The 1,153,433-nt window shown below is 32.8% G+C and overlaps 1 protein-coding gene and 1 non-coding gene across 3 annotated transcripts; one reads left to right on the top strand and one right to left on the bottom strand.

Annotated features, from left to right (window-relative positions):
* Positions 1-181,004: 181,004 nt before the first annotated feature.
* LOC118197677 (cell adhesion molecule Dscam1-like) lies at positions 181,005-1,133,058 on the bottom strand. Of its 2 annotated transcripts, none has more exons than XR_015042957.1 (27): positions 1,131,649-1,133,058; positions 962,599-962,919; positions 739,567-739,728; positions 729,217-729,363; positions 727,971-728,264; positions 697,080-697,349; positions 676,628-677,038; positions 564,983-565,147; positions 544,178-544,468; positions 542,080-542,199; positions 519,418-519,591; positions 517,384-517,531; positions 489,539-489,687; positions 454,280-454,411; positions 447,820-447,981; positions 426,113-426,183; positions 376,343-376,574; positions 334,255-334,353; positions 330,319-330,504; positions 221,279-221,572; positions 218,098-218,268; positions 208,822-209,051; positions 199,501-199,564; positions 196,406-196,508; positions 190,200-190,312; positions 182,884-183,011; positions 181,005-181,178 (listed from the first exon to the last, which is right to left on the bottom strand). XR_015042957.1 is itself a non-coding variant. In XM_085823340.1 (27 exons), the coding sequence occupies exons 1-26, from the start codon at positions 1,131,698-1,131,700 to the stop codon at positions 182,941-182,943; spliced, it is 4,632 nt and encodes a 1,543-aa protein (XP_085679466.1). In that variant the 5' UTR covers positions 1,131,701-1,133,058; the 3' UTR covers positions 181,005-181,178; positions 182,911-182,940. The 2 variants fall into 2 exon arrangements, 1 of the variants encoding a protein (XP_085679466.1); XM_085823340.1 differs by having other exon boundaries at positions 182,911-183,011.
* On the top strand, positions 996,648-996,720 carry TRNAS-CGA (transfer RNA serine (anticodon CGA)). Its single transcript has one exon. It is a non-coding gene; the product is annotated as a tRNA-Ser (tRNA).
* Positions 1,133,059-1,153,433: the final 20,375 nt, after the last annotated feature.

The raw sequence follows: 1,153,433 nt of genomic DNA, 5'->3' as shown, positions 1-1,153,433 counted from the left end.
CAAGTCCGATGAAAAATGAACAAAAATTTATTATTATCACAACAAAAATGCTTAAATTTTCTCAAATTATCATGCAGTATTACAATATCCCACAGTAGTTATCTTTTAACTACTCAAATGTCCAATAGAACGTAATTCAAAACAGCTAAAGAACGCTAATCCGCGATTTCGCTACAATCAACAAGAGCAGTTTTCTAAACAACAACAAACTAAGCAACTACTACAAACTGAGATGTTTTCCTCCTTTTATAAGATTTTAAAATCACGCGCTAGAATTTTCCAGTACTTTCTCGAAATCAAAAAGAGATATTTATTTATTTAATGCACGCGCTCTTGTATTTTCAATTTTCCGGCTTAGCTTTCTTTTAATATTCGTCACGCGCTGCACTGCGCGAGAAATAAAACCATTTAATTTATAATTGAACTAACATTAGCTTTTTGAATACCAAATTCGTAACATTGCGCCCTTTCCAAGGACTGCACGTCCCGGGCAGTACAATCCCTGGACAGGAAGCTAAACTTACAATTGTGGCATAAATGCAACTGAGGCATAAACATTACATCACAATATCAAACAACATGAACAATAAATGCAATAACTAACTTAAACAAATCAAATGCTATCAAATACAAATCAAATACTAAATTCAAATCAAATCAAATACACATTTAAAAACAAAATGGAACATGGTCTTATACTATTTACAATTATTTACATTATGTACTATGGCCATAGTAATGAGCTAACCTGTCGTAATGAATGACTTTAGGTTTAGAGTTCGAAGACTTACGAATCCGAACCACGACGTCATTCAGCCTGTTTAGAATTGTGTATGGACCATCCGAAGGTGACTGTAATTTAGGACTCAGTCCTTTTCGTTGAATCGGGTTCCACAACCACACCTTGTCTCCTTCGTTGGATCTATGCCTAGTAGCTCTTGTGTCGCATCTGGTCTTCATTTTCTCCGTCGCCAAGTTGACTCGCTTTCGTGCAGAACGGTGCATCCCCTCAAACCGGGCCTGGGCATCTTGGATGTGTTCCTCAGGGGATGAAGGCGCATCCGTAGGGCGACTAAACAGGCGGTCACAAGGCAGACGAAGGTCTCGACCGAAGAGCTTCTGGGATAGCTGGTAGTCTTGCGTTTCTTTTCGACCCTGGTATGATTTCGGCAGCTTCCCGAGATCGATCTTTCGGACAAGGCGTCGACATTTCCAGGCGAGGATCCCTTTTGAGGATGGATAGTCATACCATCAGATCCTGAAAGCAGCTTATTGTTTTTGAAATCTAAGGAAAAGTTGTATTTTACTCTAAGGAAAAGTCCAATCCGAGTATGCATGGATCTGTAATATCCGCCACATATGCCGTGTGATGGTAGGCGGCACTTCCAAACGTGATGTTTACGTTTAACTTCCCAGTTATGTCGATCTTGTCATCAGACGCAGTCTGAAGGGTAACACAGGATGGCGTCCAAATAAGTTTATCTTTAAACTGTTCAGCTAAATCTTTCCTAATGATGGTAACATTAGCTCCTGTGTCAATGATCATATTGCAAGGAACTCCATCGATATTCCCATTGATGGACAGTCCGTTATTGTTGCCACTCACTATAGAGATCTTAAGCGCTTTAAAACAGGGTTTTTCATTATCTGGCAACCTCCGTTCCTTGATATGGTCATTAATTTGTTTCCTGCGTCGTTGCTCTGAAATTGTCTCAATTTTCGTACCCTGGGGTGTTCTGCAATTCTTTCGTACGTGGCCTTCAGCTCCACAGTTCCAGCACTTTGGTTTCTTGTCAGTCCTTTTCCTTCCCGTGGCATTTAATTGTCTGTTTAAATCGTATGCCTTATTTTCCGTGCTCTGGGGAGTTCTGCAGTTCCTTCGTAGGTGGCCTTCAACACCGCAATTCCAGCACTTTAGGGTAGGTTTCGTTTCAACACTATTCCGTCTTAAAGCATTCACTGGTCTTGTCAACTCATCCGTTTTATTATCCGTGCCCTGGGGTGTTCTGTAATGCCGTCGTAGGTGACCTTCAGAACCACATCTCCAACATCTTACAGCCACTTTGTTCTCACTGCTACTGCGTATCAAAGCATCGACTTGTCTGGATAAATCATCTAAACGAGCCATCAATTGGTCCCCTGGGTCGTGGACTCGCACAGCTCTGACTGGGTAGCGATCTCTAAGAGTTGCTTGCTGGGCTGCCTCCAATTTCACGGCGTACAACAGAGCGCTTTTTACATCCTTTACATCTGCCATTCGTAGAGCCTTCTGTATTTCGGGATCCCGGATGCCATCGATGAAATATTGCAGGGACAGGATTTCCCTTGTTTCTGTCGGGCACTCCGAAAAGGCGTGATGTGACAGGCTTTCAACATCCGTGGCGAGCTCCTGAAGTGTTTCGGTGGGCTTCTGCTGACGGGATTTTAGTTGAAGCCTGCTGTAGTCTTTTAAACACTTCTCTCCAAAGCCCAGCTCCAATGCGCCGGATAGAGCTTCAAAGTCTAGTCTCTGGTTTTCGGGAAGAGTCTGCAGGATATACGCTGCGTCTGCTCTCAAAGAAGCGGCAAGATGACAGGCCTTAGCTTGAGAATCCCATCCATTCGCATCCGCAACTATAGAAAATTGGGCCTTATACACTTTCCAGGATGTCTTCCCATCATATGTGGATAGCTTTAGAGATGGACGAGCAGGCATCGGTAAGAATTTAAAATCATCACTCCTGCTCCCTGTCGTCGCTACGAATTTCTTTAAAGTATCGATTTCTTTGGCAACTGCAGAAACTCTCTCATCAATCTGTTGTTCGATTTGCTCTTGGACGGTAGAAACGCTTTCTTCAATTTGCTGTTCCACTGCAGAAACTCTTTCCTGAATTTTTCCAACTTTGCCTTCAACTGTGTCTATTCTGCCTTCCATAGCCTCGAATTTAGTTTCTATTATGCAGGAAATTTCTCTTTTCATTTCGTCTTGACCTGCTTCAATCTTTTCTTGTACAGCTTTTATGTCTTCTTTAAAAGTTACTTGACCAGCTTCCAACTTTTCGTGAACGGATTCCTGTCCCGATTTCATTTCTGCTTTAACGGATCTAATCTCTGCTTTAACAGAGTCTTTCATCTCTTCTTTAAATGATGCTTGGCCAGCTTCCATCTTTTCTTGGAATGCAGCAAAAGCACTAATGAGCTGTCTCAATTGTTCTTCCATCGCTCTTGTTATTGGCATTCAAACCCCACTCCTGACACCAAAAATTGTTGCGTGCGTACGGGTTCGTTATGAAATGAATGCACAAATCCGATGAAAAATGAACAAAAATTTATTATTATCACAACAAAAATGCTTAAATTTTCTCAAATTATCATGCAGTATTACAATATCTCACAGTAGTTATCTTTTAACTACTCAAATGTCTAATAGAACGTAATTCAAAACAGCTAAAGAACGCTAATCCGCGATTTCGCTATAATCAACAAGAGCAGTTTTCTAAACAACAACAAACTAAGCAACTACTACAAACTGAGATGTTTTCCTCCTTTTATAAGATTTTAAAATCACGCGCTAGAATTTTCCAGTACTTTCTCGAAATCAAAAAGAGATATTTATTTATTTAATGCACGCGCTCTTGTATTTTCAATTTTCCGGCTTAGCTTTCTTTTAATATTCGTCACGCGCTGCACTGCGCGAGAAATAAAACCATTTAATTTATAATTGAACTAACATTAGCTTTATGAATACAAATTCGTAACAATATTATGTAAATATATAATAAACTTAACATTTAACTGTAAACATAACTTGAAATCCTGCTGACAAATACGCTTATAAAACTATTTAAGCAAGAATCTTTCGTACTAGATGCATTTGGTGTATTTAATTATGGCAAAGCACACTAAGGCTATCTACCCAAAAGGAGGGATGCCTTCGTGGAGAAATTTCTAAGGAAAACTGGCTCGTATACACGTTACACATGGGAAAACCATGTGAAAACACCCATGCAGCTAGCCCGTTCGCGGCTAGCTGCTAGCCCGTTCGCCCGTTTATTTAATTATGGCAAAGCACACTAGGGCTATCTGCCTAAGGAAGGGATGCCTTCGTGGAGGACTTTCTAAGGAAAACTGGCTCGTATACACGTTAAACATGGGGAAAACCACGAAAACTCCCATTCAGCCAGCCCGTTCGCGGGATTCGAACCTCTCGAACCGAACTACCAGTGTTCAGCGACTTTACCGCTTGGCCGCTGGTGGGTCCGTTCGTACTAGAAAGCAAAAGGTATTGTAAAGCAAATTCTATGAGATGCGTACTTAAGGAATAATAAAGAAGAGTTTTAGAATATGTATTGTTGAAATTAAGGGTAAAAAAATCTGATAAGTCTAGTCAAAAGAATTATTCCCTTACATTTTATAACTCAGTTACAAATTTTAAATAATATTAGAAAAAATCCTTTTTTTTATTCCCTTTCAGAATTATTCAGAGAAAGTACATGGAAATGAGCACCAATATTTAACATATTTCACTATTTATATAAAAGGTGCTCTAATTTGAAATGGATTGAATAAAGCATTGAATATAAATTAGACTTTTCGATTTAAAAGATGCCTTGAGAAGCTAAAAAATCATGTGATATTTGAGAAAATATTTCAGGAAGAAGGCTCTATAAATATAAAAGAAATAATGCATAATTTTAATATTAATAATGCAATAAACTTTGCTCTTAATTTTTGTAACCCTTAACCGAATAAATCGAATTACCTTAAAATTGCTTTCTAATGTAGTTAACGAAAGAAAACTTGGGAAAATATTTCATTCAAATTAAACCGTTCTGAGCAAACTGTTCTGCGAAATTTAATTCCGTTCAGAAGGATATATTTAGGGCATTGCACATTTTTTACGTCTCCTGCTTCCAAAAAAGAATTCTAATGTTCTTCTGAAAACTGTATTATAAAGTTATAAGTAACACATGCTAAAAGGCTGCGTGTGAAGCTGTTACAGGCCCGCAGAACATTTTAATTTGAAAATTCAAAAAAGGGGTTCCCACTTAGAAAATGTTTGAGAAAGGCTGATTTAATTGAAATTAAATATAACGTTTTAAAATGCCATTACGATACATCTTTTCGTTCTAGTAGATTTTAGAACAAAGTTCTTACGCTCGTTATTTATAGCAAGTAGTATGCAGTTGAAAGTATTAAAATAGTCATGAAATTTTAGGCTACTTCTTTTCTAAAACTCTTTCCTCATTTCAAGTAAATTTTAAAGAAAATACATGCATCAGATAACAATACTATATATTTTATCTCATTCTCGAAGCAGATGAGCAGTAATAGAAAGGCGAACCTGATACACGAATACATTGTGATACAATATAAAGAAACTCAAAATAACTTATGTCAAAGCTTCTGCACTGTAAGGTGAAATGGGGTTCCTGAAAGCAAGTTCTGCTTCGCTAAATTCGACGATTTCCCGCGCTTTTAAATCAAAGTTTGGGGAAAATAATTTATCCGGGGAAATGAGAAATACTTCTGCGATACAGGAGAGGATTTAAAAAAAATGAAGAAGGAAAAAAATCCCGGTGAGCATATTGATTGTGACAAAAGAGTTTCTGATTTTCCACCGGTCGTTTTCCCATTTTTCTTCAAGGAAAAATGTTGGAATTTATCATCCATATAGAGGCGGCAAATGGTTTTCCCTCTAAAAGACGTTAAGGTTTTATTATTCGGAAAAGAGATGGAATTCTCCAGAGAATAAGTTCTTTAACTTTCTTTGTCTACTTTTTGCTGATGTTCGTCTCAATATTTTCTTTGTTTTATGCTTTTATTTTTCAGAAGGAGTGAAATGTCGTTTTATATGCTGATTTAAGCGGAAATGAAATTTTACTACTTTTCATACTACGGATTTGCGTTCTTTTAACATGCATGCCAAAATTAAGCTTCAAAAACTTGATTTGCTTTGGTTCTGATAAACTAATAGAACTTCTATGGAAATGAGAGTTATAAAAATTTATTTATTCTATACAATTTAAACTTCTTTGGAATGTTAAGAATTATCAGAGGTATAGTTGCATTTAAGCAACCCATGGAAATGTCTCAAAATCTGAGGTTCTGAATTTTACGTATGAATTTTAGATCCAATTTAAATACGAGTAAAGTCCATTAAATGTTTCAGAGTTTAAAATAAAAAAAATTAAAGTTCATCATTTGAATAAATTTTGCATTAAATTAACATGCATTTCATTACGAATACGAAAACTAGTAAATGCCACAATTTTGAAAATTTGTATATATATGTACGTATTTGTTTGTAATATTTGTATGTACTTAAACTATTTTATATAAAAGGCTTCTAAATTTAGCATTTTAAAACCAAGATAGTAAAAAAGAATTTTTAGATAAATTTTAATAATATGCCTCCATTTCTTAATATTTAAGATAAGAGTTTATTCTATAAATTTCCAAATGAAATTAACATGCGATTCCATATTCTTCATTACCGAGAGTTTGGAAAGCCAATAAAGCATAGCTGAAGTGCTGTGCCTTGTAATGGAGCTTGAATTCGAGGGTTTGTCTGCGGTATGTAAACTATCGGGAAAGTAAGCATATATGTGTCACGCAATCTCCAACAACACTTGAAAAGCTGCCAGATGCCACCTTAGAAGTAACCTACTTTTGCTGGAATTGTGGATATTTGAATACCTTTGCACTGATTGCACGGACTAATGGGGTTATATCCTGCATGGAAGTATTACTTAGAGAGAATAATACCCTATCGATCTGAACATCTAATCAAATGTTCTTACATTGGCATATCTCAAACACGTATCTTATATCCGATTTTCCGCATGGCAAATAGTGTATCATCTTTTTGTCATTCGGGAGAATTTACGAGGCGCTAAATATTTTGCAGTCTACAAGTCTTGCAAGCCTTTCATTTTGCTGTTTCCTATGGCTCTGTTCGGAAATTAATCCATTTACATCAGGCCACTCACCAGAAACAAAATAATCAATTCAAAATTTAATCACCAAAATATTAAACATACTTTAGAAGTTACAGCAATAAAATTGAAGTTTTTACAATACCAAAAGAATTAAGACATGAAAAAAATATCACAAAATCTTAAAAATCTTCAGTGATTAGAAGCGAAGCAATCGTATGCTCAGAACATAAGATCCTTGGCCATCCATGACAGCAGGAAAAAATCACCAACTATGTTGTAACTTAAGGTTCAAGGGTGTGGACAAACCAACAAGTACTGCTTATTCATAGTGCCTATTTTACAAATAGGGCTTTGGTTATTAGTCAACTTGCCTCTTCTGCTGAGGTCTTCGGCTAAGCAGGAGTGCCTTGTACCCAATCCAGAATTAGCCACAGTCTTTCTACGTGGCCTGGGACTGACCTCATTCCAATTATTCCTGATATTCTTCCAGAGTTTACCCTTCGATTAAATTGATAGTGCTGTGTTGTAAGTTGACATAAGATTCTCTCGAATACTTCTTCTAAGCGAATCCAAAGGCATAGAACTGTTCAATAAAGAACTGTGTACCCCTCTTTGCCAAGAGATCTGCTTTATCGTTACCATCAATATCTACGTGGGATGGTATCTACTGAAATTCTACAGTTTTAACATTCTACAATTTTCTACAGTTCCTTTCATTTTTATACTTAGTGTTAAAGTGTTGAGTAAATATGGTTTTCATATCCCTTTTCCTTCAAGTTGCTGCATTTTTAATTGAATGCAATGTAGATTCCCGCCAAAATGGACATTATCATGAAATTATTCATTCATAAAGTACAATTACTTTTGTAACCAAAATTTAAGGTTTGTAAAAGTTCATTTGATTGATGTGATCCACAAATCCGCAAAAACGTCCAATGATGTGTCTAAAAGTATTTGGAATTGCATTAATACTGTTGCGTGCGTACGGGTTCGTAACAGTATTGCCAGATCGTACGATGTTGTGAAAATTTGCGATTTTTGACAGACTTGTGCTACTAAAATTTTAGTATTTGCGAAATTTTTGCGACCATTTCCTTATGCTACGTTTTGCGACTTCAAAGATTTTTTAATATATCGTAAAATGCTTAAATGTTAAACTAATGTATCAACTAAAAATAATTGACATTAGAAAAAATAGTTTATTTAGGCTTCAAAAGAAGTTGGCATCTGGCAATCCAATTTACATGTGGGGTTTCCTTTAAGGCTGCACAGCCTGACATTATAACGAGAAGGAAAAAGGAGGAAGTGGAAAAGAAAGGAACAAAACTACTTCGGGACCTCTCACCTTCCCCCTTCCCTCCTGTGTGTTTTGTTTTTAAGTCAGCTTTGTTTTTCAGTTCTATGATGATAACGAATCGACCAAAAGAATTTGCAGCTTGGGTACCCAAACAGAGAAAGAAATGAAACACATATTGGGTACCCAAATAGAGAAAGAAATGAAACACATATTGGGTACCCAAACAGAGAAAGAAATGTAACATATATTGGGTACTCAAACAGAGAAAGAAATGAAACACATATTGGGTACCCAAACAGAGAAAGAAATGTAACATATATTGGGTACGCAAACAGAGAAAGAAATAAAAGATATATTGGGTAACCAAACAGAGAAATAAATGAAATTAATTCTCCTGATTATAATATTGCTAAGAACTAAGCAATGAAAATGACTTAAAAATCAAAGCAACGGCATTTTTCTAAATAACAACACAAGTAAATTTAACAGTGAAAGAATAATAAGTCTTTCCTAAGGTGTCCGCCGATAACATCGCGGCAAAAACATTGTGGACGAAAACGTCGCCGAGAAAACAACGCAAGGCGAAAACGTCGTGCTACAAAACATCGTGGGAGAAAACATCGCAAAGAGAAAACATCGCAGTTCTAAAACATCGTGGCACAAAACATCGTCGTCGAAAATAAAGCGGTTCAAAAACATCGCAGTTTAAAAACATCGTCGTCGAAAATATCGTGGTAAAAAATAGAGTATCTACAAATCATCGCATGACGATAACATCGCAGACATGCTTTTTTCAGATTTTAATAATTGTAAATGGATATTCCCATAATGATTTGTGAGCGCAAGGTGTAAAGAAGGATAAATTTTACTTTCACATTTTTTATTAACTAATAAATTTTTGCTGAAAACGTAAGAAAACTTAAGCATAGAAAATTAAATGTAACTTATAGATTATACTTTTCATGAAATATTACCAGTAAAAACTTTATAAAAATGATTTATTAATGGCCTTTGTTAGTTAACTATGTCGGTTTAAAATTCTATTAAGTGCTATAAGTTGCATTAATTTTCTATGCTTAAGTTTCCTTTTTATTTTCTCAGCAAAAATTTATTAATTAATAAAAAATATGAAAGTAAAAATTATCCTTCTTTCCATCTTGCGCTCACAAATCATTATGGGAATATCCATTTACACTTATTAAAGCATGCCTGAAAAAAGCATGTCTGCGATGTTATCGTCATGCGATGATTTGTAGATACTTTATTTTTTACCACGATATTTTTGACGACGATGTTTTTAAACTGCGATGTTTTTGAACCGCTTTTTTTTCGACGACGATGTTTTGTGCCACGATGTTTTAGAACTGCGATGTTTTCTCTTTGCGATGTTTTCTCCCACGATGTTTTGTAGCACGACGTTTTCGCCTTGCGTTGTTTTCTCCGCGACGTTTTCGTCCACGATGTTTTTGCCGCGATGTTTTCGGCTGTAACCCTTTCTTAAGTAATCAGAATCTGAAATAAACCCACACGGCAGAAAGGAAAACTCACTGAAAAACATTCCTGAAATAAAATGCTCACAATTAAGCAAAGAACTAATGAATTAAACAAATTAACGGCCAACTAAAAAAATTTAGTACAAAAGCGCTAATAATCTAAACGCGAGGAATCTCTTAAGAATGGATATGCATGAATTAATTTAAAAATAGAACCTAAATTAAATGAAAATTAATTAAAAAAGAAATGGATATTTAAACAATTGAAAATGAGAAATATAGTTTTAAAATTTTTCGTTAAAGCTAAGATACGTAATTAAAACGAATAAGAATCGAATACAGCCTATAACTTACGGAACCAATAGACGGTAAATTTTTGATGACGTCAGAAGTCATGTGAGCATGCGTACTATGACATCAAAAAATCACGTGATCTTTGACAAAATCATTTGCGATTTTTTGCGACTTTTTGAGTCTGCTTTTGCTACTTTAACTGAAAGTTTTCTGGCAACACTGGTTCGTAAGAGATTGAATGCACAAGTCTGATGAAAAGTTAATGAAATTTATTCTTATCACAAAAAATAAAACAAAATGCTGAAATGTTTCCTCAGAGATATTCGTGCAATATCATAATATCACACAGTAGTTATATTTTAAACTACTAAACGTTAAATAGAACACAATTTAAAGCGCATAGAAAGCTAATCCGATCTGAGAATTACAGCAATTAAGTAAAAAACAACAACTTAGTAAAACAGCTGAACTGAGATGTTTTTCTCCGGATTTTTAAAGCTTTTTAATCGTGCACGAGAACATTCTGGTAATTTTTATTTCCTTGAAGTTTCTGGAAAGCAAAAGAGTACAATTACGGGATATCTATTTATTAAATGTTAAATGCGCGTGTTCCTGTATTTTTACTTTTTAGTAATCTCTCTTAAAACTCTTTAAACGTATCTTTCTCTTAAAACTCGTCACGTGCTGCATCACACGGGGAAATAAAACAATTTAAAATATAATTCTACTAAAAATAGCAAATTAAATACAAAATACGTAAAATATAGGGATTGTTCCTCCAAATTCGTGAATATTGGATTTAAAGACAGACAAAAATTAGAAATAATGGAACTGAGTGAGATTTAAATAAATTTATGATCTAAACCTTGATTATCATTTACACCGAGCCAAATTAGGCATCATGAGTATTACAATACTTCCATTTTCATAATCAGGCATTAGTATACAAAAGCGATTACATTTTATTGACCAAGAATTCAGACACGGTTATTTCGTTACGCTCCCTTTCCCTTAAACCTACTCACGATGTGTCTACAATAAAACGATTGAAGAGATTTTCATCATTTCAAAAAATATACATTTATAATCCTGTAAAAGATGAGCAGAATCTGAATCCTACACAATTCAACATTTGAAAGAAAACAGAGTTTGTTGATATTAAATGCAAAAATTATACGAAATATAACACTAAGAAAAAGAATAGAAATCCTGTTTTCACACAAAATTTCGGATATATTGATTAACTGTCCAGAAAATATCTTTTTTGGATCTTAAAAAATACTTTATGTTCCTGGAACGCAATATATTTTTCACGATTCTAAGAACCCAGAAAGAAGTTTAAATTAGCACTTTGACAAGGCTGAACCGTAACAAGAAAAGAAAACTCGGAAAAATAAATAAAAAATTACAGTATCCATTTTTTTCTCCCTTACGTTCCATGAATTTTTTTATTCTCCCGATAGTGAAATAAGTGATGTAACTGCCATTCACCTGTTATTTCAAAAGAAATTCTAAATATATAACATTTTTGGAAGTTTTATCGCGAATGAAGTTTAGTTTTATAGGATGAATGACGAAGCAAAAAAATTGCAATAAAATTCTTTTTCATTGAAATTAAGCATTTTTTATAGTTGTCAAGAAAAGTGTTTCCTTGTTACATGTATCTTTAGCATGTTTTAAAAAAATGTAGTACCACTTACGTGTCCATTAAAACAAAAATTAGGCTTAAGGTACGAGCAATTTCTGTTATATAATACAGTTTAATTTTCATTAGTAACTCTTATTTTAACGCCGTTGTCTTAAATATTTGCATACTGAATATATTAATGACTCGAGTGAATTACTTAGCGTCGCCAGAGAAAATTTGCTTAACATCATTTTCCTTCTTTACATTTTTATTTTCTGGTTTCAGCATCAAATAATTATAAATAATTTTCCTGAATATTTTTCGCAGAAGAATTATTCAAAATAATTATTGCGAATTTTTCTAAATAAATTTTTAAATAAAGTTAAACAGTTGGCTCAAAGCGAAGTGACCCTTATTCAAACATAATTGAGACTAAATAAACCTAATTGAGAATTATTTTTTTCATCTCAGTTAAAATTAATTTTTTTAAAACTTGTGGAACCCAACTTAATATTTTATAGAACATCCGAACAGCAGAGTGATTACAAGCTGTTTTATTTCATGATGGGTTGGTTCTTATAAAATTCTTTTATATCGTCTCTTCATCAATAATATTCTAAATTAAATTGATTATAAGATACTGTTCCAATATATTTGAAGGCTCAGATTATTAAATAAAATAAATACAGTGCTATGTAATCAATATTGTAAATATTATTATAATAGCAATTACCAGCAAATGACTGTTTGTCCAATTACCAAAAACTGGCTCTAACCTTTTACAGCAGGCGTTGACAACTACAAAAGCCACAAGCTGTGGTCTCTTTATTATAGGCATAATAGGTAGGCCGCCGTTGCTTCCTATGAAGGAGACGGACAAATTACATCCTTTTCCTTCTCCGGGATTCGAAGCCAGGCCCTGCGTTGCGGCAGTCGGACTCGGTAACAACTTTCCTGTCTGGCTGGCACAAATAAAGTTACCTGAAGGAATGAGCGCTCCTCCTAGAAACACTTAATTTTTTAAAAAAATATTTTAAACTTGAATTAATTTTTTAAAAATATTTCAAACCTTGATTAATTTTTTAAAAATATTTTAAACCTTAATTAAAGATTATGACAATTATTTTAGGTATATGTTAATTTGGCCGATTGCCAGAAAAAAAGAGGGAGGTGCACAATTAGAAGTTAAAGTAGTCCCATTTACAAAATTTCAGATTTTATGGCTAATAGTTTTTGAGTTATGCGAGATACATGCGAACGTACCTAAGTATGTAAACTGCGAAAAAAAAAAAAATAAGGAGCACGTCTATATCTCCCGTTCTAACGGGCCGATTGACGAAATTCAACTTGCGTTTTTCTTGTCTCGGAAGCGCGATTTAGAATATGTAGGACACAAACTCGGACTTTTCATGAAATCGAATGCCAATTTTTTCCCATATTTCGATTCTACGACGAAAATTATCCCAAACTTCCAAGTTTTGTAAAAATCGCACCAGTAGTTTTTAAAAAATTAGCTCTCAAAATTTTAGCTCCTCAATGGTAATTGAATTTGATATATATTTATTAATTTTTCTTTATTTATTAAACTTATTTGATCCTTTCTTTCACATTTCGATATTTAGGTTCATTCCAAATAAAAGTCGTCCATTCTTTTATGAATTTTTTAAATATTTGAATTTAAAAATAATTTTAAAAAACTTTCAAAACATTTTTTATTATAACCTATAAAAGTTTTACCATAACTTTAAAGTAGGTGTATTTCTAAGCATACCTTGAAACAATTCGAGATTTTCATTCAACATTTCCTAAGATACACTTGAATTTACATAATGACGCGTTCTGAAATTTGGCGTTATAAGCGATAAAACGCCAAATGTTCTTTACGCATTTTGTTAAAATTATTTGAAAGTGGGAACGATGACTTTTCCCCCTCTCGTGTACAATGAAAAAAAAGGAAAGGAAAATACGTTGCTATAAATTAAGGAGTGTGCCATGTGAATTATACTTGGCTCAAACTCAAAAGAAGGCGCCAAGATAAATTTTTAAACTTCTCCATAAATTTCTTACCAAAAATTACCAAATTTAAAATCTAGGCATAATTTGAGTCGTAGAATTGAAATTTGGGAAAAAAGAACATTGGCATGTCATTTCAGAAAACGTCCGATTTTGTGTCAAAATACCTATATTAGGACAATGCTATATATAAATCTAATATATATCTTAAGTCGCGTTTTCGAGACATGAAAAATGCAATTTGAATTTTGTCAATTGGCCCAGTAGAATGGGAGATATAGAACTGTCCCTTTTTTTCGAAGTTTACATACAGAAGACGCGATAAATCCTTTCGGAATCCACTTGAAATCTATTTTAGAATCCGATTTGGAAAAAAATATCTCTATTCCATCCGTACTTGTAGATTTTACACAATCGTTCAAATAGATTCTGGAGCGATCAAAATGGATATATTCTTTGAAATATGATACCTGAAATCTTTCCAAATTACAATGCTTCAATTAATTCGTATAAAAGAGTAAAATACGTTTGAATATAAATTACAGAGGAAGCAATAAATGTTTAAGGGGACGACGGTGGACATTAAAATAGCTAAAAATCAACCAAAATATTGAATTTGAATTTTTACTCTCGTAATATTCCATATACGTAACTACATCGTATGCAAAAAAAAAAAAAAAAAAAAAGAATTCAAATATTCGAAGATACAAGCATTTAAAATGCATAAACAATGTAAACTTTGCCCTTTAAATTTCAGAGAAAATGTAAAAAAATGTATTTTAACAGCTATAATTTATATATTGGCCCAAAAAATGTTTATTTCTTTAAAAAAGGCTAGAAATGTCAGGATCGACAACTATTAATGAATTTACATAACTTTGGTTATGTAAATTCTATACGCGTAGAGCATGGGGAAACTCGTTTTCCCTATTCGTTGCAAAAAAGCGGGATCAACGTCGCTTTAACCAAAGCAAAGAGAGAAGTTTACCTGCTTGGAAAAAGACAGAAATAGTAAAAAAATATTGTAAAGCATTAAAAGACAATGTAAATGTGATAAATGAAGGTAAAACATAGGGTGCGAGTGAATTTTAAAAGTTTCATTGGATATAATGCATAAATTGTTTCGCCCTCACTTAGAATCACATACCAATTTGAGATATGTTTATATTTGTTATATTTAATATTATGCGATTAAAAATAGTTAAATGATACGAAAATGTTATCTAGTGTTTACAAGTTCATATTTAAAGTTAATTTTCAGTTTCTCATGACCATGTATTAAAGGTAAGTTTGAAGAAAAACTTCAAATTCGGTTTTCACAAACCAAACTTTTGGGCAGTTCCTAGGTCTTGAAAATGCTCCATGCGACTCATTTTTAGATCAAAATGAATGATATTTGGAAGAAACTATCTTGTTATATGTTACAGTAGAACTGGGTATGCATTTTTGGATATGAGGTTATTAAGAAGTTTAAACTTGTGATAATGTTTAACAAAAGGTGATATTTTTCCGAAAACTGGTCTTAAGTTCACAAAAGTCCTTCTTAAAATTTTTTATCCATCATATTCCATAACGGATACATAAAACTTTTGTTAAGTTTTTATAACTAACTAAAATGAAAAATTAAGGAAAAATATTGAAAATTAGAGCCCAAAGAGCATTTTTTAATCTTTAATTAAAATAATTATTTGTTTTAAATTTTTTTTTAATTTAAAATAAATTGAAATTTTGAACATAAACTGATGTTATAATATGTATATGTGTAAAATTTCTTGTTGAAAACACAGAAACTTAAAAAACTAATTTTTAAAGTCCACTGTCCCCTTAAAATTTAAATGAAATCGAAAGCGAATATTTTTATAGTGTTAATCCTTTCATGGTGCGAATTAAAAAATTAAAACCATTATTAAGTAAATGAAAATTATAGAATATGTAAATATAAAGGAAGATTTTTAATTTTTAAAATGCATAATAAAATATGTGAAACAAAAAAGAGTTTTCGGAATAAAAAGTAAAGTAAAACACAGTAAACTAGAAGTAAACTTATTCTCTATTCAATGCAAGTCTTTTGTATAACCTGTATAATTTAATATGGTGTACTTTATATTTTCAATTACTTTCGTTTAATAATGATACTTCATGTTTACATAATATACAAGTAATATACAATAATTTATATAATATACAAGTAATATACAATAATTTACATAATATACAAGTAATATATAACTTTCTTTCATAATAGTTAAAATTTTGAAAGAAATCTGGATATTTTTATTCTTGTGATGAAACCCTAAATATATAACTGGGGAAACACTAATAATAAAGAAAATAAGTTTCGATTAAAACAGGCAAGTTTGAATATTAGACATAAAAGCTAAAAATGTATAAATTCGATTTTTTATTGCAAAATTCTTAGACAAAGTGTAACCGAATCAATTATTTAAAATTATATGAAACATGTTAATAATAACTATTGTAATTTAAAAATTTCTTTCCAAGGTATTCATTTGAAACACACTATCTATCACCGAAATCAACACTGCCTAGGCTGGTCTGCTATGCAAGAAGGAGCATATTTGTTAAAGGCACAGGCACTCCTAGGCAAGTGGGCTCATTTTGACTAATATTGCACGAATTTATACTAATACATTCCTAATTTTGTAACATTAAGTCAAACACTGACTTTCATAAAGACGCCATAAGCCGCATAAAGTTGCCACGGTCTTTCATAAAGGTTACAGAGTCATTAGGCTATTTTGGAACAGGAGAGAGGAAACATGAGCTGTGCCCTCGCCTGGATTCGAACTTCGGACTTTTCGATGCTAGCAGAACGTACTTCCTAATTACACTACGAAGGCACGCTGTGTGTGTGTGTGTAGGGGGGGAACTACCTTACAAGGTGTCAGTCGAGCAGGCTGACAATCCCACTCTGAACTTTATTTAAAGGCAGAAGTTTTGAAAATATATCTAATACATATAGAAGAATAAACTTAAGTTACTGTGTAGAGACATTAGGTACTTTTTGGAAGCAGGAGAAGTGAAGAATGAGCAACGTCTTCACAGCGAATCGAACCACGGACCTCTGGAATACGCGCCCAGCGTGCAGACCGCCACACCACGAAGGCGCGAGAAATACCTTATAACTGTAGTTAATGCTTACTAATCAACAAGGGATATAAAGAATAATGTACAGTCAAAATTAATTAATTCATACAGTTTCTTGTTCAGCGTGCCAGAACTGTAATTTAATCAATAAAATCACATTATATTATTTTTTGATGGCAAATATAAACTGAAAAGCAACAAAACGGGCAGAAAGATATGAATGTTGGAAATATATTATAGTCGCCAGTATTTTTTATCTCAGTGTAACCAATGTATCTATAAAAGGAGTGATAAAACGGACACAAACAAACAAACAAAACGAAACGACAGAAATGAGATATGCATAATGTAGAAATTAATTTTTAGCGAAAAGCAATGAAATTGTTGAAGTAATATGAAATACATTGGATAGAAAATTATTAGCAAGAAGCCAACATTGAGGGTTATAAACATGGTTGTCAAAGCGTTATATTTACGCATAATTTACATTCGTTTTCACGTAACTCCCATTATAATTTGAAAAACAAACAGTAATTGATAGACGATGGAAGATTAAACAAAAATAAACTAAGCTACAACTAAGCTAAATAACCATAAGCTCTCAGATTTGCGAAAGATAAGCTACTTTAATAAAAGAGGAAATTTAATATTTTTTTGAAGCCATCGGTAGAAGGCCAATTTCATATTTTTAAGAGAAACATCAGAGTGTTACCGAGATTAGTTGTTCACTGGTTTCCACTTAAGCCTCCGAAATGTAATTACTCGACAAATTGGCTTTCAGTACCATCTGGGTCTTGGGCAACTCGAGGTGGGCTGAGAACAGAAATGTAATCGCCCGCTTAGTTCTGAAATATGATTCGTCCTCAACTTTAGATTAAACTGCAACGTAGCCGTTCTATTAGTAACGTTAATTTGCCTCAGCCTTTTGATAGATTTACTCAATACGGATGAGTGGGCTATCGGTGTCTGGTTGACAATCCACATATATCCTTATATCCGACAATTTTAGTAATTAATTTCAGGAGATACGTATTAAAGTGCGTTTGGAAACACGCGACTAAAAGGCATATTGATAACTGTATATATTACTGTATTAGATTCAGGAAGACATTGTGAAATTAATTGCATTTCTCGTAAGACTGAGGGAAATTACCTTGTAGCAATAAATGTATTAATAAGTTGTTTTGTATTTCACTAAAGGTTTGAGAAGATGTTAAAAAGTATAGCATATACTCACGTGTGTATTTGATTTTCCCTTTCTATTTGTATAACTACTTAACTTATGACGATTAATTAATAAATATAATTTGAATTATTTACCTTTGTATGTACACATATGACATATATATATATATATATGTTAAGTGTATTTGTAGATCAACTTTAATTCCAATAATTTAGGGGCAATTGAAATATTAAATGTTTTGAACTTCGTTTCGTTAGAAAAACGGCTAGTCGCATTCATATGCTATAATAGCCACAAAACTAATTTTTTCGTAGAACCTTACCTTTTTAAATACGTAACTTGCAAAACATATATATCGACATTTGAACAGATTATTAAAACCATAACGACAAGTTACTCTACTTCCGAACTAGTCAGCGCTGTTTAATTTTTCTCACCCAGCCTTTAGAATTGTTTAAAAAGAATATTTTAAGTTCCAGGCAGACATCAGCGATACCTGAAGAGCTTGGTTATCTATACACCTGGAATAGGTGCTTGCGTATTTAGGCAACACCTAGGCGCAGGTTGGCGATTTTTTTATGGATGGAAAGATAGAAGTTGCTTATCGATTGCAAGTTCGTTTTTACGGCATTTGTTGAAAAGACTCGCAAATCATCGATATTTAGCGTCAACCGGCAAAGTTCAAAATATAAGAACCGTTACATTTTTCAGCAGATCTTTCTCTAATATTTTTTTTGCGCTATTCTTCTTCCCAATTGCAGAGCGATTTGAGCTTGCTTGAAAATCATTTCATTAGAATAGGCATTGTGCAAATATCAGCAACACCGGATGTCTACCAGACGCATCTTCCTGGTGTTTCCTTTAGACATTTTGCTGCAAAATTTTATATTATTTCTAAAATTTTGCATTCAGTTTTTAATTTACAATTTTTTCCATAGCTGGTAGATTCTTCAAGTGTTTATTTCAAAATGGTACTGCTCTGTTATCGGAACCGTAGCCGTCGCCGAACTCGCTAAGAGACTGGTTCATATGAAGTCGCCAGTGTTTACTTTTTAAGTCATTACAATGTTGACTTTTTTAAGAAAAAGTAAAAAATATCTTCTCAAAATTGGCAACGAGAATGCGAGTTCTAAAGATGTAATAGTCATTTGTGTTTACCGTGGGTTTGAAAATTTTGATTTGCCTAATGATGAAATATATTCCATGCAATTTTTTCAGAGACGAGGAATTATTCAATATGGAAAAAGTTGCACGAAAAACCATAAAATGAATTTTTTTCTGATTTCTTTGGCAAGTTGTTTAATTTATATTAAAAATTTCTAATTTTACGAACATCTATTGTTATTTTTTCCCCTGTATTTTATTTCAGCTTAACTGCATCCTATTTTACTTATCGTAATTTAAATTTTCTTTTTCGTAATTTAAATATTTTATCGATTATTTTTATGCTTCGAATTTTTCGCCGGATCGTCAGCATATGGCAATATCTGAATCCGGTCCCGATAACAGAACTGTACCTTTAAAATTAAGCTTAAGGGAAAAATACCACTATTTTTTTATAAAAATCGTTGGAAATTAAATGCAACAAAAAGAATTCATACGAAAATAGCGACGTTGCTTTAGAATTGTTATAAGGATGGTTGCCTGAAGAATAGAGATGGGCATGGTTGCTAACGTTTGGCACAGTCTGAAAATTTGGCGACTTCTACTAAGGCGGTTGCAATAACGCGTAATCACTCTGGCGTATAACTACTAGAACCACTGGCACTAACAGAAATGTAATCACCAAACGAAGGGGATCTTTATACCATTCAATATCCTAATCAAACTTAACGTTACTTAATCAATCTCTCTGTGGAATATAACAATATAAAATTCATATCTTTTTTTTTTTGTCCAGTCTGTTGCACGTCTACTGATATTTGGCAAGAATAAAAATAAAATTAAATTTACTTCCTACAGAACGAAAAGTTTAAAATCCTGAATATATAAGACGGATACTCTTTATTGAAGGAAGAAAAATTTCTTCAAAAATTCGAGATGCCTTCAAGTACACATACAGTCCACAATGCATACAAAGCACTTCAAGTACACAATGCATACAAAACATATTGAAAGACGCTATGATAACTGTTGGCAACCGCCGTCGATTCCCCTAGCGCATGCTCATATTAAGCAAGTTCTCTGCTGCGTAATACTTATACTTAGTTAATACGCAGTTAACCAAAGTCAATGGTGAGTATTGCATGTAAGAGAGAAGTGCAAAGTGCTGTGTAATATCATGTTTCTACTCTGCTGTTCAACGTCTTCGTAGTTTAAATAAATGTTTGTCATGTATATAGAAGACGTCATTTTATTATTCAATAACAACATAGAAAAATAAAGAAAATTCAAAATTCAGTACATGCAAATTTGAAAAAATAAGTACGGAAAAGGTTTGCGCAGCGCTGGTGATTAAAATGTTCCAGTAAGTTGACCAGCGTTACAAATAAAAGCTGCAAATTTTGCTACAAAACTTCCTCTTAAAGCAGTAAATTCAAAGCTACTCACAGGCCACTAGAAAGCTTCAAAATCTGGCAAAATAACAGAATCTTTAGAACGTTTTGCAGCGAAGTCAGTAACGAAAATGACGGCGAGGAATGGTTGAAAGAGCTTCTTTCTATGGGAAGGGGCTTCAGTAAGCTGGTAATCAGGTGGTGTGTATAATGCAAGGAGACTCAAGTTATTTTACAAGTGTTTACTTGTTGTAAATGTAGTATTCGAGTAGCAGAGTGCGTTAATCGTGAGCAAAGCTAACAAAACAGGATCGTTCTGTTAGCAGAAAATGAAAAACCGCACCGAAACAAACCCTTTCTGCAATAATCGGGTGAGCTATAAAACTAAGGTGGTTCTTCTAAAACTAAATCATTCCTATGAATATAAAACGGCACCTAGATGACTTAAGAAAATTTTGTTAACTGACTTACAGAAGTTGAAAAAATGATGGCTCCAAGAGGAGAAAAATTCTCCTGTTCAATTGATGCCTATAATGCTCAGTTTAATACTCTGTGTTTTGAAATTATCGTTGTATGAATTTTCAGTCCATTCAAGTTACAACTGTTTGATCTAGGAATAATCTGGGGTTTAAAAACTTTAAATAAACATCAACTTGTGAGGTTCCTTTATGTTAACTTAATCATTATAATTTAGATTTTTACTGTAACTTTTCCTTTCCGTTTCCCTACCAGAATGCAAATTAGTTCGAGAGTATTAAAGGTGAGATTTTTGGATTGTAAGACAGACCGTGTTTCTGCATCTCGAGTCCATGTTACTAGCTTTCTGTTAGCTTAGATAGATTATATTCTACGGCTTCGAATTACTGTTGCCGTCATTTAAGTTGTACCGCCGCTGAGAAACTTGAGCCAGCTTTGCGTTAAATCAGTTGTGTAGGCTTTGGTTACTAGACTTAGATTTAATTTGAAATTTGATTGTTACTTTAAGTTTTCTCCCCACAAGTGGTGGCTCAGCTTTTCAAACACGAGTCGTGCGTTTATGTTTAAGTTCTGGTTTAATAAAAAGGTTATTTTGTAACATTATTAAGTCTTTGCCGTTATCTTCAATCAACTCCAAAGCTGTTACGAGTTTGGATTTAATTTATGCTACAATACCAAAGAATACCATATTCTGTAAGCTAATTAAAGTAATTTTAGGTGTCATTCTTGAAAATATATTCCTTTCTAAAACCAATGAATTGAACGTCATGTTATGATCGGTTGTATGTACAGAAACAGCACAAAGAAAAAAAAATGGAAAACTGTTTGTGGCGGCAGCGACAAACAGGCGATACAGACTCAAAAACTCTGGAGAAAAGCCCCAATTGGCGAAACAGTAAACCTGCTTGACAACCCTACGGGCTGACGGGAAGAGAAGAATTTTCCCCGGCAGTTCTGGGTAACGACTTCAGTCTGTGTGTGTGCGTGTCTGTGAAACAACTCGTCTTGTGCCTTCCACGTGATATGTAACTTCGATCTGGGACTGTACGCTCCCTTAAGCCATTATTATGTATCTATAATAATTCTCCTTATTAAATCTCATTCTTAAGGTTAAATGCCTATCTCAATTAAGATTGCTATTTTTCTAGGTAAGGTTATCTATACTTTTGTAGGCACGCGTTACTCGCTTACTCGCGCGTACCTCATGTTCCTTTAAAGCAAATATTAAATAAAAGAAATTTATGAACAAAATAAAACTACCGAATGTCTTGAAACTTAGAGAGAACATGACTTCAGAGCAATAAAATTTTCTTAAAAAGGATTTAAATCTTGGGATTTCATTCGAAGATGAAATTTATTCATATATGAGATTTTTACTGTTGCCAGAATTATAGACTGCATCAGATGATGGTGATGAAGTTCAATTGCTGAAAGGTCATAAAAGCATGCCAATGAGAAAAGCATAATACGATATTAAGTTATTCCCTACATTTTTAAAGTCCACTTAAAATAATGAGCCTGAATAATTTGGCTCTATTATTGCTGTATTTCAGAAAGTTGTTCAGTCTCGAAAAGACTGAATATATTTAAACAAGCGCCATGTTGTCTTAATGGATTATTTTTGGAAAGGTATGTACAATTATTTACACATCTATTATGTATTTGTCTAAACTATTTTTTTAGAACCCCGATAATGTCTGTAAATTTCAATTTAATTCGTAAAATTATTATTATTTTGATTAACCAGTTTTTTATGATTTATACCTTTACTGCCACTTCTCTAACTGTTTCCCTATCAGAATGCAAATTAGTTCGAAGATATATACGAAACGATTGTAAGACAGAGCGTGTTTCTGTTTCTCAAAGCCACGCTACTAGGTTCAGGTAGCTCCAATAAGATTTTATTCTTCAGCTTTGCATTATAGTTGCTAACATTTAAATTTTTACTCTGTTGAGAAGTTGAAACAACTTTGCGTTAAATCTTTTGTGTAGCCCTTGGGTACTAAGTTTTAAATTCGAATTTATTGCTACTTTAAGTAACATTTCCACAAGTGGTTGGCTGATTTTGTAAGGACGAGTCGTGTATTTATGTTCCTGTTCTGATTTAATTAAAAGGTTAGTTTTTAAAACCTTCGTCTGAAAAGATTTCGCAGTTCTTTTTAGGCGAAGCAATAATTCCTAACTAAGTCTGTTAGGAGATTGGTCTTAGTTTATGTTACCAAAGAAAACTAAACTGTATAAATTAAAAGCTTAAAATTGTATATCAGTTTAATAAAATAAAAGTAAAATGAAACATTCATAATGTTTCATAATGTTGCAGTCTACGGGTTCGTGGATTTGGATTAACTGACGATAACACTTGATGAAGAATCAAAACACAATTTATTCGCCACTATTACACAGAACAACTCCAAGGACACGTTTACAGTCGTTGAAAAACTACGATAAACACGCTGAAACAGTCAGTAACGCAACCTTCAGGCTATAACGGTGAAGACAGCTTCACGGCAAAGCACTACAATACAGCTCCCGACAGGGCTGATCTCTTTCGAGCTAATCTCTGAACTCAAGGCACTACTATTACATTACTCAAGATATTCTACTGGTACAGGCAGGTATATATAGCTAGCTACCTTCGAGAATATTCTCGTGAAAACCGCTAAAAATGCATTCTAGAATGTTCTCGCTCCGTCTATAGCACATATTAATTTCTGGAGCCCACCAGCGGCCGAGCGGTAAAGTCGTTGAACACTGGTAGTTCGGTCCGAGGTTCGAATCCCGCGAACAGGCTGGCTGCATGGGTGTTTTCGTGGTTTTCCCCATGTGTAACGTGTATACGAGCCAGTTTCCCTTAGAAAGTCCTCCACGAAGGCATCCCTCCTCTTAGGCAGATTGCCCTAGTGTGCTTTGCCATAATCAAATGCACACACACATACACACACACACACACATATTAATTTCTGTCAAATCTAGCAACCTAGCCTCTCCATGCCATTTTCTGGTAACCTTAACACCGCTTTGCGGGGAAGCTACCTTACCGCATCTGAGCGTTCTGCAACAATATTTTTTAATAACAAGTCTGTTAGGAGTTTGGTCTTAGTTTATGTTACCAAAGAAAATTAAACTATATAAATTAAAAGCTTAAAATTGTATATCAGTTTAATAAAATAAAATAATAATAAATAAATAATGTTGAAGTCTACGGGTCCATGTCCTTAACGTGGTACGCATTTTTTAAAAACATTTAACAGAAATGAAAACGTTGCTAGCTTAAAAATACTTCATTAAGTTTATTGTTCCTTTTTCACAAAATTCCAGATATCGAGATTACAATATATAAGTAAAAAAAATAAAATCTGAAAGTTTTCAGATTTTACATTACGCTTAAAGGGGCATTTTTTTTAACGTTTTGTGTGTTACCTTTATTTTTTAAATATCATGTTCTTCCCACTTAAACCATAAAATTCAGTTCAAAAGCAATATCGCAAAATAATTTTAAAATGAGCATATCTTTAGACTTTCCGATACACAGTTTCGCGAGCTGGAAATAAAAATGTTTTTCTATTCGTACAGTGTTGCCATTGCTCGCTTTGAAATCGTTGAATTAGTTAATCAAAAATTCGTTAAAGTTTTACAAAATATGAATAAAACAAATTCTAGATTCCAAAGTTGGGCTTCCAGATGCCCATATTCGAGGGGAAACGTACGTTATTCAAAATTTTATAGCTCTAGGTACCGTTGTTTTATCACAATGCGAGAAACATACATACATTTATGCAGATTCTTCATTATTTAATTTCTTTAAATATAATACAGGGCTGTAATAGTTGTTGGCAATAATTTGGAAAGTGAACCGACATTTATAATGAATCAACGCAAAATGCCAAAACGAAATTAATAATCCTTCTGGGGAAATTGCTCCTTTGAACTAATAATGTTATAAGTTATTTCTCCCACCTTCTTAGCATGCCTTCGTAGTGTAGTGGTCTGTACGCTGGGCGCGTATTCCAGAGGTTTCGATTCCCGGCGAAGGCGTTGCTCATTTTTCTTTAGTCCTGCTTTAAATATGCTTTGAAGATCCTGCTTTAATGACTCTAGAAGGTAGTAAGATAAGTTTTCATTTTCGGTTATTATTGGATATTTTTCCCGGATTTCTAAACAAAGATAATTATTTTTTCAGAATTTCAAAAATATTAAAACTCAGCTAATCGGCAATGTAGATTTCATGTTCACTCGGAATGAAACACACTCTGCTTATCTGAATTACGCGTCACAGCTCATTTTTAATGGGTGACATTATCCAAAAGCTGCTGCCCATTACATTGTTACAAACATAAGTCCCGGAATCATTAATTCTGCATCAATCTTACTTTAATCAATATTCAATTACTGTGTCTTAAGTATAACGCCTCCCATCGATAAACTAATAACGATAAATCCTTCTGAATTAGAAAATTAGAAATCTGATGGACGCAAATTTATACTTGAATTAATGCAATTTTCAAAGCACTAAAGCCCAAAATCTAGAACCTCAAAAGTTTCGCAGTCAGTATTGATATTACACGTCTTCAACCATTGCTTCTGTAACAAGGTTAAGCATCGATCGAGGTATTAAAATATTTCAGGAATATTCCAATCGTTCTATTGAGAATTTAGTACACTTAATTGGGCACGCATTTGCAGAAATTGAGTCCTTGAGTCGAACTCTTACCAAAATTCTGAAATAATTCAACAACCCTATCTCGTGGAGCTTTTAACGTTGCATTGATCCTTCAGTACACTTCTTCGCATGTAAGTGAATCAGAGGAGAATCATTAAAAATTAACTGAGCTATGCCTTAAGCTCGCAGTTATGTTTTAATGCTTATTGGAGATACATAAGACTTTTCAATTTCTACATTAAGCGTATAAAATGCGCACATTCAAAAGGAAGGCACTTAAAGGTTTAATTGTCGTACGTGCTTTTGAAAGTTTGAATTTATCGCCTTTAAATTTTAAAATATGCATGAAGAATTGATTAGTTAATAAAACAGTGAAAGGATTTAATCAGAATAAACTTTTAATTAAGATGCTTACATTATTAAAACGTATAATTCTTTTAGTTTACTAGCCCAAAGGGGCAATTGGCCCAGATGGGCTATTAATTTCGTTCCGCATTTTCAATCGTCCTATAAACTGCGTTTCACATTTCAAGCTATTGCCACCAAATATTTATTATATTTAAAGAAATATATAATGAAGAATTTGCCTGAATGTATGTATGTGTTTCACAGTGTGAAAAACCAACTGCACCTAAAGACATCAAATTTTGAATAACGTAGTCCTCCATTCAAATATGGTCATCTGGAATCCCACATCTGGAATTTGTTTTATTATCTATTTCCTATTTTGTAAAACTTAAACGAACTTTGACAAGCAAATTAAAAGATTTCAAAGCCAGCAATGGCAATAATGTACGAAAAAAAATTATCTTCAGCGTGTAAGACTGTGTATTGGAAATTCTAAAGATACATTCATTTTAAAATTATTTTCAGATATTACTGTTGAATTCAATTTTATGGTTTAAGTGCGAAGATGATACTTAATAAATAAAGGTAACAAACAAAACGTTAAAAAAACACCCTTTCGAGCGTGATATAAAAAAACCTGGAAACTTTCAGATTTTATTTATTTGATTGTTATTTTATTACGCTTTATCATTACTATTATTTTATTATGTTTTACTATATTTCTTATATTTCTTTATTTTACACGTTTTATTATTTAAATTTTATGATGAAGCCATAATAATAAATTTGCTAATTTGTGAATTAAGTCCTTTCACTTGAGGGAATTCTGTACAAAAGAACAAAAATAATGTTATACCTCATTTTTATTTTGTAAGTAATAAACTTTAATATATATTATGAAATAAATAACACTATCTCGTAGAAATAACTTTATTTGACAGAATACAGAGGACAATTTCAGAAAGAAATGTTAAGCTACAGATACTGGGGGTAGAGGATTCGAACAACTACATAATTTGTCAAAAATATGCGGTCTTAAAATTTTCACTTAAATCCAAGAATTAGTAACATCAAACTTAACTTACACGAAAAAATTATATTTCACGAAGTATTCTTATCACGAAATATGTTACTTAAAATATTTCGTGATAAGAATACTAAGTCTAAAGTCGAAAGACTTGATTGTCGAAAGTCGAAAGACTAGATTGAAGCTGTATAAGTACTCGTACTTTTAAATTTAATATTTAAAATTCTTCATATAATTATATAGTAATATCGCAGTAGGCTCACCTAACCACTTTACCGTCTGGGCGGCTACCCAGCAGGTGGGTGTCTGCCGATAACATCGCGGCAGAAACATCGCGGACGAAAACGTCGCGAAGAAAACAACGCAAGGCGAAAACGTCGTGCTACAAAACATCGTGGGAGAAAACATCACAGTTCTAAAACATCATCGTCGAAAATAAAGTGGTTCAAAAACTTCGCAGTTTAAAAACATCGTCGTCGAAAATATCATAGTAAAAAATAAAGTATCTACAAATCATCGCATGACGATAACATCGCAGACATGCCTTTTTCAGGTTTTAATGATTGTAAATCGATAGTCCCATAATGATTTGTGAGCGCAAGATGTAAAGAAGGATAATTTTTACTTTCACATTTTTTTATTAACTAATAAATTTTTGCTGAAAAAGTAAAAAAGAAACTTAAGCATAGAAAATTAAATGCAACTTATAGATTATACTTTTCATGAAAAATTACCAGTCAAAACTTTGTAAAAATGATTTATTAATGGCCTTTGTTACCTAACTATGTCGGTTTAAAATTCTATTACGTGCTATAAGTTGCAATAATTTTCTATGCTTAAGTTTCCTTCTTATTTTCTCAGCAAAAATTTATTAGTTAATAAAAATATGAAAGTAAAAATTATCCTTCTTTCCATTTTACGCTCACAAATTATTATGGGAATATCCATTTACAGTTACTAAAGCCTGAAAAAAGCATATCTGCGATGTTATCGTCATGAGATGATTTGTAGATACTTTATTTTTTCTATGATATTTTCAACGACGATATTTTTAAAATTGTGAAGTTTTTGAACCGCTTTATTTTCGACGACGATGTTTGTACCACGATGTTTTAGAACTGCGATGTTTTCTCCCACGATGTTTTGTAGTACGACGTTATCGCCTTGCATTGTTTTCTCCGCGACTTTTTCGTCCGAGATGTTTTTGCCGCGATGTTTTCGGCTGTAACCCAACAGGTGTTACCCGCCTTTGCAACACATGACCTATTTTTGCTCAAGGTATGCTTTGCGAACAACGAATTAAACGTACCCGCCAGTGGAGGATTTCATCACTTCCGGAGAAACTGATTTGTACAAACATAGTATAAAAAAATTGCCGCATGTATAAATATGACTAGAGATTACTTTGACATTAGAAGAATATTATTGGAGAAAGTATTATTTTTCTCTTTATTCAATACTTTTCCAGTCGCCCCTTTCCAGTCCGTCAGTACTTCAATCAGCCAAGAGAAATATAAATTTTGGACATAGAGGGCTTTCACATTCAAAGGATGCTTCACATAACGATACTTGATTTATTCAATTGTTTTTCTTTATCACTATAAGCAATTAAGCAATTATTTTATTAGTTATAAGATGCATTTCTTCCTCTTCTTCCCTTCTGTTTCGTACCTATATTCAAGCTTTATATCACTTACCGAATGAGGCCCATCAGCGGCCGAGTGGTAAAGTCGCTGAACACTAGTTCGGTCCGAGTTTCGAATCCCGCGAACGGGTTGGCTGCATGGGTGTTTTCTTGGTTTTCGCCATGTGTAACGTGTATACGAGCCAGTTTCCCTTAGAAAGTCCTCCACGAAGGCAGCCTTTCCCTTTAGCAGTTAGCCCTAGTGTGCTTTGCCATAATTAAATACACCACACTTACTGAATGTACAAATTCTCTTCGCTCAATTGCGTTTATTAAAAATTATAATATTTAAAGGTTTTTTTAGTGGTATAAGAATTTATTGTAGGATTTTAAATAAAATAATATTGATACTTAAATAAGTAATTGATCAAAGATTTGTAAAATTTGAATTATTAAAAATTATACAAATGTTGTATTGAAAACCTTTGTGTAGAATAATGAGTTGTATGTATATTGCAAATTGAACATCATGTTACTTGGAGAAAAGTACATTATACGACAAAATTTCATGGAGATTTGCTAACCTTCACAGATCTTTCTTCAAACTGCTAGATCACAGAGTTTGGCTGCATTTTTAGCCGTGATCTTGAAATCGAAGTAAAAGAAATTAATAATTAACTTCTAAAATGTATCTGAAGATATGTAATTTTTAAGTTTGGAATTTCATTAGGTTCTTTGCTGTAACATTTAAGTTATTTTGTCTTGATTTTACCTTGGACGTGGTTTCTTTCAAAACCTCTTTTATTTTTAGATGTTTTAAAGGTAATTGGACTCATGGAATGGTCTAACATGTTGGAACACTTCGAAGATTAGAAATAACAAATATTTAAGTTATTCACATAAGCATTTATAATCTTTTGCTGCTCCTTCGGAATAGGTTCACATGTATCAGTTATGATAAAATAATATAATTACGTTTTAAGAAATAGATCTTAAGAATATACGTAATACAGTTTAGTGTATATCCAAAAGAAAATTTTTATTGTTTCAAGCCCTACTTTTTTAGCTTAATTAGTGTCTTTAACACATCCTACGGATGCAAATAACAAGTTAGATGCTAAATGGTTGGTTAACAGTACATGAATAAGTAATGTTCTATAGCATGCACAGCACATATATGCACATGCTGTAAAGATTATGAATTTAAAATCAATGAATTAGTGGTTAATGACATCGTAACCAAAAAAATCGATGATATGCAAAAATTTCATCGAAATTCAGAAAAAGATCTGAGCATTTGAGTAATTAGAAAGAACAGAAAATTTCACCATTCCAAATGAGTTTCGACTGAGAAGCGTGATGTCTTAATGCGACCTTAATTGGAATTACCTATAGATAAAAATCTACTGATTTTATTCTTCGCTAATTACGTTCCTTGAAGAACATTTATATATATTTTAAAATTATCTAAGAAAAATTCCTTATAAAAACAAATCTTCAAAGTAGAATAGGTTTCACAGGTACAAGAGATGAAATATTTCAAAAAGAAAAAAATGGTAAACTATCTTCAACGAAACATTCTTATTTCGAAATACAGATCCCTGGAAAAGAATTGTCCATTTTAATCGCTAATTTATTCTCGAGAGTGCGCATAGACTTCTTACAGTTTAAGCGATGGTAATGTTCTGAGATAAACTTAAGTTCCATGAATAAGCAATGAGAATTTTAAATTTAATGCAGAAATAGTTAAGTGTTGAGTTGGTGAATAAAATCGAAGCTTAGGATAAAACTCAATTTTGTTTTTTAGCATAATTTCATCTAAACTTCTCCAAGTGCATAAAAATTATTACGAAGAATTTCCGGGGTTTTACTTTGAATACATAATGCACACGAAAGGAGAATAAAAGAAAAAGACTAACGTTATAATATTTTTACAGTGTAGATGCATGTGCATGACATTTTTCTAAAATATATAACTTGCTGTGCATGATTTTTAACCCTCTTCATTTCAAAAGACAGATATAGCCCTTCATATATACATTTCTTCATTTAACTATACCACCCATAAAGTCATAATTTTCCTCTATAAGAGGCACACTGTGGGGGAAAAATTATTTCCATGCATATAAATCTATCTTTAGACATTTAACCAATCATAATGAAATAAGATTACTTTTATGTACACTGCGTCAAAAAAAAAAAAAAAAAGTGATAGTTCAATATCTTCCGTTCTACTGGCGCAATTGACGAAATTCAACTTGCGTTTGCCATATCTGGAAAGCGCGACTTAGGATATGTATTAGATTTATGTATAGCATTGTTCTCCTATAGGTATTTTGTCACAAAATCGGACTTTTTCTCAAATGACATGCCACGTTTTCCCCATATCTCGATTCTACGACTCAAATTATGCCAAACATCCAAGTTTCGTAAAAATCGCTCGATTAGTTTTTGAAAAATATATCTCTCAGAATTTTAGCTCCTCAATGTCAATTGAGTTTGGTATATATTTATTAATTTCTCTTTTTTTTTTATTAAACTTATCTGATTCTTCCTTTCGCATTTCGAATTTTAGGTTCCTTCCAAATAAAATTTACCCACTTTTTATGAATTAGTTTAAAAACTTGTATTTTTGAATATTTTTTATAAATTTTTCAAAAAAAAAAAAAAATTTGAATAATAATCTGGGAAATTTTTACCATTATCTTAAAGCAGACGTATTCCTAAGCATACAAGCAAAAAATTACAATTATTTATTCAAAATTTCCAAAGATATACGTGAATTAATATATTGACGCGTTTTGAAATTTGGCATAGTTGTTAAACGCGATAAAACATCAAATGTGGTTTAGACACTTTGTTGAAACTATTTGAAAGTAGGAACGATGTGAATTTTTTTCCGGCCACGCACAATGTAGAAAGGTAGGAACGAGGTGCCTTTTTTCCGCTGCGGCGTGATGGAAGGGAAAGGAAAATAGGTTGCCATATATTAAAAATTTTGCCAATATTAAGTTATTTTTGGCGTAAACTGAAAAAATTGCACCAAGACAAAATTTTGAATTTCTCCGTAAATTTCGCACCAAATTTTATAAAATTTAATATGTATGCATAATTTGAGTATTAGAATCGAAATATGAAACAAAAGAATCTTTTTTTTTTTTTTTTTTTTTTTTTTCGCAGTGTACATTGACGCAGAAGGGATGGTAGTCTGTAACTCTGGCTGCGAAGGCACGGATGTTTGTAACCGTATAGCGTCTGTGCAGCTAGGGGCATTTTTCTTTCTTGGAGTTCCATTCTCGGCGGAAACTTAGCAGTTAGTAAGTCTTTTCAGTCTGTACCTGTATAGGAGGTACATATTAGCATAAAAAGACAAATATTCAAATGACGAAGTTAAATTATAAAAGTAAAATTTTTACACGTAATAAATCCCATTTACAGTTTTCATTTGTCAATCATACAAGATTTATACAAGGTTAATTTGTTTCTTATCCTACTTACAAGTTAACTTTTGATTATGAATTTTATTTCCCAAAATGACTTTATACTGCTTACAACATCAGTAACAGTTGACTTTATACTGCTTACAACATCAGTATGATGTAACAAAAAATACCTTAAACTGAATCAATAACTTATAAAATATTAAATGATCAGATACCTTTAACTGGAGTATAGTTAATTTTCCTTACATATCAACCGGGAAAAACTGAAGCAAAATGAACTAAACCCTAAATTAACAATTAACTGACCTCTAAAATAAACTTATCCCTAAATTAACCCATACAATTTTTAGTTTACCCTTGCAACAGCTAATTCTTTGATAGTATGTCTCGTAGTAGCTAATTCTTTGATAGTATGCCTCGTGATTCTCATATCTTATCATTAATATATTTCTTCTTTAACTTTAAAACACATTCTTTGTAGTTTTAATATATTCTGTAATTTAGTAATCCGATAAATAAACAACAAAGCTAACTTATCAAAGGAATTAAAAATTTTTAATTTTTATTTTTTAATTTTAATAAAAAATGTGTTCTGAGACGCTGTAATCATAAGCTTGGGGCGATTAACAAAATTTAATTTGCGTTTTTCATGTGTTTAAAGTGCGAGTTAGAATATATATAATATTTATATGTATAGTTTTTCTAACTTAAATATTTGGACACAAAATACGACTTTTTCAGCAATACTGTACCAAGATTTTTCTATATTTCGATTCTACCTCTCAGATTATGCCTAAGTGCCACGTTTTCTTAAAACCTTACTATTTTCTAAAACATCAAAATTTTACCTCTTTAATGTTAATTGCAATTTGATATATATAATTTATTATTATTTCTTTTTTACTAAACTTACCTGTTTCCTTCTTTCAAAATTCGAAATTTAGTTTCAGTGCAAATGAAATTCTCAGATATTTCCTGACTTAACTTTTAAAATTTGAATTTTTTGTAATTTTTGTGAATTTTTCGAAAAACTTTCGAATATTTTTATCATCACCTTAAAGTAGATGTATTTCTACGCATACCTACAAAAAGTTACAAGTTTTTATTCAAAATTTCCCGAAATATACGTAAATTTATATATCGGCCCGTTTTGAAATTTGGTATATTTGTTATAAGCGATAATAATGCCGAATGTGGTTTACGCATTTTGTTAAAAACATTTGAAAGAATGAAAGCTGCACTTTTTTCCCCGCTTCTGCACAACGAAAGGAAAAGAAAAATAGGTTAGTATAAATTAAGTATTTCGCCAAGTGAATTTATTTTTGACGTAAACTGAAAAAAGGGCACCAAGATAAATTTTTAAATTTATTAGTATGTTTCTTAAAAATTTACAAAATTTAATATTCAGGCATAATTTGATTATATTATATCGAATATGGAAATAATAATATGGATATATTATCGAAATATGGAAATAATCGGTATGTCATTTCAGAAAAAGTTCGACTGTGGGTCAAAATACTTACCTTAGAACAATGCTATGTCTCATATATGAGCTTATATATAAGAGCTTTCATTTAAAACTCATAATAATTAATTTTAATAATTTTAAATTTTAATAAAGCTGCGCAAAATTACTTAATGTTTATCTTTCTGCTGAAAAAGTTCTGGCTATTAATTTAAAATATTTGACTCTAAACTGAATATCTACGTAAAGCCGTTTCAAATCATAAATTATAGAAAAATGTATATGTAAATTATGCTTATATATATGTATGTATCCACATTACATAAAATTAATAATAAGGTTTTTAATAATTAATTTTTAATAATCAATAAGATTATAATAGTAAATCTCTTAATACTAAAAAGTTTTAAAATATCAGAGAAAAACAAAAATAAACAAATTCAGTTAACGAATGTTCTCCATTTTATTTCCTGTCCCTTTCAGTCAAAATAAACACAATGACTTGTACGTATAATTAAATTATAAGAAATTTTTTCCTGCATTTCATTTAAACTTATTTCCTCGAATTTCATTAGAAGTATATTACTCATTCAATTAATTCAGTTCTCACTTGGCAACAAGGCAAAAATACATTTAACCTCAAAATATCTTTGTTAAAAATTGAAAAATATAGAAAAATATAAAACACCAAATACAATTAAAACAATGCCCACCAGCGGCCGAGCGGTAAAGACGCTGAACACTGGTAGTTCGGTCTGAGGTTCGAATCCCGCAAACGGGCTGGCTGCATGGGCGTTTTCGTGGTTTTCCCCATGTGTAACGTGTATACGAGCCAGTTTCCCTTAGAAAGTCCTCCATGAAAGCCATCCCTCCCTTTAGGCAGATAGCCCTCGTGTGCTTTGCCATAATTAAATACACCAAAAAAAAAACACCAATTAGAAAAAAAAAACTTTTTACAGTCAAAATTAGAATTTCTCGGCAGAAACAAGCAATTCGGCCAGCGACAAGAAAGCAGATTTTTTTGGTGCACAAAACTAAATGTTTTCTTTTGGTCCCACTCGGCAAAAAAAACACTGAAGACACTATTCTGTTAAGTTTCAAATGTAAAAAAATATGGCTGATATGGTTAAAAAAATTAGGCTTTGCCGCACTTAAACAACTTTTAAATTTATGATAATTCATAAACAACTATTGCATTCAAATTAACTATAGGCACAAAACCCTTAACCGGAAGATAAGAATAACACAATTCAATCATTTGTAAAGCAAAAAATGCACAATTTACCAACATATAAGAATAAAAAAAACTGAGCTCACTGAGCCGATATATATATATATATATGCGTATACTTATATATTAGATTGCAACCAAAATAGGTGGTGCACATCTACATGTTATAGCAGTCCTATATATAAAATTTCAACAATGTCACGCAAAAACATTGTTAAATTGCATTCGATAGCGGTTAAAAGACATATCTTCGTTGAAATAAGGTGCTTGGAATTTTTCATGACTACAATTCTTTTTTACTTCGTACAAGGAAGTAGAACTATGGGTATTTTCCACTTACAAGTGTTAACAGTGTTTCGCAGTTATTTAACTAAACTGAATTATTAAACTAATTTTGATTTAATTTTTGATATATGTCTACATTTTTGCTAATTTCACCACTTAAAGCAGAGATTCTGACGTAACCTGTAATTCTTAATGAACTGAAAATGTAATAATGAAAGATAAATGAGACGTCATGAGAAATGTAAGGAACCTAATATGAAAATATGGGCATACTGCGAATATTCTTCTTGTGAAAATATTTGAACTGCAATGAAAGTTCAAAGGCAGCAGTTACCGCACTGTGGAGAAGAATCTTATTTAAATCAACGGCAGTTTGTTAAAGTTGAGGAATTTTAGAGAGCTTTCCCGAAAAGACAATTTCTGCATAAAATTACCCAAACAGTAAATTGAATCTACCAGCTGTCACAGCATGATAAAGTTCCTGGATAAAATTAAAGCGCCGGGAATTATAATTTGAATTTTTATCTCTGAGATGTTCTAGAAGGAAAAATATTCATTAGCTCCTTGAATTAGCATATTTCGTAAATATTTTGCAAAGTAAATAAGTCGTTAGTGCATAGGCTTCATTCTTGCAAAATCACTTCTAATACAAAAGAATGGAACATATAATGAATAACATATAATAAATAAATTAAGAATGGATTCTAAATCCTTGTATAATGTCTTATTCATGCATTTCTGCAATTCTCCAATTATTCATAATTATTAGTTATATTAAATATTAACTCTAATACAATCAGTAGAGAAACACTTTATTTAGAATTTTATCACTTAACGCAGTTTATTTTTTAATTATAAAGAACTGAATAATGCATAAATATACTATAAAATGCTCTTAAATGCATTTCACATATTTTAAAACTAGTTAATAATTAAATCTTTTTAAAGGTTATGAAGAATAAAAATGTGACAATTAACTGTAACTCCCAGTAAATTAAACGGTTCAGCAGAATAGTCAGTAATGTAAAAATTATTAATAAAATTAGTATTGAAAATTTTTGAAGACTGTCAATATTAAAAAATTATACCCTTTCATGACTATTAAGAAAATATAATGGCACTATGCAAAGTTATGGTAGACAACGCTAACGCAGAGAAGATGAAGTTTTAGAACAGGTCTGGCTGCCGTTAAACAGCAGAGTTTTCCACATTTTTTGGACGACTTTACTTTACTATGAAACATCGCCTGCTTGGAAAACTTTTTTTTTAACTGCAATTGTACTTTTGAAAGTGTAAATTACTGTCTGCTGCTTGACAATTTTTTTTTCATGCAAAATGACGCTTTTGAAGAAGTAATGGACGATGTTTGTGCTCTTTCCGAAGGAAATTATTCCCATTTAGTGATTCAAAAATGCTATAAAGCCATGAGGATTCGGTATGTAAAGCAACGATAGATAGTTTTGTCAAAAAGAAAGGAAAAAGCGTCAAAATTTGGCTACAAGGAGCAAAATGTTTCAAAACACATATCCAAGGAAAAAAAACGGTATTCTTCGAATATTGCAAAGGTAAGAACTTAAATGCTATGCGAAAATCCGCGAAGGACAATTACATAATCATTAAAATGCTCAGTGTAAACTGTAAACCAAGTGCTGATTTGAATCTTACAATGACGGAAAAACGTAATGGGAATCATGTTTCTCTAAGACATATAGTCGAAAAGCAGAACGCGAAAACAATTATTTGGACGAAAATGGAAAAATGTCACAATAGGTGAATCTTAGAAATACTTAAATAACCGCAATAAAAAGAGTTGCATTTATTATCATCAAGAGAAGAAAAGTTCTTACAACATGATTTAAAGACTCTAAAGAAAGTTTTCAAAGAGATTTATGATTGTTGATGGCTTTTGATATAACGGCAAATAAAAATTAAAGTGACTGCAGAAAACTGTTAAGGTCAACTTAACATATTATCAGGAACATATACGAAATACTTCTCTTTACCCACAGTGCCATTAATCAGTAGAACTCCATCAAGACAAAGCAAGCAAACGGAAGTTAAAAATCTGCTGTAATATTCCTGTAAAAAATGGGTATCAAGCCATACCCTTCATTCATATTCCTATTAAATCTCCTAATGTATTCTCTCCGGATGTTTCCGCTTTTGGACTTTTAGAAAGCGACTTGTTCAAATGTCGACTTACAATTTTCCTTGGACCCTGGAAAGCTGTTCAGGAGGAACGGGATAAAATATCTGTTTCGATACGAAAAAAGGCTTTATCTTGGAAATAACGTTATAGAAAGTGCACAGTGCTGGTTTCATATGAAAAGCTATTCATTTTGCGAAACAAAATGGAAATGGTGCTGCGGCAAGGATGTTTGGTATTGGTGAAAAATGAAAAGGCTAATGGTTGTTTTTTTATGGATCAAAATAACAATGATGATGAAGATGAAAAGAATTCGATGATACCCCTGAAGATAATAATGGAAGACGAACATGACAAACTGTTCATGTTATCCGATAATGAAAATGTTTAATTTCATAAGGTTGTAAGAATTATGTTAATTTTATTAACAGTTAAATTTTGAGTTCAAGTTCCTTTCCTATCGATTCTTAACTTCAGCTTACTGCTTCCGGCCAGAACGTAGCTTTAGAATCACGTCTGAATACACAATGATGAAGAGCAGTATTTAACCGCGAAGTTCTTCGGTCTTAGCGAGAGAGATACCAGGTATTCTGGCCCCACGCGTCCGTCGTTTTAGGCTACTCTCTCGTAAGCTATTATTACGCTCGGCCGTACTTTAGGTCCTTGATAGCTTCGCAGTTTATTAACGTTAAAGGGCAAAATTTGTTAGAATTTTGATAGCTTCGGCTATACCTCTTTAGTTTAGATTAGTTTAGGTTAATTCTTAGTATCTTAAGTTCAAGCTGAAGTGTCGGCTTTAATGTTCGCTCCAAGACGGAGTTTTGTTAAACCTTAGTTGGAATAATAAAGGGTTAGTTTACCCTTCTATCTTGATGTTTCCTGTCACACGAACTCAAGCAATTATTCGCTTATCAGTTCTTAAGATTCTTCACTTCCAACAGTAACTTAGAATTAAATTGTAGAGTTCCTCACTCCATTAATCCACTCCGTAAAACTCAGTCTTGAAATGTACAATAAAGCCGACATTTTGGCTTGAACTTAAGAAACTAAGAATTAACCTAAACTAATCTAAACTAAAGAGATATAGTCGAAGTTATCAAAATTCTAACCGAGTTGGCCCCTTAACGTTAATAGATTGCGAAGCTATCAAGGGCCTAAAGTACGGCTGAGCGTAATAACAGCTTACGAGAGAGTAGCCTAAAAAGGCTGACGCGTGCAGCCAGAATACCTGGTATCTCTCTCACTAAGACCGAAGAATTTCGCGGTTCAATAACGCTCTTTCTCATTATGTATTTAGGAATGATTCTAAAACTGCGTTCTGGCCGGAAGTAGTAAGTTGAAGTTAAGAATCGATAAGAAAGGAACTTTAACTCAAAATGTAACTGTTAATAAAATTAACATAATTCTTACAAGGTATGCGTCCCCTTAAATTTCGGTCCTATTTTTTGTATTAAAAATGAGCGTTATACGACAGAATAGGCAATACTTCTTCATAATGCATTTTTGTGATTAATTGTCAATTGTATATATTTCTGCTTTGCACTTTTAGATTAGAAAATTTTAATAAAATATTTTGTTTATATTTTACTAGCGAAAGTACCCTATCCCAGTTAAATTAGATTGAGAGTGAGGATAGTATTGGATTATTTAATTAGGGCAAAGCACACGAGGGCTAACCGCCTAATGGGAGGGATGCCTTCGTGGAAGACTTTCTAAGGGAAACTGGGTTGTATAGACGTTACACATGGGGAAAATCACGAAAACTCCCATGTAGCAAGCCCGATCTCGGGATTCGAACCTCGGACCGAACTACCAGTGTTCAGCGTCTATACCGCTCGCCTGCTGGTGGGCTCTAACCACAGAGAGAACGAAACCGTTGTAATCCTTCTCTAATAACGATGCAAAAAGTACGATTCATAATCTTACATTTTTCAGTCTGATGCGATATGGAACCCGCATAAAAAATTTCGATAGAAAAATAAGCTAATTCTCTCTCATTATATCAGCCACAATGGCAAGCAGTTTTGAATGATTTTCGTCTTTCTAATCAAAAATGGTCGTAAAAGCTCAAGTTCCTTACAATATTTCACCTATATTCAATTTAGTCCATCAAATGGGGCAAAAAAATTATTATAATTAATCAGAAATGAATAATGTGAACAAACACACATTCGTCCTTATATGTATATATTTTTGTAAAAGTTAAAAATTTTTGGTTAACAAACTCTACGATTTGAAAGCGAGCAGTAGCAAACCTTTTCAAAATAAAGCATTTTTATCTCCAACGTTCGAGGTTGTTGACATTCGGAAAAACGAGTGCAAAGGTTAGTCTTTTCAGAGTTTTAAATTGATATTTCGGCTGATTAAAGCCGTATGAAGATGGGAATAGTCGAAAAGGCTTCCCACGAATTTTTGGAATCGGGAGTAATGTATTTCATGTTTGGCAATGCTATTTTTATTTCATCATAAAATTTAGAAATTTTTTATTAACAAACTCTAGGATTAGTAAGCGAGCAGTGGCACCAACTTTCGAAATAAAGCAGATTTTCCTCTTGCATACGAGACTGTTTTCACTAATACGAGACTGTTTTCACCCTAATTTCACTGCGAAAAATTAGGGTGAAAATTAAGGTTTTTCTGAATTTTTAATTACTATCTCTGATATTAGCTATATTTTCTGGAAAAAAGTGGACGTCGATCTTTTCCAGGACCCAGAAAATAATCGAAGAAAGTTTCGCAACGATAGTTGTAGTAGTGACTGAGTTATTAGAGGTCAAACACACAAACGTTCTTCATTATAAATTAATAGAAGCTTCGCTGCCAGCCTTCATCTGGCTTTTAAATGTACCGGAAAAATTACTGAAGGGAACACCAAACGTTAAATTTAAAAACTGTAGAATTTTACTCTGCAGAACAACTTCATAAAAAAATTATTACATATAACAAAATTGCAATGAAATAAGCAATATCCCTTAATACAAATATTAATTGTCCTAATAAATAAATTAATCAACTTTCGTTTGCAAAATCTTAAGAACTCAAATGGTATAAATGAGGTTAAGAACTTTGTTTCCTAAAAAAATCACTCAGAACTTTTCAATATCTTAAAAACAGTGAAATGAGCAATAAATAACATAAAACAATACAAAAAAACAAAAAATTAGGAAAAGCAAAGTATAATTAATGATATTTTATCTTGTATTTGCAAGGGAAAAAGATTACAATGAAATAAGCTGTATCCCTTAATACAAATATTAATTACCCTAATAAAAAATTAACCAACTTTCCGTTGAAGAAAAAAAAATCACGCAAAACTTTTCAATATCTTACAAACAGCGAAATAAGCAAAAAACAACATGGAAGCAACTCAAAAAACAAAATTCTGCGCAGAATTTTACTCTGCAGAACAACATTATATAAAAAAATCAATAAAAATGCATTATATATATAACGGTTAGCCATAATTAAAATGGCAGTCTCACAGTGTTCTGTAGAGCGATCTATTTGCGAGAATGGCGCCACATTTTGTAGGAAGATTAAACAAGACGGGGGACGAAGGATTCAGCGAAAAAAAAATAGTTCCAAAAGTCACCGCTAGGGAAATATTTGGCGCTGTGTAATAGAAAATAGAGTGTTAATAATTGCAAATCAATACGGAAATTACCTTTTATTTTGCATTCAAATGAGGTTCAATATGGCTGCCGTTGTTGTGAACCACATATTGCATTCTGTGCACAGTACGCACAACAGCAGAAAGTAACATGTCTGCAGGAATCTCCCGTGATATGTTATCCTTCAACGTAGCCAGGTCCTGGACCACCCCTTGATAGACCTTGGACTTAAGGTAACCCCATAGCCAGAAGTCGCATGGGGTAAGATCAGGCGACCGAGGTGGCCATGCAGTTGGAAAATAGCGACTAATGACTCTTTCTGTTGTGAAATTCTGTCGTTATATCTGTTGCCCCCGTACAGCAACGTGTGGAGGGGCTTCATCTTTCATGAAAATGATTTCCCCCAGGAATTGTCTTTGCTGAAGTGCCGGAATGACAAAGCTGTTCAATATGTGGCGATATTTCTCTCCGGTAACAGAACAGGTTTCCGGTCCTGTCGGGGTAACGTTCTCGTAGAAGAATGGACCTAAAATAAATTCCACTGGGAACCTACACCAAACAGTTACCTTTGGTAAATGTAAGGGAATTGCTGTGATTGCATGTGGTGATTTGTCATCCCAAGTTCGGCAGTTCTGGGCATTCACAGTTCCATTCAGGTAAAAGTGGGCCTCGTCTTCCCATAAGATCATCCATCACGGCCAAGCATCATCCACCTCCAATCTGGCAAGAAAAGTGACAGCAAAAGTCAGTCACTTATCATGGTCGGGGTACAGTAACTCCTGTACACGGCTGATCTTGCACGGATAGAAGTTGATAATCTTTCGTAAGATTTTCCATACCGTACTGTAAGGCATATCTATATTCCATAAGGCATATCCATAATAAAAGACAATTTTGTTCCGCATTAATTTGCATTTGTTAACACTCTATTTTCTATTACACAGCGCCAAATATTTCCCTAGCGGTGACTTTTGGAACTATTTTTTTTCGCTGAATCCTTCGTCCCCCGTCTTGTTTAATCTTCCTACAAAATGTGGCGTCATTCTCGTAAATAGATCGCGCTACAGAACACTGTGAGCACTGTCAGTTTAATTATGGGCACCCGGTATAAAAATGACAATGAAATATGCCAATCTCTTAAAAACAGTGACATAAGAAATACGATGAAAAATTGTTGCCAAACTCGTATTTCTAAAAGAATGAAACTATTCAAAATGATGCGTAAAAGATGTAGAGTAAAATCTCCTTTCTTATAGCCCATTATGTCTCAAAATGACGCGATTTCGTCACAAAACACAAAATAAAAAAAATTCGAATTCGAATTTCGTTGCACTGGCTCTTGTCTAGGTGCACCTATGTACCAAATTTCGTAGCCGTGGGTCTATTAGCTTACGCGCAGCGCGAACGAAAGACACACACAGAGACAGACTCTTTCTTTTATTATATGTATAGATTATAGTATATATAGATTGCATATTGTCATTTTCTTTCACCGTTCTTTCAGGTATTAGAGCGTCAGCTTCTATCTATCTAAAAAATTAATCTCACTGATGCTCAATGAGTTAGATATCGAATATACTTTTGAAAGAACTATTAATACACTTGATCACACTTTAATGTATCTCTATGTTTAAAAAGAAACACAAATAAAATGGTACTCGACTAATATTCCGAAGAAAAGCTAATTTGGTTGTTAACGGCTCAACCATAAAACATTCTTTACAATGCGAAAGCTCACGATTAAAAAGCATTTGTATTTTTTAAGAGTTCTAATAAGCAAACATATGTGTAATTTATTTGAAGAACTGGTAAGACAAATTTATCTTGGAATCGAAACGTTAAAAAGTAGAAAAGCAACAGTTCTAGCTTCTTAATTATCAGATTGAAAAAAAGAAAGTAGGAATTAAATTGAACGTATACGTAATTTTGGACATTGCTACTGAAGACATTAGTTGTTTCAATTAATTTAAGCATTAAATAGTTGATCAATTAGAAAAAAAAATGAATATATATTCTTTTTTTTATCATTCTGTGAATGTAGTGGATTTTCATCATTATTTAGCTACTAAATTGTTGTTTGAGGTTTAATAATTACATTTAATGCAATGTTCTTTTAATTTTTGTTAGAAGTAATTAGGCTTACGAAATAATAATGCATTAATTGATGTGGCTAAACATAATTGTTAATCAAAAACTACCTCATTTTCCATCGAAAATTTGAAATGGCGTATACAATCTATGGCAGAATTCATTATTTTTCCTAAATTAGTGAAATAATCGTTTGCAAACAATCACGCAGAATAATTGCAAAGTATTTTTACTAATTTCAAAATCGATATCTTGGCACTATTTGCTTGCTTTGTAAATGATACGAATACAAAACCCTAAATTAGACAGAACCATTTGTTCAGTCTTTTTATGTTAGAAGAAACGAAGAATAATCTTTAAATTCTTCTGGAAATTAAGATACATTAATCATGTTTTATGCAAACGAGCATTGAATGGTTTGTAACTACCGAAGGCTTTTTGAAGTTTAATGTTCTTTTAAGATGGATTCGAGCGAAACATCGGTTGCGAATCTAATATCGTCCATTAGTTTAAGTAATGGTACGCCTCTGCTTATTAGCGTTTTGTTCTCCGGCTTAAAAGAAAGTTCTTTTGAAACATATGTCTAATTAGTCACTGGATTTGTCGTCGAAATTCATTTGAAAGAAATGGAACTAATTTAAAGACTTATATTTCCCTAAAACTTTACATTATACTCCTTTTCTTATTTCAGAAAAGCACTAACTTCGTCTAGTAATTTAAAGGAGAGTGCTTTCTATGATAATTACTATAAGCAAGATATTAATACTGTACTTAAATCCTTAGAAATGAAATTTGTGAACGATAGTTATAAATTCTTAGTTTCTGGAAGCAACATAATTATTTTTTAAAAATACAATGAGTCTGTGATCGATTATTATAAATCAAACGAGAATGTTTAAATTAGGGATAAGTTTCCATTCTTAGATATTTTAACAAAATTATCTGCTTTCAGATACATTACGCTTTTATAGAATCTGAATAGCTGTCTAACCATTCTTCTGCCGAAATTCGTATCTGAGTGAAATTACACTCAGATTCAATTTAGAGGTTATATACAGTAGGCACTAGCTCTTTTTTCAATTTATTTGGAGCCTAAAACAATAAATACGTAAATAAGAATGGAAAATTATTTATTTTTTACTTCCTTCTACGAAGTAAAAGAAGCATTGTGATTTCGAAAAATTTCGGGTTTGATATTTAAACGAAAATACCCATTTCAACCTTTCTCGAAACCATCCGAATGATGTTTTTGTGTGATATCTGTACGTATGGACAGATTAAAAGACTGCTTTTGCGAAAACGGACTGTAAAATGGATTTAAAATTTATTCAGAAGAGTTTTTTTTTCTTGGCGCCTATACGTAGCTATGTATGTAATCTCGCATAACTGAAGAATGAGTAGTCGTAGAACTATGGAATTTTGTGTATGTGATTAGTATAACATGTAACTGTGCACCTCCCTTTTTCATTGCAAAAGACTGCACAAATCGTATGTAAATACGTACACACACACACACATATATTCATACATTATTGGATACATATATATATATATTCCCGCTCTGTTACCTGGTTCGGTTCGGCGAGCGTATATTTTTTATTTGGTTTTATTTTTCTATTTGGATGTTGGTGAATTGCGCATGTTTTGCCTTAAAAGTGATTGATATATGTGGCTTTTATGTTCCAGTTGAGGTTTCTATGCCATTTGTTAATTTACATGCAATAGTTGTAGAAATATCAACAATTTAAAAAGTTTCAGTGGCAAGTTAAGCCTAACGAACCGCCATTTATTTACATTTAAAATTCAGTGGAATAGTAAAATAAATCAGGTTCTGCACCTTCAATTTCTTTTTGCCGAGTGGGATGAAAAGTAAACTTTCAGATTTGTGCACCGAAATATCTGTCTTCTAACCCGATGGCCAAATTGCTTGTTTTGCGTAGAAACTCTAAATTATAAAACTCGTTTTTTAAAACTGTTTTAGTAGTTGTATTTGATGTTTTATGTTTTTCTGTATTTGACAATTTTTAATGAAAATGTTTTGAGTTTTTATTTATTTTTGCTAATGCCGCAAAGTGAGAAATGAATTAACTGAATGAGAAATATATCTCTAATGAAATTCGAAGAAATAAGTTTAAATGAAATGCAGCAAAAATGTGCGTAAGTTAATAGACCATAGGAGGATTTCATGTGGTGCCCACATCAGATTTTGTATTTTTGGAACAGAGTTACTGATGACTGTGCAATTTTTCACAGCTTGAAGTCAGTCTAAAGCCATTCGCATCATTCATACACAAATATTTGGAAATTTTAAGTTGATATTCAGAAAATTTCATATTCCTTTTGTAGTTATACCTTTTAAATGTTTTAAGCAGAATCATCTAGTAATAAATTATCTGTTACATTTGTTCTCAGAACATTATATTCTGAATTTAAAGTAATTTATCCATACCAGTTATTTAGAACTGTAAAGAGTAATTTACATGAACTTTCCAAAGAAACCGATATCCGAATCAGATTAATTTATTCTGAATTTTCGCGTAAAAATAAGTAAATTATTCAATTAAGCAATGTGTGCAAATATTTGCTTTTAAAATTAACCATGTTCTCAAGATTTTCATCAGCTATCTACGCCTTGTCTCCTTTCCGTCTGCGGCAAATAATGCCAGAGTTATAAAAGCTTTTTCTCCTTCTAAAAGATTTATTTATATTAAAAATTCCGATTATTGGATAAGCACAAAAATATACAAACAATATAGTGAATTCGGTTAACTGTTTCCTTCTGCTAAATAATTATAATGCTTTTCCGATTTCACTAGGCTAGTATACTGAAGTAATTATCGAATTATTTCAGCAAGGTTGTATTCTCTTCTTGTCTCTTCTTGTAGGCTTATTATTCTTGTATTGTTGATGATACTAAGTATTCGTATGGAAGATACACCCGACGAAACCCCTTTTACAGTGTTATAGTCTATGTTTTTGAATGTCTGATATGTTTTTATCATTTTAAAATTATGAATCATTCTTGCTTCTAGAAAGTAGTTAGATGTCATTTCACATTTCATAAAAAGAATTTTAAATGGAAATAATAAATTTAAATTTAAATGGAATAAATGTAAATAAAAAATTTAAATGGAAAACGTTATGAAATAATGTTTCTATCTAAAAATGTTTTCATTTAGAATATTCGCATAATGATATTTCATCGTCTTTTAGCCATTTCAGCTATTCTTTCTCTGCAGTAAAGTATTTACTCTGAGGAATTTTTCTGATGATATCTGATAGTGTCTTATGATGAAAAGATTTTATTACATCTTTGTGTGCCGTCCATATAAATTCCTTTCAAAGGGCGTAATTTTCCCACTTCTGCGATTAACAATGAAATATTACATAAGGTTTGTAGTCCATAATGCTTTTATTTAGAAGAAGCAGCAAAAAGGTTTGATGTTGTTGGTTGTTTTAAGTACGTTTTTTTACCAGTGCTTGAAAATAAGATAAAATCCTTAATTTTTTATCATCATGCATTTTATTCAAATAGTCTTGTAGCATAGACTTCATGTCTTCATCTGAAGAAACCCTTTGTTAAATTAACACATATACTGATCGGTTTTTAGAATAGCGTGTAAATTCATATTTCAAATGCTTAATACTGTCCTGCTGTTATTCTTTCTTAGAGTCAAATATTTTCAGATACACAATTGAGCACGGTTTGAATATATTAACTTTTCAGCAGATTCATATATAACTGTAAAATAATTTCTATAATGACTTATATATTAATTTCAGCCACAAATATGGAATACTGGCGAAGCACACAAAAATAATAAGATATTCTTAGAGCTTTTACCGCCTTTGATTTCGCGCAAGCATGAACTTGTATGCCTTTGTTTATTTGCGATACCTGTGCACTTCTCGATAAACAAATTATTACATGCTCTCATATTTTTGTCGAAACACACTTCATTACTGAAGCGCTTCTTCGCTTACCAATTTGCAATGTATTATCACCGACACTACTAAACCAAATTTGTTATACATATACCTGATGCTAATTTAAATTGTTTACTGCTATAACCAATATGCCACAAATCTAAGCTTAACTTCTTAATTATTTTATTCTTCGACTAACATTACACTGAAGGTATTAGTTTTGTTGCGAAATTCCCAGCTGCGGTGAGATAGCTTCCCCGCAAAGCGGTGTTAGGATTCCCAGAAAGTGTCAGAGTTGCCAGATTTGGCGCGAACTAGCCAATTTGGCAATATTTGGGGACTAATATGCCGAAACGTCATAGAGTGAGCGAGAGATTCTAAAAACGCATTCTTAGTGGTTTTCTCGAAAATATTCCCGAAGGTTAAAGCTTCCCTGTCTGTCCTGAGACTAGTAGTGTCTTGAGTTCAGAGATTAGCCTGATAGCGGTCAAGAGTTGTACTTTAGTGCTTTGCCGTGAAGATGTCTTTACAGCCTGAAGGCTGTGTACTGATTGCTTCGGCGTGTTTATCGTAGTTTTTCGACGACTTTGAACGTGTCTTTGTAACTGTCCTGTGTAATACTAGTGAATAAATTTTGTTGTAATTCTTCATCAAGTGTTATGATCAATTACTCCAAATTCACGACTCGTAGAACTCAGCAGTATTATAATAGAAAACGTTATTGCTAAAATGCATTCGCATCATAAAAGAAACGTTTACCATTCATGTAAAAAACTAAAGGCAGAAGACAAAATATCTACAGAATTCCTGACCTATCGCTGCCACTTATCCTTCACTGTCTGTCTTCTTCAACATCTTTAAAACGTTGTTTATCCTTATATATTTTGTCAGTTACTATTACTCTAAAAATCATTTTCTATTCAAACTTTTTCTTATTGTCGTTATTTACCATTTTCTGAACTTTGTCTTGCCGTGACCTCGCGCTTAAAAGTCCTAGGCTTACAATGCATATTTACGCAATAACAATAAAATAAAATTTAGGTTACTAGGTAAAATATTTATCCATGAAAATAGCGGGCATTTTTAAAGTAGTTTATTATATCAAATTACTTAAATAGGTAGGGACGCCACGGTCGTCTCTCTTGACTGTCTTACCGCCCAGCCCATTTGCCTCTGGACACGTTACCTCTTCCGTGGAAGGATCCAGCGCTCACTGGAGACGGTACCGCCGCCACTAGGAGCCTATGCTCTGTAAGAATGCCTTAATATGTGTACGTGAGTATATATCTAATTAGTTTACTCATTTCCGTCACCATGTCTTTTAATTCAGAGAGTGTACCACTGTTTGTCTACGAGAAGAACAGCCCCCCCCCCCCCGCCATAGTGTCTGATAGGTGGATATCGCTATAGCCACAGGGCTAGCATATTTCAAATAGTGGCGAAAAAGGGTTGCCAATTCATCTTTAAATGTGCCAAGATAGCAAACTGATGGGTGTCTTGAAGTAAATTTTAAAGACACCCCTACGGAAAATGTGTCAAGGCTCGTTTCTACGGCAACAGCTGCAGACTAACTGGCGAGAGTTTTTCTTATAATAGAAAAACTGTAGAAATGCAGTATTATAACATAAATTGCCTTTTATGTTAGCTAATGTAGCTTCCAGAAGCTGAAGTTTAGTATTAGCCGAGATTTTATTTTTGATACGAGTAGAATCAAATAAACTGATATTGATTTATCTCAGAGTGGATTGTTATGCATGCAATTCAAATACCATCGTAACAATAAATACCAAAGCATAGGTGTAAAAGATCTAATGTATATATTCATAATTTGGAACAGAAACAACAGAAAGGTTTCTTAAAAGATCCAAATGATTCTACACCAGATACATTATATTAGAATAGCATTTGATACACTTTTTATTGGATTTATGTACACTTACCTATTCAAAGTGCTTCATAATTCCTTCCTCCCTTTAAAATTACGTAGGAAAAAAGAATACAAGCTCGTAAATCATTCCATAAAAATCATACATTCAGAAAATTACTGCTTTTATTTTATTTTATATTAGCTTTACTTGATTGCCATTTATAGGATCTCATTGTTTAATTTTTGTTCTTTCTGACGACGCTTAAATTCTTCTCTGGACGCTTTCTAAATAAAATTAATGCTTTATGAATTTTAAATTAATATCTTTGACGAAATAAAGCTTATATTTCAATAATTAACAGAGAATAGTATTTCATCTTGAGAAATGCAAACCTGTAATGAAATACTTTTCATGCGTAGCGATGAGCTCTGCAAAAGATGAAAATTTATAATTATCTTACATTCAATTATTTTTTCTTTGTTGTTTCATAGCAGACAATTCTTTCATTCAACTATTTTAAATAATGCTAGTTTTCCTAGAAATTTTAATCTTTCAGCAACAGGAATACAGTTTATGTTTAGATGGCCGTGTTGTCAAAAGCTTAATTCGTGTTTCCCTTAGAATAAAAATTAAGCCTCGACAGAAAGCGTAAAAAATGATACATTAAAATATTGTTCTGGGTCTTAATCTAAATTAGACTGCTTTTTCCTGACATATTGTGGAGCAGGTGGGAACAGAATAATGTTCCTATTCTCTAATTAAGAAGTACATGTAATATGGTTTCGAATGACTACCTTAAGAAAACATTTTTGAAAAGAAAGGATTGTGTATTAATTTTAATTATGTAATATGAATCCTGAGATAAAATTTGAATTCTTTTACAATGCTAGATGAAGAAAAATATTTTAGAAACTATTTCAAAACCAATTTTTGACAAAGATGTTTAAAATGCATCATAATGAACTTAAACACCCAACGACAGTGCCATAATAACAATTCACTGTTTTCTCAGTTTAATAGCATTATTTAAAGTAACTAAACATTTTCACATGTAGCTGTGAGAATTTAACATGAGTATCAGTCAGACGGTACAAATACGGTAAATACCGTATTTGTGCGAATCTAATGCGCCATCGAATCTAATGCGCATCCCCATTTTAAAACTTTAAATAATAAAAAAATTGTTTGTCGGCGAATGTAATGCGCATCAATGGTATGAGGAATTTATTGAATCTTATTTTATACAACAATGGATTTGTATATAAACTATCAATCAATGGTATGATAATTTTATTTAAATTTAGATACCAAATTTTATACAATGGATTTATACATAAAGTAACAGAACATAGAATTAACCTATTAGCGGGCTATTGTTATGTGAAACAATCATAGTTCATTACCACTTCATTACCACACTTTACGATATGTACCGTATATACGGTACATATCGTAAAGTATGAACATGAAATAAATGGTAACATTTCTATCTAGCTAACAGTTTCTACAATCAGTGATTAATAGTAAACGTCTTTATTCACTATTTTGATGATAACTTTTTTAGTTCCCTCCTCCGTAATGGTGTAGTTACGAGGCATATCAAACCAAATTGGCGTCTCGTCAGCGTTGCCAATTTGCCCCATTGAAAAATTCTTTTCCTTCCGAAGTGTGATGACATACCGCTAAAATGTTAGTAGTTTTGCCTCAAAATCTGCAGGAAGCTATTGTTGTACGGCGTCTTAGAAATAAGCCCATCCGCTTCATAAACCGATCCACCCATCGACGGCTAGCTTTATACTCTCGTTTCGGTATTCCAAGAACTTCAGCCTCCTCTTTTGCTTTATTTCTTATAGTGTCGCTAGTCACAGGTTGTCCATTCTTCCTCCTTTCACGTACAAATTCCAAAACTTTTTCTTCAATTTTAGGGTGTCTTCCTTTGCGAGGGCCAGTGAATTTCTTTCTACTAGTTTTAGTTGAAAACAGTGCCAATTTCTGTTGCCGCCACAAGCGAACATTGCTCTCAGCTACGTTGAACTCTCTCCCAGCCTTTCTATTGCCATTTCTTTCAGGATAAAGAATTACTTTACGTTTGAAAGTAGCGTCATATGACATTCTTCTCTGCTTGCCCTCCATTTCGTGACTACGTACTCTGCAGTATGCAATAATGTGTCAACGATAAATGTAATGGTAAATGTAGTCGAGAAATACAGTAATCCATTGTTACGATTTAAATTCGGTTGACGTCATCGGCGAACTGCTGACGTCATCGGCGAACTTTGCACTCGAATCTAATGCGCCATCGAATCCCAATTTTGAGTACTACATTTGGTCAAAAACGATGCGCATTAGATTCGCGTAAATACGGTAGTTGAAAAAGAAAAGACAGTTTAAATATGTTAAAACTAATAATTAAATAAGTGTAAGGTCTGTTGATAGCGTTAGCTTAGAAGAATATGCTTGTAAATAATATCATCTTCTCAAAAACTGTAATAAAATGTTTTGTAGAGCAAAGAATTTTATTCAGAAATTTACTTTGTAAAAATGCATAAGAAAATTAAAAATCGTTTTAAGAAAATTTATAAATTTTATGACCGTCTTTCTGAAAATCGTAAACGAAAAATACCACTTAGAAAGCCCGATAATGACAGGCATGGTGTGTAGCGTATATCCTAGCTGTTTCAGAATTAATCGATCAGATTTTAAAGGGTTATAGACCACCCTAAAACAAAAAAAAATTTCATCAATATTGCATGGTCGCACATTGAGCGGTAGAGAATGGAGGGCGCTTTGTATTCGTTTAATACTTAGAGTTGTACGTGCGATAAATTTCCCTCGACACGGCAGCATTCCTAGTAGCTACAGTCCTCAATGAATATTTGCATGGGTAACTTCCGAGATAAATTGATTAGCTAATATATTTTTACTGGAATGTCTAGAAGGACGATTCACCTTATGTTTATGTAGACGTATGCACACACACATATATCTATATATAATACAATACGACGGCTATGTTAAGAAATAATTGGCAACCTGAAAATTGACTATTCTAAGTTTAATGTTCTCCCCCTAAGTTCATTCTTTCTCCCAAATTTGAGATATTTCCAAATTGCATAATACTGATCGAAAAAGGTAACTAAAACTAAAAGTAACCAATCACGGCTTAGCTTCCCATATGCACCTACGTACTATAAATATTGGTCGCGAGCAACGACGCCTTCCTCTCTCCTGACTTTTGCCATGCAAACAACTCTGCGCCGCTATGCTTCCCTGCCTGACATGACGTCGGTATCGTTTTCCTGCTACATAAAAATTTATTTTATTCAACGATGATTGAAAAGTAATTTGTTTGCCAGAGAAATAATTAAAAAAATAAAGATGGTGATTCGCCGAAATTAGTTTTGTCAACATCTTATTCATGCATTTGCATTCAGCCACGTCTACGGCCAGAAGTTAAAGTACCGGATTCCTACAACGCATTAAAATAGTATATATATATATCAACAGTATATTTCAGTGAGATTGCACTATGAAATTACTGTTGATTCCCACATTAAGCTATAATCACCTGATACCCATGTTCCGGGTTATAGATGAGTCAACGTAGGCGTTTTGGATTTGTACAATGATGGTATAGAGTCTCGTATTTTTAGGAAGCATAAACTAACGAGTTCATGAAGACTGTATAAGGGGTTGTCCTCAGATCTTATTGACGACAAGAAGTCAAAAGAAGGGTGTAAATGACTCTTTATTCAATCACATATACTTGATCAGAAGGCCCCATTTGAATTTACACAAAGCCAAGATTACTGGCTTAACTCAAACAGGAATGTTGAACTTAAATTAAAATGTAATTAAACTAGCCTAACGGCCAGAATAATTTAACTCTCAGAAAGGAGCCTTCCTAGTAGAAACCAGACTCGTAGACTCCGGCGGCAACAAGTCTAGACTAGAAGGCTAGAAACACTCAACGCGAGGTTAGAAGCACTCAAGCGAGGCTAAAAGCACTCAACGCCACAGAATCGAGCCGCTAGTAGTTCAGAGTAACAACGTGGCGTTCAATCAGTCACAAAACGCTCTAAAATCGTCTTCCGAAACCTTTGTCCGTCTTCCTACCTTTGCTTAAATAGCCTTTCTTTCTGCCTTAATCTGAATATACGTTCATTATCTGATTAGCATTCAGGCAGGAAAGCGTGGAGGAAAACGAAAATTAGAGAAAAGCTGCTTTTATAAGGTATTTCTCCCGACTTCTTAGCATGCCTTCGTAGTGTAGTGATCTACACGATGGGTGCGTATTCCAGAGTTCCGTGGTTCAATTCCCGGCGAGGGCGTTGCTCATTTTTCATCTCTCCTGCTTTAAAAATAACCTAATGACTCTACACTTTAACTAAAATTATAATCAAAATGACTGAATCTCCACATTGGTAACTTGATAAACCTATGCTAAACTTACCTTTTTACATTTTTCTCGCTGAAAAAGGTGTTTTTTTTTTGTGGCAGAATAAGACAAAATAATTATTCTCATGTGCTACAGAATTATTCAATGTGCCATTAAATAGACAATTATATATCAATTGTGACAGAAAATACAATTTAACTGGATAACTGAATTGGTCTGCTAAATGACTCTGCGAAAATCTATGATATTTACAACAATTTGCAGTCATACAGAGTACTTAAACTTTCCCTTTCAGGATGCCAAATGGACAAAGTTCCCCTTTTTCTTATAGTTGCTTAAATTTCAGAACATTAATTACATTTTGGTAAAACGACAAAAAGCAATGAGCAAAAGACGTAGAGGTAGCACACAGGATATAACAATATATTATAGCTTTAGATAAAACCAAGTATGAGGGAAACAAGCACAATAGGATATATATAATACCGTATTTTGCTTTATACTTTTGAGAAAAATATAAATCTTTTTACATATCGTTTTATACGCAACTAAGTTAGCTCTTGACAAAATAAACTGAAACTGGAGAATGCATTGAATTTGTTATTATTAAAAAACAACTTTTCTGGGATACAAAAGAGAATAGAATCAAATTTTTGGATCTAAAGCTTATTTCATTTAAAAACGATATTAATTTTATGGAAATGAAAGTGACGAATGTCTTTTCAATCCTCTCAAAATTTCATTTTTTAAGTAATACTTATCTCTACGCTAAATTTTTTAAAATAGTCCCTTCTAATATTAAATACAGTCTTTACAGCTAAAGTGACTGAATTCACTGAAATTCAATTACTCAGAATCATGATCAGTTTTCAGATTTGGTTAAAGAAAGAATGCTGTTAAATTAAATTTTAACTTGTAGCGTAGTAGAATAGAATGGATGTGTGTGGCCAGGTTTTAGACCTCAAACCAGTTTTTTTTTCTTCGGTATCCAATTTCATCATTTTATTTCTTTCACTAGGCATAAAATCCTAGGTACCTCAAAAAATCAGTAATTTCTTAATATACTTCGAGATTTCAATTATCAGTCCAGATTTCTAACTCCATTAATTCATAGTTAAAGAATAATATCTGATATTTTCCTAACTAAAGAGGATTTACTCTCAAAACTCAATCAGATTTTAATCATTTAAAGTTGAGATATTAATTCACTAGCATATTTGTATCAGATTATAAAATAAATTTTATATAAAATATCTTGTCAAACGTTAAAATACATTAATCATTCTTCTCCTTAAATAAATAGTACAATCGTAATGTATTCCAGAGATAACGCATTATTATTTGTTACATTACAAATTCAGTTACAAATGTTGGATTAATAATGTAATATTTCTAGAAATAATATATCAGATTTAATAATACGTCATAAGATTAATAATTTCCAGAAATAATACGTCAGAAAAAATTAAGAGTATTTAATTTACATAAAACATTTTTCATTATTGCATTCCCACCAAACATTTTGCATTGATACAATTATTTTGTACGGTTCGAAGCAGGAGAAATGAAAAATGAGGAACGCCTTCGCCGGGACTCGAACTACGGGCTTCTCGAATACGCGACGAGCGTGCTGACCACTACGCTACGAAGGCATACTAAGAAGGCGGGAGAAATACCTTATAAGGTTATCTAAAACAAATTTTTCACTTAAATTATACATAATTATATTAGTTTTTAAAATTTCCCAAATTTGCCTTGCAGTTAATTTAATTAGTTCATACCTGTTTTGATTAATTCAGTTATTTGCTATATTTGTGTTATTTTTCTGCAATAAGCACTTATTAAAATGACCTATAGTACTACTGGAAAGTAATATGATGGTAGAACTGCAGTTACAGCTAACATAGTGGTCAATTACATTTATTCAATTTTCAATACATATTACGGCGATACAAGGACAAGGGCAAAATGTCGCCAAATTGTCATCAAATTTTGGCAGTTTCGTGCCAAATCTGGCGACAAAACAAGTCGCCAAAACCGTTGTCAGCTTGGTGATATCTCGCCATATTACCGAGATACCCATTTACTCAATGTTAAACGCACTGTCCCTGTATTCTTACTTTTCCGGCATAGTTTCCATTAAAACTTGTTTCGCATTACATAGTAGAGACATTATTTATTTTTTTGGAAGCAGGAGTCATGAAAAATGAGCAACGCCTTCGCCGGGAATAGGACCACGGACCTCTGGAATACGCGTCCAGCGTGCAGACCACCACACTACGAAGGCATGCCAAGAACGCAGAAGAAATACCTTATATACTCCTCTTTTTAAAGGTCGACTGAGGTTTTTAGTAGACCCAATCGCCAAATCTTGGGTGTGGAGAATCATCCTCCACCACCCTTTTAGATCGGGCGCCACTGTAGAGATATTAGGTATTTTTTGGAAGCAGGAGCCATGACTTCACCGGGAATCGAGCCACGGATCTCTGGAATACGCACCCAGCGGACAGACCACCACATTACGAAGGCATGCCAAGAAGGCGGGAGAAATACCTTATAACATTACATAGTAAAATACAATAGTTTCTCATATAACCACACTAAAATCATCTAGCTACGTACAAAATTTGTAACAATATGTTTTTCTGTTTATGCATAGGTAACTTATCTTACATTCAACATAATTCATTAAATTAAAATAAAATTAGAAATTATGAAGTTTCCATGTAGTTAAAATTAAATTTGGATCAGTAACTGTTCAATGTATTAAGAAACGTTTTAAACGAACTAAAATACTGTAGTAAATCGAATAAAACGCTGTAAAATGTTCTTTCTGACCAAAGGTACATGATGACTTTTAAACTAAAACTAAATTTGAGAAAATCTATTCTTTCCTCTATTTGCAAGCAATGGCGTAAATAAATTTCTACTAAATTGGTTTCTATAAACTCTTGCGAAAAATAGAATAGTAATGAAGGAAATTAAAAACATGCGTAAGTTAAATTATTCAAGTTGAATGAAAGAATGGTGAACTTTTTATTCAAATCTAAAAAGGAAATTAAACGCATATTAAACAAAAGAAAACAATTACTCTTTTTTCTTTGTCTTTTATTAACAATCTTAAGAAAACAATTCAGATTCCCAGAGTAGAAAATTTTTAAATCAGTAATTACATCTACAACATAAATAAAGTACACTTTCGCCTATTAAAGACAATTTTTAAGGCTAAGGTAAAGACAACAGAACAGCTTCGGAAAAAGGTAACAACAAAAATTAAAAGAATAATGCTACACTATATATATTTAATTAACAATTTTAAAATGCCTCGCTATTTTCTTTAATCAAACAATTGCTTAAAAGCACATAATGGGATTCCTCTCTTGTGTTCTCGAGATGTTTAATTAGCTGAAGTGTTATCTCTGTAAACATTTTGCATCTAATTAGGAACGACATTAAGTGGACTGCTGTATCCAATATATTGAATGCTTCTTTCCCTGCGGTTATTTGAATATGAAGATATTTATAACTTTCATCTTGAATTAATAGGAAATGGAAAATAATTATTCCAGCAATGTCACGATTGACAAGATTATGCATTTTATAATGCGAATAAAAAATAACCGTTGGGATAATTTAAAGAGATGTTTTGACATGTCGGACAGAATATGTAAGTACATAATTTAATAATATATGTTAGACTTTAAAAATATTTAATACAAGGAAAATGCGCATGAAATTAAATAAAGATATACGTAATTTCATTTCAGAACGCTGTAGCTGGTCATACATACGTGTATGGATTTTACAATATTTAAAAGCAAAATGATAATAGATAAAATTCAACGGTAGCGTGTTCTCATTTAAATTACCAGATTCAGTTTTGAATTAGAACTAGATGTAGTAGCTCTATTTAGAGATAATAAATTTTAAATTTCCTTTAATTAATGTTAAGCAAATAAAAAACATAAAAATTATTTGTTACTTACGTATTAACGGAACCCCTTTGGCTCGGTTTGGAGACGTTTTACAGAAGAAAATAAATTTTGCCTTATAACTATAAAAAATTATTTGTAACATCATACATATTAATTATGCATTTTCACCGAAAATCAGTCAGTTAGCTTACTTATAAGCGAATTTTTTGTCTCTTTTGTTATGGCGGATCGCTTTGCAAAAGAATAAAAATCAATTGCTCATTTTAAACGGCCCACCAGCGGTCGAGCGGTAAAGTCGCTGAACACTGGTAGTTCGGTCCGAGGTTTGAATCCCGCGAACGGGCTGGCTGCATGGGCGTTTTCGTGGTTTTCCCCATGTGTAACGTGTATACGAGCCAGTTTCCCTTAGAAAGTCCTCCACGAAGGCATCCCTTCCCTTAGGCAGATAGCCCTCGAAGCTTTGCCATAATCACACACACATTTTAAACGAGTTTGCGGCAAAATACTGTATCCTTATAGGAATTTTGGAGCAGTTTTTTTCACTGCAGGCTAATCCTGCAATCATATATTTTAAAACCGAGTTTAAAACAAAAAATGTCACAGTTTTTCTATGAGAGCCATTCGAACACAACAAGAAGAGCGTATAAGAAAATGGGAACATTGCTTATAAACCAAAGAGCTATCAGACGCATGATTACCAAGATTTGGCGCATTTAAAAAATTTGGCGACTTCTAATGTGGTGGTTGTGTTAATACGTAAGTACCGATTGTTCATGCATTAAAGGCAATAAATGAAATACATGTAAATGAAGATATTGTTTCGAATATTAAAGGATGGATGTTTTAAAGTTTAGTTGAATAAATAGGTACTTAAGTATACCCTCTATAGGAAGTAAACGACAGTTCTAAATAAATATTTTTGGTAATACATATGTAGAATCGGTACTTACTGTCTAGGAATATGATGTTTGTAAACTTACTTCTTAGGAGACTGTCTAGGGGCTAATAAACTAGTCCGATTTATGTAAAACTTGAATATTTAATGAAACATGAATAGTTGCTACAAGCTACAAAGTAATTACATACGTAGAAGGAAACGGATGAGATTATTTACAGATGAAGAGAAGGAATCGCCTTTACATTCAAACATCTTTTAATCACGTCATCGTCTTAATGGCGGAATCGTCTGCCTTCTATCATCGGAAAAGTAAAAGATTTATTTTCACAGCTTGTCGCGTCATCTGATTATAATGAACGATGCCATCCCATAAATGCTCGTCCATCCTGATGGAATGCGGCCTCGCATTCTCGTAGCACCACCATCTACATCTAGGGATCTGAAAAATAAAATAAAATAAAAAATAAAAAAAAAAAAAGATTTTTAGTTACTATTGCAGGAAAAGTCGTCTTAAAAGGTTTCTTTCAGCCATTTTTTCTCATCATCTTAACATCTGCAGAAATAACGGCTTTATCTCTTCTTCAATGCTCTTTCAGTGTTCGTTCATCTTTAACAGTCTATCTGAATACATACATTTCACAAACACGTCTTCTTTGATGTTGTCTGGTACAATTCGTCTGGATTCGTCTTTACATACGTCTTATCATCGTCTGAATGCGTCTTCTTAGATACCGTCTGGATACGTCTTCTGAATGCGTCTTAGATATTTTCAAGATCCGTCATTCGAATGCGTCTTCTCAAAATCATCTTCTTTAAGCCGTCTTCCTTCATGCATTTCATCCTTAGACATCATCTTTGGTCTTCTTAAATTAGTTCACGTCTTTAAAATATTTGTCCATTAGTCAAATAGGGAAAAATTTGTCATCTTGGGAAAAAGTTTATAATCAGGAATCATCAAAATTGGTATTTCATTATCAAAGATCGTCTGTCCATGGTTTCAGGTATTCAGCACAGGTCTTGATAGGTCCTTCGGTAAAACCAACCTTCTCCACGTCGTATGTGTCATTAAGTTTCACCTTGGTGATTTTGTATGGACCTAAAAACTTGGATTTTAGCTTTATACCTGGCCCTAGTTGAGTGCGTTTAATAGCTACCATATCATTGATCTTGTATTTACGAGGGAGTTTTCGACTTCGATTGCAAGTCTTTCGATTCTCTTCCTGGATCTTCCGAATCTGCTCTTTCGCCTCTTTATGTAGATTTTCTCTAGACTCGATAAAGTCCTTCTGGATTTCAGCTTCTATTAGTTCTTTAATCTTCCTGTCTTTATTCGTCTTTATCTTCGTACCAAACAAAAGCTCGAAAGGTGTCGAATTGATACTCCTCTGAAAAGTCGAATTAATTATTTGCTGGACATCATTTACGTGTTTGTACCATTTCGTAGGGTCATCTATAGCCAACTTAGAAATGACTGATATGATAGTGGAATTCAAACGCTCTTTAAATCTAGTGTTGTAAATACCATTGCTGCTTGTAATTTATCAATAACATCATCAATTAATGGCTGAGGAAAGCGATCGCGAATTATTTTTTTATTCAGGCGCCGATAATCTACGCAAAGTCTCCTTGAGCCACATTTTTTTCTACTTAGCACGATATTATTTGGGTAATCAGAACAGCTTTGTTTAATGATTTGTTTCTCTAACCTCTCCAAAATCTGTTTATCAATTTCACGCTGCTCAGCGGGGGGAAAGCGTCTCGACGAGCAATAAACTGGAAGTTGATCTGTCAGCACTATTCGTATCTTCAGGCCAGATGTTTTTTATTTTATTCGGCTCATAATTCCTTACTAAGTGTAGTATTTCATTTCTATGTACTCCGTCTTTGATATGACTTAAATCAATTTCCTCGTCATTATAAATATCACGAATGCACATCAAATAGTTTTCAGGTTTCAATTTTCTAATTTCGACTCCTTTTCTAATTTCGACTCCTTTTCCCCTTGCCTTATAATATCAGTACCAATGATCGCTTGTAAAAACATTTCGTTTTCTGCGATAACACAAATATTTGATCGAAATGAAGAACCATCGATTTCGAATTCACCATCAAATTTTCCTATAGGCTTAATTTTCCCATTACCAAACCCCGTTAACTGTAGATCTGCCGACTTAAGTTCAGGAGAACCTATCTTCTTATATATATCTTCTCGGATTAACGTTACCTGACTACCAGTATCTATTAAAGCATCAATCTGCAAATTACCCAAATTAACAGTTTTATGCATTTCTTTCTGACAAGTCTGAGCTATTGGAGTAACAGCTTTGGCATCTTGGATATTTTTAGATGATGTTTTCGAACAATCTACGGCTTTGTGTCCAAACAAATCGCATTTAAAACACTTAAATCCTTTACTTTTATTGTCACAAAAATTCGAGTTATGGCCTAAACTTCCACAATTATAACACCTTGGCTCTTTAATCTTACTAGGTACAGCGCGTGTTTTATTTTGTGTGTTAGTACTTGAATAACCCCTATTTTTCGTATCTGGAACGCGAATTTTTTCATAAATTTTTAATTTCTCTTCGAATTCAGAAATAGTTTTACACCCATACAAAACAATTTTGTTACTACTCCGATCTGGTATCCCATTGATTACATAATCAAGAATTGATGAATAATCAACAGAACCGCGACTGGCTATTTTACGCATGACAATTAAATATTCGGAAAGTGATTCACCAGCTTTTAAGTGTCGTTTCTGTAACAAATTATGAAGTTGTGCACTGTTTATTTTAGAACCAAATTCAGATAAAAGATTTTCTTTAAATTTTTTCCATGATATTATACCTTTCAAAGACCTAATAAATACTTTAGCAGAACCAGTAAGCAATTTTTTAGCAAACACAATTTTCTGTAATTCGGATAACTTAAATAATTTAAAAGATTCTTCTAAATCATCAATGAAGGATTCAACTGGACATGTATCAGTGCCATTAAATTCAGAAACAGTTTCTAAGATATCACGAAAATGTAGGGAAATATTGATAGGCATTATAATGTTTTCATCCACTGAGTTATTTATGGGAGGTGATTCTGACCGAACAGAATTAATATCATCATTTTTATCAGAATCATAAACACTTTCGTTTTCAGATAACTCATCATCGTCATCACTTTCGGATTTTAAAAGCTTAAAATCACAAAGATTATTCAATATTAAATCACAGTTTTTATCAGGATTTGAATCATAATTAAGATGTAACAAATTACACAGAAATAAAATCATTTGCAGTAAGAGTTTTAAATAATTTTTGTGTTGTTTCTTCAATATTAAAATCAGATGGAAAACCACAAAAGTTACGCAATCTAGCTCTATTTTTTCGATCATCCAAAGTTCCAAACACAATTTGATGTAAAAGTTTAATTGACTTAGTAGGCCCAGTCTTTAAAGAATTTGAAATTCTAGGAATAGAATTTAAGGTAGTCATCTTAATTCACAATATCATAGAACACTATTCTTAGAAGTAACAATGTGGAAATAATCGAAACAAAACTTACTTCTCTTCCTTTGTAATATTCTAATGCTTCTTCCTAGGCTTATCGCGGCCTGAGCGCCCAAATCTGTAGAATCGGTACTTACTGTCTAGGAATATGATGTTTGTAAACTTACTTCTTAGGTGGCTGTCTAGGGGCTAATAAACTAGTCCGATTTATGTAAAACTTGAATATTTAATGAAACATGAATAGTTGCTACAAACTACAAAGTAATTACATACGTAGAAGGAAATATATGAGATTATTTACAGATGAAGAGAAGGAATCGCCTTTACATTCAAACATCTTTTAATCGCGTCATCGTCTTATGGCGGAATCGTCTGCCTTCTATCATCGGAAAAGTAAAAGATTTATTTTCACAGCTTGTCGCGTCATCTGATTAGAATGAACGATGCCATCCCATACATTTAACCTACAAAATGTTAGTCTCTTATGGATACCTGCTAGTACACGAATAGATAAGCTACTGAATACTAGCAGTTTGACCCACTTAGAGTCCCAGCGAAGAAGCCCACTGCATGGATATTTCAGTAATTTTTCGCCTCTTGCGACCTGAATGCGGAGCCAGTTGAACTTAGTAGGTCCTCCAATATTAAACAAATTGTTCTAATACACACACACACATATAATAGATATAGGTATTTACATATTAACGCAACAGCCTTCGTAGAACTCGCCAAATTTTCAGAATGCGCCAAACGTTGGCAACCACGCGCCTTACCATTCTTACGGTAACCAACGATTGTTTCAGTCAGACAAAGCCGCGAATTTTGTGTGAATTCTTTTTGGTTGTATTTAAACGGTTTTTATAAACAAATCGTGAGATATTTTGCTTTAAACTTTATTTTAAAATATGAGATTGGGGAATTTTCCAGCATTGGAAGAAACTTCGGTTAAATTTCTGCAGAAATAGAGAATTTTGCTGAAAATTTTCTAAATGCCTTTCCTAGATGATCGCTTATTGCCAAGTATTGCACGAAGCTGAATCTTCACTTTTCTCCGATTTTTTAAAGTTAAAAACAGATCACTCTGTACTTCCCGAAAAGAATAACGCAAAAAAAATACAGAACGACTACAGAAATACAGCAAACAAACAGAAAAAGATTTGTAGGAAACTGTAGTGCTGAAATCAGATTCAATGCTGATTGTTAAAATATCAAGGAACAGAGAGAATTCTCAGATTCAATTTCAAAAGTTAACAGGAGGGCAAGAGCGATCGAATTCATTACAGATAAAATCTAAGATAAATCTTCGTTATTATCATCAAGTAGCGAATCCAGAGTCGAAAAGATAAGTGTTTAAAAAACTTTGACTTAAAAAAGTGCATGTAAATATCAGCAAGTACTGAATTATGGATACTATCCGCAGCCTAGTGCTTCAATTTGAAGGCAATGCTCACCAGCGGCCCAGTGGTAAAATCCCTGAACACTGGTAGTTCCGATCTGGGTTCGAATCCAGGCAAAGGGGTTGGCTGCATGGACGTTTTCATGACTTTCCTCATGTGTAACTTGTATACAAGCCATTTTCCCTTAGAAAGTCCTCCACGAAGACATCCTTCCGTTTAGGAAGATAATCCTAGAGGGCTTTTCCATAGTAAACTAAGCCAAATCTTCATTTTGGTAATAATAGTTATTTTGAAAAATCGATCGAGATTGACTCGAAGAAAAATTGGTTAGAGAAATTAACTCTAAATTTCAATAGATACTAAATGGAGTTCTCGATGTAGTTCTCTGAATACTCTTTGAACGTAGTAAACAATGCGTCAGATACATATTCGTTTTACTTAAGTTATGAGTAACTATAACTAAAACTATATTTTTTCGAGGATGCGCTATTTCTACACTAACGCTTTTGGCACACTACTCTCACATACGATAGAAAAGGCGATGAAGTAAAAGTCACCAAGCACAAGATTCTGTAACCCCACGTTTATTTTTTTAACCAATCGGAGCAAACCGTAGAGAAAGGTCTGTAGGCTTTGTGAATATGCAAGCTGGCTGCACGGGGAATCTCTTTGTTTCCGTCTGCTGCCTAATGGCGGAGGACGTAATATTTAAATGATTTAAATATCCAAATATCCTTTCTTTGCAGATGTTTTCTCCTGAAGAAAAGGGACACGTGTCTGGTCGCCCTCGATATAAATAGAGATTTATTTCAAATCTACTATATCTACTGTACAGAACAAGGCTGCTGTTTAGTCTAATGATAAGTTTATATTGGCGTATTTTATTCCTATTTGATTCTACTATTAAACAAACAGATCATTTTAGCTTCCCGTTCAGTCCACTGTAAGTGCATACGAAGTTCTCAAATAGCTCTCTTCAGAAGTTCTCCTGTTGAAGGCCTTTAAATTTCATTGAATCTTTTAAAAATATATGTGTTTCATTTAGTTTATTTGTTTATAGCAAAACACACGACGTTCATCTAAGAAGAGGAATGCCTTCGTGGAGGACTTTGTAGTAGACACTGGCTGCATCCACATTGCACATCGTGAAAACGCGCATGCAGTCAGCCCGCCTCTCCGAGGATTATACATAGAATTAGAACACCACCAATGAAATTCAAACTGACATTTGAAATTCAGTGGTGGCTTTAAATTTGAGAAAATGATTTTCCTCTCATTTTACGACTACTGAATAACATTTAACAATTTAAAAAGGCTATGAAATAGCTTTAGGAATAAATATTTATTGAATGTCAGACATTTTGCTTCAATAGTGGCATATTAATTTAAGAAAAACTTTTATTTCTAATCCCGTGGGTCATTATGTAAGCTTAAAAAAGAACGAATAATCACAGAGACGTATCATCAAGAATAAAATTTTACCCATCCTCGCTTTTCTAAAATATTTTTCAAATAACACACACAGAATTTTCTCCGATGGCTTATCCAGATAAGCATATGAGGAGGTGATGCATGTATTGGGTGAAATATCCAGCTAAACAGAATTCATTTTTAGGATTTTCTAACGTCTCTTCCCGATATATCAAGACGGAAATGACAAATGATGCTATAACATATCGAATGTACCTTTTTTTGAAGAAAACATATCTGTCAGTGAAGCTGAAAAAAGGAATTTTTTTCGAAGGATGATGCTAAAAACGTATCAGAAATTATTACGTTATTACGAAAGTTGTTTTTTTTCCTACGATTTATGATCGTTATGTAAGTTCAATGCTGTGATAACCAAAGTAAGTTAACAATTTAGGAGGAAGATTTTTATAGATATCTAACGAATTGGTAAAATATACTTCTATGTGAGTATTTGCTTCTTCTAATGGAAAATGTAACGATAGATGTTGTAGGGATCCTCACTTTTATCTATTAGCTAAGCGTTGAGGGACCTAGTGCACTACTAAGAAAATAATAGCATAAGTCCAAAAATAGAAACGTAGACTCAAGAAGGGTTAATTATTCTTTATTGCTCAAAATAAGGATTAACAGATGGTCCCTTTCTCAGGATGTACAATAAGGCCTCCACTTATGCTTAAACTAAAAAATGTAAGAAATAATGACTAACTAAAGAGGTTTAGCCGAAGCTAACACATTTTCTAAACTAGATGGGCCGTAGTTTTAAATTGGCTAGCGAAGCTATCATGGACACATAGTACGGCCGAGCGTAGTAACAGCTTAAAGAGACGTAGCCAAAAGGCAAACTGGCCGTATTCAGGAAATCTAATTCTCTCTCTGTCGAAATCAGTAGAACTTCGACTTAAATACTCTCTACTACTCATTTCCTTACCAGAATGAGTTTTAAGAATCGCATTTAACGCGATTCTTAAAACTCATTCTGGTAAGGAATTGTAATTTGACGCTAGAAGAGATAGGAAAGGCGAATAAAACTAAAAATAACTGTTATAAACTTAGGATGTACCTTACAATGTTTATGCTAATTTAGAAGTCAAACAACAAAAATCAGCGTTATACTTTCAAATTTTCACAGGACTAGTTTCGATGGTTTTACCAAACCATCATTCTCAGCTGCAAAAGCGCAAATGAACAGGTAAGATATAATGATTAGATAAGATAAGATAAGACAGCTTGTACAGGAGATAAGCTACTGGCGCCATCTATTGATGAAACCGGGACTAAAACAGAATTTCTTTAAAGGCTGAAGGCAAAGATGGATTGGAATTAGGGTCGTTAACTAGAAGAGAAAGATTTTTTTTAATGTAAAATGCCTCTAGAAAATCCAGTTTACCAATGGAAGATATTTTTTGAATAATTTTGGCAGCAGAAAAATTGAAAGCATGATTTTCGGATCAACAATGTTGGGCAACAGTAGACTTCTGTGTTTCCTTTTTTCTAACATATGCCTCATGTTCCTTAACGCGAAATGTTAAGACTCTCTTAGTTTGGCCAATGTAAATTAAACCACACTAGCAAGGAATCCTGAAAATACCCCAGGAACTCGTATCCGGAATGGGGTCCTTGAGTATGAAACTCGGAATTTTATTGATGGGAGAAAATTCCAATCCATCTTTGCCTTCAGCCTTTAAAGAAATTATGTTTTAGTTCTGGTTTCATCAATAGACGGCGCCAGTAGCTTATCTCCTGTCCAAGCTTTCTTGTCTTATCTTATCTAATCATTATATCTTACCTGTTCATTTGCGCTTTTGCAGCTGAGGATGATGGTTCGGTAAAACCATCGGAATTAGTCCTGTGAAAATTTGAAAATATAACTCCGATTTTTTTTTTGTTTGACTTCTAAATTAATATTTGTTCAGCATGTTATTTTATTTATGGGAGAAAATTCCAATCCATCTTTGCCTTCAGCCTTTAAAGAAATTATGTTTTAGTTCTGGTTTCATCAATAGACGGCGCCAGTAGCTTATCTCCTGTCCAAGCTTTCTTGTCTTATCTTATCTAATCATTATATCTTACCTGTTCATTTGCGCTTTTGCAGCTGAGGATGATGGTTCGGTAAAACCATCGGAATTAGTCCTGTGAAAATTTGAAAATATAACTCCGATTTTTTTTTTGTTTGACTTCTAAATTAATATTTGTTCAGCATGTTATTGTATCTTAATGTTTATGTTGTTAATGAAAAGTTCTTTCCATACTAACAATGTCTTCTACAATTTAATTTTTTTCTTTGTGACTGAAACTTCTTCAAAGAATTATAAATAAGGAAATTTATGAGATACTGATTAATGTAAGTTTACGTTTATATAATTACAAAATAATTAAAAAAACATAATATAATAATGCTTAGTATTTTCGCGCATTAAGCTGCTGAAAAATTATTGGTAAAGACATAAAGTAAGAAATTTAGAACCAATTCTTCACAAAGACCAAAATTTGAAATTCATAAGTAATAAATTTCATAAAATCCTATAAATGTAAAAAAGAATTTATGAAATGTTAAAGCTAAAATACTTTAAACGAGTAATAGCCTAATTTTAAAAAATGAAATTTAAAGAATATAAAAGAAGAGGAATTCAATCAGACTGGAATTCTAATATTTTCAAAAGATTGCTTCCACCATTTTCAACCACATTCTTAGAATTAAATATATTTAAACTGCTGTTAAGGACATTAATCAAAAATTCAATATCTAAAAATTATATTTATTAATAACCAACTTCCTGTAATTTTTATTAATTTTCTTCCCCAAAAATTACACATTAAATCATTTAAATTTTTTATCGTTACTTATGATAAGAAATATTTAAACCAAATTTGGACTGACTTACTGGATGCGTAACAATTGTAAATATCTATGTAGATATGCAAATAATCCTCTATCCTATTATACGCGAAAAAGATAAAGAATTTTTATCCCTGCTCAAAGTTTTCATTTTCACGGCTTTCCCATCTCCCCGTTAGGTACAAATTGCTTTTCGTTTTAAATTATTAATTTATTAAAATCAATACTACTCTTATTAAAATTCTTTTCTTACACACAATTATATTAATTTAAATTTGCCTTAAAATTAGTATTCTCAACATCTAAAGTATTTTTTGATTAAAAAATTTAAAATTTAATCTTGTTTTATTTTTAGCTTTGATGTTCTTTACTTTTTTTGGTATTTTAATTTTTAATTTTTCCACAACTTATTTTTCGAATTTTAAGACATTTAATTTTTCACTACTTTAAACAATTTAATTTCTTAACCATTTCTGTAATACAATTTCCGAATTTAATCTCAGCGTTTATAGTCTTTTCCATTTTTATTTTAAAGTTTTGTAGGCTATATATATACACTCTTTTGCAAAAAACTCGAAGCACCATGAAGGAAATGGTTGTTTTTGATGAAATTGAATATGTGTATGGCTCACACAGAGATAATAAAATGATTAAAAAATCAAGGTCATAGTACCTGTTCATGGCTCATAATCACCCATTGAGTGTTCAATGTGATTCAATGAGTGTTCAAGATATCTTATTTAATACTATTTATTTATTTATTTATTTATTTATTGCAATATTTTTTGTTTAAGTTCAAATCGAAGCAGATAGTATCTTGATAATTTATTAATAAATTAAAAACCAAATTGTTATTTTAGTTTCTTTCCTTATTAGCATTATGAAATTTTTTAATGGAATTACATTAGTATTTTATATTAATTTAATTTGTTTTTATTTCATACCTACTTTTGAATTATTTTATGAATTTATAACTATCCAGATTTAATTCAGAAACGTGGTTTTGTTGAAACGCTTTCAGCTGCTCTTTGGAAAAGACCAAACAATTTTCAACTATTTATTTCAAATATTTTTATTATGTTATTTTATTGCTTTGTTTTTGTTTCAGTTTCGATGTATGTTCTGCTTGTTAGATTGTCAACCATCAGTTCTAATTATGTATATCTATATCTATATCTATATCTATATCTATCTATCTATCTATCTATCTCTTTCTATATATATGTATGTATACTTAAAATATTTTTGGTAGTAATGAAATTTTTCATAATGAAATCATTTGAAGGTAATGTCGATGTTATAGATCAATGTCTATTCGTAAAGAATCAGGTGCTATCGTGGTCATTTTAATGTCTCTTTAATTGCAGACAAATAATTTTGATGGAAGTTCAACTAAACAGCTCAGGAAGTTACTATTATTTTCCGTTTTGATCTTCTGCGCCTTCATGTCCATCTGGCAAGCTCACTGTAACGACTCAGACACCGGTTGACAAACCTGCTCCATCTTTCCTGTGGTCTCTACCAAGAGTCTCAAAACAGACTTTTATTTACAACAAACTTTCACGGAAGATTTCCCGCGTACCTCAGCAGGTTCTGCCATCAAAACGTCAAATACGTCTGAGGTCCCTCAACAAGACGTCTCATATTACATCCACGATCATCCACTCGCTTCTCCCATCAGAGCCTCCTTTCCTCAGCTCCAGGGATCACATAGCCTCGAAGATCTTCTTCAGGATTACTACGGACACGGAAACGTCAGAACCATCATAGAGTATATCTGTTCTAAGAGAAACATAGCAGATAACCGGGTCTAGGCACCTGACGAAATTTTAAGTCAACAAGACTCCATTCCTGTATATATGTAAATATCTCTAAACTAACTAACCCTTTTTGCTAATTTTATACTAACATATCCAAAAATTGTAAGTTGGAGCACCCAACAGAAGTTACACACTAATTTTAAATCTGTTTATTAATAATAAGGTTGAAAAGATTAACAACCAGAAAAAGGTTGCTGGTGCAACAAATCAGAATAACATGACTTACCTGTAGCGCCCATTGACAGGTGAAGCAGGCGGAATAATAATAAAAAAAGCCCAAAAATTTCAGGGCAGGAAAAAGTAAGAAAAAAAAACTTTTATGAAAAAACAATTTTGAAACTAGAGAATTTGGAGGTAAGCATTTTATCAAAGGAGTAGAATTTAATAAAATATTTCAATAACTAGAATTTCGATAGCAGTACAGCCCTAACTAAGTTGTTTCTTAAGGTATTTTCTTACTCCTTCCAGCATGCATTCAGTAGCACATTCCGTAGTAACGGTAGCACATTCCGAACGTATTTGATACGTCCAGGTTCGAGTCCCGGCAAGGGCGTAGCACAATTTTCACATCACTTGCTTCAAAAATACCTTAATGACTGTACAATGACGCTCTAACTAAAAGCTGCGGTGTGATAATTCGTCATCACAAGATTTGGCATTGGGTCCCCTAATCACCAGTCGCCCTTTAAAATGGGGGGATATATAAGGTAATTTCTCCCTCTTCTCTGCATTACTTGGTGCTGTAAAGGTAGCACACTCGGCGCGTTCGAGAGGTTGAAATTCGAGTCAGTCCCGGTGAAGGTAGTGCTTATTTTTCGCATCTCTTGCTTCAAAAATACCGTAATGACTCTACAGTGTCATCTCCAAGCACACGACGCATATGTATTTTATATCACATTATTTTAAGAAAAACGTATTAGATGTATAAAAAGTTGTATTGAAAAACGTATTATGGTATAAAATTGCTCAGTGTATTGATTTTAAAGAGTTTAATGCATTAAATTCTTTTTTGAAATTATTTTGATTTTGCAGATATATATTCAATAGCCTTGGAATTACTTTACTCAAACTCTTACTTTTTGGAAATGTGGGCAATAACACTACACGAGTTTCAATGGGTTAAAAAAGACAAGCTAATTCATTACAAAAGAATTTATACGTTTTTTTAAATCATTACAAACAATGCTATCGACGAAATTACTAATACCAATATTTTTAAGACCATTAATTTCAGTACTGATTTTAACTAACGAAATATTTAAATCATGCATTACAAATTTATAACGGAAGTAGGAATAAATCTAACATAAGTATGTTAAAGTCTCGATTAATAAACTAATATTTATAATGCACAAATACTTAACAACGGCTTCGCGGTTTCGAATGAAAGTTTTATGCAGTCAAATGTGGAAGACATTTATATTAACTGAATTTAAGTTTTAATACTTTTAAGCTTAATTGTGCTTTGAAACATTTAGGCGTTTTCCTTTCCATGATAAGAAAATGATTTGGGGGAAACTATTATTATTTGCCGTTTTGCTTATACCGTTTTATTCCGGTAGGAAATATCGTTGCTCGTTAATGCATCACTTCCTTTTACTTGAGAAACTCATTTTAATTTCAGTTTTGTACCCATAACATAGCTTTTCCTCCGACAATCTTTGCATAAAGCACGAGTTTCTTTTGAATGAGACAGACGGTATTAAAGTACATTAAGCTCTTTGACCTTTAATGGGTCTCGGGTTTGATGAACGATTCCTCATTTAACCGGTATGTTACCTCCTTAAATATTTAAGTATTTTCTCCGTCTCGCACTAAAATATACATGGTTATGGCTTGAGGTAATTTGTTTTGGAAATGATATTGTGGAACGCTAGTATTTATGTCTTTGACGATCCGAAACACTTTGAAAGTATAAAGTCTCTTCTGTCAGAACATGTAAATTTTCTGAAAGGCATCATCCGAAAGAATACGTTATCAGCGCACAAACCACATTTATGGATGACAAAGTGCAAAAGTGATCTTTCATGGTACTTTGTTACTGACAGCACTTCGAACAAGTACTTTGATTAAGACTTTTATTTCTGATATGATTTCGACAAGCTCAGGTAGAGAATACATTCATTATTCCCCGGATTCTTTTAAGTTCATAGCAAACTTGTAATTCCATGATTGGTTTCAATCAAGACCTGCTTTGTTGTCTTTTAAGCTTCTTTCGAGGGCCACTTTGTCGATAAAATGTCAACTAACGCAGCAGCACGGGCTGCCACACTCTAAGAAATAACTACAACGTTGACGTAATTTAAAGAAAAGATCCTACTTTTGCGAATAAACTTATTCTTTTTTGAAAAAAAAAATACATATATTACACGTAAACTATAAAAATATAATATAAACTATGTCATAAAAATTTACATTTTATATTTTGTATCATGCCCCAAAGGAGCGTTTTTTTAACGTTATGTGTATTAACTTTATTTATCAAATTTCATGTTCTCCGCACTAAAACCACATAAAATTGAATTCAACAGCAATATCGCAAAATATTTAAGAACAGCATATCTTTCGAATTTTCGATAGACAGTCGCGCGCGCTGAAGATAAAAATGTTTCCCCCCCCCCCGTGCAGTTGTTGTTACCATTGCTCACTTTGAAATCGCTGAGATTGTTAATCAGAATTTCGTTAAAGTTTTACAAAATATGAAACAGGTAATAAAGAAAATTCCAAATTAATTATTCGGGCTTCCAGTTTCTCATGTTCGGGTGGAGGATGACGTTATTCAAAATCTGATGGCTCTAGGTACTGTCATTTTTTCACAGTGCGAGAAACATGCATACGTAACTGCAGATTCCTTTTTATTGAATTTCTTAAAATATAATATAGGGCAATTATATTTGGTGACAACAATTTGAAAAGCGATACGCTGTTTGTAGTGAAGCGATGCAAAATAACGTTTCGAGACGAATAGCTCTTCCTTTAAGCTAAAATTTATTCTCGTGTAGTTTTCTGAAGTTTAGACTCTTGTCAGCTGGAACGAACATAAAGTAAATAAGTATTAGGCGCGTTTTCTCCTTCCTAGGTGTGGGATTGTTATTATGCTCATAATCTTTTGTTGAAGCATTTCTTAATAGTAAGAGTTCAGCAGCCATTTTCCATTTCACTCCGTAATTACCATTTCGCTTACACAATTTGCGTATTCTCCGTATTTTAAAACTCAAATTAATGCCCAGCCCCTAACCAGGAAATTATTTTGGAAGCCATTTCGAATGCTTTATAAGAAATTTGGTTAAGTTTACTGTAGTCTACAGTGGAGCACCTTTCATTAGAATACTAAAATTTATTATTTTTAGGAAACATGCTGCGATATTTTCAGATTTAGTACATGGCATAACATCATCTTTTGCTGTGTAGGGTGAAATTTTCACGACAGTTGCAGAACTATAGGCAAAAGGTGTGGTTTTTTTCAACAGTTATTTAGTAGCAGGAAAATTTTGCAAGCGTGGAAACTTCACCATGCGGCAAATTGCCTGGTACCAGTTCTGGCTCTTTCTTCCATATTCTATATAGCTTGGTATCGTTATTCGCTTATCAGTATTAAATACTCAAATAAATTTTAACTCATTCTAGAGCGAAATGTTCCTGAACTTTAGCACACATACGTATGTATAATAATAATTCCATACTGATGGGATTTTTTTTTTCAGAGTTCAATGCAGACTTTTATTAGCCCACAGAAGCGTTAGCCCAGAAGGGCTATTAATTTCATTTTGGCATTTTACGTCGATTCACTGTAAATGCCCGTATCACTTTTCAAACTGTTTCCACCAAATATTATCGCCCTCTGTTATATTTAAAGAAATTAAATAATGAAGAATCTGCATAAATGTATGTTTGTTTCTCGCATTGTGATAAAACAACGGTACCTAGAGCCATCGAATTTTGAATGACGTAATCCTGCTACGAATATGGGAATCTGGAAGCCCAAATTTGGAATTTGGAATTTGTTTTATTATCGATTTCATATTTTGTAAAGCTTTAGCGAAATTTTGGTTAACAAACTCAACGATTTCAAAACCAGCAATTTTTAAATATTTTGTGATGCTGCTGTTGAATTCAATTTTATGCTCTAAGTGCGAAGAACATGATATTTAATAAATAAAGTAAGATACAAAACGTTAAAAAATGTCCATTTGGGCGTAATGTAAAATCTGAAAGCTTTCAGACTTTTTTTCCCATATTAAATTTTTCATGTTTATGCTTGCTTACAAACCAAACCAGCCGCCATAAATTTTGACTTTTTTTACGATAAGGAAAATAAAAGTACTACTCGAAATTTCATTTTTAAAACGTTTACCAAAGTTCAGCAATTTTTTAGAAATTTTTTCTTTTTTTTTTTTATGTGTCTTTATATACCAAAAGTGACAGATTTTTAAATCGAGTGGTATAATCATTCATTTTATGTTTGCTCATGATTTTCAACATTTATGAAATCAAACTTCAAAATCAAAATTTTGAAAACGTTAAATTTTGCCATCCTTTTTCCGAGTGGAAACATTCTCGCACGCTGGAGATAAAAATCCGCTTTATTTCCAGAAGTGTTACCACTGCTCGCTTTCAAATCGTAGAGTTTGTTAGTAAAAAATTTCTAAGTTTTACAATGAAAATAAAACTAGCATTGCCAAATGTTAAATACATTATTCCTGATTCCGAAAATCCGTGGGAAGTCATTTCGACTGTTCCGATCTTCGTAAGCCTTTAATCAGCCGAGATATTAATTAAAAACTCTGAAAACACTAATTTTCGTATTAATTTTTTCGTGTGGCAACAGTCTCACGAGTTGAAGATAAAATTGCTTTCTTTTGAAAAGTGTTGCTACAGCTCGCTTTCAAATCGTAGAGTTTGTTAATCAAAAATTTGTAATTCTTACAAAATCCATCTATCTATATATATATAAAGCAGAAAGTCTGTTTACGAGTTTGTGCGTTTGTTTGTTTGTACGCGTTATTGATTTCTGATAAATTATGATAAATGTTTACCACATTTAATCGACTAAAATTGAATATAGGTGAACTATTGGATGGAACGTGAGCCTTTATGAATATTTGATTAGAAAGACGAAAATCATTAAAAACGTGCCATTGTTGCTGATATAATGATAAAGAGTTAGTTTATTTTTCTATCGAAATTTGTTATGGGTTCCATATCGCATCAGATTGAAAAATGTATGACTATGAGTCGTATTTTTTGCATTGTTATTAGAGAAGGATGACAGCGGTACTGTTCTCTTTGTTGTTAGATACAATACTCTCAATTTAACTTAATTGGCATTAGGGTACTTCCGCTAGTGTTCATATAAGAACAAAATACGAAATGAATGCAACTAGGGCAGAAAAGAAGGTAAATAACTACTAATATTAAGAAATGAAAGCTTACATTTATTTCAGTGCTTAACTTACAGGTACAGTATATGTGTTGTATGGAATTATCAAGAGTAGTTTATATTGCGTACAATTTTAAAGTTCTTTTACACGTCGTTTTTTATATATCTGTCGTACAGTCATATTTATCTGCATGCACGAAAAACGGATAGTCGTAAAATGTATGCCATTTTTGAGATAGAAAAATATGATCATCGTAAAAATTGACAAATATCATTCGCAAATGCGGTCAGATAGGATTTCGATATATATATATATATTTATATTTGCTATAAAACGCCAAATGCAATTTTTTTAGGCTTTTTAGAGTACCTTCAGTGAAGGTAGAGGCAGTAAAAAGCTATGTTGACGTCTGGGACCGTCCTTACTCTAGAGAATTCTAAAGAAAACTTCTGCTTCTTGAATGATAGCGACACCATGAGGCAGTCGTAGATCAGAAAGAAGTCGTGGCTTAGGTGATGGTCATGTGGGATTGATCTTTTAAAAGAACTTGCTTGAAAAGCCTTTCTGAAAAAAAGGTATTTCTTGTCAGCTTTAGTTCTTTGTAAAAGGCTTGAAAACTTTTCCTTTTGTTTGGACAATAAGAAATGAAGTTTTATTGCCAGAAGATTAGTTTAACCAGTTGTTTACTACTCATCGTACTCGAATAAATAGAAAACGTAGCAACAGACATCTAAGAGAATATTGAATATTTTGGAGAATCTATTGAATCAAACGAATTTTAATCCTTCATTTAATTACTTAGTTACTTATTGTCACACGTCGTACCCATAGTTTTCTGAAGATATGTAATGCAAGATAATATTTTGAGCTTAGAAAATAAAATGAGTCTGAAGAATATGACGAGTCACCACAAAAGTGGAAGTTACATTGTAATTCACAGTTTAAAATTAATGAAAAATTAATTTATAAATTTAATCTTGGAAAACTGTGTAATATTTCATCAAGTGTTTTGCCATGGATGATGAAATTCGTCGAAAATTTCCACTGGCAAACTTTTTAACAAATGTTTTCTGATTATCAATAGAATATTATAAGTTAATGGTTTTAATAGTATTATTTTCTAGATGAATAAATTCATATATATATGCATATAAAAGATTGAGTTCAAAAGGAATAGAAATTATGATCATCCTATCTAAAGGAAAAGGTGTAGGGTGAGGAATATTAAAGAGCATTTAACGTTTTCAGCGCTACGGGTTTCTTCCTGAAATTTAAGTTTCATAAAATATAATAACTAAATAGTACGTTTTTTATTATGATCTGAAAAGGGCCGTTTAAATGTGTATGTTAACTCTTTTCTTTCCAATATATATCCAACCTGAAATCGGATGCATCAGAATCTGGCGAAAAGTTTCATTTGTAAGGCATTGGAAAACCATTTTTTTTTTTATGCAGGCTTTTACGTCCATAACGCTTAGAGGGTTTAACGTTGTTGTTGTTCTCTTGTCCATATTGCATGGATCAATGGTTGCCAGACCCTACTCCGGAAAGAGGTCGAACTTCTATTTTCCACCTCCCAATTTTGAGGAAAAGCACCCGGGGGATTCCGGGGCTCTCCCAACCCTCTCCCGTTCCACTAGTCCACAGGAGAGGACTTTCGGCTCGCCACATATTTAGACTGCCACCATGCCGCATCGACACTATACATTTACGAACATCCACGTCTTCTCCAAGATTCGAGCCGGGGCCATTCGTCGGTTAGTTAGTTAGTTACTTCTAAGCACTGGCCCTTAGCCCACCTAGCAGGCGAAACCTGCCATATGGCTATGAGGGGATAGGCCAAGCCACAAAGCATAACAAAAAAGAAGGTCTTTTCTTGTTTTAGACAGAGATGGTAAATATTTTTTTCAAGTTTTAGACGATGGAAATTCATATTAAAAAAAAAAGAAACTAACACCTATTCTCATATCAAAAATACTCCATACTCAGTGTGCTTTCTGTGGTTGTTGGTGTTTATTTAGGAAGCATAATTCGGCTTTTAAGAAAATGTTTTATGCATTCAAATAAAAAAAATATGCGCAATTAGTTGAATACTTCCTTTTTAGCCATGGCTATTACTTAAAACTAACGCTCCACTAGGTTTTTCAAAAGTTTGAAATGATCCTTACATCTTGAACAAAGAAATGTTGGCTGCATTCCAATTTACTTTTCGTTTCAGCTTTTTCCTCAGTATCGCAGAACACTGGCGCATATGAAGACAAAAGAAATCCAAATATCTTTGGTTTAACTGTATCTTCTAGCCGGCACTTGGAAGATCCTCTCTTGAAAGCTGCTTTGAGTGGAATATGTTTTTTGAGAAAAAAAGAAAGAAAAAGATTTGATAGAGACAAAAGGATACATGGAAAGGATCGAACCAATTGACCAGGGAATATTCTATGAGAAGAATTTTTGTTTCAAAATGAAATGAACAAAAAAAAGTAAAAATCTTTTTCACTAAGTTGTCTCTAAACGTGTATCGATTATGGGAGAAATTCAGAAAACAAGAGGGATACGAAAAAAAGAGAGTTATAGAGGAAAAAAACGATTATTCAAGTCACTTTTCAGGAGAATAATGTATTTTTATTTCTTCGCTGCGGTGTGAGAACAAAGGAACACGAAGCGATAAGGGATAGTAGTGCATTTTCAAAAGCCTTCGTGATCAATAATTTTTATCTGTGGAAGAACTCCGCTCATAGTTCTGATTTAGAAATATAAAAGTTATTTTACATTCTTGGCTCAGATTATTAATTTTCATCGTCTTGTTGTGCCTTCACTTCAGGTTTAAATATTATCAGAAACATCTGAGCATTTTTCTAAAGAAACGAAGTGAAATGAGGTTTTCTTTTAAGTAAACATTGAAGTATATAAAGCATCGGTGCGACATCATACTAGATTAAATTTGAGTCTGGCGCTAAAGTTCCCAGTCTTTCTTCTTTCTCGAACATCTAAATTTGTTCCGTGGTTTTATCTTTTATTTATTTGATAACATGAAAGATAATGCTTCTGAAACTTCCTTCGGACCGGTGAGGTCTTTTAACATTTCGTTCATGTTTAGAAAAACTGAATGTTTACATTTCTTGAAAAATAATTAATTTGAAACTTTACACTAAATTAATAGATTTTCCACTTTAATCAAGTAATAATTTTTAATAATCGTAATCGAAATAACCTTAGAAAACATTAACAACACATCAATGTTTTTGATGCAAAAAATTCGTTCATTTATTATTTGCGTTTACAATGGAAAATGCAGCATATGTAATCAAGAGATTTAAATTTATTATGATCTTCAGAACTTTTTTACTATTTTTTTCGTACCGTTTTGTAGAAACACCAAAGCATTTCTTGAAACAAGTAATTTATTTTACGCGTTCGTTTATAACATTAAGCATTTACTTCTCTCTCTTAAAGTTAAAAAAATATATTTACTGTTAATTTAAGTTAAATAACTTTTAATACATTTTTTCATCTAAATTATAATATTTTAGTAATAACGCCGAAAACACGGCAGTAATATTTGAAAAAAACTCCTTAACAATTTTTTAATTTTTTAGCAAAGTTTTTTTTAACTCAATGGAGCGTTAGCCCAAAAAGGCTATTAGTGTCGAAATGGCATTTTGCGTCGGTTCACTATAAATGGCGTATCACTTTTTAAGTTGTTGCCACCAAATATTATCGCTGTGTATTATATTTAAAGAAATTAAATAATGAAGTATCTGCATGAATATATGAATTTTCTCTCATTGTCGAATTAATTTTATTATCTATTAAAACGTTAAAAAAAACTCCCCTTCGGGCGTAATATAAAATCTGAAAGCTTTCAATTTTTCTTTTCATGTACCATAACAATTCAGTCTATACTGGAGAATCCGAAACCTAAGAACAACTGAATCTGAGAAAAACTGAACCTATAATAACACTTTTAATTTCATTTTCAACCAAAGTTCAAATATCATTTCCCAATGTTTGATAAACATTTGAGTTATTATTTTTCCGATACAATAATACGAAAATATATAACGCAAGTTATTTTAACATTCTCAGCTTAGGTTCATTGAATTTAATTTAGTTTTTCGTATTAAAAATATTGATCACTCTACGTTTGAAATAGCATAACATATTTGGGCTAACTGGACATAGTTTGCGAAGTTAATAACAAGCTTATTAATTCTTTTAATGCCACATTTAACTGATGATCTAGTACTGAAGAATATGCCACAAAAAATAAAATGAAGAATTTTTAGTATAATCTGAGAAACTAAAAAAAAAAAAAAAAAAAAAAAAAAAAAAAAAAAACAATAATAAAATTTTGTTTTAATTACTAAAAAGTATGACACAACCTCACTAATGTATTTTTATGTAACTGCATTGTTGTATGTACACATGACATTCATTTTATGTAACTTATTTACTTAGTTTTTATTGTTATCCCAAAGGGACAATTTGGCCAGAAGGGCTTTTAATTTCGTTTTGACATTTTGCTATAAAACGGCGTTTAATTTTTTTAAATTGTTGCCATCAAATATTATCCCTCTGTATTATATTTAAAGATATTAAATAATGAATAATCTGCATGAATGTATGTATGTTTCTCGCACTGTGGAAAAACAACGGTACCTAGAAACATCAAACTATGAATAACGTAGTTCTCCACTCGCATATGGGCATCTGGAAGCTGAAATTTGGAACTTGTTTCATTAGCTATTTCATATTTTTTAAAACTTTAACGAATTTTTGATTAACATACTGAACGATTTCAAAGCGAGCAGTGGCAATACTGTATGGACCAAACAAAACAAAACTAAACAAAACAAAAACTTTTTAACTCTAGCTCGCAAGACTGTGTATTGGAAATTGTAAAAATACGCTGTTTTTAAATATTTTGCGATACTGCTGTTGAATTGAACTTTATGGTTAAGTGCGAAGAACATGATATTTAACAAATAAAGGTATCAGGACTAGTGTTTCTTTTGACTTGCTTTGGAAACGTCAATGGTCCTGAATAGGAACAGGAAACTTACTCAAGCTATGTTCAAGAATGTGTGAAGTATACAATACAAGCAGGAAGGGTATACGAAACCCTTTATTTTCTATACTTTACAGGAATTTCCGAAACTTCGGAATACAGAGACCAACCACTTGTGGTCTGAACGTAAGAATATAAAAACTACTAACTAAAACTCTAACTAAAACTAACTTTGAATTAGTATACAAGTGCCAGGCACTAAGATTGGCCTTTATTTAAAGAAAGGTACGTATGTAGTACGCCGAGCTGCTAAAACTGCGATACGTCTGCAATTATCAAGAGGGCTAAACCTCTGGCCTTGAAGGCAACCAGCAACAGAGTGAAAACTCGTACAGTGGCAAGCGGCTTACTTCCAATAACTCCTTGCTCTCCTTTGCTTGGCAAAAAGGCACAACTTAAGTACTTGGCATTAGTAAGAAAATTTACATAAATAAGTTAAAGCGTTTAATTCTGGCCGGAAGTAGAAAATAAGAAGTGATAGTACACTTTTAAAATAAAATAAACGTTAGTAAAACTTAGGATCCTTACAAAGGTGACAAACAAAACGTTAAAAAACGCTCCTTTTGGGCGTAATATAAAATCTGAAAGCCTTCAGATTAATTTTTTTAAAATTTATTTTATTCATTTATGGATTTATTTATTTATTTCGCTTGTACCTGCTTATGCTTTTAGACAATTTAAAATTTTTTCCACTCTTGTTAAGTGGACTACTCTGCTTTCGACAGTTGGAATGCATATGTTTTCGGCAAAAACTGTTCTAAGCATGTGCTTTTGTATTTTAAATAACAGTTATTACTACGGAAGCATAAAAATTTGCAAGGAGACAAAAATATGTCAACAGCCCGCGGTGTTCCATGTGGTCCCCTCCTACGTACTGACCGCACCCGATGCTGCTTGCCTTCGGATCAAGTATCAAGGCAAAATTGTTACGGAGTACCTTTGCAACTTAATGAAATAACCTCCACATCATCGTTGATAAAATTGAAATGGCTGAGAGATAGCATACGCTAAGAAATAATGAAAGAATGCTGTTGGGCTAAAGAAGAGATCGATAGAGATTGTCCTCCGTAATCGGACAAGGAAGTAGTTACCTGTATTGAGTCACTGCGCAGGGCGCAAGGCCCCCCCGCCGAGTCATAAACACAGGTAAAAAATCAAAGGAGAATGATCGAACGAGAAACAGTACTTTCAGCATGGCATGGCCGTTGACGTTTAAAAGTAGAGAAATAAATAACATGTACCTAACTCAAAAGTTCCAAGTTTAAAAGTGTCACTCATTTGATGCACATCTGTCATATTTTTTATTAATCATAAAGATTGTGAAGTATTTCCCATTGGAAAACAGATTTTTCTAAGGGGAGAACAAGTTCTAAGCAGGATCTAGGACTTTTTTCCGTCGCCATTTCACCGTAGCCGCTTCGCCGTGGCGTTTCGCCGTGGCGTTTCGCCGTGGCTGTTTCGCCATCCGGATGTTTCACCGTCGGGACGTTTCGCCGTCAAGACATATTTTTCTTTATGTGACTGTATTTTATCTTGCCGTGTTATATTCATATTAAATTGATTTAGTTTAATAATTCTGTTTACCTTTTATATACTTAATAAAGGTTGCTTTTAATGTATATAATTATTTACAAGTATGAGATATAAAGAAATTACACATAGTTAGTTGGAAAATTATGTCAGTAGAAAAAGATAATGGCTAATCTTCTGATATGACAGAATTTATATTATCGATTTTAAAATTATGCTGGTGCAATATTTACATGATTCGTTAAAATTTCTTGAAATTTTAATCAGCAAGTTTAGAGAAATCACTCATACAAGCAGGAAATTTACATTTTTATGTAATCTGAATGGGAAACAGAATTATTTTAAAATCTTCTCAGCACATTACTCTCCTAAAATTAATATGTCATATGTAACGATGTATTTGTATAAAATTTTACACAAAAACATCTTATACATTATTTCATATCAAATGTTTATTCAATTAAATTATTAAATTGAATCAACTTAATATAATACGGCAAGATATAAAGAAAAATATGTCTTGACGGCGAAATGCCCCGACGGTGAAACGGTCGACGGTTTATAGTATTACAGATAATTACAACAAGGGCTTTCGGGCCGATATGCTAAAGATCCAGGGGGATCGGCCGCTCTTCTGTTGGAGAAATGAGAAGAAAGATATCTTCTTCGAGGAACATACCTGCTTATATTAACAGTAACACCACCCATATTAAAATTTCTATTGCAATGCGGCACTGGTATACGTCCGAGCAGGATTCGTTATAAGCTCAAATTTATCTCAAGCAGACATCTGAGATGACAGGAACAGTATTAGAACTAACTGTTTAGAAAAATGTGGGTAAATTAATTATTTTTCACGTATTTTTATCTCGTAATTTTAACTTTATTCCCTAGTCAGCCTTCGGTTGAAAACGGCAAAAAATATGTAACTCCGTCCGCTTCCTAGCTATGAGGATATAAAGTGACAACTTCGAATTTACGAAGTGTTCAAAAGCATATAATTTCCTTTATTGCATCTGTATGAGACACAAAATGGCAGCTGCATTCAAAGACAATTTTTTATGGAAAATTTGTTTTATGGTAAAATAAAGGTTTCCTTGAAGATATAAGCTTCAACAGTGGCTATTATTGTTAATACCGTTGACTGCTGGTAGTTCTACTTGTGTTCGAACCCAAGAGAAATGAGCTGGCTGCATGGTTGGTTTCTTTATTTTCGGCGTGTGTAACGCGAATACGAGACAGTTTCCCTTTAGAAAAGTCCCCATGAAGACGTCCTGCCTCTTCGTCAGACAACCGTCGTATGCTTGGCCATATTCAAATAACTTGATCTAATCCTGATCGTGCAAAGGTAATATAAGATGTTTGTTGAAGTAACAGAATTTTTTTCCTAACCTCTTTTAGTTGTATCAAAATTGTCGTAATTTATGCTCCTAACTAAAGTGAAGTACCTAGGAGTTGTAGAGTTCTAGATAAAATAAAGTTCTTTAACTGCTAGAACCTAGTAAAACAGTGCAGCGACAATTTGTAAGTTTCCTGTTGTGTAAATAACAGCGCTGAAGCAGAATTAAAATACCGTTTTATTTGAACTCAAATGGATTCACAGATGGTCCTTATCGGGCGTATAAGAAGCCAACATTTTTGGCTTGAACTTAAAATAGAAAATGTAAAATTCAACTAATACTAAGTAGAGTAAACAGCCTAAGTTGCAAAAAGTTGTTTACGCGCAGTTGGCTCTAATTTAAAAATAGAAATCAACTCCTGAAATAAATATTTCGAAGTTAGTTTAACAATTCTGCTTTTATTATGAGCTAGAAAGTAGGTTTGCACAATAGATAAAATTTAAATAAGTTTCGCAACCAAAAGGAAAAGGAATACTTAAAAATTATTTAAGCTAATTATTTGAAACAAGTTAATTTTTTTTTTGCTTATTTTAAGAACACCTGTAAAAGTAAATATCCTTTAATTTAATCCTTGAAAATATACTTTATTTTTCGTACTTTAAGATAGTTGATGAATGAACCACCTGTCCTTACAACAATTTTCTCTTAAATGCCTAAATATCACACATTTCGTTTGCTAATTAAAACTAATTCATTTTAGAATGAAGAAAAAGAAAAAGAAAGTCATCTTTTGGTACTAGAAAGAACGTCACTCTAATCACTTATCTCTCATTACATAGTTAAGTATTATAAATCATTAATTTTAAGTTACTGGACGACAAAACTAAAACTACTAAACACAGTGACGTAACAGCCATAGTGGGGCAATGCCTGCAGAGGCCGAAAATCCGTTTTCTTGACCGTGGTCCCCGGGATGCGTGACCATACGCCCTGAAGAAGTTATCAGTAGTCGCAGGACCCCCGGTTTTCGTCCCCAAGCGAACTTGGTATTCATTTTATCGACCCGCTCAAGGGATGAAAGGATGAGTCAACCTTGCCCATCCCGAGAATCGAACTCCGGACGCGTAATGGCAAACCGTACATTGAGTTGATCAATGTTAAAAAAATTTCGCTTACTGCGCATGCTCAGTGTTGTACCGTTGGCATAGGAGGGCATACTGGCGACTAAGCATAACCCTATACAAGCTTGTTCGCCATGTAAGTCTTAATCGACTGTTTACAATTGCAATACTACGGAAATTTATTTGTGCTTAATGCATTTGCTTCTGTTTCATTTCAGTTTGGTTTATTTTGTTAACATTATATTTAATACTAGCAGCTTCGCTGCCAGCCTTCGTCTGGCTTTTAAATGTCTTTTAAATGTAATGGAAAAATGGTTGAAGGGAACACCAAACGTTAAATTTAAAAACTGCTTAGAATTTTACTCTGCAGAACAACTTTATAAAAAAAAAGTTATTACGTATAACAAAATTACAATGAAAAAAGCAATATCCCTTAATACAAATATTAATTATCCTAATAAGTAAATTAACCAACTTCCCTTTGCAAAATCTTAAGAACTCAAATGGTATAAAGGAGGTTAAGAACTTTGTTTCCTAAAAAAATTACTCAAAACTTTTCAATATCTTAAAGACAGTGAAATCAGCAATAAATAACATAAAAGAATATAAAAAACAAAAAATTCTGAAATCAAAGTATAATTAATGATATTTTACCTTATATTTTCAAGAGAAAAAAATTACAATGAAATAAGCTATATTCCTTAATGCAAATATATCCTAATAAAAAAATTAACAAATTTTCCGTTGAAGAAAAAAAAATCATGCAAAACTTTTCAATATCTTACAAATAGTGAAATTAGCAAAAAATAACATGAAAGAACCTCAAAAAACAAAAAATTCCGCGCAGAATTTTACTTTGCAGAACAACTTTATAAAAAAAAATCAATAAAAATGTATTATATATATAAAAAATGACAATGAAATATGCCAATCTCCTAAAAACAGTGACATAAGAAATACGATGAAAAATTGTTGCCAAACCTATATTTCTAAAAGAATGAAACTATTCAAAATGATGCGATTTCATCAAAAATCTATCACTAACAAAAAGAAAGAAAAATTGTTGCCAAAATCACATTTTTAAAGATGTGAGATGTGAGAAAGTGTACTCGGAAGCTGAATTTAAAAAAATTTCTTAAATATACAAAATATTATCATTTTTCCAAAATTCTTTTTGTAAAGGCAGTCGCAAGGATAAAAGTTTAACGTGTCCAAAAATCAAAGAAAAATAAACTGTGCATTTTTAAACATAAACGGTTTTAGAAAAAATCCCGTTGAAAAGGTGTTAAGCTCACTTTGTTAAATAAATTCGTATTTAATCGATTTATTGAAACACGAAATTTATTTTAAGTTTGTAAAATAGCTAAGTGCCTACGTTTCATGACGATGTGAAAATGGAGTGTGTAGAGTAAAATCTCGCTTTCCTATAGCCCATTATGTCTCAAAATGACGCGATTTCATCAAAAAAGATAAAATAAATCAAATCTGATTCTAATTTGAAACATCGCTTCGAGGTGCACTGTCTCTTGTCTAGATGCACCTATATACCAAATTTCGTAGCCGTGGGTCTATTAGCTTACGCGCAACGCGAACGAAAGCACACACACACATGCACACAGACAGACTCTTTGTTTTATTATATGTAGAGATTAGTTATTTATAATAATTTCTTTGACTTTAATTCAGCAATTTAAAATGGATTGATTCCTTAATTTGTTAAAATATATACTAATATACCGTATGGTAAATAATCAGTTCTTTTTATTTCTCAAAAGTATAACAATAAACATTCAGCTAATATATCTTGTAATGTTTCCTGTTTTTTAATTATTCTTAAACGAAAATTTGCATAGTTTACAATCGATATTTACACTTCAAGTAATGAAGCAACTGACAACGTAACAAATTTTTAAGCCCCGAACTGTTTACGCCCAGATAACACAATATCGACCATACACTATATTTATCTTCTTTTAAAATTGTGCCAAACTCGTAATTGCGCCAGATTCTTTTCTGGGCATACGTAGTATGCGAAATTCGCTTAACATTGATCAACTGAGTGTGCGGTTTGCCATTAAGCACTACGGACCTGTGGTGCTGCTGAGCAATTCGCTAGCCACTGCGCCACCGGACTTCGGATGATAATACAGTTAACATACTTATCTTTATCGCAAATACTTAAATCATATAAGCTCAGTAAGCTTATGAATAAATATTGATACAAAAATATGAAAAATTTACTCACTAAGGAGAGTATTCCAGTTCAATATTCATCTCCTTATTAAGAGCCGAAATGTATGTAGAAGAAGTTAAAAAATTCTTCTTCACCAAGGACTCACAACTTGTCAAGCTGCAACTCTCGTAAAATCTGTCTAACTGTATTTCTGTACACAAGGAGGTCCAACTTATCACAAAGTCTGGACCACAAGAACTACCGTTGATCAACTCGATGTAGGAAGAAACGCTCTCGGAAGCAGGACTGCGAATTCAAAGTCTTCCACGCAAACTCTGTATAGTTCATATTCGGAAAGCAAAGCTTATGACCCACCGAGAACTTTAATCGGAAGACGAAGCATAAGATTTCCACAGACTGGCAATGCCGCGGAAATCTTGCCGGGTATGGTTTATTCGCTACCGCTGATGTAAAGAAAACAAAAGCTCACTTCATCGAACATGTGCATAAATGTCACACTTTTAAGCATTCTCAGAGACGACTGGTCTCGCAGTGACCGGAACGGTTGCGAAGATACTCCGTACCGCACTGGGAAGGTGGACTCCCAGAACGCGCCCGGAACAAGGAGAGGCCGTACCTCTCCTTCCCCCTTTTTTCGTAATTTCACTCATGTGGGGAAAAATCCTCCCCTGGCTCTTGGGCAACACCTTTTAAAACCTCGGCTTCTAAAAAATGAAGAAGACCACCTTTAAATTTATCATTGGCTCGAATTAGTTTTAAATTTTTCTCAATCCATTAAAAAATTTCTTAAACTTTCTTCAGCCAACGAGGAACGGGAAGTAACTGAAAATCGTTTTTTCCCTAGAAATGGTGACAAACCCTATTTTCTATGCGAAACGTCAAGGAATGTTTTCAACCGTATTTCTGTAAGAGCTATGACATCTACAGTCATAAGCAAATCACGAAAGTTTAGATTTCAGACAAAACCAAAATCCAGCAAACGAAAAAATGTTTGGTGTTGAAATTTAAGGGGGAAACAGTATCTGTCCACGCCAACCTTTGAACCCAAAAAGCTTTTGCAGCATCGGAAAAAAAATTCTCTTTGTTACTATACTATACTTTTCATTAGCTTTTAAAAAAATATATAACGCATTCAAATGTAACGCACACAAATATAAAGTTTATTATAAACTAGAAAACAGCAATTTCCAAATTAAAGTTACTAAAGCACTATGAATTAGTACACGACAAAGACTACCAGAAATAATTAATTAATTAATGCATGTTAAAACATATGTTTTAATTTTAAATATTGTTTTCTTCAACAACTTCAAAAGGAAGAAGCTTTCTACAAAGCAATATGAATTTAACTGAAGGGGTCTCTCTATATGAAGGGGTCGCTCTAAGCAATATGGTTTCTTGAGTATTAGAAAAAAGTACACGAATGATTTCATGAACTGTTATATTTTATTTACTGAAATCATAATATATACATATAATAATAGCAAGGAAAAGATGGAGCAGTGTTGATGCGATTTTCGCGAAGTTCGGACTGCTGTTGTCTGCTTTTGTTCGTTTTATTTATGCGTGTAACTTTTAATGTTTTAGTTAACTTACTTCTGTAAACTCCGTGTTGTACATATGTGGTGCACGGGGAGTCTGTATGTTTTATAAAAAAACCTAAATGGAATAGTGCTTAGTATGCTAATATGTTGACTTCGTAATATCTAAAAGACTTGGCAGTTGAGGCGGTTTTAATTACATTTTTATATCTATTTGACATATGTGGCCATAATCACTTGGAACTCTAGTCGTGCCTATTCACTGAACATTTACATTTTTGATATTTTTGCGATAGGAAGAAAGCACAGAGAAATTACGTCCTACCATAGTGAGAGAAGCTGAAGTGCGTACTTATGCAATATGGAAGCACATGAAGAGAAAGGTTTTGGTTTGAGTTAAAAGTTTCAGTTCCCAATTATTACTGCGCAGGCCATGCAAAATGGAATGATCTAGAAATGGTGCAATTCAAAGAAGTTATTACGATTTTTAAAACAGAGAAGAAGAATTAAAAAATTACCTGTTAGTTTAAATTATAATTTCGATTTATATATTTTTTATCTTACATATATATATATATTCAAAATTATATATTTCTTCGTAAAGAAATTTGTATAATGAGTGATTCTTAAAAGATTTATTAACCGATAATTAGTAAATGTGTTATCATTGTTAATATTTATTCATATTTACTTTAATAGTGATTTATAATATCATCATGTGATCTTTAGAAAAAACATGGAGCTTCTAAATGGAAACTGGGAAACTAATTGCGGTTTAGTTTTGGAATTAATTAATTATGTGTATCTGAAACTTACGATCTGATTTATTATCATTTTATTTGATTTGGTGACTGAATGCCTAGATGTGTGGATTAGTTTTCCTTGGTATGAGACTTTTTGAATTTGTATTTCAATAAAAAGAGTTTGTGAATTATTGTATATGAGATTTACGTGTTTTGAGGAAATCCAGAGGATATAACATTTTTAAAGAGCAATAGCACATATGGAATTCAAAAATCAACTGCATTTTCATTTTGCTGAACGGGAATATCTTTAATTTTATGCCAAGGCACATGAAAAGATATTATCTCACTTCAGTCTCAAGGATATTGACTTGAACAGTTCAAATCTTGAATTATTATAATTTTCTTTTACATAGTTCAAGATTTATATAATTTGTTTAACTGCGGTAACCAATTTCTAGAAATTGGATCTTAAGTGAAATTATTTTTAAATATTGTTGCGTTCATACGGGTTCGTAATAAATTCAATACACGCTGGCCCGATGATAAGTTGATAAAATTTAATTTAACAAAAGAGACACTTCAGAGTTCTGGAACTTTCCACCAAAAATACTGGTACAACTCATCAGAGTATCAAAAAGCATAAGTAGTTACACTTAAAGCTACTAGGAACGTTAAGCACAAAAAAAAAAAAAAAAAAAAAAAAAAAAAATGCAAAGCGCATCTAAAAGGGGATGTTCCCCAAAGTCGCTCAGAACTAACAACTATTGAGTGCAGATGCTCTCTCCGACCTTATACAATTTTATCCGGCCGTGGATATATTTCTAGTACTTTCTGCTTCTCGAAATTACTGGAAGGCGTATGAGGCCCAAATACGGTTACAGCTAATATAAGGACGAATTAAATTTATTCAATTAGAATTCGACTGCGCAGATACAGTGACCGGACCAAATTATCACAAAGTTTGGAAACGTTTGGCCATTTCTTATCAAATCTAGAGAATAAAATAAGTCGGCAAAACCGTTGCCACTTAGGTGAAATTTCGCTAATTTACAGGGATAGCCACGTACTCAATGTTAAATAATATTGCTCCAGTATCTTAGTTTTTCGGCAGAGCATCTTCCCTCTAGATTTTTCATGTTACATTATACAGAAAAATACAACATTTTCACATATAATTTCCCTAAAATTAACCGTATATGTGCAAAATTCGTAACAGTATTTACTCCAGCACCGGTTGTTCAGGTATTTAAGAGAAACGTTCAAATGATTATATTCAAAAGATGTTTAAAGATAATTTTTTCTATATAGCATCCTTTTACATTAAGTTAGACATAGCAAAATCGTTAAAATATGTTACTATGTCTCTTAAAATAATATCTTGAAGAATTTCAAAAAATGGCAAATGAAATTTCAGGAAAAGAACTCGTTACTTTATCTGAGTAAAAATATCTTTTGACTTTTGGAATTATATATAAATATTGGTTATTATAACTGCTAATTTGAGCTGCGACTTTTTAAAGTGAATCTTAGTTTCTGATTTGGTTAAATATTCCTTCTCATTGAAGAAAAAAGAGGCACTGTAAAACTTTTTCACACATATTATGTTTATTTTTCACATAAGAGACATAGAAACGCAGAATTATTATTTATAAACTTATTTGCAATTAATGTTAATATGCCTGTCTTTAAAAGACCAAGGTGAACTTTTCCTGTACAGTGCAGCTATGGCATAAGTGCGTGCCATTCCTAAGTGCAGGCCTGCGGCTATCGTGCACTCACTTCTCCACTTACCAAGATCTAACTGAATCATTCCCTGCGGCAATGATACAGATGGAACTACTAACATATTCCCCATAAACATGATAGAGGGGTGAAAGATCAGACATTACTGGAATACTTAAAATATTTAAGTTTCAGTTAAATAACTTGTCATAAAGGAAATAATGGATTTATGAAATTGGAGATTCTATTTACCTATCGTTTAGAACCCCTTCATTTAAAAATATAGGGCAGAATTCCTATTTTCTAAAACTAATTAATGATGTGGGGGCCTTTCGGATTGCAGTTACTCTTTCCATAATGACTTATAATCCCATGATTCTATCTCTGCAAAATCACTTTCACTGAAATCAAGAAATGGATAAAAAAGAACTCATATAGACTTCTAACACTCATTAAATCACAGTTATTAATTAAAGTATTCTGAATACAAATTTTGATATGTAGACTGTTAGAAATACTTGTTTATTTTACAAATGCTAATCATTAGCGCTTAAAGTTCACGGTCTCTCCTAGACTTTTGAACAATGTCCTCCTACCGAGAAAGTACAATACGATTACTTAAGTGTTCAAAAATCATAGGCTGATTGAAGCCACATAAAACATAATTTGGGTAATCCACCATTCCAATTCTGTAGAGATGGTCTAGCAAGCAGCCACTACCAGTCAGACGTCTAAACAGGGCCACCGCTGTCTTCTTGGAAAATTAGAAATGGAATTCTAATTTTCCAAGAATTCCATTTCCAATTCATTTCTGGGGAAAGTCGTCTCTTTCCCCAGAATCCTCCATCTCTTATCCATAGCCCGTTGAATCATAAGAGTTTTCTTACGAGTCGAGTCAGGTAAGAAACAATTTAGCGTAACAATTAACAGTACAAAGAAAAGCGGTCGATTAATGTATTGCTTTATCAAAGTTCCTTACTTAGACAATTTATTAGCTTAAGGGCTTAAAGCGCACTTTTGGAATCTGACAATATGACTGCTTTTACAAAACAGTGGCTACGAATCAACAATTGTTAAATATCCATAACAATAGCTTCGATTTCGCCATTAAAAGTAGCAGTAAGAGAGAATATTGGTAAATAGAAACTAAGAAGCTCGCTATGGATACGTGCTCCAGCACTGCGCGCTCTGTCATTGTAGACACCATTCACTCATTTTGAGGATAGCGAACTCCAACACTCTTCATTGCAATACATCTTACTGGAAATCGCTCGTTGTTAAAAGTATCAAAAGATAACTTTTACTTGTGAAAGAATTAATCAGTTAAATTCTAGCGTCACACAAACTAGTTTACCTCAGGTATACTCGCATATGTTCAGAGATTATATACGAGTATAGCTGAGGACAATAACGACATTCAGTTCTTAAATGCACATGTCTAAGACGGTCATGATAAAAACAGTATTGTAAAAAGTTTGAGATTAAATTTCTTGCTTGTAGATGTATAAAAGAAGTATTTTAATAGTGAAAAATTTCAAGTATTAAATTTCAAGGGAAATATCCATTTTGACCGTTTCCTAATTCATTTAAAAAATTCTTTTGGTGAGGTCTGTTGAATATATCTTAAATAACTCAAAAAAACAGTTACGCATAGAACGTTGAAACTTAGTATATGGGTTTGCTAATAGCATCTAGATGTTTGTGTACCTCCCGTTTTTATTGCAATCGGTAGTACCAAATGTTTATATGTATATATATATATAATATATACTCATTTAATTACCCGGCTTAAAAGTCCTTGTCCAGATTTTATTTTCGCAATTATTGGTCGTAGTCTTATCCTTCCACTTACAGAAATGCTTTAAATTACGAAAATATTCATATTTATATCAAATTAAAAATAACTAATTTTCGAGAAATAGTGAAATCAAACTTTTGATACGGTCTCCCGGTCGCTATACTTATATTTAGGAATGTTTTATATTCGTTGTGAAAAATTACAATTATAAGAAGTTTGACTCTCGTACGACAAAACCTGAGCGGTTATTTAATTAAAAATTTGAAATTTTTGATGTCATTTTAAACTTACTTTGAGGGGTCGTTTAATTTATAACTTGAGGAGATAAGTTTAAATAAAGTGCGGCAAAAAATGTGTATAATTTGATAGGCAGCAGAAGAAAGTCGTGTCCGAAATTCGCATAGATTTTTATTTGAAACAGCATACTTAAAGTAGAAAAAGAACTCTTAAACTGATATAATTAGTGTATAAAGACACAAGCTATTAAAGAATATTTTTACCAGTGGACACATATAAAATTTTTAATTTTCATTTTTTACTTCCTTCTACGGAGTAAAGAAAGTATTGTAATCGCGAAAAATTTCGATTTTCATATTTCAACAAAAATACCCATTTCAACCGCTCTCGAAACCATCTGAACAATGTTTTTACGTGACATCTGTACCTACGGATAGAATAAAGAACAGTTTTTGCGAAAAGGGATTGTGAATTGTATTTAAAATATACTCAGAAATGATTTTTTCTTGACGTCTGTACGTACGTACTTATATTCCTCGCATAACTCAAGAAAACGTAGACGTAGAAAGGTGAAATTTTCTATATGGGACTGCTGTAACATGTAGTTGTCCACGTGTACTTTCCGTTGTTTCCGCCAATCGTATAGAAATATATGTGTATACCTATTCCTACACTGTTACCTAGTTCGTTGTGCTTAGTTTTTTATTCTTACATGTTGATAAATTTGCTCAATTTTTTGATTTTAAAGTAATTGAATTATGTGGTTTTTATCTGCCGGTTGAGGTATTTAGGCTTTTAGTTAATCTTCTGGCAATAGTTGTAGATTTATCAGCAATTTAAAAGTTTAAGTGTCGAGTTAAGCCTAACGAACCGTCATTTGTTTACATTTGAAACTGAGTAGAATAGGCAATTCAGTCAGTTTCTGCACTTTCTATGTCTTTTTGCCGAACCGAAAGTAAACTATCAGTCTTATGCACCGGAAAATATGTCTTGTTTCCCGCTGGCCGTATTTCTTTGTTTTGCGTAGAAACTCTAATTTTAATTGTAAAAAAATTAAGCTGTTTAACTGTATTTGGTGTTTTATGTTTTTGAAATTTTGAATGAAGATATTTTGAGCTTTTATGAATTTTTGGCGCGAAGTGAGAACTGAAGTAACTGAATGCGAAATACATCTCTAATGAAAGTTAAGGAAATAAGTTTAAATGAAATGCAGCAAAAAAGGAGTATAATTTATTAGGCCATATAAGGAAGTCATGTAGTGTTCACATCAGAGTTTTATTAATAGCTGAAAAGTACCAAAATCCTCATGCTCTGAAACCAAATTTTCTTTGGTTCATTCCTTAACGCGAAGAATACGAACATACAAGTAAGCTGTACAATTGATATTTATCGCGCAAATTTATAAAACACAATACATTACATTGTAGGGACATTAGGTATTTTTTTGAAAGATGAAAAATGAAGAGAAGAAAAATGAGCAATGCCCTCACCGGGACTCGAACCACGAAGACATGCCAAAACGTACTACACCACGAAGACATGCCAAAAAGGCCGGAGAAATACCTTAAAACATTATAAAAACACTATTTAAACAATAATCGTAGCAGTGATAGAAATATGGTTTCCTCTCAAATGAAAGGGCTCCTTTTATTCAATGAAATTATTACTATAGCTTGAAAATGTAATAATTATCTAAATTACTTTCCCAGTTATATTAAAAATAGCATCAATCTTTTGCTTCTAAAACAAATGAATTGTGTGCTTTTCATTAATCATTCATCTCCAGATTTTATCCTGAATTCTTTTAAAAGAATATCACTCTGCTTCTATTACAAATGCCACAGAGCAAGCCGATTCTAAAGCTTCTTCCGAAGCAATTGCAATAAAGAATAAAAGTTCTAGGTTTGGAGCCCAGTTTTCAATTTCACCAGTTTCCAATGAAAAGCTGCGGGAGGAAGGACTCTTTTAATGACGATCGTTTCGTTTCCTGTTTGAAAGAGTGCTAGAGAGATTTAAAAGCTCTGACAGAAAGTGAGGTTAGTATCGAGAAGCTTACTGTGCCCGCGAGCTAGGGAAAAGTTTCACTACCGACTTCGAGATCCAATTTAGGTCGTTGGATTTTGAGAGGGATTGGTAGCAAAATGTGCCTTTAAAATGGAATTCATCCGTCTTTGGGAAAATATGCTGTTCTAACCGTGAGCTGCAAAATTTGGCCAAGCTTGCCAAATTTGGCAATTATTTGGCGACATTTTGGTCTGGTCCCTATATCCTGTAATAAGTATTGTGACTGAATAAATGCAATTGACCACTATGTTAATTCTATTAAAATTACCTATCTAAGCATAAAATTCGTAACAATATGTAATAAAACTTTATTGCTCGGTAAAGTAGTATGCATGCTTGTTCCGATTTCAAAGAATCCTTAAATTATAGTGAAAAATTGATACACGTTTTTTTTTTTTTTTTTTTTTTTTTTTTTTTTTTTTCAAAAATAATATTAAATATATTTTATAAGAAAGGAGAATATTTGTATCAACGCAAAAATCGAAACATTTAACGACACTGAAAGTTGAAATTACAAGTTAATTTATTATAGATAAAGAAGTTGTTTAAGTTATTAGGGATTCCAATTCTAACATATACTTTTTTATCTCTTAAAAGAAAGGTAAATCAGAAAGTCCTATAGAAATATTATTTTCTTCAATTTATTAGCATATAAATGAAGAAATTTAACATAAAAAGTTCACATGAACTAGCATAAAGTTAAAACTGATTGCAGTCTCCAGATAATTAAGTCCAATTACATCGATTTGTTGCTACTACAACGAGAACAGTAGAACGTGTAGTGCTACTTTGGAATTACAGGTAAATGTAACAAAAGAAAAAGGCCATGGGGATCAAAACAGTTTTTTACGAGCTTTTAACTAAAACAAAGTGAAAGTACATAATTCGAAATTTTGTTATGCAGGAAGAGATTGGAAATCTTCGTGAAGTGTCATTTTAACGTTTTTTTGTGATACCTTTATTTATTAAATATCAAATTCTTTGCACTTAAAGCATAAAATTTAATTCAACAGCTATATAACAGAATAATTTGAAAAGAGCATGTCTTAAGAATTTCCGATACACAGTCTCGCGCGCTGAAAATAAAAATTCCCCCCCATACAGTGTTGCCATTGCCCTCTTTGAAATCGTTGGGTTTGTTAAAGAAAAATTCGTTAAAGTATTACAAAGTATGAAAACGATAACAAAACAAATTCCAAATTTGGACCTCCAGATGCCCATATTCGAGTGGAGGAGCACGTTGTTCAAAAACTGGATGTCTCTAGGTACCGTTAGTTTTTCACAGTGCGAGAAACATACATACATTAATTCAGTTTCTTCGTTATTTAATATATTTAATATTTGATGGATAGATAGAGGATATATATCTTTTACTAGAAGATGCTAGAGATCGATAATGCACTTATCAACTGTGAAACCCTACCTCGTTCCTCATAAAAGCAATTATTTCTAGAAATAAGTTTCGAATTAAAATCTTTTAGTCTTTTATCTAATTCCTGTTTCAGATAAGAGTATGGCTTAACGTCATTACTCTGTTAAGAGCATCATATTTCGTCCCTCCCACTTTTAATGAACGACTTGGGTTCTAAATATTTCTTTAACATATCCTTCTCTTAATGTCTTCGTCCAGCCGTTCAGTTCCATTTTTACAAAACAAATTTGACTCTTACAAAAAGAAAAAAAAAAAAAAAAAAAACATTTTTCATGTTTCGTTTATAATTAACGTATTTCAGGTACTTTTCCGGATACATAAAATCTTTATTTTTATGCTTTTATTTCCTTTAACAGCATTTTCAACAATTCGAAATTTCTTATTTTCTAAATTATTGAACAAGAGCTTAAACTTCTGTTCACTTATTACGAGATTCTCTTTTGCCTGTCCTCGTTGTTGGTACACGTTGTAAACAATTGAATATACTTAGTATTTCGTAATGCTCTTATTTCGAGAACAGATCTAATTTCAGCTCTCGCTTAATATAATTAATGGAACTTACGTTCATTAAAGAGCAAATTTTCTATTTCCTGATCAATTATTCTCGTGATTAAGAAAAAAAATATTCCCGGGAGCTGACAGAAAGGAATTTTCATCCCTGTTTGGAATTTTTTTTTACGTTCCTGTTAACTTGCGAATATTATTTAATCTTTAACTTTCGAAGTAAAATTTATGATTTTAATGATGGTGTTAATTACTTGCTTTTCCAGAAAATGTTTAGAATTGCCATTTTTGTTTAATTCATTAACAGTTTAAATTGTAAAATTTTTGAGAAAATAATTTAGTGCTTGAAATATTGGTTGTAAACACAAATACTCCGTAACAAATATTCCGCTAGTCGTAAAGACAAATATTCTGCAATTATGTATATTTATAAAGCGATTTTTTATTTCATAGCTCGCGTTATAACAGGTTTCGACTTCTTTTACTTTGTATATAAAAATTCTTTAATGGCTCTTTTTTGATGATAACATGTGATACAAATTGTTAATTGAATTGAAATAAAGGTTTTAATGAAAATTCAAAATTAGAGTTTGATAAAGGTTTTGCATGAAATACTTTAGTAACAAAAAAGTTTGAACTTTTAAAGAAATTGGCATCAAAATTGCTTCGCTCAGAAATCCTGTGGCCTTTGCGACGCAATAGATTTTCTGTTTGAAGAAGAGGATTCCTTGCAATCATTCTAGAACTGAGATGGATTTTTATAAACCGTTATTGCTTTAGAATAAAATTTTAACGAATTTTAAACACGTTGCAGTTGTTTTTCTGAAAGAAAAGTATAATTAATTCACAAGCCGAGTACAGAGCAGGCGAAAACGCTTTCTAAAATTTATATTGATAAGAAGGATTTTTTGCTTCTATGAATTATGGGAAAAATTTAAAATACTTTTATCCTGCATTATTTATTTGTTAGTATAAAATATTCATAAAATTTATAGTTATTCTTGTTTTAAGGTTTCATCACTGAAGTTGCTAATCTATTGTATAATTTCTTTTAGTCAACGAAAGCATTATTTTTACTTCATTGCACGAAGTAAGGAAAGTATTGTAATAACGAAAACAATCAGGAATCATAGTTCAACTGAACATCCATTTATGCCGTTCCCGAATCCATTTTTTGCCTGACGTCTGTATGTATAAACGGGAAAAAAGAGTGTTTTTTTTTTTTTCCCAAACGGATTGTATAGGTGTAAAGGGGATTTTTTTCGTGACGTCTGTTCATACTACTTGCGTATGTTTTTCCTTAGAAAGTTGAAATTTTGCGTATGGGACTACTACAATATTTAGTCGTGCACCTTCCTTTTATGTATGGAATTTCAAGAACCATATATATGTAATATACGCAAAATTTAGAAGTACTGATCTAGGAACACTGTTGATGCGTAATACCTAGATAGGATAGATCGTAGATCCATATTGAAGAGGAAGAATTCCGATTGCGTAGTATGCTAACATGTTGAGTTCCTAATACCTAAAAATTTTAGCTGTCGAGGCAGTTTTAATTCCCTTTTTATTTCCAGGTGCCATATGTGGCCGCAATCACTTGGCACTCTAGTCGTGCCTATTCACAGATCATTTACGTTTTTGATATTATTGCGATAGAAAGCGAAATTGCGTCCTAGCAGGGTAGAGAGTGAAGATGAAGTGCATAATTATGCAATATGGAAGCAGACAAAGAGAAAAGCTTTGGTTTGAGATAAAAGTTTCAGTTCCCAATTATTACTTCATCAGAGCTGCGCAGGCCATGCAAAATGGAATGATCTAGAAATGACGCAATCCAGAGAAGTTATTGCGGTTTTTAAATTTTTAAAACAGAGAGGGAGAATTAAACGGCTCCCGTTAGTTTAAATTATAATTTTAATTCAAATATTTTTTATCTTACAGATATATTCCATAATTTACTGCGTAGGAGTAATCAGCTTGTAGACGTATGGCTTATGTTTCAGGCATACAGATGAAGATAACGAATTGGATTCCGATAAATCACCAATCTTTATTTTCACATATACCCAATTAATTAGGTAGACACTTATTCAATCAGAATTAAATATGATAAGTTTCTATGTACGTTGATTTTTAAAAGGAATGGTGTAGGCATTTGAGACGGGAAAGCAAAACAGCGTGGATGTTGGCATGGCGGAAGATAAGGAAAGGAATGACGCTGTTTTTTCGTGCCAAGAGTATTTATACTAAGTCTGATGTCATTGTAGAGGCAAGCTATGATTGGTTAATCTTTGGTTGTTACATAGAAGGATCTCGAATGTGGGAGAACAGATGAATTTAGGGGGAGTTCACCAAATCTAGAACCGTTAATTTTGAGGTCGCTAATTATTTTTTAAGCAACTACCGTATTTTGTTATATCTTATAGTTAATTTTGACGTCTCCAATTATTTTTAAAGCAGCTATTAAAGATCGGTTAATTAAGTTTGATTAATTCGAGGACATAAGTTTAAGTGAAGTGCAGCGAAAAATGTGTGCTTTAATAGGGCGTACAATACATACGTAAAGTCACAACCAGTTTCATTGTCATTCTTATTTACGTTCATATATATATTATAAGATAAAAATATATAAAGCAAACTTCTAATTTTAACTTGCAATAGCCCCATTTATCCTTCATTTAGTTTGGATATTTTCCTTTTTTCTATTTAAAAAAGAGTAACTATTTATAATATATTATTCTAAACTGCATCATTTCAAAATTAATCCGCAGCATACAAATTTACGTAACGCTACATTGCAGACACCTTTTATCTAATCTTCAAATAAGATTTTCAACTGAAAACCTAACCTTTTTGAAACTGCCGTATGCTTCCTCTAAGTACGTTAACACATTCATCCCTTGTTTGGTTATTGTTAATTCGTTTCAGATTACTTTTCTCTATCATCCATTGTATGTCTTAAGATATAAACTTCCAAAAGTATGAGGCACCGATTACGGCCATAATGATATGTGAATCAGAAAATGTATCTCAAGCATTTTCCCAGAAATAAATTATATTTTGAATCTACAGCTCCAAGTTGTCTCCAAGTTCCATCCGTCTCCTACGTAATTTCGCATTCCGTATTCCAGCATTACCTACAGCCATGCGTTGTGATTAAAACTGTTTGTGTAGTCTTTTTATCCGCATCCTAATTTATATATATATATATATATATATATATGTAAGATATAAAAAATTACGATGGCTGCTTTAAGAAATAATTCGCGACCTCAAAATTAACGACTCTAGATTTTTTGCTCTCCCCCTAAATTCATCTGTGCTCCCAAATTCGAGATTTTTCCATGTTACATAGCGCTGCTTGAAAAGGTACCCTCAAACTGAAATTAACCAATCATAGCAAAGAGTACGACTAGGTATAAATACTCTTTCCATAATAACTACGTCATCTTCCTTTCCCTGACTTCTGCCCTGCCAACATTGCGCTGCTTTGCCTTGCTAAAATGCTTACGTCACACCTTTAACAAACCAATGTACACTGAGGACAAAAAGTATTAAAAACATTGAAATCGATAATAAAAGTCTGAAAGGTTTCAGATTTTAAATTATGTCCAAAGGGGCATTTTTTAGCATTTTGTATGTTACCTTTATTTATTAAATATCACGTTCTTCCTACTTAAACCATAAAATTCAGTTCAAGAGCAATATCGCAAATAGTTTTAAAATGAGCATATGTTTAGAATTTCCAATACAGAGTCTCGCGCGCTGGAGATAAAAATGTTTTTTTCTGTACAACGTTGCCATTACTCACTTTGAAATCCTTGAGTTTGTTAATCAAAAATTCGTTAAAGTTTTACAAAATATGAAATCGAGAATAAAACAAATACCAAATTTCAAATTTGGGCTTCCACATGCCCATATTCGCAGTAGGATTACGTCATTCAAAATTCGATGGCTCTAGGTACCGTTGTTTTATCACAATGCGAGAAATATACATACATTTATGCAGATTTTTCGTTGTTTAATTTCTTCATATAATGCAGGACTCTATTTATGCAGATTTTTCGTTGTTTAATTTCTTCAAATATAATGCAGGACTCTAACATTTGGTGACAACAGTTTGAAAAGTGAAACGGACATTTATAGTGAACCAACGCAAAATCGCAAAAAGAAAACCATAGTCCTTCAGGGACAAAGCCCCTTTGGACTAAAAAAGGGGACAGTTCATATGTCCCGTTCAACTTGCGTTTTTCATGTCTCGAAAGCGCGACTTAGGATATTTTAGATATAACATAATTCTAACATAGGTATTTTGACATAAAATTGGAATTTTACTGAAATAACATGCTAGATGTTTTTCCATATTTCGATTCTGCGACTCAAATTATGCCTGAATATTAAATTTTGGTAAATTTGGTGCTAAATTTACGGAGAAATTAAAAAATTTATCTTGGCGTAATTTTTCAGTTTGCGCTAAGAATAATTTATTCCGCGAAATTTTTAATTTATAGCAGAATTTCGCGAACTTAATTTATTTTATTATTTTTTAATCTTCTTTTCCTTTTTTATTGTAGACGAGCGGAGAAAAAGGTCGTCATTCATACTTTCAAATAATTTTAGCAAAGTCCATTAACCACATTTGGCATTATTATCGCCCCCCCTCCAAGAAAAAAGATGTCAAATTTCAAAATGTGCCAATATGTATATTCGCTTGTATCTTAGAAAATTTTTAATAAAAAACTCTAATTTTTTGCAGGTATGCTTAAAAATACATCTACTTTAAGATGATGGTAAAAATTTTACAGACTATAGTTCAAAAGGTTTTTCGAAAAATTTATAAAAATTATGTAAAAATAAAAATTTTTAAAATAAACCATGAAAAATGTACGAATTATATTTTAATAATAGCCTAAATTGCGAATTCTGAAAGAAGGAATCAAGTAAGTTTAATAAAAAAAAAAGAGATATTAATATATATATATGAAATTCATGTAACATTGAGGAGCTAAAATTTTTAGAGCTAATTTTTTAAAAATTACTCGTGCGACTTTTACAAAACTTGTCTGTTTGGTATAATTTGAGTCGTAGAATCGAAATATGGAAAACACTTGCCATGTCATTTCAGAAAAAGTTCGATTTTGTGTCAAAATACCTATATTAGAACAATGCTATATATAAATCTAATACATATCCTAAGACCCGCTTTCGAGACACGAAAAACGCAAGTTGAATTTTGTCAATTGCGCCAGTAGAATGGGAGGATATTGAACTGTCCCATTTTTTTCCCGCAGTATACATAAAAATTATCTTATTTCATTATGATTGGATAAATGTCTACTAAGATGATTTTATATGCATGGAAATAAAGATTGGGAATTCTTGAAATTCATTTGTGTCAGCTTCATCTTCATATTGCAACATGCATGCATGTATTTTATGTTGCAATATAAGTCGTGAGAAATAGCAATGGTACTTTCAGAAATTTTTCAATATATACTGTAATGTTTGACTTAAATGAGCGTATTTGAGGTTGTCGATTTGCCTGTTTAATTTTTAGTTGTCTAATAATTAATTAGATTAGAGATTAGTGCTTTAATGTTTATGTACATTAAAGCATTAATCTCTCACTTAGACAAAGTAATTTTGTTTTTGCTGGCAAAACTCTGCAAACTTTTATGCTCTGACAAAACGTATTTCCACATATTTCCCTCTTATTTTTGTAATTCCCAACTTCCGTTTCAAATACCATATGATTCATTTCAAGAGGATTATGCATTAAACAGCAAAAATTAAAAGTATAATGATCAGTGTTTTTAAGAACGTATCGAAATATGTAGCATTTTTCAGTAAACTAATTAGCCTAATCCCCCCCAAAAAATAGTAGAAATTTTAATTTTCATTATGTCTTTTATTCTTTGACTCTAATATGTCGTACAGCCAGTTTCATGGAACCGTTACAGATGCGAAGGTGTTTCTTTAAAAAAGTATTAGAGATTAAAAAGTTAAAAACTAAAAATTTAAATTATAAATATGCGGATAAAATTACAAGTGTATTTTAGCTAATGTAATAAATTAAATTAGGAATAAGACACATACTACTTTTGTTTAAAATTAAGTGTAATGAGAGTAGAATGACAAAAACCGCGTTTATAAAAGTTATAAATTCCATTTATGTTATTTGTCTTAAAATCTTTTAAATATAAATTAAATGTTAATTGACTATTTTGTTTTATATGTGCAAGCTTATTTCAAAATTTCTCTTAATACTGCAATTAATTTAGATTTCAATAATATAATAGTTCATTTTAAAAGAAACATATCGTAGTCACAAAGTAACTGTATATTTAAAGAAATTTACTCTCCACCCGGAAAAAAATAAGGTATTATATTACGGAAAGCTTTTCAGAAAACTTCAAAAGAAGAACGTAGTTATAAAAAATAAACTGGTGTGCAAAAATTAAGGACGAAGTCGAAAAATTAGCATATCAGCTGAACGAAGAGGCAGAGCGGACAGAAAGACCAATCAGGAGATTAAGTAAGGTGATGTACGGTAGCACATGCGCAGATATGCAGGTAGACGTAATGGAGGAGTGTCTGAGTAGTATAAAGCATGTTGTCGGTGTAAGATCAGTATTTCTGGCAAAGAGATTGCACGCCGTATAGCAGTTAAAATCACACCGAGTTGCCTCAGCGAGAAATGCCGAATAATCAATCTGTTAGACGACATCTGGATGCTTTTACCCGAGGTCGAATCATTGGGAAGTTGGAGGAAGGCCGCAGTGTGACAAGTGTGGCTGCAGAGTTCGGAATGGCTCACAGCATCATTTCACGACTTTCGAGACAATTTCAAACTACAGGAACAGCTATCCGGGGGTTTAGTAGTGGTCGTCCACGAGGAACCACACCCGCAGATGACCGGTACATTGCCTTACAGGCCAGAAGAAACAGGCGGCAGACAGCGGGAGAAATCGCTAGACACACGACACAGGCGATTGGACGACCGATATCGCGTTTTACCGTCGCCAGAAGACTGCACGGTGGTGGTCTGTTTGCACGACGCCCTGTGCGGTTTGTACCTCTAACGCCTGCCCATCGGAGAAGGCGTTATCTGTGGTGCCGGGAACACCGGAATAGGAGAGACAATGAATGGGGACGAGTACTCTTTACAGATGAGAGCAGATTCAGTCTGAGTAGCGATTCTCATCGCATACGCATCTGGAGAGAGCGGGGAAGCCGCAATCATCCCTCGAACATCATTGAAAGGGACAGGTATGGAGGTGGCGGTGTTCTCGTTTGGGGAGGCATCATGCTTGGTAGTCGTACAGACCTTCACATCTTCGACGCAGGTTCAGTCAACGGGACCCGTTATTGTAACGAGATTCTTCTTCCATATGTGCGTCTTTTTAGAGGCGCTATGGGTCCGTAGTTCCTTTTCATGGACGACAATGCACCATATCATCGCACAGTAGCTGCCGAACAGCTCTTAGAGAGTGAGGATATTGAACGTATGGATTGGCCGGCACGATCTCCGGATCTCAATCCCATCGAGCATGTATGGGATTTTCTAGGCAGACGCTTGGCAGCTCGTACCTTACCACCAGTAACGATTCCGGAACTTCGATTGGCGCTGCAAGACGAATGGGCAGCAGTGCCTCAACAACTCATTGATACCCTCATTCTCAGCATGGGCAGACGCTGTGAAACCTGCCTAGCAGTCAGGGGAGATCATATCCCCTATTAAAGACCGGATTTTCTTGCTGGACACCCATCACAGGGATGTTTCGGCCTTCAGTCGCATTGCGCTCCATGCTACTTTTTCAATAAAGCTACTTTTTATCCCTCTGATTTCTCTTTTAGTAAGTGTTGCTTACATTACTCATGTCCTTATGTATTGGGGATCTTACGGTATTAAATGTGTTAATTTGGAAAGCTTTTGTACAAAGTTATATTGAAAAAACCGTCTCGTCCTTAATTTTTGCACACCAGTGTAATATAAGTAGGTAAAGAGACAAGTACCTAGAACTATTAACTCATAAACTAAATGAATCTCCCTCTCCTCTTTGTGACTTTTATAAAACTTGCCTTTTCCTGAAAATAGCCTTTCACGAAATACATAAATCTCATGCTCTCCAGAAAACATTTAAACAAATATTTAGCCTTTTATTTTCACAATACATAGTAAAGTTTATGGAATCTTGTCTATAACCTATAACGTGATGATATAGTTCAATAACTTTCCGTAAGTTTAGTAGATTTCCTGCCGAAGCTTGACTCATGCAATAAATAAAAATGTGAGCAGTTAGAATTTTTTTCATAGTATTTCATACTGCTTATAGTTTATTCCTTACTGTTCATAATAGTAGACTGTACTTTGAACGTTTTTCAGTAAACTAATCTGGTCCCCAAAAAACAGGCCATTTATTAATTTAGTAAGTTCGATTAGTATTACATAAAATACTACTCAATTTTGTAAAACAGAAAATTGAAATAGAAATTATAAACAAAAAGTTCTTTCTACATCTGAGCTATTTTAATTAGAAAAATTAGAGAATTGAAAGAAAATATTTTAAACGAATGCAATTTCGTCTGTTCTGCAAAGGGTAGGTATTATTATACAAAAATTAGCATCACCCAAGTTGGATAATTTTTAAAGATTATATATTCCTACAGAAACGAATTACAATTACGGCAATAGTAGTACATTAAGAAACATCCAAACATAGAATACTTTGAAAGTGTGAGAGAATAAAGTGCCAAGGAAGATGATATTAATGTCAAAATTGAGCAGATACGGGAGCATCAGCTAGTTAAGTGTTTTCCGGCATTGAAGTGGAGGAAGCGTCAGCCCGTGTGTGACCATATGGTAACTTCTCATTGTTAAGCGCGCTTTGGCTGCGAGAAAACGGATGAAGACAGTCAAATAGCTTGCTTTGACCGAGATGTTAAGCAAGCAATGAATTCCAGCATTTGTAAGTACTGTACAGTTCGCTATATAACATGTCCGTAAAAGTGTTTCCTTTTTATTTTAATTAATTAAAACCAATTTTTTTTCCTTAAAAATAGCTTTTTCTCCCATTTTCAACATACAGTATATATAGTAATTAACTAAAGTTTAGGTAGACCATTTCTTGGAGAAAAATTCCATTATCCGAGTTTTTAATTATCCGAATGGGGTCCGGCCCCAGTTGATTCGGATAACGGGAGTTAAACTCAAAACTGTAGCCTCATAAATGGAAGACAAATTTTGAGTCATACTGACCTTTAAATTCGCATAAAGTTGGAACAAATAAAGTTGTAAATTTAGATTTAATTTCATCTGTGTAAGCTTTAATGAAGTATTTAATATGAGAGATTCAATCACCGAGAAATTATTATTAAATAAATGTTCATTAATTATAATAGTAATAATTCCTTCATTAATTATTACTAAATGTTATTATTAAACGTTTCTTTACGAAGAAACCTGAAAGATTCATGTGCGATGCTGTCATATTTTGAAGTTATTTATCCGAAGATTTTTATCAGGCTTTTGAACTACGGTGTGCTGAATTGGCAAATCATAAGGGGAACAATAAATGAGTGGGGAAAATCCTTGACAGGATAAATAACCTGCAAAGTGGGTGAGTTGTAGTCAATGCAAGCGTGCCCGAGAATGTTATTCTAAAGTTTCGGGAAAAGGGGGACTTAATGAATGTATGCATTTCCTTACTTACTGGACTTAATGAATGTATGGAAGAATGCACTTCCGACCCAAATCAATTCGAGGAATTAGAAGTTTCTCTTCCTGTAGTTATTTGAAGACGTGATTTTGAAGTGAACATCGAAGGCTTCAGTAAATCGCGTTTGCCTTAGTTGAAACACAGTAAATCTACTGTTCCTTTTAGCAGTAAATGTAGCTCCGGCCAAACGAGTTTCGCTTAGCACAGTGCTGGTTTCAAATACAAAGTCATTATCAGTTTGCAAAAGTAAACGGAAATCGTGTTGCGGCAAGGATGTTTGGTGTTGGCAAAATCTCCATATGCGAGTGGAGGAAAAATGAAATCACAATAATTAATATGCCTGAGAATAAATATGCTTTGCTTAAAGGAGTAACGAAATAACGGCCTATTCTAGAAGAAAATATTGCTAACTGGGTTGTAGAAAATCGCCAGAATGGATTAATTGTAACAAGAAACAATGTACGTTTATTTATCTTAAAGTGGGTCGGTAAAAAAGAAAGTAAATGAAAGTGAAAAATCAGCTTTGAGTTAGTGTAGTCGATTTATGGAATGGAATAATTCAGTTCTTTGAGAAAATAGAAAAGTGTCTCAAAGGTTTCCTGACGATTTGGCAAATTGGTAAATTTCTAGAACTATGTTACTGACTTACGAAGGCCAAAAAAAGCATTCACTGTCATATATTGGAAATACAGACGAAACTTCCAGTAATGTTTAATATGATAGAAAATGAAGATTTAATGTGAAAGGAACAAAAATGATTCACATAAAAGAAACAGGTCACGAAAAATCTCACCTCAATCGCAGTGCTTTTCTGCTTAGCGAAATTGAAAAGCCATGTTTGTTAAAGCCATGTTAATTTTCCAAATGGTGTTTTCATTCATGTTAAAGAGAAAGGATAGATGGACGAAAGCGGTGTGAAATTTTGGATAACAAATGTTTGGCAAAAGTGTCCTGTTGCCTTAAAGAATTCGGTAAGTCTTTTAGCTTCGAACATGTTCAGATCCTATCTAACGTATATTACGATGAAATTGTTGAAAGGAACATGACATTACTGTTATAACAGGCAGATCTCAGGTTTTAGATGTCTGTATCAATAAAAGATTCAAAGGGAATTTAAAAAGCAGTGGAATACGTGGATGTTAGAAAGTGAAAAAGCATTTACAAAAGGAGGGGAAATACGTCATGCTAGACTAGGAATAGTGTTTGAGTGAATAGTAAAATCATGGAATGAAATTAGACACTATATAATTTAAAAGCCATTTAAAAAATGTAGTATATCTAATAATCTAGATGAAAAAGAGGATGTCTATTTATTTATGGCTCAGAGAAACAGTGAAAGTGAAGATCAAACAGAATTCGATGACATATCTGAAGATGTAAGGGAAGACGAATATGACGAACTTTCATGTTATCCGATAATGAAAATTTTTAAGTCCATAAAGTATGCCATTTATTTTAAATAAAAAGCATTTAGTTACATGTATAAATCTAATTTTCATATTCTTATCTTTTCGTTATTTTAAAATTTATCAGTTTTATATCCGGTGAATAAGGCGCACCCTTAAATTTCGAGCTTTCTTTTTATCTTATTTTATCTTTAAAAGTGCGCGTAATACACCGCAATACACGATAATTGCTTTTCTCTCCATCCAGACCATAAGCATTCAATAGCAATCAAATATATTTAACTCTCTTAGGTTATGCCTCTAATATTTATCGATAATTGCGCCCCAATTAATTTGTGCACAGTCCCCAGGATATAGTTTAACCAGATCTATGACCCAGTTATATTGGTTTGCCGCTCTGGGTCGCATGCCATGGCAGTTAAAGAGACCTAACGATTGCCGATTGAATGCTCCGGTTGTAAATCTCTGTTCTGCTTTTACTATTGCCTTCCGTTCCTGACTTTTCACTATCTCTCGGGCTGTGCTTGAAATGGGGATGGAAATAACTGCCAGGAACACATTTTTAAGTTGTGGGTCGATTTCTGTTACGTCGTTATTTGCCAGTACAAGTTGTTTTGGGTTTAACTTATTTTTATCTGGGATCGTGTTAGTGTTCAAATGTATTTCCACCAAAGATAAACTAAATAAAAATAATATCGTTTCTTTCCGGCATGGTTCTATTTGTGAAATATATTTATATTTTTTAGGCGATAAAATGTTTATGACGCGAATATCTTTAAAAATACTTTTTTTTTGTTCTGCAGCTGTATGCTTAATAATGTCGCTCGAATTTTCCTTTCACACGCGCTAAAGAAGCATTCATTAGCTGAGTTAAAAATAGATAAAGAAATTATATTTTTTCACCCTTTAGCTTGAAATTTAAATTAACTTCAAGGGGACACGTACGCTTTAAATTTGAAAGTATGGAGAAGCTACACATTTGAAGATTGCAGCTTCATACATCTTATGGTAAGGAATAAAGAATGTTTTTTAAAAAAATTTACAATACCTACGAATGAGAATAAAATTATATTTTACACTAAACATGTGATCACTTCAGATGGAAATCTAGCAGTCTCACGTTTTTTCCACGACGCCATTTTCAAACCAGATACTGGCCGACAATGCCTGAAAAGGACGCTCGATAAAATTTCAAACATTTTAACCCTCCGACGGCCAGAGCTTTCGCTAAGAAAGCACAAATTTCCCAAAACTACTATGATAACAAATTTGTTTTTGATTTTAATGTAAAAAGTCTCCTGGATTTTAATGAAAATCATACCTGGATTTGTGTACTTTTGATATATTGCCTTAATTTCTTTGACATATTTTAATATGCACGTATATATACGTTCTTACAGATATCACAAAAAATATTCTAGGCCGTATATATACGGCTTTGCCGCTTAGAGGGTTTTAATGCACATTCCTTAAAAACATCACTTGAAAATTATGTTTAAAGAAAAGGGATCTATTTTTTATTTCAAAAAGGATTTGAGGCCAACCAGCGGCCGAGCGGTAAAGTCGCTGAACACTGGTAGTTCGGTCCGAGGTTCGAATCCCGCGAACGGGGCTGGCTGCATGGATGTTTTCGTGGTTTTCCCCATATGTAACGTGTATACGAGCCAGTTTCCCTTAGAAAGTCCTCCACGAAGGTATCCCTCCCCTTAGGCAGATAGCCCTAGTGTGCTTTGCCATAATTAAATACACACACACACACACACACACACACCATAAGGATTTGAAATGTTTCTTATGTTAAGGTTAGAAAAGCTGTTCGAGCGTTTTTTAGATGAATTTGCTCTTCTATAAAAAAAAATCGCCTGCTTAGAAATTTGCTTTCTGATTGTAGCTATATTTTTGAAAGTGTTAATTATCGTCTGCTAATTGGCAATTTAGTTTTCATACAAAATGGCGCTTTTAAAGAAGCAGTGGACGGAAGACCATGTTTCTACTCTTTCCGAAGAAAATGATTCGCATATAGTTAAAAAAATGCTGTGAAAGCCATGAGTTCTCGGTATCTAAACAAACGATAGATCATATTGCCAATAAGAAAAGAAAAAACACGTCAAAGTTTGGTTTCAAGAAGAAATATTGTTCTAAATACATATCCAAGAAACAAAAGTGAATTCGTCGAATGTTGCAGAGGTAAGAACTTTAATGTTAAAATAAAATCTTCGAAGTCGAAAGGCAGTTGCATAATCGTTAAAATGCTCAGTGTCAACTGCAAAAAAAGTAATTAATGCTGATTTGAATCGAAAAAAGGAGAATAAACGTAATGTGCATCCTCTTTCTCCACAACATATCGTCGAAAGCAGAACGCGCTGCAGAATTCTCTATGAGAAACAATAATTCGGACGAAATGGTAAAAATGTTGTAACAATAGATGAATCTTGAGTATATTTAAATGACCGCAGTCAAAAGAGATCCATTTATTACCATCAAAGAGAAGAAAAAATGTTTTACAACATGGTTCAGAGTATCTAAAGGTTTTCTAAGGCATTTATGATTGTTGTTGGTTTTTGATATAACGGCAAATAAAAATTAAGGAGAATCCAGAAAAATGTTAATGTCGACTCCACATATTATCAGGAATATATTTTATACCCAGTTTTCAAATATGAAATACTATCTTCTCTTTTCCCACAGTACTATCAAACAGTAGAACTACATTTAAAAAAAGCAGCCACACGTCAAAATCCACTGTTAATTTCCTGAAAATATGGAACCAGAAACATGAATTAAGACCATAATCTTCCCTCATATCCTTACTAAACCTCCTCATGTACCGTTCACGTATTTATTGCGCTTTTGGTCTAATAAAAAGCGGATTGTCCATATGTCTATCACAACCCCCCCCCCTTGGACTTCGAAAGCTGTTCAAGAGGAATGAGATAAAATACCTCTTCAGCTACCAAAAAACGCTTTACTGTCTTAGAACGGTGTAAAAAGCTAGCAAAGATTAAGAGCTATCAAATGGAACGTTTAAAACACAGACATATTAGGTAAAATATTTCTGTAAATACAATGAAAATCGTCTAAAAATGTGCGTACAGCCTTAGTATTTTGTTATTTTTTAATTAGCAAGGAGGAGCAGTAAAATGAAAGTTCTTTTAATATGTTTAATGTATAAAAATGTTAAATTTATAGACTATCTTAGGCATTTGCTTTTGTTCATTTCTCTGTTTAACATGTGTATGAAGACATATAGGGCAATTGCTATTTTCACCATGCATGCTGTCATTCGATTTTAGGTAACGACTGTATTACAGTTGAAAGGCGGATATTTGCATGAAAATAATAATGTGGTGAGCATTTCAAAATTTTCAAAAAGAAATCTGAAAGCTATCATATTTTACATTACGCCCAAAGGGACTTTTTTTTAACCTTTTGGGTAATACTTTGTAGAGACATTAGGATCTTTTTGGAAGCATAAGAGAAAGAAAAATTAGCAACGCTTTCACCAGGAATCGAACCACGGACCTCTGGAATACCGGCTCAGTATGCAAACCACTACACCACGAAGGCACGCTAGGAAAGCGGGAGAAATACCTTATAACCTTTATTTACTAAATGTTCTTTGCACTTAAATCATAAAATTCAATTCAACAGCGATATCGCAAAATAAATTTACAGTGTTGCCATTGCTTGCTTTGAAGTCGTTGAGTTTCTTAACTAAAAATTCGTTGAAGTGTTACAAAATAAGAAATCGATAATGAAACAAATTTTAAATCCCAAATTAGGGTTTCCACATGCCCATATTCGGTGAAAGATTACGTTATTCAAAATTTGATGGCTCTAGGTACCGTTGTTTTATCACAATGGGAGAAACATACATACATTTATGCCGATTCCTCATTATTTAATTTCTTTCAATATAAAATAGGATGATAATATTTGCTGGCAACAATCTGAAAAGTGAACCGACATTTAAAGGCTTCAACGCAAACTGCCAAAACGAAATTCTGGCTAACGTCCTTTGGGATACAAAGGCAAGCACTTATGTATGATGAGGGAAGTTTACGATACCTACTGAATTAGCTTGAATTACACGATGGATCGTCTCTATAGTCAGACAGGAAGTTCCGAACAGAAAGCTTCACAACATTTGGCAATACGTTTATGAGAAATTTTTTATTAAAAAGACAACTGCATTCCGATGTGCAAATGTCTAATGCATTAGTATGCATCAGACATTGCCCATCTGATATTTATTTCCTTTTCCCTTTTGTATTTTCATATACTTCAGAACCTGCTCTCTGATCAATAAAACCATTTACCACATAATTGAAAACAATGTCTCTTAATTTTAATTAACAAATTATTATTAAGGGAATACAAAGAATGCATCATCTCTAAATAACTTGGAACGGTATATTCAGTACATTATTTCATTTTAAAACAGGTATTTATTTTCCTGCAACATAAGACAAGATTACGCGAGAGTAAAAAATCAACAGCCAGATAACCGGTCAGAAAGTAAAAAATATTCCGAATAAAAATATAAGATTTCAATAGAAGTATTACATCAAATGTTTATAAAATCATGGTTCACGAACTAAAGCATATTTTTCATATTTAAAAATGTTCTTATTAAATCTTCCGATAAGTTTTATTTACTCAGTACTAGTTTAGTAGTAAATTATCATTATTTTTTTAAAATCAGACTTATGTATAATTTTCATTATACCTGATAAAACTGCATTTGCACTTTCAATAAGATAAGGAATATGTATTTATGCATTTTTACGTTAAAGAGAATCATCTCAAATATTTGTTTTCGAGTAAAAATTAAAAGGATAATTATACTTTTGAGTGTTATTTTCACGTGCATTTCTGGTATTAAAGCTCGTTTTGGAAAAGTGAAAATCCTTGAATATATTTCATTTCATTTTTACTTCGATATTTATCACCATGCAGCCACATACCTGTTTTAATCTTTAAGTTCTTTTATATTTAAGAAGGCAGCTGTCAGTATGACAGATTTATTATAATTTAGATAGTAACATTTTGTTCATTTGTAGAGTCAACAGGTTGCTTTGAAGCATAACACGTGAAAAATTCGCAATGCCTTCGCCGGGACTCGAACCTTGACCTCTCGAGTATGCGTCGTGTGTGCTATCGTTACAACAACATGAAGGCATACTGCCAGCATGCCTACATGAAGGAATGCTGGAAAGAGAGAGAAAATACCTTATATAATCTCCCATTCAACAGGCGATTGGGCATTATGGACCCAATCGCCAAACCCCTGGTGTGACGAATTATTGTCCGCCACGTTTTAGTTCGGACGTCAATGTAGATTTATTACGTTATTTTGAGGATTATGTAAAAGACGTGAAAAATGTGCAAATCCCTCTCCGGGATCTGGACTTTTCGAATACGTGCCGAGTGTGCTACCATTACACCACGAAAGCATGCTGGAAGGAGGGAGGAAATGGCTTATACATTAATTATTGTTCGCCTTGAACCTATATATGTCACAAACTAATGAGAGATTTTTGTCAAAAAGTGATGTACTTTGCTCACCATTTAACATCTTATATACAAATATTGTATATTGATGATTATATACACATAAATCATACAGGTTTGCATTTTACATATCACATCTAAACAAAATTTCGAGTATTTTCTAGAATACGTACCATGTTTTGGCACTACAGGCATTGTTTTAAATGTTGAAAATCTGCATGGGAAAACGTTATCAATAAAAATTATGTATCAAGATGGAAATAGCAGTATCCGTAATTTATTTTTTGTTTTGTTTGTATAGAATCAAATATCCACAACAGTTCAGCACAACACAGCAGTTTAAAAATGTTTCAGGTGATTTCTTATTAGCGTTATTAAAACAACAAAATATAATCGCAAGGCAAATCACACACAATAAACATTTTCTGGTAATCCAGGTTTCAAAAATGGTCAAAATCAGCATTAGAAAAATATAATAAATTTGCTGTTTCATTTCAGAGACAATAAATTTAAAAATTATAGTATGCATATAACTGTATTTGTAGCCGCATATTACAGTTTCAATAATTGTGCTACCATTCAGTGTACAAAAATAGTGAACTCAAATTTCTACTAACTTTGCTTTTGTGTGACCGCTTTTGTGATGTAAAACAAAATCTGATGTGGACACCATATGACAATCTTGTACGGCTTATTAAATTTTACACATATTTTTGCTGCACTTCATTTAAAGTTATTTCCACGAATTTCATTAGAGATATAATTCTCATTCAATCAATTCAGCTCTCCCTTCGTGACAAAGCAAAAGTACATAAAAACTGAAAACATCTTCATTAGAAATTGTAAAATACAGAAAAACATAAAACACCATATACATTCAGAAACAGTTTAAAAATTTTTGGAATTAAAATTAGTTTCTACGAAAAAAGAAGCAATTCGGTCAGAGGGCAGGAAGACACATTTTTCGGAACTTAAAACTGAAAGTTTGCTTTTGGTCCCATTTGGCAGAATGATACTGAAGTTGCTGCACCAAACTGACTTAATTCACTATTCGACTAGCAGTTTTAAATGTAAACAAATGACAGCTTTGTTAGGCTTAGTAGTACTTTAACTACTTTTAAATTCTTGATAATCTTACAAGTACTGCATGCAGATTAACCAAAGGCATAAAAACCTTAACCGAAATATAAGAACAACATAATTCAATCACTTTTAAAGAAAACAAATGCGCAATGTTTCAAAATACATGAATAAAAATGAGCTCATCTAGGCGGATGAAAGAGTATATATATATATATATATATATATCATTTTGATGCGGCCGGTTGCAACAAAAAATGGAGGTGCAGAACAACATGTTATAGCAGTCCCATATGCAAAATTTCATCGTTCTGAGGTTACTTTTTTTCGAGTTGTGCGAATACATACATACGTACTCAAGTACATACAGACCTTACGGAAGAAAATCTCTTCTGAATACATATTAAATTGAGCTTACAAGCCGCTTTGTGAAAACTAGTCCTGTAGTCTGTACGTACGTGCAAATGTCACGCAAAAACATCTCTCAAACGTATTCGAGAGCGATCAGAATGTACATTTATGTTGAATCATGACCCGAAATGTTTCGCTATTATAATACTTCTTTTATTTCGTACGAGGAAGTAAAAAAAATACATGACCATCAATACAGAAAAATAATTATTTTGGCTTAAAAAAATGAAATTAAAGATTTTATGCGTGCAATTTTAAAAAGGGCATCTAGAGAAAGCTTTGTAGGCTTTGTTATGCCTAATATTCAATATTCTTAAACTAATAACTGTTTTACGTGGATTTTACTCCTTGTTATGTACAGAAAAATGACCTTGAGCATTACAGCAATCCTCCTAATAATTATCCAGAACATATTACAGTGTTTGTTAGCATCCTTTTTCGTTTAATTAAAAAATATTTTCATTTCCCGTACCTGGATCAGTTCATGCATACATATATTGTAAGCAGCCTTAAGAAGTAAGTCACTTTATCGTCTTAGTAGCGAGACGTGCATAAGCACCCAAACAGTGCAACCTGAAATGAGAAACCTGACGGCACAAACATATAAGCTTACCATGGGAATCGAATCCTCTATCTCGGTGTCGAATATAGTAAACAACCTCCTCTGAGCACCATATTATCGAAGGTAATGATGAAATCCCCTAAGGAGGCTTCATCATTATCTTCCAAGGTCCATGAGATGCTTCCTTAGAATATTTTATTTAACTGCTTACTCTGTGCAAGTTCTGAGCGTTTCTTATAGCGAAGGTGCTATTTTACTGTTAAAAAATTCCACTTCTGTAGACTTATCTATTTATCTGCCTGCATATTTCACAAAGTCTTCAGTTTCGAAATTTGGCTGTTTTCGGAAGGAAATTAATATATGATTATACAGGTTGATTAAAATGACGCAGGCAAACTTTATTGGCAAATCAGGGACTCAAAAATAAGCTATCTGTATACAAGGGCAAGCAGCCGCCAACTCCAAAGATGCAAGACATAGAGGGAGAAAAAGGAAGTTAAACAGTTTCAGAGGAAAGGCTAAAAGTTGATTCTATTCATTGTAATTTGGTTTAAAACTGCAGACTTGTAACTCCTCCTTCAACGAGTCTTGCGACTAGTTCCGTATCAGAATCTACGACACTTGTTACAGGTACCTATTTAAAAAATTGTACTTTTTGGCATGCCTGACTTAAATTTAAACTCTGTGTAAAACTTTATGTTTCACACTTTTGTAATAAATTACTAGTGTTTATTCAGGTATTTATTTAAAAATTACCTTTGTTATCGTATGTTTGTGTTCAGTAATTAACATAATGCACGTTATGAAACTAATGTTTTCAGAAACAATAATACTATTAATGCCAGTTTAAGTAACATATCAAAACTATATTAAGTATATCATAACTAGGCAATACAAAACACGAAGAAAAATCAAAACGGTTGTTATAATGACATGGTCTGCTATCTAATGTTATCTCCACTTTTAGCTCTCTTTTCAGATTTTTCGTATACAGTTTTGCTTTATGCTGATGATTCGAAATAGTAATTTTCCCATCATTTTATAAAATAATCAAATCAAATCATTTCATCAAATAAACAAATATAATTGCTTTGTAGACAGGGTTTGATTAGTCCAAAATCTCTTATTTCTATTCTCAGATAATTGAGAATTGATTATATAAGATTTTATATTCTGTATCTTGTATTTCTGAGGATTAACCCTTATACTAGCCTGCCGCGACTAAATTACTCATTGGTGTAATGTTATTCTTAATCACGGATCGTAACTGTTTTATGAATTATTATGTACTATGGGCTCTCGAGATCTCCTTAATACTTATGCTATATGTATAGGCAGAAATTATTACTTAATTAAAACATATAACAGCTTTACAGAAAAGTAAAAATCTATTAATAGCTCAAGATGAAAAGCAGAGCTAAGGTATATTATCTTTATTGCGAGAAGAATATCATAGATAGGCCAAATCCCTCACAGAGTTCTAAGTGAGTAATTACTGAGTAGCTTAGTGTACGACACTCAATTGAATCAGTCAGCTAACTAACTGACTCACTCTCGAATCCATCGCAGTATTTCAGCTTAACTAGAGAAAGAAATCCAAAGTTAAATTCCAAGTCTCTAGATCGGTGTTCACAAGCGCAAAAAAAGAGAAAGAAAGATTAAAACGTTAAAGAATATCACAGAAAAAGGGAAGATCATAGAATTGTACATAAACGTAGGTACACAATCACATGTTATTGGCCTGGAAAATATCCATCGTAGATTACAGTAAGCAATATGTTGAAAGAATACGCTCCATACAGTACAAAAATGTGTTAAGCAATTTATAGAAATGTGAAATACCAGTAATAATATATACCTGGAACAATTAATCATTTCCAAAACACTGATAATGGATAAGTTCAGCTCTTACATTACCAGACAAGCGGAGAAAAGTAAATGTGCAGAAACATACAGAATTAAACACATGGAAAAGTCAGTCATTTGCAGCTAGATGCAGTTATGTTGTATTTACAAGTGACGCAGTGAATGTAACGGACGCAACTGATTTTATAATCGCCACTGAGTTTTGAATTGTATTGTTCGCCCACAATGCCCATTTCTCAGTACAGCAGTAATAGTAAGTAAATGTGTAAAAACAGTGCATAGGAAGCTAAAAAAACAGTGTCATCTGGATAACCTGTTACACCGCATTGGCAGATCCCATTTCCTTTAATGCTGAAATGATGTTCACTGCGAAAAAAAAGTGGGGGGGGCAGTTCTATATCTCCCCTTCTACTGGGCCGATTGATGAAATTCAAATTGCGTTTTTCATGTCTCGAAGGAGAAACTTAGGATATTAGATTTATATATAGCATTGTTCTAATATAGGTTTTTTGACAAAAAGTCGGACTTTTTCTGAAATGACATGCCAATCATTTTCCATATTTCGAATCTACGACTCAAATTATTTCTAAATGTTAAATTTTGTAAAATTTCGTGCGAAATGTATAGAGAAATTGAAAAATGTCTCTTGGGGAATTTTTTTCACTTGTGCCAAGAATAATTCACTTGGCGAACTTCTTAATTTATAGCAACCTATTTTCCTTTCCTTTTTTTAATTGTAAATGAGCGGAACGTTTTGCAGGTATGCTTAGAAGTACATCTACTTTAAGATGATGGTAAACATTTTATAGGTTATAATTCAAAATGTTTTTCGAACAATTAATAAAAATGTTTAAAAAATTGGGCAAATGTTATTGGAATGAACCTAAATTTCAAATTCTGGAAGAAGGAATCAAGTAAATTTAATAAAAAAGAGATATTAATAAATATATACCATAGGCGATTTAAACATTGAGGAGCTAAACGTTTGAGAGCTAATACTTTAAAAACTACTCGTGCGATATTTACAAAACTTGGCAGTTTGGCATAATGTGAGTCGTAGAATCGAAATATGGGAAAACAGTGACATGCCATTTGAGAAAAGTTTGATTTTGTGTCAAAATATCTATATTAGAACGCTGTGTTTATACAACGGGAAAGGACATACAACGGGACATGCAACTGGAATTTATATTCCTGTCATTGTTGGAGACTTTGGAAAGGAACTGAAACGTTCTTCGACTAGTTGTTTCTGAATCCTACCTTTCATTTCACTTTTCTAGAGTCTGTCAAATTCTGGAAGTTTCGAGAAAAATTGCTAGTAGGACTTAGAAAATATATTTTCTAGAATTTCCTATAACATTCTAAAGCTGACGAGAAATCGCCAAATATGTCTGAATGAATGGGTGAGTATTGTCGTAGCGACAATTAAGGAAATTTTTCTTTTATCTCAGGTTATCGACTCGAAATTAAACGTCCCGCAATATAAAATGAGCAATTAACACTTAAAACAAAATAAATGGCCACACATGTGTTTAAACGAAACAAGGCGAAAAAATAACAAAAATCAAAATAATACTATAAATAGAACTAAATTCTAAAGAAAAAACGAACTAAATTTCTTTATATTTTTTCCTATTCTTAAAATTCGAAAACTAAAACTGAGAGAATTTAGAACAAGATGTCCGCTGTTCAAATTAATACTATATATATATATATATAACATTTGAAATATAAATCAAAATCCTAACACTCTAGTGCTATAAGATAACTTAGTACTACCTCTCACATACTAAAACGCAATTTGGACTTTTCAAATAGCTGGTGTTGATATGCTTTATCTAGTTACTTCATTCAGCTAGAATGTTTACATACGTTACTAGAGAAACGCTATCTGACATGGGAATAGACACAGAAGGACATGATATTCCTTATCCTTAACTTTCTTAATTTAATTTTTGGAGCATTTTCTTGAAAAAACTAGAATATTTATATGTTTTCGGCGAAACTAAGTAGAAACGAAAATCAATCGAACAAAAAATATCAAACGAACTAGTTAATTTAATTAAAGTCTCAAAGACCTTAAATGTATCAGAATAAACGATAACAATTCTATAAATTATAGTTTTTGAATAACATGGAATTCTTCACAGGACTAGCGGTAATTTTCAGGAAAATGTAATTAAGCATTTATTCTGACAACTGTAATACAGTTTCAGTGTTTAGAGTAAATGCATCCCAAATTTAAAAGTTTGGACCACGAATGGAAGTCTATGCTTAAATTCATAATTTTCTTTTTCAGCAACAAATAAGCATGTTTATTCTATCATATCAAGAAACTGCTTAAATTAAATGCACAATCTGAAATAAGAAAAAAAAAACAAGTCAAAATGAAGAACAACAACAACTAAAAGACAAAGCACTATTTGAATAACAAACTTCGCTAAAAAAAAAACTGTAAAGTAAGTTTTCCAGCAATGAATATCTAATGATGGCAAAAGTAGTTTTACACTAATCGCTGGATGTAATGGAAACAGAAAATAATCAAACTTAGTTATGAGAAAAGAACCAAAGAGGACAGCAAACAAAAATTTTTTACAAAAATTAAATTTTTCAAAAAACTAAAAATTGATATTACGAACAGAATCAATGCAATTATAATTCCAGAATAAGTCTTAAAAATGAGTTGAATAATGAGTTACGCAAATGGAACCAATATTAGTTTAAAAAAGATCTGAAACGTTTCAGATTTTAATTTACGTTCAAAAGGTCATTTTTTTAACATTTTATGTTTTACCTTTATATATTAAATATCATGTTCATCGCACTTAAACCATAAAATTCAGTTCAAGAGCAATATCGCAAAATAATTTTAAAATGAGCATATATCTTTAGAATTTCCGATACACAGTCTCGCGCGCTGGAGATAAAAATGTTTTTTCTGTACGACGTTGCCATGGCTCGCTTTGAAATCCTTGAGTCTGTTAATCAAAAATTCGTAAGTTTTAGAAAATATGAAATCGAAAATAAAACAAATTCCAAATTTGGACTTCCAGATCCTCATATTTGCAGGAGGATTACGTTATTCAAAATTGGATGGCGCTAGGTACCGTTGTTTTATACCAGTGCGAGAAGCATACATACATTTATGCAGATTCTTCATTATTCAGTTTCTTTAGGTATAATACAGGACGATAATATTTGGTGCCAACAATTTGAAAAGTGAAACAACGCTTGTAGTAAATCATTGCAAAATGCCAAAACGAAATTAATAGGCAAGCCTTCTGAGCAAATTGCCCCTTTGGACTAAAAATAAAATATATTTTTCTTTTATGTCAAACAATATGGCGTTCTGTTCAATATAAATTGACTAATAATAATAATAACAATAATATACGCGGATATATGTAAAATAAGTATAATATATGTAAAATAAGTAATAAATATATGTAATATATGTAAAATAAGTAATAAATAAAACATAATAATAATATTTTGTACAATATACTTGAATAATTTTGCCAGTGAGTTCAAAATCCATTTTAGATTCAACAGTGCCTGTAAGATTTGCAATGCGCAACGTTTAAAAAGTAAAAAATAAATTTACGAAAGAACTCAGCTACAGAAAGAAAAATATGAATATTTTACGAAGATAGAATAAACAAAATAAAATCGATAACCTCGCATATTAAAAATACTTGGAATGATTTTCTTTTCACTCACTGAAAAGCCAATACAAAAGTCCTTACTCATATATAAATATAGAAAAAAGCATTTAAATGTACGCGAGACACACGAAACAGGTGCGGCCGAAATTCTTAGAAAGTTGCAACATGCGAGAAGCCCTTATTCCTGTTTTCAAAAAAAAAATAAATATGTTGTATCAATTAATGGATATTCTAATAATGCATGTTAAGAGCATTTCAAAACAGGGTAATATATATTTCCGTACTTAAATAAAGTACAAGGCAGACACAAAACTGGAAGAATAAACTACGAAATTCACAATTCTTCTCCGTAACTGCGTGTCTTACAATGCAAATTTGTGTGCAATCAAATTACTCAAATTATATTGTAAAAAACTTGATGTGGATAACACAAGATTTCCTTGTAGGCCTTTTGCATTATACATATTTGTTACTACATTTCATTTAAAATTATTTCCTCAAATTTCATTAGCGATATATTTCTCATTCAATTAATTCAGTTAACTTCGTGGCAAGGAAAAAGTATATAAAAACTCAAAACTCTTCATTAAAAGTTATAAAATGCATGCGACATGCAGAAAGTTATAAAATGAAAAAAAGCGTAAAACACCAAATAAAGTTAAAACAGTTAAAAAATACAATTAAAATTAGAATTCCTACGCAAAAAACATGCAATTCGGCCAGCGGGTAAGAAGGCAGAAGTTTCGGTGTACAAAACTGAAAGTTTAGTTTTGATCCCATTCGACAAAAGGAAGCTGATGGTGAAGAAACTGACTTAACTCACTATTCTACTAAGAGTTTCAAATGTAAACAAATGGTGATTTCGTTAGGCTTAGGAGCACTTAAGAACAACATAATTCAATCACTTTTAAAGCAAAAACTGCACAATTTACCAATTAAGAAAAAACGATTAAGAAAAACGAGCTCAACGAGTCGGAAAACAGTGTGGGTATATATATGTAAGGAAAAAAAAGAATATGTAAAAGGTTAAATTAGCAACGTAAATTTACCTTCTCAATTCTAAAAATAGTAACCTCTCTCTGAATTGGGTCATTTCTAGATTAATTCATGTCATATGACTCTTACATAATATGTAATGTAAATATATGTCATGTAAATGGAACTAAAACTCAAGCAGACAAATAGTAATTTTACACTAGTATTAACTATCCAATCAAAATGCACTGAGAATCGAAACTAACTCAGTCTGAATAAAGATTTCACCCTGGACATAACGCACTTGCTTACTACGCTTTGGCTTAGCTGGACTGCAGTCTGTCTACTCGTTCTCTCTTACTATAAATTTATGTAACTTGTTTGTGGCTGCAACATGTTTGCTGAAATAAAAAAAACGAAGATGTAATCTTCTTTCGCCTCCACTTTCCTACTAACTATGGATCAACACTTCTACGCCATTAAATTTCATGCTAGGCTTTCATTCTAAGTTTGTTTTTATCATATATATATGTATGTACTTATATGCTTGCTTTTTGTGCGACCGATTACAACTAAAAATGGAGGTTGACAGCTACATGTTATAGCAGTCCCATGTACAGAATTTAAAGGTTCTGAGGCTACTCGTTTTTGAGTTATGCAAGATACATACATACGCACGTACAGACGTCACTAAACATCTCTTCTGAAACCATTTAAAATCCGTTTTTACAATCCGTTTTGAAAATGAAAAGAGTTCTTTATTCTGTCAGTACAGGTGTACGCAAAAACATCGTTTAAGAGAAGTCAGAATGGATATATTCGTTTAAATATGGTAACCGAATTTTTTTTTTGCAATTAAATTCTTCCTTTACTTCATACAAGAAAGTAAAAATTATAAATTTAATCACCAGATAAAAAAGCAAGTCAGAAGGTTAGAAAATAAAGGGCATTCATTATACAAAACAACGCAAATGAAAGACCATCTTTCAACGACGAAGGCACCTGGAGCAGTGCATTAACTTCTTTTGATGATTACCATGGGTAAAATACATAGGGAAAGTGATGCGGAAGAATTGTAATTTATGAGATATATTTTGATAAACCAACACTGTTTTCAAAATGCAGAAACACTGAAATGGGAAACAAACTTCAATCCAAAAGATAATGCAGTATCTACCAGAGAAAAGTAGCATCTTGTGCTGTTTAAATATATTTCTTAATTTTATGATTCATATTTTAAAATTTGCCAATTTATTAGTCCAAAGAAGCGTTAACCCAGAAAGGCTGTTAATTTCGAAACGGCATTTTCCGTCGCTTACTATAAACGGCGTATCATTTTTTAAATCGTTGCCACCAAGTATTATCACCTCGTATTATATTTAAAGAAATTAAATAATAAAGCATCTGCATGAATGTATGCATATTTTTCGAACTGTGATAAAACAATGGTATCTAGTTCTATCAAATTTTGAACAACATAATTCTCCATCCGAACGTGGGAACTTGAAAGACCGAGTTTTGAATTTAGAATTTTTTTTGTTTTCTATTTCAGCCGGAATTTTTAGAACGAATTTTTTATATTATCTATTTCATATTTTATGAAACTTGAACGAGTTGTTGATAAACACACTGTACAATATAAAAGCGAGCAGTGGCAACGAATACTGTACGGAAAAGATATTTTTATCTCCAGCGCTGAGACCGTCTATCGGAAATCCCAGAGATATGTTATTTTTAAATATTTTGTGATATTGCTGTTGAACCGAATTTTATGTGGTTTAAGTGGTAAGGAAATGATATTTAATAAATAAAAGTAACACATAAAACGTTAAAAAAACGCCCCTTTGTGCGTAATATAAAAATCTCAGAGCTTTCAGTTTTGCTTTTAATTTATTCTATTATTCTTTTCATTATAAAATGTTGCATGAAATGATAAATATGCTTTTTGCTACTCTTCTGTAGTCTATGAATAGCAGTGTATTATACTGCAATAAATACGTTAGCGAGTTATATTTCTGCACACGGCAATTAAGCTAGCAAAATGTATTAAATGTAAATGTATTAATCAAATATTTAAATATTTTCATATTTTTAACTCTCACCTACAGGACTTAAGTTTCAAAAATACTCTTGTAAAAATTATAGACTTAAATATAAAACTATTACATATAATAGACTTTAGTACATTTGCTTTTGCTTAAGTGCTCACAGGCGTTTCATTAATTTGCGTTTTGCATTTTATTTTCAGCTTGAAGTTTTAAGATCACACATAATTCTCTTTCGTTGTATATCCCAAACAGCATTTCTAATTTTTTTGTTCATAATCTTACATTTGGATTTACTGTTGTTCAATCTGCAAAATGTTTCATAAAGATTATTGGAAAATATTTTAAAAAATTATTCCAGACAATATTGAAATATACCCTATTTATTATTCCAGGACAGATTCCTCAATCTTTACTGAGCTTAATATATTGTGAGACATATTGATCCAAGGCACATATTAAATTGGCTTTCGAGGGCACAGAATTAGGCTGCCAGTGTTCTAAGCTATCTAAATTATACCATGCTTTTACAATTGAATATATTTCAAACAATGGCCTCAAATGATATCAAAAACCTGTCTCCCTACCTAAGAGTGTATACATTGGTAAACAGTTACGCAATTAGTTCTGCTGTTAAATTTTGTGATGGTTAATTCATGAACATTGCTCTAACATACTTTTATAAAATCATAAAATAGTCTTCTGACGTCAAGTTACGTCACCTGTCTTCCAACTATAGATTCGCTTTTCAATCGCATATGAAGGGATGAAACAATCATTTGCACATAATAGCCCATGAATTCATCGCAACTACATGCATGTAGAGCGTGTCCAATAATTGTAATCAATGCCAAAGCATAATTGCGATCTCAATTCAGTGGTGTAACTGTCACTAGCTCATTCTCACAATGTGGCTTAAGGGATAATGACAACATAGGGATCAGGAACTGAGATAATGAAACCAGGATAAATCAAGAAGTGTGTAACGTTCCGAGGGTTATGAGTTCTAGATCGTACGATAATTAGCTGTAACAACAGTAATAGTAATAAAAATAATAATGATATTAGTGAATATTCAGAATTTAACGATGAAAATTTTAAAATTTTCACTTACATTTAAAATTCATTTATATTAACTTCAACTCCCTAAAGAAGGTTTTTGGTACTTAAAATATGCAAAAATGTTGAACTGTAACTGAAAAATAAATGTCTCTCAAAATACCTCCTTCTGCAGTCATCAAACAGAAACAGTTTATCATAGACGGTAAAGACATTAGGTTATTTCGAAGCGGGAGACATGAAAAATGAGCAATGCCCTCGCCGGGATTCGAACCACAGACCTCTCGAATACTTCTCGTTTGTTTCGAGGTAACTGGCACAAATATACTTAGAGCATATTTACTTCAATGGGAATGAAGTAAGAATAAGACGACCATGGAAAAAGTAACCAAGATTATATAGTAACTTTGTTGACAAAAATAACATCTTTGCTGCACAAAATTAATTAGACGTAGTATTAGTAGATTATGTGAGGTATATTTAATTTGTATAACCAATTATTTTTATGTTTGGAAACTTTTACTGTCACTTTTCTCTTTCCGTTTTTCCGCCGGAATGCAAATCAGTTTGCGCCTGTTTAAGTGAAGGTTTAAGATTGCTTAACTCAGAACATATTCTGCCTCTTGAAGAGCACGTTACTAGGTAAGAGTTTCTGTCTTCGGCACTGCGTTGCTTCTTGCCAATAGTTAAGTGCACTGCGGCGAAGCTCGAGACATCTTCGAGATTAAATTGCTATGTGTAGCCTTTGGTTATTAGATATTTAACTTTCGCTTTACATTTGAACTTCCATATTGAGATTCTCGTCTCAATATGGAATAATAAGTACTGGAGAATTTTATAAGCCCCAGGAGCGAATTTTGTTCATCCATTTTAGTTTAAAATTGTAAGGGTTAGGTTAATTTTTCTAACAGTTAAATTTTGAGTTAAAATTCCTTTCCTATCGCTTCTTAATTTCAACTTACAACTTCCGGCCAGAACGTATATTTGAGAATCACGTGTGAATGCAAATTTAAGAAGTAGTATTTAACCGCGAAGTTCTACTGTCTTAGTTAGAGATGACCAGTGATTCTGGCTAGCACGCGTCCGCCTTTTTAGGCTACTCTCTCTTAAGCTATTATAACGCTTGTCTGTATTTTAGGCCCTTGATAGCTTCGCAGTAATTAGCGTTAAGGGGCCAACTCTGCTAGAAATTTGATAGCTTCGGCTATATCTTTTTAGTTAAGTTTAGTTCTTAGTTTGAAATAATAATCTAGAGTCTTTTAACAAGAATTTTAATGCATAAATATATCTATTCTGAATTATCATCGATAAACATCTTAATATCTGTGTTTTAAAGAATTTTCCGTTACTTTTCCATAAAAGTCAACATGTAACATGACTCATTAGAGATGGCTTCAAGGAGAAACTTTAGAAAATAGAAGTGACAAGTAAAGCTAAAGTAAAAGCTTTTAAAAGCCACAGAACAACGAAAGCAGTACTAACTAACTATAGTTGACAGATTAAAATGCTGCTGGGAATCACTTGGCTATTTTCCCACTTAATGTTTAGAAATCTTAGTTAGGCTGATAAACTGAAGAGAAACGTTAACAATTTGTTCTCATCACTCGTTTTTCAGTCACTCATAATTACATATCTCTGTTTTGACATTTTTATATTCTTAAATTTATCTTCATTTAATATCTACCAATTGCTGGTAAATGCTTAAGGTTTTTGCCTTTCTAAGGTTTGGTAAATTTAACTTAAGCTGGAAAAAATCGATTATAGTATTTCATGGAAATCATGTTAGAAATAATTGCAGTTTATTTTAGCAAAGATTATTCTAGTGATAAGGTGTATCAATATAGAAATTCGTGCTTTTTGAGTTATACATATTTTTGACTATGTCTGTGGATCTCATTCCAAAACCAAAAGTTTTTCTCTATCAGCTGTGCCTTTAGCTTTATACAATAACATTGTAGGTGAGTATGCCACATTTCCAAAGCTAAAATTGATAATAAAATACCATTACTGAAATCGCTGTCCAAAATACTTCTGAGAATAGGTAAATTTCCGAAGAAAAACACTATGTGTATTCATGATGTAAGGTTTATCCTAAGTTTGTATCAGTTATCTTGAGTTAAAGCTACTTTCCTATCCTTCTTAATTTCAGCTTACAATTTCCTACCAGAATGTGGTTTTAGAATCGCGGTTAATGCAAATGAGTAAGAGTGATATTTAAGTCGAAGTGCCATTGACTTCGAGAGAGAGCCTCAGAGTTTCCGACTAGCGCGCGTTCGCCTTTTAGCTACGTCTTTCGCTAAAGTGTTACTACGCTCGGCCGTATTACAGACCCTTAATAGCTTCGCTAGCTCATTCGATAGTTAGGGCCAACTACTTAGAATTTTGAGCTATATCTTTTTAGTTAAGGATTAGTTAAGTTCCATTTTGGTTTTGAGTTCAAGCCAAAATGGAGGCTTTGCTGCACGCTCTGAGAAAGTGTATTGGTGTATTGAGAATACGAGAAAGCACACTAGGGCTATCTGCCTTCGTGGAGGACGTTCTAAGGGAAACTGGTTTGTATACACTCGCTCTGAGAAAGGAGCCGACTTTTCAATTCTTATTTTGAGAAATAAAGAGTAATTAACCCTTCTTGAGTTTTACGCATCTGTTTCTGAACTAAAGGAAACATTCGCTTACCTGTTCTCGAGGCTCCTACACACTTAACTGTTAGAACAAGGATGGAACCCCCCAATACTGTTATCTCTCCATATTGTTATTCGTATTTTTACTTACGTACGGGTTCGTAAACGACTGGAAGCCTACAGAACCAATGAGAGCTTAATAAAATTTATTTTAACAAAAGGAATACTTTATAGATCTAGAACTTTGCACAAAAGTACTCGTGCAGCTCTTCTCAGTATGACAGAGTACAACCAGCAGTTACCACTTTAAACTTCATTTATGTCCATAAATTAAGTATAATGCCATCTCCGGCATATAAAGATTCAGAAATAAAACAAAAGCAACTTATTCATAAAGCCCATTTATTAAACAAAAGATAATGAACAAAAAAGATCGTTTATATATGATGCCATTCATAAAAACTGCAATTTTTGTTCCCGGGAGTAATTTCAAAAAATATCTCCCTTACAAAAACTTAACATTACGTGGTTGGTATGATGGTTAATATATTGTATGTCGCTCAGACGGTGAAATACATTCTGTACAGCGCCTAGGCATGTGGAGTATCAAATTATCGAGCTGATCAGGCGACATGCGACGGAGGACGTGGGCACCACCCCTCCACCATAGGTTAATTGGTGTAGCACCACGTCCACCTTTATCTAAAACAACCCCTGAAGCCACACAAGGGCCCCACACCTGGCTCCCAAACCCAACGCCTAATTCACCCCGGTGGCGGTCCTACTGACCAAAACTGCCCCCGGAAGTTCACTCCATCCTACCGCCCGGACCCAGTATTTATTAAATCATAGAAATAATATAAAGATGGCCTTACAAGGGCTACTCATATGATTACATGCATTTTCTGGTTTTACATACAGATTTTGCTTTCTGGCACATTATATTGCTTTCTAGTACATTATAATTCTGTTTGTTACATTGTTGTTCGATTATTACATATGACTGTCTGTAATTACTGATACATATAGTACAGATCGAGCTGATCATGTAGAAGATTACTTCACTCAGAAGCAATGTTCTTCGAAGTTCCGGTACACATGTAAGACGTACTTAACGGGCTGCATTTCCTCGGCCAAGTATGTCCCACACACGCTCTATTAAATTCAAGTCAGGTGAGAATGCTGGCCCTTCCATACGGGTGATACCTCAGATTGAAGGCATTCCTTTACAATGTTTGAACGGTGAGGACAGTCGTTGTCATCTATAAACACAAATTTTGCCCATTGGCACCCCTAAACACTACCGACTGCCAAAGGCCATACCTGCACTTAGTGCTGAATTAACTGCTGTGTATTTTGCTTTCAGATTCTAAGCTATGCCAGAAAAAGTAAATAATTTATACTTCGTTTAGTGCCTTAAAATGTTTAGAAAATATTTCTGATACCCAGAATTCAGTATTAGTAGGCATGCTAGGATCACATAAAAATAAAAAAAGCAATGGGTATGAGATTCATTACTTCTGGTTTTCCGGACATAAGCGATAAAAAAGTAATGAGGTGGCAACTATGACTACAAAGACGATTTGCTGTCTTGAGATTATGATTTCCTCCAGTCAGGCAAATCTTGTGAGAGATATTAAAACGATTATCAAAGTTTTAAATAAATGGCAAGAATTGTGGGGACATTCAAGTAAATAATAAACATAGGACCATAACAGAGGAGAAAATCGGAAGTAGGAAGTCTTTTAACTAGTCTGAGATCTGGTCACTTTTTTAAAGCTGAATGTTAACCTGCACCTTGTAATTGTAGTGCTTTTCTGTTAGACATATTTTGACTGAATGCACGTACTTAGACAGACTTCGGGTTAAATATTGTAATAGTTTCAAAATTAGTTTCGGTCTTTTAATCAGTAAAAGCGTCAACCTGAATTTATTAGCCAAGAAGGGCTATTAATTGCGTTTTGGAATTTTGCGTTGGTCCACTGCTGCGTCTCACTTTTCAAATTATTGCCACCAAATATTAGAACTCTGCGTTACATTTAAAGTAATTGAATAATGAAGAATCTGCATGAGTATATATATGTTTCTCGCAATGTGAAAAAAAACAATGGTACCTAGAGAGATCAAATTTTCAATAACGTAGTCCTTCACTCGAACATGTCTATCTGGAAGTCCAAATTTGGAATTTGGTTTATTATCGATTTCATATTTTGTAAAACTTAAATGAATTTTTGATTAAGAAACTCAACGATTTCAAAGACAGTAATGGCAACACTGTACGAAAAAAATAACATTTTTATCTCCAGCGCGCGAGACTGTGTATCAGAAATTCTTAAGTTATGCTTTTATAAAATTATTTTGTGATATTATTGTTGAACTGAATTTTTATGGTTTAAGTACAATGTAAATGATATTTAATAAATAAAGGTAGCACACGAAACGTTAAAAAATGGCCCTCTGGGCGTAATATAAAATCTGAAAGCTTTCATATTTTTTTCCTTATTTATTTGTATGTTTATATACTTTTTTCAATATTTAAGGGAAACTGGATTTTATCATTTGAACTGAATCGGTTTTAAACCATTTTAATGTACTTTCATGGTTTGAAATTTTACCCACTTTTTGTAATTCAGCTCACCTGAATTTTAATCTCTTCGCCACATCATGAATTAGCACTCTTCGACGTATTATTTTAATTGCCTATTTGATTTCACTTCAAATAGTCTTGTCTCATAATATAATACAATGTTATAAACATTGTTTTAATTACTTTTATAATTTTTGCTTTCATTAGGAAGCGTTAATATGTTTACTACACCATTGGCGCATAAATACCTTTTATCATATGTGTCGAAAAATCCACCACCACTACTATTACTACTACTTTTGGAAGATGATACAAATTGTTTTGTTACTTGAACTCTGCCTTCATTCATAATGCAACATAGAGTAATACATCCTGAATCAAATTACCATTGCAGTTATCTTGGTCCTTTTCATCTCGCTGATGTGCTAAGGGAATAGGAGATTCCATTTATTCTTCAAGAAATGAATTTGAACTCGTTGAGCATACTAAAGCTTTGCACTATTTCTCAACTAGGATTTCACATTTAGTTATCTTGTTATTGCAAAAGACCTCTCTAAGCATGCTCCTAAGGGTCCTCTAATTTTCTTTCTTTCTTTATTTTTTCCAACGAATATGAAGAGCGCGCTAGAATACCTGTAAACGAAGCTAACTAATTTACAGTATGATATAAATCTTGTTCAAAGATCTGTAGATGCAGATCTGATGAACGTTTATTCATGTTTTACTTGTAAAAAGATTAATAATCTCAGTTACCGTTTTTTGAAAAACTAATTATTTTGGTTTGGACTACATTTATATGTGATCACTTTGCTTAGCAACTGAAAATTAATAATTCTAAGAATCAGATTGACCAATAAGCAACTATAATCCGTAAGGAAGATAGTTTCCAATAAAACTTCCTTTCTAGGCTTCTACAAACTTTATCAGATTCGAAAGACCGTCAAATGTTAAGCTGTAAAGAAGTTATAACTACGTGCATACAGATATATGTATTCTTTTTAATGCGTGGAAGAAAAAGTTAATTGACAATCAAAAAATTCTTGCATGTTTTACTTGTCAAAAGATTAATAATCTCAGTTACCGTTTTTTGAAAAACTAATTATTTTGGTTTGGACTACATTTATATGTGATCACTTTGCTTAGCAATTGAAAATTAATAATTCTAACAAAACAATCAGATTGACCAATAAGCAACTATAATCCGTAATGAAGATAATTTCCAATAAAACTTCCTTTCTAGGCTTCTACAAACTTTATCAGATTCGAAAGATCGTCAAATGTTAAGCTATAATAAGAAATAAATAAGTTATAACTACGTGCATACAGATATATGTATTTTTCTTAATGCGTGGAAGAAAAAGTTAATTGACAACCAAAAAATTCTTGCAATTAACAAACTTTAGATTTCAGATGAAAAAAAAATCTGAAAGGTTTCAGATTTTAAATAACGTCCAAAAAGGTGTTTTTTTAACGCTTTGTGTGTTACATTTATTTGTTAAATACCATGTTCTTGGCACTTAAACCATAAAATTCAGTTCAATAGCAATACCGCAAAATAATTTTTAAATGAGCATATCTTTAGAAATTCCGATACACAGTTCCAAGCGCTAGAAATAAAAAGCTTTTTTCCCCCGTAGAGTGTTGCCATTGCTTTCTTTTAAATCATTGAGTTTGTTAATCAAAAATTCGTTAAAGCTTTACAAAATATGAAATCGATAATAAAACAAATGTCAAATTTGGGCTTTCAGATGCCCATATTCGCAGTAGGATTACGTCATTCAAAATTCGACATGGACCTTATAAGAAATGAACCAACCCTTTTCTCCCTCGTCTGAGGCGTTGCCGGCTGCATCTTGATTACATCCGGATGAGTAGGGACGACTTGCAGAAATTTAACAATGGTTGCCTATTGCACTGTGTATAATTGTCAAGAAAAGTTGGTTGTAGCTTCTCATTTCAAAAATTAGAATTTTTAGATATTTATATTTTTGAAACTGAGCTTGATTTTTAAAAATTTAGCATAGTTATCAAACATAATTAGCGTTTCAAATAATTATAAAGCTGTTGCATGCTTTCAAAAAGCCTGGCTATTTTTTTAGCTTTTCCTATGCTATAAGTGAATTTTGTAACTACTTCTTTTAAAAAATAATATTTTAAATCTGAACTAATAGAAAATTTCAAACAAACAATTTTCTCTTATCATTTTTATTGGCGTAAATAATTAAAAATACTAAAATACCTAAAAATAGATTTTTGAAAGTTTTTGCTTAAAATTCTAAGTTGTGCTACTTTCTAAGATTATAGGTGAATATTATAGCATATTTTTATAAAGAAGTTTTATTTCAATTATATTTCAAAATACATTATAGTGATAAACACTTTTAACAACTTAATAATTTTTATACATTTAATTCTAATAACAAAATTGTAAACTATAATAATTGATTGTGCTAACATTTTATAGTGATTATTTTTTAAAATTTAATTCTAGTTCTGCATAAGATTTTTTTATTTACTGAGCTATTAGTTTCGAAATGGCATTTTGCGCTGTTTCATTATAAACGTACGTTTCGCTTTGCAAATTGTTGCCACCAAATATTATATGATATTTGGTGTATGATATTTATCATACACCAAATATCATATATGTATCTATATATATCATATATGTATATCATATATATATCTTGTATGATATTTAAAGAAATTTAACAATGAATAATCTGCATGAATACATGTATGTTTCTCGCACTGTGAAAAAATGACGGTATCTAGACTCATCAAATTTTGAATAACGGAATCCTCTAGCCGAACAGATGAATTTCGAATTTGTTTTAATTCATTTCATATTTTGTAAAACTTTAACGAATTTTTGATTAAGAATCTCGACGAGTTCAAAGTGAGCAATGGCAACACTGTACGGAAAATAAAATTTTTTTCGCCAGCCCGGAAATTCTAAAGATATGCTGTTTTCAAATATTTTGTGATACTGCTGTTGAATTGAATTTTGTGGGGTTTACGTTCGAAGAACATGATATTAAATAAATAGAGGTAACACACAAGGCGTTAGAAAACATTCCTTAGAGCGTAACATAAAATTTGAGTGCTTCCAGATATTATTTATATATTTTCATTACACTGAGAAAAGTTTATGCTCGGTATTTTATGAATTATTAAAATAAATAATCATCCTATGATGTCAATAATTAATGATCATATGATCAAATAAATGATCGTCTTCTGATGTTATAATAATTTTAAAAACCATTGCCTGAAATTTCTCGTAAAATTTAAAATATATATATATCAGATCTTGTTTAATTTCGCTTTATTTGTTTCAAAGCTTTATGTACTATCATTCTTATTTAATTTTACTTTACTCAAAAGTAAGTTTATAAATTTTGTATATAGATTTTTTACTGTTTTACCAAAGTAAAGATGTTTATGCAAGAATTATGCGTGAAAAGAATGCGCAAAATGAAGTAAAAATTGCTTTAAAGAGATATATTGTATTGTTACGAAATGTACAAGCGCGGTGAGGTAGCTTCCCCGCAAAGCAGGTTTTGGGTTGCCATAAAATGGCAAGGGAAGACAGGCATGCCACTTTTCGCGAAAAATCGCCTATTTGGAGACGTTTGGCGACAAAATTGACGATATGTCATGGACAGACGGAGAACCTTCTGGAACGAATTCCTACCGATTTAGCCCAGAATGTTCTCGAACACAAGCCGAAAGCTATATAAACCTTGCTGGTCCGCAGTCAGTTAGTGAGAGTCTCGTCTAGAGTGCGAGATTGTTAGTATCTCGAGTTAGCCAGTCCGTGCGGAGTCGATCGATTTGGTAGTCGGGCAGCGAATGGCGAGTGGGTCGTCGAGTGTATCGAAGAGTCTCTTAGTGTATCACGGTTAGTGCATTGTCGACAGAGTGGGTTGAGCTCCGGGAACGACTGAAACGAAGAGTCGAGAGCTGTGTTCTGTGTTTCGTCGAGTGCATCGCAAGTTATAGCGTGGAGAGTTTCGAGATTACGGGGAGTTCAGAGAACGACCAAGCAGAGTCGGGAACGTATCACATTTAATAATTAAAAACACAAACGCCATAGCTTTCAGTGTTAAAGTAAACCAGATCGTCCCTACTCTTTCTTACGGATTATGTGGGTGACGCGCTCCCTGCCCAATGGTTTAGTGTCTCTCTTACAAGGTCCATGAAATTGGATAGCTCTAAGTACCGTTGTTTTATCACAATGCGAGAAACATACATACATTTATGCAGATTCTACATTATTTAATTTCTTCAAATATAATGCAGGACTCTAATATTTGGTGGCAACAGTTTGAAAAGTGGTACGATATTTATAGTGATCCGATGCAAAACGCAAAATCGCAAAACGAAAACAATAGCCCTTCAGGGACAAATAAGTAAAAATTTGAACTTTTTTCCCTTCGCAGTATTATGATTTTTATTATTGTTTATGTACATTTTGATAAGATAATAAGCAAGATTTAAAATTTCTTTAAAATATTTATTTATTTTATTAATAAAAAAATTCGCTTTGTTAAGAAAAATAATTTAAAAAATGTTTAGTCCTTTTTTTTTCGGATTGGGCATTCAGCCCGCCTGCAATTTGAGTCTGAGACCACTGCCGCAAGATAAAATTATTATTGTAGAGAATAAAAGTAAAGAAACTAAAACGGAAAAAATCGTAAAAATTTAACCGAGCTGTTAAATTTAGCATGAACATTCTTTTCAGAGGGTTGGTGAATTATGAACTTATCATTTTCAACTTTATGCGTGTGTGTGTGTGTGCACATGTACTTAATTTTCGGTTACCTTTCCAATATCATTAGTAGATATATATATATTTAACGATTAATACATAATAATATATGGAAAGACTTAATCTCTTTATCTGAATTTGGAAATGAAAAAGCATTTAAAAGGTTATAAAATCAATAATTTGAGTTTTAACATTAAATAATCCATTCAATCGTATGCCAAAAATTGAATTAAACCTGCAGTAACTTGAAAATGCTTAAAGTAATTTAATATTTAACCAAGCTTTGATAACCTTGATTGGAAATTCGATTGTGGTGTTTCAAGGTTCCCCAATGTATTCTAAAATTTGAACATTTATGGCTGCTATAACATTAAGAGAATGTGATTATTGAAAATGATAATGAATGCCAAAATCGAAATACAATTCATTGGAAAAGATCTTACCTTAAGATAATGGTTATGATGTTTATTGAATGTACAGTTAGTTCACTTTGATGCGAATAATTTGAAGGATAGAATTAGTGATATTTTTCCTAAAATTGCGTGGTAGTCGGATTAAATTAGTTAACCTGATATATTTTATATTAGCTTATAAAGGCATCATAGTTTATTTATTGAAAATAAAGAGAAAAGTATGAATAATTCAGCAAAACTTGCAAAACGGAAAGCTGTTATTTAAGCAAACTGATATCTGTATTCAATTTCTCATATCATATGTCTTTTTAGATATAATTATAATAAGATTTAGATCTGAGTGTTCTTATTCTCTAATATTAAATAATGAAGAATCTACACATGTGCATCTCGAAGCCCGAATTTTGAATAGCGAATTTTTTTTAATACATTTCATATTTTGGGCGAGTTTATTGAACCTTTGATTAACAAACTCAACGATTTAAAAGTAATGTGTTTCTACAGCTAAAAATAATTACTTCCACGTGCCAGTCTATTGATATTCTGCAAAGTGTAAAATATTTATCTTTCAAATTTAATCAGCAAACTCGCTTGTTTAACATACATACTTTCATGGAGGTTAGATAGATGGAATAAGCCTACTCGGTATTGTAACGTGCAATGAAAATGCAGCCATGAGACGTCACAGTATGACGTCACTACTTATCATGGCCGCTGCCATAAGCGGACTTTGTTTACGTTCTAATTTGCGTTTTTTGCATGTTAGCTCTTCAGTACTGTAAGTTTATAAATTTCCCATTCTAACTTTTATACTTAAATAATACATAAACGATTTTCTACTTAGTATATAGAAAAATCACCAGAACTGAAAATACCTTTTTGAAATTTATTTAAGTCTAGTTACATAACAATGCGTAAATGTATAATACAAATATATTCATGGTAAAACATGGAAGTTCATTGGAAATTTCAATGATATTTTATGCAAATTATGCCTAAAACACTTTTCTGCTCCTGCGGACGTTGATATTTGCTTTTAAATTCAGTTTAACTTTATTTAACAATATTTTGACGAAACGTAAAGCCGCGGTAAGATAGCTTCCCCGCAAAGCAGGTTTAGGTTTGCCATAAAATGGCAAACGAAGGCAGGGTTGCCACATTTGGCGAGAAATCGCCCATTTGGCGATATGACATGGACGGATGGAGAACTTTCTTGAACGAATTCTTACCGGTTTAGCCCAGAATGTTCTCGAACACAAGCCGAAAGCTATATAAACCCTGCTGGTCCGCAGTCAGTTAGAGTGCCTCGTCGGGAGGACGAGTGAGAGTGTGCCTCGTCGAGTACGAGATAGTTAGTATCGAGTTGGTGTCTCGTCTAACGAGTCAATATCTGCGGAGTCAATCGTGTTGACAGTCGAGCAGCGAGCGCCGAGTGGGTCGTCGAGTGCACCAAAAGAATCTGGTAGTGTACAGCGGTTAGTGCATCGTCGAGAGAGCGTGCTGAGCTTCGAGAACGACTGAACCGAAGAGTCGGGAGCTGTGCTCTGTGTGTCGTCGAGTGGACCGCGAGTTTTAGCGTGGAGAGTCTCGAGAGTACGTGGAGTTCTAAGAACGACTAAGCAGAGTCTGGAGCTGTACTCTTGTGCTTTGCCGTGAAGCTGCCTCCACACAGTATAATTTCAATTTTATCTAAAAAATAGAATTATTTAGACTGGAAAGATTGACATGTTATTACAAGCGAAAAGCAATGCTTTTGGTTTATTACTAAATACTTTTCGTTTGTCATTAAAATAATTAATTTTATGTATTTATATTAACTGAACTTATTAAAATAATTAGCAAAAGAGCGTTAGCCCAGAAAGGCTATTAATTTTATTTGGCATTTTGCGTTGGTTCACTATAAATGTCAATTCACTTTTCAAATTGTTGCCACCAAATATAAGAGCCCTTCATTATATTTAAAGGCATTAAATAATGAAAAATCTGCATAAATGTATGTATGTTTCTCGCATTTTGATAAAACAACCATCAAATTTTGAATAACGTAACCGAATATGGGCATTTGGAAGCCCGAATTTGGAATTTCTTTTATTATCTATTTCATATTTTACAAAACTTTATCGAATTTTTTATTAAGAAACTCAACGATTTCAAAGCGAGCAATGGCAACACTCTACGGGAAAAAACACTTTTTGTGTATCGGAAATTCTGAAGACATGATCCTTTTAAAATTGCTTTGCGATATTCCTGTTGAACTGAATCTTATGGTTAAAGTGCGAAGAACATATTTAATAAATAAAGGTAAAACACAAAATGTTAAAGAAACGGCCGTTTGGACGTAATGTAAAATCTGAAAGCTATCAGATTTTATTTATTTTTAAATATTTTGTGATGTTGTTTTTGAATTGAATTTTAAGTGGTTTAAGTGGAAGAACATGACTTCTAATAAATAAAGATAACACACAAAACGTTAAATAAACGCCAATTTGGGTGTAATATAAAATTTGAAAGATTTCAGATTTTTGTTTTTAGATTTCTTTGTTTCGATTTTCTTTAAAAATACTTATAAGGATTACATTATTCTCAAAAGCTATTTTAATATCATAATTACTAGATCGAACAGTAAATGGAAGGTCCCGAAATTTGTTTGAAGAAACGGTCACGATCAGATTTAATGATTCCTCAGTCCCAAGCTCTTCTCGTTATCAGAATCGGCGTCTGAATTAAAATGCGGCACTCAAGTTCAACACTAGATTTAGACTTGGATGAAGATACGATTTACCTACTGTCATCTTTAGGAGCGTAGAAAACATTTATAACGAACTTCGAAGGGTGTTGTTTGATATGGAGATACAGCGACTGGCATATCGAGCCTATATTTCGAAAATCTCCATATTCAACTGCAATCAAGCATGGCATACGTTTCAATAATTCCTCACTTCCAGAATACTCTTACTTCCATAAGTTTGGAAACAATACTTATCACTAAACGTTTAAAAAATCTGAAAGCTTTCAGATTTTATATTACATCCAAAGGGTCTTTTTTTAACGTTTTGTGTGTTACCTTTATTTATTAAATATCATGTTCTTCGCATTTAAACCATAAAATTCATTTCAACAGAAATATCGCAAAATAATTTTTAAATGAACATGTCTTTAAAATTTCCAGTAGAGAGTCTCGCGGGCTGGAGATAAAAATACTTTTTTTGTTTTTGTTTTTGTTCTGTACAGTGTTGCCATTGCTCTCTTTGAAATCGTTGAGTTTGTTAATACAAATTCGTTAACGTTTTGCAAAATATGAAATAAATACTAAAACAAATTCCAGATTTCAAATTTGGGCTTCCAGATGCCCATATTTGGGTGGAAACATGCGTTATTCAAAATTTGAATGTCTCTAGGTATCGTTGTTTTATCACAATGTGAGAAACATATATATTTATGTAATAATAAAATTCCATAGTCAAGAATATACTTAAAATTAATTCTAACTTAGAATATTCTAAGTTCTTTTCATTTTTTAATGGCGACGTTCTCTAATTTGAAAGTACGTGGAATTAAATCCACAGCCCCGTAGTCAAGTTGTTTTTCCCTCTTTTTCTACACGTACAGTTATAGAATGTTCTGGAAATATTTAAAGCGAACTAGATTAGCTGACGAGGCTGACGTCATTTCTTTGAAGCTCCGCCTTTCCAGACGCTATAAAAGGACTCGCAAAGGAATATCGAAGGTTTTCTCTTTAATGTAACAATGCAGTAAACTTCATACAAAAAGTTATTAGTAATTCTATTTTATTTACTCCGGATATCTGATTTTGTTATTTCTCCTGACCAATAATAAATGGATCCTGTTTTTTTAAACTTATCGTCTGATAATTTAAGCTACGACTACATCTCACAAATCTATTTATTTCGGACAAAAGCTGGTACATCACATATATATTTATGCAGGTTCTTCATTATTTAATTTTTTTAAATATAATACAGGCCTCTAATATTTGGTGGCAACAATTTAAAATGTGAACCAAAATTTATTTTGAATCAACGCTAAATGCCAAAACGAAATTTGTAGTCCTGGGCTAATGCTCTTTGGGCTGATGATTAGAGATTTTGGTTTGCTTTCTTATTATAATGCAAATTAATGAGTTGGTTTGAAAATATAGCAAAAGCCGTTGTGTATGAAAATGCAAAATTGATCTGCTAGGTTCGTCACAGGTTTTTAATGCTGTCTGCTTAATTTAACACAAACAGTCTTTCAGGAATTAAGAATTTAAGCTTTATGATCCATCCTATATCTGTTGCTACGGTTATGTATTTAATCATTTATGAAAATAAATCATATTTTCTAGCAGATAATAAGATTCTGCGCACTTCCTTGCTATCGAAGGTACTTTAAGTCGGAACTAAATTCACCTAAGCTTCATAAATGTAAACTTCTTCCTGTCCGGATATTCAAACAACTTCTAAAAGCTTTCAAATATTCATTTTAAGTTGAGTGTCAGATGTAGTCTAACCTGTCTTTCGACTTCAATTAATGACCTAAATGGCGATTCATAGCGCTACCGACACAGATCTGGCTTGCCTAGTAAAACCGCATATTACAATCAATCTTGCAGTGTCAGGAAAATAATGCTCGAGAGACAAAGAATGGAACGACCCGCCTTATTTGAAACTTTGAAGGCGGAAATGTCGAAAGGGTATATTTCGTCGATCATTTTTTATTCCAGCCTTCAGAAATGGCTCGGTGAATCTGAAGACAGTTCGAGATTCTGAAGTCCATTTGTCTTAGTTATTGTTGAAGGGTAGGTTTTTATCACTCAAATAAAAAACGATATAGCAACTGCAAAATGGCATATTCAGACCTTTCTCGCTTTTCGCTGAGAAAATCGAAGAAAGTGCTTTCATGGAAAACGATAAATAGGATGTTTTCTGTGCGTGGATGCTTAAACTCTCACGAGGAAAAGCAAATAGGATATGTTTTATGTAACGGATCTAAGGGAATGGATTTAAATTTGTTGCAATTCAATCTTATTTCTGATTCCGCTCTGCTATTTATTCTCGCTAGAGAAACAATGATTCCTTTCCAGGAGTACAGTAGCTTGTTACACCGCAGAATTACGATAAAGAAAAACTTTTTACGCTTGAGAGGCATCTTTATTGCATATGTTTACATAGAAGTTTTCGTTATTCTGAAGTATATAAGACCCGCAAACACGTATCTGGTGCAATCGATTCTAATTTAACGTAAATGAGAAACATTGAAGTGTAAAAAGAGTCATCGCGGAGATTCTATTCTGAATAAATTAAAACTAAAAAAAATTTTTTTTTTCCTAAACAATGTAACGAAAATAAATCTGATGTATATGTTACGGTGAAACACCGAAATCTGGAGGATGTCGACTTTCACCGGTGAATGTCAATGTTGGTGTATGTCCGAAATATTTTCCAAATACTCTTATTTCTGACTTACACCGGTCCATGTCGACATTCACCATGTACTAATGGTGAATGTTGAACATATAACAATATTATATTTTCTTCTCCGTAATTCAGTCGCGAATAAACGCACTTGAGACTTGAAATAAGAACTTAAGAACATGAGAAGCTAAAACACACAATACATTCAAAATGAGAAAGAAAAATAATAGAAGTTAAAAACTAACTTAATTATACAGTACGTTCTAAATGAGAAAATAAAATAACAGTAATAAAAAACTTACTAAATTATGTGATTCAAATCTTGTTTATTGCAACAACCTAAACTGTTATGGCATTTTATGACCTCTCTTTTCGACTTTCACCAGAGCATATCTGTGATTGTCGACATACACCGGTGAGGGTTCGAATATACAAGAATGTAGTGAAATATTCGGTCTTTCGCCGATGTATTTGGTGAATGTTGATATTCTCCGGTGAAAGTCGACATTCTCCAATTTCGGTCTTTCACGGTAACATATACACCACGTGACTTCCTTGTGCGGAATATTAAATTATACGCACATTTTCCTTTATTTCATTTAAACCTCTTTCCTCGCATTTCATTAGAGATATATTTCTCATTTAATTAAACTTCGCAACAAGGCAAAAATACATAAAATCTCAAAAATGTCTTCATTAAATTTTAAAAGATATAGAAAAACCTAAAACACCAAATACAATAAAAATACAATTTTTACACTTTAAGTTATAAATTATACGCAAAAACAAGCAATTCGGCCATCGGGTAGGAAGTCAGAGTTTTCGGTGCACAAAACTAAAAGTTTCATTTTGGTCCCACTCGGCAAAAAAGACACTGAAGATGTAGAAAGAGTAATTCACTATTTTGCTAAGTTTCAAATGTAAACAAGTAGGGCTGCTATGGTAAAATAATTAGGCTGAGCTGCACTCAAAGAACTTTGTCGATAATTCTACAACTATTGCATGCAGATTAAATAAAGGCATATAAACCTTGACCGGAAGATAGAACCACGTAATTCAATCAATTTTAAAGCAAAAAGTACACAATTTACCAACATATAAGAATTAAAAAAAAACTGAGTCGAGTAACAGATTGGGTATATATACATATATTTATGCACTCTTGGTGCGAGCGATTGCAACCAGAAAGGGAATTGCGTATGTTATAGCAATATTTTAGCAGTCCTATATACAAAATTTCAAGGTTCTGAGACTATTCGTTTTTGAGTTAGGCGAGATACACACATACAGACGACATACGCACCGGCCGCACGAAAAAAATAATTCGTTTGCCAAACTGCCAAGTTTTGTAAAAATCGCACGAGTAATTTTTTAAAAATTAGCTCTCAAAATTTTAGCTTCTCAGTGTTAATTGAATTTGATACATATTTATTAATATCTTATTTTTTATTAAACTTACTGGATTTCTTCCAGAATTCAAAATTTAGCCTTAATCCAAATATAATTCGCTCATTTTTTATTACTTATCTTAAAAAATTGTATTTTAAAATAATTTTTATAAATTTTTCGAAAAATTATTTGTGTTATAAGCTGTAAAAATTTTTTAATCAAAACTTCCTAAGATATAGGTGAATTACATTAAAATATAAGCGCTAATAAGGAAAATGTGGTTTACGAACTTTGTTAAAACTATTTGAAATAATGATCGATGCCTTTTTCCTCTCATTTACAATGGAAAAATAGTGAAAATACAGGTAAATTAAAAAAAAAAAAGTAACTTAAAAAAAATCTGAAGGGTTTCAGATTTTAAATTGCGTCCAAAGGGGAGTTTCTTTAACATGTTACTTTTTTTTCTTGTGTGTTACCTTTATTTATTAAATATCACGTTCTTCGCACTTAAACCAAAAAATTCAGTTCAACAGCTAGTTGCCTTGAACTAAAAAGCATCAGCTTTGTATAATAAACTTTATTGTTATTCTAAAAGATGAAATATTTAAGAGAAAAATTGCCTGCAGCGCAGTGCGGCTAAGAACGCTATTCTACTGAAACATAAACATGAACAACTGTTGCCACTCACACAAACTTAATAGTAAATAAAGCACGTTGCCAGTAACAAGATTATTGCAAAAATCATAACATAAAATTAAGCAGTGAGGAAATAAAATATACAAAGAAAAAAAAAAAGAAATGCAAATATTAAATATGCATCCAACATTAACTCCCACCCTTGTCATTGCATTAACAATAGATCATTCCCGATGCAATGGCAATGGTAAAAGTTTTACTATAGGTCTTTTAAAATAACCATTAACAGTTTTTACTGTAACAACTCTAACATTGCCATCCTTTCCTGGATGGATTTCAACAATGCGACCTAAAGGCCAAACACCAGGAGGCATGTTGTCCTCCTTAATTAATACAATATAACCTACAGACAAATTTGGAAGTTGTTGCTTCCATTTGTATCTTTGTTGTAAGGAATTTAAATACTCCTTATAATATCTCTTCCAAAAGCCTTGTTTCATTTGCTGTAATAATTCCCATCGTTTTAATAAAGTGGGTTTGGGAATATTAGAATGCTAGTAAGAACATCCCCAGTTAAAAAATGTGATGGAGTCAAAGCATCTAAATTACCTACATCATTGTGATTAGTTTTAGATAAGGGGCGTGAATTTAACACAGCTTCAATTTGAGTTAGTAAAGTAGTTAATTCTTCAAATGTTAACTTTGTCTCTCCTATCATTCTTTTCAAATGAAATTTTATGGACTTGATCCCTGATTCCCACAAACCACCAAAGTGGGGAGAAGCAGGTGGAATCATTTTCCATTCCATAGTATTTTCAGCCAAATAATTTAAAATCAATTCATTGCTGTTAAGTGAAAGTAGCAGAGTTTGCAATTCGGACAATTTTCTTTTTGCGCCAACAAAGTTCGTACCATTATCCGAAAATAAGTATCGAGGTGTACCACGCCTCGATACAAATCGCCTAAGAGCAGCAATGAAAGAATCTGCAGTTAAGTCGCTAACTACCTCAATATTGTTACGAATTTGGTATTTAAAAAAGCTAATGTTAGTTCAATTATAAATTAAATGGTTTTATTTCTCGCGCAGTGCAGCGCGTGACGAATATTAAAAGAAAGCTAAGCCGGAAAAATTAAAAATACAAGAGCGCGTGCGTTAAATAAATAAATATCTCTTTTTGATTTCGAGAAAGTACTGGAAAATTCTAGCGCGTGATTTTAAAATCTTATAAAAGGAGGAAAACATCTCAGTTTGTAGTAGTTGCTTAGTTTGTTGTTGTTTAGAAAACTGCCGTTGTTGATTATAGCGAATTCGCGGATTAGCGTTCTTTAGCTGTTTTGAATTACGTTCTATTGTACATTTAAGTAGTTAAAAGATAACTACTGTGAGATATTGTGATACTGCATGATAATTTGAGAAATTTTAAGCATTTCTGTTGTGATAATAATAAATTTTTGTTCATTTTTCATCGGACTTGTGCATTCATTTCATAACGAACCCGTACGCACACAACAATATGGTAAGCTTTGGTAGCTAGACATACAAACAAAGCTATATAACCTTTAGTGGTCTTAAAGCAACGACCTTTGTAACATTTCAAAATTACAGGACCGGCATAATCAATACCTGTGCTAAAAAACTCTTTGTTTTGGCAAGTTTCCCATTAACTGATTATTAGATGACAATTTATATCTGTGACAAACAATACATTTATGGATAAAAGACTGAATAAGTTTCTTACCATTTACAATCTAATAGCTTTGCTTTAAAATGTTAGCTAGTAAACTGGGCCCTGCATGCATATAAGTTACATGATATTGTTTAACAAGCAACAAAGCAATCCTGTGTTGACCTGGTATAATTATGGGATGCTTAGCATTGAATGACAAGTCAGAATTTTGCAGCCTACCTCCCACCCGTAAAACACCATCATCATCTAGAAAAGGAAAAAGTGAGCTTAAAACACTTTTAGGACTTAAAGACGAATTATTTTTGAGATCCTTTATATCTTTATGGAAGTGCACAAACTGGATCCATTTAATGATCAACTTCATAGCTGCTTGCCTTTCATTAGATGAAGGTACTACTGCAGGACTTTTTAACCTATTATCTTCAGAACCAAAGACCCGTTCTTTGCACCTAGAAATAAATCTTAAACAAAAGGAAATTACATTAACTATTTTAGATAAAGAAGAACAGTTCTGAAATAAATTGTCCAGAGTGTCATTAGTCAAATAAGCTGTTGTACAAAAAATTGATTTTGTCCTTTGTTCAGTTAAGACAGTTGCATCACTGTTAGTCTCATTACTGACAGAACATTGTAGAGGCCACTTTGAACTGTCGAACGCTAAGAATGATGGCCCATGCCACCATAGGGATATGTTCGGTAGAACTTTAGGATCGATTCCTCTAGAAGGAAGATCGGCAGGATTCTGTTTCGACGAAATATAGCTCCACTGTTGATAGGGAATAGCATCTAATATTTCTGAAGTCCTGTTTGCCACAAAAGGCTTCCATTTTCGAGGATGAGCTGCTAACCAACAGAGAACAACCTTAGAGTCAGTCCAAGCGTGAAAGGAAATTTCAGTACTGGAGAAGGCTTTACGGACAGCTTTGATTAATCTGGCAAGGAGCAATGGACCTAGGAGTTCCAGTCTAGGTATGGACAATTGTTTAATGGGATCAACTTTGGTTTTAGCAACCACCAAATTGACTTCATTTCTGTCGTGAGATGTTGGTTGAACACAGTAGATAACAGCAGCGTAAGCAGATTCTGACGCGTCACAAAAACCATGCAGATAGATGTGGTTAGACGTAGTTTGAAGCCACCTTGAAATTTTAACATTTTTGAGAGCCTTAAGATCTTCTTGAAGTCGCTGCAACTTCTCTTCCCATTCTTTAGGCAGTGGGGCATCCCAGTCAAGTTTTAAAAACCACAATTGCTGATAAAACATTTTCAACTTGACTGTACATGGTGATAGCAAGCCAAGAGGATCAAAGATTTTAGAAGATTGAGAAATGAACCTTCTTTTAGTAATTTCAGTCCCAAAATCCATAGAAATGTTAAATAAAAATACGTCTTCTGTAGATTTCCAAAACAGCCCTAAGGTCTTGGCACATTCATCTGAGTGAACTTCCAGGTCATCTTCTTCATGATTATCAATGGATAAATTTTCGAGAAGCTTTGAGCAGTTTGATCTCCATTTCCTTAAATTAAATCCACGTTTCTCTAATAGCTGTGAAAGCTTAGAACATAGGTCAACTGCTTCCTCTAAATTGTTTGCTCCAATAAACAATCATCTACATAGAAATCATTTTTAAGAACGGAAGATACATGAGGATGATCCTGTTCTGCATCCAAAGCAATTTGCCACAAACAGCGTGTTGCTAAAAATGGTGCAGATGCAGTGCCATATGTAACTGTATATAATTTATATGTCTGCATTTTTGAATTAACAGATTCTCTCCAAACAATTCTTTGTAAATGTTGATCCTCATTATCTACTAAAATCTGGCGGTACATTTTTTCTATGTCAGCAGAAAAAGCTATTTTATGTATACGAAAGTTGAGCAATATTGAAAATATATCTCGTTGTAGTGTTGCATCTACCCCTAAAACAGAGTTCAAAGAAACTGAATTTTTAGGTTTATATGAACCGTCAAATACTACACGAAGTTTAGTGGTAGAGCTACTCGGTTTAACAACAGCATGATGCGGTAGATAATATACTTGCTTATTTTCTTCATTCTCAACAACTGGAACCATATGATTTAAAGTTTCGTATTCTTGCATGAACGAACTCCTTGTATTGCCTACCAAGTTCTTTATCTAAATCAAATTTTCTTTCCATGGATAGAAGACGAGAAATAGCCAAAGGTTTGGAGTCGCCTAACTCTTCAGCATTACTGAAAATGGGCAGTCGGACAACAAATCTGCCATTTCCGTTTACTCGATAATTTTCTTTAAAATGCTTCTCACAAAACTCTTCTTCAATCGTTGATTTCTGATTTTGGAACGTTAATTCTTCCAACTCCCAAAAACGCTTAAGTGTTGCATCGACGTTATTCTCAATATGTAAACTAATGCGATTAACACTAATGGGATGCGGAGTATTGCCTTCTGTTTTAATTCTGCCTGATACAACCCAACCAAAAATAGTATTTTGCGCAATTACATTTTTATAGCCAACAATCTGCCCTGGCTGAAGCAGAGAAAAGAAATAGTCAGCTCCAATTATCATGTCTATTTGTTTGGGCGTACTGAAATTCGGATCTGCAAGATTAATTGAATTCAAATAATCAAGGTCCTTGCTATCAATCTTTACTGAAGGCAAATGCGAAGTTAATTTTTTAAGAATATATGCTTGTATTAAAACACCATTTTTTTTCAACTCAGATTTCGGAAACAATTTTACATTTACATAACCACGAGTCAAAGCTGCTTCAGAATCACCAAGTCCCTTTACGCAAATACGGGCATTTTGTCTGCGTATATTTAATTGTCGAATAAATGATTCACTGATGAAAGACGCTTCACTTCCACTGTCAAAAAGAATGATACATTCATGACCTTGACCAGCAGAGTCGTAAATTATTACTGCCGCCGTTGGTAAAAATGAAGTACTCTGACCCTGAATAGAAAAACTCGAAATATTATTTTGTTCGTCTGAATTAGAAATTTGTTCATCAGATGGAGATGAATTTGACACAACTACGTTATTACTTTTAATATCTTCATGCAGTAAAGTATGGTGTTTTGCTTTGCAAATAGAACACACATTCTGCGATGAACAAAATTTTAATTGATGATTTCCGAAACAATTGAAGCATAATAAATTCTTGCGAATGATATTTTTCCTAGTCGTAATATCTGCACCTTTAAATTTATAGCACTTTGATAAAAAATGACAACCATTGCAATGCTGACATTTTAGAACAGAATTTTTATTATTATGTGAAACATTCTTCGAAACAGAGCACTGATTTTTATGCGATACTCGCTTTTCATTATTATGAGTGTTTAACATTTCAAGTGAAACACACCTTGAGTTTAAGAATTCCAAAAAACATTTTAAGGTAGGAAATTCTTCTTCACCATTTTTTTCTGACCATAAATGGCGCGTTTCCGGATCGACTTTTTCTAACAAAAAATAAATTAGCCAAACATCTCTAGACGAAGCCTTTTCGCCAAGAGATTTTAATCCACGGATAACTTCATCAGATGTATCAGATAGTTTTCTTAGATTAACAGAATCAGCGCTAGTAATTTTGGGTTGCTCAAGAAATGTTCTGACAAGCGACATTACAATTTGATTTTTTCTATCATAACGATTCATCAGTTTATCCCAAGCCTCATCGTATGTAGTTTCGGAAATCGGAATGTGCTTAATAATAGCAGCTGGTTCGTCTTTTAAAAGTCCTATCAAATATTGGAATTTCTGAATTTTCGCTAATGACTGATTGGTATGAACTGTCGCCATGTACAGATCTTTAAAATTAAGCCAATCGGTATATTTACCATTGAAACTCGGAATGTTTAAACGCGGAAGTTTAAAGCTAGCCTCAACTGCAGTGGGATTTGAAATCAAAACATTTCTGGCCGTTACGGATTCAATGGCGGATTGATACATTACTTTCGTTTCAAAATATTTAGCTTCGAATTCAGCAATTTCAGAAGCTTCTTCGGGTAAAGCAGCATCATATTGATCAAATTCTTTAAATATTTGTTCAATTCTTTCTAATCGTGCTTTTAATTTCGTTAAACTTAACTGATTACTGAAACTATTGTGAAGCCGCGTTAGGGTAGATTTCGTTCGTCCTCTTAATCTTTTAAGATCAGATTCTCTTAATTCTGTCATTATTACCATGAATAATGATTAATAAGCACAAATAACTTCAACAAGATACTTAAGCAGCAAAAAATATTTCCGCTTATCTTTCTGACGTCACGCAGACGATTCGCAGTACCAGTACTTAAAAGTTCGTTAAACACAGTTCTAAAGCATATAATAATAACACATTAAATAGCATTAAATGCCTCACCTGGGGAACCAAATAGTTGCATTGAACTAAAAAGCATCAGCTTTGTATAATAAACTTTATTGTTATTCTAAAAGATGAAATATTTAAGAGAAAATTTGCCTGCAGCGCAGTGCGGCTAAGAACGCTATTCTACTGAAACATAAACATGAACAACTGTTGCCACTCACACAAACTTAATAGTAAATAAAGCACGTTGCCAGTAACAAGATTATTGCAAAAATCATAACATAAAATTAAGCAGTGAGGAAATAAAATATACAAAGAAAAAAAAAAGAAATGCAAATATTAAATATGGATCCAACAACAGCAATATCTCAAAATAATTTTAAATTGAGCATATCTTTAGAATTTCCCATACACAGTCTCACGCGATGGAGATAAAAATGTTTTTTTCTGGCGCATTACGTCAAAACGGATGTTTTTTTAACGTTTTATGTGTTACCTTTACTTATTAAATATCATGATCTTCGCACTTAAAACATAAAATTCAGTTCAGGAGCAATATCGCAAAATAATTTTAAAATCAGCACATCTGTAGATCTTTAATACACGGTCTCGCGCGCTGTAGATAGCAATGTTTTTTACCCTGTACATTGCTTGCTTTGAAATCCTTGAGTTTGTTAAACAGAAATTCGTTAAAGTTTTAGAAAATATAAAATCGATAATAAAACAAATTTCAAATTTGGGTTTCCAGATGTCCATATTCGGAGGAGGATTACGTTATTCAAAATTTGATGGCTCTAGATACCGTTGTTTTATCATAATGCGAGAAACATACATACATTCATGTAGATTTTTCATTATTTAATTTCTTTAAATATAATACGGAGCGATAATATTTGGTGGCAACAATTTGAAAAGTTAACCAACGCTTGTCGTGAACGGACCCAAAATACCAAAATGAAATTAATAGTCCTTCTGGATAATTTGCTTCTTTAGACTAACAAATAGGGTGCTATAAATGAAGAAGTTTGCCAAGTGAATTATTCTTGGCGCAAACTGAAAAAAATACGTCAAATAAAATTTTGAATTTATCCGTAAATTTCTCACCAAATTTTATAAAATTTCATATTTAGGCTTAATTTAAGTCACAGAATTTAAATATGGAAAAACATTGGCATGTCACTTATGAAAAAATCCGTTTTCTGTCAAAATACCTATCTTAGAACAATGCTGTATATAAATCTAATATATATCCTAAATCGAGCTTTCGAGACATGAAAAACGCAGTTTGAATTTTGTCAATTGGTGCAGTAGAACGGAGATATACAACTGTCCCATTTGGTTTTCGCAGTATACGTTAATTACAGACGTAAATAAATCCACAATATATTGTGATTAGGGTAATTGAAAAAATGCCGAAATTATTAATTTTCGGATAAGAAGGAAAATTGGTTTTACTAGTTTAATAATTCAAAGGCACTAATTTAATAACTTTCACTAGTTTAAAAACTCATATATTATTACATTAGCGAATGCGAGTGCAATTAGATAACGTACTTATTATATACTCATTATAACAGAATATTCATATGGAGAATTTATTTAACCCGAAATGTTAATTGCAGAAAACTCCATCCAGTCAAATGCACAATGAAATTATTTCTCAAATAGCATTAATCTTAATTAAAGAACTGGTAATCTGGAAATATTTAACAGTAATTAAAGGATTCAATTTTACTAAAAGTCCATTAATAAAGAGAGATTCAATTTATTTCTGAATGTTTATGTGCAGTTGTGATGGTAAAGTAATTAAATAAAATTTCAGCGTTGTAATCTGAAGAAGGAATTAATGCGTTAAATAATTTAGACTTCATTGTTAATAATTCATGTATTTTAGATAACTTGAATATTAGTTACTCTGTTTTAAGGTAATCAATTAAAATATTAAAAAATATAAGTTATTGAATTAAAAATTGGTTCACTTTAGAATAGACTTTTTAAGTTTTATTATATAATTATAATTTCTGCCTTTACTATAGCTTCTCATTTCCATTTCTTTATCAAAATGTGCACGAGGGCAGAGAGTATTTAAACTGGTGTTTTTGGATTTTAAAAGCAGAGCTTGTTTCTGAATCTCACAGGCGTGTTACGTAGTTTCCTCCAGCAATGATAAATTAGTAATTTTTCGACTTCGTGGTATTGCTGCTGACATTCGAATTTGTGACGCCGGTTAGAATTTTTAAGCTAGCTTAGCTCAAAACCTTATTAGCTCAAAACCTTATTATGCAGCCTCAGACAACTAGTCTACGTTTTAAATTCGAAACTGACTGTTACTTTAGTTGCATCATTAAAAATTGTGGTTGATTTTGTTAGCACAAGAAAGAGTACCAGCGTGTTTGAAAAAGAATACACATATTTTGAATGCATATATTTATTAAACTGCACGACATACGAATGTGAAACGTTACACACATATGAACGAACTTCTCAAGTTTAGATTACAGATGTTCAATATGTCCTCCATCAGCGACACGAACAATATCGCATCGATACTCAAATTCCTCCCATACTCGGGCAAGCATGTCCGTCGTTACAGATGTTATGACAGTACGGATCCGATTCTTCCCCTCTTCCAGGTTCTGTGGGAGTGGTGGTACATAAATGCTGTCTTTAATGAAACTGCACAGGAAGAAGTCGCAGGGTGTCAAATCCTGTGATCGTGGAGGCCAGGTGAGACATGCTAAGTCGCCAGCTCCTTGACGATCCAATTCAACGGCTCGGTAGAGTTTCATTCAGATAATCACACACTTGGCGACACCTGTGAGGGGGTGCCCGTCTTGTTAAAAATGAAGTTGTCTTCGTGCAGCCTCAGAAACAACCAGTTCTGTAACATAGCGAGATACTGCTGATTGTTAACCGTGTTTCCATCAAAGAATAATAAGTGATAATAATAAATAATGAATAATGGTGAATAATAACACATGATCGGGATATCGCACAAAACACATTGATTTTGGGCGAATCTCGTACATGTTCAGTGGCTGCATGTAGGTTCTGTAGACAACAAATTCGAATATTCTGTCTGTTTACATGACCACTAACATAAAAGTCGCTGAACACGATGTATTGTGCGAAAGTGTTATTATTGTCAATAGCATCAATAATCGCTTTACAAAATGCCACAGGTTTGCGTTTGTCATCAGGACGCAGAGCCTGTAACAAATGTAACCTGTATGGCTTCTTAACCAACCGACGTCTCAAAACACGCCAAATTGTTGTTGAAGGCAGTTGTAACTCCCAAATGGCCCGACAAATCCAAAGGGGCAATTTGCCCAGAAGGACTTAATTTCGTTTTTGCATTTTGCGTCGATTCACTATAAGTGTTGTTTCACTTTTCAAATTGTGACCACCAAATATTATCGCTATTTAAAGAAATTAAATAATAAAGAATCTGCATAAATGTATGTATGTTTCTCGAATTATGATAAAACAACGGTACTTAGAACAGTCAAATTTTGAATAACGTAATCTTTCATAGAATATGGGCATGTGGACGCAATAATTTGAATTTGAAATTTGTTTTATTATTCATTTCATATTTTGTAAAATTTTACCAATTTTTGATTAACAAACTAAACAATTTAAAAAGCGAGCAATGGCAACACTTTATGGGGGGTACCTTTTTTATCTCCAGCACGTGATACTGTGTATCGGAAATTCTAAAGATAGGCTCAATTTAAAATTATTTTGCGATATTGCTCTTGAACTGAATTTTATGGTTAGAACGTGATATTTAATAAATAAAAGTAACACACAAAATGTTGAAAAAAACGCCCCTTAGGACGTAATTTAAAATCTAAAACCTTTCAGATTTTCTTTTTTTTTTCCCTCTGGTTTTTAGCCTGTGTTATTATTTCTATTTCTATTATTATTAGCCCAAAGGGAGATAGCCCAGAAGAGCTATTAATTTCATTTTAGCATTTTGTGTTAGTTCACGTTAAATGTCGGTTCGCTTTTCAAACTGTTGCAACCAAATATTATTTTGTATATTGCTGTTTAACTGAATTTTATTGTTTGAGTGCAAAGAACATGATAAAACGTTAAAAAAATCCTCTTTGGGCATAACGTAAAATCAGAAAGCTTTCAGATATTTTATTATTATTATTACACATTTTTTATAAATAAAGCCGTGGAAAAAGAAAGCACTGAAAATTTTGCAAAATGTATTATGTTTGATTTAAGACCGATGGAGATCTTTTAGATTTTTTTTTGTCAAAGCAGATGACGAGATTTTCACGCCATTTGCTTTGACTGCTCTGTTTGGATTAGTAGTTCACAACAACTTAGAGACAAAATTACTTCCTGTAGAGAAAATGCTTATCAGGCGGCAAGTCTGCTAGGGATGATTTACTGTGCCGCTGAGGGACTTTGTGTCTTCATATAGATGGAACTTAACGTTAAGAAAGAGGTAGTTTTTTAATAACGTCCTCTACGGGAGCATTTAAACTGAGGCGAGACCGCTTATTCTGCCACTTGCAGTTTATCGACCAACTTCACGAGCACATGGATAAAGATTGTGTGTGTGTGATTATGGCAAAGCCTCGAGGGCTATCTGCCTAAGAGGAGGTTTGCCTTCGTGGAGGACTTTCTAAGGGAAACTGACTCGTATCCACGTTACACATGAGGAAAACCATGAAAACGCCCATGCAGCCAGCCCGTTTGGGGAGGTTCGAACCTCGGACCGAACTACCAGTGTTCAACGACTTTACCGCTCGTCCGCTGGTGGGCCCATGGATAAAGAAGGCTTGTTTTAATTTCCAAACATACTTAAATAATTATGCATTTCATAGTTTTTGCTAGAAGGTTTTGTGTTCAAAGTCCCATCCTTTTCTGGCCCTATTATGCTCTTTTTTCGTCCATGAACTAACTCTCGGTAGCAGAGAATCGCATTCAAAATATCTAAATTTGTATTCGAGCTTCTGCAAAATCTTTGTTGTTTGATAAATTTGACTGTCCCCCCATCGTTAATTAAAGAAACCTGCAAAAATCTCCCGGTGCTTTTCATTTCCAAAATTCCAAATCTTCTGACAAGAATTTTTTATTCTGCTAGGAAATTAATGTGCATATATTTTTCGAGTTTGGGAAAAGAGGGAGGGATAACAGCTTTTAGCACTGGGCGAAAGAGGTGCTTGGAGCAAAAAAATGGTTCAGAACCGCCGATGCTTGTTCTTCAATGTTATTAATGATAATACTGCTGTTTGTCGTTACTGGCAAGGCACGGAAATGTATAATAATTTTTTAAGCACATTCTGAGAGGTATTTGGTGCCGTCAAAATGCCTATGATGTTATAGTTTTCCAGAATCTTCTTAATTCAAAGTAACGTCCATCTTATCCGTCTCAATTTAAGCAGGCACGTATTTTAGCAATACTGTTTCCAGCTGGTTAATTTTTCAGTGTCCAGGAGAAACAGCAGGCTCTGCATTCAGATATAACCTATTTCTTGATCCAGATAGTTAAACAAAGTAAGAGGTTTGTTAAATGTGGTTTCGCAACTCTAGAGCTTAAATTTCAGACAGGAGCTGCTTTTAACTGTGTACTTGCTTATCGGAAATTGCAGTCACCTCTCGTTAAACTTCTTACTAATTATTCCTTTTTTATTTGCATCAATTCGGATTGATACACCAGGTAAATGGAAACGGAATAATTAATAGAATGGGATAGTTTGTAAGTTGGATAGAAAATGAGTTACATGTCTTGTAAACATATTTAGAATGGTTAACGAAAAGAACAGAAATTTCTCGAAGATTTCGATAAGTAATGTCAGTAAGGTGTTGTCAGAAATGTTTGCAAATGTAAATCATAAAAGGAAGTTACTGATGATGTAATATGGATGCAGTTTACACATGAACTTAAAGAGAAACACATCTGAGAAGCCAATTTCATCGGAAAAAGTAAGGAGTGGTGCAGTGGTTAAATTTAATACCGAAGTACATTATAATTATTGGTCTTAGGTTGAAAATGTATCTAAGGAATGTGAATAAGTTTTCAAATTTCATATTAGCTAAGCCGTATCTAACCCATATTTAGCAATAATAAATGTGATATCTAAAATATTTTTATTAGCGCAAAGGGGCATTTTGTCCAAAAGGGCTATTAATCTCGTTTTGGTATTTTGCGTTGGTTCACTAAAATTGGCGTTTCACTTTTCAGACTGTTGCCACCAAATATTATCGCCCTGTGTCATATTTCAAGAAATTAAATAATGAAGAATCTGCACGAATGTATGTATGTTTCTCACACTGTGAAAAAGCAACGGTACCTTTCAAATATTGACTAACGTAGTCCTCCACTCGAATATGGGCATCTGGAAGTTCAAATTTGGAATTTGTTTTATTATATATTTCATATTTTGTAAAATTTTAACGAATTTTTGATTATTTAGCTCAACGATTTCAAAGCGAGCAATGGCAACACTATACGAAAAAAAAATTGTCTCCAACGAGCGAGGCTGTGTATCGGAAATTCTAAAGATATACTCAATTTTAGAATATTATGAGATAATGCTGTTGAATTTAATTTTGTGGTTTAAGTGCAAAGAACAGGATATTTAATAAATAAAGGTAACCCGCGAAACATTAAAAAACGCCCCTTTGGACGTAATATAAAATGTGAAAGATTTCAGATTTACTTATTTATTTATTATTAAATCTCTCTGTAGAAGAGGTTAAGTTTTTGGTTAAATAACATAAGAAACTGGAAACAGAGGGCAATTTGTTTGACTTATTTCAAGGAATTATTAACACATAAGTAACATAGAATAAGATCTTTTCATGTAAAATGTGCTACTTGCCTTCAAAATATAAAATTTCTTTTTCCTGGTTTGGATATGATTAATGCCATTCAATAAAAGAAAAATACTTTGCTAACTTTTATGTTTTTGAGTATATATGCCTAAAAACATTCACGAACGGTATACATACCACATTAAATTGTTATCAGAAATTTTATAAAGGAAAAAAGTCAAATTGGATGTTTTTCTTTTTAATTTAAGAAAAGCATTGTTAGACAATAAAGTAAAGAAATTAAAAACTTAAATATATTTTAAAAAGTTTTATTTTGGAGCACATCTAATGTAAAATTCTGGGCGCATATCATCCTGTTTCATCGCGTCATAATAATACTTTATTTGTTTGGCTTGACGTTACCAAAAAAAAAATCAGTTTGATCAAATATACTCTGAAAAACGGTAATAAACTGCGTTCGATACGGAAAACATTTTAATACCCATAATAATCTTCCTCTGGATATCATCCAAACAACGAAAGAAGTGTAGAATCATCATATGACTGTGCAGTTAATAAACATTATCGTTCACCCGATAAAAACTACTTTTTAAAAAAACTTATACATAAAAAAGTGCCAGAGCAGCCATGACATTCACGTTTTTCAAAGAATAATGAGAAATGACATTCTAAACTGATAAAACAACCCAACTCAGCATTTTCGAGCACCGAGATACGAGTAAAATAGAGTACTTTTGACATAAAAATCCCATTGTTAAGATACCACAACTCATAAAAAATGATGTATTTGTTCGCATAACGGAAGGATTAATTGGTTCGAAAAGAGTTTCTTCTACAGCCTTTTAACGCCTAATATAGCAGAAAGATCATTATTTTTGATGAATTAAAACCCCGGAATTTCGTAACATGAACTTTTAAGAAAAATCGTTTGAGTAAGGACTGAAGACGCCTCATAAAAAATAGGAATGAATTTATTGAACATAAATATAATGCTTTATTACGCTCTGATAGGCCTTAACAAAAAACTACCCAACAAAGAAGGGAAAGTAAATTAATCATACGTAAGTCGCTTATTTGTAGCTAAATTCAACAGCGAGTATTTAAAAAAAAGTGCTGATGATGGTAGGTTGCGTTCCAGTTCGGCTTTTTCTCTGAACGCATGCATAATGAAGAGCAGCTAGGTTTAAGAAGCAAAAATAAAATAAGCTTTCCCTTATTAATTATTTATAGGAGGACAGGGGAAAATATGCAGTTTGTAATTTCTCCGAAAAATTGAATAATCTATATATATATATAAAGAAGAATGTTTGTGTGTTTGTTCGCGATTAACTCAGTCACTACTACAGTTAACGTCACCAAACTTTCTACAATTATTTTTTGGGTCCTGGAAAAGTTTGACGTCTACTTTTTTCCAAAAAAGATAGCTAAAATTAGCGATATTAATTAAAAACTCTGAAAATGCTAATTTTCGCCCTCATTTTTCCGAGTGGCAACAGTCTCTCACGCTGGAGATAAAAATCTGTTTTATTTTGAGAAGTGTTGCCACTGCTTGCTTTCAAATCGCAGAGTTCCTTAATAAAAAAAAACGTAAGTTATAGCTTTGCAGAACGTTAAATACATTAGTCCCTATTCCAAATATTCGTGGGAAGACAGTTCGACTATTGACATCTTCGTACGACTTTAATCAGCCGAGATATTAATTAAAAACTCTGAAAACACTCATTTTCGCATTCACTTTTCCGAGTGGCAACAGTTTCGTGCGTTGGAGACAAAATTGGTTTACTTTGAAAAGTGCTGCTACTGCTCGCTTTCAAAACGTAGAGTTTCGTGAATCAAAATTTGTAAGTTTTACAAAATCTATCTGCATAAAGAAGAATGCCTGTTTGTACGTTTGTTTATTTGTTCATTTTATTGATTTCTGATTAATTTTAATCAATGTTTTGCCACATTGAATCGACTAAAATGAATATAGGTGAAATATTGGATGGAACTTGAGCTTTTACGACCATTTGATTAGAGAGACGAAAATCATTGAAAACTGCGTGCCGTTGTTGGTGATATCATGAGAGAGAATTAGTTTATTTTTCTATCGAAATGTTTTATGTGGGTTATGATACTGATTATGAAGTTCCTTATGTCGCCCCCAGAAGGGACCTTAATAAGGTACATAAACAAAATTTAAGCCACTGAGGGTATATTACTTTGATGAGCCAGCAGATTAATCTCCAGGAATGGTGAAGAAAATTAGGTAAAAGTGGGGAGACTGTTGTCTTCTTTACACTGCATGTGTCCCAATCTAATGCAAAGCGACGAGAGACAAAACCCACGCAGTGCAAGGACGTTGCAGAGAGTAAACGTTGGCAGCCAAAGCTACGTTGCGAAGTTGTGATCTCTAAGCATGGGAGTAGCAAATGGTCTGATCAAATTATCTTCTGGAAGGATATGATAACTAATAACTTCTGAAAAATTTGCAGCATCACAACTAAGTCCAGTTTCGAAGAAACGCTTGTTGAATTTTCAAACGTGGTCCACTCTAAGGTCAATTTTCAAGTCTTCATGGACCAGCTTGTTTCTAATCAGGTATTGAACATTTGCAATTCTTCTCAGAATCTTATTTATTCCTACCTGAAGTTTGTGGAAGTCTGCCTTTGAGGCTAAAGCCCAGTCTGCAGTTGCGCAGCATAGAATTAGCCTTATAATGCATTAGGTATGTCTTTTTTTTGTTGAGGTCATATCCTGAATGTTAACCATAAATGTCTTATCTCAAGTATAGCATGTACATAATGTGAACCTGAACAGTAAACCAACAGTCCTCAACAGTCAAGGAAGGTTACAAAAAACACAAATTTTTTAATCCAATGTCGAGCACTTGCCTATTCAGCATTGGCGACTCCAGAATGCCAGAAGTGGTGGCCATTTTATTGTAGAGGCACCTAAGGGGAAGGGGGCGTTGCTGCCTATGAAAGAACGGACAGTTACAACCATGCTTTCTCCGGGATTCGTTACCGCAGTAGGCTCCCTTAATCACTATACCATCTGGGTGGTGGTACAAAAAATATTCAGGTTCAGTGCCCATTTGTTAAGTTCGATGGAAAATTAGGTATAATTTTAATTAATTCACCATACTCTTTAATGTGAACAATCAATGAAGATTTAAGCCATGAAAGTTGATGTTTTGAATGGGGAAGCTTCTGTTCCTATTATTTTAATGTGGGGAATAACCAGGCATACTCCTAACAAGTGACAAAAGTAAAGGGAAGTGCATGCAGATTCATAAAAGGTTTTTAGCCTCTGAAGGTTTACTAGTGGAAGAAGTCTCTAAATATGTCGTGTTGTGCTGTTGTGACTTACCTCACTTGTCTGAGAGTAACATCAGAGCAAGCCCACAGAATTCATCGTGGCAAGCAGGACAAGATTGCACCTGCCGTTGGTAACAACCTTGAGAATCATAGAGGCGACAGTAGGACTTTGCTCAGTTCCGCTCCAATTTTGATGGAGACAATCCCGGGGCCACGGATCCGAGGGTCTTCCAATCTCTTTCCCTATTACCATCCTATCGAGATGACTTTTGACTCGATGCAAATTTAGAGTGCCCCCATGCCGCACAGACGCTATACATTTATAAATATCTATGCCTTCTCTGGGATTCAAACCCGTGCTTTTCGGTTCAAATCGGTCTAGTTTCAAATTTAGTGAAAATGAACTGGCTGCATGGGCGTTTTCGCGGGTTTCTCATTTGTAACGTCGATTCGAATGAGTTTCCCTTAGAAAATTCTCTATTAAGGCATCCCTTTTATTAGACAGTTACAACTCGTGTGCTATACCATAACCAAATAAATCAAATCAAACTTAGGATGTAAAAAGCAAATCTTACTTTCAAGCTAAAATCAGCATGAGGTTACTTTGGTTTTATTAACAGAGATTTTAATTTTAAAATTTATGAGATTTGTTGTTTCGTTGATTATTTAACGCGTTGAAAGACATGTGATTTAACGCAGAAAAAGAAGAAAATTTAATACCTAGCATTGCTTATTTTAGCTGTAGTTATTATTGCACAGTTCGAATAAGAAGCTTTTAAGAAAGCATCTTAGAATTTTTATTAAACCCAACAATGAGTATTAAAATTACATGCCACTGGAAGTTATGAAGTTCAGGGTAAAAGTGGTGGGATATTAGATGAAGGATTGCATAGAAAACTGAATTTTTATTTATAGTCTTTTAAACTAGCATAATAATGTTTGCATTGTATGTTTTATAATACATCATCGTGATATCTTTCAATTATAATAGAGAATAAATCTAGGGGAAAAAAGAAGAAGGGAAAAAAGGAAACGTGCACAGCGTTTCATCGATAATGTTAAACTTTTTAAATGTCACTTTTACTTATATCAACGATAAAGGAATGATTGATGGCGTCCAACATAACCATAATGATGTTCTAATTAACTCTTAACTTATGATACATGTTTTGAGAACAGGAGGAAAAAAAATCATGAAAAGTTTTCCGCTCATGCTGTGATGATAATCATTTATTGCCTTGAAAAATTTGAATACTTTTTTTCCCATTTATCAGGCTTTCATCTGATAAAAATTACTTTGAACTTTGTGAGGTTAAATTAATGTACTAAGCGAGTTTAAATATAAAATTCTAATTAAAAAATAGATAATTTTAAAATTATTTTATTTGCACGTATTTTACAGAAAAATAGAGGCCAATAATTAATTTATATTGCATCGTTATGCTCCATCGTTTGCATAATATTAAATAAATGTATTATAGTAATTTAGAAGCCAACGTTATGCTTTCAAATTTTTAAATTTCAAATTCCAATTTTCCATTTGCGCTTTTGCAGCTGAGGATAATGGTTCCGTAAAACCATCGAAAGTAGTCCTGTGAAAATTTGAAAACATAACGCTGATTTTTGTGTTCGAATTTTAAATTAATACTTGTTCGGTGTGTTATTGTATCTTAAATCTATTATCTTTAAATTTTTAAAATTATTTCTATTTTTAATAGTTTAATCAATTTAAGACAGATTATCAAGCGTTAGATACATGATCTCAAATATTTATAGGTATTTTTAGGAAAGCGTGGAATATACTGCAAATAATTGAGCGAATCAATTTAAGAGCAGTTTTGACAAAAATAAAGCCAAATATAAATAAATTGCTAAATTCACAACAGGCCCAGAATTCGCATTAATGACTGTTTCTGTAACTTTAGAATAGTCACTTAAAGCTGTAACGAGCCTTCAAACCTTTTTAAGGATAGCATGTGCCGTCATCATCGCACAAAGTAGATTAGGAGAGTTTAGTAAATTAGAGAAAGTTGTTGTTGTTGTTGTGACAAAGCCTGCTTGTCTTATAAGAGCAAGCCTACGAAATTCATTATGGCAAAGAGGCAATATTGCGCCTGTCTTTGGCAACAGCCTTGTGCACCATATAGGTGACAGTACGGCTTGTCTCAATTCCGCCCTCTATTTTGAAGGACAGCACCTCGAGTGGATAGGTCCGAGAGTCCCCCACGCCTCTTACCATACCATCAACCCCTCGAGAGGACTTTCATCTCGCCGCATATTTAAAGGGCTCCCATGCCGCCAGACGTTATAGAATTGCACACATCTATGCTTTCTCCGGGATTCCAAACTGAGTACGGCAGTCTGAGTCACTAACCTCTACCCCGGTTGGTGGCATTATAGAAAGTAGACCATCTTATTGCAGCAGTCGTTACCATGGTTACGAGGCAAGCCTGAAGGAAAAATTAACTTGAAGTCCCTATTCTAAAATAATGTACTATTACATTCTTTAATTGATGCTGCGTAAAACTTGTATTGATCAAATATAAAACTTATCGTAATCTAATAAAAGGTTTAAAATCTTATTTTACGATTATTTCATTTACATTATTTTCACTTGTGAGAACATCTTCGTTTCTCTCCGGTGGACAGGTTATGCCCGATAGGGGCTCGGTTACAACTGCCCGCCACAAACTGTGTTTTAGGTAGAGGTAGCCTTGGCCCTTGTGGACCGTGTTACCCTATGACTGAGTGCTTCGTTCCTTTGGGTGGACAGTGGGGCTACGCCCATTTCGTTCACCACAGAGGTGGATAAATAACTGTGCACAGGCATAAATATGCCCGAGCCTAGATCAATCTTCTAGAGAGATGTATTGCATGAATGATTCTAGTCTTATAGAAAGATTTGACATTAGATAAAGTTAGAATTGTTCAGCATCAGTCAATTTGACTACCTGTTGTATGTTAGGATCATATATATGGACCTTGAGAAAACAATTTATGTCTAATATAGGACTTTATTTTATTTTTTATGTGCGGGCGATTATCTGGAAGTAGCTAGAATTTACAACATGTGATTATTAAAATACGACTACAAATTTTTATTACATGTCAAAAGGGTTTACTGATATTAGCTGTGAATTTTATAAGGTTAGTCAAAAAATTACTTCAGTGTTCTTTAAACTTTGTCGAGTTAAGGAACCCTTAGAGCTGTAAGGTTTTTTTCGGGAACCCCATCCCACCCTTAGAAAAATATATCTTAATTTATTTTTTAAAGTAAATCAGTATGTTTTAGGTACTTTATGTAAAAAATTGAAGAAATGTATTACATTTTTATTAAATATGTTAACATGAAATTAATGTAATTTATTCATCAACTCCTGCTCCAGATTTCATTTATGCTTCTATTATTTTAGTGACAAGAGTGTGTATGTTTTTTTTTTTTTTTTTTTTTTTTTTTTTTAACACAAACTGTCGAAGTCTAACTCTATTGATGTTGTCTGCAATCGCATTTCATGTTCTGTATTTAATTTGTTTGTGTATTTTATTTTTGTTGCCACCTACGTTAAGAAAAATTTTACGTTAAATACATTTTCTCGAATGGCATTAAAATGTTTCTAGCCGGATGAGAAATTTCTAGGTGTTCTGCATGAGTCTATAGAGAAACCTTTATTAGCTGCTTAAATTTAGATACTGTTTATAGCCGGATGAGAAATTTCCGGGTGTTCTGCATGAGTCTACAGAGAAACCTTAGCTGCTTAAATTTAGATACTAACGTTCAGTATGCTGATATGTCGATAAGTATATGTGTCGTTCTCGTAGGGACTTCTTAGTTTCTCTCCGCTGGTCAGGTTAGGACCGATTGGGGTTCGGTTGAGACTCACCGCCACAGACTGTGGTTCAGGTAGAGGTGGCCTTGACTTCTGTTGACCGTGTCACCCTGCATGTGGTAGGCTTGACCCTTGTGGACCGCGTTACCCTACGATTGTGTACATCGTCCCCTCAGATGGGCGACAGGGGCTGCGTCCCTTTCGTTTGCCATTAGAAGTGGATAAATAACTGTGAATGGGTTTCTTTTTCTTCATTGGTAAGCATTCTGTATTATCGTAGCACTCGAACGGATTTTTTATAAAAATGCTTACGTTATATGCTTACGTTTATCCTTCTGGGAAATATTCTCTTATAATTTTGGAAAAACTTGAAAAAGAAGTTTCACTGTATAATTTATAAGACCGTCATCTAAATTCAATTAATTTTTTATTAGAACACTGTTTAGTATTACAAAAGATTGCACGTCATTCTTTTTGACACATTTTGACCACACATTAAGTCTTAAAACTAACCCGTAACTAACTGCATTTTCATAAACACTAGTCAACTTGTGTGAGTGTTTTATAATTTTAATTTCGAATTTTTATTTTGACTCACGGAATCCTAGGGTTTGACTCACGGAAATTAGAGTTTCGTAGAACGCAGTTTGAAGGCTACTGAATTACTTAAACCACAAATTCTGCAAAGGTAGCAACGCTTGGTGAATACTAGTAAGATCTATCCGACTAGAAATATTCTTTTACCAATAAAACGAATCAATCTAAACTTCACTAAGTCCGCTGAATTTTGTCTCAATTAACATAGGTTTGGTACTGTAAAGTGCCATTCAATACAAATTTTCAGAACTTGACTAATTGGTTTCAAGATCTTGCATTTTGGCCTTTCAAATATTTGAAAGCATATAATCATGTAGCACCAGAATGCTTTTTACCTTGCGATCTGACTTAGTAGAGTGCTACTTAGAAATTAAGAGCTGGTTTTTCTAACGAAATATATTGACTTGATCGAGTACTACCGACTTTTTATTAATCGTTTGAAAAAACATTAAAAGCTTTTACATTTCATATTAAGCCCATAGGGCATTTTTTTTTTTTTTTTTTTTTTTTTTTTTTTTTTTGCAGGGTATTTAAAACAGGCTTTAAAAAAGTATACAGACATTCAAAGTCATTCGACGCAAAATACATTTGACATTGTAATGGCTTTGCGTTGTTGCCCTACCGACATGATACCAGAAATAAATGTAAAGAAACCTCGCGCATAAAATATCCGTGCTTGAAGATGCACGTGATGTTAATGTTAATGGAAGGCTTTGAAATCGTTGAGTTTGTTAATCAAAAATTCGTTAAAGTTTTATAACACATGAAATAGGTAATAAAACAAATTCCAAATTCGGGCATCCAGATGTCCAGTTTCGGGTGGAGGCCTACGATATTCACAATTTGATGTCTCTAGGTACCATTTCTTTTTCACAGTGTGAGAAACATACATATATTCATGCAGGTTCTTCATTATTTAATTTCTTTAAATGTAATGCAGGGCTCTAACATTTGGTGGCATCAATTTGAAAAGTGATTCAGATTCTTATAGTGAGCCAAAGCAAAATGCCAAAACGAAATTAATAGCCCTTATGGACAAATTGTACCTTTGGGCTAACAATTAATTTATACATAGTGCAACTCCAATTATCCAAACTCCGACTACCCGAATCCTTTTCAGAATTTCAGAATTTTTCAGAATCAGCTGAAGAAGAGAAGGAAAAAGAGGAAAAAAAAACAAGCTCAAGAAGAGGAAAGGGAAGTGATAGGAGAAGATGAGGATGGCATGTCATGTGAGAAATCAAGAAACTGTTTTTGAAAATTCCTGCATGTTCAGAAGTTAGGCTGAAGATACAGCAGTGTGTACAGATACATACATATAATGGTGTGTAATTCGTCAGATCCTGGGTTTCAAATTCTAAATGATGATAAACTTATTGAAAGTGTGAGAGAGAAGAGTGTTGAGGAAGAATATGACCTTAATATCGAAGTTGAAGCAGACAGGGGACCACCAGCTACTGAACCGTTAGCTGGCCTTGAAGTGGATGGCTCAGTAAGCAATGACGTTCAGCATTTGTCTGTACTGTGCAGTATGCTATATAACATGTACGCAAAAGTGTTGCCTTTTCATTTTAATTAATTAAAAACCTTTTTTTTCCTTTAAAAATAGTTTTTTTTCTCCCATTTTCAACATACAGTACATACAGTAATTAATTTAAGTGTACGTAGACCCTTCCTTTGCGAAACATTCAATCATCCGAATTTTTTATTATCCGAATGGGTTCCGGTTCTAATTGATTCGGATAACTGGAGTTGTACTGTGTTAGGAAACATTCGAAAAGACTTTATAAACACATATCATTATGTAATTAAATTAGACATATAACATAATGGGATGTATTTTTTTAATTTTGAAATATACAAGGTTTATATGTGATTTGAAATGGAAACTGTAACTAAATAAATAGCGTTAGCATCGTATGAATTCTTAGAAGGCTCTTGAAACTTTCTGTTTTAGTTCATTTCGAAAAGAGAAAACGATTTAATTTTACTCATATTTCACCTAAAAAAAACAGTCAATCATTCACTTTTCCCTGAATAGTGAATAAAACCCAACGAAATGCGAAGTGAACCATTCCTCAGTCTAAATCTAAAAAAAATTGCGAGGCAAATCCTCCCTTCCTCCCCTAAAAAAAATTCGATTGAGAAGTTGTGGTTGCCGAAGCTGAAGGGATAAATTGAGTTAGAGAAATATCAAAGTCGCCAGGAAATCTCAATGTGACCAAATGATTTTACCCTATAATGCAGGAATAAAAATGATTAATAAATACGTATAATAAATTGCATAAGTACAGTTATTATACATACACACATTTTGATGCATAACTAAAATTAAAATGCTCAAAACAATACTTTTATTTTTTCAAATGTCAATTGAATATAAATCAAATAAATAAATTTAAAAAAAAATTCTTAGAGTTTGCTTTAGGAATATTTTTAGCTGTAAGATAATTAATATTCCTTTAGCGTTACGGGTTTAGGTCGGAAATTTTAAAGTCCTTAAAATGTCATGAATAAATGGTACTTTTTATAATAATTAAAAAGTGAGTCTCTCAATTTGTAACTTGATTCCTTTTCTTCCAATATACATACAACCCGAAAATGGATACATTAAAAGCTGGCAGAAGTTCTCATGTATAATGGATAAGAAATCCACACTTCCATACCTAATTTTCTGTTCATAACGCAGAGAAGGTTAATAATGTCTGTTACCACTTCAGTGTAATAATATTCAGTTTATAATGAAGTGTTACAAAGGCAAAATTTTACTGAGAATGCAGCATTATTCAAAAGAAACCCCAGTATACGAATGCATTTTCATTTTTCCCTAGAGAACCGAAGCCTGAAAAATACTTTACTTTCTTTGACGAACGAGAACAGAATAAAAAAAGAAGTGACATGCATTAGAACATATTCAGAAACGGAGAGAATAGTTTTTGATCTTACGTACAATGAAGAACAACGCCACGCTGAAAGGGTGCACTTTTGACAATGTGAGTGTAGACGAAAAAGCTTTCGAGATTTTCTCCCTTGAGAAGTTTCCCTAGCATTTTCTTATTTTGATATATAATGATTGAACCTAGCAGAAACGCCTGTACCTCCCCTTTTGCAACATTCAACTGAAACATCAGCTAGATTGTTTTCAGCCCGTATGTTGTTGTTTTTCCCGTATTTTATTTTCAGAAGGAAGTTATTCTCTGTTTCTTCATAAGTTTTCGAGTTTATGATATGGCTTACATCGAAAAACACAGGCAAACATACATGTTTTATTTTTTTTCCTTTTTTGATATGCATATGTATGTTTCTGGGAAAATAGTTCAAGAATTTCTATTCCAGCTGTGTGACTAGATTAAGCAGCTGTCTTGAGAAGCTGTGAAATTAGCACTTACTAGCGCGTTTGCCTATTGCTACCCAGTTCAAATAAATTAACTAAATAGATGTTTAAAACTATACATATGATGTGTTACAATAAGAAACGTATGTAATCGAACTCTTATAAGATGAATACAAGTCACACAGCAAATGTTTCTCTTTGAAAAAGCACAAAAATACAAAGTGCGCCCATAAAGTAACCGGACAAACTGAGAGACCAATCGATAAAATAAAAATCAGATATGTATACCACATAACTTCCTTGTACGAAATATTAAATTACACGCAATTTTTCCTGGCTTTCGTTTATAGTTATTATCTCGAATATCATTAGAGATATATTTCTCATTCAATTAATTCAGTTCTCCCTTCGCAAAATACATAACTCACAAGGCAAAAATACCTAAAAACTCAAAATATCTGTATTAAAAATTGAAAAATATAGAAAATCATAAAACACAAAATACAGTTAAAACAATAAAAACAAAAGTTTTCCTTGTATTAATTAAACAACATTTCTACGCAAATCAAGCAATTCGCCAAGCGGGCAAATAGGCAGATTTTTCGATGCGCAAAACTGAATGTCTACTTTTGCTCTCACTCGGCAAAAACATACTGAAGGCGTAGAAATTGACTTAAACTGTTGTGGACGCTATGGTGAGTCAGTATATCGACTAATTTAATAACTTAAATGATAATTACAGAATGGATTAAGCATAATTTAATTCGCAATAGTAAAAGAAGACGTTACTTTGTTGTTGCGAAGCTTGGTTTCTCTAGATTGGCAACAAATCCACTATTCTGCTAAGTTTCAAATTTAAACAAATACGGCTGCTATAGTAAAAAACTTAGGCTTAGCTGCACCTGAACAACTTTTAAATTGTTGATAACTGTACAGCTATAGCATGCATTTTAACTAAAGGTATAAAAACCTTAACCGAAAGACAATAACAACGTAATTTAATCATTTTTAAAGCAAAAAATGCACAATTATACAAACATATAAGAATAAAGGATCAGATATCACTGAGCCGAGTAAGAGAGTGGTTATATATATATATATATATATATATATTAATTGAATGATCTAAAATTCATTGAATTCGAAAACAAGTTTTCATAGATACATATATATTTAGATATATTTTTTATACTTTTGGTGAGGCCTATTGCAACTAAAATAGGAGGTGCGCATTTACATGTCATAGTCTTATATACAATATTTCAACGTTCTGAGGCTGCTCGTTTTTGAGGTTTTCGAGATACATACGTACATACGTACGTACGTACAGACGCCATGGAAAAAAAAAACTTGTTTTGAATCCATTTTAAATCAGTTTTATAATTCGTTTGGGGAAAAAAAAAAGAGTCCTTTATTCCGTCCTTAGGTACAGATGTCATGCAAACAGATCGTTAAATTGCATTCGATAGCGGTCAAAATGCATATTTTCGTTGAAATATGATACCCGAAATTTTTCGCGATTACAATACTTCTTTTTCGATTGAAAAAAAAAAATTGCTTCGAAATGGAACAACGTCGTAATGTTAAATTTTTTTACAAATTAGGTAAATCTGTCTGCCAAAACGTTAGAGATGATTCGAAAAGTATATAGTGATGCATCATTATCGAGATTACAAGTGTATGAACGCTACAACCATAGTTAACAAACGAATACGCGAAAGCGTAGAATAAAGCGCGGCACCCTTCAACTTCAAAGAATGAGGATAATATGGAGACAGTTCATTCATTGGTAAACGCTGACTCACCAAATTTCAGACATGTTTGGGATAAGCAAAGAAAGCTGTAGGTTAATTTAAATAGAAAATCTAAAAATGAAGAAAATTTGTGTTCGATTTTATGCCTCAGATTTTGATAGAACAGCAAAGCGAAAACAGAAAAGTTTGCTGTGAAGATTTGCTGACTACTGCGAAATAAGACACAATATCTTGAATTGTATCATAGCGGGAAATGAGACTTGGTGTCTAAATACGACTCAGAAACAAAAAGCCAAAATTCTTAAAGGACGTCTTCTCTCATGGAAAAAAGAACATGCATGTGAAATTCAAAGACTAAATGTGATGCTGATTGTGTTTTCTGATTACAAAGGACTTGTTTATCATGGATGTATCCTTCGCAATTGATCAATTAATCAGTATATTTACAAGGAGGTGCTTTTTATATTAAGAAACAGGATAAGGCGAAGTTAGGAAGGAGTTTTTTGAATTATGTGCAATGTTTTCTTTTACACGATAATGCTACGTACCATACAACATTGTACACCAATATTCACTAATTTTGTTAAACATTTTACATTATGCACTTTGTATTCTACATTTTGCATAAATTTTACATTATGCACCACCAATATTCACTAGTTTTTTTTTTTTTTTTTTTTTTTTTTTTTTTTTTTAAATTTGAGGATGTTTGGGTCAGGCTTCTGCAGATACTGTTGCGGTATATTTGTAAGAGATTGGTTAATTCGCTTCTCCACCCAACTCCGGAAGAGGAAGCCACAGGATGTTAGGTTAAGATTCCTTGCAAGCCATTCCAGGGGGCAACAAAGTCCCAACAACCGTTCTGGAAAATTGGTGTCGAGGACGCACAGAAAAGATGTGTGAAATGAAGCGCAGCCCCATCTTGTATAAAGATTAAGTCTCTGTATTTGTCCACATGGACAAAACATTTTGAACATAGTCTTCAAACATAGCAAAGTACCGTTTTGCATTCATTTTATTCTAAATAACGCATGAACACATAACTTTCGAGGAGGTTCTGGCATATCACACTGTGACTATTAAGGCAAGGCATTACGTCGTTTTACACTTCGCCACCATCCTTAAATTTGTACCATGGACTGCCAAACTTCACATCAAGATGCAAGCTGAGCTTCCTCATGCAAGGTAGACGTTGTGCCATGGTCTGTTTGACGTTATGCCAGTGTCAGTTTAACAATATGTCGCTAAACATTCAATTGCAATGATGAATTACTCAACATATTCTCTCGACCTATTGCCACCTAATTTTTACTATTTTCCGAAGCTTAAGATGGACATGAAAGGACTGAGATTTGAAAATATCTCGGACATTAAATCAAATGCTACGCGTATTTTGCGAACCAGTTTTTCCAACCTCTATAGACAGAGTTTTAATGATTTGAAGAAACATTGAAAAATTTATATAGACTCCTCTGACGATAATTTTGAAGGATTTAAATTTACTTGAAGGTTAGTTATCGTTTTTTTTATTTATAAGAAATTGTCCGGTTACTTTATGGGCGCACCTTGTATAACATTTTCTTACCTCCTGGCAACACTTTAAAGAGACGTTTATTATCCGTTTCATATCTTCTTAAGGAAATGTGCGTACCAATTTTCAGAAAACATTTATCTGCTGTAAGGTTAAAATACACTCATGTTCATAAATTAAGGATAATTCGGAGTCACGCAGAAATCGAACTCTAAAATAAATATATCACCTGTAAAATCGCTACCTCCATCTTCAAGAATCATATGCAAATTTCAGGAAGTAACCAGATGACACCGATGGTACGTCACAGTGACGAGAGTGATATATAAGGAATACAGGCAAAGAAGTAAAATTGTTCGCAGGCGCTTTATAAGCATTTCAGGGCAATAACCGAATTGTTATGACACAAAGGACGCATTTGGATGATTTTTTACGTGGTAGAATTATCGGCCGTCTGGAATGTGGGCGTACCCAACTGGAAGTATCAGAGGAACTTGGAATTGCCCAGAGTGTCATCTCCAGGCTTTGTCAACGATTTCAAGATGATGGTAATGTGAGTAGACGTTACAGCACAGGTCGCCCCAGAGTTACAACGCCGAATGAGGACCGGTATTTGGCAGTTACTGCCAAAAGAAACAGGCGGAGCACAGCCTCAGACCTGTCTCGTCAGCTCTCTTCAGCCACTGGTACGACAATTTCAAGGCAGACCGTGTACAAACGCTTAGGGCAGATTGGTCTATATGCTCGTCAGATGCGTTCCACTTACTGCGACTCACTGTCGCCTGCGGTTAGCCTGGAGTAGAGAGCATGCATTGTGGACACCGCAACAGTGGGCTTGTGTGATGTTTTCCGACGAGTCCAGGTTTAGACTGTAGCCTGATTCTCGCCAGACTTTCATATGGAGAGCTCCAGGTACCCGTTACCACCATGAAAACATCACTAAACGACACCGTTACGCTGGTGCAGGAGTGCTCGTTTAGGGTGTAATTATTCTGGGTTCCAGAACTGACCTGCATGTTCAAATTGGAATCATGACAAGCCAAATCTATCGGGACGTCATTCTGGAACAGCATGAACGTTTGCTTCGGGGCGCCATTGGCGCACAATTTGTGCTTATGGATGACAACGCCCGTCCTCACAGTGCAAACATCGTAAGCGAATGCCTTCAATCGGAGGATATCACTCGTATGGACTGGCCAGCATTCTCACCGGACTTGCATCCGGTAGAGCACGTGTAGAACATGCTCGGCCGACGAGTTGCAGCCCGTCAACCTCTTCCTATATGTCTTTCGGAACTTCGGAGAGCATTGCTTTTTGAGTGGTGTAATATTCCCCCAAGATCAGATCGATAATTTGATACTCAGCATGCCTAGGAGTTGTACGGACTGTATTGCATCGTCTGGGAGACATACAATGTATTAACAATCATACCAACCATGTAATATTGGTTTTTTGTAAATAGTTTTTTTTTTTTTTTTTTTTTTTTTTTTTTGTAATTTGCTACAGGGAGAAAAAATCGCTATTTTATTTTTTTAATAATATCAAACACATATAGCATCTTTTTTGCTCTTTACCTTTTGTTTAATAAATAAGCTTTACAAATAAGTCAAATTTGTTTTGCTTCTAACTCTTCCTTTGCTTGATTTTGCATTATCCTTAATTTATGGACATGAGTGTAATTCATTAAGGCAAAATCCTTAAATATTAAAAAGAATTTTAACATCTGTCACTGAAAACGTTGTATTAAATGCTTACAAATTTTATGAGAACAAAATAAATTTATATACTGAGTTCTGAAACATTTAAGTTAAACATTTAGAATGTATAGAAATCATAAAAGTTCAAAATAATCGTATTGTTATGTTATTACAAGGTCGAATCATTCTAATCAATATTATTTCTAATTCAGACATAATAAAATACCGTTGATCCTTTTAATTATTTTCGACCATTAGACGTAAAGTAACATTACCTATCTGTGGTTAAAATTTATTGCCACTGTGAACATAGAATTCGAATACAGCTACTAAAACTTTATTTGGGCATTTTAAATCGGGTTCTGCTGTAGCATTTGTTTTATTCTCATACATTGCTACTGAAACTTAAAATCTTTCAAATCAAACTTTAACTCAGACTGTGCCTAAACTCCATTCGAAAAAATGCTTAGAAACTCTAGCCATAGCGTTTGAAAGTTATTTTCAAGCTATAGGATTTACAAATTTTTTTCAGTATGTATAGGATGCGGCAGCGTTTATAGTAGGATAGTTAAAGGTATGCCATTTACTATTGTGTAAGTCATTGTCCATTGCGTGGATTCTTTTTTGAATATGATGCCCCTTTTGCACAACACATTCATCTAGGCGGCGTTGGAAGCTTGTCACAACTCGGCGTAACATATTCGTTGGGTTATTGCCGACGGCAGTTCGGATGCGATCCTTCAACTCAGGAATGGTGGCACAAACGTGTTCTGAAAACTTCCTGCTTTAGGTGCCCCCAAAGTCTGCACATGAAAGATCAGGTGAGCGAAGCGGCCAGGATATGTCACCAAAACGTTAAATTACTCTACCTGGAAATGTCTGTCGCAATGGTCCGTCCATCTGGAACTTACCTATTGTGCTAGCAAGCCGGCATCTACCATCAGACGATATCGCTGGGGGTGTAGGACGGGCTTCGGTCTGTCCTCTCCCTGGCCAATATGATGATGTGCCATTTTTTTTTCCTGCTGCTTTTTGCTGTTCCTTCAATGCTGTCTGCCATAGATGAAAATCCTTTTAGTGAGATTTTACATGAAGATTCAAGAAAATAATTATTAATGCAGAGTTGTGTTTAACAGTGAAAATGTATGAATGTAATAATAGGCATTAGCTTACAATTTCCATTTACAAAGAGAAAATTGTAACTTGACTACAGATTGTAATGAAAGTGTATGCTGTAATTATATGAGTAACTTGTATGATATGTATTAGTTATTAATTTTTGATTGTACTTCATATGTGTAGCACTTATCCCAGACAGTGAAATTATGATAAAATAATTTTTGACTATTTTTCATTTGATTTAACTATTATACCAGATCATACTTGTAATGAGTGTTGTGCGTCAGTAAATTTATCGTGCAATGAACTGTGTTTCGGTGAAATTTATCATACAGTGCTCAGCATCAGTGAAGTGCAGTGTTCATGCGGTGATCTGTGCTTTTTCTTTGGCCGGAGGGAATGTGCTAGCAAGCCGGCATCTACCATCAGACGATATCGCTTCAAGAATTGTCATCGTATCGTCCAAGCCTTTGGTGGCAGTTGTTGGACCGGTTTTTTTCCTCTTCGGCTGCTGGCGTTCGGGGGTGTAGGACGGGCTTCGGTCTGTCCTCTCCCTGGCCAATATGATGATGTGCCATTTTTTTTTCCTGCTGCTTTTTGCTGTTCCTTCAATGCTGTCTGCCATAGATGAAAATCCTTTTAGTAAGATTTTACATGAAGATTCAAGAAAATAATTACTCCTGTTTCCTGTACATCATTGCAGAAAATAATTTTTTTGAGCTTCTTCCTCCTTTCCAGATACTCTTCGCGCGCACGTGTTTGTGAGATTTCAAACTTCCTGATTTAAAGAAGAAAATGCAGAAATACCAGGATTGATCAAGTATGCTTAATGACTGCCATCTAATTTTGATTGTTCCTTTGACACCAAGACTTTGTTTCGAGTGGATCAAGAGAGATTGACTTTATTCTGAGTGCAACGTTAATTCTGGTGATGCGCATCACTCGTGCTTGATGTTCAAATTTATTCGTCTTTATTTATATTAATGCTTATTTCAATATCAAAGATGAAGAATAAAATATAACTGATTTGGTAACATACAGTTGTCATACTCTGGGGTAAGTACTTTATTTTGCTATCCTCTGTGGGTCACATATTTTATCCCTGTCATTCGGGTTATTGCGGAAACAACGTGATGTACTCTTAAACATTGTTGTAATTTCATCGCTGATAATTACATAAGAAATTAAAATATATAAATATTTTTACTGCTACAAATATTTTCACTACATAAAGCTCCTCTACCAATTAATATTTTCACCACATATGGTGCCATAATTATTACCACTACACATACTAATATTTTTTACTACACCTATAACGTCCCAAGTTGAAATGTTGCCGAAATAGACGCTGGGTATCAATAACAGAGTAGTTACTCTTGAAATAACTTTCAACAACAAAGGCAGGATGCTGTGCACTCCACCGATCCATATCACTGTCACACTCGAAATGGCAGCTCATTAATACACGAATGTAACACGAGCTGGCGCGCATTCATGCAGTACGTCATTGTGCTACGCAAGCCAACTTACGCTATGAACGCTGCTGCACCCTATATATTCTGTTATGTATGCAATGGGAACTAAAATTATGATTTACTTTATGCAAAACAAATAAATGAATAAATAAAATGTTTAAGATATATTTTACATTACGAACTGAAGTTACAAAATTATCCAAATGTAAAAATATTTATTTTTCAAAACATTTATCAGATCTATAAAAATAAATTGTTTATTGAAGAAAGCGTGTATAGCAACCACCTACTACTAATCTGTTATACAAACTGCGACTCCCTATTTAAATTTAGTAAAAATTGATGATTTTATCCATTATGAAAAGTATGGATATCCTAAAAATGTATTATTTCCTGCTTTCAAGGATGATAAAAATTTGAAACTATTCAGAACATGACGGAACACGAAGATTTATTTTTTATCGCAGGTTTGTCAGAGCAGCGTTACGCGGTGAAGATTTGCATCAAACTGCGAGTGAGATCCATGACATGATCAAGACTGCTTATAGAAGTGAGGTCGATCAAGTGTTTTTGAGTGGCACCAATTGTTTCGGGAATCAAGAGAGCAAGTTAAAGATCAGCAACGGTCAGGATGCCTTTCAACGGCAAAAAGTGACCAAAACAGTGAAAGTGCGAAACCTTTCGAACTCCGACCGTCTAAGACTCAGGAAACGAGTCGCCCGCGTCCGTCCAGCATGGAGGCTCCATCACGACAATGCTCCGAGTCAAATCGCCTTTGTTACCATGGACTTCCTGACCAAACATGGCATCACAGAGCTTCCCAGCCACGCAGTAGCCCAGATGTCGCTCCTTCAGACTTTTGCCTCTTTCCCCGACTGAAAAGGGTCGTGAAAGGAGGACACCACGGTTCGGTCCAGGCCATTTAAGCGGCCATAACGTGGGAACTGAAGAGAATTCCAGTTCTGCGTTCGAGGGAGCCTTCAGTTATTCGCAGAATCACTGGAAATGATGCACTGTTGCAGAGGGGACATATTTTGAAAACTATTTAAATCGATGTGTCAAACCTGTGAATGATGTTTTTTTAAAAAAAATCAGTCCTACTACTTTCCGAACAAACCCAGTATATATATTAAACTCTACTTTTAAACCCCCCCCCACTCCGTCAGATGATTTAAATATATATTTTTCTAATACATTTTAAAATTTCTTCCAGTTAATGAAAATAAACAAAAAATAAGCCAGAAAAGAAGTCTGAAAGGTTTCAGAATTTAACGGTTACTGAAATGGGCGGTAGTCCAAAAGCGCTACAAGTCTCGAAACGGCATTTTGAGTCGAAACATTTAAATGCGTTGTATCACTTTTTAGCTGTTGCCACCAAATATTTTCGGCCTGTATTACACTTGAAGAAATTAAATAATGATGAATCTGCATGAAATTCTGTATGATTCTCTCACTGCGAGAAAACAAAGGTACGTTGCGCAAAAAATAAATAAATATATAAAAAATAAATAAATAAAAGGACAGTTCTATATCTCACATTCTCCTGGGCCGATTGACAAAATTCAAATTGAGTTCTTCACGTTTCACGTCTCAAAAGCACGACTTAGGCTATATATTGGATTTATATATAGCACTATTCTAACATAGGTACTTTAACACAAAATCGGACTTTTTCTGAAAGAACATGCTATTTGTTTTTACATATTTCGATTCTACAACGCAAGTTATGGCTAAATATTATATGTTTAAAATTTGGTGTGAAATTTACGGAGAAATTCAACAATTTATGTTGCCCTTTTTTTTCACATTGTGCCAAGTCGCTTAGCGAACTTCTTAATATAGGGCAACCTATTTTCATTTCCCTCTTAACATAGTGCGTGAGGGGGGAAAAAGTAACAATCGTTCCTTCTTTCAAATAATGTTCTTTATATTATATTTTTTATTATAATTGTTATTACTTTAAGTAATTTTTCTTTTCGAATTTCATTTTAATTGTTTAAGTTTCATGTTTTTTTTTTCAAATAGCTGTTTTAAAAATTTGTATTTACTCATTCGAACTGCGTAGTTTAAATAAAAGGCGCATCGTTTATTATTATTTTTTTTCAAATAATTTTCTTTATGCTATATTTTTAGTCATAGTTATTATTTTAGGCAATTTTAAAATGTTTAGACTTTTATTTTAATTGCTTGTGTTGCATCGTCTCTTCAGATAATTGTTTAAAAATTTTCTATTTATTCATTTGAACTGAGCATTTTAAATATATTTATTAATATAAATTTTCCAGAATTTGAATTTATTTATTTGAACTGCGTTTCTTTCGGAAGCATACTTTGTGAGCCAGACTACGATGCATTTGAAAACTGCATATATTAAAAGAGAAAATACAGTAAAGCACAGTTAACAGGCCTTTAAACGTTCCGTTCAGAAAAGATATATAAATAAAAGAGGTGTATAACCTACATTTTAACTTAGGATGACTTGCATACATTGCTTTAAACAGTTTAATCTTTGTGCCCATTGCTTTGCACAATTTTTCCATCCTACATTTAGTTTCTTAAAATGTTATTCATATTTTAGTTAAATATTTTATTTTTGAAATTGCAGAAATCAAATATCATGAGATTAAAAAAGTTTTAAATTAAAAAAATACTAAATTTTATGCAAAAAATTATTTTTTTTCTTAATGGCTTGTCTTTTTCTTCAGGCATTCTGCAAGTATATTAAAAAGCATCCAACTTTTCAAAACATCTTGGTATTTCTGACAATCATTTTAAATAAAGTTATCGCCTTGCATTTCATAAAGGCCTACAAACGGCCGAGCTGAACACTGGTAGTTCGCTCCGAAGTTCGAATGCCGGCAAACGGAATGGTTGCAAAGGCGTTTTCGTGGTTTCTCTCATGTGTATAGTGTATGCCAGCTGGTTTTCCTTAGAAAGTTCTTTACGAAGGCATCCTTCCTTTTAGGCAGATAGCCGTGCTTTGCCGTAATTTAATAATCCAATTCAATCCATTTCATCAGTATTTGGTCATAGCCTTTACCATTCTTTAGAGGCTAAGTATTTTGAAGGCATGAGATGAAAGGAAAGACTGGTTTCATCAAGAAGGAAAACGTCTTTAGATGATATCCATATACGTTTTAGAGACATTAGGAGTTTTGGGAAGCAGGAGACTTGAAAAAAGAGCAATGCTCTCGCCGGGAATCGAACCGCGGAATTTTCGAATACTCACCGAGAGTGCAGACCACTACACCACGAAGGCACACTAAGAAGGCGGGAGAAATACCTTATATACTCCCTCCTTTTAAAGGGCGACTGGGGATTAGGATACCCAGTCGCAAAGTCCTGGTGGTAAAGAATCATCATTCACCAACATTTAGTTCGGGCGCCACTGTAGAGACATTAGGTATTTATTTGGAAGTAGGGGAAAGGAAAAATTAACAATGCCGTCGTCGGGAATCGAACCACGGACCTCTCGAATACGCACCGAGCGTGCAGACTTCACGAAGGCACAAATCATCTTCAAATAATTCGACTGAGAAGTCATGGAATGTTCCGTTTATGATACGATATGATGTTCTGTGACGTAATTTAAATTTATACAACTATATAGTCGAAAACCAATCGCTCTTCAATTTAATCTGCAATGATATGTTTCTTGTCTTTTCTTTTAGTTACTAACTCAATTTCTGCTATTTACTGGTGTGCACGTCCAAGTGTTTTCTCTTTGAACCCAAAACTTCCTTGAAGTAGATTCCCCTTTAAAGTTTTGCTTTGTTCCCCCTAATGTCCTTCTTTACTTCTTCATTTGTTTTCAGTGCTGACACAAGAAAATTAAGATTTTTCGATTGTTACACTTCTATAAATTTTGCATTCTTGTCAATTCTTTTAAAATACCCGTTGCATCAAATGCGTTTCAGCTGAAGATAGCTTTTCATTTTTTAGACATTTTTAACTATAAATGAAGTTTAAAGCAAAGTCCAAAGGATACATATTTGAATTAAAAGATTTTTGTTAAATGAGAAAGAAATAAATCACTCCAGTGCTTAGCCTGTACCACTGAGTGGCCCGATTCTTATATCGGGTGCAAACAATCTAAATCATATCATTTAGAGATTTTAAGGCTAATAATTTCTATATTAAAGAGCATGTTTTTTATATATTCTACAACACGAGAGAAAATTACTACTTAAAACATTCTTTCTAAGAGGATTAATGTAAAAGTTTTTATTTTTATATATTTTATTAAAGCTAGGACACGACCCAAACTGTCAACGTCCTGTTTGCTTAAAAGCATTGTGGAAACAAACGAACTTTCTCAATTTTAGAGAATTCAATTTAAATGAAGTTAAAGTAAAGCAGCAAAAGATAAAACGTCGAAGATAAAAATTACTCTTACAAACATTTAAAAAAAGAAAAAAAAAGTAAGATATTTAAAAATTAAAAAAAAAAAAAAACATAGCTTTTCATATAGTATTAAAAATATTTATTATGCATCATTGAGGAAAAAAAATCATATAATTAATTCTTCGCAAAAATTTATTTGAAATTTAAGGTTAAAAATAGCTGTGGCAATTCTCTGTAACAAAATCCATAAACCACATTTGGCATTATTATCGCTTAAGATGCCAAATTTCAAAACGCTAAATGTAAATTCCTGTATATCTTGGAAAATTTTGAATAAAAACTCTAATTTTTGCAGATATGCTTAGAAATACACCTACTTCAAGATGATGGTACAAATTTTATACTTTATATTTCAAAATAGTTTTCAAAAAATTAATAAAATTTATTTAAAAATACAAAGTTTAAAAATAAATCATAAAAAAATGGGTGAATTTTATTTGGAACTAGGTGTACCCGCCCGGCGTTGCCCGTGCATTTAGAAAATGCAGATAAGTGAATAGCGCAGGAATAGTAGTGTAGGACATGTAGACTGTCTCTCTCTCTTCCCCCCCCCACAAGCTACAAAAAAGAAATGAATTGTAATTAATCGATTTAATGTATCGTCAAAACAGCAAACTAACGCTAGAATAAAGAAATCAATTGTTACAATCGAACGTTATTTGAAAACAAATAATAATATCAGTGAGTCAAAAAAACCGTGATTAATTAATTATAAATATTTTTTTTAAAATTTTTCTAATTCAAAAATCGAAAATCGGGCTTCGAGGTCTGGTGGCCAGCCCCTTTGTGCTTCCGTATAAAAAATTCCAGGTCCCTGCGTGCGATAGATTTGGCTGGAGAGCTCGGTCAGACAGACAGACAGACACATTACACTTGCTTTTATTATTATAGATAAACTTAAATTTCGAAAGGAAGAATCAAAAACGTTTCATGAAAAAGGGATAATAATAAATATATACAAAATTCTATTAACATTGAGGAGCTAAAATTTTGATACCTAATTTTTTAAAAACTACCTATGCGAATTTTACAAAACTTGGCAATCTGGCATAATTTGAGTCATAGAATCGAAATATGTAAAAAAGAAATTGATATGTTGTTTCAGAAAAAGTTCGATTTTGTGTCAAAATACCTATGTTAGAATAATGCTATATATAAATCTTATATATATCCTAATTCGCGCTTTCGAGACACAATTTTGAATTTCGTCAATCGGCCCGGTAGGGCGCAAGATATAGAACTGTCGCATTTCTTTTTTTCTTTGCGCAGTGTACCTAGAGGCATCAAACTCTGAATAATATAGTCTTCCACGCGAACATGGGCACTTGGAAGCATTCAGTTTTATTTGTGAGACGGCTTAAAAAAGCTTTTTTTTTTTTTTTGTCTTTTTATTATTAATGTTTTATGAGTTAAATTTATTTATTAAATGTAACCTTCTTTTCACATACCTCGCAGAAAATTCATTTCAGCAGCAAAGTTATAAAATATTAAAAAACAACCTATCTTTAAACATTCCAACTGACAGTCTCGCTCGCTGGAGTATCGAATAAATGTTTTATTGCCACTGTTTGTTCTCAAACAGTTGGGTTTGTTATTAAAAATTTATTAAAGTTGTACCAAATTTGAAACAAAGTGTTAAAAAATGTATAACGTCATTGCATGAAAATACTAAATATTTTTACTTAGATAGATCATGAATTAACTCGGCGGAAGTCGCACTAACAAAAGTTATTAGAGTGGGCACGTGGGGTATCACATACCCCAATATTCAAAATACGATAAAAATATTTTTATTTAGATTTAAAGCTGTTTTTCTTGTTATCGTGTATTATAAATACGTGAAGAATAATAAATGGGTTTCAAAAAGTTAATTTCCAAAATAATGTTAGAGTTAAAATTAAGATAAATGAAAATAATAAAAAATAAACATCATGCCTTTCGTTCCATCTCTGATACACAATGCTTATTTTATTTCTTCACACTTGTAATGTAACCTTCTTTTCACATAAATGTAAAATACATTCAAACGAAATACATTCATGTGTTCTTGGCACAGAATGTTTTCACATTTTAAACATTCCATGCACGTTCTTCTGTCCTTGGCGCGAGGGCAAAAAATTTATCACATCTTTCATATAGTTGTTTCGAATTTCATGTATTCGTTTTAATTCTTCGTCGAAACTTCTGCTTTTGTTTTGCATACAGTACGTTAGTTTCTTGGTAAAGTATTAATCTCTGATTCTTTGTTCAATACTTTTTTTCATTAATTGTAATGCTAAGTCCTTCAAAAACAGACTTCTGTTTCTGGTTAGTGGATTAGCAGTTGAATGTAATATAATTCAAGTATTTATTACAGCAACATTCAGTGCGGGAAAGAAAATTACAATTGGCTACCTCCTTGTTATTCTAGCAATTGAATAATTGGCTGACATTTCATCCGCCATATCCACTGCTCCTTTAGTCATATTATAAAAACATATAATTCCTGACCTTTTTTTTTTCTCCAATAGTATCATCTATAGTATGATCGTTATATAATGTTGAAAGCATAAGAACAGTTTTTCCTTTTTTACGAACATCAAGAATTAATGTTTTATCTTTTTCGAAACCAAAACAGTGTAGAAAATATTCCTAGTTTCATCTTTAGTTTCCGAAATGCAGTCTTCGTCGCTTTCAAATATTTCTAATAAATCTCAAAGGCGTTGCATCTCCAATTCATAGAGAGTCATTCTTTTTATCATAATGCAGTAAGAAATTTTTAAGAATTTAATATCAAGTACTTTAAAATCACTTGCGAGTAGAAATATTTACTGTTACACTCTAGAAATAAATTTCTGAACTAAATAGTCAGTGAAAAAAAAAAAAAAACACTTACGCGAACAGGCGCGTGGGGTGTGTCATAGCCCAGTTCCAACAAATACCGATAAATCTTTTTCTGAAACACGCAGGCAATGAAAAAGCGGTTCTGAACGTCAACCACAACTAGAAACTCAGCTACTGAAAGCAGCACAGATTTCAGTTTCACAAGTTAGGAATATTCCACTTTTATGTAGGGTTGGGGTATGACACACCCCAGGCGCTTTCCCGCGGATTAAATTCACTTTTAGTATTTAAATAAATCCAAATTAAAATTAAGAAAAGAGTATTCTTAAAAACTGCATATCTTTTATTTTGACGAATGGCAACAGATGCGAATAAAAAAATGAAAGGACGCATTTATGATTCGACGCAAAATCCCATTTTGAGACTTGGAGTGATCAAGTTAAATGCGAAATATTCTAATCAAGGATTAGTATAAAGTATCATGTAATATATTTTATTTATTGCGTTGGAAGTATACTGTATTACATAAATAAATCACTGAATGGAATCTACTCGATACATTTTTAGTTTAATTTTACGAAATATGGACTTAATTCTATAAATTATAAAATGTAGATTTCTCAAAATTATATGAAACACATTTCAAATAACATAGTTTATTTAAAATCTTTTGTACATATTTCACAATCAACATGGTTACAATGGTTGCCATTTCAATAGCAACAAACAACATAAGCACCGTGAGTAGACAAAAAAAGAAAAAAAGAACTTCGACTTCATTCTTCTTTTTAAGCTCCGAATGTAGCTGGTTGAGAATAACCTGCAAACAAGATACATAACTTAATTAAAACTTTGTTATTCTGTAGTAATTACTGAAGTACGTCAGGTATTGTTTTTAATAAAAGGAATATTTTCAAAACCTAAATAGAGTATAGAAGATGAATTATAGTTTACCATATATTAGTACTTTAATTAATTAAATATGTATAACTTTTATAATAAAATCATACGTTTTATGTCATTAAATTTAAAAGGGGATTTTTTTTAACTGTCTATAAGAAATAACCTATTTTATCCGTCTGATTATAAGACAGAGAACCTTTAAGACGACTATACATCACTAATCCTTTGAAGGCCAACCCGCTCGAGACGCCCTTTTATTCAAACGACAGCAACCGCCCTAAAGCGCAGAGATTGCAGTGTTGTTTTTGTCCTTTCCGTTACCGCTTTTCCTAAAAGGCTAATGGAAGATTCTTTGTTAGGAAGTAGAAAGGATGCCATTTGAAATCTTCACACCTCTTTGTGCGTTAATGACTAGGAGGAGAGGAAAACAGATCGGAAGGTTAATGGATGGGGCTATGCGTTTCGGTATTTAAAGCATACAGGTTCGGTTTTCTAAAGGGCCGATCTCACTGGGAGTTAATTGAGCTAACGGAAACAACTAAAGTAGCCGATCCATCTTCTAAACCAGTCTTTTCCCATAGGGCAGCATGTTGAAAAATCTGAACTGCAGGCATAGCGGAGCTAGTCGACACATGGAACTGACTGTTAGCTCACATTAACCCCAGCGTAAATGGCCCATTCGGTTTAAAGCAGATTTAAAAGGAAAGAAAAGGTCACTATGAGATAGATATATTCACATTAGATGTACTGTATTCAAGGAGAAAAGTGATCTAAAAATACTTTCAAAATGTTTTTATACACATATATTTGTATACACACACACACACATATATGTATAGTATATATGAGGTCGTATAACACATCACATAAAATGCAGAATGTTTCTATAGAGGATATAAAGAAGGAGAGGGGCATATAAAGAAGTCTCATATTCAAGCGAATAACGTACTTAATAAGATAAAGCTAAAGAACACACGATTCCTGCGTAGGAAATGTTTTCTGTTTCTCAAAACCAAACAAAAATGAATAATTTTAAGACAGCTTTTGAGTCAATTTAAATCAAAACAACTTTGTAGACTTATAAAATAGCTTTCGAAAAAGGCATTTACAATTTTGGCTTTTGTTTAGCAAATCATGTTTGTTATGTCCGTTTAGAAAATTTAATTAAAAGGTTTGTCAGAAATTTACGCAATTTATCAAATTTAGATGGTTTTAAAGGTTTAAAAGCTTGTATATTTCACAAAAGTCAAATTTAGGAAAGCATAAAACACATTTCCTTTAAATGCTAGCAATGAAAATTTAAAGCATTTATTAATATTTATGAGCACAAAAATACATTAATGCATTTCTTAAATAATACATGACATTTGACATTCTGGCCTTTTTACACTTCATTAATGATTATTAGATTTTTTACCAAATGCTGATATATGTTATACCAATTATTATTACTACTTAACATTAACAATCATATTTTATACATTTCAAATTGCACTTGATTTTATCAGCCGCTAAGATAATGCCTCTCATAAGTACAGAAATTAATATTCTTTACGTAGCTTTGTAATATATTTATTCAGCGGCGAGCTAACTCGCAACTTCATTATAAATAATTTATGCACCTTTCGACAAATTGAAAAACGCCTGACCTGCTGGATAATCAGGGTCTGTATTCTTCTTCACGCAAGAATTGCGTGTTCGCCTGTCCATCGTTTGTTTTCTTCATACTGGTTGACTTCGAAAGTTTTCCCTACAGAAATAGAAGAAAAGAAAAATGGCGCAATTATATAATTGGATATATTTTCTGTTAAATTGAACTAAATTTGTCAGAAAATATAGAGCAAAACAGTGATTAAAACATTAATTTATTGCATAGTAATGACGGTTATATTCATAATTAGAAATAAATAGATAAATACAGTAAAGAGGTAGATACAGACTTTTAAGTTTGCTACTTACTTAAAGCAGAAATGTAGCATTTAATAATATGATTTTATTCATTCAGAAGCAAATGAAAATTCATTAAAATGTGCAATCACAAGAAATAAAAATCTGGTGTGGACAGCACATGAATTCCTTGTATGGCTTATAAAATTATGCACATTTTTGGCTGAATTGTATTTAAGCTTATTTCCTCGAATTTCATTAGAGACACATTTCTCATTCAATTAATTCAGTTCTCATTTCGCGGCAAGGCAAAAATGCATAAAAACTCAAAATATTTTCATTAAAAATTCTAAAATACAGAAAAACATAAAACACCAAATAGAGTTAAAAACTGTTAAATAACAATTTTTGCAATTAAAATTGGAGTTTCTATGAGCAACAATTCGGTCAGTGAGCAAGAAGACAGATTTTCGGAGGCGCAAAACTGAAAGTTTACTTTTTGTCCCACACGGCAAAAAGACATTGAAGGTGCAGAAACGTACTTAATTTATGTTAAAAGTTTCAAATGTAAAGGCTTAACTCGCCTCTTAAACTTTAAAGTTATCGATAATTCTACAACTATTGCATGCAGATTGCATGCAATAGTTGAAGAATTAGCAATTTTTCATGTCGAAGGAGGAGACTCCTGCAGCTACTGCTGCGTCTTCCTGCTCCTGCGATGTGCTGCTGCTTGCATGTCTGTTGTTTGAATCCCTAGCCGGGACTCGAACCAAGGACCTCTCGAATACGCGCCGAGTATGCTGACAATTAAGTCATGAAGGCATGCTAAGAAAGCGGGAGAAATAACTTATACGGCTACTCAGTCTTGAGTTATGCGAGATACATATATACGTACACATGTCAAGGAAAAAAAATCTCATCTGAATCTATTTTAAATCCATTTTAAAATTCTTTTTCGAAAAAACAATCTTTTATTCTGACATTGCATACAGAAATCCTTCAAAAACATCGTTCAAACGGTTTCAAGAACAGTTGAAATGCATATTTTCTTTGAAATATGATACCCGAAATTTTTCGCGATTAGAATAATTCCTTTACTTCGCACAAGGATGTAAAAAACATAATGTATGTACAGGAGAATAAAAATAAGAATACACGTCAGATTAGCATAAATTGAAGAGATTTTGCATATCTAGGAAAGTCTAAATAAAAAGGCAGTATCATAAAAAAACAAAAGAAAAACATAAAATATCTCCAGGATTCCAAATCTAAAAATGAGAAGGAATATGAGAAGAAAAAAAAATTAAACTAAAAATAAACGTAATGAATGGCTATGAAAGCATACATTTATCTCACCAGTAAGAGGCATATATGTACTATTCCACTACGGGAAAAAATTTCTTTTTGAAAACATAAAAAGCCAAAGTTAATTCATTAGTTGCGGGTCAACTGACGAGTCCACAAAGGAGTTTTCGTATTTTACATACAACCATATTATCTAAAAACATCAGCTGTTTTAATAAATCCTATGTGTGTTAATGGACGTAAACCTATCACTTTAAAATACCACATTAAGCAATAGAAGTTTTAAGATTTAGCATTTTATTTTTGAAAATTATTGTTTAATATTCATGCATAAATACTCCTATGTACAACATCCGATACTGTACTGTCTGTGTACAATATTAAATATTTCTTGCACATAACATGTGAGACATATCGGTACTGTAGAAATATATCGTAAAAGTATATATGAATACAAAATTTGACATTTCACACGTCCAGAATAAGCTAACACATTCGTTTCTTAAATAATCCGCTTTTAAAATAAAGTCTTATAATTTATATTACTTCTTCGGCCAATGTTCCAAAAAGGAGATTTCATAGCGATTAAGGTCACAAAAACCTAAACAAATTGAAGAACATAAACGAAGAGCAGAGTAAATATAACATAAACACTACAAACAACTTTCCTGATAAAAGGTAAATATCGTAAATACTACAAATATCTCTCCATAATAATAATTTCACGATCCTTGCAGAATGTCGTTTCATTCTTGGCTGCAGTAATGTCATCCATTCTGAAAAATAATAATAACCAAAACAAAACAAAAAACAAAAAAACAAAAACGAAACAAAAAAAGAGACGGCTTTCCTTACTGAATGGAATACGCTTGTTAGTTATTGCAGCTGTATAGCAATATTCCACTAACGAAACACTTAATAAAATATAATTCTAATTTTGTTTTAAATCCAAAAGTTCTAATCAGTGTATTTCAGCAGCAGTTTTATCTATCATATCTCTTTAAAGATTCTGCTTTATAACATAAAGCTCTATAAAGTAACATAATTAGAATTAAGCAATTAGGAAATTTAAGAGGGAGTTTCGCGTGATTACACCAGAGCTAAAGTGAGAGCTTTTTTCTTGATAGACAAAATATTCTGAATTAAAATCTAAAACATGAAATTTGAAACTACTTTCAGTTACTCCAGAAAGTAAACACATTAATTCTTTTCAAGAAAAATCCTTTGAAATTAGTTTTAACACTTAAGCTGCTTTACGCGAGCTTATATTCGTTCTCAATTACAACAGCCGTAATAAAGACGCCAGACAAGGCTTGTTCTTAATGGACTCTCTGTCTCTAAACCTATTAAAAGAGTTTCTTTTTTTTTTTTTGTTTGAATTTCTTTCTTCGAAAAATGGTGATCAGCACTGAAAATGTACTAAAATGCAGATTTCGTGTCTTTTTACGAAGAACTTCATTTCATCAGTATTAATTTAACATTAGTAGAAGGTTATATTTTCCGTTATAAGTGATATATATATATATATATTGTAATCAATATTTTACCCATCTAAATTTTGTCTTCCTTTGATGCAATATTATCTGCCATTTTGAAAGAGGGCTTATTTGGTTGCTAATTTAATTTCAGGAAGTAAAGAAACAAAATACTTTGCAATGATTATTTCTTATAATCAAAAAGCGACAAGATATTAATTTTTTCCAGGAGCTTTAGGCAGATTAAATCTTAGTTTAAAATAAATTAAGGAATTAAAAGTTTGAAAAAGCTTCTTTTTTTTTTTTTTTTTTTTTTTCCCTCAAATTTTATATTGAGAAAACAACACCACAACGAACGACTGCAGAAGAAAAGAATATTAAATGCGAATTAATAAATATTCAAAATCATACTGTAGAGTCATTAGGGTTTTTCGATGCTGGAGGAGTGAAAAATAAGCAATGCCCTCGCCGTTACTCGAACCTGGACCTCTCGAATACGCGCCGAGTGTGCTACCGTTACGTCACGAAGGCATGCAGAAAGGAGTGTTAAATAGCTTAAGTTCACGCCGGGAAATAATGTTATGAATCTTACTTCACGGCACCAATGTTATATCTTAAATTCCTATATTGTTAAATGTTAAATATGAAACTACTTGCCGTTAAAGGGAGTGATCGTATAGTGAAACGTGTACAGCATTTTTGCGTTGTGAAAAAAATGCATTCCGGGACCGCGCCGTGAGAGGATCGAAAACATAAAACATATACAAGATATAAAGGAAAAGTTCATATTAAATATATAAAAAAAACATACTGTAAGAGGTTCCAGATTAAATATCAGTTTATTCAATTACAACACAATAAGAAAAATCTTAACCTCATCTGAGAGTCTGTTCATTTAAATTCATAAAAAAACTTAAGGTTTGTCTGGTGATTTAAAAGAACGGAAAGGGAAACAATTTAAGGCCTGAGAGTTAAATTTTAGATTCGACGTTGTTTTTTTTTACTGCTAAGGACGTTTTTGAAAAAACTTGCCTAGGGTTCAAACACACCAAAAAAAAATACAACTTAGCTTGAGGGGACATCTTGAAGCGGAGGACTCTTATCTTATCAAGGGTTGATGTCGGCCGGGCTCATCTTGACACAGGTTCTAAAAATGTAGACTCCACTTCACTACTGTAGAACAGAAACAGGAGCACTGCTGCCCAGGGCGGCTATCCGCTTGGTCCTGAAAGTCCTATGTCCACATGCAGGTAACTCGTTCAAATTTCGCCTCTTTACCAGCACGCCGCAAGGAAGAGGGTTTTCAGGCTCAGGTCAGAAACGTTTTTTTTCTAGGCCATTTCAGCTCGCCTGTTCTTACTCATCCCAAGAGCAAGCTTCACGAGTAACGACCCAAGTAAATTCCACCCACCAGTCAGTAAGGGAGAGAGTCCAACTCCAATTTTCTTCAAGCCAGTTTTCAAGAGCAACGTCCACAAGACCAGCAACCCGAAAGTCAGCGAATCCAAGCGTGAGTGCCTAAGCGAGTCCAAGAGTAAGTGTGTAAGAGAGTCTCGCCTCTTAACCAAAACGCGGCCGGGGAGCATATTTGCCGCTCCCCGCCGGAAAACACCTCTCGGAGTCACTTACATTTTGTCCAGCAAGCCCAAAAATCAGCGAGTCAGCCCGAGAGTCAGCCAAAAGTAAGTGTCTCCAACTCAAATTTCCTTCTTGTCCTTCACCAAACGGGCTCCCACTATGGCTTCACTTATCGCCCCCTTAATTATGGCAAAATCTTCGTTTTCAACTCCAGAATGCGGAAATAAGGGTGATCGCGCATGCGCGCCCTTCTTCACTTAGCCAACAACCGGACCCTCAATCGCCAAAACCTGAATGACTTACATTGAAAGACAAGTAGCACCTTTGACCTTTCCGTCACGTACTTTCCTCTCTTAAGGTCAACTAACAATGAAAATTCTTTCTCGAACATTCTAAAGCGCGCGAAATCATGACTTGGCGAAAATTGCCTCCCTTTCCCTGCTTCTTTCACAATGAATAAAAGTTTGTACAAGATTTACAAATAGAGGAAAATAAATAATACTCTTTTAAACTAAATAATATTCCCAGAAGCATCTGTCTTTCCCCAAAAATTAAAGCCTTAAATTAAATAATTCAGAATCAAAATAAAATTTAAATTTCCATAAATCATAAAATCATTCACCTAATTTTTTTATAACGCTATCAGATAATTTCTCTACATAACAGGAGGGAGAACATATATACTCCCCCTTTTAGAGGGCGACTGGGAATTAGGGGACCCAATAATGATACTAACCTGTATATGCATCAGAATACCTTGTAAATGCATGGCAAATCACCCCAAAGAGCTTGCTTCTTTAAAAGCTACACAGAACCATCGAAGAAGTCTCGTGGTCACACAACTCTCGTCTGCCTTCATCAAAGACCGCGAAGACGCTTTGATGCTTTATGTGTGTATAAAGGATTTCTGCTACATCCGCAATACTTTGCTGTAGCTTGAACTAATTCACAATGGGCTTCGTGATGAATTTTACATGAAAAAACTCGGAATTAGTAAACATAGCATTTTTGCCTTTGTGGCTCAGAAAAGAATGGCTTGAGCTTGGAAAACTCGAGAAAGTTCGAAAAAGAAGCAAAGTTCATCTTATCTGACCTTTGAATGTGACGTCATCTGTTAATAGCTATGAGAAGTCTGAAAACTACAATGCAATTGCTGAATCTGGAGAGAGGTCACGGGTTTTCTCTTCCCCAATCATTTTCATGGGAAAAGAAATTCACACTAATAACAAGTCTTTTTCTAAAACGCTCATCAAATTCAACACGTACCGTAAATTTTGAAGTGGACAGCTAGCATCTTTGAAAAGTTTAGAAGTGTCTAAAATTTTTGAGAGAATTTTCGTAAGTCCGAAATTGTGAAAAACGTTAACAAATAAATTTTGGGCCGAAATCTTTCTCCGCTAGCTCCGGATGACGTCATCAGGATTTTATTTTCCGAATAGCTTTGATTTAGAAGCCATGAAGGAATTTACATCAGAGTTAGATTTGAGCAACTCTCGAATTTCTTGCTTCTGTTAAGGGTATGAAATGCACATTTGGTCAAGGTGACTAAATGATCGGATTGCATTTAATGCATGTTGGTTTGGAGCCTTTCGGGAGTTTTGAGGTGCAGGAAAAATGTTCTTGAGCATATTACAATTGTTACAACCTAGCTGTCCACGCCCCTATCGCCGACATCTTAAGCAGATATTTGGTACTTTTACATCGTTATTAACAACAATCTTCATCAAACCGTGTAATCTGGATTAATTAAGAACATTTCTGTCAGAGATGCTGTATATCAAATACTTAATTAAGGCTGATATAAATTTTTCCCTACCAAAAGTATGAATGGACACGTTTAATTTATTTCATAATAACAATGAAAGAAATGTCTTTTGAACAGACTAAAAAAACCGTTATATTTATTGAAAAAACAATGCCCGAAAAAGCAAAGAATGCTAATTTACTATGTTATATATACATACCCATTAAGTCTTTGCGTTAATCCTGAGCAACGAATGGACTAAAGATAACGCAGTGCAGATATATTACAGGGAAAGTGTGATGTACGATGCGGCAGAGTGGACAAAAAAGGGGCAAAGCAAATCTTTGCAGATGGGATATGTTTAATTAAAATTTATGAATTTGAAGACCTATCACCAGTTGGTTCCAATTGAGATTAATCTCGTAGTTTTGTTTAATGTTTTATATTTTACACACGCATATACATATACGTTAGAAATCTCAAAATAAGTTGCATTTACAATAAATTATACCAAGTATGACTTTTTATGCTGCATACGCTCATGGAATAAACAGCGTTAATAATAAACAAATTTACATATATTGCCTTCACACATATATCTAGAAACATATGTCGCGCTTTCACGCACAGCTGCTTAATGGAATATGTAACATGAATTATCATCAATATTATGCATAATTAAGACGGCAATATTCTTTTGTAAAATAAAATCTACGTTATCAGTTTCGGTTAAGATGAATTTTTCTTTGCTTTTATGTAATTACCTTCCTTCCCGTTTATTTATTGTTAAGGAAATAAGCTCTTGTAGAAGGCAATATTTTGTGGTATTTAATTTCGACACAAATTAGTTCCTACTTGAAAGCCAGCGGCACCAGACGAATAATTTACCTCCAGTTTGCCACCACGAGGAGTAAAATGAGAGCAATATAAATGCAAGGCAGATACTCACACAGCCTATCACATTCTGTTTCGGACTCCCTGGCTTCGTCTCGAATAATTCTGTCATCAGGAGAATGGAGTGTGTACAATAGGTCTTCGTTATCCGAAGCAGTGCTGGAATCCCTTCAAAGAGAAATTAAAGACAATGTATATCGTTAGTTTGAGACTTAGTCGTTAGACCGTGCAAAGTTAAAATGAGGCATTATGCAGCAGTCATAAACACATACAAAAGAGAACTGCACTCCTAGTTACTTTAAAAAGAATAATTTTACTGCATGGAAAGACTCAAAAGAGTTTCTTTGCATGGTTGAGCTTAATTATCTGCCTCTTTGCGAATGAAATTTGCAGAAATATGTATTGGGTGGGCTTTAGAAACCCATAATACATTATAAATTTCAGATTCACGATTTATTTTGAATTATATAATAATTATTTTAAAGTTTAGAATAAGTTTAGAATAATAATAATAAATTTAAATAATAATAATAATATAATAGGTCATAAATATAATGTCATTATATTTATGACCAGTATGAATACAGTAAATTCATTTTTGGTTATGTGCATTTAGTATAAACGTACGTGTAGGAGTCCACGTCGGCGGGACACCAGAATTTCACCATTTGTCGTACAGGTATAGTCCTGTTGCACTAACTATGCAGTTCCTTTCCAGTTTTAAGGATGAAGACCACTGAGGATACATTTAATATACAGCAAGAATTATACTTACGATATGTTAAATTTATTGATCACTCTCTCACTACATGGAATTTTATTTTAGCACCGAAAAAACATATTATTGCGGTTTATGGCTTCTTGGATTTGGATTAATTGATGGTAATACTTGATGAAGAAACAAAACACAATTTATTCGCCAGTATTACACTGGACAATTACGTCCTGTGTACAGTCGCCAGTATTACACTGGGCAATTACATGTTTACAGTCGTCGAAAAACTCCGATAAACACGCTAAAAATTCAACAGCCTTCAAATTATCAGGCTGTAATGGTGAAAACAGCTCCACGGTAAAGCAGTAAAGTACAGTTCCCGACTCGGTCGATCACCCTCATGCTGATCTTTGAACTCAAGACACTACTAATCTACTACTAAATTCAAGATGCTCCTCTGTCCGCGTGCAGGCAAGGTATATATAGCTTTATCCTACCTTCGAGAATATTCCCGAGGAAAACCGCCAAGAATGCGTTCTAGAAGGTTCTCGCTCTGTTTACGGCATATTGCCAATTTTGTCGCCAAATGGGGGTTTCGCGCCAAATATGGCAAGTTTGCATCTTCCTGCCACTTTCTGGAAACCCTAGCCCCGGTTTGAAGGAAGTTACCTTACAGCAGCTGGTCATTTCGCAACAAAATGTTGTTATAAAGGATTGCCAGAGACAGGGGGTAGTATTTAAAAACATTTCTTGTTTTACTGTATTTAATAAATTTCCATTGCTTGTTGCTATTTTGCAACAACTTACATTCAGTGATAACTCTTGTCTTATTGCTACCGCTTTTACAGCAGGAAATACAAACAAGAAAAAGGATGTACAAATCAGGTTTTTGCACTTAATAGGGAAGTTCTTTGACTAGTATCTCATCTGACGGATCTCCTGTTATAAGAAAAGAATGTTTCACCTATTTTATGTGAATTATTATAATGACGACTTATTATAATAAAAGCTAAATTAAATTTCTGTGTAGACAGTCAGCCGAATTATCACTCCATCTTAAATCTCCCGTTAAAATAACATTGATTTCAGAAATGTTTTTAAAATAAACCTTTTCTCTGAGTTGATGTCAATTAGTAGAGTTAGAACTCAGCTCGTATCGTACTAGAAGTCGCGGGTTGTAGGATAAAAAGAACACAAAGGTTAAAGAAACTTAAGCAATTAAAGTATATATTTACAAGGCAAACTCCTACTAAATCCTGAAGTATTAGATCATTGGTCCTACTAAGTTATAAAAATTTGGACCATTAGTTCTACTAAATCCTAGAGCTTTGGATTCCTCGAGTCATGTGAGCAATTAAGGTTAAAACCGGTTCAGATAAAATCTAGAAGCTGGGCAAAAGTAAAAGCAGTTCGGAGACAGTAAGCGGTCATTGTCGAAAGCTCTCATCAATTTCAAGAATTCTGCTTGTATATATGTTAATTAAACTAGTAGGTAAAAATATTAGGACGAAAAAAGAAGTGATACTAGAAATAAAAAATCAGATGATGAATAAATAAACAGAAAACCCTACAGCTTCATCTTTTTCTTCTTCCATAATACATCTCATATTTCTTTCTTTATTTATTTAATTTGATGCATTTATTAATTTTCTATGTATATATTTTGTGCGGACGGTTGTGAATACCTGAAACACCAATGTTTCATTTGGGATTCCTGAACTTGACATTCTGGCCCAATTTTCTAATGGACCGGCAGAATCCGATTTACTTACCTTTTAGAATAACAGCATTCACTTGAGAAACAAAGAGATTTACTGTACCATTGTTTGATTTTGTGAGTTTCTTGCTACTGTCATAAGTCTCGTCATTATTCTCACTTTTCATCATTAGGAAGTCATACTTAAAAATTGAGGCAGTTCCACTAACTGATCCTGTTTTTCCATAGTAAAATGATTTTTACTTCTCATTTGATTATGTAAAACTAGCGTGAAATGTTCAGTCAACCGATTTATACAGGTGTAGCTCCGGCCCTGCTAGAATGCACGATGTTGCTAAATATTAATACAGAATTTTATGTACCCAGCCAGTTGGTCATGGATAAAATTATCACTTTTCTATTTCTATCAAACATATGTAACACTAAAATGATTTCTAAAATATCAAAAATCATGTTTTCTGTAAAGTGTATTACGAGTATAATGGTATGTTTGGGGCGTACGGGTTCGTAATGGATTGAATGAACACAGAACCGATAGTAGCGTGATAAAATGTATTTTCCCAAAAGAAGCAATTTACTGTTATAGAACTTTCCAGAAAAGCACTTGTACAGCTCTTCTGAGTATCATAGAGCATAATCAGTGGTTACGGTTTAAACTGCTAAGAAAGTTGACCACAAGGCAATGCAAAGAACATCTAAAAGGCGAAGCTCCTACGGAGATCTCTCAGTACTCCGAACTCCCGCTTAATTAATAACTCAGAACTAATATTCTCTCCAGGCTAATATAGTTTTCCCTCTGCAGCCAAGAAATCTCTAGTACCTTCCACTTCTCGAAATTACTGGAAAGCATATGATGTTACAGTTACATAAACAGGACCACGGTTCCAGTTACATAAAGGGATCAGTTACATTTATTCTATCACAATAATAATTACAGATATACAGGGATCGAACCAAAATGTCGCCAAATGGTCAATAAATTTGGCTGATTTTGGCGATTTCTGCCAAATTTGGTGACAAAAATTAGTTACCAAAACCATCGGCAGTTTAGCGAGATAGTGAAATAGACTTGCCCCTGTAAGCTTATGTTTCCGGCAGAATTTCGTCTCTGTCAAGTATTTTATATTACATATTACACAAAAATACTACAGTTTCACATATAATTGCACTAAAATTATTTACATATATAAAAAAATTCGTTAACAGTATATAATTTGATAACACTCGCTGCCATGCCATGAGCTATATTTCTATACAAATAAAACATATGGGCATAAAGTCTAGGGATGAATGTAACTAAGAGCTACATTTAGAGAACCCGTATGAACTTTAACTAAATGCGTGGTGTTTTCAATTAGAACCAAGATTTAACCTGATTCCATTTAGCCTGGAAAAGGGCATCCAAATTTATGTTGAGAAATAGCATTGCCACGCAGTGTGGGGTTAAGATTCCGCCATAACTGCAGCATCATAAGGTCTAGTAATCTTTGAATTGCAACTTTTGATTAGCTTCGCCTAATAGCATTCAAACATAAAAGTACTTTTACCCACTAATCATGTAACTACTAGCTTACGAGTTGAAGCTCATAAATATCCAGTTTTCTAAATACATCACTTTATTTTTTTTTTCTGGTCCAAATTCTGTACGTCGTAAAACTGAAGTATTACTGCATTCCACCTATAATACTATTTCGAGGTTATAAGCATCTATGTTCATTCATAAATTAACGCGGATTTTGAAACTCATAAAATCACATTGTTTTTAAAGTTTCCAAAATAAGTTAAAAATAAGTGCTGATGCCTGGATTTAAACAATATTTTAAGGCCTGGTCACCATCTAACGCGCAATAAGGAGTTATTCAGAAAGAAATACTAATAGCAAAAAAACTCATTTGAAAAAAAGTCGTAATGTTTTTAAAATTACCTGTTACCAGTTATCTGTTATTATCTATTATCCGATTAACTATGAAATCTTATTCGCTTCTGAATAAATAGTTAAGCATCCAAAAGTATTAGCTACATTCAGAAAAATACACTACATTTAATACCAAATTCTTTAGATCCAGTAGTAAAAGATCCAGTGGTAAAAATAATAAACTTATTAATATGTTCGGTAATCAGGATCTAATAATTGCGAAATTTTAAATCTCCAATCAATATCAAGCAATGATAATTTCTTAAATAATGTTTATTATAATGTTGTTTATTATAATAATTATGCTTGTAAGTTTAATGAAATCATCTCCTTAACAAGCTCTAAAAGTCTGCAATTAAAAGTCTAATATTTTATACAAAACCTTCAGTTATTTTTTAATATATATATATAGTTCATTTATACAGAATTTACATATATATAGATATATGTAATAAAACTGCGTTATTATTGTATAAGATTAAATAAGATTGTATTATTGTATAAGATGACTTTGTAGAGGAAAGTGGCAACGGATTGGCGAAGGTTCTCTGCATCATAACTTCAAGACTTTGCTTCGTAATTAGAACGATGGATACATAAACCAAAAAGCTTGCAGACACGGCTTAAATTCCATAAATAATTTTATTTCTGGATAATGCGCACTGTGGGGGCGCTATTCACCCCCTCCCAATTTCATACAGATTACATCTTAATAACGAAAATTCGAAAAGTAAACTCTGCGGCAAAGCGACACAAGCGTCTGGAAGCAGAAGGGAAGACAGAAGAGGGAGAGTTGTGACGCAAATAAGCCGTTATACCGGATTCCATTTCAGATCACATGGCAGTTCATTGTTTCAGACTTCATTGGCAAGTGCTCAATACAGATTAGATGACGGATCTTTTTCGTTTAGTTAGAAAATTTATTGCTCTGTTATTTTTAGAATGACGACAGGAGCTAAAGGGCTATTAATTTAATATTTGAATTAATAGCCCTTATATTTTACATATATATATATATAAATCTGATGTTGACACCACATGACTTTCTTGCACGCCTATTAAAATATACACATTTTTTGCAGCAATTCATTAAAATTTTATTCCTCGTATTATTCTAAACTAGTTAACCGATCTCTTAAGGAAAGTTGAAAATGATATCAAATCTTGCAAATTTCGAAATTAAATATGTCGCTCAATTTTTGTCGTATTGAAGTCGTAATTCTTGCATTTTTATTTTTTAGTAAAGACATTCGCAAATATAAGGATAGGAATAGGCAGACCCCATTTAAAATTAGATTTCATTACTTATATAATTTTTTTTAAATTTGAAATTCCCAAACTGTCAATATTTTCGTCATTTAAAACGTTTCTGTAACCGAAGGTATGTCTATAACTCACGATTGCGGAAACAAAGGCCTGGTAAAGACTCTTACGCCGGATAAGGACGTGGGTATATATATGTATATAATTACCGATTTCAATAAAAACGGGATGTGCACAACTAGATGTAATACCAGTTTACACGTACAAAATTTGAACATTCACTACTATTCATTTTTCAGTTATGCGAGATACATATGTATACACAAAGGTATAGACGATATGAAAAATTCCATTTTGAATCCATATTAAATATATTTTGGAAAAAAAATGTTGTTTATTCTGTCCGTACGTGTATAGACGTCACGCAGAATAATAGTCAAAATGGATTCGAGAACGGTCAAAATGGACATTTCTGTTGAAATATGATATCTGAAATTTTTCGCAATTGCAATACTTCCTTTATTTGGTACAAGGAAGTACAAAACGTAACATACTTCGATACATCAATCTTTAACTCAAAACCATTGATACTAAAATATGCTGAATTCGTTACTTTTCACTTTTAGATATTATTATAATTAAAATCCATACCCATCTCCAGACTCTCTCCAAGATCTGGAACTATCCACTTTCATTCTGTTACGATCCGGTACTTCATAAATGGGATGTTCACGATGAGATCTTATTTCGACGCCTAGAAAAATAAATCTTTCTTAAAATCGTGTTTATTATACAATGCAAACTGAGTTATAAAAGACTCTCTTTGTTAACTGAAAAGTAAATACAGAAATAGTATTAAATCAAAATGCAATGATAATATTTGCATGGAATTATAAAGCGCCCTATATTATTTAGTTGCTATTTTTGTACCACAGAATCTAATTTTATCATATTTGGAAGCATAATTATTTTCCCTTTAACTGGTGTTTATTAATGCCTGAAATATTATATAAAAATAAATGAATGCCTGAGTTTATACAGAAAATTGATTGAAATGAAAGTGTATTTAAAAGAGTCAAGAAATTAGAAATTCATTTATAAGAAATAAGAAAAAATACTAAATGATACTTTTAATGAGCCATTTTTCAATAAATTTAAAATTATGCCTAAACAAACAAAATTGAATGAGTAAAGATAAATAAATCTGAATATTCACTAAAATGACAAGTATATATAAGTAATGTTTAGCGAAGTGAATATTTTAGTACATGTATATGTGTACATTTTTGTACACTGCGGGGGGGGGAAGTGGTTGGGACAGTTCCATATCTCCCGTTCTACTGGGCCGATGTCTCCAAAAGCGCGACTTAGGATATATATATATATCACATTATTCTAACATAGGTATTTTGACAAGAAATCGGACCTTCTCTGAAATGATATGCCATTATTTGATTTTTAAGACACAATAACACGCCGAATAAATACTAATTCAGAAGTCAAACAACAAAAATCAGCGTTAATTTACAAAATTTTCACAGGACTAGTTTCGATGGTTTTACCGAACCATCATCTTCAGCTGCAAAACCGCAAATGAATAAGATAGGAAATAATGTTTAGATAAGATAAGAAAGCCTGGACAAGAATAAGCAAGTGGCGCCATCTGTTGGCGAAACCAGAACTAAAACATAATTTCTCTAAAAGCCGAAGGCAAATTTGGATTGGAATTAGGATCGTTAACTAGAACATAGCTATTGACAGGGGCTTTTCACCCAACATTATTAATCAAGCAGTTAAAAAATTCTCATCTCAACACACTAAAAGCCACACTCTTATTTTAGGAGATTATAAAAATTCTGTTGTCATTCCCTTCTTTCCATCAATTAGCTATAAAGTTGCACATATTTTGCAGAAATTTAACTTTCGGGTTGTTTACTCTCCCATCAATAAAATTCCGAGTTCCATACTCAAGGACCCCATTCCGGATATGAATTCCTGGGGTATTTATAGGATTTCTTGCCAGTGTGGTTTAATTTACATTGGCCAAACTAAGAGAGCCTTAAAATTTCGCGTCAAGGAACATGAGGCATATGTTAGAAAAAAGGAAACACAGAAGTCTTCTGTTGCTCAACATTGTTGGTCCGAAAATCACACTTTCAATTTTTCTGCTGTCAAAATTATTCAAAAAACATCTTCCATTGGAGAACTGGATTTTCTAGAGGCATTTCACATTCATAAAAATCTTTCTGTTCTAGTTAACGATCCTAATTCCAATCCAAATTTGCCTTCGGCTTTTAGAGAAATTATGTTTTAGTTCTGGTTTCGCCAACAGATGGCGCCACTTGCTTATTCTTGTCCAGGCTTTCTTATCTTATCTAAACATTATTTCCTATCTTGTTCATTTGCGGTTTTGCAGCTGAAGATGATGGTTCGGTAAAACCATCGAAACTAGTCCTGTGAAAATTTTGTAAATTAACGCTGATTTTTGTTGTTTGACTTCTGAATTAGTATCTCTATTTTTATTAAACTTACTTGATTATTCCTTTCATATTTCAAAATTTAGGTTCATTCCAAATAAAATTCGCCCATTTTTTATGATTTAATTTTAAGATTTGTGTTTTTAAATAATTTTATAACTTTTTCGAAAAACAATTTGTATTATAACCTATAAATGTTTTACCATCATCTTAAAGTAGATGTATTTCTAAGCATGCCCACAAAGCTTAGTGTTTTTTATTCAAAATTTCCTAAGATATAAGTGAATTTACATATTCGCATGTTTTGAAATTTGGTATATTTGTAATAAGCAATAATAACGCCAAACGTGGTTTACGCACTTTGTTAAAATTATTTGAAAGTACGAATGATGACCGTTTTCCCACTCGTGTACAATGAAAAACAGAAAAGGAGAAAAGGTTGACATAAATTAAGAAGTTCGGCAAGTGAATTATTCTCGGCGCAAACTGGAAAAAAATGCGCCAAGATAATTTTTTGATTTCTGACCAAAAGTTACAAAATTTAATATTCAGGCATTATGTGTCATAGAATCGAAATACGGAAAAAGAATTGGTATGTTATTTCAGAAAATGTCCAATTTTGTTTCAAAATACCTTTGTTAGAATAATGCTGTATATAAATCTAAGACATATCCTAAGTCGCGCTTTCGTGAAATGGAAGCCCAAGTTAAATTTCGACTATCGGTCCAGTAGAACCCCAGATAAAGAACTGTTCCATTTTTTTTTTCTGTACAAGGTATGCATCATTTGAAACGAAGCTGAAGAATACACCTTAAGTATTTATTTACTATTTAGCACAAATTCATTTTTATATAAAATAATTTCATTTTATATGTGCATCAGCTTAGGAATAAATAAAAATGAAAGACTGGTATGAATTTTAATTAGCTTGAAACATCATTTGGAAATAAAATTCCGTAAACAATAGCACACTTGAAATAATGACTTCCCATTTCTCCTCCAACATACTGCACCATACTTCAACGAATACATTCAAACCATCGACAATGGAAAAGACTGGAGCATTTGAAGTGCTCGTTATTTGTCTAAAGGTTTAAAGTTATTATATACGCGACTCTCATAAAAATTTTTTTACGCTAAGAAACGTACTTTCAGATACTATATTTATTCACGAAAACCCTTTTTCTCTTCAAAACAGATATTTTACTTATTTGTATGCATTCTTATATTTTTCCAATTCCAGACAATAATACAGTATTGAATGTTTACCTGCATGACGGTAGCCAGGAAAGTATATTGTAGGGGATTCATAGATACAGTCACTTTTTTCCACCTGAAAGAAAATACGGTTGATAAAAATAAAGCTGAGTTCTTTCTAGTTTAAAGGTAAACGGAAATTTTTGTTCCATTCTCTATGTACACATGAAGTATTCCATTATTTGAGAAGAATGTATTTTCTCTAACTCTTAAAATAATTATAAATTGTATAGAATATCATTCTAAAAATACACAAATAACATGAGAATCATTTTATAAAACATTAATTGCTTTGAAGTGCCTTTATTTAAATTGGTTTGAACAATGGAAACCATTTCTAAACATAAATACGTAGTGATATTTCATAAAATTAAATAAGGTGAAATCCTATATCTTTAACATTTTGGAGGGAGGAAGAGATATCATATACCTGCAAATCTCATTAGAATGATAATTAAGAATAATAAATATGAAGATGATATTTCAAATTTTTATTGCAGGCTTTAGATTAAGTTTTACTTCTACTGCGCTAAAATATTTCAAGCAGTTCAATTAGCAGAAATCATAATGATTAAATGTGATATTCTATTTTCTGTTTCTTCACGTGTAAAATACTGCATTTTAATCGTAAATGAAAATAGATCAAATATTTAATCTCAGAAACTAAATGATGTTGTAAGAGAGAGTTTTAGCTTGATTATAAAATCTTCATAGTTTCTAAGCATAAAGTATGTTGTAAAAATTTAAACTTTCTTCTGGCTTTCATTAATATTAGGAATCTAAGATAAAATTAGTTTCTAAATTTTGTAATTTTTTGTCATACATGTGAATAATAAAATTACTAGCGGAAAAAAATGGCAAAGCATATTATTTGAGTATAACTTAATAAAGAACATGAACAACACAATTCTAATTTTGAAGTACAAATTAATGCTAAACAAACAGGTTAATACATTAAATATTTATAGCTAAAAAATTAAATAGCTAAAAACGGAAATTACACTGAAAATATCTTTAGTATAAAGGAATGTTATAATAAGATATCTTTTTTAAAACTGCTTGGAAAGTTCTGGCATTTTCAGAACTTAAAAAAAAATCTCTTCACCAAGATTGCTTCTAAATATCTGCTGTAAGAACATATAAAGGAAGAGTATAGAATAAAACAAAAGTGCATTCTGGTTATACGCATTCATTAAGCATGAGGTCAGATTTGCCTTTGAGTCCGAGGTTGTCTGTTTTGATCCAAGTGCAGTGCGCCTATGTCCAGATTAGCATAGCCACCAGTGAATGTATTGTAAGAGAAAAAGCTGAGTTGATTTTTACAATGCAAGGCATCGATTCGAGCTCTTCTGTGAAGTCCACATCAACGTTAAATCGATTCCTTACAAGATAGTGCTGTCGCCCAGACGGTATAGTGGTTAGGGGAGCCTGCTACGTTACTTTACCCGGGTTCGAATCCCTGAGAAGTCATGGATGTTTGTAAATGTGTAGTGTCGGTGCGTAATGGCGGCACTCCAAACACGCTGCGAGATGAAAGTCCTCTCGTGTGGATTGGTGGAAGGAGAGAGAAGTGGGTGATCCACGTATCTCCTCGTGTGCTCTCCCTCAAAATTGGGGAGGGGAAATAGAAGTCCAACCTCTCTTCGGAGTAGGTTCTGGCAACCATCGTTTCACGTAATATGGATAAGACAACAAGATATTGATACAGTGTAAAAAACAACACATTCATGTAAAATTGTGAACGAACTTGCAAGAAATTCAAGGTTACCCGATGCCACTGCTATTGAATATCTGCGCAGATTTAGATTTTGTAGCAACCTTCAGCAATGAAGCAATTTATTTGTCGACATAACGCGGAAGCATCCATTCTTCGCTGCTTTGCCATTGTATCGCCACTTAAAACAGTTTCCGGAGGGGATGAAGAACAGTATTTCTAGGAAGAGCTTGCGACATCATATGAGAAAGAACGCTCCAAAGCTCATGTGAAAATAGATGGTGGAGAAAGAACCGCAGAGGCTTTAATCAAATGTCCAACTACATAAAATGATGTTATATTCAACAGGTCTGAGTTCATAGGACGTAATTATTTAACAGTTTTTCCAGCCGAACAGCTACATCATAGCAGTTACATATATATGCACCTGCGTCAAAATATTATTGGCTTCCTACAATTTTGTGGACCGATGCAGCCTGTGTTTACAATTATCGTTTTATTTTTCTCATAAGAAAGAGCCCATCTGTTCAGTCTGCTTCTATACGGGGATCTTCCTGAATGGAAAAGAAAGTTCTCAAAATGGGAGTTTGGATTTCACATCCCCAACAACTTTTGTTTATTCAGTAAAAACCAGGAAAGATAAGGCGGTAAACTGTTTTTTGATAGCTGGGAATGAAAAGACACAATACCAGTTTGAAATCTGATCAATAGAGAAGTTCAGATTTTATTTGGCGTCAGATTAGAATAAAAATTCTGAATATATTTTGAGGAAAAGAAGGGGATCTATGATAATTTTCTTCAAAATGCATTAAAGCCTTTTATTTGAAGTTAGTTTTAGATTAAAAATGAATTTAAATTGAACTTCCAAACTTATTTTTATAAGATACTTAGGCCCCCTCTAAACTCAAAAGATTCCTATTCCAAAGCAGAAGTTATTCTTTGTATGAAGTTCTGATTACGCACTGGAACTAGAATAAGAACTTAGTAACTTAAGTTTGATAATGAGATTCATTTAATCATTTTTAATAAATCCGCTTTGTTTGAGGCTTTAGCAGAAGTTACTCAGTTTTAAACGTTTCCCACATTTGGCGAAAATATATTAAAAGCTACAAGAGTTATATGAAATAGGGAAAACGTACAAGAGCTATCTGTTTAAGTACATAAAATCATGAAAGGAAAGCAACTGGTTACAAAAAAAAAAAAAAAAAAAGGCAACTTTATAAAATTTATCTTGTTTTATCTTATCTTTATCTTCAAAATTTTAACGAAAGCATTGCTTTGTATACGTAAATAAATATTTTAAGTCATTATTTTGAAAATTATTTGGGTAAACTTTTATAATCATTACTTCAAATAACTCCACCTTTGAAGAACCCAGCATTTTTCTACATTATTTGGAATGAACTTATTGACATTGAGACAACATTGTCATAATATGGAGTATGAAGCTAAATAAAATTTTCTCGATTCCTAAAAAAGCTTTTTCAGTTCATATATTTTTGTATGATTGACAGAGTTAACTATGAACTAAAAGAAAAGAAAAGCTTCCGCATCTGAAACGTAATTTCTATTTAACAAATTCTGAAATTCCTTCTAACACCAAATTAAGTACACTATATCACTGTATCATTGAAAAGCAAAATTTTTAACATTTGTATAATATTGACAATAAAGAAGCAAGATCAGAACATACTTATAGAATTATATCATTTACCGAACTTATAGAATTACACCATTTATGGAATTTATAGAATATATCATCTATAGAATTATATCATTTAAAGAATATATGGTATATATTATTTATAGAATTATATCATTTATATAACTGATATAATCCATCATTTGCAGAATCATAACATTTATAGAATTTATGGAATTAGCCCAAAGGGGCAATTTGCCTTGAAGCGGTATAAATTTCGTTTAGCCATTTTGCGTTGTTTCACAATAAACGGCTTTTAATTTTTAAAATTGTTGCCACTAAGTATTAGAGCGAATCCTGCATGAATGTATGCATATTTCTCGCTCTGTGAAAAATCAACGGTACCTAGAGACATGAAATTATGAATAACGTAATCCTCCACTGAATATAGGCATCCGGAAGCTCAAATTTGGAATTTGGTTTCTTATCAATTTCATATTTTGTAAAACTTTAACGAATTTTGGATTATGAAACTCAACGATTTCAAAGCAAGCAATGGCAACACTGTACGAAAAAAAAATTATTTCCAGCGCGCGAGACTGTGTATCGGAATTCTAAAGATACGCTCTTTTTTAATTATTTTTGATATGGCTGTTGAATTGAATTTTATAGTTTAAGTGCAAAGAACACGATATTTAATAAATAAAAGTAACTCACCAAACGCTCAGATAACTCCTCTTTGGGCGTAATAAAATATGAAAGCTTTCAGATTTTTTTAGTATCTTTTGAATTATATGTTTTTTAAATAGAATTATATCATTTATAGAATTATATCATCATAGTTCAAATAGTTCTTTAGTCAAAATTATGTGAATGAATTTCTGAAGCCTTACATCTATTCACATTCTAAACCGGGAAAATTAATGTTTTATATTTCAAAGTTATATATATCATAGTAAAGTGAACATATCGTCAGTTGTTATTTATTAGAAAATCCCATATTAATATTTGTATACATCTCATTAAAACGAAAGTAACCTGTGTCAGTAATAATCATAAAATCTCGCTTAAAAGAAAATCCTTTTTCTCTGAGCAAAAAGGGGTTTAATAATTAAATATCTATTATTTCCTATATCAGATAGACTCCAAACGTGAAGCATATATGGCTAATATATCCACATTATCAATAAGAGATTTTTTAATATAGAATTTAAGTAGATATTACTTTAAATCAGGGTGTCTTAAACTTTTTTCAGTCACGACCCCCTTTTATAACTGAGATTTTTTCACGACCTCCAGCGGACCCCATTATATTTATAAAACTTTTCCAGAACCCCTTAAGTATTGCGCGAATCCGACACACGCGTGAGTGAAACTGTCAAATTTTTCACTTGCACTGTAATATACTATTGCAGTTTTAGGTCATTAACTTTAATTTCTAATTTCAAGACATAGAACAATGCGAAAATTTTAAATAAGTGACAGACGAAATGACAGCGTCACGTGCAAAGCAAGGAAAATGAACGTTTATACTATAAAAAGAATGCGTCGAAACGTTTTCGTTTTTTTCTTTGTCTATATTGTCTTATCTTTATATATTTTCAGATATACTGTGTAAAAATATTTGTTAATTGTCAAATTATTATAATAAGTTAAAGAAATATTAAAACTGCTAAAATTTTTGACGACCCCCTGCTACAGGTCCCGCGACCCCCAAAGGGGTCGCGACCCACAGTTTAAAATACCCTGCTTTAAATTAACAGACATTTTCTAAGGATATATGTACACATGAAGAAATAAAGTTAAATTGGAAAATGTTTTAAGAATTTTGCAATCTTTCTTCGCCGCATAAATGAATGGATTATTACATCATTACCATACGTGATCGAAAGTTAAATTAGGCAATCTTCAGGATAATTACATTTCAGGGATTGAGAAATTTGTTAAAATGGTTTATTCAATTAAATATACATTAAGAATTCTTTCTGTTCTTAAACCTTTGAACAAGAGAGATTTCAGGTACTTAAGATATTCTAAGCCCATTTTCATGTTTTGTAAAAATTGGAAATGTGAAGCTAACCTCAAAAATGTTCCTGTTGCCTGGAATGGAGACTTGGTATCAAACAGAGCCAAAGATTTCCTTGCGCAATAATTCTTTCTAGATTACTCAACACGCTCCCGCGAGGGCCACTATAAATTAGTCCGTTTCAAGTCACCTAGATGCTCAATAATTCACGAATTCCTTCGTGGATAGGTTGGGTAATTACCAACAGAAATCTGTCGCTCGTTTCCACAATGAGAGGCAAATCCCTCCGGTATTATGTGTGTCGTACTCCTCCGACGTTAAGATAAATATTGCATCACTTTGCTGATTAAGTTTAATGGAGTACGCCGACAAATTTCCACTCATATTTTTTCGTTTTTGCCTCTTTCCTGCTTCTGACAGCATTGATTTTTGGAAGATATCGATCGCAGTGTTGTTTATTGTCATTTATCTATGCTATAAATTAGTGTCCCCTTTTTGTACTACAACTTTGATTTTATCGAAATTACGCTAATGAGGTTCTTTTTGTCCGATGCGGCACAAAAGCAGAGTTCGTTTATTGAAGTTGGTGACAAGCATAGCATCGTTATTATCAACATCGATTGGCAGATTAAAATGTCAAGTCGGTTGTAGTAATCAATCATATTAATAGGAGAAATTGGGAGGGAATGTTTAAAAAGCAGTAAAATTTATTAGATTATCATGCAAGGAACACTTTTATAAATTACTCTTCTGTCTTATTTATATTATTCCATATATTTAAATAATACTTAATGTAAAGATAATGAATTTGAGAAAGTATGAAATATGACACCCTGATAGGTGTTAAAAGAAAAATACGATTAAAATTTAAGAAAATTAAACTAGTTCTTTTCTTTAATTTATTATAGAAAAGCATACAAATGCTATGCAGTAATCAGTTAAACAAACATTTGCTTACTTAGAGACATGACTTCATGGAAGACATTCTAAGGATAACTGGCTTGTATAAACAAATATAATGATATGTAGCATTAATAATATAGGCAGAGCATTTTTATATTTTAAAACTCATTATTAGAATTTAAAATCTATGCCTTTCACAATATACATATCTATATTAGCCAAAATTGGTAGCAGCTATGCGGTGAATATTGAGAAATGCTGCCAATTTCTGCCTTGAATATTTTGGGGAATGTGTGCCCTTTCATAATAAATCAATCCTTTCATAATACATTTAATTTTAATAAAACATTCTGCTTTTGCAAGCAATACGCAGCTTTCATCTTCTAAAGTAATATCTCCCCCCTTTCTATATGCCTTCGTAGTGTAACGGTAGTACACTCCATGCGTATTCGAGAGGTCCAGGTTCGAGTCCCGGGAAGGGCATGGCTCATTTTTCGTGCCTCCTGCTTCAAAATAATCTAATATCTCTGCAATCTAATTGTTTCCGTTTACACGTACTTTCGTTTTTCAGCACGGATTTATTTTTACTGTCTACTTCAGGCTGTCTATGATATACAGTGGCTTCCAAAAGTGTTCATACACTTGCGACTTTGAGTGAAATATTGCTTTATTCATTAATAAAAATTAAGGTTTGAGAATGAGAATTTTTAATAATATTTATAAATTTCTCTTATCAAAAATACATTAGCTATTATGAACAAAGTTAAAGTTTTTTTTTTTCTTTTTTTGACGGGACAGAAATCAATAATAAAAAAGTAACAGAAAATTGACTTCAAAAAAGTCTTCGTAAACTTTAAAGAAATCTGCACGTATTAGTAAATATTGCAGCATTTATTCTGTTAGTTTGTCGGTATTTTACAACATTTATGAAAGCTTTCAAACGTCCTGACATAGAAGTTCACCATTTTTTTTTGTAATATCTGCATCAATGTTCGGCTTTTCTTCGATCATTCCTGTTTTTAGTTTGTTTTTCGTTTTTATATTGTGTCTTCGTATTCTAACCATTAACTCTCTTCAAATGCGTTTTATCGAGTTTTTAATCTAGTGACCGAGGTGGCCTTTTCAGAACTTGTGAACAATTATAAACACACAAAAGACGAACGTTGAGGGCTGTGTACTTGGGGTCATTATCCTGATAAAAAATAAAGTTGTTTCCAAAACCCAAATTTTGGGCGGATAATTTAAATTTATCTTTTAAAGTATTTAAATAAAGAACATGGTTCATCATTCCATCAATAAACACTAATTAGCTAATCCTGATGCTGACATTCATCCCAAATAAGGACATATCCAATGCCATGCTTTGCTGTTCCAATTAAGTTCTTGGGATTAAGTTATAACGTTGCGCGCCTCCAACTTGCACGCAACCAAGAGGTGACTGTGAAAACTTGTATAAAAGATAGAGCCTTGTGAAGGGTTTAAGTCCCTTTTCATTCAACGTAATAAATTACAATTGCGTTCTCTTGACGCTTACAGACGGTGCCAACTTGGCAGTCAAATAAAAATAATAACCTGAAAAGAAAGTAAAGATAAGATTCTAACTACGAGGCTCTCTAAAATAACTAACTCACCGCGTTTTACAGTACCGCTGCTAATTCAGCAGACTTGAAGCTCACTGGAACGATTACCACTACTTCCCGCCAAGCACATAGGCCGCAACGCGGGGTTCTTCAATTCTCGCTAACTACCTCCGCGCTCGTGCAGTAAGAATATCTCATACCGAACTCGTTTCCTTCTATTTAAATCATAATACTTCCGCTGATAATTTGAATGCTTGCGCGTTCTACTCAAATTTACATATTCTGGCATTGGCAGTTCCAGGGCAAAGTAAGGCTTGACAGGAAAGATAGTTTAAACTTAAAATAAATGTTAGTTAAAATAAATATAAACCCTACAAAGTTCTTCATTTTACTTCTCCATGCAATTATATGCCCGTCGGAAACAAAAATTTATAATTTCATTTCATCTGCTAAAAAAGACATGGTTCCAGTATGCTTCGGGCTTATTTACTATTTATTTTGCGAAAGAAAAAATAAGCGTTCTATTTTTTGCATTTACAAAATATTTTCTTGGAGAAGAGTGCCCATGTAATTCAGCTGATCTCAGTACTCGTCGAAAAATTTAAGGTGAAATTGAAGTAGAAAAATTTTCAATAAATTCTGCAGAAATCTTTACAGCACTTAAACGTGGATTTTCCATAAATTTGAACAATACATCTCTCATCACGTTGAGTTAACTTTGCCGGTCGACCTCTTTTTTCTTTAATTTCGATCCGATTTTCTCCTTTAAAGCGTTTTGTCACTTCAACGTAGAATGGGGTAAATTTACTAATTTAGTTATATTCCGTATCAATTTTCCACCCTTATGATGAAAAATGATCAATTTTCGAATGATGTTTGTTGTTTCCTTAATGACTACGACCCATTTTAAAATATTTAATGGACAATAAAGAAGTAAGCAAGCAAAGAATAAAGCCAAGCGAATTTTTAAATGTCATCAAAATGCAAAAATAAAAAAAATCAGCAGACGAAAGTTTTATTTATGAAATTTTATGAAAATGTTACGATTACTTTTGTGGCGTGTTTTATTTATAACTCCTTACATTTTTCAATTTAAAATAAAAACAAAACAAGTAAGTATTAAGAAAAAGTTTAGTTTCATTCGAAATCGCATGGAAATGATACGAAAAAATAACTGGGCTTTATATTCGAATTCAAATCCGGGCTACAGCGCTTTTTCTACAAATTCACTACACTTTTGGGAGCCCCTTAAAAGAAAACTCGATATCTTTAAATTACCAGCTAGGATTGTGAAACTTATGATCGTAAAATAAATCCTGTAAACAATATTACTTGTACAACAACAATCTTCAGAAACTTAATATTAAATTGTACAATGAAATAATACTGGTTTTGAAATTTTAGTTATTAGTTTAATAGACAGGTAAAACCAGAAAACACAGAAATTAAATATTAAGATGCATCTTACTCGTCTCGGTGGATGCGGCACATTGTACGTGTAACCACTTCGGGTGCTGCCAAATGTTCCAACATTCTGCTCATTCCCTGATCCAGGAAGAATACAGTGTTCTCTGCTGTAACCTGTTACTCTGCTTGTAGCATATGGAGCAGGAAGGTATGCAGGGTCTTGTCCAGCATCGTATGTAACAGACAGAGGGACATTTTCTGCTTTTATGGGATCTCTGCCATCCGTGTCGGCTGAAAGACATACTCATTAATTTTTAGTATATAAGGATTTCATATTCATTAAAATATTGTAAGGAATAGTGTCTTTAATATGATATCTAATACTAATTTCCCGTTTGAGAGCTAAATAGTGTAACACTTAGATGCGTATATTCCACATTCAATCGTCTTTAAGGTTCAGACTGATGTGTCAAATCGAATCGAGCAAAATACACTTTCTTCATCGCTTTACACAGGATTTAACACGAGGATTACACTGTAAATTTTAATTCCATGGTAGAAATGATTTCATGATGTTAAATGAGAGTAATCGGAGAATAAAGAAAGCCCTTTACGAATTCCAGCTGTATAAAGAAACATTTAAAGTTATTCTCTAAGCCTAAGCCCATTTAGCCCAAATGATATGAAAAGATAATTTTCATTTAAATCCACATTTATTCATATACAAGGGAACATAGAAACACGAATGCCTTATCCTGAAAAAATTATTTGAACCCAAAATCAAGCCACAGATGATGGATGGTGTTTGAAGTTACGAACACTCAAGTACGCAACGATTTTTAAAGGTGTTTTAGGTAATCTCTGAGACAGACGTAACAGTGAGAGACTTCTGAAAAATCATTTTAATTGCATTGCTTAACTTTCAGGAAAAATCTGATGTGTGCACAACATGACCTCGTACGGAATATTAAATTATACCCATTTCTTCTTGCATTTCATTTAAACTTATTGGATTGGGTTAAATCTACTTCTTCGATAGCGCATAAACCACAATAGAATAAATGCACTCTTTAAAATTCACTATATTTGTTTACCATAGCGACACTCTGGTCCTAGGTTCACTTAACAGCGTTATATTTCGTTCATTTAACTCAGAATGCACAAAATTTATATCATCTTAAGAATTATTTAATCGTTGCCACATGTTCTGTTCAAATACTATAATAAATCTAAAACGATGTATAAAAGAAATTAAGCAAAGAACAACAACAACAACAAAAAAGAAACAGTTTTTCACAGACGATTCAGTATTTCTTATTCAATTAATTTAGTTCTCACTTCGCGACAAGGCAAAAATATAAATTAGTCGATTTTACCAGTTTAATAATTTCCAGTTTAATAACTGGTTTTGTGTTATGTAGTTGTACACAGGGTACTATAGTGAAGTTCAAATAAGCAATTAGCCTTGGGACAGGAATGGATTAACCCATTCTACGTCAATTCCTATGGGGAAAAACAGTTCCAGTTTATGAATATTTAGGATGACTAACGGACTTCAGGAACAAATTAAATTCGTATATTGAGGTTTGACTGCATTTTAGAGTCAGTTAATAAAAATAGTACGTGGAAATTATAAAGTATTTCAAATTGCGGATTTAAAATACATTAATAGTTTCCTCAAAGAAATTTACAGAACAAAAATACCATTTTTAGTGTCAGCATTTCAGAAAACGTTTTAAAACTGCAAACGGATGTTAATATTAAAAAAATTCTGTAGGTCTTGAAAAGGCATAAATTTGTGTATATGTTTCACCGTAACAATATGTTACCGTTGTACCAATTGTTAAGCCTACGGACTTGCCGTTTACGGCGATTCGTTAGGCTTAACTTGCCACTTTTAGGTTGTTGATAATTCTACAGCTATTGCAGGCAGATTAACAAAAGGCATAGAATCTTAACCGGGAACATAAAAAGCACTTAATTCAATTTATTTAAGAAAAAAAAAAAAAAAACCCGCGCAATTTACCAACACAAAAGAATTAAAGAAAAGCAAGGTCACGGAGCCATGTTACAGAGTGGGAATATATATATATATATACGTATATATAAGTTTGATGCAGCCGATTGCAACGAAAAAGGGAGGTGCAAAATTAAATGTTATAGCAGTCCAACGTACACAATTTCAACGTTCTGAGGCTACCAGTTCTTGAGTTATGCGAGATACATACATACTTACTACGTTCGTATGTACAGACGTCAAGAAAAATTCTCTTTTGGATCCATTTTAAGAAAATTTAAAACTCTTTTTGGAAAAAACAGTCTTTTATTCTGTCCGTACGTACAGACGTTACGCAGATACATTGTTCAAATGGTTTCGACAACAGTTGAAATGAATATTTTCGTTGAAATAAATACGAGAAATTTTTCAGGATTACAATACTTCCTTTACGTTGTACAGGGGAGAAAATAAATACCAAATCTTTAGGGAAATAACTATACTGTAATCTAAATCGTTAACATAATTTATTACTTTGGAGAGCACTTAAAGATTATGTAACCGTAAAAGTTCTTGCGCATCAAATAAATGAAAAAAAGTCATTGTAATCAAAAAGCATGGAAAAATTTAGTAAAGTATTGGAAATTTAGTAAATTTAGTAATTTTAGTAAAGTATTGGAAAGCTCTCTGCTAAATAGTATACAAGCAATTGGGAGAACAATACAATTTGTGCAAAAAAAAAAAAAAAAAAAATCGAAGCTAAATTTGCAACAATAATGAATTTTCGTAGGAAATGATTTTCTCCTAAGTTTCCATGCAAACGATTTTAAAGCTGACTTGAAAATAATTTTTATACAATGGAGAATGGGAAGCTTATGACAGCGATTTTCAGATTAGAGAAACGAATTATGGCATAATATGTACTACGAAATACCAACATCTTGAGCTGAGAAAAAGTTTTTAAAATTATTAAAAAATATTGCATTATAAACTGTCACATGAAACAGGATAGATAGTTTTTATGACAGTTTACAAACTTAATGCCTTAGAATATTTTTTTTCCTAATGGCGGGCGCTCGCCTATGCCGGCATTGGTCACTCCTAAGGCCAGATGTGGTGGTCAATATTATTATGGAGGTGCCTAATAGCCTCCTATGAAGGGACAGACAATTTACATCCATGCCTTCTCCGGGATTCGAACCCGTGCCCTTCGGTATCGTAGTCTAGCTCCCCTAACCATTATACCGTCTGGGCTGCTATGCCTCAGAGTACAGAACAACTGCTGCTTTCATTGATATATCAAACTCAAAAATACGAAGAAAAAGAAAAATCAAGAACCAAAATTTAATCATACTGATGTACAAATTGCTTAAATTTAAATGCTTAAGTTAAATTACAATCAGAAATATTAATATTATTCAGTGTCATAAGGAAATGATACTCGAATATTTTCCTGCATTAATAACGTTGTAAATAGCTATTTTTTATTAATAGCTTTTGATGATATCTGTGTCTTTCAATACGCATGTCTTATTAAAATATTCTCGAGCGCGCCTTTACAATGAACTGCTTTGAACATGAGCCATTTTCTATTTACCAAAAGACTTTCTAGCTGAATTGTTTATATGGCATTCCAGAGCTATAAATAGCCGTTTAGGAGTTGCAGTCACAAAGCATCATCACTTTACATTATGAGATGCCATCCAAACATTCGAATAGCCTCGGGAATCTAGACTAGGAGTCTTGCCCAAAGTACTTAATTTAACTGTACACTACATAATGATGTCACTCTGAAGCAACTTTAAATGTCTGTCGTCTAGAGGACAAATAAGGAGCAACATTCTTAGAAGTAGCAGAATTCCCTGATAGATTGCAGTTGCAGTTAACGATGAGCATCCGCACTATTTGCATTTAAAATATGAAATCAGTATTAAAGAATCATTCCTTGGTGCCACATTCATATGTACATAAAATCAAATGTGAAATTAAATATATAACTAGGTATGTATTTTATATGAAGTTATTTAAAAGTTTATTTAGAGAAATTCAGCCACTAGATTTTATTGTAAAATTTTGCATTAAATAAATAATAGAATAAATATAATAACCAATTTCTATTTTTATATACTATTTCAGATCTTAAAGCCCTCTTAAATAAAAATTAAAGACGGGAATTTGAATGATATCACAGAATCAAATTGTTGTATGCGGCTTCGTTCCACAATCATTTGATTAATAGAATTGTTCATTTAGTTTACTGGAATGGCCTGGTCAGTTAATAAGGGCTGTGAATTTCAGCCTATAGCCGACGCACAGTTATATTACCTGGATAACAAAAACTTAATGGAATCAGCCTTACAGAAATGAAACTCAGAAGCAGACTTAAGAAGAGATGCTATAGTAAGCAACTTTCTTCGACGAATTGATATTACCGTATTAGCCGATGTATAAGACGCACTTTCTTTCTTTGCAAATACGTCTGAAAAACGGGTTACGTCTTATACGTCGATTCTCAACTTATTCGGCGCTATGCGACATTTGGTTTTGTTTCTTTGTGGAATGTGGGAATATTACAGTTACGTAGTGCTCAGTGAATGAGCATGCGCTGTCATCGACTATCACAGCTGGGTTCATTTAACTTTCCATTTTTTTATGAACATTTTGTGATTTTTTGTTTCCATCTTTTTAAGCGTGTGAAAATTCAGTTCAGTTCAATTTTCTTAAATTTGTTGGAAAGTTATTATATTAAAGTTATGGCTCAAAAATAAGTCGGCATTGCTATAACATAGCATACAAGCTACGTGTGATTGCGTATGCTAAAGAACATGGAAATAGGACTGCAGAGAGGCATTTCGGGCCACCCCAACTTAGAAAATGACAAGAACTTGGCGAATCCAGGAAGATATAGTAATGAAATGGATGGTACAGAAGGCAATTTATTGTATAATGAGTCAGATGCTAATTTAGAAGAGGTTTCAAGTGACTCTTCATTCAGATCTGGAGATGAGTGTCTGGGTTTTGACGAAGAGAATTAAAAGGTGTTCTTTCCCATATAGATTGGGTATTTGCAGAAAGTATTACTTTGTATTCGTATTACTTTATATTTAAAATACTATAAATCCGTTATAATGATCAGTAACAAAGTTTTATCTTCCAAAAATGTGTATAAAAAACGGGGTGCCTCTTATATCCCAGTGCGCCTTATACGCCGGCAAATACGGTATATAGAGGGAACGTTTTGAAAACAACTATGCAATCAAATTTCTCGGCCAAATTTGAATCAAACCCAGGATATTTTATCCAAAGATTTCCAAGCTTTAGCACTTTAGCACACATGCTTCTGGCAGGCTGAATTCTGTAAATCTTAATTTTATTCAGTTTTGTTCATGTACGATTTCATGCACATTGTTTTGTAAAATTAGTAATAAAAACTGAAATATTACATGTTGCGTTATAATTCCATTTAATTCAGTGTTATGCTTTTCTTTTAAGTAACAATAATAAAAAAAATTAACAGTTAGTGGAAATTTCTAGAAATTGACTTAGTACTCAGTGGAATGCGCATCCTTTTGCAGTTTGTTAGGAAAACTATATAATGTTAATTCCAGATAATTACGAACATTATTTATTTTAAAATTAAATCTTTGCGCATGGACGAAACTCATAATCACAATCAATAACTATATTAAAATAACTTAAATTACACAATGACATAATAAAAACACCTGACAGCACAAAATGATTCTTAAAGCTCTTAACCATAGTAAGTGATTTTTAAGAAAGAAGTAAAATTACAGATTATTATAATAAAATTATAATTTTTAATATAATTCATATCATAATTTCATTATAATCAATCATAATTTGACTCTGTGACTTGTTGTCTGGAATTAATAAATACCAAATCGATAAGATTTTTACTTTCTTTTTACTCAGTGCACTATTGCATGCAATAATAAATAAAATTTCCTTACGCGGAAAATATTGCGCTGCTCACAATTCTCTTTTCCAAAAACATATCATAGTATAAGTAGTTATGTATTTTACTTGAAACTTATATTTGGAGAATGGTGTTTCCTTAATGTTTGTAGCTTAAACCTTTTTCCCCTGATGTTTCATCATGCTTGATATTCAAAATGCTTTTAAAAAATATGTGGTCCAAAAACACTTTTTAAAAGCAAAGAAAACAGGGAGGAAAGTATCGGATTGGCAAGAAACGAATTTTGGTATTTTACTGTGGAACATAGCTTTCTATGAAAATTTCTTTCTTTTTTCCTATAAAAAATTAACTTGAATCAGTCAGATCTCTTCCATGCTGTTCGATAACCTTTTGCCATCTCTCTGGGAACTTCCGCCCTCATAGAACGTTTGTTCTTTATCAACAAAAAAACTCAACCATTTGCAATTTGATATCATCGCTATTACTGAAATTTCTGTCACTTAAGGCAGCGGTTCTCAACCGGTGGTACGCAAGAGAAAAACAGGTGGTACGCAAGAGAAAAACAGGTGGTAAACAAAGAAGCAAAGTATTTTCAACTATTAAATTAAAAAATCTCGTGAAGAAAAAGAACAACTGATAGAAATTTCCTGCTATCGAACTCTAACTGAAGATTTCAAAAATAACATACTTATTAACTTTTGGAACTAAAAAAAGAATTTAGAAGTGTTTCAAACAGAGCTGTTAAATTTTTATTGCCTTTTTGCAGAACCTATTTGTGTGAACACATATTTTCTTCCACGTTTTACTTGAAAAAGAAATACAGAACAAAATTAAAATTGGAACCTAATTTACGGGTAAAGTTAAGTGAAATAGGACCAGACATAAAGAAATTGATCTCCCTTAAACAAGACCAAATTTCACACTCAGTTTTAGAATTAAAGTATTATAACTTAAATTTTGATAATTAAAATGGTAACCAAGTTTTAATCTAATATTTTTATGTGTGCATATTTAATATAGCCAATAGGTTGTGCAAATGGCAAAATATATTTCTTTTTAAATATTTCTATTCATAAATTAAAAAAAAATCATTGTAAAATGTAGTGGTGGTACTAAAAGTTTACATATTTGGTTTAGATGGTACGCGTTAGTCAAAAGGCTGAGAACCGCTGATTTAAGGAGTTTTGCAAACTTCGAGATAAATGATAACCCGATGATGCAAGGTAGGGTCTATATGGGAGATGCGAAACTTTCCAAACTAGACTCCAATAATTTCGTATATGTTGCTATAGATTTGTGAGGCCTCGCAAAGTCGTGGAGTACTTAATCTGGTATTTGCAAATTCTAGTCTTTTTACTGTGATTGGTTCCTACATTTTTATAAGTTGTTGGCAATAAACATTTGAGTTAAACATATGGTCGTTTGGAAGAAGCTCAAAATACACCGCACTTTTGTAATCCCACAAAAGTAACAGCATGGTATTTTTCTGATGCAATTTAGTTTTCGATATAATTTGTGCTGATTCATCATGTTTGGACCATGATCTTTTTCGATGAATGTTATTTCAGACGATCAATTTTTTATCGCCAGCGATAATTCATTTCTAAAAAAGGTCGAATATGTTATGCTTGAAATGCGTATCGCAAATGATTCGTTCTGTTAAGTAAATTTATTTGAATTCATGCGGACCCAAATATCGAGCTACCTAACGTGTACAATACATCTTATATGATTTCGAATTGCTTTGTGTCATGCATTGAACCTTTTACAACCCCTCACAAAGTTATATGACGATTCAGTTCAATTAGAGTTTTAAATCTGTCATCGTCAACTTCAGACGATCGACCAGAACGCTGATGGACTTGAAGTGAAACATCTCCAGAATGAAATACTTTAGACCAATTTTGAAGCTTACATTGTGTTAAGTAATCAACAACATAAATTTCACATATTTGTTTGTCAGCCTCAGCCGCTATCTTGCCTTATCCTCTCTTATTATCCATTTCCGGCTAGAATAAGCGCAAGTAGGAATTGTATAAGCTAATGAGGTTGCAAACTGTATACTAGGTATCTAAGAAGTAATTTCTATCCTATAGAGGTGAAGAGCTTTCCTGCTGCCCTGCCACGCGCGTGAGAACTTAATTATTGCTGATATACGAAACGTAATATTATTTGTATTTCGCTCTCTACATGCGTAGTGTCAAAAGGCCAATCTTCGTGTTAATAGTTTCTGTGCAGAATTTAAGTTTAATTCTTATTTAGTTATTTGAATATTTCTTATTTTCAAGGTTTTAGACTAAAAATATTGGTCTCTGTATCCCGAAGTGTGGAAGCGCCTGTACTCTGTAAGATATAAATGTAAAGTTAACCCTTCGTATTTGTGTTGTCTCTTCCACGCACACACGAGCATAGCTTGAGTAAGCTCCCTGTTCCCATTCAGGGTTACTAGATGTTTCCAAAGGCAATCAGAGGGAATAGCATTCCTGATAAGTTTACGTTTGCACCCTATGAGGGTAAATTAACGGTTGTAAATTAAAATATACAGAATTTGTTTCCATAGCAATATAAAAGTGTCAGCTGCCAAATCACAAAAGAAAAAAATATATAAGATTGACAGAAGAATAAAAAAGTGATATAACACTACCTATTTGTGCAAACCGAAGTTACTTTCTTGCCAATCCAATAAAGTGTGTTTTAGAAATGAAAATATTAAAAGCGCTTCTCTAAAGCCACGGGCGGTTTTCTATTACGGTAATAGCGACCTGTGGTAAGACGCACATTTTTTTAATGTATTTAATGTTATATTTACAGTTCTATTTAGCATACTTAAAATATTTCGTTAAGAAAAAACAAATATTCGAAAATTCCAAAAAACTGTTAATTTTTTTTTCAAATAATAATCAATTCAAATGCAAATATACTTTTTAAAGCAAATAAAAATTAATAGTAAAAAATTAATATTTAAACATTAAGTTTAAGGTATTTACAAGTGGTTCATTTCTCCAAAGTCAATGCTAAAATTTAATTGCACGGACTTTGCTAGTTGTCTGCAAAACAATATTTTCTTCATATTTTTATCTTGAAAACACATTTACGTCCTTTTATATTGTCTTTTATTAGACTGCTGTATATAAAAGTCTAACATGCATAATTTCACTTATTGTTTAGGTTTTACCTTAATAGCAATCATGAAACATAGATACTTTGCACGACATGGTATTAAATATTTAAAGAGAAAAAGATCTAAAAATCCTAATTTGCAGGTTACTCGTAGATAGTCAAATAAATATTTAATGTATCTTTCCAGCGTCGTTTATCAAAGCAATAAAGTAGCAGCATTTTTAGATATTACTAGCAAGGAGCTTTTATTCATTTTTTGTTGTGAAAGAACAGTTCCTCACCACATGAAGTCCTTTGTGTAGAGCCTGAAGTACGACGTCGAGTGATGAAGCACACAGCACAAGAGACGACCAAGAGAACAATGATGGAACTGACTACAGGGACAGTGATTGTCAAGTGTCTGTAGAAGGAACCACTCATATCACTTACTTTCGATGGTCTTGGAGGATATTCTGCAAGAAACAAAGACTTTGGTATTATTTATATTCGTTAAAAACGCGAGAAAAAGTGCACTTCTTTTAAAGAGGCCCTTTTTCAAGACATACTGCTGTGTATGTGTATGTGCTATTCTTCCTCTTAGTATTTAAAATATAGAATTAAAAAGAATTTTGAAGGAAAAAAAAAATTTTTTTTCTGTAATTTGGAACTTTGATAGATTCAGTAATGGCTATGATAGTAATTCACTGTAGCGACTATTCTATAACAACGAGAAAAAAGGAATCACATAAAAAAGTCCCAACTTATGAAAGTATATAAAATCAATTTTTCTTATAGCAACTATTCATTATAATGTATTTTTCTTTGGATTTAAAACATTAATTTTTTATTCAGTGATGAAAACATTTTATTTTATTTATTGACAAATATTTACTTTTATCATTTTCCAGTTGAGGGCCAAGTCAAGTTTTTTTCCATTCATAGACAAAGCATTTTTTTTAAAAATAATTTTGCTGTTCATATGACTTGAAATTTAATTCGAAGAATTCTGGTGGCTCATTAATGTTCTCACTATGAGGTGTTTCAAAATGTCCTTTAAGTTTATTAGGTTACACGTTATCTGCTGCCGTATGTTTGTTTGAGCAAATTTACATATAGGGTCCTTAATTTTTCATTTACGGGTAGTTCAGAAATTGTAAACCCAAAATTTAAGTATAGAATATTTTCGTGATTTCATTCTCGGAACCATGCTCGTGTGTTCATTAGCTGATGCTTTACTATCGTCTAATGCTCACTTATGCTCACTTAAAAATTTATCAATATTTCTGTATAAATCTACTGCCTTGAATATTTAATACCGTGAATTGCAATTAATGCGCAAAAATAATATATATTCATGGTAGATTAGGTAGATATAGATGGATCGACTCGACGAGACTGGCTGGAATTTCGTGCTGCTGGAGTAAAAAGTGAAATTCTAACGCAGGTGTCATCAACCCCTTCAGGAGGATATTAAACGTTGACATTCCAGAGTTGTCAGATGTGTCTGTGGTGTCTATGGCAGTTCCGTGGGAACTACAATCCTGAAGTGAGCATGTCAATTTCATAGGATGTTTTATGAATATATTTACTTTATGAGTTCAAATTTTCCTGCACTGCTGATAAAAAATATGCTCCTCGTTTGGAGAGGCATTAGTGAATAAGCTTGCAAAAAGAAAATGGTTCAGTCGATTTGCATCTGAAGATAAGAGTTTGGTGAAGGGTGTAGAAATGGGTGTCTACCCTTCATTGTCGTCACGCGACAAGAACACTCCAGGACCAGATACTGACATTTGACGAGAAATGGATGTTATACTGTAATCGCTAATGAAAGTTCTATGACATTTGACCCCAAACAAAATATTCTTCAGCAAAAGGTACAGTTCTGTGTTTAGTGGACCAGCTCTAGTACTGTGAACTTAGGACTAATACAGAGTGGCAAAACTATGATAGCCGAGGTATACTTGTCCATGTTGCAAAGGGTTGCAGCTCCACTGGCTCGGAAGTAGCCGAGCTGGCACTCGTCAACAGAGAAGGAGTGAAGATTCTTCAAGGCAATGCCAGATTTCATATAACGAAAGCGATTAAAGGGGTGTTCAGTACAACTGGCTGGGAAATTTTACCTCATCCTTCTTACTCTCCGGACATGCTTATCCTACTATCATCTATTTTGGGTTATGTATAACCATCTGCTGGCGCAACTGTTCCAAAACCAAGATGATGTCACGCAGGCCATGGGAAATGTGTTAGGCTCTAGCCAAAGAATATGTGTTGTTAAGAAAGAAAGCTTCGCAGCAGCAGCAGTGGCTCCCTTCGAACGAAAAGGGAAACAGCTGCGCTTGCGTCAAATATCTGTCGCCAAAAAGCGCCAAAGCTCGAAGCTGATGTCGAAGTTCGAGCAGGTTCGACGGTCACGTTTATGAAGAGTTTAAAGCTGTGTAACTCCATTTGTTTCCCTCCATACTGACGGATATAAAATCAGACATCAAACTGCGATATGGATAATGCAATTTCAACAGCCAGTGTCTTCTTTCTAGCGGCGTAGAAGACAAACTGGTTTACGTTACGTCTATGGAGCCTTTCCTTCTTTACATAGACGTTCTTTGGCTCTAGCGACAGGAACTTTTACAAATGCAGAATTTATAAGCTAGGAACTCGTTTGGAATACGCAATTGAAACTGAAAGGAATTAATTATTTTGCTGATCAAAATGCGTTAGCACGAAACGGGTCATTATTTCCCACTGAAAGTTGGGTCAAGAACTTTTTTGGATGCTAGGTAATTCTAAAAGTTCTTATGTCAAAAGGATGCTAGTTGACAACTGTATACTAATTCAGTGTTTAAACAATCATTCAAAATTTCATGAAATTCTGATGAACCAGATCAGAAAAATCATGCACCGCCTATTTATGAAAGCAGGCCGATCGCCTATTTATGAAATCTTGATCGAATAAGAAATTAGCTTAAAATTTTGTAAGCACATACTTCCTTAAAATTAATACATATATACATATATAGATGGGCATGTTGATAACTTAGATTTACTGTTACGCATTTCTATATTTGATGAAACTATACAAGAAACGTTTTGTATATATTTCAGATTTATGAGGTATTTTTGTTGAAATGGTAATGCAAACAAACATCTGAGTGTAAAATGGCAGAAGCTTAGAAATAATTTTCCCATTGATTCTAAGGCGAATTTTGTCATGAGGTTGTTTTATAATTCTTGACAGAAACCGGAATTTTAATATAAAAATTTTTAAAAAATTCCATTTTCATTATTTAAATATAATTGACTCCCAAAATTAATAGTAAATTACTGTGTAAAAAGTTTGAATTTTATATAAAAATTATTAAGTATAAAAAACTGGTTATGCAATTTATTTAAAAAAAACCTGAAGTAAAATACATTTAAGAGAATAATCATGAAGTTTCAAAAATTTTAAGTGAAATACATTGGAGAGAATAATCGTGAAACATATACCTCCAGACAAAGTTAATGTGGCAAAGACGTATTCTGCATCTGTTGAACCAGCGTCATTTCTGGCAGTCATTAACAGGGAATACCACAACCCTGCGCTGAGATCAGTTATCGTAATATTCTGCTGTTCCGGGATGACATTATTACTGACTAGTGTCCATTCTTGCTGTCCACTTGGTCTGTACTGGATCACAAAAAAGCAAATTGGACAGCCTCCATTGTGCCAGCTGTTTAAATTGACGTTGACCGCAGATGAATTGACAGATAGGAGCAGCCTTTTATCTGGTGCTATAGGAGCTGAAAAGAAATATTCATCTTTGATTTTTTATCTTCTAGCACACAAAAAATACAAAATATTGTATTGAAAGCAAAGCATTGACGGTTGCTACATGTTATTTATTACATAATTAATTTGATTAAATTTCTACTATTAGCTCACAGTCTCCCTATATCTTGTTCAAATTTTCAATCGATAATAAAATACTTTTTATTTATCCACTCAAGTTTAAATAATTTGTTTTAAACTTGTAGTGGATGACACTTTATGTTAATACAGTTTATTCACATATTAAAGTTAATTTCTACTTATTAATTCCTGTTTATCGGAACTAAAGGTATGCTGTTTTTATTAAATATACTATAAGACTTAAATAATGACCATTTATTAGGAATTCTCCCGTCCTGTAAAAAATTTATTTTATAACAACTTATAAATAATAGTACATGACTGTGATCAATGGGATCGTAATATTTAACAAAAATAAGTGGCAACAGTGAGACAGAGTTCTAAAGATTTTTAAAGTGTATGGAATTAAAGAATTGTAGTTTTATAGAGTGGGATGAAGCGGATGTAATATCCCATTATGGTAGCGAAAATTCTCCCCATATTTCTACGTTAAACGTGACACTAATATATGTTTAAAATATAACCCTTTAAAAACCCTTGCTTCACAAACGGAGAATGCGAAATGAAAGCGAAAAGAAACTACAGCACAACGCAAGCGACGAGTCGAGAAAGAAAAACGTAAGCGTCAAGAAAAGCCCCCTGGGAAAACTTTTCACAGCAAGTCAACCACATGTCACCTTGAGTCGTGTGAAATCATTAGATGGAATATTAATTGAAGAACTGGACTACTCGAAAATCACTGGAAAGGTTCCTTGCAATAATGAAGCATTACAAGATGTATTATAGACCACCATCAACTTCATAAATTAGAAATGAAAACATGTTAATAAAGTTAATAAAAAGTAACTAAAATAAAATTTTTCTTTGTTGACCTAAGAAAGAATTGACTTGTTATGTTAAGAAAGAATTGACTTGTTATGTTTACTAAAATGTTATACTACTTGTCTTTTAGCATGATTGCGAAATAGGAAAGATAGATGTAGTTTTTAATATAAAACTTAAATGTGTTTTTAGTATAGATGTCTCACATTGTTTCGCAACGTTCCGCAACCTTTAAACTCGAAAAAAGTATGCAGGACGTATTTTAAAGTTGGCATTCATGAAGTAACAAAACAGTTCGCATTTCTCGGTCGAAATGGCATCGGTTCTAGAAAACAAAGACTTTCTTCTTATAAGATGAAATTAACAGGAAAAAAAAATCTGTAGGTAAATACGAAAGCCACCAGAATAGACCAAAATAACTAAAAAAAAAAAAGATTCTGAAGAATATGAATGATCAGTAAAAGATTAAATTTGCGAAAATGAAAAAGCGTCGCTACCTAAAAATGAAACACAATCTCCGAAGCAATACGGAACTAAATAAATATGAAGCATCTCTTAAAGCTCGAAGCAAAATATTAACCATAAAATCAGCAAAGCAACAATATTGTGTTTGGCATAGATTTAGTCAAGATCTCAAGCGATTTCGACGGCAAACAGGTACAGTTTCCTCTTCATTAGGAGCAAAGAAATCCGCAAAACTAGAAAGCAGAGGGTGCAAAGGCCGTAGTTAAACCCTACGACAATAAAGTCTTCCAGTCGCTGCTCTCCAAGTCTTGAGAATTCTTTGTTTCTGATAAGGAGGGACCTATACCAGTTTGCCCTCGAAATCGATTGATTAAATCTACGCCAAACACAAAGTTGTTGCTTTGGTAATTTTAAGTTTCACTTTGACATGTTCTCTTCTGTTTTGAAAATATTCAATCAAGCAGTAACAAAAGTGCAAGCCAAAATGCGGTGTTAGCATGCAAAATCTTGTGTCTCTAAACGGTAATATCGTAAACCTTAAAATAATAAATAAATTTTTTATGTTTGTATACATAGATACATACATAAATATGCATGTATACACACACGCACATAAATATACATGCATACACACGCATAAATATACATGCATATATAACGAGTTAAATTGCAGAAGTTACAGAAAAAAAGACTTGTCAGAAAAAAAATTGGATTATGCATATTTCACATTTTTTGTCTCTTATTTAAAATAAAAGTTGTATTGCCAGAAAGTGTTTAAAAATAGGTTCTGTTTCTTAATTTAAATATTTTATTCGGAGAAAAATTTTTAAAACATTCATGCTTTATTTTTTCCATGGATTAGATATAATTTTAGTTTTAGATTAATTTATTTTTTCAAGTACACGGGAAAATTAGATTTCCACACAAATGCTGTCTATTTTAACTTTTATAAAATAAAGCTTCTGATAATAATGTATTTTTTCCTTAACAGCTTTCTAGGAAGAGGGAAAATGATTTTTTTAAAGTATTTTACTTTACTGCATTAAAACCAATTTCATATCTTAGCACTGCTCCAAAGTCAATATTTACACGTCAGCCGTAAAGTGAAAGTGCAAAAGCATGATAACAGTTTTAATCAATTTTTCTTTTAAGAATAATTTTCATCCTCCGTTTTAAATAAATACATTCTTTTCTATTTTTACACTCGTTTTTTCTTCTAGAAAAAGAGATTCCATATCCCTATCGAGTTACAAGATCTTGGATTTTCTTTCAATCAGCCTGTCATTTTTAAAATCAGTTAATGCAAAGGAAAATAGTATTATAGCCTTTCCATTTGTGGCATAACCGTTGTTCTCATACAACTTTGAAGTTCGAAACGCTGCTCTTAAAATGCTAAACGACATGAAAATTGAAACATTTTCAGATAGAAGCTACTACTTGCAAATATAAATTATAGGAATAATATGCACTAAAAGCGTTAAAATCTTCGTTATTTTAACATATTTCACTTTATCTCATTATCCCATCAAATGATACTTACTATAAACATTAACAAGTATCATTTATTCCTTTCGAAGACTACGTCAGTTTTCATCAAGTTCCGATCCTATATTAAAATATAATTGGATGAAATATCAAATATTCAGGCTACTGGCCTTTAAGTGTATCTACCTCCTTTTAATGTGCTTCGTTCTACAGCGATTCGCTCCTATAGCGCTTTCTAACAAATCAAATTTTTCTTTAAATCATGCATGTAAATTGGTATTGTTGCGTGCGTGCAGGTTCGCAATAGATTGAATGCACACAGGTCGGGTGATAGGCAATAAAGTTTATTTTACCAAAAGAAACACTTCAGAGATCTGCCTCTGGAACTTTACACAGAAATAGTATAGTTCGACCTCCTCATCCGCGACCATGAACGCAAACACGTATGCGCCATTCGAGCCAAGTTATTATCAAAACAGGGTGGAAGGATGGGAAACTTTCTTTTCGTCCAGCATAGCTCCTTTAGGGAAAAGAGAAGACCATTCGTATACCGCCCCTTTTGGACGAGTGTATTAGTTTTGGCAGAATGCCAACCAGGGTTGCGCTTGAGACGGTCGAAATATAGTACTGGCGTTTACAGTAGAACAGAGTATAATCAATAGTTACACTTTGAACTGCTAAGAACGTTAAACACAAAGCGGCGCAAAGCGCATCAAACAGCAATTATATCTGAATACTACGAACACACGCTGAACTAGGAGCTGACAACAACATCTGAGGAAACAATACTCCCTTCGGTCTTATATAGTTTTCACCCTGCTGAAAGATTTCTAGTACTTTCTGCTTCTCGAAAATACGGAAAGGTATATGAGGTTCGAATTGCGCCTACAGCCAATATAGTCATCAATTACATTTATTCAACTACAATACCTATTAAGGTGATACAGGGGACCGGACTCAAATGTCGCCAAATAGTTGCCAAATTTGGCGATTTTTGGCGAGAAAACGTCAAAATGTTTTGGCAAATTGTTTCGCCAAATTTGGCGTCCTGGTAGAGCTTTATTTTTATCAGCTTTTCACGTTACATTATGCAGAAAATACAATTTCACTAAAATCATCTATCTGTGTACAAAATTCGTAACAGTATTATTTTGCAATTTACATTCGCTCGATAAATATGTTTCCCTTACGAACATTGGTTTTTATTGAAAATTTTAGAGAGCAGTCATAATTGTATCATTTGATATTAAGAGATAGAAGCGAATAATTTTAGAGAAAAGCGCACATTGAATCTCGGGAGATGCTTAACGTTAGGTTTCTTTGTATGATAACTAATTTTTGATGCCATTATAATTAAATTATATAAAAGGCAATAAAGTTCGGGAATAATAAGCAAAAGGTAATGTTCTGGAAGTTCTAGTACTTCAGTGAACGTAAGGTAAACACAAAGGAAAATGTCTTGTTGTTTTATAGATAACAGCATGTAAAGTGTAAAGATAATTTTTCATAAACTTGAGAACAAAAGGGAGGAATCAATACACAAATAAAACATAAAATAAAAATATCAAAAATAAAGCAAGGAAATGTTCAAAAAAATTATTAGTTGAATATAATACAAATTAAATTCATGGAAATCATTACACATTAAAATAACGTTTTAAATTGTTAAGTATTATATTTATTGCTTTTAAAACGGAAATATAGATCGATTGATTATGAAAATTTAAATTAAGAACTTCAATTTTGCGGAATGACTAAATTTGGCGAAATAAGTAGATAGTACAGAAATAGTAAAGCGAGGCAAAATTATGCAATAGTCCAAAAAACTTAGAAAGGACAAATTAAGGACGTATCTAATGCCAAAATACCATATGACGCATTAGAAAAGTTTCATAAATAAATGGAAAGAAGACTTTTTACATTTTATTTTGATATTAAAACGAGCAAATTTCGACTGGCAGCAATAATTTTAATTTCTCAAGTGATTATTGAAAACCCAGTTGTTTTGAACTTTTATTCTACTAATTCTGATGTATCTGGGAGACGTATACATAAATACCAAATAAATAATCACACATATAAACAGAGTGTTTCAAAATCAGTGAAACATACTGAACAGACCGGAACATTTACCAAGAAATGAAGAACAGACCAGAACACTTTCATCGTAGAGCGTGCATGGTTGCACTTCAGTCAACTGGGCTTTCAGAAACGCATATAAAAGAGGAGATTTTTCTCATGCAACTTCTTAATTTTTTATTAATTTTATTATATTGTTTCATGCATTTTGGTTATATCTACTTGTCGATTGTGGTATCACTTTGCTTCTAGTTGATGACTTTTATATTTGATGGTTTGCTATCCAGACGGTATAATGGTTAGGGGAACCGACTAAGATACCAACGGGCCGAGTTTGAATCTCGGGGAAGGAATGGTTGTATTTTTTCGTCCCCTCACAGACAAAGGCGGTCAACCTGTTAGGTGCCTCCATAGTAAAGTGACCACCTCTTTCTGCCTTAGTAGTGACCAACGTCTGTGGACGTTTTAGCCCGCTATTGAAAAAAAAAAAAAAAAAAAATATTTGATGATCCTAATTCAAAATGGCCTTGGAATTCTCTGAAACCCTCAAAGTGAATTTGGCTTGGCTAAAAGGCAATGGTTTCGCTTCTTCCCTCCCTCCTTCGTCACTCCTTCAGAATGGCCCTCAGTTCCAGACTTAATTAATTCATATGTCTTCAGTAGCTTTGCTTCCACTAAGCCGAGTAAGATTGCACTGAACGCGATATTCCCGTCTACAACGTAAGGTTCTCCTTTCATGCTCCATCATTAGAAACTTGAAATGAATCGGTATTTAAATGGGGGAAAGGCCTATGTCATAATACATCTCTGCGTTTGCGATAGAAAGCATGTTTGTTGAAAGCAAGGTGCCCTTCAGTATCTAATCGCATAACGTGTGGCCATGCATTCTATGACGAAAAGTGTTTATTTCGGTATATTCTATCAACCTTTAAAGTCTGCTTCATTAGTTGTGAAACAAAATCTGTATAGATGAGGATAGAAATTTAGATGCTCGGGTTTGCTAATAAGCACTACGACTTTAATGGTAATCCTACACATAAAAATTAGTATTATAATAGTCATTTTTATCAGTAAAACTCAAATATTTTGATACAACATATAGCTTGCCGTAAACTTCTGAACATTATTTGTCTTAGTGTTATTTGTAAAAATAACTAAAAATTGTCATTTTTACAAATAACACGCAGAACAAATGTTAATTTAGAAGTCAAACAGCAAAAATCAGGGTTATATTTGCGAATTTTCACAGTTTGCAAATATAATAAATGCAAAAATGTGTAATTCATGTGAAAATTTCTAAATATGATGCTGATTTTTGTTGTTTGACTTCTAAATTAATATTCAATGTCTTATATACATTTGTAATAGAAATGAAAATTTTTTTCTGTATATATGATTAGCAACTTTTTTATAATCCTTAATACATGTTTACTGAGGATTCCAGTAGAAAAAAAAGTACGTTTGAAAGCTTTTAATTAACGAATGTAACTCAGTGACAGGGTAATATATTGTTACTCGAAAATTTAACATCCGTTAGTGTTGTAATCTGAAGTAATAAAGCGAGAATGGACTTTCCTCTAAGACTGTTTCTGATAACTTTCCCTTGCAGCAGTTACGAAACTGCTATGGATCATTAGGCTAATATCTTTCTTTTTCTTTCCATTCAGTCATTAAGAAGAAGAATCGGTTAAGGAATTAAAGGTAAGTATTCTGTTGTACAATTTATGTGAAAATGTTTGAACTGTTTAGGTCAGTAATCTGAGCTTTATTTCAGTTGCTATGATTCAAATTTACTTAAATTCTTTAGCATGAATGTTGTATATATACTGATGAAAAGATGGGCATAAAATTTTTATTTTTAAACTGCGAGTCCAAAAGTTCACTTTTCTATGCTGTAGTTATAAATGAATACCTTTAAAAATTCATAAAAAAATATGAGAAAACAGGTAATTAAAACAGATTTCCGCCTTCAAAAAACTTTAGTAATTGATATCATTCGAATAAGTTTTCCTAATTTATACATTAATCTTTTGGTCTAATTTATCTGATCTAGTGATGAGAAGAGTCATAATCCTCATCTACGATCAAACTTAATCCTCATCATAATCATCATCATTAGCTAACTAATTAAATTTTTATTTAATTAGTTAGCTAATGATTGACCGTATTTAAACTAAATTAAATTTTTATCTAAATTCATTGCTTCGCAAATTTAATTAATAAACTCTTCTTACGAATTTCTATCAAAATTAAAATTTATGATCACAGATCTATTAAAGAAAACAAACGGAAAGTCAATAAATAATGTTTAATCATTGATGGTATAAATAAAGCACGAAAACAGCCTTTTACCTTCATTTCGTTATTTTTTACGATTTTCTTTGATTGCGTTTTGTAAGTATATTAAAATTTTGAATTGGTGCGGAATTAGATTATCCAGATAATCTTTTTGTATCTTCTAATGATTTAAATGAATGAAATTTCTTCTAATGAAATTTTCTTTTAATTATGATTATTTGGTTATTTATTCCCCATGATTTAAATGAATGAAATTTCTTCTAATGAAATTTTCTTTTAATTATGATTATTTGGTTATTTATTCCCCACTTTAGTTTATTTCCTAAACGCTTCTAGAAAACGTTTTGTGCCCAAGAATGATTGAAAATTCTTACTTTATTAAACTACTTTCTAAAATTCAGGCATTGAGAATACATAAGCGAAGATGCCATTGTGATTAACTAACTTTTCACGTGTTTTATATTTTTGTGTTTTTTGTGTTTACACAAGGTTTTTTTGTAATTAAATTTCTTTTTCAGTTTTATATTGTTATAGATCAATTTAGCTTACCTAAGCAAGCTTAAATCTTCATACAGCTTATATGTATGTACCTTATACGTATGTGCTTACATATATAATACATACAGAAATAATGAATTCAGAAATAAAAAAATAAAAATCCATTTAAGTGTGCTTATTACTGCTGTATATAACTAAAGTAAATACGGATACTTTTCGCCATATTTTCAAAATCCTATTCATTTCGTCCCAGAAAGATAACCAAAGCAACTTTTATAGGTAACAAATAAAAAAAAAATCTGAAAGCTTTCAGATTTTATATTACTCTCAAAGGAGTATTTTTTAACGTTATATGTGTTAGATTTATTTATTAAATAGCATGTTCTTAAACCATAAAATTAATTTCAACAGCAATATCACAAACTATTCAAAAACAGCATATCCTCAGAATTTCCGATATACACAGTCTCGCGATCTAGAGATTTTTTTTAGTACAATATTGCCATTGCTCGCTTTGAAAGCTTTCAGTTTGTTAATCAAAAATTCATTAAAATTTTACAAAATATGAAATAGATAATAAAAAAATCTCCATATTCAAAATTTGGGCTTCCAGATGCCCATATTCGGGGGGAGGACTACGTTATTCAAAATTTGATGTCTCTAGGTGCCACTGATTTTTCTCAGTGCGAGAAACATACATGTGTTCATGCAGATTCATCATTGTTTAATTTATTCAAATATAATGCAGGACTCTAATATTTGGTGGCAAAAATACTTTTTACTCATTAGGCGTAAAGGTAACTAAAGTATTTTTTACTCATTAGGCGTAAGGTGCGTAAAGGCGGAGTACCTACTCCGCCTTTACGCACTACACGGAAAGGGAGGGATGCCCCGTGGAGGTCTTTTTAAGGGAAACTGGTTCGTATAAATGTTACACATGGGGAAATCCACGAAAGGTGGCAGCAATTTGAAAAGTGTTGGACGTTTTATAGTGGACGATGCAAAATACCAAAACAACATTAATAGCCCGTATGGGAAAATTAAGCCTTTGGACTAATAAAAAATCTTCAGTTATTAAAGTAAAAGAAAAACTAATGGTAAAGAAACATTTTGACATATTTTTGGTCATCGTCAGAGAAGTTTTAACCATTATCAAAAACAATTAAATTTCTAATTGCATTTCTGAAGGAATTTTATTTTATATCTGAATTTTTAATGGAAATTTAATTTTGCATAAAAATAAGACAATAAACTAATAATTTCTTTATTTCATTATCAGAAAAGCAGTTGCTTGTAAGCGGCGAGAAAGCGGTACCCAACAAGACACACCATGGCTGCGGCCAAAAGTCGTGTGCCCAGGAAACTACTTTCAAGAAAACGTATATGGGTGTATAAAATAAACAACTAAATAAATAAATAAAATAAAATAATGGAAAAAAAAGGGAAGAAAAAAATCTGGAAAAGGTCAGATTTCAGCGTTGCACAAGAGAGTTATTAAAGGGGTTTTATGCTCTCGCTTATTTCGCTATTTACGATCAGCTCTTAGTTTTCCTCTTAACAACATAACTTGTCTTTTAAACTTTATTATTAAATATCACTTTTGTATATTATATTTCATATATTTAACTTACGCTACGTATAATTTATCACTATAATCACAAAACTTTTAAAAGAGCAAAATTTTAAAATTCTCAGTAGAGTATTAAGTGTTGCCACACATTTTCTATTTTTCTTCTTTCTTTTCTGAGTTAATTATACCTATGTTCAATTAACATAATGCATACACATTGTGATTTACCCAAAATATGCTAGCCGAAGTACTAGTATTTTGCAAACGATGTTCTATTTGATTTTTTTGTTTCTAACCCTCCTAATCTTGGACCTTTAAATCAGGCTAATTTTTAACGGGGTCAAGAAACAGAGGGTAGCTACTATCAATTGTCAATGTCTTCAGCACCTCAGTAAGACTTTGACTGCGCCTAGAAAATAACGTCTCTCTGTGGCAAAAAACTTTCCACCACACAGACTATGAGAAGCGCAAGCCGATCATGCTTGGACATCCTGAAGATACAGATTTATCGCACACAATACACATGCAATATACCCAGCCAAATGAGAAGGCTTTAGCTATTTATACAAGATGGCTCAAAGACGGAGAAAGGCACAGGCTGCGCCTACTGTGTACTCCAAGAAGGAGAAGTGCTTAAACCTCCGGAAAGACGACTGGTAGACAAAAATACCGTCTTCCAGGCAGAGCTTCTTGCATTAAAAGCAGCCATCAATTTGGAAAAGTATCAATTAGGAATAAAGGTCAACATATATAGCGACTCTGCCTCAAGTTTGGAGTCCATCCGCGGGCACAAGACAAAGATTCCTTTGGTGCAAGATATTCAGAAAATTCTTCTAAATATCCCCCCAGATGACAGACCTATCCTGATCTGGGTTCCAGCTCATGGGGCTATTACTGGCAACGAAGCTGCGGACGCGCTTGCGAAATCTGCAGCCAATGACTCCAGTAGATTGGAAAACGCAGTAGGTGTTCCGCAGTCCTATTTAAACAAATCACGCTCCATAGCCTTTTACAAGAATGGCATAAAAGATGGGATGGCATAAAAGATGATATTGAAAATCCGGTCAATGTGTAAATGAATTGCAAGTTTAATTTGATTATCTCAGTAAAAGTATAGTAAATATGAATTCAGATAATGTTTAAATGTACACATAGCTGTCATGATTTTATGTAACTGTCATATGTAACTTGTACAAGACAATGTTTGCAATCAACATATCTTTGCTTATGTACAGGTCGTGTATGCTCAGGTAATATTTATATTTATATTTTTACACGGAGGAAATAATCTCTTCTGCCAGGATGACTATTAACACTGTAAGACTTTTACAACAAAGTCAGGTCAGTGGTTATCTCAGGTGGCGCTCAGTTCCGTCCCAGTGCTGATTGAAAAAACCCTTTTAATGTATCTGAGGATCACTTTTGTTTTTTTTTCTCTGCCACCATCCTCTCCGGGCACTTGTGACTTGGCGTAATTATAAATGCTCATATGCCGCATCGATATTGTGCACTTATCAATATCTATGCCTTCTTCGGAATTCGAAAGAGGTTTAACAAGATGGTAACCAAAGCGGCAGTGAATTTTAAACAAGTGATTTTTTACCAAGAAGTCAAGTAAAAAAATAATTATTTACGATATTGGTTCATCGGTGACATAAATATCAGTAAAACTTGCTCTGTCAAACAACCTGAGATACATATGTAGAGACATAAGGCTATTTCGGAAGCAGAGGACATGAAAAAAGAGCAATGCCTTCGCCGTGACTCGAACCTCTCGAACACGCGCCGAGTGTGCTGACCACTACACCATGGTGGTATGCTAAGAAGGCGAGAGAAATACCTTATATACTTCACCTTTTTTGGGCGACTGGGGATAAGAGGACCAGATTGCAAAATTCTGATGGTGGAGAATCACCATTCATCCTTTTTTGTTTTAATTCCGGCGCCACTGTAGAGACATTAGGCAATTTTTGAAAGCAGGAGAGATGAAAAATGAGCAATACCCTCGCCGAGCTTCGAACCACGGACCTCTCGAATACACGCCGAGCGTCCTGACCATTACGCTACGAAGGCATGCTAAGAAGGCGGGAGAAATACTTTATACATAGTTTTGTTGAAAAGAATTTCACCGTATAATTAATACCAGTAAAATTGCATATATTCAGTGAAATATTTCGTTCAATTGATATTAAAATTGTAATGATAAAAGATAAATTCAAACTATAATTTTAATTTCACTCAGAATCTAAATTTCATGATAAACAGTTTTCACTTTGAAAAAGCGTTTTACTTTTCACGTTCAGAAAGCGTTCACGTACAAGCGTTCAAAAAAACCTTATAAAGATACAAATATGGACATATTTGTATCTTTATAAGGTTTTTCTGAAAATAAAATATCAAGTAAAATATATTAAAATTGTACTAAATATTATTGTCATCACTTAATACATGTTTTCTATATACTACACTGAAATTAAATTTTAAGTATGCAAGTGTGCTTTAATAATTATAAAAATCTAGTGATCTTGGCAATATTACATAAAATTAAAGCTTTAAACTGCGTATCAAGTAATTTAAAGTTGTTAAATCTTAATCATCAATCCAACTTTTTAAGTCTTAGTCATCGTCAAGTCTTAATCTTGTTAAGTCATAAGCATCCATTATTTAAATACTTGTGAATTATATATTACTACAATCTTTTCTGTCTGATGTTAACGGTAACTTGAAATATGTATATATAAGGTTTAAAATGGCTTATATCAAATTCTAATATGAGGCAGAAAAGGTCGAAGTGTTCTGAGCAATTGCTTAAGATTTATTTTATTTCTAAACGAAGTTAAGTCTACGAATTCGATTTGATCTCAGAACGATAAACGCCATGGTGGTCGTTAACACGTCGACTATTAGCACGTGATAAGAAATCGGAATCACGTAACACCATTAATTCGCTCCAATCCTGATTCTATTGCTATGTGAGGAGCCTTCTGGGGAATTAAAGGACGTGTGAGAAAGATCTGGGAACGGGTGGCTTTTCCAAGCTAACCACAATTAAGCAGGGCTTATTTTCTCCTTCACGTTCCTACTTTTTCCTATATTTCTACTATAAGTGAAAATTATCTGCGAGTTTCATTAAGGATGTATTTTACTGGTAGTATTGGTTTGTGAAAAACATGGCTTTCGATCACTCCAGAAAGACCACAGATTCAAGATTTCTGCCCCCCCCCCAAAGTATACTTTTCAACATTTAAAGAAGTTAAGAATACAATATGTGAAGAAAAGTGATGAGCCTCTAGGCAGAGACTTTTCCGTTGGCCTTAGCAGAGATTTTGTTACCGTATTTACCGCTACGCCGTATTTATTATTAATTTTCTTGCAAAATTTCAAAACAATCCCCCATGCATCTCAAGCATTCGTATAACCAACCGGTCAAATCCTTGCAATATATTTTAGTACTTAGGGTATTTAATGTTAACAATATGTCAGGACATACTATTTTACGTCTAATTCAAACTGGATATCAGCAGGTCAATAAACATTTAACAATTCTTCAGAGACTTCTTCGATTCATATTGTTTCTTATACAGTTTTATGGTGAAACCCAGGCCAATTTAAAATTAAATCTATCCTAATTTTTACACATTGACTGCTGAAGAAATAACATGTCCATTAAAATATTTATATATATGTTATTCACAGAAAATACACTGAAGGATCAAAACGTTATGAACACTTAGTTAAGAACGTTTTGCGCGACCTTTGGCCTGCAATACAGCTGGAACTCGCCTTGGTATAGATTCCAGAACTTATGGTAGATGACTGGAGAAAGGTTGTACCAAATATCTAAGCAGCAGTCACGCAAATATTCCGACATGGTGGTGTTTGAGCTCTGAGCAGCCGCTCCCAAATGTGCTCCATCGGGTAAGATCCGGCTAGTTAGGTGACCAGGATATTAATAGGAATTAATAGAACATAGAACCGCTCCAACACAATTCGAGCCTTGTGACATGAGGCGTTGTCCTGCTGGAAGATTCCATTTCCAGTTGGGAAGACAGACGCCATGTATGGGTGCAAGGGATCCGCAGTTATGTTCAGGTAGTTCGCAGGTTTGATAGTCTGTTCTACCGAACCTAAAGGAACCCACAGCCGCCCATCAGAAAGTCTCCCAAAGCATAATACCTTAACCACCACCCTGTTTATAACCTGCTGTATAGGAGAGGGAAAACGAAACGCCTGGAACGGCAGACGGCGTACCCTGAAACGATCATCGAAGTAACCGTGCGAAATCGTGATTCATCCTACCAAGGCAACTGTCATCCACTTATCCATGGTCCAATCTCGATGTTTCAGAGCCCACTGTAGGTTTTGTTGACAATGACACATGCTACCGTATTTATGTTTACCGTATATCGAGCAACAGAGACACGGCTACGCAATCCCATATCCAATAGCATCCGCTGAATTGTACATACCAAAACACTTGGACCTGCATTGTATTGAGCTGTCAGCTTGGCCACTATCTGGCTCCGATTTTGCTGTACCAAGCGAGACAGTATCCGAAGTCGTTTTTCTTTGATGATTCGTGGACATCCAACACCTGGCGTCTACTGCTGGTTTCATCGTCATTTATCTGCTTTGCATAAATCCTAACAATGACAAATCGTAAGCAACCTACCAGTCGTGCAGTTTCGGAGATACTCATTTCGAGTCTTCGAGCCATTACAATCTGCCCTGTATCAAATTCGCTTAGATCAGCAGCTTTTCCCATCACACGCAAACGCAAATTCAAGAATGATTCATTATCTTCTCCAAGCAGCAGTTAAATACCATTTCGACTTAATTACGTGCCCTCCACATCATCCAGACGACTTAATTGAAAAATATGTGGATAATCATAATATTTTGGCTCATCAGTGTCTGTTTGAAGAAATTTTTTAAACATGGATTTTCACCATTCCGTAATAAACTTCTATAAAGCACGTTTTATTATTTCTGGAGAATTTATCGTCTTATAATTTTTAATACTGATTATCTGAAAACGAAATTTACTCAAAGAAATAAAAATTAAATTTCCAAATATTTGAAAAAAAAAAGGTCTTACATTACTAAATTTGCTAAATTTGAAAACTCCTTTTTTTCGGTTTCCAAAGAGTAAGGACGGAAAACTTTATTCAAATTTACAACTGAATACGAAACTTTGCCTCTGTGAATTTCTTAATTATAGAACATATTATATTACACATGTATATATTATATTATACACTCTGGAAAATAATAAAAAATTTTCAGAAATTCATGAACATAAAACATTTGTAAGTTTTCCAATTTTTTCATTATAAAAAGAGTGAATCGGATTATTATTAATGGCCTGACTTTACATCTGATAAAGCTCCGTTTACTTCACAATAGAATATACGTAGAACACCTACAAAATGTTTTAGGATTGAAGAAGAGTCCAATGAATTGAATCAAAATTCATTCAATGAATGAAATTCATTGAATGAAGACCAATTCAAACAAAGCAGCTAGACAATGACACCCCTTAAAAATATCGTCAGCTTACGATTAGAAATTTAAATGGAGCATTTTATTTGATTTAATGCAATCAATAGCTCCTGTTGGGAATTCAAAGCCCGAATAATGAGATGCAGTAATCCTTTTTAGTACTCTGAAGTCGTTATCAATTTATGTTTTACAAGAAATATTTTTAAACATATTTTTAATTAGCAACACTTATGTGTCTGAGAAATGCATTCTATTTCTCTATATGTTAAATTTCACCTTAAAAAAGAGCTATTATTTTGAAGTTATTTCTAAAATTGTAATGAAGTCAAAACATTCCAACAATCAATTTTTCTGAAGACAAGTTTTGTGTCTTTAATAAGCCTATTGTTAAATGGATATCTTGTTGTGTTTATTAAGTATGTAAATGTTAGAATATATTCAAGCTGGAAAGTTTCAAATGTAAATTTTGAGACTCTGAAAACTAAAAATGGCTTTTATTCTTATTTAACATTAATGCGGAAAAATTTAAAAATTATCATCATGATTGAAAAAGTAACCAAGAAAATAAAAGTTTCATTTAAATAATAAAACATTGTATTTTCAAATGAATTTGCTTAGTAATAATTATCGAGTAATTTATTCCATCAAATATGACTCTAACTTCATTTTTGTATTTATTATTTTTAAATTCAGCAATAATGAGAAACATTTCATTAAAATAAAAGTTAAGTAATGAATAAAATGATTAAAACATCTGTTGTTTTTGATACAAAATTAATTCATTGTTACTTCATCGTTAGATAGTACATAATACCGTTATCTAACTTTGAATTAATTTCATCGCATTCAGCAATGACACCCTGAAAATCATCGACCCATTTTAAAGCTTTATATAAATGTTGTTTAAATTAAAATAATACTTAAGTTTTCATACCCTAGTTCTCCTATAACAGCTTAAAGCATTGCAATTATTTGGAAGCTTAATTCTAGCATAGAAATATTTAATACCATGCTGCATTTTTGATAAATTTATATCGAATACAAATTTTGACGCTCTTTCTTGTATACCTTGCATGAAGATAAAATTTCTGCATGTAAAATTCTGAAAAGCTTAGCTCTGCACGCTATTATTACTGCACGCTAGAGAAACAAAAATCAAGATTTAAAAAGTTTGCATTATATATACATATATACTAGCCGTTGCACTGCCAGCCTTCGTCTGGCTGTTAATATTACCGGAAAAATGCATAAAGGGAACAAACATCAACCATTAAATTAAGAAACTGCACAGAATTTTACTCTAAAACAACTTTATGAAAAAAAAATCAATAAAAATGCATTACATATAAAAATATTACAATGAAATAAGAAATACCTCTTAATGCAAATGTTAATTATCCTAATAAATAAATTAACCATCTACCCGTTGTAAAATCTTAAGAATTCAAATGGTATAAGGGAAGTTAAGAACTTTGTTTCCTAAAAAACATCATTCAAAACCTTTTATATAATTAAAATTATATGTAATTAAAACATAATATAAAAAATTACAATGAAATAAGCAATATATCTCATATTTTCAAGAGAAAACAGTCAGCAGTCCAGTATCCATAGCAATGAATGAAAAACTGTTGCCAAAACCACATTTCTAAAAGAATGAAGCTATGATCAAAAATCAATAACCAATCAAAATGGTGCTTTGTGGATGACATAATTCAAAATATACAAACCTCTTTGACATTAAGAGAGAGAGAGAGGAAAAAAGGAAATTCTTTCTGTTGTGCCTCGCGAGACACATGCGCGTCAAAATAAGAAGATTGCGATGTGCGTGTCCAAAAATCAAAAGAAAATAAATAGCATTTTAGCTCCTATTTTCAGCAGTCCAGTATACAAAGCATTGAATGAAACACTAGCCAAAGCCACATTTCTAAAAGAATGAAACTATTCAAAATGATGCTGTTTCATCAAAAAAGATAAAGTTAAAAAAATCTGATTCTAATTTCGAAAAAATCGCTTCGAGGTGCACTGGCTTTTGTCTAGATGCACTTATGTATACATTTTCGTAGCCTTAGGTCTATTAGCTTACGCGCAGCACAAAAGAAAAACACACACACAAACATGGACTCTTTGCTTTATTATATGTAGAGATAAAGAGCAAGTTAGTAATTGCGACAGATTAAATAATCATTTATTATTTCAATTGTCATTTGTGGCTACAATTCACTTGGCACTCTAATCGTGTCTATACCAAAACATTTACATTTTTTATGTTGTATCGATAGGAAGAAAAGAACACGGCATTGTCTTAACGGCAAGAGAAGTAGAAGCGAAGTGCGTAGTTATTTAACATGGAAGCATATTAAGAGAAAAAGTTTCAGTTAAGTTCCAAATTAGCTAAGTCATCATCTTTATGTAAAGTCATATGATATGGATTATTCTAGAAATGAAGGAGTCCAGAAAAACGTTATTATTGTTTTTACAATAGAAGCGGGGGATTAAGAGACTACTGTTAATTTAAGTTATAATTTTGATTTCCATGTTTTTTATTTTACAAATATGCATATTTTACAAAATATTTTATAATCCTATAATAGGTACACTTTTTCAACATAAAGGAAAATGAAATTCAAATGAGTCAGAAATATGCCCAAGCGGAACAAATGGCAGCTGTTGTTGTTCTGAAAGGGCAACTTAATCTTGCCTCGTCGCTCTGCGGCTTAGTGCTATAGGACATCATAAGGATGTATAAGGTTAGGCACAGATACGATATAATGTGTTAGAGTGTTATACTCGGTTGTATAGTACCCCAGTAAGTATTTGTCTCTTATTAAGATCTGTTAAGATATTAAGAAAAAGACTACAACAATATATGATAATACATATTTAAAAAAAGATTATGACTATTAGACTACGTCCGTGCAAGAAATGGATAGTCGAAGAAAGTCATAACAATTTTCAAGCTAACTGGAGGGAAAGATTTTTCAAAATGATTAAAATAAATTTAGCATTTTTTGTAATCAAAATATAGAAAAATACGAAAAAAGAGAATTAGAATCAAAATTCCTTTTATTGGAATTGTCTAAAAAGTATGTTGAAATTTTACTTTTAATGCCACTCTGGATAAGAATAACCACGGAAATCGTTAGAAGATTATTTTACTAACAAATATTTCTCAGCAATTTAATTACATTTTGAATTTTTATAGTATTTCTGATACTCATACTTATCTTACAGATTTATACAGTATGGGAGAACTTTATTTCCTTCAAACTCATAAAATTCAGACTATTGATTTTATTGAAAACATTTAAATTTAACATTTTAAATTCTCATATTTTCTGCTTGTTTAAATTAAAATGTGCATTAATATTAACACACTTTCTGCAGTGTTTCTGCTTGCTGCGTAACTGAACTGAAGTTGCTGAATATAAAATTTTACAAATAATTAAAAATCGGCAAATGAGGGAATGAAAACTTAAATTTTTAACTTCATTTCATCTTCAGTTTATAAAATCTATTCCATTGTAAATATCTTAATAGCATGAGAAATGAAAGCTTTATCGTTAGGGGTTTTCTTTTTCCTTTCCGTATGCCTTCGTGGTGTAACAGTAGCACACTCGTCGCATATTCGAGAGGTACAAGTTCGAGACATGGCGAGGACGTTGCTCATTCTTCACGTCTTCTGCATCAAAAATCCCTAATGATTCTGCAGTGGCGCCCGAACTAATAGGTGGTGGATAATAATTCGTTATCGCCAGGATCTGGTGATGGGGTCGCCTAACCACAGTCGCCCTTTGAAAGGGGGAGCATACATGGTATTTTCTCCCTCCTTCCAGCATAGATTCATGGTACAACGGTAGCAAACTCGGCGTGTATTCGAGAGGTGCAGTTTAGAGTCTTGGCGAGGGCACTGCTCATTTATCATGTCTCCAGCATCAAAAACCTAATGACACTACTACAGTGGCATCTGAACTACAAATGGGGGTGGATGATAATTCGTGACCACCAGGATCTGGTGATTAGATCCCGTCATCCCCAGTCGCCCTTTAAAAGGGGAGTATAGAAGGAATTTTTCTCCCTTCTTCCAGCAAGATTTCGTGGTGTAACGCTAGCACACTCGGAGGGTATTCGATAGGATCAGGGTCGAGTTCCATAGAAGGCATTGCTGTTTTTTCAAGCCTTCTGCTCCAAAAAAAATAATGATTTTACCATGTTAACTCAAAATTTTTAATTTATCAGCTTGGTGTTCTATCTGATTTTATATTTTTTAATTTACATAACTTCTCAAGAAAAATTTCTTTGCATCAATAAAGTTGCATATATACCACAGTTTTAGCTTCCTATCGTAAATAAAATTTGACTTTCTTATATTCTTTATCAAATTTGGTCTTTTCGGATGAAAATGCAGGTGGAGATATTTCAACGATTTTCTTTATTCAGTTATCGTTTATGCAATAGAGATTAACTCCAACATCTCGCAAGGCGTGTTTACTCCTTTCAAAATATTTCGATCAGACCAAATTTCCTTCCTAGATAAACAATGAAAAATAAGCTGTTTCAGCCACCAGAGCTCTCTGCCTGTCTGTGAGATATTATTTCGCAATGCGCAGATTGTATGCGTAGTTCGCATTTTGTTCTTGCATTTTTAAAACCGCTAATTGTAACTCTGTCGTTTTTACTTTGTGCTGTGTTGTGTTCGAAAGTTAAAACCGCCGAATAAAGGTTAAATTTACAGTCCACTCGCATTGATGTATTCTTAGGTTTATTAATTTAAAGTTAAGATACCGCAAAGCTACATTATTTGGTCGTCATACGCCGGAGCTTCGAGAAAAACCCGCGCTTGTGAATAAGAATTCTACGTGTCCGTAATGGAGTTGATAATGCAATTTCGGTTTAGAATTCTCAAGACTTACGGAATGCATACAATGTTCGAGGTGAGTGAAATAGCTAACGCATTTTAATTGCATTTGAGATTTCCTTATTGCTACTATTGTTGTGTTTAAAGTATTAGTAAAATCGAGAATTTAGAATATTTTCAAAATGTCAGATATAGAAAAAAAGCGAAAGAAAATTTTGAAAACACAGTTAACTAAATTTATTGAGAGAATAGATTATGATAACTTAGATAATGCTGAAGCTGAATTAATCTTAGAAAAATGTAAAATTTTTAAGGAAGATTTTAAATCTCTATTTAGAGAAATTTATACAAATTGTGATGATGAAAAAATAGACGCTTTCGTTGACGAAGAACAGCCGATTTTAGAGAAAATTGAGGAGGTTCACTTAAAAATTATTCGTAAGTTAAAGGTTTACAAGGTCGTAAATGCAAATGGCGACAAACCTGTCGTACCTGAATCAATCTCTGAAAGTTTAAAGTTACCGAAATTATCTTTACCCACATTTAGCGGAAATTTAACTGAATGGATAACATTTAAAGATTTATTTAACGCTAGTGTTCGCAACAATTCAAATCTTTCTGGAGCTCAAAAATTACAATATTTAAAGAGTTCTTTGAAAAATGATGCTTATCGCATTATTCAGTCAATTCCCATAGCTGATCAAAATTTCAGTATTGCTTGGAATTTACTAGAAGAGAGATTTTCTAATAAGAGAGAACAGATATTTGCTTTTATTAAAAGAATTCTTAACGTTTCACAAATACAAAAGGAATCTGCATCCTCGATATTAAGTTTAGTAGATAACGTAAACGAAATAACTCGCTCATTGGAAATATTAGATCAAAGGATAGATAATTTTAGTGATACTTTGTTGTTGTATATTATTTTGCAAAAACTTGACGTTTCGACAAAGTTGTGGTGGGAGCGTCAATTAAAAAAAGATGAAATACCAAAGTTGAATGACTTGATAGAATTTTTGAAGAATTACGCTAGAACATTACAGAACAGTAAACCTTTAGTTAGTAAAACGCATAAATCAGATAAACCAGTGTATAATAGGGTTACTTCTCTGATTTCTAATTCTACCTGCTTATTTTGTAAAGAAGATCATTTTTTATACAGGTGTTCTAATTTTTTAAATTTACCAGTGCAAAAACGAATAGAGTTTGTTAAGACTAATAAACTTTGTTTTAATTGCTTGTCTAATGTCCATAAAGTTAAAATGTGTAAGAGTGCAAACACCTGCAAGCATTGTTTTAAGCATCATCATAGCATTTTGCATTTAGAAAATAATTTCAAACCAAAAAATGCATCTAGATTCCCTTCACCGGAAGCACAAGTGTTTGTTCCGAAATCGCAAATTAAACCAGAAAACAACTTGAGTGAGGGTTCTCCAACTGTTTGTGCAAACAACTATGAAAATAAACATTTTGTAGCTCATGCTAATGGTAAACGTAGTCATGTACTTTTGTGTACTGCTTTAATTAAGGTTCAAAACTCAAACCAGGAATTCATAAATTGTAGATGTTTACTAGATTCAGGTAGTGAAAAATCATTCATTCGTCGGAAAACAGCTATCAGTTTAGGATTGAGCATAAAGGATTCGAAGATATTAGTGTCATGCTTAGGTACTTTCAATACAACTACTACTGGAGAAGTTGACTTGTTGTTTACACCTCATTTTAATACTAATTACAGAATTTCAACATCCGCTTACATAATAGACAAAATTACAGGAAACATTCCAAGTGTAACTTTACCTTTGAATTTATATGAAAATTTCCAGGATTTAACTTTAGCAGATCCTACATTTCATGAATCGGGAGAAATTGATATTTTACTTAGAGTTAATGTATTCCTTACTTTAATAAATGGCGAGGTAATTAAAAGGGGCAAAAATCTTCCATTTGCATGTTGTTCTAAGTTAGGATGGATAATTGCTGGAACTACACATTTTGAATTCCCAAACCGTAAGCAGGTTTCAGTCAATACGCTAAACGTAAACACGGAGGAATTAGTTAAATCATTTTGGGATTTGGAACAAATTCCCACATCGAAACCTTTAACTAAAGAGGAAAGATTGTGTGAAAATCATTTCGTGGAAAATCACGTGCGTAGTGAAAAGGGTCGTTACTCAGTAAAACTGCCATTCAAGCCTAAAAGAAATGAGTTAGGTAATTCCAGACCATCAGCCTTTCGAAACTTTCTTAGTCTGGAACAAAAATTAATAAAAACTCCTGAAGTATATCAACAGTATAAAGACTTCATGTCCGAATATTTATCACTTGGACACATGGAAGAATTATCCGATGATAATCCAGATAAAGTAAATTTTCTTTATTATATACCTCATCATCACGTGCTAAAAGAATCCAGTCTTACCACAAAATTACGCGTCGTTTTCAATGCTAGTGCCAAAACTACATCAGGGATATCGCTTAATGACACGCTAATGAATGGTCCCAAGGTACAAGACGACTTATTTACTATTCTTTTGAGGTTTAGATGCTATCCCATAGCCATTACTAGCGACTTATTGAAAATGTATCGACAAGTTCAAATTCATGATGAAGATCGCGAATTCCAAAAAAATATTTTGGAGAGATGATCCATCGAAGCCGATTAAAACTTACAGGTTGTGCACAGTTACGTACGGCACTACTTCCGCTTCATACCTGGCTACTCGCGTACTCAAACAACTAACAATTGACGAAGGAACTAAATTCCCAAAGGCAGCTGAAATAATATTACACAATTGTTATATTGATGATGTCCTATTTGGTTCAGACACAGTAGAAGACGCAGTAGAGTTAATTTCACAACTGAGTGAACTTTTACAAAAAGGTGGCTTTCAATTTCATAAATGGTGTACTAATGATCGCTCGATTTTGGAAACTGCTTTGAGTGCTCGGAACTCAAATTCTTCATGTACAGTAGTTGATACTAAATCAATAAAATTATTGGGTTTGGAGTGGTATCCAACGCAAGACGAGTTTACTTGCCACCTTGGAAATGTCGAAAACAGAGAGTGTTCTACTAAAAGAATAATTTTATCTTCTATTTCGAAAATCTTTGATCCACTTGGTTGGTTAGCACCTTTTATAGTTGCAGCAAAAATCTTGCTTCAAGACATATGGAAATTACAAATCTCGTGGGATGATCCCTTGCCAGATGAAATCAATCAAAGATGGAAAATCTATTGTGAAGATATCGCAAATCTTGAATGCATTCATATTCCTAGGAGAGTATTATTGCCCAAATCTACAAATGTAGAACTTCATTGTTTCTGTGACGCATCAGAGAAAGCTTACGCCGCAGTGATTTATTTAAAGTCTTCAAATCATTCTTCAATTTCGGTGCAGCTACTAACATCAAAAACTCGCGTAGCTCCCCTGAAAGTAATCTCTATTCCTCGTTTAGAACTCTGCTCTGCAGTTCTATTAGTGCATTTGGTTCAAGCTGTGCAGAATTCATTGCAAATTCATGTTGACAGTATTTACGCATGGAGTGATTCAATGATAGTTTTGTCCTGGATACAATCAGAACCAACACGCTGGCAAACCTTCGTAGCCAACCGCGTTTCAGAAATTCAATCAGTCTTACCTTCATCGCATTGGAATCACATAAAAGGAAAGGAGAATCCAGCTGATTGCGCATCAAGAGGTCTTTTGCCTTCAGAACTTTCTACTCATGACTTGTGGTGGACAGGTCCTCAGTGGCTTAATTCAAATAATATTCCATTCTCTATCAACTTACCATTTTCAGAAGAGTCTTTAAGGGAACAACGGAAAAATATTTCTTGTTCAATTGGAACAGTCGCTTCGCAAATTCCAGTCCTTAATGAAGTTTCATCATTTTTGAAACTTAAAAGAATCATCGCATGGTGTTTTCGGTTTGCGAATAATTCAGCTAAATCTACCGCAACAAGACTTAAGGGTTACCTTAAAACCGAAGAATTGCAGTACGCTAGAAATGCAATTGTTAGAGTAGTTCAAATGGATGAGTTTTTTAATGAATATAATCTTCTGAAAAAGAATCAACCGTTAAACTCAAATAGTAAGATCCTTTCTTTGAACCCGTTTATCGATAAGAATGGACTTATACGCGTTGGAGGAAGATTAAGACAATCCAACATCGCGCAGGACAGAAAATATCCTATTTTGTTGCCCAAGAAACATCACATAACACAGATTATAGTGAATCATTTTCATGAATCCCATCTTCATGCAGGCCCCCTGCTATTGCTATCAGTAATTAGAAGAGAATATTGGATAATCCACGCTAGGTCAATTGTAAGACAACAGATTTGGAAATGTGTGAAATGTCATCGTGTAAGAGCTAAAACATCTACCCAGATAATGTCTGATTTACCATCGTCTAGAGTCGTTCCGTCAAAGGTTTTCTCCAAAGTTGGAATTGACTACGCCGGGCCATTTCAAGTGAAGCCCAGGCAAGGTCGAGGAGTAAAACCAATGAAATGCTACATTTGTGTATTCGTGTGTTTTACTACAAGAGCTATACATATTGAATTAGTAGGTAATCTTACATCAGAATCATTTATTGCCGCTTTAAAGCGCTTTGTGTCTCGAAGAGGAAAACCAGGAACTTTTTCCTAGCTCAGATAATATTGTGCGTATCGTGAAGATCAAAACCGCTAACGGAGTTTTCAAAAGGCCAATTCACAAACTTAGTGTTTTGCCTATCAATGATTAAGTTTTTTTCCTAAAGCATTATAACTTTGTACTTTACTTTAGCTATAATTAAGTTCCTGAATTGTATCAAGGCTTCTGTGCATCTGTTTTGAGAATAATTTAGTTTCATTGCATAATTTCATATTATGTTTTCTTGTGAATATTTTGATGATACATTTTTGCATAATTTAATATTGTTATGATAACTTCATTTTGTAAAAGCTATTTATTTTGAAACGATGTTTCAACGCCGGGCGGAATGTTTCAGCCACCAGAGCTCTCTGCCTGTCTGTGAGATATTATTTCGCAATGCGCAGATTGTATGCGTAGTTCGCATTTTGTTCTTGCATTCTTAAAACCGCTAATTGTAACTCTGTCGTTTTTACTTTGTGCTGTGTTGTGTTCGAAAGTTAAAACCGCCGAATAAAGGTTAAATTTACAGTCCACTCGCATTGATGTATTCTTAGGTTTATTAATTTAAAGTTAAGATACCGCTTCGCTACATAAGCCCTCCAGTCAACTATAATCTATTTTATACGTAGCCACTGAGATTATATTATTCAATAAAATGAAAAACATGATTTCATCTGCATATTTCAGAAGATAACGAATTTGTTTCTTTCTTAACTTGGTATAATAAGAATTTACGTTTCATGACGTCGAATAATGCCCACAAAATTTAAGATATTCTAAGCACAGGTCTTTCAAACCGCAGTTTAGCTCTCGAATACAAAATATTTAAAATGGCTGCACGAACGTACAATAAATCATTTGTTATTTGTGAATTGCTTCCGTTTGTTGAGTTCTGTTTGCTCGAGAGAACTGCAGGCAAGGTATCAAAATTATGAGTTCAGCATAGTTGAGGAATTTCTTACAGTGACAGACTTTTGCTTATTTACATTTCGATTGTTTGAGTAACAAGCAAAACCGAATGAATAATGGGAATTAGTTATCAAGTAAATTTGAAGCTGAAAATAAATATAAGATGTCAAAATTTACTTTAGAAGGAGTGATTGCTTCAGTATTAAAAATAATTTATAATAAAGTAAACATGAAGAGCAAATTATGGCCAATTGAAATTAGTAAAGAAACAGACTTGTATTTGGCGTAGATTTAGACCAAAAAAAACTGAATCGATTTCTGCTAAATCTACGTCAAATACAAAGTTGTTTCCTTACTAATTTTATGTTTCACTTTTGCATGTTTCTCTTTTGATTTGTTTAATGGCTAATTGTATTTAAAAGAGCTATACTTTCTTTTCAAACTGCCCGTAATTCAGTGTTTCTGCTTGGTATCTAGGTTATTCAGCAATTTGTTAACATTTAAAATAAAGTTATCTCAATACAGCTACTTATTATGATAGTATATTTCAGTTGTATCGACTAGAAAACATTTCCTATGTCGTCGTTTGTGAATAAAGAACGCTAATAAGAAGACAGAGCAAAATTTTAGAACGCTTAAAACATTTACGCCATTCCGTATCCCGTTTAGCCCATCAGTGGTGGAGCGGGAAAGTCGCTAAACACTGCCAGTTCTCCCTCATTTGATCCCACGGAAATGGGTTAGCTACATGTGCGTGTTAGGCAAATAGACTTCGAGTGAATTGTTTGTAGAGTCATTAGGTTATTTTGAAGCAAAAAACGAAACAAAAATGAGTGCCCCGTCGGTGCTCGAACCCTCGAACATCCCTCGATTATGCTTCCAATTATACCACGAAGACATGCAGGAAAGAGGGAGGAAGTACCTTATGTACTCCCCCTTTTAAAATGTGACTGGGGAATATCGAACTCAATATCTAAATTCTGGTGATGACGAATTATCGTCCAACACCTTTTAGTTCTTGGGCCACTTGTAAAGTCATTAGCTTATTTTGAAGAAGTAGATGTGAAAAATGCACATTGCCTTCGCCGGGACTCGAACCCTGGAGCTCTTGACTACGCATTCAGTATGCTTCCAATTACATCACGAAGGCACCCGGAAAAGAGGGAGAAAATACCTTACATGTTATTTGAAAGCTTTTTTAAGATTAATCTGTCTTTCATATAAGTTCTTCATTTCATTATACTTATTTCGTTTGGTACATCTTTCTGCAGCACCGAAGAGTTCAAAATGCAGTTTATTTGGGATATTATTTCGATTTAATTGAAGAACTAGCATGATTTGCCCTAAAATTCACAAAAGTAATATATTAATAGAAAAAAAAACTCGTTCTACTGTTAGTGCTGAGAAATGGATAATGATTGTGAGTTAAGACTTTCGATTAATTTCAAAATGAATGTCAAAAGTTTAACGAATAATGTTAGAACATCAGAATAACATTATTATCGTCTTACTATTTATCAGAAAGTCTGAATTTACTTCACCTTTATTTCAGCAACTTTAGCCATAATTACCCCAACGGGGCGTTGGCCCAGAAGATACCTACGGACATCGAATTTTGAATAGCGTATTCCTCCACCCGAACATGGGCGCCTGGAAGTCCGAAACTTGACTTTCGAATTTATTTTATTATCTATTTCATACTTTATAATTTTTAACGAATTTTTGATTAAGAAACTGAACGATTTCAAAGCGATAATTGGCAACACACTAAGCGGATTAAAATATTTTTATCTCCGGCGCTCGATGCTGTGTGTCAGAAATTCTAAAGATATGCTTTTTTTAAATATTTTTATGCCAAAATGGCGTTATCCTAAATGCTCTCCAAACGTGTGTGTATGTGTAAATGAAAAAAAAAAAAAACGCATTTTGGGTACAATATAAAATTTGAAAGATTTCAGATTTATTATTGTCTTTATTATTCTCCGAAATAGTAACATTTTTTAAATAAAATTCTTGCTATCGTCATTCTTACCAACTGACTATCCCATCGACTATGTCAAATAAAGTTAAGCTATTATAAGTCAGTAATACTCGATTAATAATAATAATTTAGGATTAATTTTCCAAGTGCAATTTCCAGGTTTTAATTGCGTCCCTGCAATAGATAAATCGGAATATCAATATAATTTATTTATTATTAAAAGAAACCCTATTTGTAAAAGGGAGTCCTTAATTCCAAAAATGATTTCTAGTATAAAGAAAAATAAACATTTTCTTCTTTCCGTTTTTAAGTCTCTTTAGCGGCATAGTAAAATATGCTTCAGTTTTGAAATTTTGTCAGCTTCCCGAGTAACGTTTTCAATGTACAACAAATTAAGACAAACTCGGTACCTAAACGGAATTTCCTAATCGAAATGCCGTCAGAAATGATCGCTAGTTCCTCAGATTTAATATTAATAGAAAAAAAAGGATACTAATGTTTTGAGTTTAGAAAAATTAGGAAAATTATTAGATATTATATATACAGTTTTATAAGTTGTGAAAAAAACTAGGAACAAGGTTAAATTCAAGTAACGTAAACCCCGTTTAAATCCTTTTTCTTTCCACGTAATGTCAGTTATTTCAAAATGGAGGAGAAATAAAACTTTTCTTAAACGTTTGAAAAAAATATCATGTATTCTAGACCTTGGGAGATTTTAAGTCCTTTAAGACAAAACGCATCAAAGATAAAGTCAGAAAATGCAAAATAAAGATTCCTCCATATATAATTCTGAATTTCATTCAAGAAAAAGAATTTCTTTTCAAAGAGAGATCTTTCAAAACTTAAGGTACTGAACTGTATAACGGAAACTAACTTCTAAAAATTATAAATAACTGAAAACTAGTTTTGGTTTATTAATATTATAACATATTTAATTAACCATATTATACGTAATTCTGCGAATTACAAATGAAAAAAACCTTATTCAAAGACTTTCTACGTTTTGCCCATTATAAGAAAAATTAAATATTAGTCACATTTGTAAAAATATACCAAATTAATATCAACAAAATACTCAGAATACCTCTAATAAAAAAAATCAGAAACCATTTCAGATTTTACGTTACACACAAAACGCCGTTTTTTAATGTTTTGTGTGTTACTTTTATTTAGTAAATGTCATATTCTTCGCACTTAAGCCATATAAAATTCAGTTCAACAGCATTATCACTAAATATTTAAAAAAAGCATATCTTTAGAATTTCCGATACACAGTTTCACTCACTGCAGATAATTTTTTTTTTCGTACAGTGTTGCCATTGCTCGCTTTGAAATCGTTGAATGCCGTTTCGAGACTCATAGCCTTTCTGGGTTATCTCTCCTTTGGGCTAATAATGATCTGATAATCATAATATCAATTATCTGATATTTGAACTTTCATATTCAAGCCTGAAAAGAGTAGAAGTATATAACTGCTTGCACAGGAAAATACTCATATTTTGTTCTTATAGTATTTTTAGCAGTGAAACCTGCTCCTTGTATACAAATAGACATATTATACTATAAGGTGAGTGAGTGAGTGCACCGCTATATGGCTTCCGACCACGGACATGAACCAGACGGAATTATATACCATCACGGCGGGAAAGACTCCAGAGTAACAAGGTTGAATATTATATACTAATAACAGTTTTTACATATTGTTAACTGCAAGGCACTAAGCGTTATTCTGGTTATCTGCTTTAAGTTCTGAACTTTTGAAACATTATAATATTATCCACGGTTGTTTCTGCTTAGGCAGTGTCCTGAGATTTTCTCTATTTTATCAAGGGCTATCCTGTTTTTGAGTGTGTTAGTCATCCACATTGCCCAGGCACAGTCCGCTGGTTTCTTCAAGTGCCAGGTTCTTGTATGTACACAATGGAAGTAATAATGGTCCGTGTCGCCTTCCTCTCCGCATTCGCAGAAAGGAGTATCCCTAAGTCTGAATCTGTTCAGGTATACTGGGAATGGTCCATAACCTGTCAAGAACTGTGTTAGGCTAGCACAGTGGGTCTTTATTTCTATGTTAACTTTTGGCAGTAAGCGAAATGTCCTTCGTCCTACCTCTGCCTCTGTCCATCTACTTTGCCAATTTTGTAGCAGACTTGTCAAAGTTGTTCGCTTAATATGAGACCAAGGAAGTTTAGTTGGTCTTTCTAATATATCCGTGCAGTTGGCTGCCTGCTTGGCCAGTAGGTCAGCGGCTTCATTGCCTTGAATCCCTGTGTGAGCGGGAACCCATTTTAAAGTGGGTCTTTGTGAAATAGGCATTGTCAGAAGCTGTTTCTGAATTCTGTATACCAATGGACTCCGGCTGTTTTGACTTGCGATGGCCGCCAGACTTGATGCCGAATCACTGAGTATGGAGAATTTCTCCTGTTGACATGTGTTCGCATATCTAATTGCAGCACTGATAGCTAGAAGCTCTGCTTGGTATACCGAGTTGTTCGAGCCTAATTTCCTTTTCCACTCGAATGTTACAACTCCATTTTCTAGTCTACAGAATGCGCTGCCCGTGCCGTTCTCAGTTTTGGAGGCATCTGTGAAAAGGTTATTACTGTACCTCTGAATTGGTTGGTCGTTTATACTGATACCATCAGAGAGTATGTCTCTGTAGTGGCGCCCGAAATCAAAGAGGTGGTGGATGATGATTCTTTACCACCAGTATTTGGAGATTGGGAGGTACCCCAGTCGTCCTCTAAAAGGGGGAGTATATAAGGTATTTCTCCCGCGTTCTTAGCATGCCTTTTTGGTGTAGTGATCAACACTCGCGGTGTGTATCGAGAGATCCGTGGTTCGAGTCTCGGCGAGGGTTATTGCTCGTTTTCATCTTTCCTGCTTCGAAACAACCTAATGTCTCTACAGTACTTTACTAAAGCACATATAACTTTACTATTTTGAGCATATTATATAATGTTCCTTGAACCAAAGGGTTATAAAATCTCCAAAAATTGCTTTAAGAACTATTAAAATGTTTTTAATATTAGTAGGCAATTAAACTCAATTTATTACATAAATTTTGATTGCTTAAAAGGCATATTTAAAACGAAGCTACGCTTCAGAAAAATCTTATTTCCTTTTAACACGGTTTTGAGCAAATTATGAATTCTTCATGAAACTAAAACCTTGTCTGCAACATTTCTCACAAGAGATGGGCTTTTGCACCGCTCCAGGAAACCATAGTGTTAGAATATTCATCAAAAGAGCTGTGATGTGTGGTGAGAACACCAAACCGTTTTAATTACACCATTATGCAAATGCCTACTCTCAGAATTTGTTAAATCTCTGCTATCTGAGAATCTCGGAAACTGCAAGACCACTTTCCTTGGAAATGCAGTGCATTCTGTTGCGATATTTCATTTCTCAGTTAACTCTTTCGGTTAGAACTCCGATATACTTCAAAAAGGTGAATTTATAAATAACTAATGCTCTAATGTCTAATGGATTTATCCATCAACCGATAAATATTAGTTTCCACTTTTATTTAGAATCAAGACTTTTCAAGATTTTTCAATTTATCAAATGCACTGTACTGAAAGCCATTCCATACAAAAATGCCTTTTTATGCAGCAAATTCTTTACATAATTGCAAACTAAATACCTTAAGACTAAATAACTTATAGTCCAGACTAAATAACTTCAGCTATTTAAAGCGTTTCCATTTTTGAGAATATCCTGACGCATACACAAGTACAGTAGAAATCTAATAATCCTAACCAATTAGGACCAGACACCAACTGGATAATCAAAAATTCGGATAATTGGATTTTTTTCGAAGAACAGGATTACGTAAATTTTAATTAATTACTGTATGTACTGTATGTTCAAAATGGGAGAAAAAGTCTACTTTTAAAGAAAAAGAGGTTTTAATTATAGTTAAAATGAAATGGCAACACTTTTACATACATGTTACATAGATTATTGTACAGTATTTACAAGTGCTGAAATTCATTGCTTGCTGAACATCTCGGTCAAAGCAAGTTGTTTGACTGCTTTCATCCGTTTTCGGGCAGACATGTCGCGCATCCGCTTGACCATTAAGGTCATCTTCTTCCTCGACACTTTCTTCTCTCACACTTCCATTAAGTTCATCATCATTTAGGATCTGAAACCTAGGTCTGACGAATAACACACCATTTGCTCCTTTTAATGTTTGAAATCGTTAATTTTCCAGCACCGTACATCTCAGCCAACCGTTTACCTGTAACGTCTTTATCTGATTGCTCTATAATTTTCAGTTTATCCGCAAACGATAACACGACACGTTTTCTTTTGGAAGCCGTGGTTAACTGCGAAACATTTCCGTTCTTAATTTTTTTAAATTCTGAAATTGATTCGGATAATCAGCGATTCGGATAGTCGAGTTCGGTTAACTGAAGTTGTACTGTATAATACAACTCAAATAGTCAAATAAATTGACATCATAACCTGCTTAGGTGATGAAACATTAGAATAATTTGGTTGCTCAATTTGAATACGCCAAATGCGCATCTACAGTTATAGCGAATGCCGCATTTTGTCGCGTTTGCTATTTAAGTGTGAGTAGTTGCACGTCCTGCTACCAAATTTAAGATCTATGGTTCGAATCCGAGCGAAGACCTACCTAAATGTTTTTGTTGCAAGCTTCAAAACTTTACTGTTGCCAAACAGCACACACCACTTGAATGGATTCTACCCGATCTGAAGCCATGTAGAATATTTCATTTTTATTTTACATGGCTTCAAACTGTGTGAAATCATTCCAGTGATTTTTTATTGCAATAAGTTAGAAATTGTATCTGTCATTTCTGGTATACTTTAAAATATTATAAATAACAAAAAGAAATCTGAAAGATTTTATATTACTCCCAAACGGACGTTTTTAAACTTTTTGTGTTACCTTTATTTATTAAATATCATGTTCTTCGCACTTAAACTATAAAATTCAATTCAACAGCAATATCAAAAAGCAATTACAAAAGAGTATATCTTTAGAATTTCCGATGCACAGTCTCGAGCGCTGAAGTGAATTCCCCCCCCCCCGTACAGTGTTGTCATTGCTCGCTTTGAAATTGTTAAGTTTGTAAATCAAAAATTCGTTAAAATTTTACAAAATATGAAATAGATAATAAAACAAATTCCAAATTTGGGCCTCTAGATGCCCATATTCGGGTGGAGGACTACGTTATTCAAAATTCTCTAGGTACCGACTTTGATGACGCATGGATGTCCAACACCTTGGCGTCAACTCCTAGTTTCACCGTCATTTATCCACTTTGCATAAGTACTAACAACAGCCGATGGTGATGAATCTACCACTCGTGCAGTTTCGGAGATATCTGTTTGGAGTCTTCTAGCCATTGCAATCTGTCTTCTATCAAATTCGCATAGACGAGCAGCCTTTCTCATCACTCAACAACGTAAGTTCAAGAGGAATTCCTTACCTTCTCCAGCAGCAGTTCAATCCATCCCCATTTTATCACGTGTTCTCCACGCCATCCAGACGAGTGCATTGAAAAATGTGGGGATGATCATAACGTTAGGGCTTGGAGTGTAAGTGTACGACACCAAGTTGCGAAAATAAAGGTTCCAGAATGACATTTGTGGGTACGGTGTAAAACGGAATTTAAATACACTATTGAGATGATATCACTCCTTTTGTACACTACATGAATTCTGCTTCATCAAACGAATCAAATCTAGAATGAGAGTAGCACTTTGCTTTTCACTTCTTCAAACACCAGTAGTGTCTTCTTATTCGCATAATCATATCGAAAATGAGGATGTTTCTCATTTAAAATCATATACTGTTTAGTTAACACTTATATTAAATGAATTAAACTTTATAATCTCTCAGGTTAAGCAGCAAATAGCAAAGAGCAGGTAAAAATACGATGATGCTCAAAATGCTGTAAAACAAATTCAAGAAAATATAGTAAAGGAAAAAAAGGTTTGGATAAAACGTCTTGTATATATACATCTATACATATGAATAAATGGACTATCTATAGGAGAACACATATACTATATGTTACACGGTATAGAAATAACATTTATTTTCATCATGAGGTAAATATACTTGACATTATCTTAGGAATAAATATATTGTTACCATTAGAACTCAGTTTAAATTTAATTTTCATGATTTTTCTTCCTTTTCATTAATATATTTAAATTTGGCGTTTTGGCTAAAAATTGCATTTATAGATTGCATATTTAACAAATAATTCGAACCCAGAATCCCAGTGTAGAATATTTCACTTTACAGGTTTAAGTAACAGCTTATTTTATTATTATTATTATAACATAAATATAAAAAGGACCATTTTATTATAATTCAGCAGAAACTTTAGAAAAGATGGCAAAGAGCAAAGGTGTTTAACAAATAAATTTCAATAGTGGTATCTTTAAGAAATATATTTTATAGTACGGATTTTAAAAAGACTGCACAGCTTTTACTAAATTTGAAATGTAAGCACATTTAAACATATATTTTCAATACCCCTTTTTTCATTTCCTTCCATTTATTCTTTCCTCATACGTTTTAGAAATAGGAAGATCTCAGAATACAGATATATATATATATATATATATATATATAAATCCCATTTCATCAACGCGAAGAATTTTCCTTTTAAATTTGATCTCAAGAATTCTCACAAAAAGGAAATATAGGCAGTTGGAGCGCAAAATCATATTTTATTTTATACAACTTTTACAGATGCATAAAATAACAAAAATACGTATAGAGGGAAAAGATATAGTGTCAGGTAGATACTACAGTGTGTCCATTTAGGTTTATATCAGAGTATTGCGTCATTTATTTTAACATCGCCTGCTTTTACATTTCTTTAGTTTAATATCACATTACATGCTCCGAGACATTCTATAAAAGTCGACTTACTGTTCAGATGTTTTGCGCTTAAGCATTCTAAATGATTATAAGCATAGCTAGATACGAAATTATATGCAATTCTCATATAGAATTGCATATAATTTCGTATGTATTCTACGCTTTCTATGTATCTTGTATTATTTCTTATATGACTTTGTATGTATAGAATTGAATATCAAGGTCATACAAAAAGAAAACGTTTGATCAAATTTAACTCTTGGATTACGTAAAACACACGAAGTTTATCTGTTTTGAAAATTTGCTTATAATATGTGTTATGGCCCACCAGAGCCCGAGCGATAAAATCCGCTGAACACTGGTACTTCGGTCCAGGTTTGGAGTCCCGGCAAACGAGCTGCTGCATAGGCGTTTTCATAGTGTGTAACGTGGATACGAGCCAGTATTTCTTAAAAACGAGGCATCTCCATCTTTCCATACACGGCATAATCTCGCAGCCCGTAATGAATATATTTTAAGGACTTTATTAACCAATTATTTTTAGTTTTCCTTTCCTTTCCCTCCTGATTTCAGTTTCCTGCCGCAATACAAATTTGTTATGGCGTAGATGCTAATCTAAGCGTGTTTCAGAAGCAGTAATTTAGCTGAGTTTCAAGAGTTTGAAAGAGTAATAGCGGACTTAGTTGCGGTTTATGCTGCGTGTTTGCATTTAGCTCTTTAGTAGGTGTTTATACTGATTTATACTGATATTTTCTAGGCGCGGCTTTGCATTGTGCAGCCGATTTAGAGTTTAGTTAAGCTAAGGAGCCAGTCGTTAGCCATTTTAATTTAAGGTCCATTTTACATTTTTGCTTTCTGTTAATTTAGATAGCCACGAGTGGTGGTGAATTGTGAGCACCAAGTGCGTGCATCTGTTCATTTTAGTTAAAATAAAAAATTATTTAAAATCTTCTTCTGCAGTATATATTCTTCAAGACATAGCGAGGATTTGCTACTTCGTCTTCTCCGTAGAATCTACATCATATGCTACTTAAAAGAACACGGAGACTCTACAATATATACGTTGTGTGTGTGATGCTGTAGGTTTTTATTCACTTTTTAATCATGGTCGAAGTGATAACAGATGTGACACATATGCAGACAGTATAATGTATAAATTTTGGGGAGCAATCCGCTTCCCAAAATTTTTTAAGTACGTGCTCACATTTTTTTAAATAATACAGAAGGAAGGCAAGTAAGAGACGCAGTTTCTTTAAGCAGCAGCAGGTGAGGGAAAAGTAATGTGCACTAATATTTAAAAGTCGAATAATCTTTGTTTGAATGGTGAGCAACGAGTGAGCTGAAAATTTCACAGTTCAGAGAAATTGCAAGGAATGAGTGATGCAACAGGCTGCAGAATGACAAAAAATGATGTAAAGCGTATAGTTATCGTATTTTGCGTCCAGCCCAAATTTCTTCAACCTCCTAAAGCAAGACGCCATCTTGAACCATTTTAGCATATTTCTACACATTGCCCCCTCCCTTGCACAGAGTCAGGTTTTTGCCAACGGTCAGTCACTTTTCATTGGCTCTTTCCTAGTGACGTTTTCCCCCTTTTTACATCATCCTGTCTTGTTGGTTAGCAGTATGCTTGTTCGGGGCTGACACCCCCTTTTTTGGAGTTTGATCTTACTACTATGAAGACGGCGCCTCTCCAGGTCTGGTTTTAAACAATATTTTTTCTCTTAAAATTTTTTGGTCATGGCAAGACCCTTGCTTCAATTATTCTGTTTTATTATTATTTAAATTTTATATTTAATTTTTGGTAATTTTACAAAGTGTTAACTCTTTAAGCTAGTTGGTCCTCCCATAAAATCTTGTATATTTTGTCTAATAGCAAATCACTATTTATTTTATTTTGGACATCGGCATTACCATTCCATTATCTATTGTCTTTATTACACCTTAATGTGTTTCTTGAAGCGGACGCGGCGGGAAGTTGGAACAGAGAATTGAGACTAAAGTTATTGACAAAGTTTTTTTAATTCATTAAAAATGTTTCGCGTACAGTTTCAATTGTCTGTTTCGGCGAAACGCGATATGGAGTTAGCTTGATTCGAAATTCTTAAAAAATAATTTCCCCTGATGAGCCATAATGAGATTCGAATTAGGCTAATCTGCCATTTACCGCTTCTTAGCTCATATATTTTTTATATTTTTTGCTCAAATAATTTGTTAGTATTTTTACTAATGTTTCAAATTTACCTTAATTAGATTAGCATATTGCTTACTTTTAGTATTGATTTTTACTTGTACATATTCAAATGTTGTATTTTTTCTCTTGTAAGACATTTCATTGCAACTTATTTTGCTTATGTTTATGTTTTCACGGAACCACAGTATTTCTGCGGCTTTTTAGCGTACGAAGTAGGATCTTTCTTTTAACCTTTTTCTAAATTTAGCAGTACAATGCGCAAAGTTTTTGACCACATAGGTCTTTTATCGTTTGTTCTTTTTACTTTAAATTTTATATTAAATTATATATACAAAATATGAAAGATAAGCACTATCAAAACTGCTAACTTAATTGACAGTGGAGCTTTTAATTTTTAATTTTAATTTGTATACAACTCCCTTCAAAGGCTCTGAAATGCTTATTAGTTCTTTTTCGGTAATCCGCATTGCTATAAGCTTTTGCTCTTTGTATTCAAATAAAGCATTCCGAGCGTATTTATAGGTGCTACTACTTGATACGCATTACTTTCTCCTCTGCTGACGCCTAGTTAGCAGTTTTCATCTATCGTTCTAAAACTGTACTTATAATTGCGCTTTACATAAAATTGTGTAATTTACATAAAAATGTAACTGTGTAATTTATAAGATTCACATTTTCTAGTTGATATTTGAAAAATAACATTTTTATTTTTGAAAGAAAAATTGTTTATTGCGATAAACATATATATGCATTAGTTTTAATACTGTAACTTATACGTAAAGTATTGATTCAAAGGTATTAATTATGCCGAGGAAGAATTATGCAAATATTCAAATACGTAAGTAATGCAAATATTCAAAGTCAAATACGTAAGCGTACACGCGCGAGACTATGGAGCTGTGATTGTGGAATATATATAAGCGCACGAAGGGTTTCCGGCGATTTGTGTGCTCGCATTCCTTTAACACATTCGCCATGTTTCTCTTAATAGTTGGGTAAATTTTATGCAGTTTTAAGTAAATTGAGTAGCTACGAACATACGGATGACGGAATGTTATGGAGAACTGTAAACCTTTTACAAGTGCAGGTGCCTACCAGGCCCAATGAGTCGTCTGCAATTTGTGGAAACAGTTTCGAAACTCTGGAGTCGTATCGAGGGTAGCTGGATAAGTTCGAGCAAGATCCACAACGGCAAATAAACATAGTTATTTGTCAGCATCAGCGCAACGACACAGGACCCCTGGAGTTTCACAGCTCACACATGAATTGTGGGCTGCCATTGGAAGCCAAGTTTTAGGTCTACAGTTGCCTGAAGGTTTCATGAAATAGGGCTGTACACCAAAAAACCCCACGTACCGTTCACTGCATCATAGAGTACAAGAGACTGCGTTTAGCATGGTGCAGAAAACATGCGCTTTGGACCAGACTGCAGTGGGGCCTAGTGCCTTTTATAGATGAATCGAGATTCTGCCTCGACACTGATTCTTGATGTACTTGTACCTGGAGAAATCCTGGAGCACGATACCATCGGTCCCTCATGAGGGAAAAGGATCATTACGGTGGTGAAGGTGTAACAGTTTGGGCAGCCATTATGCTGGGTGGCCGCACACCCTCTATGTGTTTGATAAAGGCTTCCTGATTGCTACGAGGTATACAGCGGATATCTTAAAGTTCGACCTTTTCAGGCGAAAATAGTCATGGGTTCCTGTTAATGGACGATAACGCTCATCCACATAAGGCTCGATGGTTGAGGAGTTCCTGGAAAGTGAGGATATTCACCGCATGGATTGGACACCAGACCTTCTAAGCTTAACCCTACAGAGCATGTTTGTGACGCTCTTGGGAGGGAAATTTCAACTCTCCCTCTCTCTTCGAGAACCATCCCGCAGTTGAAAACTTTCTTGCTGTAGGAGTGAGATCTACTATCCCAGTGTCTCCTCAGCTGCCTCCCGTCCAGTATGTCACACCAGTCTGGCTGTGAGACGACGACCATACCCCATATTAGACTCATTATTTTCAGTTCGATATCATAACGTGGATTTTGAACATCCCTGTACTATGATCTTTACTCATGATCATGTGTACATAAAATGGCTTCTGAATGATATAACTCTTTCTCTGTTATAAATATATTACTCATACCAAATTTCTTTAATACTTACTTGTCCATTAGCTTTTCGGAAATTCGACATAATGTGGAAAATTTCTTAATTTTGCACACGAGTGTAGTGCTATTAAGATAGTAGCTCAATGCAGTTTCCGTTGTCTCGTAAACACATGCTGAAGAAATGAAACGTTCAATTAATGAAATAACCAAGTGACCGAGATAATGCACGTAGAAAAACAATGAGGATCGTTTTAAGAAAATGACTTCTGCATCTTAAAATAAATTTGAAAAATTTAGATCAATGATTTTCCTATAGAAATAAGCTTTCAAAATGATTAAAATGAAGTCAATATGGGATGACAAAAGTCAAAACATTTTTAGTTTTGGTCAATGGATTGAGTGTACTTTTACAATTAATTTATTATGCCGAATTTCATGAAATTATTTAGCTGCTTAGAAATGCAACCGAATTCATGTAATTGGAATGAATTCCTCAGGGATGTCATTTTAAGTGCTTTCAAAGTCAATTCTTAATTAATATCTTAAATAAGTTTGCATTAAGATATAAGTCCTGGAAATATAATACTTTTCAAAATGCATTTGACCTTCAATTAACAGAAATTGAAAGGAAAAAAAACTGAATAACCGAAAATTTAATTTGTTGAGAAAATTTAACATTAATTTTGAATTCTGTATTTCGACATTTAATTCAGTTTCTAAAGTTGTACTGTTTCAAAAATAGCAAGCGTTCGCTTCAGCATGAAGTTTTAAAACGTAAAATGCATATTTAACCCATAGGTAAGTAAAATATGCATGAGCAACTCAGAATATCTTTCACATTCTTAATCTTTTTCCGTACCTCTAATTTCCTGATAGTTATGTATTTAGCTTTAAATTAATTAAGGGTGCTTAATTATATCAGTTTGCCAAGAATTTGCAAAAAAAAAAAAAAAAAAAAAAAATGTATTCACCTCTGGATGAAATACTGGTTTAGGACCATGAAGAGAAACAATGTAAACATTAAGTAAAATTAATGATATTAATGAACTTAAATTCCTCCATCAAATGAAAAATTCTCATTCGCTTTTAGGTGATTTCTGAAATATAAGCTTAACAACAGGAAGTTCAACAGGGATTTGAACATTTTTGCTATTTGGTTGATTAAAGAATTACGCCAGAGCAGTCAATAATTATCTGCTTAAGGGAAGAGATGGCTTACTGAAGAAATTTGTGGGAAGCACAAATTTCTAGGAGGTTTGTGCTAGGAGGTTTGCAAAGAAACTAGGAGGTTGGGGGCTTTGCCCAATTTGGTACCCTTATTAATGTTACACGTAACGAAAATATCAAAATTTCTTACAGCCGGCCAATTCAGGACGGGATATAACAGGGATATATTCGGGATTTAGCAACTCAAAATCGTGTCTGGACCAATTCTTCCAGGATTATATTTTATGAAGGATTAAGATTTACATCGCAAACTCTTAGCAACATTTAAGCATATATTGGTACACTATCCGTTTTTGCATAATGTAAATTATCATTTAATAAAAAAGTATCCCTTTTTAACAAGAATAAAAAATAAAATCTTAAAGCTTTCAGATTTTATATTACTCCCAAACGTTAGCGTCATATTGGGCTCAAAATATTTAAAAGCAGTATATCTTTAGAATTTCCGATAGACAGTCTCGCGCGATGGAGATAAAAATATTTTATTCCCTACAGTGTTGCCATTGCTCGCTCTGAAATTGTAGAGTCTTTTAATCAAAAATAATCAACCAAATTACCGATAGACAGTCTCACGCGATGGAGATAAAAAATGTTTTATTCCGTACAGTGCTGCTACTGCTCGGTCTGAAAGTCTTGAGTTTTTAATCAAAAATTCAATAAAGGTTTATAAAATATGAAATAGACAATAAAACAAATTCTATATTCAAAATTCGGGCTTCCGGGTGCCTATGCTATTTATAATTGAATGACTCTCGGTACTGTTGTGTTTTCACAATGCGAGAAACATCCATACATAATGCAAATTCTTTATTTAATTTCTGTAAATATAATACTGAACGATAATATTTGGTGGCAACAAATTGAAAAATGATACAGCCATTTATAGTGATTCTATGCAAAATGAAATGCTGTTTCGAGATTAAAAGCCCTTCTAGGCTAACGTCCATTTGGGTAAAAATGTAGTTTTAATGAATCAAATTCCCACATATTACTTTAAGCAAACCCAGTGAAATTTAATTAAGATTCAAGACACTGAACGTTTACAAGTTTATAACATAAACTTTGCTTTAATGCAGCTCATAACAGAAATTTCTGTGTTTAGTTCCGAAACATATTTTCGTATTCATTTGATTTGTTTTGGATTTAAAATTAATTTAAATTAATTATAGATTTTTTTCATATTCAAATACTCGCTCTTATCGAAATCCATCATAGATATTTCGATGCTTTTTAATAAGTGACTGCGATAACATAATCCATGTTAAGAAATTTGCCGCGCTTGAATGTATGAATAATTTTTTATACCAATGTATTTACTTCTTACGTTATTAAGTCTTTTATGATAATAGTATTTAATGAAATGATTAAAGCGATGGGTTCTTTTATATATAAAATTCAGTTATCACGAAATCTTGTAATAACATAAGGTTAGTATATCTATGAAATATCCTATATATATTTGTTTCTTGAACTCTTCACCTTGTGCAGACATTAGGTACTTTTTGGAAGCATGAAAGTTAAAAATATGCAACCGATATCGCCGGGAATCGAACCACGGACCTCTGGAATATGCACCCAGCGTGCAGACCACCACACCACAAAGGTATGCCAAGAAGGCGGGAGAAATACCTTATAACCTAATATAACCTTTCAATAAATTTATCTACATGCAAATTATACGATGGATATGTCTATAACATTGCGGATAATACTTTAAATTTGCAAACCAATCTCAAATCTGCTGTTTGTTGTGATTTCTAAACATATTTTCAAATCATCTTGCTTTGAATCTTAAAAATAAAAGCTTTCAGTCTACAATATTTCTTTTAAGATCATTTTTGTATTCTTTTAAAATGTTATATAGACATACCTAACGTATATATTCTCAAGCAACTGAATAGTAATAGTTCTCGTAACTCATGGGTCTTTTTCTTCATCTATTGCTTAAAGCAACAAAACATATTTTCTAAACAAATACGGCATCATACTAGAAAGTATTCATCTCTGAATATGAGCTTATAGTATTACTAAAACTTCCATCTGAAAGAATAGCCGAAGGCCGTTCGGAAAGTAATAAGAAATGCATCTACAGGAAGCTTAATCAGAAGACGATCACATTTCCCCGCTTTCAAGAAACAATTTCTTAAAGTGATTTCACGTTGGGAATTTTCCGACATTGTCCCAAAAACGTATTATCTTTTGTATAAAATCATTTCTTGATATTATAGGGGGAAATTATTTCCAAGGCACAGCGCTATCTGAGCGAGAAATATGGAATATTTTATTTTAGAAGAATTCGCCTTCTAGGAAAAGCTTCCAGCAATAAATTATCTTCTCCCCAAGAGATTTGGCAGAAGAGGAGTTTGACAAAGAGTTCAATTTTGCAGCGCGGAATTATCATTTGTGATATGGAAATTCATTTTAAATTTTCTTTCTTTAATGTGCGTCATATAAATTACGTGAAGTTACTGGATTGCGAGAAGCAATTTGCTTGCGTTAGACTGAACATTTTACCCTAAACACAACATTAAAACGTTTTAATGGGAATAATGACGTTAAATAAGTATATTTAAACATGAGAAAGATATATGAGAAAAGAAGAACCTTCATTTCGAGAATAAAATTACTTACTGTTAATTTTATGCCTTTCCAGAGTTATGTTACCATGGTTAAACTCATCTGAATTGTTAAGATTATTAGTTAAAAAACGAAAAAGCAATTACATTATACTGAAATTAGCTATCTTTCTAAATTAATAGCGGAGAAGCACTCACGGCCTTCCCGCTGTTTATAGAGATTGGAAATGAAATTTTATCTCCACATAAATTCAGAACAAATTAAATGGATTATTATATTATGTAAATAAGACTAAAGTGCTTTAAACATACACATAGAAAATTGATAGCCTCTCTTTCGTTTTTCAGAGCTTGCAGTTCTCTGATTTCGTCCTGAAATTAAGCTTTGCTGCTTTATAGTTTATTCGTTTAATACAGAACTGTAAGTAAATACAAAGGATTATTCGACTTGTTCTTATCGAATTCATGTGACAGCTTTTTTTAAAGTTTTTTTAAGCTTGATTATATCTTTTGAACATTTTACACAGTAAGCAAGTATACCAATGTACTGAAAAAGTACCTTGCTAAAATTACAGAAGGTCTAAAACTCAACACTCAGACAATCGGGAAACTGTCCTTGGTGTGTCCGGTAATGACGCCATTCAAAATGAATCCAATATTCCACTAATAGTTGATGTGATGATCAAGTTATCAAAAACATTTTACACTGATATTACCAAGGCAAACAACCCAACAATTCCAGTTCTAAACTACGACACCAATTCACTAGAACAGGGGCCAAAATCCATCCTCAGAAACGTATTATAGAAGTATTTCCTCTTTTGACTAACTTTTAATTACCTAAAACTTCTTAAAAAAAACTCACTATTTATTCCTTAATCAATTTATACTGCGTATTAATATAACAAAATGTATGGCTTAGCACTAATAACTTGAAAAACTTAAACTTTTAATCCTTCCTGTTCAGAACCCATTAATGAAGAAAAGAAATATAACTTTTCTATTTGCCCTATCCCCTCATTCATTCGACCATTCCCATAAATTAGTATGGAACTGAAAAGAACCTAGCTCCTCCCCCTATCATACTGCAGATCTCACCTTACCCAATATGACTCCTCCTCGCAGCCAATGGCAGCCTTGCAAGCTCCTGGTTACTTCCTGACTGCTTGAACAAGTTCCGGGTCTTCAACTTTTTCAGGTCTTCTTATAAACTTAATTACTGCCATGAACTCAATAATTGCTGAATTCTGCCATTACTTCTGAATATGGCCAATCTGCTATTTCTTTATGCCTCAATTCCTTACTGAATTACTATTTTCTCCGAACTTGTACAACGCTATTTTCAGTTTTCGAAGAAAGATATAATTACTCTACTGGGATAAGGCTACGCCCAGGAACTCACTACACCCAAGAGCAGAAATTCTTAAACCTTTATCTCAGTTTCCTCTGGGTTATTAACAAAAGTTTCATAAAACTCAGATCTTGAATTTGTGTTAAGTTTATCGACACACGTTATAGCTACTATATGTATTGAACAATATTTCATAAATTTAAATTCATAAAAAAGTTGCTTCAAAGCATAATTACATTTGCTACTGATGTAGTCGCATAGTGAATGTAAAATTAAAGTTTGAGGATAATCATTTGCAAAACTATGTTGAAAATTCAACATAAAGGTCGCCCTTGAAAACCTCATTACCACCGTTCAAAACTTAGAGCTCATTTACTATCATAATCAATGCTTTTTTTTAAAGCTACTCTTGACAACGTAATAATAATAAGCATTCAAAATAAAAATCCACAATTTGTCACTTTGGATTTTCTTTTATGCTTTAATTAATTACAGTCTTTTCAAGTATTAGTTCCTTTCTTTCTTTCTACGACTTCCTTACATGTTTTGGTTATATCTGAGGCTAACTTCAAACCAAGCTTGTATTTCGTCGAAACGATTTATCAGATAATACATCAACTAACGGAAAATATTTATTCTCAAAGGAAAATTACGATAGTTGGGCAATTACTGTCATAACACGAAATTGATTTCCGACCATCACAAGGAATTTAAAAAAATAAGAAAAATCGAGCTCACATATGAATAAAAATACAGCATGGCTGTAGAAATTAGAGCCCCATCTTCTCACTGCAAGCAACTTTCTGGAGTGGAAAACAAATTGGGATCCTGCCAAACCGGAAGCAAATACAACAATTGTGAGAGAGAAAGTATAAGGGAGCTTTAGCGTGTCCTGCTGTTTTTTCTATTTTTACTGTTTATTGTTCGCAGGCGTTTCGTATTTAATGAGACATAAACATTGTACCAGGACAAAGAATATTTTTTATACATCGTGGAAATAATGCGAAGGAAGACATTACTTATCACGTCGTTGAATTATTGGTTAATATGTCTTAAAGGGCAACAACTGAAAAAAAAAAAGAAAAATATGTCCAATAATATGCGACTTGAAATAAATTTTATGTCATGCTGCTTTACATTTATTATCATTCCAAGGTTTCGATAACATCAGAAATATTTCATTTTATGATATTATGGTAGTTAAGCATTTATTAGAAGCTCAATTTCTAACTAATTCAGTTAGAAAATAAGTATAAAAATAAGTGCGATAGATTTCATTTAAAGCAAGATAAGTAAAATTTTCTGATGTAGCTTCTCTTTTTGCAAAAATAGTACATCATTTTCACAATTGCCTGCATTTAACTTTAATTACAACTTTAGAGAAAACTTCGCTTTAATAAATGGGAAATTTTCGTAAGATTAATTTATTTTGTGGAAATAATTTCGGGTAGAAATAAGAGATTAACTACTAAGGGCTTGCAAGAAATATCAGCGTTAAACAATATTTTAAAATCTAAATACATTATTTAAGTGCTTTTGTTAAAAAAAGTGAAAATAAGGAAACACAGATTTTTTAAAAATCTGTTTTCTAATGTCATTTGCAGCTAAAATCTTTCAAACCGGTGAATCTCATTGAGCTATTAATACATATATCTATATTACCGCTAAAATGCAAAATTCATTAACGTGCACATTACCTAGCTAATATGTACATTAAATGATCTGCTCCAACAGCAGAATCAAGAGTTTTTCGCATTTATCTATGTAATATGCACAATAACGACTTCCGTATCGTTAAGTTCAAAAGATTGCTTTTCTCATTACCTTTCCCTCTCCCTCCACTTTGCACATTACCTACTTCGCACTTGCTAATCGGCACATTGCCTACTAAGTGTTCGTTAAACAAAAATTAAGATTCTTGATGGAACAACAGCAACGTTTCTGTACGCTTTGCATATTAACTACTAGGCACTCGCTAATCTGCACATTTCCTACTAAGTGTTCGTTAAAACTGAAAATAAGATTCTTGATGGAACAACAGTAACGTTTCTGTACGCTTTGCATATTACCTACTAGGCACTCGCTAATCTGCACATTGCCTACTAAGTGTTCCTTAAACTGAAAATAAGATTCTTGATGGAACAACAGCAACGTTTCTGTACACTTTGCACATTACCTACTAGGCACTCGCTAATCTGCACATTGCCTACTAAGTGTTCGTTAAACTGAAAACAAGTTTCTTGATGGAACAACAGCAACGTTTCTGTACACTTTGCACATTACCTACTAGGCACTCGCTAATCTGCACATTGCCTACTAAGTGTTCGTTAAACTGAAAACAAGTTTCTTGATGGAACAACAGTAACGTTTCTGTACGCTTAAATTAACATAATGTTGTTTATTTATTTTTTGATATCTAAAATAAATCAAGTTAATACAATAAAAAAATCAACGAATTAGTTGATAGAATCAGTTATCAGTCCATTGAAAAACTATAATACAAAGAATAAAATGGTTTAAAATATTATTACAAATAAGAAAATGAGTTTGCAAAACATGTGATGAAATTATGCTCACTTATTAGTGCAATCTAAAGACTAGTGATGCTTCAAATTACATAGCAATTGGATTTTGAGACAAGCACACCTATTTATGGTACATTTAGTTTTGCAGCAACATTTTCTGAAACCTTGGGCGATCAGCAAATTAAAAGTGTAAGTGGCGGCTGTTTCAAGCGTACAGAAACATGGCTATTTTTCCAGGAATGATTTTATTTTTACTTGAACGACTGCCTAATAGGTAATGTGCAAATTATGTATTTAATTTGCAGATTACTTCAATAATTTGAGAAATGAAAAATTTTTTTTCCACTTTAACGGGTCACCCTAGCTAATCTGTAGATTAGCTAGGTATTTGCAGAATAACAGATTTCTTTACTTTAGCGGTATCAATATATTAAAGAGTGCATTTCGTGAGAAATTTAGTTAATTTTCTGCAATTATTTCTGTAATCAATATTCCAAAATTTAATTTGAAAGATTAAATAATTATTAAATTATTTATTTATTGATTTAAAACTAAAATGAATACCTATTAAACAGCTGAATTATTGGTTACAGCCAAAAACACCGCGGACGAAAATGTTGTGGAGAAAACAACGTAAGGCGAAAACGTCGGGAGAAAATAAAGCAAAGAAAAAACATCGCAGCTCTAAAACGTCGTGGTACAAAATAAAGCTGCTCAAAAACTTCGCAGTTTAAAAACATCGTCATCGAAAATATCGAGGTAAAATATAAAGTACCTGCAAATCATCGTATAACGATAACATCGCACACGTGAGTTTTTCAAATCCCATACTGACATAGTATATTATTGACTTTCGTCATAACTTACAAATTAGATATTCAAAAACTGATTGCATGCTATACATGAAAATGTTAACGACACTTTAAGAAAAAATGGAAGTTTAACAAAGTATAATTTTTATTAATACAATATTAGATTAATAAACGTGAAAGCAATTTTTATGCAGGTAACCTCATATAGTTATTTAGCTTCCTTTTTCTAAGCATTTCTAGACTATTTTTCATAAAAAAATATCAGTAAAATGTTATAAAAGGGATAATTTATTAATGACCTTTGTTAAAAAACTATATAAATTTAAAATTAAGTGCTATAAGTTGCATTAATTTTCTATTGATTTTCAATTTTTAAATGATTAGGTTTCTTTCTGATTTTTTTCAGCAACAATTTATTAGTTCATTCAAAAATATGAAATATAGAAATAAAAAGAGTCCCTCTTTCCTTCTTGGGCTCCCAAATCATTATACGAACATGGATTTACAACTTTTGAAACCTGAAAACGCGAGTGCGTGATGTTATCCTCATGCGATGATTTGTAGGTACTTTATTTTTTACCATGATATTTTCGATGACGATGTTTAGTTTTTGAACCGCTTTTTTTTTCAACCACGATATTTTGTACCACTACGTTTTCGCCTTGCGTTGTTTTCTCAGCGACGTTTTCGTCCTCGATGTTTTTGCCACCATGTTTTCAGCGGACACCGAAAGTATATGAGAGTTATCTACCTAAAGACGTTTCCGGGGAGTAGATGTTAAGAGACATCATATCGTATTCACATTATACATGACAGAAAAACTATGAGAATAAAGACAAAGCAGTTTATATAGTTTATATAATGCGAATCATGATTTAAATTTACACAATTTAGAAGAGTTCTGTTTCACGAAATTTGTTAGTTTATTTATAGAAAAATTGATTTGATCAACATTTAATTACTTTATTAATGAATATGCAGTACCTTTTCTACAATCCTGTCTAAATTATGTTTCGGATATACTTTCATTTTCTGCTTTTTACATTTCTTCTATCTTTTAATCTATCAGTTCCTATTGAAATGCATTGTTTCATTTTTTGTTAATTATAACGCTCATAAACTTTTAACTGATTTATATTTAAATCGTTTTGTAACATGACGAATAATGTATATTCTTGCTTTGTAATACGACGAATAATGTATATTATGGTTTTGTAACACGACGAATAATGTGTTTTATTTAGCTTATTATTTTGTCTAGTAATATAAAATGTAATTTTTATACCACTAATGCTTTATATGACCACTCGTACTAAATTAGAGCACAAACCAGATTAAAAAAAATATTCACGAGGCTTTAAATAAACACACATTTAAAATCCAGTTATGCCCCTTCACTCAAGGGAATTCTCTGAATAGAGTTTCAAGTCATGCATTAAATTATCATCAATAACATTAAAATTTATTTTTATAATTTTCATTTTAGTAATCTCATTTGCGAAAGACTAAAATAATTCAGAAAATAAAGTTCCAGTTTCCTTAAAGGTAAAATTAGCCTTAAATTAAGCAATTAGAGAGAAGAAAATAGGTTATTAAATTCACATTATATTTCCCATAATCGGGTTAGAGTAAGCGAAGATTTTATGATAATTAGCATAAACGAATGAATTTTTCTCCTCCTAGTTTTCGATCTCATATATTTCTTTAAAATCGCATTAGCAATGCATTATAAACAATTATATTGCAGATTAAATTTTTATGAGAATAATGAAGAATGAAAGAATAGGATGAAGAGAAAATGTATCCTTAACCTAAATTTCATATACTCACCATCAGAAACTCATTAATATGCACTTAAAATCTGCTTCTGCTAACTTTTCCCCATGGATAAAAGTAATATTGTTGCGTTCTACGGGATCATGGATTTGTAGTGATTGATGACAAGACTTGATGAAGATCAAAACACAATTTATTCGTCAGTATTACACAGGAGAGTTCTAAAGACAGGCTTGCAGCCCTCGAAAAACTACGATATACAAGCACAAACAATCAGCAAGACAGCCTTCTGTCTATCAGGCTATAACGGTGAAGACAGCTTCACGGCAAAGAACTAAATTACAGCTTCCGTCTCGGTCGATTGCTCTCGAGTTAATGTTTGAGCTGCTTCTAATATAACTACAATAACAGCTATTTAAAATTAATCAAGAAACAACCTTAAATTGGCATAGTTTTCAAAATTTCTGCTAATCTAAGTTTAAGTTTCAGCCTAACTGTAAATTTTACATTGGCATATTTTTCTCCCGATTCAACATAATAACATATGTTTTTTTAAAATAATTTTGTAACCTTATATTACATTTAAATAAATGCATGAAAGATTGTTATCCTAATTTAGACAAAACAACTTTACTCACAGTACCTAAAAAAATTATTTAATGTTTCAAAAAGGAGGCAGGTTTTCTTATGTCAATTACTTTAATGTTATATTATTATATTTTATATAGATTGCTAAGCTAGCACAAAATCGAATCAATAATAACATAGGATACAATAAACATAACTTTAACAATAACTTAACAAAATTAGTTCTCATTCGAAATATGCTTTACGCTATTAACTTCTAAAATGTCATCTAGAAATATTTCATATCAAAACATATTATATATGCTTACTTGTACAGTCACAATGCAACTACAAGTTGTTGAAATTTTATTCATTGGCTACCACATTCGAAGCAATCCACTTTTTTGCCTTTTGGGTTGCTTTTCATTGGGAAAAAACATATGCATTTCTATTTAAGAAGCGTATTCTACAGAGCTCTTATGACAATGCAACGTGAAATATCTTCTCTAGTCCACCTGATTTTTTTCCTTCTTTTCTAGCAATACGTCAATCTGCGTCTTTGTAAAAATATGCTTTAGACGTTTTTACAAATTCTCCGATCTGTGTTGTTTTTCCTTAAATTTTGCTGTTTGGGATTTTAATTTTTGAATTTCCGTTACAAATTTCTTTCTAGATGTCGTCCACCTTCTTTGTCCCTGAGCAAACATTCTATAAAATTTTTTTTCCTCTGTTTTTCAATATTTTATTACAATTTTCTAAGGATATTATTTTGTTCTTCAAATTATCAATACATTCTTGTTTATCTTTACACTTAGGTCGTTCATAGTTATTGTCACTTGTGAATTTTATTTCAAAATCATTCATATTTGATTTATCACTATCAGCTTCAATTTCGTTCTCGGCCTCAAACTAAATTTCTTTGGGCTTAATTCGTGTAATCTTTCAAAAGCAATCTGCATTAGTTTTCTTTTCAAATGTCTCCGATTTCTTGGTGTTATTTCGTTTACTGCACACGATAAATTTACTTCATAATCACTGCACAGAAAATGTTCGCCGCAAATTCTTGCGTTTTTCACATTAATAGAATCTTGTCTTCGACATTTATGTATCCATTCTTTCGACAAAAGCAAATTGTCCTTTGGGAAAGCATGAAATTCAATATCTCTTCCTTTCGTATTTCTATAAGTGTTACGGCACGTTGCTACAGCACAAGAAGCCATATTACATAAAGGATACTTTAAATATAGAATTTAAAAGGAAAACTGACTAAAACTATATATATATATACACACACAAATTATGAAATATTTGCATTATTAGAAAACAAATATGTATGATTAAAATTAATTTGGGATATGCGACCTCAGGAAATCGTCTCGCAACTGAATGAAATTACAGTTTTGAACGCGCGAAATCAGAGCAGGTGCAACAAAGACACGTCAGATTACTTCCAGTTCACCCCCTCCACGAGGCTCGCGTCGGAGAGGAGTCTAACAAAGGAATGACCTAGCCCTTCTATTTATCCCTGGGAAAACCGGTAAGAATTCGTTCTGTAATTTTCTCGCTACGTCTATAGTATGTCGCCAAATGGGCGATTTTGCGCCAACGTTGGCAACCCTGCCTTTCCTTGACATTTTCTAGCAACCCTAAACCCGCTTTACCTGGAAGCTATCTTACCGCAGCTAGGCATTTCACAACAATATAAGTAATAGGAGTGTTGTGTTATTTTTTCTTTATGAGGAGATCAAAATTATTAATATGACTAAAACGTTATACATCATGTACGATGTTACGCGTAACGATGCCATGATGCATTGTATAATACTATCGGGTTTTAATGTTTAGCAATCTTTTGCCTTCATGAATTTATATTCTATTAATATTAAGCTCGTGTTATTGGAGATTGTGGTAATGATTTCGAACCTAGACTACTTGATTTTAGCAAAATAATCCAAAATCTCTCAATGTGTAAGTAAATAAATACTATTGAAATTATTTATAAAATTTTAAAAAGAAATATTCGCAATTTGAAGAGAATTCATTCAGACAGACGACAATCATTCCCTAATTATTGTGGATTGGAGAAATGATTGGTATAATGTTGGAGAAATTTCCCACATTGGCAGAGACAATAAACTAAATTTTATAGAAAATGGCTAGAGGGGCTTCAACTTTTAGAAATTTCCTTTTTCCCGGTTAAGGTTAAAAATGCATTACTACTTATTCCTGAACGTACTGGAAATACGTGGAATAAATGTGAGCCGAAAATTTAAATTTTTGCTGTTTATACATTTGTATTACAAAGTATAACCAATAGAAATTTCTTGCAGAAATCAACCTTTAGATTTCAGGTAGAAAATAAAGCAAAATGATTTTTTTTTTTGCGTTATTACTTTTATTGATTATGTATGTGTTAATGAAGATATATGATACTTAATAATTTTGGTTAACAGTGATTTAAAATTTCTGGCCTATCAGCTGCTTTCAGATTACGCAGTTGGTCCACGTACTGTTTAAGTTTCAGATGCCTGCTCCACTTTTCGTACTTACTTATTTATATCAACACAAATAGCCGCCTAGGCTTTATAGTTAGTGCTAGTTGCTAGTGACCGAAAAGCCGTCACGTGGACCTTCGACCTAAGGTTCTACACCAATCAGAGTAGTGGTTAATGACCCTAACTGCCGTAGCGATGGGCCCGGGTTCGAATCCCGGAGAAAGCATGGTTGTAACTGGCCCCCCTTCACAGGAGGCAACGCTGGCCACTTATTAGGTGCTTCCATGTTGAAATGGCCACCACTTACAGTCCTTGTAATGCCGCAAGGCTAATGGCTTTTAAATTAAGCGCTCGGCCATTAAAACAATATCGGTATAAGTAGGTAAAAACACATACGTATAATTATTAAATGTCGACTCCACGACTTATGTCAATTCAACTGCGAGCGCTTACTTTTCAGCAATGCTATGCTTTTTTTAATAGTTATTAGCCTTGCGCCAATACAAGGTCTGGAAGTGGTGGCCATTTCATCCTGGAAGCACCTAACAGGTTGCCATTGTTGCCTTCTATGAAGGGACCGATAATAAGAATCATGTCTTCTCCGGGATTCGAGCTCGGAGCCATCGCTACGACAGTCAGCGTGACTAACCACTAAAACGGCTGGGCGGCAACAGTGTTACGGTAAATATACAGAACTTTAATGTTCGACTACGCTTTCTGCCACATCTCTATTTCACACCAAGGTTTGGTGTTACCTAATATACCGCATTTGACGGCATATAAGACGCACCCTTATTTAGAAGGCCACACACATGTAGATGTAGAAAAAGTTATGTGTGTCTAGACCTTTATCCGGGCTAAAAATAGCATTCAGTATTGAAAGTTAACCTGTCTCCATCACGTATAAGACGCAGGTAACTTTTTTGAGACCAAATTTAGGAAAAAAAGTGCGTCTTATATGCCGTCAAATACGGTACCTATGGGAATGCACAAGTGCCAGACTTGTTTTATCCTGTACCTGCCACATCTTTATGCAGCAGCTTCTTCATCCTGTTCCTTTACGTTATCACTCAACATTTTTATTATATATACATTTATACATACATGTGTGTGCGTAAGGGTTGCATTATAGGAATTTATCCAAGTTATCGATCCATCAATTTTCCACCGAAGAGTTTAATTTCCAGTTATGTGGTACTCCGATAAAAGAAAATTTGTTAAATCAATTTATTGTACATACAATAAAGATTAAACACATTAACATATAAAATTCAAAATCTGTGACAGCAACAGCGAAGATTATAGTAGTTCTGAAAATCTTAAGCAACAAAGGTATTATTTGCGATTTTTACCGAAAACTTTCTTCAGAAAGTGTAGAAAATCAACTGTTTCGATAGTAGACAGTAGATCCTAGTTTCTTCCTTTGCGATTAGCAAACAGAATTTACTCTAATACAAATCTACAAAACATTTTATTGAAACAAATTAATATACTACATGTTTTGTGTAGTATAGTAATTTTCGTATAGTATAGTATATTAGCTTGGTATAGCATAAGAATTAGCAAATTTTTCAACATAGTTAGCCTCAACCCTTAATCGAAGCCCTCAACGGACCCCCGACTCCTTAATGAAAATCTATCTTATCTTATTTTTCTTTGAGACAAACTCAATTTTGGTGGGTAGCGTTATGATTAACTTTCAGATAGACTAAAAAAATTCGTATATTTATTCCACCTCATTCAATTCTTGAGGGAGAACTAAAGTATTAAACACGTTCACTCGATATGATTAATAAGATTTATTAAAGACAAAAAAATTTTAGGACAAAAAACTATAAACTATATTTCTTATTATTTAGTAATTCTGCATGAATGAAATGATTAAATATAAGATGTTTGAAGCGTGTAGTAAAACAATGCGTCAATAATACTTTGCTAGTGAATTTCATTTCATGAACGTTTTTTCAATGCTATTTCTTGAGAAAAACAATTAATGAAAAAACGTCAACCAATCAGAATCTGCAGATGAAAAGCTCTTCCATCTTAACTCGTTAATTTAACTTTTGAAAACTCTTGTTACGTTATGTACCGTTTATTCAATGTATCACAAAATTTCGCTCAAAATATGTTTCATCTTCCTTCTATCTTTTTTTTTCCAAACAGATAACTGTCAACTCAAAACTTAGCTAGATTCCTTACCACTTCAAATATTCTTTACTGTGTAATCAGAAATAAATGCATACGGGAATATATGTAATTTATTATATGATTTACTATTAAATAATTTTTATAATGAACTTAGCTAACTAACAAACAAAATTCATATATGGTCTAATATAATTTTGTGAAGCGAAACATGTTTTATATAGTTTATTATATCTAGTAGATTTTACAGAATAATTGAATAATTTTATTTTGTATAGTTTCAGCGAAAGACAATTGTGTAAAATTAAATACAAGTGAATTCTACAACATTTCCCATTATGATATGAGAAGCATTTTCGATGTGACTGTAATCAAAATGACTGTATTTACCACCAGTTTCATTATCTTTGAGAGTTTCTCTGTTGATATATTCAATTGAACGCGCCCATCAGCGGTCGAGCGGTAAAGTCGCTGAGCACTGGTAGTTCGGTCCACGTTTCGAATTTTGGCTTACGGACTGGCTGCATAGTTGGTTTAGCTGTTCTCCGGATATGTAACGTACATACAAACTAGTTTTCCTTAGAGCATCCTCCACGAAGGCATCTCTTCGCTCGGGTAGAGAGCCTTTGAGTACGTTGCCATAATCAAATAATCCAATATTCATTTTATCCCATATATAACATGTCATAAATATTAGCAGATTTCTATATCATTGTGGTGGAATCAATGAAAATGCTCATTTACAGATTTGCTGCAATTTTATAGCTTCCACTATGTATTTAATGACTTTTGGCATGTTCAGAATATCTTCGATTTCTGTTTCCTCTGTATAATTAAAACACTGAGAGGTATGCACTTTACTCAATCGTCGCTAGCAAATAACAAAATATTCGAAATATACTTATTTGAGATATTTTCTATGCCAGGTGATAATTTCTCAAAAAGTAATTGTAAAATATACTTGGAAATACACATAACCTTAAAAAATGTCATTTCGTGGAGAAATTACTTAAACGCTACATTTTTCGTAGTAAGTGGCAATTTTTGTATTTACTGAGGTGTACAGAAAATAGATGATATACGCAATAAAATAGGTGGACACTTCATCCCAGCGGGCACGCAATATAGGTGTCGATGTCTGCCCTTAAGAAGGAGGTTTCGACACCTGAGAAGGGGGCATTTTGTCTCAAAATACATCAATTCACGCTGTCGTTGTATTACTTTCCCTTACATTTGCAAAATTCTATATTTTTCTTTTTTATATGGCGGGCAATAACCACATTAAGTTTTGGCCATTATTAAGGCCAAAAGCCGTGGTCATTTTATTATGGAGGCACCTAACAGGTGGCCACTGTTACGTCCTATGAAGGTACAGGGAATTTACATCCATGCCTTCACCGGGATTCAAACTCGAGCCCTTCGGTACGGTAGTCAGAGTCACTAACCTTCCCGTCTGGGCGGCACTATTTAAATATAGTTAGTTATCCTTTATTATTTTCTCTTTTTAATTGTTCAATAGTATAAATCCGTATATAAGCTTTCAAATATATTTCACAACGGTCAACAAACATACATATGAGCTACATGAAATTCTTCGTTGTGCATTATGTACTGAGTAATATTTCAGTTACAATAAAACCGGTTGTTGAAATATTGAAATGTATGCGTAAACGAAAGTTAAAGTGAAATATAATTTTTTCACTTGCTGCTGACTTTTTAAATGATCGGACGGCCAAACTGCAATTGTGCTGGGCTTCTGCAATCCGTCACCTTAAAAGGGGTTGCCCTCAAGGCTCAGTCTCAGGACCTACGTTTTGTAATATTTTTAATAATGATCTCCTATCAAAACTGGAAAATCTTGCTTGTTGTGATACTGTAGCCTTTGCGGATGATGTCTTGTTTTGCTTCCAGAATAGGGACCTTTTCTTCTACTTTTTTACAGGCACAAGAGACTTTAAATCTCGCCTCCGACTGATCAAAAGGTTTTAAATTAGACTCTAATCCTGATAAAACCAGGGTTATGATTATTGAAAAGCGAAACATCTGTTATGATGCATTTCAGTTAGCTCTCGACGGCACCCCTTTGACTGTGGTAAAGCAAATGAAATATCTTGGGGTTTCTCTTGACTGTAAATTTTCTTGGAAGCAACACCTAACTTATGTATCAGAGAAATGTCATAAATTACAGAGTGGATTAAGTCGTATTGCACGCAACACATACGGTATTAATTACAACGTTCATTCGCTCATCTGTAAACAAGGAATAGCACCCTTTATTATGTATGGCTTTAAAGTCTGGGTTATATCGCTTAAGAAGAAGTTAAATTATAGTACATTTACGATGCGTTCCTAAAGTACATTTACGATGCGTTCAAAGGCGGATACTTCCGCGGGCCATATGTGGATATCGTACCGTTAGCTATGAGTATGTTTATGCAATTTCTGGCTTTCTTCCACTGACATTGCCATTATTCATTCTATTGCTTATAAGGAACTTTTTTCTGCTTCTGTTGTCCTTCAGTATGATTGTATTTTACCTCCATCTGATCTCCCTCATCCTCCAGAAAGAAATGCTGTTAATTTTATTCAGTTTAACAATAAAATCGTAGATGATTCGCTTGTAACTTGCTATACTGATGGCAGCAAAATTGGTGGCAAGGTTGGTCTCGCATTTGTTGTCTTCAAAAATGGTCTTGAATTTGAGCACTTTCAATTTAGAATTAGAGACGAATGTACCGTTTTCATAGCTGAACTTTTGTGCTTAAACTTCGCCATGAAATCAGTCTCTGAAAAAAATAGTGCGGTTTCATTTGCACTGGCTCCCTTTCATTCTTGGAGATCTTAAAATGTATTTCTTCTTCTAATAATATCATTATCGAGATTCAAAAAGAACTGAAAAACCTAAAAGATAAAAATATTTCGGTGGCATTTTCATTTGTTTGGGGTCATACAGGTGTTGTTGGAAACGAACGAGTCGATTTCCTTGTTAAGACTGCGACTAAGCGGGAAATTGACACTTTTGTCAATATCCCTAATTCCTCTTACACTGACAACCAATAAGTATTTGGAAACCTATGCAAATGACGATATCTGCGGTCCTAAAGTACATCACGGACGCCGGCGGTATATATCGTCTAGGAAACAGCATCGGCTTTAGTCGCATGCAAGATGCCTTTCAGTTCGGAGCTCTCTGATTTTGGTGTTTCTCCTGGTATGTGCTGAGACCCTTGGTCCCCATTCATGGTAAGCTCAAATCCGATGCCTACTGCACTATTTCGGATGACAATGTGCTTCCTACGTTGTGGCAGTTTTACGGGTTGGACCCCAGTTACTTTCAGGACGAATATGCTAGTTGCCATGTTTCGACGTTAACCAAGGCTTGGTATGGCGCCAATGGAGTTCATCGAATGGACTAGCCTGCCCAGAGTCCAGACCTGAACCCTATCGAGAACCTCTGGGACGAGTTGCATCGCCGAATTCAGGGGTGCACTACCCGTGCAAAATCGGTGAAGGAACTTCTATGTCTTCACCAAGCCGAGTGGAAGAAAATACCACTAGGTGTCATACAAAGACTTGTGGAACGTATGTCCTGGAGGGTCCACGCTGTAATTACCTCTCGTGGAGGCTCTACCAACTCTTGATTTTGAATAAAGTTAGTTTTTCTTTTCTATCACAGGTGTCCAAATACCTATTGGTAGTCAGTGTATAAGAAGGTCATGTATGAAAGTACTGTGGAGTCGTGGAACCACGAATTCATTAATTCAAATAAAGGAAGCTTAACTAAGAGATTTTTTCTTTCTATCAAAATTAGATTGTCATGTCATAAGTTCTTCACAAACTATGAATTAACCCAATTTCTTACTGGCCATGGAAATTTCAAAAGTTATTTGAACAGATTAAGTTGAGCCCCGAGTCTGTCTGTGATTCTAGCCTCAGTGGAGAGGAGAATGTTGAACATGTGCTCCTTTTATGCCCTAAATATGAGAGCGAAAGAAAAGTCTTGAAACTGGAACTGAACAATTTTAATATTAACTGGCCTCCAGAATTTTACCAATATTTATTTCCGAGAGAAGTGCTTTTAACACTTTTTGTCAATTCATTGTAAATTTTTGTAATCATCCTTAATTTTATTTCAGTTTTTTTCTTCTGTTTATTTTGTATTGTGTTTCATACTTACTTCTGTAAGCTCCATGTGATACTATGTGGTACATGGGGAACTTATCGTATTTCTTTAACAATAAAAAAAGTGAAATATAAAAATGATCATAGCAGCCACTCGTTTTTTATAGTTTATATAAAGAAAAACCTGTTTATTACATATCTGTTGAAGAGGATATCTACTAAATTTGATTAGTAGATATTAAATTTGATTAGTAGATTAGTTTGTGAAGGTCAATTATATGATTGTAATCCATTTTTGCAAGCAATATTTGCAAATGGTAAATGTCGAATAAGTAGGAATAATTGGTCCGTTATAAATTGGATAGTGAACTAGATATATAGATAATTTCTTAGAGATATATACACAATACGTTTTTTTATATACAGATAAATTAATATAGCCACAAATGTAATTGAATTTACAATCTAATTTATGCTAATAAAAGCGAATAAACTGCAAAAAATTTGAAGGAATATTGTAAATCAATTTAAAAAAAAGAATAATAAAAATCACAATACGTAAAGTTTGATCGCAGTTCATTCAGGAACAACTTTTACATAATTGGGCAGAACTTAAATGCTATGATTTCTTAAATATCTGATCTGAAAATTCATTATTTGTGATCTAAAGTTTGAGAAACACTAATAAAATCAATTTAATATATTTAATTTCTTTTGCAATATATTTAAATTTAAAATTTTGTTACCATTGTAAAAGAGTAACACTTTCATAAAATCAACATTTATTTAAGCGCAGTTATTGCAGGTATGTTTCAGAAAATGCCAGGTTTCGAAATTATTTTGCTAAGTTAACCTAAATGAATAAATTTTAATGTGTTTTCCTGGTGTCTGTCTTATTCAGTCATTTTATGCATCTTTCTTCCCAGCAAAAATAATTTATATTCATTCGCTCTGTTATTAAAAATCTCATTTTGTCTTATATTAACTTACTAATTACAGCACAATTCCTGAAACATGTTTTTGTGGCGTAGAAATTATTCACGTATTTTAAAAATTTATTATTTTTGCATTTTACTCATGTAGGAGTATTTTTTTAAAATTTTCTTTACGTTTTTTATTTTATTTAATAATGCAGCAAAAAAAAAATAATAATAATAATGAAAGGATATTTTAATAGAAATACGTACAAAATTTGTTTTTCGTATGAATTATAATTAACGTTAAATTAAATTATCCGTAGAAAGTCAGTTTTTTGAAATCGTAGTAAAGAAACGAAAAATGTTTCATTTGCATTTTGCTCAGGAAAATGTAGCGTTTCCTCCATTATTCTGTTTGAATAACATATTTTGTGTTGTTTCAGAAAACTAAACTCTGGAAAAGATTAAAACTAGACATGTTTTGTTACTAAACCTAAATCCATATACAATGAGACCTCTTAATTTTTAACATAACAAGATTAGCAGAAAAATAATGAGCAGCAAGAGGAACAAAAACAAAAGAAAAGCGCAAAATTAAATTTAAAAAGTACTGTTTTGAAGATATGATAAGGTAGTCGTGGGGAAGTATGTAGAAATATTAGAGAATAGCTGGAAAAAGTTTGCGGAAGAAATGTTAACTTTCATCTGTGTTCACCGGTGTATTCATTTCACAGAACTGCTGCATAATAAATATTTTATTGTAATCTTTAATAAATTTTGTATTTTTAATAAGAGAAGGTTCTTTTGATATAGAAATGGAAATTTTGTTAAAAAAATGTTAAAACAACAGCGCCTATATGACTTTAATAAATTCTGCTCCTATATGATTTTAATAAATTGTTAAAGCTGGAATGTACGTATAACTGTGACCAAGCTTTCTGCTTTGACCAGGACCGTACCTATTTGATGATGTGGTCCTCGTGCCGCGGCCACTTTCTTATTTTGCTTTGATTATTTGGTAAAATTTGAAAAGTGTCGAATATCCAAGAAGCAAAATTTGTACAGGTTCGGGTGTAAAGGTGATTTGGCAATTAAAATACCATTTCTGATGCACAAATTTAAATACTTCGCCTCTATATCCAAGTACTTTTAATGCTGTACTGTATTTGTGAGGAAACACGATCTATGCAGAACTGCTCTTCGTGCCATCGCTTTGGAACCATTAATACTTGCTAACCTCCTAGTGAGTGGCTGATTTACACTGATGTTTCCGTTTTGGATTTCACCCAGGGTGCTGGTGCTGGCGTCTTCTGTGATCTGTTTTAATTTTACCTACATGTTGGCCTCATACAACCCATTTTGACGGTGAAGTCGAGGCCATCCATTTAGCCCTTCAACAGCTTTCTGCCAGTCTCTCTCCTCAATAAGGTTGCAGTTTTAATGGACTCGAGTTCTGCTCTTCAGGTTTCAGCAAGTAACCTAGAATAATAAAGTGCTCGTGTCCAGAGCTGCAGAGAGCTGACCAGAACTCAGACAAAGATTGTTTTCCAGTGGGTGCCATCGAATTGTGACCTTTGGAGAAATGAGATGGCAGACCTTTTGGCAAAAAAAGGTACAGATATTCTTCAAAGATGAGTGCTACTGACAATAAGTCATGGAAGGTGCTATTAAAAGCCGACTGTGTCTCGGACGCTCCTCGTGCTACTGCTGTGGCTGAATTTTAGACTATTGACTGGACATGACTGCCTTGGTGCTCATTTGTTTCGTTTTAATCTGACTGCCTCACATTTATGTGCTTTGTGTGATTCTGGAGAAGTCATGGACGCTGCTCATCTGGAAGTGTGCTCTGCACTTAAAAGTTTGGACTGTATTGTAAAGAAGTATTGGAGAGCTCATTGCCTAATGACCTGATGGTCAATGGCCAGGCATTTGATAAATAAAAATGAAAAATGATGTCTATATGATTTTCTCCAAAAGAAAATAAATGTCTTTTTTGCATAGAGTAATATGAAAACATATTTTGATAGAGCAGAATCTTTTCTTTTATCTTGATTTTAAACAATGAATTAATAAAATAGTATAATTAACTGAAGTTAAGCTTCAGGTGAAAAAAATCAGTGAAATTACCGCAAATAATGCACTAATCATGGCTCTCATCTTTTTGATGAAATTAGGATTTTCATGTTTTTAGTGAGCTTATAATGTATTTCTCCCGCCTTCTTACCATGTCTTCGTAGTGAAGTGGTCAGCACGCTCGGCGCGTATTCGAGAGCTCCGTTGTTCGAATCCCGGCGAGGGCATTGCTAATTTTTCATCTCTCCTGCTTTCAAAAAATACCTAACGTCTCTACGAGCTAACTATAAAATTTGGAAAAAATAAAAGTTTTAAAGAAAAATGGACACAACGTTTCAGTTATGTGAAAGGAAAAAAACATTTCATTGCCTAATCCTGCTAAAATTATAGTTTGCGTTTTCAGCAAGTCTCGGACATCGACATTAATCGAAAGAGTATTCTTAACAAATAATATCATGTGGTCTCAAATCATGTGGTGTATCATGAGCGTCTCTCATGTGATCATCCAGAAAGAAGTAGAACAGCCGCATCAACTGTAAACGTTTTACAAAGCTGCAAAATTTCACGTGATCTAAACGGTTAAGTGAATTTTTTGATGCCCTTAAAAATAACAAATAATTTTTTTTTTATTTCACATTAACTACTAACCACTTTTTAATAAATTCTAATGACTTTTTAATGATAAAATATGATATGTTGTTCACCTCAGTTATTAAAAATTTGTTTTAACTCAGTGTTATTTTATGTCTACAGCTTCTTTATTTAGAGTTTTCAATCAGAGATACTTATCTTTATAGATTTCTGTTCTCTGTTGTGAATATTTTCTCAGAATTGACCCGGTTTGAGCAAAATATATTACAGCAAGGTTGTAAATGTAACTACTCTAATTGTAACCAATCTATTTGTCCGAAATTTAGCATAAACCCGTAAGTATATTAATATGAGGCTGGTTTCTTAGAATACATTCAAGAATTAACCTATCATTTTCATCTTTCCAAAAATCCTCTCAGACGGAAGTGCATTTTGGCCTCGTTTTTAGTGTTTTTAACTCAGTTAGTTTAACAACTGTTTTTAACTCAGTTTCCTACATGTTTCGGAAAATGTTTCGAAACTAACAAATATAACTTAAAAATAACAATAAAGAAAAGTCTGAAAGCTTTCGGATTTTATATTACTCCCAAAGAGGCGAGGGACGTTTTTTAACGTTTTGTGTGTTACCTTTATTAATTAAATAGCTTGTTCTTCGTACGTACACTATAAAATTCAATTCAACAGCAATATCACAAAATATTCAAAAGAGCATATCATTAAAATTTACGATACACAGTCTCGCACGCTGGAGATAAAAACGTTTTTCCCTCCCGTACAGTGTTGCCATTGCTGGCTTTGAAATCGTTGAGTTTCTTAATGGAAAATTCATAAATGCTTTACAAAATATGAAACAGATAATTAAACACATTTCAGATTTGGGCTTTCATATGTCCATATTCGGGTGGAGACGTACGTTATTCAAATTTGGATGGCTCTAGATACAGTTGTTTTATGACTATGCAAGAAACATACATACATTTATGCAGATTCTTCATTCTTTAATTTCTTTAAATATAACACAAGGATCTAATATTTGGTGGTGTTAATTTAAAAAGTGAACCTGTAGAGACATTAGGTTAATTGGAAGCAAGAGAGATTGAAAACTAAGCAACGCCTTCGCCTTCGAATCGAACCTCGGACCTCTGGAATACGCGCCCAGCGTGCAGACCACCACACTAGAAAGGCTTGCTTAGAAGAAAGGAAAATTATCTTATATACTCCCCCTTTTAAAAGGCGACTGGGCTTTTAGGGGATTCAATCGCCAAATCCTGGATGAGGAGAATCATCATCCACCACTCTTTTAGTTCGGGCACCACTAAAGAGACATTAGGTATTTTTGGAAGCAGGCAAGATGGAAAATGAGCAACGGCTTCGTCGGGACTCGAACTGCGGGCCGCTGGAATACGGGCTCAGCGTGCAGCCCACCACACTACGAAGGCATGCTTAGAAGGCGGGAGAAATACCCTATAAACCTACATTTATAGTGAACCGACGCAGAATGCCAAAACGAAATTAACCCCCCTTCTGGAAAAATTGCCATTTTGGGATAACAATAATAAGAGTTTATGATATATTTTAAATATAATTGGAAGTGAACTTTATAAATATGTTTTGGTCAACATTTGTGCTTTCTTGCTCTAAAATGCTCTGTTACTCATGCACTATTTTTCAAACAGTGACTTCTTTCTTTTGACAGATTTATTTAACACATTATTAGCAGAAGCAAGCAAGGGATAATCGCTTACACTTCAACAGAAAGTTGACTGAGAACACTCACCGCAATTGTCAAGTCGAACATCTGTCTTCCAAGAGGCTTTGGAATCAATTAATCTTAAGGCCTACCTTTCGCAAAACAATACAATCAAAACCTTCCTTGTCTTCCTAAGTGTTCGAAAAACGTACAAAAAGTACAACTGCACGTAAAGACAGCTTCTACTAGCCACCATATAGTCTAGAACGATGTGTGCTTGTGCTAATCATAAACTCAGAATCATGTTTAGTGAACGTATGAAGTAGTAAACGTATGGACATATAAAAATCCTCTAATTTAAATGCTGTAATTTATTAAGTATACTGTTGCGTAAACAAGACAATATTCTTACTTGTTTATTTTGAAATAAGAATTTTATTATTACTATTTTACTATTTTTCATTATTTGTATTTTTTATTATTATTGTTCATTTTTCGAAAGTGTGTTTTTATTCTATTATTGTGTAAAGTATTGCCACACGATATTTGTAACTATATTTCTTTTGTTGTGTGGCAACAGCTCTTCTGTAATTCTTCGACGTATTTCTTTTTGGTGTTTGGACAACAGTGATTCTGTAATGATTTAATGTTAGAACACCGTTTTTGATTTGTATATGAAACATATTGTTTCAGAACGTCCTTTTCTTTAAAAATATGAAAAATAAAGGTTTTGTTTTTGAACTCGTATTATACAAGCGTTATTATGTTTCAACATATACTGTGAAATACATAATAAATGTGTAGACTTTAAATAATTCAAACTAGGAAACGATGCGATAATAAAAAAATCAAAAAGGAAAGATACGATATTTTTGACCGTAAGATATAACTAAGAAAGCAACTGAAAATATAAACAAGAATGATCAAACTAAGTTTATTTACACTAATGATGTTATTAAATATAATTAATTAATACTATTCTATAACTAAAACTGTTTTAAAAGTTAAATTTTATATGTCATGAACATTATTTTAACAAAAGGTTCTCCTTTGTCAACACGGTGGAGGTTTATAAAAATACGAGTAAAAGTTTAACGCAGTTTTTATTTCAAACAATGTTTTTGTAGAAGCAGATAATTTATGATAAAGAGTAGATGAAGAAGCGAGGATACGAAATCGCCTAAAAATAGCTTAAGCCTTAAAAAGAAAAACTTAATAAAACGAATAAAATTCGTTCACATAACATCTACTCAAAAAAATTGGCACTTTAAATTGAGTAAATCTGTGGTAGAATGTTTTTTTTAACCGTTGATTTATCCGTAAAATAGTAGAAAAAAAGGAAAAAGAAACAACTTGAATCTTCTTACGCCATGTAATGATAAAGTAATATTACCCCCAACATTCCCCTTCCAGCTCAGTAAGATTTCCTTATGTATCTTTTCTGGAGAAGATACCAAAGTTTATGTTTTTTTCACCTTATTTTAAAGACCAACCATGCATCAAAAAGACACATAGAAGCATTTCGAGATTGCGAGTGAAAATAAACACACATAAAAAAATAAAGAAATCGCTGTAAAAATCTAAGTATAGATATACGAAGACGTCAGAAAGTGAACATATCACGTGGTTAGATTCGAGCAGTTTCCCTTACCCATAAATTTTAACAAGGAGCACTGAATAATTTATTACGTTTCAATGTAATCTCAAGCAAATAAATAACGTTAGAGGATCGTGAAGCGAAGTTTAATAAAATTCATCGTGAGAGTGGGTATACTTATGCAGTTTTCTTTTTACGTTTTAAGAGGGTTATTAATATAATTGGAACTTCGGTAATAAATAAGAATTAGTGAATGTATTATCTCAGATTAATATGAAGGAAAATGAGGAGAACTTCGGTAACTTATTAGGAATTCAGAACTTTATGTAAACTTTGATTTTTGAAAAGGAAGTGTAGCTGTATAAAGGAAGAAACAAAGTAAATAAGAGTTCGAATGAAGTGCAGTTAATTTAAACTCCGATTATCCACATGCTCGTTTTTACTTTAAGGTCTTATGTATATTATTAAAATTACCGGGAAATTTCCCGACCTAGAAATTCAAATAGATCGGTTTTAACAGCTGCACAAAAAAAAAAAAAAAAAAAAATTTAATTTGCTACTGGTAATAAACAATTGCTATTGAAGGTAATACATTTTCGACATTAATATGGGGCATATATACACTGAATTTCAATGAAGAAAAAGAGGGTAACAGAAAATATAATACTGATAAAAAAATTTTAAAAAGTTATGCCCAATTCAGAATTATGTACAATGTTATGTTATTGTACAATGTAACATGAAAAGCCTAGGAGTGAAGCTTTACTGGAAAAAATAAGATCACAGGGACAAGTCTATTTAACATTGGGGTAAATGGCTATTTTGGTAAACTGGCGAGATATCGCCAAATTTGGCGACTTTTAGTAAATTCTTCTCAAATTTGGTGACAAAAAGTAGTCGCCAAAACCACTTTCAGCATCACCAGGTCGACGAGTGACGAGTCTATTAGTGCTTATTTCAGGCTTTAAGATTTCTTAGGATATTCGATTATGCCTCACCGGAAAATCTTGTTTTCAACTATGAGATATAATTTGGTGGAAGTATTCAACTCCTTCATCTTTATTTCCGAACACAGTTATGTCCTCAGAGGTAGAATGCATTTTGGTATTCTTAAAAGCCCAGAGAAAATTGTATTTCCTTAGAAAGTTTAATCCGATAATGCGACGATCTGAAATATTTGCCACGTATATCGTGTGATGGTAGGCGGCATTTCCAGCTGTGATGTTAAAGTATTGATTTATCACCGGGCACAGTCTGGAGGTAAAGCAGGGCGACGACCAGATCAGTTTCTCTTACAATTCTTGAGTCAGATGCTTTCAGATGACGGTAACACTGGTTTCTATCCATGGTTATACTTTAAGGAACTCCATTTATGAACTCCATTTATCCATTTTATGATAAAGAGTCCATTACTGCCACCACTCATTGCAAAAATCTCAAATGCTTTAAAATGGGGCTCCCTCCTTCTTGCTGAGAGCGGTCTTACCTTCCATGCCATCAGGTGTTTTGCAGATCTTTGGAACCTGGCCTTCACCAGACCACCTTCCAGAAGTCTAGTATGGATTTGTTGCCAATACTATTCCGCTTCAAGTCACTAAGCGGGTGGTTAAATCGTCTACACGAGCGCCCACTTGATCCACTGGCTCTTGTGCATGAGAAGCTCTGATCAGGTTGATCTACGAATCGCTTGCTGGACTGCCTCGAATTTCATGGTGTACAATAAAGCGCTTTTTAGTCCCTGACATCCGCCATTCGCAGAGCTTTCTGTATCTCAAGATCACGGATCTCATCTATGAAGTAATTGAAGGGACAGGATTTATCTCGTTTCTGTAGGGCAGTATGAAAATGGGAGATCAGACAACCTTTCAAACATCTCATGGCAAGCTATTGGAGTGTTTCCATGGGTTTCTGCTGGCGAGATTTTAACCGAATCTTGCTGTAGTCTTTTAAACACTTCTCACCAAAGCATAGCTTCAATGAGCCGGAAAAGCTTCGAAATCTAGCCTCTGGTTTTGGGGAAAATTCTGAAGGATACCTGCTGCGTCTTCTCTCAAAAAAGCGGTGAGAAAATAGGCTTTATCTTTGGAATCCCATCAATTTGCATTTAGTGCTACGCAGTTTTAGAACTGTCTGTCTAGTTCTTAGAACAGTTAGTCTAGTTTTTAGAACGCAGTTTTGTGCACTTGCCAAGAGGTCTTTCCATCTTGTGTGAATAGCTGTAGACACAGGTCAGCACATGCACGAATTTAAGGGCATCTGAATTGTGACAAGCTGTCATTATGCATGATTTCAAGCTGTCAACTTCCTTGGCGACAGGAGCAGAAACTGTCATTGGTTTGTTGTTCGACCGCAGAAACTCTTTCTTCGATCTGTTGTTTGACAGCAAATCCTTTTTTCCTAATTTCTCCACCTTTGTTTTTAGACATGTCTATTCTGCCTTCCTTAGCGTCGAATTTGTTTTCTATTATGGCAGTAATTTGTCTCTTCTTTTCTTGAACTGATTTGAAGGCCCCTTCTTTTATCTCCTCTTGGCCCACTTTCATCTCTTCTTTGAATGCTGCAAAGCTGCCACCAGGTGTCTTAGCTACTTATCCATTGCTTTTGTCACTGGCATTCAATCCCACTTCTGACGCCAAAACTTGTTGCTTGCGTACAGGCTCAGAATGGATTGAATGCACACAGAAATAATGATAGCTTCATTAAATTTATTCTTCCAAAAGAAAGAACAATTCTGGATCTTTCCAGAAAAGTACTCGTACGACTAATCTCGGTATTACAGAACACAATCATGTAAATTACCACTTCAAACTACGAAGAAAGTTAAACACTACACAATGGAAAGCGCATCTAAACAGCGGAGATCTCTCAATACTCCGAAGTTAACTCTTGAACTCAGAATTGCCAAAATGAGTTTTTTGGACTACCATTTATGTAAATAAGTTAGAAACCAGTATTTAAGCTGAAGTCTGGATCACTTCAGTAGGCGAGCGTGTTCTGCCTTTAGGCCACGTTGTTGCTGCTAGACTAAGCGTAGTGTTTTACGGCCGTACCGTTACGTGCCTGCTACTTTACGCCGGTGATCTTAAATAAGGGACAACTCTGTCAGTGGATTCTGTTCATTTTAGGCTGATTAATTTTAATTAGTTTAATATTTCCTACCTTGAGTTAAAGCTCAAGTGGAGGCTTATTGCAAGACCGAGAAAAGGTCGTCCGTTCATTTATTCTGAGTTGCAAGAAAGTGTAATTTAACCTTTCACTTTGAACTTGTTACAAGACTTAGCGAATAGTTGCCACACAGTTCTTCAGTATTTTAGGTTTCAAGGAACTCTAATTTAGATAGGATATAATAAGTTCTAGTGTCTTGTGAAAATAATCCTATTATGCATATATTATTTTTTATATTTGTTCTCAAAAGTTTCATTTTGTTCAGTTTTCATTTTTAATTATTATTAAATTCTCCAGGGTTGAATTTTGATAAAATCCTAAAACAAAGCAAGCTGTAACTTAAGCAATGAGGAAGCAATGAGGACATATTGGATTTACACTAATTTTAACATGGTAGATTTGTAAGGATATATTCCTTTCATTAAATGGATAAGAATTTATATGTATTCATTTAAAAAGTAATTTTAATGTTATATATAGCTACAAAATCAAAGAAAAGTAGATGAAAAATCATATTTTTTCATATAAGTTTCAATTTTCCTCTATAATAAAATTATGCCAATAATATGCATACTATATTATGTATTTTTAAACAATAAACAATATATATATATAGCATGAGTAATGCACACAAGCAAAAAGATGTAGTAACTTTCTTATACACAGTTCATTTATTACACTCCGCTATATTTTACCGAGCTTTCTACATAGTATTTTAAAAAATCGTCAAATCAAAACTGTGCCTACAGTTCTGTAGCCGCAAGACAATAGATACACTAGAGAAATTTCTCTTTCGTTATTGATTATGGTTTGTTTACCAAAGTTTTTAGGCAACGCGTACTTCAACCATTTCGAAAGATTTATGCGTCCCAGAATAGGTTAGTTACATGTTCTTCATGTTTATCGTTATATGATCTCCACTCTTTTGGTACAGACCAGATGTTTGAAACTGTCAGCATTAAGGCAAGACAAGTCAGCTTAAAGGTACGTAAAAGCCAGTATATGAAATAACATTCTTGATTTAAATAACTTGTGTTGACAGTGTCCTTCTACTTGACCGTATAATATGATATTTAACATCAGTTTTGAGCAGCGGAATTTGCTAATATGTTACATTTATTGAGGTTCTAAATAAAATATTTTTTAAGATCTATTTGAAAAGGTATTATTTACGATTCATTTACAAATAAACAAGATTTGAAATTTATTACTCAGATTGTTCAACTCATTTACGCCATTTCGCCTTTAGAGAAGACATAAAAGTTGTAGTTACTTTTGAAAACGAAAGAAAATCCATGAGGGTTTTGACTGTAACAAAGAGGGCAAAAAGCATTAATAATCATCTAACAATTTGTTTTATGCAGTAACTGAAGAAAATCGTAATTTTAACTGTTTAAATTTTCCTAGTTCTTCAGGATGTTTGTATAGTTTACGAAGAACCCTTTGACAGAAGACACTTATCTGTTTAAAACAGGGATTGCGAACCGAGAACGTTGTATTGTGTGCGAGATAATATTTTCAGTGTTTGTTTGTTTAAATATTACACGCGTGGCATTGCGGCGCGTGAACAAAATATTTCCTGCCCATGCTTCGTTAAGAGTGAGCATATTGTTAACGTATAAAGTATTTTCTACCTCATTCCAGGATGCCTTCGTGATATAACGGCACCAGACTGGGCACGTATTCCTGAGATCCAGGTTCGAGTCCCGGAGAAGGCATCGGTCATTTTGCTCGTCTCCAACTTCAAAAAATCCTAATGGCGACAGAACTATAAAAGGGAGATGGACGATACTTCGCCGTTATCAGAATTTAATGATTGGGTCCCATCACCCTGAGTCGCCCTTTAAAAGGGGGGGGAGTATATAAGATATTTTCTCTCTCCTTCCAGCATGCCTTCGTGGTTAACGGTAGTACACTCAGCGCGTATTCGAGAGGTCCAGGTTCGAGTCCAGGCGAGGCATTGTTCAGTTTGCACATATACAGCTTCAGAATAACTTAATGACTCTAAAAACGTCAGTGTGTGTTGTGCATGCGAAGTATGGGAAGAAATTTTGGATCATTTGGAAATATTATGAAATTCATTTGAAGCGTATTTTAGAGAACTTAAAACTTCGGAAACATGAATTATAAACGCATAAAATTTCAGTGTGATATGGTGAAGAATTGAAGGAAGATTTTTTAGAACTGAGCACAAATCGTGTTCTTGAAATGCAGCGAAAGAATACCTTGGAATAAATATTGGTGTTCAGCAACGAATTTGTTCCCGACACGTAGTAAAAAGGCTCATCCCTTTGAAACGACATACTGATGCGAGTCTGGATTTAGTGCCATTTTGTTAATCAAAACAAAATTCAGAAATCGCTTGGATGCGCAAATAGATATGCGAATTGCTACTGGCAACAAAATCGAAGATATGAAAAACTCTTATCCAATAACAGAAACAAAAAAGAAAATAATTCCTTTTGCAAGATTTATGAAAGTGTTAAATTCTGAAATAATTTCTTAATTCTCTGTTTCATTTTTGTGTATTATTAAAATTCTATTCTACAACTTTCTTTTCCTTTTTTTTTATGAACTGCTTTTGGGCGTGCGAGAATATGGGGTTGGAGGGTGACAGAAGAGAGCAAAGCCCCCTCGGCGAGTTCAGAATGAGAGGAGAAAGTTAATACAATGTTTAATTTGTTATGCTTTAGCTGAATTTTCCCTAATAAGCATAGAAATCTACGTTGCTAACTATATCCTTCCATGGCTTTAATTTCAAGAAATCGGTATCTATAAAAGCAAAGAAAACAAATCATCCCTGACACCATACCTTTATATTTGGTTTTAGTAGTAAATAAGATCTCCTCTTTTCAAACCCTACGCAGTATTTCTTGACGTAAACTGATATAACTGTAATCCGTGGCATTTTGTACTAAAATATTTATTCGAAAACATACATGCAGATAAATTTGTACTTTCTAAGAACAAGAGATGGCTATTTTTAAATTAAAAAAACTCCTTTTTTATCCTTTCGCTAAAAAAGCAACAAAACAAAATTTAACGCCTAAAATTTAAATTGCAAATAAATATTTATAACAGCAACTTACATATAAAACAAAAATTTAAAATAAGAACTTATATATTTATAGGCAACAAAAAATTTAGTTATGAAATTCATGCGCATCTTCTGTATTCTACTGAGAATAATTTACTCGTTGAATATACATTGCCCTCCCAGTTTTCCTCGAAAAGCAACTAAATATTCATGGGAGTTTTGAAGAAAATATATATAGGCTTACAAGGAAAAAACATTGAAAATAACTAATATATTAGTATATAGTACATATATATATATACATATACATTTGCTATTTCCAATGTTTTTCCTTAGCAAACGTATTAACAAATTGTTTACACATGTGTTTGTTGTTGTCGTTTCCATATTGCATGGAACAATGGTTGCCAGAGCCTACCTCGAAGAGAGGTTAGACTTCTATTTCCACCCCCAGTTTTGAGGGAGTGCACTCCGGGGGGGAATAAGGAGTCTCTCACCCCTCTTCTCTCCAACCAGTCCACACGAGAGGTCTTTCGGCTCGCCCCATATTTAGAGTGTAGAGTGCCGCCATGCCGCACCGACACTATACATTTACAAGTATCCATGCCTTCTCCGAGATTCGAACCCGGGCCCTCCGCAGACGTAGTAGGCTTCCCAAACTATACCTCGCTTGCTTAGAATATGGTACAAGACAGTGGTGGAAAGAATTATTGTGTATGCCGCTGCTATTTGAGGAACTAACATCTCTTTCCAAATGAGACGTTCACTACTCTCTATATAGCGACACCAGCTTCTTCTCATTTGCAAGACTTATCGTACCACGTCCACGGCAGCCTTACAAATGATTGCAGGCACTCCACCTCTGGACTTGTTAGTTGAACGAGAGGCTGCAGTGGTTAACGTAAGCAGGTTACGACACACGATGAGTCTCTGGGGACAAATCTATATCCATACTGATTATGAGCATCACATAGTTCCCTGCCACCCTGCTAAAAATAACCTTGTGGACAAACTTACTTTAGCAGAACACAGGACTCGGGATTTGCAAACGGTGTTTTCACTGATGGCTCTAAAACTTCAGGAGGCACGGGAAGCGGATTCTGTATACTTTCTGGAGGAGCTTTAACGTATGAGTAGAAAAAAAAGCTCGCTTCTGAAAACTCTGTCTTTCAGGCGGAACTCATAGTAATCAGAGCAGCTCTTCTCCACCTGAAGAATAATACCACAGTGCCCAGTATCATCTACACAGACTCAGCCTCAAGCCTCGCTGAGATAGCTGGAGTTCGTTCTCGCTGCCCTATCGTCAGCAGCATTAGAGACATTCTAACCCCCATGCCTGCTTCGCAAAGACCCTCACTCATCTGGGTGCATCTGAGTGTTATCAGAAGGAAATGAGAGAGCAGATGTTGTCGCAAAGGAATCAGCGGATTCATCCAATTTGCAAGGAGTCCCGACCCTTAGGCCAGTCTTGGACCTAAAGAGTCGGACATTCCATCAGCTCCTAAGAATATGGCAAGAACGTTGGGATCAAGCCTCCACAGGAAGACGTATTTACAATCTCATTCCCAAGGTCAAGACAACAATCTAAACTAATTACATGACGTATTTCCTCACTGGACATGGACCCTTCCCTTCATACGTCTGCCGCTTTGGCTTGAGAGAGAATGGTAAATGTGAATGTGGGGAGGAGGGTCATCCAGACCATTTTTGTGTTCTTCTGCGCACACACAGCACTTAACAGCCTCGAGCAACTAGGATCCAGATTCTGGCCAAATTGGCTCCAGAATTTACAAAGTAACAGAGTTGCCCAACAGAAACTGAAAACAATAATTGACTACTGTACTAGCAATTACTCTGACGATGTATTGACGCTGGAAGATAGTAGTCATAAAAGTCTATATAAGCTAGTTCAATATGTCAGCAACAGAGTATGATATGTATGTTCAATATGTAATTTTGTATTTATGCTGTGCCAGGTCTCATACATAAAGTTCATACTGTCTCTGAATGCTCTAATGTATCTGCATATGTTTATATCTTATATTTATGGTACCTAATTTATACGAAGGATCACGCGTACCTCAATGACATGTTTTTTGTAAACTTTAACTATCATAATAACGTATATGTATAGATGTATATATCAATATGAGTGAGAGTATGTATGTTTTTATTTGTTTCGGAATGTATATGTATGTAAGCGTGTATATATCTGTATATGAGTTGGTGTTTATACGTATATACATATATTTTGATTGTACTCTTCTTCAAGTGTCTTGTATGCACATGTATATCTCTTTTTCGCATTTTATAAATGTCAAACGACATTTATAAAATGTCGTGGCTGCCCAGGGTTGCGGCCTGGTGGCTAGTGGTTGACTCCCGCCGAGTTGGTAACCAATTCTGCATGGATATATCTATACCTGGGTCGGAAGCCAACTCAGCGGTTTACTTCCCTAACTATACCTGGGCGACATGCGTTGTGTTTAAATTACTTGAGTAGTAACTCGTCGGAGTAATTTCTGAGAGGAGCTGGGTCGTCCGTATTTTACTCGAGAGAAACTATGTAAACATCCATGCTGAGTATACGTTCTATGGTAGAGAACTGAACCTGGGCAGAAAGCATCAGTTTACTGACATTCTATTTACCCGAGCTCATGCGGCTAGGAATTTGAAGGTATAAATTTAAATTTATTAAAAATGTTAAGATTAGGGAATTTATGAAATAAACAATATGATGAACATATTTTCATGATAAAAAATCGGATGTGGACACCATACGACTTCCTTGCATGGAATATTAAATTATGCACCCTTTTGATGCGTTTCATTTACACTTATTTAATCGAACTTCATTACAAGTACATTTCTCATTCAATCAATTCAGTTCTCACTTCGCGTGAAGGAGAAAATACATAAAACCTCAAAATATTTTTATTAAAAATTAAGAAGTATGAAACACCAAATGCAGTTAAAATAATTAAAAAACAATTTTTACAATTAAAATTAATGTCTCTACGCAAAAACAAGCAATTCGGCCAGCTAGTAAAAAAGCAGATTTTTCGGTGCAGAAGACTGAAAGTTTACTTTTGGCCCCACTCGGTAAAAGACGTTGAAGGTGCAGAAACTGACTTAATGCACCCTTCTACTAAGTTTCGAATGCAAAATTGGTTAGGCTTAACTCTCCACTTAAACTTTTGAATTGTTCATAATTCTACAAATATTGCATAAAGATTAATTAAAGGCTCAAAACCCTTAACCAGAACATAAAAACTGCATATTTCAATCACTTTTAAAGCACACAATGCACAATTTACCAACATATAAAAATAAAAAACTGAGCTCACTGAACCAGGTAACACAATGGAAACACATATATATATGATTGGTGCAGCCAAGCAACGAAAACGGAGGTGCAAAACTACATGTTATAGCAGTCCCATATACAAAACTGCAACGTTCTCTAGCAAATCAACAACTTTATGCGAGATATATATACATACGTACGCACGTATGTACAGACGTCACGAAAACAAATCTCGTCTGAATCCATTTTATATCAATTTTGCAATCTTTTTTTTGGCAAAAGAAGTCCTTCATTTTGTCCGTACATGCAGATGTCACGCAAAAACATTGTTCAAATGGTTTCGAGAGTGGTTGAAATGGATTTTTCATTGAAATACGATACCCGAAATTTTTCGCTATTGAAATAATTCATTTTCTTCGTACGAGGACGTATAAAGCAAATAAACCTTTAGTTCTTTTTTAACACTTTTCCAAAATTTCAAAAATATTTTTAGAATTGTATTATGTAAAAAAGCACATACGCCATTATAAAATTTCTGAAAAGTTTTACACTTACAACCTTTCCATTTACAAAGCAATTTTTTGAACAGTTGTAACTTTTATCAATATAGTAATTGAAAAATCGTATTGATAGTTTCCCGGCCAAATTTAATTCATGTTCCATCTATGAATGCAGCTTAAGAGTGTTAATGGAAAGAGAAAGAAATTGTTTAGAAATAAATTTAAAGTAGTAAACTTCCGGTCATAAATGATTTTAACAAATATCTTTTAAATAGCAGATTTCAGAAAACGTTCCAAAAGGAGCTTACAACATATTTAACAATTAAGGTATTTACTTTCGTCTAGACATGCACTCATCTTGAATGCCTTGGAGAGATACCCTAAATTTGGACTTCTGATAATTTTCTTAATTTTTTTTGATTCTTGGAAATTTACTCGTCATTCTCTTTCAACATCGTACGGCAAATCAAATTGCTTTCGTCTGCGAAAGAGATTTTACAATCTGCTTAAGACGAAATAATAAAAGAGAGAGATATATATACTGAAATGTTAAAGTATAAAAAACAAGGTTGGCAGAATGTATAGCAGACATAAAGCGGCCACAGCCATTTCTTTGTAAACTCTGGGGAATGAAAAAAAAAAACTTTGAAACGGGTGGCAAAAATATATTGTGGAGCTTTTTTATGAAACTTGATTATTTATTGAATAGAAATAGTATTTTGTATAGAACTAAATTCTTAATAAAGAATTTTATGGTACTCAATATCTCTACAAGTATTCAACATATTTTAAACTTTAAATATTTGTAACTATAAATAGTGTAAGGAATGAGTAATAGTCAGGTCCAACTGGTTAACATGAAAGCAAAATGTTTAAAACTGCACAAGAGTCTTTTCGAGATTTTTGGGGTGTTAGAGTTTTATTTGACCACATATAGCGATTTGGTTACATACTGTTTTTTTTTTTTTTTTTCTCTCAGCTTAGGTTATAAAACTTATTATTAGAGTCAAAGCATTCGAATAAGAACTTTCTTTCATAATTATTTAGTTTCCGATCAGCTGAGTATAAAATATGATGTAGACAAACCTCTGTTACACATATGTTCTACTTTAGCGAATCCTCCCGAATAACGGACAGTTTGCAAATCCCCAGATCGTCGATTGTGAGAGAGATTGGAGATAGTAGAGTCCTTTTAACAATTCTTCATATTTTTTTTATGCTGCAAACCGATACACTGATGTAAGAAATTAAGAGAATCTTCATATTTGATCTACGGTCTCCAAAACTAATGGACAGATTTTAATAAAATTTGGTGCGAACATAGGTTGATATAATACAAACAAAATAAACATTAAACAGTTATAATAGACACACGTTTTCGTGTGTAACACTCATGAGGGTCTGAAGGTCTGAAACATCGGTTGCAGAAGACACAAAAAAGGGGTTAATAAGGGGTATGGTCCCCTCTTACTACCATACAGGCCTCGCAGCGTGATGTCATACTGGAAATAAGGCAGTTTATCAGTGCCTGTGGCAATTGGCCCCATTCATTCAGCAACGCTGTTTTCAGTTCCTGGATGGTTCTCGGAAGGGGGTTTCGAGTTGCAATTGCCCTTCCCAGTGCGTTCCAGACATGTTCTATAGGGTTGAGGTCTGGAGACCTGGCTGGCCAATTCAACCGGCGAATGCCCTTACTCTCGAGAAATTTGTCGACCAGAAGAGCTCTATGTGACCTCGCGTTATCGTCCTGTAAGGTGAACTCGGGGCCCACTGCACCCAGGAAAAGGCGAACATAGGGCTCCAAGATCTCATCCCTATACCTCACGCCAGTCACAGAGCCTCTGTGAAAGACGTGGAGAGGTGTACGGCCATACAACCTGATGCCTGCCCAGACGCCGACGCCACCGCCGCCGCCATAATTGTTGATTTCGCGGACACTGGAGGGATGTAGAGGGGCCCTGGCTCTCTCTATATGAAAGTACGGCGAGAATCGGTGTTTAGTTTAAAACGGAACTCGTCGGTGAACAGAACGGTCGCCCATTGCTCCGTACTCCAATCACTATACTGCCTGCACCATGCTAATCGGATTCTCCTGTCTGTAGACGTGAGCGGGATGCAAACAGCCGGTCTTCTGGCAAACAACCCTCTCTCATTCATTCTTTGGAAACAGTCACCTTTGTTATACGGGTTTCTGTGACTGCATACAGGCCCAGAGAGCGCTGAGAATCTGTAGGCTCTCTGCTACGCCTCGCTAAAATGGACAAATAGCGATCTTCTCTGGCCGTCGTGGCTCTTGGACGACCTTGGCCAGGCTTTCTCTCGATGGGCCCAGTATCCTGGAAGTGTTTCCATGGTTACACACAACGCTGGGCGTTAAATTAAACTCTTTGCATATCTGTACTTGCGACTGGCCTGCCTCTAGCCTCCCCACAATTCGCCACCTTATTCCATCATCTAAACGTTGGTGGTTACTCATTTTAACTGTTCCGATGTGAATTTAACCGATTGTTGCAAAATAACACCAAGAAATTCGCCGAGATGTGTTAGAGAACGAAATTTGTCTTACCCTCCACGCGCTTATAAAGCCTATTTTTCTGCTGCCTCCGCCTACACACACGTGTACACTTACGCATTTGCAGTACAAGATTTGCATTTTTATCTAGAAGCAGTGGGTTTTCCTTCAGTTCAGTTTTTTTCATGTAATTCGATAAAATATGCAAATTCTCTTAATTTAGTTCACCAGTGTACTTTATAAATTTTAACAGAAGTGTTTTATAATCTTTTCCTTGTAGAATATAATACCTTTTAATTAATAATATTTAATTTAATTTAAAGTAGTTCGAAAATTTCAAACTTGAAAAAAAAATGGATTATATGGCCCATATTTAGAGACATTAATTCTTTTATTAGTGACTCTTTTACTCAGACAAAAATTTTAAAAGTCTTACCTGCGGATTTCATTACATCTGTCCGTATCATATAATTTAATAAATACTATTTAAAAGTAAAAATGCTCACTGCAAATTTTTCAGAATTGTAGCTGAAAAGCAGATTTGTAAACACATATTTTGATTAAAACTTAGCCTTACAAATTTGCATAAAATTAATGAACGCAATTTTATCAATCAAAGTATGATTAAAATTGTAAAACATATCTTTCATTCCTAATATAATATATCAAATAATGCAACTTCCCATTCAGTTTGACTGTTGTAATAAAGGGCATTGCTTTTTATTCAGAGTATCTGACAATCAAAATTCGTTCATGTAGAAGTGATCTATTAAAAGCTTATCAGTTATGTTGATTCACAATAAAATTCTATTAAATTCACAGTAATTTAATTAGTATCCGTTACATGATTTAAGTCTATGATTTTACATCATTTCATTTAATGTACAGTTTTGACGTTTTTCTGAGTGAGTGAGTGAGTGAGAGATTATGGCGCAAAACCAAAGTTGATTATAGTGCGCCAAACGCGAGATGGGGTGAGTACAATTGATGAAATTAAAATACAATAAATAAAAACAAGTAGACAAATGTGTCAAATCCAGAGGATGAAGTCATATAAAAACAAGTTAAAACCACACATTTAAAATTCAAGACACAATTTTCAAAACAAATTACATTAGGTGATAAAAGCCAGTCTCTTTTAAATAATAAAATAAATTACAATTCACCTCCCTTCCGATTAAACGGTCGAGAGGTAAGTCACAGCTATTAAAATACTTCTGACGAAGATTATTAAAATATGGACACTCAATTAAAATATGACGGACAGATAGACAAACATTACAATTTGAACAAACAGGCTCATTCTCTGCTTTTAAAAGGTAGCCATGTGTCACTCTTGTGTGACCAATTCTGAGGCGAGTCAAAAGAACTTCTTCTTTACGATTTCCAGCAAAATCCCAATGCTCAATTCTAGGCTTTACATGTCTTAACTTGTTTTGACGCTGAACATCCCAAAATTGCTGCCATTTTTTTCGTATCTTCTTTTTCACAACACAACAGATGTCTCCAAAAGGGATGAGGCGATTGGACAGTTCAACAGCAGATTTGGCTGTGATATCTGCCAGCTCATTCCCTTTAATTCCCACATGACCGGGTACTCAGCAGTACAGAATTTCATATCCACGACTCGTTAGGTTTATATGTATCTTGAGAACATCCACTATGACTGGGTTTTGAGTGTTAGAAAAAGCTTCTAAAGATTTCAGTGCACTATAGGAGTCTGTATAAACAATAAATTTTTTGTGGCAGAGCCTAGAGATGTACAAAAGACAATAATATATTGCAGTTAATTCAGATGTTAAGACAGAGGAGGCATGGTGCAAGCGTCTGCCCTCCATGTGGTCTTCAATTACAAATGCCATCCCGACATGATCTGTTGACTTGGATCCATCTGTATAAACTGGAAGATAACTGCTATATTTGTGCCTGTGCTTAGCGAAGAGTTGTCTATAAATGATGTCATTGGTGCTTGCCTTGACGTGATGCTTGAAAACATCAAGAAGCTGAATCCGTGCATTTTCCCAAGGTGGGAATTCAAAATTCTGTACTGCTTGGGGGCGCATATCAGAGAGGGAAAGTTCCTCAATGATAGGGCGAACTCTTAAAGGAAAGGTAGGAACACAGGATGGACGTGTTTCAAATAAAGTGTTACACACATCATCAAGTAAGTACAGTTTATTGGGATGTTCAGGTTGTGATAGAATATTAAAATATTGCAATAGGGACAATTGCTCACGCCTCAGATAAAGTGATGGTTCGTTAGAGTCAACATACAGGCTCTGGACAGGAGAAGTTCTGAAAGCTCCTGAACAAATCCGCAGAGCTTGATGGTGAACAGGATCGAGTTTTAACAAAACTGATGACCGAGCGGATCCGTAAACAACTGAGACATAGCCCAGTCTAGAGCGAACCAGGGCTCTGTAAATGCGAAGCATGGAGCAACGCTCTGCACCCCAGGAGGTGTTCGCCAACACTTTTAAGATATTTAGTGTTTTTAGACACTTCTTTCTCAGGTTTAAAACATGAGGAAGGAAAGTCAATTTCTGGTCGAACGTCACTCCTAAAAATTTTACTTCGGGCGCAACTGGAATAATTGAACCATTGAGATATAACTCAGGTTCAGGATGGAGACCTCGCTTCCTACAAAAGTGCACACACACAGTTTTTTGTTTGGAAAAAGTAAATTCCTGTTTGTTTGACCATTCTTGGATCTTATTCAGAGCTATCTGCAACTGCCTCTCTACGTATCTCATGTCTGCCCCTCGACAGCTAATCTGCAGATCATCAACATAGAGATCCCAAGATGGTGGAAGGAAGTTCTTTTAGTACTGAGTTTATTTTTAAACTAAACAGGGTTACACTAAGCACACAGCCTTGAGGCACACCCTCTTCCTGTTGAAAAACATCCGAAAAAACAGAGCCAATTCTTACTTGAAAAGTTCTAGTGTTCAAGAAGTTTTGAATGAAAATTGGTAGGTTGCCGCGCAAGCCACTCTCGTGAAGATCCCGGAGTATACCGTATCTCCATGCCTTATCATAAGCTTTTTCAATGTCGAAGAATATCGAGACAAGGTGGCTTCTTCTTACAAATGCTTTTCGAATAGATGTCTCTAAGAGGAGCATGTTATCTACGGTTGTTCTCCCTTTTCGAAAACCACTTTGATAAGGCGATATAATATTATTCTTTTCCAAGAAGTAGACTAGGCGGCTGTTTACCATCTTTTCAAACAGTTTGCATACGCAACTGGTAAGTGCAATTGGCCGATAATTGGCAGGATTCCTTGGATCCTTCCCTGGCTTAGCAATAGGAATGACAACAGCTCTCCTCCATGCACTGGGAAAAATACGCTCCTTCCACACTCTATTGTAAAGAGTGAGAAGGGCAGTCAGTGACTTATAGGACAGATGCTTTAGCATTTCGTAATTTATGCCACCAAAACCCGGAGAAGACTTATGTGTCTGCAATAAAGCTCTCTTTAATTCCAGCATTGTAAAGGCTCAGATTTGGTAGAGTTGAATGCGATGGGATTTATTTCAGAGTGCTGCTTGATAGAGAGAAATGCAGGTGAATAGTTTCTGCTGGAAGAGACGGCAGCAAATGTCTCACCAATAGTATTTGCAATTTCTTCTATGGAGCTAATCACTCGGCCATCTTTTTCCAAAAAGGAAAGTGAGTGGTCTTTATATATGCCGCATGCTTTTCGAACTCTTTCCCAAACCCGCTTACTAGGCGTGGAGGATGTTATTGACGACACATGTGAAATCCAGGAATCCCTCTGGCTCTGCCTTCTTACTTTTCGTGCATTTGCTTTGGCTCTTTTAAGGGCTATGAGGTTTCGCAGAGTCGGATATCTACGAAAAATACTCCATGCTTTTTTCTGTTTTTTCAGTGCTTCATGACAGTCGCGATTCCACTACGGTTTCGAATATTTTAGTATTTTTCCTGATGTTCTAGGAATCGAAAGCATAGCTGCCTGAATAATAGTATTAGTAACAGCTTCCACAGCGTCATCGATATGCACATCTTCTACCATTTCCTCTGTGAGCTCTGCGGAGGAAGAGAAGAGTTCCCAGTCTGCCCTGTCCAGTATAAACCGAGGGAGTCTCGACATGGGGTTTGCTCCTCTTCGTGCAAGAGATAAAAAATGGGATAATGATCGCTGTTGTACAGGTCATTTCCGACACTAAAAGTGCAAAATGGCAACAGAGACGGTGAACAGATGGCAAGGTCGAGAGCGTGGAATGTCCTTGAAGGCTCATGGAAGTAAGTATCCTGCCCATTATTCAGGAGACAAAGGCTATGATCTTCGATCATCTGCTCAATTTGTCTTCCTCGGCAATTTGTATCTTTACTACCCCAGAGCGGACTATGGCCGTTAAAATCTCCTATTATGATGAAAGGCTCAGGCAGCTGCTCTAGAAGACCATTTAAATCTTGCTGATCAATATGCTCATTTGGAGGCAAATACAGAGAAACGACTGTAACAACAATACCAAAATTTGTTTGAGTAGCGACAACTTGGAGGGATGTCGTCAAAGAAAGCACATTTGAGGGATAATCCAGTGAGGTGAGGAGACCTACACCTCCACTGGCACGCTCACCTGCAAGGTTATCTTTCCTGACGAAGGAAAACCTCCGAAGTTTTGCCTGTTGTTCTGGTTTTAGATTTGTTTCTTGTACTGCGAAGCATACAGGATGATAAGCATTAATTATGGCTTTGATGTCGAGCAAATTTCGGTGGAAATCGCGACAGTTCCATGAGACGAGGGTGGCCATTATGTCTGGTTTTTGTTCTTTCTGTGCTCTTGTTTGGTTTTTCGTGGAAGTAGATGCCTGGGAAATTCTAGACCCTCCTCTACTTCCATAGTGTCTGAATCCGCAGATTCAGAAATCATTTCGTCAAAAGAGCTATTGCTGGAACTTCTATTTTTATTTGATACTTTTTTAGTGGCAGTTTTGGGTTTACTTTGAATGACTGTTTCTTTATTTTGTATTAAATGAGTTGACTTATCTGTTTTCTTGGTGGATGTAGTCGGTTGGGTTTTATTTGGTTTAGTCTGCGTGCCTATTGATGTTTGGGTGGCAATGCTACGTGTTGTTTTAACTGCACGGGCATAAGTTTTGTTTGATTGGAGCTGTGTGCTTTGAACTAGTTTTCTGGCTTCAGCACACGAGATGTTCCTGGTAACTTTAAGAGTCTGTACTTCTTTTTCGGATTTCCATTTTGGGCACAGGCGTGAAAATGCTGGGTGCTGACCCTTGAAATTTATACACGAAGGCGCAGCGGTACAATTTTCGGAATCGTGGCCAATCTGTGAGCATCGGGCGCATTTGAGGCTGCCACGACAAGACGTCTTAGAATGGCCGAAACGCTGGCATTGGAAACATCGCATAGGGTTTGGAATATAAGTTCTTACAGGAATATTTAGATATCCGGCCTTAATATTCTTAGGCAGATCAGGCGTGTTGAAGGTAAGGATCACGTGTTTCGTGTCTATCAACTTACCTTCTTTACGCATCTTGATCCGCCTTACACCGCAGACATTTTGTTCGGATAACTCAGAAGCGATCTCTTCTTCAGAAACATACAGAAGGTCGAATTCTGAGATTACACCCCGACAATAGTTCAGTGACTTATGTGGTGTTACATTGACATCCGCTTGCCCAAGTTTAGTTATCTGAAGTAAAGAAGCAGACTGGGTGGCTGAGTTTGTATCAATAAGCAAGTCTCCGGAGCGGAGACGCTTTATATTTCTCGGCTCACCAATACAAGACTGGATGTATTTGTTAATCACGAAAGGAGACATCTTATGCATTTCGCCAGAAGGACTAGAGATGACTAGGAAACGGGGACTATTGTTATGATTTTTTTTATTTGCATCTGTCCGTAATTTTTTTGCAGAATTTTCAGAACTAGGTTGAGTGACTGGTTTAGTAGTAGACTTTTCAGAACTAGGTTGAATGATTGGTTTATTAGTAGGTGGTTCAGAGCTAGGTTGAGTGACTGGTTTAGTAGTAGACGTTTCATAACTAGGTTGAGAGACTGGAGTGACTTCGAAGTCTTTGATCAGAAAAATTTGAGAATTAGCCATATTGAAATAAGAAAAGATTCGGGTCCGACGGCCCCGCCCACCACGGAGCCCAACAAGGGAACACAGATTCCTGTGTTAGGGCTAGCCGGACCTATACGCAAACTGAAGCCCCACAGTCGGCTTTCCCGAAAGCAGGAACTCCCGAGAGCTTGACCCCAAGCCACTGACACAAGGACTAGTGACCAGCCGATTGACACCCGTGAGGACGACTAAGGTGCCTCCCGTTTAGCTGAAGCAGAGGCCAAAGCAGTGTGTTGGGGACAGTACCTCGCCCCTCAACTACCAGGACCCTCCTTTCCAGCGACACGGGTCTCCACGCACGGCAAACACGTGGGCAGTTTTCTCGCCATTTGAAAATTGGACGCAAGGGTTGTTCCAGTTTCTCGTGACGAGCCCCAAACTCCGTAGAGAGAAACCACAAGGGAGAAGGGAAGGGAAAAAGTTCCAGCAAAGAGGAGAGGAGACGGAAAAGAGGATAGATCACTGGGGCTCCAGGATCGTGACACCCGTCTCACCAAGAAGATGATCCCCTGAAGGGCTAGGGTACCTCGGGATTGCCACACCCGTACTCACAAAAGTGAGCCCCCCTGAGGGGGACGTTTTTCTGAAACTTGCTTTTGGGGATATTTGATACTTAGCTTAATATATCTTTGAAAGATGTGATATATTATATCTATAATTATATGATATGGTATATTATCTACTAATGCTATATTATCTATAAGTAAGTTGAACTTGTCGCATTTAGAAAATCATTTCTCGCGCTTAAGACAGATACATAGCGCCAGCTCTTGCAAGAGGACGTAATATTAAATATATTAAAATTTAATTGGGAGAAGAAATGTAACTGCGTTTATTTTATTAAATGTACTTATCACAAGTTTTGCAAATTATTAGTGTTTTTAAATACTATATACGAGTTTAATGTTTTCCTTTTGAGATAGGAAACAAAGTTGTGCAAGAATTTGTATTTTATATAAAAGCCAACAGCATCTGTGAATTCAGAGTGAAACTTAAAGACCGATTGACCAGTTTTGGTAGTATCAGCACAGTTAAGTCGATGTTTTTCAGCATAAGATTCATCAGTAATTGAATAACTGACTATTAATAATGTTATATGAATAAGCAGACTTGAATTATGTCTTTTCGATATCATTTTTTTTCATTTTTGTTTAAATTCAACTGAAAAGAATTCCAATTCAGGCAATAAACTAGTGAACCTAAAATTTTTATAAAACTTCGTTATGAATTTTCTACATAGATAGATCATTTTAGTGAAATTGTTTTATTTTTCTGTGTAATATAACGTTGAAAGCTGATAGGAATGATTATCTCCAGGTAAAATAAGAATATAGGAGCAAACGTATTTAACTTTGTGTAAATGGCTAATTTGGCGAGATATCACCAAGCTGGCAACAGTTTGGGCGACTAATTTTTATTGCCAGATTTGGCGCAGAGAAGCCAAACGTCGTCAAATGTGGCGAAAATTTGGTAAGATCCCTCTGTATTACCGTAAACCGGTATTATAACTAAATAATTGTAACTGATGTTTTATGTAACTGTAACTATATTCGGCCCTCATATGCCTTTCAGTAACTTCGAGAAGGAGAACAAGAAACGTCTTGGCGGCCAGGTGAAAACTATGAAGAGATTAAAGAGAGCATCAGTCCCTTGAGTGTTGTTGCTGCGAGTTGTTATTAGAGCAACTTGGGAGTATTGAAAGCGTCGCCTTTAATGCGCTTTGCTTGCTTTAAGTTTAATGTTCTTCGTAGTTTGAAGTGTAACTACTCTGTGATAGTTTTAAACTCTGTGATATGGTAGTGTACTCTGTGATAGTTTAAAAACTGTACGACTATTTCTGCGGAAACTTTCAGAGCTATGAAGTGTTTCTTTCGATAAAATAAATTTTATCAACGTTTCATCGGAGCTGTGTATATTCAGTCTATTACAAACCTGTACGCACTCAACAATGGAACTTATTATTTTATACGAAATACAATCATAACGTCAGAACAACAAAAATACACAAATACTAAAATCAGGTTTCGAATACATGCAATGCTAACTTTCGTTCATTAACAGAACTTTTTAAATATTTATATTAAGTAGTATGCCCTTCATGAACGCTCAGAATATGCCTCTGGGTATAAAAAATGCACAATTTTTAGAAGGTTATTTCGTGAAACCTATCGACATATTACTGGAGATGTTAAAGCTCATTGAGAAAGTTGTCGAATGTTTAAGCATAGGAAAACTGATAAAGTTAGCTGCATTAGGAAGTGCTGAAATTTTCCTTCGGAAATTTAGGAAAAATTAGCATTGAAATGAAGCAGTTCGCACAGTTTCTTGAATATTCTTCCCTTAATTATTATTATCCGCCTCAGTGGATGTTTTTTCTCTGTACAGATTATATTATAGATCGGGTTTTGAAGTTAGGCGTACATGTTTCTACTCTAAAACCATTACGAACGAAATATTTGTAACTTTTTGTGTTCTATTAGAAGAAGTATTTTAGCTTCTAACCTATTATTAATACAAATTCAGTAACGTTTTTACTACCTCATTTACGAAAATAAATTATTCATTGTTTATAATTTATTACTTGTGTAAATTTGCGAAACTAATATTGCAGAACCCTTCAACTTCTATTAATATTTTTGTAAAATGCACCCTTGAGCTATCATTATTCTTTTAATTTTTCATCCAGTTTTCCATAATTTGCATTAAATATCTATTTTAAAAGTAAGTCTTTCTTTCATGTGCATCAATAAAAATCTTACATAAAATAATTGCCAAAGCCTTATAATAGACTGATGTCCTTATGTTATTTTCAAAGAAAGGATAAATATACTTTAATTTATGGAAGACGAAACACATCGAAAATGTGCGTGCCCGAAAGCTTTCATCTTTAAACCTATACAACTACGCCTGAGTGATTGCACTTAACATCTATACTTACAAAAGAAAAGAGAAACAGCTGCTAATCTTCTTTACCTGAAGAACTTTCATAATTGTAGAGCGGTGGCTTAGAACTAAACCTCCAGATGGAAAAATTCTCACAATTAAGTTTTTTCCCCTGCTATTGTCATTTTGCCCGGTGTTTTGCAACCGTTTGGTTGCATAAATAGAGCTTTTGTCTCAGGAATTTTTACTTGCTTATCGCTGGAATCATTATCATGACAATCATCGAAGAGAATGTTTGAAATAATGTATTTATTTTGAAAAAAACACTATGCTCATTCGAAGAATTTTACATGTACTTTAAATTTAAACTTTTATATGTTTCTTACTATAAAAGAAAGAAATAATGTCGGTAATTTCATGGCAATTTTTATTTGTCGAATTTGGGAATTAGATATATTTTATATTAATACCAGAGCATGAATATGATGTTAAGCATGAAATATCTGTTATGAAACAAACACGTAGTTTTATTCTGGAGATAAATAGAAAATTCAGAATAATTTACAAAAAATAGAAGATTTTTATATCAAGAACAATTTGCGTAATGGCCATAATTGTTACTTTTGTTAAGTAACACAAAAGTGCAAACTGGTTACTGTCCCGATTTTAACGAAAATAAATGATAGCAGCTCATATATCCTTTATCACATTACTAACCTAGAGAAGGAATTGTGGTGCCGCCCAACCCAATACAGTGGTTAGCGTCGCTGACTGCCGTGCCGAAAGGCCCGGGTTCGAATGCCAGAAAAGGCATGGATGTTTGTAAATGTATGGTGTCGGTGGGGCATGGCGGCACTCTAAATATGCGGCGAGCCGAATGTCCTCTCGTGTGGTTTGGTGGAAGGGAAGAGTGGTCGGAGACCTTGGACCCGTCCTCCAGGATGCTCTCCAACAAAATTGGGGGCGGAACTGAGCAAAATCGCGCTGGCTCAAGGCTGTTGCCAACGTATCTTGAGCGCTCCTTGCCTCGAGGAATTTGGCGGACTTGGGCTGATGTTGCTGTCAGACAAGTGAGCATAAGTAAGAACAACAGGAATTCGGCATAAAAGACATAATTTAGTTGGGTTTATTGAACACATGAATATTTCAAATATACAAAAAGTATCCAGCATTGAACACATATGTATATAGTTTAATCTCCAAGAGTTTAATCTCCCTAAGTTGGGGAGCTGAAGCATATTTTATCAATACCCACATAATACAAAATCATCCTCGGAATATCCTGATGATGTTCCTCAGGACATGTGCACATCCTCAGGACATCCCGAACCTTCTAAACATATCCTCCCGAGTGCTTAATATCACATCCCAATATATCCTTAGGCCATCCTGATTCTCATCGACAGCGTACGGGATGGATCTCAGTTTCAAAACCTACTTACTACATCCTCAGGAAATCCCGAGATATCCCACTAACCTTCCTAACACATCCCATTATATCCTCAGAACATCCTATGTAGGTCCTATCGACAGCGTATGGATTGTTATTAGGATTTAAATTCCTGCTTACTGCATCCTCAGGACATCCCGTAATATCCCGTTTTGCTTCTGAACTCATCCTCTCGAGTGTATATAGGTTCTATGTTTTTTAAAAAGACATTACTTGCAGAATATGACTGGCTTCATAAGTTGTGTCTAATACATTACGAGAATGTTATGTTAGGTTTTATTAAAATATTATTGCTTGTATTCTTGTGGATGGTTAAAAATCATTGTATGTGCCTGCAAATGCTAAATGACATATTTAATAATCTGAGATTAAAATTAGCTTCAGTAAAATTACAAAATAGATGAAAAATAATGCATTTAAAACAGGCAATTTTTGTGCAAAATATTTTTCTACATAGCGAAATAATCTCACGAAGTTAGCATGGTTTACAAATGCATTACGTTTTGAAGAATATTGATTCATTTCTAAGGTCAGCGTTGAACGAATGGTATGTATTTACCAGATACTCTTCCCGAGTCTATGAATAGTTCATATATAAATGCTGGTGTTAATATACTTAATTGTTGCAGCTACATAGTGTTCTGAAAGAGTCAGCTTTAATTTCGTTTATATGGTATATTAAAATAACCAACTCGGTACTGCAAAATTAAACTTCATTTATTAACACCGCGATCCTGAAGTACATATAATGCTACAGAATTTATAGGTTTAAGGCATATTAAATTATGAAACTACACAGCGAAGAAAATCTCTTTAAGCATTGATATTTAATAGCTGGCTGAATTCATATGCAATGATCTTGCTATAAAAGGTTTGCTAAGTAAGCAGTAGTTATTTGTTCCTAAACATTCCTCTACAAGAAATTTTCTGCAAACTATTTCCCCCCACCCAATTTATGGTAATTAACTAAACAAATAACATTTTATAATTTCCACCCGAAAATTTATTCTTTGGCTGCATTTATGTATCTTTTTAACTCTTTTCTACATTTCGCTAATATTTGTGTATATTAGCGACAGACCAAATTTCCTTAAAATTAAAACACAGAAGCATAGCTCGATTTTATTTGATTATTAAGCCGTTTTACTGAAGTCTTATGTGGGAAAAAATTATTTAAAGCTTTTGTAAGATTATTATATTCAAATATTATATGACACATTTCTTTTGCGTTGCCAGCAATTTTATAAATAAATTTTACTAGCAAGATAATATATTTTTGATAACACTGCAGATTTTACTTTATCAGACATGAGGATTGGTAAGTGTATTAAAGCAAACCCTAATTTAACTATCTCAGTTTTAATGCTTAGTTTTACCATTAGACAATCTAACGATTAACTGATTAACTCACTTTTAACAGGAGATTTTGCATAGCAAGGTAAATTAAATTGTAATTCAGATAATTTGTTCAGCAAATTTAGAGAAAGCAATGGTACTTTATTTATACTCAACATTCCTTGAAGTGAATGTAGAGTAAATTGACTGTATCTAGGTTTAGAGTTGAGAATTCAAGAGCACTGGATTTACCGTAAGCAGTGGTACAGGAATAGCATGGTAGCTGAGAAGTGAAAATAATTACATTTTGTTTTTTCTGAAAGCAATAAAAATTGCTTTTGTAGTAACATAATTAACAACGAAAAGCTTTTTGGGAGGGGCATTATATACTTCAGTTAAAGAATTATTGCCTAAATTAAATTTAATAGCCTGAAAATATATAGATTGTAACTCAGATTTAATTACTTAAAAACATAAACGCAAACAACACTACTAAAATGATTTAATCCAACTGGAGTACAAAATATTTGTAATTTTTATCATATGTAGAAATTATTCAACCTTTTTGGCTTATGCATGTTTCATATTAGTAATAAGGAATTTTGTGTTGATAAACGCTTACGAATAAAATTTTGATATTGAGGTAGGAAATTTTATGGGTATTGTAATTAATAGCAACGGTAAGGATAATATAATGCTATAAGTAAGGCTAGTTTTGCTGATAAGGCGCGATATCGGTTAGTGACTCTAACTGTTATACCAGAAGGATCGGGTTCGAATCTCGGAGAAGGCACGGATATTTGTAAATGTAACAAATGTATACTGACTATCCGGCATTGGGGCACTCTAAATATATGGCGAACCGAATGTTCTGTCGTGTCATTTGGTGGTGAGAGACAGTGTGATAAGATCCCTGACCACCCCTTGGTGTACTCTCTCTCAAACTTGGGGTAGGATTAGAAAACCAACCTTTTTCAGTTTCTGACAGCCATTCTTCCATGGAATATGGACTCGGCAACAAGCAAAGCTGTTTTCCATTGTGACAACTCAAGACGTATGAAGGTGGCACGTACTGTTTCACCATTTCATCTATTAGGTGCTGTACAGAAGCATAGTAGTAAATGACATGCTATAAATCTAATTACACTTGAGAAAGGAAAATAAATGTTTTAACAAGAAAGCTATGAATATTCAGTGTTTCTTCTGTAAAAATTATGAAATTTACGTTAATGGATGTCATGGTTATTTGCAAATTTCTTGACATTAAAGACGAGGAAAATCGTATAACCACAAAACTGAAATCTTTAGGAGTTTTTACACCTAAAGTACAACTTAACTAGTACTGGCAATTTTCAAAGCCGTATTGACTAAAACAACACTTATTGAAAACTTCACCATAGAGAGAAACTACAGGTACTTTGAACAGATGATCAAAGCATTTGCGTGAATTTTAGATTTTGAGAAGATTTTTATTTAACGAGATCAATAAATTTTAAGTACTAGTATACCCAAAACAAGAGAGTTCACATTTTCACATTGGCAATAGGGAAATTCTAGTTTCTACGCAGCATTATAAACGTATTCAAAAAAACATATGTAAAATAACTTTTTAATGAATAAATATTTTGAAATTTCATTGTTAACTCGGATAAAATTACGTATAAAAATGCAAAATGAATTTTTATCTCATTAATTCTGACTGAGTAAGTTTGAGTAACTATTGACTAAAATCAGACGACGTACCAGAATATTTTATTTTGTTTTACTTATTTTTATTATTTAAATGAAAGGTTTTGATTAACAAAATAAAAACTAGTTTAGAAAATTTAAATTTTGCTTACTAAATATTTGCCAAAACACATCTAATTAATGATAATAATATCACAAAGTAAAAAAACTAAAATTTATATTTAATTTCTAAGTGAAATTTAAAGTTTGCTTGCTACCTGCAAGGTACTTTTGTTGGGTGTACTTTATTATTTAAATATATTGGTAGCTAAATATTAAAGTTTCAGACTGATATTTGTTTAAAATAGTTCTAACATGTTTAACTGATCATTATATAACTTACTTTAATTTTTAATAAAAAATTATGAAACCTTTCTAAGTTTCGAAGGGAATTTTCCAATCATGAAAAAGTTTCAAAATAATGACAGTAAAAAACAAATAATGACTGCCTAGGCTTTTTCTCTTATTCAATAAAATTTTATTCGACACGGAAATAAAAATACAAATGTTTGCGCGTAAATAACTATTAACTTCTTATATTTCTTCTTAAATTGCAGCTTGACAGTTAATGGCGTTTCAGCTCTATTAAAGTTATTGCCTTAGCCAAAATTACAACAAATTACCTTCACGGATTGCAGATGCTCATCGGTCAGGCGAGCTTAATAATTTTCAACTGCAAAAAAACATCTGTTCACATACAAATGATTTCATATTTATAAATTAATATTTACTTTTTGACATGAATAAAAGTTAATAAATTCTTTATCTTCAAATCTCTGAATAAGATTTATATCGCCCTGTAAATTAATCCACGCATGGATTTTCTGGTGTATGATTTATGTTCATGTTGGATGATGTAAACTCAGACTTCAAATTACTAAAATTTTGAAATCTTTGCCACACAGTATTTGCAACAAGCATATAGTTGAAATACATTCTCCGGCCACATAAAATGACTTCGGGGGCCTTCGGTTTGAAACCACTGCATTATATTATGTAGATGTAGTTTGTTTTGATTTATGTGATTACGACATAACCTTGAGGTAACGCCTTAGGCATTACCGCCTTAGACAGGTAATGTCTAAGGCGAAGGATGTGTTTGTGGAGGACATTCTTGAGGGAAACTGGCTCGTATACACATTACACATGGGGAATACACGAAAACGTTCATGCAACCAGCGCGTTCGCGGGATTCGAGCCTTGGACAGAAAGAACTACCAGTGCTCAGCATTCGGCCGCTGATGGGCCTATGCAGAGGAAGAGATTCGATTCTAAATGGCATCTGAGATTCACAATCATTTGTATTTATCACGCAAATCAAAATTATGTAGAATTTGATGGAAACAGAAGGCACAGAATATTCCTCAAGACAATTGTGTTTAATATAAGTTTTCGGATTCAGAAACTTTTTTCTGCTCCATACTCTAAAAAAAAAAAAAAAAAAAAAAAAAAAACGAGACTTGAACGAGAGTTCAAGATAAAGGGAAAAGGAACTTAAATTTTTAGCAATATTTATCTTGCCCTTTCATACGCGACATTTGAGTAAACTGATTGCTTTCGGAAACTCCTTCAGACAGAACTATTAATTTTTCTATTTTAAAATTCACTATGCTTAAGTTCACGCAATGAATGCATTTAAATCAACAACAGAATATAAAATATGAATAGGAAGATACTTTTTAAAGTGAATTGCAATTTCAAACGGTATTTTCCTTCCGTTTTTTTAGAATTGCTATTGCACGAGTTGAACTCAGTGTATTCTAAACTACCAACTTCGTTCTCTATTCCTTATATACAGAGTTAAACATTTAAAAGAAACATAACAACATAACAAGTAACATTTTTAAAAGTAAGCGTAAAATTAAATTTAAAAGAAGTGCATTTTTAAGTGAATAAATTTAATATAATGTGCGAAGTTAATAATTTCAAAGAGGCGTCTCAGCATTAAAAACAGAGAAAATTATCTTTAGACTGGATTTACTATGAAAAGAAAAGTGCTCACAAAATTCTACAGGATATAAAATAGATTTAATTTTTCTAGGCAGAAGTTATACAGAAGATTATTTTGCCCGTGGAAGAAATCAGACTCGTATCATATTCTATTTAAATAAGCAGAACATTTGCTCCAAAAATTACCAATAACATTTAATTTTTTCCAAGTTTAAAGAAAAGATTTTATAAAATTAAAATGCATGTGCATTAATTACTATGAATATAATGCAGGTATGATGTAAATTAATTATAAAAATATAGTAATATATAAGGAGCAATTAGTAAATTAGAAAAGTTTTTTGAGACCTAGTTGGTCAAAAATTGCGCATTGAGGTGCAAATTTTAAAAAAGAATGATAATAAAAGGAGAGGGAAAAATTAGCTAAAGCTGTAAAGAACATTTGAATAATCCTATTCCAGAGATTGCGTGTTAAACAAAGTTAAAACAACTAAAACTACGTTAAAGCAATAAATTGTTAGCGATACTATAAAAATGTATTTATTAAAATAATTTCAACTTACAAAAGTGGAAGCAACTGAACACCACAGGAAATTGGAATATTAAATTACGTGTTTTGGGAATGTTGAAGGCAGACACGGGGAAAAGTGTTTTATCAATAACAAAAAGCAAATCCGCACTATAATTTTTAATCAACATTTAACCGGTTTATTTATTACAGTAAGTGTTTTTATATCATTTTATAAATTATCTCAAAGTATGACCCACGAAAGATTCGTTTTATATTTTGTTAGTGTTACAATTAAATGTAAACATAAGATATTTCCTAGTTGCTTTGAAAGGAACCTAGAAATAGATATTTTTTTTTAAATAAATTTAGTTAAAAAAATATAACATAGTCCGATACTGCAAAACGTTCATTACTCTGTTTTTCAATAGGGTCGTGCTAAGCTGTGATACAGACAGATGGCTGCATCGTTAGGATGCGGCATAAGCAGAGAAAATAAAGCACTTAAGGGTAGTATTTCCAAGACTTGCATCATATTGCGAAAAATATACCACACGGCCCTGTCTGGAAAATTCATTACTCAGTCTTCGAAACGTAAGTTTGAAGAGTTTAATATTGATATGGAGTAATATTCTGGCTATTAGGCTATTTATTTTTGGTAGACTGCAGATTCACAAATATACATTTGATGGTTACATTCGCACGCACTTTTTTAACCTTATTGAGTATTTTAAAGAAGCTAAGGAATCATACAGATTTAATCTACTATTATTACGCAGCTAGAATTTGTTCACTCTCTATTTTAACCATAGATAACACTTTTTATTTAACACAAGCTATATTACTGTAAATTTTTAAATTTTATTCTATATTTGAAATTAAGGAATAATATATTTTTTCTTCTGATAGTGAATAAATACTACTTTATTCTTTAATTAATGGTAAGGCAACTGTTACCTTACTGTGACATAAATCTTAACCTGAGAAAAAGTATTGTTATATTATCAAAATATACGGGTAGGTTTTCTGAGGAAGTGGGGGGGGAGAGAATTTATTCTTTTGCATTGAAAAAATACCTTGAAAGGAGATGTTAAGCGAATAATTACGTACGTAATCTGTATATATATATATATATATATCAAATGTTTTATGATCTTAAATTCATGTAGTGCGAAAAAATGTTACTATTACTTGAGCAATTCACCTTGAAAAGTCGACTAATTTCCGATCAATGACAATGATTACATGCATTTAATTTAATCCTTGCCTTTAATTTATTCCTTTTACATTTGAAATTTTGTTATTCATGATTTAATTCCAGTCTCCGTTAAAACATTTTTAACATTTTACTTTCAAGTTACTTCAAAACATCTTTCATAATATAACTTACTAGTATGGATTCACTCTTTTAAGATAATCCTACTATAATTAAACTTAGGAGATCATACAATCAACTCATCAATATTTTTTAGTAAATAAATTATATATATATATATATAATTGAAACAGAAATTGTAAAGCTAAAAAGTAATGAGAAGTAAGACCTATTTGGTCTTAAAATGTTTTTGCGCATAATTCTGCAAAAAGATATGAAATAATAGTAGGTAGAAACATTGCAGCGATCTTTCTAAAAAGTTACCAGGAGTTGTAGCTCCACGAAATAGTTCAACGCTGTATTACTAAAATATTTACAAAGAAGAAATTTTTAAAAAAAATATTAATCTGGGAAAAAACTGAAAAACAAAAACTGCTTACACGCTAAAAAAACTGTTAAAATTAATGTTGGAAAACATGCGAATGCACGAAAAAAAGAGTGGGTTAATTTACCATTTTCCGCTTTGTAATTATTGTATTTTTGTAATTTTGCATTTTATGTTTTAATATTTTTTTCCGTCTATCTATTTTTATGTGTATTAACTTTTCACATATCACAACGGTCAGATTAGTTTTTTCGTGCATTCGCATGTTTTCCAACATTAATTTTAACACTTTTTTTCGCGTGTAAGCAGTTTTTTCCAGATTAATATTTTTTAAAAAAATTTCTTCTTTGTAAATATTTTAGTAATACAGCGTTGAACTATTTAGAGGAGCTACAGTTCCTGGTAACTTTTTAGCAAGATCGCTGCAATGTTTCTACCTACTATTATATATATATATATACTAGCGGAAGAACCCGATGTCAGTTAAGTTAGATTGAGAGTAATGTATCTAACAATAGAGAGAATGATACTGCTATAATCTTTCTCTAATAATAATGCAAAAAATACGGTTCATAGTCATTAATGTTTCCTTCTAATGCAATATGAATACACCCACATAAAAAACGTCAACAGAAAAATGAACTAATCCTCTCTCATTATATCAGCAACAATGGCACGCAGTTTTTAATGACTTTCGTCTTTCTAATCAAACGGTCTTAAAGGCTCAAGTTCCATCCAAATATGTCACCTAGATTCAATTTTAGTCGATTAAATGTGATAAACAATTGATCATATATGATCAGAAATCAATAACGCGAAGAAACAGACAAACACACGAACACACATTATTTTATATAGATTTTGAAAAATTTACAACAAATATTTGGTTAACACGAACTACGATTTGAAAGCGAGCAGTAGCAACACGTTTCATAATAAAGCATTTTTATCTCAAACGTGCGATACTGTTGTCACTCGGAAAAAGAGTACGAAAATGACTGTTTTGAGAGTTTTTAATATTTCGGCAGATTAAAAGTTGGGAATAGTCAAAATGGCTTCTCACGAATTTTTGGAATCGGAAATAATGTATTTTAACGTTTCGTAATACTATTTTTGTTTCATTGTAAAACTTCGAAATTTTTATTAAGAAATTTTACAATTCGGAAGAGCGCAGTGTTTTCCCAGCACCCAGAAAAGAATCGTAGAAAGTTTGGTGACGATAGCTATAGTAGTGACCGAGTTAATCGCGAAAACATAAACACACAGACACTCTTCTTTATATATATCTGTGTGTGTTTTCTGTGTATGCATATGTATGTATACATATGTAATGGGATGATTTTTGAAAAGAAATATAATTGATTCGTGATGGTTCTTTGAGTTGGAGTAACTTGGAGAGGTTTTACTGCGCAGTTGATTACACATGGAGATACAGATATTCATAATTTTATTCCTTGATTAGTGACTTATTCCTTGATTCATAACTTATTTTGAAAACACATTGTAATGGCTTAGTGGTTCAATATGGCACCATTAAAAAAAACGAAACAAACATTTATTAAAATTAACGTTCAAAGAATAATAGTAAACTTGGAGCAGTACGTTGCTCCTATCGCATAGACTATCTATCACCTTCCTCCACTGAGGCTAACATGCAACTCCCGTCTCTCTCACTTGCTGGACTCTCGCAGGCAGCTGATTGGCTCACCGCAGTTAGATACATGACACCCCCCGGTAAGATTGTGCTACGCCAAAGCGAAGCAGAGTCTGAAAACTGAACCAGCAAATGAGTTCACAAACTTACATTGTATACTCCACAAACCAATGCTTAATAATTAATACACTTATTAATATTTAAATCTTCTCATATTGAAATAAGCAATTAAGCACTTAAATGACGTACATAAACACTTTTAAAAATGTAATACCTATAATTATATATTTCTTCTTAACCAAATAAATTCAAAATATATGACGTAATAACATACTTCGAAATAAGTGCAATAAACATTCATCTCACAACAGATGAACAGACGCCTTGATACAATACCGGAGTTTTGTAATAAAACATACATGCAATACTATTTCAAAACATACTATTTTATATGCGTGTACATATATAGAGAGATTAATTTTAATACATTTTGCGTCCCGTCTACAGACCGTTAGGGTATGTTCTTTTATCCAATAGATAAGGCACGAAACAGTAATATTTTTGGGTAAAAGGAGCAAACATTTCCGTCATTCATTACTGTTCAGGGTCAAGTACTCTCTTTAGAAGGCCTCATTCCGAACCAACGCAGGCTTTTGTTTTTAAATTTTGATCATAGATGATTCTCTATAGGATTTCTTTTCAAGTCTTAAAAGGGATCCATTTCTAAGAAATACAAACGAAATCTACTTCACGTCTTCTACAATGACCTCTGTCTAAAATGATGGGTTAGAATTCATTACAAAATTGAAAATGTTTATTGCTAAAAAAGCAACCGTAAGTACTATATCTGCGTTTACGACAATCCTTGACACTTTTTAGTGACACACATCAGGCTTTCCCAGCAATGCCAAATCCACCCCATTTCTGAAAACAAAACCCCTGTATCTTTTTCATTCCATTACTTGTCCGTCAGTTCTCTTTATATATATTTCACTTTACCTTTCTTTCGCCTTTTTCCTACTCACAGGTAATGCTATTTGATGAATAGGACCTTTCAAAGTCCTATCTTTATGGAATATAAGACCGTCAATAAACGGGAATGCGATTTTTTTTCCGTCTCTCCTCCATTTTCCCGTTTTTCTCTAGTTTGGGTGTAAATCTCTGTCCAAATCCCTTAAGTGACTTGGACGAAATTGTTCTTCGCCTGTCCCAGGTTCTAGTGAGGGAGGAGAGGTGGAATTTAACTCTCCACCCCTCCCCGCTCGCACCGTTAAAATAATAAGAAATGGGTTACGTGATATATTGCCTCAGTCGTCTCATTCCAAGCCAGATGCACGAGACAAATCTGATCACACTATATTTGGTTGTTACGATATCCTCGCGCCTTGCTTTCTTGAACACTGCTTGCTTAACGATTTAAAAAAGATCAGTTAAACAATGAAGAAGAATTACGCTCCGTGACCTAACAAAAACTTTATGCTCTTGTGTTATGTGTTATGTATTAATCTGATTTAAGGACAACTGCTTGATTTCCGAGATGTTGTTACATGCAAATAGGCTTTTTTTTTATTTTAGCATTTTTGGCATGTAAACCTACAGTTACTAAAACAGTTCGAAATTTGCTTCTCCTGGTTTGATTATTTTATATTTGATTCATAATCTTGACTTCTTGAGTTCCGTCCAGACGGTATAGTGGTTAGGGGAGCCTGACTGCGATACCGAAGGGCCCAGGTTCTAATCCCGGAGAAGGCATGGATATAAAAAATTGCCTGTCCTATCACAGGAAGTAACAATGGCCACGTATTAGGTGCATTCACAATAAAATAGCAAACACTTTTGACCTTAGTAATGGCCAATGCCGTTGTAGGAAAGTGACCGCCATTGAAAAGAGAAAACAACAACTTCCTAGGTTCGAGTCCCGGCCAATATGTTGGCTGCATAAGCGCTTTCGTTGTTTCCACTACTGTAATGCATATATGAGCCAGTTTCCCTTAAAAGGTTTTGCGCTAAGGCATCCTACCCTTAGGCAGATAGTTCGAAATAAACCCAGTCTTTACCTGTCTTAAATTTAATAATTAATTTATAACTCATTCCGTGATCTATATGTAAATATTTCGTTACGAAGAATTTCTCTTAATACCATAAAATTGGGTCTTGCCACAGAATAAAAGAAATTATTCAGAATTTGGAATGCGTATTCAAATGCTAGACGAAGAAATGGACCGAGAGAATATTTGCATACCTTTGACTCGGTAGGATTTATTCCTTGGATGTTTCTCAGAAAGAAGGTAAAAGACATTTATTTAATTTAGTTGCTTTCCTTGTTTGCTGTAAAGTTAACTTTTCGTATAAAGAGAAAAAGAGTTTTTAAGACGTAGAATTTTTTTTTTCGTCTTTTTTGCCAATGCAGTTAGAAATTCGTTCTTTCTTGAAACCAAGGTTGTTTTGTTTTTCAAGTTACTTGCAATTGAATTTCTGAGTTTTAACTAGTTTTGTTATGTGTGATTTGTTTTACAGAGCTGGAACTTTTTTTCATTCAATATGTCCCTGACTAATTTTGTTTCCAGATGACATCTGTTTTCCTTTCTTACATATTAGAAAATAAATTTGTTACTATTTTAAAAAAGTTTAGGCAAACTTCATATTTAGAATTAATCAAAAGCTGACAACAGATGAAGGTTTCCTCCGGACTATAGTTAACTTCATTTGAAAACTTCTTTCAAAAATATTCTATAGAAGTTTCGTTTCTTTGAGGTATAACATAATCCGTCCGAAAAGAGACACTTGGTAATTCCCTCAGTGTGTGCAAAAATTCTATAGAAGTTTCGTTTCTTTGAGGTATAACATAAACCGTCCGAAAAGAGAGACTTGGTAATTGCCTCAATGTGTGCAATTTTCTCTAAAAATGTATAACAATCTAAAATTTTAATTTTGACTAGTTTAAAGCTTGTTTTCTATCCATTGATTTCACATTTGAAAAACGAATGAACAGACACATCATCATAACTCGAACCAGAAGGCATTTGGAGGTGAAAGATTGTTCCTTCGAAAATTTGTCTTATCGAAAAAAAAATTAATTTGGAATTTTAAACTTCTATATTCATTTCGACCTAGCTAAATTTACAAGTTCGAAAAATAGAAATTCTACTTACATACTGTATCATAATTTAATGTAAGTTAACCAGAAACACGATTGTCTAAAATGAGGAATTTACCTTCGAAGGTGAAAGCACGCTTTATTCGTTTAATCGATTCTAGGTTAAAGATGCTGCCATTTTTAAAAATGAAATTTATCATTTTAGTCATTTCAATGTTTAACACGTCTTTCTAATTTGTATTTCAAGGTTGATTTTAAAATGCTTTAGAAGTACAGGCATACTATGTTTACTTTGCACTTACATTAATCCTTTTACTCGGAAATTTAAACTATATAAATATTTGCATATAGGAGAAAAAAGATGGGGAAATTATGAAAAATATTAAGTAGTGATAGAAAGGTGTGTTAATAGTTTGAACATCTTGCATCTTACCAGGAAAACAAGACTTTTCATATACTTATATCTATTATATATATATATATATATATATATATGCATGCGTTTATTTACAGTGTGTTTTTATACTGTGTAGTAATTACGTAACATAATGCATTTGATTTTGTAGATATGAACTACATTATAAGTTCGTATCTATATTATTAAAATTTGCGCGCGGCTGTCTGTTTGTTTGTTCGTTCCAGCATCTCTTCTATAACGGAGGGGAGTTTCGAGAAAGGTACTCCCGGATTCCAAAAATTCGTGGGAAGCCATTTCGACATCTTCGTAATCAGTCCAGATATTAATTAAAACCTCGGAAAATGCTAATTTTTGCCCTCATTTCTCCGAGTGGCTACAGTCTTGCACGCTGGAGATAAAATTCTCCTTTAGGCGCTATGCGGCCAACCATTGGTTTTCGAATAAAAACCGAAAAACAAACGTCCTGTCGACAAACGTCGTATTCAAGTACCTCTCAACAAACGTCCAGTATCCAAGAGAAACATTAAATTTAAAAACTGCACCCAATTATCACCCTAATTTTTCTGAGTGGCAACAGTGCTGATATCAGCAACAATGGTGACAGTGGATATCGACAGTGACAATGGCAGCGTGCCATCGATTTGATGCAATTTCATTAAAAACTAAAAAAAATAAAAAAAAATCTCTTTCGAATTTTGTAAAATTCACTTCCGGATGTACTGGCTCTTGTCTCGATGCACCTACGTATCAAATTTCGTAGCCCTGTGTCTATTAGCTTACGCGCAGCACGAACGAAAGGAACACACACAGGCAGACAGACTCTTCCTTTTATTATATGTAGAGATTAAAAAAGTGCTGCCACTGCTCGCTTTCAAATTGTAATGTTTGTTTATGAAAAATATGCAAGTTTTACAAAATATGAAACAAAAGTAGCATTGCCCAAAATTAAATATGTAATTATTATTATATACGGTTATGTTCTGACGTTGCAGAAAGCTTGGGATTTCATGTGACGTCTTTGTATGACGAAAATCGTTTGTTAATGTCAGCCTTTTAAATAAATAGCTGCTGTTGGCAACTTTTTTGTTGCAGATTAAGGTAACTGACACGGTATATTATTACCAGTTTAGTTCTCTTATTGATGCTGAGAAAAGGTTGTTATATGACATTAAATTTAAATCATTATATCATACGTATTAACCTGAAGTGTCGAAAGCTTTTGTTTCCTGGTTTGGAAACAAAAAAATTATTTACGAATTTGTTGTTGCTTGGAAAGAATGAATGATTTCATTCATATTGAAATGTTTTTATGCATTTTCTCTTCAGGTATACATAGAACTTATAAATTTTGCTTTGGCCGCAGCCCGCTCATCTGGCAGACTTGCCCGCTAGCATAATATTTAATCGAGCTACGAGTTCGCTTGTATTGTACATCACTATTTTATTCCTTATCTAGAAACACTTGGGCATTCTAACTGTCCATTATATTACGTAACATCATGCATTTGATTTCTGATTATATGATTTCAAGGATTTTGTAAATTTTTCTTTCTTGAAATAAGAGTCTATTAAAAGTATCTTACATAAAAAATACTTCTTGACTTCGGCATTAGATTACATCCTTGCTTACACCTATTTCCGATTAATTTAATTCTCTTCAGATCGCAGTTTTCAAAATGCATATATTTAATATACAGTAAGGAAAAATATAAGAATTCAGTTAAGTCACATGAATATAAATCTTATAACCCCTTTCCACAAATAAGAAGTTGGGAATCCGGAGTCATACTCTTACATTTTTGATTAGGAAGAAAAATGATAAAGAAAAATTCTCTATGATCTCAGACAGGACGTGATTTCGAATTCTAGATCCACGAGAACTAGTTTCCAAAGATATCTTTTATATCATTTTCATTGTCACATGATCATTTTCTTTGAGCACTTCCGGCAGCGAGAAACAAGGCTACCATTCGCTCGCTCGATTTTCGCAGATATGCATTTTTCTCATATGTATGAGCTTTCCCAATGGTTGATTCGATTCTATGTTATATTACATATGAGAAAATATTTACATTCAGAGTTAGCATTATCAAAACGAACACATTATGCAATCAGTGAATTCACAAAAGCATTTTGGAACATATTTTGTTGCAGTATGAAAACTAAAACTAAATGTGATTTCCTATGCACACATTAGAAGTAGGCTAAATAATGTAGCTGACATTGAATGTGATATTTTATACGAAAAACAAACACAAAATAAAAAATCTGAAAGCATTCAGATTTTATATTACGCCCAAAGAGGCCTTTATTAACGTTTTGTGTGTTATCTTAATTTATTAAATATCATGTTCTTCGCACTTGAATCATAAAATTCAATTCAACAGCAATATCGACAAATAATTTTTAAATTAGCATATCTTTAGAACTTCCCGATACACAGTCGCGCTCGCTGGAGAAAAAAAATGTTCCTTTTTTTTCGTACTGTGTTTCCATTGCTCGCTTTGAAATCGTCAAGTTTGTTAATCAAAAATTTGTTAAAGTGTTACAAAATATGAAATCGATAATAAAGCTAATTCCAGACTAGGGCTTCCAAATGCCCATATACGGTGGAGGATTGCGCTATTCAAAATGTGATGGCTCTAGGTAACGAAGTTTCATCACAATGTGAGAAACATGCATACATTTATGCAGATTCTTCATTGTTTAATTTCATTAAATATAATGCAGGGCTCTAATATTTAGTGGCAACAATTTAAAAAGTGATTCACCGTTTATAGTGAATCAACACAAATTGCCAAAACGAAATTAATAGCTCTACTAAATTAACGAATAAAACTTTAGAGTCCTTAGTAAATTTTTATCTTTGATAGATGTTAAAATTTCGAATAGTGTACATATATTACCCCTGTAAAAATGTATGATGTATTTATAGCAAGTAACATAAATATGCAGCGTTGAATAAAGATTTACAGAATGTAGGTGCTATCAAGTGTAACTGGTTTTTTTTTTAGAAACGATCTACACCTTGCACAAAACAAATCGGACAGTTCCCTGTCTCTCGTTCTACTAGGCATATTGAAGAAATTTAATTTACGTTTTTCATGTCTCGAAAGTGCGACTTAGGGTAAATATGAGATTTATATATAGCATTGATGTAATATAGGTATTCTGACATTAAATCGGACTTTTTCTGAAATGATATATCGATTTTTTTCGATATTTGGATTATATGATTCAAATTATGCCAAACTGCCAAATTTATATATCAGAATATATATAGATATATATATGTCAAAATATATTCGATGTCACACTCTCAAGACATGAAAAACGCAAATTAAAGTTTGTCAGTTGACCCAGAAGAACGGATTATATAAAACTGCCCCATTGTTTTCGACTTATATAAGAACGTTCAGATAAATTAATCTTTTAAAACTCTTACCAAAATGAAAAATGTATAAACCATTAAAATATTCTTGCTTTCTTAAATTAAAAATTACTCAAACATTTTCATTTCCTACAGCCGAAATATTTCCTGAAACAAATGTGTGCGTTTGCCTGTCATATCTCTTAATAAGAACATGTATCACAAGCAATGACCAAAATAAAAACAAACTCCGGTAGAAATATGGCCATTTATTCCCACATTAATTGATAGTTATTTTATTTTTCCGTATTCTTGAAGATAACAGTAAGGAATCCTGAAAGCTCTTTTGGAGAGTTACTTCCTTTTAGAGAGTTCCCTTCATTAGTATTGAATTTGAGGTTCCTTTACCATACCTATTTCTAGTGATTTCCCTTAACATTTCTGGTGTAAATTTTATAACATGCTGAACTTCAGAATAATACGGTCACTGTGCTAGATATAAACGTTTGGTGTTGTGATGATTATTTGCCTAAACTGGATTATGTTAGAGATATAAAAAATCTTAAGTAAGTAATCTTATCAAAAGTAAGTCACATATCTTACTCAAAAAATGAAACCTTTAAAAGATAAATGAAAAGCAAAGTTACACCATTTTTTTCTTTAAATTCAGAATATTTAAGATAAAACTGATTTGTTTCAGAAGAAGTTTAGAAGTTCTAAATCCTCACATTTTTATTTCCGAAGCAACTTCATGGCTTACTGTTTTGAGAACCTGAGAAATTTTATTCAACTTGAAAAATATTCTTACTTAGTAGTCTCAAAATTTTTAAACAGCAACTGAAAATACATAGGGACTATACTATCCTTGAAGAAGATAAAATTAATGAAATGATAATTTAACAACATTAAAACATAACATTTTATTTTAGCTAAAATTATATTATATATAAATATATGAAAGGGTTCAAATTTTCAAATTGTATCTTTAATTATATATATATATATATATATATATATATATATATGAAATAGTACTGCTCTATTATTGTGAGAATACTGCTTTCTTATTGTGGTAAGATGACTTGGTGAGAGTTGCAACGGATTTTGTTGGAGAGTACTGCATCATAACTTGAAGACTTTGCTGCGTAGTTAGCAAGATGGCACTCGAAAACCACAAATAACTGTAAATTTCACACATAATGTTATTCTTGGATAATTCACATTATCACTGTGGGTGCGCTATGCACATCCCAATTTTTGAACATCTTACATCTTAAACAATTAACACATTTAGAAAAATAAACTTTACGAGGCTATCGGCAATGCAGAGCAGCGACAGGAAGCAAGAGAAAAGACCTAAGAGAGGGAGTTGTGACGCAATTGACCTTTTTATACCAAATTCCATTTCAGATAACATACAGTTTAATGTACAGGATTTGGGGTTCAGATTTCATTGGTAAGTGCGCATAAGATCTGCAGGGAGACAAATTTATTTTTACTATGAAACGGAAGTTAGGGGCTATTAATTTATTATTTGAAAGCCAGATTTTATATTTTACACACGCACACACACACACACAGACATATATATAAATAAAAAAATTTTAAAAAGATTGGATTTTTTTTCCTATGAAATATTAACTTCCCAAATCTAGAACAGAAGGAAAATACAAATTATTTTATAAAAGAAGGATTTTCTATTCAGGCAAAAAACACATCTCAAGTAGTTCTCTTTAGTCGGAAATTGTTATTATTTTTAAATAATAAATAATAATAAATTGATGTTTGTAAGTATAAAGCGTTTTTGCGGCATTGAGGGCACTTAAAATACAAGAAGTGCCAAAAATCTCGGGAGGTATGCGGTAGGGAAAGTGGAGTGAAAGACCTTTGAATCCAGAATGGATTATTCTTCAAAATTGGGACGGACTTGGCCGTACTGCCATTGATAATGTATCCATGGAGATATTTATAAATACATGCACACATACACACAGATGCAGCTAAAGATATTTGACAATTTTTTATTTTTTGCACCTTTTATACAGTTTTACTAATATTCCTTTTCTTCATACAGTTTATGTCGAATTGAATATGAGATTGATTTTAAACAATCTTAATTTATTTTGCATTATTACCATTACACGTTGCAGCTTTTAGCTCGTAATTGGATTAGATTTTGAACTATGCTTTGTATTTTTTTATTTATGTAATATACATTAAATTTAAAAATAAATATACGTATATATACATATTTAACTTTTGGACGGTTTAATATCAAACTCTTCGGGATACTAAATAGCAATCCATGAATCCTCCTTTCGTATCGCTATTAATTTATTTTGCAAACATTACAATTTTGCTGCATAGGGCTTAGGGCTGGATTTTTTTCAACAAATTTCTGAGAAGGCACTGTATCGCATCTATAAGTTATTAGTTTCAAATGATGGCTTAAGATTATTTAAAGACGAATTGACATACAGATGGACCGTACTGTATCAAGAATCTTGTAAAGTTGCCATTTAACTGGAAACTAAATTTAAATCCTACAAGATAAGTCAGCGAGTCATCGCTATGTTTGAGATTGCAGGACAAGAACTTGTAAAGATTTAATATTCCTTTTATTTAATCTGAACTTTTAACATGAAAGACAACACGACGACAAAATCCAATACTCGTGCCTAAATTAAATTGTACAGTTGCAGTCAAAAAAATTTAAACGTTGATAACATAATCAAAGACTACATGTTCAATAACATAAGCTTTTAACCCGCTCAGTTGCTTCTACCGGAGCGAGTCTTTAAAATATCGTTTGCGAAAGAATGCAAAATGAATTGAAGAATATTGAAATGAATAAAGATTTCCAGAACTAAAGAATGGAGACACGATTGCAGTCATCATTTTTCCATATCCGTTATATTTAAACTTTGGGAATGATTAGTTTGATCTATTTTTTTGCGAAAAACATGAAACTGAATTTTATAACAGGTTAATTTGTTCATTCATTACACTAAATCTATGCAATAATAGTAGATTGTATGCTTAATGTCAAAGGATCATAAAATTTTTATTGATTTCGGCATGCAAATCGAATTTGGACAACATCCAGTCGATGCAAAACCAACAATTCTTTTGGAACTTACCGGCTGCTTTCATCGACAATTAGGATAACTTAATTTTCATTCGAAGTAATTTGAACTTTCATCATGGACCTTTAACTTCTCCAACATGTTATATTTATTGCGATTCGAATGACTTTCGTACTTGTCTACTTGTCTATTTTGTTCTCCAGCAGAATATGCTTTGCGTTATTATTTTTGTCTAAATAAGATTCTCCTATAGTAGGATGCTGACACATAAAGTTGCAGCTAAACATGCGATTCTCTATTCGTTATTGGTAATGTTACATTCCGGAGTGGAGAAGATCATATTTTTTTTAATTTATTACATTTGCTTAAACGGATGATGCAATTCACAAAGAAAAGTTTACACGGCAATTCATAAAATAGAATCAGTTGGTTAGTCAATCAAAATAAGAAATTTTTATAGCAATGACATTTTTGGTATCTCCACAAAAGTAAAATTGTGGGATTTTTATAAAGGGAATAGCTAAAAAATAAGAAATATTAATACAAAAACCGCATACATAGAAATGATTTTTTCACCTTGTAGAGACATTAGGATTTTTTGGGGAAGCAGGCAAGATGAAAAATGAGCAATCGCCTTCGCCAGGAATCAAACCACGGACTTCTGAAATACCGGCTCAGTATGCTGACCACTACACCACGAAGATACGCTAGGAAGGCGGGAGAAATACCTTACATACTCGGGAGAAAGGAAGGCGGGAGGAATACCTTACATAATTTGCCACATCAAAGTAGAGAAAAAGCAAATAATCAAAAGAATTCAAAAACAAAACTAAAATATATATCTAATAGCATTTCTTCAGTCACATCATTTAGTCATATATCTCCTAGCATCTCTTCGGGGGGTTGATCACAATTCGCGCAGATTATTCATTTCTTCTATACCTGTCGTATCCTCTATCTATCTATATATCTATCTACCTAGCTATATATATATGCATATACACGACACGTATATAAATATATGTAGTATATATACGTGTCATATATGTACATGCGTACTTGTCGTATATATATGCATTTCTCTTATACTTATCGTGTCTCTTATAGGTCCTATCTATGCCGTTATTCAAGCTGACTTGAGAAAAAAATACAAAACATTTCTTTCTCATTACGTATACATGCATATTTACCAAAACTGAATATCAGAATTTCTGTCTAATTGAGGTGATACGAGGCTTTACGCATATAATATCTGATTAAGATTATAGATTTCATGGAAGAGAAATACTCTTGTGTAGAATTATAAATTAGATAAAGGAGTAAGTTTATTTTTGGGTAGACCTCTGAATAAACCTCTACCGATTTCGGGGATCAAACAGACACAGGTCCTTCTTCTCCAGGAATAAAAAAAAAATGAAAAATTGTGCATTTTCGTGACAGTTCGTGAGTATTTAAGTTTTTCATATTTGCATAACTTTGCTTCTTTAGTTAATGTTATTAAATGGAATACCGCCCTCTCTAACGCTATCAGAAAGCTAATTTGTCACTTTTTTTCGTTTCGTAACAATTTTACTCGATAGATGGCGCTACTTAAATTCTCGCTCTACTGCGTCCGTTGCTTTTGACATAAAAAATGTCTTCGCTTCTCCCATTTGCCAAATTATTATTATTCATATTTAAATTCTGAAGAAAAGATACCTGTGTTTTTGTTGCCTTCGGAATCCGTCGAGTTCAAAATCTGTACCAAAACAAGGATGCATTTTTACCTCATTTGAAATTTCAGATTTAGTTAATTAAAACTTTCTATTAACTAACTTTTACACATTGCAAATGCTAAATTAAGCATTACTGTCAGCTACATATCTTATCGACTGTTTTATACTGTGCATATAAATACAGGATTTTATTGTTCTTGAGTGTATTTCTAAGAAAGCATCCCAAGACTACCAAAAGTTTCAGATCGATATTAGGGTGCCAAAGTGTTATCGGAAGAAAAACAACTTCTCTACAATAATTTATCGCTTCCTTTTTTATTATAAGCGTTCATAGAATAAGAAAGATAAAGCAACTTACGGCTGCCGTCAGTCTTAGCGGAAATTATTTCGCTGCCATTTCCTCTGCCGGCGCTATTGACTGCTACCAGATAAAAAGAATACGTTGTCCCACACTGAAGATCGTGGAGAGTGTAGGTCGCTCGATCTCCTGTGAGATGAGTTTCTTGCCAATGACTGCCTTCCATTCTGTGATGTAAAATATACCCTGAAAATACATTTCGAAGGTATTTCAGTTACAGTTTAAACACATGCAGCGGTATTGCACTTGTATTGTGTATTATTGTTGCATTTATTAGAATAAAATTTCACTTATTATTTTATCCAGAAAAATGTGTTTTCTAAAATAAATATAGTAAAATAAGACATTTTTGTAAACATACCAAAATATTTAAATGGTGTAAAACAAAGTTGTAACAGCTACCAATAACATATATCAGAAATATTTCTGAAAATTGCTAGACTTGTGAAGTAAGAACTATTATTGAATCATAGTACACAACATCTAAAAGTTAGTGCTATAAAGGAAAAGTGACAAAGCTGCAATAAACAGAGAGCCAAATTTCATGTAGGGGTACTGAACGTATATTACGTATTACTGTTGCATTTAATTAGAAATAAATTTCATTCATTATTTTATCCGGAAAAATATGTTTTGTAAAATAAGGCGTTTTTGTAAACAATCCAAAAAATTTAAATGGTGTAAAACAAAAATGTAACACCTTCTAATAACATATATCAGAAATATTTCTGCTAGTTGCTAAATTTGTGAAGTAAGAACTATTATTGAATTATAGCACATAACACCTAAAAGGTAATGTAATGCAGAAAAATGGCAAAGTTACGATAAATAGAGAGCCACCGTCAATAGGTATAATGTACATTATGTAAATCTGTATTTCAAAAATTGAAAAGAATGGAAACTTGTTAATATACCTAGATGTGGAGGCAAGGATTGTGGTACGTTGATTTCATATTGAGCGGTACATGAATCTAGAATACAAGAGAACAAGTTCTCATTTGTAACTGTCAACGCACTACTTTTACAGTTTTTTAGGTTGTTTGCCTTGCTATTGACCGAAACTTGAGGACTGTAGCTTGAAATACAACAGTATATTCCACAGCTTACAATATAAGTATTTCTGTTTAAATTTTCTTTGAGTAAACAACCTGCAGACTAGAAAGGTGTGTATTACACAATTGAAATATTTCTTTAAAACCACTAAACTTTGCTTTCTCTTTCCGCCATTTTTTGTAGGATCAAATATTCCTTTAGCATTCCTGTTATTACCCGGAATATGGAACCAAGGTATGCCTGTAAAAAGGACCACCGAAAATAGGAAATAACAGGTAGTGTTCATTATATTTTTAAATAATTACATCACTTCATACTGCATGAAATCAAATGCTTACGCAATTAGTTTCACACGAATTACAGACATGGGTCCTTTATAATGGCATTTAAGACTAATATCAGTAATAGGATGCTGATATGAATACCATGATAATGATATTAGTAAAGTAATGCTGATAAGAGAAAGATGAAATCGCTCTTCTGAGGAAAATTCAGACAATGTGTCTTAGAAAATCGAATGCATGAGTATTTTTAGGTTTAAAGGTTGTGCAAAATATAATAATTCTTTTATATTACACGAGGAGGTCAAAATAGTTTAGAATTTTTGAAGTTATAAAAGCCTCAATCCGCAACTCTCCATTTTTGCATTATGTTCCGATAATTCAAAAACTTGACATAGAGAGAAATGGTTTCTTAATAACCGTAGACAGATATGCTTTCCCTGTTTCGTTCTTTCTACATTATTTCGCATTGCAAAAAGTTTTAAAAAATTCAACTCATTTCAGAAAATTCTGCTTTCAGCAAAATAGTATGAAAATAATATTATTTGAAATTAAATTCTTTTGTTTTTCTAATTAGCGGTATTTGGGCGACTGAAGCTATATTTGTCGGTATCTTCGACCATTCCAAAATCTCACTGCCCATTCAAGTCTCAAAAGCCACTCATTAGTTGTTTTCCAATTTTAGGGAAGAATTTATGAAACCTTCTTCCTGAAGTTTCAGTGTCCCATAAACGCTGCTACTGTTTTTCTAGACTGTAAGCTGGTTTATTAATGTTCAAAGTTTAGTAGATTTCATATAATCTCATAATTTACAATGGTGCTGCATATACGCACTACCCCCTTCATATTTACAAAACTCAGGCACTTGAAAAGAGGCCTTATCATAAATTGAAAAAAAAAAAAAAAAAAAAAAAAAAAAAAAACCGCACAGTTTCTGGCACATTCTACAGAAAGCCACTATTCTGACTAGATCGTTCGATCTCGCTTAGACGAGTATACAGTGGAACGAATCTTGATGAACGAGGAAGACCATTAGTAAAAAATATCCACTACCTGCCATATACACAACATCCACACACATCGGTTTGTTCCATAGCGACTCCTCAGTGTTCAAAATCCATTTTCAGTCCATCGTGAAAGCGAAACTTAAATTTTAACACATATAAAGTACACCGCATTTAAGAGCGCAGTAGTGTACAATACTGTAGGGCACTTTCAGTGCTCAAACTGAGCTTATTAACATCTTGACCCTTTAGCGATTACATCTTAAATGCTTGCTTTATAATCATAAATAAAGCGAAGTAAAATAATTTAATTAATATTTAAGTTCTCGTGTTTGCAGTCATAAATAATAATGACACCCTTAGTTTTTAACAAAAAATTAATTCATAACTTTAGAAATATCATAATGTGCTTAATGATAATATCGTACACATTAGAGCAAATAAACAATAGAAATTAAAACAATGTTATTTGGAAAAACGTTATAGAAATATCTTGGACCAAATTTCTCCATAACTGAGCAAATAACAGCGAAATAAAATTACTTTAAATACACTCACATTTTATTTTATAGTAGGGGCAATTTTTGTTAACCTAAAGCTCTCTCTTTAAATTCACCAGTTTGTAATTTCATTTGTTATTATTCAAGATATTTTTAGCTTAAATATTTTGTGATTTATTAAGTGCGCTGTTTAAATAATTTAGAAAAGATCAGATTTTAATGGATATGAAATCACCATACAAAGCACTCTACACGTTTATCATTTAAAAAAAAATAATATTTAACGAACCTCTTTTAGCTAATGGGCACTTTAAGCTTTTAAACAGGTTCCTAACCCGCATGAAAAAAGAAAGAAAATGTTTCAGGAAATTGTCAATACTCTTTGCCCCGAAGGGCATTATTTAAAGCAGAAGTTTAGTTTTGATGTTATGGGAAAAGTAAAGTAGATTTCAAATGCATGACAGAATAAACTATTTGATTTAAATGAAAAATATTTTCCGAAAAGAAAGTTATTCTGAAAAAAACTTTAAATATTTTTTATGTATTTATAAACACTAAAGTATCAGTTTTGTTAGATACGTTTTAGGAAACTGATAGAAAAATTTCATATCAAAATTAGGAACGTCGATTACTTATTCATATTATTTACAAGTAAAATAATGTTTATATACTTGTGCTATTGAGTAGTTTACACAAAAAGGTTGCTTAATGCGATTTGTATGATGCCAGGATTTCTGTAATTTAAACATCTTCTTTACGTAATTTAAGAAAAGCATCGGAAAACTACAATTAGAAATTTTTAAAACGTTAACAAACTGCGCTTTGACGCTTATTATCAGGGTAAAAATAATAACTTGGTCAGTTGTTTGCGATGATCCGTATAGTCTTCCGCTATGGGGGGGGGGCAAAGTATTCAGCAAACATGCATTTGTCTTTTACATTTCAAATGAAGTCATTCTTAATGAAGTTTATGAATTATAGGTAAATTATAGGTGCATAGGTAAAAAGCGAAAGATTTCTGTGCAAATTGAATGGAAATGGTTCGGTATTTTTAAAAATGATTAACTAGCAATGTCTTTTGCTGATGGAAATATTTACCTGAGACTGGAGCATTCGGGTGGTTTCTGGGCTCCCAAGATAGTTTGAGTGATTTTGAAGTGGCAAAATAAGTCCTCATAATAGGAGCATTTGGACGATCTGAAAGAAAAATGAATGTATTGTAAACAACGCGAGCATACATATAGAAATCACACAAGCACAAACACACACACATATGTAATGTAGTGTTACGTTATTTTCTTCCTTCACGTTCGTACGGAGTTCGTATGGATTTGGAGTAAATAATGACGACACTACTTGATGAAGTATCGAAACACACTTTCATTGGCCAGTATTGTCACGACAGCTCCAAATCACGTTTTTACAATCGTCGATGAACTACTAATGTAAACACACTGACACGATCAGCGACACAGCCTCCAGGTTATCAGGTCACTAGAGTACAGCTCCCGAATCTGCTCGATCGTTCTCGGATCTCGATCGTTCTCCACGTACTCTCGAGACTCTCGACGCTACAACTCGCGATGCACTCGACGACACACAGAGCACAACTTCCGACTCTTCGGTTTAGTTGTTCCCGGAGCTCAACACGCTCTCTCGACGATGCACTAACCGCGATACACTAGGAAACTCTTTCTATGCACTCGACGACCCACTTGGCACTCGCTGCCCGGCTGTCAACTCGATCCACTCCGCAGGGATTGACTCGCTAGACGAGACACCAACTCGATACTAACTCTCTCGCGATCTATGCGAGGCACACACTCTCGCCCTTAGACGAGGCATACTAACTGACTGCGGACCAGCAGGGTTTATATAGCTTTCGGCTTGTGTTCGAGAACACTCTGGGCTAAACCGGTAAGAATTCGTTCCAGAAGGTTCTCCATCCGTCAATGGCATATCGCCAATTTTGTCGCCAAATGTCGCCAAATTGATAATTTCTCGACAAATGTGGCAAACCTGGCTTCCCTTGACATTTTAAGGCAACCCTAAAACTACTTTGCGGGGAAGCTATCTTACCGTGCCTGTTCATTTCGTAACAGTAGATTCTCATACATTAGTGATGTTGGGCAGTCGAAGGGCAACAGAAATAAGACAAAATTTCGAATACAAAATCATACGTTTATTTTAGCATCTATCCCCCAAGCTTTTCTCCTGTACATTAAAGGCGAAGCCCTATTTACAGATATGTGAGCGTCATGGTGATCATCCAATCAGCGGTGTTTTAAAAGGACTTTGTATATTATGACAGATTTGTGAGTTTGGCGATTTGGCGGGAGCCAACAGTTTAATATAATTTATAATGAAGAAAGGATTTCGCCAAAAAATAGAAACGGGGATGCAATTTGGGTAGAAAATCGCCAATGAATATAACTAGAATTAAATGAATTGATTTTAAAATATCATGACATATATATATATATATATATATATATATATATATATGTATACATACAAGGTGATTCGATTCGATACCAGACCGACAAATTTGCAGAGTGTGTAAGGGGTACAGAAACGACTCGGATCACATAAGAATGCAGGGTCGTAAATGTTGCAGTTACGAGCAATGGTGCAAAGACGCAGAGAAAAAAACAGAAGCAGTAACACATTAATGGTGTAGAAACATTTCATTGAAAGGTTGTGCTACAACAGGTGTTCGAAATTACAATCAGACATGGTCAGGCAGGCCTGATAGCGGCGCTGCATGGAATTCCTTACGTTCTGGAAGATTCCTCTCTTCATTTGCGATTCATTGCGAAGTAGTAGGTGAACGTGTATTCAAACGATGAATTGGTCTACCTGTTGATCGTGTATGAAGCTGCGGATTCTAATGGGCACGTCGCTCTGCAGTTGCACCGGGAACGATACTCGAACAGGCGTGCTTCACATTACACGACCTTCGCAAGTGTGAGCATAAGGTTATGTGAGACTGGTTTAAAAAGCGCTACAATGTATCGGTTGGGAATGACGAGGACAACTGGCAATGAAGAAGCGGTCTTATGTCTGGCAGAAGACAGCTCAAGTACGACCCCAACAAGTGGGTTTATCTCAATCCATTGTCTGGGGGATATTCGCAGCAAACCAATTGAACTCATGCCATGTTCATCGAGTCCAGTTATTAGAGCCTGAGAATATCTTCTCCGGAGGACTTCGCTACATAGTTCCTGCAACAGAGTGCTACAGACAGTGCATTTGCTGCTTCCGTATTGTTCACGGATGCAGCATACTTCGCACGTGAGGAAGCCTTCAATCAACATAACTCCCATGTGCGGGCTTTGAAGAACCTTCATCGCACGCAACAATATGCAGCTCAAGAGCGTTTCCCGGTCATTGTTTGGGCCTGCATTCTTGGAGACTGCCTCATTGGACAGTACCTTCTGCCTCCCCCCCGGGGGTCGACGTAGAGAACTCTGCGAAGCTACTGGCTAGGATCTGTACCTAGGCAGTCTCGGCCACGGGGGTATAAAATTTATGAACTTGGTGGTTCTGAAGGCTCTGGGAAAGGTCACTCATTGGTCGGCCTCGGAGTCTGGCACGTCCTAGCGCGGCGTGGTGCTAGTAACCCGGGGGTTTTCCCCCGGGGTCGCTGGGTAATGTCCCGCTGCGACGGGCTCGCCCGAGCGACTGGCAGGAGCATTAGACGACCGGTGCTGCCTGGTGTCTTATCCAGGTGGTGCGCGGCTCTACTGGAGGGTAATAGTGGAGGTTGAACCTCCACGACGTGCCCAAAGGTAGAGTCGACCTGTAGCAAGGCCAACTAGATATCTACAGGCCTGCTCCAAGCTGATGATCACATGATCTGACGTCATAATCCTAGGCTTTCAATTTTGTAAGTTGAGCTTGCTTCGCCGTAGGACTAGTGCTAGTGAGATAATTGTTTACGTGTGTTTTTTCTTCTGAAAAATTTTGTATTTTACCGGAAAGTAAAATATTATATTGTGAATTCGAATTTATAAGAAAAAGTGTGTTTTAGAATGCCAAGAAAGTGTAGTGTACCTAAATGCCGATCAAATTACGATAGCACTACTGAACATGTGTCCACTTTCAAAATTCCTTCGGATCCTGTACTCCCTCAGAAATGGATAAAAAATATTAATCGCAAAGATTTTGTAGCTGGCAAACACAGTAGTGTATGCATTAAGCATTTCGAAGAATTTATCGTTCGAGAAGATAAAGCTGTTCATGATGATGGGACGGTATTAGTAGTTCCTAGAACTATTCCAGCTTTAAAAAAAGATGCTTATCCAACGATTTTTCAAAACCAGCCATCTTATTTATCGAAGAAACTTCCCACAAAAAGAAAAACAGCGGAAGAAAGAGAAGCAGAAATTGCTATTCGTTGTGATAAACAATTTGAACAGTGGAAAAAGAATGATATTATTAGCGATTTTGAAAACCTAATAAATGGTTTTGCAAAAAAAATAGATCTTCCCTCTTCATGGATATTCATTACCAAAGGTAAGATCTTTTGGCTATCGAAATTAGAATTTTTAAACTGTCTGAAAGTGCTTGTATCTTAAAAAATATTGGAAGATTTAAATGTAAGAGTTTTTTTCAATGAAAATGAAATTCCCATTGAATAGTTCAAATGGATATTTGGAGAAGAAAAGCTATGTGATAAATGGTCTAAACTTGAGACAATGATTAGCCATTTGGATGGTTTTTCCGCTTCTGATGTTCATGATGACTGCAATTTAAATTTAGATAAAATATCAAAACTACTGTTGAAATGTGCAGAAACAGAAAATAACCCACATTCTGAGAAATTTAAGTTTTTGTATGAACAGATTCAATTAATGCAAATGAAACAGCCTTCGTATAGTGCAGAATTCCTTGCCTGGTCTTGTTATATATTTTATTGTAATCCAAACAGCTACAATATTATATGTAACAGTAAGTATTTTATATTGCCTCATCCGTCATACTTAAGGAAGTTATCTCTGAAAATTGGCCGAGCAGATTCTGGATTGCAAACAAGTCACTGGATGTATTTGAAAAAAAAATGTGAAATTTTAAATGATTCTGAAAAAATTGTCAATTTATTATTAGATGAGATATATATAAAACCACAAGTTTCGTATAAAAGTGGTCGTGTTTTAGGTTTTTCGGATAATTCACAGATGGAGGCCACAACTCTGCAAACATTTATGATAAGCTCTATATTATCAAAACACAGATATTGTAGCAATGTTTCCTGTAAAAAACTTATCATCACATCAATTATTAATGTTTACAAAACAAGTAATTGACCATGTACAGTCTTGCGGCTATCGAATTGTAACTCTAATATCAGACAATAATAGAATTAACAGAAAGATGTTCGAAATGCTTTGTGGTGGTGCATTAAAATCCTCATTTATAAACCCTACCATGCATAATCTTCCTATATTTATATTATTTGATACAGTTCATTTATTGAAATCTATACGAAACAACTGGTTCAATCAGAAAGATTCAAACCAAACATTTTTTATACCGTCATTTTAAAACTCAAATATTGTTTACAATTCCAGCGTTCTACATTTAAAAAAAATGTATGAAATAGAAAAAAATGATAATATTAAAATGGCTCCAACTTTATCAAGAAAAGTTTTATTTCAGTCTTCTATAGAGAAGCAGAATGTAAGTACTGCTATTAAACTTTTCGATGAAAAGACTTTAGCTGCTCTGCAAATTGAATCACAGAATAATAGAACTGGGTATGGAAAAGATATCTTAGGAACTAAACATTTTATTGATATAATTTTAAAGTTGTGGAAAATTGTGAATGTTAAACACTAAAAAGGCTGTACAGTTTCGAGATGTATTTATGCAGCCTATAAGGACACCAGAAGATAAAAGCTTAATATTTATCACAGTTTTGTTCGTGGCTTATATCATGGAACGATTTTTGCCCAACAACAAATAAGTCACAAATTGGGAAACTGTCAAAAGAAACCCAAGTTGCTCTTCTCCATACAACAGCAACATTGAATGAACTTTCAAAGTATTTGTTAAAAGAATTTAAATTACCTTTTATTCTTTAAGAAAATTTCAGACAGATAACCTTGAGGGACGTTTCGGTCAATTTTGACAAATGAGTGGCTGTAATTATAATGTATCCTTACAGCAGATTATAGAGTTGGAAAGAAAACTAAAATTAATTTGTTTGCTTAAAATGCAGTCTTCTGAGAAAGGTTCATTTATTTTACAACATTTTTCTTGTAATGATATTGAAGATTTTAATGATTATCAACTTATTGATAAGGAATTTGTTGATGTTTTGCATCAATCCAATGATGTTAATGTTACAGAAAAAGATATAATGTGTCTAATTTACATTTCTGGATATGTTTGTAGATCTGTATTGAAGCATATAAATTGTAATCTTTGCAGGAAAAATTTAATTCTTGACAAAGAATTAATAGTTGAATATTGTGAAGATTTTGCCTACTTAGCTGCTATTGATCAAGGTGGTTTATTTTGGCCAACAGAATTTGTGCTTTTCATTAATAACTCTGCATTTAAAATATTTTCAATCCTAATATCTGAAATGTATGAGAAATTATATATTTCATCAAAAAATCAATATCTATATTAATAAGTCTCATCACAGAGAAAGTTGAAAACAGGATTATTTGGGATGATAGTATTTGTGAGTGTGGCAAATCATTGCATGATTTGTTGAAAAGTTGTGCCACATGCATTTCCAATATATTGCTGAATAATTACTGTAAAATTAAAAATAACAATTTAAAGGAAACCAATGACCAAAAAAGAAAAATGAGTAAATTAAATAATTCTGGAATTTAGGTGAATTTTTTACGTAATTTTAAAGTTAAATAATTAGTATTTGCAAACTGTGCATAATTGAGCCATGGATATATATATGAAATTACCTGATCGCGAAAAGTATATACCCTTTCCAAAGATGAACATTTCCACGTATAAAATAAATAAAATATCCAATAAAGAGAAAGATATGGCTTCAATTAGATAAGCTTTAAGATAAACAAATTGTAGATCATGATTTAAAAGTAATTTTTAGCAAAACTAAAGCAGAAGAAAAGACGAGCGAGAACAATGAAAAAAGATTATGTAGTATGATGTATGAAATGATAGAAGAACTAAGTTCAATGGAGGCTCATGAAGTCTGGAAATAAGTTGAAAGATCTATCAATAAGAAAATTACGATATTTACAAAAACTACAAAATAAGATTTTTGATGTAAAAACTGCATATTTAAATGGATACTTGAATAAACCAATTTACATGGAACAACCACCTGGATTTAAATCAGATTCAGACTGCCAAGCATTAATAGATTGGATAAAAAACCAAAACAAAGTAGTAGTTCAAGGCACATTAATCGAAATCCTTTGCCGTAAGCCAAAACAACTGGCTAAATCATGTTTATTTTTGTAGACCTCAAATCAGGGGCTACAATGATAAGCCTGTTTTGGCATTCATATTTCAAAAATTTGAATGGCAAACTTCTTGTTGATGTGAATTAATGATGTTTAAATTAATAATTAATATCTTATAACGTAATGATTTGCTGGATTTTTCATTGCTTAATACTGCATGCATCTTTTACTATTTGTCTATTATTAAATAAATTTACAGTGTATGTTTAATCAGATGTTCTTTCATAAGAATTTTTTATAGCATGATATGGTGCTCATTGGGGTAGATTGCATAGTTATGATCTCACTTTATTTTCAGGGAATTTTATAATATATTTTTGGATATGCTACAAGATTTCTCTGCTAATCTTTGGAATATGGTAACAGGTAGTTTGGCGACATTTTGGTAAGGCGATAAAGGTTACTAGCTAGGACATTAGCAGTGTATGTGGATAAAGTCAAGAGTGTGCGCCATGCCATTTTTGTGCAATTCTAGGATGTTTTTTAAGTGAAAATAGGCCGACGTGTACATGGATACCGTGCATGTGCTATTCTTAAAAACGCGGCAAGCAGTAGGCGATTCTGCACTTTCTCCCAATTTCGCACCTAATCTTCGTCATGATTAAGCACTTTTGTTCCATAAAAGTTCTAATATAAGCGTAATTAAATGTTGAGTTAAAAAAAAAAAAACATACCTTTACTTTGAGAAAACAAAATGGCATCCAAAACAAAACTAGTAGGTTGCTGTAGCGGGGTTGGTCGCCAAAAAATCGCCAAGTTACCATAATCCAAAGATTAACCGATTTCTCGTATAATGTTCATGCTTTAAAACATCTTTAAAATAAAACTTTTTTTCTTATATACAGTCAAAAGTCGTTAATCCGGACTCGTCGGGACTTCGGCGATTCTGGATTATAGATCATCAGTTTAAATCTCAAAAGATGGCATGCAGGAATTCTAAAATTAAAAATATGAAACCTTAATTTATGAAATAAAGAACAATTATAATCTAAAGGGTATCAAAATTTACAAAAACATGCTTTCGTTTTGTACGATCCTTTGGGAGCTCCAGAATCGGGAATTCTATTTGACATAATCGAAAGTTCAAGTTTACTTTTATAAAATTGCTCTTATAGTCTGCAAAAAATAATAATCCGGATCCAATTCGAAGATTAAGGAACAACGCAATCATCAACATCAACTGAAATAGATAATTAGATAATTTTAGATTATGCCGTCCGTTATACATAAAACGTGCACGCAAAAACGTATTCTGTGCTTGCGCACACGCATATGCACAGTGGTAAAAGGTCTTACCCGCATGCGTAAACGCCTATGCGCATGTGTCAACGCGGCGCAAGCGCAGAAAGTTTTTAGCTTTGAGGTCGGGATTATAGATCATTCTGGATTATGGGTGTCCAAATTAACGACTTTTGACTGTATTTCCCAAAATGTTCACTTGTACGTTTATAATTAAAAAGTACCGGTACTTACGTATTATCGTAACTAGGTCAAAATTCGCATAAATTGCGAAATTTGGCAACCCTACGTGTTATACTTAGTTTTGTAAAAAGAGCATGTGGAGATTCACAAAATTTTCCTGCATTTTCGTGCAAATTTTTGTAATTTATGAGAAAATAGCAGTGTACATGGATAAAGTGAAGAGTGTGCGTAATGCCATTTTTGTGCAATTCTGGGATTTTTTTTAAGTAAAAATAAGTTGACGTGTACATGGTTATGGCGAATACGGTTTTTAATCAGTGCTAAAAGCAATAGCCAAAAGATTTCCGCCGAAAAAATAATTCTGCAACTTATTCAAATTCGAAACCAGAAGGGTTTAATTGCTATTTTATATTTTAAAAGAAAATAATATAAAAAAACTGTATTAAAAATTATCTGTAATTAATAAATGTACATTTTCTTTCTATTCATACTTTTTTACTCAAACTTACAAATCGCGTCAACCTGGTTGCGATAATACGTAAGTACCAAAGTACCTTAAGATATTAGATTGAATGTTGAAACGTCATTATGAGAAAGAAAAAAAATTGGCTTTTGCTTCAATAGGATTGCATGTAAAATCATAAATGTAAATCAAAATTTTATTAAAATTAATATGTTTATGAATTTTGTTATGAAATATCACATATCTTTTTAATATTTAAGCAGTATAAATCAATCTAATTAATTTAAGCAATAAAAATTAATGTAGTAGTATGTGGTGTACAAAGAGTTTAAATATTTTAAAAAAAAAAAAAAAGAAGAATGTCTAAATTAATTGAATACTAAGCATCTGTAAACTATATCCATGTTGGCATATAGAATGATATAGATGATATATTGTAATATCAGTGAATCGTAGAAACTTATTCAAGTTTGAAGTTTATTTTTGTGGACCTCACATCAGAGTCTACAATAATAATGTTCCATTATTAATATTTAAAAAATTCAAATGACAACTTATTGCAGATGTGAAATGATAATTTCAACTGGCTAATCAGTATCTTATACTATCGTAATGACTCTCAGGATTTTTCATTGCTTAGTATTGTGATTTTTAATGAGATGTATTAAGAGTGTATTTTTAATCAGATTTTCTTTCATACGAATTTTTTGGAGCATGATATGATGCTCATTGGGATTGATTGCATAGTTATGATCTTGCTTTTTTAAAGAGAATTTGAAATATATTTTTGAATATTCTGTGTAATGGTTTTGCTATAAAACACCTTTAGAATGAACCTTTTTTTCAATATGTAGACTAAACTTCAGATATACTTTTAATATATTAATGTATTAAAAAGATTTATGTATTTCACTTAATGTCCACATGTGTATTTATTATTAAAAAGCATCTTAGGATCTCTGATTGAATCTTGAAAAATCTTTATGGGAATGAAGAAAAGAGAGTTCATTTTGCTTCAATATCATTGCACCGAAAAATAATTATAAAGCAATATTTTATTATATTAGAATTAATGAATTGATATTAATTTTATTATGAAATACTATATATGTTTGTTTAGTATTCAAGCAGTATAAATCAGTCTTCATAATTTAAACAATATAAAATCATCTGAGAGCCTTAACATATTTTTTATTTTTATTACAAAATGAAAACATCTGATGTTTAGTTCATTACATATGTTATATTTTCATTGATATTAACATACCGTATAATTTTTATAAATAATTTTGTGTCCATTTTATTTCTGTATAAAAGTTCAGATATGTTTCAGTTTATTTAAATCAGCTCTGCTATATTTACAATATCACTCGAATCTTATTTTTATTTTCTGTTTGATAAATCGGTAGAACGGTATTTAGTATTTAAATATCCATCATTACGATGTAACATAGTACGTTATTATTCCTAAAATTCGAAATATTAGTTGTAAAAATTAATTTAACTTGACTTGAGTTTGAAATAAAACGCTGCGTACTACATAAATGAATCAGTCGGCTGCGTCTACCGAGGAACGATCGCCTTCGATTGTGACGTCACAAATCGGTGGAGCAGGCCTGTAGATATCTAGTTGGCCTTGCCTGTAGTGAGATTGAGTTACTCGGAACAGGGCAGCCGAAAACCTATAGTACCTTCTGCCTAGTTCTTTGGACGGTAGGGCATACCTGATCATCTTGCAACAAGTTCTGCCCGAACGTCCTGACGCAGCACATGTTTCTTCGTCGTTGAGCCGCTCCATGTGGTACCAGCATGATGGGCTCCTCCACATTACACCAATGACATCTGCCGACATCTCGACGTAACCTTTGGGCAGCGGTGGATAGGTCGTGGTGGCCCGGTTCATTGGCCTGCCAGATCATTGGACTTATCATGCATGGACTTTTTCTTCTGGTGTCACATTAAGAGTTTGATGTACGAGATGCTCGTTCCTTCAGTTGAAAACCTCAGCCCTCGATTATCCGCAGCTGCGAGGGGTATACGTGACATGCAAAATTTCTTCCAGAATATAAGAAATTCCATGCAGCGCCGCTGTCAGGCCTGCCTGACGACTTCTGGTCGTAATTTCGAACACCTGTTGTAGTACAACCTTCAATAAAACGATTTCTGTCCCATTAATATGTTGCTGTTTCTGTTAATTTTTTCTGCTTCTTTGCACCACAGCTCGTAATTACGGCATTTGCGACCCTGCATTCCTATGTGATTCCGAGTTGTCTCTGTATCCGCTACACAACCTACAAGTTTGTCGGTCTGGTAGCGAATCACCCTGTACATATACTTTGTCGTAATATGAATCTGAAAGCTGAATAATCATTCAGACCCATTAAAGGAAACACCACGTCTTATGCGTTCATTGCTTCTTGCTTCTCCGCAGACGTTATTTTGGCTACTATCGAAGAATACCTTTTTAATTACAATCTACGCCACCAAACACAAAGTTGCTGTTTTAATCCTTTAAGGATTTAAGTCGAGTAATTTTATTCATAACAAAAGGTTTTCTATATAGCTAAATATCTGATAATGTTAATTTTTTTCGTTTCATTAATTTTTTATTAATAGAAATTCCACGCTTTCAGAAATCACTCTACTTTAACATTATGTAATTCTACGATGCAATGTAGAGAAATAATATGCGTAAAAATAACTAGATATGCATGTAAAAATGCTGCTTTAATCAATAGCAGGGATCCGTTCTACAGAAGGTGATTTATAACCCTCGCATTAAACATTTTCTTTCTAAAAATCTGAATTCTAAAGCGAAGTGTATCTAAAAATCTAGAAAAATTGAGCTCCAAGGCTGATGCATTAGGTTTTCAAAATGCGCGTTTATTTATTTCGAGAAGCACCTTTTGGTTACGTGAATCGGAAAAAAAGTGAAACAACCTTACAAGTAGGTGACGAGTGATTGCATCGTGTCTAAAAGAGGCAAGTAGTTTTCTATTTATTTCTTCGTTACTAAATAAAACGAGCATACAATCGTTTCAACCTTAGTGATTGAACACTATTTAGATTAGGTTGTGCTTCTTACTTTTAAAACTTAGAAACTTAGTTGCAGATTTTTTTCTATTCTTTACATGTGAAATATGACAAAAATTTACATGCAGAAATGATATTACATCTGCATTTAGAAATGTTATATCCTGATATGTCATGACAAATACCGTTTAAAGTCGACTGTACAGTTTTAACAAAACTTTTGTTATATATTTTAATAATAATACATCCAGTTAGAAGTATGGAATCTTACATTGGTTATACAGGCGCCGTTCAAACAGGATAGGGACTAGTTACTTTGACTACCGTACCAAAGGGCACAGTTTCGAATCTCAGAGAATGTCTATAAATACACAGTGTTTTTCCGGCCTCGGGGCTATGGAGAGGCGATATTTCTCTCATTTTTATTAGTGGTAGGGAAGGAGGGGTGGAAGATACTGGAAAACCATCCCCCCCAAGGTCTCTCCGTCAAAATTGGGGGGGGGAACTAGGCAAAATCATACTGTCATTTATATGGTGCCCAAGGATCTTGCCAGCGTACTCCTTATACTCCTTGGCGCGATGAATTTTGCGGGCTTGTCCTGATGATTGAGAGGCCTACTAGTGGCCGAGCGGTAAAATTGCTGAACACTGGTAGTTCGGTCCAGGGTTCGAATCTTAGAGAAAGGAGTGACTACATGGCCGTTTTCGTGGTTTTCCCCGTGTTTAACATGTTTATGAGCCAGTTTCCTTTAAAACGTCTCCGCGAAGACATCCCTCGCCTTAAGCACATAGCCCTTGTTGGCTTTGCCATAAATAAACCTAATCTGATATCATACAAGTGAGATTGGTCACAACAATTACATAGGCACTTCATATTGAAATTTTAAGAGAAGAAGCATGGGAATATACAGTATATTTCCTTTTATTTCAATAGAGCCGTGAGGATATAATTTTCCGATTGCTGTGTAATTACATTAGAGGTATAATCTATATTCGACAGCAAAATATTTTGATAATACATTATGAATACACTGACTAAAGCTGTAAAATCATAACACATTTATAGTGTTGCCTGAGTACGGTTTCGTTCGTAATAGATTGAATGCACGAGTCCGATTGATAAGTCAATAAACATTTATTTTTATTAAAAGAAATATTTGAGAACTCTGGAATTTTCCACAGAAATATCCGTACAACTGTTCGCAGTATCTCACAGTATGATCAGTAATTACGCTTCAAACTACTAAGAACATTAAACACACCGCAATGCGAAGCTCATCTAAAGAGAAAACTAACTCGCATTTATCTCAGTTTACGCGAAACTCTCTCCGGGCTCTTAGAGCTTGCAACCGGCTGCTGAGATATTTCTAGTACTTTCTGCTTCTCAAAATTACTTTAAACCAATGAGAGTGTGGGATTATGGTTACAGCTAACATAGAGGTCAATTACATTTATTTCATTTCAATACATAATACGGTGATACAGGAACCGGATCAAAATGTCACCAAATGATCGCCAAATTTGGCGGCTAAATAAGTCCCTATAACCGTTGTGAGCTTGGCGATATTTCGCCAAATTGCCAAGATACCCATTTACTGAATGTTAAATGCACTTGCCCCAGTATTCTTACTTTTCTGGCATAGCTTTCTCTTAAAATTTATCTCGCGCTATAGAACACAGAAAAATACAAAACTTTTATTTACAATTTTACTAAAGTTATGTATCTGAGTGAAAAACTCGTAACAATAACATAGGGTTAGAAAATATATTTTAACTTATTGTACTTATATACGTTACATTTCATACGGTAAATTATTTAAATAGGAAAAGACAACAATAATTTTTTTAAATGCCCGTATTGAACATAATATCTATGAAATATATACATGCTTGGTGAATATGATTTCGTATTTGTTACATGATAGATATGCACTGATCTGATTTGTGTTTATGATATTAAAAACAGTTCCTTAGTTAGTTGTTTTCCAATGGCACGTGTAACATTAGTTAATATGTATCGCTAAATAGATCTATTGATAAAATAGGTATTATGTTACTAATATTATTAGATTTTAGTAGAACATTATGAAAGCATATTTTTATATTCATAATCGTTTTGATGATTAACCGATACTGCAACAAATGCTGTCTTAAATAATGATAAAACTGCCGTAAATAAATATATTTTCGATTTAATTAGTATTACGTTTACTTTTCCCTTTATTTAGCATTGGTATAGGTTATTGCATATTTGGAACGTTTAAGTGTTATTTTCCTGACAGCATATATTTCTTTTACTGAAATATTTTGTCGTTACGTTGCCTTAAACGTTTCGTACTGGCTGTACGATTTGTATTTTTAAAATGTCCTAGTTTGCAGCGTCTCTACTTTGGGGAGGACTTCAGCGTCCATGTTATCATTTTTATCTTTTTTCCTATGCACTTTTAGCAGCATCTTTCTGACTTCAGCATCTATGTCGAAGTGATAGATTTGAAAATTTCAATTTTTTGATGGGGATTGATCATCATGACCTGGTGCACCAATAACTAGGGATATGAAGAGCTATTAACACTAACAAAATAAGAACTAAATTATAAAAACAGAGTTCATTGCAATCACTTCACCTCTACTGAGGTATCTGACTTAAAAATGGTTTCTTCGGAGTTATTTTACACACAATATTGTTATGAAATTTGTACATATGCAAAAACGTTTAGAGATTTATATGCGAAATTGTTATATTTTTTGCACACTGTGACATGAAATGCTTGAAAGAGGCGAAGCTTCACCGGAAAATAAGATTACAGGAGGCACTGCCCTCTGCCGACATTTGGGTCCGGTCCTTGTATAACTGTTACTGATATTGTAACAGAATAACTGTAATTGATACCGTTACGTAACTGTAACCGTATAATCGATAATGGTCACATATTTCCCTTTTATATGAGATATACGTGAAAGTAATTAGAGGTAACATAAATTTAAAATTATTTAAAATCTTATTTCATATTCAATATGTACGCTAAATATTCTTCTCTTCATTACAGATTGTTTTCTCATAATTTTTCTTGAAACATAAATATTGTATCAATTATACTATTATTTTAAGTTTTTAATCAAGTATTTAACTAAATTTACTTTCTGCAGACGCATATGTTTAATCTATTCTACATTTATTTCAGTGCGAAGCAGAATTGTTCCCAAAATTAAGTTGGTAATTGAATTCTAGAACGCAGAGCAATAATTCCTAATCGCGAAGTCATTGTTTTCCCTCCGAATTATCGAACTTATCCTTTCCTAACTTGTTGACTGACATTTTAGAAACTTAAGTGCACCAGATTTAAACGACGTAAGCGAATAATTAAGTTGAAGCAATTAAGGAGAGAGCCTGTTTAGAAATTGGATGGATTAATATATGCGTTCTTAAATGTTGAAAGTTTTCTCTGCTTTATAATTATGTCGTGTATTGGTGATAAACGAAATGGTATTGGATACGGCGAAATTTTAGATTATCCACACTGCATTTTGAAATTAAAATCTGCTAACTTTAATTTAGAATCTGATTTATATTACTTATTCTATGCAGCGCTTTTGTGTAAGTGAAGACAATAGCAGTATTTTGAAACACAGAATTAATTGCCAAGATTAGTAAATCTAATGTGCATCTTATCTAAAAATATAAGTATATAGTACAACCCGTGACCGCATTGAAAATCCTATATTATTCTGTACTTTTTTAATAAAATGCATTAGAAATAAATTAAGTAGCTACCATATGAATACATAATTCAATAAAGATACATTTTTAAAGATTATTAACATTAATTTTCTTATAATTTTTCATGTGAATAAATATGCAGTCCAAGTTTTTACCTTTAGTTCTAGATTGAAAGACTAAGTTTAATTGCCTGTGCGGATATTCGATAAATTGCAATGCAGTTAATTTAAAATCATAAATATAACTATTAAAGATCTCAATCATTACACGAAAAAGACGAATATATTTTTAAATTCCGGTTATGGTACAAAGCAGTGATAATAAAATTCTTCTATTATATTCTTCTATTCGAGTTATATGAGAATCACATTTCTGTATCTATTGTTGCGAATAGCCCTTCGATAAGACAGCTTCCCCAGAAAGTGGCATGGAAAGGTAGGGTTGCCAAATTTGGCACGCAATTACCCATTTGACATCATTTGGCGACAAAATTGGTGATATGCTATAGACGGAGCGAGAACATTCCAGGACACATTCTTGGCGATTTTCCTCGGGAATGCTCTAGAAAGTAGGATTAAGCTATATATTGTACATTATGTCTGTACGCGTAGTAGTAGTATATTGAGTTTAGTAGTAATGTTTTGAGCTTAGAGCTTGGCTTGAGAGTGACCGAACCGTGTTGGGGTCTGTATTTTAGTGCTTTGCTGTGAAGCTGCTTTTACTATTATAGCCTGAAGGCTGAGTTGTTGATTGTTTCAGCGTGTTTATCGTAGTTTTTCGACGACAGTAAACGTATTTTTGGAACTGTCCTGTGTAATACCAGCGAATAAATTGTGTTTTGATTCTTCGTCAAGTGTTCAAGTGTTGTCACCTATTACTCCAAATCCACAAAGACGTAGAACGCAAAAAAATATTGCAATTCTAAACGTTAGATGAATTATATCTTTTTAAAAAAAGTCTAGTATTCACACATTGACTTGCTTTTAAACCGCATAAGAATTAAATCTTAAATTCTTTTCTGGCTCTTTAAATTATTTAAAAAAGATTGCAATTATTGAGGGAATTACATTATCTCGCGCCATCGGTCAGGTTATTCCTTGATTTCTGAGAAATTAATTAAGACACAATAACACGCCGAATAAATACTAATTCAGAAATCAAACAACAAAAATCAGCGTTATATTTACAAAGTTTTCACAGGACTAGTTTCGATGGTTTTACCGAACCACCATCTTCAGCTGCAAAACCGCAAATGAACAAGATAGGAAATAATGATTAGATAAGATAAGAAAGCCTGGACAAGAATAAGCAAGTGGCGCCATCTGTTGGTAAAACCAGAACTAAAACATAATTTCTTTAAAGGCCGAAGGCAAATTTGGATTGGAATTAGGATCGTTAACTAGAACAGAAAGATTTTTATGAATGTGAAATGCCTCTAGAAAATCCAGTTCTCCAATGGAAGATGTTTTTTGAATAATTTTGGCAGCAGAAAAACTGAAAGTGTGGTTTTCGGACCAACAATGTTGAGCAACAGAAGACTTCTGTGTTTCCTTTTTTCTAACATATGCCTCATGTTCCTTGACGCGAAATTTTAAGGCTCTCTTAGTTTGGCCAATGTAAATTAAACCACACTGGCAAGAAATCCTATAAATACCCCAGGAATTCATATCCGGAATGGGGTCCTTGAGTATGGAACTCGGAATTTTATTGATGGGAGAATAAACAACCCGAAAGTTAAATTTCTGCAAAATATGTGCAACTTTATAGCTAATTGATGGAAAGAAGGGAATGACAACAGAATTTTTATAATCTCCTAAAACAAGATTGTGCCTTTTAGTGTGTTGAGATGAGAATTTTTTAACTGCTTGATTAATAATGTTGGGTGGAAAGCCCCTGTCAATAGCTATTGCTTTTAAATACTTTAGTTCTTCATCAAGGGCTAGTTTGGAGGAGCAAACTTGAAGAGCACGGAAAACATAGGAATAAAATGAAGCTAACTTTTGTTTAGTCGGATGACATGATTTAAAGTGTGGTGGAAGGCAAACCGATGATAGAATTCATTTTTGAAAGAACTTTATTTAAATCATCTTTATTACCTTCAAACAGAGTAAAAGTATCGTCTACGTAGCGGAACCATGCCGGGAAGTTTAAAGTTTCAAACAATTTTGATTCATAATAATGCATGTAGATATCAGCCAGGATGGGACTGAGGGGGCTTCCCATGGCTAATCCCTCAGTTTGCTTGTAATATTTATTTTGGAAAACATATGTTTTCCATCCAATTCCTTCATGCGCTTAATCAAAGCAGTGCAATCTTCATGTGCTTTGCCAAAATTACCCACTTAATTAAACGTGAAACTGACATTGTTAACATATTTTATTGCTAAGACTTTCATCTAATGCAATTACTTCATTCTGATTTATTTTTTGGTGTCAATTTGATTACAAATATGAACACAAAGCATAATATTCAACTTTACGCATAAATCAGTACGTCAACTTTTGGAAAAATATGACTTAATAGCAAAAGCCACTGCCATAGATTTCTAAAAGAAAATACATTCGTATGTGTAATATCTCGGCATGGATTCGTATGTGTAATATCTCGGCATGGATTCGTATGTGTAATATCTCGGCATGGATTCTAAGTAATTTATTAGCAGGTGCATAAGTTATTTAAAACAGCTTCTAATTAATATCGATTAAAAACAGAATATGCCTAACAAACGTTATGTTACACGCACACGTGCAATTACTTCTGCAATCACTTTTTTTTAAATTATTACTAGTCATCAAATTAATCATGGAACCAAACTTACGCAATTTGTTCTTTGTTGTTATATGATGTGAAAGTGATTAATTCATCTTCGAAATTCTTTTCATTAAACTAAGTATACAAATGTTGCCAAAAATGAGGAAATTCCGAAGCAATATTCTTTGGAGATAGCAGTTTACCTCACGCGAAAAGATATTTCGCCGAACGAATTCTGAGAAAATGTCAAGAACGCAGCTGAAACTTAGCGGAACTATAAATCATAGCCTCAAGACATCCTCGATTCCACCTGCTCTAGCGTATGCGTTTCCGTAAAGAGGTTCAAAGTTTGAACATTTTCTCCGCTTTTTGAAACTTTGAAGAGTTGGATTCTGGTTACAAAAATTCTTAGATTCTAGAATTTATAACAAGTATCATAGAGATATCATAACGATTGGTGTTTCGAAAATTATGAAGTGCAAATTTGATGAATTTAACTATGAATAATGAGATTCTCCAAATGAAATAAGTTATATTTAAATTAAACAAATGAATGTTGTAATTTTCCACGAACACAACCGACAAACTTGTAATGGTTCCGGATGATAAATTACACAAAGACAATGAACTCAAATTCAGGAAAGAATTTGCATTTAGCAAAGTTACCTCACCAACGTCTTCGTACGCTTTAGATAAACCTGCGTGTATTAGTAAATATTCTAATATTGCTGTTAGTTAGCATTTTGTAGGATATCCTGCAGCATTTATGACAAATTTCAAACTTTTGGCCATAGAGTTCCCGCATTTTTTATGATATCTGCATGAATGCTTCTCCATTCTTCCACCATGACTGTTTTTAGTTCGTTTTATGATTTAATGTTATGTCTTCGTAATCCAACCTCTAATTCTCTCCAAATGTGTTATGTTGGGTTTAAATCTGGTGATTGAGGTGATGTTTTCAGAACGTTTGGACAATTATAAACATCCAAAAGACGAACATTGAGGGCTATGGGCTTATGATCGTTATCCTGATAAATTTGTTTTCGGTATCCAAACTTTGGGCGGATAATTTTAAATTATCTTTTATAACATTTAAATAAAGAGCGTAATTCATTGTGCCATCAATAAATACTAAATTACTTAATTCTGATGCTGACATGCACGCTCACACAAGAACACCTCAACCGCCTCGAACTTACTGTTCCAACCAAGGTCTTGGGATTAAGCTCCTTATTTGTTCACTCCATGTACTAGCTATACGCCCATCGGACACAAAAATGTGCTTTCATCTACAAATAAGGCATAATAACCAATAAGCTTCTGGCTTATTTACCATTCATGTTGAGAAGAAAAGCTAAGCTTTCTACGTTTCGCACTTGCAAACCTTTTCATCGAGCAGAGCGTCCGTGTAAATTCAACTAATCTGAGTATTCGTCGAACAGTTTTAAGTGAAACTGAGGTTAAAATATTTTCAGTAAATTCTGTGGAAACCTTTGCAATACTTAAACGTAGATTTTCCCCAGGTTTCCTAACTATAAATCTCTGATCACGTTGAGTTACGTCGAGTCGTTTTTTCCGGACGACCTCTTCTTTATTTTGGATCCGATTTTCAACTTTAAAGTAGTATTTTATCACATACTGCGGATAATAATCCGTGTGTACAATATAAGAAAACATTTTATGCTCATGCGCGTTAACATTTGGTTCAGTTACTCAAAGACGTGATATAGCCTGTCTTTTCGAAGAGAGTTTATGCTATTCCACCTCCATTAGAGTAAAATGTAGAAGGTGCGCTACAGAGACTTACAGAATAACCGTGAAAAATGAATTTTAAAAGAAGTACTACAACAGACAATAATAAAGAATCATTCATTTTCTTGTACAGACTTTAGGCATTTTTTGGAAGCATTTTTTTCAAGATGAAAAATATGCAACGCCGTCGCCGAGAGCGTTCAGACCACTACACCACGAAGGCTCGCTAAGAAGGCAGGAGAAATACCTTATAACCTTAAAGAAGTTAATAAAATCTGTGGAAGCCCATTCCGAAATGTATACCCTTTCTTAAAGATTGCTAGTTTTGTTTTAGTGCCTTCTGTTGAGTTTTCCTTTTGTATTTTGAGGCATATTACTATTACTATTTCTAAGATAATCATTCAGAACAGTAATTCTTTGAAAATCAAACCTGGTTTATTCACAACTAAGGATAAAATTGTATTTTAACACTAAAATGTGTGAATAATTTCAGCGCAACCAATGCAATGTTTTGGAAGATCTTACAGCACCTGTTGTAAGCATTACAACATTATTACCATATGATGATGATACGTAATAATGCTCATAGCTGCTGCCTTTACCACAAGCATTCATAGCATGCGTTATGTCATCAAGGGAGGAAATATAATTCGGAGTGTCGCGATTAGACTTCTCTATATTCAGTGGAATAGAATGAGGAAATGGGATCAAATAAGCGAACATGATCAATGTTCTGGCAGTGGAACAAACCTGATCCACATGCCGTTTCAACAGTGCAAGTAACAGACTGTGCTTATGGTTAGGAAATGACTAAATATTGTCATTTAATGCACATTGTAGCTTAGCAATAGGGTTTGCCATATGGAAATAGAAATGTTAACTTTCGTTGACTAACTTTCCCCTGATACCATCAAGTTATCAATTTTGACTTTTAACTAATATTACATGTAATATAATTATTAACAAACCGAAGTATACAAAAAACGGGAAGAAATAATTGACTTAGGAGGCCAGAGGGTCTGCTATGGGATACTTCGTTCATAAATGTAATGTGAAATCTGAGGAAATATTTCCCCAAGAAAATATCAATTAAGTAAACTGTTAATTTCTTGAATGAATACATGGGATAATTTAAATATCGATGCATTTGAATTGTTACGTACGATATTTGGTAAAAGTTATTGGACAGTTTTTGTATAGCTCTAATATTAAAGAAAGCATACTGAGTTAAAATATTCTGAAACAAAAAAGTTGTTTATTCTTATTTTTTAAAACACATCTCTTTTATATTACCAATAGGAGGATGCTAAGCTAATGCACCACCAGAAACATTTGCATTAGGTATATGCCATGAAATGCTGATATTGCATATGACTGCGCATAAAAAATGCAAGATTTTCCCTTCACTTTATTAGGTATTTCTTCCGCCTTCTTAGTCTACCTTCGTGGTGTAGTGGTCTGCACTCTCGGAGCGTATTCGAGAGGTTCGTTGTTCGATTCCCGGAGAAGGCATTGCTCATTTTTCAAGTTTCCTGCTTCCAAAAATATACCTAATGTCCCTACAGTGGCACCCGAACTAAAAAAGGGGGTGGATAAAGATTCTCGACCACCAGGATTTGGCGACTGGGTCCCCTAATCCCCTGTCGCTCTTTAAAAGGGGGTGTATATAAGGTATTTCTCCCGCCTTCTTAGCGTGCATTCGTGGTGTAGTGGTCTGGACGCTGGGCGCGTATCCGAGAGGTCAGTGGTTCGATTCCCGGCGAGGGCATTGATAATTTTTTATGTCTCCTTCTTTCAAAAAATACCAAATATCTCTACAATTTTTCCTTTAGAAACAGAAGATTTTTCCCTTCAAAGGAAATACAGTTCTTTTCTAAAGGGAAAAAACGACTATTTCTAGCTTTTATATAATTTATAAAAGCAGAAACAGTGATAGCTAAAAATATATTATAGCTAAAATCCCTTGCATTAGTTTGCAGTCATCTGTGATAAATTTCGAAAAATTCTGAGGAAAATTTAAAATTTAAAAGTAACGTATTTTAAACGTAATAATAACATAAAAATGAATAATTATTATTTTAAGCGGCTGCGAAATCATTTTTCCTCAATATGGACTATAATCTAGAAAGTATAGCTATAAGAATAGCAAGTTAAATTGCTAACCCCCCAAATTAGCAAAACATTTAACATGCTCAGTTAATATATTCTTGATTGTGGAAGTTGTAGGTACTGTTTAGAGAACGCTATGTATATCAGAGCCCCTATTAGCAAAGCAACCTTAAATTACAGTTATTTAGGTAAAAATAACAATGTAAATTACAGTTATTTAGGTAAGAATAACAATTCCATACTTTAGGTTTGTTCAGCTTACTTTATAAGATATTTTCTCCCAATTTGAAGCACACTCGACGCGAAATTGAGAGGTCGCACTGCATATTTTTCCCGTCTCCTGCTTCAGAATAACTTACTGACTTTAAAAAATTTACATTTTAATAATTTATGGGATTTGTTCTATAATTTATTGATGACATGTAATGGTCAATCGGTCCGTAACTGCATGAAAAATGGAACCTCCTAGTAGGATATAGTAACTGTGAACAGTAACCGTATGTAATAGCTATATATATATATATGTGTGTGTGTGTGTGTGTATTGTGAATAATAAATATGACCTATTAATTTATGCAGGCGTATATGGTCAGCGTATTATGCAACTGAATGTTTGTCGTCTGGTAATACAATATTCTGTATATGGCCAGAAATTTGGAAGAGGAAATACACTCATGTCCATAAATTAAGGATAATTCGGAGTCACGCGGAAATCGAACTCTGAAATAAATATATCACCTGTAAAATCACTACACACATCTTCAAAAATCATATACAAATTTCAGAAAGTAACCAGATGACACCGATGGTACGTCACAATGACGAGAGTGTAAGAGAGTGATATATAAGGAATACAGGCAAAGAAGTAAAATCGTTCGCAGGCGCTTTATAAGCATTTCAGTGCAGTAACCGAAAAGTTATGACACAAAGAACGCATTTGGATGATTTATTACGTGGTAGAATTATCGGCCGTCCGGAATGTGAGCGTACCCAACTGGAAGTATCAGACGAACTTGGAATTGCCCAGAGTGTCATCTCCAGGCTTTGGCAACGATTCCAACATAATGGTATGTGAGTAGACGTTACAGCACAGGTCGCCCCAGAGATACAACGCCGAATGAGGACCGGTATTTGGCAGTTACTGCCAAAAGAAACAGGCGAAGCACAGCCTCAGACCTGTCTCGTCAGCTCTCTTCAGCCACTGGTACGACAGTTTCAAGGCAGACCGTGTACAGACGCTTACGGCAGATTGGTCTATATGCTCGTAGACCTGTCAGATGCGTTCCACTTACTGCAACTCACTGTCGCCTGCGGTTAGCCTAGAGTAGAGAGCATGCATTGTGGATACCGCAACAGTGGGCTTGTGTGATGTTTTCCGACGAGTCCAGGTTTAGCTTGCAGTCCGATTCTCGTCGGACTTTCATATGGAGAGCTCCAGGTACCCGTTACCACCAAGAAAACATCATTGAACGACACCGTTACGGTGGTGTAGGAGTGCTCGTTTGGGGTGGAATTATTCTGGGTTCCAGAACTGACCTGCATGTTCAAATTGGAACCATGACAAGCGAAATCCATCGGGACGTTATTCTGGAACAACATGTACGTTTGTTTTGGGGCGCCATGGGCGCACAATTTGTGTTTATGGATGACAACGCCCGTCCTCACCGTGCAAACATCGTAAGCGAATGCCTTAAATCGGAGGATATCACCCGTATGGACTGGACAGCATTCTCACCGGACTTAAATCCAGTAGAGCACGTATGGGACATGCTTGTCCGACGAGTTGCAGCCAGTCAACCTCCTCCTACATGTCTACCAGAACTTCGGAGAGCATTGCTTTTTGAGTAGTGTAATATCCCCCAAGATCAGATCGATAATTTGATACTCAGCATGCCTAGGCGTTGTACGGACTATATTGCACAGTCTGGGAGACATACGATGTATTAACAATCATACCAACCATGTAATATTGGTTTTTTGTAAATAGGTTTTTTTGTAATTTGCTCCAGGGAGAAAAAAATCGCTAATTCTTTTAATAATATCAAACATATAGTATCTTTTTTTGCTCTTTACCTTTTGTTTAATAAATAAGCTTTACAAATAAGTCAAATTTGTTTTGCTTCTAACTCTTCCTTTGTCTGATTTTGCATTATCTTTAATTTATGGACATGAGTGTATATTAAAATTCATAAATAAATCAATTGCTTTACATAAAAAGTATGCACTTAATTTTTATTTTGATCTTCTGTTTTCTCTTAAATTCTCTGAAACAAATCGAAATAAATTTTATAAACTGAAGCAAAGTACTTATACACTTTTTACATTTGAATTATTAATTATAAAAATTCTGATGTGGATACAACATGACTTTCTTGTTCAGGATATTAAATTATCCGCATTTGTTCCTGCATTTCATTTAAACTTGTTGAATTGAGTTAAATATACTTCTTCGATAGCGCATAAACCACAATAGAATAAATGAGGTTTCTAAAATTAACAATATTTATTTACCACACGATACTCTGGCCCTAGGTTCACTTCGCAGCGTTATATTTCTTTTATTTTATAACTCAGAATGCAAAAAATTATATCATATGAAGAATTATCTAATCGTTGACACATGAACTGTTCAACTTCCGTATAAAATCTAAAACGATGTATAAAAGAAATTAAACAAATAGAAAATAAAAAGTTTCTCTGAGGGCATGCTCTTACTCTCATTACGAGTAGCGCATGCGCATTAGTTACTCATTCTTACCTAATGCGCATGCGCTACTCGTAAACATTCTCCTCTGTCCGAAACAGACTGGCGACAATATTTTATGCTAATATGAAACACTTTTTTCCTCGAATTTCATTAGAGATGTATTTCTCATTCAATTAATTCAGTTCTCGCTTCACGGCAAGGCAGAAATAAAAAACAAAATATCTCCATTAAAAATTTAAAGATATATATATATATATAAAACATCAAATACAGTTAAAAATTTAAAAAAAAAATTATTAAAATTACAGTTTCTGCGCAAAAACAAGCAATTCGGCCAGCGGGCAAGAAAGTACATTTTTCGGTGCACAAAACTGAAAGTTTACCTTTGGTCCCACTCGGCAAAAAAACACTGAAGACGTAGAAACTGATTTAATATGTTGTGAATGATGCTGAGTCAATATTTTAGATAATTTAATAATTTAAATGATAATTCTAGAATGGATTATACATAATTTAATTCGCAATAATAAAACTTTACTTTATTATTGCGATGTTACTTTGTTGTTTCAGTTTTCATTATTTTGAGTTCAAGTTCGTATCAGCTACGTCATAAACATTATGTAAGTCATGTGACATAGATTGCTCTAAAAATGATGCAGTCCAGAAAAGTTATTATTTTTGGAATACAGAGAGGAAGTACCCAAATTAAAAATGAGGAATTAAGAAGATATTACTTAATTAAATTTTAAAGCTCATTTACATTTTTTTATCTTACGCACACACACACACACACGCGTACACATATATGTAATATTTTCTTTCCAAAGTTGTTTTATGGATCTACTATTCTGACGTACGTCATGAGTCCTCTCCTATTTTAAGTACGTCATGAGTTCTTAAGCGCTGTACGTTTGACACTGCATATTTACAGTAACTATGTAGAGACATTAGGTTATTTGGAAGTAGGAGCGATGAAAAATCAGTGCCTTCGCCGGGACTCTAACCATGGACTTTCCGAATACGCGTCGAGCGTGTTGACAACTACACCACGAAGGCACGCCAATAAGGGGGAGAAATACCTTGTAACTAATCCTTAATTTGAAAATTGAACATCGCATTATTTTACTATTTCAGAATGTAATTAAGGTATTTAAAAGATGCATAAATCTAGATTTAGATTTTGGGACCAGTATGAAGTTTTCTTCCCATTTTCATTTACCAGATAAAAATATTAAATTTTCGTTAGATATTTTTCCGATATGTGTATAAAACATGAGAAACGTCTATTTTATACACATCTAAAATAGTGTTCAGAAGATTGAAAATGGAACTTAACCAGATCTGTAATGCGACACTAGAAACTGATGATAATTGCGAAAGAGCTATACACTCTCAACCACAGCAACATTCAACTTTAAGTGCTTCCATTAAACTGATGCCATTTACATTGTAAATGGATTCCCTGTAAATAATTTCAGCCATAGGTTTAATTAAAATATGATGGACGCTGCAATGCAAGTACACAGGAGAAGCGGCGTGACCTTTTCTCCTGAGTAACCATCTTGTATAGCGTTCTAATGCTTTTAGATTCATTCGTAGGCCATTCTTGTGTCTAAAAGTTGATAAATGAGTTCACGAAGATAAAAAAAAAATGCTCATGATTCATGAGCAGAATACAGAATAAGAAAGATGAAATTGTTGTCTCTTCTTTGATACATTTGGCACGCCCGCTTTTAGAATTTTTTTTTTATCTTCTAGATTTTTTATGGCTCTTGATATGTCAGTTATTCAATTATCGCAAAAAATAACTTTCGGTGCTTTTCCGCCTTTAAAGGAATGCTTTAGTAGATGAAAATCTAACTCTTGTTATGCATGATGTAAAAAATAAAGTTCTGCTTTAATGTTATGGAATGATATGTAAATGTTTAATTCAATTAATGCATCTAAATGAACTATATAGTTTTATTTTAAATTGTAACTTTGTAAACTGCTACAGAACGTTTTTTCCTGTTTTATTTAATAGTAAAATTGCAGCGATTGGATTGAATAATTTAGGCAACGATAAATCTCATGTGGGCTATCATCCTAAAGGAACGGATGCGTTCGGGGAGGACTTTCTGAGCGAAAATGGCTTTTGTCTAAGTTACGTCTGGAGATAACCACAAAACTCCCATACAGCCATCAGGGATTTTATCTCGGGTCAAACTACCAGTGTTCTGTGACTTTACAGATCTGCCACTAATAAAAAATAAATGCAAAGGTCTTTTGTTTAATTTAATAAGTTTAGAATTGAAATGTTAATTTTAGAACGGGAACATTTTAATGTCGCCTTTAAATTCTATTTCAAAAGTGAATACTTATTATCGTGTTGTAAAGTCATCAGGTTTCCTAGAAGCAGGAGACGTGAAAAATATGTAATGCCCTCGCCGGGATTCAAACCTCACTCGAATACTCCCTGAGTGTGCTACCGTTATCTCACGAAGGCATGCAGAAAGGACGGAAAAGTTACCTTATATAAGTATAAAGGATTTTAAGGGTGACTGGGGATTAGGGGACCCAATCGCCAAATCCTGGTGGTGAAGAATCATCATGAACCACTCTTTTTCAATTCGGTTGCCACTGTAGAAACATTAGGAATTTTGATGCAGGAGACTGATCTCCCCGGGGGTTAACTCAGAAGAATTCCTGGGAAGTACTGGCTTGAATCTGTACTTAGGCAGTCTCAACGACGGGAGTATATTAGTTAACTTCCCAGGACTAGAGCCCTAGTTCATTCTAAGGCATGTTCAGGCTTGGCAGAGACCAAACTGGTACTGTCGTGTCAGTTCGTTTGGCTGTTGTGGAACTATATCGGATATCATCGACATAGTCAGCGAAAGTTTGGCCCTCAGAGTCCCAGTGGTAGGGACTGAAAGTGTGGACGAGGCACCAAAACGAAAATTCCAAGCCAATGGAGTGGTGCCCGGAGGCAGAGAAGTCACAGAGTTCTTTTTCGTATTAAGTACTTACAACTGTTTTTCTAACTTGTCCAAGGCTTTGTATAAAGCTGGATATGGACTGTAGGGTATGCACCGCCGTTGAAGAGGTTTCAGAAGCTTGGATGTATAATCACGTATGGGAGGTCCTGGAGGTCCTCGGGACGGAGGTCCTCGTTTTTGCGTTGACAGGTAATGGAGGACGGTGACACCTAGTTTCTAACAAAGGTAAGCAGGTATATGTCCCACGCTTTCCACTATCTTGAACCGGCAGCTTCTTCGAGTTCCAGAAGGCCTGCCTGATACAGGAGACATGAAAAATGAGCAACGTCTTCGCCAGGACTCGAACCCAGACCTCTCGAATACGCGCCTTATGTGCTAACTATACACCACGAAGGAAGGAGGTAGAAAACACCTTATAGTTCAAACTTCAAAAATAATCTTAGTTTCGATAAAGTGGGGTACAGTCCCCAAACATTTGCATATATTCGAGCATTTAATCTATTCTAAATTAGAAATTCTTAGCACAGAAACGTAAAAAGAAATGTTGAGTCTCACTAACTAAGTGTATGTGGAAGTTTAATGCAACTCCTTTTTATTCGATTTTCTGCTATACGTTATGAATGAGAGCAGGGAATGTAATCGTGCTTTATAAAATAATCAATGAGTAATACATTCAATTTCATGGAGTGCTAAATTTTATGCCTAACAAAATGTTCTGTAAATTACTGTAAAATTCAAAATGTTTAAAAAGCTCATTTCAGTATAATCAGATAGGTATACTTTAATTACACAAAAAATTTCAAGCGTGTATCTACAGCAGATTTTGAGAAAAGGTACATCGAAAATGGCCAATTTAACATTGTCGGTATAGAGGTAGCTGATACTCCTTAATCGATGCAAAATGCCAAAACGAAATTAATAGTCGTTCTGGGAAAATTACAGCTTTGGACTAATAAATACACTAAAATAAAAATGAATGTGTATATATCAGAAATATTACTTAATCGAAGGCAAACATTACTCATTGAAGATAATTTAAATATAATCACAGATAATTAAGGATTCCTATCCAGCGGATTCTCGATTATCCGCGTGCGGATTATCCGGTTTTATCGGTGCGTGGTCCTGTGCGCGAGAGTGTTTAAAAAACACACAGGCACAAATTTGAGCGCGGAGCAATATTTTCTTTCTCCTTCAAATAGCAATGATTTATGTTGAAACACTACTGGACTTCGTCGACGAAAGGGGCTTCGAATAAAACAATAGCATTTGGAAAAATATGCAGTGAAATCTGACAGATATTTAAACGTTCTCAAAAACAATGTCATTAGTGAATTAAAAAATAAATGCATGGAATATGTACAAAAATTGATAACTTGAGTTATCCTTATTTTGCAGTTATCCGTGAGCTCCTTCAATGACATTAGCCTGGATAACAGACAGTACACTCTATTTTCTCTTCCTTTTCATGTATGCAAAACACATGCTTGAAAAAACTGAATAACATACTTTTGAGAAATGAGAAACAAGGTGTCAGAAAGTCAGATATTTGTGTTTTATTAAGTTTTAGCGCTTGAATATAAATCCTTCGCCCCCCTCAATGTATGAGATTACATTTACACCAAAGATTTCAAAAAATAACTGTGTACTTCTCGTTACGTGCAAAACCACCGTCTTCCTCTCTTCCGCGTAGCTGCACCTGAAATGATGTCGCTTCGTGCTCCGGTAACACATAAATGCTGCATATGAATAGCATAGTGTGATCACGTGCTTAAAACCTGTGGGATTGTAAAGAAGGATGGGTTGATCCCATGTGGATAAGGATATAGCGTAAAAAACGTGTCTTTAAATCCTTTTATTTCTTACTTAATTATGCTGTTTTATGTTTGTTTCAAATTTAAAAAAAATCTGAAAGGTTTCATATTTTATATTACGCCTAAACGGGCGTTTATTTAACGTTTTCTGTGTTAACTTTATTTATTAAATATCTTGCTCCTCGCACTTAAAATATAAAATTCAATTCAATATCATAAAATAATTTTAAAACATATCTTTAGAAATTCCGATACACAGTCTCGCGCGCTGGAGATAAAAATTATTTTTGTTTAGTCCAATGGAGCAGTTTGCCCAAAAGGACTACTAATTTCGTTTTGGAATTTTGCTTCGATTCATTATAAACGGCGAAACACATTTTAAATGGTTGGCACCAACAATTAGAGCCCAGTTTTATATTTGAAGAAATCAAATAACGAGTAATCTGCATAAATGTATATCTGTTTCTCGCAGTGTGGTAAAGCAACGGTACCTAGAGCCATCAAATTTTGAATAACGTAATCCTCCTCCAAATATGGGCTTCTGGAAGCCCGAATTTGGAATTTGGAATTTGTTTTATTATGTATTTCATATTTTGTAACACTTTAACGAATTTGTGATTAACAAACTCAAGGATTTCAAGGCGAGCGATGGCAACGTTGTATAGAAGAAAAAAAAATATTTCCAGCGCGCCAGACTGTGTATCGGAAATTCTAAAGAAAAACTCATTTTCTTTATTTATCGCAAAATCATTTTGCGATATTGTTCTTGAACTGAATTTTATATTTTAAGTGCGAAGAACATGATATTTAATAAATAAAAGCAACACAAAAAACGTTAAAAAAACTCACCTTTGGGCGTAATCAGATTTTTTTTAATTTTATTTATTTATTTTTTTAAATTTTTCCTTCCGTATAGTGTTGCCGTTGTTCGCTTTGATATTGTTGAGTTTGTTAATCAAAAATTTATTAACCTTTTATTAACGTGTTAAAATATGAATTAGATAATAAAACAAATTCGAAGTTTGGGCTTCCGGATGCCCATATTCCAGTGGAGGGCTCCGTTACTCAACATTTGTTGTCCCTGGGTACCGATGCTTTTTCACCGTGCGAGAAACATACATTCATACAGATTCTCCATTATTTAATTTCTTTAAATATAATGCAGGGCTCTAATATTTGGTGGCCAAAACGAAATTTAATGGTCCTTCTGAGCTAATTATAAGTACAGATATTTTAGTTCGTAGATAAAAATAATACCGATTATTGATATTTTATAAGACTATTGCTCTAGTGTTAAAAAAATAAAACTCTACTCAAAAAATGTTTTTAGGCTTCGTAGATCATTTTTGTATTTCTTTGTTTGAACGTAAAATTGCAAAACTATCAAAATATCAAAACAGTATATTTCTTTTTTTGTAAAATTTAAAAAAACATGTGGTGAGTGACTTGCAGTCTATATATTAATACAGAATTTTACAGCTATGAAGCCTCTCTTGTTTGTCAACGTAAATTAGATGAGAACTTTGGAAGATATAAGCGACTTTTGGCTATGTCTTGGAATTACAATGGGGACTTGGAAATGGTGTAAAATTCCCTTTTATTAAATCAGTAGATTAACATAAGGTACTGCTCGTGCTTTGGCGTAACTCAAAAGTAAAGAACTTAACTAGCAAATTGTAGGTTAACCCAAAGGCTACACATACAGAATGCTCGCAAGTTTGCGCGGACATAACATGGGCGTGACAAGGCTAAAGGCGAGAATAACGCACCGAATCAGATAAACTGCTATCGAGAGATTCGACTAGCAACGTAACCTTCAGCAGGAGGAACACGCTCTGATTCTACAGTCTAAAACCTAAATAATACCTTTTTTCTACCTCGTTTGAATGTACGCGAACTAGAAATTAGCATTCTGGCAGGAAAACGAAAGCAAGAAAGATAATTAACATAATTAACATAAAATAACTGGTCAGTAAAACTAAATAGATTCTTACAAAAGCTTCTTATATAGCATTTATTGGTTTGTATTTTAAACACAGATGATAACGGATACAAATTACAAATTTTGCAGTTTGCTATTTATAGACTGACCAGAGTGTGATTTTCTTTTTGCAGTTTACTATTTATAGTCTTAACAGAGTGTGATTTTCTTTTTTCCAATTTGCTATATTTACAGAGTTTCATTTCCTTTTTTCTATTTGCGATTTATAGACTTACAGAGTTTGATTTCCTTTTTTCTATTTGCGATTTATAGACTTACAGAGTTTGATTTCCTTTTTGCAATTTGCTATTTATAGTCTTACAGAGCTTGATTTTCTTTGGGAGTAGACACTAGTATCAAGCTCCAAACAGACGTTAAGCGAATTATCAACGGGTCTGAAACGAGCTACGATGTCTTGAAAAGTTTATAACAAATATTTTTATTTAATTTAACTTAAAATGTACTTTTATTTAATGGAAACTTAAAATTAAACTTACTTTCTATTTAATGGAACACAAACGCACTTTTTGTGATCATGAGGTCGAACACTACTTGTGGTGATGCTACTTAAAATAACAGTCATTTTAAAATTTAAAAATTTAACCTAGTAGTCAGATATTTACACAATTTAATTTAAATCTAAGTTGGCTCAGAACATATCACGAACGTAACAATTTAAATAACGACAGCTATAACGCAAAGCCGAATATTTATAATTTTATCAGAGCTGACAAAACAAAGTAACGTGGCCTCGAGTGGCAGAAACACCCTCTGTTTCACAATCAAAAAATCTCAGCTTAAATACTCTCTGGCTGATTCATATTTCTGGCAAAGAAAAGGAAAGTAGAATTTATAGCAGCGTTTCCCAAACTTTTTTGACCGCGGCCCGGTACGAGACTTTAAATTTTTTCGTGACCCACCTTTAAAAAAAACACTTATTTACAAAACAAATTTTATTTTTTAATAAAAATTAAAATTCAAGTTGTTTGTTTGTTTATTTCATACACAAAAATTGCAAAATAATTATATAACACAAACATAAGTAATTAAAGACAATCCATTATCTTCATTTAAAACTTAAAGTAAATTTTGTTTTACATATTTTGACCTTAGTGCGAAGGATAATGTTGTTTTTCATCACATAGTAATTTCAAATTAGGACTTAATGATGTTAATTTTATTCTCAAATTAGGTTCGAATTCCAATCTGTTTCGAAGTACAGCAAGATTGAGAACGCAGTTTCACGCGTATAAGTGGTGACAAAAGGCATTAAAAATTGTATCGCTTTTTCGCTTACGCTTGGATACTCCTTTTGACAGCGCAATCAAAAATTAATTAGTGGTACAGTTTCAAACACTTTTTTAAGATCGGGTCGCATGAAATTTCAATTAAATTATCAACTTCTTGTCCACTAAGATTAAGCATTTCTTCCTTTTCAATATCGACATAAAAAGGATCTTTAATCCACATATTATTTGAAGGAATAGCCGGAAAGTAGTCTTTAAAACTATTTATTAGCTCCGAAAGATGTTCTTGAATTGAAACTGATAGTGTTTGAAGATGTAAATCTTCTTCATCGTAGGCCCACCAGCGGCCGAGCGGTAAAGTCGCTGAACACTGGTAGTTCGGTCCGAGGTTCGAATCCCGCGAACGGGCTGGCTGCATGGGCGTTTTCGTGGTTTTCCCCATGTGTAACGTGTATACGAGCCAGTTTCCCTTAGAAAGTCCTCAACGAAAGGCATTCCTCCCCTTAGGCAGATAGCCCTCGCGTGCTTTGCCATAATTAAATACACCACACCATCTTCATCGTAGTTTGAATGGGTTTCAATAAATTTATGTAATGTTTCAAAAGATTTAAAATTTACTTCTGAAAGTCGTTGTTTCCACTTAGTCATTTTTTTTAATTATTGCAGCGAATTTTTCCGATATTTTGAAAATATTTAAACCAAAGCCTTGCAAATTTAAATTCAATTCATTGACTGTAGCAAATATGCCGCACAAATAAGCTACTTTCATTAACCACTCGAAATCGTGGAATCTATCCTTAAATGGAAAAATAGCATCTTTTTTAGATGGGTGGGTTTTCATTCAGAAATACCAAGGTTTCGTCTTTTAGCTCAAAACGCTTCCTTTAAAACGTTTTCCTAAAAAGTCTGCTATTTAATGGACGAGACTTAATGTAGTTAACAAACTTGACACATTGTTCCAAAGTCATGTTTAAATTTAAAGGCATTAGTTTCACCGCCAACGCTTGTTTATGAATACTACAGTGCACCCATACACAATTAATTGATAATTCTTCAATTTGTCTAAACAAACCTTTATGACAGCCTACCATTGCACGTGCTCCGTCGCTACTTAGCCCAACACACTTCATCCAATCGATACCGTGACTATTGACAAAATCATTGGTAGCCTTAAAAATTTCATCTGAGGTCGTTCTTGTCGGTAGCCTTTTACAAAACAAAAAATTTTCTTGTATGGTGTCTTCGTCAATATATCTTATAAAACACATTAGATTTGCATTATCCTCGATATCTGTGCTTTCATCTATTTGCAAAGATAAAACCTGCTCTTTTTTACTGGAGCAACTAGTTCTTCTAAATGTTTCGCGCAATCATCAATTCCCCATTTAACTGTATTATTTGATAATGGTATCGCCGAAAATAAAACTTTTTCCTTAATTCCGTATAAATTATTTGCGACAATTTTCAAAGCGGGAAGTAATAATTTTTCTCCAGCACTATGAGGTTACCCAGTTTCAAGTATTAATTTGGAAATTTCAAAAACATTCACGATTATTTCAGGCTGATAGAATTTCTATAGCTCCTCGGAAGGAAAATAATTTTTTTCTACATACTTTTAATAATAGCGTATTTCCAAAATGAGCTAAAACAGTTCAGAAATTGTTCTGACTGTCCCAGATATAAAACTGGCAAGACTCAAAATGTCAATATGAAATAATGCATCGATTCTAAGACGTCTCATCTTCTACGCCATGAATCCATCGATTTATCCTGATTATGTCAAAGTGAAGTTTTTATTTGACTGGTGAGGTAAGAGTCTATTTTTCATTTTTTAGCAGCAATCAATTCATTTTTCTTATCAGTAAAAAAGTTAGTTGGCTCATCATAGTACTCAGAATGGAGTGTGTTTAAATGCCGTTTCAACTTTGACGATTTCATACTTTCATTTCAAAGTTGACCATTGCAAATAACACATAACGGCAAATTATTTTGACTACCGCCTGCAATGAACCCAAAGCGTAAATATTCGGTCACAATAGTTGCGAGTCCAAGTAGCTTTACGCTTGTTATTTTTTGCGCTGTATATCTGCTTTAGGTGCTTCAGACACAGTTTCTTCACGATCATGAGGTTTAGCTTTGCTCGTGCTTGGTTGATCATCATCATTTAAATCTGTAGATTTCTTTATTAAGCATTTATCCGTTTTAAAAAAGGTTGAAAGCTTTAATAAAAAGCATTTGTTTATTAATGATTTATAAGTATTTTTATTACTTACCAATATGAAGTTGCTATTAATAATAAGTAATAATAATTATTGTCAAATAAAATACGTAACAAAAATTCAAACATAACCTTGTTTTGATACACGTGAGTTTACGGCGCTTGTACCGGAGAAGGCATTGAATGACGAATCGAAATCAGCCAATCAGAGCATCCGAATTTAAACGCTCCGGTAGGAAACGGTGGTAAAGGGTTGCCACCTGCAGTACTTGAAAAAGTTTCGAAAAATATTAAATTTAGAGCAAAATGCTATAGATATTTTGTGTTTTTACAATTTTTGCCACGACCCAGCTGAATTTTTCTGCGACCCGGTGCCGAGTCGCGACCCACACTTTGGGAATCGTTGAGTTATAGTAAAGGCTGAAGATATAAATAACTGGTGGATGTAGAATAATTGTAACATTATAGACTATTGGAAACCTATTTTGTTTGTGACACTTGTAAAAAATGTCTCATTTAAAGTAATTAATTTAAGCTGTACTGAGAGTGCATTTCTGTAATCTGAAGAAGAAAGATACATCTTGCTTGTCTTTTACAATAATAATTCTTCCAAGTTTTGAAAAGACCGAAACATTCACGATTATTTCAGGCTGATAGAATTTCTATAGCTCCTCGGAAGGAAAATAATTTTTTTCTACATACTTTTAATAATAGCGTATTTCCAAAATGAGCTAAAACAGTTCAGAAATTGTTCTGACTGTCCCAGATATAAAACTGGCAAGACTCAAAATGTCAATATGAAATAATGCATCGATTCTAAGACGTCTCATCTTCTACGCCATGAATCCATCGATTTATCCTGATTATGCACAATGATATGGTCAAAAATAAGTATTAGAATTAAAGATCCTTTTTTTTAAACATTAAATATACCTAGTTGACACCACTAAGTTTTTAAAATGTGTATCCAACTACCTAACCAAGCACAATTCTTGTATGAATACCACAGTACAGTTCTTGTTTGCACAAAGGTACAAACAAAATTATGTTTGAATGTCTTCTATGCAGCGAATTTCATCCTCTCTACGGTTACATTCCGCATAAGTGATGTTAATTCACTGAGCAACTTTAACAATTCCGCCAACTTTGCGCATAATTTATATACGAAGCTGCCATGTCTGAGTTTGTTCACGACATTAGCATATTGACTGTGAAATTTTCATTGGTCAGTACAAAACTCTTAGTCGAACAAGTGGATTATTATCTACTCCATTCTGTTTAATAATACTGAAACGGAAATATTCAATTTAATTAAGAATTCAGATTAGGTATCATTATTAAAGTTATTTAGTTCATCAAGTTATTTAGTTGAACGTTCAAATTCAATTCATTAGTTATTCGGGGATTCTTGCAACTAAATTTTTGTTCTTCTTATGATTATGGATAAATCAGTTAAAATGCTAATTGCAACATCGATATAAAAAGAAGGAGTTAAACACATATATATGTATACGCACCGAAATGTATAATTTTTACTATGTGCTTCGTACGTGCCCCGTGAGAAGAATTTATAAGAGAAACTGGAGCGTATCAATGTTACACTAAGGGAAACTACGAAAACGACCCTGCAACGAGCCTTTTTGCAAGATTCCAACCTCAGACCATCTACCAGTATTAAGCGTCTTTACCGCTCGGCTGCTGGTGGACCTCATTCTCTTAAGAACCGCAAAACCTCAATCCGTTATCTGTCAGCATTTACAAAAGAATTCATTCAGGATGACCCATTTTAAAATTTATAACTGTGTCACATGTGTATAGATATAGTGTTGCATGTACTTAATATGTACCTTTATAATGTATGTACCAGACAACTTTCTTCTTAAATAAAAATATCGATCACATTGTAATAGGTTTGATAATTTTAACAAAAATCTGACTGCTTAATAAATGTAACTATCTCTTGTTAAATATGCTATACAATACTAATTCAGAAGTCAAACAACAAAAATCAGCGTTATATTTTCAAATTTTCACAGGACTAGTTTCGATGGTTTTACCGAAACACCATCTTCAGCTGCAAAAGCGCAAATGAACGAGATAGGACATAATGATTAGATAAGAATGACTGGACAGAAAATCAGCTAGTGGCGCCATCTGTTGATAAAACCAGAACTAAAACATAATTTCTTTAAAGGCCGAAGGCAAAGATGGATTGGAATTATGATCGTTAACTAGAAGACAAAGATTTTTTTGAATGTGAAATGCCTCTAGAAAATCCAGTTCTCCAATGGAGAATGTTTTTTGAATAATTTTGGCAGCAGAAAAATTGAAAGTGTGATTTTCGGACCAACAATGTTGGGCAACAGAAGTTGTTCGACTTCTGAATTAGTATTTGTTCGGCGTGTTATTGTGTCTTAATTATATTATACAGTATTTATTAGTTACATTTTAGTCATTGCATGTCCAGCAAATAATTTTCTTCTTATTTTCATTTGTTCATTTTTGAAACATCACTTTATTTTTGTAGTTTTAGTCCTGTGTCATGAAATTTTATGCCACCAAAGTAATCACTGATATTGTTTTTTAATTCCAGTGTCAAAATTACTGATTTAATCATAACTGTAATAATTTTTCGATAGAAACGAGACTTATGACCAACATTATACAGAAGAAAAAATGCATTGTAGAGAAGTAATGACAGATTACTTACAAAAAGCTAGCTTTTTAACCAGATGAATTATTGTTAGAAAATAGGAATTCTGAAACGTCATAGCAATCATGCATACAAAACGTACAGACGGTAATTGTGCATAATATTTTTGAATCGTATGCACTGCGACAAAAAAGGGGGAAGTTCTATATCTTCTTTCTACTGGCCCGATTGACGAAATCCAACTTTCGTTTTTCATGTCTCGAAAGCGCGACATAGGATATATATTAGATTTCTATATAGCCTTGTTCTAATATAGGTATTTTGGCATATAATCGGACTTTTTCTGAAATGAAATGCCAATTTTTTCCCATATTTCAATTCTACGACGCAAATTATACCAAACTGCCAAGTTTTCTAAAAATCGCACGAGTAGTTTTTAAAAAATTTACTCTCAACATTTTAGCTCTTCAATGTTAATCGAATTTCATATAGATTTATTAATATCTCTTTTTTTAATAAACTTACTTGATTCCTTCTTCCAGAATTCAAAATTTAGGTTTAATCCAAATATAATTCGCATATCTTTTATGATTTATTTTTAAAATTTATATTTTTAAATATTTTTTATACATTTTTCGAAAACAAAATTGAATTATGACCTATAAAATTTTTATCATCATCTTAAAGTATATGTATTTCTAAGCATACCTGTTAGAGTTTAGTTTAAAAGTTAGAGTTTCTTAATTCAAAATTTCCTAAGATACGTGAATTTACATTTTGGCACGTTTTGGAATTTGGCGTATTTATTATAGGCGATAATAACGAAAATGTCATTTACGAACTTTGTTAAAAATTATTTGAAAAAATGAACGCTGACTTTTTCCGCTCGTCTACAATTAAAAAAGAAAAAGAAAATACGTTGCTATAAATTAAGAAGTTTGCCTAGTAATTTATTCTTGGCAAAAGCTGGAAAAAATATGCCAAGATAAAATTTTGAATTTCTCCGTACATTTCTCACCAAAACTTTTAGAATTTAATATTTAGGCATAATTTGAGTCGTAGAATCAAAATGGGAAAAAACATTAGCATGTCATTTCAGAAAAAGTCCGATTTTGTGTCAAAATACATACGTTGGAATGATGCTATATATAAATCTAATATATGACCTAAGTCGCGCTTTTGAGACATGAAAAACGCTATTTGAATTTCGTCAGTCGGCACAGTAGTAGTGGGAAATATAGAACTGTGCCCCCTTTTTTTTCTCGCAGTGTACAATTTTTGGCTTATTTTCAGGAAGATGCGCAATAAAATCTACAGAGGGGTATAAAATCATTAAAATCACACATGTAATTAACTTCAATAGCAGAGAAACTGTTGGAAATTCGCAGACTAAAAGTAGTTACTTGTGTATATATTTGCATATGTACGTACTTATATATCTAAGACTTTACACACACACATGTATATATATATATATATACATGTAGGGTACTTGAAAGCTTTAAATAAATAAAACGTAAAGTTCATAAACATAATTTTTCATTCATTATCTGATAGTCTGCATGCCGCCAAATAGTAGCAAACAGAATGAACACCGCCGAACAATTCGTCTTTAAATTTACAATTCCGCCACGAGAGAACCAATACAACTTTTAAAAAAAAATATCAGAGATTACGCAATTATACTATAAAAGTTTCTATCCCAGTCTTTCTATGACGGCATCCATAACATTCCCAGAATGTTCAGTACAAAATTAGTTATTTATTACCGTCTATTATATAATTCAGATATTCGCAAACATGTCTGCTCTGTTGTACTGATCTCATTTGTACCGATTCCCTTTCCTTGAAGACAGTAAAGTGTGTTTCTTCTTCTAATAATATAACCGTAGAGATCCAAGGACAAGTTAAAACCGTGAAAGATAAAAAACCTTTCGGTTGCCTTTGCTGTTATTTGTGGATATACATATATTGTTAGGAATGAATGGGTCGATTTTCTTACGAAGATGCCACCAAGCGCGAAATTGACATTTTTATCGATATCCCTAAATCCTTTTATAAGAATCTCAATGTAGGTATTGTGGAGTCGTGGGATTAAGAATACACAAGTTGAGATAAACGGAGCTTAACTAAGATACTTTCCCCTTCCATCAAAATGAGATTGTCCCGTAATAATGTTTTTACAATTTATATAATGACTAAACTCCTTATGGGCAATAGAAACTCTAAAAGTTAACTGAGCAAATTTAAATTGGGTCCAGAGATTTCTTGTGATTACAGCGTCGGTGACAAGGAAAATGTTGAACATATGCTTCTTTCGTGTTCTCAATTTGACAGTGAAAGAAAGATCTTAAAACTGGCCCTTAAAAATATTAATATTAACTTGCCTCCAGGTTTTCAGCAGTTTATTTCTGAAAGACGTGCTTGTGACTATTTTTTGTAAAGTCACTGTAATTTATTGTAATGCTTCATAATTTTTTGAAAAGGTTTTTTTTATTGTTTGGGAGGAGTCGGCAGTGGAGTTGTAATCAAGGGGAATGGTACCCTACTATGTACGTGGAAAGGGCACTTAAGGCCTAAGCACTCCGTCTTTCGGTAGTGGTGGCCATTGACAGGCCATAGCAGCCACAGAAGACTATAATGGGGAAAAATATTATATTTTTATAGACAGCCTCTTAGTAATTAATGCGATCCGAAATTCATTCCATCCTGCCCCACACGTAGAGGATATACAATGCATGCTCCGTGAAAATAAGCACCACAAGCATATTCATATATCCTTTAAAGAAGCCCACGCCGGCCACAAGAAATACGGATGAGCTTGCAAAAGAGGCCGCACGCAAAAGAGATGCTCAAATCGCGCCCACCTTATTTCCGAAATCCCATTTCAAAAGAGGTATCCTGACACTGCACTACAACATTGGCAGGATGAATGGGAGGAAATTCTCCAGGGAAGAAGAGCCATGGTCTTTTACAGCAGAGATTCACCCAATGCCTCATTTCAGCTCCACTCATAACCCGATTCGTCACAAGCCACCGTCGTTTTCAGGAATACTTCTGGAAAAGAGGATTTGTTTCCTCTAACCTCTATGTGTGCGGCGAGGCTGGATCCCCAGACCATTACATAACATTTGTCCACTCACAGAGAAGTGGCACATGCGGTTGTCAGACTCTGATGTCCCATTTAAGCAATTCTTTATCAAGCAGGTGGCAATTCTTAAGAAATTTAAAAAAATGATAGGAAAGCTAGAGACATAAGGACCTATGTCACTTTGGATTAGTGTGCTCTTGTGTATTGATTATATATTTGTATTCTCTTTATGTATTCAGTATCTGCATATCTTTGAAATGTCGGGATAAGTATTTAGTATCTATGTGCTATCAAGTACCTGCATTAGTTTCTAATATCAGTGTAGGAAAGTGTAATCTGTATAGCATAATGTCCGCATTAGTACGTAGTAATTGTGTAGTATGAAGAAATGCATTTAGTATTTGCGTTTCTTCGTAATGTCTGCATTTATATTTAGTATATGTGTAACTTAATGTTTATGTAAAAATATGTAAAAAATTGTGTATAATGTATAGTTTAATGTCCGCATAAGCATATGAAGCATCTTAATAAACACCCGATAGCCTGATCATATGAAGCCTTTTGTGGGTGCTGCATTAACACTTAAAGGAACCGGACAATACCCGATTTGTCTAAGTAAGCCACCCGGGTGTCCGGACTCGCTGTTGCATTGTGTTTCATACTTACTTCTGTAAGCCGCATGTGGTACACGAGGAATTAATTGCTTGTGGTACATGAGGAATTGTTTATGTTTTTAATTAAAAAATATAAAATGAATTTTAAACGTGTTATTCAATTTAATTTATTTTTAATTATTACTTTCACTTGTTGCTGCTTTTAGAGCGCAACGGGATTAGATTTTGAACTGGTTTTTACTTTGTGTTTATTCATGTATATATATATACATAATTTATTGCTGTGTGTAGTTGAAAATATTTAATGGAATGCATTGTCTTAAGTTTGAGCAAGTGGATTGATAAACTAAATATGTACGAATTTATAAAAGTTAAATTAAAAATATATAATTAATATAAAACATTAAAAAACTATAACACATGAAAGGAAACTACACTTTTTAAATGTGAAACAAAAGATTAAAGTCATTTACCAGAGTACCAAAACAAACAACAAGTTCCATGCAACTCGGTAAACTTCCTTATGTACAATGGCACCTTAATTTATAAATGGCATATGACTCATTGCGTTAACAGAAACTCTCTTTGAAGGCATGTAATGTTCTGGCAAAAATAGATTAACATTATTTTTGCATATTTCTAACTTTTCTAAAACAAACTGAAATCGTAAAAGCTTCTATATAATAATACATTTCCTTATATACGTTTATCACCTAGTTTAGTTTTTTTATTTATTTATAGGATTTATTTAACTCTTATTTTGAATTATTAAATTTTATAATAATAAGCAATTTTATTGAGGAAAATGCTAAATATTTCATTTTATTTTAAGACTTTTAGAAATCACCCACTAAAATGTCTTATAATGTAGAAAGCTATAACCGTTTGTCTCCTTGATACTAATGAATAGTTTGAACATGAAAATATTTATGAGAAAGAAAAGCAGCTGTTTTCTCTTCTAGCCTTTTACAAGACGTTCTGGCTCATTCATATATATTATTAAAGGTCTTTTTTTTTTAAGAATAATATTGAACACTTCCGTTTTCTTAAATGAATTAAGTGTCCCTTTTTATGCAAAAATGATGCTTCAAAATTTGTATTCTCTCTAAAATAAAACCAAAAAATATTTTCTACATGAAATTTGTTAAAACTGCTTTATGATACTCACCGAATTCCAAGGTACGAACCGTAGCCTCTTCAGACGGTGGACCAGCTCCTCTACTGTTGTAAGCCTGAACAACGATACTGTATTCTGTATAGCGATTTAGGTCTCCAATCTCAAAATGCTGATGCAATCCCTGTCTAAAATCTACAGGTTTAAACGTGTACGGCTCAGGACTTCTTTGCATTTTGTAACCAACATAAAAGCCATCGATACTGTTTGCTTCTTCGGACGGAGTCTGTAGAAAATAAATGTAATACTTTATAACATGCTATAATGAAAACTACATAATATAGATTGCGTAATATAGGAAATTACGCTTGTGAGCTTTACTATATTTAAATAATCCAAATCCGAAGCCTTTCTATAATATACAATAAATATTTTGCATGAGACATGGAAGCATTTAAGTCCCCCGGAGCATGTAATTTTAATAAGCAAAGACATTTCAATAATTTTCCCATTATTATAACTACGCAGACTTAGCGTAAGATAAGATAAGTTATTGGGCATTCCACGTTCAGTCAGACTAAACGACATTACGTGCCCGCTCAATCAGACCCAGGTGTTCAAGCCCTGTCCTCGTACATTAGAGAGGATCGTCAACCGCCGCACCATCAGCCCCTGTCCTCGTTACCTTGGAGAGGATTGACGTCGTCGTCATTTGGCGAAACTGGTCGTCAGTTTGCTACCTACTAGTCATACGGACTTCCTCTCGCCCAAGAACATTACCCAGAAAACTCGTGTCGCCATCCCGGGCGCGTAATGGCAGACCGCACATTGAGTTGAACAGTATTAAACGAATGTCGCATGCCATAACTTACTAAGCCAGCTAAATCATAGACCGAGATATGTGTTTCTGCAGATATTCAGAACTTCCGGAACTACGAATACATTCACAGTTACAAAATATGTAAAATATTGTGAAATATATTTCTTTTAAATGCTTGGAATATTCGGAAAAATATCTAAATTCAAAGAAATAGTAAAATACGTTTCACTTGCAGATTCTTTGTTATTTATTTGATTATAACACCATTAATAACAATGATAACCCCCCAGAATAAAAAATATATTGTTTATGTACTGAAGTCTTGGTTTGTTTCCCTTGACAAGTCAATTAATCTATCATCAATGACAATAGCTACTTTTTAAATACTTTTAATTTTGGTACTTAAAATGTTTGCATTTCAAAATAATATTTCTATGCAGCTTTTAAATAATTTTTAATGCAACAGAAATCTAAATAACATATTTTCCACTGCAGTGGAATTCTAAATAACTTCAAATTCTGACTAAAATTCATTCCAATAATTCATCGCTTTAAATTTCAGTCCCTTGCAGATGATACAGGAAAAACCTTTTCTAATAATATATTTCTAATTCTACCAGGAATTATTGATAAATAACCCGATGAAAAAATTGATGCAGGCATAGATGGAGGAGATGTAAATAATTATTACGAAATAATGTGAAGCAGTGTTTGCATTCAAAATGTAAAATGTTATACTTATGAAATTCTGCACTTCACTTTGGAACTGTACGAATTTTCGCTCAGAAAAAGACTGAAATTTAGGATATATTAGTTGAAAATTTATTCATTACACTTTTAAGGAATAAAAACAATTCAGAATTTACCATACGTTCCATTCGTACATACGTAAAGAAACACGGACATACGTAAAAAATATAGCAAGTGTTTCCAAATAACATTGATGAAATTTTACAATTCCTTAATGCTGTTTATTTAATTCTTTTAAATAAGAAATAAAAGCGCGAATATACGTTAACAAACTAAGCGGGAAAATCCAGTTTACATTACTGAGAATTATAACATGTAAACAAATTACATCTAAATAACGAATTATTAAGCACAATATATGGTAACAATTATTAAATGCACTGTTAAACAAATTAAAATGACAAATATATTAGAAAAATAAACAAGTGCAATCGGTATGAACGTTAAAATAACTAATAAACAAAGTTCCACAACATTGAAGTTGTACACATCACTCGACCACACTCGACAGCCATGGTGATCACGAATAAGCTAGCGTAGGGTTGCTTTTAGTCGCCAGTATTTCTTCCCGCGTCAAAGGTACACCATTAAGCATGCGCAGTAAGCGAAATTCGCTTAACACTGTTCAACTCAATGTGCGGTCTGCCATTACGCATCCCGGGCTATTAGAACCTTAAGCTCTAGGACGTGCCAGACCCACGGGCCGACCGATAAGCAATCTTTCTGGGGCCTTTAGAATCACTAGGTTTATTATTTGTATACGCCCATGGAAACTGTCTAGGTACAGATCGAAGGCAGTAGCTTCGCAGAGTTCTCTACCTCGATCCCCGGGGGGGGGAACTTAGCGTACGTGTACGCTTATCATCGTTTAATATCTTTTGAGGATCTATATCAAAAATTTAATACTTATTGACAATCGCAGCCGTTGCATACAGGAAACAAAGCTGGCCCTGCTTTAGAACTGCTCAATTAAGAAGATATTTTTTGGGTAAGATGGAGCGCATCCCTATCTTGCATGAGATATGGTAGATTTCTTTTAATCGAATGTACGGTAAAATTCGCTAGATAAAAGCAAGTTCATAAAGATTTCTCTTTTCTTCGATTCCTAGATTTAACGATTACGTACATGGCTTCGCAGATATCACAGATTTATGGTTTTAGCTTCAAACAGGCTGTAAAGTAATTAGGATTTTTGAAGTAGGAAACACGCAAAATGAGTAATGCCCTCGCCGGGAATCCAACCTGGACCTCTTGAATACGTTCCGAGTATGCTAACGTTACACCACGAAGGCATGAAACAGGAGGAAGAAAATATTTATATATACACCCTTTTAAAGGGCGACTGGGGATTAGAAGACCCAATAACCAAATCCTGGTGGTGAACAATCATCATCCACCACCTTTTAGTTCGGGCACTACTGTAGAGTCATTAGGTTATTTTAGGCAAGAGATGTGAAAAATGTGCAATGCCCTCGCCGGGTCTCGAACCTGGACCACTCGAATACACGCCGAGTGAGCTACCATTACGAGTGTGCTACCATTACCAGAAAGAAAGGAGAAAGTGCCTTATCTACTTCGCCTTTTAAATGCGACTGGGGATTAGAGGATCTAGTCGCAAAATCCTGGTGGTGAAGAATTATCATCCACCACCTTTTAGTTCGGGCGTCACTGTAGAGATTTTAGCGTTTTTTTTAAAGCAGGATTTGTGAAAAATGCGCAATGCCCTCGCCGGACGCTAACCTGGACCTCTCGAATATGCGCCAAGTGTGCTACCATTACACCACGTAGGCATGCAGAAAGAAGGAAGAATTTATCTCATACTGCTGCCCTTCCGGAGTCACTACAAGATAAGAAACATCTGAAATTCTTACAACTATGCCATGATAGCTGTGATCAATCTATTCCTGGATTACTTTCGCCTCGAGCAAAAATTACCGTGTTCGATCTATTACCAACTTTCTTTCGCGATAGGTGACAGTTATGAAAATATGAACATTTGTTAGATCAGAATTTTGTAAACTTCTGTAAATTTGATTTAATGGGGCAATACGTACGACTTTAAAACTTAATGACATTAATTTTATTATTTGAGGGAAAATGTTCATGACACAAAGTCTTGAAATAGCTTGTACTAGAATGTTGCCAGCAACTAACTGAATTTACGTTTACTCGGATTTACAATACACGGTGTAACCTGCAAATTCGGGGAGAGTAAGATTATAAATTTCTTAGTAATGTAACATAGCAGTATAAAATTTTATCACAGATTTTCCGAAGTTAAACGTGGCATGCAAATTTCAATCGTTAACACCATGTATTCTTTTCTCGAATCTTTGAGTTATCCAGCCTTTAAATTCCATCCCACGTTCATAAAAGCTATTTGGGAAAGCAAAGAGGAAGTACAGGTTGGCTGTTTATGATACCGCTAGTAAACTTCGTTGGGGAATTTAGTGCTTGACAGTTTCGATTGGACCATTTCATCTTTTATTAATTTCAGTAACTCCTTGGAAACTTCAATTTGACACTGTTGCTCATGAGTCCAATGAAAGTGTTTCCAGAAAAATCATGAAACCATATGGAGACTGAAGAGAGAATTTCGAGGTATTTGTTTAAAAGTTAGAAATATTTTCGTAATAACCATGTTTGTTTCAAATCTAATTACATCCTATGTCAATCCTGATATATAGTTGAATTATTAGCCCAACGGGGTGTTAGCCCAGAAGGGTTATTAGTCTCAAAATTACATCTTCCATTGAATCACTAAAAGCGTTGTATCACTTTTCAAACTTTTACTACCAAATTTTATCCCCCTGTATTATATTTGAAGAAATTAAATAATTAAGAATCTGCATGAAAGTATGTTATGTTTCGCACATTGTTAAAAAGCAAGGGTACCTAGAGCCATCAAATTTTGAATAACGCAGTCCTCCACCCGAATACGAGTACCTGGGATCCCCCGAATTTAGAATTTTTTTATTGTCTATTTCGTAGCTTGTAAAATTTTAACGAATTTTTGATTAACAGACTCAACGAATTCAAAGAGAGCAATGGGAACACTGTACGGAAAAAAATAATATTATTTTCAGCGCGCGAAATTCTAAAGACATGCTGATTTTAAAATATATATTAGCCAATATATATATATTATTAGCCAAATATATACCAAATATATATATTAATATATATATATATATGTTTGTAAATTGTGCACTTTTCGCTTTAAAAATGTTTGAATTATGTTCTTCTTAGCTTCTGGTTAAGGTTTTTATGCCTTTAGTAATATGCATGGAATATATTTAGGATAACAACAATTTAAATGTTGTTTAAGTACCGCCAAGCCTAATTAATTTTGCCATGGCGGCTATGTTTGTTTACATATGAAACAGCAGAATAGTAGATTTGTTGCCAATATAGAGAAAGTAAGCTTCGAAATAACAAAGATAGCGCCTTCCTTTATTATTGCGAATTAAATTATGCTTAATCCATTCTGGAATTTATTCGAGGAAATAAGTGTTTAAGATTTACTTCATAATTTTCAATACAGATATTTTGAGTTTTTATGTACTTTTGCCTTGTCGCGAAGTGAAAACTAAATTAATTGAATGAAAAATACTGAATCGTCTGTGAAAACCATTTTTTATTTGTTGTTGTTTGCTCAATTACTTTTATACATCGTTTTAGATGTATTATAGTATTTGAATAGAATATGTGGAAACGATTAGATAATTCTTAAGATGATATAAAATTTGTGCATTCTGAATTAAAAAAATGAATTAAATGTAACGCTGTTAAGTGAACATAGGACCAGAGTATCGCTATGGTAAACAAATATAGTGAATTTTAAAGAGTGAATTTATTCTGTTGTGGTTTATGCGCTATCAACGAAATAAATTTAATTCAATCCAATAAGTTTAAATGAAATGCAAGAAAAAATGCATATAATTTTAGGTTTCAACCTTTTACTTCATTATTTTGATTTTGCAGCTTCAGCGCAGATTCGTCTCTTAACATTTTACGTTACTGCTATAATTATAACTATGCTGTAGAGCATATATTTGTTTAATGACAGGGCACGTGACATATATATATATATATATAACAATTGGAATCTGCTCTCTCTCTCTCTCTCTCTATATATATATATTCTATGATGTATTTTGTTTGTATATTTTTCTAAATGGATGGAAATATATATGTGAATATATATAGCTTTTCTCCGAAAACCTTTCAACTGAACTGCTTTTCCAATTATGAATAATTATAAAAATAAATTCGTGAAATAATTCAAAAGTTCGAAAGCAGAAAGATTTCAAGTATTTTGAAACAAAAATATAAGGTCATTAAAATATTTTAAGTAATAATAATAATGAATGTGAAAAGTAAAATTTATTTCGTTTTTAATAAAACAATTTTTAATCAGTCATCAAGATATAACTTGCTCCTACATAACCTTAAAAAATAATAGTGCATAAAAAATTAGAACGGTAAAAAATTAGAACATTCCATATAAGAAACCACAGAAGCAACTGGGGAAATTAAAACAACTTATCAAATTAATAGCTGTGAAACCTGAGAAATGACGAAACTGCTCAATGACTATTACAAAACAAAAATAATTAAATTTGAATGAAAAAAAAATAAATTACAAAAGAATTAAATTCACCTAAAAATGAGAAAAAATGATTTAAGATAATTGTTTGCATATATAAAATATTTCCAATTTGAAAAAAAAAATGTGTATTAAAAACGTCTGAATTTATGAAATAATATGAAAGGCAATTTGCTCAATTTTGGGGTAAAATAATTATTTGAATTATAAAACAAATAAATAATAATAAAAAAATAAAGGTTTCAGATTTTAAATTACGTCCAAATGGGCGCTTTTTTAACGTTTTGTGTTTTACCTTTATTTATTAAATATCCTATTCTTAAACCATAAATTTCAGTTCAACAGCAATGTCGCAAAATAATTTTAAAATGAGCCTATCTTTAGAATTTCCGATGCACAGTTCCGCGCGCTGGAGATAAAAAGGTTTGTTTTTCCCCGTAGAGTGTTGCCGTTGCTCCCTTTTAAACAGTGGAATTTGTTAATCAAAATTCGTTAAAATTTTACAAAATATTTATTCCACAATAAAACAAATTCCAAATTTCAAATTTCGGCTTTCAGATACCCATATTCGCAGTAGGATTATATCATTCAAAATTGGATGGCTTTAGGTACCATTGTTTTATCACAATGCGAGAAACATACATACATTAAGCAGATTTTCATTATTTAGTTTCTTCAAATATAATGCAGGGTTCTAACATTTGGTGGCAACAATTTGAAAAGTGATACGCCGTTTATAGTGGTTCGACGCAAAATCGCAAAACGAAAACAATAGTCCTTCAGGGACAAAGCCCCTTTGGACTAATAACACATTTTGAAATTAGTATGAGAAAAGTAATGGTAACTCTGCATGAATAATCGTTCTTAAAATGCTTCGAACAGTATTCAGGAAGATGAAATTATCCAGTGTGATAACATAAAACAGGATTTGTTAGTAAGAAACGAGTTGAAATGTAGGACTGTAGCCAGTTAAAATGGAAATTAAAACATTTTAACTGAAACATTTTAACAAATAAATATAGCCTGCAAAAATAAAATAACTGAAGACTGTAAAAACACTAAATAAATTAAGTAAGTAAATTAAATTGTTTTATTATGAAAAATTTAAATGTATCAGATTTAAAGTAAATAATATTTACTAACTACCCGCTGGTTTTAAAAATGCACATTCAATTTATGCACTTTGCCATTAATAAACTGTCATAGCTACTATAGTCCGTTAATCCTCTAATTTTTCAATTAAATCTAATATACTCAATCGTGTCTTCGTTCATCTGCCGATTACATAGCGCGGGTCTTGTCAATGGCTCTGAAGGATGCAGGTTTGTGTCTCTGCTACAGATTATCCGTATGTCCCTTTGTAAAGTAATCATTAATTTAAATTAAAACTGAATTTCTTGTCTCTGATATTAAATTTTTAGCATACGTGTCAGATTTTCCGCCATGTTCTTCATTGAATAAGAGGGATTTCAAAATATAGGTAAATACCTTTTGCATATAATATTCACTTCAGATTCTTATGCGCTTGTCTAAACTTTTGTACTCAAATTTCTGATTTTAAAAATTTGAAGCGGTCTTTATAATAAATGGTATAAGATGCCAAAAATGTTACACAAAATAAAAAACTGTGAAAGCTTTCTGATTCTACGTTACACGCAAACGAGCGTTTTTTAACGTTATGTGTGTTACTTTATTTATTAAATATCATGTTCTTCATACCTGAACCACATAAAACTCAGTTCAACAGCAATACCACAAAATATTTTAAAACAACATATCTTTAGAATTTCCGATAGACCGTCTCGCGCACTGGCGATAAAATATTTTTTTTCCCCGTAGAGTGTTACTATTGCTCGCTTTGAAATCCTTGAGTTTGTTAGTAAAAAATTCGTTAAAATTTTACAAAATGTGAAATAAGTAATAAAACAAATTAAAAATTGATGGCTCTAGATACCGTCGTTTATTCACAACGCAAGAAACATAGTCACATACGTGCAGATTCTTCATTACTTAATTTCTTTAAAATAATTCAGGCTCGATAATATTTGGTGGCAAAAATCTGAAAAGCATTTCAGTCTTTTACAGTGATTCAATGCAAAATCTCGTTTGAAGAATAGTAGCCCTTATAATGTAATGCTTCTTTGGAATAATAAAAGTTAAAATATGCAATGAAATATCTTTAACAAAAAGATTATTTAAACGATAAAAAATTATATGTTTCTTAGAATGACAAAGTATTTGAATAAATTACTAGCTAAAAATGGTACTCCTTTTTACTTCATTGTAATCGCGAAAAGTTTCAGGCAGCATATTTCAACGAAAATATCCATTTTGATCGCTATCGAATGCAATTTAACGATGCTTTTGCGTGATATCTGTACGTAAGAACAGAATAAAAGACTCATTTTCTCAAAAAAATTATAAAACTGCTTTAAAATTAATTCTGAAGAGAATTTTTCCTGGCGTCTGTACGAACGTATGTACGTACGTGCGTACGTATCTCGCATAACTCAAAAACGAGTAGCCTCAGAACGATAAAATTTTGTATATAGGACTGCTATAACATGTAGATGTGCACCTCGTATTTTTGTTGCAATCGACCGCACCAAACCTATATAAATATATTTATATATATATCCACTCTGTTACCCGGCTCAGTGATCTCAGTTTCTTTACTCTTATATGTTTGTAAATTGTACATTTTTTGCTTTAAAAATGATTGAATTATGTTGTTTTTATCTTCCGGTTAAGGTTTTTATGCCCTTTAGTAAATCTGTATGCAATATTTTTAGAATTATCAACAATTTTAAAGTTGTTTAAGTGCCGCTAAGCCTAATAATGTTTTTGATGGCGGCCATTGCTTGTTACGTTTGAAACAGCAGACTAGTGGATTTGTTGCCAATCTGAAGAAACTTAGCTTCGCAACAACAAAGATAACGCCTTCATTTATTATTGCCAATTAAATCATGTTTAATCCTTTCTGGAATTTTCTCGAGGAGATAAGTGTTTAAGATTTATTTCGTAATTTTTAATATAGTTATTTTGAGTTTTTATGTATTTTTGCCTTGTCTCGAAGTGATAACGGAATTAATTGAATGCGAAATACTCAATCGTCTGTGAAAAAATTTTCTTTTTTGCTTTGTTTGCTTAATTTCCTTTATATATCGTTCTAGCTTTATTATAGTATTTGAATAGAACATGTGGCAACGATTAGATAATTCTTTAAATGATATAAATTTTGTGCATTCTGAATTATAATATGAACGAAATATAATACTGTTAAGTGAATCTAGCGCCAGAGTGTCGCTAGGGTATGGTAAACAAATACCGTGAATTTTAAGGAATGCATTTATTCTATCGTGGTTTATGCGCTGTCGGCGAAGTAGATTTAATTCAATCGAATAAAAGTTTAAATGAAATGCAAGAGAAAATGCGTATAATTTAATATTCCGTACAAGGAAGTCATGTGGTGTACACATCATACAGTGTCTCACAAAAGTGATGGGACACTTGTGCTTTACAAAAAGAAACTGTAGTAAAATAAATTAAGAAAACATGTAAAAATTTCTTGTGTGTGCGTTTCATACTTAAATTTAATAACAATTATTACATAACATACATTTTCTCAAAATATTAAAATATTAATTTAACAAAAATATAATTGTTTAGAACGGAGCAAAAAATGGCTCACTTAAGTGATGAGACACTTACTTTTCCATCAAATATTTATCCAAAAATTTTACTTTTTAAAAGGTTTTAATATTTTGTTGGATTTCCTTTTACTTTTAAAACATGATTTTATCTTCTTGGAATGGATTCGACTAATTTTTTTTGTGATTTCTGGAGTGATTTTACCCCATTCTTCTTGAAGCACCGATTTTAATTGTAGTTTTGAAGAAATGGTGTGTTTGCGAATTCTTGATTCCAATTCTTGCCAAATACTCCCTATAGGATTTAAGTCTGGAGATTGTGATAGTGTTTTTATTATTTCAGGATAGTTATACAGCAGCCAGAGCCTAACGTTCAAAGCAATGTGCTTGGGGTCATTGTCCTGGTAGAATTTAAAATCGTTATGAAGGTTCAATTTTCGTGCTGAAGATTTCAAATTTTGATTTAAAATGTCAATATACTTGTACCAATCTATTATACTGTCAATAAAAACAAGATTACCAACTCCAGCGGACGACATAAACCCCCATACCATAACTCCTCCTCCACCATGTTTTACTGTTGGCACCAAGTTCTGTTTACGAAATTCTTCCCTGGGTTTTCTCCACACCAAGATTCTACCGTCAGAACCAAATATATTAAATTTACTCTCATCAGCAAATATAACTTCATTCCAGTAATCAGAATTCTTATTTATGTTGGACTTTGCGAAAGCCAGTCTGAGTTTTCTATTCTTTTCACTTACGAAGAATTTTTTCCCGGCTGCTCTACCGTGATATCCAGCAGATCGAAATTACTCTTCTAATAGTCTCAGGATTAACAATTACTCCATATAATGCTTGTAAATCAGCAGCAACTTTAGGAGCACTCATCCTTGGATTTTTTTTTTTTAATATTTCGAACGATAATTCGCTTTATTCCATTGGATAGCTTTGATGGTCGGCCAGGTCTTCTTTTATCCTGAATCATATGATTCTTTTTATATCGTTTAATGATATTGAAAACTGTTGAATGACTCAAGTTAACTGTTTCAGCAGTTTTTCTTATAGATTTTCCACGTTCAATATGCAAATTAATAACTAATTTTCGAACTTCAGGCAAAGTTTCTTTTCGTTTAGCATTCATGGCTGCATAGAGCTAAAAAACACAAAAATTCCAAAACAAACTGGAGAGAAAGACTGCAGACGATTTTATAAATTATTGCCAATTGCTTTTGAGTAAAAATAAAAAACCCCAAATATATTTTTATTGTAGTACGTAGTAGTATCTAATGGTGTCCCATCACTTATGTGAACCATTTTTTGCTCCGTTCTAAACAATTGTATTTTTATTAAATTAGTATTTTAATATTTTCAGAAAATGTATGTTATGTAATAATTGTTACTAAATTCAAGTATGAAACACACCCACAAAAATGTTTACATGTTTTTTTAATTTATTTTTTTACAGTTTCCTTTTGTAAAGCACAAGTGTCCCATCCCTTTTGTGAGACACTGTATTTTTTTAAATATATTATAGAGTAGATGCTTGGTTATATTATAGAGTCGAAAAAAAGATTTTGCATAAACTAAAATTTATATGAATACATAGTGCACATCTAGCAGACCTGGGAATTAAGTATTTGAAGCTAACTTGCTGTATTATCCTGAGCTTGAATTTTCACTTTTTACACTAATAAATGTTTAAAAAATTTACTTCTAAAGAATTTTTCGTATCAAATTCAATAAAATGCGGAAAAATAGAAGTGGGAGTTATATGATCTCCCGTGAAATAATGAGGTGAATAATATAAGACTTTACTTGCACCGTAAATCCCAGTTTTTATAACTTCTTTTTCTAGGAATTAATTGACATATGAATAAAAAATGGTAATGAATGATTTTATTTACTAATCCTTTCACGTCTTCGTGTAAAACTTTCATAGAATCTTAAGAAAACCTTATGCATAATATCTGCATATAATTTAAGACCAAATATGGAGAAAAAAGGTGACAAGTATGCTATTAATCTTTCTCGTTTGGCACGTTTCTTCTCACATTAAATACGCTTAACTTTTTTGCATATGTAATTCAAAAGTAAGAAAAAATAGAGTGCAGGTTTTTTTAAATAAAATAATCAGTATTCGATGCTTATTTCTTTTCATGTTCTTTAAAAGGAAAAAACCGAAGCGCTGAAAGTTATGTATGCATACTTTTTTTTGGGTCATAATAAGTAATCTCATGAAAATTTAATTTAGGAAGGATAACCAAGGAGGCCTTAAAGTTCCTTATGATATGCTATTATTTTATGATTAACTTAGCTCTGAAATCAACTAAGCCAACTTATTATTCCAAAAATTTTAATGCTAGGAGAATTCTAATTTATTAATATTTTTGCGGAGTTCCATATGCATGGCTCTAAATTAGAGATCCACCCTATCCACCAATTTTTTTTTTTTTTTTTTTTTTTTTTTTTTTGTGTGTGTGTGTGTAAAAAGTCTTTCGGATTCTAATTAGCTTAACGTGATTTTCCGTACACGTTGTGTTCTCGCAAGAAAAAATGTCATATGTTTAACTTGATTTTACCATATTCTAGTTAATTATAAGCAAATATTAGTACAAGCATAATTAATAAAACCTTCGTGAAATTCCTCGCATGAAAATTATTTTCTGTAAAAATTCGAACACAGCCCATAAATTATGCTAAATAAGCTGCAGACGATTTATAATAATTCGACATATTATTAATTAGAGGACAGTTAAGACACCGGTTTGTATTATAATTTTGATTAATGTAACGCTATAATTTACAGAAGAATAGATTGTTATGCTGTTCTTCATAAAAATAGGTTTATCGTATATGCCTGCAGATTTTTCTAGATATACCTTTTCTCTTTGTTTAAACCGTTTCTGCAAATTTATTTTGGTAAGAGGAAATAAAATTGTACACATATAGTATTTCGTTGCATTCTTTTCATTTTATGTAAATTTTTAAACAATGAAGAATCATTACAAATTTTTGCATGTTGTGCATACTATTGATAATGTATGTTTCACAGAAAAATATTAAGCTTTTTTTAACCCAAAGGGGCGTTAGTCTCTAAACGGCATTTAGCGTTGAATCACTTTATAGAGTCCAGTAATTGAACTTATGTCCAGTAATTGAACTTATGTTACTAGAGTAGCAGGAAACTACACAGGAGAAGGGTTCACGTACCCTTTATGTATGTACAATGTGTCAACTTGACGCTAAGCAAACTTCGCCTTTACTTGGTCGGTAACTGAAAGTCACATAATTGAAACTAAACGTTGAAACATTAACAAGTCATAAAACTAGCCTACAGGGCACAGCGAGATCCCGTAACGTCAACCCCTTCTAAGCTAGTGGCAGCAAAGCAATGCGATTAAGCCACTTGAACCAGCAATGAGCAACTAAGGCAGAGAGGGCAGCTAGAGGTTAACACTCCCTTTCTCCTACCGAAACTCGGCTTTTAACTACTTCCCTCAAAATGGAAAATTTGCATTCGTTCACGCGCGCTAAAACATTTAACTACTCTGGCACTGACAATTAGGGGAATGAAGGCTTATAGGAAAGTTTAAAATAAAACTTTAAATTATTAGTTAAAATAAATATAAATCCCTACAACTTTTCAAATTGTTGCCACAAATATTATCGCCCTGTTATTGCCCAAGAAATTAAATAATTAAGAATCTGCATAAATGCACGTATGTTTCTCGCAAAAACCAATGACACCTAGAGAGCTAAATTTTGCATAACATAGGCCTCCACTCGAACATGGACACCAGGAAGCCGGAACGTGGAATTTCAAATTTGTTTTATTATAAATTTCATATTTTGTAAAACTTCAACAAATTTCTTATTGAAAAAGTCAGCTGTTTCAAAGAGATTTACGAGATGAACTACCGGTGTTAACGATTTTATCCATTTGGCTACTAATGTTTCAAAATATAATTCTTTTCGAGCCCCTTTCAGTTTATAGTTAAATACGATATAATTTGTTATTGCATTTTATGGTATGCTATTTCCTCGATTAGGCTTTTCTTTCAAAAAATGTACTCTTCTTTTGAACGGAAAAGCAGAATATTGGAAGTAATACATCCATAAAATACTTTATTGATTAATAAACAAAAGCTGCCTTAAAGGAATTATATTTTGCAATATTTTGAGAACGTGAAAGAATTAAAGTCTGGAAGTTAATGATATTGTATCTCACCTCGCTTTTCTTCATGAGCATGAAAAAATGAGAAAACGCTATAAATCTATTTATTTTCAGTTTCTTTCTTCAAAATATTATGAAATTAAAAAAAAAAAAATATCGGTAGTATTTGAATTTGACACTTTGCCGATAAATTGCCAAATTATGCAAAAAATGGTAGCCAAACGAAGGGCAACCATAAACACGTTAACATTCCACTGCTGTGTGCCGAATAAATGATAATAAATATTCAATGTAATGATATATCTAAAATAAATTCCAGCAATGAACAATAAATACGATAGCAAGCAACTGAAATAAATGCAATAATATAGTCGAAACTAACAAGAGTTTGTAGGCACAGCGAAAAAACAACGCTGTCCAAGGTACTTCCATAACAGTGCATATTGGGCGGATTATTTCGAGAAATTGTCGAGTGCTTTCTTGTTCAGGTTCCAAATCGGGAAGCTAGAACTCCAGTATGAACGATTGTAGACCACGTAGTGGAAGGATCGACAATATATTCAAACTGTTGGGCCAAAAAATAACTTTCAATTTTGTGCACCGATATTTTTGTCGTCCTGCCTGCTGGCGAATAGCTTCTTTTGGTGTAGAAACTCTAATTTTAATTATAAATTTTTTTTAACTGGTTTCAACTGTATTTGGGGTATTTAGGTTTTTCTCTCCTTTACAATTTTTAATGAAGATGATTTGAGTTTTTATGTATGCCGCGAAATGAGGATTGAATTGATTGAACGAGAAATATATCTCTAATGAAATTCGAGGAAATAAATTTAAACAAAGTGCAACAAAAATTTGCGTAATTTAATAGGCCGTAGGGAAGGCATAAGGTGTCCCCATTAGATATTTATTTATTAGTTTAATGGCTTAAACTCAGAGCATTAACACTTTACAATCGGATTGTGAAAATGAATCTACTGATAAAATTCCTTCTAATCCACTGCAAACACCATTAACTGATAATCGAATCATTTACATATTGAACGGAATAGTGTTGTAATCATTTCTCTAGCAGTTGTAAGCAATCATTTATAATTTGAAATCACATATGTGAACTGACTTAAATGAACATTTACTATACCTGTTTTTTTCTTCCCTGATGAAAATATGTTGAAATATATTGAACTATACAGCATAAATTGAAGCAAAAATGGAACAGAAATATATATAATTAAGCATTTTTCAAACAACCTACAGTATGACAAAGGTTTAATTGAGTTAACTTCTTGAATGAACGAATTTGCAAATCCTTGATTTTCGTATGATTCTGGCGGAATCATAAAATAATAGGAATATATTAATATAATTTTTTAAATATTTTAATAAAGAATGCAAAATTGGAACGTAAAATGAAAATTAGTCAGTTACAATGAAATATTAATAAATAATAGGAAGCCACTGAAATCATTATTTTCGAAATGAAAATTTCTATATAAGTTAAAAAAATTCCAGAGAAAGAGAAGTACGATTGTCTATATCGTTTGCAGTAGCGGACAAAGGAAGCCAATGAACTTCAGCAGATATAGCATCCTTGTATTCGAATGATATGGTAAATCTAGTGTATGTTAATTAAAATAAACCTACAATATTAATTAAAAAAATTTGAAATCTTTCAGATTTTATATTACGCCGAAAGGGACGTTTTTCTAACTTTTTCTGGGTTACCCTTATTTATTAAATATCATTTACTTTGCACTTAAACCGTAAAATCCAAGAGCATATGTTTAGAAATTTCGATACACAGTCTCGCGCGCTGGACATAAAATTTTCCGTACAGTGTTGCTCCCTTAGAAATCTTTGAGTTTTTTGACCAAAATTCGTTAAAGTTTTACAAAATAGGAAACAGATAATAAAACAAATTGCAGATTTTAAATTTGGTTTAGTAGATGCCCATATTCGAGTGGTGGACTAAGTTATTAAAACTTTGATGTCTTTAGATACCGTTGTTTTATTCACAGCGCGAGAAACATACAAACACTCATGCAGATTCTTCATTATTTAGTCGTTTAACTCTTTCCTAAAAAGCCAGTTAATGTGGATAAAATATAAAAAATCTATTTTAGATGATAGAGACATAACTAAAATTAATATAGTTATGTATGCAATAGAGTATAACAGTTAAACATGTATAATAAATCTGACAAAAACATTTAATTTTCCATTATTTCTATATTTAAGTTTATTTGTAACAGATAAACATTATAAGGTAAATTTAAATAACCAATTTTGTTCAATTTGTTATTCTTTCCTGTAAGTCTTTATTCCCCTAATTGTCAGTGGCAGAATATTTAAATTTGGTAGCGCGTATGAAGGAATGCAAATTCCACGTTGAAGAAAGAGTTTAAAAACCGAGTTTCAGTAGGAAAGAGGGAGAGTTAGACTATCGCCATCACCTCTGTTGCTTAAGCTTCTGCTCCTCAGAGCTATTGCTGGTTCGCGTGGCTTAATTGCATTTACTTGCTGCCACTAGGTTTCGACGGGAGTTTAAAAAAACAGGAAGTATTCTCAGCTCTGTGGTTTAGTTCATGGACTTGTACATATCTTCAAAATATTTGATTATTTCTTTTGATTTCAGTTACCGCCCAAGCAGAGCCGTAGTTTGTTAGCGTCGAGTTGACGCATTGCAAATTTTAAAGAGTTAATAAAGGGTATTTTTAATCCTTCTTCCGTGCAGTTACCACTCTTACACTTTTCACACAGGAGCTGCTCTAGTGGACTCTACAAAGTATTTTCTCTCTCTTCTCGGCATGCCTTCGTGGTCTAAGTGAAAGCACGGTTGATGCGTATATGTGAAGTCCAGAGTATGTACAACGAGGGCATTGCGGATTTCTTCAGTTTCCTGAGTTCGATAAATTCTAAAAGGGTCTACAAGATAAAATTTCTCAATATAAAAAAGACGCTTTTTCCTGAACAGGACTCAAGGATTTTGATTGAAAAGAAATCCTAACACACACACACACACACACACACAAAAAAAAAAAAAAAAAAAAAAAAAAATCAACAAATGATGCTGAAGAATAAGATTGTGATCAAGTTCAACATAGTAAATAGCTAAAAAATAAAGCGTAGTGAAATGAAATTTGCGGCTGAGAACAAGAAATAAATAAAAGATAAAAAATTATTATAAGAAAATGATACAAAAGTGAAAAAAATACCATGGAATAGCTATCTAATCTTACCCTCTAAAGAGAAGAAGCAGCATGAGAATTTAAGATAATCTTTTGTATATGTTTACGACTGTAATGAAAGAAATTCAGGAAAAGAAATTAAATGTCTGGAAATATTTACTAATGTAGTTGAATACAGAGATAAGTTAATAAAATAAGACGCTTGTAAATGAAAGAAAACAATAAAAAAATGTATCTTAAGCCATGTGTATCTCCTCTAATACGGCCCATTAATGTTAGACTGTGTAAAAACATGGTAGGGCAAACTGTGCGTAAAATAAAAATCAGAAATGCTAGAATAGCTTACAAACGTAAAATATAAAATTAACATAAAAAGTATAATAAGGAGAAAAATAATATGAAACACACAGCAAGGGCGGGGGAAGATAAATAAAAGCTACAGAAATATTTTTCTAATTGCAAGATTTCTCTTAAGTACTACTGGAAGTTCTGTTTGCAGTAGAAATGTATAACAGACAGATAATAGAAGAGATAAGCTAAGAAGCAACACCTCTTTATCGTAAGAAAGAAATAGAACTTATTATTATAAACTGCTAAGTAGCTTTTATCAAACTCAAGTGGAATATTTTATATGTTACTTTATTTGATTTTCTTTCACTTCATTTATTTTTGGAATTTTACACTACAGTTATCCATAATCATTCATGGGTACTTAGATTTACAAATTTAATTTTATAATTTATATATTTGGTTTACAGTACATCACAGAAAACCTTTTAAAAGTGTTCAGTGCTTAATTTTGAAAATTTCACGTCTTGGCAAAAAGAAATTATGACCCATTGAAGGAATATATTTTTTAAAATTTTGTGAACAAGCAGTTTGGAGAAAGAAATGCATATTTTTGTTCTGAATTGTTAACTTTACTCTACTGTTTACTACTACTACTCCAGCTAATGCCCAAAAAGCCATTAGTCGGAACGGGCTTGGAACGGGATTTGTGTCATCCACTATAAACGGCTAACCCCTTTTAAAATTGCTGTCATGAAATATTGTCGCCCTGTAGGATTTTTAAAGAAATTACATAATGAAGAATCTGCATGAATGTATGTATGTTCCTAGTATTGGGAAACACAACAAAACCTTGGTTCATCCAATTTTAAATATCGTAGTCCTCCACCCGAACATATAACGTCTGAAAGACCGAATTTTGAATTTTATATTTCACAGTGTGTAAAATTTTAATAAATTTTTTATTAAAAACTCAACGATTTCTAAGCAAGTGGCAAGACAGTACGAAATAAAGCATATTTATTTCCAGCTTGGAAGACTGTATATCAAGAACTGTAAAGGTATGCTGTTTTTAAATATTTTGTGATTTTTCTGTTGAATTACATTTTACATGGCATACGCAAAAAGAACATAACATTCAAGGCACAAATTATAAAATGATGTGCAATGGCACAAGTTATAAAATTATGCTTAACAATAAAGCTAAAAATACAAAAATAAATGGGTTAGCAGGCTGCTAGCTCATCCAGAGTGTAAAAACCTTAACAAAACCTTTTGGGTGGTCGTTAAGATCTGGAAGGTTTCAGATTTTCATTTATTAATTTATTTATTATTATTATTATTACTATTAGTACAATTAATTCTTTAAATAAGAGTTATGTTGTCAAAGTAACGTTAATTTACAATATAATATCTTAATAATCCCCATCTAATTTTTCGCGTTGACATTTTGAGGAGCTCATTTTTAAAAATAAGATTTTATGTTCTATAGATTTAATTTCTGATACATAATAATGATATATATCTTTAATTTTAAAATTTAATTAATTAATGTTAATTCTAATACTAGTAAGTTATCGCCACTACTTAACGTAAATGCTCCCTGGTGTTAAACTGAAATCATCAAACCAAGATCGAATCAACTATGCTATATATCAGGATTTGAAGCTAGGTAAGCTAGGTATTAGGCTTTCAAGTTTTCGTACTGTAGTTTTCTTTTATCTCTCCTCCCTATTTAAGCGAAAGTCGCGGAACTGCAGAAACGGTTTAAAACCTCGAGAAAAAGGCACTATAGGATATACCGAGTAGCTTTGAATAATGCATCTTTATATAGATCCCTTTCCTTTGGCATAGCCTAGAACTTTGAAAATCGAACTCATAAATGAATTTCAATAAAGATTAATCATGGTTTGGGTGCAGTGCTAACGAAAAATACATATACAAATCTTTTCATTTATCTGCATTTGTTGCTTGGGGCATTTCTTCTGTTTTCGTAGTTTGCCCTCTGTTCGCATGAATGCATTTGTGCAAACGAAACAAAGAAAAAATGTCTAAAATTAAAATCAAAATTTAGCTGTCCTGTTGTGTATGATTCAAAATAAAATACTTATCTCTCTCTGTATGCGCATCTGTTTGTATTCTTGTCTAAAGCAATATCCACATAGTGAAAATCCTATCTTCTATTTCCCATTACCTTAGAAAATATTCTGTAAGTGCAAACCTTTCATCCCCAGTATCAAATAACTCATACCTTTTATTTATATTTTCCCAACACCTCTCTATACCAAGCAGAATATTTATATATCCAAATCATAAGGTTACATATCCCCAAACATGGATCTCCATCCTGAAGACCTAGGCTTTCAAAAATGCGTGCTCAGGATTTTTCAGTGGGCGAGAGAAATGCTGTGGGAGGGCGAGAGTTTCAGAAGAGATCCTCCTCTCAGAGCTTTATAGGATTTGTGATATTTCTCCCAAATGCACTTAGCCGTGATGGAAGGTGGAGGAAGTTTGTTTTTCGAAAACGCAAATGGAAAAACGTAAAGATTTTAGGAAAAGTTTTATTTTTTTCATCCCAATGCCTCTGATCATTATACACGTTACCACGATTTTAGGCGCTCTCTTGCAACATTTTATGTACTTTTGCCATAAAAATTATACCAACACATTCAACTTTCCTTCACACTCTAAGTAAGATAATTATCTTGGAGTAGCGCCTATAGTAAATATTGCAATGCTCTTAAAAGATAAAACATTAAAAAAAAGAGACTCCATTACGAAACTAAAGTATTTTATATCTTGGGGAAATTTTTTAACGCATTTTGATACTTTGTTTGAGATAAATCACAGTTTTTTCCCTATTTCTGAAGTATATAATATCCAAAATACGTTTTTAAATGGATCTTATTTGTTTGCAACATCAAACATTGGCAAAATATTAATTATGTTTTAGGAATAATAAAATATTTTTACCATGCGTATCACAAGGAAAATATTTGTTGATTTCTGTAAAATTTAATTTCTTTCTCTGAAATAATGAAATCTACTCTGAAGATAAATATCCTTCCAAATGAAAGAAGGGAATTACATTATTATGGTTTATTCTGCACAAAAATGAAATTATTTCTTCTGACAAGTCTGAAAGTAAAATAATGTTTCCAGGCCAGGTAATAATTTGTGTTTTATACGGACACATTATCTTTAGAATTCGATAATCTTTTACCATTGGAGAAGATTAATTTGACGAAAAGTGTTTCCGCCATCTGTGAAAAAAGGTGAAAGTGAGCCTTAAAAGGAAGAAATGGAGGAAGGTAGTTGCTCCATTTTAAAGTTTTGTATGATATTAATCTAGAGCTATGATTCTCCGAGTAGGCGGTCTGGGGTGCGAATCCAGGAGAACAGTCCTTTCCCCATGTGTAGCGTATATACGAGCTACTTTCCATTTGAAAGTCCTCCGCTAAGTCACCCATCGCCTTAGGCAGATTAGCCCTGGAGTGTTTTGCCATAATTAAATAAAAATAAACCAAAATAAAAACAAATTATTTCTACATTTATTATGACAAATTATTTTTTTTTAAATCTGAAAGCTTTCAGATATTACGTTACGCAAAAAGGGGCGTTTTTTTAACGTTTTGTGTGCTACCTTTAAATATCATGTTCCTCGCACTTAAATCATAAAATTCATTTCAACGGCAATATCGCAAAATAATTTTAAAATGAGCATATCATTAGCATTTCCGATACATAGTCCCGCCCGCTGGTCATTTTTTTTTGTAAAGTGTTGCCATTGGTCGCTTTGAAATCTTTAAGTTTCTTAATCAGAAATTCGAAAATTGTTTCAAAATGCGAAATCAATGATAAAATAAATTCCAAATTTTGGCTTCCAGATGGCCATATTACGTTATTCAAAATTCGATGACTCTAGATACCGTTGATTTATCACAATGCGAGAAACATGCATACATTCATGCAAATTCTTCATTATTTAATTTCTTTTAATATAACACAGGGCGATAATATTTGGTGGCAACAGTTTGAAAAGTGATGCGGACATAACCAGTGAATCGAAACAAAATGCCAAAACGAAATTAATAGCCCTTCTGAGCTAACGCTCCTTTGTGTTAATGATTACTAACCAAAATGAAATTGTTGCTAATGCGTAGAATTTGATTATTAGAAACATATTTATTTGATGTCACTACATTTTCATATAAAATGATGTAAGTGTTTGCATAAGCTAACTGAGGTTGCATTCTATTCCTTTCAGCAAATCTCCTATCCACAATTCAACTGCATGATCAAAGGATTATTGGGAGATGAAATGATATCAGTGTCGTGATATGAGCCATTACATCGAATAAGTGGATGATGCCGATATATGGATTACATCAAATGTATGGATAAGCAAAAGATTTTGTTAAATTTGAATTAGCTAGGAAAATTAACTCACTTCAAGCACTGCATATGATGCATAAATTCTGAAATTGCACTTCAAAGGCGTCTGTAGAAAGAATTTAAGCTTGCTAACTTTTTGATAAAGCATGAAACACTGGACGACCTCAGAGAAAAAAATGCGGAACAACATTTAACTTCTAATTAACTTTAACAGTGGGATAATTGAAGTATTGGTGGCTATTGATGACTTAGTGGTAATTGTATCATTATATTATAAGTAACCACAGAAATTTCAATTATCCCGCAATTAATATTAATTTAACTATATGGATTGTAGCACCAGAGATAAAGAGAGACATCTGCAATCGTTTTCTCAAACAGCTTCAAGGAGAATGTATATTTTCTGAATATGAGTATGAAATTGAGAAGAAATTCTTTACTAGATTTAAAATGAATGAGACATTGTGAACATCTCATTTACTGCGATATCAAAGGTGTTATCAATCAAGAAATTGTCAAAATATTATTTTATGAAAAAAATGTGCGCAATGCATGTTTATAAGCAAACAAGTAGCCTGTTATAAATGTTTTTTTTCTTTCATTTTGAATTATTAAAACTTCTGCAGCAATTTGTATGTGAACCATCCATTTCCATTATATTTTATCAAAAATTTTTAAAGACGTTTCCGTTTCGTTTAATGTTATGATTTCATTAACACTAACAAAGTAATCGCAGTAAATGAGATTACATAGAGTGACGCCTGTGCAGAAACAATGTGAACAAAATAATAATTTTTTATAATGGTTCACATTTCTAACGACTAACATATTTATACAAAGTAGCTTTTCGCGACCGCCGTGCAGTTGCACGAATGTAAACTTAATGGTCTTAATAAAAGCAAACTTAATGGTATTATAGGGAAAGCGTTTTTATCTGTGGGTAAGAAGTAGCGTTTCGCGTGCACCGCGCAGTTGCACAAAATTAAACTTAATAGGCCCATCAGCAGCCAAGCGGTAAGGCACCTGAACACCTGAACGCTGGTAGTTTGGTTCGAGGCTCGAATCCCGCGAGCAGGCGGCCCGCATGGGCGTTTTTGTGGTTTTTCCCATGTGTTACGTGTTAATAGGTGTCAGTTTCCCTTAGAAAGTCCTCCACGAAGACATCTCTCTCTTCCGTGTAGTGCCTTAGGGCGGAGCACGTAAATAATAACACAAGTATTACATTGTAGGACTTCTTACCTGTATAAAAGGCAGTTCACGTGAGCTGTTTGCGTATTCTAAATTTCAATCAATGAAATCTGAAGGGGAAACTTCGCAGCTGGTTCTAAAATTAGTGGTATATATTTTTATTTTTAAGCTAATATTTTTGACTATTTAAAAGAGATCACTTGAGGGTTTGCGACTGTGAAGGAACAGCTGCACTGATCAAGACAGGGAAAAGTTGTTACATACATTGACACAGCAACGGCCTTTATTTTTTCTTTCGATTATAGCGGAGTACACAAGGGTATATATCAAGAAATGGGATGTCTTCGTGGAGAACTTTTTAATGGAATCTGGTTCGTATCTACTTTACACATAGGATAAATGGCGAAGTATCCTATGCAATCATTTTATTCGCCGATATTTTAATGTGGGTTAGACTACTAATGTTCAGCAACTTTGCCACTCAGTCGCTTGTGATCACATAGCAGTGGGCTTGAGGAAAGATGGCTTGCGATACAGAGTCGTTGAAAGTAAAATTGTATTGTGAAAGCATTTTTGGTGGCTGTCAAAGTAGCATCAGGTATCGGGCTGGCAGATAAAAATTCCTAGTAACGAAAAAAAAATTACTTCTGGTTATAGGGTGCGGCAGCGTTCATGGTAGGATATTAAAAACACACCATAAGGCAGTAACTGTAATTTATTTATTACCTCTTACGTTTATTAAGAGTGAAAAGTATGCCATTTACTAATGTGTAAGTCATTGTCGACTGCGTGAATTACTTTTTTCAAATGATACCCCCTCTGCACAACACATTCATCTAGGCGGCGTTGGAGGCTTGCCATAACTCGGCGCAACGTATTCCCTGTGACATTGCCGACAACAGTTCGGATGCAATCCTTCAACTCAGGAATGGTGGCACAACGTGTTCGGAAAAGTCTTACTTCAGGTGCCCCCAAAATCTGCACATGAAAGATCAGGTCAACGAGGCGGCTAGGAAATGTCATCAAAACGGGAAATTACTCTATCTGGATATATCTGTCACAATGGTCCGTCCATCTGGAACTTTCCCATTACGTCCCAAGTTCAGATGTTGCCGAAATAGACACTGGTTAGCAATAACAGATTAGTTATTCTTGAAATAACTTTCAACAGCAAAGGCACGGTGTTGTACACTCCACCGATCCATATCACTGTCACACTCGAGATGGCAGCTCATTAATACACGAATGCGGCACGAGCTGGCCCGCATTCATGCAGTACGTCATTGTACTACGCAAGTCAAATTACGCTATGAATGCTGCCGAACCATATATAATCACAGGCAATCCAAACGTTACCAGGATTCGCTGATCTGCTAGTATTGTTTCTTAATGATTAAATGATACAGGCTTTTATACATAGAAGCCTGTTACTTGCGTTTCGCTAACAACCCGCTAGCTTTACGAAACATTATACTGGTATAATAAACATATTCATTGCAGTCACTATTTTACAGTCTTTGTTCTCAGATGAATCTCAATTCACTGTCAAAAATGATTTTGAACGTCGGCTAGCCTGGAGAGAGAGAAAGGCAAACACATTACGAACGACATACTAACGCATTTCCAATAAAAAGATAGCCCACGAAGCTAATCGTTATTTGCAGGGGGAACAATTAGGCTGAACACAGCCCCCTTATCTAGGAACTATATATCAAAATTCTGTTGATCCATCTCTTTGCTTTTTCATGGAGCAATAGGTTTACTCTTTCTGTTCACTGGCAGTCGAAGTAGGCTATTGGACACCTAAATCTATTCGAGATCCAGTGAACTGAAGGCGTAGAGCGAACAGAATGGCTTGCATCCCCCCCCAGGAGGCTGTCGGTAGACGTGTTGCACAGAGAAATCGGCAAGCGCAGTAATGCTTTAAGGAAGAGATCCGAGTGGGATGGTCTAAGAGTTTTTCATCCGTCTCCCTTATCACCCAACCACACGAAATGACTTTCGGTTTGCCATATATTATATTACAGTGTTCCATACCACAAAGACACTGTACATTTACAAACATCTATGCCTTTCCCAGCATTAGAACCCGGGCCCTTCGCTACCGCAGTAGGCTTTCCCTAACCACTACACCGTTTGGGAGGCATTCGAAACCGTTTTGAGATGAGAATGAGATAATATGTACATCCCTTAATTTATTACACATCTTGACTGACTTAATTAGCCATTTGATGAAATAACTAGGTATTTTATAGAAAACAAATTTCACACTTTAATGGTAACATATATTTATACATAGAAAGAAAGTAATGTATATGCTACATAAATGTACTGAACATATTTACTACCTGAAAACGCGTTACATTTTTATTCTTGAATTATATATGTCGATAAAAGCAAAGAAAATCATAAATATTTTAACAAAATCTCATAAAAGAGTAAATCTTTTTTTCGCGATTAGTGAAACTGTTGCACTTATTGGTGGAAGGGGGAGAGGGATGGGAAATCCTCGGATTTTCCCTCTGTGTGTGTGTGTGTGATTATGGCAAAGCCCCGAGGGCTATCTGCCTAAGGGGAGGGATGCCTTCGTGGAGGACTTTCTAAGGGAAACTGACTCGTATACACGTTACACATGGGGAAAACCACCAAAACACCCATGCAGCCAGCCCGTTCGCGGGCTTTGAACCTCGGACCGAACTACCAGTGTTCAGCGACTTTACCGCTCGGCCGCTGGTGGGCCCAACTTTCCCTCTGAGGTGTTCTCCTTCAAAATTGGTGGCGAAACAGAGCAAAGTCGTATCTGTATGGTGCCCAAGCATCTTGCCAATGCCAGGAGCAATCTTGTCTCCTTGCCACGATGAATTTCATTGGTTTTGCTCTGATATCAGGCAAGCGAGTTTAGTCACAATTACAATAGTGTTCTGTAGTCTATCGAATGCATTAGTACACATATCGAATTTGAGATCGTACTATGTATTTCCTCCAGAATTCCGTTGCATAGCACATACGTCACGCATATCCAAGCTTGGAACCACAACGTATAACTATAGTTTTCAATTTTTTCCAGAAGTATAACTATACTTTTTAATTAATTCAATAAAGCTAATCAAGAGTTTTGTCGATTATTAGCAGTAATCAAGGTATTTGAAGAAGGCTATGTAGTTCAATTTGCAAAATTCAGGGATGTCAAAAATTGCAAAATGCTCTTCATGTATTTGTATAGGCAAATTGACGGTTTAATATTCTTCTTACACATATATTTTTTTACTTTACATTTAATTGTTTTTCCTTATGCTTTCATTAGTATGTTAACATTTATAGTCTTGAAAGTCTTATAGATAATCAGATATCTATACCGTTTATTTTAGCCATCTACGTTGGATTTTGAAAATTTTGTATTGCAATACATTTTATGCATTTTCATGTTGTGTTACTTCTTTAATTATCTTGATTAATTGAATGAATGATTTTGTAAACCTATTTGGCTTTCTAATTGCAAATGTGTAACGTACAATTTTTGTTTAGAATAACACAAAACCCTAAAATAAAAAATTATGTATCTAATATGATGTACGCGAAAGTGCCTCAATCTTCTTGGAATAAATTCATACAAGTTTTCAATAAAGGAAAAGATGCGCCATTTCTTTGAAATATGCTAAGCGTTTGAGAAACGGGTGCCAATCTATTTTCCGAAACAACTTACAGATTGGTTTAACGATATTTAAAGCTGGTTATTCTCTGAGTTAAAGTCATATCTTCCTATTTATGTTACTAACATCATGAAGACGCAATTTGACTCAGTGAAGAGGATACTTTAATCTTGATAGGCCCAGTTATTCGTAGGATATAGTGTCTGAGCGGTTAAATTAATATCGCTGTTGAAATTATTTACATAATCACATATCCTTATTTTTCTTGGTAAGCTTATAGTCTCGTTCTTTTTGGTAGCCTAAACTAAATAGCTCTAGAAAGACTGTATGAGGAATTATCTCGAGGTCTTGACAACAACAGAGTAAGTCATAAGAAGAATGTATAGACCCCTTTATTCTATCACATATAGTTGAACAGACGGCCCCACATGGGCTTACATAAGCCAACACTTCTGGCTAACTCAAGCAAGTAATGTTGAAATTAAAATAAAATGTAAGTAAGCTAGCATAATGGCTCACAGGATGACTGAAACGTGGAGGAAGGCTCTGATTCGTAGAAGCCGGCGGAAACAAGGTTAATGGCTAGAAGCACTTAACGCCACAGAATTAAATCGCTAGTAAGCAAAAATATGGCCTTCAAGCTGGCAAAAGACGCACAAAAATCACATATCGAAACCTCTCCCTTAAATTAAACATACGAGCACTATCTGATTAGCATTCTGCAGGGCAACGTGGGTGATAACGAGAATAAAAGGAAAGTTGCTTTCACTAAAAAATAACTATTAGTAAAAATAAATAAATAAATCTCACAAGGTGATAATTGAATCTGCCGACAACCACGGAATGATTGCATAAAGCATAACTGAGTATACACCGCCGAGTTTTACGGAAAGAAGAAGACAATTTGGATCGTATTAGTAAAAATAAATAAATAAATCCTCACAAGGTGATAATTGAATCTGCCGGCAACCATGGAATGATTGTACAAAGCATAACTGAGTATACACCGCCGTGTCTTATGGAAGGAAGAAGACAATTTGAATCGTAAATTTGCTCTGATGTTCTCCACACATGTCCTAAAATGAAGAATTATGAAGGCTGACTCATCAGAAAATAGTATTTTTTCCTTTGATATGATTTTTTCCCGATTTCTGGCAAAAATTGCTTCCTCTCAGAATTGTGACATGCAGGTAAATTTTTGCCGTGATTACTACATGCCGTCGTCATGTTAGGTAGCATATCTCTCGATACCTTTCCTTAGTATGTTTGCAAATGAGATAAAAAATTGCCAAACAGACTGCCTTTTCTAGAAATTGTAGATGCCACGTAATTATTTAGCTTGACAAATAATTATAAATAAATCTTCTATTTTATCCTAAATTATTAATTTTTTGTAGACACCTTTACTATACGTAGTATTATTTAGACTCCATTGTAGACGATATTCGTCCCCGGGGGTTGCCTCAGGAGAATTCCTGGGAAGTACTGGCTTGGATCTGTACTTAGCCAGTCTCAACCACGGGGGTATATAATCAATCTACACAGAACTAGAACCTCCGTTTATTTGGGGGATGGTTCTGGCTTGGCAGGGATCGTATTTGTACTGTCTTGTGTGCCCTTTAGCTATGGGGTTGTTACATTTGGCTGTCTTTGGTCTCATTCCGTCCGTTGTGGGGGACTTGTACTAGTATGGACAACCCCTTTGAATATTCGATGCTGCCGGAGTGGTGCCCGAGGTGTTCGTTCATAAACTCATCGTAGCGTTCTTTAGTCCCATGTTTCGTAGAAGCCCATGGGTAACCGTGGGGGTTGCACACCTTTGGAAGGTCTCCGAAGTACGGATGCAACACCCGGAAGGCATAGTACAATAGCGGGCTCGTCTCTGGTGTTCTGTAGACGCTATTATTTTATAGAAAGAGGTATAAGAAATATGCAGTGCCCTCGATGGGACCCGAATTTTGGATCTTCCGATTACAAGCCGGACATGATTAAAATTACACAATGAAGTCTTACGGTAAGTGGAAAGAAAATATCTTACATTCTCCCTCACTTAAGGGGCGACTGGGGAAGAGGAAGAGGGTACCAGGTCACCAAATTCTAGTGATGACGAATTATCGTCCACCCCCGTTTTAGTTCTAGCACCATCTGTAGAGATCATTAAGAATTTTATTTTGAAGGACATATGAAAAATGTGCAGTGCCGTCGCCGGGATTGCAATTCTGGACCTTCTAATAACGGCACAAAGGCGCGCAGTTAGGCGGAAGAAAATACCATAAAAACTCAATCAGTTCACAAATTTTCTTCCGTACGAGCTATATTTTATTAATTAAAAACGAAATTCCCAATTTTACAATATCTTGGTGATGGTGGTGGTGTATTTAATTATGGCAAAGCACACTAGAGCTATCTGCCTAAGGGGAGGGATGCCTTCGTGGAGGACTTTCTAAGGGTACTGGCTCGTATACATGTTACACATGGGGAGAACGACGAAAACGCCCATGCAGCCAGCCCGTTCGCGGGATTCGAACCTCGAACTACCAGTCAGCGACTTTACCACTCGGCTGTTAGTGGACCTATGTTTTACTGAGTAAATTATAGAAACAAGTTTTTTTTAAAGCACAGTGTTTCCATTGTTTCCACAGGACTTACAGACAACAAACAATCTCCTTGTATGTGCGTGTAAACACAAGAAAAAAAACCAATACCAAAATTTAAAAAAATCTGATGTCTACACTATGTACTAACGTTCCTTGTGCGGAATATAAATTATGCGCATTTTTTCCTGCATTTCATTTGAACTTATTTTCTCGAATTTTATTAGAGATGCAGTTCTCATTTAATAAATTTGGTTTCTACTTCGCAACAAGGCAAAAATATATAAAACCTCAAAGTATTTTTATTAAAAATTGAAAAATGTAGAAAAGTATAAAACATCAGATACAGTTTTTACAACTGAAAAAAGCACGATTTTTACAACTGAAATTAAAAGTTTCTATGCAACGGCCAACGAGTAATTTGGTAGATTTTTCTGTGCGCAAACCTGAAAGCTTACTTTCTGTCCCACTCGGCAAAAAGACATAGAATGTGTAGAAACTGGCTTAATTCACTATTCTGCTAAGCTTCAAATGTAAACAAACATGGTTGCTATAGGAAAAAATTAGGTTTGTGCACGTAAACAACTTTTAAATTATTGATAATTCTACAGCTGTTACGTGCAGATTAACTAAAGGCATAAGAACCTTAACCGGAAGATTAAAAATAACATAATTCAATTATTTTTAAAGCAAAAAATACACATTTTATCAAAATATAAGAATAAAAAGAACTGAGCTCACTGAGCCAAGTAACAATATATATATACTTTTGGGGAGGGTGCAGCCTATTGCAATAAAAATAAGGGGTGCACAACTGTATGTTATAGAGGTCCTATATAGAAAATTTCAACGTTATGAGACTACTCGTTTATGAGTTATTCGAGATACCTACATATATATGTACAGACGCCACAAAAACAAATCTCTTCTGAATCCAATTTAAACCAGTTTTATAATTCGTTTCGGGAGGGGATCCTTTATTCTCTCCTTGCCTACAGATTTTACTCAAAAACATCGTTAACTTGCATTTCATAGTGGTCAAAACGGTTATTTTCGTTGAAATATGATACTCGGAATTTTTCGTGAGTACAGTACTTCCTTTACTTCGTACAAGGAAGTAAAAATAGTTCTTGAACGCGAAGCCTATCGTTCTCAAAATGTCGGGTAATGCGAGCGTAAGTATTACAATGTTAAGATTATTCTTTAGAATATCCCAGATTAATAATTAAATAGCAGAAAGTTTCTGTGTAGTAGTAAACAATTTTGATCGAAAAAGTCCATTATTCGCTGTAAGATTAATACTTAGATAAAAGACAGATGTTTTTAGACCGTACATAGAATGAATACTAAATAACAATTACCATAAAACTGGGCTTAAAATTTTAATATTTCTCCAATATTCCAATAGTCGATATCGTGTACTATACAGCTGACAAATATTTCATACATTAATTTTTGGCTGTTTAATATTTTACGAAAAATAGATATTGCTACCTTACTTCTTACAGCTGGAAAGAACTGAATCAATTTTTGTTAGTAGTGCGGTAGCGGAAAAGTTTGGACCGCATCGATACGACTTCTCGTCGTCGTTACCCGTAAATGAAAAGTTAATTACACCTCATTAAGGCCGCGCTTGGTAGAGGTAGTTCACTTCGGACTTTCAGATGTAATAAAAGCGCCTGATATCAGTCTCAAGCAAGGATTCTGAAAATAACTTCTATTTTAATCACCTGTGACTATTTATCTATAAAGTAAAGTTATCGGAAGATTAAGGCCATCTAACAGGTTTTATTCTAGAAATTTGTTACGCGGAATTTATTAACTGCTTGTTAATTGCCGCATATAGAAGAAAGGTTATTCCACATTGATCTTTTATACTGATTCAAATCAGTCTGGGGGTATAGGATAGGAGACAAAAAAAAACCTCTTTTAAAACATTTTTTTGCAGTTTATTATGCATTTTAAACAAATTTATAAAAACTGATATTTGTAAAACTTCATAAATTGATAATATTCGCCTTATTTGCTAACTTTCTAAATTTCCAATAATCGGTGCCAACTTATAGAAGAGGTATGAACCGAAAACTTTCTTAGTAAAAAAAATTCCACGACTGACTTCCTAGCATAGAAATGTAATAGTCTTCAGAATAGCTGTAAAGTCATTCTGATTTTTTAAGTAAGAAATGTAAAAAAAAAAAAAAAAAATTGAAGGAGCAATGCCCTCGAGAGGATTTTCGAATCTGGAGCTTTCGAATATGCGCTGAGTCTGCTACAGTTACATCACGAAGGCATGCAGATAGGAGGGAGGAAAAACATTATATATTTTAAATGAATAACTTAAAAGTAAGCTATTGATGAAACTAGCGTTAATAGTAATAATAAAAAGAATGATTCTCACAAACTGCGAGATTTTCTTCTGGAAAATTTCTGGGGAATTACTTTTTTGAAAGCTATTCAAAATACGTGTGAAATTTTACGGCACGAAGCACGAAACTAATTTGAATTTTTTTAAACATATTTAGTTTAAAAATTCTCTAATTATTTCGATTTGTCACCCTGGGCTGCCCATTATTGTTTTTAAAACTCATTTCTCAGTTGTGTCTTCCTATTCCCCAACTGATTCTTGAATTCTGTTTTCAATTTAAACTATTAATTAAATATTATTAATTAAATATTATAATATCAATTTAAACTATTAATTTTAATTAAACCTCACATACTCGCATACAACAAATGATAGTTACTTCAACACATGTCAATGAACTATTGTTTTCTCTAAGATACTATCTTACAGAGATTAAAATCCACAAAGCCGTCCCATCAGGATATGGTTATCGAAGCTGACTACCGTACCGGAGGGCCCGGTTTGGAATCCCCGAGAAAGCATGGATGTTTGAAAATGTATAGTGCCTGTGCGGCACGGAGGCACTCTAAATATGCGGCGATCCGAAAGTCCTCTCGAGAGGTTGTGGTAGAGGAAGACAGGTGAGATACCCTCGTACCCGTCCCTCCCCCCGGTTGTTCTCCATCAAAATTTGGGGGCGGAACTAAGCAAAGTCCTACTGTCACCTGTACGCTGTTCAAGGGATTACAGCCAAAACATCGCGGGAGAAAACGTCTCGGAGAAAACAACGCAAGGAGAAAATGTCGTGGTACAAAACATCGTGGGAGAAAACATCGTGAAGAGAAAAGATCGCAGTTTTAAAATATCGTGGTCGAAAATAATGCAGTTCAAAAACTTCGCAGTTAGAAAACATCGTCGTCGAAAATATCACGGTAAAAAGTAAAGTACCTACAAATCACCCCATGACGATAACATGGCATACATGTGTTCTTCAAATCGCATAGTGATATATTATGTAACTGATTTTCGTCATAACTAACAAATCGATATCCAAACAATTGATTGCACGTTATACATGAAAATGTTAATGTCACTTTACGAATGAACGAAAACGAAACAATATGTAATTTTCATTAAAACAATATCAAATTAAGAAATGTGAAAGAAAATAATTTGATCATTAACTAAGCAATTTTTATACAGGTAACGTCATGCAGTTATATATCTTCCTTTTTCTAAGCATTTTTAGACAATATTTTTCATGAAAAATTATGTTAAACTTTTAAAAAAGCCTAGTTTGTTAATGATCTTTGTTAATTAATTATATAAATGTAAAATTCTATTAAGCTTTTTAAGCTGCATTAATTTTCCACTCATTTTCAATTTTTAAATGCTTAAGTTTCCTTCTTATTTTTTCAACGAAAATTGAATAGTTCGTTCAAATATATCAAATATAGAAGTAAACGAATCCGTCTTTTCTTCTTGCGATGTTTTCTCCTACAATGTTTTGTTCCACGATGTTTTCTCCTTGCGTTGTTTTTTCCGCTACGTTTTCGTCGGCGATGTTTTTGCCGTGAAGTTGTTTTAGGTTGGCACCGTTCAAGGCCAGCGACAGGCGCAATCGCGATCTTGCACTCCTTGTCACGCTGAATTTCGTATGCTTGTTCTGATGTTGCTGTTACATGTGAGATAAGTAACAGCACAACACACCCACACAAATCCACAGGTTTTATTTGAATAATCCTGCTGAATTAAAACTAAGAAGGCATTTATTAAATACAGAAGCGATCATTAATAGAGAATAACTGATATTTAAATTTGTACGAACTTTACGTTTGCATACGCATCTAGTCTGAGGGCTTATTTGAGATGCACTAAAACCATACTGAAGATATAACAGAATTTAATAAGAACGTAGTTTTAAATAAAACTTAAAATAAATGCCATTACGTTTCTTAAATTATTTTATGCAACATATTTTAGTATGATAAAATCCTACAGATTTTAGCATTCTTGTCTTTTCAAGCGACGTTTTCATGTTTCCTTCTCGACCATCTTGACATTTTTCAACATTCCAGACGTGTTCATATAAGGTTCTATATCCGCTAACTTTCTAGGACAAAGCATTCTTTTTTTATGATATTATCTGGTTTTCCCATTAATAAACTGTAGTTAAATTTAAACGAAAATTTTGAAAATTAGCTTTAATTAACCAAATGTTATGATGGTCTTCTGAAAATTAACTAATTTTTCATCTCACGAGAATAAAATCCATGAAGACATTTTCTACAAATCTCTTTGATTACTGGTATGACTCAGTATACAATGCATCAACGATGTCACATGCGAAGAAAAAAAATGTCTTTTTTTATTGGTAGTAGGACAAGCTGGATAACAAAGCTCAATGAGAATTAGGTATATTGTTTCGGCAGATGGCCTGTCATAAATATGCACTTAATTATAGTGAAATTTTCCAGATCAATAAGCTTTCAAACATCCCAGTTTTCATCCAACAGAATGAATTGTAATTGCAACAATTGATAAAGTGATCGACAGTGTGATTTCTTAATAAATTACGTAACAGCTTTTATTGACTTATAAAGAAATTCTTTTGGCAGAAACGAATCTGGGAGAGTTGTAAGAACCACTTGTCTATCTTCAAAGTTGACAGCTGCAGTATGTGTAGGAACCACACAGGAGAAGGGTTAAATGTACCCTTTATTAAACTCTTTAAAATTCACACTGGGTCGACTTGGCTCTAGCACACTACGTCTCACTCGGGCGGTAACTCAAATAACAAGAACTAAAGTGAAAATTTGACGATATTAACAAGTACTAGAAATTACAGGGCTCAGATAAACCTGTTCTTCACGCGCGCTACCAAATTTAAATATTCTGGCATTGACAATTAGGGGAATGGAGGCTCATAGAGAAGAACATAAAATTAAATTAATTTGGTTATTTAAAATGAGTATAAATCTATAAATCCTACAGAGTAAAATAATTCCTTCACGGAGAATTAGACGTTGTGTTTCATTATGAGTAATTCGTTTGAGGGAAGCATTGCGTGTTGTCTCAGTAGCACTGATGTAACGAATCACCGGAAGAAATTTACTGCTCAAGAGACGTATTGTATTCAGAAGACAGCGATGTAAGAACATGATGTGTGTCCTTAATCAATGAGTGTCTCACTGACTCTCAATGACCACTCCCTAAACGAGCAATTAGTACAGTCAGATGCTAAGTTGCAAATAGGATCCTGATGTCATATGAGAATTCTTGGCAAAAGACGATCGAGAGCGCCTGCCAAGATATTCTATGTCTCACTGCATTAGCCTCTTTAAATCTTATGCTGAAGCTCTTTTTCTAGCAGCTGAAGGACAGGCTTTACCTGCCCGTTTAGTTGCAGATAGAAGATATTCCAGAATTTTAAAGTTCGTTTTCTGTATTCTGTCTTAGCTGGGCTACCGTTCACCTGATGGTGCGAGGAAAATTTCCAAATACACTCATCTTGGCAATAGAATTCCATAACAGCATGTTAAACCGCTAGGTGTGAAAATTCTTTCAGTCGATTGTCATCAGTTCCCATCGATTCAGGAGTATGACTGAGACTTCAACATCTTTGGAAATATTATCTCGCTTTTATAGCTAGCTAGCATTCCGTAGTTGGTGGGCAGAGATCGCGTTAAAATGAAAATGCTTGGAATTTCATTTCATGGACAGACATCACCTAAAAATTACACTGAAATACTAACAGATCTGGAGTAACTCAGGCTAGCTAGAGAATACGGTTACTTGATTTATTAAAATAACATTTGACTGGATACAAATAGGCCATCAGCAGGTCGGAACTGCCTGAAAACTTTATCGAAAATATTGTAGAAGTGAAGCTTGAGTTCAGGCTTCAGGCGGAAATATGCTATATTTAAAGAATTTAATCTGTTATATTTATAATTGAATTTTGTCACCATTTTAACAATCATGTGATTTTTGCAAAACAGAGTAACATTACATTAATTTCAGAATTACGAAATATACAAGCACTGTGAGATCCAATTAAGATTCGAGTGCTAAATTTTCTGTTTATAATTTACTTCTTAATAATTATGATTTAAAATAAATGTTTCTTAATATTTTGGCATTATTTATTTGATAACGACGAAGCACGAGAAAGCTATCTATCTATGAAGATGCCTAGCAAAATTTTTTTAAGGAAATCTGGCTTTTATGCACGTGGCATAGTGGGAAAAACCAAGAAAACGAACATACAACCAGCCTATTCGCCTGAAACTGAACTCATTTCAAACTGACAGTATTCAGCAACTTTACTGCTCAGCCGCTAGTGGGTTCTACTTAATATTTATAGGTCAGTATGTATTTCAACATGATGCTGATTATATTAACTGATATTAACAAATTATTTTCATGAAGTTGTTTACATAATTTTTTACGCAAGTTAAGGGTTTTATAAATTATTATAACTGTCAATTAAATACCTTCGAATAGAATAGGGAGAATCACTCCCTTATTAATATGTGGTAGTATCTTATATAATGTATGAGGTGCTAAAAGTAGGAAACCTAGAACAAGGGAATAAGGTGACTGATTAATGGTAGTTCATCTCGAGCTTGATTCTAAGATCTGATAGAGATGCATAGAATTTTCTTGACTTTAAGAAATCACATGATATTGTTGCGTCCTACGGGTTTGTGGATTTGGAATATTTGATGATAACATTTGGTGGAGTATCAAAACACAATTTAGTCGCCAGCATTACACAGGACAGCTCCAAAGACACATTTACAGTCGTCCAAAAAACTAGGATAAATACGATGAAACAATCAGCAACATAGCTTTCAGACTATAACGGTGAAGACAATATCACGGCAATGCACTAAAGTACAGCTCCCGACTCGGTCGATCGCTCTGAAACTAACCTCTGAACCCAAGACACTATTACTACTCTACTCCTACAGGGAGAGTATGTATAACCTTACCTAACTTCGAGAATATTCTCGGGAAAACTGCTAAGAATGCGTTGTAGAATGTTCTCGTTCCGTCTATGGCATATCGGCAAATTTGTCGCCAAATGGGTGATTTCGCGCCAAATCCGGCAGCCCTGCCTTTCCCTTTCACTTTCTGGCAACTCTAACCCCACTTTGTGGGGAAAGCTATCTTACAGGAGCTGGGCATTTCGCAACAATATGTAACCAAATTTCCCTGAGAATATCCTACCGAAAACTGGAAATCCATGATTGTTATACTGTAAGAAATAAAACGTCAGCTTTAGAAACATTCTAACTTTAATGTAATTTTAGTCGAAACAAATGCTTTTCAGATATTTAAGGGAAAAAATGTCGATCTATATAAGCATTACACGAATGGAGAATTTTACAGATCATCACAGATCTTTGCTACAGCTTTTTACAGATCTTTGCTACAGCTTTTAATAACCAGTGGAAATACAAGTACGCTATGTCTTCTTTTATGTAACACTTTTTATCTTAACTAAATAATTTCAAATACACAAAATTAAAAGAAATCTGAGAGCTTTCAGGTTTTATATTACGCCCAAAGAGGCGTTTTTTAAACATTTTATGCGTTACCTTTATTTATTAAATATAATGTTCTTCGCACTTGAGCCGTAATTTTCAGTTCAACAGCAATATCATAAAAAAATTAAAAAGAGGATATCTTTAGAACTTCAGATACACAGTTTCGCACGCTGAAGATAAAAATGTTTTATTTTTCCGTAGTGTTGCCACTGCTCGCTTTGAAATCGTTCAGTTTGTTAATCAAAAATTCGTTAGACTTTGACAAAATATGAAATAGTTAATAAAACAAATTCCAAGATGCCCATATTCGAGTAGAGGACTACCTTATTCAAAATTGTATGTCTCTATAGGAATCGTTATTTTTTCACAGGGCGAGAAACATACATACATCCATGCAGATTCTTCATTATTTTATTTCTTTTGGTATAACGCAGGACTCTAATTTTTGGTGGCAACAATTTGAAAAGTAAAACACCGTTTGTAGTGGACGCAAAATGCCAGAGCGAAATTGAATAGCCCTTCTGGGCAAATTGGCCCTTTGGGTTAAAAATATGAAAAACAACCTACATGAAATTTATGTATTCTATCACATCCAAAAAATTTCTCTTTTTAAAATCATTGTGTATTTCATACCCTAGCAAAGGACAGCTACATTTATTTTTTAATAGCTTTCTTCAATCTTTTACTTAATCCCCTACTTTCATTCAATGCCATTTAGACCATCCATCACACGAACACATAAAGCTTTTAGTAAAACACATATTTGAAGTATAATATCCTATAAAAACTGGCTAAAAAGTCCTCGCCTTAAGCTGCTAATTACAAGTTCAGTTTAAGAACATCAAACTTCATGCATTAGTCAATATTGACAGCCCTCCTTTACCTTTTAGTTTATGGGGGCAGTCATTTAATATGCTTAAGAGATTAAGTTATCCGATGCTGATGCATAATCCTTTCCGAGAGAAGGCATCTAACAAAATTTACTTGAGCTGTTATTGAGAAGATTTTTTTTCTGTGTGTGTCAAAGAATACTTGTGATATAATGCATTTTAGAAAGCCTCGTTTTAAATTGAACTTTGGTCCTAAAGTAATTATAGAATGATTTATGCGGGACTTAATTTAAAGATCCTGGGCATTTCTCGATATTTACAGATAAGTGAACATTTTCGCTTGAATAGGTGATTGCAGTTTATCCAGCAGTATGAATGCGTGTTAGGACAGATTGATTATATTATCAAAACGTTACTTCAGTAAATGCTCAATTTACTTTTCATGAGAAGAGGGAATTATATTCTTAGAACAGATCCTAGTTATCAGAATTTAACGTCAAAAGGACACCTCGAGAAAAATCGAATCTAAATAAAGCTGAAATCGGATCCGTACGAGCATATATTTTAACTCAGCGCTTATAACAGCTTGACTCCGTAGGAAGGATAAGCAGATATCCATTTAAATATGTTTTCATATTACGTGGAGGATATTTTCTACAGATATCAATTATTAATTTCAGTCCATTGAATATTTATATATGTATGATCTGTTTCTTTTATAAATAATGCCTCTTATACAAACAGTATTCAAAAATATGTTTGGAATAAAAAGACATAATTCAACAAAATATATATTAAATTATAGAGCCTATTAGGTTTTTTTTTATGCTGGAGACAGGAGAAATGAGCGCCGAATGTGATACCGTTACACCACGAAGGCGTGTTAGAAGGAGGGAGAAAATAAGTATATGGGCCAATTTCTCTTAGTAAGTCCTGCACGAAGGCATTCTTCTTCTGAGGCTGATAGCCTTTGAATATTGCTTTCTTTAAAAGACGACTGGGGATTAGGAGACACAATCGCCAAATCCTGGTGACGAATTATTTTCCGACACCTTTTAGTTCGGGCGCCATTTGTGGAGTCTGTTAGGTTTTTATTTATGCTGGAAAAATAAAAAAAATTAACAATGACCTTGACAGGACTCGAACCTTGGCCTCGCGAATAGCGACGATCCAGTGCTGCGGTTACAACACGAAGGCACGCTAGAAAGATGGAGAAAATACCTTCTAAAATAAGGAAAAAAAATATCACGTTATTTTAAATTTACATTAATTTACCTTTTTTTATGGACGGAATTCTTACCAATGGGCGAACATTTCTGTTTCATTCTAAATAACACCTTGCGCATCTTGTAAGTCACCGCTAACTGACATTATACTGTTACGTTTGGACAGCGTCAGTCACCTTTCTTTCGCACAAGTCAGTATACTGACAGTATACTCTTCTTTTCGCACAGGTCGCCGGCCCATCATCGGCAGAGCGGCAAAATCGCTGAACACTGGTGGTTCAGTCTAGGTTTCGAATTTAGAAGAACGGGCTGGCTGCCTGAGTGTTTTCGTGGTTTTTCTCATGTGGTAAAGTGTATATGGGACAGTTTCTCTTAGTAAGTCCTGCACGAAGGTATTCTTCTTCTTAGGCCGATAGCCTTTGAATGTTTTGTCATAATCATATAACCTGAACCAAATCGTTCAGGTCGCGTCAGATAAGCTTGAATGATAATATAGAATTTAAAAATTTATATTTGACCATCAAATCTATCTTCTATCTTCAACATATCGACAAAATCGAATGTAAGGCGCTGAACGGAAAAGAAGGAAAAATATAAAGCTGTTTAACATATTTAGCTTATGTATATAAGAGTGACTTACGCACGCAAGCTCAATACGTTAAAATGCTCTAAATAAAATTTCTGTAAATACCAGATGTTATCATATGGTAACACTAAAGAAATACATTATTTTTTCTTTGAGGCAAGAAATAAGTGATAAATATCGTTATATACCTTTTAAACATTTGACTGTGATTATAAGACGATTGTAGTAGTCAGGCGGGCAGTCCGACAACAAAAGTATACTGAATTTTTACTTGGGCCAATACGATATACTCACACGCCGATTTTACATTCTGAGAATTGTGATGACTTTCTTTTGATTAATACATGACATCTATTGTTGTTGTTGTGACTAATCTCTCTTGTCTGACAGTAAAATCAGAAGAAGCTCACGAAATTCATCGTGGCAAGGAGTGCAAGATTGGGCCGAGGTAGCCACAGTCTTGGACTATGATACCAATACTTTTCTCTACTTTTATACGTGTATCGAACATAAAAATCCCGGCATCTTGTGCATTTAATCCTTTTTCCCCTACTTAATATACTACTACTCCTTATAATATATATTGATATTACATATCATGAGGAATCTTATAATATATAATATTAATACTGTTAATGCTTAACAGCCTCAGGTTGTCAGGTTGTATGTATATGCTTTACTAATTTTGACATTGACCATTTAGTCGAATTTTCCTGACTTGGGAATAAAGGAGTAAATAATAATATCATAAGCAAAATACATTCTTTTGCAAAAAAGTCGGAGCATCATGAAAGAAGTGGTTGTTTTTGACGAAATTGAATATATGTATAGCTCATATACAGATAATTAAAGGATTAAAAAATCAAAGTACCTGGTTACGGTTACCCATTGAATGTTCAAATTAGTAGTTCGTCGAACCGCACCTGGCGCCAATGCATGCTTGAATTTGTCGAGGCAAGGAGTGATAGAGGTTCCTGAGACACATTCTACCAGGCATTCATCAGTTGTTCCTCCAGATTTGCGTTTGTTTTTTTCTGTGGTGCCAGAATCTGGCGGCCTACCATGTCGCAGACATGCTCGATTGGTGAAAGATTTGGTGACCTTGCTGGCCAAGGAAGAGTTTCAAACGCACGGAGACAGTCCAGATATCTGCGAGCGGTACGTGGCCTGGTACTATCTTGTTGAAAATGGCCCCAGGATGACGTGCCATGACGGCAATAATGCAAAAGCCGCAGGATGGTATCAACATATCGTTGAGCTGTTAAAGATGTAAGGATTATGACTAAAGATGACCTGCTGTCATATGAAATAGCGCCCCACGCCAGGGGTTATAACTGTATGCCTTCGTAAAACAAAGGCTGATTGGGATAGCTGGCCCCGTCCTCTCCAGACACGAACACGGTGGTCATCTGCTTCAAGAGTGAAGCAAGACTCATCGCTGAATACTATACGATTCCAGTCTGATGACAGCCATGATGATCGGCTGCGACACCACTCCAGACGACTCCGCCGATATTGTGGTGTCAACGGCAAACGTCTTTAAAGACCTCTGTGAGCGTAACCCCGCCTCAGATGCGCCATGAGATGGCGGACAGTACTACGGGAGGTTCAAGCAACCAACATTAAAAAATCCTTTACTAGCCATTCATAACATTCCTACAGATCTTCCTCAAGAGGATTTAGGGGAAGCATTTCTTACTGAATTTGGTTTAGACACAGAGGACATAAAACCTCTTTTTCTATTAAAAGAAAAGAAAAATGTTAAGTGGATCTTCCAATGTAAGCCCGCAGCTTTCAATACAATTATGCGATACCCCAAACTCCATATTGGATGGCAGTCTCACAAAATCACAGAACATTTTAACATCAAGAGATGTTATAAATGTCAGCGATTTGGACATTTGCAGCGGGAATGTCGCAGCAACTTCTACTGCACGTACTGTGCCGGTGAACATGACTCCCGAGACTGTTCCTCGGATTTTGCAGCCTGCATCAATTGTCTCGACGCAAACAAGAATTCCAGAAACCCAGTCCCAGTTGATCATACCGCCAACTCCAACGCATGCTTTTGCTATCAGAAACAAGTCGAACGAATGCGCCAGAATACCACATATGTCTAAAGGTGCGATTCATGTATCACAGAGTGCAATCATTTAGATGCTTACAAATAAACATGCAGAGATCTCGGCAGCTACAGCACAGACAATAGAATTTGCATTAAGAAATCACATTGATCTCATATTGGGCCAGGAGCCGTATACTAGAGACGGTCAAGTTGCTGGTTTTCCTCTTCTTTGGACAACTTTCTCCAAGGCAGACATTTTAGCACCTCCACGTGCAGCCATTATTAACTGTAATACACAAATTTCTCCCTCAATTTTATCAATTAATAGAGATCAAGTTGCTGTAGTTTTAGAAATTCGAAATTTAATAGTTGTTATTTATTCAATTTATTCTCCTCCTACGGATGACATTACCCCAGTTATTGCCTTTTTAGAAGAGAATCTTCGCATTATTGGTAATAAACACCAAATCATCAGTGGGGACTTTAATGCCCATTCAATAGCATGGGGTTATACAACGACTGATCCTAAAGGTCGCCTATTGGAGGATTTTATATCTTCAAAAAATTATGTGCTTTTTAACTCACCAGACTCTGCGCCTACCTTTGATAGAACATATGCTATTGGATGGCCTGACGTAACTTTTACTAAAGCAAATACTGCACATTTGGTTCATAACTGGACTATTCATGATGAAATAACCGGACCATAAATTTATCGGACCATAAATTCATTACGTTTGAAATAACCAACAATGGCTCAGTTCCTATTCTCATTAGATATAATCTCCCAGGTCGTAAATATCGTCAATTTACGAAAAAAATTAGAGAAAAATTGAACCAACTGAGAAGACAACTATCTTTGCAAACAACTCCAGCTGCCTTGGAACAATTTACGGACTTGGTTTTAACTACAATCCAAGATATTTGTCAAGATCTTCTTCCAAGGAAAACAAATAAAAAACTTTCAGCTCTCCATTGGTGGAACGGTGAATTAAGAACTCAACAACAGAAATGTCGAGCGCTTAGAAGAAAATTAAAATCTGACCGTCGAAATGGTATCACCTCAAATACTTTGCAACATTATCAAACAGAAAAAGCAATTTATAAACGCATGATTATTCAATCTAAATTAACAGCATGGAGGCAATATTGCACTCAAAATCATGATCCATATGGACTTCCTTACAAAATTGCAAGGACAAAAATTTTTCAACCTTCGCAAACTCATCTAATTGCATCTTCTACTTCGACTGAGCACCCAACACAAGACACAATAGAATCAATTTTAACCACCGTGTTTCCATCTGATGATCCTTCCACAGATTCTCAGTTCCAGACAGAAATTAGAAATAACTTAACAGTTCCTGATACTGCAGACGATCAAGATATAACTTTAGACGAAATTAAAACTACAATACGAAATCTTCCTAAAAAACGGGCGCCAGGGCCAGATGGAATTGATTATGTTATCATCCGAGCAACTATTAATTCTGATCCTTATTTCTTCAAGGACTTTTTCAACAAACTTTTCCATTTAGGACTTTTACCTAGAGCTTTTAAAATTGGCAGAGTGGTCTTATTCCTAAAACAGGGTCGAGACCCACATAATCCTGCATCATACAGACCCATATGCTTACTCTCTGCATTGGGTAAGGTATATGAGAGAATAATTGTTTTACGCTTAAAACATCATTTGCATGTGCAAAACGTTTTGTCTGATAATCAGTTTGGTTTTCGACCTGGTAGATCCACTGTTCAGGTATTGTCAAAGATTGTTAATGATTTGCAATCTAATAGAATCAGTGGTCACCACAGCGCTTTCATTAGTATTGATCTTCAAAATGCTTTTGATACGCTGTGGTGGCCAGCAATTCTGGAATCATTAAGAAAAGCTCATTGCCCTAAGAATATATTCTTGGTATTTAGAAGTTATCTATCTGAACGAAAATTAATGTATTTAACTAACCGGGAAGTAATAACCAAGATACAAAATCGTGGCTGTCCCCAGGGTTCCTGTGCTGGCCCTGATTTGTGGAATGTAACATTTAATTATGTTCTATCCTCCACTTGGCCAGCACATACCCGTTTATATGCTTATGCTGATGACACAGCTTTTGTTGTCACAGGGCGAACAAGAGATGAACTGCAAATTAACTCCACAGAAACTTGTAATCTTTTTTATGAGTTATGTAATAATATTAAACTTACAATTTCCTCTTCAAAGTCAACCATTCTCCTTGTCCCAAAGAAAGGAAAATCTTTAAATCGACGACCGAGAATTACAATAAATGGTACCAGAATTGGTATTAAAAGGCAGCTCAAATTTCTCGGTATAGTATTTGATGAGAAATTAAATTGGATTTTGCATCTGCAGGAATTGAAAAGAAGAACAACTATCGTTGCAACTAATCTTCGCCGTATGTATGGACACAATTGGGGTATTAGTCCGTACATACAAAAAATATTATATCAAACTGTAATCGAGAAGATATATGCAACTGCAGTTTGGGCCGACCCTATGCAGGGTCGTAAGGCCAGACTATTGCAAAGCTTACAACGACCCTTTGTATTACAGATTACCCGCGCTTTTTGTACAACTTCTTCTAATGCCTTGACTGTGCTTGCAGGCATTATTCCATTGCCTCTACGCACTCTACAGGAGGCAGCTTATCAAACAGTTCGCCAATTGCAGAAATCTGTAAATTTTCATGATGACATATTTCTTCCAACCACCTATGAAAAGAAAACACAGCATTTGGATAATCATCCTGCTCAACAAGGATATGGACTCAATGTCTTTTTGAAATGTGACAATTTGCCACAACTACCTCACTTACAGATATTCACTGATGGTTCGAAAATTGAGCAACAAACTGGTTGTGCCCTTGTGGCTTATCACAATGAAGACCAAATATTTAAATGGTTAGGACATCTTACTGCTGAAAACAGCGTTTTTCAAGCAGAAGCGATGGCTATTCTTAAAGCTGTTCAATATCTTAAGCAAACCGGCGAGATGGAAGGTATAATAATAACGGATAGCCTTTCATCTCTTTTTGCAATTAAAAATCCAAGGCATTCTTCGCCTATTATCTCTGCCATTCAGCAGGAATTGCACATGTCCGGAAATTCTAAAATACCGATGGCCTGGACAAAAGGTCATGCAGATAACATTGGCAATATCCAAGCAGACTTCTTTGCAAAAATAGCTGCCCAAAAAAGTATTGATCATATTGGTGAAATTGAAAACCTAATGGTAAAACGGCCAATTTCGTATTTTAAAAAGGAAATTTTACTCAAGACTATTTCTGCGTGGCAAACAAACTGGGATGACTCCGACACAGGTCGTCGTACTTATTTTCATATTTCATATGTTGATATACATAGACAAGTTACCAATCATCATTTGATACGTTATATTACAGGGCATGGACCCTATCCAGTTTACTATTATCGACATGGGATTTCAAATACTGATATGTGTGTATGTGGTGAACTTGGAAATCCTGAACATTATGTGACTCAGTGTCCTATTACACAAGATTATCATATTCCCATACCAAATACTAACACTCGTGCATTTTGTAAGTTTTTAATTAAACAAAAATACTTAGTTAAAAAACTGATCAAAATTATGGAAATACTTCATTCCTATGGTACTGACTTGTGCTTGGTAACATAATTTACAATTTTATTATATTGTACGCATACATGTTAGTGTTAATCTACTATTCCCATATGTCAACTTATCACATGCTTGGATTGGTATTTGTCTCATTGAATCTTCGTTGAATTTTGTTCAATAAGAATGTTTACATATATATATAAATATATATATTTTATTTATCTTTGTTAGAAGTACCATTTGATATATGCATTTACTTTTCTATTAATATCTGGATTATTTTAGTATTTGAATTTGTATTGTATAGATCTTATCGATTGTATTGGGTTGTTTTCTCGATGTCTTTAACTTGTTATGCATTTATAATTATATGAGTATATATCTACTGACTGTATTTGAATATGCATTGCATAGATATTTTAAGAATAACATTTTGCTTTTGTATTGGTCATATGTTCGGATTTTTATTTGAGTTTATTATTATAATTATATTTTAATACTGTTGGTATTTAAATTGCAATACCATTCTGTTGTAAGAATATGACTTTCTTTTGTATAGTATATCTATATCTAACATTGTATATTACTACTCTTTAACACTTTATGTTTTGCATTGATATGCATAGTCCTTTAACTTAGTATTGTTTTGCACTGATGGTTCATGAAATATTAACATTTGTAATTACATACTCGTGTTTGCATTATATTGTACTGTTGGACTTGTATTGCATTATACAGTCTATTTATATTTACAATCTCATTATGTACCAATTGATCATTGTATTATAATTGTCAGAGAATTTCAGTATTATTATCATATGTACTAATATTTGAAGCAGTAGTCCCTTAACTTACTATTATTTTGCACTTATGGTTCACGAAATATTTGCATTTGTAATTATATCTTACTTTTTACATTGATATTGTACTATTGGACTTGTATTATGCAGTATATTTATAATTGCAATTTCATTATGTACCAATTGCACATTGTATTATAATCGTCAGAGAATCTCAGTATTTGCTATCATATGTACTAATGCCTGGACGGTTGGGTGAGCGTTGTGTGGAGGGCGCTTTTGGTCAGTTTGACTGCCCTCTGGATGGTCCGAGCGTTGGGCCTCGGCTTTGGTGCTGGGCGCAAATGTGGCTCCTACACATTGGCTCTAGACAGTGGTGGGCACGGTGCAATACCGATTAACCATTATGGTAAAGGGACAGTGCCCGTACTCCCCGTTACCTACCTACCTACCTACTACGGGAGGTATAGATGTGGCTGTAGTGCAATGAATATGATACCGTTGGGCGGTTCGGGTCTGGTGAACAATCATCCTATCTTGCCTCGCATTTGTTATCCTTGGCCTTCCAGAGCCTTGATTTCGTCGGCAATTTTCTTGTAGCAACCGTTGCTGCCAACATCTTTGCACAGCAGTATCTATACTCTGCAGGTGGCGTCCTGTTGCTCGGTATGACCACCCAGCTTCACGCAACCCTACAATGAGACCCCGTTCGAAGTCACTTAGTTTTTTGTAAGGTCATCTATATCATCGTAATGCCATCTCTAGTTGCTTCTTTACGGAATTACAATGGCAGCGACAAAGAAAGATAAATTTTCCGCCTCTGTTACTGGTTTTATACTTGGCGAATGGTGCACTAGAAATTCGCGCTATGATCGCAATTACTGTTCATTTACTTTGAAACTTTAATCATTTGCATGTTCGATCAAGATGTTTTTGCATACCAAATTCCGCCACGATCGCGAAAGTCTTTCTCGGTGCTTCGATGTTTTTGCAAAAAAAGTGTATGTTAATTAAGTTGATTATATTTAGAAAATTTAATTAAACTTTCTACTTATCTACTGAATAAATTATATTGTACAATCTTAGATTTATTATAGAAGCCGTATGGTTTCCGCGTCTAAGTTCCCCACTGATGACATACATTAGATGTACAATTATTCTCTGCTATTCTTTTCATACTTTTCTATTTTTTTATTATTATAAACACCAAGGATGCTGATATTTTCTATAAAAGAGTAATTTAATTTTCTTAATACTCTAGCATTATTTAAGATTAACAGAGGCTGTTCGCAACATTGTTTAGAAGACTTTGCTTTGCTATAAAAAATACCCTGCTTAGTAAACATTTTTTTAGCAGCATCAATTTTTTTAAAAATGTAAATAACCATCTGCTACTTCACAATTTTATTTGCATGCAAAATAGCGCTTTTAAAAAACATTGGACGGAAGGCTATGCTCGTCCTCTTTCCGAAGAAAATTATTTGTATCTAGTTATTAAAAAATACTCTGAAGTCCATGATTGTTCGGTATCTAAAGCAGCAATAGGTAATATTATCAATAAGAAAGGAAAAAAATAAGGCCGAAGTTTGGCTTCAAAGAGAAACAGCGTTCAAAATACATATCCAAGGAAAAAATGAATGTTGCAAAGGTAACAAATTTAACGTTAAAAGAAAATCCGCGAAATCAAAGGACAGTTGCATAATCATTAAAATGCTCAGTATGAACTCTGAACAAGGTGATTAATGCTGATTTTAATCTTAAAAAGGCGAAAATCGTAATGTGCGTCGTCTTTCTCCACGACATATCGCCGAAAGCAGGAAGCGCTGCAGAATTCTCCACGAGAAACAGTTATTCGGACAAAAAATGGAAAAATGTTGTCACAGTAGATGGATTTTTGGGTATATTTGAATGATCGCAACAAAAAGAAATTCATTTATTACCATCGAAGAGAACAGAAATTTTAGAACATGTTTCGAAGAATCTAAGTAAGTTTTTCAAAGGGATTTATGCTTGTTGCTGGTTTTTAATATAACGGCAAAAAAAAATTAAAGTGAGTGAAAAAAAATGTTAAGTAACTACACATATTATCAGGAATATATTTTATTACCAGTTTCCAAATTTGAAATACCTTTTTTTTCTCCACAGTACCATCTATCAGTAGAATTGCATCAAGACAAAGCGAGCAACCGCACTTCAAAATCTGCTGTCATTTTCATGGGAAAAACGGAACAAGAACTGGCATCAAGGCCATATTCCTCCCTCATATCCCTACTAAATCTCCTCATGTTTCCGCTTTTAGTCTTTTAAAAAGCGAATTGTCCATACATCGACCTACAACTTTCCTTGGACTCTGGAAAGCTATTCAATATGGAATGGGATATTATATATGGAATAATATGGGATAAAATAACTCAAACTAACAAAGGCATTTTTGTCTTGAAAAATACGGCTTAGAACGATAGTGAAATTTACGATTTATCAATGGAATATTTAAAACAGAAAAATGTTAGGTAAAATATTTCCGTAAATAGAATAAATATCGTCTAAAACATGTTCTAAGAGCTTTAGCATTTTCATAACTTAAAGCCAATTATGTTTTTCTTGTAATTTTAATTCGCTATATACCCCTTATTTTATTGCTTTCCATTCACTTCTTTAAAGTATTTCCAGCCTTTGTAATTTATACAGATTGCCTGCAAAATACCTTTTTCAAACTTCTAATATCTGTTTAGTTATATTCTAATTTGGAAGTTTTAGACACGTACTCGAATTTATTACTACATATTTCTACACATTTGTATTTAAATTAAATTTATTTAATTAAATTTATTCTTATGAAATCACTTATGCATTTTTAAAAAAATTGTTTGGATTAATTTTAATTTGCTAAATTAGCGAATTTATTTTCATGGATTGGTTTTGCACTTGATTTGTTTATGCTTCTGAATTTAAATGATATTGTAGATTAGTTAGAGAACTAAATCTTTTATATGTTTGCACATTTTTAAAAATTTTTTTAAAAATTATTTTGACTTTAAATTTGCTTTTTTTTAAATTTTGGCTTTGAATTTGCTTTTATACGTGTTTGTTAAAATTTAAATTTAAATTTCATTTCTTGCAGCAATGGCGCAAAGAATTATTTAATTAAATTTGTACTTAAATTAAATTTATTTAATTAAATTTATTCTTATGAAACAATATTTCTCTACTATTATATACTCTCTATATTTCTCTACTATACTCTCTATTTTGAGTTTTTATCTCATTTTACTTTTACGAAAACCTGCCGATTCATTAAATGCAGTAATCAACCGGCAGAAATTCATTTTTACATTCCTAGTATCTCTCTGCTGTAGAGAGAAAGAGAGATAACTAGATCTATAGATAAATAGATTCATCTGTGCAACCATATATTAAAAAGATTTAAGTCCATTTTTTTCAAAAAACTACAGATATTATAGTTAAGCAATTGAATATATCAACCTCTTACCTGCCAAGTGACATTTATTGACTTTGATGAAATTGCCACAGCTTTTACAGCTTGAGGTGAACTTGATGGAGCTGCAAAGAAAAATGAAAATATGTATAAATTTGTTTTTGAAATACAATTTGCTGCTCTCCTTCCTTTGCAAACAACACGATTCCTAAGATAACACGTTACTAAGTGTTGAACTAAAAAGATGGAACATATTGTAATTATGTATTTTATATAAAGCTCATAGATAAATATATAGCTTAGACTTTCGTTTCATACTCATACCTTCAAAAACACAGTTTAAGTAAAAATGAACTAAATATTTTCACAGAACATATTCATGTATAAGCGTATTTCTAAAATAATGGTGAATCTTCAAAAATAATGGAGTTTCTAAAATGTGCAGTCTAGTGCAGTTATAATAATTAGTTTAGTTCAGCTTTGCTAATGCTTCAACTATTAGCAGTTATTTAAATTGACTTTTGGAGAAATTCTTCACTTCCATTTAAATTCAGGATGAAATGTATGATTACTTTGTTAGAAAATAATTCATAATATCTCAAATTTTTATATGCTACATTCAATGATTTAATTCGGAGGTAACTATGCTTTATAGCTATAAATATAGTTGTTTTTGGTTTTATGTCTCTCAAAATAATAATAAAATAAGAATTTGAGCGATTACTTTCAAACAAATAAATATTTTTATCGAAACTTGAAAAGAAAATGTTACTGATTACTATTAATAAGTTTAATTTGATGTGTAATAATATCCAGCCTAAAATAAATAATTAAATATTATATAACTGGATATATAGGTTAGTGGACAAATAATATATTTAAATAGCGGACAAACCTGCCAGATGAGAGGCAAAATTTTCAAGTTCTGTGTATATGTCACAAAAGAAAATACATAAAAATACTTCAGTATGAATGAAATCAGTTTATTCTTTCTAAGCAACAACCAATTTGTAAATAATGTATTTTTGTCAAATTAGAAAACGAAATCTTTTGATGCTTCAAGTTAATACGTATACGTAATGACGGTATGATTTAAATTTAATGTAGTATATTAGCTTTGTCTTAATATAAAAAAAGGATTAACGCGACAATAACACATTGTATCAATTATTCTAAACTGAAACAAAAAGCTGACATTAACGAAACATTTTCGACGCACAGTGACGTCACATGGAAACGCGTGCTTTCTTCAATGTCAGAATATGAGATTAGATAATAATGACATATTAAATGTGTGGCAATGCTATTTTTATTTCATACTTTGTAAAACTTACAAATTTTTTATTAACAAAAGCTTCGATTTTAAAGCGAGCAGTGGCACCACTTTTCGAAATAACGTCCGGTCAGTCCATACGGGTGATTTCCTCCGATTAAAGGCATTCGCTTACGATGTTTGCACGGTGAGGACGGGCATTGTCATCCATAAAGACAAATTATGCGCCCATGGCGCCCCGAAACAAACGTACATGTTGTTCCAGAATGACGACCCGATAGATTTGGCTTGTCATGGTTCCAATTGGAACATGCAGGTCAGTTCTGGAACCCAGAATAATTCCACCCCAAACGAGCACTCCTGCACCACCGTAACGATGTCGTTCAATGATGTATTCTTGGTGGTAACGGGTACGTGGAGCTCTCCATATGAAAGTCCGGCGAGAATCAGACTGCAAGCTAAAGCTGGACTCGTCAGAAAACATCACACGAGCCCACTGTTGCGGTGTCCACAATGCATGCTTTCTACACCAGGCTAACCGCAGACGACAGTGAGTTGCAGTAAGTGGGACGCATCTGACAGGTCTACGAGCATATAGACCAATCTGCCCTAAGCGTCTGTACACGGTCTGCCTTGAAATTGTCGTACCAGTGGCTGAAGAGAGCTGACGAGACAGGTCTGAGGCTCTGCTCCGCCTGTTTCTTTTGGCGGTAACTGCCAAATACCGGTCTTCATTCGGCGTTGTAACTCTGGGGCGACCTGTGCTGTAACGTCTACTCACATTACCATCATCTTGGAATCGTTTCCAAAGCCTGGTGATGACACTCTGGACAATTCCAAGTTCGTCTGATACTTCCAGTTGGGTACGCCCACATTTTAGACGGCCGATAATTCTACCACGTAAAAAATCATCCAAATGCGTCCTTTGTGTCATAACTATTCGGTTATTGCACTGAAATGCTTATAAAGCGCCTGTAAACAATTTTACTTCTTTGCCTGCATTCCTTATATATCACTCTCTTACACTCTCGTCATTGTGACGTACCATCGGTGTCATCTGGTTAGTTCCTGAAATTTGCATATGGTTCTTGAAGATGTGTGTAGTGATTTTACATGTGATATATTTATTTTAGAGTTCGATTTCCGCGTGAATTTCCTTAATTTATGGACATGAGTGTACATTCATATATTCTGTTAAAGAAAGAGTCAATACTATGCAATATTACGTCAGAAACGCTGTGTTATTTCCCGTACTTCATGAAACCGTATTTGGGTACTGGACATGGACAACGTGACAGAATGTTGAAAGAACATTCAACCAAATACAAGATCGTTACACGTAGTGATACTGAACTGTAAACCACCTTTGTGAGCTCTGCTAAAAAAAAAAAAAAAAAAAAAAAAAAAAGTACTAAAAAGGGCATTGTTGTGAAACTTATTATTGTTTCTGAATTTAATTTCTATTGTCAGGTAGATCTTACTGGTTTCCAGTTTCATACAGGTAGAAAATATGAATTTATTCTGTTGTATCAAGGTCAGCTCACTATTGATTTACGTATTTCGAAGAACAGTGTTTTAATAGCACTCTTTCACTAATGTTTCAAAATAACATTTGTATTTTTAAGAAATGAACGTCTTTTAAATAATAGCATTATTCACAAACTTTTTTTATACTTTGCCGGAAGAGCATTTGCCACTACAGAATGCCTAGGATCCCATATCCACTGCCTAGGGAAAGTATGGAGTAATTCTCAAACTAGAATGAATTTCTACTTTGCCCAAAAACGTTCTGAACTGTATAAAATGCCTGCACATTCTATAGAATGCCGGCGTTTCATACTTTTCCGGTAACACAGATAACAAAAAACTTCTGTAATGAAATATTTTACACTTTGGACTAATATGTTTCAAACTACTTAGGAAAGTTAAAAATATTGTAGTATCGTGGCCATAAATTTCAGCATTTTATAAATAATATTTCTTTACTTATTTCATCACTTCAATATTTCCGTGAGCACAGCGGAATAGATATCAAAGATATATTTTTTTTATTCCAAAAGGGCGTCAGCCCGAATGAGCTATTTCTCTTGATAAGGCATTTTGCGGCATTCATCGCAAACAGCTATTTCAATTTTTCAAATTGTACGCACCGAGTATTATCTCTCTGTACTTTTTAAGTAAATTAAATAATGAAGAATCTGCATGTATGTATGCCCCTCTCACTGTGAAAAAACGACGAGCCCTAGAGTCATCAAATTCTGAATAACATAATCGTCCACAAGAGCATGTACATCTGGAAGCCTGAAATTTAAATCTCAAATTTTATATTATCGTATTTTGCAAAGCGTTAAGGAATTTTTAATCAACAAACTCAACCAAGTAAAAGCAAGCGATGGCAAGACTGTACGAAATAAAACAATTCTACGTAGGCTGTACATCGGAAATTCTAAAGATATGCTCTTTTTAAATATTTTGTGATTTTTCTGTTGAATCGAATTTTATGTGGCATAAATGCGAAAAACTTGATATTTAATAAATGAAATTAACACAGGAAATGTCTATAATAAAAAGATAAAAACGTTTTGCTCTCCATCTTATTAGGAAAAGTAAACATTGATATGATGAACTCAGTAGATTGATACCCATGACACACAAACAAGAAAAAAGAAAGAAAAGGAAAAACAAAACTATCATAGAATACAGAATTTTTAATCCATTGGACATTGGTGGATTCCAAGATAAATGAGAAAAGGTACAAAATTAATATGTCAATGATTACTTATAATAATCAAACTAAAAGTAATTTAAAGCACCTGCAAGCCATAGAAATTAATCATTCTTCTTAATGCCACCTATTTTAAAATTTAAAGGCTTGATTTTTATTCGGTATCGACAGTCATATTCCTTACAGACATTTCTGATTAAACAATTTTGCAGCTCGCCTACATTTATGGTCTTCCTCGCTCTCAGTCAGATCGATACTAAAGCTTACATACTAGTCTTTAGCCAAAATATAAAAGGAGAAGATATCTATATGCATTGTTCCTGCGAGAAGAGTAAATATATCACTGAATGCTTTATGGCTTCAAAAAACACTTTTATGAATCTATTGGATCACTTGTAAGTCTTTCAGATTTATACTGCACGAATTTCGTAAATAACCACAGTGAATTTTTCAAAACAGAGATTTAAAATATGAATTATGTAGGACGAAATGAAAAATCAATATTTTCACACGTGGCTTTCTTAGACAATATTACGGAAGGCTATAATTCGTTATTTACCGGCTTTGTCTGACTTTAAATACAAAGAAACCTAAATCTGATTCATGACACCACTTCTGAATATATTTATCCAGAGTAAAATGAAATTTACAGCCACAAGTATTCTATTAGAGTTTTGTCAAAGAACCGAAATTCGGGAACAATCAATGAAAAATCGCATTTAAACTAAAAGTGACTATGTTATATGTTAGACATGCATTTAATGAAAAATTTTACACGTATTAATTCCGCTACTAGTTTAAATAATTTCAAATTGAGTATACTTCAAGAAATTTTTGTTTACAATTTAACTATCTAATGAGATAAATAATTAATAACTTATAATTTTAACCGTATTTTTTTATTATTGCAAGAAACTGGATAGCTTTTAAGAAAAAGTGCGTAAAATTTTTGAAGCTTTAATAGCCGTGTAGATAAAATTAATTAAAAACCTTCATATGGTTTTTCTACAATATTGTGTTATTACTTATATATATATATACATAAACATATATACATATACATTATACATAGATACATATATACATGTATATTCTTTTGTGTATTAATATACATAAGAACAGAAAAATGTTTTTACGAATTTTTTGGATCCGCTAGACCTTAATATATTAAAGTATTATAAGATGTGACCTTCTTAATTAACATACAGTAAGACCAGAACTCTAAAAGACAACTTATGAATTTTCACTGTGTCTAATATAAATACCACAGATAGAGAGAGAAGGGGTGTAAAGGACTCTTTTAGTTATTCAAATAACGTTTAACAGATAGCACCAACTCCTGCTTACAGAAGACAGTTGCTTTGATTTTAAATCATAGATAATGGATGAACTAACATTAATAAAATTTAAGTATAGACTAACAGCTGCACAGTTTAACTAGCACTTCAGCTGGCTCTGACCGAAGTCTATGTAAACAAGAATATCTCAATGCCACAAAATACTGATCGCTAGAGAATCAAATTTAGTTACGTGGCCTGCAAGCAGGCAGAACACGCTCCGGTCTTACCGTCGAAAACTTCCTTTAAATACTTCGCTCTTTTTGCCTAATTCGAATATCACACTCGCTGTAAATTTACATTTTAGCAGGAAAATGTAAATGAGGTTTGGTAGGAAAGTAAATTAACATAAAATAACAGGTTAGAAACTTAAATGATACTTTATGATATAAAAAAAAATAATAAAATGGAAGCTTCATGCATTTCGTAGAATCTCTGATAGGACTTGGTGTCACAAGATAATGTAACAGGACAGCCACTTATATTTTTATTAATCATTTTAATATGTATATTATTTTTAAAGTAAATTAAATATGTAATACAGTAAGTAATTTTGTAAGATAAGAACAGCGAAATGACTTAGTAGGAGTAAATAATCATTAAAAAATAATTTTGGTATTGCTTAGTTGCAATTAAAAACTAGTAAATATATAAATTTTATTTTAAGCATACAAAGAAACTGATGTAAAAATATACCAGCTTAAACCTAAATAAATGAATAATTTGATTCATTTTTATCTTTGCATTTTATCTTTTATTTTAAATAATTTTATGTTTGATTCATTTTTATCTTTTTATCTTACATTTTTATCTACGAAGGAACAAAGCGAAAACGATTTAATTACGAGATAATTACTTCAAAACTACTGCTTATTGCATATTTTTCTGTTTGCTTACTTTTCCATGCAAAATCATGTCAGGCTGCATTAACAAAAAAAGGTTTCTATCTATTTTTACATATAATTGTGCTAGAAAAATGTACTTCAGTATCTCTAACATGAACTCATTTAGTTGAAATCAGTTGCCATTTACACGATTTTTCTCCGATGATTAATGAAAATCCTTTAAAGTATCTTTTCTTGCCACTATAAAAGACATTCTTCCATATCAGATAACCACAGTAACCTTACTGTCATACTATTTTATCTCTCTATCACCTAAACAATTGCTCCGATTCTCCCCAAGTTCAACTACCTGGTTATGTTTTCACCTGCCATTGAAATTTGCTCTTCGATGACACTAAACCATCCCATCTATAATCAATTAACTACTTTTGATAAACGGTGTCAGAATCAATTGACAAATGCGGTTCTGTTATAATTTTAATCCTCGTTATGAAGCAGTAAAAACTTCATTACCTTTTTTTGTGTTGACAGGAAATGTTGAATAAATGTCTTAGCTGAACAAACGATCTGCACATCTTAGACGAAACAACTTTATTTTATCGGCACTATAATCTTGACGCACACATCACATGAAAACAAGTATTTAACTGCCATTACGTGAGTAATACAGCACAGGTTCTCTTTTGTAATGTGGCTGTAAGAAATAAATAAGTGCGCCAGAATGTTTATGTGTATCTACATGTCTGTATCAGAACGAAGTAAGAAATGTAACCAACTCTCCTGTATGGCAAGTAAGCCAACAACAATGTTAAGTTTCTGTCATTAGTAGTAAGCCTGACGCAATATGGTGACGGAAAGAGAATTCCTAAGACCATCTCTAAACTTTACTGTTGGGGAATTCATACGATACGATATTCTGACAGAATGACCTGATATATATCAGCCAAAAGAAAACAGCGTTAAAAGTTCGCATTACAGAACACTAGAAGTAAGCAAATTTTTCAATGCTAATCTTGGACACTTAAACGTAAGTTTCACCTCAAATACTATCCATAAAACTTTCTCAGTTGGTGAGCCAGATTTCTCTGTTTCCCAACGTTTTTTAATTTACATAAATATTTCATTTTAGTGAAAGTGAAATAGTTTGGTGAAGAAAAATAGATCCACATTCTCTCATTTTGAACTTCATTGATGATGAATTATTTTATATGAATATAAAATATTCGAAATTTCATCTATACATTAATATAATTTGCTACATAACTACTTATTTCAAAGAACATAAACAAAATACTTCGGCCCTGATGATTTGTGTTTAGCTTAAGGATTTTATGTGTCTTTGAAAACGCATTGAAACTTTTCTGTTGACATCAACACCAAATAAAAACTTAATTACCATTTAATGGCATTTCTTTCATTTCAAGATATTTAACATTCTCTCAAATGTCTAAAAAGCATCTGAAATTTCCGTTAAAAGCATTCCGAAATCATCATTTATTTCTAAAATAAAAAGGTCAAAAATTGGTTCTTAATTAGGAAGTAGGACTAATTATGAAAGTGTAAAAGAAATAAATTAAAACCTAAAGTACTAATAAAAAAGGGGTAAAATTTAAATTTATGAATTTAGTTTCAAAACTCAACACACCAAAAATGCTACATTATGTGAAGTTGCATGACTATATATAGATTAAAAAAGCGGAAATACTTAAAATAATATTCAGCACAGTAATTACGATTATAATTACATTAGTAAAATAAAGTTTGTTTTTTATTTAAGCAATAAATAAAATATTTTATTTTCTCAACTGATTTCTGACTAACAAAAAGCAATTCTTGAAAATTCTGTTGTTCGATCTGGGTACGAATTATGGAGAACAAGCTGGCTGCATAAGCGTTTTTGTGGCTTTCTCCAAGTGGTTAGGAACTAGTTTCCATTACAGTGTCTCCAAGAAGACGTCGCTCCTATAGGCAGAGAGCCATGGAGTTATTTTGCTTTAATCAATTAATGAAAAAAACTTTATGTATTTTATTTATAATGAAACTGACATTCTCACCTTGACCTCAATATTCGCGTCACATAGCAAAGATATGACTCTGTAGCATGCCAAAAACGAAGTTTTAGAAACAGCATATATTTATATGCTATTTCTAAAACTTTTCGCTTAACTGTTCTGTGCACATTCAGTCTCTTAGAATGCACACGGAACAGATTCCAGCTTGAAAAATTTATTTTACAAAAAGGAATATTTTACATTTCCTGAACTTCCAACAAAAATACTCATACAGCACTTTACATCACAGTCACAAATCAATAGTCACACTTCAGACTACTGAGAACGTTAAACACAAGACAATAAAAAGCTCATCTAAAAAGGCAAAGCTCCTATGGAGATTTCTTAATCCTCCGAACTCACGCTGAACTTAACAACAGCTGAAAAGCGATGCTAGCCCCCGTCTTATATAGTTTCCTGCGGCCGCAGAGAAATCTCTAATAGCTTCAACTCTTCGAAATTACTGGAAGGCATATGAAAGCCGGATAGATTAGAGTTACATATAGGATTAATAACAATTACAGTTACATATAAGATTAATTACAGTTATTAATTGCTATCTCCATTACAGTTAAACAGGGACCGCATTAAATTTTCGCAAAATGGCTGCCAAGTTTAGCGACTTTTGGCGATGGCGACAAAAGTTAGCAATGATAAATAGACTTGCCCCTGTATTCGTATTTTTCCAGCACAGCCATCTTCCCTTCCAAGCATTTCATGCTACATCATGCAGAAAACTCTATAGTTTCATATATCATTTCATTAAATTAATTTACGCATATACAAAATCCGAAAGAATATAAATATATGTATATGTAGTTTAATTTACTACTATAATTATATAAACGATACAACATTTGTGTTGCTGTTCTTAATTAAAGAATTGCAACACAACGTGAAACTGCTATCTACAGCAAAGATGTTTGAGACTGCTATCTACAGCAAAGAAACATGATGTTTGAGACTGCTATCTACAGCAAAGAAACATGATGTTTGAGACTGCTATCTACAGCAAAGAAACATGATGTTTGAAACTACTCTTAAAACAATTAGAGTTGCTGATTAGAACGTTGTAAGATTAGCGTTGCAAAGTTAAAGCACAAATAAATGGACTTGCTGGATTGTTTAAAGTCCTAAAAAATCTACAGGCTGATAAATGTTTAAATAGGTATTACAGTTTATCCGTAGTATTCAGTATGATGAACTTTATATACAGTTGCATTAGTACCAGAAAACAAATAATTCCAGTCTTAATAACAGCAATTTTTAGTTTACTCTTTTTACTAAAAGTACTATTACGTAACATATCTGTGCTTCGATATACTATAAATCACAATTCCTTTCCCAGCTTTCCTTGCGAACCACAGATGCCGAAAATACATTTTCGTAAATTTGAATCGCTAATTGCAATATTAAAATATAGTTATTGATTATTACGATAGTTAAAATCTTCATTGCTTAGTTAATGAATTGGAAAAATCTCCCTAGAAGTCTTCATTAAAAGATAAAACCTTAAAATACGTAAAAAATCATTTTCTCGGGGTAATTAAAACATACCTAGCAGAAATGTCAAAGTTGTTAGAGGGATGAAAATTGGTAGACCTTTTTAATGGAATGTGCATGCAAAACTGTCACTTTGAGATCATGCAGGGAGCTATTACGAAGAATTTAAAAGCGTTCTGCTGGCGTAAATCCTCATTTACCGTGGGAAGTTTGAAGGGTATTCATCGTTACACGAAAACAAGACTCACCAACAAGCATTTTTATTATTGAACTGCGACTAAAATGGAGTAGCAACTTCTTTTCGAAGTTACTCCTTTTCCTTCGGCAGGCTCATGGATAAAATGAATAATCGGTAAACTTCATGTTCGTATGACCCTTCGAAATTCGCACTGGGAATGACAATGTACGCCAGCAGAATCAACAAATCCCTATACCAAAATCTGCTTATTTCCTTCCCCTGTCCCTGCTTTTAGATTCTTGCCATATTTTTTTTACTCTCCTTTAATTATTTTTATATTACTCGCTGAAGAAATCCGAATAACACGTTCGCTTTATTTTTAGTTCAGAAAAATTATCTTAACTTGAAAAACAGTAATTCGAAGAATTTAGCAATGGTAATATTCAAGGAATATATTAGCAGCTATAATTTCACTTGGACTGAATTATATTTACGTTGAATTATGTGATAAATTTGAAGTAACAAATTTTTAGGAAAGAGTAATTTGCTGTTTCATATACGAATTATTAAATAATGAAGAGATATGAGATTAAGGTAGGCTTAATTTGTAAACCGTGTCAACAGTAATTTAATAAAAATTGATACTAATTTTTAATTTCAAACATAATAAGTTTTATTGAAATCATTCTATTTAATCTTAAACTTAACTGAATAATTAAATATTAGATGACAAATTACGATTAATCAATGTTGTACAGCAAACGAATTGCTAACTTAGAAGTAGAGAATGTCTTTATATGTATGTACGAGATTATATATTAATAGAGGACGGCTTTTGGAAAATAACAATTAACAGTAACAATACTTTCCGGTGATAAACGACATTACATCATAAAATGAAATTTGGTTCTCTACTTAGCATTTGTAAATCTTTAGAAATGTGTCTAGTTATCGTAACATAATTCACAGATTTTATTTTGTTTGGGAATATATTGTGCCAAAGCATTGTATTGAATGAGATACATCAACGGTAGCTTAGCCATTTTATTTGAAAATTAAGACAGCAGCGTTGATGGATGAAATACATAACATGCCTCTTTCCCATGATAAAGATGTTATTCTAGATCTTCAGAAGTACCACTTTTCTCGTAAAAGGTTAAAACTAGGGTAACGACGAAAGCACGCTGGGATTTGTACTAGAAAGGAAGGATGGTCGTTAGTCGCCTTTAAAACTTGAAGATAATTTCGAGGAAGTAATTTATAAAGGAAAGCACAGAATATGTTAATATTAGATTGGGGAAAGAAAATTCAAAACATAATTGCTTGCAAGGGGTATTTTGAGGTTAGTCTATTCTTCGAAAACAGATAATTAAATTTTAGTTTCTAATAAAATGGATACATTTAAGTTTAATGAAGTAGTTTGTGTCCATTGTTCTTTTTTTTTTTTTTTTTTTCAAAAAACAAATTTCGAAGTCCTTATTTAAACTCAGAAAGAATGTTTATTACGAGATACCAAATTCATTCGCAAATACTTTATAAAATGAGAACGACAGGAAATTTGTTTCGGATTTTAATTTGTTGGTGTAATGAATAATTTATAATGTAAGTAAAAATTCACAAATAAAGAAAGAAATAAAAGCCAAACATTAACAAAGTAAAGCTTAACATTTATTAGCATGATTAGAATTCCTTTGGAAGTCTGAACAATTTTATTTACGCTTACTGTTATCGCTAATACTTATCATTATTATTACGTACGTGTTCTGTCCTAAGGCACTGCACGGAAGGGACTACACTGCACTACACATCCTGCTTTCGTGCAGAACGTTTTAAGGGAAACAGGGCTCGTAATAACAAGTTTCACTTGGGGACAACTACGTAAACTTCCATGCAGCCAGCCAGTTCGCGGAATTTGAACCTCGGGCCGAACTACCAGTGTTCAGGGACTTAACCGCCCGGACGTTGGTGGGCTTATCGCTTAGAATTAGAATAGGAATTAGACTGCTATATAAAGAAGCGCGAAGTTGTGAATCAGCAATCTTGTGAAAAATGTTGCTTTCCTTTCATGCTATTTTGTGAATTCAATAAAAATGTAGCTTCCTTTCTTTGAAAATGGCTTTGTTTCCTGTTAGCTTTTATATACGCTTTTGGAAATTTGTTCAAGGAACCCACTTCTCTTTTCTTGGTAAATATTTAAATCTTATTACATAACACTGCAATTTCTATTGCAAATGTTAACCATCGTTGTTTTTATTAAAATGCCATATTTACGTCAATTTTTAATAATATTTAAGAAAACCCACGTTCTAACGGTACAAGTAGGTATATATGAAAGTTCTCGAAAGCTCTCTGTTTCTCTTCCTTATAAGGGATACATTCGCTGAAAACTTATTAAGCGACCTGGTTATTATTTACAGTGGCTATTATTTGCATTTACATAAAAGGAGAAATCCGGGAAAGGTCCAATATCTAACTACTACAACTGCTCCAGCTATTGCAACCAAGCCAAACTCTTCAATAAGCTATTTGCTTTCAGCCATTTGATGTACACTTATGAGAATATGTTTCTTAAATTTCAAAAAGAGAGTTACTCCAGACGCAAATCTGGAATACATCTCAGAGCAAATGATGCAGTGAGCAGTCTAAAGCAAGCATGTGTGACTCGTAACTCGAAAGCCATATTCGGCCTTCGACCCATTATTCTGCGACTCTTGGTTCACTCTGAAAAACGTTGGGGTTGTAAAAAGTTAATGAATGGGAGCCTTATTTGTATAAATTTTGTGTCGAGAATGAGAGCATTTAAGATCTGAATTCTGAAAAAGGTTTCGCAATATCATAACTATCGATGAGGAGCTCTTTCTGTTTTATGCCCATTTTTCAACTGATATTGAGAAAATACCAACCCATTTACAGATGGAATTAATTCAAATTCAGATTTACTCAAACCAAAATTTGAGTGAAGTTCGTATCCTTGACTACAAATACTTGTCTACGTGATTCCCAAATATCCGTATATTTGCATCACTTGTTCGTGATTTTAGTTGATGACGTTCGGTAATACATAACAGTGTGAAAAAGCTTTCTCTCATATGAAAAGACATAAGACCCTCACGGGATCCATGTTAACAGACATTCGTCTGACCCCGTTCTAAAAACTGCCAGTGCAAGCAGCATATCTCCAAACATCCGTAAACTGGTCGTCGAAAAAAAGATGCCAGGTGTCGGGAAAAGAATAACAGGTATCCGTTTACAACAAGAACTTTCTTATGTTACTTCTATTTTGCAAGAAATTCAGTATTAGGATTTTATACATTTAGTAATTTTTTAAATACATCATTAAGTATGAAGCGGTTTTTTCCTCTTGCGGGCCCCACTATTGTACACTGATGATGAATATTTGGCCCACTTGAGAGACTGAGATTGACATGCCTGCTCTGAAACGTTATCCACCACCATTTAATTCGGGTGCCCCTGTAGTGTCATTAGGTTATTTGGAAGTAGAAGATGTGAAAAAATTGCAACACCCTCGCTGGGACTCGACCCTGGACCTCTGAAATACGCGCCAAGTGTGCTACCGTTACACCACGAAGGCCTGCTGGAAGGAGGGAGAAAATACCTTATAACACAAATTTGAATAAATTTTATCTTGCTTTTATGAACAGTTTACCATATAACGCTACCTTAAAGATGCTATTTATCTTAGATATTTTATAGGCTAAAATACAATGGAATGTATTGGCTTTTTCCTTAAGTTACTATACATTATTCCAAATGCTATACACAACTGGGAAATTATTTAACACGAACAGAAATTTAGTTTCTTTGCGAGAATATCTTTCAATAAAGTTGAGCTAGATGCATACAAAAATGATTTTCCCCTAAAAATATCTCTATTTTTCACTAACTGTTTAGAAAGGCGACGAAAAGTAGCAAATGTCACATTTTCTCTTTATAACAGTATATGACTCAGTGCACGAAACATGCGCTCAAGTCATATAATAAACATTTGCTGTCTTTTCGCTCCATTCGTATCTTTGCTTAGACTTAACCCTCGCAAGGCACAGTTTATCTTCGCATTATCAGTCGATCAATAGGAAGTCTGCGTATAATGCTTCTCTTGGTTCTACCCATACCATCTGTCTGCATGTCTTCATCTCAGATCCAAATCGCATGGCTAAGCTCTCGGTATTTCTAATTCTCTTCGCTTGCTGGAGGAAGTTCCAATAATCAAGAGAAGAATCATCTTCTTTGCGATCTCTTTCCAGTCTTGATCGAAATGATTATTCATGGGTACAATCGGAGATAACTGTTCATTTAGATAGCTTAAGGATATATGATTACTTTCTGCGTGAATGACTGTTCAAGATATGTTTCAGACTTATAGCTATGAGATACTAAATTTCCTTTTTGCCTGCCAAATATATTTAAGATGAATAATTGCTATAGATAAATAAATCATTGATTTCCTTCAATAATAATGTTAAGCCTGTTGAAACTACTGTTATTTAACCAAACAGGCATTGAATTATACTATTAAATATTAATTAATTAATTATATTAATCTATAAGTTATTTCTCCCGCCTTCTTAGCATGCCTTCGTAGTGTAGTGGACTGCACGCTGGGCGCTTATTCCAGAGGTATGTGGTTTCATTCTCGGCGAGGCAATGCTCATTTTTCATCTTTCCCGCTTCGGAATTACCTAATGTCTCTACAAATCTAATTTCAGTTCTTCTATTAATTAATTTAAGCTCTTCAATGTACATTTTTCACCTAAATTTACATTATTTTGACGCATTATTAGCATTGATTCGAAAGCAAAACTGTGCGAAAGTAAAAGATATAACTTATGAAATTTGTCAGTCAGGCTATAAATAGCAGGAGCATATTTAAAGTATAATCGGTTGTTGAAATTCATAAACAGAAATTTATCTTATATTGGAAATATTCAAATATATCAAAACGTTTCAATAAAATTAAAGCAAATTAAGGAGCATTGAAGTTATTATGACAAAGGGTCTCTAACGAATAATTGTTACTATTGCATTGGCTATTTATATTATTTAAAGAAACATTACCAGAAATTAACTCCTCAATCAATATGTCGGCAAAATTATAAAATATTAGTAATTTCCTGAGCTATGCAGTTTACGATAAAATATTAATACAAAATAAATGTCTCCTTGGTTTTTACGTAAGACACGTAGAAAATTCCAGAGAGATATTTTATGCTTTGGCGTAATTAAATATTCCTTCATCTACCTCAGAAACATTGAGGAGTTTTACTCAAATGCAGATAAAGGTAATTACAGGAAACGCAATATTAGAAAAAATCTGAAACCTTTCAGATTTTACATTATGCCTAAGAGGCGTTTTTTTCAACGTTTTGTGTGTTGTTATCTTTATTTATTAAATATCACGTTTTTCGCACTTAAACCATTAAATTCAATTCAACAGCAGTATCGCAAAATACTTTAAAAACAGTGTATCTTTAGAGTTTCCGATACACAGTCTCGCGCGCCTGAGATTAAATTTTTTTTTCGTACAGTGTTGCCATTGTTTGCTTTGAAATCGTTGAGTTTTTTAATCAAAAACTCATAAACGCTTTACAAAATAAGAAATAGATAATAAAACAAATTCTAAATTTGGGCTTCCAAGCGCTCATATTCGGGTGGATATTCGGGTGGCCCATATTCGCACATTATTCAAAATGTGATGGCTCAAGGTTCCGTTTTTTAATCACAATGCGAGAAACATACACAAATTTAGGCAGATTCTTTAATATTTAATTTCTTTACATATAATACACGGCGATAAATTTGAAAAGTGATTCAGACTTTTAAAGTGTTCGATGCAAAATTCCAAAACGAAATTAATAGTCCTTCTGGATCAACGACCGTTGGGCTAGTAATTTAGATTGCTAATAGTTTGTTTACATGAAATATTTAGCAAAGCATGTTTGTTAGGATCTTTAAGAATAATAGTACTTTTAGTAAAGTGTGACCTCAATAACACACTCGCAAGTTCTAAAAGCAAAATCTATCGTCTTTCGTTATTCCTATGTGTCATTTTCTTAGTTTGGAATTTCTTGCTTGTTGTTTTTTATTTGGCTTAACTAAGGGTACGCCAGCGTCTTTATCTTAATATTCATATTCTCCATTGTTCTCAGAAGTAAAATTCTATATCAGTTTAGATGTCACATATATGATGCTGCAGTAAGTCTAGTTTCAATCATTCATAAAGATAGACAAAATCTCTTACAGTAAAAATAGCATTTATGCTATTCCGAACATAAAATCTCTATTACTAGAATCTGTGCGCGTGTTTGTTTGTAACTTCTCATTGTTTGTTTGTTTGTTTGTAACGTCTCATTGTTTGTTTGTTTGTAACGTCATGTCTTCCGGAATAGCGGAGAACTGAGTTTTGATATAAGTAATCTCGGATTCTAAATCATGAGAAGCCATTTCGTCCATTTTCGTCTTCATACGACTTTAGTCAGCCGAGGTATTAATTAAACGTTTCATGTTTCCCAGTTGCAACAGTCGCTGGCGCTGATAATTTATTTCGAAAAGTGTTGTCACTTATCGCTTTCAAATCGTAGAATTTGTTAACCAAAAAATGTTTAAGCTTTACAAAATATGAAACAAAATTAGTGTTGCTAAATATTAAACATATTATTATTATATAGGGTCATATTCTAACTTCGAAGAAAGCACGCGTTTGCATGCAACATCATTTTAAGTCGAAAGGTTTTCGTTAAAGTCAGAATTTTAAATAAATAGCTGCTTTTGCAATATTTTCATTTCAGACACGATAACTGACACGATATGTTAATGCCACGTTAATTCTTTTACTGATATTGAAAAAAAAAAGTTGTTATATTACATCAAATTTAAATCATGAGGTCATACGTATTAACCTGAGATGTCAAAATGTTTTGTTTCCTCGTTTGGCAACAAAAAAATATTTGCGAATTTTTTGCTCCTTGGAAAGAATGAGGGAATTTATTCATTGATATATTTCTATGCATTTTCTTTTCAGGTGTACATAGAAACTACACATTTTGCTTGGCGGGATTGTCCGATAGTAATCTCTACGTATAATAAGAGTCTGTCTGAGTGTGCGTCTTCCATTCGTGCTGAGCGTAAGCTAATAGACTCAGGGTTACGAAATTTGGTACATAGTTGCATCTAGACAAGAGCCAGTGCACCTCGAAGCGATGTTTCAAATTCGAATCAGATTTGTTTTATTTTATCTTTTTTTGATGAAATCGCATCATTTTCAATAGTTTCATTCTTTTATAAATGTGGTTTTCGCAAAAGGTTTTCATTCATTCCTTTGTATACTGGACTGCTGACTGTTGAAAATATGAGATAAAATATTATTAATTATACAGGCAACACGCAGATCGCAATATTCTTATTCTGACGCGCATGTGTCTTGCGAGGTAAAACAGAAAGTATTTCCTGTTCCCCCCCCTCTCTCTCTCTCTTTATTAGCTAATGGCAAAGAGATTTGTATATTTTGAACTATGTCATCCTGAAAGTATAATTTTTATTGGTTATTGGTTTCTGATGATAGTTTCATTCTTTTAGAAATGTGGTTTTGGCAACAGTTTTTCATTCATAGCTTTGGATACTGGACTGCTGACTGTTTTCTCTTGAAAATATGAGATATATTGCTTATTTCATTTTAATGTTTTAATATTATATTTTAAATTTATATAATTTTAATTATAAAACCGTTTTGCATGATTTTTTAGGAAACACAGTTCTTAACTTCCTTTATACCATTTGAATTCTTAAGATTTTGCAACGGGAAGTTGGTTAATTTCTTTATTACGATAATTAATATTTGTGTTAAGGGATATTGCTTATTTCATTCTATTTTTTATATACATTAAATTTATGTTTTTTTCTTTTGTTGTTGTTGTTTGCTTTTTACTTCCTTGTACGAAGTAAAAGGAAGTATTGTAATCGCGAAAAATTTCGGATATCATATTTCAATGAAAATATCGATTTTGACCGCTATCCAATGCAATTTAATTATGTTTTTGCGTGACTTCCGCATGTAAGAACAGAATAAAAGACTCTTTTCCCACAAAAAATTATAAAAATTGCTTAAAATGAATTCTAATTTTGATGAATAATGATTTAAAGTGAATTTTTCGTGGTGTCTGCATGTACGTATGTACATATGTACCTCGCATAACTCAAAACCGAGTAGCCTCAGAACGCTGAAATTTTGTATATGGGACTGCTATAACATGTAGATGTGCACCTCATATTTTGGTTTCAGTCGGCCGCACCAAGCGTTTATAAATATATTTTTATATATATTCACTCTGTTACTTTCGTCAGTTTCTTTATCCTTATATGTTTGTAAATTGTGCATATTTTGCTTTAAAAATGATTGAATTATGTGGTTGGTTCTTATTTTCCGGTTAAGGGTTTTATGGCTTTCGTAAATCTGCATGCAATATTTGTGGAATTAATCAACAACTTAAAAGTTGTTTAATTTCCACTAAGCCTAATGAATTTTGCGGATTGCGGGCGTGTTTGCTTATATTTCAAACTTGGCAAAATAGCGAATTTGTTGCCATTCTAGAGAAACTAAGCTTCGCAATAATAAACATAACGCCTTCTTTTATTATTGCGAATTAAATCATGCTTAATTCATTCTGGAATTTATTCGAGGAAATAAGTGTTTCAGATTTATTTCGTAATTTTTAATATAGATATTTTGAGTTTTTATGTATTTTTGCCTTGTCGGGAAGTGAGAACTGAATTAATTGAATGAGAAATACTGAATCGTCTGTGAAAAACTGTTTCGTTTCTGTTTTGTTTGCTTATTTTCTTTTATACATCGTTTTAGATTTATTATAGTATTTGAATAGAAAAAAATGTGGCAACGATTAGGTAATTCTTCAAATGATATAAAATTATTTGCATTCTGAGTACCTAGCGCCAGAGTGTCGCTATGGTAAACAAATTTAGTGAATTTTAAAGAGTGCATTTATTCTATTGTGGTTTATGTGGTATCGAAGATGTAAATGTAATTCTATCTGGTAAGTTTAAATGAAATGCAAGAAAAAATGCGTATAAATTAGTAGTCCGTGCAAGTCATCTGGTGTACACATCAGATTTTTTATAAAGTTGTTCTGCAGAGTAAACTTCTGTGCAGTTTTAAAATTTAATGTTTTGCGTTCCTTTTAGGCATTTTGCTAGTACATTTAAAACTCAGACGAAGGCTGGCCGAGTAGCGGCTAGTTCAATTAATAAAAAATCTCGAAATCCCAGATACCAAACTTCCCTACCGTTGTTCGAGGATTATTTCAAATGGTTTTAATCTGATTTCAATTTCAGTGAATGCTAATCTCATGAATTTTATGCTTTAAAACAAAATGTAGTTGTATTATTAACTACAGAACGACAATTGAAGAGATAGAAATTAGGTTTCAATTGATAATCATCTAGAAAAGATCCTGCATTTAAAACGGTATTGTGACGATTTTGAGAATACAAATGCCACCATGAAATGTGCCACAAATATTTATTTACTAGCAGCTTCGCTGCCATCTTTCGTCTGGCTTTTAAATGTACCGGGAAAATGGCTGAAGGGAACAACCAAACATTAAATTTAAAAACTGCATAAAATTTTACTCTGCAGAACCACTTCATTAAAAAAAAGTTATTACGTATAACAAAATTACAATGAAATAAGCAATATCTCTTAATACAAATATTAATTATCCTAATAAATAAATTAACCAACTTCCCTTTGCAAAATCTTAAAAACTCAAATGGTATAAAGAACATTTGTTTCTTAAAAAAATCACTCAAAACTTTTCAATATCTGAAAAACAGTGAAATGAGCAATAAATAACATAAAAGAATACGAAAAACAAAAACATTCTGAAAAGCAAAGTATAGTTAATGATATTTTATCTCATATTTTCAAGAGAAAAAAATTACAATGAAATAAGCTATATCCCTTAATACAAATATTAATTATCCTAATAAAAAAATTAACTTTCCGTTGAAGAAAAAAAATCATGCAAAACTTTTCAGTATCTTACGAACAGTAAAATAAGCAAAAAATAACATGAAAGCAACTCAAAAAACATAAAATTCCCCGGAGAATTTTACTCTGCAGAACAACGTTATAAAAAAAATCAGTAAAATGTATTATTATATATGTAAAAATGACAATGAAATATACCAATCTCTTAAAAACAGTGACATAAGAAATACGATGAAAAATTGTTAACCCATATTTCTAAAAGAATGAAGCAATTCAAAATGATGCGATTTCATCAAAAATCTATCAATAACAATAAGACGGGAAAATTGTTACCAAAATCACATTTTTAAAGATGTGAGATGTGAGAAGTGTACGCGGATGCTTCATTTAAAAAAAATTAAAAATACAAAATATTATCATTTTTCAAAAATTCTTTTTGTAAAAGCAGTCGCAAGAATGAAAGTTTAACGTGTCCAAAAATCAAAGAAAAGTAAACTGTACATTTTTAAAAATAAATTCCGTTGAAAATGTGTTAAGCTCACTTTGTTAATAAATTCATATTTAATCGATTTATTGAAAGACGAAATTTATTTTAAGTTCGCAAGACACGATTTCGTCACAATAAAAAAAATTCGAATTCGAATTTCGAAAAAATCGCTTCGAGGTGCACTGGCTCTTGTCTAGATGCACCTATGTACCAAATTTCGTAGCCGTGGGTCTATTATCTTACGCGCAGCGAAAGCGAAAGACACAAACACACACAGACACTTTCTTTTATTATATGTAGAGATTGCTCAAAATAATTTCAATAAAAACAAAAAGTCTGAAATCTATCATATTTTAGATTACGCCCAAAGGGGCATTTTTTTAACGATTTATGTGGTACATTTGTTTATTAAATATCATGTTCTTCGCACTTAAACAATAAAATTCAGTTCAAGAGGTTTGTCGCAAAATAATTTAAAAATAGCATATCTTTAGAATTTACGATACACAGTCTCGCGCGCTGGAGATAATTTTTTTTTTCGTATAGTGTTGCAATTGCTCGCTTTGAAATCCGAGTTTGTTAATAAAAAATTCTTTAAAGTTTTAAAGAATATGAAATCGATAATAAAACAAATTCCAAGTTTGGGCTTCCAGATGCCCATATTCGGAGTAGGATTACATTTATCAAAATTGGATGGCTCTAGGTACTGTTGTTTTATCACAATGCGAGAAACATACATACATTTACGCATATTCTTCATTATTTGTAATGTATTTAAATATAAAATAATATTTAAATATATTATTTGGTGGCAACAATTTGAAAAGTGAAACAAGGCTTATAGTGAATCAACGCAAAATGCCAAAACGAAATTAATAATCCTTCTGGGCAATTTGCCACATTTGACTAATAATCAATTACTTTAAAAATATTTGATACATAAAAATGATGTGTGATCTTTAACTCATTCCATTCCAACTGTCATCAACATTTTGTAAACCAAGTCATATGCTAAATTATTTTGAATTTGGTAGTTAAAATTTGTACCATTATATCCTCAATAAGAAGTCCATAAAGATCATAACATAGTATGTTTTCATGCAAAGACTACCTCTAGGAATGGTCAAAGTACCATCTATCAGTGTTCTAGCGTGAAAAAAAAATTACTTTAATAATTAACATAAAAATAGAACAAAAATTAAACTAAATTAACACCTATCAGATCTGATTTTAAATCTCGAACATTAGAGAATTGACTTTTCGTATTGCCCCGAAGGATAAAATTTATGTAAGACGATGGACCACTTTACCAGAGGAACACTCAAAAGTCTCTATACCTACGTTCTTCCAGAGTGGTGATTGCAACTTCGGCTCCAAATTGACTTTCTCCGAGGATATTTTCACATTTCACCCGGAAGAAGTACCTCGTTTTAGGTTTGAGTCCTCGTATGATAAGAGTGGTTTCACTTCCGGGTACATGAAGAGGTCCTCCCACTGTTTTACCTAAACATATTAACAGTTAAATGTATTTTAATCAAAGGTTTTGAAAATATAAATATTTGAAGTAGCAGGTACTGATTCCATTTTAAATTATCCGCTTTTAGTTTTTTAAAAATCATTCTTTATAGTATTTAAAGTTCAAATCTCATCTTAAATTCATACATTTTATATTAAATAATGTAATTTTATTAAGATAAGTGTATTAACTAATTATCTCTCTTTCTCTCTCTCTCTCTCTATATTGTTTAGGTGTGTATATATATATATATAATTTATTTATTAATGGATTATTGAGTATATATATATATATTGAGGTATTTAAACAAATTTAAATTTAAATTTTAACAAACACGTAAAAAAGCAAATTTAAAGCCAAAATAATTTTTTAAAAAATTTTAATATATATATATATATATATATATATATATAATTCATAATAATTTTTGATAAGAAAAGGGAATAGAAAGGAACATAAATTCAATTAAATACCTTGAACTAGGAAAACAAAAAAAAATTTAGTCAGTATTTTAATTAATATTTTCTAGACCTCTTTTGCTTTAAAGATATAAAAATCTTCAAACAAATTTTTAATCGCAAAATTACCAAAAACAAAAAAAAAAAAAAAAAAAAAAAAAAAAACTTTTTAAGTTTAGAAAAATTAGCCATTGTCATTGATCGCAGATTGATCGACTTATCAAGGGAAATAAACAAATCTAACATTAATTAAAAGTAACTAAATTAAGAAAGAGTGTTCCGTCTTACTTCCAAGTAAGCAAATAAATATTTTACTATATCCAAATCTCAAGTCACAAAATAATACTCAATCAAAGTAAAGATAATAGTCCATTTAAGCCAAAAGAACCCTGTTAAACAAAATAAATAGCAAATAATCTTTAAATTTAAAGTGTTCAATAAGAATACAACTAAATGGGATACTCACTTTAGAAGATATATTCCCGAAACTCTCATTCCCGAAAACTCAAATACACACACACATATATATACAGAGAATGAAAGAGAGAAAGAAGTATATATATATACTATATGTATGTATGTACAAAAATATGTAATAAAGTAGACTTTGTTGGAATTTACAAAAATTACGTAAGAATTAATAAGTTCAAAATTAGCGCCTAGTGCTGCTTAATTTTTATAAAGGCATTTTAGAAGGTTATATATATATATGTATACATATACATAAGAATAAATTGAATTTAATGAAATTTAATTTAAATACAAATTTAATTAAATATTCTTTGCGCCATTGCTGCAAAGAATGAAATTTAAATTTAAACAAATTTAAATTAAACAAACACGTATAAAAGTAAAAAAGCAAATTGAAAGCCAAAATTTAAAAAAAGAAAGCCAAAATTATTTTTAAAAAAAAATTTTTTTAATTTTTAAAAAATTTTAAAAATGTGCAAACATATAAAAGATTTAATTCTCGAACTAATCTACAATATCATTTAAATTAAGAAGCATAAGCAAATCAAGTGCAAAACCTATCCATGAAAATAAATTCACTAATTTAGCAAATTAAAATTAATCCAAACAATTTTTTTAAAATGTATAAGTGACTGACTGTTGAGTAGGCAGGAGACAGACTTATCAAGGGGAAGTTGCCTCTAAACCTAACTCTCCAATCATTCAATTCGTGTTTCGTCCTTCATGCAGGCAAGGGTAAAAGTCAAAACCAAAAGTAGAAATTGAAGAATGTCCAAAAAGAAATACCAATAAAGTGGTACCCTTAGAAATTAGCATTGAAGAATTAAAGTTCTAAAAGGAAAATACTAATGAAGTCTTTTGAGAAACAAGCAAGTAAAGTCAAGTATTAAATTAAACTTTTTAAAAAAAAATTAAATTTTTAAAAAAATTAATTTTTCATAAAATAAAAAATAATCAAGAAACCAATGTATTTTAGAAACTTTTGTCTACCTGTCAAACCTCCCCGACACGAATATGCATATCAATAAAAGGAAACTAAAAAGGAACTATACATAATCCATATAAACCAATAAGAAACAAAAAGAACTGATTTATAATTTTTAAAAAACAAACATATACTTAAAAATATAATTACATATTTAGAAAATACTTAAATACTACATAAAAAATTTTAAAAAATACTTAAAGCAAGTAAATAGTAAGTTTTAATTCTAACTTACCTACTATATGAGTGTTGGGGTCTGCAAAAGTGTTTTAAAAGAGAAGTAAGTGTGTTCTTAAATTAATTATATAGATGGCGCTTATGTAGGTAAAGTTGAGTGTAAAGCTGCTATCTTTGTTATATTAAAATTTTTTTTGCAAACATTAGTATTAAAAAATATAAAAAATAAATCTAGAAAAAATTAAATTAAAAATTAAAAAATTAAAAATCCTAAAGGTATGTAATTATCAATTATTTAGGGAGTTAAGCCAATCAAGAGATGTAAGTGTTTGAAGTAAAATAAAGTTAAGTGGTATTGTGAATTAAAAAATGTAAACTGTTTGTAATGTAAAATGTGTGTTCTGTTGAAAAATTGTGTAAATATTGTAAATAACGTTAAGTGAAAAATTTTTTTGTGTGAAAATAATTAAAGTAATTAAGTAAAACTGAAATGTTTTAAAGTAAAATTAAAAATGTCTAAAATTTTCCAAAATTTTTTGAAACGAAGTCCTTAAAAAACCTCTATAAAATTCCCAGAAATTTCCCAAAAATTTCTTAAGTTTTCTTTTTTTTTTAAAATTTTGTAAAAATTTTTTTAAAAATTATTTTGGCTTTCAATTTGCTTTTTTACTTTTATACGTGTTTGTTAAAATTAAAATTAAAATTTGTTTAAATGTATACATATACATATATCTTTCTCTCTAGATGTATAATACATGTACATAAAAAAACTAATTAGAAAAGTTAAATAAAATTAAAATTAAATAATTTTCTTGCTTCGTTGCTGCAAGTAATGAAATTTGAATTTAACAAATACAAGATCATTAACTCACTCAAATAAAGCAAATTAAAAATACGGTGACAAAACACGATCTCTGAACGGTTGAAAGGAGTGTGAAGTAAACTAATTGTTTCACTATCTTTCCAATTGTTTATTTTAAAGTAATTTTCTTTAATTATCATTAACAAATTTTTATCAAAATTTTATGGATATCAATTATTATTGGCCATTGCTAATAAAGCAGTTTTTCGTTACCGATTTGACTTTTATCTTGAATACATTTTAAAAATTTTTTTAATATTGCTTAAAAATTACGAATTTGTAAATTGCAATTTATTTAGATTTATATTTGTAGTTCTTTTACTTCCTTAGCTCTCTTAATTTCATTTGAAATATAAGAATTGTAATAGGAGTATTCCCTTTTAATTAAATAATATATATACATATTTTTTATTTACCTAATCTCTTTCACTTTTTATATATAGACAAATATATAAGCATATATATATTGATGATTAAAATTAGATAATTGTATTAATAAAATTACCTTTAAATACAATAAAACGTCTGCTAATGAAAGACAGAAAACGTAAGTTTAATGAAGATTATAATAATTAACTTTCGTTATTCTCTGAACTAAAGCAATAAAAGCAGCATAAAATAGTAAACATCATAAATTATAAACATTATTTTGCATTTTAAGAATGCAGATAATTAACTATTACACTCGTCGTTAATTAAACAACATACATATTAATAACATAAAATATATTAGTAAGTTATAAAGAAGTTCATACGGTCAGTAAATTAAAAGTACTGGTAATTACATCAAATTTAAAGATGAAAAATAGATACAAATGAAGAGGGAAACATTCTTCAGTAATCTTCTCACTTTTAATTAATTAAAATTAATTTAATTATTTCGAGAATTATTGCTTATTTCTTACTTAATTTTCTTCACTGATTTTTTCCATTTTATAGTACATTTTTTGATACGCATGTCCTTGTATATTTGTATCATACCTTTAGTTATGAAAAAGGCCTATACGACCTCACTTGCGCTATTTTTACATTTTATTCCAAAAAGCTTGAAAAACTTGGTCAAATTTAATGCATGGAAATAAATAATTAACTTTAGGCATGCCTTTATTTTTATTTTAATTAACGAAGCAGTTCTTCTATTAATATTTAATAACATCGCAAGCATCTTTTTCGTTTTACTGTTAAATTATGCAAGATAGTTAAACCCACCTATTTCTGGAATTGTGCCATGATGATAAATTTGGCTCCGTTTAAATAACATTCATGTACCATTTTTTCCCGAAATGAGTAGTAGTATAATTTTTTTAAACACTTTCTACCGAAAACTTAGTTTTGCAAAAGATAACTAACTTTTTGCAAAAGTGTACAAATATCATACATTGCAAACTAAAAATAATTGAATAGTTAGTTGAAATATTAACGTCCGGATTAGAACATTACATAAATGTATATAGTGAGGCCACAACGCCAAAATCAAGAAACTACATCACTTTCGTTTCTCAACTGAGAGGACGTTTCTTAATATTGAATATCATGAAGAAAATCTGACGTGTAAACCACATAACTTTTTGCTCAACGTGTAAAATTATATACAGTTTTTCTATACGTCGTTTAAACTTATTTTCTCGAAGTATTCTAATTTAATTAGCCCATCCCTCAAGGCAAATTGAAAATGACATCGAAAAAGTAAATATCCCGGTCAATACTTGTCGTACGTAAGTCCTGCTTCTTTTAAGTTTATTTTTCAAGTCGAATACTGCATTAAAAGTTAGATTTCGTTATTTGACCAAAGTTAATCCTTTAAAATTTGACATTTCTAAAACAAGAATATTTTCGTCATTTGAAACACTTCCACAATCAAGACTACGGCTAGCGATTGCTAAAATAAAGACGGGATAAGGACTTTTAAGCCGGGTTAAGGCGGGTGGATTTATATACTTTTCATATTGCAGTTCGCAGTTAGAAAAAGAAATACACGACTAGATGTTATAGCAGTCCCCTGTATAAAATTTTAACGTTCTATGGTTAATCATTTTTCAGTTATGCAAGATACGAAGAAGAGGTTGGAAATCTTCTGAAGCAGATGCAAGAAAATGACATCATCGAACCATCCACAAGTCAATGGGCATCTCCTATAGTTCTCGTCCGGAAGACATATGGCTCGACAAGATTTTTTGCCGACTACCAGAGACTAAATAATGTCATTAAGAAAGGCAGTTACTCTCTTTCTAGGATTGACGATCCTCTAGACCACCCCAGGACACACGTGGTTTTCTACTCTGGACCTTAAGAGCAGATACTGGCAAGCTGAAATTCACCCCGATGATAAAGAGAAAACTGCTCTCACTATCGGCTGAGAACTCTGGCAGTTTAAAGTTATGCCATTTAGGCACTGTAACACCCCTGCAATATTTGAATGTCTGGGGGGGGATGGAGACAGTGCTTCTTGGCCTATCTTGCGAATGCTGTCTGGTCTACCTAGATGACATCATTCTAGTGGGACGTAATAAGGAACATCTAGAAAATATCAGCAATGTGTTGTAGAAAGTGAAAGATGCCAACCTTCAGCTGAGTTCTTCAAAATTCAAGTTATTCCCCAATGAATGCACCTATCTGGGACACGTCATATGCATTCGTACATACGAAGATACGGACGACACGAAAAAAAATCCTTTTTAAATCCATTTTACAATCCGCTTTGGAATAAAGAGTCATTTATTCTGCCCTGTACGTACAGACACCAGCAAAAAAATAATAGTCAAAAAGGGTTCTGAAACAGTCAGAATGGATATTTCCATTTCAAATTTGAGAACCGAAATTTTTCGCGATTACCGCACTTTCTTTACTCCGTACAAGTAATTAAAAATGGAGAGCTTTGATATGTATTTAAGAGAATTACTCTGTAGCAATTATAATTCATTATTTAACACAGTGCTCAATTTTAACTTAAGTTTTAAATTTAGCATTTTAATAATTCAATCTCAGTTTTCAACTAAATTTTCTAAACATTTACTACGCATAACTGAAATTAAACTTTTATTATTTTTTACATTTATTAGCTTTTAAAAAAACTAGTTTTGATGGAGAAACAATTTCGCTGATCGGTCCTCCATCAAAGTGATGCGAGTATCATATAAATGAAATTTTATTAAAATATTTAGTAACATTATTATCGAGACAAAAATTTAAATTATTTTCTCTAAAATTAATTACGTTACTTTATTTATGATTAGTCTAATTTATTTATCTGAAATAATTATTATGTGTTACTGAGTTTGCTGTTATAACTTCATAAAAATACACTAAAATGTAAAACTATCAAATCACTTTACCATCAATTTGTCTCCACATAATGGTATATCGTGTTATCGGAAAATTTCCGTCAAATGGTCTTTTCCAAGTCAGGCGTACACTTCTGCTGGCAACATCATGTATCTCTAGGTTCTGAGGAGCATCCGGAATGTCTAGAAATTAAATTAAAGTTAAATAATTTAGTTAAGCAATTTCGTTAATTTAATTTTGATATAAGTAATCAAAATTCAGTTGAAGGATATATTTGCAAGAAACAAAGTGTACACCAATATAAGAATTTAATTTACAGTTAAAAGAGGAGTCGGAACACCTTATATCTACTATATTAAACTGTCCATTTTCGAAGTACCTTTTCTCAAAATCTGCTATAGATACATGTTTGAAATTTTTTGGAAAAATGAAGCACACATTTTTCGTTATACTGGAATAAGTTATTGAATAATTTTAGTTTTAGAGTAATTTCTAGAATATCGTATTAGGCACAGTAAAATTTAGATAATTTTTTGCAAACAAAAATTTGTAAATTTTTCCCTTAGTTTATCACAAAGTTTTCATTTTAATAAACATTAGGAAATATAATAAAAAAAGCCATAAAAATTTGCATACCTATGACGAGTAGTTCCTGAGAAAAGGTACATCAAATATAAAAAAAAAAAAAAAAGGAAAAAAATGAAGAAAAACGGATTTTTGTGTAAAAATACTCATTTATCAAAACATTTGATGATAAATTCAAATTTAATTTTTTAGAGTTCTATTTTTCGTAGAGATTAAAGTATGATATTTTTTGAAAGATAAAAGTGTAGACAATTTGAAAATGCAAAAATCCCAAATTACCATTTTTTGAAAATTTTTGGTCTCTAACATGTCTTATCTCGCCTACAACATTTATGATACATATTTTAACTCCTTTTTTAAAAATATATTCAAAATATTTTTCTTTTATTTGCTTCAAAAATTGCTTTTAATCAATAAAAAATTAGCTATATTAACGCGATTGTCACAACTACAGCTCACGTTCGACAAAGAAATCAAAACAAATCCAAAGAATCAAAGAAAGTTGGAAAGAGAACATGCAATGATATATTTCGATCAAAAATGCGGTAGGGACAATTAAAACCTTTTACCAAAGTTCATTTACAAAATATTCTTTTCTTCGCAATATTATATTTTTATGTAGATTCTATGTCTGTATATTTGTGGCTTATCTTGAAAAAATGTTGTTACGAAATGTCCAGCTGCGGTAAGAGAGTTTCCCCGCAAAACGGGTTTAAGGTTGCCAGAAAACGGCTGAGCTTTCTCAGCCGTTTTCTGGCAACAGCCGTTTTCTGGCATGGTTGCCAGATTTGGTGCGAAATCTCCCAGTTGGTGATAAAATTGGTGATATGCCATAGACGGAGAGAGAACATTCTTGAACAAATTCTTACCGGTTTGTCCCAAAATTTTCTCGAAGGCAAGTCAAAAGCTACATAAACCCTGCTCGTACGCGGAGTAAGTATATCGTGCTGAGTATCTAAATTATTATGAGTTCAATAGCAGCGTTTTGAGTTCAGAGATTAGCTTGAGAGCGACCGAACCGAGTTGGGAGTTCTGCTTTAAAGTGCTTTGCCGTGAAGCTGTCTTCACCGTTACAGTCTGATAGCTTGAAATCTGTTTTGCTGATTTTTTTCAGTACGTTTATCGTAGTCTTTCGATGACTGTAAACGTGTCTTTGGAACTCTCCTGTGTAGTACTGGCGAATAAATTGTGTTTTGGTTCTTCATCGAGTGTTTTCATCAATCACTCCAAATCCACGAACCCCTAGAACGCAACAATCTTATAACATAAATAACCTATGTAATTTATGAGGTTATTACACAAGAGTATACTCGTGCGCAACGACCGCTTACATAAACATCGACGTTTTGATTTCCAGCAAGAGATCATGCAATGTATAACCTAATGATTGTGTAGAAGAAAGATTATCGCTTAAATTCGCTATGTTAGAGCAAGAAACAAGGACGGATAGATTAAAATCTTATCATGAACTGAAAATATTACGCGGTAATTATGGGTGCCTTAGGACCATTCGGTATAGGTTTTGAATTAACAGCAATGTAGAGAACTGAGTCTGATATACTGCTAGAAATGAAGACGATGAAACTGATGCATTCCATAGAAGATTATATCTTCTCGCGATAACCATAGAGAAAACGACAGTCAAGCACATAGGTCTTCAGAAGACAAATGACTGAAAGACAAGAACTGCTGTCTTACGTTTGGTAAATAGTACGTGTTAATGCACTGTTATGATGATATAAAATGCAAAGGTTTTTAATCTAATGTTTTTAAGAATGATTGAGAAACCATACTGCTGAATACATTTACTTCCTGCCTATGTTGAAGAAAAAAGCTTAAATCTTCATAGTTATAGGTATAGGAATTTTGAATTTAAGTAAAGGCATTTAATTTTAATTTACCTTTCCATATTTCGGCACATGGTTTATAATTCAAGAATTGTTATAAAATTTCAAAGACAGAATGAGTGCCGGTTGTCAAACTCAACAAACAGAACATTTCTATTATGAGATTGCGAGGACATTTCTATTGAAAAGTTTACCTAAAATGTGACGACAATATCCTAACGTTTAATGTTGCGTTCTGCAGGTTCTTGGATTTAGTGTAATTGATGGTAACACTTAATGAAGAGTCAAAGTGCAGTTTATTCGCCAGTATGCGATATTACACAGGATAGTTCCAAAGACACGTTACGGTTGACGAAAGCTACAACAAACACTTTGAAACAACCAGCAACAGAGCCTTCAGGCTATCAGACTATAACGGTGAAAACAGCTTCACAGCAAAGCACTAAAATACAGCTCCAGACTCATTTCATCGTTATCAAGCTAATCTCTGAACTCAAGTCACTCCTTTCTCCGCGTACAGGCAGAGTATATATAGCTTTAATCTACCTGCTAGAATACTCTCGAGAAAATCGCTAAGAATGCGTCCTAGATGGTTCTCACTCCATCTATAGCATATCGCCAATTTTGTCGCCCAGTGTCGCCAAATGGGCTACTTAGCGCCAAGTCTAGCAACCCTAACTCCACTTTGCGGGGAAGCTATCTTACCGCAGCTGGGTATTTCGCAACAGTATTCACAAAAACTGAACACAAACTTTCAAAACTTTCTGAAAAACATATACAGTAAACTAAGAAAATTTGTGCTTTTTTTTCAGTTAACGGATAGAAGTAAAACATTGACCTGTAGAAAAATATTTGAACTTATTATGAAAGTCAAAATCGTAAAAAACAACCTTATATTTAGCGTAGGTATAATGAAACACTCAATCGATTTCGAGGGCAGCTAAAGGTCCCTCCTCATCAGGAGAAAGAAATACATAGAAAGAAAATAGGAATCACAGAAACACGTGGTGCTTATCAGCACTGCACGTGGTTATAACTAGATTTTTAATCAGAGTTGCACTGGCCGCCTACTTTTACTGAGCCAGGCTGTCTGATCAAGCATAAAGAAATATTAGCGAAGTTAAAAAAATTATTATGAAAGGTTAATTATTTTATCATCGTCACACACTGCTGTTTTAGTGACCGTTGTTAATAATATATTGACATTTTCTTCGTAATATTTTACTTGACCGATTCATTGTAATTTCTTACATGCAAAATTATTTATTGTAAGTTTTTACACACAAAATTCTTTCCAGTCTGAATGCCATTTCTTTCGTGTATGGGAAAAGATGCTACTATAATGAAGTTAGAAGAATGTTTTTAATATAATGAATCTGTACTTGTGTCTTTTGATGTAAGTATTAGTTTCTGCATATTTAATAGGGAATTTTAGTAGTCAGAGTCTGAAGCTTCTCCCCAAAATATATATATATGTGTGTGTGTGTGTGAAACTCTTCCAACAAACAAATTTCATTCAGAATAAGAGAAGATATAAAACTGGAAAAATGCAGCTAAAATAGTGCATAAATAAAATATTTATTCATTCACTATATATTTTTTGTAACACACACAAAAATCTATGCAAAGCTGTAAAATATAGATGTCCATAAAGTTAAAACAAACGTATTAATAAGAGTTTATTATTATAAGATAAGGAGCATTCTTAGCTTTGAGCAAACAACTCTTGAATAATCTAGGGTCATCTTCTTTCAAGAGCTTATATAAATTTTCAGTTTCAAAATCTTAAGAAATGTAGTGAACGATAAGTAAACCCCAGTTACAGCCTTAATCCTAACAACTTTTTTTTATATATATATTTCTTTGCAGAGTCTTCGGAAGTCTCTCTTTTATCCACTGAAGTACCGATATATCAAAGTCAAAGAATATAAAAATAAATTTTCCCCCATCTTAGTTTAATCTCACGGAACTCTAAGTATCAATATTTGTGACTCAACTGTCATAAAGTTGATAAAATCTTCAAAAATGGCGGCGTTTACTCGATGATGTTTTCTAGATTTTTCCCACTCTCCCTTTCTTTTCGTAGTTCCAGTAGGCTGAGTTTAACTCAGACAAGCAGTTTACCTCAAATGCATTTCCTCCTGTTACATCTCTGATCCTTAGTGGCTTTAAAAGTCCTCAAAATGCCTGAGGGCTGCGGGCAGCCAATCCTAGCGTAGGTATCGGGTATTTTATAGCCTAAGACTTAAAAATCCTTGTCAACCATAAAACACGGTTCTTTACTTCAGTTATCGGAGGAAATAGCAACTAACAAAAGAAAAAAAGTAGTAACAACAACAAAAACGATAAATAAATGAATAAAAAGCTAGGATCAAGGGGGGGGGGAAGTGAAGTATCTAGTATCGAAATATTGATGGGAAGAATACAATCTATGACATCGGGGATCGAAAAGTTAAAGAAAAGATTTCATTTATTCAAAAGGGACTATTGAATTTCAGGAAGAAAGGGGTAGGTTTGAATGCAGACGTGACATTTCCAAACAGTTGCCGGTTCGCGTTTCTAGGGTTCTTTTTTATCCCTTACTACAAGGCATCTTGAAAATTGGAATCACTTTCAGAAAAATCACTCTGAATAAATGGGGACCATGTCGTTCTCCTATTTTTTAATCTACTTGGCGCAGCTTTTGCTAAGTTTAGAGAAAGCTAGGGATCGAAGGAAGCAGATACAAATGATAACTTCTACAGGAAAATTTAAGTTAAACCAAATACTTCGTTATTGGACTATAGAATGAAAATTCTGAATTTTTAGCTTTTGTTTACATTATTTTCTGTATTCAAATCTTATATAAAACTAAACCGATCTTCATTTAAATAAATAATACATATAGATGTTATGGACACTATGCTGAGTCAATACATGAGCTAAATTAATTACTGAAATGATAATTCCAGAATGGATTAAACTTATTTTAAGTTAGATTAATAAAAGAAGACGTTAGGCTACAACATCCAAAACAACTTGTTTTTATTTACATTTTTTCTTGTTGCTAAACTAGAGAAACTAAACTTCGCAACAATACAGATAATATTACTGGAAGAATAGGAAGGAATAAGTGAAGGAAACTGCTAAATATTTTGCTTGCAGTGGTAAAATGCACGTTCTCGAATACAGGAGGTGAATAAGATGCAAAATGAAGAAGACTAGAACGAGAAAAACGAACAAGCGGGAATTTTGTTCAAGCTTCCTTGTTACTTTTCTAAATCATAATAAAATCTATATAACTACTGTTTACGGTTTAGTTTTTTTTTCTAAATATTTCTAAAACTCTGTTCAGTATTAGTTATGCTACACCTAAAAGGCGATCTAATCTATATACGAAAAGTGACACAAAAAACGGAGACTAAGTGTTATAGCTTGAAAACAGAGTGGGGTTAGCAACAGCTGTTTTGGTGACGTCATGCAACACACCTCCTCTATCCATGCGGCCAGTTTCGACTTAACCGACCATGTCTGTGGGGAGTATTGCGTTATTAAGTGAATATGTGCAACTGCATTCTGCCGGAAAAATGTCTAATATAAAACCCGAACAGAGAATTAACATCACGTTGCTTGTAAAACTTAAGAAATCAGCCACGGAAGAAACATTTCAAATGTTAACCGAGGCTTATGGAGATGTAACTTTGTCTCATGCACGTGTGTTTGAATGGCATAAGAGGTTTTCAAGGAAAAGGGACAGTGTGGAAGATGATGAACGTGCTGGGCGCCAAAAGAATTCATGATTGAATTGGTTCCCAGTGGTCAGACTATTAATCAATACTACTACATTGAAGTATTAAAGATTTCGTCAAAAAAGTAGGAAAAAATGGCCACAGTCGTGGAGCGATGGAAGGTTGCTGCACCAGGTCAATGTACCCGCTCACACGGCGCTATCTGTCAAGCAGTTTCTGACCAGCAAAAGCATTACTGTGCTAGAGCATCCTCCTTATTCACCTGATTTGGCTCCAAGCGACTTTTTTATTTCCTATAGTTAAATCTTACTTAAAGGGAACCCATTTTATCTCAGCTGAAGAGGTTCAGGCAAAAACGAAGAATCTCCTGAAGGGCCTTTCAAAAACCTCGTTCCAGAACTGTTACCAGCAATGGTGGCACCGAACTCAAGAAGTGTGTGAATGCTGAAGGGAACTACTTTGAAGGTGAGAAAATCATGGAGAACTCGTTCTGTAAATACAATGTTTTATTGGACCAGTCTCGTTATTTTGTGTCACACATTGTATTTCCTAATCTTGTAATTCATCAATGAATATTCCTATTCACATGTATAACTATTCCTCATTAATTTGATATTTAAAATGCAATAAATAAAATGTGTTCTGCTGTTTTACTAATTAGCAGCTTGTAACTGCATTTAATGAATTTTGGCGGTAATATTATACCGCGAAAATGTACGTCAGCTGCTTATAGCAGCTCCTTGTGCTTGGCTACCTGATGAAGGAAGAATTCGCAAATATCGCAATATCTAAGCCCAGTTCGAAATACTAGTTCTACATTAATCTTATCCGTTCGTCTACTGTTGGTGAGCGCAAATCAGTGAACACGACTGCAAAGCTGTATACTGAAAATTAGTATTTCCATTCGTTTTGCAGAAAATGTTCGTTCGTGTTGCCAAACGTGCGGCTTTCAGCAGAAGCGGACCCACCAGATCCGAGCGGAAAGATCGCCGAGCACATGTTGAGTGGGATGACTGCATGAGAGTTTCAAGATTTTTCCATGTATAACGTGAATACAAGCTAGTTTCCTTTAATAAAGCCTTACGAAGCATTCCTATGCTCAGGCATACAGCCTTCGTGCGTCCTGGCATAATGAGAATAGGCAAAGCTAATGTTGTATAAAGAAACAATTTTGATGTAAATAAATCACATACTCTTTTTTAACTATCTGATACTGCTGCTGGACCAAAAACTTCGAATCTAATCTTTGATAATAAAGCTTATTAATTAATTTTTAATGTGTTTACCTTGTCTTATGTAACTAAATTTGTTTATCTTCTCTTATTTATAAAGAGGTAAATTCCTCTCTTATTTGTAAAGTAAAGGTTTTAATTTTCCTCTAGTGGCTTGCCATAAAAACCAAAACGTATTTTCAATAATAATGAAATCGCATCTTATTTATTCTAAAAGTGCGTTCTCTGGAAACACAAGAAACCCATAAATATCAATACACATTATTTTTCCAAACTAGAGATAGATTAATACTCAATATAATCCATGAAATCATATTCATTGAACTTTATATAACATAAAATAACACCCACAACGTAATACATTCATAGGCACCAGCCGACAAATTAAAACCGCAGTAGCACGTAAGGACTTTTGCATGGGGTGATTTAGTAGACCATAAATAAAAATCAAGTACAAGAAGAAAATGCATGACGTGTGCTACCCGGAGCGAAAGCTATAGTCCTGGAAAGAATTGTAGCTCCTAGGTGCTTGGGATGGCTCCAAGACTATGGTCAGCGATAATCGTGTATCTCACGTATTATTATGATGCCTGTTTCATGCGTGTAAATGCGTAATGTGCGTAAATGCATGTTTTTCAGTCGTGATCTTTAGCATTATGAATGTAGGCAGATTTATCTTTCCTTTATTACCTTTTCTTTATTTATCTTTCGAAATTTTCGACTTTCTTACTTTGTACAGATATTAGGTTATTTCGAAGGAGGAGATGTGAAAAATGGACAGTGCCCTCGCTGGGACTCGAAGCACGGACCTTTCGAATACGCATCTAGTGTGCTGACTACTACACCACGAAGGCATGCTAAGAAAGCGGTAGAAATATTTTATATCCTCCCCTTTTTAAAGGGCGACTGGGGATTAGGGGACCCAATTGACAAATTCTGGTATTGGAAAAACATCATCCACCACTTTTTTTAGTTCGAACGCCACTGTAGAGACATTAGGTTATTTGCAAGCAAGAGTTGTGAAAAATGAGCAATGCCCTCGCCGGGAACCACGGACCTCTCCAATATGCGCCAAGCATGCTGACCACTACACCACGAAGGCATGCTAAAAAAGCGGGAGAAATACCTTATAACTTTATCTTTTCGTAAATTAACGACTTAGAAATAAAATATTCGAAGAAGTACAATATAGGAATCGCATTTATCCTCAGTCAAATTTATTAATTCAAGTAAGATATAGATAAGTAACCTCACAGCAACGTTTCATTTGATTTCTCTTAATTATCACAGGTTTAAATCTTGATATACTGATTTCATAGGAAAAGGAATAGCTATAATAATGAATAGCTTCTGCGCTATAATTTTTAAAGACAATGAATGAATTTTATTTTAGTCTAAATGAACATGATTTTTAAAATTACTTCCAGTTGTTTCAATCTAGTACGAAAGACTTACTTTGGCGTGATGACATATTTCGTAAATATTTATAACTTTAAATTCGGATTATATATTGTATTAAGAAAGCTCATAATTTTCTATGATTAATGAAACAACTTAGACCATAAAGCAACTGCAAACCTGAATCTTTCAAAATTTCTATTTATGTTCATATCCTCAAGAACGTACGTTTAAGATAATCTCTGATATCATAATATAATAAATTTAAACTACATTCCTTTCCTTTTTTTAAAACATTCCACCGTCTTGGTTTCGGTATTTTAACGCGAATATTCCGTGCAAATAGCGCTTGATATAATTACTAAATAAACACGGATCTATGTAATATTTTTTATTTTTATAAATGTTAGGCGTCTCATAAAGCTCTTTAATCTAGGTGAGGATATCTTAAAACTCTGCAGTTGCTGTAAGTGATTAATTAAACAAACTATTTAGTGAACATGAGTTTAAAAATATCCATGGTGAAGATTTTTCATATAATATCTTTGAAGTTCATAGCGTGTGATCCAGCCTTAATGCATTTTACATTTTTCATTCTCAAAAATACTTAGTGCGTGGCAGGGAAAGAATTATATTAATGCACGCAATGTTAAAACGAAACATAAAAAGGCAGAAATTGCTGTTTAGAAGATTAAAGCAAGTAGAAAGGTGAACGTGTTAGATAGTAAAGAAAATGAGTAATGTTGATTACATTTGGGATTAGTGAAATGAAAAATATTCTTTGTATTTTTTCCCTGCTTCTTACGTAACGGCCTTTCCAGTTTCACGGGATATGAAAGAAGAAATGAATTTCATCAATCATAATTAAGTATGAAACAATTCTTTTCTTCACTTTTCAAATATTTCAGAGGATTTTCGAAGCAAAACTTTACTCAGACTTTCTCAGCTGAGCAAGAGTTTTCATATAAGTAGTACCCTGGTATGCTTTCGAATAAATTGTTCACGAAATTTGCTTGGCGTGAAAGAATGTCGCAAAAACATAAAAATAGGATTTATTTTATATTTTGGCAAACACAACTACGATTACCTTAAAATGTAGAAGAGAAATACAAATAGTTATATGTAAATTTTATAAGACTAAATGAAATAAAGACTGCAAGGCAAATGGTAAAATATTAAGTAGACTGAAACTACAAACGTACTGCTTTTTATTATGAGGTTCTTGTACAGTTCGAAATAATTTCGGCTGTATTAATATAATAAAGTTATAAGGTATTTCTCCCACTTTCCTAGCGTGCCTTCGTGGTGTAGTGGTTCTGCACTCTGGGCCGGTATTCCAGAGGTCCGTGGTTCGATTCCCGGCGTAGGAGGTTGTTAAGTTTTTAATTCTCCTGCTTTAAAATAAATCCTAATATCTCTACATTGGCACCCGAACTAAAAGGGTGGTGGATGATGATTTCACCCCACCCAGGATTGGGCGATTGGGTCCCCTAAAATCTGCAGTAGCCCTTTAAAAGGGGATGTATATAAGGCATTTCTCCCGCCTTCCTAGCGTGCCTTCGTAATGTATTATTTCTGCACGCTGGGCCTGTATCCAGAGGTCCGTGGTTCGATTCCAGGCGAAGCCGTTGCTAATTTTTCATCTCTCCGGCCTCCAAAAAAAATTCCTATTGTCAACAGTGGTGCCCGAACTAAAAGGGTGATGGATGATGACACTCCACACCAAGTAGTTGGCGATTGCGTCCCCTAAAAACCCCAGTCACCCTTTAAAAAGGGAAGAATATAAGGTATTTCTCCCACCTCCTTGGCGTGCCTTTGTGGTATAGTGGTTCTGCACGCTAGGCCGGTATTCCAGAGGTCCGTGGTTCGATTCCCAGCGAAGGCGGTTGCTAATTTTTCATCTTGCCTGCTTCCAAAAATACCTAATGTCTCTACAAAGTTATTCACCATTTTCTTTTCAGAATTTCTCTACGACTTCTGTACTTTAATGCAAATATTCCGTAAATATTGCGTCTAATTTATTTCTTAAACGATCATTTATATTTACAAAAGGTTTCATTTAAACCGTTTTTAAGCATTCTGTAAGATTATTAAATATCAGGGAAGGTAAAATAAAGTATAATTTTTTTCTTTGTTAGTTTAAATACAGTATATACATATATATAATGATAGCACATCATATTTGAATATTCGATGATAACTAACTTTTAGGATGATGAATTTGCAGATACTACTTTAGAGAAATCCAACTGAGGAATAAATGTTCCATTGAGGTTAGTAGCACCTAATCCAAACCTGTACGACTAAAAATGTAATAAAAGCACAAGTTTGGAAGCACTGATGTAAGAACCCTGAGATGTAGATGTGCAGAAATTTTGTTTAGAGTAGATACTTGATGTAGTTTCCATCCGTTTTAAAGAAGAAGCAGTCGAGCCGGATTAAATTCCATGTTTATTTAAATTCACATTTGTGGCCACAATTGACTTGTCACTCCAACCGTGCCTATTTCCAGAACAATTCCGATACTATTGTTATAGAAGCGAACATAGATAATTGCAGCAGCTTCTTAACAGGATGAAAACGAAAGCGAAAAAAGGAAGAGTGTCGCAGTAGTAATGCAGAGGAAGAAGGGAGGGAGTCAAAAAGTTTCGGTTACAATTATTTTGATTGGGTAAGAAATATGTGCATTATGCGTTACGTAAAATCGCATGATTAATTTGAATGACGCAGTTTAGACTTAGGCGCCATTTTTAGACAGAGAGAGGAAGTCCCTAAATTAAATAAAAGAAGTTGTTGCCAATTAAATTTAGAAGTTTGCTTCCATAATCTTACACACACACACACATACACACATACATATATATATATAAACACTAGGGAGCTTTGCCGAAAAGCAGGGAGGAAAAACGCTGTTGGTGTTTATGAATATACAAATGAGGATAAATATAAAAATATCGTCTCTGTTAGCTGAAATTATCGGAAATGGGTGCTCGTATCCATTCGGCCACTGATGGGCATAAATAAACTTAGCCAAACCGTTTCTTGAATACGCATTTAAAACTATCTTTAATGATAACTTTTCATCTAATATGCATGAGGGTGATATGATTTCCAGACGATCGTAACTTTCAATTACTAGATGTTCAGAATATGAATACATATTTTTCAAACATACGTTTTGATTAAAAATTGTTAGTTAAGTAATCAGTTGCATTTTAACAAATTTATAACCTAAATAACAACAAAATATAACGTTTGCCAATATGTGATGAAAAAAAAAATCAGCATTATTTTGCTTATCGGTAAATCAATTAAAAAGAGTACAAAAAAAATTCCGTATTTCAAAGAAATTGTTCCAGTAGGAAAAAGCGGGGATCCAAACTCACAAGTTTAAATAAAAGAATGCGAAGAATACCTTTCGAAAAAGGAATATTTCCAATTCCATAGAAAAAGAAAAAAAAGAAGAGGTTTGGAAGTAAAAAAAAATGAATATTTTTCTTTTCACAGTACTTTTTATTGACATTCCGATTAATTCCAGTCTCGGATTTTAAAGAGAAAGAATGACTTTTACACTCCATTAAATCTATATCTAGATAAACAACATATGTATTTATTTACTTATTTTGGTAAGGGCATTTTTTGGAGGCTGTCTGTTGATTTGCTCTTTGTTGTCGAAACTCCTTGACTCGATAATAGAATAGCGAAGATTTCGAATATCAAGTGCTCAGAGAAATTTCATCCCGTCAGTTTTAGAGAATAAAAACACCATAAAGAATTCCTATTTGATGAGGTTAAGAAGTCATTGAGCATCTGTTACTCAAGTCTGTTCAATGTCAGAACTCATTTATTTTGAAACCGTGTCTGACGAAAATTTAAATGCAGCGAGTAATCCATTTCAGTCACTTGCTTTAGCTTAGTATAGCTTAGCGTGGATTGCCTTAGCTGCATTTTTAAGAGCTGTTAATAAAAAAAGAAACGTTTCCAGAATTTAAGCCAGGCATCACCTTATGACTATGCATTTAAATCTTGTCAGTTGGACCACAGTTTCTGACAGCAATATAGATGGATAGCTCTATTTCTATGCGATACATAGGTTTACGAGAAAAACAGACAGGCTGGAATATTTTCATCTGCGATCGTCGTGGCCAGCGCAGCCCCTGTTTGTTTTGTACCTGTAGTCAATGTATTTTATCGTAAGTTAGCATTTTCTGTCCTTTTCTGTTTATACGTATTTCCCGTTTGACCAACCTTAAATTGTGTATATTACCTTATTTAATGTATTATTTTTACTTTTTTTTACCAACCACGCTGTTAATGGTTCATATTCATACTTAATGCACTATTTAGCTGATTATAACTCAGTTCTACCTGTACTTGTAATTTAACTATCCATACCACTCATTCATTGTTCACGTTGTGGACGCCTGCTGACAGCACTTAAGTTGTAGCCATTTATCCATAACTCTGTACATGCGAATTGAAATTTTTCTCCTCACCCTCACTGCACCATTCTTTCATTATTGCACCATTGACTTGCCTAACATCTGTTTGCAACCCCCCAGCACTCGTCTTCAGCACAATATGCCCTAAAGTGTGTAACGTAGGGCTGGAGAGGCTGCAATCCAGGAATATTTGTAATACAGTTAATTCCTTCAGCGGGGCTACCTGGCCTATATGCTAACAACCCCAGTGGAGCGACTGCCTCTCTGTAAGTGGAAAGAAAAAAAATAAAGTACGAGTATATATCAGGAATAAATATCCTGGTCCCTACCGCCTACTAGTGGGCGATTTAAGCTTCGATAGTGGGACGTAGAGGCTTTTGTCCATCCCATGATGAAAATTCATTCTCCAGCACGCAGTGCTGTCCTGTTTCTATAATTTATATATCATTATATTTATAAGGCTTTTTTTATATATTATAAGGTTTTCCTACTTCTTTTAAGTGTTTTGCAGTGACTATTGAGTGAATAATGGGATTACCTCCTCTTAATAAAGCGTGAGTAGGAGAAATGAACTTCTCCTTTCTTACCATTGAAGGTTTCACAGCCGAAACAGTTTCGCTGGACCCGATATACCGGCTAGCTACTCGGGGCATAAATTTTCTGTCTCTTATAATTATAAATAAAGTATAAATAAGTACCTAAGATTATCCGGTGGTAAGGTATTTCTCCCGCCTTCCTAGCGTGCCTTCGTAGTGTAGTGGTCAGCACACTGAAGCGGTATTTCAGAGGTCCGTGGTTCGATTCCCGGTCAAGGCAATTGCTAATTTTTCATCTTGCCTGCTTCCAAAAATACCTAATGTCTCTGCACGGTTTTAAAAATATCTCTAGTACATGTATTGATCCTCTTACATATTCTGGAACTTTCGTTTTTGATTTTTTTTTCCTGTAGCAAATATTCCCGGGTTCACCAGAGCAGATACACTTCAAACTCCAAACTTCTAATCCAAATCCTTAAAATAGCATGTAGTATTGAAAAGAACCTATTACCTACTCAAATTCGCATGGAGCATTTCAAGCACTGCTCCTGAGAACTTTATTTAATATTAGAAATTTAAGAATAAAAATTTTGGCACAGAACTATTTTATTCTGTTACAGAGGAAGTTATACATAGCACAGAAATAAAACCTTAGAAACAGTATCTTAATGCTGAAGACAATTGCAATTTGATAAATATTTGATTATTATTGGCGTTATTTGTATATGGATATCTGTGCTTTCAAAAGTGTTCCTTTTAGCAGTGCATTATAGAAAATGACCTTATTAGCAGGTGCCGCTTACTGTGATCACATTTGTCCAGGACTATTTTCATAACATTAACCGAATGATTACATAAAGCAATGAGAAAAATATCCTTCAAAATATCAATAGAATTTTATATGTGATTTAATACACATATAACCAATATTCATAATGCATCTATCATCTTAGCATTTGTTTGAAAGTCACCAATTTCATCAATTCCTTTTTTCAGAAAGTATGTTCTTAGACTTGCTTCAGAAAACAATAGGCATATCTTCTTCAGTCATTGATGCTGGAAAATAAAGTTTTAAGGTATTTTGGCTCGAAACGTTTCTTAAAAGAATAGGAAACCATTGCTGTTGTTGACTAATGTTCACTTGTCTGACCACCAAGTCCACGAAATATTTCGTGGCAAGAAGCGCAAGATAAGCCTGTCGTTGGCAACAGCCTTGAGCACTTTACAGGTGAGAGTGCGATTTAGCTCAGGTCCACCCCAATTTTGATGGAGAGCACCCCGTGGGGGCGGGTCCGACGGTCTTCCACTCCTCTTTCCATACCACAACCTCAAGAGAGGACTTTCGGCTCGAAGCATATATAGAGTGCCCCCATGCCAAACGGACAATATGCATTTACAAACATCCATGCCTTCTAGTAGATTCGAGCCCGGGCCCCTCCGGTATAGCAGTCAGCCACGCTAACGGCTATACCGGTTCGGCGGCATAGGAAAACGTATTATATATTACTATAGGAAAACGTCAAGGTCGAACAGAATTCCGCATCGTTATTGACTAATTCTAATTAATCCAATCTATGTATCTAAAACTTGGAAAACGGGATCCTTTGCAAATGGTAGTCATAAATCAAAACCAAGCCCCTCGGAGAATTAATCCTTTACATGGCGTCATGTTTCTGCCATTTGGCAATTTTATTTCGACCGCATTTAGCGACTGTATCTTTTATTTGCCGTATTCGGAATTTTTCAGTTTAAAAAATCCATTCTGCAATATTAAAAAAAAATATCATCAAAATCATAATAAGCGAATTTATAGATTGCAATAAACAATGTATTTTACGGGCAGGACTTCGCCTGTTCGATAATAATATCCGAGTGATAATCTTAACCGCGATCCCAATAAGCGGCACCCCTACTGTACTATATTACATACTATATTAAGAGCCACCTTCGAGGTAGTTGATAGTTGATAATTGACGGGGGACGTGTGCACCATCCCTTTACCGTAATGGTTAATTGGCATATGCAACACGTCCACCTCTATCTTGAGCCAGATGGGCCACACAGGCGCCTCGCACCATACACCGAAACCCAGCGACCAGGCCATCCAGGTAGCAGTCCAAAAGACCAATGAAGCCCCCAGAAGCATGTTCACACCAACCGCCCGGGCCTAGTATTTATTGAGTCAAATTTCAACAAATACATGGTCAGACAAGGGCTCAAAAAAAATAAATAAATAGATAAATAAAGGGTACATTTGTAGTTTTGACAAAGCATAAGATTACCAAGGTGCAAGTGCCAGTTTTGAATAAATATTATAATCACATGATATAATTAGAACAAAACACATACAGATCGCGATAACAATAGAAAACCAAAGGAGTAAACACCACTACAAAACTACTACTGCTTCATACTACAATACTACAATACTACAAACCTACTGCTAGAATACTTACAAACAGCACTACAAACTAATACAATGCTAAATATTACAAAACTGCTACTGCTGCTATATACTAGGCTGATAATAATGCTGATAGTATGATATCGGTGATGTAATGATCTTAATACTGATGGTAAGTTCAATACAAGTAGCTTAGTGTACAAAGCAAGGATACAATACATGAATACATTATGCAACTATATAGATACCAATACAAGGTAAAAAGGATACATTATACAACTATATATATATACATACATATATATATATATATATATATATATATACCAATACAAGGTAAAACGATACTAATGATTCTGTACGAGATGCAAGACAAGATAGATAATTCAATATAAGATCAATAAGCAAAAACTCAGCTACAGATTTTTAAAACTTGTCCCAAAACCCCGAGCAAGGCCCCAAGGGGTCACTACCTTTGTAGTTTTCGATGGCGCACATTTAATTCACACTTGGAAGGGTTATTTATAATCCTGGAACAGCGTTTTCCAGGCATAAGCATTAGCCATAACAGCGGCTATTGTATACGCTCTGGCTTCACCCGGTCTTTTCATCACTATTTACTCAGACAGTATGTCCACTATTCTGGCAGTCTTAAATCATAACCACTCATTGTCAAAATACGGCATATTCTGCAAAGCAATGCCCATTAGCACGTACACACAACTAATATGGGTAAGAGCACACGCAGGTTTGATAGGCAGTGAAACAGTCGACAAACTTGCCAAAGAGGCCAGTAGCAACATAAATGCAGAGGAAACCAATATTCCACCACCTCCCTCTTACTTGAAAAAGGAGCTGCTTCAAAAAGCTACCCTAAATTGGCAACAGGAATGGGAATTACGTAATACCGGGAGACGTACATACTATTTCTTCCCAAACGCTAAGCTCTAAAGACACGTGTCCCTCCCACAAATCACCAACTTTGTCACGGGTCACCGTTTCCTGTTTATTTCCTTCGCTTTGCACTTCCAAAACTGCAACCTGCGTCTGCGGAGCAAAAGGCTTCCCAAACCACTACACCTATCAATGCCATCTCACCAACGCCACTCACCTACGTCAGTGCTTCAGCGATGGGGACACTCACAGACGCTTTATTACACAAAAATCGTGTGACTGTGCATAAGATATGTCAGACAATTATCATGATTGCAGCCCTGGAACAGGACATCTGCCAGGTCATATATAAGACTTTCTCTCACTCAGCTGTCTCTTTTCTATTTCACTGCTTACTTATTTTTTACTTTTATACTTTACAATGCACTATTTATTTATTGTATTACATTTATGCTTTATGTTCTCTGTTATATTTACATGCATTGCAATATGTTTCTTGAACTCTCTGATCCCAAATCTGTAGCCATTGTACAGCCACCTAGCCCCTTTAAGGCCGTGTTTCTCACCCAACTGCTTTAATTCTTCGATAAACGCTGGATAGAGGAGGACGAGGGGTATGCACCTGCTTACCTCTGGTAGACGCCAGATGCCCCTGTTCTCCGTGACCTGTCACCTGCCTTCACTCTTTCTTTTGACCATGAGGCAACTTCGTGGCCAGGAGGGTCTGAGTGTACCCCCAATGTATTTCTAGTACTACCAACACCACCTAGAGTTAAGACAAACTCTCGGTGGTGTTGGTACTACGCGAGCTGCCGTGTTCTACCGAACTGGTTTTACACCTTCAGGCCCAAATTGAGACAATGATGTTTTATCTCAAGGTATCCCCCAGCTGGAATTGCATAATTTTCACACGCTTACTGTTTAGTTCTCGTCAGTCGTCTTCAGGTTACGGAAGAAGTTAAGCATGCAATTTTTAAGGATGCACATGCATCATTTTCATTTCTTATTAAGCACGTGTTTAAACTGAGGTTCACTCGCTAATTCTTGAATTCAGACATGGAAAAGATTATTTGCTATTTTTTTTAATGAAAGCCTCTTTTGCTCTGTGCATTTTCTCTATAAAGTTCTCATTAAATCTAGTTTAATGCAAAGATGTATCAAGTACACTTTATATGAGAATGTACTAAGAATTAGAAGCTATACGGTTTTAATCTCTAAAGTACCTTTTCTATAGGTTACGAGTTGATGCCATCTTTCTTGCTATATTTTCTGTCCCAGTCACAGGAAAGTAACAATGTTCTGTACATTTAAACTCAAACCAAAGGAGGAAAATTATAATGCCTCTAGCGTTTTTAAGTTACACTGATAAGCAAACGTTTCACATTCTTATATGGATATTTCATGCATGCAGTACAGATAACAGGTTATAAGGTATTTCTCTCGCATTCTTAGCGTGCCTTCGGGGTGTAGTGGTCTCACGCTGGGCGCTTATTCCAGAGGTCCGTAGTTCGATTCCCGGCGAAGGCGTTGCTCATTCTTCATCTCTTCTGCTTTTAAAAATACCTAATGTCTCTGCAAAAGGCGCTCGAACTATAGAAGGTGATGGATGAGGATTCTCCGCCACCAGGATTTGACGATTGGGTACGCTAATTCCCAGTAGCCCTTTAAAACGGGGAGTATATAAGGTATTTCTCCCGCCTTCATAGCTTGCCTTCGTGGTGTGGTGGTCTGCACACTGGGCGATTATTCCAGAGGTCCTTGGGTCGATTCCCGGCAAAGGCGTTGCTCATTTTTCATCTCTCATGCTTTAGAAAATACATAATGTTTAAACTTGTTTTTAAAGAAAATAAATCAGCCTTAGTTTTTAGGCACCTCGTACTGGCATCCCAAATCTTAGAATAATGAGTCGATAATCGCAGCAGATTATAAAATAATCTTTATGTGTATATAAGTTTTCCTTTTTTGCGAAAGGAATATTTTAAAACCAACTTTGCTTCTTGAGAGAAAAATTGCAATCTTAAAACTTTGTTATATTTTAATGCATTTTTTTTAGAGATTTTTGTGACTTGACTATAATATTTTAATCTCAGTTTTGGAAAGCATAATGTTGCGAATAAGATTAATTAAAATAAACTCGTTGAGCAAAGTATATATCAGTGTTTAGAAAGTCAGTAACTGTGACTGTGACGTAGGAAATGATATGATTTTGCTTTTAAAAGAAAGAAGAAATTCTGACTCCATAATCAAATTCAGTATCATAAAATACAAAAGAATAATGACTGAAGTGCTTTTCCATTACAAACCCTTCTTGAATGATGTAATATGATTCCTTTCAAACTTAAATCTTATTAAATTCCTTATCAATATTGTATTACTTGCAGCAAAACGAATAAATATGAAAGCATCGGAATTTTCTTTTATTTCGCTTTTATAAAATATTTTTAATAACTCTGCTTTAAAAGGAAGCATTTCCTAATACGACATCATTTTTGAAATTAATTATTTAAAGTAAAATAAGTTGAACAGAAAGTTTGAATAAAAATTTGTCATTGTATTAAAATATTATATTATATAAATGCAATTAAAACACAGAAAATATTTTCTATGGTCGTAGTCAAGAGTAAAAGTCAAAGTTATTGAAACAAAATCGCTTTTGATGGAGAATTTCTTAATATATACAGAAATAAATAAATTACTTTTTCCATCAAAGCAAACTGAATCAAAATTACTAAGCATATGTAAAATATTCATGATTTAAATTGTTTTAAATGTGCATTTCTACAAACGGTAATGCGTTATTCTTCTTTATGGTAACGTCTTACGTGAAATTGCATTTATTTTTTTTTTTACTTGCCAACTGCATGTCTTAAATAAATGGTAATCATATTATCTGGTATTAATTTACTGGGAAATTTAATCAAGAGAATATTTAAAGCTGAATATCAGTAGAATATTTAGAATTGCCTAGGGAATGAAAGTAGAATAATAACAGGAATTGTGGAAATGCATCACGTAGAGAAAAATATATCTTTTATTAAGAAAAATATATCTTTATTAAGAATCGGAGGTTCAAATATAGTAAGATTATCAGGACTACTGTTCCTTCTTATCTGTTTAGCGAACATGGCGTGTCCTGACTAGACAGTGAGTTTCACTACAAGCTATGTCCAATAGAGTGTAGCAAAGACGAAGAGATGAGAAGGGTTAAATTATCCTTTATTTTCTACGATATTACTGGCCCTCCGCACTTCGGATACAAAGACCAACCCCTTGTGGTCTGAACGTAAAAATATAAGACAACTAACTTACTAAAATTTAAATAAGAGTTAACTTTTAATAGTTTACACAGATGAATAATGCTAAGACTGGCCTTTTAATTGATTACGTTGGTAGAGAGCAAACTACGGAAAACTACAATACGTTTTAAATATCGAAAGGACTAAACCTCTGGCCTTAAATGCGGACAGCAACTGCTTGAAAGTTGGCGTGGAATGCAGTGGCAAGGCGGCTCACTTTCTCTCCATCTAACTCTGCTCTAGGCAAAAAGCCACAATTTAAATACTTAAGTGTTAGCAAGTACAATTTGCTTAAATATATTCACGCGTTTATTCTGGCCGGAAGTGGAAAATAAGAGAGGAGAGTAAAGTTTTCAAGCAAAATAAACGTTAGTTAAACTTAAAATACTTACAAGATGACATTTACTTTAAATCAATAGACATTTATATTTACTAAATTTTCATACAGAATTAAAGTAAATAAATAAAAGAATCGTGAAAAATAAACTATGTTGAAGAATATTAAATTAATGTGAAAGAAAATATAGGTATTTTCAGCAATACAGTGATAATAATTATCAATTTGAGAAACACATGCCCATTAAAAAAGCCCAAATATGATTTGTGCATCTGTATGAAACTCATGTGAATATAGATAGAAAAGAATGAAATACCTTTGCCTCAAGCAAAACACAGGTTTATGTACAGAGGATGTTCTCACATTTTTAGACGATTGTTCTTTGTTGTAACGTAAACATCTTCTGCTTGGAATTTATTTTACCTGCTGCTATATCTTTTTAAAGTATAAATTATCGTTTGCTACTTGACAGTTTTTTTTCCATTCAAAATACCGCTTTTAATGAAGTAATGAATGAAACCCTATGTTTGTGTTCTTTCTGAAGAAAATTACTCGTATGTACTTATTAAAAAATGTTGTGAAAGCTATGATGTTTCGATATCTAAATTTAGGTAATGTTGTCAACAGCAAAGGCAAAGAACCTCAAAATTCAGCTTCAGGTGGAAAAAGTGTTCCAAATACGTATCCAAAGAAAAAACGAAATGTTTCGAATGTTGTAAAAGTAAGATCTTTAATGATAAAAGGAAATCCGCAAATCGAAGGATAGTTGCGAAATTATTAAAATGCTCAGTATCAGCTATAAACAAAGTTCTTAATGCTGATTTGAATCTCAAAAAGGCGAAAAAACATAATGTGCATCGTCTTTCTCCACGACATATCTCTGAACTCAGAACATGCTGCAGCATTCTTTATGAGAAACCTTTATCCGGATAAAAATGTAAAACTTTTGTCACGTAAAATCTTCCGTTAATGTCCTGGAAAAAATGGAATAAGAAATGTGTATCGAGACTCTTCCATTCCCTTATATCCCTACTAAATCTCTTGATCTATCACCAATGTATTTTTGCGCTTTTGGACTTTAAAAAAGCGAGTAATGCAAACGTCGATCTGCAACCTCCTAAGACTTTGGGAAACTGTTCCAAATCAGTGGAATAAAGTACTTTTTCTGATACCACAAAAGGCTTTTTATCAAATAAAGCATTTGAAACATAAAATTTTAGGTAAACTATGTCGATAATCACAATGAAAATTGTCTAAATATATGCGAACAGCCTTTGTAGGTAGATTGAGTTATGGGTTTGTTTCGAATTCAAGTGGCATAATGGCATAACCTTTAAAAAATCCTTCAGACAGATAATAGTATTATCGAAGAATGGTACTACAAACCTAAAATTCTCGCTGAAAAATCTCTGAGGTGCTCTGATGGCAAGGCACTGTTGGATTTCTACAGGACAGTACAAAGTATAGTTTGAATAACAAAGCCTATAATAACTAGTAACATTCCAGCATAGGAATTGTTAATTTCAGATAGATATAAATAGCGTGTCATATCGTTGGGCGTCAGTAATTGGTGTAATGAGAGAAAAGAGCGGACAAGAAACCACGAGGACGAGAAGGAGATGAAATTAATGAAAAGGGAAGTGAGAATTTAAGAAGAAATAATTCATAATGAGGGATTTCATATTTGTCCTTTATATGAAGAATGAAGGGAACATAAAAAAGGTACAGGAAGAGAAGAAGAAGCTGCTGAAGCTTAAGGATTTGAGATATAGATGAATTTACTTCATAGTATAAGGATATTTAAAAATTTAGCAAATAGGGAGTAGTATTCAAGATGATATAACTAATGAAGGACTACTTAATCGTTTATGGTAAGGCAGAAGAAGGAGGCTTCAAAGGAAAAAAAAAATTAAAGGGATTGCAAATAAAGGTTTCAAAGGAAAGGCAGAAGAAGGCGGTTTCAAAGGAAAAAGATTTAAAGGGAAATGGTATAAAATTACAAATAAAGGTTTTAAAAAGAAAAAGGAAATTTTTCTGTAGAAGATGGAAAGAATATTTTAGCAAGTATTTCATAAAGATGGATTTCTTATTCGCTTTATTAAGTAATTAGATAAAGGATATATAGGAAGAAAATACATGTTAAATGGAGGAAAGAAATTAAGATAGAAGAAAGGAAGATTTAACGAAGATTAAATGAAAGGAAGATTAAAGGAAAGAGAAGAACGAAGACAAGAAGAAGAAAGAGAAGAACTTCTTGAAGAAGAACGAAGGAATAAGTTTCATACGTTTTTTACTAAGGAAAAATTTCGACATTTTATAAAGAATTACTTACAAAGATACACTTCATGAAGGACTATAAAGTACTACTTTAAGATTTTTATTTTTATTTATTGTTTTACATGGCACTATATGGCAATGTAAAAACTATTACTTGTTTTGTAATGTAAAAACTATTACAATGTTTACTATTACTTGTTACAATGTAAAATTGAATTTATTAATAAATATTAGATAAGGGCGGACGTGGGCAGAACCGATTAACCGTAATGGTAGAGGGATGGTGCCCACGTCATCCGTTACTACTACTACTGGATTGAAAAATAGGATTGTTTATCAGACAATGTTCATTAATCAATTATACTTCAAAATAAATTTTAAAAAATGTAATACCATTTCTACATTTCAAAATTTGAAAACTTTGTGGCTAACATCCTTGCTATAAATAACTTAATGATCTTTCAAGACGTTTATAGAAATGCCATTTCGAAACTGTAGTTAAACTGTAGCGAACTGTAGTAATGCTGTTTTTAACAGGATTGATACTAGTAATATGCTTCCCTTTACTAAATGAAAGCAAGATTATGTCAGGAAGTAAAAAACATTTAGCATTTATAACATACCTTTAATTGTCCCAAAGCTACACGGTAGTTATGCAAGAATACATGTAACTAGTAACATTTCTATATAAAAAGAAGGAAAAAAATAGATAAAAAAAATCAAAGCTTTCAGATTTGAGATTACGCCGAAAGGAGAGTCTTCCTGACGGGGTATTCAAAACGGGATTTCAAAATTCATACAGTCATTCGACGCAAAATACCATTAGACATTGTAACGTCTTTGCGTTGCTTCGCTACCAACATAATACCAGTAAGAAATGAATATAAATCAAATAAAGTACCAGTGCTTGAAGATGCATGTGATGTTAATGTTAATGGAACGCTTTGAAATCGTTGAGTTTGTTAATCAAAAATTCGTTTAAGTCTTACAAAATATGAAATAGATTATAAAACAAATTACAAATTTGGGTTTCTAGATGTCCATATTCGAGTAGAAGACTACGTTATTCAAAATCGGTGTCTCTAAGCACCGTTGTGTTTTCACACTGCGAGAAAAATACATACATTCACGCAGATTCTTCAGTATTTAACTTCTTTAAATATTATGCAGGGCTCTAATACTTGGTGGCAACAATTTAAAAAATTATTACTAAACAATATGTTACAGTACACAGTTACAGGGACACAATATTTTGAGATACAACTTCATAACACTCAAAAGTAGTATCTAAATGCCAATTTAGCAGTTTGCTCACATTTCCTCCATATATAGATTTATTTTTAATGAATATAGAGAGATTTTTGTTCCTGTACTCATATACATTTAATTTTTTTGTTTAGTATAAAAAGTTATATGTTATATTTTATAGCAGTTTATCATACAAATAGTCAGAAGTATTTTTATTGCGGATTCCAAAATCACAAGCATTCATCACACATTTAATATATTTTTTTCCCGAGAACATTTTTTCAAAGCTCGAAAGCCAATTTCGATGAACAAAAAGAAAAAGTCTCCTGTCACACACAAATTGACAATTAGTATTTGACATTTTGTCATTTTTTTAGATTTATGAGTCCATATTATACGAAGTTGTCATTAAAAATGACATTCATAAATTTTGATTTTCGAAAATAGATGCGATGTTTGTCAAAAATGCTTTTATATCAAAAAGTAATTTTTCACCGCTGCTCTGAAATTCGATTTAATAAAAGAAGATAAATCTCAACCAGAAAGGGGAAAAGCGAAACATGTTGAGTTAGGAGATTCCGAACCTATGTATCAATATATTTTAACAACACTTTATACGTAGTTTTATGTTAGACCGTTTTCGTGTTTTTATAATGTACTTTATGCATACTATTTCATTATCTGCTACTTTCAATAATAATTATGGAACGTAATATTAAATGTGATGTTCATTCACTGTATCACTTTCAACTGTATATGGTATAGGTACGAAGACACCGATGCTTAATAATAATACCAAACAAAAATGAAGTTAATAGAGAGGAATGCAAGAGCAGACTGGGACCTCAGCGAGAGCGTAAAAAAACTTAACCCTTTTGGGCAACCGTAAAAAATCTGAAAAACGTTCAGAATTTATTACATGTATATTTATCTTTTCTTGCATTTGGTGTATTTTTCCTTTAAAAATAATATATGGCGATAATATTTAGTGAAAATATCCTTTTATTTGAAAAGTGATACGGTCACAAAAGGGATATGGACAAAAAAGTAACAGTCACATCCAACAGCACTTAAAAAAATTCCTGACATTTATTTAAACCAAGAATTTATTGAAGAATTTAAATATGCTAAAAGAATACAAATTTTTAGCCCAAAGAGCGTTAGCCCAGAAGGGCTATTAATTTCGTTTTGGCACTTTGCGTGGAAAATTTTAAAGGTCGCTTTCACTTTTCAAATTGTGTTGGCACCAAATATTATCGCCCTGTGTCATCTTTAAAGAAATTAAATAACGAAGAATCTGCATAAATATATGTATGTTTGTGTTAAAACAACGGTATCTAGAGCTATCAAATTTGGAATAACTTACGTCTCCACCCGAATATGGATATCTGGAAGCCCAAATTTGGAATTTGTTTAATTATCGATTTCATATTTTGTAACACTTTAATGATTAACAATCTCAACGATTTCAAAGCCAGCAATGGCAACACTGAACGAAAATAAAATATTTTTTATCGCCAGCGCGCGAGACTGTATAACGGAAATTTTAAAGATATGCTCATTTTAAAATTATTTTGCGATATGGCTGTGAAACTGACTTTTATCGTTTAAATGTAAAAGAACATGATATTTAATAAATAAAGGTAACACACAAAACATTTAAAAAAAAAAAAAAAAAAAAAAAAAACGCTCCTAATCTGAAAGCTTTCAGATTTTTCTTTACTTTTATTTTAAAATTTTCTCACCTTCTTCCCTCATTACCGAAATATCTTCACGCATCGGTCTCAACTTTCTTGTGCGCTGATGTCTTCTTGTTTTGTAAAGAGAAGACATCAGCACACAAGAAAGTTTAGACCTGTTTTGTTAAAAGAAATATAGCTAGATTCATAAAATAAATATAAATACAAACGAAATAAATTACGTTATTTAATTTGTATTATATTTATTTTGTTAATGTAGCTATATTTCCTTTAACTTTTTTTTTAGATTTTATTAGTATTCTTAAACGCACTTTGAAGAAAAGGCTGTTTCACGTGTTATTGTTTCCAGTTTTGTTAAAGTCAACAGCAAATAACCGGTACTATTACTAGGTGAGGATAGATAAAATCTTTCATTTATTTTCAGTGTTGCGAAAGCACTTCTCTCACTCTAGAGTAAATTGCTCAGTTAAAATGCAGTTTTATCCGGAATTCTTAACAACACTTTGCATCAAGCATTATGTGGGCGATAAATAGAATGGAGCATTACCAACAAATGATTACTCTATTCGAAATTTCTAATTTACATTGACCATCGTCTGTATCCAAAATTATGTTTAATGCAACTGGGTAAAAGAACTTTGTTTAAGCTTGCATTTAATTTGGATTTTAAATGCCTTTTGACCATTATTTCACGACATTCTGTTGAAGAATGTAGAAAAAAAAATCTGAATTTTTGAAATTATGTAATACTAAAAATAAAAATCATTTTAAGTTGCATTTACTTTTATTCAGCAATAGTGATTTACTTTTTTGAGCAGACAACATTAGATATTATTGTTTTAAGAATAAATGAGAAAGATTTGCAGTTTTTTTGTTTTCATATTTTTTAATTACTTATTTTTGTCTTTCGTGTTTTAAGTTTACTAGTAAATTCTTCTTCAGGGGATTATATTATCATCTGAATTTTTCGAACTCCGAGTTCCCATTTTTTCCGTCATTTTAGTTTTAAAGGCATAGGAATATTTAGAAAAGTTCGCCGTAGAAATTAACAATATCTGCTCATTTTCTTTCTTCCTCTTTTTTTTTAGTACTCTTAGTCTCTTTATACTTTTTTTAAGTTTTTTATTATTGCTATATATTCGTCAAAAATGCATCTATTATTTCTGTATCTAACAAAAGAAATTATTATGTTTAATTTTTAATTTTACTTTTTATTTAGTATTCCTTTTTACGTTTTATTTTATTTCTTTTTGTCAGGTGCCATTCCGAACTTTATATGCGAAATATAAATCAACGTTGCATCAATTTATGATAAAATGATGTTAAAATAAACACAAAATTTAAGTAGGTACTTATAATATTTACATTAAATGAAAAAAAAATATTTCTTTCTCAGGAAGAAATTATATTTCTGAATTATTGTACAGAGTTTGAAGAAAAGAAAATGGTGATGTTATAAATGAAAATCAATCGAATAATAATTAGCCTCCTGTATGAGAGAATTTCCTGCATATTAATGCATCGTTAATTGCTACGCGAGGATTAGTGGGATCAACAACGACTTCACACATTTGTTAACCCGAAACAGGAATCAAAAACCAACATGTGTCAGGAGATTAATAGCTTACAGAAGTGTCACGTTGATCCCCGAACTGTCAGTTGTTATCAAGTAGGAACTGAAGCTTTCGGATGTTATCAAGCTGTCATTTAACACAGTTATGCCTTTGAAAGAATTCAAGCATTTGTTCTGTGTATATGTTGAAGGTATGGCAAAAGAGAAGCTAGATGGTTTCATACGCAAGTTGGTCAATATTACATAATAAGTGACTGTTTTTTATAGTCTGTTATTACAATTTGGGAATTTTATGGTATTACATTCAAGAAAATATGAGTCGAAGAAGGATACATGATAAAATTCCTAGCGTTTTAAAGTAATTCCGTTTTGAATCTTAAATCTTTGAGTAATAATTTATCTCAAATTTTGTACCAGCCATCATATTACTTTTATTGTGGATTAGGCAAAAAATACCATATTATAAATTCAGGTCTCCCAGTAATAGAAGCATTGAATTTTACGTTGTGGAAACCGTTGCAGCGAAAGAACAATCATAAGTGGTGACTACATAATTCTTAATGTATGTTTTTACAGATTTATAAATGCTATAAAATAAAAACGAAAGAAAGTTAAATTTATAAATAGAAGGTGATCGTAATTAAACTTAGACTATTTAAACAATCTGTAGATGAAACGAAAATGCGAATTGATTCAGGAGGTTGTAGATAGAAAATTCAAGGGATGCGCTAAAATATTATTCAAAAAAAAAAAAAAAAAAACTCTAAAATAGGGTGCGCATTAATGTGCCTATCTTTCAATTGTGTCTTCTCGGATTTCTACTTCCAGATGTTACAGGTGCGGAGATGATCAGCGTTCCCTTCTCCTGAGTTACATAGTGCCTAAGCAAATGGATTGATGGTGAGTTCTATTTATAAAATGGAGAAGATATAGTGAGTAGCCTTCTTACAGTTACGAAAGCTTTTATTCTGCATAACGAGCGTTAATCGTGAATATGTTTTACTAAAACCAAGCAAATGTTGAAGCAGGTCTCCTTGAATTTCGATGTCAAAAGAAACTGCTTCAGGGACTAGTGTTTCAATAAGGTGCGAGAGACGTCGTATCTGGACTCGAAAAAATGGTATCCACCGAAAACATCGTGGCAAAAACATCGCGGACGCAAACGTCGCGGAGGAGACAACACAAAGCGAAAACGTAGTTGTAGATCGTGGGAGAAAAGAAAGCAAAGAGAAAACATCGCTGTTCTAAATTATCATGGTCGAAAATAAAGCAGCTTTAGAATTTCGCAGCTTGAAAACATCGTTGTCGAAAATATCACGATAAAAAATAAAGTACCCGCAAATCATTGCAGGGCGATAACATCGCACACATGCTTTTTTCGGGTTTCAAAAGTAAGTGCATTTTGGCATAAGGATTTCGAAGCGCAAGGAAAAAAGGGATATTTTTACTTTTATCTTTCATATTTTTGAATGAACTAATAACATTTTCTTGAAAAAGTAAGAAGGAAATTTAATCATTTAAAAACTGAAAAATGAATAGAAAATTAATGCAACTTACAGCATTGAACTTTAAATTTACATAGTTAATTACAAATTTTATTAATTGTTTATAAAATTGTATTGTTAATTTTTTATGAAAAATAGAATCTAAAAATGCTTAGAAAAAATGAAGCTAAATAACTGCATCAGGCTACCTCTATACAAATTGCTTGGTTAATTATCAAATAATTTTCTTTCATGCTTGTTAATCTGTTATTGTTTTAGTGAAAATTATATCTTGTTTTGATTTCGTTTATTCTTAAAGTGTCGTTAACATTTTCACCCTCTTTCCTTCTTGCTTTACCAAATATTTATGCGAACATGCATTTACAACCTGAAAAAACATGTGTGCGATGTTATCGTCATGCGATGATTTGTAGGTACTTTATTATTTACCACGATATTTTCAACGACGATGTTTTTAAACTGAAAAGTTTTTTAACCGCTTTATTTTCGACCACGAAACTTGGCTTATTGGCATGGCGTGGCCACTCGACCACGAAACCACGAAACTTTAGTATCGCGAATGTTTTAGAATTGCGACGTTTTCTCTTTGTTTTCTTTACTCCCACAATGTTTATATCACGACGTTTTGGCCTTGTGTGGTTTCCTCCGCGACTTTTTCATCTGTGATGTTTTTGCCACGATGTTTTTGGCTGTAACCAAAACAACTGAGTTGTTATGCGTTCAACGTGGTAGAGGGTGAAAACCTATCAGTGCAGCAGTCGTTTCAGACGTAGAATGGAATGAATGCTCATGGCGACAGTAGTGAACGTGCAGTATCATAACAATTAGACTACCGTATGTAAGAATATGAGATCAGCCACAATCAGCAGCTGCTTGTTACCGACACTAACTGACTCTTTTGCACTGACATTTCTTTCCCGAACGGGAGTAAATGACTCTTGGCTGTGGAATATCCTCTGGAGTGACAAAGCATATTTTGGTATCAATGGAACAGTGTATAAGATTCTAGATAAACTGGTTGTCTTTGGCAACCAGAACACTTGAGATGTGTGCAGCGACTATTCGCTGACTTCTAAAGGTTGTAATGGCAAGTCCAAAGAAGGGTTAAGTTACCTTTTTATTTTAACTCAAGATAATTTACAGTGAACTCCTATCGAGCTTACAAGAAGCATCCGCTTGGGCTTTAATTTAAGACAGAAAAAGAGAAAATCTAATGCTAACTAAATTAAGGCTAGCCGAAGCTGCACAGGAATGACTAACTGAGTTGGTGTCCTTATTTTAAGCTCTCCGGAGAATACTAACAGTCACGTGACAATACGGCCGAATGTAGTAAGATTTGGCTTACAGCAACGATGTGGCAAGAAGGCAGAACAAGCTCTACTGAGAACTTCTAAGCTCTTCTACGGAACTGGCCATGACTTTCCCTTCAATATTGGTTCTACTTCATTTATACAAGTATAAGACGTGATACTGAAACCTAAATTTGACAAGAAATTGTAAGTGGGAAACAAGAGAATAAAGTAAAGCTGTTTAAAATTAAAAATAACTATTAGGAAATTAAAATAAGCCCTTTAAGTGAACACACATAATTGTTGAATTTGGGCCATGAAAATCCACATACAATTCTACTGCACTCGCTAAAGCTACCATCTGGTGTGGCTTCATTTCCTAATTTATCTTTGGACCATTTTTCATCGAAGAAAATTACGATAATGGTCCTGTAACATGTTCCTGTATAACGGCACTCAGATATTGGGGCTTGCTCAACAGTTTCGTCTCCATTAGCTACAATGCTTTGCGACTACCACTTTTACGCAGGATAGTGACCCTCCACATAATGGTTTCTGCATCCAGAAGTTTTGATGGCAACAGTTTACAGATGAAAGAGTGATTAGCTGTTCATTTCCACTCATTGGACGGCCCATTCTCCCGATCCACTTTGTTGTGTGATTTTTGTTTATGACGTTATAAAGAGCGTCGTTTATTGGTGAAATCTTGTAATTTTGGCTCACCTTAAGGACCGTATAACGTTGCATGTGCGAAAGATGACTAGCGGTCGATTGTTGAACATACTGTTCATCGCCTACATATTTTCTACCTTAACGGGGGAAGCCCGCGTTGAATAAAATACCTTACACTGTTAAACAGTCTGAAACAAATAAATGACGCTTGTATCGGAATTTGTAGCTTGTTTGTATTTATATGTAATGCACCACCTAGTGTATATATTTGAGCTAAATTTTTCGGAATCTTTCAGCCCATCCTCCAAATTGTCTACTTCAAAACTTTGGACTCAATCCGCATTTTAGTTATAGCTATAGAGTGCACTGAATAAGCCAAGTTTAATTACGATAACTCCATATATAAAAAAATATTCATTTTGAGGTAAAATTGAAAAAAAATTGAAAAATTTTTTTAAATTTTTAAACGTTTGAAGTTGACAGTTTTTTTCGAAAAGTTTGCCGAATTTTGAAAGAGCATGGTTAATATTTTTTGAAATATTGCATAACTTTATTGTTCGTAAGAATAGAGATTCATATTTATTTTTATGGTTTCATGAGATTATAGAAATGCAATAAAAAAGATGCAGAGTAGTCAATAAAAAATCTCTCTCTAAATTCGAGATCGTTAATAGCTCTGCCGTGTGATTATAGACTTGGCCGCTAGGTGGCAATTATAACACAAAATGTCAATGCAATGCAAGCATTACATTCAATGATGAATACAAAGCTTACTGCATTCACCAAGTCTGCTGTGGTGGTATAACCTAGATTTCCTCCAAACGATGAAAGGCACCTACAGACAAAACAGTTGATACTTGGTGCAACAAGAATATGGAAACAGGCTTCTTATATGATGCAAACAGAATAGTCTGGACTGAACTCCGTAGAATAAAGTTACTGCGTCATCATGTGTATACAAACTGAACTCCTGTATGGTACCTACAAGTTTTGGTTAGATTCTTTATATTCCGATATAAACATTTTGCTGTATTTATGAATAAATCGTATGCTACCGAGTTCCACTGAGGCAGATAATGTATTCTCAGAAAAAAAAATGGTGCAGCAAGATTCTTTTTGATCACGACCTACACCACCCCAGTTAAAACCTTGCAAAACACTTGAGCAATTTCTCATTTGAAACCTACACATGCAAACAGATTCGATTTACCATTTCTACATCAAAATAATCGTTTTGATTTGGTTCTGCGAAAAATTATTTAAAGTTCAATGCATTCACGTAATAAAGCCTTTCAAGCTTTTGTCATGTGCGCGAGGGTTCGTAATTGACTGAATGCACAAAGAGCCGATGAGTGTTTGGTAAAAGTTATTTTCCCAAAAGAAACACTTTTCTGTAACCGTTCACAAAAGTACTCGCACAACTCTTCTACTCGCACAACAAAGAGCCGATGAGTGTTTGGTAAAAGTTATTTTCCCAAAAGATATACTTTTCTGTAACCGTTCACAAAAGTACTCGCACAACTCTTCTCAGTATCACAGAGCACAATCAGATATCACCACTTAAAACTACTATGAACATTAAACACAAGACAATATAAAAAGCATCAAATGCGTAAACTTGCAACACTGATCTATTAGTACGCTGAGCTAAACTCTGAACTAAACTGAAAGCTGATACTCTTGTTATATGGTCTTGTATAGTTTTCATCTGGCCCCCGAGAAATTTCCAGTAGTTTCGATTTCTGAAAAATTGCTCGAAGGCGTATATACGAGAGCTGTTAACAAAATAACCTACGTTTCGCTGCTGCGCGGCGAGAGCTAGTGCTAGTATCCCCATATTGCTGTCGGAGAGTCTACTGAATTCTTACGCATCCGGCTGCAAACGGTGACGGCACGTATTGCCTCTGCTTTACTCACTGTAAATATGTTTTAAATAATTTTCACGAGGAAGCGCGAAGTGCCCGGGGCGAACTGGTAGAGAAAATCGATAAAAAGTTTCACAAAATCCACCACTTCACGATTTCAGAGTTTTCTCTACTTTCACGAACTTTGTTGTTTGGCATTGTGAAGCAATATCTAGGCTATCATAAGTTTTGTCAGAAGACCACAAAAAGCAGCGCATGGCGGCAACTTTGACATTTCTCGTGGCGTTCCACGAACAGTGAATCACTTCTCGATCGTGTCGTAACAGGCGACGAGACTTGGGTCAAGTTCGTTACTTGCGAGACACTTGTGTGTGTCTGGATTGCAACACAGTGCTTCGACGATGACGAGGAGCTGCACGTAGGCGTCCGTGCATGGTTGAAGTCTCAGACGTCAACTTTCTATGATGATTCAATTAACAAGCTCATGTACAATTATGACGACAAGTGTCTTAATTTATGCGGAGATTATATAGAAAAATAACTGAATAATGTGCCTTTCAAATGTAAATAATAAAAAAAATACTTTCATTTTTTTTTTAATTTTAAACCGTAGTTATTTTCTGAATAGCCTACGTAGTTATAGTTAAGCAGGGACGGTTACAGATACAGATGCATATGGATCGGGACAGTTGCATTTATACAAGGATCGGAACAAAATGTCGACAAATGTTCGCATAGTTTAGAGACTTTTGGGGATTTTACGCCAAATTTAATGATACAAATTAGTCGCCCAAAACAACGCCAGCTTGGCGCTAAAATTGACTTGCAACTGCAAACTTATTTTTCCGACGGAGCTTCGCATTCTTGGGCATTTCATGTTACATTATACATGAAATACTAGAATTTAAACATAATTTCACTAAAATTGTTGACATATATACAAAATTCATAACAATATTCAGTTTCGTTTTCACAATATCTGTTGTTTCAATATTATTTTATCTAATAGAATTATTTTCAACCTAAGCGCATGTCATCTGAAGCAAGTCACGTTTATTCATTCAAAGAATTATGCTATAATAATAGGAATTTCTTTATTCGTGTTCATTATAGCCTCATCCGTCATGTTATGTAACAGTAACTTATTGTCTTAAGTTTCTGTTAGTCTTCACCTCTGACTTGTGATGCATCCTAAATGATCTTCTCAGTTTCCAAATAGTCGAGTCTACTAAACATCACCACCGTCTTAATATTAATGCATTTCACAATATTTCCACACTGATATGCAAAAATAGCTACACTCCATATTTCAGATGCAAAAATAAGTTCATATAGTTAACAATAGAAACCATTATTATGGCATGCAAATAGTTTATGTACGCATGCTTAATGCGAATAATAAGAACTACAGTGTAAATAAACTTCCAACCATAATGGGACATCATTATGGGCTGAATTATTAGATACGTTTATTTTGAAGCTTATTGACTAATTCCAACTTCCTTCTCTCTCTGTTCTACTAAAAGGCGTTTATAGAAAGCAGCGGGCGGGATGTTATTATGGTTTTGTAACTGTATAGCTCTTTGCTGTGTAAATAAATTCGATCTTCCCTGATTAGAGTTATTCTGAAATATTTTTGGATTGTTGAGTTAGGGAGAAAGGAAATAATAAACCGCAATGAATGCAGCGAACGGCTGAATATTTAATTATTTAACTCCCAATTTAAATGCAAGTTTACTCGCGTCAACGATAAAGAGCTGAAAAGATGAATAGGGTTCACAAAATGAGCCTTTGCGGGCTTGTTAATTAAATTTATATCAGCAGCATTTTCATATCAAATCCTATAATTTATAAATTCAAATAATAAATAAATGAATGGGGATTTACCAGTTTTTGTGTATAATTTTTGAATTATAATATGTATTATTAATGAATTAAAACATTAGTTTAATTTTTCTTATTATTTATTTAATATCCGAATCATTGTGAGTTTTTAAAAGTGCAGTTTGTTGAATTAATATATGGACTAGAAAAACAAGGACGAAGTATTGGTGAAGTGACAACCCTTAAAAAAACTTTTACTTTTCATTTTTCAACAAATTGAATCTTCAGAATAAATGACATTTTTCCATCACCTGCCTTTGAATAACTTTTACAAATGTTATATTAAATTACAAACCATACTCCATATGTTTATCATTTTTAAACCTACTAGTTTCATATGCTTACAGCTGATGAAAACGGAAGACATAGAAAAAATTACGCAACATATATATATAACCAACAGCATATCCATGGAAAGTTTTGAATTCTCTAAACCTTTTACACGATGAAGTTTTTCGAACTGAATGATTTTTTTAATTTACCTGAGTTCCAGTTTTACGAAGCATTGAAGCAGATGATCCGTTCACTTTCCCGAAATTGTCCTCGGCGAAAAAATAAAAAGATCAATTATTAAAGAAGTCAGCTTAAGGAAATTACCTTGGACCGTCACTTGAATATTAATGGAATCCTCTCCATAATCATTGGTGGCGGTGCAGGTGACCATAGCTGAATCTTTTCTCTCCGCTTTTTCAATTATTAATTTCGACCGCTCGCCCGTTGAAACAGTTTCCGTCATCTGTGTGTACCTATGTTAAAATAAAAATGAGAAGAAGGGAAAAGAAAGGTCTTAAAAAGAAAGGTTTTATTTAAAAGATCAGAAGATGAGGAAATGTTTTACTTCCAAATGCCGTTGTGAGTGAATTATGAAATAAAATTTATCATTACTTAATTTTTATTGAACCAATTTCCAAATAAATTTAGAATGATTAACAACGTGTCATTTTTCATACTGCACTTTCATTTATATATATATATATATATATATAATTTCATATTAAATTAGCACATTTTATAGTACCATATTCAGATTTACTGCTGAACGCATATTAGCATGTTTTGAAGTTTCAATAGCAGCTTAGCAAATATACGCGTTTATGGCATATTTTGCAAACATTTCAAGTATAATATTCCTTTATTTGAAACGCATGCTTTTTAAATGAAATGTTGATTGAACTCAATAACATTACCGTAGTCGTTTATCGACTGTATCAATAGAAACGTTGAATAACCATACTATATATTATTTCCTTGTGCGAAGTAAAAAGAAAGTATTATAATCGCGAAAAATTTTGGGTAACGAAAATATCCATTTTGACGACTATCGAGTGCAATTTAACGATGTTTTTGGGTGACATCGGCATGTAAGAACAGAATAAAGGCTCTTTTACCCCTCCGAAAAATGTAAAACTGATTTAAAAAGAATTCTGGAGAGAATTTTTGTGTGAGTTATGCGTGATACGTACGTACGTATCACGCTTAACTCAAAAATGATGAGCAGCGTCAGAATGCTGAAATTTTGTAAGTAGGACTGCTATATCATGTAGATGTGCACCTCGTACTTCGTTTGCAATCGGCCTCACCAAAAGTACATAAATATATGCATGTATATATCCATTCTGTTACTCTGCTGAGTGAGCCCACTTTCTTTATTCTTATACGTTTGTAAATTGTGTATTTTTTTTGCTTTAAAAATAATTGAATTGTTTTGTTCTTATCTTCCGGTTAAGGTTTTTAATGCCTTTAGTAAATCTGCATGCAATATATGTACAATTATTAACAATTTAAAAGTTGTTTAAGTGTGGCTTTGCCTAAGTATTTTAACCAAGGCGGCCATGTTTGTTTACATTTGAAACTTAGCAGAATAGTGGATTTGTTGCCAATCTATAGAAACTAAGCTTCGTAACAACAAAGATAACGCCTTCATTTATTATTGCGAGTTAAATCATGCTTAATCCATTCTGGAATTTATTCGAGGAAATAAGTGTTTGAGATTTACTTCGTAATTTTTAATATAGATATTTAGAGTTTTTATGTATTTTCGCGTTGTCGCGAAGTGAGAACTGAATTAATTGAATTAGAAATACTGATTGGTCTGTGAAAACCTGTTTCTTTTTTGTTTAAAAAATATTTAGATTAAGCTTAATTTCTTTTATACAACGTTTTAGATTTATAGAATTTGAATAAAACATGTGGCAACGATAAGATAATTCTTTAGATGATATGAATTTCGTGCATTCTGAGTTATAAAATGAAAAAAAAAAAATATAACGCTGTTAAAAAAAAAAAAAAAAAAAAAAAAAAAAAACCTAGACCGAGAATGTCATTATGGTAAACAAATATAGTGAATTTTAAACAGTGAATTTATTCTATTGTGGTTTATGCGCTATCGACTAAGTATATTTAATTCAATCCAATAAATTTAAATGAAATGCAAGAAAAAATAGTTGTATGTTAATATTCCGTACAAAGAAATCATGTACACATCAGATTTTTTAGCTTTGTCATCATTTTGTAAAAAACATAATAGTAGGAATATTCGTAATTTTAATCAAATTAAGTTTTGTAAATAGCAGAAAACACTGTAAGATCTCTCTTTGCTATCATGAATATCACTAGATCAGGAATCTGGCGATTTCTCGCACAGGCCTAAAAGAATACCAGCACAAAAGAAGCGTAGAATAACCTTTTATTATTCATCAAACTCTTAACACAAATACACGCATTTTGTGCTTACAATAACACCGTCGACTTGTGGTGGAACTTATTATACAATAATTTCAAATATAAAGAGTAGTACTGGACTAACAATTTAAATTTAAGGCTCACTAGGATGACTCGACAACCTACCCGGCGATGATATGAAATAGCCAAAAAGGCGTATCAGAAACTCAACCACTCTAGTTTCAAAAACATGGCATGCTGACGGGAAAATAGTGACTGTTGATTTTTGTACCGGAGTCCCCGGGTTCAAATTCCGGAGATGGCATGGATATAAACTATTTATCCTTTTAAAGGAGGCAACGGTGCTTCATCATGTTAGGTGCCTCCATAATAAAGCGACCACCACTTGCGGCCGTAGTAGTGGCTAACGCCTATAATGTCCAGTGCCCGCCATTGTAAAAAGAGTTTCAAAAACATATATAAATATTTGTAAAAATTTAAAATATAAATGTTTGCGAGGATTAAAAAGAATTGTGACGTTAGTGTAAAATCTAACGCAATTTTTAGCTGAGCAGTTACGATAGATTACTCAATCATTTTTATGATAATCAAGATTACTTCCTGAGGAGATAAATCCTGTATTTAAAATAAGTCACACAAAATATAAAATCACGATTGTATAAAAATATTGCTTTGATATTGTTTCGTTGTAAATATTTGCCGCGAGAAAAACTTGCATTTATTTAATGAAGAAGACATAAATGTTTTTAACTCCCGCCAACTTATGTACAAAGGTAAGGGAGGCACTGTTTCCAGTCTAAAAATTCGGTAGTGAGTTTCCAATGAACAAGCACAAATTAGAATCCTTTACAATACGCTTTTACAATTTTTTATAATGATATCTCCTCGTCTGTATGTATGTGTGACAAGTTGCTCTTATAATATCAAATTTCCAAAAAATTGTATTTAAGGATTTTGCAACTCATATAAAGAGTTAATTAGATTTTGAGTAAAATCGAACAACTGGAAGTGGTACTTACTTGAAGTCGAAAAACTGTATTATAATATAAACGAAAACTTTCTAATTTTAGCATTTACGACTTTTATATCAATGGGAATAACATATTAGATTTTGGCTGTAATTGATGCACCGGAAATGAGGATTTGCTTGAAGCTCTAAGCAGATTTTCGCGAAACAAATGTATTATGATATAATCCAAAACTTCTCGCCCACCAGCGGCCGAGCGGTAAAGTCGCTGTACACTGGTAGTTCGGTCTGAGGTTTGAATCCCGGGAACGGGCTGGCTGCATGGACGTTTTCGTGGTTCTCCCCATGTGTAACGTGTATACGAGCCAGTTTCCATTAGAAAGTCCTCCACGAAGGCATCCTTCCCCTGCTAAAAATGCCCCATAGAAACCAGTAAAACTTTTTATGGGTTTCTATTGACTTTTACTGGTTTCTATTGGTCTCTGTGGGTTTTTCTTACTGGTTTCAAAATGACCCATAGAAACCAGTAAAACTTTCTACTGGTACCTATATAATTTTTGATGGTCTCTACTGAATTTTTATGGTTTCTATTGATCTCTGTGGGTTTTTCTTACTGGTATCAATTGATACCCATACAACCAACATTAATGGCAGAACTTTGTACTGGTTTATATAGGTTTATATTGACTTTTACTGGTTTTCTTACTGGTATCAATATAATAATAAATCTTCTGTTGGTTTATATGGGTTTATTCTATTTTTTTATCTGCTATCTTTTATGCTATCTTTATTTTTTACCACATTTTTACATTAAATATTTTGTGCTATTTTGTTAAAACACATATAATCATTTTTATGCATTCTTTACTTTTCATTATTATTAGTTTGATGAAGAAAATTTCAAATGTGTTTTCCATAAATTGCTTTTGAAATAGAAATAGATTTGGGAATAAGATTTATGTAATATTAAATGTACTAGTCTTGGGAGTATAAAAAGTGAATTATTTATTTGAAAAAATTACATTAAGTTGAAACCTCATATAGTGGTTATTTTCTTAAATGACCACCTCTGATAATGGAACATTTGTCAAGACAATAATTAAATAACAGGACTTAAAAATCATTCATTGTTTTGTCAGGCTACAGGAAACTGGCATTATCTGGAATTGTGGAGTTGATTGTTTTAGGAACGTTTTGCTGTATAATCAATTGACTTCGGTGTAGTAAGTTTTATGTGGGTATGAATTTTGCAGAAGTAACTGAAAGTTTTTACGAGACAATTAAAAACCAAATCTTTTCGGATCATGAGTCTTATAAGGGTACTGTTATAGCATTGCTTTCAAATATAGTTAGAGTAATATTTAAACATTATTTTCGGAAGCACTTCCACAGAGAATCCGGTTGCTCTCTGCGGATGAAAGCCCATATAAATAAATCTTCTGTACAGCCTTATACAAATGCAGTTAAAATTACTGTCGTTGCAATTAAGCGAATATAGCTACATTTGTTTACAAAAAGTTATTATTGCTAAATACTGCGCTATATAAATTTCATTTGGCATTGTAATTTCAGAAAATGCTCAGCATGAGGTACTTTTGTATTATATAATCTACTGTCAAAAACAATAGCTATCTTTTCAGTACTTTAAATTTTACTATTTAGAATTTTTATGGTTCAAAATAATATTTCTATACATTTTCTAAAGTATTCTTTCTACAATAGAAATCTAAATAACTTACACCTACAACACTGACACAAACTAATTCCAATAATGCATCGCTTTAATTAAATTTATGTTCGTTTGAGATGATATATGAAAAACCTTGTGTAATAATAAATTATTAATATATATAGGTAAATGGTATTTTTATATATTTTTTCGGGTAAAGTGCAGAATCGCATACTTATTTGTTTGGCACTTTTACAAAAGGAATTGGATTTTTGTCAATTTTCTTTTGACTTTTTAAGTGAAAATAGGTCGATGTGTACATGAATAAAGTCAAAGGAGTGCACAATGGCATTTTTGTGCAATTCTGGGATGTTTTTTTAGGTGAAAATAGGTCGATGTGCGAGTATGTGCAATACCAAGCAGTGGGCGATTCTACACTTTCACCATTTTTCTATAGGAATTTAGTTTCATTAAATTAGTTATTTAGTATAATTATGTTTATATGAGTATATTCATACTTATTCACATAGATGGAATTTTTACAGTACGAACGTTGATCTTTTTTACATCAAGAACAACTACATATAGTATAAATACCCATTATGTTATAGATTTTATTTATATAAAATCCTTGGAAGATTATATAGCACTAAATGTGAGATACGGAATAAAACATTATATGCTATGAGATATTTCCTTAATTCTCGAACTGTGCGTTAAGAATTGGTATTTGTTGAAACTTGTAAATTTTTTAAAGTTCGTTTTGTTACAATATAATTTATTGTATGTTGGGTATTATTAAGTTTATTATATGTTATCTTCATGTTTCATTTATGTTTTGAGAGATACAGGTAACATTCAAAGCATTGCAATAAGAGATCGACACAGTGTTTGTATATTATTATTTCTTCACTACATTATATTCTAGGATTCATCCTTTCTTCCACGCAAAACATCTATGTGTATGTGTGTCATAATAAGCTGCAGGGTGTTACTATCATTGGTAAGCGAGCTTTAAGGGGATAGAAAGTATGCTAAATTTGAACTCTATGTTAAGTTTCTAATTTGCAAGTCCCGTATTCTTTTTGTTTGCTTGTTAATAATGTTTCTCTTCTTGAAAATTTGGGTTTCTTCTAGTTTTGTTTTTTAATTTGATTTAGTGCATTGTAGGTAACTTAAAATTTAAGCAGATGCTAGAAAGTACCATCCTTTGGCAATACCTTTCTCATTAGGTATCAAATTGTTAAACAAGCTGATGTAATTAAATACAATTGTTTAATTTCCCAATTAAAGAACTGAAATACAAATGAAACAAATACAAATGAACTGAACTTCTGTTTATGGGTTTTTGTTTACTGTTTTGTGCAGCGATTTTTCCAAGAGGTACCTTTATTGGTCTGTGGATTTTTGTGTAGTGGTTTTTACAGGATTTGGCGTATGGGTGCCTGTATAGGTGTACATGCTTTTGTTTACTGGTTTTTACAAGGCATAGACCTACGGAATATCCATTTTTAATGGAAATTTGGCCAATGGATATGCATATAAAGTTCTGATTTTTGGCTATGGGTTTTTACTGGGATTTTGTTTATAGTGCCTACAGTTTTACAGGTTTCTACAGAGATTTGGCCTACCCGTATCCGTACAGTCGTAAGGGGGTTTTGTTTAAAGGTTTTTATGGGTATTTGGACTACAGGTACCCTTACAGCCGTGCAGGTTTCTTTCTATGGGTTTTTACGGGTATTTGGCCTATGGGTACCGTACAACCGTACGGGTTTCTTTTTATGGGTTTTTACGGGTATTTGGCCTACGGGTACCCGTACAAATGTACGGGTTTCTTTTTATGGGTTTTTACGGGTATTTGGCCTACGGGTACCCGTACAACCGTACGGGTTTCTTTCTATGGGTTTTTACGGGGACTTGGCCTACGGGTACCCGTACAGTTGTACGGGTTTCTGTCTGTGGGTTTTTACGGGGATTTGGTCTACGGGTACCCGCAGAGCTGTACGGGTACCCGCAGGCCAATTCCCCGTAAAAAAATTTTTATGGGTTTCTATGGGGCATTTTTAGCAGGGTCGTGTGCTTTACCATAATTAAATACACCAAAACTTCTCACCTTTGGTATTTAAAACTCATACGTGCATACGCGACGCAAATATAATCATGATTGAAAACAAAATACTTAATTATGACTATATATGATAACCCTGCAATGATAATTTACTTAAAATACTTCCCAGACATTCATAAAAATATACAGAATAACTGTAATAGGAGCTTAATCTAAATAATACAGCACATACTAAGGTTATTTCTGTTATATCTAGGCAAAATATTTATCTGCATCATGTAGTAAAAAAATAACTTTTATAACAGCTTACAATTTCATAACAGCATACAGTTTCATAACATTTTATAACAGCATAGAGTTTCATTTACAAATCACCAAAATTTATGTAATGCTGTCATATTACCAAAAATGCATTTATTATTTTCTTATACAAGATGATGGGACAAGAGCACATAGCAAATCGAAACCACATGTATTTCTGTAGTTATTACTGATTCCGGAACGCGCGACAGTCACTATTCAACTATAATTACAAAGCATTACTTACTGATACCTAAATATTGTGATATTTAGCGGTATATGTGAAGATCAGAATGAATTCAGATTTGTTCATATTATGAAAATAAGATCGAAGAAAAAATACCATAGAAAAAAATTAAATTATGGTATTCATTTTAAAGTGTTTATGTATATACGGCAGTGTATTATGCAGTATATATGGCCTTTTAAACTGTATATAACAAACATTTAATATTCGTTGATTAAAAACCCTTAAATAATGTGTTATTCAACTGGCAAATAAAGTACAATTTTTACGAAAAAAGACACAAATTGGTAAATATCTGATTAATATTACAGGAATAAATTAAATATTACAGGTAATAATGTCATTCTCTACCGCATACTCCGCCGCTGAATTTTTTTATGCTCGAATACTTTTAAAATTGTAGTTAACATTTGTAATTAAAATAATTAAAATAAATAATAATTAAAATTCATTTGCTTTTAAACAGCTATAATTACACTTATTTAATGAAATGTTTTGTTACAGCCCAAGAGCATTACATCCCATAGTGCGGAAGGAAAAATTTTATTAAGTGATATTGTTACGAAACTCACAGCTGCGGTAAGATATCTTCCCCGCAAAGCGGGGTTAGGGTTGCCAGAAAATGGCAGGGAATTGCCACTGTTTTCTCCAAATGTGGTAACCCTGCCATTTTATGCCATTTTCTGGAAACCTAAGTCCCGCTTTGCGAGAAAGCTCTCTAACGGTAGCTGGGCATTTCGCAACACTGCCTCCTCTCAAGGACTTCACGTCCGAGGCAGTATAATCCTTGGTCAGAAGCCAAACACAATGCAAACAAGAGATAGCAAAACAAACAAATAAGGTAAATACAGACTAAAAAACGAACTATTTACAGTATTTACATGTTATATACACAAATTAACCACATAACAGTTTTAAATTATACAAATTAAGCACATAACAGTTTTAAATTATACAAATTAAAGTTGAGAATGAATTTTAGTTTCAGACTTTTCATCAAGTTATACACTAGTTAAATTACTTTTTCACTGCAATTATCAGAAGAATTTCTGTGTTGCATATCACAGTCTGAAGATCCAGTCTTTTCAGATTTTTCATCCACAGGAAGATCTGAAACACTTTTCTCACCATTCTATATCTCATTCGCATCATGTGTACAGTTCACCTCGGTATTTTTAGCAGATGTTATACGCTGATTTTCTTCTCTTTCCTGGGAACCAATTCCAAATTTTGCGCAGAGTAATGAATAGAATCAGAGTCTTTATAAGCAGAAGCATCCTAGTTTTGATTTAAGTTTGTGTCTATACACCTTGTATTATTAGCAGATACACGCTTAGTTTGTGAAGTGGGTGTATTTTCTTGCAATACTGGATCACTCTGCTTAAGCTGTACAATCAGATTCTCCCATTCTTTCACCACATGAATTTTTGGATGGTTCAATACTTGCTAACTGCGACTTCGTAACTTCACTATCAGCGTGGTTACGGTTTCCAGAAAATGGCAGGGTTGCCAGATTTGGGGCGAAGTAAGCCAAATTGGAGCAATTTTATGAACGTAATTTGAATTTGTTGAATGAACGTAATTTGATGAATTTTCTATGAACGTTGATTTTCTATGAACGTAATTTGGATTCAAGACGTTATTTGGAGCAATTCTATGAACTCAACAGTCACATTTTCAGTTTCTTCCATTTCTATTTCAGGGACTTTAGAATCAGGCACTAAACTTTATTTCCATGAATTATTTCTTCACCTTTCTCAGCTGCTTCACTGGCCAAATTTTTTATTTCTTCAACTTTACAAACAATATTATCACTTTCTTCCATTTCTTCTTCAAGCAACTGAGAATAAAAAACTTCTTTCCCGTCTTTCATAACTTCATCGCTTCGTTCTCTTTGTTAAATCTCGTTCAATGTTTCATCCTTCATTTCTTGATTTTTCTCAGACACTTCATCAGCTACTTCCTTCATTTCTTCATCCTTTGAGTTTTCAGTTGCCATTACTGTCATTTCTACATCTTCAATTTTGGCTTCAGTTTTCTCTCCAAACTCCAGTATGTCGCTTCTAATCTTGATTTGCTAAACTTCCATCCGATGGAGTTGCTCTTGCAGCTTTTCTTCACTGGCTTTTATTCCTTCTTGACACGATTTTATTTCGTTCTCTAACGTTTCTGGTTAAACTTTGATCTCAACCTTCATCTCTTCCTGTCCGACTTTTATCTCTTCCAGTCCGGCTTTTACAGCTGCTGCTAACAAGTCCATCAAAGCTCTCAGTTCCTCCGCCATGGATTTTACCTGTAGGCGAGTCACTGGATTCCCTCACAAAACCCACTTTTCACACCAGTTTTTGCGCTCTACGGGTTCGTGGATTTGATAATAATACTTGATGAAATAGATAATAATACTTGATGAAAAATCAAAACACAGTTTATTTGCAATAAATTTCCAAAGATACGTGTACAGTCGTTGAAATCAAAACTACGATAAACACGCTGAAACAATGAGCAACACAGCCTTCAGGCAATAGACAGCTTCATGGCAAAGCGGTAAGTACAGCTCCCGACTCAGTCGATCGCTCTCAAAATTCTCTAAACTCAAGTCACTACTACACCGCTGCATTCAAGATACTGCTCTCTCCGCTTACAAGCAGGCTATGTATAGTAACGTTCGAGAACGTTCAGGAAGAAAACTGCTAAGAATGCAATCTAGAATGCTATAGCTAATGGCATGTTGCCCATTTTATCGCCAAGTGGCCTACTTCGCACCAAATCTGGCAACCCTGGCATTTTCCGGAATCTCTAACCACGCTTTGCGTGGAAGCTACCTTACCGCTGCTGGGCAGTTTTCATAATTATAATTTTTCATAATTTTCATAATATTTAAGTTTTCATAATTACAATTAACGAAAATATACGATATCGATATGATGTCATTTCCGGTATAGAAACTATCTTAAAGCAACTTTCTTTAAAACAACAAGTCTGTATGTTTTTGACATCATTTGCTGTTTGACATGAAATATCCAACAGAAAAAAAATTAAGAAATAGCGTGGTCTGGAACAAACCTCCTCCGTACGTCTCGTGTAATAAAAAGGAAACCATGAAACGCGACGGTACCACATCACAACTTATCATGGCCGCTGCCATAGCTAAGCTTCTTGTTGGTTTTATTTACAATCTAAACTGTGTTGTCTGCTTGTTAGTTAGCTTTCATCATTGAATATTTTTAAGCCTTTTGTTCTAATTTCATTATTTATAAATGATTTTATACTTAGTGGATAGAAAAGATTCAAATATTGCAAATAACTGTTTGAAATTCAATAAATTCTAGGTACGTAAAAATGTATAAATGGTAACTCTACGACATGGTAAAACCAGTGCTGTTTGAACGGTATTTTACGCAAATTATGCCTAAAGACACTTTTCTGAACATTCGGACTTTATTTGCTCTGAGATATCTGCTCTTAGAGTCAATACAATTTTTTTTTAACAATATGCTTCACAGTCTTACCCGTAAGCTGTATGGCGGCCATGATAAGTTGTGACGTCACATTGCTGACTTTTCCTAGTTTTTATTTATGTGACGTTATGCTTACTCCATTTACTCTAACCTCCTTGGTCTCTCGCATCATTGTCAGTAAAGAAGCAAGAGGAAAACAACTTTTCTGTTCCAGAACCCGTAAAATTATACTACTTATATATTTATTTAGATATATGGATAGCACGTTACTAATTAACGTGGTTGATTCTGTAAAATGATAAAATGGGAGAAAATTCTCATTTATAAAGTAAGGTTTTATAATATTCATGTTTGGATTACATTATTGGGCAATTATTTCTCGAGTGATACGAAATTCAAATCGATGAACGTAATGCATGTTATACTCCTTTTGCATTTTTCTAGATTATCCTATTTAAATTTACGCAGTTAATACATACCCTAGCGAAAGAAAATCAATAGTTTTGTCTTATTATGAAGGGCAGTGTTCATATTAGGTATACATATTTTTAGTAGACCTTAAAAAAGACTGCATAATTTAATCATATCCTTCAGTAACTCACTTGACTTGAGGCCAGTAAGCTAAGCATCTGTAAACATAGAAGCAGAAGAAAAAAGAAACATGATTTCTTATTACATTAAATGCATCACTTTTAAAATACTCTGAAGAAGGATTATGTTCATATTCTCAATTTAAAGAAAACTAGGTTAAGTAGAACGATTAAATATTAAGCAAATTCTCCTCTTCAATATTTATCATGCCTTGAAGCAATGCAATTATGGCTGAAAAAAAGTACCTTTTCGTGTGTTTTCCTGAAGCTACTTTTTATGGCATAAGCATTGAAACTGTACTTGTTTTTTATCATTACTCTGGCTATTAAGATAGCCTAAATTTATATTTAGTAATGCTATAGGCCTTGGGTTTCATGTGGCATTTTTTTTACTTGTCCATTGTTTAGTTTTCAAACACTATATTTCGCTGTTGTAACATTATTTTCACTATAGTAATAAAATGCAATTCCGAGTATTTTTATCAATAGATAATGTCTGTAATAACGAAACGAACGTGAAAGTAAAAATCTCCCGTCATCGGTATCCGATTTTGAACTCAGAATAAATAATTCGAGAAATACGAGTCAGACAACTCACAAACATTTAAATATAAACTGAGTATATATAGTGATTTCTAACAGAAAGTTTCACTTATATTTCTAAACATAATTGAAATTTTCTACATTTTCCGCAAATGATAGTTATTTGGCTTTAGAAACAACAAGTCTGAGGTCCCCTTTTATAAGGTATTTTCTACCATCTTCCAGCATTCTTCGTGATATAACGATAGCATCCTCAGTGCCTATTGGAGAGTCCAGTTTCGAGTAAACGCTAGGAAACTGCACATTTTTCGTGTACTCCTGCTTTAAAAACATGTCTCTACTGTGGCTCTAAAGGTGGTGGATAATAATTCGACACCACCAGGATTTGGAGATTGGGTCCTGTCATTCCCAGTCATCCTTTAAAAGGGGGAAGTATATAACGTATTTTCTCCCTCCTTCCAGCATGTCTTCGTGGTGTAACGGTAGCATACTCGGCGCGTCTTCGAGAGGTCCACGTTCGAGTCCCGGGGAAGGCGATGCACACTTTTCATGTCTCTTGCATCAAACTATTCTAATGGCTCTCACTTTTACATTTCGTGAGTAGTATTTTCTGCTATGAATAGAATTACCTTGGAAAGAAGTGATATATAGCGTTCAAGATAGATTTCTGAGCTCATTCTCTGGAAACCTGATTTCTGTCGTTTTAAATATTTTAGTGTATATATTTGGACGTAGTAGCTGGAATGACTGTAAAGCTTTACTTTAAAAAGTGTGAATAGCTCATCTTGAATCCTAAGTTTTCAACGGTCACATCAATCTTTTAAATATACCTCTATCCTATTCTTTAATTGACGTAAGAGAAATGTCTGGAGAAAAGACTACGAATTCCGTAATGCATTATAAATTACCCTATGCTAATTGTTACGTATATACGTATATATATATATATATATATTACGTATATATATAACCATTAAGATGAAACTTTTAAAAATTACAAAACTAACTTCTAAACCTTATTTGATGACTATTAGTAATAACTTCTACAAATTTTATTAAAATATTACCTGAAAAATTTTACAGTAGCCGAATGAGAATTTTCTCGCTAGAAAATTTCCTCTAAAAACGGTGTCAAATAACAAGAACACAAAAGATATTATGCTGCTTAATAATTTAATTATCAGAATATCATATCGTATTTAATTTTTTTACAGTTGTGATCTGTGTTCCTCACACGTCTACCGCTTTTGGGTTAAAAAAGATAATCTGTGGCAATTTACTGAACTCGGAGATCCGGATCATTGTATTTTCTATTGTAAATTTACAGTTTTGACTTCAAAAACACAATGCTTCTAATTATGCAGTATGGCAAATATTAAGTGGTAAATAAAGCAGTAATAAAAAATTTCATTTGAAACCTTCATCTGAATTTATATTTACTTTACTTGAAATCTAAGACAGCGAGGTAAGTCGCTGGCGATTTACACAGAACCTGATTTTCGTAACTAAATTCAATAACTAAATTTAAAAAATAAATTTTAAAATACGATGCAGAAATTTGTGTATGTAAACCCACGCTCATTCAGAAAAACAGATTTTTATGTATGAAGGAACTAAAGACTACATCGTAACCAGTTATACGATTTTGGGGGGAAATGAGATATTCGTTTTGGTTTGAAAGTATACATGAAACGCCACTTCATGTATACTTTATGCACTGAACATAATTCTATTACTTCTTTCATTTTGTATCTTCTTAACTACTTTATCCTTTTTATTGCATCTTTTATACGGTATTTTTTGTATTGTATACTTTAAAGTGTATTTTAATATTGTATCTTTATAATGTATAATATATTGCAACATTTTGTGCAGAACGAAGATATATGTCAACTTGTGAAACGTACTTGTAGAGTCACAGAAGTGTTGTTGGTTACTAGCTTGATGCTCAGTGTTGTCAATACTCGCTGTTTTTCTAATTACTTCGACTTAAAAGCGCCACTCCAGTTTGTTTTCCTCTGCGCTATACCAACATACAGCTCCCTCTTGGATCAGCAGCTGCGCACTTCAAGAATGAACAATTTAGTTACATGGCAGTAATGACGTAGTAAGCTATACGAGGCCTTGGGGATACGCTTTTGGAAAGCAAAGTAAATTAGAACCCTTAACGTGGCATAACTGGCTCATAAACACATTTTCCAAATAGATCAGTAATTTGGAAAGAACAGATTTGTAGCGATCTCTACAGCAACTCAATGCTCGCAAATTTGAACGAGTTGGAAATTTTGGTGGTAGAGAATTAGACTCACACAGTCCCAAGATCGAATCCCCAAGGTCATTACAATCTTCTCAATGTGAAATTCGTGTGCTGTAGCACTTCTTATTGTTCCTAATAGATGGCGATACGAGCAAACAACTATTCATTCGAAGCCACCGTCTCTCACATCATGTAGTTGCTACAGCTTTATTGATATCAATTAGAACAATAAAAAAGTAAATAAATAAACAAAATCTAGACGCCCAACGAGACTTTTTTTAACGTTTTGCGTGTTACCGTTGTAGAGACATTAGGTTAATTGGAAGCAGGGGAGATGAAAAATGAGCGACACTTTCACAGGGAATCGAGCCACGGACCTCTGGAATACACGCTCAGCGTGCGGACCACTACACGACGAAGACACGCTAATTAGGCGGGAGAAATACCTTATATACTCCCCTTTTAAAAGGCGACTGTGGTTTTTAGAGGACCCAAACGTTAAATCCTGGTTGTGGAGAATCATCATCCACCACCCTTTTAGTTTGGGCACCACTGCAGAGGCATTAGGTATTTTTGGAAGCAGGAAAGATGAAAAATGAACAACTTCTTCGCCGAGAATCGAACCATGGACCTCTGGAATACGCGCCCAGCGTGCAAATCCACACCACGAAGGCACGCTAAGAAGGGGGGGGAGAAATACCTTATAGCGTTATTTATTAAATATCTTTTGTTTTTCGCACATATACCATAAAATTAAATTCAAAAGCAATATCACAACTTATTTAAAAAAAGCATATCTATAAAATTTCCGAATTAGTCTCGCAATCTCGTACAATGTTTCCATTTCTCACTTTGAAATCGTTGAGTTTGTTAATCAAAAATTCGTTAAAGTTACACAAATATAAAATAGGAAATAAATCAAATTCCAAATTCCAACCAAATATGGGCCTCCAGATGCCCATATTCGAGTGGAGGACTATGTTATTCAATATTTTACGTCTCTAGGTACCGTTGTTGTTTCACAATTCGCGAAACATACATACATTCATGCAGATGCTTCATTACATAATTTCGTTAAATATAATGCAGAGCGATAATATTTGGTGGCAAGAATTTGAAAAGTGAAACGCCGTTAAACGTGTATCTCGGTAATTTGGGGAGATATTGCCAAGCTGACAACGGTTTGGGCGGCGAGCAATCGCCAAAAGGTCTCCAAATTTGGCAAGCATTTGTCGACAAAATTTTGTCCGGTCCCTGTATCACCGTAATAAGTATCGTAATTGAATAAATATAATTGAACACTATGTTAGCTGTAACCGTAATTAGACCCTTGTCTTGCTTTACAGTAATTTCGAGATGCAGAATGTACTAGAAATATCTCATGGACGGTTGAAAAATATTTAAGATCGAAGAGAGAGTATCTGCTTTTAGTTGTTTAGTTAGCAGTTGTTGTTACTGTTGCGAGTTCAGAGTGAGATCCGATTAGATTTCTCTTTAGATGTACTTTGCATTGTTTTGTGTTTAACATTCTTAGTAGTTTCAAGTGTAACTACTGATTATACTGTGTGACACTGTTAACACTTGTACTAATACTTCTGTGGAAAATTCCAGAGTTCTCAAATATTTCTTTTGTTTGTACGTACCTTTTGCAGATGAATTTGTTTGATAAAATATTTAGCTATTTGGCTGATATTTATATTTCAGCTAATGACCGTGTCACAGTAATTGGGTAACATTTTCGTTGACTGAAAACGTAAACTGACATGTATATATTTTGAACATCTATCAATTAAATGCAATAAATGTAACCATCCTTTGACGAAATGATGAAGAAGACAGTGCGCATTTGAACTTAGTATCTTCTGTCTTTTGAATTTTGGACTTAAATTTCATTTAATTAATGTTCATTTTCTAAACATGTCTAATGGGATTCCTTGTTTTGAGACTGAATTACTTCGTAACTAATTTCACCTGACAAATATTTTACTTAAAATTTTATCTTTTGTATCCTGTTTCTACTCATAGGAATACTATCTTCAAGCTGGGATATTATTTGCATTAGATTAACAACAATAACGCCACCATATCTTAACACACTTGATTAGTAGGATAAATAATCTACTAGTTTCTTCATTTGCAGAGTGAATTTAAATAAGAAATAGGAACGTATCTTAAATTCATAAACAGTGCCCCAAAATTATTTACATTTAGATAAAACAGCATCTAAATATAATATGCATATACACACATATATCTAATATAATATGCATCTACAGTAATTTAACACTTTTCCATTAACTAATTACTGAAAATTGTAATCAATTCACAGCATTTATTACTATGATTTCTCAACTTGCTTTTTCTGAAACATCGTCTGCTTAGAAAAGATATTTTATTCAAATTTGCTTTGTTTCCGGAAACAACTGCTGAAGTGGATTCAAAAGCAGGGCACATAATAGTAACAAAAGTTTCTTCTAAAGCTGGAAAAATAACGGAGACGTTTGAAATATTGTGTAAAGCCTATGGGGATTACACAATTCTAATCTGCTAAAGCAGTTGTGGCAAATAAAAGTATCAAATTCTAGCCTATACTCTTTATTCACCAGATATGACATTTGTATACTGTAGCAACCAAGTACTTTATCTTCCCTAGAATGGAGTCTCACCTTAAGTTGTCATTATTTTAAGAGTATGAAAATATTCAGTTAATCGTAACCAGAGACTTGAACAACATACTCAAAGGTGAATTTTCTGACGAAATCTAGCAGCGGTATGAAATGCCAAGCATTGTATCGACTTACAAGGATTGTGTACTGAAGGCTGAGATATAAGAACATTGTTTTGATCATTTTTAAACATTTAGTCTTAAAGCATTATAGGCACAATGTGTATTAAACCAATTAACGGTGTAATTTTTGTAACTGATATTTTATTTGCATTTCCCTTGTCGAGATATTAGGTATTATTTTAAAGCAGGGGAGAGGAAAAATGAGTAATGCCCTCCCCGGGACTCGAACCACGGATCTCTCGGAACGCGTCGAGCGTCCTGACCACTACACCACGAAGGCATGCTAAGAAGGCGGGAGAAATAACTCATATACTCCTCCTTTTAAGGGGTAACTGGGGATAAGGGGACCGAATCGCCAAATCCTGGTGGTGAAGAATCATCATTCACCACCTTTTAGTTCGGGGGACTCTGTAGAGGTATTAGGTTGTTTCCTAGCAGGAGAGGTGAAAAATGAGAAATGCCCTCGCCGGGACTCGAACCACGGACCACTCGAATGCGCGTACAACGTGCTACTAAGATGGCGGGAGAAAATACCTTAAACCTTTCCTGCTCAGAGTCTTTTGACTAGTAGTGTGCGATTCCATGCACTTAATCAATAGTTCTACCGCAGAAAATGGTTTAATATTTTCTTCGATTTTACTGAAATAATTTCTTTTTCCAAATAATTTCTTTATACATATGTACATAAAGAATATGCATGTATACATGCTTATATACTAAAAAGGTCAGATATCAATAATTGTTGGTGATTTATTGAATAGGGATAATAACCCTTTGAAAAGTCCTTTGCATGGAATTAGAAATAATAAATTATATTTTTATATTATTTAAAAAGATTTTTTTCTGTTTAATTAAATGACACTAATTACTGAGCTTTATAATTGTTTCATTTTCCAAGGGGATAATATAAGATAGTTCTTAATTCTTTTTAAACGCCCTTTTTTTCATTTTCTTTTTCTTAACTAAAAAAAAAAAATGCTTCTTGTTTGTGTTTTGCTTCCTTCTACATATTATAATTTTTTTGAGATATTGAGATTTAGTGTAAATCTAATCGGAATCATGTGTAGTGAAATACATATTTTAAATCAGGACTTTTCTCTATTATTCTTGTGGATCTCTTCTTCTGCATTGGTAAGCGCACAAAAGAGAAAATTAAAAAAGAAGAATTTTGAAGTATATCATCTTCTTGGGAAAACTCTACACAAATGGCGATTCCTCTTGCTTGATCTGTGTACATATTATTCCCTTTGGAATTGCCGTCAGAGCGGACAACACACTACAGCCTATGAGGAACATTACTGAACAGCCGCATGCGATTCCTCAAACGAAAATACTAATACGAGACTTTGTAACAACTTTTCGCTTTTCTCACTGAGTGTCATGATGATGTAAGTGACAACACTTCCGGCTAGCAGTTGGAAGATCCAGACTTTGAATCCCAACGAGTGCAAAGCTCTTTCTTCGGTTTTCTGCTTTATAAAATCCTAAATTGTCTTCAAATTGCGCTCCAATGAAAATGGGGTGGATGAGAATCCATCCCCACATGAATTTAGTCAATGATTATGCTCCCTTCTGAATCTCTCTTTAAATGGGAGAAGGTACGGTATTTTCGCATTCCCACAATACGCGTTTTCGTAGTGTAAGTGATAGCACGTCGGGGTAATATTCATAAGAGCGCAAATGTCGGCGACCCGCGTGACCGATTTTTTGTGTTTCTTGTTTCAAAAATGCGCAATAAACTCTATAACTTTAATGTACATAAATGAACAAAATTCTGGAGATGAAATCCTGTATTTTGCCAATTTTTCAAAAGAATATGACTTTGAATGTAAATGCACATTTCGGAAATTTTACCTTATTAATAGAAAAGTTACAGAATTATGGAAACACTGCATGTTTGCTGTATTTAGTGACTTTGAAATCTGACTTTAAAATCGATTGCAAAAATATTGGGAACGAAACATACAAAATTGCGTTATCATAATTGAGTAATAGTATCTCACTATCATCACAAAATAGAAACATAATTTATAGTCGTAGAAATGAAGCGGAAGGCTCATTAAATAAAAAAAAAAATCTGATGTGGACATCACATGCGTTCCTCGTACGGCCTATTAAATTATTCACATTTTTTACTGCATTTCATCATTTAAACTTTTATTTCCCCGAATTTCGTTAGAGGTATATTTCTCATTCAGTCAGTTCAGGGCTCACTTCGCGGCAAGGAAAAAATACATAAAAACTCAAAACATCTTCAGTAAAAATTGTAAAATACAGAAAAACCTAAAACAAAACACTGAGTTAAAAACATCATTTTTTACAATTAAAATTAGAGCTTAAATTAATTAAAACTAGGAATAAAGACAGATTTTTCGGTGCCCAAAGTGCTTGGCCCCACTCGGCATAAAGACACTGAAGTTAGTGCAGAAACTGACATAATTGACTACATTACCAAGTTTAGGTAAATTAATGGCAGAATCGTTAGGCTTAGCGGAACTTAAACAGCTTTTAATTTTTAATTAAATTCTACAACTATTGTATGCAGATTAAATAAATTAATAAAAGCTTTAACCGAAACATAAGCACAATATAGCTCAATCATATTTAATGCAAAAAATTTCCAATTTACCAACACTTAAGAATAAAAGACTGAGCTCAGACTGGGAAACAGTGAGCAGTCCATACACAAAATCTCAACATTCTGAAGCTATTCTTTTAAGATAGGCGAGATACACACATACGTACGTACAGACATCCCGAGAAAAATCTGTTCTGAATCCATTTTAAATCCATTTTATAATTAGCTTTGGGAGAAAGAGTCATTTATTTTGTCCTTGTGTACAGATATCACTCAAAAATATCGTTAAATGGCATTCGATAGCGGTCAAAATGGATATTGTCCATATTGTCCTTGAAATATGGCACCCGAAAATTTTCACGATTACAATACGTCCTTTACTTCGTACAAGGAAGTAAAAATTAAAGTATGCTGCCTTTTACATTGATTTTACTGGTCTTACTAGGTTTTACGAAAATTACTTAGGGATATCCTCTGTATCGGTCTTTGAATGTTTGCAAAATATTAGATACTGTAAACTTCCATTTGATTTTTGGAATGATAATAATATAGATAAATACTAAACATTGTTTATAGCTTTCGTATTCTTAAAACTAGATGCTATTTTTAATACTTAGCTTTAAAACTATTTTACATTCGTGAATGATAAAGATTAGTAAATCAAATGCTCGTTGGAATTTATAATATATTCTTGATAAGTAAATATACATGAAATTGATTCACTAAAGAGTTATCATTCAATTTCTGCTATTATAAATATAGTAGTGATAATTTTGAAATTACATATAGGAACAAAATATCGAGGTACCAATGTTATAAACTATTAAATAACGATAAATCAGCATTCACATTCAATGCTCAGTGCATAAATATTGACATTATCACATATTCCCGGTAGCGGAATATTATTAAACTGAGATGTTATTGAAATCGAATTCTGTATTACTCACATATGTCTTAAAATTCTGATACAGCTAGTGACAATTCGATGCGCATATATTGTAATCTAATGTATATAAAGAAAGGGAATTCAATAGACTAACAACTAAGGTACTATAGAGATATGACAGATATGGATATGATGAAGCATCGCATATAATAAATATTTTCACTTCAACTAAGAAAATATTTTATCAAATACTTATAACTGCCGATGGTTACTCACAGCCACCAAACTGTGGCAAAACAATGGTAAATATTTGTTGCAACTATTAGGTGGCTGGGAGCAGCTAAATATTTAATACAAAAAAAGTAAAATGTCTATTATTGCACTATAATATATTACATTATTAATAAATATATTTTTATATCATTTATGATTTCATTTTATTTCAAGTTTAGTATTTTCTGATTCAGCAAAATTTAGACAAAGAAGAGCGATTTCTCTTACAGGTGTAAAATCGTCAGTGTAATATTTTTCCACAAAATTCCAAAAATGCGTTAAACTTACATTTTGCGATACAAAAATGAATTTGATATATAAAAGATCTGAAATTTTCAGACTTTATATTGCGCCAGAGCATATCTTTAGGATTTCCGACACACAGACTCGCGTGCTGGAGATAAAATGTTGTTGAGTTTGTTAATCAAAAATTCGTTAAAGGTTCACAAAATATGAAATAGATAATAAAACAAATTCCAATTTAGGGCTTCCAGATGCCAATACTCGGGTGGAAGACTACGTTATTCAAAATTTGATAGCTCTAGGTACCGTTGTTTTATCACAATGCTAGAAACATACCTGGATTTATGAAGGTTTTTCATTATTTAATTTATTTAAATAAAATGAAGGGCCCTAACAATTGGTGGCAACAATTTTAAAAGTTGATACGCTGTTTATAGTGATTCGACGCAAAATGCCAAAACGAAATTAATATCTTTTCTGGTTTAACTCCCCTTTAAGCTAAAAATACTTTAGCTTTCGATCTTAAACTAAAAATGATATTTTATACAGTATTTGTTGCCCTAATAAATCGTTCTTAGTCAGCCGTAGTACACTTTTTTTTCTTTCTGGGTCCGAACTGTGGCCGAGCGGTAAAATTGCTGAATATAGATAGTTCCGATCTAATTCTTTAAAATCGCTGAATACAAGTAGTTTCGATACAGGGTTCAACTCCAGGCGAACGGACTGCCTTGCATGGTCAGTTTTCGAGGTCCCCCCCCATGTAATGCGTATACGAGCGAGTTTTCCTTGGAAAGTCCTCCACGAGGGCATCCCTCCCCTTAGGCAAATATCCCAGTATACTTTGCCATAATCAAATAAGAGAGATTTAAGTTCATTTTAATGTTTCTCCTTTCCGGCGAAGTGGCATTGAGGTTGATTGAATTAATCATCTTTTATACTCTTTGTTCTTTAAATTTCATTGATTTTTTTTAAATTAGGTTATTACTTGCTTGAAGTATTTTAGTTTTAACATTTACTAGCTTATTTTTCCGTATCTACATTTATAGAATTTTATGAAATTTATTTCTTATGCATTTGAATTTTTAGTCTTTGTGAAAAATTGGTTCTAAATGTCTTATTTTATATCTTTAGTAATAATTTTTCAGCAGCTTAATACGCGAAAGTATTAGGCATGATTATATTATGTTTTATTTTTTCAAAAACAGATATATATATATATAGTGCATTTTTTGCTTTAAAAATGATTAAATTATGGGGTTTTTATGTTCCGGTTAATTTTTTATGCCTTTATTAATCTGCATGGAATAGTTGTAGCATTATCAACGATTTCAAGGTTGTTTAAGTGCGGCTATGGCTAATGGAGCAGCCATATTTGTTAGTCATTTGAAACTTAGTGCAATAGTGAACTAAGTCAATTTCTACACCTTCAGTGTCTTTTTGCCGAGTGGAACCAAAAGTAAACTTTCAGTTCTGTGCACCGAAACATCTGCCTTCTTGTACGCTAGATGAATGGCTTGTTTTTGCATAGAAACTCTAATTTTAATTGTAAATATTTTTTTTAATTGTTTTAACTGTATTTGGTGTTTTAGTTTTTCCACATATTTCAATTTTTAATGAAGATATTTTGAGTTTTTATGTATTTTCCCTTGCTGTGAAGTGAGAACTGAATTAATTGAATGAGAAATATATCTCCAAATAAATTTTAGGAAATAGGTTAAAATGAAATGCAGCAAAAATATGTATAATTTATGGAATAGACCGTACAAGGAAGTCATATGGCGTCCACATCAATTTTTTTTTAATTCTTATCAAAGGCCCGTAAAACTTCGACTTGATTTTTCTCAAGTTGTATTTGTAGTCAATGGCTAAAGCGAAGATCAATACATTCTGATCCACTAAAAACATTTCACCGAAGTTATTGCTGGAATATTCTAAAACAATAAGTGAGCAAAACGCTTCACATCATAACAGAAAATGTCCCTACGTGGATCGAAAAGAATATTCCGCACTATTGTCTTTCCGAAAGCATACGAATGAACAAGATGTTTTCTTTAGGGATAAATTTATGATCAGATCCTAGTACTTTGATGCAGCACCGAATATAAATAATTCAGCACCATAATGAGAGTCAAAATAAATATTTTGTGACAGAAAAATAAAAACAGTATATTAAAGACGAAGATTCTTTCTAATTTCCTTTAGACTATGTCGGAAATTTAAAAGTGCAAAATAATTTAATTATCAAAAATCAGAAACTGCTGAATAAGAAAACCAAAATTTCAGTATGAAATTCTAAATTTTTAAAAGCATTTTGCTCAGATTTTTGGCGCTGTAAGGTGAATAATAACGTTTTAAAACATATGAAAAGAGACTATTTGAAACCAGAATGTATCCAAATTTACTTCTCACTAGTAATACAGCATAGTCAGGGAATTTCTTCATTTGTTCAATGGAAAGAAAATCAATTTAAATTAAATTTATATGAGACTGATTCTTACATTGCAACCTGCGAACTCATAGCAACCTTTCAAAACAGCAACAACAAAAAGGACCAAAAAAAAAAAAAAAAAAAAACTGAAGGGTTTCAGCTTTTAACGGCCGCTCGAAAGGGTTTGTTAAGGTTTTCTAAGCTCTCGCTGAGCTCAGAGTCTACCATGCTGTTGTTAAGCTCAAATTTACTAAAACACTTTTTTTTTTTTGTCTTTTTAGCTTTATTATTAGGTATTTTCTTCCTACATACGCCATATACAGTTCAACATCAAAAATGCGAAAATTTTAAAAACAAAATGTCCAGTCGCAGTAAGAACTCCCGATGTAGAGTTAAGAGTTGATATACATTTTTCTCTCTTCTTTTTTCCACTCTTTTCTAATTTTATCATATCAATGTTCAGGTTTATTAGCAAGATGTCTTACAAAACGTTTTTCTCCCAAAGGGGCGGTACCTTAGAAGCACTATTAGTCTCAAAACGGCATTTTGTAGCGTTTCACTATGAATGGCGAATCACTTTTCAAATCATTGCCACCAAATATCATGACCCTGTATTATATTTAAAGAAAATAAGTAATGAAGAATCTTCATGAATGTATGTATGTTTCTCGCATTGTGAGAACCTAGAGACGTTAAGGTACCTAGAGACATTAAAATTTTAATAACGCAATCCTTCACCCGAATATGGGCTCCTGGAAGGGCGAATTTTGAATTTAGAATTTGTTTTATTACGTATTTCATATTTTGAGAACCTTTAACGAATTTTTGATTAAGAAAACTCAACGATTTCTCAACAGCAGCAAGACTGTACGAAAAAAAAAAAAAAAAAAAAAAAAAAAAAAAAAAAAAAACATTTTTATCTCCACCGCGCCATACTGTCTGTCGTAAATTCTAAAGACAATGCTGTTTTTAAACATTTCTTGATATTGCTCTTGAACTGAATTTTATGTGGTTTAAGTGCTAAAAACATGATATTTAATAAATAAAGGAAATACGCAAAAATGGTGTAAAAGCACTCCTTTGGGAGTACTATAAATTCTGAAAGCTTTCACATTTTTCTAATACTTTTTGTCTATTTATTACTGACGTTTCCTGGGTTATCTAATCAATAGGTATATTTACTCATCAAGGTGAATTATCTTCTATATGAGAAATAAGACTTATGAAATGCTAAATTTTAATTAACCCCACGAACTGTGATTCAAACAAATGATGGGGTACAAAATAAAAGTCGCAACACTTGGGATACAGAATTCGAAATAAGCTAACTTTCTCTACAGTTTGCAAAATTCAATGCCTGCCCACACTCGTAAACACCTGAAATATTCACAACAGCAACTATATTGATATTTCAATAAAATCTCAAAGTCGCTGACAGTAATAGCTTACGAATTATATGTAACGTCCAAGCTGATCTTTCAGCCGAAGTTCATCAGTTCGCCTGAAGTTTCTACAGTAAAATGATTTACAGTTAAGTACTTGTCATATTTAATCTCACTTTCGCGTACCTAAAATTTGCATACACGTCTGGGCACAGCAAATTAGTGTGACAGCCTTGGAAAGTTAGCACAATAAGTAACTTTAAAATTAATGCGTTTATAAATTTAATATAACTGTTACATATTTTTTTAAATAATGAATGACGTTGTGAGCAAATGTTTTTAGATCTGAACGTCACCGTTTATTGCAGCATTGTTTAACACTAGATGTTCATGAAAATTACTTCTTGGATAATAATGACTTCTTAGAATCATATTTATGCATCCAATTATTCTGAGATCATTATACCCCTCCCATAAGTTCGGAAGCTGTGAAAGAAACCAGATTAGAAAAAAACAAAACTGGACCTGAGAAGTTTTTCAGGATCCAGAGTTTCAATTATGCTATTCTCCGTCTTCCAGTGTGATACCATCTGAGCAAATTTCCAGGAAGCATAATTTTGTTGCATTTATGAACACAGCTACGCATGTTAAGCATATAACTGCGAGTATATAAAAAGATATTGTTACGAAATGTCCAGTCGCAGCAAGGCGGATTAAGAGGTGCCAGAAAACGAGATGAAAAAGCAGGAATGCCAAGTTTTGGCGCGAAATCGCTCTTTTAGCAACAAAAGTGGCGTTATGCCATAGACAGATGGAGAACCTTCTAGAACGAATTCTTACCGGTTTGGAACAAAATGTACTCGAAGGCAGCCCAAAAGCTATATAAACACTACCTGCACATGGAGTCAGTCAGTTAATGGTCGAGTCAGACAGTGATAGATTGTCTCGTAGTGTAGTGCCGAGTTAGTCGTCGAGTGCATCGAGAAAACTCCGAGAACGACCGAACCGAGTCGGGAGGTCTACTCTAGTGTATGATCAAGTGCATCGCGGGTTGTAGTGTGGAGAATCTCGAGAGTACGTAAAGTACCGAGAACGACGGAATCGAGTCGGGTGCTGTACTCTGGTGCTTTGCCGTGAAGCTGTCTCCTTCATCATAGCCTGATAGCCTGAAGGTTGTGTCGCTGGTTGTCTCAGCGTAATTGTCGTAGTTTTCGACGACTGTTAACATGTTTTTGGAACTGTGGTGAATAATATTGGCTAATAAATTGTGTTTTCATTCTTCAAGTGCTGCCGTCAATCGCTCCAAATTGCACGAACCCCTACAGAAACGCAGCTATTGGTGTGAATAAGGGCGTGGGTTCGAATCCAACTTCTGACTCCGCTTGTTGCGTTTCTACGGATTCGTCGATCTGGAGTGACAGTTCCGAAAACGCATTTACAGCCGTCAAAAACTACGAGAAGCACGCTGAAACAATCAGCGACACAGCCTTCAGATCATAATGGTGGAGACAGCTTCACGACAAAGCACCAGAGTACAGCTCTCGACTCGGTTTAGTTGTTCTCGGGACTTAACGTACTCTCGAGATTCTCCACGCTACAACCCGCAATACAGTCGACGAAACATTAGAGTGCAGCTCCCGACTGGATTTGGTCGTTCTCGGAGCACAACACATTCTAAGATAAAACTCAATGATGCATTAACTCGCGATAACGAAGAGACTCTCTCGATGCACTCGACGACCAACTTGGCATTACTACGAGACACTCGCTCACTGACTGACTCCACTATTATCTGACTGACTCCACGTACAAGTAGGGTTTATATAGTTTTCGAGCTGCCTTCGAGAGCATTCTGGTCCAAACCGGTAAGAATTCGTTCTAGAAGTTTCTCCATCCGTCTACGGCATATCCTAAATTTTGTCTCCAAATGTCGCCAAAAGGGAGATTTCGCGCCAAATAAGGAAATTCTGCCGTTCCTCTCCATTTTCCGGCAACCCTAAACCCCCCTTGCGAGGAACCTTTCTTAATGCGGCTGTGCATTTGGTAACAACATATTTTGCATTTGAAAATTATTATCACAAAAGCAAGAGTTTTAAAGAAATGCTAAAATTTTAGTGACTTTATGTTTTTGTTGCTGCTGTTACCAATCTCACCTGTCTGACAAAAGTAAGCAAAAGCCCACGACATACATTGTGGCAAGGAGTCATATACGCCTGCCATTGGCAAAAGTCTTGAACACCATATAGGTGACAGTCCGAATTTAGCTTAATACCACACTCCGAATTTGAAAAAGAGCACCCCGGAGGGAGGACGTGTCCGAGAGTCTTGTACAACTCTTTCCCTATCGGCAACCTCTCGAGACAACTTTCAGCTCGCCGCATGTTTAGAGTGCTCCTATGCCTCAAAGACATTATACATTTACAAATATCTATGCCTTCTCGGGGATTCGAACCCGGACCCTTCGGTATGGCAGTCAGTGTCTTTTTGTAAAAGAATATATACAATGTCACTAAATTAAATAATTTCTCAATTCTTTTAATTGGGCTACAGTAGATTAAATCAGCTAATTTTGTCAGTTATGTCTAAGCAAATTTTTCATATCACCGAACTGGTTTTAACCAAAAATATTTTAGTAGAGCTGTGAACCTACTAACTGGAAATCTCTTAATGGAACTTTTGTGTAAAAACTTCAATTCTGCATGTTTTTAACACAGATTGCCATACTGAAATATATATCCTAATCTGAAAGTCTAACTTTAGAGTTAAGTTAACTTAAACTTTAAGCGTAGGATACGTTAAGGTTTCCATGGGTCTCCGATCAGTTATTCAATATATATTTATCCGTGCAAATCGTTTTTGAAGTATTCATACAATGAATATAATCTCAGCAAAATCATTTTCATAATCTGTAATAAGATAAGTGCATTAGGTAATCACCTTATCAGATGCTTAATGAAACGGAATAGGCTGTCAATAATATTTTATTTATTTTTATTTTTTTAAAAATCTGCTGTCATGTAGTAATGCATTTTCCATATAAGCTTTAAAAAGAAGAAATCGTATTTTGCAGTCGTACTTACCTATGCTCTTTGCTCAGGTCTAGAGGAACTCCATTCTTCCTCCATGTAAATGACATAGGCTGATCTCCTTCGGGGAAACATTCTATCACGGCTTTTTCTCCTCTTCTCGTGCTCACAACTAGAAATTTTGTAAGAAAATGTGGAGCGCCTGAAAGAAATAAGTACGTTGCAATACGAGAATGAAAGAGAAGAAAAATGATTAGGGCAACACGTCATTAGAATGTCAGAAAGAATTTTTAGAAGGAAAAAGCTAAGGAGATGCTTAGGGTTAAAATTTCAGTTGTTTTAATGCTAAAAGGTCATATGATTTCAAAGAAATGTTTAGTTATTTTGATGATGTTATATTTAAATTAAATAGGTAAGAAGCAACGTAATTTTTGTAACTTTTTACCATGTGTGTTTTCTTTAAAATAATTTTGACGTATTTAAAATTAAGCAACACTCAACAAAAGTTTGGAATTCGTTTCAGAGAAATCCTTTCAAGCCCATTCCTTGAATCCGACACAAATGAAGACTATGAGGAATATGTTGCCAGAATAATTTGTTGTTTAAAGGTTGGGGGATATTTAAGTTGGAAACCCTATAAAGATTTTATGAGTTGGTTTTAATATCTTCTGGGCGTTTATATTTATTTTAAATAAACAATTTTATTTAATTTGCTATTCTTTAATATAAGCCATCATTCCCTAATTGTCAGTGCCAGAATATTTAAATTTGGTAGCGCGCGTGAAGGAATGCAAAATTCTATGCTGAAGAAAGAGTTTAGAAACCGAGTTTCAGTAGGAAAGAGGAAGAGTTAGGCTTCTGCCATCACCAAACGTTTGCTCCCAGATTTATTGGTGGTTCCCGTGGCTTAATTGCATTTACTTGCTGACACTAGTTTTTGACGGGGGTTTAAGAAAAGGGATTTAGCTGAGCTCTGTAGTTTATTTCTATCACTTCTTCATATCTTCAAATTTTTAGTTTCGTTATCTGATTTAGGTTACCGCCTTAGAAGAGGCATAGTTTGTTAGCGTCGATTTGACGCATTGTAAATTTTACAGAGATAAAAAAGGTGTACTTTTTAAACCTTCTTCTGTGAAGTTACTGCTCTACCAGTTTTTAAACAAAAGTGAATCAAGTGGAATCTACAATCTAACTAAAATAAAGCTAATATTCGGTTCTCTTTTGCTAATTTTTAATTCCCAAGCAGGCATTTTCTGTTACATTCATTTTTACGTTAATAGACATCGAAAAATATTCAGTGAAGTTCAGAATTTTAATTTTAGCACCAAAGGGTTTTATTTCTAAATGCCTCATCAAAATAATGGAAAATTAGAATTTCACTATACGATTGCATTTATCACCACTTTTTCTTAATTCGGCTCAAAGTTTGCATTTATAAATACTTGATTACGTAATGATGCTTTTATCATTTATTAATGACATTAGTGATACTTTTATCATTTATAAATTCTTGATGTGAAGATTATTATCTATGACCAAGAGCGAAATGCTAAAACGGAAGTTAATGGCGGTCTCTTCGAATTAAAACCAGTGGAAAAGTCATCATTTATTTTCATTAGGAAAATGTAATTGTGAAATAAGCGTATCATGCTTAGCGGAAAATTAGGTTTTAACATTAACTCCCTGGTGCTATCATGCATTTATAATTAAATCAGCATGAAGGGATTAATTTGACGATATTTGATATTCTAGAACTATACAGCTAAAATTAGCAACTCACTTTTGAAACTCTTCTGAATTAAAGAGCTATAATATACGTGTCTTTACATAAAAGCCAGAACTTCGAGGTACACGAATAAGCAGTTATAAAATAAATGAATGCAAATGTCAGCTTCTAACTCTTCAGACCCATTAAATGCTGTCTTAGGTCTGCTAGGAACTATATCCCTTGCGTCAACTGCTAAACCGCTACTCATCAAGATGATTTACTAAGTCGTTCGTGCAAAGTGAAAATCGATGTCTTCTCGGAGTTAATTGAAACTGTCAGCAAGTAATACACGTTATAGAAATGCAGAGTTTCTGACTCACTGTGCACTGTCAACCGGACAACAGCACTTAGTCCGGGTCCTACTCCATTGTTGGCTTCGCAGAGGTACTGCCCAGAGTCCGTCGCTTCCACGCTGCGGAAATTTAGAGAGCCGTTCACCAATATGTGGATGTGGGAACTACTGACAATTGTTTTAAACTGTTCTGGCGGTTGACCTAAGTAATAAATAACAAATAATGCATGAATTAATAATAATTTTTAAATATTGTATTCTTTTGTAAGTATGAATATTGATACTGCGCAACAAATTTTTAAATATACATATTATTATATATATTAATACTCGTATAAGCATACAAGGCTTAATTTCTAAAATTAAAAGTGCCGGAGCCCTATCGAAGACCGTCAGGATAGAGGAACAAGAATGAATAAATAAATAAAATGAACAATAAAATAATTAATAATTAAAAAAATTAAAACTTTAAAAAAAATCTGAAAGCTTTCAGATTTTACATTACGCCCAAAGTGGCGTTTTGTTAACTTTCCTGTGTTACCTTTATTTATTAAATACCATGTTCTTTGTACTTAAACCATAAAATTCAATTCAAAAGCAATATCGCAAAATAATTTTAAAAAGAGCATACCTTTAGAATTTCCGATAGACAGTTTCACGTGCTGGAGGAAAAAAAAAAAAAATTTCGTACACTGTTGCCATTCCTCACTTTGAAATCGTCGAATTTGTCAATAAAATAATTTTTAAATTCTGACAAAATATGAAATAAATATCAAAACAAATGAAAACTTCAAATTAAGGCTTTCAGATGCCCATATTCAGCGGAGGGTTACGTTATTCAAAATTGGATTGCTCTATGTACCGTTGTTTTATCATAATGCGAGAAACATACATAAATTTATGCAGATTCTTTGTTATTCAATTTCTTTAAATATAACACAGAACGATAATATTTAGTGGCAACAATTTGAAAAATGAAACAATGCTTGTAGTGAATCAAGCAAAATGCCAAAAGGAAGTTAATAGCCCTTCTAGACAAATTGCCCCTTTGGACTCAAAATTAATTAATTAATTATTAAAATACACTGTTGGCCATTAAAATTGCAACACCAGGAAGGAATGATCTGACGAACGTCAGTCACATGAAAGGAAGAAGAGTTTGGCATATGCAAATAATTAGTATTTCAGAGCATTTAGGCGACATAGGAGGGAGGTACGACATCTACAGCACTACATAAAAGGAAATTGCGTAGTGGATTTCTCATTTGGAAAGTGCTTTTTAAGGTTGGAGTTTGCTCATAATATCGTGTTATGCCTCGAATAATAAGAAGAAATGCTCTCCAAGAAGTTCCGAAATTCAATAGAGGAAGTCTCGTTGCCACTCGAAAGTGTAGATTATCGTTCCGTGATATCGCCGGTCGTACTGGTCGACATTCAACCACTATCATGCCAATATAGAATCGATGGATAACTGAGGGTCATACTGACATGCAGGATCTCAAAGCCCTCCCATGACTAACGCCAGAAAGGACAGACATATTATGAGGTCAGCCCTGCAAAACCGTACGACCACATCACGGACCATTCGTCAGGAAATGGGCATGCTTACAGCACGCCCAGTATCAGCTAGTAATGTGCATCGACGTTTGCAGCAGCGTGGACTATCAGCAGGCTGACCATTACTTCAGCTTCCCTTGACCATGGAGCATAGAGAAAGACGGCGACTCTGATGCGCCAGACGACAAAGCTGGGTACAGGAGTGGCACAATGTCGCCTTTTCAAACGAGTCCCGGTTCACAGTGCATATTTTAGTGGCGGTATACGTGTGTGAAGTGTCCGAGGAGACCGCACGTCACCTGCTTGCATTCGATATTGGCATAGGGGCCCTGCACCTGGTGTGATGGTTTGGGCAGCCATTGGGTACATGACATGCACGTCTCTAGTTCGGATCGACGGTAATTTGAATGCAGATGGGTATATTTCTGACATGTTACGTCCAATCGTTGTGCCTTATCTTCAACCCTTTCAAACACCATATCCGAACAAAATAATGCAACACCACATGTTGCACGTCGTGTTCTGACCTTCCTAGATACACAGGGTATTCGATCGCTGACCTGGCCTGCATGGTCTCCAGATTTGTCACCCATTGAAAACATCTGGTCATGAGCCGCTGAAAGACTAGCCCGCCACTCCTCTCCAGCTAATAGGGTTGATGAAGTGTGGCATAGATTTGAAGCAGCATGGAATGGGTTGCCCATTTCTGTCATCCAATTCCAGTTTGATTTTACGCCTAATGGGGTAAGGGCCGTTTTAGCTGCCAGTGGTGGCAGCTGTTTCTATTAATTCCGCACCCCTGTAAACCTCCAAAATGTTTACAAATTTAAACATTTTGTCTTCATGCCATAATTTTTACGTGCAATAAATATCTTTTTCTATTTGCTTTATTTCATGGTGTAGCAATTTTAATGGCCGATAGTGTAGTAAAATAATTAAATATTAAAGTAATTAAATATTTAAAATTTAATAAAATGTAAAGAGGTAAATTAAAATTTTATAAACGTTTTTTTACTATAATTTTATTTCTAAAATAAAATTTTCGAGATGGAAGAATTGTTCAGTTACATAAAAGAAGTGCCGGAGGCATTTTATTTCGGGCTCCGGCGTAATTTAAGCTCTGCATATATATTACAAAGAACGCACATAGAAAAATGCATGTTGGTCAAAAATTATCAAACTACACAGAATTATATAACTTATTAATTAATATTCAAGTATTCAGAAAATGCAGAACTAAGACACTGATTTTTAATTACCACTTTAAAAAAATACCGGGTGATCAAAAAGTCAGTATAAATTTGAAAACTTAATAAATCACGGAATAATGTAGATAGAGAGGTAAAAATTGACACACATACTTAGAATAACATGGGGTTTTATTAGAAAAGTAATAATCTGATCAGAAAAGCAATAATTAGCATAATAAATTAGGACAAAGCAAAGATGATGTTCTTTACAGGAAATGCTCAATATATTCACCATCATTCCTCAACAATTGCTGTAATCGAGGAATAATGTTGTGAACAGCACTGTAAAGCATGTCCGGAGTTATGGTGAGGCATTGGCGTTGGATGTTGTCTTTCAGCATACCTAGAGATTTCGGTCGATCACGATACACTTGCGACTTCATGTAACCCCAAAGCCAATAATCGCACGGACTGAGGCCTGGGGACCTGGGAGGCCAAGCATGACAAAAGTGGCGGCTGAGCACACGATCATCACCAAACGACACGCGCAAGAGATCTTTCACACGTCTAGCAATATGGGGTAGAGCGCCATCCTGCATAAAAATCCTAAAATTTTTTGAACTCTTTTTTTGGTTCTAATAAAACCCCATGTCATTCTAAGTATGTGTGTCAATTTTTACCTCTCTATCTACATTATTCCGTGATTTATTAAGTTTTCAAATTTATACTGACTTTTTGATCACCCTGTATATTATATTGCAAATTTTTCATTCTTCCTTTGCATTTTTAAAGCCTTTTTGCCTGTTTTATGAGTCACAGAATGGTGTTTAGATTTCACGCATTTTGTTTAATATCTCGTTTTTGATCGGTATTTTAAGTTCTATGTTCATTTTGCTACCACATCTCTAATCAACGACAGTATGTTATCTACGAGATACCAAGATCCCCATCTCAGAACACCGGTGTTAGACCATTTTCTGTAAACAATAGTAAAGCATTCGTTCCTCATGACATGAATGTTCGTGTTACTCGAGCATGTCTTTTGAAGATAAACTTCAGCAAAGTAGACTCATTGGAATGAATTAGACGTCGTGCTCTCCACTTGCGAATATTGGCATCAATGACTGAGATATGCTTACGAAAGCTTTTAAACTCTTCCGCAGCATGCACATATTTCAGGGCATTTCTAAAACTGCCGAATCGAAAATGTGAATTATTGTATCAAATAGCAGGTTGGGCAGCATGTGGGAGAAAGAGCGTAAGCCTAATCTTCACCATTAGCTGTGATCTGACATTGTGTTCATCACAATACGCCCATTTGAGGTTTTAATTTATGCATTCTGAATTTTTGATTTGCCTATTTTCTTTTCACACGTTTTCGAAGAACTACAAACAATGTTTTTATGTAAAATGCTACTTTTCTAGCTATTCATTTTTACTTCCATGTACGAAGTGAAAAGAAAGTATTGTAACTTCATGCATTATATTTCAGCGAAAATATCTGTTTTGACCGCTATCGAATGCAATTTAACGATATTTTTGCGTGACATCCGTAAGTAAGAATATAATAAAGCACTTTTCCCCCCATAAAAATTTATACAACTGATTAAAAATGAATTTTGAAGAGAAAGTTTCGTGGCGTCTGTGCGTACTTACGTATGTACATATCTCACATAACTCAAAAATAACTAGCTTCAGAACATTGAAATTTTGCATATAGCACTGCTATAACATGTAGATGTGCACCTCATATTTTGGTACTCGAACCACGGTCCTCTCTAATATGCGCCGAGGGTGCTCACCACTACACCATGTAGGCATGCTAAGAAGGGGGGAAGACATACTTTATATACTTCCCCTTTTAAAAGACAACTGGTGATTAGGGGACCTAGTCGCCAAATTTTGGTGGTGGAAAATCATCATCCACCACCCTTTTTGTTCGGGCGCCACTGTAGAGACGTTAATTTATTTTAAAGCAGAAGTACATGAAAAATGTGCTATGCCCTCGCTGGGACTCGAACCACGGAACTTTTGAATAAGCGCCGAGCGTGCTGACCACTACACCACGAAGGCATGCTAAGAAGACGGGAGAAAGTTTACAAAATTGCTACGACATTTTTTACGTAAAGAATGATGCGAATTTCACAGATTCTATTTTCAGGTAAACGGGGAACAAAGTCAGTATCTCTTTTCGTATATTTATTTCTAAAGTCAAATTTTATTCATAATTATAATAAAAACTTAAAATAATATACAAAACTCTTAATTTTATGCCTCGTGATTTAGAATAAAATCTGACACAGCTTTATTTTTAGGCATCAATGAAAACCGCGTTATTACGTAAGGTAGTACTTCCATATACAGTTGCGAAAATTGGCGTAATATATGCATATATATTCTTCAATTTTTGTAAATAAAAATGTGGTATATTTCATAGTAAAACGTGCGAATTTTGTACGAGAACATACACAACTTTTTAATTATCAGGCAATATTTAAATCGTCAGTTAGGTAGAAAGTTATGTACATAAACTATTGCTTGTATTGCAAAATGCAAATAAATCTCATACTCTAGTTATTTAGTTAAAAAATGTTTCGCTATGTTCTCAAGAACAGTAGTCGAAGCTCACTTAACTACATATTCAAAAATTTAGATGAATACTTATTATTAATGCCGAAAAGAAATGACGCCAAGGTCTAACCTTTGAGTATTGTTCAATCTGAGGAATCTGGCAACCTCGAGTAGAGAAAAAAAAGCGGTAAGCTGGCCGCCATTACTTAGTATGCTCTTGTGCTATTCTCAGGCGGATATGCTGAGTACTTAATATGTATTTTAAGGCGCGGATGGCAAGAAAAATTTCTCATTTGTGCGTGTAATTTCTGTTAGCAGAAGTAACATTAAATATGATACAGTCCGCTACATTTGCATGTGAATTCCATTAATATTTGGTGTGGGTAAATTCAGTCATCGAACATTTAAATTAAATATATTGTTTGATTAAAACTAAGTTTCGTGTTAAAACAAATAGTTATTTGAATACTGAATGTAATTAAACACTTATTTTAAACTTTATATATTGGTTTAAGTATAATATTTATATGATATTTAACTTTAAAACAAGTATGATATTTCGTATACCATTCATTTGAAACAAATAGCTCTCAGTTTAAGAAAAATTGTATTATCACTCTTCAAAAGTTATATTTACTCTTTGCGTCAAACGACAATCTGAAAGTTAAAATCCCATTTCTTTCTTCCGTTTTTATTTAATGTTTCCAAATATAACTTGCAAAGAAAATTAACTTTACAGGCAACGGATTTCTAGTAGTCGTTAAAGAAGTTTATGAACATTTTCATAAAAATACAACTTTTTTTATTTGCTTAAAGTTTTGAAAAAGCATTTTTTAAAGCTTCCAATTTTTAGACTGAAATCCATAATTATGCTAATTAATTTTCTATAAATATATTTGCTCTTATACTTCAATTTTAATAGAAGTTAATTTACAGTTTTTAAGTTTAATGTTTATCATGTGCATCTGATAATAATAAGAGATATCAATTGAAAAGGGGTACTAAATTAGGAACACAAGTATGCGTTACAAAATCCCTGACATACAAAACATTCAGTTCTGCTGATCGTGATACTAACCTCTCATACTCTTAAGGTTTAAATGATTTTTCATTAAAATAAAATGTATTTCATATCAGGTTTTAACGAGTTTTCCGCCACAGCAAATATCTTCTATATAAACAGTTCGCGTTGACGTGTTTAATCATGTTTTGTAAAACGATGTTTGGCGTGTGAAAGAAAGAGACTTGCTTTAGAACACTGCGTTGTGAAATTTGTAAAAAAAAAATGTCGTTGTTATTAAGTACAAGGTGTCTGAAATGGAACTATCACGCTATCAGACTAGAACTATCATTTACTTCCAGCTCTGTTGCAAAATTTCACCCACAGAACGTCACCAAAACATGTGTACAGCTTCAGGTGCTAATGTTGTATTACACGACAGTGTGAAGTTTTGGTACCGAAATTTCAAAAACAAAAACTATGACATTCAAAAAGCACAGCGCTCTGGCCTGCCTACTGATATGAACTTGTGGAAGAAAATCAGTATGCAAACACTTAAAAGCTTGCCTATGTTCCTTCAAGATAATGCAAGACCACATATGTCTGCATTCACCGGCTGGATTCTGTACAGACTCGAATGGCGTCTTTCGCCACGACCAGCATTTGGCCCCGACATCGCTTCTTCCGACTTCTACTTTTTTTCATACCTGTAACTACATCTTGCTGGTGCTATCTTTCATTCTGCACAGGACGTTCGAAATTACTAGGTTGATCAGTTGTTGGACTCGCGGCTACCCTGTTCCTGTGTTGGTGGCTTTGAAAAACCACCAAACCGTTGGCAGAAAATCATAGATTTGGGTGGTGATTACTATCCCCACGAAAGGTACTGCTTTCATCTTTTTTTCCCCTAACTTTATTAAGAGAGTTTTTTTTTTTTTTTTCGGAAAACTTTCGTTACAACCGTATATTTATTTAGTTGAAATAAAGGGCTTAATAAAATGTCTTTCTTAATCGACATCTCAAACGTTTTTTTAAATCATACTTAGAAGAAAAAAAATTATAAACTGAGAAGTGAAGCGGCATCCCATGCTAATCTAAAAAAAAATAAACATTAATGTAGGAATTACATTTTCTTGTTTGCATTGTTTTCGTAATTAAAATATGTTTTTTGCCACTCTAAGAAACAAAATATTTCTTCTTGTTAAAGCAAGTTGTTTAATTCTTTAATTTTTCTTGTTCTTTAGAAATTCAGGTATTTATAAACACAGTCGGTTAGACGAAATTAAAGAAAAGGTTCAACTGATTAATTATCCATTTTTATTCAGGTATTTTTTTAAACAATTATCATACTATTTCGGACAAATGCAAACATCATTGCTAATCCTTTTATAACGTACATTAATTAGACAAAAAGGGCCAAGTAATTTCTTTACCATTTTAATTTTATTAAATTAAAAGAATTTGCTTAGCATTTTTTTTTTCTAAAAACCTACTTCAGTTTAGTGGAATAAGTAAACATTATTTCTGTGAAAAAATAAACTATTACTTTACGTATTTTTAGAGGCTTTTTAAAATTATTTTTCGATCTGTGAAATTATTACAGTAAAACATACCAGAACATTTCAAGCATTTTCCGTTTGATTACCAGAAAATGAAATGTTGTTGCGCTATATAAGATTTAGCATCTCAATTTCAAATTGTAATAATACTTTATTGTCAATAACTTAAAAGCAATAAAAACTTCAAGAATATTTATCTAAAAAATCATGAATACAGAAGCTGTTCTCACATTTTTAGACGATTTTCAATGTATTTACACAAATAGTTTATCTACAATTTTTGTGTTAATTTTTTGTGTTTTAAATGTTCTGCTTGATAACCATTATTCTTCACTATCTTTCTAGACCGTAATATGCAAGACAATAAATCCTTTTGTAGTACCGGAAGAGGTATTTTATCCCATTCCTCTTGAAAAGCTTTCTTAAGTTGAAGGAGGGTTGTAGCTCGAAGTCTGGACAATCCGCTTCTTAAAACGTTCATAAGCGCAAAAATCAACAGGTGATACACCAAAAGATTTAGTTACGGATATAAGTGAAGGGTTATGATCTTGATACCCGTTTCTAGTTTTTTTCAAGAAATTAATAGTGGGTTTTGATTTGAGGTTGTTTTGATTTGCGGCAGGATTTGCTTTGTCTTGATGAATTTCTATTGATTGATTGATGGTACTGTATGTAAAGAGAATGTGATTCATATTTAAAAATTGGGTATAAAATATGTTTCTGTTAGTATGTGGAGTTCATATTAACATTTTTCTCCAATCTCTTTAATTCGCCGTTATCTGAAAAACCAGCGACAATGATAAATCCTTTTCAAAATCTATAGAGTCAGTGTGTTTTTTTAAAAGCATACAGCATCGGGTATCTGCCGAAACATCGTGACCGAAAAATCGCGGACGAAAACGTCGCGGAGAAAACAACGCAAGGCGAAAACGTCGTGGTACAAAACATCACGGAAGAAAAGAAAGTAAAGAGAAAACATTGCAGTTCTAAAACATCGTTTTGGTACAAAATACCGTCATCGAAAATAAAGAGGTTCAAAAACTTCGCACTTTAAAAACATCATCGTCGAAAATATCGTGGTAAAAAATAAAGTACCTACAAATCATCGCATGACGATAACATCACACACATGCATCTTTCATGATTTAGAAGTTGTAAATGCATTTTTGCATAACGCAAGAAGGAAAGATGTATATTTTTACTTTTATATTTCACACTTTTTAATGAACTAAGAAACTTTTGATGAAACGTAAGAAGGAAACTTAGGCATTTAAAATTGAAAATGAGTAGAAAATTAATGCAACTTACAGTAGTTAATAGAATTTTAAATTTGCATAGTTAATTAACAAAGACTATTAATTAATTAATAATTTTTATAAAGTTTTACTCATAACTTTTCATGAAAATGCAGCCTAGAAATTTTTAGAAAAATGAATATAAATAACCGCATGAGGTTACCTCTGTAAAATTTAGTTAGTTAGTTATCAGATTACTTTCTTTCATCCTTGTTAATCTAATATTATTTTCTTGAAAATTATATCTTGTTTTGTTTCTTTTTATTCTTGAAGTGTCATTAACTTTTCTTGCGCTTCTAAATTGTTATGCGAACATATACTATATACAACTTTTAAGCTGGAAAATGCGTGTTTGCAATGTTGTCGTCATGCGAAGCTGCTTTATTTTTTACCACGATATCTTATACGATAATGTTTTTAAACTGCGAAAGTTTTGAAACGCTTTAGTTTTGATGGCGATATTTTGTACCACGATATTTTAGAACTGCGAAGTTTTCCCTTTGCTTTCTTTTCTCCCCCGATGTTTTGTGCCACGATGTTTCCGCCTTGCGTTGTTTTCTCCACGACGTCTTTGTTCGCGATGTTTCCGGCTAATTTAAATAAGCACAAGATTTATCTATTGTGACAACCTTTTTTCAATTTTTTGTCCGGATAAATGTTTCTCATAAATAATTCTGTAACGCTTTCTGTGTTCGGCGATAAGTCGTTGAGAAAGGCCACGCCCACTACGTTTTTTTTTCGCCTTTTTAAGATTCAATTCGCCATTGATCACTTTATTTAAAGTAAACACTCATCATTTTAATAATTTTGCAACTTCTCTTTGATGTGGCAGATTTTCTTTCAGGATTAAATATTTTACTTTTGGAACATTCGAAACACTTGGTTTCTTCCTCTGATATGTATGTGGAACAATTTTTCAACTTGAAACCAAATTTTGATATTTCTTTCCCCTGCTGTCAATATTACCTATCGTAGCTTTAGATATCGAAAAACCATGGATTTCACAGGGTTTTTATATGTAGATAGAAATAATTTTTTTCGGAAAAGAACAAACATAGCCTTCCATCCAATGCTTCTATAAAATTGCTATTTGCATGTAAACAAAGCTGTCATATATCAAACGATAATTTATACTTTCAAAAATATAGTTGCAGTTAAAGAAATTCCAAGCAGACAATTTTTTTATATGGGAAAGCAAAATCTTTTAAAAATGTGGTAGAACTCTCTGTATTTGCATTTCCCGCTATAATTGATCAAAGTGTTCTGAACGCCATACATTGCTATGAACCTTAGCGTTACGTCTAATTCTCCTGTTTGTACGTTATTTTTTCCAGCATTTCCAGTATAAATTAATAATGATATTAATGCTTGTGATTTTAAAATTGAAATAATTTTGAGTTAAAGTAATCATAGGCATACATAGCTAGCAACATCGTCTACTTCTTTAAATAGGTATTTGGAAAGGCGTAATCTAAATATCAAGTTAAATTACGATTCTAGATCTTATGTTTTAGGAGCCGTAGCGTTGTAGTTTCAATGCAGAATGTAATTGCCTGGGCAGATTTATACACCCCTATCGTTTAGATGTTAGAAATGATTTTGACTTTCTTGTTGCAGTTCTGTGTTTTCACGTGAAGCTAGCTTTTAATTAAAATAAAAGTTCCAATGGTTAATAGAATTCATGCTATTTTTTTTATCTAATGGCGGACACTAGCCTATTCAGCACTGGCCACTCTTAAGGACATTTTATTTTGCAGGATCTAATAGGTCCTAAATCTTCTATGAAGGCTCGGACAATTACAACCATGCCTGCTCCGGAATTCGAACCCGGAGCGTCGGTACCATAGTAGGCTCCACTAATCAATATATCGTCTGGGTGGTTATTCATGGTAAATACATTTCTGTCGTTCTGTATGTTTCTAATGTCTACATATGTCACACTGTTAAGTAACGTATCAATTCATAATATCCTTCAGGCGTTAAAGTCTAAAGATTCAGATTTCAATTTTTTAATTATTCCTATTATATTGCTATAAAAAATTATAGCCCAGCTGCCATTTTATTAGATCTGTCAATAATACAAATAATCCCTAATTCTTCTAAACTCGTTTATAAGCACATTTTTCAAATTCTACTTTGAAATAACTTATTTGCTTTCTGATTTCTAAAAGGGAGTTTTCTGTATTGGATTAATATTAATTCTAGGAAGAAATTACATGAATAATTTCGTTGTACCTTACGCTTTCATTAAATCGCGAGTCTCTCATTAATTTATTAATTTAAATTATCTCTCATACTTTTAATCTGTTTTGTTGCAAATTGATTTGCTCATAAAATATCTTAAAGGATACGTTTCCTAAAATGTAATCACAAGAGATTTATTTAAATTAAGGGATTTGTATTAGCGACCAATATTAATAATTTGTATTAGCGTCAATTTTTAAAGTGTAATATTCATTCAAACTGATCGAACATTTCGAAACGTAATTTCTAGATTTTGACTGATTTTTAAATATAAATATAAAATTTATTCTATTGAATATAGTTATTCAATAACTGCATCCATTAAATATGCTTATTAATATCGTATTTTAAATGAATAATTAAAACATAGTCAAGAAATGGAGAAATCCAATTTAATTAGCACAAATAAGCAATAACATACTTGTACGTTTTTCTTTCGTACGGACGGGTTCGTGGATTTAGAGTGAATAACGACGACACTTGATGAAGTATCAAAACACACTTTATTGGCCAGTATTATTCAATACAGCTCCATAATCATGTTTACAGTCGTCGAAGATCTATTATAAACACGCTGAAGCAATCAGCAGCACAGCCATCAGGTTATAACGGTGAAGATAGCTTCACGGCAAAGCACCAGAGTACAGCTCCTGACTCTGCTCGGTCATTCTCGGAACTATAAGTACACTCCAGACTCTCCACACTACAACTCGCGATAATTCCGCGATACCCTACAGCTTCCGATTCGGTTCAGTCTTTCCCGGAGCGTAACACATTCTGAGATCAAACTCGACGATGCAGTAACTCGGGATACACTAAGAGACTTTCTCGATGCACTCGACGACCAACTCGGCACTAGGCTACGAGACACTCGCTCACTGACTCTTAACTGACTCGACTAGACACTGAGCACTGACTATCAACTCGATGCAATTCGCACTAACTGATTCTCCAGTGCCAGCAGTGTTTATATAGCTTTTGGCTTGCGTTCGTGAACATTCACTGCTAAACCAGCAAGAATTCGTTCCAGAAGATTCTCCATCTGTAGGGCATATCAATTTTGTCGCCAAAAGGGCGATTTCTCGCCAAATGTGGGAAACCTGCCTTCCTTTGCCATTTTCTGGTAACCCTATACCTGCTTTGAGGGAAAGCTGTCTTACCTCGTCCGGACATTTCGTAACAATATTGGCGATACCAGTTTCGTTGAATCTCAACCAAAGTTATCAGAGTTTTGTTATTTACGGTAACTGCGGTTGAAGCTATGTCTCTTCACACGCAAGACTGAGTGCTTGGTCAAATAGTTAATTGCTATGAAATTATTATGCAAGAAAATTTCGAAAGATAAAAGAAATCTAGATCGAAAGACAAAAAACTTTTGCCTCAGAAAATTTAAAAAAAAGGGTTTTTAATCAAGGATGATTCAAATTTTGGAACCAAAACTATTATTTGAATAAATTCATCCCTCAGTTTGGTCTTCTTAATAGCTTTTGAAATTTTCCTGTTAGCAATCTCGTGAACGATGCAGCTTCTACTCCATTCCTTTCGACTGGTGTATTTGATTACGGTTACGTTACGCATGAGGAAAACCACCAAAACGCCTTCCTTTGCAGCCAACACGTTTGCGAGATTCCGACCTCGGACCAAACTACCAGTGTTCAGCGACTTTTTACTGATTCTGCAAATGAACAATTGGCAAAAGCCAATATTTGAAAATCCACTAGGAAGAAATTCTAATCGACTAATGAATTTTAAGTACAACTACTGCCTTAATCGATATAGTGGTTAGTGCTGCAAGTTAGATTCAGGTTCGAATCTCAGAGAAGATTTAGATCTTCTTAACGTACAGGGTCTTTGCGGCATGAGGGAACAAAAAATACTCTCCAAGCCGAACATCCTTTCAAGAGGTTTACTTGTAGGGGAAGACGGATGAAAGACACTTAGGTCGATTCCGAAATCGATTATCCTTTAAATCTCGGGCGGAACTGGTCAGATTAGTTCGATCACCCATCAGGTGCCCACAGCCTATGCACAAACAGATGTAGTCTTGCACACCTAGCCAGAGCTAATTTCGCAGACTTCGTGATGATGTTGCTGAAGTCACAACAACAAAAGGGAAAATTGTTTTCATTTTGGAATTTTTAAATACTTCGATAATGGATTTTATTCAGAATATAATATTTTACAATTAGCCGTTGCAGTTATGTTTAATAACACTTTCTTTGCCTTTCTTTTAAACCTCTGAAATATGAATCTAGAAACCTGAATCTAGAGGAGGAAACACAAATCTTAATTCTTGCTAGCATGCATATTAAAGAATTTCAAACATACAACAATATATATATATATATATATATATATATAAAGTAAAATAAAATTTTTTAAAAAATTACACTGAAAGCTTTCAGATTTTATATTAGACCCAAACGCGCGTTTTTTAACGCTTTGTATGTGACCTTTATTTATTAGATATCATGCTCTTTGCACTTAAGCCATAAAATTTAATTCAATATCACATTCGCAAAATAATTTTAAAATGAACATATCTTTAGAATTTCCGATACATAATCTCGCGCGCTGGAGATAAAACTGTTTTTTTTTTTTTTTTTTTTTTTTTTAGTGTTGTTATTGCTCGCTTTGAAATCGTTGAGTTTCTTAACAATAAAAGCGTTCTGGTTTTCATAAATATTAAATAGATAATAAAGCAAAGCCCAAATTCCAATTTCGGGCTTCCAGATCCTCATATTCTAGAACAACTTATTAAAAATTTAATGTCTCTAGGTTCCGTTGTTTTTTCGCAGTGCGAGATTCATACATAAATTCATGCAGATGCTTCGTTACTTAATTTCTTTAAATATAATGCGTAGCTCTAACATTTCAACGCAAAATGCCAAAATGAAATTTATAGCCCTTCTGAGCTAACGCCCTTTGGGCTAAAAAAAAAAAAAGGTTAAGATTGCATTAGTATTGAATCCTGATTAATTTAATTAAAATGAAGCCCACCGAGAAGTAAATTCGCTGAATACTGGTATTTCGGTCCGGGCCTCGAATTGCGGCGAATGGGCTCGCATGCATGGGCGGTTTCGTTGTTTGGCCAGTGTTTAACTAGTATACGAGCCAGTTGATTTTAGAAAGTGCTGTACAAAGGCATCCCTCCCCTTAAACAGATAGCCCTCAAGTGCTTTTCCATAATCAAACAAGCCAATACTTAAATCACAGATGCAAAATGGTATTATCGACATTTTTATACCAGAATAGGGAACATGAAATTAGTTTTGATCTCCGAAAGTGATTATTTACTTTTGATATCAGGAACTGCTAATGGGGAAAATATTCAAAGGGAGATATTTTCAACTAATATCCTGTTTTAAAGTTAAAAATATAAATGCTTATTGTCAATTAAAGTTTCGTAAACACAAAAGGTATTCATCTCTCAGTACGAGCTTTGATTTAGGCAAATAAGTTCATTTGTTGCTCTCCTAATAAGCGAAAAGAGTCCTTTCAACAGCTGGATTTATAATATATTTTCTCGACGAACATAACTTTTCCTAGTTGGAATTCACATTGAAATCAAACATAAGAATACTCATTACAAAAAGCGAATTTTCTAAAGTCATATTTCTTAGTATTTAATTAAATTTGCTTAAATATTTGAAAATTAATTTTTAGATTTACTGGATTTCAGTACTACTTATTTAGGGTAAAATATTATAATGTATATATGGTAATAATATTTAAGAGATTTCCAAATTATGATTAAAAGAAAAAACAGGCTAGAAGGACTTTGTCTAAAGGATTAAAATTTAAGAATGACACATATATGAAAATTATAAAATACTGCATATTATTCCAAACAGGATATAAATATGTACTAAAATGAATGAATATTTTATTTGTGCTTAGTTTTGCCAATATTTATTTTATGAAGCTGATTTGATATTTTTATCATTAGTTTAATCCACATTGTTAAAGTACCTTAATTAGTGTCACCATCTAAAATAGGCTCAAATAAATCTTTAATGTTTTATGGTTGGATATATATTACATGATTTAAGAAATCAAATATTGAATATTAATGCAATGTGTTTGTTAAAATCCTAATTATTACAGTCTTAAATTCATAATAATGTAAGTAATTAATTCGAGTATTTACCACCACAGTTTCATTTACTCAAAAAGTTCATATATATATATATATATATATATATTACTGTAATTTAATTAGGAAAATCAGAAATCTTATAATCTCTTCATAAATACGTCCAATTAATACTAATTTTTAATTTCAGGAATAATATCCACATTAAAAAATAACAATCTAAACATCAAATATTAAACGTAAGGCAAGATAAAAAATGCTTAATGCAAATCCGCTTATTTTCCGCTTCTGTTAAAGTACACACAAAGTAAAAATTTATTTACCTTTGCTGTTGAATAGAACGGAAGAAAGTTAAAATATTCATCATTATGAGAATACTTTTCTTTTAAATAATATTAAAATGTGAAAACTGGTCGTATTAAAATGTGACAACATCGATGCTGGTTTGTTTGATTTTCCTTATTTTTTTCCTTTCCATTGCTAGCTCCTGTGCTTTAACTTGCTCGCGCCTGCTGTTTTGTCTGTAAGAATATGTTTCCCGAGCGTAATACTCGTATGTTGGCTTAAAAATTTTTCTTAACTAGAATAAGAATAAATACTGCATTGACTATTATGTTTGCACCTATTTATTCACGCCATTAACACCTCTCTTTACTATTTACACATACATATATAGCACATTGCATTCATGTATAGTAAGTACATTGTATACCTGCATACATGCATGCGTACATATATATGAATATACATGTACGCAGTTTAAATAAAAAAAAGGTACTTTAATACGTATGAGTTGAATGAATCCACTGTAAAATACAGGGGTGTTCGCATATTTTTACACGATTTGCATTGTATTTACCGAAATATTTTACCTAAAATTTTTGTATTTTAAATGTTCCTTTTGATAATACTTATTCTTCACTACCTTTTTACAGAGTAATTTCCAAGACTATAAAGTCCGAAAGAGGTATTTTATTCCACTCGTCGTGAACAGCTTTCCAGTATCCAAGGAGGACTGTAAGGGGACGTTGGACAATTATCTTTTTCAAAGTCCAAAAGCGAAAACAGTTCCGTGGATGATGAATCGGGAGATTTAGTAGGGATATGAGTGAAGGTATGGCTTCGATACCCGCTTCTTGTTCCATTTTATTCAGGAAATTAACAATATATTTTGACATATGGATGCTTGCTTTGTCTTGATGCAGTTCTACTGACTGCTGATACTGTGGGTGAACAGATGATATTTTATATTTGAAAATTAGTATAAAATATACTTTTGATAATATGTGAAGTTGATGTTAACAGTTATTCTCTACTATGTTCTTTATTCTCTTTAATGATAATAAATGGATCTCTTTTAATTGCGGTCATTTAAATAAACCTAGGATTCATCTATTGTGACAACATTTTTCTATTTTTGTCCCAATAATTGTTTAACAAAGAGAATTTATCAGGACTTGTTTGTCTTTTTATCTGCTTCGGAAACATTATGTGTCCTGAATAAGAACAGGAGCTTACTCAAGCTATGTTCAAGTATGGGTGGAATGGATGACACTAGCAGGAAGGGTTGACTTTACCCTTTATTCTCTATAAGATTACAGATGCTCCCACACTTCGGGATACAGAGACCAACCACTTGTGGTCTGAACGTAAAAATATAAAATTACTAACTAAAAGTCTAAATAAGAGCTAACTTTGAATTAGTATTCAAATGCCTAACTCTAAGACTGGCCTTTTTTAAAAGGTTACGTAGGTAGTACGCAAACTGCTGAAACTACAATACATTTTAAATATCAAGAGGATTAAACCTCTGGCTTTAAAGGTAAGCAGCAACCGATTGAAAACTCGTACAGAATGCAGTGGCAAGGCGGCTCACTTTCCCTCTCTCTCTAACTCTTGGCAAAAAGCTACAACTTAAAATACTTGGGCGTTAGCAAGTACAATTTGCATAAACAAGTTAACACATTTAATTCTGGCCGGAAGTGGAAAAATAAGAAAAGATAGTAGAGTTTTAAAATAAAATAAACGTTAGTAAAACTTAAGATCCTTACAAATTATGCGCTTTCGGCGGTATGTTATGGAGAAATCAGGCGCACATTGCGTCTTTTTCGCCTTATTAAGATTAAAATCAGCATTAATCAGTTTACAGGAATCATTTACAGTTGTCACTGAGCATTTTAAATATTATGGAACTGTAATTTAACTTCACGGATTTTCTTTTCACATTAAATTTCTTACCTTTGCAACATTCGAAACATTATGTTTTTATCTTGGATATGGTTTTTGAAGTATTTTACTCCTTGAAGCTAAAATTTGACGATTTTTCTTTCCTTTCTTATTGATAATATTATCTATCGATGCTTTAGACACCGAAAACTCATGGCTTTCACAGCATTTTGTAATACCTAGATGCGAATAATTTTCTTAGGAAAGAGCACAAACATAACCTTCTGTCCATTGTTTCTTTAAAAGCGCCATTTTACATGAAAACAAAATTGTGAGTAGCAGACGATAATTTACATTTTCAAAAGTATAGTTGCAGTTAAAAACAATTTCCAAATAGGTGATATGTTTTTTAAAGTAAAGCAAAGTCGTATAAAAATATGCGAACTGTATATGCGTGAATTATGCTTCCATTTCTCCTAGTTTAAGGTTAATTACATTTTTTCTAAATAAAAGTCACTTTAATTTACGACGTCTAATCATCTCAAGAGTAAGTACTTTTTATCTTTTAAAAATTAATTAATTACTTTTAAAATTAAAAATGATAAATATTTAAAAAATTGGGAAATTATTACTACCTTGGCCAAATTAATTCAAGTCTTTTAATTGATTTTTTGTAAGCCATCTTACAGTTTACGGACTTCAGCAAGTTATTTGAAAATATTAAACAACTTCCCTCAAATTAATATCTGACACATCTAAAATTCTCAGCTGTACAGATTACTCAATCAACTTAGTTAATTTTTCATAAATTCATCTAAGGAAGTGCTGTTCCTACTTCTTTTTACCTGTTTTACAATTTTTTAATAACTTTAAGGCTACATTTGCTCTATATGCATGAAAATTCCGAAAGAAAATTGCTTCCTACGTTAATACTGAAATCATATGTAACTTTTAATTTCAAAAAGAAAACTAAAATTCAACACAGGATTATTTATAACTCACATAAAATGCATTCTTAATTAATTAATTAACACAAGATAACAAATGACAGTATTAAATTTCTATAATGCCAAAGTTTAAGTATGTAGATTATTATGCATACGTAGCAACTTTTATTACTAAGTATTTATCATACGCTTATATTCATATACGTATATAAAATTCAGGATCACTGCAATGCTAATAGAAGTATAAGATATATTAAAATCTTTTTTTTTATTTACAAGAATTTTTAATACATATTTTTATTTCTCCCGCCTTCTTAGCATGTCTTCTTGGCGTAGTGGTCAGCATGCTCGGTGCGTATTCAAGAGGTCCGTGGTTCAAGTCCCTGCGAAGCCATTGCTCATTTTCCATCTTCCCTGCTTCGAAATAACCCAATGTCTCTACAGTGACCCCGAACTAAACAGGGTGGTGGATGATGATTCTCCACCTCCAGGATTTCGCGATTGGGTCCTCTAATCCCCAGTCGCCCTTTAAAAGAGGGAGTATATATCTCTCGCCTTCTTAGCATGCCTTCGTAGTGCAATGCTGGGCACGCTCGTCGTGTATTCGAGAGGTCCGTGGTTCGAGTTGCGTCGAGGGCATTGCTTATTTTTCATGCCCTCTACTTCGAAATAACCTAATATCCCTATAATTGTAACAGACATTAGTTTCCAGCCAGCAAAGATAGAGTGAGGATCGCACTGCGCATGATAGCATATCGCACCAAATATAGTTATATGCTGCAAAAAAAGGAAGTCATATGTCTATACTATTATATTTGATTTACAATATTTAAAACTCAAATGATTAAATTTTTCAAAATCTCTCTTCAGTCAGATGCTAAAAAGACGTCGTAATGGGTATAATTGGTGGAAATGAAAGAAGCAATATTTGGAACACAAAGAAATATCTGAATCCAAGAAACCTTGGATTCAAATATTGCTATGTGTTCAGTTTAGTCATTCGAATGTGTTTACACAGGTGCATACGGAAGCACAAAAATTTCAGGAAAGAAGGGGAACTCAGTTCCGTATAAGAAAGAGAATGTTCGTGATAAATATGGCTCTAATATTTTCAATTGCGAAGATCAAGGAAGGCATGAGAAATACCTTATGTACTCCCACTTTCAAAGGGCGACTGGAGATTAGGGGACCCAATTGCCAAATCCTGGTGGTGGAGAATCATCATCAACCACCGTTTTTAGTTCGTGCACCACTGTAGAGACATTAGATTACTTTGAAGCAGAAATCGTGGAAAATAAGCAATGCCCTCGCCGGGACTCGAACCACGGAACCTCGAATTCGCGTCGAGCGCGCTGAGCACTACACACGAGAAGTACCTTATGTACTCCCCTTTGTAAAAGGCGAATGGGGTTTAAGGGACCCAACCGCCTAATCCTGGTGGCGAAGAATTCACCACCCGTTTTAGTTCGTGCCCCACTGTAGAGACATTAGGTTATTTGGAAACAGGAAAGATGAAAAATTAGAAATGCCTTCGCCGGGACTCGAACCACGGACCTATTGAATACGCATCGAGCGTGAGGAGTACTACACCACGAAGGCATGCTAAGAAGGCGGGAGAAAGACCTTTTAGCTTGAGTATTTCAAAACTGATTTCTAGCTCCGTGTAGGTAGTTAGACAAGCTCTCGTCCCGTCTTAGACTTCTAATGAAATAACTATGAACGGGAGAAGGTTTAAATTACACCTTTCATTATAACTTCAACTTAACAACTGTACTACTCGTGTACTGCAAAATGAGTCATCTCTGTTTGCAGGATTTCACAGATCAAAGTAAAACTTAAAATAATTAAAGTATCATATTCCACGACAAAGTCCTACAGTAAGCTTTCATTCAGATCCTCTAAATATGCCAGCGAATACCCTAGCAAAAGGCTAAAGCCAATTTAGTAAATTATTGAGATTTATGAAAGACCTCAGCGAAATTAGTAGGACAGCAGTCATTACCAAGAGCTCTCTTTTAACATCAATAACTATCTTCTTATGTACGTTGACTAATTTGCATCCTGGTGGAAGCTGACGAATGTAGAAGTAACAATAAAGATATAAATAATATGGTTTAAAATTCCTTGAAATCTCGATTCGCGACTAAATGTGAAATTCCAGTTTCTAGGAAAAATGGTATTTAGTGATTTATTAAGAATTTGCAGTATACAGCAATCACTGTAGTATTTTTGTGGTATTTATATCACCAACAATAACAAGATGTAGTGATAAATAAATTCCTCACTTCGAAATTAATTTCAAACGTTAATAGCATTTGGAATGAACATATATTTTTAACACGTTAGCAACATAAGTAGATTGCAACTGTACTGAAACGTATATTTTTGCTTAATTAAAGCTTACATATTACATATATTAAACACATAATTATTTCATATGGTATTTATATACCCTTAATGTAAATATGAATATATATATATATATATTATATATTACAGAATCACAATTTTTTATTTGAAACAAAATTATCCCAAGTTATTTCCGCGCACGACGCTGCTGAAAATTAATAAGTATAGACAAAAAAATAAGAAATTTAGAATCAATTACACAAAGACCTAAATGAAGTGAAATTCAAAAAGAGTAGATTTTAAAATTCCCTAAAAATATGTAAAATCAACTAAAATAAGAAGAATTAAAGAAATGTGAAATAGTAAAACTTCAAAAATACAAAAACATACGCATACAAAAAGGAAGAGGAATGCAATCAAATCTGACATGACGCTATCAAGAGGAGATACATCAGACTCAATCGAACGCCCTTCGCAATTCTGCGTTTCTATTATTCAAAATTAGCTGATGAACCATGCTAAATTATTTGAGGGATTCAGAATTTTCGGGTGAACTGTTGTAATTAAATAATTTAGAATGATTCATCAGCTAAATTTGGATAACAGAAACGCAGTGTTTTTTTTTTTATAGGAAGGGGAGTTCAATGGAGTCTGATGAACCTCCCCTCGATAATGTTATATCAGATTTTATTGCATTCCTCTTCCTTTCTTTGTATTTATATTTTTGTGGCGTTTGTTTATTTTGAAGTTTTAGTATTTCACATTTCTTTACTTTTTCCGATTTTGGCTGATTTTATTTATTTATAGAGAATTTTAAAATTTACTATTTTTAAATTTCACTTCATGGTTAAATTCCACTTTGTGGAATTGGTTCTAAATTTCTTACTTATTGTTTCTCTTTCTTTCTCTCATTTTATATATGTCTGTGTGCATATGTATATGCATACTACACATGTATTTGTCTTGAACAGCTTATCATGGCCAGATATGGTTTTGGATATTGAGATTTATATCAGCGCAGCCAACGTTTGACTCCATGTTAATCTGGCATGATAAGAAAATCAAAATATATCTTACTTAAGTAAACTAGATAAAATTACATACGTATTTACTGCAGATTTTCACATGAATCTTCGGAATGGATGCGAATAAAAAATGCACATTATTTCGATGTTATTACTTCACTAAAATCCACTGATTTTTAGCTAGTAAAATACCGTTGCAAAACGTTTATTCTTGTGTTTATAATTAAGCAGTAGAATTTATTTCCTGATAAAAATAAAGCTTACGAATCCAGAGTATTAAACATAACAAGTACACGCCTTTTAAAATTTAAAGATTCCTCTCTAATGCGTTTCTGCTTTTAAATGCATAAATGCAAATTCTATTCAAACATTCAAAGCGAACAGCGTGAATGGATCTTTCAACTGAATAATCATGCCGAGAAAACTGGTGAGCAGTCTAGGGAAAGTATTACATACTTCTCAGAAATTTCGTCCATTATACACTTCATATGGAAATGAAAAGCACTACAGTGTATTGAAGGAGTTTCTGCTACAATTTGAAACTTACGTTCTTAATGTTTTTCTAAAAGCTACATCAGATTCTCGGCAACAATCTGAGTCGCTTTCGCAGCGATGGCGCTAAAATCTGTTAACGCAAAGGAGCGAAAGAGAAACACGTTTTAGGCATATATTAATGCAGAATCACCCTTACTTGTGGCCATTTTCCATCGCACGTGAGGTTGTGGTACACCATCCGCTTGGCAGTCGATTCTTGCAGGTCGTCCAGCGACGGTTGCTATGTCGCTGGGTTCCAGAATCCAGCGAGGAGGAACTAAGTAAAAATAGAACATATTTATTGACAGAAAATATCACAATAAAGTGTTTTTGAAGAGTTATGCCATAGCATTAACTATTTAAAATTCGCTGAAAAATGTCCATGTGAAACTGCGTTATTATTATTACTATTATAATTATAGATTCTAATAAGGGCATTTTACAATTAATAAATTATATTTAATTTCTTTTTAGCAGCAAATAAATATCAAAATAATGTTTAAGATTGTTAAAAATGATACATTAGTAAAAGATAATGTATACTGCTTGCATTATTTTATTTACTTTAATAAGTCTTCTATATATTGAATAAGACCATTTCAAATAAAAAAATTAGAAAACGTATTTGATAGTTATTTTCAATAGTAAAACAGCTCAATTATGAGTTAAAATAGCAAAAATCATGCTCATCAACTTGTATCTTATTGTTTACTTTCTCTGAACGTTTTCAATTAAAAAAATAATGTCCTTTTTATGGAAAAAGTTAAAATTTACTCAAACACTAACCAAATTAAAAAAGCCACCATTTTAATTAAAGATGTTAAATTTTACCTAAATTACTAACTTCTCTGTTTCGTTCAAATCGATAAATATTTCTTCCTTTAAAATTTCCACTGCATAGCAAATAAAATGTCGGTGCGATATTTGATAGTGCTGGACATAAAACATTTTCAGCATGTTTCAACATTGAACGATATCTGGTTTTAAATAGCGCTGAAGCTGAAAAAGTAGTTTTATAAAAATATATGGTTCTGAATGAGAGAAGAAAGTTTAATGCCATTTCGGAAATAATGAGAAATCTAGTTCTAACTCCAATCAGAATTCATCAAGGATTTTTGTGTAAACAACAGTTTTAGGTTTGAATCACTATATTATCTTTACACATTCTTTTGCACTTTATATAACAGGTGATTAATCTGATTAATATCAATTAATGTAATGTCTTTGTAAGTCTAATCTCATTAAGTTAATTTCTTTAAAAGTCTTATGAACGCAGTTTCTTTAAATTCAACTACCGAACTGAATTCTCGTGAGCCCCAAATTTCGATTTGCTACCCATTTTGGATCGTGACCTATAGTTTAAAAAAAATTGATCTAATAAAGCTGTCTCTAAACCCGCGTTGAAATTTTATGTTCGATTTTGAGAACTCTGTCATAATTAAAATTCTCTGGAACATGTTGGTAGACGTCATTTTTATGCTTTTCTTGATAATCTGGGTTTAATAATTCTTTAGTAGTTTAAATTACTTCAATGTATAATTTTTAACCGATAATCATTTTCATCTTCGAAGATTTTACGAACCACTTTTATGGATTAAGAGAATAAAATAGATATTCTAGAATTTCAGATTTTTAAATCTTCCCTGTCCTTTTGAAGCTGCCCCAGACATGGCTTGCTGATCACCGTAGCTCAGGGCTTCACTTCTCTTTTTCTTTTGCAAGGCTATCTGAACTGAAAAAGCTTCATATTTGGGCTTTTACATACGTCAAGATCCTTAAGGGAATCATTCAGGAGTTTGGAATGAGCAGGAGTAATGCATCTCCCGCTGCATGAAAGAATAACCAACAAAGTATCAAAGTACCATTCTTAAATCTAAAGTACATTTCATTACCTTCAAGATTCCATTCCGTGAAATTGATACAACTAATTAATTCCAAAGGAATAATCTGAAAAGTTGCCTTTTTTAATTAAAATTTGCGCTACACAATGCATCAGCATTCATTAAGATTACAAAACTTCATTCCAGTGCCTTTGAATTTCACATTTGTTTTGGTTGGGGGGTTAAATTTAATTTTAACTCCTCGTGTTCCACAAAGTATACCACGAGGCTTACACAAGTAAGTTATACCACTAACAAAATAAAAAAATGCACAGTAGCACTGAAAATAGGTACAACTTATTTAAATAAATGCATCCTCAACTTAGAGAATTTGTTGAAAACTATAAATCATTCAAAACAAATGCAAAGGCATACCTTTTACAGTGAGGGTTGCGCTGTATGAACCAGAGGCGACATCATTAGTAGAAATGCACGTGTAATTTCCATTGTGTTTGTAAGTCAGATTCTTAAAGGTTAGTGTAGAAATAAATCCGTCATCTTCTTGGAGAATATTAACATTTAATTCGTGCTCTGTGATTGGCCTGTCATCTTTCAACCATCTTGTTGTGAGAGGTCCATCTCCTGCAAGAACTATGCATGTAACTGCTGTCCTCATTCCTTCATGTAGATTATCCCTAAAAGCAAAACTGGCCAGCTTCGGTCCAGCTAAAAATAAAAGTCTTAATTAAATACAGAAATATTTTTTCTCTGTATTGTAATCTCAAAATACATTATCAAATAACAATACTGTTATTTCTTATATTATTCATGATTTTGTACACTCCCATTTATAAAAATTAAGTCAAAATTCTCATTCATGGAAATTTTACATCTTAAGTTCTTAAAATGTTTGTCTATTTAAGGTATCTTCCAATATTTTCTTTCCTTATGATGTATAAATTTATATGCTTACACGAAGGACATATCCACGAACATAGCATATTATATTTTTGCTTATCAGCTCGCCAGCAGAGGTATTGAACTGGTGTTCCAAAATAAAAAAAGTATGATGTGATCATCACATGGCTTCCTTGTGTGGACTATTGTATTATACATAATTTTGGCTGCATTTCATTTAAACTTATTTCCTCGAATTTCATTCACATGTATATTTCTCATTCAATTAATTCACCATCGCCCAGAGGGTGTAGTGGTTAGGGGAGCCTACTACCGTGCCAAAGGGTCCGAGTTCGAATCCCGGAGAAGACAGGGGTATTTGTAAATGTATAGTGTCAATGCGGGATGGAGGCAAGCTAAATATGCGGGGAGTCGAAAGTCCTCTCGTGTAGACTGGTGGAAGGAGAGAGGGATTGGTGGAAGGGGAGATTCCCCCCCCCGGGGTGCACTCTGAAAATTGGCGGTGAAAAATAGAAGTCCAACCTCTCTTTGAAGTAGACTCTGGCAACCATTGTTCAACATAATATGAACAAGACAGCAACCAATAATTCAATTCTGACCTCGGATTAGGCAAAAATACATAAAAACTCAAAACATCTTCATTAAAAATTGTGAAATGCAGAAAAACATAAAACGCTAAGTTAAAAACACTTTGAAAACCATTTTTACAATTAAAATTAGTTTCTACGTAAAAACAAGCAATTCGCCCAGCGGTCAAGAAGCAGATTTTTCAGTGCTCAAAACTGAAAGTTTACTTTTGGACCCACTCGGCGAAAGACATTGAACTTGCAAAACGTTAATTCTTTATTTTCAGGCGGAAATTTTATCTTATTATTCAGATTCTCATTAAATTAATTAACAAATTTGTTTTAACTTAAAATCATTTAGTATATAATTAATTAAATTCCTATTTAAAAACCATAAGTAAGTGAAATTCCATGGTAATGCTTTATCATTTAGTTAATACAAAAGTACTTGTGTAGTGCTATTCAAGTTCACAAACCTTTGTTGAATGTGATTTGCAGATTTATTTAAAGCAAAATGTAAATATCTTGTAAGAGAAATCCCGCCTTTGAAATGTTTTAAGAATATTTATTTGAATAATGATGTACTCTTAAAAGAATGTACGAGCTGAAAATATATGTACATACACCGAGCGTATATATCTGTAAACATTCAGAAATAGAATGCTGTATAAAGCAATGGACTGCCATTCTTCCATAAAATGCATAAAAAGCTGTAGCACTGTAAATATTGTACTACGTATAAAATAGTTTCAGCAGGTTTATATGACAGCTCATCAAATACCATAAGAAATCTAAAGCTTTGAAAGAAAGAAATTTTTCCAGCGATTGCTAAAGTTTTGCGCATATCGTATTCGTTTTTGTAAGAGGATAAAGATTATTTAAATATACATTTTTCGAAACATGCGTTTTTTATGCTAATGGAAAACCGTTCCTCAGAAAAAAATGCTTACTAAAATATGCTGCGAATTGTCTCAATACTAAGTGCTAAAATTATGTAACTTTAGAGCCATTTAATACTACTTTTTCAGATCTAATGACAACCTAAGCTCAAATAATGAATTGTATAAATTTTTATTTTTTTGTTGAATTAAAGAGATTAAATTAGAGCAAAAGCTAGAATTTCTAAAAATTAAATAAATGTAATACTAAATCCATTAACAAAATTAATATTAAAGAAACATATGTAATTTATTTAAATAGTTGTATATTTCATTACCATGACATAATTATAAACTCAAATATATTTTTAAATTTTATCACTAAAGTACAATTATGGTGCATATAAATGTTATTCAAAACATAAAACAAATTACAATAAAGATAATGCAATAACTAATTATTCGTTTACGTTTTTCTGTTTTTCGCCCAGCTAGCTTTTATTACTTTCAAGATTTCTCATTACATCCACACCATCCAATGGTAGTATTTTTGAAAACGAATCCCGGCCTGTTGAAACAGCCTTGTTTTGTATTACAAAATTACGTAGGAATGAAGTCCATTGATCTAAGCAATTACACTCCTTTTTCCTCTGTACAGAGATGTATGAATATATTGGCTCATCCGAAAATTTCTGCGGTTTTTCAAATTGAAGAGAGTCTTCTTCTAATTATTTTGTTAGTCACGATTTGTAGTGACCTAGAATGAAGCGGGGGTTTAATTACAGTCTTTTCTGCGCACATTGCATTATTCTAGAATATGCTGCGGCATAGAATTTGTTTTAGTGAAGTTCTAAGAATGTGGATTCCAAAAATTTATTTCTCTGCTCTTTTATTTGGCTAGTGCTAGTCATACCGTTCCTACTAGTGAGTACTAGTAAGTGCTATTCATACTGCTTCTAAAATTAGTACTGTATGTTGGAAAAGTTCTTTTTCTTATGACAATGTTCAAAGTTTTTTGAAAGGTTTAAGAGTGAAAATTTCAGCCTCGAATATGATGTCTGCTCCGGCAAATCATCCTCTGCAAACAAAGGACATAATCTCTGAAAATGCAAGGTATGCAGTTTAGCAATTATCAGACAGAATAAATATTTCAAAAAGAACAGTACATGATAATGTAAAGAAGATTAGGTATCTAAGCTGTTACGACCCATGAGTACACCGTATTTAACAGAACATGTTCCGGAGTGTTTTCCTTTGCTGAAAATGGAATTAAAAAAATCTGATGTGTACACCACATGACTTCCTTTCACGGAATATTAAATTATACGCAATTTTTCTTGCATTTCATTTAAACGTTTTGGATTGAATTAAATCTACCTCCTCGATAGCGCATAAACCACAATAGAATAAATGCACCTGTAGAGACATTAGGTAATTTTTTGGAAGCCGAAGAGATGAAAAATTAGTAACCGCCTTCGCCGGTAATCGAACCGCGGACCCAGCGTGCAGAACCACTACACCACGAAGGCACGCTAAAAAAGCGAGAGAAATACCCTTTTTTAAATGGCGACCCAGTCGTCGATTAGCTGCGTTGCTAAATGATAATGTATTCAAATTTCGATCGCAGCCATATATTATTTCATCCTTGTCATGTTGCTAATAAATGCAGACGTATAGTTTACTGTAATGTTTCTGCAGTGGTGGATATAATCACTTTCTGTTGCGTTTCTTTCAAAATTTTCCAGCGAGTATCAGCATAAAAGTATTAGCTTTTTCTATTAGTAGGATATTTTATAGCATCATTATTGTCTTGGCCCTATATGGGATTCATGTTAGTTTTGCTACAACATATATTCAAAAGTCTTAAAGGTTTTCTACAATGCTACTTCTTAACGTTTTACTGAAACGTGCTTTATACTGAAAGGATTTCAAACGAAATCATCGCAGGTAAAATCACATCTATTTGTTTAGACTAAGCTCAGGAGAATATCAACAATGCTCAAGAAACTTTACGCTTTCATCATGGGAACATCCTTTATAATTTCCGACAGATATTAATTTTTTGAGATGCTTCTTGCTCAAGTGCCAAGATGTTATTTCATTTTATAAAAACAATTATACCTAATCGACATTAAATTCCCATAATACATCTTATTGCTTAATTTGGCAGCATTTAATACCCAGCTTCACACTGTGCCGTTTAAAATATGCCGAAGCGAGCCGATTATATAGTAACATTATGTATGCATTATTTCTAAATCTGGGTATTGCCAGCTATGTTAAGGTTCTAATAGCTGAAAAATTAGAGACAGTTAGAAAAAGCTCGGAAAGTCTTTCAAGCATTTTTAGACGTGCTTCAATGTACAAAACGCATATTTCATTTTAAGATATTGTAGGTTTCCTCACCCTTTATCTAAGATGAACGTCGAGGAACCTAATGAACTATGTTGCGACTTATCGCTGAGTTCAAAACAAGTAAGACGTTGACTCGAAAAAGATTAAACTACCATTTTAGTCTTTTTAAGTAAGAGTAACAGTTGGCAGCTTTACGGGCTTACAGGAAACCTCTACTCTGGCTTTAACTCAAAATAAGAAATAAGAACCTAAACTATAATCAACAAAACGAGACTTATTCAAAGCTAGACACAATTATCTAACGTAGTTGGCCCTTGAATTAAACTAGCCAGCGAGTATCAGTAGGTACGTATAATACAACCATGGGTAACAGCTTTATGAGTGACTTAGCAAGTAGGCAAACATGCGCCACTAAGGATCCCTAGCATTCTCTATCGAAGTAAGCTGTACCTTCCTTAAATTCCTATAAATCAGAAATTAATTTAAATTTGGATAACAAATGTTTTTTTTCCATGAAGCGTTTTCTTTCAACAAATGCATTTCAGCAAGCAAATTATAGTGCATATTTAGCAATAGTTAACCTTTCTGACTACAGCATTCAAATTTTAAGGTTTTTTTTTCTTTTAGTATTCTATACATTCAATAGAGTTTACAGGTTGCTCTTTTTCTAAATTTAAGTGCTGCAAAATACAGCGCTGTAATCTATAAAATTAGCACACTGCAAATAATGAAAACGCATTTGCTTTCAGGCTGTTATTCAGATTTTTAAAAAATCAATCAAATTAGGATTATTTCCGTAGCTGCAATTTAGTTAAGACAGTTGGCTTCTTCGAAATAAAGAGTAGTTATAATTGCATCTGTTTCTCTACAGTACATATTTTAAACCATTTTCTAAAGTGTTTAGTGATAGTCATAAAAGTTACATTTTGCTAGTTAATTTCCCCAGAATGTTAAAGTCACGGAATACTTTAGGCAGCAATAATTTTACAGTGGAGTCCTGGTATAAAATTACATTGCAGGTAATATTCTTGAATATGTAAGATGACACAATGAGTGTTGAAATTCCATAAAATATTAAGAAGAAACGCGTATGACTGCAGGGCAATTTAATATACGCTCATGTCAAAATTTATGTTTATATGCACAAAAAATCATGATATTACATGCATTATTGATAATGTGTGAAAGACAGACTTAATTATCATTATCGAATCAAAAGTGATTAAATGGTTTTTGATGTGAAAACTAAGGCATTACATTATCTGACGGTGAATCAATCAAGTGCTTTTCGTGAATTTCAGCGATACAGCATTCGATTTCATTGTGTAACGTCTCAAAACGGCTTGGTTATGGCTTCGAAGTACCATTTGGAAGAATCTGTGAAGGGGTGAATCATAGGCCTTTTAGAAGCAATCATAAAAGCAGTGAGATGTGTCTCCACGATATGGAAACAAATTCAGTTTTCTGGAACTGTTGTAAGGAAGCTACAATGAATAACAACTGATTCTCAAGATTGGTATCTGTCAAAAAATGTTCGTCATAACATAAAATGTACTGCTCAGTATCAGGGATTGCAGATACCACTGGAACTGTTGCATCACGGCAAACTGCATACGGAACTTTGAATGAAAACGGCTTTAATGTCTGAAAGCCAAGCGTGTGTCTTTCTTGTCTTACCAACACATGAGGAATCCCTTTAATTGCTGCATAGAACATTAGAACTTAAGTTAACACTGGTGGGCCGATGTTTTGTTTACTGAATAATCAAGGTTTAGTTTTACACCTGATTCTAATCGTGTTTACGCTCGGTGACAATCAGGGATGTAAAATCTTCCTACGAACATTACTAAATGTGACCGTTTCCATAATGCAGGTATGATGATATGGAAAGGACTAATGATCAATAGACGTACGCCTCTGCACGTTTTAATAACGAATCTGTGATCAGCCAGTGCTATCGTTATGGGGTCGTAGTACCTAAACTTTTCAGAGGTGCATACGAATCTGACTTTTTTATTTTGGGACGATAATGTTCTTCCAAATCGACCGAAAGTCGTCTACGAATTCCTTGAAAGTGAAGACGCTGAACGAATACCATGGCCAGCATAATCTCCTTATCTTAACAGCTAAAGAACTTATCAAATGACCTTGGAAAAGCAATTGCATGAAGACATCCCCCCTTCTAGATTTGTAAATGCCCTGAAAGACCACATTATTGGAGGAACGGAACCGAATTCCCTAAGCTGTGGTTAGCAGCGTTATTTCCAGTATTAAAGCACGCTATGATATGTGTGGACAAGTCTGGAGAGATCTCATTCCATATTAAATTCGTAAACATTAGTTCCTTCTTTCTATTTACTTTCTTGTACGAAGTAAAAAGGAAGTATTGTAATCACGAAATATTTCCGGCAGCATATTTCAACGAAAATATCCATTTTGACTGCTATCGAATGCAATTTAACGATGTTTCTGCGTGATATCTGTACGTAAGGAAAGAATAAAAGACTCGTTTCCTCAAAAGAAAATCATAAAACTGCTTTAAAATTAATTCTGAAGAGAATTTTTCGTGGCGTCTGTACGAACGTATGTACGTACGTATCTCGTATAACTCAAAAACAAGTAGCCTCAGAACGTTGAAATTTTGTATATAGCATTGCTATAACATGTAGATGTGCACCTTGTATTTTGGTTGCAATCGGCCGCCCCAAACGTATATAAATATTTATATATAAACATATATCCACTCTGTTACCCGGCTCAGTGATTACTCGTATATGTTTTTAAATTGTACATTTTTTGCTTTAAAAATGATTGAATTATGTTGTTTTCATCTACCGGTTAAGGTTTTTATGCCTTTAGTAAATCTGTATGCAATATTTTTAGAATTATCAACAATTTTAAAGTTGTTTAAGTGCCGCTAAGCCGTTTTTTTATGGCGGCCATTGATTGTTTACATTTGAAACAGCAGACTAGTGGATTTGTTGCCAATCTAGAGAAACTTAGCTTCGCAAAAACAAAGATAACGCCTTCATTTATTATTGCCAATTCAATCATACTTAATCCTTACTGGAATTTTTTCGAGGAAGTAAGTGTTTAAGATTTACTTCGTAATTTTTAATACAGATATTTTGAGTTTTTATGTATTTTTGCCTTCTCGCGAAGTGAGAACTGAATTAATTGAATGAGAAATACTCAGCCGTCTGTGAAAAACTGTTTCTTTTTTGTTTTGTTTGCTTAATTTCTTTTATACATCATTCTAGCTTTATTATAGTATTTTAATAGAACATGTGGCAATGATTTGAATAATTCTATTCTTTAAATGATATACATAATTCTATTCTTTAAATGATATACATTTTGTGCATTATGAGTTATAATATGAACGAAATATAATACTGTTAAGTGAATCTAGCGCCAGAGTGTCGCTATGGTAAACAAATACTATAGTGAATTTTAAAGAATGCATTTATTCTATTGTGGTTTATGCGCTGTCGGCGAAGTAGATTTGATTCAATCCAATAAGTTTAAGTGAACTGCAAGAAAAAATGCGTATAATTTAATATTCCGTACAAGGAAGTCATGTGGTGTATACATCAGATTTTTTAATATCGTTGTACGAATTGTGTTAATTTTATTAACAGTTTAATTTGAGTTAAACTTCTTTTCTCTCAAATTCTTAACTTAAACATACTACTTCCGGCCGGAACGCAGTTTTAGAATCACGTGTGTGTTTATGTGTTTCACGTTTTATGTGTTTTTTATCTCGCTTTGTGTCTATGTGCTATGTTGCTATGCTGCATTCCACATAAATTCATGAAATTATAGATCACAGTTTCTGAGAAATCCATGATTTCATGCATATAAAGGTAATGTTGGATATGAGTGTATCCTGCAGAAATGATAAAACAATAAAATTCTAACTTTAAATATATGTTGTTATACAAATGATTCAAATTTTGATAACCAGTTTGAAAGGTTATATGTTGTGAACTTTTAACTTGTGTATTGAACCCAGGTGCACATCCATATGTTCATTTATTAAGCATCGGGTTCACTATGTAGTTTTGAAGACATTTTTTCTGTATGGATCTTTGATTTTCAGCTTAGTCTCAACAGTCCTCACAATGCACTTTCCCCTTAGTCCTCACCACGCATTTTATTTCCATGTTGTTGGGCCTTTTTTCAGTGGTTTTTTACTTTACGTAGTCAATTCCCAGAGAATTTAGTACTAAGCTGTATTTTTTAATTATTCCGTCGGATCCAACAGGCTGAAGAGCACCTAATCCAATGGACAAGTTCTGTCGATGGCGAAAAGAAAAGAAGACATGCTGATCAACTAATACAAAGTTTCTGAGGTTAATTTAAGACAAAGAAAGAGTGAATCTCTTCTCATTTCCATAATTAGCATTGGAATTTAAAACGATGTTTTATAACGTGTTACCTTATATCCTGCTTCTAATAATAGGCTAGCGAATATCTTGCTTTCACCAAAGTCACGTTTAGGTGAGGAAAAGAGTATAATTTAATGCCCATTAGCTTTTGTAGTATTAGGTTAAGTATAATGATTTGGTAATTCGAAAGTCCTGAAATATACATCCGAGTATGGGTACAGAGAAATTTCAGAACCTTTGGTCAAAATGACCAGTGTTTTTAGAAACCTAGTTAAGTATTAATTAACTGAAAGTTAAAAACAATCTTATCATCATACATTTTGAACCGGCATGTCTTCAAATGATTACAATGTTAAAATATAAGGGCCTCTTGAATTGCCGGTGAGATAAATGCTATATTAAAATTAATTTGTCAACTGTCATATTTTCTTTTTATTCATCATAAAATGGATAAAGAAATATTGGTTCTCAAACAATTTGCTTATGCATAATTTCTAAAGAGCTGAGAAGTTGAGCTTCTTTCTAGCATTTCAAGTAATAAATTAGTAATTTAGAAATATAAATCGGTATTTCTATTAATACTCGTACATATACATTTTAAGGATGATCATTTTGCTATAGAAAATGTTAACGTATTATTTTGTAACGTGGTTCACAATTGTAAAGTCTGCAAAATGATTGCCTTGAGAATTATTGCTGTATTACAAAAAAAATCACACGAAATATTTGCACACTTTAAATTTTGTTCTAAAATAATATTAACTTGAATTCTTATTATACTTAATATTTGTGCAAAGAAAATAAACGTTTTCCAATTTAACTCGAACGACCTGAAAATAGGAAAACATTTCAATATTTTATCAAGCTTCATCAAATTATAGGACTCTGGAGATTATACATGCAAATCGTATACATTTTTTATTCGCAGCGTATTCAAATTTATATATAAATTTCTACAGCTCCGTTCAAAAAATTAGAAAGTCAGTCCAAAAGTCATTTTGAATAGCCTTTTCAACTATAGTATATCAGCAGGGTTTTACTTTTGCGCGTAATAATCCTTATATCATCAGTATCACAATTTAGAGAGCACTTTTAATCCAACTTTTATCATTTTCTCTTCCTTTTGACGTCGAATTTATATTTTAATTCTAAAACTTCCAAACAGTCCATAGGTTCTATTTTGTTTAATAGTTGAACCCATTTACTAGTGAAAGGAAGTAAAGAGAGATATGTTCTTCCAGTTTTATGCAATGCATTTATTCGAATTTAATGACATTTACTGCTGGTTGGATGCTTTTATTACTATTATGCTTAGTCTGGATATAATAAGAACTCTGCTATATTATATTAGTATGAAATAACTGAGAATTTTATCATCCAAAATAAAAAACTTAAGCACAAAATTCTAAAAGAAAACGAATAAGTTTTAGCAATTGCATTGCAATGAGAAATGATTAAGAACATTTTACGGGCGTTTATGCCCTTTTCTGTGCACTTCTGTCTCAAATATAACGAGCGTCTTTTGTTAAGAGGTCTATGATAAAATATGCAATAAATTCCGAATAATGACTATTCAGAATTTATAGAATTTAAACCGGATAAGGATTTTACCTTATTTTAAATATCATCCCTGTAATAGAGTTTTATTGCAGACGTTTGATAGTTTTCTGTCAAGCCTTTATCTATTCTATTGTATTTTTAATCAGAAATGGCTTTGTAGGAAGTGCAAACGATAAAATGAATCGTGACAATGTTTTATGTATTCATCTTGACACTGCAAAGTTTGCCATCAGCAGATATACAAATCCGCTTCTGGTCTTGGCGAACAGACTGGTTGGTTACAAGGTGCTTTTATGTATTTCCTCATGCATAACTTAAAAAAGAGCCAGTTTCTATAAGAAAATACTCTACGAAAATATGCTTCCGTTTATGTAACCGTCTTCGCATGCAGAACTGCAATCAATTACATAAACAAGCATTCTGACCATTAGATACATTTTCGGGACTGAGGTTTTTTAAGAAAAGTGAATGAGTTCGAAAAGGGGGTTACTATTAAGAATAAGTAAAATCTAAGCCTTTTATTCGAAAATGCTTTTGTTGTATACAGTACATTGGCTATTTGTTTAATGTTAGCAGATTTGGAGATCACGCGCAATGTGAAAGCAGTTTCTGATTACTATGATAATGGAACCGAGATTTTCAATACAACACTGGAAAGAACACTGAAATACTGAAAATGACCGAAAAAGATTCTTCATATTGTACCAGTAACTTATCTCTTAGGGACATTTAACCATAGCAAATCTATAATGGCGACTTACAGTATATTTTACAACCAGGATTCCGTGAAAATTGCTAAGGGTTTCGCAAGAAATAGGCAAAATAGCGCGTACGTCATAAAAGGGTATAAGATATTTTCTCCCTCCTTTCCTCATGCCTTTGTGTGTAACGGTTACCACACTCGGCACCTGTTCGAAAGGTTCAGGTTCGAGTCCTGGAGAGGGCGATGTACATTTTTCAAATCTCTTGCATAAAAAAACCATATTGACTCTTTACAGTGTCGCCCGAACTAAAAGGTTGTGGATGATGATTCAATCATTTGAATTAGGTTTCAGTATTTATCCAGGAATGCAGAACTACTCGTTAAGAAGTAGATTGATAAAACATTGTACTTGTACCTGCTGTATATAATGCATTTCTATGTAAAAATTCGAGCCAGAGATCTTTCACGTAGAGCTCGCGCCGAAAATTAAATTTCCTTATATTCTTCCCAGCTAAAGACGAGAGAAGTGAGACACAAAATCTAATTGAACAATGCAGGTGATTGCAAATTATCGTTCATCACAGTTTAGTTAGGGTATTATTATATGCTTTTTCGAAACGAAAATGAGGAAACTAGTTGCGTCATTGCGGGGACTTGAACTACTGCTCTTTACATCGTGGTCTTCACTACTACAACACATTCGGAAAAAATATACTGATTCCTTATAACTTAACCGAGATACGATATATTACGTACTTATTCATAAGTTAACTATTTCTTGTTTCTACGATTTCTTAGTTTCTTATCTATACAGCTGGTAAAATATAATAAATCAATCTTCAGATGGCGCTAAGACAGTTCATTTCTGATTTCGTCGTCACAGCGTTAACTGCTTTTATTTCGAAGTTCATAGTTCAGTGCATTTTTGTATATGACATTTTTGATTTCGCAAATCTGAAGTGATTTAACTTATATGTCTGCAAGAAAAGGATGAAAACTATAAATTTTGAGACGAATTAAAACAAACGCTGCCACTGCGTTACTGTAACCACAGTTAGCAGAAAAATGAAGAACGCCGGTAGTAGTAATAATGTAGTAGTTAAATTACTTTATGGAATGCAAACGGTTTTAGAAAATAAAAAACAATGTATTTTAGACAGAAAATTAAATACTCAATTTTTTTCCAACTCGCATTACAAAATCCAAAAGATTTCATATTTTTCTAAAAGTAGGAAAATAGTATTATTTCTCTACAGAATGCACCGGAAAATAAACATATCTAAATAAAAAACGAAAAGAAATGAATTTTATAGTAATACTTAAGTTTCATTCGAATCATTTGATCCCTTGTGTCGAAGTTTCATAAGTGCAAGAAAAATATATGACCGTTTTCTGTGAAGTGCTGAGGTATTAAGGATTAAAATGCTTTATTGGTAAAGACGTCTATAAAAGAAATAGAATATTAAACAAATTTCGGCAATTAATGCATTTGATGAATCTAGAAACGACTTAAATAATTTTTCATGGAGTAGTGACCGACATTATGGAAGATGCGAATATACGCAAGACATGAAATAAATGCTTTGTGAGTCATAAAATTATCGTCTTCTAATTCAGCATCAAGCAAACTTCTCCATTCCACTGAAATCGTCCAATGTAAAGTCCCCGGGAAAAAGTATTGTCTGACTAGCATGGCGCTATTCTGATAAATGAGAAAAATCCGGATTAACGAATACAGGCAATTCTTTACAAAACAAAATATGTGAAAAGCACATGGCTTGCGCGTATGGCCTATTACATTAGACACACGTTCTGCAGCATTTCATTAAAACTTATTTCCTCGAATTTCATTAGAGACAAATTTCTCATTTAATTAATTCAGTTCTTATTCACGGGAAAGCAAAAATATATAAAAACTCAAAACATCTTCATTAAAATTTGTAAAAAAAAAATTGCAGTTTAAATTAGAGTTTCTAAGCAAATACAAGCAATTCATCCAGGAGGCAAGAAAGCAGATATTTCGCTGCTCAAAACTGAAAGTTTACGTTTGGTACCACTTGTCAAAAGACACTAAAGGTGCAAAAACTGTCTTAATTCACTAGCCTACTAAGTTTCAAATGTAAACAAATGGCGGTTCGTTCGTTAGGCTTAACTCGCCTCTCAAACTTTTAAATTGTTAATAATTATTGCATGCAGATTAACTAAAGACATAAAATCCTTAACCGGAACATAAAAACAATATAATCACTTTTAAAGCAAAAATTGCACAGTTTACCTACATATAAAATTAGATTAGATTAGACCATCAGATGAGCAGCTTTTATGCTCAACTGATAAGAGATTCAGCTTTTACGCTCAACTGATGGAATCATCTACCAACTGCTATGCCCAGCCTCAGGAGTGGCTCGGCGAAACCGAGCTCACCGAGCTCGAGTGCCCGATTGCAGAGGGAAAATATATATATATTTAGATACAATTGGTTCAGTCGATTGCAACGAAAACGAGAGGTGCACAACTACATGTTATGTAGATCCACATACAAAATTTGAACCTTCTAGGCTACTCGTTCTTGAGTTATGCGAGATACATGCATACGTACGTACAGACGTCAAAGAAAAATATCTCTTCTGAATCCATTTTGGCAAAAACATTCCTTTTTTCTCTCCGCACGTGCGGATGTCACGCAAAAAATCGTTCAGTAATTGATTTCGAGAGAAGTTGAAATGGATATTTTCGTTGAAATATGATACCCGAAATTTTTTCGAGATTACAATACTTCCAATACTTCGTACAAGAAAGTAAAAAGAAACTTAAAGCTGAATTAAATTTTTGCCTATTTCTGAAATAAAAAAAAAAAAAAAAAAAAAAAAAAAAAAAAACCTTATCCGGAAGTTTTTGAATCCATGATTATTCATATTACTTTAACCCAATGAAAATGTCGGTATATCTGACTATTGTACACATTCTGTTTTCGCAGTTCTTGTTGTAGAAAAATCAGACTGTTTCGAAAAGCGTATAAGGTATTTCTCCCGCCTCCCTAGCATGTCATCGTGGTGTGGTGGTCTGCACGTTGGGCGCGTATTCCAGAGGTCCGCGGTTCGATTTCCGGCGAAGGCTTTGCTCATTTTTGAATCTCTCTTGCTTCCAAAAAATCCTAATATTTCTACAAGCGTTAAATATGAATAAAAGGACAGAGTAAAAAGTATGTATTAAATACATAAAAGCCTCTTTGAAGAAACATAAAATAACTTTTTAATCAAATAATTTGAATTACTTAACCAAGTTTGCCTTGTACGTATATCCCATTACGAATTATCTGATAAACTTCAATTTATTCGGTCATTACCATCTTATCTAAATAAATATTGGACTCACAAAAAGTTGAATCCATTCCATTTCTAAGATAAAAATAATGCTACTTTCCTGAGCATAAAAACAAACCATTTAAACAGACGTTACATTTATAGTTTTCGTCGAAAGATATCTCTGATTTTTCTATAAGTCGTCTCTTCTTTTTCGATGTGAATTTTACGAGAGTAAGTTTCCCTCTTTTCATTGACCCATTTGCTCAAACAACTCTCCCAGAGTGAAGGCCAGCAGACAAACAACTTTTATGTACATTTTCCACTCCAACAAATTTACGACTTTTACATCAGTTTATGGTGTTCAACCGTAAATTTTGAGCGTAAAGTTCTATTTTCCGATAGAGAGGGATCGTTCTTTAAGCACCCGTTATCATGTTTGCCCTTATCACTGTCCCTAGTAAATATTTCCTCAAGTTTGATGTCCTATCATTTGCTATATTTGGAACGAACAGATTAATTACTAAGTTAATTTCTGATAACTTTTCTATCAAGTAATTTTTTTGGCTTGAAATTATAATGTGTTTTTAATAATTCCATTTCCTGCAAGCATTTCGTGCATTTTAAACTCCCATAGTTAGTTTACAAAGAAAAAAAAAAAAAAAGAAGAGACATAAATGTTGGCACAAATCATAAATTGTCTTGAATTCGAATTCGAATTCGAAACCTGAAAGTTTCTAAAAAACTTCAAACCTTCGTATATAAAAATAACTGTAAGAGAAATACATAAAAACGAAACTTTAAGTAATATTAAAATACTTTAACAGAAGCCAAATTTTAAATATTTGATGAAAGACAAATTAATAAATAAGGTTTGAAAAATAACTATACTTAATAAAAGGACATTAAGAAAATTTAGCAAAATAAGTGCATAATTATAACTTTTGAATCCTGAGGTTTATTTCTGAATGTAAATTTTCAGAATATGTTGATGTAACAATTAAAATTCTGTTTTGTGGGATTGAGTATTCCTGGAATATTTTAACAATCAAAGCAAATAGGGACCGAACAGGATTATTTCAAACATTAACATTGATAAACATTAAACATGGAATGCCACTTTTTTTCCAGACAATGTATAAAGGTTTTAACTAGCTTTTATGTGGATCCGCCGTGCAAAATGCTGGTACTGCGCGGCCAATCCACCCTCAGAAAAAGTCCGAAGGTTCAATCCTCTTCCTCACCTTGGAGAGAATTGTCAGTCGCCATACGGCGACGCCAGTCGTTTATTTGCTACTTACCAGTCGCTCGGGCAGCCCGTTGCAAAAGGACATTACCCAGAAAACCCGGGGCGCCACCCCCAGACTACTAAAGCGAACTGCTCTGAAGACGCGCCACACCCACGGGTCAGCCAATAAATGACCTTTCCTGGACCTCCAGAATCACTAGGTTCGTAATTTGTATACCCTCGTGGCCGAGATTGCTTAGATACAGATCCTAACCAGTAGTTTTGTAGAGTTCTCTACGTCGACCCTCCCCCGGGAGATGTAGAACGGTAAAAGAAGTGACTTCAACAAAGTATTTAAAATTGTCTATATTGATTTAGAAATTTACAGTAATAGAAAACAGATAAAGCCATGAGTAAGTTCAACATATATTCAAACAAAAATGCAGAATTTAGTGTAAGCAGCAGAAGTTTTATTATAACTCGTTCTATGTGTTATATATATATATATGTATATCAGATTTAATATAAGAGAGAGGAGGAAGGAAAATTTGTGCCATTATTCTCGACGATAAGATTCATATCTGAACATGAACGAACTAATATTCGAAATAAACAATGACTTCACAAATTCTGAAATACCGATTTTAACAGTCATAGCCAGAGATAAGAAGAGATGAATCTGAAATTGAAATTGAGAACAAGAAATAGAATATCAAATAAAAATTTAAAAATATTATTTGGAGAAAGTAATTCAAATATATTCTACTTAAAATAAAAATTTCTCGACTTGTGTTCTCGTGCTGTTATAAGCCAGGTATTCTCTGAGAAAAAGCAGCCGTTTTCTTATCAGGAAATGTTTCAAATTAAATATATATATATAGAGAGAGAGAGAGAGAGAGGCGGGGACAAGCAAAAAGCTTTGCTTTTCTTACATATATTTTCTTAAAAATTTTCTTTTAACAAATTTCTAATTTTTTTATAACTTACGGCACACTGTTTTCGCATTTTTACCCTGCATTTTTTTAAAATTTTGTCTATTGATATGGTTACTTTTTAAAATTATTTTGATTACTGGAATCATATCCTTTACAGTAATATATATATATATATATATATTACTGTAAAATATATATATATTAAGTATATATATTATATAAATATATATATATTAATATATATATATATATATAAATTGTTGCAATGAAATAAAGTAATAGGATTTTTTTTCCGAGATTTAATAGTATAAGTTATATTAATGACATCAACAATGAAAAATAATACATTGAAAAACACATATACATTACAATACAAAATAATCAATTAAAATTTAATTTAGAATTAAAGAAAAACTCGAAAAGAATACAGAACTAGTAGAAAAGAAGCTATTATCACATAAATGAAAAGGAATTGCAATCACTATCTCTTATTACTGCAAGTTCTGAAGTGAGCACAACGCTCCTGAAACAAGTGATATATAGTACCACCTAGCAAAAGGCTAAATTACAAGTATTATAAAACTGAAAAAATGGGAAAAAATCATGGATAATAATAAAATAAATTTAACTGAATCGAAAAATTGAACTTTGAATGAATTTAAGTCATTGGGTTTACATAGAAAAGGAGTAAAATCAAAATATTATAAATTTTTTAAAGATCAAATTGAAATGAAAATGGAAACATTGATTAAATCACTGTAAAAATATTACAACGTACCATGTAAGATATTTATTTATATATATTCTTTTGCATATTACTACTTTATTAATTGAGAGCTACTGCTAAAGATTACATTAATAGCGAAAGATGCAATAATCTGTGGAAGTGATAAATTAACAACCATAGGAGTTATGTACTAGATCATTTAACTGACAGGCTGGTGCCGTAAATGCAGTTTTGAATTTAAAAATAAAATCTAACTTATATTTACAATATTTTATAATTACAATATTTAAAAATAAAATTAAATTGCAGTACTAAATTTGAGATGCTCAACTCTCGTGAATATAAGTTAAACAGATATAGATAAGAAACTTTTATACGCATGTGGACTTTAAAGATTATGCTTAAAATATATCCATAATTGTACACAGAGTAATTCTCGCATGCGTTTGCATTTGTTAATAAAAATATGCTTTACCTTAGCCACCCAGACAGGTTAGGGGAGCCGACTGCAATACCAAAGGACCTAGGTTGGAAACCCGGAGATATAGTATAATATAGTATTAACTGTCCCTCCCTTCATACGAAGCAACGGTAACCGCCTCTTAGGTGCCTCCACAATAAAATGGCCACCGCTTCTGGCCTTAGGTCAGAATGACCACTTAAGAATGGCCATTATCAAATAAGCAAATGCCCGCCAATATAGTTAAAAAAAAGGCTTTATTTTAAATCAGTTTTGAAAATTTCATATAATTTCGTAAACCCGTTAGCTACCTTTTGAAGACAACAAATTTAGTTCAGCAGACAACTTTTATAATTACAATATATTAACACTAATTTAACATAGTTGCTTTAAGCTTGCATACAGTTTCGTTATAAATATAAATATACTTTAGGCTTGCATGGAGTTCCCTAGTTGTTATAGTTTATTGTTTCTGTTATTGTTCGAATATTTTATTACGCATTTTGTAAATTACAGTATCTACAAATGTGGCTTGATATTTCACGTGGTAAAAAATGATTGACAAAATATATCTTTCCCAAAGCAGCATTATTGAATGATTATTTATTAAAATTAAATTGAAAGTTTATATATGTGTGCGCAACTGCAACATTGAGAAAAATATCATCGTATTTTCTTAAATTTCTAAGCAAGTACTTTTCCGTTAGGTACAGATGTAGTAGTTTGTGATTCATATAAAAATACCAAACTGTGCAGCATTTGTAAACTGGATATAAAAAATATTCGACTTTATCTTTTAAAGACAGAGATTTCGTAATCTTCAGAAATTCAGATCTGACCCATTCAGAAATATAAAATTAAATATTTAGGAAATATTCATAAAAGATGCAGTTTTAAGAAAATTTAGTAGTATAAGGACAACATTCATTTTTAATTGCATTTGATGCATAAATGAAATAGTTAAATTAGCATTTTTGTTTGTCTGTACTTTGAACAAATATTCTAATGTTTTAAATTATCTATTTGTTTGCTGTATTGCTATTTTAAAAACTTACACTTTAAAAACTTAATAATAACTTTGCAATAATTTTCAATAAATAAATATTTGCTCTTTGTTGTAACTTCTTTGTACACTCGTCAGTTTGAAATATAACTGAGGCGAAATCAAAGTTCCTTGGCGCGAAGCCCTGAGCATTCTGGAATTATTTCTCCTTTTAAAGAATGAAGATAATTATAAATTTAAAAAAAAATCTGAAAGGTTTCAGATTTTAAATAACATCCAAAGGAGCATAACGTTTTGGGTATTACCTTTATTTATTAAATATCATGTTCTTTGCACTTAGAATTCAGTTCAGTAGAAATGTCGCAAAATAATTTTAAAATGAGCATATCTTTAGAATTTTCGATACACAGTTTCGCGGCCGCTGGAGATAAAAAGGTTCTTTATCCCCACCGTAGAGTGTTGCCTTTGCTCGCTTTTAAATCGTTGAGTTTGTTAATCAAACATTCGTTAAAATTTTACAGAATATGAAATCGGTAATAAACAAATTCCATATTTCAAATTTGGTCTTCCACATGCCCATATTCGTAGGAGGATTTCGTCATTAAAAATTCGAGGGCTCTATGTACCAATGCTTTATCACAATGCGAGAAATAAACATACATTTATGCATATTTTTCATTCTTTAATTTCTTCAAATACAATGCAAGACTCTAACATTTGGTGGCAACAATTTGAAAAATGAAAAGGATATTTATAGTGATTCAACGCAAAATCGCGTAGTCCAGCAAAATCGCGTAAAACAGTAGTCCTTTAGGGACAAAGCCAGTATGGACTAATAAAAATCCATCATATATCAAAATATTTGCAAAAGTACGTAACAATGAATTAGTAATAGTACGTAAGAAAATGAAATTAGCAAAATCCCAAGAAATGTAACATTAAAGCTGTCGAAGTCTATTGACAAGAGCTTAAGAATCATGATAAGTTAACAGCATTACAGTTCATATCAGTATATAATGAAGGCCTTGTATAAATTTCACCAACACTAAAATTTTATCAAATAAAATGAACTTCACAGATATGTGAAGATTTATTTAATTTAACTAACACTTAATTTTTAGTTAAAGCAACTTTTATTTCAGTCTTGTTTTTCACCCACGCTTTCTTGCGAGGATGTCAATGAGCTAGCGTGCGTGTATTTAAATGAGGTAGAAAGAAATATTATTTAAAGGAAGGTTTTCGAGCATGATTTTTAGAGCGCGTTATGCCTGCTTGAAGGCCACGTTGCTATTTTGAATTAGTAGCGATTAGATTGCTGTAGCATTGAGTGCTTCTAGCCATCGAGCTTGTTTCCGCCGACTTCTACGAGTCAGAGCCTTCCTGCGTATTAAATTACCTATGAACAATTAGGCTAAATTTACTATATTTTATTTTAAGTTCATCGTTACCTGTTTTGAGTTAAGCCTGAAGTGTTAGCTCTGTGCAAGCCCAAGTGAGGCCATCTAATAAATTATATTGATATATAAATAAAGGTTTATTTGCCCCCTTTTTCTGACTTTTCTGTTGTACTTAACTCCTCACACAGTCTTTCAGAGCTCGTTAGTTAATATTCCCAAAGAGAACGAGACTCTATAGCTATTTAAATTCTATAGCTATTTAAATATGTGCACAGCAGGTTAAAAATCTAGTGCGCTATTTATGCTACTTGCGAATAGACCGCTAATGTTAGATTTGCTAAACAGTTGACATTCATTTATACTATTGTTAAATAAAATATTTTTCGTACAATAATATTAAATGTTATGTTCACTTTCACTGACTATGAATTCTAATGCAAGTTATAGTATTCATCTCACTATACTAACCTCAAAAAGCAGCCTGAAACACATCTTTTATCTTTTAAAGTTTTTTACATTAAAGTTATTTTTGTAGTATTTTTATAAATACTACAAAAAAGATAAAGATGTTTAACTTTTGATCTTAAAAAAAGATTCAAAAAGAGAAGATCTTTAACTTTTTATCTTAAAAACTATTACTCTGTTTCTTTTTTCGAAACCAATATACGATCCCCTAATACAGTAACGGCTAGGTTTATATTGCCCAGTTGCAATAAACAGAACATCGCAAGGCATTGAAGCAAGACGCTTTGTATAAAAGAAGAATCAATATAAAGCACCGCTACTTCTCGTAAAGAACAGGTGGCCTCATACGAACCTCGAATGACGATGCGGAATGTTCGAGATGCAGGCTGCATTCCTTGACCGGATGTGACCTCGCAGCTGTAGTGGCCATTGTCTATCCCAGGTTGAACGTCCATAATCTGCAAAGTGCCATTTGGATAAACTCGCTGTCTTTGGTTTACTGGAAGAAGTCTTCCTTCTGAAAAGATAAGAAAGTTGCTGTATTCACCGTCGTTATGACTGTTCTAGATAACTGTCATTAAAGCTTACAGTCACTGGAGAAAATTGGAAAATTATGTATAATAATAATAAATTTCTTAGTAGCTGAAATTAAAATGGTTATTACCTAATTTCCTGTTACAAACTTTGATTAATAACGTAAATTTTAACCAGAAGCTTATATAAATTATTTGCTTCAGCATAAAAATGTGTTTCATTAAAAAGTAACACATCAGTAATACTAAACAAATTTGTGGAAAACAAACAGCGTTTTATTTCTTCTTGTTAGCCAAATCTCCAAAAGTTCCTTTACTATTATTATTTACGTTTTCCGTCCTGAGGCTCTACACGGAAGGGAGGAATGCCTTCATGGAGGACTTTCTAAGGGAAACTGGCTCGTATTAACACGTTGCACATGCGGAAAACCATGAAAATGCCCTGTTTGCGGGATTCGAACCTCAGACCGAACTACCAGTTTTCAAGGATTTTATTACTTGCCCATTGGTGAGCAAGAGTTACCTTAGAGTAACATTTGAGACGTTGATGTCATGCAGTAGGTCATTCACAGAAGATATTTTTGTATGAATAAGTAATCATTAAAAGTTTAGCCTTTACTGTTTAAAAGGTGCTTCATGATAATAATATAATATTATTTGAAAATACTTTATATCAATCTCAGATTTGGCTGCTTACTGAGTAATGACGTTACGTTTTATGTGAGGCTAAAAAGTTTATGTAAGTGAATTAATATATTTGGAATAGAAAATGAAAGCTTTTAATAACTTAATGAGGGAACAGAGTTGATTTATTTTCAGCAGTGGTTTCAAATTGGAAGCTCTCGAAGCAGTGTTTTAGATGCCCACGAGCATATTTTACGTTATGGATTAGTTGTAAATAATATGCTTATAATTTTGGAGGCACAGTAGCATTGATTGGACTTTGCTGCTATTGAAAGGAAAAGAAATTGGATGAGCTAATTGTTTAAATGTAATATATATATCTTAGTCAATGATTTGAATACACAGATTTGATTAACTTTCATTCTTACTCGTCAAAAGATAAATACCTTCAGTTAAGAAAATAAGAATGGAAGTTTTGCTAGGAAACTTTATACCTGAACTTTATACTTTTTTAGCTTCAAACTTAAAAAATAATAGATCTAAGAAAACTAGACTGGCTGATGAGCAATTAAGATGCTTGACAAAGATAGTTCCTAATACTTTTTAATAAAAATTTTATCCACTTTATCAGAATTGAAACGCAATCAAGTGTCAATTTGTGGCAAGAATTAAAATTCAGAGTTATTTATTTACACGCAAATGCATTTTTGGGTCATCAAAAAATTAGATGTTTTTATTTATTCTCAAATTTTATCAGAAACATTGGAAAGTATTTATAATTTATATAATTTAAGTAAGTTTTACTGTGGTTAGTTAAATATTTTACAATTTCTTGAAACAAATGACAAATTCAATATTTGTCATATATTGTCAAAAATTCAATATTTGTCTGTCAATACGTTTGATTTACAAAGTATTGTAAAAAGAAATGTCTTACAGATATAAAAATTTAGAATTCAAATATAACACATATAAATATACAGATATCAGATATTAGATATCTATCATCAGATATCTATCTTGATATCAATATACTATGGAAAAAACGCAAACTTAAATATTTGAGAGTTTTCGCTTAAATTTTTGTGTTTTGATGTTTTTTAATTTATACTATAACTAGAGGGTCTCCTTCTATTCAGAACTTAATACACATAATATTAGGAAACTATTCAAGGATATATTATCTATTTTAGGTACTGAAAATCGTAGACGTAATTTCCCAAGAGAGATCTTTATCAGCCAAAGTTATTTACTATTCTTCAAAAGATATTTTGTCATTCAAAATAACTCTAATAGTCGCCTTTTATTTAGCAAATGGTTTCATAATATTTTCTCCGTCTTAAAGTACACAAATCTGACTTAGCTTGGCCATATGTTACCAGAATGTGAGCTTCTGTATTAATATAAATTGCCAATTGGTTAGCAGTGTGCTCTCGATAAATATTTCCAAGGTCAAACGATGATTCACCCCTTGCTATATCTCACATAAAGGAATAAACCCGGTATTTAATACCTTACCGTATTATTAAACGTAAATTTTTTATGTTCGTAAACAACCAACATAAGGCAGAAGCAAATAATAATCCAAAGTGTAAGATTATCCAAAGATAATCCAAAGTGTAAGATTGTATTTTGATGAGCTACGGATTTAATTTGAGTCAAACATGCTATTTAAGAGTCGGTGATGAACGGAGATGACAAAGGCTAAATTAATTAACGAAAGAAAGTGATTGATCCTGCCTGAAAGCAAATTTTAGGTTTTTTTATTCGGGAAATAATCCCAATATTTGACAATTCCCGGTGCTCAAAAAAAATTTTAATTCATTTTTTGAAAGATAATCGTACATGCAAACGAGCAAAAAGCACTGAATTCAATTCTAACTCAGTTCAGAAAATTAAAATCTCTTGCATATATTAGTTATGAGTAACAATTTTTAGTAACTTATTAATAAGCCTAGTTTTAAAGCGGTTTTTATCTTCGGACAAGTCCGTCAATTTTAATGGTATCCCCAAACTGATTCCAATCTGAATCAGAAACATAAAATAAGTTAACATTGTGAAATTTCAGACATAAACCAGACATTAAATACAAACGAATCGCAAAGTAAAGAAAAGAATAGAGAGAAGAAAGTGTGAAGGTCATTAATAGAAAGGGACCAGGATCATCGACAAAACGAGCAAAAGACAAAATTTCTACAAACTGGTATCTCCAGAAATATAAGTTAGATTCAAAATCAGATACAAATGTGACTTGATGAAGGAAATGGTTTTGGAATATGACTTAACTTTTCGATGAAACTAAAATAATATTAATGCAATTTTAATTTTAAACCCAGAATTCTTATTTCATTATTATTAGCTGCTTAATCAAATATGTAAATGAAGCTATGTAGAAATTACTTCATTAAATGTTTCGCTTCGGATATTTTTTACTTGAACGGAGAATTACGTGTGTTTATTGATAACCTCTTAAGTCTCTTTATGTTGTTGTGTCTTGCCCATGAGTTTCTTGGAAGAATGGTCGCTAGAGCCTCAAGGAGGTTGGTTTTCTATTTCCACCCCAAATTTGAGGTATAGCACTCCGGAGAGGGGTCCGAGGGACTCTTCCCTACCATCAATCCACATGAGAGGACTTTCGTCTCATTTATTTAGAATACCTTCATACCAAAAAGGCACTATACATATACAAACATCCATGCCTTCTCTGGGATTCGAAACCGGGCCATTCGGTATCGCGGTAGGCTCTATACCGTCTGGGTGGCGAGTCTCTTTATATGGCAGGTAAAATTAAAAGCCCTATTTTCGAAGCCAAAGGATTCCCTATGCTGTAGTATGAAGATATGGAGAGTGTCAAAAAAGTATTAGAATGATGCGCAAACGTTTGACAAATAACTTACGCATAAATAAATGTAAGGAAACTGGAAGGCATTATCTCCCTCCTTACTACATGCTTTCGCGTTGTAATTGGAAGTATGTCCAGCTAGCAATCGAAAAGCCGGAGTTTGAATCCCGTGCAGATTTCTTCCGTTTTCTGCTTTCGAAAAATTCTTGAAATCTCTATTAGCATCGTCCGAACTAGCAAGTAGTGGACGATAATTTGTCAATCATCAGGGTTGGTGATTTGGTGTCTGCCTCTACTATTGCCCTTTAAGTGGAGGAGAAGGTAAGGTTTCTCTTCCTCTGTACCATATGCTACTGGAAAGCACATCTGCTAGCAATCGAGAAGTTCAGAGTTCAAATCCTTGCGAAGGCATTGCGGGTTTTGCATGTTTTCTGCTCCAAAATAAAAAAATGCCTAATGGTTTCTATAAAATTATCATTACCAAAAAGTACAGTATTTCGTATAACCATTTTGATATTCATATTTAAAATATTATTACTTTATAATGAATTTCAAGACAAAAAGATAGAAAACCATGTCTTCCAGAGAAAATAATTCTGGAAAATTTTATTGATCATATCTCCCTAAAACGTTTACAATTACAGCGAATACATGTTTAAATACATAATTAAATGTTTTTAAAACATGACAAGTGCTATGAATTACTTGTGAAATTATTTAGAAGTTGATAATTTTGTCATTTTCGAATCTTTTTCAGCAGAACAAAATGTATAAGCCGAAAGTTGTTTTCATAATATGCTCGAAAGTGGAAACTTCTCAAGCATTTGACAGAATTTTTAAATAAATACAATGTTGTGAATTTTTAATAGAGAATTTTGATTAACTTTGCAGTGTTCCATTAATTCGAAAAAATTTTATGTGAAATTTGTATCAAATTCATTACCTCTAACCTTAAGCTAAATTCTTTCTTTTTATTCTGCTACTTTGCGCAGGTAATATATTTGAAAAACGTATAATGGTTAAATAAATAAAATTGCAAACACATAATTTAAACACTGTTAAAATATTGTTCACATTCAAGATAATAAAATACTTGAAGAAAATCAAGAATAAACATAAGTTTAAAAAAATATCTCTCAACGTCATTACGCTGGGTATTAAAAATGCACTTTCTAAGTACGCTTCTCTTTACATATTTCAGCTTTAAAAATATTTCTTCCTTTTCTTGCTTCAGAGCATTAAAGAAGTACAATTTATAACAGTTTTTTTCTGCCTTAGTTTCTTTCCCAATTACGCCCAATTAGTTAAAAATTTTTCCTTCTCTTTCAAGTTAAAAAATTAGAAACATTCTCTAAAAATACAACCATAAGAACCCTGAAGGAATTACATTATCAAATAAAATGCATAATAATTATGCTAAAATGTGAAAAAAATATCCAGAGAAGTTTCTGTCGCTGTCCGTAGAAGTATACATAACTTTTAATGATTTTTATTCTAATTAAGAACTGCAAGCGAAAAATACTTTTTCTTTTTCAAAGATCAATGAAATTTTCTTCAAGTGAATATTAGTTTTGAAACTTCTCATTAATTTAGAGGCATTCCCAAATAAGTGGCAAACTCGAAAATAAAAATTATCTCAATATAAATGATAACTATTGCGTATATCAAGGAAAAGCGATTTTTTAATGGGTGTTACCTTAAAAAAATCTAGTTCCTTAAAAGATAAAAAAAATCTAGTTCTTCTATTAATTCATATGATTAACTCTTTGATAACGATAAAATATATTAGAAACTAGCGGCCAAGACCGTCAGATAAGTAAGCTGCAAGCAAGAGCAGAATTTATAAGTTCTTTATACATTTGAATATGAATGAAATCAGTTCATTCTTTCCAAGCAACAACCAATCCGTACATATATATATACATTGTCTATTGTCATTTTATATTGCGTTGGGAGGATGTGTCTCCAGGTACGTTAAAAAATGCTTGGCATAATATATGGCCAGCTACCATATTTCATGATGAGGACGATGAAGATGATAGCCGCGAATTTGAAGGTTTTCGGATATGGCAAACTAGAGGTGAAATTTTCCAGTTATTGGATTTTGTAAAGAAATGTGGATAAGCAATAATAAATGAAGATTATATAACAGAAGCTCTTCATTGCGACGACACTGCCCCAATCATCAATCAATTAAGAAACGGCGAAATCTGTAGTATGGTTCTAGATCCAGAAAATACCGCGGTAAAAGTTTACAATTGGGTGCCCCTTGTTCTTTGGTAATTCTTTTTTGACTCCAAGATCGGCGCCAGGAAGGCACAATTTCAAGATGGCCGCTACACAAAACCAAAATAAAAAGTCAAAGAATTGCAGAAACTCTGTGTCTATGTACACATCAATCTCTTTTCATTTAAAAAAAATCCCAGAATTGCACAAACTAGGCATTGCGCACCGCTTTAAATTTGTCCATGTACAAATCAATCTATTTTCATTTAAAAATAAAGTCAGGAAGCTAAAACAAAGTTAAAACTATCATGGTAACCAGAAATGAAGTTTCATCGCCAAAATTTTAAAAATATTCTTCCTAATTGAAGGGAGACCAATTATACTCTAGAGCCAATACCGCTTCCGATAGTGAAGAAAGTGACAGAGAGGTTATTGAAGACGAAAAAATTTCAATTGACAAGTTAGTCGATATTCTCGACACAATTACATAGCAGTTACAGGACTTGAACTGTGGAACTTTGTAACTGAACAAGAAATTATGTCTGTTTATAGAATCAAAGAGAAAGTATTGGCACAAAAAATGAAGCAACTTAAACAACTTACATTGAACGAAATGTTTAGTAAAGTAAACAAATAAATATTAAGCTTTTTTTTGTAAATTTTGATAAACTTTAGATCATAATTGCTCTTTATTTCATAAATTACGGTTTCACATTTTTAATTGTATAATTTCTGCATGCCATCTTACCAGATTTAAATTGATGATCTATAATCCGGAATCGCCGAAGTCCCGACGAGTCCTGATTACGGACTTTATACACTGTAGATAGATATAGATATATATAATATATTTTGTTGCTAAACCAGGAAACAAAAACTTTCGATACTTCAAGTTTATATGTATAGGTATGACGTCATGATTTAAATTTAGTGTAATATAACAACATACCAATAAAACAATTAATTAAGGTAATAATATACCATGTCAATTACCCTAACCTGACACAAAATTTGACAACAGCAGCTATTTATTTAAAATGCTAACAGTTACGAATATTTTCGACACAAAATGACGTCGCTTGCAACCGCGTGCTTTATTCAACGTCAGAATGTGTCATTATATAATGAAAAAGAGAAAAAAATATCTGAAAGTTTTCAGAATTTATATTCCACCCAAAGGAGCTTTTTTTAAAGTTTTGCATGTTCTTCGCACTTAAATCATAAAACTCAAGTTAACAGCAATATCAGAACATATTTAAAAGCGCGCTGGAGATACAGTATTGCCATTGCTCGCTTCGAAATCGTCCACTCTGTTAATCAAAAACTCATACATGCTTTACAAAATGTCAAATAGATAATAAAACAAATTTCGAATTCCAAATTTGGGCTTCCAGAGGCCCATATTCGGGTGTAGACGCACGTTATTCAAAACTGAATGGCGTTGTTTTATCACAGTGCGAGAAATATATAAACATTTAATGCAGATTCTTCATTATTTAATTTCTTTAAATATAACACAGGGCGATAATATTTCGTGGCAACAATTTGAAAAGTGAAACGTACATTTAAAGTTTTCAATGCAAAGTGCCAAAACGAAATTAATAGCCCTTCTGGACTAACGTCCTTTGAGCTAATAATATATTTAATATTTGTTAATGCTAATTTTGTTTAATATTTTATAAAACTTGCAAAGTTTTTATTAACAAACTGTATGGTTTGAAAGCGAGCGGTGGCAACATTTTTCGAAATAAAGTATTTTTTATCTTCAGTAACTGCCGTGACTGCTGCCACTCGGAAAAATTAACGAGAAAATTAGCGTTTTCAGAATTTTTTATTATTATCTAGGCTGAAACAACGATATAAAAGCGTAAAGGTTGTAAAGCTATTTTTTTCTTGCATTCAGCTCAGAATTTTGCTTCCCTGATATATTTATACAATTTCTAATATTTTCTGCTTCATATACTCTAATTTTATGAAAGCTTATTTCAAATTTTATGTCTTTGAAATTTACCTCTTTCTACTAGTACAATTTGTCAGGCATTCAAACTGTGTCAACAGTTATATAAACCAAATCTATTGATTTCCTACTAAAATATTTGTCACTGAGGTACATATTTCATTTTTTAGAATTATAATTATACAAAAATACGAACCTTATGCTGAAAGATGATTTTTTAAAATTATGATAGACAAATTATCAAATTCAATTTTTGCAAACCCAACAGATATTGCATTGCATATTTTCCAGTTGATTATGGTTATGTTTTAGATATATGTTTAGTTTTAATTTGCATTCTGCACAACATTTAAAATACATATATTAAGTCAGAAATTAAACTTGCCGGCTTGCTCAGTATGCTAGTGCGGTAAAGTTGAGCCCGGATTCGATTCCCAGAAAAGGTTTGGATGTTTGTAAGCGTGTAATAGCTTATTAACATGAGAGCAATCAAAATATGCTGGTGAACCGAAAGTTCTCTCAAGCGATTTGGTGCTAGAAAAAGATGGGGGGGGGGTGGAGATCTTTGGTACCGTCCCGTGAGAAATGTTTGCTTCAAAATGGGGATGGAACTGGGCAAAGTCTTGCTTTCATCGAGAGTGTGGCCAAAGGGCATGCCAACAAGATACGAAATTCTGCATTCCTCATTACAATAAAATTTGTGAACTTTTCTGGTGTTATTGACAAACAAACGAGGTTAACCCTCCGCCTACGGCGCCAGCAATTTTCATGGGACACGAAATACGTCTCATAATACGGATCGGGTGAAAATAACGTGTATTACTTTATTTCTCTTATTTTCAATACGAATCCCGCTTTTCTCTGTAAGCCAAGAATATTGTAATATTCATATTTTATGTTCCGTTTTGCACATAGATGGTTTATAGCATTGTAAGGGATTACAATTGTTTACATTTTTATATTTTTATTCCATGCACGCTAAAGTCGCGCAAGCCGTATTGTATGCTTTTTAAAATTAAAAAAAAAAAAAAAAACTATTAAAATTTGTGCATTACTCTAATTTTGTTTATAAAGATGTGAATAGTAATATATGGAGATAGAGAATATAAAAAACACCGCCCCGATAATATTTCGTGGCAACAATTTGAAAAGTGAAACAACGCTTGTAGTGAATCAACGTAAAATGCCAACACGAAATTATTAGTCCTTCTGAGCAAATTATTTCTTTGGACTAAAAAATTGCATAAAGGTTCCGATAACATTTTGCCGAGGTACCTCCAAGTAAGTTCCAGTCCAGGTTTCACTTATGTTATTGATTAATTTATTAAGAAAGAGGTGGAGATATTAAACAGCACCTCTTTGCAAAATCACTGCATTTGCATATCATTGCCCTCAGCTTTATGGGAAATACTGACTATTCACAATACACTCATGTCCATAAATTAAGGATGATTCGGAGTCCCGCGAAAATCGAAATCTAAAATAAATATATCACTTGTAGAATTATCGGTCGTTTGGAATGTGGGCATACCCAACTGGAAGTATCAGACGAACTTGGAATTGCCCAGAGTGTCATCTCCAGGCTTTGGCAACGATTCCAAGATGATGGTAATGTGAGTAGACGTTACAGCACAGGTCGCCCCAGATTCCAGAGTTACAACGCCGAATGAGAACCGGTATTTTGCAGTTACTGCCAAAAGAAACAGGCGGAGCACAACCTCAGACCTGTCTCGTCAGCTCTCTTCAGACACTGGTACGACAATTTCAAGGCAGACCGTGTACAGACGCTTAGGGCAGATTGGTCTATATATGCTCGTAGACCTGTCAGATGCGTTGCACTTACTGGAACTCATTGTCGCCTGCGGTTAGCCTGGAGAAGAGAGCATGCATTGTGGACACCGCAAAAGTGGGCTTGTGTGATGTTTTCCGACGAGTCCAGGTTTAGCTTGCAGTCTGATTCTCGCCGGACTTTCATATGGAGAGCTCCAGGTACCCGTTACCACCAAGAAAACATCACTGAACGACACCGTTACGATGGTGCAGGAGTGCTCGTTTGGGGTGGAATTATTCTGGGTTCCAGAACTGACCTGCACGTTCAAATCGAAACCATGACAAGCCAAATCTATCGGCACGTCATTCTGGAACAACATGGACGTTTGTTTCGGGGCGTCATGGGCGCACAACTTGTGTTTATGGATGACAACGCCCGTCCTCACCGTGCAAACATCGTAAGCGAATGCCTTCAATCGGAGGATATCACCCGTATGGACTGGCCAGCATTCTCACCAGACTTGAATCCAGTAGAGCACGTGTGGAACATGCTTGGCCTTGAGTTGCAGCCCGTGAACCTCCTCTTACATGTCTACCGGAACTTCGGAGAGCATTGCTTTTTGAGTGGTGTAATATCCCCCAAGATCAGGTCGATAATTTGATACTCAGCATGCCTAGTCGTTGTTCGGACTGTATTGCATTGTCTGGGAGAATGTATTAACAATCATACCAACCATGTAATATTGGTTTTTTGTACAAAAGTTTCTTTTGTAATTTGCTCGAGGAAGAAAAAATCGCTATTTTTTTAATAATATCAAACATATAGCATCTTTTTTTGCTTTTTACCTTTTGTTTAATAAATAAGCTTTACAAATTAGTCAAATTTGTTTTGCTTCTAACTCTTCCTTTGCCTGATTTTGTATTATCCTTAATTTATGGACATGAGTGTAGTATATATATATATTCTTCATATCGTCTTACATGAAAATAAAGTTAAAATCTTCTACCTCACAAAGATCTTATAAAGTATTTTTAGAAAATGTTCTGCTTCTAATGAAAGCTTCTTATGATTAGGTTATTTATCACAGAAAATCATTCAAAGGCAGTCTTCGTTAGTTAGAATTCTTTCGCAAATCTAAAAGGCTTCCTATTTTCGTTAAGCTTCGGAGAAAACACAATATCCTATGAGTCAGCTTGTTTTGAATCAACGTTAAGAAGAATTATCGCTATTGAGTCACTAATCTACTCATTTACTAGCAGTATACGTGTAAGTTATGGGCATTCTTCAGGCATTTTTATTAATGTTTATGTGTTAAAACGTGCTATCAACTACATAATTTGCATGATAAAACTTGTTGCCTCAAGGTGACAAAACGTAAATTCTGAATAACTAAGACTGTTTCAGTCATTTAATTTCCTTTGTAGAATGCTTTTAATCCTTTAACATATTAAATTTGTATCCTATGACTTTGGCGCGACTTATTCTATCAAGAGGGCATATGAGCATTCTTAAGATTTAAATCTAATGCTAAGGCACTGAAATAGCATCTGTATTACTTGTAAAATATATTAAATGAGTTAAATTTAATTGAGGGGGCATTAGTATGCCCTTCAACAAGATTTTAAAAATTTAACGTACTGTTTAAATAACTCTAAAATTTCTTATAATTTTAGAGTTATTTAAACATTACTACTCTAAAATTTCTTATTTCTGTTTATACTTCTCCTGCTTTCGTATTCAAGGTTTATAATTGATAAATATGTTTTCAGAACTAAATATACGTCGCTTGCATTATAAAGAAGTTGCAAAGTATTGAAACGAAGCTTAATAATATCAAATTTAATAATATTTTTGTTAAAAAAGACTCTAAAATGCAAATGCAACGGGTTTTTTAATGAATTCTACATCCACGCCTCTAATCAAATGAATTCTTAATAACTCAACAAGTAACGTTTCAGATAGCCGTAAGCTAAAACTATTTATTACATGGGAATTTCGGAAAGCCAATTCTGACTGATGGTATGACTACGATGCATGTCGACACTGTTCTTCGTTTTAAATATTCCAAGTTTAATTGCTGAAATAACACTTTGCTTTTAACGTCAAGCGAGATTTCATTGTTCAAAAGTTATCAGAATGCAGTTTATTCTTTCAGTTTTGCAACATTTTTAAACAAAGCATGAATGTATCGTTATTTCTTTTTTGATATGGGCACTTTGAAAGCCCAAACGCCCGAGATAGCTTTCATTTAAACCACCACAACCTCCCGAAAGGGCCAAGATTGCTATGTAGTTTTCTTCTCTCCGCCTAAGATATGCAGCAGCAAGCGCAGTACTGAAGCGAATAAATGTATCAGTTTATTGCAGACAGCTTGTCCTAAAATGCTAATGGAAGCTTCTTTGTTAGGAAGTAGGAAGGATATCGGTTGGATTTTTCCCCACCTCTTTGTTCGTTAATGGACAGGGAGCGGAGGAAATTGACGGGAAGTGTAATGGACGAGGATGGGCGTTTCAGTATTTTAAGCATACATGTTATCAAGTGTTTCGATTTTCTAAGGGTTAATGGTTTTGTTTCACGGGGTATTATTTACTGGTGCGTTTTTCTTTCCTTCGTTCTTTTGTTTCCGCCATAAACTTCCGGATAGTGAGGATATTTTAATGAGGCATCTACGAGCAGCAATTTTTGTTTAATTAACATTTGCATCCTTACAAATTTTAGTGTTTGAAGCACTTCCTGAATCCTTCTTATTTACACTATCTGAAACTCGACCTTTCATCCGCTTGGTGGACTGTGGGTATTCCAAGAGGTATTCCTGTCATAAAAAAAAACAGCATAAGTCTTCAGTTGGAACTTAGAAATCCTTCCCAGTGAAATTAGCGCAGTGTTAATTTTCTGAAAAGAATAATTTCTGGAGAAATATGTGCCGTCTAAATACACAATATAATTTTATCTGTAAAATTATGAGACTGTGTGTATTCCAAGATGTAATAACGTGATAAAAAAAGTACGTTTTCAGTGGGAACTTTGAAATCTTTCCAAACAATTATGAAATTAGCATAGTGTTATTTTTCTGAAGCGAATGATTTCTGAAGAAATATTTGTAGTCTAAATATACAACATAATTTTATGTCTAAAATTATGAAGAAAAATTTGATCAAACTTATACGATCTATACTTATGTTTGATTTTATGTTTTTATGAATATAAGTGCAAGTAGAAGTATAAGGGTTATAAATATAAGAGGGCAAATTTAAATGCACTTCAGAGTATAATATTTTCAAAATTAATATTATATTAAAATTTTGCAATAATAGGAAAATTGGCAAATATTCTGTTACGAATTTTGCACATATACGGATAATTTTATAGAAATTGTATGTGAAATTGTTGTATTTTTCTGTACAATGTAACATGAAAATCTAGAGGGAGGATGCTCTGCCAGAAAAGTAAGAATACAGGGTCATATCTATTAAACATTGCGTGAAAGGCTATCTCGCAAATTTAGCGAGATATCGCCAACCTGGCTTCAGTTTTTGACGGCTTTGTCGCCATATGTGGCGAGAAATCGCCAATAGTAGCAAAAATTGGCGACTGTTTGGCGACATTTTGGTTCGGTTCCTGGATTTTTGTAATCGGTATTTTAATTAAATATGTTTAATTGCTCACTATATTCTGGCTCTCATATACCTATGCCTTCCAGTAATTTCGAAAGGCAAAAAGTACTAGAAATATTTAGGCGGCCGGGTGAAAACTACATACGGTAGGAGAGAGCATCTGCCTTAATTGTTGTGATGAGTTGTTAGTTCAGAGTGACTTTGGAGTATTGAAAGCTTCGCCTTTTAGATGCGCTTTGCTTGCTTTGTGTTTAACGTTCTTAGTTAGTTTGAAATGTAATTACTGATTGTGCTGTACGAGCATTTCTGTAGAAAGTTCCAGAACTCTGAAATATTTCATTTCATAAAATAAATTTTATCAACCTCTCATCGGAGCTGTGCGCATTCCATCTTTACGAACCCGTACGCAGGTAACAATATTTTTGCCTAATGAAATGAGTTTGTAAAGGTCTATTGAGTGATTTAAAATGGTTATGTTATCCAAATAGTTTACGCAAATTTTTAATTAACGAAAAAGTAACAAAATCATTATTTTATTTATCACATTGTAAAGTCATTATAGGTTAATTCGAAGTTGGAAACGTGAAAAATAAGCAATGCCCTCCGCCGGGACTCGAACCTCAGACTCCTCGAATGCGCCGAGTGTGCGGGATATTACACCACGAAGGCATGCAAAGAAGGCCGGGGAAATACCTTATAACATGTGAAAGGTTTTTTAAACTTAAAATGTTTAAATTTATGATATAAATATATTCGATATTGAGAATTAACAATACAAGCAACTGTAATCATAAACTATGAATAACAGGTGGAAATATTAATTTCAGTTTGAAATGTCATATTTGTAAATATAGCATTCCAGTACATTAAACAAGCGCAGCGTACCGAAGGAATGGAGGATGCTTATTAATGTGAATCCTATACAACTGGGGGTTTTAAATCTATAATCTTCTAAAATATTCAGAATATTATCTACGAAAGCTTGAGCGTACTTCCGCGAAATAATGGAATTGCCAAACGTAAAGTATGGAAATATTCACATTTCATTGGTATCCATCTATTCCCTTGAACTTCAATATCTAAATAATAGATTAACGTATTCCACTTTCATAGTCTAAGCATAAATTTATAGAATCATCAAATATTGATGAAGCAAATATAAACATTGTGTATCAATAGAGTTATAATGTACGAGTTGAAATAATGTGAAAATAATGCATTATCTTTATATAGAAATCAGATAACAATTAAAAAAAGTGTAAGATGAGTGAGAAATAATATTTCTCTTTTGATAGATATTGCGTAGTGAAAGCAAAAGCGGAATTTTTTAGAGCTCCGTCTTTTTAAACTGCATTGGTTCTTCATTGAACAAATTGACTGCTTATTTTAATGTTTATGCCTGAGATTTATCTCCATATTGATGCGTGAGAAAAGAATATTAATCACCATATCAAATACCCCGTAGGAGAAAAATATTACCACACGCAATAGAAAATTAAATTTACGTTAATTTAATACAGCGTAAGAATTCTGAAGTAAAAAATGAATAAAAAATAGCATCAGAAAAAAGAATACAGAAAGCAAGCATATATATTTTCAATCATTTGATAATAGATAATAAAATGATAAATGCCTTTTTCCAGTACTATAAATAATATATACTCTGATTGTTTACTTACATTATTTTGGTTGAGAAGAAATAACTTTTGCGTTCTTTACAAACAGAGCGCTGCCGTTACTAATATCATTCTGAACACAGAATAAACATAAATGAGGAACGCAGGATAAACATATATTATGTACCCTTAGTCTAACTTTGGTAATATCATTCTGAATGCAGGCTTTTTCTGATGAGAACTAGGTTTCCTTACTTTAGCTTAAAGTTCAAATGTTAATTGTCCTATGGTTTCGCAAAATTTCTACTTGGATCATGTAACGCAAAGGATATTGTAATATTGTAGGCAAGTCTTCAATCTTTTACGTATTTAATTTCAAGAAGAAATGTTAGGATATTAAATAAATGTCATTAAAATTCGTAATTTTCTTCCGATATATTTGCAAAAAGAAACTTTAATTAAATTTAACTCAAAAAATACTTAATTTTCGAGAAGTATTCTCACTCATAAACATAATATTTACCTGTTGAGGGAAGGTTTCTAATAATAGAAATGTTATCCGAAGTTTTGGGCATGTTATGAGGACCATACTTCAGGTAATGAAAACTAAACAATCTTGATCTCATTTTCTGACCAAGAAAAAAACTTCATAAAATACTCGATGTAAACAGGACTTCAATGTTCATTCCACATTTTTTTAACTTTTTTTTTAACATTTTCTTTTTAATTAAAACTGATAAAATTAAGATGTTTTATCCTTATAAATTTAGAAATGGTTTATGAAAATAACGTAATCTTTTCGTATACGTTTCACTGAGAAACATTGCAATTCAGTGTGCGATTTTAGTGCTTAACAAGATTTAAAACATAGTTTTGTAGAATATCACTTTGAAGAATCTTTGTGAGAGATACCAGTTCTTTAGAAGCAGATAAGAAGTGAAAGTCGTAGATAGATAAGAAGTAGACTTTTCAAGATTTGAGATTACGCAATTCTTTGGAAAGCAGCTTTAATACAGTTTCTAGAAAGCAAACACAAAGTTGCAGATAAATAAGAGCTGATTTATAAGACTGGTTTCTATCTATAACTGCTTGTTCGAAGAGCAGATTGACTGTTAGGTACTAAGCTTCATTCTGCAGATATCATTGACATTTTTGCATTGCCGCAAACTGAACGCAATAAATATTAATAAAAAACGTTCATCTCAAGCCAGTGGGTTGAATATCAGAGACATCGCAATAAACGAGGACTTATTTAAAAGATTTTAGGGGAAAATGAGCATCGGGGGAAAAAAGGAAATGGAAACTGACAAAAAAAGAAGCGGGAAATAAGTCACTAATATTTTACAATAGGGAGAAATAAAGCATGCTCAGAAATGTCGCCAAGCTGGAAGAGAAAAATTTTCTTACTACTAAGAACATATAATGAATCAGAGTTTCAGAAAGCAGTGCTTCCTTTTACTCTGTATCTGGTGAAAACCATTGGTGAAACAAAATGAGTAGTATGGACAAAATGAGACGAAAGTATAAGTCAAGTGGCCACCATCAGTCTACGAATAAGGTGAGTTTCTGGTGGAAGGTCCAAATCAGTGAGCTGAAGAGTCCAGCATGAGATAAAAATTTTAAGGTTGGAGAATGTCAGATGAATATAGATAGTTTTTCTCTGGGAAATGTAGAATATCTTAGAAAGTTGATGCAATTGCTAGGATGAGTGAGAACTGAAGAGAAGGAATTTCTGGCTAGTTTTTGAATATAATTTTGAATTGTGTCTACTTTGAGATCACGGTGGATATGTGAATTTGGAATCAACCATGCGCGTTGATAATCCCTCTAACTGCTTTGTTTTGAAGAACTTGGATGTGTTGAAGGTGAGATTTGGCAGCGTGGCACCAGACGAGATTAGCATAGAGTAATGCTCCTCGAATTATATAAGAGCAGTTTATTTGAAGCGGCCATATGACTTCTTCTGCCAAGAAGTGGGCGCTGGTTGCAAACGTGATATTAATTTTTTCCACAATTTTCCTGAGATGTTTCTGAAAGCATTTTTTTTTCTGAAGTCAATTTTTTATCTAGAATGACTCCTAGCTATTTGACTTCGTCAACTCAATCAATTTCTTCATCAAACAGAAGAGGTCTTGGTGGTGTAAAATTTGCTTGTTCTTTACGAAAGTTATTGCTTTGGATTTTTCAGTATTAACTGCAATCCTCCAAACAGTGAGCCAAATTTTTAGATGATTGAGGCAATCTTGAAGAAAAAGCTAGACAACTTAACTGTAGAAGTTTGGGTCACAATTGCAGTATCATCTGCGAAATGAGCAATAGTAATTTGTGGGCTTTTAGGAATAGCGTAAGTGTTAATGTTATATAAATATGGTGAAAGTAATGTTCCTTGAGGCACTCCAGGTAAAATGTTTCTCGTGGTAGAAACAGTATTGCCTATTTTCACTGCAAAAATTCTGACCGACGACCATAAATTCCGACTAGTAGGTACTTTCTGGCACTGAGGCGAGGATAACTGAGCCAAATCGCCACAGAAGTGGCTCTGCCAGAGCGCAGAGAGAAAAATATATTCTACATTTACAGGAGCTATCCATCCAGCCTTAATACATTTTTGCACAAGAGCGAAATAGAGTTGAAGCAAGTCCAGCCTTAATACCTTTTTGCGCATGTGTGAAATAGCTTAGGTCACGTTTGTCAAAGTTCTGTGATAAGACTTTTTCCCTGTAGTATTTACGTAAATCAAATGGGTAATCCAAGCAAATTAATTAACTGATGGATTATTTATTCTGAGTAACAAAATCTACGAAAATCCGAGCTTAAATTATCACAAATTGTCAAAGAACGAATCCTACAACTTTTTTGTTTGCACCGTATTCTTCAATTTCCTGTAACCTGGCGATTTGGCGACAAGAATTTGTCCCTCCCCGATATAGCAGCGCAATAGTCGAACTGGTTTACATTACGTCTATGGAAGCTTTCCTTCTTTACTTGTACATTTATTAACTGAGCTGCTGTTTTATCTGATAATTAAAAAATAGAGGTTTAGCCAGATGGCCATTGTCAGGCCATCGGTTACGCTCCCTTGCACCATATGCAATAGCCTTAAACTGCAGCTAAGTGAAAGATTGATTGTCGTTAAAAGCTCAACTGAGCGTAGGTAAGGATGCAGTATTAAAACAAAGCATTGTAGATGCAGCTGTTTGTTTTAACACTGCGTCTATATCTATATCACGGCTTGTGATAAGAATATTACTCAATGTGCCCAGCTAGTATAATTCCATAGAAATATTTCGTATTTCTAATTAGACATCTCATTATTTAAATGCATTTTCATTTAAGGTATCCGACCTCGTTCGGGTACCATTTAAAAAAATGGTTTTTATTTTAACTATAAACATATTAATTTCAAGATAAGCATATCAATGAGTAAAAACAGCTTAAAACGTAATGCTAAGTAATTTTAATTTTGAAAAATAATGAAAAAAATAGGCTAATTTTTGCTTAAATTTTGCTTTACAGCAACAACCACGGTGAAGAATGTATACATAAATTTGCAATTTTTTAAATTTGTATTTATGTTTACACTTGTTTTGTATGCAATGAAGAAAAATAATTAAGAAATATTCATATATGCTTGAGATATGTCAAAATGTACAGTATTTACTGTATATTTTCCTATTATTGCATCCAAAATCTAAAAATAAAATGTAACAATTCAACTTCTAATTAATATTTCTAAAAATCTTCCGCTTCAGAGCATGCATCAGATTATATGAAACATGTATAGAAAGTATCACTTAATTTTATCCATAAAATGTTGAGTTAGGGCTGTTACCATTGGCAATATTTATAGAAAAAAACATTTTTCAGAAAACAAATTTAAACTTTTCATAAAACAATTTCTTAGTGAAAGAAGCATCCCTGATAATTAAAATTCCCCTGCTTTGTAATTGACACCTTGTTTTTTTTTCACACACATTGCCCTTTTTTTCGAACAAAGCGTAATTTTTTCTTTGGGTTTTTGTAAAGCTTGTGGAATGCCGCCAAGTGTCATGATTTTGCACTTTATCAAGTTTTTGAATTCCCTGCTCAGTATAAAATTAAGGACACATACCTAACCTTGAAAATGCTTCAAGTAAACCTATAAATCCATCATTAAATAACATTAAATAACATAACACTTGCATTTGCTCCAAACATTAATGTTCGGAAGTTTATTAATGTTTCTTTCGGAAAAATTTGCAATAAAATGCCATTTAAAACGTCCCTTGATATTTTGAGTTTTGTCATGTATACACTTTTTTAATAACTCTTTTATGTTATGTAATAACTCTTTTATTCTTTCTAATGTTTATGTAGCCAACTCCATATATGTTGGTTTACTTAAATTCAAAATATATGTTGATATATCAGAGGTTTCTGGATTTTTTTTCCTTTTCTGCAATCGCACGTTGATTGTTCGTTGATTGATCGCACGTTGATTGTTCATATGCATTTTTCATTTAATTACTTTTTTTTTTTTAATAATAGCAAACATTATTATTCAGTTAGCAAGTATAGCAGTATCCGCATACTATGTTACTAAGTTCTATTGTACAATATGTTAGGTCAGCTCTTTAACATACCAGAAACTGTAAATGTTAGTTTGGCATCATGTTAGTTAATTGCATTGTACTATCTATCGCTGTATGAATCTGTCAACTTTTTAATTAAAAAGTAAATATTATATATATTATATAGCATATAGCATTTGTATATGTTCTTGTTTACCTATCGAATTTTGAGCCAAGCATTTATACAGACTTCATGTTGGTTTGTTTGCACTGTACTGTATTTTCTACTGTTTTTACGCATTTTTCATTTATCTACTTGTTTATAAGAAAATAATTGTTGTATGCTTTTCTTTTTATATTATATTAGTATGCATTATCAGTACACTATGTTACTATGTTCTATTGTACTATATGTTCAACTGTATTATTTCTGTCAGCTCTTTACCATACCAGAAATTGTAAATGTTAGTTTGATGGTATCATGTTAGTTATTTATTTTGATCTTATCTAATGTAGTAAGAATTTGTCACGTTAGCCTGCATCGGGCTCCCAACTATTTAGCCAGTTTGTATTGTACAATTTTTTTACTGAATGTAAGAACCTTATCCTACTGAGCCGACTACATCTACTGACTTGCAAAATCTGCAAATTTGAACAATATACATGAATTACATAAACAAAATATTTAACTTGCAGACTTTTATCTATAGATTTTGTACTACATCTATAGAATATGGACTATTGACTTTGAACTGTGAATTCTGAATATAGACTATAGACTTTTGTTGGAACTACAAACTACTCTTCATCACTACTATTTCTTTTCGTCGCATATTATATTCAAAATTCCGCACATATTTTAAAGAGTTATGCAATATATTATGTTAAAAATTTTTGTATTACATTCAAAATTCTGTACGTTTATAATTATGCTATCTTATACATTATGCTTCAATTATTTTTTTTTTTTTTTTTTTTTACATTCCAAACTGTGTATCATTGCAAATTTTGTATCTGTTTGCTAATATCAATAAACGGCTGGGATCACGTAGTGGGGAGACGGCGCTAAACCAATTAACCAAATGTTAAAGGCGTGGTGCCCGTCTTCGTTCCTAAATCCTAAATCCTAAATCGCACGTTGATAGTTGCACCAACTCGTTGATTGAGCAGGGCGTTGGCTTCGAAGAAGAGCTACAATGGAGCAAGCAAGCTAGTACAGCCTGCTGTATCTCAGTTAAGTTTCCAACATTACTTCTAATTGCAATACCTAATTCTGTAGTTTATCAATAGAAGTGTGTGTGTGTGTGTGTGATTATGGCAAAGCCTCGAGGGCTATCTACCTAAAGGGAGGGATGCCTTTCGTGGAGGACTTTCTAAGGGAAACTGGCTCGTATACACGTTACACATGGGGAAAACCACGAAAACGCCCATGCAGCCAGCCCGTTCGCGGGATTCGAACCTCGGACCGAACTACCAGTGTTCAGCGACTTTACCGCTCGGCCGCTGGTGGGCCTTATCAATAAAAGAATCAGTCAGTTTACCTTTTCCTTTCAATCCAGGAGTGGAGTTTACTTTTCGTAGTCTACTACCAACCATTTTCTCTACATGTCCAATGCATTCCAGTTTCTTGACAGAATCTTTACCATATATATCTTTCACAATTAAAATTTCTTTAGAATCATCATCCTCACAATAGTCTGTGTACTTCAGCTTTCGTAATTTAATAGATCATTCAAAAAGCGGATAAGCACCAACTGCTTCCATACCCAAAGTTGCTTCTTTATAATTTGCAGAACAATTAAGTTACGCTTTACACATGTCGTGCTGAAGATTGCATTCCATTTTATTTATTTTTTTTGCAAATAATGCAAAAATGTGACATAGCTTTCAAATCACGCACTTTGTCAACGCTAATCGACAAAGCAGTTACACGTCCATTCAACGTCGAATACCCTCTGCAACAAACTAAATACGAAATTAAGGGGAAAAAAAAAAAAAAAAACTATCGCCAGATTCTTAAATTCTATTACAAAATATCTAAACTTAGTACGAAGGTTTATAATTTACAAAATCTTGATGATAAATAAGGTTTCTAAATAGGTATGTCTATTTAAACGCTCACTTCCGGCCTAGAATATTGGAACTTCCGGTTTATTCCGTTACAGAAACATGCTTGTAACTTCAGTTCTAATTAACCTACCAACAAGCAAAAACTTGTATTTGATAGCTAAAGATGCATTCTTTACGATTATGTAATAAAATAAAAATAGAAATTTTGACCGAAAATCGTCTTTTGTACAAGGTCGGATATCAATCAGATCAAATATATTGAGAATTGAGTTTATTGCCTATAAATCTCTTAGTCTGTTATACTTTAGCAGAGAGACTAATACCTATGAAAGACTAAAATCTTATATTTTGTCGAAAGGCAACAGTCTCGCTAGACGGAGGTTTGTTTCGAACTTTTGCTCGCTTTCAAATCGCTGAGTTTATTAAGAAAATATTCATCAAATTCTTATAAAATGTTGCATAATTTAAAAAAAAAATTCAAAATTCAAAATGCATATCAAATGACTGTGCAAATCGCGCCCGAACTAAAGAAAGGTTATTTTTCGATAATTTGTTACCACCATAATTTATGCTGTTGGGTCTCCACGTCCTTAATCGTCCTTTAAGTGAGGCATAATGTAAAGTATTTTCTCTTTATTATTTTTATCATTTTTAGAGTTTTTTCTCTCTCTCTGCTTTCTGTCTTCTATTACAACGCACCTTTATATCAGTTACCCTCCACATTTCACACTTTTTTAATTTTTTATACTTCACTTTGCTAAGCTCTTCAAAACAATTGTTAGAATCAACTTCCTCCTTCTCTCTTTTCACTGTTCCTTATACTTTTTTTGCTTCTCGCATAACAATAACAAAAAAGGACCTTTCAGGTAATGCTTTTCTTTTTTAACTTCTGATCTAATTATTAATTAAAGGAAATCTTATTATTCACATGGTCTTAATTTATTAATGACAATTACTGCATAATTTTTCAAACCAATTATAACCATGCAACAATTAAAATAAGCACCACATGTGTTTTCCTACTTCGCTCAAGGAAAAAGCGCCTGGTGTATGTACTTCGCTTTGTACACTTGACGCCGTGGAAAGCCCCTACCCTGACAAAATATCTGTTCCCCCCCAAAAAAAAATTAAAAAAAAAAAAAAAGAGTAGGTCTAGGAGACAGTCTGTCTATCTTTCATTTTCTTATCCCTCTAAAGATATTCAGCTCTAAAATGGCTTTTATAAATAGGAATTTTTCGCCAAAGCTACCGCCTCTAAGAACTGATTAATTTATTATATTTTCCAATTTTCCTTTCTGTTTTTTTAAAGAATTCACATGCAAGAAAGCCTTTTTTCCCAAGGCAATGAATGTCTGCTCATCTAAGCAGCGCAATGCAGCTCACTTTGCTCATTAAGGTAACAGAACACATTTTCTCTCTCTCCACACAAGCCGAAATGATCCTTTATTTAAAATCACTCTGATATCTTTCTAGCTGCATCTGCAACTTAACCACTCATCACGTGATTGTTCGTCTTTCCTGACATGAAATCGAACAGCAATTAGAAATAATTCTGAAAACCCCTCATATCGCAGTTATTCTTTTTTTTTTTTTTTTTTCTGATGGAATCGAGCATCAGTTAGAATTAATCCTCAAGACCGAGCATTGCATAACAATCGGAAGCATGCATTTAGGGAAGAAATATTTCAGGAAATAAAAGGCTGACGATATTTTTCTTTCCAGCGTGTATTATAGTAAGCCTGACTTCTAAACAGTCAATTACAACAGTGGCGTTCGAATTATAGTTAAGATAGATGTACAATGTTGATTTATAAAACGGAATTTATTAATTTGCTGAAATTACCTGAATGATACTTTTAAACACCTTTTAATATCATTTTGCTTTTTAAAATTTTTGTTAATTGAAGACACTTAAACGACGCATAATAATCTTCAAAATTTAATGCATTTCTTATAGCTTCTTTACGCTGTTTCTTTTGAGAACATTTATTTACTCTTACAATCTACTAATCCCTCCTTTATAGCGCAAGTTAATGATTGAAATCTATTGAAGAATGTCTTTATTTCAAAAGTTTTAGATAAAAATAACTTCAGTTTCATATCTCTTCTGAAGATTCTTTCCCTCAGGCACAAGATAATTATGAAATTCTTTTGAAGGAAATATTTAAAATTTCTAACGGAAAACATTTTCAATAATTCACTTTTAACATTTACATCATTAGAAAGTTATATTTACTTAATTCATATTATATAGTTCTCTGTAGCTATAAAATTTCAGCATTTGCTTTGAATTATTTGTTTCTTTACAATTGTATGTTATTACACTTTAAAATTAATCAGAAGCGACTGTAAATGTTATTACTATTTGATATAGCCACTCAGGACATTTCATACATTCTCAGGGCATTTCATACATTCTCAGGGCAGAAATCCTCAGCAGAACAATTAGAGGTATTCAGATTATTTAATCAAGCTATCAAAAATCAATTGTTTAAATATGCAGGATTACTTCTGTTAACTCTACTCTGGAATCGTTATTACGTTATAAGGAATTGAATGGGTAATAGTACAATACGTTATAAGGAATTGAATGGGAATACAGTTTGAAGAAACTCGTGTGTCATAATCGCTGCCATATTACACTTCGCTTGCCATTTGATCGATTATTTACATAAAGGATTTTAAAGAAACATTGACATTTTAAAGAAACATTAAAAAATGTTTAAGTTAAACTAGACATTAAACTGAAATATTATTAGGTTTCTGAGATGCGTTGCTATTTTCTGAACAATTCGAAATCAACTACAAATAGAATTAGGAAAAAATGTGATAAGTAATTTTAAACATTCAACAGGCAAGACATGTAATTTTAAACATTCAAAGAAGATGAAAAAACAATTTTTTCCTTTTTTTAATCATGCTATTATGGAAAGAGTTTTATTACAGGAATTTAGCTCTAACAGCTCAATAATATTAAGTAGAAATATGAAACACAAAAATACATTCATAATCGAATTGAAAAATTTTAAATTATACCTCATTTACATAATTTCTTTCTGTGTTATACGGCAATAAAATACATACTAGTAATATTAATGAAAGTGAATAATGAAATTTTACACCTGCTTTAAAGGGAATTATTATTATTATTACTACTAAAAATCTGTTAGAAAACGGTTTGTTGAAAACAGGAATATATACGGTGGTCCAAATATTAGTCTAAAGAGAAAACCTTTTTTTTTTTCAATAGTAATCTAACAAGCATTACGTAGTTATACGTATCTTTTCACAGTAAAAGCATTACGTAGCATTACGTATCTTTTCACAGTAAAAGAATATAAAAATGAAACTTTAATAACTTCTTAGTTACTAAAAAAACATTTATATTCAGATAAAAAAGCCTTGAGTAGCAACTCAAGGAAAACACCTCCTTTTTACGACAGCCAATGGAAAATTTTCTAGATGTTCAAACTAGGGGATTTTCTCGCAAGCAGGAGTTACACAAAAAGACCTAGTTTGAAAGTTTCTGATTTTAACACTATATGATTTTAAAAAAGGTTATTTTCCTATGTATCTTTGAATTCTTTTCATTTTCATGCAACATTGAAGAAATTAAATCTCTGGACAAGCTACGATATGCATAATACTCATAACTAAAAATCTTTCGGGTGTGGTGGACTGGCAAAGAATTTTACATTATTCTTAATATGATTATCTATTCTAATTTTATTAGTTTGAAGTCCAGGTTTCCTAACAAGTTACGATGCCAATATTTGCAATAATTCTTATCTGGATTTAACAAAGCTAAGTCTGAAGTACAAATTCATTCAGGCGTAAATTTACAAATAAAAGAAGTTGGGCAGTTTGAGCTCTATTTAAAAATCAAGTGAAATATTTATCTGCAGTACCTAGGCATCTAATCAAATATAATATAAGAATGAAAGGGGCAGGTGCAATTGAAGTTGAAAGGCTTCAGACGTGTATCGATTTGCATTTTATTATGATAAAAATTTCATTGTATTGTAATAAAGATTATTGAAATACTGCAGTAGCTTATTATTATAAATATTAAATTATTGCATTATTAGACAGATTACCATTTATTAACTTTGTTTTACATGGTGAGAGGTCCTTAGTTTTAATGCAATAGTATGAAATTTTAATTTAATCAGATCTTAGAAATTAATTCTTAAATTTCATTGTCCGTTAGTACACACACACACGTTTCGTGGATTGTACGTTCAATAGACTACATAATATGGACTAAATCATTAGGATTACTTATGGTTACTTATCAGAGGGCTAGCTGTTTAGAAGAAATGCCTTCATGGAGGTACTTTTACAGGGAACTGGCTCGTATTTACCTTACACAGGGGAAAAGACATGAAGACACCCACCCATGCAGCTAGCATGTTTACTGGAACCTGAACTGGGTCAACATAGTGACTCCAAAGAGTGTAAAAAAAAACTTCATGGATAGATTATGATTTCAAATCCAAACCAGTTATACGTAGGAACATCCAACTGTAAATATTATTTACGTATGCTAGAAAGCATCGTTTGACAGAGAACAGTTCCACTCGAAAGCAGAGAACAGCTCGATTCATACACAATCTAGGCACTGATGTTGCTAGAATGAAAAAGTTTTTTGATGGTGCACGTCGAAAACATCGCAAGGCGAAAATTCGGAGAAAGCATGACGGGAGAAAAGGATACGAGGAGAAAACAATGCAGCTCTGAAGCACATCGTACTGTAAAACAACATGCTTGAAAATTAAAGTGGTTCAGAAATATCGCAATTCTAAATCACTTATGAGTTTTAAATACTAACATTTATCAGTCATTTTTGCCAAGCAAAAAATATTTTGGTAAAAACTAAAGCACCCACAAATGATCGCATGCGAATAACATCGCAGATATTCGTTTTTCAGGTTTTGAAAGTTGTATATTCGCATAATCATTTGTGAGCTCAAGAAGTAGTGAGGAATATTTTTACTTCAATATTTCGTATTTTGGATTAATTCATAATACTTTATTCCTAATATAATATTTTGATAAAAAAGTAATTATTTAAAATTTATGTATTTAACTATTAAACGTCATTACTTAATTTGTTTTATGAAGATGTACTGACAGATTTTCATGAAAAACATGATCTAAAAATGTAGAAAAGGTAAGATGAGTAACTGAATGATGTTACTTATATAAAAAAAAATATTTAACCAATTAAAAAAAAACGGAGATTCAATTTTTACTAAAGAATATCAGAATTGCACAGATTTAATCATCAGAACTAAACAATTTAATACAGGTAATGGTGAAGTAAAATTAGGGAAAATAGCAATCTTATTTTGGCGCAGATATATATATATATTTTTTGAACACATACAATGACCCCCTAAGTAAGTCAAAAAGCATAAGTAAAGTACGCATAAGTAAAATGAACAAAAACAGAGAACATCAGTCTAGACTTCACAATAAGAGAAACGTTCACTGACCAAGTTACTCCAAGCATTTTCAAATTGTTCTGAAAGCATAATATAGGGCCATCGAAAGTAGGCTAGGTAAAAATTAAATATTCCACATCTTGAGGTACTTCTCTTGAACACTTAAATAAATTATTTAAAATTAGGTTGAAATAAACAGGCTTAGATCTTGGAGTAAATACTGTAGAATTTTTATATATTACTGAAGAAGAGGGACTTATGTCTGATCGTCTTTGAAATCGATAGAGTTTCATTCAAAACGCAGGCCAAATTAAGATTGCAATTTTCCCTACTTTTAAACCAGAGATAAATGTTAGTCCAGTTTTAAAACAGAAACACACGCAAGAAATAATTATTTAAATTTAATATTATATGTATGTATGCACGCAGATATTCGATAAATATGTTTTTAATGTTTTATCATTCAGTATTAAAATTTTTAATATTCACGTATTAAGTTTAATATTCAGATAAACTGATAATTTAATATTTTTACATTAACGAAGCATTCAATGGATTTTAAAATTCAGATTTTGTGAATTTCCTTTTATTTCAAAATCCTGCAAAAATTGCATTTAAATTGAAGGTCGGCTTTTATTAAATTCCTTCCAGCGAATGATTATAAATAGTTTTTGAACATAATTTTTGAATGTTTCTGTATGAATTTTGTAGCATTTGAAGAACAATGCGCTATTAAAATGAATCGTACCATTTAGTATAATATTATTTTACGAAGACGTTTTAATATTAGCGGAATAATGCAGAAATTAATTATCATTATGAAAGACATTTTTTTCCTAGATAAGGAAATAACTTTAAGCACCTAATAAGTATTATATTATAGAAATCAACTAAAAGAAAGAAAATATTACAAAAAATTATCTGGGGGGTAGAACTAGATATTAATAATAATAATAAATAATAATAAACTCTAATACATTAAGACAAAATAAAATATTACACATCTTTTCGAAAACAAAAATGCAGTGATACTTAAATCAAAATTTAGAGAACTGAAATTGATTAATAAATTTGAAAGAAATTATTTTTTCAGATTTTTGATTTAATTCAGACATTAATAAACTTTTCATTTTATAAAACCTTTGCACCAGAAAACTACCTATAAACAACATTTTTATGCTCCTTTTCCATTAAGAAGCCGAGCAGTTTTATCCAATTTCTTGGTCAATAATAGAGTTTAATCGATGCTTATGCATATAACGAGCGATAAAGAAAAGTTTTTAAGTATCAAACTAAGTTCCAAATACATAGTTCTCTCGGAAACAAGCACATAGCTACCAACTTTACTTCTTTAAATTTGCAATTCATATTCTTTTCAAAACTGAGTTTTTAAAGAGGGCGTTCTGAAGTATTTGAATTGCATAACAGACTTTGTTAGCATGCCGATAATGACTGTAACTTTGAGGAGACTGAGAATGCGTTAAAATTTCTGTCGCTTTTAAAATATACTTCAGGAAGTATACTGCGCCTGTTTTACATATTTATATATTTCATAATGATGTTTTAGTAAAGCAATGATAATAATAATATTTTCTTGTTTTTTAGAGTCATATAAAAGATTTGAAAGTAACGATAATGTTTAGCATAGGTACATGAATTCATTTTATTCATAAAGAGTGGAATTTTAGATACATAAATACCCAAATACTCAAAAGTGGCAAAATCATCATACATTTGAATGATTAAAGACATGTGTTCATCTAATAATACTTTTAATTTTATCACAGCAATGAATATTATTATATTATATCATTAAAATGTTATTGTTGCTGTTGTAACTTATCTCTTTTGTCTGACAGTAACATCAGGATAAGCCCACGAAATTTATTGTGGCAAGGAGTGCAAGATTGCGTCTATCGTTAGCAAGAGCCTTGAGCACCATACAGGTGACAGTACGACGTCACCCCCCCGCCAGTTTTGATGAAGAGCACCCCTAGTGAAAGGGTCCGAGGGTATTGTATAACCTCCCTCTACCGCCAACCTTTCAAGAGGATTTTTGGCTCGTAGCATATCTACCGTGCCCCCATGCCTCATACCATACACCATGCACCATATCTTTGCAAACATCCATGCCTTCTCTGCGATTCGAACCCGCGCACTTCGATATAGCGGAAGGCTTACTAACCACAATACCGTCTGAGCGGTTCATTAAAATGTTCATAATATCTTTCAGGTTTATTAAAAATAATAAAAACAAAGGTCAATATATTTATTATTATAACAGAATATTTAGTATCTCATCAAGATATACAATGCTGTTGTCGAAGGTACTGTAAAATATCATTATGATGTTATTGTATACAATTTTAGCATTAAAATTTCGGAATTTATAAGATTAACAGATTCAGAAATTAATTTTGATTTGACTGAGTTTAGATATAACAACAGTTAACTAGAATCAGAATAATGACAGAAATAGTTTCGAATGAGATTAAATTTCTTAAGAGTGAAAAAAGTAAAAATTGTAAGCAACAACAATAATGGCCTGCTGGTAAAATCAACTCGTAGAGGCAACCCCGGATACTTTCTACGGTTACAGCGGATTTGTTGAAAGCTGTGATTCTTGGCTAAAATTTAAAAATAAATGCAGGAATTACTTATATTACATGTTCAGTGGAATAGTAGTATTGCGAATTGCGAGAGACATTGCGAATCTTTTTTCTTCATTCGATTGTTTTGCCTCGGAATTTTCTTAGATATAATGAATACAAAAAAATACGAATATACGAATCTTCCCAATATCAGATTTTTTTTTTTCAAATAACTTTACTTCAGTATACTTTAGTTAGTAATAAATCAATATACTTTAGTAATTAGGAAAATGTAGTTTAGTTCAGTTACTTTAGTTTAATTAGTAATAATACTTCAATATATTTTAGTTTATAAAATGGAAAAGTAGCTTTCAAATAACAACAAGCCGTTCTTTTCGTTTTTTTTTAAATCGAATTTTATATTTTAATTAGGTTAGCACTTTTTGATACTGAATATGAGGCAGGCTTACAAAAATCGAAATAGTCTGAAGCTGTGAAAATACTATTAGGTGTTCTTGGCACACAATGTTTACAAGATTCGATAATAAAATTTGCTGCAATTTAGTCATAAATGTTAGCTCAAATCTTGTAGTTTTATCTTAAACTCTGTTAATGAGGTAACATTCTAAATAACTGTATCATTTTCCTCTCTCATTTCAGAATTACTTTGTTTTTCTGTTCATTGAAAAACGGTGCCATTACATTCATACGTCACTAAAATTCTGTATATTTAAATTGTCATTTCTTGAGATCCGACGATTATTGATCTTTTCTTCCCTTAGCTTCTTTTGCGTGTCTATCAAAGAGCCGTTATATGCGTTACATATGTTTCCTTTTGGCTGTGCGCCAGCGCAGGCTTCGAACTCGATTGGAATAGATTGACTACTAAATGTTTGCTAGTGCTTTCCTGTTTTCTAAATAAGCACTGTATTGTAATTTACTGCATAATAAATATATGCTACATAAAAATCTATAAGCACTGTATTGAAACAAATGCATAACTAAAATGTATTAGCGGGCTGTATAAGTTTGATTCGCAGCTGATTTAAGTACACTAATACACTGATATACTTCATGCAGACTTTTAGTGATTTTTTTTTTCTTTTTAGATGCTTTTCGGAAAAAAAATTACCAATTTCTCTAATTGTTTTCTTATATCTAAATTTTGTATTAAATTTACACAAAGTGAGTAAATATGCTAGTTTCAATGATAACTAGCACTATGTTTAATAAATAATTCAAAAAAATTAAATTTACAAAAATGATTTAAAGGGATTAAATTTGAATTTACAGTTTTAAAATTAGTTTGAGTAACGTAAGTTATCTGTATAAAAAAGTTCAAGAATATGATAATTTCACACTATTTATAAAGGTTTTAAGAAATTGCATTTTGATGAGCATATTAAAGAACAATTATGATAAAAAATTATTAACAATTAACTTCTTTCAACTTAAAAAACTGTATCTATAATATCAAACATTTATGTTCTGAGAATAAAATACATGTCGTTTCGAAGCATACATTATATATCATTGATACAGAGATATCAAAGCAACGTAATGACAAAACTGCATGTTGAATTTCAAATAATACAACTAAATTACACATTAAAGCTTTAAATTCCGATTCAGCGCAGTGCTTAAAAGAAAATTCAGCAATTACATCATTAAAACTCAAAACAGTTCCAGTAACTTTTTGGTTTAACTGCAATTCAGATGAGTTTAGAAAATAACTCCGACATACACAACGTTAAACAACCTATCCCTCTTGAGAATTTCCTAACTGAAAAGATTTGCCTTTCAAACATTTGCTAATTAAGGAAATAAGGAAACTTCTTGAAGACTTTTTCACTCTTTTAATATTTGTTTCGTTATTTATCTAGTCGAAACTAAATATAGTTTCTAAAGCATTCTCTTTATATTTTTTTTTAAACTGAAGATGGCAATTAGCCGATTCAAACAGCATCGGTTTGAAATAAAATACAGTTCAGATAAAGAATAGTTCTGGTTAGCTGCTTTTGTTAATTTGTTTCAATCCGTGACTTGAATAGAAGTTGCTAACTTCCAACATTCTTAGCATTTAAATTAGGATAAATAAAGGCATTGGTATTCTTGACATTGTTTTCTGGGTTTCGAAGTCTCTCTTAATGATTTGGAGGTTTGATTAACGAAGCTTCTCTCGGAAAACTGAAAATGTGACAGTCTCTGAATGAAACAAATACCGCTATCATGCAAGAAACATTACATAACAACAGTAAAAACTATAATTATTACACTAAAGGGGCAATTTTTCCAGAAGGGTTATTAATTTCGGTTTGGCATTTTGCGTTGGTTCACTAAACGACGAATCACTTTTGAAATTGCTGTCACCAAATATTAGAGCCTGTATTATATTTAAAGAAATTAAATAACGAAGAATCTGCATTAATATATGTATGTTTCTCGCATTGTGATAAGGTAACGGTACCTAGAGTCATCAAATTTTGAATAACGTATGTCTCCACCTGAATATGGGGATCTGGAAGCCCAAATTTGGAATTTGTTTTATTATCTATGTCATATTTTGTAAAGCATTTATGATTAAGAACTCAACGATGTCAAAACGAGCAATGGCAACACTGTAGGAAAAAAAAAAAAAACTTCCGCGCGCGAGACTCTGTATCGGAAATTCTTAAAGGTATGCTGTTTTAAATATTTTGTGATACTGTTGTTGAATTGAATTTTATGGTTTAACAGCAGAAGAACATGATGTTTAATAAATAAGATTAACACACAAAACGTTAAAAAAACGCTAATTTAGATGTAATAGAAAATCTGAAAGCAATCAGATTTTTTTTTCTTTTTATATTTTTATTTATATATAAATTGTTTTATATATAAATAAAAATATAAAAAGAAAAAAATATAAAGAGAAAAGAATTTTGATTTATGCTGATAGCATAAATGATGTATAAATAAGATACTGGGAGCATTTATGCATTCCGGAAGGTAGATAATAAGTATTGCTATGACGTAAGATTTGACGCTTTCATGAAAATTGTATTTATTAATCCGAAATGAATAACTAAATTAAATATAATATTCGAGCTTAAAAATTAAAATTGTTGGAGCGTGAAAAGCAGTTACAGATTTCTAATGAAATCAGACAATTAAACATTTTATAGATGAGAATAATCATTGTAAATTCCAAGGATCACATTTATATTGATACAAGAATTATTATTCGCCAAAATATGACCGATGCCAAATTATGACAGTCGTTATGTGTAATTATACTGAAAAAGTTTACATAAATTGTATGAAAAAATTTATATAAATTGTATGAAAAAAGTTTATATAAATTGTATCAACTCCGAGTAAAAATTTAACATGCTAACAATGTTCTTCAAATTATGTGACATGAAATAACATGGTTGGCATATACACAAAATATTTATTATTGCGTTGCGACATTTGAAGGGTATTTCCTCCTATTGCATAATAATGACACGATAATTAGCTCGAAAATATTTACTACAGAAACAGAACATAAAACAGCTACAAAGAACATAAGATTACAGATGAGATAGATTATTCTATTTTTATGACATAGCGGCTTCACAATCATTTTAGAGTTGTATTTTTGTTTACTGCCAACTGCGCCAGCGCCCAAGTTCAACGTTATGGGGGGATGAGGAGGGTAATGATACTCTGATCAGGCGAATTTCAAATTGTCGAGGAAATATTATTCAGTTTTTTGGTTTGTTACAGTGTGTATTATTGTCATGTGAAAATTATGAGGACATTTTCTGAATTTACTAAGTCTTAATATACTACTTTTACTAAATTGAAAATTTCAAAATGAGCACTCTGCATGACTGTCTGTGTTTAATTAAATAGCCTTACCGTCTCGGAAAATTTTAATTTTATTTACGTATAATGTAGGTATAATGTGCGCATAATATACGTATAATGGGCGCATAATATACGTATAATGTAACTTTACTTATGTATAAAAGAACCATATCACGGTTCTTTTATATTTTTTGTACATTGAACAGAAAATAATTTCGCAATCATAATACAAGAACGACTATAGAGGATGTGAATATTTTGACTTGCGACTATAAAATAAGAAAGAAATAGGTATAAAGAACATATTTGGATTTATTATTTTGAAACTTAATATTTTTATGTTCACGTAAAAATAATATATATAACGTTTACATCAAACATTCTTTAATAATGCCAATGCCATTAATTATATTTTTTTTATAAACAACGCATTATTTATTTGCATTAAAGTGTATTTTTTAACTTTATTGAAATGTATCATTTTATTAAATTTTTCCCAAGCAAAGCTGAAATGCATATTTTATTGCAATCTCTACTTACTGCATATTTGTTTCAGCGACACACGCTTAAAAAACTTTCGTTGTAGTTGGCATGGTATATGAAATTCATGAAAATTCTTTGACATGAAGTAAATAAATAAAAACTAGTTTTATATTTAAATTTCATCCGAATGGTGGAGGGAATTCAGAAGAAAGGAAAGATTTATCAGAGATATGTTTCTTTAAAATTTGAACAGGCTTCTTTTCTTATCTACAGATCTTCTGCTTCTGCTTCTGCTATGTATAATTTAGAAAAACTATTTTGAATATTTAAAATCCTTGTCAGTCTATGTAGCTTATTATCTCGGATTTTTATTCAGATCTGATGAAGAAAGAAAATGTTTGCATTGGATTGACGATGGAATGTTTATTTAGCAAACGCATGCTATTCAAAGTTAGATTTATATATACGAAATTGATTAAATGTGGTAATATTTACTTTGATTGAAAATATATTTTAGTTTGTATTTTGTATTTTAATTTGTAAGTACTTGGGGTATTTGAGTAAAAAGCGTATTTTGCTTATAAATATGCTGATGAATGATAAGATAATAACTCCCAAACGTTTTATGTTAATATAAATCCTAGCCAGTTTATATTTTTAATGTACGATATAAGTTATCAAATTATACTTTCTGATTGCTAGTACGTTAGGCATTGATAATAGTGATGATCTCCCTTGTAATATTGCATAAATTACAATAAATGCTACATTTTAGAAATCAATCTAAATTATAACTTTTACATGACAAATGAAGCTTTCAAGGAGTGAGACATGATGCACATTATCGGAAATGGAAAGTAGCATCATAGTAAAGAGTAAAAAAGGTACCCATGAGGGAAAGCTGTAAAGAAAATGGCTCAACGTTCTTCTTAAGCACCTTGTTTTTACGAAAATAAATGGCTGCTTAAAGTAAATAACTATACCCATTTCAATCATATTGTTGCGAAATGACCAGCTGAGGGAAGATAGCTTTCCCGCAAAGTAGATGTTAAGGTTGCCAGAAAGTGCCATCGAAAAGCAGGGTTGTCAGATTTAGTGCGAAATACTCCCTTTGGCGACGAAATTGGCGATATGCTGTAGACGGAGCGAGAAAATTTTAGAACGAATTCTCAGCGGTTTTCTTGGCAATATTCTCGAAGGTAGGTTAAAGTTATATATATATCCTGCCTATACGCGGAGTAGAGTAGCAGTATCTTGAATGTAGTAGTGTGTCTTGAGTTCAGAGATTACCTTTGGAGCGATCGACTGAGCTGTACTTTAGTGCTTTGCCGTGAAGCTGTCTTTACCGTTATAGCCTGAAGGCTGTGTTGCTGATTGTTTCAGCGTGTTTATCGTAGTTTTTCGACTACTGTAAACGTGTTCTTGTAACTGTCTTGTGTAATACTGGCGAATAAGTTGTGTTTTGATTCTTCGTCAACTGTTATCATCAGTTACTCTAAATCATCGTACACGTAGAACGTAGCAATATCTTTTATTTTTCATTCTCAGGTAGTGCAAAAATATGGAATTTTATGGAAATGTTCACTTTGTTTCTCATTAATCGCTTTGTAAAGGGGCTGAGTATTTGCGCGTAACAAACAAATTCAAATTAAAATTTTTCAGTTAACGATTTAGGATTCTTCCCATTTAATTTACGGATTACGATATTTACGCTTATCAAAACATTTTAGATGATTTTAAACGAATAAAATTATATACTATAAATAAATAAGAAACACAAGATATAAAAATAATACTACAAAATAAAGGAATTGCCATTATAATGATATGAAAAATAATTCCAGTTTCCAATAAATAATAATAATTATAAATATAATAATAATTTCTATTTTTAAACACTGGAAAATTAAAAAAAAAACTTATTAATATTCGAATAGGTTCTGCATGTTTCCAAAACTTTTTGCTGGTAAATAATGTTTTGTAAGATGTAATAGCTAAATTGGTTTCGCAAATTACGGCAAGACAAGAATTAAAAACAAGATCGATGTACTTCATACTGTAAGCTTCTATAACTGGCGTCAACAAACGTAGACAGCTTTTGTTCTCAAGACATTTCTTACAAAATCTCGCAACCAGAGGCGCCCAAAGTCTTATTATTAGCAATTAAGAGAGATATTATTGTAATACGCCTTTCAAGTGAAAAACTATCATTTTTATAAGCGAAGCGTTTCCTTTTATCAAGTTAATAAAACAGACTGGCAGCAATTAATAACTGTTCTTTTCTCTGAAATGTTTGTTCGCATATAAGCAATATTTCAACATGTAAGATATGTGGGAAGAAATAGATTAAATCTAATTTCAGTTTCAGCAGGTTTCTATAATAGCAATCAAACTATAAATAAAAAAGCAGCTGTAACGTATGTGACTGTTAATAATGTGTGAAGAACGTTTTTTCTAAAACAATGCTCGTATTTCACAATGCTTGTAAGACAGTTTGAGTTACTAAATTCCATCAGATCTTATCAAGCATATAGGAATAGCTTTGTGATAAAAGAAAAACGATATAATATAAATTTGGTAAGGTCCCTCTTCGTTATTCCTTTTCATCTCTTCACCATATTTCGCGCTCTTCAGTTTGTTTCTTAAGACATTTGCTTGCTAATGAACATTGTTACTTGAGCTCAATTGCCACTGACCAAGGATTTTCTTCTGTGATCTCTGATAAAGTATTTAAAAGTTTTTATCTTGCCATCAAAGAAAATATCCCGCTGTAAGAAATAACACAAATAGCTTATTGTGCTTCTATATCACCCGTCTATCAGTTACGGAATTGTACGGATTCTCCTGAAGTTCCATTTTCAAGTAGTTTTCTCGCTTACCAAGAAAAATTTGTGGTTTGATTCTTCAGGACTCCATTCCTGTTTATAAATCTGGGGGAGTTCATACCCTGTCTTGTCAACGTGGTGTCATACATATCAGCCAAACAAGAAAAACATTAAAGTTTCACATCAAGGAGCAAGAATCTAATGTCAGAAAAAAAGATATTAACAAGTCTTCGGTAGCTGATCACAGTTGAAATTAATCATAAATTTGACTTTAGGTCTGGTAAAATTATTCAAAATCTTCGTCTGTTGGTGAAACTTTTCACATTCACAAAGATTTACATTTCTTAATGACTTTAATTCCAGTCCAGTCTTTGCTAATGCTTTTAAAATTCTATTAATTTATTTTTAAATTTTAGTTACTATTTCTACCGACAGATAGCGGTACCTTCTCATTCGTTTTTTAATCCGACACCTTTACTGATACTTCCAGCATGCCATATTTAAAGACAATTGGCAAAAAGGCTGCAAATTTACGCAGGCTAGGCCAAGTATAATAGCGGTAAATGGAATCTTCACTCCAGATTTCATTCCTTCTAATGAATTCTAATAAATCTGCACCTGTTTGACGTTGAAATCGATAGATTCATGACGAAAACCTACGTCTAACATAGGATTGTCGCTTTGCTAATTTTATGTCTCACGTTTGCGTTTTCCTCTTCTGCCTTGGGAAAAAAACAGCATAAATTAAATTTTGTTAAATAATATATTTAAGATTCTAAAGCAAACTATCGTTAATACAGAAAACTTCAGTATCTAGTAGTTCTCTAATCTTACCAATTTATTAAAAAATTACGGCTGCTGAACAAATAATTTAAATTGGTAAATCTAAAATTAATGAAACTTAATAATTTTAAAATCGCTATGGATTAGTCAAAACTCAATGAAAGAAACTCAAGAAACTTAAAGAAAGAAATGTTATATTAAACATATACTTTTACTTTAAATGCACATAACATCCTAAGTGTAATTAATCTTTACAAATTTCTTATTGTTTACAATAAGTAGACATATGTAAACAGTAGATTCAAAATGAATGAGAACTATATATTATTTAAAACTTATCGTCGCTTAAAGAGTATGGCTCTATATTAAAGGAAAGAGATAAAAGGATCTTTTAACTAAGAAGAACTTAGATCAATTTGATATTTTTCTTGCATATTTATTTATACAAGCTTCATAACTGATAAAAGTATAAATATTGAAAGATTCTGAAGATTAAAATAAAATTCTCAATGCACAGATGCTGATGGGTAAAATGAAAGCGTTTTCTTATTTTCAATACTCCTTGAGAATGCGATTTATAGCCAAGGAAATACCCCATTTAAGCTATGGAGACATCAACTGTAAATGATATAGGAACTCAACTCTCATCTCTTCTAAATCGAATGTGGAATTGCCTCTTCGATGAACCCCTTATATATATATATATATATATATATATATGTACACATACATACATACATATATACATACAGAACATGCCGAACTTTTCTTAAGCATTAAAATAGTTTTCAGTGGCTTTCTATTTATAAAGAACTTAGATTTCGAAAATATATAAATGCGCTAGTGAATATTAAATTTATGAGGGCCTATTGCATAGTCCTAGCACAATTTAGAAAATTTACAATTTAATGTACATGGGATATCAAATTCTAAAAAAAATTGAGTTTTTCCTCTTGAACCCCAAATTCCTCTTGAGCTCAACCTCAACCTACACTTGAATTCAACCAAACTTTCCTTTTGAGCTCAACCTCAGACAACTTCAAAACTATAATTATTACTTATATTTGCAAAACCATGAAGAGTAATATACAGAATTTATATATGTAAGTAAGTTCTGTCATGTTCCTTTATTAAAAGGGACATGACAGAATATTTCGTGCCCGTATCGCTGTTTATTCTCCCTGAGAAATGTTTGTTCTAGGTTTTATTAATTCCAAGATTAAATCTTATCCTATCCGTATTTGCTAATAAACTGACGGCAACTATAAACTTGCTGACAGGAAACAAATATTTGAAGGAGGTTATTGGGCTAAAGCTGAAATTCTACGAATTTAGACTTATTAGGGATTAATAATTCGTGGTAATATTAGCATATCGATAGATGTCATGGCTAAATCCATGTGGGCGATTTATTTTTGCAAAGTGCCAACAGAAGACAAATCACAGCATAGTTTATATATCCTATGAATTCTGACAGGTACTCAATATATGGCCCCAATAAAGCTCTTAAACTGGTAAAATATACAGTTATAAATGCTCATTAATTGAAGTTCTACTTAGGCTATGAAACCTCGTTCTCTGTCAGACCGAAACCTTTCAGGAGTATGTGGTCGTGGTAGAATTCAGAGCCCAAACGAGACTTTAAATCATTGCTAAGTAATGTTTACCAAAATAATCTACTTAAACGTACCTACAGTACATTTAGGTGTATTGAATCTAGTAACATGTTTTAATGATGATCACATTCGCATTAAAGTGTTAAAACACATGAGTGTTAACTTGCCATGCGTTATTAATCCATTTGAGATTCTTAGACTGTAGAGTTGTAATTTTTTGCAGCAGTTTTTGCCTTTGTGATGTACCGGCATGAAAAATGAGCGATGCCCTCGCCGGAACTCATACCTGGACTATTCCAATACGCGCCGAGTGTGCTACAGTTACACCACTAAGGCACGTAGAAAGGAGGGAGAGAATACCTTATATATTCTCTCTTTTAAAGGGCGACTGAGGATTAGGGGACCCAACAGCCAAAACTTAATGATGAAGAATCATCGTCCACCACCTTTTAGTTCAGTCGTCACTGTAGATCTATTAGGTTATTTTAGAAGCAGGAGAGATTAAAAATGTGCAGTGCCCTTGACGGGAATCGAATTTGGACCTCTCGAATACGCGCCGAGTGTGCTAACAGTTATACCACGAAGAAGGGAGGGAGAAAATACCTTATCTATTCCCTCTTTCAAAGGGCGACTGGGTAAAGAACTTCTATGTAAAGAAGGAAAGGCTCCATAGACGTAATGTAAACCAGTTTGCTTTCTATGCCGCTAGAAAGAAGAGGGACAATTCGCAAGGGAGTTGGCGACGGCCCCTTTGTGATGTACCGGACCTGGCCGAGATTTTCTTCCTTCGCCACGTGTACACGAAATTGAGGAACACGGGTTAAGATGAATAAGAAGAGTTTCACTTTCACTGGCTGTTGAACTTGCATTATCTATTTCGTAGCTTGATGTCTGATTTTATATCCGTCAATATGGAAGAAAAAAAATGGAGTCACACAGCTTTAAACTTTTGATAAACGTGACCGTCGAACCAGTTCGAACTTCGACATCAGTAGCCAGTAGATGTAACAGAGCTCTTGTATTCATCTCGCGCAAGATCCGGGTACCTTTTAGTGGTCTTCAGTATAGCCATGAAGTTTTCATCAGTCTGGTTTAGCTAGCCTGGCAGTTCATACTTCTCCGTTAACTTGACAGTGGCCTCTAAAACAGAGAATTCAGCTTGCAGGTTATTGATGCTAGCTTTCAAATTTTCAAATTTTATCATATCTACGTCATTGGAGGCCACAACAGAGAGCAATGTTTCAGTGTATCAAAAGGGTCGCTTTCGTTCATCCGTCTGTGCCTGCTTTTAATGGTAGAAAATCATTTTCAAACGTTTCCATATTCTCCCGCTTTCTTAGCATGCCTTCGTAGTGTAGTGGTCAGCACGCTGGACGCGTATTCCAGAGGTCCGTGGTTCGATTCTCGGCGATGGCGTTGCTCATTTTTCAAGTCTCCTGCTTCCCAAAAAATGCCTAATGACTCTTTATCCATAGCGGTAAAAGCTCATAAATGTTTTTAAATTTACTGAAAAAAAGTCAATGATTGATTTTAAAACTATCTCAAATCTTTTTAAAGTGGTGCTTTTGAAGAAATTTCCCAAGCCATTTCTAAATGATATATCGTGACTTGCTTCCTTTCTCAAACAACATGTCAACCTCTTTTTGTGATACAATCCGAGAATCTAGGAAAAATTCTTTCGTTATTTAATGGCTTGTTTTGAAACCCATTCGCTTTCCTGACTACTAACTATATCTGAAGGTATTCTCGCTAATGCGGAAGTTCCATATATGCATACGAATTCCATTCACAAATACGAACTTTTAATTAGTCCTCGTTTTGCTTTGCGATAGTAAGTTAATGCGTTTTAATTGTACTTATATTGATCCAGTATTCGTGGTTAAGAAAACTCTCGAGTTCTCTGAGCCATCACGAATAAATCTATATGTCAACATTTCAGATGGTAGCTCGGATATTATTCTTCAGTAGTTGGTGAATGGAATAACTTTGTTCGATGTATATTTTAGTAGTACTTTCTTAACTATTCTTTCATTGTTATGACAAATACCATACTATAAATTAACAAGTTTTTATGTTTTTTTTTTTTTTTTTTTTTTCGTAACTAATTTTACAAGCTTATTGAAATTAAATATTCAAGTATAGCGACTGTTTTTACACAATATTACAGAAAAGTTTTATATATGTGTCTATACTATTTCAATACCTCGCTCACAAAATTACTGGTTGTTTTTGAGGAATTAAAAGTGTTTCATAGATCGTATAGCTGATATTTTATGAAGGATCAGAAAGACTCCCATTAGGGGCATGTTCTGAAAGGGACCTTAATAATAAATAATTATTTTAAAATATGTTTCGTTGAAACATAATAAAAGACATTTAATATGCATATATTTATCATGTGTGCATTTTATTTTTACGCTTAGCTTTTCATAAATTTGTATGTTTTGTTTTCGCTAACCATAGGAAAAACTAAGGTAACAGGTTATGAAAACACTACAATTACATGTAAACACGTTTATTACACCAAAATTATGATTCAATTTTCACTTGACTTGTTAATTAATGATAACTTCAATTGAAAGCATAAAGCTGTGATAAATTCGTGATTTCTGCTTAACATTATTCAAATAAATTTAGAACACCTTTAAAAGGGTTTTGGGAATTTTATATAAATCGCATTACAGCATTAAAAGTTCAGGAAGATATAGAATAAAACATATGTTTTTAACGATTCCCGAGTTTGAAATGAAAAAAAAAGTATGATGTTCTCAAATTCGAATGCAAAATTTAGAAAAACATCATAAGTCACGTTTAGAAACTTCTATGAAGCTTGAAAACGTTGGTGAATAAGCTAATGCTGTCATATAAATTTTCTAACAAATTAATCAACAATCTCCAATCATTAGACAAACATATTTTTGCTTTGGTTTCTTAACGGATAATGGGAAATTAATGCAATTACCATACAAAGTTTGCAAATGTAATGAAAGAAAAGAGGAAAAACACGCCAGAAATCATACAAAAAAATAAAAAAAGCTGATTCAAATTAGTTCTATAAATATCATCAAAAATGTGCTTCTGTTATTTATATCTCATTTTCCCCCAAAGGACCAAAACCATTTTTAGGTTAATTAAAAGATTTACACTGAAGAGCAATTTTTCAGAATAGATTTGAAATACCTAAATCATTGGGATAGGAAAATGAATGTATCTTAAAACTGGAAAAAACAAGCAGGAATCATTATTTTGGTCTCCTTCTTTCGTCTTCGCCTCAACCTTAAGAAAAATATTTAAAAAATTGAAAAAATTACATTATTAAAATTTTATATTACGCCCAACGAGGCGTTTTTCCATTTAGATACACAAACACATTTCGAGAACATTTGGGCTAATGTTCCTTTGGGATAAATATATCTTTAGAATTTCCGATAGACAGTTTCGGGAGCTGAAGATAAAAATGTTTTTTTCCGTACAGTGTTGCCATTGCTCACTTTGAAATCCTTGCGTTTTTAATAAAAAATTCGTTAAAATGTTATAAAATATGAACTAGATAATAAATCAGATTACAAATTAGGGATTCCGGTGCCAATGTCCGGGTAGAGGATTACGTTATTTAAAATTTGATGGTTCTAGGTACCGTCATTTTTTCACAATACGAGAAACATACATACACATATGCAGATTCTTCATTACTTTTAAATATAATACAGGGCGATAATATTTAGTGACAACAATTAAAAAATTGATTCGTTGTTTATAAGGAAGGGCCACAAAATGCAGTTTTGAGAATAATAGCCCTATGGGCTATTGCCCATTTGGTCTAAAAATGGAAGAACTTAGAAATATACATTTTCACAAATGTGTCATCGCATCAACTTTTCAATTTTTCGAAAAACGAATAGGGTACAACAGCTTGAAAATAGTTCCACTTTCAGTATTTGGCTATGGGACTATAAAGAGAAAGGATTTCTGTAGAAATCATTGCTGTTACTGCAAGCGAAAAAATCATGAAATAAGTGTGAGAAGGAGAGAAAATGATGTGGCTTCTTCAGGAGTAAATCCTAACAAATATTAAACAAAAGTTGAGAATACTGTAAATAGTAACGAATATACACTTACGGTCTTACTTAAATATTGATTTATTTATTTAGTGATTTTCTTAATTTATTTCAGTGCTACGAAGATTTTGGTTGGCTGATCTTAAATGATAATGAATTTATAACCCAGAGAGGCAATACGCTCAGACGGCTTATTAATTTCCTTTTGATATTTCACATCGGTTCACTATAAACGAAGTTTCCATTTTCAAATTTTTGCCACTAAATATTAGAGCTATGCATTATATTTAAAGAAATTAAATAATGAAGAATCTGCATGAATGTCTGTATGTGTCTCGCACTGTAAAAAATAACGGTGCCTAGAGACATCAAATTTTGAATAACGTAGTCTTCCACTCGAATATGAGTATCTGGAAGCCCTAATTTGAAAATTGGAGTTAAATTTATTATCTATTTCATATTTTGTAAAATTTTACCGAATTTGTGATTAACAAACTCAACGAGTTCAATGCGAGCAATTGCAACAATGTACGGGAAGAAAATATTTTTATTTCCAGGGCGCGAGACTGTGTATCGGAAATTCTAAAGATATGCTCTTTTTAAATTATTTTGTGACATTGCTGTTGAGTTGAATTTTATGGTTTTAAGTGCGAAGAACATGATATTTAATAAGTAAAGGTAACACACAAAACGGTAAATAAATGCCCTTTAAGAATCTGAAAACTTTCAGATTTTTTTAAATCTTAATTTCATGATATCAATTTGAAAAATATATGAGACATTTTAGTTTATCAACAAAATCTCTCACTTAATCTGTCTCTTATGTGAGGAGATAGATCTCTTTTTATAATGCGGATAAGTTAAAGAATAAAGTGATATAGCTGATAAATAATTGAAATCCGGATTTCATGCTGTTCTCTCAGCAGCTCATTTTTAACAGATAATTTACACGTAATAGTATAATTATTCACACGAGACATTAATCAAAGTGAAACGAAAATCTCTGATTTCTGTAAACTGAAATATCTCTGATGTTTGTACTTTAAACGATAGCTGATTTCTGCACGATCCTTTCTGATTACATATAATTTATTCTTACAATCAGTCTTTCCGTATTGAAAAGCCATAAAAATTCAGTCAGCATTCTTTAGTCTCTTGTTAATACAAGAGTTGTTCTCTGTTGTGACACATATCTGAAAACATAGCTTGTCATGCATTTCCTTATCTGTTTAATAGTGTTCCAACATCATGGTGATCCTTTACAGAGATTTTTATTTTTCTCCACCATTTTTCTCCTAACCTGGGTTATGTTTTATGCCATAGACCTTAAATAGTATAAGCGCAGAGGGACGATATAGAAAGTATCTAATATGTTGTTACGAAATGTCTAGACGCGGTAAGATAGCTTCCCCGCAAGTTGAGTTTAGGGTTGCCATATTTGTCGCCAAACGGGCGATTTTACACCAAATATGGCAACCATGCCTTTGCTCAACCAGTCAAAATGAAATGTTAGGTATTGTTATTTGAAGTTATGCGTTTAAGATTGTGATGATTTAAAACAATAGAGCTCTAATAGTTACGGTTACAGTGAAATAATTTCGAAATCTTCGAATGACGACGCCCACTTTTTTTCCTGCAGAAATTTATCAGCGCGTTAAAAAAACCATAAATGGCGTTGAAGCAATACACGTATGATGAAATTGACGTCGTAAAATATTTACAAGGAAGTGCACTGTAAAGGACCAATAACAACGCAACCGAGGAGAGGAAAACATTTATTGAAATTACAAGTTTTCTATGTGTATACAATGTTTCAAGATAGTGTGAATTCCCGTCACTTTGCGGTTTCGTGAGCGCCCCAATCTCCCGACCTCACTCCGATGGATTTCTGGATCTGGGGTTGCCTGAAATCTAAGATGTACACATCAAATCCATGAGATTTGTCAGAACTGGAAGATGTCATGAAACGGGCTGTTATACAGATTCCTCCTGCGATGATTTGTTAATAATCTCTCACATACAATGCCTTATCATCTGCAAAGACTGGCATGTTGGAAATTTGTAATTCCAATGAAATTTTTTGCGCCCTCTTCTCTCTTGTGTTGTCATAGGTTTTTTTACAATATTCTTCTTTGCATATGCTTTACGTCAGCAATCTTCGTCATATGATGGCACATATATCACATGGATATCATTCCAACACCATTTATGGTTTTTAATGTCCTGATCTATTTGAGCTGTAAAAAAGTGAGTGTAGCCATCGGAAAATTTCGAAATCTTTTCACTATAACAATAATCCTGAGGGCTCTATTCTTTTAAATCATCACAATCTCGAAGATCATAACGTTCAAATAACAGTATCTGAAATTTTAATTCGATTGATTGAGCAGAAAGCCTGCTAAGGTTCATATAACGAAGGTACCATGTATATTACTGAAAAATGAATTCAGGAATGTAAATGTTAGCTTTGTTGCGTAACTACTCGCAAAAGAATAGAAATAATTTGAAATAAATGTAATATTGTTCTTAAAATGACTCATGTTTCTTATTCCATGCCGTATATTTTCTAAATAAAACATGCCGTGGTTCGCAGAATTAATCCTGTCGGTTCCTTTCCCTTTTATACAAAAGTTGGTGCTTATGTTTGATGAAATCTATTGCATTTTCTTAATTTTGTGTTTACACATTAAAAATTTAAATGCTTACTCAAAAGCAGTAATACGTATCTTTAATTGCCCAGCTATTAAAGATAACCCCATTTTAATTAATTCCTTGTTGAAGGTATTAAATTTAGGTATGAAAAATATAATTCTAATAATAGTTGCGAAATTTAGAGTGCAGGGTTATTGTCACACAAGAACAGGGTACATAGATAAACCTGTTGCAGTTCTTCAATTCACTTATTTGGATACTTAAAAGTACAAAGCTAAAATCCTTCTTAAACCATTTTCTCTAAAATATATTTTATATTGATGTAAGAAATATTAATTCCACCTTTAATTTAAAACTGATTTTTTTAATTAAGACTTCCACGCAATATAAATACAAGTTTTGTTCCAGCTTGGACTAAAATAATTTTGGGATTGTATTTAAATATTTATAGATAGCTTAAAAGTAAGGATCCTTTGCGAAATTTTCAATGAAATCTTTGCGTTACATATGAGAAATGCCTCCGGAAATCCCATACAATCAGCGGTTTATTTGCCGGGAGCTGAAGCGTTGTGAATGCCAATATTTTGAGGATACTATTATTTGGTCCCGAGACCATATCTGAGAGAGAAGGAATTTATATGCAGCGATGCAATTCTTGATTCGCAAAGTCGATGTTCAATAATTATTAATTCGCATTTTGTCTCCGAGATGATGTTGCCATATAATGTTTCGCTAATAAAACATCACACAATGAGATGTATGGCTATGCAAAGGAAAAGAATGAGGCAGTATGATAACAAATATGTATTTTATCCATATCAGAAACTCAGCTAAAAGTATAAATATTTCTAGTATAAAAGCTATGAGTTAAAATCTTATAATTATCAGACTATTATCTTACGAATATTTTTCAAAGACACTGAGCAGTGTGCAAAATTACTTTTATTACATACTTATTTCCACAACTCTAAGAATATATTATATTCATCGCTATCATGCCAAGTGTAAAGGTCATAGTGGGAAGCCTGGAGACGTCTCGCATAGCCCTTTTATTTTCAAACTTTAATAAAAAAAGGTATGTACTTCGTGCTCATAATAATACAGACTACTTGTGGTGGAACTTAAGGATAATTTAACAATAAATTTAAAAAGATTAAGAGTAGTGCTATATTATACAATTTACTTAACGCTAACAGGCTGACTTACCATTTTACACTGGCGATAGACTTAATAAATCTCCAGAATCCGTAGCCGCAACTAAAATTAACAGCTGGAGGACAGAATAGCAACGTGCGCTAACTACCAAAATCACGCTCTATCTAACCTTCTAGTTTCGCCTCTTTAAATACTTTCTTCACTAAATTTGCATCCTGGCGGGAGGATGCGAGGTGAAATTAGAAGCTCAAAAAAGGTACCAAAATTAAAATAATTGCTTATTCAAACTAAGAGAAACCTACACCCTTAAGGCGTGAAAGAAGTTTGAAAACCTTCTGTATGACATTCAGATATTATTCATGTTATTTGAGTTCTTTCTTTAATGTTGACAGTGCCATTCAAACCTACATTAATAACAGACAACTATTCATTGATCCTAGTAATTAGTTGGGTATTAAGATAATCTCTTTATCTCTGTTAACTGATTTCATCCATCAATCTAGTTTATTCATCCATATAGCATACAAATCACCTGCAAGTCATAAGGCACACTAAGGTCGTTGTAAGGCACTAAAGTGTTTCAAATTTTAAAATATGTTAATTTAAACTTTTAATATAACGTTATATTTTGAATTTTAAAGCTTCTCTGGACCTTTCACGATGTTTATTTTCAAAACTTGTTCCATCTTCTCTTTCGATTGTGATCAAGTAACAAATATAAGTTTATTTTGTACTTTTAAAGCTGAAACAAAATAATAAATGAAGCTGAATTAAATAATGAATGAAGTTAAACTAAAATAATAAACCAAATAGTAAATGAAGTATTTTGTAATGTAAGTTTCAAACTGTATTTCAAATTTTCATTCGAATTTCAAAACTGTATTTGCACTGATATGGTCAAAAGGATTTTGTAAATATTACTTAACGAATTGTAATAACGAAGAAGTATCTGATGTGGACATCGTATGACTTCCTTGTATGGCCTGTTAAATTATACACATTTTCTGCTGCACTTCGTTTAAATTTACTTCCGTAGAGATGTATTTCTTATTCAATCAATTCAATTCTCGCGGCAAGGGGTAAACAGATAAAAACTCAAAAAATCTTCAATAAAAATTCTAAAATACAGCAAAAAACTGAAACACGAAATACAGTTAAAAAAGGACAAATTTTCAATTAAAATGTGTGTTCCTACGCAAAACAAGCAATTCTGTCAACCGTAAAGAAGACAAAATTTGTGGTGCACAAACTTTCGGTTCCACTGTACAAAAAGACATTGAAGTTGGTGCACCAAATGACTTAATTCATTATTCCGTTAGGAGTTTCAAATATATACAAATATATGTATCGTTACGCCTAGCGCAATTTAAACTTTTAAATTGTTGATAATTCTACAACTATTGCAGGCAGATTAACATTAGGCCTAAATACTCTAACCGGAACATGAGAAAAATAGAATTCAATCACTTTTAAAGCAAAAAATTTCGCCATTTACCAATACGTAAGAATTAAAATTGACGAAATTCAAATTACGTTTTTCGTGTCTCGAAAGCGTGATTTAGGATATATATTAGATTTATATATAGTATTATTCAGAGCATAGGTATTTTGACACAAAATCAGACGTTTTCTGAAATAACATATCAAATTTTTTTCATATTACGATTCTATGATTCAAATTATGCCTAGATACAAAATTCTGTAATTTTTGGTGAGAAATTTATGGAGAAATTCAAAATTTTATCTTGGCATATTTTTTTCAGTTTTCGCCAAGAGTAATTTACTTGGCGGAATTTTTACTTTATAGTTACGTACCTAATTACCAAGGATATACATATTTTTTATCATTTTTTTCGTTCTAGCATGACAAGAATTTTTGGCCCAAATGACGTTAGCCAAGAAGGGCTATTAGTCTCAGAAACGACACTTGCTTCGAATCACTATAAAAGTCTGAATTACTTTTAAAATTTTTGCCACCAAATATTATAGTCTTGTATTATATTTAAAGAAATTCAATAATAAAGAATCTGCATGAGCGAATGTATGTTCTCCCATTGTAAAAAAATTCAAACTTCCATCAAATTTTGAATAACGAACCTCCACTCGAATATGAGCAACTTGACGCCCGAATTTAGAATTTGTTTTATTGTCTATTTCATATTTTGTAAAACTTTAAAGAATTTTTTATAAAAACACTCAACGATTTTAAAGCAAGGAGTCGCAACACTATAGAGAATAAAATATTTTTATCTCCAGCGCGCGAGATTGTCTATCAAAAATTCTAAAGATATGCTGTTAAATATTTTCTTCAAAAAGTGGCATTAGCCCAGATGCTCTGGAAACGTGTATGGGTCTGTAAATGAAAAAGTAAATAAATAAATAAAAATTCCCTTTTGAGCGTAATATAATATTCTTATTAATTTTTACTTTCAGTAATATGAATGCTACAGAATAAAAATTAAAAATATTAGCAACGTATTAAAATATTTCATTTAGACTTAATCATTTTATGCTTCTTCTTTTTAGTTAGAATTAGTTTCAATATTAACAACGTATTCAAATATTTCAAATTATTTTATGCTTCTTCTTTTTAGTCACAATTAAGCAAACGAAAATTCGCACTAAAGATTCTAACAATAATTGACAATCTTAATAAACCTTTTCATATCCTTTTTTGGTAGGTAACGCAAGTTATACAAAATATCGATCTTTCTAATTTATTTTAAAATGTAACTTGGTCAGTCATATTTTTATGTCACTAACATTACCACTAAAATAGTTTTACGAGAATTCGAGTAGCGGTGTAATTATTAACTTAATTAAACTTCTATGTACTTTTGCAAACATGTTCATTAAATAATTTAGTGCTAGAGAATGTTAACAACATCGATCGCATCCAAACTCAGAATTCATTTAATGTAAGCTTAAACTTTGCGCGTATTAAAAACAACGTAAAGACAGGAGCAACTCAGTAATTATTTTAGAGAATATGCGACGAAGAAACTCCCCTTCCTTTATATTTTACAGTCTGAATACTAAGCCTCACTTTTAAGCAAGTTTTAATGCTTTAGTCTGCAGAGCAAATTACCTACATAATTCTCTAGAGAACCTCACGTGCTAACGCGGCATTTAAGGTGGGGAGAAGAGAAGAGAAGAGAAGAGATAGCTGCGACTGTAAAATATGTGCTAAGCATAAAAATGTTTCAAATTTTAAATTTCAAAACTTCTGAGAGCATAGAGTGGTTAAAAATATTTTTATCAAAATTTTGACGAACATGCAAAAGACAAGAACATTTATTTAATGAGAATCACAGAATATATCAATTAAAAGCCCCTTAAAAATGAGCAGATGCGTTTTGCAGAAGAGGCACGTATGCTCTCATCTTTTCACATTTTTCTCGTACTGGCTTTCAAAATTCAATAATCATCTTAATTATTAATAAATCCGAATAAAAATCAGATGCCTAATGAGTTTTTAATTCTGAAGTCGACGGTCTTTTCTTTCAGCGGTCACCAAAGTCATATTTTTGTCGTTGTTGACTCACTTCTTGACCTATAGTCAGCCCAAGGTCACGAAATCCTCGTGGCAAGGAGCGCAAGATTACACCTGTCGTTGAGCAACTTGCAGATGAACGTGAGACCGTGCGCACTTCCGCCCGTAGGTTTGATGAACAGCAATTCTAAAGATATGCTCATTAATTATTTTGCGACATTGCTGTTGAACTGAATGTTATGCTTTTTACGTCTAAAGAACATGATATTTAATTAATAAAGATAACACACAAAATGTTAAAAAAACACCCCTTTGGACGTAATTTATCTGAAACCTTTCAGTTTTTTTTTTTTTTTTTTTTTTTTTTTTTGGTTGTTGTGGCATTAAACGAAAATTTTCCGGCTTTCGCCACTTCTAAGGTCAGAAGTTGTAGTCATTTTATTATGAAGACACCTAATAGGCGGCGGCCAGCGAATAATTGCTCATATCCAAGTTACTACTGGGTTCTAGAGTAAATATTCTCTTTAAACTTAAAAGCACAATGCATAAAACGTTATTAAAATCCTCATTCAGTATAGTCTTGACATATAAATCCTCATTCAGCACAGTCTTGACATTAAAATCCTCATTTAGTACAGTCTTGACATATAAATCCTCATTCAGTATAGTCTTGACATTAAAATCCTCATTCAGCACAGTCTTGACATTAAATATATATTCCGAAGTAACTCTATAAATTCCTCTAAAAATATCAATGTTCCATAGAGAAGTTTGGCTGGGGCTAGCGACAACAGAACGCTCCATCACCAATTGAGTACAATATGCCTGATAATCATCTAACAGGCAATACAGCAATTCAACTAGTGGTAAGTTAGTAAGTATGTTACCTCCTATGAGGGAACATACAATTTAAATCAGTGCATTCTCCGTGATTCGAACCCGGGCCCTTCGTCATCGCAGTCGGCTCTCCTAACCACTATACCGTCTGGGCAGAAGTCACGTTAAATAAATTCGTAATTAGTATGTATTAAAATCATTTCACTATGTTTTGAACAAAAATGTGAGCATTTCCTTAACAACATATAGAAGACAGTTTATTGCTATACAGTAATGTACCAATATTTTTTTGTTACTGGAAGATACTTGATTATCAAAGTTGAACATTTACATTTACTTCCAAATCTTAATCAAGATGAATGTGAAAACAACATTTGTAGTAACATATTAATCGAAATTTTCTGTGTTAATAGAGAACATTTCTGAATTATTTTCTTACTAAAGAAAGGAGGTAGATCACAAAGAGTTCTTGTTAAAAGCAATATATCTAAAGAGAGTCATTTTCTTGAATCTCAAAGTAAACATATGGTGAAACATGTGAAACATAAGTACGTTGGTATCAAATAATGACATAGGAGAAACTTGTTTATTATACTTTACTAATGTTTCAAGCTAAGCATAACTAAGCTAGCTATACTAATGTTTCAAGTTAAGCATAAGAAATGTTTCTATTTCGCTGATGGAACTAAATACCTGAGAAATTCATTTGAACATTTATCAATCAATAAATTACTTCGCAAACTGTCTTAAGATTGGTGGATTGTTCTGTTAGTCAGACTTCAACAAAAAGTTCATCTCTTGATATTCTTGAAGATCGGATATCAGTTACACATTACATTCATCAATTTATGCAATTTTTTGAAGAACACAGTGAAAGATAAATTCAAATGCATTTCATTAATTTTCATCTTGAAGGTAAAAATGACAAAATAACAATCAACGCAATGAACGTGTGTCTAGGATACCGATCAAGATTTCGGGCCATTTCCATCTTCATTAAAAGTGGTCAGAAAGGATGACTGCTGGTGATAGCAATTATCAGTTTGAGTAATGAACGTCTTACACTACTCAACGCTTTTAGTGTGTGTTCAAGAAAAGTAACGAAAGCGTATGGATGGTCCACGATTTATTATTCCACTACATAAATAAAATAAGATTTAATGAATAAACAAACTAAATATTATCGCTACATATTATTTTAAAAGAAATATTGGAGAATGTGCTTGAATGTAGGAATGTTTCTTGCATTGTGTAAAAACGACGGTACCTAGAGCCATCAGATTCTGAATAGCGTAATTCTCCACCCGAATATAAGTAGCTGGAAGCTCTAAATTTGAATTTCGAATTTGTTTTATTATCTATTTCACGTTTTGCAAAACTTTAACGAATTTGTTTATAACAAACTCAACGATTTCAAAGCAAGCAACGGCAGCACTGTAGAGAAATTAAAAAAAAAAAAAAAAAAGAAAAAAGAAAGAAAAGAAAAGAAAAGAAAAAAAAATATCTCCAGCGCGCGAGACTGTCTATCGAAAATTCCAAAGACACGCTATTTTTAAATATTTTGTGATATTGCAGTTGAGCTGAATTTTATGTGGTTTAAGTGCAAAGAACATGATATTCAATCAATAAAAGTAGCACACAAAACGTAGAAAAAACGTCCCCTTGGGCGTAATATAAAATCTGAAGGTTTTCAGATATTTTTATTTCATTTTTCTGCAAAACATGCGTGAAAAATATTTTTAAATGTGGTAAACATATATTGCGGAAAGCAAATAAAAAAGTATTACAAATTTTGTTTAATACAAAGAACAATTTGAATTCACAATGTAAATTTATCTACATCATCACAAATCGTATTTTTGGGCGTCGTCCACTGTAGTATATAGGTTGTTGGCTGCATAAAAAATACTCATGGCATAAAAACCATGTAAATATATACATTTAACTGTTAATGTCGGAATAAACATAACAGAAAATATCAGTTTCTAAAATGAAATCTCTTAATACTACATGAATATTTATTTGTTACATGTTATTAACAGCGCATGCTGAAATTACAGTTATCAGGCCCTGCTCGTAATAAACAATTTTGCTCAAAGCAGTTGAGTAAATGCAATTGAACTGGGTAAAAAGTCTCTGCAAATATTAAATGGACAACGGTAAAAACGACTTAGGAGAACATTATATAATATTCCAAATAGGAGTTTATAGATATTCTCGGACTGTATGATCGTACTGTAACTTCACACTACATTAGAAAATAATTAAAGGCCTAACAAGGAAAAAAAAATGTTTCTGAGCTGCTTTTGACTCTCTTTATCTATCAAAAATGATAATTTCGAAGACTAGAGCTTTCGCAAATTTCTAAAAGCAAAGAAATTTTGATGAAGAAAGATAAATCTTCACGATAAAAATCATTAAATAAATCATCAAAGACATAAATGCCGGATTGAATCGCCAGATGAAAAGACTGAATATTCAGCTCACTGTACACAAACAACAACAAACAAACAAACAGTAAAGCTGATGTGTGAATTTACTGTATTAAAATTTATCTTTGTCTCAAAGGAAACCTAAATTTTAAGAGAAAAAACTGGAAACATATAATGAAATATAGCAAAAAAATGGCCTTTATTTAGAAATATTTGATTACTTACTGGCACCTTTAATACTGTTGCGTAGACGAAGTTGTAATGTCCCTCGCTACTTTGTCTATGATAAAATGTCGAGGAACCTAATGAACTAAGTAGAGACATATCGCTAAGTTCAAGTACTTACAACGTAGACTCGAGAAGGGTTAAAATACGTTTTTATTCACTCAAAAGTAATAATATAGACGGCCCCTTCTTGGGTTTACAGTAAGCCTCCACTTGAACTTTAAACTCAGGATAAGAAAAGAAAAATAAACCAATCTAATACTAACTAAAATATACTTAGCCGAAGCTAGACACAAATATCTAACGTGTCGGCCCTTACTTTAAACTAGCCGGTGTTTATTACAGACACGTACAATACGGCCAAGGGTAATAGAGTCAATAGTGAAGTAGCCAGAAGGCACACACACGTCACTAAGGAGCACTCTAAGCACTCTTTTTCGAAGTAAGTTGAACTCCTTTAAATACTACTTCTAACTCATTTTCATTCAACGCGATTCTAAAAAACACATTCTGGTAGGGAGTGGTAAGTGGGAAACAAGAATTGAAAGGAAAGGGTTTCAAAATTAAAAATAAATGTTATAAAATTAACATACACCTTACAGAGTAATCTTGCAACTGAAGAGGGAAATACACAAGTCTCAACTCAAGACTTTATTGTTCGAGCTGAATAAGTAGCCATTTATATATGTTATGGTGAAACACCAAAATCTGGAGAATGTCGACTTTCACCGGTGAATGTCGATATTCACATAGTCGCTTGGTGTATGTCCGAAATATTTTCCAAATACTCTTATTTCTGACTTGCGCCGGTAAATGTCGACATTCATCATGTAGTAATGGCGAATGTTGAACATATAAGAATATTATATTTTCTTCTCCGTAATTCAGTCGCGAAAAAACGCACTTGATACGTAAAATAAAAACTTAAGAACATAAGAACTTAAAACACGCAGTACATTCAAAATGAGAAAGGAAAATAATAGAAGTTAAAAACTTACGTAATTAAATAACAGTACGTTCTAAATGAGAAAATAAAATAACAGTAATAAAAAACTTAATAAAGTATGTGATTCAAATCTTATTTATTGCAACAACTTAAAATTTTTATTACCTCTCTTTTCGATCTACACCAGAGCATCTGTGATTTCGACATATACCGGCGAGGGTCCGAATGTACAAGAATGTAATGAAATATACGATCTTTCCCCGACGTATTTGGTGAATGTTGACATTCTCCGGTGAAAGTCGACATTCTCTAATTTCGGTCTTTCACGGTAACATATACACGTGATGAACGAGCTGGAATGTTCTAGAGAATGAAGAACATTTTCCAACAAATGGAAGATAAATTAACAGGAAGGATACTTAAACAAAATTTAATCTTTAGGTGACTTGCCTTTAAAGTGCTTCGAACTCGGAACCTTCAGCTTCTTATCCGACGTCCTACCAACTGAGCAACTATGTGCTCGAGCAAAAGAAACAATTTTCGCTACAATAGGATAACATTAATTAATTATGGTTTGCATACTTTATTGTTGAATATTTAGCCTAAGCGCTTTGTTCATTTTAGAATTTCAAATATTTTCTTAGCTTTTATTTTTAAGGCGGGATGAATTGCTTCACTTCTCCTCTTCTTCTTTCAAAATACAACCACGCACCTTCCATTTTAGAGAATCGTGTATGGTATTTGCTTTTTTAAATGTTTGATGTTTGCTTTATAATTAATGTAAGGAAAAGAATTTTAAAAAGAATATACTACTTATAAAAATTTCAGAAGATTAAATTTCTATCCTTCTTTCAGTTAATGAAAAGAGACCTTGCACGTGAACGTAAAATTTTATACAGCAAAATATATTACTATCTGGTTAGCTTAATATGAGTAGACTTTCTAAAGAAACACCTACTCGGTATTTACTTGAAACCTTGTGAAATTATAATATATTTTCCGCGTGCTAAATTAATCATTTACTGTTCATACGTGGAAAAAAGGCCTTTCTTTAAGCTTTTCTCATAAATATTCATTAAAATTTTATGTGTTCCCTGAAGCATTTACACTCATCTTTCTTACCGGTTTATTTATACTATGTCAAGGCTAAGCTAAGTATGTGACAAAAATTAAGTAAATTTGAATAATGGAAATAATAATAAAACAAAGGATGTTGAATAAAACATGCGCAGGTACCATGTAAAATATTTAAATTTTTGTTTCCACTGCTGCCAGCTCGAAGCAACAAAACTGTAGAATAAAAAATAACCAGCAAGGCTTAGAAGGTATTTTTTTAAAATATGCTCACGCACAAAATACCCAGAACTTGAAAAATTAAGCATTTGTTTTATACAAGTTTAGGTTAATTACTCATTAATCGATTGAACCAAAAGGCTACGAGAGCTCTCCGCCAAAGGAGTTTAATGCTTTCATGGAGGAATTCCCAAGGGAAACTGGCTCGAGTTTACGTTAAACTTTCTCAAATGTGTGACAATCCCATGCAGCTAATCCTTTTATCAATATTACGAAATATTTGGATTAGGAATTAAATCATTTGTCCAAAATGCTCATTGTAAGATGGATTTATCTTTACATAATATTTTAATAAATTTTACATAGGAAAAATTTCAGTTTTAAAACTAAAGGCACTGAAGAACCGAAAAATTAAGGAAACACATTCAAAATTTCCGTTTTGGGTTTTAAAGGAATATGCATTGTCCTGATAACAATGTTTTGAATTTTTTTTAAGGATTAGAACCTGAATATTCAGAAATATCTGATATGGACACCATATGACTTCCTTGCACGGCCTATTAAGTTACACACATTTTTTTTCTGCATTTCATTTAAATTTATTTCATCGAATTTCAGTAGAGATATCTTTCTCACTCAATTACGAGTAATTCAGTTTTCATACGTGTCAAGGCGAAAATAGTACATAAAAACCCAAAGCATTGTCATGAAAAATTGTGAAATACAGAAAAACATAAAACATCATATGCAGTTAAAACAGTAAGTAAAGTAAATTAAAATTAGCGTTCCAAAGCCAAAACAAGCAGTTTGGCCGGCGGAGAGGAAAACAGACTTTTAGGTGCACAAAACTGATAGTTTACCTTTGATCGCACTCAGCAAAAAGTCACTGAAGTTGAGGCACAAACTAACTTAATTCACTATTCTACTAAGAGTTTCAAGTGTAAAAAATGGCAGTCTTGTTAGCCAAGCTACTTAAATTTTTAAATTGGTGATAATTCTACAATTGCTGCATGTTTATTAAAGTCTCGAAAACCCTAACCGGGACAACAGAACAACACAATTCGGTCAATTTCAAAACAAAAAATGCGCAATTCATTAATATATATAAATAAACGGCAGATTGCAAACAAAAAGGGATGTGCACAACCACATGCTTAAAAGTCTTGTATACAAAATTTCTGCGTTCCATGTCTACTCGTTTCTGAGACAGACGATGTCATTCGAAAGCATCGCTCAAATGGATTCGAGAGTGATCAAAATGGATATTTTCTTTGAAATATGGCACCCGAAATTTTTCGCAATTAGAATACTTAATTTTCTTCATAGAAGAAAGTTAAAATACCACATTTTACTCGATTTTTATCGATCTTTTGCATTTAAAGTTATTTAAGACATGCTTTATTTGCATTTTTACTTCTGAACTGTTTAGAAGTTTCCTCTACAGATTTTATCTGTTCTTTTTCTTTTTTTCCTGAAATGGCCGATGACGTATCCTATATGACATTAGGTCACATTTTAAATTAAAATTTAGGAAATGTATTTTGCTTTGTTTTTGTTATTTTATTTGTTTGCTTTGTTTTACTTTCATTTATTATATACTTGTATTTTTAAATTAATTTTTGCGCAAATGCATAAAATGCTCACAATTTTTTCCTTTTTTTCTACCTGTAACTACTTTTTCGACTAAATTACTCTCTTAGATTTTTATTAAATCGTGTTATTTTTTTATCATTGTTATTTTTATAAATCTAAGATAGTTGAAACGAATATTCAAAAAATGAATCCACTTCAATTAATTGCTTGAAACTTTAGTCCTATAATACTTTTATGAAATTAGTATCCCAAGAACATGTCCATTCTTGCTATTACCTCTTTAGACTCCAGCTTACATTCATCACTATGGTTTAGCATTACACGATATTGAAATTGACACATATCAGAAATTATAACAGTTATTTGAGTATTAAAATTCTTTCAAAATTTCGGATGCGGCATATTACTTCTTTTTTACATTAACACTTTTAATAACATATTTTTCAACTCAGAATAAAATGAACCCGGTATTCTATAATAATATTTACCTAATAGAACGGTTTCATTCTTTTTATTCCTGTTTCGGATGATGTTGAATAAAGCATGAATTTTTAAATGCATTCTGAAATGTCTAGATTGCAGTGTTCAAAATTATTTACAAATAGAATTGCAAAAACTTAAAAATTGGAAAAATTAATAAAACATTATTTATTTAATATTTTTTTAAATAATTTATTAATTTAATTTAAAAATAAAGTGTAATCTGTTCTTAGTATGTAGATTTTAATATAACACTTCAAAAAATTTTAAGCTAAACAATTACGCAAGTCTGCTAATATAGCAATAAATCCTCCCAGTATTAAAGATATGCAATATGAAATATGCCTGGTGGATCTTACTATAGTGCTATAGAGCCTGGTAGACCGTGCTATAATTTCTATCAACTCCTTATCAAAACAAGAAGCTAAATATAAAATTTAAAAAAAGAAAAAAAAAAAAAAAAAAGAAAAAAAAAAAGAAAATCAGCAAGGATTCAGATTTTAGTGTCGCACTAGAGGATTTGTTAAGATTTTTTATTCTCTCGCTGAGTATCACAGGTTGGCAATCTGGATCATAAACTCACTTCTGTTAATACAGTTTTTTATCTTCAGGTTTGCGATTAAGCATCACTTTCTTATTGCACATAAAATTCAACAGCAAAATCACAAAACGTTTAATAAACAGCATATGTTTAGATTTCTTGTTAGATTTTTTAGGAGTTGCCATACATTATATTTATATTCGCTATATTATTTCTTTTAAAACAGAGTGAAAAGCCACATAAATTGTCATGACAAAAAAGAAAAAATAAGTATATAATGCTTTTAATGAGTCCAGCTAGAACCAATTTATACAAAAATATTTTATGTTTCGAATTAGACATCTCATGATTTTGTCATCAGCATTTTTATTGAAATCAACCAGATTAAAATGCAGAAAAAATATTTTTAAGAACTGCGTTTTTTGCTTTCAGATCACTTGTTTTGCTATTCAGCAACGAAAAGATTAAATTTGAAGGTTAAATATATTGTGCTTTATTCATTGACAACACGCTGTGGCGTGGAGATAATAAGTATTCTATTCGTGGCATAAGCAACACATAGCTTTCCGAATCGAATCTGGGGACCAAAACTGTACGAAAAATATTTTACATATTTGCCGAATGGCAATGTTCAGGTACTCTTAGTTCGTCAAATTTGTACAAAATATGAAGTAATCAAAAGCAAGCTCTAAATTCTAAATTCGGTTTTCAAGGTGCCCATGTTTTTGTAGAGGACTACGCTGGTTAAAATTCGTTAGTTGTCGTTGTCGTTGATTTTCCACAATGCGAGAAAAAATATACATACATACAGCATTAATACCTAATGATAATATATTGTGGGAACAATCTGAAAAGTTATATAGACAAAAAGTGAATTTGAGAATTTGTGATAAAAATGCAACTGAAACTGCCGTTCAAATTAAGAACGCAGTGCCATATTTATTTGCACTGCCTTTATATGCGAACAAAATTAGCATACACCTTCAAATGCATTCCCCCATTGTTCCTTTCACACAAAAGGCTGCTCCTCTATGCTTCGAATATATATTATTTACACAGATTCCTTGTTTAAAACGATCACATTTATGTCCTTTCTCTTTTACTTTCCTTTCAAGCACCATTTTTGAACAAGATTTCAAAATAAGCTGATTTTCAATCCCACTGCATCTTTAAAATGTATATAGAAATTTGAAAATTCAGTTTTACTTCATGACTTTTTTTCATTCGTACGCACAATGATCAGGATTATTTGCACAAAATGTGATCAGTGAATTACGTGTTTTTAGCTTCCGTGAAATCAGATACATGTTCAATCATGTTTTAAATTCTCTGGAGAGTTTAATAACCCACGTTTATTTCAACGTCAGTGAAATTGTAGCTTAAAAAATTCTCAGAAAATCGTATTTTTTATATGTTAGCCCATACAGGACCACTCTAAACCATTTCCACCGGAAAAATGTAACGCTTTAGACATATCAATAATATATGAGTTAGTAACACCTTTTTTTTAAAAAAAATTTAAACAAAGTTTTGATAAAGTTACAGGCAGTTCTATTAATAAGACAACGGTACTAAATTTTACGCTACTAAACTTTACGAAAAATTTTCTTACTTATTAAAGAAGACATTAGGATTAAAATTTGGGAAAACAGTCAACACAAAGCACAATATTACGTAATTTGCAAATAGTTGTTGGTTTTTCACTTCCTTGTACGAAGTAAAAAGGAAGTATTGTAATCGAGAAAAGTTTCAGGCAGCATATTTCAACGACAATATCCATTTTGACCGCTATCGAATGCAATTTAACGATGTTTTTCCGTGATATCTGTACGTAAGAACAGAATACAAGACTCGTTTTCTCCAAAAAATTATAAAAATGCTTTAAAATTACTTCTGAAGAGAATTTTTTGTGGCGTTTGTACGAACGTATGTACGTACGTGCGTACGAACGTATCTCGCATAACTCAAAAACGAGTAGCCTCAGAACGCTGAAATTTTGTATATAGGACTGCTATAACATGTGCACCTCGTATTTTGGTTGCGATCGGCCGCACCAAACGTATATAAATATATTTATATATATATCCACTCTGTTACCCGGCTCAGTGATCTCAGTTTCTTTACTCTTATATGTTTGTAAACTGTACATTTTTTGCTTTGAAAATGATTGAATTATGTTGTTTTTATCTTCCGGTTAAGGATTTTATGCCTTTAGTAATCTGTGTGCAATAGTTTTAGAATTATCAGCAATTTTAAAGTTGTTTAATTGCCGCTAAGCCTTTTTTTAATGGCGGCCTTTAATGTTTACATTTGAAACAGGAGACTAGTGGATTTGTTGCCAATCTAGAGAAACTTAGCTTCGCAACAACAAAGATAACGTCTTCATTTATTTTTGCGAATTAAATCATGCTTAATCCTTTCTAGAATTTGTTCGAGGAAATAAGTGTTGATTTACTGCGTAAATTTTAATATAGATATTTTGAGTTTTTATGTATTTTTGCCTTCTCGCGAAGTGAGAACTGAATTAATTAAATGAGAAATACTCAATCGTCTGTGAAAAACTGTTTCTTTTTTGTTTTGTTTGCTTAATTTCTTTTATACATCATTCTAGCTTTATTATAGTATTTGAATAGAACATGTGGCAACGATTAGATAATTCTATTCTTTAAATGATATAAATTTTGTGCATTATGAGTTATAATATGAACGAAATATATAAGTTAACTGTTATATAATTATTGGATTATATAACAGTTAACTTATTTTCCGTTATATAATTATTATATAAGTTAACTGTTATATAATTTTTAATATTGTTAAGTGAATCTAGCGCCAGAGTTTCGCTATGGTAAACAAATACTACAGTGAATTTTAAAGAATTCATTTATTCTATTGTGGTTTATGCGCTGTCGGCGAAGTAGATTTAATTCAATCCAATAAGTTTAAATGAAATGCAAGAAAAAATGCGTATAATTAAATATTCCAATTTAATATTCCAATACAAGGAAGTCATGTGGTGTACACATCAGATTTTTTTCTTGAATATTTGTAACTGGCGTTTTCTCTGGCTCAACGCGAGAATTTTTATCAATACTTGTTCGCTGCATAAATCGAGCGAGATCATTATCATTTTATAGCAAACTATGTTGCCTGATATTGTTTCTAGGTATTGCCTCGCCAAAATAACTTTAGGTAATGGATGTTCAAAATCTGAAAATGCCCTGCGTTTAGAAATTTTCCATGCTGCGATGAGAGTTGTTCAAATCATTTCAAAAAAACGCGCAAGTACCACTTTTCCCTTCGACATATGTAAAATAAACTTCTATGGGGCTGTCAAATTAATCCAGCCCGTTTTTGTATTTGTTGTATAAAAGTCACACAAAATGGAACATATTTTCCTCCCTGCTTCCTTTCACCCTAAGCTCCCACTTCGTTTTTCATTTTTGTGTCTTGGGAATTTGTCAACAAAGACACTACACGATTATCATTTCATCGTGCATCTTAGACCCATGCCTACCAAAATAATACACCACTCTTTCATCCATTGTTAGATTTTCTGAAAACATTCTGTTTTTACATAAGTGGTCGAACTTTGTAGTAAATGTCATCTTTAGCTATTTTAGAGATGTCATTCAAATGAACACAAAATTTTGATATCACTGTAACGATTCCTGGACATAGCTTGACTCACTAAAGTTGTACCAGTGACAGAGACATTTTCTCAATATATTTTTCCTGTGGATTACACTGTAAGACAAGACACCTAAGAACTGCTTGAATTCACTTTCAGGTGACACTAAAAGAATGATAATTTGCTATTTTTGCGTGCCGGCTAGTATCTACAACTGTATGTGATATCAAGTCTTCAGCCATCCTGTTAAAACGTTCATCTGGATATTTTTCTGAAACCAAATTTACAATATTTTGATAGTCCTGATAAGTGATACACCAGCTTAGCGAAGGCATGAATTGGGATTCACACTTTCTTGATTTAGGGGCTTTTTCTTCAAAATGAGGTTTTTCACACTTTTCGATAAAATTTCTATAGTTCCCGCGGTATCTTGTATTTCAGATTTGCCACATGGTACTAATATTAGAGTTTGTGACAGAATCATCTATATGTTCTTCATCACTAACTGAATCAGGCTCGGGGGAATATTAACCCTTTCAGGCTCATCGAGTTCTTCATCAGAGCGGGAATTTATATGTTCAAGAGCCTCTTGAGCTGTTAGAAATTCTCTTGCCATTTTACAAATATTGATCTTTCAAAGACAATTAATTTTTTTTTTCTCAAGCAAGAAAATAACACATATACTTTAGGAAAAAAATACTGGGTATTATTTCTCCCAAAGAATAAGAATATGTGCAGTTCTGTAGAAAAGTTTCATCTGACGCCACAGCTTTGAGTACCCACAAGGGAACCACTAGGATACAAAGTCAAAAAGAAAGTTTCCAGGCTAATTTCTATTTAGAGTGTTGATCCATTTTATACAAAACTAACACCTGCTTTTCATATTTACGAGGAAACATCACATAGATGAACCTTCTTTTACTCAGAAAACCTTTTGGCGGGGGGGGGGTGATTAGAGGGAAAAAATTAGGAATCGGTCACAAAACATCTATAAAATACAGAGGAAATACCTGAAAATGGTAATTTTTTCATGGATATTTTTATTTCTACAAAAAATACTATAAACCTACTGGCAGAAATATATACATCTGTTTAGAAAAAATATAGGTTTTAATCCTAAATAACAGTTCAAAAATATATTATTTTAAAGGGTCATTTTTATAATAAGATTAATTACGAAAGACCATTTTTTGAGCCCACATACGAAACTTATGTTTATTTCAAGGTAATTATGCAAGCTTATGTATTTGTTTACGTTTATTTTTCTATTCAATGAAACGTAATTGGGCCGTCCTATATTTAGGACAGTAATCCAATATGGTTTAATTAACATAAAATTAAAGTAAACCGATTTTAAAGCAATGAAAGTAAACTAACTAGTTTTGTCCAAGCCATTGCATGCAAGTTATTATTCTAAAACGCATCGTAGAATACGTACAAGGTACATATTGTTACGAAATGTACAGGCGCGGTAAGATAGCTTTCCCGCAAAGCAGTTTTAGGGTTGCCATATTTGGCGAGAAATCGCCCATTTCGCGACAAAATTGGCGATATGCCATGGACTGATGGAGAACATTCTGGAACGAATTCTTACCGGTTTAGCCCAGAATGTTCTCCAACACAAGCCGAAAGCTGTACAAACCCTGCTGGTCCGCGGTCAGTCAGTTAGTATCGAGAGTGTGCTTCATTGAGAGGGCGAGTGTGTGCCTCGTCTAGCGAGCTGAGAGTCAGTCATCAAGCGAGTGTCTCGACGTCTAGCGCCGAGTTGGTCGTCGAGTGCATCGAGAGAGTCTTTTAGTGCATCGCGAATTAGTGCATCGTCTAGCTTTGTCTTAGACCTTGCTGAGTCGAGAGCTATACTCTTGTGCAACGTCGAGTACATCGCGTGGAGAGTCTCGAGAGTACGTGGAGTTCCGAGAACGACGAGCAGAGTCGGGAATTGCACTCCTGTGCTTTGCTGTGACGCTGTTTCCACCCTTATTGCCTGACAGTGTGAAGGCTGTGTCGCTGATCGTGTCAGCGTGTTTATAGTAGATCTTCGACGACTGTAAAACGTGACTTTGGAGCTGTCCTGATCAGTATTGGCTAGTGTGTGTTTCGATACTTCATCAAGTGTCGCCGTTTTTCATTCCAAATCTACGAACCCCGTACGAACGTGAAGGAAGAAACTAACGTAACAATATTACCGTCTCAAAATCCGTATAATAAATCAAATATCATTTAACCATAACACGGGAGTAATTAACGCCTGTTTTGGAGAAATTAAGGTCTATTTTTATCAATCAGGATTTATTTGTATTCATTTCTATATTAATAAGGTATTTGTAAGATTCTTTCAATCCATTTAACTCGAGCGAGAAACAGCTACTCAAAGAAAGCTGTTCTATCCAGCAAGAATATCTGAAATTTTAATCAATATTATTAAGGATAGCTGTTCAAGCACGGTTTTCCTTTTTATTCCACAACAAGAATAATAAATCTTAATAATTAAATCATTTTTCCTACTTATTTTTTTATGAAATTTGCTTATACCTTTCAACGTGATGTATTTCATGTTCTGACATTCATAATTTCCATTTCCACCAACAACATACACTTTTTTAATAAATCTCCGGTAATAAATTGTAAACAAGTTTAGAGTAGGGTGTGTGGGTGCCATTAATCTTCATACTTTTGGATATAAAACTTTCTCCATCATATAGTAACACTTTTACTTCTTAGGTTCAATGCAAAATATATTTTCCATTATTTTAAAGTATACTAGGGTAGTTTATTGCAACTATCTAATGAAGATATATTGAGATTAATTTTTGTAAAATTCTTATTTTTGTTTTTTAATCTACGGTTTTAATGCAGGTTTTTTTATGAAATGATAAACTATGATAAGCTCCATTGTTATTTGCCTAAGATGCGTAAGGTATCTATTTGTGAACCATAACACGGGAGATAATAATATAGAAGCAAGCATTTTTAAAACTAAAGTTATGTGTTGTGTTTACTTGATTGTTTAATTTCCCTCTCTTTCCATGCACGACTCTATACATAAAAGAACATACATATGTGTGTAAGAAATATAAAAAGTGTAATATTTGCATATAATATTTTTTTTTTTAAATTTATATGAAAGTTTTCTTTTTTAGCAATAGGAAATTTAAAGATATGGTTGTAAAATGAAAAATAATAAAAGGCCTTTTTATATCGAGAGAAGCAGGCTATTTCTTTGAATTTTGTCTGCAAATTTTGCACTTCATTCACAACTTGATTTCTTAGAGATTTTTATGATAAATAAATCAGATTTTTCTACCACCACAGGCTACTGAACCGAAAATTATATATACCGGGTGATCAAAAAGTCAGTATAAATTTGAAAACTTAATAAATCATGTAGATAGAGAGGTAAAAATTGACACACATACTTAAAATGACATGGGGTTTTATTAGAAAAGCAATAATTAGAAGAGCAATAATCTGATCAGAAAAGCAATAATTAGCATAACAAATTAAGACAAAGCAAAGATGATGTTCTTTACAGGAAATGCTCAATATGTTCAACATCATTCCTCAACAATAGCTGTAGTCGAGGAATAATGTTGTGAACAGCACTGTAAAGCATATCTGGAGTTATGTTGAGGCATTGGCGTCGGATGTTGTCTTTCAGCATCCCTAGAGATGTCGGTCGATCACGATACACTTGCGACTTCAGGTAACCCCAAAGCCAATAATCGCACGGACTGAGGTCTGGGGACTTGGGAGGCCAAGCATGACGAAAGTGGCTGCTGAGCACACGATCATCACCAAACGACGCGCAAAAGAGATCTTTCACGCGTCTAGCAATATGGGGTGGAGCGCCATCCTGCATAAAAACGTACGTTTCAGCAGGTGTTTATCAGCCAGCCTGGCGACGATGCGATTCTGTAACATATCGGCGTACCTCTCACTCGTAACGGTAGCAGTTACAAAACCAGAATCACGCATTTCCTCGAAGAAAAAAGGCCCGATAACAATAATCTGTCGGAAATTTTTTGAACTTTTGTTTTTGGTTCTAATAAAACCCCATGTCATTCTAAATATGTGTGTCAATTTTTACCTCTCTATCTGCATTATTCCGTGATTTATTAAGTTTTCAAATTTATACTGACTTTTTGATCACCCTGTATATATACACGTATATAGGTCAAACAAAAAACCCTCTCAACCTCAGAATTAATAACCATAGATCTCATATTAAAAAATTTAAAAATAACAACAGTAATCTCACAAAAGATAGTCAGCATACTGCAATTCTTGAGCATTTTCATACACATAATTTTGATAACATAGAAATTAATGTGTTAGATATTGTACCGAACACCAAATTAAGACTGTTTAAGGAGTCCATTTACATACTTCAAAAAAGGTCACTTTATCCTTACGGACTAAATGCCTATCTAAGTAATACCACCAATAGACAATCAGAAGTCTCTATATATGGACAATTCAGATTTTTTAGCAATATTACTCCCAGAGGATAAGAGGAGGTGATTCTAAAAAGAAAAAAAAAATTCAACACAAGATCTGAAATTAATTGTTAAAAATCTTATTTCCTACCTTGAACATAAAGAATTCGCTAAAAATGCCATAAAACTTCTTCATACCTTTAAGAATACTACCTTATGGAATCTTATTAAAATAATTGATCAACAATCTCAATGTTTCCAAATAGTTAAAGATCTGATAATAGACTTTTGCAATTTTAAACTAAAGAAAAGTAATTTTTTTTCACAAAAAACTTTTTTGTATTATACAATTCAAGCACCCGTCTTACGATCAGTTAAAAATTCCAAGCATATTTAAAAAATATCAACACTTGCTTCCTGACCAACAACTTCAAATTAAGCCCTGTTTTAAATTTGAAAAGACATTAGGTCAACTAGTTATCAACCACCACGTTATTCAAGAAGATAGCATATGTAATTGCCAACTTACTATCTTCAATAAATATGTAGATCCTTTTCACCAACATGTTGTTACTGGAGATCTCAATATCATTGAAGACCTAGAATTGCGTGCCCTTATGCAACTTGGCACCAAATTTCGTCCTACTTTCAGTATTAATAAGCACTTTTGCCTCAAACAATTCAATAATGATCTTGATAAATTTATCATTTTAGCTAGTAAGAGATCCAATTTACCTACCGCTACGTTTCTTGAATGGAAAGCTGCACTAATTAAAGAATTTCAACTTTTGCTTTTCAAGTCGCCTAATTTCAATTCTTTGCACAGTAAAAAACATCTAGAAAATCTTTTTCAAAAATTGCAAGATAACTTTAACATCACGACGATTGACAAAGCTAGCAACAATTTTAGTGTTATTTGAAAAAAGTTTTACTTCGACCTTCTGCATAATGAATTGAATAACACTTGCACCTACCAAAAGATTACTACCAGCACTAAGATTCTTCTCAATAAATTTAACGCACTACATAAAAGACTTAAATACATCCCCGGAAATATAACAGGTTTGCAAATCTCTATGCACTACCAAAATTTCGTAAGTCTCCGATCAAATTCAGGTTTATTGCCAATAGTACCAAAAGTTATCTTAAAGAAATAGATTATCTATTTGCACTAAAACTACGCCTAATACGTGACCTCATTAATAACTATTGTTTTAAGAACCTGCATTGCAGCTGCATGATTTTAAATACCGAACAAGTTCCAAAAACAGTAAATACACTTAAAATAGAACATATCCAATGCTGCGACTTTGAAAACCTCTATACTACTTTACCACTTGAAGAAATTTATAAAAGTTTACTTGCTCTTCTTGATTTATTTCCGCAAATTTCTACAATAATACTAAATACCGAAAAATGGCAACTTTTTCTCTCGTGCGTACTTTTCAATAATTTTACACAATTTAACAATAACATCTTTAAACAAATACAAGGATTTCCAATGGGAGGTAATTTTTCAAGTTCTGTCTGTGAATTATTCCTTTTTACAAAAGAATTGACCTTTATACGTTCACTCAGTAAGGAAGAACATAAATTTTACCAACACATCTATCGATATATTGATGATGTCCTTGCCTTTAACAACTTCAACAAAATAGAAAATGCTAATATCTATCCTACATGCTTAAAACTAAATAATACAAATAGGTGCAACATGATGTAGTCTACCTTGATTTACATATTATTGATTGCAATTTATTAAAAGTTTACGACAAAAGAAGAGAATTCAATTTTTCAACACTAAAATTAACCAACTGGAATTCAAATATATACAAAAGATTCATCCTCAACACAATTATTTACAGCTACTTAGAATTAAAAAAATTTGCAATACAGCAAAAGACCTTCAAGAAGAAATACTATACTTCGTGACAATCTTGAAAAATAACCTCATTCCTCAAAAAGTAATTAAAAATACCTTAAAAAAAGCTGGCATTAGCCTTACCAATTTTTAGATTTTTTGAGTTAGATAATGATATTTTATACTTAAAGCCAAATGGGACGGTATAAAGTGGATGGCTCATTCTGAGAATCTAATGTATAAATGTACAGATAATTCCTGTAACTACGTTTTCTTTCTTCCTAAAAATTTGGCACAATACTTTTGATACTATTGTTTGAATAGTTTTAAATTACTTTGATGGCCAATTCTACTACTATGATTAACAAACGGGCTTAACTTTTCGTTTCGTGAAGCTTGATCGCCCTCTAGCTTGAAGAATTACGACTTTCATTAACAAATGACTATTTTTTTCATTTTTCTCTTACTTTTGTGGCCATGTTAAGTAATTTTTAGCTGAATTAGCCATTTTCACTTTTGCACCAGTCCTTCTTCTTAAAACTACTTAACAGACGCCATTTTTATCTTTTTCCACGTCTTTCGCCCCATCCTCTTTGGCTTTAGGCGGTTTACTGCCAACGGACAGTCTTTTGGCATTGGCTATTGCCCAGTGTCCTTGTTTCCCCCTTCCTACGTCACACAACAAGTTGGAAAGCGATGAAAAGCGCGGAAGGGAAAATCAACACCTTTTTGTTTTCCTCCACGCAAGAGAAGACCGCATTGCCACAGGTCTGTTTTTTTAATATTTTATTTTATTTTTTCCTCATTCCTTTAAATTTAATTCATATTCATTTATAAAGTTTTAATTCTTTAAACTTGCAGGTCCAGCCCGTACGTTATTGTATATTTTGACTAATAGCGTACTGCTATTTATTTTTATTTTTATTATTGATGTACATCGGAATAGCATTTACATTTTTTACACCTTAATGTGTCAATTTGTGCGGACGCGTCGGGAAATTGGAACAGAGAATTGAGACTAAAAATTTTTTTAGGACAGTTTATTTAATTAATTAAAAAATTTTGTAACGCAAAGTTTCAATTGTCTGTTTCGGCGAAACGCGGAATGGAGATAGCTTGGTTCAATGTTCACTTAGAAATTTCCCTTGAAAAGCCAGAGTGGACCTCGAAATGAGCTTTTTAACCATTTTCCGCTTTTTAATTTTAATATGTTTTTTAGCTTGTTCCATCGATTGGTTTTTTACTGTGTTTTATTTTTTGCCTTTAACTTGTTCCATCGATTAGTATTTTACTGTGTTTTATAATTTACATTTTATTTCGCATGTAGCCTAATATATAAACTCATTCAATTTAATTAGTTTTTTTAAACTATGTTAAAATTTCCGAAATTATTTAACATATAGTTTTTTATTCGAACTTGTAAAAACTACTGAATATGCATATGTTGGATTTTTCTTGGAGACACAGCTTTTGGTAACTTTTTGGCGAGCTAACTACAATTATTTCTCTTCTCATTTCGTTAATTTTGCAGCACATTGCGCAAAAAAATTTTGACCAAAATTGGTCTTTTTTGTATTGTTCTTATAACTTTGCTTATAATATATATATATATATATATATATATTATAACTTTGCTTATAATATATATATATATATATATATTATAACTTTGCTTATAATATATATATATATATATAAAGAGAATGAAAGCAATAGGAGTTTAATTACTCATTTTCAATTTGGGTATTTTCTATATTCTGAAAATAGAAATAACTTTTCTGGACTGCGCAATTTATCAATTCATCTCGCATGTCTTGTGTAACGCTGATGATGTAGCTAATGTGGAACCTGAACTCAGAATTTCGAGAACTGAAAACTTTCTAATCTACACCAAAACCTTCTCTTGCTGAGCCTCCATATCGAATAACTGTGCACTTTACCTTCTACCTCTGTTCGTGCAATGATGTTATTACGCTGTGCTCTCTTCCTATCGTAACAGTATTGAAAACGTAAATGTACTTGAATAGGCAGGATTTAGAGTGCCGAGTAAACTGATATCGAGATAATCGACGCAGTAGCTCCTATGACTAAATGCATTTTTTCATGTTCTTATTCACAAATATTATGTCAATTAAAATTTTCTTGTTCCCAGAGAAAACATATAAATTATTTACAGACGTTCTTATAATATTCAATAAATTTATTTGCTATAATAAAGATTATACGTATCATAAACTATAATCACGGTGATTTCATTATATGCTTCAAATGAAAATTTTTACCAAACATAGTATAATTATGTGTTATTAAATATAATGATTCAATTAAACTTTAAGGCATAAACTAATAAAACATATTGTATCAAGTGTAAAACAACAGTATAACACTCATGTCTGTCAATTAGAAACATTAAGACACAATAACACGCCGAACAAATACTAATTCAGAAGTCAAACAACAATAATCAGCGTTATATTTTCAAAATTTTCAAAGGACTAGTTTCGATGGTTTTACCGAACCACCATCCTCAGCTGCAAAACCATTGTTATTTAGAAGCATTGTTATTTAAAATGTGTATACAACAAAATTTTGTATTTTGAGAAATAAAATTTTCCATCAAATATGAAAGTAGTTAAGAAAATACATATTTAAATAAAAAGTAACTCATTTAATTCGATCCAAAGGGGGAATAAAAGTCCTTAGTTATTAATTTCTTGCAAAGAATAAATAGTTTTCTTTGTGAATAAATATCAAGTCTCAAGTATTTTCACGCTTGTGCTGTCAAAATAAATGACGTATTTATTACAAAAACTGTAACGTTTAATTCAAAAAAAAAAAAAAAAAAAATGAAATCACTGACATTCAAGAAAGACTACGTCTAAACGGTAAAGTATACGAATAAAACCTACAGATTATGACTGAATAAAAACCGACAATCGAGGAAGAAATCGCTGCCATTCCTAGAGATATCACTTCAGCGATTGCATAACAGGCTACCGAAATGGCCGAAATGAAAGCCGAAAGGAAACAATTCCAATAAAGTAAGAAAAAGGGTACAAGCAAACAATTGAAAACATGAAAACTGTCATAAAAACACATGCAAAATATTCATTTCATATATCAGGATTCATTGACAAATCTATGAAATTTCAAAAAACATCTTTTATTCCTAAATGTCGGAATCAGCTTAAAACGGAAAAAAAAAAAAAAAAAAAAAAAAAAAAAACTCTGATGTGGGCACCCTATTACTTTCTTGTATGGCCTAAACAATTTTTGCAATTAAAATTAGTTTCTACGCAAAAATAACCAATTCGGCCAGCTTGCTAGAAGGCGGACTTTTCGGTGCACCAAACTGAAATTTTACTTTCGGTCCCACTTTGCAAAAAGACACAGAAAGTGCATAAACTGACTTAATTCACTATTCTACTGAGGTTCAAATGTAAACTAATAGCCAGATCTTAGGCTTAACTCACCACTTAAACTTTTAAATTGTTAAGAATTCTACAATTATTGCATGTTGATTAACTAAAGGCCTAAATAAAAATCACATAATTCAATCACTTTTAAAACAAAAGATGCACAGTTTACTAAGATGTAAGAATAAAAAAAAAACTAATCTTACCAAGGCAGGTAAATAGAGTATATATATATATATATATATATATATATATATAACTGGTACAGCCGATTGCAACGAAAAATAAAGATGCACAACTACATTTTATAGCAATCCCCATGTACAAAATTTCAGTGGTCTGCGACTACTTATTGTTGAGCTATGCGAAATAATTACGTGCGTACGTACGTACGTCAAGAAAAACTCTCTTCTGAATCAATTTTAAACTCATTTTACAACCCATTTTGGCAAAAGCAGCCCTTTGTTCTATCCTAACGTAGAGATATTACCCCAAAACATCCTTCAAATTGATTCGAGATTAGTTGAAATAGATATGAAAAATGATACTCGAAATTTTTTTCGATTACATAACTTTCTTTATTTTGTATAAGGAAAACATCAAGTTCGTTTTATATCAAACCACAAAAATACTTCAGCAAACATTTAAATATAAATATCAAATAGGAATTCAATTAGATAAGCGAATAACACGTGCAAATAGATGTTTGATAGTATAGGGAACGAGAAAATCTGGAAAATCGATATTTTAGAATCTGTTTAAAAGTAGTCAGTTTAATCCGAATGTAAAACTGGTGCTGAATTAAAAAATTGGGAAAAAATTCAAAAAGCTTATTTCACGTTTTTCTCTTTAGGATATAGTGCAAAACTGATGCCAAGAATCATTTATTAACTTAAAGAAAAGTCACAGTTAAAGAAAAATATCAGTAACTCATCAGTTAGACATGAGTATCACGTTTGCTAAAAATTGCGACAATATTAAGTAATAACAATATTGATATTTAAGTGATATTCAAAAAGATCATAAAAACCAATACCTATAGAAAGTATGCTTTGAGAAAAACTAACTTTCCGAAAGAACGCTAAAATAATCATATGAGGCTAAGAAATAAGTGTAAACCACATAGTTATTGAAATATATTTCTGTCAAATTCCTTTAACTTTTTATACTACTTTCGATGCACAATGAAATATATTCTGAATAACTAACCATCTTATTCACTTATTTTCAATTTGTTTTACATGTACACTCATTTCTGGTATTAATTGTATTCTGAGATTTAGAAATCTGATTTTTGCCTCTACTTTTGTCTGAAATCTTTTTCACCAGCTCATATATATTTGTACGGATGTGAAGACAGGAAAATTAATAAATGGATAATCAGAATCTATTCAGAAAAAAGTGTATTTAAAACATGATGTTATGTGAAGAAATCTTTAGCGTAGGTGTTTTCAATTATTGCAAGCGCAGTGCATTGAAAAGATATAGTTTTCAAGACTGCGAGTAATATTATAATAAAATTACATAGTAAAATATTTAACAACTAAAATTCCTTGGCTCATGATTTTTTGAAAAAACTGTTAGTAGTGATAAATTTCCCAAAGTTACTTTTAGAATTGTTATTCACACCCGGCGAGGTTTCGTAAAAACATATGTCATTCATTAAGCAATTTTATTAAAGAAAATTTTCCTTCTTTGCTGATTATTTTGTTTCTCGTCGAAAAGCTCCCCATTATCTCAACAAAATGAAGGAAAATCATGTACTAGCAATATAATCTTCTTGCATTATTCGACATATATTTTATTGAAATTAAAAAAAGAAAATACAGAAGAAATTCTGCTTTGTTATGATCGCTACGAGAAAGAAAGTCTTATCTAGCGGAAAAATTTAAATGTCGAAATCATAATTTGTAATACCCGTTATTACTCTGATGAAGGGTGATGGGCAATAAAAGTTTGAAAAATCGAGAATAATAAAGAAAGTTTCTGGAATTCAATTATAATATTTTTTACATAATTTACTTTTTACTTCCTTGTGCGAAGTAAAGAAAGTATTGTAATCGCGATAAATTTCGAGTATCATATTTCAACGAAAATATCCATTTCATCTGCTCTCGAAACGACGAACGACGTTTGAACTATGTCTTTGCGTGCCATCTGAACGTCTGGACAGAATAAAAGAGTGTTTTTGCCAAAAAGGATTATATAACAGATTTAAATTTGATTCAGAAAGGATTTTTTATTCCTTGATGTCTGAAGGTACGTACGTATATATGTATCTTGCATACCTAAAGAAAGTGTGGCCGCAAAAATTGAAATTTTGTACACGGGACTGCTGTAATGTAGTTGTGCACCTCCCTTTTTCGTTGCAATCAGCTGCAACAATCGTATGTAAATATATATATGTGTGTGTGCTTTAAGTGTTTTATTCTTATGTTTGTAAACTGTGTATTTTTGCTTTAAAAGTGATTGAATTATGTGGTTTTTATGTTCCGGTTAAGGTTTTTATGCCTTTTGTTAATCTGCATGCAATAGTTCTAGAATTATCAACAATTTAAAAGTTTAAAAAGTGAGTTAAGCCTTACGAATCATCATTTGTTTATATTTGAAACTCAGTAGAACAGTGAATTAAATCAATTTCTGCACCTTAAGTGTTTTTTAGCCGAGTGGGACCAAAAGAAAATGTTCTCTTTTGTGGATCGAAAAAACTACCTTCCTGCCCACTAGCCAGATTGCTTGGTTTTGATTATAAACTCTAATTTTAATTGTAAAAATTGTTTTTTTAGCGTATTTGGTGGTGTTTTACGTTTCTCTGTATTTTACAATTTTTCATGAAAAAGATTTGAGTTTTTATGCTTTTTATTGCAGCAAAGTGAAAACAGAGTTAATACCAAATGAGAAATATACCTCTAATGAAATTCGAGGAAATAAGTTTAAATGAAATGCAGAAAAATTTGTGTATAACTTAATAGGCTATACAAATCTGATGTGGTATTCACATCAGATTTTTTTTAACTTTATGAACATTTTGTTAAAACATGCATTGTTTTTATTAAAATGATATAAATCAATCTTAAATTATTTTTTCACTTTTCTTGGAATTAACCAAATTTGGTCGTCTGCTTGATGATCTGCAGAATGATGATACTCTCCATTTCAGTTACCGCCTAAGCGCCGCTTCTTCTGAATCCATTTTAAATATTTCTAAAGAAGCTGATGCTAGTGAATTGCATGCAGTTTTTTATCATATTGAATTGGGTATACTTATATGCTAACAGCTTACTGTACTGATTTATAGACAAGGGAAACGACTTTCGTATTCATTTCAATTATAGCAATAATGGAAGATGATCGTTTTAGATAAAATAGACTGAAGGGTTATAAAACCATTTAAATATTCTGATCTCTTCAGATGTTCTTCAGAATATAAAGTTGATTTCTTTGTGATGTAGAATAGTTCAGATTGATTCCTTCAATTCACTAGAGTATAGAGTTACACAAAACAAGCGAAATCTAAAACCATAAAATGTTATTTTTAACGCTATGGAATGCAGCAAAACTACCATATATAGCTGCGGGATATAAGTAAACAATTTCCAGATGTTTTTTACATCCTTTTTTAAACCCAGATATTCCTTCTGCGTAGTAAGATTAAATCTGTCGAAAAACATTTCTGGATATGCGAAAGGATTATATTCTCTCAAGAGAAAAAAGAAAGGGTACATTTTCAAGCAAATTTTATAATTTTTTTTTCAAATAAAAACTTAGTAAAATAAAATTAGAACCATTGGAAATAAGGCAAAAGGAAATGTATTCGAAATTGTCGTTTAATACATATAACCAAAATAATGAAATTTATTTTGGTCTTATGTATAGTCTGATTTTTGCACTGCTTAATCTATAATTTGGTGCTTACAAAATGACCGTACTAGATGAAATAGGATAAGGTTGCACAAGGGCTACTCCCTATAAAAATAGGTATAAATTGTAATTAAAAAATAAAAATTATATGTGATAATAATATTTTGTGTTTTCGTTGCTGACACTTATTGCAATACGATTCCATATATTCTATTTTCTTGCATAAAATTAATACAATTTATGAACACAAATTTAATACGACGTACACATCTATACCACCAGAGATATACCACCATACAGATATAGCACCAAGCCGTGCCGACATATTTTTTCACTTGAGGGAAAGCGGTAAATATGCGCCCCTGTATACAATGCAAGATTATTTATTTATCTATTTGTGGGGGGCGGAAGAAAAATAAATAATATTTAATGATGTTTGAAAGCATAACATTATACAAACTCGCGCAATATGTATACAATGCTCGCGCACTTGAAATAGTTACTTTTAAAGAGCATAATTATATATATATATATATATATATAATAGGAAGAAATATTGTAGTGAGCTCGCTAAAAAGTTACCAGGAGCTGTGGCTCCAAAAAATAGTTCAACGCAGTATTATTTTTTAAAAGATATATATATATTATGTTCATTAAAAGTAACTATTTCAAGAGAAAATACAATAACTCTTACAGTAATATTTAATTATAACTTTGCATATTCCACAAAGTGAAACATATATAATGATTAACAATTTTGAAATGGAAAACATGAAAAATATGCCTTTTGAAAAATGACAAATAATATTAAGTAGTTTAAATAAAACATCTGCTCAAAAATTTATGGCATAAACTTTTCAAGCAGATTTATAATTTAATTTTTCTTGCTATTAAAGAAGCAAAACCCTCAATATTTTTTTCAAAATCTATTTGATTACTTAACTCATGTTCTATAGACAGAATGGCCATGTTTGAAAGTTTTCCTTCGCCTAGTGAATATCTCATGTAGTTCTTTATTATTTTAACTTTGATAGAGCTTTTTTCGCCACAAGCTACAGTAACTGGCAACATTAAAAACATTCTTAACGCTGCTTCCACATTCAGATAGGGCTGAAATAAATTATAATCGTGAATTATTTTAAAAATTTCTAAGCCTGCAACTGATTTTGTGTCCGGAATTATTGAAATAGCATGGTTTTTAAAACTAGATATTTCTGAATAAATACTTCATATTATTAAGCTGCTGTCTTTAAATCACTTAAATCTAATGACATTAATAGTTCACCAGTTAGACACTGAAAATCGGAAGAGATTTCATTTAACTTTTCGTATCGCCATTTCAAATGTGAAATTAAAACGTCGAACGCTTGTTTAATTTTTATAAATATATATTTTTCTGAAATCTACCTAAAAAAATTATTCACAATACTTACTTTGAAAACAACAATATAGTCATAAGAGATAAGAATTTAACTGTGCTTAAAACGCACTGCGCACTGTAGAAAATTGTTAAGTTCGGGTTGTTATGGATCGAAAAATATAGCATACTTTAATACGAGCTATGGTTTCGTTATATAAAGTTTACAATGATGTTTTACCATAGTTATGTTATTAATGCATCAAAACCCATTACAGTTCTTAATTTAAATTACTAATCTTCTGTACATTACAATATTAATGAAACCTGAGTACGGTTATTATACAGAAACCATTTCTCGTTTCTAAAATTATACGAAGATGTTTCGGTCATTCGTTGAAATCCTCTTATGTGCGATGAATTTTATAGTTCTTTCATTTTCTTTTACCTTTAATGCAGTCCCACAAATAATCCTCTTCCGTATGTTAAGTAAAATTGCGACTTTCATTTGAAGCACTTAAAGAGATATTTTTGATAGCGGAAATTCTTCTTAACAATTACTAAGTAATAATCTCTACAGTTCTGGTCTTTCCATTAATGTTTGCGTTCAGAAGTGGTCGAGGGGTAACATAGGCAACTTGTTCAAACAGTTTATTGTAGTGATCGGATTGACTGCATTTACTCTTCTATACAATATCAGACAGGTCTATCAGAACATCCTCCACGAAAGCATCGCTTCTAAAGCATATAGTGTCACGAGTATCATTATAATAGATTAATCAATGAAATCACTCTTTAATATTCACAGAACCTTTCATCAGTTAAAATATCTGCCTCCGACAAAAAGTTTATTTGAGCTTGAGCAAAAATTTATATGCCATCTAATTTAAATATGCCAACAGTTTGGCTGTCAGATACTTGTTTTCCTAACAATCTCATTAAATACCGACAATAAAAGCACCATTTTGAAATCACCAAGATATAAATGATACTTCATATTTTATCTTTACTATTATTGCGTCTCATCAATTAACTCAAGAAACTTCTATGTGTTAAATTTTGCGACTATGACAGGTGCGTAGAGACATTAGATAATTTTTGGAAGCCGGAGAGATGACAAATCAGCAACGCCTTCGCCAGGAATCGAACCACGGACCTCTGAAATACCGGCTCAGTGTGATGACCACTACACCACGAAGGCACGCCTGGAAGGCGGGAGAAATGCCTTACAGATGTTTATCATTAATTTTTACTTCCTTGTGCGAAGTAAAAAGGAAATATTGTAATCGCGAAAAGTTTCAGGCAGCATATTTCAACGAAAATATCCATTTTGACCGCTATCGAACGTAATCTAACGATGTTTTTGGATGATATCTGTACGTAAGGACAGAATAAAAGACTCTTTTCCTCCAAAAAAATTATAAAACTGCTTTAAAATGAATTCGGATGAGAATATTTCGTGGAGTCTGTACGAACGTATGTACCTACGTAACTCGCTTATCTCAAAAACGAGTAGCCTCAGAACGTTGAAATTTTGTATATAGGACTGCTATATCATGTAGATGTGCACCTCGTATTTTGGTTGCAAACGGCCGCACCAAACGTATATAAATATATTTATATATATATCCAATCCTTTACCCGGCTCAGTGATCTCAGTTTCTTTACACTTATATGTTTGTAAATTGTGCATTCTTTGCTTTGAAAATGATTGTATTATGTTGTTTTTATCTTCTGGTTAAGGTTTTTAGGCCTTTTGTAAATCTGGAAGCAATATTTGTACAATTATCAGCAATTTAAAAGTTGTTTAAGTGCGTCAAGTTTTAAATAACATGGCGGACATACTTGTTTACATTTGATAGAGCAGAATAGTAGATTTGTTTCCAATCTAGAAAGACTAAGTTTCGCAACAACAAAGATAACGCCTTCATTTATTATTGCGAATTAAATCATGCTTAATCCTTTCTGGAATTTTTTCGATGAAATAAGTGTTTAAGATTTACTTCGTAATTTTTGGTACCGATATTTTGAGTTTTTATGTATTTTTGCCTTGTCGCGAAGTGAGAACTGAATTAATTGAATGAGAAATAATGAATTGTCTGTGAAAAACTATTTCTTTTTTGTTTTGTTTTCTTAATTTCTTTTATACATCGTTCTAGTTTTATTATAGTATTTAAACAGAACATGTGGCAACGATTAGATAATTTTTCAAGTGATATAAATTTTGTGCATTCTGAGTTATAATATGAACGAAATATTAAGTGAACCTAGCGCCAGAGTGTCGCTATGCTAAACAAATATAGTGAATTTTAAAGAGTGCATTTATTCTATTGTGGTTTATGCGCTGTCGACGAAGTAGATTTAATTCAATCCAATAAGTTTAAATGAAAGGGAAGAAAAAATGCGTAAAATTTAATATTCCGTACAAGGAAGTCATGTGGTGTATACATCAGATTTTTATTTACAGCAACGAGTATTCCTTAATCTGTTTTAGCAAAGAGCATATATTTTAAATATATTTTTATATTGATGCCGTTAGAATCAACGGAACAAAACTAAATTTTTTAATTTTTTTTTATATACCCGGGTAAAAGGATACAACGTCACGTCATTTTCAGTAAGTGGGCATAGCAACGCGCAGATGTTGGAAGGCGAAAACTAGGTAAAGGAATGACGTAATTATTTTACAAACAGTGTTTATACCGAGTAGATGCAGAAAGTACTCTCTATGATTGGTTAGTTTTAGGTTGCTATGTAACATGGAAAAATCTCGAATTTGGGAGAACAGATGAATTTAGGGGGGAGAACATCAAATTTAAAACAGTTAATTATGAGGTTATATCTTACATGCATATATACGTTTTGTGCAGCCGATTGCAACCAAAAAGGGAGGTGGGAAACTGTATGTTATAGTAGTCCCATATACAAAATTTCAACGCTCTGAGATTACCCATGTTTGAATTTTGCGAGATACATACGTACGTAGATACGTAGACGTCATGGAGTCTTTGAAGTCTCCTTTGAAGCTATTTTAAATCCATTTTATAATCCATTTTGGGAATAAAGAGTCCTTTATTCTGTGTGTAAATACAAATGTCACACAAAAATATCGTTCAAATAGATTCGAGAAGTAGTCAAAAAGGATAATTTCTTAATATTATACCCAAACGTTATCGCAATTACAATACTAACTTTACTTCGTACAAAAGTAAAAACCACATATTCTATATGGTTATAAACAATTTGTAATTATTCATGCAAACGTGCTTAAAACCCGCCTGTTTTAAAACCTAAAAACCTATGCGTTCATCAACAGGGAGGATAATATATAATTATAAATTGAAGCGCAAAAAAATTTCTACATCAAATTTATTTTTCCTAAGAAGAAACTTTCTGACAGTTATTTATTTATAATTGTTGCATTTCAATTGTTTTGTTTTATAAAGCAAATAGTTTTCTTCATCTCTGGAAACTCCAAATAATTTTACAGAATATGAGAGGTATTCTTAATACACAGTTTCAAATTATTCAGTTGACTATTTAATATGAAATATTAATATTCGTAAATCTTTGTATATTTATTTATATACCTTTGAATGTAGTTGTCAGAATGAAATACACAGAGAATTTTAGAGGAAAAATAAAACATATGTTTACAGTTCTAGAAAATATTTTCACGAAATACAAACTTAACAAATTTGGCTCGAATAGATTTCAAAGTTTCATCAATCATCTGGCAAAAAATTATATGCTGTTTCACTTCGACTCATATATAAGAGCAATATTTCACAAAATTTGGCAGGCTTCCAAAATGTATTCACTGACCGAAGCCTAAAGGAGCTTACCTATCATTTCTGCTGGTTGAACAGATTTTTCTTCAGTAACTTGCATTTCGAGACGCATTTTTTAAACCTTATTAAATTTTAAAACTTTAAAATATAAAACATGTAATTTTATGGAAAGCAAAACAATGTAAATGTCATTAAATGAAAGTCAGGCAAAAAGAAAACTTAGATTGCAAAATATTAATAATGTGCTCTAATTAAAGGTTGAGTTTTCACCTGAATTTTTAGGCAACAATAATTACAGACCAAATTCATGCCACTGTTATTTTCATGAATTACAGTCACATTTTCAATTTGGTAAGTACTTTAAGAGGTCTCTGATTTCGCGTTAAATTTATTTTAAACAAATTGCTTATGGTGTAAAATCACAGAATATTTCTTAGTACCTGAATGGGATTTTCTCTGACAGAAATTTTACGAAAAATTAAAGGAATTTATCTTCAAAGTAAAATTACTTGAACTTCTGATTTGCAGGTTAAACCAAACGAAAAAAAAGTTATTTTAGTACAAACTCTAAAAGCCTCCAGCCCAAGAAATTTTCTATATATAGCCAGACAGCTGCTACTTACTGAGTTATCGATAGTGAATACACCACTTCCAAAAATTTCATCTAAGACTTCAAATTTAACTAAGACCTTCACGATTTGACTCTAAAACAGGTGCATATTTCATATAATTTTCGGACAGTATAAGAATCTACTGATCATTCTGCAGCACTGTATACGCGTGTATGACTCAAATATGCTTAAATAAAAGCTATTACGAAGAGAACCAAATCAAGATTGGAGAGGTATAATACCGTACAACTCGCTTATAACGAGTTATGATTTAACGAGAACCCAGATTTAACGAGCGTTGAAGAATACATGGTTTGTATAATGTTAAGTCTTTAGAAGCATAACTCGCTTTTAACGAGCCAGCCCGGTTATAGCGAGCAAGAGTTTTTGTGATTCATAAAATTTCTATTGACCTTTCCCCCCCTGTCCAGTTCAGTTAACCCTTTTTAGAAAAATTCCTTTAACATTCGAAAGTCATAAAACCTATACATAAGTAACAGTGACTTTTTTTTAATTATTGGGAGTTATTAGGATTGAATTTTTACCACTGAAATTTACAAATGTTATCCATCCTATGGATCAAAGGATCGTCAGAGATTTTAAATCAAAACATTCGTAAACACTTGATGCTTCTCTATAGAACAGAAAAAAACCTCAAATGCTAATGTAAACGTACTCGAAGCGATACGTTTGATGAAGGATGCATGGGAAAAGTTACATCAACATGCATAAGCAATTACTTCCGTAAGGCTAAATTGAACATAACTCAAGAGAGGCACATCATTGAAGAATAAGAATAAAAAAAGCCTTAAGAAAATTTGGAAATGAATAGAGAAAATTTTGAAAATTACGTATCTGTTGACTCCATTGTTATCACTTCCGAGGATAGTTTCAAGCTAAAACAGATGAAGAAAATAATGAAAGCGGCGATGATAACGACGAATTTGAAGAATTTCAAGCTGAATCACTCTCCATATAATTAATGGCTTTAGACTGCGCTGAAAATTTCAAATCGTTTCGATGCCAGGGTTGCAAATGACGATGTCTTTTTCGGGCCATGTATCTTCTCGAAAACAATAACACAAGAAAGAATAAAGCAGTTCAAAGCAAATGAAGCAACGTTTTGTTTTGTACTGTGCAGAAATCAAAAATAAAGTATTTATAACATAGTAAACATGTATGAATTTTTATGACATTTTTACGAATCCTTTTTAGGAGCACTCAGTCATAACGAGCAATATCGCAGTCCCTTCTCGCTGTCATAAGCGAGTGCAACTGTATTTCATATTAAAATAAGAATGACATCGATTTAATATTAGTTATAATTTTAAATTTTATATTAAATTAATAAGTTATTAAAAATGGAATGTTTTTAACGATAACAATGTAATATCATAAAATCCACAAGGTAGAATAATGTATTCATGAAAACAGTTCTTCATTAATTTTCATTTTCGCTTTGGTTGGTATTCACTCTGTTCTGCTGATTTCTTCGTGGTGTTGAAATCTTCATAAACATGAGAAAATTTTGCTAAAGCTGCTCTTATAATTCGAATAATATATGAACGATTTGATCTAAATTAAACGGCACAACACACATTTTATATTTGGACACAAGAAACATGCTGTTCAATAACAGTAGCGACAGGTTGCAAACTTTAAACAATTTTCCCTTTTTCTACGATGATTGTTAACATTAGTACCATAGGCGTCCTGTTAAAATCTTTTAAAAAATACGTACCGAGTTTTGAAAAGAATAATTCAAGGATGAATAGAACATTTTCGTTCGTTCATCATCCTAGTTAAAACACCTTTAATGATTCCATTATTCCACTTTTATTAATATTTTTATCATAAATAAATTCACTTGCAAAGAATTAAAAAGAAGAAACGCGTGTCTTTAGATTTTAATGTCATTATTTCAGATTAAGAATTTAAAAGAAACGATAGGTAGATCTTTAAAAGAATAAACTAATTAAAACTTATTCTAAAGTATAACAGAGATCCTGCATAAGCGTTTCCTCAAATATAATAATCAAAAACTTAAATAATATCATATTACACAATATCAAATTACAATAAATGTCATTTTCTTTTATATGGATATTTAAAAAAACGACCATGACAAAAATTATTTGCACTTAATTATTTTATTAAAATATTGAGAGATTAGAAAGAAATTTATTCTTACAAACATTCAGTCAACTAATTAATTTAGTTTGCCTTTTTTTCATAATTATTAAGCTTATTTTATATATATCCAATTTATTGTACTGTAATCTGCATTGCAATTAATTAAAATATAAAAATACATTAATGATGATAAAATTTAATTATGATAGGTTTTGAAACAAACACAAAAGCCGACATAAATGATTTAATTAATAATGCCTATAAAGAAAAAGAATTATCATCGTTAAATATGTTTAAAATTTACTTCATAAATAATTTTATAAATGCATTTTTTACATAATGTGTAGAGTAAGGAAGCAACAAGGGAAATTTTTCTTCCTTACTTTAAAGCAAAAAACACCTCTGTCAATTATTCTTACACAGACTGTAATTATTTTTTTGCTCGGTGCTACACTTTTTCTCTGGGTATAGAGATAATACACTATTATCACAAATAACTTTGTCTTATCTTTACGATTAAAATTTATAAAGCAACTTCCGCAAAGGAAACTCTGTGGTCTTATCAGTAAAGTTTGATGCTGTGAAACTAATGAGATAAATTATGTTTAGAAAGCAGAAGCTATGTTTGCATTAGGTTTAAAAAACAAAACATTTCCTTTCTCTCGAAAATAAAATATGAGATAAATAAGCCGAGGTATTTTTAGAAGAACTAATAAAAATCTATTTCATCAAGGTAGAAATGCCTTTCAGGTTGATTAAAGTGCTTTACGATTTTGTACGCGGTCTGTTAATATTTGCTGCATAAAATATATTTTACTGTCTTAGATATCACTCGAATAGGAATTTTATTTTTGGTTATAGTACTAAGGTGTAATATATTCTTTAAAACTGTTCCTTAATTTATTTCCATAATGCTTTACCTTACATATTTCAAATTAAGTTAAATTTTAGAAATGGTATTAAATCACATGCATTAAAGAATGGAATAAAACAGTAAGTATATTTCATGAGATTACTAATTATAATCATCGTATTACAAGGATTTTTTTTATTTATTAAAGACTGTAGAGACATTAGGTATTTTTTGAAAACAAGAGAGATGAAAAAATGAGCAATGCCCTCGCCGAGACTCGAACCACGGACCTCTCGAACAAGCGCCGAGCGTGCTGAGCACTACACTACGAAGGCGGGATAAATACCTTATAAGACTACTTATAATATTGAATGAATGAATTATATGCATGAAACATTATTTTTTAAATGTCGGAAAATTTAATTACTTCCCAATTTATAATTTAGCCAGGAAATCGGCAAGCTGAAAGTATATTTTAATCAGCATTATATACTGAAATGTTGCAGAAAACTAATAGTTAGTAACTCCTTCAAGACAGTATAAGATTGCACGAAAACTAATTCAGAAATAAAGGATAATAATCCGTAGATAATTCTCATCATACTTCAGGCAGAGCAATTCATAATTTTGTTGCATTTGTAGATGCGTGGTTTCTGATTTTAGAACGTGTGACGTGTCTTCACAGATAACATTGAGTTCTGATGACTTATGGCAAGACTAAACTTTCGCAAGGTATTCTTTTAGCTCCAACATGATATTTTTAGGTTAGAGTGGCTTGGCATTGTACTCTTTATTACGTGGTATAACGTTAAATTTGTTTCAATAAGAAAAATCTAGCCTAACAGAAACGAATTACTACACATACACTCTGGTATGGAAAGGAGATTTTATCGCATAGAATTAAAGCTTACACTATGTAACATTAACATAATCAATATACGTTCTCGGCACTGCAAAATACAGATGTATTGCAAATGATGCTTTCTCTATATAGGACTCATAGTCGTTTTATACAGTCTCAGATCCATCATTGTTATGCCTAAGTATTCTATGCATTGGTGGATTTCTTGGCTACAGTAACTGCTATTACTATATTATACTAGGGAGGGTTTTCTTACGTTAACTTCCGAAATACTAAAAAGTATTATATTTATCTGAGTAGCTTAGTACAAGAAAGTTTAATATAAGTACGAGACTTTTCTGAACTATGTTATGTCATGTGAATTATATAGATGGAAAATATGAAATCAAATAGTATAATAGAGAAGAAGAAAGTTCAGTATTTATATTGAGGAGCAAAAGCTTTTTTCTTCCCTACTACTTTATATAGCAAAGAAATAAAGGCTTTTGGAATACGATCGTAGCATACTAAGACTAAGTTTCAAAAAATCCCTTGTGGAATTCCTAAAAAGAGTAAATTTTTCTGAAGAATTCTTTCCTCTCTTATTGTGTTTTTATTTAGTACACTTCTGTCTTATCATAGTATCTATCTGTCAGGGCGGCTTAAGAGTTTTGCCTCGAAACACAACAGCCTACTTCGCGAATTCGCTTCGTACTGTTAATTAACCATATGTTAATGGCACAGTTTTGGCTAATTGTATTGCGTTCCCGAAAGATGCCACATTGACGAACTGACGACCGTGAGGGCGGGATCTTCAACTTATAGACTCTGCCTAAATCTGTCCTATGTCACAGTTTTTCAAAATACAAACTATGGTACACTGCGAAAAAAAAAAAAAAAAGTAGGCGGACAGTTCTATCTCCCATTCTACTGGGCAATTGACGAAATTCAAACTGCGTTTTTCAGGTCTCGAAAGCGCGACTTGAGATATATATTAGATTTATATACAGCATAATTTTAACATAGGTATTTTGACACAAAATCGGACTTTTTCTGAAATGATATGCCAATAATTTTACATATTTCGATGCTACGATTTAAATTATGCCAAAATATTAAATTTTGTAAAATTTATTGGTACGAAATTTATGGAGAAATTCAAAACTTTATCTTGGCATATGTTTTTTCAGTTTTCGACAAGAATAATTTACTTGGCGAACTTCTTAATTTATAGCAACCTATTTTCCTTTCCTTTTTTCCATTGTGACGACCGGAAAAAAAGTTATGGTTCATACTTTCAAATTATTTTAACAAACTACGTAAATCAATTTGTATTTAATTTTTATTATCGCTTATAACAAATATGCCAAATTTCAAAATGTTCCAGTATGTAAATTCATGTATATCTTAGAAAATTTTAAATAAAAACTTCAATTTTTTGCAGGTGTGCTTTATCTACTTTAAGATGATGTTAAAAATTTTATAGGTTTGTGAGGTTTAGTAGACAAACTTGTGTCTGAGAACTGCAGTAGCAGGAAACTATACAAGGGAAAGATTAAAGTACCCTTTATTAACTTTTTAAAATTTACAATGCGTCAAATCGATGTTAACAAACTTCGCCTCTGCTTGGGCGGTAACTAAAAGTCAGATAATGAAACTAAAATTCGAAGATATTCACAAACGAAAGAACTAGACTACAGGGCTAAACGAGATTCCGTAACTTAAACCCCCTTCGAAGATAGTGGCAACAAATAAATGCAATTTAAACCTCTTGAACCAGCAACAAGTAAAACGCACCTACGGCAGAGGTAACAGTTAAAGCCTAACTCTTCCTTCCTCCTACCGAAACTCAGCTTTTAGATACGTTCTACAAAGTAGAAATTTGCATTCCTTCACGCGCGCTACAATATTTAACTATTCTAGCTCTGACAATTAGGGGATTGAAGACTTATACGGAAGTCTGAACTTAAACTTTAAATTGTTAGTTAAAATTAATATAAATCCCTACAGGTTATAATTCAAAATTTTTTTCGAAAAATTTATAAAAAATTTTTTAAAAATACAAATTTTAAAAATGAATCATTAAATATGGGCGAATTTTATTTGAAATGAACCTAAATTTTGAAATGTGAAAGGAAGAATCAAATAAGCTTAATGAAAAAGACATATTAATAAATATATATCAAATTCAGTTAACACTGAGGAGCTAAAATTTTGAGAGCTAATTTTTAAGCAACTACTCCTGCGATTTTTACACAACTTGGCATAATTTGAGTGGAAGAATTGGAATATGGAAAAACATTGGCATTTCATTTCAGAAAGAGTCCGAATTTGTGTCAAAATACCTATATTAGAACATTATTATATATAAATCTAATGCGTACAATAAGACGCGCTTTTGAGACATGAAAAACGCAAATTGAATTTTGTCAATCAGCCCAGTAGAACGGGAGATATAGAGCTTTCTTTTTTTTTGCTCATACAGCTTCATTCATGTTTTAGTTCTATTCATAATTATTCCATTAGATTATGCATAAATATATATTTTCGGACTTCAACTTTCATGTATCCACAAGTAATCTTTTCCGAAGACCTCCAAGATAAAGAAGTTAATAGATAGGTAAAGATAAATTTGAAACATAAACTTCTGTTAGTGGGTGTCATTTTAACTGAAAAACCGTTAATCGATTGAACTGGGTAATCGAAGATACCATTTTCACATCTGGGAGAAAATACACTTTACATTCAAAGCAATCCCATTTCCCAATTCCCGATGTTTCACGTAACAGCTATGAAATTTTAAAGCTATCTATTATATAGATATATAAATTTGCTTTAATTTTAGCCTCTCATTATCTTTCTTTTCGTATATATATATATTGAAATGGTTCATCGGCTAATTCTGGATACAGAAAAGCAGGGATTTTTGTAGAGAGTTTTCAGTTAATTTCAAAGTTCCTCTACCCTGATGTAATGACATTGAGGTTGATTAAATTTATCTTCTGTTTTTGTTGATTTTTCTTTAAATTTGTAATTTTTGAAGTGGGGTTTTGCTTGTTTGAAAAGTTTTAACATTTTTAATTTAATTGGTGCAATTATATGATTATTTGAAATTTATTAATTATGAATTTCAATTTCTGGTCTTTGTGAAATATTAGTTCTAAATCTCTTACTGTATGTCTTTTAATGATAATTTTTCTGCAGCTTAATGCGCGAAAATTACTAGGCATGTTTGTATTTTGTTTTCAAAAGAATTGTTTTGTAATTATATGTATATATAATAGATTCTGCAGTAGAACGCAGGCTCTTATCCGTAATGAACAGCAAGAAATGTCGTAGAATGCTGAAACGCCTATTCATAGTAAATAAGAAATTTGGCAGTCAAGGTAGATTTAACTCAATTTTTATTTCAGTAAACATGTTGCGGCCACAATCAAGTTGGCACATTGATTGTGCCTATTCCAAAAAACTTAAATTTTTTATAAACTTGCAGTAAGAAAGGAGGTGCAGGCAGACTGCAGTCTAGCTAGGCCATAACGGCCAGCTAGCTAGCTAGGCCAACTAGGCCAAAGCAAGTGCGTTATGTCGAGGGTGAAATCTTAATTCAGAATGAGTTATTTTTGGTTCTCCATGCATTTTGATTCTATAGTTAATACTAATGTAAAATTACTATTGGCTGTTTGAGTTTTAGTTCCATTTACATCATCAGGATTACGTTAGAATCATATGACATAGCTTAATCTCGAAATAGCGCAGTGAAAATATAGGTTACTATTTTTAGACTAGAGAAGGAAATTAATTTACGCTGCTGATTTAATCTTTAAGTCTTTATTTTTCTTACATATATATATATATATATATATATGTATATATAAATTTCATGTACTGCTATGCCGTATATAAAGTTTTTATATTGTGTTTGATACGTGAAATAGAAAGGAAAAATATAAAAAATACCCAATATCATCTACTCTTACAAACTGCACTCCATTCGAAGAAAACTCGGATAACTTTACAATGTAGCTCAAGTTTGAAGAAAAAATATTGAATCCATCTTGGCCTTATGAATTAGGCATGCCAGATTTCTTTGATACTCTTGGACACAAAATGTTCCCAGAATTCTTACGTATTAACTCAGGAAAATGATTCACGATTCCATTTCTTTACAGCTACGCTTTTCCAAAATCCTAAGAAGTGAATAGTGTGAGTATTGACCAGCAGCCCAACAAAGAAAGTACATACTCCTAAATCATAAGTGAGCTCTTGTGAAAGCTTATTGGCTTCGTTATTTTTTGACATTTTCTTCGCTGGATGATTAGTGTTAGTGTTCACAGATGTTTCCATCTCTTCAAGCATCCGGTTGTGCGAGGCAATAAAGATCTTGCCTGAACTCGATCAATAAAAGCTTCATTCTTTTCTATCAGCTTTATGCTATCGCATTTTTTCTGAGTTTTTTATTTTCCTTTGGTTAACAACATTAGTTGATATTTTATTTGAAGAGATTAAACCTAATGTGGTTTCGTTCTGAATGGTAACGGATGCTTTACTTTGATCTTCTGACGAATTTGCTAGATTGAGCTGATATTTACTTGTTCAGTCTTCAAATACTGTACTTTTTATGGTTACGATAAATGTTTTTATAGAGACCACTTCTGTAGAATTGCCATCTCTGAAAATGACAATTATTTCTGAAAAAGGAATGAAATAATGATATAGAATGCTATAAATACTCATTTTTTTTAAAGTGACCACCTCTGCAGAAGATCAGACTTCTGTAACCCATTGGTGATCTTATTAGGGAGATTTCTATGCATGTACTTCTTGCACACGAACAAAAACAGGGACAGTTCTATATCACTCGTTCGACTGGACCGATTGTCGAAATTTAACTTGCGTTTATGATGTCTCGAAAGCACGACTTCGGATATATCTAAGATCTGTATATAGTATTATTCTAACGTAGGTAATTTGGCTTTGAAATCTGGCTTCTTCTGAGATAACATACCAAATGTTTTTTTCCATATTTCAATTTTACGACTCAAATTATGCTAAAGTGTCACGTTTTGTAAAAATCGCACGAGCAGTTTTCAGAAAATTAGCTCTCAGAATTTTAGCTCCTCCATGTTAACTGAATTAGGTATAGATTTATTAATATCTATTTTTATTAAAGTTATTTGATTCTTATCTGATTGATTTAAAATTTTTCAAAAAACAGTTTGTTTTATAACCTATAAAATTTTTACCATCATTTTAGAGTAGACGTATTTTTAAGCATACCTGCAAAAAATTAGAGTTTTTTCATTTAAAATTTCCCATGATATATGTTAATTTACATTTTGGAGCATTTTGAAGTTTGGCATTTTCATTAGAAGCGAAAATAACACCAAATGTGATTTACACACTTTCTTAAAATTATTTGAAAGTATGAAGGATGACCTTTGTTCCCCTCGTGTACAGTGAAAGAGAGGAAAAGAAAATGTAGGTTAAAGAAGAAAATAAATTAAGAAGTTCACAAAGTGATTTATTCTTGGCGCGAACTGGAAAAAATACGCCAAGATAAATTTTTTAATTTCTTCCAACACTTTTCACCAAAAATTACAAAATTTAATATCTAGGTATCATTTGAGTCGTAGAACCGAAATATGGAGAAAAATTGGTATGTTGCTTAGAGAAAGTCTGATTTGTCTCAAAATACTTGTACCTATGTTAGAACAATGCTATATATAAATCTAATATATATCCTAAGTCGCGCTTTCGAGACATGGAAAACGCAAATTAAATTTCGACAATCGGTCCAATAGAGAGGAAGGTAAAACTGTCTTTTTTTTTTTTTTTTTTTTTTTTTTTTTTGTGCAAGATGTACGTTTGTATCTAGAGATAAGCAGAAATGTAGTATATAGGACAGAAAGAAGTTTTATAGAATCTAGTAACTGTCCTGTATAACACGGCTTAGATGCCCTTTCTTGTTAATACTTGCTGAAACATAAACTTATTACCCTTAAAATGCACAGTTTCTTATACTCAATATTACTACTTAGAATAAATTATAAGAATGAAGTATTTCCCATGTGAAATCAATTACGTTTTTGGTATTAAATTCAACTGGGTAAGTGCAATGAATTTTCTAATTTAATGCAATCATAAATCAGGTTATTGATGCCTCATGAAATTAAATTAAACAAGAAAATGGGTTAAGAAAGCCTCAAAGCACTACAACTCTAAAATGCTTCAAGAGAACAGATAGTGTGTAGGCTTCTTCACTTTTATCTATTAATTAAGTGTTGAGGAACCTAGTGAACAGCTAAATGAATAATCCCTTAAATTCAAGAACAGCAATGTAAACTCGTGAAGGGTTAATTACCCTTTATTGCTCAAAATAAAGAAATTGCAGATGACCCATACTCAGGGCGTACAATAAAGCCTCCACTTGGACTTAAATTCAAAAAAGTAAGAAATAAGAACTAAATAGTGACTACCCGTAATATTCAGTTAGCTAGCGAAGCTATCAAGGCCACGTTATACAATCTAGCATAGTAACAGCTTAGAGCTATGTAGTCAAAAGGCAAACCCACGCTATCCAGGAAATCTAATTCTCTTTCTCGAAGTCAGTGGAACTTAAATACTACTTACTCTGCTTCTCGTTTGCAACTAACGCGACTGTAAAAACTCATTCTGGTAAGGAATTGTAAACTGAAGCTAGAAGAGATAGGAGAGGTGAATAAGCTTAAAATAACTGTTTATAAACTTAGGAATACCTTACAACTTTATCTTGAAAATATTCAGCCAGTTGGCGACGCCAAACAATTTTCGCTCATCATTTTAATGCAAAAGAAAGATTAAAAAAAATAGATAAAAGAGATTAAAAAAATCCGAAAGCTTTCAAATTTTATGGCGAATTATTTCACAAACACACACATACAGATACGTTCAGTAATTTGCATTAGGGTAAAATATAGCAACTTGAGACACTATATTTCTGTACCTTTTCCCTTGTTCTGTTTTGTCAAATTCAAAACAAAAAGAGTTGCAGACAATGCACTATATTTGATATTTATTTTCAATGTTTCAAATCAAAACTTGCGTACAACAAAATACTTGAATTTATAGAAGTATATTCATTCAAATGCATTTTAATTGCCAAAGTAGCGGGTGCTACCATAAAATTCCTCGTTCAATTACAGTAATACTTCAAAATTTATCTTTCTGTACTAAAGGAACTGGTATATGACAGAAATCTTATGATATGATCAGGATGTTTACACTTCTTATAAAAGAATTCAAATTTAATAAAACATTTAACTGATTCGAATTATCAGCGGAAACTAAACAAGCACAGTATGAGCAGAGTTCTTATATTTACTTGATCTTGATAATCAGTGAAAACGAAATTAGGTCAAGACGACAAGAATTCTTAAATTTTCCTGTAGTTCTGAATTTACTTAACTGAAAAGCATCAAACATTAAGGTTTATTTATTTTGAACCTATCCGTAGAATGTCCGTTGTCATCACTTTTGATTTTGAGGATCCGTATGGGGAATTTCGGAGAACTGCTAGATAAATCAAATTTTCGGCCCCATAGTTGGGCTGCCAGTTTACAACAGGAAAGTAAATCTCCTTTCTTCAAAATAGATACTCAAAAATGAGGGGAGAAAGGTTAAAATTATAAATGTCGTTTCTAATGTTTCTATATACTGGTTAACAAAATATTGTTACCAAATGTCCAACTGCGATAAAATAGATTCCCCGCATAGCGAGTTTAGGGTTGCCAGTAAATGGCAAGGAAAAGCAAGGTTTCCATATGGCGAAAAATCGTCCATTTGGCGACAAAATTGGCTATATGCCACAGGCAGACGGAGAACATTCTAGAACGAATTCTAACCGGTTTGGACCAGAATGTTCTCGATGGCAGCCCAAAAGCTATATAAGCCCTGCCTGCACGCGGAGTAGCGATCAGTTAATAGTCGAGTCAGTCAGTCAGCGGGTGTCTCGTAGTCTATCGAGTCGATAGTCAGTCTGTCAGTTAACAGTCAGTGAGTGAGTGTCTCTTAGTCTAGCAGCGAGTTGATCGTCTGTCTATCGAGTTAGTGCCTCGTCGAGTTTTATCTTCAGTGCGTGGAGCTCCGAGAAGGACCAAACCAAGTCGGGAGCTGTTCTCTGGTGCTTTGCTGTGAAGCTGTCTCTATCGTTAAAGCCTGATAGCCTGAAGGCTGTGTCACTGATTGTTTCAGTCTGCTTGTCCTAGTTTTCGACGACTGCGAACGTGTTTTTGGAACTGTCCTGAATCGTACTGGCTAATAAATTGTGCTTTCATTCTTCATTAAGTGTTGTCCTCAATCACTCCAAATCTACGTACCCGTATAGAAACGCACCAATATTTTTAAGCCAACTCAGATAAAGTGGCGTAGTAAGGTTGCCTGTTCTGGAACACTTTTGAAAACATTCTGGTAAAAAGCGAAGCAGCGGCAGGAAACTTGTTAACAACAGAGACAGTGAGGGAATGCGAGAGATGGAATGCGACGTGGCTAAGATGAAGTCCCCGTTCAGAATGATTTAGTTTATTTTGATTGGGAAATTCATAATTTACATTGAACATTGAACAATGAAAAGCGAGCTTCAGCCCGCTCAGCTGGCGGGCTTGACCGCTAGTAATTTACTAAAATTTGTATTGGCTGAAGCTTTATATAAATGCTTTTGTCTTTAGAGTTATGTACGAATTACATGGTGACGAACTGGTTTAGAAATGACGCAGTTTAGAGCGATTTGTTACTAGCTGTTACAATTTTTATGACTGAAGCTGAAGATATCAAAATCAAAATGCAGTCTTCAATGTACTATTGAAAATTAAATTCATAATTTTGTTTTAGATGTTTTTTACCTTACGTATTTACTTACAACACGATATCACAAACTAGGTAAAGGAAATAAACAAAGGGGCACGGTTTTGTCTAAAATAATTGGCAAAAGAATAGCAAAATTCAAAATTCATAAATGTGTTATGAAAAAGAACAAAAACTGTTATGTATATTTCTTTATGATGAGAAAAGAAGAAACAATAAGCACTGAACGATTTCTGGAGAAGAAATAATTTTCATGTCCGAAATTAACAGCAAGAGGGAAGCACAAAAAAAATTAATTAAATTTAATTAAATATTATTTTTCTTAAGTGTGTCTAATTCCATGCTTTTAATTTTGATAATATGATACACTTTTCATATAATTGCTCAGTTGAAAATAGTTAAATATTAATTATACAACTAGAACACTATATTAAAAAACGTTTAAATTAATGAATGTTCCTTCTTGGTTTCGTTTTACAAGGAAAACATTAATTCGGAAGGAAAAAAAAAAAAAAAAAAAACTAACGTTATTTTTTTTTAAATAAAAGGAAGCACTTAGCCTACAATAGTAGTTTTTTTCGTTATATAAATATGAGATTGGGGGGGGGGGAAACATAAAAAGAAAGAGAAGTTCAGTTACTCTATTCTGAAAAGCATTATTTCTGTGCCCAATATCTACCCTATTTTCTACTACCTCTAAGAGAAAAGTTTTTCGCATCTTAATTAATTGCGATAAGCACATTTTTACAGTGGTTGAAATAACTTTCGCAGTAAACGGATTTTCATTTTCTCCATGATTTGTTTGCTGCCATAATTAGTTTATAATAGTTCAATTAAAATAATACGCATGGGCTTCTTTTTTATTCCCATTTCGCGTTTTGCTAATAATTTGAGTGAGTTTGGTATGATTTTCTGCTTTGCTTTAAAACATTATTTTAATAAAATTATTTATATTATTTCCTAAAATGTATCCCATAAAAATCTGAATTTAAATAGAATACCAATTAAAATCGTTAACCGAAAAGCACATTCTAATCGACATTTGTTCAAATTCAATGAATAACTGAGGAACACTAAATTGCTCAATTTTTCTAATGTATTTTTACTTTCCTGTAGGAAGTAAAGGAACCATTGTAATCGCGAAGAATTTCGGGTATCATATTTCAACGAAAATATACATTTTCCCCGCTTTCGAAACCCTTTGAACGATGGTTTTGCGTAACATCTGTACGTATGGACAGAATAAAGGACATTGTTTGCCAAAAAGGATTGTAAATTGGATTTAAAATGGATTCAGAAGATATTTTTTGTCGTCTGAATGTATCTCGCATAACTCAAGAATAGATAGCCGTAGTACGTTGAAATGTTCTGATCTATTGTTAGGTTAAAAATACAGTTTTTGAATCATATATATATATATATATATATATATATATATATAGAAAGAGAGAGAGATTTTGTAAAGTGTCTTACTATAATAAGGAACTCTAAAATTTATTTTCATTCATGTTGAATAATAAATTTGTATATTTGTATTTTGATTAATCATTTGTGAAAATACTTTTAAATGTATTTGTATTTTAATATTAATATCATTTTGGGATCATACGTATCAGGAAGTTCCATTTTCACTAAAACTAATCCCGAATACAAGATTTCAGGATTATTTTACAATTTTATAATTCTTTTTTAATTAGTTCTTTTTTAAATTCTGAGATATTATCTCTGAGCTTTGAAAAATATTTAAAAAATATTTTAAGCCGATAACAGACTTTCCCCAAAACTATCCATACTTGTTTTATTAATTTTTCCCACCTAAAATTATCCATACTTGTTTTTCTTAATAAATTCTTAGCCGAATAACGGCCGAGCTGTAAGGTCGCTGAACACTGGTAGATAGGTCTAAGGATCGAATCCCGCAAACGAGCTGGCTGCATAAGCGTTATCGTTGTTTTTTCACATGTGTAATATATATATATACGAGCCGGTTTCCATTAGAAAGTCCTCTAAGAAGGTGGTTGCCACAGTAGATCAAATTTCAGGTATTGTTCAGAGATTCTTTACAAGAGAATGCCAGATGCAGCAAAAAGAAGAGCAAGTCAATCAAATATATCAACGAAATATCTTCTCTCGTTCTATACATATACGTGTGCATGCATATATACATACATACATGGTGCAGAGGCGAAAATATAAAGAAATTATTCGGATTCCTTTATAATTTCGCCTACACTATTAGCATATATAATTTAATTAAATAATTAAATTTCATAAATTTAATTTACTCATCTTTAGTAAATTAAATGGCATCAGTTTTTATTATATTTAAAGACGCTTGTGCTTATTTCAGTAAATTATATATATTTCTCTTTTATTTATTTCTACCTTTTACGTATTATTTTAAGTTGTACACTTGTTTCCTCTACTCGCATCAATTTATACTTTTTTCTATTTTTCAGGTTTTGTTTCACTGGAAAATGAACCTGCGTAGAAAAAATTATGATACTTGAAATTGAAAAAATAAATGATAGCATGTTTTTATTAGAATGCAGGTGAATAACCCTTTAGTAAACATGACATTTAATTTTTTCTAAGCTCTTTTACGAGACTATTTATAATTTCTGTCAACGTAAAGTTCGCTTCCTTAGGTATATGAGAGTTAGTCAATATGTCCATCTTTTATTAATCATCTGCATATATGAAATGCACATATTATGAATTGATTAACTTTTTACTATGCATAATGTCGAAAAAGAAACTTGAATACTCTATAAGCATCTTAAGCCGATTCAATTTAGTTCTTCTTCTTTCTAGTTTTTTCTTTCTAACTTTGTTTCCTTTTCGTGTGAAGAAAGACCTATTTTAGACCGCTTTTGAAATCAATGAAGTTTTTTTCAAAACTCTGCGCTAGTCTGAGGTTGTTTTATTACAGTTTTTCATTATACATTCCAGTGCTTCTCTGTTAATAGATAATACTTTTCATTATTCTGCATTATATTCTAATAACTGAAGCGTCACATTATCATAATTAAATTTAATGAAGCGGAAATTTTGTGATATAGATAACAGCAAATTTCCTAAATTACGCTTATATTAATCTAAAATTTATTCTGAAAAGACTGGGCTTATCTGGATATGTGAATACACAAGCCTAATTTCAAAACTTCACAACTTCACAATGGTGTAAAAAATTTTGATAAAATGAAAGTTTTCCAGCACCAAAATTGAAAATGTTTTCATTTTGAAATTAAAGCCTTTATGTTGTGCTTGGTAGCACTGCAGGTATTATTAGTTTCGCCTCAAGCTATCCAGTTATTAAAACGCATATTCCTCCACCTGAACATGGCATCTCGAAGCCTGAAATTTTAATTTAGAATTTGCTTTTGATTTATTTCTTATTTGGTACAAATTACAGAATTTGTGTTTAATAAACTCGGCAACCAGAAAGCGAGACTTGGCAACACTTCGAACTAAAAATTTTCATCTGCAGCTAGCAAAACATTTTCATCAAGCGATTCTGAAAAATAAAGGATATTTATCTTTCAATTTTAATGCCCGAATTCGGATAGTCGAAAGCAATATTGTTGTCTCTCCCTCAAACAGAATACTTATTATGTCCAAGCACGCGTGTTTTCATTCATTAAAGCGTACGATATTTAAATTACAGATTTGATCTTTCTATTACTGAATAGCAAACCACGTGAGTAAAAAGCAAATAACCGCAGTTCTTAAAAATATTTTTTTTTACTTTTCAATTCGGTCGGTTTAAATAAAAATGAATTTAAATCATGTGATATATAATTTAAAATATTAAATATCTTATTAAACGGAATTAGCTGTATTTATTAAAATTATTATATATTTTTTTCTTTTTTAAAGAAACTCTTTTTGATAGACACTTTCTAGTTATCATTTCTAACATACATTTCACACGCCATACCATTCAAGCCGGTGTCTCATAGGTTAAAGCATAAGTTTTCAAGATATAGGTCTCTAATATTTACCTAAAATTTATAGAAATGACATTCCACAGACTGCACAGACTACCCTACCAACGTATGCCGATGATAACAGTAATCCTTCCACGAAATCTATTTCTGAGGCCAGTCATAAAACATTTACAAAATCCCATTTACGCACTTGAGGCCTGACTAAAGAGAAGCCTAAGGCTTTGAGGCCTGAGAAAAATACAAATAAATATTGAAAAATCAGTGGCAATCCTATTCACTAGGAGCTCAAAGATAAATTGGAATTTACAGTTTTATGGGTGTATTCCTCTCTAGGCTAAGCAAGTCTCTTATCAGTGGTAGCCTCACTAGTACTTTCACATGAACCTCACACATTACATCTATTATTCAGAAGTTTCGTGCGCGTAAAGCTAGATCCTTTCACTAAATTGCCCGTAACACCTTCTTTCTGTAGACAACAAATTACTCTTTCGCAAAGCCATCTTGCGTCCTACGCCTGCCCTGCTTGGGCGTACTCAAGCCGCACTGATCAAAAGCACTTTTAAACTGTTCGAAATGTTGTTCGTCAAATCTGCAATGCACTGCGCAGCTTAAACACATATACTATAAGCTAGCCAAGAAATTCCTTGAAAAATCCTTCTTTATTATTAATGAAATAAATATAGCAATTATGATAACGATAAATGTGGTACTCGGAATTTTAAACGCCCCAGGGCTGTATTTAATGCAAATATGATCCACAGGCAGCAATTTGTCAGTTGTCTAGATTGCATTTATTACTTATGTCTACTGTGAAATTTCTAATTTTTTAATAGACGTAAGGATTTCCCATAATGGACATTCTTTGAATTAATATGTTTCCTAAAAAACAAATTTTGGGCAAGGATACTGCCTCGTGCACAGGCACCCTGGTGACTGCATTCCAATCGGAAGTCGATAAATCTTTAAGGCGAATGGTCGACTAGCGGCTAGTTTTTAAAGAAATAATAAAGCGAATATAAAAAAAAGTCTGGCAAAGACTAAAGATATGCTGTTTTTAAATATTTTGTTATTTTCCTGTTGGATTTCATGTGTCGGAAGTGCGAAGAACGGGACATTTATTAGCGTTAAACTTTAATAATAAAAAGACAAAAAAAAAAGCTTTTTAAAACATCTAAGAAAACTGAACATTGATATAATGAAGTGACAAAAATAGAATACCGTATGCCAACACATTTTTCTGTTTCAAGAATTCTAATACACGTTGCTTTTAAAAATTTCGTGATTTTATCTGTTGAATTGTCTGTGGTGTTTGTGTGAAGATAGCGATGCTTGATAAAGCTGAAAGACCAAAAAATTGTGTTAGTTAGATTGAGTCTAAGAACAGATGGGTAACCTAGTAACAGGTAACGACCAGGGGTGTTAAGCGAGAGCATAAAAAACATTAACAAACCCTCTAGTGCTATGATAAAATTTGAATCCTTTCAGGTTTTTTTTTATTTCATTTTGCTTTCTTTCGTTTTGCACTTTTCAGCCCAAAAGGCCAATTTGCCCAGAAGTGGTATTAATTTCATTTCGGAATATTGTGGCGTCGACAATAAAAGACGTTTCACTTTTCAAATTGTTGCCACCAAACATTACCACCCTGCATTATATTTAAAGAAATTAAATAATGAAGAACCTGCATAAACGTATGTCTGTTTCTCGCCTTGTGAAGAAACAACGATACCTAGAAGCATCAAATTTCAGTACCGTAAATTTTGATCACATTTAATGCATAGAATTGAATACTCTCAAATTTGAATACCGTAGATTGAATAACTCACTTTTAGATTAATCTGCAAATTTGTTTTATTACCTGTATCATATTTCGTAAAATTAAATTTTTTATTAACAAACTCAATGATTTCAAAGCGAGCACTATACCGAAAAGAACACATTTTTATCTCCACCGCGCGAGAGCGTGTATCGGAAATTCTAAATATTTGTTATTTTTAAATATTTTATGATATTGCTGCTGAATTGAACTATATGGTTTAAGTGCGAAGAACATGATGCTAAATAAATAAAGGTCATACACAAAGCGTTAAAAAAACGCCTCTTTAGGCGTAACATAAAATATGAAACCTTTCAGATTTTTTTCCTTCTTCTTGCTAATATATCTTCGTCTCAACCATTTATATACATTATTGTGATTAAGTTTTTATTTTCATATGATATTCTTCACTATTGCGTGAAGTTTTGTTTTAGCTTAAATCATTGCTATTAACTAACATATGAAGTTATGATGGGAAACGTGCTTGCATATTAAAGTCAACTACACGTATTATCATGTGTTTCATTCATCGAACACAAAAAACGTTTTACACATTTTATTATATAAAGTAAAATTATGGGAAGAGTATTTTTTCCCTCCTTCTTGTGTATTTTGCGTATATTTTGTCTTTCTGCTGTACTTGCTGGATATTAAAATGTTTTAATTAATGCATGTCAAAGGGGAATGTAGAGAACAGGCACTTAATTTTTTATGTAGATTTTTATTAAGTTCGCAAAATTAAAGTTTACTTTGCTGCTCTTCAGAAGCTGATCTAATAAATTACTGACATTTATCTTCGGAGAAAGTCGAGCTCGTTAAATGTTCAAGGAGTTGTGACGAATTGCCCTGAATGTTAACAAAGATTCATTTCTATGTGCTTATGTGAAACGGTATAAAAAGAAGCGGTGTATCTGAATTTACGACTTTTTCTATCTCTCCGAACAAAAAATGTAATACCAAAATAGCTTTATGCCGATATAAGATAAGAAAGTATTTGTGCAATAAAATTTACAGATTAATATTCAGTATAGCTTCTAAGTAATTTCCCAAGAACAAAGAATGTTTACGACATTCTTAAGTACGTCTCATTCGCGATTTACAATGAAATAAAAAGATGGAAAGCATCAACTTGTTCCCAAATAAAGTTGTGACCAAGGAAACTCGTAAGGCGAATTTTATTTGCGTATTTGAAATAAAACTTGATTAAAATTTCGCTCATTTCAAAAATATTAATAAACGTTATTTTGTAAAAAGGGAAAAATAATTCTTAAATTAAAAATAAATGTACTCAAACCCGCACAACTTTAATAGAAAATATATCGTATGGTAATACACTGAATGAATAGTTGAGTGACATTGATTGAAATATGAAGTAAATATTGCAGCTATTAAAACTAAATTTTAATTGCAATAATGCTTAGTTTCAGACTTTGATGACAAAATACATATATGCGATTAAAAGCGTGTGCACAAAACTTTATAAATAGTTTATTCCAGTTTCCTTCGTTATAGTGCGGCAAAAATATCTTTATGTTAGTTTTCAGACTATTAACATTAAAATGAGAGAGAGGAATACGAAGCATGAAACAATGAACTTGAAATTACGCGTCAAATATTTTTATGTCATTTTAGATTTTTTCGCGAATTTTGTAAAGTAAGTGGAGTTTTCCGATTATTGGACATTTGTGATATTAGAATTTCACCATTTTAAAGTATATTTGTTAGACAATTTTCAGCATATCAGAGGTTTTAAAGCGAAATCTTCGTTTTTTCCTTAAAGGAAGAATAATAATAAAAAGACAAACATTGATTTGCTAATCTTCTACATGTTTTTTTTAAAATATAGAACATGACACGGAATTATTTCTTTCAGCAATAAATTGCTCTGGATCTATCACTTGTAAATCATCACTTTCCACTTAGTCAGTTCCAGCCGCTTGTCCATTTTGAAAGGCTATGTTTGTTTTATTATTTTTTAACAAGCTCAAGTTATACGTTACAAGTATATATGTTACAAGTTCTTCAAAAACAGACGACGATATACACAAATCACGTAGAAAAGTAAGGAATACAAAACAAGAAGAAGACAAAATACCTGCCGTTAAGAGACAGCAAATGAGCAAAAAATGAGCCTAATTGAATGTAGAAGTAGTATGAGGCAGGAAATGATCACCACATAAAGTGTAGACATTCTAATAAATCGATGAACTTTTAAAAGAAAAGATGAGATACTATTTTTTATAGGAACTTATTTTTGTTTCTTGTTAAATACAACATCCTTTTAGTATATCACTCGTTTTAAAAGCATCATTTATGACAAATTATTTATGTCTATAGCTAAAGGAATATTTTTGAAAATAAAATTATTTATGTCTATAGCTAAAGGAATATTTTTGAAAATAAAATTATTTATGTCTATAGCTAAAGGAATATTTTTGAAAATAAAATTATTTATGTCTATAGCTAAAGGAATATTTTTGAAAATAAAATTATTTATGTCTATAGCTAAAGGAATATTTTTGAAAATAAAATTATTTATGTCTATAGCTAAAGGAATATTTTTGAAAATAAAATTATTTATGTCTATAGCTAAAGGAATATTTTTGAAAATAAAATTATTTATGTCTACAGCTAAAGGAATATTTTTGAAAATAAAATTATTTATGTCTATAGCTAAAGGAATATTTTTGAAAATAAAATTATTTATGTCTATAGCTAAAGGAATATTTTTGAAAATAAAATTATTTATGTCTATAGCTAAAGGAATATTTTTGAAAATAAAATTATTTATGTCTATAGCTAAAGGAATATTTTTGAAAATAAAATTATTTATGTCTATAGCTAAAGGAATATTTTTGAAAATAAAAGCGGATTGCTTTGTTAAAGGTTATGAGCGGCTATTGACCTTGAACAAAGCTCAGATCGCATAAATTTACGAGTGTTACAAACAAAAATTTAAACAAGATGTTGGGGTATTCAAGTTTTGAATTTAATGATTAAAAAAAGGAAAAAAAAAAAAAAAGACGAAATTTTGAAAGGTTTCAGGCTTTAAATTACGTCCAATTGTGCGTTTTTTTTTAACATTTTGTGTGCTACCTTTATTTATTAAACATCACGTTCTTCGCGCTTCAACCGTAAAATTCAGGTCAAGACCAACGCCGCAAAATAATTTTAAATTGAGCATATCTTTAGAATTTCCGATACACAGTGTGACGTCGTAGATGCTTCAGTTTTAAGAGAATTAACACTGGTTTTGGTGATGCATCACACTTTATTCACATCACATACCACAGATACAACATTTAATTAATACATTTAGAAAACTTTACTAGATATCCGATCTGGTGATACGATCAGAGACGTTAACGAAGATGGCACTCGTCATCACTGGACGAATAAAGTCTCCATACCTCAGCTCACTGGCGGAGCTTCCCAACTCTCTCTCCGACAGGCGTCCGACCAGAAGTCTCTTCTCCTTACGCATGCGCATTACTCAGTTACGTCGTTGCCATTCACAGTTCTTTAAAATAGGTATTAAAATGAATTATAGTCCTTATAGTGTGAGGAGTTTGCTAACGAGTTCTCTCTAGCTGAGAGCATCATAGGTCTTTCTAGTAGAGAGTTCAGGAGCATTCTTTACAACAGTCGCACGCGCTGGAGATATACAACGTTGCCATTGCTCGCTTTGAAATCCTTAATTTTGTTAATCAAAAATTTGTTAAATTTTTACAAGATATGAAATCGATAATAAAACAAATTCCAAATCATTAGGTACCGTTGTTTTATCACAATGCGAGAAATATACATACATTTATGCAGATTCTTCAATATTTAATTTCTTCAAATATAATACAGAGCGATGATGTTTGGTGGCAACAGTTTGAAAAGCGAAACGGACATTCAGAGTGATTCGACGCAAAATCGCAAAACGAAAACAATAGTCCCTCAGGGACAAATCCCCTTTAGACTAATGATACTTTTTTCCTTTGCGTACTACTAGTTGAGAATCGCTGATATAATAATAGATCGGTTCTGTATTCAAAACGCCTCTGGGTGAGTTTGGATCTGGCGTCTCGTAATTTAACAAATCAAATATTTTTCACTTACAGATATGCATATTTTGTATTTACAGTTACATAATACATTTACAGTTACAGAGCCAATATGGACAGGCGTCTTTAAAGAACACTTCAAAGATAAATGAATTTAAAATTAAATCTGCAAATAAATTTTAATCCTATTCGGAAACAAATCGGGACGAATAGCAGAAAGACAGTAAAAAGGTTTCTAATGCCAGAAGTTTTATTTGGAATGGAATCCAACATTTAATGACAAGAAATGTTCCATTTTAGATATTTCGCAATAACATGAAATTATTTCCTTAGACGGCACTGTAATCTATTCTTCTGGAACTGTGCTTCGTCATGCACTCTCAGACGACGAGTAACATTACATGGACAAAACATAAAAGGAATTGCTGCGGATTTCCTATTTTTTTTACCAACAAATATTTCCCTGAGTCGGTGAAAAATTGCAAGGATAGTATTCTGAAAATTTTTCGTGATGCATTCACTTCCGCAGAAAGTACTTCCGCACCGTTAGCTTGCATATTTCATGCTCCAAATGAGAAGTTAAACGCCCCATGAAGAAGTAGAAAATACATCCTTTAGCTATTCACGTTCATTTCCATATGCAGGGAATTTGGAGCAACAATGAAATAAGTCAATATGGGCTCTAGAATGTTGCTACGTTGAAGTTTCAGGAAGCATAAAAAAAATTATTGATTTTCAATCACCCAAATAAATACAAATCACTTTCTGAAGTGGCTAACGAACGCAGCAAAAAAAAGTCCAGAAAGCATTTTATCAAAAGTCATTACAAACTGTATAAATCACGGAAAGCTTATCTACTCAAGAATGAATCTATGTAAACTTCTGCTGCATTTTTTAAATGAATCACATTATTTTTAAGATTTTGAAGGAACATGAATGTATTAAAATATTATTGTAAATTAAAATTAATTATTTATTCATTCTGAAGTGCGATTAGTTAAATAGTGTTTGTTTTTTAAAGAAAAGATTTCTTTGTCTTATGTCAAATCACTTATCATGTTTATGCTTCAATGAAAAAAAACGTATGCTAGATATTTGTTCTAGAAAAGAAACAATAATTTGTTTTTATCAAAGAAATAAATGTTTTAAATATTTTGTCAATTAGTCTTGGAATTTAATATGTATTTTGTTTGAAAAATTACATGTCTGAATGAATACTGTTTTTTGAAACAGCGAAAGTATACCTTCTGCTAAATTACTTGCCTATCAATTGGTCAATGTGCCTGTCTGTTTATCCATATATTAATTATTGTGATAGTTTTTTCTGTTACTCTTTTTGATGAATTTTCGTGTTATTTTTAATTAACGTCTGAACATTGTTTGCTACTAAATTTGTTCTGTTATTTCTTTACATATTATTATTTAACTTGAATAAGATTTAGTGAAATGTTTGTTATATTAAAAAATATCATTCTTTTGGTACATCAAGTTCATTCGTCTTTATATTTTATAAAGGCGATTTTTTACTTTTTATCGTAAAGTTATAATTAAATTACATATATTTAGTGAAATAATCACTTACGTGTGGTTAATGCAGTCTGACGACCACATGTATTTTTAAATATCTATACCTATACATTTTTGACAATTTTAGTTATTGTACATGCATTTAAGATTAGAACATGGAAGTGAAAATAGCTAAAAAACATTACATATGAGCTTTCCATGATACGAGTATTTCTAATAAGACTAAATATCCCATCATCATGCAACGACAACACACAGATAATTCCTTACATACTGCTTTAAGAATCAATGCAACAGCATTTATTACGCTTGTAATAAAAATAACTTGCAAAAAAATGTAATAAAAACTATACGACATGTAATAGTGTAACTATGTGCATCATATGGGTTTTCATGTCAATGAAATATTTAGCGGTTTTCCTGTTTACATTCCTACATTTAAAAGTAACAACAAAGATCATATGCCATTTGTAATTCAGTATCAAATTTGCTTGCATGTAATGAAAAACACATATATTTACATAAAACACACATTTAAGGGATTGTACAAAGGACTGAAATACACCAACGTGTGTACGATTCAAAGTACCCGTATCCACAATATAGTATTACAAAAAATTCTCAGTATCCGTATTTATAATTTTTCAGAGAAAAATTCTCAGTATCTGTATTTATAATTTTTCAGAGAAAAATCAGGCAGTGGAAAACAAGGTTATAATTTTAATTAATTACTTTAAATTAATTATTTCGTAATGTCCATACCTTGCATTCGTTAATTTAAAGGCATAGTAATTGAATCATTATTCAAAGTATAAATAATAATTATTCCATACTTAATTTAGTAACCGTATTATTCTTGATAGCCATTCCAAAATCAGTTTTGAAAATTCATCACATAGACAGAGCTAAATTATTTATCCGTTATTTTCATTAATCTCTTTATAAATTCTTTCTTAATGCGATTCGAATACATATGTATAAAATTTTATTTTTTATTGTAGGCTATGGGTACTGGGCTTGAGTCCTCTGAAGATTTACCTCTAAAGAATAGTTTACAGTTAAACGAGATCCGCTTTTGCAGCTTAGGTATTTCTTCAATAAATATCTTATCTAGAATATATGAATAATGCCTCAGTAAAAGGTAGCGTGCATTCAGAATTTTAAATGTATGAAACCTATAGGGAAGCTAGTAACGATTTAACTTTTACGTCAGCGACTCACACCATTATTCAAATAATGGTTACAGAGCAGAACTCTGCTATATTTCCATGTCCTGAAGCTCTAATCTTAACTCGAAGACTTCCTTCCGTTTTTGACGGCAGGAAATGCTTCAAACTAGGTACTCGAGTCAGTGAAGGATATTTTGTGAGCTGAAAATAGGATGTGTTTAAGAGATTTACTAAAAAGAGGATTATGATGGAATTCGAGAGGTCTGTTGTAAAAGTATGTAACGCTGAAACTCATTAAGGATTTCCTCCTTAGCAGAAAACGTTCATATCGAGTTGAGTAGATCTGGTTTCAAAACCGAAAAAACAGATGAAATAAAAACGTGAATTACTATTGCAAAGCATTACTGACTTCTTCCTGAAAGTTTTATGATGGTATCGGGAAAATTCTACATATAATAAATGGCCAAGAAAAAATATGGCAACTTGTTATAGCATGATATTTAAATGAGTTCTCGAGAAACTTTAAGGTGCTTACAAACCCATTCATATCCGCAAATCTCTCTTGTTTTTCGCTTAAATAATGGACGATCATTGCATCAAAAGAGGTCAGACCTCTATGCTTACTGCAATTACATATGCAGACTGTTCAAATAATTATGTTATTAAAATATCTTATGCAATAATTAATATTAAATATTGCATTAGATATTTTAATATATTTATTTAAAATAATTATTTATTATTAATATTTATATTTATTTAAAATAATTATTATATATATTTTAATATATTTATTTAAAATAATTATGTTATTAAAATATCAAATTATATTAATTTATGTTTTAAACTTAAGCTTAAATACAAACACTAATGCCCAAATGTTTAAACCGACTGAACATAAAAATACGTGAGGTAAAATGTTGCTATGTGCATGCTGGTTCATAATGGATTGAATGCACATAGAACTGTTGATAGTTTGATGAAATTTATTTTCCAAAATAAAAACACTTTACAGTTCTAAACTTTTCAAACAAAAGAATTCGTACAACAGAGCAAAATCAATAGTTAACACTTCAGACTATTAAGGACGCAGTAGACAAAGTAATATAAAAAGATACAAATGGGCAAGCTCGCAGATTGATCTCTCAATACTCTGAGCTAAACTCTGAACTAAGCGGAAAACTTATACTTTCTTTGGTCTCAAATAGTTTTCCTTAATACGCCAAGAATTTTTCAGTAGCTTCGATTTCTCGAAATTGCTGGAAGGCATACACAGTTTACAGTTACATAGGGTAGAGATAGTTATATGGTTATATAGGGATCGGACCGGTTTCAATTAAAAAGGTATCGGACCAATATTGGCAAGTAGTGCGATTTTTCGCAAATTCGCAATTTTTAACATACTTGTGCTACTAAGATTTTAGTATTTGCAATTTTGCAAAATTGTTGCGACATCCATCATTTTCTCATGCTACTTTTTAGGGACTTCAAAAATTTTTTTCTATATATTGTAAAATGTTTTATGCTAAAATAATGTATCAATTAAAATAATTTATATTTAAAAAAACAGTTTATTTAGGCTTAAATAGAAGCTAGCATCTGGCAATCTGATTTGCACGTGGGCTTTTCTTTACAAAGTTGCACAGCCTGACGCTGGTGTAACGAGAAAGGGGTAAGGGAAGTGAAAGAGGTGGAAAGAAAGAAAAAAAAAATTCTTCGGGACCTCTCACCCTCCTCCCTCGTCCCCCGTGCGATTTGTTTTTAAGTCATTTTCCCCTAGTTCTATGGTGATAATGAATCGAACTAAAGAACTTGCAGCTTTCGCACCGTATATTGAGTACCCAAACAGAAAAAGAAATGAAATTCATACTCCTAATTATAATATTGCTAAGAACTACTATGGAAATGAATTGAAAATCAAAGCAACGGCATTTTTCTAAATAACAACACAAATAAATTTAACAGTGAAGGAACAAGTAATCATAATCTGAAACAGATTCACCACACAGAATGGACATTTCACTGAAAAGCATCTAAAATTAGCTTATGAAACGTTCGAATAGGATTTTATAATTTCACTTACGCTTTCAATTCTTTGTATAAAGTTATCTTTGTTTCAAGGTAAAACTTTGATATGAATTTATTTGTTTTTCCCTTACTTTGCGGAGCGGCCAGACTTTTGGTGTGAACTGTTATGATTAAAATACGTTGGAATGGCTCATCAGCTAATTTTGGATACAGAATAGCAAGTATTTTTATAGAAGATATATTTTAATTGATTTCAGTGTTCCTCCTCCTGACGAAGTGGCATGAAAGTTGATTGAATTCCTCTTCTTTTATATTCTTTAAATTTCATTAATTACTTGTTTGTTTTCAGTGAGTTTTACTTGTTTGTAGCATTTTAATTTTTAATATTTATTAATTATTTTTACACTTATAGGATTTTTTAAAATTTATTGCTTATGAATTTCAATTTTTGGTGTTTGTATAAAATTGGTTACAAATTTCTTAGTTTATGTCTGAAACTAAGATATTGATAATTTTCCACAGCTACTTATGATAGTTTTTGTAAGATACTTACTGATAATTTTCCGCAGCTTCATGCGCAAAAATACTAGGCATGATCCAAAAGTGTTTTTAAATTTGGTTAAAAAAACTTTTAGGGCCGTCAGCTTCATTCTGATCGTGCATTTGGTCCACAAGCAATTTGAGTTTGAGAGAAATGATTCACGTAACTAATACTTTCTCACTATACATTAAATGTTTAAAAGTTCGTAAAGCCCTATATTTATGCAAAACTTCACATTTATTACTTGTGGAATTTATATTCCAAAACTAATTAATATTTTAAAAGAATCAGCTTAAAATTATACACATAATAAACAAATGATGAATGACACAAAACGTTACACATATAATAATTTATTTTAAATATATGATGCAAATATCTGAAGTTACTTATCTTAGGTTAATCTGAAAGAAACATTAACCTAAATTTCGTTGAAGACAATTCAAATTTCAGGCTTGGCAAAAGTTTCCCTCTAGCATTTTAAAGCAAAAATAAATATTTATTTATTTAACTTTTATTATATTAGCGTAAAATCGATATTATTACGAGTGCGTAAAATCTTCGCGAAACAACTTTAGTGTCCAAAAAGGAAACAAAACAAGTCTGAAAAATTATTAATAATAAAAATTACTGTCTTGTGAATATGCATTTTTGTATTTCTTTACAAAATATTTAATAACATGTTGTAATATTAAATTAAATCACTTCTGTTTACTTTCCTTAAAAACACAACTCCATAAAAATATTTAATCTCAGTACTTTAGAAACCTCCTTCCGAAAGTTCAATTAGTGATTTATTTTCGAATTTAAGACGACCTAAATACAAATCACGTGCTTGTAGGGAAATGTGATTAAAGAATGGAATTTCTTAGAGAATTTCCAAACAGAGAAACTCTCAGCATAAATGACTGAAAACTAATGGTGTGCCCTCGTTACGAAAGACATCAGAAACTTGGAGGAATTTTTTTTAAAGTATATCTATCACTTTTCTAGGAAACGTGTACTTTCGTAAAATAGTTCTGTTTCAGTTTTTCTTTCTTTTCTTTAAACTCTTTTGCCTTTGGGGAAGAGCTTAGTTTTATTTATGCAGCTAAAATGCAAAAGCTGATGCAAGGATTTCTGTGAGAAAAGTAGCAGAAAAGAAAATACAGGATTTTAAATTTATTTTAGTATATTTTTTAAAGTCAGATAGAAAAGTTTTTTTCTTGCATTAACAAAGTGAGTGATTGTAGCTTGTAGGAACTACGAAACGTATGAAATAGGTTTACCAAATTTAGTGCAGTATTCCAGCAATAAGTCGTTGCGAATTCTAATGAGTAAAATCTGAGATTATTTAAGATTAATTTTTGCAAAATAAAAATTTAGACACTTCATACTCATTTTAATACGTTATTGAAATAGTTGTGAAAATACTATCTCTGAAATTACAGCTTAAAAAACAATATAAGAATTAATAACATAAGATGCGTATTTAGGATTAAAATGAATTTGATTTTAGTCATTTTCAATGGATATAATTTCAAAGAAAATTTAAATTAAATACAGATGTATAGACGGAAGGCCTGTTTAAATATAATGTATAAAACTATTCCAGTTACACAGGGTGACCCAAAAGTCCGTTAACATTTGAAAATTCAACAATTTACTGAATAATGTAGGTAGACAGGTAAAAGCTGGCACACATGTTTGTAATGTCATGGGGTTTAAATGAAAGCAAAAAAAGTGCTTAAAACAGCCAACAGATGGCGTTCATATGATAACAAATGCAGAAATTAGCATAACAATTTATTTTTAGCAAAGATTCTTTATAATAAATGTTCAACGTTCATCAACAATACCTAGTTATGGCCCTCATTCATCAACAATACCTAGTCGTGGGACAATGTTGTAAACAGCACTATACAGCATATCTGTAGTTTTATATTAAGTACAACTAACATACTTATCCATATACTGAAACAGCAATTTTCTACTTACAATAGCAAGAATGTTACGGAATTGTTTATTAAACAGATACTTTAATTAATGAGCTTTATTTACGAAGACTTGTGACAGAAAAAAATCATTGAGTTTCATTTTCAAGTGTTTAGGTTTCAGCAGAGGAAAATGTAAACAAGTAGTTTAAGAAAATGCTAGAAAATGATAGGAATTGTGATAGGATTCGAAATTAATTTAAACAAATGAATAATTAATTGACTTACCTCGTTTCCAATTTATTGTATCAAATGGATATCCTCCGAATGGGCACATGACAGTGAAACTTGCTCCTGCCAGAGCCGTTAGATTTTCGAGCGGTCTTACAAAAACTGGACCAAAAACGTTCAGTCTTCTTGAATGATACACACGTCCTGCATCGTTTAATGCTTCACATGCATAAACTCCACTATCTGTGATATCTATAGACGTAAAATTAACGTAACTTGTCACTGTACTTTCACCACTTAAATACGAAGTGACTAAAATACCAGGACGGGTTGACAGAGGCCATATGCCATCTAATGTCCAACGGACGTGTGGTTCTGGATTGCCAGTTGCAACACAAGATAAAGAAATATAACTTCCGGGTCTTACGGTTTTCTCAGAAAATGCTGATTTTAGTTTAGGTGCAAGATCTGCAGAAAGAGACAAAAGAGAAAAATTATGAATGTAAATATTACAATAGATATTACGCAACACTAAATTGATAGTATATCAGAAAAAAGTAAAAGTCGGAACGTAAATTAAATAACACATACGTTTCGCAACATTTCTACATTACTGTTTACATTCCTTACATTTAGCTTAATTGGAAATAAAAAGCAGTGTTCTAACAAAGAAGCATTTTATTTTTAAGCTAACAAATTAAACTAATGTTAAAAATTATATAAATTTTATCGTAATAATAATACATATTTTCCATATAAACCAATGCCGAATGCAGACCTGCGAAATGCGATTTTGCGTATACGCGTCAACTTAATCGTCTCCATTTAATTTGTCGAACGCGAGAATTGCAATTACATACAATACGCTGCAGACCGTCGGCCGCGTAGGAGAAGTGGTAGTTGAGAATGATTGCGAACGAATTGCGAAACGAAAAATTAAAGACTTGGATGATCTCATAACACTATCAGACAGTGAAAGCAGGAATAGTGAAGAAGTTTAAAAACCCTTTAATTCTTTAATTCATTCCCAGCGAAAGCGTTCGCAACGCCCGTGCATTCAAGCATCCGCAGGTTGCTGGAATGCCTACGTACATTTTTTACCATGTGCTTCTCCCCATAACGTTAGTGTATGACTCATTAGTTTTGGGAGTTGTTAAATGGCATGCCAATCATTCTTCTGAAGCGACTAAAGAAGCGGTTTTATATGAATGCATTTTTTCCTTCTCTTTTGCTTAGCTTCAACGATTAGTTATTGATACTCGTAGTAGCAAATCTGTCCTAAGGATTTAAAAAAAAAAAAAAAAAAAAAAAAAAAAACTACACACAGTGGGTGAAACTGCACAAAGATCCCAAAGACAGAAGTAATCACTTCACTTCAGTAGATTAACATTAACTATGCAGCAGTCTACTTCGCAGGGAGGACTGGAAACAATTCCGACAGAAATTCGTATACAGGGAAGTATCAGATGTTTGAGGGACACAGATTTTGACCTCTGTCGATGCAAAAAGTTAAACGTACAAAAAATTAACCAAAAAAAAAAAAACAGATACTATCTGATTTTGTAATAGAAATTGATCCAAATGAGGAAAGAAGAGTATACTTTATGAGAGATATTTTAAATATTTCTGCTCCTTGCCACAGAAAGCATTTATTAAATTATATCAGGCATCCCGCTAAACAAAAATCACTAGCTATTTAATAATTATAGCTTGTACTAGTTTATTTAGAAAATAGTTTCAATTAAAATTTATTTCAGTTTCCTCTTTTAATTCTAATACCTAACCATAGAACGTTAACTCCGCGGAACGCGATTTTGCCGCGTGCCAATGTCTTAACCCCGCTTTCGGCAAAGGTTTTCTATATACTCATACATATAGACATTTTTGGGTGAGCGATAACCTGAATGCAGGTGACAGGTGACAGGTGACGGAGGACGAGGGCGCCTGATGTTTTACATAGGTAAGCAGGCATATGCCCCGCGTCCTCCACTATCTAGTGGCAACAACTCCCTGGAGGAGGCTGCCTCGGGAGTATATTTGAATCTTAATGAGAAAGTTACATGGCCATACAAGGGCGGTTGACATAGTGTACATTACGAGTGATGTGTATGACATTTGAAAGTTTTAGGATTACAGTGGTTACAGGAAATAAAAAAAAAAGGGGAGAGGTGGCATAATAATGTAAGACATAATACACATAACAACACTGAAAAACCTGAAACACATAACACCCATAACATTTAGATCATACAGTACACATAAAAACACTTAAAATACACAGAAGATACTCACAGACTACTAAGTAGAGTACTAATAATGCATTCATATGATGCTGTTAGAACATATAATGCTGGGCAGATGTAATACTATGTGACATATAAAAACGTGTAATAAAACTGGTAAGATCACAGGATGCAGAGCAGAGATAAAGCTGTGATACTAGTGAAAACACATGGTGCATACCAGATATAAAGCACGCGTGTAACATTGCCAGATATAAAGCACGCGTGTATACTAATTAAAACACATGATGAAGGGCAGTTTTAGGACAGATAATAACATAAGTAGCAAATAATTATTAGCAATGAACTTTTGGTTTACATATGAAACAGATGGTAGTATATGAGTAATAATACTTATGGGGAGACAATTCATAGTGCATGAACCTAGGCTAATACATGATAGGAGTACATGACCCTGTGTATTTTAAATCTCTATCGCAATTAAGAAATACTATAAATTGAAATTTACGCTAATATTTCATCAAAAATGCACCCTAAACTTTCAAGGACAGATTAGTACTAAACTGCATTAGCATTCTTGAGGCGACTAATTTAATTTTCGATGTCATAGATTGGCTCTTCACTCTATGGATTGTATTTATCTCAAATACTTAGTAGCATAAGACTTATTCGCATATAGTATTTCTCTGCAGCATAAACTTTACTGAAACTCCTCTAATTTTATGGAATTGCTAGAGATATATTGATCTGAAAACGATGCCAGAAATTAAACATCGTTTTTAATCATTTGATAAACTTTAGTGACTTCAAACCATTAGCCTTTTACATTTAATTATAATGGTGCGTATAATATATGTTTATGACAGGAAAAAAGAAAACTTAAAAAAAAAAAAAAATTAAGGAGCTTTGTCATGTATCACCAAGAACAAATCTTACAGTTTTTTTGATAGAAATGGTGAATTTAAATCACACTTTAAGATAAACATCTTCAAAAAGAAGTATGCTATGATATATGTAATTATTTTAAGTGATAATAAACTGGGTAACTAATAACGCCCTACATAATGATAAGTAATCTTAATAAGCATTTGCATTTCCTTACGCGTACGCCCAAGAGCTATAATTAAAGAAGAAATATACAGCATCGTATAAAATCCATTTAAAGCAGTCGACGTATTCTTTTAAATCAAAATATTTTTCATGAACATGTCCAATTATGTCATATTAACGAGATAATAAGAATTAATTGCTTAGTCTTGATTTCCAAGTCTATGAATTACTAGAAATTTCCAATTGAATTTTTTAAAGTTTGGGAGCTAAATTGCAATAATTTTCAATTATTCTTTTTTTGACGTTGCTGTAACATTTTAATCTGATGCAGAAAAAGTTTCTTATATTATAAGGTACTTTTCTCCCTCCTTTCAGCATGCCTTCGTGGTGTAACGGTTAGCACACTCGGCGCGTATTCGAGAGGTCCCGGTTCGAGTCTCGGTAAGGGCTTTGCTCCTTTTTCACGTCTCCTCCTTTAAAAAAATCCTAATGGCTTTACAATATCACTTGGAATCTTATCACTGCCGCATTTTACGGCAGAATTTATCAATGTTTATGAATAGATACTTAGACATGCACTTTGGCATTCGGTATACCAACTGTAAAGATAATCTTTTCTTGAAATGTAGATTTGACACAGAAGTTTCACAACTGTTATGCTAAGAGACAATGAACTACCGTTAGTGTAATGATTTCGAATTTTTAAACTGTTTTAATATAATTTTAATAAGCTAATATATATATATGTCAGTAGTCAAAATGATTTATCTAAAACTCAACTCACTTGAGAGCGACTGAACAAAAGTGCTTAGGAAAGACAGATCGACAAACCGTTTGTTTCGTTATTCTGTACTATTGTTTGTAAATAAATAAAAAAAGACATATTTTCCAATCACGAGGGCTTTGATCTCATTATATATTTTGGTCTGTCAGCGGCCGAGCGAAGATGAACACTGGTAATTCGGTCGGAAGTTTCAAACCTAATGATTGGGTTGGCTGCATGAGCATTCTCATAGTTTTCCCCATGTGTAACCTGTAAATGGGACAGTTTCCTTTAGGAAGTCCTCTAAGAGGTCCTCCCTCCTTTTAAACAGATATCCCTCGAGTGTTTTGCCATAGTCGAAATTGATCATAACAGCCATAGCATATTTTAGACAAAATGAACGAAAATGAAATTTGTATTCGGCCGACTATGAAAAAATTAACAATTTAGAATTTGTCCTTCATTCTGTTGAAGAAGGTTAAAAAGAAAAGCTAGTTCTGTAATATTAAAATGGCATGCTTCTAAGAAGTCAAATTATCCGACTCAAACTAATTTTCCTTTTATGAAAAAAACAGGAAAATATGGAATTTCGAACATTTATACAATTTGAATTTCCGTAGGAAAGACTCCGAATTTTGGCATTTTCAGAAATTCATGTTTGAAAACTTAACACGTGGAACTATCTTTTGCAACACTTCAAAATTTTATGCAGACGCTTCCGCCAATTTAAGCCATAATCGTGATTTTTCATACAGGGCCTGTTTAAGAAACTAAATTTTGCATGCTCTTTCTAACTGATGCTTTGTGTTCAAAATTGTAGCAATCCGAAAATCAACTTTATGTAAACTAAATCTTGAACTAAAACGCTAAGGTTATGACAGAGGAATAGTCAATTGTCGAACCTTTTTGAAATAACTACAGTCCAAAACGCATTTGTGACAACAAAGATATAATTTATAGCAAAATATCTCGTACTTTACACAGTATCGGAAATCGTTAATGATATTCAATACGCGAACCGAAGTTCGAAGGTCTATAATAAATGAGTCCTCACTCAATTTGAAATAAGCTTTGGTACCAGAAATGTTTAATCTTCCTATATTTAAAGTGATATTATGATGAAATATTGGATCGTGATAAGATATGTACAAAGAGGAATCGATTATTTATTGTTGTTTAATATTTCGTAACTTGCAGATCTCTTCGCAGATAATAGCTATGGATAAAGGCAAAAGAAAAATCTATGAAATAAATGAAATAATATTAATAGTTAGAGAGTTCGGATGACTAGCAAGTGGATAAACTGCATGAAATATTTTCAAATGGAGTACATAAAGCCTATTAAAAAATAAATTCCACATTGTCACACTCCGACAACACAACTATGTTAAAAATAAATGCCTGGTAAATTTAAGACAAAGTCAGACTGATGAATAAAATGAAGAGTATCTTTCTGCTAGAGCACTCTTTCATGAAAAATTTCCATACTTCCTAAGCGCTTTATAGCCCAAAGGAAACCAGTGATGTCTTTTTCCGTAGTTTTTTAGAGCATCGATAATGAAAAGTCGCACTATGAAACACCTCGTCCTATATCCAGCCTCCATCTCTTAGGAGCATCCAAATGCTACTTCCTGATCCGTACATTAGACCAGTTACGCTCAATGTAGTTAATCCTATGAAGATTCTTTCTCGAATGAAATTTCTTTAGAAGTTACCACCAGTCTCTATATAATTGCTACACAATCTACACACAATTAGGACTACATTAAATATGTTACAAAGCACAAGATTAGATCTCGATTTTCACATCAGCTCACCGAGGACTTTGCACATACTATATTCGTATCCTCGTAGACCTGTCAGATGAGTTCCACTTACTGCAACTCACTGTCGCCTGCGGTTAGCCTGGAGTAGAGAGCATGCATTGTGGACACCGCAACAGTGGGCTTGTGTGATGTTTTCCGACGAGTCCAGGTTTAGCTTGCAGTCTGATTCTCGCCGGAGTTTCATATAGAGAGCTCCAGGTACCCGTTACCACCAACAAAACATCATTGAACTACACCGTAACGGTGGTGCAGGAGTGCTCGTTTGGGGTGGAATTATTCTGGGTTCCAGAACTGACCTCAATGTTCAAATTGGAACCATGATAAGCCAAATATATCGGGACGTCATTCTGGAACAACATGTACGTTTGTTTCGGGGCGCTATGGGCGCACAATTTGTGCTTATGGATGAAAACGCCTGTCTTCACCGTGCAAACATCGTAAGCGAATGCCTTTAATCGGAGGATATCACCCGTATAGACTGGCCAGCATTCTCACCGGACTTGAATCCAGTAGAGCACGTGTGGGATATGCTTGGCCGACGAGTTTCAGCCCGTCAATCTCCTCCTACAGGTCTACCGGAATTTCGGAGAGCATTGCTTTTTCAGTGTTGTAGTATCCCCCAACATCAGATCGATAATTTGATACTCAGCATGCCTAGGCGTTGTACGGACTGTATTGCATTGTCTGGGACACATACAATGTATTAACAATCATACCAACCATGTAATATTGTTTTTTTGTTAATAGTTTTTTTTTTTTTTTTTTTTTTTTTTTTTTTTTTTTTGTAATTTGCTACAGGGAGAAAAAATAAATCGCTAATTTTTTTAATAATATCAAACATATAGCATCTTTTTTTGCTCTTTACCTTTTGTTTAATAAATAAGCTTTACAAATAAGTCAAATTTGTTATTCTTTTAACTCTTCCTTTGCCTGATTTTGCATTATCCTTAATTTATGGACATGAGTGTATTTCATTCTCAAAATAAAACTCCTTTCGCAACACATTTTTCAGCTTCCAGAATTTTTCAGACTTCAATATGCGTTTATTTCTTTTGTTTTGAATATGAAAGTGGAAAATTCGGCTATTTATGATTGATTGATACACTATCATCATTAGCATGCTCCTCATATATTATAAAAGGAAAGTTGGAGAAAGGAAGACTCACGTTTCGCCTCAAAAGCCAGACTGGGACTATTTTAAATAAAAGTTTTATGCAGTAACTACAAAACAAGAAAAACCTTAAAGGAAGTTACTCTCAGAAATGTGATAAAAATGATATTTCATTAACCAACTCTAAAAGTGTAAGCAAATTAAATAAATAAGAAGCTAATTCTTTTCCTGAGTCGGTTGAACGTTTATTAACAATAAGCCCAACTGCTAATTAAGTAATTATCTGTAGAGGGTTTATGTAATTTGGAAGTGTCTGAGATATAATTAGTTCAATTCTCTGTATCTTATATTTTATAAACAAAAATATTCTTTTTTCTACCACAATTTCATCTTTCAGAAATAATCCTATAAGTTATTTCTCCCACCTTCTTAGCATGCCTTCGGAGTGTAGTGGTCAGCACGCTCGGCGCGTATTCGAGAGGCCAGTGGTTCGAGTCCCGGCGACGACATTACTCATTTTTCCACTTGCTTAAAAAAAGTAATGTCTCTATAGTGGCGCCCGAAATCAAAGGGTGGTGGATGATGATTCTCCACCACCAGGATTTGGCAAATGGGTCCCCTAATCCCCAGTCACCCTTTATAAGGGGGAGTATATAAGGTATGTCTCCCGCTTTCTTAGCATGCCTTCGTAGTGTAATGGTCAGCACGCTCGACGCGTATTCGAAAGCCCGTGGTTCGAGTCCCGGCGAACGCGTTGCGCATTTTTCATCTCTCCTGCTTCGAAATAACCTAATGTCTCTATAATAATTCCTCGATTAATATGACTTTATGATTTGATTTCATATCAAACTGATTTACGAATGTTATTATTGTAACAATTACTAGAGTATTATTTTACGAATATTTAACAAAATATTTAATACACAATTCCTTATAAAAACTCTTGTTTTTATTTACTGAGCGCGAGGAATTTTATTTCCCAAATTAAAAATCTTTTTATTTTATTTTATGTTATTTATTTTTTACCTCTTTTTCTCTTCGCTTATTTGTCAGCTTATTTCATTATTCAAGTATTTTAACAGTGCATTTTTTGCTTTTTTCTGGTATTCATAATCTTCACACGTGATCACATCCGTTTACTTTATATTCTGTACTCATTTATAAACTGGCATTTCGTTTTACTGCATTTCCTCTGGGAGTGAAAATCAGACGCTGCACCATTTATTAGCTTTTTTTATTTCAAAGGATCTTCCGCGTTCTTTAAGTCTGTGTTTTGTTATGCTTAGCCATAAATCTAATTTTTTAGCTAGAAAAAAAAAATCCTGTTTGTCATAAATTATAAAGGAAAGGCAGAATCGGTTGCGTTGAATTATAAAGCTTTTCAATATTTTTTTTAATTTTCAGATGCGGATTAGTAAATAATTTCGTTTGCATTGCAACAAAAGGATTTCCGAATTTTGCCCTCATTCTTGTTTTTATAATAGTGCACTAAAACTACGTGTTTGATTATCTGATACAATATTAAATAAAAAACATAATTATTAACTGTAAAATTAATTGCATAAAATTTATTTATTAAGGCTCAGCTCTCGTTTAATGTACTTATAAAGACAAATATTTAAGAATTACTTTAACTGATGTATTACTTTTAATTTGTTCTCTAACATACTCGTATGTTATTTTGTAATTATTACGGATGAGAGATGGAAAGCTATTGGGAAATGGAAAACCGAACCATAAGTAACAGAGGCTGCATTTACACTCATGTCCATAAATTAAGGATAATGCAAAATCAGGCAAAGGAAGAGTTAGAAGCAAAACAAATTTGACTTATTTGTAAAGCTCATTTATTAAACGAAAGGTAAAGAGCAAAAAAAGATGCTATATGTTTGATATTATTAAAACAATTAGCGATTTATTTTTTCTCCCTGGAGCAAATTACAACAAAAAAACAAAAACAAAAAAAAAAAAAACACCCTATTTACAAAAAAAAAAAAAAAAAAAAAAAAAAAGTATGATTGTTAATACATTGTATGTTTCCCACACAATGTAATACAGTCCATACAACGCCTAGGCATACTGAGTATCAAATTATCGATCTGATCATGGGGATATTACACCACTCAAAAAGCAATGCTCTCCGAAGTTCCGGTAGACACGTAGGAGGAGGTTGTCGGGCTGCAATACGTCGGCCAAGCATGTCCCACACGTGTTCTACTGGATTCAAGTCCGGTGAGAATGCTGGCGAGTCCATACGGGTGATATCCTCCGCATTCGCTTACGATGTTTGCACGGTGTGGACGGGCGTTGTCATCCATAAACACAAATTGCGCGCCCATGGCGCCCCGAAACAAACGTACATGTTGTTCCAGAATGATGTCCCGATATATTTGGCATGTCATGGTTCCAATTTGAACATGCAAGTCAGTTCTGGAACCCAGAATAATTCCACTCCAAACGAGCACTCCTGCACCACCGTAACAGTGTCATTTAGTGATGTTCTCTTGGTGGTAACGGGTACCAAGCGACAGCGAGTTGCAGTAAGTGGAACGCATCTGACAGGTCTACGAGCATATAGACCAATCTGTACTAAGCTTCTGTACAGGGTCTGCCTCGAAAGTGTCATACTATCAGGTTCAGTGTTCTTCCTTACTTGCTTCGGGAACATTACATGACCTGACTCGGAACAGGGAGCTTACTAAAGCTATGTTCAATAAATGTGGGAAGTAGACAAAACACACAGGAAGGGTATACGAAACCCTTTATTTTTCTCTCTTTACAATAATTTCCGGACTTCGGAATACAAATTCGGACCACTTGTGGTCTGACCGTAGGAATATAAAAATATTAACTAAACTCTAACTAGACTTAACTTCGGATTAATAAACAAGTGGCTATTTGAAGATTGGCCGTATATTAACAGAAAGGCCGTATGTAGTACAGAGAACTGTTAACACTACGATACATTTAAAATTATCAAGAGGATTAAACCTCTGGCCTTGACGGCAACCAGCAACCGAGTAAAACTGCTAAGGCAAGCGGCCTGCTTCTACTAACTCCTTCCTCTCTCTTGCTTGGCAAAAAGCCACAACTTAAGTACTTGGCGTTCGCAAGACAAATTTGCATAAATAAGTTAAAGCTTTTAATTCTGGCCGGAAGTAGAAAATAAGAAGTGATAGTAAAGATTTAAAATAAAATAAACGTTAGTAAAACTTACGATCCTTACATACTTCCCGCCAGAGTTAATTAGTTTGAAACTGAGGTCTAAAACGACCTTGTTGAAAACTTTTAGCTCTAGAATCTAACGCGAGGCCAAACTTTTACAAAAATTTCTCACGAAAAACTAGAAATTAAAAAAAAAGAAAATTCGTTTTTACATTATCAATTCCATGGACAATTACTTTTCATCTGTACTGCATCTAAACAGGAGTTTCTAGTTGAAATCTGGTTCCTTCCAGAGATCTGGAAGGAAAACTAGTTTAATGAAATGTTACACAATTAAATGGCAAGTAACATGAATATTTATATTTCTCTTAACATTCTTATTTCTTTCATGACTTTATTTAATTATCTCTCCCCGTGCTCTCTGACATGTGTTGTAAAAGAAAACACCAAACACGAATGTGTTTATGTACAAGTGTTCAACACTACCGTCTGCAATCAAAACACTAAAGTGTTAAAATTCATCATAACAAGACCTCATAACACACCTTATATTCATCTCTAAACCCTGAGATACTATTCTGAAAGTGGCTAACTCTGAAGTGTAGCGTCAGAAAGCCTAACTACATTCATTCAACCTTTAACACATATTCACAATAATTTTCTCTTTTTACAGTCACACGAATAAGTTAAAAATTTTTGGCATTACTTTCACTTTTAACATATCACAGTATTTCTTCTTAACGCTTAAAATAACAGTTCACATTGTATATAAGAACATATTAACATGCGGTTAATTTTACGCATTTTAAAACATACATTAGTAGTACATTGTTAAATTCTATTCTTTTCCAAGCAAGTGCCAATTCTTCTACATTGAAATACTACATTTCAAAAGTCTTTCAGACTAAAACTTCTTTCTTGCCAGAATCTTTTAAATAAAATTTTATACAATAACTTTTACAATATTCAAGTATTTACACATTCCTATTATATATTAATTTTAGTTTTTCTCGCGAGTAATTGAAAAACATAATACCAAAATCGGTAACAACTCATTTGTCGCCTTTTTGGCGATAAAGGTAGACCTCACATGAGGTAAAACTTCTTGAATTCTGCCACTTGCAGTAAGAATGAAAGATTAACTTAAGGTTGCAAAGTAACATAAAGTTTTACTTATCTTTGTGATATTCGGACATTATTTTTTCTGCCCAGTCCTGGAAGGTAGCAAAGATTAGCGTTTGGTTTATCTTCTTTCTTGTGCGGGCTCGCTCTTCAGGTCCTTCCTCTATGAGCTTTCTTTTCCTTTCAGTTCGGTCACCCTTAAGACCTTCTTTTCGCCTCTGCCTGTGGTCTTGGCCGTTTGATGGCAGCTGGTCTTGGCGGAACCGGGACACTGCTCTCTCGTTCCTGCTTGCATCTCGTTGCTGGCTGTTCAAATTTTCCTTGTTTCTTTGCCTCCGCAGCTGGTGTTCCTTCCGCAATTTGTCGACATTTGCTGCGTAGACTCCTGTCCGATGGGTAGATCTTCCATTTGGGGGCCGGGTTATAGTTGCCGTTATTTCTCCTGGCTCTCTTTGCATTCGTCGTACTTCTCCCTTCTTCATTCTGGGGGTGGTCGTGCCCTCTCTTTTCTGGTCGGTGGAACGGCTTCTTTTTCTTGTTACCTTCAATTTTCTTTCTTTTCAATTGCTCCTGCCTCCTAATGGCTTGCCCTTGTGGTTGTCGTTGTTCCACCTCTTGAGCTTGTGCCTGCAGTGCCTGCCCAGCCGGATCGTGCAAAAGATCTTTAAATATTTGCATTTTATTACGGTTATAGTATGGTTTTATCTGGTCAATGTTTGCGGAACATGTTTCACCATTCCTGGCTTTTAACACCACTACAGCCTGAGTTATTTTTTCTATGACATATGGTCCTTCAAATCGTGGAAAAAATTTGGCGGTTTTATCTTCTGGTGCTGAAGAAAGTGAATGCTTAATTCTTAATACTTCATCTCCTACTTTATAAGTTACTCCCCGTCGTTTCAAATCGTAATAAAGTTTTTGTTTTCTCTGTGCTACTTCAGTGTTCTTTTTTGCTTCTTTAATTAATTTTTCTATATCACCCATTTTAAATTCTGGGGCTCTTTGTTGAACATAAAATAATTTATCTAACGGCGTTATAATCTTTCTGCCTAAAAATAACTCAGCAGGAGTTTTGCCCGTTGTATCATGTTTTGCGGTCCTAAGGGCGAAAGCTAATTCATTGACATATTTATCCCAGCTTTTATGAAAATTTTTAACATAACTACGGATAATTTTCACTATATTTCTATTGACCCGTTCCGGTATATTTGATTGCGGCCGATACGGGACTGATACGGATTTTTAAATGACGTATGCCCAGTTTTTGGCACATGTCTTCAAATATATTACTTACAAATTGAGGACCATTATCCGATATAACTTTTAGGGGCGCCCCGTATTTTCAAATATATTTATTTAAAATAGAATCAGTAACTAATTTCGCGGAGGCTCGTTTTAAGGGAACAATTTCGGTCCACTTACTAAAATGATCAACCATAACAAGGAGATAGCGACTTTTATTTAACTGACGTTTTGGGAAAGGGCCCAATAAATCGATGTCAATTATTTCATTTGGAAATTCGGATTTAATACTATTTAGAAACCCGGCCGGGCGGAAATTAATATAATTCACTGCTTGACATGTTGGGCAGGACTGGACATACGCCCTTGTTAACTTTTGCAGTTCAGGAAAATACACTGCTTCGCGTACGCGTTTGATAGTTTTTCGAATACCAGCATGAGAAGCTAAAGGGCTGTCGTGTAACTCCTGCAGGATATTTAATCTAAGACTAGCTGGGATAACAGGTCGAAATTCGTTGTTGGAATTTGTAGTTTTTGTATAAAATAATAGACCATCTATTAGTAATGGGCCGCCCTATTTCTTATCGCCACAATATCTTGGTGGCTAAAATTTTCAGGATCCTTTAAATACTCATAAATGTTTCTAAATTCAGGATCCTTACCCAGTTCGGTTATTACAGTTTCTCGGGAATTTATTGTACATGCTGTGAGCATTGCCACCTTTACAGTATTACCTTCTTCATCTATTTTTATTCTGGATAGGGCATCTGCTACGATATTTTCCTTTCCGGGGGTGTGCTTGATTACCAGATTATACTCTTGTAACTTGAGTGCCCATCTTATTAACCTTGGGGATAAGTTTTTCCCTGAGTACAATCTAGTTACCGCCGCATGATCAGAATACACTGTTATTGGCGCCCTTCCAAAATAGACTCGGAACTTTTGCACTGCTAACAGAACTGCAAGTGCCTCTCTCTCGGTCGCGGAATAATTTCTTTGTGTTTGATTTAAAGTTCGACTAAAAAATGCCACGAGCTGCTGATTTTGCGAAAGTACCGCTCCTACCGCATAATCCGAAGCATCCGCTGAAATTTCTAAATTTTCATCCTTTTCAGGAAATTTCAAAACCGGGGCTTGCGTTAATGCTTGCTTTAATTTTTCGAAAGCACTATTGGCTTCGGCCGTCCACGAGAATCTTGCCTTTTTCCTTTTTAATTTTAACAATGGTTCAGCAATAGCTGCAAAATCTTTTATAAAGGACCTATAATATGAACAATGTCCTAGAAAAGAAGAGAGCTTCTTCGCCGTATTTGGCGGCGGACACTTTTACACAGCGATTATTTTTGATTCGTCTGTCTCGATTCTTTTCTGAGATATTTTGTAACCTAAGTATTTTAATCAAGGGGCTGCAAATTTGCACTTTTCGACATTAACTTTTAGACCGGCCTCATTTAATAATGAAAACACCTGTCTTAAATCCTGTACATGTTGGTCCAGATTATCACTAGTAATAATGATATCGTCTAAATAGATAAATGTGGACTTTCCAAGAACAGGCCTTAGCACAATGTCCATACATCGCTGAAATGTTGCCGGTGCCCCTGAAAGGCCAAACGGCATACGCAGGAATGTGTAAGTGCCAGACTTGGTTATAAAAGCAGTCTTAGGCACGTCTTCCGGTCTAACCCCTATTTGAGAATAACCAGTCGTTAAGTCTAAAATCGTCATGTATTTGGTCGAAGTTATGTTCCTTAGAATTTCTTCAAAAATAGGTAACGGATATACCGGATATTTAGTCATGGAGTTTAATTTACGATAGTCGATTGCAAAACGCCACCTTTTTGGATGTGTTACTGGATAGTCATTGTTTTTCTTACATAAAACCACAGGGCTAGCATAACTACTTGAGACGGGCGTTATGATCTTTTTACGTAACATATCTCTAATGTGCCACTCTATAATTTTTTCTTTATTCTTATCATACCGGTATGGTTTGTGGCGAACTGGCAGTGAATCTCCGGTGTCGATACTATGGTTAGTAACTTGAGTAAATCCTGGAATATCACTAAATAACGAAGCAAATTCACTTACCACTTGTCGGATTTTTTGTTGCTCTTCCTTAGGCAGGTGGTCAAGGTTTAACATTGGTGGTTCTGTTTTCTCTTCTCGAACTGGTTTCATCGTCAGCTTAAGGGACGCTTCGTTAAAATCCAGTGTTGCTTCTGTCTCTGAAAGAAAATCTATTCCTAAGATGATATGTGCTTGCAGATTCTTTACTATAAAAAACATAATCTTTACTTGTTCGTCCTTGATACGAACATATAGCGGTAATTTACCTATACACTTGCATCTTTCTCCCTGCGCAGCTAACACTGTCGTATTATTCGAATTATATATGCGGTATTTACGAAAATACTTCTCAAAAAAATCTTCTGCCACACAGGAACACTGCGCGCCTGTATCCAGGAGTGCGGTGGCTGGGATATTATTCACCAACACTTCAATCTTTGGAAGAGTCAAATTTTTCACCATCACTGTATTTAACTTGAAGGAAGAGGGGTTTTCTTGGCCTTCGGATTTCCGCACCCTCCCGTCAGCAGAAATCCGTTTTAGTTTAAATCTTGTTTTTTCCTTTCCATGCTTTCCTTCTTTTTCCACTGGTCTTCAGACTTTTCTTCCTGGATTGCTATTGAACTGTCGACGTTCGCCGGCTGTTTTTGGATACTCGGGTTTCCTTGCCCACTGATTCGCTTTGCTTCCGTAGCCATGTGCTTGACTTTGCTGTGGTCTTGGCACACCAAACTGGTTTCGTTGCTCATATTGGCGTCTTCTTTCAATGTCCGCCGTTCTTCTACTTTCAAACTGGATTGCTAGCTCAAGTAACTTTTCCAATGTAGTCGGATTCCTTAATTCAATAAAGTCTTGTACTTGGGGAAGTAACCTCGGCAAAATCCCTTGAATTATCTCAGGATCCGGACGGTTTCCATACAAGAGTTTGAAGACGTGAATTTTTCTTAAAATAGAGCTTGAGAGATTTTCAATTCGTTTCTGGTATATGCTGAAAAGTTCCGTTTCTAATTTTGCACGATCCCTTACGACAGAGAAGGCTTTTACCAGGGCAGTCTTAAAATTTTCGTAAGTATAGGTGGGACTTCCCGCTTGACCCAAGAGACTTCTGCCTATACATTTGAACCAATTAAGCGCTTGGCCCCTCAAAGCGCTGGTAGCTAAGGTGATTTTCTGGAACTCATGCACGGGATACATCATGAAGTGGTCCTCGAAATTTTCCAAAAAAACTGATTACCGGTGAGTTTCCATTAAATGTTGCTTCTGGTTTCTGGTTTCATTGATGTGCGCATAGTCTGGACGATGTAACCAAATCCTTCTAGGGCGGCAGCTGGCATTTCTGGATTCTGAGCTTTTGCAGGCAGCACAGGGTCTTCTTCAAAGTCGGCCATGGTTATTCTTCTTCGTCGGGCGCCACTATCAGGTTCAGTGTTCCTCCTTACTTGCTTCGGGAACATAACATGACCTGACTCGGAACAAGGAGCTTACTAAAGCTATGTTCAATAAATGTGGGAAGTAGACAAAACACACAGGAAGGTTATACGAAACCCTTTATTTTTCTCTCTTTACAATAATTTCCGGACTTCGGAATACAAATTCGGACCACTTGTGGTCTGACCGTAGGAATATAAAAATATTAACTAAACTCTAACTAGACTTAACTTCGGATTAATAAACAAGTGGCTACTTGAAGATTGGCCGTATATTAACAGCAAAGCAAAGGCCGTATGTAGTACAGAGAACTGTTAACACTACGATACGTTTAAAATTATCAAGAGGATTAAACCTCTGGCCTTGAAGGCAACCAGCAACCGAGTAAAATTGCTAAGGCAAGCGGCCTGCTTCTACTAACTCTTTCCTCTCTCTTGCTTGGCAAAAAGCCACAACTTAAGTACTTGCCGTTCGCAAGACAAATTTGCATAAATAATAAATAAGTTAAAGCTTTTAATTCTGGCCGGAAGTAGAAAATAAGAAGTGATAGTAAAGATTTAAAATAAAATAAACGTTAGTAAAACTTAAGATCCTTGCAATACCAGTGGCTGAAGAGAGCTGACGAGACAGGTCTGAGGCTGTACTCCGCCTGTTTCTTTTGGCAGTAACTGCCAAATATCTGTCCTCATTTGCGTTGTAACTCTGGACTTTGGGGCGACCTGTGCTCTAACGTCTACTCACATTACCATTATCTTGGAATCGTTGCCAAAGCCTGGAGATGACACTCTGGGCAATTCCAAGTTCGTCTGATACTTCCAGTTGGGTACGCCCACATTCCAGACGGCCAATAATTTTACGACGTAAAAAATCATCCAAATGCGCCCTTTGTGTCATATTGCACTGAAATGCTTATAAAGCGCCTGCGAAGAATTTTACTACTTTGCCTGTATTCCTTATATATCACTCTCTTACACTCTCGTCATTGTGACGTACCATCGGTGTCATCTGGTTACTTCCTGAAATTTTCATATGATTCTTGAAGATGTGTGTAGTGATTTTACAGGTGATATATTTATTTTAGAGTTCGATTTCCGCGTGACTCCGAATTATCCTTAATTTATGGACATGATTGTATTTAATGCTTTAAAAATTATCTTTAGTTGTTCGTAATTTTAATTTAAAAGGACAAATAACATTACTCTCAGAAGTGATAAAGTGTTGTTATTTTGCTGTAAAGCAGGATGCTCGAAAATGCGCACGCATGGTCGATTGCCAGTATTTTATAAATAGTGAATATTGTTACGAATTTTATACATAGACAGATGATTTTAGTGCAATTTTATATGAAATAGTTTTATTTTATTCCATATAATGTCTCGTGAAAAATCTGGAGGAAGGAAGCTATACTGGAAAAAGAACAATAAAGGGACAAGTTTGTTTAGTATTGATTAAATAAATGTCTGTCTTCCTAAATTGGCGAGATATCGCCAAGCTGCAACGGTTTTGGTAACTAATTGTTGTCGCCAAACCTGGCGACCGATTTTCGATATTTCTGTTCTGTCCCTGTATCACCGTACTAGGTATTGTAAGTGAATAAATCAAATTAGTCACTGTATTGGCTGTAGTCGTAACAATTAGAGGCTCCCTTCAGCCCACCTGGACACGATTGTCCCTATTGCCCAAAAGAAGGGGCCCCGGCTGTAACCAGGGCCGGATTTAAGTTATTTGAGATATGAAGCCCTTTATACTATATGTCAGTGCCAAATATGATTTTGGGATAACTACAGGGTTTTTTGGGGCCCCGAAGAAAGCGAGGGCCCTAAGGCTATAGCTTGCGTAGATTATATATAAATCCTGCACTGGCTGTAACCGTATCTAGCCATCATTTGTTTTCCAGTAATTTCGAGTAGCAGAAAGTACTGTAAATATCTCGGCGGCCAGGTGAAACCTATATAAGGTCTTGAGAGAGCATTTGCTCCTAGTTGCTATTGTTGTGAGTTGTTAGTTTAGCGTGAGTTCGGAGTAGTGAGACTTTTTCCGGTTACCTTCCTTTTTAGATGCGCTTTGCATTGCGTTGTGTTTAACACTATTAGAAGATTGAAATGTAACTACTGTGTGATACTGTGAACACTTGTACGAGTATTTCTGTGGAACGTTCCGGAACTCTGAAGTGTTTCCTTTGTTAAAATCAATTTTATGAACCATCATAGGAATTTTGTGCGTTCATTCTATTACGAACCCGTACGCACGCAACAATGTCATAGACTGAGAATAAAACTGTTTGGCGTGACTGTGACAAAACGGTGGCTTTGTCGTATCCCATTCAGGATTAATATAATTTTGAGCTTGAATTTAAGAGACTAAAAATTAAACTAAAACTAAGATTAACTAAAGATATATAGCCGAAGCTATCAAGATTCTAATCGAGTTGGCCCCTTAACTCTATCTGACTACGAAGCTTATCAAGGGCCTGAGTACGGCCGAGCGTAATAACAGCTTTGAGAGAGAGAGTAGCCAAAAGGCAGACGCGCGCAAATCAGAAACTCTGATTCTGTCTAACTCTGCAAGTAGAAATTCGCGGTTTAAATACCCCTCCTCCTCATTAAGTATTCAAAGAGTTTCCAAGACTACGTTCTGGCCGGAAGTTGAAGTTAAGAATTTGACAGGAAAGGAACTTTAACTTAAAACTTAGTTGTTAATAAAATTAACATAATCCTTACAATTAATCATTTATTAAATTTCAAGGAGAAACGCTAATTATATTTAATTTCCTTTTTGGAAACATAATTATTATTTTAAGTTTGATTTAGTTTTATTCTTTTGAACTAATTTATGTTTGATTGGTTTGCGAAAAGGAGCGCATTAAATGCAAGCTTTTTTTATTAATTATGTCATTATCACAAAGTCGATGTTTCTCCTTGTGTCTGTAACTTCATGAAAGTAATTTATGTTACTTGAATTTGATCTTCAGGATAAACAGACATAAAATCATCAAACAGAGGTAAATAAAATTTAAACTCTGTTTTATGAAGGATAATTAAGTGTTTGTAGAATTTGAAAAGTTTTCAGAACTGGTAGTGGTTAAATTAAGAAAAGATTCCGCATATATATATCCCATAAACGTATTTATATATTGTTGCGAAATGCCTGGCTGCGGTAAGAGAGCTTCGATAAATTTGGCGATATGCCATAGACGGAGCGAGAATATTCTACAACGTATTCTTAGCTGTTTTCCTCGGGAATGATCTCGAATGTAGGTTTAAGCTATATATACCTTGTCTGTACGCGGAGAAATTAGCATGTTGAGTTCAGTAGTAGAGTTTTGAGTTCAGAGACTGGCTTGAGAGCGACCGAAACGAGTTCAGAGCTGTACTTAAGTGCTTTCCCGTGAAGCTGTCTTCACCGTTGTATCCTGAAGGCTGCGTTGCTGATTTTTCAGCGTGTTTATCGTAGTTTTTCGAAGGCTGTAAATGTGCCTTTGGAACTCTCCTGTGTAATACTGGCGAATAAATTCTGATTTGATTCTTCATCAAGTGTTATCATAAATTGCTCCAAATCCACGAACCTGTAGAATGCAACAATGTAATTTTGATAGATGACTCCCTAGACACCAGAATTCTAATCTTACAATTTTCAGTTAAGTTTTCAGAAATTTAACAATTAAGTTTAAGAACAGTTTCAATCACCTAAAAATTCGGAAATCACCTAACAATTCTCCAAGTACTTCTTCGTGTGTCAGCTGGTGGTGTTGGTGTATTTAATTATGGCAAAGCACACTAGGGCTATCTGCCTAAGGGAAGGGATGCTATCGTGGAGGACTTTCTAAGGGAAACTGGCTCGTATACACGTTACACATGGGGAAAACCACGAAAACACCCACGCAGCCAGCCCGTTCGCGGGATTCGAACCTCGGACCGAACTACCAGTGTTCAGCGACTTTACCGCTCGGCCACTGGTGGGTGTTGAGTGTCAGCTGAATAGTTCGTTCGTAAACATGAAAACGACAGCCCAGAAGAATGAAATATTTAAGTTAGGGAAAGATACGAATTTTTATTATAATCTTACAATAAACGTGTATGCATAAATACAAAGAGCCATTTCACATTGCACATAATAATTGTGTAAGTAAACTTCATGTTTTCATTTGAAACTTTTTTCCGAAGTTCTGTATTTAATTAAAGCTCTGGTTCGATGTATGAAGACTAAAAATATTATTAATGCAAGCATCAAGACAGACAGATGCAGATTTAATACAGTTAAAACTGCGAAGATGTAAATGCTCAACTTCTAACTACATCGTAAGCGGGAAATAACCTGATCTGTGGGATTGAATTGTGCGCCTTTGTGTTTTAATAAGATCACTAAAGGTACCCATTTCATGCATTCTCACAAAAGAAATTTTTCTTGGAAAACAATTACTTTGGACACAATTTTGTATCTCGTAACACTAATGATATTCTAATACTAAAGATGCAGATAAATACCTTACCTCCAATAACTAGCCTAGCCGATGCTTGAACAGAATAAGAATCTCTGTACACAAAGCATTGGTACATTCCAGAATCTTGTCTCTTCAGCTGTCTCATTTGTATCACGTAAGAAGTAGGGTAGATTACTCTGGGATTGGTAGATAGAGGTCTCATATCCTTTCTCCAAACAACTGAGCCGACAGGACTTCCTGAGATATTGCAATTAAAAGTCGCCGTTCTTCCGACGTCCATTTGCAATTCTCTTGGAGATATTGAAACGCGGAGAGGTTCTGGAAATACATATGAGATATAACCTTACATTTAAAGACATAATATAAGAAGTCGTTTGAAATGAGATATCACTTTCGGCATGAGAAGGCAATTCACAGCAGTTTCTTTATTGAAATTTGTTAAAGTAGTTAATATATTACTGTAAATTATTCTTCTTTTTATTGAGAAACCATTTATCTTTTAGCTCTTTTGCTTGTTGAAGTCAACTAAAACTCTAATATCAAATGCTAAAAACATTGGTAGAGAAATAATTTAATTTAAATCATTTTAACAATGTAAAATTTACTTCCATGTCATTCTTATATATAAATTCAACATAACTCTTGTCATAAATATGCCATATAAAATTATTCATTTTCATAATTATATGCCATATTTATGGCAACTATTTAATTAAGAACAAATAGATGCGGCAAAACTTGTTTCGGGAAAAAGAAAGAGAATAATTTTTCCCAGTCATTATTTTCAAATGCATTAAGAGGAGTATTCCAAAATGCTTCATCTTGGTATTATAAAAGCTGTTTATAAATTATATGCTATGGTAACTTTTCGAAAAATATTTAAACTCTAAACGTTTTTTGATGCTGACATCAAAATACGTAATCGTTTTAAAAAGTTTATATTAGTTTAGAAGAAAACACAATAAGATATGATAACTTAGGATCTTTTTGCAAACAGCTATATTTTTTTAATTTAGAAAACAAATGCAAAACTCCTCATGTTCTACGAAGTATTTCACGAGGCTTAAGAGCTAAGTAAATAACTCATTAAACAAGGAGATGCAATTAAACAAGGATATACAATACTCATGAAACAAGGAGATATGATAACTTAGGATCTTTTTGCAAACAGCTATATTTTTTAAATTAAGAAAATTCAAAACTTCTCATGTTCTACGAAGTATTACACGAGGCTTAAGATCTAAGTAAATAACTCATTAAACAAGGAGATACAATTCAGCAATAAAAACATAATAGCTAGGTCTCGAGAGAGCAAAGCTATTATAATTAATTATAATTATAACAATTATAATAATTGAGGTATCATAATAAAAATACTAAAATATACCATGAGTAATTAAACTATATTAATACTTCTATGAAAGAAAATAAACTAACTTGATAATAACACTATAATAATAAAAGTGAAATAATACTTAAAAGTAATACTGATACAAAAGAAAAATGATGCATCAACAATACAATGCATCAATACATAACGAAGCATACATAAACAATACGCAAAACAATACAATGGCACATAACAGTTTAAAATCCAATCATATAAATAATAATACTAAACGTTAAAAGAGCAAATAAAGTCACGCAAGACTGCACAGGCTTCGGAGCTCCTAATAAGATCATAGAAAACAGATCAGCAAATAGAGAACTGTCCTAAACTCACTTTAAATGCACTTCTGGCACTCACATGCAACCTAGAATGCAATAAAATACATCTTCCACAGCATCGATGAAAGCACAGACTCCACTAGTAGCAATACTGAAACAATACTGAAGGCAGTAAATTAAAAAATTCCCATGACCGGTCAAAATCTGAGTAAGTTTATAAATCGGTTGAAAATGCCTACATTTAAGCCGTTGAAAACTCTTGAGAAAAATCTCTTTGTCCACTCTTCGAAGAAGTAAGGTACTTAGCATTCCAACCAACCACAGTTTTCTCCCAAGCACATGCTTCGAATAAGACTTGGGAGAGACAACACTTAATACACTCAATATCGCTATAAGTCGCTTGCTTAGCCAAACGGTCAGCTCTCTCATTGCTGACAATATCCCTGAGGTCACGAACATAAGTAAAATTAATACCTTTAAAAGTATGTGCCCTCGAGTGAATTTCCACCACCAGTTTTTCAGTCGATAATGTATCATGTATTGGAGACAGAAGAAAGTGTATATGTGCAAAAAGGTATTTAAACGTCTTATTCTTATGGCAAGAGTTTTGTATCCATTTAACGGCAACGCTTAACGACTCAGAAGCTCGGCTTCAAACACAGAACATAACATCTGGTATAATATATTAAACAGCTACATTCTCCCTGCCATCTTCATAAATAGCAAATGCAAGGCAAACCTTTCCATTTAACTACTACCGTCTATGAAACAAATAATTCTAAGTTCTTGGGAAACATTATTTTCTTTAGTAACAACTGTCACAGCTTTTCTCTCTGAGGGTTGAGGTAAATTTGAAACAGAAAGCATCCCGTTCAAAAAATAGCAAGGCTTGTCATTGCAAGTCTGTCTGTTTCTAACATCCAGATCATTTACATGCACAACTATTCATGAACAAAAATAGCTTAACTGTATTTCGCTTATACTGTTACTAGCGGAAGTACCCTATGCCAGTTAAGTTAGATTGAGATTAATGTATCTAACAGAACGATACCGATGTTATCCTCTAATAACTATGCAGAAACTACGATTCATAGTCATATATTTTTCTGTGTGATGCGATATGAAACCCACAAAAAAATTTTCGATAGGAAAACAAACTAATTCTCTCTCATTATCAGCAACAGTGGCACGCAGTTATCAATGATTTTCGTTTTTTATTTAAATCAAATGGACGTAAAAGCTGAAGTTCCATCCAATTTCACGTATATTCAATTTTAGTCGATTAAATGTGGCAAACAATTAATCATAATTGATCACAAATCAATAACGCGAACAAACAAACAAAAACACGAACATATATTCTATTATATATATATATATACTATATATATATATATATTGTAAAACTTAGAAATTTTTGATTAACAAACTCTACAATTTGAAAACGAGCAGTAGTAACTCTTTTCGAAATAAAGCATTCTTATCTCCAATGCACGTGACTGCTGCCAATCGAAAAAATGAATGCGAAATTTAGTGTTTTTCAGAGTTTTGATTAATATTTCGGCTGATTAAAGCCATACAAAGTGGCTTTAATCAGCCGAATGGGGACAGTCGAAGTGGCTTCCTAGGAGTTCTTGAAATCGGGAATAATGTAGTCAATGCCTGGCAATGCTATTTTTATTTTATAGTAAAACGTAGGAATTTTTAATTAACAAACTCTGCAATTTGAAAGCGAGCAGTGGCAACGCGCCTCAAAATAAAGCAGTTTTTTATCTCCAGCGTGAGAGACTGTTGCCACTACTACGAATGAGGGCGAAAATGAGCGTTTTCAGAGTTTTTAATTAATATCTCCGATTTAGCTTTTTCTTTTCTCGAAAGCCGTGGACGGGGATCTTTCCCTGGACCTTGAAAAGAATTGTATAAATTTTGGTGACGATAGCTACAGTAGTGACTGAGTTAATCGCGAGCAAACAAACACTCAGCAATTCTTCTTTATATAGTATATAGATTACGAAAGTATCAAAATCGTTATATTTTATAAATATTTATGATATAGAAAACATTGACAATTTTCCTGTGTATACCTGAAAACTCGCACATTTTGCTGAATAATATAAAAATATAAAGGAAATAGAAGAATATATATTTGACTTTCATTTCATGCTGAGTACTTTTTGTCATGAATTACACTGCCGACATTAGACGCATGAATTAGAAATCCATTTCTATACCTTAAAGATAGAAAATTATATTTTGCTTTATTCTTTTAAAACGAAATCTGTTTAATATAGCAACACGACGTTTTTAACACATTTATCAACCCATATCTGTCTTTGAAACCAAATTACCCTTCCTCTAGTGTCATTCTTTAGAGAACATTAATTTTCAAAACTCTAATTTAATTAAATGCGATTTGTTTATATACACTTATTTTATAGAAATGTTCATTTTATACTTATACATATAGTGTTAAATTTCTTAATTAATACTATAAGATAAAAATTCTTTACATATATACACAGGCAAAACTGACTTACTTATGAAATATAAAATAATTCTGTACTAAGCCAGCAATATTCGCTGTTAAAAATACCTTTTATCATTAATTTTAACCTATTGCAATAAAATCTATCTTAACGTTTATAAAAACCTATCAGTTGAATAATTTATAAAATAAACATATTTTAATTTATAGCATTTGGATATGTTAATATAAAAGAAAAGAGATTTAAATTATAGAATGTGAATTATTTTTGTCTCAATTTGTATGCAATCACATATTGTTAAAATCTGAACTCAAAATAAAATTTAAGGTTGTTTTAACTTATTACGACAAAGTACAGATGGTCTGTTTGCCTAAGAGAAGAAATTCCTTCGTGGAGAGTTTTTATGGGAAATCGTCCTATATTCATGGCACACATGGCGATAACCACAAAAACTCTCGTGCAGTCATTCCGTTCGCAGGCACTACAAATTAAAGATCTTATTGCAGAAGGGGAATATCCTGAAAAATGACTATGCACATTTGCCTCGGGAAACATAATTAAAGATCTTACGTTTAGGGCTTTGGGGACGATTGCAAAGACGCATCAATATCACAGTGAAGCTCAAATATTTATGAAGATTTTTTTATTTGATATAGGATGCAATATAATATAGTTTAAATTATACAAATTAAATATTTATATTGTTGGGTTTTTCTTCTTGCGTACGTACGGGTTCGTGGATCTGGAGTGAATAACGGCGACACTTGCTGAAGAATGAAAACACACTTTATTAGCCAGTACAGCTCCAAAATCACGTTTACAGTCGTCGAAGAGCTACTATAAATACGCTGAAACAATCAGCGACACAGCCTTGAAGCTACCAGGCTATAATGGTGAAGACAGCTTCTTGCAAAGCACCAGAGTACAGCTCCCAATTCAGCTCGGCCGTTCTCGGAACTCTACGTACTCTCGAGACTCTCAACACTAAAAGTCGCGATGCACTTGACGATAAACTAGAGTCCAGCGATCGACTGGGTTCGGTCGTTCTCGGAGCTCAACACACGCTAAGATAAAACTCAACGATGCACTAACTCGCGATACAACTCGACGACCATATAGGCACTAGACTTCGAGACACTCAGTCATTGACTCCACTAAGCACTAACTGACTGACTATCAACGCACTCCGCGTACCAGCAGGGTTTATATAGCTCTTGGCTTACGTTCCAGAACATTCTGGGCGAATTCAGTAAGAATTCGTTCCAGAAGGTTCTGCATCCGTCTATAGCACATCGTGAATTTTGTCGCTAAATTGGCGATTTTTCTCTAAATATGGCAACCCTAGCTTCCGTTGCCATTTTCTGGCAACCCTAAACCTGCTTTGCGGGAAAGCTATCCTACCGCGTCTGGACATTTCATAACAATACTATGGCAAATCATATAAATATTGAAATTACTAATTGTGACATATACTGTTTTTAAATCTCTCATTTATTAAGATAGTAGAGACTAATTAAATATGAATGGTAATTAAAGATCTTATGCTTTAGAGTGAGGGCAAAACTCTGAGAAATCGCTATTTGCAAAGCCGCCTGGTAGATAAATTAAAATGCTTTTTATTCTCCTGCAATGGAAACACTTATCAAAGTGGATGAATTATAAATGTATGTTGGCGTAATGTAACGTAACGTAACGGACCAGCAACTTTTAAAATTTCTTTAAAACATTTTGAAGTATAAAATCTTCTTTCATTCTTTTTCCAAACGCTTATTACCGAACAAAGCTTTATTCAATGAAGACTGTCATCTTTTACACGCCGATCATCAGCGCCTTTGCGTGATGCTTCATGCAGAACAACTAAAAAGAAGGAATTAAAAATGAAGGAGATGGATCGTGTTAGAGTTTTCTGAAACAGCTTCTTTCATTAAGGTTAAATTTGCGAGGAAAAAAGGCGGTTGAGCACGACCATTTATTTCACATTCTCTGCAAATAAAATAAACAAGCGGTTTTCAGCAGAAGAAAAAAGAATATTTTAACAAATTGCATCTTAAATCGTTCTGTAGTTTCACCACTTCTTTCAATAACCGGCGAAAGATTTTGTTTTCACCATTTCAGTGATCTAGTTGAGAACTTCTTCATTATTTTCGAAGCTATGCATTATAATCAGACAAAAATAAACCTGATAGAACCGTCGGATCTTTTTAAAATTAAAATAACCGAGTGGCCCAGTTACAATAACACATATCGTGTTTTACAATGAAGTGATAAGCTTCTGAAATCAGTTTGTTAGAATCTTAATCATGTGTGAAATAAAAGAAACAAATATAACAAAAGTTAACAAGAGTTAACAAATATAACAAGCGTTTGAATAACTTCAATTCCTGGAAATATGGATTGTATTCATATTACGAGGCGTCCCTGTAGTCGCCGGGATATTAACACATGTCGAACTTTAAGTATTATTACTACTGACATTCTAAATTGTGTTTGGAATGATATAAGTGGAAATTATGTATGTGAGGCGTTTATATTTAATCAACGAAATTTTAAGGACAGAAAATTTCTTAGCTTTAGAATACTAACACATAAGAGAAAATCACGTTGGCAATAAACCTGGGTAAATATTTAAGATGCAAAACATTTATTCATATAAATATATAAGTTGAAAATTGTGTACAAACATAAATTTATTTCGAAGCAGGAGACAAGAAAAATGAGCAATGCCCTCGCCGAGACTCGAACCACGGACCTCTAGAATACGCGGCGACTGTGCTAACCATTACACCACGAAGGCCTGCTAAGAAAGTGGGTGAAATACCTTATATACTCCACCTTTTAAAGGGCGAGTGAAGATTAGGGGACCCAATCGCCAATTCCTGGTTGCGGAGAATCATCATCCATTAAAATGTTTAGTTCGGGTGACATTGTAGAGATCACTAGGTTATTTCGAAGCAGGAGACATGAAAAATGAGCAATGCCCTCGCACTCAAACCACGATTCTCCCAAATACGCGCCGAGCGTGCTGATCGTTACACCACGAAGGCATGCTAAAAAGGCGGGATAGATACCTTATAACTGTAAGTAGAAAAACGCGTTTACTGTCAATAAAAAATATCTGCATTATTCATAGAGCATTTGTAATTGATTAACGACGTACAATAAAATTGTACTCATGCACATCTCACTCTAGGGAGCACTAGACTTGCATTCGAATCTGGGCTGGCCTCATGGGCGATTTCGTGGTTTTCCCCATGTATAATGTGTGTACAAGCCAGTTTCTCTTAGAAAGTACTCCACGAAGGTATCCCTTCCCTTAGGCAGACACCCTTAGTGTAATTTGACATAATGAACTAAAGCAAAACCTAAATAGCACTTATCCCGATTCTTTGCAAACAAGGATGTTTTCTTTCGAACAGTGGCTTTAAAATGCTGTCATTATTTTTCGTGTAATAAGTACAAGAAACAAGGTTTAACATATGTAATATTTCACATAAGGAAAACAAAAGATAATTTGATTTTTCTCATTTCCACAAGGTCATCGAAATGTCGTGAATATCACAATAAGCAAGTAAAGTCTTTTGGTTTAATGCAGAAAATACAAGACGTACAATATTTAATACTAATGTTCACTGCCTTATTGCATACAAATGCTACATCAAACAACGCCTAGCATGTGCTCAAAATGGCAGCTCTGTTCTCTAATGCATACCCGTGCTCATTTCAGCACGTTTAAGACCACTTTTTGGAGAATCTACAGGGAATTTTACGAGGGCTTCGTCTAAAAATGCGCGTACAGTCACTATATGTTAACAAGGAAAATGCAGATATAAAATAAATTCGACTAAACAAAGCCCAGACTTTAATATTTAAGTTAATGAACCTAGTTTGAAGGGTTTTTTTTTTTTTTTTTTTTCAAAATGTTCGTTATGTTTCGGATACTTTTAGATTTTTTATTGGACTGCACTCATACTTGAATACAATCACAAAAAAGGGATAAAAAATTCATTATTTTGTCAAACTTATACAAAAAATGGAAACTTTTCGATTGAAACCAACAAAAACATCAGCCATCATTAATAAGAAAGTATTGATGATAAAAACATATTTTTGATTTTATGTTATATATACTAATCATAGGCTCATAGTGAAGCATGAGAATTCGAAAATATTGATTGACTAGTAATATATGGGCAAACGATGTTAGTTAACGCTCAAAAAGTAAAAACACTGTATGCACTATAGAAGGAAAAATGATATAATGCTAATTTTGTAACTTTTACTTTACATCATGCATAATCATGCACAAATTCTGTGTGCAAAATATCAAGAGATTCTGTAAGGAACTTTTGGAATTATCTTGGTAGCTGTGAATATAAATCATAAAAAAAAACAAAATAAACAATTGTACAATAGCACTGCAAGTGGAGAAAAATACTAAAAACAAATAAATAAAAATCTAAAAGCTTTCAGATTTTGCATTACTCCCAAAAGGGCTTTTCTTAACGTTTTGTGTGTTACCTTTATTTATTAAATATCATGTTCTTTGCACTTAAACCAGAAAATTCAATTCAAAAGCAATATCGCAAAACAATTTTAAAATGAACATAACTTTAGAATTTTCGACACACAGCCTCGTGCACTGGAGATAAAAATGATTTTTTCCCGTACAGTGCTGCCATTGCTCGCTTTTAAATCGTTGAGTTTGTGAATCCAAAATTCGTCAAAGTATTACAAAATATGAAATAGATAATAAATATGAAATAGATAATAAATATGAAATAAATAATAAAACAAATTCCAAATTCAGGTTCCAGATGCTCCTATTTGGGTGGAAACGTACGTTATTCAAAATTGGATGACTCTAGGAACCGTTGCATTATCACAATAGCAAGAAACGTACATACATTTATACAGATTCTTCATTATATAATTTATTTAAGTATAATACAGGGCTCTAATATTTGATGGCAACAATTTGAAAAGTGAACTGACATTTATAGTAAACCAAAGCAAAATACCAAAACGAAATTAACAGACCTTCAGGCCTCACGTCCTTTGGGTTAAAAAATGAAATCTGAAACCTTTCAGATTTTATCTTACGTTTAAACAGGCCTTTATTTGATTTACAGATACATACTCGTTACGAGAGCATCTGAGCTAACGCCTCAATGGGCTAAAAATATTTAAAAACAGTATACCTTTAGAGTTTCTAATAGACAATCTCGCGCGTTGGAGATTAAAATATTTTATTCCCTATACTGTTGCCACAGCTCGCTTTGAAACTGTTGAGTTTTTTTTTTCAGAAATTCGCTAAAGTTTTACAGGATATGAAATACATAAGAAAAAAAATTTAAAATTCGGGCTCCCAGATGCCCATGCTTGGATGAAGAGGGCTATGTTTTTCAAAATTTGATGACTCTATGTACCGTCATTTTTTCACAATGCGAGAAACACTATGCAATCATGTAGAATCTTTATTATTAATTTCTTTAAATATAATACAGGGCGATAATAATTGGTGGCAACAATCTGAAAAGTGATTCAGCCGTTTATAATGATTCAACGCCTAATCCCGTTTCCAAACTAAAAGCCCCTTTTAGCTAATAATAAAATATCGCATTTAAAATTTTCAGATGGCATATATATATACACAACTATTCACATTCTCAAAAGAAAATGACAAAATATATTATAAAAATACTTGGAATGATTCTTCAAAGATATTTAAAATGCTTAAAAATCTTTTAAATAAAAAATATGACAAAGAGAGTGAAGACTGCATCTTAAATTTGCCCTTTAATCCTTGACTTCCGGTATAAAAGACAATAACTTCCGGATTGCTTTCTGTCTGGGAAACTGGTATATTTCCACTTATAATCAACATATTAAGAAAAGTTCTTTCTGATAGCTAAGAATCTGATCTTTAAAAATGTTAAAATACGTAAATAAAACGCATTCTCTAAAACAAAAACTATGAATAAATTACAGTTGCTGGATAATATGGACGGATGCAATGTTAAAAATGAGCAAGGCGGAAATGTTGCTCCTTCTTGTAAATTTCAGTTGTTAATTTAAGTGGAATGACATTTAAATTTCTTCAAATTATTTTTTAATAAAATTAATAAAGTGCATTTACGTTAAGTTACATTTGTTGCTACGCATAAATATATCATGTGCTAATCTTTTTTTACGTAATTTTACATCCTTTTATATGTAATTCTACGTGACAGAAATGTCAATATTTTATCCTTCCATTTGTATTTTCTCTTGCGCTGCTAGAAATTCCGCACGATGTTCAACAAATATTCTAGAGTTGTCTTCTTAGACGTAACCTGGAAGATAAGGCAGACACTGGAATATTTCGTATTCCGTTTCATACTGCTTTGGAGTGCTGTCACACGTCATTTCATGATTAGTGAGAAATTTTATATTTTGTTCAGTCCACATTTTAGAAAGTCAGAATAAATTAGTGTCAGAAAGCAGAGGAACAGACAATGCCAGAAGAAGAATGGGCGACATTTTTATTGAAGTAAACAATAAGAAAGCACTGAGGAAATATTTTGAATATTTGGAAACTCTCAGTACATTCGCAATGTTAGAATTGTTTCGAAATAAAACTGGGAAAATAATATTTTACGGGATTCTTCCTCTGTTTTCTCTAAATACCAGATTCCTTTTATGGCCTCCGTTTCCAAAATAATAATTTTATAACTATTTATTTCGTTTTTAGTATATATCTACATATTATGCATATCCTAACGCGTATCATCCAAACGATCACTGTGCGATCACGCATTTACATTACAAGGTATTTCTGCCGCCTTTTTAGCAGGCCTTCGTGGTGTAATGGTCAGCAAGCTCGGCGCGTATTTGAGAGGTCCGTGGTTCGAGATCCGGTGAGGGCATTGCTCATTTTGATATTTCTCCTGCTTTCAAAAATTACCCGATGTCTCTACAGTAGCTCCCGAACTAAAACGGTTATGGATGATGATTCTCCCCCACCAGCATTTGGCGATTGGATCCCCTAATTCTCAGTCGCCCTTTAAAAGGGAGAGTATATAAGGTATTTTTCCAGCCTTCTTAGCATGCCTTCGTAGTGTAATGGTCAGCACACTCGGCGCGTATTCGAGAGTTCTGTGGTTCGAGTCCCGGCGAGCGCATTGCTCATTTTTCATCTCTCCTGCTTTCAAAAGAAAACTAATATCTCTAAATACATAATTTACTGCAACTCCTCAATTTTTTTTTCCAGTCCGAAATCACCGCTGTTTATTTCTAATTGACACATGCTTCCACTTAACAGACTGTACCCAAAAACTCGGGAAGCTTATATTGTAAAAGATATTTTACGTATGTTGCTTTGATGGCAAGTTTCTCAAGTCAGCAGAATTACAGACTGTTAGTTATTATTAGACTGCTGTTATGCAGAATTGCAGACTATAAGAATTTCTTACAGGTTTACAGGGTTACAGGTCTGTAGAGTTTATAGAATCAGGTAATAATCTGCGGCGTACAATTAATTTAGTTTTTGAAGAGTGCGAATGTTCGTTGCTTCTCAAATTGTTTCAAATGATTGAATAAAAATCTGAATTTTTCTCTTTTGCAAGTTTGTTGATAACTGCATAAAATTATCCGCAACCTTAGACATCGTGAAGAATTTTGCGACTGCAAGCTTAACACACTTTATATCTTGTAGCTCCTGCATATGGGAATTCTAGTCCAGTGCAGAAAGACTCCTTGAAGTAAATCATATCTACTAGCATCTCAAATTAATTTATTTAATTTAGTGAGACTAAGAAACCATGCTGAAAAACTGATACTTCAAATTTAACAACAAAATGCCATTTCATGACAATCAGTCATTTTGTGGCGTCAAAACAATACTGGCATACCTGAAGTCGGTCCGTTTCATTACTTCGAGTTAAATTTACAAATGATACGTTGAGGTATTTATTAGAAAATGTCTTTATTTTGAATTTAAAAATATGGATACTTTTAAATAAAGCATATGCCTTTATCCGACCTGACTAATTTCCAAATGTTATAGGAATGTCTTAAAAGTCTATGCAATCAAACTTAATGAATATAGCTGTATTCATAGTGCTAGCACCATTTTATGAAAATTATCATGTATATTATTCTTTTTCGAAACTTATGAAGATCTCTATGAATTTATGCAATTATATTCAAAATAATTCATAAGAATATTCTTAGCGAGCCTTTGAGGTCTGCACGCTTAGCGCGTAATTGAGAGGTCCGCGGTTCGATTCTTGACGAAAGCGTTGCATATTTTTCATCTTGCCTGTTTCCAAAAAATACATAATATCTCTAGAGTGACGCCCAGGGTGAGGCCCATCATCCTCTAGCGTGGCGCCCCATCATCCAAGGGTGTTGGATGATGATTGTCCTCACCCAGGATTTGGCATTTGGGTCCTCTAATCCCCAGTTACCCTTTAAAAGGGAAAGTATGTATGGTATTTCCCCCGCCTTCTTAACATGCCTTCGTGGTGTAGTGATCTGCACGCTCAGCGCGTAATTGAGAAGTCCGCGGTTCGATTCCCGGCGAAAGACGTTGCTAATTTTTCATCTTGCCTGCTTCTAAATATACCTAATGTCTCTATACGTTTAATGGTATATATGTACTGCAAAAAATTTTACATAACTTTGAGGAATGCTTTTGCTTAAAAAGCATTGCTCTACATCGTGTTTATAATTGTAGAATGTAAAACATAGACAGTTTCAAGTACTAATGTGTTCAAGCGAAGAAGACTTGCTCATAAAGACTCTATTGCAGAACCGCCAAACTGTGTTATGCATCTCTGCGACCACGGTTATGGACTATATACAGTCTAAGATTACAGGCATCCTCTTTCTTATTTTTTAATAGCCAAAAGGGGCGTTTTCCCAGAAGGACTATTAGTATAGAAACAGCATTTTCCGTCGAATGATTAAAAGCGATGAATCACTTTTCAAATTGTTTCCACCAAGCATTATCGCCTTGTATTATATTTAAAGAAATTAAACAATGAAGAATCTGCATGAATATACGTATGTTTCTCGCATTGTGAAAAAAGAACGGTACCTAAAGCTATCAAATTCTGAATAACGTAGTCCTCTATCCGAATATGAGCCGTTGGAAGCCCGAATTATGAATTTAAATTTGTTTTGTTATCTATTTCATATTTTGTAAAATTTTAACGAATGTTTGAGTAAAACCTCAACGATTTCAAAGGTATCAGTGGCAACACTTTATGGAGAAAACATTTTTATCTCCAGCGAGCGAGACTGTCTATCCTAAATTCTAAAGATATGCTCCTTTTAAATATTTTTAGTCCAAAGAGGCCTTAGCCAAAATGCTCTTGAAATGTGAATGTGTGCGTAAATGAAAAAAAAAAAAAAAAAAAAAAAAAAAAAAACCCCGTTTGGCGTAATATAAACAAATGCTTTCAGACTTTTTTAAAATTATTATTTCTGTAACACAGACAATTAATTTCTTTTATTTTATTTAATAAATTTATGTGTGTTGTGTTTGTACGTATGTATTAAGAATAAATTTCATGACTTCATTATACATGAAAAAGTATTCAACTAACTGTAGAGAAAAAAATAGAAAAGGGGGATTCTTTTCAGCAAAATAAATCAGTTTAGGGCAATAGAATAATTATTAAGAAATGAAGCGATTTTATATGTAAACAGATATTTATGACATGCCTCTGGATTTATATTTTCCGTGTCACACGTATCAATTTATTATTGATACCTTCCCTGCAAGAAAGAGAACAAAATATAAAACAAAAATTCTCCATCGGATGGAAAATTCTCTCATACTAAGACTAAAAGCAGTATGTTCTTTCCTCTTTAGGTAAACATGGGTAAAGCTCAGCAAAACGAATCGCAGCAGAATATTTTTCCGCCCCTAAGGACTATAGGAAACTCTGATTTACTCACTAGCTAGTCTATGCTCTTTGATCTTGTTTAGCGAATCTTTGCTTTTACTTATTTGTTACTCGCAAGCTTTTGGTATAACCTTAGATCTGATAAATGGAATTTAAAAACTTTCGTTTTCGTGCATTCTCTTCAACTGTTTCGTGTATTCGAACCCCTAGAAAGTAAATGTAAAGAACATCTTTTTCCCACAGCTGAAGAATAAAACTCCTATAAGATTTTTAGTACATTTCGTTGGGACGCGTTTTATGATATAAATAAAAGACTCTGCTTTTTATAAGGTAAAGCAGTATTCGGTAGTTTCTGAATTACACTGAATTAAATTATCATGCATTAAAGCAAGGATCTTTTCCTTCGTTACTGCTGATAATGTAAGTTGAAGTAATATTTACTACCATGCGTAAAGATAGGAATAATTATTCATGCGTTTTTTATTTATTTTGAGATAGGTGTAAAGGTTAATATTATCCCCACTTGAGCCAGATGATGGGTAAAGAATTCAAATATAAAAGTAAATACGAATAAAGTTGATTTAATTAAATAAATATTTTGTATCCACCGAAATATACTTTATTACACTAATCTGAAAATTTAGACTTCTTAGAGTTAATCGCACCATATTTAGATTAATGTGATTCATTTTATATTCCATACGCAATTATTTAAGAGCAGAAGAACGTAAATGAGAAATCGGCTAGGTTTTTCAGAAATTAAATTCAGCACAGTGTTTGAGATCTTAATAATAGTAGTTCAGATTTACTAAGAAGCTAATCTAAAAGACGCATTCAGTATTTAAAATTATCTTTGATAAAAGCTTACTCTCATGCAAACGAAAAATATAAGAGCTAACCCTAACTTGTCTTAGACCATGTGCATATACCACATGTTACATAAATGAAACGTAAGTTGTTTTGTGAGTTACCCTGCTGCATCATTTATGTATAAAGAAACTGAACGTTCTTTATTGATCGTTAGTTTTTTTGTTTAGTTTATTATAGCAAATACACTATGGCTATCTGCCTAACGGAAGGCGTGCCTTTGTGCAGGACTTTCTAAGGGACAGCATACACGTTACACATGGGGCAAACTACGAAAATGATCATGCAGATAGCTTGTTCTAGAATCGAAAACAAGGCTCACCTGCCTGTATTCAGCGATTTTACCGCTCATCTGCTGGTGGGTCCTTTATAGATCGGATGCTTATAATACATCGGCTTTGAATTTTACGAATCTTAAAGAATATTAACATGTAGTACCATTATATTGTTGTTGTGACTTCTGTTCTTGTTGTTGTTCCCCATCCGGGGGTTGATTCAGGAGAATTCCTGGGAAGTACTGGTTAGGATCTGTACCTAGGCAGTCTCAACCACGGGAGTATATTATTAGTCTTCACAGGACTAGAACCTGGGTATTATACTTAGGTTGGTTCAGGCTTGGCAGGGACCATGTTGGTTCTGTCGTGTTTGTTCCGTTGGCTATGTTGTCGATATTTGGTCACATTCTTCTGGCCTTCTCGATGGGGGTTTGGCCGTAAGAGTCCCAGTGACGGGGACTGACGGAGTAAGGCAAGGCACCTAGTTGAATTCTTCGATGCTAAGGGAGTGGTGCCCCGAAGCAAAGGTGATCAAGCAGTGCATTTAGACTTAGAGCAATATTTCCGTACTTGCTGAGGCTACGAATAAACCCGGGCAGGGACTGTGGGGTCTGCGCCCCCACTGAGGGGTCTCCAAGGTCCGGAATATCCAACTTCGAAAGGTACGCACCAGGACGAGGGTTTTGGCTTTGGCGCTCTGTTGTTTTTGTGACTAATCTCACTTGTTTGACATCATCAAAAGAAGCCAACGAATTTTATCGAGGCAAGAAGTACAAGATTACGTTTGTCACTGCCAAGAGCCTTTGGCACCATATTGGTGTCAGTACGATTTTACCCATTTTCACCTTATATTCACAGAGAGCACCCCTAGAGAATGTGTTCGAGGGCTTCCCACCCCTCGTCCTCTACCACCAAACCACGAGATGACATTCGGGTCGCCATATATTTAGAGTGCCCCCATACCACAAAGTCACTAAACATTTACAAACATCCATATCTTCTCCGGAATGCAAAACCGGGCTCTTTGGTACGTTAGCCAGAGTCATTAACCGCTATTCCGTTGAGTGGCACGATAATTTTGCTTTTGCATTATGCATTTTATTCGTACTATTAGAATAAATATGATCTTAAATATATATCATTAAAACAGCACATAATCATTCACTTTACTATATCTAGTAAACTTAGTAATCAGTAAATTTTAGTATTTTTATATGTTGAAATTAATTGTAGAATTTTTAAAAGAAACGTTTTTCAAATTTTCAAAAGAGATCAAATTTAAAACAAGGAAAGGGAGTCTAATATCTGGGGTCACTTACATTCTGGACTGAATAATTTTCTCTGAAATTTTTAATGAAAGAATAAGCAATTCTGTAAAATATTTCATTCATGTTGACGTCAGGTTTAGAAATAGCAGAAGATGCGGACTTGAATTTGCAAAATATATATCAGGTATTTTCTCCCTCTCTTCCGTATGTGTTCGTGGTGTAAATGAAAGCACACTCGATGCACATTCAAGAAGGCATTTAAGTATTCTGTACCGCGTCACGCGCTTAGGAAGAAATTTGTATTTGTGATTTGACATACTTTTGGATGACATCATTTTCTCTTGGCGTAATGACGTTTAGATGGGATTCATACGGTTCATTTTCGATGAATGACACGCAGATACGGATGCGTGAAAATTATCGTTCGTTTTCTTTCAAACGAAAACCTTTAACTGCGTTCTGCAATGACTTTCTGTTTCATGGAAATATAAAATCTTTCAAAGATGCTGTTAATATCAGAAGTAATCCCAAGTTATATAAATAGCTGCGTTCATGAATTTAACGCAAAAAACAAAACACGACGATCTCGATCCAACTATAAAGGCATTGTATGCTAGTAAGTATATTATTATTATTGCAATTTTGTTGTATTCTGTTCCTTTCAAAATGTTGTTTCGAAATGTTAGAAATGTGCATTCAGTATTGTCGCTGAATTTAATACACGTGTATAAGAAAAGAAACTTCCTTCTTCGACAAAGACTACTTTTATGCAAAGGTATGATTATAAAAAATATTGTGAATTTAATGTGTATGTTAGCTCCCGACGTCGTTTTTGGAATTTCCGAAAACTAACTTGTCTCATGCTTTCCGAGATGGCATCTACAGAGAATGGATATGTAATGAACATGAAATAATGAATTAATGATCACAACACTAATTTTTAAATTAAGAATAAATTTATTAAAAAATCTCTGCACTTAATGTTAATGCATATTTACGGAGTAGCACAAGAAGAAATAATAATTTTCCTCTTTAGGCGGAAAAAAAAACTACACTTTTTATATAAAATTTACCACACTATGTTTAATAAGTGTAATCTCATAGCAACAAAAATGCAATGCACGTAAAAAATGTTCGGTACTGCTATCAAAATGTAAGAAACAATATGGTGTACTATCGAGATCAAGTAAACCCAAGGCGTTCCTAAGCGTAGATGAAATGATGCCATTGGAAACCATATCCAATCATAAGGAGGGATTTTTCCACATGTGCGTGGCGCGGTACAGAATGCATCTCGGAGATATCATTGCGGATTTTTTCGGTTCCGTGACATAAAAAAAATTTCTGAAAAACACTACAGATACTACGTCAAAATTTTAGCAGCGAAACTTTCATCAAGTAGGGCACAGCATTTCTAATTTTCAATAAAATTATTATGCTAAAGCAGTGATGCCTTCTGAAATTTAAGCAATGTTTTAATGTTCAAAAATTACTTTGTCTTTTTTAGAACTAACTTTTAGATTATTTTTGAAACACTGCTAACAGTACTCAAATAATTTTTAAGAGAATAGTATATCTTGAGGTTATAAATCTAAGAGAATAAGTGAGATAAATTTAACGTGTGCCCGAAATGGGATACGTAGGACATTTATTGAAACTTCGATTAAAATACTTACTTAATTTGTCTAAAAGTTAAAAAAATATTTGCATAGATTCTAAAAATTTAAGTTTTAAATTCGATCCGTCTATTAGATATTAAGAAAAATAAAATGGAGTGATAAAATTTTAAGTCAATTTAAGTAAGGTGTATGAAGTAAAAATAAAATGGTTTGCTTTTTAGATTTTTATATTTATATTAAAAAAATAAAATAGTATACTAAAACGTTCAATGTTATTTACATCCTTTGATATGGAGGATGCATTATGTTTATGTATTCGAAATGTTACATTTATCAAAAATAAAATGCTCAAAATCGCATTTATGTATCAAAAATCGTATTTTAAGCGACTTCGTTTGACACTATTATGGGAATTCTGCCCCTATTTTTTTACGCTGGTTTTATGTCTGTGAAATATTATCTTAAGAAATATCCTTCCAATTATTATCAATCAGAATAATTTCACATGCGACATTCATAACTCAGGTTTTACTTTGTAAATGAATAAACTCAAATACGTGTACTAAAAAAATCTTAAGGCTTTCAGATTTTATATTACTCCCAAAACAGTGTTTTCTTCATTTAAATGCACAGATGCGTTTCGAGAACATTTGGGATAACGTCCCTTTGGACTAAAAATATTTAAAAAAGCATATATTTAGAATTTCCGATAAACAATTTCCCGTGTTGGAGATAAAATGTTTTATTTTGTACAGTGGGAATCCGTTTGGAATTGCTCCTTTGGAATCGTTGAATTTTTTAATCAAAAATTCGTTAAAGGTTTACAAAATATGAAGTAGATAATAAAAGAAATCTGAAATTCATAATTCGGTCTCCCAGGTGGTCCAGGTCCATATTCGGGTGGAAGATGTTCAAAATTTGATGGCTCTAAGTACAGTTATTTTTTTCACAGTGCGAGAAACATATATACATTCATGGAGCTTCTTCATTATTTAATTTTTTTTAAATATAATACAAGGTGATAATATGTGGCAAAATTTTGAAAAGTTATTCTATACTTTTAGTGATTCGACGCAAAATTATGTTTCGCGACTAATAATAATAGCCCTTCTGGGCTAACAACCTTGAACTAAAATTCTAAAATTTAAAAGTGATTATTATTTTCACTTTTAAATACTTTTTTGTGTTTTTCTGTGTGTCAGCTTTATATTACTGTCACATTTTGAATATGATTTTGTTGATAAATTATTGAATCTAATTCTAAATTGCGATGCTATGTTAATTTCTCTTCTTCATAATATTTTGAATTACTTGCCAACTTTTGAATGGGCAGAAGAGTCACGAAACATTTAAACAATGTTTATTTTAAAATTTAACAATTTAAACACTATAAAAGCATCAGGGTGTAAATTAAAAAGTTATGTGTTAAGCAAAGTACCTAAAACCGAATATTATAACTCAGATGGTCATTTAGACATGGTTATTGCCCCGAGAATGTAACCAGTGTACAGTTCTTAGCGAATGTCAGCATTTCTAGCATAACGTTCGGTTCAAAGATAAGTTAAAAAGAATTATTTAAGAACTTTATGCAAAACAACTATTGATTAAATTTTCTTTAACTGGAAAATAGCCATTAAGATTGAAGGTAATTCTCCCGCCTTCTTAGCATGCATTCGTGGTGTAGTGGTCAGCACACTCGGCGCGTATTCGAGAGGTCCGTGGTTCGAGTCCCAGCGAGGTCATTTGCTCATTTTCCATGACTCCTGCTTAAAAAATACCTAATATCTCTACAGTGGTGCCCGAACTAAAATTTTTCGTGGATAATGATTCTCCACCAGCAGGATTTGGCGACTGGGTCCCCTCCATTCCGTTTACCGCTTTTATACTGGGCCTAGCCTGCGTGAATTTGCAGGCGTTTTGCCAGTTGTCTTTAAATATGGCATCCTGGAGGTAAAATTATCACTGAAGGTGTTACAGACGTGGTCCCCTAATCCCCAGTCACCTTTAAAAGGCGGGAGTATATAAGGTATTTATCCCGCCTTTTCAGCATGCCTTAAAGGTGTAGTGCTCAGCAAACTCGATGAGTATTCAAGAGGTCTGTGGTTCGAGTCCCGGCGAGGGCATTACTCATTTTTCATGACTAATGCTTCAAAAATACCTAATGTCTCTACTATGTGTTAAAAAATATCTATAAAAGAGATCTTCTCTTTTGTGCACCTATATGTATGTTAAACGTATTTTGTCGTATTACCCCTAAAATATTTTATTATTTTTAACTACAGTACGGTCTTATACATTAAAGACGACTTTAATATGTATGTTCTTTGTATTTAATTTCATATATAGAAATAATGAAAGTGATTTTAAAATTATAACCATATAATTGCCAGAATATCTTTAAATCTCTATTTTTTTTTTGTGTTCAGAACATCCGGATGGATATGGATATCTTATTTTCGAAATTGTTTTCTGTTATTCCTATTAAATTGTTTTATTTAGTTTGTTTAGTTATTACACTCATCTACAAACGTTACTAAAATTCCATTAAGGATTACAAAACATCACATTCAATAATTATAACGATTAATGTATTACTGCTGGTGGCATTACTATAAAAATGCATTTTCTTTGTGCGAAAAAAATGTTTACATTTGAAACATATATTGGGTCAAGTAAATGGTTCTGAAATATTATTGGTGTAAATATTTTGCTCTTCTGAGTAATGTTCTGAATCGGTCAACTGAAAAATTACATATGTGTTTATTGAAATATTACATTTTTTTTCGTATTTCTGTCGATTTCTGTCCATTTTAATTTACTGAACTAAATCTCTACGCATTTAGTAAATATTATTGCGGTATTTTCCCCTTTTAAATTACTGAACTAAATCTCTACGCATTTAGTAAATATTATTGCGGTATTTTCCTCTTTTAAATTGTTAAAATTATATATATATATATATTCAAGTGTAATTAAGTACTTCAATATTAAATTTACTAATTTTATCCATTTCAGGTGTTTTAACATTCTTAATCCGCTGCGCAGCAAGTATAGTGGTTAGTGACCCTGGCTGCCGTCGCGATGAGTCCGGGTTCAAATCCCGGAGAAGACATGGTTGTAACTGTCTGTCTCTTCATAGGAGGCAACGGGGGACACCTATTAAGTGCTTCCATAATGAAATAGCCTACACGTCCGACCCCAGTAGGGAAGCATGTCTAATAGTTATTAAATAAAGCACCCGGCCATTTAAAAGATGTCTAATCCACGGATAAATATATTTACAAGCATTTTCTATTTACGTAAGTAGAGGGTAGGCGTAAGTGTAGACTCTATTTGCGTAAATTTAAATTGTATTTACGTAAGTGTAGAGTCATTAGGCTATTATGAACCAGGATACATGGAAAATGTGCAATGCCCTCGCCAGGACTCGAACCCGGACTTCTCGAATACACGCTGAGTGTGCTACCGTTACACCACGAAGGCATACAGAAAAGGAGGGACAAAATACCTTACATACTCCTGCTTTTAAAGGGTGATTAGGGATTAGGCTAACCAATCGCCAAATCCTGGTGGTGAAGAATCATCATCCACCACCTTTTAAAAGTTTTGTCACCACTGTAGACTCATTAGGTTATTTTGAATACAGGAGACAAGAGAAATGAGCAATGCCCTAGCTGGGACTCGAACCTAGATCTCTCGAATACGTGCCGATTGTGCTAACTGTTACACTACAAAGGCATGCAGAAAGGAGGGAGAAAATAGGTAAGATATAAACTCATGTTTCATAACATAAGCTTCGAATGATTAAACATTTAAACGCATTTCGTTTCATACCGTTCTGTGAAGAGAAACCCAATTTTTCATTCAAAATTCGTTACTCATGTTTTTCATATCACACTTGTACTGTTGCTGGAAAAAAAAGTAATTTGGTTGAAGAAATGTTTTGATTGAGGAATTGTTTTCTTTCCTTTGATTGAGAAATGTAAATGCCTCCATTTTCTTTTTGGAAGGAGAATAAAGTCGTAATTATTTGCACGCATCTCCTTGTGTGAAGGAATTCTATTTTCTTATATAAATAAAGCCAAGAAAAAGGGCATTTTTGAAAGATTTCTTAAAGAAGAATGCGTAAAATCAGTTTCAATAGAACGAGCAAGCATGATCAATAATAAATCAAAAAACCAACATAAATTTTTATATAGCAGCAGTATATTTCCGTATATTTTCAAAAACGTAAGCAAAAGTAAACGAATGAAGTTTCAAATTCATATTTTTTTGTAAATCACTAATATATTATTAAATCTTCAGTATGTAGCTATTAATTATTTCGGTGTTTTACATTATGAACTTCCTGCGCATCTCAAAATGATAGTAAGGTTAACTTTGGCACCGATTTTTACTGCGGATTATTCAAATTAAAAAGGCGATTTTTTAAGCTCATGCAAAAGCATTCACTCGAAAATCACATAAAAGAATTTATTGCAAAGTTATTAATACTCCGCCTCGATGCTATCATAAAAGGTTGCAAAATTTATCATAAATGCTTGCTTCGGACAATTTGTTATGCAAATATGCTATATTTGTTTTGAAGGAAAATCTAGTTTTCTTTTCTATACACTTACAGCTAGACTTAATTTAACATGTTTCTTTTAAGATGTTCAATTCACTGCGACCAGTTTAATAAACTGATACATCGTTTTACAACCAAGCAATTTATATGCTAATAAAGGATTTAGTTTTCTGCGATGTGACATATTAGTAAACATGAGTTTAATATTAGTACTTTAGGAGGTAGTGCTTTCGTTATTTGTTCTGTTGCAGAAAATTGATTGTCTGTTACATTATCAGACACTGGAAGATATTCATGCATCATTTGAAAGTTGTTCATAAAATATGTGTAGTTCTAAATTCCAGAAAGTTTTCTAGATTTTAAATAGTAACTACTGTTTTATATATTATTGAAATGCACGTTGTACAATGAATACGTTTAGTTTTTTTCCCCTTAATGGAATCTTGAAATATATTTTTCAGTAAAATTTTACATCTTCGTTTTGTGTGAAACATTTTAGAAATGTTGTTTCCAGTTTATAATGTGATATGCATCTGAATGATATATATCTGAATAACAGAAAACAATAAAACGAGTATATTTTAAGAAATAAGAACATTATTCTTTTCTCTTGGATTTCAAGTATATTTATGTTTGATAATAAAGATTAATTGCATGAACTATGTATCAGTCTATCAATTTATAAGTCTATTTACGTATATAAAGCTGCTTTGTTTAAATTTAAAAAAAATAAAGTGACTGTTTGTGACAAAATCTACTTCGCACTTTATGGCATCTCGTGTTTTTTTGGCAAGTATAAACTAGCGAGATGGTAGAAGACCGTATAAAGAATTATCCTCAAGTCTTGTGTCCAATGTAGGGTGTAAACAACCTTTTATTAGTTCATTATAATAACAGATGGCACCGACGTGTTCTTACAGAAGCCGGCTCTTTTGGCTTAGCTCAGAAAGGTAACGAAAAACTTTAAATTAAATGTAGTAAGTTTAGCCTAACAGCTCACATGATAATTTAACGCGCAGGATGGCTCTGACTCGAAAACGTAACAAGTCTAATGGCTAGAAGTGCTCAACGCCACAGAAAGCTAACCACTGCAAATCAAGATAGCAACGTGGTCTTCAAACAGGCATAACACGCTCTAAAATCTATTTCCAAAACTTTCCTTCAAATATTACTTCTTCCTACATCATTTGAATACACGCACGCTAGCTCATTAACAGTCTGGCAAGAAAGCGTGGATTGAAAACGAGAATTAAAGGAAAGTTACTTTAAAACAAAAATTAACTGTTAAATAATTTAAGTGAATACCCACAACTTTATTTTTATTAAGAATGCATATTTTTAATTATACATGTAATATTTAAATTTAAAAAAAATAATCCATACTTTTATTTCAGTTGAAACTTAAAGCATTTCAAATACAAAATAGGATTCCGAAGTAAATATGAAACTCAATTAAAAATTACTCTGAAATGTACTTTAATATTTGTTATTTTAAATCTTTCGCGAGTGCTAATAGTAATTTGTGAAAGGAATAGCTGATCTGATATGCCTTCTGTCCATTACATTAAACTACCAACCCTATGAAATATTTGTTTTGATTAGGAAAACATTCATTATATAACACAGTCAATTACATCCATTACTTACCACTCATCAGAGTAAACAATAACCTATTCTCTCCAAAGTAATCCATACCAAGTCAGAACATTTCTGGGCCTCTCCATATCCAATCAACGACAAGCGCTATTACTGAGATCAATGCTGGCATTTCCCCAAAGGATTTGCCATGCTATCATCGTCAGATGTGTTTGTTCCCCGTTCTTTATCGTTCATATTGATTGCGGATATTGGATAACATGCGTGTTTTGTATGCTGCAAAATATTGGAGTATTTTTGCTGTTCTGCTTCAAGTTGCGTTTTGAATTTTGGTACAAGAATCTGACTTTTTCCGTAGAGTTCGCTGAACCGTAATGGCGAGTTATGATTTCAGAATGATGATTAATGCAAATGAATGGTGGAACTCTAATAAATAATAATTTTAATGAATCGAATTGTGATTTCATTTGCGTTATTTTAAAATTTTGGTGTTTACATTTACTATAAAACAGGAAAAAGAAATGCGTCCAAAAAAGAAAATTTCAGGCATCTGTTCTCCCCATAATACAAATTACAAAATCGCTTAATAATATATTCCACGAAATGTTTAGGCAATATATTTTTCATTTGTGAAAACAAACTTTAATTAAGATAGTTAAACCCCTAAATCCTTCCTTCTCGCTCCCGTCAAAATTGAGGGGGTGTGTTTCCGCCCTCTATCTTCCATGCCCATCATATTTCCGGGCTGTAGTTTTCGAAAGGAACGTCTCAGAAAGATTTTAAAAAATCCATTTTAAATCCTATTTTTTTTTTCTGAAAAATGAAACTTTCTCGATATTAAGTTACAAAAGTATTCCAAAAATCAAAAATGAATACATGCAATTATATTTTTAATAATTTTATTGGATAAAAATAGGTACTTTTTTACTGTTTTTTTTTTAAATTATACAATTATTAAGGAGTTTTTTGGTTGAATTAAAAAAATTAAAGATTTTAAAACTCTCTCAAACTGGCAGTCAATGGAGACAAACTGAGAATCCGTAAACGGGTTATAATTTTTGAAATTTTGTATATAGGAAGTGTGAATTTCCTTCCCTTAGCGAAAGACTTTTCGAGAACATTTTATCCGCGAGGGGTTAGAGATTGATAAGGGAAGTGACGCAGCGATCCCAGAAACCGGTCGAGGGAGACTGGTGGGGTGAAAGTGAGGACTTCACCGTGGAAGAGATCGGAAAGCATGCCGTTTGGAAAGAGTTTGTAGAGCAAGATGACAGTTTTGGAAGCAGGCAAGACGGAAAATGAGCAAACGCTTCATCGGGAATCGAACCGCGGACCTCTGGAATACGCGCCCACCGTGCAGACCACTACACCAAGAAGGCGGGAGAAATACCTTATAAGATAACTAAAACATGTTCTTAGGAACATAGCCCTACTATGTGTTTTGTTACAGTCAAGTGATCCAACATTTTACTGAAAAATACACTCTTCACCATAATTTATGTCTATTTCATTTGAAAATGCTATAACTTTTAGTTTTGATGTAGAGACATTAGGAATTTTATGGAAACAGGTAAGATGAAAAATAAGCAAACGTCTTCGCGGGGAATCGAACTACGGACCTCTGGAATACCAGCCCAGCGTTTAGAACAATTAAACCACGAAGGCACGATAGGAAGGGGAGGGAGAAAATATTGTCAGTCGTAGATTTTTCTGCCAAAAAAAAAAAAAAAAAAAAAAAAAAAAAAAGACCTCTCGTTGTACTGGGCCGATTGACAAAATTTAACTTGCGTTCTTCATGTTTTCAAAGCACGACTTATAATATATTTTAGATTTACATATACCATTGCTCTAACATTAGGTGTTTTGACTTAAAATCAGACTTTTCTGAAATAACATAGCGATTTTTTTTCTAAATTTTGATTCTACAACGTAAATTGTGCTCGAATATTATATTCTGTAAAATTACTTATTTCAGATTTTTTCAGTTTTCGCCAAAAATAATCAACTTAGCAAAATTGTTTTCCTTTCCCTTTTTTCATTGTGCACGACCAGAAAAAAGGTACAGACTTCGTTCTTTCAAAAAAATTTAACAAAGTGCTTAAAGCACTTTTGGCTTTATTATCGTTTATAAAAAGTATGGCAAATTTCCAAACGCGCCAGTATATAAATTTACGTATAACTTCTGAAATTTTGTATAAAAAACTTTGACCTTTTGCAAGTATGCATAGGAATATATTTACATTAAGGAATGCAGAAATTTTATATGTTACCGTTTTCGAAAATTTTATAAATGATATTAAAAATTATAAATTAAAAAAAAAATAAATAAATGTAAAATATGTGCCAATTTTATTTGGATTGAATCTACTATATTTCTAACTGTAAAAGAAAGAAATCAAGTAAGTGTAATAAAAAAGAAATATTAATAAATATATACTAAATTCAAATAACAATGAGAAACTAAAATTTTGAGAGAATATTCTTTAAAGATTCGCGAAACCCCTGAGATTTTTACAAAACTTGACACTATGGCAAATATTGAAAGGTTGAGTACAAATACGTAAACATTGAATATGTTATTTCAGAAGAAGTTCGAATTTGTGTCAAAATACTTATGTTAGAATAATAATATATAAAAATATAATATATATCCTAAGCTGCGCTTTCGAGAGACGAAAAACGAAAGTTAAATTTCGTCAATTGGCCCATTAGAACGGGGGATATAGAACTGCCTTTATTTATTTACATATGTAATATATTGTGCAAAGTGTACATATTTTTATTTATGGTAAAGAATGTACTTTCTTTACGTAAGTAATAATAAATAAACAATATTCTCGTTCTAAGCAAGGTGAAAAATTAATTGTAATATAAATATTAGGAAGGCTCGTACAAATGCTAAAAAAAATCAGTGACGTAAAAGAAACTATATTCTTATAATAATTTGCATCGTTTTAAAAAAATACTAAAAAATAATTCTTAGCAATTTTATCATTCTTGTTCTTTAACTATTAAAATTACATTCAGGAAGTTGCTAAAAATGCCAAATGTTGAATGAAAGAGAGAAATTTGACTCATTCAATAGTTAAATAATTCTAACATACTTCTATGATATCACTTCTATTGTACCTTTATATTATGTCAATGTCTTAATACAATTCTTAGTATAGAATTCACGATTTTAATTTTAGTTGTATAGGACAAAAACTATTTTTATGTTTTTTTAAAACATTTAACTAGAACCATTTTTTTAAAGTATTTTTCATTTTAAAATAATTTAAAAGAGAAAAATATAATAAATAATAAGATCACTGCTTTTGGAGAAAGGAAAACTATTTCTTCTAACTCATGTTGTAACGACGTTCGTTAAATATTGTTCTCAATCCCCCCGTTCCAACGAATTCAATCTCTCCGATGCCGCATCATTATAGTCTGCTCATTTAAAATTCCAACTTCATTTAGGGACCCGATTTCCTCCATACTTGAAATAGTCGGACTTCTAATAACGAAGAATTAAATACTTTTATTTAAAAATCCATTAATGTCAGCAGACATACGATAGTTAAAAGTAAAACGATTTCTGAATTGTTGCCAAGATTTCGCGAATTGAGTTGGAAATTCCGTGAAAAGCGCCATTTAGAAAATTATTTCTCTTATTATTCGATGGTGCAAAGATCAAATTTGCGAAATAATTAGCTTTATTTTAGAATGAATATCGACAACATTAAATGCTAAATAAAAATGAAACATCTGTTAAGACTATTGAAATAGTTATACATTAAGCATTTACATATACATGCAAAATTATAAGAAAATTTTGTCTAAAACATGTCAAAGAATTATTCACTTTTTTAACAAAATTCTGTTTAAAATGTTCAGAATTATTTACCTTTTAACAAAATTCTGTCTAAAACGTGTCAAAAAAATTATTTAATTTTATTAGTCGAAAGGGGCTTTCTCTCTGAAGGACTATTGTTTTCGTTTTGCGATTTTGCGTTGGTTCACCTATAAATGTCCGTTTCACTTTTCAAACTGTTGCCACCAAATTTTAGAGTCCTGCATTATATTTGAAGAAATTAAATAATGAAAAATCTGCATAAATGTATGTAATTTTCTCGCATCATGTTAAAATAACGGTACATAGAGTGATCGAGTTTTGAATGACGTAAACCTACTGCGAATATGGGGGTGTGGAAGCCCAAATTTGAAATTTGGAATTTGTTTTAACATCGATTTCATATTTTGTAAAACTTTAACGAATTTTTTATTAACAAACTGATGGATTTCAAAGCGAGCAATGGCAACGTTGTACAAAAAAAAAAAAAAAAAAAAAAAAAAAAAAATCTCCAACGCGCGAGACTCTGCATCGGAATTTCTAAAGATATGCTCATTTTCAAATTATTTTGTGATAATGTTGTTGAACTGAATTTTATGGTTTAAGTGCGGAGAACGTGATATTTAATAAATAAAGGTAGCATACAAAATGTTAAAAAAACGCTCCTGTGGAAGTAATTTAAACTCCGAAACCTTTCAGATTTTGCTTTCTTTTTTTCATCTTTGGATTTACAATGCTGTATATTGCAGCGGGAAGCAAAAAAAATCGCACAATTATAGCATTTTGTCATACTTACTTTTAAAACCACGAAGAGTCAGTTTTGCTAAAATTTGAAATTTTAATGCATGAGCCGTGCAATGGTCGAAAAATGGAAAGATTTTTGAAAACTTTTTAAAATCAATTAAGATATTCAAAATTCGTAATAATCTCCCTTTGCAGATTTTTCGGCTTTGTTTAATGGTCCAAATAGGGGAATTATTAGTTTATGCGTATAAGATATTTCTTCCGTCTTCTTAGCGTGCCGCCTTTGTGGTGTAGTGGCCTGCACGCTGGGCGCGTATTCCAGAGGTCCGTGGTTCGATTCCCGGAGAAGGTGTTGCTCATTTTTCATCTTTCCTGCTTCCAAAAAAATACCTAATGTCTCTACAAGCGTAAGGAGAAGATATATGCACATGATCCAAAAGAACAATGTTTGATAAAGTTACAGTAATTTATATGATGAGACCCTTTGCTTCTTTAAACAGAGATCAACAGAGTTTGCTAACTGAAGCAGCAAGGATTTTCAGATTCGTGGTTCTGGCATGGAGTTAAACTTATTCAGCCATTAATGTTACTATGGCTCGATATAAATAAAAAAAGATAACATGTCTCACCATATAGACATAAGTAGTATTTTGCTTATTACTCTGAAAAAATTACGCGAAATATTTCAGGGCAACTTGTATTAATAAAATGCTTATAAAATGAAACAGATGATTCGTGACAAATATCTTTTCTCCAGTTCCTTCTAGGATTCTTGCGTGCTTTATTAAAAGGTACTGACTCTCATTTTATGCATTATTATATAATCTGATTAATTATTATATAATAGAATAATTATATAATCTAATTATTATATAATAGAGTATAATCTGATTTAATAATAATATATTTAATGTTTTGCAAAGTTATTTTCCTTTTACATTTTGTAAATTCTACAAATTTTTTATTAACAAACTGTACGATTTGCGACTGTACGATTAACAAACTGTACGATTACGAGTGGCAACACTTTTCGAAATAAAGCAGATTTTAAACTCCAGCTCGCAAGACTGTTGCCAGTCGGAAAAATTATTGCTTAAATTAGCATTTTCAGATTTCTTACTTAATACCTCGGCTAATTAAAGTCGTACGAAGATGAAAATGTTCAAAATTGCTTAAAAACAAACAAACAGGCAGACAGACAAGCCCAGATTTCAATGGTATAGATTATTCGGTTGCTCAACAATGGCACAATATTTAAGGCCTCTGTATGCTAGTAGTTCAACCCGGATTTGTAGCCAGGTGAGTTGGCTTTCATAGTTAACCTGAATACTAACCAGAAAGCACTTAACGAAGTTGTTTCTTCTGTTAGGCAGATAACACTTATGTGCTTTTTAAGAATCATATAATCTAATTTGTTACTCAATTTCAAGATTTGTTAAGTGGCGTTATCCAGTAAATAATGCACGAGTGAAACAACACGTGCCTTTCTGGTTATGACAGTTTTTCTAATTATGCTACCTCAAATTTAAAATCAAGCATACAGCTTAGATTAGACGATACATCTATTACTCTGCAGTATTTGCAGTTTAAGACAGTTATAGAGTGTAATTTTTAATTTAAATAAACAATTATTTTATGTGTTGTCTCTTTGACATTCATTTTAAGACATTCAGGCATTTAAGATGATATTTCGATATTCTATTGAGGAAGGAAAAGGAAGAGACTGAAATTAGATTTACTTTTGTATAGAAGTATGCAGAGGAGATGTAGCTCTTTTGCAACACTTTTCCTGCTGTTGGTCTGCTTGGAAAATATTTAGTAAGATTTAATAGCTTTGTAAAAGCTTAAGACATTCATCTGGGCTCTTTTGTCGTCAGAGGAATTAAAGTTGGTACATTTTTAGTTAAAGTTTTAAAATGGCCCTTCAAGGCATAGACAATTATGCATGGTTGCAATTAAATTTATAGAAGCAGTGTAGTTATATGAGTTTTTCTCCCTTTGGAATTAATTCACAATTTGGGAAAAATACACCCGAAAATAATACAGTGAATCCAGAAGCAAATTTTCTTTAGTTTAAATTTGTATTTAAGAAGAGTAGAATAAAGGTTTCATTATACATACCTTCAACTATGAGTTCGGTTTGAACGGAATCTTCTCCCATTGTATTGCTAACATGGCAAACGTATCGCCCGCTGTCTGTAGTAAGAACTTTGTGGAAGATCAGAACACCACCATCTTGTCTTGCGGAAGAACTGACTTGTAGAGACACTGGCTGATTCCCAACTAGCTTGTGCCATCGATACATTGGAACTGGATAGCCTTGAGCCACGCACGATAGCGTGGTTTTTTGTCCTATTGGTACAGTCACTATGCTAGATCTTTGCATGATCCTCGGTGGTTGGCCGTGATGTGGTTCTACAATGTAAAATATATTCCTGATTTAATTTCACTTTAGTTTCAAGAAACATTCCACAAGGTTCACATTTGTTGTAAAACTACTAAATATACAGAAACCAAATGTAAAGTTTTGTTATAGTCGAAGTTGATGCCATTAGATTTAATAAGAGTGAATGGTAGCCAAAGTCTGCTCAAATATTGAAGAAAAATTTTTGCTTTTCTCTAGGATCACTAATTACTTAAATGAAATTTAATGCTAAATTAATTCATATCATTCAGAAATGACGACAAGTGTAATACTAAGGACTCAAGTCATCAAACCTCACGCCCACATTCAAAACATAGAGCATTAATTCCAAATATTATCCTTTGCATATTTAATGAAGTACTACGTTTTGATTTTAGAACAGGTAAATAAATAAATGAACGAAACTTGGATTTAGCAACTACGTTCGAACATTAAAATGTATTATGTAAGTGAAGATTATGAATAAATGAGATAACCGAATGAGAAATATAAAAGAAATTTCATTTCCTGTTCATTCATATCAACTCTCATTCCAGTATTTGATTTAAATTAAAATTTTATAGCCTAGTTTACAGAAGTTTTTAATGACAGAAAAAAAATTAAGCGATACATTTTATTAAACAGACATCTGTAACATTAATAATCTATAATATTAAGTAATTATAACTTCTATCTATAACATTCATTAATTATAACATTAATCTCTAACAATAATTAATTTCTGTTAAACAGGCATCTATAACATCTATTAACTGACATTCATTTAAATAGATATCTATTCTGTTAAACAGATATCTATTCTATTAAATAATCATTTATATCATATTAACGTATATAACATTATAAAATCTATTAAACAGACATCTATAATATATTAACATGTGTAACATTAATTAATTTCTATTCAAAGACATCTATAAAAATAATGATGTATTCCTTTACCTGTCACTATGATCCTCGAATAGTTTGTGCTTACTTTCTTCTCTCTTGTAATAGAATTTTCCGTGTGGCACCTGAAGCTGAAGGAACTTTCATGATCTGATGTGTCTTGAAGATACAAATCTCCATTTTGCAGCATTCCATATTTACCTACGAATGGATAAGGAGAATAAATTCTAGATCTTTCTATATATGTCTTTTTATTAGTCCGAAGGGGCAATTTGTCCTGAAGGATTATTAATTTCGTTTTCGCATTTTGCGTTGAAAACGTTACAAGGCTGTATCACGTTTTCAAATCGTTGCCACCATATATAATCGCCCTGTCTTATATTTAAAGAAATTAAATAATGAAGAATCCGCATAAATGTATGTTTCTCGCATTGTGATAAAACAACGGTACCTAGAGCCATCAAAATTTGAATAACGTAATCTTCCATAGAATATGGGCATGTGGAAGCCCTAATTTGAATTTTAAATTTGTTTTATTATCGATTGCTTATTTTGTAATACTTCAACGAATTTTTGATTTAAAAAACTAAACGATTTCAAAGCGAGCAATGACAACACTGTACGAAAAAAAAAAACATTTTTATCTCCAGCGCGCGGGACTCTGTATCGGAAATTATAAAGATGTGCTCATTTTGAAATTAATTTGCGGTATTGCTGTTGAACTGAATTTAAAAGTTTGACTACGTAGAACATGATATTTAATAAATAAAGGTAACACACAAAACGTTAAAAAAACGCCGCTTTGGACGCAATTTAAAATCTGAAACCTTTCAGATTTTTTTTGTTTTTTTGAATTTTTCTGTTTTAGTTTATCTCAAGTATTGCAAATGATTTCTTCTTTATACGCAGATTTAAAAATCATATGGCATCATAACAAGAAACTCAACAATCAGTTAAATTTACCTTTGTGATGCATGTATTTGTAGGCTTAAATTCATCGAACACGGTTCACCGCAAAGTGCAGAATGCAATGATGTTATGCAACAAGCCACACATATGCCTGAAGAGATTTAGTGGAAACAGCTATCTGAATGCATGTTATTAAATTTAGGATGGACACTTAATTGCCAATGCACTAACACTAGGGAGCAAAATTTACGTTCCTATTACGTCGAATTCAAGTACTCGTAAAGGCTTAGCCTTTATGATTACAATTTATCTGTCGTACCCGCAAATAATTAAAATTATAGATGCTTACTACTCAAAATCTCTAGCAAATTGTTGAACGTTTTGAGAAACTGTATCATCGATATGAACAAAGTTTTTATCCGTATATTTTATCCACATCATTAGTTATATCATATAAAAATGTTGAATGAATGAAATATCCGAAATTTTTCAGAAGAAGATGGGAAGATAAAGCCACGTTCATAAATTTCTTGACGTACATCGTAAGCTAACTGTTTAAAAGTTATTAAATTTTGTAAATATTCGTGGCAAGAAGTCATTCTTTTTCCATTCCAACAAATAAAGTTAAAAATACGGTTTTCCAAAGTATACGGTTTTCCAAAGTATGCTTTCTGCATATTGTATATATGAGTAGAAGCTCTAAAATAGGGTAATCTAAAGACTTTATTTTTTCTCTGCTCTAAGCAACATATCAAGAAGAACATCTTTTAATTATTGAAACACTTTTTTATATTTAAAATTCTTTACTTAAAAACATTTTCTGTGTCTATGAAATAATATATGCCACAATCAATCAGTACACTTCATATGATGTATAACATAATTATGAAAAGTAAAACATTGAAAGATTTAATTTAAAGATTTAGTAATTTTATTTTTAAAAATTGTTTTTTGAATTGCTGTAACTGTATTTGGTGTTCTATGTTTTTCTATATTTTTAAATTTTTAATAAAGATATTTTGAGTTTTTATGTATTTTTGCTTTGTTGCGAAGGGAGAACTGAATTAATTGAATAAGAAATGCATCTCTAATGAAATGTGAGGAAATAAGTGTTTCAAATTAGCAGAAAATACTGTCGACAGTCTATTTTGAACAGAGAAGAATGTTTACGAGTAGCTCATGTGCCTTAGTGCTGAATCGTTTGTGGAAAATTGCTTATTGGTTATTTTTTAAATTTCGTTTATACATCGTTTTAAATTTATTATAGTATTTGAATAGAACATGTGGCAACGATTAGATATTTCTTCAGATGATATATATATACGTATTTTTTTCTGCATTCTTAGTTATAAAATGAATGAGATGTAACTCTGTTGAATGAACCTAGCGCCAGAGCATCGCTTTGGTAAATAAATATAGTAAATTTTGAAACGCGCATTTATTCTATTGTGGTTTATGCGGTATCGGCAAAGTACATTTAATTCAATACAATATATTTAAACGAAATGCAGGAAAAATGCTTATAATTTTATATTCTGTGCAAGGAAGTCATGTGGTGAACACATCAGATTTTTTTAAAAGTATTCGCTATTATGAACTGACTGAGAATACTGGTCTGACGGTGAAGCACCGCTTTTATGTTTATCGTTTGCGGGTCTTCTGGATTTATACGTCGTTTCACCTTAGCTCCGATTAACTCCTATTTATTTCAATAGTAAAATATTTCTTTTATACGTCGCATAACTTCGGTTGGTTATACAACACGTTTGCTTGACTAACTGCGGACCGTTTTCCGTTTTGGCATTTTCCCCAGAAATGCGGATAAGGGAAGAAAACAAAGACATGAGATAACAGTTTGGTATAGAGGTTGAAGATCAGACGACACCCACACCATGACACATTCCAGAGTAGAAGGAATATTTTGAAGGAAACATAGAGACTGTTTTTCTTCTGAAGAAGACACTGTGCTGAGTAAAATAGAAGGAGCAGAATTAACCGACTATCACTGTTGTTAAAAGATAAAATACAAATCTTAAAAGAATTTAATGAGAATACTGGTCTGACGATTCCTGTGACAAAACTAAAAACGGTTGTTATGATAAAAAAAATTGCAGGTACAGAAGAAACTTGTGGACAGTCTGCTTCAAAGAAACTGCGTGTTCTTGATGGAAAGGTACCTGAAGTGAATGTCATTTTGCTAGAACCTTTTACTCAATGTCGTGCATCTAATGCAATGAATGGTTCCTATTTTAATCGAGAAGTAAAAAGAAAACAGCATTTCGACTGAATGCGAAGGAAGCTGGCTTTTAAATGGGTTGGCTGTTTAATTATAAACTGCGGCATGAAATCTTGTGTCATATAATAAACGGAAAATCAAAAAGATCTTCTGCTGACTCGGTTGGAAGAGTGGTTGAAAAACTTACTTGCCACAAATTTAGAGACATTTTTAATGCTGATAAAATTGTTGAATTCTGAAAGTACCATAAGTTCTTTATTTTATTCTAACCAATTATTTTCAGTTTTCCTTTAGTTTCCCTCCTGATTTGAGTTTCCTGCCGTAATGTAAATTTATTATGACGTAGATGCTAATCTAAACGTGTTTCAGAAACAGTATTTAAGCTGCGTTTCAAGAGTTCGAAAAGTAGTAGTAGCGAACTTCGTTTAAAGTTTATGCTGCGTGTTTAAATTGAGCTTTCTAGTCGGTGTTAGACATTTCTCAGTTTATACCGAAATTTCTCGGTTCGGCTTTGTTGTACACCCGATTTAGCAATAGTTAAACTAAGAAGCCAGTCGTTAGCTATTTAATTTATTAGTGATTCGTTACATTCTTATTTTCTGTTAAATTTTAGTTAACCACAAGTGGTGACGATTTGTGAGCACCAAATGCGTGTATCTGTTTTAGTTTAGTTTAATGAGAACGGTTATTTAAAACCTTCTTCTGCAGTATTTATTTTCAAGGCATAACGAAAATTCGTTACTTAGTCTTCTAAATATTTTACAGTTTATGCTACCAAACAGAACCCAGAAACTCCATAGTACATATAAAGAAGCCTTCCTTTGTAAGGAAAGTGAATAAAAACACAAGGTACTTAAATCACGTTAAATTTCTGCCATTAGAATATAAAGCAAATAAAAGGCATGGATGACCGTGGACAATTTTTACAGAATTTCTCAAGAAAATAGCAAGAAGTATGAGGAGATAAAACTGCAAAATTCTTGCAAAATGTGAAAGTTGTTTTCTTTCCGGCAAATTGCGCTAGTGTATGATGTAGTACAAAACTTCACACCTGTGTGTCATTAAAAATTTAAAAATACTCTACAGGCGAAGCATGATTCGTATAGCCCTTCAAAATACAACGACAGGAAACACAGAAATATGAAATATTGTTGAAGTTATGAGTATGAATTCAAATGCCTGGACTCAGGCAAAACCACAAGCAATTATAATTTGCTTTATTAAAGGGGTCAAGAGAAAGAGTCAAAGTCAAGAGAAAGTGCTGACAATGAAAGTGATGATGAAACTAATTATGGATGAAGGAGATTAGAAACGACTGGGTTTAGATATTACAGTCGGGGAATGCATTTACTGTGATGCCAATGTACTGACGTCAAACTTATGCAGAGCTGAAGAACTGATTGAAATGATTTTACCAGATGAAAAAGAAAATGAAGAAATGATCTCGTTTTCTTTTCAAAATGCTATCTACTGCACAGACACCCTCAAAAATTTCTTTGCGTGTATAAGCACGATCAGTCAATTCACAAGAACACAAAATTTTATTCCCAAACAGAATATTTATAGAAAACTGTGAAATTCTTTACCTCTTTTGATAGACTGTAATATGCTGTTGTTGTTACCAATCTCGCTTGAAAGAGGTCTTAGCTCAATTTGTTTGAGACCCTAGGACCCGTCACTCCGGGTCCTAGGGTCTTCCGCCCCTCCTCCCTTAGACGCAACCTCTCGAGAGGACTTTCGAATCTCCGCTCATTTAGATTACTCCTATGACGCACAGACACTTTACATTTATAAACATCTAGATCTTTCCCGGGATTCGAACCTGGGTTTTTCGGTCCGACAGTCAACGTCGAATAACACAAGCGCGGAAACATTTCGAGAACTGAAATCGATACGTAGCGTTTTGCTTAAGATTCAGACTCAAATGACTATTAAAGCCCTTTTCTTTATCAAAAATTAAAATTTGCTTTAGAATGTTTTTGAAACCGAAATGCTGCTTATTCAGAATAGTCATTCAAATAAAGGTATGACATATTTTTTTTTTTTCAATTTTACTCAAATACGTACAGAAATCTGCTTTCTTGTGATATAAAAAATATTAATTTTGTGTTTATCAACATCATTTAAAAATATCAATTATAATTTTTAACTGTTCAAATTTTTACAATATAATGGTAACTGAACATTTATTTATAACATTTATTTTAAATTTGCTTGAACATAGTTAATATTTCAAACAAATTGAAAGTACAATAATAATACTTTGTAATATCAGTAGTGGGTTAGTAATATCAAAACTGTGCAACTAATATATATATATGTTTGACATCGTCATTTAAAATTTCATTTGTACGTCTTTTTCATTCATCTGTCTGAATGGTCTCTTGAAAGGTGTACGCACAGTGTTCTATGGTACATCCAAAATGAACTGCAAATTATGTTTTGATTTTTGGGAAAAACTGTACAGTTTGTATTCTACAATAACTGTCTAATGGTAAGATCACTTCAACATATGTATTTGTACAACCATATTCGGAAGTATCATTGTACAAAGCAATCGGTTGTAAAAAGTATAAACACGCATTTCTGAAGGGGGGAAAAAACTGAAACTGAAACTTTTTTTAGTTAAACAGTTTTTTTTATACTATTATCCTTTTATACCTAATAATTTTTACTTCTATACTTATGTTAAACCTTTTGTACTATTTGTGTAATTTATAACAAAGGATATTCAACTTTTTAAATTTTGCACCAAGAATAAAAAATATACATAACATACTGTACTAATATATGTAACAAAAGAGGCGCCATTTTATATTCATTCTGGACATTTATTTAAATCATTTGCGTAAAAACTGTACCCCCAAAAAGAATACAACGTACTATTAGTGGTACATGTAACCAAAGTTTGCGAAATGTTTCACTGTAGACTTTTGCTATCTCAAAATATCAAGTAACCTATTAACAGATTTATGTTCGTGATATATTTCTCTTACCTTCCACGTTGTTTGAATCATTACCTTAAGTGAAAATATGTCCAGCAAACATCATTTAATGCTCTGTCACTTATCCCAAGCCTTCAACTCTACTCAATGGTTGAAATAAGTAGTAACGTAAATAACGCCCTAATTCTAGGCGTTTACACAAGGAACTTGTCAAATAGCTTGACGAGCACGCTATAACTAATGCTACGTCATAGCATGACTGCATCGTCACGAAACGTAAATTATGCAGTCAGAAGATGAGTAAATTTACCATACTATTTGCGTTATAATTCAGAACAGTGCTGCAAAATCTTGTAAGCTTACATTTACATGAATGAATCAGGTATTCAAACCAGACAGAAATCGTTTCCAGGGCTGTTCCTTACATAAAAGGCAGTTCCAAATTCCTATGGTAACATTGAAATGCGATGCAGACCATGTAATTTACTTTCGCTTATTGCAGTAAGTAAACATAGTGAAATATACATAAATAATTAATGACGGGCTTCAAACGATGTGGAAAAGTAACCTAAACATGATAGAGTATGGGAGCGAATTTAAAACATTCGGCGGCCTTATTTGCAATGTAATAAACATTATTCGCCACCGAACGTGATTTGCTACTGAAGGTAAAAAAAGACAATTAGAAATAATCTATCGTTAGTGGAACACGTAAAAATTTCTTTTTATCGTCTCAGCTTGAGAATGTATCGTCCGAGATAAGTGTAAAGAGAGAAGCAATACATAAATAGAATTTAGCAGTTCAAAAGTAGCATTTAAAAAATAGAATTTAGCAATTAAAAGTTAAATTTTTTCCTTTAGAAATTACAAAAGAATATAAACCTTTCATTATCAAATGTTTAAAAAGAAAGGAATAAATTTCGCAAGCAAAATGACCAATCAGTGAATGGGATGTATTACAATCATTGTAAAGTCAAATAATGTGCTTTAAGTATATTAGCTGACAACGAAAGGTAGCGGTCAGTTTCTTTATATAACGAAAAAAAATCTTAAAATCTCTCGAAATTACTTAATTTTACAAACACTAAGAAGAAAAAAGAAAAAAAAAATCTGAAGGTTTTTAGATTTTATATTACGCTCAACGGGCCTTTTTTTTTAAAGCTTGGTGTGGATGTATTATCTTTATTTATTTAATATCATGTTCTTTGCATTTAAACCATAAAATTCAATTCAACAGCAATATTGCAAAATAATTTTAAAATGAGCATATCTTTAGAATTTCCGATACACAGTCTCGCGCGTTGGAGATCAAAATGATTTTCTCGTACAGTATTGGCGTTGTTTGCTTTGAAATCGTTGAGTTTGTTAATCAAAAATTTGTTAAAGTGTTATAAAATAGGAAACGGATAAGAAAATAAATTTCAAATTCCAAATTAGGGCTTCGAGATGCCCATATTCGGGGTGGAAGATCACGTTATTCAAAGTTTGATGGCTCTAGGTACCGTCGTTTTTTCACAATGCGAGAAACATACATACATTCATGCAAATTCCTCATTATTAAATTTCTTTAAATCTAACACAAGGCGATAATATTTGGTGGAAACAATTTAAAAGTGAAATGGCATTTACAGGAAATCAACGCAAAATGCCAAAACGAAATTAATAGGCCTTCTGGGCTAACGCCCTTTGGGCTAATAATCTTTATCACTGAAATATGACCGTTAACAATGGATTGGTATTTCCTAAGTCTATACCAGAGGTAACATACCTTTTCCAAAGAATCGTGAAGAAGTCAACAGCACAGCACTTTTGACTATAATTTAGTTATTTCGATATGTTCTGTATTATTAAAAATGAAGCAGTCACTAGTAGCTAGTTATATTGCTTTGAATTACTGAATCCGTTTAATCTGAGCGATTTCTACAAAAGCTAACTATAAAAGATTACTTTTATTTGCTTGTTCTAAATACCAACAGATTGTTAAAAGCTCTTAAAACGATGCATTTTTTTAGTCCAAAGCGGCTGTAACCCAGAAGGGGTATTATTTTCAAAACGGCATATTGTGGCGTTTCACTATAAATGGCGAATCAATTTTTAAATTGTTGCTGACAAATATTATCGCCCTGCATTATATTTTCAGAAAACAAACAATGAAGAATCTGCATGAAAATATTATGTTTCTCGCATTGTGAAAACACGAAGGTTTCTACAGCCATCAAATTCTGAATAACGTAATCCTCTACTCGAAAATGGGCACCTCGACGCTCGAATTTTGAATTTCGAATTTGTTCTTTTACCTATTTCATATTTTGTGAAAGTGAATTTTTCATTAACAAATTCAAACTCTTCAAAGCTAGAATGACAACACTGTACTGGGAAAGAAACATTTTTATCTCCAGCCCGTGAGACTGCGTGAAACTCTAAAGATATACTGTTTTTATATATTTCGTAATATTGCTGTTTTCAGTGCAATGAACATGATATTTAATAAATAACGGTGACACACAAAATGTTAAGAAAGGCTCCAAAATACGTAACATAATATGAAAGCTTTCAGAGTTTTTTAAAATTATTTAATTTAAGTATTTTCAAGAGATAAAATTTTGATCACTTCGGGGTTTCACATTTTTCTTTTCACAATTTTTTTTTTTTTTTTTTTTTTCAATTTCACATTTTCACAGTTTTCTGAACTCTGTTTTGAGTTGATAATGACATAATTAAATTTTTATCTTGAAGCGGCTTGTAATTGCATTAACAGTTATTTAAATTTATTTAAGTTTCATCGAAACATCGAGGAAAGGCAACTGAGTAATATCATGAACTAAGCAGTTAAACTGTAAATATTATATATAATTTAAGCATGAAACCTATGAAACAAAATTAAAAATTAAAATGTTTTACTGAAACATCCAATCTCTAAAATAATACAATTTAGTTTCTTCAAAAATGCAAAGATAAAATTTTACGTTTTTATATATTCTTTAACATATAGCTGATGCACGAGGGAAGAGGGCATAAAAGAGGGGCATTCTCTAAGAGAATTGTATTCCATGGACGAACCTCAAGAAATACGGGACCTTCGGTGATAACTTGTCTGGTTGCGTAATGTGTAAGTGAAAAAGTTTCAGAGTTGATTTTACAATTGTGGCAAACTTTGGAAACTTGCCCTTGTGAGGCCATTTGCTAGTTTCAAAGCAGAATTTGATCGCCCAATAATCTGTGCAATAAAATTCAAGGGTGTGAGAGATGAACATTATTTTAGAGTTGTAAAGACTTTATTTTGTACTAATAATTTTTTAAAAATTTTATTTTAAGAGACTTTCCTTCCCTTCTGATTTCAATATCCTGCTAGAATGGAAATTTAATCCTAAAGGAAGGGATGTCTGGAAGACTTTCTAAGGGAAACTGGCTCGTATACACGCGTTACACATGAGGAAAATCGCGAAAACGCCCGTGCAGTCAGCCCGTTTGCTTGGATTCGGAACCCAGGTCGGAACTACCAGCAATGTTACCGCTCGTCCGCTGGTGGATTATCTGTAGAATGTTCTACAGGAAGGGAAGTAATCCCTTCCTGTAAATCCCTTCCTGTAGGACATTCTACAAATACAATTTTCTAAGGTAAACTGGCTCGTATACAAGTTACACATAGGGGAAATGGTGGATGCCCATGCAGCCAGTCCGACAGCAGGGATTCGAACCCCGTACCGAGCTACTAGAGTTCAGGGACTTTACCGCTCGGCTGCGAAGTCATTTACATTTATAATCTGTATATTGAAACTAAGGACGTGAAAAAGAAAAGATTTAGTTTAGTATTTAAACTGATTATTTATTTTAATCAATTGCGTCAATAATTTAGCTTCAATATTATAGATGTAACTTATTTTAACACTTAAAATGTTTCCTATAAAATCTATTCTTTTGAGTAGGCAGAGTTAATGTGTTCTGCAGCAATTTAGTAACCTATTTAAATCCAATATTCACTAAAAATCACAAAATTATTTAACCCTAAATAGCCACGTATTTAAGAAATTTAGAATGAAGCCTTAAAACTAAGAAATAAGAAAATCTATGAATTTTGGTTTGAAATTATTTGTCTGAAATTAATATGAAACTTTCCAAATCCCTTTTAATTTTATGAAATTGGATTATTGTGAGTGAAAGCAAAGACGAAACTATATCATACAGTTTGTTATACTTCTAAAGTAAATATTCTCAGTTAATAAACTATGTTTATAAATAGCTTTTAAAAAGTTAAAAATTGGGAAAAAGATATTTTTTTTGATATTTTGTTGAGGGTAATTTGCGCATGCTTACCGTTTGCTATACTTGGGGTAATCATAAAACCATCAATCCTTTCCCATGACGTCACGGTGACATAATCACTCACAGAGCTCGGAATCGGGCACCGAAGAACAGCCATATTGCCTCGCAGAACAAATTCGTCGAAGAGACGTATCTCATATCTCTGGGCAACAACTAAAATGAGAAAGAACAGTATAATAAATTCTCCTGACAACTTAATTACAGCTGCGTTACTGTTGCAGCTGAAAGATTTATATCTATAAGTAAGTTTATAGTAGCAGATAATAAATAACATACGAAACATTTTCTACTATAATCACATATTATAAAAACACTAAAGTAATAATAATTACAGTAATTAACATTATGTTCAATGAATTAAATTAAATTACATTAAAGACTTAATTCATTATATTCTATAAAATCGCATAATACAGAGGATGTTGTTATTTGAATTTGCTTTGTATAAAAAATGGATTTTAAACGTTTTAAAGTATAAATTATCGTCTGCTACTTGGGAGTTTTGTTTTCATACAAAATGGCGCCAAGAAGCAGTGGATGAACGTTTATCCACTTATTCGTATCTAGTTACTAAAAAACGCTGTAAAAGCCGTGGTTTATTTTTCAAATTGTTGCCACCAAATATTAGAGCCCTGCACTATATTCAAAGAAATTAAATACTGAAGAATCTGCATTAAATATTTGTATGTTTCTTGCATCGTGATAAAACAACGGTACCTATAGAGCCATCCAGTTTTGAATAACAATCATCTCCACCCAAAAATGGGCATCTGGAAGTCCAAATTTGGAATTTGGAATTTGTTTTATTATCTATTTAATATGTTGTAAAGCTTTTGTGAATTTTTGATTGTCTCAATGATTTCAAATCGAGCAATGTCAACACTGAACGGAAAAAAGAAATATCTCTAGCACGCGAGATTGTGCATCGGAAATTCTAAAGAAATGCTCTTTTAAAATTATTTTGCAATACTGCTGTTGAACTGAGTTTTATGGTTTAAGTGCAAAGAACATGATATTTAATAAATAAAAGTAACAGAGAAAAACGTTAACAAAATGCCCCTTTGGGCGCAATATAAAATCTGAAAACCTTCAGATTTTTTTTTCAATTCTATATTTGAAGCAACGATAGATAATGTTGTCAATAAGAAAGGAAGAAAACGCCAGAGTTTGGCTTCAAGCCTTGTTCCAAATACATATCCCATGAATAAACAGAATGTGTCGAATGTTACAAAGGTAAGAACTTTAATGTTAAAAGGTAATCTTTGAATTCAAAGGACTGTTGCATAATCATTAAAATGTCCAGTGTAAACTGTAAACAAAGGGATTGATGCTTATTTGAATCTTAAAAAGATGAAAAAATGTAATGTGCATCATCTTTCTCCACGACATATTAGCGAACGCAGAGGGCGCTGCAGAATTCTTTATGAGAAACATTTATCCAGATAAAAATGGAAGTTGTCATAATAGACGAACTTTGCGTGTATTTAAATGACTGAAATAAAAGGAGATCCATTTATTATCATCAAACAAGACAACAAAATCTTAAAACATCTTTCAAAGAATCTCAAGAAAGTTTGTTAAACGTATTTATGTTTGTCGCTGGGTTTCTATATAACGGCCCATTGAACATGAAGAGAATGGAAAAAAATGGTAAAATGTATTCTACACATATTTTCTGGAACATATTTTATATCAAATTTTCAAAAATGAAATGCCTTCTCTTTACCCATAGTGGGATCAATCAATAGAACTGCATCAAAACAAAGCAAACAGCCTTATGTCAAAATCCAAGGTTAATTCTGTTAATTTCCTTAAAAAAATGGAACAAGAAACGGGTATCAAAGCCATACCCTTCACTCATACCCCTACTAAATCTCCTGACGTATCATGCATGAATGTTTTCACTTTTGGACTTTAAGGCGAATTATCCAAGCTTCGACCTACAGCCATCTTTGGACTCTGGAAAGCTGTTCAAGAGGATTGGGATAAATACCTCTTCCTTTACTAAAAAAGGCTTTATTGTCTCTTAAATTAGGGCATAGAAAGAGAGTAAAGAATACAGGTTATCAAAGAGAACATTTAAAACACAAATAATTTAGGCAAAATATTTGTGTAAATACAATAAAAATTGTCTGAAAAATGTGCGAACACAATTGTATTCGAAACATGCCAATTCTAAACTAATTTTAAACAGAGTAAGGCTTCGCTGAAGAAAACATTTTTCAAAAAAATGGGAAATATTTCAAAAAATTAATTCCGAGATAATTTAAATACAGATTGTATCTAATTTCCCTTCTTTTCGATTGCTTTTTTAAGAAACGTATTACCAATGATGAGTCCTAAACTAACTTTAATTTCGCAATGCAAATACGCATTTGCTTCGATAAACATTGAATGCATGCTTTTAATCCACAAACTTGGTGGAAAATTGAATTAAGTGGAAAGTTAATAAAAGCCCTTAAATCTAAAACCATTAGAACATTAGTTTTATTATTTTGTTAAACATTTCTTGAACATTCATTAAATTAATATCGATCAAGAACATCCTGAATGGACAGACTCTAGGAATGTATAAAGCAGAGAAAAATAATCGGAAATCTAGTTAGCTTTCACAAAAGATCCAGCATTCAGGAGGGAAATCTCCATCTAAAGGGAAACATTTATTTTAAGAATATAAAGACAGTGCACGGAATTTCGTAAATAACAAGACAAAATGCGTTTAATGGTATCAAATAATAAATTTATGCAGGATAAAATAATACGCAGAAAGGAGATATGCTTCGAATTAAATTTTTATCAGAATTCTGTTTCCATCAAAATAGAAGAATTGTTAAATGGAAAAGCATTATTCAGTTAGTTTCTAAAGAAATGTAATTTAAAGTAGTATTCAAAGAGAAATTTAACTGCATTTTGCTACTGAGAAAAGCAAAGTAGAGATACACGGAAAACTTTTCTAAATATCAGGTAGAATATGATTATATGATGTTATTTAGTAAATACTATAAGTGTTTAAAGATAAACAATTTTCCCTCGTTCTGTAGCCTGCGCAGTACGCATACATACCGCATAAAATTAAAAATGCTATCTTTACAGTACGCATAAAACTAGTGATGTTTGCTTTTTCCGGTATTTTTTTAAGCTCAAAGGATCAATTTGCCCAGAATTTGTCAGCTATTAGAGTCGTGTATTATATTTAAAGAAATTAAATAATGAAGAATATGCATGAATGTATGTATGCGTCTCGCACTGGGAAAAACCAACGATGCCTAGAAATATCAAATTTTGAATAATATAGTCCTCCACTCGAATATGGGCATCTGAAAGCCCAAATTTAGAATTTGTTTTATTAATTTTTCATATATTGTCAACGTCTAACGAATTTTTGATTAACAAACTGAACGATTTCAAAGCGAGCAATGGCAACACTGAACGAAAAAATATACACTTTTATCCAGCGCGAAAGACTATGTATCGGAAATTCTAATGATATGCTCTTTTGAAATTATTTGCGATATTGCTCTTGAACTGAATTTTATGGTTTAAGTGCGAAGAGCATGATATTTAATAAATAAAGGTAACTCACAAAAAGTTAAAAAACGCCTCTTTGGGAGCAATGTAAAATCTGAAAGCATTCAGATTTTGTTTTATTAGTGATAAATTTGCCTACTTTCCATCAGAGAAATACTGAAATGTGCTTTAAGACTCCGATATTCTGCGTAATTGACATCAGGGAACCAGCTGGTTTTATCGTTGATACCTTTAAGCTGTGTACTATAAACATCATGTTCGTAGGTTCGTTCGTCTGGCTTTTAAATGTACCGGAAAACAAAAGTATTTTTGACAAATGTCCTCTCGAAAACCTCTCGACAAACGTCGAAATCCTCTCGACAAAGGTCCAGTATGAAAAAGAAACATTAAATTAAAAAAAAATTAATAGTTCTCCTAATCGTTAAATACGTTAAACAGATCACTAATCATTGATTGCAAAACAGAATTAATGTACTTCTGCACCATAGAATTGTGTTAAGAATATCGATTGATAGCAAGATGGAGCTTACAAAAAAGAAAAATATTTTTGTTAAGGTCTGAAGGCAAATTAATATATATTCATTCTTTACAAGATAAACTTAATCGTATAATTTACAAGATAATCCGAAAACGTGTCCCTTGTCAAGAGATATTTTAATTTTGGGAGAGCTTTAGGCTTATATTCTGTGGTATTATATTATATATATATTCATTCTTTACAAGATAAACTTAATCGTATAATTTACAAGATAATCCGAAAACGTGTCCCTTGTCAAGAGATATTTTAATTTTGGGAGAGCTTTAGGCTTATATTCTGTGGTATTATATTGCGAGTTTGCCAACCAAATTGCTCGCAGGTGAAGAAATTACTTAATATTTCTCACACCTGTTTTTAACAATGGGAGGAATAACTACATCTCCATTTACTTGAAGGTATTTTATAACTTTCAGCAGGGCCTTTTATCTGAACTCTAAAAACCATTTACTTCTTCCTTAAAATATGTAATTAAAATAAGTTATGGTCGACGATTTGAACTAAACATTTCTGTAAAGATAACCAGCGCGCACATATATATTCCAGATGTTTTCTTATTTTACTATTATGTAGCTGTTGGAATTGTTTCAATTTTCGTTTTACTTTTAGCAATCTTTCCAAGATAATAATAAATATCAACAGTGTGATCAACCGCACTTATTGGCAAAGAAGCAAACCTTTTTTTCACTGCTAAATTTAAGAGGTGACAGGTGCATTTTCTTTTTCTAAGATGCTTGCAACAACAATCGGTTAATCTTTGGATTATGGTAACTTGGCGATTTTTGGCGAAAATTTGGCGACCAACTCTGCTACAGCAACCTGCTAGTTTTTGTTTGGACGCCATTTTGTTTTCACGAAGTTAAAGGCATTTTTTTTTTTAACTCAACATTTTTTCTAACAATCTTCTAGCCGAATTACGCTTATGCTGGAACTTTTATGGAACAAAAGTGCTGAATCGCAAACTGCTTGCCGCGTTTTAAAGAATTGCACATACACTGTATCCGTGTACACGTCGACCTATTTTCACTTAAAAAAAACATCCCAAAATTGCACAAAAATGGCACTGCGCACACTCTTGACTTTATCCACGTACACTGCTAAAGTCCTAGCTAGTAACCTTTATCGCCTTACCAAAATGTCGCCAAACTACCTGTTACCATATTCCAAAGATTAACCCAACAATCTTCAAGCCTAGAATTCCGGGTACGGCACTAAGTGCTCCGCTATCATCCTGAAGAATTGCACTTTCTTTCAAAGTTTTAATAATTAGCTATGCTATTATTAAAGCCTGTCGAATCTGTTTTAAGGTGTGGACAGAAAGTTTTTGGATGACCAGCAGCGACGCTTTATTCTCATCGGAGAACTGGAACACCTCGTTTTTGAACTCTCATACACAAAGCAGAAACGCACCATACCTTAATGATGAAACGGCTTAGGTCTTTATTTATATGCATTTAGGAAGAAACAAGCGCTTTTAGACACCAAAAATCATTTTTTGGGGGCAAATATCGAAGTACTCAGACAAGCTCTATGAACATCGTGAGAAATTTTAAGAAGAGAATGTCGGAAGAAATATGTTAAAAATCGGGTAGGCGGGAGAATGTTCAGAAATCGGGACTCTTCCACCTAAATCGGGGAAGTTGAAAACTCTGAGGCTGCCATAACTTTAACTGGTTTCTAATTTAAATTCTGAAGAATACATGCAAGTTGACAGATGTATACTGTATCTGCTGTATCAGAGCGCTTGTTCAGTTGAAAGTTCATTGGAGAAGTTCGTGGTTAGATAAAAGCAGTTTGAACGTCTTGGATTTGCTTCCCGGATCGTGGCGGTTCAGCTAGTGTAGTGGTTAGTGACCCTGACTGCTCTAGCGATGGACCCAAGTTCGAATTCCGCAAAAGGTCTGGTTGTGACTGTCCGTCCCTTCATAGGAGGCAACGGTAGCCACCTGCTAGGTGTTTTCATAATGAAATGGCAACCATTTCAGACCCTTGTAGTGTGCAAGGCTACTGCTTATTAAATAAAGCACCCGGCTATTATAAAAAATAAAACAAATATATAAAATCCGGAAGAGTTCAGATTTTATATTGCCCCCCCCAAAGGGGCTTTTTTTAACGTTTTGTGTGGTTCTTTTATTTATTTAATATATTGTTCTTCGCACTTAAACCATAAAATTCAATTCAGCAGCAATATCGCAAAATAATTTTAAATTGCGCGTATCTTTTGAATTCTCGATACACAGTCTCGCGCGCTGGAGATAATTTTTCCCCGTACGGTATTGCCATTGTTTGCTTTCAAATCGTCAAGTCTCTTAATCAAAATTCGTTAAAGTGTTACAAAATATGAAATAGATATGAAAAGAAATTCCAAATTAGAGTTTCCAGTTGCCCTTAGGACCGACCAGCGGCCGTGCGGTAACGTCGCTAAACACTGGTAGTTCGGTCCGAGGTTCGAATCCCGCGAACGGGCTGCCTGCCTTTTTTTTTTCGTGGTTTTCCCCATGTCTAACGTGTATACGAGCCAGTTTCCCTTAGAAAGTCCTCCGCGAAGGCACCCCTACCTTAAGGCAGATAGCCCTCGAGTGCTTTGCCGTAATCTAATAAAACCAAACCAAACCAGTTGCCTTTATTCGGTGGAGGATTAAATTATTCAAAGTTTGATGGCTCTAGGTACCGTTGTTTTATCACAATGCGAGAACCATACATACATTTATTTACATTCTTCATTATTTAATTTCTTTAAATACAATACAGGGCTCTAATATTTGGTGGCAACAATTTAAAAAGTGATTCGCCGTTAGTGACTCAACGCAAAATGCCGAAATGAAATTAATATCCCTTCTGGACAAATTGCCTTTTTGGGGCTAAATGCTTCCCGGCTCTTTATGATAAAAACTAAAACGGTGTTGTTCAAAAGTCGTACTACTATCTTTACAGCGTCTAACACCTTGTCAATGTCAGAATCTTTATTCTTTTCTGTGATGAACTTGTAGATTGTAGAATCCAAGATAAAAAAGGGAAATAATATACTTCGATTAGCTTCATGTCCTTTATATGTACTGTCCCCCGTTTTTAATTTAAATTGCTCATATATTTTGCTTTCACTTCTCGTAATTTTAGCGATAAAAAGTAATATATAAAAATTTGCTTCAGATTACTAGATAAGAAAGCAATGAAGTTATTACGGAGGACTTTATTTCGAACTGAAAATAAATATTCCGTATTTAAATGAATGTTTAATACGAAATTACAAATATTTAGCAGGAATTACGATGTAAATTACTTTTATTATATAACAGTTAAATATTCGTTATTCTCGAAATAATTTAAGAATATATACTCATTTTTAAGTGTATTTCTACTTTTAATTTGAGTAAGGTCGAAATGACTAAATGCACACTAAATCAAATGGGTATTTCAGCTATGAATAAAATACTTGCTCAAAAATCGCTTCTACGGTTTTTAATATTTATTTTGTAAATATGTTTATTCATGTTAAAACATTCTAATAATTAAACTAAGAAATGCTACATAGAAATATTAGACTCTATTGTAATAAACTGACATTAATTTGTAATGTAAAACAGTAATAACTATATATGCGACTAACGTTAAAGACTAACGTTAACGACTAACGTTAACGTTTAAAGATGTTTTTCAAAATTGAAATATATGTTTATTCATTAAAAATACTACGGTAGCATTTCAATATAAAAGAACACTAATGTATGTATAAATGATAAGTGTTTTTCAGAAATTTATTCATTTCAGAAATCAATAAAATTAAACTATTCATGCCGTTTTTCTTCACGAAAATGATTATGACGCACTTTATTTTAAATTTAATTTATCTTATATTATGATATTTGTCACATTGTTAGAAGCGCCATAAATGAAACGCATACATAACTTAATATTTCCCATGCTTGATAAAACGCTTAATAAATATAAATTCCTTATAGTAATCAGAATTTACTTCAGAGAAGACTTACTTAGGAAGATATAATTAAATGTAATAAATTTGCTGATGCACACGCATTATGAATGTTAACTCCATCATATATTTAAATTAAAAAATTCATCGTGATTAACAAAAATTAAAAAAGCAGTATACATATTTCTGAATTAGTAATTTTTGTATGTGTAATTCATATTTTGCTTCTTATAAGTCGTTAAGATGAGAAAAATATTTGTTTGATGCACGTTTACACAATTCATTCCACGTGATACAAATATCAAACGTTTCTGTTGAATCCATAAAATGCATTATATTCTCCACAATATTTAAATATTAACATAAAATAGGGTTAAAATTTATATTAAAATATGCTTAAATATAGCTTACCATTGGGGAAAATTAGAAGCAAATTAAGAAGACAATAAATTAATTCTAAACCTTCTGTTTGAGAAGGAATTGGAACATTTTTATGAAAATCTTAAAACACACCAAAACCTTTTCTAAGATGAACGTATTTTGCATTTGGTGTAGTTTAATCTATGCGAATCGTTATGTTTTTATTTCATGTTTCTGTTAATTTTATAAGATAAAACAGCAGACTTTATTAACTCCCGAAGGAGGAATTTGCCCAGAAGCGCTATTAATTTCATTTTAGGGCCCACCAGCGGCCGAGCGGTAAAGACGCTGAACACTGGTAGTTCGGTCTGAGGTTCGAATCCCGCGAACGGGCTGGCTGCATGGGCGTTTTCGTGGTTTTCCCCATGTGTAACGTGTATACGAGCCAGTTTCCCTTAGAAAGTCCTCCACGAAAGGCATCCCTCCCTTTAGGCAGATAGCCCTCGTGTGCTTTGCCATAATTAAATACACCAACACCAATTTCATTTTAGCGTTTTGCGTCGTCCATTATAAAGCGGCGTTTCTTTTCTCAAATTGTTGCTACCAAATATTAGAGCACTGCATTATATTTAAGCAAATTAAGTACTGAGGAATCTGTATGGACGTATGCATGTTTCTTGCATTGCGAAAAAGCGTAGGCATTTCAGATTTTAAATAACATAGTCCTTCACTTGAATATGGGCATGAGGAAGCCCAAATTTGCAATTTCGAATTTGTCTTATTACCTATTTCATATTTTGTAAAACTTTAACGAGTTTTTGATTTACAATGTCAACGATTTCAAAGCGACCAAATGAACACTGTATGGGAGGGGGGGACATTGTTATCTCGAGACTGTGTATCGGAAAGACTAAGATATGCTCTTTTTAAATATTTTCTGATAATGCTGTTGAACTGAGTTTTATGGTTTATGTGCAAAGGGCATGATGTTTAATAAATAAAGGAAACACACAAAACATTAAAAAAAGGCCCCTTTAAAAGTAATATAAAAACTGAAAATTTTCAGAATTAAAAAAAAAAAAAAAAAAAAAAAATTACTTTTTATTTTCCATTTTATATTGATTCACTATGTATTACAATTTTTTCATTCTACATATTCATAACGTTAGAGCAATACTTAGCGTCTCAGCATAGTGTTATAATAAAGATGCTTCTTGTTTTAGTGCCTATTATCCGTACTATTGTTAGCTCTTGAACTCTATCAGAAATATATGTCATTTCGCTTAGGAAATCAGGCAGTTACGATGCAGTGTACATCCTCACCAAATTATCCGGATAATAGCTATGGACCAGCAATCAACATCAGAACGATCTATTACTGCTAGTCGGCCTGTTTAAATAGACCTCATAATCATAGCAGAAACCAAGGCCAGTGAAGTGCGGTAGAGTGCATACAGGCACCGCTACATCGATGGAAAACCGAATAACCGAATATTCGCTTTGATATTCATCGGATTTCTACATACTCTACGACTTCAAGTTCACGCTTGCGATCACGTGTTCCGATGACATCACTTTCAGCTCCGGGGCAAATAGGAACACAGAACTCCAATAATATTTATGTTAAGATAACGCTTTCTGAAGATCCTGCTAAAACAACATTTCAATGAAATGGTTAATTAACACGAAAACATTCCCGAAAATTTAGATTTCTGATGTATGTCGATTTGGGTATTTGTCAGCCAAAGGGGCTGTTAATTTCGTTTTGGCATTTTGTGTTTGTTCACTATGAACGGCGTTCCACTTTTCAAATTGTTGCCACCAAATATTAGAGCCCTGCATTATATTTAACAAAAATAATAATGAAGAACATGCATGAATATATGTATGTCTCTCGCACTGTCAATAAACAAAGGTACATAGGGACAACCAGTTCTGAATAACGTTGTCCTCCGCTCGAATATGCGCATCTGGAAGCCCTAATTTCATTTTATTATCTAGTTCATATTTTTTAACGAATCTGTGATTAACAAACTTAATGATTAAAAAGCGACAAATAGCAACACTGTACAGGGAAAGAAACATTTTTATCTCCAGCGCGAGAGACTGTATATCGGAAATTCTAAAGATATACTCTTTTACAAATATTTTGGATCTTGCTGTTGAATTGAATTTTATGTTTTAAGTGCGAAGATCATGGTATTTAATAAATGAAAATAACACATAGAAAATTAAAAAAAAAAAAAAGACTCTTTGGACTTAATATAAAATCTGAAAGGTTTTAGATATTTTTTTATTTATAAATTTATGTAGAAATCTTGTAATAGTTTTTAAGGCAAAAACGAACGTATAGTTTTGTAATTTTTTATGAGTTTACTAACGTAAAATACCTATTAACTTAGGTGTCTTATCTTATTTTAAATGTATGTTTTGATATCTACAAAATTATTGTTGTCGAATGTTAGTTAATTTTCGCCAGACTGGTGCATGACTATTTTGTTAAATTTATAATAACTTGAAAAGTTAATACAGTTTGATATATTAACGCTTCATCTTTTCTATTCCAATATTTTACCGAAATGAGTTTATTAAAGAAAATACATATCACAATTAAAATTTTCGCTATAAATAACTAACTATGTTTATAGACATGACGCTGTTGGTTTTTCATTTAGTAACAGGACAGAAGGTTTTTAATTTAATCTCGTTTTATTTAAATAACTGTTAAACTCTTATTTTACGGTTATTGAATCAACACCTATTAGCATATTAACAACGTTTATATATTATTTGTAAACAAAAATTTTCTACTTTAATGCTATGTATGAAATTTATGTAAGTAGATATATGATGTGAGTTATAAATGAATGCATTCGTGAAATTCACACGCTACCATATTAAGTTACAGCATTGCTTTAGCTTTATAACATGATGTATTTCCAAAATAGTCTGTTTAATAAGATTTATAGTAAAACACTATTCTCCGTTTGCCAGTTTTGATTGTAGGTAAGCGTTTTGATTATAAATAAGCGTTTGACTTCAAAGTCCTGTATAGTTTCAGCTAGATGTCTTCTATTCAGTTCTTAGCATTCTCAAAGGAAGTTTGTTAAAACAAGTGTTTAATATGGGATTGTAAATATAGCCGACATATCATAATAATTTATTTATATTAATGAGCTTAGAACTTTGCTATGAAATAAATTAGAATTAAAAATATGTGAAAGGAATTTAAAAATTCTTTCCACAATTACAAGGGCATCAAAATATTTTTAATGAATTAATACACAAAATGTTGTAATGAGTAATTATTTGTATTATGAGTATTCCATTTGAAACAAAATAATAGATTACATGCATTTAAGTAATTTAGAACTATGTGCATATCTTCCGAACATATTTGTAAGAGTTCTAAATTACTTAATTAGAAAATGCTAATTCCTGTTGCTTCATATAATGTATTGTATAAATCGGCATAGATTTGGAAAAAAAAATCGTTAATCGTTTAGTACATTGTAAAAGTAAAATAAAATAAAATTAATTTATTAAATAACCGATATTATTTGTAATATCTCATAAAATTTAGTTACACAAACCACGAGAAATAGTACAGTAATAGTTTGTACTTTATTCCCCCATTACGCTTTACCGAAGCTATTCAGACTAGTTAAAGTGTTGCTTAAACAAACTGAGCTAGGTGAAATATAATAGCATTTTCAGCACTAATATTTCCATGTTAAAAATGAATACAGTAAAGCAAAATATATTAAACGTACACCTGCTTTCTGTATAACATCTTAGTCTTTAATTAAATGGCTTACAAAACTGCTCTTCATCAGATTTGCGTTTTGAAAAGCATTTTTTCTAACACTGACATGTGTTTTTTTTTTAACAAAATTAAAAATATTTTAATCAGAGTTACAAAAGAAGTTCTTCTCTATCGATTTGTGATTAACTTCTTATTAAATATGAATTATCGTCATAAGTGAAAAATTGCGAAAAGAGCCTCATGCTTAATAAATAGAACAAATTAATTTATAATTGAATTCCTAATTAGTTTTTAATTAATTTCCTTCTCTTATAGTATATTTAGTTCACTGCTGCAAAATGTACTAACATTTCTCGCATTATTTGGAGACGAAAATTTTTTAATGTGTTTGATTGGTTTAGTGTTTATAAGTAACGGGAGTGTAACCATTTTCCATAAAACAATTTATAATTTAATCGCAGGTTTTACAAATATTACAACTCAATAATGTTTAAGGAATCTGCAGTTAGTTTTTAAATGTATTTTAATTTAAAATAACGACAGCAAGAATTTGAAGACAGTAATTGCATGAAATTTATTCCTTCCTTCATTCCGTCGTTTGATATATAAACATTTCCGTTGAAAACGCATTTGAAGCTGAAAAAAAAAAAAAAAAAAAAAAAAAATCAATGCTGTGATTGATTTGGGTCTACTCCAATGGGGCAACCTTTTATAGGGGTTTGTTTGTGTGTTCTAGCTCATGAAACACTTCAATAATGAACTCTAAAATATTGTTACGAAATACAGAGCTGCGATAAGATAGCTGCAAAACGGGGTTAGGGTTGCCATAAAGTGGAAGGAAAAGGCAGGGTCACCAGATTCGGCGCGAGATCACCCTTCTGGTGGGAAAAAAATTGGCGATATGAAATAGACGGAGCGAGAACATTCTAGAACGCGTTCTTAGCACTTTTTTCGAGAATGTTCTCGTAGGTAGGCCAAAAGCTATATATACCATGCATGTATGTGGTGGAAGTAGTGTTTGATTTCAGTATCAGAGTAGTAGAGTTCAGAGGTGAGCTTGAGAGCGATCGATCAAGTCGGGGGCTGTACTTTAGTGCTTTGCCGTGAAGCTGTTTTCAGCGTTAAAGCTTGAAGGATGTGTTGCTGATTATTTCAGCAGTTTTATCGTAGTTTTTCGACGACTTTAGATTGACGTGTTTTGTAAGTCACGTGTGCAATATTGGCGAATAAATTTTCTTTTGATTCTTCATGAAGTATTATCGCCAATTACTGCAAATCCACGAACCCGTAGAACGCAACAATATTTACTACTAATCTACGACAAATTTAATAAATAATAACATTAATAATAAAATCAACAACAAATTCAATATCAAGTATTAAATGCCTGGGCATGGAGCAATTAGTTTACCAGTGGGCTTCGAAAGTAAATACCGATACTTGTCTTTTAATGTACGAATAGAGGTTATGCTAGCAGCATACCTGTAATAGTTCTACTCAGTTGAGAGTTTCAGGATGTTCAGTCTACAAATAGTGTCTGACACTTTTTGCAGACTGAATTAGTCACGCTAAAGTCTGGGACGGCTGGTCGGTCTAGGAAGACAAGTTTATATGGCATATCCTTTTCTAAAAACATGTCTGCCTAGATAATTGAACTTAAGTACTTGAGTTAAATTCTTTCATGGGCTTCTTTGCGATTGAAATTTCATTTAGAAAATTCTTCCTTAATTTGCTACAGCGGCAGGAATGTGTCGGGAGGAATGATCTTAATATTCTAAACCAACATGAAAAAGAAAATTATGGAAACCGTTTATCCGAAAAAGAGTGTAGTTTTAGGGATTAAATAAAACTGAATAACTTCGCTAAATAAGAAACTGCGTTTTACTAAAATAGCGATTTGAAAATGATGCTTTTAAATAATTTTTTTAACGTAAACGTTATTTCCTAAAATTCTGTATTTTAAAAATTAACTCAGATGTAATTTCTTCAGCCCACAGGAGCAATTTGCCCAGAAGCAATATTAATTTCGTATTGGCATTTTTCGTCGATTCACGATATTGTTTTACTTTTCAAACTGTTGCCACCAAATACTATCTCCCTGTATTATATTTTAAGAAATTAAATAATGAAGAATTTGAATGAATGTATGTATGTTTCTCGCACTGTGATAAAACTACGGTATCTAGAGCCATCACAATTAAAATAACGTACGTCTTCACCCGAATATGGGCATCATGAAGCCCAAATTTGGAATTTGTTTTATTATCGATTTCAAATTATTTAAAGCATTTATGATTTTTTAATTAAGAAACTCAACGATTGTAAAGCAAGCATTGGCAACACTATATTTAAAAAAAAAAAAAAAAAAAAAAAAAAAAAAAAAACATTTTTATCTCCGGTATAATTGACCGGAGACTGTATATTGGAAATTTTACAGATACGCTCTTTTAAAATTATTTTGGATATTGCTTTAAATTGTGTTTTATAGTTTAAGTCCGAAGAACAGGATATTTCATAAATAAAGGTGACACACGACACGCTAAAAAAAACGCCGCGGTAGTATTCGGTTTCGAGGGCCGTAAAAAATCGCCAAGCTATTGTTGATGCCAATGCTGGCAAAAAGTATTGCGGCAACCCTAATAATTGAGGCAAGAAAAGTATAATAGTAAATAACTTATCTAAGATTGATGTTTTCATTTAGCTGAAAGGTTAATTTCACACAATACTTTTTTTATTATTATAATTTATATGAAAAAGGCTAAACATGACTGAATGGAAGCATAAAAGTAAATAACTATTTCAGATCATTATTATAATTTATGTAAAAATCTGATGTATACACCACATAACTTCCTTGTACGGAATATTAAATTATACACATTTTTTCTTATTAGATTGAATTAAACCTACTTCGCCGACAGCGCATAAACCACAATAGAAGAAATGCATTCTTTAAAATTCTCTTTGTTTACCATAGCGACACTAGGCCCATGGCGCTAGGTTCACTTAACAGTATTATATTTCATTCATATTATAATTCAGAATGAATAAAATGTATATCATTTAAAGAATTATCTAATCGTTGCCACATGTTCTATTCAAATACTATAATAAAGCTAGAACTATGTATAAAAGAAATTAAGCAAACAAAACAAAAAAGAAACAGTTATTCACAGACGATTGAGTATTTCTCATTTAATTAATTCAGTTCTCACTTCGCGAGAAGGCAAAAATACATAAAAACTCAAAATATCTATATTAAAAGTTACAAAGCAAATCTCAAACGCTTACTTCCTCGAAAAAATTCCAGAAAGAATTAAGCATGATTTAATTGGCAATAATAAATGAAAGCGTTTTCTTTGTTGTTGCAAGCTAAGTTTCTCTAGATTGGCAACAAATCCACTAGTCTCCTGTTTCAAATGGAAACATCAATGGCCGCCATTAAAGACAGGCTTAGCGGCAATTAAACAACTTTAAAATTGCTGATAATTCTAAAACTATTGCACACAGATTACTAAAGGCATAAAATCCTTAACCGGAAGATAAAAACAATATAATTCAATCATTTTTAAGAAAAAAATGCACAATTTACAAACATATAAGAGTAAAGAAACTGAGATCACTGAGCCGGGTAAAAGAGTGGATATATATATAAATATATTTATATACGTTTGGTGCGGCCGATTGCAACCAAAATACGAGGTTCACATCTACATATTTATAGCAGTCCTATATACAAAATTTGAACGTTCTGAGGTTACTCGTTTTCGAGTTATGCGAGATACGTATGTACGCACGAACGTACGTACATACGTTCGTACAGACGCCACGAAAAATTCTCTTCAGAATTAATTTTAAAGCAGTTTTATAATTTTTTTGAAGGAAAAGAGTATTTTATTTTGTCCTTACGTACAGATATCACGCAAAAACATCGTTAAATTGCATTCGATAGCGATCAAAATGGATATTTTCGTTGAAATTTGCTGCCTGAAACTTTTCGCGATTACAATACTTCCTTTTTACTTCGTACAAGGAAGTAAAAATTGCTAAACATAACTGAATGGATCCTGCATCGCTATTTCGCTAACGACGTATCACTAAAACATAATTTCATCTCGTTGGTTGTTCAAACGTAATTTTCTATAATGAATGATGCATTTTCTTTAAAAATATTCAGAATCGGATTCGGAAGTGCAGAATCGCTCACTTAATCGTTTGACCCTTTTTACAAGGGTAAAAACAATTGGATTTTTGACAATTTTATTTTACTTTTTAAATGAAAATAGGTCGATGTGTACATAGATAAAGTCAAGGGGGGGTGCGCAGTGCTATTTTTGTGCAATTCTGGGATTTTTGTTTTAAGTGAAAATAGGTCGATGTGCACATGGATCCCGAGTATGTGCAATTCTTAAAAACGCGTCCAGCAGTGAGTGATTCTGCACTTTACCCAAAATTATATTGCCGACTTTTCATCATGGGCAATTTCCAAATTATTAAATCTATAGAATATCAAAAAGTATTTAAATTCAAAAAGGGATTTTAAAATTAAACTTGTATTTCAATGGCGTCTTAAGAAATATAGAACTATATAAACTTACGCAATCTGAAAGCAGCGCGTACGCTAAATTTGGCGTGCTGTTAAATGGGCGCATTTGCTAGATTTGGCGCTTTTACGCATACATTTTCGCTGCAATTTGTTTACGGCACTCAAAACAAAAGAGTACCAACGCCCCTTTGGACGTAATATAATAAATGAAAATTTGAAACTTTTTTTTATTTATTTTTTGTTTCTCTATAGAGTGTACGTTATTGATTATGAATCGTAATGACAGTAAAATATTTTTCCTTCAGTATCGAAACAAAAAATATCACATCAGGTTCATTCCACGGGCTTATTCATTAAATTTAAAATTAACCAGAGTTCATTACAGTTATTTCGCGTTCCTAGAAAATTATAGTTTCAGACCGCTTTAATTACTAATGGTGTTTGATAGTTATTAGAAACCAATTTAGTAATATAAATAAAATAGAATTGTAAATAAACTAGCTGCTTTGCGGGCAGCCTTCGTCTAACTTTTAAATATACCGGAAAATTGCCTAAAGGGAACACCAAATATTAAATTTAAAAACTGCACAGAATTTTACTCTGCAGTACAACAACATCAAAAACAAATAAACAACAACAAAAAAAAATCAATATAAATGCGTTACATATAAAAATAATTACAATGTAATAAGCAATATCCCTTAATACAAATATTAATTATCCTAATAAATAGTTTAACCAATTCCCGTTGCCTTCTCTCGGCAAACGTCCAGTTTCCAAGAGAAATATTTAATTTAAAAACTGCACAGAATTATCACCCTCATTTTTCCAAGTGGCAACAGTGCTGGTATCAGTAACAATGGCAACAGTGATATATAGGTAACAAAAAATAGCTGCGTTACATTGCTGCTGATATAATGAGAGAGAATTATCGATTTGGTGAAATTAAAAAATAAATAAATAAAAATAGAAATAAAAAATCTCGCTCGAATTTTGAAAACATCCCTTTGAGGTGCACTGGCTCTTGTCTAGATGCACCTATGTGCCAAATTTTGTAACCCTGGGTCTATTTACGTACGCGCAACACAAACGGAAGACACACACACACAGACAGACTCTTCTTTTTATACATATTGACAAATAAAATACAATAAAAGACTAAAAAGATCGTGAAAGTTTTAAGCCAAATTTAATGTCACATATTTTAAACTCACTTTTTAAAGTGTTACTCAAAATTTAAAAATGCGGAAGCTTAATGAACGTATTAAATTTTACGCTTTAATATTATTTCAAATGAATAATCTTGAAATCCGCTGCATTACGGTATCATCGCTTGTGTTTTCTCTCCTTATGGTTACGTAAAAACGTTCCTCGCGTTTCATAAGCTTTATGCAAGTGAAGAAACATCTTCAATGTTTTAAATCATTTAATTAGAGATTGTATTTACGTTAAACGTTTGGAAAATTAAGTAAATAGAAATCGTGATCTAGATTGGGAACATGCATTATATGGCAATTACCATAATTAAAATCGTGATGTTAAACTGAAATTGATCAATTTAAAAACCCGTGTAATTTATTAAGCGTTAATGCATCTTTATTATGCTCTAAACGTTTCTTGACAAATAATTTTTCTCCTCGTAGAAGCTGTCCAGTTTGGAAAAGTACTTTTAATTATATTAAAACATATTATTTTAAGTTTAGCAGTGAAACATGCACTTCATGCATGTTTCATTTCTAAACGCGTTCAAGGTATTTTTAGATACAATAATGCTTTAAAATTTCTCATTAACATTTATTAATATTTTTCATAAAAAATGCATTCTGTAAAAAAATTTGAAATATGAACAACATAAAGACGAGTTTTAATATTTTTGATTTGGTTCAGGTTAATTCAATGTGATTATTACAATAAAATTCCAGTTTTTTAGTGATTCGTTTTGGTACAATTAAATGAATACAGAATAATTACTTTACATTGCGCAATTTAACTTAAAAAATAATATCGCATTCCTTTTAACTAAAATATAATTTCAGTTATGATTTAAAATCACGTTACACGAATTATCAGAAATCTGAGAAATGCTCAGTTAATTTTAAACTCACAAAAGCAGCTAAATGTAGCAAAGTATTTTTTGAAAATATCTTTATAAGAAATGGCTAGCACAAATTTTGATAATTGCGACAGTACTGCTGTTTGAGATAGATTTCGGAATATTTCTCGTATAGTAAATAAGAAGGTAATCTAAGGGTCTGTAGATTGACGATAAATTTATTTTTGAACGGTCTGAATATCCTTTTGTTCCTATAAACTATCATATATTCTTTTTTCAATATTCATCATTTGTCATTAAGAAGACATACATGTGATCTGGCTGAAGGAAAAAAATATTCACAATAAATTTTAAGATTAAAATTAAATGATTTATAAAACGGTTAACTTCTTCTTTAAACAAAAAAGTTGTAATCAAATTTTCAAACCTAGTAGAGTCATGCCTATTTGATTTTTTATTATCTGATCTATCTGTATTTTGAACTCTCGCTCCGTTCAATGCGGGGATAAATTTTTAAATCCTGTTCCGAAATTACCGAGACAAGTGATCAGACATCCGCTCAGGATATTCAGCAATAAGGCTGAGAGCATAAGCAATGATTATTTGCCCTGGACTGAAATTTGATTACCATTATCAACGGAACCCAGCGGTCGTTTGTTAAACATATAAAATGATAGAGTAAGGAAGAAAAACATATACAGATGGAAAGAAGACTTGGTATAATTTCTTTTGTTCTTTTGCTCTTTACAAATGTAGACTAGACATGCTAAAATCTTTACTTGTCATTAAATACTAGCTAGTTCACTCATGTAATGTAATTAATCTTAGATATATGCGGTTTAAGTGCTTGTCGCCGATAGTTTATTGGTTGCCTGCGTAACTGTAAATTGTTTCATTCCCCGTGTAGTGCAGCGCTGGCAATTATGATGAGAAAGCTAAGCCGGAAAAATTAAAAATACATAAGCACGTGCATTTAGCATTTAATAAATAAATTTAACATTTATATATAATGAAATTCGGACATAGGCAACCGGCAAAAACCGACAACGATGAAAAAACAAATAAAATGAAATAAATAAATATCTTTATTATATGCGGCTTAAGTGTCTGTTTGTCGCCGATAGTTTATTGGTTGCTTGCGTAACTGTACTAGCCAATGGGGTGAAGTTGCCACGGCACAGGTTTGCCGTTTCAATTGAGACGTAGACAATTTCCTGTAAATCTTGCCTTTGGTATGACCATCCATAAGTCTCAGGGCCAAACGCTTAAGCGCGTGGCATTTTTTTACCTGAGCTTGCATTTGGACACGGTCAACTTTATGTTGCCTGTTCAAGAGTTCGGGAAAGAACGGACGTAAAATTAAAAATAATGGATGGTCCTCTGCAAGGCGAGCTTAAAAATGATGGAAAGATCTACACAAGAAATGTTGTGTACAAAGAGATCTTTGACATGTGAATTAACATTTTATTATTTAAATCACCTTTATTTGTTGAGCTAGAGGTGGCTCTTAAGAAATGTACCGCTAGTTGTTTCCTTCATTGCACGCTACTTTAAGCAATTAAGCAAGTAGAAGGGAGAAACCCCGTGGGGCAGTAAGCAAAGGGGCGTCCTCGCCGCCTGCTCTGGGTAATTCAGTTTGGATTTGATCTGCACAAATCATTTTAATTACAATTTATAATATCTAGAACAGCGGTCATTTCGTATGACACCCCCGGATTTCTAGTTATTTATAATCACCGTGCCTTCGTTTTTAATAATATATTTCATATTTGTTGAAGTGCAGGCACACATTTTCTGTGGTAGAATAAATCTTTCGCAGGAATTTTTGTTCCAAATCCTGGTAAATGCTTCACTGTTATAATTGAAAGTAATGGACATTGCCACATATAAAGTTTTGCATCTGCTAGATGCACTCGTATTTTCCACCGACATCTTGCATTTCTCCTTAAGAATCGCTGGAAACAAAACGGAAACTTTCCATGATTTGTTACTAATTGCACCAAGAGGAGATTTTTTTCATTATGTTTAGGGATACTTGTGGGAAGTATTCGTGAGTTAATCTTCCTGTCTCGTCCCTCTTTTTTGCCATTTTATTAAAACTTGTTTAGAAATCTTATTCATGATTGTAACTCTTGAAACAGGAAGGTAGATATCAATCGTATCTTTTAATATGGCATCCTTAGCTGCTGTATTCAGTATCTTCACTCTCAATTATACCCATCAGTTTTCGTATCCAATTTATGCTAATTGGAATGCGAATATTAATTTCCATATTTATTGTTTCTTGAAGAATTTGATAAGTAAAGATGTTTTCTTCATGGAACGTAATGTCTTAAACTCTTCGGCTATCTGTATAAATTCTTGCATATTGTGATTTAGTAATTTTGGAGAAAAGCATTTATCCATAAGATGGCTTCCTTCAAAGCCATTGCTTCGGCTTAATAAAGTGTGCTTGCATCATTCTGTTTAAATGTTTTACATGTTATAACGTGTTTATCTTTGTAAGCTATAAACATAGCTCCAACTTATCTTGGAGCTTTGATCCAACTGTTAAAACTTCTATTTCCTTTCCTTTGGCAACATTCAAATGACAAACGGTTGGTGTGGATTGAGCTGGATGTTGGCTCGACTTAGGGACTTTTAATTTCATTGTGGAATATTTAATTCATCTACCATGCAGTCCTCTTGAAAGTGAAAAGAGGCGGAAAAACTTTAATTCCTCTTCTGCTTTAATATCTAGTGGAAGCACTCCAAAAAGAACTTGAATGGGATTTTAAGAAGAGCAGTTATTGGTGTAGTACAGAAGGCTTCCGTTTTACGTAATATTACTATTCGCTGAATTTGTAACAACTTATTTGTTGCTCTTATCCAATGTACTACGAAAATCTCATTCATTACTGGTTAGTTTTCAGGAAACCTGTCCCTTAAAGTTCAAAAGTCACCTTATAAGTAGAGTTTTATTAAAGAAAGTTTACACAAGCTACAAACGTCAACAAGCCATTCTAACAGAAATTTCAAATAATGAAATTTAAGGTAGTTTTGCTTTTGTATCAAATTCGGCTATTATTTAATACATCACATAATATTTCTGTGTCAATAACACTTTTTTACAGAGAATCTATAATTATTTGTATAAAATTATTACCTTGACTGACGATTATTTTAGTATCGATTCTAGTTTTTCAGCTAAACTCTTCTTCGATGTGTTACCTTTTACACACTCATATTTAGAACTGAATAAAGGTGAACTCGAATTACGGGACTCATTCACAATCTGTTTTTATGTCGAATATATATTCTTGCTAAAAGCATTTTCTCTCTGTGCTTGTTTTTAAAATATTTCTGTTGTCGATAAAAGTTCGAGATTGTAAGTAGGAAATAAGCTTAAGAACAAGTTTCATTTGAATATTAGGTAGATTCCCGAAAGCTCACTAAATATATACATTTATATAAATTTTCAAAACATTTTCAAGTTCAAGATAAGCTAATAGTTCCCTAATTTTAGAACCAACAACAGATACGCTCCTTAAACCCGATATATACCAAATAAAACTTTTGTTCATTTTCTAACCAGTCCTATCACTCAATTTTGATGAAATTTTAAGTGATATGAACAAATTGTACTGTTTTGTTTTAGCTAATCTCACTTGTCTGACTTGTTGTTATTACATTAGTCTCACTTCTCTTAAAATGATCAGCACAAGCCCACTACATTATCGTGGCAAAGGTTCAAATGCGTCTGTCGTTGGCAAGAGCCTTGAGCACCATAGAGGTGACAGCCAGTACTCATTTCTGCGTAGAATTTTGAAAGACAGCACCCCGGGTAAACGGGTCTGAGGGTCTCCCGCCCTTCTTCTTCTACCACTAATCTCTCTAGATTACTTTCGGCTGCAGCATTTTTAAACTACCTCCATGCCGCATAGACGCTATACATTTACAAAAACTCATGTCTTCTCGTAAAAAAAGTATCGTTTAATTCTTAATGTAGTAACTTTACTACTGCCGACGTAGAAGGAATAAAATTAAGTACTGTTTTCAGTCTACAGTAACAGCATATCTTATTGGCCCGAGTCTGGAATAAAATATTTTTTCTTCGGTTCATCCGTTTTAATAAGCTGATTTGAATAGATCATCATTATCCAACAATTTAAGTTATCAATCTCAGTTAAGTCACTTATATCGCATAATCAACATCTGACTCTATTCTGTGTTGATTTCTTGATGACTTCGTTAAATATGTGAAGGGGAAATTAGAGCTGTCTATATGTATATGGCAGTTTTTGTGAATGACTTTTTAAAGAAACTGGCTCATATTTAAATTACATATAGTATAATCAAAATGCATATATATATATATATATATATATATATGTATACAGGCAGCCTGTTCTATTTCAATATTTCAAAACAATGAAGAAATCTTTTTACAGAAGCGGAGCTCAGTATTTCCACTGAACTGTCAGCAAGTATTTTATTCCCGCTTAAAATTTTGTTTTGGTTGCGACACAACAAATCAGGTTCCTTGTTGTTCTTTCAAGGAACGTTTTGACTGTAGAATTACCTGGCATTTTTGAAAGGTAACTGTTTAGTTTGGGAGAATTCAGGAGTACTTTTGTTTCAAAACACTTGGATACGTATTGCAGGATAAGGGCAGTAAGATGACACGTACACACAAAGTATACAAAATCAACTAGATCCTTGAATGGAAAGTCTCCAGTCACATGATACACTATAAGGTATTTCTCCCGCCTTCCTAGCGTGCCTTCTTGGTGTAGTGGTACTGCACGCTGGACCGGTATTGCAGAGGTCCGTGGTTCGATTCCCGGCGAAGGCGGTTGCTACTTTTTCATCTATCCGGCTTTTCCAATTAACCTAATGTCTCTACAGTGGCACACGAACTAAAACGGGAGATGGATAATGATTCTCCTCACCCAGATTTGGCGATTAGGTCCCCTAGAAGGCCCAGTCGACCTTTAAAAGGGGGAGCAGGTAAGGTATTTATTCCGCCTTCCTAGCTTGCTTTCTTCGTGTAATGGTTCTACACGTTGGGCCGGTATTCCAGACGTCCGTGGTTTGATTCCTGGCAAAGGCGATTGCTAATTTTTCAGTTCTCCTGCTTCCAAAAAATACCTAATTTTTCTACAACATTACCTAAAAATTACCACAGTTGCGCTGGCACACCGTTGTAAAATATGTTTAATATGTCATTAAATGAATATATATGTGCCAGATCAAATCTTCGCAAATCGAGTTAAACTGTAAAGCTATTAGCTTTCTAACGCATAGCATTATATTCATGGTATGTCATGGTATGGAGTCAACGATTGTCCCGCTCAAATTCTACGACGTTGAGAGTAATTACATTTTATTCGATTGCATTAGTGTTATGAATTGCAAAAGTGCATTTAATATGTTTCAAATAATTCAAATCCTTCAGATAAGGTTACCATGAGACCAAAATCGCTGTAGTAAATTCAATCGAATCTTTTTCAGTTCTTGCCTTAGGAACCAGGTACCAATGTCACACGGTTGTTATCTTGTCGGAATAATGAGGCAGAGAAAAATCAAATGATTTGTAATTATGTTCACGTAGCGTATGCTGTATAGGCAGAGAGTATATCATATATACAAAAGTAGTTGAATCTAGAGCATGTACAATCAAGACCAATCACATTCTCTATTATACAACTGCATCTAGTTTGAATAGCAGCATACAGACAGAGAAACGTCAACTTTAATGGATCTATGTCAAATTCTAGCGTATTCTATACCTCTACAGAACTGTTACCTGGATGATACTTTCTTACCCCACGCCGTTGTTTAGCTTCCTAGTTCTGATGTCTTCGGGTCTATTTCGTTTATTTAGCTCATTAATGACGTATAAGCAGCGCTAAGTATATAGGTTAAATCCCTTAAGATAGAGGTCCAATAGTAGTCCTTTTAAAAACATTTAATATTTTACCAAGCAGCGCAATCAGAAGAGCTTTGTGCAGGAAATCTTCACTGGTGGCCATTACCCTTTTATAACCTCTCAGACCTCCGTAAATTTATAGCATGCGATCCGTCGGTTGCCTGATTTGCATGCGCTATCAGGACAAAATACCTCACAAACTGCTTACATCGGAGGCATAGAAATAAATGTCTGTGCAAATCTAATATATTCACGATATTAAACAACGAGTGATACATTCTTTCACTTCTATTCGCTTCGTCCCATGTGAAATCAGTGAATTCAAGATGTGAATCCATGCTGAGTTATTAATTACTTTATAATGAATAAGATTTGGACATTAAAGCTTGGATGTCACAGGTAAAGGTGTTTTAATATCCTACTGTGACACCCAGACTTAATTAAAGCATATGATTGTGCATACAATGTACCCGTTCTATTCTAACTGACATTATTATGAATATTAATCTCAACGCATTACGTTAAAATGTCTTAAATATCTTAAAGCAAAACTTTCCATTCCAACTCTGATAATGAAACATCTGTCGGAAAATCTCGTTTCTATCATATATAACCTGCTGGAAAAATGCCACACCATGAAAGGTTGACTGAAAACAGTAAAAATATTGAACACAGATCCGTAATCAAATATCTAAGAAATAATTTAATTTTCAAAAATGCATGTAATCATGTGACTACCCCGTTGCGAGCAATACATTACTAAACACGTTTTTGTACTTAAGTAATGGATATTGGAATCATGTACCAAATGATTTGTGACACAATGCATTCATAGTTTATTGATTTGACCCCACAATTCATCTACGATTCTTGAAAGAACACAAGTATTCAACAGACTCCCAAGCATGCTGCATAAATGCTCAGTTGGGAAGAAAGCAGAGAAACTGGCCTACTAAGGGTGACCTTGCTCACCTTGCAAGGAATCCTGGGTGGCCCAAGCAGTCCTGATAAGAATAAGCGTTATGCTTATCAAAAATAGCTATTGGGATGCCATAAAGATATGGAAGAAGATAGGGTTGCAACAAATTGTTAACGGAGCTTATCCTATTAATGTGCTTGTAATGCTGATTAAAGATTAATGGTTGCCAACAGTAACGAAACTTTAAACCATTACTGCACTTTGGAAGGACCGTGTTTCGCTCGAAAATAAGAGATATATTGGTATTCACCCTATAGATCCATTCCTTCTCACGTCTATCACCGTTTGTCGGACAAAAAATGAGGTTTGTCTCTGAGGCTTTCGCTGCACTATTCAGTACTAAAATCTTTCTGCAGCGCCGCCATTGCAAATGTTCACGACGATGGCTCGTTGCTAAAGGAACTACTCTTGGACTTTTGGAAAGGACTACCTGCATCAGCCAATCGCCTCGAACCTGCATCAGCCAATCGCCTCGAAATTGTTCATATGGATCACAGAGCAGATACAGCCCGACGTAATATGCAGATAATAATGTGCTCTGGTGTCTAACACCTCATTATAGTGTTTCACATTTCCTTCATGGCTCTCGATTGTCAGCAAATCTGCTGAGTACTTATGACATCAGTCTTCGTTTCCTCTTCGATACAGCCCGAGGACCAAGCAGCGGCACAAAGGATTAACATGTAGCACCTCGACAATTCGTCCTTTTACTGATACTGAATACAACAACATCTTAAAGGCATTTCTGTGTCTGTTTCGATGACTAAACTCAAAATTATAGCCGCGATGACACTTAAATTTGATTTCGAGCATTCTTTGGAATGTTTACATCCTGCTAATCATTGTATTAAGAATGCTACCATTTGCATAATTTGCCCGTTTCTGTTCCTACAGGAATTTCCATGCCAATGCACTGCTTCTGAATAATGTGGAATTTTGTCTGTTTCGCAATGTATGATGTCTGGAAATTGTGTGTGTAACGTCCTCTGCATGATGTCTCAACTGTCTTGAAAAAACCGAAAATGTAAATAGCGTGTATTACAAAATATCATACTGAATAACCTATTAATAGTCCTTAAATTATATGAATTCTTGTTTTATTTATTAATATCGAAGAGCAGATACAATAAGATGAGTACTTAGTAAAATGTAACGAAATAATATTACGAACGAAGGCATAAAACTAGCAAAAAAATAAAACAGGCTTATCAGAAAAATGTCACTCTAAGGAATTTATAAATGAGATGCATTTTGAGACACATAAAATTAATTCTTTTTCCTTTCTGTGATAATAAAACTTAAATGCAGTTAAAATGATAAAATGATACAAAGTAATAAGATATCAGTTTTTTTTAAAGGGAAAAAAATCGAAAAGCAGTTCTTACATGAATTATTCTAGCAAAATAATAAAACATAATTTTTGCGGATAAATTCTAACGATGAAAGAAATTTCAATTTATGCCTCTAAGAAAGCAGAAAGCTTAATAATAGCTTTTGACTATGTTCAACCAATTAATTTTTTTAATTAAATGAATCTATGAATCGTGAGAGTTTCCTTTAAAAGATTTTTGAAATGAAAAGAGCGGATCGAAACAAGAATACTGAATTTAAAGAGGATCATATTTTATTCCTTCTTTTATTTTTTCAATATCTTTTTTTATAAAAAATAATTGCAATCATTAAAATTTCCTCTATCCTTCTTTTTTCAACTGAACATATTATGTTTAGCTTTAAAGATATTTAGTTTACAAATAATTGATTATTTATTGTATAATTTCAAATAAATTTCAAGGATATAAAGTCACAGGGATTTCCTAGCTATATTTTGTTATTAAAGAAATTATACTTTTTATAATGTCTTCTTTACTTGTAGAGACTTTAGGTCATTTCGAAGCCGGAGAGATATATATGGTCACTTTACTTAACCTGTTCCGCCAAACTGAGTTAATGGCACTACAGGGTTAGGAAGTTATCCTATACATTGCTAGCAATCTGACGGTTAGGCCGCCTTTCTACATTTTACTTTAATCTGTAGTTTCTTGGATATAATTATTTTCATTCACTTGCTTCATTATATCTAAGATGCCCTTGTTGCAGTAATAGTCCGTGAACAGTCTATTCACAGGATATGTGATGTAGTCGGAAGGAAAGAACTGCTGTCGAAGGTGCTCTGTCAGAGGGCAGGAGAGCAGGTAATGAAGTGCGTCCGCGTCTTCCCCGCGAAAACCGCAAGAACAGTTGACGTCCCGTCTGAGGAAAGTTATTAGCAAGCCGGAGAGATGAAAAATGAGCAACGCCTTCGCCGGGACTCGAACCACGGGCCTTTCGAATACGCGCCGAGCGTGCTGACCACTACACTACGAAGGCATGCAAAGAAGATGGGAGAAATACCGACGGGAGACAATTAAATATTTAACGACAACAACATAAGTTATAATCCAGTAAAACCTTACATATTTCAAGGAATTATAAATTTACTATACACGTTATCGAACTTACATAAAAGGAATGGTATATTTTCAACATATTTTTAATTACAAAATAAATAAATAAACAAATCTGAAAAAGTTCAGATTTTAACGATCACCCAAAAGGATTTGTTAAGGCGTTTTGCGCTCACGCTGAGTTCACAGTCTACCAGTCCGCTGTTTCACTCCCTCTTGCTAGTTTTACCATTAAGCACCATTTTCTCCGCACATACGTTATATACGATTCAATAGCAAGATTACAAAATGTTTAAAAGCAGCATATGTTCAGAATTCCGGATTCAGTGGGGTTGGCATACATTTAAAATTTTTTTCAGTCTCTACTCAGTTTATCATATAAATGTTCAGTTTTATTAGTAAGATGGCTTACAAAATTTTCTTCGCGTATTTTTATCATTAACATTTTATCTGTTAACTTTATTTATTAGATAACACGTTCTTCGCACTTACGTGATATAAATTTCTATTCAACATCAAAATCGCAAAATATTTAGCAACAGCATAACTTTAGAAAATTCGACATACAATCTCGCGCGCCTGAGATAAAAATATTTTGTTCAGTTGCTTTATTCCGTGAAGTATTGCCACTGTTCGCTTCAAAATAGTTGAGTTTGATAATCAAAACTTCACTAAAGTTTTAGAAAATATGAAATATAAAATTCGAAAGTCAAAATTCAGGTAGAGGGTTACGTTCGTCAAAATTTAATTGCTCTAGGTACAGTCGAATTTTTACAGTGCGACAATCATGCATACATTCATGAAGATTCTTCATTATTTAATTTCATTACATGTATTACAGAACGATAGTATTTAGTGGCAACAATTTGAAAAGTGATTCGTCGTTTATAGTTTCGAGAATAATCTATTCGGGCTAAAGCTTCCCATTAGGTTAAATAAATATTTCCTGCTATAAAATATTTATTTAATGATTTTAATTTCATCTAAATTTTTTTTTCGTCTTATTTATAGACACAAACATATACAGACAAATATGCTTAAACAAATAGACAGAGTGATGAAAAAAAAATAAATGAATATCAGTAAAAGGCAAATGATGTTACACGTTAGAAAATCTATTAATTAAAATCTCTGAAACTTAATATAAAAAAATCTGACCACATGACTTCCTTGTACGGGATATTAAATTATACGCACTTTTTCTTGTATTTCATTTAAACTTATTAGATTGAATTAAACCTACTTCGCCGACAGCGCATTAACCACAATAGAATAAATGCATTCTTTAAAATTCACTTTGTTTACCATAGAGACACTCTGGCGTTAGGTTTACTTAACAGTATTATATTTCGTTCATATTATAACTCAGAATGCACAAAATTTATATCATCGTTGCCACATGTTCTATTCAAATACTATAATAAAGCTAGAACGATGTATAAAAGAAATTAAGCAAACAAAACAAAAAGAAACAGTTTTTCACAGACGATTGAGTATTTCTCATTCAATTAATTCAGTTTTCACTTCGCGACAAGCCAAAAATACATAAAAACTCAAAATATCTGTACTAAAAATTACGAAGTAAATCTTAAACACTCATTTCATCGAAAAATTCCAGAAAGGATTAACCATGATTTAATTCGCAATAATAAATGAAAGCGTTATCTTTGTTGTTGCGAATCTAAGTTTGTCTAGATTGGCAAAAAATCCACTATCCTGCTGTTTCAAATGTAAACATGCAACGGCCGCCATCAAAAAAATTATTAGGATTAGCGGCACTTAAACAACTTTAAAATTATTGATAATTTTAAAAGTATTGCATACAGATTTACTAAAGGCATGAAAACCTTAACCGGAAGATAAGAACAACATAATTCAATCATTTTTAAAGCCAAAAAATGTACACTTTACAAACATATAAAAGTAAAGAAACTAAGATCTCTGAGCCAGGTGATCTCAGTGGGTGATAGTGGATATATATATAAATATATATATAAATGTATCAGCCAGGTGATAGTGGATATATATATAAATATATTTATATACGTTTGGTGCGGCCGATTGCAACCAAAATACGAGGTGCACATCTACATGTTATAGCAGTCCTATATACAAAAATTTCAACGTTCTGAGGCCACTCTTTTTTAAGTTATGCGATATACGTACCAACGTACGTACATACGTACATACGTTCGTACAGACGCCATGAAAAATTCTATTCAGAATTCATTTTAAAGCAGTTTTATAATTTTTTTGGAGGAAACGAGTCTTTTATTCAGTCCTTACGTACAGATATCAGGCAAAAACATCGTTAAATTGCAGTCGATAGCAGTCAAAATGGATATTTTCGTTGAAATATGCTGCCTGAAACTTTTCGCGATTACAAAACTTCTTTTGTTACTTCGTACAAGGAAGTAAAAAGGAATAAAAAATAACAAATCTCTATTATATAAATGTGATGTAACTTTGTAAGTTACTTGCTGAGCATATTTAGCTACGATTTTAACCCATGCTATTATTTTGTTCATCTGAGACTATAGCATTAACATAAAAGTGATCTCATTTCCATCCTACCCCCCTCTCTTTTTTCATTAAAAAAATATATATGTGTGTGTAATCTGAGTTTTTAAAAAATTGTAAATTTCACCCACTTTTAAGAGTGTTAAACATTTTTTAAAGGAATTTGAGTTCAACCTTTCGTCACTAAACATAGACAAAAAAATTTTAAATAAGATAAAAAAATAAAAACTGAAAACATTCAGATTTTATATTACGTCCAATGGGTCGTTTTTTTCCTCGGGGGATTCAAAATGGGATTTGAGAAAAAATACAGACATTCACTGTTATTCCACATAAGGTAGCGTCAGAATTATTCTAGCATCTTAGCGTTTATTATCTAGCGTCTTAGAATTATTATTCTAGCATCTTAGCTTTTATTAGCGATTATTCTAGTATTTTAGCGTCTTTACATTTATACGCTACGAACATAATACAAGTAAAAACGTAAAGAAACAAGTGAGGTGAAAACAATTATTGAATTTATATACATTAATTTCTTATTAAATTAAAATATTATTCTTTTATTATTAAATAAAAATTTCTGAGTATATGTAATATGTTTTCCATTGAATGTAATTTATAAAGCTGGTAACGTCGAAACCACATTTTGTTATCTATATTTCTGGTTTCTGCATTTTTACAGACGATAATATTTCATAAAAAGTTAACTTTGCCGAAACGAACATGATTATATTTACAAAATTATCATCGTCAGTATTAAACGACATGCGTTACCGCTATGATGGGAAATAGCCCACCTAGAAATTGCTTATTTTAATGCATTATTATTAATTATTTCTCTGCATTTAACAAAAATATGTAAGAAAAAATGTATTCTTATACGTATGTGATGTAGATAATTGTTTCTGTTTTTTTGCTGCCAATGTGCAACAGGCTTAATGAATTAATAGCACTTACTTGAAAACTCATTTGCCAAAATTAACCACAAGAAACAAGAAATGCAATTTTCACTGAAAGTACGTTAACCTGTCCATGAGCATATCGCAACATTTTTTGGGTATTTTTTGCTCTTTTTAAGTTCAACTCTTCCCAATTTCTAAATAGCGCACATCTGAATGGTAATGTGAGTCTGTAATGATAATAGCTGTTGGAAAATTGCGTTTTGGGGTTGGAGAAAGTAAAGTGAGTGGGGGATTTCTGTTTGTATTTTATTTCCTGTTTCTGGGCTTCGGGGTTTAAAAAAGTAGTGGTATTGGTTGAAGAGAAATTAGTTTAGCATAGGGAGATAAAAAAAATAATAAACAAAAAAGAAACATACTATTTTAAGCCTTTAGAAACTTTTCGCAACTGTTTGTGAGTTTTATCTTTGGGACCAGTTTATAAATGGCAATACATTTCTGAAATGTTTATCCATTAGTAAGAAGACCATTTCCTGCGATTAGTGCGATCTGTAGTGCATTAGAATTGTTCGGAAATGAGAAAAAATTAACCTTTCTAAAAAAGTCGTGTTTAAATCTGGAATATTATTTTCAACGTCATTTCAGAATATAAAATAGCCGAGATGGAATATCGTGAATTTCGGTAACATATTTTTCTTTCAACAATAAAATATTAAGAAAAAAAACATCATTTTTATTGTTATTTTTTTATACATTTTTTAATCAACTAACCCTTTTCTGCAACTAGCACTTTTTTTAAATGCAATAGAAATGTAGTTGAAAAATAAGTATTTTCAAATACACTTAGCACGAAAAATATAATCAATATTTTTACATGAAGTGCCCATTGCAGGAAATAAAAACAGACAGTTCTATATCTCCACTCTATTAGGCCGATTGACAAAATCTAATTTGTGTTTTTCATGTCTTCAAAGAGCGACTTAGTATATATATTAGATGTATATATAATATTGTTGAAACGTAGTTTTTTTGACACAAATTAGGATGTTTCTGAAATAACTATATTCCAATATTTTCTAATATTTTACCATATTTCCGTTCTACGTCTCAAATTATGCCAAAATATTAAATTTTGTAAAACTTGGTGGGAAACTTACCGAGAAATTTAAAAATTTGTATTGGCGCACTTTTTTCAGTTTGCACTAAGAATAATTCAGTTGGTGAAATTCATAATTTAAGGTAGCCAATTGTCCTTTCCTTTTCTCTATGCACGAGCGGAATAAAATATTCATCGTTCATTCTTTTAAGCAATTTTTAACAAAGTGCGCATACCATATTTTGCATTATTATGTCTTATAAAAAATATGCCAAATATCAAAACGCGCCGATAAATAAATTCACTTATATATTCGAATATTTTGAATAAGTAACTCTAATTTTTTTCAGGTATGCAAGAAATGCATCTATTTTAAGATTATGGCAAAAATTTTATAGCTTAAAAATATTTTCGAAAATTTATAAAATTACTAAATACAATTTTTAAAGCAAACACGAGTTTTATTTGGATTGAGCCTAAATTTTGAAAGAAGGAATTCAGGACGTTTAATAAGACAAAAGATATTAATAAATATGTGACAAATTCAATTGTCGCTGAAGAGCTGAAATTTTAAGCTAAAGTTAAATTATTTTAAGCTAGTTTTTTTAAAAATTACTTGCGTTAGTTTTACAGAACTTGATAACGAGTAAGGTTATAAGGTCAAAGGTTCAGATTACACAAATAACGAACGTTGTTGTCCCAGTATACTGAAATTATGTCACACGAAAGATTCTTTTCGAACCAATCGGAAATGAGAACAATTCTAATACATACACACACACATATATATAAGAAAGAGAAAAGATATTTAAACAACAATAGCCCTTAATTCTCATTTTTAATTTGTTCGTTTCGCTTCTCCGTTCGAAAAAAAGGAATATCTTGTTTTGCACTATGTCATTTCGAGACCAATCTCTGTCATATAGCTCTTACATAACGCTGGTGATGCAAATGGAATTAAAATCAATAATAACTTTACAACATTATAAATTATCCTGTCAATTGCATTGAAAACCAAACTAACTCATTTTAAATTACTATTTCATCTTGAACACAACTTTACGTGCTTTCTGCTCTTCTGCCTGGATAGACCTCTGCTTGCTGCTTCTCTTCGTACAGCAAAGCTGTCCAAAATGAAAGCGTTTTTGAAATAGGCAAGCATTAGAATGTCAAACTGCTTGTCGCCGCAACATGTTTGCTGAAATAAAAAAAGTATTTCATCTGCCTCGGCTGCCAATTTGCTCTTCATTATGAATCACGTTTCAACATTCTACGCCCTCAACGTATTCTAGCATATTATCACATGCAAGTTTGCATCATAGAAATCGAAAGTAGAGATGAAATTAAATATGAATATTTAATTCCCCAAATTTAGCATACTTATATCAGGAATTCCTCTACACGATGTAAATAATCAATATATATATGCATTTTTTTCGAAAATATCGTAATATCAAAAATATTTTTAACTTAAGTTTATTATTTGATTGGAATATTAATTCGGAAAGGTAGGATCATTTGCACAAAATATCCACAGTCAGTAATTTATCACTATCCATTATATAATTTCGATTAATTCGATTAAACTGTGAATAAAATTTAATTAGTATGACCAGCATTTGATTGAGTGTTTTCCTAAGCCTAATTATGGACTTTATTCAGCATGAGATGTGGAAAATATTAATCACGCCAAAACAATGGAGATTTGTGTGAATTACATTGCAATAAACGGTTGAATGGCGGCATTAAAATGTTCATTAATAGTTCCTAGTCTATTGATCCCAATTATTTAAAGATAGATGCTTTGCCCGTTAAAGCACTAATGTGACGATCGCCTTTCCATTCTAACTTCATGATGAAAGAGAATTATTTCGTATCACAGGAATAACTCGGTTGCAAATATCAAAAATTTCCTTTTCGTTTTTAGGCAAATTGATTTCTAAAACTACAGCTATTCTCACATTAAACAAAAAAGCTTGTATTAAGCTCATATGAAACAAAAAAACATTGGCCATCAAGAAGTAAAATTTTATCTTTTCTTGACCAAACAATGTAATTACAGTTTTGTGTATTTTAAACGTGCTCAAAAATTAAGCCGTCAGTATTAACTTAAATTTTTATTCATTCTAGTCAACTCTAATATTTTAAGACTATTTCCTGTTATTTTTGCCAAATCAAATTCAAATTTTATAGTAATATATATAAAGTGGATTATTTGTCCACTAAGGGCATCTTCTTAAAAAATGCAAATATCTCTTTAAGTTGCTCTGCATAAAGGTGCTTAAAGGTCTTCATGCTTTTACGTATTTTTGTATTTGACAGCCGTCTATTAAGTAACACAAATATTAAAATTGACATATTTAGCTGATTTATTTCAAGGGCTTTTGACGTGTTAAAAATTATGTTACGTGATACAAATATTCACAAGATAGTCCGAAAATAATATAATTCAGCCCTAAATACTAAATAAACGTCAGTCCTAAATAGTACATAAGGAACTGTTTTGATAAGTGGTAACTGTTTTGATTTAATGAATATCAAGTTTTTGTTTTCATATAGGGGAGTACAAATGACTAATAATTTAAATATAAATATTAAAAAAATCATAATTTTGTTTAAAATTTCTGAAAAATAACTGAACCAAAACTGGAAGGTATTTGGCCAAGTAAAAACGCAATGGCTGTTGGGCCGAATACGTATTCGTGGCCGTACAATTATTCTGCGTTTCAACAGCCATAGATTTCAAAACCATTCTTTTATCTTGAGAAGCTTGTATACGCATCGGTGGTCATTACTGGCGTTTCCTGACAATGCGGTAGAAATAGTAAACACCAGGCGTAATGAGGTGGAAATTCGTTAGTAAATTTGACGTGGAGTAATCCCAAGATCAGAGAGTACAATGTAACTTCTTATAGCGTCCACAATTTTTGGTTTTTCCTGAGATCGAATTTTAAAAGACTAGGCAAGTGTCTTCAAAATCCAACGAAGATCTTCAGATCCAACGAAGATTGCTATTTTATATTTTCAACGGTATTTGAGACCATAACACTTCTTCAAATACACAGCTAACTCGTGAACTCCCTGCTGCCCATGGACTGTTAGTTTCAAAATTTGCTGTTTTCCGAAAGCTTCAAGAGGGAGACGTTTTGCCAAAAGACCCATTGTTTGTGTCTCTGCTTCACAAAAGATAGCGTGTCTAGTATGGTGCAGAGGACATCAGTTCAAGATCAGTTTCATTCGATCATCCAATGCCTCATTAGCGACGAGTCTAGATCCGACATGAATACATGAGTTCTCGACATACTTTCGTGTGGAGCGAACTTGGAACCTGGTATCATCCTTCAACATCAGTGAAGACAGTGGCGTAGCTAGGGTGAAGCAAGGCGGGACAGATGTCCCAGGGCGCAACATCCAAGGGGAGCCAAACCCATGTGATGAAATTTTATAATGTAATGTTTTACATTATTGGCACACAGAAGGGGCGCAAAATCTTCAGTTGTCCCCGGAAGCTGAAAACCCTAGCCGAGTGAAAGGGATCTATGACAGTAGAAGTTATAATTTGGATATCCATCATAAAGGTAGCTACTAAATATATTTGACAGACTTTTTAACTACTCAGAGCAATAGAGAGAAAAATTTAGATCCCCGTGAATGACTTTTCATAGGGGCTATTTAATAGGGGCCAGCTGCAAAAATATGTTCAAACAGAATATATTTGCGGATGAATCTTTAAAGCTAAACCTGATTGATCAAATCCAGATTGCATTTGATGTTGCAAATGCGATTAGCTATTCAAAATCTAAGGAATGCCTTTATTGAATAATACTACCTAACTAACTGAATGATGATCTGCTGTGCGACTTGTGGCTTTTTTAAAGGTGACCTTGTAACATTTTAAGATACTGTTTTAGTGCATCTGGTTGCCGGTGAGTATCTTCCACTGTTGTATGAAAATTATTTTCTTTATTACTCGGTGTATATATTAAATGTCATTACTTCTGTATGGTATTTCTTAAGAAATTCGAAAACAACATATTATATCCACATATATAACATGTTTTATGTATCTGTATAGATATATAATTTTGTCAGACCTAGACGTATCCAAGTATTTCAAAAACGGTTACGTTTTTGGAAAGAACTTATAGTAAAAAGGTAATTATATAAAATTTTCTCATAAGTACAAATTCAGTCAAAAAACAATGATGACCTATATCGTGTTTTAACTTGACAAAATAAGTTCAATATAATTCAATCTTTAGACAAATTAATTATGCTATTAAAATTATTATCTATTTTGATTCAAACTATGAGGATATTACTTTTTAAATGGTGTTTGGCGGGAGTTTGGTGTAATTTGGTAGCATAAACTAAATCCAAACTCATAACGCACTTATAGCGAATTATCGTTGTGACTGGAAAGAACTGCGAATGTCTCAAGACGGTTTTTAAAAAAACTTTTTTTATTAAATCATAACTTTTGACATAAAATACATGTCTCGTGCATAACAATAGCAGTCAGCCACTTGTGGCGATAAAAAATTAAAGTAACAGTCCAATTCAAGATTTAAAACTAAATCCAAAAAGCCAAAGGCTACACAACTGATTTAACGCGAAGTTGGCTAAAACTTCTCACCGGCATAACAAATTACAATTCGGCAAGTATAATGCCGAGCCGATGAATTAAATCGTATCATAACAAGCTAAACGTAGTAACGTGGCTTCGACAGGGAGAAACACGCTCTGTCTTAGAGAGAAAAATGATAGAATGAAAAAGAATCCAAAACTAAACCTGATTTGCATTCTGGTGAGGAAACGGAAGGAAAAAATGGTTGTAAAGGCCTAAGTCATAATAAATGAATAAATAAAATCTGAAAGCTTTCAGATTTTATATTACGCCCAAACAGGCGTTTCTTTCATTTACAGACACATACACATTTTGAGAGATTTGGGTAAAACCAAATTGTGCTAAAAATAAACACCATATCTTTAAAATTTCCGATAGACAGACTCACGCGCTGGAGATCAAAATGTTTTATTCCCTTCAGTGTTACCACTGCTCCTTTTGAAATTGTTTAGTTTTTTAATCAATTGTTAAAGTTTCAAAAAATGTTAAATAAGCAATAAACAGATTCCAAATTTGGGCTTCCAGATGCCCATGTTTGAATGGAGGACTCTGTTATTCAAAATTTGATGGCTCTAGTTACCGTTGTTTTATCACAATTCGAGAAACACACATACATTTATGCAGATTCTTCACTGTTTAATTTCTTTAAATATAATAGACGAAAATATTTGGTATTAACAATCTAAAAAGTGATTTGGACATTTAAAATAACTACACTCAAAATGTCATTTTGATACTTATAGCCTTTCTAGGCTAATAACTTGTTATATAAAATAATAATACCCTTACAACTTTAGGCTCTTTTCAGGCTCAGGGCTTTATATTAGTAACACTTAAGCTTAAATTGCAGACGATAATAAAGTGGTGTTAGGAATCTTTTGTACTCTAGAATTTTAGAGTTAAATACTTCTCGCTTCAAAGCACTTAACAAATGTAAATAAATAATTTCAGAAAACATATAAGACAATAACAATTTATTGAAGGGAAAAATCAACATGTTAACTAGTTAAATTTAAGGCTTTATTACACTATCAGACGTAAACTTCTATTAGTATACAGAACTTCATAAGAGCGCAGCTAACGGAAATTGTTTAACAGCATAATAAAAATGTAAACCCAAGCCATTCATTAAAACTATTTCCTTAATTTCTATTGGATAAAGGCAAAGAACAACGAGAATAAAATTTCAGCTATTAATCACAACCCAAATGGATATCTGAACTAAATGACAGCAAGTGGAGATCAATGTATTTAATATGAAACTAATTAATTTAATACGCGATATGTTTGCAAATGGGCTGTGCTAGACGAATTTTATCCGGCCCTAGTAGACAGCAGCTGTAAATTTAAATAATTAATTGATAAACAAACGCCAGGACGGCTTACTGAATACACGTAGGTAATAACGGATATTGCTTTAGCGTCATATTTGTTGGCAGATTTTCTGTGCAGTGAAAATATGTTAGAAAGCTACGAGAAATAAATTAAATCTCAATACTGATAAATCTACGTTAATAAAAGTTATTAATGGCGCTCTGTATCCAGTCTTTAACAATGCAAATTAAACAGTAATTTTATTTTAAAGAATTTTACATTCATATAAATGCATATCAAAATGCCTTTAAGAATATCTAGTTAAACAAAGAATGACCTATTTATAAAAAAATCTGATGCTGATACCACATGACGTCCTTCTACGGAATATTCAGGTATACGCAGTTTTGGCTGCATTTCGTTCAACCTTATTTTCTCGAATTTCATTTGAGATAGATTTTTCAATTCCCTTCTCACTTTGCAGCAAGGTAATAATACATAAACCCTCAAAAAATCTTCATTAAATATTGAAAAATATAGAAAAAGATAAAACACCAAACACAGTTAAAAAATTAACAATTAAAATTAGAGTTTCTTTGCAAAAGTAAGCAATACGGCCAGCAGCAACAAAGCAGACATTTTTCGGTGCACAAAACTAAAAGGTTACTTTTGGGTCCACTCGGCAAAAAAGGCACTAAAGGTGCAGAAACTGACTCAATTCGCTATTCTTCTAAGTTTCATATGTAAATAAATATGGATGCTGTGGTAAAAAAGCCGCAATTAAACAACTTTTAAATTGTTGATAATTCTACAACTATTGCATGCAGATTAGATAAAAGGCATAAAAACCGTTTTACCGGTAGATAAGAACAACATAATCATTTTTAAAGCAAAAAATGCACAATTTGCCAACATATAAGACTAAAAAAAAAAAAAAAACTGAGGTCAATGAGCCGAGTAACAGGGTGGGTATATATATATATATATAAATTTAACAAACATTCTCTATTCGTATAAAGCAAATTTAAGTTAATTAAAAATTAAATTTGAAATTTTGAAATTTTAATTGCACACAAATAAATGATTAATTATTGCTGCGAACTGTAATTTACAATATCATTTAAATTCTGAGAGCCTATGTAAATTAAGTGCAAGTATCTAAAACCGTGAATAAATATATAATACTCTAAAAAGTTAATCCCCCAATTTTTTTTTAATATTTTTTTTTTCCTTAAAGACTAACTTAATTAGCATTAGTGAATAATTGTTGAGCTGGCAGGAGACAGATCTTATCAAGGGGCAGTTGCCTCCAAACCTAACTGTTCAATTACTCAATTCATCCATAGGTTATAGTAATATACAAAACCAAAGGTAAATCAAATGTAGCGAGTTACTAAAAATTTTAAACAAAAGGAATTTTGAGAAATTTAGAAAGCAAATTGACTAAGAATCAAAATAATTAAATGTAAATTGCCAATGTTAAAAAAGAGTAGAAAACTAAAGTAATTTAAAAACTGTTGCCTATTTGAAAACTTCCCCGACACGAATTATGCATATAAATCAAAAATAAACTATATACAATCTATAAAAATACATAAATAATACTAAAAAGGCAAGTAAATAGTAAGTTTTAATTTAACTTACCTTTTATACATTTATAGTTCGGAGAATGGAGTAGCATTTGCTAAACTGAGTGAAGTTGAGTAGTATGTTTCTGCTAACTGTATAAATAGAGGGCGCTAATATAAGGTAAAGTTGAGTGTTAAGCTGCTACCTGGGAGATCTATTGTATAAAACTATCCTGTAAACTTTTAAGTAAAGTAAAATGTGTGTTTTGTGTGCAAAAATGTTTATATATATATATATATACTTTTCTTGCGGCCGATTGCAACCAAAAGGAGAGGTGCACAACTACACGTTATAGCAGTCCTATATACAAAATTTCAAATTTTGGAGTCTACTGGTATGCGTACGTATGTACGCGTACAGACGGCACGAAACAATTTCTCATTTTAAATCAATTAATATAACCCGTTTGTGGAAAAAGATTCCTATAATCTGTCTTTACTTACAGATGTCACGGAAAAACATCGTTAAATTCCATTCGATAGCGGTAAAAATGTATATTTTCTTTGAAATATGATACCCGGAATTTTTGGCTATTATAATACTTCCTTTACTTTGTACAAAGAAGTAAAAAGACATGCATCATAGAAAAGAATTATTGAAAGGCCTGGTTATTTATCACTTAGTTTCGTTTAACTACTCGTAAAAATAGTAGGATAAAATCTTCAAATATGGTATCCCCTCTGGATGGAAGAAATACGCCTTTCACCTGAATATTCAATTTAATCGAATAATTTAGAACGCAATATATTTAATACCTAAGCACCTATTGACTTGAAACTGGCCTTGGGGTGAAAACTTTTATGCCTGACGTTTCTGATTTCAAGCTTTTAAACTACAAATCCTTGAGTGGTCATTAAGAGCTAAGGGCAAGCTTCATGCTGATGAAATCTACAGATACTTTTAAAAGAAGAAAAGAAAAAGAAAATACGCATTACAAAATTTAAAGATAAGGTAAATGCATTCGATGAATACGATGATTTTAATGCTTTAACGGAAAAGTAATTGAGCTTCGTTAAAGTTTTCGAAAGTCACTGTTGAGTTTATCTTCTTCTAGACAATGTTTCTTCCTGCATTAATTTATCTGTTTTTATTCTTGAGATTCCCTTAAACTCGTGAGACTTTATTCTAACTAATAGCATGGAGAAGTCGGAGATAAGTCTGCATACACAAGCTGATTAGATGTATTTATTTGAACTTTGTTTTCATTCTTATTTCTTAATGCCTCTTTCTCTTGAGAAAAACAGCGCTTATTTCTTTGAATGTTATTTTCGCTCGCATAAAATATAATTTGTTTCTGCGGTTGAAAGCATTTCAAATGCCAAAAATGGAATCATAAAGTAGGATAATTTCAGTATCCCTTTAAAATAATAGGTCTTTTTCCAGAAGTAAATGGATGCGATATGAATGTGATGAAGCTATTAAGGATGCTAGTTTCAATTGCTAAAGAGAACCAATCATACTTTGTATAGCGCTGTGCTTGCAACAACAAAGAAGACTGTCGCAATAGCGGCAATTTAAATAAAAGCACTATTACTTTTATTTTTACAGAGTAACTACATTTTGCAAAGTAAGATAAAATAAGAAGCTTAAAATTATTTCATTTTATGGGTTAACTTGATTTATGACTGCATTCGGTTAGAGAAGAACGAAACCAATCTGCTGTTTTAACTAAATAAGAATTATGATATTTGTTTTGAAGAAAAATCAAATGCATTTGAATTGATGGAAATTTTTTGATGACATTGTAGAGCCTTTTTTTTTTTTTTTTTTTTTTAATTTTAAGCAGGAGACATGAAAAATGAGCAATGCCTTCGCAGGGACTTGAACGTGAACCTGTTGAACGCCACGAAGGCATGCTGGAGGAACACCACGAAGGCATGCTGGAGGAAGAGAGAGAATATCTCATATATTTCCCCTTTTAAAGGGTGACTGGAGATTATGGGATCCAATCGCCAAATCCTGGTGGTGTCGAATTATTGTGTACCACCTTTTAATTCGGGCACCACTATATAGTCATTCGCTTTTTTTCAAGCAGAAGATATGAAAAATCAGCAGTGCTCTCGGAAGGTACTCGAACCTGGATCTCTTGAATACGTGCCGTATGTGCTACCTCTACACCACGAAGGCATGCTGGAAGGCACCACGAAGGCATGCTGGATGCAATTATTCAGGAGAAATAGCAGTTACAAAAATCAGATCTCCAAAGTAAATAAAAACGAACTACTAATAACTTTTTATATGAAGTTTACTGCATCGTTACATTAACGAAAAGACCCCTATATTCCTTTGAGAGTCCTTTTATAGCCTCTGGAAAGGCGGAGCTTCCAAGAAATCACGTCAGGCTCGTCAGCCATTCCAGTTCGCTTTAAATATCTCCAGAACATTCTATAACTGTACGTGTAGAAAAGGCGGGAAAAACAATTTGACTACGGGGCTGTGGATTTAATTCCACGTACTTTCAAATAAGAGACCGTCGCCATTAAAAATGAAAAGAACATACAGTTAGAATTTTAAGTGTACTTTTGACTATGGAATTTTATTATTACATATTATATTGTAATGTTTTCAGTTATTCCAACACATCGTGGGCGAATGGTGAGGCTATTCCATTACACGTTCTGGCAGATGGTTGACGAAGCTGGGATGATTGAAGCACGGAGAAAAATAACGACTCAGGACTTTTCACTTTTAACAGCAAGCATATCTTTATTTTAATTTATAGCAGATGACTTTTTCCCGATGAAGTTAATCAAATAACGTATTCAGTAATTGAACTATTAAATACGACTGACTTTAAACTTTAATACGTCATAACGTTCTAACAAAGAAAGAGGAGCATAGCGGAAGCGTTAGCAGGACGAAGGCGAGAAGTGTCTAGGAGAACTTATGACGCAGCATTTATATGAAAGGTTATGTAACAGAGTAGCTTCTAGAAAAATGTAGAAAAACTTATGACGCAGCATTTATATGAGGAGGTTATGTAATAGGCGCGAATGTTCTAGAAGGTACTGGGTTAGGGGACGATCCTGAATTGCAGAAAATTAATTAAAGGTTGCTGGTTCGTAAAGAGCAAAGCCATCGTATTTTTTTATATTGTAGACGAAGAAACGTTTCAAGAAAATTAAGAAGGATTTCAAACCTTTAATTAACATAGTTATTTTAAATATAAACAGTTATTTACTTTCATAACTACTAGGTATAATTATTTACATCTATTAAGTATCATCCTCTAACACACGAGTTTTAAATGTTTTTACAACACACTGGACAATTATATAAATCAGAAGATCAAGCAGGTTTTCTTCAATTTCCCATTTTTTTCTTGATTACAATTATCAGTTGATTTTAATAAGAAAACATTAAAATCAAGAGAAAATTTAATAGTTATTATTATACAATTTTTATTTGACTAAAGAATAATACAATGATTTTCAAATTAGGACTGCCGTTTTACTTTTTCTTTTTTGTTAACTAACTTTTCTGTTAACAATAAAAAGTTTTACAGAAGTGGAACATGGGAAGAAGAAATTATAAACAATATATGAAAATTATTTTAACATTGAATACGAAATAATTGGAATTTTGGTCATAAAAACAGTAGTTTTAATTTTCAACGCCCAGTAACAAGAGAAGCAACATACAGAAACCACACCTAGACTTAAACCATTTAATTGACACATTCAGTATGAAGAAGAGTTATTTCAGTTAAAACAGTAATATGAGCGAGTAAGGTAAGTAATCAAATGTGAATAAAGAATACTTCTATTTTTTTAATGGCCGGTAGCTTTATTTAATAACCATTAGCCTTGTGCCACTACAAGGTCCAGAAGTGCTAGCCGTATACTTATGGAAGCACCTAAGAGGGGGCCAACGTTTCGAGGGGGCGTCAAAGTAATTCTATACCTACATTGGAAATACAACTTCTTGAAATACATTTGCAAATTGCAACAGAGTTATGAAAAATGGTCATTTGTGAAACATTTGATGAAAGATAAATTAAAGTAACATAAAAACAGAAAAAAATAATAAATAAATAAAAATTTAAAAATTTAAAAAATCTCAAACAGATTTTAAATTACGTCTAAAGAGGCGTTTTATTTAACATTTTAAATGCTACCTTTATTATTAAATGTCACGTTCTTCACACTTAAACCATAAAAATCCAGTTCAAGAGCAATATCGCAAAATAATTTTAAAATGAGCATATCTTTAGAATTTCCAATACACAGTCTCGAGAGCTGGAGACTATTTTTTTTTTTTTTTCTGTACAACGTTGCCATCACTCGCTTTGAATTCCTTGATTTTGTTAATCAGAAATTCGTTAATGTTTTACAAAATAGAAAATCGATAATAAAAAAAATTCCAAATTTCAAATTTGGGCATTCAGAAAACCATATTCGCTGTAGGATTACGTCATTCAAAATTGGATGGCTCTAGGTACCGTCGTTTTATCACAATGCCAGAAACATACGTACATTTATGCAAATTCTTCATTAGTCCAAAGGGGCTTTGTCCCTGATGGACTATTGTTTTCGTTTTGCGATTTTGCGTCGAATCACTATAAATATCCGTTTCCCTTTTCAAATTGTTGCCACCAAATGTTAAGAGTCCTGCGTTATATTTGAAGAAATTAAATATTAAATATATGCATAAATGTATGTCTATTTCTCGCATTATGATAAAAAAAAGGTATATAGAGAGATCGAATTTTGAAGGACGTAATCCTACTGCGAATATGGGCATGTGCAAGCCCAAATTTGAAATTTGGATTTGTTTTATTATCGATTTCATATTTTGTAAACCTTTAACGAATTTTTGAGTAACAAACTCAACGATTTGAAAGCGAGCAATGGCAACAATCTACGGGGGGGGGGACCTTTTTATTTCCAGCGCGCGGAACTGTGTATCGGAAATTCTAAAGATAGGCTAATTTTAAAATTACTTTTCGACATTGCTATTGAACTGAAATTTATGGTTTAAAGGCAAAGAACATGATATTTAATTAATAAAGGTAACACAAAAAATGTTAAAAAAACGCCTTTTTAGACGTAATTTAAAATCTGAAACCTTTCAGATTTTTTTTAAATTAATTTTTTCAAATATAATACAGGGCGATATTATTTTGTGGCAACGATTTGAAAAGTGATACAACCTTTTAAAGGTTTCAACACAAAATCGCAAAACGAAAACATTAGTCCTTCAGGGACAAAGCCCCTTGGGACTAAAAGATCTGAAAGGTTTCAGATTTTCAATTTCTTACAAAGAGGCGTTTTTTTTAACGTTTTGTCTGTTACCTTTATTTATTTAAATATCATGTTCTCTCCACTTGAACCATAAAATTCAGCTCAACAGCAATATCGAAAATAATTTTTAAATGAGAATCTATCTTTAGAATCATATCTTTAAAATTTCCGATACACAGTTCCGCGCACTGGATGTAAAACTTTTTTTTTTCTTGTAAAATGTTGCCTTTGCTCGCTTTTAAATCGTTCAGTATGTTAATCAAAAATTTGTTAAAGTTTTACAAAATATGAAATGGATAATAAAACAAATTCCAAATTTGGGCTTCCAGATGCCCATATTCGGGGGGAAACGTACGTTATTCAAAATTTGATGGCTCTAGTTACTAGTTGTTTTATCACAATGCGAGAAACATACATGCATTTACGAAGATTCTTCATTATTTAATTTCTTTAAGTATAAGACAGGGCGATAATATTTGGTGCCAACAAACTAAAAAAATGAATGGGACATTTATAATGAATCAACGCAAAATCCAAAACAAAAATAATAATTATTCAGGGCAAATTGCAGCTTTGGATTAATACTTGCACTAATTTCAGAAAGTATTTTTGCTGTATTAAATGAAGAATTATATGGTTATAGAAGTCATACACTTGCGTTTACGTACTTTTCTCTTGATCTAGACGTACGATACAGAATTAAAAATTTTTCAAGTGCAAAAAGGGGTTTAATTGAAAAGAAACTAATGCTATGTTTAAGGAGTACTATTTTGTTTGGTCAATAACAAGATTACGAGTGTGCTGCTTTATGTCAAACTAAGAACATACTTAAAATAAATTAACACTTCACAGAAGTAAAATGCAGGGCAATTTGTAAACTGTAAGGAGGAAAATTCTAGCTTAATAATTAATCTTAGTGTTTGGTTTGATAATTAGTTATTTGTTTCATTTAAGAAAAAATACTTTGTTCGAAATTTGATTACGTATACGCAACATTCATTCCTTTGTGTACAGCTAATATTTACATTGCAATAAACCTTGCGGCTTCGATCTACTTGCACCGCAACCTCTCATTTTCAGTAGTTATTAAATTAACTTACTTCTGAAGTAATCTAATTAAGCAGTTTGATCATACTCTTTGCAACTGTAGTGTTCGTAAATTCTCCAAACAATATTTTAGTCCATCAAATCAAATTTAAGCCATCGAGCTATTAAATCACTCTAGTAGACCATTTATTATGTTTAATTTAGTTTATACTCTTAAATCACTCTGAGTAGACCATTCATTTACAGAGGTTGCAAATGCAGTCCCTTTATTGCTTTGGTCAGAAGTATAAAAAATGTTCTCATACTTCTGAAGCAGTGATCTAAATGAAGCACTGGTCTCAAACATGTTGTCTAAGGCCTCATGCAGCCCCGGGCAATTCTATACGCCCATTAAAGATATTTCAGATACATACTTGTTATAAATACGATATTGCAAATATTTGAAGATGCAAATGGCGTTTGCTTGAAGACCAAATTTAGGTAATTTTCGCTTCCATTATAAATAATCCTGAATAAAGCACCATAAATTTATAAATGGAGCTAATTAATTTACTATGGGACATAAATCTTTAGAAGGTATTTCCTCCCTCCTTTCCGCATGCTATCGTGGTGTAAGTGGTAGCATACTCGACGCGATATATATCCGAGAACTTTAGGTTCCAGTCCCGGGGAGGACATTGAAAAATTTTCCCAATTTCCTGCTTAAAATAACCTGATGTCTCCGAATCATATCTGGTTAACTTTTATTTGTCCTTGTCCAACCATAAATAATCTCCGTTACGAATCTTTGTACTGAGAATGCTCGCTTTGTTTGGGAAACGATTTACCAGGCGTCCGGAATTTACTTACTGGATAAAGACATGTTTTAAATAATGCAGAATAAGAGATAAGCAAAAATGATTAACTGGATTTTATTTAGCACTTGAAAGAATTTCATATTAATACACTTCAACATGAGCACCATTAGTTGCTCGGAAAATATAAAGTCTGTTCTCGATTTCTCACCAAAGTGACCTCTGGAGAGAAATTGAGAACAGAGGCCAGAGGTCTTCAGAAGCCTTTGCGAAGTCACAATGGTTGTTTTGGAGGTGATTTGATTTTTTAATTCTTCGATTTTATTAACCTCTGCAACATAAACTCGGCTCTTTAAAGGTATCGCTAGAAAACGAAATCGAGTGGTGTGACGTCTGAGAAACGAGGTGGCCATGAAATTGGTCCGATTGTATCAATCCAGCGATCTGGGAATGTTTTAACAAGAGACACGTATGCATTTATCAGCCCAATGATTGAATAACAATGAATGGATCAAATGACAGCACGGGACCCATCCTGTTGGAAAAGAGCATTTGAATGGATTATTTTTTCTAATTACGATATCGAAAATAATCTCAGCGTATCGAAATAATCATTCGAATTGATTGATTGATGACTCTGAGAAGCGAAGGGATCAATCACTTGTTATAAGTCAGTGTGCATTAACCTTTTGAAGAAGGGATGGCCATTGTAGTGGCCATAGAGTCCTCTCTTTGAAAAGACGGGGTTGTTCACTTTAGTGGCCATGTCTTTTTCGCCCATTTTCCAGGCTGAAAAGTGGGGTGAAATGTCAAATTTGACGTCCCTGGGGTTTTAACCACTTATCTCTTTCAAAGGTCTTCTTTTTGCGACATAGATGTACTCCACTGGGAATCCATTAAACTACACACAAGAAACTTTGTTGCAAATAGGAGGTGATTTCTTAAAGGGGGGAAAGCATTCGGTGCAAGATTCCTCGTCCTTTGGTAGCTTTTACTGCTACCAAAGCCCCGGCCGCAAAAGGTTAAACGTTAACTTAACGGTTACCTTGCTCAATTTCCCTTACAAAACGCGGGCTTCTGACACCCAAATCCTGCAGTTACGTCGATTGACCTCTTTTCAAACATGAATGCGGTGTTATGAAGAAACTGACCATATCATTTCTAATACGGTCTAGAATGTCTACAGAAAATTTCTTACAAGTAACTCGATCATTAGGTTGGATTTGTTTACAAATCTGGAATTTATACGCAAACAACTTTATGAGCAGTCGACCTGGGAGTTCCTGTTTACAGGTTGGCACGGCGAAGGGATTCACTAAGACTCCACTCAAACACATCTCGAATTGTGAAAACATTTTCATCAGTGACGCTTCGCATACCTGCATTTCCTCAATGCAAATCATGTCCTCCCCCCCCCGATATTATTTTAACCATCTTTCAATGGATTGTTCCGTTGGTGAAGGTTTAATAAATTCCTGTCAGAATCGCCCCTAAACTGTTTTCGGAAATTTCGTTTCTCATAAACAGAGAACGCACATTGCTTTTGAAATGCGTGAGGCTCAGAGAGGCTCCCTGTAGCCATTCCCAAATTTTGAACTTACGGAATTCTTTTAACTAAAGATTATATCGAATAAATTAATTCCTATTAGTTCGTCATGTTATGCTTCAATTTAATTTGTAGTCCGGTGATTAGATTATGGGTATCCTGCACATGTGAATAGCTTTTATACGCAGTTGAAAATTTTTAAGAAATGAACCCGATTAACCTATAAGCATGATGAAGATAACTTGAATTATCTCCAAGGCTACAAACTTTATCAGAATCAAATGCCATCGAGTATCAAATTAAAAGGCATATTGATGTTTATAATTACTTACATATAAACATATATATTTTTATTTTATGCTTCGAAGAAAAATTAAATAAATAAGAGAAAGAGATTACGTTCTAACTGTTAATTAAAAATTCTTACAAGTTTTACAAAATATGATATAAGTAGCAAAACTAATTCCAAATTCCAAATTTGGGTTTCCAGATGGCTATATTCGAGTGGAGGACTACGTTATTCAAAATTTTATGTCTCTAGGCACCGTTATTTTCTTACAATGCGATAAACATATATACATACATTCATTATTTAATTTCATTAAATAAAATGCAGGGCTGTAATATTTGGTGGCAACAATTTAGTGAACCAATGCAAAATGCCAAAATTAAATTAATAGTCCTCCTGATCTGACGCTCATATGAGCAAGTAATACAATAAAAAATCTACAAAATTATAGCCAATATATATATATATATATATATATACGACCAAATTTACATCAATGTAAATATTCAAACTAGTATATGGAGCAAGTAACAAATTTAAACTGTTGCGATGAAAGTTGACATTAAACTTACGGGTAAATGCTAGAATCAAATAATAAGACTTCTTTCGTTCAGTCACATATTCTAATTTTCATTTCCATTTTGCAGCGCACTATATTTAAATTTAATTTTAAATTACGACGTAGAACCAGCATTATGTATAAAACACATGCATATAATTTATGTTGGAAATTTCTTTGAAACATTTAATATTAAAATATGAGAATGAGGCATCTGTCCAACTTAAAAGTGAAAATAGTTGGAAGAATAAGCACGAATTAGTTTAATTTTCTGAAACAAACATTTCAGTCAGTTTCTCGGGACCAAATCAAATAACTAATTGCTTATTTTGTCATCAAATCATTATTTAAATAGCTGCTGAATGGAAATTATATATTTGCAGATAATATTATATTAGACATATATGGAATTTTAGTTTGATTAGAGTATTTAGTAAATTGGTTATAAAGCAGTATTTGTTATTAATATAAAATTTGAAAGTAGTCAATCGATTAAATTAAAATTGTCATAACTATTACTTCTCATTAGTTTAATTATGTTATTAAAATAATTTATTACTTCAGTTTGTGCAATAATGCATTAGAAAATACTGAACTATTAAAATATTTTAATAGTTCAGTATTTCTTAATGCATTAAATTGTCGAAGGTTCTCGGAAATCAATGAAAGTTTTCGGAATTAACTGGAAGCACATAAAGCCCGTTCGCTTTAATAGTGATTTAAACGAAATTTTAAATTTCCATATATTAAAGTCACCAAAAAAGTATTTATCAGCGATAAAGACTTCTTTTTTTCAAAATTGCATTCGTGAAAATTATAAGCTTTTTAGCCCAAAGCGGCGGTATCCAGAAGGGCTATTAGTCTCAAAACGGCATTTTGTAGCGTTTCACTATAAATGGAGAATCACTTTTAAGCGGTTGTCACCAAATATTAGAACCCTGTATTACATTTAAAGAAAGTAAATATTGACGAATCTGTATGAATGTATGTATGTTTCTAGCAATGTGAAAAAACAACGGTACCAAGAACCATCACACTTTAAATAACATAGTCCACCAACCGAACATGGGCACTTGGAAGACCGAATTTTGAATTTCGAATTTGTTTTATTATACATACATATTTTTTAAAATTTTAGCGAATTTTCGGTTAAAAAATTCAACGATTTAAAACCGAGCAATGGCAACACTGTACGAAAATAAAAAAAAAAAAGTTTTATCTCCAGCATGAAAGACTGTCTATCGGATATCCGAAAGGTATGCTGTTTTTAAATATTTTGTGATATTGGTGTTGAATTCAATTTTATATGGCTTAAATGCGAAGGAAAGATTTAATAAATAAAGGTAACATAAAATGTGTTAAAAAATGCCTTTTTGGGAGTAAGAAAAAATCTGAAATCTTTAAGATTTTTTGTACTTTTCATTTTATTATGGTTTTTTTTAAATTATTGAATAAGATTAAGTAACATTTTTCTGAATTTCTTTAAGATTTTTAAAATTGCTAAACCCAAACTAAAAACATTGCCCAAACTGAAAACGAAAAAAAACAATATAGCAGACTGAACTAAAAACTAAAAAAATACAAGCTAAACTAAACATATAACATATAACATATAACATATAAACTAAACATATATTTTCATTACCTCCAGCTATTAAGGTAACTAAGAACAAAAATCCGTTAGCGTTGAGAAGTTAAATTAACATCTAACATAAAATTAACATCTCCTTTATGCATAGGTTTAATAAGGAGTCCAACTTTAGATGAAGTTAGGATATAGTCTTTCCTTTCGTCTATTCACGCATCTTCTTTTTATTAATAGGCAGAGTATTTTAAAGCTGAAAGAATTTCTGTGACGAAGGAATTGCTTTATACTGAACTCTTAAAGGGATTTTTGCATCATTATTATTTTTATTACTGATAATAAAATATTTCTTTAAAATATTTGTTAAAATTTTCTTGGAGCAAAAATAAACAATGACAGGGACAGCAGAAATGGCGTTTAAATCAACAGAAAGATTCCACTAAAGGTCCTCGTAACATGTTTTGAATTAATGTCCAGAACTATCAGTAAACTTTTCCAACATACACTGCAGGACTGCAACATAAACTTTCCTTAAACTTGCTCCGGATGAGTCGTTTAAAGTCTCCAGCTTGCTAAGTTGAAAGAGAAATAAAGTTAAGTCTTCAGTTTCTGATTATCATGGTTGTAATATTTTCGTTCTTAGTTTCTAAAATTCTATTGTTTATCTGATATGAATATTGCATTTTATCGCTCTTGTATAATACAGCAAATCTTCAGTTTAACTATGTAATTGGGACTAAACGGAATAGAAAAATTCTCATATCTATTAAACTTTGAATTATATTAAACACAAAATTAGAATTCTGCCTTATAATATTAATACAAAATATTTGAAGTACATACAATATTAGCAACAAAAATGATAGAACTATGTGGAAAGAAGGGGGAAAAAGGCCTCAATTGCTTTCCTGTTGAACGCTGCCAGTCAAAAATGAAATATTTGTTGTCCAAAATATTCAGAATAAGCGAACACAACTGGATCTAAAGATCTTCGTTCATATATGATATTGCTGTACATATAGCTTTTTTCATTCGATAAGTTCACAAGCATAAGCAATAAACGAACTGTTTTCTAATTTACTAATTAGCTGCAATTTCGACGTTATGGTCACATTCATACGCTTTCTTTCCATTCTAAATATTTCTAGCTACAATAATTTTTCTATTAATACACGTTAAAATAATACTTTATTGTTTATAAATTTAAACAAATTTAAATTTAAATTTTAACAAACACGTTTAAAAGTAAAAAAGCAAATTTAAAGCCAAAAAATTTTTAAAAAATATTTAAAAAAATGTGTAAACATATAAAAGATTTAATTTTCGAACTAATCTGCAATATCATTTAAATTCAGAAGCATAAGCAAATCAAGTGCAAAACCAATCCATGAAAATAAATTCACTAATTTAGCAAATTAAAATTAATCCAAACAATTTTTTTAAAAATGTATAAGTGAATGACTGTTGAGCAGGCAGGAGACAGACTTATCAAGGGGAAGTTGCCTCCAGCCCTAAATCTCCAATCATTCAATTCGTGTTTCGTCATTCATGCAGGCAAGGGTAAAAGTCAAAACCAAAAGTAAAAAGTGAAGAATGTCCAAAAAGAAATACCAATAAAGTGGTACCCTTAGAAATTAGCATTTAAGAATTAAAGTTCTAAAAGGAAAATACTAATGAAGTCTTTTGAGAAACAAGCAAGTAAAGTCAAGTATTAAATTTAACTTAAAAAAATTAATTTAAAAAAAAATTAATTTTTTATAAAAAATAATCAGAAACCAATGTATTTTAGAAATACATTGGTACCCCGAAAAGGGGAGGTACCAATGTATTTGTTTATAAATATTTAGAAGCACATACGTATCCCAAAAAAAGGAAGTTCATAAAAGACAGCAGCATGTAACGCCAAAGTTCTGATCGGGAATTGATGTTCGAATCTTTGCGTGCAAGCGAATCACCACGAATATACATGAAAAGGTTCCGCTTAACAAAATAGGGATGAAATTAAGTTCGTAGTAAACGTTATGAGGCGATTTTTCAATTCATAACTATTATTACTAAATATACATGTTGATTTAATATTCCCGTTTGTCACTTATTAGCACACAAGACACTTTTAATGTGTTAAATATAAAGCTTTCAGTGGGTAAATCGCGACCCATTTTTAAGAAAAAAATTCGACCACATAGTATATATTAAAGTTGGCCACTCCTAATATGTGTTATATTATGCAGTTGTGTTGTTGAGTAAAAATTTTGAACATCGATTCCCCGAAAAGGGGAGGACGAAACCAAAGGTGACCTTGCTCTTTCTCATTCTTGTCTGTTACATACAGTTTTATTAACTGTTTTACACTTTTCTAACTACACTGAGTTCTCCTACATTGGATTATGGGATTGAGAAAAAGCACAAAGGCTTTCCTATTAAACGCATTTATTTCTATAATACATTCACACACACGGCCGCCTAGACGGTATAGTCGTTAGGGAAGCAGGCTGCGATACTGAAGATCCCGGCTTCGAATCCCGGCGAAGGCACGTATGTAAACTGTGAATTCCGTCATGGAAGGTAACAGTGACCGCCTATTAGGTGCCTCCAGTGATAAAATGATCACCATATCTGCCATTAGTAGCTTAGGCGAAAGCCTAAAAATGGCTAATACCCGACATTTAAAAAAAATCACACACACTTTCGATGAATGTATTTGTCACTACGTTTTTTTGCTCCCAATGACACGCCTTTTCTTTTTCCCTTCCGTTAACCTACAAATATTCCTATACTTATATGATTTCTAGTAATAGTGTCATAAATGTATACTTTCTGATTTGTGTTGAATATTAAAGTTTTGTAAATACAGTATCCGATTCTTGGGTTTATATTTCGACATATTCGTTTTATGGAATAATTTAGTTTATTTTACTGATGCATGTTTGAACGCATTAAATTTATATAAATACAGTTTGCTGCATTTAAAGTTTTACTTTAGAAAACTGCATGATTTTCCATTAAATCTTAATAATTAATTATTTTTTATAATAATTTAATTTATTGAAGCAATTGGTCAATTTTGCATTATATAACTTTGAACTGCCTTTTCATAACCTTAATTACCTTATTGTCTATTTTTTTCATTTATTTAGTTATGTTCTCAAATTTTATATAATGAAAGGGAATACAAAAAGTAAGTAAGTAAAATAAGATATTGCTGTGCAAAATTGAATGCAATATGTAAAAATGGCAAAATAATTCATGAAGGTAACACCGATCGATGAGTTTGCACTGATCATTAATACTTTGATCTTTAAGCAATAAATGATGACCAGATTGAAAGAGAAAATAAAGTACATTTAATTAGGAAAAAATAAATGAAGGGCAAAAAAATTAATTAAAAGAAAAAAAAAAAAAAAAACGCTCAAAAGTAATCAGAAAAAAGTAACTAGGCAAAAGTAAGCGTAATAAGAAACAAAAGTCCTACGAGAATAATTAAAAAAATGCTGTGATTTTATTTTTGAATTTGATGAGAGAAGCAGAACTTATTCTGAAATTTCATACCACTGATGTTTTTTCCTCTTTCGAGTCGGTCATTTTAAACTTAGAATGAAATGTACCTAATATATGTAAACACTGCTTTAGTGCACAAATTTTCTTGTACTTCGAAACATGTATCTTGAGCCTTTGATTCCATTACAAAAAGTAACATTTAACATGTGTGGTAAGTATTATAAATCATAAACCATTTTAAACCATTTTAAAGCAATTACATAATAATTTCAAGATTAGTAATCATTTAGTAATAGATCTCCTGCTTATAGTAAGTTACTATTTTTTAGACGGTATGCTAAAACTGGTTATTGTTTTAATTATTTCTTTTCCTGTCAATTTGCCGCACGTTCGAATTGAAAAAAAAGCATTTTTGTGGCGCCGTATGATAAATAAATAAATACGTAAATTCGATAGATCGCATACTACATAATTACCTCAAGATATTTCCGCAAGTTTAAAATATTATCTGTGTCTCATGTCGTGAATAATAATTTTATAAGGTATTTCTTTCGCCTTCTTAGAATACCTTCGTAATGTAGTGGTCGGCACTAGGGAGCGTATTCCAGAGGTGCGTGGTTCGATTCCCGGCGAAAGCGTATGCTCATTTTTCATCACTCCTGCTTCCAAAATACCTAATATCTCTACAGCGGCGGCCGAACTAAAATTATGGTAGATGATGATTCTCCACACCCAGGATTTGGCGATTGGGTCCTCTAAACACTACTTGCCCTTTAAAAAGGAAAAGTATGTAAGGTATTTCTCCCGCCTTCTTAGCATGCCTTCGAAGTGTAGTGGTCAGCACGCTGTGTGTGTATGCTAGAGGTCCGTGGTTCGATTCCTAGCGAAGGCGTATGCTCAATTTTCATCACTCCTGATTTAAAAATAACAAATAACTCTACAATTTGAAAAAGAAAAAAAAAATTAAAAATTCGAAAGCTTTCAGGTGTTATATTACTCCCAAAGGGTCGCTTTTTAACGTTATGTGTTATCTTTGTTTGTTAAATAGCGTGTTCTTCGCCCTTAAGCCACAAAATTTAATTCAACAGAAATATCACAACATTTTTAAAAAGAGTGCATCTTTATCTACACAATCACGCACGCTGAAGATTTTTTTTTCGTTCAGTATTGCCATTGCTCGCTTTGAAATCGTTGAGTTTGTTAATCGAAAATTCGTTAAAGTTTTACAAATATATGAAATTATTTCACAGCTTCAGAAACATACATACATTCATGCAAATTCTTCATTATTTAATTTCTTTAAATATAATGTAGGACTCTAATATTTGGTGGCAACAATTTGAAAAGTGAAACGCCGTTGATGGTGAACAACGCAAAATTCCAAAACGAAATTAATAGCCTTTGTGGGCAAATTGGCCCTTTGGGCTAAAAGAGAGTCAATAAAATTAATATTTTAATTTTCCATTAAATACAGGAAACATTTATTTCGAAATATGAAAATGAATTTAAAAGACTGAAATCATAAAAAAAAAATTTGCACATTTTATTGAACACAGGAAAGTTTGAAAACATATATAAATATGTTGAATTAAAAAGTTTTTGTTTTTAACTGCAAATGAACCTTTGTGGGAATGTTTCTTAAAAACTCATATACTGATAATTCTTGATATCTGTATGAAACTGTAACTTTAGTTAACTGTGCTTCATCCATTGAATATTTATCACATTTTTTCTTTCGACTTCAGAAACTAAAAGCTACCGACCGGTATATTTGCGGAATTCCGATAGTTCGATCCAGAGGTCTAATCCCAACGAACAATTCGGCTGCACGTTAGAATTCCCTTTCTCCGTATGCAATGTGAATCTGAGTGATTTCTCTTAAAACGTCTTTTACAAAGGTTGGACTTCCTTCAGACAGCCTCACTTAGTATTGCTTTCACCAAACCCAATAAACCTAAAATCCTTGATTTCATTCGGTGTTTTCTGATCGATCTAGTATAAAATATTAAAAAGGTTGTTTAAATCTGAGAATTATTTCAGAAATTATACAAATATTCTGAGGAAACTATTCGAAGATGATTGTTAAATATGTCTATAAGTCGGTTTTTTTTCACAGATAGAAATACAAAATTAGGAACCTTTTTCTCCAATATTAAGACCTCATGAAACACTCGCACAGCAATTAACCACTTGCGCTACGACTAAACTTCACGGTTGCGGTGCCGTGCGCTGCAATATAACAAGCGGTAAAGTGTCTCATTTACGCCGCTCTGCGTCTGCGAGTGCAATCCAGAGCTGTAATTGGAGAAATAAACAATCTCGTTGTTAGGCGACGTGTGCACCACGTTATTTTCATTTTTGCGATAAATGCTTATCGACGTGGTGCTCACGTCGCTCGCGGTTTGAGACAAAAGCATCTCGACGTGCGTGGCACGTCTTTTTAGCGCAAGTGGTTAAACCGCTTCAGAAGCTTTGCATAAATATAAAGTATTCAAAAAGCTGATCTGAACTAAATACACATACAAAAATGTTCTAAGATAAAAACAATTTAAGAAGCTTTAACATTCGAATAAGAAATGGAACTTTCTCTAGAATAAAAACCAAACTTTAAACGATTGTTCTATTATTCATAAGTGTTCTAAATGAGTTCTTCAGGAACAAGTTCCATAGCAATCACAATGCCTAGCATTTGAAGTGTAGTAGAAGCATGCTGAAGTTCTGAATTCGAGCGAATGACAGCAGTTGAAACACTTCAGACTTAAGTACAGAGAGTGGGCAAACAATTTCATTCTCTGGATATCATCACTTTCCAAAGTTTCTGAGATCTGTATCAATCGATAATGTCACACTGCCGCTCATCAATTTTATCGCCTACAATATTTTTAAGTTTCTACCAATAATCGTGCATGTTTTGGTTTCAGCCGAAAACATCGCGGACGAACATATCACGGAGAAAACAACGCAAGAATACATCGTGTTACAAAACATCGTAGGAGAAAAGAAAGCAAAGAGAAAACATTGCAGTTATAAAATATTGCACAATCATTTTGGCTGACATCCTTATTTTTAAGTATTAACTTTAGGCATTGCAAATATCTAAATATTCCACAATATATCTAGCCATTTTGTATCTACTAATGCAAGATGCGTAGAAATGCGAGATAATACCAATTATCCTCTCAAAATAATGATGGCATCTCGTTCTCCCGTTTGCATTTAGCCATTTCCTACAGATTGTGTTCTAAGGATATTTAATATAACTGGAGCATTCATATGAGGATATTTAATCTACTAATTGCAGAGCCATTTTCCTTAATATAAATTCTATAAATATACCAAATATGAAAATATATATGATCGGATGATAATGTACAAAACAAGGCCAAAGTTTAGGGAAAAGGCATGGGGAAAAACAGGATTTCTTGGAGTGTTCAAAATGCCATTGATATCTTGAAGAGCAACATGGTAAGGGAAAAATAATTTTATCTGGTTATGAATTTTTTACATAAAAGACCAGAAGAGCTATTACATTCGTTTTGGTATTTTGCGTCGAAAGCTTTAAAAGTCTGAATCTCGTTTCAAATTGTTACCAACAAATATTATCGCCCTGCATTATATTTAAAGAAATTAAATAAAAAAGATTCTGCATAAATTTAGGTATGTTTTTTGCAATGTGATTAAACAACGGTACTTTAGAGCCATCAAATTTTGAATAAAGTATGTCTCCACCCGAATATGATATCTGGAAGCCTAAATTTGGAATCTGGAATTTGTGTATTATCTATGTTTTGTTATATTTTTCTAAGAATTTTTGAGTGTTTGAATAAAGAACTCAACGATTTCAAAGCGACCCATGGCAACACTATACGAGGGGGGAGATATTTATCTCCAGCGCGTGAGACTGTGTATCGGAAGTTCAAAAGATATGTTATTTTTAAATTATTTTGCGATATTGCTGTTGAATTGAATTTTATGGTTTATGTGTGATAAACATGATATTTAGTAAATAAAGGTAACGCACAAAACGTTAAAAAAAACCGTCTTTGGGCATAGTATAAAATCTGAAATCTTTCAATATTTCTTCTATCTAAACTGGTTCTCGTAAACAAGTTAATTTAAGAATTATTTTCTTATTCCTCACGATATGATCGGTGGAAATCATTGAGTAATGGAGATAGCTGAGTAAATGCGAAACATACAGCTGGAAGTTTATTGTAAATTACGTTTTGCGTTTATGTACTTAGAATTGTTTAATATTTAAATTTTTAACTTTTTGTGATAAATTTTCCTTTACCGTAACTGCATTACTAGGTATGAAGCAGTGAATTCTAAAATAACCTAAATCTAATTCCACGCTGTCTTATGTTCTCTCATATTCCCGCAAGCGCTAAGTCGTATTCCCAAACCTGAGATAGGAACATCAGCTCATTTTGTAACGCAAGAACATTCTTAATATATAAAAATTAAATTTGAAAGCCTTGCAAAAATCTTAACATATAATTTACAAGCAAACTTTTGGCGAAACATACAGCTTAATTTATTAAGCATTTAATAATATTTTGCGAATGCTCTATCTTCGTTTTCCAACTTTCCCTACGGAAAACTACTCGTAGTTAAGCATTATTTAAAAATACACGCAAATTAGAATCGAGAGGTTAATGCCTATTAGTGAAAAATGAATTAATTCTTTCGAATTAATTCATTCTCAAGAGTCGAAGCTTAGTATATCCTCTATGTCAGCAGAACAAGGAATTAGTAATTATTTTTCATTTATTTGCTGAAAGTGATCTTATGGTAGCTAATGACTGAATTTAAAGATCACGGATGAGGTTAATTGCATTAAAATACATGTAACTATTGTGTTACTATCTGCCAGGAACATGTTTGTATTTTACTCGATAGAAAATATTAAACGTTTCGTCAAAGCATGGCTAAATAGTGTCATTTAGGTACGCATGAACCTATTTGATACTATTTAGGTTTGAACATTAGAGGCGTCATTTGAAAAGTAATCCGTCGATTCGCGTCAAATACTTCAAGTTGCAATTACCGGATATTAGAATTGACTCTCAAAATATATATTAAAAGTCTCAATTGACCAGCACTGGTTGAAGTAAAAATGTACAACTAAGAAGAGATAATGTGATGTCGAATAATTGAAGCATATTTGTTTTCAATGCTCTGCGAACAAGACATTAGGTTAGGTTAGGTTATTTAATTACGGCAAAACCTCGATGTCTATCTGCCTAAAGGGAGGGATGCCTTCGTGGAGAACTTTCTAAGGAAAACTGGCTCGTATACACGTTACACATAGGGAAAACCACGAAAACAGCCATGCAGCCAGTCCATGCGCGCGATTTGAACTTCGGACTGAACTACCAGTGTTCAGCGACTTTACCGCTCGGCCGCTGGTGGGCCCGAACAAGACATTAAGAAATTAAATGATTCGTCAAAATTTTATATGGAAGAAAATCACGTCATTGAGAAATTCAGAAAGTAAAAATAAGCTGGCCAAACTGAAAAAACCGTCAAAATTTCTTATTAAATTCATCAATCTAAAACATGTAAGGATAAATAAACATTTAATAGATTAAGTATCGATATTTTCAAACGAATTTCTGCCTTAGTTAACAATCACGTTGTAAGGTATTTCTCCCGCTTTCCTAGCGTGCCTTCGTGGTGTAGTGGATCTGCACGCTGGCCCGATATTCCAGAGGTTCGCGGTTCGATTCTCGGCGAAGGCTTTGTAATTTTTCATCTCTCCTGCTCCAAAAAAATGCCTAATGTTTCTACAGTGGCGCCCGAACAGGAACTTGAACCTAAACCTCTGGAATATGCGCCAAGTGTGCTACCGCTACACCATGAAGGCACGCTAGGAAGGTGGGAGAAATACCTTACAACGTAGACTATTGTCAGAATTTTCTTGCTATGATTAGTAAAGTACTGTACTAAGAAGAACCTTATTTCAAGTACCTTATTTCATAGCTGGCAATAATTTTGAAATTTTTTACGCCTAATAATAAAATATTTGCCGCCCATCTGGGATAGTAGTTAGCGATGCTGACTGCTATACGAAGGGTCCGAGTTCAAATCCCAGAGAAGGCATACTTATTTGTAAATATTTTTGTCTGTGCAGTAGTAGTCGTAGTAGTAACGGAGGACGTGGGCACCATCCCCCTACCATTATGGTTAATCAGTTCTGCCCACGTCCGCCCTTATCTAGTATTTATTAATAAATCAAAGGTTTTTACATTGCCATATAGTGTGCCATAAGCGATAAGCGATAAGCAACGGAGGACGTGGGCACTGTCCCTTTACCAAAAGGTTAATCGGTATAGCACCACGTCCACCTATATCTAGAGCCTAAAGAGGAATCACAAGACGCCACACACCGGGCGCCCAAACCCAGAGCCAAATTCAACCCGGGGGCAGTCCAACAGACCAAATACCCACGAAAGACAGTCCCAACAACCGCCCGGGCCCCACATTTATTAAATAAAATAACAAAAGCATGCAGGGCCAAAAAGGGCGAGTTTTGACAATAAGCAAAAATTTTACAAAGGTGTAATACACACAAATATAGAATATACATAAGCTAAAGTACAGTCTGATGTTGGGCAGCCCAATAATATACAATGAGTAAAATATAGACAGTAGAATTAGACTTAATGACAATATAACATAAAAATAGAGAACATAGTGAAATACTGAATGTAAATGATTACAGCAATACACAGAGGATATACCAAAAGAAATAAAAATAAAAGAATACAATGTAACAGAATGCAATAGCGGTACAATACAATTGATCACGTGGTATTGTGGGAAAAACATGCAATAAGGCTAATTATACGATTATGAGGAATAAAAATAACATATTTAGCCTGCATAAAAGTTAACGAATATAAGATACCATACAATACTATACAATATTACAATACAATACAATACAAAAAAAATTAACATATTTAACCTGTATTAAAAGCCAACTGATATAAGATACTATACAATACTATACAATACCACAATACAATACGATACAGTAGATACAATACCACAATATAATACGATACAGTAGATGTTATACAATACTATACAATGAAAATACAAAATACATTCAGTGTTGGTGACACAAAAATACATTTAAAATTGTCATGACACTAGTGATGAAAATACAAAATACATTCAGTGTTGGTGACACAAAAATACATTTAAAATTGTCATGACACTAGTGATCCTAATGCAGCAAATAAATTGATGCAGTTACCTGCATAAAAGATAACTTATATAAGATACCATACAATACTATACAATACTACAATACAATACAATACACAAGCTAATTAAACGATTATAATGAATAAAAATTAACATATTTAACCTGTATAAAGCCAACTGATATAAGATACTATACAATACAAAACAATACCATAATAAGATACGATACAGTAGATACTATACAATACTATACAATAAAAATATAAAATACATTCAGTGTTGGTAACACAAATATACATTTAAAATTGTCATGACACTTGTGATCCTTATGCAGCAAATAAATTGATGCAGACAGTTAAATGTGTTACTATACATTTGCAAAGGATTTATTATACCGTGAAAAACACAAAATACATTCAATGTTGGTATAAATACAATGGATATATTTAAAACGATGGATAATGGTTGGATATATTATACAATGAAAATCTCTAGCGACCCCAATACATTCAGTGTTATTATTACACAGAGAATTAAATGTATGATATTACATGGCCAATTGATGAAAAGAAGACAGTAACAGTATAATGTATAGTCAAATATGCAAGTATATGGTATACCGATGTTTAACAGCAACTGGCAGACAATGTACCATTAATACGCCCAACTAGATATGCCAAGATATTATATACTATTATACAGTGAAAAACGCAAAATACGTTCAATGTAGATATTATCATAGTGCATTATGAGGGAATACAGACAGTTATATGTTTGATAATACATGGGCAAAAGATAAAAATAAAGACAATAACATTATTATTCATAGGTAAATATGCAGATTTAATATATTCAGATATTTAACAGCACCTGGTAAAAAATGTACCATAAGTACATTGATAGCTGCTATGGACAGCAAAGAGATTATTAGGACGGGACATATGCAACAGATAAATATGCGAATTCAATATATTCAGATATTTAACAGCACCTGGTAATAAATGTACCATAAGTACATTGATAGCTGCTATGGACAACAAAGAGACTATTAGGACAATACATATGCAACAGATAAATATGCAAATTCAATATATACAGATATTTAACAGCACTTGATAATAAATGTGCATATGCAAAAGATAACATTATTATTCATCGGTAAATAGGCAAATGCAAGATATACAGATACTAAATAGCACCTGGTATTAAATGTACCATAGGTACAAGGACAGCTGTTATAGACAATATTACATGGTTGCACTTAGAAAAAGATGCTGAGAGAGAATATATAAATATTTGACTGCTGCTATACGCAGCGACTTATAACAGATGGATTACAATAGATTACAATGGTTACAAACACTTCAGAGCATAAAAGTAGATGGGTTAAAATATATACAAGCAGTTGAAGAAGTTGAATCATATGTCGATATTATAAGGCACAAAGATCAAGTCCCAGATTCATCAGTTTGTCAATTAAACGGACTATCTTTTTGACTTGATGCCGTTGCTTAATCAAAAAACGACTAAAGGCAGTCCTATCCGTTGGTGGAAAAGGAATATGGAATTCAGTAGTAAGTGGACAATCGATTAGATAGTGTTCTGGATTGCCCAGTTGTCCACAACTACAGAGTGCTGAGGAAGAGAGTCCATGTCTCTCGAAATATAAGGGAAAAGGCCCGTGGCCCGTAATGTAGAAGATCAGCTGTGGTGGCATGATTAATCGGTCTAAATCTACTTTAGGGACATGGGCAAATGCTCGGCGATCAGTTTCCTCCGAACTCCATGCATTTTGCCACAAGGAGATGGCTGTGAGAAGTAAGTGACGCTTTAGATTAGATACTGGGCGTGAAACCGTCAAGGTCTGTGTTATCTCGTGATTCTGTGCTGCTTCTTTAGCAAGTCTATCGACAGTTTCATTACCGTAGTTCCCCACATGAGCTTTTGTCCATTCTAAACAAATGTGTAGATTTTTATGTCGAGACAAGCTAGTTTGAATGTCCACAATAATGGGGGATGAATGCAGAGGATTTAAAATGGCATACAATGTGGAGAGACTATCGGTAAGAACATAGGAATGTGAATATCGATGATTAATGATTGTTTGTATGGCTTGTCGAATAGCAATAGCCTCACTCTGGAAGACGCTGTTAAAAGAAGACAGATGACATTTCCACTGGTGAACAGTTGTCTGATCTTGCAGTATGGCTATATATGCACAGCCAACCTGATCTTCCAATTTAGAGCCATCAGTATAAAAGACCAGATCAGCATGAGAAACTTGATGACTCGGTTTGAGATTAACTTTAACTCCCGTAGCATAGAGGGAGGGGTGTTGATCTTCTCTGTTTATTGCTGCTTCGTAATCATGGGAGGAGAAAGAGTGATCTCCAAACTGAACTGAACAGCCAAGTTGTCTAATCAACTGATAAGCTGCGTCCTTTTCAACCGCAATAGGTAAAGGCAAGACTCCAGCTGCAACTGCGAGGGCGTTAGTTGGTGATGTGCGGAAGGCACGAGTGATATTTAAGAGAAATGGTCTCTGTATACTATTTAAATGTCGGACTTTGCGTCCTTGCATTGGTGCTGCCCAAATTGCAGCACCATATGAAACAATCTTTTCAGTTACTGTTGCATATAAAACTTTAAGAAGATGTGGATTTAAGCCCCAGTGTTTCATAAGTTTAAGGCGTTGAGCAATCACAGCAGTACGCTTCTTGAGATCTAACACATGGGGAATCCAATTGAGTTTGTCGTCGAAAATAATTCCAAGATATTTAAGTTCACGTTTAATACGAAGACGCTTGCCATTTATGGTTATTCTCGGCTGACGAGTCATAGAACCACCCTTCTTAGGAATGATCAGAATTTGCGATTTCTCTTCAGAGATTTGCAATTTAAAATCTTCACATCTAGTCTGAAACAAAGAACAGGTCTCCTGTGAGTTTGCTTGAAGTTGATCACGAGTCCTACCTCGCACTATGAATGCGGTATCATCGGCATAAGTAACCGCAGTTGTATGTTCAGGCCATGGCTGCTTAAGGATAAGATTGTATGTCACATTCCAGAGAAAGGGGCTCGCACATGAACCCTGCGGGCACCCTCGAGTCTGACATCTATGTACCAGGCCTCCATTATAGGAAATGATCAAATGTCGATCGGACAGATAATGTGCAAGAGTATTATATAAATTGCGGGGGCAATTGGCATCTCTTAACGCATATAGAACTGCCGGCCACCACAGCGTATCGAAGGCGCTCTTTAAATCCACTGAGATAAACGCTGTGTGGTGGCCGGAGAACTTATTGCGCAGGATGGTATCTTGATCTTCCTTTAAAGCGTGCAGTGTTGATCTTTTGGTGCGAAAACCGTATTGAAAAGGACACAGATAATTTGTTGAGTGCAAATGAAATCTCAATCGTCCCATAAGAAGTTTTTCAAAAGTTTTGCCAAAAGCTGACAACAAACAAATAGGGCGATAAGAATCGGCACGGGCTGGATCACGGTGTTTCTTTAAAAATAAGATCACCTGGCCAATTTTAAAACATTGAGAAAAGTTCCACTATTGAATAGCTTATTAAACAGGCTTTGGAAGAGACTGAGATTGGTGCTAATAATCAATTTGACAATACGATAGTCAACACCATCTGGACCCGGTGCGCGCTTATTAGGGAGTTGGCGTAAGACTTGCCGAATTTCATGAGTAGTAAAAATAATATCGTCTGGTGTTTGAAGACTAGAAGTTTGATATCGAATAGTCTGATGAAAGGAGGAATCAGTTGAATTATCATCTGTAGAAAAAACCGTATCAAGGACTTCTGATAGAGTTGATTCAGTCAGTTGACTATTAGGACTAACTGTAGGTAAAAGATGGAAAGTTGCTGGCTTAAACAGCTTGTCGGTCGCAATCTTATGATGAATACCATAAACAGATGTTGTCTCAGAACAAAATTTGCGCCAGCTAGTTAATTTGGCACGTATAATCATTTGTTTGTAACATGCTCTTTCCTGTCGGTAAAGAAGCAGAGTATTGGAGCTGATATTATTTCGACGCTCTTGCTTTAGCCGACGTCGAAGAGCTCTACATTTTTGTTGTTGAGTACGAAGCTGAGCATTCCACCAATTTAATGTACATAACTTCTTAGTGGTACGAATAGGCAAAACACTATCACATACTATTCGAATGGTAGCCATAAGATCACTAGTAAAATTTTGTAGATCTTCACGAGAATGCAGAGATTGAAGACGAGAATGATAAGAGACCAAATTGGCTTGAATGGCTGCAGTAAACTGTCTGACCTTTCGGCCAGGTAAATTATAACGCCGTATGATTGAGGTGGCTGTAGTTCCCGCGAGTGAAAAACGTATATAGTTATGGTCTGATAGACTTAGACCCTCAATTACTCGCCAATCTTGAAGAAGAGAGGCCATAGGCAAAGTAGACAAAGTCAAATCTGGCCAACCATGTGAATGTTGACGATCAAAAGTCGGAGGAGCATCATGTGAATTATGTTTCACGAGATTAAAACTGGATATAAAATCTTCCAGAAGTCTACCCTTTACGTCCGTAGTAGCATATCCCCACGAAACATTATGAGCATTAAAATCACCAGAAAAGAGCAAATTTGGAATTTGAATTGAGGTCAGTAAATCTTGCATCGCAGAGAGCACAGGTTCGATTTCTGAATAAATGGAGGAATAAATGGAAACCAGGAGTACTGTCAGATGATGAACTTCCAGAAGAACAGCAACAATATCTCGCTGCGCAGTGACAAGTAAAGGAGACCAGGAAGAATTACAATTGACAATAATTGCACGGGGTGGAAGTAAAGGATCTTCCTTTTGATATAGTGTCCAGTGCAGTGGAAAGCCAACCGCCTTACCATTTAGACAATACGGCTCCTGGATTAAGATGAAGTCAATATGCTCAGAAGTAGCATATTCTACAGTCTGTGCCGTCGCAGCTCGAGCATGTTGAAGGTTTATTTGTAGACATTCCGTCGGTAAAGTTCGTTGCAGAAGAGTGGTATTAAGATCTTTTTGTATATGATCCAATGAAGAATCAGATACTAAGTTACTTGATGCTAGACTATAAGGATTGAAGTTAGTAGTCGGTGTTTGCCCTGATGAGCTGGACGCGACGTTGATACTCTGGACAATCGGGGTGGTAGGCGGGATGGGCGAAGTCATATCTGGTACCGTAACGATTATTGGCTTCGCCACAGTTGATGCATTCAGGTGTTTGAGCTGTGCAATCTTTGAGCCCGTGATCTCCTGCACAGTAGGAGCAGTATTTTCGCTTACTCTTGCATTCTGTTTGCACATGGCCATATTGCTGACAGGAGTAACATCTTTTAATTCCAATAAATTCAGTGGCTCTGTGAGCTTGCCAGCCGACGAAAATTTTTCGCCGACGCATGACCGCAGCAAAACCTGGGGAGTCACATTCAACAATCCATTTAATGTATCCCTTCCGTCGCTCCCTGAGACGGAATCGCATCGTGAATGCTGTTTCTGGCAATCCCGTGGCTCCGCTGAGTTCTGAAAGTACTGTTTGCGGTGTGATTGATTCCGGCAAGTCATGGATAGCAATTCTTGGTTTTCGTCTGATTGGTCTACTGACATCTGCTGGTACATCAGAGCGCGTGAGTTCTTGTTCGAGTGTCGCAACATCATCAGGGGTTTGACAGAAGACCTCCAAACCTCCGTTATTTATTTTAGTAATACGATCTATTCCAACTTTAAATTGTGAGAGCGGAACTTTGGTATTAAGCTGTTCTTTAAGCGTATCACTAGTAGTGTCAGCTTTAGGACGAATAATAAGGCTAGGCTTTTTAGGTCGTCGAACAATATCCGCAAAAGATGGAGCAAAAGCCAAAGCCTGATCAGCTGTAGATGGGAGAACAAGTGACTGGAAAGAATGTTGTCGAACCGCTTCACAGCAAAGTATGGTAGATGTATTGACTTCAGCGTCCACCAATTCTGGAATAGGTAAGCCCTCAGGCCCCTGTAAGGCCAAAGTTTGCAAAGTTGTCAGAGATTGTAACAGATGCTCTCGAAGGTCCGAAGATAAGAGGATTCTGCCACCTCTGCTGGTGGTAGCTACTTTGCGTATATCAGCACAGAGTAGTGTAATTTTATCCGCATAAGGTAAGTCAGAGTCTAACAAATCGGGTGCGCTAGTAGCCCCCTGTGATGTTTCTCTGGCAGTTGTTAAAACAGATTTACGGGACATTATAAAGTATTAGAGAGCAGTAGTAAAACATAGACTAAAAGTGCAATGTCCAAAAGTCACTAAGAACGATCAGATTAAAATGTCTATGTGACACGTGATAACAGAGAATAATACAAGCAAAATTCCTGTATAACTAATCAATATACACAAAGTAATGTTTAGACAGCAGAATGACTAAAATTTTAACTGATTCAAATACATATCGAGGTATATTATCAGCAGTTATAATAGCAAGACACTAAATATAGGCAGAGATTATAGATTTCAATCTTCACAGTATGAAACAACTAAGTCCAGTAAAATTAATTAAATTACATAAAAAAAACCATAAAATAAAGTGAAACAATGCTTAAGGAATATTATAAGACAGTTGAGAGATCAAGAAATATAACTTAAAACACTATTTTAATCAATACAAATGTCAAAAAACGAAAACCGAACACTTGTCGAGTGAGATTCAACAATAGTCTAATGACGAGAACTGGATCTCGACAAAAAGTTCAACTTCTCGACAATGTTAAAAATTTCGCGAAAAACAACTGCCAAAAGGACAAACCCTTTGGAGCAAATACATATGAAAATACAGTTAAGCTTATTTAAATACAGGGTGAAATTTAGCATAAGTGCATAAAAACATAGCTATTATATACTAACTCGTTAAATATCAATACAAGATTATATTAAGTAATACAAAAAGATAGAATTTAAAATTTAACACATTTTGAACAAAACCCGGTATGAAAATCACTAAAATTTGAAGAGTTATGGATTTTTGAAAACAATTGTCTAATCTCTGGACTTAAAAAATTTCAAGCAAAAAGTTAAGCCTACCTCGGTGCCACGTGTTTGGCCGGCGGGAACCTTCCGTAGGGAAGGCGGCGAGGTAAGTGAACAGAAGTCCGCTGAAATTGCAGCAGCCTATAATCCTTTGTTATTGCACTAAAACACTTATATCTCCGTAAAAATGGTCACACACACATAAACAAAGTATCCACGCATGTAGCAGATATTCATACACACTTTAAAACCAACGGCGCACTTTCGGCGGCAGAATTTCCGAAAAAACAGGAGCGAAACGACACACGTCCGATCTCTCAAACATATGGCTGACGACATAGTGTGCCATATAGTGCCCCCTAAATATGCGACGAACCGAAAGTCCTCTGGAGAGGGTGATGGTAGGAGAATACTCTCGGACCCGTTCTGCCCTCGGCGCTCTCTATCAAGATTCGGGGTGGATCTCAGCAAAGTCGTATTGGATTTCGTTCAGCGGATTAAGCTAAGTGGAATCCCATGTTTCTGATCATTTGGTTTACTTAAAAAATAATTTTTTCATATCTATAAATCGATGCTTATTTTTCAACATCTGTTAATTCGCATAAACGGAACATTTTGTGAAAATATCTTCAATTTGATGTCCTGTTTATTATGTTTTGAAACTGCATTATTTTCTAAAATCGATTCAAGTGTTCGAAATTACATATATGTATAAGGAACTTCAGAACAAAGTCCGTGAATTGATCCTATTTTACTATGGACCCAAAATATTCTGCTCTGTTCTTATATGGCTCTATTTACGACTTAAATACACTAAAAAACGTTCTGAAGAACATTGAAAACAAACAATAAAGGGGAAAAGGCAAGTATTCATCATCATAATCATCATTTATTGGATGCAAAATTATTGACAGCAAATAACTCAAAGTAACATTCATTGAAGTCTAGAATTATGTCTTTAAAAAAAACAGCCTCCTTTTACAATATATTGTAAACAAGAGACAAGTAGTCTGTTTACATAATACAAACTGCATTATACCCGAAGGATTTTTTTCTTTCTATTTTTTGGAGAAGTTCGGAAAAAAATTCTAAAAATTCCTACATACATCAAACTACTTCCATACCATCAGTAATTTCTAGTCAATATGCTGCTGAGTAGATGCGATTTACTACAGCAGTCAATTCCAGAACTAAAATGTGCTTTCAATCTTACATTGTACTTCTTTCTCATGCCATGTAATCACTGGATGTACATTGGGAGGCACGCGCATTCTCTTTACGCAAAGCAACGTTTAAGCTTTCTGCAGGAATTCTAAGCACGATTTTGCAGCGTTTATCTTAGGATACAGATATTTTGAGCCCTCATCCGTCAACACTAGTTCTTGGCATCTTATTATCTGCTGAGAAACAAATGTTGGTGATGCTTCATGTTTTCGTGAAGCTTTTCTACTCACGAAAGGAATGTTTTCTCTCATGCTGTACTTGAATTCACATGCTGTTCTTTTTAGTATACTGCTGCTAACAAAAAAAGATAAAAAAATGATAAGAATAAGGTGTAGAAGAATGTTTCTACTTTAGCAAATTTATCACTTTTTTTTCTCTTCTCTAGTCTTAGAGCCAAACATTTCCATGATTGTATGTGTTTTTGCCGCTCTCTGAAATTATCACTTTTAAAATCACTTTTTAAATTGTTGCCACCAAATGTTAAGAGTCCTGTATTATATTTAAACAAATTAAATCATGAAGAATCTGCATAAATGCATATATTCCTCGCGTTGTGATAAAACAACCATACTTAGAACTATCAAAATTTGAATAACGTACGTCTCCATACGAATATAGTCATGTGGAAGCCCAAATTTGGAATCTGAAATGTGTTTTATTATTCGTTTCATATTTTTAATGCATTAATGATTAAGAAACTCAACGATTTCAAAGCGAGCAACGGCAACACTGAGCGGAAAAAAATTTATCGCCAACGCGCGGGACTGTGTATCGGAAATTCTAAAGCTATTCTGTTTTAAATATTTTGTGATACTGTTGGTGAATTGAATTTTATGGTTTAAGTACGAAGAACATGATATTTAATAAATAACGGTAACACACAGACGTTAAAAAAGGCCACTTTGGGATTAATATAAAAACTGAAACCTTTCAGTTTTTTTTATTAATTATATCACACATAACAATTGGTAAATATTCTCTTCAACAGGATTAAAATGACCACAACAAATCATTGCAAGGTTTTTAAATATAATATTCGCATAATTATGTATCAAATAATTTAAGCAACATTTGGATGTGTAGTGTTCAAGTTAAATCTGGGCATTATCTAGTTTTCCTTATTAAAATGGTTATATGTATGTATGTACGCTTCTCCGCCCCCCGAAAAAAAATGGGGCAGTTCTATACCTCCCGTTCTACTAGGCCGTTTGATGAAACTTAACTTGCGTTTTTCATGTTTGTAAAGCACGACTTAAGATACAAATCAGATTTCTATATAGCTTTTCTAACTTAGGTATTTTGACATACAATGGAACCTTTTCTGAAATGATATACCGATTTTTTCCCATATCTCCCTTCTACGACTCAAATTATGCGTCATTATTAAATTTTGTGAAATTTTGCGAGAACTTTAAAATTTATTTTGGCGCGCTGTTTTCATTTTGCGCCAAGTATGAACTTGGAGAAATTATTAATTATGACCATTTATTTTCTTTACTCTCTCATTGTGCATGAGCTGAAAAAAGTGCATCCTGCATTCTTTCAAATAATTTTAACAAATAGCGTAAACCGCATATGACATTGTTATCGCTTCTAGCACATTTAACAAATTTCAAAACCCGCCAATATATAACGCCATGTATATCTTGGGAGATTTTGAATAAAAATCTCTAATTTTTTGCAGATAGGCCTGGAAAGACAACTACTTTAAGGTGATCAAAATACTTTATAAGTTATAATTCAAAATGTTTCCGAAACATTTATAACAATTACTAAAAAATAAATGGTTAAAAAATAAATCCGAAATTTGCAAATTTTACTATCACTTACTACATACATTTTTAACCTGAATTTCGAATTGTGAAAGAAGGAATCAAGCATGTTCGTAAAAAAGAGATATTGATAAATATATAACTAATTCAATTAGCATTGAGAAGCTAAACGTCTGAGAGGTAATTTTTTTAAAAACTACTTAACACAAGTTAAATTTTGTCAAACGGACCAATAGAACGGGAGATATAGAACTCATCCATGTTTTCTTGTGCAGAGTGTTTTAACGAACTCGTTGACGTATTATACCAACTGGATAAAATAAAGTTGAAAGTTGAGAAAATAAAGTTTATGTTTGGATATATAATAACAATGAAATATAGGTTACTGTAAAATAACATAATGGTTAGAAAAATATGTTTTTAAAATAACAGCTGAAAAGCTATTTAGTTTGTAGGAGTAGGAAATACCCTGCTCATTTACAATGCGAGAGCAACTACGGTGGCAGGCAATAGTTCTTTACATTCTTTCTGATTTAAAGAGTGATTGGGTTAAGAAAGGAGGCCCAGTCGGCCAAATGCAAGTAGTGACGAATTCAGAAGTTCCACTTCGAAGTTGGTAAATCTGAGTGATCTGCCATGCTTTAATCGGGCGCCATTGCAAAGCACTTAAGTTTTATGGAGTTAGAATCTTGAAATGTTACCTGTGCCGTTCCCATGAATTGCATTGCAAATCTTCGAATTGCAGCTGAACATGCAATCAGTTACCCTACGAGAGCTCGCGTAGGGAAATACGGTAACTCCTGATAAAGTTAATTATAATGGGTACTGAAATACTTTAATGAAACTGCTCATTTCGAAGGAGGAAATCCTTGAGTCAGCTAAACCTGAGCTTTTATTATGGCAAAATAAGAACATAAGTTTTATATTTTCCTCGGAATGTTATTACATGTATATGAATTTTTTATTCAGAAGTGCATTTTAAATTTTAAAGAAGAAAAAAGTTAATCATTTTCATGTAACTAACTTTTACATTTAATATTTTTTCTTGGGTTTCCATTGTGTAGCTACAATTAAATATCAAATATTCTAGCGTTTTTTTTTTCCTCTGGAGCCTTTAATGTTTTGTTATTTCCTCTTTCGTTGTATTTAATTATCGTGTTTTAATTACTTTAGTGATTAATCTCTTTGTACGTACAATTGAAATAGAAAAACATTAATCTAATAAGATTAAAGTAATTACAAATAACGATAAAAAATTTCTCTTGAATCTTAAGACTTTAAATTAATAATTAGATAGATATTAACAAAAAGTAATCTTCAAAAATTCAATGAAATTTATTAATCTCCCTTGCCGTTTTCAAGAAATATTATTGTTTCTTCGTACTTAGAAAAGGCCTGAATAAAGGAAATCTGCAATTAGTAAACCTCTTGAATAATTAACTTCTGCATTCTTCACTACTTGCATCCATAACAATAAAAAAAAAGGTTTCATTCACGTAATGAATGTTATCTTTGACGATAAAACATCTCTGTATGTACAAATATATCGTTCTAAAAATCGTTGGAGTTTTGTCTTATTTATTTACAAAGCTTGAAGAATGAGCGAAATTATATGTTATTTTATCATGCGTGGGAAATTAATTAAAGAAATCGGTTTTCATTGAAATGTGCTACACCACTTCGATGTTTTTTCGAGTCTGTTTAAAAAATGGTAAATTTCATTATGTAAGCTAACTATTGTATTTCATTCAAAATAGCGGTGCATTCTAGGGGGTCATGGACTTAAAGTAATTGACGATAACGGTTGATGAAGAATCAAAACATGATTTGTTCGCCAGTATTACTCAGGAGAGTTCCAAGGATACGTTCACAGTCTTCGGAAAACTACGATAAACACGCTGAAATAATCAGCAACACAGCCTTCAGGCTTTAACGGTGAAGACAGCTTACGGCAAAGCACTAATTACAGCTCCCAACTCAGATCAGTCGCCCTCGGGCTAATCTCTCAAAGCAAAACACTACTACGGGACTCAACATACTAATTTCTCTGGGCACAGGAAAGGTATATATTCCTACCTTCGAGAACATTCCCGAGGAAAACCGCTAAGAATGCGTTCTAGAATGTTCTCGTTCTGTCTACGGCATAGCGCCAAATTCGTCGCCAAATGTTAGCCAACGAGCGATTTCGCGCCAAATGTGGCAACCCCGCCTTACTCTGCTACTTTCTGGCAAACCTAACCCCGCTTTCCGGGAAAACTATCCCTACGCAACTGTATATTTTGCAACAATAGTGTAACAGTTGAACCAGGACCTCAAAAGTCTTAATATAGAGAGGTTTGTGCATTAGACGCGTCTAATTTTAGAAATTATGCAGGTTCTCAGGAACGAAAATCTAATCTCCTAGAAAGATTCTTATCCTGGAAGCTTTAACAGTGGCTTCCAAAAGTTCAGACCACAATTAAACCTTGTAATTTTCTAAAGCGTAATAACTGGTAAAATATAGGAATTATAGATCAGGTTAAAGGTTGTTCTGCAGCATCCCCACATAGAGCCGAAAATTCTTTTTAGTAATGTAAGTCACTTAGTAGCTCTTTCGAATAAATTCGTAACGTGCTCTTTCCATGTGAATTTACAGTCAAAAAATGACACCCAAATAAGAGAAGTTGTTGGTCTGAAGAACTGGGAGGCTTTGGTAAAATAAATTCAGCTTGACCGTTTGGTGTGTGACGAAAGAAGTTTGATATAGAGGGTTATTTTCCAGATTTACTTCCATATTATTAACATGACACCATTCGCGTAATGATAATGTAATAGCTGACTCCCTGGCAAAAAAGGCAACCAAAATTCCAAAATTGCCCAAATAACAGATAAACCAGTTCCTTTTTATATCGTTAAACAGTTAATTAAAAAACCATTTAGAAAGGACTATTGGAAAAACATCAAAGAGGCAAACAAAGAAATGGATAGAAGAAATCACAAATTTTCCACTATGGCCAAGGCACAGAACTGTTGCTACGTTTCACCTCCCTACTGGCCATGATTGCCTCTCCAAGCATCTATATCGTATAAAAGTCTTCTTTGAGCAACATTTTTGTGCAAAATTCTTGAGGAAATGAACGCGAACCATTTGAGTCGCTTTTCTTCACTGGGCTCAACAAACTTGTGGTAGAAATACTGGAGAACTGAGCACAAGATGGACGATATATAGACTTACTTTAGTTTTAGTTTTATTACCTGTTTTAATTTTTTTACCTACCACTAGAAACTTTAAAAAAAAAAAAAAAAAAAAAAAAAAAAAAAAAAAACACCCTGAATTTTAGATTTTAAATCACATATAAAGCGGCGTTTTTTAACCTTTTGTTTGTTACCTTTATTGATTAAATATCATGTCCTACGTACCCAAACCATCAAATTCAGTTCAACAGTAATATCGCAAAATAATTTTAAAAAGAGCATATCTTTAGAAATTCTGACACGTGCGCTGGAATTTTTTTTTTTTTTTTTTTTTTTTTGTATGGTGTTGCTATTGCTCGCTTTGAAATCGTTTAGTTTGTTAATCAAAAATTCGTTGAAGTGTTACAAAATATGAAATCGATAATAAAACAAATTTCAAATTCCAAATTAGGGCTTCCAGATGCCCATATTCTATGGAAGATTACGTTATTCAAATTTTGATGGCTCTAGGTACCATCGTTTTATCACAATGCGATAAACATACACGCATTCATGCAGGTTCTTCATGTTTAAATTTCTTTAAATATAATACAGGGCTCTAATATTTGATGGCAACAATTCGAAAAGTAAACCGACATTTAAAGTTTTCAACGCAAAATGCCAAAACGAAATTATTAGCCCTTCTGGCCTAACGCCCTTTGGGATAAAAATGACGTTCGAAAAAAAAAAAGAAATTAAAATTTTAAAGTACTTATTAAACTTTGAGATTAGCCAAAATAAACAATGTGGTATTTTATGTCCTCTGGGAACAAAAAGAGAATTTAGAAACTAATAGCATCTAGATAAGTATATTCATTCTTCTTTCAGTTTACACAGTTTGAGAAGAACACAGTTTGTTACACAGAAGTTTCAACCCAAAATGCCAAAACGAAATTAATAGTCGTTCAGGGCAAATTGCTCCTCTGGACTAAAGAAACAAATTCTAAAGCGTAGTTGAACCCGAGTGACTGAAAATCACGGATGCAGATTGGAGTTCGCAAATGTTGTGTATTGCAGCCAATCACAATTGACAATCCTAATATATGTTAATGATGCAGTCATTGAAGACACCATCATTCTACAGGGTGTGAGGAGGTTCACTTAGAGAGTAATTCTAAGTATTTAAAATTTCCGTAGGATAATTTTTGATGACATTCGAGATTTTATGGCTGAAAGAAGACGAATGACAGATAGTGAGCACTGGAGAGTTGTCATTTAATTAAAGATATCGTTTTTTTCCTTGACGATGATCATTCCATAATTTCTCGAACGTGGATGTGATACCAAAGAAGCCAGTTATCCGGAGACCCGAATCCAGTTTACCAGCCTTTCTAATGATCAATATATTGCTAATCAAAGCTTTACTTTTTCCATTTTTGTTGATTTGACTTTCACGTGTTTAACTTTTAGAAGACAGTATACCTAGATAAGCATTTCGCAGATATCATATTAGACAAAAAATTTGTTTCCACGCTTGTATTTTTTTGAAATTACTCTTGTTACTGACTGAAGACTTTAAGAAACTTTCATATCGAATAAATTTTAAATAAATAAGTTTTTCTAATTTTTTCCTTCTTATTTACACATTTTCTGTTACATTAAACATAATCGAAAATTAATATATGCATTTTAACTTTAAATGCCCCAGACCAAAATTACTTCTTAACACACTTTTTCATATACGCTGTGCTGAGAGAGATGATAACTGTCTATACTTGATCTGACCTATGATATCACAGAGTAATTGAGCATTTATTATTCATGGTTACAACATTTATTAAGTTTTAATTTTAATTAAAAGATAAACTTTAGAATCTATCACTGATAATGTTGCTCAGGAATATCCCTAAAAATTGAATGAAAAACTTCGTACATTTCGTTCATTTATTTTTGCCTTGCATACTATGATTGATTGCTTTACGTTGCCAGAATCTACTATCATGTCCTAAATTTATCAACTTTCTTTTAAAATTTTTGTTAAACTCAACATTTTGTTAAAATTTATCAACTTTCTTTTAAAATATTCTAAAAGACTTTTAAATGCTTAGCAGTTCTTTAGTGACCTTCTACTTTATAATTTCCTACATGCTCGTTTTTTTTTCCTAAAATTCAGAGTGCTCTTTTTGTTTCTGTTGTTAATTTTCTCGAAATTTTCATCAATTCTCATTATTTTCTTCGCTTCTTTGTTTCCTCCCTCATCTGAGCTCATCTGTAATCTGTGCAGCTCACAGTACTTTTATACATTTTTCTTTATTAAATTTTCAGCTCTTTTGGGGTTTCTTAGTTTTCTTACTCTTTCTCAAAGAGAGTAGCAACATCACTTCCCCATTTCTTAATTTCTCTTTTTTTGTTTTGCATACATAATATTTTTTGTGAACCGTTTGCTTTCTTTATTTTTTTTATTCTAAAATTTCTAACTTTGCGTAATAAAATGCTATTCTTATTTTATGATGTACTCTGTTTCCAGTTTTATAAAGTATTACCATATAAGTATCTGAGAAGCAAATTGAAAATGCGATTATTTATTTACTTTATATTCGTCAAAAATTGAAATTTAATTGTACTTGGCCATGCGTTTGAAATTTTTGAAAAGTTTTGTCGACGCAAGTTAAACTAAAATATTCATACTGTAGATTAAGAACAGAGAAATTTTTGTCGAAAATAAATATCAAAGCAATACTAAATTGATAACAGACGTTTTGCAATAAAATACTTCACAATCAAATAAAGCTTTAAAGTGATTATATCAGTAAACGCCTAGACATATATGAATCTAAAGTGATTATTTTATGAAGAATCCGTTGCTTTTATGTATTAGCTAATGCTCTTCTTAAAAATATTCTAATTTTAAAAAGAAAATTTTCAGGTTTTATGTATAATTAAAGTGGAATTAAAAGGGAAAATGATCTGTAATTTTTAAAATTTGATAGAGATGAGTATTAAAGCAGTTACAAACAAACGAACATGATTTGCAGAAAACGAAACAGAGCTGCATAACACATTTCACTTTATGAAGGCTGCCAAAGAACTTTATGTGATTACTCGTTAAGCTATTATTTTAAGTAATAACAGCAAAATTACGATGCTGCCATATTGGAAATACACATCAAACACCAAGGAGGTTAGAATAGAAGGAGGGAGGGTTCGCAGTTTCCTCCACTATCAGGGAATGAAACTTCACCGAACAAGCGGCGTCCATATTTGTAACTTCAAAATATTGCATTACGGCAGTGAAACGTACGTGTTTTTAAGCTGTTCCGTGCATGTATTTTCCACTAAAAATATGTAAAATTTATAATGAAATGCTTCGCTATTGTTAGTTTTTTGTTTTAAAGTTATAAAGATGATATCCGTAATTTACTACGTACAGAACATCATTAAGAAATACTTCGAAATCTAAATGCATGTGCATAACATTAAAGCCTTTAAAAATAATGTTTCTGCATATTTCAAGAATTTATTTAGGTTTTATTAGCAACCTGTTGGGTGTACTTTCCAATTTTTCCTTTAAGAAGTGATATTTCTGACTTATTCCCAATATTGTAATTTATTAAAGAATCATTTAAAATAATTTTAACCTGAAATTTAAGCAGATAATTTTCTAAAAAATAGTCACAAGTTGCATTTTTTTAAATGAAAGTTTAAATAGATTCTTTTTACAACCAACAACCTTATAACAACAAGAAAATAAATATTAATAAAATAAAACAGATTTATGTTAATTCAGTGATTTCAGTTTATGCGCGTTTCATATTTATGAATCTCAAAGAAATTGCCTTGAATTAAGCTGAATTACAGAAATATACCTATACCTATATTTTTGGATACATCTTTCCCACATGTTCACTTGGATACATCTTTTCCACATGTTGTGTAAATATTTTACTTACTTTTATCGCTATACTTCCCATAAATTTGTAAATTTATGCAAAAAAAATTTTTTTAACAACAGAAAAGTTAGTTTATCTTGATCAAATGCACAAATTATATTCCTAACAGTTCACAAAACTTAAAAATTAATAATAATTAATACATAAAGAAAAGCATTACTTTGTTTAACACCTTTACAATTCATAAAAATAGTAACAATTGGTGTCTTACTTTTCATGAAAATTATCAAACGAATTACCTAAAACATTCAAATTATACAGTTTAAATTCTAGCATACATCATTGTATGTTAAGGAACAAAGATGCCAGCTATAAACAGAAACATTAAAATGTATTTAACATATTTTGATTATTATTAAGTCCTTTTTTTCACATCTGGAAAGAAAACAACATGACATTGTGATATTTTTTACCTAACTTATCAAATTACATAAAAAAAAAAAAAAGAAAATCAATACTTACGCGGGAAAAGTAATCTCAGGAATCGTTTTCGAAAATCTGTTTGTGCATTCATATACAACACAAGCTGACATGCTTCAAAAAGAAAAGAAGAAAAAATATTGTAATTACGGACTTCCTTGCACAAGTCACAGCGATAACAGTAACATGGCCGCCAAGCTTCACCTTTTGAGTTGAACCTTCCCTCCTTCTATTCTAACCTCCTTGTCAAACACAATGAGATCCCAAAGTTATTATTCCCAATATAAATTATGAGTTTACTTTTAGGAAATTCTTAACTTACTTATTAGTTTCCGCTGTGTACCGTAAAAATTGTAAAATACAGAAACTTGATATTAAACTTTTTCTGATCCTAGAGGAGGGGGAAGGGCAAGAGGCAGTCTACCACACATGCTCTTTTACTTGCTGCACTCAAATGTTCATCTTGGTTGAGTTAACATTTTTTCGTAGGTGTTAAAGAAGTTCAATATATGAAAGCAAAATATAATTATTTTTGTTATGATTACTTGAAATAATCGATTAATAGAGAAAAGGTCAAAAAGCATAAATAATTCATTGTGTAAACAGAGTTTTATAAATTTTTTGATGATATCTTTTCGTCTAAGTTTTCTAACGCTTCACACTCTTGTGGTATTTCACGATTAATATAAACAGCTAATATACGTATTAAAAATAATGCAAAGGAAATTGTATGAAATTACTTCCTATCATAAATTTTGCTTTTGATTGTACTGATAATTTTGCATTGAAAGTTACATTTGATCAATTAATAATAACGGAAAACTACCCAAAAATATGAGAGAAGCTTTACTGAAAGTCTTACGTAGAATCACGAAAACATATTCAGAATAAAATGAAGAAAAAAAAGTACAATGTAGACATTTGGCAAATTTAATAATTACTAATGAAAACTGCCAATTTGATGGAGGAAACATCAATTTTAATAATTACTAGTAATGATGCTAATATTTCTCTATTTATTTCTATAATGTAATCACTGGGTATGGTACTTAAATTTATTTAATTGTTTTCTGTGTTATCTGTATTCACATGTACAAACATGTACACACATATTCAAGCTATACCTATCTTCATTGCAGAGAACATGAAATCGATGATTTTATCACTGCAGAAAGCAACTAAAAAATGTTGACTAACATACTGGTATACTGCTTCTTATTTTGTTAGCTTGATGGAAGTAAATTTGTGTGCGCTAATTTATTTTTTTTAAATTTATTTTTAAAAGTAGCTTAATTCGTTATGTCCCAAAATTTTAGATGCCTTAAACACTTTAATTTCCCGAATTCTCTTAAAAACGCTTTGAATAATTGAATTATTTCTGAAAGAAATATAGTTAATGTTCACCTGAAATTGTGTTACCGAATAAATAGATAGGTCGATTAAGCTGTGTTATCCTGTATAATTCTGAAAATTTCTACAGAGTGAAGAATCAAAATAATACATTTACTTTTCGTCCTTTTATCCATTCTCAAGAACAAAGTGAGATACATCTTTGATATGTTAACAGCAATAATGTGAAGTTTCCTTATCAGTGGAACAAATATAAACTTAACACAGACTTCTCTACTCTTTTACGTTCGTTATATATGTTCATTTATTGCTATCAAGAGTATTTTCTCTCAACCTATTTACTTTATTTCCATTACCTTCTTCCAAAAGAGCATGCATACAGAACTGGTCAACAGAAAGCACAATAAGAAGTAAAGACAAGCATTTCGCTGCACTTGCCTGAAACACTGCTTTAGAGGAGAAATGGAATTATCTCCTGGTTTTCGTCCGCTAGAAATGGCCCAGAGGGGCTCATCAGAAAGTTTACGGCAACGGATATGTGTTCAGGATGGGCTGGTTACCGAATTCTCAGGAATAAAAGCTGGAAATTCTTTGCTTCGTTTATTCTCGTAAGAAAACAAAGTAAACTTTCCAAAGCAGCTTGTAAATACGCTTTCTGTTATGCTTCAGCAGAAGGATTTATTTTAGTTTCTCAGTTTTAAAACATCAGTTTCATAAATCTATAATATTAAAATATGTGCGCGTCTGTCTGTATGTTTGTTTGTGGCATCATCTCCTCCAGAACGGCGAGGAGTTCAGTTTGGAGAGAGGAGCACCCCCGGATTCCAAAAATTTCCTCGGAAGCCATTTCGACCATTCTCACCTTTGTAGGACTAGCCGAGATAGAAATTAAAAACTCTAAAAACGCTAATTTTTTCCCTCATTTTTCCTAGTGGCAACAGTCTCGCACGCTGGAGGTAAAAATCTGCTTTAGTTCGAAAATTGTTTCCACTGCTCGCCTTCAAATCGTAGAGTTTGTTAATAAAAAATTTGCAATTTTTACAAACATGAAATAAAAATAGCATTGCCAAACTTTAAATGTGTTAGTAATACATAAGGTCATGTTATGACGTTGAAGAAAGCACGCGATTGCACGTGACGTCCTTGTATGTCGAAAATTGTTCCTTAATGTCAGCATTTTAAATAAAACTTTGATTTTGGGAACTGCTTTGTTTCAGGTTAGGCTAATTGACAAGTTATCTTATTACCACGTTAATTGTTTTTTATCGATACTGAGAAAAAAGTCTTATATTACATTACATTTCAATCATGACGTCATTACTTTATGAAGTTCCAACCTAGAACTTACAACTAAGTGTGTGGAACTTTGAGAAATGCTAAGCGAATAATCCTTTAGTTCAGGAGACACACACGCAAATTTGAGAAGGGTCATTAATTACTCTTTATTGCTCAAAATGTTCACAGATGGCCCTTTCTATGGACGCACATAAAAGCCTCCACTTAGGCTTAAACTCAAGAAAACTAAGAAGAAAACTTAACTAATGCTTAACTAAAAGGATATAGCCGAAAATATCAAAATTCTACAGGAGTTGGCCCTTTAAACGCTAACTAAACGGCGAAGCTATCAAGGGCCTGAAATACGGCCGAGCGTAGTTATAACTTAGAGAGAGTGTAGCCAAAAGGCGACCGCGCGCTGGTCAGAATCTCTGGCTCTCTAACGAAGTCAGTAGAAATTCGACTTTAAGTGTTGCTCTTCCTTCATTTGCATTTAACCGCGATACTGAAAACACATTCTGGTAGGAAATTGTAAGCTGAAATTAGGAAAGACGGGAAAGCGGCTTTAACTAAAAATAACTGTTAACAACTTAGGATAAACCTTACAACTTATACATAACTTGAAGTGTCAGAAGTTTATGCTTCCTAGTCTAACAACAAGAAAATTATTTACGGATTGCTTGTTGCTTGGAAAAAAAATGAACCGATTTCCTTCGTTTGGAAATGTTTTATACATTTTCATTTAATGTGTAGATAGAGCTTATTTATTTTGCTTTGGCCACAGCCCACTAGTATAACTTAAAAGCTAAAAACCAAAGTATGATAATTAGAGAAAAATGCATAGTATAATTTGGTTCCACACCAGGTTCTTTCTAAAATAAACTCCCAAATGCATCCTTCTTGAATATTTTAAAATTTATAAACAAGTTGGGGATTCATTATTTGGTAATATTACATAAATAGTTTACTGCTTTGAATTCGATTACGTGTTATGCATTTACATATTTAATATAATAACTTAAATCTTGAATCTTCATTATTATGAAAAGAATATTAAGATATTTTTCAGAAAAATAGATCTTATTAGTTATCTCAGAAAGAAATGTTAACGAAATCATTTTTAAATATGTAATCAAGAAGGATTTTATCCATAGACATCTTTTTAAAAAATTTGCTGTTTTTTAATTGGTTATTTAGTAAAATACAAGCATAATTAAAGGAAATATTTTCGTCATGAACTGATACTTATTTTAATTTTACTAAAATATAATAACTGAATTTAAATATACTTTCTTAAAAATTAATACTTTGCTGCGTAGTGGAACAGACTTGAAAAGTTGAAAGTATAGCTTTGGAATTAATTAGCTTATGAGAGTTGTATGTGACTTTTTTTAACTTTAATTTTCTCTTTATCAAAACATACAAAGAAAACAGTTTCAGTTTTACGTACGAGAGTGGTTTTTTCCAAATTATTAACTGCTAAATATAGCAAAATTTACTGTAAAAAATTAAAATATCTTCAACTGCCCCCAAATGCTGTAAAACTAACAAACTAAAAATAAATAAAATGAAATAAAATAAAATAAAATTGAAAAAGCACTTTCTCAGTTTTTACGTTTAAATTCGTTTCATGAATTTAATTAAATAAATGTTAAATTCGTTTCATGAATTTAACTGAATAAATGTTAAATACACAAAAAATAATTCACATAATCCACCTTCAGTCAGTCAAAATACAGAATAACACGGTTTGAAAGTTTCAAACAAACAAGTAAGTTTTAAAGTTATGCTGTTATTATTGTTGTGACTTATCTTACTTGTCTGACAGTAACATCAGAAACAAGCCCATGGAATTCTTTGTGGCAAGAGGATTGTGCCTGCCGTTAGCAAGAGCCTTTTGCATCATACAGTCAACAGTACGACTTTGCTCAATTCTGCCCTCACTTTTGATGGAAAGCATACTGGGTGGACCGGTGCATATATCTCCAGCCCCATTACTGCTACTACAGACCTCTCGAGAGGACTTTCGGTTGGCCGCATATGTAGAGTGCTCTCATACCGTATGGACACTATACATTTACAAACATCCATCCCTTCTCCGGGATTCGAAACCGGGCCCTTTGGTACAGCAGTCACCACTATACCGGTGGGAGGCTTTTAAATTTATTCGATATATGCTACCAAATGAAACAATTATTAACATAAATGATAAACTGCTTTTAAAGTGCTGGAGGACAACTCATAGAGACGCGATTCTGTTAAAATGCCTGAACAAGAATTTACGTCTAAACAATTATAAAGAAATACTGGAATGGTTAAAAACATTGTCAAAACATGTTATGGCAGTTAATTCCAATACTGAATGCAACCTTACAATTTTCCTGAATGATAAACAATGCAAATTACTAGAAAAAATTATATGAGGGGAAAATACATAAAAGGAGAAATGTCCAGACATCGATATTGCATGTTTAGAGAATAATTATTTATAATAAAGACTGCAGGTCATTGGTCTTGAAGCAGCAGGCTTGAAAAATGAGGAATGCTTTAGCGAGAACTCGAATCAGAACCCTTCAAATAGACGCAGAGTGTGCAACTGTTACCCCACAAAGGCATGCTGGAAGGCTGTAGGCGGATAGCCCTAGTGGGCTTTGTCATAATTAAATAAACCAAAACCTCTTATATACTACCAATTTTTTAAAGGGCGACTGGGGACGCGATTGCCAAATCCTGGTGGTAACGAATTATTCTCCAGCGACGTTTCTTAGTTCGGGCGCCACTGTAGAGCAACTAGGATTTTTTTTTTTTTTTTTTTTTTTTTTTTTTTTTTTTTTTTTTTGCCGTAGGAAGCTTGAAAACCTAGCAATGCCCTCACCGGGACTCGAACGTGGACCTCTTGAATATGTGCCAAGTGTGCTACCATTGCACCATGAAGGCATATGGAAGGCGGGCGAAAATACTTAATAGAAGATATATAAATACTTAATAGAAGATATTATAAGACTTTTGAATTTATTGATCGTGTTTTATTTACTGAAAAAAAAGGGGAAAAAAATTTTGGAATTTATTAACATTTTTCATTAAAAAACAATCACGCGTTTAGTCTGGAACACTGGCAAGACCAGTTACTCAAACTGTGCGAAGTGCTGTAGTAGTGTTTTCGTTAGCTTATAAAAATCTTAATTTCAATAATGTTGAAGGTTTTTACGGGTTTTTAGAGTTTCAATTTTTCAAGTCGTGTAACTTCAATAATAATACTTTATTCAATGACACAAATGTGTAGTATGTTGTTTCCAGTCATAAATGCGTCGAAAATATAGAAAACTGCGTAAAATAATAGCAATAATTTTGAATGATAAATAATCTTTCATTATCAAAATGAAAGATTATATATCAATCTGGATTATATATCCAGAATGATATATAATCTTTCAACATTAATCACATATGTATTGTATTTACTAAAATTACAATAATGATTGACAGGTTCGCAGAAGAAACCACCAAGTTTATTCAAGAATCAATAAATGCGAAAACGTTTGTATATCTTGATTATAATTTTGTATTTATTTAATTACTGATGAATATTAAAGTCATACGTGATGCAAATTAATGCAATTACATTTATAAAATTAAAGCTTATGCACTATTTAATTTAACTGAACTTCATAGTTTTTTTATCATTATAAAGATCAGGAGAAGGAAGAATGCGATAAAAGTAATTTGTTTTATTTTTTTTTAACACACAATAAATAAAACTCAATTTTTGTACCTTGTCTGGGAACGATATTTAATTTACTTCAATCAAAATTTTTGATAAGAAGGCTCCAAATAAAAAATATATATTTAAATGTTTGTAATTATCTATATAATTACCTGAGATAGAAAATTCACATTGAATACACGGAATAATAATAAGATATACTTAATGCACTTAAATATTTATCAGATATATTATTTCAAATTAATAAATATTTACTTTACGCCTCGTTCTTTAAGAATACAATTTTGATTTGTTAAGTTATAGAGAGCAGGCAAGATGAAAAATTAGCACTCGCCTTCGCCTGGAATCGAACCACGGACCTCTGGAATACCGGCCCAGCATGCAGAACCACTACACCACAAAGGCACGCTAGGAAGGCGGGAGATATATCTTATACAGTCACGTCCGAACTAAATGGTGGTGGAAGATGATTCTTTACCACCAGGATTTGATGATTGGGTCCCCTAATTCCCAGTCGTCCTTTAAAAGGGATATCTTCTTCCCTCTTTCTGCAAGACTTTGCGGTGTTACGGTTAGCACACTCGGCGGGGGGGGGGGGGTATTCGAGATGTCCAGGTTCAAGTCTCGGCGAGGGCATTGCACATTTTTCAAGTCTTCTGCTTGAAAAAACCCTAATGACTCTACAGTCTAATTCCTTTAAAAATGCAGTTGTAGAAAGTCATTTTACTGTGAATTTCCATGTGAATTCGTTCTAAATATTTGCATTAATCCCATATACAACTTTTATTTGCAAAAGTGCCAAACTTAAAATTAGCATTTTAATTAAAATCTAACCCAGCTAACAGTTTAACAGCAAGATAAATAGAGGATGTTTGTGTCATGACAAAACCTTGCTCTTAGATATAGTTTTAGAATAAGATTTATATTTTGGCGCTATTTCCTTAATACATCTTTAAGATAAAACGGGTTATAATTAGGCAACTCATTAAGGTTGCATCAAACATTTCTCTTTTAATAAGCATGGTAATTTTCAGGCGAATACTTTATGCAAAAACATTTCCATCCCGCTTTCCAAATAAATGTCTTATCCGTTTGGATTTAGAATTATGAAAGGTAATTCAGTTTACGCGTCTTTTCGAACATGAACTTAATTATTCTTGAACATACTGAGATGAAACTTAATTTAAGAAACAAGTCTTCTCACACGCAAAACGTTGAAATTAAACTTTCGCCTACTTCTGCGGAATTTCACAACACAGACATAACAAAATGTTAGTCTTAGATATGCGCTTGAAATTGTCTCGGACAGACGCCATCGCATCGCATCTGCTGTTATTACAGTGGCACTCTTTTCTTAATTAAGAATCATACTTTCAGAAATCCTCTTCCCATAACGTCCTATTTCGGAAAAGCTTTGTTATTTACTTCACCGGCAGAATAACACGAAAACCACGTGGCGAGAATTAATTTAGGCAATTTCTGTGGAAACTGTTATTTAGAAAAGCGATGTTTCACTTCGTTTCGTAAATCTTAGAAATCCTTTCTCCCTCTCTTGAAAAGAAACAATGGAACTGTAATAATTAAGTCAGAAAGGTAGAAGCGAACTACTCATGTACGAAGGACAAAGTATGTGGGGAGGTGGTAGTGGACCCTTTGCATATTAAACGATCGTTATTCAGAATCTTGTGCCTAGAGCTAGATGATGAATGCGCGTAATTCGGAACTAAGATAAATTGGATTTAATGTTCGGAATTCCTACAACGCTCTGGCACTTCGAGCCTCGATTTGTGCTTCGCCTTTTAAAAGGTTAGATTGAACTGAGCGAAGATTTCGGAAGGCCGTGGTACCAAGAACCATTAATTATAAGCACTACAACAGCAGCGTGTACACGATTTTGAGATTAAAAGCACTTCTAGAAGGTTTACGACAGTTTATATGTTATAGAGGCATACTTTCAGCTCAATGTTGAAATAACGGCGCAAAAGGCTCGTTATGCAAAGTTCTAATTGCACACTTGACTTAACGCTTTATAAGAGGAAGTGTTGGTAGTTTTAGATTCGTAACTAGCATCGTTATATTCTAGGCTGTTTAAAATTTAAAAATATATCAAAATTAATAAACTAAAAAGCATATGATAGCTTTCAGATTTTATATTAAGCCCAAAGGGGATTTCTTTTAACATTTTGTGTGTTACGTTTATTCAGTATCATATTCTTCGCACTTAAACCATAAAATACAATTCAACAGCAGTATCACAAAATAATTTAAAAAGATATATCTTTAAAACTTCCGATACACAGTCTCGTGCGCTGGAGATATTTTTTTTTTTTTCGTACAGTGTTGCCATTGCTCGCTTTGAAATCGTTGAGTTTCTTAATGAAAAACTCATAAATGCTGTACAAATTATGAAATACCTAATAAAAGAAATTCCAGTTTCCAAATTTTGGCTTCCAGATACCCATATTCGGCTGAAGTTATTCAAAATTGGATGGCTCTATGTACCGTTGTTTTATCACAATGCGAGAAACATATATATATATATTTATGCAGATTCTTCATTATTTAATTTTTTTAACTATAATACTGGGCGATAATATTTCGTTGAAACAATTTGAAAAGTGAAACCCCACAAAATGCCAAAACCAAATCAATAGTCCTTCTGGGCTAATGCCCTTTGTGCTAAACAAATTTGAAAGTTTTTATGTTTTATATTTACGCACAAAGCAGCGTTTTTTTTAACGTTTCGTGTATTACCTTTATTAATTAAATAATAATGTTCTTCGCAAAATTCAGTTCAATAGCAATTTCACGAAATAATTTAAAAAGAGCATAGCTTTTGAATTTTCGATACATAGTCTCGCGCACTGCAGAAAATATTTATATATACGTATATAAATAAGTGTTGCCATTGCTCGCTTTGAAATCTTTAAATAATTTAATAAAAATTCGTTAAAGCTTTAAAAAATATGAACTAGATAATAAAACGAATTCCAAATCCGCGTTTCCAGATGCGCATATTCGAGTGGAGGACGACGTTATTCAAAATTGGTTGTCTCTAGGTACCGTTTTTTTCACAGTGCGAAAACATACATACAGTCATGAAGATTCTTCATTATTTAATTTCCTTTAATATAATACGTGGCTGTAATATTTGGTGGCAATAATTTTAAAAATGAAACGCCGTTTTATAGTAGACGATGCAAAATTCCAAAACGAAATTAATACCTCTTCTGGGCAAGTTGCCTTTTTGGGCTAATTATTTGCCAAATTGTGAAAATCGTTATTTATTTATTTTGATGCGAACGGGTTGCGAGAATAATTGCCAAATCATGAAGTGCTTTTCTATGTTATGCAAAGAAATCGTTGAATAAAATAAATGTAAGCTCAGTAAGATTAGGTTTAGGTGAGAAATTTGTTTTGTGTGTAATATATCTATATTAGATAAAGATATCTGATAGAGAAGATAAAGATTTCTGCTCTCATTTTATTCTTTATCCATACGATATAATTTCCTTAATTATATGTAAAATGTTGAACTGTAAATGTAAAATTCTTAATTACTTGTAATAGTCCTTTGCAGAATTTTTGTAAAATACTTCAGATGATTAATAGTGTTTCATGTAACTAGTTAATTTATAAAAAAAATATTAATATGACCCTTTCTAATGTATAACATAATATTAGCAAAACCATTGAAACGGTGACCAGAGATGACCCTTGCGATTCTTGAAATTGTTAGCATTTCAATTAAATAGGCATCAATTCAAATTAAATTTGAATGTTATATTAAATATTTCGAAAAAAATTTTGATATTAAATTAAGTATCTTCGCAATTAAAAACAATTGAGATTCAAGTTACAAATGCAGCCTTAATAAAGATAGTGAAGACTATTCTCTCATATTACGTATTTTACCTCTTAAACAGTTTTTCTTCTTACAATTGTATCGGCGGAGAAAAAATAAAACAAAATCTTCATTTATTCCTATTAGAATTGGTAAGGCTCGCTCAAGAGCATTTTTTATTCGACAAGTCTTGTACTACTTCTAATGTCACTGAAGATTTTCTTACTTAGTGTTGAATATATTTCTGACAGCATCATAAAGAGATTCTTACTTTCTTTTTAAAATTTTATGTCAATGCATATGTCGGATATTTCTTATATATATTCATTTCATACGTACTGTCATAAATAACAGATTCCAAAAGTAAAATAACAATAATAGTAATAATAATATTAAAAAATCTGAAAGCCTTTACATTTTACATTACGTGGGGGGCGGCCATTTTTTTAACGTTTTGCGGGTTGCCTTTATTTTATTAAATATCTTGTTCTTCGCACGTAAACCTTAAAAATTCAGTTCAACAACAATAACCTCAAATAATTTTAAATTGAGCATATCTTTAGAATTTCCGATACACAGTCTCGCGCGCTGGAAATATATATATACATATTTTGTGTGTGTGCAGTGTTGCCATTGCTTGTTTTGAAATTGTTTACTTTGTTAATCAAAAACTCGTTGAAGTGTTTCAAAATATGAAATCGATAATAAAACAAATTTCAAATTCAAATTAGAGCTTCCACATGCCCATATTCTATGGAAGATTACGTTATTCACATTTTGATGGCTCTGGGTACCGTTGTTTTATCACAATGCAAGAAACATACATGCATTCATGCACATTCTTCATTATTTAATATCTTTAAGCATAATACAGGGCTGTAACATTTGGTAGCAACAATTTGAAAAGTAAACCGACATTTAAAGTTTTCAACGCAAAATGCCAAAACGAAATTATTAGCCCTTCTGGCCTAACGCCCTTTGGGATAAAAATGACGTTCGAAAAAAAAAATTAAAATTTTAAAGTACTTATTAAACTTTGAGATTAGCCAAAATAAACAAAGTGGTATTTTATGTCCTCTGGGAACAAAAAGAGAATTTAGAAACTAATAGCATCTAGATAAGTATATTCATTCTGCTTTCAGTTTACACAGTTGGAGGTAACAGTTTAAACAGATGGAATGTGAAGGAAATCTGAAATATCTTTATATATTATCTTAATTGCGATTAAATCCAGTTGGAAAATAATTGATATAGAAAGGTAAGTAATTTAAAGTGTATTTAGTCAGTTTACGAAAAGAAATAACAATACTTTTTATTACTATTGCAATAACCTGATTCTATTCTTATTTATCAAAGTAATCATGTAATGATTTGCACAAAATGAAAAAAAAAAAAAAATAAATGCTACAGTAAAACAAACGTGCAAAATATTACACTGCCCCCAAAAAGGGTCAGTTCTATATCTTCCGTTCAACTGAGTCGATGGACGAAATTCAACTTGCGTTTTTCATGTCTCGAAAGCGCGACTTAGGATATGTATTAGATTTATATATAACTTTGTTCTAACATAGGTATTTTGACACTATGCATTAGATTTATATATATACAGGTTTGTTCTAACATAGGTATTTTGACACAAAATCGGACTTTTCCTGAAATGATATGCCAATTGTTTTTCCATATTTCGATTCTGCGACTCAAATTATACCAAACTACCAAGTTTTGTAAAAATCACACGAGTAGTTTAAAAATCTGCTTTCAAAATTTTAGCTCCTCAATGTTAATTGAATTCGGTATATATTTATTAATATCTTAATATCTCTTTTTTTTATTAAACTTACTTGATTCCTTCTTTCAGAATACGAAGTTTAGGTTTAATCCAATTATAATTCGACCCTTTTTTATCATTTATTTTTTAAATTTGTATTTTTAAATAATTTTTTAAGTTTTTCGAAAAGTTTTTATATAATAACCTATAAAAGTTTTCCCATCATCTTAAAGTAGATACATTCCTAAATACACCTACAAAAAAAAAAAAAAAAAAAAAAAAAGAGTTTTTTATTCAAAATTTCCTAGGATGAATATACGTGAATAATTTTGGCGCGGTTTGAAATTTGGCATATTTGTTATATGTGATAATAACGCCAAATGTGGTTTACACAGTTTGTTAAAATTATTTGAAAGCATGCACGATGACCTTTTTCCGCTTGCCTACAATGTAAAAAGGAAAAGGAAAATAGGTTGACATAAATTAAGAATTTCGACAACTAAATTATTCTTGGCGAAAACTAAGAAAAATACGCCAAAATAAATATCCGAATTTCTTCGTAAATTTCGCACTAAATTTGACAATTATCTAGGCATAATTTGAGTCGTAGAATGAAAATAAGGAAAAAAAATGGTATGCCATTTCAGAAAAAGGTCCGATTTTGTGTCAAAATACCTATGCTAGAAAGATGGTATATATAAATCTAATATATATCCTAAGTGGCGTTTTCGAGACATGAAAAGCACAAACTGTCCCCCTTTTGTTTTCGTAGTGCACATTTAAAAAAATGAAAGAAAAAAGGAAACTTTTTTTTTTTTTTTTTTTTGTGTTATAATATATTACCCGCTTATTTTGACAGGAAATACTTTTAGAAGAATAATTATCCATAACAATTCGTAGATTAATCTAGAACATATTTATAGAAAATGATTAGACAGAAACTCCATATTATGCTGCTTTTGCAATACACATCAAATTATTAAAGAAAAGAACAGAAAATTAGCAAGAGGACGGCTTAATATGTAATTAACTACAAGGAGGGGAAAAAGAACAAGAATGTTTTTTCTTGGACATCTCTTTTTCTCCCAGCTGCAAGCAAATATTTATTTTGCTGTCATTACACACCCGGATAGCTTAATATTTTTAATCTCTCTAACAAATGATTTATTAATGAGAAAGTAACTAACAAAGAATATTATTTTACTGAAGAAGATTGTCTCAACCTCTCCTTTTGATGAATCCAAAATATGAAATCCGAGCATGGCATACAAATATACGTATTGAAATATTGTGGGATTTTCTTTATTTTTCCTAAGTTATTTCAATTTGTAAGCTTTCCCTGCTTTCTCTTATTCATCCTCGCGTTTCCTCGCCTAAAATCCTTTCCTAAATAGGTTGAACAAGAGTATGAACGAACGCTATTATTACAGCGCACGCTGACATTTTCTTCCTTAATATCGGCTACGCTTCTTGCCGTCGAGTTATTTTGCCGATGTAGACTTTTCAGTCAACCTGTTAGCTTAAATTGAATTGTGTAGTCCTCTCGCTGTTCTTTACCTTTAAGTTCATTGTTGCATTGTCTTTTAAGATTCTAACGGCAAGTGGTCGGTGTTTGTAAGCACGTAAGTAACTTCTGTCTGTTAATTATCTTATGTTCAATAAAAGGGTCTTTTACATTCTTACCCTGGTTGTGATCATCTTCAAGCCTGTGAAAGAAGTATCAACACTTAAGTAAATCTAGTGTTGATACTTAGATTCTAAGTAAATCTCAAGTATCAACACTTAGGTAAATCTAGTCACATTTTATGAGCGCTAAACGAATTAGATCTTACAATACTAAGGCTTATAAGATATTTCTTCCATCTTCTTAGTATACCTTAGTGGTGTAGTAGTCAGCACGCTCGACGCGTAATCGAGATGTCCGTGGTTCGAGTCCTGGCGAGGGCACTGCTCATTTCTCATCTCTCCCTGTTTCCAAAAAATCCTAAAATCGCTACAGTAGCTCCCGAACTAAAAAAGGTCATGCATGATGACTCTCCACCACCAGGAAAGTGGGGAGTATATAAGGTATTTCTCCTTGCCTGCCTTCGTGGTGTAGTGGTCAGCACGCTTGACGCGTATTTTAGAGGTCCGTGGCTCGAATCCTGGCTAGGGCATTGCATATTTTTCATCTCTTCTGCTTCGAATTAACCTAAGGTCTATACAGGGTGTTCGCACATTTTTTACACAACTTTCATTATATTTACAGAAATATTTTACCAACCAGTTTTTTTGTTTCAAATGTTCCATTTGATAATCCTTGTTATTTTTCTATATCATATTTCCAAGAAAATAAAGCTTTTGTTCAGAAGAGGTTATTTTATTCAGTTCTTCTTGAAAAGCTGTCCGAAGTCCAAGGAGGTTTGTAGGTCGACATTTAAACAACCCGCTTTGAACGTCTGAACAATTCCAAAATTCGTGGATGCTAACATCAGAAGGATAAGAATGAACACGTTTGATACACGTTTCTTGATCCATTTTTTCCAGGAAATTAACACGGGAATTTGACATGCGGCTGCTTGCTTTGTCTTGATGCAGTTCTGATTGACGGAACCGTGGGTGCAGAGAAAGTGTTTCATATTTGAAATTTGGGCATAAAATATGTTTCTACTAACATGTGGAGTTTACTTGAACAGTTTTCTGCACTCTCTTTAATTTTTATTTGTCGCTATATCAAAAACCAACAACAATCATAAATCCTTTTCGAAAACTTTCTTTAGATTCTTTGAACCATGTTCTAAGATTTTGTTCTTCTTTTTGATGGTAATAAATGGGTCTCTTTTTATTTCTATCATTCAAACACACCCAAGATTCAACTACTGTGACAATATTTTTCCATTTTCATACGAATAATTGTTTCTCATAGAGAATTCTGCAGCGCATTCTAAGTTCGGCGATATTTCACGGAGAAAAACGATCTACATTACGTTTTTTTAACCTTTTTAAGATTTAAATCCGCATTAATCACTTTGTTTACAGTAGGCACTGGGTATTTTAATGATTATGAAACTTTTCTTTGACTTCGAATATTTTCTTTTAACATTAAAGTTCTTATCTTTGTACTATTCCAAACATTCCTTTTTTCTCTTTGGATATTTATTTGGATAAATTTTCGCCTTGAAGTCAAACTTTGACGTTTTCTTCTTTGTTATTCATAATATTATCTATTGTTGCTTTAGATACCAAAACATCGTGGCTTTCCCAGCATTTTTAATAATGAAATATGGATGATTTTTTTCGCAAAGAGTGCAAACATAGCCTTTCCTCCATTGCTTTTATATGAAAAAATTAATTTAAATTTGGCAAACGCGTAAACTGATTTCAATGGCAAAAATTTAATTTTTGTCCTTTATGTTATTTAATTTATAAAATGCAAAACTGTGAAAACATACTTTGCGTCTTTAATCCGATAATGTACTTACACATAATTTAAATGCTTTTAAGCAAACCCATATTTGAAATATTTTTGTTAATTCAAGCGCAATCAATTGATGAAAAGTTTAGTTAATTACTTTCCTTCTTCCTTATACAATTAATATTAAAACTGTAGTCTTGCATTCGATTGAATAAAGATCTCAAGGGAATTTTTTTTAATGCTACCTTTTGCATGAAATGCATGAATGAATGTTTTTCAATGAATTCAATTGCATGAATGTTTCTCAATACCATTTTGTATGAAAACGATTGTAGGGACATTGGGTTAATTGCAAAAGCCGGAGAGATGAAAAATTAGCAACCGTCTTCACCGAGTCAAACCACGGACATCTGGAATACCGGCCCATCTTGCAGAACCACTACACCACGAATGCAAGCCAAGATGGTGGGAGAAATACCTTACATACTCCCCCTTTTAAAGGGCGACTGGGGTTTTTAGGGGACCCAATCGCCAAATCCTGGCTGTTTAGAATCCTCATACAACACCGTTTTTAGTTCGGGAGCCACTGTAGAGACATTAAAAGTTTTGGAAGCAAGAGAGATTGAAAATCAGCAATGTCATCGCCGGGGTTCAAACCACGGACGTCTGAAATACCGGCCCAGCGTGCAGAACCACTGCACCACAAAGGCACGCTAAGAATGTGGGAGAAATACCTTAAATACTCCCTCTTTTAAAGGGTGACTGCGGTTTTTAGGGGGCCCAATCGCTAAATCTTGGATGCGGAGAATCATCATCCAACACTCTTTTAGTCCGGACGCCACTGTAGAGATATTAGGTATTTTTTGGAAGCAGGCAAGATGAAAAATTAGTAACCGGCCTTCGACGGGAATCTAACCACGGACGTCTGGGAATACTGGCCCAGCGTGCAGAACCACTACACCACGAAGACACGCTAGTAAGGTGGAAGAAATACCTTACACGATATTGTCAAATAGTAGACGATAATTTATACTTTCAAAAATATAGTTTCAGTTAAAAAAATCTCCAAATTTCCAAGGAAGCGATTTTTTTAACCAAAGCAAGGTCTCTAAAATATGGGACATCTTATAATATCAGACATCTGAATGTAATCAAGGCTTTAACTTGAAAACGAAGCTGCGATAAGGCCATTTTAAGCCTATGTGCCTTTCGAGATTATTTTTGCCACAAGCTAACGATTATGTGTTTTGCGCCATGTCGTATAGGTAGACCCATTCGTGATCAGAAAACATCTGTTTGTTACCTTATCTGTTTGCTACCTTTACCTTATCGGATAGCACGTCGATTTGAAACTGGAATCACACGGAATTGAAAAATTATATAACTCCTTCGCCGAGAATCGAACCGCGGACCTCTGAAATACGCGCCCAGCGTACAGACCACTACACCACTAAGGAATGCCAACAATGTGGGAGAAATACCTTATATACTCCCCGTTTAAAGGGCGACTGGGGTTTTACGGGCCTTAGTCACCAAATCCTGGGTGTGGAGAATCATCATCCAATACCCTTTTAGTTCGGGCGTCACTGTAGAGACATTAGGTTTTTTCGGAAGCAGCAAAGATGAAAAATTAGGAAACGCTTTCACCGGGAATCGAACCGCGCACCTCTGAAATACTCGCCTAGCGTGCAGACCACCACACCACGAAGGCATGCCAAGAAGGCGGGAGAAATACCTTAGAAAGTCAAAAAAAAAAAAAAAAAATAAAGATAACCTAATATTTGAGTTTTCAGAAAAATCCTTGATGAATTCTGGATAAGTTACAACTAGATTTCTCATTATTTCTGGAATTGCATTAAATATTCTTCTCTCATTCAGCACTATATATTTTTATAAAACTATTTTTTCAGCTTTAACGCTAATTAAGACAAAATGTCGTCCAATCTTGAAACATGCTGAAGGCGATTCATCCCCAGCAGTGTCAAAAATCGCACCTATGCAGCGGAAAATGAGCACATCTGTCTCTAATTTTTGTTTGCTTAAAATAAATCCTAAAATGCTTCTTTTTATATGCATAGCTATAAGACATTTTCCCCCCTTTCTTAACAGCCTTCGTAGAGTAGTGGTCAGCACGTTGGGCGCGTATTCCAGAGATCCGTGGTTCGATTCCCGGCGAGGGAGTTGCTCATTTTTCATCACTCCTGCTTTCAAAAAATACCTAATGTATCTTGATACAAAAGAAGTAAGTTATTTATGGTAGGATAATTATTTTTATATATTTATTGTTTATTTAATATCTGGGGTCACGAGAAAAATCTCGGTGATAAAAAGGGGTCACGATTGAAAAAAATATTAAGAAGTCCTGCTCTAGAATATCATCCACGCAAGCTCGTTTATCGCTTTTTTTTCCTTTTATAGGTCCTCTGTTTGTCTTACAGATATTGGAGTTGAATGTTAGATCACCCGTTGCTGTACTGCACTACGTCTGGTGTTACTGTTTACGTTGAGTACAACATGAAGAGTGATAATAACATCTTCAGATAATCTAATTTAATAAGAGGAATGCAAAGTTATAAAAATTCTTCTTTGATAGTTACTTTTTGTTGAAAAATAATTTAAAGTATTTGAGAAAGAAATTTCCTAACATATGAATATAATTCCAGCATTCTCTGTGATAAAATACATTTAGCTGCGTAAATATAATATTTCCAAATGTAATGAAAAATGGTGAGCTTATTCAAACATTCTTCACTTTGGTAAATAGGGAACGTAACCAACGGAGGAATTTAAAATCACCTTAAATATTTATAATCTCTTGCTCAGATAGTTAAACTATTTCACTTATATTTTATTAAACTACAGTCTTGCGTAAACTCAAAAGCTTAGGTAAAATTTTTCTTCAACTTCAATTCAAAGAATACTACGAATGAAACCTCGGAAAGCGTTAAATTAATTTTCACGAACTAAGAACATGTGTTATTAAGTTCCTAGAAAACCTTCCGGAAAACTCATTAAATTTGAAGCTAAAGAAGTGAATTAAATTTTCATTTGTAACCGGGCAGAAATATTAAGTACTTCATTTTGAATTCAACGAAATAAAACTGTGTGTCGCATCTAAGATTACTGTTGCCGCTGAACGTTGAGTTTTTCAATTCTCGCAATGTTACTTCTCATATACACTTTGAACTTCTTATTAACTTTCTTTCTACAGGAGTTAACAAATTTAATGGAAACTTTAATTTTATGTGAAGCAGCAAGCCATATATTAAGTATGCGTGACTACTTTGAATGTTTTAAGCAAAGGTCGATCTTATATAAGAAATTCCGATCTTAAAATTTTGCGAAAGAGTCAGAATTTAAAAAGTATTTTAATTAAAAATAGCCATGCTTCCTTCAAATTTACTAAGTAAGTTTCGAAAAATTATTTTTTAATAAACAATTTTTCCCTAAACGACAATTTTCAGAATTATATTTTAGAGCAATATTGAAAATTTCAAATTTTAATGCTTTAGGCATATGCATGTATATATATATATATATATATATATATATATATTGCAGATATTTGATTGTATTATTGACTAAATTAAGTGTGATGTGCTAAAATAAATTTACCTTGAAGAATTTTGACAATAATATTTTGAATTTATTTTGAAATTCAGGTACAAATATTCACTTATGAATTAACAAAATACTAATTAAAATTAACAACGTATGTGGTCTAGCAAATTTAACTCTCCATAACAAACGAGGTAAAATAAATAAGAACAACCATTAGACAATCTTCCTAACCTTCAGTTCGATAAACTTCTCTGTACTGCCAGAGAAAGAGACAAAGGAAAACATTCTGTACTTCTTTTTAGACATCCCTTCTTCCTTTTCGATTGTTCCTCTCACTACTGAAGACGAGCAAATAGCTGTTGCTGGCCATAAGACAAGGCCATAAGACGAAAGGAACACACTAAGTATAGGAGTGCATAGTAATCGATATGCTTTCTTAAAGCAATGACCTAAATCGCTACGAACGTATTTCATATTTTGATGGAGAGGAGAGGGAGTGATATCGTGAATGATTATGATGCAGTTCTTTATTTATCTGTTCTATGCCTATGATTTGCATTTTAATTTCTTAACAGCATTCTTAATGTTCTTTTGCTCTGAACATTTAAATAAACAACGTAAACAACGTTCTAAGTGTGTACAAGCTAAGAGGATACATGATCCTCCTCGATTGACTCCAAAAGATAAAGTAAGGTAAAATAGTTTGAAAATATAGCCAAAATATGATGTGCATATTTGAGGGTTTATGTTTTTGTAACCGAAACTTACACTACTCTAACTAACAAAAATAATTTCCACGATGTTTCTGCTTGAGTTATAGCATTTAAGTTATAATAATTTGATTTGAATACGTATCTTGCTATTTAAATAACTGTTAAAGTCTTAATTCTTTCAACATAAAATTAAGAAAATGTAGTAAATATATCGTGTCAAACATTTTTTAAAACCATCATCTCTGAAAGCAACCAATATTTATAAGAGCGAAAATAAACTTCGGTGTTCATGATATTCAAAAACTACCACATCCTCAGAAAATCATCTTATACTTTGGCGGTTGTTTTAGAGAGGATTTAATATAATAATAGCAATTTTAAAAATGGGCACAATGTAAGCATTACAATTACGTTACAGCAATACAGTTTTGACAATTTAAAAAAAAAGCATATTATTTGAAGTAATGTAGAACAAAATTACGAATACGGAATAGTCGAATTTTTCAATAAATATATAAATAATTAATTAAAAGTAAATTTAAAAAACATAAGGAGCACTAAAGTCTTTTTTAAAAGAAACAACAACAAAAAATTCGATTTTCAGAGTTCAACTAATTGAAAATTCTAACTAATTGAAACTAATTTAACTAATTGAAAATTTTTCAACAATTCTAGGTAAATAATGAAATGTAAATACTTGAAAAAAAATCTCTTTAAAATATACATTCATCAAGCTGGAAGGGAAATATGCCAATGTATGATTAAAAATTAGGAAAAACATCAACATTATTTTGCTGCAGATTTTGAACAAGATTCTATCGATTTCGAGGGCTTTCAAGTGCAAAAAATTCCTTTTCACCTTTAAGAAGAATGATCTGTGTCTGCTTAACTCTCCGAAAAGCGATAGAAATTTATCCGAATCTATCCCAAAATAAGGTTGCAGTTTTGCTTAGTTTTGAGATATGTAATATTGTAAATCATTACGCTGACCGCAACGTATCACCTTTGTAAGATATGTAATTTACATTAAATTCTTCACTTCAGAAAATGATAATTATGATTTCCTCTAATAAAGTAAAGAATTCTAGAATTGTGAACTCATCCCCAACTGATCTGAAACCATGAGTATTTTCTTACTTTGATCCCCGGAATATGGTTCTTGAAACTTTAAAATTTGAGAGTTATATTCGAACTCGAGCACTAGACGTGAACAGATTTGCATTCACACATTTCATTTCTGTTATCACAGATATCCCAACTAGACACAAAAGAATATAACACAATATAATGATTGCCATCTACATCCTCGCATATCTGGAACAAAATTTACGATATTTCTTAGGACCCAAGCTGACCTTCTAGTACAGTGATGGCGAACCTATGGCACGCGTGCCACAGTCGGCACGCGACTAAAATACTACGAGTACTTCCTTAATCAATAATCACAATAAAATGATACGATGTAATCTAAATAAGTGTTTTAGTCTGTTCTTGAACGTTTCACTTATCGCATAATGCCACTGACATAGGGCCTAAACCTAGATATGAGATTTTCATACATCGCCATAGAAATGATATAGATATTTATTTACCCAATTTATGACGTTTCAACTGTTTGGGCCAATCATATTGCTTATGGCAAAGAATGCGACAAAGTTGAAGCAGCTAATGTTTGCTAAACGAATTCAAATTTATTTCATACTTCCGATGAGTTTTAATACTTTCATTATTAAATAGATTCCAGTTTTCAGATCTAAACATTTTGAGGTAGTTTATGAATAATTCTAGTTTAATATCTTAAGCGGAATGGCAACGCGGCCCCAAAAAGGTTCGCCACCACTGAATACATTGATTCGGTAAATCTATCGTTATACAATTTTTGCAAACAGAAACAATGACTATACACGGAAACAAGACTATTATTCATACTTACCCAATATCCTAACGATACTTATATTATCATTTTTCAACATTAGATTACTCGTTAATTCATGGAATAAATTTTACAGAATTTATAGGCATAAATTACTAAAAAACGCACACATTTTTAATTTTACAGCTATAATAAGGTACCTAAATAACTGGAGTAACTACGGCATATATTAATTGAAAAGTTTTATGTTAATTCAATATTGGTAATTCTCCTTATTGTAAAAAATCAGTGATGCTTAGTTTTGTGATTGATAATCAGAAACCAATTAAAAAACCAGAAGTCCTCTAAAACCCATTAATATTAAAACATGAGCAGAAACTTATTACATAATTTTTTGAAAGTTTTTTTTTCCCAAATCAAATTCTTGTCGTACTGAAATCTGGAAATCTCAAGAAAAGCGAATTTGCACTGAAAGGAAATCCAAAATTATGCTCTCATCTGCTCAAGCTCCTTTCTAGAAACGATTTTTTTTTCTCGTTTAATTCACTTTCTTCAGACTTACTTCAGACAGTGATTATTCATTAAAGCACGCACAGCTGTTCAAGTAATTAGACGAAACGAAGAAAAAGGAATAAATGCATTTCTTTTTTCCCCGCGCTTTCTTAATTACAGAAACACAAATCTGGAACATTCAATAAGGTACTTCTGTGAATTAGTTCTTTTTAATGACGTTACATGTTGAATACTAACGTGAAATGTGTCTTTTTAATTTAGCTATTTACGCATGAGTTAAAAAATATAAACAAATATGCTATTAAGGTAAGTGTTTAAAGAGATTGGGTTATAGGAAGAAAATCACTAAATCATCGGGGACCTACTATGTGATTCATGAATGCAAGTGAAAATGAAATATTTTTTAAAGCCGACTTTCGGAAGTTAAATTCTTAACAAAAGTGATGAGTTCAGAAAAATAATGCTTACAAATATAAAGCATTTATTTTTTAGTCCAAGGGGGCTTTGTCCCTAAAGGACTATTGTTTTCGTTTTGCGATTTTGCGTTGAAAACTTTAAAGGGCTGTATCACTTTTCAAATCGTTGCCACAAAATGCTATTGCCCTGTATTATACTTGAAGAAATTAAATAATGAAGCATCTGCATAAATGTACGTATGTTTCTCGCATTGTGATACACGACGGTACCTAGAGTCATCCAATTTTGCATGACGTAATTCTTCTGCGAATATGGGCATCTGAAAGCCCAAATGTCAAATTTGGAATTCGTTTTATTATCGATTTCATATTTTGTAAATCTTTAGCGAATTTTTGATTAACAAACTCAACGATTTAAAAGCGAGTAATGGCAACACCCCACGGAGGAGAGAAAAACCTTTTTATCTCCAGCGCGCGGATCTGTGTATCGGAAATTCTGAAGATATGCTCATTTTAAAATTATTTTGCGACATTGCTGTTGAACTGAATTTTATGGTTTAAGTACAAAAAATATGATATTTAATAAATGAAAATAGTAGCATACAAAACGTTCAAAAACGTCCCTTTTGACGTAATTTAAAATCTGAAACCTTTCAGATTTTTTTTTTTTTTTAATTTTTATTTTCTTTTTTTAAATTATGCTGTTCCACTTCCCACATACACAAAGACAACATGTTACTGCCCATAATAATAAAAGTAACTATACCACAGTGCAGCTTGTAATAAAGAACTTTAAAGAAAAATTCACAATTTCTTTAAAAATTAGAATATTTGAACTCGGTTTTTTGCATATGATGTAGTTACCTATGTGGAATATTACAAGAGTAAAAAAAAATTTGGTTGATTTTTTTAGCTATTTTAAAGTCTATTGTCGCCTTAAAACGAAAAATCAACGGAAATCGAAACGGAAACAACAGCCCTTCAGGGCAAATTGCCGCGTTGGACTGAAAATGTTAAAATCAACTCCACGTATTAGCAAACATATATTTTATACCCAATTTTTAAATATGAAATACTTTCCGTTTGCACACACATTGTGATCAATTAGTAGAACTGAAACAAGATAAAGCAATCAGCAACAAGTCAAAATATACTATTAATTTCCTGCATAAAACGGGTCTCAAAGCCATACCCTTCACTCATATCCCTACTTAATTTCTTGATCTATCTCCAATGTACTTTTGGGCTTTTGGACTTTCAAAAAGCGGGCTGTCCCAACGTGGACCCAAATCCTCCTTGGGCTTTGGGGAGCTGTTCGAGAGGAATGTGATAAAATATGTCTTCTGATTCTATAAAAAGCTTTATTTTATACAAAATGGAAAATTACGTTGTATAATGATAGTGAAGAACGTCTTCGAATAGAATATTTAAAGTATAAAATTTTAGGTAAAATATTTCTGTAATTAGAATGAAAATCGTCTATAAAATGTGCGAACAACCACTGTATCTCGAACATCACAATGCAATAAGTTTCCTGGTATCTACAATATACCATAATTTTACAAGAGACCAATAAAATCGAGATATATAGCAATGCCATTAATAATAACTATAACTCCATAGACTCGTCTCTTGAAATTATTCTCAACAAAGCATTACCATTTCATCTTCTCACTATCACTGAAGTTTTTAATAAACAAAAAAGGGACAACATTATTTATAAAGCTTCGAATATGTTTGCACAATGATTCCTCTTAATGGAACATGCACAATATTTGCTTTATTTTTAAATTAATTAATGAAATTGGAAAATCATAAAATGATAAAAATGGACAGATTTTGTAACTGTACATGTTTCAACATTTGCTTAAATTTAACTGCAAATTATTGCTACATACCACTATATTTGTGAAACATAATTAGGCTACAGATTTCGAAATATTTCTTAAAATTCTCTTTTTGACGAAAATTATTAATTCATAGAAATTCCAGTAATTATAAAAGCTATGAGTTCAGGAAAAATTACGTCGTATAAAACAATTTTATCCAATTGAAATTTAAGAAAATTATTTCAAGCGGTAAATTTTAAATAAATATTTGTAGACTAGTTTAATTAAAATTTTGCATTAATAATAAAATTTGAACTATTTGGATAATTAACATTAAAAGCTGCGATACCACAAAATAGATGATATATTTTTTTCAAAACCATTATATTTATTTTTAGAAATATTATAAGATATTTCTACCGCCTTCTTAGCATGCCTTCGTGGTGTAATGGTCAGCACACTCGGCGCGTATTCGAGAGGTCCGAGGTTCGTGTCCCGGCGAGGGCATTGGTCATTTTTCCCCACTCCCGCTTCAAAAAATCCTGATGTCTCTACAATGTAAGGCTTTAAAAATGTTAACATTAATGATATTAATAAGCATAGAAAAATTTGCAGTAATTTACAAGATCAGGATGCAGAAAATGACACTGATTGCAACAGACGTTGAATTGAAAATAGGCGCAAGTTAATCAAAAATAATGCATGAATTTTATCATGCAAATAATAAGCTACTCATAGTTGTGTGTCTAATATCTACCAGTATGCACAATATAGCAGTCAAGGGGTCGGTATCTGAATTTATAAAACTTTGAGCAGCACAGAGAGCAAACTTTTATAGAAACAATATACTTCTTGTTCTTTACGCATTCCATCACCCAGCTTATAGAATCTGTGGGCTCCCTTTGGTAGCATAGATTGTAGATCTACGTAGAAATAGACGTAGAAATATATATATATATATATATATATTGTAAACTACGTAGAAATATATATATATATTGTATATATATATATATATATATATATATATATATATATATATTTCCCCTGGTTTAGTGTTGCTACCGCTCGTTTAAAAATCATTTTGTTAATCTTAAATTCGTTCAAGTTTTACAAAATATTAATTCAATAATAAATAACATATCATCATTCTACGAAAATAATGAATATTTTAATTAGGCAGATAATGAATTTAATGCATTTTTATTATTCAGAGCAGTTTCATTCAAAAAACGAATGTTTTTAATAACCGCATTTATTGCTTTCAAGTAGCTTAGTTTATTAATCCACAACAATCAGAATCAATTTTAAAATACTAAATATCTTACATTTTGCCGAATGTCAACAAACTCGAATGAAAGGTGAAATAACGCAATCATTCGACACAATATCTCATTTCGAAAGTAATAGCCGCTTTGGGGCAAAAAACAAAATTTGAAGGAGCAGAACATTTTTTTTTAACTATGGATTTAAATTTGTTATTGCTCATAAAACGGCAAAATACATTTTTATTTACTATTTTACTTACTTATTTGCATCTTCTTTATTAAAAAAATAATAAACTAATTATGCTAATTGTGCATAATAAAACTATCTGTGCAACATAATGCAACGGAAGGAATTTTATAATTTTTAAATAAGGAATTTTAAGCCGCCAAAAAGAATATCAAAGTAATTTCCAGTATAAAAAACTTACGCTGTAAAGAAATCTAAAATTTTTCAAATAAGGAATTTTAAGCCACTACTAAAGTAAGTTCTAATATAAAAACCTTATCCCTGTAAAGAAAATTAAAATTTGATGCTTTTGCTTCCTAATCATTATAAAAAGCCTTTTATTACAGTCATATATATAAAATACAGAATAGAAAAGACTGTTTCAGTTTTTTATCCAGTAGCAAAATAATAAAAAATTTCGCAAGAATTTTTTTAAAAACTTTTCTACAAAAATAAACATGGTTCAGTAATCGTCACTTGTGTGTTGTCAGCAAAATTATGGTAATTTGACGTTTTATTTCTATTTTTTTTACACTGTCCAGGATTTGCAGTTACAGCAAAAAATTGACCAGTAATTGGAAACATAGCTATTAAAAATGACTAGAAAAATGTAACCTTAAAAATAAGAAGCAAGAGAAATTTTAGCACTGTTAAATTATTAAATCATCATATTGTAGTAAATCTGATGGTATTTTCTTTATATCTGATATTCGTTTTAATAAAGCTTTCACTAATACAAGTATAATGCTGTTGTAAATAGTGAAATTCTTTTTAATGCATTGTTTGTTATTCTGTGTTGTTGTAATATTGTGCATTATTTAATTTGTTATTTATTTATTCCTTATTTTTAGGGTTTATTTTGTATAGTGGCCACATGTTCCTTTTATGTATGCGTTTTTTCCTTGTATAGAATTGTAGATCTTTACACTTCTGAGTACAACAATGTTTAAATTGCAAACATAGCTCAAGTAGAATGCGATAAGTAGACAAATCTGCTCCTCATGGGGCACTGAAGGGGAGTTGTGCTTCCGAAAGCTTCGAGAGCCAGATATCAGTTTTTAATCGACTCGGAGATTCAGGTTTTAAGGAAAGTTTGCTAAAATGTGATTTACATTTTACTCTGTATGAGATTTGAATAATTTACAATTTTTCTCGCGAACTATGGATTAATTGCAAAATATCAGCGTTTTGCTTGAGCTATTCACAGTTACTAATTGAACAGAGTAGTGATAATTTTTCGCAGTAAGTTTTCAGTTTCTTCTTACTCATATGGTGTGATTATTTTAAGAAATATCATAGATCGTAACCGCAACAATATATTTAGTTCAACATAAAGTCATACCACGCAACTATACATTAGTTCAACAAATCTGTCACGTGTGAAATGATAAATTTAAAACATTCAAGGAAACGTTTTCTATCTTAATCTACATAAGCTGAAAAAGATTATTTAAACATCACCTTAAAAGAGCTACCTTAAAAAACTACCTTAAAAAAAAGTACCTTAAAAGAGCATTTTCCAGTGTTCAGTACAATAATCTAAAGAAAGACTTCCTATGTTTTATGTCAAAAATTATTTCTCCTCTTATAAGCCGAATTATATACAAATTGATGAAAAAGAATTCTAAAAAACGCTGGAGAAATGTGAATTCTAGGAATGTAGTATAATATAAACAAAAATTATTAAAGACACATAATAAAAAAATGAAATATCACAGAACTAAGTCAATCATGCATTTAAGCCTGACACGTGATATTTTTATTTGAAAATGAGACTTTTGTTTTCCCTCAAACATAACTATTTTCACTTGTAACTGAAACAAAAGAAATTTTATTTTTTTATTTTCTAAGTACCACAAATATTTCATTTAAAACTCACATGTTGTAATATATACTTTAATATCATAAATTTCTTTTTTAATAATGTATAGGTAGAAATTCTCACAAATATAAACGTCTTCAAAATTTCATGGTAGTTAATTTTCGTAGGTAAAAAAAATTTAAAATGGGGATAACTTACATTTTGAGAATGTTCATTGGAACCGAATTTTGAATATCTGCGCAATGCAACTTATTGCTTCCTTAAATGATCTCAAGAACTTTGTGTAGATAAAAAGCACAATTAAAGGCTATTATTCAACGGTAGCAGGAATTTCACTCTTCAGTATCAGAACGCAGTTGAAATACGATTACACGTCTTAAGTTTTTTTTTTTTTTTTAATACAGCTGAATTATCACATTTTGATTAGCGCTGTTCAGAATCTTTGATATTGACACACACAGTTGCGGATTCAGCCAAACGTTTTCCTACAGAATAGGAACTCTAGAAATTTTCCAGAAAAAAATTTCTCCTGACGTTTCTTCTGTTGTTAGCGTTATTACTAATCATATTTGTCTGAATTAGAACAAGTCCACGAATTATTATCGTAGCATCCTACTAGATGACCTCTGTCGTCGGCAAGAGCCTTGAGCACTATGCAGGTGACAATACGTTAACCCTTTCCGACACGCTACGACAAGTCGGAGTTTTGATAAAAAAAAAAAAAAAAAAAAAAAAAAAAAGCAAGCAGGCAATCTAATTAGGCTAGAGGAGTACACAAGTAAAATTTTGTGAAGATAGCACTTATGATTGAATAGAGCTTCGAAAAGATTGCTGAAACGAGCATTGCTGTCAGTGAACTGACCGATGAGATGCGGAGAAACAAATAATACAGACTCTCAGTTATCCTAGATTATTGGTAAGCCCGGTCTGTGTACACCTAGGGTTCGCCGTTTGATTTTAGGCAAGATTTCAAGTTAAAAATTTAAAACTAATATAGAATAAGGAGATTAGCATACAGCCAAAAATTAACATAGAAATTTCTTTTCAAACAATTTCTTTTTTACCCTAAAAACTGGAAGATTTCTTTGAAAAATAAGAGTCTTAACAAACTAAACATGGCTAAAATACATGGACTGGTTTGTGTTGAGCGGCCATCTACTATAAATAAAGAAGGTTCAGAGTAACCTATAGTAACCTATAAATGCTTTTTCATTCAATTTTTCTGTGCGTACAAAAGGAAATTTTTAGGTGTGTCCAGACCAGGCACACTGTGCCGCAAAGTGTTGGTTAATGGACGGCTCACTTCCGCCCCAATCTAGAGAAAGAGCTTCTCGGAGGAGAGATCCGAGAGTCTCCAACCCCATATCCGTTACCCTCAACTTCTCAAGAGAACTTTCGGCTCGCCGCATTTTTTGATATTTTGAGTGCCCCTATGTCGCACAGACATTATAAATTTACAAATATCCATGTCCTCTCCGAGATTCGAACTCAGGCGCTTCGGTACGGCTAAGCCACATTTCCGTCTGGAAAAGAACGGAAAAGTGGCTTAGACGCTACAACTGCATGAGGAAATAATTTTCAGCTTCTCACAATACGAACTAGGCAAAACATTGCGTTAACGTTTATAGAAGTGAATTTATAATACTGATAATAATAAAACTTTTTAGAAGTTTATAATCATATTATGCAATTTATATATCAACACACTGCTTATTCATTGAATTTTTATAATTTACCCTATACCAGTAAGACAGGGCATCCGACGTTTGTCCATTTAAAGTTTAGATATGTCAGAAATTTCCCTTTCTTCCCATAAAATGTCATGGCTCAGTTTGTTGATCAAACACTTTCTCTCGACCTTCACCAACTGAAGAATAAAATGCTGGTAGCAGCAGATTTTCTTCAACATGATCAAAATCATATTATCTTTTGTCTTTTTTTCTTCTCCGGTCATTATTAATAACAGCATCGCAAAGGTGATTTTCACTGACGGATTCTGAGAAAAGCAATTAATTCTGTCAACCATTTTTTTGAAACTGACATAAGACAAATAGCGGAGATGAGAATAATCTTTCTTTTGCCATGTTTTCTAAGCGGATAAAAAAACTCGGTTAACGTCTAATATCCCTTTTCCTACTGCGGGGAAATGTTTTCAATAACTGATCTCTCATGTCATTTTAAATTAAGCTTGTCTTAGAGAGTCCTATTTAGTTTTAGTAATAGGATTCTATAAGACAGTACTAAGATTCTATGGTCATTTTGATTTGTGAGCCTTTCCTGAATTCTCTTATTCCCCCTCGCATTTCCTCGCTAGAAAGCAAATGAAGTAGGTGAACGAAAGTATTTAAACTGCTGGAACGAAAAGGTTAGACAAAGCGTGATTTCGACAGTGAAAGCGCATGTTTGTTATTTTGTCCTCCAGCTATTAATCTTAGCAGCGGCTACGCAGTCTGGCCGTCTAGTTAGTATATCGCTTTGTAGGTTTCTGAGCCAACCTATTAGATTAAATTGAATGGTGTAGTCTACCACTGCATCATTTTTTTTTTTTTAAATTCATTGTTACATTATCGTTTAAGTTCAGACCGCAGTGGATGGTGTTTTTGGTTTTAAGTACGCACGTACGTGACATCTGTTGACTAGTTTGGGATAAATAAAAGGTTCTTTAATACCCTTTCCTTCTTGTGTTAATCTTCCCGCCTGTGTGAAAATTCGCATGATTTAACATTCAAGTAGATCTAGTGACCATTTTATGATGGCAAAACATACTGATCTCACAGTCTATGCGAAAAAAGATATAACAGTATTAAGTAGCAGCATTCTATTTAGATGCTTTTTATAAATATAACTGTTTGTCAACAATCTGTAGAGGTTAAATCCCCATTCCGTTCGCAAATAATTTTCAAGCTCTGTTGTAATAACTTGTTTAGCTTACACGTACTTAAGTTGTCCTGGGTATAGACTCCGACATTATGCAGGTATTTTACGCAATGCAACCAATATTTGAATACATATGCAGCAGAAACCATTTAGCTTAAGTGCCATTTTATACATTATAAGATGGATATTATTAACTCAGGGCATGGAGACAGCAAGTGGCCAGCCATAAAACTGAAAAACTGCATTATTAGCATTGGACTTGATTGTACAGCCGTTAGAAAACCAAAGCTTCGCTAACCTGCATGCTTAAAATACCGAAACGCGCGTCTCCGCCCATTACCCGTCCCGTCCATTTCCGCACCTTCCTGTCCATTAACGCACAAAGAGGTGTGAAATTTACGAATGACAACCTTTCTACTTCCAAACAAAGAAGCTTCCATTAGGTTTTAGGTCAAGCTATCTGCAATAAATTAACACAATGCAGCTGGGGAAACTGAACCTGCTACTGCATACTTTAGATAAAGGGAAGAAAACAACATCGCTATCTCGTCCGTTTTGGGCGGTGTGGTCGTTTGAAAGAAAGGCCGTTTCGGGCGTTTGGTCCTTGAAACGGATATATCATTGAACGGGCATATTTCAACACTGCTCGTGCGCAGTGCGATTATAGACATTACTCAAATAAAATATGTTTATGAGCAATTACATTTCGTTACACTAGCTAAAGATACGCACGATATGAGTATCCACAGAAGAAAACTGCCCCTCCACAGATAGCCTCTCCATATATAGGTATTGAGAAAGTTCGTGACATTTATTATATGAAATAAGTACCAAAAGGTTCCTTCTGAAAATGCTAGTACGATGTGAGGTGCATTGTTTAAAACTCAAAATGGACATTATGCATACTGAGCTTATACCTGATTCAAGAATGCGTAACATAATGCGGTTGAATGGTAAATGTACATTAAATAAAGAAATTAATAAATAGCATTACTGTAATAAAAATAAAAGTCATCATTTTGCTATCACGTGTATGATAATTTTTGGACAAACGTTTTTACTGAATAATGTAAACAAAACAAGATGGATGGAAATTGACAATTTTTGCAATAAATGCTAAAACTTTTCTCTAAAGATGGCGTGTTATCTTGTTTTATCAATAATTTCTGATATACTGGCTCGTAATTTCATGATAGAAAAAACAAGCATGCATAGTTCGGAAATGGTGCAGATCTGTATATTCTAAGCCAGAATTCTGCAAAGAATTCCGATATTGAAAGATCATATTGCGTGCAAAGTAAAGCTAGTAAGTTTGTTCTACGTTGAAATGGAGAACACTCCTGAAATTCCTTTTCTGTGGTATATAATTGCCATTTTTAATGTATTTTGTAAAATATATGTAAATGTTGACCGTCTTAACAGAACAATCCGTTGCTTTCAATCACCACAACGTTCGCTACGAGGAAAAAAATGCGACTTTAAGCAAAAATATTTTTTTTCTCTGGGAAAAGTGTCTTGTAATGTACAATTCTAATACAGAAAGATTGCTGACGATCAGAGTGTATCCTGTTGAATGAACTAGCAATAACTCGAAACCTTGAGAAAAATTATAAATTTCTCATTTTCCGATATCGGCGGTCAGTGACAGAATAATGTTTTATTAGTAGTGCACGAATTTTGTGCAACACAAGATATTTCAGGAAATAGATTCTAAATAGCATGGATACCTTAATTGCATGTTAGATTAAACGACATTTAAAGAGAATACTTGACATTCTGATAGTGAAAATATGCGTGTCATCTGTTAAAGGTTATTGCATGTGACAAAGAAAACGTTTTAAAGCCACACCCTATTACGGATGGGATAAGAAATCAGTCAATCAAAGAACATTTCTAATCCCACGGCTTCTCACCTAAATGCTAGGAAAATCTTATGACTCCAAACTATTTGTGCACCTCTAAGCTCTTTGACAGTTGTATCCGTAAAATTAAGATCGAGCACGCTCATTAAAAATAAATCTGAAATAAGGAAATTCAGAGACTCCATCTTGCTTGTAGTACATATGCATTTCGGATTATGGTTAAATGGAAAGTCCTGTCACATAAATTACCCATTCCGTGATGGTCATAATCGGATTCTTTTCCATTAAATTTCAGTTCTTTTTTCTGCAGTTTCATTAAATTCAGAGATCAATTATATTAATAGTTGCGTCAAATTTCCATCGACTCAATTCATTGAAATTGCCTACACAAGGAAGTAAATTATTATCACGAATGTAAAATAAAGCATAATTTTAAGCAAATTTTAAAGCACAAATTCAAGTACATAAGTTAAAACATAAGTTAGATTACAAAAAATAAACGGAGAGTATTTACCACAGCAATCATTATATATGTTTTATCCAAAGTTCAGAACTAGAGTTTCAAAGCAGTCCAAAATCATATCTACACATTCAGTGCATCGAAAAGAAGAAAACAAAAAAGAAGAGAAAAAAAAAAAAAAAGGAAATCTGAAAGCTTTTAGGTTTTTTTATATTGTGCCCAAAAGGACGTTTTTTAACGTTTCGTGTTTAACATTTTAACTTAACCTTTATATAAATATTAAATATCATGGTCTTCGCACTTAAACCACATAAAATTCAGAAACAACATATCTTTAGAATTTCTGATACTCAGTCTGTCGTACTGGAGATAAAAATGTTTTTCGTACAGTGCTGTTATTGCTGGCTTTGAAATCGTTGAGTTTGTTAATAAAAATTCTTTAAAGCTTCACAAAACTTGAAATAGATAAAATAAACAACAAATTCCAAATTTTAAATTTGGGCTTACAGGTACCTATATTCGCGGGGAGGATTACGTTATTCAAAATTTGATGTTTCTAGGTATTTTTGTTTTATCACAATGCGAGAAACATATATACAAATATGCAGATTCTTCAATATTTAATTTCTTTAAGTATAATACAGGATCTAATATTTGGTGGCAACAAATTGATAGGTGATTCATCGCTGTTAGTGATTCGATGCAAAATTCGGTTTCGAGAGTAGCAGTTGTGGGCTAACGCCCCTTTGGGATAAGAATCTAAAATAGTATTATTCGTATCACATTAAATACTTTTTTTGTACAAAGGGGCAATTTGCTTAGAAGGACTATTAATTTTGTTTTGGCATTTTGCGTCGATTCGCGATAAGCGTTGCTTCACTTTTCAAATTGCTGCCACCAAATATTATCGCCCTGTATTATATTTAAAGAATTATATAATGAAGAATCTGCATGAATGTATGTATGCATGTTTCTCGCATTGTGATAACACAACGGTACCTAGAGCCATCAAAACTTGAATAACGTAATCTTCCATAGTATATGGGCATTTGGAAGGCCTAAATTGAATTTGAAATTTGTTTTATTATCGATTTCATATTTTGCAACACATCAACGAATTTTTGATTAACAAATAAAACGCTTTGAATACGAACAATGGCAACACTGTATGGGAAAAAAAAAATTTATCTCCAGCGAGCGAGACTCGAAATAATTTTAAAGTGAGCAAATCTAAAGATATGCTCACTTTAGAATTAACTTGAGATATTGCTGTTGAACTGAATTTTATGGTTTGAGTACACAGAACATGATATTTAACAAATAAAGGTACCACAAAAAACGTTAAAAAAGTCCTTTTGAACGTAATTTAAAATCTGAAACATTTCAGATTTTTTTTTATGTTTTCTGTGTTGTCATCCTTTATATTAACTCTCATGTTACTGTCGTACTGTCGTTTTTCATAGTGTGAAAAGCATACATGCATTCATGCAGATTCTTCATTATTTAATTTCTTTAAATATAATCATGGCGATAGTATTTGGTGGCAACAGTTTGAAAAGAAGAAACCAACGCTGAAAGTGAAACAACACAAAATGCCGTTTTGAGACTAATAGCCCTTTGGGTCTTATGCTCTTTTGGGCTAACAGTATTATTAATAATAAACATCATATTTTACATTCTGTTATTAATATATTTCATTTAAATGAATGTTAGTTTTTTTAGAATTGAATTTATAAATAATATACATGTAATATTAACTAAGCACAGAGTATTCGAAGTTAATACAGATATAATCAGGTGCACATATAGATTTTTTTTAAGAACTTGTATCGAAGTTCTGAAAATACAAAAAATTACGAAAGGAAATGCACAGTAAAAACACGAAAAAAATTAAGAATTAGATTGTAAAATACTCCACACACTTGTGCACGAAAAATTCTTTCCATTTTTAATGGAAGTGCTCATTTTTGCATGAAGTATATTAGAAAAAGGCCTATAATTATCAGATCATAGTATAGAACAATGACGGCATTAAATATGGTATTACTGTCAGTAAGATAGCAATGTTAGCGTTTACGTCGTAGCCTATGAATATTAATCTTTACATAAGGCACAAATGAATTTGGATCGCAGACTTTTCTTGCTTCAGATGTTGCTCGGAAAAAGATGACATCAACAAAAGCAGGAAAGTATTTAAAAAATGATAATCTTTGTTCCACGAGTTACATGCAAAGCCCTAAATAGAGACTATTGAAAAAATATCCTGGAATTTATTACATATTTATGATTTATTTATCTAGGAACTTACACTTAGGACGATAAGCGATACCTTGCTGAAGAGTGTGATATAGTACATGTTTGAATTATTTATGCAGGGATTAAGGAAATTATTTAAAATCAGTGAGTTTTCTTTCCACCAGAGTGAAGAGATCGTCTAAATTTCTTACAACAACCAAAATTTGAACCAAATATATTATCAAATTAATTGCTTCTTTTAGAAAATAATATTTTTAGATTTATTTTAGGTTGCAAGTAGACTAGAATAGCAGTGGCTGATATATTTTGTGAAAGATGTGTTTGAAATAGAACCGTGTTTCAATACAATAACATATTTTTATACAGATTTCGAATTTTGTTTTGTTTTCTAATGGGCATCACTCATGGACAAAAAGTGAAATGTTAGTTCCTTTATGCTTGGATCATGGATTATGCATGAACTGTCTCATGAAACCCTATCATCGGGTTATGATTGATTAACTCGTTTATTTAAAGGGGTTATCACACTTAGCGACGGGCCCCGCTATACGGGACTTTTCTGAGAAACGAGATTCTGGTAGCACTGATTTAAACGGTAGGATTCCTAGAAAAAAAAAACAGCTCCGCTGGAAGCGAAGTCTGGCTACGTAGGATATTTTGAAACTTCGCCGAAAATGTTTCATCTGTAGGTCTGTCCCGGGAAGAGATCAAACAGTCAGACAAAAATTCTGCTTCTGAAGAATCACGTGATCCCAATCTGAGTCATAATCGAGCACTGTTTAGCGTTCAAGTCTGTTTAGGAAGTAAAAATGGTAACTTAGCTAGGTAGGTTTCGGAGAAATATGCGGATTCTGAGAAATGTCCCTTTCGACGTCCAGTCCCGCGTAGAGTAATCATATGTGATACGAACTTAAAAAAGAAAATGTGAGTTTAATGTTTCACATATACACAGGGAGAAATATTTGAGAGTAACTTGAGTTCCTCAGCAATGTTGATGCATGATTTAACGGAATGTAATATGTGGTTTTGATACCTATTTGTACGATCTGATATCGGTAATCACGGAACTCTTTCCCCCTTTAAGCCTCACATAAAAGATTCTTGAAATATATTTGATATTCATAATGTTAATATTGTAACACGTTTAATTTTATATGAGCGCACAATCTACATTACTCTCGATTCTTAAAAGAAAGTTCATAATTTCTAAAAGCTTAAGCCCCTACATTAAATGGTTATATTAACAATTTACTAAAGACTCTCTTAGAGCACAACTAAGATTGGTAAGTCAACTGTTCCTCTGCACAGGAAATCAAGAGCTGAAGGACTTTTAAATTGTGAAATGTTATGCTTAATGTTTACTTAATTAATTAGAAAAAGCGCATAAAGGTTAATTATCTAATCAGAGCCGTACTTTCGTGGAAAACATATTAAGAGATGCTGGCGCATAGTCACCTTTTTTTTCCCCCAATAGCGGGCACTTGCCTGTGTAGGCACCGACCACTCCTAAGGCCAGAAGTGGTGGTATCTTATATGTTATGGAAGCACCTAGTACTAGGAGGTGGGTCACCTTTTTTCCTATGAAGGGACAGACAGTTACGTCCATGCCTTCTCCGGGATTCGAAACCGGGCCCTTCGATATCGCAGTCAAGCTCCCGTAACCACTATACTGGGCGGCGCATATTAACCTATTCACCTTAACCACGGGAAAAATCGTAAATCGCCAATGCAGCCTTCTCGTTCGCTCAGATTTGACCGCAAATGAAACTGCCAGTGTTCGGTGGTCTTATTCTCTGTCAACTAAAGTATTATAACTAGTAAATAAAGCTGTCATACTTCCTGACGAAGATCGCCGCGAAACATTCACACATACATTCATTACATAAATCTCATTATTACTAAACGAATAGTGTTCGGTGGTCTTATTCTCTATCAACTAAAATATTATGAATAGCAATTAAAGCTGTCATACTTCCTGACGAAAATCGCCTCGAAACATTTAGGTGTTATTAAACATGAGAAAAAAGCAAGTACATAGTGTAGCGTTTAGCAATCGCGAAGGTATTGGAATTGGTACGAAGGGTATTGGAATCATGTCGACTGTTGAGCACTTCTGCTTCACTAACATTTGTACCACCATCTCAGAACTATAAGCCATTTGGCTAACCACACTAACATTCATTACATAAATCTCATTATTACTAAACGAATATCCCTGTGCTCTGCATCATACTATATTTAAGCAATAGTGACAACGTCTGACCTACAACCACCGTGCTAGGAATCCTTATTGTATCCAAAGACTTCACAATTTGCAGATATATTACGTTTCTCTAGTATATAGCTGCAAGTATTCTGGTTGTGCCTGCTATTTTGTATGCCGTATTCTGGGGCTTGCGAAATGCCACGCTATGCTGTTTTGCTCACATGATTCGTCATCCCTAACCATCTTTAGGAGATTCTTGTAAAAGGAAAGTCCAATAGCTTTGCTTGTTCCAATAGCTTTATTTGCAATGTTTAGCATGTTCAATAACTACACATAGCAAATCTTTCTTTATAAATGTTCCCAGCCTTTTTACTTTACATCATGTTGCTTTAACCTTCCGTTTTTCAGCATTGTAATTAGGAAAGCATTTAAGCTTAACTAAGTTGCAATAACTACTGCCTGGCCTAAGAAGTATATTTGTCTCTAATTACGAAAACGAGTCAAAAAGTATTATTACTTTGTCATCGGTAAATAAGCATTTTGAAGATATCAGATTAAATATTCCTATTTTGAAAAGAAAATATCACATGTATTTTGGAGGGAAGGGAGAAGGTTTGAAACAGGAACATAAAACACTACAAATTATTTTGTTACTTATTTCCAAAAACAATGACTATTGATAACTTGGGATAAAAACTTTAAAATTTCTGACATCTTATTCTTGCAGTTTTATCTTTTATATTACTGAAATGAGTATATTTTAATAGGAAAGAATTAAATATGAATTACTCGGCATTTCTTTTCTTCATTCAAGATTCAATTATCCTCACCCGAGCACTGATTTTTTTCTTCTATTATTCAACAGTTCAATCGATGCAGTGAAATGTTAAGGAAAAAAAATAATGAAAAACTGAAGTTTAAAAAATAAACAGCTGAAATCTTTTTTTCACCCATCTATTTAATAGACGAGCTCCATAGATAATTAAATTCTAACACTTTTGAATTAACTTTGCAAACTATCTTCCTACACTTTTCTCCCCAAAGAAAAACTTGGAATTATTAAATTCTGTCAAAGACCATAGCTTGAAATTATTAAATGAAAAAAAAGGAACAAAAGAAAAAAGTCTTTTAAACTTTGAAAAGAATTTTTCTGATATTCTTATTATTGAGTAAAATCTTTTTACGCACATATTTCGGAAACGAAATTTGAATCTGGTTACATATTAATATCTTTATTCTTTAATTCACCCCAATAATATGAATCCATCTTTAATTTTTAAAGGCACTGAGGGAAATATTTTTCAATATAGTTGAAAGCCGTAATGCGGTTTATAACTTAACACTTTATTTACAACATTATGCAAAATTGCTTTCAAAATGATATCGCCAACAAAAATAGCAAAACATACAAAATATTAAATTATTTTTTTGTATTTGATTATCAGGAATTCCTTTTACGTTTTCGTTTCAAAGTATTCATTTACTTTTAAATAATTTTACAAACTTGATTAACTTGTGACATGCGTTATCATGTCTTTATCTAAAAGTTTAAGTGTTTGTTTGTATATGTCCATACTTACAACCAGTCATGAAAATAACCTTCCCTCGACGAATCCTCTGCAAATGTCACACAGTGGCACGAAAATAAAGTCGCTGGACACTGGTGGTTCGACCCAGGTTCAAGTTCTTCAAATAAAACAAACTACTGTCTGCATGTGCGTTTCATGCTTTTCTTCAGGTATACTGGAATATGAGCCGACTTTCATTAAAAAGTCTTCAACGAAAACAGCTTTTCCCTTGAGCATAGCTCTTGCTTCTTCATAATCTAAAAAATTCATTTCAATCCTCCTGGAGGTGGATATTATTTCTCAGAGCAAAGGTAAACAGTGTTTATCATCTCAGATATCCATTTTCATGAGTGAGTATGCCACTAAGAGGGCTTTCGACCACGGAGGTGAACCAAACGGAATTATATACCATCACAGCGTGGAAATCTCCAAAGTTACAGTGTTGAATATTATGTACTAATAGCAGATTCTACATTTTACAAATTCATTCTTGTATAAAATTATTTCATATAAATACTCCGTCTCACTACCTGAAACAATCGCTTAGATTTATACTTCTTGCTCAACGAAAACGGGCCTTACTCTTCTATGATAAATTTGCCAGTATTTTGGGCATTATTTGGCTTGATAACTGCAGACTTGTTTTTCTTCCAATGTCGGGCACTTGTCTATAACGGAATTAGCCGCTACTAAGGATAGAAGTGTTGGCCATTTTATTGACGAGACACCTAATAGTCGGCCACCGTTGCCTCCTATGAAGAGACAGACAGTTTTACATCCATGCCTTCTCCGAGATGAGAACCCGGCCATTTCGGTATCGCAGTCAGGGCCCTCCTAATCACTATACCGTTCTGGGCGGCTAACTGCAGACTCTAAGCCTTATCCTAATTATCTGCTTTAAATTCTGATCATTTCAAGCATAATCTTTGTTATTCACGGTTGTTTCAGCTTACGCAGTGTTTCGAAAGTTTCTCTGTTTTATCAATGACTACTTGGTATTTGAGTGTGGTGAACATCCACAGTGCACATAATCTTTGTTATTCACGGTTGATTCTGCTTGCGCAGTGTCTTGAAAGTTTCTCTATTTTATCAATGACTACTTGGTATTTGAGTATGGTGGACATTCACAGTGCCCAGGTAGTGTCCGCTGGTTACTTTAAGAATCAGATTCTTGTATTAATACAATGAAAGCAATAATGGTCCGTGTCACCTTCCTCTCCGCACCCGCGGAAGGAAGTATACGTAAGTCTGGGTCTGTTGAGGCACATAGGTAATGACCCATGACCTGTCAAGTATTGTGTTTGGTTAGCTAGCACCGTGCGTTTTGATTTTAACATTATCTTTTGGAAATAAGCGAAAGTTCTTCGCCTTCTGCCTCCGATCCATCTTCATGACAGCGGTCATTTCTATAGAAAATCGAAACCATTTGTTTTTACTTTATTTTATGGAAATGAATATCTTCCAACATAACGGATTCTATCATAATAAAGTATGCTGTGAAAAATACCTACTTTAGTGTGCTGTTGTGTGTGGTGTACTCACCAGCGGGAGAGTAGTAAAGTAGCTGAACACTGGTAGTTTGGTCCCAAGTTGGGATCGCGCGAACTGGTTGGCTGCATGGTCGTTTTGCAACTTCTTTTATTTGTAATGTGCGTGCGAGTCGGTTTCCCTTAGAAATTCCTTTACGAAGGCATCCTTCGCTTTAGGCAGATAGACCTCGAGTGCTTTGCCATAATCAAATAAACCAAAGCAAATCAAACTGCTAGATGAGACATGGTAGAAGTTAGCTAACTACTTTACAAAATCTGAATGTGTTTCGATAGAAGAAATAGTAAGGCGTACCTTAGTCAATTAAGTTTCAGTAAATGTTGAGGTTTTGAAAACATTCGCAAGTAATATTGCTTACAAAAAACACACTTATAAAGCTCCGAAATTTTAAATACAGATTTACTCAGAATTTCTTTTAATGTAACGGATGTACCGAAATCTTTAATCTAAGAAATACAGTACACCAACCATATATATCCTATTCATTTAAAACATTTCCGAAACATAACTTAGCAACATGAAATACATATGATTGCAGAATCCCTGATGATACCATGAAACGATTCTTCTCATCATTCATTTTGGTCTGAATTCCTTACACTTCAGAATATCATGGGATTTGTTTGCCGGAGGGAACAAACAACGCAATTACTATTCAAGATAGAGCACTTAACACTGCCAAGTGAAACTGATTTTGCCTTTTAACTTCCTGTCACAGACCTTATCTCAAGAATGTACTGTTCGTTAGAAATTCCCTGAAGTTCAGTTTGCCCTTTGAGTAACGAAGTTGTTGTGAGATGGAATGCAAGTTTGATCCGATGGGAACATGTAGTATTTATAAGTTATCCATGTGGCTCCTGGAAATTACTTCGAAACAATCATATAATGTCATTTATTATAAAGCTGTTCAAAGTAAGAATTGATTACAGTTCTAAATTTAAACACGAAATGAAAATTTTCGTGTATATGAGTTAGAGAAATTTTGAAGAAAATGCATCAGATATCTAAAAAGACAGCATCAAATATTTTAAAGCAGACAAAAGTCAGTTTTAGATTACCAAGTAATTAAGCGTATCATAAATTTGTTAAATTTTCAGTACACATCTGTTATTTGGGAAAAAAGATATCTGAAAGCTTTCAAATTGTATATTACGCTTTAAGGGGCATTTTTAACGGTTTGTGTGTTTCATGATCTTCGCACTTAAACCACATAAAATTAAATGCGAATAATTTTCTTCGGAAAGAGCACAAACATAGCCTTCCATCCATAGCCTCTTGAAAAGCGTTATTTTGCATGAAAACAAAACTGTCAAATAGCAGACGATAATTTATATTTTGAAAAATATAGTTGCACAATAAAAAATAATTTCTAAGCACATGATTTTCTTTTATAGCAAAACAAAATTGTCTAAAAATATGTAAAAATTCTTTGTATAATTTAGCAAATGATATGCTTGTAACATTTTGGGTTTCGCAAAATAATAAATCAGTTTTAGTTCTTTGAAGGATACTGAACCCGATCTTTCTTCTAAACCATGCTATAAAACGTCAGCCGAACTAGAACAAAACGACATTTACTATTTATTCACATAAAATTGTAATTTCTTTGTTAATACTCATTATAATGTTTTTAAAAAGTATAATATTTAACAGAAAAACAATAATTTAGCCAATTTATTGAAAAATAACATTTCTTTATATTCCAGGTTAATTAAGAGCGTGATAGATACTTCATGACATTTTTTATGCTATGAAGAGGACGTGCGGTGGTAAGAAAACTTCCACATTAGCTAAAAGTTCTTCATTGCACGTGTCATTAAATGTAAAACAGTTTTTTTTTTTTTTTTTTTTTTTTTTAAATTTTATTGTTACTTTTTTGTATTTAAACTCTCTTTTCTTTAAGGTAGCCGACCTCGGTCAAAAGGCCGATTTCGACTACAAAAAAATTTTTTTTTTTATTTAATATTTTTAAGGCCGTATTCTTAGCTATCGAAAACAGCTTTCCTCTTCTTGATATGTTCATTAGAAGTGGAGATATACCGGTTTTTCTGAGGTACAACAAACCGGAAGTAATTGTCTGCCACACCGGAAGTTAAAGATTAAAGGTGCAATTTCCACTTTTTTCGGTGTTATTTATAAATCAAATAATTTTAAGCATTTCCATATGTTTGGAGAATCTGCGAAGTATTTTCATTATGTATTTTCTATTTTGCGTTTGCCAAAAACGTTTCAAATTTATTGTTTTGTTACATTTTTCTGCACTTTTTTAATTCTGCTTAGTAATCGAAAGTTCGAGAATGCCAAAATTTATACGTAGTTATTAAAAAAAGCGAAAATGTTACAGCAACCGATGCACTAAATATGTGACTGCTGATTCTGGTAATCACAATGAAACTGAAACATCTGTCTGTGCTAGTCAAGCTAAATTGTCTGGAACATATATTGCAAACGAAAAAAGTGTTTTAATGAATTAAAAATGCAGTCATAATGTTGATGTTTCTATTCTTTTAAATACTATACTCTCACTTTGTCACATATAGTACAGAAGCATTTTAGTGAATATTTGTGTGTATAATGTCATGTAACAATCATAAAACTTTAAACGTGATTTTTAATTAATTGTTTTTTCATGATTTATTATGTTCACGGCAACCATGATAACTCTAAACGTTCATTATAGAATCAATTGAAATTTTGCACACACGTTATTTATACATTATTATGCATAATGTAGACTAGAAAGCAAAAAATTAACCTTATAGAATTTAAGTTACATCACTTTTTCTTCAGTAGCATGTGTATTTAAAAAAATATTGTTTACTGACATATTTGTTCATATTTTGCTAATGAATCAATATTTTCAAATTATTCTAGTTCAATGCACGCTTCTGGGTGGTATGTATAAAATAAAGCCAAAAATAGATTTTTATCAACAATATTTTCCTGTCAGTGATGGTTGATGTTTTTATTAATTTTGATATAAAATTTTAAGTTTTTAGCATACATTTCTCAAAATAATGATTTTGTTATCGCTTTTGCAGTGATTACATTTACGTTTGAGTACAATTCATTAAAAATCACATAAATTAAAAAACATAACAAACATTTTGAAAAACGCCTTTCGAACGAGGTCGGTTATAAACGAAGTCGTTTTATCTATCTCATTCATTTTACCTAAAAGTTTAGCTCTTTTTATCGCCACATTTAGTTACTCTAATCTTACGGTTTTAACCAACGATTTTGTGTTTGTGAAAATAAAAATCGATTCAGCAAGCTGAATGCGTTCATTATTAAAAATAAACTCTGTAAAACTAAATAATCGCTTAAACAATTTGTATGTGAATAACAAAACTACTCCTATTTTAAAATCCTAGCCTTTTTAAAGTTATCTTAATAAATTATAGATTGCTGAAGTGTGCTAAACTTTTGTGAAAACCCAATAGATTATCTGAGTTCCTAATTAAGCAACGATGAATCGAAACATTAAGGACCCACTCTGGCCCGAAAATTGAGGACACGAAAATGAGTAATACAATGATGAGGTCAATACAGTAATGACTTCAGATAATGTTCCATCGCATCCAAATATAGGCACACTTTACTGGAAAAATGAGAATATCAGGTGCCCTAAATTGCACTGAAGTATACTATCTGTCGTTTAAGTAATAGATAACATAATTTAACCTTTCTCGACAACGAAGTGGCTTTGTAAGGTTAATTGTAATGGTATTTTGGTAATATTTTATTATGAGAGTCGATTTATGATTTTATCTTATTCTTTGCCGATGTTTCTAACTATTCGCATTGTATGTGTAAAAATTTTATTTATCGTTATTACGAATTTTGACGTAATTAATAATGTAATCCGATTTTGCACAATACATAATGTACAATGCGAAAATAAAAGGTGGACAGTTTGTATATCTTCCTTTTTAATGGACCGATTAACAAAATAAAAATAGCGTTTCCATGTCTCAAAGCGCGGCTTAGTATATATATATTAGATTTATATGTAGCATTGTTCTAACACATGGATTTGGAAACAAAATCGGACTTGTTCTGAAATGACATGCCATTTTGTTTTTCCATATTTCGATTCTAACACTCAAATTATGCCAAAATATTGAATTTTATAAAATTTGGTGCGAAATTTACGAAGAAATTCAAAGCTTTATCTTGGCGTATTTTTTTCAGTTTGCGCCAAGAATAATTCACTTGATGAACTTCTTAATTTATGGTAACCTATTTTCTTTTCCCTTTTTACATTGAGCACGAGTGGAAAAATGTCATCTCGTTCCTATTTTCCAATAATTTTAACAGAATGCCTAAACCATATTTGATGTTTTAACGCTTTCAACAAATATGGCAAATTTCAAAACGCGCCAATATATAAATTCACGTATATCTTCGAAAATTTCGAATAAAAACTCTAATTTTTTGCAGGTATGCTTAGAAATGCATCTACTTTAAGATGGTGGTAAAATTTTTATGTTATAATTCAATTTTGTATTCGAAAAAGTTATAAAATTAACTAAAATTAGATCATACAAAATGGGCGAATTTTATTTGGAATGAACCTAAATTTCGAAATGTGAAAGGAAGAATCAAATAAGTTTAATTAAACAATGAGAGATTAATAAATATATGCTAAATTCAATTACTATTAAAGAGCTAAAATTCTGAGAGCTAATTTTCTAAAATCTAATCGTCTGATTTTTATCAAACGTGGCAGTTTGGCATAATTTGAGTCGTAAAATCGAAATACAGAAAAAAATCGCCATGTCGTTTAAGAAAACATCCGATTTTGTGTCAAAACATTTACAGATTTATATTTAGCATGTTACAGATTACAGATATATATATTTAGCATGTTAGAACAATGATAAATATAAATCTAATATATATCCTGAGTAGCGCTTTTGAGTCATGAAAAATGCAAACTGTATTTCGTCAATTGGCCCAGTATAACGGGAGATATAGAACTGTTCAATTTTTTTTCTTGCGCCTTGTACATGCCACTCTAAACTGACATCTAAATAATGTGATTTTACAATTAAATATTGCATATGATGAAAAATATCATATTTCTAGATTTCCCATATAAAGTTTAATTAGCTCATCAAGATTGCGACCATTTCCACTTAAACAAACCGAAGTAAACTCTACATGCAGTATCACAAGCTGTAAATGTATGGTTACGTGCTCACGGGTTCGTGATGGATTGAATTCACATAGAAACGACGATAGCTTAACAATGTTTACTTTCACAAGGAAAGCACTTTATAGTTTTGGAACGTTTCGCAAAAGTACTCGCATAGCTTTTCGCATCAGTAGCACAATCAGTAGTTATGTTAATAATGTGAAACGTAAGACATCCTAAGCTAGAAACAACAAGCAGAAAAAAGCTGAAACAACTAAATAATCACAAGAAAGCTCGCGCACTTATCTATCAGTACTCTGACCCGAATTTTGAATTTAACTAAACTGATGCTTTCTGCCATCTTACATAGTTTTCTTCCGGCTGCTGAAAAATTATCAGGATCTTCGATTTCTCAAAATTTCTCGAAAGCGTACACAGTTTTAGTTACACAGGGCTAGATACAGTTCCAATTATACAATATTCGGACCAGTTACAGATATACAGTGAAGGGATTAAAATATCGCCAAATGGTACCTATGTTTGATGCACTTTGGAAGAAAACCATCATCTGCTTGGCGCATATCTGTACATAAACTTCCATCCTTGATTTGCATTAATTTTATTATTCAAAAAATGTATAAGGCGTTCTTTATATTTTATTTGCTTTCCAAAGTTCCTAATAAACATGGAGGCAATGGTTTTAGAATCCTATAGAGCATAATTTGTATTGAAGATTTATTCGTCAACATGTCTCTTTTGCTAGATGTAATTTCCCTACAAATTGAGACCACAGCCCAAATAAAAATCTTAGAAAAGTAAAAATAATTTGATTCTCATTTCTTAGTAATACAAATGAATATTTGTTGTAAAGAGAACAAAGGAATTTTATCTTTTAGTTTGTTGAAACTAATTTATAAAATTCATACAGTTAAAAAATATTATATTTTCGTTTTCGTTAAACGAAGTACAAACAATTATTTACTAAAATTTTGAATCCCTTCGTCATATTTCAAATAAAATAATGATTTTTTTGTTTTGTTTTACATAGAACCTAAATCTATAAACGCAACCACGTTTTTACATTTACGGTACTTAATTTAGCAAACTATTATCATTATTATTATTTTGCATGAAATAACAGCTATTTCAATTTAGTGAAACCTCAGCTAGGATGCTATATTTATCAACAAAAATAAAGTGTTAAAGCTAACATTATAATGTAACTGAAATTTTTGCAATTAGATGCACTCTTAAATATACACTCTTTATGGTATAGTGGTCACGACAATTGAGTAGCATTTGGAAATCTATTTATTTTTCGCCGAGAGCAAAGCACAGATAGAGTTTTCCCGAATCCTAAGCTTTAAAACGTTTTTTAACTATATAAAAGTTACATGTTCTGCATATGCTTAACTAAAGTCTTCTCTTCAAGACTAAGTCATACTGTTGAATTACAAAAAAACTGTAAAATAATTTTCCTATAATTATTCCTTTGTAATTTATCGCAAAAATATATTATTACGAAATGCCCAGCCGCGGTAAGATAGCTTTTCCGCAAAGTGGGTTTAGGGTTGCCAGAAAGTGACAAAGCAGGTTTGTCAGATTTGGTGAAAAATCACCCTTTTGGAGACATTTGACCGGGACGAGATGGCGCTGTGCATTTGAGTTCGTTTGGAAAATTGGCGTTTTTGAAACAACGAACAATGTCAAGAAAACGCGAATAAGAATGTAGCAAAATGCAAATCACAACATGATATATACGAATACAATACACAACAAAGACTTTTATTGACATCACGAACTCTTTGTTGTGTATTGTATTTCGTGATGTCAATAAAAGTTTGGATTTAATTAACATCATCAAGTGAATCGGTTTTGTCTGAGAGGTAAGTGAAATTTAAATTACTCTGTTTCTTCGGATGTTGAAATGCTAATCTGAAACTGAATTTTAAACTTTATGTTAAACTACCTATCATAATATAATAAAATCGAAAAAATAACCCAAATCGAAAAAACAACTTATATAAAAGTATAACACTGCGTAAATCAATACTGCAGCAGCAGTAAACAGATAAAATTAATAAATGAAAAAATAAAATTGAAAAAAAAAAAATAAAAATCTGAAAGGTTTTAGATTTTAACGAGCGTTCAAAGGATTTGTTAAAGTTATTTTTTGGATTTCGCTGAATTCGCCAACTGCCAGTTGGCAGTTGCACTCAACTCCTGCTAACTCATTTATTTTTGTCTGTTGGGTTTCATTATTATTATACATCCTGTGAAGTTCCTTCCCCTAGCGAAAGACTTTTCCAGAACATTTTATTCGCGAGACTGAAAGACGGGTAAGGGAAGTGACGTAGCTACCCCTCGCGCGCTGCAGATAATTTTTTTTTTCTTTCCATGTTGCCATTCCTCGCTTTGAAATCGCCGAGTTTCTTAATCAAAAACTCATAAATGCCTTACAAAATATGTGCTAGATAATAAAACAAATTCCAAATTTGCGCTTCCGGATGTGCTTATTCGCGGGAACGATGATGTTATTCAAAATTGGATGGCTCTAGGTACCGTTGTTTTATCACAATGCGAGAAACATACATACATTTATGCATCTTCCCCATCATTTAATTTCTTTAAATATAATACAGGCTCTACTATTGGGTGGCAGCAATTTTAAAAGTGATTCGTCGTTTACAATGAATCAACGCAAAATGCCAAAACAAAAAGAATGGCCCTCCTGGGAAAATTGCCCTTTGGGCTAAAATTTATAAAATAGTGCATAATGTGTCGTGATCTTTTTAAATGTTATATTAAACATTACAGCACATTTAAGCATAATTTTTAATTATTCGCTTTATTACTCTCAATTTAAGTATTATATTTTAGTCGACCTAGGGTGACAATTTTTTCTCTTTTAATACCACATTTTCTTTCTTAGCGACGTTTAAGAACTTCATTTTCTAATTTCCCAACTTATTCTTCTAATTTATATATTTTATTATTTTTCTTTTGTTCTTGATCAGTTAGGGTATATTCTTTTGTTTTCATACCAGCTTAAAGCTTTACCGTAAATATCTTCAAAATGCCATTAAGCTAGCTTCTAATTTACCAGTGACTTAATTGCTCCAGTGCTTAAATAGGATATCTTGATATGCACTAAATCTAAATGGCATATTGATGAAAAATTATAATCCTCTTAATACAAAACTCGACCAGTCTCTCTTTAAAACTTTGAAAGTTAAGTATTTAATCACTTGACATGTCTGCTTTTTAATATATGTTAGACACATGAAAATGGCATCATTCGTTTTTAATTTAAATTATTCTTTTTATATTTTTAATAATGCCGTCATAGTTTAGGAAAATAGGGATTTTGAAAAATTCTCCAGCTAAATCTATTTTCTTTCTAACCTTGCTGAAATTACTCGTATCACTCTTCGTTTTCTAAATCTTGTTTAGAACAGTATTAATTGAATTTCCCACATTGGGTCTGATTAATTAGATTTCAGAAAATCCTCATACTACTTATTTTATTGATTTGAGTCATTGATGCAAAATATCACCTTTAATACCACGGCTAAATATATTTTATATATGAATAAATTATAGATTTTCAGTATTTTTAACCGAAGGTAAGTATTAAATAAATTTTCCTACTGACTCGTTTAGTTCACCAGATTTCTGTTTTCCATGTCTATATGAGCCATTACATGATTACAATTGCAAAAACGTAATTATGTATTCTTCTGAAAATAAATAAATGAAAGAATTTAAAAGTTTCAGATTTTGCTGGTCGCCCAAAATGATTTGTTAATGTTTCTTACGCTCTCGCTAAGCGCGCAGTCTACCAGTTACACTCACTCCTACTAATCGATTTTTTTTTTGTCTTTTTAGCTTTATTATTAAGCATCATTTTCTTCGCATATGCGCCAGGTACGACAGCAAAATTACAAAAATATTAAAGGCAGCATTGCAGTATACGGTTAGAATTCACGATGCAGCATTAAGTGCTGGCATATTTTTTTTTTTTTTTTCATTCTTTTCTGAGTTTATCATGTCAATGTTCAGTTACAAAACTCTGCTTTGTCTTTCTTTATTACCGTTTTGTGTGTTTACTTTATTTATTAAATGCTTGGCTCTTATGCCACATAGAATTCGATTCAGCAGCGAAAGCACAAGTTATTTAAAAACAGTATACCTATAGATTTTCCGAAAGACAGTCTCGCGCGCTGAAGATCAAAATGTTTTGCTCCGTACAGTATCCCCACTGCTGGATTTGAAATTGTTGAGTTTGTTAATAAAAAATTCGTTAAAAATTTACAAAATATGAAGTAGATAATAAAACAAATTCGAAATTCGGGCTTTCAGGTGACCATGTTCGGAAAGAGGACTACGTTATTTAAAATGTGATGCCTTGATTCCATTGTTGTTTTCACATACCATACACAAACATACATACATTCATACCGATTCTCCATTGCTTAATTTCATTAAATATAATACAAGGTGATAAATTCGGTTGCAACAATTTGAAAAGTGATACAACGCGTTTAGGTGTTTCAACACAAAATGCCGTTTCGAGACTCGGGGATAACATTTCTTTTGGGATAATAAAATGAAAATTTTTAAACAGACGCTAGCTGATTTAAAATAACTTTGAGTGCATTCCCAAGGCCTAAATTTTAAATGTATCTCAACAGATTATTAGAAATGGGGTATACAAAAACAGGAATCACAAGATCAAGTCTAAATAATAAATAAAAAATCCTAAATATCTCATTCGAAGTTTTTTTAAATGCATTTTACGTAATAATTTGGAACTACAAATCACTGTCATCTGCGAATTTTGTCATGTCAAATTAGATCTCATTGGAATGCAAAGGAGAGATATATTATGCTCTCAGGTGAAATATCAGGTGTCACATCTCAAGTGATTTCTGCGTTGGTGCCAGTGATGGCCATTTGTTGCTTAGATGATGGCCCGGTGAGAGCTTGAAGCCAGGCAGTCTGCGGCGTAGTCATATTGGTATAACACCAGGAGCAACGATATGAGGATCAATTTTCTGTGATAGCAAGAAAACTCTGTTCATCTTCCCACAGAACTTAACAGCAAATTTTTACGTCCGACTGGTGACTGTGTTGGTGGAGTTGCCATGTCTATCACTAGAATACGCAACAGAGTGTCGATATGTTGCCCTGATTTAAGAGATAACCCAATTCTTTTCGTATGTGGTATGTATGCAACATGATTAGACAACAACCAAGACATCCACAACTAGCACGGGCCGTTGTTGATTTGATTGACTAAGTGCAAGACGCATGGAACTCTATTCCGAAAATGGCATACAGCACCTGTACAACATAACAGTTTGCATGCTTGTATTGAACATTGTGACGGCTACAACGGTTACTAATGTACCACCATTTCGTAATCAAAATGGCTCTTCTCGTTCATTCTTTAATCTATGATCTTGAATCATTAATTAAATCTGCTACCCAGACAAAATGCTTTTCTTGCATTCTACTGTTGCTTTAAACTGATTTCTTGGTGTTAGAAATTCATTTTCCATTAGTGTGTGTAACAGAAATTTGATAGTTCTGGAAAAGTAATAAAACGATTTTTAAAATCAAACCGTTCGAATAAAAAAATCACAGGTACAGGAAAGAAAATACTTCTATAACGTTTTCAACATTTTGTCAACACTAACATATCGCGTAACGTTTTGTATTTAGTATTTCTTAAAAATGTGCTGACGTCTGTTAAATTGCCTTTTGTGATAAATATGATTATACTTATATAAATCATCTTGGGGATCACTACAAGTTATTTTTTAACTTGTACTCCTCCAAAATAAATTAAGAGAATATAATAAAGAAAACATTATCTTTCTGTATAATTCTTCTATTACCATATTCATATTCAGTGCTTTTCAAGACATATCGCAATCTTTACAGTTAAATAATTAAATCTTCTACTCCATTTTGCATACTATATCCACATTTTCTTACTTAATTTCTTTTTATTTAATTTTTTTAACCCATACGAACTTCCCGCACACCACAAATGTACAACAAGGAACTCACAAAATAAAAATAATTTAACATTAAACATGACACGCATTAACAAAACAAACAAAAACAAATAGTTGTCTAGACTTTAGAAAAACAGGTACGTTCACCAGCCAGCTGAAATCTAGCTTTTTTTAAATTGTTCTCAATTCTGATAAAATTATGTCAGTATTATTTAATTAACATATTTAAAAGATGCTGTTTAACTCTTAAATCGGGCTTAAAATCTTATAGAATTAGTTCGTACCTTCGACATAGAGTTCTTTATATTTGTACTCAAATAATTAAATAACTGTTACATCAGGTTTTTCTAGACATTAATTTATTAAATGAATATATTTTTTATTTCTGCTTTCTTTATAATTACGCTTTTAATCAATTATTTAATTTACAAATAAATATTGGCTTTAAAAATATTACCCTAAATATGGTTAAGACAGGTCAGGAGCGATGCCTAAACCGCTGTGGCCGAAGCTTCAATTATTTTACAGCGTCAATTATTTTATAGTTTAGAGAAGAAGCGTTCTGCATAATTTAGGAAGGGGTATTTTTTTTAGAATTTGGGGAAGACACATGACTTTAGGGCGGCAATAGGAATCAGAATTTAGATTGTACGAGGCAGAAAATACCTTGCCTCAGCGAGACATATAATCTTGTGATTCTATTTACATAACGATGTCACGTTTCCCAACTACATTTTTATAGAGAAAATATGAGTTCCAGAGTACCTTGTCTAGTAAATGTAAAAATATCTTTTTATAATATTTTTTCTGACGTTTTCGGATTGTTGGATGAAAGGATATTTCCTGATCACAGCGATCTACACCACCCGTAGTTAGACTGTAATCAGAAACAATCTTAGGCTTGAGTATATCGCCATTTTTTTATTTTAGAGGCTGACCATGGAAGTATCATGAATACTGCTCATCAAACACACATCCTTCATCTTCGACTGAAGAATATAAATCATCTATATAACTTTTCAAAGAACTGGACGCCATATTACAACAAAAAGATCCCGTGAACTTTGAACCAAAGAACTTATAACCTCTAACCTTGAAAATCTTCAGTAAAGTGCTGTCATCTATTGAATTGAGCGCACATTAACTTTTCCCGAGATACAGTCGGGTTTGACAGAGAGATGAAGCCGAAATAAACGTCTCCCGATATATATTCGGGTATAACAATACGATGCACTCAAAAAAAATTACCCCGAGTAATACTCGGGCGTGACATTTTCGAACATCAGTGCTATGCCCGAGATTATCTCGGGCATGACAGTTAAAAGGTTAACGATTCACCGCTCACTAACAATGACCTTGACGGACGCGCTTGGAACAGGAGTGGATCAAGAGCGGTGTGCAAAGATGGGGGGGGGGAGCAGAAAGTACTGAACAAGGAGTGGGATTACTGGAATCAATTTAAACAAACCACTCACTGCACGGATTTATTTCTTTCAACTGTAATTTTGAGATTCCCTAGAAACACCTTTCTACAGAGAACAACAGTAAAATTATGGAATAAAAATGCTGAAGTTAATCAATAATAAAAATCTAAGCTCACTTTTGTTAAAGATTACATTATTTTATTACTATAGTGAGCTAGGGACAGTGCGCTAGGAGGACGGGGCACTCAGACCCGCTTGCTCGAGGCTGACTATTTACGGTTAACCTCCCTAACATCTAGAAGCGGAGGCATAAACCCCAAGGTAACTCCAGGGGAATAATTTCACTTTCACAAAGTCTGGGTTTTGTAAGGGTAAGATAACTGTGGATTGCAACGAATGCACCGAAAATACATAAAACGCATGTTAGACATCGATCATCCCCAGTGTTAACCAAGGGGAACCAAACCTCCGAGGGCAACGTTCGAAATCTAACCGCGTAGCGTCCTTACAACCAAGGGACAAACAAGATAGTAACATATATTCCCTAGCAAGCCTGAACATACCAGCGGAAAAACCATGGTTCCGGTCACTGTGAAGACTTCTTAATTTTCCCCCAGAAGTCGAGTCCATCTAGATATTAACCTATCAAGAATCTTGGGATTGCTCCTAATCGACCGCCGGGGGAAGAGATTTTATTACTATCAATTGTAGTAATAAAATAAATTATAGTAATCTAGACAGACTCGACTTTTGGGGAAAAAATAACAGTCTTCCCAGTGACTAGAACCATTTTCTTGCTACTATAAAGCACACAGTAAAAATAAATTTTTAGTTTGGAGGCAGATCTCAAAGAATAGGAAATCTTTTGCTGACATCACGGCATTTTCTTTTTTTCTTTAAATCTAATTTGACAAAATGATACAAAATATGGCTTCATGTTATTATGTGCGACAGGGTCTACATTTTGTTCTGCAACTTTGAAAAATGCATTTACTGGAAAAATTTATGTTTATAAATATATTCTAAATCTAAAGATGATTAAAGAGATATTTACAGCTTTTGACTACAAGATGCAATGTAAAAACATTTTTTTTTTAAATTTGACATAAATGTTACAATAATATAAGAAAGGTAATACCTAATATATATATAGCTATACTATGGCATAGTGTTCAAAGAATTGAAATGAACACTCAGAGGAACAGCTCCGAAGAAGGGGAAAGAGCAAATAGTGAAGACTCCGCAGAATGCAGATTTGCAGCTAGAGCAAGAGCGATGAAAAGAGTGAATAATAAAGTCTCCGTAGGAATCATATCCTCGGTTAGAGAAAGAGCGCACAATCAAAACTCCGAAAGATTCAGATCTGTGACTAGAGAAGCAGCGCCGGAGCGCTGATAGCTGATGTAATCCGAACAGCAAACTGAGCTCGCACTAAAAGATGGGGGGAAAAAACTCTATCCATTTGCCAACACAGCTGGTAGGTTTCACTGACATGCGTCGGTTTATTTAATGTTTCGTTTTTAAATACTAGCTGGAATACAAACAAGCCAAAAGCACACATATAAACATATATAATAACACATACATGCACATAAAAAAGGTCAGAAACGTTTCCCGTGAATAATGAAGGAAACAATGTTAATGTTTACATAAAAGGAATCAGATTTTTAGCATGATTCCCAACAAGAGCTCTCCGTGAAGAGTTAAAAAACTACCGCTCCGTTTTCGCTGGATCGGAGTCACTCGCTCAGTAAAGTGAATCGGATCTTTGAATATGTTCCGGAGCGGATACTCCATTCTAGTACATACACTTGTTTTCTCTTCATACTAAGTGTGCCATTTTGGTATATGTAATGCACGAATTTAATGTATGCAATTTTAATAATGTATGCATATGTACAAAGAATTATTTCCTACTGACTAAGTGTTATTACGCTGTTCTGGAACTCCCACAGTGTGTTTCCTTATGTTTTAAGGCTTTGGTCTATTCAAGATTATTTTAGAAACTCTCAGTTCTTCTTCGAATTCTACACCCTGAATTGTCACTGTACATCTGTCTAGTTTTAGATTTTGTTTTTTATACATGTTGCAGTCATGTCAAAGATAACTATTAATATTTAACTGTTGTTTAGTTAATATATTAAAAAATTATTACTCAGTTCTGGTATTTTTCCTCGTAATACAATTTTTACTAGTTCATAGACTTTTGATAAAATACGATGAATATAAATAAGAAGTCAGATGAATATAAATTAGAAACCTTTTAGCAAAAGCATCACTAATTTCTATTCGTTAGGGCTTCTTCAAATATTTTTATTTATTATAAATTTATTTATCTAACTTTCCAGCAATCTGAAAAGAAATGGAAAGTATTTAACAAATAAAATATATTTCTTGACTAATTCTTATTCCTTATTTTTTTGTGGTGATGCGATACTGAAAATTCAAATGGCGTGATACTGAAATTTTAAAAGCTATTTCATTAACATACATCTATTTCGCTAAATAAAATTATTACAATCATCTTGCAGCAAATTTTCCTTACGCACGTAGAAATCCATTAAACAAATATCCTCTCTCATTTGCTGATGACTTTATTTTTCAAATAAATCGCAGCGTTAGAGGGAAGAAAGAAAATAGAAAGAAAGTAATGCATAAAAATATATCACCATGAATAAATAAATTCATCTTTTTTTTTTTTTTTTTATTTTGAGGCTTTTGATATTTATCTTCACCAAAACTGCGATAACGTTGCAGCATTTTTTAACTCGCGTTACTCGGGACTTCTTTTTTCATTGCCAAACCTTTTACAGTGAATTTAAATTGAAACGATTTCGTTTCCGAGATATATCTCACAACGAAATAAAGTTCAAAAGGAAGCTTAGCTCTAAGACTTTTCAGGCAGTGCGCATTAACAAGAAAATATACCCAACTTTAAATGTCCAGTATAATCTTTGAAAAGAATGCTGTTTAATATTATCGCTCTGAAAAATCTCTTACTTTTGGAAGAGTGTTGAAACTTAGGATTTTTAGAAAACATTATATGCTATAAAAAAGAAAAATGAAAATAAAGTAGTGTTTATCATTCGGAAAATAAGGCGACAAAAATAAGTATACATAAAAGATACATTTTATTCGAAACTGAATTTAAATAGTTTTCGTCAGTTTTTTTTTTTTTTTTTTTTAAATTTAGAATATCTCTAAATGCAGAAAATTCATTTCTTCTTAAAATTACTCATCAACTTTTAATTGAAAATTAAATTAAATTTAATTAATTATTAATTTAATTTAATTTAATTATTTAGTACAAAGTGGCTTTGTCCCTGAAGGACTAATGTTTTCGTTTTCCGATTTTGCGTTGGTTCACTATAAACGTTCGTTTCACTTTTCAAACTGTTGCCACCAAATGTAAGAGTCCTGCATTATATTTGAAGAAATTAAATAATGAAAAATCTGCATAAATGTACGCATATTTCGCGCATTGTGATCAAGCAACGGTACATAAAGCCATCGAATTTTGAATGGCGTAATCCTACTGCGAATATGCGCATGTTGAAGCCCAGATTTGAAATTTCTTTTATTAGCCATTTCATATTTTGTAAAACTTTAACTATTTTTTGATTAACAAACTCAAGAATTTCAAAACGAGGAATGGCAACGTTGTACAGAAAAAAAACATTTTTATCTCCAACACGCGAGAATCTGTATCGGAAATTCTAAAGATATGCTCGATTTAAAACAATTTTGCAATATTGCTCTTAAATTGAATTTTATGGTTTAAATGCGAAGAACGGATATTTAATAAATAAGGGTAACAGACAAAATGTTAAAAAAAGGAGTCTTTGGACGTAATTTAAAATCTGAAACCTTTCAGATTTTCTTTTCTTTTTTTAAGATTTTATAACAGTTATTTTAATTTAGAAAAACCTTTCCTATCAATTCGTTTTTCCACTTACAACTCCATGCCAGAATGAATGAGGTTTTAGAATCGCTTTTAATGCAACTGAGGTAGAAGTATTTAAGGAATGTTCAACTTACTTTGTTAGAACGTTGTAGGAATCTTTTGTAACGTATGTTTGCCTTCGGGCTAAATCTCTCTTGAAGCTGTTACCCTCGGCCGTGTTATTACGTGGCACTTGATATTCGCCGGTTGGTTTAAATTAAGTTCCAACTACGTTAGATACTTGTGTTTAGTTTTATTTAAATCTCCTTTAGTTAGTTACAGTTTTCGTTTCTTATTTCTTATTCTGAGTTAAAGCTCGAGTAGAGGCTTCTTGTAAGCCTGAGAAGTAGCCAACTGTTATTCTTATTTTGAGTGAAATAAAGGGTATTTTTACCCATCTCGAGTCTACGTTTTATTTTTTTGAATTCAGTTGTAAAGACATTAGATATTTCTTAGAAGCAGGAAAGATGAAAATCGGCAACGCCTTCGGGGGTATCTAACCGCGGACCTCTCAATTACGCCCTGAGCGTGCAGTCCACTACACCACCAAGGCTCGTTAAGAAGGCGGGAGAAATACCTTATACAGTGATAAGTCACTAACTACACAGTTCATTACGTTCCTCAATGTTCATCTAAGACATACAAAGCAATTAGTAACAAAGTATTTACAAAAATAATTTACTAATTATTGTTATAGGAATTTTAATTGCTTGAAATTACTGAATACAACAGGCAGATAAATATATAATTTAAATTATATTTTATTTTAATTAAAAATAATAACCGTATTGAATACGAGGGTCACTCTGAAATTCTTGAGAGCTATGAATTATTGCCTTTATTATCAGTTATGAATTATAAGTTAATTTAATTTCATCTATTGGATCCTTTCATACAGGTGTAAATTATCATAAATCTAGTAATTTTCTGTATACATTTTACTTGTAATTTTATTTTATTTATATCAACCTGTTTATACGAGAATCACTCCGAAATTTTAGGGTACACTTATGGTTTTAAAGGTAGTGCCAATGCACTTCTGTAGGCGAATTTTTCCAAAGACTAATTGCCTCAAGCCATTCATTTCTTGGAATCGATCCAATGAGTGCATTTTTACAGTCGCAACAATCTCATCTTCGGAATGAAAAAGACGTCCACATAAGTTCATTTGACTATTTTATGTTAAAAAAATAGTCAAAAGTCACACAAAGAATCGGGTGAATAGGTGGATATCCTATCTCTTTGATGTGTGTTTGTTTTAGAAACTCAACTGTCAATCTTGTTTTATGAGAAGATACCTTACCATGGTGGAGCATGATCACTCTAACATTTACTTCTTGAAGAATTTCTGGAAGATACCATGTGGTGTACCAGTTAGCTGTGACTGTGTTTTGTCTTTCCAGCTTGATGAATTAGACCAGTCCTATACTTCTGAAGAAAACAGAATACATTACTTTTTTATGGCACGTTGTCTTTTCACCATTGTGGGTGTGAGTTAATCTTCAAAGATGCACACTTTAATTTCTTTTGGTGTTGGAACGTTAAGAAATAACACGAAGGTACGCTAAGAAAGCGGGAGAAATGCCTTATGTACTCCCCCTTTTAAAGGGCGACTGGGGTTTTAGCTGACGCAATCGCCAAATCCTGGGTGTGGAGAATCATCATCCACCACTCTTTTCGTTCGGCCGCTACTGTAGAGACTAGGTTATTTCGGATGCAGAAGATGTGAAAAATGAGCAACGCTCTCGCCGGACCACGGACCTCTGGAATACGCGCCCAGTATGCAGACCACTACACCACGAAGCCATGCTAAAAAGACTGGAAAAATACCTTGTAAAGTAAATAAAAGCTGAAATTTGCTGATTTATTTATATGATCTCTTCGGTAATCACAAATGTACAAAACGGGCTTACAAAAGTAAATTAAATAAGCACTAACTATTACATGCATACATAAAATGAGCAGAAAAAGAAATCAACAGTCTAGACTTGACAAAAACAGATACTTTCATTAGCCAAGTTACGCCAAGCTCATTCAAATCTTTCTGCAAGCGTGATATATGGCCATTAAAGATAGGGCAGGAAAATAGTTAAATGTTCCAAATCTTAAGGTACTTTTTTTTAACACCCGCATTAATTATTTGATATTAGACTGAAACGGAACAGGGAAATTTATCGTGACCAGATAATTTGGAAATTTGTCAGGTAACTTGATTGTGAATAGAAAGAGAGAAAATTTGGCTGCCATTAAAAGATGAAATCTATTCTTCATTCTACTTAGATAAAAGCTTCTTAAAACAAACGTAATTCCAATAACTCTTTGGAATGCTAATATTGATAGCAATCGGTAAAATTAAAGCATCTTTAACTAAGAAATCAGCTTTTTCATTTCCACAGAATCCATGATGACTACAAGCGTAACAAAATGGACATCAGTCCCTCTATTTCTAAGCGAACTAACAGCTAACAGAGTTTCGATTACTAGTTTGTCGCTGTTAGTAATACTAAGAAAATATAATATTAGAATAATATCAGGGATCTTTCAAAATTAGTGAAAACTCAACACTGCGATAGAATTAATATTTTCACCCTTATTAGTCCAAAGGGGCGTTAGACGCAAAGGGCTATTATTCAATCTGTTACCACCAAATACTATTATCGTCATGTATTATATTTAAAGAAACTAAATAATGACGAACTGCGTGAATGTTTCTGGCATTCACGCAGTTCGTCATTATTTAGCTCTAGGTCCCGTCGTGAAAAAACGACGGAACCTAGAGCCATCAAACTTTGAATAACGTTAGTTCTCCATTCGAAAATGGGCACCTGGAAGCACAAAGTTTGAATTTCCGTTTTTATCTATTTCAAATTTTACAAAGCTTTAATGAATTTTTGATTAAAAAGCTCAAAGATTTCAAAGCGAACAATGGCAACACTGTACGGAAAAAAACATTTTTGTCTATCAGAAATTCTAAACATATGGTATTTTTAAATCTTTTGTGATATTGCTTTTGAATTGAATTTTATGTCGTTTAAGTGCGAAGAACATGATATGTAAAAAATAAAGGTAACACAAAATGTAAAAAAAAAAAAAAAAAAAAAAAAAAAAAACCCCTTTGGACGTAACATAAGTTCTGAAAAATTTTAGACTTTCTTTTGTTTCCTATTTTATTAATATTTATTTATAAACAAACGTAGAAATTTTTCTGAATAAAGTAGTGCCCAAATGAATATTAATGAAACCAGACTGAGTTTTGCACCTTATTACCGAATCCTGTTTGATTAATAATAGTAAATAAAAAAATCTTAACGCGAACTTGGACACATATCTCAGCTTTCATTTTAACGCGCGTTGCACCACTGAGCGTTGTCATTGTATTAGAATAGTATTTACTTTACGTAAGAAGTAAGTACTACGTTGCAAATTAATTTGTTGCAATACAATATACATGATGAAGAGTTTACAAATTGTGCTTGCTATGCAACTGAATAATATTATGCAATATAGTCCAATTTTCTTCCCTAAGATTATTCTTTAAATAGTTGCTTGATTAACGGTATGCTTTTCATATAAGAATGAAACTAATTGACGGCAGATTGGAGCCATGCTTGTTAAAGGCAAGCAGCAGTAAAAGGCAACTTTTTCCTTCATAAAACAGAGATTGTTCGGAAGATTAAATAACTGAACAAAGGAAACAACTCACTATTCAATATTTTATGTATTAAAGTATCCATAAATTCAGCTTTACATAGATTCGTTTTTTCGTAGGAATACACCAATGGTTCCTGAAGACAAGACACGATAAAAAAAAAGAGTGTTTAACAATATTACAAATGCGTTATAATAAAAGACACATGTCGAAAGAAATGAGTAAAGTTTATTGATACTGACTTGTATTTAACTTTATATTTCACTTTGTATTGATAAGGAGTTGTATATTAATTACGACGAATATATATATGAAGTTTAGAAGATAACAGTTGATGATAGATATCTGAAAAGAGCATTTTAAATTTTAGTGAGTATATATATATATTTTTTTCTAATTTTATTGTTTAAAATAAAACAGCTGCATATTTAACATATATTATCCCTTTTGCTACATAATTTATTATAAATCATCTCTAATATTTATAAAAAAATATTATTTATAATGTGGGCGAGTCACTGGCGCCTTCTATTTAAAATGAAAACGACAACGACAGCAAAATGCAGAGAAAAACAATAAAACGGACCATTCGGAATGCGCTATATGGTTTTAAAAGAAAATCTTAAGAAGAGATTTGTATATATAAAATATAGATAGATTATATATAAAATATAGAGAGATAGATAGACATAAAATACAGATGAATACATATATAGTATGTATAGAAAAATATAGTTATAATAATAAGATTGTTTAAAATAACAAATAAGAAATAAGAAGTAATAAAATAAGAATGTTTTTTATGAATAAGAATGTTTAAAATATACAAGTTTAATTGGTGATTGACGCCAAATAACAGACGAAAACGACCCATAATCATCGGTCACGGCAACATATATTTCTGCTCTTTTTTATATAAAACACTTTATTTAAAAACGCATTTTATTGCATGTAAATGGAAAACTGAAAGCAAAAATGCGGGAAAGGAAAATCATGATTTAGGACAGCGCTGTCCAACTTATCATGGCCCGCGGGCGATATTTTCTTCACCAAACATTTCGGGGCCAAGAAGGTTGATAAATGAAAAGTTAGTTTATGTTAATTAAAAAAATATTTTATTTATATTCAAAAGAAAACTTTAAAATATTCGTAATATATTAATGAGAAAATTGGAGCCGTAATTGTTTAGCAACAATATCTTTTATGTCCACATCAATATTTGTTGTAGCAAGTCTAATTATATCTTCAAGAGTGGAATCTCTCAAACTGTTTGTATATTTTGACTTTCTATATTTCATATCGGAGTATGCACGCTCGCAGATATATGTACTTCCGAACATTGATACCATTTGAAGTTGAAAATTTGAATATTTCTATTCCAGTTACTCCACGAGATGTAAAAAATGGGTCAGCCAGTAGGTCGCATAATTCTATTTGTTATTTAAGATCAACGGAGTCGATATCAATATTAATTGGATCACAAAATAAATTAATAGACGGTTTTATATCATCAAATTGAGAAAATCTTTCATTGAAATATGTAATTAGCATATCCAATTTTGGTAGAACTATTTTAAAATTCGCTTCTACATTACATGCTTTTATTTCTTCATAGATCTCTTTGCAAGATTCAAAATGAAATAAATTATTTTGCTCAAAATTAAACCTTAACAATTTGATCTTGTCCTTGCAAGGATTTATTCAAAATATTTAAATAATTTGTAATGTCCGTTAGGAAAGCAAGTGAATAAATAAAATTTTTATCAACTAAATTTGCTGTCAAAGTTTCATCGACGGCAATTTCTGTGAGAAAAAGATGAACTTCTTTTCGAAGTGTAAAGAATCTTCTCAAGCACTTACCCAACGAACGTTACTATGCAAAAGCAGATCTCCATACTCAGTTTCCAATGCATCCAAAAATGTTTTAAATTTTCGGTGTGTAATTTCCGCCGCCAATTAAATTAGTAATTTTGCAAATCTTGTCCATTACGTCTTTTAGTTGTAGGGATAAACACATAGTGCCTCCTGATGGATAATACAGTGTAACATACGACATGTTATTCCTTCTTTTTGCAAAAGTCCAGCGAGCCCAATATTTTTGCCCGTCATAGCTCTAGCACCGTCGGTTACAATAGCAGTGCACTTGTCAAATCCGCCGTACTGCTCTACTGAACATTTTAATTATTTGTAAAAATCTTCACCTTTTGTTGTTCCATGTAATGATTGTAATTTTAAAAGTTCTTACCGAATAATTATAGTTTTCATTTACAGTTCTTATAAAGATAAGCATTTGATTTGTATCGGAAATGTCTGTGCTTTTATTCAATGCTACCGAAAAATAGAAGCAACTACTGATTAGATTTTCTAATTTATTAGTGACATGCATGCTAATCTCGTTTACAATCTGGTGAGAAATCTGGTTTGCAGTCTGGTGAGAAAGTGATACTATTTGAAATTTTCTTACCATTTCGTTGTCATTAAATGCTTGACCCATTTTTATGGCACATTTTTTAATGAATTCTCCATTCAAAAATGGCTTCTTTGCCTTTACTATTTCTAAACAAACTTCAAACGATGCAGCTACAGATGCTTCTTGAAATTTTGGTTCTTGATTAAAATAAATCGTTTGATGATCCGGCTGCTTTTTCATTTTTTTTCACTAGTGGTATTTTTATGTCTCGCGTGTACGAATGATACTTTTTTTTTCATGCATGGAAAGGTAATGGCGCTTCAAGTTATATTCTTTACACACAGCTATGATTTGTAAACATTCCAAACACTGTGGTTTACCATTTTTATTCAGAATAAATTAATAATCTATCTCCCAGCGATCTTGAAATTCTCGATTTTCGAGGTCTATTTTTTTATTAGTAGCACTCCTATTCAATAATTATTTTAATTAATAAATAATTATGAAATTAAGTTAATATTATAACACAGTCACCCCTCAACAAATACTAGACAAGACTGCCCTCGCACGATTGCATGAATCAACCAAATAGCAAAGGGTAGTGTGTCCATCACGTGCACCAACCATAGATAAACAACAGCCAACCACAAATATAATATGTGGCGTCAACATTGAGCCAACCATCATCAGAAGTTAAACGGATTGCTGCTGTATTCAGCCAGGTTAAGTGAAGTTACGCAAACTAAATAGTACCAACTTTAAATTTAAATTAGATTTAAATTTTCACATAGTAAAATAATTTTCATATTAATAATAATAATTTAGTAACATACATTTATTCATAGTAAAATGTACTCGCGGGTCGTAAAAAAAATTTTGCGGGCAAGATATGGCCTCCGGGCCGCAAGTTGGACAGCCCTGTTTTAGGATAATCATAAATTTATATTATTTCAACATAATATGAAAGTCACCACCGACAGACAGAAGTTGCTTAAAGAAACACATTATATTCTAGCAAAGTTGTAATAATACGTTACACATGCTTATTTTACTGTACATATGTATATGAAAAAGTATTAATGTCCATATACCTCTACAAACATAGCAAGACGGCTTTCATGCTATGCACATCGCTCTAAAAATGAGCAATTGAAAGATTTTGACACACAAAAGATAAAAAAAAATAAAAAACAAGTCATGCAACGCATATAGTAATATTTTTTTACATTATTTTACATAACGAATCTCTAAAATTCTCTATCTTTTTCCTTTCTTTTGTTTACCTTATCGAGAAAAACAGAATACAGTTTCAAGAATAAATTTTTAATGCAGAATTGCACTTTCTTGAATTCCTCCTCGAAATGTTTTCTTTATTCGGTTCCTGAATTTTAAACAACATTTCGACAGAACCGAGTCTTAATTTTAAAATGGATTCGCTTTCCACATTCCTAAAATTTTTCTAAATTGGCGATGATTTATCCCACAAAATATAATACAATTTAATATATCAATAATTTGTAGTACACAATTGGTCACTTTCAAAACGTTTTCCCTTAAATTTTCTCGATACAAAATTGAGTAGGAAATGATTTATTTAAACATTTTTACATCTGAGGTAAAATTCATGAGATGTTACACATAATTAGACAGATATTCATACTAGACATGCATCAAGATCAAACAGTTGTTATTCCAATATTAGCCACTATGCGGCCAGCCTTCGCCTGGCTTTTAAATGTACCAGAAAAATGCCTAAAGGGAACATCCCTTTGCAAAATCTTAATAATAATTCAGATGTAAAGATTTCTAAAAAAGTTAAGAAATTCTTTCCCTAAAAAAATCATACAAAGCATTTTATATAATTACAATTACATATAATTAAAACATAATATAAAAAATTACAATGAAGTGAGCAATAAATCTCATATTTTGAAGGGAAAACAGTCAGCAGTCAAGTATCCAAAGCAATGAATGGAAAAATTTCGCCAAAACCACATTTCTAAAAGAATGAAACTGTCATCAGAAAGCAATAACCAAACTAAACTGAGCTTTGTGATTGACATAACTCATAATATGCAAAACTCTTTGCCATTAGCTAATAAAGAGAGGAAAAAAAAAAGGAAATTCTTTCTGTTGTGCCTCGCGAGACACATGTGCGTCAGAAGAAGAAGATTGCGATGTGCGTGTTATGTGTGTAATTAATAGTATTTTATCTCAGATTTTTTATAGTCAGCAGTCCAGTATACAAAGCACTGAATGAAACACTGTTGCCAAAAACACATTTCTAAAAGAATGAAACTATACAAAATGATGCGGTTTTATCAAAAAAGGTAAAATAAAAAAATCTGATTCGAATTTTGAAAAAATCGCTTCGAGGTGCACTGGCTCTTTATGTCCCACATTTCATAGTCCTAGGTTTATTAGCTTATACGCAGCACAAACGAAAAGCACACATACAGACTTCTTTCTTTTATTACAGGTATCGATACATATTGCCTTTTAACTTAGTATTATGGGCTCTCAAATATTCTTCAATGCATTGTTAACGATAATCTCTTTATCGTCGATGAAACATGAAATTAACTACAGAAGATAAATATTTTTGACCATTTAATGTCCACTTTACTTTCATAACGAATAAGTAGAGTATTATGCTATTTTTGTATATTTGAGCGCCATATGATGATCAAATTTTCAGCTGCATAGATGGAATTATTTAAAAGATTAGCGGCTACGCCTCATAGATTTAAATACTTGATTATAATAGCTACAATATTAGAGGGAACTTTTCTCTATAGAAAAAGAAAAACAAAAATCTCTGATCTAAAACGGAGCTAAAATTAATAATTTATATTCTGAGCTGCTTTTAAACAAAGACACACATTCCATTTGTTATATCGGGATTATAAAATGAGTTTTACTAAACAGATGTAAAATTAATTACCTTTCAGATAATTACAGAAAACATTCCTTACCTATTAAATATCGTATCGAAATCTGTTAAAATATAATACTATTATTTTCTATTAATATTAAATTTCAAACATCAATATAGTTTTCGAAAAATTATCCTTTGAACATTTTGCCTAGAATGTTCTCATTTTATCCTTTCAGTTATACTACGAAAAGCTTCTGAGATAATAAATGATGATAAATTATTCCGTACCATATATTGCCGGAAATACGCCCTTCTTTGGGCGATATTTAATATTTTTATTTTTCAAATGTCGGAACTTTGTCGAAAATATAGAACACGAGAGACCATTCTATAATCTCATGAACAATGTAACTTTAATCGGATGAAATGAGTTCTACAGATCATGCATGCAGTCGATTGCGTTCATATTAGAGGACGTTTTGAAACTTCAAAGTTTATCGCAGTTAATCCGGATTATTTATACAGCCCTTAATTAAAATCAATAGTATGGAATGTATTTTCAGTTAAAATCAATAACGCTATGCTTCACCCCGGGAAGCACGTCATTTGAGACACATGACTACGTTTATGATCGAAGTTAAGCTAAGTGATATAAGAGTAAGTTTAATGAGCTTGCCACCATATCTGGTAAAGGAAATTCGAAGTACCACCATACCTAATTTTAAATGTCCGCAGGTGAATCAAATGTATTTTAAAGCGATTTTAGTTACAAATTTTCGTACATACAAATATTAGGATTTCCAGCTTAAATAGCGGTAAAAAAAATTTGGAAGCTTTCAGATTTTATATTACGCCCAAAGAGGCGTTTTGTGGGCTACGTTAATTTATTAAGTATTATGTTCTTCGAATTTAAACCATTAAATTCAATTCAACAGAAGTATCAGAAAATATTAAAAAAAAAAAAAGCATATATTTAGAATTTCCTATATTCCGTCTAGCGCGGTGTAGATATTTTTTTTTTCTTTTTTTTCGTACAGGGTTGCGATTGCTCGCTTTGAAATCGTTGAGTTTGCTAATCATAAATTCGTTAAAGCTAAAAAAAATATGAAATTGATAATTAAACAATTTCCAAATTCTACATTTGTAATTCTATATCCCCATATTCGAGTAGAAGACTACGTTATTCAAAATTTTATAGCTTTCGGTACTGTCGTTTATTCGCAGTGCGAGAAACATTCATACATTCATACATTGATGCAGATTCTTCATTATTTATTTGCTTCAAAAATAATGCAGGGCTCTATACTTTCGCAGCAACAATTGGAAAAGTGAAACGCCGTTTTATAGTGGACCACGCAAAATGACAGAACGAAATTAAAAGCCCTTCATGGCAAATTGTTTCTTTAGGCTATAAAGCAAGAAATCATATTGGAACATTACAAAACAAAAGGAATAATGCGCATTTTACACAGCTTTCGGTTGCGTTACATATTTTACGTAATTTTTATCATAAACTCTGCTAAAAGACATTATTTCTTCGCGAAAAGATACTAAGTTCATGCCGTTACATCTTAGATAATATGATGTATATTCACTGAGAATCATAAACCATTATTAAGCGCCCACCAGCGGCCGAACGGTAAAGACGCTGAAGACTGGTAGTTCGGTTCGACGTTTCAATCCCGCGAACGGGATAGCTGCATATGCGTGTTCGTGGTTTTCCCCATGTGTAACGTGCATACGAGCCAGTTTCCCTTAAAAAGTCATCACGAAGGCATCCCTCCCTTCAGGCAGATAGCCCTCATGTGCTTTGCCATAATTGAATAATCCAATCCAATCCATTACTAAACAGAATCCGAAACTCTGATCCTCACAAAACTAGACACTAATTAAATCATTAAATGTGTGTTAACACTTTAATTTTTCACACAGTTTTCGGTGCTTACATATAATAATAATAGTAACAAAAACTGATACCAACATTAATATCTTAAAACCTACATTGAAATTATGGGCTAAAGAAACAGTAAATTTAGTGAAAATCACAAAAAAAAGAAAACTTTGAAAAGTTAAATCTTTAAATTTATGTTCTTTCTATGTCACCATGAAATAACAGAAATGTATAGTAAAGCGCAAAATATTAAAACAAAAAATATGCAGAGCGATTCAAAAATGATTTGCAAAAACTTTGAGGCCGCTAAAGGAGACCGAATTAAGCAAATTTTGTAATGGAATGCGCGTGCGAAAATAGCGCGTTGAGGTACTACAACACGTTGTTGAGCCAAAATGAAAACATTCTGTTGGTGCAGCTGATTTCCCGCGCAATGTTGTGCTATATGCATTACTATACAATTATGAAGTTCGCAAGTATGCATTTCATTCATGGGTCTGTGGACAGAAACCGTACGGAAACGACTCATAAGTGGCACTTGACAATTTTTCTCTATATCTAAAGCGAGTAATTCTCATTTTAGCTGCAGGTTCGTGTATCAAATGCATATTACTTAGCACCGCTTTTGTGAAACAACGCATACAGTTTAATATTTCGCTCAAATACGATTTGCACCAGCAGAATGCTTACACGTACCGCTCCGCAGAGCCGTATATGACCTCAGTAATATCTATATATGTAGGGTGATATACTTAACCTGGAACAAACCTCAGGGAAGGTTAGGTTCCTAAAAGGCAATTTAGAAATACATAACAACGTATTATTATTTAAAAATGAGGTCAACTTCTACATTAGAGGTATCAAAAGTGGTCGCGAAAAGTTTCAGCTGAAAATAATTGCTTTGCGTAGCGTGGGGGTGGAAGCATATTCGTAGCGCTGTAATGGACGTTGTTGTGACACAGGTAAAATGTTAGACATTCGACATTTAGCATTTGACAATAATTTCAATTACTTTAATTATTAACAGCGCGAGAGCTGTGTATAAGTTCCTAAAATTTCTTTAAATGGACATCATTTAAATGATCAGTTTTGTAAAAATACTTTTTTTTAAATTGCAAGATATTATCTCTCACATTCCGCATGCCTTCGTGGGGCAATTGGAAGCATACGATATATATTTCCTTCGTCCTTTCGGCATGAAGTATATTCGACGCGTATTCGAGAGATCCAGGGTTCGAGCCCTACCGAGGTCATTGCACATTTTTCATGTCTCCTGATTCAAAAAATCCTCATGAGGCTACAAGTGGCGTATAAGCCATCCATATCTAGTCCAGAGTTCATTTATTAGATATGTATGTGTCTGAGCAGAGTTCATCCTTACCCAAGCAACATTCCTCAGGATCAAGACTCAGGAGGGTGACCCCTACCACGTGACTTTTCAGTTCTTTGCTTTCAGAACATTATCGCCGGTATTGTTCTATAATTCGCTATGGAACCGTGCACATTTTCTGTTTCATACCTGAAGAACTACTATATATTATTATTCTCGTCTTACGTAACAAAGTCTCACGCCGTCTGCTAATTATCCATCTAACCAAATCATGCATTTTTCTCATTGCATCGCTCATCCAGCTATAGTGCAGCTCGGAGCCTTTCCACATGCCTCGGCAGTGTAACGGCAGCACACTCGAGACGTTTTCGAGAGATCCAGGGTTCGAATCCCGACGAGGGCGTTGCACATGTTTCCCGTCTACAGCTTAAAAAAACACAAAACCAAATAATGTTACAAAATTAAGTGCTTTCTTATGTCTACCAAACTCTGTCTATTCTAGTTGAAAGCACATAATAATTTATCGTCAACAAATATATTTTACAGGAATTTTTGCAAACAAATGTTGCCAATGTAACATAAAGCGAAACAAAAATCTGAGCAGCAAAACCATGAATTATTTTTTCAGTTAGCAAAGATATGACTACTTTTATTTCTGCTGTAAATTATTGTTTCATTATTTTAGTTTCTTCTCCAAATTTTAACATATGCGATCACTTGGGACGTATCTATACGACTGCGTTTTAAGAAGGGTAATTTATGCAACGTATTTGACGAATATACACGGAATGAATAATTAGCAATTTTCTGAATACCTGATTACTGCGTGAAAAGCCATCCGTCAGATTATTCCTGTGTTTATTATTCACTTGCCTGATTAAGTTTAATCTACTTGGGGATGAGTGATGTACTATCACAGATTGGTAGGTGGCTTAATTGAATGAAGAGATCAATTTTAAATGAGGTCTGGAAGTTAGTGATCTCTCAATAGTTTTAAGATAGAAAGAGAAAAGTTGAATAAATCTCTCTCCTACGCGAATGCTATTCATAGTTGTTGTTATTCTGGAATCTTGATTGCGCTCTTGAAACTGCGTCTAAGCACTTAATGACTGTTTTTAAACGCTTAAATAAGCAGTTTGTTTTTTCTATTTCATTTGAATTAAAATTTTTGCAGGAGAAAGTTGTGATAATCTCTTTCCTGGCTTTTGCATTTTTTCCCTTTTTTCTCAGTATTGTTTAACTTTGCTAATCCCCCTCCTTACTAAAATATCAATAAGGGTCATGAATTACAAGTATTATTTTTTAAATATAAATTATTTATCAATCATTTTCAGAAATGCCTAGAAAAAGATAATGTAGTAAACATTGCGTCGGACACTGTTTGACTGAGGAAATAAAGAGTAAAACCCTATAAGGTTTAATGTACAGGTGTTGGGTTCAGACTTCACCGATAAGTGCGCAATACATATTAGATGACGGATAATTTTCGTTTAGAAAATTTATTTCTCTGTTGTTTTTAGAATGAAGACAGTAGTTAAGGGATATCATTAATTTATTATTTGAAAGCTATATTTTACATATATATATATATAAGCAAAAAAGCATAAATGAACTTTAAATAAATATTTAACATCAATGCTGCTAAGATTACACATTTAAACTTAAATATTAAATATTAATTTTTAATTTCGATTATCCCATAGTAAATGAAAAGCAAGAACTATCGCAAAACTAATCTCATTAAATTTAAATTATTTAGAAAATTAAGTTTAACTATGGAAGGGGGCAATTTTTTTCACATTCTGAAAATAATTTTATTCAAATACACGAAGGAGATGAAACACGATTACTGATGATTCAGCGGAAAAGACTAATTCCCCTTGAAAAGTCTGTCTTATTCCCCAGAAAAAACAATAATTAATTTTCTTTTTATATTTGATACTCTTCTGTTATAGGAACCGGATTCAAAAACGTATGTTTGTATGCATGTATGTATATCAGCTGGACCTGATCCTGCTTTGGTTCAGATCAGCTGAAACCTGCTTGGATCAGATGGACTACAAATATCCTGCCCTCCAATTACAATAATACCTTGATCACTAATATCCAAGGCGGCTCTCTGAGGCATATTTCAAACGTGTGTTTAAGAGTTCTTAAAATAAACATTTTGGATTTTTCTGAATTTAAAATTATATGTTTTGTGTTACTATCGATATAATCCTGTAAAACCTTATTTTGTACTGATCAATATTTTTTATTTTAAGAAACTTTCCTTTCTCTTTTGATTTCAATGTTCTGACTGGATGCAAATTTAAATGACGCATATGCAAAATCTCAGTGACTTCGGAAAGAATATTTATATAGCAGAATTTGAAGAGTTCGTAGCAGAAGAGTTAGTTATGAGTAGAGCGGGTTATACCGAGAACGAGTTTATGCTGCGAGTTTGCAAGTAACTCTGTAAGAATATTTTTCCCAATGACTCTGTAGGAATACTTTTTCCCAATGGGTATTTTTAGTAGTGGTGGCCATTTTATTATTGAGGCACTTAATAGATAGCCACCGCTATCTCCTATGTAGGGAGAGACAATTTTACGTGCGTGCCTTCTTCTGGATTCGAAACCGAACTCTTTAGTATTGCAGTCAGGCTCCAGTAACCACTATACCGTCTGGGCGACTCTGTAGAAGTAATTATTCTAGCCATTTCCTTTTAGATTATATTGATACTTTGGACTCGGCTCTGCCGTGTGCAGACGTAAAATCTGATTTAGATTGAAGTAGGAACCAGTCTTGTAGTTGACATTTGTTTCATTCTGATTGTGCATACCATTTTGTGTTTGTTACTTTAGCTACAAATAGTGGTTAGTTTCTGTCTAGTTAAAATAAAAAGGTTGTTATAACTTCCGTCGGCAGTCATCTGTTTCTCAAGACATAGCAAGAATTCTCTAACTCGTCTTCAGTAGGGTCTACATTTTATACTCCCTAAAAGAACAAGACTCTACAATCCTAACTCTTCTATACTTGCCTCAACTGGTAAAGATTCTAGAAAATTGCAAGAATATTGTAACTGGTGATGAAATTTGTTTTTCATTTTGCTAAGAAAATTAATCTCAAGTTTTAAGAATTATAATTATACACACAGCTTGCTCACTTTCCTTTGTACCTTCTCTTTAAGTATATTTTAAACTGTTTCAAAATTTGTTTCCTATAAAAGCAAATTTATGATTTTCTTTAGTTTAAACTTTACAATATTAAATAAAAGTTTATCTTTCATTTTCTAATTAACACTATTATTCTCATATAAATAGTGTTAGGATTTCGAGGAACTTTTATGATTCGGATTCAATGAAATTTAAGATTCATCCCAATTCTATTAAATGCAGTTTACAGAGTTCTCATGCGAATGGAAAAGAAAGGAAGGAGAAGTAATAACAAAAATTACGCAGGCACATTTAATCACACGTACTGTATAACTTTGTACGACGTGATAATTTAAATCTATAACTGGTAAATAAATTAAGAGAATGCGAAATAACTTTATGAGAAATTTAAATCATTAGCAAATATTCTTCAACATCACGCATTGGCCTTCTAAACGTATTATGTACGAATTTTTTCTGCTTTTATTATACCTATTTCGAATCGCACAAATTTCGAACTGTCTTACAATAGAGGAATATAATTTCGAATAGCAATTTGAGTGCAATATTTCGAATGCAACAGGGGAATATAATTTAGAACTGTTTTATAGTTGCATAGTTCGAACTATCTTGCACTCTGTTTGCATTTGTGAAGGAGTTTCGATTAATAAAATTATATTAAACACAATTATATAATATAGATTTCTAAGTCACAATATTTCTAAACTACAGAATAGCAGAGCTTAAAATTACGTTTTGTTTAAAGTCTTAATGTTTCAAACGTTTACTAATTTTTTCTTATTTGATCACTCTTGATAGTTACCCCAAACAAGAAAAATCTAGTTAAATTTGTGATGCATCTTATTTCATTACGCACCCGATTCATACTATTCACTTACAGAATAAAACCTGTGTTGTATATTTAGTTGTAGTTTTGTTAGACAAATATAATCAACATAAGGGAAAGCAGAATTCACACAGCGGCAATTGTAACAGTGTTGACATCACGGATATTATTATTGGTGCACAAAAAAGAGAAAAAAATTTGGAAGTAAAGTAGCCATTCGTAATATCTTAGGTATTAGTGATTTCATTTTATAAGCGCTCTATTATAAGTTCACACTGAAGACTCTGAAAGTGCAATAGTGAAAAGTGCAATACTAACAAAAGATACGTGTTTCATATATTTCCAGTCCTGCAGTTTTTGCATTTCTTTTGTCATAGCAATTTAGGTTTATGTATATGTTGACATTCTGTTTAATACCTAGCAGTTTAGGTTTATGTATATGTTGACATTCTGTTTAATACCTAGCAGTTTTATGGAACGCCTGGCAATTTTAAGCGAGGCATGAAATATGAAAATTATTATATAATTTGTCTAGACATCGTACATGATACCTAGGCATTCTATAGAATGACAAATGCACTTTAGGCAAAAAAATGAAAAAACGATCATGTTAAGTTAATTATTTAAAAGACGTTCATTCCTAAAAAACGTGTTATTTTAAGAAAATAATAAAAAATACCACTAAAATATTTTATTCAAAATAGGTAAAGAAAATGGAAGTTGTACGATAAAAAATTTTTGCTTTTCTTAATAAATAATTTTCATATAATAAAAAAGATATTAAAATTAAGCTGCTTGCCGCAACATGGTAGACTTTGAATTAATTTCATTGCTTTTTTAACACGAAGATATTTCAGATATCGGCACTTTGTTTTACACATACAACTGACGAATCCTAGACCATTTTCACTTCACTGAGCAATTGCAACTGACCAGACAGGAATTTCGTGGTCAGGAACATCTTCAATTCTAAGCAAGTCCTTTAAAAATAAAATAATTATGATCTCGTATATAGTTGCTTTAAAATTCTTTCAGAAGTTCCAAGTCGGTAGAAACTATCCTCTGTTACACTCATTACAAATGCCAATATATTGCAAGAATTAATTTATACTTAGACATTGTACATAATAGGCATTGTACGTAATATGAAGATGTATTTCATACTTTCCCGGCTTGCCATCTGGCGTTCATAGAATGCCTAGGCAATGTGTGTAATGTCTAATCATTTCATACGTTGGGTCGGCTATCTTTTGTCATTTTATTAAATGCCTAAATATTCTGTAGAATGCCGGATCTCATATTTTGCCGGTAATATATATATATTCAACACATACTGCAAATTACTCTTCATATCTATACACGTATGTTTTTTAGTCAAAATCCTTAAATACACAGACTTAGGTAAATTTGACTTATACAAATATAGAAAAGGGAAAAAAAATTGAAAGTTTTCAGATTTTATATTACGCAGAAAGCGGCTATTTTTAACGTTTTGTGTTTTACCGTTATTCAGTAAATATCATGTTCTTGGTACTTAAATCATAAAATTCAGTTCAAAAGCTATATCACAAAATAATTTAAAAAGAGCATATGTTTAGTATTTCTTTGTATTATATTGCGCACAAAGGGGAAATTTTTTAACGTTTTAAGTGTTACTTGTATTTTTTAAAGTCATGTTCGTGGCCATAAACCATAAAATTCTATTCAACAGCAATATCACAAATTAATTTAAGAGGAACATATCTTTAGAATTCCCGATACACAGTCTCGCGGGCTGGAGATAAAATTTTTTCTTTTTTTTTGTACAGTGTTGCCATTGCTCGTTTAGAAATAGTTGATTTTGTAAATCAAGAATTCGTTAACGTTTTGCAAAATAAAAAATAAATCAAATTCCAAATAGGGCTTCCAGATTCCAATATTCGGGTGCAGGATTAAATTGTTCAAAATTTGATAGCTCTAAGTACCGTTGTTTTATCACATTGCAAGAAAAATACATACATTTATGTAGATTTTTCATTATTTAATTTTTTTAATATTATACAGGGATCTAACATTTGGTGGCAACAATTTTAAACGTGATACGTCGTTTATACTGATTCGAAGCAAAATGCCAAAACGAAATTAATATCCCTTCTGGGCTAAGCCCTTTAGGTTAAAATATTTGTAACCGAAGTAAAAAAACTTTATTTTTTTCATTTCATAAAAACTAAACTGTAACTTCAGATGATGTAAATCCTCTAGCAATGACTGCGTAATTAACATTAGATTGCTCGGACAGTAATTTCCGTGATTCTCTGAAATTATGTCTATTAAGATAAGTATAGACATTCCCGTCTGGTAAGACCTTTATATTTAATGTTAGATATCTTAATATAATAATGCAAATGATATGATGTCAATAAACGTATGCATAGAAGATTTTCTAATTTCGATATTTCTTATATACAAGTAAAGATAAACTTCAATTTATGTACTAACAATAAAACTTAAATTATAGTGTTTCTAAGTTTAACAAAGAAATTCCCGCAAACATCGAGTTCGAACAGTTTATTTTGCCTTGCATAAAGTTGCCATTTTCACCTTTTATCAAAGAGGACAAACTCTAATGCAAATCTGATGATTTCAAAACACAATATCTCAGAGCTATTTGAAAAGACCCAGAAGATACAGCCTTTAGAAATCTTCCGCTTCTTCAGAAATGAGTTCGCTGTAAATAGAATTCTAACAGAAAGTCAAAAGAAAAACATTAAACCCATTATACCGCTTTAAAAATATGCCAGGAAAAGATGCGCAACGTTCTTCATTACACCAAACACTTTTCCCGTCAGACAATGATGAATAAGTTGCTTGTGCTTTGGGCCTCTTAGCAAATGACTAGAAGCCATTTTAAGTATATGAGCTTTCAAGTTTTTCTGCTGCCAAAATGGAGTTTTCATTTCAGTTTAGTGGAAGAGATGTTTTTCTTTAGTACTGCAACTTTTGAAAATTATTTGTACGGAATGAAAAGAAAATAAAGCTAGAAAAGTATGTTCTAAATTAGTTTCCTGCTTTAAATCTGCGAGAAATTTAATAAAAGGTTTCCTATTAGAATACAAAAAGGTATAAGCAAATAGATTAGAATTGTTGTAATAACACTGGATTATTATTTTACTACAGCTGCTGTCTGTTTATGTATTATGAACGGTGCATATATTTATGTCTATTCCCTGAAGATAAACAACATTTTCGAAATTCTTTATTATTCAGAAGCCATAGATGTTGATCTCAAAGTTTATGTTATTTTCTTTAGAGAATTAAACAAATCAGTCGTATTAAAAATTCAGTTATTGTGAAAAGAATTTACTACAGATCGTTTAAATTTTTCAGATCATTTCAATTTTCGTTTCAATTCAGATCGTTTCAAATATTTAAGAATAAGGTCGTAAAAAGGCGCATTGATGACTGTAAATTTTCAGAATGTGAAACCCATATTTGTTAGCAAACATTTGAAAAACCTCACAATAAAAAGCATAATAGATATGAAACAAATTACCTACTATTATAATTTAGTTGGATGTGAGTTCAAATTTAATAATGATAATCATCATAATAGCAATTATGATGATGCTTAAGAGTGTAAATAAAATGTTTTGTTGAAAGAGAAGAAGTGAAACATGAAACTATTTATATTTTTAGATTAGAATGGAACGGCAATTCCATCATTTACACGATACTAGAAAAATTTACCAAGCTTCTATAAAATCCATTAAAAACCTTGCCCCGACCTTTTTTGTCCACAGAAATCACATGGATGTCTTCAGTTTCCTCACTTTATCTCGAAGATATAGATACACTTGTTCCAAGCACCCACCTTTTTACTTCCTTGTAGAAGTAAAGGAAGTTTAGTAATCGTCAAAAAATTCAGGTCAAAAAGTTCAACGAAAATGTCCATTTTGACCACTATAGGATGCAATTTAACAATGTTTTTAGTGACATCTGTACGTAAAGACAGAATAAAGGACATTTTTTCCCAAAATGGATTGTATAATGGAATTAAAATAAATTCAGAGGAGATTTTTTCGTGACATTTGTACGTACGTAAGATGTATCTAGCATAACTTAAAATCAAGTAGCTTCAGAACATTGAAATTTTGAGGGCTGCTATATGCCTCTCCCTTTTTGGTTATAATCGGCCGCACCGAAAGTATATAAATATAAATATAAATATATATGTATATATACTTGCTCTGTTACTCGGCTTGGTGAACTCAGTTTTTTATTCTTATATGTTGGTAAATTGTGCATTTTTTTGGCTTTAAAAATAAATGAATTATGTTATTCTTATCTTCCGATTAAGAATTTTATGCCTTTAGTTAATCTGCATGTAGTAGTTGTTGAATTATCAGCAATTTAATAATTATAAAGGCTAAGCCTAATATAACAGCCATATTTGTTTTGCATTTGAAACTTAGCAGAATAGTGAGTGAGTGCATCGGCTTCCGACCACGGACATGAACCAAACGGAATTATACACCATCATGGGAGGGGGGGTGGAACTCCAAAGTGTTGAATATCACATAATAATAAGAGTTTCTATGGCTTGATAACTGCAGGCACCAAGCATTATTCTGATTATGTGCTTTAAATACTGAACATTTGAAACATAATATTATTCACGGTTTTAGTAGAATAGTGAATTAAGTCAGATTCTGCATCTTCAGTGACTTTTTACCGAGTGGGAATTAATAAAATTTCAATTTTGTGCCCTGAAAATTCTGCCTTTGCCGCTGACTATCGCTTGTTTTTGTGTAGAAGCTCTCATTTTGATTGCAAAAAAATTGGTTTTTAATTGGTTTAACTGTATTTGGTGTTTTATGGTTTTTCATATTTTTAAATTTTTAATGAAGATATTTTGAGTTTTGCATTGTTTCCTTGTCGCGAACATTTTACTTATTATTACCACTTGTGATGGGCTGATCTGCACTGCGTAAAAAAATTAATAAAATAAAATAAAGGAACATTGCTATATATCCCGTTCTACTGGGCCGATTGACAAAATTCAAATTGTGTTTTCCATGTATCGAAAGCGCGATTTAGGATATATATTAGATTTATATATATCATTGTCTTAACATAAGTATTTTGACATAAAATTGGACTTTGAAATAACATGCCAATTTTTTCCCTGTATTTCGATTCTACGACTTAAATTGTGCCATATTAAATTTCGTAATTTGTAATTTTCGGTGAGAGATTTATGGAGAAATTTAAACATTTATCTTGGCGAATTATTTTCAGTTTGCGCCAAGAATAATTCACTTGGCGAACTTCTTAATTTATAGTATTCTATTTTCCTTTGCCTTTTTTTTTTGTGCACGAGCGGGGAGGGGGGAATCATTGTTCATCCTTTCAAATAAATCTGGCAAAGTGCGTAAATCCCATTTGGCGTTATTATCACTTATAATAAATAGCCAAACTTCAAAACTCGCCAAAATATAAATTCACGTATATCTTAGGAAATTCTGAATAAAAATTCTAATATTTGGAGTAATGCTTATAAATACATCTACTTTAATATGATGGCAAACATTTTACAGGTTATAATTCAAAATGCGTTTCGAAAAATTAAAAAAAATATTTAAAGATACAAATTTTAAAAATAATTCGTAAAAAATTGGCGAATTTTATTTGAAAAGAACCTAAATTTCGAAATATATAAGGAAGAATGAAGTAAGTTTACTAGAAAAGAGCTAGTAATAAATATATATCAAATTCAATTAACATTGAGGAGCTAAAATTTGGAGAGCTAATTTTTTATAAACTACTCGTGAGATTTTTACAAAATTTGGTAGTTTGGCATACTTGAGTCGTAGAATTGAAATATTGAAAAAAAAATCGCTAAGTCATTTCAGAAAATGATTTTGTGTCAACATTTTAATTTCGTCAATAGGCCCAGTAGAACGGGAGATATAGAACTGTCCCTTTTTTGTGCAGTGTATATATTTTAAGAGAACTTATAGTATCGGCGCTTAAAACAAAACTTTAAAACATAATGTATCTTTAAAGAAATTTGTAGGATAAATGTGCAGACTATTTCACTCTTCGAAAACAATTCATAGCGGTTTGAATGATGCAGATTGTTGCAAAATTTGCAATTAAAATTATCAGCAATTGCAACACTTTTCATAAGAAAACTTTTGTAACCGTTTTAGTAGTACAGATTTTTTAATAATATTCAGCTCAAATAGTTAATATTTACATATGTTCCTAAAATTTAATTAAATTCGTTATATTAAACCGTAAATAAATCTTACGTTACGTGTAATTTAATTGCTTTCCTGCATTTATTACCTCCGAATATTCCGTTCTTTTACACATGCATACTTAGATATTCAGTTTTAAATAAATGCCAATGCAAGTAGTTTTATAGATTGCGTTCAAAGATTTGCGTTTTCTTGGAAATAAAATGCATCCGAGGAAAATTGCGTTCTTTCTCATATTTTAATGCCGAGTGCATAAACTTAAAAATTAACTCTTTTAATAAAATGAAAAATTTGGAAGCTAAGGAAATTGGCTTATATTTAATGAGAAAGTCTCTGGCAAACATTATGCATTTAAATTCGCAGATACTGAAAACAACTGAACAGAACACGAAACAAGACTCATGACACAGTCATTAATCATTTAAATGTTACTTTGCAGAGATAACTTTGGAGTTATGCGAGGAAAATATTCAAAAAGTAATTTGATTCATTGAATCACATAAACAATTATTCTTCAAAACATTTGCTTTACATTTTTCTCCTTTCAAGTATCAAAAGATTTTCTTTGCTTTAATTACCAACGGAAGTTGGTAATTAAAATTGTTTATAATTTTACATTATTCTTATAATTTGCTTATTACAAATCTAACATAAATTTATGAGATTAAGGTTCGCAGATAATATATTTTACTCGATGAAGAAAAATAATGAAACATCTAATTGGTGAGAAACACTTGAATATAAAATTAAATTCAGGAAAACTGCAACTTCAGGTTCACATGTAATTTGTTAGAATTACCTCTCTGTGGATTTCAAAGCTTCTTTGACAATATGTCCCTCTTATATAAGACCCAAATATATTTTTTCGAGGATTTGACGTTAAAAACAAAGTATAAAAATATATTGTTACAAGTTTTGTACATAGATAGATGAATTTGCTGCAATTATGTGTGAAGTTGTATTTTTCTGTGTAATGTGACGCGAAGCAAATTTTAAGAGAAAACTATGCCGGAAAAATAAGAATACAAGGGCAGTTGCACATAACGTTGAGTAAATGGGTATTTCGGTGATTTGGCGAGCTGTCGCCAAGCTGAAAACGGTTTAGACGACTTGTTTTGTCGCCAAATTTGGTGAAAAATTGCCAAAACGCGCCAAGTTTAATGACAGTTGGGTCCGATCTCTATAACATCTTAATATGTATTATAATTGAATAAAAGTAATTGACCATTATTTTAGCTGCAACCGTAGTTCGATCCTCATATTGCTTGCAAGTAATTACGAGAAGCAGAAAGTACTAGAAATATCTTAACGGCCGACTGACGACTATATTAGGCTGGAGAGAGCATCTGCTGTCAGTTTAGTTAGTTCTTGTTGTTGCTATTGCTGCGAGTTGTTAATTCAGCGTGAGATTAGATTAGCTTTCTCTTTAGATGCACTTTGCATTGCGATGGGCTTAACGTTCTTGGTAATTTGAAGTGTAACTACTGATTGTACTGTGTGATACTGTGAACACTTGTACGAATATTTCTGTGTAAAAGTCCAGCGCTCTGAAATATTTCCTTTCATAAAAATAAATCTATAGTCAGACTTGTATTCATTCAATTTATTACGAACTTGTAAGAACACACAACATATTGAAAGCAGAAAAAGAAAAGTACTCCATCGATATCAGTAGAAGAAACTATTATTACGTGCGTCCGGGTTCGTAATGGATTGAATGCAAGCAGAACTGATGATAGATTCAAAAATTTATTTTGTTAAAATAATTACTTTACAGTTCTGAAACATTTCACAAAAGTACTCGTATAGCACTTCTCAGTGTGACAGAGCACAATCAGTAGTTACCACTTGAAAATACTAAACATGTTAAGGGGTCTCATACCTTCTAAAGAGTCGTGATGCATGCTGAAAGTGTGTCTGTCTCGACTAATCATAATATTTTAAATACTTTTTCAAATTACACAAAAATTTAAATGCCATTTAAGATATTTTTCAATTCTAAGAAAATCATAAAATAATCCCCTTCATTTAATTACAAAAAATAATATAATACATTTAATATAAGATAACTTAGATATAAATATATATAAGATAAAAAAATATAATATAAGATAAAAAAAATTATGTTACTTTACGATCCGTAAGATATCTAAATTTAGAATATAGGTATTGGTTTACAACTTGCTTTTAAATGATCCCAAAACTACATTCTATAGAATGAATGAACAATACAAAAATTATTTTAACATGAATATTTTATAAATTATACAAATTTGAAGAAAAAAAGAGAAACATCATAAATTTATAGTTATTTACTCATTAAAAATAATCTAAATGTGTAAATAGCTAAATGATATTAATTCATTCCATAGATAATATAACTATATATACACAGGGAAAAAATTGGGCTTATACGTGCAATAGTTTTTTTAATTACGTGCAATTTTTAATACGTGCAATAGTTTTTTTAATTGCAATAGTTTTATTAATCTTACGGATCGTCATGAAAATTAGTGTTTTGAGAAAACGCATTTTAAAGTTAAGTTATGGAAAAAATAAAATCAAAATAAACTTACATCCCTAAAATTTGCCAGACTGATAGGAAAAACCTTCTCCTAATAATAATTGTTAATTTTTTCTTAATTGTTGTAAGTATTTTTTCATGGAAGCCCTTAATGTTAGGAAATCAGCACGAATTTCAGTAGTTTGAACTTTCCATGTCAGCTTACCTCACGATCCGTAAGGTAACTTACGGATCGTCATGAAAATTAAGATGCATTTTCTCAAAACACTAAAGTTATAATTATGAAAAAGAAATTAAAATAAACTTACATGACTAAAAATCACTAGCTTGATAGTAAACACCTTCTACTGATAATAATTGTTCATTTTTTTAATTGTTCCAAGCGTTTTTTTCTGCGAGCCTCTAATGTTCGGAAATCATTGCGAATTTCAGCAGTTCGAACTCTTTCTATGTCGGCTAAATTTGCAGCAGTAAATGCAAGAGTACCAGGATTTATGCCCAATTCGTTTAATGTATCCATGCGACCTCTATATCCATCATTAAATGCTATGACAGCTTCAAAAACTGCAACTTCTGCGACTGTCTTTCCACAACCAGAAGTTTTTGGACAAAATTTCCAAACAATCGAGTTGAAACTCTCATTTTGATTTTGAGTCTTGCCGCTGAGACACCGTTTGAGTAAACTTGGTGCAGATAAATCTGCATACACAATTTTAATTTTTTTCATCACTTCTACAGGTGCAGTAGGTTGATGATGGAAACTCTCTTCATTTGAATCAGAACAGGCCACATGTTTGTTATATTTGCACCACGAGTTTTCCCTTTGTGGGCAAAACATATGCATGGGCTCTTCATCAGTAGAAGACATATGGCAATATGTAGCCCATACAGCTTCTCTCATGCTCTGTAGCGAATGGGTATTTGAGCGAATAGCATTCCCATAATAAACAGTAAGTTTATCAATTATGCTATCCGTCAAACGACCTTTTCCACTAAGAGTCTTTCCATCATTCAGCTTTATGCCACGTAACTGTTGTTTCAGTTTTCTCAAACGTGTACCCATTCGCTTCTGCACATGGCCTACACATTCAAGTTTTTCCTTTGGAATTTTACCATATGGGCACAGTTTCGTTATTTCCATGAAGGTTTTGGTATCCCCATCACCGAGATATTTGACATATCGCACATTCCTAGTTTCTTCGGAACGTAAGAAAATTCCTTTCATACCTATAACCTCCATGGAACCCGAACTTTCAGCATGATTCTTTTTGCAATCATGATTTGATGCTGCAGAGCTTTCACATGTTTTGCAAAACGAAGAGATTATTTCCACATCAATTACTTTCCCACTTTCCAAACCAATCACACTGCATACTCCAATTTTAGATGTATGCCCACGAGTCTTCCATGCACCATCTCCACTCACACTTATATCATTAGCACCGCTAATTGCTCTTTCTTCTTCAGCATCAGTTTTCATTGACCGCATAGCAACAGTGTGGGTGGCTTTTTTATTTTTTTGGTGATGACATCGAAGCTCTTTTGTGCAATTGGTGGTAACATATTCATAACACCACAAAATGTTTTCAAGCTGGCTAATCCTTGGCCTATACACCTCGTACCATAAACTAACCTAATGTTAATTTCAGGCATACTGTTCTTATATCCTTGCATAGGGCAACTGTTTATTTTTTGCACAGAATTGCACTTCATACAGTTTACAGAAAACACTGATGAGCTACCACGAATTGGCATATTTTGCAGCACAATGATGTTGCAAGAGCTGCAAATAAAATTCCAACATCGATAAATCGATATCCTTGCAAATTACTGTGATTATCTGCATCATTCACATGATTAGAAGTCTCTAATTTCAGCTTTTTAGCAGATGCTGACTTGCCTTCATTCACAACAGAATCACTTTTCTTATGGCCATGATATCGGCGTTTTTTGCTTCTATAGCCGACAGATCGATTATACTCTTTATCCATCTCAAAAGGATTTAAATAATTAAAAAAGTTAAAGATAATAAATAATACAAAAAAAAACAGTCAAAAATCAAATATATCGCTGAGCACATGCATATACTGATCAAAGATATCAGCACGTTTCTAGCATTCAAATTATTTCACGATCAAAATAAAGCAGAGTTGAGGAATTTTCTTCCTTCCAGCGAGTTGGGGAAAAGAATAATATGGTTGTGCGTCTCGTTATCTAGCATTTCGCATAGCAAAGATTACGCTTTTTACAGATAAAGCTGATAAAGCTGAATAGAACAGATGCGAAAGTAGTAAACAGCTGCATCTGCCACGCCCCCCCTCCAATGTAAACATTGCCTTATCAGTAAAGTGTGTCAACTTGTTTTAGCTATATTTTTGGCTCTATTGCGAATTTTTTAATGCGGGTTTTTTTAATGTGTTCAGAATACAATACAGAATAAAATTAAGTCATAAAATGGTTTCCGTTTTTTGATGGATTTACAAGGTATGAGACACTTAAATGCAAAACAATATAAAAAGCCTCAACGCGTAATCTCACAGAGTAATCTCTCAGTACTCTCAATGACTCTGAGCTAAACTAGACCAATGCTTTCGCCACATTTATATAGTTTTCCCTCGTTTGCCGACAAATTTCTAGTACCTTCAATTTCTCGAAATTGCAGTAAGGCCTATCAAAATGTCCCCGAATGACCCTATATGTTCCTGTAAAAAGAAGGAAACTATATCAATATGACCACAAAACCGAAAGAGTTTTTATTCAAAATCTACACAAATTTAAAACTGATCTCTTTAAAATTTTAAATTTTCAATTATAAATATTAAGTTATTATACAAAAAATCATTCGTTTTTCTTAACTTGGTTATTATTACAATGTGCAGTGTATTTTTAATTTATAACTATATTGTTGCGTTTTACGTACGGGGTTCGTGGATTTGGAGTGAATAATGTCGGCAACACTTGATGAAATACCAAAACACAATTTGTTAGCCAGTAGTATACAGGACAGTTCCAAAAACGCGTTTACAGTCATCGAAAACTACGACAAGCACGCTGAAATAATAAGTGACACAGCCTTCAGGCTATCAGGCTATAACAGTGGAGACAGCTTCACGGCAAAGCACCAGAATACAGCTGCTGAGTCGGTTCAGTCATTCTCGGAACTGCACATACTCTAGCCCCTTCGCGCCGACTGTCACGTATACGTGCCAGCAACGAACGCACTTATCTACCGGCCGACACGCAGGCGTGCCAGAGCATTGCTGCGTTTTCTACCGAATGTCACGTATTTGTGCCAGTACCTTGGAAAGTTTTTCAAACTATAATTTCTGCCACAAGATGGCACTGTATGCCCATATGGTTTCAGATACATGTACATTAGACCTTCTACTCGACATGAGAGAAGCATGACTCACATACACGTGTTTTTGATTATATAAACAAACGGGGAACTAAATGTTTCCAAATGGCGTGATTTATGACGTCTCTTTAAATCGCACTTTATTCGCACGTGGTAGTTGTTTATTGTAAGTAGAAGTTTTATATGCGCTAAAACGTTGAGTATTTCGGTTTACAGTTCAGTTTTTAGAAATAATTAGATCTTGTTAGACGTGAATTCTTTCTGTTTTTACCGTTTCAATGTCGGAGCGTCGAAAATGTTTAATAGAGCATGAAATAGCAGAAATGATGCAAAATATTTCAGATATTAATTCTGAAATTCTGATATTGATTCTGAAAGATTAACTGAAAGACATTTTCCAAAACTTTGTTCAGAAGAGACTGATAAGAAAATGAGACGACGATGCTTCGTTCGTTCACATTCCCGGAAAAATCCTCCAAAACGGCAAATGAGTTATTACAAGTTCAAGGAATGTAACGTAGGACTATGTGTAGATCCCTGTTTTAAAATTTTTCATACGAAAAGAGAATTTTAAGTAATATATTTAGTTTTCAGATGTATAATGTTAAAAGTCATAAAATGGTGAGTAATTAAAATAAAATGTGTAAAATATGCATTTAAACAAGAAATAAGGTAATTAAAGTATATATATATAAATATCTATAAAGCATAAGCCGTTTAAATACTCTATAGAGCATTATTAAACAATGCGTTGATACTTCGGAAATTTCATGGATTTAAGCTTAGTAGCAAAAAAGCCCCCCGCACTGGAGAGACGCTCGCGGAAGACACTGCCGGCCTCCGCGATAAGCGCGCGTTTTCGCTACCCGGCTCGAAGGGCCTAGAGACTCTCCACACTACAACTCGCGAAGCACAAGAAAACACACTCAGTAGTCTCAAAGATGCACCAACTCGCGATATAGCCTACGACAAACTAGGGACACTCTCGATAGACTCACAATCGACCCCGACGACCAACTCCTGGACTCACGATCAACTATGAGACTCTGACGAGACACACTAAACTGACGATCAACACGCTAGACTAGGCACTGACTGACTAGACTAAACTCTCACTGACTATTAACTGACTGCCTATCTGCGTACCCTGAAGGGTTTATATAGCTTCTGGCTTGCGTTCGAGAATATTCTGGTCCAAACCGGTAAGAATTCATTCCAGGAGTTTCTCCATCCGTCTATGGAATATTGCCAATTTTGTCGTTAAATGTCACCAAATGGACGATTTCTCCCCAAGTATGGCAAACCTACCTTCCCTTGCTATTTTCTGGCAAACCTGAACCTGCTTTGCGGGAAAGCTAGCTTACCGCTGCAGGGCATTTCGTAACAATATTTTATAAATGATATGGTTCATCATTTTCTGGATCATAAATTTGACCCTAACTATTTTATACAAATAGCAGATTAAAAACTTGGCGCACTATTCTACTTTTCTGTTAAGACAAAAGCTGGTTTTTTTTTTTTAAAATTAAGATTTAAAATTACATTTGTAATTATTGCATTCTAAATTAAGAGCTCGATTAATCAAGGAAGATAAAATTTGTGATGATTTAAAACATTTGCGACTCTACATTTGTGATGATTAAAAATTAAAACAAACAAATCAAACAAAAAGAGTTAAAAAATAATTTGAGGTTGAAGAGGAATATGTGAAATAAAAAGAATAAGTGAAATAAAATAAAGAATACGTAATCCAATCTAAGATCATAAATATAAAACAAAATATGCTTTAAATCGCAAGAACAGGTAAGGTTTGTTTGACGGGATTTTAAGTAAGACAAAAGCACGAGGTCTACCAACTGACAAGCCTTTGTGGAGGACTTTTCTAAGGGAGAAAAATCTTGTTACCGTGCATGAGGAATGCATAACAAATTTGAATTTTTTCTTACGCAGCAAGGCATAACGTAAATTTTATCGAACAATTTTTATATTCCTTTCATTTCATGAAAATTTTTATTCTAGAGGTCTGTGGTTCTATTCCCGGCGAAGGCGTTGCTAAATTTTCATCTCTTCTGCTTCCAAAAAAATACCTAATGTCTCTACAATTGAATTAAAATTTAACATCTGCAATAAACTCATTTTAACGGGATATAATTTTTAACTTCTTTTCCACTGCATTCATAAACCTGTACCGTATAAATTCTCTTAAATTAAATACTTACGCTGAGTGAAATGAAAGTACTTATGAAACAACAAAATATGAAAGCACTCCTTCTAAAATCCATTGGCAACGAGCTGCATAATAAGACGATGTCTTTTATAAAGGATATTTCCCAGAAGTCTATTTGGAGGAAACAGCGTTTTCATCTATTCTTGTTATGGGAAAGTCTCATAGCAGTTTATATCATTTTTATAACTCCCAACAGAAACCTCTTTTCAGGTTTAGGGTCCTACTTTGACAAGAAAAAATTCTGTAGTCACTTGGAGAAAGTATCGATTCTTCTCTTTAGAACCAGGACTTATTTGATGCTTCTTCTTCGTGATTCCGTATAAAACAGGATATACGAGATTGCGTTTTCAATCCTTTCTTATCTACAGAATGGATGGTAAAGGAAAACTTTAAAGGATATTAAATGCTTTAAAAGTTCTTATTTCTTGCATGTTCGAGAGATATGCCAGCGAAGCTGAACGTATGAGGAAAGCTGTAAAGGATTTCCAACAGCAAATATTTACAATAGAGTGCATGCATTTTAGTATGTATATGTATATATATATATATATAATAAATATGGATATCTTAAAACGAGATAAGTGTTTCCCTTTCGAACTTCTTGTTGCATTTATTGCAAGTTATTTTGGATTTTATTTGAAATTTCATATTAAATTATTTCAAGTTTATTATTTCGTTTTTAAAAGGCTAGTAATTAAATAATCAGATATAAAAGAGGCAGCAATGATAACAACAATTTAAACTGATTTTTAAATAGACTAAATGCACAAGTCCGATAAATTTTTTTCCACAGATAAATTTTTCCACAGAAATATTCGTACAAGTTTTCACAGCATCACACAGTATAATCAGTAAGTACGCTTCAAACTACTAAGAACGGTAAACACAGATCAATGCAAAGCGCATCTAAAGAGAAAGCTAACTCGGGTTTATCTCAATTCACGCGGAACTACAGCTCGCAACAACAATAACTAAGCAACTGAACTAGATGCTCTCTTCCCAGGCTTTTATAGTTTTCAACTGGCCGCCACGATATTTCTAGTGCTTTTCGCTGCTCGAAATTATTGGAAAGAAATAAGCGTGTGAGATTACGGTTACAGCTAACATAGCGGTCAATTACATTTATTCAATTTTAATACATATTACGGTGATACAGGGACCGAACCAAAATTTCTCCGAATTGGGCAGCTTTTAGCAATTTATCGCAAAATTTGGCGACATGCCTCTGTATTCTTACTGTTCCAGCATAGCTTTCTCTTAAAATTTCTTTCGCGCTACATTACACAGAAAAATAAAACAATTTTACTTATAACTCTACTGAAATTACCTATCTAAGCACAGAATTCGTAACAATATTATAAACTTCAAATGAAGTATATGAAAAGTCAAGTAATTTTAAAACTTTGATATTATGAACCTATGTAAGTGATCGCAATAGGTTAAACTTAGCTAATTTCCTGATACTAAAGGTTTGCAACTGAAAAGACTTAATTTACAAGCATGTAGGATCAGTGTATGTGTGCACAATGATGACATACCTAAACCACTATTATAAAAGGAGCACAAACAGAACGTCATTGAAAATGCCACAAAACACATTACACAATATGCATGTAAAAAAGCCTAATTTCTTAATTGCATACATAATTTCCCGATTCTACTTCCATTCACATTCCTCTAATTGCTAGCGACTGCACCATTGTCACTGCTGGTTGTTGATATGCTGTATATGAATGCTGCTACATTGAATGAATTATATTTCTGATAGCTATCTTGGTACCATAGCAGAGAGATGCAGCACTATTTTGAAGGGCTGTGATTTTTTTTTTTTGTTTTTTGAATCTATAGTGACGACTGATTTACAATTTCAGTATCATTGGTACCGCACTACTTTTATATAGTTTTCTCCATCGTATGTCTAATTTGATTTACAGTAAAAGTAATTTGATTTCTTGCATTTGGGCTATGAAATTCACTTATTTTATATTGTATTCCGATGAAAGAGTAAATATACATCTCATTTTTTCTAATGCTTGCATTGTTTTTGTCACGTTACGGCCATTCATGTAATTTCTAGTGCCCTTCGCAAAACAGAGAAGTATCCAGTTGCTGTGTTGATAGTCCATATTTCCTCTAAATCGAATAAATCTGCCTGATATTGTTGCCAGTTTTATGCTATTCTTTGCTGTGCTCTTTTTTTGCTTCCTTAAACGGAGTAAAGGAAGTACTGTAATCCCCAAAAAATGTAGGTTATCATATTTTAACGAATATATCCATTTCGACCGCTCTCGGATCCGTTTGAATGATGTTTCTGCGTGACATTTATGCGTACGGACAGAACAAAGTATTTTTTTTTCCAAAACGGATTGAAAAAGGGATTCAGAAAAGATTTTTTCTTGACGTCTTTACGTACGCAGGTATCTCGCATAACTCAAGAACGAGTAGCCTCAGAACGTTCAAATTTTGTATATTGGGCTGCTGTAACATGTAGTTGTGCACCTCCCTTTTTGGTTAAAATCGGACGCACCAAAAGTTTATATATATCCACACTGTTACCCGGTTCAGGGAGCTCAGTTCTTTTATTCTTATATGTTGGTTAATTGTGCATTTTTTGCTTTAAAAATGATTGAATTATGTTGTCCGTAAGTACTGGTTAAGGTTTTTGTGCCTTTACTTCATCTGCATGCAATGGCTGTAGAATTATCAACAATTTAAAAGGTTTTTAAGTGTTATTAAGCCTAACGAAGCGAACATTTGTTTACATTTGAAATTATTAGAAGAATAGTGAACACAGTCAGTTACTGCACCTTCATTCTCTTTTTGCCAGGTGGGACGAAATGTAATTTTCAGTTTTGTGCGCCAAAAACTCTGTCTACTTACCCACTGGCCGAATTGCTTGTTTTTGCGTAGAAACTCTAATTTTAATTATAACAATTTTTTTAACTGTTTTAACTGTATTTGCTGTTTTATGTTTTTCTGTATTTTTCTGCATTTTACAATTTTTAATGAAGGTGTTTTCAGATTTTATGAATTTTTGACTTACCGCGAAGTAAATGCAGAATTAATTGAATGATAAATATATCTCTAATGACAATTAGAAGAAATTAGTTTAGAATCACGGAAAACATTTCTTCAGAATTAGATATAATTTTACAAGTATGTATTCCTGCATGCTTGAAATATTTATTCATTTTTACAATAAAAATAGTGTTTACAGTAAATCAAAATAACATTTAGAGTAATTTTAGAGTAAGCCGCCCTTCTGACATGCTGGTAGATGAGCCGGTACCATAGCTCTGGCCCGATTGGAATACCTAAAGAGTTATGGATGTCATTAAGCGTATATTATGTTTGTGGAATGTGGTCACTTAAAATACTGTTGAGTTGAGTTCGCTATAAATCATTTCTTTCTATAGAAACTCACTTTCTTTCCAGTCTATTGCTATTTAATTCTTCCTCGCGCTTGTTCTTGTATTTCTAGTGAGTTATTCCATGCGTCTGCTTCTTCATTTGTTAACTTCCTAAGGATAGCGTCATTAGTCCTGGGTTATAGAGACATTAGGTATATTTTGGATGCAGGAGAAGTGAAAAATGAGCAACGCCTTCGCCGGAAATCGAACCACGGACCTCTGAAATACGCGCCCAGCGTACAGACCACCAACCCATGAAGGCATGCTAGGAAGGCGGGAGAAATTCCTTTTTATGGTGTGAAACTATGTAAGGTTTCAAATGTTGTTTTATTCGTAATTGTGTTTACCACATTGTGGTGATTTTTTCCTAATTGAACTTCATAATTCTTGGATTAAATGCATATGCATCATCCACCAACTGCTATATTATAGCTATTTCTTCTCTTTGCGCTATCGTTAAAGTAACATGGCGTTATTTTTATATCCATTATCTATTCCAAGTTAACGTAGCGTTACTTTTTCTGTCCATTATCTTTTCTTTCTCGGTTTTCGTAGTTTTTTTCTTTTCTTCTTCCATTTTCAAACTTGCAGCGTCCTTTTAGCTTCAAGGCTAATTTACGCTGCTTTTCTTTTGATCTGATGACGTTATGTTCTATGTTCATAACTGGGACTATCATTATACCATCAGGAACTTCGAATACTAAAGTCTCATTTTTGTTTTGAAATAAAGTCAGTTCATTATTTAAATATTGGGGATAATAATGTATAGCATTGCTTTTTATTCCCAGTGGATTCTCAGCATATAATATAATGCGCTCATATATTCCGTTTCATTTTCCATTAACCCGAATGGAATATTATTAGCATGCTATATTTATAGACGAAAAAAACATCTGATGTGTACACCACATGACTTCCTTGTATGAAATATTAAATTATACGCATTTTTTCTTTCATTTCATTTAAACTGTCTTACAATTTCATTAGAGCTGTAGTTCTCATTCAACTAATTCCATTCTCACTTCATTGCAAGGCGAAAATACATAAAACCTCAAAATATTTTCATTAAAAATTAAAAGATATAGAAAACCATAAAACACTAGATAGAGTTTAAAGAATTTTAAAAAAAATACAGTTAAAAATTGCACCTTCGCAAAAACAAGCAATTCGGTCAGCAGACAAAAAGGTAGATTTTTCGGTGCACAAAACTAAACATTTTCTTTTGTTCCCACGCGGCAAAAAGACACTGAAGGTGCACAAAGAATTAATTTACTATTCTGCCTAATTTCAAATATGGCTGCTAAAGTAAAAAAAAAAAAAAAAAAAAAAAAAAAAAAAAAAAAAAAAAAACCTGTTGTGTGCACGACATGACTTCCTTGTACGGAATATTAAATTATACGCATTTTTTCTGCATTTCATTTAAGCTTATTGAATTGAATTAAACCTACTTCGTCGATAACGCATCAACAATAGAATAACTGCAGTCTAGAATAAGGAAAAAATACATAAAACTTAAAAATATCTTCATTAAGAATTGAAAAATATAAAAAAATAAACAAAATAAAACTCCAAGTACAGTTATAGCAATAAAAAAATACGATTCAAATGAGAATTTCTACGGGAAAACAAGCAATTGGGGCAGCAAGCAACAAGCTAAATTTTTCAGTGCACAAAAATGAAAGTTTAATTTTGGTCTCACTCGTAAAAAAGACACTGAAGGTGCAGAAACTGAATTCACCATTTTGCTAAGTTTCAAGTGTAAACAAATATGTCTGCTATGGTAAACAAAAATTAGGCTTAGCCGCACGTAAACAACTTTCAAATTGTTGATAATTCTAGAACTGTCGTTTGCAGATTAACTAAAGGCATAAGTTAAATTATTAATTAAAGCCTTAACTGGAAGATAAAAGCAACATAATTCAATCATTTTTAAAGCATAAAATGCACAATTTACCAAGATAGAATAATAAAAAAACTGAGCTTATGGAACTCAGTAACATTGTGGGTGTTAATATATATATAATTTTGGTGCGGCGTTTGCAACCCAAACGGGAGGTGTAAAACTACGTAGTATAGCAGTCTTATGCACAAAATTTCGACGTTCTGAGGCTACACGTTTTTAAAGGCTTTAGTATTACTATCTAATATTTTGAGTTGAAATAAGGAATCGTAAAAATTAATAGCCTAACGCATATTGTGCTTCAGCTGAATTTTCTTACCTATTTAATATTTCTTTATGGTAATTTACATTTTGCATAACTAATACGTACTGTATACCTTGACATTATTAGTTTTTAACATCTTCCTGGCGATTATCTGCGTCCCATTTTCAAAACTTCTACATAAATGAAGTTCATTTAAAAACATTAATATATTAGAATGTGTAGCATGAAATGTTGAATTCTGTTTTAGCATCCATTTGCAATATAACTACTGCAGACACTTTCGCCGCGGTAAGATACAAGCCCTGACGAAAGCGTATCTCTGGCAACGGAATATAAATTCTTTTTTAATTTTTTGTTGCAATTATAAAATCGCAGAAGTATATAATATTTCGCCTTATTTAAAATGTACATATATAAGCAGAATTTAGAACAAACTTCACTAAGTATAAATGTTAAGGATTATATTAGCATTAGACTTATTTGTTTTAGAAAGCACTTCTAGAATGTTAAAAAAATATTTTACCTATAAATATTGCTGAACGTTTCTGTACGTATTAGGTATACATATTTAAATTAAAAAATATATTACGTTAAATTTAATGTTATATTCTAATAAGCAGAGGAATTTACTGTTTTGAATACTTATCAGAAACCTAGAATAACATTTCTTGCGATAATATGCCGTTTAGTTGAATAGAATAAAATTAATCTCTTTCTCGCTTTAGCCAAAAGACAGCATTTATATTTGTAATTGCATTATGAATGGTAATAAAAGGCAATGTTCCTTAAGAATTATTTGCAGTTCATTGGATTTTTATTAATTTATATCTCGCTTAAGCCAAAAGACAGTTTTTATATTTATAATTGTGTTATGAAACGTAATAAAAGACAATGTTCCTTATTTGCATTTTCATTGGATTTTTACTTCTTTACTTCGTAAAGGAAGGATTATAATCTCGAAAAATTTCAGGTATCATATTTTAGCGAAAACATCCATTTCAACCGCTTTCGAAACCATTTAAATGATATTTTTGTTTGACATCTATATATACGAACGGATCGGATTTTGTCGAAAAAGATTGTAAAATCCATTTAAAAGGGATTTAGAAGGGATTTTTTTTATGTCTGTACGTACGTACGTTACGTATGTCGCATAACTCAATAATGAGTAGTCGTAGAACATTGATATTTTGTATATGGAACTGCTATAACATGGAGTTGTCCACCTCCCTTTTCCGTTCCAGTCGGCTGCTCTAATCTTTTATAAATATAAATGTATTCTCATTTTGTTATCTGGCTCGGTGAGTTTAGTTTTTTATTCCTATATGTTGGTAAATCGTGCATTTTTTGCTTCAAAAGTGATTGAATCAACAATTTTTTATTATGGTCCGGTTGAGTCTTTTATGCCTTTAGTTAATCTACACACAATAATTGTAGAATTATCAACAATTTAAAAGTTGTTTACGTGCGACTAAGCCTAATAGAACGGCCATATTTGTTTACTTTTAAAATTTAGCAGAATAGTGAATTAAGCCAGTTTTTGCACTTTCAGTGTCTTTTTGCCGAATGAGACCAAAAGTAAACTTTCAGTTTTGTTTGAAAAATCATTCGAAAAATTATCCTTCTTGCCGGTTGGTCGAATTGATTGTTTTAGCGTAGGAACTCTAATTTAAATTGTTAAAACTGTGTTTTTAATGTTTTAACTGTATTTGGCGTTTTAAGTTTTTCTGTATTTTACAAATTTTAATGAAGAGGTTTTAAGATTTTATGTGTTTTTCTTTTGCCGCGAAGTGATAACTGAATTAATTGAATGAGAAATTTATCTCTGATTGTATTCGAGGAAATAATTTTGAGTGAAGTACAGCAAAAAAGTCTATAATTTAACAGGCTATAGAAGGAATCGACATCAGATTTTTTTATATCAGAACTATATTTTTTAGATTATAACTAATTTATACTAATACTAGCCGAAGTACCCGATGCCAGTTAAGTTAGATTGATAGTAATGTATTATATTATTCATCACACCATTTGAAAATTCGTATAATAGAACAATACACGTCATAAGGAATATGTTGCGTTATGGTAATGCATAAAAAATGCCAAAGAAACAAAGTAATATTCAATACATGTACCCCAACTGACTAAATAATCATAAAATCATATGGTTTATATACCCATATGACATATGGAATTGCCATTTGGGTCAGCAAAAAAAAAACAAATGCATCATTACTTTGAGCGATATGAAACCTACATAAAAATTTCGATAGAAAAGTAAACTGATTCTTTCTCATTATATCAACAACAATGGTACGCAGTCATTGTTGCTGATATATCACTATTCCAATCATTGCTGATATCAGCACTGTTGTCACACGGAAAACTGAGGGCAAAATTAGCGGTTTAAGCTTTTTTAATTAATATCTCTGATTTTAGCCAATTTTTTGTTTGGAAAAAAAATTGGACGTCGACCTTCCAAAACTGAAAAAAGAATTGTAGAAAGTTTGGTGACGATAGCTATAGTGGGGACTGAGTTATTATCGAACAAACGAACACACAGACTTTCTTCTTTATATAATATATAGATGGTATATAAAGAATATCTACAACTATATTTTATTTTCATTTTACAATTAGAAAACATAATATATATTAATAAACGCAGACTTCTCTTAGAAATGCATTTTGAAATTTAAAAATACATATTTAACAGTTGCAATATATATACTTAAAAAAATGTTTATGATATGCATTCCGTAACAAATATCAGTTACGCGTTAGAGATATCTCCTGGCAAATGATAAATGTCACCTGCCAGAGCAATGTATTCCCCGGTGATTAATTCAGCAAAAAAGATTACCTCCATTTGTATCAGCGAGCAAAACTGAGATTGGAAAACAAATGCCATCTTCAGAGAGCATTGTCTGTTATTAAGGAAACAAATTGTTTGATTTTTGCTCCGAAGGAGCTTAACCGTATTTTCTTGTGATTACGTGATACGAAATATACATATGTAATCACGTTTATCTGGGCTTAGGGAAATAGTTATATATTTCTCAGTTTGAATAAATATGAAAGTATTAATCATTAGAAAGATTCTAATGGCTTACCTTCAGGTATATAATGTCCCAAGGTATTCTCTTTTATAATTGCTTGTCTTCTGTTTGGTAATTTCAGATTTTTAACGAGTAATAATTCTTTATTAGAATGCCTGCGTTCAGACAGAAAAATCGTGTGATATTAATCCTCTACAATTAATTTGAATTTTTAAAGGAAAGGGTAATATTTCTTGGAAATGTTTACATTTTCAAACTAAATTCTTTTTTTATTTAGATGCGTGCATAAATTATGGTAAATAATTTATTAATCCTAGCTTATGAAATGCAAATCCTTTCGTTTTCTAGAAAGTAACTTTATGTTTGATTATTAATTCATGCTTTTTGTTGTAACGGAATAGTTTATATATTACATTTTCCGCAAGCATACTGTTGCGTTCTACTGGTTCGTGGATTTCGAATGATTGATGATAACACTTGATAAAACACCAAAACACACTTTACAGCATTACACAGGACAGTTCCAAAGACCAGCAACACAGCCTTCAGCACAACTGTGAAGACAGCTTCATGGCAAAGCACTTAAGTACAGCTCCCGATGCAGTTCATTCGCTCTCAAGCTAACCTCTGTACTCACGACACTACTATTGAACTCAAGTTACTCCTACTCTGCGTATACGCAGGGTATAGATAGATCTTGACCTGCTTTCGAGAATATTCTTGGGAAATCCGGTAAGAATTCGTTCTAGAATCTTCTCGCTCCACCTATGGTATATCGGTAATTTTTGCGCCAAATCTGGTAGCCCTGCCTTTATCTGCGACTTTCGGGCAACCCTAAATCCGCTTTGCGGGGAAGCTATCTTACCGCAGCTGGGGATTTGGCAACAATGTATTATGTTGCAGTATTAATGATTTTATCATTTTGTTCGTTTTTCAAATATTTCTGAATAAAATCTTTCATAAAAACGAGAAATTATTGCTAACACGACTTTATCATTTCTGTCGTAAAAACAAAAATTTCCTTTTTTGAGTGAACTGTAAATTCTGTGTTGACCTTCTTTCTGAATTTTGAAAATATGAGAGCAATTTATGAGGAAAACTGAAGACTAGGATTTATACCTTTATGTTACCTTGTGTCTATCATAGCCTCAGAAATCCTTATACACAGAATATTCTAATTTCTGATATTTTTGCTAAGTATTTTCTGATATTTTCTCGTAAGTAGTATTTAACCTATTTTATTTATATCTAGTACGTACTCTGAATATTTGTTACATATAAAATTCTCCATAAAGAGATTTGTTAAAAGACCATAAATTATTATGACCGACGGGACCAAATTTGTTGTCAAAAAGAAGATACTTAAAAGTAAAACCATTAATATTAACCTTCTAAGCTGCAAGGCCGTATATATATATACGGCCTTGCATACGGCCTTGCAGCTTTAAAGCAGAATCCTGTTTTTTTTTTTTTAAATCTATTTTCTAGTTGAGTTTTGATCATTTAACTGCCTAATATATTCCTCGCTTATGAATACGAGGGAATTTATTTTTCATATTGATGCTTAGGTATCTCTGAATAAAAATCAAGTGAGATATACGATTGAATATTCCAAAGCCCTCTTTACTTGCCTACGGCAAATTATCAGTGATTTTTAATAGGAAAATTAAAAATAGTATTATAAAATTTGCTCCGTCTTTTAGTTTATTACGGCAAAGTACACGAGGGCTATCTGCCTAAGGGAAGGGATGCCTTTGTGGTGAACTTTCTATGGGAAACTGACTCCTATACACGTTATATGCACGTATGCATAAAAAAAAAAATAATTCCCTCGCAGTTTTAAAGTTTGATAGAGAAAGATCATATAATTTAATGTGCTTAATTCCAAAATATGATAAATTATTTTTGGTAAAACTCTGTTTATTTATTTAACGGTTTTCACTCCTGTATCATTTCTTTTTAAGCAACCATTTCGTTTAGAGAAATGAAAGAAAGCTGCTCTTGTCGACTAAAAATATTTTTATTAGTCCAAAGGGATTTGAATCCCGAAGGACTATTAGTTTCGTTTTGGCATTTTGCGTCGGACTCATAAATGTCGGTTCACTTTTCAAACTGTTGCCACAAAATGTTAGAGTCCTGCATTATATTTGAAGAAACTAAATAATGAAAAATCTGCATAAATGTATGTATATTTCTCGTATTGTGATAAAACAACGGTACATAGAGTCATCGAATTTTGAATAACGTAATCCTCCAACGAATATGAGCATGTGGAAGACCAAATTTGAAATTTGAAATTTGTTTTATGATCGATTTCCTATTTTTTAAAACTTTGACGAATTTTTGATTAACAAACTCAAGGATTTCAAAGCGAGCAATGGCAACGTTGTGCAGAAAAAACATTTTTATCTCCAGCGCGTGAGTCTCTGTATCGAAAATTCTAAAGATATGCTCGTTTTAAAACTATTTTGCGATATTGCTGTTGCACTGGATCTTATGGTTTAAGTGCGAGGAACATGATATTTAATAAAGAAAGGTAACACACAAAATGTTAAAAAACGTCCCTTTGGACGTAATTTAAAATCTGAAACATTTCAGATTTTTTTTTTTTTTTTTTTTCCAAAAAGCCTAATTATTTCACTTTAATTTTGCGTTAATTTACTGTAAATCTCGGTTCATTTTTAAAATTGTTGCCATCAAATATTATCGCCCTGTCTTATATTTAATGAAATTAAATAATGAAGAATCTGCATAAATGTATGTATGTTTCTCGCGTAGTGATAAAGCAGTTGTACCTACAGCCATCCAATTTTGAAAACCGTACGTCTCCACCCAAATATGGGCATCTTGAAACCCAAATTTGGAATTTGGAACTTGTTGTATTATCTATTTCATATTTTGTAAAGCATTTATGAGTTTTTGATTAAGAAACTCAACGATTTCAAAGCGAGCAATGGCAGTACTGTACGGAAAAAAAAAAAAAAAAAATATCTCCAGGGCACGAGACAGTATATCGGAAATTCTAAAGATATACTCTTTTTAAATTATTTTGTGGTATTGCTGTTGAATTCAGTTATATGGTTTATATACGAAGAACGTGATATTTAATAAATAAAGGCAACATACAAAACCTTAAAAAATGTCCCGTTGGGCGTAATATAAAAGTTGAAAAATTTTAGATTTTTTCCCATGTGCATACAAGAATAATGTAACTAACAAATGCACCGAAAATTTAGCCTTCATTGTATTTCTTCAGAATTTCGTTAGCTTATAAGGTTTTTCTCCCGCTTTCTTAGCATGCAACCTGTAGAGTAGTAGTCAGCATACTCGACGCGTATTCAAGAGGTCCGTTGTTCGAGTGCCGGCCGGGGGCATTGCTCATTTTTCACATCTCCTCCTTCGATATAACCTAATGTCTCTACAAAGCTAAGATCTACTACATAAAAGTGAGACAACATTATTGAAACGCATAAAAGAAGTTATATAAAATATTATCTCGAAAGACAGAGAGTTTCTTGCGTTGGAGATAAAAGTGTTTTTCTGCATAGTGTTGCCATTTCTCGCTTTGAAATCCTTGAGTTCGTCAATCAAAAATTTGCTTAAGGTTTACAAAATATTAAGCAGATACTAAAACAAATTCAAAATTCGGGCTTCGAGGTGCTCATGTTCACGTGGAGGATTTTGTTATTCAAAATTCGAGGACGCTAGGTACTGCTTTTTTTGCACATTGCGAGAAACATTCCTGTATTCATGCAGTTTAAATATTAATTAGTTTCTTTACATATAATACAGGGTGAAAATGCTTGGTGGCCACAATTTACAAAGCGATTCGCCGTTTGTAGTTAAATGCCACAAAATGCCGTTTTCAGCCTAATAGCCATTCTGGGTTACCGCCTTTTCGGGCTAATAATTGTGTGTTTATTAATAATGCGCCTATGAGGTTAAAATCAATACCAAACGCAAGATCCATTATTAGAATTCATAGCAAAAATTAAAAACACTTTTAAGTAGTTCTCTTCCAGAATTTAAGATTTCAATATTGCGTTACGAACATATCCTTTAAAATAGTTGAACCATTAAAAATATCCTCATGTATTTTTCCCAGACAAAACATTTGTTCGCTCCTAGCATTTATGAATTTTTTTGTCGTTGAGCTTGATTCATTTTCTCTTGGTATCATATCAGAACTTATCATCATTACACTTAGGTCACTATCTGCCATGCTGCTTTTGACATGTAAACAGAAATTGAATCAAGATTTTTTTCGATTTCTACGAATTCATACATCATATTATTAAAACATGCAGGCAGAAATAAGTTATTTATCTTGTTTCCTTTGATTCCAAAAGACATGCGATATATTAGTAAAATAAGAGAGATACGTGCATGATTCGCATACCCGCATGAAACTAAGATCGATGAATGCATACATTTAATCTCTGGTTCTTCCATATGAATGCTTTCTATAAATACTTCAAACAATTTCTTTTACTGCTGTTTTCCTTATCGAGTTTTGCTCGCTTTGTTGCCAGAATTAATTATAAGGTACAATCAAGTAATATTTGAGAAGTAAAAGTGGAATTTTATATTTTATTAGAAACTGAGCGTTTCTGAAAAAATACACAATAGAATATTAAAATAATTAAATTAAAATTAAAAAAGATAATTTTTTCCATTTTCCTTTTCATCTTTATTTTGAATGCGGTTATTGGGACATTATTATTATACTTCAAATGTAACATTTCTTTTCCTAATATATATATATAAGTGCAAGGTAAAAAATATGTAAATCAGCTTTATAATTTAATTTAGTAATAGCTTTTAAATTGCTGTTTTTTATTAAGCCAAAGGAGGTTTGTCCTTGAGGTACTATTGTGTTCAGTCTGCGATTTTTCGTCGAATCACTCTGAACGTCCGTTTTACTTTTCAAACTATTGCCACCAAATATTATCGCCGTGTTTTATATTTGAAGAAATTAAAAAAGGAAAAATCTGCTTAAATGTATGTATGCTTCTCGCATTGTGATAAAACAACGGTACCTAGAGCCAACTAATTTTGAATGACGTAATCTTAATGAGAATATGGGCATCTGTATTCCCAAATTTGAAATGTGGAATTTGTTTTATTATCTATTTCACATTTTGCAAAACTTTAACGAACTTTTAATTAAGAAACTCAGCGATTTCAAAGCGAGCAATGTACGGGGAGAAAAAACCCGAAAACTGTACAAAACTAAAAATAATTTTATCTTCAGCACGCAAGACTGTGTACCGGAAATTCTAAAGACATGCTCCATTTAAAATTATTTTAAGATATTGCTCTTGAACTGAATTTTATGGTTTAAGCGGGACGAACATGATATTTAATGAATAAAAGTAACTCACAAGATATTATAAAAAACTCCCCTTTGGACGTAATTTAAAATCTGAAACTTTTCAGAATTTTTTGCGGGGTTATTTCCTCTTTATTTTAAAAATAATTACAACATTTCTGGACTGTGTCATTTAATTAAATTAATCTATGCTATAAAGCTTGTGTAATGCTGTTGACGTAGTTAATTCGGAATGTAAACTCTGAGAAACTGAAAACTTTGTAAACCAAAACCATCCTTTTGGTGAGCTGCTACATTGGATAAATGCGTACTTTAAAGCTTGAACTTCTGTGCTGCTTGGAAGCCATTTCGCTAGGCTCTCTTCCATCACAATAATATTTAAAAATGTAACTGCTCTGAAAATAGGCACGATAAGAGTGCCAAGTGAACTGCGGCTATAAATATTTACTAAGTTTCCTAGTCATGATAAATTCTACATTTTAAGTATCAAATATCTACTCCATCACTGTTCCTACATCTCACTTCAGTACTTTTAAATTTTGCTTTTATCACATATCTGTATGTATATATTTCTTAACGAAAACAACGCAAGGTACAAAGCATCGTAGGAGAGAGGAAAACAAAGAGAAAACGTCGTGGTACAAAATGTCATCGGAAAAAAAGCGGTTCAGCAACTTTGCAGTTTAAAAACATCGTCGTCGAAAATATCGTGGTAAAAAATAAAGTACTTACAAATCATCGCATGACGATAATATCGCACATATGCGTTTTTCAGGTTTTAAAATCTGTAAATGCATTTTCTCATAATGATTTGGGAGCACAAGAAGGAAAGAGGGATAGTTTAACTTTTATATTTCATATTTTTGAATGAACTAATAAATTTTTCCTGAAAATTAAGAAGGAAACTTAAGCATTTAAAAATTGAAAATGAGTAGAAAATTAATGCAACTTAAAACATTTAGCAGAATTTTAAAATTGCGTAGTTAATTAACAAAGCTCATTAATATACTAATCTTTTTTCATAAAGTTTTACTCATAATTTTTCATGAAAAATGCAGACTAAAAATGTTCAGAAAAAGGAAGATAAATAACTGCACGAGTTTACCACTATAAAAATGGGCCCACCAGCGGCCGAGCGGTAAAGTCGCTGAACACTGGTAGTTCGGTCCGAGGTTCGAATCCCGCGAACGGGCTGGCTGCATGGGTGTTTTCGTGGTTTTCCCCATGTGTATCGTGTATACGAGCCAGTTTCCCCTAGAAAGTCCTCCACGAAGGCATCCCTCCTCTTAGGCAGATAGCCCTCGAGGCTTTGCCATAATCACACACACCACTATAAAAATTGCTTAGTTAATTAAGAAATTACTTATTTTCACTCTTGCTAATCTGATATTGTTTTGATGAAAATTATATCTTGTTTCTGTTTATTCTTTAAGTGTCGTTAACATTTCTTGCGCTTACAAATCTTTATGCGAAAATGCATTTAAGATTTTAAAACCTGAAAAACGCATGTGTACGATGTTATCGTCATGCGATGATTTGTAGGTACTTTATTTTTTACCAAAATATTTTCGACTACGATGGTTTTAAACTGAAAAGTTTTTGAACCGCTTTATTTTCGACGACGATATTTTGTACTACGATGTTTTCGCCTTGCGTTGATTTCTCCGCGACGTTTTCGTCCGCGATGTTTTTGCCGCAATATGTTCGGCTGTAACCTTTTATACAAAAGTTTTATATACAATTGTGATCATGATTGCTACATGTTTAACAAAATATGAATGGTTCTATTCAAGACCATATAACTGAATACAGCAAACTGCATTTTTAGCGAAAAGTTTTATTTTAAATTTAAATGAATGAAACAATTTAAAATTTACAATTACCAATAAAATGCCCTATTTTACAAAAGAGTTTCGTTATTCAGAGAAGTACAAAACACTATCAGAAAAGTAATATTTAAATTATAATTTTCTTTTCATTTCATTCATTGAAACTGAATAAAAGCCAAAATCCATTTAGTTTTTGCAGGAGAAATATTATTATATTGCATTAGAGACGTATTTCGTAGCTGTAAATGTAACCAAAAACGAATTAAAAGACAAATCAGTCATAAAGAACTACTCGTATTTTTGATGATGCTAGTTCATCAAATCGATAGACAGGAGATTAAAAATTAATGAACACGTAAATATTATGTAATTTTCCGCAGAATTATTCATACGGTAGTTCACACTATCGCAGCGTACGATCAGTAGTTACATATCAAACTACTAAGAACGTTAAACACAACGCAATGCAAAGCTCACTTAACGAGAAAACTAACTCAGATATATCAGTTCACGCGGAACTAACAACTTGCAACAACAATAACTAAGCAACTGAGCCTAGATGCTCTCTTTTCAGCCTTATATAGTTTTTCAACCGGTCGCCAAGATATTTCTAGAACTTTCTGCTTCTCAAAATTACTGAGATGCAATACGAGGGTGGAATTACGGTTACAACTATAGTGGTCAACTACATTTATTAAATTTCAATGCATATTAAGGGGATGCAAGGACCGGACCGAAATTTCGCCAAATGATGGCCAAATTTGGCAACAAGATAAGTCGCCAAAATCTTTGTCAGCTTGGCAATATCTCGCCAAATTATCGAGATACCCATTTAGTCTGTTAACTGCACTTCAACTTGTATTCTTTCTTTTCCCGTATAGCCTTTCTTTAGATTTTTCATGTTATAAAAGAAATGCAGCAACTTTACTTATAATTCTACTAAAATTACCTATCTACGTAAGTACAAAATTCGCAACATTTGCATCCAAGACAGTTTTGTTTTGGGAAATATGTCATTCTTATTGACAAACGGAATGCAAATAAAATAGCTAATAAAATCATATGAGTGTTTCAGTTAAGCATTACCAACCAATGTACATATTTACATAATAACTCCTCACAAGCTCAAAGCTTGATAGTTAAATATCTGCATTCAGTAATTAGCAAGTACATACCTGGAATAAAACAACTTGAAACTCCCTTAAACTTCGCCCTTAATACCCCTTAATCAGGCTCTTAACGACCAACTGAGCCGCAAACTTCATATATAAGGTCTGCTCCTCGTAAACAAGGCTGACTATTACACAGAATTGGAAATTAAAGCCTGGCGTTTGCTGCAGCCTTCCGCAAACGTCGTATCCCATTTAACGTCTCCTTTGATAGTTGTTAGAAGGCGACGCTGATGAGATTCAAGCTGTATCACAGAGATAGGGTCTGAACTCAGAACGTGAACGCTGAATTAGTTTTCGTAGTTGCAGGATGCAAATTTGGGAGATCATCACTAGAGCTAATCAAGATAAACTCTGCAATGGAAAGTAATTCAAGAATCAAGTGCGCTTAATTTCCAACGCATATATAAAATATTAAACTACTTGACGAGGTTCGTTTACATAATCAAAATCATTAGCATTAAAATCGGCTGTGCTAATAAATTAGTTGTTTCATTAGACATCCACTTGTTCCAAAGGAAAGAGAAAATTAGTGTTACAGTTTTAAATATCATGATTATTGCTTAAAAAATTTGGATTCGAAAAAACTCATATTACAGTGTAAGATGTAGAAGAGTGATTCATTAAAATTTCAAAAATAAATAAATAACTAAATATTTTAAAAAAATGTTAAACTTTAAAAAGAAATTACTGTCTGATGAAAGCAGTCGACTACAGATTTCTTTGCTCCTGATGAAGGCAGACCGGTAGCTGGTTGCCTTCGAAATCGATTAAGATATTAAATTAAATCTACATCAAACTCAAGGTTGAGGTGCTGCTATTTTAATACTTACTTTTCTGAAATTAGGATGCATACTTTAAAGCTGAAACATTGAAGATCAGCAATTGTAATATTCCCACTTGTTTCAGAAGGTCGTACTTCAGAAATTAAATCTTATTTTTAAAATGAGGTGTTCATGACAGAGAGGTAAAAGTGTAGAAGAATTAGCCCCATTATCGTAAATTAACACCATAACCTCGAAATTTATTTAATAAAAGATTTAATATTCTAAAACATAGCTGTAAATTTTTTATCCTGGATCACTTGCGCACGTGGTTTGCAGAATGTATTTCCTTTAAGTGGCAACGCTGTTCTTTTGCCAGTTTTTCTGTTTTTATTTCTCAGAAATCTCTTAACTAAAAAAATAAACAAACACTTCGAAGAGATTTCCTTCGATATGTTTAATAAAATATATTCTTCCGACCAACAGGTATAGTGGTTAGCGATGCTTACTGCCGTACCGTGGGCCGTGGTTCGAAACCCGGAGAAGGCATGGATGTTTGTAAATGTATAGTGTCTGTGCTGCATGGGGGCACTCAAAATAAGCGGCGAGCCGAAGGCCTTTTCGAGAGATCGATTGCAGGGGAATAGGGGTGAAGACCCGCCCACAGGGTAGAAGATCCACCCTCAGGTAGAAGACCTGGGGGCGGACCTACCCACCACCAGGGTGCTCTCCATCAAAATTGGGGGCAGAACTGAGCAGAGTCATACTATTACTTGTATGTTGGGGGAGTCACTCTTTTTTTTTTACCATGAGGCCACTTCGAGGCCAGGAGTGTCTGAGTGTACCCCCAATGTATTACACTATTACATGTATGGTGGTCAACGCTTTTACCAACGACCGGTGCAATCTTGCAATCTTTGCCATAATGAATTTCACAGGCTTGTTCTGATTTCACTGTCAGACAAGTGACATAAGTCACAACAGTAGCAAATATATTCCATTTTGAATCACAACCATATTACATTAATTGCGCAGCATTTTCTATTATTACATTTTATGTTGCTTATATATTAATTGACATCAGCAATGAAGGTATTTAAATTAGTTTCATAATTAATGTAAGTTATAGATGCAAATTCTTGGATTGCAAAAGGGATTTGGTCCTTATCGCAGTTTGTCTAAATTAACCTCTCCCCGTTTAGTCTATTTTTATACGCTATAAACGTATTTAAAATAACACTGAACAGGACATTGGTTCAAGAAATAAAGCATTTAAAATTACACATTATATCAAAGTAGAGTCCTGAAGAAATTACTTAATTTGGGAATGGGTAAGAAACAACTTATATCATTCCTTTTAAATTAATTTCAATATATGGATATGCTTCTAAATCGAAATATTAGATATTAAGCTGTGCACGATAACTATTAAATGTTTGTTTACAGAAAAAAAGCATGTTTTTCTCATTAACAAAACATTAGCATTGCCAGTAACGCTACTGCTGCTAAAAATTATAAGATGTTATTTTTTTATGTGAAAGACACTTATTTCTTAAAAGGGCTTTTCATTTTGTGCCTGCGTGGTTAAAACTACATTTTATGGCATTTAAGTCACTAGGCAATTTAAAAGGAAGGTGACATAATTTGGTATTCGCTTCGATCTACAATTTGAATAAATTGTCAGGTGTGCATTTCTATGAATAATATTAGCATAGAAATGACGTGACCATGCTAGGTATGTTGAATTTGAATATAGCTTTGCATCTTTTCATTCTTAACCGAGCACAGCATATATGCACGTTTATACGAAGTTTTTCCTCTTCAGGGACTTGAACACATCCCGGAATAAATATACTGAATGAAAGATGTTTAAACAAGTACGAAAACACCAAAAGATAGTATATATTACTTTACTTGCTTCATTTTTCTGAGTAATATATCTTAATAAAAAATTGAGAAATACACGAATGTTTTCAAACTAACTAACTTTTAACACAGTTTTAGGTTACGTGCATAGAGACGTATAATACAAGAAGTTGAAAAGCTATTACATGTTGGGAGATACCATTTTATATCTGTTTTATATCTGAGGTTATATCTGTTTGGAATGGTAAGAATATATATCCGCTTAATGTATCTTTTAATATATTAAACAGACATTTATCCGTTTGGAATGGTTAAAATAATGACTAACTAATGAAATTTTAGAAACAGGGGAAAAATGATTGGTTTAGTTTATTAAATTATCGCAAAGCGCGTGAGGGCTATCTGTCTAAGGGAAGAGATACCTTCGTGGAGGATTTTCTAAGGGAAACTGGCTCTTACATATGTTAGATATGTATAAGAGCCAGTTTCCCTTAGAAAACGTCCATGGGGTAAACGACGGAAACGTGCATGCAGCCAGCCCATTCGCCTGGAATCGAACCCAGATCAGAACCAACATGTTCAGCGGCTCAGCCGCTGGAGGGCATTAAAATATGGAGTTTGGTAAAATTTTGAATTAGCCGAACTAAGACGGCCATTTGTCTACTTTTATTTATTTATTTATTAGTCCAAAGGGATTTCAGTCCCGAAGGACTATTGCTTTCGTTTTGGCATTTTGCGTCGGACTCATAAACGTCGGTTCACTTTTCAAACTGTTGCCACAAAATGTTAGAGTCCTGCATTATATTTGAAGAAATTAAATAATGAAAAATCTGCATAAATGATTGTCTATTTCTCGCATTGTGATAAAACAATGGTACATAGAGCCATCGAATTTTGAATGACGAAATCCTACTGCGAATATGGGCATCTGAAATCCCAAATTTGGAATTTGTTTTATTATAGATTTTATATTTTGTAAAACTTTAACGAATTTTCGATTTACAAACTCAATGCTTTAAAAGCGAGAAATGGCAACGTTATATAGAAAAAAAAAATACTTTTATCTCCAGCTCGCAAGACTGTTTAAAATCTGAAAAATTTCAGATTTTTTTTTTTTTTTTTTTTTTTTTTTTTTTTTTTTTAGTCCAAAGGGATTTGAATCCCGAAGGACTATTAGTTTCGTTTTGGCATTTTGCGTCGGACTCATAAATGTCGGTTCACTTTTCAAACTGTTGCCACAAAATGTTAGAGTCCTGCATTATATTTGAAGAAATTAAATAATGAAAATCTGCGTAAATGTATGTATATTTCTCACATTGTCATAAAATAACGGTACATAGAGTCATCGAATTTTGAATAACGTAATCCTCCAACGAATATGAGCATGTGGAAGACCAAATTTGAAATTTGAAATTTGTTTTATGATCGATTTCCTATTTTTTAGAACTTTGACGAATTTTTGATTAACAAACTCAAGGATTTCAAAGCGAGCAATGGCAACGTTGTGCAGAAAAAACATTTTTATCTCCAGCGCGTGAGTCTCTGTATCGGAAATTCTAAAGATATGCTCGTTTTAAATCTATTTTGCGATATTGCTGTTGCACTGGATCTTATGGTTTAAGTGCGAGGAACATGATATTTAATAAAGAAAGGTAACACACAAAATGTTAAAAAACGCCTTTTTGGACGTAATTTAAAATCTGAAACATTTCAGATTTTTTTTTCTTTTTTTTTTTTTCCGTTTATAAGTTTTCCTTTCAGCTTTGTTTAATGAAACAGTATTAAGCGATGTGCCGTTGTACTCAAGTGTGACTCTCAAAGATTTAGCACACTCACCAGAGACCGAGTAGTAACGTCGATGAACACTGGTAGTTCAACCTGGGTTCGATTCCGGATGAACGGGCTACGGTTGCATGGACGTTTTCTTTGTTTTCGTCGTATGCAACATGGATACGAAGTAATTTCTTTTTAAAAATTCTTCATGAAATCATTCCTTCCCTTAGGTAGACAGCCGTAGCATGTTTTGCCATAATTAAATAAAACAAGACAGTTATTCAGGTCAAAATCAGCGAGTGTCATAACAGATTTAATTTAAATATTATTTTCAGATATTGGGTGTAATATAAAATAAGCACTTTCGGGCTCACTCATTCAATTCATATGTACTTTCTGAGGTTATTGTCTGTATTCATAGGTTTATTACATTACAAAATGCATCTGTGCTCTGCTTCTAACTGTTGTTCGTTTCGTATGATCAGTTTTACTGTAGCTGAAAATTTTCATTAAAAGCAGTTAGCTGAGCAGCTTTTAGAGAATTTTACGTACAAGCTGAAAACATGCAGTGAAAAATCTAGCAATAAAAAGGCATACGTTTACCCAAAATATGTTAATTGATAAAGAAAAGTCAATTTTTATTTCATTTAATAAATATCTATGAAAACATAAATTCACAGCTGTTTTAAGCGCTATACATATTTATTTCCTAGTTGTAATATAGCCCGAAAAATAATTAGAAGGTACATCAGCCACCATGCATAATTTCAAATGGTCTAGTTTTCGGGAACTGTCAACATCATAGTCCAAAAGAATAAAATAACACTTTGCCATAGAAAAGTGCCGCCCAACGGGATAGTGGATAATGACTCTGACTGCTGTACCAAAGGGCCCGGGATCGAATCCCGGAAAAAGCATGGATGTTTGTAAATGTATATTGTCTCTGCGACATGAGGGCACTCAAAATATTCGGCGAGCCAAAAATCCTCTCGAGGGGATGGGGGTAGGAGAAGAGGAGAGGAAGACCTTCGTACCCGTTTCCCTGAACGCTCTCCTTTAAAACTGGGACGGAAGAGTGAAATCGTACTGTCACATGTCTTATAACGTATTTCTCCCGTCTTCTTGGGATGCCTTCGTGGTGTGGTGGTCTGCACGCTGGGCGTATATTCCAGAGATCCGTGGTTCGATTCCCGGCGAAGGTGTTGCTTATTTTTCATCTTTTCTGCTTCAAAAAAAAAATACCTAATGTCTCTAGACTCTAGTGCTCAACGCTTTTGCCAACAACAGGCACAATCTTGCCTTCTTGCCTTGATGAATTTCGTGGACTTGTTCTGATATCAGACAAGCGAGATTAGTCACAAAAGCTTAAGCAATTCATAAAGCTCGTCCTTTTATTCTTTTGCCACATATTAAGACTACAATTACTCTAGTTTCATTAACTACAAAATGCCAAGCTCAAAATATACATTTATGCACATTCTCTTTAAAATCTGTTTGCTTTTATAATGATCTGCTTTTTTTAATTATTGCTTTCACACCTTTAAAGTTTATAAATATTTTCATTCTTCTCTATTTCGGTATCTTGTGAACTTTTCTATTTAAAATTCCACGTATCAGGATTTCTTACTCTTTAACCGTTGCGTTCTTCGTTTTTCTCCAGATCATTAAGTGAAATGTTCTGGCTTGAAAGCCTTTGCGTAAAATTGTTGCCTAAATAAATATGAAGTAATTAACATCTATTGATCTACCTTGATTACTTTCCAGGAAACTGCAGAAAATTTCGGAATATCTAAAAGTATTCTTATCAATAAATATTTACTTTTTAAAACTGTTACTCTTCTTCTAGATGCATTCTAAAGAATATTTAATGCACTGCTTTCACATCAAAAATTTATCTGGACATGTTAAGGGACATTTCATGTTTCAGTTTATATCACTCTTGAAAAGGCTTTAGCAAAATGAGATAAATTAAGGCTCTTATTATTCCATTCGATAACAGTACAAATATTGTTAATATGTGTTAAATTTGACAGTAACAAATTTTACATTATTTTTTCTCTTATTTCGAAGCTGTGCTGAATTACTACAGAAACAATTTCTAAATAAAGAATTTTTGAACCATACGTTTAATTACTGCTTTTCCATAGCTATCACTGCGTCTTCGTTTTAATTTTTAAATAAAATTATAATCATGATTTCAAGAAATTAATGTTTGATGCGTTCTGTAAGGAAGGTCAAACAACCAAAATTTATATGTTCGTGCACGAATATATTAGCACGCAACAATATTGAACTATAAGGTGATTTCACCCTCTTTCCTGCGTGCTTCCCTATAACTGGAACCACACTCGATGCGTATTCGGGTGGTCCTGGTTTCTAATCCTGGTGAGGGTATTGCACATTTTACTGTCTCCTGCAACGATAAACTAATGACTCTACAAGTACTCGCGAACTGAATGATGGTGGACGATAATTTGCCACCACCAAGATCTGGGAACTGGATATGCCTTTGCGATGTGAATGAAATCACACTCGAAGCGTATTCGAAATTTACAGCATACAAATCTAAAAATGATACCCGAATTTGTGGACGATAATTCGCCAAAACCAGAATATGACGACTTCGTGGTGTAACTAGAAGCGCTCTTGACACATGTTCTGAAGGTCTGGCGTTCGAGTCCCAACGAAGGCACTGCACATTTTTCACGTTCTTACATCGATAAAAACCTAATGACTCAACAGAACGTCTATACTCGTTTGAAATAATGATGACATAAATGAAAATGTAGATTTATTTGGTAATATTTCCTCTTCATAGAAAATGTAAACTTTCGATATTTTCATACTGCAAGTAACATCTAAAATAATGTGCAAGGTAAACTTCATTGACATAATTAGTAGTTAGCTTATATTGAACAAATATAATCAACATATATATAAAGTTCACTTTATTTTTGAAAGCACATGAAAATGTCGATACCTGACATATGTGTATTTTCTACATTCGCAAGTCTTGCATTTGCAAAAAGTGATGCCTGATTTCTTTTCAGACCGAAATTAACATTTGCTGATCAATTGTTTCCACAACGCTACGTACGCACTTCTCAGAGTAATAAAATTTTTGGGGTTAAGTTAATTAGTTACATTTAAAGGCACAACATTTTGTATTCCCTTCGATCTACATAGAAATAAACTGCCAGGCCTACACTTCTCTGTACACCTCACAAACATAGGTGTAAGCACTTGATAAAAAGAAGCTGATGGTTTGGAAGGTCTTTTTATTTTGACTTCTTCATACCTTTAAAACTATCCTGAGAAGCCAAACATTTGAGCAATATCACATACGAGGTCTGTAGGACATATTTGCTCTAACCATCAGCCACCAAATTGGATTTTTCAAACATGATTTTGAGATATGCTTTCTATACGGCTGTGTTCCGTTATTCTGAAAGCTAGCAATACATGTATAGATCTAAAATCTGAGCTATAGTCATAAATTCAACACGCAAGTAGTACGGCATCATTGCTGGAACGCGTTTTAGGTGAGCTAGTTTCGTTGAAGTGGAAACATAATATTTTAGAAAACAGGAAGTGAATCAAAGAAGTGCTTTGCGCTATACCCGAAGAATTTCCTTGAAATTCTTCATCCTGTCTAGTCTATAACGTTTTTGCTATTTGCTGAAAGACGTAGTGCTATTTGCTGAAAGACGTTTTGCTATTTGCTGTTTAACGTATCCCTAGATATCTTTTTTGGATTACAATGAAATGATTGAAAAAAAAAAAAAAAAGAGTTCTTAGTTTGTTCTTTCAAAGAGTACGATTGGCCAGGACCTTTTCATTTGCAAATGTAGTCAGTCTTTCAGTTATTTGTGGTATCAATTATTTTGCGGGTTATTTGTAGTATCCCAAGTCATTAAATCTATTGAAATAACGAAAAATCAGAAATAAAATAAAAAACCAACTATGCTTTTGCTAAAACCGGAAATCGAGACATCGCAGCTGCTGTATGGATGTGCTGATCGTTTTATCACTTTTACATATGGCAGGAAAGATTTAACTCTTTACACGCTAATAACAGAGATTCAGTAAAAGGTCCTTTCCTGCTGCTGTACAGTAAAGTTTGTGCAACAATAACTGACCTCATAACTCTGAGTTTTTAAAATTCAACTTCTGTATTCTAACAACTTAAAAGAAATCCTAGTATTCAAATAAGAGCTATTCCTTTTGCTAAGATTATAAATTACAAAACGTTTATAAGGAGTCTTCACGGCTTTCAAGAAAACTTCAAAACATATCATATCGTTCACATTCAAATTAGAGACATTGATTAAAAGTATCGTTAAAACTGGATCGATAACCACAGGAAGTCTTTGATCAGTATCTGTTAAGTGCTTTATCATGCTTAAATATCTGATAATTATAAAATATATGAATAGCGAATAATTCTATGCAGAGTGCTAAGGTGAAAATATAAATTGATTAATTAGCAGTCAGCGACGCTTTAATTGGCTATATTATAGTTTATTATACAATTTTTACGTGGCATAAGAAAACTAAATACCTGGGAAAGGCAACACTATATTTTTTAAACACTTCGTTGTTGTTGTCGTTACTTATGCCCACTTGTCTGACAGTAGCAACAGCCCAAGCCCACGAAATTCCTCGGTGAAGTGCGCAAGATACTCCTGTCGTTGGCAACCGCCTTGAGCACCATACAGGTGACAGTGTGATTTAGCTCAGTTCCTCCCCCCCATTTTGATGGAGAGCACAACGGAGGGACGGGTCTGAGGGTCTCCCACCCTCTTCCTCCCCCACCAGCTTCTCGAGAGGTCTATCACCCCATATTTAGAATGCTCCCATGCCGTACGAACACTATACATTTACAAACATCCATGCCTTCTCTGGGATTCGAACCCCCACCCTTCGGCACGGCAGTCAGCGACGCTAACCGCAATACCGGTTGGGCAGCTTGAAACACTTCAGTGCTATAAATGACGTATACTGAAGTATCTGTATCTTAATTAAAATGTAATATAAATTAAATCAATTTAAATAGATTGAAATGCATTAAATATACTAGTGCTCCTGAAAGGAAATTACAGTAAAGATTAATGCGAAGTTTTTAATTTCCAAAGGTAGATTGGAAATAACACTCAGTTTTTTTTTAACTAAATTAAATTTTTAAGGAAAAGAAATAGAAAGAATAGCTAAATATTTTCTAAAGCAAGTCTTGCTTTTGCTTTTTTTAATGCGTTTTTCAACAATGCTAGTTATGTAAGAGTGGTTCTTTATCTAAGATGCTCCTAAAAATTGCTGAAAAATCTTAAATCTGAAGTTGGAGCTCCATTTGAAATTTTCAGCTTGATAACGAGGTAGAAGAAAGCTATGTTAAATCAAAACGTCAGACACTTTTGTTCGAAAACTCTTCGAGTGTTACATTTGATTACATTTTTGTTCCCAATCCTCCAAGGTCTAAAGATAATGAATAAATATTTTTATTAGAAGAATCTGCTGTTGCGATATTCCCTTAGGCTTTGTTTCCGAAGAAATGATTAAAGAAGTTATATAACATTTTCCCGACATCGTAACGTGCTTCTGTCAATTGTATATAGCAGTATTGGATTTCCTCAGTTATTATTAACCATGTATTCAGTTTTATATAAAAACATATGTAAGCTTAAATAAATGAATTTCACCGTCGTGTGCTGATGTTTTCACTTGCATCAACCCTATTTGTAATAATATGAGCGAGATTTAAATTTCAGCCACAATATCAGATTCTCCACAACCGTCACAGTTCTTAAAGACCCAAATTTAAATTTACAGCATGCATACACTGAGTTACATTTATGGAGGTTTTCATTCTAAATCTCCCCGACCGTTAACGGCAAGATGGCTCTCTGAGTTCCCCTTTGTTTTACATGTTTTTCACTTCATTTATTTTCTACCTCCCATTTCTTATCACTGCGTAGTTGCACAATAGACATACACTCTGTAAATACTAAATATAAGGTATTAGACTGAAGAAATGTACACCTTTTTAAATGGAATTTCTAACATTTTTGAAAAAAGTAGATTATTGAATTTTTTAGCAGAAAAAAATAGCAAAATCGACAGACAATGTGGCAAAACAATTTATCATATATTCAGAATCAGATAAAACAGATTGGCAAGTACACAGAGTAATAATCCGTATACACATAATATACAGCTGCAAAGTAATATTAATGAAAATATTAATAATGTAAAATAAAATTTATCATCTAAGTTAAACCATCGATCAATATAACTGAATTTTGTTTTCTTTTTTTATGGTTCTGTTTATCACTTTCTACATTTTTAATTTAATCTTCATTCAGCTTCACCTTCTGATTTGAAAAAAACCACATTTGAGGAAGAATAAATACGAATAAAACGGAAGATATGTTTTCCAGTTATTTTTCCCCTCCATATCAATTTAAATCAACTGCAGCATATTTACAAAAACTCGAAAAATTGAGCGCTATACACAAATAATATATTTTTAAAGACATTCAATTATATCAGAGTATAAAATTTTATATTAATTATGGAGAATTATGTTTTTGAAAAACATAAATGCAATGCACGATAAAAACAATTGTTTTCAAATGAGGATAAGTTTCAGCGTGAAGAAATTTGGGTAAAATGCAATTAACTGTAAAATTTTATGAAGGAAGCTAATTTGCATTTCTTTTTGTCGTGCAAAGAAAACACTTAAGAGAAAAAGCTAGGAAAGAAATCAATCTCGTTTATTTTTAAAAAGAAAAGACGTGGCTGCTTTTATGCGTTTTCCGTTTCAGGAATTTAAATTGTTCAAGAGACTACGTAATTCCACCCGTACTATTTTAGTAGCGTTCCTACAAGGGAAAAAAGTTCCTTTTTTTGGTAGCTGCTGCGTTGAAATATGCAAATAAGTTCATTTTATGATCTTTTCCAGAACTTACATCTTCTTTTATAAAGGTTATATTAGTTTCTTCAAAAATAAAATGAAATAAAACAAAAAGTATCAAAATAAATAAATAAAGCTTAGTAGAATGAAATAAGCAAAATAATTTTATTCAGCTTTCTTTATTAATTTTATTGAGTACTGAAGAAAAGTATCCTAAAGAACAACAAAGATCTTTAAAGTATATTAACTTAATTTTTCATGTTCATAATTAATAAGAATATAAAAATTAAGCTTATCAAATTATGTTGCTTTGGATGATTTTTTTCGCTAGTGTTAGATATAAAATCAAGAAGTTTAGTGAAAGGCATTCTCATTTAAATAATTTTTTCTCAGAACCTAATTTCAGTTAAAAATTTAGCGTCTATCCTGATGTTATTTTTTAAGGTAGAATTAGTATAAATTTCCCTTTATTTTATTTGAAGGAATTAGTTTCCTTAAATTAAAAGGCTAGAATTGTTATAGGCGGCCCAATGATGCAATTTAACGAATTTAACGAATAATTTAACAAAATTAATCAAATTTAACGAAATCTAAATTTTTCTATAGCATGGTGGAAGTTTATATACATACACACACGTATATGCGTGTCATAATCTTACTTGAATGCATATATAGTATATAAATATACATTTATAATAATACATATTTAATTTCATTTAAACTTACGATTTGCATATGCATAGCAAGGACGAACACAATGTTTGAAAGGTTTGATCGAATGTGAAATAAGCTAATTCCTCCTGAAGACTGGGTATTATTCAATTATCTTTTCAGTTTTTAATTTTTAAGCAATTTTCGTTATATGGCTTTTATTATCATTAACAATTTTTTTTCAATATTTTATGTATCTCCGTTACTATTAGCCATTGCAAGTAAAGAATTTTTTTAATTTAAAATAATTTTTAATACTCGTTAAAAATTATGAATTTGTAAATTGAATTTTTTTTAGATTTCAAATTGTAATTCTTTTACTTTATTATTTTAATTTGAAATATAAGAATTTTAATAGGAGTATTCCCCTTTAATTATGATTATATGTATATATATATATATATATTGTTACGAATTTTGTATTTAGATAGCTAATTTTAGGAAAATTATAATTAAAATTGTTTTATTTCCTCGTGCAATGCAGCGCGTGAGAACTTTTAAGAGAAAGCTACGCCGAACAAGTACAAATATAAGAGCACATGCATTTATTATTGAATAAATGGATATCTCTCTTATTCGTATTGAAATTGAATAAATGTAATTGATTACTGTGTTAGCTGTAACCGTAATTCCCTTCTCTTGTTGGTTTCCAGAAATCTCGACAAGCAAAGAAATTACTAGAACTCTCTCGCGACCGAATGAAAGCTTTAAAAAGCCGGAGAGAAACATCTCAAATCACTTGTTTAGTTAGTTGATGTTGTTATTTTTGATCGGATTAGCTTTCTAGGGGCTGTGCTTTGTGTTCTATTTAACGTTTATAGTTATTTAAAGTAAAACTACTGACTATTACTGCGTGATGTTGCGAACACTTGTACAAATATTTCTGAGAAAAATTCCAGCAATTTGTTATATTTCTTTTGATAATAATAAATTTTATTAACCTTTTATCGGACTTGTGCATTCAATCTGCTATGAATCCGTACGCACGCAAACGATATATATATATATATATTAATCGTAATAAATTGCCTAATTGCCTAAGTCCCCGTCTACCACTAACTTATTCCATTGACCTTCCTCTCTCCACTCTGATTCATTCCAAATTTTGATCCGAATTCTTCTTGCCTTCTGTAAATAAATTTTCAGTTTTTCTGCTTGCTTGATATTCAATAATTCTTGCAATGGCTGCATTCTGTTTATTATGATTACTTTGAATTAGTATGTTTAAAAGCGAATGAAGTGTCGGGAGGGCACTTTACTCAAGTAAGAAAATACTACTACTACGCACTCTTCCAATAATATCTCACGATTTTGAAATTTATTTTTTTTAAATTAACGGAACTACCATTTTCGTAATGAATTCTATACAGTACTTTAACTTAAATTCATCTCACTTAAAATCTAGCTACTTTGCTTAAATTCCTCTTTCTAAATATCTCTTTGGTATAGTTATTCTTACTTGAGTCATAAACGAAACAACTTCGCATTTAATAACTATTGTAAACTGATCGGGGGGTTGGTAAATTCTATATATATACGAGTATATATATAATACTGTCTTCTAAGAATTACTTTTTAATTAATACGATGTGCAATTTTCGTGAAGTTAAATGAATACGTGTAAATGCTGGAAAAGAACTAACTATTATAAGTTGAAATGAAACAAAGAAATACTCCTGTATTCAAAATGTTCGTGAGAACTATATGCTTGAAACTTGCACAAATTGAATTTAGCTATTTAGAATAGATAGGGTGTTCTCTGCAAAAGAAATGTAAGAGGTGACAGCCTCCAAAACATTGTAGTTCATATTGCAGTGCAAACGAAGTTAAGCATCTTGCAGTTATTTGTCTCGATGCCGTGTTTTTTTTTTTCTAGATCAAAACTAGATCGCTATCCGCTGCAGTCGCCTTTTTTAACAGATTTGTTGCTTCTAATCCCATTTTTCTCTATTACGGAGATAGTAGTAAGAGGATAAACGATTTCAGGCAGAACAAGCTTTTCCAAATGACGCGGCGTGACGTCCAGGCTTTGACAAATGCCAAAAGAGGCATTCTCTTCATTCTTCTAGAAATGTCAGGAGTACTGATACAAGTGTGTATGTTTCAAAAGTTGTTACTTAAAATGCGACTAATACGTATAAAAATGAAACAGAAATATACTGCAAGCATTTGAATTACTGTACTACAATTATTAGCAAACATTTCTTGAACTTAGTTGTATAATTATCCATCACGTTTATAATGAGGAGTAAATTTGTTCAACTAAGCTGACTTAACTAAAGAGACGAATGCAAAAGTTTATTAGCAGTATTACCGTTCTTGTACTTTACTTCGGATTTTGCTTCTCTAACATTTGATCATATGTGATAAAACTTTACAAACCGAAATATGGAAGTTATTGTTCTGGATGCGCATATCAAAGTCATGTAGTCAGGTACGAGTACAGGTAGAAGGGAATGGGACACCAGAATTTCTTCATTGGTGGTATAGTTCCGCCTCAATAAACTTTGCAGTTCTGTCACAGTCTTGAGGTAGAACATTCTGGGGCGACGCATCGAAAAAACTCCTACTCCTCTTTCCCCACCACCGTTTCGTAGGTAACTTCCATTTTGAATGTCCCCTTACCGACCAGAACTATACACCTCCCTGCCTTCTTCGGGATTCGAATCCGTGGCTACCGATACTGCTGTTAGCGCCACTAACCACTATACTGACTGGGCGGCGGGTGATGTAGTCAACAAGGTAGTTTAGACATCGTTTGTTTGTCTGTCTGTTGATTCTCTTTCATTCTAAATGTTGAACAGCATACATATTGTTACTAAATTTCCAGCTGCGATAAAATAGCTTCCGCGCAAAGCGGTTTTAGGGTTGCCAGAAAATGGCAAAAGAAAGCAGGTTTGCCAGATTACGCTCGAAATCGCCCATTTGGTGATATTTGGAGACTAAACTGGCGATATACCATAGACAGAGCATGAGCATCCTAGAACGAATTCTTGCTTTTTTACCCCAGAATGTTCTCGAAGGCAGGTGAAAAGCTATATAAACCCTGCCTGTACGGAAGTAGGTGTGTGTCGTCAGTTTATAATCAGCGTATCGTGAGTTTTATCATCAAGTGTAACTTGAGTGTATCGAGAGTGCATCGTAAGTGTATCGTGGAGAGTATCGAGATTACATTGGGTTCAGTAGTAGTGTCTTGAGCTCCGAGAGCTACCGAACCGAGTCGGGGCCGTAATTTAGTGCTTTGCCGTGAAGCTGTGTTCACGCTTGTAGCCTGGAGGCTGTGTTGTTGATTGTTTCAGCGTATTTATGTATGATTTTAGTTTTTCGATGACTGTAAATATGTCTTTGGAACTTTCCTGTGGAATACTAGTGAATAAATCGTGTTTTGATTCTTCGTTAAATGTTCTTGTCAGTCATTCCAAACCCATGAACCCGTATAACAATTTTAAAAGAGCAACAATATTTTAAATTAGATCTCGGATAAATCGAAAACTGCAGGTAATCCCATAAAAAATTTGATGTTTTTGAGCAAGCCTGTCAGAAAATTAATAAAACTGATCCAGCAGTGAAGTATTGCCGAAAGTAAATTTAAGAGAAATTGTGTTAGCGTCATAGAAATCCCATATCATTATAAAAATTAGTTACATTTGTGTCACTTTTAAAAGAAACGCGTTTGTATTTTGCACTTTGTGTTTCACATCGAAGCCTGGGTTAGAAACATGAAGCTAAATACAAACGCTTTTTCGTATGTAGTCCCAGAGTAAATTTTATCAGATTTCAGAAAGCAAATTAAAAATTTTCTGACGTCCATAAAGCGATTCAAGATGAAACCAGTATAACGCACATCGAGCTTATGCTAATCACAAGATAAATAAATTTGGATTAAATTCAATTTACTATGAAAAGAAGAGGAAGGGAAAAAAATTGGAAATTCGATGTGATTAAGTTCCTCTGGAATATCATTAATATAATGAAAGTTAAAATTGCATCCTATAAAACTACGATTAAAATACTGTGGGAGACAAGCTTTATTTTTCAAGATTAATGATTTATGAAATTTAGGAAAAGAAAAACTAAAAAGAAAAAACTAATGAAAGAACTGCAATGGATTTCCTTTAATGGTTGCAAGGTGTGCAGATTTTCAGTGTCATAACAGTTAAATATTTTCGTATTACAACGCTGAACAATTTTGTTATTGGTTTTGCTATGTGTAATGATCGAATAACAGTACTGAAGCTTGCTATTGGAGGAGACAACATGGAGCTGTTTTATTTTCTTTTTCTGAGGAAATGGAATCGAATAAAAAGTTTTCTCCTTCTTTCTTAAGATTAATGATGATAGAGAGCAATGAGAATGTTTAAGATAGGTTTTGGTAGAATCTTCGCAAAAATTTTAAAAGCGCAAATGCATCGAATAAATGATCGCAAAAAAGGTTTAATATCAGGAAAATTTTCCAAAAACGTATATAAATGTTTCATAATGATATAGAAATTAATAAAAATATACGATTTTTTTCAATTACATTTCAATATTTTGTTATTATTTATTTTTTTTATGGCGGGTTATAGCCATTTTTAGGATGGAAATTTTTTACATAAGGACAGTCAGCAAAAAGAACTCCAGGACAAGAAAAAATATTGGAAACAAATAAATTTGCCTTCAGTTATTTAATGTGGGATGTTTCATAATAAGATAACAGAATACAGTATTATACAAGTACAAGAACACAAATACTATATGTGTTTTATTACAAAATTACATTTTTACTCGTTTTCGTGGAGTGACGCATTTGCTTTATGTGGTGTATGTAAAAATCAAAATTGTAAGCTATAACGTATATCTTCCGCCCTTTTTTTTTTCCTCCATGCCATTGTTGTGTAATTGAAAGCCTACTCGATGCTTATTCAAGAGGTCCAATATTCGAGTCCTGGCGAAGGTAGCACAAATGTTTTGGCGATTGGGGCCCCTAGTCTCTAGTCGCCCATTAAAAGGGGTTAAAGGGTATATAATGCACTTCCTCCCTCCTTTTCACGTGCTTTCGTGATATAATTGGAAGCATACTCGACGTGTATTCGAGACGTCCAAGGTTCAAGTCCCGGAGCTCCATATTGTTCACGTATCCTGTGAAACTAATGACCCTACAAATGGCCCCTAAATTAAACGGTGGTGGACGAGAAATCGTCACCACCAGGATTTGGCGATTGGGTTCCCTAATCCTTAGTCGATCTTTAAAAGAGGCAATATAAAAGGTAGTTTCTACCTCCTTTCCTCATGACTTTATGGTATACCTGGAAGCATACTTGTTGCGTACTCGAGAGGTCCAGGGTTCAAATCCCGAGGAATGCATTGCACAATTTCACGTCTCCTGCTTCAAAACAAACCTAATGACTGCAGAACATTATAAAAAGAAAGCAGGACACAAATAAGTGCTTGTTTAATCAATTAAAATTCCTCTGTTCGTGAAGAGCAGAATCGTGAAATTATGAATAAATTTTAAATTCATAGGACCCGCAACTGATGATGAAGCTGTAAGGTTTATCCTACGTTTTTAACAGTTAAAAAAGGGAGTGTATAAGGTATTTCTCCCGCCTTCGTGGTATAGTGGTCTGCAAGCTCAGCGCGTCATTGAGAAGTCCGCGGTTCGATTCCCGGCGAAGGCGTTGCTAATTTTCCATTTTTCCTGCTTCCAAAATATAATGCCTTTAACTCAAAATTAAAGGGCGACTGGGATTTTTGAGGGGACCCAATCGCCAAATCCTGGGTGAGGAAAATCATCACCCAATTTAGTTCGGGCGCCACTGTAGAGAATTAGGTATTTTTTGGAAGCGGTATAGATGAAAAATGAGCAAACGCCTTCGCCGAGAATTCAACCAATGATCTCTGGAATACCTCAGCGTGCAGACCACTACACCACGAAGGCATACTAAGAAAACGGGAGAAATAACTTATATACTCCCCCTTTTTTTAAAGGGCAACTGGGTTTATTTAGGAGACCGAATTGCCAAATCCTGGGTGTGGAGAATCCTCATCCAAGGCCCTTTTAGTTCGGACGCCACTGTAGAGACATTAGGCATTTTGGAAGCAGGAAAGATGGAAAATTAACAACGCCTTAGCAGGGAATCGAACCGCGGACCTATCAATTACGCGCTGAGCGTGCTGACCACTACACCACGAAAGCTCGCTAAGAAGGCGGGAGAAATACGTTATATCCTATCCGTCTTAATTTCAAATTAATGCTAAGTACAAATACGTTATCCGTCTTACAATTTCCTGTCAAAACTTGTTTCCAGAATCGCGGGTAAATAAGTATTTAAAGTTGAAGTTCGACTGACTTTATTAAAAAGCCAGAGATACTGACCAGCGCGCGTTCGCCTTTTGGCTGTACTCTCTCTAAAGCTATTTTTACGCTCGGCCGTACTTTAGGCGCTTGATAGCTTCGCCGTTAAGAAGCCAACTCCTGTAAAACTGGGATATCTTCGGCTATATCTCTTTAGTTAAGTTTAGTTAATTTTTATTTCTTAGCATTCTTGAGTTCAATCCCAAGTAGAGGCGTTTCGTTACGTTCTGAGAGAGAACCGACTGTGAACTTCATTTGAGCAAAAAAGGGTAATTAACCCTTCTTGAGTTTACGTTTTTATCTTTCTGAACTAAGCGATTATTCGTTTACCAGTTCTCAAGGTTCCACACATTTAGCTGTAAATTATAGGTCGGAACATTACAAAGCAATAAGTCATTATCACCTCTTTAGGCATTAAGTCTGAAGCTACATGGCAAAGTAAATAAAATAGTAATAATAAATACATAAATTTGTTGCATCGGTTTCCAAAACAATGCTAAGTACAAAGACAAGGGCGTGCAAATGCGAACGCACGTTCAACTTTACGAGAATGTTTTATTTTAATTACAGTATTATCTTATTCATGAAATATGAAAATATTTTATAGTAATATTTTTTACTCAGATTAAACCTTATCTTTATTGCTGTCGTAGTCGATTTATATAACTAGAGTTGTCTATAATTGCATATGATTTCTAGATTTTACTTTGCACAGGAAAAAAAGACTATTTCTAGCAATCAAATTCTGTATTAGAAAGGACCACAGAAAAATGATTTAAAAAAGAAAAAAGAAAAGGAATTCTCAGATCACACCTTATCTTTATTGCTCTAGCAGCTGATTTCTGAAACTAGATATGTCTATAACTACGTATGCTTTCTACATTTTGTTGCCTTAACACAGGAAAAAAGAAAACTATTTCTAGAAGTCAAATACAGTACGAAAAATGACCACAGAAAATAAAGATTTAAAAGAAAATTCCTTATATGCAGATTACCAACATAGAAAGGAATGGCATACTTTCCGAAAAAAGTGACACAACTGACAAATGGACAAGAAACAACAGTTTTTATTTTAACTTCATTGCATGCTTGGCAATTAGGCGCTACTCAAAAGGGAAGGAATGACGCATGGAGGACTTTTTAAGGGAAACTGCCTTGTATCCGCGTTACATGTGGGGAAAACCACGCAAACACCCATGTAACAGGGCTCGAGCCTCAGATCGAACTACCGTTGTTCAGCGGTTTTTATCGCTCGGCCGCCTGGTCAGCTAAGAAAGAAACATCATTCGATCTCGTAGAATCCCAACGCTTATGTATTCAAAATTGCTAAAAATCCCTAGTTTGTTTTAAAAGAGATCAAAGGATATTTTTGTTTAATGTCTGAAAATTTCAAGTTTCCGTGAAACTTACGATTTGTTGACGTCGTAATTAAAAATATTATTAAAGTAGTAATGATTAAAAAATCCAGCAAGATAGTTTTGAAATGAGGAATAAATTTCATTTAAAGAATATTTGCCGAACTGGAGGTGTAGAGAATAGAATTCGGCAATGACTTGTTGAATCATTAAGTGAAAAATATTAACAGAAATAGCTTCAACATAAGAAATACAAGAAGGCAGTAGGACATACAATACATACCATAATTCTAATTTTGAAACATGTAAAACCTTTTTTGGGTGTTATCATGTCCTTCTTACTTGAAACGGAGATTTTTTTAATATTAAACTTTTATTTTAATTATTATAAGTTATAGTCTCTTACTCTCTATTGTAATAATCAGCTGCATTAATAACAATAATTTCATATTATGTTTTTAATTAATTTTCTATACTTTCAATTTACGAAAAATTCGAATATTTCTGAAACTATGCAAATACACGAATATAAATGACTGCACATGTGTATTACTCGTGTTTTTCGAACGCAAATTTATTGCACTGTGAAACCAATCGCAGTTACAAAATGAACTTAAAATTTATAGTAAAAAAAAAAAAAACATTATTTCTAATTAAATTCAAAGTGCACAACTACATGTTATAACAGACTTATATACAAAATTTCAACTTTCTGACGCTACTAGTTATTAAGTTGTGCAAAATAAATTTATAGACGTATATATATATATATACACATATATAAACATATATTTATAAGTATATATAGACGCGAAATATACCCACCCTCTTACCAGGCTCAGTGAGTTCTGAATTTTATTCTTATACGTAAATAAATTGTGCATTTTTTTGCTTTGCACGTGATTAAATCATGTAGTTCTTATGTTCCGGTTTCTATGCGTTTAGTTAATCTGCATGCAATAGATGTAGAACTAACAACAATTTTAAAGTATAAAGACGGGCTACATATAACGTGGCAGCTGTTTATTTACATTTGAAATATAGTAGATTTGTGAATTAAGTTATGTAGTGCACCAAATTTTGTGTATTTTTGTACAGTGGAACCAAAAGTTAAGTTTAAATTTTTGTGTACCGTGAATTTTCTCTTATTGTCCGTTGACCGAATTTCCTGCTTTAATTTTAAAAAATCGCTTGTTATTATAATTAGAGTTTTAACATTATATTTTTGTATGTAAAACTGCTTTTAACTAAATTTAGTGCTTTAGGTTTTTCTGTATTTTACAAATCTTAATGAAGATACAGTTTTTATATCTTTTGCCTTGGCGTGAAGTGAGAGTTGAATTCACTGAATGAGAAATATATCTCTAAATAAATAAGTTCGAGGAAATAGGTTTAAATGAAGAAGAGCAAAATACTCGTATATATAAAATTTAACAGGCCGTACAAGGAAGTCATGTTGTATCTATATCAGATTTTTAATTTTAATATCCCGAGTCCCTTTGATCGACAATTTGCAAAGTGTTGCATAAAAATAATATATTATGTAATTGTATAGCTTCACTATGACACTTTATTAGCTTAATTGTGTATTAATTATAAGGTATTTTAATTTTCCAAGAGAAAATATCGACGAAACTTTATCCTCGAGGAACGAGCCATTCCTGCTGAAACTTCCGAAAGCATTTAATAGAAAAGTCGCAAATCCCTATCACTGTTTCCATACGTAGCGTTGCTAAGCAACATTGGTTTTCTTAATTTCTTTCTTTACCTAAGAACGGTGAAAATATATTTTGCCCTTTCAAAATCGCAGTTGAGTTCGCAAACTGCTCTATCTTAAATCCCCACACATGAGTTCAAATTGCTCCCATTTTGTAAGCAATATATTTTCGTAGGTAAGCACGTAAAGGATTGTAGTCGAAATAATTGCGTATTTTCTTCTTACGGGGAAATTTTAGATAGCTAGAATGTTGTACATAAATGCCTTCTTCCGTTCTTTTCGTAATGGAACAAAGATTTATTTCTTATATTTCTGGGATAGCAGTTAAGATTGTGGTTCCCAGAAGAAAAACTTTTATTCCTGCTTTGATGTTTTGTTACATTTATACTTATACTTTAAAAGTTAAGTAGAGTGACAAGTTGTTAAAAAATATGACATTTTTACGACATACTTATTTGTATAAAAATGAATTTTACATGTGAAACATATGTTATTACTCTAAATATGATTACAATCGTAATTTATGCAAGCATTTATGAATATTTAGCTATACTAATATAAAAACAAAGCTGCTAAAATGGTAATGAATAATATTTATTATATATTCATGTTTTCACATTATATAATTGTAAGATCAGTCAGAAATTTTTGAGTACGTGCAGACTATAAGTGGCAGAAAAAGGTTAATAATTAGATTTCAAATTATGAAATATTTTTGACTAGCAGACACAGGATCTCCTTAGAGATCCTTTGTAGCAGACGAATTTTTGTTGGCCAATTACAAGCACTTAATCGTAGAATAAGTTATAGGCAAAAGGAAAAGTGGAGGTGACGCGAGAACATTATCGCACTATGATTTTCTATGATTTTTTAAAGTGGGATTAAATCGAGAGGAATGCAATCAACATCTGTAATAAGCATTTGAAAATGAAGGTCCGTCTTATCTTACTGTATCCAGCTGGTTTACAGGTTTCACAGAGGTCGCAGCTTTCTTCAGGATGAAGAACACACATTAAGGCCGTTGTCAGCAAAAATTCCGGATAATGTTTGTGTCACATGGTAAATGTTAATAGATGATAATTGCTGAACCTACCAAATGATACCGAAAGAATTTAACATTGGATTCATTGCTTTACATAAAATTATTCATGAAAAATTGCACATTTAAAAACTAGTTTGCCTTTGGGTTTCCCATAATTAACTAAGCGCCAAAAGAGAAGCGTGTCAAAATTCGTAAAGAATCCAGTAAAATACTTAAGGATGGTGCCCATGGCATTATTTCTAAAATAGTAACTGGTGCTGAAACAGGCATACCATTTTTTTTTTAAGTTCCGACACGTCAAGAAAGTTAAAAACTCGTCTTCGAAGATAATCCCACGATGATGAAAGACCACGTGCCAATGGCGAAAAATGATGACCAATGATGAAGAGACCACGTGTCATGAAGAAGGTAACCTATCCCGTCTTCTTTAGAAGAACAGAACTGGTCAAAGACATCAAGCCGGAAGGACATAAGACAGTCACAGCTAACTGGTACACCACTAAGTGTCTTCCAGAAATTCTCCAAGAAGTGAATATTAGAGGATTCATGCTCCATCATAACAATGCATCTTCTCGTTCAGCGAGATTGACAGTTGAGTTTTTTGAACAAAATTACATCCAAGTGATACAACATCCACTCTGTTCACCCGATCTAGCTGTCAGATGTGTGACATTCAGTCATTTTTTAATCTACAGAAGAACTTAAGTCGTTTTCGTTCCGAAGATGACATTGATGAGGCTATAAGTGCAATTTTTCATCGATTACAAGAAATGAATGACTTGAGGCATTTAATCTTCGGAAAATTTGCCCACAGAAGTGCATTGATGATGACGGAGACTAGTACTTTGAATACTCCAGAAATTTTGTAAGTATAACTTTAAAAACCTATTTGTATCTCAAACATTTTAGAGTGATGAAACAGATGGAATTTTATGACGAAAGGACGAATGACGACTCTCTAAAACCTCAGAAATTACGTTGTGAGTCTCCAGTTCTTAGGTTATGAAACGATACTAACGTTTTCCTAATATTTTGAATCTTCGAGGGCTTTCAGATTTACGGCGAGTTAAATTTATCTATTCCCAATGTTTTATTTGAGAAACCATATGCTTATTATTTTTAAGGATTTCCTGCATGGTTTTTCTTTAAGTAAGCTATAAATATTGCCTTGAATTATATGTATGTATTACCAAAATTGTTTAGATAATATTTTATGATGGAGTTTCTGTAACGATGTAAGATAAGACATTACCTTTATACTTTATTTTTTCTTTTTTCAGTAATGAAATGAAGCTTTATTTCAAATATCGTTTATATAGCTGAGAACGTTATGTCTCAACTGCGGTATCGAAGTGTTCTACAGCATGCATAAACTAAAATTTTGTCAATATAACATAGCAAGTATATTCGTCTCTTTATTGCCAAAATAAATTCAGGATACGTCATAACGTAATTTTCTCCCTCCTTCCAGCATACTGTCTGTCTACGAGAAGAACAGTGTCTAGCGGATGGCGGTCGTTATAGCAACAGGGCTGGTATATTTCAAATAGGGGAGATTCAAGGGTTACTTTATTGTTATTTTGTTTCTGGTGACTGTTGCCTGAGGGGAAAAGAGTTTGTCATTGGTCTTCAAAACACCCCTATTGAAAATGGGTCAAGGCTCGTTTCTAGGGCAACAGACTAACTGGCGAGAGCTTTTCTCATGACAGACATACCGTACCTTCTTGGTGTAATGGTAGCACACTCGGCACCTGTGGCCAATGCTCGACTAAGCATTCCACATTTTTTACGTCTCCTGCGTCAAAAAACCTAATGATTTTACAGTGGCGCGCATACTAAAAGGTGGTGGAAAATAATTCATCACTACTTAGGATTTGGCCTTTGGGTCCCCTAATATGGGATCGGTCCCCCAGTCGGCTTTTAAAAGGAGGAGTATATAAGGTATTTCTTCACCCTTCAAGCATGCCTTCGTAGTGTAACGATAGCACACTCGGCGCATATTCGAGAGGTACAGGTGCGAGTCCTAGCAACCGCATTGCTCATTTTTCACATCTCTTGCTTCAAAAAGACCTAACGATTCGACAAAGTAATTTATCAATGACTTGAAAAAAAAATTTGAGATTTGCTATCAGATAGTCTTATAAATGATTTTAGAGTGATACTTCCTAGTAAATTTCTAGCATTTTACACAAGGAGTATATGTATTGTTGTTGTGCAGTGGGAATGAAATTGTTTATACGAGAAATGTGCTGACTGGCGCGTTGGTATACCAGAGCTCCAGTTCTTCTGGAAATTTATGTTTAATACTTGGGTAGGTGACAAAATTTCTTGTAAGGGATTTAAAGCAATGAGAATAATTAAGACCTAGCTATGTTAATGATTTATGCTCTACCGAAGGTATGCAAAACCCATTTCCTGAATTATATTTAAATATATGCACATTGCGTTTCATATTACATACTCTTAATTGTAATGATAATATTTGTGTTATAAACACTAGTAGATACTACACGTTTTACATAAACATCACAGCCACAAATGATTTTTTATATTTTCTGAAAGATTTGTTTAAAATCATAACATTTTTATTAATATTACACTATTACGCAGTTTTTTGCTTCTTATCTTCTATCAGGCTTGTCCCAAGGAAGGAATTCACTGTTTTCTGGTGTGCTTTGTGTAAATATTTGCCCGCAAAATTGATTTAAAGTTTAATTTTCTCCATTTAAAAAAAACATTTACTTATGTCATATAATAACAGAAAATGCAGTTCATAAGATCAAAAATGTCCTTTATAAAACATCTTATATGTTCAGTTTAAAAGCACTAACATTTAGCTTCCATTTGCCTTTTACCATTCCATTTCCATTTGCCAGATTATTTTTTGCACTTGTTCATAAATCAAGTATCTGGAATACAATTAATTAATTATATCGTAATTAATTTGAATTATTTTTTAAAGTTATTTTCATTTATTTCATGTCTACAACTAGAATTTAAAAGAATTGAGTAGTAATATTAAGATTAAATAATAAATAACAGTATTCCTATAAGTATACCTAATTTTTACCTAATTTTTGGCTGAAAGTATACCTAATTTTTGGCTGAAACGCAAATAATTTTTTAAACCATTTGCACTCAGTTTTACTTGAAACACATGTATTTTACATAAATCTGAAAAATAATTAATGTAAATAATACTTATAGATATTACCAACAGAAATGCAAATAAAAAATCTCAATAAGATTTTTTTTTCCTTCCACTTCCCTTTTTCCATCTAGGTGTGACTAAAATGTCAATTTAGAAGATATACTGTAGGCACAAAGCCAAAAATACGAACCTGTATTTTTACTGCTTCTCTTCATATATATTTTGTAAGAATTTCTTTTGGGTGTTTCAAATTATGCTAAAAGGAAATTAGCTAAATCCTTTGAAAAATATAAATGCTAATTTTGCAGGGAAATAATAACTTATTTTTTTTTCTTTAATCAACTGTGTTATGGCACTTTAAAAACGTTTTTCTTGTAATAGCAATTTTTAAGTTTTTGAGTTTTTTCGCTTTGTTGCGATGATGGAATTTTTATTGCTCTTTGATAAGAAAATTAAAGCTTGAGAAGATAAGCTATTTAAATTATAGAATCAATAAATTAAATAAGAACAGCTACAAAGAAAAATCAATTGAAATTTATTAAATACAAACAAGAAATTCTTCAATATTGATGTACATCGATGACAGCATATAGGTCGAATTCTTTTCGACGCAAATGAAGCTTAGTGCTATTTTACATCACTAATGAGTGATAATTTAAATTCGTCATAATTACCAATAATACCAGGTCACCAAGAACGCTCATTTGGTTTTCGTTATTCATCAAAAACGGCCCAAAAGAACCTTACACACGCCTTTTATTCTTCAAAATAATCACCACTGGCTTCGAGTACATGTTGATAATCAAACTTATAAATGATATTTTGAAAAAAATCTTTGTTTTTCTGGAGCCCAAAAATTGTGATACAGCAGTTGTGACATCACTTATCCCAGCGTTTTGATGACCTCTTCGGTCGTTTTTTGCAGTGTGAGGTCTGGCATTATCGTAGGGAAGAGAACTCCTCTTCTGTTGATCAGCGCTGGCTGCGTTTCGCGTACAGTGCAGCAGAAACTCTTTGCATTTGCGACGAATGGACCTCGGCTGTTATGGTTTTTCCGCTTGCTAGACATTCCTGGCGGAATATGCCAGGGCTGGTCCTGACATACAGCATTATCTTCGTTTAGTTAACGTCCGGTTTGGCGGCTAATGAGATCGAACCAGAAGTCGGCTGATAATGTTTCGTTTTCCGGTTAAGATATATCATCCATTTTTTGGTCACATGTCAAGATTTAATGTAACTTATTTAATGTAATGACAACAACGACAAACAGATGATCAATCGTTGGATCTTCTTTTCTTTGGACAGGACATGAGAAACTACTTGCTTAACTTCCATGTCTTACGAAGGTTACGAAGATGTGATCGAATTGTTTCGGCAGATTCTCCAAACCTATGTGCAAACTTCTGGCAGGTTTGATGAGAATTCTGCTAAATTTTCTTTTCCAGCTGGACAGTGTCAAGAGGGGATGGACGACAAACACAAGGATTGCCGTCAAGGTTTTAGTCTCCGGAAGGAAAATCGACTGAACAACTTTTGAGCAGTTCGTTTACTCACAAACGTCTTTCCAAACGCGAAGCATGTTCTTCTAGAGGCCTCTGCAGCTTTGTTTGCTAATTTGTATTCGTAAAGCAAAATAGACCTTCAACTCTCCTCTTTCAATCCACACGTTTTTTCGACGACTGCGCTTCCTACAAAACTGCTAGAGAAATTTGCGATGTACTCAATAACTCTACTGAGTAAGGTTTGAAAAGAATGTAAACATATGACGTCATCAGAATCAGTTTGACAACACCAATGCTCTAAAATTGATTGTTCTCAAAAACACCTCACGAAATTTCTTGTTTACCTGATATTCTTTAAATAAATCGCTTATAAATTTTTTGCGTCATGCATTCCTCCCCCAAAGCAATTAGGGATAACATATTCGTTATATAAACCTTATTTTGCTTATTTATAATACAATAAACCTCATTTATATAGTCCAAGATACCTGGAATTTGCAGTTTTAAACACGCAATGCTAACTTGAAAATCTTATGAATTTTAATGTAAGCATTATTTCACAATTCCTTAGATTGAAAGAATGTTTTGCTCACTCTCATTTTATGGCAAAATTTACGAAGCATTAATAATACAAATGGCATATGTCATTGATAATGCTAATTACAATTCCATTCGCATTTTGCAGAGTGTGGTAATAATATTTAAGGTGCTATCTAAACACCAGATTTTCGGCCATGTCTGTTAGTACACGTAGCACATGCAAGTGTTACTTTATAGAGAATAAGATGACTCATATGGTAGCCACAAATGTGAAATCGCTCATTTCAGATAATTTAAATTTTACATATTAATATATTTAAAAATATTAAATTCATCATTACGTGCCATCTATACAATTCATTAAAATTTGTTTTCAGACCATGATCTAGAATTTCATTTAACGTTATTGAAAGATGCAATTTAACAACCAAACCATTTTATGTGCATACGTGACCATCCTAACTTTATGACTTTCATGTAGCATAAGTATTCTCTAGAAGCGTCGGCATTTCTCCTACATCCTGATAAGAAAATCTTAACTTGTGCTAAGCAAACCAAGCATAAATAAATAAAAGAGTTCGAAGCTATCCTCTCATTTGTTACGTTTTTGCTCAGAAAGTAAATCTCATTTGTAAAAAGGCTAGGAAGGAGTCAGCCAGGCGAAAAATAACATCAAATAGAGAGTAACACTAAAAGGCTATTTTAACTCAAAATAATAAAAAGGAAAGAAAAAGAAGCCTACGTTTTGACCGTCGGATCCAATAGAAGGTGTAAATTTAATTTCAGTAAAAGTCTTAGCGCCCCCTGACAGTTTGGGATTAAGTGGTCGGAGTCGAGCGTTAAATAAGAGATTTTTTGCTTCTAGTTTCTTCGGTATTTCAACAAGATCAAGGGCTTCGTTTCTGCGCCCTATGAGGTGCTTTATCTTACTTTTTGAGCAATCTTATTTCTTCCGGAATACTGGTGTTTTGTTTCGAGAGTGAAAGGCAGAACGGGAGAATCTAGGTTAGCAAAGTTAAGGCTTTAAACCAATAAATCGTATGGAGACATGGATCTGTTAGATTCACTTTTCTTGCTGATTCTTAGGAGGATACTCGGAAGTAAAGTAAATTAAGTTTAGAACTAGAAGGTTTTTTTTCCTGCTCATATGGGAAAAGCTTTAACTAATACCACATTCAGCAAGGTCTTTTAATGTCCAAAGCCAATAACCCTTTATCCTTCTGAAAGTAAAGAAAAAGTATTTCGAAAAATGCCTAACTTTTGTTTCATCATTTCGATAGATAGTTTTCATTTGGGTCAGTATGAGGTCACAGATTCCGAATCCTGGTAGTTTAAATTCTTTATAAATTGAGTTAATGAAAAATTAAACACTGCCAAGGGAAAACTTATGTATCCAATTTACGATATTCAAGTATATAGTAATGTTCATGGCATTTAACAAAGCATATGAAAGAGAGAGATCAATAATTAAATTTAAAAATATTTAATTTAAAATTAACGTCATGTAAAATGCTGTAAGACTGTTCTGAATAGTACCGAATAAAGTAAAATATAAATATAACAAAAGTGGAAAAGTATCTAACATAAAGAATGCACAAGATTAAAAAATAATAAGAAATATGGAAAGCAATGATGAAACAGAAGTAAATTAATACGCAAACGAGAAACAAAACAATAAAACAACAGTAGTTGATAATTCTTCTATCTTTGTCATGGGCTAGCCAAAAGAAATATATTGCCGTTGTTGTGATATATATCACTTGTCTGACAGGTAGCATCAGAACAAGCCCACGAAATTCATCGTGGCAAAGAGAGCAAGATTGCGCCTGTTATTGGATACAGCCCTGAGCACTGTACAGGTGATAGTACCAGTTCTGCCTCAATTTTGATGAACAGCACGGTCCATAAGTTTCCCCTCTTTCCCTATCCCCAACTTCTCACAAGAACTTTCAGCTTGCAGCATATTTAGAGTGCCCCCATACCGACCAGACACTACACTCTTACAAGAAACATGTCTTCTTCTTGTTTGAACCAGGGCTCTCCAGTACGGCAGTCAGCGTCACTGGCCACTATCTCAATTGGGCAGCAAAAGAATTATCAGAGACACGCTTCTGAATTATACACCGATGAATTACATATGACAACAGTTATAGAAAAATCGGATTTAAAACTAATTTTTAGATAAAAAATAAACTTTAAAATAATTAAATAAATAAATAAAATACAACCCCCCCCAAAAAAAAAATTTGAAAGTTTTCAGATTTTAAATTTTGTTCAAATGGGCATTTTTTTAACGTTTTGTGTGTTACTTTATTTATTAAATATCATATTTTCTTTGCACTTAGACCATAAAATTCAGTTCAGTAGCAATTTCGTAAATAAGTTTAAATTGAGCCTATCTTTAGAATTTCCGATACATAGTTCCGCGCCCGCTAGAGAGAAAAAGGTTCCTTCCCCCCATAGAGGGTTGCCATTTCTCGCTTTTAAATCGTTGAGTTTGTAACTCAAAAATTCGTTAACGTTTTACAAAATATGAAAAACGATAATAAAAGAAATTCCAAATTTCAAATTTGGTCTTCCACATGCCCATATTCGTAAGAAGATTACGTCGTTAAAAATTCGATGGCTCTATTTACCGTTGTTTTATCACAATGCGAGAAATAGACATACATTTATGCAGATTTTTCATTATTCAGTTTCTTCAAATATAATGCAGGACTGTAACATTTGGTGGCACCCTTTTGAAAAGTGAAACGGAAATTTATAGTGATTCAACGCAAAATCGCAAAACGAAAACAATAGTTCTTCAGGGACAGAGCCCCTTTGGACTAAAGCAATTTTATAAAAGCATAAATGAATCTATAACTTGTTCCAAAAAATTAAAGGAATAGAAATATTCCTGTAAAGAAAATACGTCCTTTATACTTTACAATAAATTTTAATTTATATGTACGCAAGACAAATAAATAAAGAGATAGATGGAGAAAGACAATTTCGAAACGTCAATTCCAATAAGTAAAGAATACTTTCAAAAAAACTTTAAAGAACTATTTTGAATATAAATTAAGAACCAGTATCACTGAATAAATGATGAGGACGACAACTGCAGAAACCAAACATTCAATACAAAGTTAAGTTTACGAAGCATTTAAAACTATAAAAGCGGGGGAAAATCTTATACATCTATGTTTTTGCGCTAAGAGAAGATAATCAAGCCAAATCCTAGAAGAGAAGCGGCGAAAACCAAAGCAAAACTTTAAAAAAAGTGTTTGAAAGGTAACTAATTAATTTTCAAAAATTAAATGTTTTAAAGAAGGAATTTGAAAAACAAATCCTTTAACTAAAATGGTAACGTCTATTGTTCCATTTAATGGCTTGAAATTCGAAAATTAAAAATAATGTGAAGCAATACAGCACAAATAAGAATTGAAATATTCAGAAATTAAAAAACTGTACAAAATAAATATACTTTTTTAGAATATGAGCCACCTATTAGAATCGAGAAGGTTCAGCAGCCGCAAGTCTGCATTTAAGATTTACAAATTAGATTTTTTTTGCCCAAACGGACGTTAGCCTAGAAGGGCTATTAATCTCAAAACGCATTTTGCGTTGAATTACGTTAAATGACTGAATCATTTTTCAAATAGTTGCCACCAAACTAATATTATCAATAGGTATTTAAAGAATCTAAATAGTGAAGAATCTACATGAATGTGTGTATGTTTCTCCCATTGTGAAAAAACAAAGGTACCGAGAGTCATAAAATTTTGAATAACATAGTCCTCCATCCGAACATGGGAACCTGGAAGCCCGAAATTTTTTTTTATTGTCTATTTCATATTTTGTAAAACTTTAAAGAAATTTTGATTAAATAAACTCAGCAATTTCAAAGCGAGCAATGGCAACATTGAAGGGATTGAAACAGTTTCTCCACCGTGAGAGGCTGTCTATCGGAGATGTGCTATTTTTAAATGCTTTTAACACAATGTGACGCTAGTCCAAATTCTCCCGAAATGTGTGAATAATTTGTAAATGAAAAAACGCTCTTTGGGGCGTAATATATTTATTTTTTTTTTCAGATATAGCACTCTCCTAGCTGACTAGGATTTCAAAAATCTAATTATAAACATTACATATTTTTCATTTTTATGACACAGTTGTCTAGGATAAATCTTCCTTGAATGCATTAACTCAGCTCGTCATGTTAAGTATAATGCGACCTAAGAGCAGATCTCCCAGTAACGAAGTTTATTTTACACATGAAATTTTATTCAATCTTGAAGAAAAGTTTGTACCTTAAGGTTTTTACGCGAAAACTTCAAGCCCGTTTAGATAACGACTAAACCAAGTCTTTCGGAATCTCTAATGGCTGCATAATGTGCGTATCTCATCGAATATTTAGTTTTATATTTCGTGGAAATATGCAAATAAAATCTATGCATCTTTCATGAGATGAAAAGTGGACTCCCCTGTCGAGGAAGATGAGAAGAGACTATTTTAAACCAATATTTTAGCTTGGAAAGTTTTCGATGAAAAATTTTGTACGATAGTTTATGCAATGAATATTCGGGTGGAGTTTATCGTGCACTGTCATTCTCATTATCTCCCAGTGGTCTTTAAATCGATTAAAAAAGAGGGACCTTGCATAATGCTGTTAATATCATAAATTTCCCACGGCACAACAAGTATTTGCATAAGAATGATTACTAATATTATGAAAAAGAATTTATTTAAGAATGGAAAGTAAATCTCCTTTAGTTTTTACGTTATGCGTTTGACTATGGATACCAAAACATATTTTACCATTATTTTAAGCAAACTCATAAAAAGAATAAAAGAACTTAGACGGTATTCACTATAATAATCAATTAAGACTATCAACTTAAAAAAAATTAAAGGTATTATTTTTTTAAATTTATGATTTAAACTAGAAAAATGTAAATAACATCCAGACATACAAGGTTCATAAATGTATAATTTATGTGTACAACAGCACGTTCAAGATTTTACATTACTTTTTTAATAAATGCGAGAAATGCCTATTGATAAGAACTGTGTATTACTTAAATGAATTTGGAAAAAAAAAAACTATATATTAAGAGTTAAATTGAGTATTTTAAGCCTGATTTGCGCGAAATTGATAAGAATGAGGAAATAAATTATAATTACTAATTTTATCAAATTTAGCTAAGAAGTTAGATTGCTTTGCAAAAATCAATTTAAAAGGTTTTGCATCTATTTATATAATATACATGGGATTATAAACAATTTCTACTAATTAGGCTTGATTGGATTTAAGGAAAATCCGGTAAAGACAACGCAGCTGCACTGTTTTCCGGGATTCGAATCCAAGTCTAGCTACCATTGCTCAGTTGCCTAAGCTACACAGGCCAACCAACGCGCGAGCGATAAAGTCGCTGAACATTGGTAGTTCGGTATGAGGTTCGAATCCCGCGAACGGGCAGGTTGCATGAGCGTTTTCCTGGTTTTCCATATGCATAATGTATCCCCATACGTAAAGTATATAGGAGCCAGTTTTCCTTAGAAAGTTCTCTACGAAGGCATTCATCCCCTACTATGTTTTCCCATAATTAAACCAAACCCAACCAGCTTTTCATCCATTGGAGGGCTTTCATTGATTACAGTAATGAGGTAAATGTTCATAATATTTATCAGTTGGCAGTATTATGAATTAATTATTTAGGTTATACTAATTAACTACATAATAAAAAGTTAAATTAATATTTTAATTTAATGTTACTTCATTAATATTGCTGACTGCTATTATTTATAAACATTCATTATATACTATTATACTATTATTTATAAACTATTATTTTTATATATTTATTATTCATTATTATGCTATTATTTATGAACATTATTCAATATTTTAAGCAATACTTAATGCTTTGTAAAATAAAGATACTATTTTTTGAGTGGGGGAATAATAGCCCTCTGAAAACGGTTTTTATGATTTACTTGCAGGAAAGCCTGGAACACAAATCAAAGAGCTTACAGTGCAGGTGCAACACTTGACAGATCGTCGAATGATATATGTTTGACACCTGTAAGAGTTCACCAAAAATGAGAATCTCACAAAAAACCTAACATAAACTAACATAAACTTTCGTTCATTGTTCGAATTAAACTATTTCTTGCTAGTTAAAGCATAATTAATGTTAGTGAATATTTAATTGTTTCAAGGGCTCGCCAACTGATAATGTTTTGCGAATGAACGAGATTAATGTTTCATTTATTTTAATTAAAATATAAAAAACAAACTCTTACTTTTAAATTATATATGTTTGCATTAACAAAAGTTGATTTATTTTAGATGGCTATTAGGCTTAACAAATATCCAATATTTCATATTTATTCGGAAAGCATCTTCTACATGCGATATCACTTTGAGCACAGCTGATAATTGCTTAGAAGCAGAAGGCAGAAGAGAGCGGGACACCGGAATTCCACCATTGTCTATATACGTGTGCCACCGCATTAATTGTGTACTTTCGCCTCAGTTTTGAGAGCGGAGGGTGTTTGAGAGTCTTCCACCTCTCTTCCTCTACCACCAAACTCTTGATAGGACTTTGCCTCGTCGTGTATTTAGAGTGCCCTAGACGCATGTCCCGCGTCCTCTTGCTGTTGTTTCTAGCTAGAGGCGGATTTGAGGGATATATCTGATTGCCTCTCTTAGCCACCAGGTGTTCCCTTCCTCCATTACCTGTCACCTACCGCACAGACACAATACGCTTACAACCATACACAGGTTCTCCGGGATTGAAATCCGGGGTCAGTCGGTACGGCAGTCTGCGTCACAAACCACTATACCAGCTGGATGGCAGATTGCTGTACAATAATACATTACACACTTAACTTTCTTAGGAATAAGTTCAAACATGATTTATTAATTGAGCTTCTAGAGCAAATAACGTTCACGGTTGACATTTCGAGGAATATTCTCGAGATTAGAATTGAGAAATAAATATTTCTGAAATGTCTTTGTAGTCATATTCCTTTCGTAAGCCATTTTCAGACATAATTTAAAGAAGCAGTTTAAACGTTATTCTACAAATTATAATCCGTATGTAGATTTTTTGTTTATATTATCTAACAACTTTATTTCTACCGAGATGATACAATCCACCCATTCATTACGAAAAATATGATTTGTTCTGCTCATAAAATTAGAATATTTAAATTGGGTTTCTCAAAAATTAAGTACACGTTAAAATTAAAGGAGTTTTTTTCTTTTTTCAACGTCCAATTTAAATAGCGAAATTTATTCGTTTAAAAGAATTCTTAGATTTTTCTTTCTATAATCTTCCAAGTAATAAAACCATATAAAACGTAAATAATTCAAGATAAAACGCATGACTTATTTACCACGTTTGCAATTCAAAGTTATATGCATAAATAACGAGACCAAAATAATCGCTGTTTCTAATGAATTCCCAGCAAAGCATTCTGAGTAAAGAATAAAATTTACTAAAAGGGAAACCACATTGTTCCCTTTTCATGACTAACTTCGCGAATTTTGGGAAACGATTTAATAATTCAAGATTTTTCTCAGCACAGCTTGCTTACTCTTGGGTATCATTTAGAAGTTTACAAGCGTTAAGTTGCTAGAAATAGAGTTATTATTTTTTAATTTTTAGTAAATGTGATTAAATATGCGTTATATCAGCAATGGCTCAGGCCAATATTTGCTAGAAATGTAAGAGTAAATAATAAATTAAACGTACATATAAAGAAGCAGTGCATATTTAAGCTGCATTTGTTGATTCATCTTAAGATAAAATTTTACAATTCATATTTAATTATTTCGTCACATTTTTGAGCATATACGAAGTAACTTCTAGGTTTCGCAAGTTCTTTTCGAAGAAAAACTGAGATGACTTACCTGGGCTAATTAAAATTTTTAAATTTTATGTCAGCAAATTGGTATCAAGTATGCTGATTAGCACTGTTTGCTAGACAAGAAAAATACATGAAAATAATGACTAAACTTCCAGGTTGATGTTTTCATTAACGCTTTCTTTTAACTACGAGGGTTGGAACTTTAATAGTGGCAACACAGCTGAAAAAAAGCTACGCAACAAAACCAAAGAATATCGCGTATACCACAGCTAAACTACATACCTACCTTACCTCTCAGTAAAAAGACTCGTCCTAACAACGTCATGCGCATGCGGAGTGACGCGAAGAACGAATCCTTGTATTAGCTCGCGGTCTAAAGTAAGTGTTGTCAGGATGTTTTCAAAACAAGAACAACGATGTTGGATAAAACTTGAATGTGCCAGAGGTCGTACAGCACGACAATGTCATCAAGGGCTTCAAGAGGCTTGCGGGGAATCTGCATTGCCTTACAGAACCGTAAACGTGGCAGACATGCTGCGGCCAGGTCGTCCGAGTGTCAGCGATGCGGACGCGCAAGCTGTTGCCGCACTAATGGACAGTGATCGTCGCCAAACGATTCGTCAGCTGGCCGGACAAACAGGATTAGCGCATACGACTGTGCTGCACATTCTGAAGGAACGCCTGTCCAAGAGAAAAATTGCTTCACGATGGGTTCCACATCAATTGACGAAAATGCAGAAATGGCTACGATACGATGCTGCCCGAACCCACCTGCTTTTTTACGCCATATCATTACGCTGTATGAGACTTGGGCCCGATCGTACCAGCCAGAACTGAAACGCCAATCAAACGAATGGCGTCATCACGGGTCACCACGACGTTCGAAATTTCGTCAGAACCCCAGCAATGTGAAAGTTATGGTGATTCTCGTGTACGACTGTGATGGTATCATCCTAACGCATACCGTTCCCCCACAGCAGACCGTCACTACGCAGTATTGCTGCTCATTTTTGGAGCACAATCTCCGACCAGCTTTGAGAAAAAAACGGCGACACTTTCTGCAGAACGCTCCTCTCATTTTGCATGACAATGCTCGGCCGCATGCTGCGCAAGCTGTGACTGATTTGTTCAAGCGATGGGGCTGGGAAGTGCTTTACCATCCACCATACTCCCCAGATCTAAGCCCTTGTGACTAGGACTTAATTCCTAAAATGAAGGAATCACTTCGTGGCACTTGCTCCCAAACTGTTCCTGAGATTCTTGCGGCAGTAGACCGGTCCATTCAAACTATCAACAAAACAGGCGCTGCTACAGGTATTCTGCGATTTCCACATCGTTGGAAACGGGTTGTACACAATGCTGGCGACTATATTGAAGGACTGTAAAACATGGTGACATGAATCACTTTTGTATTCCTTGTAAATAAATAGTTGCCACTATTAAAGTTCCAACCCTCGTATTACACATTTCTGGATTTTACAAACGATCAAAGGATAAAGATAACATAAAATGATAAATAGTTTCTAAGCTTACAATAGTTTTCTTTAGATGCCTACATGCTAATTCTCAAACACACACACATATATATATATAATAACAACATTAGCAAAAGGAAGGAAATACATATACATATAAGGAAAGAAAGAGATTTAGAAGCAATTTTTTACAAAGAATAAAAATTGAAATTTAAATCAACTTCATAAAATCCTATAAATACAGAAGTTCTCGCAAAGTTTGTGCTAAGATTATTTTGAAATTTCAAAAAATTATTTTCACTGTAGGATTTTAATTTTTTCTACATTGTAATGGTAAATTTTCATTTTTATTAAAGATTCTATTTTGATTAAAAAAATCTGATGTGTACACCACATGACTTCCTTGTACAGAATATTAAATATTCGCATTTTTTTAAATTTCATTTAAATTGATTGGATTGAATTAAATCTACTTCGTCGAAGCGCATACACTACAATAGAATAAATGCACTCTTTAAAATTCACTATATTTGTTTACTATAACGACACTCTGAAAGCACAAAATTTATGTCATTTGAAGAATTATCGCTGCCACATGTTCTATTCAAATACTATAATAAAACTAAAACGATGCATGAAAGAAATTAAGCAAACAAAACAGAAAAGAAACAGCTTTTCACAGACGATTTAGTATTTCACATTCCATTTATTCAGTTCTCACTTCGCGACAAGGCAAAAATACATAAACACTCAAAATATCTGCATTAAAATTTACGAAGTAAATAGAAATTTACGAAATTTACGAAAATTACTTCGTAAATTTACGAAGTAAATTTTAAACACTTATTTCCTCGAAGAAATTCCAGAAAGGATTAAGCATGATTTAATTCGCAATAATATTATGAAGGCGTTATTTTTGTGTTGCGAAGCTTAGTCTCTCTAGATTGGCAACAAAACTACAATTCTGCTGTTTCAAATGTAAACAAATATGTCCGCCATTTTATTTAAAACTTAACGGGACTTAAACAGCTTTTAAATTGTTGATAATTGTACAAATATTGCTTCCAGAATTACGAAAGGCATAAGAACCTTAACCGGAAGATAAAAACATAATTCAATCATTTTTAAAGCAAAAAATGTACAATTTACAAACATATAAGAGTAAAGAAACTGAGATTACTGAGCCGGGTAACAGAGTGGATATATATATGAATATATTCATATACGTTTGGTGCGGCCGATTGCAACTAAAATACGAGGTGCACATCTACATGTTATAGCAGTCTTATATACAAAATTTCAACGTTCTGAGGCTACTCGTTTTTGAGTTATGCGAGATACGTACGTACGCACGTACGTACATACGTTCGTACAGACGAACTACAGAAAAGAGCTAGACTGTTCAAGACATGAGCCCGTTCTAAAAATCTTGACTAGCAGAACATATCAAAGAACACATAATAATTCTATCTCTTATTAAAACCAAAATTTTTCAGTTGAAAATATCTCGAAATTGAGTCTAATTTAAAATTATGAATAAATTAAAACAATTATTGCGTTCTAATTGAGAATAATAATAAAAAAAAAAACTTAATTTTTCTTTAACATATTTCAGAAATTTAGAATTACATGTCGCCTTACATCACGTAAGTTAAAACAGACGATCACAGTTAGAAAAGCTTTCTATTCTGTGATTTTAGGCGCAGAAAAAAATGAAATTATAATTGCAAGGAATGAAGATTTTAAATACATACTTGAAGTATCCAAGGTAAGACAAGAGTGTACTTGAAGTTAAATGTCAAAGTACTACAACTCTTAAAACATGAACATTCTGCGGTGATTTGATAACAAGGAATGAAGTAAACAAATAAGCAACAGGGGAATTTCCAGTTTTGGGGGAGAGAGACTGGGAAACATGGGAACTTAGTCAGCGTCATTTTTAATTCTACAGCTAGAGTTAATAAACCAAAAGTGGAAAAACTCTTTTAGCACTGGAGAAACAAAGTGTAGAAACTTTCATAATGATATTTCTTCTCAACGCATTATTTCCATTTCATATGTTTAAAATAATGATTGGCTATTTATAATTTTGTGTCAGATCATGCGCATGAGGTAGACTAATGTAAATGCCAGATCTCTTTCTTTTCAAAGTCGTCTTTCTTGAATAATCGAAATACGCTCCAAATAATCAGAAGCTCTAATGTTTAAGTATAAAATATCCCTTACCTGCTCTCACGTGTACGTCTCTACTGCCAACCGTTCCTATGCTGTTAGAAGCTTCGCACCTATAAATTGACGTGTGGATATCTGCTCGGTAGTCTTCAGCGGCAAATGGGGGGAAAACCAAAGAACCATCGTGACGTGTATGCCGCAGGCCAGGAAGGTCATGAATCAGTTCTCCATCATGCTTGACCCATGTTATGACAGGTCTTGGTCTCCCATCTGCCATGCAGGAGATAACGGTCCCACTAGAGTTGGAAAATTCTACTCGGCTTGGAGGTTCATTGATGAATGATGGACCTTTATTCAGGTTATCACTTGAAAGCACTGTAAAATAAAATAAAAAGAATACATTAAATAGGATCCATGTAACTCTTTTAGAAAGATGTATTTTTCTGAAGTGTACATTGCTAAAAATGTGTTTAATTCCGTATCTATCATGTTTGTTAATACTGAAAAATAAAATATATTAACTCATCCTATATACGAAAAATTTGTGAAATTTGTTAAGCAAAGAATTAATTTGTTGCCTTTATTATCAGTTCGCTTAGTATTATTTGTAGAATTTTCTCATTTTATAAGATATTTTAGGAGAGAAACTGTAAATATGTAGGTAATTTAAGTAAAGAAATTTCATACAATATAAAATTTGCATGAATGATCTGTAAGTAGGCGGGAATCATCTTTTTGTTTCAAAAATTGATCAACAGATGGCAACATGTTGCTGCAATCTTGGAAAAGAAAGCAGCATCTGTGGAAAGATGACCGCACCATTCTCAACAGGCGCCGCATCCTACTGGTAAATTTCTCCATGTGCAACATGTATACGAGCCCGTTTCCCGTAGAAAGTCCTCCACGAACCTTAGGCAGTTAGCCCTACTGACTTTTCCGTAATCATATAAACCAAAATAAACTGTGATACATATTCTGCGTAATGAAAGCGTTAAACCAGTTGAAATTCATCGCAAGATTTAATCCAGTACGGTGATTTTTGTGTGCCCTGCAGCAAACGTGCGAATGGTGTTGATCAGGGGTTCTCAAACGTTTGACTAACGTGTACCATTGAAACAAAATTTGGAAACCTTTAGTACCACCACTACAAGGTACTACTACTACCACCACTCTTGAACAAAGCTCAGATCGCCTAAATTTACGAGTGTTAGAGAAAAACTCAATCAGGATGTTGGGGTTTTAATTTTAGTTAAAAATACTTTGCTTTTTGGGGTAGAACCTATTTTTCTCTTGCGTGCAGCCAGTGGTACACATACCACCGATTGAGAACCCCTGGTTTAGATAACTTAAAAGTGACATCGCTTGCATGACAGAAAGCCCATGACCGGCCCCGGCATTCTGCAATATTATGAAAGGAGACATTGCGCTATGGAAGAACTTGCGAAGGGAAATATCTGTATTACTGGGTGAAGGAAACAGTCAACATTTGGGATATAAATGGTTGTTCAGTACATAGTTCATCCATGATCAGATCATCATAGTTCGTCCATCATATTTCATCCATGATGGCTTGCGGAATATGATATTTCATCATAGCGACTGCGGTTCAATAGAATGCGAACGAGATGGATTGTCACATCATCAGTTGACTTCTGAACTAAGACACCATCGCGTCAATGCTTGCAAGGAGTTACATAGTTTTCACGTCAAAACTGATAGATTTCTGGATCCCATCTGATTTAAAGATGCGGTGCAAGGCAGACACATCCAAAGCGATGGGAATGTTTACGACTAGGCTACAGTCTGAACCGAAAAACGGAATTCTTTTCAAGAGGTATACATGCACTTCTTAAGCGCTGGAATAAATGCTTTGCACGTCATATGGACAACTTTAAAAAATGATGTATACATAATTGTTCTGCGTTTCCTCATTTGTATCATAATAAATAATTAAGTTTACATTTAATTCATCCTCGTTCATGTTCCAACGCGTACTAAAGGACTTTCTGCACATAGTGAAGGTCCACGCTGCGAAATGTTCCACGTTACTCGTTGTTCTGTTGAATAGCAATATAATAAATTTTATTGCAAAATATTATTTATAATAGTAATATATTATTTATAATATTATTTATAACTGCGCAAAAAAAGGGGGACAGTTCGATATCTCCCGTTCTATTGGGCTGATTGACGAAATTCAAATTGCGTTTTTCATGTCTCGAAAGCACGACTTAGGATATGTATCAGATTTAGACATAACATTGTTCTAAATAGGTATTTTGACACAAAATCGGAATTTTTCTGAAATGACATGCTATTTTTTTCCGTATTTCAATTTTACGATTCAAATTACACCAAACTGCCAAAAATCGCACGGGTAGTTTTTAAAAAATTAGCTCCTTCAATGTTAATTTAGTATATATTTATTAATCTCTCTTTTTTATTAAACTTACTTGATTCTTCCTTTCACATTTCGAAATTCAGGTTAATTCTAAAAATAATTCACCCATTTTTTATGATTTAATTTTAAAATTTGTATTTTTAAATAATTTTAACTAATTAAAAAACATTTGAATTATAATCCATAAATGTTTTACCACCACCTTAAAATAGACGTATTTCTAAGCATACCTGCAAAATATTACAGTTTTTTATTCAAGATATACGTGAATTTATATATTGGCCCATTTTGAAATTTGGCATATTTGTTGAAAGCGATAAAACATCAAATGGGGTTTAGACACTTTGTTGAAATTCTTTGTACAAGTAAGTAGCAACGATGTGACTTTTTTCCACTCATATACATTGTAAAAAGATAAAAACGATGTGACTTTTTCTTCGTTCCTGCATAATGGAAGGGAAAGGAAAATAGGTTGCCATATATATTAGCAAGTTCGCCAAGTAAATTATTCTTGGCGCAAACTGAAAAAAATCGCCAAGATAAATTTTTGAATTTCTCCGTAAATTTCGCACCAAATTTTACAAAATTTTATATCTTGGCGTAATCTGAGAAGTAGAATCGAAATATAAAAAAAAAAAAAAAAAAAATTGCTATATCATTTCAGAAAAAGTTCGATTTTTGTGTCAAAATACCTATGTTAGAATCTAATACATATTCAAGTCGCGCTTTTGAGACTTGAAAAATGCAATTTGAATTTTTTTTAATCGGCGCAGTAGAACGGGAGACATAGAGCTGTCCTTTTTTTTTTTTTTTTTTTTTTTTTTTTTTTTTACGAGCAGTGTACATTGATTTATTTGATAAGTCATGAAATGGCCCGTTGTTATTTACAATCTGTAACGAAAGGCAAGATATAGCTTTTCTTTAGACAGCATTATTAGAAAGAGATGCTGAATTACTGAAATTACGGACCAAACGAACTTGAACAGATTAAAATGATTATACACTAAAATATACAGACATATATAGCTTTTAGCATAAAGTATCGAAATTCAGATATGTTCATTATTAAAGAGTGTCCGCTAATATTAGGAGTGCATTAGTTTGTTACTTCTACGTTCCGAAGATTCAGAGACTATATACTCATAGGGAACAATGTTTGTTAAAATGGAGTAGCTGTTAGGGAAATTTTAGGAGCGTACGATTCGATTCTAAAGATAGCTGAACGAAAATTGGAGATGTTTCAAAACAATCTTTCTAATGAGCCTTAATGAGAATTTTCTCGAACAAGTCAACACTATATAAACATTATTCGCTAATTTGCAAAAAATTACGGATATGCACGAAAAGCCACTTTTTGTAGCTCTAAGAGCCATTTTTTATAAGCTTCTAGAATTTTTTAATCATAAGTTTGCATCCAGAATTTTCTATTTATTAATTTGGTTGATAAATTCTATAAATAGGTCGTCTGTCAGTTATTTCAGTTAGCTTAATTGAAAGGTCACGTGTATGAGAAGCAGTTACTGCTTTGGAGTTCACTCTTCGAGCGCTTTTAATGATTTACGATGTTCTTCTCGTGTTAAAGAAAATTTCACCTTATCTCTGTTTTTTCAGCTTTGAGCTATATATAGCTCTGTATCTTGTTCCTTGCATCCTTGAGCTACATTTAGTTCTGCATCTTGTTCTATAAGCTATATTTACCTCAATAATGATTCCATTTTCCTCCTCATTTGTTTTAGTTGTTCAAAAACTTTCTACGAACACTTAATACACGCTATTTTTCACTTAACTAGATATGAATAATGTTACGAATGTCTACAAACACCTTTGGTTGGAATGTAATTGTAAATTATGGCAGATATTAAACTATTAATATAAATATATTCCTGTATATAATAAAGAAATTTCGAAAAATTTTAATAATATTCTTAAATTTCCTAATGACAGTAATGCAAGTTTATATGAAATATTAAATTTTAATAGATAAATAATCATGATTATTTGTTTTAAGTAAACGGATTTTTCACACGGAATGAATCATGTACTTTAATGCGAATTATATATTATTAATATGAATCAGAATCATGTATTATTAATATGAATTATACATTATTAATATGAAATATATTCCTATAACTGATATAAGTTCGAAATATTTTAATTATAGTCTTAAATTTACAAAGGAATGAATCTAAGACAAGTTTATACGAAATATTTCATTTTATTAATAGATAAATAACAATGACTGTTCACCTTAACGGATTTTGTCACATTGAACGAATCATATATTTTAATATGAATTATATATTATTAGTCTGAATCACATATAATTAGTATGGATTATATACGATTTAAATTAGCATGAATTATATGATATGTTTAATATGATTTATATTATATTTTATTAATACAGATTATATGTTATTTTCAGCATATTCTCCCTAAATAAAAATGATTTTAACAACAAAAATTATCTTTCCTTGTAATTATGCTAAAAGAATAATGTTTAACACTCGCATTACTTTATATAATATTGAAACAGATATTCACCAGTGTACTGGAATCCTTTCTTCCTTCAGAGTTCAAATCTGGTCTTTCCAGAGCAATGTATTTCTTTCCACTCTATCAAATTGGTCTATTCACTCTTGAGAAATGACAGCTTAATGCACCGAAAAATCCCTAGAGTACATGTCTGCAGCCAGTTTCAGAATCTTAAGTTCCCTGGCAAGGTGTATATTGACACTTTAATCTGCACTTTCCTGACTATCCGGGAGGCTAAAATGCACCGGCAGAATGTAAATAAACACGAAGAGACAGAGTCTGTACACAGAGACCTCTCGATTATTTTAGATATAACCATCTTATTTTCAGTGACCTTTCTACCAAAAATTAAATGCCCATCTTTGTATGCAAAAATCTTCGCACATGTACCCGATTATAGTCAAACTAAATCCGTGGTCTACTGTTTAATATATTTAAACAAGTTGAAGTGTAATGTATTGAATAACGTATTTAAATGGAAGAACTTTAATTTAATTTGGATAATAATAGAAGTATTTAAAAATTAAATATTCAAATGAACTTCATAATTACAATTTCTGTTAAAATAAAACTGCATTATTCATTTTGCAGTTCCTCATAAAAAATGAAAGTGTATAAAATATAAAAATACTATGGCAGGCGAAAAACAAATAATTAATTTATAGAGTCTCGTTTGTTTTGACTCACAGGCTCTAGAAAGACTATAGAGGAATTACCTTCGTGTCTTTACTAGTAGGCAGACGAAGTCAGAAGAAGGAGGTAAATAGCCCTTCTACTCGACCACAAAGGATTAACACTGAACCGCATTTGGGTTTATATAAGTTATATACTTCTGGCTCACTTAAAACAAATAATGTTGAATTTAAAATAAAATTCTATTTATTTTAAACATCTCGCAGGATAAAGTAAATGCGCAGGAAGGCTCTGGCTCATAGAAGCCGGTGAGACAAGCCAAATTGGCTAGAAGCACTCAACGCTACAGAATCAAATCGCTATTTAGTTATGGTAAGAAAGGGGCTTGAAGTAGGCAAAAACGCTCTAAAATCAACTTGCGAAAAACTTTGCTTAAGTAGAACATCTTTCTCTCTTAATCTGAATAAACGCGCACTATCTAATTTGCATTCTGGCATGAAAAGCTTGGATAAAAAGGAGAGCGACAGGAAAGTTGATTTAACTCAAAACTAACTATTATTCGAAATAAATATTTCATTACTAAAAACTTCCTTTCGTCATCACGTGGTCATAGCAGGGTAAAAAATATTTCTCATCATTTTAGCAACCTCAAAGCAAATAATTCAGTCTGTGAACATTATCAGCAGTAAACATTTTGTTTTAAATATATCCTTCAGTACTTATTAATTTTTATGAATGTTATATTTAGAGAGCATTTATTAATGTTATAAGTTCATTACAGCTAGGGACGACATGGCCACATTTGTAATTTGTTTCCACCTAAATACATTATTCAAGTGTTTTTCAAAGTTTTATGGTGAGATAGTAAAAGCGACAGATGTACCTTTTTTAAGACGAAAACAAATCTGATGTAGACACCACGTGACTTCCTTGTATGACTTATTAAATTATAAATATTTTTTGCTGCATTTCATTTAAACTTATTTCTGTCAGTTTCATTAGGGATATATTTCTCATTCAAGTAATTCTGTTTTTATTACTCGGCAAAATTTCATAAAATCTGAAAATATCTTCATTAAAAATTGTAAAATGCAGATAAACATGAAACAGCAAATACAGTAAAAAAATTACGATTAAAATTAGAGCTTCTACGCAAAAAACAAGCAATCGGCAAGAGGGACAAGAAGGCAAATTTTACCGTGCACAAAACTGAAATTTCACTTTTCGTTACACTCGGCAAAAAGACACTGAGTGTGCAAAAACTGACTTAATTCACTATTCTACCGAGTTTCAAATATAAACAAATAGACGCCTCGTTAGGCCTAGCGCAGCTTAAACTTTTAAATCGTTAATAATTCTACAATTAATGCAAGCAGATTGACTAAAAACATAAAAACTTTAACCGGAGCATAAGAACCACACAATTTAGTCACTTTTAAAGCAAAAACTGCACAATTTACCAAGATAAAAGAAATTAAAAAACTCTGCTCACCAAGCCAGCTTCATAAATATATAAATATGAGTGCGTATCTATTTTTATACGATTGGTGCAGCCGATTGCAGCGAAAAAGAAAGGTGCACATTAAACGTTATAGCAGTCCCGTACACAAATTCCCAAATTTTCAACGTTCTATGGCTACTTGTTCTTCAGTTATGTGAGATATATTCAAAAAATGTCATCAATTTAGATAAAAGCTAGGTTACTTGAAAGCATAGAAATCCCAATTTAAATATTTCGAATTTTTCTTCAGGAGACAAAACACTTTTCACATTGTTGAAAAAAACTGTTATTCCGCTGCTGAAATTGAGTTTTATTTAAAATCTAAGGCAGGTTGTGATGACATCTTTATTGGTATTATTATTTTCCTTTCGCATACCAAAATGCACAATTGAGTTTATATTAAAAACCTATATGAATGTTCAAGTTCTTCTAAAAGTGAACAATAAAGATGTGCTTCATAGATGAACATATGACGGGTGACGGCGTAATTATATACAGCTGCGCCGTTATGATGTGTCTGAATAAGAACTAATCTCTTTAGTCTGTTGAGCAGCTTGTTGTTAGCCTGTTAAGCTGCTTATTGAGAAGCTAATATACGTTCGAAGTGGCCTGAAGTGCATTAGTTAACAGCATGATTAAACTATTTTCTGGCACTCGATTTTAAAAATAATGTACCTGAATTCACTACGTGCTGATTAATTAGGAAGATCAGACTCTATTTTTATACATTACTTTTGGGATTTAATTTTAACCCGCGGGAAGGCGCGTGGGTCGTATCATACCCCACCCTTACATAAAAGTGGAATATTCCTAACTTGAGAAACTGAAATTCTGTGCTGCATTCAGTAGCTGACTTTCTAGTTGTGGTTGACTTTCAGAACCGCTTTTTCTTTGCCTGTGTGTTTCAGAAAAAGATTTATCTGTATTTTGTTGGAATTGGGGTATGACACACCCCACGCGCCTTTCCGCGTAAGTGTTTTTCTAAGCGAATATTTAGTTCAGAAATTTAATTCTAGAGTGTAACATTACATATTTCTACTCGCAAGTGATTTTTAAAGTACTTGACATTAAATTCTTGAAAATTTCTAACCGCGTTATGGTAAAGGTAAAAAGAATGACTCCCTATGAATTGGAGATGCGACGCCTGTGAGATTTATTATAAATATTTGAAAGCTAGGAAGATTGCATTTCGGAAACTGAAGATGAAACTAGGAATATTTTCTACACTGTTTTGGTTTCGAAAAAAATAAAACATTAATTCCTAATGTCTCTAAAAAAGGAAAAACTGTTCTTATGCTTTCAACATTATACAACGATCATACTATAGATGATACTATTGGAGAAAATAAAACGTCAGGAATTACATGTTTTTATAATATGACTAAAGGAGCAGTGGATATGGGGTATGAGATGTCAGCCAATTATTTAATTACCAGAATAACAAGGAGGTGGCCAATGGTAATTTTCTTTCCAGCTCTGAACGTTGCTGTAATAAATGCTTGAATTATATTACATTCAACTGCTAATCCACCAACCAGAAACAGAAGTCTGTTTTTGAAGGACTTAGCATTACAATTAATGAAAGAAAGTATTGAATTAATACTTTTCCAAGATTATACTTTTCCAAGAAATTGACGAACTGCATGCAAAACAAAAGCAGAAGTTTCGACGAAGAATTAAAACGAATACATGAAATTCGAAACAACTAAGTACGAAAGATGTGATAAATTTTTTGCCCTCGCGCCAAGGACAGAAGAACGTGAATGCAATGTTTAAAATGTGAAAACATTCTGTGCCAAGAGCACCTGAATGTATTTCGTTCAAAGTGTGAAGAAATAAAATAAGCATGGTGTATTAGAGATGCAATGAATCTTAGAGGCATGATGTTTATTTTTTTATATTTTCATTTATCTTAATTTTAACTCTAAGATTATTTTGGAAATTAATTTTTTTCAAATCCAATTATTATTCACGTATTTATAATACACGAGAACAAAGAAAACAACTTTAAAACTAAATAAAACTATTTTTATCGTATTTTAAATATTGGGGTATGTGATACCCCACGCGCCCACTCCAAGTGCGACTTCCACTCTTAGTGCGACTTCCGCCGGTTTAATAAACAATTTAATAAGTGAGCTTACCTTGCCCTGGGGGAGAGTCAAAATTCTTAATAATGCAGACTGATTAAAATTACAGAAACTAAAAGATTTTACAGTGTAGTAAGGCTTAGTAAAGCTAATAAAAATCTGAAAGCTTTGAGATTTTATATTACGCCCATAAAGGCGTTTGTTAAATTTTTGCGTGTTACAGCGTTTATTGATTAAATGTTATGTTCTTCGCACTTAAAAGACATCAAATTCAATTCAACAATAATATCGCAAAATATTTAAAAGAGCATATCTTTAGAATTTCCGATACACAGTCTCGCGCGCTGGATATATATATATATTCCGGCAGTGCTGCCATTGCTTGGTTTGAAATCGTTGAGTTTTTTAATCAAAAATTAATAAATGCTTTACAAAATATGAAATATGTAATGAAACAAATTCCAAATTCCAAATTTGGGCTTCCAGATGTCCATATTCGGGTGGAGACGGCGTTATTCAAAACTGGAGGGCTGTAGATACCGTTGTTCCTTCACAATGCGAGAAACATTCATACATTTATGCAGATTATTCATTAGTTAGTTTCTTTAAATATGGTTATCAGTTTGAAAAATGATGGCAACATTTGAAAGATTCCGCATTTTGCTTGGATATGTATTTCGAACATTGTTGCTACTTTAAGTTAGCTTTAATTTTGTTTTCCTTTCTTGTTAAATCTATTTGTATCGTAGCCATAGATATCGAAAAACCATGGCTTTCGCGGTGTTTCTTAATAACTAGATACGAATAAATTTCTTTCGGAAAGAGCATAAATATAGCCTTCCATACTCTTCTTCAAACGCGTCATTTTACATTGTAACAAAATTGTCAAGTAGCAGACGGTAATTTATACTTTCAATAATATAGACTTAAAAAACAAATTTCCAAGTACACTTTTTTTATAGTAAAGCAAAGTCGTCTAAAAGTATGCGAACACTCTTCGTATAAGTAAGATAAAATAAGACGCCGAACAAATATTAATTTAGAAGCCTAACAGCAAACAGGACGCTTTGCCAGTGTGGCTCAATTTACATTAATCAAACTAAGACAGCCTTAAAATTTCGCGTTAAGGAATATGAGACATATGTTACGAAAAAGGAAACACAGAAGTCCCCTGTTGCCCAACATTGTTGGTCCGAAAATCATAATTTCAATTTTTCGGTAGCCAAAATTATTCAAAAAAACATCTTCCATTCGTGAATTAGATTCTTTAGAGGCGTTTCACATTAATTTTTTTTTTTTTTTTTTTTGTTCTAGTTAACGACCCTAACTCCTATCCATTTCTGCCTTCAGAGAAATTATGCTTTAGGTCTCGTTTCATCAATAGATGGTGCCTGTAGCTTAACTCATGTCCAGCTATTCTTATCTTATCTCGTACATTTGCGCTTTGGCAACTGAGGATGATGGTTCGGTAAAACCATCGAAACTAGTCCTGTGAAAATTTGCAAATGCTGATTTTGCTAAATGAAATTTTACTGATTTTGCTAAATTTATATACTGATTGTGCTAAATTTCAAATACTGATTTTGCTAAATTTGAAAATTTTCAAATACTGATTTAATAAAGCTGATTTTTGCTGTTTGACTTCTAATTACTCAGTATAGTCAATAATTATTGCAATGGAAAGAAAGCAAACTATAACGTATTATAATTCACTTCAAACCAGAAGTGAACTTTTAATACCAGAAGGAACTCTACGCGTATTCGTTTCAAAACTGAAATCCCAGGTTCAATTATAATCGAGTATATAATGCAGATTAAAGCATAAGAAGCAACATAACTCAGGCTGATCCTCAGTCATTTTACTTAAATGTGTAATTTATATTGATTTTTATGCACTGCTGATTATTAAAACGAAATCTGATTTCACCTCTATCACTCACATTTATTTCCCTTTAATACACATTGCTAAATTTTATTGTCCAGCGTAATTTTCAACACGTTATATTTACCAGAATACCCGAATCTCTTGCGCCATACTAATAATAAATATAGTGATAAGTGCAAATAGCATGCATATGTGTATAATACTAATTTGAAGTGACATTTGTAATAAAAGTTTAAGCACGTGGATGAAAATGTGCCTAATACCGTAGTTGATTCCAGATTTTATATGACTGAGTATTTGTGCGGAGCGAAAAGTGGAAAATAAGTTGCATAATCTGAGGCTCAGTTCTTTTAATCCTTTTCACATTATCCAATTGTTTGCGTTATTACATTAGTACCACTAATTTAACTTAACGCCTAGAATTAAATAAAAATAATGCTCAAAGGGTCTTTTTCTAGAAAGCTACCTTATCCTGTTAAGTCTCATGAACTAATTGACCACGCTCCTCATAAGAACTGAAGAAGAGCATGTTAAAAATCGATAACAGGGTTAGTCAGAAAAAAAGTGAAGTGGAATTAAGAGGACATGTTAGGAAAGTAAGCCCATAACGTGATGAGAGTTGAAAATAATTGCCTTCGAGTTAAGGGAAGACCATTTCTAATTAACTGGCTGAATAAGGTGTCAAGTTTAAGAATGTCGAGCAAAAAAATTGAACTCAAAGGTAATTAAGATTTTGATAAGGACAAATCGGTTGGGCTCCCGGGGTTAAAAGAGGAATTGTGAAAAAATGAAAAACTGGTCAAAATTTTCTGCAATTACTTTTCCGTTGCTGAGTTTTTTTTTCTTCCTCTCTTTTTTGGAAATTTCCTGTGTGTTTTAAGGATTTTAAATTAGTTTCAGTCCAATAACACGCGGACATGAATTATAGTGACAAAAGCTTTATTAATAGCTGAATTCATTAATTTAATTGATTATGATCACATTTTCTAAGCGTATTAGCTAAAACGGGATAATGCAGGTAAATAAGATATTTTTAGTTTCATATATGTCATTTTATTATTTTTCAAATGGCATTTGCGAAATTATAATAAAATGGTGAATATATATTTTTTATAAAAATGATTAAATATCGTTCACTGGATCTGTTTTATGGAATGTAATAAAGTGCAGTTATATCTATGAATATTTAATTATAATGATAACATATTATTTAATTATTTAATTATAATGTTAGAACAGGGTCAATAAAATAGTGTAGCTTATGTAAAGAATATATTTATTCACAATATATATGTGCAAGAGAAAAAAAATGATCTTAGGTACATTAAATACTTTGCAAACTTTAGAACCCAATTCGAAACAAAACTTAACAACCATTACATTTTTCTTTCGTTCGTTATTTATATAGTAAATATTTTTCAAATTTTAGAACCCAACTCAAAACGTAAATGTAATTATGTTTTGAAGATTATGCAACTTATTTTAACAACCATTACATTTTTCTTTCGTTGCGTTATTTATCTAGTAAACTTTTCTTTCTTTCGTTATTTATATAGTAAATATTTTGCAATTTACTACATAAATATTTAATACATAAATAACAAACGTTTCTTTCGTTCGTTATTTATATAGTAAATATTTCGCAAACATTAGAACCCAATTCAACACATAACTTAACAACCATTACATTTTTCTTTCATTGCCAAATTCTAAACTATGAAAACTTTTAATTTTATTTTAAGATGTGGAACTAGTTAGTCAGAGCAAGATGGTGATAAAACCAAAATCGCAATATTTTATTTCAACCGCTATAACACAGTGATTCATTTTCATGAGCACAGACCTTGAAATACCATTTGTCACATGTTCGACAAGGAAGTTGTCATGTGTTGCCGGGCTCACCTATTTACCCACAACGGCACAAAGGTTAGGTCAGGTAATTTGAATATTCCTCCTCTTTATGCCTAAGAGACCTCTACACTACGAAGGCATGGTAAGAATACAGGTGAATTACCTTATAGACCTACTATTATTAAGCAGTGATAATCACTCAGTCACTGATGGAGCGATATAGGAAAAGAATGGTTTGAATTCCACGCAATGTTCCTTGGCATCTGAAATAACTGTTCAAAATAAATGAGGTTCCTGGACATAATGTGCTGAACGAAATTGTTCAGTAAAGCTCAGATATACTAACAGGCAATATATTTCCCGACTTTAAATTTAAAACAAATACATTAATTTTCAATTCGAAATTAGACATTTCGTCCATATAAGAAGTCTAGGTACACATTCAAAAAAATAGTGTGCCTAGGAAAGCGGGCGGGTAACTACTAGTTTCTGTATGAAGTTTTATTTTTGCCTAGTACCTTCGTCAACGATAATGATTAAAAATTAACCAAAACAATCTTCATTTTATCCCGATATATTTCTGACATTTATTTAAAATAAATATTTAATTATATTTGTCTTAAAACATGTAAAATGTCTTTAAATTCATTTTAAACCGGATTACTTCATGATGACATTTAACAGATTAATGTTCACCATAGCGTGAATTTTAACTTCGCCGCCATGAAAGCACATTAAAGTACGTTTAATTAAATTTTAAATCAGCAGCTAAAACTCACTTTATATCCAATAACAGCATAAAGAAAACTAGCATTACATAGCTTCGTAAAGTGAATTAAGAACCTCAAAATACTATTTCTATGAAAATATATATGTATGTTACTGTAATCTAAATTCATTAGAAATTATTATGTTACAAATTTGCAGTAAAAAGGTAAAACACATTTCTCTAGCACCTTGCGTTTTACCTCATTAAATATTTAATAAATAACATGCATATTTTACCCCATTTAATATCAGTTCTACAGGTTTCATATATTACACTGGTGTGCAAAAATTAAGGACGAAGTCGAAAAATTAGCATATCAGCTGAACGAAGAGGCAGAGCGGACAGAAAGACCAATCAGGAAATTAAGTAAGGTGATGTATGGTAGCACATGCGCAGATATGCAGGTAGACGTTATGGGGGAGTGTCTGAGTAGTATAAAGCATGTTGCCGGTGTAAGATCAGTATTTTTGGCAAAGAGATTGCACGCCGTATAGCAGTTAAAATCACACCGAGTTGCTGCCTCAGCGAGAAATGGCGAATAATCAATCTGTTAGACGACATCTGGATGCTTTTACCAGAAGTCGAATCATTGGGAAGTTGGAGGAAGGCCGCAGTGTGACAAATGTGGCTGCAGAGTTCGGAATTGCCCACAGCATCGTTTCACGACTTTGGAGACAATTTCAAACTACAGGAACAGCTATCCGGGGGTTTAGTAGTGGTCGTCCACGAGGAACCACACCCGAATATGACCGGTACATTGCATTACAGGCCAGAAGAAACAGGCGGCAGACAGCAGGAGAAATCGCTAGACACACGACACAGGCGACTGGACGACCGATATCGCGTTTTACCGTGGCCAGAAGACTGCACGGTGGTGGTCTGTTTGCACGACGCCCTGTACGGCGTGTATTTCTAACGCCTGCCCATCGGAGAAGGCGTTCTCTGTGGTGCCGGAAACAGCGAAATTGGAGAGACAATGAATGGGGACGAGTACTCTTGACAGATGAGAGCAGATTCAGTCTGAGTAGCGATTCTCATCTCATACTCATCTGGAGAGAGCGGGGACGTCGCAATCATCCCTCGAACATCATTGAAAGGGACAGGTATGGAGGTGGCGTTGTTCTCGTTTGGGGAGGCATAATCCTTGGTAGTGGTACAGACCTTCACATCTTCGACGCAGGTTCAGTCAACGGGACCCGTTATTGTAACGAGATTCTTCTTCCATATGTGCGTCTTTTTAGAGGCGCTATGGGCCCGCAGTTCCTTTTCATAGACGACAATGCACCATGTCATTGCACAAGCAGCTGCCGATTAGCTCTTAGAGAGTGAGGATATTGAACGTATGGATTGGCCGACACGATCTCCGGATCTCAATCCCATCAAGCAAGTATGGGATTTTCTAAGCAGACGCTTGGCAGCTCATACCTTACCACCAGTAACGATTCCGGAGCTTCGATTGGCGCTGCAAGACGAATGGGCAGCAATGCCTCAACAACTCATTGACACCCTCATTCTCAGCATGGGAAGACGCTGTGAAACCTGCCTAGCAGGCAGGGGAGATCACATCCTCTATTAAAGACCGGATGTTTCTTGCTGGACACCCATCACAGGAATGTTTCGGCCTTCAGTCGCATTGCGCTCCATGCTACTTTTTCAATAAAGCTTCTTTTTATCCCTCTGATTTCTCTTTTAGTAAGTGTTGCTTACATTACTCATGTCCTTACGTATTGGGGATCTTACGGTATTAAATGTGTTGATTTGGAAAGCTTTTGTACAAAGTTATATTGAAAAAAACCGTCTCGTCCTTAATTTTTGCACACCAGTGTATAAATTTGCACAAAACGTAATTATTTTTAATCAGTAATTTTAATGTCTATGTTTTAAAAAATATGTATATTTAGCTAGAGGTGCAAGATTTAAAATTCTACGACATATATAAGCTGACGTTTTAAATATTGGAGTTGATATATACAAATGTTGCTTCCCTCCAAAAAAAAAAAAAAAAAAAAAAAAAACTTAAGTAAATGCTAATAAAATACTTACAGTGTAATTAAACATATTACACAGAGAGCTAATTGTAAATATTTGTTTTTCTTTGTTTGTGGACTGAGAATTTTCTAATTTTCACTTTTTTATGAGTAATTAAAATAGAATGAATTTGATTCGAAAGTAATTCGTAGGTTTTTCCATCGGTAAACTACTTCTTTATTTTAACAAATATACAGCTTTGACGTGTGAAAATTGTTGCTTTATATTTACCGGAAACTAATGGAATTAATTAATATATAAAACCTGTAGAACTTTAAAGAACCATGCAACCATAGTAATGTACTGTGTTATAATAATGATATTTATTTTATTCATACGAATTAAAATCGCATTTATTCATTAGTATTAAATTTACCGTGAATTCTAAAATAAATAAATAAATAAATAAATATAAGAAGTAAAATATCTGAAAGATTTCAGATTTTATATTACACCAAAAGAGGCTTTTTTAGCTCTTTTGTGTTACGTTTATTTATCAAATATTATGCTCTTCGCACTTAAACTATTATATTCAATTTAACAGCAGTACCACAAAATAGTTAAAAAAGGGTATATTTTTAGAATTTCGAATACACAGTCTCGCGCGCTGGAGATAAAAATGTTTTTGTTTTCCGTACAGTGTTTTCATTTTTTGCTTTAAAATCGTTGAGTTTCTTAATCAGAAAACCAGAAATGCTTTACAACATATGAAATAGGTAATAAAATGCTTTACAACATATGAAATAGGTAATAAAACAAATTCCAAATTCGAAATTAGGGCTTACAGCTGCCCATATTCGGTGCAAGTTTACGTTATTGAAAATTTGATGGCTGTAGGTATCGTTGTTTTATCGGAATGTAAGAAACATTATATACATTTGTATACATTTATGCAAATTCTCCATTATTTAATTTCTTTAAATATAAAATGCAGCGATAATATTTGGTGGTAACAATTTGAAAAGTGAAACGCCGTTTAAGTGAAACGAAACAAAATTCCAAAGCGAAATTTATAGCCCTTTTGAGCTAACGCCCTTTGGTCTAATAAAAATTTAAAAAAAAAAAATATATATATATATATTCTCCCCCCCCTTTTTTTTTTTTTCATTTTTTTTTCCAATTCAGCAGTTAACGCAATATACAGGGAAATGTATTCCATCTTATGTTTTGAAAGATAACTGTGTATAACCCTATCAAATAATCTTTGAAGAATATGTTTGACTAATACTTGTATTTGAAGTGATTAAATTTACCGACCAGATTACATTTTAGAATTCAGTTTAAGAAAGTTTACCTCTTTGTCCAGTACTGCTTCTGCCAAGAATTTTGTTTTCATATGGAGCTTAAACATTTATGGAAGAAACATACATATTGACCAATTTGAATATTTCTGATAGTGTTTATAAAACTATTTAGAAAATAATGATAAAAATAATAATTTATATATTTCAATTCTGTTTAAGATATTATATATATTGGGAAAACGTCTGCTAGCACTGGAAGTTTTAATATCTGAGAAGTGTGTAGATGAAGATTTAGTTATTTTTTGATATTTTTATTCCAAATATTTAAAGATCACAAGCATTAAAATCTACTTCATAAGAGAGTTCCTTTTGTATAATTCTATTCCGAAATGAACTTAAAATTTCGTAGTTTTTGAAGCACTAAATTTAAAGTGAAACAGTTTTACAGACCCTTATATGCGTAAAAGAAATAAATGAATAAAAATAAAGAAAATATTTCAAATGAACAATTACAATTAAACCGAAATTTTACAATTTTTACATCGCTAATGTAATTTAGACAAATGTCATCTTATATAAATAATGAAACATAAAACACCTAAAATTAATTTCCACAATTTGTATTTTTTCACGAAGATGTCAGTAGTCTTTTTCTTTAAGGCGAAGCATTATGTTTGTGGAGTTGTACACTTTCTTTAAGTCTATATTTGACAGATGAATTGCAAAGTCTTACTCTAAGCATCTTGCTTAGTATAAAAGAACTGAGTTTCTAAGAAGTAAGGAAAAAATATATTATCTACGAAGCGTACACTAAGCCAGATTAAAACCAATATGAGCCTCCTGCAGATTTCCAATGCTTACAATGTCTTTGAGAAAAAAAAACTATATTATAAGGAATTGCAAGATGATTTTGGCAGTTTCTACAACTTGGGGCCCTAGAATCAGGCTATGGGGATCTAGGGGGCAATTAGATACTAAGCTCACAATAAATCTGGTACCAGCAAAATGTATGCAACGATTTATCAAACTCTCAAATTCACTCTCAAATTATGTTAATATGTTTATTGACCGGCCGAGATTTTGTTAGGTAAGCACAAATTTCCAAAAAATACCATAAAAAAGGATTATATTGTTGATTTTAATGTCAAATGCTCCCGATACTTTACGCCTGGATTTATGTAATTTTAATACATTGTCTTAATTTCTTGGACATATTTTAAGATGCACGTATATATACGTTCTAACAAACATCACAAAAAGATACTCTAGGATATATATATATATACTACCTTGCTGGCCAGAGGATTAAAAGTTGATTTGGTTGCAAGAGTTAGGATATTCGTTCACAATCCTCAGAAGAATCCATGTTTTCTATTTTCCTTACTATTAGTATATAGTGTAACCGTATATACAAGAAGATATTATAAATTTCATTTTTAAAGGACGAGTCTAGTTTAAGGTGTAGGCATATATGTTTTTACAGACATCACAAAAATGTTCTAGGTCGTACATATACGGCCTTGCCAGTTTGAAGATTAAATAATGTTTTGGTTAAGAGTCAGGATATTTGGTAATAATCTCCAGGAAACATGCCCCTTCGATTTTTCATGAATATTATTATATAATGCAATTATATATACTGAAATATAGCATAAATTTTGTTTTTTGGGGGACGAGTCTAATGTGCTGGTTTTTGTTAACCTGTTTCATAAATAATTGCAATATCCAAGCTAAATTTGTAATTAGCGGTTTTCATACTTCCGGAAACAGCTATCAGATTTCAGGTTTCATTTCAAATACATTGTTCCAGAAATATTTGGTTCTGGCGAATAATACTAACTATTGTAATGATAATATAGAGTAATAGTAGTGCTGGTTTTTGTTAACCTGTTTCATAAATAATTGCAATATCCAAGCTAAATTTGTAATTAGCGGTTTTCATACTTCCGGAAACAGCTATCAGGTTTCAGGTTTCATTTCAAATACATTGTTCCAGAAATATTTGGTTCTGGCGAATAATACTAACTATTGTAATGATAATATAGAGTACTACTAACTATATTATAAATACTTCTTTTAGTTCATTATCATTATAGTGGATTATTTTAACCGACTTGTTAAACTGAATCTCATTTGCTTTGAAGAGATTATATCTAAAACGGGGCTCATCACTTGAAAATTCAGTATTACGATTAATTCATTTCTGAAACTCTTGTGCTTAAAGAACCTTTAAATGTATGAAATGTTTTACTTTGATACATTTGCAAAATTCAGCGGTTTACAAATGATCCCCTTTGACTAATCATGTAACTGAACTATTTTCACTTTGAAAAGAAAGTGTTTTAATAGCAATCGACAAGAATTATTCTTTTTTCACTACTACTAAATTAAAAGAACTTGAACGATAAGGAATGCCGATGTTACATCGGATTTTTAAACTGATTGTCTAAGGATTTAACTATTGTATTGCATTTAAATGCTTGTTAAATGAATTAAATGTATTGTAATACTATTTTTATTCACATATATTGTGAAGTAAACCACATGTACGGGATTTAGTAATTTTCTAAAAATATAATCTAGCAAGGAGACACTTCACTTTTGCAAAGTTCTTCACAAAGATGTAATTCAACATAACCTGGTTAATCCTAAACTACCTGCATATCATAAGTCCTCAAATCAATATATCTGATATAACTAATTATTTTAGACAGCTATCGAATGATATATTAGCGTAAAATAAGGTAAAATTAAGAAAGGAAATAGTATGAATGAAAGCATTTGGACGAAATATTTCTACTTCTGAAGATTCGGAAACATAACAAATGTACAATATCACGAAAATGTAGTCTTGCTAAAATAGGCATAACCTGTCATTCAGCATGTAAGTAATAAATAAATAATAGGTAATAATAATAAAAAATGTCTCCAGCTACAAAATTACCTAATGACTTCGCAGTTAAATGCATTAAACTTTTGTTGCCTAATGCCTTATAATTCCCTTCATTTGCTGAAAATAATCTTTTATTAAAAATACCCACGAAGGAGTATTCTACTCATTAAAGGTTGATGTGACATAACCGATTTTCTTTATCCTTCATCTAACCTTGATACATCATTTTTCGCTTATCGTTCATATGAAACTATTTAAGCGAAAAAGGTTTAAAATACCGAGATTTTATTTTAGACTCGTATGCATTTGATCCACGAGCTTTACTCACTTTGAACTTCATCGACTATTTGCGGGACGAAATATTTAAATCTCTTTGACAGATAAATCATATAAATATTCAACAATATATATAAAAAAATTAAAACAGATATCATTTAAAACTGAAACGCATCTAAAAGGAAGGAACTATGTACATTTTTCTAGTGCAGATCAACGGTGAAGACTATTAAGCAAAATACCAAACGCTTTCCAATAAAAGAGTTAAAAGCAGTAGGAGGTTAATCAATAACTACTGCATTTTCATGCTAGGTCTTTCCATTAAACATGATTATCGGACATTTTTTATGATCAAAATATTACTTTTCAGGCTCTGATTTAAATCCTTTTTCCTTTCGGAATTCTGTATTCCAACCTGAAGCGAGCATTATGAAATGAAAAATCTATATATATATGTATTTTGTCCATTTTTTACCTCACTATTTTGCTGTCTTAAAGAGAATGTGTGAAAACGCAATTATTGTAATAGGTATCGGTTCATAAATTTTGAATGGTCATTAATGGAGCGGAAATGGTAATGCCAATAACTCATTTTCTCAAGATGGTAGATCCTCAACTTGGCACGCGATGATTATGTTAATTAATTATTCAGAAACAGCACCTTCTTCTTCTTTGTAATTTTCAGCTCCAGCTAGAGTATTATCGCACAAAATACATTATGAACCTTTAAAAGGACCAACATACATTAGAGATTAAGTTCATAATAGGAAGAAAAAGTATCTTGCCAAATTATCTAAGGGATTTATTAAACACGTGCCAATATGGTATTAACAGCGTTCGGAAGAATGATTAATTTTGGGAAAATGAGTCTTCGGATTACGTAATTACAACGTGCTTAACTTTATGGAGATAGGTTTTGAAACGCTGTAATCATCAGAGGTTACACCGTTTGCCTCTGACGCCTTATTCAAGATCCCGAATTATTTTCTTTTCAATAAGTTTTTGATTTATTTATTTTATTACTTTTTATTTTGTTGGGTTGTTGTAAAGCAAAAATCTTCAAAAAATGGTGATTTAGGATTTTTGCATTTTCAAATTCTCCTCACTTTTAGTTTTCTAAAAATACCATACTTTAATCTCTATAAAAATTAGAACTGTAAAAAATCCAGTTTTAATTTATCACCGAATGTTTTGATAAAGGAGGATTATTAAATAAAAATGCTTTTTCTCCAAATGTGATTTTTTTTATACTCCATTTACTTTTTCTCGGGAACTACTGCTTACAGGAATGAAAACTTTTATGGCTTATTTATTATGTTTCTTAATGTCTACTGAAATGAGCTTTTTGTAATAAACCAAGAAAAAAAATTGACAAAGTGCAAAAATTATGCTAAACCCAAAATGTTTCAATAACTCATTTCCATATAGTCAGATAGGTGTACTTTAATTAACCGACAAATTTCAAACATGTTGAGATTCATGTTGAGAAAAAGTACATCGAAAATGACGAATTTAGCATTGTTGGTACAGGGAGTTCCGACTCCCTTTAATTCCAGTATTAAATGATTTCTCTATAGCATATTGAAATGTATTTGAAAATGCATTACTGTAATGACTGTGTTTCAAAATTCCGGTTTTTGTACGCAATTTTACACTCATCATCATTTTATTTCGAAAAAAATTGCCTAAAATGATTTGTTTTTGTTTTTAAATAAAGATATCTATATAAATAAAGATATCTAGAGTGAGCTATTTTTGGGCATTTAAGTTAAATACTAATGCTAACAACATCATCTAAGGCGAAAATTTGTAATAGAAGGAAGTCTGATGCTGAATTTTTAGCAGTGTGTTTCATGTGCTCCCTTGCTGCAGAGACACTATATGCTTATAAAACATTTACGCAATTTTACACTCATCATCATTTTATTTCGAAAAAATTTCCCTAAAATGAATTTTTACATCTGTATCAAAGGAGCGAGATATTTTGGGCAATTAAGTTAAATACTAATGCTAACAGTACCAACTAAAATGAAAATTTGTAATAGAAAGAAATCTGATGCTGATTTTTAGCAGCGTATTTTATGTGCTCCCTTGCCGCAGAGACACTGTACGCTTATAAACATCCATGCCTTCTCAGACATTTGAACTCAAGCCCATCGGTAAGGCAATCAGAGTTAATAGCAATTTTACCTGCTCGGCTGCGTTTATAATTAGACAGGTACCGCTAAAAGTACAGGAGATACCAGGAGATATCATGGGTCAACTGCTAATGCCTTCCCCTTCTAACTCTTAAACCAAAAATTGCAAGCTTTATAAGATCTTACTAAGAAAGGTTGAGGAAATGAGGAACTGAAGCTTTCTAAATGGTCTAGAGATTACCTATTATGGTACATCATCTGATCCCACCGTACACCCAGTTTCAAGTATTTATTAAAAATAACAGTGTAGGACATGAAGAGATTACAATATAGTCTCAATACAATTTAAAATTCACAAATTAAATTGGACATCTGTTTTGGTGTAACAAAAATAACAGATAAACATAATAAGTATACAGATAAACATAATGAGATAAATTTAATAAGTACACTAGGCATACAATGTTATAAAGAACTGTAATGATAATATCAAAGAGCTATCCATGGAATTATTACAGGTTATAAAGTTTACAAGTGAAGTCATTTTGTATATATTCACAGGATGTAAAAGTTCATTAAACTTATGCAGTATAAGAACTTATACTTGATAAAGATCTAGGCTTTAGGAAGAAAGTCGTTACATATATATATATTAATTCGGGTGCTGATGTTTATTCCTTGAAATGCCAGGATATTACTTTGTGGGAATTTTATGTGAATATCCTCAGTTAAGGAGCATGAGAAAGAGTAAGATCAGGAGTTCGTTATTTACACATATACAGATGTCGGAGGTTTTTTTAACCCAAAGCGGCAATTTGCCCAGACGGGCTATTAATTTCCTAAGAGTAATTTCCTCGCTGAGAGTCAAAATATAATCTACTAAGTCACTTTATGCTGAATAACACAGTTTTAATCTCTCAAACTCAATTTCTGTTCCAGAATTTTAGCCCTATAACCCTTCAAAGAATCATTAAATCGGAAATAAACTAAAACTCATACAAAAAATTTACTTAAAGCAAGAGCACGTCAAATATAGCAAAAAGCTTTATTTTGTCACAGAAACAAAGTTCTATAAACTTGATAAAATGAATAACTCGGTTCAGTTGGAAGTGTTAAAATAATAAAATAAAATTTAATAAAATAAAATCTGAAAGATTTCGGATTTTTATATTATACCCAAACGAGCATTTTTTTTATTTACAGGCACACACACGTTTCGAGAGCACTTGGACTAAAAATATTTAAAAACAGCACATCTTTAGAATTTCGGATAGGCAGTCAGGCGCGCTGGAGACAAAAATGTACAAAGCTTGATAAGAAATTGTTGAGCTTTTTTAGTCTATAATTCATTAAAGTTTTACAAAATATGAAATAGACAATAAAACAAATTTCAAATTCTAAATACGCCTTCTAGATGCTCATGTTCCGAGTGGAGAACTATGTTATTTAAAATTTGATGACTCGGTATCGTTGTTTTACGCAGTGAGAGAAACATACACACATATTTTATTATTATTTTTTTTCTTTAAATATAACGCAGGGCTCTAATATTTGGTAGCAACAATCTAAAAAGCGATAGACCGCATTTAAGTGATCCAGCGCAAAATGCCCTTTCGAGACTAATAGCTCTTCTAGGCTAACGTCTCTTTGGGCTAAGCAAACCCCTTAAGTGTTTTGAAGATTTATTTGATTTTATTAGCAAATAATTTTTACTTAAAGCAACATTTTTTCGTTTTTGTTTTCACCCATACTTTACTGCCAAAATGCTAATTAGATATCTCGCATGTAACCAAATTAAGACAGAAAGATGTGCTTTTTAAAGAAAGCTTTTTGAAGTTGATTTTAAAGCGTGTCATGGCTGCTTGTAGACCACTTTGTTACTTTGAACTACCAGCGATTGGTTTATGTGACGTTGAGTGCCTCTAGCCATTAAACTTGTTTAACGCGTTAGTTTATCCTGTGAGCCGTTACGCAAGTTTTATTACATTTTATTTTAAGTTCAACATTACCTGTTAGAGTTAAGCATTACCTGTTAGAGTAACATTACCTGTTGGCTTTATGTAAGCCCAAGTGCGGCCGTCTGTTCAACATATTGGATTTAATAAAGGGTTCTTTACACTCGTCTTCTGTCTTTTTTAGACTCGTCTTCTGTCTTTTCTATTGTATCAAGTCCTGCGGGTGACTCCTCATACAGTTTATTTAGAGGTATTAGTTTATTGCTTCCTAAAAGAACGAGACCCTATAGTGTTATTATATGATTCCACAGCAGAGATATATTTCAATAATCTCATAGACTCCTTTTACAGAAACGTGTAGTCGAGTAAATAATAATATTTGACGTCAAATACTGCCACAGCCTGATATGTTTAAAGGTTCACTTAATTGCAGAAGTAAAGAAAATATCACGAAAGGCTCGAGAAAACCATGAGCATTACTGTATGAATTACTCTACTTACTATTAATTAAAGGCACTTTAAATAATATACTTTAAAAATTCCCATTAACGTTATTACGAAAATTTATCACTGTCTATGGTTTTAAGGATGTAAAACACACATATTTATGATGATCCATGAGGGAGCATTATTTTAAGCTTGCGAGGAAAAACGCCTAGGTATTAGATCATTTTAATGAATTATTCTTTTATTTTTGCACATTATCAGATCCTCACTGAGATGCAGTCTTTTTATTCCTACACTGATTTCATGTCTTTTTTAGCTAAGTTTTTGCTTCTAAAATTTAAAGCTAACGTTTTAATCTATTTTACAGTCATTTTATTAAATAAAGCTTCGAAAACTCGAAATAACTTCTCTCAAAATGTTATTAATTTGTTAAAAATCAATATTAATTTTATCATTTACTTGAATTTTTACATTTCGAAGCATTTTTAAATTGTATTATTTACTATCTTAAAAATTATTATTCTTTGTAAATGATGCTAAATGTTTTTTTTTTCATAATTTACTTTATGTCTTCGTTTATACACTTAGGTCGGATGTTATCCCCAAATACCCTCTGTCGTGTCTTTACTTAATTTTATAAGTCATTTAGTCATCTCCCCAAGCAGCAAGTGCTGACTTGAGTTTCTGAAGACTTAGAGAGATATTTTGAAGAAACTGTAATTTAAAATCCTATGTACGTACTTTATATGCAATGAAACAAAGTTATTTGTTTTAAGTCTACACATATTATACCTTTTAAATGTGCAGTAGGTGTTTCTCTAGGAAACAACGATAACATCAATGAAATATTGTTTACGTTACGCACTTTAGAGTAGTACACCCTTTTGCAGAAAAAAATCGAAGCACCAAGAAGCACTTTTGCGATCGTGATGAAATTTGGTATGCAAAAACATCTTGATCGAATATACAAATGATCAAAGTTTCAAGACAAATGAATAGGATTTGAGATCATAGCGCGCATTTCTATTGCGTAATTCGCAAAATATGAGACCAGTGACAGATTCCGTAAAGAAGCAACTAACGATGCCATTACGACGATATCGAAGACCTTACAGACAACTAAACGATTTCGAACGTGGTCGCATTTTAGGTTGCGTGCCATGGTCGCATTTTAGGTAAGCCACCACCTGCATGGTACAGACACTGCTGTGCAAAGATGTTGGCAGCAATGGTTGCTACAAGATAATTGCAGGCGAAATGAAGGCTTTGGAAGGCAAAGGAGCACAAATGCGAGGCAAGATAGGATGATTGTTCTCCAGATCCCAACCGCCTCTGCGGTATCATTTTCAACTATTCAACGCAGTACAGCCACGTCTATACCTCCTGTGGTATGTTCACCAATTTACGGCGCTTGTCTGAGGCGGAGTTATGCTTACTTGGAGAGGCATTTAAGATGTTTGCCTTTGACCCCACAACATCGGCGGATTCTTCAAGATTCTTCAGGAGTGGTGTCGCAGGCCGATCACCTTTCATGCCATCACACTGACATCGTCTAGTATTTAGCGATAAATCACGTTTCACTCTTGAAGTAGATGACCACCGTGTTCGTGTCTGGAGAGGACGGGGCCAGCGGTCCCAATCAGCATTTTTTTACAAGGGCATGCAGCCAATAAAACCTGGTGTGATGGTGTGGGGCGCGATTTCTTAAGACAGCAGGTCATCTTTATTCATCTTCCGTACATCTTTAACCGCTCAACGATATGTTGATACCATTGTGCGGCCGGTTGCATTACCCTTCATGGCACATTATTCCGGGGCCATTTTCCAACAAGATAATGCCAGACCACATACCGCTCCCATATCTCTGGACTGTATCCGTGCGGTTGATACTCTTCCTTGGCCAGCAAGGTCACCAGACCTTTCCCCAATCAAGCATGTCTGGAACACAGCAGGCCGCCAGATTCGGGCACCCCCAAATATCACAGATCTGCAGCGGCAACTGATGAATGCCTGGCGAATTTGTCGCAGGATGACATTAAAAACCTCTACCACTCCTTGTTTTGACGAATTGTGAGTCGTGAACAGGTACTACGGCCTTGATTTTTTTATCATTTTATTATCTGTGTATGAGCTATACACATATTCAATTTCATCAAAAATAATAACTTCCTTCATATTGCTTCGATTTATTGCAAAAGAGTGTATTTCTGATGTTTAATAAAATATATAGATGCTACCAAAAACAAAAAATGCATTTCATTAATATATTTTTCGCTTTCATGTAGATATACGCCATCTAATCCAAAATCATGAAAATTCCAATCACGATACTTTTCCAGTATATGTATTTTCACTGTAAACATAGACAATAAATTAGAATTTTTACAATTTGGTATTGTAACAAATATTTTAGAAGTAACTTGCTGAAAATCTCCATACATCTACGTTTAGATACAAGACTGTCTCCTCTTTACCGAAAGGGGGATGCCAGTGCCCCTTAGAAAGTCTTCCACGAAGGCATCCCTCCCCTTAGGCAGATAACTCTCAAGTGATTAGCCATAATCAAATAAGCAAAGCCCTGCTCCGTTACAATTTTAGCTCTTCGACATTTGATTGCTTTCACAGTGAACCGTTTCCGATTTTAACGCAAATTTTTATTGCGTTCGTTTCTGGTTCTGGGTTATTACAAAACCCAAATTAATTTACAAAACTTTTAAGAGAAACTCTCACAGCATATAATATGCATAAATAAAACTAAAGAATCTTTCCAGTTCTGGAGCCAAGAATCGTATAACGTGAATATACTCGTTACAAAAGATAAAACACTCTTGACATTTTACTTCCTTGTGCGAAGTAAAGGAAGTATTGTAATCGCGAAAAATTTCGGGTGTCATATTTCAACGGAAATATCCATTTTGACATCCGTTGAATGCAACTTAACGATGCTTTTGAGTGACACCTGTACATAAGAACAGAATAAAAACTTCTTTTCCTGAAACAGATTGTAAAATGGATTAAAATGGATTCAGAAGATTTTTTTTCGTGATGACTGTAAGCACCTGTATGTAGGTATATACATATGTATATATTTAGCGTAACTAAAAAACAGTTAGCCTCAGAACATTGAAACTCTGTATGCGTGATTGTTATAACATGTTACTGTGCAGCTCGCTTATCCGCCGCGTTAAAAGTAAATACCCGCTTTGTTACTCGGCTCGGTGAGCTCAGTTTCTTTATACTTATATGTTTTTAAATAGTGCTTTTGTTGCTTTAAAAATGATTGTTTTTTCCCTTATGTTCCGGTTAACGTTTTTATGCCTTTATTTAATCTGCACGCAATAGTTGTAAAATAATCAATATTTTAAAAATTGTTGTAGTGAGAAGCCTAAAGGGGCAGCCATAATTGTTTACATTTGAAATTTAGCAGAATAGTGAATTCAGTTTTTGCAACTTCAGTGTCTTTTTGCAGAGTGTTACCAAAAGTTAACTTTCAGTTTTATGCACCGAAAAATCTGCCTTCCTAGCCGCTGGCCGAATTGCTTGTTTAATTGTTAATTAACTCTAATTGTAAAAGTTATTTTTAGTGGTTTTTAAATGTATTTGGTGTTTTATGGTTTTCCATATTTTTTTAATTTTTAATGAAAATATTTTAAATTTTTATGTATTGTTTTGCCTTGCCGCGATGTGAGAACTGAATTAATTGAATGAGAAATATTTCTCCAATGAAATTCGTGGAAATAAGCTTAAATAAAATGCAGCAAAAAATGTGTATAATTTAATAGGCCATACAAGGAAATCATATGGTGTCCACACCCAGACTTTTTTTTAAAAAAAAATTACATGCTTTCAGGTTTCATGGGGTAACCTTTATAATCACCATAGGCTGATACCTTTATCCATCTAAGAAACATAAGACATCTGATATTGATTCAAAATATGAAAGCATAATCTCATAGGCGACGATATCTGCAATAATGTTCCTTATACCGTGAAGCAAAAACTGTGCTTATGCTACCACAAGATAAATTGGAATTGATAACTCTGTCATGAGCTTATATTAACCTGTACGACAAAAGAAAGTTAAATCTTTAGAATATATAAAATGCCAAAACATACCTAACTATTTCAACTAACTTATAATGGCTTGCAAGCTTAGAATTGATTTATATAAAAAATATCTCGGGAAATTATACCCTCAGTACGCCATCAACATAAGAGTAATCGATTACAGTAGAAGTAACTTTTGCTAAGCCAACAATAAACCTCTTATAGCTAATGATCACCAATGGAAATGGCAAATCCCTGGTGTAACACTTAATGTTCGGTTAGCAGGGATTTAACGTTTAGATTGCTCTCACTGTTAAGAAGTATATTTCAAGGCAAAATTAATAACAATTTCTATCTTTACTTCCGTTTCTTTCGACAATAACCATTTTCTTATGCTAATATCAGATTTATTTCAAAACTGCAACTAAGTCATTTTTGCATTAATGGATAATATGCTTTTAATTCAAAAGATGCGGACGTCATTCCGAAGAAAACCGATGCAATGCGTAAAATATTCCATGTGATTCGTTTTTTCAGAAGGAAAAAAATATATACCCTGCGTTGAGAGCAGGAAAAGAAATCGTTCCCTTAACGGCCATAAAATACACCCTGCAGATAATATGAAAAAGCTTAATCATACAGATATCATTTTCACAGTTTCATTTATTTGAGCTGAAAGAAAGGTTAGAGCCATAAATGGTATTCTAATGGCGGCGTGAAATGAGGAGACTCGAAATCTACTAATTACAAAGCGATAAAAAATACGAATTGCGCATTTGACTTTTTAACGCAAGGTGGTTTTTATTGCCAAGTACTTACTTTCTTTCATGTTCAATTTTATTCATTCTGAAAAGAATACCCTAAAAACATGATAAAAGAACGGAAATCTGTCTAAGTCACATCCGCAGATCTAAGTACTGCCAGATAAAATTAAAGAAATGTATAAAATGCTTCGTTTTCAGTAGTGTAAGTCCAAATTTTGAACTAATACCAGAATTAGGTAATATAGAGCCATTTACAACTGGAGAGAAAGTGATGTAAATGCAAGTTTTAAGGTAAACTGAGGAGACCAATTTGAATTTTAGAATGTAAAGGATGTGCAAATCTGGTACGTAAATTCAAAATCTGAAAAGTTTGAAAAATATCTCAAGCTATGTTTCGAAATAAAACTGAAATTGATTATACAGCAATTCTAAATTTTTAGCGAACATTTTAAATGCTCGTTATTGCCTGAACTCGCAAGATGAAGAGCTGATCAATTAAACAGGTCATTTCAAGAGTCGTTTGTAAATAATTTCCATGAAAATAGTTCAGCTTAATAAATACTTGTTATCAAGATCATTTCTTTACAGTGGTTAAAATTGCTACTTTGCAATAGGGGTAAATAAACCTACACAAGATCCCATATTAGTAAAATCTTATGATTTTTAAAGTTTAAATTTAAGCATATTTGTCACAGTTAGAAGACAATGCACTTATCTCGGTGTGTATGTGTGTGTATTGTGAATACGGCAAAGCACACTAGGACTATCTGCCTAAGGGGAGGAATGCCTTCGTGGAGGACTTTCTAAGGGAAACTGGCTCGTATACACGTTACACATGGAGAAAACCACGAAAACGCCCATACAGCCAGCCCGTTCGCTGGATTCGAACCTCGGACCGAACTACCAGTGCTCAACGATTTTACCGCTCGGCCGCTGGTGGGCACGCACTTATCTCGGAAAATTCCAGTTTCATTACACTGCTAATGTATCATTTGGAGAGTTTTTTCAGAAGTGTTTTCGATAGGTAGGCCAATTCGTGATCAGCATTTTTCAGATTGTTCTAGTATTTGATTATATGTCCATTTCTAGGACAATTTAAATTAATTTTAATTTTAATTATTATAATCAATGATTAATTTACATTTTAATAAAGCTTTTTGTACATCTCATTCAGTGTTATGACGAATAGAGGATCCAGTCGAAAAATCCTGATGGTGAAGAATATCATCCACCACCTTTTTTTTAGTTCCATACCCAATGTAAAGACATTAGGATTTTTTGGAAGCAGGAGTCATGAAAAATGAGCAGTGCTCTAGCCGGGACTCGAACCTGGACCTCTCGAAATACGTGCCGAGTTTGCTCCCCATTACACCACGAGAAACTTCGATGGTTGGAGAGGACAGCGACAACAAGCCTAAATCAACGCCAGAAGAAGGTGGTCTGGGAGAAAAGAGCCGGACATGAAACGTAAAGAACAAATGGACAAGGAAGGTAGCGGGGGTCCAAAACAAAGGCGAAGGGTCCGGCAAATAAACAAATTTTCTTTCTGCGACCAGCTTTTAGATAAAAGGGCGGCCAACTTCAACAAACAAAAGATAAATGGAAATTACGCTATAATTTTTATTTTAATTTATTCACGAAGTTGACTGAAAATATTTCTTTTAGTTGTTGCTTCGACAGAGGATAATTTAATTTGTATTAAGCGAGAAATTTTTTACTTTTGTAAGATTTTGATTTTGTGGTAAGATAGAAGTTTATGTATTTCTAGCAGTTAATTTTTAAATAAGAAGGAAAAGTTCGTGCCTAATAAATTTCGTTGTAGCTCTCGAAGACTCCACTCATCAATTGGTTGCCCCTGGCTCCTAGAGATAAAATCAGTGATCTCCAAGTCGACCATCTAAACAGACATTGAGAATTAGACATATGTGTCCCTTTATTCAGACGAAAGTGTTATAACATTTTTTTTAAATAATTTTGTTTGAAGAAATTGGAGTATAGAAACAATTTCAATGGCATTTTGTTTCTTCTAAACTTTCCAAATATGATCTGTAATTTTGTCGCAATTCTACTCGGACATCGTGTTTGTAGCAAAATACAATCTGTCCCTTTTATTTATATGAGTGTTTTACTATAGGTCGGCCTACTATAAGTATGTCAAAAATAAATAATTCCAGTACCCAAATATAAAGAGAGTTTATTTATTTATTGTTTTCATTGAAGTTTATGATAATTATTATGTCCGATAATTATGATAAAGAGAGGTAAAATACTTATGCCAGAATTCTCTATATTTTCGATAATATTTTACTGAAAAGATCGTTACTTACGAGTAGTTGTTGATTTTTTTAACTATATTTTGTTTAGCTAAAAATTAACAGTTTCTAAGTATTTTTAGTTCTGCCCATATCCTGACATTATAATTTTGAAATGTAATTGAGTACTGTTGCTCAGAAACGGAACTGTTGATTGAGCTGTGAAGATGAAGTTAAATTTTTCGAACCTTCGAATAAATTCCGATCTGATGATGAATAACTGAATAAATATGATGATGAAGCAATTGGTGATGGGAAATAGCTCAGCTTTAATCACTCGCGCTCAGAATATATATTCTTTCGAAAAATCAAATCTTGCGGGATGCAGTAATCTCCATATCAAAATAGATGGTCATTTCCCAGTAGGATAAAACAAAGCCAAAAAAAGTCTCCAAAATACATACTGAAGTGACAAAAGTCATGGGATACCTCCTAATGTTTTGTCGGTCCTCCTTTTGCCCAGCGAAGTGCAGCAACTCGAGGTGGCATGGACTCAACAAGTCGTTGGAAGTCCCCTGCAGCAATATCGAGCCATTCTACCTCTATAGACGTCCAAATTGTGAAAGTGTTGAGGGTGCAGGGTTTTGGGCACGAACTGACCTCTTGATGATGTCCAATAAATGTTCGATGGGATTCATGTCGGGCGATCTAGGTGGCCAGATCATTCGCTGGAATTGTCCAGAATGTTCTTCTAACCAATCGCGAACAAATGTGGCCCGGTGACATGGCGCATTGTCATCCATAAAAATCCCATCGTTGTTTGAGTAAGTGAAGTCCATGAATGGCACTAAGTGATCTCCAAGTAGCTGAACGTATCCATTTCCAGTCAATGATCGGTTCAGTTGCAACAGAGGACCGAGTTCATGCCATGTAAAAACAGCGCAAACCATTGTGGAACCACCACTAGCTTGAACAGAGCCTTGTTGACAATTTGGGTCCATGGCTTCGTGGGGTCTGCGCCACACTCGAACCCTACCATCAGCTCTTACTAACTGCAATCGTGACTCATCTGACCAAGCCACGGTTTTCCATTCGTTTAGGGACTAATCGATATGCTCACGAGCCCACAAGAGTCGCTGCAGGCGATGTCGTGCTGTCAGCAAAGGCACTCGAGTCGGTCTTCTGCTGGCATAGCCCAAGGAAGACAAATTTCGCCGCACTGTCCTATCGGACACGTCCATCGTGCGTCCCACATTGATTTCTGCGGTTATTTGACGCAGTGTTGCTTGTCTGTGAACACTGACAACTCTACGCAGACGTCGCTGGTCTCGGTCGTTAAGTGCAGGTGGTCGGCCACTGCGCTGTCCATGGTGGGATATTATGCCTGCAATTAGATACTCTTGACACACTCTTGACACTGTGGATGTCGGAATGTTGAATTCCCTAACGATATCCGAAATGGAATGACCCATGCGTCTAGCTCCAACTACCATTCCGCGTTCAAAGTCAGTTAATTCTCGTCGTGCGGCCATAATCACGTCAAAGCCTCTTCACATGTTGGTGTTGGTGTATTTAATTATGGCAAAGCACACGAGGGCTATCTGCCTAAGAGGAGGGATGCCTTCGTGGAGTACTTTCTAAGGGAACTGGCTCGTATACACGTTACACATGGGGAAAACCACGAAAACGCCCATGCAGCCAGCCCGTTCGCGGGATTCGAACCTCGGACCGAACTACCAGTGTTCAGCGACTTTACCGCTCGGCCACTGGTGGGCGCCTCTTCACATGAATAACTTGAACACAAATGAAAGCCCTGCCAAAGCACTTCGCATTTATACATTTTCTACGCGATGCTACTGCCATCTGTATATTTGCATATTGCTATCCCATGACTTTTGTCACTTCAGTGTATAAACACTCTTTCAAGTACCTCTACTAAATTAACGAAAAATGCTGTGAGAAAATATATAAGTTAACTTATTAGTTCGTGGTCTTTTTTAATAGTCTAAATGATCAGTATGAACATGTGTATTAAGTTATTGATAGTATGAATACTTGTGTTAAGAAGATTATTTGTCATTTTTCAACGAGATTAAGCTATTCCGCATCTGCAGTTATAAGACGCAAAAGCAAACATCGATATTTTCTTTTGTGTTTTGCAGGCTTAACGGCTTGCTAAATGATGTTATAATGAACTTTCTAGATCACATTATCATCAATTTACTAGATGGTGTTAGGTGACATTTTGAAAGCAGGCGTGTTCTAAAGGATAAATTGAATTCATTCACTGATTTTACAAACATTTGTTTTAAGGTTATTAACTTATTTAATAAAAATAACTGTTTTTTAACAATTTTATTTTATAATTTATTTCTCCCGCCTTCTTAGCCTGCCTTCGTAGTGCAGTGGTTAGCACGCCCGACGCGAATTCGAGAGGTCCGTGGTTCGAGTCCCGGCGAGGGCACTGCTCATTTCTCACATCTCCTACTTAAAAAAAAAAAAAAAAAAAAAAAAAAAAAACTAATGTCTTTACAATTTAATAACAAACATCACTGGTCTTTGCATCCGAATAGAAGTATTCGTGGTATTGGGAGGCGTGTGTTTTCAGTAATTAAAAATAAATAAAATAATTTGAATGATCTCTGCATCTTTTTATTATAAATAAGTTCTTTTACATATACAATTTTCACATATAAATATATTTCTGTGATAAATTGCCACATATTTAGCTTATAAAATGATAATATTTCCTAAGTTTCCTCTTTAGATTATAAAATTTGTTAGTCTGATCCAGCTATATTACAGAAGATGGATGCCATTATACTCACATGTTCGAAATTCATTGATCAAAGAATGTGGGAAATTTGTTCGATTTAATTTTCATTACAAATGCAAACTATTCTAACTATGGAAATTTCCAATCGCATAAAAATAGTTTTGGTATGACACTACCGTACTTTATATAATACAAATAATTTTAATTTTTCAAATCAAATGCATTTTGGGAAATAATATATAAAAATGCATAATTGTTTTCCAAACTTTGTATTTTTATTACTTTTATGAATCTCTGTCGAAAGATTTTGAATACAAAAGAACGGAATGATTATTTTTATGTTTTATATTTTATCCTTAAAGCAATACACTTCATTAGAATCACAAATATAACCATCATAATGAGTGATTTAATTGCATTACAAATTGAATGCGTTTAAAAGTATGGATGGATGCATACATTATCTTCTATTATTACTGCTTTTCTATGCATCTTGTTAGTATGAAAAATTAAAACAGGATCGGTGGATTATTTAAACAAACCGTATTCTTTTTCTAACTTTCGTAATACATAATGATTTGAGAAGCATAAAGAGACAAATTTTGTGCGTTATATTTTTCTGAACTTATTAAAATGAGAAAAGGAAATATAATTCATACCTCAGATTAAAAATAATCATGTGTTTGATGCCTTTTACAGCTGTTTTAGGTTACGCTGTTCTATGGAGTATCTCTGTCTTATATCCAGAAAATGAATGAATAATAAATGCATATGGTCTCTTAAATTTACCTTAAATTAAAAAATCACTGTTGCAGTTAAATAGCTTATAACAATTTTGGTATTTTCTTGTAATTTAAATCATCATTGCTACGTTCAAAATCAGGATAGGATAATGCGATTTGCATAGTGAAACAACCAAAGCTATCTCTGAAATTGTCTGGATCATCTTTCACATAAGCACGTCATACCAATCATAAGTCTCATTTTCAAATGAGACTAATGATATCGAAATGGATTCTAAAATAATAAACAATGGGTATATTTTTATTAACAATATAATAGTAACAGTAACAGTATAACAACTATTAAGTGTACATTCAAAATGTATACTTAATAATTTATATTATTTTATTAAATAATGTTTGTTTTTCTCATCAGAAACGCAACTCGCTACACAGAAATTAATTGTATCATTACTCAATTAATTTGCTATTGCAACTATTCGTAAAATATTGACTACATTTATGATGTTTTGACTAAAATTTTTATAATACCTAGCAGCTAAGGTATTTTGTGCATATCAGTATTTTGACACTGAATGCAATAAAAGTAAAATTCGAACCCACGTTAAGAATACGTACCAATTTCATTTACCCTTCTGTGAATCAAAAGACGAACATGAAAAAAATCGGTTATGGATCCATAAATTTAGCCTATGTGATCAACTAAGTGTAATCAGATAAATATTATGTACAAAAATGTGAAAAAAATAAATTTTCGTAATATCATTTTTCAATGATTTTAATTCATTTTGAAATATTTAATGCGTATGAGTCATTTATGCTTGCTCTATACACTATGACATTACAATGACAGTACATTGACAAAAAGCTACATGTTTTGCAGCCATAAGCACCAAATTTATGGTACGTTTTTTATGGAAGTAAGTCTAAATTCACAAATGTAACTCCCAACCAAAACATGCTGTCCAAGAAATACTGTAGGGCTTTATGTAAATTGAGCAATTATTTTACTATTTATACCTTTACTGTGACCTCTACTTTTCTCATCTCCCACCAGAGTGAAAATTAGTTAACGTACGTATGAGACTAAATTTCTTAAATTTAGACAGTGAGGTTTAGACAGCGATGCTGACCATCGCGCTATTCCTTGTCCATCTCATAGAATAGCTATCACGTGCAAAGGTTTAAGACCAGTAGCCATTTTCCTGCAATTTAACAGATTGCACCATTTTCGCTCGTGATGGCATGATCTTATGCGTAGATTGCATCAAACGCTTTCTACTGCTGTAAACATAACGTGGTATCGTTTATTAGTAGTTCGTTATTGGAATTTGCGCACACAGTGCTGTTTTATAATTCTTGTAATGGGTAAAATACCTTCACTTACTGTTGAAAAAGGGGCAAAAATAGTGGCCCTGCATGAATTAATGTAGAATTCAAACTATTCATGTTCTACTTCACACTACATGAAATAATTTAGTGTGAAGTAGAACATGAATAGTTTGGTAAATGTCAGCAAGACAGGCGGGCATCAATCTATCAGTAAATTGAAAACTTCGGGAAATTGTACGGGTCTTAAGAGAAGCGGCCGTCCAAGAAAAACTTGTGCACGTGATGATCGTATAATAAGAAGGATGATCACTCAATTTTCAACAAACTTCTGCAATAAAATTAGAGCTGCTGTGGCTGCAAAGGGTACCAACGTCAGTTCGAGTACTATTTCAAGGCGTTTGACTAACGATTATGGCTTATTTTCCTATAAACCTGCAAGGAAACCTCGACTTACTCAAAGTATGAAAACGGAATGATTGAACCTCCACCAGACAATTGGACGGCACAACAGTGTTATTTTTCCGATGAGTCCAAAAGTGAAGCGATTTTCTGTACGTGCTAAATGTATTCGCTGCCCATTTGGAAAGATATGATGACAGATATTTGATTCCAACAGTGAAACCTTCCTAAGCCGGATGATATGGGGTGCAATGTCTGCATCTTGTGCAGCTGCTGTATAATTACTGCCACTTAAAACCACGATGAACGGCAGTCGGTACCTTGATTTGTTACGTAACAAGTTGAAACTTCACTTGAATGATCAAGGATGTTTAATTTTCATGCACAATGGGGCTCCATGTCACAGGGCAAGGAATATTAAGGACTATCTGAGGGCTAATCAAATCCGGGTGCTTGACTGGCCAGGTAACACCTCAGATTTGAATCCCATAGAGAATCTGTGGTGTATTGTGAAAAATAAAGTCGCGGAGAAGCTACCATCCAGTGCTACAGAACTTGTTGAAGCAATAAAGCGTGTGTGGTGTACAGAGATTTCTCAAGCTTATTGCCAGTCTCTTGTTCACAGCATGCCTAAAAGGATTGCAGCAGTGATAAAAAATAAAGAAGGTCCGACAAAATACTGAATATACTTCAATAACCTTGTAAGTCTATTTTTTCATTTATAACATATGTTTGTTGCGGAATTCCAATAAATCTGATTTTTCCATGTGTGGTCACGTTTTGCACACGACTGTACATAAAACGGTTTTCGCCTTTTGCTGGCCGTATTGCTCGCGCAGAAAACGTAGATTAGATTTCACTTTTACTCCTGGTTAATTGAACAGTTTGTAATGGCTGATATTCCGCAAACAGCGAAGATTGATTTTGTCAAGCATGAGCTGTAAATTCGTAAAGTTTAAAAATTAAACAAGCAGGTTTCTTTAAATCTTCATTTGAGGCACAATTGTTTCATTAAGAGAGGACGGTAGGTCGCCTAACAATCTACAGAAGGAAGCAGAATTATGTTTTGTAAGAAAGCATAGCTTTCCATATAACATAGCTGCTGTCAGAAATTTTTTATGTTGATTGAGTGCATATATTCAGTTCATAGACGCATCAGAATTGTGATTTTCCTTTCATAGCCTAATGTTTACAGTTCTGCAATGTTCATCTATGCATCAGGCGAGCAGTTATTATATGGACTGTAATAAAACTAGAAGAAATCTGATATTGCCAGTAATGGCTGCACCCATAAAATTTAATTTAATTTGCTAACTGCTAAGGCAGTTAGCAAATTTTGCTTGTGTTTGTTTCATGTATATTAATTGTTGGAACGGAATAGTGAATAACCAGGTTATTTTATTATCACAAAGGAACTCGAGGTTATATATTAAAAGGCATGTCACAAGTTTAGTGCTTGTTTTAGGCAAGTTCTGTTTTCAAACCATCCTGAAAAGTCAATCAGGCTCGTTTTTTAACCAGTAGTTATTAAAACCCATTCTTTCATCCCCATGATTACCAAAAACAACTAAACATGTGAAGACAGTTCAAATGCTCACACAAATTCTGAGGCAAAGTTCAATGTGTTTATGTTTAACAAAACCTTGACACGTTACATAAAAAGTTGATTGTCTCAAATTTTCTTCATGCGTACTGAATATTTTACAAATACAGGTATTCGTATAGATTTTTTCTAGGGATAATTTTTTAAAAACAGGAGAAAACAACATAAAATCACGCAGGTACACGTTGCATTGTGTGGAATCAAATCTGAAAAGAAACATCGGAGCTAATTTACCTTATAAGCTCAAACCAATGATATGATGAGAATTGAAAGAACGAAAAGTAAAATCTGAAAGCTTTCAGATATTATATTACGCTCGAATGAGAGTTTTGCTAAAGATTTGTGTGTTACTGTTATTTATTAATTATCATGTTCTTCCCACTTAAACCATATAAAATTCAATTCAACAGCAATATCACAAAATATTTAAAAAACAGCATATTTTTAGAACTTCAGATAGTATCGCACAATGGAGATAAAAATTTTATTTTCCATACAAGTGTTGCCGTTGCTCGATTCGAAATCCTCTTGTTTGTATATAAAAATTCGTTAAAATCTTACACAATATGAAATAGATAATAAAACAAATCCGAAATTCGGGTGTCAAAGTGCCCATATTCTGGTGGAGGATTGCGTTATTCAAACTTTGATGGCTCTAGGTTCCGTCATTTTTACACAACTAGAAACGTGCATACATTCATGCAGATTCTTCATTACTTAAATAGTTTTAAATATAAGACAAGGAGGTAATATTTGGCGGCAACAATTTGAAAAGTGAAACGGATATTTATAGTGAAACAACGCAAAATGCTGTTTCGAAACTAACACACCTTCTGGTCTACCGCTCTTTTAGGTTAAAAGAAAAGAAAAATCTGAAAAAGCACATATTTATCGTGACCCAAAAGGGTAAGTTAAGGATTTTCTAGGCTCTCTTTGAGCTCACAGTCTACTAGTCTGCTGTTGCACTCATTCCTGCTAACCCGTTTCTTTTTGTCTTTTTAGCTTTATTATTAAGCATATTTTTTTCGCACTTACACCATATTAGAATGCAACAGCAAAATTACAAAAATTTAAAAATGGCATAACAGCATACGTTTAGAATTTTGTATGTAATATTAAGTACTGGCATACATTTGTCTATATTTTGCAGACATTTCTCAGTTTATCATATCAAGGTACAGTTTTCTATTTATAATTCTCAACAGTCCCGCGCACTTGAGATAAAAATGCTTTAATTGTACAGTATTGCCATGGCTCGCTCTCAAATCGTAGAGTGCATTAAAATTGATTTAATTTTACAAAATCTGAAATATAAACTTCTGCGGTTTCGAAATTTAAAATACGGGCTTTCAGGTGCACATATTCGATTACGTTATTGAAAATATGATGGCTCTAATTACCGTCATGTTTTCACAATGCGAGGAAAATTCATACAAATATGCAGATTTTTCGTTACTTTAATTTCTTTAGAAATAATACAGGGGAATAATATTCAGTGGCAACAGTTTTAAAATGGATTTGCCGTTTATAGAGTACGACAAAAAATTCCACCTTGAGACTAACATAGACTATAACGCCCGTTTGGGCTGAAAAAACCATTAGACTTGAGTTTTTATTTAATCTGAAATGAAATTGGTTTTTTATACTTTAAAATTGACTTAAATAAAAATCTATGCTAATTTCTCGCAACGATCACTTTTACCTCTTGCGTCTTACAATATTCCCAAGTATTGGGTTTACTTACTTAATCATAATTACTTCAATTCCAATCGAAGAGTGCATCTGATAGGCACGATTCTCTACTAAACGGTAATAACAAAAATATTTTGCCATATTATACTTAAATGTAATGTATTCTTCACTTGCATTTATTTATTCAGTAACCCATTTGCGTTTCTTTTATACAATTAGAAAATTTTTACGACAGAAGCACCAGTCTCGATTACCTTCCTGATTATCATATTCTTCTTCTCACTTTTCTGCGGTAATTAGCAGATACACTCTACTTTTTGTAAGAAAGATTTCCCGGTAAAGAAAGAATATAAGACGGAAAGCAGAGCATGTGTAGCTTTTAAATTATGAATGATGTCACGCGTTTCAAACGCATGCATACTCTAAAATTGAAAGAAAATATACAGTTCAGAGAATTAAAATACCTAATTAAAAGGAAATGTACATTTCCTTTTAATTTAATATTTTAATTTAATATTTTAGGGCATATTTTTATGTCGCAACTTACTAATCCGTTTCGAATTACGAATCTTAATGTAAGCTAAATGCAATGTATCGTAGAAATCTCTTTTATATTTATTGAACAGATGAAAATCCATTAATTTTTAAATGCTTGTATTAATTAAAACAAATTACTTCTTATTCGTTTGAATAACAACATTTTATAACCTTGGCAAATATTTTATGCTTATTATAAAAACGCATAGATTTCGTGTAACTAGTAATAACGCCAAAATATAAAGCCAAGAAATTGTAGGTACAGAATTTGTCAACCGAAAAAAACCCTCAAATTTGGCTTCAAGGAGAAAAATTGTTCAAAATACATAGCCAAGGAAAAAACATGATTCTAATTCAGAAGTCAAACAACAAAAATCAGCGTTATATTTACCAAAATATAACGCTGATATTGTTGTTTGACTTCTGAATTAGTATTTATTCGGCGTGTTATTGTGTCTTAAAAAACATGATGTTTGGGATGTTGAAAAGGTAAGAACTTTATTAATAAAAGAAAATGTTCGAAGTGAATGGACAGTTGCATAATCCTTAAAATGCTCAGTGTCAACTGTAAACAAAGCGATTAATGCTGATTTTAATCTTAAAATAGCAAAAAAAGTAATGTGCATCTTAGATCTCCACGACATATCGCCGAAAGCAGAACGCGCTGCAGAATTCCCTACGAGAAACAATTATTGGGACAGAAATGGAAAAAAGTTGTCTTGGGTATATTTAAATGACCGCAATAAAGAGATATCCATTTATTACCATCAAAGAGAAGAAAAAATATCTTAGAGCATGGTTCATAGAATCTGAAGAATTTTTTTTTTTACTGGGAATTATGATTGTTGTTCATTTTTGTTTGAAGAAAAATTAAAGAGAGTGCAGACAACTGTTAAGGTCCTCTCCTCATATTATCAGGAACATAATCTATACCCAGTTTTCAAATATAAATACCTTCTCTTCAACCACAGTGAATCTTTCACTTATATCCCTACTAAATTTTCTGATGTATCATCCACAGATTTACAGATTTTTTAGCTTCGGACTTTTGAAAAGCGGATTGTCCAGACATCGACCTACAACCCTGCTTGGAATTTGGAAAGCTATTCAAGAATGGAAAAAATACCTCTTCCATTACTAAAAAAAATTATCGCCTCAAAAATTATGGTGTGGACAGCTAGTGAAGAATAAGGGTTATCAAATGAAGATCTAAAAAACAAAACTTTTAGGAAAATATTTCTATAAATACAATTAAAATCATCTAAAACATATGCGAACAGCCTTAGTAATCTTTTCTTCGGTCAAGTTGATTAAAAATTATATGGTAGCGACAAATGTAATTATACGATAAGTTAAAAATATCGTAGCATGAATTTTTATAGAAACAACATTTTTTTCAATTTGTTTGGACACTATGTTTTACCAGAAGATATTTAACTCGAGCAATTCTTATTGTAATATTCGTTAATATTAAAAATATATATGTATTAAGGTCGTGTAGAAATGAATGACACAAATGCTACCACAGAGCGGAATACAATTTATTAACAAAAACCTGATAGTACTTCAGTTAGAAATAATCCCCGCCTATGTCACTACACTTTGCCATCTGACTGAGAGTTCCCGAAACGCTTTGGTATTTGACTGAGAGTTTTCGAAATGCTTTGGTATTTGACTGAGAGTTCGCGAAAAGCTTTGGACTGGTAAACCAATCTGTGGGGGTGTTGGTGCACCCCCTATGGGCAATTGCATGCAAATCGGCAGAAGATTCAGTATGTTGGCTCCTGACTGCGTCTTTCATGTTGTTCAAGCAAGGCGTCGTTCGAGGTCCGATGCCCACCCACTTTGCACACACATTTGTCATCTCCAAATCACCACGCGCAATCGTTTGCAATGTTAATTGCGCAAGTCCTGTCTCTTCCTGTATCTTGTTGAACGTTATGCGCCTGTTCGTCATGATCAAATCCGACCGGCTGCCACGTTTACTGATGCACCGGAATGTTGCTGGTCGTCCCGCGCTGACACCTTTGGTTGCGGTCTCCACTCCACTGCTGAACTTGGCCAACCAATGGGATACGGTACGTCTTGAGGGTGCTTTGTTGGCGCACACCGACACCATGCAACGATGGATCCCTTAACTTCTCAACGATCGACACCATGCAACGATGGACCCCTTCCCTTCTCAACGATGGACATCATGCAACGATAGATCCCTTCCCTGTATCCCTTCCTTCCATAGGAACCACGCATTATTTATTTATTCAGTCCAACGCTGACCTTAATAATCACCTTCTATCATTGCTGTGCACGCTCTCAAGGACGACGGTGAAAAGGAAAGGCGCTGACTTACACCGCTCGGCTTGCGGCCAGCTCCATCTATGTATACTGAGCAGCTCACGCTCCCTTGAGTCTATTTCACTTGTTTTCCCTTCACATAGTGTAACAGTTTTATTGTGAGAGCCGTTGCGTCAATCCTTTCCGTACAATCTAAGTATATTTATTTTACGAAGAAATATTATTACTAAAACAAATTCGGAAATAATTTTCCAAATCCATATTCAAAATAACTGTACTTTCAAAGGAATCTTCTATTGTATGATAAGGAAAGTAAAAAAAAAAAAAAAAAAAAAAAAAAAAAATATATATATATATATATATATATATATATATATATATATATTTTATACGTACGTAAATATTTATTTAAGTAACATTTCAAAGTCATTTTTTAAGAGCGATCTGAGTTTTACAATAATTGTGTTAAATTTAACAGAATGCATAATAAAAATGAAAACTTTACGTTAAATAAAAATGTAACATTATAAAAATTCTGCACATTATATTATTCAGAATGAGAATATATTACATCAAATAACAAGCGAAATTTAATCATGTGCGGTTTTAATAGGTTTAAGTAAGCATAATATATCTACTAAATGTTTGGTATATTTGTGGTTCGTAAATGCGCTTACTGTCTTTTAAAATATTTTATTTGTTAGTTCTAAATACAACAGAATTTCCGTTCCTTTTAATATAGATCATTAAGTGAGTTCATAATTGTCTAAAGCAACGTTTCCCAAATGCCGGGACACGAGTTGGCCTGAGTCACGAAAGCAAAATTCCGAGGAGCCAATTAAATTCTAGAATTATTAACTTTACATTTTCCAGTCAACATTTGGTGGCGATACAGGTTTATTCGCCCTTTCGGCGATAATTTCATAATTATTAGTTTATACATCGCATGCAATTTTTTAGTTTTGGTATTTTACGTTGATTCACATCCAATTTTGAATAACGTGCGTCTCCACCCGCATATGGTCATCTGAGAGCCCAAATTTGGAATATGCATTATTATCTATTTCATATGTTATAAAGCATTTATGAGTTTTTAATTAAGCAACACTGTACGAAAAAATATTTTTATCTCCAGTCTTCCATAGACTGTGTATCGGAAATTCTAAAGATACTGTCTTTTAAACATTTTGTGATATTGCTGTTAAATTGAATTTTATGGTTTAAGTCCGAAGAAAACAATATATAATAGATAAAGGTAACAGACAAAACTTTAAAAAACGCTCCTTTGGGCATAATTTAAAATCTGAATGCTTTCAGATTTTTTTAAAAAATTATTTGTACTTATTTCCTATTAATTGCAATATTATATGGCATTTAATTATCAAGAGTAAATGGCTAATAAAACAATAAAAATACTATGCTGATTATCACCGATAAACAATCAAGTGATGTTCAGGTAGGAAGAAATTTTATTGATGACCCTAACAATAAATCAGTAAGTGGCGTTCAGCCATGCACGAGTCTAAAGAATGGCACTGGCAAACGACCGCATGAAATGATATTCATTACACATACAAATATATATATATATATATATATATATATATATATACATAGAGAATTCGACAGTATTGACACTTGTAAATCCCCGCGAATGGGCTGGCCGCATGGGCGTTTTCGCGGTTTTCCACATGTCTAACATGCATACGAGCCAGTTTCCCTTAGAAAGTCCCCCACGAAGGCATCTCGCAACTTAGGCAGATAGCCGTCAAGTACTTTGTGATAGTTAAATAAACCGAGCTGAAATGGAAACACCATTTTGCGTTATATGCTATGCGGCCTAATCAAATGAGCACATGAGATCTTTACAGTTGAAGCGGCACTTAGAATTAAAACATCCGAACTCAATATAACATGTAATTTCAGCTTAATTTTATGTGTAGTTTGAGCCTTGTTATTCCTGTATATTATTTAGAACTTTTCATGAATTTACAACCTGTAAAGACTACACGTAATATTTCCATAGTTTTCAACAGAACCTGGCGAATTTAAAATTTAATAAAAGTCCGGCTTTAATAAAATCTCTTATTTCAATATTTTTAATCGTACAAAATTTACAAATTGCAAAGCATTTACGAACTCAATGCATACGGCATAACTCTTTAAAAAGCAACTCTTATTGTTGTGTCCTCTTTATTTGCTATAATCCAGCGAAAGACTGCACAAATATCTGCACAGTTTCTATTACTCCATTAGACTGTTTCTTTCTCATACAATCACGCAACTGTTTTTAACTTATGGGCAGTTTGTATCTCGCTCACAATTTTATCAAACTTTGTTCAAAAATGGGAGATAAAATTTAAATCTATGGACCCCTGTCGCACTGAAAATTATGACAAATACTTCGTAATTTAGTTAAAAATATTTCGTGTGTAATCCCGCTATGTGGCATCAAACATTTTTCTGCTCAGCGTATCAGTATTCTGGAGTAAAGAATACGTATGGACGCAATACATCGCAGATGACGCCCAGATAAGCTTCAGCTTTTGAGTTTATTTTATTAAATTGAATGGAAATAATATTACCAATAATGTGGCGTTCGTACATTCGGCTGCCTATCTATAATGCATCGCGCAATACATAACAGCTGTACTGATTTGATCCGTTTACCTCATACTCTGGTAATACCATTTACATGACAGAGGAACCTGAGTTAGTATCTTCTTGTATTTGCAGTTGACTGTCATGATATCTGTGTCGATAATTGCTTTAATAAATTATATGTAACCCCCCCATCAATGAATGTAAAAGGTATTTTTCCCTCCTTTCTGCATACCTTCCTGGTGTAACGGTTAGCATACACGGCGCCTATTCGACAGGTCCAGGTTTGAGTCCTGGCGAGAGGACTGCTCAATTTTCACATCACCCGCATCAAAAAATCCAAATGACTCTACAAACGCATTACGAAATTTTATCCCTATTCTGCTATTGGTTTTAAGAATGATATTTTCCTGGCAAGTTTGTTTAAAGCTATCCATTTTTTGTAAATCCCTTAATTTTGCAATATCGTCTCCGTTACCTAGCTGCTTTAGACAAAAATATGTTTTTAAATATGAAAATATAATGAGTTTGAGAAAACTCATTATATTTTCATATTTCCCCAATACCACGTTTGATGCGACCTCCTGGAATTTTATCCATTGTAACTATGAGAAAGAATCAAAGCATTCTAGATTTATTGTTTTGGAAATTTTGATCGACACGCTCAGGAAAATGAGAGCAGTTGGTGTAAAAAAAAATACTAAACTGCAATTTTATCATTCCTTTTAACACATGTAATTATTGAAAACATTCATTTCCCTGAAATCATGCGTACCTAATAAAAGGACTAGCATTTAACATATTTTGATTCCACCTTTCTTGGCATTCTTTTAACCACATTCTTTGACTAAAATGTGCTGTAATGTGATATACATAAGCTCCCATTTTACTTTAAGTTGTTATATATACATAATATATACGAAAATGCAGGAGAGTATGCTTTTTCTACTTTCTGACCTGCTTTTTACTTCCTTGTACGAAGTAAAAAGGAATTATTGTAATCGTGAAAAGTTTCAGGCAGCATATTTCAACGAAAATATCCATTTTGCCCGCTATCGAATGCAATTTAACGATGTTTTTGCGTGATATCTGTACGTAAGAGCAGAATAAAAGCCTCTTTTCTTCCAAAAAAATTACAAAACTGCTTTAAAATGAATTCTGAAGAGAAATTTTCGTGGCGTCTGTATGAACGTATGTACGTACGTACGTACGTACGTATCTCGCATAACTCAAAAACAAGTAGCCTCAGAACGTTGAAATTTTGTATATAGGACTGCTATAACATGTAGATGTACACCTCGTATTTTGGTTGCAATCGGCCGCACCAAAGGTATATAAATATATTTATATATATATCCACTCTGTTACAAGGCTCAATGAGTACATGTTTTTTAATTGTACAATTTTTGCTTTAAAAATGATTTAATTATGTTGTTTTTATCTTCTGGTTAAGGTTTTTATGCCTTTAGCAAATCTGTATGCAATATTTTTAGAATTATCAACAATTTTAAAGTTGTTTAAGTGACGCTAAGCCTTTTTTTATGGCGGCCATTGATTGTTTACATTTGAAACAGCAGACTAGTGGATTTGTTGCCAATCTGGAGAAGCTTAGCTTCGCAACAACAAAGATAACACCTTCCTTTATTATTGCCAATTAAATTATGCTTAATCCTTTTTGGAATTTTTTTGAGGAAATAAGTGTTTAATAAATCAATTATTGGATTAGTACAAAGTGTGATTCGCGAAATATATCTCATTTCAAAATATTCCAGTCTTATATGTTTACCAATCATGTGAATATTAAAGGGATTTCGGATAAAAATATGGCTTTAAAACGAACCATTCGTAATTTTAATTGAAGGTAATAGACTATAATACACCACTTTGTCCTGAAAAGGCTGCAGATCCTTCGTTTCTGAGATACACGAGTAAACTAAGATTTAAGAAGGAGAATTATGTATGGGTTAAAACTTGTGTGTATGAATTAGTTTGTATGATAGATGCGTACGAAATCTGGATACTAATGCTTTTAAATCCCAAGTCCTGAATCACAAAACAATTCGACCATTTCACATTTGTTTTCATTTAAATTAGGAAGATACGGGTGATTTATTTTCGGCAAAGTAATTTATATCTCGAATATTCTGAGTCTCCTCAGAGAAATCTGAAGAGTTTCCATTGAATCGTCGGGAACTGATTGGACACGCATGAAAATGAAAGATCAGTTCCCCGAATTATTCGGCTTCTGGAAAGTCTTTCACTTATATAATACATGGATGGGGATAGGAATGTATCTATGAATATATATATATATATATATATATATATATATATATACATATTGTTTAAGAAATAAATTGTATCTATGAATATATATATATATTGTTTAAGAAATAAATTATATATATATATATATATATATATATATATATATATATATATGTGAGTGTGTGCGTGCAAACATGCCAGCTATATGGTATTTTTCCCCTTCTTTCTGCATTCTTTTGTGTAGTAATTGGAAGCATAATCGACTCGTATTCGAGAGGTCCAGGGTTAGATTCCCGGCCAGGTCGCTGCATATTTTTCCCCATGCATCAATAACCCTACAAAGTATATACGACTCTACAATGTATATATATAGACTTAAAGAATCTAAAGTAAACAGCAATCAAAGCAAGGTAATTCCTCAACAATATTAATAATTGCAAACGCGTATAAGAGGTTTAACACAATGTATAAAACAAGTCAGAATTAAAATAACAATTCATAATAGTGCAAACTCTAAAATTAAAAAAAAAAAAAGAAAGAAAAAAAAAAAAAAGAAAATGCAAAAAGGAAAAATATTAAAATATAAATTAATCTCCTTTTACTGAAATATACAAGATAAATATACAAGAATATATAATATAAGAAAAATATACAAGATTATAAAATATTAAAATATAAATTAATCTCCTTTTACTGAAACTCCAATTCAGAACTCATAAGAAGAAAATGAATTAAATCTTCATAAATGTCAATTAATATGTTTCGAAAATGTGCTTCGTTCTCTCCTAGTTCATTTGAAATCAAAAACCGACAAAAGAGTATATTACATTTTCATTTAAGACATTAAAATTGATATAAAACCGAAAAATCGAATCTCATATGTACCAGGATTTTCCCTACACGCCTTCGAGACAGTTGGATAAACAACGAACAAAACAAAACATAACATTGTGCTATTTGTTCTAAATTAATTACTAAAAAAAAAAAAAAAAAAAAAAAAAAAAAAAAAAAACTTTACATTATGTAAAATGACCCTTCAAAAAATCAAGTTGGTCTAAAACCACTACTGTTTGCAAATATCCGACATTCAAAAGCCAATAAATATAAAGAGCAAAATAAATACACTTTAAACCAAATTGGCATTTAAATCACACACATACAAATTGGGTGCTCCTCGATTGTACTAAACTAAACTTTTAATACCAAGAAAACGAAAAACGTTCCTTAAAGATTCTTTAATTCCTCAGAAGACCAAACTGTGTTCCTTGTAGAATTCAAATACTGGAAGTTTAAATAGTACTTAGCTTAAACACTTAGGAAGAATTAAGACACAATAACACGCCCAATAAATACTAATTCAGAAGTCAAACAACAAAAATCAGCGTTATATTTACAAAATTTTCACAGTATTTTTTAAAAATCAGCGTAAATTTTGTAAACAAAACGCTGATTTTTGTTGTTTGACTTCTGAATTAGTACTTAGGAAGAAATTTAAATACTTAGTTCTCTAATTCTTAAATACTTAGTTCTCTAATTCTTAGTTAAAATTAATATATCCTTATGTTGTAGCGTCATTAGGATTTTTTAAAGGCAAAAAAGATGAAAAATGGCAAATGCCTTCGACCGGAATCGAACCACGGACCTCTGGAATACAGGCCCAGCGTGCAGAACCACTACACCACGTAGGGCGCTAGGAAAATTGGAGAAATATCTTATATACTCCTCTTTTTTAAAGGGTGAATAGGATTTTAGGGGACCTAGTCGCCAAATCCTGGGTGCGGAGAATCATCATCCACAACCCTGTTAGGTTGGGCGCCACTGTAGAGACATTAAGTATATTTTGAATGCAGAAAAGATGAAAAATAGCAAACGCCTTCGCCGGGAATCGAACCATGGACTTCTGGAATACTGGCGACGCGTGCAGAACCACTACACCACGGAATACGCTAGGAAAGTGGGAAAAATGCCTTATAATGTCACTATGCCATATCAGCATATGGAAAGACATTTGAGGCTGAGTAGAAATATACACTATCTACGGCTATTAAAATGTACGTAAGACATAAAGGAGCGTGTTGTTGATGCCCACTGATTCAGTCAGCGTATTCGCTAAATTTCTGACAAGTCGTAGACTCGAGGTACAAGTGTGAGTGATATAGTAGTGAAAGAGATATATAAGGCTTTTGTCAATGTCGATGTCTCCAACTTGCTGTGAATTCAAACTGGCAAGTTTCATTAGCAACCGAGGCTGAAAGCTTTCGTTTAGTATCTTGAAATGATGCCAGTACTCTTCCCATTCGTCAAGTAGTACTATTTGCATTTGATTCCATCGGCGAGCTACAGCACATAAGGCAATGATCACTGAAATGAATGTTTTACGTCGATTGCAAAATGGCGCTATTCACGTCAGCTTTGGGCTCTAGAATACTGGAAGCTCATTATGTGGAATCATGAATACATTTACATATTATGGCATTCGAATGGATGTGTACAAACCTGAAAAATGGAAGATAAGTGTGAGTTCATCGGAATCCATTTATCCCATTATTAAATTTGGTGCAGGAGAAATTAGGTTTGTGATTATTATTATTTTTTTTTGGTTTACTCTTGATTCGATGTTTTTTGTGAAACATTTTGGAATCGGTGCAACTTGGCTTATGGAAACAATTTAGAATTAACCATTTCAGAGCTTTCCGCCATGTTCTTAGAAGGATAAATAAAATTCCGTGCAAATAGTTGCCAAAATGTAGTGAAAATTGTCCTTGAAAAGTAGAAGATTTGATAGCAGTGAACTGCAGACCTTAATCATATTAAGTACCATGCAAAATTCAATCAAGAAATTTTCTACAGTTTCCCAGCTATTGACGCGAACATAACGCATGTATGCACTTTACGACAGAAAAACTGGACTAAAACTTTAAATTCCAGCTTTATGTCTCGAAAGCGCAGCTTAGGATATGCGAGAAACTTCTAAATAGCATTGCTGTAGCTTATGCACATTAACAGTATCTTTGACAGCGTACTAAAACATTCGGAACTTTAAAATTCAGGCTATTAATTTTGCATTTTGAACTCAAATATTTTCGCAGCTTAAAGGGCCATTCAGACAGTATAGTGGATAGGGAAGCCTACTGCGATGCCGAAGGACCCGGGTTAAAAACACGGGAGAAGGCATGCATGTTTGTAAATTTTGTACATGTGCGGCATGGAGATACTCTAAATTACTTTTAAATTTCATTCATTCGTCGTGAATAAAACCTTAAGGCAATCTGCCGTACTAAAAATTTTTAATTTAAAATGAATATAGTATTAAAACCCAAAAATATTAGATGCATGTTAGAACACTTGAAGAAAATCTGAAAAAAAATAAATTAAATATTTTCATTATTTTTAAGCATTCAGCTACCTATGCATGAGAATGCGGCTACCACTCTCCCCTTCAACGAAACCACACAAGAGGACTTTCGGCTTGTCGCATATTTAGAGCACCGCCATGCCGAACCGACACCATACATTTACAAACGCCTATGCCTTCTCCGAGATTCGAACCCGAGCCCTTCGGCACACCAAGCAGCAACGATAACCACTATAGGGTTGGGCGTCTTGCTCAGGTTTTTATTTCCTGAATCATTTGGAACATATCAAATTAGAGATTCTATACGAATACATGTTATTATGGGGGCGGGGTTTGTTCCTCAATTTTATTTTATATCAAAGACTTGTAACTGCATTTTTACATTGTACAACAAATTTTATCAGTAACAAAATATCATAAATTGAAATAGTTACTTTTTTGAAATCACAAATTCTAAGCATATAATTATTAAGCTAAAGTACTTTAAAAGTAAACAAATGACAAGCCATTAATTTAAAAAAAAATATGCTGTGAACTTCTTGTAAGGCCTATTAAATTATACACATTTTTTGCTGCATATCATTTAAACGTATTTCCTCGAATTTCATTAGAGGTACAGTCTTCATTCAATTAATTCAATTCCCACTTCGCTACAGGGCAAAAATGCTTAAAATTCAAAATATCTTCCTTAAAAATTGTAAAACTCAAAAAATATAAAATACCAAAACATGAAACACCAAATAATGTTAAAAACAGCTACAGAACAATTTTTAAATTAAAATTAGAGTTTCTATGCAGAAGCTAGCAAGTCGGCCACCGTGCAAGAAGAAATATTTTTCGGAGCACAAAACTGAAAGTTTTCTTTTGGTCCCAATCGACAAGACGACACTGAATTTGGTGCAGAAATAGACTTTATTCACTATTCTCCAACAAGTTTCGAATGTAAACAAATAGCGGGTTCCCCAAGATTAATATCACTTAAACAAATTTTAAATTGTTTATAATTCTACAACTATTGCATGCAAATTAACGAAGGGCATGAAAACCTTGACCGGACAATAACAGCGATATAATTTAATCACTTCTAAAGCAAAGAATGCAAAATTTATCACATACAAGAATAAAAAAAATCTAAGCTCACCCAGCTGGGTAACAGAGTGTGTATACATATAGATATGTATATGTACTTTTTTATGACCGATTGTAATCAAAGATGGAGGTGCACAACTACATGTTGTAGCAGTGCCATGTACACAATTTCAACGTTCTGAAGCTATTCACTTTTGAGGTTTGACAGATACATATGTACGTACGTACGTCCCGAAAAGATCTATTCTTAATGCAAATCCATTTTAAATCCACGTTATAATCCATTTTGGGAAAAATAATATTTTATTACATCCATACGTTCAGATGTCACGCAAAAGCATCGTTCAGATGAGGGCCAAAGTGGATATTTTCTTTGAAATATAATACCGAAATTTTTCGCTCTTACTATACTTCCTTTACTTCGTACAAGGAAGTAAAAATGAACGTCTTAATGAACCTAAATGTATTAAGGGGACTCATACACCTTAAAACCCATACGATGTTCGAATAGGTGACTGTTGCAAGAATTGGGAAAACTTATTTATTTTAAAAGCAATTACTACCAACTTTTTACAGCTGACTACATAATATAGCTGCTTTCTGAAATAGTAATCAGAAAGTTTGTGTTGCCACAAATATTTTTATAATTTAATCCCCTTTGTGACAAAATTTTTCGTCATGTTTCCAACTTGCGCGCAGAGTTTAAAACATTCTGTTTCATAATTTAATTCCATATTTAATATATAGCTTTTATAACATTTGGAAACTACTGTGAACCTAAAATTCTAAAAATTTCATGTTAAATTTTTATTTTATTATGAGTTCAGTTTATAAAATGTATTTTATTAAAAAAATTTTTAATGTTTTCGTCCATAAAATTTTTTAATATTAAAATATTCATCAGATTGTTGGTTCAGTTAGAAAGTAGTGCCCATATAAAGAATTCCATCAAATTTCAAGTATGCACCATTAGCCATTTTTAAACAATCATGCGCGCAAGGTGGAAACATGGCGAAATATTTTGTCACAAAGAGGATTAAATTACAAAAATATTTGTGGCAATACAAACTTTTTGGTTACTATTTTCCAAAGCAGCTATATTATGTAATCAGATGTAAAAAGTTGGAAGTAATTGCTTTTACAATAAATAAAATATTCCAATTCTTGCAACAGTCACATATTCGAAGATCATAAGGGGTTTAAGGTGTATGAGTCCCCTTAAATTTATTGAAGCAACTGGGTCTACAGCTTCTCTCATCTTTAGACGACGTTTTAATGTTAACAACATCAAGGTTCTAATTTAAAAAATAGACAGGAATTGCATATAGAAAAGCCATTTTAAGTTACAGAATAATTAGTTTTGAATTTTCCACATAGGAAAAGCGACACAAAATTATATAAAATTTTAGAAAGAACTTTTCTTCTGCAATCTGAGCTAATTTGCTTTCGATGAGTTATAAAAAGTACGAATCAGATTCTGGTATTTAAAATATAAAGTTGAAAATATAACTGGGCATGACGCCGGAATTTAGTAGTATAGATGTCAGAAATTGCTCAAGCAGAAGATAGAAAATTATTATCCGGATTATGAAACTACATTTGCGAAATCCAGGATGTAAATTTCAGGAAAACAGTTAAATCATTAAAGAGAAAAACAAAATTTTTGCATAATTTATCTAAAATCTAATTTCAAATTGTTCTCTGAGGCATTTCGTGATGTACTAAGCACGCAAAATTTATATATTTATGTGCTTTCAGGCATAAATGGGCATTTATTTCCGTATTAGAGAGCGAAGGCGAAATACTACTTGAAAGATTTATCATGTTTGACGAAGGAGAACAACTTAGTTTCAAAGTTTGTTTAAATAAACAACGCTTGAATTGAAACTTTACCAATTTATATATGCGAACACAACTTGTTTAAACTTTGAGGGTATAATATCCTACTTTATATATTCCTTACATTTAGTTTCAACTTACAAAATCATACAAATAAAAACATTCTACGTTTTGAAATAAAGCAGTTGCTATTTGTACAATATAGCGCCTTATAAACTATTCGTATAACATGAATTTAATATCCATTCATAATGAGTTTACTTTGCTCTGAATGTATTTCTCCGGCGTAATTGATGTTCATGGCTAATATAAAATCACTTAAGCGATCTCCTATATATAACTAATCGATGTAGTTTCATGTGTATTTAAGTACGTAAGAGAAGTAGTGGGGGGAAAGCAGTAATAGTTATCGGATAAAGAGTATATTTATATTCACATAATTTAAAAATGCTCATTAGTTTAAACGCATCTAAAATTCAATTTTGATTAATAGCTCATAGCATTAATTATAAAGCTAAAAATATCTTTCTTTGTGGATATTTTTCATACTGTGAAATTTTCGATTTTTCGTGATTCAGAAAGTTGAAATTTTTTGTAAATCAGACTGAACACCTACTTATAAAAACCAAAGTTATCCTTAACTTCACAAAAATTTAAAGGCGGATAGATTGGATCGACACAAGTCTATCGAACAAGAATCATACGCATTAAGTGTATTGTTACGTTTTTCTCACGTACGGGTTCGTGGATTTGGAGTGATTAACGGCAGCACTCACTTGATGAAAAATGAAAACACAATTTATTAGATAGTATTACTCAGAACAGCTCCAAAAATACTCTTACGGTGGTCGAAAAACTACTACAAACACGCTGAAATAATCAGCAATACAGGCTTCAGGCTATAAAGCTGAAGAGAGCTTCACGGCAAAGCATTAGGGTACAGCTCCCGACACAGTTCCGTTGTTCTTGGAACTCAACGGACTCTCCAGACTCTCCACGCAACAACTCGCGATGCACTCGACAATGGCCTCAACGAAGCACAAACTCGACAGTACCCTGACTATAAAACTCGACAGACTGCGAGATACTCGATCGACTAAGAGACTCTGATGAGACACACTAGACTGACGATCAACTCGCTAGACTAGGCACTGACTGACTAGACTCTCATTTAACTGACTATTAGCTCAGCGTACCAGCAGGGTTTATATATCTTTTGGCTTGCGTTCGAGAACATTCTAGGCCAAACCGATAAGAATTCGTTCTAAAAAATTCTCCATCCGCCTATGGCATACCGACAATTGGACGATTTCCCGCCAAATATGGCAACCCTTCCTTCCCTTGGCATTTTCTGGCAACCCTAAACTTGCTTTGCGGGGAAGCGATCATACCGCAGTTGGATATTTCGTAATAGTATGCATTGTTTAAAACTCATCTGAATTTTTAACATAATAATGGAATTCATTGACAGAGTTAGCGAAATATATCTGCGTTATTTACAGACGAAAGCATTATTAAAAGCAGATACTTGCACTGGGGAAAAAATACACTTTGAGTAGTGTGGTATATTTAATTAATGCAAAGGACACTAGGGATATCTGCCTAAGGGGGAAGGATGCCTTCGTGGAGGACTTTCTAAGGGAAACTGGCTCGTATACACGTTACACTTGGGGAAAACCACGAAAACACTCATGCAGCCAGCCCGTTCGAGGGATTCGAACCTCGGACCGAACTACCGCTCGGCCGCTGCCACTTTGAGTAGCAGAGTTGCATTAACTCCATTGCATACAACCAAAAAAATATATTTTATTTTTCCTTAAATCTCACATCCTATTACGACAGTGATATCATGCATCACAAGCGTTAAATGTTATTAAAAAATTGCAATTCATTTGAATATTTCAAATGCAAAAGATATTTTTTTAAATCTTTATTTAAACTTATTTCAATACTAGACTTAAATAAATAAATATTAGCAATGCGGAACTTGAATACACTTCAGCTCTCAATAGAAATGTAAAGAATTCAGGGAATAAAATTTCTGATTCATCCATATGTTCTGTATCTTTATTATGTGGCTCTGTCAACCCAGTCTAATTTAAACTCCTTAGAAATCTCAAGTTTTGTCGAACGCGTAATTTAACATCCTTATTTTCTTTAGAAAAAAAGAATAAAAAAGAGAATTCAACATGTTCTTAAATGCATCATCAATTTTTCCCCTCCCTTACAAGTTACTAGGGTTTATTGCAAGGGAATCCAAAGCTATTTCCTCCTACCTATATTTCTTTTGTCGAGTTGTCATTGACATCTGTTTTCGCGTCTTTATTTGATTCGGTTCTTGTACCGCAATTGCCTCCCGAGGTCATTTATTTCTTTTGCGACGCATTCCAATGAAAGATTTACTAGACTCTGAATCACTATGGAATAAAAAAACTTCTGTGTCAATTTTTGTGGCACGTGGCGATACATGAATGCGTTATAAGAATTAAGAATTCTTGCTGAGGTAATAATTAAATTTCAGGAAGTATAACTATTTACGAGAATATTTTGTATTTGGTTTGCTGCTAATGTTTAATGAATTTGTGTGGATAGAGACGAAAAAAAAAATCTGAAAGGTTTCAGAATTTAAAAATATTACGCCAAAAGTGGTTTTTTTGTTTTCATTTACGCAAGCACATACGTTTCGAGATCATTTGGGCTAAAGCCCATGTGAGCTAAAATATTTAAAAACAACATATCTTTAAGAATTTCCGATAGACACTCTTGCGCACTGGAGATAAAATTATTTTATTCCGTCCATTTCTTCGTTATATCCGGGTTCTCGTTATGTCAGGGCTCGTTTTAAACAAGTTGTACTGTATTTTCTAGAGTCCTGTAACCAAGAGTAAAATGTTTAATTATTAATGGGAAAATTTAAGGAAGTGCAACAACGTACGCATGTCAAAACAAATATTATTGTAATAATTTATTCCCAGTGTTTAAACCTAGCTGCACATAAAATGCACCACGGTAATGTTTAATTATTAATATTTATGTAACAGCTGCAGTGTGTGCGTGAGTATACAATTATTGTATTGTAAACTACAATTATTGTAAAATGTTTAAATATCAGTTTAAAATGCTCAAATCTCAATATACAGCACCAACAAAAGTTTCTATTAAGCTCCTGACGCCACGCTTCTGGGGAGTCAAAGAATTATCGCGTTCTACAGTTGCGAATTCCGGGCGATACCCGAATAGTCCTAGTAAAAGCCGCCCGGGTGTCCGGATCCGCTCTCACCTGATTTTCTGTAGTGCAATGCTATTCAGTTTATTAATATATATTTGCAATGTGATTTTTCCCACTATATTTAGTGGGCAATGTTTTTATTTGCATTCATTTCTTACCTTTAAGTATATGGAAGCATAACTCGCTTTTAACGAACACACCCTAGTTATAGCGAGCAATAGCTTTGTGATTCAAAAAATTTCTATTGACTTTCCCGTCTAAGTTCAGCTAATCAGTTCTTGGAAAAATTCTTTTAGTATTCTGAAGTCAACCGAAAGTTGGTGATGAGTCATGAACCCTGCGAATACGTGACGGCGGCCTTTTATATCTTGGGGAGTGTTGAGGATTGAATTTTTACTATCGAATGTAACAACTGTTAGCTAGCCTATAGACCAAGGGTCATCAGAAGTTGTAAAACAAACTTTCATAAGCACTTGATGATTTTGATGCTTAGAGATGGAAGAGAAGAAATACAGGGTGCGGCAGTGAAACTTCATTATTTGAAACGTGCGCCATCTAATAACATTTATTCCGAGAAGGGTGGGGTGACGCTCATTGTAACGCGCGGTATCTAAAGTTTTATGTTATGTAGGTTTATTACCGATCATGCAATGGACGAGAGAGGAGCACGCCTTCCCCGTGGAGTCTTACATTTCAACATACTGCACTTTCATCCATATAAATTGTAGACAGTAATTGTAGGTTACAGTTGATTATAATTGCTTCCTGTTGCAGCATGCATTAATCAAAACATGCGATAATGGAGTGGCAGAAGTCCCCGAGAATTTCATGAGCAGCGCCTCCATACAGAAAGTGTGACTGTTTGGTGTGCATTGTCCAGAATAGGCATCACTGGACCATGATTTTTTGGAGAACATTTCCCTGGACGCCTTATCTCCTTACGAGACCATTGTCAGTGGCCAGCGCGCTCGCCTAATTTAGCCCCGTTTAATTTCTTTTGTGGATCTGTCTGAAATCTCTAACGTCCAAAGACGCTGCCTCAGCTGAAGAACAATATTCAAGCTGCTATCGACAACATACCCGTTGATATGCTGGTAAAAGTAGAAAGAAACTTCAAAACTCGATTATCTGGACTCGCATTGACCAGAACGGAGACCACCTTAACTCTTTCGCATCGAGAGAGGGCAAAATCTCAATTCCCCAAACATCGAAAACGCCCGTATCTAAGATTTTCTCTTGGAATGCTTTTCCTTTCCCCATGACAAGTTGAATACTACAGCGCTAACAATAGCCTTACTTAAGTAAAGCGAGAACTTCTTTCTTCGACGCTTTGACACTGTGTGAAGTTCTCACTTGGGACGGGATTGCAACTTCGGGCATCAAAAGCTAAACACTGACAGTAAACAAAGGAAAGGAAGGAACAAAGGAAACAAGGAAGCTACTTTTAGTAGCTTCAAAAGAATGATTGACATGTGATTTAACAACACCTGAAAGCAATGAGTAATGCAGTAACGTGATGGGGGAAAGCACTGGGTAGGAAATTATTCAGGCGTTTCGGGCGTCCAGCCGATGTCTGAATGCTCAGGTGTTTGAAGCTACTTCGATGCGAAAGAGTTAATGATATTGTTTTTAAACCGTAATAAAAAACTTTAAGTGTCTTTCTATAATTTGGAAAAACATTAAACTGGTATCGCTTACACTATTTGTGTTATTCATTTTTAAAGTAAGGTAGTTTCCCTGCCGCACCCTGTATGAACAGTCTCAAATGCGAATGTAAATGTACTCGAAGCGATACATTTGATTGGACGATGCATTGAAACATCAACGTGCATTGCTAATTGCTTCCGTAAAATCCCGTACCATTCCGTATCATGGGAAAACGTTACATCAGCGTGCATTGCCAATTGCTTCCGTAAGGCTGCATTGGACATTTTTTCAAGAGGTGTAGATCACTGTAGAAGATGAATAAGAAGTAGATATCTTGGAAAATTTGGAAAGGAGTAGAGAAGAATTTGAAAATTATGTATCTGTTGACGCCAATGTTATCACTTCCGAGATGCGTACTCCCGAGGATATTGCAGCTAAAATTCAAGCAAATGAAAACGATAATGAAAGCGGCGATGATAACGACGACGGTGAAGAATCTCAAGACGAACCATCACACAACATACTCAGTGGGTTTTGAATGTATAAAAACTTTCAAGTTTACTTCGAAAAACTTCGAAGAAAAGATTTTTCGAAACCAGGGGTTGAAAAGACGATGTTTTTCGGGCCATGAATCTTCTCCGAAAAACAGTAACACACGAAAAAGCCAACAAGACACTGCAAAGCAAGTTAACCAAAGTCTTTTATACTGTATAGAAATAGAAATAGAAATAGAAATAAAGTACACTGTATGTGTAGTAAGTATGCATTAATGTTTTTGATTTTTTTTCATGAACCCGTGTTTTACGAACACTCGGTTATAACGAGCAAATATTGTCGTCCCTTCATGCTCGTTATAAGCGAGATCGACTGTATTTACAGCATTATTATTATTGACAAACGAGTTTACTAACAACCTGATTAATATTTCGGTCCAAGTTTTCCTTTTTAAACTTAATTATATAAAAAATAATCATTGTTTCTTAATTTTATGGAACTTCTGCTGCCTTATTTGGGCTCAAATGTATATTGCCGGATAATGCATCGCTTTAAAAATATTATACATTAATATTTTACAATTGAATGCGATATCTTATTATGAAGTGATGGAAAATCCAAATCATTGCGGAGTAAGGCACAAATGGCTCAGATTTCGAAATTCAAACCGCCAAACTCTCTAGTTATGTGGGCCATTTACGGTATAATGCTTAGCTGAGAAGCATTTGAATTACCGGAAATCAGAATTATCACATCTAATTCTACTTGAGTGAATTAGCTATGAATATGCAAGAGGGACATCTTAATAACGGAATAATGAAGATTGAACACAGCGTATCCCATCTCACATGAGGTTGTAAATACCGAATGGCTTGATAACTACTAGTAGCATGGGTGTTAATGAGCAGAGCTAAGCTGCTAATTGTAAAATTCTAATGATATTATTTAACCTGACAGTTAATGTAATAAAAATACAGACTTTCTTTTAAATTTTTTTCGCAAATAATTTTGATCGACATAAATATAAGTAGAAAAATTTAAAAAATCAAAAGCTTTCAGATTTTATATGAAGCCTAAAGTAACTTTTTTAACGTATTGTGTGTTACCCATATTTATTAAATATTTCACTTAAGTCATAAAATTCAATTCAACAGGAATATGACAAGAATTTTAAAAATGCATATCTTTAGATTTTCCGATACACAGTCTCGTGCGCTGAAGACAGAAATGTTCTTTTTTTTTGGCGCAGTGTTGTCATGGCTCGCTTTGAAATCGTTGAATTGATTAATCAAAAATTCGTCAACGTTTACAAAATATTAAATAGCTAATAAAACAAACTCCAAATCTGTGCTTTCAGATGCCCATATTCGAGTGGAGGACTACGTTATTCAAAATTTGATGTCTCTAGGTACCGTTGTATTTTCACAATGCGAGAAACATGTATAAAATCATGCATATTTTTAATTATTTAATTTCTTTAAATATAATGCAAGACTTTAATATTTGTTGGCAAAAATTTGAAAAGTTTGTTGGCAACGATTTGAAAAGTAAAACGCCGATTTATAGTGGACGACGCAAAATTTCAAAATGAAATTGAAATGTATATGAGATTTATTGCTTATTTTATTGTAATGTTTTTATATTATGTTTTAAGTATATATAATTTTAATTACATAAAAGTTTTGACTAGTTTTTTTAGGAAACAAAGTTCTTAACTTCCTTTATACCATTTGAATTCTTAAGATTTTGCAATGGGAAGTTGTTTAATTTATTAATAAGGATAATTAATATTTTTATTAAGGAATATTGCTTATTTCATTGTAATTTTTTACATTTTTATTTAATTTTTTTATAAAGTTGTTCTGCAAAGTAATATTCTGTGCAGGTTTTAAATTTAATGTTTAGTGTTCCCTTTAGGCATTTTTATGGTACATTTAAAAGCCAAGCGAAAGCTTGCCGCATAACGGCTAGTTTGTAATCAATCAATAAGATATAAGCTACTCAGAAATTAGGAAAAATTAGGTACACAACATGCAAAATGCATTAAAAGTCAAAATTATTTGAAAAGAGGAACGAAAATTTATAAATTTTAAATGTTAAAACTCCTGACTTAAAAAACCGGAATTACAGCATGTACATGCCATCAAGAGAAAAACGCAAATGACGAAATCAAAACCACAAAAAAAAATTGCTGAAGGCTTTCAAATATAAATTTGGTAAAAGATATAAAATTCCCAAATTAAACTTTTTTAGAGCTTTCTTTGAAACGTTTCTACAGAAAACACAACAGCGAACTACTACGATTACTTATTTCACTTCATCTAGCAGAACAAATTTAACACCCAAATAAGCTTCATGATTAGAAACTATAAAAGGTTACCAAAAAAGACACTTTAACAATTTATTCTAATGGATTTTAGTTTCCAGTAATAACTTAACGACTGCAAGAGCTATGATGATAGCACGAGCTAGTTTTCGTATCATTAAAGTAGTAATGTTATTTCTGAAACCGTAATGAGGTCTGCTAATCCATAATAATCATCTCTTTTTACATTATGGGAAGAACGTGTATTTTTATTTATTACTGCGCTAAGTCAGAGAAATATATATAGAAATTTATTTTAAATTTTAGTAAATTCGCTTGCATATGAAGAAAAACGAGAACATGCTTTTAGATACATTAACGTATTTTTAAAAAACACATATTTATGTTTTGCACCAATTTACTGCTGTTTCAGATCATATATCCAAGTTCTTGTTAGAGTTATTTTTCAGTTCTGCTTTATTATAAAGTAGTCAATTTTAGTTGATAAATATTCCATAGATTTCACATGAGTTTGCATTTTATGACCGACAAGTTAATTGACAGCATGGAACGTCGCTGCCGCCAATGTATTGGTGCTACGGGTGGACATATTCTTTATTAGAATCCATTTTTGTAATGTTACCACGCCAGTTTTCTTCACTGTTTCTCCAAGACTGAAATCCTCTGCCAAGAGTGCAATTTTTTGTTGTAATTTATGTTTCTATTGAACTTTAGAAACATTCTATGTCACATTCATTAAAGATGTGTTTAGTGAACATGCCCTGTAAATTTCTCGTTTCTATATTGCTTCATTCTCAAATTAGACTAAAAAAACATGCATTTCCTTAACTTTTGGAGGGCAGTGTATATAAATCAAACATGGCTATAAATGTTAATTAAGGAATATACCACTGAAGATTTTATTTTCTATTTCATAGTTAGTAAACTTTAACGAATTTTTTATTAAAAAACTCAACAATTTAAAAGCCAGCATTGGCAACACTGTATGGAATAAAACATTTTTATCTCCAGTGCGAGAGACTAGATATCAGAAATTCTAAAGATATGGTGTTTTTAGCTGAAAGTGGCGGCGTTAGCACAAATGCTCTCAAAATGTCTTCCGAAACGTGTATATGTGTGCAAATGAAAAAGAAACGCTTCTTTATTCGTCAGATTCCCTTTGTGCAAATCCAGCATAGCTGGCAAACTAATAGAAAGATAATACGTGTAATATGTATTTAAATTTGTAAAAAAACAGGGAGGTAAAATTTTCTTTCGCGTAACTTCCGAGTTTCTCTCTCACCGTATTTGGGGAGAAATGATGTTAATAGTATTTTGTTTTATAAATGTAGATAAAGAAAGGTTTAAGTTGACTTCGTTGTGTTTACGTATGTTTAGTTTTCATCACTTTAAAGTCACGTGATTTTAGATCCTTTCTAGCTAATCTTTAGAAAGAGCATTTCATTATATTTTGATTCTACCAATTTAAAGTCGAACACATTTCTCTCTCCCTAAAGCTAGGTAGGATCGTAAAGCTAGGAAGAGTCTTAAAGGCAAAAAGAGCCTTGGGGAAAACTTAACCAGTTGAAAACACCTGCTTTAGATCATTCAACTATAAGAATGTCATTCATGGAATTTTCTATACAGTTGCTTTATCTTGCACGGGAAAAACAAACTGCAGTGTGGAACAAGTTTATTCGAGCAGCATTACCTGTTTTATAAAGACAGGCGCTTCACTCGGTCCGAAGATACCCAAATGCTTATATAATGAGCTTATACAGTTGTTTATTTCCTAACATCTACCCGCACACTTAATTTCTTATTAAGCAGTTGAAACTTTGAACCGCCTTAAAAACTAGGTGTTAATTTAATTAAGAATGCATGACAGTGATAGTCAGTCTGTTATTAAAAATTACTAACCCTCTTTTAAGCTAAAGTTATAACTACTACAATTTACGCTTTTCATACCTTTCCATGAATTGAATAAATCGATCTTCGAAGATTATAATTATCGAAATCTAAGTTGATGTTGGAAAGATTTTAACTCAACTGCAATTAAATTTAGTGCCTTATTTTAGCACGTTATTCAAAAATCATAAGCCAAATCTAAACTTTTTACTTTAGTTTAAACTGACCCCGGCCCTTTTAATCGAGCCCTTGCCCTTTCGTATCGCAGTCGGCTACCCTAAACACTATACCCCTAGCCGCCTAGACGATATAGTTGTTAGGGGAGCCGACTGCAATACCAAAGAGATCGGGTTCGTATCCCGAAGAAGACATGGTTCTAAGTGCCCGTCTTTTCATGGGAGGCGAAGGTGGTCCGCCTGTCCAATGTCTTCATAATAAAGGGACCACCACTTTTGTTCTTAGCAATTCCTAAGCCGAAGTTAGCTGAGAGTCCGCCATTGGGGGAGGGACTTTGAATTTATAAATTATTCGTTATAAATAGTTGTCATATTTAGCCTCATATGGTTCTTGTATCTTCAATAAATGCTCTTAATGCATCTTTTGCATTAATAGTATTTGTTAAATTTTTAATATTATGTTACTGTAGTTTTATAATATTTAATTTATCAGGACTTCTAAGCACGGCAAATTAATGTAGCACAAAATTACACAAATTTCTAACAAAACGTTGAATATCTTATTTGATTATTATCCCCTATCTCTTTCGTTTCGTTTATAGAGTAAAAGCGGACTAGTGGCCAGACTTCCATCGCTTCAGAAATTTGGAATTGACTTCACAGCAATTTAGAAATTTCTTTCGCACAAATTGAACTTGCAGCACTCATCAGTTACTGGGCACTCTCACCATCAACAAAACTCAGATTTATTTCTTAAAGTGGAACAGATTCCTTTACTTGCTTTAAAAGTCATTTAAAGGACAGTAGTTATAGTGAAAATTCTTTTCATTTTCTACACGAATTCTCCTTCTATCGAGAAACATAGGTCTTCATCTTACGTGTTCTCACGTTAGTGTTATCTGATAAAATTAATTATGTTACTTTTTAAAACATCCAGAATAATGATTTCTCAGTCTGTTTTACTTCACGCACCTCTTTCAACACCGCTACATACGTAAATATTTTTATTTTGATTTTTTAACGTTTGAGAAATGAAACAATAAAAACAGAAAATGTTGATAAATATAAAACATGAAAAAAAAAGAGGGGTGGAAAAAAGAAAACCTGAAAGGTTTCAGATTTTAAATTATGTCCAAAGGGACGTATTTTTAACATTTTATGTGTTATCTTTATTTATTAAATATCATGTTCTTCGCACTTAAGCCATAAAATTCAGTTCAAGAGCAATATGGCAAAATAATTTTAAATGAGCATATCTTTAGATTTCCCGATACACAATCTCTCACGCTGGAGATAAAAATGTTTTTTTTTCTGTACAACGTTGCCGTTGCTCGCTTTGAAATCCTTCAGTTTGTTAATCGAAAATTCGTTAAAGCTTTTCAAAACATGAAATCGATAATAAAACAAATTCCAAATTTCAAATTTGAGCTTTCAGATGCTCATATTCGCAGTAGGATTACGTCATTCAAAATTGGATGGCTCTAAATGGTACCGTTGTTTTATCATAATGCGGGAAACATACATACATTTATGCAGATTCTTCGTTATTTAATTTCGTCAAATATAATACAGGGCGATAATATTTGGTGGCAACAGTTCGAAAAGTCATAGCGCCATTTATAGTGTTCCGACGCAAAATCGCAAAACGAAAACAATAGTCCTCATAGACAAATAAGGGACCCCTTTGGGCTAATAAATATGGCATATTTTATATTTCTAAACTAGAACCAAATATTTATGGATAAAACGCTAATGCTGTATATGCATATAATATCTAACATCTAAGTCTGACAGCATCCTCCCTCTTTGAAACTAGGAAATTGCCCTTTGGCTGAAATCCCCTGATCTAGACAGTGCACGAGAAAGAGGAAACTGTCGTCTGAAATATAAAGATAAATTAAATCATAGCAGACTTCCTGAAATCAATACCATAAGACTAACGATGAGATTTATGATGGATTATATCAAAGAATACATTATTCTTGCTTACAAATGGTGTAGTTATTTTTTTTTTTTCAATAGTCCCATTTTCCCTGATTTTAAATGTCACCAAAGACTCTTGAGTGTGTATATCAGTTGATAAAGTAGGCTGAAATTCATTAATGATACAGTATTATTTAAAAAGTAGCAATGTATTTAAACAAACGTCTTATAATAAGAAAAAGAATATATAGTGTACTTTATAAGAATGCTATAAAAATATCGCATTCAAAGTACCAAAAACTATGTTGTAAAAACTTTTATTACGTTGCATTGACAAAAGACGTATATAAAACGTTTTATAGCTAATGCGGTAATAATATTTATAAATGTAAATGAGTATTTTAAGGATAAACATTATATTGTATACTTTACTATGTATTTATTTGTACCATTCTGTCTGTTAATCTATTATGCAGTGTTTTCTTACGGTATGATAACTGCATCAGTTAATTTCTAGTATTCTGTTTTCTAGTTCCAATTTTTTTCTGAATTTCAGTCACTAAAAATACTAATTTTTAATAACAGGTTAGTAAAATACTTTACTCTTTAAAATGCCGCCTGTTTTTCTGTAATAAATATCAAACATTATATAGATTTTATGCAATATACTTTATACCACAAATTAGCTTCATTGCTAAACGGGAGAGATAGATTGGGTTTGATAGATTATAGCAAAGCACACTAGGGCTATCTGCCTAAGGGAGGGACGCCTTCGTGGAGTACTTTCTTAGGGACACTATTTCGCATACACGTTACAAATGCGGAAAACCATGAAAACGCTCATGAAGTCAGCCCGTTCGCAGGATTCGGAGCGAACTACCGGTGTTCAGCGACTTAACCGCTCGGACGCTGGTGGGCCTCGGAAGTGACAGAAAATACAAGCTGTCAAGCAAGCTGCGCAGAAAGATAACTCAAGTGTCGTTGTTTGAAATGACCAGATGAAGCCAATTAAAAACGAACCTTTATATACAAAACTTTTAATTCCTTAATTTTATTTAAGGCACTTTAAATTACTTAATTCGACCCGTTATGATATCCTGTGCAACAATACTTTAATCTGTTTCTTATCCGAACACAGTGTTTTGGCGAAAATTTATTAGTTTAATTATTATTTTTTTATTTAGTATTAAGAATTTCTATATAATTGGATTAAAACTTAAAGTAATCGCAAACATAGCATTCGAAATTTCGCGTCTTACATCAAGTATATATTAATTAATAATTTACAGCTTGTGTTTACACACGTTACAGCACAGTAATTACAGCACTGTGTTAGTGATAAACTAAAACATATGAAAATCTGTAAATTCATAAAAGTGCTTGATTAATCATCGGATCTTCACCTGCTTAATAATCCTTGAAATTTACTTGTGCGTTTTATGTTTTTGGTTGATTTACATGCAGGGCCGTAGTGACCTCGTGTTTACCATATGTGGCGTATATGGTAAACACAAGTAAAATACTTGAAATTAATTGAAAAATGCTATTTTAAATCTCAATTTTTTAAATTTGTTTAGGGAGGTGTTCTTCTACCTCTCCTCATCCATCGCATCTTGGCAAACAGTGCAAGCGTCACAAAAGATCGTCACACAAGCACTTCTGTACTTTGGGATGGCCTTGCTCTCATGATGTATTAGCAATGCCCTTTTCGACCCGTGGCTGAAAGCATTTGCCCATCCCTGATCTACAGCATTGATGAACTTGATACATTTATGATTCTCACAGTTTCCAGAGCATTGCTAAAACACTATTGCAGATTGTACTCACAGAGACTCTACGTGTTCTTGCATAACGTTTGGACGGGATTGAGACAATACGGTCTGCTACTGTGATTTCAATTAACCCAACTACAAGTTTCAGGAAAACTTCGCATGATAGGTTTTAGGCTATCGCAGACATTCGGCCTCCATGTTTTTATCTGTTTCTGGGTACGAAATTGTTTCTGAAGTACCTTAAATTTTCCAAGCACTGTTGAAAAAGCTTTTCGTACTTTACTAGAGTTTCTTTACATTCTTTCATAAATTAAGCGGATCTAGCCAATATGGTCCGAACCCAATTGCAAGTTTCCGGAAAACGATGCATGAGAGGTTTTAGCCTTTCACAGATATCGAGCCTCCATGTGATATTTAATCTCTGTATGTGTACAATACTGTTCCTGAAGCTCAAGCGGCATTTTCCCTCTATGGCAGAACAATTTTTATCAGTAATGCCTTTCAGTGTAGTTACCTATAACATACAAGAATATAAACCAGTAAAGAAAATGGAAGCTTATGTGCGGACAGCGTATTTTAAACCTACTACTATTCGCGTCCCTACCCTTCTTACGGCAAAATGTCATATATCTATGAAAGATTCATCTTTTCTAGAGATGATAGGCTACAGTTCATTTTTCATGAGTTTTCAAACAATTTACTGGATTTTGGTACGCTTGCACTACTAATTTCCTTTTTATAAGAACTTGATATGGAAACTGACTTTCTTATATTATTTGGAGCTAATAATTTAAAAATGGATGGTTTTTTACTTTATATGCAGTATAAGTGTAAGTTAAGGTATCTTTAAAATTGTTTAATTTTTTTTTATAATTTCAGTTTGTTTATTGAATATTACATTATTAGCTTAGCATAACAGTTTTCTTGATTGCTGTAAGTTTTTTTGATTGGGCAAAATGACTTTAGTTACATCCTAACAAACAAATTATTTTTTTCGTAACACTTATTTTTTGAAATGTGCGTATTAAAACGTTTGTTCAATAACTTTACAATATTTTAGTATACCTCACATTATAGCCACCTTTCGTACACATGATTTAAATATGAATAATATAAGAATAATTTTTTTTCCAATGCCGGGCACTTGCCTATAACCGCATTCGCCACTCCTAAAGCCAGTAGCGGTAGTTATTTTATTGTAAAGGCGGCTACCGCTACCTCCTGTGAGGGCATAGACAATTTTAAATCCATGCCTTCTCCGGGATTCAAACCCGAGCCGTTCGGTATCGAAGTCAGGCTTTCCCATCCACTATATTGTCTGGGCGAAGAATGCAGGTAATTTGAGTAATAAGGCATTTGAATGAATATTTTTCATGAAATTTTCGATCAGTATATAAATTAAGTTCCTTAAGTTGTAAATAAATAGAAAGCATAAGATAAATAAATAATTCTATAAATAAATTAACTAATTTATAAGGTATCTAAATAAATAATTATTAATAAAAATTGGAAAGTCCTCCCGAATATCACAGGCCACACTGTATTTACAGACGGATCTAAATTAAATGGTCATGTGGGGGCAGCCTTTTGCTCTTTCCCACGCAAGAGATTAACCATACAAAGGAATTATAGCCTTTCTGACAATGCCTCGATCTATCATACAAAGTTAGTGGCCCTGCGGGAGGCCTTATATTGGCTTATTTCTAACTTCACACATGATCTTGTAGAAATCTATAGTGCCTGCCAGAGTGCAATTATTTCAATTATGGAATAACGATTTAATTAAACAGATAACAGATATGCTCATCTTTCTTAGCGCCTTCAGAGATATTAATTTCTTTTAGACGAAGTGTCATGTTGTAACTACTGGCAACGAGTTAGCAGATAGATTGGTAATGGCTGCTACTGAAAACCAAATCATTGATTTTGAACTAAAGACTTCCTTTGATAGTTTGAAATTCTCGTTGAAAAGAATAAGTTTGACTCTTTGGGAAGCAAAGCGGAACGATCCAGATTCTAAAGGAAAATTCACGTATAGTTTAATCTTAATTGTAAGTGCAAGAAGGTGCTTAAGTGACAAGTATCGTAACCAATCTTTAACTGATCGTCGACATTTTCCACTCTATTATAATAGATTTTCGATTAACATTTCTGTATGTCCTTGAAGCATGAGTAATGTCGATCATGAACACTTGTTATTTAGATGCTCTTTTGTGAAAAATATTGTTCTAAGATGTATTCCAGGTTTTGCTAATACTCCGAGTGATCTATGTAAAAATACAGTGACTAAATTGAAATTGTCAGCTTTCGTAAAATATGTATCTGTAAACGAAATAAATTTATATAATGATTGTTTAAACTTTCTCTGTCTGTTTAAGAAAAACTAAAGTGTTTATATAATTTTGTTATTTTACTCTTTGTATATGTAAGTAATATATGCTTTATGCATGTAAGTAACATGTGTTATATTTTGCATTACAAAGTATGTAATAATGTATTATTTGTTGGCGCCGCTGGTAAATCTCACCAGCGCTTCTAGAGTTAAAATTCATATTTTAGTTGTTAATTCTATTTAATAATACTATTTTAAGACGAATGGTGATTGTTCTGCTTCTTATGGGTCTGATTTAGGTCTTGTTTCAGATTTCAACGTTTCTTCAATTAAATAGGTTCACTAAGCCCTGTTAAGACCATAATGGCGGTACAAGTAAAACGTTCGATCAGTCACAAACTTCAACGTTTCCTTTCAAAGTACATCTACGTAAAACTCATAATTGTACTTCAGAATCACTCACTACACTGGCAGTTTGAGAAACTTATGCGTAAAAGAAAGAAAATGGCACGTTCGAAAAATATTAGTTTGTCAACCGCGATGATTTTTAGTTAATGTTTCTGAAGACTTACAATGCACGTATTTTTTCACAAACTTGCAGCTCCTTCCCTTAACAATTCAAACCTAAATAAAAGATGATTTTCAAAGAAAAATATCGCAAACGAAATTCCTGTAAAGTACTCGGAAAGAAAAATGAAAACATCCATCATTCTTTTTTCCTCTCCTTTTGAAACTGATTTGTCATTTCTCATTACAAAATGGCTTTTACCCTGGCTGTCCAAGTAAAAACTTCAAAACTGTATCTTGTCGGGAGGAGAAAAAAAAACATTTTGCCTAAGAAAATGTTGATACACCCTTTTACATCAAAGCATTTCGTATATTTGTACTTGAAGCAGCGTTAGAAATTCCTTCTTTTCCTTTATAAAAGTGGAATAGAGAGAGAATTAGTTCCAGCTTAAAAAAAACGAAAAAAAAAAAACAAAGAAAGAAATAAAATGAAATATTTCGTTAAATATTTATTCTCAATCCCAAGTCTGGACACTTTTTTCCCTCCTTTATGGTTTCATTCAATTATTTGATACATGCAAAATAAATTTCTCGCAAAGCCACGTGACTGCCTATAAAAAATAAAGCCGTATATGAATAGTTTGCATAAAATGCTATTATTTTCTTAAGTAGATCGAATTTCAAAATTCAGCCGAAATGGATTCTTTTTGTTAATACCTCAGACTTGCTAAGCGATGTGTAAATGGCAAAGATAAGTAGGTTTTACTGTTTTGAATGCTTGAATGGGACTGACAGATACTTTAACAAAAATGTAGGTATGATTTCAAGAAAAGTGCTTTTGCTGTTTTAATATTGTAGAAATTTGAACCGAAATTCCTTTGAAAAGTATAATAAATATGGCTCGCTAAACTACCATTGCTCGCTTTAGAACAATGCCAAAGGATCGGTAATGCATATTTCCTATATTTGTTGGAATAATATAAAATAAATGCGGGAATTTCTGTTGTGTAATAATGCAATGATACAGAAATGTAGATGATGCATCTAAAATTTCAAATCAAATATGGTTTAATTTTCATTATTTAATTTTAGCAGTTAAGTTTTATTTTAAAGCAACTATCGCTTGATCATCTTTTTCACCCACGCTGTCTTGCCAAAATGTTAATAAGCTAGCGCAGGTGTCTTCCATTGAGGTAGAAAGAAGTGGTATTTAAGAGAAGGTTTGAGAAGGGGATTTTAAATGCTTGATTTTAATGCTTGATTGTAAGCCACGTTACTATCTTGAATTACTAGAGATTAGATTTCTGTGGCGTTGAACGTTTTTAGCCATTAGATTTCTTTAAACCGACTTTCACGAGTCATAGCCTTCCTGCGCATTAAATTATTCTGTGAGCCGTCAGGCAAAACTTACGACATTTTATTCTAAGCTCACAATTACTTGTTTGTGTTGAGCCATAAGTGTACGTCCAAATGGAGCCATATTTGTAAACTTACATTGAGTGAATGAAGGACTATTTCCACCCTTCTTTTGGCTTTCTGTCGTTATTAAAACCTGAGGGCAATTCCTCATACAGTCTTTTAGTTCTCGTTAGTTTATCTTACTTAAGAAAACGACGCTCTGTCTATAGAGTAAGTTTGGAATTTAAGATAAAAATTAGGGCATTCAAAACTAAAGCAATTAATAAGCTGAGATTAGAACACTGTAATTAAGAATATAAACCACTACTCACCAAGACATTCAAAAACATTTTAAATGGAAAAATTAATTTAGATGCAAACGCAGATTTTTCAGAACTATGGAAATTATAAATGAGAACAATTGAATAAATTAAAGCTTTTGAATATAAGCTTTAAGCTAAAAGTAAATTTAATTATTTTTCATAACTGTGAAGATGCTTTTAAGACACATTTCACAAGCAAAAGTTCTTCCACAGATGTCGAATTAGCAGACAATTTTTATTTAGAGACCAAAAATAGAATTCAAGAGAGAAAAATATTTTTTGATGAGCTGCTCTCAGGTGCTTCTGAGCCCTTGATGAAGAAAAAGAAATTTAAAGCAAAATTTTCAATATCCTGTTTACAATGGCAACTGCATCAATGGAAAGGAATTTTGGATCACTCTGAAGTGTCCTAAAGGCGCTTTGAGTTCTTATATAATATCAAAGACTGTGATAAAATGGTACACAAAGTATTAAAAGAAAAATGTAAATCCTCAGGAAATGTAATTAACTAATAAAGAAAATAAGGAATATGAAGTAGAAGAATTAGAAATAGAGCTCTAATTGCTGTTCCAAAAATTATCAACATGGGTATGTCAGAGACAGTCCTGAAGTAGATTTGTAATCTACAACGTAGAACATATCCAAAATACGTTAATTAAATTCTGAGTTCTACTTACACTACTGGTTTCAGTTGTTAATGGTATAAGGTGTGTCAAAACTCGGTTTTGACACACCTTTATACTTATTGGCTAATTTCGGTTAGCTAATTTATGGCTAATTTACGTCAATTAGAAATTCAATTTTTATTTTTGGCGAAAATGTTATGTATGTGCTTGCCTCATTAACATTTCACATGGATTAACATTTCATTCACTCATTAACATTCTCATTAACATTTCATGCATATGAATTAGCTAAATTTGAGGAAATGAATATTTAAGTATAATAATTTTTAATTTACATATGCATGGAAAGAACGAAACACGGTGCCTGAGCGGTCGGAAAGTGGTGAAATAAAATAAAGTGTCGGTATTATTTAGCAAAAAGCTCTCATTTTTTTCTTTTACAATATTTCAGAATCTTTTCAAAATAATTTTACTTTTTGGTTTTTATAAAATCAAATTTTGTTTTACATTCGGTTTTAATTTTTCTTTCTTCCTTTTCCTATTACGACTTTGTAGATTGGAATTGGCATAGTCTTCAAATTGTAATTCTTAGTTTCCTTTATTGGCATTCTTAATTTTTATTCTACTAGAGAAGTTATTGGAATTGTAATAGGTATACTCTCCCTTTCACTCATTTGATTATGTTTAGTTATATCATTGCAGCCTAGGTGCAGGATTTTTAAATAGTCCTTTTATTTATGTTATTATATATACGTATATGTTTGTTTTATTATATAAAAAGAAATATATAAATATGCTAAAGATTCAAATTGAAAATTAGAACAAAACTTTTTTAAAACCCGTCCTACTCTATAGCTGCAGGATTGAAGTAGAATTAACTTAAAGCATCTAAATTAATTAGTAAATTGGAATAAAAGCAAGACAGGGAATTTATAATATAAAAATCTGATGTATACACCACATGACTTCCTTTTATGGAATATTAAATTATACGCATTTTTTCTTGCATTTGATTTAACTTATTGGATTGAATTCAATCTACTTCACCGACAGCGCATAAACCACAATAGAATAAATGCATTCTTTAAAATTCACTCTAGTATTTGTTTACCATAGCGACACTCAGGCGCAGTATTCACTTAACAGTATTATATTTCATTCATATTATAACTCATAATGCACAAAATTTACATCATTTAAAGTATAGAATTATCTAATCGTTGCCACATGTTCTATCCAAATACTATAATAAAGCTACAATGATGTATAAAAGAAATTAAGCAAATAAAACAAAAAAGAAACAGCTTTTCACAGATAGAGTATTTCTCATTCAATTAATTCAGTTCTCACTTCGCGAGAAGGCAAAAAAACTCAAAATATCTATATTAAGAATTACGAAGTAAATCTTAAACACTTATTTCCTCGAAAAAATTCCAGAAAGGATTAAGCATGATTTAATTGGCAATAATAAATGAAGGCGTTATCTTTGTTCTTGCGAAGCTAAGTTTCTCTAGATTGGCAACAAATCCACTAGTCTGCTGTTTCAAATATAAACAATCAATGGCCGCCATTAAGAAAAGGCTTAGGGGCACTTAAACAACTTTAAAATTGTTGATAATTCTAAAAATATTGCATACAGATTTGCTAAAGTCATAAAAACCTTAATTGGAAGATAAGACCAACATAATTCAATCATTTTTAAAGCAAAAAATGTACAATTTACAAACATATAAGAGTAAAGAAACTGAGATCACTGATCCGGGTAACAGAGTGAATACATATATAAACATATTTATATACGCTTGGTGCGGCCGATTGCAACCAAAATACGAGGTGCACATCTACATGTTATAGCAGTCCTATATACAAAATTTCAACGTTCTGAGGCTATTCGTTTTTGAGTTATGCGAGATACGTACGTACATACCTTCGTACTGACGCCACGAAAAATTCTCTTCAGAATTAATTTTAAAGCAGTTTTATAATTTTTTTGGAGGAAACGAGTCTTTTATTCTGCCCTTACGTACAGATATCACGCAAAACCATCGTTAAATTGCATTCGATAGCGGTCAAAATGGATATTTTCGTTGAAATATGCTGCCTGAAACTTTTCGCGATTACAATACTTCCTTTTTACTTTGTACAAGGAAGTAAAAATTGCAACCGTGTTTAAGAGTTATAACATATTATCAGAACTAATAGAATTAAAGAGGGAACTCACAGTAGAACAATCTCAAAAAATAAAACGGTGAAAGGGAAAGATACAAAATTATACAAATAAAACGTTAATCTCCTTTAATTGCACCTTTGCAACACCAATTAAGAACTCATCAGGGGAAAATGAATTAAAGCTTCATAAAAGTCGATTAATATGTTTCGTTCTCCTGGTCCATTTGAGATCTTTTTACGGATTTTGATCTCAAATGAACCAGTAGAACGAAACAAGTTTTCGAAACATATTAATCGATTTTTGTGAAACTTTAAAATTTCCCCTGATGAGTTCTGAATTAGAGTATCAATGAAAGGAGATTAACTTTTTATTGTATAATTTTGTAGCTTTTCTCTTTCGCAGTTTTATTTTTCGAGATTGTTCTACTATGCATTTCCTCTTCAATTCTATTAGTTCTGATATTAAGTTATAACTCTTATACACGGTTGCAATTATTACATTATAGAGGAATTGCCTTCCTTTTATTCTAATTCACTAATGAATTTAGATGTTTTAAGTTTGTGTTATTATATATATTTTCAAAATGAAACCACATTTGAAGTATAGATGAAGAACGACCGAGGCGTAGTAACGCAGAAATACTGACCCAATGTAATGCTAATCTCTTAAGCATTAAATCATTGATAATTTAAAATGCGCCTCTGTTTCTCTTCTAAATGTGAAGTAGGTATGCCGCATTTCATTGCATTGGACTTAAAACTTTCGCGCTTGCAGATGAACAAGCACACTTTTTTGAATTTTGTAGATATTTTACCGAAATAAAAATGGTTAATAAATGTTTCATTGACCTTAGTAGCAGGGGATCCAATTCAGATCGACGCATTGTAATAAGAGGACTTGAGTAAGCTGCAACGGACTGACGACGGTTCTCGGCGCTTTAACTTGGGAAGACCTTACTGCGTGGGTGCGCAATTATCCAATATGGAAAGTCACCAAGAGAAGGTTTTGATTTAGGTTAGAAATGCTTCAGTTTTCAAAATTTTGAGTTCAAGTTTCGAATGAGCTACGTCATCAACCTTAACGCAAGTCATACAAGATGGATTGATCTAGAAATGACGCAGTTCAAAAAAGTTATACGATTTTACAATAGAGAGGAAATACCCAAATTAAAAATGAAAATTAAGATGCTATTATTAAATTACATTGTAAAGGTATATATATATATATATATATATATATATACATGTGTGTAATAAATTGAAATTTGAAGTGCATGATGAAACTGAGGAAAACGATAAACCTATAAGGAACAATATTAAGATAAACTTTAATTTAGATACAAATCATGCATAAGAACGTGAATATGTTATACTACATGAGATTTTACTATTCTTAGAAGCAAACCAATATGGTACACTAAAATACTAAAATAAGAGCCAGAACAGGAAACAAATAAGTAAGGAATTGATAATTATAATATGCAAAAATGAAACAGTAAATAAGCAGTAAAAGCCCTTTTGGTAATAGAAATTTTCATTTATGTGGTGTCTCGTCAGAGAGTATACCATTTAAATGTTTTGACATTATTAATTATGTTTCGTTTCCTGAATTATGTAAGGCGCTGGCTATACTCTCACAAAATAACTGACGGTGCTTGTTTGTCTGCCATGCCTGACCGATAAAGGTTAATTGTATTGTCATGAGTTGAAATTACTTCGCACCTTTGGACTCTTCAGATGAAAATACATTTAAAAGCAGATCCTAATCTAAACGCTTACTCACATCGAATTGCCGTAGGTTCAAAGAAGAACAAATGATTTGCTTTATGACAACAAGGCCTTGTAAGTTCTAAACTTAGATATCAATCCCGTTTCTCTTGCGCCGGACAATTACGTATGTAAATCGAACTTAAGATCAATTTTTTTTTCTCTTCTACGTACATCTGTCAGCATGCAATGAACAAGTACAGCATTTTTAATAGTTTACAATCAAGTTCACGTTGTTCCCCAGAAGTATACAGGGTGTCCATAAGCATACCTCCATTGATATATGAATCCCTGGTGCCTGGTCCGCTTGTCCAATCAATATAATATTTCAGATATTATTTGAAGATATGCGCTCGAGATTACAATGATCGTAAGAGCTCCCGAGGTTACATTTCGAAATTTTCGAATGGCAGCACCGACTCCTTTTCCTCCTCAAACTGCTCAACGGATTGAAAAACCATAAATAGCGTTAGAACAATACACGTATGTCGAGGTTTGTCGGCGTGAAACATTTGTAAAGAAGGTATGATCATTATTCCTCGTCAGATAGTGATGAAGATGGTTAGTGGCAATTGGCGATATTATGAACAGATGGATCGCGTTTCTCCGTAACTGGAAATGTAAACTCCAAGAACAGCGTTGGTTGGACTGACGAAATTCCTCACAGTGGGGCACTAGCGCCGTTACACGAAGCTAAAGTGACTGTGTATTGCGGCATCGCAAGCAATTCCGTATTTCCTCGAAGAGGTCACTCACGCATGCATGAAATTGTGCTGCTGCACAATAAAGTTGTAGAATTATTTATGTAATTCCGGAATTGCAGCAGCGAAATATCCTTCATAGTGCATGAATGCAAGATGGCACCCCTTCGCGCGTCACCAAATGTGTTCTGCAAATGCTGCAATAACACTTTGGGAAGAAGGTTATCTCCCGTAACTTTACAGTTTCGTCGCTATCCTGATTCCCAGACGTCACTCCAGTGGATTTCTGGTTCAGGATTTATCTTAAATCGAAGGTGTACACATCAAATCGACGAGATTTGCCAGAACTGAAATATGCCATAAAATGTTAAGTTATACAAGTTCGTTCTGCGATGTCACGTTCGCCGGTGTTGTCAAGAATTTGTCGGCTGGAATGCGTTATCTTCTGCAAAGGTGGGCACGCTAAAAATTTTTAATTCCAATAAAAGTTTTTTTTTTTTTTTTGTTTGTTTTTTCCCTCTCCTCTCTTGTTCTGTCATTGATCCTTTAAAATGCTCTTCTCTGCGAATATTTTACATCGGTACTTTTAATCATACGTGTGTCGTATCAACACCATTAATGGTTTTTCAATGCGAAGAGCAATTTGCGAGAAAAACAGTGGTTGTTGCTATTCGAAAGGTTTTTCACTGTAACTGTAACTGTAAGAGCGGTATTATTTTAAATCATTACTATCTCCAGCGCATATCTTCAAAAAACAATATCTGACTTTTTACTTCGATTGGTTGAGCGAATAGGCCGCTAGGTGTTTATAAGAACATCGGGGGAATTTTTATGACATTCCTTTGTATATAATTTCTACTAAATAATAAGCAGGCGCTTAAGATAGCCGGTTATATTCAGGGCATAAATTTTAAGAATTGGTACCAATAAATCTATTATTGCTATTATTAAGCAGAACGCTGCCTAAAATGACAGACATAGGTCATAAATATACTATCAAAGCATATTTTTTCTTTTTTTAAATCATTTTCTGGGTTAAAAATGGTTAAAGTTTCAGATTACTAGACAGATACAGACAAAAATATTTATAAGTATTTTATTATTATTGTTTTCACTTTCATTTATTAAGGTCTAAAGATTTAATTTGATTAAAATCTAAGTAATTTTTAAATTAAAATCTTTAATAAATATACTTTTTTGACTACATGCACTAAATATTTTATGAGCAATTTCTCTCTTTGCATTTGCAAAACTGTCTGAAAAAATTTTAAATATAAAAATAAAACCTAAGCTTTTATTCAATTTCATTTTCACTTTATTTTATAGGACATTTGTGAAAGTTTTTTTTATAAAAAATTGCAATATTTTAAGTCAGTTTTGTGTTTAAACAGAAAAGTTTAAAAACGTAAAAACCAAGATTTCAAAAAATAGGTTTTAATTCAATATCCTAGTAGAATCAAGTAGAATAAAAAGAACCCATTGCCAAAGATGAAATCGAAATTGCGAAACTAATCCTGTTCCCTAGCGCTTAACAACAAACAGAAAGTTTCAAAGTTATCTTTTAAACATCACCAAAAGTGCTCAAATCAAACATTCTCAGTTTAAAGGTATTTAGAGTAAACTGTGTCCAACATCAGCCCGCTTCACGGTTAACATCAACTCTCGGTTCACGGTTAACAGCTCCCGGCTGACCGTTAACATCGGTTTTACGACGTAGAACAAAAACAACCATATCTCTGTTTTGGAGAGACAAACTCAAAGTATTGTTACGAATTTGGTATTTAAAAAGCTAATATTAGTTCAATTATAAATTAATTGGTTTTATTTCTCGCGCAGTGCAGCGCGTGACGAATATTAAAAGAAAGCTAAGCCGGAAAATTGAAAATACAAGAGCGCGTGCATTAAATAAATAAATATCTCTTTTTGATTTCGAGAAAGTACTGCAAAATTCTAGCGCGTGATTTTAAAATCTTATAAAAGGAGGAAAACATCTCAGTTTGTAGTAGTTGCTTAGTTTGTTGTTGTTTAGAAAACTGCTCTTGTTGATTGTAGCGAATTCGCGGATTAGCGTTCTTTAGCTGTTTTGAATGACGTTCTATTGGACATTTGAGTAGTTAAAAGATAACTACTGTGAGATATTGTAATACTGCATGATAATTTGAGAAAATTTAAGCATTTTTGTTGTGATAATAATAAATTTTTGTTCATTTTTTTTTCATCGGACTTGTGCATTCATTTCATAACGAACCCGTACGCACGCAACAATTTTTGGTGTCAGAAGTGGGATTTGAATGCCAATAACAAGAGCGATGGAAGAACAATTCAGGCAAATGATGACTGCATTTGCTGCTTTCCAAGAAAAGATGGAAGGTGCCGTCAAATCCGTTAAGGAAGAAATGAAATTGGGCCAGGAATCCGTTAAGGACGAAATGAAAGCCGTTCAAGCTGGTCAAGAAAAGATTGAAGCATGTCAAGAAGAAATGAAAAGAGAAATTACCTGCATAATAGAAAATAAATTTGAAGCTATGGAAGGCAGAATTGACACAGTTGAAAATAAAGTTGGACAAATTGAAGAAAAAGTTTCTTTCGTAAAAGATCAAATTGAAGAAAGAGTTTCTTCGGTGAAAGAAGAAATAGAAAAAAAAGTTTCTTCTGTAAAAGAACATATAGAAGGGAGAGTTTCGGCTGTGGAGGAACGAATTGAAGGAAGAGTTTGTGCCGTCCAACACCAAGTCGAACAACAAATTGATGAGAGAGTTTCTGCAGTTGCCAAAGAAATGGAAACGTTAAAGAAATTCGTAGCGACGGCAGGGAGCAAGAATGATGATTTTAAATTCTTACCGATGCCTGCTCGTCCATTTCTGAAGCTATCCACATATGATGGGAAGACATCCTGGCAAGTGTACAAGACCCAGTTTTTTATCGTTGCGGATGCGAATGGATGGGATTCCCAAGCTAAGGCCTGTCATCTCGCCGCTTCTTTAAGAGCCGACGCAGAGGATATCCTTCAGACTCTTCCCGAAAACAAAAGGTTAGATTTCGAAGCTCTGTCCGGCGCTTTGGAGCTGCGCTTTGGCGAGAAATGTTTAAAAGACTACAGCAGGCTTCAATTAAAATCCCGTCAACAGAAGCCCACTGAATCACTTCAGGAGCTCGCCACGGATGTTGAAAGGCTGTCACATCACGCCTTTTCGGAGTGCCCGACAGAAACAAGGGAAATCCTGTCCCTGCAATATTTCATCGATGGCATCCGGGATACTGAAATACAAAAAGCTCTACAAATGGCGGATGTAAAAGATTTAAAAAGCGCTCTAGTGTACGCCATGAAATTCGAGGCAGCCCAGCAAGCCACTCGTCGAGACCGCCACCCAGTCAGAGCTGCTCAAGTCCAGGAGCCAGGGGATCAAGTCTCCGCTCGTCTAGACGATTTAACTAGACAACTGAACGCCTTGAGACGGAATATTGGTGAGAAGAAACCGACCGTTAAGTGCTGGAACTGCGGTGCTGAAGGACACATACGACGAAACTGCAGAATACCCCAGGGTACGGATGTTAAGACCGCTTCTAACAAGCAGCAGGGAAACTAATTAGTGGCCATCTCGCGGGGCGGAGGTTGCCAGATAATGAAAAGCCCCAGTTTAAAGCGCTTCAGATTTCTGCAGTGAGAGGCGGCAGTAATGGACTTTTCATAATAGGACATATTAACGGAGTCCCCTGCAATATGACGATAGACACAGGAGCCAAAGTTACCATCATCCGAAAAGATTTGGCTCAACAACTGGAAAGCAAACTTATCTGGACGCCGCCCTGCGTTACCCTACAGACTGTGTCCGGTGAGAAGATCGACATCAATGGGAAAGTAAATGTTAACATCACGTTTGGAAGTGCCGCTTACCATCACACGGCATATGTAGCAGAGATCACTGATTCTTGCATACTCGGATTGGACTTTCTAAGGAAATACAATTTTTCCTTGGACTTTAAAAATAACGAATTGCATTCTGCGTCTGAGGGCATAACGTTATTTGGAATTAATAATGAAGAAGATAAATCTGTCCACAGAATCATAGCACAAGACAATATCACAATACCGGCAAGAACAGAAATTTTACTCCCTGGATCTATAGCCGAAAACAGAGACTTCCGCTACGGCATCATAGAATATCCCAATAACTGTAATAGCCCGAAAGGAGTACTAGTAGCCTCAACACTCGTCGACCTATCGAGAATGGTTATCCCGGTGAGAGTTGCCAATGTAACTGAGAAGGCGAGAGTTATTAAGAAAGGCGCCGTGGTTGCAGCATGTACTCCAGTAACCAGCGTTGAAAGAAAGAGCAATATCCAAGAATCCGTGTCCTCATCAGAGAGCATTACATCGGAGTTATTGCAGAATGCGCAATTGAACGATGAAGAGAAGAATGCTGCCGATCGCGTCATCAAAGATCTTCAAGTTGTTTTCTCCTGCTCGTCTTCTGACGTGGGTAGAACTAGTTTGACACAACATAGAATAGATACCGGCGATCATCCCCCGATCAAGCAACATCCAAGACGTCTACCGTTTGCTAAACAGGAAGAGGTGCGAACACTGTTAAAAGATATGGAAGAAGGCGATGTCATCGAGCCTTCAACGAGTCCATGGGCATCTGCTATCGTTCTCGTCAGAAAGAAAGACGGCTCAACAAGATTTTGCGTTGACTATCGCCGGTTGAATGAGGTTACGAAGAAAGACAGTTACCCTCTTTCTAGAATTGACGACATTCTAGACACTCTTTCTGGAAGCAAGTGGTTCTCAAAACTTGATTTAAAGAGTGGGTATTGGCAGGTAGAAATACAGCCTGAAGACCGAGAAAAGACGGCATTTACTACGGGACAAGGGCTTTGGCAATTCAAGGTGATGCCGTTTGGACTGTGTAATGCGCCGGCAACATTCGAACGTCTTATGGAGACTGTTTTGAAAGGTCTTTCCTACGAAGCCTGCCTGATATACCTGGACGACATCATCATCGTCGGAAAGAGTTTTGAAGAACATTTAGAAAATCTTAGGAAGGTGCTTCAGAAACTGAAAGAAGCCAATCTGAAGCTGAGTCCCGCTAAATGCAAATTGTTCCGAAAGGAAGTGACTTACCTGGGACATGTCATCTCTGCAGAAGGTGTGCGCACGGATCCTGAAAAGGTATCAGCGGTTAAATCCTGGAAAAGTCCTGAAAATGTCCATCAGCTGAGAAGCTTCCTAGGGCTTTGCACCTACTATAGGAGATTCGTGAAGGACTTTTCTTCCATCGCAAGACCCCTTCACAAGCTGACAGAGAGCAAGCAAAGATTCTTGTGCACAAAAGAATGCGAGGATGCATTTAACAACTTAAAGGAGGCTTTAACATCTGCTCCAATCCTGACGTATCCTCAGCTCGACCGACCATTTATTCTTGACACCGACGCGAGCAATGAAAGTGTCGGTGCTGTTTTGTCCCAAGAAATAGACGGCCAAGAACGTGTAGTGGCCTACTGGAGCAAGTGCCTGTCTAAACCGGAGAGGAATTATTGTGTCACCAGGAAAGAGTTGCTCGCCATAGTCAAAGCCGTAGAACAGTTCCATCACTATCTATATGGCAGAAAATTCCTGCTCCGCACCGATCATGCATCATTGACCTGGCTTTTAAATTTCATGAATCCTGAGGGTCAAATAGCCAGGTGGATATAGAGACTCCAAGAATATGGCATCACTATCCGTCATCGTAAGGGATCATCCCACGGAAACGCCGACGCCCTGTCTAGAAGATCTTGCCAAGAAAGCTGCCGATATTGTTCCAGGGTGGAAGCGAAATACGAGCTGCTGATTCCGGTCGCAAGACAAATTACAACATCAACATCAGCTGATCGAGAACCGTGGAGTGATGATGAAGTCAGGAAAGACCAGCTGGAAGACCGCGACATTAAACCGATAATTGATTTAATGGAGTCATCAACCAGAAAACCTACCTGGCAGGACATTTCTATCTGTAGTCCTACAACCAAACAGTATTGGGCACTCTGGGATTCACTTCACATTCGAAACGGCGTCTTATACCGAAAATTTGAATCGGATGATGGGAAGACGTTCCGATGGCAGCTGATACTTCCAAGATCCCGCATTCCTGATGTCCTTAAAGTACTGCATAACAGCCTTACGGGAGGTCACTTTGGAAAAATGAAGACCTTACAGAGAGTTCGTGAGCGCTTTTACTGGAATAATGCAAAGGATGACGTGCAAAAGTGGTGCCGATCCTGCGATGCCTGTGCAGGTCGGAAAGGACCGAAGAGACGCAGCCGAGGCAAGCTGCAACGTTACAACGTAGGGGCGCCTTTTGAACGTATCGCCTTTGACATCTTAGGACCTCTGCCACGAACTGCTGATGGCAACAAATACATACTCGTTGTCATTGATTACTTCACCAAGTGGCCTGAAGCGTACCCTGTTCCTGATCAAGAGGCTGTCACAGTAGCTGAGGTAATGATACAGCACTGGATTTCCAGGTTCGGAGTGCCTCTTCAGTTACATTCCGATCAGGGAAGGAATTTTACCTCGGCAGTAATCAAAGAACTATGCAAACTACTCGGCATTGACAAAACTCAAACGACGCCATTGCATCCCCAGTCGGACGGCATGGTAGAGAGGTTCAATCGAACCATCCTTAATAACCTCTCATTAGTGGTTTCCAGAAACCAACAGGACTGGGACAAGAAATTACCACTCTTTTTACTGGCTTACCGCAGTGCTGTCCACGACACTACCGGCTATTCTCCATCACAAATGCTCTTCGGTCGTGATCTTCGTCTGCCTTGTGATCTATTGTTTGGCCGCCCTCCGGATTCTCCTTCATCGTCTGAGGAATATATTCAAGATCTCCAGGCCCGGTTTGAAGTGATGCACAACTTTGCACGAGAGCGAGTCAACTTGGCGACGGAGAAGATGAAGACCCGATACGACACAAGAGCTACTGAACATCAATTCCACGAAGGAGACAAGGTGTGGCTGTGGAATCCGACTCGACGGAAAGGACTTTGTCCGAAATTACAGTCACCTTGGGATGGCCCGTACACAGTCCTAAACAGGCTGAATGACGTCGTGGTTCGGATTCGTAAGTCTTCGAACTCTAAACCTAAAGTCGTTCATTACGACAGGTTAGCACATTACTATGGCCATAGTACATAATGTAAATAATTGTAAATAGTATAAGACCATGGTCCTTTTTGTTTATAAATGTGTGTTTGATTTGATTTGTATTTAGTATTTGATTTGCATTTAGTATTTGATTTGTATTTAGTATTTGATTTGTATTTAGTATTTGATTTGTATTTAGTATTTGTTTTGCATTTAGTATTTGATAGCATTTGATTTGTTCAAGTTAGTTATTGCATTTATTGTTTATATTGTTTGATATTGTAATGTAATGTTTATGCCTCAGTTGCATTTATGCCACAGTTGTAAATTTAGCTTCCTGTCCAGGGATTGTACTGCCCGGGACGTGCAGTCCTTGGGAAGGGGGCAGTGTTACGAATTTGGTATTTAAAAAGCTAATATTAGTTCAATTATAAATTAATTGGTTTTATTTCTCGCGCAGTGCAGCGCGTGACGAATATTAAAAGAAAGCTAAGCCGGAAAATTGAAAATACAAGAGCGCGTGCATTAAATAAATAAATATCTCTTTTTGATATGGAGAAAGTACTGGAAAATTCTAGCGCGTGATTTTAAAATCTTATAAAAGGAGGAAAACATCTCAGTTTGTAGTAGTTGCTTAGTTTGTTGTTGTTTAGAAAACTGCTCTTGTTGATTGTAGCGAATTCGCGGATTAGCGTTCTTTAGCTGTTTTGAATGACGTTCTATTGGACATTTGAGTAGTTAAAAGATAACTACTGTGAGATATTGTAATACTGCATGATAATTTGAGAAAATTTAAGCATTTTTGTTGTGATAATAATAAATTTTTGTTCATTTTGTTTCATCGGACTTGTGCATTCATTTCATAACGAACCCGTACGCACGCAACAGTATTTTGGGAAGCTAAAATTGTAAGCTGAAACACAGAAATAAAGGAATTTTGAAACATTTCATCAAAAATTGAAGATTAGAACGTAGTCAGGTATATTAAAAACCCTTTTAATTTTACAAGCACTACAATCAAACCTTAAATTGCTGGAGATCAGAAGGACTTATACTTCGTGCTAAATTTTTGTTGCACGTTTGAATTACGTCACGATAAACATTTGTAAGGTTTATTCTGAGTTTATAGCAGCTATTTGTATTGTTTATACACCTCTCCTATCTCTCCTAATTTCAACTTACAATTTCTTACCAGAATGAGGTTTTAGAATCGCGTTAAATGCAAATAAGAAGTAGTGGTATTTAAGTTGAAGTTTCCTGACTTCGAGAACGAGAATCAGAATTTCGGAATAGTGCGCGTTTGCCTTTTGACTACGTCTCTCTAAGCTGTTTCTGCGCTCGACCGCATTACGTGCCCTTGGTAGCTTCGCTAGATAATTCGATATTGAGGGGCCAACAAGTTTAGATTTGTGTTAGCTTCGTCTGAATCTCTTTAGTTAGTCATTAGTTAGTTCTTATTTCTTACACTTTTGAGTTTAAGCCCAAGTGGAGGCTTTGCTGTACTCCCTGAGAAAGGGGCCGACTCTATGTCTTTATGTTGAGCAATAAAGGGTAATTAACCTTACTTGAGTTTACGTTTCTATTTCTGAACTTAAGCGATTATTTTTTAGCTGTTCACTAGGTTTCTCAACACGTAGTTTATAGATAAAAGGGATGAACCCTACACACTGTTTGGCTTAATTTGGCTTCCTTGTTTAAATCAATATTATCTTGCACATATAAATAAGTTATCGTTGTTGCAAACTTATTTAAAGCGCATGTTGAACTTCTATTACCAAACATAGAACTCAACACGTTTCTTTTTTTATTACTTGTTGACTCAGCAAAAATTATCAAACTCAGCAAAAATTATCCATCACTACTTGCAAAATCTCAAAGGTTTTAGCTAGAAAAATTTCCACTTCTCAAGCCTCGATTCCATCTCGCTTTCCTTCACCAAACATCACTTTTAAATACTAGAAAGTAAAATGTCTCATCAGCGTTCATGAGGACAGATGCCATCGACGGATGTCTCACACTTATAAAATCTTAAGGTTCATTAAATATTCATTATATTCGGTAACCATAACATAATTTGCATGCTGGTGATGATGGCCAGAAAGACAGAAACTACCGAAAAGATCAAGATGAAAACAATTGGTTAATTAAATAAACATACAATATGACTATTTGTATTACAGAATCCGTCTGAAAACAAAATTAAGATATATATGTTTCTTCATTAATTCTTTTATGTACATGAAAATAATTTTGGACATGAATGTATGTTTATACATGTACATATCTGTACATTTATATGTAAGTAAATGTAATTAAGAAAACTTCTCACTTTGCTTTATTTTGAGAAACCGTAACTAGTTTATTGGGCTCTAGGAATTTTCGCCGTCGCCATTAACCCTGGCCGTTTCGCCGTATCTCTCCTGTTTTCCCAGAGTGCCTTCGTGGTGTAGTGGGTCAGCTCACTGAGCCGGTATTTAAGAGAACCGTGGTTCGATTCCCGGCGAAGGCGATTGCTCATTTTTCATCTCTCTGGTTTCCAAAAATCCTAATGTTTGTACAGTGGCGTCCGAAATAAAAGGGTTGTGGATTATGAGTCTCCACACCAACGATTTGGCGTTTGGGTTCTTTAAAAACCCAAGTCGCCCTTTAAAAGGGGGAGTATATAAGGTATTTCTCCCGATTTCCAAGCATACCTTCGTGGTGTAGTGGTTCTGCAGGCTGGGCCCGGTATTCCAGAGGTCCATGGTTCTATTCCCGGTGTAGGCGGTTGCTAATTTTTCATCTTTCCATCTTTCAAAAAATACCTAATGTCTCTACAGTAGACTCGTATTAAATTTATTTAGATTAATAATTCTGTTTATCTTTTGTATACGTAATAAAGGTTGCTTACTTGTTTACAAATATGAGATACAAAGAAACTACACATAGTTAGTAAGAAAATCATGTCAATATGAAAGAGAACTGGGGCTGAACGTCTGATATAACAAGAGTTATATTATCAATTTTAAAACTGTGCAGGTACAATATTTACATGATTCTTCAAACATTCTTGAAATTTTAATCGGCTAGTGTGGAGAAATCCCCCATGCAAGCAGGAAATTCACATTAAAATTACAGACAGCCAGAGGTATACAATAGCTAAATAAAATTATTAAATTAAATAAATTTAATAATATAATTAGGCAAGATATAATATGGATATATAAAGAAAAATATATCTTAAATATACAATAGGTAAACAGAAATATTAAAATAAACCAATTTAATGTAATACGGCAAGATATGTAATACAATCATGTAAAAAAATATGTATTGAAGTCCAGGCGCCCAGACGTCGAAATAGCCACGGCGAATAATCTCATCCCCAGTTTATTGGAATTTTTTTATATTATTGTATCATAAATACTGTATGAAAAATTTCTTGGCTACATATCATTTCATAATATATATGGTTCCTTGTTCTAAAGATACAATCAACAATCATGTTTGCTTGGAAACATTTTTCATACATACATTATATATATTTCTTTAAAACGTCAATAATTTTGATGTGGAAATAAAGACATTTCGATTAAATGCTTCTGTTTGAGTAATCGTAAACTAGCGGACTATTACAATATGCGTTATACATCAGTTCCATCTCTTTGAAACTGTCCAATTTTTTCACAAATTTAGACGCTCAAACGTATTCAGTTATCACATTAGTAATAGGATAAGATACAGAGGGTTTTCGAAAATAATAATACAGGCAACCTGCAATCATGGGAAATTATTTATGAATAAAAGAATAACGAAATGAAAATGTTTTTAATTGGAAAACATATTCTTCACTCTGAAAATATCTGCAAGTTTAAAAAAAATGTCGTGAAATAAAAATAACAGTATAAAGTCAACTGTATGGATTATAGCCCCTCAGGATTAAGGGCTGTTTTTGCGTTTTGTAGGGAAAGCTCATATTTACAATAAAATCAAGCACTGAAATGCTATGCAAGTGAACAGTTATCATTTTCCATTATCCGATTTATTTCAACAATATGTAAGTATGAATAGCTAAAAATAATAAAATGTTTTTATTTTCTTTGGACAAAACACAAATACACTTATTTTCACTTCCCTAGACGCAGAGATTAATTCAAGTAAAATAAAGCAATGAAATTATTTTTTTTTAAAATTAAACTTTAAAACTATGCGCCAAACCCCATTACTATTTGCGTTATTAAAACTAAGCAAAAGCATTATTTTTCATTTGCATAAACCAAAATTCATAACCTATTTCTATTTCAATGATTCGCAAAACATAAACAGAAAATAGTCGGCGTATATATGATATACTCACTGCTTTTCTAAGAATTTTTATCAGCTGCCTATTTTTATCAACTGAATTATTCTAATGCTAGGATATTGAAAAACTGATATATTTGCTGTATTTTATGCAATAATATGTTACGAAATAGAATGACAAGACAGGAACATGTGTGACTATTGTTGAAGGAATTAGATCAATATGCTTTTATTTTAATTATTTTCAGTTGAAAACTTATAAGTATCTCACATGACTTCATTTTAATTAATTTAACAATCCTTAAAAACACGCGTTATGGTTCATTACCATTTTAATTTCATTCATACTTAAGTATGAAAGCCCTGTCTTAGAACGACGACAACGAATAGCAGGTTGTAATATCACATACATTCAACAAATCAGGGCTAAGATGTTAAAGACATGAAAACTTTTATTTCTGGGCTAAAACACACATGGGAAACTATTAGCAATAAATCATAAAAGAAACATCATTATAAAAATATCCGATTCTCGCTTTTATACCCTACTATCAAGGACTGATTTCCACCAGAAAAGAAGAGAAAATATTTTACTGCATTGAAAAATCCCTATTATTATTGTCCATATTGACGTATTGCATTGAACAGATCCTTATTTCTCAAAAAAAAGTGCTCGCAGCATGGTGGAAATGCGCACATGCTGAGCTCTTGACATTCCACTTGAAGCGTTGCATTTTTTTCTGATATCTCAGTAGAGATGGACTAAGGAAACATTTCCGTATGACCAAGCCACGTGGTCTTAACTTTAATCACGTGCAAAGTCTCAGCCTAACTGTACGTATGCATGTAGAATTCATTACAATTCTCTGAGTTTACAAGATGCTTCTGGGGAAAAATACGGGGAAAACATGTACGATAATGATGCTGGCTAGAACAATGAAACAAAATATGACACTAATAGACAGCTGAAGACATTTACACCCTGTGGCACAACACTATGTATAATTTGTGGAGACAATATCTTTATGAAAATTTAAAAAAGGATCAGTAATCAAATTTCACACAGCGTACACATGCACCTCTGATGTAAGTCTTACATTAGATAGAATGCTGTCTCATTTTAAGTGCCCCATGCTCTATCAACCTTTCAAATCTTCCTTGGCATTAGAACTCGGGCACAATAATACGGCAACCAGGATCACTATCAACTATAACGGGCATGGCGGCAGAATACAAACTACTATATCCTGCATACTTGAGCAAAGATGGTATGCTAATAAACTTATACGCCACCTTATATCATTTTTTACCAAAAAATATATATTTCCCTCAACACGTTTTCGAAAGTAAATATATTGCTGCTGATCACGAAGTTTTAGTCCTATTAAGCTATAAGGTATGCAGTATCTTGATCAGAAGCAGATACATAGATTTAGTGTTTTACTTTTTTAGTTGCTTAAATCTTTGGAAATCAGCATAAATAAATACGAGTTTGAAAAAAGAGCAAGCAACCTGGGTAAATTTGTATTTATTCTACTAAATTTTAATGATCCTGTTTACAAAATGCATTTTTCTTGAAGACAAATTGCAGAATTTTTATTAATTTTACAAATACGATAAAATTGGAGGAAGATATAGTTAAATTTGCAGATGGTTCGGGCTGTACAGCTTGAGAATTCAGAACATTGACCTGCCACCACTGCCAGCAACTAGCTGTAATCCATTTTGGTATCGAGTCGGACTGAGCTTAGATGACAGATACATGTACCGCATTCCATTTCAGTTTCAAATCTGCCAGGGTTCATTCATTGCAGTAGTTGGTGAGTTTTGTTGTGCCAGTCTCTCAACAACAAATGACCAAATATTCTCAGTTGGTGAGAGGTCTGGAGAACATGCTGGCTAGGACAACATTACAACACGCTGCATACCTAGGATGGTGAGGACAGAGCGGGAAACATGCGATCTTGCATCATTTTGTGAAACGGTGGCGTAATAAAGTCCTCGAAGATGATGCATGGCCACTAGATTTAGCACGTCAGACATGTAGCGGCAGCTGTGAACACAATTGCCTGTGCGAACAAGAGGTTACCAGAATGCGTACCTGATGGCACACCATAGCAGCACGCAAGGTGCTAAGCCCGTAAGATCATAAGAAAGACAAAATGGCAGCTCTCGTTCTGTTCGTTGCTTCCTCAGATGAATACGTCCATTATAATGCTATGTTACGGTGAAACACCGAAATCTGGAGAATGTCGACTTTCACCGGTGAATGTCAACATTCACATAGTCGCTTGGTGTATGTCCGAAATATTTTCCAAATACTCTTATTTCTGACTTACACCGGTGAATGTCGACATCCACCATGTACTAATGGTAAATGTTGAACATATAAGAATATTATATTTCCTTCTAAGTAATTCATTCGCGAGAAAACGCACTTGAGACTCAGAATAAGAACATATGAACTTAAAACACACAGTACAGTCAAAATGAGAAAGGAAAATAACAGAAGTTATAAACTTAGCAAATTATGTGATTCAAATCTTATTTATTGCAACAACTTAAACTATTATGACAACTGAATTTATTTGTGGAACACTTCCTTTTGGAATGGCAGCATGTACATATAGTCCTCTGTTTTCGACCTACACCAGAACATATCTGTGATTGTCGACATACACCGGTGAGGGTCCGAATGTACAAGAATGTAAAGAAATATTCGATCTTTCACCGACGTATTTGGTGAAAGTTGATATTCTCCGGTAATAGTCGACATTGTCCAATTTCGGTCTTTCACGGTAACAGCTTTACTCAGAAGGGGGATTAGTCTGAATGGACAAAGAAATGACCCTAATGTGTCTTGTTCTGTCTTTCGTCGCTCAACTGTAGGCGCGTCTGTATCTGCTGCAGCATCAAGCAAAGCAGCGACAACGGTCGCCAGGCTGAGAGCCAGCTTTGCTGCAGATTTCATCTCATTCTCCGTGCGGAAATTTCCCGTATTGCACACGAGTCATGCTCCTGACTTGGAATACGTGATGTGTGTTATCGCGCAAAGCGAAAAGGATATCTGTCCTCTCGGGCGTTAGTGAGCGGTTGACATCCTGTATGGCTTTCAGTATGGCCCTCACTGACGCATGGATTACGTATTCACTTGAGAGTCATAACATCTCAAACAACCTGAACAGCGATACAGCGATGTCGTAGAATGATAAACCGCAGTTTCGGTAGGTCAAGGGCGAATTCAAACATGCGCTGGCGGGAGATTTTTTTTCTTACACGTGGCATAACACGACGTTTACACAAATAATCAACATTCAAAAGCGATTTCCGAATGAGACATCCATTGGTATATCTCCTACATAATTACTATATAGCTGTACATGGTGCTAACATACCTGCTGTGCGTGCATACTCTGGAATGCGAATCATTTGTATATCCCCCTCTGTAGCTAGTTCTTTTCATACAAATTTGACGTCTGTTGCATACCACCTTCATAATGTAGCAATTTAATGAGCAGCAATAGTCTTAGAATATTTGTGCTGAAATCTTTCATATTAAAACAAAATATAATTGTTACTTACGTTTAATGTTTTAACGCATTTAAATTTTATTTAAATCAAATCTAATAATAATTAATTCCACATTTTTCTGTAAATTCTTGTAAGATTAGGGCATGAATAGTTTATTTCCAATTCTTTTAGACCATAATGTTCATGATCTCTTTTGTATACAATTCACTCCCTTTTTTGGAAGGGAAATAACCAAAATGACATATTGAAAAAGGCCAGGACTACATCTTATTTTAGTCTTCTAAAATATGCCTAGTGGTATTTATTGCCTTATCTTTTAAAGAAATAGTAGCATATTGAATAAAGCAGTAAAACCTAACAGATGTTTCTTGATACACAATCCATATACACCCAAAACTTGACAAAACTAACTAGCATTCTTGTATTTTAGAGTTATTTTATTGAACACAAACAAGTTCAGAATTTCCATAAGTGTCGACGTTTGCTTACGCGCGGAATTCCTTATGTAGGATATCAAGCACAGAACACTTAAGAAATCCACATAAAATTCTAGTACAACTACTTACGTCATATGTATTCAAATATAGAATTTTATATAACAAATAGAAACAATGTTTACACTAATTTATATTAACACACATAGTTACATACATTTATAAGCTTTTTAATGATTCTATAGTACGAAGGAATCATAAGGGAATACTTTTACAGAACATACAATGTTGAAGAAAAAATGCAGTTTGTTTCTCATTGAGTCAAAGAATAAAAAGCGCAAAGAAAAGGAATATTCCTCCAGGATTAATTCTTCAGCGGTTTCAAAATAAGCGGACCAGTTATTTTATTCCTCAGTTGTCATATCGATTACTTTTATGAAGCATTTCACATGCTCTGCAAGGAAAATAAAAAAAAAGAATAAAGCAAAGATTTATTTAAAGGAAAATTTTCTTTCTTACATTTAATGTTACTTTTCAGTAAACAGAAAAAAAGCGTACATAAATCTATTTAATCTTTAAATGAAGAGAAAACTTATAAAAATAACCTGTCAAGAAATATTGACGATCAGATCCTTGAATAATAATCTTTCTCTATTAAGTTGGTTCATGATAAGCTAGCTTCCAAGTTTGAATGAAACAGTCAACGGATGCCAATAAAATGGATTCAAATATCTACAGTTACATTTTTGGGTGCGGTCCATCGTATCGTCCATTCTCGTACACCCGAGTGTCACCACACCCTGCTCTATTGTTTCCAAACAGGTGCACCCTTTTTCATCCTAAGCTGACATTTAAATGATTTGATACATAACCGACAACTCAATAGAATGCTATTCTGGTATGCATCATATTTCACTCTGGGGAGAGAATTAGAAAATTTCTTGAACGTACTAACAAACAAGATCTCTTAATCTTAGCATTAATAAGTTTCCTTGTTAATACTAAGATTAAGAGATTTTGTTTCAATAATCGATTTTTAACTATACGAAAGAGTTTAATTATGAACGCCCATTTGAGGATCTCCAAATATCGAAAAGATTAAGTCAAGTTTTGTAAAAGTTTAATGAAGTCTAGATAAGAAGTTAATATCGAGCTTAAAGAATCTCTCATGCTCTATGACCCATCCTCATAAAATGCTAGTTCATTCTAAATTTAGCGGGGTTGATTTATCTTATATCAGAAAGTTACTGAATTGTGTATAGCTCTTCATATAAGCTGACTATCATCCTGTACATGAAAAATAATTATACACGCAAGAAAGTTTTCTTATGTAGTTTTCGCTTGTAGTTTTGAAACGCACTTATATATGCGTGTATAACTACAAGTGAATAATACTTATAGTGCGTACAGTTTCTAGCCGTTCTTTGAATAACATCAACTACAAGCGAATAATACTCATAGTGCGTACAGTTTTTAGCAGTTCTTTGAATAACATCAACTACAAGCGAATAATACTTATAGTGCGTACAGTTTTTATAAGTTCTTTGAATAACATCAACTACAAGCGAATAATACTTATAGTGCGTACAGTTTTCATCAGTTCTTTGAATAAGATCAACTACAAGCGAATAATACTTGTAGTGCGTACAGTTTTTAGCAGTTCTTTTGAATAACATCTAGCACGCAATTTTGATGATTGCACCGATAAAGCATGTTTCCATTTATTAAGGATATATACACGCGCAGTGCTCACATTTACAGTTTCGTCTGCCAACAACTCGCATGCCCTACACAAAAATTCCTTTACATGATCAGAGAACTGGGATGTAATTCAAATAAAAGAACACGCCGAAAAAGTATTAAAATATAAATCAAATAATAAATATCAGCCTTATATTTGCAAATTTTCACAGGACTAGTTTCCATGGTTTTACGGAACCATTAACCTCAGCTGCCGAAGAGCAAATGAACGAAATAAGACACGGTGGTTAGATAAGAAAGGCTGGACAGGAGTTAAGGCTCCAGTAGCATAACTCCTGTCCAGCCATTCTTATCTTACCTTATCTAATCACTATATCGTATCTCGTTCATTTGCGCTTTGGCAACTGAGGATGAGGTTCGGTAAAACTATGAAAACCAGTCCTGTGAAAATTTGCAAATATAACGCTGATTTTTGTTGTTTGACTTTTAAATTAATAACTTGGTTTGCAATATTCAGGGGAAAAAATATAGGTATGGTAACTATAGATGTGTCATTTTTTTGTTTCCAGGAAATAGTACTTTCGTTTGGAATATAGCTATCCAAATAAATAATATTCCCTTTTATGCATAAATAACAGTCTAATTATACGACAAAAGCTGAAGAGAATACACATTACTATTTCTAATAATTTTAATAAACTGCTGACGAAATACACTGACTTCTCAAAATGTTAAAACTATGAAGTTCCCATTTTAATTAATTCATAGAAAGCCGAAGCTTTGTAACGCTATGCTTAAAATACCGAAATACCCGTCCCGTCCGTTTCATCCTCTCTCCATCTATTAACGCGCAAATAGGTGTGAAGATTTAAAATGACATCCTTTCTGCTTTCTAAAAAAGAAGCTTCCATTAGCCTTTTAGGACAAGCAGTCTGCAATAAACTGATACAATGCATTCGGAGAAAATGCACTTGCTACTGCATACCTTAGGCGGGGAGAAGAAAACAACATCGCTATCTCGGCCGTTTCCAGTAGTTGTGGTTGCTTGAACGAGAGGTCGTCATGGACATTTTGGTCTTCAAAGGGTTAATGCATATTTAAATGAATATTCTAACAAAGAAATATCATAATTTAAAGGACATAATTTAAAATAAATATTATATTTAATAATTTAAATTAATATTTAAACATAAAACACAGGTATAAAGAATAACTTGATCTTTTGAATGATGCATGTCATTTTTAGTAACCACTAAAACGAAATGAAAAGATATAGTATACGATCTATCTTCTTTAGTGGTAAGGGCGATGCTGGCCGATATTAGGGGCTGTGCCGTTAGGATACGATCATCAAACCATAATCGCCAAAGGAACAATTGGGGCATCATTAGTATTAAAAAAACTGAGTCACGGCGGGACAATTTAAAGCTAAAGATTTTGTACAACATGCGGACCACCATACTATAAGTCCTTCCACATTATCTCGCAATAGCTTAGTGTATATCATTTAACAAAAGCGACGACCATTTTTATTCCATGGATTGCAATATTCGTAATATATGTGGCTTAGCATGCCATAAAAATAACCGTTTTAAGAATCATTCTCACTTGTGCTTTGTACGATTTCAACTAATTTAAATTTAAATCAATTAACAGTTTAAGAATTTATTTAATTAATTAACGGTGTCATCTTCATTTATTAGTACAACAGGTGCTATTAGTCTCGATCCTAACTTTTTTGTCCATATCACTTTTGATCATTTTTCAAATAAAAGGATGCTAACATCCGTAGAATGTTATCGCCAGTTACCTTTTGCAAACAAATAATATAGCAAATATAAAAAAAGTTTGCCAACAATTAATAATCTATCGCGAAATCTAAATGTGTGTTGGTTTAACCATCTTCTGATTTTAATGTATTTTTTGTGGCGTAAATGCGATCACAATGTTGTTTAATAAACACAGAAAGCTCATAAATCCCTAATAAAATGTGTAATTCATCTGACTAAGAAAACGAAGCATTCATATGATGAAATACGGAAAGACTAAAACAAAATTAATGACAACATTTACTACCGTATCGAGAATACTACACACATGCTGCTTGAAAAAAAAATTAATTTGCTATTGAATTCTATGTGGCGTGAGTGCCAAGAAAACGATGGTTAGTAATAAAGTTAAAAAGACGGAAAAAGCTGTGTTCGCAGAAGTGAATCCGAATGCAGATCGGTAAGGTGCTAGTTGAGCGAAAGCGTATAAAAATTCACAAACCCTTTGGTGCGAGGTCAAAATCTGAATGCTTTCAGTTCTGATAGCTTTCTTCATTTCTTCTCCTATATTCTTAAGAACTGTATTTATTGGTCTATTTAAAAGTAGTTTTTTTTTCTGCCATCTAAGGAATAAATAAATAACGAAAAGCAGTAGATCGAAAACTACATCATTGCCAATTAAACATTTGGCTTTCAGAAACAAGTACGAGTAGTAGTGAGCTGAGAGTTAGACAAGAATATAAAAGCAATTAATATTTTGTTGTAATGTCCAATTAGATTTTGTTTAATCTCTTCTAAAGTAAGTAAAATTTCCTAAGCTTTTCATAAAACAGTACTCTAAAATTTAATATCTGCTAATATTTTAGTAAAAAGTTTACGTTTCTAAATATTTGTCAGAAATTCGAATAAACTATTTTATTTATGGCTCAATGAATTACGGTCTTATCCACTTAATTAATGAAAAAGCAGGCGTTCCGGAAAACTCCTTTTGGGACATACTTTACTTAATACCAACACGAATGACGTACCATAAACATAAACTCCACCCTAACGATATAAGCTTATGTTGCAGTTAAGCTAACAGTATATAAAAAATCCAACACGACGCCGTACCCAAATGAGAAAATTACCTCACCGAACAGAAGATGTATCTTACTGAGAATAAAGTAATAGTCTTTTAGAATTTTTTGATAATACGATAGGTAATATAAATAACCCTAGGGTAAATTTGATTTTAAAATAATAATAAAAGTCTTTACACATGACACATCGCTGCTATGTTTGATAACATACATTCTATATCTATATATCTCTCTTTATATGTATTATATATATATGCGTCTTAAAGTTTTAGTACCGTCTATAAGTGTATAAAACACAATTTTAACGCAGAAAAAAATGCTTCGAGCTTGTATTTGCCAACTTTTTTTGCTTTTTACTGAATTTGAATCGATGAATGCAGAAACCTCGTGAGTCCCATTTTTCATATTTTACTGGAGAGCAGTAAAGATTTACAACTACGTCGAAAACCTGATTTCATGGGCCTTGTTGCATACAATTCATAAATAAGAACAGAATCTGGAAATCTTTTGTTGATTCTGATTGCGTATATTTTTGTAAGAAAATCAAAACCTGGTTGGGCATATGTTGTTTACGTTTTCTGCAAATAATAAAGATTTAGTGAGGGTTTTTTTTTATTCGTCTTATTACTTACATAATTATATTACTTGAAAGAACATATTTTTAAATTGGGAAAAACGGGATACAAATTGCAAATTCTGAAATTAAACTACAAAAACTAATGAAAATGCATTAATTGCACCTACAAAGAAAAAGAAAACTTGAAAAAGTGTTTCCAAACTTGTTACATAAATGGAACTCGTTAACGCAAATTTCACAGCAAAAGAAAGTATAAAACTATGGGTGTGGGTTCAATCTGAACTGAAGCATCGGTCTCAAACCCTTTTAATCTCCCTCAAATATGAACTCTTTTGAGCACAATATGAACTAAAGCATCAGTAGGAATTCTTGAACAGGTTAAAATAATAGTTTACTCCCACATTTTGTATTCATTTCATGCATTTATGACCATCAATTTGTTATAGATGCGTAAAAATAAGTAGTCAGCAAGCTAATAGATAGAGCATGGTATCACATCTTAAAGTTTAATATGTATTTCACTATTTCAGTAAAGTATTTATAAAGAATTAATTATAATCAATTACATACCATTCATTTTTCCAATATTTCTTGTGGATTGTTTTTTTTTTTTCCACACAAATTCCACTTTTTGATTAGTTTTCATTGTCCTATATTTAGAACGCAAGCCACAGACTGGACACACTTTTGAATAAAGTAGCATTTTATGCTGAATACTAACAATATAGCAAGGATGATAGAATCCAACACATTTATAAATTTGCGTGAAACGTATAATAAGTATCGTGCAAATTAAATTTTAATTACTATGAGTTTTTTTTAAACATATACCGAACATACTATACAGCTGTTTTTTGAAATGGCTGCACAAATTCAATTTAATGCATTCGTCCGCACTGCCCAATACGCTTTGACCATTAGCAGTCATCACCGAGAACGTTTTCCCGGTTGCACCACTAGGAGCAACCAAATTAGTAAGAAATAGAAGTTCTGTTCCAATTTTAATGCCAAACACATCAGGGGATGGCTTCCCCTACTGTCAAAATTTACTTTTTATGGTCTGCCATTTATCCTCCCCAACTATCAAAACTTTGCAGTCTTCCGGCTTGCCATTATTTTAAGCATCTCCATGCCGCACAAGCAATGCATACTTTCGAACATCCATGTTTTCTCAAGGATTTGAACCCAAATATACCGAGTCAAGATTACTAACTAAGAAAACGCCTAGGGCGGCTTTTCCAAACGGTAAATTATTGTAATATTTTTTGAAATATTTAAAGAACATTTAAAAATTCGATGAAAATTTACCATATTATTAATACCAATGATAAAAAAATGTTTATTGATAATATGCAAAATTTACAAAAGTTATTAATTTTTTTAAATAAGTTTTTAAAACATTCTAATCCGACGCAGAATTCCCGGTTTTATAGTTCATATTCTGAATTTTGTAAACTATAACTTTTCGAGATTCAGTAATTTACAGCAACTACAAACTTGAAATTCATGCTTCTGTATAAATGCCATCCGATGTAAAAATATCTTCAAAAATTTCTAAAAGCACATTTATCATGTAAACTTCAACTGGTTAGCAACTTCAACGTGTATTAATACGGCGGGGAAAAAATCTCTCGTCAAGAAATGTTTCTCTAGATTTACGTTTCTTCTAATGTAAAAGGTAATTTAAAATATTTTTTTAAAAATTGTACATGACCAAAATTATTATGCACTTCATTTAATTTAAACTGATGCTGGCCGTTAAACTTATTATACCATGAAGTAAAGCAAATAGCAGAAGCTTTTTTATTGTACATAGCAGAATAATGGAAGGAGGACTACAGATGTTTTAGAGTACACCACTTGCGGAATTCAGCACACATAGTTGCTACAACCTCTGGCAGCAATAACGGGTGTAATCTCACTGGGAATTGAGTCGAACTCAGCTTAGAAAGCAGAAAAAAGTAATTCATTCCATGCTGATTCAGGTGTATGATAGATTTATGAATCGCAGTGTCAGTAATAAATTGACATCATCGCAGACATTGGTTCATCAATCGCAGTCATAGGTTGACGATTTCTCATCAACTCCTGAGTGGATGTTCCCAGTAGTTACAGATCTGGAAACTGTGCTACATCAACGAAGGTCAAGGCAGCATGCGGTCATACATTATCCAGTTGAAAATTATCGTTACGCAGGCCTCGAAAATAAGGTACAGCTACTAGCCTTAACGCATCATAAATATAACGGCAGCTGTCCACATTACTGGGCTTTGGGAAAAAAGTGGTTACCCTGATGTATACCCAGAGGCAACCCATAGAAACACATCAGGCATGACTGCTCAGTATCGTGACCAGGTATGATGAGCCCATAGGGTGATGTAGAAGCACAAAGACATGCTATTGATAAATTTTACACCGAATAGGAGAAGGAAGATGTCGTTAGACATGTTCCACAGCCAACGTTCACGCTAGCTTTTTCAGTGCGTAAAAGCATAATAGTAAGAGAGAAAGAGAGAGATAAGCCTCAAACCGGTTTGTTTATAGTAATTTGAACCAGCGTCCATTACCATGGTAAAACTGGACTCAAACTAAAAAATGTGAAAACACGCCTTCGTATCCTCTACCCATCGAAACAGTCATTATAATGTAGTACACAGAGCCAGTACTCGTCTGAAAAGAAGATTTGGTGCAGCTCCTGCGTCCTGTATCGTCTTTGGTGGGTTTTCTCTGCTGCAGCATCAAGGGAAGCAGCAACAATTCTGCACGTTTTGACAATTTGTGGTGCTGCAGACGTCATTGCCCTCTTCACGCGGACAGATGTCAGCCTAGCCAAAGTTCCTGAATCAGGGCACATGGCATATCTGCACAATCGCATAAGGCAGAGAGGACAATATATCTCTTCTCGCAGGCATTAGTGAACAGGTATCAAAGATATCATGCATGGCGTTCAGTATTATCCCGTTAGACTCATCGATTCCATATTCACCTTATTTCCATAGGATCCCGACATAATCCTCGTAGGACATTCTGCTTATAAGAGGAATACCGCGACATTTATAGGAAAAACCAACGTACAAATGCGAAAATCTATTGTGCGAGCTCCCCATTTATACACAATCTAAACGCTGTTACCTATATTTGCTTTCTGCACATACGCTGGAACGTTAATTTTTTGGATATAGTACCTTTCATGCAAATTTAATATTTGTTGCATGCCTGCTTCATGGTGTAACAATTTTGATGGCCAGCAGTGTGCTTACTAGTATAGACTATTTAACAGGTCTTTAACCAACCTTTCAGGAAATAGTTAATACTTAATAATTTGATCGGCCTCATAAACCTTCTTTATATATATCTATATGTGCGGCTGTCTAGTGAACACATGCATTAAAAACAACAGAATAAACATTATCACCATTACTATATTGAAATTATCATTTAAACATTATTAATATTATTAGCTTGCCTATAAATACAGATACATTTATAAATAAGAGAAAAATATAAAAATGAGAAAAACGTATTTTTAATAGGTAATATGATACTTCAATAAAAGACTTATGGCATTGATGAGAAGCGGTACAGGCATACAAATCAGGACACAAATACTCGCTGCCCCTGATTAACGACGTTGAACTCATTGCAAATAATTAAGTATTTTTCATGATAAATTTAACGTTTCCTGTTGAAAATGACACATGACAAAATCTGACACATGTGCTTGGATCAGAATTAAAAGAGAACGTTTAATTCTATTCAAAAGGAAGATACATTTTTGAATTGAGCAGAGCTTAGCGATTTGACTTTAATCAGCTTTGTTGATAGAAATTCTTTAACGAAAATATCACCTGCTAAGCTAAATATTTAACCCGGAAATCATTTAGAAAAGAGAATAATGCTTTATATTAATGCAAATGTATTTTATCACAGTTGTATTAAATAAAAGTAGTATTTGATTAAAATTTATTTAATGATTTTTCTTTCCGTGTGCTAGAGTTTTCCTTAGGACAAAAATGTAGCATTAGAAGTTTCTTTTGCTATTCCTAAATTAAAATCTGTTTAGATCAAGCTGAATATTTTAGACAATATTTTGGTTTCCAACATTTAAATATTTAACAATAAGATATAATTCTTTATGAAACATAGAGAATGAATCTTTAAAAAATATGAACTTGAGAATTCCCATTTTCAGTTTAATAATTGCCATTTTGTGGTAAACAAAATACACTTGAACTGCGTTAGTGAGGAAACTGTGTAAAAATCTACTAAAAATTATAAAATCATATCTACTCATAGATAAAGTTTCATAAGTATTTTTGATATTTTTAGCTATCGAAAATGCATCAGAATAATAATAAGGAATAGCCCACGAAGTAATTACTTAAAATGGATTTTGAAGTTTCTTTATTAAATTGTTATTTATGGCAACGTAGAATATTATTGATGTATCATAATGGATTAGTTTCAAACCATTCGGCTTAGTTTGTCTGAGTATAGGCGGGACATTTAATGTGATTATGGCAGTGTTGAACTTCATCCCGATTTTGATACTGTTATCAAAACCTTTTGGGACATCTCATCATCATCCATTATGCTGGTCACATTCAATAGGGGTCTGAAAGGAAAGTGAAAAAAAATCTCAGTTTCGCACTCGCAGTTTTATTTCAGGCTTTTGGTTTTTATTTTACAAAATATCATGATTATGATTTATCATACTAGCGAACCTTTTATAAAGTCAGATCAGAATGAAAAGACGTAAAATGTATTTTTTTTTTACTTTATTAATGTTTCTTCGCACATCTTACAGTTACGTACGTAAGTAAAGTTGTATATAGGTTTGCTACATGAAATGTGATTGTACTCCCACTGTTCAATTTTTACGTGTGACGGTGCTGTATTACATTTATATGTTAAGATATATATACATATGATTACGTATCATATTTGAAAAATTATCTTTTCTTAAATTTCATTTACATTTGATGATCAAAATAATACTCACATGGCAAGTCTGACGAAAGTTTCTGTAAAGGATACTTACGTTTTCGCAGTTTTATATACATCTCTCTCTATATATATACAAATACTCGTATATATATGTGTGTAAACAAAGAATATATATATAATGTTTGTGGAAAATGTACACCATAATGGTATTGTGGGAAATGAATGAAACTTACTTCACATATTACTGATAGTGGTACAAATAAACAATCAAATTTACAAGACAAAATAAAAGGACCTTTGTTAATCAGCACCTTGTGCGTCTGAGCGATAAGCGTCTGTACATCTCGTGGCATTAAATCATACACATTCTGAATGTAATCCTGGGGAATGGCTTCGAGTTGACGATAAAGTTAAGTCTTAGTGTGTGCCACACCAGTTGTACGAGTGAGTCGACGACGGATGAAATCCTAGACATGCTCAAAATTTCATGTTACACACGCTCCGGTGCATTGTCAATTCATAGTTCTACTCTTGTATTAAACCGTACATTGTCCAGAGCGCTGCCGACCTAAAAAACGTCCTGTGAAGTATTGCAAAGAGTCCAGTATCACAAGATCCGCCAGACGTTAGGAAATATGAACTCTGGCACAACATTGAAATTCCATGACCTGCAATATGTCATGAAATTTCATGAACTACCATTCGAAGTTTTTCCGACACCACGTCTAGCAGCGTAACAGCTGGTGTTATTAATAGTGGTAGATAGTCAGGATAATGGATTTTGCATGTTATATACCTCAAAAGTATTTCAACTTTTAGTATCTCATCTATCCATTATATTTCATATAGGAAATACATATGATTAAGCTAACTGCTTTCCAACAAGGAAAGCAGTTTAAATGCACAGCAGAGCATTTCCACACTGACATTTGTTACAGAGTATGTAGGTTACATTTTCTAGATCCAAAGAATAAACGAAAGCTGGAAAGCATGAACCAAATAAACCTTAGCAGGATAAAAAATATTAATGGGATGTCGAGAAGACGTCACATATGGACGCAAATAATAACGAAATGTGTACATGAAAAATAAATGATTACGTTCTGTGGTATCAGAGTATAGGAACCCTGCTGATACGTATTCTTTTAGTTTGAAGGTAAGACGGGCCCAACTGATTAATAAGCGTCTCCTACATTAGTTATGATATGTTTACCAGTTATCAATACACAGTATGCCGCAAAACTGTCACTGGCATCCATATTTATTCCAGTATCATACTCTCCTTGAGTGTTCAATAAAATATAAGTATGACATATGTTCACTCTGTCGTACTACTCACATTAAACTTACATGTAGGCTTAACGTTCTGTAAAATACCGTTGTACCTTTATTCAGTGAAATAAAAGAAACCAATATAGACATATACTGGTATATACAAACATTTCCATAGATTCTTTTACATATGCAAATATGAAACAAGAATATATTAAAATACATAAACGCAAAAAATGAAGTAAGCAAATTATATTTATTCGGATTGTTGGCCCAAACGTATTAAATTAATTCAATATATTATCGGCAACGATGCGACACCCGTAAGTTTGTAATTCATATAAACTTTAGAAAGAATAGAGCAAAGTGATTAAGCACGAAGGCACGTTGATAAAACTCAGCTGACAAACTGCTAAAGCGATGAACAGACTTACAGACTGCTAAAGCAATGAACTTCCGCTTGCAGACAGACTGCTAGAGCAATGAACAGCTGGATTACTGATTCAGCATAAAAACATTTTTCATGGCATACTAGAACTTTCCTTTTCTTGTTTTTTTTATATCAGTTTATTACTTTTGTAACTACAAGTAAACCTCATTTTCCTAAAAATTTTATTTAATCAATAAACATGACAGACTGCAGCATTTTCTCAAAAACTTATTCATTTATTATATTTAATTATTATTTTACGTTCTTCTGGAGAATAATTCTAAAAACTCTGAAAATTCATCTACAGCTTCCTTTAGATATTTTAAAAGAATTTCATGTAACGAAGGCCTTTCTATAGTTTATTTTAATTATTCTCATGTCCAAACAAACAGAATCTGACTTACAGTTTCACCAAATGCTCCAAAGCGACAACTGCTGTTTACCATTACCTGTGAGAACTGTCTTAGAGCAACATCCTGTCACAGCTCTGTGTTTTTTGTGCATGTCATTTATATGGCTTATTTCATGCGCAGTAAACATTTCAGAGGGCCGTCCAACCGGTATAGTGGTAAACATCGCCTGACTGTCGTGCCGAAGGACCCGGGTTCGAATTCCGGAGGCATGGACGTTTGTAAATATATAGTGTCCGTGCGGCATAGAGGCACTCTAAATATGCGGCGAGCCGAAAGACCTCTCGAGAGGTTGGTGGTAGGAAAAGATGGTTGGGAGACCCGTCCCTCTGGGGTGATGTCCTTTAAAATTGGGGGTGGAACTGAGCTAAATAGTACTGTCACCTGTAACGTGCTCAAGGCTGTCGTCAACGACAGGCTTAAACTTGCGCTCCTTGCCACGAAGAATTTCGCGGGCTTGGGCTGACTGTAGGTCAGACAAGTGAGCGTTAGGAAAACAGCATTTCAGTGCTTCTTATAAAGTTAATCACAATAGTAAGCATGATAAAAGATACATGTTCTGAACGTGAGCCTCGACTCTTTTTAATGTGGAGGCCCTAAACTTTTTTACCTTTGCTATCTCTTACGATTATGGAGTTTTTTATAGTCTTAGTAGGCCGCACGGGTGTCCAGATTCTGCTCTCAACTCAACTCAGCTCAACTCGAACTGCAAGATTATTACTTTCCTGAAACTTATAAATCCCTTTTCATGTTGCAAATTCAATCAGTGAGGTTTTTAAAATCTTTTGTCTGTTTTTGTTATCTAAGTGTTCTGCCTTCTAGATTTCATAATTTTTATAAAACTACATTATCTAGCAAGTTAAGTTGCATGTTTGATGCATTTAATTGAAAGATCTTTAACCCCCTTTTATCCCCAATTTGTGTCTATCCTATATTTTATCCCAAATTATATCTATCTATCTTTCAATGATTCAAAAGAATGTTACGAAACGGCCATGTGAGGTAAGATAGATTTCCCGCAAAGGGGGTTAAGTGTTGTCAAAAAATGGTAAGGAAAGGCAGGCTTTGGAGATTTGGCGCGAAATCGCTTATTTGGCGCTTTGCTATGAACGGAGTGAGAACATTCTAGAACTAACTATTACTGGTTGTTCTAGAAGACAGATCAAAAGCTATAAAAACACTGCCAGTACGTGGAGTAGCAGTTTATCTTGGAGAGTATGTTGAGTTCAGTTGTAGTGTCTTGAGTTCAGAGATTAGCTCAAGAGCGATCAACCGAGTCAGAAGCTGTATTTTACAAGTTTGCCGTAAAGCTATTTTTAACATTACAGCCTGATAGCCTGAAGGTAGCATTGCTGATTGTGTCAGCGTTTGTGTCTGAGTTTTTCCACGATTGTACCGCGTCTTTGCAACAGCCCTCTGTTAGGTTGATGAACAAATCGTGTTTTGATTCTTCATCAAGTGTTATCATCAATCACTCTAAATCCACGAACACGTAGAAAGCAACAATATTGTTGCGTTTTTATTTTTCAGACACCAGTTGTTACGTTATTTTCTTCCTTCACGTTCGTGTGGATTTGGAGTGAATAATGACGACACTTGATGAAGGGAACACATTTTATTGGCCGGTATTAATCAGGACAGCTCCAAAATCTCGTTTACAGTCGTCGAACTGTTATAAACACGCTGGCACGATCAGGGACACAGCTTTCAGGTTATCAAGCTATCACGGTGGAAACAGCTTCACTGCAAAGCACCAGAGTACAGCTCCAGACTCTGCTTGGTTGTTCTCGGAACTCCACGTACTCTCGAGATTTACCATGCTATAACTCGTGATGCACTCGACGACACACAGAGCACAGCTCCCGACTCTTCGGTTCAATTGTTCCCGGAGCTCAACACGCTCTCCGGACGATGCACTAACCGCGATATACGAAGAGTCTCTTTTGATGCACTCGACTACCCACCCGGCATTCGCTGCCTGGCGGTCAACTCAATCGACTCCGCACGGACTGACTCGCTAAACGAGACACACTGACTGCGGACCAGCAGGATTATATAGCTTTCGGCTTGTGTTCGAGAACATTCTCGGCTAAACCGGTAAGAATTCGTTTCAGAAGGCGCAAATTTTGTCGCCAAATAGGCGTTTTCTCGCCAAATGTCGCAACCCTGCCGTCCTTGCTATTTATGGCAAACCTAAAACTGCTTTGCCGGGAAGCCATCTGACCACGCCTGCACATTTCGTTACAATATGTTAACACATGATAGCGCCCTTTTAACAATGTCGATCAAATTTTAAAACTATTTCTTTTCTTATTTCTGAAATGCTATCCTTTCTTACAGTATGGTGAAAAAACACAATAAGTTATCTTTATTTGTTCCAATGGATATTCCCCTCCAGATGGCTTTTAAATTGAATACATTAATTTAAAGTTGTTATTAATTAGGACAATTTTAATATAATACAATTATTATTATTACTCTATACCCGTATTTAAAAATTATTTCTTTATTTACTTATTTATTTCCGATGACATCTTTCAGCAAGAGGAACGTTTTTAGTCAAAAAAATTCCGAATTTCACTTTGTCTTTTGTCAGAGTGTTAGAAGATCAACAAGTTTTCATTTTTAAATACACTTTGACAATGAGATACATTATTTCAATTTAATAGCTTACTTTATATTTTCATAAATATACGTACAAGCAAATACTCTAAAATTAATTTTGCAAACAATATTAGATGGAATGTATATCACAATTATAGATGGTGCGTGGTTAGATCATGAAAAATGAAATAATTTGCATTTTATAATGACAAAATCTTATTGAAGATCTAAACATTGTTTTAAAATTCTAAACGAATAATAAATAATAATAATAATATTAATAATAATAATAATAATAATAATAATAATAATAATCCAAAACAGTATGATAAACTTCAACAAATATATATTTAAAAAAATATGTACTATTAAAATAATAGCGTTAAGTTTTTAGCTTCTCTCGAAGTTCGTAAAATTACGTAGCGTTCGTAAATAGATGCAAATTCAAAACACACTATATTTAGGACTCCAAACCAATTTATTGAGGATTTATAAATCTTCTGATACTAGATAAGTTCAGATAGGCAGACTATTAATAAGCGCTGGCATATTCACAACGTCTCATACTCTCCTTAGATCATTCAATCACGAACCCAGCAACTATTTACTCTGTCTTTATTCCCTACGCACTTGTATAATAGAAGCTTCAAAAGTATATACTTTCCACTAAGAGCAGCAGTGCTTTCCTTAAAATAGCATATTTATATAACACATCGTCTTTCAGTGTAAATCTCATTAGAAAAAAAGTATATTAGAAATGTTTTCATTTCTTAACTTTCTGAATATTTTATTTAAGTTCATTAGTTAAATTATTTTAGCATTCAATAAAATTTATTTTGTATGAGATAGATAGGACATGACACGAAACATAAAAACTGAAAGCTTTCAGATTTTATATTATGAACACAGGGGCGTTTATTTAACGTTTTGTATGTTACCTTCATTTATTAAATGTCATCTTCTTCGCACTTCATAACCATAAAATCATAAAATTCAAAATTCATGAAAAACAAAAATATAAAAGGATTAACATTAAAATTTGAAATTTCACACTATATAAATATATTTATATATATATCCACTCTCTGTTACCCTTGTCAGTGATATCAGTTTCTTTACTCTTATATGTTTGTAAATTGTACATTTTTTGCTTTAAAAATGATTGAATTATGTTGTTCTTATCTTCCGGTTAAGGTTTTTATGCCTTTAGTAAATCTCTATGCAATATTTTTAGAATTATCTACAATTTTAAAGTTGTTTAAGTGCCGCTAAGCCTAATACTTCTCTTGATGGCGGCCATTGATGTTCACATTTGAAACAGGAGACTAGTGGATTTGTTGCCAATCTAGAGAAACTTAGCTTCGCAACAACAAAGATAACGCATTCATTTATTATTAGTCCAAAGGGATTTCAGTCCCGAAGGACTATTGCTTTCGTTTTGGCATTTTGCGTCGGACTCATAAACGTCGGTTCACTTTTCAAACTGTTGCCACAAAATGTTAGAGTCCTGCATTATATTTGAAGAAATTAAATAATGAAAAATCTGCATAAATGATTGTCTATTTCTCGCATTGTGATAAAACAATGGTACATAGAGCCATCGAATTTTGAATGACAAAATCCTGCTGCGAATATGGGCATCTGAAATCCCAAATTTGGAATTTATTTTATTATAGATTTTATATTTTGTAAAACTTTAACGAATTTTTGATTTACAAACTCAATGCTTTAAAAGCAAGAAATGGCAACGTTATATAGAAAAAAAATACTTTTATCTCCAGCTCGCGAGACTGTGTATATCGGAAATTCTAAAGATATGCTTAATTTAACATTATTTTGCGATATTGCTCTTGAACTGAATTTTATGGTTTAAGTGCAAAGAACATGATATTTAATAAATAAAGGTAACACTCAAAACGTTAAAAAAAACGCCCCTTTGGACGTAATTTAAAATCTGAAAAATTTCAGATTTTTTTTTTTTTTTTCCAATTAAATCATGCTTAATTCTTTATGAAATTTTTCGAGGAAACAAGTGTTTAAGATTTACTTCGTAATTTTTAATATAATTATTTTGAGTTTTTATGTAATTTTGCCTTCTCGCGAAGGGAGAGCTGAATTAATTAAAAGAGAAATACTCAATCGTCTGTGAAAAACTGTTCCTTTTTTGTTTTGTTCGCTTAATTTCTTTTATACATCATTTTAGCTTTATTACAGTATTTGAATAGAACATGTGGCAACGATTAGATAATTCTATTCTTTAAATGATATAAATTTTGTGCATTATGAGTTATAATATGAACGAAATATATAAGTTAACTGTTATATAATTATTGGATTATATAACATTTAACTTAGTTTCCGTTATATTATTATTATATAAGTTAACTGTTATATAATTATTAATACTGTTAAGTGAATCTAGCGCCAGAGTGTCGCTATGGTAAACAAATACTAGAGTGAATTTTAAAGAATGCATTTATTCTATTGTGGTTTATGCGCTGTCGGCGAAGTAGATTTATTTCAATCCAATATGTTTAAATGAAATGCAAGAAAAAAATGCTTATAATTTAATATTCTGTACAAGGATGTCATGTGGTGTACACATCAGATTTTTATTTCCAGCGCGCGGGACAGTTGCCACTCTGAAACCTGAGGACGAAAATTAGTGTTTTCAGAGTTTGTAATTAATATTTCGGCTGACTAAAGTCGTAAGAAGACTGGAATGTTCAAATTGTCTTGCACGAATTTGTGGAATCCGGTGGTTCCTCTCTCGAAACTCAACTCCCCGCCGTTGTGGAGAAGATGATGCCAAACAACAACAACAACAAAACAAACAAAAAAAAAAAAAAAAAAAAAAAAAAAAGACGACAAACGCGCACATATATTTTGACAGTATAGATTTCGGTCTGAGATTTCTAATTATCGCCTTCGTTATGCCTAGCATTGTATTAAGATTTCGGAAGTTCATCAAGTTAATTATTAAAATTGCTTCCCATTTTGCCTAGACTTATTTCAATTTATTAGTAATGTCAAACTAATTCGACTAAGAATTTACATAATTCGCGTTGACATTAATTCGTTTGAATAATTCATTAGATTTAATGAATTCATTACAGTTAATGTATGGTTAATTTAATTATACACCGTCTCTATTTTATAAGTCGCGTCAATAATTTAAGAAAAGGTTTGAGAAAGTACATTTTACATTATAAATAACCTCAACCCCCTAGAATATGTCAGCTCTTAATTATTATGAATATTTAAAAAAAGTAAAATTCCATATCGAACAGAAGATATTTTGAATGAAAACTTGTTTCTTGAAAACATTTCATAAATTAGACTGAATGTATTATTCTCACAAAAGATGTGTGAGTGACCTATCTATGTATCTATGTTATAAACTATCTTCGTGGATATTTTCCTAAGGGAGTTTCATCACACAGAAGGTCATAATAAAAGATTTAAAAATACATTTATTTATATTCTTTTTAACTCAGATAAGAATAAAATTTTTATTCAGATAAATTAATATAAAACTTTAGTTCAATATATGATTTTGTAATCTAATGTAACTAAAAATGTACAAAATGGATTGTATATTACATGCCTTCCCCAAGAAGGGCACTCTTATTCTAAAATAATAATGAAATTTAAAAAAAAAAAAAAAAGTAAAATAAAATCAGGGATGTGGTGTGCTTAAGAACTTATTTCCTTTCTTCCGAAAATAAAACACCGGTGGAAAAATATATGATAAACGGACACCCTGACTTGTAATGTTCGTGAATGTTTGTGCCTATATATACCAGATAAATAAAAGAAAATACATCTCATACCATTATGTCAAAAGTTTCACCATTAACTTGGGCTTGAAGCAATTTAATAATCAGGATTCATTGATGTGAAAGCTAAATGCTGTATAGATCATTTATTAAAGTTGCATTTTTTTTGTCTTGACATAGGTAAAAATGGACGTGAAGTAATAAAGAATGAAAACATACATATAATATATTCATTTTACCAATGGATTTACCATCTAGTAGAAGCAGGAAGTAGTAGCAGGAAACGGTATTTCTCTAAATACGTGAGACAAAATGTTTTGAAGTGTAGTTCGCACTGTAGTGTTTATATTAATAATAGAAATATATAAATATTAAGGTAACCGAATTTTAAGGAACATGGAATCTAAAGTAATATCGTTTTTGCTTACTATCAGACTAATTTCCTGGACTCAAAATTTTTCCATGGTGTTCTTACAGTATTTGTTTAACATCGGTGTATACGTGGTAGGTACTGAACTGACTCAGCAGGTTCAAAGAGGCAATAATGTAAAGTAAAGTAAAAGTATAATGTAAAGTAAAAGAACTCTCTCCATTAATTATTAAATTTAGCGGCCCATTTGCTAAGTCTACCAGTAGTTCCTTTGTGAGAATTTGCGTTATTTATTTTAGAAAAATCCCGCAGAAAAATGGCATTCCATATTGTTACGAAAATGGCCAGAAAACTGCAAAAGAAGGCAGAGCTGCCAGATTTGGCGCGAAATCGCCCGTTTGGTGACATTTGGCGACAAAATTAGCGATATGCCATACATGGATGGAAAAACTTCTAGAACAAATTCTTATCGATTTGACTCAAAATATTATCGAAAGCAACCCAAAAAGCTATATAAACCCTGCCTATATGCGGAGTAGCAGTCTATCGTATCTCTCGTAGTCTAGTGAGTTGATCGGCAATCTAGTGTTGAGTTGGTTGTCGAGTGTATCGCGAGTTAGTGCATCGAGAGTGTGCATCGTTCGTGCTATCCAGTGTATCGTTGAGTGCATCGCGAGTTGTAGCGAGCAGTGTTTCGAGAGTACGTTCCGAGAACGACAGAGCCGAGCCGGGAGCTGTACTCTAGTGCTTCACCGTTATAGCCTGAGAGCCTGAAGGCTGTGTTGCTGATTGTTTCAGCGTGTTTGTCGTAGTGTTTCGACGAACGTAACGCATCTTCAGAACTCTATTCTGTAATACTGGCTAGTAAATTTTGTTTTTATTATTCATCAAGTGTTGTCGTCAATCACTCCAAATCCACAAAACCGTACAGAAACGCAACAATATTATTTTATTAAATGCTTTTGATTTTGGCATTCTAGACAATGTTATTTCCAAGCACCTTTAGAAAACCACAAATTTCTTATAACACCTTTGTTTTGAAGTATCTTGAAAATCAGAGAATTTGATTTATATATGTAGTAAAAAATGAAGGCCTTTAGATAAAATAAATTTTAAATATAAAATGGAAAATGTCATCAATACTTTAGAGGGTTACACAACGTTTTTTAATCTACAGACGAAAAAAGCTGAGCACTCATATTCTCCGATACAGATCTCCAGTTTTCTAGTCAGCTAGTGCAGCTATCGTCAACTCTTAAAACTTCAAGGACCACTACATATAATAATCTTATCTTTGGCGGACCAGTAATATGAATTAAAAAAGGTATTACATTTATACAATAATAATCAGAAAACTACACATATTTCGTTCACATTAAAAAATTACATGAAAGGTACAAGAATTTTACCTTCTTGTACAGAAAGCTTCACATTTCCATATCAATGAAAAGGAACTTCACGAAAAACAAGAAAAAAATTACCGCAATAAAAACAATTCCATTTATTATCATCAAAGAGGAAGAAAAAATCTTAAAACAATGGTTCGAAGAATCTAAAAAACGTTTCTCGAAGGGATTTATGGTTGTTGCTGTTTCTTTCATATAACCGAAAATTAAAGAGAAAGGAGGAAATGTTTAGATCAACTTCACATATTATCAGGAATACATTTTATACCAGATTTACATATATGAAATACCTTTATAAGGTATTTCTCCCACTTTTTTAGCGAGCCTTCGTGGTGTAGTGGTTCTGCACACTGAGCCGATATTTCAGAGGTCCGTGGTTCGATTAACGGCGAAGGCAGTTGCATATTTTTCATCTTTTCTGCTTCCAATTAACCTAATGACTCCACAAGTGGCGCCGGAACTAAAGGGGTTGTGGATGATGATTCTCCGCACCCAAATTTGGCGACTAGGTTCCATTAAACCTTAGTCGCCCTTTAAAAAGGGGAGTATATAAGGTATTTCTCCCACTTGCCTAGCGAACCTTCGTGGTGTAGTGGTTCTGCACACTGAGCCGGTATTTCAGAGGTCCGTGGTTCGATTCCCGGCGAAGGAGGTTTGCTATTTTTCATCTTTTCTGCTTCCAATTAACCTAATGAGTTCTACACCTTCTCTTTAACCGTAGTGCCATCAATCCATAGAACTGCATCAAGACAAAGCAAGTAGCCAAAATCCACTGGGGGAAAAATGGAACAATAAAGCGGGTATCAAGGTCATATTCTTCACTCAGAGCTCTAGGAAATCTCTTGATATATTTTTTACAGTTATGAACATTTAAAAAGCGGATCGTCCAAACGTCGACCTACAACCCTCCTTGGAGTTCGGAAAGCTCTTCAAGAAAAATCGCATAAAATACCTCTTCCGATACTACAAAGCGCTTTATTGTATTCAAACATTATGGTGCAAAAAAGGTAGTGAAGAATAAGGCTTATCAAATAGAATATTTAAAACACAAATTATTTCAGGTAAAATATTTCTTTGAATACAATGAAAATCGTTTAAAAATGTGTGAAGAGCCTCTGTATTAGAAAGTTGATAAAATGTTTGGTGAAATGCATAAAACAAATCAATTATATTTTCAAATATTAAAATTGTAAAATTATTTTCATACGTATAAGCACGGATAGATACGTATAATCAAGGTGTGCTTATGTTCCTGCTGAAAAGCTTATTACAGAATTTTTATACGCGTTTAATAACAAAATAAAAGTTTCTCTATGTCGTCTTACTGACAGTAAAAGGGGGGGTCAGAAGAAATTCGCTTTTCCAATGTGTGCTAAACTTTAAAATGATTTATCGTGATAAGGTTAGTCTACTCAGTTGTATTTCACTTAGTTTAAATGATCCAAAAAATATACATATTAACATCAATTTAAGGAGGTTTTTATAATAGATTTCAAAATCTATTATTTAGTTAGGCTACGGAGAACTGAGTGAATATTAATAATAAATTATATTTTTGTTTAGAAAATATTAGTATTTCGTCACACCACAGACACTTTTATGGTATTAATTTCTTTCTTTTTAATTCAGGAGTTCACTTAGTTAAGCAAAGAATTTATCGAAATATAATAGTAAACCGAATATAAATCAAAGTTTTATAACCACAAACAGAGATACTATTATCCTTGATTTATTCACTTGTTTAGCTCTCATTGTCCTCTGTAGAATCATCACTACACAATTCAACCAAAAGCATTCTATTATCGAGAACTGTAGGCGTAACAGAAATACACAGGCAGATGCTGCCTTCATTGTGGAAAGCTATGGACATTTTGAGGCAAAGCTGCTGCAAATTGATTTACATGGAACTACAGCATTCACCACTTGAACACCTGTTACTCATGCAAATGAAGCATAGGCCTTTATCATATGACTGCCATTCATGAAAGTTTCTGGTGAATTTTGTGTGTGCTGGTGAATAGGATTGCATTGCTCGATGACGGAAAGCTTACATCACAGCGTATTAATAAGAAGCCACAGCGTATTAAAATCATTAATTAATAAATTATTAATAACTAATAACAAGACTAATTAATAAAAACCACTATAATCATCACTATATTAAAATTCAGAGCATAATAAATATCAGTGTAATATTGTGTGTATTGAGAATACGGCAAAGCACACTAGGGCTATCTGCCTAAGGGGAGGGATGCCTTTCGTGGAGGACTTTCTAAGGGAAACTGGCTCGTATACACGTTACACATGGGGAAAACCACGAAAACGCCCATGCAGCCAGCCCGTTCGCGGGATTCGAACCTCGGACCGAACTACCAGTGTTCAGTGATTTTACCACTCGGCCGCTGGTGGGCCTATCAGTGTAATAAATAATCAATTAAAATAATGTGCATTCAGAAATTTTGAAAATTACGTGTTTTTGTGATCAGATGAGAAAGAAATAAAGGAGCAAAGGTAAAATGGTGTATTATAGTACTTTTAAAATTAAATTATTAGTCAAAAAGGGGCTTTGTCTCTGAGGGACTATGGCTTTCGTTTTGCGATTTTGCGTCGAAACACTATAAATGGCTGTATCACTTTTCAAATTGCTGCCACCAAATATTATCGCCCTGCATTATATTTGAAGGCATTCAATAATGAAGAATCTACATACATGTAGGTTCTCGCACTGTGATAAAACGGTACTTAGAGCCATCCAGTTTTGAATGACATAATCCTACTACGAATATGGGCATCTGAAAGCCCAAATTTGAAATTTGGAATATGTTTTATTATCTAGTTCATGTTTTGTAACTTTTCAACGAATTTTCGATTAGCAAACCCAGAGTTTTCAAAGCAAGAAATGGCAACGTTGTACAGAAAAAACATTTTTATCTCCAGCGCGTGAGACTGCGTATCGGAAATTCTGAAGATATGTTCAATTTAAAATTATTTTGCGATATTGCTTTTGAACTGAATTTTTTGGTTTAAGTGCGAAGAACATGATATGTAATAAATAAAGGTAACACTCAAAATGTTAAAAAAGTCTCCCCTTTAAACGTAATTTAAAATATGAAACCTTTCAGATTTTGTTTCCTTTATATATATATATATATTGCTGTTTTGATTATTATATGGACTTTATTTCAGACTTACGCATAGAAATGACATTTCATCTATTGTGACGAAAACATAACCCGTTATAACATTTTATGATGAATTTGGATTAGAAAAGGACGCTTAAGCAGCCAGCCCGTTCGCAGGATTCAAACCTTGGACCGAACTACCAATATTCAAGTTTTTTACCGCTCGGCCGCCGGTTGGCCCAGTGATTTCCAAATGTTGCCTTTCATATTTAATGTTCCCTTCCAAAGGAATGATTTTATTAATCAACACATTTACACTTTTCAATATAATATACAGAACAGAACATAACCACACTTCAAATAATAGCATATACATAACTTGATAATTAGATCAATATGAGCAACATTTTTGAAAAAAATGTTTATTAGATTTATGTTTAAGTACGTTTTCTGTTATTATTATTATTTTAAATTTTACAAATACAAACGAGTTTTCAGACACAAATTCTCGATTCTAATTGCATAAAAAACTTATTTTAATTAATGTAATGGTTACGCTTGATGTATCGTTAAATGGTTTTAGTATTTGACATAAAATATTTACGATTCTTGTTTTTAGTTCTAGTTTCAAACGCTCTTAATATTTTTTCTGTTTTTGTTGTGCTTTCTTTTGCTGCTGCGATTACATTTTATATTGCACGTATTGCATAAAATATTTATGTATTAAAAATAGCACCAACTTTTAAAATATATATTTAATAATGTAATATATCCCCCCTCATATTTTTTTATATGACTTTCCCCCCTTACTACATGATCAGCTTTATATCAGTAAACAATTAATTATCAATTTTTTAATAATTTTTTGTAATGAATGGGAAATAGATTATGCCGATTAACTGCCCATACTTATTCAGCCTTTGACCCCATGACCTTTAAAATTTCATCGACCCCCAATAGGTCAATACCGACTCCATTGGACCCCTACTCTAAACTATCATAATATACATTTCCTTTTACAACTGAATTTAACATTATAGGACATATGTATATATCGAATATTAATATTATTTAATACATCACCGTAGTATCCTACACTAAAACATTTCTGATAAATAGTTTTAATTTTTGAAATATATAAATAAATGAGGTCTGTATGTATTGCACATTTTCGTGACAAACTCAAACTGCTTTCCTCCCAACCCTGCGATCTGTTTCCCATAAATGTTTAATACACAAACCAAATCGCGTACATAGAGATTACTTCATAACACGCGATAATTGATATTAGATAATTAAAGCTGAATAAACATTTTTATCTTCCCAAGCTGTTAATATTAAAAGCAACATGGCAAAATATTCTTTCTCATCGTATGTTTTCCGTTGTGCAAACTAAGTAACAAATAGAATATTCATGTGGAGTTTCTAGAATGTGGAAATTACTATTTAACTACTAACTATATTCCATGCTTAATCGTGCATATTACAACATTTTTGTGTTTAAGTATTTACAAAGTATTTACACATATTATGTAATTAATTACACAGAATAAGTAACAATAACTATTAGTAAAATCTAGAAAAATACTACAGTTATTTATTTATCATGGTCTAAGCCAATGTTTCGCATCTGTTTAAAGAGTTATAAAAACATTCTAATCCTGCCGGGAGTATATTTAATTAAATCTGGAATATTAAGCACTGCAATAAATTTATTATAAATATTGACGATAAGCAAATAATAAAAAGCAATGGGAATCAGCCTGTGCAAATTTACAATACTGTATTTTTGAAGAAGAGAACATGAAAAATGTGCAATGTCTTCACCGGGACTTGAGCCTTGACCTCTCGTTTACGCGTCAAATGTACTACCGTTACACCCTAAAGGCATGCAGAGAGGAGGAGAAAATGCTCTATATATTCTCCCTTTTAAATGTCGACTGGGAATTAGGGGACCCAGTCACCAAATCCTGGTGGTGAAGAATCAGCATCCACAATCTTTTAGTTCGGGCATCGATGTAGAGTCATTTTGCTTTTTTATGTGGGAGACTTGGAAAAACGAGCAATGCCTTCTCTGTAAGTCGAACCTGGACCTCTCGAATACGCGCCAAATATGCTGAACGTTACATCACGTTGGCATTCAGAAAGAAGAGAGAAAATACTTTATAAAGAAATAGAATTTTCTTCCTCAGCTAAGAAAGTGTAAATGAAGGAAAAGAAACTTTTGCCCGGATGATTGGTTGGTTTATTTAATTACGGCAAAGCATTTGAGGGCTAACTGGCTAAGGCGGATGGATGCTTTAGTGAAAGACGTTCTAATGGAAATTATTTCGTGTACTCGTTACACACGGAGAAACCTACGAAAACGCTTGTACAGCCAGTTTATTCGCGGAATTGAACCTCAGACCGAAACACTAGTATTTAGAGATTTTATCGCTTGGCCGCTGGTGGGCCTGTGCTTGGATGAGAAAATCAGAGAGACTTTTGATAACGTTCTGCATAAATGTAAAAGTATGAAGTCCCTAGCGGCACCTGTCAACAATAAAGTAAATAAGAAGAAACTGAGAAATAAATTCTTGACCAGCTTATGTTAAAAGATGGTATTAATCACAGCCAAAATATTTCTATGGATGCGACATGCCTCCAGGAAATCTAGTTTTTAAGGTTTCTTTATATTAATTAACTATTTGTGTATTGAATCTGTACCCTCAGTTTTGCCTTCCTTTTTTCCGCAAGAATGAATATTTAGTTAGTGAGTATTTCAGGTGAGGATTTTAGATTGTAAAGCAGAGCACGTTCTTGGAGACATCTCAAATGGAGACATTTTTTGAAGAATGTTGACTTCAGAAAAATGAAAAATGTGTTTTTTTCATCAGCAATAACATACAACGAGGAGTTGCGTTCTTTTTTCCGGATATAAATTAGCATACTCTTTAGCGAAAAGCCGTAAGACTCTTTCCGTTCACCAATGTACAACACCCCAGACTGTTAATCTCCGAGTATGCCTAGAACTCATACTTGGATTTAGGTCTTTAGGTACGGAATTTCATATTTCATCAGTAGAAGGAAAACGATACAAAAGCTACATTTGTGTGAAATGTGTGTTACTCTGTCCTAATCGATAGAAGCAAAGGAACAACTCCTGAAAGACGTATGATCAGTCGAAACGAAAGAGTATTTTTTCTCGTGCTGAGATGAAACGTTTTGACCATTTGATCAGTAATATATTATGAGAAACTTTTGTCACTTAAGCCGCTCTTAAAGAATTGAGTCTTTTATCAAAATGACTCTTGAAGTTGGGAATGTTGAATATATGATAAACGAAGGAATAAAATGAAGCCGTTATTTATTTAGCAAACTAAGTATCTTTTGGAGTACGGATGAAAGATGAGTGATGATGGAATTTAGTACACAATAAAACTGAAATGATATCCATTTCACTTGTGAGATGAACATCGAAGAACGGAAAGGAATAAGATGTCTCGAGATCATAAGTGAATTGAATGGTAGAATAATTTGAATGCATGATTGAGATAACCTTAATTTAAATCTCCTTTATTACCGTCAAATAAAACAAATGTGTCAACCACAAAGTGGAACAAAACAGCAAAATTAATATTTTAAGAAATATATATTTATAATAATGCATTAAAATGCCAGAAAGAATGGGAGTGAAAGCGTTCCACCTGGCTAATATTTCTGTTTGTCGTAATAATAACTTTGGTAAACAAAATATGTTTCAGAAAAGGTAAGTGAAATTAACTAAGTAACTTTACTGTGAGCTTTATTTCCTCAATCAGTATAAAAACATACAGGTTCATGAATTTAGCTGAAAGATGAAATTATTTAGGATTTTAAATTTAACGTTATTATTAATGTATCAATGTACATTAATAATAACATTAAATTGTTAATATTAATTTAATGTAAGCGCATTAATTTAATGTAAATAATAATTACATTAAATTAATGCGTTGTATTTTACTAATACAGCGCATTAATTTAATGTAATAGCAAAACCCTTTGTAAACGAATTAAGTGAAAAGGGAATCCATTTTTGGAAATTAAATTTTTATGAATAATCCAAGGTAAATTTTTAGTCATTAAAGAAAGCATAGTAGACAACATTATTATTTCAGTACATTTACATACATGTTTCTTTTAAAGTTGGGAATTGTCTTCTTTTGAATATTTATTTTCTTCTTTCAGTGTTTCATACCAATTTAATTGCTTAATTGAAAGTGAGTTTCTAGTTAAGCGAACATTAGTTTTCCAACTTTTTAAAACCACATTTTAATATATTTAAATTATAAAGATAATAGGTTATTTCGAATCAGGAGATATGAAAAATGAGCAATGCTCTCGCCAGGACTCGAGCCTCAAACCTCTCGAATATGCACCGAGTGTGCTAGCCATTAGCTGATTCTTAGAATAAATTCGAATAGATAAATTAAAAAATTAGTATAAATAAATAATAGAAGATAATAATAAATAATAAATAAATAAACAATAATAGTTGATTCATAAATTGATAATAGATAAATAAATAAATTAGAATTTTTAGTGGCTTCAGATATGTATTTGATTACCATATAGAGTTAGTGAAGTTCTTCGTGTGGCAACTGGATTTAAATGGAAATTTACAATACACAGATTAGCTTCCCCTTAAAATTTATACGAATGTATAAATTATTACATATTTAAGAAACTAATTTGGAACTCTTAATGCTCATACTTTTTTTTCGACAGTGTTTCGAGATAGTTGGGACATGTTTGAAATTCTTCTTTATGCGTATAGTCAATATGAAGTAAGAAATTAATGCAAACTGAAGACGTGCAATACAAATGGAATGAAATTTTTCTTGTTGTTATATGAAATCCTGTACTGCATACCCCAGAATACCCCATTTCCGTATCCCCCCGAAAAAAAACATGAGACCAAAAAGGTATAAAGAATTCCTCTAACTGTTTCCCCAAGGAGGTGTCACAATTTCTGTCAAGTTGAACATACAAGTTTAATTCTTCTTCAGAGTTCTTCAGAACATTTTTCCAGATTGCGATGAATTTTATATCAGGCGCTGGAACTCCACCTTTAAATATACGTATTATTCTGTTAATCACGTGTCTTCCAGTTGCAGGATAGGCCATGCTATATGCTATTACCACTCGTGCTCAGAGAAGAATATACAAAGGTCCATCGAAAATAATGTCCGAACAGGTATAGTGTACTGCCGTGATTGTTTAGGATATCACGTGCTGCTTATTATGCAGAATTTCTCAAAATTACATGGGAAATCGGGCTTGGTTAATTATGTCACGAGCCGTGTTGCCGCATGTTGTTAATTTAACTCCACTTCATTATTCAGCTTTCATGTATGAGGAAATTTTGAAATACAAGGATATAATTAAACTAAATATAAGAATTTTATTTGCGTTTTTCTGTTCTTCTAATTAATTAATTAATTAACTAAATTTTAAAGAATGAGAGTTATATATATCTTACTATAATTTCTGGGCATTTCCTATGACGCCTTACTTTTGCGGTAATGCAAATACTACAAGGTAAGGTAAGGTTAGGTTAGGTTATCTTAATACGGCAAAGCGCTTGAGGACTATCGGCCAAAGGGAAGGGGTGCCTTTGTGGAAGATTTCATACGGAAGACTGGCTTGTATTCACATTACACATAATTAAAACTACTATTAAAGTCAATCATGCAACAACAGCATGAGATCAAACTCATTTATTCGCATGAAATAGAACCCAGGTCAAACTCCCAGCATCAAGCAGTCTTAACCACTCGGCCACTCGTGAAGCAAGCTTTACAAATAGGATGTCAAAAATGTGTTAACATTTCATAAGGTATTTACATTTTTTATGCATTTACGAATGTATTTACTGAAGTATCTTGGTATGGTAAGGTAGTAAATATAAGTTAGTCGAATTTTAAAATGTACGCAACTTTTGACGAAAAAAACATCCAAATCAAAGAGCAGATATTATATCAAAGTGAATGAAATGAAAATACGGCCAATTGGAAGAAGGAAAATTAATTTTAAACCGATGTATATTCAAAAACATTCGAACAAGAAATTTAATGTTTGTCAAAAAATTTTTAATTGTTGAAATCTATCTGTGTGTGTAAAATAAAAATATGCAATATTTGGTTGTTCAAATATTAATTTGAAACTTGCCGCAGTTCGAACGATTAAAACATGGTTATGGATCTAGATCTTAATTTATGATCTAATGAGCTTTTGTCCTACTGCTAGATCTTCTTTTGATACCGATAATTTACGTCATATAATATTTGCACATTTGGGAAATTTTTATGCTAATTTTGTATAATTTGCTCGTTGTGATTCCTGCTGAATTTTAATGAGATGATGAACAATATATTGATTTGGATCTTAACAATTGGAAAAAAATTCAATTTTCTTTCACTTTTTTAAGATTGCCATGCTATTAAAAGTGTCAAAAATAAGGGTGTCAGGACGTTTAACTTATAAAATTCATTTCTCAAACTGGAGTCTCGATCTGTCACTAGTCGTTCGAGAAACATTTAGTCTTGATATGTTTCTAAAATATTCCGCGTAACTGTGTTGTTACGTAACATACGCTGTTTCGTAAGTGCGCATTTACTTTACTTCACTGTTACCATTATTTGGCAAAATTGTATGATAATATTTTAGTAATATATATGTGTAACGATGTGATACGTATGTGTAAGCATAGCAGAATAATGTAAATACTCTTTTTAGTCCAAAGGGGACAATTTGCCCAGAACGGCTATTTATTTCGTTTTGATATTTTGATTTGGTTCACTATAAACGACGTTTCAGTTTTCAAATTGTTGCCACCAAATATTAGAGCCCTGCATTATATTTAAAGAAATTAAATAATGAAGAATCTGCAATAATGTATGTATGTTTCTCGCACTGTAAAAAACAACGGAAGCTAGAAACATCAGATTTTGAATAACGTAGTCCTTCACTCGAATATGAGCATTTGGAAGCCCAAATTTGGAATTTAAAATTTCTTTGATTATCTGTTTTATATTTTGTAAAACTTGAACGAATTTTTAATAAACAAACTCAACGATTTCAAAGCGAGCAATGGTAACACTGAACGAAAAAATAAACATTTATATCTCCAGAACGCAAGACTATGTATTGGAAATTCTAATGATATGCTCTTTTGAAATTATTTCTGATAATGCTCTGAATACTGCTCCAACTGAATTTTATGGATTAAATGCGAAGAACATGATATTTAATAAATAAAGGTAACACACAAAACGTTAAAAAAACGCTTTTTTGGGAGTAATGTGAAAGCATTCAGATTTTATTTTATTAGTGATAAATTTGCCTACTTTCCATCACATAAATTCTGAAACGGGCTTTAAGACGCCGATATTCTGCGTAATTGACAGCAGGGAACCAGCTGGTTTTATCATTGGTACCTTTAAGCTGTGTAGTATAATTATCATGTTCGCAGATATACTTTGCGGGAGATTGTTATTTCGGGCTAAAGCAAGCATATTCATTCCTTGAAACTGTTTGAATGGTAGTTTGCTTTCGCTGTGAAGGATAGGACTTAAATGCTTCCTCCAAAGGGATTACTGTGGATTTAAGAATGATTTATATAGGGTTCTGAACTTAAAATATACATGGAATATGGGTTATTAAGATATCTCAACTGGTTCTTCTCTTATTCCTCATTTTAAAGATACGATATTTAGCATCATATCGTGAAATTTATACTTTGCTGCTACTTGTGTATTACAGACGCAGGAATCTAAAATTACTGCAGAATTTCTGGACTGAAATAATAAGAATACATGTACAGCCATTCTGCATTTCACTGTAGAGAACAGAGATTAATATTTAATTTCAGTGTTCCAAATAAAAGCTTTAAAATCAGTATTTAAATTAAAGTAGAAAACTGTGATTACTGCGCCTGGCAGATAATTTTTCGTAGACAGTCAGCGTGTTCGGATGGTGTTTATTGTATTTTATTCCCTTTCGAAAAAAAAAGTAATAATGAGTTCGAAAAGGTAAAAATTAAGGCGATCGAGGCAAAGGAAAGCAGAACAAAATAAGCCATACGACAGTGTGCAACAAACAAAAGAAGAACGAAAGAAATTTTTGCAAAAAGAACTTAAGAGATGATAGCACGAGGAAACTAAATCAAAATCATTGACATTCTCTAATTACTTTATTGTGTAGAAGGAAGCATCAACTTTGTATAACACAACAACACCTAAAAATCATTGGTTGCTGCTTGCAAGACTCTCAGTGAAAATTTGCAAACAAATAAATAAATTACAAAATAGCGTTTTGCAATCCTTTTACGCTTCCAAATTCTTACCGTTCGGTTTTATATGTAAAGAAATTACACATATAAAATCTGCAAGTTTTCAGATTTTATATTACGCCCAAAGGGGCTTTCTTTTAACGTTTTTTGTGTTACATTTATTTATTAAATATCATGTCCTTCGCACTTAAACCATAAAATTCAATTCAACGGCAATATCACAAAATAATTTAAAAAGAGCATATCTTTAGAATTTCCGATACACAGTCTCGCGCGCTGGAGATAAATTTTTACAGTGTTGCTATTGCTCGCTTTGAAATCGGTGCGTTTCTTAATCAAAAATTCGTTATAGTGTTACAAAATTTGAAATAGATAATAGAACAAATTCCAAATTCCATATTTGGAATTCCTGATGTCAATATTCGGGTGGAGGACTACGTCATTAAAAATTGGATGGATCTAGGAACCGTTCGTTTATCACAGTGCTAGAAGCATACATTATGCAAATTCTTGTTTATTTAATTTCTTTAAATATAACAAAGGCAATAACATTTCGTGGCAACAATTTGAAAAGTGAAACGGACATTTAAAGGTTTCGACGCAAAATGCCAAAGCGAAACGCCATTTTGGGCTAACAATTGACGGTAGGCTTCCCCTCTTTCTGTTTAAAGAGCCCGCTGGCGTTTAATGCCTAGAATTACGAATAATTTATTTGTTATATAGCATCCTCATAATTGCGTTAATAATCTTACGTGTTAAACTCCAGTGGCTCTTTAAACTACAAGAGATATACCAGTGCTGGATTTAAGTATAAGCTACACAAGCTATAGCTTAGGGCCCGCACTTTCTTGGGCGCCCTCCAAAAAATTAAAATATAGTATAACAAACTTATAAAGGGTTCCATATCTCAAACAGCTTAGGAACTTTCAAAATCTAAAACCAGTTCTGGAATCTACTTTCAATTGTTTTTATAGATAAGTAGGCAGTGAATTAAAACAGCTTCATGTAACTGAAAAATGCATTCTTAAGAGAAGCTTAGTGAAATAAAATGTTTGTTTTACCAAGAGAGCTATATAATATCCGAATAGGTATACAAGTAGTATAGCTAAAACAAAGAAGTTACCACAAAAGGAAAACACATTTTTCTTTCACAAATCATTTTGCTGTAAATAATTACAAAATTAAATTTGTGCGCAGACTTCTAATTAGCACATTTATTTCCGAAGTTTTAAGATAATACTTTCTGTAGTTTAGACATATGTCAGACTTTTGCTGTCTACATGTTTCTACACTTCATTTATTCGTGTGTACTAGTATTATGTAGATGAAAAATTCAGTATGAGAAACTCTTAAGTAAATACGAAAGCAGGATTGATTTGACAAGAAGGGGTGCAAACTAGCGTTAGAACTTGCAAAGGCGCTTTAGTACTTAGCTTCCGACAGTGATTTAAGCTGATAATTTGTCAAGAGAAATTTAAGCGTTGTCCAGACTAGTCTGCATAAAATTAATTTGCATTAGTTAGGAATAAGACTGAGAATCAGGCAAGTATTCCTTTCTAAGGTTTATTTAAATACTGGTACTTGTTCATGTCAAAATAGTTTGTCGTAATTTCAAGCTATAAGTGACAAATAATCATCCATTAATATTTTAGCTCTGTAAAACGATGCTATTTTAATTACTTTGAATTTGCTATTACTTTAAAACATTGGCATTCATTTAAATGTTTTTCCGAATTTCGAGTTTTATGTAAGTGCTCAGACAAGGTCAAATAAAAGTATTCTGAAACCAAAAGCCGCAGCATTCTTTCAGAGCGTCGCAAGCGTAATTTCTACAATTTTAGCAAAGAAAAAAATGTATTGAACTTAAACGGTATTTTATCCCTCCTTCCAGCACGCTTTCGTGGTGTAACTTAGCACACTCGGCGCATATTCGAGAAGTCCAAAGAAACCCAATGACTCTGCAACGTTTATCGCAAATGTAGGATAATTTTGAGACTTCTAAAACTTGAGTTTCTAAATGTATTGATAAGCCCTCGATTAGAAATGTGCTTGGTGGTTTACTTGATGGTTAAACCTTGCACAAAAGAAATCAGTCAACAAAACATCCAAGGTATGACTCACCAGAAATTAATTAAAGAAACCGATTGAACATAAGGTGCTAAATCAATCTGTGTTATTGTTGTGGCATTACTGTGTAAAACCATTTATAAAATCAGTACGCCGAAATCGCAGAATAATTTCAATAGCAAATCAAAGTGTGTGTGTGTGGGGGGGAGTTTGTACATTATGGTAATTGAACAGTAACAAAGATACTCCCTTGATGGATACTACAACTATAATAGCAGTTACTACCAAGCAAATACAGCTAAGGTACCAGAAATTTGAGTTGCATAGCTCCCTATCCAGTTTAAGCCAGATCAATTGAACAACTGAAACTGAAACAAATACCGCAACTGAAAATCAACATTAGAAAAATAACTCACCCTGTACAATAGTAATTGGTCTGTAAGAGCAAACATTATTGTAAAGTTAGCTTATTACTGTCCATTTTTAAGTATTTGTTAAAATCCTTGTTGTAAAGCAGTTAAAAATGACATAGAAAATCCAGTCAATGTGTAACTGAATTACAGATTTACTTTGATTATCTCAGTAAATGTATTGTAAATATGAATTCAGATAATGTTTAAATGTGCACATAACTGCCATGATTATAGCTAACTATTTCATGTAGCTTGTACAAGAAAATGTCTGTATTTAACATATCTATGGTTATACTCAGGCTTTGATAAGCTTTTGAAGTATTTATACTTTTATATGAAAGAAATAATTCCTACTGCCAGGCTGACTATTAACACTGTAAGACTTTTACAACAAAGTCAGGTCAGCGGTTATAGCAGGCGGTGCTCAGTACGCCGAAATCAGGCTAAATATTTCATTACGAATAATAGTTACATATTTGTTTTCTATTACGTAGACAATACAGTCTATTTTATATATCGTCCTAAAATTCGAATTTTCTGCATTTTCAGATAAGGATACATTCACAAATCGTTAAATTCATATTTATAAAAACATGAATCACCATTTCTGGGAACTGCCTGGAAAAATATATAGCTCAAACATTAAAGGATATGTAAAATAAACTTTCAGTTAATTTCTTATTCTACTAAGTGTTAACAAAACTGAATAAATTTGGTTTACATCTAGCCCATAAATATTCGATTCATTTGATAAACATGAAATAACAGCCAGATCTAACAACCCAGTATCTTTCTTCCTATACCTGCTTTCCAAATACAAAATCTAAGCTAATCAAAGGAACTTCTTACTCATTTTTAATTTAAGAGCCTCAACTTACAGATACCAACAATTTTGATGAAAGGTATTTTAATATTGCACATAAAAGTGTGCTTTGCCAATAATTAAATACACCATCACCACCATCATGATACTAGGCTATTTAATTTGCGAAACTTGTTTGATATTTATGGAATTCTGTGTTTTGTAATATGGGCATATTGATTTGGAATTGAATAGTTAAAGGATTTCGTAAATTTAAAATTTAATGCATTCTTAATTCTTTACAATGTATTCCATATATATATATATATATATATATATATATATATATAAATTTAAATATAACTTTACTTTATTCTTTTGAAGCAATATATGTATATATATATATATATATATATATATATATATATATATATATAAATTTAAATATAACTTTATTCTTTTGAAGCAATATATGTATATATATATATATATACTATATATATATGCAGTACATACATAGATAGATATAGTTATACATATACATAATGCAAATTCTACAATATAATATACAGTATATATATGATTACACACAGTCTGTTCCATACTTCTACTGTATAATGCATTATACAATAGAAGATAAGAAAATTTTAACTAAGCGGAGAAATTTAATAACGTGTTTTATCAAAAATATTTTCGATTCGCAACATTTTCAGAGGAAAAATCTGAATAATAATTAAACCATTTAAGCGGCAATAATACAGAAAGTCTCACTTTAGTAAAACTATGCAAATCAAAATTAAACGCGATCAATGAGTTACACCGGGGAGGGGGCTAAAAGGAATGGATTTCTTTTTTAATATAATACATTATTTATATACCAGAATAGAAAGAAATCAAGAAAAGTTATTAAAACTCTTATTTAGTACTAATACTAACAAAAATTAATCTTTCAGTAATTTAAAATTTTGTAAAGTTTGGTGCAAATAGAATTAGTAATGTATATGAGTGCTATAAATTAATAGTGCATTCTAGCGGACTCGCATAAAAAACAGAGTTACTACAGGATTTATTATCGGTAAATTATTTATCTATAAATCGCAAAAATATAGCGTAACCATTTATGAATAAGTCGTTAACTTTTATGGACCGTTTAGAGGTAATTTAATTTATAACGTATAACAGTATGAAATATAACTTTATGCTTCCTTACATGAAGGTTTTCAAAAAAATGGCATGCATTTGAATTAAAATAGAAAAAAAGTCACAGTTTTAGTTTCGAGTGTATTTAAATCATGCATGTTTCCAGTTATACAGTATTAATTATGATTTTATAAATTAATGTATATTTAATGCTCTTCAGATATCTGCAATATATTTTAGTTTAATTCCTTTAATGCGCTTTTAATGCTCTTTTACAGAATAGAGGGAAAGATCATTAGCATTACAATCCGCAAAAACTTGCTGCTGAAATATTTAATTGAGAAATAGCAATCTATATTCTTTATGGTACTTTCATGGAACTGTAAAACTGCTGGAAAATAAACTCAAGTCTTGTGTATGCATTGACAAGCGTATGTTATGTACAATAATCTATAATAGTTTTGTATTCAGAGGTGCCTAAATTTTGAGTTCCCAAACGTTCTGCAAAACATGTCAAAGTCTTCAACAAAACCTGGGGCTTTATTTTGCTATAGCAATTTTCCAAGGATAAACCAATGTTCTTATAACTGTTGTGTATTAATTCACAGTGGATAATGAATTTATAAATATAATATTTGTGCACTAATTTCTTAATGTAATTAATATTGCTACGTTTTTTTCTCTCTTTTAGTACGTTCGTTACGGCGTTCGTGCGGATTTGTAATGAATAATGACCACAGCACTTGATGAAGTATCAAATCGCACTTTATTGGCCAGTATTCTCAAGACAAAATCCAAAATCACGTTTTACAGTCGTCGAAGATCTATTGTACACTTGCTGGAACAATCATTGACACAGTCTTCAGGTTATCAGGCTATAACGGCGGCGATAGCTTCACTGCAAAGCACCAGAGTACTGCTCCCGACTCCGCTTGGTTTTTCTCGGAACACCACGCTACAACTCGCGATGCACTCGACGACACACAAAGCACAGCTCCCGACTCTTCGGTTCAGTCGTTCTCGGAGCTCAACACACTCTCTCGACGATGCACTCACCGCGATACACGAAGAGAGTCTTTCGATGCACTCGACGACCCACTCGGCACTCGCTGCCGACTGTCAACTGCATCAACTCCGCACGGACTAACTAGACAAGACACTAACTAAGTCGACGTACCAGAAGGGTTTATGTAGTTTCGGCTTGTGTTCGAGAATATTCTTGGCTAAACCGGTAAGAATTCGTTCCAGAATGTTCTGCATTCTCCCATGGTATATTGCCAATTTTGTCGCCAAATGGGCGATATCTTGCCAAAATGTGGTAACCCTGCCTTCTCTTGCCCTTTTATGGCAACCCTAAAACTGCTTTGCGGAGAAGCTATCTTACCGCGCCTGGACATTTTGTCACAATATGTTATATCACCACACATTTCATTTTCAAGGCAAATATTCAAATATTAAGTAAAAAAGTATAGTAAAAAGCGCCAGAACATTAACACATAAGAAACAATCTTACGTATTTTAATGTATTCAAATAGAAATGCACACTTTTGTTACGTTAAGTATCTACTGGTTCCAGGATACTGAGTTAGTATAAGGTAAAACAGGAAAAATATCTTATGGATGTTGTCATTATCATAGATATTGAGCAATAAGGAAAAAAAAATATAGAAAATTCAGAATCGTATCATCATTTTCAAAGTATTGTGTACTAACACGATAAGTTGTCCAACAATAACTATGTCTCATTCTATATGTTTGCACATTTTAAATAGTCAGGAAATTCCCTAACACAAGGTTAACTTATAAGGTATTTCTCCCGCCTTCTTCTTAGCATGCCTTCTGGTGTAGTAGTCAGCACATTCGGCGCATATTCGAGTCCAGGGGAGGGCATTGCTCAGTTTTCATGTGTGCTGCTTCTAAATAACCTAATACCTCTACAAAGTTAGGTTATTTCAATATGGCAAAACACCAGCAGGCTGTCTGCCTAAGTATAGGATGTCTTCGCAGAAGGTTTTATAAGGCAAAACTGGCTCGCAGATACGTTAGACATAAGGAAAACCATGAAATTTAACCACGAATCTCGTTCTATCGCGTGAATTTCAATCCGAATTGAATTCCGAGACTTCAACAGTCGTAACTACTCGGTGAGGTAACCCCCACTAACGGGTTACCTAAAATATATATAATTTATCTATTTTGCAAAATATTGTTTTTAATCAAAAGGTTTTGAGAAAATGTTTTTATAAAATTAAAGAAACATTATATCCAGAATACCAATTTATTTCTTAAATGTCCTGTGTTTTGATTTCAAAATTCCTGATATGTATGACCATGGCTTATATTAAGTATATATAGCATTTCATATAAAAAAATCAAACATTCTACTCAAATAATACATAGAAAAAATAAGTTAAAATATAGAATGCAAATAGATTGAAAAGATTTTTGTCTTGAAACTACGAATTTTCAGTGCCAGAACAAGTATGGAAATTTCATTCTTAACATTTTTCATTCTCGGCGATAAAATTTATCCTAAGTATCAATTTATAGTTTTACTGTTACCTGCATACTAATTTGACTAAAAGAAAGAATCTAGAAATTGGAAAGAATTATTAGAAATGGAGTCAAAAATCTTGGGATGAGTCTTTCCTCTGACATAAAATGCCCTCATCTGGAATAAACGCGAAGCATATAAATATGTACATACTGCGCCATCTACATGTAACAAACATTCTGTGCACGCAGAGGACTTCAGAAATCCGGTATTTTATGGAGTCATTTAAGGAGCTGCAGCATGCCAAGATTTGTAGTAACTCAGCTAATATGTTGCAGAATAGAAAATCAATGACTACGCTTTCGCTTTCAGACAAATACCTCGGGAAGATTTCTAGCGACAACAGATGCTACTTTACTGGTTCCCATCTCCCAACAAACCGTGATAAAAGCAATTAGAAAGCTTAAAGTTGTTACACTTTAGTTTTATCTATCCCGTTTGATGCTCTGTAACATCTTACATGGTATATTTCTCTTTTTCTCTCAAGTAAAATGCAGTTGGATCATAATTTAATTAAGTTGGCATCTTGTGCTATGAAACATGAAATTTACTGTGATATATACAAATATTTTTAAATTGTCACGTACAATATGTTAGAAATTTTTGTGTTTTTATGAAATCTATTTCCGTCGTTCTTAAATAAATCTCGAGTGCCTGAGTTGATTTTTCTGTCGTCGTTCTTAAATAAATCTACAGTGTCTGAGTTGATTTTTCTGTGCGAAATAAATATTATTAAGCATAATTTGACTATATAACGCTATAAAATGAATATTTCGGAAAATTTTATTTTTTATACAACATGCACAGTAGATTATGTGATTTAAATATCTGATATATATGCCTGGTATTTACTATATTTGATGAAGCCGGTATTTCACATGCATGTTACCTGACCTATTAAAAATCATTTATGTGCTTCGAATTTTAATCTCTGCATATAATAAAAGAAAGAGTCTGTCTGTGTGTATGGCTTTCGTCCGCGCTGCGCGTAAGGCTAATAGACCCAGGGCTACGAAATTTGCTACATAGGTGCATCTAGAAGGGGCAGTGCATCTAGAAGCGATTTTTTTTAAATCCGAATCAAATTTACTTTAATTTCATTTTTTCTGATGAAATCGCATTCTTTTGAATAGGTTTATTTTTTTTAGAAATGTGGTTTTGGCAACAATTTTTCATTCAATGCTTTGTATACTGGACTGCTGACTGTTGAAAATATAAGATAACATGCTGCTTGTTTTATTTTGATTTTTGGACACGCAACACGCACATCGCAATATACTTATTCGGACGCGCATGTGTCTCTCGAGGCACAACAGAAAGAATGAATTTTTTTTCTCTCTCTCTTTATTAGCTAATGGCAAAGAGGTTTGCATATTTCTAATATCATCCCCAAAGCACAATTTTGATTGGTTATTGCTTTCTGATGATAGTTTCATTCTTTTAGAAATGTGGTCTTGATAACAGTTTATCATTCATTGCTTTGGATACTGTACTGATGACTGTTTTCTCTTGAAAATTAAATTAAGTAATTGCAATTCTATGCAATAAAGCTTTGCAGTTTACAAATATCAACAAAAACGTTACTAACATACCAATAAGGATCAAATAAACTAACTGAAAACTTAATGGATAAAGCAATATAGCATCTTTTTTTGAAAACATAATACTCCTATAAAGCTTACTCACATACCAATAAAGAATCCATTTACATAAAATACAATTCTAAGCAGTAACATGGATTAGCTTCCCAAGCTCATAATTTGAGTACATAACACTTCGTACGGAATTATTCCATGTAATAATTATGTAACAGACATTTCTATTTCATTACTATGAGTTTCTCATTTTACAGCAAATTCGAATATACATATATTAAAGCACTGCCTTAGCAACAGCTAGTTGGTATCCATTTTCGATAAATCTCTCCTAAAGTTTTTGAGTTCTCATTGAAATAATTACTTTATTAAAACGCTCCTGCAAAGACATGTTACTAATAATATAACTTCCTGTCTTCGTTATGCAAGTATTACCTCCGTAATTGAACTCTAGTAGTGGCCATTGCGGACCCAATTTAATTCAATATTTAATATTAACAAGTCAGGAAAAAAATTTCAAGTAAGCAGTTCTCATTCATCCTTACTAAACTCTATCTAATGGAACTGTGGAATGACATCTTCAATTTGAAAATTTTAATTATCTTTTAATGAATTACATCTAAAAGGAAGCATATTTAATCCCTGATCAAATCCGCTTACATCTTCCAAATATTCTACTGGTTCGCTAATTACGGCAAAGTATACTGCGACTATTTGCTTGGAAAGGATCTCTTAATTGAGGATTTATAAGCAATCATTTTCCCTCTAAAGGTAAAGATAGGATTTATTTCAATAGGGTAATATCAAACTGATAGATAGATTTAGTTTTTTCATTACATTGTTGAATACAAACGGATTGCTATAAGGATTCATCTATGTCTCTTATTTAGTATAGTACATGCAGTTAAGCTAATTTATGTGTGACTTATTACTTTTATTTTCGAACTGTAGAGGAATATAAGCGAACTATTATAAGCACATACAGCCGATTTTTCTAGTGCCAGGTAAATACGACTTATTCTCGATCGATATTAGAAAATATTTGGACAGCAGCACAGGTATTGCCGACCAAATCTTCGGTACTTCTTCTTCTTAAACTATCCCTATCCCTCCCTTTTAGAAGCTATTAGTCTCGAAATGAGATTTTGAGTCGGTTTAGTATAAATGGCGAAACATTTTTCAAGTTGTTGCCACCAGATATTGTTGCAATATATCATTTACAAAGAAATGGAAGAAAGAAAAGTATGCATAAATATAGGTATGTTTCTCCCACTGTGAAAAACGAAAACACGGTATATAGAGCCATCAAATTTTAAATAACTTACTTTTTCCGTTTTTTTAAAATATTTATGAATTATTGTTGATTACTAAGTAACAAAGTCTGCAAAGTTTGTAATTATGATTTCTTTAATATTGCAAAAAACATTCATCACATTTGGAAACGTTTGTTTGAACCATTCTCCAAAAGTTTTAAGAGCTCTATGTTTTCAATTACAACTCAAGATAATATATTTTCTCTCTCCTTTCAGCATGTGTTCGTTGTGCAATTGTAATACTCGATGCATATTCGAGAAGTCTAGGATTCAAATCCTAAGAAAAGCATTGCACACTTTGCATTCCATGTCTCATGCTTCATTCATTTCTTCAAAAAGCATTGCATTCCATGTCTCATGCTTCCGAATAAACAAGTGGCTCTATATCTATGTCATCATTTAATAATAATTATGAACGACTGAAATTATATTTTTGTTATCAAATTTAGGTATATTTCTATTGCTTAATTGCTTAATTTTATTTATGTTTGCATACGTACAAAAGAAAAAAAAAGAATTTTTATTATATGTTTTCAATGAACAGCCAGCGTTATATGCATGCCAAATTACCATGCAAATATTATTCAAAACTTAAAAAAACTCTGATAAAAGTTTATTAATATTAAATAATGCATTTTAAATGATTGAATGAATGCATTTTGATGACCTATTACTACCTTAAGCAATAGAATTTAATGCTAAATGCATATATTTAGATGATAATAAAAATAATTAGTCTTCAGGAATAGTAGTAGTAGTATATATTTTAATTCATAACTGTTTGCATTTTCAAAACACTAACATCAAAAAATGATGAAACGTGTTTTCAAACGTATCACAATCTGCATTATTTTTTTTTTTACTTTTTATATTGTATTTTAATAACTGGGGATTATATGCTAGCAAACGCTTTTCAAATCTTCAAATTATTGTTTCTTTAATATTATTATGAAAGTGCTGCATACATTTGCAAATATTTACTTAAACAATTATACGAACAATTTAACAAAAAAATATATTTTATTTGGAGTAATTGTAAGCTTAGAGATATTTTCTTACAAAGCAATAAATACACATTTATTAACTGCAAAATGCAGTTTTACAGTTTATCTTTCGGTAATTATGATTTTAAACATTAAATAATTTATACCATAAAAATTAATGCCATGTAAGTATTTGTTTTTGATAGGTTATTATCATACTGTAAGTTGAATAAATGAATTTAGGTTTATTTTCATTAAAGTATGTTTCGATTTTCTTTGCTCTTTGCTTAAATTTATATATATTTATATTAATAAAAATGAAACTTAATTTAATCACGCACTGTTATGAGCTATAGGAAATATAATTAATTACATTTGTTGACTAATTTCGCTTGCCTATAGTGGGTATATAAATATGATATTCATGGTGTTTTTTCAAAAAAAAATATTTGCTATGTTTTTAGATAAAAATTATTTATCATTCACTGTATACTATTATCAATGCGTCGGAAATACTGGTCATATAAAAAGTTACCGCTGTGTTTTGCCACTAGATGGTGTTGATTCCGATATATTTCGCAACATTCACCTAATTGTCTCAAACGAACATGTGTCTAAAAGGTGATATTCAGCTTCCATTATTTGTGAAGATATTCGGTTATAGATAGATTGTTTGTGAAGAAGATTCGTTGGTCGTGTAAAACCTTGTATTGATTTAAAAATTAGTGAAATATATGAGGAAATAATTTTATGTGCTGCTTTTTACTATAAAAAGTATATAAACGCTGCAAAAACATGCTCAAAAATTTGTGAAGTGAACGGTGAGAATGCTGTGAGTGAATGAAGGATCCAGGCGTGGTTTACTCCATTCCGTTCCGGAAATGTCGATGTCAAAGTTACATCTCGCTTTGGTCGGCCAGTCATTAAAAACGTCGATGAAATTTTGCAACTGGGAGCAAGAATGGCATGCAAGCTGTCAGGAAATGCACTAAACATCAAACACATGACTATTTGGAATCCTTTGAAAAAAGCTGGATTGTCACCAAAACAAGGTTGAGTCTTGGTGGGATTAGAAAAAAAAATGTCTGTTATGAGCTGCTGTAACCTGTCGAAACCATGAATTCGGCTCTGAACTGTGCACAACTCGACCGTTTGAACGAAGCAATTAAGAAAGAGCGACCAGAATTGGTCAACAGAAAGGGAGTTGTGTCCCATCATGACAACGCGTGGCCACACATATCTTTGATGACTCGGAACAAATTGGTGGAACTTGGCTGGGAAGTTTTGATGCATCCATCGTATAGCTCGAACTTTGCTCCGTCTGACTACCATATGTTTCGGTTTCCGCTAAACTCTCTTTATGATAACTGGTCGACCGAAGCACCGCTGAAAATCACTTGCCCAAGTTTTTCGACGATGGAATTATATAGCAACCCGAAAAACGGTCATAGATAATAATGGCCAATATGTACTTGATTGAAATTAATTTTCAATAAAGAAGATTTGTGTTCAAAAATGTAACAAAAAACAACCGAGACTTTTTATATGTCCCAATAATTGTTGGGCAACATAGTTTAAACCTGAGTAAAAGATTTATGAATAAACTCTGTTACTTGAGCACAGTACAATATTGATAATGATTGCTATGAATTATTATCTTCAGAACCAATTTTCATTAAAAAAGTGCTTTTCAATCTATGAGTAAATTATTGTAAATCGTTAAAAATTCGCATATTAGGTTTTTTCGCTACATTTATGCAGAGAGCTAATTTAATTATCTCTAGAAAACCCTAAAAATGAAAATAATTATAAAACCAGTTTTCAGAGAGCGCACATTAATTAAACAGCTATAGCGCAATAACTAATCCTGTCTAAACCTTAATAAGTAAACATACTTCTCGATTACAGCATAGACGACAAAGGATACCACGTTTTGGAGGGTGACGGCCTTGTACTTACGTGAACGTCATGCCCGAGGCAACCTTAAAAGAAGATAGATTCTTTCCTTTCGTACTGTCAAGATGTCAGATCATATTTTTTTTCTGAGGTTCCAAGGATGTCTTGCATTTTTTATCGTATGCAATTCGCTTATTTTCAGGTGGATAATAGTAAGCCTTTGTGCCACCTGAAGCTTTATTCCAAAGTGAGTTCCAAATTAGTAATATATATGGAGTGTTAAATTGAGTAACGTAAATGAAATATTAATTAAATTTCTCGTAGAAAGTAAAGCATCAGTAGCATGCATTTATATGATAAATTGCTTTATATCCTCATTTAAAAAATATTTTTACCAAAGTTATTTTATAGCGTCCATTTGTTGATATAATACATTTCTGAATATTCCTCTGTAGGGTTTTACTTTATTTCGCTGACAGTTATTTTGAAATTCCTACTCTTATCTCACACTCTCCCTATATCTTGTTCAAATTTTCAATCGTTAATGAAATACTTTTTATTCATCCACTCAAGTTCAAATACATTTTTTGAAACTTGTAGTGGATAACACTTGATAGTAATACAGTTTTTCACATATTAAAAATTTAAAAAAAATTAATTTAAAAAAATTGTATTTTTAAAATTTTCTTTGTTGACCTAAGTAGGAATTGATTTATTTTATATTACTTGTTAATGTTGGAAAAAGGCTTTCCTTTACCTTCCAATTCCCCACCTGCGTTTCCCTACCAGAATGCGATTTTACTGTTATACTTTTAGAAACGGGTATTTAAGCTGAAGTGTGGATTACTCCAGTAGGAGAGTGTAATCTGCTTTTCAAGCACGAGTTGTTATTAGTTAAGCTTGCTATTCTACTGCCCTGCTTAGTGCGTGCCTACTAGTGTACATCGGTTATCCTTAACTGTCAACTCCGCGGATTTGATTCTGAGCAGTTTAATCTGGTTAATTTTATTTAGTATTAGATTAGCTTTTACTTTCTATTTTGAGTACAAGCTCAAGTAGAGGCTTCTTGTATACTGAGGAGGGGCCATCTGTAAATATATTTTGGGTCAGAATAAAATAGTAGCTTATCTCTTCTCCGGAGTTGTTACTTACATACAAGAACTCAGCGAATAGCCGCTACGTAGTTGTTCAGTACTCTAGCATTCAAGGAACTCTATTTTAGCTATGATTATGCTATTGCATCCATTTCAGCAGGATCCATAATATATTCCCTTTAGTATCACGTTCTTAGATTTTTAAGAGTTGCAGAGATAAAGATTGAAGTTTTCACAAAGAAAATTTCGAAATGCAGATAACGTTTTAATCATTTATTTACCAATCTAAGAAAGGACAATGTAATTTTTTTCTGCTCTGAACAGCTGTCGTATTAATGACGTATAAAACATTGTGTATGCACTTTTACATTAAACTCTAACGAGAAGGCTGCGGACTTACTAATTATTCCTAAAAGTTTGGCATATATACAACACATTTCAAGATTGAAAAGAAATAAATAGTAAAGTGAGTATTCCAGTTTCAGTATTCAAAATATAATCATGTCTGATGATCTCATACATACTACAAAAACTCGTACTTACTTCAATTTATTTTTAGATTTTTAAGAATTGCAACTATAACTATTAATGATTTAGTGAAGGGAATTTTTAAATAGAGACAATATTTTATTTTTCCGTTTGCATTTCGAGATGTAACATAGCATTTACTTTAAAAATAAGACTGTTTTGGCATGAATGATAAATGAATTACAAATTCGAAACAAAAATGTGCATGGTACTTTCCCCATTAAGTTGAAATGAAGGGCTTCATATGCACTAGTTATTCCTAAACCTTTAAATGTCTTCAACGAAGTTTAAATATAAAAGAAGTAATATAATATGCAATATTTTAAAATTTCTAAACCAATTTAGAACTATCTGTTTCATTGCACATATTTCAGAGAAATAAAACTTGTTTATGCAAGTTAAGATAAAGATTTATCTATGAAATTATTTCTAAAAAATCTTTCAATTTATATTATTACGAATTTTGTATATTTGTAAATAATTATAATGAAATCATACGAAAATTCTAATATCTTTTGGTCAATTATATGAAAAGTCTATATCTCATGTATTAATTGTGTAATGTAACATAAAAGGCCTCAGAAAAGCCAACCACTGCCTGAAAAAATAAGATGACAGGGGCAAGTCAGTTTAAAATTGAGGTAAATTTAACATTATATCGTCAAATTGGCGAGGTAAGACCAAGCTGGCGATGGTTTTGGCGAACAATTTTATCAGCAAATTTGACGAGAAATTGCAAAACGTTGCCAAACTTGCGGACCATTTGGACACATTTTGTCCTACACCTATGTAACTGTATGTAACGGCAATAGTGCATGTTTTTCAGAACTTTCGAGGAGTTGAAGGTACTAGTAATGTCTCGGCTGACAGGAGAAAGCTATATAAGGCCGGACAGAGAATCAATTTAATTAGTTGGGAGTTTAGATCAGAGTATTGTGAGATGATTGTCGGAGATTGTGCGTTTGAGTCTTTTAATATTGTCTTGTGTTGAACATTTTAGTAGTTTGAAGTGGTAACTACTGATTGTAACGTATCATACTTAGAAGGGCTATAGGAGTATTCTGAAAAGCTATAGAATTGTAAAGTGTTTCTTTATGGAAAATAAATTTTGTCAAATTCTGTTTGCGTTCAGTTCATTACGAGCCCATACGCACGTAACCATATTTTTATGGTATGTTACATTTTAGATTTAAAGAAAGTTCGTATTAGCTGGATGTAAGTATTGCGTAAAATGACGAAACATTTAAAAATTAAGAAAATGTAAGATGTATTTTTAACATGTATCTTAAGTAGTAAATCCTATTAGAAATAAAATCCGACATACCAAAATTTGAGATATAAAATAACATTTAATTTTGTTGTCTAGAAGAAACCCTGTCAGATAAAATTACATGGAATTGAGAAGTTAAAAGAAATTTTAAAAAGTATTAAAAGGAAATTGTTGTTATTAGGAACGAATCTTGTACATAAATAGTTGATTTTAGTGCAGTTATATGTGAAACTGTTGCATTTTTCTGTGTAATGTAATGTCAAAATCTAAAGAGTGAGCTATGCCGTAAAAGTAAGAATACAGGGACAAATTCATTTAACATTGAGTAAATGGGTATCTCGGTAATTTGGCGAAATACTGCCAAGCAAACAACGGTTTCAACGACTTGTTTTGTCGCCAAATTTGGCCAAACGTGGCGACCATTTGGCGACATTTTGGTCCGGTCCCTGCATCACCATAATAGGCAGTGCAATTCAAAAAATGTAATTGATCACTATATTAGCTGCAACCGTAATTCGACCTTCAAATTGCTTTCCAGTAATTTCGCGAAGCAGAAAGTACTAGAAACATCTCAGCAGCCACGTGAAAACCATATAAGTCCCAAAAGAGAGCATCTTCTCTCAGTTGTTTAGTTATTGTTGTTGCTAGTTGTTAGTTTTGTGTGAATTGGGTTATATTCAAGTTAGATTCGTAGAGTCATTATGTTAATTGGAAGCAAACAAGATGAAAAATAATCTACCGCCTTCGCCGGGAATCGAACCACGGACCTCTGGAATACCGGCCCAACGTGCTGCCGTTACACCACGAAGGCACGCTACGGAAGTGGGAGAAATACCTTACCACCTTATAGCTTTATCTTTAGATGCGCTGTGTTTAACGTTCTTAGTCGTTTTAAGTGTAACTACTGATTGTACTCTGTGATATTTTGAATACCTGTACGAGAGGTTCTGTAGAAAAATCCAGAATTTAATAATTAAATAAATTTTATTAACCGATCATCGGACCTGTGTGAATTCACATTCAATCTATCACGAATCCGTACACACGCAACAATATCATTATATAAATAAATTATATTATAGCACTCTGTGTAAAAAAAATGTAAGTTGTCACACAATGACACATAATATTTGATCATAAATAAGAGAAATTTCTAAAAAAATCATTAATAAGGGAAATTTCTCATTCATGCTAAAGAAAAAAATAATAGAAAAATATATTCCTTTTTCTTTATCATAAATAAGTGCTGAATTAAAAATCTACGTATCAGAAATTTTTTAAGTGTAAACTAAATTTCTCATGAACTGGCAAATTTAAATTTTCAAAATGCCACTCTTAACGCGACGAAATTATATTCTAAATTCTAATACAGAATAATGTCAAAATCTCTGTGATATATAGCATCGGTCCGATTACAAATGTATTAACCCAATATTCCTTTCCAGTAGCACATTCAACTGCTTAAATCTGTTGAAATAAGCTTAAATCTTCTGTTCCTAGTGGCACGAGCTATATATTAAATGATTTAAAATAGAGATTTGTTAGATTTATGAAGTTCGTATCAGATTAAATCTCAATGGATATATTGTACTGCATTATTTTCACATTACTGTAATTCAAAATGATATTTTAATCATATACCCATTCATATCATCCGCACGACGTGATGTGCATTGTCAATTGAGAATGTAACGTCCTGTTGGATCTGCAGCGTCATCTATCAAGTGACCGCACAGAAGTTGCGCTCGGAAAATTCATAGCGTCTTTCATATTTACGTTCACCATCATTTGTCAGTGATAAATGTGACACAATATAGTGAACACAAACAGAGATGACATGCTTTCCCCGAGCTGGAACGTGACAGGTGATGTATGTACGATAGTGAATATTTTAAGAAATACTCTAAGATCCGAGATGACTTAACAACGTCAGGAGTATTGCGAGATGAAAAAAGAACTTCAAACACAGTCATTTAAAAAGGCTCAGAAAAAAATATTTGCATTTAATGTTGACAGAACTATATCTTTAAACATTGATTACTTTATTTTGTAACTTAAATCATTTGCTTCTATTAATTTGTACATACGTTTAAAAATAGGATTTATACCTGCACTTTCTAGTTTATAGTTTTTAACGGAATTTAAAATTCACGGATCAGTGATGATAATCTTAAGTTCAGAAAATGTATTATAAGGTATTTTATCCATCCTTCTAGCATGAATGTGTCTTGTTATAAGGCATTTCTCTCGCCTTCGTAGCATGCTTTCGAGATGTAGTGGTCAGACGCTCGGCGCGTATTTGAGAGGTCCATGGTTCCAGGCCCGGCGAGGGTATTGCTCATTTTTCAAGTCTCCTGCTTCAAAATAATACTAATGACTAAAAAACCCGAACTAAAAAAGGGTGCTTGATGATATTTCTTGACCACAAGGATTTTGCGAATGGGTCCCCTTATCCCCAGTTGCGCTTTAAATTGGAGAGTATATAAGGTATTTCTGCCGCTTTCTTTGCATGCCTTCGTGGTGTAGAGGTCAGCTAGCTCGGTGCGTATTCAAGAGGTCCGTGGTTCGCGTCCCAGCGATGGCTTTGCTCATTTTTCATCTCTCCCGCTGACAAAAAATACCTGACGTCTCTACAGTGTAACAGTAGCACACTCGGCTCGTAATCGGCAGGTTCGAGTCCCGGCGAGAGCATTGACCATTTTTCACATCTCTTGCTTCAAATTAACCTAATGAGTCTACAAATGGCTCCCGAACTAAAAGATAGTGGACAGTAATTCGTCGGTATCAGGATTTGCTAATTGAGTCCCCCTAAGTTTGCAGATCTTTGCTGTACAGCTCCTAACTTGCATTAGAGGTACGCCTTTTTTTAATAGTGCATATCATATTTAGTAATACGCCTGTATCTATACATTTGGAAGTACATATGTTCTATACCGTTCATATCTGCATTAATCCTGCATCTTAAAAAAATGTAAAGTAAGAGTGACGTATTAAAACTTCCTTTCGTATCAAAACGTGCTATCCAAGTTTTTCCTTTCTGAGTTAGCCCCGGTCAACATTAACTCGAATATTTGGAGTTCTACTATGTTAAAATCAACGGGTTAATTTCTCAATAAAATGCTTTCTACGCAAAATGTACCTAATTTCTTACTTCTTAATTCTAATCAGGAATAATCTGATGTGGACATCACATGACTTAATTGTCCGACCTATTAAATTATACACATTTTTGCTGCATTTCATTTAAACTTATTTCTTCGAATTTAATTTGAGGTATAAATCTCATTAAGTTAATTGAGTTCTCATTTCACGGTAAGGCAAAAACACATAAAACCACAAAATACCTTCATTTGAAAACTAGAGAAAAACATAAAACACCAATTAAAACAATTAAAAAAACATTTTTTTTATAATCAAAATTAGTTTCTACGCGAAAACAAGCAATTGGATCAACGGGTAGTAAGACAGGTTTTTCGGTGTATAAAACTAAAAGTTTACTTTTGATCCCACAGGGCAAAAAAGCACTGAACGTGCAGAAACTGACTAAATTCACTATTCCTCTAAGTTTCAAATGTAAAGAAATATGGCTGCCCCGTTAGGCTTATCCGCACCTAAACAACTTTTAAGTTGTTGATTGCTCTATAACAATTGCATGCAAAAACCTTACAACGATTATAAGAACAAAATAATTCAATAATTTTTAAAACAAAAAATGCACAATTTTCTTACTTATAAGAATTAAAATATTTAGCTCAACGAGCCAAGTAACAGAGTGGGTATGTACATATATATATATATACTTTTAGAGCGGCCGATTGCAACCAAACGGGAGGTGCACATCTGTTATAGCAGTCCTATATACAAAATTGCAGCGTTTTGAGGCAACGTATTCTTGAGTTATGCGAGATACATACATACGTACGTAGAGATGTCACGAAAAATATCTCATCTGAATTCCATTTTAAACCCATTTTACAATACATTTTGGGAAAAAGATTCCTTTATTCCGTTTTTATGTACAGATGTCACGAATAAACATCATTAAATTACATTGGATAGCGGTCAAAATGCATTTTATTATTGAAATATGATACACAAAATTTTTCGCGATTTTTATTACTTCATGAAAGGAAGTAAAAATGCGAACAAAAATTAAGAATTTTTATTCGAATATCTTATAGGTCACGTTTATCTGTAATTTTGTACGCAATTTAACAACAGAGGAACTATAGATAATAATTTCGGAGAATTTAGGAAGAACTCTTTACTTACAATTTAAAAAATCTAATTTTTAGATCAACTTATAAGCTGATTAAGCACGATATTTTTGACTATTTATAGATTCTTAGTATTCTTAATGCACAATATGAATTTTTAATATACTCGCTGTCTCTAATTTATCTGCCATAATATAAAATTGTATCTTGAAAGAATTTTAGGTTTCAGTTTAGTATAGTTTAATCACATATATATGTATTATATATATAAACGTTCAGCAAATTAAAAAAAAATACAAGTTATTTAACTGCATTTCTTAAAATTGCTTTCCTAGATTAATTAATCCTTTCTATTCTAAAAACCTAAAAAAAAAAAAAAAAAAAAAAAAAAAAAAATTCAGAACAATGATTTTTCTAATTATTAACATTTTAACTACCAAAAATGTTTCACTGTAAATGAACTTGCCTACATTACGTAATCACTTAAGAATTCTTCAAACTGTTTAATATATGCATGATTAAGTTCAGTTACGAGTTTTAACTTTGATTTTACTTCCAAATTTCCTAATCTTAATTAGATTTCGTAGGTATTTTATCAAGTAACAAATCAGGGATATCATAATTTAAAACTGAAAATGGTATGCCGGCTGAAATATTAAATTACATATTTTATTTAAATGAAATAATTTTCAGAACTGCAAGTTGGAATGAAATTTTATAAACTTTTCTCTATAAAAAGATCACGGAGAAAAACATAATTAGACATTAGACATTTCGAGTAGTTAGTGAGTTAGACATTTGGTCTCTAAAAACTCTGAATAATTTATCGCTAAAAATCCAAATAACAAAATGATCATTATCTTACAATACATAATGAGGTATTTTCTCCCTCCTTTCTGCATGCTTTCGTGGTGCAATGGGAGCGCACTCGACGCGTATTCGAGAGGCCTAGGCGAGGGCATTGCTCATTCTTCACGTCTCCCTTATAAAAAAAGGACTAATGACCCTACAGTGAGGCCCAAACTAAAAGGTGGTGGATGATGATACTTCACCATCAGGATTTGGAGATTGGGTCTACTAATCCTCAGTCGCCCTTTAAAAGGGGAGATAAAGTATTTTCTCCCTTCTTTCAGAATGCTTTCCTACTGTAACGGTAGCATACGCGACGCGTGTTCGACAGCGCCAGGTTCGATTTCTGGCGAGCGTATTGCTTATTTTTCATGTACTCCTGGTTCAAAATAAACCAATCCTCTACAACATGTAAAACACATTGTTTAACTGAAATTATCAAACGTTAAACTGAATAAAAACGAGACCACATTGTAATAACTTTTTCTTTTGAAAAAAAAATATTTTTCATGACTGAAGTCTTAAAAATTTAAAACACGGTATCAAATATTTAGTACATTAAATCATTAAATGCATTTATTTATTTATTTATTTTATTTCCAATGGTGGGCTCTAGCCGTTTTTAGTCGTTGGTCACTGTTAAGGCCGGAAGCTGTGGTCTATTTACTAAGGAAGCACCAAAGAGCTGGGCCACCGTTGCTTTCTATGAAGGGACGAACAAGTTATATCCATGCCTTCAACGAGATTCGAAACCAGGTCCTTTAGTAAGACTCTCAGTGTTGCTCGCCACTTTTCCGTATGGGAAGCTGAAAGACATTATAAAACAAAAAGTTGTTGTTTTGCCTAATTTTAATTTTATGTTGGCGGGATCCTATTCTCTGTTGACATACAATTTATGTAGTAAAGTACGCTTCCCAATATTAGCAAAGTATTATCTAAATATAATTTTAAGGGAAGGTAAACATACTTTTGTTAACTAAGCTACATTTTATTAACTTGCATTATAGAGGAAAATTTACCAACAGAAATAATTTCCAACTTTTTATAAAGGTAGAATTTTTGCCAGAAATCATTTGAATGTAAATGGCAACCAATATATTACTAGGAACAGTAGCATGCGTATTTAAGCAGTTTACAATCTTTTCTTATGTAAATTATTTGAAATTCTCTTTATACTGTTTTAATTTATCAATAAATACTTAGTGAACTGTATCATTATTCACGTTGTCGAACGTTAGGCAATGTGAAAACTCCCCTGTGCCTTTTTTGACGTGCGGACCATGGATTTATGCGAGCTAAATCAGTAACACCACGAAAGTTACATAAACGTACATACATTTCAAGTGATGAATTTTAAAAAGCTGCAATAATTATTTATCCCAAAATTAGATCATTATATATATATAAGTCAGACCATTAACATACGATAATCAATGATGCCATATTTAAAAGCTATTGAAAATCAAACCTCAATAATGGAATACGGCACCAAAACTACATTCAAAGTTTTATTATTACATCTGCGTTTATATCAATAGAGCTTTGAACGTGAACATTCAGTGGTTTATCAAATTACCACTTTCTCTAACGTATTCTTAATTTTTTTTTTAATAGCACTCTCTTTCAAATTTGTTAGGCACAAAAAAAAAAAAAAAAAAAAAAAAAAAAAAAAATCTGAAAGATTTCAAATTTTACATTACGCCCAAAGGAACATTTATTTAACCTTTTGTGTGTTATCTTTATTGTTAAATATCACGTTCTTCGCACTTAAACAATGAAATTAAACCATATCTATAGTTATGTTATTTTTTACATACTTTACATACACGCACGCATATATATATAGAGAGAGAGATCAGTTTTCTGTAGCTAAAACATCACGCTTTGGAGATCTGAAATATTAGCGAAAGAGACTAGCTACTTAATGCGTCCTTATGATGCATGATTTAACAGAAGACAGTGAATGTTTCATCCATCTGCTCCACTATTATAACTGGTACCAGAGCACTTTACGAATGCTTCCTGGATAATAAATTAGATGAGAATGTCTCTCTTGGATAACTGAGGTGCTAAGCCTTAAAGAGATAGATTGGAGATTTAACATACGAAGAATTATTAATACCCTTTTTACTCGTGCTATTTCGACTTCTGAGAGAACTAAATTTTATAAATATATTGCTCAGTTAAATCTTATGTAGCTGTTCTCTTGATGGTATCCACCTTGTGAAACAGTAGTATCTCCTTCACATCTCGGTTCAATTTAAAAACATGTGTTCCTGCTTTCAAGAGACAGAATGTGAAAATATATCTGTAGACGACGCTATGCCTCAATTACCGGAAATACATCTAACTAGAATATCAAATCCAAGCTGTAGGGTTTTCCTTATTTTGCATAACAAATTTATTTTAAGTTTGACACCTTTTCTGAACTTCTCAACTTTCCCTCACATTCTCTTTCCAGGATGTAGATTTAAAGTTAAGAGAAGTACGTATTTAAAGGGATGAATCTCTGAGTTTATTCAGAGCGGGTTTTCGCTAGCCAGCGCACATTTCGTTGTTGTTTCGCTGTTACTCTAGTTAGCCTCTTGGCCATTTCGGATTTATCTTGGCCTGTTAGGTTTTCATGAGGCCACCTGTTAAGCGTAACTTACGTGCTATCCAGCACTACTTATTTTGACTTGAATTATAGTCTACGTTTTCAATTTCAACGCAAGTTTGACGGTGGCTTTGTAACGCACGAAGATCGTGCCTTTCTGTTAACTATTTTGAATTAATAAAGGGTTATTTTCACCCTTCTTTTGCGTTGGTAGTTTTTTACGCCAGTGCAAGAATTCGGCAGGTTCATTGTAGGATCTAATCTAGTTTATGTGCAAAAACAGAGAACGACCCTATAACGTTAGATGAACATTAGGTGCATTTTAAGCAACTAGGTAAACCCTGAGCACTTTCGAAGTAAAACGATTATCTCCTTCACAGAATCAGTTAGGTATAATTGGATGAAAATGATTAGCCATAGTGATATGAATGTCGATATACCAAAAAGCAGCAGAATCAAATCATTAAATCCATTATCTGCTCCATACATGGAGATAGCTTATGGTCGTATTTTTGAGGCATTCTTTAATAATTATGAAGGTAGTCTGATTAAGAAAAATAACCTTAATGTCTTTAAACCAACATCAAAATATAATATCGTCACAGCATTCTTATTCAAAGAAATATTATTATTATGCAGCTTAGAGGACTTTCGGCCAAACTTCTAAGAGTGAACTTACCATAAACTTAAGAACAGCAATTTAAGAAGATAAAGAAATTTGTCAGGAACATTTGTTCCTTTTTTAACTCACTCGAAAGGAAGCACGTTGGAAAATATTTAACCTCACACTTATTTTTTTCTTAAAAGTTATGATCATTTCATTAAAAACCAGACAAAAGCCAGGGAGGTTGTTTCAGATGTCAGGGGTTTAGCCACAACTAACTCAACTGCTTCAATGAACCAAGATGTTTAAAGTACACACACAGGCTAACTTAGCATGTACTTGAGATCCGCTGACGAACCTACACGGTTCCTCATCGCTGTTTTCAATGAAATGAAATGTTGTGCTGCAATGAAATGCAATGAATGCTGTAATGAAAAAGATGTTTTCATTGCAGCGATGATCAGCCCTGCTAAATTAAAGGATGTTCAAAGTTTATAAATCTCAAGAGTTTAAGAAAAGAATAAAGATTACCTGAAGAAAACCCAACAAAGATGGTGAAAAACCTAGCACATAATTTTCCAGCTCTTTAGCTATGAAGTTCTATGAACGGTTCGCAGCAGCCGCGCAAATAATAATCATTGCTGACGATTATTTCAACATAGAAAAAACAAGAATATCTTCCCTGTTTTCTGATACCAAATATAGTACGTAGCTCAAATTAATTCTGGTTTGTGATATGTCAACAACAACAGAAGCCATTTCCATAAATTCAGACTTCCAGCTGCAGAACTATTTGAAAGGTTTAGTCTTATTGGACACATGAATAGCCACGAATGGACGTTTTCGCTACTCGCCTGATAGCACCTCATTAACAGCAGTGGGACTGCATCGGTTTACTTCTATCCTGGATATTCTCGTGTTTGGTTCATTGGCTCCTGGCCAGTTTCCTCAACTGATGAATCTTCTCTGGAATTAGCTTACTTCAAAAGATATTGCTGTTTCATATAGCTTTTTGGACTGATGATTATCATAGTATACTCTCCGCTCATCTCGATGTCCCCGTAACATCTATGGCATATTTGAAAGTTACCTCCAGAATCGTTTCCTCCTGGTCCCACACAACAACGGGACAACCATCAAACAGCAGGAGAGAGGATGCCCCGCAAGGATCTTGCGCCGGCCCAGTGCTCTGGAATCTAACTTTCAACAGCATCATCTCCACCAACTGGCCACAGCATACACAACTAGTTGCCTATGCAGAGGACGTTGCGTTCCTAATCCAGGGTCGCACCAGAAACGAATTGGAACACAGAAGCACTCAAATATTACAAAAATTCAGCTTCCTCTGTCAAGAACTCAAATTAACCATCTCCACTGCCAAATCAACCGCTCTTATCATTCCCAAGCCAGGCACCAACACAAGAAGAAATCCATGTATTAAACTCCAACAGAAAAATCTAAAAATCGTCAAAGAGCTCAAGTATTTAGGCTTAATATGGGACAAAGGCCTTACATGGATCCCACATCTACAGCAACTCAAAATTAAGACACAAGCCATTGCACGCAAGGCCCGTCAATTTCAAGGTATAAATTGGGGACGAAACCCATATATTAACAAAATTTTGTACACGACAATGATTGAACCCATAGTCCTGTACGCTGCCGCAATATGGGCGAAGCCGATGCAAAGCCGGAAACGTAAACAACTACAGACCATCCAAAGACCTTTCGCACTAATGATGTGCAAAGGTTTTCGCACCACAGCCACCTCTGCGGCCATCATCCTTGCAGGCATACCGCCACTATATCTTAGAGCCGAGCAAGAAGCTACAATAACCAGAGTCCTGCAACTATGCAAAGACGCCACCTTCCACGATACAACCCACAGTCCGACCTTATATGAAAACCCTCGCCCCACCCAACGCCCACACCCAGGCATTCAAGGAAGAAACTTCCGCATCACCATAGACAACACTAGCAATTCTAGTATTCCCAACGCTACGTACGTCTACTACACCGATGGATCCAAGATTGAAGACGGAGTTGGTAGCGCCTACATTTGCTACCACCAAAATGATGAACATACCAGTTGGAAGGCAGCACTTCGGCACTTCAATAGTGTGTTCCAGGCAGAAGCCTTGGCCATCCTCAACGCCACCAACGACATACTATGTAACGGCTACCACCAAGCATGCATCTGTACAGACAGCCAATCTTCACTCCTGGCGATTCAAAACTTAAGCCACACCTCCCCAATTATCTCCGAAATCCAAAAGCTACTCTCTGTAAACCACTAGCAACGCATTCACCTCACCTGGGTCAAGGCGCATGCTGGTCTAGTTGGAAACGAGGCAGCAGACACCCTAGCCAAAGAAGCCGCCATCAGTTCTAAAGTTCAGCAAATCCGTATGCGTGCACCACCATCGCATCTAAAGAGGCTTCTCAAAGAAGACCTACTCAAAATATGGCAAGAGGAATGGAACGCGTGTGACACCGGACGACGGACCTACAATCTCCTACCCAAAGTCTCTCTATCACGCCTCATAGATATACCCCAATTCACTCGGTTCATAACGGGACATGGCCCCTATCCAGCATATTATTATAGGCACAACATCTCCACTACAGATGCTTGCGTGTGCGACCACCTTGGATCACCAGACCACTATATCTACTCTTGCCCACTCACAGCAGACAACCACATTAAGCATCCCACTCCTCCTACAGACGCCTTTCAACGGTTCATTATTAAAAACAAACCTGCAATCAATAAAATCTGTAAGGTCATTGACCAGCTCGCCGCTATGGGCCAAGATGTATGCGACGCTGCATAATCCCACAACGTCCGCCACTAACAGAAGTCAACATGAATATCACCCTGTGCTGCTAACATGTCACCGCGCTCGGCATGCTCATATACTCAGCAACCTATGCGCTCCACAAATATATATTCGCCGGACCTCTACGTGTCCCCCATATCAATGTCCAGCAATCACATGTTATTCCCATCTTATGGCCTCTCGTCTGTAAACACACCCCACAATGTACAGTATATGTGATCAATGAGGCCAAATATGTATTTGACATGTGGTATATGTGTATTATTACTTTTTAAGTGTGCTTTATTTGTCATAAGTCTTCAGCGTTAATCAAGTGTATCCCTCTCCCCCCTTTTTTCCCCTCTGCGTGTGTGTTTTCTGTACATTTTCATGTTTTTGTGTTTTCATACATTTAGTACCTAGCTCTGAGCCCCTCACCTGTAAATCCGTCCCAAAAGTCTCATACCTGTAATTATGTAATTAGTCAAGCAATGTTAATAAGTCGCCCCTGTTTGGCCATGTAAACTTCTGCATCCTTAATAAGCTCCCGGTGTGGACTCTTGAGGCCACAGGGAGTTGTTGCCATTAGATAGTGGAAGGCGAGGGACACATGCCTGTTTATCTCTGGTAGCCACCAGGCGTCCCCGTCTTCCGTCACCTACCTACCTATCATAGTATACTCTTTCGTTCTCGATCCTCCTGAAATTCTCATCGAAGATTTCATTTGCCAGAGAAAATGCGCCATAGTTCTTTTTGGTGCAATTTTAAACAGCCGATGAGTCGCGTAAGTGGCAATAAATGTTAACCTCTGTTCAGTACTGTTCTATATTGCGAAACATCTTTTCGAAAAACGAAAGGATTGCCTCCTTTCCTTTAAAGTCAGATTGATCAAAAGTGCTGAAATGCTGTTGTAATGCATCGAGCCTGGGTCACTGTATGAAAGGGTAAATTTCAACTACTGGCTCAAATATTAAAGGTTACCCATTCTTATTAAAAATATTTTGAGCAATCAGTGTGTTATATGATGGATCTTTATAATCATGTACGGCCTTTGATTATAGGCCCCGAATAATCTAAAATCATAGCTATATTGGCTCTGATTTTTAGTTATTGTTTTTTCTCTAACGGTTATAGATAAGAATTTTTGAATATACAGCACTAATTTCTTTTTTTCAAATGCATATAAAATTATTAACTTTAAGATCGTAAGCAAAATTTTTAAGTTATAATGCAGCATCTTTCCCGAAGATTTATAATTATTTTTAAACAAAATTCTTTTAAATAATTTAGAAACATTATGTGAATTTTACTTGTATTATTATGAAACATCATATTATACCAAAAGAAAGGCTTAATATATTAACAAAGAGGTGTTATTATTAAAATATGTATACTAGATTCAATTAACATTAAATAATCATTAGAGTCTATTGGAAATAAATGGCCTGGGTGTAAACTTGGGATTAAAATTCTAGATCATTTTTGTCAATCAATCGACTAAAATGAAGATGCAGAACGGTCATACAATATATATATATATATATATGGAAAACGCCACGTATATATATATATATATATATAACTTTATCTGTATGTGTTAGTAATATATAAATAAATATGTATGTGTATTAAAATTAAAAAAGTTTCTGGAACTATTTATGTTTTTAACCTTCAATTATTTACTCTCCCCTATAATTTTTATTTATTATAAAACGATTGGGTAAGCATATGTTTGAAATAGTCTTTTAATTTAGCTGTATAAGTTTACTACCATGAAATTTATAAAAAAAAAAAAAAAAAAAAAAAATCTGAAATGTTTCAGATTTTAAATTACGTTCAAAGGGGCGTTTTTTAACATTTTGTGTGTTACCTTTCTTTATTAAATATCATGTTCCTCGCACTTAAACCATAAGATCCAGTGCAACAGCAATATCGCAAAATAGTTTTAAAACGAGCATATCTTTAGAATTTCCGATACAGAGACTCACGCGCTGGAGATAAAAATGTTTTTTCCGCACAACGTTGCCATTGCTCGCTTTGAAATCCTTGAGTTTGTTAATCAAAAATTCGTCAAAGTTTTAAAAAATAGGAAATCGATCATAAAACAAATTTCAAATTTCAAATTTGGTCTTCCGCATGCTCGTATTCGTTGGAGGATTACGTTATTCAAAATTCGATGACTCTATATACCGTTATTTTATGACAATGTGAGAAATATACATAAATTTACGCAGATTTTCATTATTTAATTTCTTCAAATATAATGCAGGACTCTAACATTTTATGGCAACAGTTTGAAACGTGAACCAACATTTATCCGTGCGACGCAAAATGCCAAAACGAAACTAATAGTCCTTCGGGATTCATATCCCTTTGGACTAAAAAAAAAAAGAGATTTTTGTTAGAAATGTCCAGAGTCATTCAGAATAATAAATTAATTGAAACATGTGAACTATAACGACATAATAAATAAAAACAAGAAATACCTGCAATTTGGAATTTATAATATTATGTATTTCTGTATCAAAACTCAAAACATATTACGTTCACTTGTGATAAGCTTGTTTTGGATTTCATTTAAAAATTGGTAAGAATTATTTGTAATCGCTTATTACTAATTCTTCAATAAGTCAACCTTATTAAATTACACTTAGCTTACACTCATTCAAAATTGATGTATTGCTTCTGAATTGATTTTAAAGAAATTAGAAATTTTTAATACTTTTTAATGTGGATTATAGTGCAGTATTTTAAACAACAATGAAATTACATCATTTCTGATCAGAAAATTTCTTTAAGGAGAATTTACTCAGATTCCTCGTAAGATTATAACCGAAAAAAAAAAAAAAAAAAAAAAAAAAAAAAAAAAAAAAAAAAGAACTAAAACTTGAGAAAAAAATTCTATGTTCGTTGATTCTTAAAAATTACCCGCTGAAGTTCTAAACTTTTCTTCTGGTTACGTGAGAAATTTTTCAAAATGTACGGTTTTTATTTCACTGCAGCTTTGACTGAAATACTTTTCTTCTTTCAAATAAATTTCCTCACATCTTTCAGAGTAAAACGATTGTTTACTGTAAAATCGTTTACTCTGCTTCAACAGTGTTCTGAAGAAAACCAACTTTCCCGTGTCCAAAAGATTCACCAGAAGAGCATTTTTCACAATTTTTTCAGCTTAAGGCATATTGAAGATGAAGGTGAATGGAAGGAAGAGTGGAATGCGAAAGTAGTATTGTATTTCAAAGTGGAAGGTTTCATATGAGTATTTCACAAGAATACATACATATAAATTCGGGAATAATTCCGTTTTCCTTCCAGTGCTGTTCTAGTTATTGCTGTCGTCAACGTCAAGGGCAAAATATGAATTGCGCAGTAAATTGCGATTCACCCATTTCCTTTAGGAAAAGTCTAGCGTATAAAAAATTTGCCCTTGTATTACTGAATAATAAGAAACCCGAAACGAAAGACACCTTTCACATATTTTTGTCGCAAGGATCAATAGCTAGGAACATTTTCTTTTGCTAAAACTTTAGTTACCATTATATGTTGTCAAATGCTTTGTTTAAACGAGCTTTTCAATTAAATAAAATGTATTTTGATTTTAGGAGAAAACTTTAAATGAGTTTTTGTCAAAAATAAATTTATTATGTCAGGCTAAACGTAAATTATACTAATATGTATGCTACAGGATTGTTATCAATATATTAGGCAGTGAAATTTTGCAATGAGAGAAAGGAAAGCATTGTTGAAATGTATTATGTTGATTGTTACTATACTAGAAAATATGGAATGACAACAACACATATAATTAAAAAAAAAATCTCAAACCTTTCAGATTTAATATTATACCCAAAGTGGCTTTATTTAATTGTTTTGCGTGTTAGCTTTATTTATTAAATATTATGTTCTTCGCACTTAAACCACCTGAAATTCAATTTAAAGGCAACATAAAAAAAATATTTATAAACAGTAAAACAGCATATCTTTACAATTGTTGATACCCAGCCTCGAGCGCTGGGGATAAAATGTTTTTTTTTCCGTACAGTGTTGCCATTGTTCGCTTTGAAATCGTTTTGTTAATCAAATATTTTAATTAAAATGGCGCACACGATGTTAATGGAGCACTTTGAAATTGTTGAGTTTGTTAATCAAACATTCGTTTTAAAGTTTTAAAAAATATGAAATAGATAATAAAACCAATTCCAGTTTCTAAATTTGGGCTTCCAGATGCCCATATTCGAGTGGAGGACTAGGTTATTCATAACTGAATTTCTCTAGGTACCGTTGTTTATTCAAAAGGCGAGAAACATACAAGCATTCATGCAGATTCTTTATTACCTAATTTCTTTAAATATAATACAGGGCTCTATCATTTTGTGGCAATAATTTGAAAAGTGATTCTTTTATAGTGAACCAACGCAAAATACCAAAACGAAATTAATAGCCTTTCTTGGCTAATAGCCCTTTCTAAAAATGATCATGATTAATATATGTTCTGCATATTATGATACTTTATGTATTAGTAAAGGAATTGTGACACATATGACATCGGAATTTTCTCACATTTTTTAAGTAAATCTTTTGTGTATTAAGATTTAGAATATCTAAAAATTGTAATTTACTTCATAAATAATTTTTGTCTGTTGTCACTTTTATTAAAGTCATATATGCATCAAAAAACATTGTACACTTTTATTACAAATATGCTAACATTATGCTACTTTTTCAAGGTATTATTTTATATTTTGTTTACAGTTATAATAAATAATAATTATAAAATCGTAAAATTTTAAATCATTTGTACTCATTTATTTCTTTAACCTTAACATAAGGGAATGCTATTCTCTGAAATAGTTAAATCGGCCGAAATTTCGAAGTTTTCCTTTGCGCTTGCATTATTCAGTATACGTAACTGCATTGTATGAAATAATATCTACTGGTGTTCATAACATATATACAGTCTTTATTATTCTAGCTAAAAATGTCAGTTACTAACTGTCAGTGAATTTATATTTAGAAATAGAAATATTATTATGAATTTTGTACATAGATAGATTATTTTAGTGCAGTTATATGTAAAATTTTTGCATTTTTCTGTGTGACGTAACGTGGAACAAATTTTTAAGCTGTGCCGGAAAAGTAGGAATACAGGGGCAAGTGCATTTAACATTGAGTAAATGGGTATTTCGGTAATTTGGCGAAAAATCGCCAGAAGCGGTCGAATTTGAGACAATTTGGTGACATTTTGGTCCGGTTCCTCTATCATCGTAATATGTAATGAAATTGAATAAATGTAATTGACCGCTATGTTAGCTGTAACTGTAGTCTCTCTCTCTTATTGCTTTACAGTAATTTCAAGAAGCAGAATGTACTGGAAATAAATCGGCGGCCGGTTGAAAACTATTTAAGGCCGAAACTTTAAGCGTTTAAATATTGCAAAGTAAACACAGGGTAAAATCCTAAGTAGCAAAGTTTTAGGATAAGTGCAGTGAATGGTCTAAGGTGCCTGCCTTCGTGCAATATTCAATACTCAAAGAAGTAAAATTGACGCATATGATTGCAGTCCTGAGCTTCGCTGAAGAAATTTCGATTTTTATTTGCGATGAACTTATCTAAGGAGTCGATCTTGAGATCATCTTGAAGGCAATGACCATTCGTGATCATCCTGCGATGGCAGTTCTGCACAACACATAATTTATTGAGGTCAGTTTTGGTGAGGGCGACTTAGGCCGAAGATGTATAAGTCATGATCGGTCTGATCGTAGACGTGTAGATGGGCCGCTTTTTTCTTTATGTCCAGAGTGGAGAATCTACCAACAATTGGAAGCGATCATTTATAATCACTCAGAGATACTTGGCATGGAGAACCAATTGGAACAATTTCGTTAAACAGTTAAAAGGCCTCTTTTGACAGGTGCGTTCCTGTTTCTTCTCCGTATGAGGTGAAGATGAGATTTAGCTGCTTTATTTGGACTTTTCATTGCGCGCGCCATCTTTATATGAATGAAATCTATGCAAAGATAATTTATTTCTCATGAATATGCATTAGAGGTATGTTTGAAGAAAACTTGAAAAATGCATTTTTCTGAAAGCAGATTTTTTCGCAGTTCATATGTCTTTAAAATGCTCCATGTGACCCAATTTTGTTATAAATGAATGATATTTGGAAGAAACTAGTGCATCTAGTGCTGCAGTAGATGTGAGTATGCATTTTCGGATATCAATTTATTAAGAAGTTTAAAATTGTGATAATACTTAACAAAATGTGTATTTCTTTCCAAATCGGGTTTGAGTTCATAAAAACAACTTTTAAAATTTTGTTATCTGTCATATTCAATAATATAATTTTTATATCCAATAACGGATATAAAAATATTTTTAATGAAGGCAATTTAAATACTTTTATGAACAGATTAGAATAAAATACCGAAAAGTACACCGCAAGAAGCATTTAAAATTTTTATTTAAAAATTATTTATCTGTTAAGAGAAAAAATTAGTTTAAATATTTTATACGTATTTGAAAACGAATATTAAAATATATGTGTACAAAATTTCTTGTTTAAAAACCGAAATTTAAAAAAAAAAACATTTTTAATTCCCACTATTCTGAGCGTTTAATATTATTTAAGGGCGTTAAGTTATTATAGTGTCAGTATAATGAGTACCAAAAATGTACTGTTAAATATAAAAATATATTCTTAGAAACAAAATATTTTGTTCGAATAATGAAAACCATATTTTTAGTATAATGAGTCTCAAAAACATACTGTTAAAGATTATTATATATAAAAATATATTACTAACCGAAAAGGATATTGTTAAAATAATGAGAACGAACATTATAATATATGTGTACAAATTTCTTTTTTAAGAAATAGAAATTAAAAATTATATATATATCAGGCTGCAACGAAATTTTCCCTTTAACGCAAATACCGTTTGCGCAAACAGTTCCCGTTAAATTCTGGACCAGATCGTCACTTGCGATAAAATGTGAATTTACTTCAACAACAGAGGCTGGAAAGGGAGCTGGTCTGCGGTCCATGAGCCCGTCGGTAGTGTCGCAAAGCGCAATTTAATTAACAAAAAGATCATGTTTTGTATCTAATGGGACTGCCTTGGTATTATCCACATAGATTTGTAAGACATTAGGTACTTTTGGAAGCAGGCAAGATGGATAATTAGCAACGACTTCGCCGGGAATCGAACCGCGGACCTCTCAATTACGCGCTGAGCATGCAGACCACTAAACCATGAACTCTTTCTAAGAACGCGGGATAAATACCTTATATACACTTCCTTATAAAGGCCGACTGGGGACTTTAGGAGACCCAATCGCCAAATCCTGGTTGAGGAGTATCATCATCCAACACCCTTTTAGTTCGGGCGCCACTGTAGAGCCATTATGTATTTTGGGGAAGCAGGCAAGATGAAAATTTAGCAACGCCTTCACCGGGAATCGAACCGCGAACCTCTCAATTACGCGCTAAGTGTGCAGTCCACTACACCCCGAAGGTTCGCTCAGAAGGCGGGAGAAATACCTTAAAGAGTATCTGGAGAAAGGTAAAACCCTCGAAAGTAAGGTGTACAGGGAGACGCTAGTCCGTGTTGACTCTCCTCTCAAGGAAAAACGTCGAACTGAGTTCTGAAGCAAAATGGTAATGTTCCATCTAGATAATGCAAGACCTCATGTGTCTGAAATCTTCTGGATAGATATCTCTGCACAAATTCGCATGGGATCTTTTGCCTCAGCCACCCACCATCGCTTCCTCGGACATCTACCTTTTCCACACTGCACCTACATATTGCTGGTGCTATCTACCATTCTGCGCAGGACGCCCGAAAATGATGTTAATCTGTGTTTGGACTGGTGGCCACCAAGTTTCTGGGCCGAAGGCTTGGAAAAACTAAAAAACTGTTAGCAGGAAATCATAGATTTGGGTAGTTTTTACTGTCCTCTCTATAGGTACTGCTTTCATGTCTCTTTTTCTAATATTATTAAGAACGTTTTTTGGTGGAAAACGTTCATTGCAATCAGATATTTTTAAAGCTTACTGTTCCAGATGTTAATTTGCTGATAAGTTTAAGAACTTTAAGGGTGTTAATTTACTGATAATTCTGAGGTTTATTTGCAACTCAGACAATTAAAGCGCTATGCAACATTCATAAACTCAAAGAAGTATTTTCTATTTTTCCCATTTCAGACAAATTCGTCACAAAATATATTGCAAGTATCATAAGTACATGATTAACATGGAAAAAATATGGAAATGAAAGGTTGTATAATATTATTAATTAAAATGCTGTGTATTTTTAGAGTAAGCTCTTTAAATCACGCAAGAATTGAACCATGGATAGGCTTTTTAAACCACGGAAAGACATTTTGAAATTTTGAGAAAAATAACTCTGATATAAGTCACATTTAAGTATATATATTTCACATTTAAGTATGTATATATTATTCGTATAAGTATGTTTAGGTATGTGATGTTATAAGTACATTTAAGTATATGTACAGTCACATAAGTTGTAACATTTGCACTAATTGTTATTTTGAGACATTAAGAACAATATATGTGATGCGCAAATATACAAAATTTTTCTAACAATTGAAGACACTACTGCTCATAAATCATGACACTTACATAAATAGTGCATTTTTATTTCCATTGGTTATTATTATGCCAATTATTTGTGTCATTAGAGTTGAAGTCATTAAGAGAGGAGTCGTTAAAGATAGATAGGGATGCCGTGAAGTTTGAGTGTGAAGCTTGTAAGTATGTAGGAACCTAATATCTGATACGTGATGTACACGTATAAAAAAGAAGTTAATATCCGCGAGTAATCCAAACTCCATTAATCAAATAAAAAACTCTTAAATTGCTCTTCAGCAGATATCAACAATAATACTCATCTCCTGATTCAGAATCTCCTAAATTGACTTTGAGTCGCCATTAATTTTAATCCGTCAGTACCTTTATTAATTTTACCTGCGTTGCAAAAATCCGAGCGTGTCATTAATTAAGTATGGCAATTACCCTCAGACGTAAGACTAGGACCCTTCTTCGTAACCTATTGATTACCCATACTAAACGTGTGATTTTGAGCAACTTCGATACTAGACTCTCTCGCGTTCCGAAGCATCAAATGTACATCTAACTTCATTACTTAAGATCCAGGAGATAAAATTGTTGTAATTATTGAATAGGAGCTAGGAACTTAATTTTATTTCTTGTGACGCAGAGTACAGAGTTTAGCATTAATTATACTGCAGACATTTCAAATATTTCAGACAGCTAAAACATCAATTTACATTCAAGGTTATAAAAGATGTGATAAGTTTACAAAGTACATAAAGCTGAACTGAAATAAAAGCAAAAAGAAAGTATAAAACTGAATATGAGATTTATATAAATAGAAATGATATATTTGTTTTATTTAATAACGGCAAACTTCAAGGGCTATCGACCTAAGGGGATAGATGCCTTCGTGGAGAACTTTCTAAGAAAATACGGCTTGTATACACATTACACATGGGAAAAAACACAAAAACGCCTATGCAAGCCAGCCTACTTGCGGGATTCGAACCTCAGACCGAACTACCAGTGTTCAGTGACTTTACCGTTTGACCGCCTGTGCGCCATGAGCTATTTGTACAGGTTTATAATCATCTAGGAATGTGGCAGCATATATAGGATGAGATTAATTGACAAACATATTTAGCCATACATTACTAGTTGTTTGATTAGAATCAATAAATACTGGGCCTGGGCACCTGGCTGGGAGTGCACCTTTGCCGGCGAATTGGTCAGCAGCACTGCAAACGGGACGGTCTTGGCGCTCCGTGCGACACCCCCACGTGGCTCCCAAATGGTCAACTCTAGATAAGGGCGGATGTGGTGGGATGGTGCCCACATCCTCCGTTACTATTACTTCTATTACTGTACAGTGTACATTACTAGTAAATTAATATTGTTCCAGTTATTCTACTTCACTGTATACTTAGGGTTAATATACATTAAATAAGGTCAAAATAAGTATTTATCATCATTATTTTCTCAGTGATGGTTGACGTTTTTGTTGATTTCGATGTACAATTTTGAGTTTTTTGAATAAAATTCACAAAATAATAAATTTTATCCCTTTTATAGTGAGTTTTATAGTAGTTATAGTATATTTATTTGTAAATGGAATCAAATAAAAAAATTTCATAAATTCAGAAATATAACAAACATTTTGAAAAAGGCCGTTCAAATGAGGTCGCTTACATAAAATATTATGCAAAACTATCATATTTGGTGGCAGCAATATAAAAAGTTAAACGCCATTTTATAATGGACGTCACAAAATGCTGAAACGAAATTAATAGCCCTTCTAGGAAAACCATCCCTTTGAAGTTAAAAACTAAAACTGTGTAAGGGCTGTGAAGTAAGTTGTGGGTTAACTTGTGAGCAAACTTAGGGAATGTAAAACAGGAATTTGGAAACAAAAATGTTACAAACTACAGCTAGCCTAAATGAGAATAAAGGCAGAAAGCAAAAAGAGCAGTTAAATGCTACAGAATATAGTAGAACTCACTAAAGTGGGCTTTCTTGAGACTTCAGAGCTGAAATAGGCCTTTTTTATTAGTGATAGCGATAGAAAAGTATTAATAAGACTAATATGAATAATAACAATGTTAGAATATAAAAAGAATGCCTAATTCAACTGTGTTAAGTACATCGAAAACATACCGTCATAAGGTTTAGGTAGAGCTGGTATAGCTTATCTGATAACAGTGCAAAGAAAAATATAAATAACTTTTTTCACTTTTATTTTTGGCATATTTTGCTTCCCTGTTTCTTGAGGTCCGTCAAATCTTAGTTTGATTTTTGGCCTGTGGTCTATATCGAATGCGTACATACATATACACACATACATACATATGTTTACATTATCTATCTATCTAAATGTTTGTGCATATATATACATATTATATATATATATATATGTAATATTTTAAGTACGTAGAAGCTGTTGTTACGTTTTAGCAGTCTGCGATATCCCTCACGGCTGATGGGTTAAGGCATACAGATGAAGATGACAAAATTGAATTTCTACAAATCACCAATATTTTTTTTGCCCATATCAAAAATCATCCTTTTGCGGACAAAATATTTTTTAATCGTAGTGAGCACACAATAATTGCCATGTACGACGTAAGGATTTTGGGGAAGACAGTATAAGCAGCGCAGATTTGTTTGGAGGATAGAAGCTAGGAAAAGGGATAACGTAGTTACTCGTGAGCGGTATTTATACCTAATAGATGCAAAACGTAATCGAAGCTGTAACTGGTTAACATTAGTTTTAGATACCTTTTTCAAGCAGCGTTATGTAACATGGAAAGATTTCGCATTTGGGAGAACAGATGGATTTAGGGGGAAGATCGTAAAATTTAGAATAGCTATTTCGTGGTCAAAAATCATTTCTTAAGGCTGCTATCGTATTTCGTTACATCTTACTTATATATACATTTTTACATTTTTTTAAATGGCGGACAGTAGCCATTTTTAGGCTCTCGCCACCCCTAAGGCGAGAAATGGTGGTCCTTTTATTATGGAGATACCTAATAGGCGGCCGTCGTTACCTCCAATGAGGGAACAGGCAATTTGCTTTCATGCCTTCTCTGGCATTCGATCCCAGGCGCTTCGGTATAGCAGATGATTCCCTTAATCACTGTACCCTTTCGCGGGTTGTTGTTTAATTTCTCGTAGATTTTGACATTATTTAGTTATTTACTTTATTCAAATTATTAATTTATTCAAATTTGGATGTGTTTAATACTTTTCGCTACTGGATTGATTCATCGTTCTCTGAGTAAGTTTTAAATTCAAGTTGCCGCTTTATTTATATGTATTTTTATTCTGAATTTTTGTATTTCTACTTTATTTCAGTTTTAAATTCAGTAAAAAATGTGTAATTGTATTCCTTTGCTTTAATTTACATTGGAAATTTTACTTTGCGTCGGGAAGGACTTCAACATTTTTGGATGAATTGTTATAATTAGATACTTTAGAATAATTCATCAGCTAATATTGGACAGACACTCAGTGGTTTTCAAGTGGAAGAGGATTGTAATTGAGTCTGATGTATCCTTCTCTTGATAACGTTATATCAGGTTTAATTGCATTCCTCTTCTTTTGTATTTTCCTGGTTTGGGAATTTTATTTCTTGTTTTCTTAATTTTTAGGTTTTAGTTTCCCACTTCTTTAGTTTATAGGTTATTATGAAATTTATTGATTTTGAATTTCACTTCTCTTGGGGCTTTGCGCAAAATTGGTTCTAAATTTTACATTTTGTCTGCTGTAATAAATTTTCAGCAGTATATAGTGCTGAAATACTTAAAAAAATTATTTTTTTATATAAAACAAAATGTGAAATTATATATACACACACATATATAAATACATATATATATATATAAATTTATATATATATTTACATATGCAAATGCACACGCACATAGATGTACACAGATCTAAGTTAGATGCTATGATATTGTGTACATATACTATATATCTAAGAATTTAAGATGACTTTCATTTAAAATAAAATTCTAGCTTAACTTCAGATTTTGTTCTGTCCTATAATATACATACATATATATACTATATGTATAATTTAAGACAGAACAAAATCTGAAGTTAAGGTAGAATTTTATTTTAAATATATATATAAACTATTAATGGTTTAATAACCACTCTCCATTAATAGTATATATATATATTAAAAATATATATATATATATTAAATATATATATATATACTATTAATGGAGATTGGTAAAAATCAACATGTTCTCAAGACAACAAAAAGAAGAGGACTGCGAAGCATCCAGATTGGAAGTTTGATACGGAATGCTTTAGTTTTAGCATATTAGTAAGTTACCGTCAATTTATCATAATTGGTTAATAACAGGATTCGGTTTCCAAATCTGAAATCATGTTTTGCTGAAGCATTATGTAAGTATCTTCTTCTTTAACGTTATGTAAAAATTATATAGCGTGGATTAAGTTTGAAATCACCGAATTCAGAGCTTTTAAGCAGTTGCTGTTTTAGAATGGAAAAAAGAAATAACTAAATTAAAATAGAGAGCTAAGGGACTACTGCCAATTAATGTTAAAATTTTGATTTACACATTTTTGCATTACGCGCATACAGATATATGTATGCTTTCTGCTCACTTTAAGAATTCCTCCATATAAAATTTCTAGCTCTTTGATAAAAATAATTATAAGCTTTTAGGATTTATTAGATGGTTTTTACTTCAAAAGGTTTTTTCTCAATGACTCCCAAATGTATAAGAAATAGCATGTTTGAAGAGACATGGAAGGGAAGATAAGGAGGATTTCTCAAAATATTAAAAAATATTCCCCAGAAATAGAACCCAGATTTCTTAGTTACTGAGTTACTGATATGCTGATCACTCTAATATAAGGTAGCCTGTTGGGAACTCCTTTAATTATTTACAGCATCACAACCGCGTCTAAAGACCGACTGGGAGTAAAGACATTCCCCTAATCGATAAATATAAGTTAATACCGAATTATTATCAATTTAGAAATGTCGTCTTTGTTTAATTTGAAACTAGGGTACAAATATCAGGAACCGTGGGCGCAATTTTTTGAACCCCTTATTATGCCTTTCTATTAAAATAGGCCTGATGTATTAAAGCCTAGTATATTAAAATAGGCAGAATTCAGTTTAAATAACAAGAAAATTGTCTGAAATGTTCAAGAGCATTTTCATTTTTTCCCCAACATTTTATTTCCTAAGAGACATACCTTTTTCGTGCGCTGTTGGCTAATGGGATTTTTGTGTCACTTAAGTGAGGACATGAGTTCAAAAAGTTCGAGAGACATTGATTTATCGCACAGGTTAAAAGCATTCAGGAGGCTTCTCGTAGAGAAACAAGATTTTATATTAATACTTGTATGGATATAAGAACATGATTTATTAGCTCAATATGTTTCTTCCTTTAAATCAAAATTTATATCATTAGATTGATTTAAAATATAACTTAAAAAGGCTTTAGTAAATATTTTGAGACAAATCAAGATTATGAATATCGTTCAAGTATTTTAAATATTTGATAAATGTTTTGGATTAATCTTATGATATAAAAATTTTTATTATAATTGTTATCAATCAAAATTGAACAAGACAATAAAACCCACTATTGTGACTTACAATTATGATCTGTTTTAATATGAAGAAAAGACCAAATTTTTAACGTTATAAGGTATTTTTTCCGCCTTCCTAGCGTGCCTTCGTGATGTAGTGGTTCCGGCCGGTATTCCAGAGGTCCGTGGTTCGATTCCCGGTGAAGGCGTTGCTAATTTTTCATCTCTCCGTCTTTTCCAATTAACCTAATGTCTCTATAACGTCGCGTATCCTATAATAGAAGTTCCCACTTTCCAATATTAATATTTAATAATGAACATCCGTTACATTTATTTATCTCAGCGATTTTTTAGTTAAAACTATATCCATTATCAGAAATTTATCTTGGACATTTATCTTTATCTATCTATTAGCTTCTTTATCTTGGAGGCCTTCTGCATAGATTACTTGCGGATACATGAAAGTTGAAGTCCAAAAACACATGTTTACGTATGCAAAAATTAATGGAATAGTTATAAATAGAACCAAAACATGAATGAAGGGGAATGGTACCATATTTATTACGTCAGAAACTAAATAATGAATATCCATGTCATCCCTAACTTCTGATCTTCTGTAAATTTAGAAAATTGTCTATTATAATATACATAAATAAGTAAATGTTCTGTTAAAATAAATATTGTTGCATGCGTACGGGTTCGTTACGAAATAAATACACAAGTCCGATGAAAAATGAAAAAAAATTATAAATATCACAACAAATGTGATTAAATGTTCTCAAATAATCGTGCAGTATCACAATATGTATCACAGTAGTTAGCAGTTATCACAGTAGTTATCAGAATAGTTATCACAGTAGTTAGTTTATCTTCTAAGTACTCAAACATTCAAGAGAACTTAATTCAAAACAGCTAAAGAAAGCTAAGCCGGAAAATTGAAATTACAAGAGCGGGTGCATTTAACTTTTAATAAATACCTCTTTTTGATTTCGAGAAAGTTCCAGAAAGTTTTCGCGCGCGATTTAAAAATCTTATAAAAAGGAGGAAAACCTCTCAATTCAGTGATTTTAGTTAGTTACTTAGTTTGTGTTGTTTGTAGAGTTTGTTTAGAAAACTGCTCTAGTTGAATCTAGCGAATTCGCGGATTTCTTTAGCTGTTTTGAATTAAGTTCTCTTGAACGTTTGAGTAGTTAAAAGATAACTATTGATAGATATTGTAATACTGCACAAATATGTTAGGAAATTTAAGCATATTTGTGGTGATAATAATACATTTTTGTTCATTTTTCATCGGACTTGTGCATTCATTTCGTAACGAACCCGTACGCGCGCAACAATTTTTGGTGTCAGAAGTGGGGTTTTACCGTCAAAATGAAGACAATTTTGGCTTCCCAAATTGTTAAAAATTGTATTTTCATTGAAGAACAGCATACTAAATAAAAACTAAGATATGATTCGCTTATTTGTATTATTAGATATAATTATTTCCTGGAGGTAATATTGACGCACTTGCATTTAGGTCATTTAAAAGTTTATAATTTATCTGGCGTTCATGAGAGTCTGATACTGAGATAGTGCTCCAGATTTTCTATGAATTGGGCAGTATATTTCATAAGACAGAAATTATGTAATTTCACTCTTGAAATATTTATAAATAAATCTGAAGAAATCGTATATTCATTGAAGAATAGCATTCTAAATAAAACTAACTTCTGTATGATAATTATTACCTAGGATTACTATTGATTCATTTTTAGAAATGTATACTTTATCTGGCGTTCATGATAGTCTGAAATTGGAATTCTGATCAGATTGTCTATGAATCGGGCAGCATAGTTCATGAAAAGGAAATTACCTAATTTCACTCTTGAAATATTTACAAATACAATCTGAAGAAATCGCATATTCAATGGCAAACGGAATTCTAAATAGAAAGTAACTTTTGCGTATTTAACGTATTTGTATTTCAAGTTATAATTATTACCTAGGAGTAATACTGATACACTCTCGTTTATATCATCTTTATTATTTACCTTTATTATCATCATCTTTATTATTTATCTTTATTATCGTCATCTTTATTATTTATCTTTATTATCATCATCTTTTTATCTTGTAACATGGATTGATTAATTTTAAATCCAAAGATTTTTAAAAATGACTTTATCATAAATTAACATAAACTATCTATTCTGAAATATGATTTCGTTTCTATATAAATAATAGTACTTTAAAGCAGCAACTCTCAACCGGTGGTGTACGCAAAGAAACAAAGTTGTTGTTGTTCATGCTCACTTGTCTGGCCTAGTCTGACCAAGCCTACGAAACTCCTCGTGGCAAGGAGCGCTAGATTACGCCTGCCGTTGACAACAGCTTTGAGCACCATTCAGGGGACAGTGCGAATTAAGCCCAGTTCCGTCTCCAATTTAGATGGAAAGCACCCCGGGGGGTAGGGGTCCGAGGGTCTCCCACCCCTCTCCCTTCCCACCTAACCACACGAGAAGACTTTCGATTTGCCGCATATTTAGAATGCCACCATGCCGCGCCGACACTATACAAACACCCATGCCTTCTCCGGGATTCGAACCCGGGCCCTTCGGCACGGCAGTCAGAGACGCTAACCACTATACAGATTGAACAGCGGAAACAAAGTATTTTTAACTATTAAATTCAAAAATGTCGTGAAGAAAAAGAACGATTGATAGAAATTTCCTGTGATCGAACTCTAACTGAAGATCTAAAAAATAACAGTCCTTGTTAACTTTTGGCTAAATCGAAAAAAAAAAAAAATTAAAAAAATTAAAGGCATTTCAAATAATGGACACAGAATTGTAGAACAAAATTTAAAGAAGATCCTAATTTACGGTTAAAACTAAGTGAAATAAGAGCAGATATAAAGATATTGATCTCTCTTAAACAGGCCTAAATATCACACTAAATTTTAGAATTATAACTTAGTATTAGAACTTAGTAAGCATTATAACTTAAGTATTATATCTTAAATTTTGATAATTAAAATGGCAACCAGTTTTAATCGAATATTTTTATGTGTGCATATTTAATACAAAAAGTCAACAGGTTGTGCAAATTTCAAAATATACGTACTCTTTTTTTAATATTTGAGAAATTGAAAAATAATCATTGTAAAATTTAGTGGGGTACAAATTTAGTAAAATTTAGTGGGGTACATTGTAAAATTTAGTTTAAAATTTAGTGGGGTAAAATTTAGTGGGGTGTAAAATTTAGTGGGGTAAATTAGTGGGGTAATTTAGTTCGGTTTTTGTTTAGATGGTACTTGTTAAGCAAAAGGTTCAGAACCTCTGCTCTAAAGTATTCTAGAACCAGTGGTTTAAAACATATTTAATAAATGTTTTCAGAAATGATTTCTTTTATGATTTTATTTTTTGCTGTCGTCGAAAATCTGATTAAATGCAAGTCTTTAATAAAAATATACCTATACTGAGATTGAAAATACTAAATATCAAATAAAAATAAGGACTTAATTAAAGAAACTTACCGATCCCCAGTGTTCCACTGAATAAAAAGATTATATGCCTGGAGATTTTCATGATGAGGGATTTGAGGTATTCCCTGAAGTCAGAAAAGGATAATAAAAACCTTGGAACAAAATTTTCCTTTGTTTCTCTTTACGATTTATTGTTAAAAAACCAAAGGGCACCAGAAACAATCAGAGAAATGTTTCTATACCAAAAATACATTTACTGTCCTACTCACGTCGTATTTCACAAAAGAAGTTGACTTTCTCCCTCCGGGCTACATGGCAAAGAAGACACAAAAAATAGTGATTTTTCTAAGAGCTTTTTCCTGTTGTGCCACAGGAAGCTAGAACAAGTATTTTTCTTTCTTTTTCACTCTAACTTTAAAGTTTCTGTGTTTAATTTTATCTCCAATCTTTTCTGTCCTGTTTCGGTTCAAGCTTAATTTATTTCACTCTTTAATACGAGGTAAGAGATGCCGGAGGGCCTTCGTTTTTTAATAAAACGATTTTCCTTTGCTCGCGTTCACAAAAGACTGGTGAATTAAAAATTCATTTCTCTTTCCGAAGAAGATTATCTTTTTATTCACTGCAGGAATGTCTGTACTTCTCCAGTCCAGTTTTAAATTGATGAATCTTTTACACAAACATTGAACAACTATTTTAGAAAGACATTGTTACATACCGTACTTCATCTAGCGGAATTTGAATTTATTTATAGCTTTCCAATTCTTGTTTTGCTTTATTTACTTAGTTACAGAGTTACTTCCGAAGTTATTTCATTTTCCCGGAAAGCTAAATTTGGATTTCGGTCCCTTCCGGTAAGAGATGCGAATATTGTTGAATGTTTTATGGCAACAAAAGAACAATAGTCATATCAAAGACGATTTCTTTGAGTCGTTAGGATGTAATCATAAAAATAGTTTCTCATTTCTAAAACGAATCTTTGACTAGTGATTTCTATGAAAAGAACAAACGGTATTAGGAAGAATATTTCAGAGTATTTTCATAAAACATACACTTTCATCGTCGTGTAATTTTTTTAACCTGATTTAAATTAGAAAATAAAAATTTTACATTCCTTTTTCGAAAAGAAAGCTGTCGATAAATTAATGCTGGCCTTTTTCAATAATAAGAATTCATTTCGCGGTTAAATTTACGTATCTATGCAATTCTCCCGCTTCCATAAGTTAACAGCATTATTACTTCCTTTCCACTGGACACCATACTTATTACTATTGAGATATAACTTCAAAATTTTGTGAATTAGGTGAAATGTTTCCCAAACTGATAAAATTGTTAGGACATCTACAAGAGAGGTAGTCTGTCAGAATCGCAAGTTAGAGCCACCATAGCGTAGAACGTGACTATCACGTGCTTCGTCCTGTAGTGCCCTTACTCTGAAGAGAAATACCACCGCCAACCATTTAAAACGAATCTCTCGACGCGAGTGGCAAGAGAATGATACAAGTTATGGTTTCGGGCAGGCGACGAAAACGCCACCAACGGTTTGCGCAAGCGCGTTGTGAAGCAATCGAATTGTTTATACCTCCTTTTTGTTTTGCAGGAAAGCATGTTTTAATGTGTCATAGGCACACAAATATGTAAGAATTGTTCACCGGAAGAGGTATTTATTGTTGTTTAGCTTCTTTCTGTTCTTTATTCGCGTTTTGCTTTTCTATAAAAAATATTAATCTCATTTGGCGTTTGGATAAAATACATGCTTCGGATGTTTTTAGCGAAGCATAAAAATAGCGTCAATCGAGGGACTGATCAGGGTCTTGGTTTTTTTTAATGTAAATAATAATACGAAAATCGTAATAATTTCATTTTAAGAACAACACATCATAACCGTTTCAATAACATGTCTCCGTTTTTAACATTTTCTTTAAAAATTACAACATACTTTTTATGTTATTAGTTAACAGCCTGTGCAGTATCCAGTATCGATATACTTTTATTATACACATAATAATAAAATAGAAAACTTTCATTATTTAATCAACTTAATACGTTCAGTTACAACTTTTTAATACGTTTTAGTGATTTTGATATTTAGAATTTGGATTAAACATAATTATTCATCTTTGATTACACGCTAAAAAGTCTGGTGCGGACATCACATGACTTACTTGTATGGCCTATTAAATTATACACATTTTTTGCTGCATTTCATTTAAACTTCTTTCCTGGAATTTCATAAGAAATATATTTCCCATTTAATGAATTCAGTTCTCAATTCCCGGCAAGGCAAAAGTACATAAAACATCTTTGTTAAAAATTGAAAAATATAAAAGAGCGCAAAACACCAGATACAATTAAAACAGTTAAAGAATAATTTTTACAATTACAATTAGAGCTTCTACGCATTTACAGCAATTCGAAAAGCGGGCAAGAAGGCAGATTTTTCGGAGTACGAAATTGAAAGATTACACTTGGTTCCACTCGGCAAAAAGAACTGAAATGGGTGCAGAAACTCACTTAATTAACTACTCTATTAATTTTAAAATGTAAACAAATGTCTGCCCCTAGAGGCTTTGTCCTAGTTAAACAACTTTTAAATTGTTGGTCATTCTGCACTTATTGCACGCTGATTAACTAAAGACATAAAAACCTTAACCGGATTGTAAGCACAACGTAATCAAAGCACTTTTAAAGCAAAAAATGCCCAGTTTACCAATCTATAAGAATAATAAAACTGAGCTCACCGAACCGGATAACAGAGTGGGTAAATATATATGTATATTTACATACATTAGGTGAGGTTGATTGCATCCAAAAAAGGAGTTGCACAACTACAGGTTGGAGCAGTGCCATATACAAAATTTCAACGCTCTGAGGCTATTTATTTTTGAATTATGCGAGATATAGACATACCAATGTATACGACGTCGCGAAGAAATCTCCTCTGAATCCATTTTACAATCTGTTTTGGGAAAAAGAAGCTTTTTTTCTGTTCTTACGTGCAGGTGACATACAATATCGTTCATTTGCATTCAATAGCGGTCAAAATGGATATTTTCCTTGAAATATGATACCCGAAATATTTCAAGATTACAATAAATCTTTTACTTCGTACAAGGAAGTAAAAAAGTTAACTCTAATTTTATTTATTTCACTTTTGTGAAATCATGTGTAAAGAGTTTCTTTTACAGAAAACAAATGTAATCAATGTATGAAGTATGCAATAATGTACGCAGTATTAATATTCTTATCAAATTAAAGTATTTTATGTACCTTGTAATCAATTTGAGATGCCTAGCTTCTAATTCGTCTAGCTTTAATTACAGAATATGCCTATAATATGAAAATGTGTCCCTAGAGGTATAAATAATAATTCTGGCTGTCACTAAATTTTTATTATTTCGCCAGTTATATAACATAACCAGGTTGGCCATTGCTACATTTTTCAGATTAGATCTATGACAGCGGTTCTCAACTTTTTGACGCGTAGCATCTAAACAAAAAATTGAAAACCTTTAGTACCACCACTACAAAGGGGTATATAAGTACATCACTAGGGTCTCCCTGGACAGACATATTCCGCCTTACTATATACCTCTCACTTTTTGACAGACCACGGCCCCTTTTTTTCTCATCTCTACCGCTTTAAGATTAGAGATACTACATCTTGTGAATGTGGTGTAGAAGGTAGCCCGGACCATTTTGCATTCAGCTGCAATCTACTTAGAAATCAGAGACTCAGGCAGCCGAGTGATAATAATAAGTCCATGTGGTACAAGGGCCTCCAATATAATAAATATGTACCGCCCGGCTCAAAAACGTTATTGACTGGTGCGCAGATATATACTCTTAGCATAGGAAAACAATCTTAGCATACTCAGTTCATTAAGGGAATACCGTAAATGGATATGAGAGATAGCTCATTTATAATTGCACGAAGATTATAGAAATTTAGAATGCTCCATGTCTATGGCAGTAGATTTGTACTGTGCTCTGGTACAATACACTGCATAATGTATTTGCAATTGAACGTGCCTTGTAATATATCAGTAATTCTATTGGTAATTATATTTTGGAAACTGCACATTAGTATTGGCATTTATAAGGGTCTTATAACTCTTTAGCTATTGTATAAGTAATTATTTAGTAATTTTTTGCATTAGTCCGAGGTTGCGTTATAAGGTACAATAACTGTTTAAGCATTAGCAATTGTATAACTGCATAATGCACTGGACTTGTTATAATTGTATAATGTGCTGAATTTTGTAAGAAGGAATATGTATTTGTGTTTCAGTTTATGCCAAAAAAAATGGTAAATGAACAAAATATTAGTATGTAATCGGGATCGATCTACTTAAGTTATATGCTGATGAAATATTGTACATAGTAATTGCGAAAATAGCGATTATAATATATATGATAGATATTGTAAGATGGAATTATCTAGTAATGTACAAGTATTTAATAAATAAGGGGATAATAAATATCATTACTGTATTTGTAATTAATGCACTTCTGTCATTTATCGGTAAATGTACCAGTTGCAATATATTTGCAATTGTATTAAATATTGGCAATTATGTAATGTACAGGTACAACGTCTTTGTATATCGTGCTGTATTATAAATGTACTTGGGAGTTTGTTTTCGTTTTTGTTTTGTATTTGGCGCAGTAATATTATAAAGATAGGAGATTGGATAGAGTACTATATATTGTAAGGTAAATTTGCATGCGTGTAATGTATCAGTACTTGAAATAGGTTTTAGTATTTACGTAAGAATGAAAAAAAAATACTCGTTAAGAAATAGATTGATAAAACACTGTACTTGTATCTGCTTTATAATGCATTACTATGTAAAAATACTCGTGAAGATGTAGATTGATAATATATTGTATTTGTACATGTTGCATAATGCATTTCTGTAATAATATAGTTATGTAATAATATGGTACAAGTTATTAGTCTAGTGGTTTAGCAAGTATTGTTAAATGTATAGTGTATAGGTATAAAGTACAGGTATTGGGAGCATACATTAGTTTCATAAGATGTAATCACTTTTGTATAATGTTTTAATAACTCAGCTATGTTGTAGTATTTATTCAAGATTGTATTAGCATCTATTCAAGAATATTTTATGTATTTGTATTTATGTAATTGCATCACATTTTTGGTTTTATATTTTATATTTCTATTATGTATTAGTAAGTATGAATGTATTATGTACGATGGGTAAGAGCTTCGGCTTCCTAAAAAGCACAGTGCAATTAATACCTTCAAGAGCCTTAAACTGCTGAGTTGGTAACCAATTCTGTATGGATTAGGTAATACTCTGGAACGGAAGCCAACTCAGCGGATTTCAGGATTTCAGTACTACCATTACCAGATTTCGAAATTTTATATTTAAGATAATTACTATGTTACAACTTTATGTACTGATGATTCATATTTTTCAAAATTCATTAATAAATGTAGCGGATGGTAGATGGTTACATCAGTTATGCAATAAAGCTGAAAAGTCGTAGCGGCGGTACAGCTGGCTTAACTTATGGTCTCCAGTCTCCAGTACCACCACTACAAAATGTACTACTATCCCACCACTCTTGAACGAAGCTCAGATCGCATAAATTTACGAGTGTTAGAGAAAAAACTCAATCAGAATGTTGGGGTTTTAATTTTGGAATTTAATAGTTAAAAATACTTTGCTTCTTTGCGTACCACCTATCTTTCTCTTACGTACCACCAGTGGTACGCGTACCGCCGATTGAGAACTCCTGATCTAGAACATTTATAAATGTTCAGTGTTTTAGTACTTACGTCATCAGACAGAGTATATTTTTTCTTTCGAGTAATAGCAGTCAAAATAGCATGCCAAACCAGCCATAGGCATTGATGTTTCACTGACTTTAACAGATGATGGTAAATAAATTTTGACTGCTCTAGAACATTCTTCAAGTTAAATTATTCTTTCTAACGCTCACCTGCAAAAAGTAATGAATTTAAATTAAAACTACTATAGCTTTGAGCACTTTAGTTATATCATTAGTATTAAAAAAAATAAAAATTCTTACGAAATACTTTATGAAGTTCTAACATATTGCAGCTGAAACATTAAATTCGGCCTAAAATCTTCACGTTTTAGAAATAAAATATATGCATCTAGTGTTAAGATTCGAAGCTTTTCTGAAATTTGTTTAGAAATTTCTGAAATTTCTGAAATTTGTCAAAGTTCGAGAACGAAAAGTGAAGACAGGTTAAGATGTCTCTATTTAACCTGTAACCTGTATATTTATGTTGAATATTTAACTACGTTTTTAAGCGAATTGACCTGAAAGTGTCTGTTAAGAATTTTAACGAAGCTAAATTATGAACCTGTGTTTACAATTTAATGCTAGTTATTTTCAATTTTTCTTATCGAAATAGCTATGAAAAACCTATAAAAATTCGTTAGTAGAGGTATCTTTCTGCATCTTTCATTCATCAACAAGAACTGAAAGTATAATTTTGGCACTAGGAATTAATAAAAATAAACTATAAAGTTAGCTACAAGTTCCTTTAAACAATGACTCCTTTTGAAAAAGGGAAAATTAAGGATCCATCCTAACAGATTTTAGATTTTTTAGTAGTAGATTAATTTGCAAAAGCTGTTCATAATAATGAATAAATACAGCTATTGGTATTTCTGCATATAAAGATTTTTGCAATTATTATAGGAAATAAATTAAATATCTATATAAAAATCGCTTGCATAATATCTAATACATCTCTTTGTAAACATCAAAAATAAATTATTAAAACAGCAAGCTTTGTAAATGACTAAAAATGAAGTTTTAAGGAATTATATGTATATATTATATAATTCCTTGAGACTGAAGTTTTCTAAACTAGAATCTGACTTAAAATCTCTTTGAAGCATCAAGCGCAAGGATCTCACTAAATTTAAATAATAAATAATTATTAATACTTAAAATAATATCAAAAATACTAAACGAAATACGAAAAACAATATTTCGAACTTGAATTTCAGTTCTCCATTATACATCTGAAAGTTTACTTATTGTGTTTACTCACAAAATTTCCTAGTGATTTCTTACTAAAACCTATCATTCAACGTTTTGTCATGAGCTTTTCAATTTCTGAATATTAAAAATTATTTATACGCTAAGGGGAGCATAAGAATTTTAGAGAGGATTATCTGGGACATAACAAGAAAAAGGTTGGGAATCACTGGACTAGCGTGTTTATAGTTGGTGATAGTTAGCTTTATCGGTGGGATGCTGATTGTTAGAATTTCAATTGAGAAAGAGCTAAATATTTGATTTCCAACTGATTAAGCTTGTATTGCCAGGCCGCAAGCACAGAAAGTTAAGCTCTTTTTATTCCTCATGATTTTAGTTTTAAGCATAAATAACAATAAACATTTTAATTAACAACAAACAACTGTATGGGCACTTATATATATGCGTCCTCAAGCTTCAAGCGAATATACAGTATAAAAATAAAACTTAATACCAAGCTCACAGTTTACAGGGCATATTATAATTTGCTTTGATCTGTATTAAGATGTTAAGTTTTAATAAAAGTTAGTTGGACTCAAACTGTTGTTTTCAGTAATCTAATCATGCTATATTTTCACCAAACTCACAGCATAATTTTGTTGTTATCAGCTTCTGTTGTAGGAATCAAAGTCAATTTTTTGTTTATTTGATTATGGCAAAGCATTCGAGGGTTATCTGCATAGGAGAAGGAATGCTTCCGTGGGAGATTTTTAAGGGAAACTGGCTCGTATACATGTTACATACGGAGTAAACCACGAAAACGCCCATGCAACCAGCGTGTTAGTCAGGATTCGAACTCCGGACCGGACTACTAGTGTTCAGCGACTTTACAGCTTGGCTAAAGGTGGGTAATCGTCTACGGTACCTGCAATGTATTATAAAAATGTCATTAATAATCAGGTAGTGATATTCTGATGTAGTAAAAAAATTCACTTATAAAAACTCGTCATTAAAAACGAAACTTTCCGTTGAAATCTTTATTAAGCATTTCAATAAATTAAATTCCTTATGTTTCATCTTTCTTTATAAAAAATTATTCCATATTTACCACAAAAATTTAGAAAATAAAGAGAGGCGTTAAGGGTTTTGTTAAAGGTCTGAATGCCTTTTTGTTATGAACAGCACGGGGACGCAAAATCGTTTCACCCATGATTCTTTTTCTTTTATAGTTTGTGATAAGAGAAGGGCAGCAAATGGCTTTTAGATACTATTCCCTGGAGTTTCCTCCTTCGCGATTGGCATGATATGTTGGGCAAAGTCGCAGTTTTATCATGGTTGCAATGAACTCGTAGTGTCATCCATAGATGCATTGCGTCTCCACTACTTGTGATTCATGGGCTTGTTTATGAAAGAGTAAAAAAGAAAAACAATCTTGTATTCAAATTTATATTTCTAAAGCATATATTATTATGCCTTTAACAAATTAAGAAAGCTTTAGATTATGAATAGGAGTAATCTTAACCCAAAATCCCTTGAAATAAAACGAAGCACAGCATTTGTGTTATATATTTACCGTATATATTGTTACGACTTTTATATTTAAATAAGCAATTTTGGCAGAATTATAATTAAAATTCCTGTATTTTTCTGTATAATATACCAAGAGTCAAATTTTAAGAGTTGAAAAATATGTTGAAAAATTAAGAATACAGGGGCACTTAAGAATACAGGGGGGTAAAAAAGTCATGGACAAGAATTAGGTATGACAACTGTATATAAAGTATCGTGCAAGAAGATGAAACATGTCCAGTTTTAAAAGCATTGCGTTCAAAGAAAAGTTTTATTTTTATGTAGATCTTTTTTTTTTTTTTTTATTTTTTTTTTTTTTTTTTTTTCAGAATAAGAAGAAAACTTTCTAACAGAAGAAACGTCTAAAAAGAAAAAAAATCACGAAATCTTAGGCACTCAAAATCTAAATTCTTTGAAATGTATATAATACATATGCATACGAAATGTTATTTCAAACTCCAGAGTTATTTCGCCAAATTCCTTCACCAGACAACTTTAATCCATCCATTTCCTTTTGCCCCTTTTTTTAATATAAATAGTTTTTGTTTACTGGAAACACTGAAGAACCCGAAAGCATTTCTCCGTAATGGTGCATGTATAATGGTAAAAATGCATATTCTGCTATTTTCTACATTTAACTTTGCTGCTTCCTTCCGTTTTGTGTTTTTTAGCAGGTATTAAATATTTTAAGAAAACATGTTTTATTTCAATTACTTTCAAAATACAACGTTATTTTTCTAAAATCATTTCCATTTAAAACAGAGCTGTAATTTATGAAAGACTGAATAATGGAAATTGTTTCAAAAATCCAAATTTGCCTTAAATTTTTGTTTAACTTCTTAAAAGAAATATTAACAAAATTAATATTTGATTGCTACTTTGCAAATTATTTTTGCAATGATTTTCGTTGGAAACTGGGAGAACATGAAGTGCAAATTCGGCATGAAGAAAAAACTAAATTTATAATTTAATAATATCTAATTGACCCTTTACTACAAAATAGTATCTAAAATTGGGACTCTGTAAGCATCTATTTATGTCTTTCCATTTTATGTATCACGTTACATTAGATTATAGCTTTGAAAATCCTCTCGTCTTCGTTAAACTGGCATTTCTCAAAGTTGTGCCCATTCTATGGAGAGGTAGTCTTTATTTCATTTTTCCGTTAATAGCATTGTCTATTACGGTAAGAGCTTACGTTTTTGTAAATGATATACAATTTTCGATAATATACATTTTTTATTTCATTGTCTTTCAAACTCTGGTGGCAGAATACCAATCAGTATAATAAATAAATAAATAAATTATTATTCAAGAATATTGTTCGACTTACCAATACTAAAATATAAATAAATGATAATTATGATGCTTAATAATTTTCACTATTATGAGCATCTATAATATAATTATATAAATTATTAACGTTTTTGTACAATTTTACCATTAGTTTATGAGTAATTATGTTACTCATTTTAAGGAATACTTCTTACATCATACAAGATATATATATTATATAGTGTCTTCTGTACTTACGAATTTGTTTTCTTACATAAGCATCATTTGTATTATAATCTTTATAATATTCATACTACATGGCTGTTGTTTTTATATTTCTTAACAGAGATTGAATGATATTGTAACAGCAGTTTACGTTTTATTATACTTTTGCACTTTGTTCAATCTGTAAATATTTTCCTACACTCAATTATCATTTATTAGAAAATAATTCTAAGAAATATTACTATTTTTATTAAGTAAGTAAGTAGCTGTTTTTAATAAGCACGAAGTAAAGCAAGTACTGTAATCGCGAAAAATTTCGGATATCATATTTCAACAAAAATATCCATCTCAGTTGCTGTCTAAACCATTTAATGATGTTTGTGCGTGACGTTTATACTTGCGGACAGAATAAAGGACTGTTTTTGGCAAAACGGATTGTAAACTGGATTCACAATGGATTCAGAATTTTTTTACAGAAATATCCCGCATAACTCAAGAACAAGTAGCCATAGTGCGTTAAAATGTTGTGTATGGGAGTACTATAACATCTATATGTGCATCCTGTTTTTTCGTTGCAATCGGCTGCACCAATCATATATATTTCCACTCCGTTACCTGCATCGGTGAGCTTTTTTTTTATTCTCATATGTACGTAAATTGTGCGTTTCTTGCTTTAAAAGTAATTGAATTGTGTTTTTTTTTTTTTTTTATATTCCGATTAAGGTTTTTATGCCTTTAGTTAATCTGCATGCAGTAGTTGTAGAATAATAACAAATTTAAAAGTGCAAGTGGCTAGTTAAGCCTAACGAACCGTACGTTTGAAACTCAATAGAATACTGAATTAAAGTCCGTCAGTGTCTTTTCGCAGAGTGGGTGCAAAAGTAAACTTTCATTTTCATGCTCCGAAAATTCTTCCTTCTTGTCCGCTAGCTGAATTACTTGTTTTTGCTTAGAGACTCTAGTTTTAGTTGCAAAAATTGTGTATTTGATGTTTTATGCTTTTCTGTGTTTAACAATTTGTAATGAAGATATTTTTAGGTTTTAAGTATTTTTGCTTTACCGTGAAGTGAGAACTTAATGAATTGAATAAGAACTGTATCTCTAATGAAATTCGAGGAAATAAGTTTAAATGAAATGCAATAAAATTGTGTGTAATTTAATAAGCCATACAAGGAAGTCATAAAATGTCCATATCAGGAATTTTTCTCCGTTAACAAAGAAAGCTGTTTATTTTACTTGAGAAGATAATCATTAATGCATCCTTAAAAATAACATAATATTGCAATAGCATTAGTTTTTGGTTCCTAATTTGTATATGCAGTCACGGAATTGAAACTGTTTAGTAATTAGAAAAGCAAACGAGGCACGTATGGCAGTATGAAATCATAGATTTATAACGCTTTGCACGGTAACCTTAGCTCAAACTAATATTTGGTCAGTCGAATATGCTACATATTAGACCAGTATGATTTATACTACGTTTAAACCAATGGGTCTCAGTACCTCATTTCCCGCTCAGCTTTGATTGGCTGATGATGTTTGATGTCACGAATAGGTATATATAAATTAAAGAAAGATAAAAAAATGAAATACACAAATGCTGCATGTATTTTTATAGCACTAAAAGATTCGATTTGAAAATTTTTCATAAGATTTCTATGCGTTGGAACTTAATTCTGAAATCAGGCAGTAGTAGGTTACTAAGCTGCAATAGATGTATTCAATTCTGCTTATTGATCTTTCGTGTTTGACAGATACCAAAGTCTATCTCTAATGTTTTAGGGTACGAAACACGATTTGCATGGCTTTGCAGCTAGATTTAGGTAACTTACTTTATTTACTAGAATAAGTCTATTCAATAAAATAGCCGATTGAATGTTCTTTCAGACATGTTATCTGAACCCATCCATCTTGTGTTCATTATTAGGAAGTTTTCATTTGTATATTATTTATTATTTACTTCTACAGGAATTACTAATATTACTGCATTGATCTTATAATTTGTTTAAGATGCATATTGTATATTACCTATAAAACATGCGAGAAATTCTTTTGCAATTTTCAAAACAGGAACTCTTCATTGTACATCTTAAAACAAACCGTAGTATTAGGAAATCCTAGAACGATATATTGAATCCGATGTTTGCTCTAAGTTATTCCCTTTAAAATACATCTTTTTTATTTCCTTGTACGAAGTAAAAGAAAAGTATTGTAATCGCGAAACGTTTCAGGCAGCATATTTCAACGGTAATATCCATTTTGACCGCTATCGAATGCAATTTAACAATGTATTTGCATGATATCTGTAAGTAAGGACAGAATAAAATACTCTTTTCCTCCAAAAAGTTATAAAACTGCTTTAAAATGAATTCTGAAGACAATTTTTCGTGGCGTCTGTACGAACGTATCTACGTACGTATCTCGCATAACTCAAAAACGAGTAGCCTCAGAACGTTGAAATCAACAATTAGGATTGCTATAACATGTAGATGTGCACCTCGTATTTTGGTTGCAATCGGCCGAACCAAACGTTATATAAATATTATATATATATATATATATATATATATATATATATATATATATACATATATATATACTATATATATATATATATATATATCCACTTTGTTACCCGGCTCAGTGATCTCAGTTTCTTTACTTTTATATGTTTGTAAATTGCACATTTTTTGCTTTAAAAATGATTGAATTATGTTGTTCTTATATTCCGGTTAAGGTTTTTATGCCTTTAGTAAATCTGTATGCAATATTTTTAGAATTATCAACAATTTTAAAGTTGTTTAAGTGCCGCTAGCCTAATAATTTTTTTGATGGCGGCCATGGCTTGTTTACATTTGAAACAGCAGGAGAGTGGATTTGTTGCCAATCAAGAGAAACTTCGCAACAACAAAGATAACGCCTTCATTTATTATTGCGAATTAAATCATGCTTAATCCTTTCTGGAATTTCTTCGAGGAAATAAGTGTTTAAGATTTACTTCGTAATTTTTAATACAGTTATTTTGAGTTTTTATGTATTTCTGCCTTGTCGCGAAGTGAGAACTGAATTAATTGAATGAGAAATACTCAATCGTCTGTGAAAAACTGTTTTTTTTTTTTGTTTTGTTTTGTTTTCTTAATTTCTTTTATACATCGTTCTAGCTTTATTATAGTATTTGAATAGAACAGGTGACAACAATTAGATAATTCTTCAAATGATATAAATTGTGTGCATTCCCAGTTATAATATGAACGAAATATAATACTGTTAAGTGAACCTAGAGCCACAGTGTCGCTATGGTAAACAAATAAAGTGGATTTTAAAGAATGCATTGATTCTATTGTGGTTTATGCGCTGTCGGCAAAGTAGATTTAATGTAATCCAATAATTTAAATGAAATGCTAGTTAAATGAAATAATTTAATATTCCGTACAAGGAACGAGTCATGTGGTGCACACATCAGATTTTGTATTATTATTTTTGCCTTTGGATTTTTCAAAAGACCCTTAAATATATTCCTTTTTTCAGTGCAGTTGAGTCTTCGCTTAATCTTATGTAAGATATCTATTTTTTTGCACCAAACTGTGAGTTGCGATGATTTTATAGTTAAAAATTAAAGAATATAAATAAATATAAATAATATTATGAATAGTATTATAAATAGTAACGGAGGTAGTAGATATTTTTACTTTCTAAGTATTCTAGTCTTGGGATTAAATAATGAACTTAATTTATATCAGAGTGACGTGTGTAAATGCTTAAAGTCCCGACCCTCGATTTGTTACTTTTGATCGTGATGCTGCGTAACTACTGTACTACAGCAATTGTCTGCCCTTGTTTCTTTAAGAATATATTTGAAATAAACTAAACCTGCATCAAATTCAGAACAAACTTTATAAGATTATTTAAAATTTTATGTAACCCTTTGAAGACCCTTCCCGCCCGAAACGGCCTTTCATTCAGATGACAGCAATCGCCAGAAACAGGCGAGATTGCAATGTTGTTTTCATCCCTTCCCTAAGGTATGCAGTAAGATGCAGTTTCCACAAATGCATTGTATCAGTTTATTGCAGGCATATTGTCCTAAAAGGCTAATGGAAGCTTCTTTTTTAGGACGTAAAAAGAATGTCATTTGAAATCTTCACACCTCTTTCTGCCTTTCGGTATTTTAAGAGTACAAGTTAGCAAAAGCTTAGGTTTTCTAAAGGTTAAATAAGATAAATTAACTCACGTTAAATTATTAAATAGAAATTTTAAAAAAAACTACATCAATGTTATACAAACATTATTGCTTAAGAAAAATCAGACTGAATAAACTACTATTATATTTAAACTATAAATCTCTTAAATTACTACATATGGAATTTTACATAATAGAATATATGCAACTTAATAAGTGTTGATTAAAAAGGTAGCTATTATTTTCGAGCCATTAACAGTAAGATGTCACTAAAAGACGATAATGTTGAAGATACATTCATTTAGAGTTTTCAGCAGGGAATGCAACACAAATAATCCAGACATCGTTTCTTAGAATCATGAGATGCAAATATATCAATTTAAAAACATCGATCCCAGAGAATTGACGGATTAAGTTTAGGTGAAATCGATTACGAATTCAAGATAAAATAAATGGATTTATAGAATATAATAAATAGAAACATATATTATCTTGTAATATATATTACATGTTGTATTTTGATTTAGCTGATACAATGCTTAATGGTAAATAATGTAAGTAAAAATAACCTATATTAGAATGAGTGTGTATGCATATATATTGCATTCACATTTACACAATTGCTGCATTTTGTTCTCCTTTTCTTTAATTACCTTGAAGCATATAATAGACAAGTAAGTTAAAAAATTTAAATAAAACTTCCTACTTTAATTTGCAATAACTACTTCATTTAATATAGTTATTTTCCCTTCTATTTTAAAAATAGTACATGCTTGCGAGAAATCGTTCTAACTTTTGCAATTTCAAAATTAATTAGCCTTATATGATTTTTTACATAGGGCTAATGACGCAGATATTTACATAATACTTCAGCCAATAATAATTTCAAGTTTGGGAATCGAAATAAAATAAAGCTGAACCAAAACTAAACTATTCTGAAACATATTTTCCTCCCAAGTCATGTCGTACTCCAGCTTCTCCAGCTTCGCTGCCGTCCATGCTAACTACCTGCTCCTAGGATTTCTTTTTCTTAAGCAGAAGTTATACTATATCAGTGTAACAATCAATGAAAGGCATGTTTGTCGTCAATTTATCTGTAATACATCAGAAATATTTATCTGCAATACAAACGTTTTGTGTTAATAAATATTTATTTTAATTAATTGACTTAGTTTTGATTGAAATTGTCACTGACTGAGCCACTACATAATTAGCTGCATCTTTAAGAGTAATATTAATTTAAAAATCACGCAGTTTAGAATAACCTATTGTAAATAGCTACTATTTTAGAACAGAAAGAAGAAATAACGAAATTAAAATCTAGAGTTAAGAAGCTATTACAAATTAAAGTTAGAATTTTGTTTAAATATATTTATATTACATAGTTTAGACTTTACAATAATCCCATTGGCTAAATAAGTATATAAATTTATACAAATGACAAATTCTAAAGTATATGGTAAAACTCTAAACCTTAAACGCATTAAATCGAATAGGGCTTTAAATCCGAATAGGGCAAGAAGGAATAAAAATTGGAAACCTCGGACAGCAGACATATCCCAAAAGAAAGATAAAACTTCCAATGGTGATAAAAGCAAGAATATTTGAACTGAAATCTACAAAAGATGAGGAACCTAATATTTAAATAAACTAACTGGTTTGAAATATATTTTAAAGTTTTATATTTCAGAATAAGCAAATCTCAGTGAATACTCTTTACTTTCGCTCCTTTAAATAAATGCTTATATTTTGCTTTCGAAATATACGGATGGAATAATGAAAAACACGATACTTTAAGCCACAAAAGAATAAAATTATGTAAGTGTAAAACCTTTATCAACATTTCTATGGAAATTTGTTTTTTATATGAAGATCTAGTGAGTATACCGCTTGTTTATACTTCTATTTAAAGAATAGCATTTTTTTGAAAATCTTTATAAGTAACCTTCTTAGGTGGTAAACTGTAAAATACGACCTGTCTTTTAAATTTAACATATAGCAAAAATTAAGTTTATATTTTCAATGGTTCTTTTATACAGTTACAATTACGATTTAAATATACCTTAAAAGTATATTTAAGTGTCACAGCTCATTAACAAGGAATATGTTCTTTACGAAAGCAATATCGCTTGAAAAATGAATTTTATAACTGTAATTGGAGAAATATTTTGTCTAACAGGGATTCTCCAGGGGAAGTGATGGTCGAGTTATTCCTTCTTTAAACTCAAAATTGTTCCTTTCCACTCAGTAGTAAAATGCAAAATGTTAGAATTTCATTCAGAGTATTTAATGGTATCTCTGTCGCCCAGCCAGGTATAGTGGTTAGGAGAGCCTACTATAGTACCGAATGGCTCTGGTTCGAATCCCGGAGAAGAGATGGATGCTTATAAATGTATAGTGTCGGTGCGGCATGTCAGCACTCTAAATATGCGGTGAGCGGAAAGTCCTCTCGTGCGGATTGGTGGAAGGGAAGAGGGGTGAGTGACCCCCGGGCTGCTCATCCTCAAAATTGGGGTGGAAAATGGAAGTCCAACCTCTCTTTGGTGTAGGCTCCGGCAACCATTGTTCCATGTCAGATGGGCAAGACAGCAACAACAACAACGGCATTTCTTGTGAATAAGGTTTGGGAGTATAGGGAGTAAACATGAAAATCTTTAAAATCCCAGAGAAATCCAAATTTTCAATGGAGAGAAAACAGAAATCGCCATTGTAATCTTTAGGATAAAAGTCACAATTTTTTATATTTCGCAGCAAATACAATGCACTAGTTCTCCGCTCAAATTGGATTTCTTGGGAACTTCTGAAAGTTTCTTCCATAGGAATGTCGTTGAAGACGTAGCATCTTCTCAGCTTCAGTCCAGATGTCTGGAAAACCTCGTCAGAGATCATCTGTTTCTTTGCGATGAAGCACTTTTTTCCCAATGGCGGGCGCTTGCCTATGCCGGAATTGGCCAATCCTAAGGCCAAATGTGGTGGTCTCTTTATTATGGAGGCACCTAATAGGTGGGCCACCTTTGCCTCCTATGAAGAGACAGACAATTTTATATCAATGCCTTTTCCGTGATTCGAACCCGGGCACTTCAGTATCGCAGTCATGCTCCCCTAACCACTATACCGTCTGGGCGGCGATTAAGCATGCCTTGCATATTAGCAGAATTTCATTTGCAAGTTTGAGCAATAAACCGACGTTTTCATAAAGCTGGTTGAAATTCAAACGAAAGCGTAGAAAATTATAAATTATATGTTAGTATGTACTATATTTACAACGATATTCTTCATTTGCTTGCAACAGTTTGCGAAGTATTTTGTTAATCATACTTATCAAAATTTACAACACCAGATGAATGTAACCATTTTTCTGTTGCGGCTGTCCTGTTTCCTAATATCAACTTTTTCTTATCAACTTACCAACAGAGATCCTTTAACACCTCTTTGGCTAGTAAACCAATAACTTTTCTAATATAATTCTGAATTCCTGTAATTTTGAAAAGTGATCCGTCACCTGATTCCTGTTTTTGGTCGACCCTCGTTTTTCCCTTGCTTCGCCTTGCCGCTAGCCACCTAGAATTTACTTTTCTCTTCGCCCATTGTCTAAGGAGATGTAAGCTGTTCGAAATTGTGGAGTGTATGTCGCACCTATAAATGATACTTGTGAATCTATTTACGCGAATAATTGCTTGTGCTATTACGAAAATAAAATTATGTTTTCAAATCAGCGACCACGTCTGAAAGATTTTTCTTCCGTTCTCTCATGTTAAGTGTCCACACAACTGTTTTTCGAATCCTCCAGCCATCTATCTAAATCCTTATATATGTGTGTCGGTGTCTGCCTGCGTGTATATGTATATAATCAAGAGATAAAAATAAATCAAGATTATAAACGTTTGGCTACGCCCTAAAAGAAAACACACATATCACAATTTAAAACATATATAAACATTTCAAAATAATACAAAACAATTCGATAAAATTAATAAAATTGATATAAAATATTAAAAAGGTGTTGAAAATTATTTGGTCTTTTTCAAGTAGCAGGCACAAAAGTTTTCTACAGTGCTTTGTTTCTGTATTTATCTACAAAACTGTCAACAAAGGAAAAAAATGCAAAAAATTAAAAGAAAATGACGATTAAGACAATTCAGTTTAAATTAACATAATTAAATTAATTTAAAATTCAACAAAGTAAATTAAATCTTTTAATATAACTCAATCATCAAGAAGTAACCTTCTCCGACATTACTCGAAAATAAAAGCTGTAGACATTTTAAACGGATAAAAAATAATTCCCAAATATTAATAGAAAAACAAACGGGTAAATTTAAAGCTGAATGTTAACATTCTTTTTGAAATTTTCGAGTACGAAATCTGCATAACTATCGGAATCAATATTACCATTTGATAACTCAAAAGCGGTACCCTAAACTAATCAAAAAAAATAAATAATTAAATTTCGCGACAAAGAAAAAGCAGAATTGTTAAAAAAAACTTTGCAGATAAAAAAACTATTTTAAAATAAAAGCTTTTTTTTTTTTACTTCAAAGGCGCAATTTGCCCTGAAGGACTATTATTTTCGTTTTGGCATTTTGCGTCGGTTCACTATCAATGTCCTATTCACATTTCAAATTGTTGCCACCAAATATTATCGCCCTGAATTATATTTAACTAAATTAAATAAGGAAGAAGCTGCATAAATGTATGTATGGCTCTCGTATTGTGATAAAACAACAGTACCTAGAGCCATCCGATTTTAAATAACGTACATTTTCACCCGAATGTGGGCACCCGGATGCCCACATTTGAAATTTGTTTTCAAATGTCTATCTATATATATATAGTTTGTAAAGCTTTATTGAATTTTTAATTAAGAAACTCGAAGATTTCAAAGCGAGCAATAGCAACGCTGTAAACAAAAAAAAAAAAAAAAGTCACTAGCGCGTGGAACTCGGAAATTGAAAAGGTATGCTCATTTTAAAATTATTTAGCGACTTTGCTGATGAACTCAATTTTAATGTTTAAGTGTGAAGAACATGATATTTAATTAATAAATGTAATACAAACGTTAAAAAAAAACGCCTCTTCGGACGTAATCTAAAATCTTAAACCTTTCAGAATTTTTTCATTGCTCCTTTTGGTCCAAAGGGGCTTTGTCCCTGAAGGACTATTGTTTTCGTTTTGCGATTTTGCGTCGATTCACTGCAAACGGCGATTCACTTTTCAAATTGTTGCCACAAAGTATTATCTCCCTCTGTTGTATTTAAAGAAATTAAATAATGAAAAATCTGCATAACTGTATGTATATTTCTCGCATTGTGATAAGACAACGGTACATAGATACATCGAATTTTGAATGACGTAATCCACCTACGAATATTGGCATGTGGAAGACTAAATTTGAAATTTGGAATTTGTTTCATTATCGATTTCCTATTGTGTAAAACTTTAACGAATTTTTGATTAACAATCTCAAGGATTTCAAAGCGAGCAATGGCAACGTTGTACAGAAAACATATTTTTATCTCCAGCGTGTGAGTGTGCATCGGAAATTCTAAAGATATGCTCATTTTAAAACTATTTTGCGATATTGTTGTTGAAGTGAATGTTGAAGTGCGAAGAACGTGATGTTAAATAAATAAATGTAACGCAAAAAATGTTAAAAAACTCCCCTTTAACATAATTTAAAATCTGAAACATTAAAGATTTTTTTTTGTTTTGTTTTGTTTTTTTAGTATGGGAAAAACCAATCATGCAGTAACCCGTTTTCTGGCATTCGAACGCAATAAACTACCAACGTGGAAATTGTGAGGAAACGAATTTAAAATAATAAAGCAGAGAATTCTTCAAATTTGGGCATGAAACCATTAAATTTAGGACCTATATTTTAAAAGGAACAATAAGAAATATAAAAATGTAATATGTTTGAAATTAGAAGAAATACTTGATTAAACAATGCAAATAAATTAATTTGAATAGGATTACAAAGTGAAAATATAACCTAAATGAAACAGGATATTGAAATTCTCCGGAATTTATCTCAAAGAGACAGTCAAGTTGAGTTGCATCTAAGAAGTTGGAGTGAATTAAAAAAATAAAATATGTAACAACTTAGTTGAGCTGCAAAAATGCTTTATTTGGTAAAACTGAAAAATGAAAATTAGTGAATTAATTGAAAATTAGTGTAAAATTAGAAATTAAAGTGACATTAATTTTGTTTAATGAAATGAATTAATTTTTAAAAGTGTGGTGTAATAGTGTCATTAATTTCATGCAGGTAAAAAAAAATTAATTTTCAAACATATATTTGAAAAAATATTTATTATAAAATGTACAATAGTGAAAGAAATTTTAAAATTAATAATAAATAATTTAATTAATAGTCGTAAATTAATTTTTAAGTGCATTAAAAAGTTTTAAAAGTGTATGTAAAAATGTATGTATATGGAAGAATAATATGGGTAATGGAAAGAAGAAAATTTTTGAAAAGGAGAAAGCGAGTTATAAGTTAAAAGTCTTCACCTATTTGGCGTATAAATAGAACTAGAATATAAATAGCTATTTCCTAGTACTAAAGACAGAGGGGCTATAAGGTTTCTTCCGCCTTCTTAACATACCTTCGTGGTGTGGTGTTCTGCACGCCGAGCGCGTATTCCAGAGGTCCGTGGTTCGATTCCCGGCGAAGGCGTTGCTCATTCTTCCTTTTTCCTGCTTCCAAAAATACCTAATGTCTTTACAGGAATACTTAAAAATTTACAAGTATATTTACAACTGTTACGCATGCTGTAAATACTTCCAAACTAGGTTTAAATAAATCTTATCGTAAGTAGCCACAAATTTAAATTAAAACACCTAAGGTATGACTATTGAAGACATAAGCTTATATTTTTTAGTCTTTTATTCTTTAAGAAGAAAATAACTTTTTTAGTACTTAGAATAAAGTTATTCTTATTTTAAAAATGTTCAATATTTCTAATAATATTTCAAGAATTAGACGAATTTGAATTATTATTATTACCTTTACCTAGAGTACCCCTTTGTGTTTTGTTTTAATAAAGTTGAAAATTATGATTAGCCACAAGAGCTGTTTTTATTTGTATTATGTTGCTCGTAAGAACACATAATTTAATCTATATTTTTTAAGTGTTCGGAGTTTGTCAGAGGATTCTTGTAAAATTCTTTTTTTTTTTTTTTTTTTTTTTTTTTGAGGGGGTGGGCTAACAATATCTAAAATCTCAATTCTAATTTTTCAAAATTGTGGTGTTTAAAGTGATTGCATTCGGCAATGCAGTATACTTTGTTACTATTAATAAAGCTTATGTTAGTGAAGTTTTAATTAATGCACGATGATTATTAAAAGCAATCCAATGTTTTACAAAGCTATTGATTAATGGTAATATTTGTGGTAGGAGGAGTAGTATTTTTTACACAGTAAGATAATTAATGGAAATCTTAAAACCGCATCTACAGACAGAGTACATTTTAATATTTGTAATTGTTCATTTTAGGTCACAGGCCCCCTATTTTATTGTTATATTCTCTAAATTTCATGATTTTGTTTCCCAATTTTTGCAATAAACAATTCTGTAAGTAGAAAATAAAGTTT

The sequence above is a fragment of the Stegodyphus dumicola genome, chromosome 9 (genome assembly GCF_044657685.1).
Source record: "Stegodyphus dumicola isolate Sdum_Otavi_A_Nest chromosome 9, ASM4465768v1".
Lineage (NCBI taxonomy): Eukaryota > Metazoa > Arthropoda > Arachnida > Araneae > Eresidae > Stegodyphus > Stegodyphus dumicola.
This window is presented reverse-complemented; position numbering and strand designations above follow the sequence as displayed.

Excerpts from the sequence above, each read along its gene's own strand:
- LOC118197677 (XM_085823340.1), bottom strand. The coding sequence starts at position 1,131,700 with ATGAAAATCTCCAGGCATATAATCTTTTTATTCAGTGGAACACTGGGG. Across the intron at positions 739,729-962,598 it reads AGACGTACACGTGAGAGCAG|TTGTTGCCCAGAGATATGAG; the intron begins GTAAGGGATATT and ends TTCTCATTTTAG. Across the intron at positions 218,269-221,278 it reads CACATTAACTTTGTCTGGAG|AATATCCTCCAAGACCATCG; the intron begins GTATATGTTTCA and ends TGTTTCTTGCAG.